The 1,153,433-nt window shown below is 38.3% G+C and overlaps 1 protein-coding gene and 4 long non-coding RNA genes across 8 annotated transcripts; 2 read left to right on the top strand and 3 right to left on the bottom strand.

Moving 5' to 3' along the window:
* Positions 1-76,836: 76,836 nt before the first annotated feature.
* LOC133269174 (uncharacterized) lies at positions 76,837-81,475 on the bottom strand. Its single transcript, XR_009743353.1, has 2 exons — positions 81,360-81,475; positions 76,837-77,131 (listed from the first exon to the last, which is right to left on the bottom strand). It is a non-coding gene; the product is annotated as an uncharacterized LOC133269174 (long non-coding RNA).
* A 9,888-nt stretch (positions 81,476-91,363) lies between these two features.
* On the top strand, positions 91,364-96,238 carry LOC133269173 (uncharacterized). The gene is made up of 3 exons (XR_009743352.1): positions 91,364-91,400; positions 93,426-93,681; positions 94,840-96,238. It is a non-coding gene; the product is annotated as an uncharacterized LOC133269173 (long non-coding RNA).
* A 27,760-nt stretch (positions 96,239-123,998) lies between these two features.
* Positions 123,999-177,077, bottom strand: LOC133269172 (uncharacterized). 2 transcript variants are annotated; one of them, XR_009743350.1, is made up of 3 exons: positions 176,897-177,077; positions 175,023-175,195; positions 123,999-124,146 (listed from the first exon to the last, which is right to left on the bottom strand). It is a non-coding gene; the product is annotated as an uncharacterized LOC133269172 (long non-coding RNA). The 2 variants fall into 2 exon arrangements; XR_009743351.1 differs by lacking the exon at positions 123,999-124,146 and adding an exon at positions 152,113-152,244.
* Positions 177,078-341,104: 164,027 nt separating this feature from the next.
* Positions 341,105-969,788, top strand: CADM2 (cell adhesion molecule 2). Of its 3 annotated transcripts, XM_061453968.1 has the most exons (11): positions 341,105-341,642; positions 743,790-743,816; positions 788,133-788,282; positions 846,913-847,065; positions 849,431-849,568; positions 855,066-855,236; positions 878,454-878,544; positions 904,938-905,116; positions 924,388-924,507; positions 964,605-964,730; positions 966,956-969,788. In XM_061453968.1, exons 1-11 carry the CDS (start codon positions 341,582-341,584, stop codon positions 967,072-967,074), a joined length of 1,335 nt encoding a protein of 444 aa, XP_061309952.1. In that variant the 5' UTR covers positions 341,105-341,581; the 3' UTR covers positions 967,075-969,788. The 3 variants fall into 3 exon arrangements, with proteins under 3 accessions (XP_061309952.1, XP_061309953.1, XP_061309954.1); XM_061453969.1 differs by lacking the exon at positions 743,790-743,816; XM_061453970.1 differs by lacking the exon at positions 924,388-924,507.
* On the bottom strand, positions 881,419-884,911 carry LOC133269555 (uncharacterized). Its single transcript, XR_009743492.1, has 2 exons — positions 884,445-884,911; positions 881,419-881,704 (listed from the first exon to the last, which is right to left on the bottom strand). It is a non-coding gene; the product is annotated as an uncharacterized LOC133269555 (long non-coding RNA).
* Positions 969,789-1,153,433: the final 183,645 nt, after the last annotated feature.

Below are 1,153,433 nucleotides of genomic sequence, written 5' to 3'. Positions count from 1 at the left end.
AAATTGGGTAAAGGGGGTTAATGTTAATTAGAATACGTTGAAACTGAACTGGTGAGGGTGAAATCCCTGTGTGTGCTTGGCTTAAGGAGGAGAAATATGGGGATTTAAGAGTGAAGACAGACTTCTAGGACAGAGAGTAAGGACCTGGAATAAGCCTCTTTCAAAAACGAACAGTGTTGTTGGAACCCCTAGGCCAAGGGGAGGAAACTTTGTATGACCGTGAGCAGAGCAGAGTCATGGGAGACACACTGCGATGCTGGCAGCCGAGCTAAGGTTGGTAAAACTGTGTTTGCAGGCTGGGTTGGCATCATGAGCTGATCCAAACTGAGCAGAAACAGTTAACAGCAGTCAGCTGAAGGATAAACGTGCAGCAAACCAGAGGTTTAATCTGCTTAACATAGAAGAAAAAATAAAGTGTAAATATTGCTTGAAATTTGACAAATGGGGAGAGGTATGTTCTCTGGGTTGCCGACAGGGTACATATGGGAGATGGAGTTCCATAAACTGCTATTTATTTTACTACATTCTTATTGACTTGTCTGTCCTAGCCCTCACCTTTTACCAGGGTCACTGTGAAGTAAACTGGGTGAATGGTGTGAGTCCTAGCACAATCTTCTAAACTGGAACTCTAAAAGCAAACTGATGAACACCAGCGAGCTCTGTAAAGGAATTTTCATCCCTAAAGCAGCCCAGAAGCAGAAGAGAATCACCTTAGTTTTTCTCCACTGCTTTTCCAGTGGTAGCAGTTTTTCTGATGGATTCTCATCTCTGTCAGAAATTGCTGCCTTTCACCTTTCCCCTTCCTGTTTTCCTAGCTAGCTCAGTTTATTAAATTTTATTTAACTCTGCCCTCCAAGCTGGCACTGTCCGCTTGGAATGGTTCATTGCTAGCCTTGCCATAATAAATAGACAAGAGGAAGAATCAAGACTGTGCCATTGTATTGCATTATCATCTAGAGAGTTGAATTCCAGCATTTTTATGCATGCTTTGCAGCTGCTGTTTTTTGTGTTTGGTGTCAACCTACTGAATGGTGGGAAGATTAGTTGAGCAAGTTGGCAGAGGCATAAGCAGCATTGGTGAGACCGATAACAGAGACACTCATCTACTTGCCTGTTCCTTCATCTTCACTTGTGTTAAACTTCAACCCACTGCACAAATTATGCCTGTTTTCCCCCTTTTGATCTGGCCCTCTTTTCTTCCCATTTGGCACTATCTTTTCCACAGGAAGCAGATTATTGTGTCATATAAAAAGAGAGAGGCAGTAGCAGATTCAGCAGATGTTGTCCAGCATGCTTGAATTGCAAAAGCATTCCCTGTAACAAGAAAATAGCAAAGTTGATACCTAGTACTTTGTCAGTACTGGGGGGTCAAGCATGCTCTGGGACTGCCTGACTACACCAACAAATGTGTAACTTGGCACTTCTCTCAAATGGGACTTGGAAAATGTTGGTTTTGACGATCTCAGAGAAATAGTGCTTCTGTCATACCTTGGTTAATATTCAATTAAGATTGAACAAAAATTTTACGATACAGGCCTTCCAGTTCTGGAAGGTTTAGTAAAGGGGATGCTGGGGGTGTTGTAGAGGAAATCAGTTTTTATTTACAGTCACTTTCTGTATCAGATGAAATGTAGAGTAGTTCTTAAACGTGTGGTTGGGAGCACCCAAACAAAATTGTTGGGAGATTAATGAGTCTTGTGCTGCAAGGCATTCTTCCAAGAGAAGAAGGTACTTTGCTATTTTATCTCTTAGCCACAGGTGTATATTTGGTGTTAATAGTGCTCTTGAGATCATTAAGAGGAAAATGCCAGAGGCATGGAAGGATTTGGAATGGCTAGTCATTTATTATCCTTGTGTACAGTCTCTGTGAAAGAAACATGTTAAATTGTCTAGTGTATAGCGAGGGTGGGTAATAGGATCTAGGGCTTGCTGAGAACTACCTGCTGTGACAGAAACAACTCGATTTCTTTACAAAGGAGCAGGCATACATCCAACTTCAGAAGTAGCACAGTTAAAAAAGAATTGGTGAAAAGACTGCTACTCTCGAAATGATTCAGTGCCTATCATATAAACTTCTTAAAGATACTATAGCTTTAGAGCGAGTCTCAGAAAGTGAAAAGGGCTGTTCCTGGAACCAGTACAAGAACAAGCTTCCAACAGAGGGGAAACAATTTGTCTCTGAAAGCACCAGACATTACCTCAAAACTTTCTGAAATGATACATGCTTACAGTTGTTGGTGCTAGAAGGTAAGGATTATGGGACACCCTATTGAAACATCATGGATGGCAGCCAAAGCCATCTGTAGACTAACTTGGGATCAGTTTACTTCATCAGGGGAGTGCCTTTTTGTAGTAGTGGCATACAGGGTAAAAATCAGATACGTGAATTGACATCAAAGTCTTCTATTCGCTACTAACCCTGGATTAACAGTAAAGGCTTTGAGACACACAGGCATTAAGGCAAGGGAGGAATTAATCAGTGTTTCTTTATGGCACAGTAATGAAACATGGGCTTTCCACACTTCTTGCTGTTCAGAGAGCGTCTAAACACCCCACGAGTGCAAACTGATGCAGATTTCAGTGACACAGATCAAATCCTGCTCTTAGCTCCCTGATTTTTATGTAGGGAACAAGATCAATGCAGGCAGTATTGCTCATAGTTGATGAACTGGAGTCTAGTAAAAGAGCTCTGCATGACTTGAAACTAATATCATGGCAGATCCAAAATGAGTGACAAACATGGTTTTGGCATACTCATGCAGAAGAAGGAGAATTGAGATATCATTCTTCTCTGAGTACTGCTGTTATTTTGATATATTTAAGAGATCATAGAAGAAGTTGGAACTTACTGCCATCTCAAGCGTCTTTCCCAGTAGCCTTTGTGACCAGCCATAACTTCTCTTTTGCTTAATGAGCTTCTATTTATTCCATTGAAAGAGGAATAGCTAAGCTTGGCTAGGAGTGTCTTTCCCTGCTCCCCCTCCCCAACCCCATAAAACAAGAAATGAACAAATGGAGGACATACTAATGAGAAGTGAAAGAGCTGAGTAGGCACACCACAGGGCAAGAATGGTTTCACCACTGGGTCTTTGAGGAAAGACGTGAACATCATTGTCACAGCCTTCTCCCTGTGTGTTTTGCAGGGAGCACAATGTGCCAGCTGCCCTCCCAGTAGGCCTTATGGATCATAGGCTCATCAGGGAGAATCAAAACCATGGGAGCCCTGGTCAGCACTGGTTTTCATCAGCACTGTCAAAACTTAGCTGCTTCTAGTTGTGCCAGCAAGGAGAAATCGTGGTACCCTAACAGGAAATCTTCCTGGTAAAATCTTCCCTGTGTTAATTGTGGCTAGTGAGTGAAGGTTATAGCATAGCTATTTCATCCTTAAGTGTGTAAATGATCCTGTGGAGCTCTGTAGTCCGTCAGTTTGAGTGTTTAATCAGTTACTGTTCAGAATGTGGTAAAGCCTGGGGACTCAACGTATGTGAAATAAAAGGGAGAAGTATCTAGCTACAGCTGATAATAGTTTCTGGTACTTAAAACATAATTTTGAAATGTTTCAGCAGTCTGTGTACCTCAAAAGAAATCACATAACGCCAGTTCTGTGCTTGATTTCCAACACAGAATCATGGAATATTTTGGGTTGGAAAGGACCTTAAGGTCATCTAGTTCCAAGCCCCTGCCATGGGCAGAGACACCTCACACTAAACCAAGTCACCCAGAGCTCTGTCCAACCTGGCCTTGAACACTGCCAGGGATAAAGCATTCACAATTTCCTCAGGCAACCCATTCCTGCACCTCACCACCCTCACAGTAAAGAACTTCTTCCTTATATCCAACCTGAACTTTCCCTTTTTAGGTATGAAGAGTCCCTCCTCAGCATCTTTTAAATGTAAAAAATGCTATGTTTGTATAAAATGACATCCATAAAATTCAGAGGGAAATTTCATATTTTGAAGAAATAATACAATATAAAGCTAATACAAAAGCCTGTTATTAATTATCTTGAGAAGAATGTTTTTAAATAAGCATTTGATTTAAAAAATAAATAAAATCCTTAAATAAGCACACTGCCAATAATTTTAAAACCATCTTGTTAAAGATTAACCTTCCCAACTAGCCACTGCATCTTTAAGAGAATGAATAATCTCGATTGTTAAATGATTTTCAGATAAAAAAATTAAACTGATAAAATGTGTAAGTCAAAACAGGTCAAGTAATTTCCAGTTCCACTATTAATCAGTGCACGTTTACTTGTGAAAATGACAGGATATTTTCTTACCGGATGTAATATGTAACTACAAATATTTCCTTTCTTTTTTTTCCCTTAAGGGTGAGCTTGGGGTGTTTTTTCAGCCAAAAGATAATAGTAAAAAACACTGGTATGTCCATAGGTAAAAGCAGAGAAGAGGAGGCACCTCCTATCAGCTGGAAGATGCCAGAAAGATGATTCAGTTTAGTAAATAAAAAACTTTAACCAAAGTTGTGCTCTGAATTGCTCTTTGCCTTCTTAGAAAGTGGAGAAAACTAAAGCATCAAAATAATAACACCAAAGTCATTAAAACCAAAGTAAGTTAAAACAGCCATATACGACAGAGCAGAAGGTCTCTGCAGAGGACAATATCCTGTGCAATACCTCTGAAAGTAATTTCAGTAACTGAGTGATTTAGCAAGAAGTTACATTTACCGTACCTCTACTGTGAAGAAAGACCACATTCTGCACAGAGGTAGTGAGCTAACCTTGCACAGGTTTCCTTCAGAACATTACCACACATGGTATCATTTTATTATATGGACCTGCCCAAGTTAGTTTGCCTCTTTCCCAGAAAACTGCTCTAAACTTTGGCATGAATTATGGACAGTTGAGGAGATGGTTGTACAGAGTACAGCTCTGAATATGCATTTCAGCTTGTACTTTACATGCCAGGAAAAAGGATGCTACAACAGCCAGCTGTTTCACAGAAAGGAAGTTTGCTTCCTATTGGTATTAATACTACTCTTTTCCATGAGAGGGTTGAGTCACAGCCATTACTCACCTAACCATTAAATTGGGTCCTCCCTCAGATTCTACTCCTGTTTCAGTGACAGGGATGTAAACTGCATTGAGGCAGAGGGATAGAGCTAATGTATGGAAAGTTTGCTTGTCTGCTTACTAAATTCCTACCAGTTAAAATTTACATGCATCACTAGTGTTTCTTTCTCCATAGGTAAATAATGGCAGAAATCGGCCTTTCAATTGTTATGCACAGCAAAAAAAAAGCACCTAAACAGCAGTGGTGTCCTGCAGGGATAACATTCAAGTGGCACTTTGCCATTTTGGTAGTCTCCATTATAAGAAAACCCAGTAATTAACTAATAAAAAGCTAGGAATCCCACACACTTGACAACATCTGCAAGTTAAACTTACCGCTTCACTTCCCCAAGAAATCCCTGTTCTCCCTTATTTTTACATGCTTATATTTTCACTGTTCTCTGACATACAACCACAAGGAGATTGCTACCCTAAAGAACCATTCACAGAAACTAACATTCCTCCCAACCTCACTGCTTCAATTAGCAGTGGACTAACAAAAATACCATTCATCAGTCTTTCTGAGCGGAAAGTATGTTTTGTTTATTTTTTATTTTCTTTTTAAGTATAATTCAATCACCTTCCTTTTTCCAAACAAAATCATTTTATGGTTTCCATTTACAGGATATGAACAATCCAATCAAATAGATAAATAAATAAATGTAGATTCTGCCATTCAGTAATTGCCAATGGACTTGGCTTGCTGGAATGTAGAAAGAACCTTACAGTTGTGAGAAAGAAGTATTTTATATCTCAGTTTTTTCAGATAAGGAAAAGTTACTTGATGTAGGTGATGTTTCTACAAGAACAGAAACCAAAACGCTCAGTTTCCAGACTCATACCCTGGCCACTTCACTATGCTTCCACGGCTTAAAAAAAAAAACAATAGCACATCAGCAGTCATTGCCCAGCCAATTTTGTTTAAATCACTGTTTCTCAGTCGGTGATCTAATCAGGCCGGCAGTCAGGCCTGCTCTGCTCATGACTCCTGCAGTGCTCAGCTCAACAGGAGTTGAGGCATAATGCACATTTATAATGGATGGCTGAATCAAAAATAAAGGTAAGCTATTTGTTTGAAATGTTCATCTTCTTTATTTTATGTTCATATGCTTGCATAGGAGGCCTCGTAAGTGGTTGTTTGAGATCCAAGTCAGAGAAGTGCATGATAGGCAAAGCCAACAAATACTCTTACTGATTATCACCACTGCATGCCTTAGTATTTCCTTACAATGAGAAATCCAGGAAGTAAAACTGAAAAAGTTCTGTTTACCAAGGCATCCTAAAAGAGAGACACTAAAGCTTAAACCAGAAGCATGCCTGCTGCTACATGAAAACAATTTGATAGCATAATAACAACAAAAAAGCACCTTAATTTTTCAAGTGTATAGAATTCAGAATCTGTTTGGTAGCACATCAGTTAACTATTTCAAACATAGGCACACAAAACTCAATGCTGTACAATACCAATCCTCAGATTCAGTGATTAAAAGCTACATCCTAAGAATTATTGCTGTCTCCCCCCAAAAAAAGACTTAGATATGCCCATCTGTTGTAGTGATGAGGAGAAGTGTAACTGGCCAGCCCAAAAGCTGTTTTCTGAATAACAATTCCTATTGACAGGTGCCCATATACATTTCCTTAAAGAATATGAGCCTCTAGCTGACTGACTTGAATACATTCCTAACTTTGCTGACCACAAATACTGCAGCAATAAATAGAAACTATTTAAAAATACTGTTTCTTTTAACGAGGGCAATATCCCTCAGTGCATGCACATACACACTCACATACCTATACACACCTCAAAAAAATTGTCCCCAAATGTTTGGGCAAACACAAGATTATTTGAATATCATCAAATGCTCACACTGATCTTTGATTAGATACAGGGAAAGGACTTTCAGTCATTGAGTAAATAATCTCACTGAAGATTCCTGGAGCTAAATACAGTCGGCAAAGTTGTGATTTCCTACAAATCTATATTCTTTAGTTAATGTCCATAATATAGCTTTAATGAGTTAGATTTGATAGCTTATATCTACTGAGATGTTTATTTTTTTAGCTCTCTTGGGGACTACAGAGCAACGACCTCTTACTTTCTGGTGACTTCTCTGTTTTTTGAAGGCTTATCTGCCTGGGAAAGATACTGAAGGACAGTGTATGCTTTGAATTCACACCAGAGCAGTAGACAACAGAAAGCTATAGTTAGTCAAAACTATATTAAGTAACAAATGTGTCCACATGGACAATTACTTGGACATGAGATTACAAATGCGTTGCAGATTCACAGATACATTGTACATCAAAACCCTTGCCCCTTTATAGACACGCAGTTCACCCTTTCTTTTCTAATTATCTAGGGAAAGGAACAAGGACACAGAATAAAGAGGCTTTAGGGATGGAGACTGAGAAAAGTACATATACAAAATGAGGAAGGTTTCAAGTCAGCCTTTTCAGATTGACTGGAGTTAGTTTATGCTTTAATGAGGGCTGGCTGGCACCTGGCTATTTCTTTTTCACAGTTAATTCTACTAAAAATACATAGAGTTTCACAATCCTGATCAAACTGTGAATTTCAGCATAATACTAAATCAATACTCTTAGAAACAAATATATGGTTTTGATCAATAAAATGTTACTGATTTAATAAGGGAAAAATGTTTCATTTCATTTTACATTTTTATGTTATCTTAATACACCAATCTTCGAAATGAAAAACAGAAAGTTCTTTTTTGATAAACTAAAAATGTTACTCAAAAAAAAGAAAAACTGATAGAACTTTTTTTCTCCAATCTTTTTATTTCAATAGTCAGAAATAATGTTTTGTCAGAAAATGCTTGATTAGCTCTTTAGCTCCAAAAGATCTTAGAAAACTACCTTCACCTGCCCTCAAGGATCACAAGTCATGAAAGCACTATCCATGGACATCCAAGTTGAGACTGACAGTGGGTGCGATGGATCAAAAGCCACAAACACCTGAGAGAACAGCATAACAGCAGAAATGTGGCTGCATGAACATCATTGCAAGACACATTGCAGTAAGGGCTGCATCACACAGGCTTCAAATCCCCCACTCCACCAGCCTAGCAGCAGTAAAAAGGAAAACTGAAATCACTGAATCAGGTGTCTGGACATCAGAGCAATACATGAAGGCACTTCTCTGCATTAAGGAAGGTAATTTCCTGGGGTAATGGTTGGACTTGATCTTAAAGGTCTTTTCCAACCTGGTTGATTCTATGATCCTGATGTCCACTGCCCCATTTGCTGCTATTCTACAGCTATCGAGTGTCTTTTGACCCATGAGTTTTTCTACAAATTGTGCACCCCCCAAATGTACTTGCAAACATGGTACTTGCATGGTAATTCTGAACAGTTTATGCTTTGCCTACAAGAAATAGTAAAGAAAGAAAGAAAGAAAGAAGAGATGTTTGATTCCCTAGTGGAAAGAGTACAGAGTATTTCTGGAGGGATAAAAAGCACCTACTAAAGTGAAAACAAAAAGAAAAAATAAAGAGAAACAAGAAAAAAAGGAAAATAAGTTTAAAAAAATTAAAAAAGCCTACAGACTTAGAAAAGGGAACACAGCTCTGGAAAAGGCTCAAGACACAGTTTTATCATTGAAGAAGAACTAATATTGGTAGCATTAAGAACTGGCAGAAGAGTTATATTTGAAGGACTGATTTGTACTTTCTGGGAAGAAAAAGAAAATCAGTAGCTCCATGGAATCATTATGTTATAGTTCGGATTTGATGCAATATAGCATTTTTTTCTGTGATTACTTAGATGTTAATAAATGTAGCTCATTTTATAGGTTATTTATAAGTCATGCATTTAAGTACACAGCATGTCCAGGAGAAAATGAGCAGTTATTACTCACTCAAAGTATCCTTCTTGGGAGATACATTTCAGTAACTGGATCAGAATTTACTGCAAGCTATCAAGATAAAAAGGCACTAAAATCAATGATAGTTTCAACCTGTATACAGTAGATCTAATCTAGGCTAGTGAAAATCTAACTTTTCACCATTAAGGGCAAGTGGCTTGAACAGAAAATGCAGATGCCTTCTTAACTTTTTTGACTCAATACTGTTTTGTAATAGGGTAAATGATCATTCTAATAACTTAGTGAATGATAATTACTGCAAACATATAACGGGGGGGGGGGGGAGGGAGGAAGGTGGTTTTGCCAGATAAAAGTTCCTCCATTGCCACCAGGTTCTGGAACATGATTCTGCCCCTCTACTCCACTCTCATGAGACCCCACCTGCAGTACTGAGTCCAGCTCTGGGGCACCCAACACAAGAGGGATATGGACCTGCTCAAGCAAGTACAGACATCACAAAGATTGTTAAGAGAGCTGGAGCACCTCTTCTATGTAGTCAGGCTGAGAGAGCTGGGTTTGTTCAGACTGGAGAAGTCTCTGGGGAGACCTTATTAACAGTCTTCCAGCACCTAAGGGGGCCTAGAAGAAACCTGGAGAGGGACTTTTTACAAGAGCATGTAGTGACAGAACAAGGGAGAATGGCTTTAAACTGAAAGGGACAGAGTTAGATGAGGTATTACGAAGAAAGTGTTCACTATGAGGGTGGTGAGACACTGGCACAGGGTGCCTAGAGAAGTTGTGGCTGCCCCATCCCTGGCAGTGTTCAAAGCCAGGTCAGATGGGACTTGGAGGAATCTGCTCTTGTGGAAGGTGTCCCTGCCCGTGGCAAGGGGTTGGAGATGGATGAGCTTTAAGGTTCCTTCTAACCCTATTCATTCTATGATTTTATGATAAGACTTTGTAAATGAGCATAACTTATGTAAAATCATGATAACTCCAGCCAACTCCACCTAAAGGAAGTGAAGGTCTGTTACTATGGCCTCTATATGAGGTGACAATGCTGAAGAAAACTGGAGGATCCTTATACTTCAATGAGCTGTTTCCAAACACTTAAGAAACCCCATCAACTCATAATTCAGTTGTGCCATCTTGAGCCCAAGACACATCAAACCCATAGAAGCATATAGGAGACTAAAACATAAATCAAACTTCATAAATATACCACTGATTTACCTTTCTTAAGGGAAAAATAATTTTCCAATCAGCTTGATGTCTGTCTTGCTATTACTAAATTCAGGTTTGCTCACATTTGATTAATTGTTAGCATATATTCCTGTTTGTTACATTTAGAAATCTCTTAAAATTAACAGCATGAGCTAAATACAGAAGATGGGTAGGAACATCTATAAAAATCCCTACCTGCTAATTTCAACATTGCAGGATTTCTGATCTCCTTTTTGAACCTTTAGGAGGTTCAAGCCTACTGGTTTCTTTTTAATCAAACTACCTGTTCAGTAACGTTTCTATGCCCATCTTCCCTGTACATTTTTACAGTGCCATCCAAACAACGATCATCAGCCGTATTCTGTTCCACACTCATATGCTAATGACTGTATTGCACATGCTGCCGCAGTTTTCGAAGTGCTACCGATGCTATTCTGATCTCCTCCTGTTGGCAGTGTTTGTTCAGTAAGCTGTCCTGGGTTCAGCAGTAGCAATCATTTTTTTTTCCTTTGTGTTAACTGGTGCAGTGCTGTGTTTTGACTTCTAGTTTTGAGAACAGCGTTGGTGAAGCCGATGTTGTCGGTTGTTGCTAAGTGATGTTTACCCTGACCAAGGACTCTGTGAGGCTCATGCTCTGCCAGGGAAGAGGGGAAGCTGTGAGGAAGCAGAGACGGGGCGCCTGACCCGGGCTAGCCGGGGAGGTATTCCATACCACAGCACGTCATGCCCGGGGTGGGGGGTAACTGGGAGTTACCCGGAAGGACAGGAGCTTCCGGGTGGAACTCGTTTTCTTGGCCGGTGGTATCGTATTCTCTTCCCTTGTTATTTTCCCTTATCATTGTTTTAGCTGATAGTAGCGGTGGTGATTTGTTGCTGGACTGTTCTTGTCTCAACCCGTAGGAGTTGCACTCTCTCGATCCTCCTCCCCGTTCCTCCGGGAGCGGGGAAGGGGAGAGCCCCGGTGCAGGGAGGGGGGGGAGACGAACACGGACCTTGATTGTTGTCAGCTCGGCACCACTCACTGGGAGTGAGTGAACAAGTTACCTGACTGGGTTTAAACCACGACAGTTCTTTTTGGCGCCCAACGTGGGGCACGAGGGGTTGAGATAAGAACAGATCTGACTGGATTGATAGTCACTCGTCACAATGCTGATTTATTGGCTCTCAAGGTTTTTCCTCTTGATCTCACAGTTTCAGTATACCATATCTTACGTCCATCCGGTATTGGCTGTATTAGTGTTTTTCAAGTGTGGGGCTTGGGCTAAGGTTTTTATCCCATTGTACTTTATGGTAATGACTTGTAATACAATAGAATCATTGATCATGAAACTGATCTGGCTTATGTTCCCAGTGTGGTCACCACCTTTATACTTTGGGAGGTATATGATGGAGGTGCTTAGCAATTACACATCTTTTTTCTCCTTCTCAGGTGCTCAACCTGTGAAGGAGACATCCTTTTACCCTCCTAGTCGTCCCCCCAGACCATTTACATTTGAGAGTTTTGAATTTTTTAAATGGCCTTTTAATGCTCTTGAGACTTGTTTGCTGATGGTGATGGGAATCACCATGCTAACACGCATACAGAGTGTGTTTTGCCCACTACTGATTTCAAGAGTTAAGCAGATTCAGGTTTGGGTCTTGTCTGGGGTCAAACGACGATGTAGGAGGACCGAGAGATTTTCCCAGAGGCTGGACAGCCATGAGTGGCAGGGTGTGTGGGATAGTATGGGCAAGTATCTAGGTCAGTGGGCCCCTCCAGTATTTTGGAATTTCACTACCGAACAACTGCAAAATCCAGAAGAATTAGTAAAACACTTAAATGAGGTGTGTGGTCATTCTGGCCATACCAGAGATGGACAAATCACGGCAACGTGCTGGGGCTTGGCCTATGCTTACAGGGCCTTGTTCAACACTATCCAGCACCTTCAAAAGGAAAAGAATGTCGGCGGATTTGAGGGCAAAGCGACAGTCGCTACTCAAACTTTGGCTGCAATGAACTGCGCAGCTACCCCAGTGGCAAGTACAGCAGCTGCTCAAACTTCAACTGCAACAGACAGCGCGGTTACCCCAGCTCCAAGCACGGTAGCTACACCACCCCCAGCAACAAGTACAGTCGCTACTCAAACCACAGTGATAATCACTGCAGCCAAACCAGAGGACCAATTCGTACCAATATCGGTTGCCCCTGTACGCAAGAGAACAAGCAAAAAGGAGGCAAAAAGGGTGAAGCGAGATGAAGAACCAATGAATTCACCACCCGGTCCAGAATCTGATCAGGAGTCATCCTCACATGACGAAGAAGAAGAAGAAGAGGTAACTTCTCGACCTCGGACCTCAACCGAGCTGCGGAATATGCGAAAAGATTTTACCCGTCAACCAGGGGAGCACATCATCACTTGGTTACTCCGATGCTGGGACAATGGGGCCGATGGTCACGAACTAGAAGGTACAGAAGCCAAGCAGCTAGGATCACTTGCTAGAGAAGGGGGAATTGACAAAGCAATTGCAAGAGAGAAAAAGTCCCTCAGCCTTTGGAGGAGGCTCTTGGCAGCTGTGAAAGAAAGGTTTCCGTACAAGGACGATGTTACGAGTCGTTCGGCCAAGTGGACTACTATAGACAAAGGCATCCAGTCTCTGAGGGAATCGGCCATCGTAGAGATGATCTATCACATCAAGCCGAATAACGGGGATACACCTATAGATCCAGATGAAGTTGAATGTACACGACCCATGTGGCGAAAACTTACACGGAATGCACCGTCATCATATGCCCATTCATTGGCAACAGTGACCTGGAATGACATAGTACCACTAACAGTGGATGAAATGGTTCATAAACTCCGAGAGTTCGAAGACAATCTCACTCCTTCCATCATCTCAGCTGTGAAAAAACTGTCCCAGGACCTCGACAAATTGAGGGACGATGTATCTGATTTATCCAGCTCCTCACGTGTACCAACACGCGTCTCAGCTATTAACAAAAGACGTCCTATTGTTCAAGAGAGGAGATACAGAAGGTATACGCCACGGGGTACCCTATGGTTTTACCTGCTGGATCACGGAGAAGACATGACAAAGTGGGATGGAAAACCTACTTCAGCTTTGGAGGAACGGGTGAGTGAACTGAAGAGGGGAGCAAGGGCCAAGACTGATCGTCCCATGAGAGCTACGGCTTCAGTCTCTGGTGAGCAGTTTCCCAGATGGAGTGGAAGAGCTGATTTTACTCCAGCTCCTGTGATAACGAAGAATAATCCCTTTCAACACGACTTAAGTGTCCAATGCTGTGACGACCATTAGAGGGGCCCTGCCTCCAGCCAGGTGGAGGTAGGGGACAATCGGATTTACTGGACTGTGTGGATCAGATGGCCTGGCACATCAGTCCCACAGAAGTATAAGGCTCTAGTAGATACCGGTGCACAGTGTACCCTGATGCCATCAAGCTGTCAAGGGGTGGAACCCATCTATATTTCTGGAGTAACAGGAGGATCCCAAGAGTTGACTGTGCTGGAGGCTGAAATCAGCCTGACTGGGAGGGAGTGGCAAAAGCACCCTATTGTGACTGGTCCAGAGGCTCCATGCATCCTCGGCATAGACTACCTCAAGAGAGGGTACTTCAAAGACCCAAAAGGGTACCGGTGGGCTTTTGGTATTGCTGCTTTGGAGACTGAGGAAATTGAGCAGCTGTCCACCTTGCCTGGTCTCTCAGAAGATCCCTCTGCTGTGGGGTTGCTGAAAGTTGAAGAACAACAAGTGCCAATTGCGACCACAACAGTGCACCGGCGGCAATATCGCATCAACCGAGACTCCCTGATTCCCATCCATCAGCTGATCCGTAGACTGGAGAGTCAGGGGGTGATCAGCAGGACCCGCTCACCCTTCAATAGCCCCATATGGCCAGTGCGAAAGTCTAATGGAGAATGGAGACTAACAGTAGACTATCGTGGCCTGAATGAAGTCACACCACCATTGAGTGCTGCCGTACCGGACATGCTAGAACTTCAGTATGAACTAGAGTCAAAAGCAGCCAAGTGGTATGCCACGATTGATATTGCCAATGCATTTTTCTCCATTCCTTTGGCAGCAGAGTGCAGGCCACAGTTTGCTTTTACTTGGAGGGGTGTCCAGTTCACTTGGAACCGACTGCCCCAGGGGTGGAAACACAGCCCTACCATTTGCCATGGACTGATCCAGACTGCACTGGAACAGGGGCAAGCTCCAGAACACCTGCAATACATTGATGACATTATTGTGTGGGGCGATACAGCGGAAGAAGTCTTTGAGAAAGGGAGGAAAATAATCCAAATCCTGCTGAAAGCCGGTTTTGCCATAAAACGGAGTAAGGTCAAGGGACCTGCACAGGAGATTCAATATTTGGGAATAAAATGGCAAGATGGACGTAGACAGATCCCCACAGATGTGATCAACAAGATAACAGCAATGTCTCCACCAACTAATAAGAAAGAAACGCAAGCTTTCTTGGGTGCAGTGGGGTTCTGGAGAATGCACATCCCAAATTACAGTTCGATTGTAAGCCCTCTCTATCATGTGACCCGGAAGAAGAATGATTTTAAATGGGGCCCTGAGCAGCAACAAGCCTTTGAGCAAATTAAACGCGAGATAGTTCATGCAGTAGCCCTTGGACCAGTCCGGACCGGGCCAGATGTAAAAAATGTGCTGTACACTGCAGCTGGGGAGAACGGTCCTACCTGGAGCCTCTGGCAGAAAGCTCCAGGGGAGACTCGAGGTCGACCCCTCGGCTTTTGGAGTCGGGGATACAAAGGATCTGAGGCCAGCTATACCCCAACTGAGAAAGAGATACTGGCAGCCTATGAAGGGGTTCGAGCTGCTTCGGAAGTGATTGGCACTGAAGCACAGCTCCTCCTGGCACCCCGGCTGCCCGTGCTGGGCTGGATGTTCAAAGGCAGGGTCTCCTCTACACATCATGCAACTGATGCTACATGGAGTAAATGGGCTGCACTAATTACACAACGAACTCGAATAGGAAATCCCAGTCGTCCAGGCATTCTAGAAGTCATCATGGACTGGCCAGAGGGCAAAGATTTCGGAATGTCACCAGAGGAGGAGCTGGTGCGTGCTGAAGAGGCCCCACCATATAATAAACTGTCAGAAAGTGAAAAGCAGTATGCCTTGTTTACTGATGGCTCTTGCCGTATTGTGGGAAAGCATCGGAGATGGAAGGCAGCTGTATGGAGTCCTGGACGACAAGTTGCAGAAACTGCTGAAGGAGAGGGTGAATCGAGTCAATTTGCCGAGGTGAAAGCCATCCAGCTGGCCCTGGACATTGCTGAATGAGAAAAGTGGCCAGTACTTTATCTCTATACTGACTCATGGATGGTGGCAAATGCCCTGTGGGGGTGGTTGAAGCAATGGAAGCAGAGCAACTGGCAACGCAGAGGTAAACCCATCTGGGCTGCTGCACTGTGGAAAGATATTGCTGCCCGGGTGCAGAACCTGGTGGTGAAGGTACGTCATGTAGATGCCCATGTAGATGCCCAAGAACTGTCGTGGTTTAAACCCAGTCAGGTAACTTGTTCACTCACTCCCAGTGAGTGGTGCCGAGCTGACAACAATCAAGGTCCGTGTTCGTCTCCCCCCCCCCTCCCTGCACCGGGGCTCTCCCCTTCCCCGCTCCCGGAGGAACGGGGAGGAGGATCGAGAGAGTGCAACTCCTACGGGTTGAGACAAGAACAATCCAGCAACAAATCACCACCGCTACTATCAGCTAAAACAATGATAAGGGAAAATAACAAGGGAAGAGAATACGATACCACCGGCCAAGAAAACGAGTTCCACCCGGAAGCTCCTGTCCTTCCGGGTAACTCCCAGTTACCCCCCACCCCGGGCATGACGTGCTGTGGTATGGAATACCTCCCCGGCTAGCCCGGGTCAGGCGCCCCGTCTCTGCTTCCTCACAGCTTCCCCTCTTCCCTGGCAGAGCATGAGCCTCACAGAGTCCTTGGTCAGGGTAAACATCACTTAGCAACAACCGACAACATCGGCTTCACCAACGCTGTTCTCAAAACTAGAAGTCAAAACACAGCACTGCACCAGTTAACACAAAGGAAAAAAAAATGACTGCTACTGCTGAACCCAGGACATAAGCCTACTCTGGTTTGCCAGAATTAGCATGCACACAGAGCATGGACAATCTAGCAACTCATTTTCAGTCACTTAGGGTTCTGATACCTAGCTAAATTTTGTCCAGCATGAACTGTGATTAACCAAACTGACTTCTACATGAAATTATCTGGCTGAGGTGAAGTTTCCTGAACATCACCCACTCAAGTAAAAAAAAATCATCTCCCAAAATATTCTGGTTTAATTCAAGAATTCTTTTCCAAGGTGCAGACATTTATAATTAAGTTCTAATTTATCAACTTCAAGATAAAGCAACTACATTTTAGAGTTCTCCATCTCCCTTTCTTTTGTCCATGGGACTTCAATGACATCTCTGCACATAACCACTGTTACAGAGGATTTCCAAGTATTTTCAAGTGGACATTATAAATACATTCAGCTATGATGGCACAGCTCATAGGGCATGTGCTCTGGGGCAGGAAGACAGGTGGAAACCATGACATAGCTCCACCAGACTGAGCAAAAGAAGTCTATACATTTAACAGAAATAGAACTGAAGAAATGACTCGGCAGCATCAGACTTACACTGACAAACACACATGTGGTATTCTACCAGAGAGCAGAAATGAAGAACAGCTTTTCGAATCTGTTAGCGTGATAGAAATGCAATCAACACCTAGAAAATAAACATTAGAGGTGAAAGTTTCTGCTTCTGCAAGGACCAACTGACATACCCTCCCTACAAAGAGAGATGCCTGAAAAGACTAGTGAAACTATGCAGCAGTGAGCTCAGGAGAGGATAATCTCACTGCCAGTTAGGCAGCTTCCCAGGCAGGCACACCACACTCTGCAGTGCCACGGTCACACTATTATCAGTACCCAGGCAAGTTAGATGAGTGAGTGCAAGGAGGTCCAAGTTGTCCTTGGAAGAATAACTGCAGTGCAGATGTAACTTTGTTACCTCTCAGAACTTAGGGACCAATCTAGTCCATTCTCAGCTGCAACAGAGCAGAGAAAGGGTGGTTGGAGGGTACACTGAAATGTTGCCATTACACGTTAGGTGCAAAGCAAACACTGGGGAAAATGCACACAGCACGCTGCAACAGAGGATACCCTCTAAAATCAGTTCCCTCTAAAATCAGTTTCCTAACACATAGTACTTACAGTATCACAGTATGCTAGAGATTGGAAGGGACCTCGAAAGATCATCTAGTCCAATCCCCCTGCCGGAGCAGGAACACCTAGATAATGTTACACAGGAATGCGTCCAGGCGGGTTTTGAATGTCTCCAGGGAAGGAGACTCCACAACCTCCCTGGGCAGCCTGTTCCAGTGTTCCGTCACCCTCACTGAGAAGAAGTTTCTTCTCAAGTTTAAGTGGAACCTCTTGTGTTCCAGTTTGTACCCATTACCCCTTGTCCTATCATTGTTTGCCACTGAGTAGAGCCTGGCTCCATCCTCGTGACACTCCCCCTTTATATATTTATATACACTACTTAGCAGAAGTTGATTTCACAGCCTGGCTTGGATTGCTCGTAACAAATGTTCTAACCACGTCCTAAAATATTAAACATGTACTTAGTTGAGGAGCAAGGTTATTCATGAGCTTAAATGCTTGTTCCTACATTAGCTCAACTTAATCTATAATAATCTATATAGAATGGTAATTGACTAAAGTTATTTACATTTAAAAAAAAACAGCCAAGACACTAAACTTGGTCCTGAAACAAGCATTTATGAAATACTAACAAAAGCCAAAGCCACTTTTGAAAACACGCACGTACCGACTAGGATAAATAAAATTCCAGTAAGAACAATAAATTTAAAATGTCCAAACACAGAAAATCAAACATGAGTGAAAGAAGGCTACACCAAGTCACTGTTAAGCCATTTTCCTTTACTATTTTAAAATAAAAGATGTCTCATCATTACTTTGAAGATTTTGGCTCCTAGTAGAATTCTAAGCACAGAACTGAACTCTTCCTCCTGGGAGGTTCTTTTGGTATGTCTGAGAAACAGCAGTTTGGCAGACACAGACTCTACCTTCCCAAAATTTGCAAAGCTGTACAATTGTTTGAATACAATTTTCAGGATCAACATAAAATATTTTTTCCCCTTTAGCATAAAATCTTTTTTAAGTAACAGCCAAAAAATAATTAAGAAACAAAAAGTTGTTTATCACATTTTGTCCCTGCCCATGGAAAATACTGATAAGATATATTATTGGTCGAACTTCCCATTATTTCTTTCAGGAAGTTCAGAATTAATTTTTGTTCAGTTGTCAAAGAAAGAAAAAAAAATAAATAAATTTATGCTCTAAAAAATATAACTTTTACCTAATCTATTGCTGATTTACCAAAACTGATGCCAAGACCAATCTGGTAAAAGTAAGTAATTGCACAATTTGCTTATGCCACAGGTGGTCTTGGCAGCCCTGGGGCAATGGCTGGACTCAACGATTTTAAAGATCTTTTTCCAGCTTAGATGATTCTATTTTTCTATGTTACATCAATAAAATTTGGACAAATAAAAAAGGATACAACAACCACTTTCAGTGTCTACTAATGGTTTTGCTAGTACACTAAAGTTTACAACTGTTTTATCCTCTTTTGGAAGAAGCAAATCAAAATCAGAAAACTCCTATACTCAACTTCAGATTAAAAGTCATCCAGCTATCAAGACACAATATGCAGCTGAAGTTTGTTTCTTAAAATTATATCTCCAATTAGTTTACTCAAATGTAAGTTACACAGTGAACAATGTGCTTAGTCTATGAGAACTTGAACAAAAAGTTTCCACTCCAAACCAGCATATCAAATAAGACAGTCAAAATGTCAGCCACTGAATGATCGTGAATTGAAACATTTGAGTTTGAATTCTCCCTTCGATGATAAAAAAAAAATTGTTTTGATCTTCCCAGAGAAAGAACATGCATACTATTATTTCTTGTTTATAAGACACAAAAAAGCAAGTAGTTGACTTACAGAAGAACCTTTTCAGAAACAGTACGCTACTTTATTATTATTATAGTACTGCTCAGCAGCTCCAACAGTATCATCAATTCCTACACTAGACAATATAATGACTGAAAACATTCTCAGACAAAATACTTATTCAAGTTTTCTTATACATGATAGAAGAAATATTTTCTGTTTTACAAGAAGGCTGCAGAGAAAAATACATAATAAAGCAGTCATTCAAGAGATTTCTCGGACATTTGGGATAAAGCAGGAACAAGAGCTCTGCAGGAGCTCTTTATTGATTAGATGGGAAGACTAACCTCCAAAACAGAGACACTTGAGACACGTCAAAAATTTAAGTAATTTGGTAGTTACTTGCCCATCATAGTTTTACAAGTTTGTAAAGTACCTCATAATCCTGATTACAATCTCTACGTATGCTTCTACTTAATATAAAGGTTAATTCAACCAGGAACCTTACTCTAGCAGAGATACAGATGGAATGACTTACGGCAACAAGCTGCTTGCTACCTTGTTTCTGTAACATACAATTTCAAAGCTACTATGGCTTTAGGTCTTCAAACTGAGCTACTGGGTGTAATTCTTGCTCTACCGACTACATTATCTAAATGTTGTTTTAATTAGAAAATGGGAAGGGGGCAGCAGAATAACAACAAAACTCATATTTTCCCTTTGATTTCAAAATATCATTTTATAGAATCAATTTGGCAGTTTAGTGTTAAAACTCTGGTGGGATAATTGTTTCTAATCATATACCTTGTTGTCCACACAACAATTCACATGTCTCACTGTTCAACTGAAGTGTTTTATGCTCACATCTAGCACAGAAAAGGAGGGAAATTATTCCTAAACTATGAAATAAGATTTTCAGAAGCTGATGAATATTTCATTTCCAATCTTTTACCAAATGAAGTTAAGAATGCACTCTTTTCACTTATAATTAAAATTACTGAATTTATAGCTGAGAAGCTGCTACCCTCAGTCCTGGCAAGCAGCAACTTGTTACCCATTTAGCCTATTCATTTTAGCATTATGATGAGGGTACACTCTGCAATTTGTGGAGATCAGTTACAGATGCATGTGACTTCTGCATTCTTCTTTGTTTATGCATACACTAAGTTATTATCCCTCCTGACTCTCATCTTGCTCAGTATCTTCATCCATTAAGCTTTGGTCTGATAGCGTTCTGAACACACAATGCTTTGTCAGCCTTAACTTCATCTTCCTGACTTTTGAACAGAACTGCTTTATTGGAGCTCTTTCTTTTGCTCATTTACAGTTGCTTTAAATGATGCTAAGGAAAAAAAAAAATGCTTTCACCGAGCAGGATCAAATCATGGAATCTGAATCTAATTTGCTCCTTGTGGTTTATGGTTTTGTTTAAAATAATTATGTTGCTTTTTAATAATGCAAGAGTACTACTGCTAAAGACAGAACAAACGTTTGCACCTATCTAAGAGAGAACTGAAAAATCTCTCTTCACAATTTCACTGTGCAAATAATCACATAAAAGCTTAGAATGAAATTCTTAGTAGAATGCCTGCTTAGCAATTATGATATACAAGTGAACTACACACAAGAAACTGCACTAGCTCATATGACATGTTTAGATCTTATGATGTGCTCATTTTATGCTGTTTTAATTGCCCTTAGTAGAACTAAGGAAGGGACCTCATTTGAGGTCTTTATTTTATGTGACAAGCATTTCAATCTAATCTTGCTATGTATTGGCAGCATGTGAATTTTCTTTAACTAGGTGAAGGTAATATCTACATGCAATGAAAATACATAAAAAGCACATTATGAAAATACCAATGGAAATTTTTTAACTAAAAGTAATTTATTGGCTAAGTAGCTCTACAGTGTTACTCTGAAAACCAATGATACTCAAATCAAGTCTGCACCTAACTTCAGTATCTATGGCCTGGCGTATTGATTTCAGTTCCCTCAGACAGCAAAAGGATCTAAAATGGTTTAAGTAATGATTTTGTGCTAAAAAGCTTATTCTCATTAAAATACTTCTTCTGACATACAAGATAAATCATTATCCAATATTCCAAGGACAATTCCTGCCATTACTATTAAACAAATATAATAAGGGGAGAGGAGTGAATGAACTATCTGACAAAATTGTTGCAGAAAGTCTGATGTCCTAAACAGTCAAAGCAACAACTGCCTAGTTCAGTCTATTACATGAACGTCCTTATAAAAGTCTGCAAAAAATGTTGAAATACAACAACTAAACCACTAAATATAAGAATATGTACCTCTCCTGACAGTGTTGCAAGCTAATCAAGAAGACAAGAGAAGTATTGGAATAGAAATCAATAGATCAGCTCTGGTGTGTAAGGAATTAGCTCTCACTAGTTAACAAAATAATCTGAGAATACAGTATCCGACATGTTTAAACATCCTTATTTGGAGATGGATGCACTAATGAATGCAACATCTGGGTGCCCACAGCTAAGTGCTCTGATAGCAGGGAAACACTTAATAACTGATACCTAGGCATTTAACTGCTAAATTATCTTCACTAATGGTTGACTACTATTCCTCAGGAATCCTATACAAAAGAACAAGCTTACTGCCCTTGTCTTGTATATATCTCTTAGAGAACAATATAGTTGATTCAGCATCACTGGTAACCCTATCTGGAAAGAGCAATTTTATGGGTTGAAGTTAAAAAGAACCGTTTCTTTGAAAAGATTCTGCTTTCAAAGGGAAAAGAAAAATTGCCACCATCAGTCCCCTGGCTCTTCTGTTTATTTCCTTCTTTTCAGCAGTTTTTTTACAATAGAAATGTCACAGTGATAATTATACACAGAAGGTCAGCCAGGCCAAGAAATCTCTTATAATGATTCTTAGAGGAGAGGGCACATACTTTGCCAGGAAGCAGCACAAATTGGGTTCTTCCACCCAAGTTGAGCTCCCTGTAGCCCAGATAAATACCTTTATATATTCCTATACACATCTGTAATGCTTAAGCTTAAGGAAGATCACATTGGGTGATCTGAATGCTGCCTTCTTCCACCACAACATACTGCAGAGCTGCCACTACACAGAATCACATACCCAGGTGGCAATCCAGGTATTTAGAGTCACTTAGAAGCCAGGAAATCTCCCTCCATAACTCTGAAGTTGCTGAAGCACCTGACAATCCCAGATGACATATCACGCAGCATAAGGAGGCCAACTGTTATGATTCTACAGATGGAGGAACAAGTTGATAAACCCCCCGTCAGTTCAAGGTTCTGATCTACTGAGACACTTCAACCTCCAGCAGTTATCCACTTCTAGTACTTCCAGAGTCCAGTCCTCCCCCACCAGCTTCTTTCAGATACTACACATGTGAAAGATGTAATGTTTAATATCCCCAGTCTTCAGGAAGGCATATGTGGACAAAGCCAGCTCAAACCTGGTGCTCTATGCCAAGTCATTTTACTAGTTGCCCCATTTTCACACTCTGTGTTGGATTGAGCTATATTATCCATGCTGGTCTGATTGACTGAGATTTACATCACCAGATGATCCATGCAACTGCTGATAGCTGTTTTTCCAAAACAAAGGCAACCCTCGCCCCTTTCCATTGTGCCTTTCCACTGAGCCTTTTTCCATTTCAGGGGCTTTATGCAGTGAGTCACATTCTCCACCTATGGGTTTAATCAGTCACAAGTACAGGACAGACCTTATAATACCAGGGGTCATCATACCTGTATATCGCATTCCTTCTCCAAGAGAAGGCAGGAAGCTTCACACAAAAAACACAAAATTCCATAGGGCTTCTATGGGTGGAACCAGCTGTTGCAGTGCAGGGAACTATTAATATGAAGAGTCGGCTGAATCTCACTACTAATCCATCAATCTGTGAATGGTGCACACAAGTCCTGAAAAGCTTTACTGATGGAACTGAAAGATTGGGACTGAAAAAAAAAAAAAAAAAAACCAAAAAGGAAAAAAAGAAGCCTTTGTGTTAGTTAATACTGCCACAAAATTATTCCTAACTGAAACAAAAATCCAACAAAACACCTCTCCCACCCTCCACCCTTCTAATCAAGTCTATAGGCTGGCAACCCTGGAGCTTTCAGTAACTAAAGGAAGCCAGCCTCTCAGTTACATGTGACAAAGCAGACCTGGACCTGGTGCCCTCCTCATGGCTTTTGACTTCCATGTCACCCCATCGGGGTAGCCCCAGCACACTCAGGAGCACAAGGAGGGCTGTGGAAACTCCTCCAGATGCTGTGGAGAAAGGGCTCCCCTGGGAATGAAGCACCATAATCTATTGGGCAATCAATCCACCTTCAGCCAGCAGAATCAGGATCATGGAGGAAAGAGAATCATTCCTTTTCCTTTCCTAATTACTCCTGACAACTGAGAGATGAATGTGATCTAGCTGTCAGGCTGGCAAAAGCATTAGGAAGACACCTGCAACTTACTCTGCTTGTTTCCTTATCATATTCAGCCAGGTGAGCCTGTTGGTTGTGCCAAGTAAGACCACTGTTCAAATGATCAAGTCATCATCTAATGAGGCACAACAGGTGTTCATAAACTGGTTTTGCAGGATTTCTTGTCGAGTTCATACACTAGAATAAATCTCTATGCCCAGATTATGTTGGTTTCTGAATCAGTATTTTGCTAAGACTTCAATCTCCATGAAGTCTCTTTAGAGGCCCTTTTTCACTAGTTCACAAGCACTTTGTAATTTTCATTACGCTGATAAGCTCTGCTTTCCTTACAGAGAAGCAATAGCAAATAATCGTTGTTCCAAATAACTGAGTAAAGAAATAGCAGGTCTTGATCCCAAAGTGGGGGAAAGCATGAAAGCCAAAACCTTGGCAATACCAGTCTTCGGCTATACTCGGCTGGTAACTGGTGTAGCCTTTTTACAGTCTTATGTATATAGTAAGGAACACTTTCTTTCATCAGGTATTAGCCACAACTGTCATTAAATAAGTCTCTCTCATCGAGGTAGCAATTCCTACCACATACATCCTTCTTAGTCATCCTCTTATGTATTCTGCACAATGAAAGTCTGCAAAAATCTGTATTTAACAGAACCTCTAGGTGCAGATGACTAGAGGTTTGCAACAGAACCGAATGTTGCAGTTTCTAATTCTTATGTTTTAGATTTGTTTATTTAGCCCTTATCTTAATGACTCCAGACTGCCCTCCAAAAACCATAGTGTCATTAAAATCCTAGAATTTGAATCAGTTTCCTAGTTTTAATAAGCCTGTGACAGCTTTACCATAGTTTTCTGTAATATTAACATTGTCAAATCTTCAAAGTGCAGCACACGGTTGTTTGCCACAGTTGATGAAACGAAGACCTGGAAAAAAAATTCAGGTCTTACAGTCTAAGATTTCTTTTTCAGAGCTCAGCAGCAAAAACAGCCACTGTAAATCCTTTCAGATTTTTATATGCTCTATCCCAGATCTGCAGCATCTCAGTAGAACTATCCCTCAAATTAAAGGAGACTGATACTGTCAGCTTCTGTAACACCAGCACTGAAATTTAAATCAAGGAAGTTACAACTATTATTCTTTACATGTGCTCTTCCCCTCCTTTTACTGTGTTGAGAAAGGAAGAATCATGACTATGACTTTTAGAAACAGTCGTTTCTATGGACGAAAAAGGTAGAGCTTAGGTCACTGAAGTACATTCCCAGAGCATGTTGGAATGAAACACAAATTCTTGAATTTTATCATCTTCTGTTGCAATTACTTTGTCAACAGGTTCTACAGGTTTATCTTTCACCCTTATTACAGCAGCTAGCATACACAAAGGACTGACTGCTGTTAGCATCAGTCAGTTGGAACATACTCTAGGTGACAGAAATAAATATCATGGGCTTCCACAGTTACAAAATTGCTGTTGACTTGTATCGGTAGCAATACGGTTCCACATAATAGAATTTCTAAGAGGGATCAGTTTCCTTTCCTGAGCAATGAAATAACACATATTTGAGCATCCAAAGAAACTCTTAGAGCTCAGTGCTATGCTTTCCCCATACATGTACTTGTCTGTCATGATGGATTTCTATGGCAGTTTTTTTAAGCCACCATTAGGAAATAGGGAAGAACTAGAGATCATTTAGAGAATGTGACACTACTACATCAGATTAGACACATTCTTTGCTAGATTCCTACCTATAAGGAATTTAGCTACAAAACTCTACAAAGGTTACTACTGGCCACTGTGTATTCAGAAATACTAAGTAATGATGATTTAAGTATAAGCCTTTTATGTCTAGATTGCAGTCTCATTTGCCATACTGTTCAGCTTACCATCAAGTTGATAAGAAAGGCTAAAATATCATCAGATTACTCAGCTGTTTTCTATGATGGAGAACAACAGAGACACTGCTGAAGCACCATAAAATAACTTTCAATGTTATTAACAGATATTCAGCTAATCTTCAGCGCTGTGATTTCCACATGCAAATGAAAATTGGGATTCACTAACCAAAGTCAGAGGAATGACAGTTCCTCTTCACTTCTATTACCTTCATGTCTGAAAACTACAACTGCAAAATGTAGTAGTTAAAAAAAATATAAAGATCCAGAAGATCTACCCAAGTCGAAAAAATTAACCTTCTTTGACTTACTTAAATCAGGGAACTTCATAGGCATAACAACCAGTGCAAGCATGGCAACACTTCCTTAGAAATATTCATATACTCTACCATCATAAGCCATTTTGGTCCTGTCTCTAACAGCAATATCTATTTCTGTTTTCCTTTCTGTCTATATAGAAGCCAGTTCAAAGAAACTCCACCTGTTTTTTGATTATTTGTATTTAAATGTACTTAAGATTAATTAGACACAAATAAATAGCTGCATTGCAACCCTCACTAATGAAGCAGTTAAGACAATATGATCAGATCTTGAAAACAAAAACAAAACCCCACCAAATTCCTGATGCTATGCACCACACTTGTTCCTCTGTCAGAAGAAATACTCTGCTTTCTTAGAAAATGAATTATTTCAATTGGACAACAACATTCAGTATTGCACTTCTGTACTGTATTTCCCCCCCAAATTTTAATAATCCAATTCTACCCTTTTCTCTTTCCCTTTCCATTACATTCAACCAAGTTTTCATTGTATGTCTGTTTTTCTTTTCAGTGAAACAAGTAAAGCCAGCCAGAGAGCCTGCCCTTTGAAATGGGCAGTGCTGTATATCTAAATTGGATTAGTCATGCATCCATTCCAAACTAAAAGCAATGTTTATGCTTTTTTTTTCATTATGCTTTGGCTCTTCGGCAAGTTCCATATTCATTAACACAAGTTGGCACACAAGAATTTAGGCTGGTGTGGGATTTATTCAGGAAACAGACGCAGTAGGGGGATGAGGGAACATTTCTTTCTTACAAGTGCTGTGCACACCTTCTCATGTGGATTTGTGAGACATTTTATTTGCATAAACAGCTGTCTTCTTACCACATTTCTGCAGCATCAAATAATACCATGCAAGAAAGCTGCCGTATGAGATCCTGCTCTTATTCTTCAAAGTACTCCCTCCACTTCCCTTTGCAGCTGGCTCTTCAAACTCAAAAAAAACCTAGCATTACATTATTTCCCAGTTCTGTTATAACCTGTATGAGATACCAGGATTTAATGTAGATAAAAAGATACTGATATTCAGCCTCAAATTAACCTTTAACACTGTCTAAAATTCTTGCATCCACTGTTATTCTGAAATTAGAACAACATTCTAATAAAGGGGAAAAAATAAAATCAGTTAGATAAAAAGCAGGATTTTGAAACACCAAAATACTACAGATCACTTCTAGAGTTCAAAGAACTAACCCCAAAGCAAGTATATATTAGTACTTCATCTCTGTAACGAATATTTCAGAGGAAAACAGGTATGTGGTAGTATATTTCACAGAGTGGAACGAAACAGACATGTTCCAGGCCAACCAAATGAAATAACAGCAGATTTCAGAGGCTACTTTGATTACTCTACTCAGAGATTTTACATAAAAATGCTATTACACAGTATGCCTCTAACTATGCCACTCTCAATATATCCCTGCTGTTGACCGGCACGTATTTTGTTCAACTACTGCTGCAAGGTTATTCCTTATATGATATTGTAATGAATACTTACAACTCTTCTACAGTTATCTAGGCCTGTCTCAAATGCAGATCTTTGGAAGGGGTGGGTTTTTGTGATGTCAGTGAACAGGAACTGACCCTGAATTTCTTTAAGAATGAAGAGTAGGAATTTGACCGTGGTAGCAGTGAGGTCAGTCCTTGGTCTCCTCCACATGTGCCAGGAGAAGCTGATCCTGGAGCCCTGTCCTTGTACTTACCTCTTCTGATGGCTTGCTACTTACAATAGAGCACACTGTTTTATTCAACCAGGACCATGATGAGAAGCAGAACATCACCTCTATAATAAATAAAAAGCATTGCCTCCAGGATACCAAATGCAATGAAGCCCGTGACTTTCAGATTATCCAACAGCAAAATAAAAGGGCTTTGAAAGAAATCACTGGAACATATTTCAAACTAAAGGGTATGAAGCTGCAAAAAGCAGCACAGAAAGAATGAACTGGAGAGAAAAATTAACACAAGAATTTTAAAGAACATCTGCAGCTTTTCCTTTTCTGTTTTCATATGCCTGTATTTTGACCTTTACCATCCTCAAGTACATCACTTCCCTCTTCACTCTCAAAATGATTTCACTGATCACTTCCTTACTCTCTCCTCCCCCTTTCCTGTGGTATCTTATTTAGTGTACCAAAGCCGAGAAGATAATGTACCTCACTGTATTTCCTTGCATCTCAGGATGTAAGGCAAACATTAATCTCACCAGAAGTATTGTTGTAAGTCTTCTCTTTTATAGAGTTCCCAAATATTCCTGTGAAATCCTTATTCTTGTAAGTTTCTCAGTCTTAGACCAGAAAGTCCAAACGGCATCTTAACACTGCAGCCAAGAGGAACTCTGCCTTTTTCTTTTCCATTCACAGTTGAGAAATCTGAAAATAAATAAATATCCTATTTTGGATAAATAGAATAAAAATTCTTGAAGGGAGAGAAAGAAAGTGGGAGAGAGAGCACAGTCATGCATTGATGAATCAGAAGCAGCAAAGCACCCATGGCATCACAAAATATTAAAGTTGTCTTAAATGGGGATCAAGCTGAAAGGAATTTTGAGAACATCAATTTCTTTTTCTATATATAAAGAAAACTGCAAATGTTTGCACATGAAAACAAAAGGTTTTTACCTTTTCTTGTAATTTTCTTAAGGCAGTTGAGAATATTTTCTATTTCATATGCTAAAAGATTCCAAGAGCACCTCAAAGCCGCTGAAAGTGCATAAGGTCCAATAAACTACTGGCCTGTCCAAACTCCATAGCCTGATTCGCTCCTTTTACAGACAAGAAACTACATTTAATAGTTTCATCAAAATCCTCTGCGGAGGCAGGACACAATCACATATGATTTGGAAGAGGGACAACCTCAGGAAAATACAAAAATAAGTCTGTGTGCTGACATTTTGATGGAAGCAGTACTTACAAAGCAGCTGCCAACATAAACATTTTATGGCAAACTTTTAAAACGGGAGGTGAAAGGGAAAGAGAAGGAAAACACACAAAATGGATCCACACATTAGAAAAATATTAGCAATGCCTTCCCTCTGTAGTAGAGGAGAAATTTGGAGAGGGGATAGGTGTTTTTTCCCCTCCCACAACTAGAGCTTTTAATCTGTTCACATAGTCTCATTATAATATTTGCTCCTTTTCTATGTTTTATTTTCTACAAATCAAGCCTGAAATAGCCGACCGATAAGAATACTGGATTTAAAAAAATAAAATTATATATATATATATATATATATATATATATATATATACAGGGAAGCATACAAGCTTTTTTGCATCTCTTCCTACATGACTCCTAAGGTACAATGCTAAGCAACTACATTTTAATAAGAACTTTATGATGCAGTTGATGTAAGTATTTTAAATTCAGTAATGATGCCCTAGAGAAAACACAGATTTCAAAATGGTGACAATTTATATAATAAATCTTGAGTTATTTTCTTTTGCCTTACAGAAATCTGAGGTCCAGGCCCCTAGATTTTCACCCTTTTCTACAAAACTAGAGGAACAGAAGTGACATACAAATGAGAAATTTTAATACAAGTATTTTGGTTAGAATAAACATGTGGAAAGTGCTCTGGGATTATATAAACAGGTATGCAGCCATTTTTATGTCATTTCTGGATCTTGAGTTGATGGGAGACCCCCCGCACTCAGAATTATAGATGGAAATGCAGAAAACTGTACAGGCTGAAGCAGAGCATCATAAATACACCAGCAAAGTGTTTATGCTACTTTTAAACTTTTTAAAGGCAAATACTGGCCATTCTGAACAGACATCCTAATCCAGGTAGAATGAACAGCACACACCTCCAGTTGAAGAGACCAGCCTTGCTAAATAAGCAAGAATGATAAAAGTAAGGTTATAATGATACAAAAGAGAATCTAATGTGACTAGCAAATGAGGAACCAGATTTCATAATGCGACTAAACAACTCCAGCTTCTACCCGCAGTTTATATTATGTTACTAAAGGTGCCTGGCAAATACCAAGACTGCTTCTATGATTACATATTTCCTTTGCCTAACAACTGATTGCCTATATAGCCGAGCATACACACACCTCTAATATTCTAAAATTACATTTACAGTGATTTACACTCCTGAACAATATAATACAGACTGTATTTTCATAGATAAAAAGAAGGCCTGGTTACTCTTCCAGACTTTCTCATTTCATTCAGCTTCCATATAGAAGCACCCTTGAATGAAAAATGGACTAACAAGGTTCTAATGAAGTACATCCTCAGTCTCAATTCTTTCCTTACCATAGTGGAAACACAGACAATGAGCCCTATGCTCCTAATAAAACAGAACCTTTTCTTCTCTTTTGATTCACTCAGACATTCCACTGAAAATCATTCACAACTCTTATTACATCAAGGATGCCACAGACACAATGATTTCTGCAGAATTCTGCACAGCTCCCTGGAGATTATGTATGTCTCTGAAAACCAAAGTCTTCAGTGAAAACCTTCAGAAGTAAACTGAAGATTCTGCCATAACAATGTCAGTAAAAAGCATCCTGAAACTCCCCTCCCTCAGTGCTCCGATGACTTACAGTAACCAGCAGAAATTGGAACAAGTTGATGTAGCAGCCAGTAGAAGTAATGTATTTGCCCTTTCAAAAAGGGAGGCTCAAGAATAGGTGTATTTCTACCTACTACCAGCAATTGCCAAGTAGCTTTGAGGATACCAGCAATTCATTTCCTTCCAGCCCTCCTTCCCACACACACTGCAGTTCTTTACTGGGAAAATCCCTTTCCCAAATTTGGGTCCCAAACAGATCACTGTCTTTGTGCCCTGCATTTAGCTACTCATATGCACACAGGTTTACAGAAACACCTCTTTTTATCCTAAGAAGAAGGAGCAATATTTTCAGTATCATGCCACTGACCCATATGAAGACAAATTCAGTCCCACTGGCACAGTGACTGTTCTGTTGTAAACCAACATATGTAACCCATATCTGCAGTCATCCTGAAGCTTTTCTGGTAAGTCTCATTAATGTCTCAACTCTGATTTGCTGAAATCAACTGGCAGGTGCTGAAGTGTTGCCAGGACCAGGTAAACAAAATTCAACATACCCCATAAAGAATTTGCTGACTGCTTAAAAGAAGCCTCTAGTTTGAACATGTGCTTGTTTAAAGAGGAAATCACACCAGACAAGGACAAAATCTTTTAATCCTAGCTTGAAAATCATCTGAAATCTCTGAAACCTGAACTTCAGTGAGGCTGTGTTTACATGGTAAAATTGAAAACTTTGTTCCAAGTTCTTCACAGTTAAACTATCACCACTGCACTGTGACTAAGGAGTCCCTCCATTTAAAACTGCGGTATCCATGAAACTTCTTGACATGGATTCAACATACTGCAGAGCTGCCCTGATTTTCAGCAGCTTACATAAAAACATACAAAAAGCTTTGTCAAAAAAAATTGCCAAATTACTTATTAAATGTCACACAAAGAAAAGACAGGAATTTGGGGGCTTATTATTAACTCCTGTTGTATTACTGGTCTGTGTTCACTATTAAGTTCTGGTGTTACTGGTTGTGACTAACACCATTTTAGATACATTCTGTATCCAGAACATCTACACAGGGCTGTGGCAGATGACAGAGGAGCTACAGCACACCTGCACCCATTTTGATGCCATCAGCTTGGGACCAACCCAGCTACCCAAGAGTGGCAAGACTGGTACTAAAGGTTACCTATTTGAACAGCTTTGCGTCTCAGAAAGTTTTAGACTACCAAATTTGATAAGGTTTACCCCACATCATTTATTAATGCTCCAAACCAGAAGGCATGCCTTTGGACTTGTTCAAGCTCAGCTGAGTGGCATTTGGTAATTATACATCCTAGAAGGTTTACCAGCTTCACTCTAAGTACGCGTTTCCTCTCTAGCTATCAGTCCAACTTGCTGTGAGCATCTCCAAACAGTGTGTAGTTACTCCATTCATTTTTATCTGTGTTAGAAAGCATCATATCACATGCAGGGCCAAGAAAGCCAGGCAAGCCTATCACAACCTGAAAGTCTCTTTTGGAAGTATTTTGGCACTAAAGACATGTTGAAGGGAAGCCAGTTGAAAGTACCATCCAAACAAGGTAATAAACACAGATAAAAGCACACGTTCTATAACAAAGGGGAGTTGCCAAAAAGCTTATTGTAACATTGAAGCTGCAGATCTAACAAAGTAACTCTCTCCTGACAAACCTCCTCGACTCCTACAAATAAGACTCACACAGATGTTGCAGAAAGATCCACATAAGTGAATATTTTCCCCCAGCAAGTATCAATAGTATAATGTTCACATAACATAGTTCGAAATAACCCAGTATCTTCCATTTTGTTGATCTTTTTTCTCCCCCTCTTCCAAAGATAAAGGAAAAAGCAAGAAGGAACAGAGCTTGCAGATGGCAACCTTCATGCTTCACCAGGGCAATCTTTCTCATGCTTTATTTCACTGACACTAAGATTTCTCCACTGCATGCCTTACACTCTAATGACATTTTCAATAGTGATGATTTAATAAACTTTCATACTCTGAACATGACATACTCTGAAATGACCACAAACACTCCAAGTTATCCCTTGTAGAACTTTATCCAGTCTTCATAACTTAGGTTTAGGAATTCCATTGCCTGCTGTTCCAAGATCTCTCGCTAGTACCACATCAGATTTTAGCTCCTCCACCTAAACTGCTGCTTAAGAACCTACTTATGATTAGCTTCTAGAAGTGAAGACCTAATGTCACCTAATGATAACCTTCCCATCTTCTCCTGCACTGTGAATCTCAACACTGACTCTGAATTACGAGATTTGGTTTCATCTCCCACAAGTTTTCCATTCTTCCCCATTACTAATTCTTCCCCTCTTATTTAATATTTGTCCACTTCACTTGGGAGGTACATTTGATCTGACTGCTCCTCTCAGATCAGTATTTTTACTCCTTACTGTAACTGTTTCGGAATTGTTTGATAAACACATCAGTGGAACAGAGGTAATTGTACAACACATCACTTCTTTGATCCTCACATTTGTTACAGCTTTTGTTAGTGCACTACCTAGTTCTAATTGAAACCGCTGATAAATGTGAGCCTCTTATGCCAACAGCTAACCTTTTAGCTCTTCTTTCAACATCCCATATTTGTAATGCTCAGCAAAGCTGAACTGCAGCAAAAAAGCCTCATCTGTTTCCCCTTGTTCCTATGATTTCCTATAAAATCCACTCCAGATTTCTTCTATATTCAGCTATATACATAATCGTACTGATACAGTTCTGCATATAAAGTATCTTGGCTGCCTATGACCAGGTATTAAGGCTTCTTTTCACTTTTTCTTTCTTTTTTTTTCCTCCATAGTGAAGGACAAGAAAACAGTTTAAGCTTCCATTTCCTAAAGTTCCTCATGTAACTTCAACCCTAAAGGACAATGAAGAACCACTCAGAAATTAGACAGCATATAAACAACTACAAAGAACCTAAAAAAACAGCCTGGTCCTTTGAATGAAGTGGTGAGCAAGAGCCATAATTAAATGCAATCTGAAGATTTGGAAGTAATTACTTTCACATCAAGGCTATAAGGAAAGAATGGTCTCATTTCCATATTAGAAAGGCAGGGTAGCCCAAACATACATTACTGCCCCTACTGTTTTGGGGATCTTTATGTATGTATATGTATGCATACATGCACTCACACACAGAAATGATACATCAGAGGACAACTCCATTCTATAAATCTAGTGGTTTATTTTTTTAATGCTCTTTGAGTAATTCAGTCTGGCAATGCATGAGTATCAGTTTATTCAAGGGGTTTCTGACAGCTTAGGACTTTTTTGTTCTTTAAGGACTACAGAACAGACAGCAGCACCACACAATAGAGTTAAGCACTGCTGTAGCAGAAAGGGCATTCAGAGCCAAATGGATGTTTTGTTAACATTTTGGACTCTAGCACCAACACACTGACCTTGCAATATAACAAGACTAAAGCAGACAAATATTTTAAAGCATTTTGTTTTATAAGGTTTAGCACAGAAATAATCACCCTTCATAAAGTCAAGATCTGAATGAGAGAGTCGGTATTCCCACAGTGCTTTCAAATATGCTGGAATGCTGCATTTCATACTGCTTGTTTTTAATGCTTCATTCTGCTCACAAGTCCAGTGATGGAAGTCACTTGGAACCATGTAATGATTTTATTACAGTTGCCTCTGTTGTTCCATTTCTCATCATTCCTCTTATTTGTTTGTTACAGTCAATTGTTACGCATTCCTTTAAATTAAATTGTAAGCAACTTGGGGAAGTACCACAGTGGATATTCAAAGAGTGTATTAGCATAAGGAAACTAAACCTATGCTTCCCTGGTTGTCAGTGAAAGGCCAGTAACAATTTCAATTGCCTTCCCACTCCAGAGCTAACACCAAGCTTCACTAGAGCCAACACCTCTCCTTCAACTGGCAACAGGAGAAGCCTGTGGAGACCTGTTATCTCAGACTTTTACAAAAATGCTGGGAGAGGAGGGCTAGAGGCCACAATTTCCATCTATGTAAATAAGAAAAAAGACATACACAAGAACAGCCATAGGGGTCATATCAAAATTCCATCTAGCCCAGGGTGCTGCCTCTCATGTTAAACTATAGTGATTAGCTGGGGAAGTAAACAAAACAATTACAAGGAAATAACTTCCTCAGGTATTCCCTGAGCTTGCAACAGAGAAACTTCCTCAATTGAAGGTGCATCTCTGTATTTAGGGCTTTTCATGGCTTTTTTTCTTCATAGAATTTTCCCATAATTTGCACATTTTAACCTTTAACATTCAGAGCATCCTGCAGCACAGCGTTCTCTGTACACTTTGCATCCAACCCTTTACATGACGAGCCTCCTCCTCTCATTTGGCTAAGCATGCCATGTACCAGTTCCACTTAGCACCCTATTCCCATTTCCACTCCCCTTACGTTTTTACATTTCCATGCATACATCTTAGCTCAAAGATGAATTTACAGATACTGCATGTTTACTTCCAAACCTGTGATTCAGTTTGCATTTAACAAAGAGAGTATTCTGCATAGGCAAAAACACTTATGTGAGAAATTAGACACTGAAACACAAGAAAAAGTGGACAGGGTTAGGATTTTAGCAAACTAACCAGATACAGTACCCCTGACCAAGCAGAAAACAGTGGTTAAAAAAACCCAGTAAGAAAAGCAGCAAACAGTACATTCCATCCAGCAAAATCAGAAGCAGAACACTTACTACCACACTGAAAGAAAAACACTAATATTAAAGCAGTCTTATGATATCCAGCTCCTTCCAAAATGTTACTTGTGACAACCAAAAATCACTTCAATCTGATGATAATGAACTCAGTATTTTCTAACACTGGATTGAAGATTCAGCAAGCAGGTGCCTCAGGAATAAAAGCAAACAATCAGTTTTCTGCTCCTCAGCATTCCCCCAAATGTTTGGTATTTGATGCTTAAAAATTGTTCCAAAATGCTTACTCACCAAGTGTTTTGGATAACAACATTTTGTTCACTTCATTTCCAGGCAGGGGAACCTAACCTGCATGACAAACAAGCGTAAATAAGACTTCATGCAAATATAAGCTACTAATTTCAGTATTACTACAGCGTTTTATCATGTTTAGTACAGAGAGTGTCCTGAGCCACCAAAATATTCCCCAAAAAGTGCCACTGTGAAACCAGACAAAAGTCTAACTGTTGGCAATATTTTCTGGTGGTAGTAGAAGATAAAGGAAGTGGAATAAAGACTCCACAGAGTGATAGGAAATGGTGATCTAGAGGAATGAAGAAAAGCAAGTGTCCTAAATGCAAAAAATAATCAAAAATTCATTATCGCCTTTACCTTGTCCAGTCATTTATACCAGTTACTGTCAGATCCAGAAGGCAGTTTTATACCCTTTTTTATAGAAACAAATGAACACACAGAACAGTGGACAAGGTGTCTTTATTTCAGGTTACTAATGTATAGGCAGAGAGATCTCTTCTGACCAGAAGAATGTCTCTAAAACCCAAAGGACATGTAAAATGATACGGAAACCAGCACAACTTGTCTGAACTTAATAATTTCCTAGGAAAAAGCCTTATGCAATTTGTTCTATATCTATTTTTTTCTTGTTATATTGCAATGATTAGAAAATACTTGACAAGCTTTTTCAGGAAAAAATTTTCCTCATCCTGCTAGCAGTGTATATACACCAAATATTAGCATGCCAGTGATACTACCCGAGCCAATGAGACTACTCTCACGCCTGAAATGACAGAGGGGAAAAAGTTATCTGCAATATCAGAGTCTCAGCCTCTAAAAAGTTTCTTCCTTTATACAAACTCAATTTCCCAATTGCTGGAAGAGAAGACAATTCTTAGGAACAGTGAAAAAAAGATAATTCTTTTTTTTTCAAACAGCAGCATCACGAAAGTGTCAAGGCTGTACCAAGGGAGCTGATGCAGAACTGAGCATAAAATAAAATGAAAAAGAGAACTTAAAGAGAGGCAAAGAAAGACAAAGTCAGCTTATAGGGAATTCACAGACCAGGAAAAATACCTCATGACAAACTGCCCGAGGAGGAAGTGGGGATACTTAAAGAGATGCTGATGTTTTCAGAGACAGAAGCAGGAAGAAGAAAAGATTGAAAGTTGAGAATCTGAATCCCTGAAGGGAACATTAAGCTAAAAAAGTCTATTCAAGCACATTAAGGAAGAGCCTATTTGTACATTCTGCAGCTGAAGCAAATATTCAGAACCAAGGAAGATTACTACTATTTAAAAAGTTGTAAAGACAATCTTATATAGACTTGTCAAGTTAGAAAAGACAAGATCAAGAAAATGAGGATTTTACTGTTCAAGTTTTTAAGCTGATGTGCTAATCACACCCACTCCCCCTCCAATTCCTTCCTCTTCAGTAGAGCAATTGGCTAAGTGATAGCGTGAGGCAAATTTCCCAAATGGTCACGCTTTTACCTGAAGGAACACTTTACTTCCTGTGTATTTTATGTTAAGTACAAATAGGCTTATGTTACAAGGATCCTCTAGCTAGGCTCCAAGATTAACTGCTACTTCTCTCCCCTGCCCCCAAGTATTACCTAAGAATACTTGAAGACATACATGTACATGAACTCCTGCCTTACAGTGCACAAGAGAATCAATCTTGATGCACAGAAAATGAAAGAAAATACCCTAAACCAACCCTTCACCATGTCACTGATTGTCAATATCAAGCTTGTTTCGTAGAAATACACTATGAAATTATAAATGCATTCCCATCTTCATCCCTCAATCATACCAAGAAGACAAGGCACACCTTGTCTTGTCAAAAGCAGGATACCCTGGTAGCTAGGGTGAAAGGGCCCAAGTAGTGCACTCCTCAACCCTGTTGGGGAAGAGGAAAGCTTAAACAAAGGAACACCCAGTTCCATCCAGTGGGTTAATACCGTGCTCCTGGTTTTGTAGGCAGGGATTTAGCTTCTATGAACACAGGACCTCTGGAGCAAGGACTACTAAGCAAGAATGGGATCATTTGATGAAGTGATACATGAAAATTTTTACCAAAACTCTAGTGAGAAAGGTTTTAAACTAGATATGCAGGGACAGACTTGCCATAACCTTAAGAGATGGGAACAAGGGAGCAATTAGTAGGGCAGACCATCTCTGTGGAATGAGAGAGCTGCAAAGGAGGTATCCAGGCTCTTTAGCCAAGAACAAGCAACTACAGAGGAGGAACCGTGCTCAAGGTAAAGGAGAAGACTGAACGCATGAAGCACCCTTTGCTTTAAGCTGAAGAGCTTGGCAGCTAAGAATTAGAGAAAAGGCCTACACAGGTGATGCTATAGTAGTGGCTTGCTACAGACCTAATCAAGAGGAGGATGCAGCTGAAGCCTCGTCTAGGCAGCCAAAGCAAGCCTCACAATCACAGGAGCTGTCTCTCATAGATAACTATAACTGCTCTGGTATCTGCTAGACAGTCAGTACAACTGGGCAGAAACAATCCAGGTTTCTGAACAAACAGAAGGCAATTTCTTGATGCTTGTGATCAATGAAATGACTAAGGGAGCTCCTGGGTCATACCTGCCACTCAAAGAGAAGCATCTTCACAATGGCAACAGCAGCCTTGACCAGTGACCGTGAGACTGTGAAGTTAAAGATAACAAGAGGAATGAGTAGGATCAACAACAGTATTACAATCCTGGAATTCAAAGAGCAAATTTTAGCCTCTACAGGGACCTGCTTGGCAGCATCCCATGGGAAACTGCCCAAGAGGGCAAACAGACCCAGGAAAGCTGGCTAATGTTTAAGGTCAGCATTGTCAGAGCACAAGAACAGTTCATCCTACTTTGCAGCATGTCGAACTAGCACAGCAGAAGGCCAGCACAGATAAACAGGGAGAGCCCCTGACAGACTTCAGGCACAAAAAGGAAGGACACAAGAGATGAAAGGAGGGGCAGCTATTCAGGAGAAATACAAAGACACTGCCTGCATAGCTAGGAATAGTGTCAGCAATGCTTAGCTGGAGTTCAAGCTAGCAAGAGAGATCAAGGGCAGGAAGAAGAGTTTCTGCATGTATACTGCTAGCAAAAGACTAAGGAGAGCATTGTCCCACTGCTCAGTGATGCAGCAGACCTAGTAACAAGCAGCAGGGCAAAGGCAGCACTCAGTGCCCTTTTTGCATCAGTTTTCATTAGTAAGTCCCAATTACAAGCCAAGAACAAGTGCTCATATAGGGATCAATTCTTTCTGAAGTCCTTCAAAGATGAAATATTTTCATCCAGTACCTGTCATTTACTACATGCCAATGCATAGCACACAGTCTTGGCACCTTAAAAAACAACCCTTCCTTATTGATGTTTTGGTACAAAATTTGTTTGTACAAGTGAGGTCATCGATTAAACACAGCTTCTATTCACATAAAAGCATGCCCAAGATAGTTTTCTATATTAAAAAAGAAATAAATCCATATTTGCTAAAAGCATTTCACAGTTCTAAAGAGGTGACCTGTACCTGCCAACCTGTTGCTCAAGAGACCCATGCAATGTAATGATATAATGTAATTTCCAATTATTTTACCTTATTTCCATTATTAAGCTGTCCTTATCCCAACTCACAGGTTTTACCTTTTTCCTGATTCCCCTCCCCACCCCACAGGGGCAGGCAGGGAATGAGTAAGCAGCTGCATGATACTACTTGCCAGATGGGGTTAATTCACGACAGTCTGTACCTCGGCGTGTTCAGTTTCAGGCCCTACTGCATTCAGAGTATAGAAATTTGGCAGAAAACCAAAAATGAAAAGAAATCCAAAGCTAGCCAACAATTAATTGAGCTCATATGGAAAAATTACCAATTGGTATTTCCAAATAGATCAATTAATCATTGGCTAGCTTTGGATTTTAGTGCTAATGCAGTAAGTGAATTTATCAACAGCAATTCTGGTTCCATACTTCTGCTGCTTCAATAAATCTCACTATTCTTGAATTTGTAATCGCGGAAGTTCTTATCTAATGTGACCGGACATACAATGTCAAACTGGTTATAATCAGAAAATCTTGCTAATCTTGCTGCACCCAGCCCCTCTAATCTCTGAGGACTGCCTGGAATGCAAGGGGGGTTATTTGCTGCCAAATTTCTGTACTCGTAATGAAACAGCAACCTCGCTACAGGGAAGATGCTGAGGTGCCGGATGCGTCCAAAAAACAGCAACAAGACTGGTGAAAGGCCTAGAGAGTAAGTCCTGTGAGAAGCAGCTGAGGGAACTGGGGTTGCTTAACTTGGAGAAAAAGAGGCTCAGGGGAGACCTTATCGCTCTTTACGACTACCTAAAAAGAAGGATGGAGCGAGGTGGGTGAGGGTCTCTCCCAAGTAAAAAGTCATAGCACTAGAGGAAATGGCCTCAAGTTGCACCAGGGAAGGTTTAGACTGGAGATTAGGAACAATACCTTCCCCAGAGGGTAGTCAAGCATTGGAACAGGCTGCCCAGGGAAGTGGTTGAGTCACCAACCCTGGAGGTATCTAAAACATGTATAGATGTGGCACTCAGAGATATGGTTTAGTGGTGGACTTCACAGGGATAGGTTAATGGTTAGACCCAGTGATCTTTGAGGTCTTCCCCAACTTAAACAAATCTCCGATTCTTTTGCCAGGTTAAAAACAGGTAATTATTATTCAGATATTATTGGAGAATCACCAATATTTATTCAAAACTTTCCATCCATCACAGAAGAAACAGGAAAACTTTCTGTACATACAAAACATAACACTATTGCAGGCCTTATTTCTTGCTGTTACTGCAACGACTAATATGCCACTGGGAAAAGAATCCTCTTGCTGTGATTGATTTGTGTTAGCTTAACTTGCTTGATAGTGCATTTATATAAGATTTGCCTCATTATTAATTTCCTGTGACTCTACCATTTCTATACTGATTACCTAGTATCATTGTAATAATTCGTTTACATATATATGCTTTTAGACAGCATGCTTAAAGCCAAAAGGCCAAAATCCATCTCATCTTAATACATACATGCCCATTTTGTGTTATAAAACTTAGTCCCAGCATCCAAAATAGCTGCTCCAGCACTGACTCAGACTGAGGCACTGATAAGGACTAACAAACTTCTCCAAATGGACAAGCCCATCCCATGCTAAATATTCCACTTCTTGACATTTGCTTTCGGTACTAATACAGCAGAGAAGCTATACACACAGCAGAGAAATCCTGCCAACAGAGAACCAGACGTCCAAATCAAAGTTCTGCAGCAACAAATCTCTGACAGGGGCCCAAAGATTTTGTGAACATGTAAGAAAGCCTGTTGTGGTTTAAACCCAGCCAGCCAGCTCGTACACTCACTGCCAGGCTGGAAGGAAGCAGTCGAGGCCCTTGTCCAAACCCCCCCCCCCCCCCCGCTCCTGGAGGGATGGGGAGGAGAATCGAAAGAGTGCAACTCCCATGGGTTGAGACAAGAACAGTCCAGCAACCAATGTAAAACACAAGTCACCACCGCTACCACCAACGACAACAATGGTAAGAGAAAATAACAAGGGAAGAGAATACAATACCACCGGCCAAGAAACGAGTCCCACCCGGAAGCCCGTGTCCTTCCGGGTAACTCCCAGTTACCCCCCCCAGGCATGACGTGCTGTGGTATGGAATACCTCTTTGGCTAGCTTGGGTCAGGTGTCCTGTCTCTGCTTCCTCCCGGCTTCCCCTCCTCCCTCGCAGAGCATGAGACTCACAAAGTCCTTGGTCAGGGTAAACACTACTTAGCAACAGTTGAAAACATCAGTGTTATCAGCACTGTTCCCAGGCTGAAAGTCAAAACACAACGCTGCACCAGCTACCAAGAAGGAGAAAAATTGACTGCTACTGCTAAACCCAGGACAAAGGCTCAGGTTTAACTTCCTGTCAAGCCAGAAATTCATTGGCCAAATACAATTCATTCCCACTCATCTTCAGATATAATTAGCTTGTTGGGTTTGGTTGGGTTTTTATTGACACATGCCACTGATTAAAATCTAGAAGAATGCTATGAAAATAATAGTAGTATGAAACTCTCTTACGTTTCCTTCCCTTCTCTCCAGAGAATAACGCATTTTATCACAGAACTTAAACACCACCAGTTGAGCTTGAAACAGAAGAGAAGTTAGACATTGGCCTTCTGAACATAGATCAATTTCAACTCTAATTTCCTTTAAGTGTTTTGGCTCACACAGCTCACTGAGCAGTTAAGCATCAGTTCTGTTCCATAACTGCATGGCTCTGACCCTGGGGAAGAATACAAATTTGTACTTTCTGAAGATTATTGACACTGATAACATTTCCACTGTAAATATAAACTCACACAGGTGCAAAAGGTGTAGAGCGTGTTACCAAACGTAAAAAAAACAAAGTACTAACAACAAAAAAAAAAACAACCCACAACTAAACAAACTAAAGAAAGAAACTACAGACAGGCAGGACAAGACCTGAGACCCATGTTTTTAGCTCACCATAAGTTCTGGCCTGCTAATACCAAACACCACCACCTAATTCACCAGACCATGAGGTTCACTGTATAATTTTATATTATCTTAAAATACAAGCTTTAAGTTCTTCATTATTATCATATTCATCTTTATGTTAGCAGAGACCAGCAGATCTAACTACAAAATTTTACTGTTATTGGAAGTTAATCACAAAGAAATATAAAAGCTGACTGAAAAAATATCAACTTGGAGTATCTTATGTTTCCTGGTGTTCTTGAGAAATGGCAACCCCAAGCAAATTAGCAGTGTAGTAGAGCATCAGCAAAAGAAATCTATAGACATAAGAACTAAGAAAATACTGCAGCATGTTTTTTTTTTTCCTGTCTCCTGTTAAGAGATCTCTGTCATAGACTGAGATCTCCAAAGACCACCTGCTAAATGAAACAAACATTTACTGTTCTCCTTTCAGAACCATTTACCATTATTAGGAATGAAACCAATGCTATGTCCACTGACAAGATCTTTTACCAAATACAACTAAGACTTAGCTAGGTCAAGAATTCTGTGTTATAAGGGAGTTTAATATTGGAACAGTTCCTAACACAATTAGTACTTGCAGAGTACTCTTAAAACTGTATTTTCAAACGGCAGTTTTGCATTGAACAAATTAAGCTGAAAAACTTAAAATGGCAACTATATTAAAATATTAAAGTTTCATTTCAACCGTACTGTCTTAAAAATTTACTTGTAGCCATGATTTACTTCAGGAGAGTGTATTTTGCATGGTCAGCACATGAGCATTCTCCTTTATAGATTCAATGTAGTATCTCAAAGCATCCACACACTCAACTGCCTGGGCCTCAAAGATACACTCTAATATAGAACTGGTGATTCCTTTCCCAGAAACAGCTAATTCCCCCTCCTCAACTTCCCAGTCTTTCCTAAAGGCCCTATACCCTATGTACCCTCCATGGCCCTGCAATGGCACGCAGATTTTAACTCATAATGTTTATTCCCCATGCTGCATGCAATAGTGTGGATGCACTTCAGAGAGGCACCCCAGCACACTGATTTCCCAGAAAGGCTCTGGGGGATTTCTCCATTATGATGCTTGGTAGACACTTCCCTGCCCATATGAAAATGCCGGAGAGGACCATGCCTAAGCCCCATTTTCCTTATAACTTTGTCGTATCACTCCATGTACTCTGCTTGTCAATCCTGTCCATCACACTCTCACAGAGCTGCTGGTAGCTATCTCCCTTTCCTTTCCTATCATCCCTAGTTTAAAGTGTTATTTAGAAACTCCTAATAAAAGTAATCCATTGAAACTCTGAATTAAAAAAAAAAAAAAAATTAAAAAAAATTAAGGCTGTATTGGAGTATTGGAGTCCAAATGGGAGTAGAAAGCTTTCTTGGAGCACTTTTATACCAATGTCAAACTACTGATTTTATGGAGACAACACAGTCTCACCTGTGCAAGAAGTCCACTATTACAGAATAACAGGCTGGTTTGGGTGGGAAGGGACCTTAAAGCTCATCCAGTTCCAGTGCCCTGCCACAGGCAGGGACACCCTCCACTAGAGCAGGTTGCTCCAAGTCCCACCCAGCCTGGCCTTGAACACTGCCAGGGATGGAGCATCCGCAACTTCTCTGGGCACCCTGTGCCAGTGTGGTCTGACACATCTACTTGACGTAAGTCACACGTTTTAGTCAAAGTAAAACCTAGGGTTTTTCCGCTGCCATAAGTACCTGACCACAGAATGCTGTTTGCTTCCCCATTTTTCATCTCACCAACCTACAGAATCTTATCTGCTTCACTGTTTCAGTTGTACCTCCTCTTAGGAAAGGAATGTTTTCTAATTCCTTCAGCTGACACCACGAGGCCTTGCTTCCTACTTGTACAGAAAATATTTCCCCAAAAAAACTATGTTACCAACAATGCAGCATCAATTACTAGGTATGAAGTTCTGAACCCAAGACAACCACCTACTTCCTACTCAGAGAGAGTCCTCTGGTTAGTATGTTTGTTTCATTTATGCATAATCTTGGTGAAGAGTAGGTTTCAGAATCAACTCTGCATTTGGTTTCTGTGTTTGGTATCAAATAGCTAAAATTGAAGATGTAGGCACTTAAAAGACAGTGTGAAATAGAGCTGGGCACTGCAGAAATCACATTTTTTAACTACGAACCCTACTCTTTCCCTCATCAAAGAAAAGAAAGAAGAGGAAGGAAAAAAATAAAAATCAATGCTATTATGTCTTTTATGATATTTGAAACCTGCAGGGGATAAAACAGGAGTAATAATACCCATTTAGCTGTACAAATAAAGTATGCTATAAAGCATTAAGTGACATTATTTTAATTGACTAGCAGAGTGATTAATCTTCCTCTAGATACCATTTCCTGTGAGACAGATATTCCCTCCTTAACAAATATGATGCTATTGATGTGGACATACAAGATACTAGATCTGGCAAGAAACAATAATGGAGTGCTTTATAATTAATTAATACATATCCTTAAATTTGATGTAAAAGTGCCAGAACCACTCAGTTGTTCTTCAAGGCTCTCTCACAGGACAATGCTTTTACCATCCAAGTATGTCTTATGGCAAGCATTAATTTATATTGGCAGGCAAGAAGCTTTGGAAGAGAGCCATTTGTCAGCTTTTCAAACACAGGCATACATCATGATACTATAGCAGCAGGTATGCAAAAAGAGCAGTTTAGGTGTCAGAATGAAGTGATCTTTGTTTTCCTGTTTCTAACATGCATCCAGTGGCAACAATCAAGGCTGCTTACAGATCTCACTAGCATTTAAACTAAATTCCCTTAAAGTTGTAACTTTTTAAGTTGTAATGTTCAGCATTAAGTTGTGTCATTTCTGATTCTGAACTATAATTCCATTTTAATTTCTTTCATATAAAGAAGTAAGAAATCCTCAAAAACCACTATTAAATCCGGTACCCAGCAGAATTCTTAATTAGTTTAGCAGATCTCCAAATTTTTATTCTACAGATTTGCCTAGAGGCAACAGTGCATTTTAATGTCTTGGTGGAAGAGTACTCTTTTGTCAACATATGCAAATTCAATACTTAGAATAAAATTACTTGAAAAAAAACCCTGTCATTCCACTGTTAGATATAGTAGCCAAATTCCTATTTAATCACCTTTATCTTGTCAGGTCATCTCTTGACTTGTGTATTTATGTTTGTCTAGGGCTTTGTCTACCTTAGAAACATTACATTTTTACTCAATTGCCAAGAAGAGCAGACAGACGCACATTAAGACCCTAACAGTAATACAAAATGAAATTTACTTTTGCTTCTGTGACTAACAATTAATCGTTCCTTCTTTTGGATCCATGGATACAGAATTCATGAGAAGCAAATAAAATTAAAACCATGAAACAGATCAACCGAGATGGAAGCATCACAGGGGCAGATTTAAGGCAGCAATATGTAAGACACTATATCGATAAGGGACCTTATTCAAGAGGTCCCTAAATACAGATCAGCTCCAATGCAGTTTGCCAGTAATTTCCCTAATTTAATTAGGGACCAATAAGAATTTCAAGTTCCTGAAGCTTTAATTGAGTAAAGCTTTTGAATAATGCTGAGCTTTTCAATTTATGCATAACAAATGTGAAATATAATTAACCCGTTTCAGCTGTTCACAGCTTCCCCTGTTCCTAACCCATTTGTGTTAAAAAAAGGTAAGAAAACTTGGTATGCTTTAATGTACAGACATGTGCTTTAATAAATTTGCTCATAACATTCTCTGCCTTTCTGACTGCTGTGCTGCCAGTTCTAACTGGGATAAACATGTGTTTTACAGTTGGGACTTATTATCCAGTCAGGTAATAGCACAGTTTCAGATTCACAAACAGCAATCTCGTAGCCTGGAGATTATTAGCTTATGCCATACAGTATGACCACTTCCACCATCACACAGAAGGAAGGTACTACATAGTAGAAGGCACGCAAGAAGAAAAGAAATTGCTGTGTAGTGAGAAAGCAAAGGCAATCAATAACTCTAAAAGCAGAATATCAAGATTAGCATTTTAAACTGACTTGCAATTCCTCTTTACATTAATGCAGTTCCTTCTCTTCCTCCCTTTCCTCCTCCACACACACAGAGGTAAAAGCAATAAACATCTTCAGTAATTTAGGCTAATATTAAATTCAGTATTAGTTTCAAGATTTGAAGTTTTAGCAGTAGAATTAATAGCTATCAATCCCACAGAGGCACAGTTCCTTTTCAAAAGACTACCAGCTTCATTTGGGGAATACTTTATTGTGTTCTAGCTAATAATTTAACATTTCAAAAACTGGACTTTGAAATGAAATATGATTTTAGAGCACACTAAGGCTGATTAAAAAGTTCTCTGAGAAACAAACATTCTACTTATGACTGTTTCACACAGTGCAATATCATGAAATTAGAAATGGAAGATTCAAATGTAAATTATAAAACATCTATTAAAAATACATCCATCTAGATCTTGTGTTTCAGGGAATGCGTTTCAACTTGATCTCAAAATTAGTTTAGAGTCCAAGAGAGTCACCAGACAGACACCTTATGAAATCATGTATGGAAGAGTGCAAAGAAAGTGCTTAAGAGTCCGACTCCCAAATTTCACTGCATGCAGTACCATGGCTGCTCTTCATACAGTACCCATAGCAGGGAAATATAAAACATTATCTTTTCTAGACTCATCATCATTCTGCCTTTAGTAATTACCTAATAGAGGCAAGATTTCACCAACTTTCAGATAGCTACTGTGGAGGGGGAAATCAGGCTAAAGGTAGGTATGTGCACCCAACGCTATAGAAGATGTTAACCAAGGAATTTGGAAGAGAACCATGGTAGCTAAAGATGCATTATCAGTGAAAAACAAGTAAAGTTTTACAGTAGCATAAGGGTGTGAGCAGGCAGTCCAGCTTGGGACAACACAGAAAAACCCATCTGTGTGCTCTGCTCTTTCCATAAGCCAGTACCATGCTGCAAAAAGGAAACCCAAGGTGCTTGGTGCATTCTCCAACAGAGATATCTTGTTTAAATAATAAAACACATTAAGTTCAAACCAGCAACAGATGACAAAATGCTTAAGCACTTGTGGAGGATTGCAGATGGAACCTTAGAAAAGTGCTGTTACTTTATCTTAGTGTTACATTATTGTAATACAACAAAAACAAATATTACATTTCACCTCATGATAAAATTGACAAGGTTTCTGCATCTCTCCAGGCACAGTCATCTTTAAAGCTGTGGTTGGGAAAGTTTCCCTCCTCATTTTGTAGTCATCCTTCTTTATGCTACACTACTGCATTGTCCTGTTAGACACAGGCAGAGATACAGGCCAAAATCTTGGTTTGGTCTGAATAATGAGACTAAAAGGCTCATTACTGCATGACCCAAGACTTGAATCAAACAAAAAAGTCCAAACAAAAAATACAGAAGTCCAGCTGTTCTGTTACAGTGTGCATTAATGTTCAAATATCTACAACAATATAACAGCTAAAGAATTTCCCAGGCAAAAGATTTCAGCTTCCTTAGCTAAGGCATGCATTGCCCGTCCATGCTATGATATGGGTCAGACCTTACTAACCAGACAGGTTGAAAGCTTTAGTAATTTGCAAATGAAATAGGTAAGAGCCCAGCACTCCAACCCAGCTCTTACTAACTTCAACTAACAGCTGGCCACTATCCAATGGTATATCAAAGGAAACTTGGTACGCAATGGGTAATGTTTTTTTTCATTTTACAGATGAGTACACTTGTTATTCCTTACAGCTGGGTTATTCAGATCTAAGTTTAGATTCTAGGGAGGACACAAAGTCTGTGTTGTGTTTCTGAAGAGCCCTTTGAATTTCTTCTGCATTCCCTTGTACTGAATGAGGTATGTTGAACACCCCCTTTGAAATCCACTTCTCTTATTGTTTCCTTCAGCAAACAGTTGGTAATAAGAGATACCACAGTTCCCTTTCATACTATGTTTGAAAGTGTTACTACCAGTACTGAACAAGCAGAAGGGAATAAATATTGATGGAAAGCTTTTTTTCCTCTGTTTAACCAGACTTAAAATCTTTTTGATCTTGTTTCATGAAAACAAATTCATACTGACCACAGAGCAAAATGAGAGATTACTCACTGGGAAAGGTGAAGAGCAATGCTTTTTCCAGTGTGGTGATAACAGGCAGCACAAACTAAACATGTTTGCTTCATCTTTAACTGTTCATTTACTTGATTAATCATGTTAACAGCTTCAGTGGATGAGTTTTTAGCAAAATGCCATCTTATTACATTCAGAACATATCTGATCACATTCCAATTCTATTTTACATGGTTCTGCAATATAAATCTGAATTTATTAAGCTTTCCTGCTTCTGGAACTTTCCTACAGGGACAGAAATGCACTCAGGCTTTGCTGAAAGATTTTCCTATACCCAGATGCTATCATCTAAGCAGTGCACAGACACTACAGATCTTGCATGTAGTCTTCTGAAGAACAGTGGGCCTGAACAAGTTCAATAGTACGTGATGTACTGAAGACTATCAAGGGAGCCCATTCACTGCGAGCAAAGCAGAGCAGAAGACAGCTGCTACTTTTTTGTATGCAAGATTCAGAGCAAATACTGCAAAGCATACAGTAAAACCAGGCAGAGTGCTAGTTCAGGACTAGTCACTTGTTATACCACAAGGTCATTTTCCCTTTGTACTTTCCTTTTAAATAGTGGGGGGGGAAAGATGAATTGAGAAAGACGACAGATATTTTCATGACTGCAGGTGCTCTAGAAATGCAAACATAGCAACTTTGAAAAGACATTGCTGCATTTAAACTGTGACAAAGTGATGAGGTTAGTCCTACAGGGGATAGTCACGTGAACCTTCAAGCTGAAAAAGCTTTAAAAGATTCCAAAAGAGATCGATTAAAAGATACAGCTGTTTACAGAATAGACTCTGTATAAGAAACTTCGGTAAAACAGGAGAATTCAAATGAGTATGAATGCAATCATGAAAACAGCAAACTTTAATCTGAGTATGTTTACCTGTTATCAAGTAGGATGCTAAATGCTTGGGGTTTGCAGTTTTTTTTAAACCACTATTTAATAGATTAAGGAGTCAAATCAGCAGTTTCACAGCTAGTGGTAAAAGCAGACAAAGTATTTATGTGGCATAATGGCATAACAAAGATGAATATCATCCTGAACTCTAGATCAAGCCATCATATCAAGAAATAAAGAAGTTGTTTAAAATGGAAACAGTAAATTCACACAATCAAGCATACTAGTGATGGCTAGGGAAGCAGCAAGAAAAGTAAACCAAAGCTTTTAAGTCTGGCAATACATAAGACAGAAATGGGAATGAACAAAATAGAAAGTAGGCTGCACTTCCTTCTTCCCAGCTTCTGGAGTGCTAAATCATACCTGAACAATTTTTATTTTTCAGACAGTAAAATTCTGCCCCTCTTACACTGGTCTCATATTTTAAATGCAAAATACATTGCCCATAGCCTGTTCTGTTTAGTCATCTCTTGAGAAACAGTCTGTAAAGGCACCATGTAGTAGACCTACATTTTAGGAAATTGCCACAGCATTACGGAGGCAGAAGCTTTGCTCCATTCCTTATTCTCTTGCTCTCCATCCCAAAATATTTCACTGCCCACAGACATTTCTTTCCAACAGACGTATCTCATGGGAATGCAATTGCAAAGGGAAAAAAAAAATAGTTTAAAATGTACTATGCCTCTCTGATTAAAATTAGATTTGCACATGTAAAGATCTAAATATGATGCATATGTCTCTGCATCTCTACTCCCACGTGTGTGCCCATGATAGCAGTCAACCTTCACAGAATGTGTGTGTGATGAGAATGTGTAGCATCTGTCAGATGCTACAGAGTTTAGCTACATGAAACTTCCTAAGAGTAGGCCCAAGAAGAAAGCAGCTCAACAATCCTTTAAGGATGCTTGTGTGATGTACCTAGACTTTTTCATCTAACGCTGTTTGGTTTTCAGTTCTCTGTTGACTGAACGGTGGCAAAACTGTTCAGGGCGGATTAGCCATTCATCAGTTCAAAACCAAGCAGCTAAGAGCTTAAAGTACTAGCAATAACAGATCATAAATGAAAATTCCAAGTTTATTACATCAATCCCTTCAGTTTCTCTGCTAGAGATGCTGAGAAAAAAAAAAGAAAATAGGTCAGTCAGGCCTTTCCAGCTTCTACCATCCATCTGTTTTGTTGCTTTTTTAGTTTTCCCTCCCATTTAACTTATAAATTAGGCTACAAACATACTTTTTTATTCCAAAGACCCACCAAAAATGCCACAAAGATGGATTAAATATATACATATACATACATTCTCAGCTATGTACTGCTGTACTGTATTATGACTTTAATGCAAAGTAGATTATTCTCTAAGTCAACAATGATTTTTCACATAAACATCCCCAATTAAAAGACACCTGAATTATGTTCTTATGCCCGGATTCAGTTCTGCATGCATAGATGTGTTTCCTATGTATTTATACCCAAACTGAAGCCAGGATCAAATACTTGAGGAAGTTATTTACTCCTCCCTCATTACTCTTTTTTCCAAAGGCTTAGCCATAGTACTATAGCGAGGAACTTGTACTGAAGACTTGTGTATGCTTGTGTCAGTTCAGCAGCAGTACAACTGGATCCCAACACAAAAGCCAGACCTTCTAAGTCCAGCTAATTGTTGAAAAGGTACTATGCTGGCATCCCACTGTGCTCATCACAGGAATTCCAGCATGTAACTGAAGCCAGTGCATGACTGTTCCTTGCAATTGACCCAAATAGTAATGCTGTGGTATTCAGCAGGTAGTAAATAAAAAAATAAATTCATAATGCTTTAGAAGTTTAAAGTGCAATGTATGCTACAAAAACAGTGACAGTCATGCAGTCAATAACAAAAAAAGATATCCACAAGTTAACTGTTCTGTTGTTAAATTTTCTCCTAGGTGTTTCTTTGGGTTTTGCTGTAAAAGACAGAGGCACCTGTGCAGTTAAGTACTGGCATTCATACTGTACTTTCATGGGAGTACTACAACTAAACAGTAGTCTGCATAAAAGAATCCCATCACATTTATTTGAATCCCATCACATTTATTTGAATCCCATCACATTTAGTAGATTTTAAAAGAAAAAAAAAAAAGGATTTTTCTGAAGGCTACGCATTAGGATAAAGGCCTGGGAATTCTGCTAATATTCTTCACTTGAATTGGATAATATAGGTCCTTGAGGGAATGCAAAATTCAATTACATGCACACTGGAATACAACGCTGATGGGAAGAGCTGCACAACCACATAAATGTAGCCTCTCCATCCCCCAGTTGTTACTTTGTCAGTAACCACAATCAAAATGCATCCTTTTTCAGTGCATTTGTGGACTAATCCAATATGAAATTACACAAGAAAACCTTCCCTCTTCCTCATATTTACATCTAGAAAAGTCTTAATGAAGTTCATTAACCACTTAATAAAAACAGCAACAAAAACTGTGTCTGAAAGTGACTAATAAAAACTTCGTACAGACATCTGTGAGGTCCAAATGTCACAATGAAATCAATACATCCAAAACTCCCTAGAGATGTCTTACTGATTGTGTATACAAACCAGTATAGAAAGTAATACTCTTTTGTCTCTTTCTGTCCAGCAGCTTTCTGAGTCTAAAACCAAGTATATTTCCCAACTAAAAATACTTTAAAACTGCAAGGACACTCAAGAAATAACAACAGGATAACATGAACTAAACTTTACTAGATGATAGGATAAGAAGAGATTTTTTTTTCTTTATTGCTTATTGGCAGCAATTCAAATACTATTAAATTCAGACACTATATTGCTACATTGCAGAGAAATTTTGTATGGATACAATACACAGACTGTAGTTTGTTGCTCCCCAATTTATTTTTGGCTGTTGCAAATAGCCTCATTTTTGTTCTTTGCTCTTGTTTCAGAGAACTGAGTATTGCATTGAATATGCAGGCTCTTTTTTTCTGATTAATGAACATTAGCTACTATCCTGAATAGAAAAGAGGGAGGGAGAAGGATGAGTCACAAGATAGTAAGAATGCTGTAACCCAAAGACGAACATAGACTAAGTGAGAATATTCATGTAGCAGTAGAAGAAAATTCAGTAGTTTCCACTAGCATCAGCTATGCTTTAAGATGCTAAATGGCAGATTACTGAAGTCCAAACAGAAAGCAGGGACAAATAAATACAAGTCCTTCTTCTGTGGCTTGAGAGCATATTTGAACACCTAACTGTATTTCAGGCAAAAAGGATATGTTGTTTAAAGAAAAAGGAGTGGGAGGGAAGGCACACAAATGAGTTCATTTAATCAGGCCAGAACACAGAACTCTGAGAAGACTTCTTGCCTAATGCATCAAGAAATATTTTAGTCAGAGGCTAGCCCTGCCTTTTACTGGGACTTAATTCAAACACATTTCACATTTTGAGGAATTTCCTTTTACTCAGAGTACTTTATCTCAGAGTTATTAAAGTAAATGAGGGAAAAGTAGTATCTCAAACAGTTAGTGGGAAGCAGGGAAAAAGCTGAACCCATCCTACCTAACAAGCCAGCCTTGTCCAACACAAGGTTATTTTCACATTATACATATTATTTATATTGCTATAACCATCGATAGCTTTATCTGTGGACCAAGACATGACTATGCAACACTCTGGACAACACACAACAGATAAGCTCCTGCCACAAAGTGTTTTCCATCTTTTTATAACAGACGTAAAAGGTAAGCACTAAAATACGAACCTTTTTCTCCTGTAAGGTATTAAAAACTATTCATAAAAGCTAACCAGATTATCCTCAAGTCACAAAATCCTTCGCCTTCTCTGCCATTGCCACCTGCCCACAGAGAAGCGCAATGTACCGTAACAGACCCATCACTATATTAACAAAGCACCATGACTCCATTTCATCAAACCCCCCAAAAAACATACATCACCTGTACCCACTGTCTTCGAAGGAAACAAAATTCTACTTCACCTGCTAGCAATAAAAAGGATAAAAATGCAGAAATTGTTCTGCGGATGGTTTTTATCAGTACAAAGAACTCCTAAATAGAGAGGGAGGTAACAGGTCTACCTTCTGCCATATCAGAACTGCAAAATGCCAACAAATCAACAGATGCTGGGATGTGGGGTGTAAAAACAGTTAATCCAATGGCTTAGTAGCCATCCATTTCCTTATTTACTTCAAACATAGAAGACTCTCTCCATCAGAAGAGCTGTGAAAGACTTGCAGTTTGGTTGGCTCTCAAACCCACCTTGCTCAAGTGCCTCCTCAAATTCAAAAACATGCTGCAATTGCAGGCAAAATATTTTCACCTTATCTGTGTGTAGCAGTGGCATGTGTGCATTACAGCTTTCTCAAAATTTCAGATAAAAATCCACGTTCTTATTCTTACACCATGTCAGTTCTATTACCAGCAGCCCTCAGTCCCATGAATAGAAAAAGCATTAAAATCATATACCAGAATAAAGTGGTCCTCTCCTAAAATTACATTACTGTTGAGAAAATCTAAATATTCCTATTTCATGATTATGAATTCAAGGATCATTTAGACAATGAACATCTTTGGGGAGTCAGATTATTAGCCTCAGTAACACCACTGAGCTACTGGATGAAGTCAGAGCAGCAACGACATTCTTCTGTTTTCTCCTCTTACAGGGATAGGACACCGGGACCAACTACATCAAATGCGTTGACACTTGCAACAGACCTGTTTGTCAGTTGTCGTGGTTTAAAAACAGGCAGAGGGCTCATCCACTTACTCCCCCCCTGCCACTTTTTGCCCTCCCCCTACTCCCAGAGGGACAGAGAGGAGAATCGAAACGAATGCAACTCCCACAGGTTGAGATAAGAACAGTTTAGTAACTAAGGTATAACACAAATCACTGCTGCTACCACCAATAATAACAATGATAAAGGAAATAACAACGGAAGAGAATACATCTCACCACCAGCTGACCAATAACTCGCGCCCCCCAGCCCAACCAAGCTCTGACCGATACCTCCTCCAACCCTGCAGTCCCAGCCCTTCCGGGTAACTCTCCGTTACATCCTGGGCATGACGTGCTGTGGTATGGAATACCTCTTTGGTCAGTTTAGGTCAGGTGTCCTGTCTCTGCTTCCTCCCAGCTTCCCCTCCTCCTTGGCATAGCATGAGGCTCACAAAGTCCTTGGCCAAACCAAAACATCCTTGTTATCAGCTCTATTCCCAGGGCAAAAGTCAAAACACTGCACTGCACCAGCTACCAAGAAGGAGAAAAACGACTGCTACTGCTGAACCCAGGACATCAGTACAGTGCCATTCACACTGTAGCTCAAACTTCCATCATGCAGTCATGATCATTCATCTCAGTGGCGAAAATTAACACTTGAGTTATGTGACAAGGACTATGTTGAGTTATGTGATAAGGACTATGAGCAAAGACAAACTAAGATCTTTGAGTTCCTTTAACAGCAGTCAGGGGAAGTCTGTAGGATCTGCAATTCCCACTCACATACAGAAACAGAGGAATGGTTGGATGTGTTAATTGTAGCACTGGTTGTTTAATATCTGCTTTGACACAGTGTTATACTACCATTTTTGCCAGACCTTAAGGATTTGCATCTAGACTACTAAGTGGAGGTAACTGTGAGCAGACAGGTCTTCTGGGGGTGCTCTCTGAGCAGTTTAAGTGCTACAAATTCAAAAGAAAAGAAAAGAAAACAAAATGTCTATTTTGGAATCACAGTCTCTCATAAGAGCAATAAAATCAAACCACAATACAGGATCGTAAGCCTTATCCTAAACAGGAATATTAAACTGGGGATACAGGAATTGTCACCAACTATCATAAGCCTCTTCCTTTATACTGCTACCACATGCCTCAGTTTCTTAGGCCTTTAATTACTTGGTTTAGTCTTAAATCAAAAGAAACACAAAAATTACTAATCCCTACTTTTAATTTCATTTCTTTCCTTATTCCCTCCTCATTCCCTACTAACTCCTGTACCATCACAGGCCTTAAACACAGATACTAAGTCATATGAAGCTTTTCCCACTTCAGAAATTTCACCCAATTCCTGCAAAGTGGTGGCAAAACCTTTCCTTCTGCTCTTGCTCCACTGAGTTTTATTAATTCCCAGAATTAGTTACTACTATGAAGAATACTTAATTTTTCAGCAGTCTGTCTCCCAAGAGAAGCATTTTATTTAACTGCTATATTACCTGGAACATCCTTGCTCCTCAGGAAAACATGAAGCCAGGATCTCATTGATTCTAAAGATTTGCTTAAAGCAGCAGTGTGTGCATCTTTTTATAGGACAACCTCGTTGTCCAGGGTTAGAGCTCCAGTTGTGGTCAGTGAAAGAAAGATCCAGACAGTCTAGTCCACGTACTCAAAAACACACCCTCATGCTTCCCAAACTTACCACCTTAACCTCTTTTCAAGACTTGGTTGATACTATGAACAAAATCAGGATAGGGATGTTTGAGAGCACAACTTGTACCAAAGCATAACTACATGACTTTACTTTTAGGGAGATGTATCTGCTGGAAATCTTGTCTTAATAGCATAGATAACCAGAGACTAATGAGCTTTTTCTGTAAGATCCTGTGATACTGCAAAGTGAATTCATGCCAGGACCAGTCTTCCACACTGTAACTTAGCTGGAATATCTAAATAATCCATAAAATACTTGCCATCAAAGAAATATAAAAGATGCAGATACCTGATGACAGCACATCATGATGACAGCACATTATGTATACCTACTTCGCTGGCGCTGTGGGTTGTGTGGAGGCTATGATAAAGATTGTCTTACATCTTTCTTCACCCAAGTGAACATTTAAATTCTCTCTAATGGTTTACTTGGCTCCCGAGCTCATATAAACGTTTTCATTAGAATACGGTATCTGAAATGCATTTTGGCAATACTCTTTCAAATATGCTAATTATAAGAGCACTGTCAGGTGAGGAAGGGAATTAAAAAAAAATCCTTGCAGTAATCTCAGGTGCTTTACCGTTCTGCTCAGAAACATGGAATAGATTTTCTAGAGGACAGAATGCTGCTGTGCTTTTCAATCTTTAGGATCAACCACTATATTACAGAATCACTCCTCAGAAACTGTCACTAGTGTTTTAATGTTATGATAGCCTTTGAGCTTTCCACTACCAGGCAAAGGATTCTGAATTGTTGTCTTGCCTTTCTAAAGCCAGATACCTTAACTTCTAAGACATGTTTTAAAAGGTGTTTTTTTTCTGGTAGGAACTTTCCAGCAAAAGCTTTGTACTGGGCTTCGGAGCTTTGAAGATGACATCAAAAAAACATTTTGGGGTAAAAGAATTTAAGTAGAGAGCTTTATACCGGGTCATAATAGTTTCTTAGGGCTACTTAGTTGTTCCCTTGAATTACCTCCCTAAGTATTACCTAAGTCAAATAATGTGGACTGCTTAGTCACTACTGCCATATAGCAAAAGACATCCCTGATTATCCCAGCATGTAGCTTGATTGATTTATTTCTCCAAGAGTTCTAAACAAAGATCTAGAAAGTCAACCCAGAATAGCCGTAAGCTTGCATAAGGAAAACAGGTCTTTTTTTATATATGTGCTTTTAAGAAAGAAGTGTACTCACCTAAGGGCAAGAGAAAAAAGCTAAGGGGTATCCCAGTTGAACTCAGTATTTCAGAAAGCAAAGTTATTTACCTTTGACTGTAAATGCATCTCCAAACATTTCCCAGTTTTATTATAGTCCCTGCTCAAAACCAGGAGGGCAGGCAGACAAGAGACAGGAAAGTAATTTTGTAATTTGCTTCATGATTAAACTAAAATTCACTTCAGTAGCAAGGCTAAGCTTTCAAAGACACACATTCACTGTTAAAATTGTCAATCTCGGTAAGAGCACTTTCTTTGTACAGCTGGAATCAATTCAGATATGCAGGTAAACTAAGTCCCTGTCACATAAACTGGGACAGAAATTGTACCAGATTCACCTCATAAGTAATGCAACCCAACATTACTCATTCACTCCATTTTTATTTTGCAGTATACCTGAGGAAACATTATTTCTGCAGTCTATTACTATCTGTGATCGTAGTGAAGCACAACACAGATACAATAAAACAGGGATGGACAGATAAACTTCACAGGAGGTTTTGGTTTGTGAGGTTTGTTTGTGTAGGGTCTAACAACTGAAACATGACCTCCATGACCAATAAATATTACTTCAGGAAAAATGGCATTTCAGAGTAAGTAACACTGGTACATAGCAAACATTTGGGATTCCCATCCCTACAAGTAACTTCCTTAAAGTCACTTTTGAGGCCATATTCAAGGCCTTCATATTCAAGGCCCAAGTGTGGATTCTCCAGTCCATCAAATCAAATCAAGTTCACATCACTGAAACTGTGAACTGAAAGCAGCTCAGCATTTCCCAGTGACATCCTACTGCCCTATTGCACTCCTCTCACTATTTATTCCCAAGTTTAAAGACCTGTTGGATATGAGGAGGGAAAGGGGTAGGAGGGAAGAGAAGCTGAGCACATCCAAAGAGAGGTAAGAGGTAAACAGAACCTGATGGTGGCATTAGACTAAGCTATGCCTAATTGTGTGCTGTGAAAGGTCAGGCTCATGTCACAAGTTTAAACCTATGAGAAATCTGCTTTTAAGCTCAAAGAGCTAACCTAAACACAGTCTGTGATTAACAGTAATAAAACCCTTCTCCCCACTCCCACCTTTTTTTTATTCTTCATTAATTAAAAGCTTTTGAAGAATTAGTTTTAATAGCTTGGAGATGACCACAAAGAATTTTACACCAATATTTGAGAATCATAGAATTAACTTAGTTGGAAAAAACCTTTAAGATCATCAAGTCCAACCATGACCCCAGGATTGCCAAACCATACCACTAAACCATAGCGCTGAGGTCCTCATCTACACAGTTTTTGAACACTTCTAGGGATGGTGATTCCTCCACTGCCCTGGGACGAAGCAGGCCTGTTTTAAACTCTTTGAAAAGGAAACATTTTCACTACACCACACTTTTTCTCTGTAATTTAGTAAAAAATCATAAAAGCAGACAAAAATCTGACAGAACAGCACAGCTCATGAAGGACAAGATTTTATATGTTCATGGAAAAGTTCCTCCATCAGTACTCAGTCACATGCCTTTTCAAATACAACAAATAATAGCTACAAGTAGCTCACGAGTTTTCAAAATAAAATACAAATCTATCAATTGCAGTAGAGCAATTTAACATTCACTCTTCCGCCTGCTGCTGTAACCATCAGACATCATTGTTTCTTAAATGGTATGAGTTAAGAAAGAGACAATTTCACTGCTGACCAAGTTTCTAATTCCATTAAGTACATACATACACAAAGGAATCAAAGACAAAGCATAAAAAAAAAGTATCAAAAGGTTTAACTACTAACATGGTCTCAACTTGGGCAATTTTTACTTTAATTTGCTCCCAATTAACATATTCTTCTGATCACAGACCCCAATAATGAGAAAGAAAGCATAAGCAATCAAACACTGAAGTGAACACCTTTACTCCTCCAACCCAGGGACAACTTGTGCCATCCAACCCCTGTGCCCACTCATTTCCCTGCAGCCCCTCCACCATGTACAGCTGAGGGTGCCTGGTACAACACCCAGGCAGCACAGGCACAGCAAACCCCAGGTAAACTTGGTTGTCTCCCTTCCTTTTTTTTCAGGCCTCTAAGTCTGTCATTTTCTGACAAAGAAAAGTAGCTTTAACTGCTGTCCTTCAAATATAACAGAACCTCTCTTCTTTCAGCCACACTTAAAAATCTATTTATCATCTTCTTGCGCTAGTAAAGGGAGCTGAATGAAGGGTTGGGGGAGGCACGTGTGCAGAGCAGCTTTTATAAGCACAGCCACAGTATAAGTATTTCACAATTGAAAGGAAAAGACTGCTTGGTATTTTGCTAGTTTAGCCTATAGCTGTTAACAGCTGCAATACCTCAAGTCTTGATAGTCTGGACCCAAATCTAACTTATTTCTTATTCTTGTTATACCATATACAGATAATATATGATGTACAGCAATTTTTTTCTCCGTAAACTATCAGAAAGCCTACCCAACACCTCTGCACATCATACAATTTTTAGAAGCCATTATCCATAGGTATTTCACCACAGCAAACGAGCAGAGTAATCTTTTTCTTCTTTGCATAGTTGAAACAGTTCTAGTGATGCCAGCATTCAAAGCAAAAGCTATTATTTTTAGTGAGATAACAGAATATATAAAAACAGGCATGCATTCCTAAGGATTTCTAGCAGTTTGGTGAAAATCTAGCTACGCAGGTAGATAAAAGTAAGAACTTGAAAAATCAGCGTTGCACTTGATTAGGAGCAACAACATGCAAGCAATGAGCTGACACTATTAGAAGCACACAAAGTTTTAAACCCATCAATTTCAAGAAACCAGTTAATCTGTTTAGATAACATGTGAAGAGGAGATAAAATCCTGTTTCTCAGTAACAAATAAAGAATGAGCAGAGTAATATACTCAGTATGGAGTCTGAAAAACAGGGTTTTTGATCTACATTTATTAAGACCTACAGTACTACTTAGCACACTATGATTTAAATTAAAATACAATCTGTAAAGAGGATTTTTATTCCACTATTCCTGCCATATTCTTCATGGCCATTTCCCATTTCTGTCCAGACTCTCAGATTCAGTCAAGGTAAGAGAAATACAGTTATTTCAGCTGCATTCTCATCTCTTACATCTCCATGTTTTTTTAATATGACTGTAGAAAAATAATTTTGATCTCACCATGTGATACTAATGGTACCCAAAACTATGCTTCCCACAGTGGTCTCTTACTGTACGCAAAAGGCCAACTGTGAAGAACAGCAGAAAGACCAGCAAGGGCAATCACAACTCCATGTGAAAACATGATACCTTTAGAACAAGGAAAAGGTCAGACATAACCCTAGGACCTGAACAGTGACATTACAGTATAATAGTACATGTTTCTTTCTATTCCAGACTCTCTCCAAAGCTTTTGTAAGAGAAGACCCGTCAAACTCCTGGACCTGTGGAACCGTCTGTGAATGCGACAGAGGAAGCACTGTCACAGCACTACCTTCTAAGCCTAGCACAGGAGGGGAGCAGCAAAAGATTAAATACAGGGTGCTGCCAGGAGAACAGCAGAGAGGCTGAGTGGCAGGGCTCCAAGACAAAAGGGGAGCCATACCAGAGTACGGCAGAACCCTCTGCCCAGCAGCGCATCCAGGGATACTACTACAGATGCTGTGGTCACTGGGAAACAAGATGAGGATCTGAGTCCTTTACCTGCTTATATGTGAGAAAACACTGGCAATAAGATCAGCACCCAGGCTGTCCTTTCAGACCTCTTGCCATCTGAAAAGAATGAGGTCAGACCAAATCAGCACAAAATGCCTCAGAGATACCGATGCCAGCAGCAAGCAGCATGGGCTATTATCCTATGGGGAAAGGAGTGAGGCGGGTAACCCGTACTGGGGTATACCAATGTATCTATTAACAAAATAACAACAAATGCCATTCAAAGGGTAATTTTTCACCTCCAAGGCTATTATCGCCCATGCATCCATACAATTAGAACAATCATTAAAAAAAAGTCATTAAGGCATGAAGTGCACAGTTTAATCAAATTGTTAAACCGAATTCAAGATTACGTTTTATATTTGAATACCATGTCTACTATAGTTTCTGAAATTAAGAATCATACTTCTCATTTGAAAATACATCCTTACTTCTAATAGTTACTGATGATTTTTCCCTTTCTGACTTTTAGTTCTACTCTAGAGAAATACCACATTAGAGCAAATGTTAAATTTTGACAATGAAGCATTCCCATTTTGTTTCCCAGCAAACTTCTGAGAATGAGAGGAACAAACCCACTAGTCAGCAACAGATCTCACTTTGACACTATTGCTAGTGACAAATAAGAGATTTTGTGCAAAGTTTAATCAGGCAGGAAAGAAGCACCTTTTCCCCTTATGAGATATTCATTCTTATATGGTGGTCAAAGCAAAAAAGGAAGGCTTTCAGCAAAGTCAGACCAACCTTAAAGTTTTTGGGCTTGGTAGATCATACACAGAAAGTAGGAAAGCTTAAATTCAGAGGGTTATTAAAAGATCTAAGAAATCCTGCTGGCTAAACTTCTATAGGGCTATTAATAAAGATGCTTCTGTAGGTGAGAAAAAAAAAAAAGATTAAGAAGAGCAACGGACAAGGGATGATTTTGTACTGTAGCTAATGTAAAAGGGGAAACTTACTCTTTGAATACTAACATATTAAAGGACATTTCGCTAATATTAGTATCAATGACACTAAATGTGATTTTTTCAACGTCAGAAAGTGACTGCTGGTTTATATTTAATTTTGTCCTCAAAGGATGTTTTCTCTTTACTGTCAGATGCACAGTTAATAAAGTAAAAAAATGCTTTCCCCAGTTTTGTGATTTCTTTACCAGGTCTGGATAAATTTGGTTTGCTAATGTTTTAAACATACACAAGATAAATCCTGAGCTGTAATTTTCAAATTAATCTAAATGTCAAGGCTCTCTGCTTGTTAGTCAATGAGTGGAGTATTTTTAGTGTTTTCGGTCCAATCTAAACTCTTCAGATAAGTACCTACAATTTTTTAATATTAAAAGGGTGAGTGATCAGAGCGCTGATTTAGTTCTGTTGGTTCTGCCCACACCTTTGCCATCTCCCTCTGCTTGAAAGGAATCAGAATTGTCCCATCATCTTTGATCAGGTAATTCTTGCTTCTCTGCTCATTTTCTTGACCTTTTACTAAGGAGCTCTGGTTGGTTGTTGGTCTGTTGATGGGTTTTTGTCTAAAACATGAAGGCTAATCACCTTCAGCTTCCAATAATACATTTCAGTGGTTTTATTTTGCACCACTGCAAAGAAACTAGAGAGAACGGACACTGGTACGTTGCACCTTTGCAGATTTTTTTTTACTTCCCTGCCCCATTTGTTTAAAACCAGAAAGAAGTCTTCTGCAACAAAAAGCTTAAGGGGCATAGATATGCCAGCACTGAGTAAAAGGTATAAAACACAAGTTGTATAAAAAACAAGTCTCCCCAAACCCATAAACACAGCATAACTATAGAGTCAAAACATCAAGGCCAAAAGTTATGTGCATGCAACCACAAGCCTCAGTTTACTGTAGACACCCGACACTCTCCGGCAAGCACACACTGAGGCATCCAATTCACCTAAAATTGACCTTTTAGTGGAGAAACTTACTGTTTGATTAACTCTGGCTGGGTCGGTGCGTGCCTCACCTACCGGCCCGCAGCCCTCTGCAGCTCCCAGCTCTCAGCGGCTTCACTCCGCGACGGGGAACGTGGAGAGCCGGAGGCCCCGCCGCTCGAGGGCTCTACCTGCTGCAGCACACTGAGCCACCATCGCACCCGCCAAGTGGGGAGGACTCCGCACACACAGGACTCGGACACCCGCCCAGCCCTGACTAGGGGCAGGGACCCCGCACTTTGGCGGAGAGCGTTGTTCCCGCCGGGGGCAGCGACTAGTCGGGAAGCAGGTCGCACAACAACAGTCCGGGGCACACCACCAGCCCTGTGCGCCCAAAACTTTCATAGTTCTTTTGACTCGGGGGTGTAGCTCCGCGCTCCGTTGCGGTGATTTAAAGACAAACAGCGTGTCAGAACTAACGCTGCTGCCCGGGTCTGGCCGTTCAGCTTCGTTCCAAAAGGGAATCTGAACTCCACTTCCCAGCGCAGGGAGCGGGCTGTATCGCTCCAGGGAGGCGCAGGAAGCGCGGTGCCCCCTTTCTCTACCTTCCTGCCATCCCGATCCTGCAGCCCCAGCGCAGCCGAGCCCGGGGTTGGTGACCACAGCGCTGCCACCCCGGGGCCGCTGCAGGCTGCGGGCCTCAGCTGCCGGCTCTCCCTCCTCACCATTGCTCTTCTAAGGATAGGAGCTGACTTTGCCTGCACATAGGAGGGGGCAGCGTGCGTCTGGGCCCCGATGACAGCAAAATAACTCGTAAACCGCTTATTGATCCCGTCAGAAGGAGAATTATCGGTAGCACTGCCATGAAGTGCCTGCTGTCTATACCAATTTTACAGTCAAGGCAGGAGAATTAAGTTGCTTTTAGTGAAACACCCGTACTCCCATTACAAGCAATTAAGCTTTTTTTTTTCTCTCCATTAAAGAAAACAAACATTCTTATGTAACTGCAGATGAGGGAGGAGAAGGAAGAGATATTTGGGATACAGAAATCTTTTTCTCTCAGAGCGGAAAAATCATTCGTAGTTCAGAGGTTTTTGTTGCAGTATACTGAGGAAGAAGCCACTAGGAAGTCATCCCCAAATGTGCTTTTAGTTATTGTTGCCTCTGTTTTCACCAGACTGTACTTGGGCCATGAACATGCTTGATACAATATGGAGTCTGCTCACTATAAAGGCCAATACCTTTAAGCCAAATGTGAGATACTTTACACCAAAACATGGCACTGACTTGTCAGAATACAAGGGAAAAAGATTCTCTTTTTGTGGGAGGCAAGCAATATAATTAATATTTATGTGCAGGAGGCATTACGAGGTCTAAAAAGACAACAGTGGACATCGTGGAAGAACTGAATTCATGCATGTTAAAAAAAATAAAAAAATAAGCATTTCTGGCCCAGCCCCAGGGTAAGGAAGGAGGAAAGGAAGAGTTTGAGAGGTAAATTTATCCTCCCCAGGCCAGACAGACTTGATTATATAAGGTCCACCAAGTCAGGTGTCTGTATTTGATGGAGCATGACACACGAGGATTAGTATTAAGACATAACAGTTACACAGGCTAGATGTTTAGGTGGCATCAACAGAGAGGGAGAGGCAGAAGCAGCACCCAGTGACCAGAAGTGAGCAGGTTGACAAAGCTGAGCACAGATTTGACCTTTCTTGTGGGTGGCACCCTGGGGTCCACAGATCCTTAGTTAAGTGTCTCATGATTTTACATAGATTAAGTTACACAGATTCACTGCTTCAGGAGTGCATACAAAAACCAAAGAAGAAAAAGAGAAAACCACACAACAAAAAAAGCTTGCAAATGGAAAAATAAAATTCATTCGAAGTAGCAAATTTGTTTGTAGAATTACTCAAAGGCTATCACTGTAGAAATTGGCAATGCGCTGTGACATCAGCTCTATGCATTTGCCCTAATTTCGGAACCTGTTTTCAGCATCCAACATAATAAAATTCTCGTTTTCTAAGTATAAGTTAGAGTTCACGCTTGTCTAGGCTCTTGGTGAATGACTTAAATAACCCTTAATTTCCCCTTTACTACCTGCAGTAAGTCTGAATGAGATGTAAAAGAATGCAGGGCAAAATACTGTCATTTTGTAGAAGAGTATCTGCTTTATGGCAACAGAGGTAAAAAAACCCTCATTCCTAAAATGCTCCAATTTTTCTTTCGAAACAGAGGTAAAGTACCAAGATTCACCAGAGCAGACAAAAATAGGGAAGAATAAATAAGAATTATTTTTAATCGGATAGGTTGTTAATACTTATTTTAGAGTACTAAAATTAAGCTAGGAACTCTGCAAAGTAACTATGAAGATACTGCAAGAAATTATTCCCTCCTTCAGTTTTAGAGAATTTTAGGTTAATAAAATTTTCATGTGATCTGTTCTTCTTGGACTCTTTCTACTGACTAAGCACTCACATAAATAAGATTCTATGCAATTAGGTTTTACAGGTAGAATCTTTATTCCAGTAAAATTCCTAGACACCAGAGCATCCTGTGCCACATAGCAAAGGATCATTTTTATAAATTTAAATACATGCATAAGCCTAAGAAGAGCTATGCAAACTTTATCCAAATGATCTTTCTTCCTTGCAAAATCCCATTACATATATCATGTGCCTTCATAGTGTCATATCTAATGTTAGTAGGAAGTTAATATCAAACTAGATATGAGTTTTATAAAATTTATATACAGGAAAAGCTCTTGTGAGACGTAAAGTAGCATAGCAGTTCTGGCAATGGAAGGCCTTTTGAAGTAGAAGAATCATAATCTTCATGGGTTAACAAAGAAATAGAAGCCTTCAGGAAGGATGATTTCCACATCATACTATATTTGTGTTCTGTAAGTAAGGGAAGAAAGTGGGAGTAAGCTGTAAATGGACTTAGACATACTGGTTTCCCAGAGAAAGAGGAAAAAAAACGAAACAAACCAACCGAAATATAGTAAAACAGAAACAAGACTCCATTTTTTTGAGAAGCTAAACTGAAAACGCTGGTTAGAGAAAGATTTCTCTTACACTAACCTGTGAAGAGTAAAGATGAGCATGACCCCTTCCTTCTCTGGCATCTCTCATGACTCTTCTGTTGTTTCCCTTCCAAACTTCATGATATAACTCACAGGCTTTGGGCAAGTCCTTAGTCTTAGGAGGAGAGAGTTGTAGGGAGGAAGGAGATGTAGGAAAGAGAAGTTCAGCCAGGACTTTTTGGCCATTGAGGCGTCACAGATTCTCACAGGCCCACTCTCAAAAACCTCACCATACTAACAGCTCCAATTTGCATTACCTATTAAATGCAGAGAAGTAACACATCCACATTTACATATTCAGTTCAGGAAGTTCTTATGCAACCATCAGCAAGGAAATCCAACCCTGGCAACAGTTAGAGCCCCATGCTTCAGCCTCATCCATGTGGTTATCATATCAGACTGTCAAGCAGTTAACCTCCACAAGCTGCTACTGCCACACTAAACACAATGGAAGACAAATCTGGAATCCATTAATTCCCACAGTATCCTAGTAGAATTCATTACATTCTTTTTTTCCCCCAATTAACTAAATATCAGGCAGTATTTCTGAATGCCTTTTTGATTTCTTTTTAAGAAATAGTGCAGCCATGGAACTTCAAATTAAACAGAAATAGTAGGTTACTCCTCTCTGTGTTTCAAGATAGATGGAAAACCCACTTCTAATTAAGTCATTCGCAAATTCAGTAATCTTAAACAGCTTATACACTTGTCTTCTGCTTTATATTTATCCATTTACTTCTCTGTTATTCTGCAGAGTGATCATGGAGAACCTAAAAGAGATTCTTTAATTAAACAGTTTATGTTTTTTGAAGATTAATCTTCAATATATACTACCTCATTATTCTACAATGAGCTTAACAGGTTTATTCTTGGCTTTTTCCATGAACAAGTCTCCTTAGTTTAGCTCTAAACAGAAGTTTCATGTATTTGAACTAGAGAAGTTATAGCTTCCTTTGGTGTTCTTAACCTGTCCTCTGCTTTGAACCAGTTAACAGTCTGTGTCACTCCCTTCCCTGTCAACCACAACTAGATTAAATGCTAAGTAAGTGTTTGAGGTGTTTGGTTTGGTGTTTCCCTCCACTGCCTCTGCCCGTGTACTAAAGACATTTGTCATTTTCTTTGGCAAGTAAGGCCACATAGCGAAAGCAATTTGAATAAGCTGCAATTAGAAAACACAGAGAAAGAACAAAGAATAAAATCTCTAGCACAGAAAAAAGAACCACCCCCCAAAAGGGAAGAAATATTTTTCTTCCAAGATGTGTGGATGCTTTAGATTAAATAAAATCATTAATATTTTGAAAGATTTGTTTGTAAAAATCATTGGCAAACATACATCTCCTTTTTGATGAATCTAATGTTTTGCAAGATGTCGTGCAAAAATAGGTGGGTTTGTCACTGTCATTTTGTCAGCTAGATTTTTCAGTCAAGTTCGTATTCTGTTGCATGCTCTAAAGACTGGTATTAAAGGACACATCTGAGTGGGTGTCTGCTAGATTTTAAAGACCAGAAGTAATAGAAAAATGTAAATAAGTGTGTGCAGTACAAAGGGAAGATTGGAACATCTATTAAAAAAACTGTTTCCATTCTTCTAAACTGCAAAAATATGAATTGTGATCTGGTTAGTCTTGAATAGAAAATGCAGCTTAGGAATAACTACAAATACCAAAGTACCATAGATGAAGACATTTTGGTAGACCGATTTTGTGTCCCAAACACATTTTGCCAATTTTGCCTCAGAAGTACTTCATTTACAACTATTTAATTGGTCAAGGATGAAGTGCACTTCGGAAGATTCCATGTAGAGCATTTTAATAATAAACTAAACATTTATCCTAATCATACTCTAAATAAACACAAATAAATATAATAAAGACAACATAATGCCTTAGAATTAACCTTTGGTTAAATACAAGTACTCATAGTAGAAAAGGAGTAGCTCTTCCTCAGCTCGTTTTCCTTACCTAAAGATATCACTTAGCACTTCCTAATTTAACTTAGTTATTTAGACTCCAGGATGCTGTCAGGTTCCAACTTAATTTTTGCTAGCACAAGGCTTCAATGGTTGCCAGGCCCTGGCCCTTGACAGCAACCCACAGTGAACGCAATGCAGTCAGCCCCAAGTGGAGCCTGCCTATTGGTGTGCTCTACCCACCTACGGACAAAGTACACTCCTCCCTAAGAATTCTGACTGATAAAGAAATAGATTCAAGATCCCCGAGTTTGGACAAAGCACAATTGAGGCACGGTAACACTAATCTAAGATTGTATCGTTTTATTAGTTGCAAACCTGAGGGTAATTATTTAACGTACAGAGAAAGAGAAAAAGAGGTTAAAACTAGAGATAGTCACCACCCTGGATCACCTTGATTCAGTATAAAACTAGGAGAGCAAGCAGAGAATTATACCCTGAAAGCCTTAGGTGTCAAAAGTGATTCTTAATATACTTCTTCTTGGGCTACCACAGATGTCTCTACAGGTGTCTCTACACCTAGCTGTAATATTCGTCATGGTGAATATTTCTGAATGAAATTCAGCACATTTGAAGGGAACATGCACTGTGCAACAGCCACAGAGGCCATTGAAACTGGGGTAGGGCAGGAAAAAAAAAAAAACAAAACAACAAAAATCAACAAAAAAAAACCCTGATTAAGCAGCACAGATTAGGTGCTATTTTTAAGAGTAGGCCAGAAACAAGGTCCCTTAACTAAGCAAAGAATAACAGCCATTCCCCAAATAGCAGCACTACTAAATTCTCCTATTTGTGATTACAAATAATCACATTTTTTTCCCTAATCATGCATAGAATAAATATAGATAAACCTGTAAAGTTCTCTTTTCTCTGCTCCTCATTTTATTTTCTAATAACGCTTACATTAATACAGCTGTGAACATGCACCTTTCCAAGAAGTAAACGATATGGGCTCAACAATAATCTCATCTTTCCTTCCACTGCTGCTGAAGCCAGGGTATGTACACACCTAACCTTATTATATGAGCAGATGTGAAGGCTTATTCCAGGTCTTAGAAGTCTGATTACATACATGGCATGCAGTGAAAGCTAATCAGAGGTCCTTTCCAGTAGGTGAATCCTGTAGTACATTGACAATAGACTGAAATCAGCAATACAGAGAGATAGACTTCCAGAAGCTTATTCAACTAGTAATGAAAATCTATGGCTTATAAAGCAGAAGTATACTAAAAATACTGAAGAAAGTAACTTAAAGAGAAGAAACATTAACTGTGAACTCCCTGGCTTTTCTCAGTAAGTGTCAAAACCTCAAAGTTATTGAAACATTGTTTTTTGCGTTTAATATTTACAATGCTGTGATGGTAGCAATGAGGTAATTATGGCACTTCCGCTCCCAAGACCGTGACTCAGAAAAGCCAAACATCAAGTCATTATTTCTGTCATTCCACTAGAAAGGGTGAGGATGGGAAAAGCAGGGAAGAGGAAATAAATGTAAGCTTTTTACTTTGAGATCCTTTCTACAGAAGCAGATTACATGTCCAACACAAAGCAGTTTGTATCTTACGCAATTGAATTATTGTGGAGAGATTTTGCTCCCCCCCTCCCCAACCTTTCTTTTTTTTTTTTTTTTTTGATTCTTTTGAACGAAGAACTCGAAAGACTGACACAGCATGCAAAAAGAGCACAAGAGGGGCACAGTCAAGATGTCAGTCTGTGATGCCCCTCACTTTTTGAGCCTGTGATGCTGCAGACTCCACGGAATGTAATTAACTACTACGTGGTGATAATGCACAGTATAACTTTTCATATGGTGAAACTAGACATGCCACTCTGAATTACTATGAATGGTCATAGGGCATCTCTACTAACTATGTTTGTATATGGGAACCCCATTTTCCTAGCAGCATGTAATGTCTTTCATAGATATGGTAGTTAGGCCTAACCTTAGAACCCCTTAAAAAAAAGCATTTCTCGGACTGTTCTGTAAGATCTCTTAAAACACTGTATTTTTGCTCAATCAAGATGGATTAAACAATATAGAGACCATTGTAAATGAAACAGGTGGTTCCTGTTGATCACAGCTTTCCAAAAATAATTTAGTCTATGTGCAGATTTAAGTCCATCTGAAACACATTTTTCAAAAAGTGTTGTGACAAGTTTCTTGGAAACAAAATCTTCCCTTTTATATTGTCTGGATGATGTCTCAGGAAAAAAAAACAACCAAGGTGATTAAGGCGCTCTTCTCTTTTCCATTGCTATACTAGAAAATGTACGATAGTAGACTACAAGACACATGAAGGAATTCCTCAGCGGCATTAGGTACTGGTGAATTTTCAAAGCAAGCACTGTTCCATTTTTAGGCAGTGTGATGCAAGAAAAGCATGGACCAATTGGGATCATAGAGGGGAAGGAATTTTAGGAAGAGTAACAAGCATGATTGAGGCTGAAAAGAAATTATATTATTTGGTTTAACAAAAACTGAAGGAAGATGTGATAACACCTTTTCTATATTATACATGTTGAAGTATTAAGTAGGAAAGAAACACTTTCATACCTGGTGGAGATACAGGAAGCAGTTTAATAGCAAGAAGGGACTTTCAGGTGAAGCACATAGCATTACAGATGGCATACAGGAAGAGATTTCCTAGGGAGGCAGTAGAATTTCCATTATTATATTTAGAACAAGCTAGATAAATATGCATCAGGAATAACGTAGGAAGACCTGATTCTGCCTTGGAGCTGAAAGTGAAATGTAACCTCTTTAAGATTTCTTCCAAGTTCGTTTTGTGAGATTTCTGTAAGGATTGTTTACTCTGCCCTTCTCAGACCCCAGAAAAACTCCTGCCTGGATGCATGACAGGTTTTCCCTGGTATCCAGATGAGAAATTTGCAATTGACTCAGGCCACGCCATGCTGAGGTGCAAGAAGTTTGCTGGCAAGTCAGCACTGTTAGTGAAAAATCCTTTGATAGTTCTGCAGTATGGAGAGATTTAAAAGCTTGAATTTATGGACAGAATTGTCCAGTTGTGAATGTGGACTTGCTGTGTGGTTATCATTCAAAGTGGTTTTCCTCAAATCACCTATTTCAGACCATTAATTTTCATTTATAAGGCAATTTGACTAAAGTCATGTTTATATTAGTAATGCATGTTTCATGTGCTCAACTGGATAGGATTGTGTTATTATTGTTGAATTTGTTTATAATCATATAGGTACAAGTCGTTTTGTCATGTGCAAAGATAACATTGTGTCACTCTGGATCACAAATAGAATGCCACCAAGATTGCATAACGTATCTTTAAAGACATATTTTCTTTTGTATTATCTAAAGGATGTCTAAAAGGCACATTTTCTCCTTGTATAATCTCTCATAGGTATTCTGCACAGAATATCTATAATTATTTCAAAATCTGTCTTCACAGAACATTAAAAATCCCGCTGTCCTTTAAGTGCAAACTTTCTCTCCTCACTTAGTAGTTAAGTACATAAATAGGGATAAGTGTATTAAAAAAAGAAATAATCTAAAATATTTTTGCAGTTATACTTGGTATGCTTTTTTGCTGTGAAGAAAAATGGCAGAATTACACGGATGCCAGATGTTTACTTGTGCTGCTTAACGCATTGCTGGAAAAAGCTTAGCTAGTAGCTATTGAGGTTGGGGAATGTAAGCAAATTTTTAAAATCCGTGCCATAATTTTGAATTCTGTTTGGTGCATTGTTGAAAAGACTCAGAAGCGCTTAGTCAGTCCCCATATATTCCAAACTTCTGAAGAACACTTTGAGGAAATTTTACTGATATCTTCATAAAAAGAGCTAACTCTGAAAAGGAACCTCACAGTAACTTATCTACACGTGTCAAAGACGACAAATACATAAAGGCTTAGGTTCTTTAACCTGTGGTTGAAAGACCATCTGGAGCTTTACCCTCTAGCAAGAGATGGGGTTAAAAGCAGCTGCCAGTTTTACTGAATGCTGTTAATTGAAAGTTAAGAGTTCAAGACAAAAAGCATCAAACTGGAGCAAGTTACAAGAAGGTCTACTCAAAAGATGTGCAGAGTATCTACAGATGCCAGTCACCATCATACATGAACAACTGTGATAATTTATAGATGTAGTTACATTAGCTGGAAAAAAAATAATTTCTCTGAGGGATAATTTAGCTTGGGTAGAACATAACACTGTTGTGGCAATAGTGCTTCCAATACCCCAAACTACCTCACAGTAATTAGCTTGGGCATTTCTACATGGTACTATTTTATGCCATATAAATGTATCTTAAATGAGCATGAGTTGTGTAGCCTAGCAACAGGAAAGAAGAGAGGATACTGCTCTTTAGAGCAGAAGTTGTAGGAGGATTAATAAAAAAAATAAAAATCAACACCCGACACAACCAACCCACAGAAGACAAAAAGACAGGACAGACAAGCAAAAAAAATCCTGGGAGCATATTGCTTGTGAAAAGGTCCCACAGGTTTAACTGGTATTTAGAAGATAGGTCTTAACCATCAGAAATGGAACAGCCTTCCAGTAACAATGGAGGGGAGCAGACAAAAATGTTAGTAATTTTAGAAGATGCCTCCAAATGAATTGGTTTGAAAATTGGTCTGAATAGAAATGGAAGTTTTAGCACACTGCACAGCAGCTGAAGCCTTGCTTATAGAGGCCAAGCAGTGCTGGGCTGGCCATGTGATAAGAATGAAGTATAAATGCAAAAGCAGTTCCTATTGAATAAGATAAAACACAAAGACAGGAAGGAACTGAAATACATTACCCACAAATTGCTTCAAAGATGACCCAAAATCACACTTCACTGAATAAATTTAGCAACCAATGTGACAGGATGTATATATCTTTTGAAGAGAAATTGTCTTTCACGTTACCAGTCTTTTTTCTTTATTTTAATAGAACTTAGTTTGCCTGGCACAATATATCCCTTCCCCAGCTTTCAGGCATAATATGGTAAACCCCAAACTGGTTTTGGTAGTTTTATAAGAGATTGCTGTGATAGGTAACATTAGGGATAGGCAGAGAACTTAAAATACATTTGAACTGGAAATTTTCTAAGTCCTACTGTGAAGTTGCGCTGGATGTTCGGGATTAGATCAATATCTACTATATTCATAAAAGTCACCACTTTAATGCATCTTATTTTAGGTTACATCATGGATTTGGTATCTTTGCTGAACTGAGTCATCAAACTAAGCCATTTTCTTAAAGAGGGGAAAAAGGCCTCATAAAAAAACCTATGTAAATGAAGTGGGTGTTTTAATATTCAGCTTTAAAAATAGCTGGACTTTCTATCTGCTTTTATTACCCGGGGGATTGGACAGATTACAATCTTTTGCTAACCATTTTATTAGAATAAAGTGAGGAGGCATGTTGGTAGCAAAGTCAGGGCATTGCAAACAGTAACCAGAGCTTAAAAACACCCACTGCCAAGGTAAGTTCTGTTGTTCACTCTGCATTTCCCTTTCTCAGCCCTCTGTGCAGCTCGCTGTCTGTCCCACCTGTCATTTTGTGATGGCATTATCTTTACTGAGAGACTGAATGTCAAATTCAGGACATTGATTTGCTTATGTTGGTATCAATGGCAAGGCTCTTTTTAAGTTTCTGAAGGAGGCCTCCAACTTTGTTCCACTGATGACCGCACTCTGGGTATGGTTGTTCAGAGAAGGCTCTGGCAAATACCACCATTCCAGATGGAGAAAACACATGAAACTGAGAGAAAAAATAAAAATCTGCCTTCAGTAAACATCCTCAGATTGAGGAACACTGGTTTAGAGCAAGGAATGAGAAAGGATTCAGACTGAAGCATGATGTTACCAATGGCTGATATCTATACTATTTTCCCTAACCTGCTGAAAGATTTTTGCTGGAGTTCATGAGGAAGACTGCATATCAGAAAAACGCTTCTTTTGTCACTACCATCATGTGTGTTAACCTATTTGTTGTTTTTCTGTAAATCTTATAACTTGCTATTTTCCAGATTCGCGATACTTACATTATCATAAGCAAAGTATAATTTCATAATGTTGTATAACCAGCACAGAAAAAAAAAAAACAGATAATCTCAAACCAACAAAACCCGCACCCAAAACGCCGTAAGATATTTAATAATAAATCACTACACACCAACCTTCGTACTGGCAAGGAACTCATTTATGGGAGTTCAGGTTACTTGCTACACCGCAAACAGAGCCAAACTCAGTGTCACCACAGAGTTTTCTCATCTTTATTTTCATTACATTAACTGATAAATGTTTATGGCAATTTTTGCTTGAACAAAGTGCATCAATAATTTAAGAAATAAAGGGTTACTGGTAGAGTGAAGGAATTGCTTGTTCCCCAAAGAAGCTTCTCCTCCTTACTAAAGCTGACAAATTTTAAACTGACAGATGAATTTTATGAGGATTGATTCATGCCAGTCTCTGATGAGTAATTAAGTTCAATAAAGGCCTGTCAATACCGTTTGGTATCAGTTGTCACTTTATATCATGTCTAAAAGATACAGGAGCACACAGAGGTGGACACAAAACACAAGGACAGAAGGTGCTATTTAGCTAGGAAAAGTATTAAACACCTTACATGACTGAAAGTCACTGCCTCACCTTAGAAAAGGTTGTAAATACCCAAATCACCCCTAAAAGTCAGTTCAAAGCCAGTGTCCAAAAGCACAAGTTATAACTCTAGTGTTAATACTATTCTCTTCTTTCCAGAGGACATGCATCCCACACTCACCTGCCTGCAGACGCAAACCTTATAACTCTTCTTAAGTCATTGGAAGAGAATAAGAGAAAGGTACAAGACAAATAAAAGGACTAATAGCCCTCTTCTCCCTCAAGTGAGTTTAAGACCTCAGGCTTAACACAAGCACCTACATGATAGGAGCTGTAGGCTTGAATTCACATACCAAAATTTAGGCCAGTTATCCCATCACCTGCATGAAGTACTTCAAATAAGCAGCTTGCAGATAAAAAGAACTCACAGCAACAGTCCTTTCAAAACTGTGTTTTGAAAGCAACAAGAGAATTTCCTTTGGATTAGATTCTGTTAGAAAGTTTACAGATATTTACATTAAGAAGAATTCGTGCCACAAGCCTGTAGTAGCAGAAGTCAGTTTCTTTTAACCCCAGGAAGAACACCAAGCAGGGAAAGGTAAAACTCAACTCACAGCCTTTACTTTGTAGTGTTTCCCCATTAACCAAAACCAAGTAGATGGAATCAAAAGCCTTTTATAGAGAAGGCTGCCTGTGGAAGTGCTTCATTCTTCCCTTTGAGTTGCAGTTCATACCCTGCCTGATTAACACAGCCATACCAGAAGTTGATGAGTTGCTTCTCCATTAAGACTGCATGGCCTAGTGGAGAGCATCTGCCCTTTAAAGAGCTGAAAATCATTCAGTTAAATGAGCAGAAGAAAGTACATCTGCAAGCAAGAAGGTTTATGCAGGGATGTTATGAGACGAGAGGACATAGAAAAAAGTCCTTATGTATGAAAACTTAATTGGGCCTGTAGGATACATAGGCCTGACTATTAATAAAAGAGTAGGTGCCTAAGAACAGCTTTGTGCTTTTTTTGTTACATTTAAAATTTCAGACCAGCAAAGGTGGGTGTTGATAGAGAATAGGTGGTAACTAGGAATGCAGAAGACAATCCAAGAGAATAAAGGCTTCAGCTTTCAGAGGCAGGAATGGTGTATCTGAAATTCCATGAAAGTTGAGAGCTGAGGTTTTTATCATGGGCTGCTAGATGGCTCACTCTTACTAATTGTCATGGCAGGCAGAAGCTAAATACTGTTAAAATCCTGCTGTTAAGTGCCTAAATATTATGTCCTTTTTTTCTTTGCCACTTCAGAACAGATCTTCTGACCAAATTGTGATTGGGCCCAGATGCACAATCTGAATTGGAATTACTTTATTATGTATGATATTCATCTCATAATGAACCATTACCCACCATTTTATATTCTCATATTCCTATCAATGATCTAGAAAATAAAGGTTTATCTACATCATGTCCATTTCATTTAAGATGTGATTCTCAAGCTTTCATTTGCAGATCACTGGAGGCACAGAGAGCATTTCTTTGTTTTTTTAAGGAAATCATTGGTCTGTATGTAGTGAGGGTTTTGTTTTTTTTTTCTTAAGTCATACCTCAGTAATGACTTTTAGAAGTTTTAGGTGATTTCATGACCAATTAAACTGAAATCCCCATACAGTTTCTCTTTTCCTCTGCTTGGAATACTAGCTCCACATCTGTTGCTGGTAACTTCAGAGTGATTATTCAGCTGTGACCACAATTTACAGACAGTAGCAAATAAAATAAAGGAGCCTAAAATTAAATGAAAAGGAGAGGTTCAGGCTGTTAGATTTTTTTCAACCAATGGGGGAAGATATATCATTAGTAAATGCAAAGCCTAGTGGCCAGGAAAATGAAAGTACATACGCAGACAGAGGCAAGGAACAAAGCAGCATCATAATTAATGTAAATTAACAATTTGCAAGGGAATATTTTCCTTTTTTTCTGTCAGGTTTTAAAATCCAATCCAATTCTTCAAAAATAAGTTAAAGAATCTTCAGCCTGTTACAAAACCTACAGGGGGGAATATCTACATAAAGTCTTGATGCCTTCATTATATTATCTATTCTAAGAACATTCTCAATTATCATTATGATCATCATTAGCATGATTTATAGCATGTTCATTTGTTTTTCCTCCTTCTGGAATGTTAATCAAAGATTAAATTTACTGTAAATGAATCAAAAAACATTTTCTTCATTTTAAGTTTAATCACACAGTGTTGTGGTGTGTAATAAGTGAAATATAAAAATACTGAGTCACTGTTGACAGTTCTTTCAATAATAATAGGGAAAACCTTGAAGTTTATAGAACTATTGCTTTGAGCATAACCTACAGTGACTTTTCAAATTTATTAACTAGTTTCTTTTATAAAATCTGTAATTTCTGTGTAAATGATTTCTACCTCCCCAACATAATATTTTCAAATTTAAGAACTCATACATTAGAAAGTTTGTTCCAATAACCACACAAATATACTGAATTAAAATGTGAAAGTTAGTTCTTGAACAGTTCCCCTTTACTCATAGGGTAAAGGAAGAAAAGCATTAAAATCACATTATTATTTCAGTTACTCTTCCAGCTGCAGTGTTAGAAATATTTGATAAAAGGATCATGCTCTTATTCTTACCCTTGAAAAAACTTGTACATAAACCAGATTCAAATTTCCTGATAGCTGAATATTGTGAACACTTGTCAAAATCCAATGGAAATACTGCACTCTAATGTGTTAGCTGGAGTTTGCATACGGAAGTCTTGTATCCACCTTAAATAATATTGCCACATTTTAGGAAAGGGGATTGTTTATTGTCTGAAAAGGATACTGAGTTTATGGCCTCAGAAGGAGAGAGAAGTTTCTGAGTGACAGTAATTTTTAACTGCTTTTGAAAGCATGTTGGGTTGACCTTGGCTGGCTGTTAAATGCCCGCCCAGCACTCTAACTTACACTCCTTGACAAGAGGAAGAAACATGGAAAACTTAATGTGTGAAGAGGAAAACAAGGAGATTGTTTAGCAATTATCACCATGGGTAAAACACTTAGTTTTGGGAAGATTTATTCAATTTATTGCTCATTAAAAACAGATTAGGATGGTGAGAAACAAACACAAAACTACACCACCTTACCCCTACCGCCTCCTTCTTCCCAGGCTCAACTTCATTCTTTCGTTCCCAGCTCTTCTGCCTCCCCCTTCCCTACCTGAGTGGTGCAGGGGGATGGGGAATGGAGGCTGTAGCAAGTTCATAACACTTTGATTCTGCTGCTCCTTTCTCTTCATGCTGTTCCTGGGTTCCAGCATGGAGTCCTACCCACAAAATAAAAGTCGTTCATGAACTGATCCAACATGGATCCTTCCAACAGGCTTCAGTTCTTCCATAACTGCTCCAGCATGGTCCTCTCCATGGGGTGTAATCCATCAGGAACAGACTGCTCCAGCATGGGTCCTCCAGCGGCCATAGCCCCTACCAGAAAACATGCTTCTGTGTGAGCTTCTATCCCACCAGGAGCCTGCTTCTTCATAGGGTTCTCAGACTGCAACTTCTTCCAGGGCATATCCTAGATATTTGCTCTGCTGTGGTCCTGTCCAGTGACTGCAGAAAATAACTGTTCCAGGATGGGGTCTGCTGGGGCAGCAGGGGAATTCCTGCTCAGAAGTTATAGAATCACAGAAAGGTTTGGGTTGGAAGGGACCTTCAGAGATCTTCCAGTCCAACCACCCTGCAATGAGCAGGAACATCTTCAACTGGATCGGGTTGCTCAGGGCCACATCCAGTGGTAACATAGTTGAATGTGATTAGATATTTTCCCGGTAGTATGAAAAATTATAGAATAATTTTGCAATTGTATTTTTACCACATTGTCTTTTCTCCAGGTTCATTTAGATATACAAGTACTTCCTTTGTGCTGCAGCTTTAGCTGCACATTGGAAATCAATTCCTAAAACATTATATTGATGACAAATAACTGACAGACAAGTCACAACAGAACAACATGAAAAACTGGATAGAAGAAAAAAAAAAATGGATAGAAACCATGATAGAAAATCAGCATAAGTGTTCACTTATATACCAATGGAAAACAAACTATTCTAGGCTTCCTGAATGAAATGTAAATTCTTATTTCAGAGGTCAGAATAATTTGTGCGGGGAATATTTATGGTATTCTTAGTATGTGCATCAAATTGTATAAATGTGTGTGATAACCTTGAATCAGATACATAGCTCTTTTCTATAGCAGAAAGATAACACAAAATATAAACCTGAGAAAATCATGCATGAATATGTATTAAGCATGTCTCATAATTTGAATCTGATAATTTGTTGAAAGACAGCCCTGCAGACTGTGTTGGAAGACAATAAAAGACCAAAAGTGTTGATCATTGAACATACTGATGGTATATTGAACAGATAGCATGTTCAGCAGATACTAATACTAAAATGCATTATGAATAGGATTTGCACAAAGTTTCCAAAAGACAGAGGTGGAAGGCATATAGTTTTTCTGTGTCTACATTACCATTTTCTATGAATATTTTCAGTTGTTTTATAGTATCAGAGAGATGATGGAAAAGTTTCCATTAATGACCTGAAACTACCAAAGTAAATGCTACCCCCAATTTTTGCTCATTCCTTGATACTCCAGCCACAGATGAGAAGCTGTCCTGTTTTCAGACATGTAGAGAGCATAAGTGGATGAACCTTGAGAACTGAGAGCTTTATGTGAAGACAGAAATGTAGCTATCCTCAAAGTTTATATGTGTTATAATCCATTTTTCTTTCTTACCTTAGAAAAAGGTCTGGAAATAACAGAAGGAGATAAGAGGAAAAGTCAGTGTTTCCTTTTGTAAAAAGGTGACAGAGATAAAAATCTTAGCCATTTTGTATAAATACTAAGTTTGACCATATCTGCACAAACCTTTTTGTTCCTCAGTAATGGATAACGCAGAAGGAAAGATTTCCACAGCTAACTAGCTAATTTGAGTTATCTGAAGACTTCCTCTAATGCAGTTTGCGTTTCTTCATACTTCAGCCTTTCATTATTTGTCAGTGAATGTGCAGAGTGAGAAAGACAGCCAAGAAGCAGACATGACAATGTACTCTGGCAAAAGAACGAAGGAGTACAATTAGGTAGGATTCAGAGGCTGTTAGTGGAGGCAGCAGGGCAAATTAGCAGTGTGAAAAGATCATCTATTATTCCTCAGTGAATAGGACTGCAGTTACTCCCCCCTCCCCCCCCCTTTTATTAATTTTGCCATGGTATTAAGTGAGTGAAAACTCTGTCAAGGTTACGCCTAACAGGGTTTGTACACTCTGTCTTATATTTCACAGGCAAAAATATGCTTCAATTCACTGTGCATTATGTAAGTGGTGACTGAGATGTTCAGAATTAGTAGGTCTTATTACTAGTCATAGTAAGTGCTGCCCCACCTGGACACTGCGGTCAGATTGATGCTGTAGCTCACATAAAGATGTGCTGGGTGACAGAAATATTGCATGTATTTCTCTTTTACTATTTAAACAAAACTTGCAGGCAGAAAGATACAGAAAACCTTGTTGTTCCATTAGCCTTACATTTAAAAAGTAGGTGGACATGTAAGGAATACACATTGGTAGGTGATATTTTTATTGCTCTATAAATTTCAGTATCTTGTGACTTTTCCTGTGACAATGCAAATCACTAAGGAAATGCTTGTTTATACTACTAGCTGCATTTTTCATTATCAGCAGCAGTAAGAATTAGGGTGTAGCAGAAGAAAAAGAAAAGGTGAGAAGTAAATTTTTTAGTATCTTTGGTTGAGAAGTGCAAGTCACTTTAAAATGGCAAAATGGATGGGTATTGCTTAACTTGAGATAGCTGAGTGATCGTACTGCCTGATAGCCATTTGTGAATCTAGGCTGGTTAATTTTTAGCTTGAGAAAAACATCTGGTAAGCACCACAGAAATAAAACCAAATGCCTTGAAGCACTTGGAGCATATAGGCAGTAGCAAGTAAGAGGCAAACCAGTAGTTTGGGAAATAGATAGTATTTCAAACCGAACAATTTAGACTGAGTGATTCATTTCCATACATGCTTCAGCCTTGTAGAAACACCAGCACAGCCTTCCTCAAGAAATTCTGTTTAAAGAAAGAGCAAAGAAGGCTAGATCCTGCATCCTGTAATCATATTGAGAAAATACTGTACTCAGTAAATAACTCAGAGAATATGACACCCAGTGGGAATCAGAACTGCAAACCTGACCTAAGGCAATCTTGAAACTGAATACCTCTTTTAACCCTATCAGAAAGAAATTCAAAGTATCAGGTATGTTTATCTATCAGATGTGTATCAATCATTTTTAATCAAAGTATCTTACTTTGTGAGAAGCCCTATAATCTTCAATGGGTTAGTCATTATGAGTAAGATCATGTAATATGGTTTCTATGAATTATATTTTACTGGTATATTAGCAGGATGGTGTAAGATCCCACTATCAAACTGCACATACGTACCTGTATTATCTATGTTCAGTATCTTTGTATTTCTTAAGAGATTTTCACACATACTGCTTCGCAGTTCCAAGGATTCAAAACATAAACCCCTGAAAATTGAAAAAAAAAGAACAAGTTCTTATTGTTAGATTGTTTTGTGTTTTTGGTTTGGTTTTTCTGTGATGAAAGCCTACCGAGGAATGGAGGTAATGCACCAAGGCTAAAGCTGAAAACGAAAACTATTTCTGTAATGGTTTCAGAATTAATGTTCTATTTCTATTTTGGTTTTGGGTTTCTCAATATATAAATTTACTGCCTAATATTCAGTTATAAAATGCTTGAAACATTCTTTCATCAGTGATATTGTACACGTCTGATGTTAAACATATTACATGCTTTTTTCTTTTTTATGCATGGATGAACTCCCTTTCATAACTGCCATATACTGCAACAAGAGTTCCATCAAAATCTTTTTCTGGACAAAAAGGAAGATACCACATACATGGAAATAAAAATATATCATTATTCCAATTAACATTTTAACAGCCTAATTATCAGTTAATTAATATGGGAAAAAACTCATTGGTGAGACAAGTAAAACTGCCATGTAAAACTTCCTCATATTTCTGCTGCTAGACTCGCTTTTCCCTCTGGGTCCTAAGCTTTAGACTCTTCAGTGAGACTGTGAAAGGGAGGGACTTCAAACAGTTTATGGACAGCATCCTCTGGTCTTTACTGGGAGAAATATGATGTCCGTAGTAGCAGTTTCATTCCTCCCCACTGGGATTAAGTTGTCCCTGGAGTCACCCTGTTTGAGGAGAGCACATCCTCATCTGTGGTCCACAGCCATAGCCATTTTCCAGCTTTTTCTGCTGTTGAGGAAAGAGGTGAAGAAACAAATCTCTTTCTTTCCCTCTCTCTCATCACTATAGCTACAACTTCTGCATTTCTTACTCAAAGTGAGAAAATAGAACCATAGACCACCTCCTCCCTCAGTAATCAAAACAGGTAAAGCAGATTTTATCCTTATGGAAGTCACAGTCTTGTCTTTGTCCTCCTATAAAAGCCAGGGAATCTAATTCCCCTATCAAAATACTCAGCCCAGCTCAGACAAAACTTACCAGTCTCATGCTCTTTTTTTTTTACAGTGTACAGGGTTACCTCTGTTAATAAATCATTAGGGACGCATAAAAAGAGGAGGAAAATACATACTAGACTTACTTATTTCAAGCCAGAAAACATGGAATCATTTAGGTATTCATTAGAGAATCACTGAGTAAGCAAATTTTATAATAGTTGTTCAGTTTAGTTTCTCTTTTTTTCTTTCAGAGATCACAGTTCAGCCACACTATATTTATTGGATTCTGGTTTGGATGCCACAGTAACATAATGACCCATGCATAAAACTGGGGCAAAAGGCAGACTTCCCTTTTGATCCAGATTGACTAAAATTTGCATCCAGCTAACTGTGATTTGCAAATTCATCTGTGCTATTTACTCCAGCTTCCAGATCAGGGCAGAATGCATTGAATAAAATGAATTTTAATGCATATTTTGAGTATCCATGTACACTTCACCCCATATTAAAGTTCACTTTATTCATTGTCTTTCATCTGTTTCTTACTCCATGTAATAGCAATCATATTCTAGTGAATGTGGATGCTTTTTATAAGTTTTTCAAAGGCATGATCATCCTTTACTAAAATGCAAATGTATCTTCTGAATATCCTTCATCCACTGATTTTTTAAGTCTATCAAAAAAGCAATCAAGTTTGAGTGGCATGACATGTTTTTTTTTCTTCCTTTTTGTTTATACTCATGCTGATGTAAAAAAATTAATGGTTTTCATTACAGCACCAAGGTAATTCAGTGTAATGAAACGAGTACCCTGTAATAATGAAATACAGAATAAATACAAAATGTAAGAATTGGAACTTCATCTAAAAGTTAAGGGTATCATTTGAATATTTCATTGTACCAAATATACATTTGTTTTAAAAAGTAAACTAAATAATGCCATGTATAAAGAAATTGCTAATAACAAAGATATACTGAGTTGATAGATACATTTTACTCTCTTGGTATTTTTCATCTCTCCTTCCGTATTCTAAGCCTGTGGGTTATAATGCTCATGAATAGACATTGTTCTGATATTGCCATGTGACAAATAAAGGGTAGTGCAGGCAAAGGATGCAATCTGTACATTTTCTAAAATGTTTTAATATTTATTCTGATATTTTTAGCTGTCACTGCAAAGATTTTCAAACCAGGCATGAGCATTCTGTATTAAACAAGCCACAGATTTTTGTCAACGTTTTCTGCAGAGATTGTTCTCTCCATGTACCTGGGAGATATAAAGTTCAATAACTTGCAGGTGAGCTAGAGTATATCTTTTCAACACATATACAATCTTAATTGTAAAACAACAGACTGATAACTCCCTTGGTAATCTGCTTCAGGAAAATACAACCTTGATTTTGTACAGCTGAATATTAGCCCCAATTTGATTGTTTTTAAACTTCAGTTTTTAGCTACAGGTCTTGTTTTTCTACTGTCTGTCAGTTTACTTAGCCTCCAGTGGTCAATATTTTATTCCATGATGAATATTTATAATCCACGATCAACTCTTCCCTTAACCTTCTCTGCACTAAGCAAGAACTTCTGAAGCCTTTCAGTATAAGGTAAATTTTCCAAACCTTATGTAAATGTCTTTGAGTATTTTCCTATTATTGACACTGCTTTTTAACTTGGTGAATCCACCTTTTGTCATATATATGCCTTCTGATAAACAGCTATTGCAATAGCTGATGTTATTACATGAAGCATTGACTGTGCGAATTGCCCCATTCAGAGGGCTACTACTTATTGTCCAATATGCTGCAGCATCCAAAACATGAATGTGAATTTCTCCTTGTGAGGACTTATATGAGACCCTGAGCTGCAAAGAAATCTGTGGGTTTATCTTTTGCTTGATTGAGGAAGAACAGACTCATTGGAAGGTAGAATAGCGTAGGAGATAAAATGGGAAAAGTATTAGTAATTTGCGGTTGTCACACATAGCAACGAGATGAGCTGACAGTGCCAGGGCTGCAACTGATCTCTCCTTTCACTGATGAGGAGTAACAGGGCTGCTTAAATGTCAGGCATATTGATCACAGAACAATGCATTAAAACTCCCTTAGTATCTACTGCCTCAACTTTGCAATTTCAGGTGGGCATCTGCATACTGGTTACACTTCATGATTGTCTACAGAGAGGAAGTGAGTGAAATAACAGTTGCATACTGGGAGTTTCTGTAGTGATTTAATGCGTGAAAATTTTTCTAATGGAGTTTGAGTGCACTTTTATCCTTTGGAGTAAATTTGGTGGCCTGTTCTTGTGAATAAGGCTGTGAGGTGAGTGTAGACAGAACCGTGGTTGTTCCCAGCCTACAAAGGATCCTATGAAAGGTTGAATGCTGCAGTTTAATTTTTATTTATTTATTTTGTATACAAGGAAAGCCACTTACCTGAATTCTGATGCAGTACATGTAATATTTATTAAGAGTGTACCAGAAAAAGGAAATCAAACGGGTAAGAGCAGAAAAGCTTAACTGCAAAACCCAATGTAAGTACATTAACCACCACAGCGATCTTCAGTAAATCCCTTTTATTTGAAAATACCTAAAGGAGGATTTCACACATATATCTTCATTTAGCCTTTTTTTTTTTTTTTTTAACAGATTGTAAGTTAGGACAGGTTTCAAACTGAGATAAAACACTCTGGATTTTGGGTAGAAAATCTGTTCCGTCATGGATAGAAGACAGCTGTTGGATAGCTTCACCTAACAACAATAAACTCAATCCTTAATCTAGGAGTTCTTCGGGAAAAAAAAAGAGAAGCTTGACTTCTGTGATGCAGGAGATTGGACTACATGACCTTGAGATCTCTTCCAACCTAAATGATTGTATAGTTCTATAAAAAAGGACATACTGTAGCACTGAGCACTAGCAAGACTAGGCAACTGCATTCATAGACGCTGAATTTTATAGTTTCTTGCTTTACATTTTGAAATACTGACAATTCAAATTACAGTACAGAGTGCGATTTTTATTTTCACATAAATTCTGCCTTTAGGACCCAAAATTTGCACAGAAAACTTATATATAAGGGGTTTATTTTTTTTTTCCTATGTATAAATAAACAGAAGGCTCTGCAAGGTCATAATACACCACTGTGGCAAAGACCTTCAAAGCAACAATGATGGTGTTTATGTTTACTTAGCCCATACATTTCTCATAGGAAATTCAGGGCCTTATTTCTTCCATTAAACCAAATCAAAGTAGAATGGGATTCAAAATTCTCAAAATCTCACTGATTTTTAAGACCGTAGTAGAGGAGATGGTGGGGAACCACTTTGTAATTGTTACAAGTTACTCACCTGAAGAATAGTGCTCCCTTATTTAAAGGCGTTCATTAGCCAAGCACCTTGGAGTATCAAAATGTGTGTGTAAAAGCTCTGGTAGGAACGGCAGCCTGGCCCCACTCCGTTAGGAAGGATGTCAATGCTTATCCAATACCATGAGTCACAAACAAATAAAACACTATAAACTTACCTTAAAGGTTGGATTTCATTCATTTACAGCAGGTGACTGCAAAAGTGTGGACCAGCAGATCTTCCTTATATGACAAAACAATAAAGATATAATGCAGCTCACTAGACAGCAAAGGTTTTTTCTATATAGTGATATAACAACTGCAAGAACAACCACTAATATAACTGGGCTGCCAGGGTGTAGCAGAGGCCATATGCAGCTCTGGACACCTGCAGCACCCATCGTCCCTGCTGGACCCCAATACCCTGGCTGGCTGCTGTTTGTTCCTAGCAACTGCATTTGCAGTGCCTGGTAGACCAAAAGCCAGCAAGCGCTAAAGCTCCTTGTGTAGCTAGCTTGAACTTGGTTGCGTTTGGGGCATGTTTCAGGAGTTACTGAGAACCTGTCATTCCATGAAACACTACTGCGCTATGTAAAAGAAAACTGGACTTCAAGCTGCACATCCCTAAGAGCCTGCAGTACATAACTTCAGAGCTTGGCCACAAGTCTGCAGTGAATTCTTGCTCAGTTTTGACAGTGCAGCAGTATGACATAGCAGTGGGTAGATTGCATAGGGGTGACAGCAGGCATGCTTTAGGCAGAATCCATGCTTTAATAGAAATTTGTCTACCAAATTTCTTATTTTCTTTGCTGCTGAGCTCACCTATCCTCTCTAACTCCAGACTTCAGTGTGGACAGGATGAGAGTCTGCTGTCAAACACAGGCTCAGGATTACAGACCTATCCACAGCATTCAGTGTCTGCACCAAAAGAAAGCAACTTTCTTCCAAAGGCCGTATGAAATCCCTGCTCTGCAGAATAGAGAGAGAAGAAAAAAAAGGCAGAAAGAAAACACACACCATTTTTCCCAAGTTCATCTAAGATATTTTACAGTAAGGTAGCATCTTGGTCTGCATCTCTTTATTATAATGTTTTCAAATATTGCTCATCATCAAGGAATCAGAGCTGTAATATGTTTTGTTTTTGGTGAAGAAAAACAAATCATGTTTCACTTATATTTTTGAAGAACATGAAGTAACAGAGTATTGCAGATAAACACCAAGTAGAAAATATAGAAAGGAATACAGAAATACTAACTCACCTTATTAGTTTTTTTTGCATTCCTCCTTTTAACTGAAATCTGGGGTTTAGCTTGAATTTGTACTATAGCTTTGTCTTTAGGACTAAAACATAAGTAGTCATTACAATCTATAAATAGAGTTTTTTCCTGAACACACAATAGTGACAGAAACCAAAGATAGAATTTGAATTTGTGTGGAAATCTGTGGCAAGTGGAACTTGGTTCCCTAAAACTACAGTGCCATGGTTTAAGCCCAGCCTGTAACCCAGAACCATGCAGCTGCTCGCTCGATCTCCCCCTTCCCCCCCCCCCCTCCCCCCCCGCTCCCGAAGGAGGATGTAACAAGGGGAGAGAATATAAAACTAAAAGGGGAAAAAGGAAAAGAAAACAATAAACACAAGTAGTGCACAATGCAATTGCTCACCACCCGCTGATCGATACCCAGCCTGACCTGAGCAGTAATCTAAGCCTCCTGGGTAACTTCCCCCAGTTTCTATACTGGGCATGACATGCTGTGTTATGGAATACCCCTTTGGCTAGTTTGGGTCAGGTGTCCTCCTGTCTCTGCTTCCCCACGGCTTCCCTTGCGCCTCCTCACTGGCAGAGCATGAGACTGAAAAGTCCTTGATCAGGGTAAACATTACATAGGAACAACTAAAAACATTGGTGTTATCAGTATTGTTCCCAGGCTGAAATTCAAAAACACAGCACTGCACCAGCTACTAAGGAGTAAAATGGCTGCTACTGCTGAACCCAGGACACACACACAGGTAAGTAAAAGGAAAAATTAAGTTATTCTAGACTACAAAGCAACATGAAAAGCGTGAAACTCAAGATAGTTTTCTTGGTGACCTGAAGAGGTGTAAGTGTGTTCAAAATTTAACTCTCAGCTGGATCTTAATTAACAATTCTGCTTTTTCCTTTGTATGGAAAACAGTATTTCCACATACCCTGTCTTCAAACAAGTGAACACCCAGTACTGTACTTTTCTCATTTAATTATCAATTAAATGGTTTATTTTCAAAGTACTGAGACACTACATTATGAGACCTTTGAAAATCCTTTTTATACTGAAGCCTGCTTAGCATAGAGCGCATCAAATCCAGTTGTCAGTTTGAGTGCTGAAACTTTGAAAAATCAATCACTGCAGTTCTGAAAATGTACATCTGGGGAAGCAATAAACCTTAAAAAATAAACAAACAACCCCAACCTGTATATTAAGTATACATTTATTATGAGTTAAAATGTGAAAAGCAACAGTTTCTTTCTTATCTTAAAACAGGAAAATCTTCTATTGGAATTAAAAAGAACTGGTGTATTTTACCACTACATTCTATTTTACAAATGTAGTGAAATAAATGCTAAAGCTATTCTAGTTGCTAATTAACCTTGTCTCACTTGATAACAAGCTCAAGAACATTTCCTGCTTTCCTGTACACATACACCTCAAAATTACACAGTTGAGAGGTTGAACGAGTTTGGGCTAATTTTGCAAGTTCATTATATTCCAGATTGAAAGGTCTTTTCTTGGGGAAAAATAAATAAATAAATAATGTCAAATTAGGGGTTATATTTCCTTCACGGTATGGCTTTTTAACACAGTTTTTTTAGAATTACTGGTTAATGTTTCTTAAGGATGTATCCTGAAGTAACAGGAGTGTCATGTGCTTCAACTAGTCCAAGTGGTACCTCACAAAATATATGTATGCCATTGGCTTGAGCCTTTCATTGCAGTATACGTTTCTGCTTAGATATATGAAAGGCAAATATGTAAAGTAAAAAGCCCCTTTTCCAAGGCTGCTATTAAACTGAAATTTTGCTCTGCTCCAGATGTGTCAGAAAGAGATGATGATAAGACGTCTTAGTACTTCCTCCCATCTCCCCCTAACTTTGCATATATATGAAAGTACAGAACAAAAATGTGTTGAACTAAAAATTATCTTGCTACAATCAAAATTTAACTGCCACATATACTCTGAAGAAAACGAAGGGCTTGAGGCATTGAGCAGAGTTGTATAAAACCTAGTTTCAAATTCTATTTTTAAACTTTTCAGGAGCAAGTTATAATTTGCCAAAATTATTTTTAATTAAAGAAATTCACAGATTAATTCCTGTAATTATTACTAGCTCTGTAAATTGTTTAGAAGCTTTAATTATGAATATTTAATATTCAAAATTCAAGCTGAATTGTGATTAAATATAGTCCTATTTCTGCTTCTCTGCCAGATGAGAATAACACTTGGAATGAAGGATTTCAGAGTATTAAAAATATGCATAAGAGTTAAAAGCTGTCAAATTGCCTAATATTTACCTAAAATTCATAGTTTCTTCTTGTTTAATACTGTTACAGCTAGTGAATACTGATGACAGAGGACAAAAAATACAGAGATTTGGAAAGAACTGAAAGTTTGATAGGAAGTGGAGGTGAAGGCAAGAGATTTTAAGACTGAAAACTAAGTACATGGTGTTTTGCATGGGCTTGTGTGTGTGCAAATTTGACTTTTTTATATATTTGTGTTTCTGTATGTCTGTACATTTAAAGATATAGCTTTTGAAGTAAATCTCAGCAGGCATCAGCACTGGCAACTTTAACCTAACTTTTGTTGCTGTTAAGTGCTTTTTGGCTATAAGTGCTTCCATAATTTTACCATTTTTGTTACATTTAGTAGAGATTTGTCCCAGGTTAGTGGCATAGGACAATGACGTGAGGTGATGAAGTTTATTTTATATAGAACACGTAAAAAAGAGGGCTACATACTATATTTTCTAGGACTGTGACGGTGTAGATAGAGCATCAAGATCAATGTGCTAACATGGATTACCTGCTTCCCTCTGATCAGTTCCTGCAATGGAGTTTGTGGAGTGAGAAGGTACGCTCTCAGTAAAACCTACTGAGGAGCAACCAGAAAAGTCTATGATTTCCATGCACACATTCCTACCAAACAACTTTAGGAAAGTTTAACTAAAGAGCAATTGCACTCATAAAACAAACCCCAAACAACAAACCAACAGAAAAGCCCAAAACTAAAGACCAAATGAAGCTTGTGATATTCTATAGGGAAATTCAATCCATTTACTTCCCACTGTGTGTATGAATTAAGACAGTGCAGTTTACTAAGGAATGCCCAATTACTCAGGCACCTTTACCCTTTCTGAGTCTATTCTAGAAAAAGACAAGGAGGCAGGCAGAAAAAGGAAGGCTTTAATACCATCTCATTCATGATAGTTTTATGTATTTCATTTCCCAACTAATTAACCTTTTCTGCAGAAAAAGTTCCACATTAGGAAGCACAGCATAACAAACAACTCACCATTACTGAAAAATTGTTTCTAATTTAAAGTATTTCCCTTCTGTAGAAAAAAACACTCCTAAGTTCCATAGAAAATATTTCTATATACCCTCCTCCCTTATCACCTAAAAAAATCAGACACGTATGCAGAATTTAAACTTAGAATTACTTAATTTCAAGGTCTAGTTTTTAATGTGAAAAATGGTTGTCTCTGAGCAAAATGTTATCCAGAAAGTTTGTATTTTTTCATATTAAAAAATGTGAACAGTGTGTGAAGGGAGTTTATTATGTTCAGACTTGTTATATCATTTAACTGTACATGCATAATCTAGTGGTTTCATTTTAAAGAAGTAGTACTTTAAATGTGTAGAAAGCATATGAAGAGACAAAGTCTCTATATATTCACCCACTCACATCCACACCTTGTTTATATATAAGTGCACATATTTATTACAAGTATATATACACCTTCTGTGCAACATTATATATGAGAACTTATATATGTGTAAACAGATGTGTATATATGCATTGTTTTTCATTCACTGAACAAAGCGAATGAGATGAAGTACTGTATCTCTGTCAGACTGCCTAGAAGTCTCATACATGGTCATCATTTCTGCGTTACCAGAACACTTGGACAGAGGACTCCAAAAATAATCTGACTTCAAGAACATATAAGAAAAGTCATTTTCAGAGCTAGCGTCTACTCAACGTACTTCTAAAGTGGCCTCTCACTGAAAGAGAAACTTTTCATCGGTGAGATGCTTTACCGCTGCTTTCATTTACCTGGAAATCTATTTTGAATATTTCCTTAGTGACAGTTATGCAAAAACTCCTTAACATAAATATACTTCATTTAAAATCAGTCAGCTAAAACCCTATAAAATGCATCACTTTAATAATTTGAAAAATCATAGTTGCTATTATACAAGAAGTTGGTATAACCAGATATGATTATGAAATGGATAACATGTTATGGTTGAAAGATTCCAATAGACTTGTTATGCTGAAAACATTCCTCAAAATAGATACATTTTTCCCCTACATTCCTGCATTTTTAGAAATTATATTTCTTTTCCACATTTCAAATGTTACATGAGTTACAGACTAGTATATTTACGTGTAAATTTCAAAATGATTGAAATTGCCACTTCACAGCAAAAGAACCCTATTAATGGCAAGTACTCTAACAAATTGTTCCCAATATCTTTTTTGCTATGCTCCCAAAGCCAAGCTCCTGAGTGTGTCACATCACCCATTTCACTGCTGAAAAGGACACAGTCTATACATGCCCAGTTTGTATATGAAGGAAGACAGATTAGCTGAAACTGTTATACAATACATCATCTGGGGATATTTTTCTCAACTCCTGCTCAAGTCACAGGAAGTGACAAGAAGTCGCTTTGCTGACTTGGAGCTGAATCAGGTCTAGAGTGTCCTTCAGTCATATGGGCCTCGCAGTTTTATACAGAAGAACGGCTTTAAACATGGGCAGTTCTCTAGAAAGTCTCTTTCCTTATGTAGGTGCTCAGACCTATCATGAAACATCGAGACAGAAGCTTGGAGACTAGAACAGGCATACTAAACACGCAACAGCATCAACTCTGTCAGGCACAGTGTGAAACTGGATTGACCTCTGCATGTTGGTTATGTTACGCGAAAAAGAAAGAGGAATTCTTTAGTCCTTGTGCTGTGCCAATATATTAAAGTAACATTGCAACAACAGCAGCAATTGGTGGCAGAAGATACCATGCATCATGTTACTTGTCCTTCACCATCTATGAGATAACATTTCTAGTATAAATTCCATGATAATTCATTTTGTCCCATATTAATGCCTAGGAATCTTGTGCAAATTCACTTTGTAATCCAGTAGGATTTTTTACTTTATGGATTATATTCAGAATACTGGAAGATAGGAACCCCATAATTTGAAGATAGGGTACATATATTCCATCTTGTGAGCAGTGAAGCCCTCTGACTATCCAATGAAACCAGTAGGGACCTAAGCATCTTTCAGGATCTAGCTCTGTCATTTCTTACTGAGAAAAATGAGATATAAGGCTACTGTAAAAAATATAATTGATACTATTCCTCTAGAAATTGCTGTAATGATACTGTGGGAATATGCTAATCATGGAATCTGAATCTGCTACACTCAAACTTCATAAATGCAAGATTTTATACCAGTACAGTCAATTGCCAGGTATTATTAGCAAGCTAGTTTTTTTAATAACTGATGCTTAATGAATGTTAATGACGAGAACATGATTCTTCTTCTAGGCCTCTGAGGTCTGGTTTGGAAAGACATCAAAAGGGTAAGTTTTGTTTTAAACATATAAAAATTCTGAGATTAGCTTCTAAATTACTGTGTTCTAACTTGCTTTAATTGATTTTCTTATTCACACTTGTTTGAAGTTTGATATCATAGACGCAATGGAAACAGAGCCGTGGATTTAAATATCATTTTGGTCTATGTTCTACTTCACAATTTTATTTTATTTGGCAGCACAGTTTAGAACACATAATCAAAAAGGTGAAACAATTAAGTACAAAAGATTTCTTGAAACCTAAGCTTCAATATTTCTAACTTCCCTACTCAGCAGTGAGGGACTCTTCTGGTTTTGGGAAACCCCAGAATTCTGCGTGTCCCAGAGTGATTTGAAGAACTTGAGTATCCTATTTCAAGTCAGTACATAGGATAGGGGGACTGAGATTTTCTTAAGCTTTTCAGAATTTTCCTTCTGACTGAGATATCATGAATTCTCTTTTTTTTTATGAGGGACCAGAACAAACATTTTTTAAGATGTTGGTGCTTTCCATGGAATAGGGCTTGATTAGTTCTACTCAGAGGGAGCTTTGATGACTTAAAACAGGCTTTTTTAGGATTATGAAAGTCTGTGTTAACAAATGGACGTCCCAACATCTCTGCCTCCACACTAGAACAAAGTGAGGAAATATAGGTGCTGAAAATAGAATTGTACCACTGAAAAATGAACATCCTGGAAGGAAAAATATTTCTGAAAATATAATCTTAAATAGGAATGCTGTTTTGTTGACCTACAATAAAACAGATTTCATGTCTTACATAAGTTTAGGAGGATGCTCACACAGTGTCTAGGTATTGATTAGTAAATGACTTAGAAATTTCTGGATAATATTTATTTGGAAATTCATGTACCTCTTGGATTGAAAAACAAAACCAAAAGCACAAATGAACAAAAAAAAAAACAAACCCAGAATCAATCAGTGAACCAACCAACCAAAAACCCCCCACCCGAGCAATTCTAAGCAGAGTAGGTAAAATTAATAGTTCTATTATGGACTAAGTCTAAGTATGACCTGCAGTTTAAATTTCTAGATAACACATTTATCTTCTATCCTTCCCTAAAGGATAGATTGTATCTCTCCTAACAGGAGAAGTTTCATATTATAAACGGCAATGTAATTGTGTAGTGTAATCACTTGAAGGGAACAAAAGATGATTCAGCTTTCTGCTGCATTTAGGTAAGCACTGAAAGGAATGCAAAAAACATAAAAAGGAAAACCAAAAATCCTTCCTGTGTCCTTTTGTCGCTGAAGATTACATCATTTTGATGTCTGCTGGAAGTCCAGTGACTTGACTCAAGTGGACTCAAGCTTCACCCAGTAAACATTCATACCGATGAGAAAAATTATTTCCAAGAACTGGATTGAACATTTAGCCATACAAGAGAAAGACATTTGTGCTATTCATGGATGCTGCTCAGAAGAACAACACATTGTCATAAGCATTGCTAGTACAAGTAGAACCAGATAGTAAAATGTCTTTATAATTAAGCAGAAAAATGATGGAAACAGAAGACAGATGAGGAAGAGGAGGAGGTGAGAAGGTCAGGAGTTAGTGCTTGGAGATCAGTTTTCTGCAGAAGTGCTGGATAACATTAACACAGAAGAGGCAGGTACACAAAGAGGAGAAACCAAAAATAAAGTAACAGTCCTTAACAAGCTTAAGAAAAATTGTTTTGCATTCGCTCTCCTCCAGAACTGTTTGTCAACTCCAAATTCTGTTTTTCCTTAAACCTCAGCTATAAACATTAAGCTTATAGGAATTAGTAATATTATAGTTCTTTCTTGAAGACTTGGTTACATAATTATGTAAACTGCAAATATGCAGTGTTCCTTGTGCTGTGTATTTGTGGCATTAAAATTTCAGTCTATGTTCAGTTCAGGCTTTCAGCCCAAAGCTCTAGAGACAAAATTCAGCCTGTCTTGCATCTATATTTGAAGATGATAGCTAGTGGAAACACAGTCAGATTTGTCAGCATCTAACAAATGCCTCCATCCTTTCTCCCTGTTGCCAGCTTTGTGAATTTCCTTGGGAATCCCCTACCAGGGTGACAGCAAGGGCAGGCAGCCTGGGGATGCAGAGTACAAGGTGCAAAGAGCAGCCACTGGAGAAGCCTGCAAGCCCATAACTCAGCTGCCACAACTGCCTCCTTTATCATGCTCTTAGTATTTTGATACATGATTAATTTTACTGGAAAATCCTAACAAAAGCTGACAACAGAAGACCTCACTGAAGTTGCACACTTGGAAAGTATTCACAATCTGGGGAAGGTCAGACCATTCTAATTATAACCTGTCTTCAAATGTTCCTCAAATGTTCTGTCAAAATGCTTGGAAATATTTTTTCCTTGTTTGTCTGCTTATCTTTTTAAAGTAGATGATCATCTAGAAAGCATTTTTCATGTTGTATATTCCGAACAGCATCCTCCCAAGAAATTGCTCTGAGACCAGGAAAGGTCATCTATGGGAGCACAGAAATATAAAGTGGCAAGAAAATTACTGGATTTTTTTCTTCAGACTAATATTGACTTTTTACATCTATTCTAAGGTTGAATTTTGTGCATAGGTATGACTTAACATAATATGTTCTGAGAATTATTTTTAAACTGTAACATACATCTCACTGATCACCACTCCAAACTAATTAATTTTAGATACAGTAATAGCTGTCTATAGGTGTATGTGCAAATCCACTCAATATTTTAATACCTTAGGTTTTGGGGTCAATATAGGTCTTATTTCATTGGAGAGAGAAGTGAAATTGAGTTAAATAATTAGAAATATTTTTAACTGCCAAGTCTAGGTAGAATCCAATTTGCAGCATCTTCATCAAATAATTTAGAACCTGTTCAATAAAAGGGACTTGGTACAATTATAGTGTATTTAGATTTGGTTCAATGTGTGTGATTATCCTGTAGCTGCTCCCTTTTCCTAACTGATGAAATATCTTGACATTAAGTTGATAGGCAACTTGAATTATAAAGTCCTATGCCAAATAGTTATGATTTAAATTTGTTTTAAACACAGTTTAGCAAACTTCTTCTCCAACAGAGCTGTGGAGAGATTCAATTGTGTATATAGATACACAATAAATTAGTTGTGTTCATCCATTAGGAGTAGAAGAACACACGTGTCAGATAGCTTCAAATTTTCTAGTGAAGCCAGCAAATCCTATAGGACAAAGTCGTGTCAGCTTTTTAATGAGAGAAACAGCCATGTCAAGGCTCTTTCACCTCCAGGGAAACAGAATGCTAACATGGTACCTATTCTTCTTATGAATAGTTATCAAGTTTAAATATCTTTTACCTCAATGAAATCACATTGAGCTCATTATAATCTCATTTCCTGATCCAGAACCACTTAACTTACTCTTATATTAATGCTGATACCATGCATATAGTTAATCATGTCTACATTTTTCTTTTATAGGAAAACCAAAGGATGATCTGGCATTGAAAGCTGCATATCAGATAGTAATCCAGTACATGACAATGCTTTTTCTTTACCATATTTTTTCAAATCACAGAATTTCCATAACTACTTAAGTGGAATTTTGTTGTTGCTGGAACAAATGGCGACTCTTGCTTTTTCCCATACCCTTTCCCCCACATGCATTATGCTGTGTATGTCTGAAAACAATTTTTCACAGTTATGTAGCTTGCACAAAAAATCTCAGCACCTAAATCCTTGATGAATGCATCACTAAACATATTGGAAAAGATATTATATGCTGATGTGGATTGCAAATCAGATGAAATTCCTCCATAGAGGATTTTTTTCACATAGTGAACCCTAGTAAAACTATTGCAACATATTAAGATTTTAGGAATGATTTTTCATGTATAGGCATTATAAAAAAAGCCTTCTAGTTTGTAGCTTTCCCAGATACACTTTTTCTTCAGTAACAAACATCCCACCTTCAATCACTGCTGTGAATTTTTTTGTATCTGTTTTTCTGTTGAACATATCTCTGCCAAAAAGGGGTGCATTCTGATCTGGTTTAAACTAGAAGTTTTTAAAGCAATCCCACTAAAATATATGGAGTTTTTCATCAGATGTCTACAAGTCAATCTATTTCTTTTAGACCCTCCCCTAGGGGTTGATGGAAATGTCCATATTTCTGCTATGTCACTTGATTATGTCTGGTGAGACATCCGAACTAGCTTTGATATAATTATTTTAAATACTGCTCTTTTTCATGGAGTAGCAATATGTGCCTCTGCCTTAAAAACCATGGTAAAGTACTCCATGTTAAGCTTCATGCTGCTCTGGCCTAAACTGTTACCTCTACTCAGTTGCATGGTTTAAAGGTAGGTCAGGTAGCACTTCACTATATTGCTGTACTGCTCTGTAGGTACAACCTGTGACAGTTTTCCTGGTTTAGATCTTGTCATATACACAGCTGCAGGAGCTGCTAAAATCCTCTCAAGGTTTCCAGAACTCTGTGTAGGATATTTCTCATACATCCCATCATGTGGGTGTTTACTTAGCATGACATAGCTTCAAACCATCATTGCCTTTTATCCCCTACGCAGTCTGAAGGCGTTCGACAATGTCTTCTAGATTCAAATGTGAGAAAAGGGAGACTTATCTAACTGTACGCTCCAAGACTTGAGCTACAGAATAATTGCCCCAATGCAGTAGCAAATACAGTATTCTAATAATTGTACTTCCATTTTCCCTACAACGAAGCAAAGAAGTTTTCAGCTACTCATTTATAAGGAGTAGCTTCTACAAAGGCAGGTGGTCTGATCTCATACTCATACTCATTTTATCTGGTAGTAGTCCAAATGTTTGTTTTAAATGACTTCTCCAAAATGAAATCCAAGAGCACCTAACTATTTTCTCTGTCTTTCTGATGTTATAAAATAATTTATATGTAAAATATAAAATAAAAATCATATTGGGTTAAATGAGATTAAATCTCTGCAACTGTCTGTTGTCTCCCTCTCTTATTATTTGGGATCAGTGGCCAGTTGTGAACCACATCAGGAAGTAGTACACCGGTACTGCTATGGTGCTTGAGGGTCTGCCTGTGGCGTGAAAAACTCCTTAGGCACACACTGCACACTGTTGCTTCTGTTCTGGGAGCTTAAAGTCAAGACAGAGACTTCCTAAAATCCTTTGTAATAGTTTACACCTCTTACTAAGTTGCACATTTTTTATCTTTGAATACATGCACATATAAGCATATCTAAATGTATACATGTAAAATGCTGTATGACAAGCTAGCTGTTAGAATGTGTTTCTTGCATACAAGTTATATCCTGCTTGAAACCTTCCTAGGAAACACTTAGATTCCTTATATTATAAAGTTCATGGTTTTGTCAGGATGCAAGGATTTCTGGCTGTGCATTAATTTTGCTGTAAAATGCACGGAGATGATAAGCTTCCAGCAACTCAGTCCAACTCAATTATCTGCATCCTTCTAGGTGAAGATGTCAGGACTTCATGCCATTTTGTCATTTCACTATTTTACAGTTCAAACTTCTACATGGAGTTAGAGCAATCCACAATTTAAAATGCCTGTTGAAACTTCCCATCCCTCTGGCAACCAATATGGCACCTGCTTTACTGGATCGAGTGCAATTTGCCTTTTTGGAGATTAACTTTGGGAAAATGAACCAACCCTTGTGCACCAAAACTTGCTTTAAACATCAACCAGAATGGCCTAAGTTATGATTCATGTACGTTTGGCCCGAGTCATGCAACCCCACATCACTTTCACTTTTACTTAAAGGTTACACTTCTGAAGAAGGAACTTCATCTGAAAAGAATCTTTGTGCTTTAGTTGTATTTCCCTTAGGGCTGCTTCCAGGAGGCAAAAAAAATCTGAGGAGTAGACTTGCCAGCTCCAAATCAAATAACTGAGGCATGAGAGGGCATCTTTTGTGAAGAAAACTTTCTTCAAGTCGTTTTACTCTAACATTGATTCTACCAGAGCCCTCTGCCTTGCAATATACTGACAGAAGCTGACATGTGCAAGGGCGGGATCAGTACCAAAATAAACTTGAATGGCCCAAATTTTACCTTGCATCATTATTGATTTACAGAAATTCTTCAGGGTAGTAAGTTTTTAAACCACTGTGTTAAAACCATCAAAGAAAACCTACTGTACCATGCACATAATGACACATGCACAGGGTTTTACAGAGAGATCTGTCAGAAAAAGAAAAATGTTAAAGTGGTGCAGGCATCACTGTAATTTAAAGCATTCTCATGGTTTCTTATGAGACAGAGTGTAAACTTTGTAAGGGTAACGACTCAGGCGATCTACCTCACATTTTACATCACTTCTGTGCAAACTATGCCTTTAGACAGCTTCTGATGGGACAAATGTAACAGATGTATTTTCTTCCTTGTGGATGCTTTAAAAGAAAATTCAAGAGGGGGTTATTTTTAGAAGTTTATTTCCATGTAAGAGCAGATAGTAATTTCCTTCATCTCTCCTCCACTCTTCCGTTTCTTTGTATATACCATTCTCTAATAGTGAAATACATTCCAGATCTACACAGTATTTCAGTGTCAAACATAACCATTCTCACCGTACTTCACTGGATGCATAGCTTATCTGTATCCTTGAGATGTACATTCTATAACAGACATACTGAGAGAAAAATGAAACACTTGTTGCATAAGGAGAATTAAAACAATTCTAAGGGATAAAGCTACTTTTGCATTCAAGTCTTTAAATTATCTCTACTTTAAAGGATATAAAACATCAAGTTTTATTTCCAGACACACTGTCCAGTTTATCAACTAGATAATAATTCTATTGCTGGCAACTCCATTTGCAGAATGAGGATTGAGATTCAAGATCCACAATCAGTTGTCCAATAAATTTGAGGAGCTGACACAGGGAAATTTTTAATCTAATTTTCACTTTTTTTTTAATTCATATTTTCTTGACTTTATTGCTGTTTGCATGTACCATAGAATTCTCAAATGGGAGAAATGCATTAGTATTATTTCTGTAAATTGGATATCTGCAGTCACTAGACAGAAAAGCAGTTTTCATCTATGGTAATTACTGGGTTTCAATCAAATATGATTGTAATTTATGGAGTAATATCTTAGGTAGATTATTAATTGATCAAAGGTGTCATCTTAAAAGGGCAAAATTATCAATGCACTTCAGCACCAAGGGGCTACAGTCATTACAATACACCACAAATTAATGCTTCAGGGTCCCATTTCTCCCAAACATTAGTAATAAATAAACATTATGCCAAATTTCCAGTGTCCATATGATAAGATAACCTGATTTAGGAGGGTAAATTTGAACCTGAATTTCAGCTGTTCAGCGCGTCAGTACTCATGGTCCTGACTAATATTTGTTATGTCTTAATGCTAATTTTGATACACTTATCCCTTTGTAAAATACTGAGATTTCAGTGTTAAAACTAGTCCAGTAGGCCTGCTGGTGCAGCTGTTCTTGTCACATACAGTCACAGCATTTACACATTGGTAACTTTAGGCAAGTAACTGAGTGCACTTATCAGCATTTCCTGATGCACTTATGTTTGTAAGACAAAGTAGAAACTTCAAGAATCATCCTAAAGAGTGCTTCAAAGAGGCACAGGAAGCTTGATTGTCACTTTAGGAAATTACAAACCCGTTAGAATATACAGGTCGTGTGAGAAATTCTTTGAGGCTAGCAACAGTCTTTGAAAGCCTGGTTACATTATAAAATGCTAACCAATTAGATCTTCAGAAGCACAGAACAAAACCAGCATAACTCCAGCAGGTGACAAAGGTGACAGGAAAAGATGAGTTTCACTGAAGAGTCCTTTGGCATACAAGTTCAGGTAGAAAAACCTTAAAAAATTGCAGGTAAGGTGATATGGGCACCTTAGGCAAGATAGAAAGCAAACCAACGGATCAGAGAAGAATGTTAGAGAACTAGGATAGGCACAAGGGAACGCAAGCAGGGAGAAAGAGCTTATTGGTGGAAGGACTCAATAAATTAGCAAGGTAGTTGATTTGACAGCTAATTTCCAGAAGGTGTAAAGTAACAGTGACTCAAGGGAGGAGGGGAAGAATGATGTTTGTAATAATAAGGAAGGAAAATAATAATGATCCTGGAAAGATGTTCTTTGGGGTAGTCAGATACAGACAGGAAAATACAGAGATTGTCTCACATGTTATATCCAGAGTGAGACCAACAAGGATACCTGTTTAGTGCACAAGAGAAATGCTGTGCATGTTGTCTACCTAGACTTTAGTAAAGCTTTTGACACCATTTTCCACAGCATTCTCCTGGAGAAACAGGCTGTTTGTAGCTTGGACAGTGTACTCTTCACTGCTTTAAAAGCTGGCTGTATGTGTGAATCACAGAGTGGCGGTGAATGCAATTAAATCTGGTTGGCAGCCGGTCACAAGTGGTGTTCTCCAGGGCTCAGCATTAGGGCCAGTGTTGTTTAATATCTTTATCAATGAGCTGGATGAGGGGATTGACTGCAACCTCAGAAAGTTTGCAGATGACACCAAGTTGGGCAGGAGTGGTGACCCGCAGGAAGGCCCTGCAGAGGGGTCTCCACAGGCTGGATCAGTTGGCTGTGACCAACTGTATGAGGTTCAACAAGGCAAGGTGCCAGGTCCTGCACTTGTATCACAAACATGAGGCTTGGGGAAGTGGGGCTGGAAAGCTGCTGGTGGAAAAGGACCTTAGGGTATTGGTCAACAGTCAGCTTAACATGAGCCAGCTTGTGCCCAGGTGGTCAAGAAGTATATATTTGTAAGCTATGCTGAATTATGTGAAAAGAGTAAAATTTTGGTGTGTATCCCTGCCTAAAAGAAGAACAGACAGGGAGCAAAAGACTCTCTTCTTTCAGTGCTTGTCTTTATGGTGCAACTCCTCCAAACAAAGATATGTAAACAAATTAAACTGCAATACCTTATCTGCAGCAGTGACCCTTTAGGAACTCTGATTCTTGAAGGGGTGTAGCAGCTTTTAGCTAAACTTAATACAGTTATTAAATTGATAGTTACAGTAGGAAAAATATTACTCTCATCTTGAAATGGCAATGGCTGCAGAGAAGACATATTATTGAATAGCTATTCCATATAGACTGCTTTCATAATCCTAGATAGTTCAACAGTTACAGTCTGTGCATGTGATACCTGAGACAGGGGATTGTCTTTCTGTGCTTTCAGTCAAGGAGTCAAAGCAGAAAAGAACAGAAAATTAATCATAAGATTATATATGGATCTTATCAGAGTACAAAACCAAGCTAAAAATAAATGTATTTATTCAGATACCAGGCAATTTTAGAGCTCGAGTAATCATTCCTTATTATAGAATCTTCCTTAAACTGGAGTACAGCCCAACTTCATGACTTTATGGTGTCAATATCACAATTGACATCCTATCTAGTCTTTGTTAGAAATATAGGGGATTTGCAAGATACATTTGTTCTTGAAAGGAGATTTTAAATGAAGCACTTAACAGAAAAGATCATTAACACTAAATAACATTAACATTTTTTGACGTTATAGCAAATGTAAACATTTATATAACAAAACATTTTAAACTGTCATTTCAAAAGCCAGAATTTCAATATTTCGTAAAAAAACAATACAACTGCAGCAAAAACACATTCTCCACTTTCCAATCATGTACCACGATATAAATATTCTGAGACTATTGTAGTATTCCATTAAATGCACACTGGAGGAAAAAATGGCATACTTTGGTCAAATCTATATTCTAATGTAATGAAACTTGCCACTTTAAGCTACTGTCCAGTAGCACTGGGAAATAAAATCACCAATTTATAGTGATTATCTGTGTTCACATGTTTTTAAATACCTTTTCTATTCTTTGCAAAATCTAATGTTTTCTAGAGAATAGATGCCACTTGAGCAATGAAATATTTAAGACAACAAATCTTTTTCTGCTCAGAACAGAAATTGTGATTTATGGAAGCTGTATTTGAAATCAAAAGCTTTCACTAATAAGGGCAGGTTGGAATTGCGTGATTGTTCATTATTTGTGAAGTTCACAATGATGTGTTTGGAGTTGGAAAAGCACAGAAGCAGCTGATTTCTTTAGATTGTCTTATAGTCAGCAAGTAGCTCTCAAACTGACTAAAAAACTTACAGGCCTAAGACATTAGTGTCATGTTTAGAAGACTTTTTTTTAAATCATTATTTATTAAGATTAATTTATTATTAATTATTTAGGAAGAAAATCTTCACTATGGGGGTGCTGAGGTGCTGGCACAGATTGACAGAGAAGTTGTGGCTGCACCATCCTTGGCAGTGTTCAAGGCCAGGTTGAACAGGACTTTGAGCAACCTGCTCTAGTGGAAGGTGTCCCTTGCCCATGGCAGGGAAGTTGGAACAGGATGATCTTTAAGGTCCCTTCCAACCCAAACCTTCCTATAATTTTACGATTTAATATTAATTATTTGTTGTTATTATTTAATATTTTATTATTATTTTCTTGGTTACAGTTTTCTTTGCATCCACGGGAAAGTAATTCAGGGCAAAATCCTGATTCCACTAAAATCAATGGCAAAACTTCATTGACCTCTTGAAGACTAAACACAAATTACATTTGTTGCTTGTTTTCCATGAGTAAAATATAAACAGATTCTCACATCCTTTCCTATTTAATTGCAAGAACTTCAGTGCCTGGACTGTGTTTCAGTCATGATACATACCTAAGTATTTTAAACGTAATATTCTATTTTCCTCCTTTTTGCCTTCTCAATTTACACACTTTTCAGAATAAAGATGAAGTATTTAGATATATACAGTGCATAGTTGATACACACATATACAACATAAACAACTTTCCTTTTCCACACACATGTATTTGCAATATCCAGTCACATGGGTTCAGATCATCGTTTCAACTTTTAAGGCATACTGGAATATGAAGGTGCTTATCTTCTTACATTCTGGCCTGGCCGGAAATGAGGCATCTCCACTTACCAGAACAGAGCTGAACAGGGCAACAGGACACCCAAATAAATATATGCCATACATTTACTTTACAGCTGTATGTCCCCTGAATCAGCTTTGCCCTGTCTCAAATTCCATCCACCTGCCTCTGCAACCTTTCTTGTTGTCATGACCTTCAGCATTACTGTAAATGATTATAATTACTTTGTGAACATACTTTAATATTCCCATACTTCAGAGATCACTTTCCCCCCCATTTAACATTATTGAAAAATAACATGCATTTATGCATTTTCCTATGCAATAATAAGGAACCTTCTCCCAGCACATTAAATGGAAAATTAGATCAAATATTAGAATCATAGAATGGTTAGGGTTGGAAAGAACCTTAAGATAACCTAGTTCCAACCCCCTGCCATAGGCAGGGATGACTCACACTAGACCATGTCACCCAAAGCTCTGTCCAGCCTGGCCTTGAACACTGCCAGGGATGGAGGATTTACCACTTTTCTGGGCACCCTGTTCCAGTGCCTCACCACTCTCACAGTGAAGAACTTCTTCCTTATATCTAACCTCAACTTCCCCTGTTTAATTTTAAACCTATTACCCTCCAGGTTTAAATCCATTTTAAGTCCATTAAAAGAATCCATTGCTGTGGGTTTTTTCTGTATGCTCATTATTTCACTCTAAATGCCTTGCACAATTGTTACAATGAAATGTTTTATAATGTTTGGGGTTTTTTTTTAAATGATATGTTTTAATCACCAAAATTAGGGGTTAGTCTTTTGTTGTTTCTCCTCGTTTAAACAAAAAGTAGTTGTATAAGGACCATGGGATTGGCTTCTACAGGGCAGCAGAGAATGTTTTATTATTTCATTATGTTTACTGGTTTGAGAAAGTAAAACATAATGACCACAGAAACACTCTGTGGTCTTAATGTATGTCACCTATCGGATACCCTGAAGAAAAAGGTATCGTACCTTCTATATTTAAATGTGTTTCTCCAAGAAGGTGGTTGTTTTGTTGTTCTACATTTCGAAAAATCACAGGAGGCATGTTCATAAACCCCATTAACAAACAAGGTTTGTGCTCACACTTCCTGCACACTGTTTTGAAAATTGATCCCTAAGGGTCTAATTAGCTATTATGCACTTTTCCTACTGAAAAAAGGAAAAGTAACTTTTATGCTTAAAATAACTTTGCAACCAAAATCTTCCAGAAGCTTTAATCTCTCTTATTCAGTATCTCACCTCGGAATTAACCCAATCCCACGGGGCTCAATCTCAACATACAGTGAAAGGACCACACAGATTCACCCCAGTCCATATCAGTATTTGTTATCTGCATCAAAAGCTGCAAATTTAGCATGTCTTAGTCCTGCCAGGTGCTAAGTCTTAACTTATACTGAAATTAGAGATGAGAAAAAGGAAGCTGGATCCCTCGAATGAACTCAAAGTGTAGATGCTTGTATAGCATGTTGAAACAAAAGATGACAATGACTATGAGGAGTATGCAGAAAAGGTGTGGTCTGATTATTACAACTTGGAATTCTCACTTTAAGACCTCCACGATGTCAGAAATGGACATCTTAATTATTTTCAACTCTCAAACATGCTACTAAATTGTCCACAGCATTTAGCAAACAAGTGGCATTCAGGAAATAAGTGCTCAGCTCCACATAAAACATAGGGAAAGACAAGGGACATCGCTCACTGAAATGTTTCAATGCATGGGATTTCTTGTTAGAAAATTACTCAGTATACTTAGACCAGTATTTTTCTTGGTCTTAAATATCCACTTACTCCCACCAGCTCACAGTTTTACTTTGTCCTGTTCAACCATGAAGTGGATGCAGAAGTGCTTTCCACAGAGATCAAACTTCTTGCCCTTTGTAGATACTATCTACACCCTTGCAGGAGGAATTCTCCAATTAGTAGTTCTTATAAGTCAGTTATCTTCATAAAAGTGGATTTTACCAGGAGACACACACTACCTAGGAATCCAATTATCTGTTTGACAAATGTTGGGCTGTAGGATGTTTACTCCCTGCTCAGAACAAAAACAAAATGAAGAACATGTTATTAAAAAACAAGAATGAGATTAATACAGTGCTTAAATCTGACATTACACTTTTAGAAAACAAACAGTAAATTTTCATTGTGATTCAGACTTCTCAAAGGTTATTAAAGCATTTTGAAACTATCGTAGAATCAAAATAATTAATAACAAGTTGTTCTTGAAGAAAAAATAAAACAACCAACCAAGATACTTCATTCTGGAAAAGGTTAAATGAAATATTTTGGCCTTAGTGATGTTACAGAAACAAATCTGCCAAAAAATTTTATACATATCATAGAATCATGGAATAGTTAGGGTTGGAAAAGACCTTAAGATCATCTTCTTCCAACCCCACTGCCACGGGCAGGGGCACATCGCACTAGACCATGTCACCCAAGAACATATATATGTTTTATTTTCAACAAAACATCATTTTAGTAAAAAATGTTTTGGGAAAATTTAAATGAACAAAATTGTTTGAAGCACATCCTATGTGACACTAAGAAATGTAATGTTCTTGACTTTATCTGATAGTGAAAGTGTTCCCTTTTAGAGGATGGATTCAAGAAATGTTCTGTCACAAGCAATGTACAGTTCTGTATTTTGCAGGCCAAGCCTGTGTGTTAACCAATAAGTTTACCACCAGGATTACAGAGAAACTGAAATATGAAAGTAACTATTTTGAGGGGTTTAACTAGAAAGTCCAACAGTAGCTGAAGCAGTAGATGGATTATAAGTTTTATACCATGGTTGTAGTTAAACAAAAGACTTGTCAAATGCACATTCATAGTGACATCTAAAGACATCAAATGATTAATTACTGTTAATAGTAATGGAAACATTCAGAAAATAAATGGCAGTGGCTTTTTTTTGGGGGAGGGGGTGTCATACATAATAACACACAAAATAAAACCTAATATTTGCACTGAAGGAGCATAACCATGTCACTACAGAATGCAAATGAATTACATGTGATCACCCAAATATGACTATCTCACTCTAAGCATTTCACCACAATTTACTTTTTTGATTAAACCACATTAAAATGAAGAACAGCGTTTCTGATTGCAACTATTTTTCATTTAGGTTAAAAGACTATGGCAAAACAGCATTGAAGCATAATTCATTGCCAATTCATTTCCATTGTTGACTCATCCGTAATAGATATGAATCTGTTATTTTGGAATACTGATTTCAAAAGGGACTCTCTGTTCATTTGTAAAACACATAGGGGAAAAAAAAAAATTCAGTGATAAAGACGTGTTTTCTCTTGGTTTCCTGATAATTAATGCTTCCACATATCACCCAAGCTAAATTTATTCCTTGATATTTCCACTGATTTCAACACAGTTCAGACATGATGAACTTCAGTATTTTTCTTTTTTATAAGGAGTTTTATTTTAATGACAGTGCTGTGTGATACTATTACTGTGGGAAGTAACAAGCAAAGAACACTGAGAGATAACATAGCCGTAGTGCGGAATCGAATGTACTATAAGCACTAGAGGGGTAAAGGGCAATCTGGTTTTCCCCAGTGGAAATCCATCCCACATAAAACACACAAAACAGCATTTCACTAGATCTTACATATTTTTCAATTTAATTTCAGATTCTTACTTCACATTTTATATTCTCCTACCTAGCAAGGGTTTTAAATAACTTGCACTTATTGTGCATTTTACAATTATAATAAGGTTGGGCAATTATACAAAGAGATTTTTTGCCATTCATTTCCAATTTGATACTTCCCAAAAGCACGAAATCCAAATAAAATCTTTACAATTCTAAAAGATAGGGGAAAGGGTGCAAAAAGCTATTTATAAGTAAGTAAAAATGCTCAGAGTCTCTTATCAAACTGTCAGTTTAAGAAAGGGAGTGTGGGGGATGGAAATCTATACTGGTATACAACAGGGGAAAATTGAGCAAATGTCAGCAGTACTTAAAAAAAAATTAAAAGGAGATGAAAATTATTTTAAATATTAGTTAAGAATGGATCTCATGATATCTTGGAGCTGTTGCTATTTTGGGGGATGAGAAGCAAAGATTTTAATTATGGGCTGTTCCCGGGGTGCTCCAATCTCTGGAACAACAGGAGCTGGCACCAGATCCAGGGTCCCTTAGATGTGCAGAAAGCCACCCTACTGCTGCCACCTTCCACTCACCTCATACAACACAAGTGTGCCTTTTCCATTTTCCCTTCAGCATTTTCCTACGCACGTTATTGTCATCACAAATTTACCCAGTACATGAGCTACCACCCTACACAAAGGTAACACCTCCTCTGCATTTCTGCGAGAAGTAAATGCCAAATGCATTTAACTACACTTTTGCCTATGTCCAGCTGAGATGAGGATTGCCAGTGCCGTTTCTGACCAAAAACTGTGGCAGAGAAAGGTGTCAGTGGTTGCGACCGGCTACAGGGCCAGCAGCTGCTTAAACTTCTGTTCTCCACTCATTCCCTCATTCCTGAAATAAATATAATACCTATTTGACATACCGTGTTAACAGAATGGAGAAGGAATAATTTTGTATCTGCACTGGGACAGACAGTATATGGGCAGTTACTAAACGATAGTCACAGTTAGTCAGACTTTGGCACAGAGTTCTCACAGTTTGAAAACTGGCAAGGTATGGCCAGAAAAGTAGAAAAAGATCAATCTCATTCCATGCAATATATGTAAAAAACACCACAGTAAAGTGGTATTTACTTTAAATCAAGTATATGTGTATATATACTTGTCGGTGTCCAGGTTTTGTTCATAAGAGGGCTGCAGGGGTGGCTTCTGTGGGAAGAGACCAGGGACTGCCCCATGCTAAACACAGGCACCTCTGGGTACAGCTGAGCACATCAGCCAAGCTGGTGGCACTTCTGGCAAAACATGCTTGAGAAAGTGCAGAACACTGCCTGGTGTATGAGCAGTGAGGAAAAGAAATATGATGAAACAGCCCTTTGAGCATCAAGGTGAGAGAAGGAGGGGAAGGAGGTGCTCCAGACTGGAGCAGATACCACAGTGCAGCCTGCAGAGGACCCCACACTGGAGTAGGTGATTGTTCCCCAAAGGAATTGTGGCCCATGGAGAGCCCAGGCTGGAGCAGGTTTGTCCTGAAGGACTGCAGCCCATGGGAAGGACCCACACCAGAGCAGGGGAAAAGTATGAAGAAGAAGGAGCAGCAGAGAGGAGATGTTATGGACTGACCGCAGCCCACATTTATCCCTCTGGGGGAAAAAGATGGGGCAGAAAGTGTTTTCTGGTTTTTTGGGTTTGTTTCTTACTATCCAATCACCATTAATTCACAGTAAATTACATTGGTTTTCCCCAAGTCAAGTCTGTTTTACCCATGATAATAACTGGTAAGTGATCTCTCTGTCTTTAACTCAAGCCAGAAGATTTCCCACCCCATTTTCACCCCCTGTCATGTTGATGAAAGACAGTGAGAGAGCAGGTGGGTGGGCATCTGGCAGCCAGCCGAGGTCCGCCTATCACAATAAGGTTAAATTAAGAAGAGTTAAAGAAAGGAAGAGAGCAACATGAAATTATTGATTAAGAATACTTTATGTGGAATATAAAAGTTAAAAATTAGTAAATGTTTATGAACAGCCATTATATTGTTTAAGTTGAATTTAGTTGTAGAAATATGTAAGCTTTCGTGGAAGTTTAGCATGGAAGTGAAAGTCAGATAAAGTATGTTCTTTTAGTAAAGCCTCAGCTCTTACACTGAGATGCTTGGACAGCTAGAATGCATTAGTTGAAAAAACACTATAAAAATTATTATAGAACTGTTGGATTTTTATTTTGTTTTAATTTAGCCATTTATAGAGGAATTGTAGTTTAAAATATCTTTTGGACAGTATTTGAAATAGCACAAATAACTTGAGATTAAAGTGGAGTAGATGTCTTTAAGACCTTAACGGTTTTGTCTACCATGAGTAAACAGTATTTCCTTACATTTATAGTATTTCAAAAATACTGTGTTGCTACCTAAAGCTTTGCATAGTTGCCCCATCTTATTGCTGCATCAATCTGGATAAAATAATAATGAACCTGCCTTTAATGATGAAGCAAAATGTGTTTTGGAATGAAAGTGTACTAAGGTAGTTCTCTAAAAAACTGTCCATCTGTTTGCGATAGATTGGTCTAGCTGCGAAATATCCAACTGCATGCAACTTAGGTTAAGAAAATTGCAGTCCATTCTCTTCTCTAATTTTTCCCACCACTTGAATTGCCTTTGGAGAACTTTTAAGGACAGAACATAAAGCATAAAAGGTGTACTGCGTGTGTATGGGATCACAGGATGTAGAAAACAGACCTGCACCTTGCTTGCTAGTGAGGTAACTTAGTTTGCCTTCAGGAGAAGCCCACCCCTGAAAAAAATAGGGTCACTGTCTCTGGCTATGGCTAAACAGCAAATAAAATTTTACTTAGAAAGACATCTGTTACTGCAGGCTGTTGGTCTGGGATAAGGGAGGATTGCTTTTCTTTGGGGGTGGTGGGGGTTTTAATATGTTTATCTGGGAACATAACACATTTAGTGTGGATTGCACATTGTGAGAAGAGCTAGGATCCTGTGAAGAAAGGTAAACTCGGTATTATACTTCTCGAACACATGCTTGCTCACTCCATCTGCAGTTATATGGACTCATTATTACAAATTATATGGCATCTAGAACATAAATTATAGAGGAAAGTATAAATTCAAATGAATTAGGTTTACTTCTAGAAAAATGTAATCCGTATTTAATTACGCACCTACACAGGTATACATCATGTCCAAGGACTCGGAAACTGATTCAGGTACTTGTTAAACAATAAGCATAATTGGTAGCTTTCAGTGTTTCCCGTAGCATTTTGAAATAAACCACTTGACAAAAAAAGCAAGGCTGTTAACACATTGACCTGCTCAGCAATTGTTTGTCCTCCCTAAAGTCAGGATGCAATATGAGCTATTGAAAGATCACACTGTTCTCCTATTATCCTTTTTCTGATGCAAGAAATGTGCCAAACGCTGCATTCCAGAGTTGTCATCCAAAGTGAGACAAGGTCTTTAATACATGCCATTTGGCTTCCTGCCTCTTTTCCTATGCTCACCGAATAGCAGATAGACCTCTATACCAAAAGTATGTCTAAGTTACTAGATCAAGCAGCACCCCCTTAGAAATTATGCATTGGTTAGCACATGCCCTCCAAAACTGAAGCTGAAGAAGCCTCCTGCAGAGCAGAGGGGAATATTATTTGTAGTTCTAGACCTGAGCATTAATCACAACAAGGTCAGACACACAAGCAAACCCTATACATTTAAATGATTCAAAGCTATCAAGCAGAGCTTGTAACACTACATTTTTACTATGGCTATCCATACATTGCCTCATACAGTTTGTCACACTTGCAGGCTTGTTTTATCTTTGAATACAAGTCCTTGGTAGCAGTAGTGGGTTTTGTTCATGTGATTGTACAGCATCTCCTACCAGGAATTTCTAAAGGTGGGACACCACTTGTAAATTTGGCTTGTATGAAACACAGGATGTAGAAAATGAGAATAAGAGCAGCAACCACCCTCAGTAAAGGTCAACCAAAAGCTCTTAAAAGAATTCCAAGTAAAATTTCTGTTTCAAAATTCAGGATTTGATAGATTTTTTTTTTTTTCCCCTCACTAAATATTCCCTTAATTCAGGTGAAAATAGAATTCACACACACACACACACACACACACACACACACACACACAATGTCCATTGAAAACAAGGACAGGTGGAATTGTTTGACTACTGCAGCCAACCCTCCTTCATTTGTACATGCACAAAGTACGGACCTCATGCACTTGAGAATGACACAGAGAGGGAACATCAAATACTTAATGTGGTTTGGTAACTTGGAAATAGAGAACCTCACAAACATGACCATCTGTCAGTGCTGTACATTTTGCTTGAATATTGTGGATAATAAATACACTAATGTGTCACCAAAATTAGTTCTTAGTCCATAGGAAAAAGGTCATTTTGACTGCTGAAGGATTGAGCGATGGAGAGAATCAGTAACCACAAAAAGCAACCAAAACCAGTCCATTTGATTATTCTGAACATCAGATAATGTGAATAAATTGTTCTAGCAAAGTTCTCAAAGTACAAGAGCACATGTCACGAAAATTATACTTTTAGCCTCAGAAGAAGGGTCATTCAGTGGGAATACTACCAGATCAAGTACATTATAGGCCTAAAGCAGATTCTGCTTTTGCTGCACCCTGCCTGAGCTACAGATTTTATTCTCAAAGATTGTTAATTTGAAACTTCCTGTGAGCACTAAAATTTAAAAATATTTGCTAGTGTCTTCTACCTGTGATTCTAAAAATAGAAATTTACCACTGGCTTCTTCTCTTAAAGGAAAATATAACCAACAGAGTGGGAGGAGGATGAGTAATCCTGGCACCTCTTCTATATTTCAGCTCTCTACATCCTTTCTTGTTTGCCTAGCTGTCACGTAAATTTAGGAATTTACTGTTTTCAAAGTTATATATCAACAGCATATATACAGCACAGTATTCAGCTACTGAATTGTGTGAGCAACATGAACAAAAAGGACAGGGTCTTTAAAGGTGCTCCTGAATACAACTTGACATGCTCTCAGAAATCTGAATCCCACCCAGTGGCAGATTTCAAGTCACTGAAGCATCAGTGACAGTAATTAGGACAAGGTTATTGTTATTCTAAATTTTCCTCCCCAGAAGGGCAGCCTGGGATTGGTGCCTGCAGGAACTGGGTATAGATTTCAGTATTCCTCTTCTTGTCCCTGTGGGAACCTGCAGCATTCACACATGTGCATGTTCATGTACCCTCCGTGTGGGTAGCAGCTCCAACCCATGGAGCAGCCTCCCTTTATACAACAACTCACCTTTCCTCTTCACGTTCCCTCCCCAGCACTGCAATCCTGGTAGCCATGCCCACCAGATCCAGCACCAAAGACAGGCACGGTTTGGTTTGGCTGCTGTGCTGGGCATAGGCGGGGAAAGAAATGGCAACATAAAGGTTGCTCTTCCCTTTGAGATAGAAGATAAAAGACTGCGTGGAAGTAGGACCGGATGAGGACAAAAGCTACCACTGAGCTGAGCATGTACTGCTCAGCCTGGCCTGGGCTTCCCACTAGCAGTGGCAACAGCAGCAGCAAGAAGCTCTCCCTGTGCAGCCAGACACTTATTATACAAATATCACAAAGCTATATTAAGCCTTCCATTTGATACACTGTAAGTTTTCCTTTTGAGCTTGCTGAATGTAACATCAACCTATGCATTCACAGAAAGTCAAGTCCTCTAGAAGGGGATGCTATTGCATTTGGCCCTTTCTGCTGCTGAAAAAGACATGGCCAGCTGAAAAAGGCTGCTCTGCCCTCTTCCCTAGGCAAGGACAGTACCTGAAGATGGAACCTCCAGTTTATGAAAGAAACAGATTAGACATGAGGAGCATTCAAGAAAAAGCTTCTGAGAGCAGAATGCAAACTAGATAGTAATTCTCATAACCCATTGTTTAGGTTCTCCTATATAAAGTAGACATTGATCTCAAATGTGATGAACAGCATTGTGACTTGGATATTGAAAACTACTTTCTTGCTTTTTTGCAAAAAGGGAGCAGAAGGTAATTCATGTGGATTGTCCATGACCTCCTACTTCTGAGCCACGTGGGACTGGGCTGTGGGGTGAGGGCAGCTCTGATAGATACCAGATACCATCATTAAAAAATTCAGAGGACAATGCTTGAAATGCTTGAAAAAGTGAGCAATCTTAAAAAGTTAATTAATATGTTCTGTATATTATCTACTGATTATTATTTTCCAAACTTCAGAGGCAGTGAAATGTTAATTAATCTTAGAATAGCTTAATATGTAAATAAGCATTTTATTAGTCCATTTCTTCTGATCTCTTAAAAAAGTTGAAGTTGATGAATAGAAACCATCGCTTCCACTGAACAAACAGTTTGTTCTCTCTCTGTCCATCACCAATTTATTGGCAACTTTCATTTTACTTTTTCTATTTTATTTTATGCTGGATTAGTTCCAGTGCATGACACAGCCATCAAATGTTTCTACTACTGCACAGAAATGGAGAAGGGACATGTATCACTGTTTAAATGGCAGTGACATATCGACAGCACATGGCACTCCAGCCTTATAACCAAATACTAGCTTGAATAGAAAGATCAGTATCCAGGTACCAGATGCCCATTGAGCTTAATTGTCATTATTTCTCTAACACCACCCTCAAAAAAAAAAAAAAAAGAAAAAAGAAAAAGACTAAGAAACAGGAAGTTAGGATGGAGCAGAATAAAAACTCTTCAGTCCTGAAAGAAGCAATAAGCAACAGCATGACAGAAGTATTGCTTTAGCTTAAAATACCCCCAGCTTCTTTAATCCGTATCATGGAGAATTTTTCCTGTAGCCTTCAACAGCCAAAATCACGGAGCAACTTATCCTTAACTTTTATAGTCAGCCCTAAGCCTCTGCTGTCAAGCCTTATCCACGGAAAAAAAAGGATTTCTTTTTGACTTACAGATCTATTTATTTATTTATGTTCTTACTTTTTTTCAAATTGTGAAGCAGAAATAATAAAAAGTCTGCAGTTCAATGCACATCAGCATCAGTTTTCACAAGGGTTATGAGTATGTCTGCATGTGAAACTGTGTCCTAAAGTTCGATTACAGCATCAGACAGCTTTGTTTTGGGATAATAATCATAACTGTTATAACTAACTCAGTGGCAAACAATGATAGGACAAGGAGTAATGGGTACAAACTGGAACACAAGAGGTTCCACTTAAACTTGAGAAGAAACTTCTTCTCAGTGAGGGTGACGGAACACTGGAACAGGCTGCCCAGGGAGGTTGTGGAGTCTCCTTCCCTGGAGACATTCAAAACCCGCCTGGACGCATTCCTGTGTAACATTATCTAGGTGTTCCTGCTCCGGCAGGGGGATTGGACTAGATGATCTTTCGAGGTCCCTTCCAATCTCTAACATACTGTGATACTGTGAACTAGAAGGACAAGAATTGTTCTATTAAAATAAATGCACTCTACTATAAATGCCAGTGTCACACCAGCAAGGTCTGCATGAAATACAAAACTGCTGACAAGAAGGGTTAAGCTACCAAAATATATCAATGCTAAGTCTCAACATAGTTGTTTAAATGTCATCTGAACCTTAGAGTACTCTCTTTCCAGATCTTAAAACTAAATATGATATGTAGAAAAAAGCTAAATATCAATCTCTAGACACAGTGCAATGTTTTAAAAGACCAGTTTTAGAAATAATTAACTTAAGATCCATTTGAGAAAGGTTACAAGACTCAAGTAGCACAGTCAACATTCTGAATATTATTAAACCTAAGATTTTAAGCTATTTAAACATTTAGATCTCATTTAAATACCCTCTTTTTATGTGATTTGGCATATTAACAAGGTCATTTGACAACAATTTTGCAGAATTGATGTAAATTACATGTCAATGGCAGATGAAACTCAACTTCCAACTGTGTGATTAAAGCCAAAATCTACTAGAAAGAAAGCCTCCCAAAATCTTGATGTCAGGCTGAAGCTTGATAATCTCAAGGTATCCATGAACCGTGTAACAGTGTATCAGAGTCCCAAACAGGTATTTCCCAATAGCTGAATACAATTTGTAACTGAGCCTGTCAACGTGCATTCGCAGGTGTGAATGCTGATGTACATGCCCATAAAATAATGTTAAAGGCATTATCATTTTACAATATTAATTAATTGAAAATCACATTTGTGTAATCTGAATTTAGTTCTCATGCCTATGATACTCTCTTTAACAGCATGATCACAAGCATTAAAAGCTAACAAATCCCCTAACTCCACATTCAGTGCTCAGCTTAGATGGAAATAATTTATGAAAAGCTTTTCAATTTTTTTATTAATCTTTATTTTCTGTGTGTAGTTCCAGTTATTATTAGTGGCACACTCTTCAAACATAGGTTTAAAACCAGAAACGTAATTAACAGATTTCTACTGTGTGATGGATTCCCCAATACCAATTTATTTTCCAAACCTTTCACCCCAGTAAAATGATGAAGATGTATTTGGTATTATGTACATTTTAAAGAGGGGTTACTGGATCACAGAGAGCTTAAGGTCAAAAGTATCAATTGATTTTGCATTTCAAGCCTGAGAGGTGGCTAGAAACTGATTTTTCAGCATTTCTAGCATTAAATAGCACTTTTCATGTTTAAAATATTGCTTTATTGGCTACGATTTTATCTCTGATTCATAGAGAGCAAATGAGGAAAGTTGGGTTGAAGTGATTTAATAGCGTGAAATAGCATTCCATATCACACATAGGAATAAACTCCAGTTTTGAAGGCAAGATCCAGATGCATTCATAGTGAAACCATGCTTCCTGCAATCTCTTGCCTTACTCAAAATTCCCCAAAAGAAGCGCATAATAGGTCCCAGGATGAGTAATGGCCTTCTTGCCCTGATTAATCCAAAGTACAATTCCACCTTGAGCACTGGCTGGGATAGGATCCTGAGAAAAAAGCTGTATGTGATCATCGACTTTTGTCTGGATCATCATACCTAGTCAAAAACAAATCAGCTGGCTTGCAGCCTTACCCTTTCCACCTGAAAAATGCACACATTTCTTGTTCTTCTCACAAACCTTGCAGTCCCTTCCTGTCTCCAGTATTACCAGTAGAAAATGCAACCTAGACCTTAAAAAAATAGCAAGTATTAGGCAATTCAGATCACCAAACAAGTTGTGTAAAATGAAGTGGTTTTAAAGAGATTACACCTTGTATAAATTATGGCTGGCACTAAGAAACAAAAATGCATGTGGAACAGAAAAAAATTTAAGGAAGTTTTACTTGTTCTTTGGGGAATATCAAGAAAAATCATTCAAGTCATCACATAGTTATATTAACAGAACTTTAGAGAGCAAATAGCTGTCTACCAAAGTGGCCAGGATTGTCAGAAACCTGAAGGTAAAGAAAATAAAATGTGTATAGGGATGATACAGACTAGCAGTATATATCAGAGATTTTACTCACCATACAATCAATTTAAATCACAGAAAAATTACAAAGATACCAGGAGAGTTGCACTTCTTGAAAAGTCAGTACAGGTCTTGACAGACCTTACCAATATGTCATTGTAAAGACACAGGAAGTATGGTGTCATTATTAAAACTCCTGATGTGGTGCATGCTGCAGAGTAAATGGTGATTAAATAAAAATATAAAGTAGTAGATATGTTCTTTATATGAAAAAAAACCTTCTGTGATCTTCTGTTTTTGCAAATTACGGGAAAACAAGTACAGAGTACTTGAACCATGAAACTTTCTCTTAATTAATCAACAAGAGAAACAGCTTTCTTAAATACACCCTGCATTCCTACAGTTGCTTAGTCAGAGCTTCTAATTCAGACAATGAGCTTAATTCAAACAAACTGTAGAGTCCTCAAGTTTAGTCTGATAGTTTGGTGGGGTTTTGTTTTGTTTTTGTTTGTTTGCTGGGTTTTTTTAATTGGATTGCAGAGAGCTAGTGGAAAAAATGCTCTGAGCCAGAATCAGAAGGTTCTTGGTTTTAAGTTCAGTTACTTTTCAGAGATGTAGGTCAAATCTCTCTAATTCCTTTTCTTCCTTTGGTTGACTGCCATGCAAGTATAAAGAAGTATCAAGGTAAGACAGAAAGGTTGACATTCACCCAAATACAAAGCCCAGCTGTTTTTCAAGTAGATCATCAAAACAGATGTCTAATCTCTGTTCTGGTCACCTGCAAAAGGGTGAACCCAAGGCATTTCATAACACTAAATACACTAAAATGCACCAGTTCATCTGATATAATACCATCGGCAAAAATGCAGGCTTCTTCTTAATTCTCTCCATATATACTGCAGGAGACAAGAAAACTAAGATTTGAAACTGGGGAAAGTATCCAAGAGGAAAGTGGACAGGGAAGAAAGAAGGATGATGCATTCAAGCGCCAGTGTAATATTTTTAATCATTTTTAATCATGTTAGAAGCTAGATCTAAGCAAAGCATGAACCTTTGTGGAATATGATCCAGTATTGCACTCACTGTCACTGTTGCTTTCACTTGAGTCTACGATGCTAAAACTGTTACTTTATTTGCAGTGGTGGACCTTTCCTGCACAGTGTAGTCTCAGAACAAGAGGTGGAAAGAAATAAATCACTTCAGGAATCTTCATCACTACAGCTGAGCCTCTAATTAATTTAGGTATACTAGAAAGGACAATCTAGCTTTTGCCTACAAAACCATGCAAATTTTACTGGATTTGACCAGACAGCCTTGAATATACAGTGTGATACATCATCAAGGAATAACCATGATGAAACAAGCACTTTTGAGTAACTGGATTCTCTGTTCTTCCTATGTGGTAAGATGTTTCCAAAACATGATTTATCGCTAAATACAAAAATTCCCGAGTAGTTGGTCTCTGTCCAAGAGAATGTGCAAACTAGAAAACTATACTGAATGAGAGATTTTCAAGACTTTTAGTTAATCTTTATTCCTTGACTCAGCAAAGGAACTAAAAAGGAAAAATGGGCCCTTCCTATAGTCAGTTAGGGATCTCCATATATCTGCCAAATCTTACCTCTCTCTCTGCTGAGAGGCAGAATGATGTCTGAAATGCCAGAGGACCAGTTGGTATGTGATCTTTTTCCTTCTTCCCCAAATCTAAGTAACTTTTTATTTAGGGATACAGGCCCAGTTTTGCTCAACATGTAAGAGAATGATTTAAAAGTGAAGGAAATATCTGTGACTACTATTTAAAGCTAGAAAAGAGAAGGAGAAACTCACACTCCCACCATTCTACCACAGGTTTGCTATCTCTGGGCACTTTGCCAGTGTGCAGGATAACACTTATATGTGACATAGCCTTGTGTTTCAAGCAGATCAGTAGCCAGAATCAAAGCATCTGGTGTTGGCTGTGCAGAACCACTCTTCATAATTAGGTTAATATTTTATACCAGCATATATTTCATGTATCTTAGCCTACTAATCCACCATTATACATGTTACTGATCTCTGTTCCTCATTCATCCGTTCACTGTGACTGAAGGACATTAGTTTTATTGGTTAGAGTCCACAGCCTTGGCCTGATGGAGATGGAGGAATGTAGACCGACCATGTGACACAATAAATCCATTGGGATTAGCGATGATGTATATCATTTTCATGCTTGTGAGAGCACTGACACTATAGTATTAGTCACTGATAATGATCCATCTTCCCAGCATCTGCACCTCATTTCTGTGGAATATATCTACATCAGCTTTTCCCACTAACTAGTACAATTGATTTTCTTTTTTCCAGTTTTCTCCTTTTATTTTCAGTGTTGCAAACATTTTGGAAACTGCTGAACAGATCTATCTTTGGCTAGCAGCTTCAGCATATTGACCAATATTCCTTTGAGTTCACGTCTGCCTGTATCACTGCTTTCATTTTACACTTGGTGTGCTACGAGTCTCCCTCTGCATATGTGACCATGTGGGGTTTGATGATAGCACTTTACCAATTACTGCTCACAGCTGCAGATCTTTCCCAATGGCATTTTTTTGATGCACAGCATTTTATGCTCTTTTTCAGGCCATGCCTCACACTGGTTGTGTTGCAAACATGTTATTGGAAGAACTAACTGGCATGACATCCTAATTTTGACTAATATTTCTGCAGATCTTTGCCAGTTGCATGGCTTTGTTTATTTATAGCAATAAGGATATATATCCTAAAGAAGATGTATGATGACAAGAATGATCTGTAAGCAATAACTGTCTATCTGATGAACTGGAATTGCCAGTACTGCCTTTACAGTGAAGCATCATTGAAAGGTGCAGAAGAGCTTTTCAGAATTTACCAGCATGCTATTTTTACAGTTCTCTGCAAGGATTCTCCAAAGCCACTAGATGAAGAATGTGGGGGAATGTCAGGAGCTGGCCTTGACCGATTTCTGCCAATTCAAAGTATTTAAGGACCCTGAGGGCAGATCTTCATAGTCTGTGAAGAGGTAGCATTCCTCAGCCTGTTCCCAGCTTAACTCTTCTCTTAGTCCTCCTTTGCTCCTCTTTGCTGCCGAGGCAGTTCTTTGCCTCATGTCTGGATTGTACAGAGATCTTGACTCCCTGCTTCTGAGCAGATTTATGTTAGCTGTTTCCAGCCATTGCTTTAGAGTATAGCTGGCGCTATACAAGGGACATAACATGTTTTTTCCTGGCTTTCCAGGCTACCTGTGAACAAGAAAGGCAAAGCTGTAACCTGGAATCTGGTTTTTTTCTGCTTCAAGTAGTCAGATATGCTTATATATTTACATCTGCAAAGCTCCTGTTTTCTCCCACCAGAGGAACACTATGTCTCAGTGCAGGTTGTAAAGGCATATATAGAATGGGTCTCTGAATATGCATGTTGAAAGGGTACAGATGAAACATATGTGAATGGTCTGAATTTTCATAATGAAGCAGTAAGAGTGCAGGTTGTGATGTAATGCATAAATTCACAAAGAAGAAAAGCCATTGTTAAAGAAAACACGGATATGCAAAAATCAAATTGACAAGAAATTTTATTCTGTCAGTTACACAAGACCATTGACAGATGATGTTATGGGAGAAAATGTTTCACTAATGCAGTTCATGTGGCATTATCCCAGATGTATCTAAATTGCTTTCGTTATTCTACGCTGCACGGCTTGCATGCTTCTATTTTGCTGTGTTCTGCTTGTCTGTTGGGTTGTTTTTATCTAGCAGTCTGAGAGACCAAGAAATACAAACAAACTTCTCAAACACATGTAGATGTTACATAAGCAGGTGTTTCTTGCTAACAAATGAGATACTTTTAATATCAGCTGGATTTGGAGAATCATTTAGACAGTTATTTGCAGTCCATTCAAAGTAGTTGGTGGTTCTCATTGTTCAGTTTCTGAATGTTTCTAAGTCTAAGATGTGTGTTTTACAGTATCAAGGGAAGCGATGAGCTTCTATGAATCCCCCTTTAAGTACATTACACAAGTTCAAAAACATATAACCTATAGTGGAATAAAAATTTTCTGTCCCATTTTGTTTCAACTCTAGTGCTTCCTTTTTCATTTCCATAGTAATTTTGTTTCACATGAAGCTATTGTGTTCAAATCTACTGCAGTAGAAGATACAAAGAGACATAGGGTAGAAATAATAAGTTATAGCTCAGAAAACAAGTAGCAGCATCAGTGCTTCAGCCTGTTGATACTGAATGGCTGAGGAATCTGTTCAAATGGCATATTGCAAATCTTATCTCCTTGCAAGCCCTTTTAACCTCTAATAATAAATCTATTCTGGGTCTGGAGCAACAGAAGGATACCTTAAAAATCCAATAATTTCAGAAAGAATGTAAAATTGGGTCTTTACAAATGCTCATAGACAACATTTTGCAAAGCATGTGACTCCAGCCCACTCACTGTCACCTTTTCATAATCTCACTTTAGAGATGAACAAAACATTTCTATAAGTGAGCCACCAGCTAAGAGGGGATTTACTGTTGGTGGAAGTGCTTGTCCTTTTCCCTGTCTGCCCACCCAGCTGCTTTGCATGCAGCTCTGGAAGCTGGAAATCAAGACTGAAAATAGCTCAATGTCTGCATTGGTGAAACAAAGACACTCTGCTAGTACTTCATCATAGACACGAACTGGAAAAGAGGCAGCAAGAGACATAGTACTAGACTGCTGGTAGGCTGCTTTTTCTACTAGTTTTTAAATGCCTCACAGAATCTAAACCCCGATAAAACAATCTTCTGACGTGTTGTCTTTGAGGTTGTCTCTTGCTACAGCACACCTGAAAGTATATAGCACTGGATCAGTCATTTATTTATCTGTCAAAATTGGTCCAGTTTCCCACCTTTTAAGTAGAGTGTCTTCACCTGTGTTACAGAGAAAATCTTGACTAAGAAGGAATAAATGGAATCACTACTGTATGTTTATTTAGAGATAGATATTGACCAATTCCAGTACACTAACATATTTAAATGTTTCCACTCTCATTGTGAACATCAAATTTCAAGTGAACTCTCAACAAGAAATAAGGAATTTTAAGAAAAAAGTAGAATGCTGTAACAGAGGAGTAAGAAATAGATACAGGAGTACTGCAGATACGGCAGAAAAGAGTGAAAGATGTAAGAATAGGCAAAAACCAGTTTATGAAGGCCCATAATAATACTATTAACAGGTCAGATTAGTACTTTTGAATGTTGCACTTTGTCACCATAGTTAATACAGATCCAAGTCACCACAAGTAAGAACATAAATTCTTCCTTTGGATGTTTCTAATGCAAAGTTTTACATATCTTGTTCTTTACCTGAAAGACTGTAGCTTCTGTTCAGTTATCTTATTCATCTTTGTGAAATACAGGTAAATGGACGTAATGGCAGCCCCTAATGACAGACGAAGAGTGAGGAAAGGTACTATGCTCTTTTACCCTTCATGTTTCAAGCCCTCATATATGCATTTATGTATGCTCCCCAAATAAACAATCCATCATATATTTCCTTATAATCCCATCCAGAGGATTTTAATCATTTTGAAATGTTCTTTACATGCAGAATCATGGGCTCCCTCTTCCTTCTTCAGATTTCATATTTGCCAATAAACTCCCATTGTTTCCTTTATGTCTTTGGTCTTTATCTCACAGCACATCAGTTATTATTTGTGACAAAGCAAGTACTTCTCCAACACTTTTCTCAGTTCCCTATCCTTTAAAGAAACTCCAATCCCCTAATGATGCCAAAAGGTCTTCTCCCAGTTTGGAAAAAAAGGTGCCTCCTGATGCCAGAGCATGAGAGTCATCAGCACAAAAGACTAATAAAGAGCCTATAACAACCATACAACAGAATGGAAGGAAAAGAAAGGCTAAAATAAAAATCCAGTAAGCACAACTTACATTAGACAAAGGGCAGCAAGAGGCTTCCTGTTATAATTCTTTATCCCCATACCTCAATGCCTTATGTCATATTTCTGACATAGGGAATGGTCACATTCCCTACCCAATAGAAAAGGAAGACAAAAGATACTATTAAGATACTATTAGTGGTGGACGTCTTCCCATTCTAACTCAAGAAGTTAAACTGGAACAATTTAAAATATTAACTCTTATGTTAAAACTTGCAAAAGCTGTGAGGTATTTAGCACGTGGCAGTAGCAATACTGATGGAGAGGTCTTTTAAGGCATTTGCCAGAAATAGAGAAAATAAAATGTTAGCACTGAAACTGTCTCCTTGAATCTCTATTGCCTTGTCAGTAACATTTTGTGGCCCCAGAGCCGTTTTGCACTTTATGAGTTAGTTTTTTAACACAGTTATTTAGACATGGCTATTGGCCCGTAACTTGCCAGAATCTTAAACTAAATGGAAAGATTCTAAAAGACACCATTAAAATAATGTATTTAGCATTTAAGGCCTATAAAGAAAGATTTCTTTGTTCCTTTGTATTTTAGAAAATATTCTGCTCCATACAATTCATTTCTCTTGTAAACCTATGTGCAACCAATGTTTAATCTCTGTAGTAACAGGGATTTGTAAAACGAAGCACAACTCTGTCTGAAAGGGTTTATTCTTTCCAAGCTATGAGCAGGTCATAGTAAAGACCCGTTTATTTTATGTCACTGGATAATAATTTAAACTTGTAAATAGTGTCACTTTCGCTGTGGAGCTTGTGAGAAAAGTTCAAAACCACATGTTTTTTACTTTTAGATTCCTTTATCGATTTCACTATTACTGCAGAAAGTAAATACTTTTGGAAATCATTCACAGAGTTGGAAGACAAAAACCTTGTAACTGGAAAAAGGTATTCAAAACTTTTTTATACAAAACAAACCTACCAAAATGAAATTGTCATAATGTCCCAATCATAAAAGCTGGTGGGCATATGCTTAATGAGAGATGCGTGTTAGTTTGCTGTTTGAATTTGACCCACAAACAAACTAGATCCTCCTCCACTTTTTGTTACAGGAAATGTATTAGTGTAGGGTGGAGGGCTGTTAAATATTGACGTTTATTCCTCTGGAGATCTGGGATCCATTTTAAAAGACCCTGACTACTGACATTATCAGTGGATTAATTTCCACTTCTACAGAGCCTGGTCTTGGACAGTTACGGGAGATTGACCTCTCTGAAGTCTGTAATGAAAGTAGTGCTGAAACCCTACCACCGCAAAAAGCATTTCAACGCTTCTACCCCAAGCAATATTATAACTGAAGGGGGAGATTTTTAAGGCCAACTTTTAAATTTAGACATTTTTATATTACATTTATGAGGAAATCTGTTGAAACTAAACAATCAAGCCATCCGAAGCTTGCTATCAGCGTTACCTGATTTACTTCAGGTGTTGCATACACATACATGTATATATTATGGATTATATGAGATACTGTGTATATTTATGAATATTCTGTATATTTATTGTAAGCAATATGATTTTTTTCTACAGTTACAAAAAAATAAATCTGAATACTTATGAAGTGGACCATCCTATAATTACCTATCAAAACTCATGAAGATTGTTTCCAGTAGGAGGATACCTACATTGAACATAGCCCAATAATATATATACTCTCTTTAATGCGATAGTTCATTCTATTAACATGCCAGAACTAAATGAATCATAGGTCTATAATTATGCTAATAAAATAAAAACATTAACAAATACATCCAAGAAAAGAATTAGAAATGCTTTAAATTTAAAAAAGGGAGTATGAAAAACCACTGAGGAAAGTAAAAGCAACAAAATTTTATATCCATAGTCATAGTTAGATAGAAGATGGTAAAAATGGAATGACCATAGGCATCTTCTGAACCAGAAACTATATACTTCAGCCTTTATTATTAAACATCTAGTTTCTGCAATCATATTGTATAGCAGTTTTGTTTAAGTTTGGTACTCATGAAAACTCATGAAGCAGGGCCTTCCTAAAGATAATATATATGAATGGAAAGAAACTGTGATTAGTCAAATAGGTATTCCTGAAAGGATGCAAAACAGGTTCTGAAATAACAGTAAGAAGATTGTAGAAGAAATAATAGAGAATTTTTAAAATATGCTAAGGACAAATTCAGCAAAAAATCCTTATGCTATGCTTTGAATTATTCACCAGCAAAATGTTTGTCTGAATTGCTCCCTTGAAGCTGAAAAAAGACTTTGCATTTAAGATAAAAAAAAAATTTAAAATAAGAGAAAAATCAATAGCACATAGAACAGGAGCAATAATAAATTGAAAATAGGTCTGTCTCTTATGTTAAGAAACCTCTACAGAGCAGTGGAGAATAAAGAAGCTTTATTTCTAATAAGGATAAAGCTTTTGAAGAAAAACTGATGGCTGAGAAAATACAGAAAAGATGTTTCCCTCCCCCACTTGCCCTCAAACCTAAGCAAACAAAATTTATCCTGATAAAGTGCAATATTTAATAAGGGATGTTTACACACTAGAAAAAGAACATAGCTCATATCTCACATATGGCAGATTCTCCAGCACACATTTGTGCATTTCCTGTTCATCTAAATGCTGCAGATTGGTTGAAAACAATAGCATACAGAAACTTTGCTGGCTTTCGCAAAACTTGGCAAAATTATGAGTGGCTACAAAGACTGTAGATGACAAATAAATTCCTCAAGCTCACAAAAAATAGGCACTGGGATTATCCAGTTGCAGTTTTGTGACATCTTTATGGTTGTCATGGTTTACTCTCAGTAGGAAGCTCAGTCCCAGCCAGCAGCTTGCTCACCGTCCCCCCTGGCTAGTAGAGGAGAGAATCAGAAGAGTAAAAGTGAGAAAACTCATGGGTTGAGTTTAATGTGTAAAACAAAATGTGTGTGCACAAGCAAAGCTAAACAGGGAATTCACTCACTGCCTCCCATCAATAGGCAGGGGTTCAGCCACCTCCAGGAAAGCAGCACTCCATCACACATAGCAGTGACATAACCCTGAATGTCCCTCCTTTCTTCTTCTTCCCCCAGCTTCCTATGCTGAGCATGACACCGTGCTGGAATATCCCTTTGGACAATTGGGGTCAGCTGTCCCATCTGTGTCTCCTCCCAACCTCTAGTGCACCCCCAGCGTACTTACTAGTGGGGTGGTGTGAAGTGCAGAAAAGGTCTTAGTCCTGTGTAAGCACTGCTCAGCAATAACTAAAATCCCTTTGTTGTCAGCATTCTCTTCAGCACAAATACAGATCATAGCACCATACCAGTTACTGTGAAGAAAATTAACCTCAGCCAAAAGACAGTGGTGGTGGGTTTTAAGTGTTGCTTCAAATTCCATTACTTTAGATGTAATGTGTGTCATAAGACATCTTGACAAAAGATGTCTGAAATATTTGATAAATGGCAGGGTATGTGTGACAAATCAATAGTCAGTCAGGGGAATAAGTGCTATTTCCAGTATTACAGGAATATGTTTTTTACGAGAATTTGGTCCATTCCTGTTTAAAACGCTCTCTCCTGACTAAGAATCAGAACCAGTGATGCACGTAACTGCATACCCATGTTGGGCAGACAGGTTGAATATTCGACTAGAGAAATGACCATCTGAAAGTCCACTAATAGGAGTAACAAACGCGTGATGACTATGCAAAGAGCCACATGTATGGATAATGATTAATAATCACATAGCATAAAATATTAGGACTATATGAGAACAAGTTGACTAATCATTTTTTCACCACATCAATAAAACTAATTCATATTTTGCATGCTTTTCATATCTGAGGTATGGGTGTGTGGTTAAAGAAACCAACAAACATGAGAAGAGATAATGCAAATAGCTGCAGCAGAATAAATTAGTAATGTCTATGCCAAATAGCTGTCCCCAGAAAATTGGTCTTCTCTTATTCCCCTCCTCAGAAAGGCTTCTTCTGGCAAGACTTTTCAGATTTTAACAAGGAGCAAAATAGAAACTCTGAAAACTAGTACAATTTCAAAGTGAAGGAGAGTCTTTCTGAAGTTTTCCTTTTTAATCATCCTATTGTATGTTACAGAAGACATTTTTCTTCTGTTAAACTTTGTGGGACACTGATAGATGGAAGAAATTGCAGCAGAGAGCTTTGTGTGAAGATCACGGCATTTGCTTCCCTGCACCTAGCCTTTGAGTCTGCCCTGAGCTGAAGAATCACTTCTCAAAACTGATCATATCAGCATCTGCTCCAGTTTTCAACATAAGCTGTTTGGGCAGCTGCTGAGACCCCTATGCCCAGACTGGGTAGGGTGGCAAAAATAGCAATCTTAAAACCCTCTGGGTATGATGCTGACTAATGCCAAGTGCCCAGTTCAGCAGTGGCCATGGGATAGAACCCCAGCACTTTCCTTTCCAGCAGGTCAGGGACAACAGACGGAATAAAGCTGGGCTCAGTAACACCTGGCTCTATTTTGATCAGTATGGCAAAGTGCAGAGGCAAGGACAATGAGACCAGGTGCACAGCAGATATTTTTGGACACTACCTTGAAAAATGATGCGTGGGAAACTCATCTTGTCAGCAAAATGATTTCTCCATCCTTCTCCAAGTATTTCATTTGGTCATTAGGTCAATAAAGCCAGTTTAGCCTAAGCCACTGAGAAGTCTGAAGGTAATCTTCATAAAGAAACATTACCTATGTGGAGCCCCTTGAAATCCTTCCATACATGGCATCCAGTTTTTTAGATTAAAATAATCCAGCCTAACTATTTTCAAATCAGGATAGTTTATGTATGCAGATAGGAGCTGTATATATATATGTTTGAGAATTTGAACCTAAGCCATTTCATACTGCCAAAAAATCTGTTGCAAACTACAGCAAGTAAGAATTGTGCAATACATGAGCAAAGATTATTCTTAGAATAAGCTAAATTAATATTCTTAATTAATATATATTCTGATCATATATACTTGTTGTAAGAAATGAAAGTACAGCCAGGTATGAAACAATTGGATGATCATGTATATATGTATGTGAAATTGAAGAAGGAAAAATTTTTAGGAAAGGACAATGGGAAACAAAAGTAGTGAGCAGGTTCTATGCCACCAGCAGTCTCATGTCTGTGTGATTAGAAGGTCAATACATCTGAAGCAGCAAAAAGTATATGTTGTGAGAAATTATAAGAAGGTGTGTTGTCATGTCAGCCCTCCTCATGCAGTGAAAGGTCAGTGATCCCACTGTGGAGGAAAGCTGACAATTTCTGTATAAGACTGACTGACAGCACGTACACAGTTGGACATCATGTCTGGAGTCAAAAGATGAGTGGGAAACCAAACAGCTTTAGTATTACGATTTTAGCGCTAAAAGCAAAGTCATATCCAACTTCAATGAGAAATGGCATTTGAAACATTTCATTACATATTAATAACCCTTAATAACCCTTGTTATTTACCACATGAATAACCTTTTCAGAGACAATGGACAGGATTGGTTTCTGGTGCACAGTTTAATCCTGTAGCTTTCAGTTCAGCTATTGAGAGTCAAGAAGAAAATTGGAGGCTATGGAAGAGAAAACAATAAATGTGAGCAACACATAGTGTCATGAAAAACCATAACGTGTTCTTTTCCTCACCTTTCTCTGGAGTTTGAGTGGAGGGATTTTATTTCACCCATAAATCTCAGAGGAGCCTGGTCTCTGAAGCACAAAGGTCCTGATTCTGTTTTGATCTACAATAAGCTACATGACAAGCAACTCCACCAGTGTAAAATAGGTGTAAGAAGAATCCAGCTGTCCATGGCACTTGGATAAAATATGGTTCATAATTCTGTTTGTATCTGTGGAGCAGTCTCGCAAGCACAATACCTTATTACTGCCCTTGAGAAATTTTGCAGAGCTCCATCAGGCTAATTCAAACAATGCATAAGAGTCCTTAAGCAGAACTCAATTACTACTCAAGTGGAAGAATAGGTAATTGGACAACACTCATCAATTTTGGTATAAATGATATTAAGTGCCAGATCTGGAAAGCAAACATTTGGGTTACAAAACAGAATGGAGATTAATTTAATGAAACAGTCACAAAATTCCCAGTTCTCTTTGCTCTTCAGTAGGTTAGAAATAACAAAAACTTTCCACTGTATTTCAGGTAGAAGCAGAAAATGAGGTGCATTTACATCTTGCATTTTAAATTAAATACACTGCTAGAAAAGGAACCATAGTTAGACATTTCTCAAATTATTATCATCTCCAAAATGTTTCATCCCTACATAACTTTTTTCAAGCTGTGACTCAGAAACAGCATTAATATGAAATTTTATAAATGCAGATGGGAAACTGAAAACACCATTAATTTTATCCTACTTTAAATATAGGCATTGATACAAACATACATGAATGGAATCATGCATGTATATCATATGTTTTCCTTGTGGTAACTTTTTCGTAAGGATCATTAAAATGTTTCAAAAGCTATTTGGACATTTGATTGTTAAAAGAAGCAATAACAAATAAGGATTCCTAAACTGTTTGTAAAAGGAAGAGAAAAGGAAGAGACAAATTCATGAAAGAAATCTAGTCTATATCTCCATAATTTAATTCATAGTTACTGAAGCAGAAGAAATATATTGTATGGCTATTTTTTCTTGTAAATATACTAAAACTGAAATACTTGTCAAATCCCCCCAAATCTGGAATACAGAACATGAAGTAATCTGAAGTTCTCATTTTGATATATAGAATTTAAATATTTATATTTCAGAGGAATAACTCAGCCAAGCTTAATGCAAACTAGTGGTGATCTGCAGAAAGTCACAGCTGATTTTCATGAATATAAGATTCCGAATAAAGGCAAGAAGGATGTTGATTCAATCAATGTGCAATTACACTGGTCCCATAACCAGGTGCATTTGTACCTGTAGTGTTTGTTCAGAAAGAATGCAGCTGCTGAGGGAAGTAATTTATTTTTTAATGTATTCAGTCATAATGTAGCCATGCTGCCAAGACTATATACTGTACATACATATAATGTAGTCAAGCTTTATATGTATATAAAAAGAGTTGATCTATATTATTGGTACATCTTTATATTTAATTAATAATGACACTGGTAGCTAAACAAAATATAAAAGCTATGTGTAATTTAAACACATATATTTTACAGTAGTCAAATTATGAGCATAAACATGCATCCAAATGTTTTGGAAAAAAATCCTGAAAAATACAATAAATGTGTGAAATTAGGATTTTGTTTCAAAGCAGAGCAGACCCCTTTTTTTCCTGTTGCGGAAATTACTTCACTTTGCCATGGTATAGTGAAATATTCATAGCCTATACTGAGGACTGGATATGACCTTAGTGTCTAATGATCTGAACACTTACCTAGGATGAGGGAAAGTGGGGTTGCAGTTCCTGCACTAATGAATGCTTGTATTCTATATTCAACAATAAACCTATGAAACACATAAATATTCATTGGTGTTGAGACTCTGTCCCCTTGCAGATGAGTGTTCTTATCCTCAGGGAAAGCCATGCTTGATTTTGTTGTCAGTATGTGATTTGACCTCATACTTTGTGTAGTGACTAAGTTTAAGACGTCACTGCTTTGGTTACTCTTCAGTTTTTTTTTCTTTTAAATGAGGTTTTGTCAAAAGAGAAAATGCACATGGATTTACATGTACACATTTCCTTAATGTTTTTAGCTATTCCATCCTTGAAGGATATTGTACTTTCAATATTCTGTTGATCCTACCGTGCTTTGTGCTTTTAAAATTATCGATCAAATTGTAAGAGAGATCCAAATAAAGAAAAAGGAAGTACATGAGAGAAAATATATTCCTGTGAGTGAGGTGAAGACCAGATCAGAGTGTTCATGGTAACTAAATACATCTTGTATTTAATCTAGTTTCCACAAGAGGCAGTTCATTTTGTGAATTTCAAGATAATTTATCTCTTGGATTTACAACTAGAGGTAAAACCGACATTAAAATTCCTAACTTTTTTTACATTTGCAAATTATTTCTCCCTAAACATTTACAAAGAAGGCAAGTTTCAACTTTGCTTTTACCCTCTTCAAAATACAGGTTTCTGAATAGCATGTTAAGTTTGGCAGCGGGGTCAGTAACGTTGCTGTAATGATCAATAATGATGTCTCACTTCTTTTTATTCTGTTTTTTCTTTTTCATTCAGCAGCATCCCTCCCCATCCATTTCTCATAAAAATGGTTTGCTGACTCTGGCGAGACACACAAAGAATCTTCGTGCACAATTTATCAGCACAATTCCGAAGAGATGCTGCAAAGCCTGGGAAAAACAAGATATTCCCCCTTCATGTTCAGTTCATTTCAGCCTATTTTCTAACCTCGCTTCCTGAGGATCGTGTGTCAGAGTTGCTCTGTTAACTGCTATCAGCTACATCTGCCTCTTTTATTTTGTTTAATCTGTCCCCAATCTCTGCTACCAACTGTAAAGCATTCCATAGTTATATGAGAGGAGCAAGTTTAAAAGAGGGATGGAGAAGGTTAATTACGACAGCATACTTAATATTGTTCCCATTGAAGTAAATGGCATTTTTGTCATTTTGTGTAATAGAGGCAGCATTACACTAATTATAATTTTATAATCTCCCCATTAGAGAGGAACAACAGCAACTCCATTAAAACATATTGCTTAACATCAGATCCCCTGCTGATAGAATCCATAAAATAGAACTTTAAATGTTCAAAACATGAGACACGTAACATGATGTTATATCATCCAATATCTGGGCTTTTTCCTGAGCTCTTATAATCATTCTCATTAGGCAAAATTCACACTTTTTCATATTTTAATCTCACAAAGCACACCATATCCCAGACCTTTTATAAAATATACTAAGTAGAGTGCCCAGACTGATTTTCTTTTCCTTCCTAATGCAGATATTCCAGTTTAATAAGGGAAGAGAGAGCTCAGCATTAGTTTAGCTCATGAAAATTGCAACTGTGAGGTTAAACAGACCACTGGAAAGAGTAGTCTTCTAACCCATTACCATTTATTCTATTTTTTCTGTTTTTTAATAAGTTTCCCACTATTTTACCTCATGATCACAAATCAATAAATTAATAAGTACCTATGTTATCATAGAATTCTGAAAGCAATCCAGGTCTAGTCTTTGTATTACTCATCCACACGGATGGCCTTGATGCCTTTCCAAAGTACTGCAGAGATGTTTTGTCTGAATTATGTATTTTAGAGGCTACATTTTCACCAAAGTAGCTTCATGGAAGTTAACAAAGCTAACTCAGCAGTTAACCCCTGTGGGAAGTGGGTCAGTATTAGAACTTACATGAAAATAAAACAACAAACAAGTGAACCCACAACTCTGAAAACCTATTTTAATTACTTCAGCTGTCAAAATGATGCCATATGTAGAACATGCCCTTTTAGCATATTTAATGCCAAAAAGATGCTGTAGAGGGATTATCAGTAGCAGGACCAGTCTATCCACAGTAATTTCACTTCCCTGCAAATTTTCCGAGATCTGTAGATCTGAAAGGAATCTCATCTATTGTGAGGACCAGCTATATTATGATTTCTCCTGTTCAACATATTAATTAATATGGATTTTTTACACAGGTTTTCTTACCTTTTAATAAATGCTAGCAATAACAACTGTTAGATTTTCCCTGCTAAATTCCAGTCATCATTTTCATTATTTCTTGTCAGAATCACAAGTTTTTACATTTGAGGCAGGTAGGTTAAAAGTACAAATTGACAGGAATTTTCTAGGTAACCACTGCTTAACTATTTCTTCTTTCTTCCCTTCAAACTGCTTAACTTCTATGCCAGATTTTTGTCTTCACTTTTGCTGTGAGGTGTATATTCACAAGCTAGAACACCCATATAAAATAAATCTGCATGCACTATATGCTCATAATTATACTTTGACTCCCAAATCCAGAAGTTTCTATGAGCTGTTTGAATGTGCATACAGTTTATGTGTATCTTCAAGTATATAGTGATGCACCAATATTCAGACAATTTTTTGGGCCCCTTATTTCAATGATGCTTCTTACAAGGAAAAAAGCTAAGTAGAAAAGGGTATACTAAATAAAAAGATGAAAAATTTAATACCCTATCATATCAATATTCACATTAATTTATCACCTCAAAGGATCCTCAAAACTGTAGCAAAACTGTCACTCTTCAAATATTCTAAATTTCTACTCTCCAGTTTTCCTTAGTATTGTCACAACCTGTTGACTGGATACTTTCATGGACTACAGAGGTAGCTTAGCTTTGGTAACTGAAGAAAAAATTCTAACTAGTGAAGTAATTCTTTGTATTTGCTCACATACATACGTATTACATGTATAAAATCATGCCGTAGGGCCCACTGGAGCTATATGTATTGAAAATAGTCTAAACTAACAATTAGCACAAATTTTTAAGAATATCTGTATATACTGAGAGTGAAAATACTTGAACCAAAGTTTCAGAGAAGTCAGTCTCTTTCAGTACTTGCTTCATACAGGTTGACTGTTGCCTAGCTGCATACCTTCCTAGTCATGCTGGACATGAGGCAGATTTCTGAAGAGCTCCTCTTCAATACGGTCCCACTGCATAGCAGGGGAGGAAATGAGACTACCTGAGCAGCTTTTAAAATCTCACTATTGTGAACTATGTTTTTCATTGGTATAGGAGAAATTTCAACTCTTAAGTTTTAGTTCAATTTAGTGAAAAAAGCGAAAACTACTGACAGTGGTTGCAATGGAACCGTACGCTAAATTAGAAAAGAAAATGAATAATTCTATCACTATACCTGAGATTCACCAAATGTTTCAAATACACTTTTAAATATGCAAGATGTTAAACTCATACCCTGCACATCAGTATTCAATGTTTAAGTACCATATTTTCATATTTATACCTTATCACAAGGCAATGGGATAAATTTTGCCATGCATTACCTGCATAAGCAAGCAAACTACGGTGTTGAATCAGAGGTGGGTTATTTTCTGTGTGTTTACTTTACAAAATTAGTTTAGTTGAAGAATACTGGGTTGTAATGAAATTTTGATGATGAAAGGGCACTAGGAAGTTGAACAGCTGTAATTATTCCCTGTAAAAGTATGAATCCTATAGTAAGCACTCCTAGAAAAAGGCAGATTTTTAATAAATGTATAACACTCCAGGACTGTAAAACAAAGTGCCATCTTTCTCTGCATTGCCAAAACATGCAATTCTCAGTACTTAACAACTTACAAATCTTTTTGTTAATGGCACAAGAGGATGTAAAGAGCCTGCAAGAATATGGGCAGGAACAACATCCTCAGCACTGCTTTCAGGTCAGTGCCTGGAAGAAGCAGATTGTTGTTGATAGAGGTTGCCTTTCTTCCAGGATTGAAAAGTGAGTTAGGTTTTAGTGAAAGCTGAACGTTTAGATAGTGGATAAAGTTGGCAAGGCAGCCCTGTGAGATTGCTATTACTGGAATCCGACCATCCATCTTTTAAATCCCCTCCATAAAGAAGTTACATATAAATAATCTAATAAATTCTGACATACTACAATAAAAGTAAATTGGTGTCCTACTACAGCTCCCCAACAATCAAAGTAAATACCTCTCTGAGACTGGAACTTACAAAAAAACCCCAAAGCTTCCGTGCTTAGAGTCAGGCATATGCAGAAATCTTTAATGAAGACATCCTTAATGAAATGTTCCCAGAGTACCAGGAAGGAGTAAGGGAAAGAGTTTGGAAAGCAAATAGCATCATAGCTTGGTCACATATTTGAGACCAGAAGACAACGTTTCAGTTCTTGTGCTGACTATGGAAATAAGGTCTTGGATTAGGCCGTTAACATCTCTGTGTTTAGACAAGACTACTATAAACAGGGAAGTTCCTTTTAAATACTTCCCGTTATCCATCACAGTTCCCTGTGACCCTCAGTGTGGGTTCGTAGTGGGCTTTAAATCTAAAATGTGTAAATCTTCAAAGGCAAATTTATGTACATTCATAATATTAAGCGATGCATAATTAGATAAAAAAATTGCAACCAATAAAACATGTCAACGTTCCTGTCGCTGCTGATATAAATGGCATACGGAATTTAGTAGGTATCACTGCTTTCTCAGGATTTTACACATTAGCTACAGTTATGGCATTACCCCAGTACTTCCTGGTTGCTCAGATGTAAAATACTTTTGAGTTATATATACTAGAAAAAATCTGTTGATCACATCTGTCTTACCTTAATAGATAAGACTGTCTTTCAGTGTGATTCTAACACCAGCCCTGACACATCAGTTTTATTAAGCCAACCATCCCTTGTCTGTAAACATCTGCAAACTATTAATGGATTTTAAAAAGCAGGCCATTTGTGTGTATTGCTTTATAGTATTTCATGCCACACTTTATTGAAAAGCAAGCCCTCAGTATGAATAAAAAATTGTTGGTCCTTTGAAATTCAGGACCCCAAATGACAACTCTTTAAAATACTTACAAAATAAACTATATTTCAGTATATTGCATATATCTTTTCAAGTCAAAAGGCATGTAACAGGACTTCTACACTGTTACAAATACAATCCCTCCAAAATTTTGAGCAATGTAGCATCTTGAAATTTAAATATGTCATTCAATGTGATACTTCAGTACAAGGCAGCATTTTCTAACCCATTGTTGGAGAAGCAAATAAATGCCTTATATAACTTCTCTAACTAACCAAGGATTCTTCTTTCTCTAACACTCAGTAGAAAGGGAGACTCCCTCTTTGCTAGAAGCCCACAAAATTTTGTATGAATTATGCAATATGGTGACAAGCTTTATCTTTTCTTAGCTATAGCTAGATACTTTTTACAGTATGAAAAGTTATGGAAGTTGTAGGAGAACAGGGTACAGAAATCTTCCTTCCTCAAAATAGCATAGTTAATAAAACCCCAGCAAACAAACAAAAAAGCACACCCCCCCCCAAAAAAAAAAAAAAAAGAGAATAAAAGCTCTGAAATCCTTCAGGCTTAATTATGTGTGCATATATACACACTCTAAGGGTTTTCTTTAACATGTTTTCTTTTCACTATGTGGCATTGAATAATACTTATCAGTATTTAAAAACCTAGGCATTGTGAAAGTTGTTGAAAGAAGCTAATACACAAAGTCGGCTAAACTGGTTAGGCTGTGATGATTTAAACTGTCATTAGAGAAGAGAAATTCTGATCTTAGACATATGCTTTATAAATACTGTACATTTTTTCCAGCCAGCTTCATTACTTTAAACTAAGAAATGCTACAGAGCTTTATGTCAAGTCAGACCTGCTCATAATAAAAATATTCAACTTGCACTACCATACACTACTCCTGTTTTTGATATTATCAGCTAAATAGGATTTGGTATGGACAGTACTGGCTGAGAGATCAGTCCATCCTCCTGAGCCATCATGGGTCCTAGACCAGCTGGAGCCTCTCCAGTATTCTTAGCTCCCATATAGGAGCACTGCTCTTGTGGGCCATGGTCTGCAGGTAATAATGTGAGACCTCCAGAACAGTCACCCTGATACAGTATGTGGCTTGCTCTTCCTCAGAACCAGTGCTCTTACCCATGCTGTAAACTGGAAACCAAAAATTCCTTGTCTTGTTCTCTTGTACTTCAGGTGAAGGCTTGAACTATTCTGAGGAATCACAGACTGCCTGTCACCTTTCTTTCTTACTCACTATATGATTGCATGTGTCTTTACTGAAATATTGAAATGCTTATATCATGCCTCCCTAAAAGTCTCTCTGTATGTCCCCATCATCATCTGTCTTTTAAATTCTATTTTATGTTATTGGTGGTGAATGATCTTACATAAAAAAGGTTAAAAAATTGACTTAAAATTCTTACAAAGAGCTATATAAACATTGATGATGATTCAATTATATTGTTGTGAATAGTGTTCTTTAAAACAAAACAAAAACGTTTGAGGGCTGCTCATATTAGATATTAACAACTCTACCAATCTGTGCATGTATAGTAGTGACAGAAACTAAAAACAGATACCCTCCCACACGAAATTTCCCCCCAACTTACTTCAAGATTACATGGTTGATGAAAGTACAGCAAGTTCTAATTTCTAGTAGGAATAATGGCTTGTAGTTGCAATAATTTAAGGAATAATGTACCCCAACTCTACTTAATAAGGCTATAATTCCATCAAAGGCTTCCGGGGACATCATAAACCATGAGTGTGAAACTCAAGTGGTTTCTTCATGTCACCAGAAGGCTGAGATGGAATTACAGTCTTAATTTATATTCATTTTGAAGGAGCTTTGTTTAATATTGCACATAGATCGTGATTAATGCCTTTGGAACTGCCAAAAACTATTAACTGTGTTCATGGCCTTTTGAAGCCACCAGAAGTCAATTATGCCACTGACTAGTGATTCTCAGAAATTCTTTTTTCAAGAGCTATGGCTCAGCCAGCGCAAACTTGTATAACTATGCTAAAGTTAACATCAATTCAGTCATGTATTTTTATCGCTTTTCTCCTTCGTATTGAGCGAAAATGGGAAATCTTTCTTCCATCTAAGTGCATAGCTCTTTATTTATAGAAGTTCATGCAAATTAAGGGGAAAATTAATTGGAAGCATTTGGTTAACTTAATCACTGAACATCATTGAATAAATATGGTTTTATTTAAAGGATTTTTCGGTTAAATGCCAATGATTTGTCCACATCATATTAACTGTGCAGGGAGAAGCTTTATTAACAGAAGGGAAATCTTTTTGTTTAAAGACTGCAGGTAATCCATTTTAAAAAGTAGGATTACATGGAATAGCTTAGAGAGCCCACAGACAAAAAAAAAAACCTTTGGCATGGGAAAAAAAAAACAAACCCCCAAAAAAAACCTCAGAGAGGGAAATCCAGTTCTTAAATAAGTTGTGGATCAAAGTTACTAAAGGTAAAATAATGTCCAAATAATCTTCTGGTTAAAATAGCATTCAAATAATCTTCTGGTTACTCAGAAAGTTTTCTCTTCCTTTCCTACACTGCAGAGTAGGATTCAGTTTTGGATATGTCAGACCAACAGTCCACCTAACTCAATAGTCACTCCCTAACAAAGGAGAAAGCAAATAGGTGTTAGGGAGTATTAAGGAGCTACACCAATTTCAGAGGGAGTTAGAGGGTACATTCCTCCATATTTCCTACAGTATCCATTTATGGGCATATTATCCTTTAATTTTCTAATCACTCTTTGGGCTCGTGGATACTGCCTGCCTCCACAGCCTCCTAGGACAGAAAGTCCCAGTGTCATTGTTCAAGGGATAGCTATTGAAAAATGTGGTTTAGTATGATCTTTCTGAAGACCACTGCTTGGCTAAATATAGGGATTTAGCATCACTGGGATGCTTTATGGTATACCATCTCACTGGGATGCTTGATTGTATATCATCTAGGCTCAGGCTTCCTCTCCTGAAGGGTCTCAGCAGGTCCTGTGTGGATATTTACCAGCTTCTTGCTGATTTGTTAGATATCATAGAGGATCTGATACAGTAAGAGATGCCTGTATTTAGGTAATGGCATTGAGCCAAAATGTTTACATGTGTCAGAGAACCTGCCATAAAATGTATTTCCTTGGAGATGACATTGTGTCAATTTCTGAAATTCCTAGTGTTGAATGGCTGATATGATTTATACTTTTGAACAGAAAATACATTGTCAGTGTAATCTCAGATCCTCTTTACAACAATATATTCCAAGTAGGGAATTTATATTTGTAATTGATTAAGATCAGATAAAGATAGAAATTGGCCAAAAGACTTTCAATAAGAGGTTCATGTGATTTATTTCTAAGATGATAGTAGTGCAAATTAGTCTTTAAAGGCAAAAACATGACAACATATTATTCTGTTACATGGTACTTTTGAATAAGATAAATGTATATTCTACACCCCAAACTGAAAAAGCAGCATAAAAGTGTAATGAAAAAAGAAATGCATAGAGTCATAGTTTAACCCCAGCCAGCAATTAAGTACCACACAGCCTCTTTCTCACAGCCCCCATGCCTCTGGGATGGGGGAGAGAACTGGAAGAGTAAAAGTGAGAAAACTCATGGATTGAGATAAGGACAATTTGATGGGACAGAAAAGGAAGATGAGAATAAGCATATACAAAACAAAGGATACATGATGTAATTGCTCACCACTCACTGATCGATGCCCAGCCAGTTCCCAAGCAGCAGCCCCCAGGCAGCCTTCCCCCCAGTTTGTATACTAAGCAGGACATTATGTAGTCTGGAATATCCCTTTGGGTAGTTTGGGTCAGCTGACCTGGCTGTGTCCCCCTCCATCTTCTTGTGCTTCTCCAGCCTTCTCACTAGCAGGGCATGAGAAGCTGAACAGTCCTTGTCTTAGTATAAACACTAGTTAGTAACAACTGAAAACATCTGTGTGTTATCAACATCATTCTCCAAAGAAATGCAAACCACAGCACTATACCACCTACTAGGAAGAAAATTAACTCTATCCCAGATGGAACCAGGACACACAGCAATCCCATCTGGCTTTTGGAAGGAGATGTTCTCAAGCCCAGGACCTGATTCAAAAGGCTACCTTTGATGAACCACTGTAACATTACAATAACAACTATAACAATCCTAGCACAGACCAGAAAAATTCAAGCTAGGCGGAAGGTTTTCACATGATATGTGAAGATAATATCACTTGGCATGGGGTGTTTTGAATGCTGAGTGTTTACTAGCCTTCAAAGAATGTTGGAACACATGAAAGGAAATACAATCCAATCAGGGTATTTAAAACAAAACAACTCTGCCTGAGAAAGTCTCAGAATCAACAGTGTTTGGAGGCCAAGAAAGAATTCTCAGTTTCAGTACTATAGGGATGTCTTGTTCTCACAGTCTTCCTAGGCATTTTGTCTTGCGCAGAGTCAGATACATTGTTCGTCTGAAACAATACTGTAGAGTTGCTGTTTGCTTCCTTCTCCCCACAACAAATATTAAATCCTAGCTTTGCTTCCTGAGGCAGATTGCAAATTTTACAGTGTCCACATGTAACATTTGCAATTATTACCAAACTGCTTATATATTTTATCCTTCTGTGGAGCCTAGTGCAACCTTTAATATTCCTGGCACTCCTTTGTTACTATTTCATAAGTAATCACCTCTACCTGGCTTCTCTGAAAAATTCAACAATTCAATTCAGCCCATGTCAAAAATAAGTCTACCCTCTGAAAGTTTTCTTCTTACTAACAGCCAATGCTTTGAAAGAAACACTGGTGGAACTTGCCCAGGTTGCTCTCCTTGTTTAGGAGTTTCAGCACTGGAGGAGGTTTCAATTGCTCCAATCCACTGCTCAGGATTCTTTAAAAAAACAAAAAATCTCTTTATAATCTTGACACTTGTGGTCTCAAGCCATTCTCCAAGAAAAGGTGTCCTCAGGAGTTATCTACTTCATTTTGTACTTCAGTTCCTGTTGCTATTGAGTAACTAAAAGTATCTTTCCTTCAATTTTTAGATATTCCTTCTCTAAAAAGGAGCCATAAAGGACAGAATTCTGGATACACAGAATTAAAAGCAATCAATAAAAAAATTGGAACAATTAAAAGCAGTCAATAAAAAAATTTATCTACCGAAATGTTCTGGTGTAGATGCGGTTTGCATGTACAATGCTTTTCTGATCAATGGGTGAAAAATAGCGATGAGTTCTGGAACTCTGAAACATGCATAACATTTTAAAAGATTTATTTCCAACTGCATATAAGAAGAATTTAGGGTTGTTTTTTTTTTTGCCCTCATAAGATAGCAAAGCACTGTGGCACATTGCCCTGCGATTTCAAGATGTGACTGGATCAAGCCCTCAGCAACCTAGACTGATCTCAAAGCTGATTGTACATAAGCACAAGGTTGGATGAGAGGCTTCCTGAGGTCCCTTTATCCTGTGACAGCATATTTGTATGTCTTACGTTGCTGTAAATAAATAAATAAATGGGGGGGGGGGGAAGCAAGGAACAATTTCAAGTTTTTTATTTGTTGTGATCAAAACAGGGAGTGGCTTTGACAAATTCCTGCAGCAGTGGACTCCATTTACCTAGACACTGCCTTTGCCAGCAATTAGTTTTTATTAGCTTCTCTGTTCTGCATCAAAATTGGAAATGAAGTTTGCTAATAAGAACTTGCCATTTTTTTAATCCTGGAATGATCTGTAAAATATTTTCCATTTTTGAAACTTTATTCCTAGCAAAAATATGCAAAAAAGAGAAATTACAAATGGTAAATTGGAATTGTACATTTGTTGATATTATTTTAATGAGCTGTTAAATATGAATATTTATTACACTGGATTTAGAAGGTGTCAGCTTAAAAAACCCATAATAATAATGAGATGTTGTACATGTTCACTGATATTCCTCTTTACTATTTTCTAGGTTTGAGTGCTGCAATATTTATTTGCAAAGTTTATATACTTTGAATGATACTTTTCAAAGAATTTATTGCCAACGTGGACAAATTGTGGGAAAAGTATAAAATGGGCTCACGAGTTCATTTTGTACAGAAGGACTTCCTTATATTAAAAAAATATTTCCAATAAACCAAAGTCTTTTCTCCAAGTAGAACTAGCTGAGAGTCATAGGCCAAAACAAAGTTTTTTTAACTCGGTGATTCTTATTCCCTCCACAGAAATGCAGCCAAGAAATGTGTGCTATGGGAGATACACATGCACTGTGGAAAGAGATCATTTGTGTGTATTTGTATATACATATACATGTATAAATGTGAATACCCATATATAAATAATACAGCTGTATAAATACAGCTACACATACTAAGCAAGGGGGAGCATTCCTGAGTCTTCCTTAAGTTCATTCTGTCGCCTGAAGCCCTGCTAACAACAGTTAGTTACAACAAAGTGGAATGCAGCAGCATTAAGTATGATGAGAAAGATGGTTAAATTCATACAGGGTTTATGGAGACACATGTTAAAACTTTAGTGCAGAGGATTCACGAGGAAAGGAAACAGTGGTGTGTTAGGACATCTTTGTTACAACCTTTTTTAATAGAAGTTTTCAAGATTTCTACTTAATTGATCTCTGGAGAATACACAGTAAATTATTTTTTTCTTCCCATGCATTTCAACTTAATCTAATTGAGCATAAATGGAAAGAAAATACTTTCCCTTTCTCACAGTCTGTTATTTGTCTCCAAGGGCCACCACCACAGATAAAGGATCTTTAAATCTCTCCAACAGTTCACTGTTCTCAGGGTATCATCAGAACCTCCTCATACGAACATAGATTTGTCTCAATTAATTAATTGAATCCGCAACAGATACTGCCAGCACCTCCTGTACTTTGTGTAGCTCACTAAATCAGCAGAGCACTGTATATTTCCTGTTAAAGCATACACATCTGGAGTTCATGCTGGAGCTCCAGCCTGTCCAGTGCAGCAGCACAGAAACAGCAGCGATACCGTGGCCATCTGTCAGCCCAGGCACATCGCTGTTGCTGTTATCAGAATATTCCCAGGCACAGTAAAGCAAGATGATAAGCAGCACAGCAGTGCAACAAGCAGCAAAAGCAGTAAGCAGCCACTAATGAGCACTGGATTCTAATGTACTGTGAGGCAAGCAAGCCCCATGGCAAGCAGAGGAGCCTGCTGATTAATAGCTGAACACCAATAACAGCTATAAATTTGATCTAGCACATTCCTATCAAAGCTGTTATCTCAAGCTCCATGTTGGGTGCCAAAGGGACTGTCCTGGTTTAACGTAGCAACTAAGCACCATGGAGCCACTCGTTTATACCCACTCAGTGGGATGAGTGAGAGAATCAGGAGGATAAATGTGGGAAAACTCCTGGTTTGAGATAAAGACAGTTTCATAGGTAAAGCAAAAGCTGCACACACCATCAAAGCAAAACAAGGATTTCATTCACTACCTCCCATTGGCAGGCAGGGGTTCAGCCATCTCCAGGAAAACAGGGCTACATCATGAGTAACAGTTACTTGGGAAGACCATAAATCTGAACATCTCCCTTTTCCTTATTCTCCCCCAGCTTTACATGCTGAGCATGATGCCATACAGTTTGGGACATCCCTTTGGTCAGCTGGGATCAGCTGTCCTATCTGTGTCCCCTCCAAACCTCTTGTGCCTCCCCAGCCTACTCACTGGTGGGGTGAGGTGAGAAGCAGAAAACACCTTGGCTCAGTGTAAGCACTGCTCATCAGTAACAAAACATCCCTATGTCACCAACACTGTTTTCAGCACAAATCCAAAATACAGCCTGATACTAGCTACCATAAAGGAAATTAGCACCATCCCAGCCAAAACCAGTACATCTCAAACACGTGTTTAATCTGTCTTTAAAAATATTAGTAGAACAACTATGAACACAACTGAGTGAACAAAACTGTTAACCTTCAAAAAAAGTGGAGTTACCTGAAAAGCTTAAGGAGATGTACTGTTTCATTTAGAAATAGATGAAACTACAATTCAGGACACTCTTCCTAGAGCATATTATTAGATATATTTTTATTTGGATTAGGGTTCTGAGATTACAATTATTCTAAAAGAGTCTGAAGGCCTCAGATACATATGCACCAGCAAAGTCTATAAATTATTGAGAAGCTGATCTCAAATTTCTTACTCTTTTTTAAACTCAGCCTTTACATTTGGAGCAGCTCTGTCTTGTTCCTCAAGTGCTTTCTTGAATACCTGAGAATTTCCTTTCCCTGGAGTCCAAGTGTAATGAAGCCTGAGGTGTCCAAGGAAGCGTTGGTACTGAACATACTAAGTAAAATTAATGGTTCAGATGTAGCGCTCTCTGCTGTCAAGTTCCTTGTTCTTTATTTGTGGTCCTACACAAGCGGCTTTGTTTAATCTTAAGGTAAGGAGCCACGCAGGCTTTTATTTAGTTATGTGCAGAGTGCTTTCATTCTGAGTAATTTTTACACCTGAATCTCTGCTCATAACATATTGTTGGCTTTTATCATGGAACTTTTACAAGATTTAAAGACTCCTATTTGAAAGTTGCAGATTTCTAGATATTATTCATTTAAATTCTTTAGGTTGGTGACCTTTAAAAGTCTACATGCTTAAGAAGTATTTAAAAAGATGGGGTTGGATCTTGAATGAATTACAATTTATTTTACTTTCATTCTTTTTTTTATGCAACTGTTTTCTAAAAGTAAAAAAAAAAAAAGTCTTACCAGGAATTCATTTTCTGATAACATTCTGAGTGTTCAAAAGAATTCAGGTATCACAGATTCAGGAAAAAATTATTTCCACTAAAACTGTTTAGTATAAGCTACTTCCTTACTGCTTAATAGGTGTGCATTTGAACTCCTTCCATTGACTCCCCCCCCCCCCCTTGCTTAACCTTTCCCCTCTCATTATTCCCTAGTATTTACAATTTAGATTATAATCCTCACATAATTTCACTCTAGATTTGCATTCAGTGTCTGACAAATCTACCTGTAAAGAAAACAAATTTGCACCTTTCACATAGTCTTTGTAAAAGCTTCCTATTGGCAGTGTCATTAGGTATTAGGAAATAAACTTTATGTAATGTCTTCTTCAGTGACACTCCTTGAACAAAATCTTATCAAAAGTTTATTAAGCAACATTTATGACAACTGGAGTCTGATTCAGGATGTGCATTAAGCCCATTTCTTTGTTGTACTTTACAGCCTCAGCTCTTAGGATACTGAAACCACTGATATGTATGAGACAGATAGAAAAGGGAAGCAACAGAATGTCTTTTCTACTACTCCATCCAGCCCCTCATTGATTATATATCACTCCAGTTTATTTGTTGTTATTTTTTCAATTAAGTAATTTCTAACTTCTAGCTTTCCTCTAATGTGTGAGGAACATAATAGTAACAAATGTGGACCCGTGCTAGTCAGGAAGAAAGTAAAAGGGAAAAGCAGGCAATGGAAGATCCCTTTGCCAACATCCAGACTGAGGTGAAATGAAGCATCTCCCATTCACAGCAAAGGAATATATATAAAAAAGCCCTACAAACCAAAACCAAACCCAACCAAACAAAACAAGAACAAAAAGTTGCTGATTTTTCACAAACCCTCCCTGGGGTTTTCAGTAAAACTGATGTCCTTGTCAGATCCATTGTTAAGAGCACTGGGTATTTGCTCAGCTGCAGAAATATGGAGTAAAAGATTGTAGGTTCACTGAAATGGCATTTTCCAATTAAATTGTGTTTTCCTGGAAGTTCCCCAAGCTCTACCAAACACTACGGTTTTACATCCCATGCAAACTACAGATTTGCATCATTTTTGCATGACAGATTTTTGAATCCATTTTGCATACATAAGACTTGGGGAAACAAAGCTTTGCAAGGTGAACATTACAAAATATCCAGTGCTTTTTCTTTCTCCCACAGGCTTTCCTGCAGGCACAGATAATAGGGACATTAGTTATTAAATTGGCACTGCATCTTTCTCTATTTCTCTATCATTTTCAAACAGGTTAATTAAAGCACATTTATATGCCAGCTAAATAGAAGGTAACGTGAGTCACAACAAACTTCAGCACCCATTTTTTACATAAATCCTCCTAAACTTATAAATGTCCTTCATTCACTTCCAATAACTGTCTTTTGGAAGATGCAAATATCTGCATCTTCTTTTTTTTTTTTGGAAAACAAAGCAAATGAGTTATAAAAATCGCTTTTCATTTTTTTAGGTGGAACTTTCTATTTTCCAGAATTCTGTACTGTTAATAATCTGATTGCAAATAAGCTAAAAAGAAGTTATTTTACACAGTTATCATGGATTAAAAAAAAAAGTGAAAAGGTAGGAGAAAATGTCCTCTAAGATTAAGAGGAGAATAACTGCTAGTCATGTAGCTCATGGCATGTGCAAAGGCACCAGTACCAGGCACCTCAATCTACTTTTAGCCTAAATGAGCAGGTGAATGAAGGAAACCATTCATCCTCAGCCTCCTTGGGACAGATGTTTGCACAATTTCAAGTGCATCTTCTATATGCAGTTCTAACAATGAAAATCTCAGGTACTGCTGGAATGCAAAAATCTCGGTAGCCACAAGTGCGCAAACCTGGCGTATCTTTTGCGCTGGTCAAGACTCAAAAACAAAGTATTAGGTCTCAAGTTACATTGTTTCTCCTTTGTGTATGCGCTGTAACCGATAGCAAAATGAAACAGTATAGCACAGTCTTGTTTCACAGTTTCACACTTGCAGACAATGTGAAGGTGCACTAACTTTTGAAGCATCAGAAGTACACCCTTATATTCAGAAAATTTAACTCTACAGATCTGGTTTTATATATTTTCTTAGATTTTTCTTTTACCTTTAATATGGTAAATTCCATGAAACTGTCACTGATTAACAATGAATACGGTATTTCTGTGAAGCTAATACACAGGTTTGGTTTATTCTACTGTACCCTGAAACACCATCATACATTTTAGCACAAACCAACTTGGATCAGATGGTACCACTGATTTTCAGTCATACTTCTTCATTGATTCCAGTGGAAAGTTCTCATTATACATCCCTGGCGTGAAATGGCCACAGTTAGTAGGAAAGACCAAAATAAGCATCAGGAACTTTGCTCAATATTGTGAGCAATCACAATAACAGAGTTATTTATCCTATGCTACAGAATAATTGCAGCATAAACCCCCAACTTTTGGTTTTTTTTTTAATAAACATCATTCCTCAGGAACTAAAAGTAGGCAGATTAAACCATATGAATCAGGATTACTTTCTGCAGAACCAACAAATAAAATCTTCAGAGCCTGGTGTTTCTCACTGTAGGAGCCATGTTGTTGAGGGAAATTATTTTCCCTATGGTAGCTTAAAAATCAGTTTTGCACTTCTGGAATTGGAAAGAAAATTCACAGGATGTAAAAAGCACACAGCCCTAAGTATACCTCCCTTTCACAGCTTCAAGAGAAAAAAAAATATAGGCAGATGAGTCAGGATAACATTTTTGGCTTTTCTTATATGCATTATTGGATGCTCATTCCCTATAGAATTCTGTGCGTGATCCTAAATCTACTGGAGGGAGAGTTTTAAATATTGATGCCAAGAAACACACTTCTTTTTTAGGAAAAAACATGGGCACTTTTTAGAATTTGGGTATGAATGTCCCTTATACTGTTGTACCAAAAAACCTCATGCAACATGGTTTATCACTTTTATCTGTGTTGTGTTTTCTGAACAGTTTATAATACTTAAAGGGCTTATTTACTCCCATGCTGCAAGTTATTATTATTCACGTGTCCTAGATAACAAGGAGGTTTAAAGTAGGGTATACAAGAAATCTGTGAAATGGGATAGAGTCAAATGTAAGAAGCTTTCCCACTTCTCATGACATGAGTTTAAACCCTGAACTGTGATTTTCCCCATTAGCAATTACAATGTTTATGTAATTCCTCATTCTGCTATTCTCTACTCTAACTCAACAATTTAGTTAGTAATACACCTGATCTGGCTGGCAGTTCTGGCTGCGGGACTTTATGAGCTCCTCTTCTCTCTCAGCAGGGCTTGGAGATGCTTCCTTTCTTAGTCAAGCATCACTGATAGGGAAATCATGTCAGTTCTGGCTGCCTTTGCTCCAGCTTACATTTGATCTGAACATCTTTTCTCTTGATCCTTAACTTTTGCTACTAAGTGCTTTTCTTTTGCAGCGAGCTTGTTCTAGCCCCGGTTTCCATTAGTCATGTTGAGATCTGAGATTGTTATTCAGTCTTCGCATGCTGGAATCCACTTCCACAAAAAAGCCAGCCTCATTGTCTCACTTCTGTGCTGTGGAGTTCATTTCTTTAATGATCTGACTATTGTTCACTTCCATTTCTGCCTTTGCAAACTGAACTGGAGCCATGCTGCTGGCTGTCTGAGGAGAGAAACATGGGCCTGCTGTTTCTCAATGGAATTGGGTGAGGATGGCAACTCTGGTGGGAAAACAGGTTTCTCTTCCTGAAAGATTACTCTGTAGTCCTTGCTTTTATCATGAGCACATTTATCCCAGCTTTCCTGCCTTGCAGAGTCAATGCTTTTCATGGGAAAAGAATGGCAAGATATGATTCTTTTAGCTAGTAACCCGTCTTTGATGCCATCTTTCCAGAACACTCAAAAGCTTGATTTTAAAGTCCACTTATCCCCAGATTTTCCTTCATATTGTTTATAGGCTTAAGAACTTAAAATGTAAGGAAGAACATCAATAGTTTTAAAATTCACTTGACATCCTGTGGGATAATAGTGTGCAGCACAGAGGAATATATCCCAGACTACCTCATTCTTGAAGATTAGCAGCAAAACTAAAATTACTGTAAAGTTTTAGAAAGCTATAAAGAAATATGTAAGATGACTTAAGTAATGTTCCAAGGAAGTAGGTTTTGTATTTTTCAAAGCTTTTTGGCAAGTGTTTTATGCTTGGTTCAATTTCTATTTTCTTTTTTTTTTTATTACACCATCAAAGCAAGTCAGTTCTACAATATCTTCTTTACTCGTTTGGTCTGTCTCCAACTTTGATATTCTCATTTTAGGGTCAGCTCTAAGAACTCAGAGCTCTCCCCAGACAGAAAGTTTTATCACTTCTTCTAGGTTTGTTGACCCAGAAAAAATCTAGAAGAACAAGTAATATGAAGAAAGTAGGCATTTAGAACAAAGAAAAAAATACAGATCTCAAGACAGAAATGCAGTCAAGCACAGGGGCATTACTAAGGAATAAGGAGAAAGGATGTCCAAAACACTTAAGGCCCACAGATGAATCAGGGAATAGAGTTAAGGAAGGGATGTCTTTGGAAAGATGTGTTTCCTGCACTACCCACCCTGCACTTTTCTTTAAATGTGGCAAAATAAATATATTAATAAAATACACATAACTCTTTCATAAAAATATCTGTGACCAACCAGAAATCTTTCAATAAGGTTTATGTTCTTGAGATATAGAAATAGTATTAAAAATCCCTTCCTAAACCCCATAATTTCTGCTTCAGTGATAAGTGACACTGATATCTTCAGTTTTACTGTTAACATACTCAGACAGTTTCAGACAGCTTTCTGTCCATTTGACTTTTTCAAGATACCTTTGATTTTGTTTGAACAGGCAACAAAACCCAGGCATTTCCTCCAGATTTAGTTACAGAACATACACTACTTCATCATCTTAAGCAGGTTACTCAGTCTAGTTAAAGAATGTTGTTGATTTTTCAATGTTTGTGCAGCTACAGTATATCTGACCTAAAACTCTTTTAAATGAAAGACATCTATTGAATCCAAGAGCTTTGGGGCATAAACCAGTCAGCCTTTCACTAGCTCACTGAAATGCTGTGGTTAGATCTATGATTCATGTTTCCTTCCAATGCCTTGGACTTGAATGTACTAATTCAAGAAGTTAGTAATCATAAGGCCAGTATTTTATAAGCTGTGAATGTTATAAGAATGCAGATATATCAACTCAGTACTGTTTTTTTCTGAACAGAATGATTTGTTGGTTTTCAAGTACAATTCAGCTTCAAAACAGAAATGAAAGAAGAAATATCAAACTGCAATATAAAATTGCAGTTCAAAGCTGGAATTTACAAGAATAAGCAGTCACAATCAGTGGCATTAGGAAAACAAAGATGGGTAGATAAGATGTTACTTTGCAACCACAGATAACAAAACAAGTTACTGATTTAAATAGAGACTAAATCTATAGATCAGTTTTTTAATTACATTGATATCATTGACTTTATCATTAGGCTTTACCAGAATCACTAGCTAGATTTATATAATGTGGCAGCAGGTTTAGTAAATGTGGGTGTAGATTGTTTTGAATAAGGTATAAAAATGAGGATATTTAGGGAAAAACCAAAACAAAACAAAAAACCCCCACAAAACACTGGGATGAAAATCCCAACTGTAGGAAAAGCTCTTAATTAACTTCAAGAAAGATCAACGGGATCATTTATCCAGCTATCACTGTATGGAGATGTATCAGTAAAGAAACACAGATATCTACTTGCTGAGTACAAATCAAACCCTTCAGTTTGCTAGAAAGTAGAAGAGGAAAAGACACTAATTGTTTTATTGTTCATATGCCTTCATATGCCTCATTCCTCAACTAAATTGGGTAAATAATACAAATTTTAATATTAAAAGAAATATTTCCTGCATTTAATTAAGTGCAATATATTTTAGAATATGAATCCATTTTTTTCAGCTTAAATAACTGCTTATCAGGCACCACCGACGACCACCATTATAATTAAATACTTACTCTAATAGATATAATTCAAGAGTTTTCTGTTAAATCCTAATGCTGAAAACATTACTGGAGTTGCATAATGCATGTGATAACAATTGCCCTGAGAATTATTGCAGGACCTGCAAAGGTCCTTCCTCTTCTGCCTGGGTTTGTAGAATTTCAGTGGAGTCCCCTTAACTTTGTAGTGAGAGAAGAAAGTTGAGTTAGAGCAGGAGATAAGGAGGCCTTCAAGTTCCTAGACCAGATTTCATTCCTTCCCTGCTAGACAGCTAACATGAAGAATGATTGCCATCTATAAAGCCTTTAATCTGCCCCACCACGATAAATAAAATGGGGAGCAATCAAAATCTTCAGGATACCCTTCACACTGTATTATATATGGTCAAATTACCTATTTTCACCAGATTAAGCTCCACTTCAGTATATTTCTGAAAGGATGTGATAGAAACACACTGTAGAGCCAGGATGCTAGGGACTGGTATTTTAGGCTTATATAAAGTAAATCTTAACCTGACATTTTTTCTCAATCAGAGGAAGGAAACGATGAACCAAGAAATCTGGGTCTGCTGTGTGTCAGAAGATGATCCCAAGGGAGAGAAGTGTTAGAAGAAAAAGAGTATTTGCTTTAGTTTCTTAGACATACACAAGTAGAATCACTAGAGGACAATTTCATGCTCCTGTGAAGAAACCTGAGTGGAAAACTCATGTCACAATTAGCAGCAGAGATTCTGTGAATTGCCTTGTAACCACTGATAAAATTCAATTGCTTGAGTCAGTGCAAAGGAAACCATACTCGGGTGCACTATCCTTCCTTTGGGAAAAAAGAAAGAAGTCATGACAACTTTCCTTGGAAGCGTTGCAAACAATTTCTCAATCCCACCGAACTTTTCTGGATTGTGTGACAGATAATTTCACATATCCATCATTTAAAAGCTATTATGGGATATCTTGGCCTCTTGTGTCACTGACATGCAGTTAAACCACCATTCTTATTTCTTGTCTTTAAGCAAATAACATCACTGAAGACCATATCTAACCTTACTGATAGGTGTGTGTCACACCCAGATTGCTACTATTAGAATTATTCCCTTAAATCCCATACAAACTTTGCACCAAAACTTCCTTCTAGGGAAGGAACAGGAAGGAGAGGAAAGGGCTGGTGCATTCCCAGATCTCACTTCAAGAAGTCAGGGTGTAGATGGGGTAGAGTGCTGGACCTAGAAGCTCAGAAACATAGAAGTGGCTGGTTTAGATATAGTCACACAGTCTGGAGGGTAGTGACCTGAGCCTTGCAAATTGCTTGAATCTTAAAAACAGGATAAATGTGGTATTTTCATTGTTTACTATATTAAAGCACTGTAAGTCCATTTCTGTCAATTCTGTATGCTCAGTACAACTGTGAATTACAAAATAGTTTCCAGTTTTTTAATTTAATGGAGAATTTGTGAAATCTGTTATCACTACCAATATAGTAGAATCTAAAGTTTACAATTGCCTTATTTTGCTATACGTTTTCCTGCAAAAATTTATAGTTTGAATAAAAGAAGCTGAAAAATTATAAACATATAAATGCATTACACATGGCATAGGTGGTTATATCTTTTTGTTGTTGATGTGAAATTGAAGAACAGAGGTGATAATTAGCCAAAATGTGCATATAAATTTCAAAATATTATCCTTCCTAGTTCGAAGACCCTAATGCCACCCTGTTGATTCTCCCTAAATACAAAAGAGCATGTTTCTGTCCCAGATGAATTATGATCTGGTGTTCTTCGCAGGAGCTCACTGCCAGATGCTGTGCCCTTTCACCACCAGTCAGCGTGCAGGAATCATAGTACTATGAGAAGCCAGCTATGTCAATCCAGTTTTGGTAGTTCTCTGATGAGGTCTGTGTTGCCTACCTGTCCTGGGTTCAGCAGTAGCAGTCATTTTTCCCCTTCTTGGTAGCTGGTGCAGTGCAGTGTTTTGACTTTCAGCTCGGGAACAGAGCTGATAGCGATGTTTTGGTTTGGCCAAGGACTTTGTGAGCCTCATGCTCTGCCAGGGGGGAGGGGAAGCCGGGAGGAAGCAGAGACAGGACACTTGACCCAAACTGACCAAAGAGCTATTCCATACCACAGCACGTCATGCCCAGGATGTAACTGGGAGTTAGCCGGAAGGGCTGGGAGACTGCAGGGTTGGAGGAGGTATCGGTCGGTGCTTGGTCAGGCTTGGGGGGCGAGTTATCGGTCAGCTGGTGCTGAGGTGTTGTATTCTGTTCCCTTGTTATTTCCTTTATCATTATTATCACTGGTGGTAGCAGTAGTGATCTGTGTTATACCTTAGTTACTAAACTGTTCTTATCTCAACCCGTGGGAGTTGCATTCTTTTTGATTCTCCTCTCCGTCCCTCCGGGAGCAGGGGGAGGGCAAGAAAGGGGGGGAAGTGAGTGAACGAGTTGCCTGACTGGGTTTAAACCACGACACTACCTGAAACTCAAGTCAAAACAGAGCACTTCCACTAACTAGATCCTAGCTGCATACATAGGAAAAATCTGAATGGAGAACATCCTCAGAATGTTAGCTCCATTCCTTGAATTTGTTCCACTGGTGACCTGCCATAGCCCTTAAAAGCCAGCAGTCTGTGTCTCTGCCACATTCAGCATGTCTGAAATCACTGCTCATTCCAGGGAGACATTTGCCCTTGTCCTGAAGGAAAGGGACTTGAGGAGCTTTGTTACAAGGAGAGAAAGTGAGGATTTTTTCAATAGACAGGTTGAAGTCTTTCAGTGTTTTGTTATTTTGAAGTAAGAAGGAGAGTTTCTATGCAGTAAAACTAACCTTAGTTAGTTTTATGCTGAAATGGTTTTATATGGGTAGGTGTCTGGCAGCTTTGCAGTAGGCTATGCAAAGAGCATGAAGGTTAGAGAAGAGGACAGAAAGAATATTAACAGGGAAATTAATAATTTTATGAGTTTTATAGAATGGCTTGGGCTGTAATGATAGTATGCATTGTGATATGCAGTACCTACTGAAAGTCATAGTTAATGGTTAAGAGTAGATAATATTTAGCATTTATATAGTGCTCCACAGCTTCAAAGGACTATGCAAACATAAATGAATTAATCCTCAGGATTTTAAGATCTCTATTTAGATAGGTAGATTCCTCTTAGAGAGTTCTATGTAACACAGATGATTACATCTACTTACAAAATAGGGCAAACAACAGCAATAATACCAGTGGCTTTAGGAATTAGTTAAGCACCATTATTCCTCTTCTGCTGATGAAAAATCTGAGGTTTAACTATCAGGAAATTTCTGTGAAGCATGTAAATGACAGAGCTGAAACTGAATTTTAGGAATGGCCTATCTTTTGAATCTTATTTTCTGTCTGCTAAGGAAATCTAAGGAACAATATCATTTAATCTAAAGATATTTTGTTATTTCACATCACTAAAAAGTTCACAGTCATAATACTTGTGTCCTCATAACATTTCTATCACAATAGTATAATTTGCTAATATTTGTTTGAAGCCTACATCATAAGTAACTTTGGGGTACGGGAAAAGCATTCATCTAATATGGTCAGATTCTGACCACTGTCAAAGAAAAGACCAGTTTCGCAGCACCTGTTAATTTATCTATTTGGTGCTTTTTAAAAGCTCTTTCCTTATTATCCATCTTCTCAGCTTTTCAAATACAGCTAACACACGGCTTCAATAAGGTCTGATGTGGTGCAAAGATGTCCACCAGAGTCTGCAGAGATCCTGTAATAACATTGGTCCCACTTAGGAGTTAACTCAGAGGCCTGATGATAATTAAAAATGTCAACATCATTAAATATTTCATTTTTCAAATATGAACCAAGAGGTTGAGTCACATATTTGCATAATTCACATAACAGCCATCTAATTTTGGTGATTGAATTGATGACACCTGGGATGTCTAAGCTTTGGGTTTTTTCTCTCTAATCCACAAGTCAGACAGAGAACTTTTCTGATCCTATCAGTGTACTGAAGCACCACTCTGGGTATTCAAATCCAAAAATCTGAGAGAACACAGACAATCTTATTGTGGTTATTCACATCATTTGTTTTAAGTATGATGGCAGCTGATATGCATGGAGCATAGAGAGCTTTTCTCACTTTATTGTTCCTGCTAGGAAGATAAATGGCAATGTGTCAGTCAACAGTATTTTAATATGAAGCTTTCTTTATCAAGTGGGACTAAATGGTATTACAGCATTGCAGCAATTATCTTATTACAACCTAGCTTTTAAGATTACTAAATTGGATTTTAAGAAATTAACTCAGCTCTGCAGAAACAAACTTACTAACAGTGCAGCCTGGTAACCTCTTGTTTTACTTTATTTCCTCAATAATTTGCAGAAAAATATCCCCAGAAATAGGCAAGGAGTACAGCCAAGAAGACTCTTCACAGTGTAGGTAACTTGGCTAACTCTATTCTGAACCTTTCACCATGCAATTTAAAATGCTAAATCTTACAAGGTTTACATTATAAATGTGTTTCTGGTGTTGGCAGTTGTGGGGGTCTTTTGGGATGTGCATGGGTTTTTGCATGAATATTATAATATACAGACCTAGAATTTTATTATTGGGCAGTAAATTGCTTTGCTAAGGTAGTTGTAAAAAAATTAAAACCCAAAATGTCCTAGGATAAAATCTCATCTCATGGGAAATTCAGTTGTCATGGGACAGGAAGGGAGGCCTTCTCATGAATTAATAAATAGCTTAAACAGTAGGATTAAGCAGTCAGCTTCAACAAAAGTAGAAGCTTAACACTGGAGTCCCTCAGGGAGCTCTGCTGGAATATCTACTGCTCAACATAAATGATCTAGAAAAGGAAATGAATTATGAGGTGACTAAGTATTCTGATGATACAAAATTCTTCAAAATAGCCATGATGAAAACTGACTGCTATGCATTGCAGTGGATTTCAGGGTACCTATCAACTACAGGAAAATGAGCACATGAACATTATTGTTGATAAATGTAAGGTAATGTCTACCAGGGGAAAATCTCATCATTAGAAATACACAGTGATAGTCACTAAACAAGCTGTTATCGCTCAGTAGAGATATTGCCATTGTCCATAATCCTAGGAAAGCCTTAGTAGCCCAATACTCAGTGACAGTCAAGGGCTAAGTAGAATGATATGAAAAAACAGCTAAGAAAAGGAACAGAGAGGAAAAGAGACTATTACCATGGCATCAGGTATAGTCATGCCATAGTCATATCCTGAATTGCTAATTCGTTCCAGTCTCAATGAATTTTAGTCCTCAACTAAAAACCAAGACTGCCAAAAAGGCATGAGTAAAGAAAACCAAGGGGACGGATTGCTTTCAATACCAAAAAACCCTGACACATTGGGTTGGCAAAGTGAACTCCTAGGTATTTAAAAATCACAAACACAGAACAAAGAATGATTATTTATGTTGGTTTTTTTTTTCATAACAGAATTAAGAAACATGGAGTTAGTAGACAGAAGTGTTAAAAGTATATACTTTTTCAGCAGAACAAATATCTTGTGAAGTTCATTGCCATACAATGTTTTGGATCTGAAATGGGTTTGAAATCAGCCCAGCCTGTGTCATGGAAAAGAGGCCCTGACAGGCTACTGTTACAATGCTGAATATAGCCTCTAGCTCAGAGGGTGAGGAAAGGAAGAGAAAGACTGTGAGAGATGCCACTCTGTCCTTTCTCATGTGTCAGAAGCAGAAAGGTTGGCTAGGTGGGAGTTTCAGTCAAATAGGTTTTATGAATTTGGGCAATTTATTTCTTCTTATTGCACTTTTGCTTCTCGTCTGTGAAATGGGGCTAAAAATACATACCGCCTTTATTTTGGCAGCATGTTACAATTTGAGGTTTTCTGTAATGTCCTTAAATGTACACAGGTTGCAGGCTTTAGCTTTGATTGCAAAAGTACTCTGACATTTGCCTATGATTAAACAATTTAAAACATCTTCTAAATAATGTGAAGACAGCTTCAGCTAGTTATAGTGACTTCTAAGGAGGAATGACATTGGGTGGAAATTGTGTTGGCAAGTTCATTCTACACTTCATTTGTATTTATTGAGGGGAGGGCTGTTAATGTTGTCTTTGGGCCAGCGTCTCACTCCTTATTCAGAAATCTGTAAAATCACAATTCAGCCACATTTGAATATAAATAAATGGCTAGAATTCTGCTATTCCCAGGATAATTTAACTCACATGTTCTTCAGATTCCCATTTCCCTGTCCTTAGAAGAGATCCTGATCACACAGCCTCAAAGAAACTCTTTGCAGTTAGAACTGTAGCATTTTCCAGTGCCTCTTTTTGCAGTAATTGCCTAAATACTAAATCTGGCTTGAGTGCTCTTTTTTCTCTTGCCTGCTAATGAAGGAGGTGGAGAAAGATGCTATAGTGTCTATTACTTTGCATGCAAGAACCACTTTCAAGTGAGTGGTGCCTTGACCTATGGAAGTAAGATGTCTGTACTCCCTGTGAAAAGTGATTGCTGCAATCTTGCTCACATGTATTCCTCTCTTTTAAACATTCTGCTTGTTCTGAAATTTACTCTCTAGGCATCTTGAAGGCCATTGAACAAAGAGTTTTCCTAATATATCATAATTATACAAACACTTGTGCTGAGCAACCTTGTACTGAGCTGATCAAATTTTTTTCAGGGGTTCAAAGATGCTCAGCAGTATTCAGTTGTGATTTGATAGTGTAATGGCTGAGCATAAGGTACAATGAAGTACAGACGGGAATTCTAGACCAAAGACTTTTCTTTAAATGTGACCCAATACTTGCATATATATCTAAGTCACACAGATTCAGATATAGTTGTATTGTATAGCTTTGCAAATAAGACTGCTTCTCTTCACTGTAAGGGCAAAACAAGAACTATGCAGAAGGTCATTTGCAGGAGTTTGCTTCAGAACAGCTTATATAAAAAACTTAATGGACTATTCATGTGACTCTCTATATAGATGCCACCTTGCACAGTACTGTGTACAAAGTGTCTTTTCAGACATTTTATTTTCTCTTCCAGGCTGCTCAGCTGGTATTTGGAATCCATTAAGTCTTGCTTGGTGTCATGCAAACTTTTGAGTCTCCAGATCTCAAAGCTACTCTTTACTAAAGATGTTCCTAGTAGCACACTCTTTTTGAAAATATAAATATCCAATACTGGATTTCAAAGTTCATCACAGTGATTTTTCAGAAAGTCTTGAATGATTCATTCTGTCTTCAGCCACCAAATAGAGTTGATATTAGATGGATAGTAACTCTTCCCCCACCTCTGAACTTTTAAAACTTGCTAGGATTTTCAACACCTTAACAGATCATTGTATTTTCAGTTTTTCTCACATCAGTATTTGATTTCATCAGCACAGACAATTAAAATACATTTAAAGATATTAAAATGGGAAATCTCTCTTCATGCCAATTTACAGCATCTTTTTGTGGATTTGTTTTGGGGTGGTTTTTTTTAGTGTTTCAAACTACCTGAAAAACGCTTCTACTAATGAGTTTATGCACTGGGATTATTTGAATAACTAGAGCGTTCAATTTAGTTTCAAGGTAACTTTTTCCAGAACAACATTAACAATGGAAGCCAGAACCTTCAAAATTCTTACAACATTAAAGCAAGTAAAATCTAATGAACTGAATTACAGTTACTGACCTGAATGTGGGGTTGAATTGAAGAGATTCCACTTTCTTACAAATGTTATAAAAAACAACAAAAGTTATATTTCTACATTCAATAATGTTAAAATCTCTGTGAGAATACATATAATTATAAGAAAAATCAGGAATAGTCAAAAGAGTCAGACCATCCTGTCCTGAATTGTCCCTCCAGCTATGACCACAAGTCCAGCATAAAAGTCCAAAAAGTGAGCAATACTTTTCCAGGGGACTTTAGAACCTCCAACACCACAAAAGGTTCCTAATGCAGAGGTGGTCCCATTGTACTTAGAAGCTTTTATCTGATTTTCCTCACCCAGATTTGTCCAGTTTCTTTTTGACTCTGTATAAGCATTTAGAATTCATTTTTAGAAAAGGATGTAGAATTACAAAGACTAGAGGTTTGGCTCTGCCTTGGTTTTTAATCTATTTAGAATCATAGAATAGTTTGGGTTGGAGGGGACCTTAAGACCATCTAGTTCCAACCTCCCTGCCATGGACAGGGACACCTCACACTAAATCATGTCACCCAAGGCTTATTTAGTAAGCAATGTGCCTGCGATGAAGCATGGAACTAGAGAATACTGGTACCAAACCCCAACCTGTTAAACCATGAGGCTGACAAGGGATTAATTCCTAAAAAATGCCTAAGGGTTGCAGAGGATTTTAACAGTTGGGAATTAAGGAGTGATGAAGTCACTGCAGCTCAGCTATGATCTTTGCCCCAGGATGCGACTTGCAAAGAACAGCAGCAGTCAAGGGAGGGTAATACTAAACTAAACCGAAAGAGGTATCCTTCTACAAAAAGTTTCATCATGTTTCTTCTAGAGCTTCAGATCTCACAGAAGGTCAACCTTTCAATTGAAGTCAGAAATATATAAGCAAAATATTTCCTTCAAATACTCACTGTAGTTGACAAAGATTTTATTCATACATGTGAAGGAAATTGAGAAGACACTTTTATCCTCTTTGTCACAATTCTTTTTAGTTGTAGTATCCTCTCATGCACTCAGTTTTACTGTTCTCTGTGTACTTCACTCTTCATTGAAGTATTCAGTGACTCTTAGATGACTATAGAGACACATCCAAGCCCCCCATAATAGTTCTCATAACTCTCAAAAACATTCTGAGAACTTAATTTTAATCAGTAGAGCTGCTTAAAAGATATCTGTATACATTTTTTGAGTAAAAACATTGATAAGCTTACTAAAGTATAGCGTTTATCCACATACTTCCCACTTTTCCAGTTTTGTTTGACACACAGTGCATTTGGCTTGACTGGAAGGCAATTATCAAGACAGACTTTCCCCGTCACTGAGAGATTGCCCACAAAATAATTCACATGTAACCTATAATTAGACTATAAAAGGTGCAAGTTCTTCTTGTGCTCCCATTAGGATTTTTTGAGTAAGGATCCTTCACTTTGTCCCTGATAGCTGTCTACGCTTCCAGGGGACAGTCACTTTCTGTCACTTATCATTGGAAAAAAATATAATGACTTATTAAGGATATTGCCAGACTTAACTAATGTTTATGACACTCTGAATTTTTCAAATGGAAGCAGCTATAAAAAATGAAGAATATTATAAGAGTGCTGGCAGGCATTGTTTCCTTATTTTTAATAGTAGGCCTTTCTAACCTGACTGAAGGAAAGTGATGAAGCTGTTAGCAGCAGATGGGAAAAGACAGACAGTAGTACGTAGAGGTTGCACAGCTTGTGCTGCATGCTTGCCGCACAGCTTGTTTCACAGCACTGGAGGCAAATAGGTCTTTTTCTACATCTAAAAGCTCTTCAGCCCTTTTGTGGCAATGTGCCAGATCCCCAAGAAAAAGAGATTGCCTAGAAAGAAATACGCTGGGGTGTGGGAAAGCAGACATAGGTCTAATAGGCAAAGGTGAGAGAGGCATCTAGATGACTTAAATCTTTTTTTAGCAAGAATATCTCAAAGACACCAGGTAATTGTTCACTGGTAATCTGTATTTATAAATTTCAGAAAAAAAAAAAAACAAAAAAACAAACAAACAAACAAAAAAACACCAAAAAAAACCAAACCCCCCCAAACAAAACAAAAAACCACTAAACAAACAAAGAAAGAAACAAAAAAACAAAAAAAACATGAAAAACCCAAAAAACCCAAACCCCACCATTTCTGGTCTCCTTGAAAAGATCACAAAAGTAAAAAAATTACACAAATTCAAGCACAAGGGATAGAAAACTCAAGAAGTGAGTGAAAAGTGGTCACGAGTTTTATGGCCATCATTATCTCCTGAATCTTCTTTGACCATCATTATCTCCTGAATCCTGAACACTGTCTTATGTGTAGTATCAAATTCTGCAAACTTCAATCATGCTTTAACAGCTCAAGTTTCATACCAACAGAGCCTGACTAGTAAAAAATTAAAGCACTACAGGAAACAAATAATATGTACCTAACTTACAGTCTTGAAAAACTTGGCAGACATTTGTGTAAATCAGATATATTGAACACAAACTTAGATTCATATCTCATGAGGAAATATACACAAAATTAAATAAATTTATGTCATTAAAAATATTCTGTCACAATGATACATAGCCATTTCATATTTCAAAGGATAATAAAATCCTTCTTATACAGTCTGTTCTGAACCTAGGAGTTGTTTAGCAACTTAAATTTGGTATAATATTCTTGCTGAATCATTGTTAAAACATTAGTAATTTGCATTCAAACATGTACTCACTTCAACACACATTCTCCACTGTGCCATTTCAGGTCACAATATTCTGATTCATTCCATTTCTGTAAGCAATGTTTAGGCAAGTGGCATGAAGCCTTCCTCTCATGAGGAAGCGTGAAGTGTTTGAGAAGACTGAAGAACTGGAACAGATTGCATTCATGACTGTGAAAGACAGGAAGCTTGTTTCTTCTAAGCAAAATTTTAGCCAATGAACTAAATTTCCTACTTTGGCATGAGTGAGACATTCTGAACGAATCCTTGTATTTAAAACCAGTAAACGGTACAATTAACAACCTAATAGATAAAGGCTGCCTTTTCCGTGACCTTTCATTGGTCAACACCTTTGACGTAGGTAACCAGGAAGCAGAATAACTAGTTCTAGGGGTTTTATATTTATGAAACAGCTGCATCCATATTTTTTTAGCTGTTATACAACTGCATAAAGTAACAGAGAAAAGAACATGGTAAAAATTAAAACTATACAACAATTGCATAAAGAATTCCTGTATTTCTAAAGTGTAGACTATAATTAGTAAAATAATTATTACTTAGTTATCAATTGCAGTTAAATTCTTAACAAATAGAAACCTAATTTTAATAATCATCATTAGTGGTTAAAGTATTCAATATTTATAAAAATGTTTTGTTTCCCACACCTTTGCTAGACTGTATCACAGTGGAATAACAGAGAAGCAAAGAGGCAAATTACAAGTTCTAAACCAGACGAGATGAGTGTGAGGAAATACCAGACAGATGATAGTGTATGTTTGCTTTTCTTAAGTTCAGATTTTTAAAAAATTATTCTAAACACCTAATTAATCTGCACATTTTTTCACCCATTGATTTCAAAACACCACGGAAAATATATATTCCTTTTCTAGAAGTGAGGAAAACGTGGGATGGGGTAGGAAGATTTGTTGAACATCATTCATAGTTTGGGAAAAGAAACATCCAAATATCCCCATGAGTACCAGTTCAGAATTTTGTATTTTAGAGTATATTGCCTCTTTCAGCAAAGTACTATTTTCATTTCCATGGAAGGTTTGTTATTTGGGAACTGCATTATCTTACTGAAATGTGAACATGGCTCAAAGTAGGAATTATTTAAAAGAGATTATGTTGTACTGAAAGAAGATTAAAATGCAATTTTTAGGTTTGCTTTTTTCGTTGTTGTTGTTTTGGGGTTTTGTGCTTGTTTGCTGACAGGTCTCAAAATTTATTAGAAACAAATACATGCTGAAGTGACTAAGGCTTATCTGCTTGCAGATATGCCAAATAGAAAGCTATACAAACTAGACCTTATGATGAATAGGCATCTAAGCAATGACATTTAAGTCTCTGAAGGCTGAATGATATCTTTCACAGTTACTAGGGAGTAGGTCTTGGAGACAGCCTCCTAGTAATAAGTAAAACTTAATGAGAAAAGTTATTCATGTGGCTTGTATCCCTGTATTTAGACATGACAGTCAAAATAAATTATGTTCAAAATTCTTCTCTAGATAACCTATACACTGCACAGTTTGATGCACTTTGCTTCTATGATCAAGAAGATTTGAAAATTGTTAAAAACTATATTATATAAAGCAACTAGACTTATCTTTCCCTGTAACTGTAAGCACAATAAAGAGCCATTATCTCCCTTCATTAAAATATTAGTATTGTTTACCATTTCTATGTATCACTGCAATAATATTGGTTGGTCTATATTGTTTTGTTAGCACAATGTTTATTCCCTGTATCTTGAGTTACAGTATCTAAATGTATCATGGCAGCACATTGTATTTCATCTCTGCAGTAAAGGTACTTTATTGAAAGCATATATAAACTTTATTTCTTTTGTTGGTTGTGGCTTTAGAAATAGTTGAAAAAAAAACTTAGTTGCATATGCATACTCCTTCTATTCCTTTCTGTTTCAATATTTTCACTTGTTCACTTTAGTACAGGAGACAGACTGGATGAGACAATGCTAAAGTTAAAAAGAAGGGAGAAAACTTAATTAAAACAACAGTTCGCTGTCCATTGAGTAACCATATATGGGCATGTTTTATTTCAGAGACAACTGTTCATTTATTTGCAAAGAGTTACAATCATTCAATAGCAGGAAGTTAACACAGAAAGAATGCAGATGCAGTTTAACATATGACGACTTAACCTATTCGTACTGCCAAACAAATCTGTTGTGTTTGTAGTCAACACTTCAAAAATTCTTTTGCTGAAGCTCATAAGGAATTACAGGATGAATCTTTGATGCACCCTCAGGAGTGTCAAAAGATCCTCTAAGCAGTGCTGTAATGTCAGACTGCATTTTCAAACTCAGTCTGTTACTCTAGCCCTTACACTTTAAAACTGCTAGAGCTATGTAATTTCATGAAATAAAACACATGAATTTTCCAGTTGGGCAATTTGATTCACACAGTAGTAGTATTTGCATCCACTGGAATATAATGACCCTCTGCATTTTAGCTTCTTTGGTATTTTTGCTGATTCAAGAATCAGCTATTACACAGTTTGTCAGTTATGATTAAGATTTTCAGAACTGTTGAAGAGACTTAGTCATATTTAGTTCCCTTCCATTGTGAAGAAAGTCTGAAGTTCCTTAAATGGCATTAAGAAAATATCAAATGGCTTTGTTTATATATGCAATAGTCCAAACAAAAATCATGCAACTAGAGTCAGACTATCAGATTCTTATATGCACTTTAGAATCATAGAATGGTTTGGGCTGGAAAAGACTTTAAGATCATCCAGTTCCAACCCCCCTGCCACAGGCACCGACACCTCGCACTAAACCATGTCACTCAAGACTTCATCCAACCTGGCCTTGAACACTGCCAGGGATGGAGCCCTCACAACTTCCTTGGGCATCCCATTCCAGTGCCTTACCACCCTCACGTATTTGTACATACAGATTCTTCTATACAATTGTATTTATTTTATGATTAAAAGGATTTATTTACTTTCTACTATAATATAATTATATTTTCCTGAATAGTTCTGTTATTTTTCAACTGAAACTTTCAGTGATTGATAGGCACAGTGAACAAGCAGAAATGGTTATTGCATGATTGAAGTATTGCATTATTCAAGTGTGGTTCAGCTTCCGAGTGGAACAAAGCTGGACACTTTCTAAGATATGAACCGGAGCTTGCAAAATCTGCAGCAGTTTGACTGCTAAGTGTGTAGCTGTGAGGCTTCAGGTACTACTATATTACAATTGCACTTTCAAAGTACTAATGGATAAATTTATTTGAACAGATCATGATTATAACTAAGTGGAGTTATCCAGTATCATGTGGATAAGTGGCCTCTAACAAAATCAGTATAACACAGTGAGTTTCATTTTACATGATTTATGGTTGCAGTACTACCAGCAATTGTTCAAACACTCAGGTTTCCAGAAGAGCCACTTACAGTCAGGACAGCTAGCTACTGAATTAATAGTGAATGTATTTGACTCTTCAACTTAAAAAGCAATTAGTCTAATGAATTAGTCTAAATGGGGAACAATGAAATTAGACTAAATGAAGGTAACAAACAGCAAATTAACGTGATTTGCTATCTGCTACAGCAAAATAAAAAGATACTGATAAAATAGCAAAATAAAAATGACTGATGAATTTATATATAATTTTACGTATATACACACACATGATACATACACAAAAAATATATACTTATAATGTTAAAAGTTACTATAAATTGGGATAAAAATATTTTGCTTATTCTTCAAATATTTTTTTTAAAAACTGAAAATATCTTATTGTTTACTACGATACAAGATGTTTTTGCAAAGATTTGGGGAAAATACCACCGTAGATTATCTTGAAGTTTAGAAAATGAAAAAAAAAAAAAGTGAATAATGATATTCATGTCCCCCAATTTTAACCATCAAAACAAGACATATAACTTAAGCTACTTGGCCAGACTTCTGGTTTTCACCAAAGAGACAGTGTGTTTGCACAATTCTCCCCACCCTTCAGATCCTGAGAACTACCTCTCTTCTCCCTTGATTATAAAGCAAGTCAAATTTAGCCATTTTACTTCTTACATAGGCTTTACTTCTTCAAGTGTTTATTTATATTTTTCCTCATCTTGAACCTCAGGGACATTCCTCCCATTTTAATTATTGTAACCTTGATAATGTAAGTCATTAGGAAAGATTGCTTCTGAACATTTCAGATAAGCCAGAGATATCAACAATTCCTGCCAAGTATGAACTATGCTACTAGATCCTAAAGTTTTATGCATATCTTTGATTCTCTTTTTCCATGTTTTCATTAGTGAGCTAAGAGTTGGTGTGGCAGCCAGAACATTAGAGTTACTTTGCATGCACCGTTTTGAAATATCTGGAAGTACAATCATAGGCTGCTGTTCTATAAAAATTTGGAAAATTGTATCTGCCCATTTCTTGAGATCATCCCTGCTTCCTAGTTTAGGTTTACTTTCCAGGGGTACTTCTTAAATAGTATTTATAATATTTTCTGTACTCCAGAACCAGTATAGAAATAAACCAAAACTTTCATACTTTCTTCAACACCAAGAGTCTTGGGGCACTCAGCACCTCCTCAGGAAGCCCATTTCAGTGTTGGACCACCCTCTCAGTAAAGAAATGCTTCCTAATGTCCAGTCTGAACCTCCCTGCCACAACATTGAACCATTCCCACACACCCTGTCATGGGACACTATGGAGAAGCATCTCCCTCTTCACTTTGCCTCCTCAGGAGGTTTTAGAGAGCAAGGTCAACCCTAAACCTCCTCTTCTCCGAACTAGACAAACCCAGTGTGCGAAAAACCCAGTATCTCCAGATAAGAAATTTCTCTGAATCCTACCTAAACCTTCTGAAACAGAATATATTGTATAGCATGTGAAACATACGGCTGAGTGAGTATCAATTCACTCAAGCTGGGGAGGAGGGGTGGGTAAAAGGGGAGAAGGTGTTTGTTTGGTTTTTTGTTTGTTTTCAAGTCCAGCCATTAACAAAATTGTAAGGCAAATTTACTTACCTGGAGTAAATGTGAAGGGATAGCACTTCTGTGAAAAGATCTTTTATCTCACTCAAAAACAAGTCTTATTGTTTACCATTGTACATGCCTTCAGATGAATAGGAAGTAGAAGGTGGATGATAACGTGTCCTTGCTATCATTCAATAACACTTTTACCGGACTGTACTACGTTAAGATAAAAAATACAAACAGGAGACATGACAGCCTTTTTCATAATAGCAATCCTTTTTCCTCTGTGAGCCAATTGCCCTCTCTACCCCTCTCTGTCCTTCCCCAAAAGGCAAACTATGAAAAAGATCATGATACTGTAATTTAATTCCAAGTATGCTTATTTTTCTGGCACTTCTATGCCATTAGCCTAAGGAGTGTCTTTACTCACGCCATGAAAGGCAAAGCCTACAGGAACAGTAACAAAAATACTGTTAATTTTGAGGACTATTTCCTTCATCTTGAAGGACAAATCTCTTACCCAAACACCAGTCGCATATCCATGACTTGAATTCACGTGGATCCTTATGCCAGTCTGCAAAACCCCTCAACATTCATTTGAAAAAGCGAGTCATGATGTTTTGCTAAGTGGTAGCAGTGCAGTTCTTTGTCATATTTGCATCACCCAATCACAACTAGTGGAAAGAGAACAAAAGGGTGTCAGAAGTCTTAAATGGTCTACACATTAAACCTGCGTATTCTTTCATGTGAAATACCAGTGGATTAAATAGTTTATTACCCCATTCTACACCAAATGTGATTTCACATATGTAAGCCTTTCTGAGGTTTTCCTACTCTTCATTAGGGACTGTAGTGATAGGACAAGGGGTAATAGGTTAAAACTTAACAGGGGATTTAGGTTAGATATAAGGAGGAAGTTCTTTACTGTGAGAGTGGTGAGGCACTGGAATGGTTTGCCCAGGGAAGTTGTGAATGCTCCATCCCTGGCAGTGTTCAAGGCCAGGCAGGACAGAGTCCTGGGTGACATGGTTTGGTGTGAGGTGTCCCTGCCCATAGCAGAGGGGTTGGAACTGCATGATCTTAAGGTCCTTTCCAACTCGAATCATCCTATGATTCTATGAAAAATGAAACATAAATATTTATTCTCTCTACTGAGCTACTGCTTGAAAACCCCCCAACTATTTCTGTCAATCTGAGTCTTTGTCGACCTATCTAGTTATTTATTTGTGAAAGAAATCCTTCTCCAGCTGGATTTATAATTTGTTTGCAAATTTGTATTTTGTGGTAGAAATAAGAAAACACTTAGAAAACTAAATAGCAATAGAGAAGTCTTTTACAAATTTTTGATGACCTGATAGTTGCAGAACTACAAAAATCTCAAAGGTGTCCACTTCTTAGTGTCAGAATAATCAGAATACATTTTGCTTTTAAGCAGATTTTAGTTTGGGGTTTTAATTTTTTTTTTTGTTTTTTTTTTTTTTTTTTTTAACTTTACGCATAACTTTCACTCTTTGAAGATCTGAACTTATTTTAAAAAAAATTACATGGCTGGTATAGGAAACAAGCTGTAATTCTCTGAATTCAGGATTCCTTGAAATGAAGGAATAGGCACTAAATATAGAAGTATCCTTGTATTTCCTGTACTTCAGCCCCAAAATTTTATTGCAGCACAACTACATTTGTTTTTCATGACTGAAGCTATTTTCAATGAGGTGCATACTGAAATACTCTCACCAGTGAAAGGAGAATTTCCAGTTCAAAATGCACCTGGAATTAGGAATGCTTTCCTTCTTAGAAATAAGGAAATCAAAGCATTAATTAGAGAGGAAAGCTTGATATTATTACTAAGTATGTATATTGCATCTTTGATAAATTGATAGATATATAGATGTTGCTAAAACTAAGCTTCATGGTCATTATCCAGTACATTATGTCTTTACAGCTATGGGACAGCATGAAGGAGGAAGCCACTATTGCTGGCTCTGGGGGAACACACCTAATGATATTGTTCCCTGTAGAAAGCACAATGCCAGAACACAAAACCTCTTATATCTGGGAGAATAGTAGCAGATGTGTCCAGGTTAATTGCTAGCAAACTGACTTACTTTCATGTTTCCTTTCCTGCAACAGCTTAATTCCCTGCTTCAACCAGATATGTAAGCCCTCAGAGAGAATCACATAAATGTGTAGGTAAAGCAGGAAGTAAATGCCCAATATAGGTGGAGTTTATAAAGCAATGAAAACTTTTCAGGAGTAAATTGTGGTTCAAGTGATCTGTAACTCATTTTAGTATTTGTATAAGGTTGCAGGAGACTTTTTCAATGATTAGGAACAGAAAGTAGAGAGCATGAGTCAACTGGTAAAAATAATAAGGGTGAGAGTCCTTGTAACCACTTGATATATTCAGAATTCCTCATAGCTGAAAAAATAGAATTCATTATAGAATTCAAAAAATGATAAAACAATGAGGCTCCAAGAAGATGATCTTCCTCTCCAAAACTATAAGACCAATTTCACCAAAATAAGAGACCATGATCTTTAAAGATTATTAAAAGACTATTATTCTATCAGTATTAAAATTCAGAAAACTTTGGAATATTTCTTTTTTGAATACTTGTCATGGAGAAGAAAGTGCTGCCTGTACTCTAGAAGTACAAGCCTACAGGAAATGACACAAGTTCCTGGACCATATAATTGTATATATAAATTATATAGCAAGTTCTAGCAAAGTGAAACCTGAATAAATTCTTATAGAAGAAAAAAAAACAGAGACTTAATTAGCAGAGTGAGAAAAGAACTTTATAAAAATGTCGTGGTTTAAACCCAGTCAGGTAATTCGTTCGCTCACTTCCCCCCCCTTTCTTGCCCTCCCCCTGCTCTCGGAGGGACAGAGAGGAGAATCAAAAGAATGCAACTCCCACGGGTTGAGATAAGAACAGTTTAGTAACTAAGGTATAACACAAATCACTACTGCTACCACCAATGATAATAATGATAAAGGAAATAACAAGGGAAGAGAGTACAACACCTCACCACCCACTGACCGATAACTCGCCCCCCAAGCCTGACCAAGCTCCGACCGATACCTCCTCCAACCCTGCAGTCTCCCAGCCCTTCCGGCTAACTCCCAGTTACATCCTGGGCATGACGTGCTGTGGTATGGAATAGCTCTTTGGTCAGTTTGGGTCAGGTGTCCTGTCTCTGCTTCCTCCTGGCTTCCCCTCCTCCCTGGCAGAGCATGAGGCTCACAAAGTCCTTGGCCAAACCAAAACATCTCTATCAGCTCTGTTCCCGAGCCGAAAGTCAAAACACTGCACTGCACCAGCTACCAAGGAGGAGAAACATGACTGCTACTGCTGAACCCAGAACAAAAAATAAGAAAATGTATTTTTCAAGTTAACATGAATGCAGAAGTCTTGGACTTCGATGCAAGTGCTAGCCTTTTCTTACGTACTTAGTTTAGCTGCTGTAAACAACTGACTACATAGGAACAGATCACATATAAACTCTCCACTAATTCTGCACTTCAAAGTTGGAAGCAGTTTTATGCTATTCTTATCTCTCTTCTCTCCACTGGGTGGAAAAGCAAATTACAACAGCCACACTGCCAGAATATTTTTGTTGGGCTTTCTGCATGAAATCTCTTAATAGAATACTTAAGTCCTTTGCTATCTCTTGCCACGCACCCCAAATAACCAAAGTTCTCGTCACGAAAGCTGCCATCATAGCCATAATCTGACCTTGGAAATTATATGAATAAAACACTTATTAAAAAAATAAGTTTCCTATGTGTAGCTTTTGCTTTTACACTAATCTTGCTATAATACTGAACTGACAAAGTTGCCTGACTTCAGATTCCCAGTCCTGTTAATACTCTTGCAAGTAATTATAAAAGCTTAATATTATGAACGAAAGATTATTTGTAATGCAGACTTAATTTTCACATTGCATTTCCATTACGAACAGTCTTCAAAAAGATATAACTTTTTTAGAAAACTAGCATACAAAACACATAAAACACAAAGACCTTTTTTAAGTCAAACTGCCGTCAAATTGCTGAAAGATGGATTCCCATCTAAATCCATGCTGGCATCTTTTAAATCGAATGCCAGAATTTCACCTAAAAAAAATTAATTTATTATTCATTAACATAGGTATCAACAAGCAATAACATTAGTAAAAAATTCCAAATAGTAGCCTGAGTAGAACTTGTGTAAGTATCACTAATCGTTGTGACGGGGGAGGAAGACATTGTGGCTAACCATGAAGCAATTTGATCTAATATAGAAGTGCTTGGGTACAACTGAAGAACAATTCCATTCATCCTGCTAATAGAAACAGACTAGATTTTCATCCATATCTGTGGCAAGGGCAGGAAATAGATGAGAAAGTCTTAGAGAAGGTCATAGCCATGAACAGAGAATAAAGCAAAATCACTGTCTTCAGAGGTTTGAAGATTTCTGTAATAATGAAAAACTGGCAGATGGACTTGTGGTTTGAGACAATGAAGGTTTTGTGTGGGTAGGAAATAAAAGTATGGGATAAAGACAGGAAGATGAAAGTTTGCTGAATACAGATTTAACAGAAATCAATCACTTCTGCTGTTACCTCAAGGATGTCATCTACCTGCAAAACACAGTATTTACCTAAGAGATAATTTTTCCACAGAAAACATTAATTCAGAAACTTTCTTAGGAAAACAGGGGTCCAGTTTTCAGCTGCTCAGTTGTGTCTGGAAAGCATTTACACCTTTCTCATACGAAATTAGAGGAGCTTCCACTGCTCTCTAAGTAATTTTCCATGTTGTCAGAAAACTGACTATAATGCTGTGATGGCTGAGTCCTCTTGAGAAAGTGTGAGGTATAGCACTGGTCAGTGAGCAAAAAAAGTAACAGAACAAAATCTAAACTAGTACAGGAAAAACAAAGTGAGCCTTGGATTATAGAGGTCAGTAGAAGCTACACTAAGAGGAGAAAGTACAGGAAATGGGTAAGAACAAAGTGGAATAATATAAAGCTGGGCTATAGAAAGACTGAATTGAGTAGAAAATATTTTGTTGAAAGAAAGCTAAAGAGGTTTTATCCATAACGAGAAGACAGGATGCAGGAAGCAGGGAGAGAGAACACAAAAGTCCTAGATGAGGAAGAAAACAATAGTTGTGGAAAGAAACAAATAGCATGGTCTTTTCTCTTATCATTTCTTGAGAAGATTTTTATCCTATCAGTTTACATCTTCTGTTGCATATTTTTCCTTAAATAGAAAGCCCTAAATTAAAGAATATTTAAACACCAAAATTATTCATAACTGAGGTGAAGAAAGGGAAAGTATAGTAAATGTGGACTGTATTTTGGCTGAGTGATAATAAAAAGAACCTAAACCAAACAGCTTTGAATCAGCAAAGCTTGTAGGCAGGTATTTATTTAATTCCTTCAGGATACAAGAAAACTTCTCCATATTTGTTTATAATTGCTGTACAATTTGTGTAATGTAGCACATGATCCAGAATGTTAGAATAAAGTTTGAGTTCTTTAGTGACACAGACACTTAAAGAAACCTGCTGGTGTGTTTGACATTTCCAGGTTTATAATGATATTTATGAAAATTAGAGAAATAAGATAAATATTGGAAGCACAACTATGAGAAAATGAGAAGATTTTCATTTGGCTTGTACAACATGAACAGAAGGGCCAACTTTGCCTATGTTTATAATGGTTAACTAACCAATATTTAAATAATGACATTATAATATCATGTTTTCAATCCATGATTGCACTTGAGCCTTTGGAACCTTGAACATCTGCTGGAGCAATGTTACACAATTTGACCTTTATCTGCTATTTGAGGAAAAAAAGAAAGTATGTGGAGGGTAACAGAATAAGAGAAGGAAACGAAAGGATATGATAAGCATACTGCAAGCTAAGTCTTTTGACAAAAATGAACATACTAAGTGCTTGGAATAAATTATTTTAGAGGTTAATCCCCACCTACACATTCAATTCTAAAAATCTGAATTTGCAACCAGGTCTAGAGTATTAGATACCAAGCTCTCTTAAAAGTGCCAAAAATATCCAATAAATGGCATAGAAGACTGATTACAATTCTAAATTGCCAATAGAATTCTCTATTATAAATAATGCATAGAACATGCCGTCTTGCACAAGCTGTCTGATAACTGTTAGGGAATGATAACTTGATTGCTTTTTAATAGTGTCAGTATTGATTCTTACTGTTTTGTTGCACTTTGAATGAACAAACTGCAATAATAAAATATATTTCTCATAGAGGTTGAGCTGATGACAGTGCTCTTTTAAATAGTCAGATAGAACAGGTATAGCCTATAAACTGATATAGCCTATCTACCAGGGGGACTGGCTACTGAAATGCACATTAAAAGTAGAAAACAGAAGAATTAAGTCCCAGCTACTGTCACAAAACCACTAACCCTCAAGTAGTCTCTAATAAACATGTCAGGTCAAAGTTCAGACCTGGCAAAAAAGTACTAATCAGACAAAAAGGCATTCATTATTACCTTAGTTTTCAATAAGTGAAGGACTTACAGCTCAGTAACATAGGAAGACTTATGAAAATTAGGACTGGACATGGCAGACAAAATGTATTTCATGTACTGAACATAGCTCCAAATCTGGAAACCAGGGGCATGAGGACCATGCATAAGCAGTGGTTATTCCCATACCCCCTCCAATTCATAAATGTGTAAATACCACTACCAAAAAAGAAATTGAATAAAAAGGATTAGGGGGAATAATTGAATATATATTTTTAAAAAAGGAAAAAGACACCTATGGTATACTGAATCTAAACCATGCAGCTAAAACACACACAAGCCATAGTTTACCAAAGTTTAAAATTAATTTGACAAGTTCCACCCAAGACAACCTTGAATGAGTTGGACAGAGACTTGGAAAAATCTTTCATAACCATTTTAGGACCATACCTACATCTGGCAACCCAGAACATTGCCAAGAACTGGTTTAAGCAGACCTTTAGGACATTTTAATTAGCATTAATCTGCTATGCTGGAAGGCATTAGGCAGTTTTTAGTGATATAGACTCTGTGTTAAATGTATGTTATTCTGTAAAGTGAAATTCTTCCAGACTTACAGAAAATTACCCATTTTTCCAAACACTTTGGTAAACTTAGGAATATTAATAGATTCCTCTTTCATTCTTCAAAATGTATTTGTGAGTGATGCTAATATGTTAAATACTTGGATATTTAATCCCCTTTATTTATTTAAAATTAAAGGGAGAAGAAAAGAGAGGGGAGAAGAAAAGAGAGAGGAGAAGAAAAGAGAGAGGAGAAGAAAAGAGAGAGGAGAAGAAAAGAGAGAGGAGAAGAAAAGAGAGAGGAGAAGAAAAGAGAGAGGAGAAGAAAAGAGAGAGGAGAAGAAAGAAGGAAAATAAAACCCAATGAAGCCTTAATGTTTAAAGGCCATAAATCAGTTCCAGAAATCCGTTGATTCTATACAGAACCCATCGCATTCCTCTCTACATCTTCTGGACTGATTTAAGAGCTGGCTAGCAGCTCAATATTTCTTCCTACGAGTGCAGATTCTTAGGTTGCAAAAATTCTTAGTCTCCCTGAAGTCATTAGATTTGTCATGTTTAAAACCCACTGTAAACCAATCTATTAGCTTTCTGTACAACAGTTGCAATGGGAGACATAAAGAAGTCGCATCACTCCAATCGTAAGGGGAAAAAAGGCCATAGGTCCCTAATTCCTGTGAGTTTGTCTACAGTATTAATACTTTAAACAAACTGAAACCAACTAATTAAATAAAACTCTCAAATTATATGAGCATAGGCCACATCTATTTCAAACACTAAGAGCTCATCAGTGTGAGTCTTAAGTCAACGAAGATAAGAGCAAAGAAGCTAAGTCTGGTAAGTTTTAAGTCTTGAAATGGGGGGGGGGGGAGTTTTTCTAAACCATTGTTTAAATATCTAGTTACTTCCAAAACTCCCTCTTGCTCAAAACGTGTTACCTCTTCCATAGCACTACCTTACCATTGCTGTAGGTACATGTGAGTGATTAAGGTACTGGCACTACTGGACCTCATGGAAGACATATACCCTTTCAGCTATAGTTTCATTAAAAGTCAAACAAGAAATTATGAGGCATCTGTGCCAATCCCTATCATTTCAAACCTGACATTTTCCAAGTCCTTTACAGAGTCATGAGTGTGAAATATAGACTAATAATTACAAGTCCAAATTCTGCCACAGTACACTAAGCAGAACAGTCAGATTACCAAGGAAGGCCTACGCCTACTAAGGTATGAGTGTTATAGTGTGTCTCTGATTAGACTGAAGGAATAAAACTTTTTACATGACCAACATATAAAAGCATTTGAAATTTAAAAATGTGTACATGTAGCAAATTGTCTTCACTTTCTTATAATGTTGTGGACATACTCAGGACATCCAGTAACATTAAAGCAGATTATTGTTTTTCATATTGCAGAAAGGAACAAGGGTAATAGTTTCTAATAAATTTAGTTGTAAAACAAATATTGTCTATAGTAAATAATCATGTATTGTCCAAGAGATACAGTAAACTAGATTTACAGAGTACTTGGTAAAAAGGTGAATTTTGTACAAGCAAAAATATTTTTACAAAAAGAGCATAAAATTTAAGATAATTGTATTCAGAATGCACAGTCTGTTCCCTTGTTTTGTCTCAGAGTCACAGGAAAGAAACCATAACCTTGAACATAAAACTTGAGTGTGAGAGATTGGCCTTCATATGTTTGTTATCCTTTCCTGACAGTACAAATAAAAACATAACACATTTGCATTTCTTTGTTTACTTTTACTTTCTTTACTTTTACTTTTTACTTTTACTTTTTTCTTTACTTTGAAGAGTAAATGTACATTTAGGAAAAACTAAATGCAGAAAAAATCCATTGGAAATGCTGCTGAAAGAAACCAAGCTGAAGAGATTATGACACTTTGTTTAAAGAGGGCTCTGCTTTTGCATTTTAAAGCTGGATTCAGCACACCCTAACCTTAGTCTTTCTAGACTGATAGCGACAGGACTTACTGAAAATGATACCTTGAAAAAGGTTGTGCTATAATACCAATGGTGAGATTTCTTAAACTATTTTGAATAATGCTAAATACCTTAGACATGAGTGATCTTTGGTTTAGGTTCCTTACATCAAGGTCCATTTTATTTATTAGAAGAAACTGTTTGCCGTCAATCATGTTTTAAAAGAGAAAGAAAGCCTTCTTCTTCTGACTAAAGAATTCCCTTCCTTTCTTCCCTGAGAGTTTATATGTAAAGTACCTCAACTGCTGCTGCATATGTGCTGAAGTAGATCAAGTGTTTGGCATAACTTGGCAAAGATTGTTATGGCTGATAAAGAAATGAACTGGTTTGCTGCTTTTGAAAAAATGTGTATTGATTTATAGCAAGATATCACTAGGCATTGCTCAAATATGCATGTAAATAATATGCTACTGCTCACATTCATGTTGTATTATTAAACTACGGTGAAGCATTGAAATCCCCATGTAGAAGGTACTCCAGAAATGCAAATGAGTAAATGCACCTGCATTTATATGTTCATATAAATAATGAATAGATTAATATATTTCAAAGACAATACAATTCTCTATTTATTAAATAGATTTTCACTTCCCACCAATATGTATTCTACAAGGCTTTTGGTACTTTCATTTTTCTATTGTTAGACCTTTTGCCATCAAAACAACAAGTCCCCATAGCCTCCAAGCAGAGGCAGGTTAATTTGAAACACTGAAGAGTGTTTCAAAATGGACGTAGACTTAATTAGCAAATACCTTTACCTTTAAGTTCTTGTTCTCATACAGATACAACCTTTGGGTATTTCAGTGGAAGTGTTAAACCCTCACATGGTTGATAGTCCACTTTCTATTGTACTGCAATATAAAGAAATCCACACTGTCAGGAGGCACATCATTTTAAGTCACTACATTTTTTTCATTTTTTTTTCCAGATCCTTTTTCCTAAAGGTTTTATGCATGTAGTGTAGTATTTGTGAAGGATGTTTGTTTGCTGGATGAGATCCACTTTATTTACAAAACCATAAAGTCTCAATGGTGGCAGTACTATTTCCCCATACCTGTTATTGCACCTCAGACCAGGTGGAATTAGGTTTATCTCCAAAAACTCTGTTCAGTAGTTTGTGGTTTGTTTTTTTTTTCTGGTCCTGTACAATGTCTTTTGTGCTGTTGAAAAAATGTGCACACTGACATTGCCTAGACCTAAGGCTACTGTGCACTGAAATATGAACAATAAAGCTTATGATTTGAAACGTTTTGTTACTTACTAGTTTGCACTTTATCATACCTGAAGCAACCTCAGCATGGACCACATTGTGTGCATTCTCCATATGCAGACCAGTGAAAGACTAGCCATCATAAAAAAAAAAATTGTAATTTTTTACAAATTAAACAACTGACATGAAGACATACGTGCCATGAATATGAAACTGAAATCAAGTTCACTGAAGATATCACTAACAGAAGCCAAAGCAGTCATGCCATAGCATTTAACTTCTTATGAATATTGGCATTTTTAGCTGTGACTGCAGTACAAGCACCTCCCAAAGTCTGTCTACGTGCATCTGGTAAATACATCAAATGTCACAAAATGGAGTTACACAGCAAGTTCTGCGAGAGCTGATACTTAAACTCATGACTCCAAGTTTAGTTCATTAACACAATATTTTTTTCAAGCTCCTTTTCAGGAATAGAAGTTTTCATATCACCTTCCCCTGGTATTTTAGCCAGCAGAGATACTGACAAGTGTCTATAAAAGAGCTCAGCATTCCAGTATTACACCAGTTCATCTGTCATTAATTTCCAACTCAACCATACGGACTGAAATTTCTTATGCTACTGTCAGCTTCAGACTGCAGATTTTTAGAAAATGTAATTAAAAGCAGTTTGGCAGTTTCTCAGAAAATAAACCAAGTCCTTTTCCTTGTGTTAAATAATTCACTGTCTGCTCATTTTCCCCATAAATTCAGTGGGAAGTTGAAGCACTTAGATACTGAAGAAACATACCCTATAATTTGAAGCAATATAGAAAAACAGACTGTGATTTGCACTGAGCCCATGCATTTAAACTTTTTACCAGAAAAAAAAGAGAGTATTTCTGAAGCCTATCTCCCAATCACCTGTGTATTGTGCCTTGTGTCATTCCATGGAGAGGTCTAGGAGTGAACAAATTGTACTTCTTTCCGACAAAAACAAATCTAAAGAAGTTCTCCAGGAATACATCAAATATGCTCCAAATGCTAACAGGCTTTCAGTTCACAATCCTGACTAGAGCTGATTGGAAGTAAAGCTCCTGAAACGTATATAGTATAGCCATTACATGTAATTCACCAACAAATCTGCCATCAATGCTCTGTGCTACTTGCAATCAGGTGCTTGCTTTAAGTATTCACAGATTTGTTTCTATATTATCAATACGAACACTCTGAGAACAGAGTCCAAGTACAGCTGGAGCCAGTAAAAGGCTGTAGAGAAGAAAACAGACAAGTAGCAACAAACAGCATACTGGGCTTTTTTCCCCTAAGAGCCAAAACATATAGCTTCACAGTGAGAAAAGGAAGGTACCCTTTTTCTTGTTCTCTGTGATGTCCCAGTGTTCCTCAAAAGTTAGGAAAGAAACATCCTATCTTTAGTCAAGCCCACCAGTCCAACAAAGGAGAAACTATTCTTTGCTCCAAAATCCTGCAGGAAGTTTTATATCTCTACAGAGAAGCTGCTCCTTTCTGGAAAAATGCAACCAAACACAGTTACCATTGGCCGAATTGTAAATATTTGCTTTGTTTTTATTTAAACTTAGACTATTTTAACCAAAATGGTAGTTATATTGTGTCTGCTGCATCAGTACCACAAGCTAAACCATGGGAACAAATAAAAGGTAAAATTCAGTCAAGGCTGTCCAGCCAGCTCACTAACTGAACTGAGGATTGTGCAAAGATACTGGAAGGAAGAGGTTACAACTGGAAAACCATCTCCAAAGTTAAAATGAATCAGAAGAGCAAATTTTGACTGTGTAGAAAATCTCAAATTTGGCTTCTAGTGTTTCTCAAAAATTTCAAGTAAGCACTTCGTTAAATAGACCTAGTCTGGCCATAGGAAAAAAAAACCCTTGTTCACCTCTCAAAAGTCTTTCTGGACAATTGCTTTTTTCCTTAGCTGTAAAACAACCCCTTTCTCGGATACTTAAAGATTTTAGAGCCTCTGTTAGACCTTCTTTTAAAGCAGGTGTAAAAACATTGCCAGATATTTCAGTACTGCTTTTTAATTTGCCCAGTTAAAAAAATCTTTAAAATATTCAACATTTCTCATTGTAGAACCTTACTGAAAAGGCTTTTTCTGTACTTCTGCATCATTTCAAAAATCAATGAATTCATAAATGCTCAGCTTACACTGGCAATGTGAACAATTAGTCTATTTGCATATTTTGTTTTTACACTGAAGTAAAAGATAGTATATGTTTACACATTTCTTAATTTGTGGTAGGTTTTCTCCTCTTCTCTCTCATATCAGCTTGCTTCCTAAGGAAGGGAGAATAAATGAGTAAACTAAACCCCCACAGTCAGGAAAAATACAACCATGCCAGGAATCAATCAGATTTTCACATCTGTCAGAAAAGTTAACAGGATTTTTAACACATTTGTTCATTATGAATAAAAAATAAAAAAAAAAAAAAAAATACTTTCACCACACAAAAATAAGAAAAAGAAGGAGAAAAAAAATCCTATAAGATGTTTTTGACAGTCAAGTTCTGGAAACTATAAAGCAATAATAACTTTGAGAAGTGAAAAGACTATTTAGCAACAAAAATAAACAGAACAATTTGAATAAGCTTCATGTAAGATTTGAAATTTAGAATAAAGTGTCATTCCTTATTTGAATGGGAAAAGGGGAAAAAAAGCAGAATTAAATTCCTAATTCTCTCCATAAGCCTTGAAACAAGCACAGAAATAATCACTGAAACAAACCTGCTTAAGTATTACAGATGAACCAGACCTACCTGTGAATGAAGGAAAACATCTTCTTTTTCATCACATTCACATACTAGTAAAACATAGTTGTTCAAGTCAGTGATTAGATAACAGTTCTGAACACCTACAAGTCTAAAATCAAGGAACATTCAAGTTCCTTCAATTTCAAAAGCATCTACTTTTTATGTTACGGCATACCTAAAAGAACACCTGCAAATTACTGTCTCTGAGTTTGTTACAAATTGAAGCATCACATGCTCTGGATTAACCTGAATGAACTGCAGACAGGTGTGAAAAATTAACCTCAGGACAAAGGGAACCTCATCCTTTTAAGATAAAGAATGTCTTGTCTCAGCTTCCTCCCTATCGCACTGCTTTTTTTTCTGTTTTTTTTTAATCTCTTCTTATTTTTACCAAAGACTATCATGAACTATTTTTTTTTTTACACTTAATACATCTGAGACTAAAGTTATTGCTAGGAAGTTAAATTACGTATTACTACATATTTCTATATTTTGCATGCATCGTATATGAAGTATATAATATATGATATATACTTACATAGTCTCATAACATATACAAAAATGCTTATATTATAAATATGCATCAGTATATAATATATAAAATCTGTTGGTTTGTGGAAAAAAACAGGTGGATAGGCTTTTACCATCTCTTAAGACATTCAGGAGGTTTTCTTATGCCCCGGGGATGGAAGCACAGCCTTACCATCTGCCATGGACTGGATGAATTCAGAAACTTTATAGGTATTGGTCCATGGACTAAGGAATGATATCTCTCTCTTTGTGTGGGTGTGTATATATCTATATGTGTATATATATGTGTATATATATGTGTGTATATATATATATATGAGACAAAAGTGATGGTATATTGATTTTGTAGCTCTTTTAGTCTAATATGAGTCAAGGTTTATAGGATCATGTGATTAGGCTTAAAAGTCTAATTAATATATTCAGTAAAAAAAAAGACCCAGTTTATTGCTACAATTTTTTTTTTTTTACACTTTTTGCAGGTGCAACATATAAAGAGGAAACTTCAAAATATGAACAAATTTGAAGCTGTTACTCTAAATTTATCTTTGTTATGTTACTCAAACGAGATTTTTATCTCCTGTAGGAAAAACAGACAAAAAAAAATTGTCATCTTTGGGATCCCTGAAGTTAGTCAGAGCTGACATTGTTAAAATATATCATGAATTTAATAAAGTGATTATGGTTTTTAATATTCAATAGAATTTCAATCTAATCACAGAAGAGGTTTTCAGTGTGTTATTTACCAAAACAAGTTGGAGGAGGAGGAATTTAAAATAGAGTGGTTTCACATGAAATAAGATTTAGTTACTGTGGCAATATAATTCTTAAAGAGTAAAACACTATCAACCAAAGCCCTATGAGAATAAAAAAACTGTGGTTTAAAAGAGATTAGAAGTTTGTATGGTCTACTTTGGTTGATTAAAAAATTATGAACACAATGAAACTCCATCTCTCAGAGCCCAAAATTTACTTTCCAAAAATGGAAAGTAAGAATTTCTAGCAGAATTTAGATAGTTAAAAACTGCAGTCAAGAAAATCTCTGCATACTTTTTATCTATGCTCTGAGATAAGCAGATTCCTCTAGACACCTCAACTTGATTTTTTAATTCCTCAGAGACCTCAAGTTTTGTAAGGCCTACAATCCTGAACAATCAGGTCAATTCACAGCCTGTTAAAGATCCCTCATTAAACTTTCTTCCATTTGGGATGTATTTTAGAGATACTGAGTAAATGAATAATCAGGCCTTAATAAACACACTGGAGCTGACCTTTTCCACTCAAACAACCATCTTGCTGACCAACGTGAAGGGTCTTTCTTTTGTGCTCTCTGTTCAAGCCCTTGAATAATGTGGTGTTTGTTTTTAAATGAAAGATTTAAAAGGTTGGAAGGGTGATGACATGGGAAACTATGTCCTCAGCTGAGCTTCTGAATACTTCATCACTTGGCGAGTGCTTTTCTCTTCAGTAACGAATGAACCATCTTTTCCTCCTTTTAAAGGAATAAATCCAGCTTCATTTGTAAATGAAAAGATTTCAGTCTGGCCTTCCAGAAGGGTATTTGGGACATAAGTCTGTAGATGAAGAAGCCTTGAAGAGGGAGAAATTTAAGTGACTTCTTTAAGTGACTTGTTTTCAGAGTTTGCCACTGACTAGCTCATTGAATGGCTTTCTCTACTGTAAACATAATCTGAGAGTCACACTTTGGTGTCAAACTCTTCTTGCAGTCTCCACAAGAGCCAAGCTACTCAATGTCCCTTTGTATTTCACAGTGGGACCAGGTAAAAAATAAAATTGCCTAAATAGTTGGTTGTCGTGGTGGTGGTGATAGGGTATTTTTTTGTTTTTTTCATTTGTTTGTTTTGGTTTATTTTGTTTTTTTTCCAGGGCTGAAATAGATTTCTAGTTATGCACACCACAAGAAATTTGAGAACAATATAGTTCATGGAAAAATTACTACTTCCTTTCTTCCACCTCTATTTTTCTCTTCTCACAATGCTCCTAACCTCTGCTCTATAGAGTTCATTTTCTCTTACTTTTGATTTCTTGGTCTGCCTGTACTGTACTTGTAGAACTAGCACTATGACCTCAGCTAGTCTTGTACTTGAAAAACATTCGTGTAACATGACTGTTTTTAACCACACAAAAAGGTGATTTTTTTGGTTACCAATGTAATTCCAAACATAAAAGACTTTAACTAAAGTAATTTCTTTATTGCACGATGGTAAGCTGCTGCTTCTGACACCAATGGGATGCAGAGGAAAAGCAATGAGAAATATCTGTTGCTGTAGGCCTTGAAGTTGTAGGCACCATTACTTTCTCTCCCATACATAATTTGTAGCTTATATTCCAAATCATCATTTTCAGAATAGCTGCTGGTTTTATCCTGGGTTTTGATATATAAAAAACAATATACTGTCTAAGATTTTTACTATGTTCCTGTTGCACCTAATTCCAGTTGGCCTACTTCTCCTTCCATTTAGTAGTCAGGAAGCCTTATTCTCTCCTTTTTAATCTTTTCTTTGAGAAACTTAATGAATTGCAGTTCTTTCAAAGCTTTTCAAACGTCTTTGACGTTTCCCTTGCAACATTTGACCTTGAAGTAGTGAATACTTTTCATTTCTGCTGACAAAAACACTCTTGCATGTTGCAAAGATGGGTATAACAAGCTGATGTTTGATTGTTTGCTTTAATCCTTTTTTTTTTTTAATAAGCAACAAAAATGCAAAGGCAGTCTTCTCAAAAAACCTAAACAGTCAAAGAAAAGCAACAGTGTGTCAAAGCTTCAGTGAAAGACCAAAGAAATCTGGTGATGTCATATCAAAGGCAAAGCCAGCTGCAGCGCAGGTCTCTAGTAAATTTGTTCATCAGTAAAATGAGGTTGAATGAATCGCTTAATTTAAATGGCTACTCACAAACGTCTCAGCAAACCTATACTAAGCTTTTTAGACAGCATGGCAAAAGAGACTTTAGTGGAGTTTGCTGACGTTTATAAAGATAGTTTTCCTCATTTCAGGGATACCATGAGAAATGCAAGGAAAGTATTTGTTTGGAGGCTTAGAAGGGAAGCAAGGGCAACTAGTATAATTTACCAGCTAGGGGCCAAACCTGTTGCCTCAGATCTGGAAAACAAGTTTATAGTAAGAGAAGAAATAGTCTTAAAGAGTCTTGAAAGAATCAATGTATCTGATGTATTAAAAAGGAGAGCTAGTGGAGAGATGTGAAGGTTCTCACAACTAATCCAATCAAAATGACAAGGTAGGAAAGCGATCCCTGCTGCAGAAGCAAGGATGAAGGCGAGTGAAGCAAGAGCGCCCTTTACAAAGTCAAAAAGAATACAGCTACCAAATACTATGATAATTTACATTGGTTAACACACACTTCTGTTACTGTGTAAGCAGTAGCTGTTAGCTGAATTGAAAACTTGCTTTTATAAGGATGCATGTAAACTGAGAGTTTGAAGTCAATGGCAAAAAAAAATCCCTAGCTTCTGTGCTTGGCTTCATTCCACTTGCATAACAGACACCGCTCTCTGCCTGTCACTGCATACGCCTCCACACACGCATGCTTTAATACAAGTGCATTAAGCTCTCAGAGCTGATGTACTGTAAAGTTATCTTTTGTTACTCACATATCTACCCACTCCTCAGCTTTCTGCCTTCTTGGGTGGCATGGACAAATAAGTCATTCTCTCAGCAATTAGGATCATACAATCTTTGGTTTTCATTGGCTGCTATTTTTCACTTATGCTCTAAAAAAGGTATTAGCCTTTTTTCCACAAGGGTAGTTTGGTTTATGTTTATGCATGAGTTTGTACGTACCCACATATGCTGAGCTAAAAAAGTTAACTCACTAGTTGTCATTTCCTAATTGAAGCATTGCTATAATCGTAACATCAGAAAACAGAATTTATCTTGAATAAATCTGCATATAAAGGGAGAAAAAAAAATAGAGGCAAAGAGGCAGGAGGGTGGTAGTTCTCCCAGTCTATTAACTTACTCAGAACTTCTGATTTTTTTTCTGTAACACAGATTTTTGGAACTTCTAATATTTTTCTTAAATTTTGAGGGTAAGGAATGTCTGCTGCTCACTCTACAATTGCCAAGTAAAAAATGTTTATTAGTGAGGTGGACGATCTTTCTTCAGTCCATTTCCTGACTCATTAGGAGCAAAGTCCTAATGCATATCCTGCATAAAAGTACTAGCATTGAAGCTACAAAATAATAATTAAAAAATAATCTTTGTCTTAAAGATTCCAACCCAAAATGGTGAATAAGGAGAGTGGGAAAAAAATGTTCTCAGCAGCCTTGTGCATGCTATGGAATCCACCTGAAATGTATGAAATTGAGGTTCAGTTCCATTTTTTGATGAAGAATTTGCCTTTTTCCTCATTTTCCAAATCTCGTAACTGTGCATGCTGGTTACTCTTTGGAATGAATCCAGATCAATCATAGTTTACTTAAAAAGTTGTACAGACCTTAGAAAAAGAATTCAAGATCTGTTCTAGAACATCTCTTAGCCTCGGCAGTATGATGTCCACCTGGACTATTCCAAACACTTGCTCAGTTCTGCAACATGCCTCTCTCTGCTTCTCTTCTGTTTCTAAGGAGAAATTGTATGTGAGAAACCCTCACAACTCCCATTTTATCAATACTGATATTTTTCCACATAACAAACTTTGCACTCATTAAATTGCATTTTCCTATTAAAAAAAAACAAAACACGAAACTGAAAAAAATCAACAAGTTTCTGTCAAAAAGAATCGAACAAGTCCCTCTAGAGGGAATGCAAAACTAAGATTTGTGGTTGTAAGGCAGCTCTGACTTTTGAAACAATGGCTATTTGCCTGCTTTTTGCTTACATAAAATTCACAACACTTGCTCTTCAGTACTTTTGATGTACAGTAGTAAACTACTTGCTTCATATATAGGGGAATCTCCAGAAATATAAGGTAATGTGTGCACTGTGAAATTAAATACAACTATTGTGTCATGCTACATCTTTTATTGGCACCTTTCTATACCATATATAAAACCCCACTTTATACCAAAATCTGTGGTAAAAGTATTTTAGTGAATCAAGTCTTACATGTTTGTCCACATTGAAAAAAAATAAGGCTTAGATTTAGGGATTAGTTTTGTAAAGACTTAGGGGAATTAATACATGTAATTGCAATTTACATCTGCTATCTCCCTATCAGTTATCAAGATCCCTGACTAACTTCTGCCTGTATCCAAAGAGGCATTATGTCCAATCTTATGATCCTTATGATTTCAATTTTATAATTACCTAAAAACTAAATAAACCATAAAAAATGTGCTTTTGACTCTGTATTGCTCTGGAGGGTAGAGCAGACCTCCAGCAGGATGATGCTTTCCTGCTTTGGTCTCCCACAGTGATTAAGCCAGCAGTTGCCCTCAGAGCCTTCCCCAGAATGAGTCCTATCCTCAGGAACAACCCCTATTTCCCCACCTCAGTAGACCTTATGCATTCTTTCTGTCCTATTCTCTGCTGTTTTATCTCTGAATCTCTAAGTTATTTTCTGGAAAATGGAGCAGTTTCAAGGAAGGGCTGTGAAAGCATATTCCCACATGCAAGGCTTGTCAGTAACCTGCTGATTAGCACAGCCTATGGTAAGAGATTTAAGTGGGCATATATTCAGGAAAAGAATGAAAAAGAATCCAGGCATCCCACTGGTATAAAGGATGAAGGAAAAGGGTCAGAAACAAGTATCACGTACTCTTCTAGCCATGTTTTTTCGATAAACATGACAGCTGCCATGCTGTTTTGTGAGAGCTGTGCCCTTGTCGTGGTATGTTTTACATGCTCTGAGTACACCTACAAGATTCAATCCCTCGGGGGAATCTCATGCAGGAAATGCAATATTGTTGATTCTTGTGATGCTAGGGTGTGAGACAGCAGTCTGTCTCAGCTGGGCATTTGATTCCCCAGGCTCAGATATTTCTAAGATGCTGTCTTTATAGCTTGTGCAAAAAGGAAAGGGGTAGGAGCTTGCGCAGCCTTACAGGTTAAAGCCCAAAACACTTAACTTCCACTTCTGAGTATGTCAATCAGATACACAAAAGTTCCTTGATGAGTTAAACACAGAAACTAAGAATACGAATGTAATACAACTAATGACTGTGTGACAGAAGGTAAATGACAGCTTGCTTGGAAGACAGCTTGGAGCTGCGTAGGGGATGTTTGTTTAAAGCACTGCTCCATGCTACTCCTCCAGGGTAACATGGAAGAGGTTGAGGATGGCAGAAGCAATTCAGGGGACTATAGTGTTATCTGGGAGTGCACAGGAAGTTATGGCTGCACCCTCTGGGAGGTGAGGGAGGAATGAGGAAGGGTATAAAGGAGCCTTATGTTCCTGCCTCCATTTATTCCCCTTTGATTCCTGTTTCATGGTAACGTAGCTGTGCAGAACCACTTTTGTATCATGGCTGTCATCATCCGATAACATTACCTGAAGGAGAAATATATCTCCAGGTCCTTTTTGAAACTCTGGGGATTGCAGTAGTCTGTGTTTAAATGATACAACACACAGAAAATTATTTGCAGTCTCTTCTTCACCCAACATATACCCACCCTGTAAATAAAAAACACAAACTGCTTGTGTGTTGAGGGAAATTGTAACAAAAAGTTCTTCCTCCAGACAATTTATTTTCCCCTGCCTTCTCTTTAAAGTTATAAATCCTCCCCTAAAACTGGACTTTTGTATCAGACACTCAGCTATTTCTCAGAGTTTAGCAATCCAAATTAAAAGGTAGGAATTGAGGTTTGACTATTAGACTAAAAAACTGTGATGCTGGAGGAGAGAGCATTTCACAGGCAAACCTCTGGTTTTAGCGTGAGAATAACGTCAAGAATTTGTCATTAGGATGCAGTATATGAAACTTTAGAAATCTCATTCTAGAGTCAAGCATTAAATCAAAAAAGTAAAAATCTTTTCCCTTCACAACGGCAAATTCACTGAGGAATTTTCTAAACAGTAAAATCAAGACAACTTTTCCTGGCTTGGTCATAGATATCCATATATTGCACCTCTCTTTGAAAAAGATGAATAGAAATGATTCCCTGGTTGTATCATATTCTGCTTCCTTTTTGGTCAGCTGGAGATGCAGGCTGGTGATTTAGCATCTCCCAGACTATCAGCATCACTCTTCCTAACATTTTGCTCATATAAAGTATGGGGAGTTCACACTTCTCAATTGGCAAAACAAAGCAGAACTGCCATTAAACAGGGAAAATTCATCAATTTTACCACATCTCAGCACAAAATGCCAGAAGCATTTATATGATATGTTACTGCATAATCTAAAAGATGTGATGCAAGAGAAAAGGGAAAATTATTGGGGCAGGAGGAGGGATTGTGTATCGGCTAGATGAGTTCTTTGAGGAACAAGTATGGGAAACACGCTATGTAATCACAGTTTCAAGTGTTTCAGTGACTGTACTTTCTTGTTTACTATTTGAGTTGAAATTTAAAATGTAGGAAATAAAATCTTGAGGTTTCCTATTCACTATACACAAATAAGTAAGAAATAAGTAGTCATTATTTTTCTGAAAATCGTGCGTTTCTTACATACTGGTTCAACAACTTCCTTCATAATGCAAGAAGTGAAATATCTCTTAGTGCATTATCCTAGCACCTTATCCTATTTTATTGCTGGCAGGTTTGTACTGTATGACAATAAAATCAATAAATGCAACAATAAAATCAATAAATGCAACAATAAAATCATGCATCACCATCTGTGTGTTCAAAACAATTTTATAGCAGATTTACTGTCTAGATCCTTCTTTGAGGAATTTCTCTGAAATATTTGACCATTATATAGGTATATTATTGTACATTATTCTAATAGGCATATATATTATATATTAATTACATACCATATAGGTATGTACCGTATGTACCATAATTACATATCATATAGGATATAATTAATTGTACATTATATAGCATCTATCTTTTTAATATCTTGTTGTCATGTAGGTATATTCTCAAAATGGAAGAAATTACTCTATTGATGATCTAAATTTTGTCTCTCTGCTCAACAGGTAAGAAAAAAAATGACTGCTACAGCTGGATCCAGGACAGCAAAACCTGTATAGAGTAACTAATTCACAAAATGGAACTGGTTTTAGGTTGGGACGTTGTAAACCCAGCCACTTCTCCTTTTCAGATCCTGGAAGTGACCTTGCCATTCATAAACATGGTTTCAACTCAGAGGCATTAACGTTTACTCTTTCTGTGAGCCAGAATGGAAATTTTGTGCATTATTTTCAAAATTGCTTTATTAAATGTCTACTGTATTTTTATTTTAAGTGTCCTGGTACATAAGAAGTTGATTTTTAGTAAAAAAATAACTGTATGTTACACCTTAGCTGAGGCAGTGTAAGTTGCTGTCTTTTAAAAGGCTTTAGTTCTGGTGTCCAGTGAATTAGTATGTCTCAAAATGGAGAAACATGAGTCATGTACTGTCATATCCCCTTTTAGCTTGGCTTCAAAGATTTTATGCCTGGTATACTACTGAAGCAGCAGCCACCATCTGAATGCAAGCAGTGCTGGTATAATAACATTTCAGTCTTAACTGGCGAAACTACATAGCACATGTTTAACTTCTTATACCTAATTAAAGAGAAATTCAGTTCCTAGGGTGAGAAAATTATGTAAATTTCCTGGCTAGGACAGATAATATAAGGATTATAGCCTCTTCAGTAGCATGATCTAGTATAGCAGATGCATTACCAATTCACATTACATACACATGACCAAGCAGTTAAAACATTTAGAATAAAATGTAATCTTAATATCCTCAGATTTATGATCAGTATATCAATTATAGTTATCTAAAATTTTATTCCTCTTACTACACACTCCAAAGTTTATCCAGAAATTAATAGCTATCATTAAAATGCTGTAATTAGTATTTTAATATCAAATTATTACAAATATGTTTGTATTTTTACCAAGTGTTAAGAAGTGATTTTGTATCTAAGATGGCTACTGAGGAAAACATACAGTGTCTTCTTTTGGGGGGTTATTTCATTAACTGGAATCATCAAGTTTATTACAGTAACTTTTGGGACTTTCTGTCAACCTGCGAGTTTTCCATAAGTTTAAAGGGAAATAAACTCCCTTTAGGCATTAAACTGTATTTGCTTTGATGTAAATATGTTTACAAAAGAAATAAAAGACACTTTTTAGTCTCTATTGTGCTATAATATCATGCAACATTTTGCATGTTGTGTTTTGAAATAGGCCTGTAAATACTGATCACATTATTTTTCATGAATATTTGACAAGGAATTTTTAAATTAAAATGGTAAATGGTTTAAAAAATAGCATGTAAGCCTGAAAGCATTTTGTCAAAAAAAGGGGGGGACACCACCAAGATTATCTTTTGCAAAACTATAAAAAATTCCCCAAATTCTTCTGTTACATTTATTCAGTAGTTCAATTTCAAGTAAGTACTTGTGAAAATTCAAGCAGATTTTATGATGGATAATAAAGAGAAAAATCAAATCTGAAGAATATGTTATTAAAGGCTAAAAATACTATTGTAATAGGTGTATTGTTTCCCCCTATATTTCAAGTAAAAATAATTTTATTTTCAAACAATCAGATTATCATATTACAAAGAATATCTTATTTTAGAGTAGAGTATCCATTTACTTAACATGAAGGGATTCTTTTCTCTTTGAAATATACATTGGTTATTGCAAATTCATGGGGTTTCTTAATGGTGATAAAATGAGAAATATTTAAATATTCAAATATAGCATAAACCTCCTAAATGGTACACTTAGAAACATTTTGTCTTTAAATTTAGATAACTAATAATAACATCCTAATATCGGTGTTTTGAAAACAAACTATTTTGTGTTCCAATATGCAGGACAGTGGCCACGTTACAACTGGGTTATGAGTTTAAAGAAGCCATTTGAGTATAAAGTATTTATCTTAATTATTAAATTAATTCAGTACTAAAAATAAGTAAGTAGTTCAATGACAAGGCAAAAAGAACAGAAGGCAATGATCTAAACAATAAAAATAAAAACAATAAATAAAGGGCTCCCTGAATGACAGTGTACATTTTATTACTGGTGTAATAAGTTCAAAAAGACTATTTTCAGATCAGGTAAACTTCCTAAATTTCTAACGCTTTTCTTAAATTCAGACAAGTCTTAATGAGTTGCTTCTGTTAATGTGCATAACAAGGTTAGAAATCAAACTGCAAATATTAAAGGCATTTTTACAGTTGGAAAAGGAACAATGGTTTGCCTGTTCAGAGCTAAGTATGCTTGTAATACTCTATTACAGAAGTACTGAGCCAATGAAAGCATTACAGCCGCTCATACTTGAGCTTAAGACTATAGAATGAAAAAAACCCAACCCAGCCCACCAGCAAAACTCCTCAGCAAAACTGACAAGTCAGAAGAAGACTCTACAGTAGCAGCTCACAGCACATCCACGCCCTTCCTTTCAGCTCAGCCACTGCAGGCTCACATCTAAATAGCAGCAAGACACCAGCAGTTTCACTCCCTGTTGTTCTGCACTAGTCTTCTCAAAGGTGTGAATGAGCAAGAGGGCTGGGGTAATCTCAGTTATTTATTATTCCGGAGCACTGATTGTTTACAACATATTACAAATGAGCAAAGATGTTTCAGATATTAGAGCAATTTACAACATTAGTAGTGCTGCTGAGGAGGTGCAAAAAGGGTGATTAGGTACTCTTATCCCAGACAATAAATTCTCTAGATCATACTCCTCACTTTCTCTATTACATTTTCCATTTCCTATATTTGGGGTTTTTGGTAGTTTGCTCTTTTCAAAACCAATCTGCGATAATTTGGCAATTTCGTAGTGGCCCTTGGGAAGTGTTTATTAAAGAAGTTATTTTAACTTAGTTTTTGTTGATCTGCTTTGTTGAGTTTGATGAGGAGAGAGGAGTAGTGGTGGTTTTCTAGACTAAATCAGAGCAATGCAAACAGTTTAATGCCAAACCAATATCCTTCCTACCCTTATGCCATACACAATAACAGAATCTCAAGGCCTCCAAATCTGTTCCAAACCCTTCCAAGAATCTTATGAAGAATCATACCAAAGTTATACAACAGCAAATTGCAAATGATACAGAAAAGCACATAACTTGCATAATTCATTACATGAGGTCAATATTTTCAAAATTAAAATGCCTCTGACATTCAACATTAGTATGTTATAGATTCATCATTAGCTTTGTTCATACTGAAAAACTAAGTTTCAGATTTCACATTCAACCAAAATCACCTGGTCTGCAGCATCCACTGGTGAAACTAAAACGATTAAAGCATAGCTAAATAAATGGGATTTCATTTATTCTTATAATAAATTTAATGGAAAATGGAAATTTTGTTATGGTTTGAAATTTAAGATGATAATTGGCTTATAATACGGTGTCAAATTATAAGTCTTTAAATTATGTTATGCTGGCAAGGAGACATAAATTAATCTTGATAAACTAAGAGAAATAGCTGAACCTAATTACAGTTTAAGACTATTTTCTGTTCAATAATTTCTTGTTGCAAGTGTAGACCTTTAATGACTTCTTTTCATTAACTGATCTAAATACTTTATTTGGTTATAGCAGACTTGATAAGATTGCTCACTAGCCCACCTATGCATTTTGTATGTTATTCATTATAAATCAAAGAGAATTCTCCAACCATTAAACAAAGCCCTTTTGCTCATGAATAATTCGCACAAAATTGTCTAAGGCATAGGAAAAAAAGATACATTGATTTCAGGGAATAATATTCTTTAAATTAAATTTACTTACAAAGGAGACACTTGACGCACTGTATTGTTGCCTTTAAAGATGATTTATCCATGTTGATAAAGAAATATGCAGTTAGGCGAAGAAACCAGCATTTATTCCTTGTGTTCCCTATTGCTCTCTTTTAAAATTATTTCATTGAAAGCCATTACAGCTATTTTGCTTGTCTTCAATTAGATTGTTTCCTAAGACAGGGAACATTAATCTAATGTGAATAAAATACTGAGAGTAATTATTTGTGTGAATAAACGGCACTATTGTTAAGATCTCTGCAGCCTATTTCCTGATTCTTTAGGACCGTGCATGTTAATAATGTGAGAGCAAATCCTTTTAAATAACCCCTGCCTGTAATGGATTTGACAATATACCAGTAGCTCTCTGCAACTTATTGTTCTGTGTTCTTATTTTCTTCTGCAGCAGCACAAAACATGAATACTCCAATATTTTTTTCAGATTTCAAAGAGGAATCCTTCAAACAAGTCCAGTGAATTTAACATAACTTGCAGGAGGTAGCATCGCTATTGGAAAAGACCAGCGTGTTAGCTGCTGCGGACAGCGTATAAGGAAGAGGCTTATGAGCTCTTTCTAGATGACAGAAGAGTCAAATCTACATCCTGAAAAACTGAATTATGTGGTACTCTATTGCCACATTTTAGGATCCTATAGGAGGAAGTTTTTCACAGGGATGCTGATTTTTTGTAATAAAAGCTTATCACTGTACTTTTGTTAACTCTTTTGATGATGAGAATATCTTGTGCTGAACATATCGTGTAGCATGGTGATCAATTGAATTATAATTTCTGAATAGTTTATTTTGATACCTCAGTAAACTACATAGCTGGAATGTTATTTTTATTTCTATTATTACTTATGTCCCAGGTTTGAACAGGGATCTAGGAATTGATCTGCTGAAAAGAATGAGGTCCTCATCTCCTTAATTAGTGTAAAACTGCAAGACTTGCTTGTTCAGATTCAGTCAAATTAACTTTGTAAATGTGGATTGCACTGGGTATGGGCCACCCAATCATGTGGGTCTTGTCCAAAAACTTTGTGTCACAATATTTTTCTTCTGTCTGTTCCAATTTCCAGGTTTTCTTTACCTTAAATTTTTATAGAAGTCAGACTGTACTTCCTAAACAACAAGGTATATATGAAAAAAACAACCCTGAGATAGGAAATAGCAGAATTTTTTCAGCAAAATGTATTGATATTTCTTGCACCACATAACCACCTAAATAACTCTCCTAAATAATATGTAAGGGGTATCAGAAAATCGGTGTTCAACTCACATCAAGATTCTCCACTTGAGAATCCTATCTTCAAAAATTATATCTACATCTCATTTGGATGAAAAAAAACAGTAAGCATGACATTAACTTCAAAAATTAGAAGAAAATAAATTGAAGTCTTGAACTTACAGAGGTACCCTGACCAGCCAAGTGTGATCTTTGTAGTGTTACCAATAGAAACTGCAAAAAAAGGTTGGCCCAAAAATAGGTAAAAATAAGAAAAACTTACATAAAGTTTTAAAAAAAATAAGTAAGATAAATCCTCTCCAAGCCAAATATCAGGAGAGATACTCCCAAACAACCATGCTAAAGACCTAATCCAAACACCGTGCTCTGCTGACCGCTGATACCTATATTTACTTGTCACTGTGTTTACTTGTCGCTGTGTTGTTACCAGAATTGCTCCAGGGACCTATATGCCAGCTCAACCTGATTATTTCCAAACCTTGATTTTTCTTTCTTTGGAATTAATAAAACTTAATGACAAAATAACCATGGATTTAGAAAGACATGAAGTGAGCATTTTGCTTTTTAATTGATGCACGATCATAATTATGCCTTCCTTCAAAAGAACATGGAGCAGCTACTCGAAGTGGTCTATATTTTGTGGGGTGGAGCCTCCAAGAAGGCTCATTCCTACTGCTCAACTGGGGGTACTCCCTGATATCCGTTTCTGTTCTGTCTTCAGATACATACAAAACCTCATTTCCCAATATCTGTATCTCTGTTTTACTACTTTGTAGAAAAATACTAGAAATATTGATACTGATATTATAAATCTACTGAAAAACAAGCTCATTTTCCTGTGTTTAAAAGGTCATAAAATTTAGTGTTTATCAATGTACTCTCTCCTGTCAAAACCAAACAAACTCCAAAATTCAAATCCCCTGATATTAATTGACATTTGTGTTTACTGCAACTAATTGTGCATAATTGTAGTCATTAAAGATCACTGATAAGCAAAAGAAAAAAATCAAAATACCGAAAATTTTCAGATAAAGAATCTTCCTCATTTCTGTATTCCTGCTTACAGGTATCTAGTGTAGCATCTATCAGAACTAGTTTTTCACATTTTCTAATCTGTTTCGATGTTTGACATGCCATATTACAAATATTTTGCCTGAATTATGAACAAAACAATAAAGAATAGATCACATTTATTATAACGACAGAGTAACAAGTTAAAAAGGTGACAATTGGAAGTGACAATCAATAGATTAAGATTTGATTCTGCCATATTTTGACTAAGCGCAAACATGAGAAATCCATTATGAGTGAAAACAAATGAGTTTCAAAACTATATTTGATTCTTTCAACGTTAAAATGAAGTTTATCATTACTTGAAGTATTTGTGTTATCTTAAAGCTGCAACTGACAACAGTTATTAAAAAAAAGCAAATAAAAATTGCAAGTGAGCAGGAGAGAACAAAACATTTTCAAAAAAGACTGTTTAAAGACTTGAAGGTTCGAAAGAAAAAAATATTGTACTGGAAATGTCTGAGACTAAATCTACCCAAGGTAAGTGAAAAATAAAACCTAAGGTAAATACTTTAAATCAGCTTAGTTTTACGGTAAAGATTAGCAAATGAAAAAAGCAATGAATAGATATATTGAAAAAGTAGAGTGAAATTTATAACTTTTAGAAAATATTTTGGAATAAAAGTACTACAAAAATATAGCAAATAATGGACAAAATTAGAATACTTTTAAGTAGCAAATGCTGCACTGCTGGTTTTCATGTTGAAATGATAACACAACCTAGAAAAAAATAACATATTTTTGCAGTCACTCCTTTTTTATGCCAATTCTTGTCTTAATCATCTCTTTGAAGTAATCTTTTCGCCCTCTGCTTACAAAGAAGTATTACCAGGTTTCTAATATTCTAACCTAAACTATCTTTATTTTTAAAATAGAGAAACTGGAAATGTATACAACATTGTATCTAAATGTCATGACTACATGATAGAAATATAACGTTATTTTCTATGCTATTTTTTAAATAATTCTGATGTTCTCATATATTTTTTTGATTTATGTTATACCATCTCCGAACATAAAGGAGAGCTTTTTACTGAACTGAATGCAATGATTCCCTTATTTTCTTGTTGGTTTTTTTTTCCCCTCCATAGCCCTAAGCTATTTTTATAATACAGAAACTTGTACAAGTAGACCAAATTATTCCTGATGTGGGGTATTTTCATGCACTTATCAAAAACAAATTGACTATTTTCCTCAGTTAACATTTCCATTATGTTTGTCAGTGATTCTTCTAACACTACTCAAAACTTCTTGCAGTTTTACTTATCTAAAATTTTATCACATTTTCTATTTCTTACATTCCAGATCTTGTAAATATATTGAGTTAGATGATCTTTAAGTACTGGATCATCTTCCATCATCCTTGTGCCATAGTAAGAAAAAAAAAATATTCTTACTTCATTTTGTGTATTACAGTAGATTGTTAGCTCTTAAACATACATTGCTTCTTAATTACAAATACAGGCCCAGTCTCACATCTACATAATTTTAATGTCCATTGTTTTCAAAATGACATAATCACAATATGGAACATAAAAAAAAAAGCCTTGGGAGGACAAGAAGCTAAGTTTCCATAATAGCCTTTTGTGAAGAATTTTGCGAGAGAGTTTTTCATCCATATGAATTACTATTAATACCTTTAAATATAGCAATTAAATTCTGTTGATATAATCACAATATTGTAGTATGTTTAGGGTATGTACTGGGTTCAGCAGTAACAGTCATTTTTCTCCTTCTTAGTAGCTGGTGTAGTGCTGTGTTTTTGACTTTGGGCCTGGGAACAGTGCTGATAACACCGATGTTTTTAGTTACTGCTCAAATGTTTAGTCTGATCAAGGACTTTCTCAGTCGCATGCTCTGCCAGGGAGGAGGGGGAGCCGGGAGGAAGCAGAGACAGGACACCTGACCCAAATTAGCCAAAGGGGTATTCCATACCACAGCATATCATGCCCAGTATAGAAATTGGGGGCACTTACCCGGAAGGGCTAGATCACTGCTGGGGTCAAGCTGGGTATTATCAGCAGGTGGTAAGTGGTTCTATTCTCTTCCCTTGTTATTTACCTTATCATTGTTATTGGTGGTAGCAGTAGCTACCTTAGTTGCTGGACTGTTCTTACCTCAACCTGTGGGAGTTACATTCTTTCGATTCTCCTCCCCATCTCTCCAGGAGTTGGGGCGGGAGGAAAGGGAAGGATTGAGCAAGCAGCTACAGGGTACTTTTTCACTTTTGCATAGGAATATTGATTCATTCCTATAGAATTGTTCTACATCAATTTCAACCAATTTACTTTAATCAGTAAGTAATTCTATGCCTTGTTTAGGGATAAATAGCTAGAAGTTACCCAAGCACCAAGCATGACAATTAACTGGAGATATTCATTATATAATCATTCTTCTTCTGAGTGAATTCTTTTATTGTGATATAAAGTTTTGAATATCTAGTTGGAAGGGTGGCATTTTTACATGTACTAGACTTAGCTGTGTGAGCTCTGTGGTAACGCACATCGGGGTGCAAAGGAAGAGTGCTCATAGTATTGAATAATAGCTTTACAGTTTGCATTTGTATTTACATAAAAGCAAGCATTTTGCTTGCTTTTTGCTTGCTTTTATGGTTTGGTTTAGGTATTTAATCTGTTCCAAACACACCTTATTTACTTTGATACATTCAGATAGTCAATTACTGATCCAGACCAAGGACACAATTTACTAGCCAATTTAGAAGCCAGCTGCCACTGCAAGAAAATGTGTCACCCAGAAATCTACAGGATATGTTGGAAAAAAACCCAAACCAACAATTAAAAAAAAAACCACAAAAAACAACAACCCTATGAATTATATTGTCCTCTTTTACTGTCTTGACAACAGGCTCTGAAGCCTGACACTGTTGGAGCACAGAGAGGGGTGCAATTGCATGGACGGAGGTAAGGAGTGAGGAGCAGGATCACTCCTTCTGACAGCTGTTAGCCACGAGCTTATCTGTGACATCAAGCAGCACCATGAATTAATTCCAATATTGAATCATTTTCCCTTTCAGATTGATTTTGTATCTCTTCCATCTGGAAAGCCTTTTATTTTATGCAAAACAGGTGTTAAATGCTACCAAATTTAATCATACTTGTACTGTTACACTATGAAACAGAATAAGTACCTATACAGGATGCAAGGAAGTGCATTTAAATTCAGTCATAAATATATGTGAACAGAACATATCCTGCATTCATGTTTGCAGCTCATCTTTGCACAACATCAAACTCTTTCAAATGTGCCAAAGATAACCTATTTTTTTTTCACTCATCTGAAAAACTCTTTTAAAATAAAGTTCTTTTTAAAAAAATGTGACTAGTTCTTAAATATTTACTGCAACATACCATCATATTCTGCAGTCCAAACTTTTCTGGTTTTATCTGACTCTTGATATTGACTATTGCTTCATTATACATGTGAACTAGTATCTCTAATTAGACATACAGAAAGACAGAAAAGTGCTGTATACAAGCTATAGGGGATGTTTGATGCTTATCTGTAAGCACTATTAGCAAATTCTGTAACAGCCACCTTCTGCCACCACTTTACAAAATAGAAAATGCTGTTGCTACGATGTATAAATTTGTACAGGCATAGCCACCAATTCTATGCAGTCATTTAGACCTGCAAGACAGAGCTCTAGTGTCTAACAAATTTACTTTAAGGACACATTTAGCCTTTGTTTTCAGAGAGTCCCCAAGCAACATGATGTTATTTTCAGTATATTTTCAAACACTGGTACAAACTTTGTTGATTTTCATGTTCCATATAGCACACAATAACGAATGCTTCTCAAAAGAGACTCGCCTCTCTAGTAGTTGAGCTGTTATCTGTCATAACAAGGCTGAAATGTGGATATGACACACTTTTCTCCCCCAGCATTGCACAAAAAACCACTCAGGGTTCATACATACCCATCTGTGGTTGATTCCATACCAGATGCCCTCATCCTTCTTGGGTATATTGCTAAAGATTTTTCCACATGTGATCACTTAGAAATTCATTATGCGCAATGAATGGAAGCAGTAATAGTGATTAGATTAATTTTTAGTATAACCACTGAAATGCAAAATGCATTTCCACTTCCATAACATTGTCTAAAGACACAGACATGCATGGTAATAGAATGAAACAAAACACACACACACACACACACAAAAAAAGAACTGGGAGAAATGAGTTCATCCTCAGGTATCTTCTTATAATAACTGTAGGGAAAATGATCTTCCAGAATATCTATATGAACAATGAGGTTTTTACTCTAGTTAAGAGACACGCCAAGAAGCTACGGTTGAATACTAAGGTTACCCGCACTTAAATAAGGACGCAGGCACATACAGCCGATGATGAAGTAGTTATACATCGGAACAAGATACCATGCAAAATTATGGATTTTTCTTGTCATGCTGCTTTCCATGAAGTCTGAAAGTCCTTCTAGAAAACCTGATTTTACTTTGTAAAAGTTAGTGAACTTAATATTGGGCTAATCACAAAAAAAACAGAAAGAGAGCAGTTACAGGCAAGCCTCGTACACACAAGGGGTATAAAAGGTGATGAAAGCAAGAGGTCAGGATACTCTGAGCTCCCTGGTTTTCCACAGATGGACAGGAAAGGATTAGATACATGCCTGTTTACATGGTTACATTACATTCCTACATGCCACCATAATAAACTGTTTAGCGCCTATCTCCCTTACATTTATTTTTTGCTTAAGTAATACTGGACATATACTTTACATATCTCCTTCGATAATTCTGCTCTAGTTGTAAGTGCTGCAAAATAGTTAATGTCCCCACGTGTGATAGCCACAGATATCATCAGTGGCAATTAATATCAACACTAAAATATGCTGGAACAAAGAAAAAGACTTGAGGAAGAGTAGAAAAACATGATTGAGATGAAGAGGGTTTTTTACATTAGGCAAAGACAGAGAAAAGTAAGATTTCATATATATATCTCAGAACAAAAAAGACACACAATAAGAAGTAAATAAACGTTTAAAATATCACTTCAGTACACCTTATCCTTTATGTATATTATTTCTAACAGGAAATTAGGAAATAAAAGTATTAGAAAAGTTTCTTCTGAAATTAGTTCAAAAAGCAAGACAGAAAAAACCCTCAAAGATAGATGTTTTAATTAGTCTATAAAGACATTTACTTAATTGCTTTCAATATGCTTAAAGACAATTTCCCGCTTTATGAGTTCCAGCAAAATCATGTCACATTTTGGACATTTTTTTATATTATGTCCTGCATTGTTCAGCTTAAAATCAAAATTGCAACTGCTGAGTTATGTTTCCCAGACTAAATCTATCTTCCTTCCGTTTGCACAAGACAGGAGCACAAAATAATGCAAGAAAAAGATTAAAGCTACAATTACTATCTTTCTAGCTCTGTATTATGTCTGAAATCATATTCTACAGTAACTTGCTTAAATAGGTCTAATGCAGCTCTACGTGTTTTTTCCAGTCAAACTCTATACTTTTGTCATGGTTTAAGCCCAGGCCATAAATAAGAACCATGCAGTCTACTCCCCCCACCCCCGCCCCCACCCTCTTTTCTCCCCCTGCTCCCAGAGGGATGGGAATGAGAATTGAAAGAATGCAACTCCCACGGGTTGAGATAAGAACAGTTTAGTAACTAAGGTATAACACAAATCAATACTGCTACCACCAATAATAATAATGATTAGGGAAATAACAAGGGAAGAGAATACAACCGCTCACCACCTGCCTACTGATAAAACCCAGACCAACAGAACAGTGACCTAGCCCTTCAAGGTAACTCTCAGTTACACCCTGGGCATGACGTGCTGTGGTATGGAATACCTCTTTGGTTATCTTGGTCAGGTGTCCTGTCTCTGCTTCCTCCCAGCTTCCCCTCCTCCCTGGCAGAGCATGAGACTCACAAAGTCCTTGATCAGACTAAACTTTTGAGCAGTAACTAAGAACACGTGTGTTATCAGCACTGTTCCCAGGCCGAAAGTCAAAAACACAGAGCTGCACCAGCTACTAAGAAGGAGAAAAAATGACTGCTACTGCTGAACCCAGGACAACTTTTCACAAAATAAAATAACTGATGTTCTTGTGAGAACTGTATTCTAAATCAATATTTCTCTTTCTACATTCTAACACTTTCTAAGAATTGGAGATTGCACATACTTTTTTAATAAAGGGTATGTTAACAGCTAAGTAAAACAGTGTAATTACAGTGTGAATTGAAAGTGTGACTGTTGCAATCTCCTCTGACAGCATGTATCATAACTGCTGAAACCATGTATGATTTACACTTAGTTTCTAGAATTACACTTGCCGCTGCCTTCTTTTCTAATCCCCTGTATTTTGCCACTCACTACAATTTAAACTGATCAATTAGATCTTCTTTTTTATGGGTGAAGGATAGGAAAGTTAATGATACATGGAGTTTTAATCTTACAGGTACCAGGCTAGGTACCAAGCTGGAATTCTGAAAGCTCATAAGTGTGTGCTTGAATCCACTCCTATGCAGAACATTTAAGAGTTCTTCATATTGGGGATGCTTTCATGTATCAGTGCTTAAGCCATTTATTGTACAGGGAAGGGTGTTATATACAGGGGAAAATTTTATGCATTTCATATTGACTCAAGAATATGGCATGACTGGAAAAAAGCCTTCCAGGGCTCTGCAACCAAGAGCTTAAATAAGATGAAGAACTAAAAAGTAAAGAATCCTGCATCAGATATATTTTACTGTTGTTATCTGAAAGTTCCTATGCTACTCAATTGTTTCTTTGACTTTATATAAACAGATAAACAGGGGTTTTTAGTGAAATCATATACCTAGACTTATAATTGAACTCTTCTAGTTCAAGGACTAGCAAAATCCATCTTCATGTCCCTTCTCTCTTAACCTTTCTGCTCTTCCAAAAGTCAAAGTGAATTTCAGCAAGACTAATTAAGTTTAAATTAAGAAACTCTCCTTTGCCCAGGACACAAGTTAAAACTCTCCTCATACTACTTTTTTCCAAATGAAAATACTAGTTCTTTGTGCTCACGGTTCCTGGAAGTGGACTGTCAGAGTACCACACTAGGGCCATACTGAAGGAAGGGAGTCAGTTTTCAGAAGCTATTTATTTGGACATCTTACAAACCAATAGACAGTATTACAGTTATGAAACTGTAGATACCAGCAGTTGATTTTGCAATTGTCAGAAAAGCACTACTCAGTTTTTCTTCCAATAAATACTAGAAAACTACTAGTCTAGGCTGCATTTCAACTTTACCGTGTCATTCTACTCAGCTTTGTGGTTTAACAGTGTAGAGCACATAGCAAGAAGATATATACATTTTTAGAATTATATCTTATTTTAAATTTAATATGGCTTTAAGTGGCCTTATAATTCATAGTGTTTACAGTCCAGTAAAGTATTTCTTAAATCAAAATCTAGAATCATTGGTATGCTGAGCCTTTTCAGATTTTGGGGCAGGGAGGGAGGGTTTCATGTACATCACATTTATTAATCCCTAATCCTTACAATTTTGTTAATAATAGCAAGAGACACTTGTGTTTCACTTCTTAATTCATTGATATTCCCTGACATCTTTATGTTAGTTATCATACCATATTCTTTCTACATTTTAGATGTCAGCTATCTGTCTGATCTTCTCTAATTTCTGGAAATGTGGTGATTTAAGATTACTCAGATGTTCTCGTAGCACCTTCGTTCTTTGGGTGGGATGCATGGGAGGATTTGTGCTTTGCAGTTTCTACAACTTACAGGGCTTAGGATGAAGAAAAATCTCTTGTGTGACTGGATAAACAATCCAGAAGAAATCTTACATACATGCTCAAATTCACTCTGCTCAGGACAGTGTTCATTTATATACTGATTTCAGTCCTTTCTGCCTTGATAGATGCATAAGTACACTCCTGGGCAAAGATACTTGGTTGATCTGGTGTAACAGGGGCCTGATATGCTGTCCATATTCAAAGTTCATGGTGTATTATCTGTCATCATTAATTTCCTGAGGTCCAGAGTTAGAATCAAGCCTTTTATGTGGTGCTATTCTTAAAGTCATGCTGTGCTACTTAAGAAAATGAAGAATAACATTTATTTTGATAGTGTATAAGAACTGAAAGTCTGATTTGAGTTTTCAGTGTCTAAACTCATTGAATGCATAGGAGTAAATTTGTATAGAAGTATATTAGAAATGTCTGTGTAGGAATCCTGTTATTACTTAACACCCACATATCTTGTAAACTAATAATGGGATTTGTGCTAAATGTTCTGTACACTGCTCAGAAGGTTTACCCTACATCCTCCACTTTGCCCTTTCAAAATTTAATCAAGCATCTGTCATTTCACATCCTTCTCAAAACCCTTCATTTTCCTGAGTCCAGATTATGCCATGCTTGTTATGAGGAACAGGTTGTATTCCAGATTAGTTTGTCTCAGTACGAATAATCTCTCAGTTCACATCTGAAAAGAACATAAATACACCATGTGCACATGTATATGTTAAAAGGGGCAGGTAAAAAGGAGAGAAGGAAAAGGAAAACTTTTCTTCTGTGACTAATATGGGCTTTTTCCACGTGTATGCAATGAATATCATCAGAACCTGGATTAAAGCTTTCCTAGCAAGTCAGTCTGGAAATACTTGCTCATATAACTAAATTTTATCCAGGTCAGTCATCTAAGAGGTGACTTTCCTGGATAGTTTAGGGGATCTCCCTGCCCTCCTTCCAAAATACTCTGTACTTTTTCATGTGGCAAGCATGCCTGGCTAGACAGCCTCCCATTTCTGTCATGCTGGATGTAGCCATAGAATCGTAGAATATGACAACTTTAGCCATGGATCCCCTCCATAGAAGCATCCAGTGTTCTCAAAAACAGAAGTCGTAAGAGAGGGCATCCACTTTTCAACACACTATGCAGAAAAAGCAGGAAAACCATGATGATAATTTAGAAGTCAATGAGATTTAAGTAGAAGCAGCTGTATTACTGTGGTGGGTGACATGATCATGAGATGAACAAACACCTGCTACCCACCTCGCAGCATATTGTTAGACTTAATTAGTCAGTGTTGAAAAGCACTTTAAAATCATCTGAAAAAAGGGCAAGTGTTATTAATTTTTATTATAATCACCATAATTATCTCTATTATTGTTATGTGAGATGCGCTGTGTGAGAAGGCAACAAGATTGCAACAATGAGTGCTGTTGCTAGAAGATACAAATTATTCATTTATTTTTAAAATTCTCTGAATTATAGCCAGGTCTACACCTTCAATTTGGCTAATGCCTCATTTTAGCTTTTGGCCCCACTTCTCAGATATTCCACACTGCACACATGCTAGTTTGCTCCAGGGATGCTGTTTGTAAAATGCCTTTAACTCCTCCTGAAAGAAGCCCCATATTATCAAGACCGAGGTTACCTTATGTTTTGCTCCATGAAAGCAATGCCTATAGGACCATTACAGGAAATGAATCCTACACTCTGGGACAGTCTTCCAAAAGCAGCACTGCAATTCAGTAAGATCAGACACCCATACCATTCCCTGGGTGACATACCTTGCATATACTGTGTCATAAACCCACCACCTTACTATGTCCAGCAGTCAGTATTTCATATCATCTTGGTTCACTGAAGAAGGGAGTAAAACATGTAATACCATAACAGAAGGGATCACGGAAGCCAGAAGAGACCTAGACACTGGAGTCCATTTGTGTGGGGAAAGCAAAGGCCCCAAGAGTTGTACTTTTGGCAATATCAAATCTGCTTCACAAGAAGTGGTTGGACTGGTTGGTGCTGCAGGGCAGGAACACATTGTCAGCAATGTCAACTTAAACATCAAATCTCTCTGAAGGCGAGCTTGTTAATGATGATTTCCAGCTAGAGGTCTAGTGCAGGCTGGCACACATGACCAGAGCAGGACCTTTGGGACCATCACAAGAAAGCAGTTGTGGTAAATGCTCAGTTTTCCTTCTGTCTGAATGAAGACAGAAAGTGAAGGAGAAAGGGTCAGCAGGTACTGATTGCACTTTGGAGTAGGTGTTGAGCCAACTAGGATTAAGCAATGGAGGTGAGGCCAACGTATTACAGGATTTTTGTCTTGAATAATGTGAATACAAGCTGTTTCATATTTATCACTACACAGGGGAAATCTCTCTTGTATGAATCCCTATTGCCCTAATCCCTTTATATTTCGCCTTCATTCTCTAGCGTCTTTGTTGTCTAAGATTTTTGATAGCATTTGATAATGTCATCAAATAATCAAACTTTTCAAATTGGTTAGATCATAAACTTCATGACTCATACTTAAAATTTTCTAGAAATCACAAGTGACAAGATTTCAGAAAAGTTTCCATTCATTTTCTAAAAATGCCACAAAAATACTTCTCTGCGCAAGTCTGTTACTGGGCTAGTTACGAACATCAATATATATATGCACAACATATATATTTATTGTGAGAGTCTCTGCAAAGATATGTAATTGGAAATGTTATGCAGTCAGTATACCTAAATGGAGTGAATGTTAAAGCCTACCTGCCATTTCCTCCCCCAACTGAATAAATAAGCATAGCAGATGTATTTTGAAAGTTCTACAGATCTCTATTTTTTTTAATGCATTTTGCTGGCTTTCATCATATGTGAAGTATATGGTGAATCTCAGATCATATAAACCATTGCAGTTCAATTATTTTTTAAAATTAAAGTCAAAATTCTTTAGTTATTCCTTTAAACAACTAGTCACAAGTACTATCCTGACTAGCAAGCTTATTATCAACTAGCTAGCCAAGGCTAGTTTCTTACTAACAGGCTTCACACAGTCTCATTGCCCCCTAGGTCAATGCTCCAGGATCCTATGGTCAGATTTCCTCCTATTTGTTAAGGAATTGATTTTTTTCTTCTATCTAAAGACTGATATAAAATTATTAAAATTTACTTAAAAGTCAAACAATGGCATAATATTTTACAGTGTCCTGGATTCAGCTGGAAACAGGGGTGAAGAAGAGGGGGAGTGAGCAAGCAGCTGCCTGATTCCGAGTTACGGCTGGGCTTAAACCACAACACAGTGAAACACACGAATTCAAAATTCAGTGTTTAAATACTCTGGCAAAGCACATTGCCATCATTACACAAAATAATTCATGGTCTTTGCTTTGTTAATAACAACAAAAAGCATAGTGGGGATGTGTTTCAAATGTGAGCTTTCAGCTGGATATCCCAGGAGACAAAAAGCAGTAGAAACTCCTTTTATTGCTCAGATGCAATCTAACTGCTATTTTACAACTGAAAACAAAAAATGCCATTTAGCATCTGTAGAGCTGAAATAAGGAGATACACCTTATTTAATAAAATATCCAGGGAATATGAAGTATCTTGTCCTAATATGGTGATACTAGGACATATCACAATATTCTTTTCTATATTCCAAGTTCAGACATCTAGCCAGAGATACCAAGAAAGGACATCTGTGGCTGAACTTGGTCAGATTAAAGGTCTATTTAGTCTAGGATATTACCTCTGGAAATGACTAATAATGATGACTTGACTAATAGAGATAATCTGAATAGCAAAGCAAAACAGGATAGAGGGTTATTTCCTATATTGGCAGCCTCTCATCCCAACTACATGAGGTACAGTGATTTTTGTAAGCTAAAAGAGCACCTCCATGGTGTATTTGAATTTAAAAACAGTATTTTATTCCATTATTTAATTTCATCATTTTTACCACACACTTTGACATACCTGACATTCTGCAAAGACTTCTCTGATTTAATCTTACATTATAAAAAAATTTATTTCCATTCTGTTTTAATAAAAGGAGACAATTCGGAAGGAATTGTCTTTTCTCAAGACCTGGATTCAAGTAAGTACCTCTATGCAAAGAATGAAGTATATAATAGAATAATTCAGCTCCATCCCAGAACTTGTCCAGGTCATTCAGAGACAAATACATACAAATGTACTCCTTCTAGTTTCAATTACATTTTGATTTGGATTTCACCTTTCCAGCTAAAGTTGCCCTGCCTGTACATATGCATATTCATTACTGTGATAGATGTTTTAGTCTTGAAATAAAGTTTTGATGGGATAGCATTTCATAGGTCTTGATGAAAGAAGGTGGAGAAAAGCCAGTGTGTATCCTGATGCCCAGAACTCTTCATCAGCCTCCATATCAACTACTTGCTAGCCAGGGTGAGCAGAAACCCCCATCCCAAAGTCTTTTCTCACTGAGTTCTGCAGCTGCTTTTCCTCCCAGATGGAAATTCATGAAAACCAAAAACCTCTTACTGTTCCTGCTGCAGATGCTCCTGCTTTGTCAGTCCTCCTTTCACCCAGAAGAAAAGAGAAGATTGAAACAGCATCTCTGAGGAATTGCACCACCCAACATCTGGAGAGAACCATAAAGAGAAGCAAGTAATTTTCATCTTTACTTTAACCATTGATGTCAATGTTTGACGTTTATCTTTGAGCTTGAAATTGCACATGGAATGTTTTAACACATTTATTAATACCTTTCCTTTACACATTAACCAATCCTAGAGTATCACTACTCTATTCATTTTTTACCCACCTACCTTTCTAATTAAACATATTCCATTAAGCTTACCTTTTCACTTCTGCATGACTGTGTAGTCTAATTTCTTTTCTGCTTCTGACTCTTCCAAAAAGATTTATCTTCTCATTTCAAGTACTGATCTCATGAACTGAAAAATAAGTGATAATAAGTATGAATAAATAAAAAATGCATTAAACACTTATTCCTCTGGAATCTTCGGAGAAAAGGGATTTTTTTTAATATAAATTAAACTGCCAATGATTCAAATTAAGTATTTCAGTTGCCTACACTAGTCTAGAAAAGGCAGCCTAATTCAGAAAGACAATAAAACCAATCCACACTCTAAACACTGAACCAAATAATTCACTAAAGAGCCAAAACAATCAAAGCTAGCCACTTATCAGAGTTGATGCTCATAAGGTGGTAATAGCTGTTCCTGCTGTTTCAGGGTTCACTGATGCTTATGCCATCATGTCTATGAGCAACTTTCAGAAGCCAAAGCTTTGGTGATTTAATGTCACCATGCCTATTTAATAAATTAAGATTTTTCAAATGTTGACACTTCAATGGTTATGTGACCTAGTTATGTTTCAAACGTATAAAACTGCTGTTCATGAAGAATTTAGAAACTTCTCTTATAAGAATCGTTGAAACGCTTAGCTCTTCCCTCTGTGTTCATCTGCTGCAGTGGACCATAACTACGCTACCTTGGGAGGATGCTCAAAGTAGTGACCATAACAGAACATCTGGTGTCCTTGGAGGTTGCTTTTCATTTGGTGTTCTTTGGTGGGTTAATCAGGCCACCTGTAAAGACATTTTCTAGTGGTTGCATCAGTTTTTGACATATTTGACATGTGCTGTTGCATACCAATCCCAGAGAGTAAAAACCGCCTCTGCCATAAAACAAAAAATGAGTCTAAGTTCCTACTTGACTCAATCAGCTTTCTCATCCACTTCACAGTGAAAGTACACTACAAAGTATTTCCTATTCTATTTTTTTTTCTGCTTGAATAAGGTTATAATTTATAGTGCATTTCCTGTTTATTTGTTTCAATATCCTTAGCTGTTGTTCGTTTTTAGCTTTCCCCAAAACCTAATCCTATCATAAATGTGCTTGTGCCTTAAATTTATGACAAAAATCATACTTTGGTGCATGTCCCTTCAATGTATTGATTAGTCATTTTGCAGCGCTCCTCCAACTCTTGCTTTAAGGATAATTATGCCTTTAAGAAACTTTCACTGAGGTGTCACAAAGGCAGAATCAGAAGGAAAGTCTGAAATAACAGAGTTCAAGAAAACTTCTCAAAAAAAAATCAAGTATTGGTCACTTTTAACAACAGGACATAGAGATGCTGGTTTAGGAGAGAAACGTCTAACAGCCACTTTTGGACAGTTGGAAAATGAGCACCAGCGGAGGAAAAAACATAGGGGTTTTATATTTATTATTCTTGTTTTACTTTAAATGCACTCCAAAATATATTTATATTTATGATTCAGTTTCTTGGTCAACAGTTTCAAAGTTTAGATTCAATTGGGGGTTTGTGGTTGGGTTTTGTTTGGTTGTCGATTTGTGGGTTTTTAAGAACTCAAAGCTGTCCATTTTCATTTGTTGGCTAATCCATTTCTCTCCAGAAATAGAAGCTAATGACTTTGTTGTGATATGGACCTTGATGTTAGAAAAAGAAAAGCCAGCTAAATCATGTAAAGAAATCAACTTCACTCACTCTTAAACTCATTTTAAAGTTGAATAGCTTCAACTGTAATGTAAACAAAGCTTCATGACAAATTATTATCTGCTATAATGCATTATTCAGGTCAATACACTGTAACGCAAGCTGTGTGAGAAAAGTTCAAAAGTAGTTGTTTTTCTCAGTAGAAATTACAGGTATAGAGTTTTAAATGCACAAATTTCTGAGAGAGAAATTTCTTCATAGTGTGTTTTATTCATTGAAAAGTGTCGAAACACAATAATGCCTGATTTAAACAAAACATGAAGTTCTTATGCATAAGAAGAATCCAAACTTATAACCTGTCCTTCATGAAGCTGCACCATAATAAGAGATCTATGCTTTGTGACACTGTTGCAGTTAAAATTACATTTTTGGAAAAGCTTCCAAACTTCAAGCCAAGTCATTCTAATTTGAAAGACAAAGTAGAAACAAAAATTGAAAAATAACATGGTATGAAAAGGATAAAATGAACTTAAAAGGTATTGCCCTCTAAAATTTCAGTTAGACCCCCAGATCTTTCAAACCTTTTTTAATTTGCATATAATTCATTGTCCATCTGCTGTATTTCCAATTTCTTCTTTGCCATCTGGTTTTCTAATGCTGAATGCAATACACAATTTTTTCTACATGTATAAGGCCTCTAAATCGTAACCGATTGAATAGAATGTATAATAAAATAAATATGCTTAGACTTTTAGAAACTCTAGCTCGCTATTTAACATTCATTATACACCCTAAATCACCCAGTGTAGCTGATAAGGTGAATAATGACTGTAAAGTTGACTCCTATGAAGAACTGAAGGAAAGAAGGAGCTAAAGCAAAAGACATAACTGGAGAAATTGAAGGAGGGTCTCAAGTTATGAAAAGAAAACATAAATCCCAGAGCAGTTCAGCAGAATGGAGATACTGACAAGAATACATGACTGAGGAAATTTGATGGTCAGAGAATGTTTCATGCCATGCAATAGGGGAAGTAGCAGCAGCTGCATGTTAAACAGCACTTTACTCTGCAATTGGTCCTAATAATTTTAACAGGATAGATTTCTATTCACTTGTGTCTCTTAATCTGTCCTTTGTAGTGTATCCAGCAATTTTGCCTCTTCAAACACCCCAGGACTCTTAGACTGTTCTAGCTGTTTGTCTCAGCTGTTCTGGTTTTTGTCTGTCTAACTTGCATGCTTTTCCCAACAGGCACTCCAACTCATTCAATTCAACAGCTGCTACAAACACTTCTATTTTTAACACAGTATCCCAATGGTTTCAAGAGCAGATGGGTCAGAAGCTATATTTCTGTAAAATATGATACACATCTAACCTTACATGATCTTTATGGTGGGATCCAAGAGATTGTTCTGTATTCCTTGGGTTCTGCAAACATATCCTGATTTTTCCCTTTGTATTTTCAGGCTTATCAAACAGATCATTTCTATGAATCTACTCATTCAAACAGGGGGCGGTCATTGCAGAAGTGACATAAAATACACTGTGATGGTGATGGGATAGTGAATAAAATGCTTTCTAGGACTTAAAAATAAAAATAAAGCTCTGAATTTAGAGCAATACTCCACCAAATTAGTACATAGCTATCTATTGTAAAAAATACTTAAGAGAGAAGTGAAAGAGCATTATAAAGTTTCAAATGTCCACAGTTTTCACAGAAAAAAATTAAGGAAAACATTCAGAAAGAACACTTAATATAGACAAAAAGTTTTTGCAGAATTAGGCCAAAGAATTAAGACAAAGATGTCCTTTTAGACATATTCAGATCTCTGATTTCTACCTCTATCCTTTTAAAAGTACTAAATAAAAGACAACTTCCCCTGGTCCTCATTGCAGTATCTCACTAACAAATTTCACTTAGCTGTCTCAAAAATGAAGTTAAACCTGCTTATTTCAAACTATTTCCACTTCTGAAGAAAGTCTTTTGCACAAGTAATGCTAATTACAAAGAGACTGCATTCAACTGCATTTTCTCACCTTACTTAGCACTTTCTCAGGGATCCCTACTTGAAGCAGGATGTCATTCCATGTAAACAGTCTTTATACTCCAGTTTAAGAGCTTTTCTTTCCCTCCAGTTTCTTTTGTGAAAAAAAAAACACAAAACATATAGCTTAGAGCAATCAGAAGTCCACAGAACACAGCACAGACTTTTACTAAGACTTGAAGAGTTTTAGGTATTTTCTTATTTGCAGATTATGAACAAGAAAGGGAGATAACATTCTAAATAGCTCCAGGAAAGCAATGAATATCATATGATGCCTAATATGTACATCATAATGTAATTCTCCTGTGCTCGGACACTGACATCAGAGGAGATACTTGTTTACACTGGAATGACAGTCAAAGGCATATACACTTAATGTACAATAAATCGATTTTGGAATCACAGTATTAATCAAAAAGGAAGGAAATAAATATGTTCAATGAAGGTATGTATTTGAGTCATGACACCAAGTCTCCTCACTAACTGAAGTTATTTGACACCAGTATTTCTGGTGTCAAATCTTCTAGCTGAGACATGCACTGGAGATCTTCCCATCTTAAGGGATGAATAAGAAAGTGGGAATTGAAATACTACAATGATGCTAAGCTGCATCATTCAGGCAGAATCACATCAGCTGGCACTAGAAGGCTGAAAGAAGATATTTCCGAAAACTTCACTCATGTTGAAATATCTTTTCACCAGCGTATACACCCAGCTGAAAGGTTCTTCAGATGAACTGCCTAATAAAAGTTCAAAAACACTACTATATGTTTATTTTGCCTTTTAAACTCAAATATTTAATCCCAAAGTAGCTTTCCATGTAGACTACACTAAAATATTTTAATCAAAATAACATACAATTATCCCACTATTCCATAGTCCATGGATTAAAAAGTATCAACATGCTCTTCTTTTTACCTGCACTGAAAAATCTTGCTTGCAGATAGACTATTTACACCCTCATATTGTATGCTTCTTTCAAATTCAAATCATATTTGTAAGTCAGATTTTAGAACACAATTACAACATTAAGTACAGAGCACAGTTTCAGGGCTGGAGTGAGACTGATTTTTTTTTTTTTTGAAAAGGCTGATGTCAATAGACTTTATTTTAATGATTTGGCATTTACCAACATTCATAAAACATCTTCAAAAGTGGAAGAAAATAATAAACCTTAAAATTCAGAGAGAAACAGTTATAAAAAATGCATGATTCTGTAAGGACGTTGCGCCTTAGAAGCTTGATGCTGTGAAGGTACTTGTAGATTACATTGTGGATTGAATAGATAAAACATCCAATCCTTATATATGTGTATATGAAAAAAGTAAGTAGGTGTCCATACATAGACTTATATAAGTTATACAAAACAGTCTTTCCTTTCACACATTATTTTCTTATGTAGAATCATTTGCTTTATTACTCCAAAATATAGGACTTCTCAGTTCATGTTCACTATCACATAATCCACACACAAATTGTTTCACATGCAAAATAATTAGATTTATTTTCAATTTAACTTTCCATTAGAAGTTTGTTCCAGAACCTCTCTGTCCTGATTAATTGTTATAAACAATCAAAGTGCAGCAAGACACCAGAAGCAGAGTATTACACATTACTATGAACTTCTACTGCCACTTTCATAACTGCATTCTCTCAGAAATTTCATTTATCTTTACATTTTTTTGTAGCACAATAGGAAGGTCCAAATTGGAAAGCTGAACTTATCCATCCCACTGATTCACAGTTTTAAGTAAGAGGTTTCTAGGACACTCTCGTTCTCAGCTGAATCATGGTAGGCAGCTGCTGAACTGCAGGCTCCTCTCTAGTACAGGTTAAAAGTGAAAGCAGGAAATAGTGTATGGGGGGGAAGCAACCTTTGATTTCTACTTCATTGAAAGATATGGGTGTGTCACCCATAACATTCAATTTTGAAGTAACACACCTCAAACAAGATCTTCAAACAGATCTACTTTGACTTTTATGCCACAGATTTGTGAGTTCACTCACAATAATAAATTGCATTAAAATGTATTCTGGGAATAAATGCATATGTTTACACAGAAAAAGAATGCTTAAAAAAAAAGGTTTAAGTCTTTTTATTGAAACTGCATTTTCCTTTCTTTTAATAATATTTGGATCAAAGAAACTGTATACCATGATCAAACTTTTGGTTCTGAAGGTTAGAATGGTTTTGATAGTAAAGGCCAATGTTGCTTTCATAATGAAATTCAGACCTTGGGATGATTAAATCAAACTGACATGAGAAGTAATTTATAATCCCTCTCCAGCATCTTTTGAAATCTCTTTAACAAGTCGCAGTATCTGCTGGCTGTTTGGATTTGCCAAACACAACTGGCTTGCCCTTATCAAAAGCTGTTTGTTAATACACACAGGTGCTTGGTGTTAGCTCAGGAGCAAGAGCACTGTACTACAAAAGTACTTATTTTCCTGGAGGGTGGAGGGAAGTTATGTTTAAATGCTCTAACTTCTTCACCACTATAAAGGTCTTCACTGTTAGAGTGTTTCTAACTGCAATGTATTCCAAGTTTGCAGGCCCCTAAAAGCTACCAGCTATTTTCCTTTTCTTGCTAATGATGATATCCATGGCTTTTTTTCCCTCTGTAATATTTCCAGTGTTTGTCCCTTCATTATCCCATTCATGCCAAAAGCTATTAAAGAATCATAGAATCATAGAATAGGTAGGGTTGGAAGGGACCTTAAGATCATCAAATTCCAACCCCCCTGCCATGGTCAGGGACATCTCACACTAAACCATGTCACCCAGGGCTCTGCCCAGCCTGGCCTTGAACACTGCCTTGAAATTGAACTTGAACATTCACAACTTCCTTCGACAACTCATTCCAGTGCTTCAACACCCTTACAGAAAAGAACTTATTCCTTATATCCCATCTAAACTTCCCCTGTTTAAGTTTTAACCCGTTACCCCTTGTCCCATCACTACAGTCCCGAATGAAGAGTCCCTCCCCAGCATCCCTATATGCCCCCTTCAGATACTGGAAGGCCGCTATGAGGTCTCCACGCAGCCTTCTCCTCTCCAGGCTGAACAGCCTCAACTTCCTCAGCCTGTCTTCATACGGGAGGTGCTCCAGTCCCCTGATCATCCTCGTGGCCCTTCTCTGGACTTGTTCCAACAGTTCCATGTCCTTTTTATGTTGAGGACACCAGAACTGCACACAATACTCCAGGTGAGTTCTCACGAGAGCAGAGCAGAGGGGCAGGGTCACTCCTTTGATCTGCTGGTCACGCTCCTTTTGATGCAGCCCAGGATACGGTTGGCTTTCTGGGCTCAAGCGCACACTGAAGCCAGCTCATGTTCATTTTCTCATTGACCAGCACCCCCAAGTCCTTCTCCACAGGGCTGCTCTGAATCTCTTCTCTGCCAAGCATTTCTTCTATCCTAAAATCTGGGTGATGTGTTTTGGGGTTGTTTTTTTTTTTTGGGTTGGGAGTGTGTGGGTGTCAAAATTTCACTCCTGTCCAGCATTAAAACCCAAGAAACAGTTTTCTGTCTCCCTTGCACTGTCCATAATTTCACTGATATAGATTTGTAAGAATCCTTATGGCAATGTCATAATGGTACAGGACAATGTTGTAAGAATACAAAGAGAGCAGAGCTCTATCTTCATTGTCCAGACTAGAAGATAACTGAATTTCCTGGTTTTGTGTAATTGGATACCAGTGACAGAGGTTGCCTTATACTGGCTTTAGTATCAAAAGAGAAAAATAGGGAGAATGATATTATGAAGACAGAGGAGAAAAATCAAAATCTGGCTGAACTTAATATAAACAGACAATGCAGTTCAGAGCAATTCCCCTGAGAAAGGTGCTGAGGGACAGATGTCTGAATTTTGCTGATCAGAAAGAAGGAAATGGGCACATTAAAGTAGAGCAGATCTAAACCCAGAACTCTTTCCATTAAATTTATCCATCTGAGGGCACAAAGACACTTTCTTTCTACCACCCTGTTCACTTTATATGCCCAGTTAATATAAAGTAAGTGGTACTGTTAAAAATTTATTTGATTATTTTATTCTGGACATATCCCTTCTTTCATCTTTGTTTTTAATTTTCCTGTTGAAAGCTTTAACATACTTTTTCACTTGACATTAAGCTTCCATTTCTTCCCTACAGAGCTATGGCAGTTCCTTAGGTGAGGCACAGATATGTTCAAGTTGGTACACATTTTTAAACTAAATTACAGTATGCAATGCTCTTAGCACATGCTTTCCTTGACACTTTGTTCTTGCATGTTAATCAGAAAGTTCCCGGGGGCCATTTTTTTCATTGAATACTGAAAAGGTTACTGCTACAAGGACAAAAAAAATGCAAATTATTAAATTACAGACAACATACAACACAGTGTCACATGTCATGGAATAATGATCACAACCGCTGAGGGGAAACTGTCAAAACAAAATTTAATGAACATTTCAATACAGTTTAAACATCAAACTTCATAGAATCATAGAACAGTTAGGGTTGGAAAGGACCTTAAGATTCATGCAACTTATTTATCAAAAAGATACATTAAAATGGAAAATATTCTTCGGAAACAAAAAGAAAGTAAACAGTTCCCACTAGATACTGACCTTTCTTTGGTGGATTTCCCTATCTTTTAGATTCTTCTTTTATATCCATTGAAATAGTAGTTTAAAAAACCCTTAAATCTTTTTGAAATACAGTACCTAAAATTTTAATATACCTGTGCTTTCCCACACAAAAAGATGTTCAAATTCACTCAACAAAATTGAGTTACATCATGCTTCAGAAAGTGCTGTGATTGCTTCAGTAACTATTTTATTTTAGAAGCACCGAAACAGAATCTCTATTTTACAAAAATTTGGGTTTCACTTTCATGCAGAGTATCCAACAGAAAGATAGAAAATTAGCCTATTAACAAATTATCAGCTTTGCTGAATGATCACATAAAACGCTAGAGAGTCAAGTTCCATTCAACAATTCATTATCAATTTGGTGACAAATCATGATATACTATAATTCTTTTTATATCACATTTTGATTTCTGCCTAGCTACATATGAGAAGAATTGGTGCTAGAAATATATAGGATCAAGGTGTCGTGGTTTAAGCCCAGCTGGTAACTTGGAACAATGAAGCCATTTCCTCACACACATACTCCTTTCCCTGCCTCTCTGGGATGGGGAGGAGAATCAAAAGAATGTAAACCCCATGGGCTGAGATAAGAACAGTTCAATAACTAAAGTATAATACAAAACTACTACTAATAATAAGGGAAATAACAAAGGTGGAATATAAGACTGAAAAGGGAAAGGAAAAAACCACAAACAAAACAAATCAAACACCAGTAAACACAAGTGATGCACAATACAATTGCTCACCACCCGCTGACTGATACCCAGCCTGACCTGAGCAGAAAACTAGGCCTTCTGGGTGACTCCACCCAGTTTCTATACTGGGCATGATGTGCTGTGTTATGGAATACCCCTTTGGCTACTTTAGGTCAGATGTCTTGTCTCTGCTTCCTCATGGCTTCCCTTGCGCCTCCTCACCGGCAGAGCATGAGACTGAGAAGTCCTTGATCAAGGTGCTACTGAGCAACAACTAAAATCATCGGTGTGTTATCAGCATTGTTCTCTGGCTAAAGTCAAAACCACAGCACTGCACCAGCTACTAAGAAGGACAAAAATAACTGTTACAGCTGAAACCAGGACATAAGGTTTAGATCTGCAATTTGTATAGGAATAATTTGAGAGATAACTTCGTTAAAGAAAAAAAAGAATACATATGTTTGCAATACTGATTGCAAAAGATATGCTCTTGTGGAAAATTCTAGCCATCTGGAATGGTGCTAAATGAGCTCTTAGCTAGGTTAGTGTTTTGTTTTGTTGATAGCCAGAGCACTTGATTTCTATCTCTGGCATTTATTGTTCTTTGCAAATTGTTTTTCTCACCCACTATAACACTGTTATAGGAACACATGTTAACTCTACATAAAATATATTCTCACTTGTGACTGGAAAACTTTGACAACAAAACTGAATAAATTAATCATTACAAATTTCTCAAAGCCATTCGGATGGCATTTATTCCCATTTACCAGGCTTCAGTTGTCAGTTAGAAAGACAGCAAGCAAAATTTAGCATAAAGAAAACAACTTTAAATGTTTATCATTGGCTTAATAATTATCTTCAGGCTGGATGACAAACTGTTAAAATGGTAAGAGGGCTAAGCTAATTGTATTTACTTAATTATAAAAAAACACACAAGAGAAATAGATACTCTTGCATACATTTAACCTGCATTTAGAGTACTATTGAATATATTCTGTGCAAGAATAAACTGCTAGGGAAAAAAATTTCTACTAAAATTGATAAATTATACCAAAACCAAATGGTGATATACGGGACACATAACAAGTCATTTAACATAGATCTATAACTCAACACCTGAGATCACATTACAAACTGTAGCACACTAGTGGAAAACATATAGATGGTGAGAACAGAATCAAGGGAATGACTTCCACTAATATGTGCCCAGTGGTATGAACAGGAGGTTCAGTCTGAACAGAAGCTGACCATGAGGTTTGTTCCATAGGCTTGATTAGAGAGTAGATGTTGAGATGATAACCCATGTGGTCTCTGAACGTGAATTTTGATCTAACAAAGCTTGATAAACTACCAAGGAGTGTTCAGGATCTCAAGCCAAAGAACGAATGGATATATATTCATTCTTTATCTTCTGCACATAGTGCACAAACTATACTGCTTTGGTTTTTAAATTCAGGCACATGCATGAATGTTTATTTTTGGTTGCTTTGCTTTTGCAAAATGATACAACTTTAATGGCAGCACCCTACTCAAGCACTTACTTTTAAGCACACCATTAATTCTATTGGAACCAAATCAATATCAGCAAGTCTCAGGTTAAAAGTTTTCAGGCATCCTTTGTGACTAAGCAGACAGTTCCTCTAATACTGTGGGCTACTAGGAAAGGAAAAATGTAAATTAGCAGCCAGTTGTCTGCAGATTTGGCACAACATGAGTTACAAGGTAAGTAATTCTTTCCACCCCTCCCGTTGCCTTTATCACTCTATTATGCAATGAATTCTGACATCAATTTTTACTGCAAATTTTATTTTAGTGCAGTAAATCAAACTTGTAGTTTGATTACAATAAGTGTGTAGCTTCAACCACAATAAATCATTCCACAATTAAAAGAACTCATGAAACCTGGTGTGGATTTCTTCCAAATATATGTGTCTAGGACATGGGCATCCTCACTCTGGGATTCACACTAGCATCACATTCGTGACATAACCAGCTCGTATACAATTGATTGCTTCAACAGTTCAGATTAACACACATAGGCCATAAAAATTTGCTACAGACTACCATTATTAAAAGCTTTAATTTTCCTTTTTTTTTAATGTATAGAGTAATTTTAGCAAAACTGAGATTAGAAAATAGCTGACAGCTCACTTGATATGGAACAAATTTGAGTTAACACATTATTTCTGCAATATAAAACACAAGATCCATTCTGGTCCCTATTTACATTACTATTTCTGTTAGTATCAATAGAAAATGCATCTAACACTGTTTCTGCCAAATGAGGCAGTCAAGTGAGATACCAACTTTCTTTGTCACTAAAGGCAGAATCATTTGCTTTCACATGGGTGTCTGAATTTGAGTTTGCCTTTCTAGATTTCAAAAGATCTACCCTCAGCATACTTGTAACAAAGCTGAAGTCAACAAAACAAGCAAATAAATTTTAAAGTATTCTTTAGGGAGTTTAATAGTTTTTAAAAAGAAAAATCCCCTGATTTAAGCTACTTTCTAGCATGAGTTTGAGGAGCTAAAAAAATGAAAAAGTGGCTCTATAAACAGTCTGTAATTCTTCAACGCAGAACATCTTTGAGGCCACAGTATTTTCCCCTAAAATGTTAATGTGTCCAAATCTTATTCATATTAGCAAAATACTGTTCAGATAAATATTAACTCTGTTTATTATGAGATTAGTTGTCTGGCCTGATATAACAAACATTATACAGTACTATTTGACATACCTTATTTTTTTCCATAATGTCCAAAATGGCTTTTACAGTTTTCCATGTTTCCAGATTGAATATTGGCCATGTAGCCACACAACTGAAACCTTGGCCATTTGAAAACAGAGCATATTCTAGCCTTTGAGCAAAATTGATATGGCTGTATCTCTATGAAAGAAAAATAGCTCTAACAGTAAGGACTGAGGAAGAGAGTAACCTGCACATATCCACCAGATAGAGGACAGAGTTCTAAGTCTCTGGCGTGAATTATCCGTCCAGGAATTGAACACTGTTTGATTCATCCCAAGTAAATGCATATCACCACCAGACTGTTAGTTATCTGATTTTCTATCATCTTGGTCTATTCTGAACCACAAATTCCAACCTGAAGTGAAGCACTTACTTAAATAAGAAAATAAAACTTTCATTGCTTTACTGTTTTGATGTCATTAATTTGGACGTTTCCCATGCAAAGACACAAGAATGCACATTTTCTGTCAAAGCTGCAGGGTAAATCCATTGCAGAACAGTTTCACCAACTTTTAAAAATTGAAACCATAAATTTAAACTAAATTATTTTACCTTGAAAACCAGCTATGACCTCAATGATTAAGGAACCAAATTCTAGCTGGATTCCCCATAAATCAACACCAATGCAATTATTTCAATTCTTGTATGCTAATTCAAAATTGTTGAAGCTCTCTCCCAAGATTTTGTAAGTTAATGGAAGTTATCATTGCAAGAGGAACATACTAGAGATTTACATAACTGGCTTGTACAAAAGTCTCTCCTATTCAAATCTGAGACAGTCAACAGTCCATCTCCTGCTAAAAATGAACTTTTGGTCCTTAAAAATCAATAGGAAAAGTTTTATTTAAATTAGGCAACTCAGGATTTGGGATTTGTATATGAAGGTGATACTGAGTTCCCTTCTCTGGACAAAGTCCTCAACATTTAAGCATAGTGGCTACACAGCATTTTAAAATATTTTCGCCTTACTCAAATTGTTTCATTTTAGCTCCAAAGCTGCTTATAACCAAAAGTAGGCTGAAGGATGACGTTTCTATGGCAGAGAGGACTACCTTAATGAAGCTAAGACAACTAAAGGAAAGATTTCCCTCCTTTTTTAATCAAACTTCCATTGCCTATGGCTGGTCACTGTCCCTGGCTCTGCTCACTGGTGGCAGTGGGACAGAGCTAATCGGTGGCAAAGGACAGAGCTCCAGGCCTTGTTGCGCTGTCCCTGGACCTGCTGTACCCTGGCACATCCTTCTGCTTACTTCCATATCTCTCACTGTGGTCTATACCGCACATTTCAGACTATAGAGGCATGATAAGAAAATAATTTGTTCATGTAGTTTTGTTTTCATTCAGTAGTTTAAAGTTTAATGCCCGTAGGATTTATTTCCCAAGTGATTACAATTACTTTTTAATGCCACAGGTATGAACAACTCCAGTCACTCCTTCCAGTTAGCATTTCCTTACATCTGTTAGGAGCAAATTACATTACCTGTCCTACTCCCTATTCATCTAACCTTATTATTTACTTCAGAATGTTTTCAGGCTTCATTATACTTGACTAGCCTTAATAATTTAATGTCAACTATAAATTTTGCTTCTCTGAAGTCCTTTCTAGCCTTTTTATATGCCATATAATTATCTGTAGGAAATCTGACATGGAAAATATCATAACAAAAGTTAGCCTTTGGACAAACAAAAGATTTGATTTACACTCACATTGTCTGGCTTCTGCTCTTCTTTCCTAATTTTTAATCATTACCATTAATTTACTTCTCACTCTTTGACAATCTTCCCTGAATAGTTTCATGTAAAGAATTAGCTCTGAAACTGTTAGAAAAAAAAAAGAAATTTAAGACAAACACATAATTATACCAATAGATTTTTAAAGAGTCTGTCTATATCTAAAAGGGAAATGCAAGCCACATCTGTTATGCTTCAAGGAAAGGTACTGTTATCTCTTCTCCTGAATTAGCTGAAGACTCTTGCTATCATGAGGTACCAAATGAAAGGCTCTTATATGAGAAAGTCCTGAGCAGGTTCAAGATTTCTGTTTGAAAAATGGAATAGCAAAGTTTACTTGAAGTAAATGTCTTTCAGGGTGTGATAGATGCACTGGGGAGACAGGCTGTTTATGTTTCCTCCGGGGGTTCCATGGCAAATACTGGAAAAGCCACTCAAGTCCCCCTGGCTGCAGGACTTGGTCACACAGACATGTATATGGTCAAAACAGCAGGATCCCTGTCCTATTGTGCTGTAGTGAGTGGGCAGCTTGGCAGGCACCCCTCAACTCACTCTTTACTGCATGTTTTGCTGGCCTTATATTTCCTTTTTTTCCTTTCTAAGTCCTTTCTGTGTACTATACTCACCCCCCAAACTCTTTTCCTTTTGTCTGATTTTTATCACTAATTCAGTATTTCCAAGATGGCTGCCTCAAGAATTTATAACTTAGCCAGCAATTCTGTCAAGCTACTGCCCCCTTTTGTTATATGTCTAATTATCTTACCTTACCTTACTGTTAGATTAATCTTATCTTATCTTAGTTAAGTATCCCAATTTCAACTAATCGGTTAACTCTTCTCTAGTACTTTTATCCTTCTTAAGAGTTTCATTTAACTTCTTCTACTCAGTCTCAAAAGAGTTTTAATTCATCTACTGTGCCATAGCATGCCAAAGTACTTCATATGCCCGAATATCTTCTACTCAAGTTCTCATAACAGAACTACAGGTTTTGCACAACACTTGGATAGATATTATTTATACAATGAAGTTATCTTTTGAAATTTGCTGTTTAACCACATGATAGCTTTATTCTTTTTTCAGTTTTGATCAAATCTGTATACCTTCTCTGAGAAGGCTTAACCTTCCCAAATCTAAGGATTACTAGTTTTATACTTTTCTCTTTGAAGCCTATTTATTAAGGATCTGCTGGAGGTTAAAAGTATTAAGTTAGATATAACCTGTTAAGGTTAGATTTACTTACCCATTTTTCTTCTTGTTTTTGCACACACACACATATATACACAGAGTTTATCCCCCAGCATGCTAAACTTAATTATGTTGTGGAAGGCTCAACTGCTACAGGCTAGTGCTTCCGGAACTTCCATGGGTATTTCCTTACGTTGTTTTATAAATTAGGCAGTTGTTTTCTTCCTACATCACTTGCTAAGAAAACAGTGAACACTTCTGCTTTAATTTGAGCTTCCTATGAATGATAATGAAGTGATATTAGAAGCATCTATTTTCTTAACAGTTTTTACAAGTTACCTTTCCATATCAGCCTGTGTTCTCAATATACAAAGTTAGGAGCTCAAGTGATGTCCAGTGCAGGATTTCGATACAGGTTTGAAATTTATTATCCTGCTTCTCCTTTTACTTTTTCCACTTTAAATTGTACCAGGGGATAAATAGGAGACAGTTTGAAACTGAAACTGAAAGAGGGTAGGTTTAGATTGAAAATAGCGAATAATTTTTTTCCATTATGAGGGTGGTGAAATACTGATCAGGTTAACCAGAGAAGCTATGGATGCCCCTTCATTGGATGTGTTTAAGGTCATGTTGGATAGGACTTTGAGAAAATCAATCCAGTAAAAGATGTCCCTGCCAATAGCCGGGAGGTTAGACTGGATGATCTTCAAAGGTCCCTTCCAACCCAAACCATTCTATGATCAAGAAAGCAAGATCCTATATTGTCTGGGTCTCTGGAAATGACAGATAAGACTATCCTAGGAGGGAAAGCATTCTCATGCCATACATAAGAAGTCTTTTGGTCAGCTTCCTCCTCAGATGTCCTTCAACAAAATTCAGCATGTAGTGCAAGCAATCTGAAGTAAACAGACACCCAGACAAGATCCTCTGTGCTTAGCAGTTTCAAAACACTGGAAACTACATGATGCACAGTATGTCAGAGAAATATTTGAGAGAGAAAAACTGACACATAATGCTCCAGATCCAAGGATTTAAGTCATGCATGTTTCAGATTACAGTGGGAAAAAAGCAAACCTTGAATCACCCAGTTTTGTTTATACCAGTTGTGTATTGTCTGAAGTGATAACAGCCTACTTTTGTTTACAGACATCTGTAAACAGTGAATTTCAAATATTATTCCCCTCTGCTTTCCTGAGACCCCACCCGCAGTACTGTTGTGTAGCTCCATGGCTCCCAACAAAAAAGGGACATAGGCCTGCTTCAGGAAGCCCAGAAGAGGGCCACAAAGATGATCAGAGGGCTGAGAGCACCTCTATGAAGTGAGAATGAGTGAGTTGAGCTTGTTCAGCCTGGAGAAGAGAAAGCCCTGGGGAGGCCTTATTACAACCTTCCAGTACATAAAGGGAGCCTACAAGAAATCTGGAGAGGGACTTTTTACAAGAACAAGAAGTGATAGGACAAGGGAGAATGGCTTTAAACTGAAAGAGGGGAGATTTAGATTAGATATAAGGAAGCTCTTTGCCATGAGGGTGGTGAGACACTTGAACAGGTTTCCCCAAGAAGCTGTGGCTCCACCAACCCTGGAGGTGTTTAAAACCAGATTGGCTGGGCTTCGAACAACCTGGTCTATTGTGAGGCATCTCTGCCCATGGCAGGGGGCTTAGAACCCAATGATCTGTAAGATGCCTTCCAACCCAAACCATTCAATGATTCTATGTGTTGGTCAACAAAAAAATGAACATGAGCCAGCAGTGTGCACTCGCAGCCCAGAAAGCCAACCGTATCCTGGGCTGCATCAAAAGGAGAGTGACCAGCAGGTCAAAGGAGGTGATCCTGCCCCTCTACTCTGCTCTTGTGAGACCTCACTTGGAGTATTGTGTGCAGTTCTGGTGTCCTCAACATAAAAAGAACATGGAACTGTTGGAACAAGTCCAGAGGAGGGCCACGAGGATGATCAGGGGACTGGAGCACCTCCCGTATGAAGACAGGCTGAGAAAGTCGGGGCTGTTCAGCCTGAAGAAAAGAAGGCTGCGTGGAGAACTCATAGCAGCCTTCCAGAGTCTGAAGGAGGCCTATAAGGATGCTGGGGAGGGACTTTTTATTAGGGACTGTAGTGATAGGACAAGGAATAACGGGTTAAAACTTAAACAGGGGAAGTTTAGATTGGATATAAGTGCTGAGGCACTGGAATGGGTTGCCCAAGAAAGTTGTGAATGCTCCATCCCTGACAGTGTTCAAGGCCAGGTTGGACAGAGCCTTGGGTGACATGGTTTAATGGGAGGTGTCCCTCCCTATGGTGGGGGGATTGGAACTAGATGATCTTAAGGTCCTTTCTAACCCTAGCTATTCTATGATTCTATGATTCTATGATCCTATGATCCAACTATATATATATACACACACAAGTACTTACACACTTACTGTATAATACCCACAGATATCAAAGAATTTGATTTTCATTACAGAAAGAAGTTCTTTGGACTATTTTACTGTGGCTGCATTAAGGGAGTACTTCAGAGCCAATTTGAAAATAGCAGGGGTCACAGTGCATTAACAAAGATCAGCCCCGTGAGGTTATTATATTTTTTGCTCTGCAGCCTAACTACATACATGAAGCTTAGATTCTATTTCATAATGAAATAACAAGGTTGTGTTATTGCTGCTCAGAGGGATCACTTTCAATGTGACCAAACTGCTAATTCCACTATAACTGCCCAAAGTGTCTTAAGGGCCCTTTATTAAAAATAAAAAATAAATTGCTTCTGCCACTGTAAAAATCCCTAAATATACAAGGTCTTAAGGGCAGCATTTTGAAGGAGAAATACTCAAGTGTTAGGAGCAAAATTTGCTTAGTAGGAGACTTAGGATTTTCATTTAGTTACAACAGAGCTACATGTGCCTGTATCAAATTATGATAATATGCAGTTGAAGTCAAAACTGAATATTGTAAAAGATAATGCTTATACTACATCAAACCAGAGAATATAGATACACTCCATTTAGAAATCATCTTATTTATTAGAGCTTGTGATAATCCCAATTGCCAAAGGAGAAGAGAGGTCATTTTTTATGGAAAGAATCCATCTTCTCAGTTCCATACTGCACCTAAATCATCAGATAAGAAGAATCATTCCTTGGAAGTTTAAACTATAAATTAAAGTTGGGTTATATTTCTTGTTTTTTTTAATCGAAAGCTGAATAACTACAAGACCTGATAGTGGCCATTTTACTGCTGTCAGCTGACATAATTGCTTATCTAATTAACAGGCAACTTAGTGCAGAACTACAGTGGGCCAGACTGCTTTGATTCAAAGTGAATGCAATTTTAAAGTACTCGCATGTTATTAATTTAACATGTACAATCTTTGTGCTTAAAAAAATTGCAGAATTGGGCCTTTTAAATTAATGTTCCTCTCTGAGGCTAAGTTAATATATGTAAAATATGTAGTAATTATATATTAAAATGACAACCTGATGACAAACATCTTAAGTGTCTATAAAGAAAGTACTAAATAAAGGGCACATTTTAAACATGGAACTAGTCTCATGAACTATGCAGACCTGAGCATACAGAAATGTTCAGCCCTGCTTCTTATTAGCAGCACCTACTGTGCAGTAATATTATAGTAGCGCTTACTATTTCTAACAAAGACCTATTCTACTATGCAGTGTAAATACAGATGTGGAGAGACAGCACCCACTCCAAAATAATCTCACATTAGTAGGCAAGGTTGAAAAGTTACTACCCAGTGAACCAGAGTTCCAAAGTGCCAGCTCAGTCCTCCAGGAAAAACACTTTTATATTTTTTCCAGACTGACTACTGTAACTATGAAATTGTTGCTCTCAAATATGTTCTCTTCAAAAACAAAAGGAAATATGATTGATACAGAGATAAAAGTGAAGAGGAAAATACAGACCATAGGAGACTAAAACCTTGGCTGCTATAGCAGTCCTAGGGCCTGTTCACAGCATACTGAAGATGTTATAAATTCAGAGAAAATGAAGAAATATCTTCTTACTTGACAAAGATTTCTACAATCAATATATTTGGCCCTCTCTGCTGCTTTCCTTTTACTATTTATCCTACAGTAAAAAACATTATGCCGGATTTGTGACAATTTTCATGACTGCAATGCCACACATAGGATTACGACTTAACCAAAGGATCAAGCAGAAAATAAGGTATGAGGATAGGCTGTGAGCTTTTCTGCTAGATTAAAGCACAAATCTTCAACAGAAGCGAGCAGAACATAGACATTGGAACCAAGGACATTTCTTTTACTATAACTGTTCTCATTCAAACTTGCTCCCCTATAACAGCTTATTTGATCACCGTGACAGGCAAGCACACAGAGCTAGAAATACTACAGACAGCTTAACTACACCAATGGGCAAAGGATTTTTTTCTTGCTACAGTTTTTTTGGTGTTTGGCCTATGTGACAAAGGGCAGTAATTCTTGCTCTGCAGAGCAGAGAGACATGTTCACCTGCTAGTTCTTACTTTACCTTTATATCATGTACAGGTGGGGTCTTCAAGCACTTACCATCCTTGCACTTCACCACAAGTTAAAACTTGGGTTTTAGCATTTGATAACTAATAAAGAAGCCTTAATAAGTTGCCTGGCTTTCTGTATCATTTGTGAAACAGTAGAAGTCTCAGACACTTAATTATTTATATTTATTATTATGACTGGAAAAGGGGGAATATAACCCCTATTTTCAAGAAGGCGAAAATGGATGACCCAGGGAATCACAGACCAGTCAGTCTCAATGCTGTGCCTGGCAAAATCTTGGAGCAGATTCTCCTGGAAGGCATGCTAAGGCACATGAAAAACAACAAGGTGCTTGGTGACAGCCAGCATGGCTTCACTAAGGGGAAATCCTGTCTGACCAATTTGGTGGCCTTCTATGATAGGGCTACAGAACTGATGGACAGGGGTACGGCAGCTGACATTACCTGGACTTGTGCAAAGCGTTCGACACTGTCCCACACGACATCCTTGTCTCTGAATTGGAGAGACATCAATTTGATGGATGGACCACTCGGTGGATAAAGAACTGGCTGGATGGCCTCACGCAAAGAGTTGTGGTCAATGGCTCAATGTCCAGCTGGAGACCAGTAACGAGTGGTGTCCCTCAGGGATCAGTGTTGGGACCGGTCTTGTTCAATATCTTTGTCAGTGACATGGAGAGTGGGATTGAGTGCACCCTCAGCAAGTTTGCCGATGACACCAAGCTGTGTGGTTCGGTTGATATGCTGGAGGGAAGGAATGCCATACAGAGGGACCTCTACACGCTTGTGAGGTGGGCTGATGCCAACCTCATGAAGTTTAACCATGCCAAGTGAAAGGTCCTACACCTGGGTTGGAGCAATCCCAGGCACAGCTACAGGTTGGGCAGGGAAGAGATTCAGAGCAGCCCTGTGGAGAAGGACTTGGGGGTGTTGGTTGATGAGAAACTGAACATGAGCTGGCTTCAGTGTGCACTTGCAGCCCAGAAAGCCAACCGTATCCTGGGCTGCATCAAAAGGAGTGTGACCAGCAGGTTGAAGGAGGTGATCCTGCCACTCTGCTCTTCTGAGACCTCACTTGGAGTATTGTGTACAGTTCTGGTGTCCTCAACATAAAAAGGACATGGAACTGTTAGAACAAGTCCAAAGAAGGGCCACGAGGATGATCAGGGGGCTGGAGCACCTCCCGTATGAAGACAGGCTGAGGAAGTTGGGGCTGTTCAGCCTGGAGAAGAGAAGGCTGCGTGGAGACCTCATAGCAGCCTTCCAGTATCTGAAGGGGGCATATAGGGATGCTGGGGAGGGACTTTTTATTAGGGACTGTAGTGATAGGGCAAGGGGTAACGGGCGAAAACTTAAACAGGGGAAGTTTAGGTTGGATATAAGGAGGAAGTTCTTAACTGGTGGTGAGGCAGTGGAATGGGTTGCCCAAGGAAGTTGTGAATGCTCCTCCCCTGGCAGTGCTCAAGGCCAGGTTGGACGAAGCCTTGAGTGAGATGGTTTAGTGTGAGGTGTCCCTGCCCATGGTGGGGGGGTTGGAACTTGATGATCTAAGGTCCTTTGTAACCCTAATTATTCCATGATTCTATGATTTTCCCAGTGAAATTTCTATTTTGCTGTGGGGGGTTGACCCTGGCTGGACCACAGGTGCTCACCAAAGCCACTCTATCACTCCCTCTCCTCAGCTGGACAGTGGGGAGAAAATATAATAAAAGGCTCATGGGTTGAGATAAGGACAGGGAGAGATCATTCATTAGTTATTATCATGGACAAAACAGACTTGACTAGAGGAAATCAGTTTAATTTATTACTGATCAGATCAAAGTAGGATAATTAGAAAAGAAAAACAAATCTTCAGTCATCTTCCCACCACCCCTCCCTTCTTCCCAGGCTCAACTTCATTCACAGTTTTTATCTCTTCTCCCCAGTGGCACAGGGGAGCAGGGAATGGGGGTTGTGGTCAGTTGATCACACATTGTCTCTGCTGCTCCTTTCTACTCAGGGGAGGACTCCTCACACTCTTCCCTTGCTCCACTGTGGGATCCCTACCACAGGAGACAGTCCACCACGAACTTCTGCAACGTGTAGTCCTTCCCTATGGGCTGCAGGGGAATCTCTGCTCTGGTACTAAAGCAACTCCTTCCTCCTTCTGCACTGACCTTGATATCTACAGAGCTGTTTCTCTCATATAGTCTTACTCCTCTCTCTGGCTGCTGTTGCTGTTGTGCAGTTCCCCCCACTTCTCAAATCTGTTATCCCAGAGGTGCTACCACCACTGCTGATGGGCTCAGCCTTGCCAGCAGAGGATCAGTCTTGGATCCAGTTGGCATTGGCTCTGTCGGACATGGGGGAAGCTTCTAGAAGGTTCTCCCAGAAGCCACACCTGTAGCCCCTCACTACCAAAACCTTGCCACACAGACCCAATACATCCATCAAAAATGGCATAAAGAGTCATCCACAGTAAATTTCAAAGCTATTCAAAATACAATATGGTTAGTTTAGGGTAAAAGATAGTGTCGTGGTTTAAACCCAGTCAGGTAACTTGTTCACTCACTCCCAGTGAGTGGTGCCAAGCTGACAACAATCAAGGTCCGTGTTCGTCTCCCCCCCCCCCTCCCTGCACCGGGGCTCTCCCCTTCCCCGCTCCCGGAGGAACGGGGAGGAGGATCGAGAGAGTGCAACTCCTACGGGTTGAGACAAGAACAGTCCAGCAACAAATCACCACCGCTACTATCAGCTAAAACAATGATAAGGGAAAATAACAAGGGAAGAGAATACGATACCACCGGCCAAGAAAACGAGTTCCACCCGGAAGCTCCTGTCCTTCCGGGTAACTCCCAGTTACCCCCCACCCCGGGCATGACGTGCTGTGGTATGGAATACCTCCCCGGCTAGCCCGGGTCAGGCGCCCCGTCTCTGCTTCCTCACAGCTTCCCCTCCTCCCTGGCAGAGCATGAGCCTCACAGAGTCCTTGGTCAGGGTAAACATCACTTAGCAACAACCGAAAACATCGGCTTCACCAACGCTGTTCTCAAAACTAGAAGTCAAAACACAGCACTGCACCAGCTAACACAAAGAAAAAAAACATGACTGCTACTGCTGAACCCAGGACATTATCCACCCCTTATTCCATACCATTCACGTCGTGCTCAGATCCCACATTTTCAATACACCATCGCTCTCCCACATATATACATCCATATACATACAGACCAAGAGGAAAAAAAATCATTTTCTTAGTGCATGGACCAATCCCTATAATGCTGCCGAGTCCATTCGGTCCATGATGTTCCAAGTTCATTCTCTGTTGGGATGATGGCTGGAGGGAAGTCAGGGCCAGTCGCTGGTGACCTGGAGACATCTAGTTGATGGGCTATAAAAGCATTACACAGCAAGCAACAGCATACAATTGAGTTCACTGGCTGTTTTCCCCTAAAATCAAATCCCCTTGAGGTATACATCGGACTTCCCCATCTTCCCGCATTACCCACCAAGTATATCCAGGTCCCTGAGCAAAAGCAATCCCACGAGTGGGTTTGCCTTTACCTGAAGCAGGAATAACCCAGACTGTCTTCCCCAGCAAATTCTTCATATGCACCACGGGAACTTTGTCCCCCTCTACAATATGTAAAAGTTCTGACTGGGCTGGGCCGGCCCTGTTGGCAGATCCTCTGGTGTTGACCAACCAGGTGGCCTTTGGTAAATGTGTATCCCAATGCTTGAAAGTTCCCCCACCCATCGCTCTCAGTGTAGTTTTTAACAGCCCATTGTACCGTTCGATTTTCCCAGAGGCTGGTGCATGGTAGGGGATGTGATATACCCACTCAATGCCATGCTCTTTGGCCCAAATATCTATAAGGTTATTCCGGAAATGAGTCCCATTGTCTGACTCAATTCTCTCTGGGGTGCCGTGTCGCCACAAAATCTGTTTCTCAAGGCCCAGGATGGTGTTCCGGGCAGTGGCATGGGGCACAGCGTATGTTTCCAGCCACCCGGTGGTTGCTTCCACCATGGTAAGCACATGGCGCTTGCCTTGGCGGGTTGGTGGCAGTGTGATATAGTCAATCTGCCAGGCCTCCCCATATTTATACTTCAACCATCGTCCTCCATACCAAAGAGGCTTTAACCGCTTGGCTTGTTTAATTGCAGCACATGTTTCACACTCATGAATAACCTGGGCAATAGTGTCCATTGTTAAGTCCACCCCTCGGTCACGGGCCCATCTATATGTTGCATCTCTGCCTTGATGGCCTGAAGTGTCATGGGCCCACCGGGCCAAAAATAATTCACCTTTATGTTGCCAATCTAAGTCCATCTGAGCCACTTCAATCTTAGCCGCTTTATCCACTTGTTGGTTGTTCTGGTGTTCCTCAGTGGCCCGACTCTTGGGTACATGGGCATCTACATGACGTACCTTCACCACCAGGTTCTGCACCCGGGCAGCAATATCTTTCCACAGTGCAGCAGCCCAGATGGGTTTACCTCTGCGTTGCCAGTTGCTCTGCTTCCATTGCTTCAACCACCCCCACAGGGCATTTGCCACCATCCATGAGTCAGTATAGAGATAAAGTACTGGCCACTTTTCTCGTTCAGCAATGTCCAGGGCCAGCTGGATGGCTTTCACCTCGGCAAATTGACTCGATTCACCCTCTCCTTCAGCAGTTTCTGCAACTTGTCGTCCAGGACTCCATACAGCTGCCTTCCATCTCCGATGCTTTCCCACAATACGGCAAGAGCCATCAGTAAACAAGGCATACTGCTTTTCACTTTCTGACAGTTTATTATATGGTGGGGCCTCTTCAGCACGCACCACCTCCTCCTCTGGTGACATTCCGAAATCTTTGCCCTCTGGCCAGTCCATGATGACTTCTAGAATGCCTGGACGACTGGGATTTCCTATTCGAGTTCGTTGTGTAATTAGTGCAGCCCATTTACTCCATGTAGCATCAGTTGCATGATGTGTAGAGGAGACCCTGCCTTTGAACATCCAGCCCAGCACGGGCAGCCGGGGTGCCAGGAGGAGCTGTGCTTCAGTGCCAATCACTTCCGAAGCAGCTCGAACCCCTTCATAGGCTGCCAGTATCTCTTTCTCAGTTGGGGTATAGCTGGCCTCAGATCCTTTGTATCCCCGACTCCAAAAGCCGAGGGGTCGACCTCGAGTCTCCCCTGGAGCTTTCTGCCAGAGGCTCCAGGTAGGACCGTTCTCCCCAGCTGCAGTGTACAGCACATTTTTTACATCTGGTCCGGTTCGGACTGGTCCAAGGGCTACTGCATGAACTATCTCGCGTTTAATTTGCTCAAAGGCTTGTTGCTGCTCAGGGCCCCATTTAAAATCATTCTTCTTCCGGGTCACATGATAGAGAGGGCTTACAATCGAACTGTAATTTGGGATGTGCATTCTCCAGAACCCCACTGCACCCAAGAAAGCTTGCGTTTCTTTCTTATTAGTTGGTGGAGACATTGCTGTTATCTTGTTGATCACATCTGTGGGGATCTGTCTACGTCCATCTTGCCATTTTATTCCCAAAAATTGTATCTCCTGTGCAGGTCCCTTGACCTTACTCCGTTTTATGGCAAAACCGGCTTTCAGCAGGATTTGGATTATTTTCCTCCCTTTCTCAAAGACTTCTTCCGCTGTATCGCCCCACACAATAATGTCATCAATGTATTGCAGGTGTTCTGGAGCTTGCCCCTGTTCCAGTGCAGTCTGGATCAGTCCATGGCAAATGGTAGGGCTGTGTTTCCACCCCTGGGGCAGTCGGTTCCAAGTGAACTGGACACCCCTCCAAGTAAAAGCAAACTGTGGCCTGCACTCTGCTGCCAAAGGAATGGAGAAAAATGCATTGGCAATATCAATCGTGGCATACCACTTGGCTGCTTTTGACTCTAGTTCATACTGAAGTTCTAGCATGTCCGGTACGGCAGCACTCAATGGTGGTGTGACTTCATTCAGGCCACGATAGTCTACTGTTAGTCTCCATTCTCCATTAGACTTTCGCACTGGCCATATGGGGCTATTGAAGGGTGAGCGGGTCCTGCTGATCACCCCCTGACTCTCCAGTCTACGGATCAGCTGATGGATGGGAATCAGGGAGTCTCGGTTGGTGCGATATTGCCGCCGGTGCACTGTTGTGGTCGCAATTGGCACTTGTTGTTCTTCAACTTTCAGCAACCCCACAGCAGAGGGATCTTCTGAGAGACCAGGCAAGGTGGACAGCTGCTCAATTTCCTCAGTCTCCAAAGCAGCAATACCAAAAGCCCACCGGTACCCTTTTGGGTCTTTGAAGTACCCTCTCTTGAGGTAGTCTATGCCGAGGATGCATGGAGCCTCTGGACCAGTCACAATAGGGTGCTTTTGCCACTCCCTCCCAGTCAGGCTGATTTCAGCCTCCAGCACAGTCAACTCTTGGGATCCTCCTGTTACTCCAGAAATATAGATGGGTTCCACCCCTTGACAGCTTGATGGCATCAGGGTACACTGTGCACCGGTATCTACTAGAGCCTTATACTTCTGTGGGACTGATGTGCCAGGCCATCTGATCCACACAGTCCAGTAAATCCGATTGTCCCCTACCTCCACCTGGCTGGAGGCAGGGCCCCTCTAATGGTCGTCACAGCATTGGACACTTAAGTCGTGTTGAAAGGGATTATTCTTCGTTATCACAGGAGCTGGAGTAAAATCAGCTCTTCCACTCCATCTGGGAAACTGCTCACCAGAAACTGAAGCTGTAGCTCTCATGGGACGATCAGTCTTGGCCCTTGCTCCCCTCTTCAGTTCACTCACCCGTTCCTCCAAAGCTGAAGTAGGTTTTCCATCCCACTTTGTCATGTCTTCTCCGTGATCCAGCAGGTAAAACCATAGGGTACCCCGTGGCGTATACCTTCTGTATCTCCTCTCTTGAACAATAGGACGTCTTTTGTTAATAGCTGAGACGCGTGTTGGTACACGTGAGGAGCTGGATAAATCAGATACATCGTCCCTCAATTTGTCGAGGTCCTGGGACAGTTTTTTCACAGCTGAGATGATGGAAGGAGTGAGATTGTCTTCGAACTCTCGGAGTTTATGAACCATTTCATCCACTGTTAGTGGTACTATGTCATTCCAGGTCACTGTTGCCAATGAATGGGCATATGATGACGGTGCATTCCGTGTAAGTTTTCGCCACATGGGTCGTGTACATTCAACTTCATCTGGATCTATAGGTGTATCCCCGTTATTCGGCTTGATGTGATAGATCATCTCTACGATGGCCGATTCCCTCAGAGACTGGATGCCTTTGTCTATAGTAGTCCACTTGGCCGAACGACTCGTAACATCGTCCTTGTACGGAAACCTTTCTTTCACAGCTGCCAAGAGCCTCCTCCAAAGGCTGAGGGACTTTTTCTCTCTTGCAATTGCTTTGTCAATTCCCCCTTCTCTAGCAAGTGATCCCAGCTGCTTGGCTTCTGTACCTTCTAGTTCGTGACCATCGGCCCCATTGTCCCAGCATCGGAGTAACCAGGTGATGATGTGCTCCCCTGGTTGACGGGTAAAATCTTTTCGCATATTCCGCAGCTCGGTTGAGGTCCGGGGTCGAGAAGTTACCTCTTCTTCTTCTTCTTCGTCATGTGAGGATGACTCCTGATCAGATTCTGGACCGGGTGGTGAATTCATTGGTTCTTCATCTCGCTTCACCCTTTTTGCCTCCTTCTTGCTTGTTCTCTTGCGTACAGGGGCAACCGATATTGGTACGAATTGGTCCTCTGGTTTGGCTGCAGTGATTATCACTGTGGTTTGAGTAGCGACTGTACTTGTTGCTGGGGGTGGTGTAGCTACCGTGCTTGGAGCTGGGGTAACCGCGCTGTCTGTTGCAGTTGAAGTTTGAGCAGCTGCTGTACTTGCCACTGGGGTAGCTGCGCAGTTCATTGCAGCCAAAGTTTGAGTAGCGACTGTCGCTTTGCCCTCAAATCCGCCAACATTCTTTTCCTTTTGAAGGTGCTGGATAGTGTTGAACAAGGCCCTGTAAGCATAGGCCAAGCCCCAGCACGTTGCCGTGATTTGTCCATCTCTGGTATGGCCAGAATGACCACACACCTCATTTAAGTGTTTTACTAATTCTTCTGGATTTTGCAGTTGTTCGGTAGTGAAATTCCAAAATACTGGGGGGGCCCACTGACCTAGATACTTGCCCATACTATCCCACACACCCTGCCACTCATGGCTGTCCAGCCTCTGGGAAAATCTCTCGGTCCTCCTACATCGTCGTTTGACCCCAGACAAGACCCAAACCTGAATCTGCTTAACTCTTGAAATCAGTAGTGGGCAAAACACACTCTGTATGCGTGTTAGCATGGTGATTCCCATCACCATCAGCAAACAAGTCTCAAGAGCATTAAAAGGCCATTTAAAAAATTCGAAACTCTCAAATGTAAATGGTCTGGGGGGACGACTAGGAGGGTAAAAGGATGTCTCCTTCACAGGTTGAGCACCTGAGAAGGAGAAAAAAGATGTGTAATTGCTAAGCACCTCCATCATATACCTCCCAAAGTATAAAGGTGGTGACCACACTGGGAACATAAACCAGATCAGTTTCATGATCAATGATTCTATTGTATTACAAGTCATTACCATAAAGTACAATGGGATAAAAATCTTAGCCCAAGCCCCACACTTGAAAAACACTAATACAGCCAATACCGGATGGACGTAAGATATGGTATACTGAAACTGTGAGATCAAGAGGAAAAACCTGGAGAGCCAATAAATCAGCATTGTGACGAGTGACTCTCAATCCAGTCAGATCTGTTCTTATCTCAACCCCTCGTGCCCCACGTTGGGCGCCAAAAAGAACTGTCGTGGTTTAAACCCAGTCAGGTAACTTGTTCACTCACTCCCAGTGAGTGGTGCCAAGCTGACAACAATCAAGGTCCGTGTTCGTCTCCCCCCCCCCCTCCCTGCACCGGGGCTCTCCCCTTCCCCGCTCCCGGAGGAACGGGGAGGAGGATCGAGAGAGTGCAACTCCTACGGGTTGAGACAAGAACAGTCCAGCAACAAATCACCACCGCTACTATCAGCTAAAACAATGATAAGGGAAAATAACAAGGGAAGAGAATACGATACCACCGGCCAAGAAAACGAGTTCCACCCGGAAGCTCCTGTCCTTCCGGGTAACTCCCAGTTACCCCCCACCCCGGGCATGACGTGCTGTGGTATGGAATACCTCCCCGGCTAGCCCGGGTCAGGCGCCCCGTCTCTGCTTCCTCACAGATTCCCCTCCTCCCTGGCAGAGCATGAGCCTCACAGAGTCCTTGGTCAGGGTAAACATCACTTAGCAACAACCGAAAACATCGGCTTCACCAACGCTGTTCTCAAAACTAGAAGTCAAAACACAGCACTGCACCAGCTAACACAAAGAAAAAAAACATGACTGCTACTGCTGAACCCAGGACAGATAGAAAGAAGGAGGAAGAAAAGTAGGAAATTTCTATGTATGGGAGGGTTTTTCCTCTTTATCTTAAAGCTTTTTTTTTTTTCAAAATATAAATTTGTTGTGTTTTCATTTCATCAGGAATATAACAATAGACATAGAAATTAGGTTTTTGCATACAAATTTTAAGGTTTTTGCATACAAATTTTAAGTGCACATAATGATGACCATCAGTAGGAAATGACAATTGTACATACAGTTCAAACTATTTCAATGTGCATGTGATAGATATTGAGTTCATGAGTTTAATTCTATTCACAGCTACTCCTCATGTATCCCTATGTGTGCCTAAATTGATGGCAAGACAACCTGGAGAGAGGTGCTCAGGGAGAGATTTCAAAGACCAAATGATAGAGCAGGGACACATCAGGATGCTTGTACCAATGGGGCCTTGAATGGGACATGAAGAGGAATCAAAGGGTAACACTTTTCTGGAACTTGAAAATCATAGATTCCCTGAAAAGAAGGAAGTGTTGGGCAGGGGAAAGCAGTACATAATCCATTATTACTCACGTTTTGTCTTCCCTAGTAGATTGGTGTTCCCTGTTCAGAAGGGTTAAATGTCTACTTAATTTTCTATTAAATAATTTAAAAAAATATTCAGCAACCATTTGATCTTTGGTAATTCATTTCAAAGTTGTATGCAGTCAGAACTACATATATCTTTCTTAAAGCTTTGGCCAACTTGGGTTAAGTAACAACAGGAATTGTAAAATCAAATTAAAAAAAATCCAAACTAATCAACATTTTAGCAGATCTTTCCAACCAAATTCCAGGATAACTGAATGGTTTTAAACCCAAAGTATGTTTTCTGAATGGAGGACAACTACTAGCACTAACATGCAGTTAAAAAAAAAAACAAAACACTCCCCCCCCAAAAAAAAAAAAAAACCAAACAAAAAACCCCAACCAAAACCAGCAAAACTCAAACAAAACCAAACACACCAACCAGAACTAACATTACTTTTCATGCCCAAGCTGTAAAAGCTCTGTCTCTTCACTTTCAAAAACAGAATTACACAAGACAGCTTGAGCCAATCTAACACCTTGTCACTGCTCCCTGCTGCATGCTGTCTCTGTTTACCTTGCCTTAGCTGTAACATACATCAGGTCTCTCCATGAGACAATATCAAACGGTTTTCTGCTGGGTTAGCGCAATCAATCTTTTCAGGGATGGTCTTCAGTACAGCCTAAGAAGGGACAGAACCACACCATGTGAAAAAGCGAGGAGGTGGAACAACTGGCCCTCCCATTTGGCAGTGGTCAGTTGTGGGATTGAATCACAGTCTCACATAATTCCACTTGGAAAGATATCAGGTAATAATCAATTTGACAGTTTAGGATTTAAAAAGCTGGAGAGAGACTTGAATAGGTTAATGTTCATTTTGATGACTAAACACATGAAGGATATATGATTTTCTAGTTGATCATAGTGTAAAGAAAGACCATTCAGATGTCAGGTTTTGTCATCAAAATTTCAGGAACACCTGATGATTGCTGTTGGTTAGAAGTAATACTGCACTGCTGATAGAGCATGGCATGCCTGTGATCTCACACATATGAAAAGTTAATTATTAAGAGCATGAAGAAAGTGTACTGCGTGTTCCATTTGCAGCTCTCCTATGACAAGAGCCTCCTCCACTTTGTAGGCATTAGGCTTGGTCTTATGTGCACTAATAGTAGGTGGAACTGCATTCTTGCAATACCACAATGTACATCTGTTGTCTCAGTTCTTAGGTTTATATGCAGAGACCCAGTGGAGCCAGAATCACAGGAGAAATTAAAGGAAAAAGTGTTCTAGCAGAAGGAAAAATTAATGATGAAAAGAGTTATTATCTTTGTATGTAGCTATGTCTAGTTACTAGATATGCTTTTGATTGTTAAATAACCAACATTATTTTTTAAGATTACTTAGATCTTTCTTTACCTGAAAATGAGGATTATTTCACAAAATGTCATTGAAATATTGTATTTATTATTATTGAAGTCACAGGGTTATTAAAATTGGTACAAAGAAAGTGAGCACACTAAGTTCGTATGCCGTTATGTAAGATCTCTTAAAAGATACATGATGTATTTCACAGGAGTCCAGACTGAGAATTTTAAAATGTTTTTACAGTATAGAAAACCTGCAAGAAGCAAACATGGAAGATTATACCAAAATGGCTTTAATGGAAGAGATTAGATCATGGCTTCCCACATTAATTTATTTATTTTGTATCAGCACAGGTAAACATATAACTCTTTAAATTGTCAGCCCTAGCACAAAGCCTATCTCATAAACCAGAGGACTGATGAAAGCTAAACTTTTAAAAAATGCAAACTAAAGTAATGAAAATATGTATTGGCATAGAGTGGGATAGAGAACGCCAGTAGCTGATGATGGGGAAAGTAATTGGCTTTCCTCATGACTCCCTAAGAAGATATTTGCATACTGGAAGGAATGTAATAGGAATAAAGGTGGACACTTTGAGAGATAGTCAGCTTCCTTAATACATCCTGGGTTTCTGAATATAATTTTTATAGGACGCACACACCACATTCTAAAATGAAGAACAACAGCCCAAATACCTGAATTATTTAAAAAAATTTTCATTTTCTCTATGCATAACTGTCTCAAACTCATATGTATCCCAATAGCAACCCTAGGAATACAGTGCAGAAATATTTCACAGGAAAAGTTACCTTTCATGTGTTACTGTTGGGGATACACATACAAAAAAAAAGCTATGAAAAAAATCTCATGACTCACTGCTTAACCAACCTTTTCACTCCAAAAGAATAATCATATTCAAAACCCACCACATCTATTTCAGTCATCAGGTGGATGGAGCAGTTGCTGAAAGCAGTCAGTCTTTCCCCCCATTGAACTCCATAACACACAGTACAGTTTCCTGGCATCAAGCTGAAGAACATTCTGACATAGACATATTTGTAGAAATGAAGCAAACCCCACTCTCCAGCTGGGAGAAACAAATTCAACATTTTCAGAATTCTAAGAAGGCTTATTTTCTCATTTAAAGCTGTAAATAGCTAAGTACACATGCATATCGGCAAGTGGAGGCTCTTGCATTTTTTTAACAGCACCTGCAAAAAGAAAGAGAAGAATGGCAAACTAAAGTATGTGTGGGATGATCACATGTTAGAGGAATAGATTTACATCCACTATATGATTTGTAAGAAATGAATTCATTTTGATTTAAAGTGATAAACACTTCTTTCAAAGAAAACTGTGCCAGAAAAGATATCATTTCAGCTTTCCTGTCCTAAAGCTATTTTACACTCAACTACTTCTCTGCAAAGCTACTGCAAACAGCACTTTACAGAAACCTAAATTAAAATATGTACTATATGCCAAAGATTGATAGTTTGTGACCTATTTCTATATAGGTCTTCACTTTGTTAATCTATCACCTTAAGATACATCAAGAAGCTTTTCCTTCTATCTTTCACTGAACATGCTCTAAACCAAAAAGCACTTATATAAATCAGAATGATTGAGAAATGTGTTTGAAGTTCAACATTTTTAGCATCTCTGGCACAGTTTTTCCATATTAATATTAAAATGAAACAATCTCAGTGAACTACAGTACAATTGATGGAATCATTTAACTCCATAAATATTTTAGCTAACGCATTATTAGCTCCCGTAAATATGTAGCTTATCTGTGCGATCAAATTAACTCTCTAATGCACTGGAAAAATCTGTATCCTTCTTAATTGAATGATCAGTCCTGCTTAATGATATAGTGTATATTAGAGAATTTAAATCACCTTACTTTGTCCCTTAAAAACAAGGTAAGGATTTGTTACTCATATGCAGTTGCTTTTCTACGTCAGTAATCTAAGTTTGAAACATAAATTGCTCCAGATGTTTAACCCACAAGTTTCTCTAACTTTTGAGAGTTGAGTATTAAATATTCAGGTGGTAAATTTCTAATGTATTAGACTAGGAGTCGAGAGATTCAAATTCAGCCTGTTTCTATGACACTTTAGATGCATTCATGGTTTTGCATGTTGTTCATCTAATTTGTCCTCTATACTTATATGTTCAGAAATCCATTTTATTTGACATTGGCATGCTTATCTATCATTCCTTAACTGTCTTGCTTAATGTTCTTGGCAATACAGAGGACAGAAAACAAAACAGAAAACTTGTATATGTGTTTTGTTGGTTTTGGCATAATGCTTTTGGTTTTGCTTGTGTTCCCCACTCCTTCCCAAAAGCTATCCTCAACTATTTAACCCTTAGAAATGTTATGATCCAGTTCCAGCTTGCCTGATGAATGCCATAACACAAAATCTGCTCAGAAAAAAAACCTTCAGCAGGGACAGCTTTCAGAAATACATCATCTTCAGATGAAACCTCAGGGAGTAAGTAAAAAAGGCAGTCACATTGCTACCATTTCTTCTATCATCTTGGAAGATTCTGCTCACCTAATTTATACAGCCATTCCAAACCTCACTTGACTTATTTAGTTATTATCTTTATGGGGTTTTTCTCAGGGGGTACCTAACAAAGGGCAATTTCTGCATCTAATGACCAGCTGTTCAGCACCAAGAACAAATGAGATGGTCTTTGCTGCCTCCTGAATGTGTTATCCTGGAAGTAGCCTAGAAGGGAAGAATCCTGTCTCTATCTGGTGTGGATGAACCACTTCTCCACATCTAACCTGAGTGGTGGAAATGGAAGGAGGGAAAATTCCCTTGAATGAGCTCCTGCTCTCTCCACCTTGTAAGTCAGAACCAACAGTCCCCCCTCACCCCCTTTGCCCAGCTGAGGAACACCTCAGAGCTTCTAGTGCTGCATTGAAGGTGGCAAAGGGAATAATAAAGCTGCCCACCTCTCCTTCACATACCTGCTATTTAACTTAAACCTGGGCCATCTTCAAGTACCTTGAGTTGGTTGTGCATTACAACCCATTGCAGTGGCCTTCCTCAGAATACACCTTATCAAGAAACACTGGAGCCACTTCTGCACTCTTAGCTTGGAAGCAGGCATCCTGGATCTGCAGTAGTGAGAAGTTTTCCAAGATAATTATGACTGCCACTTTCACTGACTACTTACCATGCAGAGCAGCTGGGTAGCATAAGCTTCCAAACCTACTCTTTTGCTTCTGATCTGCCCTAATAGTTCTTTGTTGCTAGTAAAACTCACCTGATCACCCTGTAGTCAAATACAGTTCTGTGAATGGGATCTTCCCTCAAAAGTCATGAGGAAAAATGTCAAATCATAAGCCATTCTTCTTACTTGACTTTAGAGCTTCTCTCTCAGGGAAGATTTTTCTCTGCCTATTATGTGCAGCAGTTGTTACACAAACAGGAATTCACTGATTGATAAGACTTGACTTATTAATTGTGCAAAGGGACCAATTATAATATATTATTAGGATGTACCTTTGTCCCTGTAGATGTTGAGACTAGAATCACAGGAAGTCAAATATTATGAAAACTATTCTTTTGGGCTTCAATAAGGAGCTTGGAAGTTATTGAAATAAAATATGAAGGGGTAGATGCACATAAAATTAAATGCATTAAAAAATGTAGAAGTTTCAAAAATACTTCTGTGTTACTAATAAAGGAAAAGAACTGCTGCTGCTATAAGAAATAGATAGACAAAAGAATTGGTATACAAAAGGAACCAAATAAATAGATAATTTTGACAAACAAGAAAGCAAGCAACTGGATTTTTGTATAGGAATATGACTGATAAGTAACATAATAGGGATGTGAGGTATTGCATAGAATACTTTGTCTTCTATTTCAGAATCTAAGAAAGGGTTTCAAAGACTGAAGAGATGTTGCCAAGATGAAATACTACAGTGTTCTGGATTATCATCTTGCATCAGTTAAAAAGTCCTAGACAATTATTTGCCATAATTAAAACTAAAAGCAGTCCTATGGATCACCTGGCATCTAGCAACTGATTAAAATTTGGATAATATGAACTGGTTTCCTTGCATAAAAATCTTAAGTGTGTGGAACCACAATATAGTTTTAGAAGACACATTTGGTCTATGTCTAGGACAATGCTGTGTGACACCATGATGACCTAATGCTTGGTATATCACAACACGTAATGTACAAAGCACTACTTACAGGACAGCGTCCATGAGGCTATGATAGACAAAAAAATATTCTCTCTAGAGTGAAATAGAAAGTGAAAGTTAGAAAGATATGAAGATAGCCAGAATATGGCATAAGTTTATTGTACCTAGCCATGCAATTCCTTTATCGTCAATTTGGTCACACATTCTAATGACATAAATGGTCCAGTAGCAGCATGTGTTTTTAACTTAAAGTAACTCAATAGGCAGTTAAATGCCTTTCTGCATACAAATCTATGTATTTTTTTCCTATTATCATTTCGCCATATGCAAAGACTTCTGAGAAACAGGCTATATTCTGAAAATAACAGTACATTGTAAAAATTATTTATAAAATGGGAAGGAAGAGTCTGTACTGAGTAGTCTTTAAAAGGATTTATGAATACTTTCTTAGGTATTATTCTTTCATATTTTATGCTTGCTAACTGTAAGCTTTAGTAACCACAAATCATTCGTCTAGAGGAAAGGCCCTAAGGTTGCATATCTCAAGTTTTATTCTGACTTATAATTTGAACATAATTGAATGTGAGGATTTCTGAAGAAACTGCACTGAAAAATACAGCATAATCTTTTGCTATAAAATTCTAATAGATCTAGTATGAGATTATCTCATCTTGACATTCTAGTACCTCTTTTCCCATGTATGTAACAATTACCCTTTATTATTGATGCCACTGTGAATAAGACAACAGAGGTTACTGCTGATGGTGTAAGTTGAGACTTGGCCTGAGGTTCCCTTCTTCAGAAGACATTATCATCTGTCCTTTTCAGAAAAGAAGAAATGCTGACATTTGTAAACAATATCAACTGGCTAAGGTGACAGCACATACAGTGCTCTGTATTCAAAGACTCTTAAAAGCTATTATCTGATGAACACGTGTGAAAAAAAAAATATTAAAATACGTGGCATTATTTTACCATTTTAGTGAGGATATTTGCATATGTTAAAGACAGAGAGGTTTGTACACAATGTGAAGCTGACATGTTGGCATCACCGAAAAGATGTGGACCAGTCACTTTTGAAAGGTCATTCTCCAAAGGAAATTATTTTCCTTGTTATCTCACACACAATTGTTTAGTTTTCAAACTTTCTGAAGGCATTCAGGTGTCTGTATAATCACAGTGGTGCATTCCATTAACTATAAAAAAAGATTATGTATGACCTTTCATCAGGCAAAAGACAGCACAACTGGCAGTTTTACATATTTATTTTCAATTAGATACAAAATGCAGTAGCACTCCAATTTTCCGCTACATACTTGCACAAAGGCAGGCATTTTACACTATGCAGATACTAAGAAAGTCTGAGTATTAAAGATAAATCTGTATTAAAAAAAGTAGTGCATTTAAAGAATGAAATGAAAATTGATTGTGGCATCAGCAAGATGATATAGAGATTTAAACAAACAAAGCAATAAAGCAAACATCTGTTTATGGTCATTACTACAATGCTTGCCCTTTTTCATCAAGATTTTTGCTTCTTTATATCATTTTAGGTACATGAAATATTCAAGCAGAAAAAAAAACAAACCTGACCAACAGATACCATTTTTAGTGTTCCATCAAAACACAGGCTTGATTAAATTCATATTATCTTCCATTCGTTCTATCAACTGCTCCAAAACTGCAGATCTGGTGAGATGTGGGCTAAGTGTTATCGTATTACCTACCTTGGTCTGGATGATCTGAGCATGCACCCCACACTCTCTTCAAAAGATACCTGGGTGTGAGAGGTTAGGAAGAGAGTAGAGAAAGAGGATAGAGGAAATGGCGTGCACCTACCTCTTGTCACACAGGCAGCCAGTCACATTTGAGGGTATATCTGCAGAACAATATCTGTTCCTAGTCTGCTTCAAAACTTCTCAGATAACCCCAGATACTTAGCTGTGGTAGCATAAAACTCCAAGTTGGAAATGCTCAAAACTTCACTGATTTTTATTCTATAAGCAGCTATCACTGCAGTAAAGACATGCTTTGAGAGTTTGCTGATGAAATCCTTCTTGGTCTTCAGATTAAGCTCATCCAATATGCAGTTTTATCTCCAGTTCTCAGCTCTCTCTTCCTCATTAGAGTTCAGCCATAGGCAGGGTAGGGAGATTTCTTGATTAAAATACTTTGGTTAGGTTGCAGTTCCAAGTTTTTCTGGAAGAGACAGTATACTCATTCAAAGAAGAGAATATTATTACTAAATAAATCTCAGTGAAGAAGTTCTTAAATTGAACCTCGGAGCACACAAGTCTCACGTACTAAGACCTGCACAACAGGAATGACCCTATTCCTACTGAATTCATTTAACTCTATAACCACTGAAGAACACAAGTAGCCACTGCATGGAGCTCTGCTTATTGACACTGGCCCTGGGTACATGCAAAAAAATGATGAATACTGTCTTTGACGTGGAAGCCAACGTCAGTTTGCAAGTACTTGTCGTTGCTTCCTGGGTTAATCTTGCCACACACTTAGATGTTCCTTATGATTGATAGAATCATGCATCTAAAGCCATCATTCTCTATCAAATTCAAGAAATCAAATGCGATATATTTTGAGTATTCTACATTATTACTATCATAATGCCAGTTTGTTCAGAATTACAGGATTACAGCTGTATCAAAAAGCAGAAAGGATTCATCTCAGCTTAAGGGATTTGTTTTACAATAATTTCCTTTCTTTTCTGGCAGATACCCAATAGAGAGGAGTTCAAATACTTTTTAAAGGATCTCTGTCAAAATAAACTGATAAAAAAGTAATACTGAATTACCCCATTTCCTGGATGACCTAACTTTACTTCTCCCTTTGTCAGCCCTGCTTGTTTATAGAGAAGTGAAAACTACCTCTAACACTGCAGTGGAGTTAGTTTTGCTAGACACATGCAAAAATATCTGTTTTTTCTTTGTAAGAACAGTCTATCTCCAAGGACCAAAATTCAAGCCTTTTATACAAGACAAAATTCTGAAGTAATTTGGCCACTGGAGTATTATCCCTAATGTCAATGTCTTCATTATGTTATTATCCAGCACTTACAGAAATGATGATTGTATCAGAAGAGAGAACAGATATCTGACTTCTATATCAGATTTTTGAAAACTTGCTTTTTGCATGTAACTGCAGTGGGTAATTTCAGAATTCATATTCTAATAGTTTCTGCATAGGCATATTTAGTCAGTAGAAAAGAATGGCACAAAAAGAACACAAGTGTCAAACAAAAATTCCCAGTATGACTATCACAGCAGTAGCCAACCAACTTCTATGTAAAATGAACAGCTGGAAGATACTGGATATCAAAGTCTGAGTTTTCCCAACTTAAACATAAGAGCTCTACCTCAAGAAGGTTTTGGTTTGAGATTTTTTTTCTCCTTTGGTCAGTTTATTTGATGGAGAAAGGGGAGGAGGATGTCTTGAAAGTTGCAGGTTGAAGTGAGTGACAGTGCTTGCAGCAGCAAGGCTTTTTATAAGAAGGTTTTGTGCTTGCTCCCAAAAGGAGTCAGAGTGGATCCATGTAGGGTCCCTGGCAGACTGTGTTCCCTGGCAACTTCTCTTTGACTACAAAATAAAGAAAAGAAAGTGCAGTGAAAGTGTTTCCATTTTCAAATTTCAAATTCACTTTCAAATTAACTTTATTTTTTGGTGGTATTAGTCTGCTTTCCACCTTTCCATGTCACTAGTAGGTGTACTCCTTAGGCCAGAAAAACAAAAGTGTATTCAGACAGTTTTACAAGATCCGTAGAAAAAATGCTTTGTTAAAGTTACAGACAACAATGAATGGTCCCTGAAGTTCCCTAGAGAGAAATTCCCTACTTTGTGCCAGACCTTTTGTGCTACCAGTTTGATATTTCCTCTAGGGGCACAAAGCTAGCAGGACTGGCATGAACTGGATGGCTCACTGCCTTGGACATTTTGGGGGCAGCATAACCAGGACAGCTGGTTAGATCGAGTCAGCATTGTTAGGTTACGAATGTTATGCACTAAGGATATCAGTGGCTTAGGAGCATCAATAATAGAAGCTATAAACTATATGAAAATGTGATAGATATCAAAGTGTTGCAGCTAGCTCCCTGCATACTGCACTTCCCAGGCAAAAAGTTGTCTCATAACCAAGTTCCAAGTCTTCAGTGCCATGTATAGAAGATACAAAAAGGAGTCATTTTACTTTTCAGTTAGCCCTCCTCATTTCTTCTTCTCCCATCCAGCTTCCCTCCTCACAAACATGTCTAGTGTCACTTATGTTAGAATTCCTATTCTCTGGTGTAAGGGTAAATATATGTATTGAAAATAAAAAGACAGTTTAAACATTTTTAGATTTTTAGAGGTGTGGCATAAAACATTTTTACAGTGGTACCTCATTTTGTGTGTATGTATTAAAGCACACAGACTTCAGTCTAGAAATTCATCCATTCTCACTTTATTCAGCCTTCCTTTCTTTCTGTCTTCATTTCTTCCTTTCTCAAGCTGAACTGGATTTGGATAATTCTTTAGGAATCCAAGTCCTCAGTCAGAATTTCGAACATACGGCATATTCTTATCATGACATCAAAATTATTTTTATATGCTTGAAATACACATTTTCAACACTAACAACAGTAGGATTCTTAGTTAATTCATATTGTGCTGCATCAAAATAATATTGGTAATATTATTTCTACTTATCTAATATTATCATTTCTATTTGTGTAGTATCAAAGTATCACAGACTGGTTTGGATTTGAAGGAACCTTAAAGCTCATCCAGTTCCAAACCCCTGCCACAAACAGGGACACTTTCCACTAGACCAGGTTGCTCCAAGCCCCATCTAACCTGGCCTTGAACACTGCCAGGGATGGGGCAGCCACAACTTCTCTGGGAAACCTGTTCTACTGCCTCACCACCCTCACAGTAAAGAACCTCTTCCTAATATCTAATCTAAATCTTCCCTCTGTTAATTTAAAGCCATTTCCCCTTCTCCTGTCCCTAAATGCCCTTGTAAAAAGTCCTCCACAGATTTCTTGTAGGGCCCCTTTAGGTACTGCAAAGCTGTTCTAAGGTCTCCACACAGCCTTCTCTTCTTCTTCTGAACAGCCCCAACTCTCTCAGCCTGTCTTCATAAGAAAGGTGCTCCAGCCCCCTGATCTTCTTCATGGCCCTCCTCTGGGCTTGTTTCAACAGGTCCTTATTCCCCGGGCCCCAGAAATGAATACAGTGCTCAAAGTAGAAAGGGAGGATCACCTCCTTCGACCTGCTGGTCACTCTTCTTTTGGTGCAGCAGAGAGTCTGTGAGCGTACATTGCTTGGTCGTGTTGAGCTTTTCGTCAAACAACAGCCACATGTCATTCTCCTCAGGGCTGCTCTCAATCCATTCTCCACCCAGCCTGTATGTATACTTGGGATTGCCCTGATCCACATGCAGCACCTTGCAGTTGGTTAAATTATCTCTTATATGCTTATATAATCTTAGATACTTATATATCTCTTATTTCTATTTATATACTATTTTCAAACATTCTAAAAACTTTTCCTCCTCTAATCATGATTTCTTTTCTATTCACAGGGTTGATGTGCCCAATGTCCTGGGTTCAGCAGTAGCAGTCATTTTTCTCCTTCTTGGTAGCTGGTGCAGTGCAGTGTTTTGACTTTCGGCCTGGGAACAGAGCTGATAACAATGATGGTTTGGTTTGGCCAAGGACTTTGTGAGCCTCATGCTCTGCCAGGGAGGAGGGGAAGCCGGGAGGAAGCAGAGACAGGACACCTGACCCAAACTGACCAAAGAGGTATTCCATACCACAGCACGTCATGCCCAGGATGTAACTGGGAGTTAGCCGGAAGGGCTGGGAGACTGCGGGGTTGGAGGAGGTATCGGTCGGAGCTTGGTCGGGCTGAGGGGGGCAAGTTATCGGTTCGCTGGTGGTGAGGTGTTGTACTCTCTTCCCTTGGTATTTCCTTTATCATTATTATCATTGGTGGTAGCAGTAGTGATTTGTGTTATACCTTAGTTACTAAACTGTTTTTATCTCAACCCGTGGGAGTTGCATTCTTTTCGGTTCTCCTCTCTGTCCCTCCGGGAGTAGGGGGAGGGAAAAAAGGGGGGGAGTGAGTGAACGAGTTACCTGACTGGGTTTAAACCTCGACAGTTCTTTTTGGCGCCCAACGTGGGGCATCGAGGGGTTGAGATAACGACAGATCTGACCAGATTAATAGTCACTCATCACAGTGCTGATTTATTGGCTCTCAGAGTTGTTCTTGTTGATCTCACAGCTTCAGAATGTTGTACATTACTTAGAGCTGGTATTTGCTGTGTTGGTGTTTATCAAGTGTGGGGCCTGGGCTAAGGTTCTTGTCTCACTGTGCTTTATGGCAATGGCTTGTAATACGGGCGGGCTCCAGCAGCAGGGCGGGACGGACGTGGCCGTGGACTTGTACCTGGCCGTCCGGCTGCTCTTCACCGGCCTGGCCCTCGCCCTACTCTCCATCTTTGTGAGGCTGCGGGGAGCCGAGGGGGGGCGGTCCCGGGAGCCGGCGGCTGCTGAAGCGGCCCGGGAGAGCGGCCCCGGGGACCAAGCGGCGGCGGGAGCGGGGCCGGAGGCCGCCAGGGGACGGCTGCCGGTGGAGGAGGTCGGGGCCATCGAGGAGCAGAAGGAAGCGGCTGCCGAGCAGCGGGAGAAGGCGGCGGAGGAGCCGAGCCCCGCGGAATAGCCGAGCCCCGCGGAGGAGCCGAGCCCCGCGGCCGAGCCGAGCCCCGCGGCGGCCGAGACCATTTCCCGGAAGCCGCCCGCCGAGCCCCAGGAGGATGCAGGAGACCACGCAGCACTTCCCAGCAAGGCAGAGGAGGAAGAGCTGGACTCAGGAAAAGAGAAGCTGGCGGTGGGAGAGCCGGGAAGCACAGCAGCTACACCAGCCCCAGTGACAAGTACAGCAGCATCAACTGAGAGTTCTGAAGGTTTTGAATGGCCTTTGGGTATCCTTGGGACCTGCCTGCTGATTGTGATGGGGATCAGCATGTTGGCACACACACAGACTGTGTTCTACCCACCACCATTTTGTCTGATCTCAAAAGTTAAGCAGAGTCAGGTTTGGGTCTTGTCTGGGGTTAGACAACAATATAGGGGGACCAAGAGGTTTTCTCCAAGGCTGGACAGTCATGAGTGGCAGGGCGTGTGGGACAGTATGGGCAAGTATCTAGTCCACTGGGCCCCTCCAGTGCTTTGGAAGCATCGGAGATGGAAGGCAGCTGTATGGAGTCCCCAGCAGCAAGCTGCACAAACTGCTTAAGGGGACAGTGAATTATTTTAAGCCTGGTGGGCCCATGGCACTTCAGGCCATCAGAGCAGAGATGCAAAAGAGATGGACTCATGATCGAGGGGTGGACTTAGCAATGGACACTATTGCGCAGGTTATTCACGAGTGTGAACACTGCACACAGTCTCTCCTGCTCTGGAAGACTGTTACAAGAGATGGAGCCTGACATCACGGACCAGATGGATGCAGCAGCTTTATAGCTACTGGTCCATGCACTTAGATAAGAGTGATGGTATATTGAAAATGTGGGATCTGAGCATGATGTGAATGGTATGGAATAAGGGGTGGATAATGTCCTGGGTTCAGCAGTAGCAGTCATTTTTCTCCTTCTTGGTGGCTGGTGCAGTGCAGTGTTTTGACTTTCGGCCTGGGAACAGAGCTGATAGCGATGTTTTGGTTTGGCCAAGGACTTTGTGAGCCTCATGCTCTGCCGGGGAGGAGGGGAAGCTAGGAGGAAGCAGAGACAGGACACCTGACCCAAACTGACCAAAGAGGTATTCCATACCACAGCACGTCATGCCCAGGATGTAACTGGGAGTTAGCCAGAAGGGCTGGGAGACTGCAGGGTTGGAGGAGGTATCGGTCGGAGCTTGGTCGGGCTTGGGGGGCGAGTTATCGGTCAGCTGGTGCTGAGGTGTTGTATTCTCTTCACTTGTTATTTCCTTTATCATTATTATCATTGGTGGTAGCAGTAGTGATCTGTGTTATACCTTAGTTACTTAACTTCTTCTCTCAACCAATGGGTGTTGCATTCTTTTCGATTCTCCTCTCCGTCCCTCCGGGAGTAGGGGGAGGGAAAAAAAGGGGGGAGTGAGTGAATGAGTTACCTGACTGGGTTTAAACCTCGACAGCCCAATTTCTCTCAAAATAGTTATTCTACTTGTCTTGTTTCCAGAGATCAATTAGTTATGTTCTACATGTACTTACACACACAGAAGGGATTTAATTACCCATCCCCTTAAAGCTAGTTTACCTATTTGTGCAAAATAGACAATACATATGATTGAATAGAAATGGCACTGCTTTTCATACAAATAGTTGCACACAAATAAAAGGAGGATCAAACCCACAACTCCAACAAATAGTGCAGGAAAATATTACAAAACACACATCCTCCCTTATATAAACTGATGTGAAAGGACTCCTTCTAATTAGCAAAAAATCCCCATTTTTACCAGTAATCCTAGTCTAGACAAGGTTTTATAATTTAAAAGATGATATTCAAAATCATCTGATTGCTATTAGTCCTCTAGGTCTCAAGATGGGATCTGAGATGCATTATTTCTTTATAACAGTGAAATACTGTGAAACAGTTTAAAGGGGTCAGTTATAGAACAAAGTGGATAATCCATTATTAGCTTCAAAAATGCAGAAACAAATTGAAGCATTTAAAATATCATTAGAAAAATCAGATGTTCAGAAAATCCTTAATGCGTGTAAAAACTTGTGCCTTCATTGAAGACATCAACAAACCCCAGAAATTCTTAAAGGAGATTTAATTTCCTGAAACAGATTAAAGGAAAAGGTTGCCTGTAAAAGCAAGCTAAGACTAAAGAAATTTTTAAAGACATACTTTTTTTCCCCCTGTAAATAAGTTGCCAGCACCTGACAGCTTTTCCATTGACTTTTATTTTAAAACTTTAAAGATTGCTTAGTTCCCCTGTAGCAGTTCAAGGTAGGGAAGTCTTATTTTCAGGATGCTTCCAAGATGCTTTTTGCTTCTACCTTTAAAGAAGGCAAATATATTAAGGAAAGTAATTCCTACAGGCTGGTGTCCATGATTAAAAGAAAATCTACATTCTTGCTTAAGTAAATGACTCCATCAGAGACTACTGTTTCCAACAAGGCCAACAGAGATCAAAATTACTTTGGTTAAAATGAGAATATGCACAAAGCAACATTAGATGGACATAAAAGAAGATCCAATCTACCCTCTACAAATACATCCCCAGGCACTTATGATTTAATTCTTACACAGGATGAAAGAGTTGTTGAAAGCTGTTTTAACCATGGGGTTTTCTTCAACACCTGAGCTAAAATTCTTCTGTATAAAACACGGATGAGTTCTACAAAATTTGATCATTTTAATACAAACACAGACTGTAAGTACTGTTGGGTGATGGTGGGTATGATATGTAGAAAGAAGGAGCCAACATATGATGTGATCATTGCTAGCATCTCATCTTTTTGCTGTACTCATGAAAAATGAGCATAATAGACCACTTTTTTTCTGTCAGAAGATTCTTGCTGCCACCTTGCTTTATAAAAGTACATTTGTTTAGTCAGCGAGCTGACCTCAGGAGAAAGAGAAAATGCTTGTTTTAATCTTAGAAAGAAGCAAATATTCCTTGTCTTATATTCTGTAAAATACTTTTAACAAAACAATAAATGGATGGACTTACTCTGAAATTATATTTTGGATAATACACTAATGTCATTGTGGCACCTTTCACATTACATCAGCTTATCCTATGTTAAGAGAATTCTTCAAGAGTTGCTGGAATTCTTGGATGTAAAATTACCAATCTAGTGTGACCGTGGGACCATAATAAAATCCAGTTCTGTCCAATACTTTTTGAATGTCTGATAACAGTGTTAGGTTTTCACACACAAAAAAAAATATATCTATAAAACATAAAATCTCTTTTCCTGTAAATTTGTAGAATAACAATGCTGAATATTTTCACTTACAAGATTTGTCAGTTGCTTCAAATCTAACCATCAGCGCTTTGTTTTTAATACTTTTGCAATACCACAGATTTCCATGGTCAATGCTACATAGTCCTTGAACGTATTTCCAGGTGTGTCAGTTTAGAAGCAGAACTTATGGTAACCTAAAGATGACCAAATCATGACCCTCAGGCAACTTGATCTGCACCCAGGACCATTCTATTCCAGACTTCCCCAAAGGCATTGGAAAGGATACTACAGGGTTAAATGAACCATGGACAAAGGCATAAAAAAGAAGAACATGTAGCATGTTTTTTATCTTGAAGGTCAGCAAGTCATTTAAAGAAAGACTGATCACCCCATGTGTGATCACATCTAGAGAAAGAAGTCAGAATACCAGCAAACATGCTCTGTTGCCTACGACTGCTCTGCTGGTGGTAAAACCACTTGTAAGCATGAAGTATTGTGCATGAATTGTCTATTCTCCTTAGTTGCAGCTACATATCAAAACTAATCAGGGTCCCTTTGATATCTTAAATAGGAATATTTTTTTTCTCTTCTGACACTTCATTATGTGAAAGATACTCTGTCTTCTCATTTACTGATTATAAGTCATGTAAGCATGTTTCACTGCCTGAGTGAAAGTCAACATGGAAAGGCAAACAATCTGAGTGCTCTCATACAAATGTTTTAAAGCATTCTGCACTCACTTAACAGAATTAGTCAGACACAAACCACCATATTTCTTCAGTGTAACATCTTTGTAACAGAAGAGATAGCAGGAGGGAAAAGTAAAGAAAACAAATGAAACAGAAAACATTATCTAGACTTCAGGCAGTGACTCAATTTTACTATTCAAATATCCAAGTTCTTCCCATGGACTGGAGAAACCGGAGTGGAACACCAAACTCCTCTCAAGGTTGGTGCAAATAACTTACATATTCAGTCTCCAAATGAAAAATTAATACATGTATGACTTAAATCCCACTCCTGGGTCTTGAGAAAAATGCTGCCTTCTTGTGTTTTGTAAAGTTTATGCACCTTTTGTTTCTGTTGTCTAAAAGAGGTAATAAAGTAAATGAGGGTAGGGTAGGGTGGACATTGTAACAACAAAATACAGCTTTGATTCACAAAATTCTCTAGGGTGATGTTAAAGTAAACCCAGTTTCAACTAGATTCAGACTCTAAATCACCAATGAAAGTAGTATCTATCAGAGAAAGCATATGCTAATACTTTCCTAATCTGAAAATGAGGTTCATAGTAAAACTGCGGGGAAAAAAAAAAAGCAGGATGGGAAAAGCAAAACTGACTCAGACCTGCATAGATATATCCTCACTGGACTTCTGCAAGGGACTTGTAGAATTGCAAATACAAGCATTGCTAAATGTTGCATGTAGGCATATCGAACATTCCTAACAAAAGTGCTCAGCTACCCTAAAAAGTAAATTTCCTAAACCTTTCCTTCCCTCCTTCTTTCTTATCTTTGTGGATTGGTAATGCAAGAATAACAGAAACACGCAACAGACTTAAAACCACTTGAACACTTGTCACCAGCTTGTTCTGAAGATCAGCACCAGCATTTGACATAACATTGTATATAAAGTATTTGATCTAAATATCTGAGTAATATAATTAGTGAGAGAAATTGAAAGTCTTTCTGAGACTCATGCTCATCACTAGTTGGGTGAGGAGGGGCATAAGTCACACAGGCTGAAAAAATTAACTCACTCTCTAAAAGTTCATAACATTCTTTGTCTTAATGCGTCTTAATTCTGAACATACGAAGGTGCCAATTTAAAGCTGCTCTCACAAAATGTAACCCCAGTGCAAAACACAGCTAGAACACTCTTCTATATTCGTCTTCTCAGTGTGTTCTTATATATAAGTTGTGTCTTCTGAAGAAGTAACTGATGGTGTGAAACCCTTTAGAGGAAACTTGGTGAGAAATTGAGCCTGCTGAGAGGTTGTGGTGAGCAGGACTCAAGAGAGTCAGAGGAGAAAGATGGCACCTGATGTGGAGACTGTAGTAAGGAGCCCAACTCTAGCAGTCAGGACCCAAGAAGGACTGACCTTCCAGAAGACTCAGGTACACTGGGCAGAGTGCTACAATATAGAATGCAGAAGCACTGAAGGACTAAAATCAGGGCCAGGACACACAAGCAGACACGGCGGGCAGGAGGAGAGATGTGTATAAGCCCATTTCACTCTGATCTGGCCAGTTTCAGATTTAACGGACAGGCACCCTACTTTATTCCAAGAACACCTCGCTTACTGATTTTAAAAGCTTTTCAGTCTTCCTTAGGGATCTAGGGTGCTTAATTACGTTCATCTCAAAACAGGAGCAAATCTACCACCTTGTCAGGCAGTATTTTTGACAATTTTTGTAGTTTTCTTTATATAATGTTTCAGCCTTACTTTCCATCTTTGTCAAGGACACTACATCCTTAATAATACAAATCCAAGAAGCTCAATACCCTTAAAGCTGCTTGCCAAGACTTTCAGCAAACTGTTAAAATGGTGCAAGATGTCATTATTAACTGTAAAAGCTTTGGGAGGGGGTCAGAAGAGGGAAGGTACTCATATTAAACTGTATCCTTTATGAAATTCAAACACAAATGCTGAATTCGGACTAGACCTTTATTTGGTGTAATCAGCATAATTCTTCTGACTTCCCTCAAATCCAGCCATTATGTACATGTTGATTAGCTGGTTCAGTTCTCCTATTCATCATTACCTCTGCCAAGGACAGAATCTGACCATAACCTCCATGCATTCCATGCTGGGTTATTCCCTATGATAGACTGGAGTATCAGGCCATGTGAACTTCTATGCCTTTATATCCATCAATTTTGATGAGAAGTCACACAGGCATAAGGGTCCATCTGCTTAAATGTCTTTCTGGAGCTGGAAGATACTGTTTGTTTATTCTTTTCAAAGGAGATGCTTATCAAACTCTACATATTGAGACTATTTCACTTTTCAGAGCAGCCCTTGTCACATTTGTCAAAGTAACTGACTACTTCTTCACTCATTCATTCATCTTTTTTTTCTGTTTTCCAAACTTTTCTTTCCATTGCAGCAGTTGCAGTGGATCAGAGCCATATGGCTCTCACTTTTAACTGCTGCAACAAGCTGCTCTACCACCTGGCGAAGGACTGATACAGACTCTGAAACCCTGCTTTTTATTTCCAGAAATTCACTATCTACTTTCCCAGTGGCTAAGCTTTTCACAAATCAGTGAAAGAATGAATCTAAACCCACTTAACAGACAATACACAGATTGCTGTATTGATATTTATTGAATCTATGTGTCTTGGAAGACTACCATACAGGAATTAATTACTTTTTAGCATCTTAACAGTGTAGAAGAAAAGGAAATGCCTAATGATGGCCAGAATGCACTTTGTGGATTTTTCAATTAATCCTGCATCTAAAAGTAGATGAGTAGATATATTTGATCTTCAAATACCACATATTTCAAGAGTTCGATGAAAACCTCTTTAAAAAACAAATAAAACAAAGAATGCTTTTCACTTTTTGTTATATTTTTCAGACAGTATAATAGAATCAATGTTTATCCCCTTCACCTTAGTTACCTTTTCATATAGCATATGCAAAAATTGTTGCATGCTGTATCTCAAAATACTCATAAAGGATTACACTTTTTTCCCTTTAAGTCTTGTAAGTGAAATATACATGCCATTAGCATTCATACTGTAACTGAGAAGCAGCATTAAGGCCAACATGAAGGAAAAAAACCACAAAAAGTAGATTTACCAAAAAAAGCCTTTAAAAAAGATAGAAATAAAATATCCATTGAAAATCCTTGTAGGTGCATTTTCCTACATATGCAGTACTGGTGGGCTTCATGAACAAGATAAAAATGTGTAAAGTTTGTCTACATGTCTTTTATTCCCAAAGGTTCACATTCATGAACATCAGGATTTTGTGGAATTGCATTTTCACCCTTAGAAAATCTGGCTGATGATTGGAGATTTTATATTATGCAGACTACTCAGGGTTTTGGTTTGCAATTCATAGGTCATAAGCTAAAATAACTGTATAACTATCTTATTAATTGGAATGCAAGACACATGAAGAAGAAATATTTATTCCCAAAGATTCAAAAAATCTATCATTACTTGACTGTAAGAGAATAATGGGTGAGGACAGATCAAGGAGTAGGGGTTGAAGGCTAGGATAGAAGGGCTCAGTAAGATACTTCTTCACATTAGATCATAAACCACTAACTGCATATGCTTCATAACAAGATATTCAAGAAAAAAGGAAAAGTTGAAACATGGGAAAGACAGAAGACTATGGAACAGAAGGACTGTGAGGATAAATAAGGAAGGCAGGAAGGAAAGATTACAGTTTCAAGAAATCGCCTGTCAGAAAGGGAACTGTTTGAGCAGTTTCATATAATCAGACAAAAAACGCACTACAGTGACTTCTAGTATCTCTGAGGAACTGGAGATGACTAAAAGACAACCTTATAAAATTGGATGGGGGATGCAGGGGAAGCTAAATTTCTAAGAAAATTAGGAGCCCTGATGACTCTGATTTAACAACCCATCTTTATTGCCTCCTTATCATGTGTTACTAAAAGCCCTTTAAAGTTCCAGCTCACTGGATTTCTGCCAAGTTGTAGCATATTTTAAAGTGAACTTTGGCATTAGTGAAGCTCAACAAACTTAAAACATAAAAGCTCCTGTAAGCTGTGGAGGAGTCACATTACAAGTAACTGCACAGTGAACTTCATCAGCTCAGTTCCTCATAACATGTTGTCGAAGGACACAAAAACAGCTCAGGATCCTTTTTGCTCTGTGATCCAAGCTGAAATCTGGTATCTTCGTGACACTAAATAGAAATAATTCAGTAGCACTTAGCAAGTAAAGACTTTGATCTACTAGTCTGACACCACCTGGTCATAAATAGTCTTGACTTTCAGTCCTCGTTAACTTGATGAGGTTAGATCCTGTCCATTTCTACTCTGCCAGAGGACAAGTATTTTAGAACTCTGTTTTAGCCTTCATCTATGCAAAATGCCTATTTTAATGATCCCTCAGTGGGATGGAGTAGGCATTATAAAAATTTTGCAGAAAGTCCAACCATTAAATTATTAACAAAGTTCACATGGAACAGTGTTACCAATTACCCTGTCCAGCAATTGTCACTCATTTCACATTAGTACCAAGTTGTAGCATTGTATCATTCTTGACTCCAATGCTTTTCATTGCTAGGGAAGATAATTTGTACGACAAAGGTCTCCCTCTTTTGCTCCTCTTCCAACTTATCCCTTCCTACAGACCCACTCACCTCTTTCCAGAAGCCTCAGATTCATGCGGTGTGCAAATGCAACCCACTAAAAGATGAAGAGAGCCCAGAAACAAAGACTGAATAGCTGATGCATTTACACTAATTTATTAGCTATTTATTTGTTAATTTAAGAACTGCTTAGCTTATTGAATTATTTGTGATTTCTATTGTGGACAAATTAGTGTCATGGTTACTGTACAGCTGAGTTGATACACTATGCACATCTCAATTTTTGTCATTTTTTTACCACATATTAGAAACAACAGCAATAATAATGGATCAAAATTCCAGAATACAGAAATGCTACACTGCTGGATTATATTCTAGAATCTGGTAGCTGCCCCACCTGGCACATTTAGTAAATAAATTATATGTAACAGATGCTTTTTCAAAGCCATGGAATAAGTTCCTCCAAGTTTCTAGGCCACAGAGACTTCTGAAAATAATGGGAAAACAATGCAGTATGCCCAAGCAACAGAAGATGCTATTTGTAAAGAAGTAAATAAAGTACTTACAAGTGAGAAAATGAAAGTTCTGCCATAACTAGGCAGAAGTGAGCCATGAAAAATTAAGTTTGTTGCAAAAAGATGCAGTAACACAAGTTAAGGATACAAGGTCAACTGATTACTGAATTTATATTAGGTCATGTGGGTTTTTTTGCTTTTTTTCCCCTATTTTAGACAGACGTTTAAATGCACACTGCATAAAAAGGATACTTTTAGAGAATAAAAGTTACAAAATTCACGTGTAAATTTGCTACTGCAAGCAAAATATTAGATGTCTGTGCACCTCTGTTAAAGTATGAGTTTGGTTTTGATTTTGATAGTAGATGACTATAAGTATTTTACGGGAAATATACATGATTTACTGTATTAATCTAAAGCTTTAAATTGTAGAATGTGAAAGCCAAATGAGTTTTTAACATCTTGTTGTCACTACAGCATTGACTTATGGTAGCAAACTGACAGATGAAAAATCTGCACACTTGTCTGAGTCAGTGAAATGAAGATATGATAAGCATCAAAACCTTTTCTTTAGCAACCTAACATAGGCGTGTGTACATGGGTCCTTGATCACAAGGGAGGAGAGGAAGTGAAAAAGCCCATTTGATTATTAGTATGATGCTCCTATAATTATACAAGTTTTGAACCATAAAAGGAATGAAACCACAGCACTTCACAGATGGTTTCAAAGGGAGACTTCTTCCTGTGTGCCCAATAAGAGCAGATACCATGCAGTTTAAAAATACCAGCTTGTGCTCTTGCATTATTCTCATAATCAGGCACTTTAAGAGATTGTGAGAGGTCCTAAATGAAATAAATTGGTTATTTTCTTGCTGATCAGTGCTTTTCCTTCCACTGTCAGAACCTCCTATATTTTAATTCCATTTTCTTATTGCTCAGCTTAGCTCACCAACCAAAATAAGAAGCTATTCCTTTCCGAGACGTTTTCTGTTCCTTTATGAACTTCAGCTTCAAACTCTGCTGAAAGTAAAACCTTGACCCTCATTTTCTGGAGATATCCTACTGTTCTTTCCTGGCTGCTGAGCTGAAAGTCAGTTAAAGACACAAATTTTCTGCCCTTCCTCTCAGAAAGTGGGAATTTACTTAAGTACAGCCAGTGTCTTACTTTTCATTATGAATTATTCAGCTGTTTTGCTAGCTTTCCTTCATACTACGTTACGTCTAATCTATGGTTTGTTTTTCTAGCCTGTGTTCTCATAGCAGTGGAGCTATGATCCGAAGCTCTGGAAAGACTAATCAGTGGAGGATAGGCCTTCTCAGATAACTTCCATAGCCTTCACTCAAGTTCACAAAGATCCTATCACTATTTTATAGTATGGCCATATTCTCAATTTTCTCTTTTTTTTCCCTTAAATTTTCTTAGTGTTTTCAACTCTTTCAGCCTAGTGTTCTTTCTAGGCTCCTTCCAAATTACCTCTCATAAAGCCTAGGACAGATTTTTATAAAAGGAATTATTTGGTACCTATATCAACAACAATGTGCTTCCTCTTCCAGGCAGTTGCTTTGACTTTACTGATAATTCAGGAATTGCAAGTTCCAAAATACCATGATTTTGGAATCAACCAACTGGTTTGTCATACACAACACGAGACAGGCCTCTAGAGTAAGATCTAGCTTATCTGACATACATATCCTTTTGAAAACAATAGAAGAAAAGTCTAACCACCACATTGAGATTAATCTCATCCTTACTTCTAAGGGTGGGTGAAGGAAATCAATCCGCCTTATAATCTGGAATATAGTTTTATTGATACCATTAAGTTCTTCACTAAAAATTCTACAAGAAAATGCAAGAAATCCTATCACCAATGAATCAAAAATGTTTAAGCCAAGATTCTGTTTAAAATTCTCTTCAGAAAATTTGTACTTTGCATGTGTTTTCTATCCCAAAACCATTCTGCACCACCTTCTCAATTTAGGATGGACCAATGTTTCAAAGTGAAATCAAGGAAACTCTTATGAGGATGCTTGGTTTGGCAGAATGTTTTCAAAAAATTATGCCCACCAATTGCTCAAATAATGTCTCTACATTAATTTTTAGGAGTTATAGGACAGAGGAGAGGTTCGGGATGATAAGAACAGTATCAGGACGCAAATGATACCGAATTAATTAAGACAATTGTATTTCCTTCAAGTGTCAGAAATTCTACTTTCATTTTCCCTATTTTAAATTCATTATCTGTTTTTGTATGTGCATATTTGGTAGCTCAGCAGAACTCTATTCACTCTCACCACCAGCTTGTGGTGTAAAACTTTGAAGAATGTCAAGAGCATGCCAAGTGCAAGGTCCTACATCTGGGTTGGAGCAATCCCAGGCACAGCTACAGGTTAGGCAGAGAAGAGATTCAGAGCAGCCCTGCGGAGAAGGACTTGGGGGTGTTGGTCAATGAGAAAATGAACATGAGCCGGCTTCAGTGTGCGCTTGAGCCCAGAAAGCCAACCGTATCCTGGGCTGCATCAAAAGGAGCGTGACCAGCAGGTCAAAGGAGTGACCCTGCCCCTCTGCTCTGCTCTCGTGAGACCTCACCTGGAGTATTGTGTGCAGTTCTGGTGTCCTCAACATAAAAAGGACATGGAACTGTTGGAACAAGTCCAGAGAAGGGCCACGAGGATGATCAGGGGACTGGAGCACCTCCTGTATGAAGACAGGCTGAGGAAGTTGGGGCTGTTCAGTCTGGAGAAGAGAAGGCTGCGTGGAGACCTCATAGCAGCCTTCCAGTATCTGAAAGGGGCCTATAGGGATGCTGGGGAGGGACTCTTCATTAGGGACTGTAGTGACAGGACAAGGGGTAACGGGTTAAAACTTAAACAGGGGAAGTTTAGATTGGATATAAGGAGAAAATTCTTTCCTGTTAGGGTGGTGAGGCACTGGAATGGGTTGCCCAGGGAGGTTGTGAATGCTCCATCCCTGGCAGTGTTCAAGACCAGGTTGGACGAGGCCTTGGGTGGCATGTTATAGTGTGAGGTGTTCCTGCCCATATCAGGGGGGGTGGAATTTTATGATCTTAAGGTCCTTTCCAACCCTAACTATTCTATGATTCTATGATTCTAAGAGTGTTTAAGGAGGAACTTGCAAACTTTCTAACAGTGTGAGCCTGTTTTGGCAAAGGTCTACACAAGTGGGCATCAATTTACCAGCTTTGCTAAAAAAGAACATATCTAAGGAATCTGTTGTGAAGAAATTAATGGTTCTTCTTCTGTTCCTGATGAGCACTCTATGAAAAGACCAAGCTACAACCTTTGTCAGGGTAGCTCCTGCCTAAGCAATCTGCCACCTCGGGCTAGAAAGGTGACATAATTACAGCAGAGGGGAGGGTGAGATGGCAAGGAAGACCCTGCTTTGGAGTCATGTAATTATGATTTTCTCACAAGAAAAAGGACATTTTGAAAAGTAAAATACACAGTACAACAGCTCTAATGAGCATTGTAATAGAGCTGACGGACAGCATATGAAATTTTCTGCAGGAGCCTATTATAGCATTTTACACGAACGTAGTTAACAGTATTTCTCAGATTGCTCATCCTTCATTAAAGTAGCTCCTCAATAATTTAATATATATTGCAACTTATCTAACATACTACTTATAGATGTCTTATAAGTACTTAAGTACTTATAGATGTCCCTGTGATATCTAACTGCTTGTGTTGTGCACTGTGCAGAAGCTGAAATACTGTTTAAACAAGAAAAGGTCCTACATTAGCACTTTTCCATCTTTATTGAAATAGTATTTATACAATAAATCATTGAATCATGTGATCAACTCACAACCCACATCAAGGAGACATAATAAATGCAATCAGCTAAAATCTTACTCTGCCCTGTCAAGGCATTTATTTCCAGAATATAAACACCAGTGTTGGAACAGTTACTGCTCTTTCCTCATTTTCTTTAATTCAGTGGGACCTTTTCCCACAGAAAAGTGGTGTTTCTCCTCTTTCTTCTTCCCACCCTAAATATGAGCAGTATCACAGACAGATGGGACAGGATTTAGTCCACATCTAGGGATGTTTTCTAGCCACAAGACCTACAAATTAGCACTGCTAAAAGTGGGTAAATGATACCAAATTTGCTACATGCTGAAAGCAATAATGTGACACCTTCTCTTCCAGGCAAGAGGGATATCAACTTGATCTGTCTGGGAAACCTCATAGACCATGCTAAGCTTCTAAAACAGATACATAGACACTGATCACACATGCAAAAACCCTAATCTAAATTCGCTTCTTAAGAATAATTATGTTAAAGAGCACCATCTAGTTAGATGCCCAACTACTCTTCCAGTCAATACTATCTGATAGAACAGTCTTTTTAAGATACGTGGTAAAGTAATCATTTGTCCCAAACAAATTAATGGGAATTAGAGGTCTTAGAAATCAGTAGGAATTAGTGTTCCCACCATTACTGTTTTATTTTCTTTAAGTGTTGTACATTGAGAGGAAAAGGGGATTTATTTGTCACCCTATAGCATCAGGGATCCTCAGTCTGGTGAATGACTAATGGAAGATTGATTGTAGTTAGATGTTCAGACTCATTACAGAGGAGTGTTTGAAGAGCATTATGATGAAAAAAATCCAGCCAGAACAAGGAGTAAAGCCAGGGAAAGAAGGTAGATAACAAAACAACCTAAGGAATATAATTATATGGGCACAAAAATTGGGAGGATCACAAATAAAGAAATTACTTCTATGTAATTACATTCTTTTAAGCACTGGTCAAATTAATCCCTAATTTCCGAGTAAGCATGGAGATTAGTTGGCACCAGCTAATTCTGTACAAGAACTGGTGTTTCTGCTTTACCAAATTGAGGTGTAAAGTCCTAATGCTGAAAGCTTCTACACACAGAGGAAAGCCTATTTAAGCATATGAAAGAAATTCTGCAGAAAATGTGGGCTGTACCAAAAAGATTGAGTAGAAAGAAGGGCACAAATAAGAAGAAAACAGCATCTTATATGTGTGAAGTACACTAAACTTTAGAAGATGAGGACAAGAAAAGCTAGAGAAGGGAATTTTTAAAACTCAGTCAAAATTTGCACACCTTGCCTGTGTCTTTATCATTGTTTGAAGACAGAAATGTATGAAAAGCATCATACTGTTATTTTCCCTACTTAGAATAGTTAATTAGTTAGGTACATTTCATCTTATTGATTAGCACTTTATTCTGCAAGTAACACCTTGAAATCACAGGAACTATCAGGGCCAAGGTCTCCCTCAGTAAAATATGGGTATCAAAAAAACAGCTCTTAATTAGTCATCATTAAATTATTAAAGCTTTATTATGTATTGAAGCCTACCATTTCTACAGTCGGAAGAATAGACAATGAAGGAAGGGAAACTTGGTATCTCAGTACAAACTAGAATTTGTCATGACCAACTTTTCAAAATGGATAATATATGTAAGTTCTGGCAAAACTGGCTGTCATTGAGCTTGCATAAAACTAAGGATTTATGAACTGGAAACCCAGTGTAAACACTTTGTAGCTGTACAGATAAAGCACAGATCACTGCTAAACAAATCTTACAATGAAGGAGTATTTGTTTATTTCTGAAAAGTGGTCTTTTTAGCAAATACAGGAATTTAATTGTGTTTTTTTAAGTAAGATGTTTGAAGTAATCTGCATATTACATCTGCTTGTATTATCTAGGGACTTGGATTTGGTAATGTAAAAGATTCCTTTCTGTCATAAATTCATTGCTGAAATGTCATCGAATCTATGCCTTTATTGTGTCTGTTATGATTGTCTGTTTAGTGCAACCACATCAAGATAACTAATCACTTGGAGAACTGCAGAAAATCAAGTTTCACTGACTTTTCTTTATTTACACATTCTGAGAAGCTAATTACAGTCAAACTTCATATTAAAACTACCTCACATTTCCCAAGTAAATGTAGAAGCAATCATTAAGCCTGCCAAAAACTGTATGGCTGGTCTTGTGTTCACACAACTACCAAATAACAACTTTCCTTGTCCTTATCCTCCCTCACTCCTCCCAAAGCCCCTCAAAATCAGGAAATCCTCAAGTATCATGCACTGGAACAAAGATTTGGCAATGTGAGTCAGAGAGATGAATTTTGCCAACTTCTGCCCAAATATTGTTGAATTCTGAAACTTCAAAATTGTAGTTGTATAAGTGTCTGCACAAGAAAGAGTACATGTGAAAACTAAGTCCTGGCAATACCTTTGAACATTGTCGAAGCTTGTATCATATGGCCTTGGATTCATTATTTTTCTTCCTATATTTTTAAACACAGAGACAACATGTGATAATAAACCTAAAAGAGTGAATCAGATTGGAGTTTGAGTTTCTCCCTCCAGAACCCCAAAATCCAGGTTTATTAGAAGAAAAAAATAGACAAAAAAAAAGTCCATATTTTAACTCTCATTCTCTGTTACTTCCTCTTCTTGCACCATCCCAGATTTTCTCTCCTTGAACATAATAATTAGGATATAAGGTACTATCCATCCTACTTAAAATCTGAATTACTGTACACTTGGATAATGATGTGGTCCACATCTTATTTTGATCAGAATGAGTGCAACATGATTTTTTGGTTTTGTTGTAATGAAATTAATTTGGTGCTTTGATGAGTCTTGTCCAGTTAAACATACATGATGAAAGTTCAAACTTGTGACTGGGCTCCATACAGATCCTCATTCCAGGTAAATCATTTAAGACCACCACCATCCAAATATGGGAGAAAGGCTCAAAATCTATAAGTGTATTGGAAACAGTTTCTTCCAAAAGGTGAATCAGATAATAGCACTTAGAAACATTCACTGTCCTGGGTTCAGCAACATACACATTTTCATGCTCTATGCATCAAGCAATTGTGAGTCATTGTCTTCTACAGCCATGCTATTCAAGTGCTCAAATGTATGCTATTTAGACTTGTTGGTAGCTCATATTGAGGCAATTATCCAGAATTACCCATACATCCATTAGTGAATTATTGGAGTTCCCAAGACAGACCTTCCTAGTCTCTTAGAATAACTTTCTCAGATGCGCTACTTCGCATTTAGCTAAATTAAAGAGCTTTTTCTTGGATTTGATCCTCCATTTAAGTGATTCAGATTTCCCTGGCTTTGAACTATCTTATCGCACAAATCTTTATTATCTTTAAGCTTCCCCAGCAGGGTTGTATAGCATCATATGGATTACTGATACAAATACTACACTGCAAATTAGCGCTCAGCTCTATAAACACTACTAGATATGGTCCTATAAATCTTTTTCAGTAGCTACACCATAAGATCTGTCAAATCTTTCATCCATCTAATCAATTCCTTCTATATATATGCAAACTTCTGAACCTTAATGTCACGTCCTGTCAAGTCAAATGTCTGGAGAAAATCAAGTATACTAGATCAAAACATTTTATTTTATCAGTCAAACCTTTAATCTTAGTGCAAAACATATCAAATCATTCTGGATAATGTTACTTATAAGATACCCACTATTTATTTTGCTTACAGACCCCATAAATTACCTTCCCGTTATTTTATGTCTCAGGCTAATCTTTCTTGGTTGTCTACATTCTCTTTTTCAAGTACTCTAACAATACTTCAGAATTTCCTTAGTTTTTGAAAAGTAGCTTAAGTTATTGATTCCGATCATTCCACAGCTGGTTCTCTAAGTGAAACTTATGTGAATCTGTTTCTTTGGAATTTTTAGTTTTCCTTTCAGTGATTTTTGCTCTGTTTTCCTAAATTGAAATAGAAGAAGAAAGTTTCATTTCTGAGGACAGCTGAAAATGCCCTCAAGGTTTTGGAGATAGCACACTGTTAATTCTGAAAACTTCCTTCCATTGCAAGGAGTGGTGCCTTCATAAGTGACTTGCAGGGTTTCTAGGGCTACCAAACCTCTGGCAAATTAAATCTGGATTAGCAATATGGCCATTCATTTTTCAGGAGCCCTTCCAACATGTCTGAACAGCATTGCACCGCTCTCTGTTCACATGCCCAGAGGTTAGACTCTGAGCATGCAGTTATCAGAATACGTTTGCATGGGCCTGAAGGGAGAACGAATGCATTGTTCTCAATCAGGCACCAAAACCTTTTACACAATAGATGGAGAGGGTTAAATGATTCACAATGAGATTTCCAATAACTTGAATGCCAGTAGAGTATGTTCTAGAATAAACGAAAGGAAAAGTAAATATGAGGTTTTATGCTGTCACCTCTTCTCCTCACTAACCTCATCTGAGATTCAAGCATTTAACCCCAGTCTGCAAGGAGAAACTGCCCCCCCCTTTAGGTCTATATCTCAATTGCTGCAACATGGGTTTATAACATTTCTATAAAAAATAAGGATTTACTCCTCCTTATAGCACTGCATGGGAGGAGGAAGTGATAGCATTCCCTGCCCATTTTATATTGACAAATATTTAGAATACATTCAAGATATGGAAGACCCTGTAAAATGACAATAAATTTTAGTCCAGGTCTTCACCCTTCACCACCACAAAAAGTCATTATAATTTTTTTGTTCCATGTCTTCAGATCTAGATATTTCCTAGATATCTGCTAACCAAACAAGCTTAGCATGTAAGAACAGAGAGCATCCTCTTCCTCTCTCCCATGTGTACACAGACAATATATAAACTGGCAATTAGACCACTGCCTGGAAGGGATAAACATGAGTTTAAACACATTTTGGATACTACATATTCTAGCAAGATGAATCTTTTACACATGTGATGTTTATTCTGAATATACCCATTAGGTGAGACCTCTTGCAGGACACAGGGAGGCAAACATCTCTATTCAGAAGCAGATTTAACTACTATCTCCTTACTGAAAAGATTGAGTCAATTATAGGGCTGAAATTAAACTCTGCCTAAATCCCATTTATGTAAATAAATTGCTTATGCCTCTGGCTCTTTTACCTCCCCATTTTTAAACTATGTCTTCAAACTTGGCTGTGTCTATTTGCATTGAAGTCAGTACTGAAATATATAGGTTGTACTATTAACTTGTTTAAATTGGACTAGGCCAATAGGAGACATAGCAAATTACACCTGATTTCCTGATCCTATGTTATCATGAAGTTCCACATCATAAAAAATGTTATTTCACCTAAGTAAAAAGTCCATTTAGATACATATTTTATCTTGCATTGTAGAATCATAGAATAGTTAGGGTTGGAAAGGACCTTAAGATCATAAAATTCCACCCCCCCGATATAGGCAGGAACACCTCACACTATAACATGCCACCCAAGGCCTTGTCCAACCTGGTCTTGAACACTGCCAGGGATGGAGCATTCACAACCTCCCTGGGCAGCCCATTCCAGTGCCTCACCAGCCTAACAGGAAAGAATTTCCTTCTTATATCCAGTCTAAACTTCTCCTGTTTAAGTTTTAACCCATTACCCCTTGTCCTGTCACTACAGTCCCTAATGAAGAGTCCATCCCCAGCATCCTTGTAGGCCCCCTTCAGATACTGGAAGGCTGCTATGAGGTCTCCACACAGCCTTCTCTTCTCCAGGCTGAACAGCCCCAACTTCCTCAGCCTGTCTTCATACAGGAGGTGCTCCAGTCCCCTGATCATCCTCGTGGCCCTCCTCTGGACTTGTTCCAACAGTTCCATGTCCTTTTTCTGTTGAGGACACCAGAACTGCACACAATACTCCAGGTGAGGTCTCACAAGAGCAGAGCAGAGGGGCAGGATCACCTCCTTTGACCTGCTGGTCATGCTCCTTTTGATGCAGCCCAGGATACGGTTGGCTTTCTGGGCTCAAGCGCACACTGAAGCCAGCTCATGTTCAATTTCTCATCAACCAACACCCCCGAGTCCTTCTCTGCAGGCTGCTCTGAATCTCTTCTCTGCCCAAACTGTAGCTGTGCCTGGGATTGCTCTGACCCAGGTGTAGAACCTTGCACTTGGCAAGAAATCTACTGGCATCCTGACTCCTGTTTGGGGCAGTGGGCAGGGTATTGTAGGGGAAGTAAGAGTAAAACAAGCCTGTGTCCTAAGCTGAATGTAGTTTCTAACATTAAAGTTTTAAAATGCAGGGTTCCCAAAAACAGTTCAGGAGCATTTCCTTGTAAAATAAATTTTAAAACAATCAAACGTTGAAAAAAGCACATCTTTAAAATAATTCTGACGTGCCAGATACACCATCAAGTTACTAGAATAGAAAATGTAGCTTCCTATGCAAGGTACAGTACCCAACCCTGAAATCACTGGAATAAGTCTCCAAATAACCTGCAGTGACGAACAAGCGTTCACCTATTCTTGGCCTTCTTCCTAGAGGCTTTCTTTTTTAGTCACTATCAGAGAAAGATTATGGTTCTTGACATGCCTTTCATTAAAACACTTCTTTAACAGGATTATTTTATAATGAGTGTGAATCAATAGTAACTTTGCTTTTTGACATTCAGTTATTAGAGTACATTATAGTATTCATTTTAAGTATTGGCAGCAGAACCTCCAGTTTTCTTTCAAAGCACCCGTCTTTTCACCTTCTGAGAGAGCTTTTCCTCCTCACAAACATATTTAGTACCCCCTTATAATAATAGAAAGGTTAGGGTTACAGGGAACCTTAAAGATCATCTAGTTCATACCCCTTGCCATGGGCAGGGACACCTTCCACTAGATCACCTTGCTCAATGCCCCGTCCAGCCTGGCCTGAACACTGCCAAGGATGGGGTATCCACAGCTTCTCTGGGCAACCTGGTCCAATGTCTCACCAGCCCTCTTTCAGCTTAAAGCCATTCCCCCTTGTCCTAACACTATGTGCCCTTGTAAAAAGCAGCAATAAGGTCTCTCCTGAGCCTTCTCTTCTCCAGGCTGAACAAGCCCAACTGTCTTAGCCTGTTTCCATAGAAGAGGTGCCCCAGCTCTCTGAGCATCTTTGTGGCCTCCCTTGGGCTTGTTTCAACAGGTCCCCATCCTTCTTATGTTGGGGGCCCTAGAGCTGAATGCAGTACTCCAGATGGGGTCTCATGAGAGCAGAGGGAAAGAATCATCTTCCTCAACTTTTTGTTCATACTTTTTTTGATGCAACCCAGCATATGTTTGGCTTTTTTACAATCCCACGCAATGCCAAGATAACTTTCTTAGACCTGCAGTATCTATCTGCAACAAATATAATGCTCTAATACATTTGTAGGTACTAAATGAGGATCACACTGTAAACGAATTAGTCAAAATTTCAAGACATTGATTTGCCTTCAGATGAGCAGCCAGCATGCAAAACATGTTCTCAATTTCCCTACAAATGTGAGTTAAGCAAGAGAATGGAAAAAGAACATTTTCAACCAGATTCATTCTGGTGAAAACTGAAGTAACTCCCAAAAATCCATCGATCAAGGCTTCTCACCACATGAGGATCCATCCTCATTGACATTGAAGCTAATTTGAATGTTACAACAAGGAGAATAAATTTGCACAGGAAAGAAGGGCAAATGATAATCTGGAGAGAGAAGTGAGCCAGGCGTTTAAATTCCTGCAAAGGAAGCCTATTATCCAGAACAAGAAGCTTGTCTTAAATGCCAGTGCTCAGAAACTCGGGAAGTCTCTGACTGAGAAATTCTTCAGAAGAACTGAAACGTATCTAGAAAACCATATGTCATTTTAAATAGAACTATTCAATTTCAGGATAAAAAAATAAAAGAGATAGAAATTCTAGCCCTAATGTGGTTTTGGCTGGTTTTGTTTATTTTAAAATCATTGTTTTATTTTCAGGATATAGCAAAGTAAACATAGAGCCACTCAGATTACCTTTAACAGAGAATCATATAAAACCGATATTCTTCTCCGAATTGAACATATTCTAGATGATTAATACTGTCAGACTGAAATCTGCATAGTCATTAGAAGTGGATATATGTTGCCTCACCACCTTCACAAATATTGCAGATTAGAAAACCCCATATTTATAAACTATTTAAATAAGAAAACATGAGTCTATGACAGATGGTCTAACAAATATTAGAATTAAGTATAGTCACGCAGCCATCATTTGCCTTACTTTGTAAATACATAACACTATAGGTACATGAGTCACATTCAGGAGTTTTACTCAATACAGACAAGGACAGAGATTTAACATTCTGATGCTGAAAGGCAGTGGAATTCTTTGGAGAAGTCCTGCCAGAATCTTGCTTCTTTTTCTGGCTTTGTCAGGGATAACTTCATCAAATTTTCGCTTTAATTATTGGTAAAATAGGGCAGCAGGAGGTTGTATTTACCTCATTCCTGAATTCTAAGTATGAAATTAGCACTGTCCATTTTCTTAACCAAGAGGATGTTTGGATAACAGCTGGAGGGGCAGCATGCTCTTTCTGAATATTCATCTGTGCACAGACTATATAGGAAGCCTAGTGGAGATTGGCAGCATATTCTCTGAACCTGGCATGTACCACAGCCTTTAGTATTGAAGCAGCTTCATTGTCGATACAGGACTCAAAAAGATCATACCAGGCCCCTGACTATGCTCTACTAAGTGTATATAAATGATGATTTTCAGAGTTTTATGCCCTAGCCAAATCCAGAGCAATTTTCTCAGAGACAGCAAAAGTCCTTTGACCCAATGACTATTGTACTGCCAGATTTGGGGTTCCTACTGCAAAGCCAAAGAACCACACTTCAAATGAATGATTTTACATGAATCTGATACTGGCAAAAGGGTTTGGATGGCTTAAGCTCAGGTTTTTTTAATACATAACCAATGTGTTTTGTTCTGTAAATGAGGAAACAAACAGCTTTAAGACAAAGAAAACCACATATATGAAAAATATCGCAGAAATAGACACAGCTATTCAGTGCATGGTGCAACTGTAAACTATAATGACACAAGGTAAGCACATATTTTTACATTAATTAATGGATTAACTGAAAACTCAAAGAGTTAAGGAGCCACATTATCTACAGTTTTGAAAATTTTGAAAATTTTGAAAATTCTGAAAATATTTGAACTCAAATTTAAAAATGGAAACATAATCCCCATTTTTAAAAAGGGAAGAAAAGGAAGACCCATGGAACTACAGAACCGTCAGTCTCACACCTGTGTCTAGCAAGATCATGGAGAAGATAATCCTCATTCTTGGTGAAATTAAAACTCAGTTCAAACAAAAAAGCCAATTGCTAAATTAAAAGCAAAAAAAAAGCTTCTATTCAGCCTCTATTTTTTTTCATAAGAATTCAGATTATCAACCAAGCTCATAGTCTGTTTTTCTAACACCTGTACAAACGCCTAGAGTCAGAACATCAATACAAAATTTCATCAGATGCAGTAAAATCTCATATCTCAAAGCTGCTGAAAAGCTGAGATCCTTTCCCTGTTTCTAGATACGCACATTCTGATTGCTTACATTATGCTGGCTCTGGAGTTTGCCATCTTGCTCCATTGGTCCGTTCTAGGACCACTAGAATAGCATAAAACAAATACGAAGGTGGGATGAGTGGGAAGTGAAGGTGGGAAGGAATACTTTTTCTACTCATGTAGTATGTCAAATCAGCTGAGGGAAAAGGCCAAGCATGCTAGAGCCAGCACAAGGAAGGAAAAAGAATAATGTCATCTCCTTTGGGTAACAGTGAACTATTATACTGGTACAAATGCATGTGAATTGGTATTCTTATAATAAAAACAATAAGGCAAAATTCTGCTATGAAGAAAACATGCTGAGTCAATCCAGCTCCTAATTGCTTGATATAGACAGCCACTGTGGCAAGCACACTTCACTGTTTTTTCTTAGCTAACTCAATTATGTGGATTCTTTTGTAGATTGGTAAATTTATATGGCAAATTATGAAATCCCAAGTTAAAGCAGAATTATATTTTGCTACAAAAAAATATGGTTCCCTAAAAGTATTTAGTAAAACGTGAAGCAAGTAACTATTTCCATATTTTGCCAGAAAATACTTTCATATCTACATAAACCATACAAGTTTCACATTATTCTAAATTACACCTCCTAAAAAAAGATGGTATTTCTTTCATTGCTGTTGCTGAACCTTCACAGGCTGATGTTGGCAGGCCTTTTTAGTTCAGTAGGACTACATTGCAGAGGCTTTATTTGTAGTGGTGAATGTGAAGAACTTGAATTTAATACAAATATCAGGTCTGAAACGGGATCCAAACAATCATATGCTTATCAACCAGAACCAATAATAGCAGGCCTTGTGTTATGAATTTACCAGACTCTGCAGTCTCGAATGAAAGATTTTTGTGCTGAAGTTGAGAATACATACTGTAAGAATCACTATGGATGATGGATGCTTAAGTGATCATTTGCTGTTGGCCTTGGACTGTGAAGCTGCAAGAAACACTGATATGAACAAAGCTAATGCAATTTCTGCTACTTTAAGATCATTCAACTGTCCATTGATGTGAGCAGAGATTTGATGGACACAACAATCTCTGGCTACTTGCTCCCAAGAGGCACATAAACTTTACCTGCAGTTCTTTATTGTCCTAAATTTTTAATATGAGAATAGTGGAATAGCCCAAGAATCCCATGGAGAATAGTGATTGAAAACAAACAAACAAAAAAAAAAGTAGAGCAAGTTTATTAATTGTTCAGATAAGCTGGAATAGTTTTTGCTAGAACTGTTTTCTTACATCAAGAGTTTCCAATGAGTAGAAAAGTGACAAATCTTTACAGGAGCTGGACAACATCTTGCAAAACTTTAAAATGAGAGGATTCATCATGAAGTTGCTCCCCCTTGAAGTACAGCAGCGTGTTCTATGTGCCAACTTATTGCTCATAACCCTGGCAGCTAAAAGTTCAAGGGCTGGATTATCATGCTGTCCAAGTCTCAAGGGATTTTGTTCCTTTTAGCAGCACTAGAACTTAAGAAAGTCCAAATCCTAATTGCATTTGAGAACTGTTGTGGTTAAACCCAGCCAGTAACTCAGAACCACACAGCTGCTTGCTCACTCCCCCACTTTTTCCTAACCCCACTCCTGGAGGGATAGAGGGGAGAATCAAAAGAACCAGAAAAAGGTAAAACACGTGGATTAAGGTAAGAAGAGTTTACTAATTTAAATACAGTAAAATACTATAACAACAACAACAGTAACGAAAAGGGTTGTAAAAACAGAGAGAGGAATGAAACTGAAGACAGACAAGTGATGCCCGATACAATTGCACACCTCCTACTGACTGACACCCAGCCCAACCCGAGCAGCCATTGGACCCTTCTGGGTGAATCCCCAGTTTCTATACTGGGCATGACATGTGAAGAAATCTATATGATTGATTCATTACATTTTATTTATATTCTATATAACTTTATGATTAACACTGTTCACACATCTCTACCTCTATATGTGTCCTGGGTTCAGCTGTAACAAGGTACATACACCAGTAAAAGCTGATCATTTGCAGCAGCCTGTTGTTAAATACTGAAAAATCCAACATTAGCAGCAAGCACAGAGTTATAGTTCATATGGCCCATTTTAAACAAGAAGAAACTTCCTTAGGAAAAAAGCTGTGTAATCAAGACTGCAAACTTTGCAGTCTACTTTGTTTAATATGAACCAGTGTGTGAAAAGCTGTACAGGGTAGCGAGAGACAGAATCATAAACTTATTTGGGTTGGAAGGGACCTAAAAGCTCATCCAGTTCCAACACCCTGCCACTGGCAGAGACACCTTCCACTAGGACAGGTTGGTTCAAGCCCCGTCCAACCTGGGCTTAAACACTGCCAGGGATTGGGCAGCCACAGCTTCTCTGCTCACCCTGTGCCAGCACCTCACCACCCTCCCAGGGAAGAACTTCTGCCTAATCATGAATCTTAATCTACCCTTTTCTTGCCTTTTTACGGGATAGCCAGTGGCTGAACAATATACTGCGAGTTAACATACCTTTAGGGGTAGCTGGCATTAAAATGTAAAGTAAAAAGTAATTTCAAAACTGCTGGATAGAGATCTACTAGATCAGAATAGCAAATGTATGAAAAGACAGGAAAAATTATTCCAGATTTGATCAATAGTATTCCTATTCCTCATGTTCCATCTCTATGATTTACAAGAATTCTTTCTTCATGACCAAGGCAAAGATACATCAGACACAGAGGAAAAAAAATGATATACAAAATCTTTTCTCACCTTTACTCCCTCAAACCTTTATCATATTTTACAGTCCTATTGAGCCTTCTAAGCTTTTTTTTTTTTCTTATTTTCTTAAACATACAAAAAAACCTAAGGCCAGTTATTTTACTTCCTCTGTTGTTCAATACTCCACTACTTTCTTGTCCGTTTTAATCCTGGCTGACAATTAAGTACCATGCAGCTGCTTGTTCCCTCCCCACCATCCTCATTCCCCTTCGTGGGATGGGAAGAAGAACCAGAAAAAGGTAAAACACGTTATTGAGATAAGAAGAGTTTAGTAATTTAAATACAGTAAAATACTGTAACAACAACAACAGTAATGAAAAGGGTGGTAAAAATAGAGAGAGGAATAAAACTGAAGACAGACAGGTGATGCCAAATATAATTGCTCACCACCTCCTGATCGACACCCAGCCCAATCCAAGTAGCCGTAGGTCTCTCCTGAAGTGACTCCCCCCACTTTCTATACTGGGCATGACGTGCTGTGGTATGGAGTACCCCTTTGGCTACTTTGGGTGAGGTGTCCTGCCTCTGCTTCCTCCCGGCTTCTTGTGCTCTTCACTGCAGAGCATGAGACTGAAAAGTCCTTGATCAAGGTAAGTGCTACTGAGCAACAACGTGTTGCTCTCAGACTAGAGCCAAAACACAGCATTGAGCCAGGTACTAAGAAGGCGATAAAAGACTGTTACAGCTGAACCCAGGACAGTATCCACCCCTTGTTCCATACAGTTCACATCATGCTCAGATCACATATTTCAAAATGTACCATCACTTTTTATCTCAACGCAGCACTGCTGCTAGGAAGACAATTAACTCCATCCCAGCTGAAACCAGGACACCTTCTGGTTTCACCAACCATCAGGTTCTGAATCATCAGAGAAAACACAATATACTTGGGGTTTATGCAAATTAAAAGCACCCAACATAATTTGTTAGAATAAGCTACTCTTTCTTAAAAATCTATCCCTCTGTGCATGAATACACAAGTTAAACAAGTTATTCCTACTTCTGCCTTTGAACATATTTGTACATGCTAAGCATTTCTTACTGTCTGGCCATGTCCATGAAATTGCTTTAAAAAGAAGGATGTGTTTTTATTCTGTGAATTCAACAGCACTCGGGTGCGTGTCACAATATAGGGAGACAGCCACAGTCCTACTGCTGTTGCTTTTTCTGTTTTTCATGGGTATACATCAGTAGACAGTACAGATCAATAGCCTGCATTTCAGTTCGTTGAATCTTGGACAGATGAGGACCATCTTTCTTATTCCTGGAAGCTGCACTTTGTATTTGAATAGTTGAAAATCAAGGCATGCACTGCTGACAGCTGTGTATCACACCCAGCTAAGAAACAGTTCAGCTGAAAAAACTCCTGTGTTGTAAAAAGCCATTTTTCTTGCTCAGATATGTCCAAGGCTGGCTGGATGGCTTTCACCTCTACAAACTGACTCCATTCACCCTCTCCTTCAACAGTCTCTGCAAATTGTTGAGGAGGACTCCATACACCTGCCTTCCATCTCCAATGCTTTCCCACACCACAGCAGGACACATCAGTAAACAAGGCACATTGCTTTTCACTTTCTGACAGTTCATTACATGGTGAAGCCTCTTCAGCACACAGCACCTCCTCTTCTGGTGACATTCCAAAATCTTTGCCCTCTCACTAGGCCATGATGACTTCTGGAATTCCTGGAGGACTGGGATTTCCTATTTGAGCTCATTGTGTAATTAGTGCGGACCACTTCATCCACGTAGCATTGGCTGCATGATGTGTAAGGGAGACCCTGCCTTTGAACATCCAGCCCAGTTTAATGATCAATGACTCTACTGTATTACAAGTCATTACCATGAAGTAGAGTGAAACAAGAACCTTAGCCCAGGCCCCCCAGCCAATAAACACTGAAACAGCAAATACTGGATGCAAGTAATGTATGACATGCTGAAACTCTGAGATCAAGTGCAACAACTCCGAGAGCAAACACGTCAACATTGTGCCAAGTGACTGTTAATCCAAAACAATAAATGCTTATCACAAATACAGTTAGACACAGTCTGATCAGATCTGTCGATATCTCAACCCTTCGTGCCCCACACTGGGCGCCACAAAGAACTCTGGTGGTTTAAGCGCAGCCAGTAACTCAGAACCACGCAGCCCGCTGTGAAGCCCCAGCTTCAGTTTCTTCAATGTTGGACAGGTGAGGACCACCTTTCTGATTCCGGGAAGCTGCACTTAGTATTTGAATAGTTGCAGATCAAGGCATGCGCTGCTGACAGCTGTGTATCACACCCAGCCAAGAAACAGTTCAGCTGAAAAAAAAACTCATGCTGTAAAAAGCACTCTTACGTATCCTAACTGATACACAAAGCTAAATAGCTCTACTGTAAGGACTAGCAACTTGCCACATCAACAAGATAGGAAAGAAGAAATAAAAGCCTTCTGTTCATAAAAGATTGCGGACTTCATACTCTTCAGTTTGTGACAAAAGCCTCCTGGAATGAGTTTGTTGTGTTTGGATGATGAGAACTTGGCCATTCCATCTGCTTTACACCAGACTTTATAAACACAGACCTATACAGTTGCTGAGTAAAATCAAGCTGATCCATCCAGCAAAAGTGAGCTGAGGAGCAAAGAAAGACGTCTGTTGGAGTTCTGCTAAAGACCTGGATGTCTGCACCTACCACATGGCTTGAGATTTTCCCCCGCAGGGAAGGAATCACTCCTCTCAACCTGCTGGCAATGTGCTGCCTAATGCAGGCCAGGAAGCTCTTGGCCTTCTTTGCTGCAACAAAGCATCATCAGGCCATGGTCAGTTTGATGTCCACTGGAGACCCCAGGTCCTTCTCAGACCAGCTGCTTTTCAGCCAGTCAGCTCTCAGCCTCTACCAATGTACGAGGTTGTTCTTTCCCAGGTGCGGAACTTCACATTTCCTTTTGTTTGACGTTTTTCTGCAGTGCTTCACCTGCAGTAAAGCATAAACTTCATCTGTACCACAAAGACCTGTGCACAAATGACGAACTAAGAAACAGTATCACAAAACATACAGGTAGAGAGGAGAACAAAACTTTGGAATAACCTTGCAGAATGACAGCAGGAATAAGAAGTTGTTAATGGCATTCCAAAATAGTGATAGCATCCTCTTCATTCAGCTTGCAAACTTCCATCACAAAACTATGCATGTGCCAAATGAATTGCAGGACATGGGTCTCAGATATTCCTTTTCCCTTGCAAATTCCATCCTAGAAGTATACTCAGGTTTTAAAAAACATCAACTACCTAAACATCAATCGTTCACTGCACAAACTAAGTTTTCATTCAATATACAGACATATATATAAACACACACAAAAAGAGAGATCTCACTCGTTATTCCATGGACCAGTCCCTATGAAAATGCTGAATTCACTCAGACCATGTTGTCAGGCTCCATCTCAGGCAGCTGAGTGGTTCTGCCCTCGGCTTGGGCTCCGCACGAGGCTTGGGGTCTATAGGAATCTTGAAGACCATCCATGGCTTAGAGACAAGAAGTGGCTTGGGCACCACTCAACATAGGAAGCTTGGTGTCTGTAAGTGGCTTGTAGACCACAGGACGCCTGGGCACCCCTGGAGGCTTGGGCACCACTGGAGGCTTGGGTGTCACAGGAAGCTTGGTGTCTGTAAGTGCCTTGGAGAAAACAGGTGGCTTGGGCCCCACAGGTGGCTTGGACACCTCTGGAGACTTTGGCGGAACAGGAAGCTTGGTGTCCATAAGTGTCTTGGAGACCACAGGATGCCTGGGTACCATAGGTGACTTGGGCGCCCCAGGAGACTTGGGAATCACAGGAAGCTTGGTGTAGAGAAGTGTCCTGGAGAAAACAGGTGACTTGGGCACCACAGGTGGCTTGGGCAGCACTGGAGACTTTGGCAGAACAGATAGCTTGGTGTCTGTAAGTGGCTTGTAGACCGCAGGACACCTGGGTACCATAGGTGGCTTGGGCACCACAGGAGACTTGGGAATCACAGGAAGCTTGGTGTAGAGAAGTGTCTTGGAGAAAACAGGTGACTTGGGCACCACAGGAAGCTTGGGCACCACTGGAGACTTTGGCACAACAGGAAGCTTGGTGTCTGTAAATGGCTTGTTTACCACAGGACGCCTGGGTACCATAGGTGACTTGGGCACCATCAGAGGCTTGAGAATCACAGGAAGCTATGGTGCCCATAGGTGGCTTGGAGAGCACAGGTGGCTTGGGCACCGTAGGCGACTTGGGCATCTCAGAAGGCTTGGTGCCCGTAAGAGGCTTGTAGAGCAGGGGAGCACTCGGCACCACAGGTGGTTTGGGCACCACTGGAGGCTTGGGTGTCACCGGAAGGTTGGTGTCCTCAAGTGGGTTGGAGAAAACGGGTGAGTTGGGCACCACAGGTGACTTGGGCACAACTGGAGACTTTGGCACAACTGGAAGCTTAGTGCCCATAAGTGGCTTGTAGACCACAGGTGGCTTGGGTACCATAGGTGACTTGGGCACCGCTGGAGTCTTGGGTGTCACAGGAAGGTTGGTGTCCACAACTGCCTTGGAGAAAACAGGTGACGTGAGCACCACAGGAGGATTGGTGTTCTTAGGTTGCTTGGAGAACAGAGGTGACTTGGACACCGCAGGAGACATGGGTACTCTAAGGGACTTGCGCACCGCAGGACGCTTCGGTGCCACAGGTGACTTGGGCACCACCGGCCGGACAAGAGGCAGGAACGTGGGGAGCTTGGCCTGGGATTGTTGCTCTTCCATCTCGGGCTTCACTAGTGAGTAGCCTTCCACCAGCACCTCCTCCAGCCGCGCCGAGCAGGTGATGCCTGTGACGGGAGACACAAGATGACAGTGAGAGCCCTCCCCAAAGCCCCTTTTCCCCTTGGCTTCACCTCTAGCGCAGGACTGGGCTCCGGCCTTGATGATCCAAAGGTTGTGATCATCCTCCATGTGGAGCTGGGGCAGCCGCGCCTGCAGCTGCTGCAGCGGAGCCCTGCACTGCTTCCACTGCCGGATGCTGGGTGCCAGCCTGAGCAGCTCACTGCAGGGTGGTGACATGGGGGGCTCAGCACCAGCACTGCCGTGCTGCGTGCCCCCCCAGCCTGTCCCACCCTGCACCACGCGGTAGTGATCCCGCAGGATCCAGTCCCAGTCAGCGTCGGTCCCGTGGAGCAATGGGGAGTCCCGGTCGATGGACTGGCTGGTCCAGGTGAAGGTTGGCGTCTGGTCTCGCACTATGGAGGACTGTGGCAGGGAGAGAGGGGACCGGGGTAAGCTGTGAAGTCCCCATTCCACCCTCACCACCCAGCCTAGACTGTGTCCTAGGGACTCCAGCCCTGGCCTTCTCCACTAACCATGATGTCATGGATGCCATCATGGTACTCATCATCCCACAGGTCCTCTTCTTCTGCCTCTTCCTTCGGCATCTTCACTGTGGGCTGAAGGCAGCAGGATGCCGGCCCTGCCTCTGAACCCAGTGCTGCCTGCCACTGCTCATCACCACTGTCCTCCTCATCCTTATCAGCCAGCAGCTTCTGGACTTGCTGCTGCTGCCCCAAGCGGCGGTCCACCTTGACAGGGTTGGAGAACTTCTTCTCCACCCAGCCGCATGCCCGCAGCACACTGCGGTTGACAGGGGAGGGAGCCCGCTCCTTGAAGATCTTCTTCTCCTGAGGAGGTGTGTGAACGCTCAGCTGTAAATGCAATAAGCACATGTACATGGCATGCTGGGGGGAGGCGTGTGTGTGTGTGTGTGTGTGTGTGTGTGTGTGTGTGTGTGTGCGTGTAAGCACGCCCCACCTTGATGCTGTCTTCCACATGCTGCCCGGCCCTCTTCAGCAGTTCCATGGTGACCGGGGGCTGCTGCTTGGTGCTGGCAGGAGCTGCCAAGGAGAAGCCAGGCTGAGCTGTTGGCCCCGTGTCCCCAGCCCCACAGAAGGGGGGGACAGCAGGGCAGGGGGGGAAGGCACCCACCTTTGTGCTTGTGCCTGCCCGAGCCGGCTCTGCCCAGCACAGAGTGCGCTGGCTCACAGCGCTTCTTGCCGGAGTCCCGGCTGCTCTGCACCCCCCAGGGGTTCCTCACGGGGCCCGAAGACCGCACTCGGTCCCCCAACACCACCAGGAAATTCGCAAGTCTCGCAAGAGAGAGTGACTCCTTCCAGCAATAGCCTGAGGGCGAAGGGAGCTGCGTGTGATTTTGTACCCCCAGGCACCAAGCGCATCCCCTCTCCCCTTGGGGACCGAGGTGGCGTCCAGCGCATGGACCCCCCAAGCCCTGCATCAGCCCCGGCCACTGCGCTGGCCCCACTGCCCCGAAGGGGGACGAACACCAGCCCCGCGGTGCCATGTGTGTCACTCCCCAACCTCCCAGAGCCCTTTCCCGACCCCTTTCACATGGAGACGCTCCCAGCCCTCAAACCATTTCGTGCCCCACATCCCGAGGCTCCCCCCAACTCCTCTGGTGTCCCCCAGCCCCGTTCAAGCCCATTTATCCCCCCCTTTTTAGGCCACCCCCCGCGCTCCTTCCCCCACACGTCCTGCCCCCACCGTCGGGACCGCTCGCTCTGTTTGCGGTTGCCAGGGCGCTCCCCGAGGAGCCCGGGGCTCCAACGGCCCGGCGCGGTCTGTGCCCCCGCGCAGCCGTGCCCTGGCCCCCGCCCGTTCCATGGCCGCAGGGGCACTGAAAGGCAGGAGGAGAAGAGAGGCGGCTCTGAGCCCTGTGTGCCCCAGCGCCCTGCGGCTGCGTCCCCAATGGCTGCTGCCCCCCTCAGCGTGCTCTGGGCATCCCAAACCCGGCACTTCCCCAGCACAGGGGGCACAAGCACCCGGGCCGTCCTCCCAGCCTCTGCCCAAGAGGCTCTCGCACACCGCCACTGCTGTCCCCATAGGTTGCGTTGGGGGGCTCTGGGCGTTACAACCACGGTGGCTTGGAGCCCCACCTCCCGCTCCCAAAATCCTAACATGAGGGATCCTCCTCCTCCCGTTCCACAGCCTCACGTTCTTAAGGAATTCCTCTGCCATGATGCGGACCCTGGTGTTGACGCACAGCTTCATCTCGCTCATCTCCTTGTCCGTCTCCTCTGAGAAGTGGATAAGAAAGTCCACCAGCTTGTGCTTGGGACAGCTGGAAACAGGACAGTATCCACCCACCCCTTCTTCCAGACCATTCACATCATGCTCACATCCCATAGTTCAAAAGATACCATCACTTTTGGTCTCATATATATATATATATACGCACACGCACACACACACACACACACATATACACACACTCAGACACAAAAAGAGAGATGTAATTTGTTAGTCCATGGACCAATCCCTATAAAGCTGCTGCATCCATCCAGTCCATGATGTCAGGCTCCATATAAATGCCTCTGGATACCTAATGTAACTGGGGCAAATGGAATGAAGTTTTGCCTTACAAGACAGACGGAGCTTTTCTGGTAAGAATCTCTCAAATAATGGACAGCAACCGCTTATCTTCAGGCAGTTTAAGCAGCGGCGCAATCTTTGATCGGTGCTAAAGTCTGAGTTTTGACTTCCCTAACGTGAATATAGTGGGGACAAGCAAAGGCAAGGGTCTGTTCCTAGAAGAGACTGGTTGTCAGGGCCCTTGGAGTGCATCATGCTGTACAGCAGGGTAAGCAGAATAAGTCTAGGGACTAAGCCCTTGTTGGTACCTGGAAGTGGGAGCGAAGGGGAGCCAAAGGTCACAGACCTTTGTGATATGCATATCAAAACAAATAGGATTACATTTAGGCACTCACTCCAATGCCCAGAAGTTTTAGCAAAAACCTCTGCAGCTCCAAGAACCTCACGGAGTACAGAAGCAGAGGCAACAACCATTTCCTCATTCATCCCAGTGGTCTCACATTTCTAGGAGAAGCAGACATTTCCAGAACTGGCCTTTGAGAAACTATAAGTACACATAGGGCAGATGAGGGCAGAGGAAATATTTTAATGACTGAATTTCCCCAGAAAGATCAAAATCCAAAAGGTGTGTGTATGAACGAGTTAAAAGTTACGTCCACAAAAGGTACACTTAGAGTTTGTTGGTTTCAACAATAGAGTCATAATTTACAGGTAGAGATACTAACTCTGCTTAGTGGCATAGAAATGACACAGAATAAAGTCCTCAGACTCCACTGAAATAAAGGACGTCTTTACATTTGGTTTATTAGTGGCCAGAATTTCACTCACAGGGCTCCTAAGGAGGAATTCCCAGCACGCACCGTAGTGCATCCAAGTCAGGCAGCCACATCGTCCCAGTTCTTTGCCTTTCGGTTCTTACATTTTCACTGGTACTTTCACTAAAGGTTTTCTGGAATCAAGGTTTCCTCTAATAACATGACCCTCCTTCAGTACGAGACACATCTAAATAAGGTAACATATTTAGATGGTAGGTAAATCCTTAATGCCAACACAGCTTCAGAGAAGAGAAAATGATGTTCTGTTCTTCAAACGAGAAGAAAATACCAACTGATAAAATGGTCAAACAGGGCTTGATCACAATCTATTTCTGACCTTTTAATGTCTTCTGTTCTCCCTGATTTTCTGTCATTTCTGCCTAACTTGGACCCAAGCCCTGTCCTAAAGGTGTTTAGCTTCATGTTGCTGCTTAGCTTTCAACCTCCATTTTCAGGATTGAAAGATAAGTAACCAACTGTCACTGAGATAACTGAGCGTTTATCAGCTGCCTGCATCTACCAAGTTGGAAAAAGGCCTACATTTGAAACTCTTGTACTTGTTCTGCATGACAGATAGTTTTATACTATAACTTGGTTATGGGCCTGCTGCTCTCAGTGTCATCATCTAAGACCACAATGATTACCAGTCAGCAATTATTTTCATTTTATACTTATCATTTCTCTCTCCAAATGAAACAGAAGCCCACTAAACAGACACAGACCTCTAGAGTATTACATTGCTTTTTAAGTGTGACTGATTGTTAGCCAAGGAAACATTGCGTTCATATGCGCTTGCCTAGTACACACAAATCACTGGTAGCATACGGAAAATTTCTCCAGTGGTGTATGCGCTGCTGGGTGTTTTACCTTGCATCACCCTGCCTTTTATTTTTGCATACAGCATCCGAGTGGCTGACAAAGCACAGATGTTGCGTGAAGGTAAAAAGAAGAATTTGAACCACAATCCTACATTTTGCTGTGCTTTAAAACAGGCATTTATGGGGAAGTATTAAACACTGCTGAGAAAAATGACTCTTTGGAAGACAGACAGACATTAGCCCATACAGGTACACATGTCCAGTGATTAAATCAAGGTAACAACAAAACGCTTAAACTATACACTCACAGTTTTGAAAAAGGAAAAGAGCCACACATCCATCAAGTGTGTTGTTCATCCAAAGCAGTTATTGCCCCCACCTTCTTCGTCCTCCAGCTGCCAGAGGGATGGGGAGAAGAATGGAAAGAATGTAACCCCCATGGGTTGAGATAAGAAGAGTCCAGTAACTAAGGTATAACACAAACCACTACTGCTGCCACCAGTAATAATAATAATGATAAGGGGAATAACAAGGGGAGAGAATCCAATTGCTCACCACCCACCGACTGATACCCAGCCCAAGCTGAGCAGCAATCTGGGCCTTCTGGGTGACCCCCCCCAGTTTCTATACTGGGCATGATGAACTGCGGTATGGAACATCCCTTTGGTTAGTTTGGGTCAGGTGTCCTGTCTCTGCTTCCTCCTGGCTTCCCCTCCTCACTGGCAGAGCATGAGACTGAAAGTCCTTGACTGGGGTAAACATTACTTAGCAACAACTAAAGACATTGGTGTGTTATCAGTACTATTCTCAGGCTAAAGTCAAAACCACAGTGCTGGTACTAAGAAGGAGAAAAACGTCTGCTGCTGCTGAACACAGGACAGGACCAAAGCATCGTTTTTGTCTTTCTTAAGAAAGAACAGTTCTCTTAGGTTCCTACAGGTGAGCCACTAACACTGGTTCCACAGACAGTAGTCATAAGGCTGCAGAACATAATCTGTGTTGCAAAACACCTAAGCATACAGAAACCACTCAGGCTATCCCTTCTAGAAGGCAGCCATGAGGAGTCAAGGTTTTCACAATTCTAGCACTCGCAGCAGCTGGCTTTTCCCTTTCAAGTCCTCCCAGCAGTCTTCATTTATTACAGGAATGGCTAGTGAAAGTGATTTAAATACAGACATTTACTATCCTCCATATGACTGAAAACTGTACATATGTCATTAGAAACACTCAAAAAATATCAAAACTTGTTCAGTTGCTGTTTCATAGATGCGTAGGTGTGTTTCTGATAACTGCGAAATGCGAGTGAGCAACTGATAATTATTATGACTTTGTTTCAGCATTTTCCCTATTCTACCCTATAGAAAGTCTGCCTGTCTTGAACAGGTTTAATTGTTGCATACAGACTGGTGGGGTTTTTTTACATGATTGAATTTTTGTTCATGCATTATATGTATGATCCATGGACTAATATGGTCAGAAGATGAGGATGCCTTCTGATGAAAGAGATTTCTCAGCGCTCAGTGATTGTTCAGGTAGCTATATCAAATTCCAGTTACTTTTAGGATTTCAGAAGTGGGCTGGGGATTTTTATGTATTTATTCTGAACACAGCTCTTCTGTGCATCTTGCTTGTTTTACCTGTTGTTCCCGCCACCTCCCTCAGTTTCTTTCTTTCTTAATCACATGGTTGACATTGAAGCTGTAGGGAAAGAAGACACACACGAAGACAGAGTAAATTGCAAAGTGACCTAAAGAGATTGGAGAAAGAACATCTGCATGCAATGAAACATTTGGCCCTAATTATTGTGAAACATACTGAGAGAAAATAAATGGCAGAGGTACTGAATGAAGAAGACATAAACAAGCTGTGGGACCAAGTGTGTTTTCTTTGACTTTATTTTTTTAATTATGTTTTAGTAATGCTACTTCATGTCACAAACCACTACAAGTTAGAGGTAAAAGTGGTCAGTGTTCATAAGAATTTTTGTTGTTTTTCTGTAAGAAGTTGCCAACAATATGGAAATAATGGAAGAGTTGCAGATTTTAGTATTGGTAGAGATATGGAAATTAATTCCTAGTAGTGAGATATTACTTAGAACAAAAATGCATAGTGAGCCCACTTTTATCAATGTGTTATTCATTTAAATATATATAGCATTCATGAATATGATGGATTTATACAAACATTCAGAATATACACATAAAAGGAGGATAAGCATTTCCAGCATTTACTCCATCTGTACATCCCAGGTCAGCAGGAAGAGTGTTCGGTCCCCAGGTTCATTAACTTTGGGTTCTATTATAAATCCCTGGCAATATTTTTAAGGTATCTGTGGCGTTACAATAAAACAGCTATACTTCCAGTAGGAAATGTATTTATCCCCAATTTATTTACTTCCATTTAGGCTGATGAACAGTCTTCAGATGTTAGAAACATTCTTTTCAGTATTGGACTTGTGAAAGAGTTTAGCAGCTTCCAGATAATCCAGTGACACAGATCTTGAGTCCCAGGTCTTTATGAGTTTTGTAAATTTAAACCAGTAGTGTTTCCTGGCCTTTCTAGTAGGTGCGAAATGCCACAGATGCCTTTCTTCAATGTGCTCACTTACATTCCCTCTGTCATTTAGGCCCTGAATTGTAATCCCTGGGATTCTGCAAATAAAGACCCTAAAAAGCCTGATAGTGGTTTCTCTTAATGCCACTTTACACCATTCTAATAGCAACAGAGCCATAAAAATGGCGTAAACATAAATTACTCCCATTTTAATGCCTCTTTATATTATCAGAGTGATGTGAAGTGCCCTTCTTATAAATGAGAATGAGGCCTCAGGAGCCTGAATGATGCAATTCACATGCTAATGGACAAAATGATAGGCACAAAGCAAGCAAAATATAATCTATGAGTTTACTTCAGAGCTTGTTTGATGGGCACCTTCTTGTACTTCCCTTTGGCTCCTTCACAAGTCACTCACAGTACCTTAGACACCCCTGTGTTAATGCACATGCAAGTTTCCAAAGAGGATGAGCTTCACTGCTTAGAAAATTCTGTGATTAAAGTCCAGGCACCTCCTTCCCTGCCAGATTCCCAAAACCAAAGCTCAAAAATGAGGAAGTGCTTCTGGAGGGGGAATCCCAGCACAAGCCCACCTCCCCCAGAGTAAGCTCAGGTGGTGCTGGTGTGCCAGGGCACAGGTCTTCCCTCTGCAGTTTTATGTCAGAGACTGAAGTTAAATGCAAGGTACATAGAAGCCTGGGGGAGGTGTCTTCCTAAACCAATCACAGCAACAGACACCACAGCAGTAACTACCGCAGTCTCAGGCATCATTTATTTGCCAAAACAGTAAGAAGTTTTGTGTGAATGAAATAAAAACCCCTTTGCATCTGGTCTGTTAACAGTCTGGCGGTGCCTTGGGATGTCCTTCCAGGGACACCTCATGTGGACAGCTCCGGAGCATCAATGTTTAACTCTTCCAGGCATTTTACCTCCCTGCCAACAGGGTAGCTCCTCCTAATATACCCACTGCTTCACTGGGCAGGAGTACAGCCTTATAAAATGTGTTTTGTAAGGAGTACTTTGCAGACAAATAAGTAGGGTCTGCATATTACAGCTGAGATTTATCCCCTGAGGGAGAGTCACTGTTACCTGTTTTCTATCCTATCCTCTATTTCATTGAGAGAAAAATTCATTTCTTTGCACTATTAACAATAATACTGTGAACATGATATGCGTTTTGCCAATATTCACTCACTGTTTGCTCCTTGCTTAGACATTTTAAACAGATTGGATACCACATCGTTGGTCAAAAGTGCATGTTAACAATATCAAAGAATGCCTGAATGACTACCAATCTATAAATGGAAAAACTAATCCAAGTATTTTAAACAAGTAATTAGCCATTTTCTCATGTAAAGCTTTCTATTAGAAACAGAAGATGCTATTAATTGTTTATTAAAGCCAAACAGGAACTCCTGGGAAAGCAGCAAATTTTGACATTTCAACCAGCAGTGAAACATTTTGTTTGAAATCTCACAGATTTCAGAATCATGGTACTTATAAATGTTGGTGCAAAATCAACAGGTATTTTGATTATCAAATCCACTTGTGTGGTATAACTATACATAATTTATTATATACTAATATTAGGCATCATAATAATCCCATAAGAGATAAAAGACCAGATAAATCAGGTCTGGCAAAGTAATGAACGAATACCATGACTTTTTCTGTTCAAACAGAATAAATAATGATATCGAGTCAGTTTAATTCTGAAATAGCCTGTTACAATCATTCGTCTGGACTCTTATTTTTCCTGATCAGTCCAGCGTGGTGTCAGCTTGGTCTGCCTGGCATGCAGAGAGCAGCTCAGGAACAGTTAGCATCAGTGCTTTTACCAGATTCCACAGTTTTTACACAACAATTTCAACATTGCAATTTAAACACAGCCTGTTTAAGCATTGTTGCTGAAGAATTTGGTTTTATTAACTTAAGTAATTGTTACCTTGCCACTGTTGTATTAAGCAGTCACAAGTCAAGGGACATGTATTGCAGCATGCTGCATTATGTTTGGGAAAATAAGAGTTCCTATCTAAACACTGTTGCTCCAGTTCAATACCTTTAAACCTTTGTTTTTATAAATCCAAAGTTTTATTGCATAAAATGCATACAGTACTTTTTAGTAAACTGTACTGAGTGTTAACATATTTTTTCTTACAGCATTTCCCTGGTGGCTACAATTCTGCCATTGTATCACGAAAAATATGCTGGAGTTACATGGAACCAGTGATCCTAAGGGTATGTGCACATTTAATTAATCCAGACCTGAGATACAATGCTGTTGTTTGTGGTGTTGAGAAGCGTGCCTCATGGCCAAGATAGGAATGAAGTTTTTATTCTTAAAGATACGGTTTTACACTTGGTCATACTAAAAAGCATATTGTTTATTGATTATTATATTAACAACAAAACACTTGTTCTTTCTACTTCATACTAGTTGTCTAATCCTTTTGCCAACCACAGAAGTTATCAATAATATTTTCTTCCAATTAGTTGCTAAAATATTAAATAGCGAAAAGCAATGAACAAACTCTTACAGGTCTTCAGGAGAAATAGGCTAGGTAAAATAAAAGCTGTATGAAAACCTGGGCCATAACTAAGCTCTTCGGGATACCACATAGACCTTGGAAAGCAATGTTTATTTCCTTGTGACAGAAAATATTCATTGAAGATAGAAAAGTTTTAAAGTAGTATGTACAGTCTCTCTATCTTCAATTTCTACATTTTACAGCAACAGCACTGATACCAGCTAGAAGGCACTCTGTGAAGAAACTGTAGGTTATATTTTACATGGTTAGAAAAGATAAAGTTCAAGCTTGCATTCATCCTCATTTCCATATGCAGAGTAAAAAGAGGACATTTTTCAGATTACTTTTAGACAGGAAAAACATAAAATCTATAATGCAATCTGGTATTTATTTTAATAGCCTGTTGCTAAGAAGATTACCTGCTGGCATTGTTTTTATGAGATATTATGTAAAATAAATTCTAGTTAGATATTTTGTGTAAATTGCAATGTAGAACTAAGAAAACCACAGTCTTTGAACGTGTAAGTAAGGGCTATAATTTCCCTCTAAGTGCCATACCAGCTGCTCCATAGAGGAAGGTGAGCCAGGTGGCTTGCATGACAGCAAGACAGGCACAGGGCAGGGATGTGACCAGCAAAGGTGTGATTGGTAATTACCCAAGCAAAGGGCAGAGTGATGTCAGGGTGAGCCATCAGATCAGTGCTCGCTAGGCAAGGCTACAGTGATGAGGAGGGTCCCACATCCAGATAGGAAGCTGAGCCAGTGGAGCAGGGGCAGAAGCAGGGAGTGATTGTGCTTGGGTGCATGGCCAGGCACAGGCAGGGCTGCAGCACAGCTCAGGCAGAGCCAAGGTTGAGGGCCTGAACTTCTGTGCAGCCCCCAAGGGAAGGGGAGGAACAGTTCTTGAACACAGTACTCTGAACCAAGGTTGTATAGCATACTAGCTGCTGACCTTGAGCTAAGGCAGGGTGACATGATGCAGCTAAGCCCTAGGGATGTATTCAGGGCGGAGTGAAAAGAGCTATAGGCAGCAAGCTGCATCATGTCACTTACCCTCAGGGGCAGCAACTGGGCATGTTGCCTACTGGTACAGACATAGCCTCCAGTAGTGGCTTGGTCAAAGACATGTACAGCAGAGCTCATTCTTTGTCTGTATCATAACCAATGCAACATACCAATTAAACCAAGATTTTCTAAGTATTTCCTACAAATTTACTTTCGTCAGTATTCTAGCACATAAACAGGAGGAATCCTGAAAAAAAAAAAAAAAAAAGATGGACTAATCACTCAATGGAGTTCTTGCACTTCCTTTTTTGTTTTGGGTTTGTTTCTAGGGTGGGGTGGGTGGGTTTTGGGGGGGGGGGAAGGGGTTGTTGGGTGATTTTTTGGGTTCTTAGTAAGATGCCTTCTAAACTGGTTGCTTTGTCACTCAGATGGACATGACTGCACTGTTCATTTCACATGCACTTGGCAGCTTACCTAAGGTGAAAATAGACATCTCAAGATCTCACACACCTCAGAAAATGGATGTGTTGACAATGAGGAGATGCTGAAAGGTACAATGACTTTTTATACTTCCACAATCTGTGATTTGTGTGGTTTTGTCTCTGTTCTTGATCTTCATTGTCATGTACCTTATTTAGCAAGATTAGCAAAGAGCAACTGCACGGCTTTCATCAGCACATATCTGCAATTTGTCAGCGTTAGCATTTCATGACTAATCTTTCATCTGGGTTAATCTGATTAGACTGTATTGTCAAAGCTTGCTGTAAGTCAGTTTGCTGGTAATAGAGTCCAGCCAAGGAAGACTTCGTTCCTGCAAAGAACTTTGCTTCTCTTTCAGCTGAAGGTGCATTGTATCATCATTGACATCAAATCAGTTTTCTTGTCCCCTAGATAAAAGCCAATAATTTACATAAATAATCATATAAAACTTGCCATTTTCCTCATTACTGGTGTCATAAAAGACAATTTTGGCTTTAGACAGAACATAGACTGGTTTGAACACACAGTAATTTCCCTTGCTTTATATTTTTGTAATACAATTGCTTGTAATTTTCCTTGCTTTATATTTTCGTTATACAATTTTTGTGATGAGTTTTGAGCAAATCAAGTGACCTGTGTAGCAGTCAGCTGGAATCACAGCAGTGATTTGAAAGTCACTCAAGTAGGTGATGAGAACGCAGTTAATATGGGCCTTCCCAATCCATGTTTTTCTCGGTTGGTTGTTGGAACATGATGTTGGTGATTGACTGGTCACAGCTTGTATGTGAGATTATGAAGCAGATATCGCTACTATCAGCACAATCTGTTCTCTATCTGTTCAGCACATATGGAAGACAGGAGGCCCTATTTCCCATATGTCCACTGAAGTCTACCATAATAAGAAACCTCCCAGATTTGAAGACATCCAGCTCCTGTTATACAGACTTTTTCTTTTCGTTTCCAGGCCTAACGTAGTACATAAATTATGCTCAAATTTAGAAAGTACCTTGCAAAATAAAAGATCATATGCATTCAGTGATTTATATCTTACCATATTTTTTATGATTTAGTATTGTTTCCAGTAATTAATGTTATTCTCTATTGGAATGCTAGACACATGTTCTTTAAAATCAATTACTGCTGCAACAATAGCATGGTTCTTCAGCAAAGTTAATTTTCAGTCAATACAATAATGTTTATTGCATTTGAAGCTCACTGTTTACCAGGGAGATACAGAGATACAGCTGCCTTTGGACTATTCATTACTACTCAGGCATTCCATGTGATTATGCTAACTACCTCTGGTCATCTTTTCAACATCTCATGTATTTGGTTAAGACAATGTCCATTATCCCTTTACTCCAAGTACAGTATAAAAGCTTGTAATTCCTTCTTTTTTAACTCTTAATGTGATTCATTAAATCCTTAAAGTACATAAAGGAGAAATAACACTTTGTAGAATTATCTCATTCAGTGAAAAAAGAAGAATAATGTATAATACATATAGGCAAACTGAGAAATCTCTTTAAAATGTGAGATAGAAATGAATTCTAGGAAAAAGGTTACATCACTAATTGTTAGTGATTGATTGCTAAATTTATACCAAATTATCAAGCAAGGAACTAATTGCTTTCCTGCATTAACTATTATATAAATATGTGTCATTTTTCCCAGTATGAGGCTGATCTCATTCTCAGTCAGATCAATAGCAATTTTTCAATTTGCACAACAGGTGTTAGATAAGCTTTTCTGGGAAAGTACCTCTCCCCAAGCAGATTGAAAACAGACTTTCCCTATAAAAAGATCTCTACCTTATCATCCCTTTAAAGCAATGATGCAACTGATATTTGCGAGTTATGCTACAAGTCACACAGTTGTGAGGTCTTGCACCCAAAGTAACACCATCCTCCTGAGATGTATCCTGTGCTTTTTGCAAGGCCCATTTCTTACACTGTCTTGGTCTGAAAATATACAACATTTTTGCAAATCTAGAAAAATTAGCAGTAGTGAGTCATTGGCCTAGAAATGTCATGAATAGGTTGTAGGGGTTTTATGGCAAAGTACCATTTTGATTCTCACTGAAAAAGAGTCTTCAGTGTATTTCATTATTAGTTTTAAAATAAGTCTAGATCATGACATCTCTGAAAGACTCTTGGTTGAAGCTATAAATTGAGGGCTGTTTACATCTGTTAAAAAGATCACATCACTTTCATCACTGGCATCTTTCTTGAAGCACATATTTAGATACTATGAAAGAGAAAAAATCTGTCTCCATGTGTCAGTCATCTCTCAACAGAATATCTAGTATAGAGATCATACGGGCAGCATCTATCATAGAATCATTGAGCTGATCGGTTGGAAGGTACCTTAAAGCTCATCCAGTTCCAATCCGCTGACACAGGCAGGGATACCGTCCACTAGAGCAGCTTGCTCCAAGCTCCAGCCAACCTGGACTTCAACACTGCCAGGGATGGGGCAGCCACAGCTTCTCTGGGCACCCTGTGCCAGTGTCCCACCACTCTCATTGTAAAAAAATTCTCTTCTATGTCCTATCTAAAGCTACCCTTTTTCATTTTAAAACTGCTTCCACTTATCCTGTCACTGCAGACCCTGGTAAAAATCTCCCTTCATCTTTCTTATAAGCCCTCTTTTAGACCCACCCTGGAGCAGATCATGAAGCACTGCAGCCTGTGGGAAGTTCATAAAGGATTGACTCCCATGGAATGGACCCTATCCTGAAGCAGGGGAAGAGTGTGAGAAGTCCTATCCTGAAGCAGGGGAATTGTGTGAGAAGTCCTCCCCTGAGGAGGATGGAGTAGCAGAGACGTGATGAACTGCCCACAACCTCCATTCCTTATTCCCATGTGCCATTGGCAGGGGAGGAGATAGAGAAAACTGGGAGTGAAGATGAGCCTCGGAATAAAGGAGGGGTGGGGGAAAAGTTCTTAAAAATGTGGTTTTATTTCTCATTACTCTGATTTGATTGGTAATAAATTTCCTTGAGTTGAGTCAGTTTTGTCCACATCAGTAACCGGTGAGTGATTTCTCCCTGTCCTTATCTCGACCCATTAAACTTGTTTTCTTTTTTCTCTCCACTGCCCGAGGGGACTGATGGAGGGTGAGCACCTGGGGTCCAGCCAGGGTCAACCCACCACAGTCCTTTAAAGTTGGAAGGATTCTGAATGCAGTCTGTCCAAACTCATCTTGGTCCTAAACATATCCCCAAGCCCTTTCACCTCTGAGTCACAAGCCTGAGCAGAGTTATTCTTGGCACATTCTAACAGTTTATATCTGGAACAAGGGAGAAGTATAGTGTTCTTTGAGTGACTGGAGTAGCACTTTCAACACGCTTCAGTAGCACTGAAGCTTCTCTGATTTTCTCACTAGCACCCTGACTTACCCAGGTAGGTTCAATAGTTAGTTTAAGATATTGTGAAACCAAAGATTATTGTTCTGTTTATGGATCAAGTACTCCTATACTTCAGGTGACATGAAAAGGGCCTTTGTGAATTTAATGATTCATCCAGTGATTTCTGAATCACAGAATACCCTGGATAAGCACCTAAGGAATGACAGTTCCAAAGAATGAGAGAGTGCTTATTGTGTAATATACAGCATGGTAGAGTGCAGTTTGGGGATTTATGTAGTGAGATTTCTGCTTATACTGCATCTTTAGTGCAGAAGTTCAGCTTCATCATCTATAGATACTTGAAGAAACATTTTTGATTTGGCATTCCAGTTTTGCATTCAATTAACAGGCTGTGTCATCTGAAAGCCAGACAAAGCTAAGACATTCTCTCTAGAGCCTGCAGGTTTGATGTGATATATTTGATCTGACTCCATTACCCAAGCAGTGTTATCCCTCTAGGACAAAACAATCCCAAATCTCATGCATGACACAGAGTCATTTCCCTGTTATAATAAAGTGAGGAACTTAAAGCTTGCTGAGAAACTCTTTGGGCATTGTAAAAAAAAAAAAACAAAACCACACCACCACAACATAACAGACATCTCAAAGAGAGAAGGGACATTGGAGAGAAAACTGTCTATGAAATCAATGAGACAAAAAGATAAACACTCTACTGAAGGACTGAATGTTCAGTGTGTCTTATACAGTTCTTCTAATATAAAACAAGAAATGACATTTAACTGAGAAATTAGATAATTCTGACTTCAAAGGAGGAGACGAAGACTGAATAGACAGATGAAATCAGCTACAAAAGGGTGTTCTTTACCCATTATCAGTAGAAAAGGAACTGAAGATTGAGGTCCCTGCCAGAGATCACTGATGACAAGAACAATCCAGTTTGTTAGGAATGTTCTGATTTTGGAAGTGCCTTGGCATAACAGTTAATCTCATTTTAAATGTTATTCTTCTTTTTCTTTTTCATAAATGAGGACTTGTCGAGTGCCAGTGCAATCTTCCTGTTCATTTCCTTAATTTTCTAGAATGCATTCAGCACCTTGCAGGTACTCACCATGAGGCTAAATTATTGAACCTGGTTTTATTTACCTTCCTCTGAAAAATGAAAAGAATCTTCAAATGCATGAAGCTGTTACATTATTGGAATATTTACAGGAAAGTCAGTGAAAGAATCCACATTTCTTCTGGGCAAAGCAGATGTAAGGAAAACTTAAATTCCTGAGCCATTTTAGTTGCTGCGGCTGTAATGATTCTTTGGCAGGAAAAGAGACAGGATTTTTGTGTTTGGTAACTACTTAGAAAACAAAACCACACCTTCTACTTGTTTTTAATAATATTACTGGACTTGCAAAGAAGGTCAGAGAAGGAAGTATGGAAGAAAAACATAAGAACTTCTTTATTCTGACTTGTAGGTTTATTGATTTTACTTTTATCTAAACACGTACTTTCTTTGGATGCCTGAGAATCTTAATTTCCATGTAATCTTAGGAACCAATGCAGTCATTCAGAAAGTGTTATATTTTAACATAAAAAAACCCAACCAAACAATGACTTAATTCTTGGGAATGTTGGTTAGTAGACTTTATTTTCTAGCGTCATAGCAAGTACAGAAGTTTTTTTTCTGGTTTGACTGACACCTGCTTTGTATGCACCCCACCTACCCACCTCTATGATGTGTCATCTTTCTCCTCCTTGTCACAGGTGACCAAAAGGCCCAGACATAAAATTAACCTTAATATTAAATATTTGTGCCCAGGAAATTCTGTTCTGATTCCTGAGCGCTGGAGTTACTGGTGAAAATACAGGTCTCCTGAAAAGCCATGTTAACTCCAGGCTGCACAGTGTCAGTGCTGCTTGCCTGCCTGACAATAAACAGCAGTTAGGTTTTACTCTACTTTGGTTAAAAATTAATGAGAACAGAAGGAAATAAAAAGTTTTGCTGTTCTAGATCACTTCTAAAGTATTTTCAGGGTATTTGAGAATCTACAGCTCTTATGCCAAACCCGTGTTCCATAGGTAATAATGGCATTTTACAGAAGGAAAAGAGAAAAAGTTTGAGGAGATCTGTTCTAATTAGATGATAGAAACTATTCACAAATCACTGGGAAATAATTTGTTAAGGAAAAGGAATGAGATAGAGAATAATCCAAACCAGGTACAGAATAATCCAAGTAATGCATTTAACTCCAAAAGCCTTCAGAAATTAGAATTTAAGATCTTGTATCACTATGAGATGTAGGAGGCTGCCTGCAGCTTTTTCTCAACGGAAAACAGTTGGAGGGGATTTGATATCTCTTCTTATAAAGAAGGGATTACTACTTGGGGTGGATTTTGGCCACCAGAGAGGAAGAATGCAGTGCTTAAGTTGCCTGATCAGAAACAGATTTATCAGTTACAAAAAGAATTATTTTCTGCTGCTTTTACAAAAAGTATCCAACTAAGAAACTAGCTGCTAGATTTGAGATCCGTATGTTCTGTAATAAAAATGATACATATAATTCAGGCTTCTTTACCCCTTCATTTCTTAATACATAGATGAGAGCATTTCTATCTTTGACACTGAGCAGTTTTACTAACAGCAGCAATACAGTTTTTTTGTCAAGTCAAAACAGCTCTGGTGCATCATTAAGCCTAATGTGTCCAGTGAAATTAACATAGGATACTTACTCACAGCAGGTCTGAATTTGGTATATTCATTTTAATTAGAAAATAAAACATGAAGACAGATTCTTCCTGATGTAAAATAAACTGACCACAGTAATTAAGAAAACTGACATCTTGTGCCCCATACACAAGTCACAGAGGATCACAAAGAGAAATCCTCAGAAAAATAAAGCTAACAGAAGATGGTGTAGTACAGTATAAGAAAGATATAGGAAAGAGTGAAAGAGCATTATGCATCCTTTCAAACAGAAAGAAGATGACTCCTGCAGATCTTCAAATTATATCTCAATATACAATTCTTCAAGAGGAAACACACTTCGAAAATTCCACAGAGAACGTTTCTGGCAGAAAGGATATCTAAGATCAAATTTTTGTCATCACAACTGAGCCTAAGGACACAGGTACGAATCTGCAGGCAACACATATGATTAGAAACAAACCTGAAGGTACCAGAAGCCACTGTATTTTGTTACAGGTGTTGCTCTAGCCATTCATGGTGAAAGGAACGGGACGCTTAGCAAGTATTTGAAGACGAGAGACCTGGTTTACTACACTGTTTCTGGTCTTCCCGAAAGTCTGACTGTATTGAAAGCCTCTGAAATGTCTGGATCCATGTAGTAGTCAACAGACTCCTGGGAAGAAAAATAGAAAAGCTCTGCATAGATAGCTCTTAGAATTAGCAATAACTGCACATTTGCTTCCATGATAATGAAAGATCAGATTGTGTACAAATGGTATTACTCCCATAATTAGTTTCAACATTATACTAGCAGAACTGGCAGCATTAACTTAGTTATACAAACACAAGGTTTGGCTCCAACAACCCCAACCACTAGATAAGAGCATGGTTTTAATGCTTAAGATTAAAAATATGGCTTTTCTTTCTGGTTGATGACTTATGTTTTGCCTCTACAGAAATGTGAGCATTTTCATGATGTATACTTGTTTTTTCTCTGTATGGCATGTGTTTAGAATTCAGAGATAGAAATATCAATTTCAAAGTGAAGAAGATGATGAGTTTATTAATTTATGTTAGTAACTGGGCCATGGTGAAAGGTATTAGGGAAAATAGGGAAACTATTGTCATGTTTTCACAATTAAATTCTCACAGAAAAACATATTTTTTTATCAACTCAAATTTCCTCTGGGTGAAAGCAAATTTAGGCTTTTTCTTTTTTCCTCTTGTCCAAAGAGACAGCTCAAAGTTGTCTCCTCCTTGCTAAAATAAAAAAATAAAAGTGTAATAGCATTTTTTTCAAGGGTATAATTTAGTTTCTTATAGGAAAATTAAATAATTTTCTTGATATTTTAAATCTGGATCCTGAAGGGACCGAGTGAATGGCAGCTCCATGGAAAGTATTCAATAAGCCAAAGATTTCCAGATGAATTTAAAGGATATGCCAGTAGCACCAAATGAAGTTAGGAGTTGGCAGCTTCAGGGCTGACACCTTGCAAAGAGCATGGGTACAAAAGGGAATCAGGAAAGATGAAGCTCCTTTCTTAAACTGTGTTTATTCAAATACAGGATCATCTCCAGAGAAAAGGAAGTACTCGAAACTGATTCTACAGAGATCTATCAATGAAGGCTGCTTTCAGATAGATTGATTTCGGGACATAATATCACCAAAACCACTGTTGGTAAATCAGTGATAAGGGCAATTAGGGTCCCTTGACTGTCTTCACAGTTCACTACTTTTTGTGCACCTGCAGTATGTGAGTCTCCTCACCAGAACAGCTTTCACTGTTTTGTACATTACTGACCAGAACTGTACCAAATTTAGGATAAAAACAGTATCCAAGGGGGCGTAAACAAGAGACTGCAGAATCTGCAGAATATTTTGCTATAGCTCTATTACTAAACAAATAACATTACCATACAGCGTAAGAACATAATAATAGCTTTTGTTATTCAGGCTTAGACTACATGAAGGTTTGTTACTATGTTGATATTATGTATCTATTATGTATCTACAGGATTTATGCCAAATGCAGCCTTGCAGGATCTTCAGTAAAATTGCTTTAGTTTCATGCTCTCACTGTGGGATGCAAAACATTATCTACTCAGTTGAGTAAACATCTTATATATCCAACCAGATCCCAACATGGGTACAATATGGTCTTCCTGACTGTTTTGTTTCTAAATTTTCTTTGTTTCAGTTTCAGTACTGATTCCAATTTCAATTATACATACTGTTCTTAACACCAGTGGGAAGGAAGTGTTTCCAATGGCAGGCACAACTATAGCAATGTATTACAGTGAGGTGGCTGTTTCAGAGCAAAATTCACTGCTTCTTAACAGGGTCTGGTTGACTATGCTGATTGCTGGATCAAGCTTTTATTGATACCTCCCTGGATATATCTCTCCTTAGTGCCCTTGTAAACAGGATAATCTAAGAGAATAACAATAAAATACTCAAGAAAACAGTTTACCCATTAAAATCATAGATATTAACTGTTCAGAAAGGAATTTCCAGGCTGCTAATTTATTTCAAACTGAAGAGCTATTATTTCCAGAATAGCTGAAGACATGGCATATTCCATGCTGTTTCAGAGACCTGATGTGTGTAAAGAGAACAATACATATTGGATGTGCCATGGTTGCACAATGAGGGTTGCACAGTCTTCTGCATCACACTTGACTGCCTACATTCTCCTAAAATAAGGAACATACGGTCCCCATCTGAAAATGGCATATGTCTACACAACAGATTATAGTCGAGTGAACAGGTACTCACAGATATAAATGTGTCATTCCAATACTGTAAATAACCTAACTGCAGCATTCAGTAGATCATGCTAAGTTATCTTTTCTGTCTCTTGACCTTCCCTTTGGAAGCCTGTGGCAAACTAAAGTGTCTTGGAGACATTTTCTTCCAAACAAACATCATCTCTGCACACAAAGATCCATGTAACATAAGGGAAGGAAAATACCTCATTTCTAGGTACATAAGATTTAATACGTATTTCTTTCTTAGCTGTATTTAATGCATTCTTGCCAACTTCTGAAATCCAGTTGCCTTCATTATTAGTTTTGGATCAAAGCCTAATCATTACAGTTTTAGTGTTCTAGCTGAAAGAATCCTCTCCAGAAAGCATGGGTCTTGATATTTTACTTTGAAACAGCTTCCAGGAATATTTTTCTAATTCATACCTATCTCCCATAAATGCTATTTCAAAATATTTTATAAAAGAAGCTTGATAGTTGGACTACTTACTCTTTTATTTGTATTTCTTTTTCTTATAGCCCAAAAAACCTAACAACATTTGAGCTCTTCCATATTAACAAATTCAACACATTGGGCCTGGATAACAAGCAGCACAGAATAAGATAACGGTGATTATTGCCTGGCAGATGAAAATGCCACAAGCTACCTTCAGCTACAATAGTAAATGGTTGAATAGCCCAAGGCTCTGTTAAACAAATGACCAGCAAAATCTGTCAACACAAGTAGGTTAGCTTTTCAAATAAATAAGTGCAGCAAAATCAAGATCAGTGGCCAGGTATACAACATTGCTCTTCTGCTGTCTCTAAAAGAATTGATAACTAGCTACTGAAAAATAGGAATAGTATAGAAGAAGCAGCAGCAAGTAATTAATATATGCTCTTTAGAAACATTCAGTAGCAAAACTAAAGCTTTGGGAAATAAATGAAAGTGAGTGAAATGTGGGTTTTGTCCAAAAATCAGTCACATGCTAAGAGGAAACACAATAAGTGTCCAAACTACAGCTTATTTTTAACTTCAAGTCTGTGAAGGGGGCAGAAGATCCCACTGTGAGATAAAACTGTCTGCTAGGAAAAAGTTAACAATCAATCTGCAATAATAGTTTTCATGGACTACAACTGAGAAACTGCCATCTCATTTGCAGAACGTGTTAAAAAAAAAACCCACACTTCATTATGTCCTTCAGACAGAATTATCGAACTTAAAAATGAAGATTTAAACCTTTGAGCATATCAGGAAAAGGGCAGAAGGAGTAGCACATGGATGGATGGATGAGCAGATAGACATTTTTCCTTTTGGTCCTTCATGTATATCCTTCGATGTCAAGTACATCCTTTCAGAACAAATGGTATTTCAGTGTTCGGTCTTTCTATTCTGTATGTAACTCATCAGCAACTGGCTTTCACTTTAAGGGAGAGTAAGCAAATGAGCAGCCACAGAGGAGAATTATGAATTTTGATTCACTGAGGGTAGTGGTCATTTTAAGATGAGTAATTTTGCATGAGCAGGTATCTTGAATTGCTCTGTGCATTTTAATGTTCTGAAACTGCAAAACATGAGAAGGCATAAGTAGCATTGCTTCTTAAGTGGTGAATTACCCTATCTGGGTGATGACAAGCCAATTATTACAGATTTTGGTTCTTTACGTGGAAACCATAAAGTGTTTTTTAAGAGAATCATTCAATAATTAATAAAAGCAGCATATAATGTGTATCATAATATTAATAATGGAGAAGCAGCAAAATAAACTAGAAGTGAAATATAAAATAGAGCTTTTTAGAACTGGCCTTATTCAATTGAAAGTATACAGTATTTCTAGGCTATGTTTCTTCATGTATTAAATGAAGTATTCAAAAGATCTCATAGAAAAATATAACATCCTACTTCCTTGAATACCTCGCCAGCTCTTTTACTGACTTTTATTCTGGCCATCTACATTTCAGTTTATGCCTCTCAGGGGTGCTGCCTCAAGGTCAGAGTAGTGCAAATTCATACTCACTTCACTGCCAGTTTTGCTCTTCCAAGCAGTTTCACAGTAAGCTCCAATTCTATTTACAATTTGTCTCTTGTGGGAAGGATCTTGGTTGTCATTTTTTTTTCCAGTACTGTGATGTGGAATAGATATGTGCTGTCATGCTTCTGAGAGATTTGAGGAAAGGAAGCAACTGACTTCCAAACCAGACTTCAGCATTTATTATATATCACCATGAAAATCATAGGAAAAATAAGGAAAGAAAATTGGGAAACTACAAGATGACCCATATTCTGAATACTGTCCTTCAAAAATGCTGGAAATCCATCACTTTTCACAATGAACTAGGCGTTTTCCAGCAAATTAATTGGTGTTAGCATTAACTTTTATTTAATAGTTATCTGGGGCAGGGACTGTTTTGCTTAGGCTGAGGGGGGTGTGTGTGTGTGTGTGTGTGTGTGTTTGGTTTGAACTTTTTCTGAGAGCACGGTTCATTAATTAGATACTTCAAAATTTATACTCTATGCTTATGAACACCCATAAGCATAGGGTGATCAGACTTTCCCTTCTGCTTATAACTCCCTTTCTTTCTGCAAATAGAGACTTTTTTTTTGGCATTTTAGTGTTTGATGACTCCTCCCTGTCTTACCCCTGGACACATCACAAACAGGATTTCCTAATAACTGCAAAACTCACTGAAGTTATGTGAATGTGACCCAACTATTCCTTCAGTCTAACAGGTAGGAAAATCACCATTCTTTAGGATAATAAAAGCTGTCTTTTGTCTTGTTTGTCAGATAATTAAATGACTCCACAAAAATCAGTATCAGTAAGGAAGCTCGTGGGATGCACAGGAATACCGAGCTCTATGTTACTTTTCTACTGATTCCTTTTCACAGTGCAGTCTTACACTTCTTTAACTCTTCTGGGCAGAACTGATTCCAAATCATGGCACCTACAAAGATAATACAGGATTAAAATCCAAGGATTGTAGGGTCTTGCTAGGCAGTAAGCTCAACTTGAGCCAGCAGCATGCCCTGGCAGCAAAAACGCCTGCAGCATCCTATGCTGCATTAACAGGAGCATAGCTAGTGGATTGCTGTGGGGAAAAAAAACCCAAACATTTATTATATTTGGGGAAAGAGGAAAGTTGTCAATAGCTCAGAACGGTGAGTTTTACCAGCAATGTGTTTTCTCAAATACTTACTGAAAGTAAATTTCTCATCATGTAAAGAACGCATACCATACATCACATCCTGCCTGGTACTTTCTTTTGCTTCTTTGATTTGGTGCAACTTCTATAGTAGTTGATGACATTTTAGTTCAACAGCTATATGACAAGTCACATTTACATGGCTATTCTCATACATGTCCTTTATCAAATGAACAAGAGCCATTATGATAAAAAATGCAGCCTTTTCTGCTGTTAGCAGACTAGGTAGCAAAAAAAGTTCAGAATATTAAATATTTTGGTTTTTTTTTTATTTAACTAGATTGATTTGGATATAAGTAAAACAAATTTTGAATAGGTAGAAGGTACAATAATTGAAATTTGTATAGCTGGTTTTCAAAAAAAATATTTATTTTTCATTGATAGAGTATTACATAAAAAGAACATGTAGAAAAGCTTTATCATAAAAGATTCAAATAGCAATACCATATTTCTCTGGGTTTTAGACCTTTTTTTTTTTTCAGACAAGAAGCATGGCAGAGGTGAAGGAACCCAAAAATCCCTACACAGGCCAACAGTGAGCTCAAATCCACAGCCTAATTGCTTATGAAATGTTAAGATACCAACAATGAAGATTTCCTACCTAAAAGCTACTTCAGACCTTATGTTAAATTCAACCCAGGAACTACAAGTACTAAACTAGGACAACCCTCCAGTCTGTAGTGGTAGCCATTTCTGGTTCATCTGGCTAATCATGATGATAGCACAGCAAAACTCCTGCCTCTAACCAAATATAAAACTCATAGTACTTTACAGACATATTTTTCTGGAAAGAAAAGGAAGCACAGTCAGCAGTGTCTACCAACGAAATTAAGGGTGAAATATGGCAAAAAGTAATCTGATCATTATGAAACATCCTGATAGCAAAGATATCTGAAAGACTCTTATGAATCAAGGCATACCATTCAATACATATTTGTGATAAGCAGGGAAGAAAGAATATAATTCCCATTTTCGAAATGCCCATGCATGGTTTTTCTGTTGTCAGTTTACAAAGCTCATTTTCTCAATCCACTATTTCCTAGCCTTGTTTCATAGTTAAGTCAGAATCTAGTCACAGAGGCAGTCTGACCACCCAGTTCTGAAAGCTTGAAAAAATACTAGAAATTGTCATTCTTCCTGAAGAAGCTGTATATTGGGAAATGTTTTTGAGGAATACATTAAAGAACTTGGGAGACCAACTTGTGCCTCCCACAAAAGGTATGTATATATGGAATGATTTCTCATACAAATACTAGATTTGTATGCACAGATGCAGTTGTGTGCATGCCTGCAAGCTCAGATCAGTCTTGTGTTTTTGAAAAAAACAGTATTCTAAGTTGAGCACTTATTGAACCTTTCCTATTTCTACTATGCAGTACTGCGTTCCAGAAGTAGTTTTTATAGACCAGTATATACTGAACATGCCTAGTGGTGACATAGCTGGATCTTTGTTCAGTTACATTTCTTTTAGATATAGAGAACATTTAATGAATGCAATGTCTATTTTGCCTACTTGAATAGTGGTACCATGAACTAACCCCTTATTCTGAGGAAGTGTGGAATGGAGTATTATTTCTGGAATTCAGCGATCAGCAACTCTCAGCCCAGGGGACTCAGAAAAGACTACCCACAAGCTATCATTTTTTTTTACTGGTATAAAAAGATTGCTTCCAGTTCACACCATGGCATATCCCAGTGCTTCTTGACCTCTCTTATCCTTGTCAGCTCAGATGTGCTGATCAATATGATTCCAGGGGTAAAGAGAGTTGGCTTGTCCACCCTCTTTAAGATGGTAGAAAGAATAACTACATGACATGTACTTACTCCTGCATGATAGGGCCAGGTGCTGAGGTATTCCATGAAGAGCCAGGTAAAGAAGTTTCTTATTGTGCCATATCCTTTTATGCAGATGATCAAGCCAAATCAGGAGCTAATTCCCTTTCATTCTGCTACCTAGAAAAGGAAATTTATTAGAAATCTTGGCTTGAAATACCTGTATTTTTTTTCTGTTATATTCTGTTCCAGTTTTCTCTTTTTGCTTTACCCTTACACTTCATTTTTCAAATCTCCTAAATGCTAAACGCTACACCATAACACAAAATAAGCTATAAATGTTCATACACACATGATCAGCTATTATCTTTTTATAAGCTAAAAACAGATTATGCTACTAAATAAAAATAGGAAGCTCTAACGGTTTCAGGGAAGTAAAGACATGGGGCATTAACGAAACTGGATGGGCAGGGATTGAACCTTGTAGCAGAATGAGCAGGATAAATGATAACAAGCTTTAGTGATAGCAAGACTAAACAACAGGCTTCACTGAGGAAATAAAATGTGAACATTGTATGTAAACAATGCACAAAGCCACAGAACAGATTATCCAGGAGTATAACAAAGATGAAATTGGCATTATTATCTCTGGAGCTTACAAACAACACTATAAAAAACCCCCACAGATAAGGCATATGAACAGGCAATGTTAAACCACCCCTTTATTAATTCAGAAGTTAAGATTTATTTGTAAAAGCTGTGTGCATTATAAAGATAGAATCCATATCCATGGAAGTGGAAAGACTACTATGCATATTATTACATTTAAAATGAAAAATATTTTGGTTAATGAAATGGTGAGAAAAAACATTAAGGCTTTTATGCCTCTAAGAAATAAATGTACCTCAATAGCTACACATTATACCACATGCATCCAAACCATTTGAATTATATGGAATGACCATTGGGGGTCAACCCATCCTTCTTTATGGGCAGATAGGGGGAATTTTAAATGATAGACCCTGTTGATTCTCGCTAGATTGGCATTTCAAATAAGCTAACTCAAAATTAAATGACAACAGCTTTAACCAGGACATTCTTCTAATGCCTGTTCTGTGGCCCATGTTAAACATTTGTCTCACTAAAAAACTTTCTAAAAGGCAAAACTTGCCTTTTCATTGATGAAGCCAAAGAGTGGAGACAGTATATCTTTAAAGGTATTCAGTACTTCGTCTTCACTATAGAAGTTCAAGTTGATTAAAACTTGATGGTTATACATAGATAAACCACAATTCTTGAGATGCAGATGATTACCCCAGAGCAGAGCTGAGACTCTCTAAGTAGAACAGTGTGCAAAAAAAAAAAAACCCACAAAAATGTCATTACATGAGTTCTGTGTAGTAATTAAATAGAGAAATATGCTTTCCAGAGCTTAGTCCAGTGCCTTTCAACAGAACAGTCAGCTCAGGTCTTACAGAAACACCTGCCTTTGAAAAATACAGCATCTACTTTGTGGTGAAAAAAAACGGTTTAAATATAGAGAGAAACATAACTGTTGGTATGTATTATTACCACTGTAGCCCTTCAATGACAATAACCCAAGATTACCTGCAGGAGTTCTACTTTGACTCTGATTTCTCACAAAATTCACAAGAAACCAGATAAAATTTCCAATTTTTCTTTTAAATTAAAAATCTGATTTCTCAGCTAACAGGTGACATTTTTAGGTTTGGAGGTTTTTTCCCCCTTAGGTCATTAATGTTAATAGGGAAAAAATAGTTTCAAATAAAAGAATGACTGAGACTGGAAAATGCTTCTTGCTAAGTCATTCTCCTTATTTGCTAGACTATCTCATGGTGATACAATCAAATCATGTCTTCAGAGTTTTCAGCTGACATGAGATCATGTTTGTAAATGCTTTCCATTTCAGCCTTGTAAATCCAAATCAGAGAAGATACAGGGATAAAGAACATGTGGAAGCATAATAACCCTCTCAAGGCACTAAATGACAGCACGATAAGAACCCTTGGAACATAACTTTTTTCTCTAATCCAGCAGAATTTATTTTTTTAAACATACATCTTGAGAACTTTTCTGATGGAATTTCCATGGGGTCTTTTTGTTTGGTTTTTTTTCTCTCTCGCAAAGGCCTTAACAAAGAGGAGCATTTTCTGAGACACATAAAAGAACTGAGGACTAGACACTGAGCTATCTGTTTGGCTCTGCAGAAGCCTGACATTGCTGTTCCATAAAACCTGCCTTCTAAGAGATTTTAGCTTACCACTTAGGACTATCTAGGCTGGATAGATCTTTCTGCTAAATTTCACCCTTATTCGAAAACAAGGTTTGGAAGTTTCTAGTAATATACCCTCTACACAACCCTAAAATTCATATTTATCATTCCTTGTAGGTTATTTGTCAAAAATAAATATGTAAAATGATTTCAGGCAGGTCATAGCTGAAGATGTGTCCACAGCACCCAGAAACATTTTAACACACAGAAAGTGAAGCAGATCAAAGTTGAGCAAGTGAGGCACAGTCACAGCAAGTCTTACAGTTCCAGGCTGAAAAATAAGTGTTAATATGAGCACGCATATTGATGGAGACTTGCCAGCAATTTCATTCTTCTTCACAGCTAAATGGAGATTAGAACAATTCAAGGAAATGAAAGATATAGTCACAAAATAAGGTTTGCAGTTACTGCTCGTTTCCTCTTATAGGTCAAAGAAATCATCAGATGTGAAAATACCATGGTGAAAAGTGACAGAGTTTAACTGTAATGGAAAAGGAAATGTAATCTCCCAAGAGCCTTGCAACACAGGTTCTGAAAACTAACTCTGCTTAGATGCTTCACCGCTAGCTTTGATTCCCAGCACTATAAAATTATATCTAAAAAATTCCTTCATATCTTTAAGGTACATAATGTTACTAATAACCTCTTTGAACTTTCTTTTAGATACTTAAAGAAGTTTCAGTTCCTTGGTTTTACACCCTGGTATCTCGGGATATCTCAGGCTTCGAGGTCCCCCACTTCAGAGATATCAGCTGCGCTTTTCAAGGCTGTTTCTGGTTCACAGAGCTAGTTCTAGGCTCCGACTTCCAGGCTGGCAGCCTTCCTCTGGCAGTAACTTTCATCAGACATTTTCTTCTTCCCAATAATTTTCCCCTCCTAACCAGATCACCTTGATTGCTGCTCACATGAACAACACGTTCTTAAGGGCTTAAGGGTCATCTTCGAAGAACTTTCCCCTTATGCAGCCCTAGCAAGGTCTGATCATCTGACAATCCAGCAATACTGAGAAAGGGCATAGGAGGTAAAACAGAAAATATTTTAGATTCAAGATTCAAGCTAATCAAATTTAGGTTAAGAAAGCCAGGAACACTGACTAAGCCTTTATTAGAAAGTTACAAAGTTTTTCTTTTCCTTTCAGTAAAGAACTCAACCCTCAGCACTTGTCTCGATGCTGAATTTTCATAGATTTGGAAATCCCACTAAACCAGAGAATGGCCTATCAGATAAAATCTGTGTCAGCAGGTTTGAAGAATGAAACTTTTTTCTTTCTACAGTCATCTCAGAGTGAACAGATGCAACGTTTGGTGATTTGCAGACAGAATAAAAGACTAAGAAAATGGAGGAACAATTGGTTTAACCATGCAGTCATTTACCCAAGCAGGCTATTTCCATTTAAATAAAAAAGAATTGCTTACCTGAGCAAGTAGTTCCACCTACATACAACTTTCAAAACTGGAATTGAAGTCATATTTGTAAAGTATGGACAACAGATACATAATTTTTCAATGAGATAAGCAAAATTTTCACCAAATTTTATATCTGACAGTATACCGGAAGTATCACATAGAAATCCTTCTGAGGAATCAATATTTAAGATATTCTTCAGGTGACAGAGCGCTTTCTACCTGTTGTATATATTCTGATATCTGGGTTTTGAATTGCAGTTTGCTTGTTTCGCCAACTTAATTACAGAGCTAAGTTTGAAACAAACTTTTCTCTATTGTGTTTTCTATCTAGGCTAAGATTCTATCTGTTTTTCTTGCCTTGAAAAATCTATTTAGGAACATAGTTGGAATAAGCCTTTATATACATTTACAAGTTTATATAAGCATTTAGGTGTTTACCGACTACGGAGTCTTTTACACTGCATGAAAGCCATTTGTGTTCAAGCAGTTCACCATTTAGGTAAGGAGGAACATAACTGTGAATTTTGGCAAAGATGGTATTTCTTATTTAACCGAATTCCCATAATATTCACCTAATTAAGAGCTAGATTTAAACAAGAGATACTAATGATGAAAATAGAGAACCTTAGGAGGTTCTGGTAGTTACATTCCAATACACTAGCATCAAGGGATGACAGTATATTCTTCTCCCTATCTTATTTTCATGAGGCTCATGAAACCTGAGGGCTGCTTCTGGCAATTCACCTGGATGCCCTTTTCCCCTTTTATTAGTTCCACTGTGTTTTACAAAATGTACAATGGCCTGTGGTGGCTGAAGATCACCCACAGAGTCTAAATCTGATTCCAGTAGTGAACAAAACACACACAGGCAAGGCATAAATCTCAGGAGGGACAGAAACTAACTTCTTCAGATTTAAAAGTAGAAGGACCGATAGACATTGGCCTGCACTGGAGGGGGTATGGAATGGTATTTGCTTGTGGGAAAACATACCAAGCCTTCCCAATTTCTGCAGGAGTTCCCAGTGCTCTTTAGATGGTGTGCTTATACTATCACCCCCTGGAATTTTAGCAGGCTCTTCCCTGTATGTCAAACCAACCATAACATCAAAGGGGAACAAGAATGAAGAACAGCCTGAAGTGGTGTCATGTGCACAGGTGGCAACAGATCCCTTTTCGCCTTCTTCATTCCTGCAGGTATTCATCAGGGCCAGGAACAATCTGCTGTTTCTCTGGTTCCGCTACACAGTTTTAAAACCCCTACCTACTTAGAAATAAACTACAGCAAACTAAGTCACCATGAACTTCTTACATCTGTTCAATACATAATAATGAAGTGCAGGCTCATGAAACCCCCTTATTTTGCCAAGTCATTAGTTGCATTGGCAAAGTTGACTTCAGGAAAAGGCAATGAGGTTGGACTGAAAAATATGTTTATTATCTAGTTCTGTTACATTGTTTTATTATTACAAAAGTAAGTACTAAGCCTCAGATTTCTGATGCCAGAAAGCATACACAGACAAGTGCGATGAAAAGTTCCTTGAGAGAAGCAGGGTCTTGCTTCCACTGCAGAATGAAAGCACTGAGAGAGAAACAAAACTAAAATATAATACCATGGAACTGCATATTAATAAAGTCACAAGGCTTTAAAATAAGCTAATAAAATGTAGGCACCCTGGGCAACTGTGATTTACTGGTATAAGTACTTAACTATTGTTGCTTCCCACCCAGCAAGTCAGAGTAAGTTGTTGTCTTGTGGTAAAAAAGTCATGTATTACTCAGAATTAAAATACACAAACAATTATAAGCGACAAAAAAATGAGAAAACTCATACAAAGCAAAAGAGAACAAGGAAACCACAGTTAGTTGCAGCTGCTGCCACCTTATTCAGGAAGCCAGTAGGTGGGATACAGTGGATACAGCTCCGAAGGGCAGAGGAGCTCATAAAAACAGGCAGGTCTTTAGGGACGACATCCTCCATCCTCCAAGTACAAGAATGGTTCAAGAATGATCCATCCCAATACCTAAGAAAACAAGCAGATATCAAAGAATCCATCTTAGCTAAGCATGAAAGTCCACTGAAAAAAGGCATTACATATAAAGTAGAAACTGGGATAGAATAAAGTAGCATTAGGAAATCCAAAGCTCAGAGTACAGTTGCCAAGGGACACTCTTTCCCACACCCAGGTTTGCTCTCACTGCTGAGAGCAGTGAGAGCAAACCCCATGCACCACACCTAAGCTCCTCCATTCTTTGTGGAGGTTGCTGCTGTGACAGCATGTGTCCTCCCAGCTGCTTGTCCTGCACCAGTATCCCAGCTTATTTGCTATCATCCCACAGAGTTATGCCAGCATGCTTCACAGATGAGGTGTGCTTCCTAATTTGGCAATCAGTCTCACACCTACCCCGCTCCTCCAAAGAATTAGCACCAAAACTTTGCACCTTCACACTAACATTAATTGTGTATTCCTTCCAATCTAAGCACGTTGAATCTTGAAAATGTCTCAAAGCAAATCTCTGGTTCTCTAAATCTGCTAGACGCATAGCTTTTTTCCAATGCCTTCCCAAATGTTTGGGGTTGTGGGTTTAGTTTCATTAACTTTTTAGGTATCTGGCTTAATGCTGACAACAGGGACAAGTCTTCATTATCACTGGATCTGAGAAACCCCCAAAAGTGAAAAAGAAACTCTCAGTAATATATTCTTTAATGGACATTGTTATTTATATGATTTTGATGCAAGATCTTACTAACATGGAATTAAACAGCATAACTGAAAAAGTACTTATGTAAGAGGTATTATGCTATTAGTAAAAAAATGCCACATGCTTCACATGGGGTGCAATGACCCCTCTTGTAGTGAGGGGTCCAGAACTGAACCCAGGGTTCAAGATGTGACCTCACCAGTGCCCACCGCAGAGGGACAATCACTGTCCTGGCCCTGCTGGACACACAATTGCTGCTATAGTAATTAAGTAAGAAGCCACATTACAAGCCAGCCATAACTGATAGATTATTTAAGGCTATTTCCTTTAGATAACAGTAACTAACATGGATTGAGATTTAGAGGGGTTTTTAATAAAAAGAATCTTGGATACAAAGGTTTGAACTATTCAAGGAATAATTTCCTACCACAGAAGTCAATAGAAAAGCACAGAATTTTCATAAAATAGTTTATGCTGGGGGTGGGGGGAAAGGAACACTGACTAAGAAGTTAAAGACAGAAGAATCAAGTACTGTGACTCAGACCTCTTCTGAAACCCATGGTTGACTCATTCAGTTCCCTCTCTTCCACAGAGATGATAATGGTTCCATACTATGCAAGCATATGAGACTAATGTTGACAGCAGGAGTAGGAGGAGCTGTATATAAAACATAGAAGCCCAGCAAACAGAAAAAAGTATATGCATAAAGGCAGTCACTGTGAATCCTGTGCACTGATTTGTCCTAGAGTATCTGAAAGGAAAGGATCAAAGCCAGGATCTTGGAAAAAGCTCTGATTATCAACAGAAAGGGCAAAAGAGAAAGGTACAGGATGAGAAACAAGGTGCTGCAGAAGTTCCATCAATGGGGGAACAAGCTTCAGGGAGTATCAAGAAACAAAAAAGCCATGGGAAGAAATTAAATTGTTCTATCTATAGCATGATAGCTAGAGAGTTTGACAAAGTGTTGGAAGAACAAATGTTTTCCCTAAAGCAGAAATGTCAGTGTATTCTCACTAGACCTAGCTGTCTGCCAAGAGCTTCAACAGTTCCAAGAAGGTGTACAACAGTATCCAGCCTATCATTTTAAATATAAGAAGTGACTCTGAATCACCAAGACACACTATTCTAATATGAAGGTCAAAAGATTCAAAAGAAAAGAACAACATACGCTGCCACAGCTAAGAGGTCTGAAAAGGAAAAGGAAACAGAGTGAAGAGAGAAATAGCACTATATTGACTTTTTAATTATGAATATGAATCAGTAAAGAAACAGCAAATTAAAATTCACAAGTTCTCAATGGCAAAAGTACTCTATGGCAGCAAATAGAAGGAAGGTGTATTTGTTATCAAACAATTTTGCAGCCTAAAATCGTCCCAAGTCAAAGAGCTACTTCTCAGCATGACTTCCACAGGAGTTGAAAAGGGGAAAGGGAGAATGCCTGTGTGTAGCCAACCCAGACACAAGAAAAAAGAAATGAAGAAGGAAGGGAAAGCAGTTTCACATAGAAAGTATCAATGCTGCAGCTCAAAACCTGACACAGAATGAACTAAAAAGATACAGGTAGATGATTTCAAATTCTGAATATATTTTAGAGAAAAACAGTGTATAAGTTATGAGTTAACATTAAAGACAGATAATTTATCTACTCTAGATATTAATAAAAGACTAAATATTCATGTATGTAAATTATTAATATTTAAAGGCATGTTATGAACTGCTTATCATTGATTAATCAATGATAATTAAGAAGTGATTAATCAATGGATCTATATAGAATTAAAAAAAAAAAACCCAAGTTAGTACCTGAAAATAAGAAGGTACATAAGCAAATATTCCAGAAACAACTGAACATAGGGTGACACTATTTGTGAAGAAACGTAATTCAGTCCCAATACACAGACAGCTAGGAAGACTGACACTCCTTCAGAGACATGGACCATTGAGACGACATGGCAGAGGCACTGCCAGAAAGCCAGGCAGGGCTGAGACTCCACAGATTTATACCAAGGGGTGGGTAAGAGCAGAAGAAGGGCAACAATTACATCAACAAAAGCTAAGTGCAGGTAAAATCTGAAACTCAAAATACGTCACCCAAATAGCCATCAACCGTATACTTGATAATACAGTAGTGCAAATATGACTTGTTTCTCAAAAAAGGCACAAAGTTATCAATTTTCAGGATTATCTCTATGATAATGAAAAAAGGATTCTGTTTATGCCATAATATTTGCCAGAGCAGCAGAACAGTTTCAGATATTCAAAATAGATGCAGGTGCACAATTCGACAGCTTTCCTTCGAGGCGATACAGATGGAGCTTGGCAAGAACTCTGACATGGTAGGCCAGGGGTCAGGCGAGGCCAGCTGTGCACGCACAACAGCCACAGGATGTGGGGGAGAAATGCATAATGCAAACACCATCACTGCAAGGAAAACACTGAGTATCAAAAGGGTACAGGGATTGACCAAAATTGTAATTACCCTGGGGAAAGCACTGGATCATGAGGGTGCTACGCCAAACAAATCTGCAGATATGATGAAGGCACGGAGCACCTTAGGGATCGCTGTGGAATAAACAGCAGCCAGCTTACACTGCATCACCCCCTTCTGACCTAAAGAACCAAAGAAGAAATGTTTCCTATGTGAAGTACAAATCAGGGGAAAAGCATAAAGCTGAATGGGTGCAAACTGATTATCTCAGTGGTAGCTATAGCCAAGAAAAAGACAGGAAAAAGCCCTAATTTCTTATGTGTCAAAATGTCTTAATAATGTACTATTGTAGGAATAATACAGTCAAAACTAAAGGCTGGGTGACACAACATTCAAGTTACTATATTCAGTGCGTAAGGTGAACAAGTGATGCACTAGCAATTGAAGCTGGATTAGACAAGTAGCCTGCCAACCTGCAGTATGTCATTTGCCAGTTGCTGATTCTTGTAAATGCCTTTTGCATCTCATCTGCAGAAGCAGGTTTTTTTTTCCTTACTTTTCAAGAAGTAAGCACATGAGGTGCTAGAAGGCCTGCACGGAGTAGATGTCATAACTGACAAAATTCCAAAGTATGAATTCACACATCAGCAATACAGCAAAAAATTCATAGCACTGCCTAAAAACTGTTGTATTTGCAATATACAGCTGAGTCTGCACTCAGAAAAAGCGAGAATCACACACTTGAAAAACATTTCAGAAAGAGGTAGCAGACATGAAGCAAGACTAAAAGAAAAATCATCAACAGATTTTCCAGCATATCCACAATTTGCCAAATCAAGTAAAAATGCCCGGTGATATGAATTTGTGCTGTAAGGCTTGCCATTTGCCACCATATCAATGTTCAAGTAATGAAAATCCATGAAACTTCAGCAGTTTCTGTATCCTGTGGTTTGGTAAACCTTATTCTCTCCCCTTGCATGTCCTCTTTACTTCATTACAGTTACCCCACACACTGTGCAAAAAGCAAGCACTGAATACAGAATTAATGCTTTCACTTATGCACTGATTGACTTCCAAATACCTAGTATGCATTGGGGTAAATAGAGGAAAACCCAAAATACATTATTTCTGTTAGGATCCTCCTGCATACAAGACTATTACATTCCTGGTTTTCAAATTCCTACAAGTTTAAAATATTGCAAAAGTCAGGCAATTTGCAGAATGGGAATTCAGATGTTGTATAACTACTTTTCAGAGTTTTCATCTTTACTATATTTTAAATTTAACCCCATTCTTCCTGGATTTTCTAGCTTGTAAAATTCTATAGAATTAAACAACCATATCCAATGCATGTCACAGTATTAGTAACTACAAAAAGAAGTACTTGTTTTTACACAATAGAATTATTTCAGAGGCTATAAAGATTGGCACATGCTTCCACTACTGAGCAAATCCATCACTGAGGTAGGCTTAAAAATATATGGCTGTGAATAAAGACTGAAAAAGCAGCGTTTTTTTAGTTCAGAAAAGAGGATATTTCAAGGAGGACTTGCTTTCAAATAAAGGAATAGCACTGTACTCAGCTTCATAATCAATCATTTTCCAGGAAACTGGGGAAGATCAACAAGAAATAATACAGCAAAAATATATGTTTGACACTTAAAAGAGTGTTTTCTAACGTTGAAAGACTAAAACAAGTTCATAACTGGGGGGGGGGGGGGGAGACACACAAGAAAAGGTCAGAGACACTTAATTTTTTTGTCATGGACTAGAGTAAGATAATCTGTTGAAGTAATTCTGAGTCCTATATTACTATGGTAACTCAAGCAATTCAGGGGCTGTTATATTTTGTTTCCATTTAGTAATATTTTCATAAGGCATTTCTTTTCATATATTTAGGCACTTATTTCTTTTGCTGAAGAACTTCTCACTTTTTTAGCTATATATTGAAATGAAAATTACAGTTGAGTTGGAAAAACGTATTTTTGGCTGTTTCAGGATTTTTTTAATGATCAAATCACCAAAAAGCAAGTAACGCTCCTCTTAGGTTTGTGACACTTCTTGCTAAATAGCCCTTTTATTTCTGAACAAAATTTGCACATTTATCCACTTAAGACCTTTTGCCCCCAAACACAGTATTTATGACTTCTTTAATATATTCTTACAAAACCAGGAACTCACACCTCCAGTTTCAAGTTTTTGACAGTTTAATTTATCACTTGTCTGTTGGAACAGACAGTAAAGCCGATTTCATTGTCAGTCAAATCTTAATCTACTACTGCACTTGTGTTAAACTGTGTAATAGTCTGTGTACAGATTATATCTGCTCATCTTTGAATGCTTCTCAGTTTCAGTATCCCAGTCATTCACTCAAAGTTTGAATTTGTTTTAATGATACAAATCTATACTTGGTCATAAAGTCTTGCTATTGCTCATCTTTGTTGTTAGCACCCCATTGCAATTCGCAGTGAATTGCAATGGAAGAGAAATTTATCAAGGCAATTTTGTCTTCTCCTCTATTTTCACCTGTAGAACTAGCAGAGAGAGAGCAATTTCGCTTGTATGAACATTCTAGATAGAAGGAGGTATCCACAAAATAAAAATTTCTAGGAGTATCACAAGTAAGACCCTGCCTCCAGAGGAAAACACATAGCAAACAAATCCTTGCACAAAAAGGATGACACCAAAATAACCAATACAGCAAGAAGAGCTGTTACCCAGAGTGAACAGGAGAGTCAACACACAGGCTAGATTCAAAAGAAACAAAATGTGCAAAGAAACAAAAGTGCTTGCAGAGGCATGGCTATTTTTCAAGGCTGTGAAAGAAATTATTGTTCTACTACAAATCATACTTAATGTTTTATTCCTGCCTATATAGCAGGTTCTATGGAATATGATGATGCAGCTGAGTGAAGGACTATCTTAAGTATATATGATGTTGAAAGTCAAAGTTAATGTTCTATGAATGCATGCAACTCTTACCAATGGACTGTAAAGCATGCCTAGAGGAAGTACAACTGGTACACATGCAACATAAAAAGAACCATTTCATGTAACACCTAAAATTATGATAACTTGAAACACTGTTAGAGAATGGCAAATCCTTCAAGATTTAATGAAATCAAAGATACATAGGCTTAAAACTATTAGTCAAGTTCTGTCAGCCATACTATTAACTTAGTTGGGTATTTTTCGTTTTTTTCATGTTTTTCATATACTCATAAATGTCACCACAGGTATATTTGTTCACCAGAATGTGCGTTAGTAATTTTGAACCTTTGAGCAAAGATTCCTGTTTGTGATACTTCTGCTGTGATCAGGACGTCAGCGTGGGGGGATTTCATCTCCCATAGCAGCTAAAATCCCAGAAAGAACTTCAGATTCATTTACTAGCTTTAATAACTCTAAATGAAAGGCAAAAAAAAATAGGAGAGAGAAAGGGAGAAATAGCTTTCTGAGTCCAGCAGTAAGTTATTCCTTTAATAAGTAGCTGCTTCTCAGCAGTATAGACTGAAGTCCTTTACCTCGAGCATCTTTCATGTTGAATCCAAATTACATGGCTATCCCACCATAAATAGGACTTTACATGTATTATTAATTGAATGACAAGAAGTGTAACACTTTAAAAGTTACCACAATGCTTGATTTGTCTGATTTATTCTTGCTATTTTCTAGTCACTTTAGAATGATGAATGCTTTCTTTTCATTATTCTCCATTTGGAGCTATGCTTCTCATTTTCTCTCTCATATTGAGTTGGCAAAAGGTGAGAATTCACATTTGGGACAGCCGAGTTATAAAAAAGCATGACTTTTAACCATAGATGAATACATTATTCCTCTTTCTTCCTACCTTTTTTCCTCCTATGAATTCTTGCCAGCCCTTCTCACACAATGACAGCATGATCAAAATACAATACAAAGAGTTACAATCTCTTTTTATTTAGTGGCATTTCTAGTTACAGAAACACTGAAAATTAATAAAAACAGGTATTCCTAACTAGATTTTAGACTTAGGTTTTCACCTGTTGTGAGTTTTACTGTTTGAGAATTCAAACACAAACCAAAGGTGATGTTTGGTCTTTTTTCATGGTGAATTCACCAGACTTGCAAATCCTCTCAGAAGATGATATTTTTAATTCAAGAGGCCCACTAATCTGAAAATTGTCTAGTCTTAAAAATAACTTGACTCCCAAGCTATGTGCAATTTCAGAAGGCAGGCATCATACACATTGGGTCACTGCAGAACTAATTTCCCAGTTCTTCAAGTCACCCTAAGCTTTTAGTCCTGATCTTTTGCTGAGCTTCCAGCAATGAACTCTCTGCATAAAGCAAGCGCCAGTGGTACCAGCACTGTTTGGGGCTGTACTTGTTTTTCAACTCATTGGGTGCTACTTTGAATTAAACTCACTGGATTGAAATTAAAGCATCATTCAGGGAAGTGCTCATAGCCTTGTGTTTTGTGTGCAAGCAGGAAACTCTGAAAACAGGAAAGCAGATAAAGAGTAGCAGCAATGTAAGCAGCAACAGTACCCGTGATATCCTTCAGTTTTTCTCTCAGTGTTCCTAAAGCATGTTTGAACTCCCACATAATCCCTCTTTCACTTCAGTTTTTCTGCCACCTTTCCCTGACCATGACATTTTTTATCTCTTCAGTTCAGTCTCCAGTTTTTGAAACAGCACATAATACTGGGAATGCAGTTTCAGTTTTCAAGGAAACAATGGAAAATGATTACCGTCTTCCCCAGACAACCTCAGTCAGACCTTTAAAAGGAAGCAGAGTTGCAATTTCTCTGCATAACGCCAGGTGGTTTTGGTTCCCCTGAAAGCTGTTTACAGAAGAGGTAACATTCTGCAACTGTGCCTCTCAACACGGTTGCCAGCTTTGTAGGACAGGTTGCCAGGGCTGGCTTACTCCAAAACTGGAGGAAAGAAGCACCTCCATGTCAAAATTCTAGAGGATATTTCCACTGCCATTTCTTTAAAGGGAATCCTTCCATCTTATCCTTGATTCTTCTGCTATAGTTTTAGAAATTTGAACATACCCCCCCCCCTTAGATCAACTAGAGAGGAACTGGAATAATAAATTTATAATAAATATAAAATTTATATTTACTAACTAAAATGTTTCCAGAATGCAGAGTGCCTTTCTTAACTCCACATCTATCAGATTTGTTTTCCTATCGTCTGTGCCCCCCACGTGTCTTAGTCTCAACTGCACAATCCTAGGTATAGCATTACAGCATTAGATACTTTTCCTTTCTGCTTATGTGAAAGGTAGATTGCTATTGCCTTTTGATCTACTGTTACCTAGCCTCTAGTTCCCTTTCTTGAAACCATAACAGTAATTAAAGCTTCCACCTATGGGAAACTTTAAACATCTGTAACCACTGTAATCGTGATAATATGTACATAACTGCCCCTACTATTCGCTAACTGTTGTACAGGCCTATTAGCTCTCCTCCACTGCGTGACCACAAAACACATGCTGCTTACAACAGGCCTCTATTTAAAGTCATCTATTAAACTACACATCTTACAGATGCAAACAGCATTATGATAGTAGAAAGACTGATCTCCAAGATTTTTTCCCTATGTTTTTCTGGAAAAAGTCTGTCTTGGGTTATAATGGCCATGCACAAAGGCTGGCTGGTGCATGGCTAAAAAACCAAAAGCAGTTGTATGAATGGATGGCAGGGATCTTTCTAGCATCTTAACAAGATACAGTAGTATTTAATAACAAGAAGGTTATGATGTTGTCACAAGGATTGCCAATGCTGACTTATCATAGGAAGTATTTTCCAGGTAGGTACTATGTTTATATACACACTCCCACATAGTGAATGCATCATGTATTTAATGCAATACTGGAATTTAATTGCACTGAGGTTATGCACCAGCATTTTAGCAATGCACAGTAACAGTATGAAAGCCATCTGTTAAAACTGTTGTAAGATTATAGGCAGTTAAATTGCTAAATGTTATTTGCCTGTCTTTTTTAGTTCTCCCTTCTGTTCACTGAGACTCAGTGGAGCATGTGTAGTATTCTGTAACTCACTGAAACAGGAGGTACAGTACTCAGACTAGTCTGCTATCACAGAAGCAGTATCATTTTGTCATTTTCGTTAAATAAGTCTCAGAGCAATTGAGAATGATGTTACCTGGAGGTTGCAGTTATTGCTTGACTCTCCAGTGATGGCCAGCTCAGAATTTAGGAACTTATATGGCATTTCTCATTCCAAACATGCACTTGCTCTTGTGCTATGAAGAAAGTGGTTAGCCAGAAAAGAAGTACCAGTCAAGGTCAAGTCTGAACTGTTTGATATCAATTCCATTCAACTCATCGAGTTTTTTGTCATAAGGGAGTTCTTCTCCAGAAAGACTGATGTCTTCTTCAAGCAATTGTGTGCTGCTGGCCCAACTCAATCAAGCTAGCTTAACAAAACCAACCCAAGTGGGAGGGAAAGCACCAATATTGTAAGAGAAGGGAGTGCACTCAAAACCAGCATATTGTTTATAACTTTTTCTTCTTCCTATCCAGAAGTCTAAAAGCTAGCGAATAAATGATACACAGAGAATTGCTAGCTTTAAGACTAAACAGCTTGATATCCCTAAAAATGAAGTCATTTATGGAAATTGTTGCACCTTTATCACCTAAGAAAGCCTAAAGGTTGTCTTCTTTCCCTAAATAGATTACAGTTGCAAAAAAAACCCATTCTTGGGTAAATAATAAAAAATACCCATGTACCTGCTTGAATTCTTCCACCAGTTATGTGAAACATTAAAAAGCCAAAACATCTTTCTCTTTCAAGATATCAAATGTTCACACTATGAGGTCTAATATAGAACCCATAGCTTTTAATTAAGATATCAAATGTTATATCACCAGGGCAGATTGTAAAATATAAACCCCCATACTTCATATGTTGTAATTAAAGCAAGCTATATTAACATTAATGGCAAGCTTTTTAAAAGCCTCAGTTTTCATGATTGCCAGAACAGAGATTTCATACAAGTCCACGCAAAACACAACAAATTCCCACTTTTTAATACAGGCTCAAAGAAAAGGTTCATCTTCCTTTCACCTATGGCAAGAGAACAAGACTAATATGGAATAAGCTTCATAAGCTAACTTCAGATTGCTCTAACTACCTCTTCAAACACTGCAGATACTACCTTTGCTTCCACCATTCTGCAGACATTTTGAGAAATAATATGTACTAAATATCTAGAATTAGGTCCTCAAACAGGCTGAAAATACTGAGGTTGTTCAGCCTGGAAAAGAGAAGGATCAGGGGAGACCTTACAGCAGCCTTCTAATACCTAGAGGGGGCTTAGAAAAAAAGTTGGAGAGAGACTTTTTACAAGGGCAAGTAGTGACAGGATAGCGAGGCTTCAAGAACAGCTTCAAGATCACAGAGGATAGAGGAGATTTAGATTAGATAGCAAATTCCTCCCTGTGAGGGTGCTGAGGCGCTGGCACAGGGTGCCCAGAGAAGCTGCGGCTGCCCCATCCCTGGCAGTGTTGAAGATCAGGTTGGACGGGGATTGGAGCAACCTGCTCTAGCTAAAGGTGTCCCTGCCCATGGCAAGGGGTTGGAACTGGATGAGCTTTTAGGTCCTTTCCAACCCAAACCAGTTTATGATCCTGTGAAACCATTTTGAGACACTTGCACCTAAAAAATACTGGTTATATTTTCTCTTTCTTTGAGCCAAGTAACAAGACACCTACAGATGTGCATCACCAAAAGAAAACAGCATTTTCCAGTAAGGTCACAGGATTCTTACAGACATCAACAGTCTACTAAAAAAACAAAAGCCCTAATCCTTCAAATTTTAACATGTAGACTAAACTTTCTTGCCATGCATCCTCTTTAAGTTAGTAACGATTCTTACAGTAAGAAGTATATACATAAATATTTACAGCATTGTTGCCCAACTGCAGAGGGATAGCTTTTTAGATAAGGAGAAGGAAACAAGCACCCTTGTACTCACACCTAGGTATAGAAAGTGATGACATATGCTAGCAAATTGCTGAGAGAAGTAGTCTATGTATGAAGTGACAGATCCAAATATTAGAGGCTCCCTAATAAACCACCAGACACATTTTACGACAGCAAAAATAGTAAGTTTAATGGTTGCTTGAAAAGTAGTTGGGCTTCCTATTAACTCTATCCAAACCAAAACCAGCACAGGCACATGCACGAAATCTTACATTAAATACTAGTGTTGAATAAGTTGCAGATCTAAAAGGACTGGGCAGGGACTGTCTGCCCACTGAACTCCATGGCAGGAACAGCAGAGGACAGAGACTTCCTGACTTTGTACAACAACATTTCTTTGTGTAAGATAATCAGATGAATTCCAATTGTTTCAATATTAAATTTAATTCTTCTTTATCTTACAAATTTTTGATAAGGAAATAGTTTAGGAATGCTGGACAACTTTAATGATTAATGTTTGTGATGCCTATACATGTACCTCTCAAGGGTAAATTTTCTGCATGGTTCATTTTTAATGGAAATTGCATGCATACATACTAACTTGCTGTATACCATGCAGAAAATGTGCTACTTTACATCTATCATGACCAAAAAATAGGCAAATATATATTTTCCTATTTTAAAATTATATTTACTCTATCTCTGATAAGAAGCTAATAAACATGCAAAACAGCTGAAGAGAAAAATAAGCAGAAGTGGAAAGAGGTTCTAGCAGCTATTTATTCTCAACACAATAAGGCGATTTGCAATATCTTAATGTAAATAAAATAATTCTTTAAGGTTATACCTTCTTATACTTTCAAAACACAGTGTATATTCTTTGTTTCTCCAGTAGTAATTATATAAGGTTATAAAATGCATACCATGTACTTAAAACTATTATAGAAGAAAAAAAACCTCCACACTCCACACATCACAATGAGAGCATTCCTAGAGAAAGCAAGGTACGAAACCACATATAGAACCATAGTAGTTTTAATAAACCTTGATATATAGGAATTTGCCATTTTAATAACATTGACTCTGAATCAGCCAGGTTCACCTTCAAAACACTGGTATATAATTAAAATGTTTAGTTTCTGAATAGTGTTGCTGAAGCCCAAACTAAAACTTCAGTCAAATAAAACATAGAATCATTGAATATCTCAAGTTTGAAGAGATGAATGGGAATTCTATAAGGATTATTGAGTCCAACTCCTGGCTCCTTGCAGGCCTACCTACAACTAAATCGTATGACTAAGGACATCACGTAAATGCTCCTTGAACTATGACAGGCTTGGTGCCATGACCACCTCTCTGGGAAGCTTGTAGTAAGATAAATTAAGTGTGAGGTAGATGTCAAGAGATAAAAAGAATATGCCATTTAACTGATATTAACTGATATAAACTGCAGTATCCCAGAAGACCTCTTACAATATTAAGCATTGCATCAAAGATATGCCCTGGGAATTCCTTTTTTAATTAAAAAAAATGTTGTTTACAAAACAAAATACAAATATACCCTGAAAAAAATCAGATAAACAACAGTGGAGGGCAGAAAAAAAAATCTCACTGTAGTATAAACCAAGCAGCTTTGGAAAGAGACTCTAACTGGAAATACATGATTTGCTTACAGAGGACTGGATGGGTGAATAATGATATGACAAACCCCTCGGTGATGCTAAATTGTTTGGAAGAGTCAAAGCTAGGCCTTATTCCTTACAGTTACAGATGAATCTTATGCAAAATAACACAGTAAAATGGGAAATGGAATTCAGTATATGCAGAAGAAGGGAGTTGTGGCATAAACAAAACCATCCCCTACATATTATATACACACACAACCCCTTCCTCCCTTTCCCCCAACACATGTACACAAATACAGAGATAAGCAATTTCTATTCAGGCATTGTATAGTTGCTGCCCTGTTTTCTATTGAAAACACACTGATAGTCAGTGTTAAGTAGCAACAAAGCAACATTAGAGAATATCAACAAAGGAAATCAAGACAAAACATGCCACTGTATGAATCTGTGGTTGCCCAGATTTTGAATACTATATGTCTGGCCACTCAAAAAAACTGCTTCTCAAAAAGTATACAGAAGCAGTGGAAAATATACAGATCAAGTCACAGGAAGACTGTAGGCACAGTATACCTTTACCAAAGAGAGATTGAATAGAATGGGGCTTTTTAGTTTTAATGGGAAGAGGGAAGGTGTAAGGAAATGGGGTAGAGGTTGGACTTCATGATCTTAAAGGTCTTTCCCAACCTAGATTCTATGATATCATGAAGGGTTAATGCACTGAATAAAGTATTACCCATTAAAATATCAGGTAGTAGACTTAAAACAAAACCAAGATATATGCATGCTTAATACAATGAAAAGAGGATGAATTACACCAACATATTCAAAAGTGCCAATGATTTTGCTCCAGAAGAGACAGTTGCAGAAAAATCTCCATTGAGAAGATGCTAACAAGATGGCTTTGATAAAACGTCCCTCTCAGGAAATTCCTAAATTGCTAATTCCTAGAAAATGAAGGAACGTATCATGAGAAAGAAGCCACGGCTGACAATGAGATGACCTATAACTGGACATTCACTACTAGATGTTGTTAGAATCAGGAGACTGAGAGGGAACTCTGGAATAACTTAACAGGCAATCCTTGACTTGTAGATTTTTAGACGGAAAGTCAGTTAGTGATCTTACATTGGCTGCTTTCATTCAAGCCTGGATACTGAATTTGTTTAGTTTGTATTTATAACTGATGTCTTTCATCACTGTACAGTTATGCAGTTGCTGAAATCAAGAGAAGTTGTCTGTCTACAGTCAGAGCATCCTGGCACATAGGAAATCAAGGAAGAGGGCCAGGAGACCTGCGTGGCTAAATAGGGAATTGCTGGGTATGCTCAAGTGGAAGAGGAGAGTTTACAGGTGATGGAAGGAGGGGCTGGCCACTTGGGAGGAATATAAGGCGGCTGCTGCTAGAGGATGTAGGAAGGCAGCTAGGAGGACTAAGGCCTCCTTAGAATTAAACCTGGCGAGAAGGGTCAAGGACAGCAAAAAGAGATTTTTCAAATACATGGCAGACAAAACTAACACCAGAGGCAATGTAGGCCCACTGATGAACGGGATGGGTGCCCTGGTGACAGAAGATACAGAGATGGCAGAGTTACTGAACGCCTTCTTTGTCTCTGTCCACTCTGCTGCAGGCAGTCCTGAAGAGCCCTGTACCCCTGAGACCTTAGATGAAGTCAGGTCAACGGAGCGGTTTGCCTTAGTCGATGAGGAATGGGTTAGAGATCAGTTGAGCAATCTGGACATCCATAAATCCATGGGTCCAGATGGGATGCACCCGCGGGTGCTGAGGGAACTGGCGGAAGTCATTGCTAGACCACTCTCCATCATCTTTACCAAGTCTTGGGAAACGGGAGAGGTGCCTGAGGACTGGAGGAAAGCAAATGTCACTCCAGTCTTCAAAAAGGGCAAGAAGGAGGACTCGGGTAATTATAGACCGGTCAGCCTCACCTCCATCCCTGGGAAAGTGATGGAACACCTTATCCTTGGTGCTATCTTAAGGCATATCAAGGATAAGAGGGTTATCAGGGGCAGTCAGCATGGCTTCACCAAGGGGAAATCATGCTTGACCAATCTCTTAGCCGTTTATGAGGAAATAACACCGTGGATGGATGATGGCAGAGCGGTGGATGTGGTCTACCTTGACTTCAGCAAAGCATTTGACACAGTCTCCCACAGCATCCTCACAGCTAAATTGAGGAAGTGTGGTCTGGATGATCAGGTAGTGAGGTGGACTGTGAACTGGCTGAAGGAGAGAAGCCAGAGAGTTGTAGTCTATGGGGCTGAGTCTTGTTGGAGGCCTGTAACTAGTGGAGTGCCTCAAGGGTCAGTACTGGGACCGGTATTATTTAATATATTCATCAACGATTTAGATGAGGGAATTGAGTGTACTATCAGCAAGTTTGCTGATGACACTAAGCTGGGAGGAGTGGCTGACAAGCCAGAAGGCTGTGCTGCCACCCAGCGAGACCTGGACAGGCTGGAGAGTTGGGCAGGGAATAACTTGATGAAATATAACAAGGGAAAGTGTAGAGTCCTGCATCTGGGCTGGAACAACCCCAGGTTCCAGTATAGGTTGGGGAACGACCTGTTAGAGAGCAGTGTAGGGGAGAGGGACCTGGGGGTCCTAGTGGACGACAGGATGACCATGAGCCAACACTGTGCCCTTGTGGCCAAGAAGGCCAATGGCATCCTGGGGTGTATTAGAAGGGCGGTGGTTAGTAGGTCGAGAGAGGTCCTCCTTCCCCTCTACTCTGCCCTGGTGAGACCGCATCTGGAATATTGTGTGCAGTTCTGGGCCCCTCAGGTCAAGAAGGACAGGGACCTGCTGGAGAGAGTCCAGCGCAGGGCAACTAAGATGATTAAGGGAGTGGAGCATCTCCCTTATGAGGAAAGACTGAGGGAGCTGGGTCTCTGTAGTTTAGAGAAGAGGAGACTGAGGGGTGACCCTATTAGTGTATATAAATATATAAAGGGGGAGTGTCACGAGGATGGAGCCAGGCTCTACTCAGTGGCAAACAATGATAGGACAAGGGGTAATGGATACAAACTGGAACACAAGAGGTTCCACTTAAACTTGAGAAGAAACTTCTTCTCAGTGAGGGTGACCGAACACTGGAACAGGCTGCCCAGGGAGGTTGTGGAGTCTCCTTCCCTGGAGACATTCAAAACCCGCCTGGACACATTCCTGTGTAACATTATCTAGGTGTTCCTGCTCCGGCAGGGGGATTGGACTAGATGATCTTTTGAGGTCCCTTCCAATCTCTAGCATACTGTGTGATACTGTGATAAATCAGAACATGCATAATCCTCAGCAAACAAATAAAAATTCTAATAACTCCCATTGATAGTTGCTCTCTGTAATTAGTTGAGACATTTCTGAACAGATTTCAATACTATTTGCTAAATCTCAATAGCATATTATTCTGTGATTCCTACTGTATCTCCATATTAGAGAACATCTAAATCTACTACCTATTGCAAACCTATTGCCTACCTGACTCCCAAGCTATCTCACGACCTTTTTAGCGTCACTGTCCATAGGGTGATTCTTAAAACTACTAAAGATGACTGTTAGATGCTACTAGGGAACCTCAGTGCTCCCTTACAATGCTCTTATGCAGTTTCCAGCTCTCATACTAATAGTCTAAAACTAGATCTATTAGCAAAAACATGAAGAAAAGCAAACAGGAAATTAACTTATATCTCTCATGGGGAATTTGTGTAATAAAATAAGTAGAAAGCAGTAGAGGGTATAAAATGCATTGATCTATTCTAAAATGTAACAAGTCTGGGGGAGGCCACAGGGATGTTCAGGAGCTGTAGCACCTCCCATACGAAGACAGGCTGAGAAAGCTGGGGCTGTTCAGCCTGGAGAAGAGAAGCTGCGTGGAGACCTCAGAGCAGCTTCTGGTGTCTGAAGGGGGCTACAAGGATGCTGGAGAGGGACTCTTCATTAGGGGACTAGCAATAGGACAAAGGGTGGTGGGTTCAAACTGAAACGGGAAGTTCAGGTTACTGAATGATAACATCAGGTTAGATAGGAAGATGTCCATTACTGTGAGGGTGGTGAGGCACTGGAACAGGTTGCCCAAAGAAGTGGTAAATGCTCCATCCCCGGCAGTGTTCAAGGCCAGGTTGGACAGAGGGGTTGGAAATAGATGATCTTAAGGTCTTTTTCAACCCTAACCATCCTATGATTCTATGAAATTAGTAACCATATTCTGTAATACAAGCCAACTCCCTGGATGGTCTTCAGATATAAACTTGTATAGACTATGCAGTCTTGAAAAGCTCAAACAAATCCTAGACTGGCTTTGTTTTCTTGCTCTCTGGACGTCTGGACACTCTGGAATTATTTGGTTTCCTACTTTAAATGATCTCTACTCATGAAATGGAAATAAGAAATATTTGTCATAAATTGCTCTAATTTGGAACTCGGCATTACAAGTCAACTTTATTTCTGCGGAAAACAAAAATTCAAATTACTTATACTGAGTAAACCTACGTATCCACTTTTCATCAGCTTTTTCTGCCTTCTTTCCCCTAGAGAATGAAAAACACTGTTTCAAACAACTCATAGGAAAGTATAAGTAGTATGAGATTAAACAGCAGCTGTAACACTTGTGCAAAACTTAATCTGCAAACAGTTGAAGCATCTCATCTTCCCATTTCAATTTATATCCCCAAATCTAAACAAGGTGATTGAATGATGACATCTTATGTTTGTGGTTTAATATGGTTTTTAGTGTAAACTTTTTTCCACATTTCTCTTGGACATTCTGAATTCCTCGTTGGAGAAACAGGAAGAGAATTAATTAAATCAGAATTTAGAATTTATCTAATTTTGCTATCTACTACCACTTGACAGAATGTTGAAGGAGTTAAAAGTATGGTCTTACTTTTACAGTAGTTTATTGTTCTAAATGGAAAGTGTTGTTTGACTGAGAGGCACTGTAAATATGTGGTCTGTACAACCACTCCAATCTGATAGCATACAGCAGCAAGCTAAAGCCTCCATTCAAGATAAGACAGTCTACATACTGGATTCTGCATACTGGATTCCTGGCTGTAAAGAGCTTAACATATCAATATTTATCCTAGTCCACGGCCAGCACACACACGCAGCATTTTACTTTTCTGGGGAGAGATAGCAAGATGCAGTACAGATTTACGGAATAAAGCTATTGGACTTGTACACTGAACAACAAACATTATTGGCCCATAATTTGTTGTCTGCTATTCAGAGGCTGAACAACAAAGCAGATATTTCAGCAAATTCCAGCTAAAGAATAAACTTGTATAGCTCCTAATCCATCATATTATCTCATATGAACCAGAACATCCACTCACACAGAACAACAAAGCGGGGGTAACTGAACCTCAGTGGAACAATCCATGTAGAGGCCACAGGAGTTAATGGGACCATTAAACATTTACATTTGAATATATACTACATCTTTTACTCATTTAGTAACTTTGAAAACTGTACTACCCACTTCTTCAATCCTGCTGAGGAGATATGCAAAGGAGGCCTGGACAATAGACTTTCACAAAGATATCTGTAAAGCCTCCTAGGCATTTCTCCAAGGCCTTGAATCATTAGGAAGAGAACTATTATGATGCTAGTTTTACTGCCATTATGTTAAACTTAACTGTAACATTAATAAGCATTGAATACAAAAAAGCAGCCATACTGAAAAAAAAAAAAGCTTATCTGTGGGTAAGATGTACTGGCTGTAGCACACATGAAAAGAAAAAGATTTCAGCAAAGCAAAAACACCAAGTTATAAACTGCATAAAGGGATGCATCACACAGAAGAAACTCCTCTGCAATATTATTACAGCAAAACCGTATTTGGGTAGCCCTCATCCTTTTCACCAGAACTAAGAACTTGTGAAGAAAACCACCAGGATGCTGAGAATCAAGTATTTTCATTCAAATAGGTAAGAGAATTTAGGTCTTACCTGGGGGGGGGGTGTGGGGGTGTGGAAGGCAAGAAGAGAAACACCGAAATTGTTCGAGCTAGTTATGTTGAGACACCTAAATGACAAGGGAATATTGTATTTCCATGAATTTCCTGATCTTCTGAAAGATTTCCCTACAGGTATAGTCATTCATACAGCAACACAACAATACTCTTGACTAGATAACCTTCATGAAAAAGTCTAGTAAATTAATTAACTACCATTCTATTGTCTCTCTTTTTTCTTCATATGGGTAAATCTAAGCAATTATAACTTGAAATTTTATGAGTCATTCCTACTAGTGATTAGTTCAGTGACTGCTAATAACTGTTCTTCCTGCTGTGTCCATCATTGCTGCCAGACTAGAACAATTTCCACTAATTTCAAACCAGCAGAATCATTTCTTTTCCCCAAAGCATGAAGCATACACAGCTCTATGTTGTCATTTCACATCCTTTTTGGTCAGTCCAGATCATCAGGAAATATAAACTCTTTGTTGTCTGTTTGTTTACATTTTAGGTTGCTAAGCTGCATTCCTGAAAAGTTCCTTGTATTTCCAGTATCAGCTACTTTAGTAGCAACACAGATGGTTTTCCTTTTAATATTCCTCTTTCTGACATGTGCCACAGCATGACGCTACCTCCAATTTTTAAGCAACATGTACTATTTGAGGAGCCTACTTAATACTTGTAAGACTCCTGAAGCTGGAAACACTGCATACCTGTTTTAGAAATGCATAATTTGCCACAGTTTGGTATTCTATTTTTTTTCTTAAATAGTATGTATACCAAAATCAACAGCAACTTTTATCACTGAAAGCTATAGAGATTAGTTTCCCAACATGTAATTTTTACACTACCAAAGGTTTTCCTATGCAGCATTTGCACTACCAGAATTCGAACACATTCTCTTCACATGCCGAGCAACTCAAATGGAAAGCAGAAAAAATCTCAATATAACAGCACTGTCATAGGAAAAAGTAATTAAATGCTCAAAGCTATCATCATAGAATAGTTAGGGCTGGAAAGGACCTTAAGATCATCCAGTTCCAACCCCCCTGCCATGGGCAGGGACACCTCACACTAAACCATGCCACCCAAGGCTCTGTCCAACCTGGCCTTGAACACTGCCAGGGATGGAGCATTCACAACTTCCCTGGGCAACCCATTCCCATGCCTCACCTCCCTTACAGTAAAGAACTTCTTCCTTATGTCCAATCTAAACTTCCCCTGTTTAAGTTTTAACCCATTACCCTTTGTCCTATCACTACAGTCCCTAATGAAGAGTCCCTGTCCAGCACCCTTATATGCTCCCTTCAGGTACTGGAAGGCTGCTCCGAGGTCTCCATGCAAACTTCTCTTCTCCAGGCTGAACAGCCCCAACTTTCTCAACCTGGATGAGAGATGGGAGAGAAGTCAGTAAATCCAAATGACAGCTTGGTTATGGACAAATTCATGCCAAAAGAAGGGCTTAGCAATTTCAGAGAAAATTCTGGTTGTTTAAGCATGAACTTCAATGAAGTCATGTGGAAGGTGAGTGATGCATCTGCGCATCTCTGCCTATATGTTGCTAAGCCTTTTTCAGGTGGGACAGACAGCAAATGTCAGCTGTACTGTACAATGCTTTTCCATAACAAAGGTCACACAACATCACTTACAAAGGGAAGCTCTTCTTAAAGCAATGTAGAGAAATAACTAGTCTATCAATACTCAAAAGACTAAATTGCTCAGTCCAATGTTGAAATAATAAACAGTAACAGACACCTTATGCACCTAAAAAATTCAAATTTTAATTAAGAATATTTTTGCCATATAAATTATTCACAAAAAAATATTATGTACTTAGGCCGATTGTCCTTGTGCATAAACTTAGATAAACTGGCAGTAACAACAAGGAAGTACAGCACAAGTCAACTGCTCAGTTGTCACTTGAGTTAGAACTTAAGTCTATGAAAAACAGGACTCAATTTAGAAGCAGGAACAGAGTATGTACCCTACCAAGTTTTTGCTAGAGTCAGCGTCCTAGGTCAGTGGAGAAGCAACTTAAACTCTGATGTGAAGATTGCCAATGTTTCTGCTGCAATGAGAGAAAGAGGCATGAGAGAGACACTAAGCAAGGAGAGAGAATCACCACCTGACCAGACATATTTTCTGGAAATAAATGAGATTCTAAATCAAATGAACACAAAATTTCCACTGCACCCTGAAGGAGGGCTTTTCTCCATTCAAAGGTGAGCTAAAGAAGAAGCATTTTGTTTAAACTGCTCGGTGCCACAGTATCAAAACTTCCACCCTACAATGTACAACCAGGCTTGTACCATTCCCCTAAGGAAGATTCTAAAGGAGAGAGACAGCATCAAGGAATGTATGCTTATCTTACAAACACTTAATACGTACCTGTTAGACTTAAATTTGCCCCCTAATAAGCTATTATGTCCATGTGTCTATTATTTGTTTGCTCTAAATTATACTGCCCATGGCAGGGACGTTGGAACTAGATGACCTTAAGGTCCTTTCCAACCCTAACTATTCTATGATTCTATGATTTAAGCCTAATGAAATCAAAGATACATAGGCTTAAAACTATCAGCCAAGTTCTGTCAGCCATACTATTAACTTAGGTATTTTTCATTTTTTCATGTTTTTATGTTGTTCCTACTGTTCCTGTATACTAGTCTTAATACTCCTTGCAAGTTCACAGAATTTTTATGGATAGATATCCAAGATGCTGCTCTTCTGGTCAAGTAACAGTTTTCCCCAAACAGGGCCAAAAAGAGGTTACTCACAACTTGGTTGTGGCAACAGGAGAGGTCTTTCCAGATAGTGATGATCCAAGCAGCACAGTGAGAAAAGGGGAAAAGCTTAGGCTTTTAGCACCAAAACCCTTTCATGCTTTCAATCATTTCATTGATACAATTCATTTGAAAAAATCCTTGTAGGTTATGATACATATATGCTACTGAGTAACAAGACATAATTAAGAATGGCTCCACACAAAACTGTTCATTCTGAATGTATTATAAGCATATAGGTGAGAGGGGTTCCTTTAACTGTAGCCTGGTTTTGTGTATTAAACACTTATGACGTGGTGAATGATGTCAATGATAATAAGCTTGCTTTATGATTTAGTTTCATACAGAAAAGAAGACCATCTTGTACACTTCCAAGACCACTCCATGATGCACAGTAAGTGTGGATGATCTGGGGGTTCAACTTCACATCACACATGATCAAAAAAAAAACCACACCAATGTAAGTTGTTAAAGTTTCTGCACAGTCCACATTTAGAGAAGTAGCTAAGTGCCTGCATAGTTTTAAGCACAGAAATTATCTGAATGGTTTTGGTAGAAAAGCTCTTCAGTTTATGAATTTCGCTGAGTTCATATACCTTATTATCTGTATGTTTTGTTAAGATACAGTCCAGCATCACTCTATTCAAGGTTTTTTTACATTGCAAATCCATGTAGATTTTTTAACCTAAATGATATGTTCCAAAACTCAGAAACATCCTGCACTTTCTCAGTACTTGTGTAGACAGTTCATTTATCCAGCTATTTGTTTCCCATTTTCATGAGACTATGAAAACACTACAAAATGAAAATGAAGACTGAGGAAGAGCTATTTCATGGTCATATTTGGAAATGCAACTTACAGCCTATGATGATAAACAAAACACTTAGATTGGTACAAATCAAACTCTCAGACACTTGTTTTCTGTTTCGTATGATGTAATAAAAACTTTAAATCTTCAGCCTTACTTATGACTGTAATCTGTAGTGAATGACTAAGGATAACAACCAGAATTTCAACTAAATTTAAACTACACTTTCTGTGTAGTTTATGCAGTAGAAATAAATGCATTAACTAAATGTAAATCCATTGTTGCACAGTATTATTAGAAGCTCTAAGACTCACTGAAACTTGCAGTATGTTGATAAAGTCCCTTATCAAAATACATTCAAAGCAATCAGCGCGAACAACTTGCCTCACCCCTCCCGTCGGGTGGGGTGTGAAGGTTACCTTTAATCACACACTACGCGGCTCGCGGGAGAAAGCACAGTCCCTCCACCGGTTGAAAAACGAAACAACAGTCAATTTTATTGTAACCCTCCTCAGCAGGAACAAAAGTCGTGGCAGGTTTTTATTCTCATAAAATATCCGAAGAAGAAAAGTAAAGAAAGAAGGAAAGAAAACAGAGATACGGGATCACCACCCACCGCATGGATCCAGGGATGTTTTGTCGGTTAGCGAGTAGAGTCTTTCAGTTGTATCCCTTGTATTCTTTTCAGTGCTGGTAGCCAGCAAGCCCACAAGAATCCAAAGTGGAGGACTGCGCATCACACAGCTGCAGGACGTTGCCTCTTTCTAGGGTCGGGCTCTCCTGGAACCCTCCCGCAGGTGAGGCTCAGTGCAGGGGACGTGCTGAGCCTCAGATCCGGTTCACGCTTTGCCCCGGCAGGCGCCGCAAGTGTCTGTGCCGCTGTCTCCAGGCAGTTGATCCTCACGGCCTCAGGGCAGACAACATCGGGAAGCATCCCCCACCTTGGTGGAGCAGGATCCCAGCTCTGACCCCTGGCATTTGGCCACAGGCGCTCAGCCCCTCTCAGGTTGTTCTGTCTTCTGAGTTGTTTTGAGACACACAGAATGGGTCTCTTGACAATCACAGATCTCACATATTCTTATTAAATTAGACTGTCTCACTTCACAAAGAAGCGATGGAATCCAACAGCCACAGGTTAGAGAGGTTTAAGACACAGCAAACATTCTCCTAAAATCCCTGGAGAAAGACAAACCAACACATTCCAGAGAGCATATAGCTCTCATAAGGTCAAGTTCAAATCCCTGGAAATGCCTTTGCCTTTCTAATTTTGGTACTGTTCTCAGTGTAAAAGATTAATGAATGGTGTGCTACTATTTAAACTGCTGGATGTGATAACCCATAATCCATAAAAAATTGAGATCAAAAATTATACTTTGGTAAAAGTACTGCAGTGAAGACTGGAAAATTAATGAATGTGCTTAAGTTTGGACAGAAAACTGGACCTTGCAGCCACAGGAAAATATAGTTGCTTAGCGGTTATTCCAGATTGTTCTAGTGCCTTCACTTGCAGTGACTTTAGGGCCACCTTCAAACAACTGAGATTTTGGTGTCGATTTGCTGCTGTATTATGTTAGTCAACTATAAAGGAAATCTAAGTCAATAGCTATACTCACTTCTTGTTGGGTATAGAGGAAAGGCCCGTTGTTTAAATTGCCAACTACTATAAAAAGTCTGAAATGAACAGCAGTAGTCATCTGCATGATTACTTTGGCTTCCAAACAAGTTGTGTAAGAATTTTTGGTAATGAAATCCCTCTAAATTCTTTGCTTGTACCAATACCTTCCGCAAGTAATACCCCATCCATGTCTTTCCACAAACACAATTACAGGTTAGGCTCATTTCTAAGGGAAGATCACTCTTGAAGCTGATTCCACAATATTAGAAACCTGCTTCAAGGTGCAGGGTTTGAAATCATCAAGAAGCTGTAAAATTTCTTCAGCAGTACTGGAGCACATCAACTACACCTGGTCAAGACATGAGAAAAGAACATAACCTTTATATAAATGAAGAGACAATAATGCCACAAAACGAAGAGACAATAAAGGCATAAAAGGAAAGGATTGTATCTGTTGATTGAAAGGACTGATTCTGTCGAATCATTTAGTAAACTTGGTTCCCATTTACAATCCATCATCACTTTTGGAAATTTCATATGTGAAACAATTAGAAAAAAACAAGAGAACACCTATTCCATCAGTTTAATCTTCATTAAGTATGTGAGAATGTTATAATGAGAATTACTTTTGATACACTGAAGCATTTTCATGTATCAAGACATGGCTATGGAATATGAACATTGGAATAGTACCCATTCTTATCTTCCATTTTATTCATGTAGCATGTGCCTAAACAGAATGCATGAACTGAACATAAATAATGTTCCATATCTTTTGTCTTCAACTTACCTTTTATATAATACATAGTTATTGTATACTGTTCAAATGAAATACTGTAATTATTTAATTAACCTGTTTTGCCCTCTGTAAAATGCAAAAGCTATAAATACAGAAGCAAATCAAACTGAGTTCTGCTGTAGGCAAGAAACCAGCCTCCAGTGGATAGCCTGCTGCTCAGATATCATTTGTTAATTTCAGTCTTTCTACTTTCACAGGAAAAACTGGGGGTACAAATGCAGAATAGTTGCATTTAGGAATTTGCCATAGTCTGGCACTATAAATATTATTCTGATCTTACAAAACAAGACATAGCTTAATCCAATTAATACAGGAAGAGAAAAATCTCTGTTGTAAGAGAAACATTTCAGACAAGTGAAACCCAGAAATACAATTTTCAAAATGACATTTTCTATGTGTCCCTACTTAACACTGTTTCCATACACAGCCTCTAGCAAGGCTGATTTTCAGTCTAACTCATTTCACTCTTATCCCCTGTCACTTAAAAAATTACTGACAATAAGCTACAACACAGTCCTGATATTATTAAAAAAAAAACCTCAGGAAATAACTTACGCCCGTAAGAAGCCAAAATCATGCTTTTTATGTCACTATTTTAAAATGCTGTTAGTACCATCATCTAACAACTGAAGTATTAATGGCAACCAAATGCAGTTGCCTCACAACAGTTTTGTGATTACCAGAGAACTTAGATTTGCTTTAACAAGTACAAGCACCTTAAAAACTTCTTTATAGTTTCTTGTACTTCTCTGTCACAGATATTTTCCTTTGTAACTCTTGCATCTCACTGCAATAGAAATGTGAATTATGGTTGCTAACCCATTAAACCTCCTGTTATATTCTTTCTATGGGAAAACAACGCACCTCCTAATGGCTGCAGAAACTGCAACATACATTTTCTTTTATCCTTTTTTCCACCAAGCAGCGAGCTGACTTGACTGTCCTGTATCACAATGGCAAATGATATAATTAAACACTTCACTGCATCATTATGTAGAAGCACATTACAAAATACACCATGTTCACTTCTTTGCTTCTTCATCAAACAGCATATTAACAGCGCTTGTTATACTGCAGATCTAGAACTATAATTGCACCTCTGGTAGACTTTATACAAATAAATCCAGCAGGCTTATAAATGTTTGTATTTCAGAAATTTCTGTGATTCATATATAGTGCAATATGATCACAAAAAACAATGTTCTGCCTGAAAACAATTAGAAGTTTTACTTGCAAAATAATGTACCAATTACAGTAACTAACATCTCTCACCTACTCTGAAACAAGAAGTACAGTTCAACGGGGAGCAGCAAGTTGTATCTTGCATAATTCCTTGAGTTTTGCTTTTTTCCAAACATGCTTCCACTATTTTTCTTCCAAAGATGGGTGGGATCAGTTCCATATTTTGGGCCACTAGCAAATAGCAATGTGAGCTTTTACTAATCTTAGTAATCATAATGTCTGTGTTCATTTGTGATTTATTGTCTTAACACAAGGGATTCACACTCTTCAGGGGGAAAAAAAATCCCGAAGTTTCCACTGACTTCATTTGTGATGACTACACTTCTGAGATATAACAGATTTAAAATGATAGGCAAATATTTCAAAAGAGTAACTAAATCAAAGCTAATAAGCTAATACAAAAGGAAAGAAAAGCAAATAACTGAATTCTAATAAATTACCAAATAGATATACAGAACCATATTAACATCACTAAAATTGAAGAATCAAAGACTTAAGAAACGCCAGGATTCAGAATTGCCTGTGCAACCTTAATTTGTCCTCGTTCTGCAGATACATTATAATGAAGTATTTAATTAAGATTAATGTCAAAGGTAAGCACTAATTCCAAGTGGCCAATTTTCATTACACAGCTCTGCATGCTCCTTGTCCAGTTCACACAGGCTTCAGGATGTCTGCAGTACTTCACATTTCTGCAAATGTGACTGTTTGGTGTGAAGTTAGAAAGTGAGAAAATGAGCATTAATATCAATTCATTACCACTGTAAAAACATTTGGTTTAAGTGACTTACCTAACATCACAGAGGAACTCCGTGGCACAGTGAAACATAATCCAATTCTCAGAGGCATTATTCAATTACTCCAAGAATGTCTTTTCCTCTTCTTTCAGACCTCTGCCATATTGATTACACATTTTCCAATTTTTTTCAGCTAATGAATTAGAGATTCTATCTATCAATGTCTTCCTTCTCCTCAAAACCATGAATCATCCCTAGAGCTACTCCTTGGGCTGAATGAGACCAAGGCTCTGTGATATGTGGAGGAGGGGTGGAATGGAATGACAGATGGACAAGGTGCAGAAGAAGACAGGAGGAAGGTATTGTGTAGTTATAGTCCATCATGTAAAAATACAAAACTAACATAAAGGTTGTATAACCAGCAAGTTAATTTCTTTCATTATGAATATTTCCTAACTCTAAGATCCTTACATACTGTGCATGCATCTATTTCCCTAAAATTTATGAAAGTGAAGGAGGGGAAAAAAAATGTTACCACATTGATATCCATACATATCACCAGAAGGCTCAGAGTCTTCAAATCCACCTTACATCTTTTCTTTTGAGCTCATCAGCTGGGGAGTAGTATAGTAAATTACAGTTCCCTAGAGGTGAGAGTAACCTCAAATATACTTTCTTATGAATCTCAGATATTTACCAAATGCAGGCGCATAATGAAAATGGGATACATTCAGTTTCAGGCCCTATAAAGCAATTTGAGTAGATGTTTCTTCTTTTTGTCTGAAAACCTGAAGTTTTACTTTCCTCATCCTGTCTCATCCACCATTAGCTACTTTTATCATTCCCCTTTCCTCTGACTTCTCAGCTCATGCTGTGTCAGTTGTACTATTTAAGACCTGATTTTCTTTTTCCATGCTTTTTATGTCTTTTTATTTTCTGCTGTCATAATTTTTTATTGCCAGACTTTCTTTTCTGGTTCTTCATCACCACAGTTTCCCTTTTTTACCTCATTTCAAGCCATGTCTCATGCTCCCCATCCTGTGGTTCCTTGTTCTAGTTTCTGTGCTTAAGGATTCTGAGTTCTTCTTTGAAGCTCTACTCTGTTTTCAGATTTATCTTACACTTCTTATTTCCGAAATCACCTTCTGCAGGTCCTAAACTCCTTGCCTGGATGATCACATACTTTGTTCCTCCTGGGGTCTCAACAACACATTTCAATCACTTTGCTTTTCCTTAACACCAATTTTTTCCGCCCCCAGATTTCAACCTCAGTGTTATCCCAGCCTTCTTCATCCATTCAACATTTCGTTCTATTTTTACCCATACCTTCCATCACAGCTGTGCTTTTTCTAGAGCTGGTCTCCCCCCAGAAAATTTGTCTGAATATATTTTTCCTTCCTCCCTTATCTATTTTTCCTCCTTTATTTTGAGCCAGGTGACACCCTTCTCAGTCTGCCTGCTGTCAGCAGATTAAAGACAACACAAACCTCTGAAACCGATGACCTGGATCTATTTCCACTTGTTGGGTACTGTGTTCTCAGTACAGGAGTGGGGCTGCTGCCTAAGAACAGGTAAGCTAGGAAAAAAGGGATGCCCAACCCCTCAGGACAGAGGCTTCACCAGGCACAGCCCAGTCAGATGGTGCTGAAGCAAGGACAGACTCAGAGCTTATAGCAAAGTCCAATCAAGAGTCCAGACCATAAGGCAGTATCATGGCAATCATGTAGGTTCAGACTGTGAGGTCAATTTGCAAGTCAAAGTTAGGATCCCTGAATGCTAGGCAGGTCCATAAAATGAGGCAGGCTAAGATCAAGCCATTGACTGACTCTGGATGAAAGTATTCCATGACCAGATAGGAGTAGTACTAAGCTAGAGACCTGCACTCTTCTAACATGGCTCAGCTTAAATTAAACTTCTGGGCCCATGGGTGTGGGCAGAGACATCAGATAAGACTGGTTAAGACCATTAATGAGGCTTATTAATGCCATCAGCATTCTGACTGAATGTCTGGACAAAAACTGGAATACATAATTTTTCATACTCCCTGGTTTCTTGTTAAAGAGATTTTTGGTGTGAATGCCATGACACAATTAAGTAGGTCTTCAGTAAGGACAATTGTGGCATCAGAACTGTCTGGACATAAGCTAAGCAAAGTCTATGCTTTCTGCTCCTAATTGTGGTATCTAACATTATGCCATCTGACAAAACTGCAATCTCATTCTTGTTGCTAGAAAAAGCAATAGTAATTCAGTCTGCCTGGACGGCTGCTTTTCACTGCTCGATAATCTAACTCTTAGGAGAATGCTGAGCAGAGACCAGGTTGGACAAGACCTTGGGTGATATGGTTTAGTGTGAGGTGTCCCTGCCCGTGGCAGGGGGGTTGGAACTTGATCTTAAGGTCCTTTCCAACCCTAACTATTCTATGATTCGATGATTTTAAAGCCTACAACCTATTAAGTCAGTTGTGTTGGGCTGATGTTCATAGAGACAGCAAAAGAAATACTCTTGACAGAAAGGTCCTATCAAGTTTTGAAACCCTTTTCTTTTAAGCATGGATGTGCTAGGAGTCTTTAGTATGGGCAAAACAATGTATTTGTTCAATTCTTTGAGTCTCACTCTGGATCAGCTAAAATAATTTGACTTGTATTTGATAACATTTTCAACCCAGGATGAACTAATGTGAAAACCTGAATCTGAAGAAAAAGCCAAATGTTGAAACTAAATGTTTAGAGCCCCCTTTTAAAATACCAGAACCTGTGAAAAAATCATTATAAACGTACTGGAGTCAGTAATCAAAGATGCTCTTATGAAAGTAAAATGGATGACATTATGTACTACAAAATGAACAACTTCCTTCTTACTGAGTTTTTGGATAGTTCTTTGTCACCTCAGTTGGATGCAAGAGAGGTTTTTTCAACACATCACATAATCTGTGCATAAGTAAGAAAACACAAAGCAATTAAAAATTATAAAGAGTCAGAAATAACAAAACTACAGATAACTGTATAAATATCTAGTTCAAAGGCACTAGCTAGGATGTATTCTAAACTACATGTAAACATGTTCATCCAAGTATACTTAAAACATAATTAATTCCATGCAGTAATATCTTTTCATCGCAAACTGTAATGTACATTATATGTACTGAAATCATAAGTAAATAAAGGTATAAGAGATGTTAAAGTTATACAGCTCAGAAATTTTGTGGTTTGAGGTAACTTGAATTTCTTCAAGTAGTTGCTACTTCATTGATGGTTAGAATAGATTGATAATTATCAAAGACTTAGGAGCAGGAGGAGGACCTACCTAGCATGTATGGAGAATAATGTTACCAGCACTGTTTTTTTCTGTGTCTTCATTCCATAGATGATATGGATGAGAGTCTGGTAATGAGTAAGATAATTCTGCTTTCACTTGCCATTGCTAATTCTCTTCTGCAATTATTTTCACCATCTCAAAGTGCACATTAGGTACTTTTCAGTAAGGATGGTTTGACCTTGGTTCACTTTGCATTGGCATTACACTGACAGTGTTGTTTTATACACTTTTTTCTCCTCCAAAAGCCAGTGAAATATCTCAGAGTTATAATTGCTTTATAAATGGGACTTCATCCCACACATATTTTATATGTAGTAATTGCAGCATCCAATTCCTTTTACTTGGTTCATCTTACTAACTAGCACCGAACAGAATTTCACTGAATTCATAATATTGCTCTGGAACCGATACATACTGTATATTTACACACCAATATGCTTTATGGAAATGAACACATTTCTTCTTAGGAGCATATTTTCAAACTTCAATTGCTCTTTACTGAAGCCAATTTTTTTCAAACAAAAAAAAGTGCAATGCGTTTCATGTCTATATATTTTTATTCACGCCAATATATTTTCACAGTTGGATAGATTTAACTAAATTAGTAGTTACAGTATTTGTTCAAACCAGTGCATTTTTGCTGGCATCTGGTAAGTAAATGTTATCCAATTTTTCTTTTTTTCTTACGAATCAGCTTCAAGCAAACCTACATCATTTAAAACAACAGCAACTCACCTCCACCACGTGAAATTTCTCACCCAAACCAAACAAAACCCAACTCGTCTGTTCCAGCTGTTGAAGTGTGGCAAGGACTAATGGAAAATGCATAGACATGGAGTTCAGGTCCACGAAGGCCTGTAACAGTGCACTGGCAGGGAAATGCACTGCCTGTGATGGTATGTGCTGCCTTCTGGAGAGGGACCCTCCACCCATGGGAACTCATGCTGCCTCTATCAGGAAGGAGGGGGTGAATGTAAGAATTAAGGCCTTGTTACTGCAAGGATGGCTGTCATCCAACCAGGTATTTCTTCAGTATTAGGTGGCAGCTGCATGGGGGCTTTTGTCACGAGATTTTTGTATTGACCCATGTTAATAAGTCTCACTTTCCAAATTACTATTTTAGATATGATCGCGAGTGTTTAGTGGTATTGCAACTTGGGATAGAATCTGTCTCTAACATCTGTCACTACCAGCTTGCTTTCTCCATACCTTATTTCCCATGGGGCTTTTTTTTTTTTTTTTGTTGTAACTCTGTAATAATATTTTGACTACTTCTTCACCACCCTCTGGATTATACAACCTACTTAAAAATGTGCATTATAGAACACAAGTATTTCTAGAGCTATGTTTCACAGCTTGTAATACTGGGAGTTTGTATCTCCTTAAATTCCTTCTACATCTTCCCCTCTTTGGTGAATTCAACAGAACCACAATGTTTTGTCAGGTCAATAAGCCTTCCTCAGATATCATTCCAACACCCTGATCACTGATCACTGGTGCTATCAATGAGCATAATTAAAACATGATTATCCCTTCAGATTTTGTTTGTCTTTCACGACAAAGTCTAGAGGTAGACTGACCCAATACAATGCAGATGGCTCCTTCTAGAGGAGGTGGAGTAGAGTTTTTGAGAGAGAAGCCCAAAGTCTTGTTGATCAGGAAAAAAAACAAGTGCAAGCAAATTGACAGAGCATGTGGTAGATGAGGACATGAGGTGGTTGGCGACCTGAGGTGCCTTGTCAGGGCTACACATGTGAAATCTATGCCACTAGAAAAGCATGGAAAGGAAATAACTGAGGAAACAATTAAGAAAGCTAGCTGCTTTGCTACATTAAGGGTTTGTTAGCTCTCGAGTTAACAGAAGCATAGAAAACATTGTGAGGTAGGACAATGTAATATAAGGTCTATACTTAAAGCATAGGGGAAGCTGGACAATTTGCTGTTTACCAGTTCAGAGAGGAAAAACTTGCAGACTCTTTCAGAGTCATTCTTGGAGATTAGATTCTTTTGCTCTGTTTAGCATTAGGATTAATTGTAAGCATCACCTCGACGGGTATCTAGGTTATGCAGAGGAACTTTTTTCTGGTTCTGATAAAACGTTTACCTACTGCATCTGGTTTTCAGCATTACCTCCTGTTGATATTTTAGGGTTTTGCTTTTTCCTCTGTTCTGAAGTGTATTTCCTGAAGGGTCCCTGTTGCCCATTTGCTCTGGAAGTAATGAAGCTTCTGGCCATTCTGTGTGTGAGCTTCAGCTCCACAGATCAATTACTCAGTTATGTTCCATTTATATTGGTTTTAGATGTGAGCTGCCACTGAGTGTCACAAGGCATCATATTACATTTACATAAGATGTCAAATTAACATAGCTGCATTAATCAGGAGAAATATGACATCATGTCTGGCAGTTCTAATGATATTAATAATCAGTTTTTCAGAGATACAGTTGGCCAAATAAGTCAGGGGCTTCTGGCAGGGATGTTTTTTTCTTTTTGAAAAACAGACAGAAAAGTCACTTCAGCATATACAGCATAAAGACCTCTTGATACTCCACTGCAGTTGTTTATTGGCAGGGTTTGAATCTCAGGTTTAATTTTGTAGTATTTAGGAAAGATTTATAGCATCTGAAGAGGAGTAATGCTAACCCCACCTCCATGAACCAGTCTTCTACCAACCTGTTGCTATCTCATTTCAGAACCACCTGAGCCAGAAGAGAATGGTGGGAACTGGCATTTCTGGTTATGCTTCTAACATAGGGTGTGATATTACTGAGTTCTGGGAAGAAAACATTACCTGGTGTCTCTGAAACATCAGCTTTTCCCAACATACCAATGTGGCAAAGACTTGAACCCCTTTGATGTCCAGATAGGTGCTTCATTCCTACATCTGCTGGGGAACCTCTTTTCACAGTTTCTAATTGCTAAGATGGGAAGACGTTTGTATTTCTTCTATAATGCTTCCCGGAACAAGACTACAATCAAAAGTATGTTTTGTCAAAAGTACAGAGCTGTCAGTTATTATAATTAATGCAAAAGACTTCAGGGTGGATTACAGTCCTGCTTTAGTGAAGGGTTTAAATTAGTTATTCTGTCAGAATTACTTTTTTAATTTCCTCCCCCAACCCAAAAAAATGCAAGTTTTGAGCATCTGTTGACATTTTTAGTGCTGCTTTAGAAATGATCCATTGTTCCTTTTTGTAAGGCTTCTAAAACATTTTGAGACTCATTCCCTGTTCATTACTGATTTACATGCACTGAACCCTAACAACAGTGGTAGAACCTTTGCTACTCTGTATTTTTCCATAGCAATAAAAAACAAATCACGCCAGTATCTACTCATCCACCAGACAGACTTCCCAGACTTCCCTCTCCCAGGGGACATTCCAGTGCAACCTCTTTGGTAGTGGTCAAGTAACATACTAAAGACCTGAAGATGTGTGCCATGTTCATTGGCTACAAACTCATACAAACGACAGCACTTTAAAATGCAGCTCTGTGATTTGATTCTGTACCATGCGTAGACATCTCTTGGAGATAGGGGGAACTCAGTGTAAATTCCTGATGCAGTCTCAGCTGTTGCTAGGCATAATCATCATTTGCTAACGAACAAAGTGGAAGATATGACTGCAGAATAAGTAACTTCCCAGATCCCACTCCAGTGCAAGATCTTTAAGGTGAAGCTGGCAACTGTTAGCACATCTTTAATGATCTGAGACCATTCACCCTCCAGAGAAATGAGCTTTTAAAGAGCTAACCCCTGCTATAGGTAAGAATATTTCATCTTGTTTATCTCAGTAAAGCTCTTTGGTGTTAAAGAATGGGACATCAATATGGGAATTGAGAGAGATACTGTGCAAAACATACTGCATCCTGTTGGAGAGCAAATCTCAACAGAAAAAGCATGGAACCAGAAGTGGAGAAACACCTGATAATTACAAGCATTTGGGCACAGGGGAATCCTGCTTTCTCTGATATAAGGCAACACAATTTGCTCTATAGTTGTTTACAGGCAGACCCAGCAACTTAAAAATAAGGCATTCGGGTTTCACTAAGAGACTTTGGCAAAAGGTGGATGCTAAACACCACAAAGGCAAATATGCAGAAGTAGCCTGCCATCTTGGATTGCCTACCTTATCTTTTAGACCACAGGCAACTCAGGACTACTAGCTGAAAGCTACAAACTTTCACAAAGAAAGCCTTCACGTAAAACAACTTTCTCCAAGCCATTGCGAGGTCAGGCAACACCATCAAAAGTTCTTTACTGCCAGTCTGGGCACCTCACTGATGGTCTTGCTACTGTGAAGGCTAATTCAGCAGATACAGGCGACTCAGCCAAGCTTTTTGCTGCTTACAGGGAGATGCGAAGAGAAGCAGAGAGATGAGAAGGAGCTCTGCGCCTCCCGTGCCAGGCAGGGAGCAAACCGGCTGGGTCCTTCCCGCAGCCTGTGCCGCCGGCCCCGTTTTTCCCTGCCGGCGTTGCGGAGAAGCCGGTGGCGGCCCGCAGCCGGTGGCAGCCCGAGCAACCCCATAACCCGAGGCAGCCGCCGAGACGCCGCATTCGCGCTGACGCCCCAGATCCACGGTCTCGCCTGCATGCGGGCTCCGGGACCAGCTCCCTCCCGTGCCGCCAGGATGGGGATCGCTCGCCCGCTCTCCTCTCCCTCCCGCCACGCTGTCCGCGGCGGGCCCCGCCCGGCTTGGCCTCGCCGCGCAGGGAGGCGGCTCAGCGCTCCGCCGCGGCCGGGGCTCTCCAGCAGCGCTACGGGTGTTAACGCTGAGGGACACTGCCGCTCCCTCCTCCCCCGGGCGGGGGGAATCGCCCCGCAGCCCCGGTGCGGCAGCGGGGAGCGCCGCTCTCCCTGGGCCTTCTGCCTCCTCCCCGAAGGCACCGCTGCCGCTGCGGGCCAGACCCGTGCCGCCGGCCGCCACTTCAGTACCGAGCCTGGACAGCGCCCCGCCGCCCGGCCACACCCCCCGCTCGTCACTCACCGCCTATTGGCTGGAGAGCCGCTATGTCTCCTCGCGATTGGTCCGCACTGCTGTCACTCAGGGTCCGGCCGCCAGCTCGCGGATGAAGGCGCTGCGGAGCGCTCGTTTGTTTTGTAACCGGGCGCCTTGAGCCTCCTCCGTCACCGTCCCATTGGCTGTCCAGCCGCGCCCGGGCACCTCCTATTGGATCGCCTCAGGTGTCCGTCACGCACCCACCTGAGTGGCGGGCCGTGCCGTGGGGGGCGTGGCCAAGGCGGTGTCAGGGGCGTGGCCACGGCACAGGGAGGGCCTGGGTGTGGCGCCGGGGGCGGGGCGAGGGGCGGGCCTCAAGGCATAAAGGGGCGGGGCTAAGGCACGGGAGCCTCGCAAGCGGTGATTGCCCTTGTGTCTCCAGCCGGGAAGCGGCGCGGAGCGGAGCAGCTTCCCCGCGCCACCGCAGCTCCCCGCACCGCGACGGGACGGGCACACGGGCGCGCCGGCAGCGGCGAGGGGAGCCAGCGGGGGCACCCGGCACCGCTCGGCGGGGGGAACCTGAACCTGCCTCGCAGCTCGGGAGCCAGCGGGGAGAGCTGCTTTCCCCCCCCTCCTCGTCCTCCTCCCTCCCCAATCCACCCCCGCGACCCTGGTCCTCCTCCTCCTCCTCCTCCTCCTCACCCCACTGGATACAGCGAGGGAGACACTGCGGCGGAGGAGGCGGCGGCGGCGGCGGCTCCTGCGGGGGGAAGGAAGCGCCCGGAGAGCGGAGCGGCGAGAGGCTGCGGATCTGCGTGCCTGGCGCCCACCCAGCCCGAGGGGAGCCCCCAGGATGCGGCTGAAGCCCGGAGCGCTCCTGCGCTTCTACAGCCTCTGCGGGATCCTCGTACAAGGTACCGCCTCCTCCCCACCCCTGCCCCGCGCGAGGAGGGAGGGAGAGAAAGAGGGAGGGAGGGACCCCGGGGGGTATCGCCGCGGCCCGGGGCATCCCAGCCCCCCCGCCCATCCTCCTCCCCGCCGCCCCGCTCCTGACCCGCTTCCTCCCAGCCGCCCTCCTCTCCCCGGGCGCCCCCAGTCTCCCTCCCGGGTAGCGCTACCCAGCGCGAACGCGCCGCACGGCCGTTAACCCTTACTGCCCTTCCTTGGCCGGCTTCTTCCTGCCCCCTCCGTCCTCCCCGCCTGTCACCGGTCGCTCGCCATCCCCTGTAGCCACCCTTTCACCTCCCTGCTCGCCCGCCGCAAGCGTGCCTCCGAAAGTGCGAGTGCGGCCGCAGAAGCAGCAGCACCCGGTGCGCTGCAACAGCATCCCAGGAAAACGTGCGGGCTCCAGCCGTGCCTCCCCGGCGGCGGAGGGGGGGTTGGGGGGCCCGTGTTTCGCTTGCGCCGCCGCCGGGAATGCGCCTCTGTGTGCGGTATGGAATGTGTACGTAGGGTAATCGGATGAGCGGATCCCTTCAGCATCCTGCTCCGGGCGGCTCATCCTGCGGCTAGTTTCCAGACTGAATGTATTTCCCCCTCCCTCCTCCCCACCGCCGGGCTGCCGCTCTCCCTTAATTAACGTTATCCGTACAAGTCAAACGTGGCGGCGGCCGCAGCGGAGGGAAACCTGCCGCACGCTGCTGGGGTGCCGCTGGACCGCGGCGGCTGCCTGCGGGGTTTCCCTCGGAGCTCTCCCGCTTGGGGGGGAGCTGAACCGACGGCCGAGCCTGCTACGCCGCGCTGCCGCCCGGAGTTTGCCACCCCTGCGGCGGCGGGATAGCGGCGGCCGGGCTTCGGGGTGGCTATGGGGGTATCGGGGGATCGGCGGGTGGTGGGTCTCTGATTCCCTCGCTCGGCGTGCGACTTATGGAGGGAGAAGCGAAGAGACGATTAAACTAAGTGCCCATGTAAGATTAATGCTTTTCTCTTCTATTTCTCCCCCCTCTCGCCTCGGCCGTGTCATCCGCGTCAAGTTTAATATATCTCGCGTTTCCCTCGGCTCCGTCATGTGTCGGGCGGTCTCCGGAGGGAGCAGCGGCTGCCAGCCCGTAGCGGGAGCAAAGGCAGCCGCCGTGGGGCCCGAATCACACACGACGAGCCTCCGGCGTCCCGAGGAAGTTACCGGTCGAGGAGGGGTGAAGGGGGGCGAGCGCTTTCGGCAACGGCAGCAGCGGGCAGTTCCACCGCCCAAGACTATTTGTATTCTTTGCCGATGTTTGAGTTGTCCTGTACGTCACTGCACAAGGAGCTGCTGTGTTGGTGCTATACAAGATTATTTATTGGGGCATGTGCGGCGGGCTGCACCTGGGGGTTGGCTCCTCTCTGCCTTTTGCATTCCCTGTGAATTGTCGATTCATTGCCCTGCGAAGGAAGAAGGGGGGTGGTGGTGGGAAGCGTCTGGACTGACTTTCTGTCACCAATAAAATCGGGGCTGTTTCTGGAGGAGGAGGATTTGATCTTCCCTAAGATGCAATCAGCTGCATTCAGCACATCGCAGTTGGGAGAGTAAACCAGTGATTAAAAACAGTGATGCCTTTCACAGCAGTTCAGGGAGTGTGCCAGGCAAAACGTAACTCCGTGAACTGCATCAGGTAAAAAACATGTTGCGAGGAAAGGGGTGTAATACAAATCCGACTGTGGCTATGTGAAAATAACCAGATTGGGCCTGTCCTGGCAGATGGGGAAAGGCGATGCTTAACCTGTTACCCAGCTTGCCCTCTGTGTCTGTAAAGCACCTCTCCCTTTTCAGTTTCCCACAGAATTATTTTTCAGCTCCTGATTAAAATTTCAGTCGGAAACCCTTAGGCTCCTGTATACTGCACTTCAGCAGTGCTGCTTCACAAGGCCCCTTTTGCTGAGCACTACTGGGGGGGAAAAAAGGGGGGAGGAGATACAAAGAACCTGTAGCCTTCAGACAGGAGTGTGAGGAAGTAAGTTCTACCACCCTGTTCTCTTAAGGTAAGGGATATTGGAGAAGATGAGTAAATGTTTGCTAGGAGAAGAGTTCCCTGAATAGCGACCACAGATAACAGAATGTCACATGTTTTTGGTCCCCCTTATAGTCCTACAGCACAAATGTTGTTTCGGCAGTTTCTGCCATTTATTTTGGCACAACTAGTAGACACAGTTACCATATCAGGCACATTTTTTGTTGGCAGCTTTATACCTGCATTTAGAAGTGGGATTTTTTTTTTCCCTGTTGGTTTGCTTTGCTTCCCCAAATGGCGTGGTGAAGTGGCTCGATGGATTTGTTAAGGTTTCTCTGATTTTCTGTTTGTGGGCCATAGGACATGCAGGTTTTTTGTCAGCTCTGTGTGTGAATAAGATCTTTGTTCTGAGGATTCGAAGCATTTCTGGATTGTAACTATGGATGGTTCCTGTTAGTGAAACTGAAGCTAATTAAGTTTAAAGCCAAGGTGACAAAAAGTCAAGCTGACATGTGGCCTGGATGGAAGTGTTCCTTTCTGGCATGATCTGTGGAGAGGCTTGCTTAAGGAATCTGTCCTGAGTATTGATGAAGCATCAGCTGAGGCAAGAGGGCACAGAATAATGCTTCTCAGCTTGTGCATGGAATAGCATTAACAGCAAGCAGCCCTTTCGGAAACGAGGCAAGCAAGGAGTAAAAGAACCCAGTGTCAACTGCTTGCTGTGAAAAGGAAGCGATGGAGGTGGAAGAGGGAGTAATAACATGTTGAGCTGAGAAGCAGTTTGTCAGCTGAGTTCGGGTATGATATTAGTCTGCTCTGCCCTCTCCAGCGTTTGCTGTGAAAATAGTAGGATCTCTGGCTGCTGTTGCCTTAGCTTGTGCACTGTAATGATTTGGGAGTACTTAAATGGTGTCCCGAGGGGTTAAACTGTTAGATATGTTTACAGTCAGCCTTACTTTTTTTTGTTTCATTTTGATTCTTTCTGCTTCTTGAGTTTAACTTTCCTTAAACAAAATTTAGTAGTTGGGGGACAGCATATCTTTAGAATAACTGGAGTACAGCACCTGAGCTGTTTTCATGCAACCTGAAAAGTAAGCTCTTTACCATAAAGAGTTATCCTGTGGGAAACTCTAATATTAAAAACAGTTTTGTTGGATTGACAGGATAGAGATATGGGTTAAGATTATCCTGGAATTGTAGCTGCTGTAGCCCCCTGCTGTGTGATAATGCAAATGGCATCTAATGCCTTAATGTGCTCTGCTCCTGAGAAGACACTGGATAGTGCTGTATGTGGTAGCAAATGATCTGCTTTCAGTTCTCTGCCAACGCCAGGCAAATCTTCTCAACATGGTTTCTTCAGATGCTTTGAATGCTTGCAACCTGTGTACTAATGAAAATAATGTAGGGACGCTTTAATTTGTCTGAAATGGTGATCACTGATGCAGAAAATCAATGAAGACAGGTAATTGCTTATGGGTGAGACTTTTTTTTTTCCCCCCTCATAAGCCCAGATCTATTACAAGCAGAATTAACAAAAAAAAAACCAGCCCAAACCCACACCATAATGAAATATGAAATTAATGAGCAAATAATGCAAATGGCTACTTCTCAGATTGTCTGAGTTGACTTAAGATGAAGCTGTTGTATATTAACTTGTGTACCTAGATTCTGTTTTGAATATTCAGTAGGACTTCTGGTAGCAAGACCTTGGCAACCTGATGCTAAAAGCATAGGGATTGTCCTGACAGCTAAGGTTTGTTACACTAATATGGTATACAGAAAGTCAAAGGCATGTTGTTGTAATTCTCTAAATTCTTGGAGGGTATAGATGATTACAGACTAGAAGACAGTAGTTTTGACATGATCTTTATTTTGGATCTTTTATGTATAAATTGAAACATAAAATGTATTAGTCTGCTTGGTGGTGGCTGTCTTTATATGACTTCTGTCAATTTAACTATGGCTTGGTAGACTTATTTTGCTGCTCAGATTTCAGGTTAGTTCATACTTTATGAATTCTTTTGCTTGCTTTCTTAATGTCATTTTATTTATAGTCATCATACAGCAGTTAATGTTCAGTTTTAGAATATGAGGTAAATAAACAGTCCAGATTCCTATTGATGATGTCATACAGCTTTCCGAAGGAATACATGAATAGAGATTGCTCACTTTTACAATCTTTATCATTCTCGCACACAAAATATTAAGTTTCTGTCAGCAGTTCATCAATAAATGGTTTTGAATTTTCTCACTGAAGAAGTAACTCCATGGAAATGTTGATCAACAGAAGCACCTCCACTGAAACAAATGTTTCTTGTGTACTCGCTTGTTAGTTCTTGGTTTTGTTTTATTTTAAGCTTGTTTCAGGATTGTAAACCAGCGAATATCTCTCTGCTTTGAAATGTACTTAATTGTCAGTTGCAACTCCATTATAATGTAAAGTAAATGTCTGTAAGCCATAGCTTTTTATTATAGAAACCTTAATTCTCATAATTACCTTTCCCATTACTCTGGCCTGATCCTGCAACTGACCAAGTTTGTTGGATGTGATTCATCAAATCATAGTACAGTTAGGGTTGTGAAGGACCTTAAGATCATCTAGTGCCAATGATTAAGGGTATTATTTTAATATTGCTCTGTAAAAGTCAAGATTGGATCGAAGTGGAATTTTTTTCCTTATGCATCACAAATGGTGATTAAGTAACTGATAACTCTGTGGTTAAGACACGGACATCAGGTAGCTGCCAAGAGAACAGCAGTATAACCAGAGCATGGTTGACTGTGTTAGCACAATGATTCCCCCTCATCTAATATTTAAAAAGTAGAAATTGAAGGTGCTTTCTTTGTCTTAATGCCTTCTCCAAGAGAAAGGAGTACTTCAATTTTGTTTTAAAACACGAATCTAATGGCAAGCTAATTCTGTTAGGCACTCTCAGAACAATGGAAGGTCTTCTCTAGAGAGAATGCCACTGATGTAGGTTTTACAATACACATTCCAAAACAAATGTAGAATGATAAAATGATTAGACAGTTTAATATGATTTTCCTTTGGGATTGCATCAATATTAAGTATGATCTTAATGAGTATATCCCTTCTTCCCAATTAGTGTTTTTAGGTGTGTTTGAAAGGAAGAAAGGCAAATGTCAAATTCCAGTGCTAAGAAGTAAAATGTAAAATCATTATTTCTTTCAACAATCTGCCCTTGAGCAACTTATCTTTCTACACAGGTAAAGCATTTTGAAAATAATTGAGTATTTTCAGAAATAAATGGGGGTGTCTTTGCAAGGGTTCTTAATGTGTTGGTGTTTTTTTGTTTTGTTTTTTTATTAACCTATTTCAGCATCTTTTCCCTTCATTTTAAAAATGAAAAAGACAAAGTCTGAATGTTTACAATTCCTCTTATGTTAATGCTCAGTAAGCTCGGGATGGGTGCTTTAAATGTCAATACATAGCATGCTATCATAATAGGATTTTAAGGGGGGAGAGGAAGAAACAGAGAACATTTATTTCAATAACAAAGGAGAGTGCTCACACTGGATGCTGTGTATTGCATTTTCCCAGTGCTCTCTTTAATACTAATATCTTAGATGTATGACTTTTAATACGGAGAACTTGAAATGGGCAGAAAGGATTTAGTGAATAATGTAGGTAGTTGTTGTAGATGGCTGGAGGACTCGTTTCTTCTTTTAACAGTGTCTGCCTACTTGTAGTCCTTTACCTAACATCTGTAAATGTGAAGAATAACATCATACTTATGTCCTTTGCTGTCCTTTTATTTGCAAACCAGAGATCTTCGTGTCCGTGAGGCTTGCTCAGGAGTGTTTGGTGTCTGCTAAGTTTGGGATTTTTGAGGGAAAGACCCTTTCTTCCTGACCACGAGTTGAGTTGTATTTACTGCTCCTAGTTCAATCAAATGGTTTTTGGGAGAGTGTGACAGCTTTTATAGCTGTCACATTGTAAGTAGCAGCAAATCACTTTTAATATAACTTTACATTACTGTAAATGCTCACGTTTATTCTTCATACAATCTTTTAATACTCAGTTTAGGATTCTCCTTTTCTTACATAGCTATTAAAGAACATTAGCTGTTCATAAGAAGCTGCTCTTCTCTTTCAGAAAAATTAGTGTATAGTCAGTATTTTTCAGTTTGAATCCCTAAAGCTCTTAGAGCTGAAGGTTTCTCTGTGTAAGTTTTGGACACATAAAGAGCTATTATTCAACTCCTCTCCAGCTTATTCCTTGTTCTGTGAATGCAGTTGGGAAGCTTTAGGTTATTTGTGAAACAGTGCATATGTCATATGCAATATAATGATAGTCTGCACGGCTTTGATAGTCCCTCTATCATCATCTTTCTATCAACAGTTTGACTAACTTATCATCGCCTTTGTTGGATGGGAAGGTTAGGGTGAGAGACTATCCTTAGGTTAGACATGAAAATATTCTAGTTATATTTTCTTATATACCACGATATTTATTAATTATTCTAATCATGGTAATTCAGTTGCAAATCTTAGCTACAATAACTTGAGTATGCTGTCATATGCAAAAATAATTTGTGACCCCCCTCCCCCCATGATAACAGTTACACTTTTCTGGATATTATCAGTATCTAATGCATTGTATTATTGCCACTTTGGACAGATGCTGAATAGGCTGATGCAGCTGTACTGACCCGTCTAAGTGTTAAAACTCTGGCTTTTCAAGTTCAGCACAGGAAACTCCACAACTGTGACTGACTGACAGCTCTGAAGAGAAGAAGGCCAAATTAGTTCACAGCAGCAGTTGTAGTAGGCACTCTGGTATTTTCCATTTGCTCCAATATTTATCCTAAACTGACCTACATCTGCTGGATTAACGGTGTAACTTGACCTGCTTTTATTCCTGCTATGCTAAAAGGCAGGGAGGCTGTTCTGGTTAGTCCCCACCAAGGGGAAAAGCGGTACTAGTTGAAGCAGAAGCAATCAAATTTATATTAATGGAAAGATGGTACAAAGCGTGTTCCAGTGTCAAGCTCATTTTATATTTAGCATTTTCAAAGGCTTTTTCCCTTCTTTGTATTAGTATGTTTTTATATTTGAAGTTTAAGTCTTGACATGCTAGTTGATACTTCGTTGTGATACATTGATGGATGTAAATTGCAGAACAGTGAAGAAGTCTCCATAGGTTTGCACGGTTTATATAGAGAAAGTTAGATTTCAACATCTGAAAACACTAGCTCCCATTCCAAGTTATTAACTAAAAGAAGCTTTTTTTATTAATCTTTAAGTACATTAAAATGTTGAACTGAAGCTGTTTGCAAATGGGAAAATAAATGCAGTGACTAGACATATTACTCACTAACCTGATTACTAATCGAGGATTAACAGAGCATCTCAAATCCATGAGAGGTCATAAAATGATATAACTGCTGTAATATTTTCTTTAGGTGAATTCATTCATCTAATAGTGAAAAGGGGAGAGTTTCTTTTCTGTATGTTTGGAGAAAGCTTTAAGATAACATTGCAAGTTTTTAACAAGTTTAAGTGATATGTGAAATACTGTGTTCATCAGAGTAAGCACAGCATTGCAGTTTCTCCTTGCCTTTACCATTTTTAACTTTTCCATTCCTCTTGGAGGTTTCTAATAATGTTGTTGCTATCTCAAGACTTGTATAGAGTGGCCTTGTAATACTACAAAAATACAGATGAGATCTGGACTAATAGTTTCGTTTAATGATCATTTGGTTAATGTAAAGTATCTGTGCAGTTGAAAGGAAATCCCTTCAAATTTAAAATAAAATAAATTGTTGCAAAATTAGAAACACCTAAGATGGATGAGATTTTCAGGACTCAAATACCAAGTCTTAAAATTACCAGGACATTACATAATAAAAGTGTCTTATCTTTTGGTGTAAAACCAAATTAGCAGTGAACTGGCTTTGTATGCTGTGCTTTCTCTAAAGGCTGGAGTCCTAAATCTAACATGTTACAGTCTTAGGATAACTATTGCTTATATAAACATTATCAAGATGAATGGAATTGGTGTGTAACTAAGTTAAGTATGGGCTAGCATTGTGACCATTTGCTTGGCTGTTTCATACCACTGTCCTTACCTTACTTGGATTTTTTTGTCAAGTATTTGGTATATCTCTCCTCACTAAATGTGGTTTTTGGGTTACAAGCTGTTGGTTAATGCTTTGGTTTGGTATGTAAAATGCATGACATTCTTGAAGTGAATAACTCCCCTTAAAGAATGGTCCAGAGCTGACATAATCTCCCTGCAGACATAGTCTGCCTAGGATACCTGTCAAGAAAACCAAACTTGGTTGCTTCTGTTTGCAGCTGCAAGACCTGAAGTAGGGAAACAGCCCTACTTTGTATGCATGAAGGGGTTTCTCTTCTTAAGGTTGTGAGGATAAGGGCCTGAAATTTGGATCCTATATAATCCGTTTACATTAATGTGTCAACTCTGCAACAAGTGAGTTAATGCTATGCCAACATCTAAGCAGCCTTCATTTGTGATAGGTAGGTAGATAGATGGGGGGTGGGGGGGGGGTAGGGGGGTAGGAAATGGGGCAACTTATTTTCTCTAGGAATAAAATATCACCTCCAGAGTTACCATAAAAGCCTTTGCTGTGAAAGACCAAGGCATGTATGAAGATTAGGCTGGAACAAAGTACTGTTTGACTTTAGGTTGCAGGATACAGCAAAGCTTTTTGTCTTTCTCCTGCTATGACTGCCTACCTCCTCTTTTCCCCAGGAAATGAAATACAGGAAGTGAAACTTCTAGGGCAAGTGCGTTCTGTAGAAGCTATGAGAAGACATCCTTCTTTCTGCCTTGGAGAATAAAACCCCTGGATGGGATGCGATATGAGGCTTAGATGTATTTTTTCAATTAAAAGCCTTACAGCAAATATCTAGTGTGATGTATAGTAATATAAGAAATCAGAGTTTACTGATGAGTGTCAATGTCAAAACAGAAGATGTCTTCAGAAATAAAGTTCCACTGCTGTTATGTCCTGTTGATGTGAGATCTTAGGAAATACAGTGTGTGTAGAAAAAGTGGCTTACTGTTCTGCTTGTGTAGGTATATGCTTATCAAATTGAAACACGGGCAGCTGTGCTAGGAAAGCTCGGTTAAGATGCCCTCATGGTATGACTAGGCAGCTTCTGAGGTGCTGCTGCTGTGTCATCATGGTAAACTCCTGCATTGTTCAAATAGGCATCTCATTCACTAGCAGGGAAATTCTTGACATGAAAATTTTCAGCCCAGCTAATACCTAACATACTTCAAAGTGTCAGATTACTGAATGGGAGAATTAATGATAATTAATACAAATACAGTACTTTGTTTAAATTAGTGAAAAGGCCCCACAAGTAGCATTAGGTATGGATGGGCAATCAATTCAGTGTTTATGGTGCTTCAGAACAATGGTTATTTATATTTTTACAAGCTTCTAACATTTTTGTATGTGCAAGTTTGTTTTTATTTTCTTTTCCTTCAGAATACATTTGTAAATAGTCTATGTCAGATGCTTTAGTAACTCCTGACAGACTTGTTAGTATTGCTTCCTGTGGAAGTGAGACACATTTCCTTGTGTATATACACACACATCTGTGGATATAGATTACAAAAATATATCAATGGATGATAATATTGGAAAACTTTTAAATAGAGAACTAGGTGGTGCTGTTCTTTCATCTATGTAGCTTAGCTGAATTCTCAAGTATGGACAGAGAACATCAGGCTACTATTTTCCAGAATGAGGTTAGCTCTCTTAAATGTTAGAAGTTACTGTTTCTGATTTCATTGAGAATGCTACTTTGAGAGCTAGGAACTGCACAATACAAAACCTCCTATTCTATATAGAACAAGCTGTGGATTCAACAACTGCTTTAGTCTTATTTAAGCATGGTGATATATTCCTTTTACTCTATTCAGAGTGAATTCTAAGAATTGTTTTGACTCTGTACTTGGCTGTATATTCGGGATTATTTGGTTAGATCAGTTTGCCATGTTTATCTGTGTGAACCTTTGAAGCCTTTTGCCTTGTTGGCTTCTTAAACATGTTGAGGCTAATTTGCTAACAGTGCAATGAGATCATCAATAATAGCTGGAAGACACTTCTTGCAACTCTGTAGTAGCAGTATATAAACCACAATTAATTAAGCAAGAAAGCCAATTTATTAAATTTTCTTCCATTTACAGAAAATATAAAATTTTAATTACTGTCCTGTCTCAATGCCATTAATGCTGTAATAGGAAGTGCTAGAGTGAAGCTAGACTATAATGAACTGCCAGGGATCTAAACAGATTTGTTACAGCAGCATGAAATGTTGCAGTAGAATAATAAATGTCTAATTAGAATCCCACTTGAGTATGTAGCACCTTAGTAGAAATGCATCTTGTTGCCCACTGCTTACAAAAGAATGTTGAAAAAACAGGTGGAAGATAAAGAAATAAGGGGAAAATGTATTTTGTACTGAAAAAAAGTGATGAAACTGTGCTCTAGGTAGGCTAAACTTCTAAACATGATTGCTTTAAGTAGTTAATTACTTGTTCAAAACATAAGCTGTAGCTGTTCATAGTCCCAAGTAGGGGAGTGCAAAAGCACTTTTTTCTTGCAGTTTCTCTCCCCTGTTCCTTCTAAAGTGCTGCACTGTAGAGATGAATCTGAAGCAGCAGTTTGGTCTGTTCTTTTTAATTGCTTATAGGAAGCATTAAATGCTTTTACTTGACTCAGATTTTGTGAAATATGAATATATAAATCCAGTAAGATTGCAAACTAGTGTTCAGCAGGGTTAAAAGCAATAATTCCTTTTAGATTGATTTTGGTAATATTTCATTGTCACAACTGTAGTTACTGTTGTTCCAGTGTTTGAAGTATTCCAGAAGGTGTTTCTATTTTCTTTTGGAAAGAAACCCCAGTCAATAGTAATTCACAAAAAATAATCTCAAAATATCTTTTCATTCCTGACAAGTACTCTTGGCACTGAAGCAGAAGCCACATTTTACGTACTGTATGGTTTTAAACCACGACAACTTTGTACAAAGTTTTTGGTGTGTGCCATCAAAAACTTACTAGTTAAAACCTCACTGCCATAGTTAATTCATTGCTTATTTTCTTATTCTAGAGTTCTATATCGGAGATAGGAGCTCAATTTGCATGGGTTGGCAGAATATTTAGTTTAAAAAGGGTCTGTTAATAGCTTATGTGTTGCTGACTGTAATTGGGTACAAGTGTGCAGGAGATTTCTGAATGGATATTCTGAAAAGAAAATTAAAGTAGCTACCTTAAGTTTCTGCTTTCTTCCACAACCTGCAGTTTGGCTTGTGGAGTATCACGTACTCATACATGCTTCAAGTACTGCATTTTTGCAGCACTTTGCTCTTTTTCAGGAAAGTGTTGGAGCCCTGAATCGATTCCTCTGATATGCAAAGATTCTTCTAAAGAAACATTTGGCTGGAAAGAGAGAGAATTCAGTTCTGGTGGTTACTTTTTTTTTAGTTCTTCTGATACAAAACAAATGAAACAGTTTATGTACTGTATTCTAGATGGCTTTGGGCTGTCAGTAAATGAAGGACCACCTCATAATTTATTGCATAAGTTTTCCTGCACCAGCGCATTAGTTTCTAAACAGCGAAATATGAAAATGTGAAGGACTGATGTGTTAAGAGCTACTGGTGTTTTACTGGGAGACTTTTCCAAGTTATAGATCCTATTTAAGAATGTAATTGAAGCCAGTTGCACTGAAAATGTCTTGTGATTTCTAAAACATTCTGAAGTTGTTTTGGATAATGTGTGTTGATCTTCAGATCTGAGGAAGAGAGGGGGTTTGTTACTATTTCAGAACAGCGCAAATGATAAAAAAATCAGCTCTGTTTCTTACCTGTTCTGTGTAGATTCTGGGAAATACAATCCCGAAAGCATCAGTAAAGCTCAGATTTGCTTTCTGCATACATGAAAATAATGCTAGGTTGTGTTTTGTGTCAGGTTGTTGTCATACTGTTCTCCTTGCCTCCTCCACCACCCTTCTGCTCCATCTGAGGGAGACATCTGAACTAGGTGCTGTGTTTTAAGAGACTTTCCTAATAGAAATCGAGATTAGCACTGTAGGTTTTGGTTTTCCGCTTATCTTATGTTGCAGTGAATAATTTATACATGAAGTGCAAGGTAACACTGTATATAAAGTTACTTTTCTAATCCAAGAAGATACCACACTGTAAACCCATAAAATGTTTTGCTTTTTTATTTGTGCGAAAATGGTATTTTCAACATTCCTTGATTTCCAAGGTCTCTTATGCTTTGTTTTCCATTTTTGGCTTTTATTTTTTTTCAATCTGATCATTTGTATTGTCCTTCATTGTCTGGATGCTTTTTTTTTTTTTTGTTCTTATGTCAGTCTGCTGACATAAGACTTTATTTTCAATGCATTAAATCTATTGAAGCAGGCTATTTGAATAAACATTAAATTTATCGTCTGTCTTGGGCCAAAATATGAGGAACCCATTCTCATCTGAAACTTCAACCCAGGCTTTTCTTTTCTAGGATGTAAGACAAAGTCAAGTTTTGTTTTGTTGTAAGACTTTCGGCTTGCTTGGATTTGGGGAAGGATAATGGAGATAACATTAAATGTTAATGTTTAATTTAAATATTAAAAAAAAAGTACAAAAGAGAACCAAAACCTGATTTTACTTCCATTGCACCTATGGAAGGGTTACAGTTTGAGAAGGTTACAATGAAGAATTGCTTTGTTTTCATAACAGTCTCTGCTTTCTGCTGTGGCTGCACTGCTTTAAGTTCTTAGATACTTTCTTTTGGTATTTGTGGAGACTTTCACTTTGTTTTTATAGTTTATCAGTCCACAGTTACAGTAACTGTTTACTCTCAAATACAGTTAAAGCAAGACTCTAGTCTAGCTTCTGTATGACCTCAGTTTGATTCTTCAATACAGCTTCAGACAGCTCATACTTCAGAGTTTAGATTAAAAAAAAGACAGATTTATAGAGAATTTAAACTTGCTTTTAAACTCAAGGGGAAAAGGTTCTGAAATACTTCTTCCAAATATGTAATTTAAAGGAAAGATGTCATTATTTACCGTAAACTGAGTACTTCCCCTTTTCCCTGCCAATGGGATCTCGGAACCTTTGGGTTTAACTTTAACTATGGTTCATCACTTCTAATTAAATTGAGTTCTAAGGCTATAGGAAGTGAAGGCTAAGAAAGGGACTGACTGCTCTTTGGGTTGGGCCAGGTATTGGTCGGTGGGTGGTGAGCAATTCTATTGTGCACCACTTGGGTTTATTTGGGTTTTCTTCCTCCCTTTCTCCTTTTGGTTTTATCTTCTCTCCCCTTTTTATTTCCATTATTATTATTAATATTAGTATATTCTGCTTTAGTTATTGGATAGTTCTTATCTCAACCAGTGGATTTTAGAGTCTTTTCATTCTCCTCCCCATCCTGCCTGGGATGGGAGGGTGAGCAACTGGCTGTGTAGTACTGAATTACCAGCTGCTGTTAAACCATGACAGGTCAGTAGAAATTAATGTGCTGAAGTTGTAAAAGAGTAAGGCTGTGTTTCTATTACCTAAATAAATACGTGTTAACAAAAATGGTAGTTTTAATCATTAGATTAGCATTGCTTTCAGAGTTGTTAAAGTGCCTATGTGTGAGTTATCCTCTGATGAGAGAGAGTGGGCAAAACTGAAGAGAACTTAAGCGCAACAACTGATGCGGTCTGGAAGTGAAAACTTTTGAAAATGTTTGTTCTCTGTAAATAAAATTAACTTCAAAAATATGTTCTGTTTGGTTTTAACTGTACAGATGAATTATGGAAGACCTGTTACCAGCTAGATGAAGTCAGAATTAACATTGCTCCAGGTCATTGTGGGTCATCTAGTTAATGCTGTGATGTGAAAGGCTGGCCTACATTTCTTTGTCCTAGTTTCATGAAACGGATGATCTTCACCGAAGAGACATAATTAATTTCTATGAAATGGGTGGATGTCTGCTTGCCATTCTTTAAATGCAGCCATTTTAGTTAATTTCTGTTATTCTTTGTTTATAGCTGCAGGATATAATATGTTAAAGTTGTGAATTTCTTAGACCCAAGCTGAACAAATGGAAATAAGGGTTCAATATAAATACTTTCAGTACTTTAAGCTTTTTACTTGTCCTGCAAGCATTTGAGATTGCTACCATTTCAAACTACTTTTTTTAGGGTTAATAAACATAACTGATAATGCAACCTCCTATTTTCACACAACCTAAACTTTTCAACACCAGAAGGTCACTTGGAATGCTTCTGGTTTTGCCCTGAATTTGCTTTAGTAACTGTTTTCTTTCTTTCTTTGAGATCTCTCTGTTAAGCAGTAATTCTTCTGTAGAAGATTAACCTATTTACTAGCAAGGTCAAAAGGTAATGCATCTAATACAATATGCTAGTATGAATTTTATCATGTGTTTAAAAAATTATCCACTAAATTTACTGTGGCAGATGTATTGTTTTTATTATTGGCTTCTGAAGACTGGGATGAGGACGGCTGCCAAACCAGACCTTCTGCATATGCCTTGCTAATACTGAAATTTCAAGGCTAATCTTGCTACTCTGTAGACCTGAGTGTGCACAATGCATGGAGTGGGTATCTGTGGAGAGGGATAACATTTGGAAGTCTAGCAGACACCAGTGTGGTGATTCAGAAGAGGCTTCTGATTAAATCCAGTCTTGGGTCCTTTCTTCTAGACAGTACTGGTCTAGGCAGCTAGCAACAAACTATAGCTGACAAAGAAGTAGCCTTCAGAAACCTCAAATTTTGTGCAGTTAAATGTTGTTAGGAGTGTGCAAGAATTCATAGAATCATAGAATATTAGGTTGGAAGGCACCTAAAGGATTGTCTATCCTTTCTAGGCAAAGTAGCACCTATACTAGATGTTCCACCACACTGTCCAGCTGAATCTTAACAGTGTCTGATACTGGAGGAATCCATCACTTCCCTGGAGACTGACAAATGAATACATCATCTGTCATATTCTAAAGTTCTAAACTGTGCAAGCACAGCCAGCAGCTTAGTTTCATATATGGTAAATTTGGAATGATAGTCCTGTTTCTTGATTGAAAAAAACAACATAGTAAAGACCTCAGATGAAAAATCAATGCACAACCATTCCTTATACCTAACGCTATCCAGAAGGGTGGAGATATTTTTGCAGCTATGGTAAGGTAAATGCCTCAGTGCCATTGTAGGAGGTGGTTTGGCTTGGTGGTCTCTGAGAAACTTCAATGCACATCAACCCTTTCTTGCAAAAAAGCAAAAGTCATCAGGCATTTTGCAGTAAAGCAAAAGAAGTCTGAGACGACGCATGCCCAAGACAACTTTATCATTGACAGTTTTGGACCTCAGATGAAATCTACTCTTGTAAATAAGGCTGCATAGGTGTCATGGTTTAAACCCTAGCCAGACAGCTTGTTCACTGACTCCCAGTGAGTGGTGCCAGGCTGAGAGCAATCGAGGCCCCCCCTCTCCTGGGGGAATGGGGAGGAGGATCGAAAGGGTGCAACTCCTACGGGTTGAGACAAGAACAGTCCAGCAACCAATGTACAACACAAGTCACCACCGCTACCACCAACGACAACAATGATAAGAGAAAATAACTAGGGAAGAGAATACAATACCACCAGCCAAGAAGCCCGTGTCCTTCTGGGTAATTCCCAGTTACCCCCCACCCCGGGCATGATGTGCTGTGGTATGGAATACCCCTTTGGCTAGCCTGGATCAGGCACCCTGTCTCTGCTTCCTCCCCTCCTCCCTGGCAGAGCATGAGCCTCACAAAGTCCTTGGTCAGGGTAAACATCACTTAGCAACAACTGAAAACATTGGTATCGCCAGCACTGTTCCCAGGCTGAAAGTCAAAACACAGCACTGCACCAGCTACCACGAAGGAGAAAAACGACTGCTACTGCTGAACCCAGGACAATAGGAAATTCCATTGCCATATTTCCAGCTTACATGAAATCAGAAAATACGAAGTTTTTTTCTCTTCCAGATGCTTTTGGGAGGCCATGATTAATCTAAGCCAGCTCCCATTTCAGTTGCTCTTTCATGCACATTTGGATCTCTGGCAACTAACCTAGCGTATGTTGCTGCTTATTTTTCAAGTAAGGAAGCTGCATCCTCTTTACAAACTTTTATTGTTCACAGTGGGAGAAATAGTGAGGTAGCAGGCTGGTCGGTTTCATAGCTTCAGTTTGGCTGAGTAGTGTTTTTGTTTAGGGCATTAATTATTTTGGCATAAACTTCCACATCTTCAGGAGGTGATCTAGGTAGAGGTAGGCACAACTTCATGCTCGAACTTTACTGTAAGAGAGGAATATTGGAGCCATAGCATATGCATTTGGTTCTGCAAATGGAAGTATCTTTTTGGCACTTCCTGTGGATCCTTGGCCAGACCATAGAAAAAGGCTTAAAACAGATGAGCACTGCCTGATGCTCCGGCTTGCTTCCTTGGTAGCTGCATTTACATAATAATGTAAGATATTATGGTGAGTTAAGAAATAAGAAAATGTGGAGAGTTCTGAAATGGTGGGTGGAAAGAATCATAAAACTGGGTTGGAAGGGACCTTAAAGCTCATCCAGTCCCAACCATGCTGCCATGGGCAGGGAAACCTTCCACTAGACCAGTTTGCTGAAAGCCCCATCCAGCCTGGCCTGAACACTGCCAGAGAGAGATAAGTGTTCCACAGCTTCTCTGGGCACCTGTGCCAGTACCTCGCCACCTTCATAGGGAAAACCCTCTAATTTAAACACCTCCTTTGTCACTTTAAAGCCATTCCTCCTTGTCCTCTCACTACAGGCCCTTGTAAAAAGTCCCTCTCCAGCTGTTTTCTAGGCCATCTTCAGGTGCTGGAAGGCTGCTGTAAGATCTCCCTGGAAAGAGGAGGGAGAGAAGTAATGTACATGGCAGAAGGGAAATAAACAGAATATGTGACTTGAAGCATGAAGGAGGGACTGCCTGCTGGAAAATAACACAAGAAGTTTCAGATGGAAAAGAAGTGCAGAGATTCTTGCTATTTGTAGCTAGTTTGGTCATAACTAAATTGAAACTTAAAAATGTATTTTAATTGCTTTTTAGAACTATGAAATTACATGTTTTGCACAAGCCTCTTTGTATACTTTCTGTAATAAAAGAATAAAACATTCTTTAGGGTGAAACATTAAATGTCAATGTATGGTTTTAGAAAATTGTGCTAGCTAAGTATCTTATTTCCATATGGACCTCTTTAATCATCACTATCTACTTGTTCCTGTGGTTGGATCTCACTGCGTCTCACTTCAGAAGAACAACTTGAGTTACTTCCTCACTTCAGCTCTTAGCTAGTGACAAGTGTATCATACCTCCGTTCCAAATGCTGTGTGCTTGACTAGCCTCAGTCCAGAGGGTAAATATCTCTCTATGGATGGAGTCTATTCTAATAGTTTTCAGAATATATATCAGCACTAATCTGCTGTTCTAAACTGCCACATAATATGGTCCCATTTGTGAGCTAAGAATTAATTTATAAGAGAGGAATTTTTTGTTACTAATCCATCCTTATTGTTAATGTCCACTGCTGCTGGATTACTACATTTGCCATTTACAGGCACTGTCACATTTGGAGCTCACACTTGTGATTTTTAATTCTTTTTTTGCTTTGCTTCCAACTCTTAGGCTGTCATCTCCAAACAGGAAACTCTACAGCATGCAAAAGGAATGAATTGCTCCAATTTCTAATCTCAGACTGTTTTATTGCCTTAGTGCTTTAAGTCATGTAGCATTTTCTAGATGTTAAACTGTGCTTTTTCCCTGTACTGATAGTTCTAAGTTTATCATTAGTAAATTTAATTAGTACATTCTTACCTATGTGGTGAATGTTGCTTATGAGAATGTTAAATGAAGTTTGTCCAAAGATCATCCAGAAATAAGCAGAAGCCAGTAGAATTTATTTTCCATATCATGGAACCAATATTTGTTGTCTTTGGACAGTATGAGAATACTTGATTGCTGCCTCTTATTTGCAGTAGATAAAAGGTAGTGTCTTCAGCTGGACAGGGGAGAGAACATGTAACAAAGGGCTTGTGGGTCTAGACAAGGACAGGGAGCGATCACTTGCCATTTACAAACATGGGTGAAACACACTTGGAGAAATGAATACATTACCAATCAAATCTGGGTAAGGTAATGAGAATTAAAACCTAAACCTTAAAGCTCCTTCCCCTACACCTCCCTTTTTCCCAGACTCAACCTCACCACCGGTTTTCTTGACCTCCTCCCACCAATGGTACAATGGGAAGGGGTTGTGGTCAGTTCAGGCGGAGGATTCCTCCCACCCTTCCCCTGCTCCAGTGTGGGGTCCCTCTCTCCATGGGGCCACAGGTCCTGCCAGGAGCCTGCTCCAGCGTGGACTTCCCACAAGGTCACAGTGTCCTTCAGGCATCCCCTTGCTCTGGTGTGAGGTCTTCCATGGGCTGCAGGTGGAATATGCTCCACCATGGACCTCTGGGCTATAGGGGAACAGCCTGCCTAAGCATGGCTGCAGGAGAATCTCTGCTCCGGCACCCGAGGCACCTTTTTCACTGACCTTGGTGTCTGCAGAGCTGTTTCCCACTCCTCTCTGCAGCTGCCATTGCTCCCACGCAGCAACTTTTTCCCCATCATAAATCTGTTATCCCAGAGGTGCTCCCACCATTGCTGATGGGCTCAGCCTTGGCCAGCAGAGGATCTGCCTTGGAGCTGCTTGGCATTGGCTCTGTTGGATGTGGGGAAAGCTTCTGTAGATTTCTTAGAGAAGCCACCCCTGTAGAAACCCTGATGGCAAAACCACATCAATGCAACACAGTTGAAAACTCTAGAAATTAATTAACTTCTAGCAGTGTCTGCCGACAGACCAAACTCACAAAGCTGTCAATAGAGATTGAACTTAAAAAGGAAGCTCTCCTATTGGACTTACAAAGTTCTTCTGTGGGTTGCAATCCTTAAAGAGAGAAAATAAATGGCATTTTATTTTTACTATTCAGCTGCTTTATAAACATTTACTTCACCTTTGATTAAAATTTTTAAATATGGGTTTTGAAGACATGCAGGGGTTCTTTATGAATTTGAAATAGCATGTAAAATTTAAATAGTATAGGAGTTACTGTGTAATACTGCGTTAATATTTTCAAGCTAAAGCTGTTTTTTACCTTGAAACATATATTGACATTACATTATTTTAACAAGACTTCATTGATTATTAGTGTGTACAGTTTGGAAATAGATTCTTGGTCATTTATAGTTGATCTAAACAAGTGTCAGTTCAAAATTTATACATTTATAAAGCTTTGCATTGCAGAAATTGCATTATTTTGTATATATACATGTATAATTAAAACACGTTAGGAATGTCTGGTATACTGAATTACGCTTTTTTAATAAGAAACATGTCTCAGCATCTTTTTAATTGTGGCAGTTTCATGTGAATGAAGCTAAAGATTTTTTAATTACATTTTTGCCCTTAAAAAGTTTATAACTAGTGTTTAATGTTCATTAAGTTCATTTTAGAAAGTAAGTAGTGGACTTAAATAACTCTAATTACTCACTTGTGTTTTATAGCATATAGATAATAAAAGTAAGTTTGTGGGCCTTGTGTGCTAATGCTCTAAACATTTAATAGAATGTTCAATATGAATGAATACTCTGTGTTATTGAACATTTAATCTTATAGTTGTTCAGGAACAATCCTCAGTTTTGCTTTGCTTAGTCAAACTTCTGAAGTGCTCCCTCTGTAGAGCGTATTAGAGCAAATCTTTTGAAGAGTGTCATTGGAAACCAGAGTGCTTAAGGCAAGTTTGACACCAGAATGCCTGCCTTAGGAAATCTACTTTTTATATGGTATTCAGACAGATTTATATTTATCTGAAAGTCAGGTTCTTTTCTGCACAAAGATAATGGTTAGAGAAGACTTCTTTCCATCATAGTTACTGGAGGAAGAAAACCCAATTGGATCAGGTAACTGATCCATTTCCACCAGGCCGTTTTCAAAGATGCACTTCAATGTTGGATCAGACTAGGAAGAAATAAGTAAACAATAACGTTCAGAACTGTCGTTACTTGGTGTGTTTATCACACAGGACATCTGTGAAAATCTTCCTGATCCAGGCCCACATTAAAAAAGTTATTTAAATTATTAGACTGGGGATGACAAATTAAAAGACTGAATCATTGTTTATTTTAACAGTATCAGTTGCCAGGAAGATAACTCTCCTCCCGCGTTGTTTCTAAACATTTTTGTTTGGGAAAATAACCAAGTTTTTCATCAGTTCTGACTTTGCCAGGATGCATTTGTTCTGCAACTTAAAGCTGTTAGATATGCTCTAAATACTCTGAAAATTACAGATCAGTTGAGTGGCAGCGTTAGCATCTTCAGCTGCTGTGTCTTCCAGTAGGCTTTTTAAGGGTGATAGGTGGAGCTTTTGCATTTGGTCCAGTGCCTCAATAAGGCTTTTTATTGTGGCATCCTTTGCATGTCTGGCAGCTCTGAGAAACATGGAGCGGCTCCTGAGCCAGTGGGTAGATCCATCTCTGAGTGCCTTTGATTCTGGACTCGCCCTTATTGGTAGAGCCACAGCAGGGAGTAGGGAGAAGGTGGCAGAACCACTGCCGAGGAGCTGTGAAGGTTAGCAGAGGATTTAGAATCACAACTACAAATGCTAAACCAGTTTAATAGACTTCTATAGACTGTATAGACCTTCCCATTATTTCAAATTGTGTTGTTTTGGCTGTACGACCATACTACAAAACCAAAAAAAGGCAAGCAAGATATAGTTGGATTTACACTTTCCTAGTATATTAACACTCTGCTTTGATAGTATGATGTTTAAGTTTAGGAGACATTAAAATGCCATAAATGGTCAAGGCACTGTGCCAAATCTGTGTGAATAAAGAAAGAACCAATCATGTTTCAAATATAGAATCATAGAATCTTAGAATAGTTAGGGTTGGAATGTACCTTAAGATCAACAAGTTCCAACCCCCAACTTTGAAATACTTTAATATATTTAAAAATTGTATAAATATATATTTATACCGGATTCTGAGACCTTATGTTCTAAACTGTGCAGTAAACCCTAATGTTTTAATAGTCATCCAGCAAAGATCAGGAAGAACTTCTGTTGCTCCCTCATGAACCAGTGTGGTGTTTGGGAGGGGACAGGGCAGCTTACTGGATCCTTTTGTGAATGCAGATTCCTCCTGGCTTATCAGAACTGTCTTGTCAGTTTCATGTCTTTTAGCTGCCTCAAACGTTATGGCTCATCTGTTGCACATAAACTAGCAAGTTCTCTTGAGTTGGTAAGAGCTGCCTATCTGATTCAGTGGCAGTTTGAAGCAGAGCCTTGATGATCTTAAAGGTCTTTTCTAAACTAGTTGATTCTGTGATTGGATTAGGGGGATTTTGTGTGCAAAGAGTAGACATGTACAGTGTAAATGTTTTTGTAATACAGTGGATATTGGGGAGTAGTGAATTTGAGGTACTTATGACTGAGAAAAAGAAGGGGTAACAGATTCCACTGAGTTCGTTCTTTCAGAGTACTGGACCTTAAACAGTGAAAAGTAACTTCCCAAGTACTGTTGTCAGAATCTCTAGCTGAGCAATGTGTATCACAGTATCACAGCATGCTAGAGACTGGAAGGGACCTCAAAAGATCATCTAGTCCAATCCCCCTGCCGGAGCAGGAACACCTAGATAATGTTACACAGGAATGTGTCCAGGCGGGTTTTGAATGTCTCCAGGGAAGGAGACTCCACAACCTCCCTGGGCAGCCTGTTCCAGTGTTCCGTCACCCTCACTGAGAAGAAGTTTCTTCTCAAGTTTAAGTGGAACCTCTTGTGTTCCAGTTTGTACCCATTACCCCTTGTCCTATCATTGTTTGCCACTGAGTAGAGCCTGGCTCCGTCCTCGTGACATTCCCCCTTTATATATTTATATACACTAATAAGGTCACCCCTCAGTCTCCTCTTCTCCAAATTATAGAGACCCAGCTCCCTCAGTGTTTCCTCATAAGGGAGATGCTCCACTCCCTTAATCATCTTAGTTGCCCTGCGCTGGACTCTCTCCAGCAGCTCCCTGTCCTTCTTGAACTGAGGGGCCCAGAACTGGACACAATACTCCAGATGCGGTCTCACCAGGGCAGAGTAGAGGGGAAGGAGGACCTCTCTCGACCTACTAACCACCCCCCTTCTAATACACCCCAGGATGCCATTGGCCTTCTTGGCCACAAGGGCACAGTGTTGGCTCATGGTCATCCTGTCGTCCACTAGGACCCCCAGGTCCCTCTCCCCTACACTGCTCTCTAACAGGTCGTTCCCAACCTATACTGGAACCTGGGGTTGTTCCAGCCCAGATGCAGGACTCTACACTTTCCCTTGTTATATTTCATCAAGTTATTCCCTGCCCAACTCTACAGCCTGTCCAGGCCTCGCTGGGTGGCAGCACAGCCTTCTGGCGTGTCAGCCACTCCTCCCAGCTTAGTGTCATCAGCAAACTTGCTGATAGTACACTCAATTCCCTCATCTAAATCGTTGATGAATATATTAAATAATACTGGTCCCAGTACTGACCCTTGAGGCACTCCACTAGTTACAGGCCTCCAACTAGACTCTGCCCCATAGACTACAACTCTCTGGCTTCTCTCCTTCAGCCAGTTCACAGTCCACCTCACTACCTGATCATCCAGACCACACTTCCTCAATTTAGCCGTGAGGATGCTGTGGGAGACTGTGTCAAATGCTTTGCTGAAGTCAAGGTAGACCACATCCACCGCTCTGCCATCATCCATCCACCATGTTATTTCCTCATAAAAGGCTAAGAGATTGGTCAAGCATGATTTCCCCTTGGTGAAGCCATGCTGACTGCCCCTGATAACCCTCTTATCCTTGATATGCCTTAAGATGGCACCAAGGATAAGGTGTTCCATCACTTTCCCAGGGATGGAGGTGAGGCTGACCGGTCTATAGTTACCCGGGTCCTCCTTCTTGCCCTTTTTGAAGACTGGAGTGACATTTGCTTTCCTCCAGTCCTCAGGCACCTCTCCCATTTCCCAAGACTTGGTAAAGATGGTGGAGAGTGGTCTAGCAATGACTTCTGCCAGTTCCCTCAGCACCCGCGGGTGCATCCCATCTGGACCCATGGATTTATGGATGTCCAGATTGCTCAACTGGTCTCTAACCCATTCCTCATCGACTAAGTCAAACCGCTCCGTTGACCTGACTTCATCTAAGGTCTCAGGGGTACAGGGCTCTTCAGGACTGCCTGCAGCAGAGTAGACAGAGACAAAGAAGGCATTCAATAACTCTGCCATCTCTGTATCTTCTGTCACCAGGGCACCCATCCCGTTCATCAGTGGGCCTACATTGCCTCTGGTGTTAGTTTTGTCTGCCATGTATTTGAAAAAGCTCTTTTTGCTGTCCTTGACCCTTCTTGCCACATTTAATTCTAAGGAGGCCTTAGTCCTCCTAGCTGCCTTCCTACATCCTCTAGCAGCAGCCTTATATTCCTCCCAAGTGGCCAGCCCCTCCTTCCATGACCTGTAAACTCTCCTCTTCCACTTGAGCATACCCAGCAGTTCTATCTTAAAGAGAAATAGGTGAAAATATTCAGTTTCAAGGCATCAGGATTCAGCAGGTCCATAACAGTTAGTTGAAAAGTTTTGCTGTTGCTCATGGATGCAGTGAATTGTGCAGATTGTCTTGCTGAAATTTAGCTGCAGCTCTTTGGAACTCCAAACCCCAGCGTGCCTGTTCCTCCCCATGCTGGGTCTTGCAGACAAGTGTTTTGACATTGCAAGTGTCAGTGCCCCCTGTTCTGCGTCTCTTGTGAACTCCATGTGCTAGGATATTATTGGGCTCCAGTATGAGGCCTAGAGAGTTTCATTTGTGAAACAGACTGATTTTAATGTTGGTGATGAATTTGATGAAGAATGTTTATTTGGTTTGAAAACTCTCAAATTGTTAGTTTTTTGAGGAGAATATTTGTTTTGCACAGTAAAATTGCTACAGCAGAGTAATTTTATGTAAGAAGATACTGTATATTTGTAAAGGTAAATGTGATTATACAGGGAGAATATTGTGGTTACACATTAATAGGTACACCTAGAAGTGACAGAAACACAGAGCTGTTATTTGTCTCGACTGATAAAATCATCATGTATGGGGAATATGCTTCAAGTTAAGAGAATAGGAATTCCTTTTACAAGATGTGGTTATAACCGCTCTGTTCCAGTGCTTAAAATTGCACGATAAAACTGAGTTGGTTTTATCACTATTTTGCCCATGCTTATACCTGTATTTGGTATGTTGTCAGCTTTCTCTGTTTATAAGTATAAAAATGACTATGTTTTCCCCCCCTAACTGTATACAGCATATGTTTGCTATGCAATGTGATGGGGAACAGCAAGTTTGCCTGTGGCTTTTAGGAGCTGCGAAGCTAATTAATTTAAATGCTCAGTCTGCTCTGGTGCCTCTAAGTAGACCATGTCATTTTTTGTACTTGTAGGCTCTATTCATAGGTGTCAATTCACTGGTGTGGTAAACCACACCGGTGTTTGAAGCCAGGATATTCTTTTTAATGCAACTACTAATTTGGAGTATCTGTAGGACTTAAAAAATTGTTTGTTGTGAAGTTTTTCTTTATTCTTTTCTTGTGATTTTCCACCCATTGGAAATTAATAGTTTTCATGCAGAGGTGCAGTTCGCGTACATTTTCAAGGATGGTGTTAAATTGAAAGATATTCTGACGCGCTCTTATCCTTATGTTTCTCTTTGTTCTCTCCTTCTGGATGTCTGCATGTAGGATGTATTTTCTGAGTTGTCTTGGCATTTGCTAAGAGCAGTGGGATGTTTCCAGGGAACACTTAAAACATCTGGCTGTTGTCTCATTCTGCAAACATCCCCTTATAAAACTGGGTTCCTATTTTGACACTCATGTTTATCTGAAGGTATATTTCACAGAAGGTTCTCAAACATACAAAAATCCCTTTGCTTTTGAGGACTTCCCTGGGGCACTTCTTTTACCTAGATTAATATAGGTGGCACATAGCTTATCTTTTCTGTACCTTCAGCCTTACCCACTGGTTAGGGACAGCTCTCCTGGGAGCTTAGGTGCCCATGCCACACTTGCCCCTGACTACTCAGGACTCCTGAACTTCATCAGGCCCTCAAGGGAGGTTGCAACAGGGGAGCAAGTGAAGCATGCATGCTCTGGATCTGGCTTGCTTCCAGTACTCTCAGGGTATGCCTTTGAGGTTACTGTGCCAAAGTTAAAGCTTGGGCAGTTGTATACAATGAAATGGTTTAATTCCTAAAATTCAGTTGCATAAAAATTGGAACCTTAAGGCTATTGGAACTCAGTCTATATTTAGAACATGGGTAGATGAAAGGAAGATATTAAGCATGTGAATAGTTACACTAGAATCATAGAACGGTTTGGCTTGGAAGTGACCTTAAGATCATCTAGTTCCAACCCCCCTGCCATGGGCAGGAATACTTTCGATTCAATCAGGTTGCTCAGCTAAGTAAAAAGTACTTTATGTACTTATCTAAAAAAGCTTATGTATCTGAAAAAAAAATAAAACCACATGTATCATATGTATCTGAATAAGCTTACATCAGAATGTGTACTATACTAGTTTTGAATAAACTACTAACAGTTCACGTTGTACAAATACCTTTTTCCAACCTTTGTAGGCTAGTGCTTGGTAAAGTGTAACTCTAGATGTGTGTAGTCTTAACAGTAGTCAGTATTTGCCCACTCTGATACCCCTTACTGTCACAAATACCTTCATTACCTTCTTTTTCATCTGTGGTTCTCACTATGAATATGTCTGAGTTTTTGCAAGTTGAATATTTTAACTTTGCAGTCTGTAGGGCAAATGATTTAATGCATTCTGGATGCTGTATGTTTGCATACATTGAGGAATGCGTGTTGTTATAATGCATGGGCAAACCAACGGTAGAAAATGCAGACCAATAACTGAGTTTTACATGCAGTGGCTCAGCTCCTAGGCAGTTTTGGTTTACTTGGAAGGGATAACTGTTTTGTGTACTTTGTTCAGAGAGGTATGATAATATAGGTGCATTAAGTGCTTTGCCTTATCATGGCTTTTGTTAGAAAGGAAGTGATTTCTATTGTCACATTTTACTGAAAAGTAAGCCCATTATATTTTTTTTTTTTTGGCGAGGTTCACAAGCTTTTATTATGTGTGGATAGTTTATTGTTTCAGTGGACCATAAATTTAAGAAAAGATCACTTTCATGGAGGGGAAGATAATTTCTCATATTGAATTTATTCTGTGGAAGATTTTGAGTATCAGAATATACTTGGAATGTGTTTTTAAATGCAGCCATATTGAACTGCAGTGTTTATGAAGTAAAGGAAGAGAGATACCCAATTTGTTAGCTGGAATTTTATTTGTATGTTAAAGACAAAATCGAAGCTGGAGTGAGAGGTGTGTCTGTATGTCATTAAGGCTTCCAAAACCAGACTAACAAAACAAAAATCAAGACAGAAGGTTCTGTTCTTGAGTTAAAACTTGGATTAGTTCTTCAGTATATTACCTGTATGTTCAGTATATTGCCAGTAAACACTATCAGCTTTGTTACTGCGCCATTGTGGTTGTAAATGATCTTTTTGGACATTTAGCTTTTGTATTTAGTTGAAGCTTCAGTTGAAGCTTTCAAGATTTTCTCAGTTTTACCACACTTAAAAAAAGCTTTAGGCTAATGAAAATGTGGAACTTGTATATTTAGAATGCCTAGGATGCAGATGTCAACCTTTCCATAACCTAATAAAATCACAGGTTCTAAAGAAATATGTCAGGGATTTACTGTTGCATACTGGCAGATGCACTGATTTCTTGTATCTCTGGCTGAATTTGTAAGTCTTGATTCAAGGAAAATGTGGCAAGAATAATTTGCATATTCATACAAAGGCAAGCTTGATGCTACTAGAGCCTAGAAAGATCACTGCTAGAAGCCAATGTGCTTGTTTCATCTACAAGTTGAGGCAGTCTCACTATTTCCCTTTCATTGCTCTTTTGTTTGGTTTTTGTTAATTACTTTCACTCTTTCGAGTAATTTCTTTTCACACAGCTATAGTATTTAAGCAGGTAAAAGCTAATGGAAAGGGACAGTTTGCAGAAGCATACTTGAGGTTTTATATACAAACCAATTTCTTTGACCCACTTTCTAAATATTTAGATCTCCCACTTCCAGTGTAAAGGCCAAGATGCAAACGGAATAAAATGGAAGTGGAAAACTCAAGTGAAACAAAGAAACCTTTTGAGGACTTCCTCATTTTGAAGAGATATTTTTTTCCCCAGATAAAACAAAACAGAAATCATGTCTTAAGGTGTATTCTGAGAATGACTGATTGACTTTGTGAAATGTGATGGAAATAAAAAGCAGCCGGTAAAATAGTAATAAATATATTGATGCTTTGCTGAGAGTTCTCATAGTCATTCTATACCTCATATAGCTGTATCCAAATTCACCACTGAATGAACATTAGTTTGGTACTGTTAAAGAAGGAGAGTTTAGGTACTCTTACATACCCTAATAAGATGGACAGAGATCTGAGTACTGATACAGAGATCTAAGATGAGTTTAGTTTAGAAAATAAAAGGAGATTAAAACTCTGAAGAAGTGGGGACTAAATTTAATTCTCCCTGTTACAGAATTCTTCTGGTGGACTGTTTTGTTATCCATGCAGCTATCCTGTAGGAAGTGAGCATTTGGCTTTTATTATTTTTGATACCAACAGCTTTTGAGTAACAATGAGAATATTTTTAAACTGCAACTTTTTGAAATAGATCACGTTGATGGTATAAGTGAAAATGTAGGCTCTAATCTGTACTTCCTACTGTCAAATTGATATCTGTCTTTGTAATGGTGTATCAATTGACCTTTCAAGCTTTTTATACCAAATTGACTATGTAGTATTTTGAACTGCTTTATTTCAATTACTTTTGTTTTCAATATTCCATTTAATTACTTAGCCTAATAAATGTCTTTGTTCCTAACAACCTGAAAATATAGTTTTACTTTAATTGCCATATCTGATTTCACATTAGTGCTCAGTATCCTAGCAACTTAATTCCTTGGTAGTTTTTCTTATTTCAGCATTACTTCTGCAGTTTGACCAAGCTCATTTTTTCTTGTCTGTTGCAAGGCAAATCTGAACATGGTTCTATCTAATCTGCCATTTATTTTTTCAATAAAATGGAGAATATCCAGTTATAGAAATGGAGTCTAGATTAGTCAAGTCTATTGAAAACAGATGTAATGTGGATCTTCTTGCTTGTGTTAATGGATTTCTATTCTTTATCATTCATTTGGATGAGGTAAATGTAGCTCTTTGCTCTGAAATCTCTCTTGATCCTGAAAAAGGGTTTTATAATCTTTAGCATATACAGAGTTATGTTCTGCAAAATTGACATTCACACTGGGGAGAGCATCCTGACACGTGCGTGTTTTCATCTCCAAGGGTATTCATTTTTGGAAACTAAATGGAAAGAATCTATTATTTCTGCATATGTCTGTTGTTGCAGATAGATTTTTTTTTTTTTTAATGTTGGATATCTAAATAGGTTTCTCGCTGGACTAAATTTTGTTGGTATTTTTGTTGTGGCTTTATTAGTTATATATTTAGATTTTGAATGCTTGTAATGGTTGGATGTGACTCTAACAGAGTGAAATATAAATTGTAATTTATTTAGCATCACTTCTGGCTAGTTCCTTATCAAAAAATACATTTTTTGAAGAAATCTTGTTTACATTTTGAGACCCTGAAATAGAAAACAAACATCATCTTGGATTTAAGATTAACATTGGGCTTGGAGAAAATAGGATTGGAGTGCTGTGAATCTGGAATAATTTGAAAGCATGCTGGGGGTGGGGAATTAAAGGACAGATGTTTTTCCATGTAAACTAATATGGATATGGTAAATATGAGAGTAGTGCTGACATGTTTATAAAAATTAAGTGTACATTACATATATATTTTTATAAGGAATTTTCAGTCTTTCCTGACATTACAAACTTAAATATTGAAGTGAATAAAATTAGTAAAACCCATGTGTAACACTTGGTTACTGAAGGGCACACTAACATGAGGATCAGCTTCAAGACTATAGCTTGATTTACTGAATTTCACTCTCAGGCTGTAAGGAACCTGTTTGGAAATTAGTAGGTTTACAAAGCTGACAGAGCTACTTCTGGGAACAGAGAGAATGCCTATGATACTTGATAGTCTTGGATAAATAAAACCCAAAATGTCTTTGGGGAAAAAAGCATCTTGTTAGAAAAACAACGGCTGTAAATACCTATTCCCACAGTGTACCTGTGTTAGAGGCTGTAAAGTCGAAAGACCTGAGAAGACTGGAATTCTTGAGAATCCCTGTGGTCGCAAGGAGATGTGCAGAGAATTCCAACAGCACCTTCTGGCTGCTGCTGGATGTTGGGAGTCCTTGGGGAAAGCAGTAAAGCAGATTTAAATCCAATCTCACAAATCTGCTATAGAAAGGATAAGCCATTGCTTCAGTATCAACTCTGCAGTTCTGTGCTCTGAAAACTTAGAAATTTTCCCAAGATTCTGAATTTTTATCTTTGTAGTATTTATGCATTACTTTGTCTCTTCAGTTGATGGATTGAATGCTTATGACATTTAATGAGCAAAGTGAAATTTTTTGAGCGTTCCCAATGGAATACTCCTTACCAGTCCCTTATCCTTATAGTTTCAGTACTAAGAGTATTAAGAAAATATGTAGTAGTAATTAAATTCCTAAGGGAAAAAAAAAATGTTGATCTGCATCTCAGATTAAGAATTTGAGATATTAAGAGAAAAAAATAATGGTATTCGGATATTTAATACATCTTAAACTGTTCCTTTTATTAATGAAATTTAATATATCAACATACTTTCCAGGCACAAATGAAGAAGAACAGAAATTCAGTTTGTTTTAATCAATTTTCATTAATTCTGCCCTGAAGCTCTTCATGCTTTCAGCATGGAACACAAACATGCAGAGCAGCAGATAGAGAGGAAATCAGTCTCATTAATCTCTTTTGGATAGAGCATGATGGAGAGTGGTTTATGATGCAGACAGGTTTTACAGATAACATGCTGTCCATGTTTCCACCTAGGCCAAGAAAGTCTTCTGTGTCCTGATCAAACAGGTGCCAAGTTTTTAGTACAGAGTGCAGTCAGAGAAGGGGGGAACAAAGTTTCCTGTTTTCAGCTTGGGAGGTGGGGGAAAAAGGCAAAGATCATAGAACTTTTCTGCTATGAAAAGAATTATTGCTATTAAACTATCTAACTGTGTTGCATCAGTAGCCTTGGGTGCTAGTTTCAGGTTAGCATCTGATCTAATTCACAGGAAATATGTGAAAACTATAAATATCATATTTTAATTTTATTTTTTTTGTTTTATTTTTCCAGTTCAGGGTAAAGCAGTTTTCCCCATGTTTACTTTTAGGACAAAAAAAACCCAAAACAACCCAAACAACAACAATTGAAAAAATATTACGGGAAATACATTAAAAAAACCCCAACCAAACAAAACCCACACAAACCCCCAAACCTGTAGGATATCAGAAACTACTTATGAAACTTCATGCTGTTGCCTGTTGCAACATTAGCCACACATTGCTAATAGCAGTCATTATTTTAATGAGTAGCAGTTGTGCAGCAGATGAGACGAAGGTGATAGAGTTTTGTGGATGTTTAAGACAGTTCGCTCATAGTTATCTACACTCTGGAAAGCCCCCAGTTCTTAAGCCAGGAGCTGGAAGCCTTCATACGCCAGGCTGGAACTCAGAGCTTTCATGTGCTCTTGGGCAGAGACACTCCTAGATTTCTCATTGGAGTCTCTGCTCCTAAGTGCATTCAGGCTCCCTACACCAGAGAAAGGAGACCTGGAGCACAGAAAGTTTCTCTGCTTGTTCACCAAGGTCATTGTATAATTGCTGACACGATGGCAGTCTGTCCTTAAGTTGCAGACATGGGAAGGTAACCTCCCCAGGTAGTGTGCCCTGAAATATTTGACTTCATAGAAGGTTAATTGCCTCTGAGACATTTGGATAGTATTTAGCATTTTCTGGAATTCCATTAGAAAATAACGAACTCTATTTAAGAATCAATATTGAAAATGCAGTATATTACACTGTGTGAAAGGAGATACTAATCTGTCTCTCCAAAACAGAATTTGTATTGTATTTTTAACTTTATTATCTGAGAAAAGTACATATGCTGTAGCTATAAAAATGTTCTGTAATGGATCACAAAGATATTTCTTGTTCTTACAGAGAAGTAAGAACTGAAGTTTTGTGTGTTAGTGTCCATATGGTGTGTATCCCAAATATCCATTAAAAAGAAAAAGCTAAGTCCAAAGCTTTGTTTCATTGAGTGTTAAGATTTCTTATTTAGTGCCTTTAATGGCCATTCACTTTTCCTAATGTTCTGTATTTCAGAAGCAGAAAGAATTAAGAAGCTTTCCAAGAGAAAAGGGTGGTGGTGGGGGGAACCCCAGATAGACAGCCCTCTTGTCATGTGGCTTGGTGAGTTACATTATGAAGTGGCTCTTAAGTGTCTCTTTTTTCTCCCTCCAATATTTTGAGGTTATGCCTGAATTGACATGAGGGAGGAAAGAACTGGAGTGCAGTAACACGGAATCTAGTCTGATAGAGGGCAGCTGAGTTCTAAAAGTAAAATGTTTGGGATCTTCATAAGGCAAAGAAGGTAATTTGCATTTTTTTTTTTTTTTCTATGTTTTCTGCATTACCCTTGCATTTTGGCTTTGGAGGCTGATAGTTGGCTCTCATAATCAGTCTTTTCTCTTTATGAAGTTTATCATAGAATCACAGAATGGTTTGGGTTGGAAAGGACCGTAAGACCATCCAGTTCCAACCCCCTGCCATGGGCTGGGTTGCCTCACTCTAGACTGAGTCAGCCAAGGCTCTGTCCAGCCTGGCCTTGAACACTGCCAGGGATGGAGCACTTACCACTTCTTTTGGCAACTTGTTCCAGTACCTCACCACCTTCACAGTATAAAGAACTTCTTCCTTATATCTAAACTGAACTTCCCCTGTTTCAGTTTGAACCCATTACCCCTTGTCCTATCTCTACAATCCCTAAGTCACTAATACTAAGGCACTATTGTATCCCCTATTTACTGCATTTTTTGTCCAAGAAGAGGGGAGAATTATAGCCAACATCTTTCAATGTCTGACTACATGATAGTACAGGAAATTCTTAACTGTCTGATTTGGGTAAATATTTTTCTTGGTAGATGAGAGCCATTGGTAAATTATGAATATACTTCAGGCTTAGCCTGCTGTCTTCTCTTTCTGGACAAGAACCTAAAGCCCACATTCCCAGACTGACGCTGGTGTACAAAGCAAATTGTCTGAGGGATGATCTTTAGTTACTTGTCTAGGAGTCTAGACATGAGTGAAAGCCACTGTGCCCTCAATAAACTTGGAAGAGATTCCTCATCATATGTGAAAAAAGCCCACCACTTCAATATCTCAGCATCTCATATTCTGAATCTGAGAACAGACTCACACCTAAATCTTCACAGGCTGATTGATAGATAACTGTCACCTGTCTCAGATAAGCCTGAGGGCTTGGAAAATACTGCTTCATGAATTTCTTTCCTAGTCCATCTGGATTAAAACTCTTCTGTGTGGGTAGTGAGTCTGTACTTTACCGTTTTAGGATTCTTCAGACCACTGTGCTTTTGGGTTTCTGTGCATCCTAGTTAAATGGTGGTGGATCAGCAATAATCTGTTCCCTTCCGCTTTCCCTCATGGTCTTCTGGAAGATGAGAAGGTTCCTCATTTTACAATTCCATTTCTAGTGATGGCAAATTTCAGACCTGTTTATCTGACAGTGTTAGATTCTTAAGTTCGATGCTTAAACCTATGAGACCTGTGGAATGAAACAGTGTTCACTGTTGTCCAACCTGCATATATTTTCCTGCTCAGTATGTTTAAATTAGAACTTCTACTGTTAAATTGCTTTTCTGTGAATGCTCTATGAAAACTTCACCCTTACCCTGTTAAATAATTGCAGTGTAAGTGCTGAGTATCATTATTCTCAAGCAGTATAGTTTATCTGACTCTATTAAAGATGGATTTTGCAAGTTTTGTTTTCTGTTTGAAATGTAGAGTTCTTCATGATTTCTGAAGTTTTTTCGTCTGTCTTCATAGTTTTCTCAAACTTACATAGTCTCCAGTTTTGTGGGGTTTTTTACTCCTTTTCCGAAAAAGCTAATACCTGCCAAGTCAAGTGATATAAATACTCCTCACTGCTAGAATAGATAATTGGCTCAGTTCAGTGCAAACCTCATATAATACTAGTACAATAAGAGAAACAAAAGAGAAATTAGGAAAGATAATATTGGCAGTTCTGAATGGAATTTGAAAATTCAGCCCACAGCTGGGATATGTTGTGAAAAACAAATTTTCTCCATATAGCCTGCCCTCAGAGTACAGTCCTTTTCTTCTGATCACCAAGCTTATGTTCCAGGCTTATATTGCTGTGTGATTAATTCATTTGAATATAATAGTTCTGATAGATTTACTTGTAGAGACATTTTTTATTAGGTACTAACAGCCTAAAAATAAAAACAGTTTTAAGTGAGATCTCTCTTCTGTGCAATTCTTTGTGGTTTCATACGTGCATTCTGTTCAGGCTAGCTGTCCACCCTGGTTTGGGCACAGTGGAAAGATGTGGATCTGAAATTGCTTAAATGAGGGAGAAAAGAGTTCATATGAACTTTCTTTAAGAGGGAGAAATTCCCATCTTTCGAAGTTATTTTAGTTCTTACCATATTGATTCTTCTAGACTGCTGATTACAAAAACCTTTCTGTGGCTAAGGCATTTAGATAAGAGAAGCAGCCAATGGACTTTTGAACTTAACTCAGAGGGCTGAATCCAAGGGTATTTCCATATTGTTCTGTTTCTTATGTTTTCATCAAAGAGTCATCAGTAAGTATTTATGTTTTAATTAATATAACTGAATCTTCTCTTTAGTTTTGTTAGGTGTTTACCCTGGTGGCTTTCAGAAATGTATTGAAGTGGCTTTAGAATGATATTTGTTTTATCATTTATGTAATTCCATTTGATCTTGATATATTCAGAAACCTCATAAACAGTATCTTTGTATCCCAGTTGGCTGATTAAAAAGAAGTATGAATGAACATTTTGTTATACTTCTCACATCCTTAATTCATAGAACATTCTAAAACCATTTCCTTTTTAAATATTTTTTTAATTAGTTGGAACTTGCAAAATGTGTGTTAATGCAACAGTCTTTTATATTAGCAATGCTCTATAATTACGTTTTTCCAGTCATGAAAAATGAATTAGTGCTGCATTTTATGTGTTGACAAATTTTCCTGTTTGTTCTAATTTTACTGAATAGCATACTGTAGCTTCTTGGCACAGCCTAGAATAACTCTATTTAGCTATGACAGTAGGAACTATGCTTAGTACCAGAAAAGGCCAATATTGTGTGTAAAAAATAAACTTAATGGAAAAACAAAGTAAAACAACTCTGAGAAGGATGACATGGGGGAGAATGTCATCTGGTGTCTGGGCCATGAGACACCAGAACACCAGTTTGTCTAGACAATTGGGATCAATGAAAGCGCTTGAAATGGAGCTTCAGACGGACTGATGGGTAAATGGTACAGATAATTTCTCTTCTGGGAGTACTGGTATATTCTTGTCTAACTTGCTTTTGACAGTGGTGAAGTAGAGGATGGAAGACATCAGATACAGCTTTATTTTCTTCATTGCTGACTAATCTGATTAGAGACCTAGCCAAAGCTTACACATTTGGGTAAACTTTTTCTTTGTCCTGTGGGAAACTGTTGTTTTTATTTTTTCCATTCCAAATGAAAATGGAAAATGCCTGAGAGACAAATTGCCAAAACGTATTTCAGGTCTGTCAAAATGCTTTGTTTCGATAAATATGCCCTCCTGGTATACTTTTTTTATAACCTTTATTAAAGATTGGCAGTGAGGTTGCTTACTATTTGATGTAGTTGGCTTGCTAGCCACAGTCCTATTGACGCTTCCTTGGTCATGTATATTGTCAGATGGAACCAACCAACAATGTTGTTGCTTAACTCCAGGGAATTAGGAAACTTCAAACACAGCCACCAAACTAAGGTGCACTGAACTACCTTTGTTTCATGTAACTTTCCTTAGCAGATTCTGCTAATAAATGAGCAGGATTTTATACAGGAGAGGGACTGATAATAATGAGTGTTAATATCTAATTCCTGAATTAGATTGCTATTCTGGAGCTGTCTTTTAATGCTCCAGTTACTATCTAGTTATTTGCTTATCTTTCTGAAATGTGTATGCTTTTTGCTATTGAGCCACTCTGCTTCTTTACATTGCATATTTAAAGTTCAGAATGTTTCTGTGTTGTAACTGATCTAATAAATGCATTGTTCAAACAGTAAAGAATGCTTTCCATGCTTCTGTGCTTTATTCGTAATGCCAGAGAAATCTCCTGTGAGTGACTTAATTTAGTGTTTTACTCATTAACTAGAAGGCATCCTCAGCTTTCAAATCTGAATGCTGTGTGAGATGGTCAAAAGCTTTTCAAAGGTTAACATATATTGCATTCACTATGCTTTCCTTATCTGCATAGACAGTCATTTGATCACAGGGGGAAATAGGTTGGTTGAGCACAATTTGTTTTTGTAAATCTGTGTTGACTGCATCTGATTGACTGTTTATACTTGTTTTGAAATGAACTGCAAGGATTTCCAATCTATGTCTTACGCCTTTTTTGTTATCACAGGTGGTTGTGCCTGATTTCCTTTTAAAACAAGACAAACCCAAAACCCGTAGTGAATGATTTTGGCTTTGTTTGAAAGCCTTTTGAAAATCTTTGTAAATTCCTTAGCTTGGAATATCATTAACCATGTGCTGCTTGTCCCCACAGAACTGCAGAATATTTCCTGTCTTCTCTTCAAAAAAGCCATGTTGACTCTTCCAATATAAGTAATATTTATCCTCGCGTTCTGCTAAGTCCTGCTGTCTGTTACGGTCCCTGCTCTTTTGCCCAATGTAGGGATCAGGCATAATAGACCTGCCTTTCCTTTGACAAATAATGGAGCTATTTTAAAAAACAACACAACAATACTTTTTTTTTTTTAATTATTAATTTTAAACAACTGTGTTTCCACTTCTGTAATAGGAAGGTAATTTTAAGCACAAATTTGTAACATGCCAGCTGTGAAGTACTGCACAGCAAGGACTATATTGTGTTGGAGGGACAGATCCCAACCAACTCAGAAGTTTGTGTTTTGTTGGTTATTTTGTTTTAATTGAAAAGTGTGGTTAGGGCTGCTTTGAGGATCCCTTATCAATTGCTGGTGTTGATCAGACATTCACATATTCTTGGCTAAATATGGTTCTTAAAGAGTAGTCTGCTAATCTAAGTTAGTAGATTTAGGCTGCCCCAACAGGCTGTAAGGTATAACTGCAGTGCTGCAGTTTCTAACCTTAGTGACCAATGGAGCTAAAAATACCTGCTTTAAAAAGTAAAGTTCATAATGTGATGATTATGCAGAGGTCAGAAAAATGTTGTTACCACAGACAGTTCAACCAGCACAGAAGCGGTCATCTTCATGGTGTAGAACTTGTCACAAAATAATAGAGCAGAAACAGTTTTGTAACTATACTAGCTATAACAGCTGTCTTCGTTATTATAATGTGATCTCTCTGTTAGTGTATACAGTTTAAACTGAGTCTAAAAGAACTGGATAAATAGCCAAATGATGCAAGTAATTTGAAGTTCTGCCTGTGTTGCAGAAGCAAAGTCTCAGCACAATTAGGTGCCTGCCTCACGCAATACAAGCCTTTTTTTCTCTCTTTTCCCCATTTTAAAATACATCTTTTGTTCAAACAATGTGTAGGTTTCTAGCTGAGCTTAATGGTCAGTTTCCTGGGAATTCTTACCGCTCCAGCTGATGGGAATTCCTAGTCATGATTTGTAGGTGTTTTTCCCACAGAATGTAAGACTGGTTGTGCTCACAACAGGAGCATAAAGAAAAAAGCCAAAAGAAAGTAAAAGCAAAGTGAAATTCGTTGGTGGAACTTCCCCGGAATGTTGTCCTAGTCTCCAATAAATTCTGGTTAAGATATTTCCTGTATTACAGGTGATGTTTCCTCTTTCATTAGGTGTTTGGTCTTGTTCAGTCATCTAAGTATTATCAGCAAACTCCTGTTACTTTCCTGTTCATATCTTCTTTGATGTAATTTAATAATGGACTGTCTAGTTGACACCCAGACAACTTAATTGAACATTTCTAATTTCCATACCAATTCTTGCAGAGTTCCATCAGTGACTTCTCTCTGGTGTAAACGATAACCATGTGGCCCTATGCATTAGCCAGTTATTTCCTCATGCTGGATCCTACTGCTTGTGGCAGCTTGGTTTCCTTAAGCACCTTTGGAGGGGGCATCGTTGAAGGCCTTTTCCATTTCAGAGCAGACTTCTGTCCATGGCTTTCTGACACCTTGACAAGACTCCAGTAGCTTTGTGAAGTGTCAGTCTCCTTTATAAAAGCCATGTTGATTCTTATGCAGAATGTCAAAGTTTAATCCTCAAGCCTTCTGACATATTCTTAGTTACAGTTTCTACTTATTTGCTCAATAAGTAGAAATATTAAGTTTACAGAGCTGTAAGTTTTCATAGGATATTCACAAAAGCTTTTAGAATTGGATGTATCTGTATTTTGTCCTTTAATGTCATACTATAGTTAGTAGTTCAGCTATTTAATCCCTGAGTTCATTTTGAGCTCTTGGGTCGAAACCATCTGGTCCTGTTCATTTGTTAATGTTCACTTTTCACAGCCTTCTCTGTGAAGGTTTGAGCCCAGCCTTCGGAGTCCCTTGTGAAGTAGAAAGCACAGGAAGCTCCCTTCCCTAATGACAGCTGATGACTTACCGTCTGCTCTTATGTATCACTCTTCAGAAGTTACTACATACTTCCTCAAACGTTTCCTGCTCACACTGTGCTTGGAAAAGGTTTTAGTATCATTTTTTATAAGTTATTCCACAGATGTTCTTTGGGCTATATTACTGAGTTCTTACCTTTTCCTACCAAATTTTCCCTCAGTGATATGGTTTAGTGGTGGTCTTGGCAGTCCTGGCTGGACTTGATGGTCTTAAAGGTCTTTTCCAGCCCAGTTGATTCTGATTCTATGAAATTTTATGATGCTTCCTTCTCATTTATGCTATTTTGGAGAATGTCTTGTTTCTGCTGTCGTAGCTTACCCTGCTGCCAAAAATCTTCTAATGCATTCTCAAGTGACCTTTGGTAAATTATACTAAATTGGTTTGCACCTTTCATATTGTTTTTTTTTTTTTTTGTCTCTGCATGGACTGCAAAGATAGATTCTTGAGTTTCCTTTCAGCTTTCTTGTACTTGTGCAGTGCTCTTTGAAAGTAAGCACAAGAGCCATAAAACCAGGACTATGTTAATATAAGACAATGAAAGATGTATGTAAAACATTTCTTCAGTGCTAAACCTTGTAGTTCAGCTGCTTAAAGCTTGGTCAAGTATTTAAATGACACTATATTCCAATATGAGTTAAATCATATAGGACAGCAAAATATTCATTTTAACAAATTGTGTGAAAACTGACTTTGGTGAGTGAAATAAAGAGCTGAGTATCAAGCCCTGAAGGCACTAATAGGCCTTAACTGCCCTGGCCAGCATCCCCTGGGACCCCAGTCCACACCCTCTCCCTAAGAGCACTTGAGCTCCATTTAAGCTTGGGCTGGACACCTGATTTTGCACTGAGCTGTTTTGTCTTCAGTCTTGCTCCTGGATGGACCAGAATTATCAGTGGGATTTCCCAGATGGACCTTGGCTCATTCCTTTGCCTGCTGTTCACTGGGACTTGTTGGTGAGACCTGCTCCTGTCACCTTGTAGCTCTGCTCTAGCTGCTTAGATACTTTAGGGCTGTGCTCTGCTGAGGAGGTGCAGTGGGTGCTGGGGTTGTTCCTTCTTTGTGGAGTAGCCCTGCTCTTTTTGCTGTTCCCTGGCAGTGAGGTTGGTGAATTTTATAGATTTAAGAGCTGAGATTTGAAGTAATTGAACCTGTATTATGGATTTTCTTCCAGTTATCAAGGAAGATACACTGATACACTCCCCCCCCCCCCTTTTGTTTTAAAGTAATGCTGTAATACATATTTCAGGTAAGCAGCAGTGCTCTGTCCTGTGGTCTGATTAGTCTCTCTCAGTTTCTCACTGGAAGCTGTGGATACTGAAGCTTAGTATGCTTTTAGTTCTCAGTATGGAAGCTGTGTGTAAAGAACTTGTATTAGTGTTAGTATTGTTACAGATTAATTTACTATTTTCAGTAATTTAACTGAAATGATGTCATAAACACTGACTTTTACGGAACTCTGTTAATAAGTTTATTAATTTTGATTTCTCATTTTTCTTTCTTTTGCTGTCTATTTTTGCTCATGATTGTTACATAAATGAAAAGGCTGTGCTGCTAATTTGGTGAAGAAAGAGAATTATGTTCTCTATGTAAATTGATGTGTTTTCTCTTTGGTTCAGCTTTTTTTAATCTTTGCATGACACCTCTGAAGGGACCAGTAGTTACAGAAGAGGTTCTAGCCATTGGTGAGACATGCCCACCTGATGTGGGAAAAGCAGAAGCAGGAATATGTAATTCATGGAGTCATGTTTGTTGAACCTGTTATTCTCACTACTCAGCTATGCCTGTTACTGAGAACAGGTGAGCAGAGGCACTGATACAGCCTATGTGATATCTCCAGTCTTACCTAGGCCCATTCTGCAGTGCAAGTGCTGTTTTACTCCTTATAATGACACTGAAAAGGGTTTCAGTGGCTTAAAACTCAGCACTAGTATTTTTAAGGGATAGTGTGTTATGTATTTATTTTTTTCTTAACAGTCCATAAATTGAATTACTCTGTTCAGTACATACGATTGTATTGTACAACTGACTTATATGAAACAAATGTTCTCTGTTCTAAAGTGCAAGCAGTGCACATTTAAACTGACCCATCCTGTCTTCCAGCAGGAATTACAACTTTTGGTTCAACATTGTCCATAAGTTCAGTGGACAGAGCTCACACTGTCACAGCAAATAGTTTAGTCGTATCTGCCTACAAAAATCCATTATATGCATTATGTGAAAGCTGGCAATGCATAGTGAGTAAAAGAATAACTTTCTATATTTTGCAGCAATTAAAAAAAAACACCCTGGTTTCTGTGTCATCATTAGTGCATGCCCAGAAAGTGCAAGAGAGTGTATAGGTACACAGAAAAATTGCTGTTGCTTAAAACGTGCAAGTGTGCTGCTTTAAGCAGCTTAGATGCACAAACATATTGGTAATTGAATTAATGTAGAATTAAAGATAGTTAACACCACGGAAGATAAATTGAAAGATGATGTTTGTTTATTTACTTGTTTCGTACGTTTTTAGTGTTAAACTAAGTTAAAAGTTTTGCCTAATTCTCTAAGACCTAATTAGTTCTACTTAATTTGAGGAAGAATCTGTTACTTCATCTTGGTACCAGGATTCTTCCATGTCTGCTTCTGTGGTACTGCCCTCTCTGCTGAGTAAAAGCTGTGTCTATGTAAAAGTTTTATGTTTGTTACCAGTTGAATTGAGCATCACTAGTGTACCCATTGAGTCGCGTCCAAGGAAGCACGTTGTAGAGTGGGGATTCACAGGCAGCAGAAGGGAAGTAATTTCTCTGTAAGAATGTTTTACTGTGAATAGTGCAGAATAATACTATCTGACTATCCAGGTTTAAGTTTGTGGGATTGCAAGCTAAAAATAGCTTAATCTTTTCTTGTAAACTGAGCAAGCTCCTTACATTGTTCTTAAAGGTAATAAATCAGTCTGGGTTAGTATAACCCCACAGTAGTACCATTTTTCAAGGTAGATGCCTTTATAAATTAAGTTCTGTGTTTAGTTAGCTCTTTGTTGATTATTTTGAAAAGATCAAATTTTGGCAAAAGTCATAAAACTGCTGTAAGAATTAAAAATCACTGTTTCAAAAATGCTGTCATTTAAGACAGTATTTTGCTTGAAATAAAGGAAACAAACTGTAAATTGAGAATAAACATTAAATATTCTGGAAAAAATGTTTTAAAGCAATTATGCAATAGCATTAAAACTCACTGCAAAAAAAGTCAAGAAATGTCTGTTTCTACTTGTAAAAAACATTCTACCACAAAACCAGTTCTGCTTTTGAGTGCTTAGTTACCTATTGCAATTCACATCCCTTTTTTGCTATGTCTTTGTCCAACTTAAGCTGGATTACTTAAAATGGATTACTTAGAATAGCAGGTGTACTTTTCTTCATTTGTTTTTCTTCCACAAGTAGTCCTTAGTGCTTCCCTTTGCATTGCTGTCTCTGCTGCTCCAAGTTAATCTGTACCAATTAAGGACTCTGTTGCCAGCAGGAATTAAGTTAAACCAGTGTTCCTCCAGTCATTCACCAAACTAAATTTTGACATTCTGATAAAAGGCCAATGGAAGATTCAGAAAATTCCACTAGAAAATGAAAGAATGAGTTCTTGTATTATGCACTAAGATATAAAGAACTCAATTATTATGTATCAGTTTCTTTTTATATCACCTACCCTCTTTTTGTCCTCCTTACAGCTGTAGAGAAATCCCATCTCAAGGAAAATTTTTTTTCTTTAAATAATTGGAGATAGGGATTCTGGAAATACTGCATTACACTGCCAAATATTTTTGCTCTACAAACTCCTTAGCTTTACAGCAACGGCAGTCATTATTTGAGCAAATGAGTAAAATCTATGCTCAGTCAATGCTCAATGAAGCTATGTTTGTTTATGTAAATATATATGTATACATTATTTCATATGTGGTTTTCTTGTGTTTCTCTGTTTATTAAACTTGCCTCTTTAATGGTGGGTATTGCAGTACTTGTGTGGCAAAGACTCGTACGATTCAGAATACTCATGGAGGCATGCAGTAATATAGACTGCTTCATTTCATGTAGTGAGAGCCATAGATCATATTTATCTCAGACCTTCAAATGGACTAATACTATTAAGATTGTAATTACAATTTACACATGTCTCTTGTAGCTCCTGAGCCTCATTTAGGTGAATATTTGAATTTGGTACAGGGTTCAGGCGTGTGTGTTTTTTGTTCGTGGTCCGCTGAAACCCTTAAGTTTTAGAGTCTGGCATTCTTTGCCTTGACGAAAAATTATCTTGTATGAAATTATTTCATATTTATTAGCCTTTGTTTCTTGTCTGTAATTGTAGTGTTGCAGTATAAGTTAATCTCCTTGAAGATTCTGTGTCTCAGTGTTGAGCTTAATTGCTAAGTTACCTGTACAGCTCTTCCCTTTGGCTTGAATATTTTTCTGGAGGTCTTTAAACCTATCGCTGCTGTTTGTTTCATTAATTTTTTTGATTTCAAGGTACTTGTTATACATCTGTTAGACTGTATAAGCATGATGACTGAAATATTTGAGTATCAAATGTTGGATGAGAAAATTGGTTTGTATATATACTTGAAGTTTTAAATGTGTAAAAGTTTATCTGTTTCTTGTTCTCCCAATTCACTGGAAGACCAAATGCCATATTTGAATTCAAAAATAACACGAAGTCTTCCAAAATATTGTCTATAAAGCTACTTTTTTCTTTTTACAATGCTAAGCCCCCAACAAACCAAACAACCGATCTCATTTTTTCAGCAAGGAGAGGGCTGTTTTTCTGAACAATTATTTTAGTTACTGGTCTGGCAGTGAGGCTAGAAGAACTGTGTATGTGGTGACATGGGGTTTAGGGACTTGTAGATTAAAACTAACATTCTGCTAGTCTTCTTTGTGTTTGGATCCCTTCCACAGTCCAGAGAGCAACAGTAAGTGTAGGTGGCACAGAGCAGAAGTAAACCATGTGGGAATACAGGGAGAGATGGGGGTTACTTCCTTCAGTGCCTTCCAATGTTGATGTGAAATTACGAAGTAATGGGGACAAAGGAGTCCATCTGAAAGGGGATTATCTACCATCTCAGTACTTCTGAAGTATGTTAATGGCTTACATTTCATCTTAGAACTTCATTTCTGGTCTTGGAGATTTACTTAATTTTTCTCTGAAAAGGGTAGCTGACACTTTTGAACTTAAAACATCAGCTGAAGATATTATTTCAACAGCTAGTACCTTCTTGCAGTTAAGTAAAGGGTTGGTCATGTTCTCTGATTATTCATTTGGGTTAATTTTATTATTTCTACTTTTTCTGAACAATGTAGCCAAATTTGAATTGCAAATGCTTTGGAAAGCATCCAGTTGAAGCAGATGTTTCTACTGTAATCTGTTTAATTACAAAAAAAATAATTTAATTGATTTTAAGGTTTGGGAAATCTTGAAGTTGGCCTGGTTATATTTATTTGCAAATACTTTGATTCTTGGGGAAAAAAAATAAATCTGAAATCAGAAAATACAAAAAGGAGACAATTCTTGCTCATGATGAATTTTGAAGAAATGCTGTAATTTCTATCACTTCAATGAGGCTACCTCAAAATGTCACCTCCTCCAGTTAGTAATTTCAGTTTATTTAATACTCCTTCATAAGAAATACTTGCAATACCTGTGAAGCAGGGCATTTTAAGAGACTTTGCTGCAGGTTAATGGAGAGGTGATACTCAGCTGGGAGACTTTATACATGCCACTTCTAAAATTCCAGCACAAGAGAGGGATGGGATAATTCCAGTAGGAAGGGATTTTGGGAGGTTTCTAATCCATCCTACCATTCCCAAGGTGGGATCAGTTGCAAGGTCAGACCATGTTGCTCAGTTCTTCATCCAGAAGGGCCTTGAGAGCCTCCAAAGACTGAGATTGCACCAGCTTTCTGGGCAGTCTGCACGGTTGTCTGCCTGCCTTTATGAGGAAGATTCTCCTTACATTCAGTCTGAACCTCCCTTGTTTCAGCCTGTGCCTGTTCTGTTTCTTCCCACCACACAACACTGAGGACCCTGGCTCCATCTCCCTGATGACCTTCCCATAGGCACTGGGAGGCTGCAGGGTCCCTCCTGAACCTGTTCTTTTTGGCAGTGCCTGGTTTCCCACTCCCACATAAGCCAGATCACACTGATTTCATCATGCCATAGAATCACAGAATACTTAGGGTTGGAAAGGACCTTAAGATCATCTAGGTCCAACGCCCCTGCTATGGGCAGGGACACCTCACACTAAACCATGTCACCCAAGGCTCTGTCCAACCTGGCTTTGAACACTACCAGGGATGCAGTATTCACAACTTCCCTGGGCAACCCATTCCAGTGCCTCACAACAGAGAACTTCTTCCTTATATCCAATCTAAACTTCCCCTGTTTAAGGTTGAACCCATTACCCCTTGTCCTGTCACTACAGTCCCTAATGAAGAGTCCTTCTCCAGCATCCCTATAGGCCCCCTTCAGATACTGGAAGGCTGCTATGAGGTCTCCATGCAGCCTTCTCTTCTCCTGCCTGAACAGCCCCAACTTTCTCAGCCTGTCTTCATACAGGAGGTGCTCCAGTCCCCTGATCATCCTCGTGGCCTCCTCTGGACTTGTTCCAACAGTTCCATGTCCTTTTTATGTTGAGGACACCAGAACTGCACACAATACTCCAGGTGAGGTCTCACGAGAGCAGAGTAGAAGGGCAGGATCACCTCCTTTGACCTGCTGGTCACGCTCCTTTTGATGCAGCCCAGGATACGGTTGGCTTTCTGGGCTGCAAGCGCAAAATGAAGCTTCCTCCCAGCTTCCCTGACACCTTTTGGCTACTGACAGCATCCCGCAGCTCAGCCCCTGCTGCAGGAGGGCCTCCACCAGGGAGCACCGAGTGCAGCCCTGCCCCCTGTGCACCCTCCCCTCACCAGACCAGTGCAGGCACTCTCTACAATCCAAGCCCTGCGCTGCAGCCTCCCCTCTCATCGGCTCTGTCTGGTGCCGGCTCTGCCACAGCCGGGGCAGCCAGAGCAGAGCTCCCATGCCCGGCTCTGATTCTGAGGTGGGTGACCACCATCTTACCCGCCCTGCTGGCAGCAGCTGCCCCGCCAAGCCCTGTTTGCCCGCCCTGTTCCCTGCGCTCCCTGGGGTGGGTTTTTACCCAGTCAGGGCGGTGCCGTCCCAGGGCGGTGCCGTCCCAGGGCGGTGCCGTCCCAGGGCGGTGCCGCCCGCCGTGAGTCCCTGCTCGCCTCCGCGGAGCTGCCGGCTCTTGGGTAAGGCCTGACGAGGGCTCGGGGCTCCCTCAGTGGCTCTTGCCACCGAGTCGTGAAGACTTCTCGATGAAAGTGATCTGTGAGAAGCTGGTAAGGCAGAGGCTGTCAAGGGCTTTAGCTTAGAATTGGCAAGGTTAGTTGGGGAATAAGTGTATTCATTGAAGTTTTAGACCTTGCTTTATGGTTTCCTTTTTAGTAGGACAGTATGGGACAAAGCATATTTCAGTCCTCAGGTGGAGTTTACCTAAGTTGTTATTTGATATTGGACGGTTGCTTTTAGTCACAGTGAGGTAATTTGCTTTCTTTGATATAATTGTCCTTTTCCTCAGCTGTTTCCCAGTGAGGAATTCTTCACCCTTTTCGTACTGGATGCATAGGTTTGGGGTTTGATATTTTTGCTTCTGCCAGTTTTTAGAGTTTGGTATTTCTCAGTGTGTTAACATTGAAGAATAGCAGGAAATGAAGAGAGCACATGGCAACCATAGAATGAGAATCCTGCCTCATTTGAATGGTTGTCCAGACCTAAGGCTGCGCCTTGGCTGTGTGTCCATAAAAGCTCTGCCTCTCCTTTTGCTGCCAGCACTGATGGAGCATGGCACTTGGTTCTGTCAGCCTGCTTTATCAGGACTGCATATCACTGCCAGCAGAAGAAGGGAAAAGGCTGCCTGGAATTAAGACTTCAGTTACTAGAGTACTTAGTTCAAATGAGCCTGTGCATGTTAGGGCCACCCTGCAATCCTTTTGCCTGCTCAAGTCCTGGAGTCATTTTGAGAACTGAAGCTGACAGGTTGGGTGCTTGCTGCCATGCACAGGGCCCTGCCTTTCAGGGGGAGTGGTGGCAGGCTCCTGTGCTTTATAAATGGGACAAGGTTTTACATTGTATGCTTCTGTTGTGTTTCACATTTAGAGGTGGCATCACCCCAAAGTTATGTTCTTCATCATTTCCAACTGGTTTGAGTGACCCACCACAGGGCATGGCTGAGCCCTGCAGTGCTGATGGGGAAAGCCTTGGGAGGAAGGGCCTAGATGTAATGGGAAAAGTTCAATAGCCCTGCAGAAACCAAGGTAAGAGCAGGAGACAGAAGAGGTCATCCAAGTGCCAGAGCAGGGATTCCTCTGCAGCTCTTAGGGAGACTGAAGGTGGGACACATATTCCTTGGTGGACCATGCCACAGCAAATAACCACCCTGCGGCCTATGGAGAGCTGTCCATGCTGCTCAGGAGGAAGGGGATAGAGGAGCCAGGAGTGAAGGTGTGCGGGGAGGGGGGATATGAAGCTGTTGTAGGTTTTGTCTGTTTGTCACTATGGGACTCAACTGGCAATAAGTTATGTTAAGTTTTCCCTATTAAACTGTGTTTTGCCTGTGATGGTAATTGGTAAGTGATCTCCCTGCTTTTTATCTTAACCTGCAAGCTTTTCCATCATATCTTCTTCCCACTTTCTTCTGCCGATGAGAAGGGGGAGTGAGAGAGCAGCTGGGTGGGTGTCCGTCAGCTGGGGGAGGTCAGCTCACCATGACTGGGAAGCTGAAAACCACATGTGCTGTTGATAATATTCATCACAATTGTTTAATTTCAATTATTTTTCTGTTAGAGCGATTTCAGATTTGTGCATTCAGACGTAGCCTATGTGTGAGATTAAAAGAATTCTCTGATTTCAAATATTTAGCTCTTGAATTCCATTGCTGTGACAGGTGAAGCCAAAGTGCTCCTTCGTACACGTATGTAAGATACATTTTTTGATGTGCCTTTTTAATTCTGAAGCAACTCTTGAGCAATGCATACTTCTTAACAAAAGCATGCAAAAGGCCAATCAGTTTGAGGGATCAATGCCAGCTAAAGTTTTGCTAAGTAGAAATGACTCGTGTGGCTTCTTAACTAATTCAAATGAGGAAAATTAATGTTTGGCAAATGAGGAGACTGGATGGGGTAAATAGTAATCTTCTGGAAAGATTTGAAATAAATATTATCATAAAAAAATATGTTGGGAATTGTCCTACAGTGCCTCTGTTTACAGAGAACAGATGGCATAGAGATTATTAATGGCATACAAAGCTTTTTACCTCTTGGTCATGAGTTTGAACTGCCATGAGGCTGAACATGATTGAAAGTTGTGACCATCTGTCCAATGGCCTACATGAAATGAGTTAGCTGTCTAAATCCAGTTACTAAAGAGCATCACCTGCATCATCACGTAAATATCACAGTTTATACCCATTCTTGTTTTTTATCAGTTTGCCTTTTGGAAACGAAATAGCTTTTCAAGAATAGGCAGAGCTCCAGTAGATTACAGGTGCATTTTTGCTGTAACTTTTGCTTTGGTTTTGCCCAGGAATAATGTGGCTGAGAAAATTCATTCATTTCAAGTATTGTAGTTTTAAGGAACTACACTGATACCCTGGCTTATTATGTTGAAAAAAGGCATTTTATTTCAATTGCCAAGTCTTCATCTGACTGATCCCGCAGTTATGCTGTTGCAATACCTTTGCTGCGCTCACTAATTGTGTGCTCTCCATGCTAATTGAACCTTTCAAAGGCTTTAGGGCCAATTTTCTTAAGCTTAAGCTTATCTTTGTGGCTGTCCAAAATCCAGGATGATGCTATGAAGCTCTTTGCTCATTTTGCAAAGCAAATGTTAACTGTTTTCTTTGGAAAACTTGAATGACGTCAAATACATATTTTTGTTTTTAAGCAGATGTTTGTAAGAAGGCCTGACTTAAAAATCTGAGCCTTCTGATTCTTTAGCTTTTAGATCATAGCCTTAATTCACAGAGAAAGTGTTCATAAAAGGAATAAAAGTATTGCATTGAAAAGAAAACCTACAAAATACCTTTGAACCCCTTAGTGTTTTTTTTATTGTTACTTGCTGTATGCACTGTTGAGAAGAATTTTCATACAGAGCTGAAAGCTTTGTGAAGATACTTGATGACACATTTGGTTATAAAACTGAGCATTTGGAAATGCTGACTGCTTTCTTTTATGAGATTATAAAAACAGATCAGCTCATGCTGAGGATTCCTGTACTCTGGAATGCTAATAAGCATGTGGAAGGAATCAATGAACCTGTCTGCATCAGTTCTTCTATGTTTTTGCTATTCTTTAGCAACCACAGTTTGCTAATAGGTCACCATGTGATGAGGGAAGGAGAAGTTGCAAAGGACAGGAGGATAATCTGAATCCAGTTTATCTTAGCCAGATCCTTTAGTTTCACTGAAAAATATTCAAGTACTTAGAATCATAGAATCATAGAGTAGTGAGGGTTGGAAAGGACCTTAAGATAATCTAGTTCTAACCCCCTGCCATGGGCAGGGACACCTCACACTATAACATGCCACCCAAGGCTTCGTCCAACCTGGCCTTGAACGCTGCCAAGGATGGAGCATTCACAACCTACCTGGGCAACCCATTCCAGTGCCTCAGCACCCTAACAGGAAAGAATTTCCTCCTTATATCCAATCTAAACTTCTCCTGTTTAAGTTTTAACCTGTTACCCCTTGTCCTGTCACTACAGTCCCTAATGAAGAGTCCCTCCCCAGCATCCCTATAGGCCCCCTTCAGATACTGGAAGGCTGCTATGAGGTCTCCACGCAGCCTTCTCTTCTCCAGGCTGAACAGCCCCAACTTTCTCAGCCTGTCTCCATACAGGAGGTGCTCCAGTCCCCTGATCATCCTCGTGGCCCTTCTCTGGACTTGTTCCAACAGTTCCATGTCCTTTTTCTGTTGAGGACACCAGAACTGTACACAGTACTCCAGGTGAAGTCTCATAAGAGCAGAGTGGAGGGGCAGGACCACCTCCTTTGACCTGCTGGTCATGCTCCTTTTGATGCAACCCAGGATGCAGTTGGCTTTCTGGGCTGCGAGCGCACACTGAAGCTGGCTCATGTTCATTTTCTCATTGACCAACACCCCCAAGTCCTTCTCCACAGGGCTGCTCTGAATCTCTTCCCTGCCCAACCTGTAGCTGTGCCTGGCATTGCTCCAACCCAGGTGTAGGACCTTGCACTTGGCATGGTTAAACTTCATGAGGTTGGCATCAGCCCACCTCACAAGCGTGTCAAGGTCCCTCTGGATGGCATTCCTTCCCTCCAGGGTATCAACCGAACCACACAGCTCGGTGTCATCAGCAAACTTGCTGAGGGTGCACTCAATCCCACTGTCCATGTCAGCGACGAAGATGTTGAACAAGACCGATCCCAACACCAATCCCTGAGGGACACCACTCATTACTGGTCTCCAGCTGGACATTGAGCCATTAACCACAACTCTTTGCGTGCGGCCATCCAGCCAGTTCTTTATCCACTGAGTGCTCCATCCATCAAATTGATGTCTGTCCAATTTAGAGACAAGGATATCGTGTGGGACAGTGTCGCATGCTTTGCACAAGTCCAGGTAGATGACATCAGCTGCTCTACCCCTGTCCATCAGTTCTGTAGCCCCATCATAGAAGGCCACCAAATTGGTCAGGCAGGATTTCCCCTTAGTGAAGCTGTTACTTGCATTAATACGAAAACTACAACTTGCTGCAATAGATCTTATCCTAAGCAACTGTTCTTTTACAGTTTGATCCTACATCACTTGCAAGTTTTCACTCTCAATATTGTTTAGTAAACATTAAAAAAAAAAAAGGCAGTGTGGGAGAAATATGTGAAAGAATAATTTGCTAAAACACTGTTAGTTAGATCCATCCACTGGTTCCTCTGAAACCATTTATAATATCCAAAGTTATGGAAAGACAAAACTCCATTTATTTAGCTTTGAGTAATAGACTTTTTAACGTCAGTGCCATAGAGGGGAAATTAAGGTTAGTTGCTTTGGGTACCATGCTAAGGCCTGTAACTTCGTTGTCTTTTTATTTTCCTGTGGTGATTACTTGTGGTCAGAGAGATGATAGCAGTGGTCTGAGAGACAGCAGTTGGCTACTTGGCTTAGGTTTTGCTGTGGAATTATCAGGGAGATTCCTTGGTAGGTATCCCTTTCTCGACTTTGGAATCATCAGTGAAACTTGCCATAAACAGGACACTTGTCCCTCTAGTCCGTAACAAAGAAGGTCTGTGCTATCTGCCTAGGTTTGATATTGTTAGTACACCTAGTTTTAATGAAAGAGTACCTTCTTACAGATCAAGTTTAGATTCTTTTCAGATTAATTTTTTTTGTTTGTTTTAGTGCTGATTAAGTTACCAGCTCTATTGGGAGTAAACTATATTGTATACACCATTGAAATATTGGCACGTTACGCAAATCTGGGACACTGAAGAAATGATCTTAAAGGTCTAATTTGTGGAAGGTGCAGAAATGTGTGTGTTTCCTTTTATTTCTTTTCTTCTTCTGGCTTGAAGGGAGAAAGCAGAGGTTTCTTAAGTAGGGTTTCTTTAACTTGGCCCGGGCAAAGCTGTATTGGTAAGAACCAGCACTTTGAATCTGCAGAAAGAAAATGCATGTTGTTATCTAGGAATGTTTTATGAGCTTCCAAAGAAGCCTTCAGCAGTGACAGTCAGAATGCTGTTTTGGTGTATTCTGTGTCTGCAGTTAGTGCTGTTCTGCAGCTGCTAAAATTGCCAGGCTTTAAACATAGTATATCTTTATCTACAATTGGGATTGAAATAACATGGTTTCGTTTTTTGCAGATAGAATATTAATCATTAATATGCAAACAGATACCCAATTACTATTTGTCCTGCTGTTCTCAATTCTGGCAGATTTTCAGTGCTGGGATTTGAAACAAGCTCCTTAGTGTGAAAGGTCTCTCTTGTTTGTGAATAGTGCTGGAGAGCTGACATGCACACTGACTTTATAAGGCTTACTAAGTCATTAGGGACTGTTAGATGTATTACACTTCTTGTAATTTTCTTGGTGTTTATAAATGAATTTTGCTGCATCATTTGGAATAATGGAACTAATACCTTTCAAGATACTTGACATGTCACCATTTTTGTCAGGTAACTTACACAACTATGCTGATACAGTTAATTTAAGTTAGCAGTTGTAGAACTTTTCAGTTGAGAAATAAGCATTTATTTTGTCTCAGTCTAAAAGCTGCTTAACTAGAAGTAATGCAAGCTGATGTTTTATAATGTGAGCTGTGTTTTCAATATCACTGATACCTTGGGGAAAAGGAGTATATGGATAAATAATCATATACAGTTAACATCAGCTTTTCTAAAAATTACTATCTAGGTGATGCAGTAAATACAGGATAGGTTATTAGTAACTACTGATGGAAAAAAAAAACTAAAGCAAATAAAAAATGGTCAGGCTTCTTGGTAAACTGCACTTCTAAAAAGGTTTCCATGTATTCTGCCTTATTTCAATCCCTGACCAAAACGAGATGCATTCATCTTTTCTTACGTCTTTTACTTCATTCCTTGGTTTCCCTGATATTAAAACTTGTTTCCTTTGTGCCAGCACCAGGCTTCCTGGGTAATGGATCCAGCCTTATACTACTGTAGGTGTCGAAGTGACATTCTTAAAGGACTTGTTTAGACAAGTAGAATTTTTAATGTTTAATTCTTCAAATAGCTTGCTCAGTATTTTACTTCCAAAATATTGCTGAGTTGGCTTAAAATGTATGTTTTAACATCTTTCGTTCAAGTTTCAGAACTGCAGTTAATCAGGATGTATTTGTCACTCTTTTGGCAGCCCTCCTTTTTGGGGAGTAATGCACACTTGAAGATTTTTCAGGTTTTGGGGTGTTCTTTTCATAAAGGTACAGTAAGTTAGTTGCTGGAGAAAAGGTGGTTGAAATACATTTTGAGAAGAAGCTGGTATGGTACTTCCAGTCATTACAACTCTACCTACCTTCACAGACAGGAATCCTAGAAACACTTTTCTGCTTCTGATTAGTTTTGTTCTAATAGAGTAGTTTGTGGCAAAAGTTTGTTGTGGTTTATTAAATTTGCAAAAAAGCTTTGGAGGGCATTTTGTGTATTTCGGGTTGATCCTGGATAATGGCTGAGGAATCTGTCTTGACGGTTAAGTTTGGCAGTCTTCCATACTCAAGCGTGGAGTGAATGTCTTTGTTGCACTCGTGTTACTGAGGAGATGCACTTGTTTGAATTTTCCAAGTTTCTCTAAATTCAAGATTGAGTAGATTTATAAATAAATTTGGCACTGAGGCTCTGCTGGTTTGTCTGCAATCTTTACTGAATTAGTGGGAGCTTTGTTAATTTAGAACTCCATGAGAGCAGGTATGCTGTTATTTGAGAAGGAACCATGCTGTTTGGGAAGTACTCCCAAGTGTGTCTAATGTTTTATGTTAAATAGTGTGGAGGATCAGCTGCTGTAAGAATGTATTTTGGTTACAGGCTTTCACAATTCATGATGCTGTTTATGGTCCCTAGGTAGCTCCTTAAGGAACTTTATTTTAAAGGAAAATCAAATAACATAATTTTCTTTTCTCTTGATGACTTCGGTGGCTCTTGTTAGAGCTGTGAAATGTAACCTTCTGTTCAGAGATGCGTGTTTGATGATAATCTGCACAGTCTTGCTAGCAGTATTTGCATCATTCCTGACATATAAATAGTGAGTAGATGCATTAGCACATTCTAAATTGTTATCAGGGAGAGGTTCTTGTTGAGGGTTTTTGGAATGATCAGTAAGTCGAATGCTGAGATAGTGCAGAACGTTCTTTCCTCCCTAATACATATTAAGAAGTTATTACTTCATGTATACAAATGGCTGTTAAACATATTTGGCTTAATGTGGAGAGGTTAGCTGCATTTATCATCATGCAGTTTTTGAACCATCTTTTGAGTTCAGAAGCAGCAGAATGTTAATTTCAGCAATAAACGTCTTATGGTTCAATCTGAAATGCAATAAAATTCAAGCTCTAAGAGGCACTTATTGTGCGTGTTACTGGATACAGTCTTTTTAAGCAGAAAGGGCTTCTAGTTTTGGGGTATTTTTTAGAAGTCTGAAAGATCCCATTACAGGAGAGAAGGAAGAATGAGATGACTGTTCGTATCATTGACCTGAGGTGGTGACTTTTCTCTTTTTGTGGTATTCTTTGATACTGGTTTTGCCTGAATCAGTGAAAAATTTAGGTGTGTTGCTAGAATATTTGTGTCAAAGTGAAGTCTAAACTTCCCCAAATCTGTGGTATGATGGAGAAATGTTGTTCTGTAAATTGTACAGACATGTTGATATAAGAAAGGACAAAGTGTTTCTATCTTTAAACCCCCCAAAGAAGATAGGTTTGGAATGTGTAACAAAGGATGTGTACTTGTGTTTCTGTCTTGAACAAATTTTGGTAGGATGGGTTTAAAACGTTTGAGCTTTTATACCCTAAGCTTGTTACTGTTATGCAAAATTAGTCATAGTTCATGTAATGAATCCCTTGCTGGTTGTGGAAGCTATTGATGATACCGTGTTAATCATGGAATATGAGGGGAGATGGAGCTCTCTAAGAGGGAGTTGCTAACGGAGCTTGAGGAGAAAGGGAGGGTGCTGAAGCTCAAATGGGAACTGACATGCTGGAAGGGGAATCTGCCTTCAAGGACACAGGCAGTCCAAGGGAAGGGTTTTATACAGACCTTGCACTTTTATTCTGAGTGACGCCATTACTCTGACTACTTTGCTTAAGATGATGTAAAGTTTTTGGTTTCCTTATTAGTCTGACAAATGATTTATGCCTTCTCTGTGCATTCACTGACTTCCTGAGTCGTTCTAGCTTTGTACAGTTGTTGTACAGCGTTGTTCAGAAACAGCTGGCTACTCAGATGCTTGCAACTGTATCTGCTGTATAATTTCAAAGTAGTTGTGCTTTCAGATAATTTATGTTACAGTGGATTATGCAAAATATACTTGAATAGAAGGGAAGAAAGTAAAGTCAAACTAAGTCTTTAGCATAAAAATTAGAACTTCAAACAGGTTTCCCCAATTATCACATCTGTTCCAGAACTTTAAACAGTCCTCTGTCCTGACAAATAATAATATTAATATGAACACTGGAAAACTGAATGATGAATGGTTAAAATGTGTTTATATTGAAGTGTCATGAATACTGCACAAACACTTCTAAAAAGAATTAAATTAACATAAATGTGGATGTGAGTATTCCTGTACCTCCAAATTTAGGAGAACGATGTACCAGTACTGGGCAGACGTTTTAAAGGCATATATTTACATGCTTGCTGTCAGTCATGACCGAGGTGTATCTGAATTGTGCTCTCTAGCTCATCAAGACATAAAGGAGCTCTTTAAAAACAGCACACATTTTCTAATATGTTGTTGCAGTAATATACATAAAGGAAAAGGAACGTTTGTTTCATTCCCGGTTTTTCCTTTTTTTTTTTTTTTTGAGTGCATTTGGTTTTGTGTTTGTTTGGGTTGTTTGTTTTTCAAACAATATCTGAACAAATTGACTTTTTATACCTGTGTTTTCTAGTATGGCCATTCCTCCTGAGTACTGCTAATCATGTGTCTTAATGTAGAATGCAGTTACTTGTTTTTGATCTGTGGTTTAAAATAAAACCAAATATATTTTCAATACTAGTGCTGGACTGAGTTGTAGACATTAGGAAGGGTAATGCACAAGGGAAAACCAGGAAAGATGCAAATTAATTTCTGTAATTTATTGGAAATATTTTGAAACCAGAACAAAGTGGTGTGAAAGAGGAGGATCAAGCAAGATGGGAGCAAGTGGTATGAGTTGGGGAAGAAGATAAAGGGTTCAAAATATCGTGCAGTCTTTCTGTTGGCTGTTTCAGAAGAGCAGAATGTTCTTCAACAGCTGCTTTAGTTGTTGGAAATAAATGATGCAAAGTGAAATTACAGGGGTCAGTATAGGAAATGCCTGGAGTTTAGAGATACAGAGAGGTTCAAAAATAAAGCTTTGATACGAGCTTTCCTGCAAAGAGAATATTGTTAAAGGCAGTGTTTTGCTAAATGAGAGATTGTTTTTGTGCAGCAGTGGAACAGAAAATACTTGCAGAAAGCTAGATTTCTGAAAGAATGCATTATGAATAGTACCTACCAGGACAGAGCATTTGTTGTGTTTGTGGTGTAACTACTCTGAACCTTAAGACTTAACAGTCAAGTGTGCATACTGAAATTCTGAAGGATAACTAACAGTGTTTCAGCTGAAGTTTCTGGCTGTACTTCAGACTCAGGATGCATCGATTTTGTTGACTTGCACTGCACCAGTAGTTGGAAAGCAACTGGAAATGATCAGGGTAGTTGAGAAGCAACAGATAAACTTTTTTATTCAGCAGTGGTACAGGTAACATCCTCTGTGTAACCTGTGTATCTGTGCAGCAGTGAAAATCGGATCAGTTGTGCTGGCACTAACGTTAGCAAGTACAGCGAATTGATTCGTGGAGGCAGATGGGGACTTGCTGCTTCATCTGAAGCTTGAGTCACACAGAGGACAATTGTGAGCATGTAGTTCTGTAACAGAGCCTCTGATGATGGTAATACAGCATACTGGATAGCAGCTTCACAATAGCATGTGCAGCTTTGTTTTACTGAATGAAAAAGAACCATCCCAGTCTGATTGCACAAAGTTAGCTTTCCCAGCAAAGATTTAGTTCTTGAAATTCATGTATAAGATATTTGGAATATTTGTACTATTTAGATAACAGTTATAAACTTAATCGGTAGAGGATACAAGAAAGCAGAAGATCTTCAGTTTGACTGTTCTGTGTGATCAGGCTTTTTACTAATACTTGGAGGTGAATTCCAGGTAGTTTTGAATAACTTAGTGAATAATGCTTCAAATGCCTCCCTTATGAGATATTTCTTCTATCGACTAGAAATCTAAATGCTGTCTAAAACTACAGAAAGTAGTTTGTATCTTTAAAGAATGTATAGTTCTTGGGTATCCCCCCTTTTATCTGAATCACATGACCATAACACCAGTTAAAGTATGGTTTTTAAACTGGAAATATACTGAACATATTTATCTGAAAAACGGTGAGTGATCTCTCCCACTTGTTTTTTGAGGTGTCCATAGATAGTTTCTTCTATTATAATGAAGTAATAGTGAGAACCTTCAACAGAAGATATCTTCTGATTCTTTCTTCTTGTATTTTTGTGTAGCCTGGCAAAACAACTGGAATTGAAGGTCAGAGGTGCAGTTTATCCTGCAGTCCTCCTTCAGCAGCTTATTCCAGAACTTTGTCAAATGAGCACAGTCCTTCTGTATTTGCCTAAAGAAGACTCCATTGATAATGCTAATATCTGTGTTAGCAGCCAATTTCAATTAGAATGGAAAATAGGAAAAGTGAATAGTCAACACAGTTGGCTGTAGGAAGCTTTTCATTTTCTGCCCTTTTTTTTTTTTTTTTTTAAATTTAAATTGACCACATTTTCTGTCTGCCATGATCTATCTGTGGGATCTTTCTGGGATTTCAGTTCTTCAAGGTAACTTTAACAGGTTGAAAAAGAGTTTCCCACTTAAGAATCATTTGACACTACCACTAATATTTTTGTATACCTTAATTGTGTAAACTTTTGGAGCCATACATAGCATTTTCCATAATTAATTACTCTCATTGGGTTGTTATTCCATGAACTTGCCCAGTCTCCACTGTAATTTTTAGCTTTCACTTATCTTTTGGGAAGGAGTATGGCAGTTTATCACCTATTATAAACAAACTACTTTTGATAACTACTTAATTCCTTTTGATAACTACTAGTTTGCATATTAAGAGTATAAAGTAATATCTAACTGCTCTCTGTGCCACTAATGGCTATGTAGACTTTTAGTCTTGGCTTTTAAATGCCTGAGTAAACTGATGTGCAATTTTGTCATTGCTGTTGCTCTTTGAATTTTTCCCAGTTTCTGTTGTCTGTATCCTTTTTAGATCAGAACCTAACGCAGTATTCAGGATGCAGACAAGCTGAGTTTATACAGTAGTCTTATGATGAACTCAGTTTTGTTCTGTTGTTTTCCTAAAAATTACTACAATTGCATTAGATTTGAGCAAAAGAAATAAGAGTATTGGCTGATTTTCATAGCATTATCTATCATTGCATCACAACCTTGCTTCTGAATGTTTATGGTCAACTTAGCTATAAATGTAAAAGTGAAGTTAGGACTTTTGCCATCTCTGTCACTGAATTTCATAACCATTTTATTGCGAGTTATAAAGTCTCTTAAGATCATCTGCAGTTCTTCACAGTTGCTCATTGTACTTCCTAGTCAAAATAACTTAGTTATCAGTAAATGCATGTTAATTTTTGGTTTTCCCCCTTTTCTAGACTGTTTGTGTGTATTTGGGTTTACTGATCCCTCTAAATTTGTTCTGCTTTTGGTGAACTAAAAAATAAACTGAGTTTAGAGTTGTTTCAATAGTAATTTATAAACTTTTTACAGGGTGGCTCTCTGCCCATGGTATCAGTATGACCGTACCTGCTTTTGTTCGTAAAATCCCTGAGGGACCTCCTTCCTGTGCTGTTGTGTTCAATATCAAAAATGTTCAATGTTAGCACTTTTAAACTTCCTCACTGTTCTGCAGATGTGTGAGCAGCTCTCCATTAACATAAGCTGCTTCGCAGTATTACTGTCAATTGCAGATATGTTCTATCCTTTGCCAGTAACTCCTGGAAAAACAGTCTTGACTTGTTTCAAGTCATTACATCTTCATTCAGCTTCTGTGAAATTACACTGAAACCTGTGCCTGACGTACCTGTTCCTTTGTCTGTATTTGTTCCTCAGGCATGATCTCTCTTCTCTCCATCTTTTTTGGTAGAGGCTTGTTAATTTACTAGGCATTGTAGTAGGACTATTTAATCTGTATTTCATGAACCTTAGTAACACGAGTAAATGAAGTATCCTATATAGGAAGGAGCAGCTGCTGCTAAATGTAGCGGAAGTCCTCCTATAATCATGCACATCGATAAAGGAGGCTTACTGTAGTCTGGGGACTGAGATTCTAATTTTCTCTGTTGTGCCTTTAGGCTTTAAGGTAAACTTAAAAATTAACACTTTCAATTTTTTTTTTTTTATTGCATAAGATGTTGTGACATGAATTGTGAAAGGTAAGCATGGGAGGAGATAGTGTTTTGTTCTGCTGCACCCTCTTGGTTTTGCGGCTGGCTTTTTACCTTGTCTGAATGCTTAAAAGTGTTCTAGGATTCCTCAGAGATGCCACATTCATTTGCTGTAAAGAAATCCAGCTATATTTGAGCTGTGTGTTCAACAAAGGAAGGAATTGGACTCAAATATGACTTGTGTAACATATGCTTTAATATTTGAAATCAAGTTAGGGGATAGTAGGGTAGCACAATGAGTTGGGTGGATGTGGGTGAAGAATGGGCCAGTTACTCCCGGCTGGAGTGGAACAAACCACTAGGAATTGAACCAAGCAGATTGATTAGGAGTGATAAGCTTTATTAGGCAAGGCAAATGCAAAAGGGGTCTTGAACTGCTTGCTTGAAGAACGTGGAAGGGAATCCAGAATTCCTGAGTCTCAGACTTTGTTAGATGTTGGCAAGTGGCCATGAAATCCACTAACAGAAAATGTGTGCTGCATTTCTCTCTCTTGCTGGTTCACACAGCTGTTGTAGGTTATAATCATGTTTCAGTTAGGGATGCCATGCTACTTCTTCAATTTTAATTTGCCCTCCATTTTCCCTGTGAGTGTGTATTATAATTGTCTTTAATTATATGTTCACATGCTGGTTTTCACTGGATTCTTACTCAATTTGAGGCATAGGAGGGATGGTATTTGGAGAATGGATGAGAGTTGTACAGTTAATGAAGCTGTTGTCTCTAGGGTTTCTGCTGTAAGTTGATGCAGAAATTGGAAGTCATATAGTGAATGAAACAGATAAATGAAGAAAAACAATGGTCTTCCAATGTAAGCCATTCTAGAGTTCAGAAGATTACTGTAGATGTAGATGGCTTCTAACTTTAAAGTTGTTTAAGCCAGCTTTTCATATTTGTCCCCAAAGCATCATTCATAAAAAGGACTTTAATATCTAGTTGCTTCCATGGTAGGTATCTTGGAGCAGTTTTTCAGACACCAGCTGGAAATCTAAGGTAAGAAAATTCTTAGAACCCAGAGCTACAGGCAGTGTTGTGTTGTGCATGGGATCACAGCCTTAAACTTGTGAGACACTGAAGAATCAATATCCTATTTCAAAAAGGAAGAAGGCTGAAGAGATTTCAAAGCCAGAACTGTATTACTGTTTTTTGTTTTTTTTTTTTTTTATTCTTTTTTGTTCCTTCCATCAATTTGGAGGAAATCCCAGGAGAGTGCTGTACCCTATGTTGCTCTAGGCTGTTCTGCTCACTCTCCTTGAGCTCGTTTTCCTATAGATCCAGTGGAAGGAAATGGAAAAGAAATCTTAGACTTTTATCACCATCTTACAGACCAGTCAGTCTAACCTCTGTGCCTGGCAAAATCTTGGAGCAGATTCTCCTGGAAGGCATGCTAAGGCACATGAAAATCAACAAGGTGACAGCCAGCATGGCTTCACTAAGGGGAAATCCTGCCTGACCAATTTGGTGGCCTTCTATGATGGGGCTACAGAACTGATGGACGGGGGTAGAGCAGCTGATGTCATCTACCTGGACTTGTGCAAAGCATTCGACACTGTCCCACACGACATCCTTGTCTCTAAATTGGAGAGACATCAATTTGATGGATGGAGCACTCAGTGGATAAAGAACTGGCTGGATGGCCGCACGCAAAGAGTTGTGGTCAATGGCTCAATGTCCAGCTGGAGACCAGTAATGAGTGGTGTCCCTCAGGGATCGGTGTTGGGACCGGTCTTGTTTAACATCTTTGTCGCTGACATGGACAGTGGGATTGAGTGCGCCGTCAGCAAGTTTGCCGATGACACCAAGCTGTGTGGTTCGGTTGATACCCTGGAGGGAAGGAATGCCATCCAGAGGGACCTTGACACGCTTGTGAGGTGGGCTGATGCCAGCCTCATGAGGTTTAACCATGCCAAGTGCAAGGTCCTACACCTGGGCTGCGGCAATCCCAGGCACAGCTACAGGTTGGGCAGAGAAGAGATTCAGAGCAGCCCTGCAGAGAAGGACTTGGGGGTGCTGGTCGATGAGAAAATGAACATGAGCCGGCTTCAGTGTGCGCTTGCAGCCCAGAAAGCCAACCGTATCCTGGGCTGCATCAAAAGGAGCGTGACCAGCAGGTCGAAGGAGGTGATCCTGCCCCTCTACTCTACTCTTGTGAGACCTCACCTGGAGTATTGTGTGCAGTTCTGGTGTCTTCAACATAAAAAGGACATGGTACTGTTGGAACAAGTCCAGAGAAGGGCCATGAGGATGATCAGGGGACTGGAGCACCTCCTGTATGAAGACAGGCTGAGGAAGTTGGGGCTGTTCAGCCTGGAGAAGGCTGCGTGGAGACCTCATAGCAGCCTTCCAGTATCTGAAGGGGGCCTATAGGGATGCTGGGGAGGGACTCTTCATTAGAGACTGTACGGACAGGACAAGGGGTAACGGGTTAAAACTTAAACAGGGAAGTTTAGGTTGGATATAAGAAAGAAAATCTTTCCTGTTAGGGTGGTGAGGCACTGGAATAGGTTGCCCAGGGAGGTTGTGAATGCTTCACCCTGGCAGTGTTCAAGGCCAGGTTGGACGAGGCCTTGAGTGATATGATTTAGCGTAAAGGTGTCCCTGCCCACAGCAGGGGTGTTGGAACTGATGATCTTAAGGTCCTCTCCAACCCTAAGGATTCTATGGTTCTATGATTCTATGATCCTGTTAAGGGCCTTTTCACTGGGTAATTTAATTAATAATAGAGACTTTTTCATGGTTGTGTGGTATTTGATGTGAAATAAGCATGTCTACCAGAGAATGGCATGAAAGCAAGATGGGTGATAGAATAGCTAATCTTGTCAGCGTTAGCAAGTTTTGGTATGGACTGCTCAGCGCTTGCATGGTATGAGCAGTTGTATTTACGTACTGAAAGTAAATGCCTTAAAATCTCATAGATGTGCTTTTCTGGCAAAATGTTAGGTTTAGAAACCCAAAAGTTAGCTAGCACCATTCCTTGGCTCTATCTGAGAGACAAGGATGTCGTGTGGGACAGTGTCGAACGCTTTGCACAAGTCCAGGTAGATGACATCAGCTGCTGTACCCCTGTCCATCAGTTCCGTAGCCCCATCATAGAAGGCCACCAAATTGGTCAGGCAGGATTTCCCCTTAGTGAAGCCATGCTGGCTGTCACCAAGGACGTCGTTTTTCATGTGCCTTAGAGGTTATGAGGTTATAGGGATCTTAATGTGTCACTGAAAACATATCCTTTAATATTAACTGTGGTGTTTTATTTCCCCCATGTATGAAGAAAGATATAACAATGTATACCTTTACTTACTGAAATGGTTAACAAAAATAATGTTTCTAGGATGCTGAGATAACTGCGTTGATGACAAATGTGGAGAAACCTAAGTGCCCAATTCTGAGAAAGAGATAGATGCTTTTCAGTGAGCATAAGAACATGTATTTAAGGATGAGGAGAATTCAAACTACAAATGCATATCTTTTTAAGGTATGAACTGTGAAGATTTTCCAATGTGATAGTGCTCTGCTTAATGTCCTACATAACAATTGTAAATGTAAGCTTTTTTTAAGAGCTTTTTCTGTAAATTTGAGCTTAAAAAGCAAAATTTTTACTGTGGGTAATTAGGCCTGATCATAAGCCATTATTGTAAAAGGAACACTAGGAGAATGTTCTATGTGCTTTTTTTATGTGACTGTATTCTTTTTCCTTTTTGACATAATTAAAAGCAAAAGTAAATAAAGCCTCCCCCCTTTGTGGGAGAAAGAAACTGGGGATTTTTTTTCTTGCGTATTTTCATTTAAATTATTTACTTTATAAAAATTGACAACTGTTTTTAACAGATCTGGGATGTAATGTCTTTCTCAGGATCATCAGCCCTATGTTCTTGAACACTGTCTTCCATTCTTTCCTCCTTCTTATGGCACTCATGTTTTTCAAGAAATTAAGCTTCTGAAAAATCTCAGTTTTCCTGAAAGATCTTATTTCCAGGTAGACAATAGTAGATTCATAACAAAAGCAATAAAATGTCATGTGAAATTTTAAGTGTTTACACCTACTCTAATTGCTCAATTATTAAGGGTTTGAGAATTCTTGAGGATGACCTTTAGCAGAGTTGTTAACCAGTTCCTAATCAGTTTTCTTCCAATTAGCTATAGAGCACTTATAACCTGGTATTTTGTAGTGGAAAATCAAAGCTAACCTTTCACCATTTTTAAAGATTACTTTTTTTAGCATTAGTGATTTCTGTCTTTTTCGAGTTGCCTTCTGAATCACTTGGGTTATTTCAAAGTGCCAGTGCTGTGTACTGACAAATGAATTTCAGTGGAGTAACCGTGAACCATTAAAAGTTTGGGGAAAATGAAGGCAGTAAAGGGAGAGACTGTAGTGTTCTGCTAAAAGCGGGTGGATTCTAAAAAGGGAGCTGTAGTTTTGCTGAGGATTTTCCCGTTTCTTCCCTGTCTCTCCAACCCCTCCTGAACCACTCATGCATTTACACACTGTCGAATACATGTACCGCCACTACCGCTGACCTGAGATGTTTTGTGCCTTTACTGAGAAATTTGTCTGTGTTCAAATGGCTTCTCAAAGATTTCTTGTAATTTAGCTTTATTTTTAGCCCAGTTGGTCCAGTTAAGTTCAGGTAGTGAGAACTTCTGGACAAAATAATGACATGTACATGCCCCTGTGGTGCCTGTGAAGTTGGTGGCACAGGGCAGCAGCAGTCCTGTGCCTGCACAAGTGCTTCCACGTGTAGGTTTCAAACATCTGAATCCTCATTAACACTACAGTCTCTGATATAGTTCCTGGCAAGATAGAACGGGGATGTGTGCCATTTTCTTCAGTGACACATGTATTGTAGGCTCTGATTTTTATTATAATTCTTCTGCAGAGTTCTTCCAGAGAGGAAATGTTTGCCATTTCATAGCTGTCAAATGACTCCTGATTTAAAGCTGTGCTGATTTTACACAACCTAGCTTTTCATGGGGAGAGAGCAATTTTATTATTAATTCTTTATGTTAAACTCAAAATAGTAGTGTCCTCCCTCAGCCCATCATGTCTTTTCCAGGCTGAGGGTTTATTTTCTAGTTAGTTATTTGTTCTGCAGAAATAATTTGGTACCTTGTTCTTGTTATTTTGAAGGTGCTCAGGTGCTGGAAGAAAAACTCTCATTAAATATGCATCTTTGGCTGGTTCAGCTTTAGAGTATGAGTGGGAGAAAAGAAATTTAAAATTTACCAAGGCCTTTTAGCTGAAATCAACCATTATATTTGCCATTCCTTTTTGACCTGAAACATAGTTTTATCCTCTCGGCTGTACCACCTGTGAAAGAGTGAGCTTTCCACTGAGTACATTTGCCTGTTTTTACCAAAGGTTTGAGACCAGGATACATTGTTGAGAGTGCAACACAGGACAAAACATCTAATAACCAGTCAAGTCCAGGAGTATTGGTACGCCACTGAAGAAAAAGGCTGCTATACTTAAGTGCATGATAGCATTTTGATTTGTGTTATCTTAGGAGCAATTAGAGCACAAAAAGTGGAAGTGGAGTGCACTGTGATTCTGAAAGATAAACACTGAGACTATGCTGCTTTTCCTTTTTGAATAGCAAGCGAAGCATGGACAAGGCACTAAAGATGTTATCACATTTTGCACTTTAAAATAGCAGTGTAATGCGGTTGGTGTTTGGTTTGTTTGTTGTTGTTTTTTTTAAGTGGTAAGAATAAATTTAAGGAAAAGATTTACAAAAACACCCTCTGCACTACAGTTGTGGTCATATCTTTTGTAATTTCATAGTTTGCATTAGGACTAACAAACACAATAAAAACAAATCAATTCCAATTTCAAGGTTTGGAAGACTTCTGAACTAACAGAAACTTGGATAAATGTTGAAGCCTGACAAGACAGAAATAGCTTTTAAAAGTTTCCATGCCACCTTCAACTTTCTCAATTTCCTGTATTGTATTAATATTTTAGTGTCTGAAAGTATGTGAGAGAAAGGTTAAATGTTCAGCCGAGCCTTGTATCCATGCAGCCTGTGTAGAACTGAGGTATATCTTTTCTCAGACACCATTTCCTTTTAAAGATCAGTGTAAAGATTGATTCTGGAAAGATTTATGCACAAGACAAAATCCATACAACATTAGGACTAAACTTTGAGGCAGACTGTAATAAATCTGCTTTTAAAAATCAAACTAATATATTTCCCATTAATATTCTTTGTTTTTGTTAGATTTTTGTCATGACTGCTATGTTCTAAAATCATTTCAATGTTCAAAATTATTTTAGTGAATCTGCAATTGAGCAAGTCAAATTTATCTCTTGTCCTGCAAACCGATTATAGTAAATTACAGTCATTCAGAACCAAAAGACTGTAATAACTCTGACAGAATTATGAGCAAACTAATGGGTCATTTATTATCAGATAACTTTGCTTTCATTGAAAATTAATACATACTTAGCTAGTTTTCCTTTCTAACTCAAGAATGGCTGTTAAACCAAAAAATTAGAAAGAAACCTTATACCATGTTAACAAAGATCTGTTAGACTGGAATAATATTTTACTGGTAACAGAGTTAACCAAGTTAATTTGTGTCTCCATGGAGCACTTGTTAACACTTCGTAGTTTTCTGTCAGGTGAGCATAGTCTGGATTATATTACCTTTGAGGGGGGAAAATCATCCAGTATTGCTGTTGCTAAAGAGTGTCTGTTTTGAAGATGACTCTTGCCACGTCTTCCTTATTAGAAAGTAGAATATGTTTTTGTTTAGTAGTTTCTTTGTAGAGTATATGTATGGAGATAGTATAATGACAATAACAACACAGGAATAATAGGGATATTAGATGTGTGGTTGTTCTCCTAAAATCTAGAAATAAACCATCATTATGTATGCAGATAAATTTGAAAATACATATATTCAAAACAGATATGAATGATTCATTGCTTTTTATACAGCAGCAGTAGTAATCACATGCAAATCCGGATGTGAGTTATCTGGCATTGATACAGTTACTGTACAAAACTATAAAAGGCAAACTAATTTAGGTTCTGAATATGGAACCATTTTAAACCACATGGGTGGTTTTTTTTGGTTTATGGATATTTTTTCCCCACATGCATATTGGCCTGTTACTTGCTCTGAAATTCAAGTCTTTCTTATCCTTAAAACTGAAGTACCTTCAGGGGCATGTCAGAGAAACTTTATGCTTCCTCAATAAATATATCTGACCTATTTTGAAAATTAGTACTAGCTTTGTGTTTACTCACGAGTTTAAGATGGTAAGAACATCAGTTCATCTGTCATCTCTAGTTTGAGGCACCTTTGATAAATGTTTTCATAGGGTAATTGAACGGTGTAATCAACCAGCATAATCTATAAAATCACAGGGAGATGGAAGAGGCTTTTTAGTAAAGGATAGTTAACACAAGGGTTCAAAACCATCAACCATCATGATTAATATCAGTAAGGGTAAGCAGTATCTAAGCCTCAGGGTGCAGAGGAAATAGGTTGCTAATGGCTGCTAGTTCTGCTGAAGTTAATTCAAGGGACTTTAGGCAGGATGATAGAATTTGGTGGTATTAGTAATTTCTTTTCTTTCAGTTTGAGATACCAGAAAACTAAATAGGGGTGGAGGGAAACGTGAAGGTGAAAGCCATCAGAAAACATTTTATTCTTCAAAATTATTGGAAGAAATGAAAATACCTGTAACTGCCAAAAGATACTTGGTATGGAATAATATCTAAACAGTGCTTGTAAGTAAGGTATTTTGTAATCATCTCACTTCTATCTAAGAGAGTAAGTACAGAGCAAATGCAAAGCAGGGCTAGTTCTGATGAATTCTTGTCATCATAGATACTTACAGCTTATCACTTTTTAGCATATTTTTAGGGAATCTTTTATTTCATAGACATTATGTATGGGAACCAAACTTCATAACTGGGGACATAGTGTAGTGGTGGACTTGGCAATGCTAGATTAATGATTGGACTTAAGTGATCTTAAAGGTCTTTTCTAACCTAAACAATTCTATGAATTGCTGCCTAAAACTGCTTGAGACACTCTTGATTTGCCAAGATGAGGGGATGATAGGCACTTCTTTGGAGATGTAAACTTTAAGGGACTGAAGGTCTGTGGCAGAATGGTGACTGTATTTATCAACTGTATCCAAGAGAAACACGGAGATTACACTGAATCCTTGAAGAGGATATTCTTAGCTGCAGCTAGTATTCCATCTAGACTTCCCCTTTCCATCTGCATCATAACTTCTGGAACTGCCGCAGCTTTCAAGGAGGTACTCAGCTCCCTTTCCCAATAGGAAACCCAGTAGGACCTCATATTGGAGTAAACGTCATGTCCAGGTTTGTGTTGCATCTCATACTTAGCTTGCCTGCTTCATTGCTCCTAGCTACCTTTAGTCCACCTTACTTAATGTTGCCAAATCATTCCTCATTCTTTTATGATAAATGGGTATTTTGTTTTATGCTCTTGGTTTCTAGAGTTCATCAACTCATATTTTATCCCCCCCCCCCCCCCCCCCTTGCATTTGCCTCCCAGAACTCTTAAAGATTGCATTATTTTGTTTTGTTACAAACTTCAATAGCACATTCTAACGTAAATTCTTGGGAAACCAGTTAAAGTGAACTGGAAAGGCAGAACTTCAGTGGAAGAGAAATTCTGTGGTCTTGAGCAGTAGGGCTTTGTGCAACTGTTAACATGTAAATGTGAACATTCATTTTGAAATGCTCTGATTTGTGATAAGTAGTTCTTCTCCCTCATTTTTGTATGACAAGCAAAGCAACCTATAGCAGTGTTACATTGATACAAAGCCTATTTTGTCAGTCTGCATTTTCTTTATTACATTGGTGGTTTTATTAGCACCATTAGCTGTTAACGATGGCTTTGGAGAAAACAAATTGAGAAAATTAGAAATGAGAGGTTAGCTGCTCCTAATAAACTAATGATTATTAAGTATCTTTCATCAGAGCAACATAAAACCAGTGTGAGACATTCAGTTTTAAAAAAGAAAATCTTCCTTATGAATGACAAAATATCAGTGAGTTTCAAATTCAGAAAACTCAATCTCTAAATAAATATGAAACACCAGAATTATCTGTGATTAAATTCTTCCTTGCTGATGAATGGATGCTTGCAGTGGCTTGCTGATTAAATTTTACACTTGGAATTATTTTGACTGTGGCATTTAAATAACCCTTCCTTTAACTGCTTTTGTTACAACAATGAAACACTACCTTAGTCATCATTTAATCATTTTCATAATTATGGAGAAAATGAGAGCACAGAAATTTAAGGCCAAATGCTTCTCCCCACCTTTAAGGTCTTTCTTCAGTGGTCCTCTTCAATTACTGTGTTTTCCACTATTTTGGTGTTATTTATTTGTGGGAAGGATAGTTGTTTTTAAGTGAGTATCTACCTCTGGGTCTGTGCTTTGTTTTAAAATGTTGTGATATAAATGGAGTTAAAAATATCAGATATGCAAATGTATTTTTCCTTTTAGCTTTTCTCCTAGTTCTCTAACTTTCTTCTCTAACTGTATGCTCAAGAGTATTGCTGTTTCTAGCCATAACTAAACTCAGATTTAAAATATTTTTCATTAGTTAGTTGATCATAAAGGCAGTAGAATTTTTCTCACATTTTATTTTCATACACATTTTATCTTAGAATTACAGAATGGTTTGGGTTGGAAGGGACTTTTAGAAGTCATATAGTCCAGTTCTCGCCCCTGCAATGAGCTGGAATGTCTTCAACTAGGTTGGGTTTCTTCTCTATTGATGATGATGATGGTTCACTAATTCATTGTCCTTTATATAAAGAAGATTTGCAAAAAAAAGCTGTTTATATAGACTTTCAGTAGTTTGCTAATACTAGTTGGCTTCCAAGCATAAAGACCTTGTGAATATTATGCAGTATTCTTTTGCTACTACTGGTTCTCCAGGTTTTAGATTGGTGTAATCTAAAGCTGGTGTAGTTGATTTAGCCAGCTGCTGAATGAACAAATACTCATCTAGTTATCCGTAATCCTGGAAAAATTTGACTGTAGTAGGCAAACTGCCCTGAATGCAGAGGGTAAGATTGACTATAACTGCACTTACCATTTGGCTATGGAATGATATCTTTGTTTTAAGTAATGGGGGATGATTGAAAACATTCTTGAACTCACTGGCTATGTAGATTAAAGCTGCTTTTGAGCAAAGCAGTGTCCTCACCATATGGAATCTCTGTCTACATGTTGACTTGACCCAAGGTATTATTGCTTTGACACTTAAGAGCTTTTCCACATTTGTATTTGAATGATTGAAAAATTCTTGCAGTCTTATGATACTCTGATACAATGTTCCATGTCTTTCACTCTTAAAATTTTTTGAGTATATCCATAAATTTCTGAAAATGTCTGATGGGGTCTTCCTCTCTTTAGAGCGTAGTACATAGACCATTGAGAATCCTCTTGAAACTGATGTGTGCTTTTTTCAACCATAATATCAATAGTTGAAAAAATTGTTATTTAATGGTCCAATACCTAATGCTCAGGTGATTCTTAATCTAGTTTATAATGAAGAAACTAGTGGTGGAGGTTTTGTGTGTGTTTTTGTTAGTTTGTTTCTTTACTGTTTCTGTTTGCATTCTTGAAGAGTTAATTTAATTTATGGAATACAGTACCTTAATGCATAATTTATGGATACTGACATTTATTGTTTATGATATTTGGGAATTAATTTTAGTTTCCCTGTACAAAAGAAACAACATACTAAGCTGAATTACAAATCAATTCTGTGCAAACTCAGACACTAAAGCACCTGCAAAAGTTGTGAGGTGCTCAAATGTTACAGCAATGTAAGCCATAAGAGAGAGGCAGTTTTGTCCTTTGTCTGCAGGAAGGCAGAAGGAACCTAATGCTGAAGAGAGGTTCTTAAAATGATAAAATGAGACCAGTTCTGCTACTGTACGTACAATAAACTAGACTGAAAATTTAACATTTTAAAGAGGTAGTGTCGGGTGTGAAGAAAAACTTGGCTTGTGAAAGAAAGAAAGGGCCCTTGCTAGCTTGGAATGTTAGAGTTGGCTCTTCATCGCTGTGTAGGCTTGTGTTATCTGATGAAAAGGTTGATGAATATGCTGCATAGTTGAAAGGAAGTTGAATACGAAGAAATAGGAAATAATAGTATAAGAACTAATTGGGAAGAAGTAAAATTATTACTAAAATTATTACTAAATGTTTAGGTGGGCTCTGAGGAAGGGAGGAATTAGGTAAAAAAGGTCCAACTGTGTCATGAGTCTGAGGACATTTTGAGCAAAGCATTTCTGTGGATGTTAAATTTGCTGTTAATGAAGGGGACAAGAGAAATAGAATAGCAGCTTTAAATATTAAAGAATAATTTTTATGCTAACATAATGATTGGTTTTTAATTGATTGCACAACTATGAAGTGAAATGTTAGAAAATAATGAGGGTAAATCAAGCACCACCAAAGATGTATTGGTTTCTACCAAGAAAAATGTGTCTCTGTTGTAGAGGAGTTGAAATGTTAAGAGTTTTCTTTTCCAGTGAGTAAGGTGGGCCAATATAGGTTAAAAACAATACTAATTTTGAAGTAGATATCAATAATTCTCAACCACAAATAATTCTCAAACCAAAAATAATTCTTTTTGTTGTGTTGTTTTGTTTGTGTAATATAAAGCTTGCTGTTCTGTAGTTTCTTTTTTCGGTTTATCTACAGGTAAGTGACAGCAGCCATGTAGTAGTAACTGTTCCAGAGGAAATAACTGCAGGGTGGCATTGAAAAGTAGCAGTCTCTTATCCTGAGTGCCAGTATCCTTAAGCCGTCAAACTATGTTGGTAAAGCGAAGCTAAAAGAGTTTAGAAATGTAGTCAGTGTAAGGAGATGTTGAAAAACTTTAGTTCTGACTCTAAAAACAAATATTGTTACATACAGTGTTGTTTATACATGAATTCTTGGAAAGTGGATACTTCAAATATAAAATTGAATTTTTCTGTCTTAAGACTATCATACACCACCTACTTAACAGGTATCCTTTGATTTCATAAGGTTTGTTTTTGTATGGCTGCTTAGCCTTGTCCTTCGTAAACTGCTTCTTTTGCCTACCAGTAGGTGTAAAAAGGCTTACTTGTTCCTAACCCTCCCCATGAGTCATCTCTGTTTTCCTGTTTCTGAACGAGACAGAAACTTTTTAATAGCACTAAATTGGATGAGGGGATAGAAGTCTCAAAGATCTTAGTAGGGGGTGCTTAGTCAGTATCCATGTTGAAGGAATAGCTTCAGCATGAGTTCACACCTAGGTACAAATCAGACAGTCTGGATGGAGCAAATGCCCTAATTGTGGATCTCATTAGATGTCAGAGTATATTAAAAGGTAGGCAATTATAAGAGTCCCCTAGTTGTGTATGGGAATAAAAGCTTCAGTTGAAGTTCAGACTTGACTGCCAGAGAATTAACACAAACTAAACAGTAATGTAAGTTGATATATGAGCTGTGTGGGGTTTGGGGTTTGTTGTTTTTTTTTCTCCCCAGTTTCTTTCATTATTTGTACTTACATATGTTCTCTGATACATAGTAATAGAAGTGCTAGGGTGACCCCTTTGCAAATATTCAGACTCCAGTTTCAAATACAGACCCTTAAGTGGAAGTGCCAAATCATGTGGCATACACATCTTTATCTAACCCAAGCTAACTGTAAAAGGTAAAAGGACTGACGGAAGCTTGTACCTTTGCAGGGGGGGAGGAGTAATAGAAGTGTTGAAAATCTGTTGTAGGTGAAGTAGTCCTCATTCTAAATGAGAGTGAATTTTTAAAGAAGAAAAAAAGTCTTTGTAATTTTAAAGGCCTGTTTTTATGACCATATGGTTTCACATATGTAAAACAACTTTTCTGTTGCTTTATTTTATTCTTTTAAAGTCAGGCTCCTCAGAAGGATAAATCCATGAGTGTCTGTAATGGTTAAAGTCCCTTTCCAAGGTAGAATGAAGTTTGCCTAATTAAAATCTGGTTCGTATTATTTTGGGAGGTCTTGGAATCAGTGTCTAAACTTGAGGTTGGGGCACTTCAGGGTCCAGTCCACACCCTGGCAGATGTCTTGCAGGCCATGTCTTAACAGCATCTTCTGACAGAATGGAACCAGTGTCACACGATCTTTCTCTCTATAGAGAATGTTTTAAGTTTGTTTTGTGGTGTTACAAGCTTCAGACTAACTTTGTTTGGTCAAATCTGCTGTGAAGCGGAAACTGATGCACCTGAAACATATACTTCAGTGAGAGCCTGGAGCTCTAGATTATGCTAAAATGCTGGTCATAACATTTTAGTAAGATTATATTCTGATTGCCACACTAAAAGCAGCTACTGTTAATCAGCCAAAAAATACATATAGAGAACAGAAAGATACACATTAAAACATATCTGAAGTCTCAGCAGAGCTTATAGGTGAAAAGGCAAAGTAAGAGGGCACATTCAATAGGGTTGCCTTCACACTTCACTGTAGTGTATACTGAGGGGGTGATAGCTCACCTTTCTTCCTAACTTTTGTATCAGGATCTTTTTAATCCTTCAAGTGACAGTTTTATACATACTTCCGGGTTAGCTTTTAAATCACATAGCTGCCATAGCAAAAGGTAATGGGGTTTTCTTCTCCCTTCCCTTTAAATACTTTTCTGGTGCCCTTGCAGATTCTTGTCCTCATGAGATCTTTAATTTCCTTGATTGTTTTGTATTAGAACTAGTGCCCATATATACACCTTAGTGATTCCCTCTCTTCAGGTTCATTACTTGAGAGGAATTGATTCGACAGAGGGCTGATAGCCTTCTCCTTCCTCCTGTGTAATCCCTTTCATGGGGATTCATGCCTGTGAAACCAACTACATATTGTGTAAATTCTGTTTTGAAAGCTGTTGATGTGAGCAGTTCAAACTGAAGACTTAATAATTGTGCTGGGCTTGATGTATCTAAATGGGAAGTCCATTATTTTGTTAATCAAGTTTTAGTTGCCTCATAATGATGGCTTTGTATGAGACAATGTTGTGTAGTGCATATTGAAAAAAGCTCTTGTCTTTTCCCTCAAGAATAGTAGATATGGTGGATTAGAATGAAGGGGAGCACAAATCTTTTGATACTTTTCATAGTTTGAAATGCCACAGTCATTAATAAAGAATTTGTAGAAAATTATAGTGATGACTGCTTTTGTTGTATGATAAACTTGGTTAATTTTAAGAACTGCAGCATCATTCTGTGAACATGGGAGATCCTGCCTTTACTGGTTTTGTTTTTGTTTTCTCATCTAAATGGCTTCTTTTCTAAAAGAAGTCACCTACACAAACAGCTTTTTATTTCTGTAGAAGATGGCAAAAGATTCAAGGACTTAGAGGGAAGTACACAAGGGGTGAAAAAAAATCGCTGCTGTAGTTGGCTACATTAAACAATTTTACTGAAAGATGCTTCTATGCAAAAGCTGATGTCTCCCCCTGCGAACACTTGGTTACCTGGATGAATGCCCATTCTTTGCGCTAAAGGCTGCAAAAACTGCAAATATATTTAATTATCCATTGACAGCATCTAATGACTATGCTAATATGATTAGTTAGAATTTGGAGTTTCAGTGAGATATTAATGTTTTTTGGCAGGGTCTATGGAACATGGTGACTTGCATGCTGTAGCTGCGTGTCTTTTTTCTGGTTTCTTCTGTTTGATTTTCTCAAGGTCTCTGGCTATACAAATTCAGGGCTTCTTTGCATGTTCCATTTTCATACGTGTGTTTTACCTGGTTAACAGTGTGATGCGACCTTTGTTGGATTCCTGCATGTGCTGTTGCCAACAGTGTTTGTGTTTCTCAGGCTGATCTTGAATCTCAAGGATTTTGCATAGGTTGCAGTTCTCCCTGGAGTATTAAAAGTATGTATTATTAGCCAATAAAGCATGTCCATCTGCAAAGTTGTTGACATTTTTTGCAAAGTCAGCTGCTGTATTCTTTTTCTTCTGACCTGTCTCTTGATCATTCTTTAAAAGAGAAGGTTAGAACATGTAGCTGCTGGGTAGTGCTGCCTTTGTGAAACACTGGGCTGCTTTTATTGCTGTGGAAAGGCAGGCATTTACCTGGGGCATGGTCTTTCATGTCATTTCCACACCAGAATTGTTTTGTGTAAATCTGGATAGGATTTCATGATAAGCAGATGCAGAATGCACCTGTAAATATGCCCTGAAGAAAGAAAAATCCAGGTTCAGAAGTGACTTTGACATTTTGGTACTTCTGCATGTACTAGTCATGTATTTTCATATGGTACATGTGTTACAGGGTATTCGTAATGTAGGCTTTTAACCCAGGCAACTTACTTCCTTTACTTCAAATACTTGCTGTAGCTGCTGTAGCTTCTGTACCTTCACCTGAATTTCTGGCTGGTTTTGCCTGAAAGTGCTAAAATACTAGAGGGAAACTTGCTCAAAATAAGGGTGTTCGAGTCTGGTGCATAGCCTCCCTCCTAAATTACTGGTTTTAGCTCCAAAACAACTGTTACCTTATCTTGGATATACTCTTATTCAGCAACTTATGTCCGTAACACCATTGGAAACAACTGCATGGCCTGTCTATAAGGACAGTTTGAAGGCTTGTTGCACTTTGAGTAAAAGCGTGAAAGCAAGTACCAACCACATAAGCCATATTTTGGTAGAGTTGTCAGCTGCTGTTTGCTTCAGAACAGATGCTGTTTCAGCAGGCAGCTCTTCTGAAAGAAGTGTCTTTTAAAATGAAAGTAAAATGAAGTGCTTGGAGAGAACAAAAAATTGAAAGGCTAAGCTCAATACAGTTTATGATGAAGTTGCCCTAGAGCACTGGGAGCAAGCCAAGCATAAAAATTAAATGCCTATCTGTTTTTTGTCTTAGAGACGTATCTTGAAGGCTGGTGTGCTAGAAATGGCCAGCAAAATGATCCACAGCCTGACTACTTTGTTCCTAGGGTAAAGATGCTTTCCTGAAGCTCTGTTAAATCACTTGTATCACCATGTCTCATCCCAAGTTTTAAATGAGTCAAGTGTATGCAGCTTCCTCAGTTATCAACCTCCCACAAATATTCACTGGGTTCTGCAGAACACTGTCTTCTCTAGAGAAACAAAAGGTTTTCTACATGACGCAATACAGACCTTGTGCTGCTATTATTTAGTTACAGATAAATAATTCTAGGTAGATGAAGATAATTTCCAAGAACTTTAGGAACACCTATCAAGTTGTTTTTAATAAGTGCTGATTAGTTTTTGTGGACTAGAAAAATTATTACAAGTAAGAGCCATAAAATTAACCATAAAGTTTTGTTAAATAGTGTTACATTTGAATGTATTAATTTTATGCCCAGGTGAAAAGACTTTAAATTTCTTCATGGTCTAAGCAAATGTAAAGAAATTTCAGACTCTTGCAACTGTGACCATCTTTTTCATAAATAAAGAATTTGAATTCTTCTGTAGCCCTGTGCTCCCCTGTATGTGGTAACTTTTAATTACTCTTTTCTGCAGTTGCCATAGGCAAAAGATAAACATTACAGTTAAGGAATTTCTGCAACCAAACTGAGTATGTCAGCTGAGTTTTCCTACTTAGCATAAGTGCAGGGCTTCAGTACTACCAGAAGCATTTCAGGTTTCTAGTTCTTAGTCAGACTTTGATTGTTCATGATGTATAAAGCTAATGCATACAAGCAGAGTGTACCTGAGCAGTGCATACTTTTACATGGTTTGCTACATGTTCCACTGTTTTTAATATGCTATGCTCTCCTTTCAAGTTGTGCCAGTTGCTTGAAGAGATATAGGGAGAATGAAGTATAAATAAGAATGGGTTTACTGTTGAACATATTCTAAGAAATTTGTTAGAACACACTGCTGAAACATCTTTATCTGAGAAACATTACATTCTATTACACAGTCTTTGAAAATGAAAGTATGTTGTGATGCTGTATTGCTTATGGAAGCATGGTCAAAGAAAATTGTGAAGATATGTTTGTGTTGGTCTGCTGTGAGATGTAGGGAATGCCTACAGGTTGATGCTTTAAAAAACAGAGGAGGAGGGAACAAGAAAGCAGTCATGGTGGAGAGAGGCTTTTTATTGACTGACAATGTGTGCAGTACTAAACCAGCAGAATATGAGTTATGGCCATCTAATTGTGTCTGAGAAAGGATTCTCCTAGGTAGCTGAGGAGGAGGGTGCACAAAAGTAGCGAACAACTGCTTTAAATGGAGATTAAGGCTGGTAAATGGAAATCTTGTCTCCAGTTTAGAAACTTCTGTGAATATTGGATTTTATAATCCCATACTAATTTCTAATAAAAATCAATTGGAAGAATGTATCATCAGTTGCTTCTGTTGGAAGCAGTTGACCATAACCTCTACACGAATAAATGTATGAATATTGCTTTATTCAGAGAATACATAGTATTGTAAAATGCCCACAAATGTGAAAATATGGAAGAATAATCTGACCTCAGTTAGTGACTGGTAAAGAAAAATATTTTATTACTGTATGACACACAATAGTAGCTACTAAGATATACCCAGTGCTCAGCATGAATATTGAATTGGTCACTTGGACCATAAAATTGTCTACGCTACTGATATTTAAAGGTTTTTCCCATAAATTGGGGTACTAGAACACTGAGAACAATCAAACCGATTTTGTTTTAGTTTAAAATATACAAAAATCCCATAGCTGTATGCAGTATGCTAGCTCCAGATTGTCTCTTACAGCTGCTGTTACATAGCTACTAGAAATGACAGTGAACAAGGAGAAACAACGCCACTGTGCCTCTCTTTATCCTGAGGAAAAGTACGCCAGGCAGTTTAAGTCATGTCCTAGTAGAGCTACTGTCCTTCCTCCCACCTCCTCCCAGCCTTTTTTCTCTTATCTGAGTTTCTGTCTGCTTGAATAACGGAGTTTATGTAGTGAATTCTTCAACTTGAGCCAACATATTGGCTAAAGTTAGTAATCACTGAAAACTATCACTTTTAAAAAATTAACAGGGACTAGTATATTGCTTTTAATTTTTAAGTATTATTGATTCATGAAAATAAATTTATCACTTGAAGACGATTTAGTCTTTTAGTATTTTGAAAAGATATCAAAGGACCCAGAAACACAGTAGCAAATGTATGAATAAACATGAAGAAGTTTGAATATATGCAAACATGGTAATGCATTTTAAATTTGCATAATTAAATTATGCTATTTTACATTAATGGGAAGGATTTGTGAACATTAACTAGTTCATTTGCAAGACAGTCATGTTGTCAAATTATTCCTTTCTTTTTTAGGACTAGATACTAAAGTAAGAACAGGGAAGGGAAACCTAAGACTGTAGCAGTACTTTAGGAGAGCTGGTGCCAAGTTGTGATTCTGTGCATTTGCTGTTAGACTGTATCCCTGTATCTTTGTGCATTGTTCTGATAATGACCTCATGATTGGAAGATTTTCTGTTCTCGAAATAAGAAGAAGTTGAAAAGATAAGAGTAGTTCTCATGGACTGGAAAACATGAGCAGTGTAGCTTCCTCTTTCAGTGCACATTCTGTAGAACATGTATACCAAGTTCATGACATCAGATTAGTAGGTTAATAATAAAATAGGAGGAGGTTGTTTCTTAGCTCAGAGTTGTAAAACATTCACAGACTGATGGAAGGAAAGGAGCGTGCCTCTTGATTTTACTCTTTTTCCATCTCATCGCATCATGTCTTACAAGTGGCATAGAGTTCTAGCGGTTGACTCTTCCATTGTTGAAGGCTTATCAAATGGATTTAAAAGAAAAATTTACTCTCTGTAAATATGTGTCCGTAGAGATGGCAATGTCATTTACCTGTGCAGTGTTTCATTGAGCCAGCATGAAGTGTTCAGTTCATAAGTAGCAGACTTAAGCTTGCCTTGAGCTCCAGTCAGTATGTAGGTCCGGTTTGATAACCTGAGCAAACCTTTTAAAAACCAGCTTTTGTACATTCCTGCTTTGGAAGAATTAGCGGTGATAAGAGTTTGTGGATTTGGGGCAACATGAGGCTAGATAAATTCCTTTAATTTCTCATTGTCTTTGTTACTTTGTCTTTCTGTCTGTAAAGCAGTGTTCTCAAATAGATCTCCTCCCTACCCCATAAAGACAATATTAAGCAAATAGCACAAGTACATGCACAAGGAATGTTGTGCTGCAGCTGCTTCTCTTACTCATAGCTTTTTTTGCTGTGGTTATTTCAGTCTAGAAAAACCGAGATTAGTCAAGCAATACTATACTTTCATATTGGATCTGTTTTAACTTTAGAGTATGGTTTTCATTTTTCAACATTCTGTCTTTAATAATAATGCCATGTTTAATTTTAATTCAAGCCCACTGAGAGTCTCAAATTGTTTGTAAGCACTAGTGAAAACATTCCCCATTGTTACTTGTACTTTCCAGGTGGGGATTTTGAGGCAAGAGGTAGATTAAATGCTTTGCCCAAAATGTCAAGCTAAGTATCTACTAACAAGCTCCTCTTCTAGCTACTGTATGTCCTTTCTTTGTTAAATGCATACAGATGCCAGTTTATTACTAGAGGTGAGCTAAGAAAACCAGAAAAATCCTCCATACAAAAAATGGAAGACGTGTGGATTTAGGTGCTGTCAGTTTCCGGAGGACAGGAAGAATATCTCAATGTATGTTGAGATAGATCAGGTAGCTCTTTCTTCAGCTCGATTAAGAACAGCTCATAGTTACAGGTGAATCAAGTGTTCCTCCTGGTGAAGTGTCAGTGGTGGGCTTGCATTTCAGAGCTCAGACCTGCAATATGCAGTAATGTGTCAAGCCAGGGCTTTTGGATGCAGCCCTGGGAGAGGGTTGGGGTGCCCAGGCATAGGAGCATAGGGAGGCTGGATCCTGCGTGTTCACCAGCCTACTGTGGGCAGCTGTGGGCTGCTGTGACCAGCAAGGCCAGCTGTCCAGCAGGAAGCAGGCGGTACTGCCTAGAGATTGCACATGTATTTAGTATGAAAACCTCTTTAGCCCAAGTGATTCTTCATGTCTGAGTGTCAGATGCCAAATAACCCAACTTCTGCGCCCTCAAAAGGAAGATGGGACAGTGCAGTAGCATCTGTAAATAGCTGCACATGGGTACAAGACTATAATTGTAAGAACAAGACTGACTGCTGGACTTTTAATTCTGCTGCCCAAGCAGGAATGTTGTACAAGATGTCTGAGCCTGTGTGCTGGAGCCGTTTGTGTTCTTGTGCCTTTCTGGCCACCAACAGCTCTGATGGCAGCTGGCAGCAAGACTGCAACGCACCAGGCTTTTACGTGAGAAGAATCCCGAGGTAGGTGGGAGTGTAGCTCAGTAATAGCTTACAAACACACAGTGTGCTGTTGTTTCATAAGCAGCCTGCACCAGTCTGTAAACTGTTCAGGCTTGGGAAGGCGTTTTTTTTTGCCTGGAGTCTTGGGGTGAATCTAGGAGTGTTAACTACTTGAGTATTAAGCTGTCTGTCCACTGCACAGGCATAAGTGAAAACAGCTGATAGCAGGTTACACAGCATCAGCAAAAGCATTGCTGGTGGCCAGTTAAAAGCAAATCAACTTGGGAGTAAGGATGGAAAAGAGAAAGAATCAGAGTAAGGAAGGAGGAAGATGGAAGGCTGTCATGTGGTCACTGGGTTCTTGGACTGCTTTGGTCCATGACCTGGCTGTGATGAAGGTACAGTGTGACAAGTACTGAATTTTTTTCTTCATTCTGTCACTTTGGCCTTGATCAACATTCTTTATGTGAAATAATGCCCTGTGGCCTACTGGAGGTTAGAGTGACAGGTCTGAACTTTTAAGTATAGAAATATCCTGTGTTAAATGGAAGTGTGTATGAAGTGGATTAAGGGCTGTACATGTGATTGAAGAAAAAGTGCATGGCTAATTATATGTAAGATTAAGTGAATGCTTTGGCTAGGTTGCCTTCTGAAATTAGGTCTGTCATGGTACCATCTTCATGTACTGCAGTTCTGGACTTTTCAGAATCACACAAGCGTTCTCAAAGTAATTACTACAAAGGCACACAAACATTCCAAACTCAACTACTTTCCTAGCGTGCACTGTGCATACTGGAAAATTCAGTGAACTTTGCATCTAAAGGTTATGCATAGTAGTTCTGGACTTTTCCCTGGTCTGCTGTTGACAATCCTGGTTATAAATCAGGATTTCCCACCTTGGGATGTATCATTCGCCTGGGTTGACTGACAGCTTGCACAAGGTCATTTCAGGTGAAACTGCAAAAAAAGCCGAGTTTCAACTTCACAGAAACTGAAGTGTTTTTGTAAAGTGGGGCTGTATTGCACATTGACAGAGTGTGGCTCTGTGTTACCCTTCAGCAGCTACACTATGTATCAACAGGTAACACTTTGAAAAGGCTGCTGTTCCCATTTGCTGTTTGAGCCCACATTCGCTCTTTCACATACTTTGAATAAGAGCTGCTGCTGTATGTTCCTCTAACAACTGAACCACAATCCATTCCAGGAACTAAGAAAAATCCTCAGTATATATTGTCTAGGGTGGTTTGTTGTTTATTTCTTCTGTTATTGTTGTGTGTATATTTGTTTAGCAGCCATTAATATAGATCAATCTTTTCTGTGCTATCTGAAGGACCAGCAGGACAACTGCTTATTTCTCTCTGCTAATTATACCTGTAATTAAATTGGTATGTTTGGTAAGCATTAGTGCCATCTTCCATGCTATAACTTTAATATACTCTTTTTTTATCATGTGGTGATGTGGAGTTGTTTGTATGTTCGGGTTTGTTGTTTTTTTTTGTTGTTTTTTTTTTTTTTTGTAAATGAACAATTGATATTTCATTCTCTTGGGTCGTTTAGCATGAAGTCTTTCAGCTGTAGCCAAAATGGGCTTATGTAACTTTGTGAGATGGCAAAATCATTGTCTCATGTACCTAATTAAGGATGGGTAAACAGAAGATAATAATGGAGCATTTAGCTGCAGAGATCTAAGAAGAAAGTTGCTATGGATCTGAAACCAGATTGTAAAATGTGGGAGATTCAGACAATCTAGAGAGTATAGTCAGAGATGGCCTGCAGATGACAGAAATGAATGACTGGGAGGCAGATCTATGAGGGCAGAAAAGGATCTTGCTATTTATCCTGGTTGTTTCTGGCACATCAAGTTGGAAAACAGTTACTATTCCAAAGGAAATTCTGCTATTTAATTTTCACTCCAATTCAGGACTAAGGCTCCATTTGTCATAGAAATAACACCCTAATAATTTCATTTTGGGTGTATTGAAGGCTTTTTGCTGAACTGATGTTGAATCGGTCCTCTCTCACTTTGAAAAAATCAAAACGTTATGTATTGAAATACAGCAAATGTCAAAAGGAAAATAGAGAAGTAAAGTTTTAGCAAAATGGAAAAATCATGGAGAAGTGTTTTTGAAACTTAGCAAGATAGAAAATGTTTTCAAACTGTTCTGAACAAAACCAGTTTTTATGAAAATTCATTTTTCATGAAAAAGTAGATGCATTTTTTTTTTTCTTTTAAAGTCCTGCAGGCTATATCACACAGAGATGAAAATGAGGTAGTTGAAACTATTATCAGACAAGGTTATCTAGAAAGTAGCTGTATAGGTGGTAGGCTGAGGTGGCATCCTGTTCCTGCTACATTTTGCTGTTGCTGCTGAGCAGTATACTATCTATTTCAAAAGGTACAGTAGTTTTCATATGGCTCACAATAGAAATCAGCTCCATGCTTTTAAGGGCCTGACTTACAACACTTAACTGGAATAGTCTTATCACAGCAAGAGATTCAGCGGACAGCAGTAAGGCTGCTTGTGCAAAAATCCGCAAAGTTAGTTTGTATTTATATTTGTCTAAAACAACCTGAGATGAGGGGTGCTGCTTTTTTTTCTTGCTAAGCAGCTTTTAACGGATTAATGTGGGGAGATCTTCTGCAAAGCTGTCTGGAGAAATTACACAGAAACAATCAGTTCCGTGTTTGTGTACTTCTGCATTGAGTTGTAGTGTCAACAGAAGCAGTAATACAGATTTTCCAAATCTGCATAATCCCAGAGGAATGCACCAAAATGATACAGTGGTGGTTGTAGGCTTAATGAAATAGGTGTCTATGCAAATAGAAGAAGTAATTTTTGTGTACTTGTTTACAAAATCCAGGCCACACCAAAAAGCTCTGTCTCTTTTTTCAGAATAAAATTGTTTGTAGTAGAAGGTATTAGGTGGCAGTGAAGAAAAATGCTTTCAGCCCTTTTTCATTAAAGGTGAAACTAATTGTTAAGAGAATTTTAGAACAGGCTTTTGTTTTCTTGTATGCATATTTCTGTTGATAGTTGCCACGATTACTGATAGAGTACACTGAAGTGAAGTAAATCATCAGGTAACACTCTGAATGAATGTGTTCATCTGTCCTTTCCCAGGCGTTTTCATTCATGTTTCTGTACTTGAATTTTAGATTGCAGGTTGACTGTCATTATTGTAATTTAAGGATAAAGTGTCTGCTCCTAAATAATCAGTAATGTGTATGATGATTTCAGATAGCTTGTGTAAAAGGAATCAGATGCAAATGTGTGAAAAATATAAGTACCCCAAATACAGGTTTCCTTATAACTTTGCTCTAGTTATCCTTGTATAAACAAACAAATAATACCTTCACAGAATGTGAATAACTAAGTGCTGGTAGGGATATGCCTCTTAGTCTTGTCCAAAGAGGGAAAAAAATAGGTTGATACAGGCTTTTCCCCCTGATTTTAAGAGTATATTTCAGTTGCTCTGGGTAATTACCATATACTTATGAAATATTTAATCTCCTAAAAAAGCATTTAAATACAGGTAAGTCTAAATTTATATCCAATATTCAGACATACCATAAAATAAAATTAAGTCTTTGATATTTTTTGGTTCCATATCAGGGTTTTGATGTGTTTTTTTTTGTTTGATTTTGTTTGAATTTCAGAGGCTATAAAGATATAGGATTAATTACCTAATTACTTCTCTCCCAACCAAACTGTACAAGCCCTAGGAATGCAGGCTCAGTCTGAGAAACATAGTAGCCAACAATTAAAACCAAACAAACAGAACACCTGAACGCACAAAAATCCAGTCTCTTGAGTTCTTCCCTCATTTCCACCCATTTTAAATAATTATAAGAGGAACACATTGGCCTTTAAAAATGCTCCAAACCCTTACCATGAATACAGCAATGCAGTATTTCTGGTGATTTCAAAAGATACGTGTTCCAGATCAAAAATACTGTCTTGCATGGGAAGGTAGTTTTGTATGTTAAGAAAAAGTGTGGTAGGTATTACAATGCAGATGTTCTCATTCAAGAAACTATCTTTGATTTTTAGTAGAGATGATGCTTGTTTCAGGAAGAAAATATACATTTGAATATAAATTAGAAGTGGTGCTTTACTGTGCTTTCTCTATAATTATCCAGTTTTCTGACTGTGAACACAAATGTGTGTTGTTCAGTGAGTAGTTGTTAAATCCTTCCCAGAATACTACTTTAAAACACTTACACTCAGTGTAGCATTCACTTGTATGGCTCTTCTGCTTTCATGGACAGTCTCTTAAAACTGAATTGCTATCAAATAATAGGAAACATTTTTGATTGATTGATTTATGAGGAGACAATGTTTATTCCTGACCTTATTAAAAGACTTCCTAATTTGCCTGATACAATCTAAATAGTTAGCAATTATTTTCTCTTTTAAAGTTAGGGTCCATGGTCGTAACTTCACTGGTGAACAGGGTATATAAATCTCAGTCTTTTGAACTACTTTATTCTTCTGTGTTCAGAAATTAATTTTCTGAAAGCATGTATTTCTAAAACGTTCATCTAATTCTGCAGAGATATTTTAGCGATAATTCAAGTCCTCTTCCCAGCTGATTTTTTCCAATGTGAAGACCTTGGTTCTGAGCAGAGGTTTAACCTTCCAGCATGGGAAATGTTAAGTGGATCAGCCACAGTCTGACTTTTTTATTTTCTCAAGAGAAGTAAAACCCCAAGGTAAATAACAGGAATAGTAATAATATACTGGCAAGCCCACTAATACTTTTGGATTTTCTGAACCTTAATATTTTGAATAGACTGGCCTTCAAAGGATTTTTCTACTCTGCCTAGCCATTATGAAATCAAAGAGCATTTATTCTGTGTATATAATTTTGCATAGAAATACCTACAATTTTTCAGCGTGATCTTCACACTTCTTAAATAAATGTGACCTGTAATTGAAGTTCCCATTCACTGTCAATGCTGTTCTTCTTAAGAGATGAGTGGATATCGGAAGAAAAAGTATGTGCTATGAATCTTTTATGCTCTTGGGTAGGTTGCAGCTAAAAGATATTTTCTTTAATGTTTTTTGAAATTAATTTCAATTTATTAGGTTTTGTTTATATTATTTGATCTACAGCCACACTTTATTACCATGATCACGTTACTGTCTCCTACTCATCGAGTATTGCTCAATACTTTGTATGGCTTGGCTTTTGTCCTTTAAAATGTTTGTTTGAGTCCTAGAGAAAGATCAAGAAGGGAAATTAAATTGTGATTTGGGCATGACATGTTTATGGCCTTGTCGATGATGCTGACAAGTATGTCACAGTGTCTGAGAGTCAGACCAATGTGTTGTGATTCTGTTGAGGTAAGCCATCAAGGATGGAGGTGGTTGTAGTGTGAGAAGTCAGAAGTAACTGCATTGCTTCTGTGTTTTCTAAATTACACTACTACAGTCTGAAAGTGGCAAATAACCTTGTAGCTAGATCCTCATCAGGTGGGAAAGGACGCTGTCACTCACCTGGGAAAATGTGACCTTTGGAAGGAAGATGTGACTTCTAAAGTGGTTTTTTTTTTTTTGTTACATTAGCAACTGGGTTTTGTGTTAACTACAGAAACCTTTGGATATTTTTTCATACTTTACATGAATGTACTTGTCTGCTGGGAGGTTGAGGTTAACTTGATTTCTCACTTGAATTGAAAATCAGTTCAACTACCCCTTAGTCATAATGCTATAAATTACATTCGATCTAGTGTTGAATTTATATGTGAGTTTGTGCTGGGGATTGAGTCCTAGCTTTCTGAAATGGAAGTTTTCATAAGATGGCAGGTACAGCTGCCTTTTGTTTTTTAATAGCATCTACTTTGATGAGAAGTAGCTGTAAATCAGGTGTCCCCAATATGGAGGAGGTAGGATTTTTTTCTTTCACTTAATTGTTGTTATGGTGGTGTTTGCATTTTGTTTATGTTTTACTTGCATGTATCCAGCGTAACAGTAATAATTTTATATGAGAATCTTTTAATTAAGTATTTATGGTCAGTCTGTAGCTCATGAAGACCAATTCAATAAACAGGTAGAAATCTAAGTGCAGAGCCTCTAGTTTTCCAGATTAATTTTTTTGTAACTATTTATGGATCTTTTTAGATTTTACTTCTCTTCATATTTTATTCCCTGCCCCCCCCCCCCCCTTTAGTCTTACCTGCCAGTGGCTCTAGAAGTGAAGTTTATACAATTCAGCTTTTTATGAGTCACTTCTCTTCCCAGTCCTGCTCAGTTTTGGTTGGTTGGTTTGTTTCCTTTTTTTTTTTAAACCATCTTGAAAACTGCCCTAAATTCGATGGAAAGGAAATATTCTCCTTAGTACCACCACAAATAGAGGTTACAATTGTCTGCTCTTTGGCCTGCTGGCTAATCCCATTACATGCTGATGGTTGAATCATATACATATTTTTTAATTAGCTGTGGCAGGCAGCTGTTGCTGCAGGTGGTGGAACAGAGAGGAGGATGATATGGAAGTTAGAGGCAGTGAAAGTGTGTTAGGGTGGAAGAGTTCATATGAGAAAAAGCTGTTGGCTTTTTGAGTAGAAATACAGAATTAAAATCCAGAGGAGGCTGAATTCAGTCAGTTTGATTGCTCAGCTTGATCTTTACACTTGGGTGGTACTTGTGGAATAGTTCTACAAATAGCGTAGCTCTGTAGAAGCTGTAAAGCCTGTGTGATAGTGGGCATGTTATAAAGACTTTGTGACTAATCAGGTAGTCCTAGTTCTTCTAAATATGTGGCAGCAGCAGAGGCATAGAGAGCATGTAAATGGCATGGAGAACTTGAAAGTAGTATGTTCAGTTTTTTCCAAGTTTAAATGCAACATGTTTATTTTACTATAAATGAGTCACAAATTTATTGAAATAATGTGAACTTTATAGCAGTGTTAAAGGATATGATCTCCTCAGTTACAGCGAGTGCACTGTTTGCCAACAGTGATGTAGAGCAGTATTTTCTGGTTTTTATTTTTTATGTGTGAAGAGGGGAACAAAAATTTTAGGCATCAGTGAATTTTGCAGACGAACGTATAGGTCTGACCTGTTCTTAATTATTTCTTTAAAATCTTGTCTGGAAACTTCAAGTTTATCTCATAGATCACAGTGACCTCATGCTACTAAAAAAATAATTATGAAGAGACTTACAATTGCACTTTTATTTAGTTGAGTGAATCTATTTTGCTTTAATATTGTTGCTGAGACTGGAGTTTGGATTTAGTAAACATGGGTCATATTACCACAGGCACAAGTGGGTATACATTCTGTATTTAAAGTCACTAGAAGTTATGGATGTATAAACTACTGTTTTAGCATCTCTTTCTGAAAATGCTACCACATTTGTGGAGAAACTCCCGTATAGGTACATTAAATAACACTATAAAGGGCAGTTATTTCTTCTTATACTCTTTCATAGCTTATTTTTCATATTAATCAAAACTATAACTGTGTCTCATTAGGTTTTTCTTTTTCAAGGTAAGAGAAAGCCTTACTAAAGTAGTTTTAGATATTTTCTTGTTGGTGGCTAATAAGGACTTCCAGCTTGCACTTTCATTGTCTTAGCTGAGTAATCTTCAATGCAGCTGTAAAGTTCTATGAGCCTTAACAATTTCTGTGTATGAAGCTGTGATTGGGAAAAAGCATCTTAAAGTAAGAATAAAACCAAGCCAACCAGCCAGCTGATATGTTACTGTGTATACTTCTCTGATAAATGGAGATTGTATTGGCATGCAAGTATCATTATCTGCTTTATTACATGCTGTAGATTGCTAACATTGATTATATCCCAATACAATCTACTTAATTATCTTTTTAGGGCATATAATAAACATAGAAAGCCATTTGCTACAGAACTTTTACTGTAAGTTTTCATTTATAAAGTAGTTGTATATGATACCACTTCAAACGCTCTGTACTTCATAAAGCATGAGATTTATCCTTTCAAATCTCTTAGTAAATGGAAAACAGATGTCAGCGATCGCAAACCTGCATCTTCATCATATGCCAGAAAGTGACATATTCTAAAAATATTAAATTTTAAGTTTTTATTGTGCAGGAGATGTTCTGAAATTTTAACAAAATGTCGGTGTCACCACTTGGTTTGAGCATTATTGGTAGAACTGAAATAACTTGCAGTGATAGGATTTCCCCACTTTTACATGATCTAGAGAAGAGATGTTAAATTTTTATTTTAGACCAGTGGCAAAAGAAAAAAAAGTAAAGTTTTTTTTTTTATTTTTTTTAAATCAGAGAAGTATTCTTCCTTCTCCCAAACCATAGAGCCTACTAGAACTTGGAAGCTAGAAAGCCATCTAGCTAAAGTAACCTGCTCTTCTATCACATAGTTCATATGAACTGTAATTCTTTAGTCCCCAGTTATCAATGACAGTCAGTGACAACAGCAGTCGACCTTTTGAAAGGTTGGGTATTTTTTTACAGAAGAACATTGTTTTGTGGTTGTATTAAAAAAAATCCTGCACCGTCCTCTTGAGCACAGTGTGCAGTTCAGTCCTCTTGATTTCATGGAAGATTTGGTGAAATTACAGAAGATGGGGGAAAGTCAGTATCAAGGGAATGGAGCAGCTGCCAGCTCAGCATTTCAGTCTGAAGGAGGAGTGAGGGATATGACTGAAGTTCATAAATTCATATAAGTGGTCAGGCAAATGCAGAACTGATTGGCAAGTACTGGGGACATCTGATGAAATGAGCAGAATTGTGTAAACCAGATGAAAGGTGGATAGTGAGCTTCTGGAAGTTGCTGCCTCAGGATGTTTGTGGGAGATGGAAGCAGGATGTCCAAAAAAGGATTAGATGAATTTGTGAGCAGTGGGTACAAAAGGATGCCAAAATGACTAGGCAGGAATATATTTTCTAGTACATCTTCTAGCATCCTCAATTGAGCAGTTGAGTGTAAGAGATATGAACTCTGGAAAGAGATGAAGTTGGTGTGCTTTCATTTAAGTGTGCCACTCTGCTGACAGAACTGGGTTAGGTAACTCATTGGCTTGATCCAGAAGGCCATGTATGTGAATTTATAGTAAAATCTCAAGAACAGGTCCCAGTTCACGTGACTATAATGACATGCTGGAGGATTTTCAGAACAAGGCTACATGTTCCTTCATTTTGAATACTAAGCCTTCTCATGGTTTTAAGGAAAAATACTAACATTTGGGACAGAGGCATTTAAAAGCGAACCAGACCTGCTGGTTGTTCAGTAGGAGTTTTAGTTATAAGTGCAGAACCACTGCAGTAAACTAACCAGTGGGGAGGACTGCTCTTCATAATCCCAAACTGGAGTTGCCTTACAGTACGATAAGACTTTATATTTGATTACTATTTGGCTAGTTTGTTTTTACTGGAGTGACACCTCTTAACAGATAATATAAGGGCAGCAGCCTCTTCTTGCGTTCCCTTGCCTGTCAGATTGGAGACGACTACAAAACGTACTAATTTTGGATGGATTAATGTTGACCTGTTAGTCCTTCTATCCAAGTGGAACAGAGGAGTTGAAGAAAATGATAGAAAGAAATCTTGCTGGGATGGATTAGCAGTAGGCTATTTATTGATTGCTCTTACCATGTGGTACCTTTATTTCAGTTAAACTGCGTCCGTATTATTCTGTATGTGGTGTTCAAGACAATGACTGAATTGAACCGTTTGCAGATGTGTGGTTTGAATTCATTAACAGAATTTTACTTGAATATAAAAGGATTCCTGACACAAATAGGCTTTGTTTGAGGAACTGTGTAGCTGTTTTGTTCATAGAATGCAGTACATCTTATTTGACTTGATTTCCTTTCAGTATCTTTTAAAAACCTTTTCACATGTACTGTAGGAACACAGCCAAATCCCCACCAGACAGGAACAGTAGTTAAGTGCACTTATAGTTGTTGCTGCATGCAGTACATCAAATAAAATGGGAATGTAACTATGTACTCTTGTACATAGTGATTTTTTTCACATCAGCCTCTATAATAGTAATTTTTAGTGTTGTAGTTTTCATAACTTACAGTTTGCTGTACTATTCTTTTTATAAGTATATAAAGTATAATACTTGGTTTCCCTGAACTTCTAAGAAGTTGAAATTATGTGGTGTGTGGTGAGGGGTTTTTGGTGATTTTTGGCTTGTTTACTTAGTGTTGGGTTTTTATTTTTTTTTTAAATCAGGCGTGAGTTAATGGCATTTCCAGTGTTTCCAAGTGGAAGTGATAAAGAAAAAAGATTCCTTTTGGAAGATAAGGAAAAGAAATCCTTATTGCTGTGCCTTTATGAAAAGTCACCCATCTCAGGGGGAAATGTGTAATAATGAACCTGTTTATATTCCAGAATCAGCAAGGGCTTACATAGCAATAAAATAATTTCCTGATCCATATTTCCAGAACAGTAGTCGCAATACTGAAATTGTGCTGGTGGTTAATTCAAAAAACTTTTAGGCTCCACTTCAGAACGTGTCCAAGTTTGAACCTCAGACACACAGGAGGTAGGTTCATCTCTTGCTACTGCAAAGGAAATGTGTTGCTAGATACTGAAATATTTATGGCAATACCTACCTAAAACCTTATTAGACGAATCTTCTCTGCTTAGGTAACAGGAGCGGTAAGAATTGATAATGCCTAATTTGCTCTCCATTGTTCTATCAGACTCATATGAGCCATTGTGGCAGCAGAATTGGCATAGATAGAATCGTGGTAGGCATCTGTGTGTATGGATGTCATTGCAGAAATGGAGACAATACCAAATCTTCAGCTGTTCTTGTGTTACATGGGTTTATTATTTATTTTAAGCTACAAATGGTTCTTTGGCTATTCTGTGGCAGGCATTGTGAAAAGATCTTGTATGTTAGCATAAAACTTTGCTAACTTAAAAGCAACTCATTCTGGGGACTAGATTTTTTTTTAATCAAGTCATTCTGGAGCAGTATCATTACAACACTGATGTGAACATTGACTTCCCATGTTTTTCACTTAATCTTCCTTGAATTGTTTTTGAATAACTTTTCCTTGCTGTTTCATGATTAATGTTTCCTTTATGCGTTTCAGATTAAATTTTCCTTTTCTTGAGATTTTAATTTCCTAGGAATTTGTTTTCATAAAAGAGACATTCAGAAGTGCTTCCAATTTTCTTAATACAGATTTACCAAAGGGACTTGTTAAGGGAACCCATAAATAAACCAAGTTATTTAAGTCTGGGTTTCAGGCCTTGTTTTGTGCAAAATAGAGCTACACAGATTCCTTATGAGATTCCTTATGTCCATTTAAATATCCCCTGATAGTTAACTCAGAAGACCAATATGTGTGTTTGACTGTGTTACCCAGCAGGGTGGAATTTTGGCAATGTTGGTGGGAGATAACCTGCATGTGCCAGGGATCCCTCAATGGGACTTTGCCTGTGGACCTGGAAAAGGATTTTCTCTCACACTGTGTCAAATGCAGGGGGCATCTCTTTTCTAAGTGTGTTTGAATTATAATCTTCAGGGGAGTGGTCAATTACAGGCAGAACTGCTCTGATCTTTTTAACCAGAGAGTTTCTTTCTGAATGCCACAGTTTGAAAGCCTGAGGGGAAAACTGTTTAATTCTAAGATAAATGCTGCTAGTGGTGAGACCTTGGGTGTACAGTTCAGATATAAGGCTGGGTCATGAAAAAAATGGACATGACACTGAGAACTTATAAAAATTAAAACCCATTGTTTGGTACTTTAATTTTTAGTGTAACGTGAAGTTAAACTACTGTGGAAGCAACGTCATTATCACACTAGGGGGATCTTAGAATATTTTATTACTAGTGCAGAAACAGTGCACACATGTTTGATAATTATTTTCTGAGCCATTCAGCCCTTAAGCCTAATTTTAGAGCACCGAGTTGCTAATGCTCCATCTGAACATATAGAATACAAATGCACTTGAGCATAATTTTAATAAATTCAAAGATACCATATTCAAATAAAGGAAATTCAAATACAGGAAATGCCTACTAAAAAATAAAACAATTATTGTGAACTGTGTGGATTCAGGAGAATACAGTTGTCCATTCATGAACTCAGAAAGTTCTTAAACATCTGCTGAACCATTCATTAATGTTACTCAAAGTACCTGAACTGCAGGTTGCTGGAAGTGGGGATAATACAGAGCCCTAATCATTAAAAAAACCCCTATACTTTAATTTGTTCTTTGGCCATGAATAGAGGTGTGATTGAGTGTGTGGAAATTAGTTTTCAGATGGTCTTAGGTTCCTCATAGTGGAAAAGGAGCTGTTTCTCTAAATTCCCACTTCACCCATACTTTGACCACTTAGTTCAAATTGGAAGCTCTTCAAGAGCAAAATCTGTCCATTATTGTATATTGCAGCTTTTGTAGAACTGTGTGCTTGAATTTTCTGTGTAGGAAAATCAAGAAAGCCGAAGAAAACTTACTTCTTAAATTCCCAAATCAGAAGCTCAGTCTTCAGGCTTCTGGTTCTGGTTTAACAATATGAAGAGGGAAGAAGTAGCAAGAAGGAAGTTTAAATGTGAATTTTAAGCTTTTAAAAACACGCCAAAACCAAACCAAACCCAAAACTCCGAAACAAGCAACCAACTTCCCTGAACCAAACTTATCCAAACAAAAAAGCAAACCAACCCTCCCCCCCCCAAACTCCATACAAGTACCAGTCACTACTTACAAAAGTATGTCAGGAGGTCTCTTAAAAATACAAATTTTAAAATTTTAAGCAATTAATTTGTAACCCAGATACAAAAGACATTATTTTTTTTTTTTCTCCTCATAGTTTTTCAGAATAATTGCAGGATTCTTGAAACCTCTTCTCCTTGTTTCAAGGTAGCAGCAGTATTTGTGTCATTTAGCAGAAAACCAACAGATAGGTTATAAAACTCCAGCTGTTCTCCTCAGCTCTCCGAAGGAAGTAGTTTATAGCATGCCATGATTTGAAAAGAAATGTATTGTCAGATTTCAACTTTCAGATGTTAAATCGCTTATTATATCTTTTTACTTTTATGATTTCAGTAACACTGGCATGTACTTTCAGGTTAAAGGTCCCCTGTAAGTATTTAAAGCTTACAATATGCCAGTAGCATGTTTTTCCTTTTCTGTGTGAAACATATGTATGTAGTAGATGAAATGATTCATCACAGAACTTTTTATTCTTTTAATTTTTTCTTAAATCTCATGAGTCTAAGGGAAGATGAATTTAGTTTTAGACATAATAATCCTTTGAATTATCTTTATCAAATCAGTATGTTAATGTTGTTAAAGTTCTAATTTGAAAGCAAACAAATATGTTTATTGAAGCTTGTTCTCCTGTGTTGTAGTTACCAAACTGGAAATACATTAAATGATTGCACACAGTGTGGCATAAAGACTTTGTGATAATGATATTCATAGAGTTTAACTTCTAAGCATGATAAGTACTTTGTATGAAAAACACAGTCTCATAGAACCTGTGTGCAGCATTAGCTGAGGTCTGTCACAATTCCTGTATGCTGCCTTTAACACAGTAAATAAAAGCCATTTCACTAAATTCAGTAATTTCAGACTAGACGTGTGTGTGTAATATTTTGAAGAATATGCTCACCTCATTGAAAAAAACTACTTTCAAAGTTGAAACTGTAGAGAAAACATTTTAAGAGCAAGGTATTTCTACAGTTTCTGCCTTTCTGCAAAGAGTAAAGAAGAGCATCTCAGTTCAGACCTGTAGACATGTAACTCTAAACACACAAAACCCTCTGAAGCAGTGGAATAAATCTTTTCCTCACTGTAGGTCAAATGAAAATAATAGGAAGATGTATTTAGGAAGACAAAATCAGAAATGTAGAATTCACTAAATGTACAGGAAAGGGAAGTTCCTGAATATGTTTGATTCAAGTTCTTTCCAGTTTTCTCTAACACCACTGAATTAAAACCTCAGAATATTATATGGCTCAATTTCAGCACTTATTTTCTGTGTAAAATACGGACCTTCAGTGCAGATTTCATCAGTCAAAGAAAGAAAATTACATCTTTAGCTATTAACTTTAGGAATCATAGAGTATCTGAATAGCTTAGAGAAATATTAAACAGAAATTTTGAAAACTGATAATAAAAATGATTTTTAAATTCTGTGTTTTTGTACTTTACCTAAAATGGCTTGACCATTAAAAGGCAATGATTTCCTGTTGATCCACTTCAATTTGTTGGTATTCAGTGGTTCAGATCCATTCAATCTGAAGCTGACTCTTCCCCTATGGCATCTACTTACAAGAGTTCTGTTTTTAAGTAGTGGAAGGAAATGAGAATGGGAAAGGCACTGATTAAATTATTGTTGTACTTAGTGATTGAGTTTGGGGATTATTGGAAGTTGGCACCAGTGCTAGTTTTCCTGAAACCCTGGACACTGAAATAATTTGGTTGATTTTTTTAATACATTATTTTTGTGTGCATGTATCGTGTCAGGGAATTTTCAATTCAGATTTTCAAATCTGTGGGAGTTTTCAATGGCTTTGGCACAGAACAAATGTATAACTTTCACACTAACAGTACTTCATGTTCTTCCAGTAGAATGATTCTACCCTGATTTAGAGATCTCTCTCCTGTGTTGAGAAACTTGCTGTCTTTTCAGATATTTAAAAATACGATTTTTCTCTTTGGAATCTGTATGGGCTTTTCAGAATGGAATTTTGTCATTCTTGTTTGGATTTTTTTAAATTTATATTTTTATATTTATACACAGACACGTAACTTGTCAGTCTCAAGATAGATCAGAAAGGATCTGGAGTGTACAGTGTGCTTACAGACGCTTGCCTACTGCCAGTATGAACAGAGAGTAAAAAGATAGCTAGATCTTTGCAGCGTTGGAAGAAAAAGCTTCTCCGATAGGTCTTGTTATACCCCAAGAAGTCACTGAATCAGCTAAAACTGATACTCCAGGTGGTGGCATATTCTCTGTGAAAATTTGACCATATTATTGATCTTTTTGGGTGACTCATTAAAGGGGAATGTCTTTCAAGGTTTTGGTCAATTTTTAATACCATGATGTGTTCCATCCAAAAAAACCCACCCCAATCCCCAAACCCAGTAAATAGTATTTAGCTGCCCATCTAGAACTCTTGAAATGTCTTAGACAAGTTGTTGATTTCAGTGAAATTCCAGTGTGCCTGGAATCCTTAAGACTATTTACCCAATCATCATACCTTGTGCAATAACATTAAAAGAGAAGTGAAAGCTAATAAACATTTATTTCAGTCGGAAATCTAATGAAGCAGTAATTCAATAGGCAGCATGTCAATTAACGGACACATAATTTAAAGATCTGCACACCCAACAGCAAGTTTAGAATACGAGATCAGCTGTGCTATTCTTATTCTTGCAGGGTCGTGATGCTTGGCAGTTTTGAGTGCAGCTACTGACTGAATGTACTTCAAGCCTGAGTAGTGTGTCCAAAGGAATTGATTTAAATTCATCTTCTATGTTGTTGACTGTATTTTGCCATTAGTGGGGCAGCCATCCTGCCAAGTAGCCTTTCCACGTGGGTATCTTAGCGATCCCCTTAATCACTTTGATGTGAAAATGCCCCAGGATCTTAGGCTTAGAAAATCTGCTTACTGTTTTGTTCTTTTTTTGATACCTTTCACAATGAGTTTTTTCTCTTCAAAAACTAAGTCTACAAAACTGATTTCAGCCCTTTCTTTTCTTTGACATGGCAGCAACTGGAAGGTTATGTCAAGTCACATTTTATCTGTAATATATAAGCTCTTATAAGCCCTCTCTGGTCAGATTTAGTACAGAAGATTTTTCGAACTGGACACATGGATCCTGCTGTTACAGTTTTTGAGCAGCAGTTTCAGACTTGTCATGAGGATAAAGCTTTGACTTCTTCCCTTGCTCCTGTGCTGGGGTGTGCTATTTGGGTGGAGGTGGGGTGGAAGAAAAAAGAGAAACATGAATTGATCTAAATGTCTCTAGCCTAAAATCTATCATTCCCAAAGCCACAACAGTTCCTGTCAGTGTAAGTTATCAGCAGAATAAACAAGCTGTGAGTAAAGGCATCTGGGAAAGAAGCAGGAAACAGAGTAACAGGTTCAAACTTTCCACTGACTTCCATCTAAGGCTTCTAGGTCTTTGGGAATGCAGTCTCTGTGCAGAAGATCTCGCATGACTCTTGATGCTTTCGTGTTACTAATCAACTAATTTCTTCTGCAGTGGTAGCTTTAAAGAGTTTATTAAAAATCTGTAGACAATGCTGTGCAGTATGGATGCAAGTTGAGAAATTGGTTCAGTTTTTCAAAGGGAAGTGTTGTGGCAGAAATAGAATCAAGCAAACCCATGTATTAGATGTTTTTTTTGTGTGTTAAATTATCCTGGCCAGTGATTTGGACCAAAATTTTAACAACAGGAGTGTGGATTGGGGGTGGGTGGGTGAAGAGGAATTGTAGGAGGGGTATATCAGATATGTCAGTAAGTGGGACAATAGAAAGGTATAGCAGTGCTTTAAATGGGAGGGTAAGGAATGCAGGGTAAAGTGAAAAGCATGAAGATAAAACTGCCTCTTTTACTAGCTGTCTTGACAAAATGTTTGCATGTGAAACCATTTGAAAGTAGGAACCTTGAAATTTGAAATAGTTTCCCACTTACTGGGGAAAAAAATCAAAACGTAGTTCTGTCAAAGGTGCTTATCTATACAAAACATATTTATATATATATAAATAATTATTGTAGTCTTGCATTAAAATGTTTAATAATGTGAAACTTGTAACATGTCTGATAAAAAAGCACAGCTACAAAACTAGCTAGCATGTCTGGGCCTGCCATGCTATGGAAACAGCCAACAATGAGAACAGGTCTGACGCATGTAAAAAGGCATCAAATTAGCAGCAGTGAAAGCAGGGTTGGCAGCAGAATGACACAAGCAAACAGTAACGATGTGATGTCTGTGAAGATTTTACTAGATTAATAATAAATAGCTATATGTAAATAATTACTGGTTTTGACAGTTTTAATGACAAGTCATCAAAGGAAAAAAAATCTGCATATTTGCAATTGAAAAATGTCAAGTTTGAGATGACAGAGGGAAAGAGGTGTTGGGAACAGAGACAGACAGGTTGTCTAAATATGTGTAGTACTAAATACAGGTGATGGCATTACTTGAAATTAAAAATAACCCATGATTCAGTTATTTTTAAATTGTTAGGCCTTCTCAGCTGCACATTTCATCAGGTGCTAGGAGTAGCTGTAACAAGCATGTCATATTACTTACACATAGCATAGCATTCATACGTATTGGTGGATATCTTTCCACTAAAGGAAAGCTGGTTTTGTGGTGAGAAGTCGAATTCCACTTTTCTCTTTTCCCTATGTAATTTAAGACAGGTTCTGAAACTGTGTAATTCAGAAGCAGTAGCAAAGATTTTAAAAGGTTGCCTTTTTGAAATTAATATATGGATGAGTTAGGTAACTGCTGTATATGCCATGGATGTTTTTCTTGTAGGTTACATCTAAAGCTGAATGAAAAAATACCCCTCTTGGCTTGTAAACTGTATTTTATAAATGTTAACTTGTTTCCCTTTATTGCGTGTCATCAATCTCACTCATCTCACTGTAGCTTATAGCACTGTAGAAACCAGAAGGCAAAAACAGAAACACTTCTTTCTGTTTAAAGCGATGTGTCAACACCAGGAATGTATAAAACACTTTAAATATGTAAAACCCCCTTGTTTTTTCCCTTGTTGGCCTGTACCAGTGGGATGAATTGGTCACTGTTCAACAACTAAATCAGGAGAAGCCTCAGAAGTGTGAAAGTACATGAAGTCGTGCTGTTCAGCAGGTCCAGTGGCCATGCTATCCTGGAGCCAGAAAAGACTGGTGTTGCCATGGTGGTGATGGTTGTAACTGGATCTGCTCCTCATGATGTGCAGTATGATGCAGGTCCACTACAGAGTAGTCTGCAAGACAGACATTACTGGGGCCAACACTGAGACCAGTAGATGAGAATGAAGCCATTATTGGTATCAGGAAGATTATCGTACCACCAAACTTCCTCTTTCTCTTGGTTCATAAGGTGATAGTAGAAGAGATCTCTTCCAAATTTATTATTGAAGTGAATACATCTTTCTTTTAGCCTCTTTGCACTGAAAAGGTAGAGAGGGCTTGTTAGTTTTTTATTAAAATAAAGAACCTCTTATAAATACTTACTAATTGCAAAAAAGCTTTTAAGTAATGATGGATCAATTATTTATCACAGTATGAGGTGGTATCTCAGGATTTCATCTTAAGATGCTAGTCTCAGTTTTGGTTGGTAGTAAGTATAAAGGTCTGATATAACATTTGCAAGCTCTTTGCTGGTTGTGATTTTTAGTAATGGGTAGACAAAGCTCAGCTCAGCTAAGCTCATTTAGTTGTCATACATGTCAGGCCTCCAGTTAGCATAGGATTTGCTAAAAAGTTATGTTGTTTCAGTTATCAATATGTCAAAAAAAAAAAAAAGAGCCTGTTAAGATGATACCTAAGTAACCAACACCTGTAAATTTTAGCATACTTTATTTTCATGTCTTGATTTGAAATTTTATCTGGTAAATGCTAAATTTAGGAAGAAAAGTTGGGCTCCCTTTTAATCCTTGTGAATTTAAATGCTGTCAGCTTTCAAAGAGGAGAAACTGATTAATCTCTGTGTGCATTTTGGTGTGATGCTGATGCTACTGTGATTGTCACTAGACTGAGATAGATTGTTCAGTAATACAAAGATCTTAGAATACTAATGTAAACTTTCAAGTATTGGATACAGTACATTTTCAAGTGCGCCTCTGTTGTGTTGTATTTTGTATGCATGTTCATCTGGCTGTGCCTGAATAGACATGAGCTGTTTTATACTCTTAAATCGTGCATTATTTTTCCAAACGCATTTGACAAAAATACGAAAGCTTTGATCAAGTATTTTAATTTTATCATACATTTGTTTTTTTTGATGATTGCAATTACTTTCTAGTACACTCATATCCATATTGTGTATAGATGAAAGAAGCACACTATGTTTGGGAAAAGACAGCACAAAAACGGCCTTGTATCTCTGAAGAAGATTATGCAAAATATAAGGAGCTAATTATTCACAAAATTGTATTTATAAATAATTCTGATTGCTTCTAAGTAATTGCTGAAGGGAGTTGTTATGTTTAGAAATTGAGTAACATGTAGCTCATATACAAATCTTTCAACTTTCAGTTGATTTCAGCTAGAGTCAGAGTTTCTGTCTTATATCTGCATTGATTTGTCCTACCACCTTGTGAAAACTAGTTCAATTTTCCAGAGGATGTGTTAGCTAAGTAATGAGTTTATATTAGGTGCTCTGTCATTACACAGTCACTGGCTTCTCGTTTCCTAAGAAGGTCACCAAAATGAAGGTAGTCTGTCATGGCCCACAGCAGTCCCTGGCTTCTGGTACCCACTCATACCTGTGTTAGCCCTGCCTGACAGAGGTTTCCTGTTTACCATAAAAATTAGTATTACAAGCAAATGAAATTAGTAGTTACGTTTGACCAAAGATGAGATGCTAAGGGATGGCCTCCATTTTAGAAGAACTTCAGTGTGTGGAAAGTTGTGCATAGAATATCACTACTTCTTGTGATAGGATAGATGTTATCTAGGATAACCAAAACAATGTCCAGGTTAGTAAATGGCTAGAAGGGTGGTGCCACAGTCAGGGGTTCGGGTATCTTGAACACGGGACTCAATTTAGTAGGCCAGGTCTACTGGGGGCTGGTGGTGCTGGTCTACAAGGGGATGAGCAATTTTGGTAGGAGGCTTGCCAGACTGGTCAAGGATGCTTTAAACTAGATGTGTTGGGGAAGGGAGGCACCATTCCATGCCGACATGCCCAGTCAGTTGCCAGCACCTATAATAAATGCTTGGAGCAATGTAGAGATACTCCAGCTGCTCCCGCCAATGAGCCGGCTTCATTTGGAGCTTGACTCAGATGCCTCTATGCAGATGCCCATAGCATGGGGAACAAACAAGAGGAATTAGACGTGTGTGCATGTCTATGGGGGTATGATATAATAGGCATCACAGAAACATGGTGGGATGGCTCCTATGACTGGAGTGTCGGAATGGAAGGTTACAGGCTCTTTAGAAAAGACAGGCCTGGCAGGCGGGAAGGGGGAGTTGCTATTTATGTTAGGGATAGTCTGGAGAGTATGGAACTCTGTCTGGGGACAGGTGAGCAGTCAATAGAGAGTTTGTGGATCAGGGCTAAAGGGAGAACAGTAATGGGAGACATTATTGTGGGGATCTGTTACAGACCACCTGATCAAGAGGACTCTGTGGATGAAGCACTCTATAGACAGATAGGAACAGCCTCACGCTCGCAGGCCCTTGTTCTCATGGGGGACTTCAACCACCCTGAGATCTGCTGGAGGAGTGGTACAGCCCAGCACAAGCAATCCAGGAGGTTCCTCGATCGTGTGGAAGACAACTTCCTTCTGCAAGTAATAGAGGAGCTGGCAAGGAGAGGTGCCATGCTTGACCTTGTGCTCACCAACAGGGAAGGGCTCATTGGAAATGTGACTCTCCAGGGCAGCCTTGGATGCAGCGATCATGAGATGGTTGAACTTGAGATCCTCAGGACAGTGAGAAGAGCGTGCAGCAAGCTCACTGCCCTGGACTTAAGAGAGCAGACTTTGGGCTCTTCAGGAACCTGCTTAGTAAGGTTCCATGGGATATAGCCCTAGAGGGCAGGGGGTCCCAAGACTGTTGGTTGATATTCAAGGATCACCTGCTACAAGCTCAGGAGTGCTGCATCCCAACTAGAAGGAAGTGCAGCAGGAGGGCCAGGAGACCTCCTTGGAGCTGCTGAGGAAAATTCGCAGGAAAAAAGAGGCTTATAAAAGGTGAAAGCAAGGACAGGTGGCCTGAGAAGAGTACAGGGATGTTGCCTGGGAAGCTAGGGACCAGGTTAGGAAAGCTAGGGCCCAGTTAGAATTAAACTTGGCTAGGGATGTTAAGGATAACAGGAAGGGATTCTATGGGCACGTAGTGAATAAAAGACAGACTAGGGACAACGTAGGCCCCCTCCAGAAGCTATCGGGAGAACTGGCTACCCTGGATTTGAAGAAGGCTGAGGTTCTGAATAACTTCTTTGCCTCAGTCTTCACTGGCAAAGGCTCTGACCACACCACCCAAGTCTTGGAAGGCAGATGCAGGGACTGTGAGAATGAAGACCTTGGGCCCACTGTAGGAGAGGATCTGGTTTGAGACCATCTTAAAAACCTGAACGTGCACAAGTCCATGGGACCTGGTGAAATCCATCCACGGGTCCTGAAGAAGGTGGCGAATGAAGTTACTAAGCCACTGGCCCACACGACATCCTTGTCTCTAACTTGGAGAGACATCAATTTGATAGATGGAGCACTCGGTGGATAAAGAACTGTCTGGATGGCTGCACGCAAAGAGTTGTGGTCAATGACTCAATGCCCAGCTGGAGACCAGTAACGAGTGGTGTCCTTCAGGGATCGGTGTTGGGACCGATCTTGTTTAACATCTTTGTCGCTGACATGGACAGTGGGATTGAGTGCGCCCTCAGCAAATTTGCCGATGACACCAAGCTGTGTGGTTAGGTTGATACACTGGAGGGAAGGAATGCCATCCAGAGGGACCTTGACACGCTTGTGAGGTGGGCTGATGCCAGCCTCATGAGGTTTAACCATGACAAGTGCAGGTCCTACACCTGGGTCGGAGAAATCCCAGGCACAGCTACAGGTTTGGCAGAGAAGAGATTCAGAGCAGCCCTGTGGAGAAGGACTTTGGGGGTGTTGGTCGAGGAGAAAATGAAGTGTGCACTCGCAGCCCAGAAAGCCAACTGTATCCTGTATCCAACATGCATCAAAAGGAGCGTGACCAGCAGGTCGTAGGAGGTGATCCTGCCCCTCTACTCTGCTCTTGTGAGACCTCACCTGGAGTATTGTGTGCAGTTCTGGTGTCCTCAACATAAAAAGGACATGGTACTGTTGGAACAAGTCCAGAGAAGGGCCACGAGGATGATCAGGGAACTGGAGCACCTCCCATATGAAGACAGGCTGAGAAAGTTGGGGCTGTTCAGGCTGGAGAAGAGAAGGCTGCGTGGAGACCTCATAGCAGCCTTCCAGTATCTGAAGGGGGTCTATAAGGATGCTGGGGAGGGACTCTTCATTAGGGACTGTAGTGACAGGACAAGGGGTAATGGGTTCAACCTTAAACAGGGGAAGTTTAGACTGGATATAAGGAGGAAATTCTTTCCTGTTAGGGTGGTGAGGCACTGGAATGGGTTGCCCAGGGAAGTTGTGAATGCTCCGTCCCTAATGGTGTTCAAGGCCAGGTTGGACAGAGCCTTGGGTGACATGGTTTAGTGCATGGCAGGGGGGTTGGAACTAGATGATTTTAAGGTCCTTTCCAACCCTAACTATTCTATGATTCTGTCTTTAAAATCATTAAATTTTTCAGCAAGGTTAATTGCATTGGAAGTTTGAAGAGTCTATGCAAAGATAATTAGAAAAGAAATAAACCTCGTAACATTTTTTTTTTCAGTCTTTATAGAAAAGTCACTTCAATTACTTAAATTTATTTCTTAAATACTGAAGTGACCAGAAAGTCTTCCGGAAGTAACCTTTGCTATTGAGACAGAATTGTCATACTTTTTTTTCCTATAGGGATTGCCAAATTCTGGCTCTAGGTATACACCCCAGCCATAATTCTAGATTGCCTAAAGTTGAAGCCCACATAACATGTAATATTTTCTCTTTAAAGTTCCACATAAACTACCTCATCTGTTCAATGAGTAATTTTTCTGTCTTTTTGCACTGAACAGGTGTTTATAGAAAGTACCCCAGTGCCTTTATGACTACTTTAACTGCCACTTTGCTGTATGCAAAGTTTAAGTTTACGGATTGCTACCTTGAAAAGAAACCCAAACAACAAAACAAACCAACCAAACAAATCCCCATAAGTGTCTGATTTTGACCTAAGTTACAATAGAGGGGGAGAGCTATGTGCCTTGATGTGACCTGTTGATGTGTTGTTTTTGCTGCATAGCTTACACCTTTCTGCTATTGTTACAGTAGCATTCCTTTTTTTATCTAGCCTTGACATTGAGCATTATTGTAAGACTGCATAGCTAGAAGATGGTTAGAAGCAAGAAGACCTGAAAACCACAACTGTTAAGAGTATGGGAATGTGTCCTTAGAATTAAACATACATGTCTTCACTGCTCCTTTGAAATGCTTAGTAGTTCCTAGTACTGGCCTTTGTAAAATGATTTTCATTTTCCTTTAAGAAAATATACATATTTTGCTTAAGCTACTTCACATGTTCTTATACTGAAAGCTAGTTGTATATCCTTGGGAGTGGGATTTATCATGATGGCGATAATAAGATTAACTGTAGAAGTGCAGTTGAATGCCACTGTAATTGGGAGTGAAACCATTTACTTCCTAGGTTTGTATGCCCATGCAGAGCATGCTATTTAGTATGCATGTATCTTCATTCAGTGACATATTTAAGCTACTTGTAGTATTTACTTAATAATTGATGAGGCACACATAGAGTAGTGTTAGCCACAAAGACAAAAGGAATTAAACATTCATTGTCATCAGGACAATAATCAGGACTATTTGAATTACAAGGCTTTTATACAGTACTACAGTTAATAATTGTGTTGCCAATTCTGCATTTCTCAGGAATTTTAACAAATTGTTATCCCATACTCTACCAATGGAATTACTGTGCTGGTATGCTATTAGCATAGTAAACTTGATAAACTTTTTTGTGGGTATATTTCTAACTGGCTACACTTACTTATGTTCAGATTTCCTCTATAGTCCCATATATATTTGAAAGTAACAACCCACTGTAGAATTAATTCTTTTTACATGAGATTTAATTCAGTTTTTCGACTGAAGTATGACTTCATTTAGTCAGGAGCAGTCATGAAACAGCAATTGTTTTGGCTGTCAATGTTTTACAAGATAGTCTCAAAGTCACTTTAAGCATGTAAACCGTTTTAGTCACTATTTTTGACTAATGACTACAGTTTACTGTCACGTTAATAGTCTGACACTGGGAAATCAGAAAAGCATAACACTGGAAAATGTAGTTGCTTAGAAGATTTTTCACTGTGATGCTGATAAAATTTGAAGTACTTGCTGGAAGAAATCACAGTTTCATGGGTCTACACTTCTGTATAGTAGCTGTTTTTAAAATAGTGGTTCCTTATTAAAACAAGGAAAGAGTAGATACTGTAAGTAATATTGCAGCAGCAAAACCAATATAACATATATTAGAGCCTTATAACCCTTATCTTTGCTGGTGCATTTTTTTGTTGTTTGCCCTTCTGAAAACTCGATGTAGAGAGTTAAACTTTATAGTTTGGTTTTGAAGTAGACATTTGATGTATTTCATTGAACTAAATGATAGTGGTAAATATTTTAAAAGATATAGGTATTGATTTTCAATTGTTTACTTAGGAAAATTCTTTGTCTCATTAGAGAGTGTTTTATATTGCTGCCAGAAGTTTCACATTTTCTAAAGTTCAGTAAACCTTAGCCTAGTAAGCTTAGTTTAAAAGTATTACTAATTCGGAATATAAACTAGGGGAGATAGTTATACTGATGCTGACCACATCTGAAGGACTTCTGGCACATGGTATTAAGTTATAAATTTAAGTGGGTGTCTGCAGAGTTGGTCACCTGATACACTGGGGAAACTCCACAGCCAAGCAGCCATTCTTGGTATGAATAGGGCCAAGTTTTGTGCTCAAATAGATGTTTCTCCTGTTAAAGAGATGTTCAGGTCTTTCTTTCAAGAAGTATCTTGTTTGCTTAATGACTCGCTTGGATTTTTAGCCATAAATTTCTTCTACAGTCTGTTTTGGTGAGAAAGGAAGGTTCCGATCTTGGTCTGGACTTGTAGTCATGTGTTTAGGTCCTAGAACATGTGATGTTGAGCTTGAACCTTGTTAAAGACTGGCTGTTATCCTGCAGTGGTACTTAAAATTCTGTTAGGAAAAATGTGATATACTCTTTAGATTGTTATAACACTGTTGCGTACTCAAGAAAAGCATAAAGCCTGTTCAGCTAAGCAGTTGCACTCCTAGAGAAACAAAAACTGCTTCATCTAACCCTTGGGATGCGTGTAAGAGCTTACAATGACATCTAAGGGATGCTGCAATAAAGATTCTATTAGTTTATTCACAGTCAGGTTGCCTAACTTTGTAGGCATTATAATATATTTTCCTGAAGGATCTTGCTTGTTCAGAGAAGAATGGCAGGGATAATAACAGCAATGGTTTTTCTAGTCCTCTGAACACCACAAGTGACTGCAGTTCTTATGGATTGCGCAAAGCACCCAGGTATCTTACATAGTCATGGTGGCTTTGCACCTCACTGTCAGTTATGCATTTTACCTCTAGTTCTTAGGGTACCGTAGTGAGATTTGTGAGATGCATCCATCAGTAGCCCTCCACGCACAGAAATGTAGCAGTGCATCACTGGTGTCACCCTTGAGACAGTATCTGGGATGCTTTGAGGTTTTGTGGGATATATTTCTGAAGAACTGTTAGATTGCTTATTGTTATGACTGCATATTGGCTGAGTAATGAAAGATACACAAAAATCTTAACAGAAGTTGACCATTAGCAGCATGCATGAATGCATGAGCCTGAGTGATTTAAGTACTTTCTATACCAACATTAAAACCCACAGTAAAACAAATGTCAAAATTATTACTTACATGGACATTTTTACCATTTTAAACATACTGTGGAAATGCGTTGCTTGTAAACTTTATTAATGTGGCAGACTCGCAAGTAGTTAGGCTTTTCAGTTATGCTCAGTTTTTAGCAACTTCAGTTTTGTAGTTAAATTCATTGGCAAAATCTCTCAAATCTGCAGAAATATTGCCTTTCTATAAATTAATCTATTTTTATATATTATATTACAGGGCAAATGCTAGTTTCCTTGGTAAGGCTACATTCCATTGGCTTTTATTGGTTGTTTTTCCTATGTGTTTTAAATATTTGAGATCTGAGCCTTTTTTTTCTTTTTGCTGTATTTTATGCATATAGCATATGCATGTACTTTTATGAAGAAATCTTGTATTCTGATATATACAGCATTGTTTTGCATTCACACCACTCAAATGCTGACTTCATTAAACATCTAGAACAACATACCATTGTTAATACTTATTTGGCAGAACCTAAGGCATAGTGTGTTCACTAATCTGTTAGAGATTAAGATAGAAGTATAGAAATATGCCAGTTTGGAAAAGTTGTCTAATTGTATCAGGCAAAGCATTGGATCTCCCACCAGGCTTCACAGGAAACCTTGAAAACGATTATGGTAGTCACAAAAGTTAATTAGATTTGTAACTGTGTTCTGTTAAAATGTTGCTTTAGGCAGTGCATTTCAAACACAGAATCTTTATCCATTTTGGTTTAAAAAGATTTTGAGACTCCTCTTGTGGTAGCAGAACAGTATTGTATCCGTGCTACAGATGAACACGCTGGGTGGTTTTCACAGAAATGTGACTTCTGCCTAACTGTTGTTCTGTGATCCATCTCATGATGTGGAGTATTTCCAGCTCTTTCCTTTTAACTTGTATGTAAAGGTAAAATACTGTGTTTTAAAAGTTAATAACCATAGAAGCTTATTGCATGCATTACAACTTAATACTGTCTTCTTACTCCCCATACAAAGTGCGCTTATGCATTCTTTTCTTTCTCCTAGGTGAGTAACTGAAAGTTAACAGAATTCCTGGTTGTCAAGTATGCTTAATGCTTTTCTAGAGTATGCTATGGGTAAGTAAGTAACATTCTACTTCATAAAACTATATTTAAAAGAGCACATCAGCGAAAATGAATAGTTGGTAATAACGTCTGCAGTTGTCTTTTAATAAGTGTCATAATTGGCTATTAACACTGTAAAACTGCAACAGGTTTGAAAATGTATTTTATATGGAGAAGCTTGGATAATAGGTGTTACTTAGTTTCATAGAATTTTGTGGCTTTCTGTCCGTTTGTAATTTAAATCAGATATTTAGGGTAGAGTTGAAAACTGTGAGAGTTTGTAGGTGTGAAAATGTTTTGGTTTCTAAAGGAAGAAGTGTACATGAAAATGGACTAAAATTCACAGTTGTACAAATTAATTTAGGAAATTATTTCATAGATTGAGAAAACAGCACTGTTTGTGACTACTACATTTATGAATACATGCTGTATTTTGAATTTTGTTAATGGAGTTCCCTGGTTATGCAGAAGTTGTTAGGAAAATTTTTGTTTGTGGTATGATACTCCCAAGTTGTTATTTACTCCTTAGTTGTCAGTTCCATCTTTCATATGTTGTTTAAAACTGAGAAGAAATAACATGTGTTTTATTTCTGAAAGGTTTTTAAACAGAATAGTTGACTTATACAAGGTTTGCTTTTTATCAGCCACGGGCTGTATGATCAGAAACACTAGAAATAAAAGGTTTTGCTGTAATCCTGGCCCAACTGAGTGCATTGTGCCATATTACCAGCAACTCCAGTGGCCACAGTTGCTTGTCTTGAAAATGTTTTTCACATCAGTCAAAATAAAACGAAATAGAAACATGGCTGCACATAACTATATTAAAATGCTTTAAACCTGTAAAAATCTCAAGTTTTGATGTCACATAAATTGGCATTTAGGTTACATATGCTAGTTAAAATAATTTGTGAGATTAATGCTTAAAGCCTGTGGTGTTAACTTATTGATTCTTTTTTCTGAAAGTAACAGTGTGAACATGGAGATTGTCAAATGCCTGGTTGGTTTAAATACTTTCAGAAGGAAGGACTTTTCAAATTTTGCCGTAGTCATTTTTCTGTTGGATTCTCTTTGAAGTCTGGTATGTGCTCTACCAGTAATGCTTTTCTGCATTACATGGTGAAACTAAAAAGCATGAGTTTATTCAGTTGTACAGTAATATTCATACAATGTCAAAATAGCATGCTTTTAGGAAATGAGAACTTTGAGATTTTGTTTTTAACCTGAAAAACTTAAAAAGGGTTAATATAAACAATGCTGACTAGTACCATATGATACATAACATGTGCAGAGATTACATGCGTACAGAAGCACTTAATAATAATGTGTGCAGTCTCATGGCAGAAAACTTACGTTAAAAATGTAGTGAATGAGATGATTTAGGATGCCTGGCAATCATCTCGTTATGGCTTGCTTATTTTGGCTATATTCAATAGATACTTTGTGTATTCAGGTATATCTGGTTTTATATTCTTGGGTAGCAAGTTAACTTTTCAAGAACTAATAAAGCACACTTGGAATTCAGATGTTTTGTGAGAACTATAAGCAGTTTTTTTCTGATTTGAAAACTTTGTTTTTGCAAAACTTATCCTATCTAATCTATTTAATTGAAATACAGAGAATATGGTAATGAATGGAAATCTTGCTTTTAAGGGTAATTCACCTATACAAAATTATTCAGCATTGTATTTTCATTCAGTGATTCCTTAGGTAACATATACAACGTGCATACTACTGATTGAACCAAACTTCATTCAAGTGTGAATGTAGTTTGCAGACTTCAGAGATATTTCACATTCTTTTCCAACTACTTGGGTATATAAATCTATTGCATGAAATAACTAAACTTTAGTTTAAAGTCTGTTCTCTGTATCAATCCTGTGGTTGGGAACTATTCAGTTGCATGTATCCTTATATATAAATAAGTCTAAAGCTTTTTGCATGCTAAAATTATTCTTCGTGTCCTTGAGTAGCTTGTGTTACTAGCTACAACAGTAATTGAAACACTTGATTTTGTAAATATTGGAGATGTTTTATTGCACTGTTTTTTAAACACCCCCCCCCCCCCCCAAAGATTGTACCTGTAACTTCCATAAAACTTGATGAGAACGCTTTGTTAGTTTATAGTTAAAACTGAGTAGATATTCAGTTCCTCCATCCGTTCCTTCTCTCTCTCCTCTACCAGCCCTTTGAGATTGTTTTGTGGTGTTAATTGAACTATAAACTGCCTGAAGCTAAAAATAACCTCTGAAGACAGGAGCATTTTCCCACGTGTTTTCATGACGAGGTTTAAAATTCAGCTGACACATGAATGGGCATTGCACTCTCTATCAAAAACCAGAAGCACTGCATTCATGCTGTCTCTCCTGCAGCTATGAAATCAGGGTACAGGCAAACTGCACAATTTCTGAAGTACCTCAACAATTTGAGCAGTCAGGACCATGTCTAATGAAAAAAAGTGTGTTTAAAATATAGTTTGATAAAGGATTTTTCTCTCGTCTGCAGGTAACTTTAATACTTCATTATTTGCCCCAGTTTGAGATGAAATTTCAGTTTAGTATGCCTTTGAGCATTATGACTATATCTGGGTTTATTCTGGTTGAAGGTAGAATAGACTAAAGAAATGAATAGTCTAACACGCTGAAGCTATGTTACTTGGATTTTTCCCCTTGGATCTGTTGTTTGGTACGTTTAGACTTTGTACATATATGTTTCTTGTGTATGGAATTACTACTTGTCAAGCATTTTTGAGATCTCAGAAATTACAAATCAAATTATTTCTTCAGTAATACCTGCATATCTCATGAAAAAAAACATCATTTTGAAGCATGCATATTTACATACTTAGTAGGAGACAGTTCTTGATACCAGTTATGGAAATATCTTTATTACCTCTAAACAAGGGATTTTCTTTTGTTGTTTACTTTTATGGTAATACCTGCATACTCAGAAGCCGGTCTGCATAATGTGTTTAAAATCACAGATTTTGTTCCTATTGATTGCTGGTTTGTATATGAAGTGTGGGTTTCTTTGAATTTTTTTATCACCGTAAATTTTCCTGTGTATGCTACATAGAATCTCCTGTCAGTGGTAATTCACAGTGTGCATTAATACACCTCGACTTTTGATGGTTATGTAGCATTCCATTGAGAGGTGACAAGTTAGCCTTTACAGTGGCAAGTTAAGTGGCACAGAGACTGCATTTAGATAAAGTGTACTACCTGTTTGGGTATATTTGAAAATGGTTCTATTAGGGGTTTCCTGTGCATATTATTTGCTATTAAGTAGATAACTTGAGGGCAGCCCATGGAGGAACAGAAAATATAGAGTAGAACAGCTGAGTATGGCAGATTGGTGTGAACAAAAATTAGGAAGAATCATTTAGTCAGGCTAAAAATCTGAAGTGGATGCAATGGCAACTGAAAATGCACGTGGATTAGCTGACAGGTGAGGCTCAAACCTGGAAAGCTCAGAAGTCCATAATGGCAGCATTAAGAATAGGAGCAAGTGAGCCTGGTAGAGCATCAGCAGCCAGGTAAGGAGCAGGCATAGGCACTGGGGCAGGATGAGTGTGGAAGTGCAGAGGAGAGGGACAAAGGAAGAAGCTTCAGTTAAGTGGTGAGTTGCCCAGTGTAAAACAGGGCAGGGTGTGAGGCAGCTTCACATACCTTGTGCACTGGGAATGCAAGCCAGCATGCTCTGGAGTGGTCTTTGCTCTCCACTACCTTGGAAGGTCTGTTCTGGCCAGTTACATGGGATGAGCTGCATCTTGCTGGCTAAGTGGGCCAGGCAGGGGCAAAGAGCATGTAGAATTCAAATTTAAAGATGAAAATATGCAGTGCAGAGTTTATGATAACTCTTGTGAAAGAATTCAGCTTTACTTCTAGCAGCTTTGGACACAGGTATATGACACTAAATATTTTTTCCGTATCAAAGCTATCATGTAATGACCACCTGCATTAAGCAGAGTAATTACTGAGAGAAACTTCATGAAGATTTGTCAAGTCTTCAGCATTTTTCTATGCGGTGAATAGAAGCTGTTGCTAGGGGCAGAATGTGCTTTGCCTATGATCTGCAATTTAATTGAACATCTTGTTATGTTTTTGGTTTATTACTTATAGCACAGGAAATATGCTACGTGGCTTCCGATATAAATAAAATTTATTATTCTTCATACAGCTTGCAATATTCAGTGCTATGCAGGAATAAGGTGATAATAAGGAGAAGGCAGGGAGGGAACATGAGCTCACCGAGATCGTGTTCACCGGGGGGTAAAACAGTGTGTTGATATAAAGACTTTGATTTTATGTTAATGTAATAAGTAAAAATCTTTGGGGCTTTTTGACTTCAGAAGATAGGCATCTTCCAGAAGACAGAGGATGACCTCTTACCTCGGTTAGCTTAAGAAAGGCAGCTGAGCAGTTGTGCTGCCAGAGAGAACTGAAGTCGCTTGTCATTCTTGCAGATAAACTGGATGAGTATGTGCTATGCAGAATTGGGATGGAATTATGTCGTAGTTTAAACCCAGTCAGGTAACTCGTTCACTCACCCCCCCCCCCTTCTTTCCCTCCCCCTACTCCCGGAGGGACGGAGAGGAGAATCTAAAAGAATGCAACTCCCACGGGTTGAGATAAGAACAGTTTAGTAACTAAGGTATAACACAGATCACTACTGCTACCACCAATGATAATAATGATAAAGGAAATAACAAGGGAAGAGAATACAACACCTCAGCACCAGCTGACCGATAACTCGCCCCCCAAGCCCGACCAAGCTCCGACCGATACCTCCTCCAACCCTGCAGTCTCCCAGCCCTTCTGGCTAACTCCCAGTTACATCCTGGGCATGACGTGCTGTGGTATGGAATACCTCTTTGGTCAGTTTGGGTCAGGTGTCCTGTCTCTGCTTCCTCCCAGCTTCCTCTCCTCCCTGGCAGAGCATGAGGCTCACAAAGTCCTTGGCCAAACCAAAACATCCTTGTTATCAGCTCTGTTCCCGAGCTGAAAGTCAAAACACTGCACTGCACCAGCTACCAAGAAGGAGAAAAAATGACTGCTACTGCTGAACCCAGGACATTATCCACCCCTTATTCCATACCATTCACGTCATGCTCAGTTCCCACATTTTCAATATACCATCACTCTTATCTTAGTGCACGGACCAGTCCCTATAAAGCTGCTGTGTCCATCTGGTCCATGATGTCAGGCTCTATCTCTTGTAACAGTCTTCCAGAGCAGGAGAGACTGTGTGCAGTGTTCACACTCGTGAATAACCTGGGCAATAGTGTCCATTGCTAAGTCCACCCCTCGATCATGAGTCCATCTCTATGTTGCATCTCTGCTCTGATGGCCTGAAGTGCCATGGGCCCACCAGGCTTAAAATAATTCACTGTCCCCTTCAGCAGTTTCTGCAGCTTGTTGCTGGGGACTCCATACAGCTGCCTTCCATCTCCGACGCTTCCAAAGCACTGGAGGGGCCCAGTGGACTAGACACTTGCCCATACTGTCCCACACGCCCTGCCACTCATGACTCTCCAGCCTTGGGGAAAATCTCTTGGTCCCCCGATATTGTTGTCTAACCCCAGACAAGACCCAAACCTGACTCTGCTTAACTTTTGAGATCAGACAAAATGGTTGTGGGTAGAACACAGCTTGTGTGTGTGCCAACATGCTGATCCCCATCACAATCAGCAGGCAGGTCCCAAGGATACCCAAAGGCCATTCAAAACCTTCAGAACTCTCACACGATGCTGCTGTACTTGTCACTGGGGCTGGTGTAGCTGCTGTGCTTGCCGGCTCTCCCACCACCGGCTTCTCTTTTCCTGAGTCCAGCTCTTCCTCCTCTGCCTTGCTGGGAAATGCTGCGTGGTCTCCTGCATCCTCCTGGGGCTCGGCGGGCGGCTGCCGGGGAATGCTCTCGGCCGTCGCGGGGCTGGGCTCCTCCGCGGGGCTCGGCACCTCCGCGGGGCTCGGCTCCTCCGCCGCCTTCTCCCGCTGCTCGTCAGCCGCCTCCTTCCTCTCCTTGACCGCCCCGACCTCCTCCACCGGCAGCCGTCCCCCGGCGGGGGGGCGCCGGGGGGACGTTGGGCGTTGGACGTTGGACTGCTACTGCTGAACCCAGGACAAATTAAAACTACTCATTCTCGAAGTTGCCAGTCTGGAGGCCCACTGTGGCTCCTGGATGCTGTTTTGCGTGATGCTTAAACTTTCCTTTTTTTTTCATAGTGGACAAGTAGAAAGCAAAATTAGCTGATTTACAGAACTGTGGGTTTAGGTGGCCCACACAGTGATGGTGACTTCTGTGAGCAAGCTATTGTTTCTCCCCACATTCCTCACTCCAGGCTCTTTCTTTTCTGCTATGTTATAGTTTTCATCTATGAAAGCTCATTTTCTTCCTTTTTTAACTGCCTCCTATACCTTACTTTATATGGATTATTTTGGATTTTTGGGTGTTTTAATTTTATTTTTAAATGTGTGAGGCCACACAGAAAGATGGATTAGGTATATGTTTTAATAGTTTGCTTATTTGCACTGCATCTGGAAACTTTGAGACAAATACTGTTTTATCATAGAATTTGCCTTTCTTTCTGTCTTCCTTTCTTCCTTTCTCAATTTAAAACGGAGTTGGATAATTCTTTGGGAATCCAAGTCCTCAGTCAGAATTTTGAATATATGGCATATTCCTATATTCCCCTATATGAAATTGTGTATGTATCCTTGAAATACACATTTTTAGTATTATTAATATTAGGATTCTTAATTCCATATTGTGCTGCAGCAGAATTATTCTAGTACTATTGAAATTTCTACTTATGTAATATTATCATTTCTATTTATGTAATATCATAGAATGGTTAGGGTTGGAAGGGACCTTAAAGCTCATACAGTTCCAGCCCTGCTGCCATGGGCAGGGACACCTTCCTCTAGAGCAGGTTGCTCCAAGCTGTGTCCAACCTGGCCTTGAACACTGCCAGGGGTGGGGCAGCCTCAGCTTCTCTGGGCACCCTGTGCCAGCACCTCACCACCCTCACAGGGAAGAACTGCCAGAGATCTAATTTAGAAGTACCCTCTTCTTATGTAAAGCCTCTCTTTAATTTAAAGCCATTGCCCCTTGTTTTATGAAGTGCCAAGTGATTTAACAGGATACAAAGAAGCTCACTGGAGAATAGTCAGTAGTAGCAGGCAGCTTGTGTGTATGTTGAGGCCTGAGATTGAACTGCTGCTTCTGTGTGAAACAGAAGAGAATCTAAAACATGGTTCCTCTAAATTGTTTGTTTGGGATTTTCTTTGTTTCATCAACAGTAAAATTCTACATGGAGCTTTATCTTCCTGTGCTACTCTACTATGGATACAGTATGTCCATCATTCTGTATCTCTTAGCTTTTTAACATTTTAACAGTTTAAAGATATTTTTTACCATAGAAATGATTTAGACTTTTCCATAACTGCAAAAATTTGCAGTTTCTTAAACTGGATTTATATTTTGCAGGCTTTCAACTATGAGCTCAAAGTAGAAAGCTATAGGCAATTTTGTTGGATCAGTGTCATTGAGGTCCCTGTATCTCTTTTAACAGGCAGTTAGATAGTTTCTTATCCTAAGCACTATGTCTGTCTAGTGGGCATGTCTGTAAAACCATAGTCAATGAGATGAGCTTCAGTTTATTGTCAAATCATGGACATATTTGTATTGACATGCAAGTTGTTGTTTAGGTCTGTATAGCTTCCAGAAAAGGAGAAAAATAAAAGTCCCCATCTAATTTAAAGAAAAATGAGGCTTATATTTTTTATTTATGTGTAACAAACCTGGTTAGGGTTCAGCAATTTTCACTTATACAGGTTTGCTGCTTTTTTGTGTATGCCATGTGGTTTTACTGACTTTTTCCCAGCTAAGCAAAATGGATGAATGGGATAGTTTCACTTACAGCTGTTTTAGGGAAGTAATAACAGGTTTCATACATGAATGTGGTCTCTCTAATACAGTCCATTAAACAGAATAAAAAACAATGCCCTTTTTTGATAATACTATGTATGGTTTATTAATAAATTACACTCTGATAGTAAATGTATTCAGACAAATTGTTTTGGACTCAATCTGGTTGAATAAAAGCACTGACATACAGTAGGATGTGTTTACTGAACAGGATTCAGCATAAGGAACTTGTGATGTTTTTATGGAAGATACATGTAAAAAGCTAAATAACTGTCCCTGTGTGGATTTAAAATTGTCATAAACCTTGAGATGTTGGAACTAGATGATCTTAAGGTCCTGTCCAACCTGAACTATTCTGTGATGCTACTTTGTATACTTAAAACTCTTATTGGTTGGAGGGGATATATTTCCAAGTGAATTAGTATTATCCCTCATTGTAAAGGTAAATTATGCTGGTTACAGACTATTTCATTGCTTCATTAGACATTTACTATTTCTTTTTTGTCCTTAAGATGAAATGACTGCAGTTAATGCAGTATTATAAATTTATATAATGCAATTATACTTACTTAGTGCAGGGCCCATAATCTATCAATAGGAACCCTTAATGGGAAAATTGTATTTGATAGAATGAATTTTCTGCTTTTGCTTTTTTTTTTTTTCTTTACAAATTCTGATGTTATTTTCTATCTTTCTGCATTGTTTCTTTCCACTTCATCATCTTTTAGACTTTGTAACAATTTACTTCCTACTGTTTATTCCTCATTATTCTCACTGCAAATTCTAATTTTGCTTTCTCCTTTTCTATACGAGTTAGCTTTATTTTCTTGACTGCTTCACTGGACAGTAGGAAAATGTAATTGAGACTTTTATCCTACAGTAAGCAATAGTGTCATTCTTTGAGGGTAGAATTAACTCATAGTACAGGATAGAGCTCTATAATATTGTGCTTATTTTATGAATTAAGTAGTGCTAAAGGGTTAATCACGTTAACTCTAAACAATTAAGAAATTAAAAGTGACCTTATCTTATTTGGGCCAGTGGCAACAGTTCAGTTGAGCTGAAAACTTGTTGCTACTGCTTCTGATAAATAGGTTTGTTTCTTGAAGGTAAAATAGGGCAAATTCATAAAAAGTAACATAGTAAAACTAGAATATGTGGCTTTTATTTATGCACTGACCTATTTGCAGATGTTGTCCTAGAGCAGTAAAAGATTAGCACATGGATTTTGCTGCCCACTAAAAGCCAAGGCCCCCACTTGCTGAGATCAGTCCATTTTAGGGTACAAACTAAATATTTCTTTAGCAGAAGTAGTTGTTTAAAATGGTTGGTGTCTTACTAGTGGTTACCACCTTTGCAGGTGAATTATTAGTTGTCTGAATGTTGTTCTTCAAACCACAGTATGGCTCTAGCAAAACCAAATAACTTTATGCTGAAATGACTGTAGAGTCAGTTATGAGTGTCTCGTGCAGGAAGTTTTCAGCTGTTCCAGCTAGCTGTGCTAGAATTCATCTTTCTATGCCCTTAGTCATCGATTTTGCCGGCCTTTTTGCTCATTGACTCCACGACAGTGTTGCAGTAAAAAGTCTTGACTATCGAAAGCAAGCTAAAATTCTTTTCAGAAATGTAGTCAAGGAATGAAAAGATGGGGGTGGGGGGGGGGGTGGGGGGTGGGGAAGAAAATAAATGAATCCAGGAAAACCTGACAAAGGGCAAAATGCTTGTGTCAAACTCCAGATAATTTTCAGAAAGCAGCAGAAATCAGTAGAAGCTTCAAGTGCTTTGAAAACCTCTGTATCCCTCTGTATAGTTTGTTTGATCTGGACTAGGATGGAAGTGTCAAAGACAAACAATTATTCCTCAAATCCCAAAAGCTGACTGGATGGCAAGAATGTATAGCTACCAGCTCTCACTGGAAGATGTCAACTTTTCTGGTACCTTTTACTTAGCAATTTTACTAGATTTGGGAATGTGAGGGAAACTGATATTCTTAATTTTTTCCATTTGAGCGTATGTGCACATGGTATATACATATAGTTAATGAATTATATGAAGCATATTTTTGAAGGATGCTTTTTTAGTCTTTTTTTTTAATCTCCTAGTTTAATGTTCTAAACTTACAGTAGCAGCCATCAAAACAGCTCTTCTTTAGTATTCTTTCTATTGTAACTTAAACATTGCAAAATACAGCAGTTATATTTCCACTCCATTGCATTAAAGAATTATGGTCCACTGCATGAGTGGATTTCTCAGTCTCTTAAAAAGCTGAGAATACAATTACTGACTGGCTTCCTTCTGTAAATCACTTGCACACACTATGCCCAGGGAGGTTGCTTAGCAAACAGTGCTGCAGTTGCTTGCAGACACTTTGACACATCCATCTGTAATTGAAATTTTATACACAAATATATGGCAGAGACCTCTTAGTGACATTTTGTTTTGAATGAATCAGTGCCTTTATATTCTAAAAGATGTTGCGTTATTTGCAGTGCCCATGAAAGGAGTTGTATGCTGATGGCTGAACATACACCACTTCTTCTCTAATAATCTAAAAGAAAGTTACTTCCAAGGCAGGAGATCCCTCTGATCTATATATTTGTGATGCTTAGGGAGTCCTTTAGTATCAAGGTCGTTATGCCTCAGTGCCTATGGTTCAGTCTATCAAAAGAAAGGGGTTATTAGGACAACCTGAGGTCTGCTGGCTCTGTTTCCTGAATAGGCTTTGTTACAGTATTTGGGAGATAAAATTGGAAGAATGCCTCATAAAATGTCAGAGGCACAACAAAGGGGTTCACATGAAAATTGGTCTGGCCCCAAGACCAGTGCTCACCCTTCCAAAATGGGAAAACAAAACAAAGTATTACAATTCTTATGGAGTGATTTATTAAATAGCAAAGCGTGGATATATAGAGGGAATAATTTTCAAGTGAGAACCTTGAAAGAATATTTCTCTTCTGATGGCTACTGTATGGTAGTTTTAAGCTCCTAAAATGCACTGTATCATAAATAATAGTTCATAAAGAAGAAGTTTTAAGAGTGTAAGAATTTTCAATAAAACTCAATAAACTGAGACCATTCTTTCTAATGAATAATTAATATTTTTACTGAATTAGGACAATGATCTCTCTACACAGGTAGTATGCAGGACTTTATCTGCTCTTTCGTTGTTTCTTTGAGCCCCATGTGTTCGTGGTCTTTTATTTAGCAGTCCACATGTTCATCAGTACAAAAGCCAAAGCAAAACTTCCAATCACTGTGTGTCTGTAGGAGATGGCTGGTATTTGAGCCGTACAAAGCTCTTAAAAGCTTTAAAAATTTTGGCTGACAGGTAGTGGGTGCAGGAATTAAGGGCTGCTCCAGAATGGGTTGATAGCTTTCAACACAGAGAGCAGTAGTCTTGAGTTGTAGGGAAAGGTAACTTGGAGACTAGCACCACTGACTGGGATTCTCTTGCTTAGCTAACACACTTCTGCACCTGTACCAGGTGAAAAAGTTTTATTCAGAAAGCTCCCTGGAATACTTACAATTCCTGAATTGTGTAACATTGGTTTCATTCCGGTGGCCTCTTGGGAAATCTAATTGCTAGCAGCTTCTTGGTGGTCAATATTATAGATTGCTTTTTACAGAAAGATCAAGGGAAAGATCAAGCTACATTTCTTATTGGAAGATGGGAGGGAGGAAGGACAGGTGGGAAAGGGCAGGGAGTTCAGTAAGAAAATGTGATCTGCACACTGGGGCATAAAACAACTTTTTACCATAAGCTGGTATTTGGTGACAGTGCTCCAGAAATAAAGCCCAAGGTTAAAACCAAAATGGAATAATTAAAACACTAGTTACCTCTAGGAGCACTGGTCCTATTAAACAAATAATTTCCTATGGGAAAAAAAACAGCATTGTAAAACGTTGTCATGTTTTGTTATGCAATTTTGTTTATTTTCTGAGTCTAACCTATGTTTGAAGCTTCATTTTATATATATATACTTATATATATTTTTAATTAAAATCAATTTAGAACCTGTCAGCTTTTGAGGAAGTAAATTTAAGTCCTGTTTGATATGATACAGATGTACTGAACTCTTTTATTGAAAGCAGTGAAAGTAAAAATGAGCTTAAACTCAATCTATTTATTTTTAAAATGATTAGAAATACCTTATTCCATGAAGCAGACATTGAATATGTGTCTTATTTTCTTGTATTTCTTCTTTAATCTCTTCTGAGTCTTTCAGTCCAGTTACTATGTGAGTGATTTAAGTGACCAATATGAACAGAATACTTAAAGTATTAGACAATACTCATAAGTAGATAGAGTAAGTATGCAGCATAGATAAAATAAGGCCTCAGGATAGTGGGTTTTGGAGATACTTTGTTCATGGGTGCCTTCATTTCCCATTATCTGAGGCTGTTTAGCAAACCAAAGCTACAACAGAAAGTGGTTGCTTTGCAGAATCTGTTGGCTCATTAGCAGTTCAGGTATTTCAGTTTACGTAATCAAAGTTCCAAAAGAATCTTCTACTCAATAAATCAATATTTGATACCTAAGGCCTAAGTTCTTTGAGTTCTTCAACATGATCAGCTTTCAGTTGGGTTTCTGTATCAAATATCTGCAGAATACTAGAAAAATTGAGCTTTAAAACTCTGTGTGAAAACCAGTACTTGCAGAATGGCTTGATAGAGCATAGAGCAAGAGGTGGCTTGTGCTACATTTCTTCTAGCTTTTGTAATGAGATAAGTCGTTGATATAAATTTAGCTCACAATTAGGTTGATAATGTAGAGATCTGTTTTATTGACCATACAAGAAAGCACTGGCCATTAGTATCATAATTCTAAGAGTATGTTTTATTATCACCCAGTAGTTTTGATTGTCACTGCAGTTTTGAGGTAACTAATCCTGGGCCTAAATTGCCTCTGCCTGGCAGCATCTGGGCTTTTATGCCTTGTGAATTTTTTTCAAGAGTCCAACCTGGAATAATTGCTGCAGCAAAAATGAGAGGGAGAATGAGATGCTGGAGATGGGTACCATGCTTTCACCTCATTGCCTGCCTGTGACTCTTGTTGCAGTATCTTTTCCATGGTGTCATGGGGAAATGAGAGGAGGTGGTTTGAAACAGATGTGTTGGTGAAAGAGGAGCGAGGGGAAGGAAAGATTCCCAGCTCTACTTTCAGTACGGTGTTTGGTCAAGCCCTCACCTTCATCCTTCCTTTTCTGCTGCCCAGTGAGACTCAAAGGGAGGTTGGAGCCACATCCCATGCTCCCCTTGAACTTCTCCAGAGATTTCTTAGTATCAAGATGTACAATCCAAATTTGTGAGCTGTTATGGGGAAAAAAAAAAAAAAAGTGAGGAAGTAGAACTTCCCAGTTTGCACAGACTTTGATTTGGGAAACTTAAGTCCTCAAGGGGCTCATAATGAGCAAACATGTAAAAGGTGATGAGGTTTATAAGGGTTGACAGGGAATGTAACCAGGTAATAACCACAGCTCATCAGTACTCACGAGTAAGCTTTATCTCCCTCAAAGCCAGAAATGTAACAGTACAAATCAAGAGTAAAACAGACCACAATTGGTATTTTTGAGTCCATGTGAACAGGATCCTTGTTAGGTAAATCAGATATCACTTTAGGAAGTACCAAATACCACACTTGCAGGGGAGGATCAGTTGTGCTAGAACCACCTAGGTGAAGACAGGGAAGTCCCTTTTTTATGCTGTTGTTTCAGTTTCATTGAGTACTTTCCTGAATGTTATTTATACTTCGCTTTTACAGTTAGCAGTGTATTGTCTTACTGTCTGAGGCTTGAACAGTATTATTTAGTTGAACAAACATTTTTCTGTTTGCCATTTGTTCCCATTATCTCTAAGCAATGCATCCTAAATAATGCTTCTCTATAAGACAAATATTTTGCAGGTACAATGATCAGTCAAAAAACGATAGGTTGTTAGAGTATAATTTTTGATGTAGGTGCCTTACTCATATAACTAGATTAGCATTTATTGCACTGTAATGACTTCTTTTTATGCTTGTCCAAGTAAGCTTTTGTATTTTATTCTTGAATGTTTAGACTGACTCTAGATATTTACTCTGTGTTTTAATAATATATAGAATAATTAAAGGAAAGGAAGACAATACTTATGCAGGAAAAGAAGATGACTTTCTCATTTATCATTTTTCTTTAATATTAGAAAAAGAAAAGCTGTATACAGTTCTAGAGTGTAGGCAGTGAAGTGTAGAACCGCATGCCCCTGTCAAATTGATAGAGTGAAGATGTTGAGGGAGATAATGGAAACTTTCTATTCAGTGAGGAGTGGAATAAAGAAGCCATTTCTAGTCATTCTTCAGCATTGATTGCCTTTGTGCTTTAGGCTTGGATAAGAACTTTCACATAATAAAGAGAAAAGTTGAACAAATGTGGAGATCTACTTTGGAAAATGTAGTTAGATGAAGCTTGTCCTTTGGTACAGAGAAATCCTGAAAATATTTAATTAATGGAAATTAACTGTAGTGATAACTACAGGGGTGAGATGCAAAGAAATAAGCTGCAGGAAGTAGCTCTGATTAAAAAACGAAACATTTAGCATATAGTGAAATAAAGGTCCCCTACAAAACATACATTTCCACATTTCTTGTTTGATCTTATTGTAATAAAGGAAATAAAGGCAATAAAATAAACCTATATTTCACTTCTAGTAGTTCATACTATTCTTTCCTTGGGATGCATCAGGATTCAGTTAAATTTTCTTCACACCTGGCAGTACCAGTCAGAAGACACTTAAGTATTCTACACCTGTTAGTACCTTGTCTCTGCAATCATCATAGCAACGATTAGTATATTAAATTAATCATTTAGGAATTTTATTATGCAACCTTCTAAAGTTTTAACGTACTGTAATTTTGAAGTTGTGTCATTATGGGTGCCTGCTGGGAATTTTTGTATTTAATTTTCATGATGCTTTGGTATTCCTTATTTATAGTTTAGAGGTGTCCAGAAGACTGGATTTAGTGAGATTTTGTATAAGAATGCAGGAACCCAGAGACTTAAATTCAAAACAAATGACATAAAAAAAGCAACTGAACAGTTGCTGTTGTAACATACACAAGAATTTGCTGTTCCTGCATCAAAAACTGTAGTAAAAATAATATAAATGTTGAACATTTTTCCATCTGCTTCCATTATTTCCAAAATCCTAAGTTGCTGTTAATTGATAGAATTCTTATTAGCCTGGGGTAGGAATGTTCATTATAATAAAAGCAGTGGAGATTGCTGTAGCTGAGAATAAATTAGAATTTCTGTGAGTCACAGGTTTCAGATATTCTTCAGCTTTAGAGATTTTTGTATAGAAGAATGAATGCATGAGTTGGTATATAAATAGAGCAGAATTGTGAAAAACAGCCCCCCAAGGTCCCAAAGAGCAACAAGCCACCCTCCAAATCCCACCTCATTTACTTCATTTACCTTTTTTAGTAAGGAGTAGAGGGCAGAAACAAGATTAGAAGACAAGATGGCAGGTAGTGGGAAGAGAGACACATTTTTACACCAAAATGTGGATTTAAACTGAGAAGGTTGTAAACTGTAAAACAAAAAAAATTCACACACGGGAAATTTTCATCTGAGGCTAAAATAGCCATTGAAGTAATTTAGATTTTCTAATATATTCAGGACTAATTATTTTAATGGAAATTGGGTGGGTTTTATGGTTTTTCATTTTCTCTCATTGTTCTCTTATGACTGGAAAGATTTAAAGAAAAACACATATGTAGAAGATAGCAAAATTATCTGTAGTTCAGTTTGTCAGTGTGTTCAGTAGTAGATCTATTTGTATGCTGTGTGTTTCAGTCCAGCATTGGAAGAAGTAAGCTAGAGAAGGGGGGGTGGTCAGAGGAGTTTCATAGCTGTCTTCTCCACTTCAACAAACTACATAATGGGAGAACATCTGTTATTTCGGCTAGTCTGATTTTGACAGTATGCTTCTAACTATTCTTGTCCATCTAAAGATGAAATTGTGAGTATCCATTTGCCTAATTTTAGGTAAAGGTGGGTTTAATCCTGGCTTTTAAGTCAGAAAGATTTGGGCTCTGTCTCCTTTGTATACTGATATTTTCTGTATAACTGTCAATATTTGTTTTTTCAGCTTTGCAATGCTTGCTTTTATATTTTGACTTCTAGAGTTTCTTCTCTTTAATTTTAATTGAAAATTATAATATTTCTGATAAGATACAGTCTAAAGCAAACAAGCGGTATTTACAATATAGCCTGTAAAAAAGGAATTTTATCTTAATCTCTAATTTTATGGCACTAGCTATATTATATTATGGTATAAAACTGTTTCCCAACATTCTTTTCATCTTAAACTGAAGACAATATTTAAAAGTCTTTTTTATACCTAAATAGAGCCAGCATTAAAAAAACAGCAAAACCAAACCAAACCAGCAAATCCAAAGTTGTTTTAGTCTGTATATTTAGGGGCTCAAGGAAAATAGAATTATGAAAGTAACAGTTCAGATGATACTGAATGTGTAGATGATGTTTTCTCAGGAGCTACACTGGTATTTAGCATGAGGTAATACATGCTTTGTAAGACAGTGGCTAACATGACTGATAGTAATTCACACTGATAAGTATAAATAACTCATTATTAACATTTCTTATGTGTGAATAGAATTTGTGTATGTCGTTACATGTTCACTTCAACTTTTCATATCTCTTAAATCATTGCATAGATATAACTTATGATAAAATATTTATTTACTATGCAGTTCCATTACTCTGCTACAAATACCTTTGTATAGCTGTTTGTGGAATTAAAGAAATCAGTGGTTTAAATCTAATTAGTTACCGTATCTAGAATCTGCCTGAGAAGAAATTATTGAAAGTGTAAAACAAGTTTGGTAGTTTGCTGTATTTATTTATTTGTTTGTTACTGCCTTACATTTCCAATTTATTTTTTACTGTTTTAGTACGATGTCTTCCCCAGAAAAGGCTACTCTGCAGGAGATTCATAAGGTTTATTTTTCTGTAAGACTAATTTGTGGAAGAGGTATTCACTGTGCTTTAAAACAATGGAAATACAGTAAGGAATACTAGATAGATTATATTGTAGGTGTTTTGATTAAATAAGATCCCTGAAATATTTCATCAAGTTTTCTTCGGTATTATCAATTTTTGAAGTACTAAGACGTTTAAGAGTAAAGCATAATAGAAAAATGATTTTTGATGAGATACTGGACCTAATGTCGATCAATTTGAAGTACAAAGGATCAACTTAGAGGCATTTTTCAGTGTGCAAGTAACGGTTGATGTGAGTGGCCATTTTTAGTTATTCTTCAAGAATTGCTGTAGTTGCTAACAGTAAGAGAAACAGCTATTTACTTCTCCGTTCCTAATCCATATTTTCTTTTGTAATTGTTAAACACTACATGAATCTGTAGAATATTAGAATTAAAAGCTCTTATTAAACAGTACATTAATCAATTCTGTGATATTGTGGTACTACCTTTGTTATATAATGAGTTCATCTTATTTTCAAGGGCAATCACAACTGCAAACATGTGACATTGTTCAGATAAGGCATCCCCATATAATGTTTCTTATTGCAAAGAAGTAAAATGACAAAGGTTATGCAAAATCATAAAAATTCATGACTTCCAAATGTTTAAATGTGAATAGCCATTGATAACAAATATTGAGCTTCCTTTCCAAAAGATTTCTCCCTTCTTGATTTCTTGTAAATTACTTAATTATCTGATTGGGGGTGAGGAGGAAGAAGTAGCAGTAACTTTATTATTTTGGTATTACTAGTTTTTTAATAATTTTAATCACTTTTATTGGCAGAAATAATGTCTTGTGATTGAGTCTGAGTACAATGTGTCTGTTATTTGTAATGACCAGAACAAGTATGACAAACTTAAAGGAAAGCTGAATTGGGGAAAAAAAGTTTGAAATACAGGAAAAGGAAGACAGACTTACCAAATTCTCCATTTTGCTTGGTTTTGCCTGGAGGAGAGGAGTACTGAGTTAATTTCTAATTGATTTTCTTTAAGAGATTAGTAAAGGGCTGTTAGTAGCTATAGCATCTATTGTTAAAAATCTCTTGTTAAGAGGGTTAACAACTTGATACTAACAGTGTTTCTCGCTGCTGAAACATCTCATTTTCCTTGATTTGAGGGAAGGTCCTTCTGACAATCATGTAATCAACTGAGATTTGTGAATTTTTTGTAAGGCAGGAATTGGGTGAAAAAAATACATTTGATTTGGTTGGGGTTTTTGTTTGTGGTTTGTTTTTTTTTTCCTTTGTTATCACTTGGCTTATTTTGATCAGCTATGAGTTGCTTGTTTTTTATTAGACTGTCTTCTATTAGATTGTCATTAGACTGCTGTTGTCTTTATTAGACCATCTGATCCTTAGCCTGGATGTTTCACTCTTGCAAAGCAAGCTAGGGAGATGGCATGCAAAACACGATTTTTGGCAGGCTGAAGAGCTCTGTCTCTGTCCTTACCTGTTGGACTCTCCTGGGGCAGTAGATCATAAGCTGTTTATGTGAGCTTAAGGTTTAAGGAGAGCTGTCTGCTTGTTACCTAGTTATAAACAGAGGGTACAATAATTTCCTGACAAAAGATGAGAAGATGGTAAGAGGAAATTACTAAAGTTCAACTCCCTGATGTATATATTGTCAGGTGTTGTGCTACTTGTGACTGTGCAAGTCATCAGTGCTCCTTGCCCCACCATGTTTTGGTGTGCATCAAACTTCTCTTTCTGGGGGAATGACTTCTCAGCGTGGTCTGCATGCTTGTTATTTGGAGATTAGACTAGCAAAATACTCTCTTCATAGGATTTTACCTGTTCTTTTTTTATCAGTTTACATAAAAACTTGCTGCTCTACTTACCATATATTTCTGGAACTTGTATCGGCAGAGATGGCAGAGATACAGCCCTCTTAAAATAACCAGAAAGATGCCAACAGTAGGACGCAGTTGTGAGGGACATCTGACTTAAGGCTTTTTCCTGTTGCTACTCCACCAGCACCTGAACTGGTTAAGCTGCCAAAACACTGCAAAACCCACTGCCTTCTCTTTCCCCCCACTGTCTCCTGCCCGGCACACGTACATACTCTTTTCATTGCTATTGAGGAGCAAGTGGGTTGAAAACATTCATTGTTGTAGACAAATTGCTTTGTATTTCTGTTTGTTTGCTCTAGTACAGACATGTATTTTATGGCCTTTTTTAATGGATTTGGGTAACAATATAGGCTTCTTAAGAAGGAAAGGACTGACTCCTTTCAATGGAAGGAATAAATACTTCAGATTTATGAGGAGGGAAAACAGTGACTTTCCTATCTGTGCTGTCAATCTGATTACATTTTCAGTAGGTAATGAGTGACAGTTGTTACCAGCTGATGGCTGCATGGTGACCTGTGTAAAAGCAATTGCAATCTTGTTCCATTTCATGGTCTACAGGTGTCCATACTGCAGAATAAACCAACACAACTGACAGTAATTGCAGTCTCTGAAAAGAGGTCAAGGACAATCCAGCATGCCAGGACACTGCTGAGGCATTTTCTTGTCATTGTTTGAGGCAACTTCTGCGGTTTCCCAAGCTTTGGATTCCTTGAGGATCAAGACAGGGTTTTGATTTCCAGAAACATCAATTTTGTAGTCTTCGGCAGGACTGTCTTACTGTTTCAAAAAAATAAACAGTGAAAGGTTGGGGGCAAGATAACCATCTAGTTATCAAAGTATTTATTCCTTCACCAAAATACCTGATGCAAAGAATATATTCTATATTTTTTTCAATAAAATTGGAAATTACCTTACAGTAGTGGGTTTGATTTCAGTTTCAACTAAGAATAATAAGGGGAAAAATAGTTCTTTTTGTGAACTTCTGATGTATATACAGTATAAACACAAACACATATGGGGTTTATGTAAACCCATTAAGCACAGCATATTGTGTGTAGCTGGTGATTTATGATGGAATGTGGCATGATTAATAACAATTAAATGCCAATAAATGCTTAATTGCACCATATGCTCTTTATAGTCCTACAATTATTTCCTTTTGTATTTACCCAAGAGTCAACTATCAAAAGAACTCATAAGGGTCCACTATAAACCCATCTATTTTGAGAATTTAAAGTGATGGAGTGTGTGTTTGTGTTTGTTTCTTGTTTATTTTTTGCATTGTATTTTTTTATAATTTATAAAATGTAAGATTTTTTTTTATAATTTTAAAGTAATATTGTTTCATTTTTGATGAAAAAAGACTACCCCAAAACCAAACAACAAAAATCTTTGAGTTTTAATTGTGAAAGAAGATGCAGTGGTTCTGTTTTCATTAGAGAACAGTTTATTATTTTTCCCCCACCCCCATTATTTTTCTCAGCGATAGTTAAATGATAGCAGAAGTTTACCAGCTTCCCATTGATATTTAAATATAGCTACCTTGGAGTTCTGGCAAGGACAGCTGAAAGAGACTCAGGTGTCTATTGTTCTGTTATCAAATCCTTTTCCTACTCTTTGGAGAGAAAGACAGTAGAAAGAGGAGTAAGAGATTTCCTCCCCAAAGTGTATAAGGGAATGACTATATTGGGGGTGTACACTCGAGGTATATATTAGCCTCTTGGAAGATGAAGGATGGGGTCATTTCAGCTGAGAAATTCACTTTTACGCACTTTTAGATTAGGTTTGATCCTAATGATGACATCCCTCCCTGTTCATGCAAGATGGTTATGTTCTAACCATGCAATTGTGCGCCCATTCTTTTCTTGCAGACTGTTACATAACAAAATTAATGCAGATGTTTTAGTAACATCAACAAAATAGATACATTAATTCATTATATACTTACATTTTACTTTTTAGTTCTCAGAGTACCACAGATATTTAATAAGCTAGCTGTTAGTACTCTAAATCAAAACTTGTGCCAACTGTTAGAAATCAGAACACACCAAGAAAAGAAGAATCAGAAAAGAAGAAAAAGCTGCCTTTGTAAATGTATTTATGATAATTTTTTTTTTTTTATCTTTTCTCTACAATTTTTGATCCCACAGGTTACTGCTAACTCAGCAAAAGTTTTTAATCTTTCTACATTTGAGAACTAGGTTAGTGTCTTTTTCTGCTATCATTAGATATATCTGGTGTGTTTTTCTCATGACAGAAGTTTGAAGTGTTCTTTTTAATGTTCAGCAGTATATGTGTACCTGTAAATAAAAAAAGATCAGTATGTAGTGCTAAAACATTAAGTTTTTTTTAAACCAGCTTTAGACTCTGAAGTTGGTGTTTAACTCTGACAGGTCTCTTGAATAAATAAATCTTAGCGTTTGGAAGCAGTAACTTAAATTTTCTTTGTTTCTTCCTTCTCCCAGACCTTTTCCTCCTTTACCTTCTTCGTTTGAACTGGTACATGGATTTTGTCATCAAATAGCCTCATGTCATTTTATTAATTTTTAATCCCATGGCATAGGTACCTGATACTTCTGTGCTATGCAGCAGTTGAACCTAGAAAGCAGTTTTAACACAGTTTGTGTATTTACTTAAAATTCATGCTAAGTCAAGGAAGGTATATGTTGTTACGTTGTACTATTTAAGACACAACCAGAATGTATTTGAACACTTGTCTGCTTATGTTATTCACTGGAGAAGTAAAAAGAGTCATAGGTTGTCAATGGTATTAAATTATTGATGCATCTAGCCAAAGTGATTCATCAATATTATACTTTGTTCTGCACTTAAGTGCAGAGCAACATCTTATTTTTGTAAATGCACATTTACGTGGAACCAATACATGCCATTTAAAAGTATATCAATGCTGTGGTTTTGAAAGAATACTTGAAGTAATGACAGATCTTGTGCCATCTTATCACAAACAGCTTATAAGCAAAACAGAAGAGGTAATAATGAGAGGAGGAAGTATTTCTCTGAGATCTGTTTGAAGAGATCTCAATCCCTAAGGGTCAAGTGGGAAAGGAGAAATGAGTTGATGAATGGAGTCAGAGATACTTCTAGAAACATAGAATAATGCTCTTAAGGCATAATAGGTGGAGAGATGGAAATACTTGGAAAATGTGGAGGAAAAACACAGAAAGAAAGTTATTAAGGTGCATGCCTGGTACAGTCTATAGGTGCAGAACATCGGTAACAAAGAAAAACTCCATTTTGGGGGTAAAGAGGAGGTTTAGGAGAGATTCAAAATTGGATTACAAGATTTGGATGGTGGAATACAAGATTTATTCAATAATAGCATTTTGAGAAATGAGTAAGATTTGGTTAAATTGTTTTACTTAAAGTAATATATTCAGTAGTCTGTTCCAAGCCTGAATAGCTCCCCCAGCAAGAGAGCTTAAGGCATGCTAATCTTCTAAAGGGGCTATCAAAGAAGAAAGTGGTATGATCATCCTTTGATTTCTGCAGTTCAAATGACCAAGCTCTCATTCATATCTGGATTAAAAAGGAACAGCTTTTCACACAGTTTCAGAGCAAGGCTGATGCGTGATTGACTTTATGATGAGATGCATGAAATGTGTATTAATGATACTAAAAGTAAGTTTAAAGGTAAACCAAATTTATTGCAGCCCATTTCTAATTGAATTTTATTTGCAGAAATTTCAGTCACTAAAGCATCAGCACTCTTCTGATGATAAAGTGGCGTATTATAAATATATTATCGATCAATAAAAAGCAATGTGCAATAGAATCTGTCTAAATGCAGGATGAATGAATGAATCATTACCTTTAAGCATGTTAAAAAATGACATCTGTCTCTGTCTAAATGTTTGCCCTCTATTTTTATCATGAAAATGAAAAAGTATTCCTTTTGCTATTTTGTAAGCTCTTTATTCTGATACTTAGGATATAGTCATCAGGTTTTTTTTTTTTTTTTCAAGTTGCATTTCTGTATTAGGAGTTCATTTTTGAGTCTTTTCCAGGTTTTCCCAATCTTTTTTCTGTTTCTGACCAGATGGGATTTGCTATTTGTGTTTCGAAATTCAGTATTTCAAAATATTTCATGTTGGTTGGAGAAACCCCAAGTGAAATCAATTTTTCTGCTTATGTAACAGATGCATTTTGATTCTTGTTATATTCCTTGAATTAATTGTGTAATTTTCTGCATTTGAAGTTGATGCTACTTTTTACTGTATAATTTATAGATGGTTTAAAAAATCTTTTCTCAGTATCAATTTTGTTCTGTTGTGGATGAAACCAAAAAGTCCATAGTGTTTAAATGTATGCTGTTTTTTTCTTGATCTATTACGTAAATTTGCTTACCAGTGTTCAGTATTGCATACTGTGCGTTTTAAGTACGTGATTGCCACTAAGTGCTGAGTCATGCAGGTAAAATCCCATGTGGTGATTTAAGCCTGCCTAATTCGGATACTATGTGTGGTATTTGCATCTTCATTGTTTCTGTACTGCTTATTTGGGATAAGACAATGACTCCTTTATTAACTGTAAAGCTCTGAGATTCTTGTGAAATGTGGCAGGAGTGCCAGTTGCTACAGATGTTCATCTTCTCTAAGACAGTGGTGTACAATGAATCTGTGGGTATCGATGAGAAAAAATACGAGTTTCAGAAGCTGGAAATAATTGTTCTCTTACCAGTGTATTAGTAGATAATTTAGAGGAAACTGTCTGAAATTTTTCTCCTGACACAGAACTTGTTTGTGATCTTAAATTACCAAGGGCCAGATTTTACAAAAGCATCAAAGTATTTTGGTTTTTTATTTTTAATTTTTGTGTGTGAACTTTCTCCTTGTGCTAGGAGGATAAAATCATTTAAGCTTTAAAAGGGGTGAATGGAATTGCTGTATCAGTAGGGTATCTGCAGATGTGTGAAAGCTCCTAATGTAGATTAAGAATACCTGGATAATGTGCAGTGCAAGTTTTTGATGTACCTCATATTTGGAGTACATGAGTGGCTTCCTTTCTACACAGAGCATTAATTTTGTTAAAAATTATAGAGAAAGAAGTAGTTTGTCGGATTTTGGAAACTGGAAATCAAGTACTTTAAAGTTAATGTCGTAACACCAAGGAACAAATAGTGAGAATGCAGACATTGATCAGAGCCGAGGGATCAGAGCCGAGGGGAAGAAAGAAGAACAGGAGCCTACTGAATACACCACAAGACACATTTGCTTAATGACACATATTTGCTTAACTACACAAACAAATGTTTGTAGCAGACCAAGAAACAGACTTTTGCGATATTTATAGTTAAGAAACTAACTTTAAGTAATGTTGATATTTGGTGTATTTTAAAGGTTTAAATATCTTGCTTTTAGTTGTTATGTTGAAATTTGTTACTTCCCCAAATTACAAGTCTTTACACAGAGTGGATTCAACCTTCTCTGAATGTACAACAAAGCCAATTCTCTAGTTAAAATATTTTTTTGTTTTCATTTTATAATGACTTTGTCAAACTGACTTAGTCTAGTAAGGTTTGAATGTCATCATGTCTCTGTATCCACTCTGACAATGGAGGACCCTCTCCTCCATATGTTCATATGAAAAAAGTAATTACTGTGGAATAAGTAGGCTCTAAGATTAACACTAACAGGCTTTTATCTTGCTAGTTTTATTTCTTGATGTAACATTCAGTCAAGCAGCTAGAATAATTTCTTCTTAAATCTGCCTCTCATATTGTGGTAGAAATTAAGCAACCCAGATTTTGCTGGGTTGACGGAAGTGCTTCAGCCTCTGTTTCCAGTAACCCACTGTTTTCATGGTCTCTGGAGAAGGTGAAGAGGGAGATATCCCTTGTTCAGTTGCCACTAGGGCAGAAAAGAAGTAGAAATGCTGAATAGCACAGTAGTATTTTGAAGTATCTTTGAGCTTTTGTTGCTAGCTATTTTACCCATGCTGGTTTAGGACTTGGCTGCTACTTATTTTTATTGCACACAAATAGTTTGATTACAAGGGTTTAGATGATACAGGGTTAGAGAGATGAGAGAGAGAGTACATGACCTTTCTTACCAAGTTTCTGCAGTTATATTGGACTTTAGGTGATGTACCAAGTATGTGCTGCTAGGAAGCATCCTTAGGAGAAAAGCCAGACTTCTGGAATCTCTTGACTTACTGTCTTCTGGAATGTCTTGACTTACTGTCCAAGATTTTCCTTTTAATTTGATAAACCTGTATGTTTGGCTTTTACTTAGAATGAAATCTCCCATGAGGACTTTATGGCAATCCCTCATCTACTTTTTTTATTACAGTGTGAAAGATTTCAAATTGATTTACAGCAAGAAAACAGATCTAAGCTACAGGGTTTTATTAGGTTTCTCCATACAGTGTGTGAAGAAACTAATAAAGAGAAAGTCTCAGAGTTATTTTGAATTATTTGCTCTGTGCACTGTTTATAAAGTTATTTTCTGCATGTGCATAGACATGTGTCTGCGTGTGTATACATGCACACGTATGCTTTTTGTTTTCTACTTCTTAAATGGTTGGCAGGCTATTGAAGATAGTGTTTTGTTTTTTTTTAACTTCAAGTGTAACACATCTTCAGAACATATGAAAATGATCCTAGAACTATTCCTTATGTAATTTCTGCATTTACGCTGTTGACTATGGCATCTAATGTGTGTGGCCCTAGATCATCCTCAGTGATATAAGCTTAAAGGTTTACAAACTCTTCAAAAGCAGTTCTATTTAAACATGAAATATCCTGTGCATGCATTGTTCATTAGTCATTGTTATTTTCAGATGTCACCATCTTTTAGCTACAGCACCACTTGGCAGTCTGGAAAATGTTTTTTCTTTCTGGTTAAATTGAAGGTAATAAATCATATTACTCAAGTCAATATTTAATTATTAGGCTGTGTTTTCTGGATTTCTGGATGATAAGATTTCAAAACAGATATTGCAGTTTTGCATATGTCTTACCTTTTTTTTTTTTTAATTTGGGTTTTTTATTTTTCCTTTTGATTTTAAAAGCAAAATCTTCTATTACTTCTGTTCTTAGTATTGGCAAGGTACTAAACTTCGAACCATATATCCAAATCTAGAATCATAGAACAGTTAAGGTTGGAAAGGACCTTAAGATCATCTAGTTCCAACCCCCCTGCCATGGGCAGGGACTCCTCCCACTAAATATATCTGTGATTTAAAGATTTCACACATGAAATTAGGTGGTCAACTTTACTTGCCTGGGATCACCTTATTCTTAAAGACATTTACTATTTACTCCTTGAAATAGGATCAGAAAGAAGATGTTAGAATGTCTTAAGTCTTTATGCTGATACTGACGAGTTTTATGCCTAATTTTGATGCAGTTTAATGCACAGATAAAATGTGAGGCAATGCACCTAATATATAGTGATTATTTTTCAGGTATATAGTGGGGTTTTACAACTTTTGTGAAGAGAAACATAAATCTTCAATAGATTTTAAAAAAACCCCAACAAAACAACTAGTGTACCATTAAATCTTAAATATTATTGCAAAGAAGTCTGAGGCTGTATAGTTAAATGAAGCCAGTTTTGCCTCCAATTCTAGTTAACCCAGTGCAGTCATAATTTTTTATTTATCACCCTCTTTCTGTAAAGTTTATTGTGACATGTTTACTGGGATGTCTTAGTGTTGATTGGTTTCATGCCCTACTTGTGACATATTTTATTGCTCTGACGATTTTTAGATTGAACATCATTAAATGATAGCTTATGGTGAAATATTTCTTCCTTTAATTTTAATTTTTAATGTCAGCACTTGATGCTTTGTTGGCTAGAAATGGCTGTTTGTAGGAATTAACATTAGACATTGGTTTATTTCAGAACACAGTCCTCTAATGTTCCAGAATGACTGCAGTCACCCCTTGTGTGAGCATGGACTTGAAGGTCCCTTCCAACTTAATTAGTCTATGATTCTAAACTTCTCTGTGGTCATGTGGTTACCAAAACTCTTAGGGAATGTATGCTTGTAGGCACTCCTGTGAGTAAAAGCAAGGCAAGTATCTCTCATGTGCAGGAATGCTTCACCTAGTTTATGTAAGAGCTCGATTACTTTTGCTTCCAGATTTTTTCCAAATTCTATGGAATAGCATAGCTTAATGTGTGAAATATTTGTACACTAGCAGCTGCATCTGCCTTTAGATGTGTAGCATTTCAGCTTCCATTCTCTGATATATTTGTCAGGATACCCCAGTTTTTTGGGGGGGCTGTTTCACTACTGTGACCTTTGTTTCATTGCTTGTTTGCTGTTGTTTCATTGCTGTGACTGTGTTTGTGACTCTGAGGATGAGCTGGAAAACACGAGGTAATACATACTTTGTGCATGTGTATGCATGCAACTCCTTCCTCTCTGCCTATAGTGTGAAACTTGGAGCAAACGTTTCCTGGGAGAAATATTAAATTTATTTTACGATGCTTAATTTTGTATTTTTTTTTTCTTACTATCTTTCCATCTCTTTACAGAGTGTTAGTATAGCTGTTGTAATATGCTAGGCTACCTCTTAACTGTTACAGAAGATTTGAAATTTGCAATTTTTTTTCATATACCATTTTAAAATGTTGGAAGATATGATGGTCACTGGAATTTCTTTTTCTGACAAATATTACTTACTGCAGTAAGCCTAGCAGTCATCATGTGTGAGGCACGGTGCTGCATAAATGTTTACTACTGCTTTTTTATTACTGAGTAATTTACAATTCCTTTGTCAGTCAGTGACCCATGTATGAATATTTGTGTATACCAGTCAAAGGAGACCTTTTCTTTCATGGGGTGGGGGGGCTGGGGGGGGGGGGGGGAGGCGGAGGAATCAAATTCTTACTGCATTACAATATTCTGACAAAAGACATTATCATGAGATAATTGATTGTGCAGGAAAATTACAAATGTTGCAGCACCACCAAGGTCATCTAACCCTCACCAATGTCTGTTGCCCTATGATAAGAGTGCTTTGTTCAGAAATACTGCCATTGCAAAATGGTCTAATAGTAACACAAAAAGGATGTTCAGAATTTGAGCAAGATATATTTTAAGAGAAAATTGCTACCCAGAAGCAAGCCCCATCCTGACAGTGGTAGCAGCTCAATGGTACACCGTGAGTGATAAAAATGGTAATGGTTGGAAGTTAAGTATCCTACACCAAGTTCATGCAGTTCGCAGTACAGTCTTTACTTTTTGAAACAAGTTGGATTTATTAAGAGCTGAAGCTGTATATCAGGGTGTTTTAGATGCAGAACAGATGCTAAACTTTCTAATTATCAAATACTGAAATCCAAGGTGTCCAATGAGTTCAACAGTAACCTGGTAACACTTAAGAGGTCAAAATAATTTTGTAGAATTGGCAGAATTTCTGTTATCCCTGAGTAAATAATTTAAGCATATTGTAACAGCAATTCAAGGTATGGTATATTCATCTCTGTTTATGGCAACAGAGAGCCTGATAATTGATTTTAGTTGTGTCATTGGGATCTAGATAGATAAAAAGTTATAACTAGGGTAAAGCTTGTATGGAAAATCATGTGTCATGGAAGACTAGAACAGAGGTGCTCCAATTCATTTGTTTCTCCATTGAAGAGACAATTTGTCTGCATTCCATATACTTGCACTCCCAAATTAGATTAGATTGGAAAGAATATCCTTCTATGTAACCAGTACTGCTGCTGTAATGAATATGTCTTTACTAGGCTCCTCATCAGTGTAAAAAAGGTATTAGCATCCAGAAGCTTCTGGAGTAATGTTATACTGATAGATAGTAGTTTTATTCCATACTTTGTGCTGTAGCTGTTTCAGCAGTTTTTCAGTCGAGTATTCATACATAAGATTTGTTGAGGCCCTATTTATACACTTTTGCACCTACATTGATCTTACATGTCTAGCAATTACTTATTTTCATAGAGCAGTTTTCAAACTGAATTCTGAGTATGTTTTAGACCGTGTGTTTTCACCTTTAAAGTTCTGAAAATGGCTTCTCATGAGTACATAATTAGCAGAAAGATCAATGGTCTTCTTGACTAATAAAGAATATAACCTCATAGTTGTTAAAGAAGAACCAACTGTGTAAGCTTTATGTTCCTTCATACAATCAGCATTAGATATTGTGAATAGGGTGACCTCTTGGCCCACGCTGTGGCCTTTCTGATTTAGTTGGTATCCCAGTGGGTGGGGGGGGAAGACACACAAGAGGTGAATGGAACATTCATGACATGATGCACCAAATGCTACCTTGCTTGTTGTGCTTATCTAAAAACTGTAGCTAACAGGTCTCCTTTGGAATGGCTGGATAGTTGCAGGTTTTTGTTGTTTTTTTTTTTTTTTCATGTGTAACACTTTGAAAAGCTTTTTTGATTCTGCAAATTCGAATCAGATCAACTCAAGACACCAAGAAATTATCAGACCACGAGGCTAAGGCATAAGCCATACATCTCCTTGCTCTTTCTCCAGTATAAATTATGCAGTTTTGTTTATAAAGACTGTTTAAGGAGCTGTCTCTCTTTGTAAGCAGTTTTTGTATCAGCCTTCATTCCTACTGTTTTTCTGGCTTGTTTGCTGTAGTCTGAAATGATTCATTTCGTAAGTACAATATTTTGATTAGTGAAATATTGGCAAGTGGGATTAATAATGTAGGTTCTGAGTACTTGGTTCTGGAGCATGACTAGCTTGTTGGATTTCTGCTGCTCACTAAAATCCTGTGGCATGTCTGCTTACATGAAAGAATTTCCAGAGGTTGAAGAGATATTTATTTTAACAACACAAATTCTCTGCTGGAGGGGGATTACAGAACTTTACAAGTGCAGAAAACAGATGCACAGAAGGGTGAATAGACTCCAGTGTGATTAAGAACAAATGTAGGCTATGTTTGAATATCAGACTATCTGCATGCTGGAGAAAATATGACAAGTGTTACTTTTATTCCTCACAACGAGAAGATATTATTTCCAGATAAACATTATATACTGTGCTGCCAGCTTCTTTGTGATGTTTTTATAGCTTACTTTTAAGTCATCATTAGTTGGTCAGTGCCAGAAACAAGATTTCATTTTATCTGAACATTTGGCACTCAGGATAGCCACAGAGAAACCAAATTTGTATGATCATGGAAAGCTTTGGGTTTTCATTTTTGTTTTTTAAATAAGCATATAGGGAGTGAATACCAACTCAAAGACTAATTTAGATCAGCATGGGAAAGTGAAAGTTTCACTGTCATGCCAATAGTTACAAGGGTTAAAAAAAAAATACGTTTAATGACAATCAGATGCCAGATACTAACTTGAGTTTGCAATGAATATGACTGGAGTTTAGAAATCATTTCACTAACAGGAGCTGTTTAGTATTTGAAGGATAAATTGACCTTTTTTCTCATCTTTCATTTACTTTTTAAACTGTTTTCCCTCATATATCATTGTTGCATAGATATAGAACTGTGCTAATGAAATTGAATTGCCTCTTCTTTCTTGCATTTTAATCACAGTAGAAAACTGAGGATTTTCAGGTAGCTAATCATATTAAACTCTCTTGATATTGCTTCAAGTTTATTTATTTTCATTCTCTTTTCAGGTTCAGTTCTGTTCTTCTGTCTGTTCAATAGCTAGCATAGTTGCACCAAAACGGTTAATTTTGTTTAACTTCTTGCATATATGTGCATCTTTACTTTGACATAGTTTAACTGTGGTCTCCATTAGTTTCAGGTGAGGGCTTTGGTTTGAAGTCAAGGGTACCAATAGTCTGCTGTGTTGCAGGATATAGGGATGACTTCTTAATGGTGGAGGGTGTCACTCTACCACTTACCCTGATACAGTGAGGTATGCTGCTGTCAGGTCTGTATCTAGTGAACAGGATTGTGGGTTTTGGTTAACTGATCCTATAGCTGGTGATGTGTTCTCTCACCTTTAAAGGGAGGACATGGGAGATCGAGGAATTTGATTTCCCCACTTGAGCTGCTGCCTGCAAAGCTGATCACGATGCTAGATGCGTATTGATCTATGGGTCAGGTGGCACTTTTCATTTAATACTAGCGTTTCCAATGTCTTTTTCAACATTAGATCACTTAATGTTGTTGAGCTGCTTTTTCTCCTGTTTTACAGAGAAACTTCTGGCAGTGTCATGTCCACATTATTTACTTGCTTTTGATTTGCTATGAAACCTTTACTTTTAGAAAGTCTTACTCTTACATGTTATTTCTGTCATTCTTTACAGTCAGTATAGATTTCTCTGTTTAAAAACTTAACCATATTGATTGAATGTTCATTATTTTCTTTCCATTGTTTTAATTTGATTTGGTTATCCTGAATATCATGATTCTTTTGTAAGATGTTTCCTACTCTTTTACTTGTTCTCCTGACATACCAGCATCATTAGAACATAAATCTTTACAAGTTGGTGTATTTAGTTACCATACATGTTGACTGATTTTATATATATATATATTAATTATTATTCATGGAGGTACTTGACAGTAGTTGCTGTAAACTGAGAGAGCTAAATAAATCTTCTGAAAGATGACCCAGTAAAATATCTGTTTTCATATGTAGTGATCCACTCAAGTGGAATTTCATCCTGTAATATTTTATGATTACAAAGCACTTTTCATTTCAGAGCTTTTTTGCACTTTTTATCTGGAAAGTTCAATCAGAATGCATTCTCATTGCCCTCATATTAGAAGAGCTTTAAAGTGAAGAAGGCTTTTCACATCAGCTAACAGAAAGCAATATTGCTTTTACCCTCAGTATTGCTAAACCTTTGGCAAAGAATCAACATTTCTGTGAAGAGCTGGTGAATGTGCTTTATGTTCTGCCAGAAGAGGGAAGGAAAAGGGTAGAAAGTTGTCCAGCTTGATTGAAGCTGCTTATAAAGGATGTCCACATCAATAAGACTGGAAAATCTCAGATCAGTTGGCAGGTGGGCAAAATCCATGCCAGGCCATCCAGATGACTGCATGAACCTACCTCATCAATTCCAAGTTGGTGAGAGTTTTGTGGAATTAAATGTGTGTTTAGTCTGTGCTGCTGGTCAAGACTTGCTTCTGTTTCGGTTTGAAGAGTGGCTATACGATACCAGAGTCTCTTCTTATCATGCTGGGTTTTGATAAATCGTTGTGAGCCTTTTTTTCCCCCATGGATCCACACATTAAGATTTCAACAGTATTGCTGAGTTGGACTTAGAGTTTCTAACTGACAGAGGTCACAAAGGCTGTTAAGTTCATACCAACATCTGTGGAGTTCTGCATTCCTGTACTCTGACACCTTGATCCACCCTGTCTGACTGAAACTGTCCTTTATGGAGAAAAATACCTCTGAGTCCACTTTTTTAGATAGCGTTTTTTCTTTCAAACACATTTGGACTACAAATAAATGTCTTTTTTTTTCAGTAACTGAATTCTGTTGCTTTCGTACAACACGGCTTAAGCCTGTATCATGAATTTACTTTTTTCCCCTATGCTTTCTCTGCAAACTGGAGTAAACCAGATTAGTTTACTACCATGTACTGCATTAACAATAGGCCACTATCCTGCATTGTTTTGTGGAAAACCAGAAGCTCTCATTGCAAACCTGTCACTTGGCCATTCACTTGTCATGTTTAAGAAGTTACTGTTATCTTCCCCTTCACTGTTTCAGAAACCAGCTGAGACAGGGAAATGTTTAAAATTTTTGTAGAATGTCATGAGAAGCAGCATTAGAAATATTTCTTAAAACTTAAAGGAACTCCTTGCAACAGCATATTGGCATTGAAGAATAGACAGCAGAGGATTACATTTCTTGCAGGCAGCCTTTACAGCAGTAGTAGTGAATCTGTTGTTTACATTTTCTGTCATGTTAGTGTGAGAACTGTCAACTTTTCTTAAAGTCTTCTTTTCAATAAATACAAGTGAGAAAATAGTCACAAAAAGCATTGTTACATTCATATTCATGCTTACCCTAGTTAGAGAGCATTAATTTATCCCAGAAAGGGAAGTTTCTTTTTATAAAATGCTCAGTAGCTGATTGTCTTTAAAAGACCAAAACCCTAAAAATATTGAAAATCAAACTATGAAACAGATTATTTTAAATATATTTTCAATGTTTATTCCCAAATCATTGTCCTTTGGGCAGTGTATTTAATTTCATTGAATGTGGGAAAAGATGGGCAAGATCCATTCAAGCAATGTTTTGTATTGTATACGTTAAAAAATATTAATCTGTTTAAGCAAGGATTAGTTTCTCAAAAGAAGTTCATGTTATATGGAATTAATAACCTTCCTCCATAGCAAATTCAGTCAGTCTTTAACCTACATTTCTCTCAATTGTCTAGTGAGAAGAAGAAGAAAATAAGACAAAAGAAAATCAGAGATACAGTTAAAAATAACATTTAGATTATTTCAGTTGATTCAGAGACTGTTAGAACCTGTTTCCTGACCTTAAATCTGCCTTCAATGTAATAAACCCTCTGCATGTGAACTACAGGTACATTCTCAGAACTGTCAGGTCACATGTAACAGGTAGTCCTTCCAGACACTTTGTTCTCAGGAAGCAGGGAATTACTTTTCCACCTTTGCAGTTCAGCATAGATTATCCATCAGGACAGAGGTCAGCATAGATCTTCCGCCAACTTAAAGGATCATAGCTACTGAAAACTTGTTGATTCAGAAATGCTTAAGACTAGCAGGAAAATTAAGCATTTTCCTTTCTCCTATGCAAGTTGCAGTGCAGACAGGTTTAGTTCTTACGATCATGAAAAATGAATTGTTTCCTCTGTTTCCCTTCTATCTCTCTGCTTATTTAATGAAAAAAGAATCTGAACTTGCCAGTCTTTGTGCCTTGGTTTTGTTGCTTCGTGTTTCCTTCTAAATATTCCCACCCCCCCCCCAACCCCCCCCCCCCCCCCCCCGAATATTTGTGGTTTGTGCAAGAGAACAATTTTGTCCTTTCCCAGTGTATTGGCAAATTAAGCTTGTGAGTGGACATGACTCTGTAAGTATGGACCTTTAAGATCTGAAACAAATTAGCTTTCACATTGAATTGCTTTTGGATCCTGCTACATTCAAGAAGTAACATGGGAGTTTCTAGAGAATTTTACATATGTAAATGTGAAAATGAATAATTTAAGTTTTTCATGTGTAATGTAGTCCAGTTACTCAGCTCTTCAGCCAGTTTAGGTCCCTTTGTTCTATAAAAGGCCTTCTGAATCAGCCTGAAGTTACCCTCTGGATTAATGCTTGTTTGTGGAAAGGAAAATTTCCCCACATTATTCTTACTTCAACCATCCCTCACTGCTGCTACAAGAAAGTTATATGCAAATCATTTTGCAACTGTTGGAAGTCATGTTGTGGAGCAAGTCTACCTGGAATGAAGTTCATCCATAATTAAAATTTTCTGTTTTCAATCGTAACTTCAAAATCAAGCAGCAGCAGACTTTGGGTTAGGCTTAGTGAGCATAAAAAGGAATAGAAATGAATATCATCAAGTAATACCAAGGTAATGGTAAAGCTTCCCTTTCTTACAGAATTTGTAAGGAGAACTATTAACTTCTCATGTTAATTTGAAATGAGCTGAATTCTGTATAATTTAGATACAGACTTTTAATTCTCATAGTTTCTAAACAGCAACGTGTAGGAGTTTGATTATCTGTACTGTAATTTGTTGCCAAGACAGCTTTTAAGGAAAAAAATCCATAATGAATAGACATGTTTGGTTTGTTTTCTTGTTTGTTTTAGAAAATAGCTGAAGTTTCTCCCACTATATGAAACATTTTAAATGTAGAAAAAAATCCCCATCTTTGTGGGAAGAGCAAGATTTTTGGTTTTTCCCTCATATTTTAATTATTAAATGTTACGATCAAGATATTGTCAGATGATGAAATTCTCTGAATAAAGCTCCTAACTGCAAAGTGGTACAACCTGTGTTGTGCTGATGCTTATATGCCTGCATATCATTTACACTTAATTCCTACTCTTTCCATTTATGCATCTCAGTTTACAGTTACACATGTTTTAGATCAGGATAAATTGTCCAAACCAGTGTTTTACAGCCATTACTAGCTGTAATTAATTTCTCATAAATCTCATTTCACTAGAATAATGTTGCTGTAATGTGGCACTTCGCATTATCTAAAAGATCTGTTTTATTTGGGTTAGAGAACTAGCATTTTCTATATATGAACTTTTATTTTTTTTTTTTGGCAGTAGTTTAAGTGTTAAAGCCTGAAAGGGTTTAGAAAGCTGCAGTGAATGTGTTAAGACTGTTAATGAAGTCTCTGAATCTAAGGACAGAATTAGCTCTCACACCCACACTGCACAAAGTACAGCAACTGTCTGAGAGAATTGCGTCATGACTTTTACCTGGGGACACTAGTATTATATTCATTTGAAATTATGAAATTGGGAAGACAGATGTCCCCAAAGGACATTTAAGGAGCTTGTACTTAGAGAAATTGTTTGTCAAAAATCCCTGAAATTTGAATATGAGACCTATGTAAAAATGCCTATTGAGTGTGATACATTCTATTGTGTAATATTTGCTTTTAAGAATGTACAGGCATATACTTTTGATACAGAATAACCTCAGAAGGGAAGAGTGAAAATAGCTTTTGAAAGCAAAGACTTGGAGGTACTTAATTTTGTCAGAGGGAAGGATAGGTTTGCTTATGAATTTCTGATTCAGCAGAATCAAATGCTGGAGAACAAAAAAGGGGTGGCCACTTCTTTCTTTCATTTCAGTGAGTGGGAAAGATGCCTGTGGCAGTAGTCATGGAGAAGAAGAATCTCTAGGATCCAGAATATCTTATTCTTCTCACCTCTCAACCCACAAAAGTTCCTTCGTTCAGGTGCAGAAGAGTCACTGGGGCTCAGCAGATCTGTAAAGAACAAGACCAGGACTGCCATTCCCTTGGCATTGTGCCACTCGTCCCCTGATCCTGGGTACTTAATGGGAATGGATATAACTGATAGCATAAAAGCACTAAGTAAAATTGCTAATTACAAGAACAAAATTACGACTGCAAATGTCTTTGAACTGTACATTTATGCACTAAATGGTTTCTCTTCATCCACTTTCGCCAGAAGTATGGGAAGTATCTTCAGATCTGATGTTTCCGTGCAGTAAAGAAGCGCTCTTTGTCCAGCAGAAGCTCACAGATAACCATTTTTCTCCCTTTTTTTTTTTAAGAGGAAACTTACAAAAATGGGAGTCTTAAGCAGGTAGTAATTGAGAAGCACCTTAGTAGACATTTTAAAAAACAGGATATTTGTAATAAGTGGTGTCCCTGTTTAAGAATGCTTGTTCCTCTTTAACTAAAAATAGCCAGCAAAGGCACCTTACAAGACAAACTTTCCAAGACAAAGTGTAATTTCTTCATAGTGGGCTACTAAATGTAGCGATGACTGAAAGAAAGCACTTCATAAGGAAGAGTTTCCAGAATGTGTGCTGAATCCAATAGCAAAGAGCTAAACATTCCCATATTATGTCTACTCCACTCTCCAACTTTCACAGTACTGTGCATCAGTGAAAACCCCACCAGCTGCTTCCTCTTGGAGGAAAACATGTTGCTTTTAATAACAAGGAGGGGATGTATTTCATGTCTGTCGTTGCATTATATTTCTTACAGGGATATTTTTATAGGTATTGAGATAACACTTGTCCTTCACTTTATTAAGGTGAATGTTATTAAAACTATATAGCCCATCATTGCAAAATGGAATTTTTAGACCTGATTCTTATGGCTGTTCTTAGAACCTTGTATAAAAATAAAAGAGTTTGATCTACTGAATGCCATCTATTTGCATTCATCAAAATCTAGAGTGATTTTTTCGTCATGGGATAATAGAAGGACGTCCAAGTTTAGGAATTTATTTCAGAAGAATTTTGGAAAGGAGGAGTCTAGTGCACATGAGAATCAAAATTTTGATATTCTTATCAACTTATTCAAAGTTGAGAAATTATGATACTTACATTATCACTTTTTATAGATGAAGATGGATATCTTATAAGCATGGCAATAAGGTGAAAATCTTTAGAGATTCATTTTACAGGTGTGGGTTAAGACACACAGACACAGAATCCTAGGCCTGTTACCAAATATGAGAGAGTAGTTGCCTGTGATACTGAATTCAGTTTTGAGTAGGACTCTCTAACAAGGAAAATCAAGAAAAAGCATTTATAATTACACAATATGTTAAAAAATCCTGTAAAATAATTATTGGTAAAAAGCAGGAAATTAAATAACATTAAAATGGCTGTAAGTATGCATACAGATTACAGGAAGATGCATATATTTATTCCTTAATTGCTATTTACTCAACATTTGGTATAGATTAGAACTTTTGATAATTACTTCTGGATTTCTGTGGTGAAGGTTGGATTTCATCTATGTTGTTTGGTCTTAACCACATTTCCATAAAACTATAGTGTCCTACAGCTTATATCTGTAATCCTACTAATGGGTATACAGTTTCATTTATAGATAAACCTATTTTTACTTTGTATAGAGCATAAGCTATATTCCTTACCACTTGATAATTATCAGATCAATACTTGGAAAGGAAGCCTCTACTACAGCATTGCTGATTACTTTTGAAATACCACTAGCTATGGAGGAAATATAAAATACCAAGAAGGCAGCAGATGTAGCATAAAATATTTTACACAATGTCTAAAGGATATGATACAATAAATGTATAGGATGTAACTGCCAAGGCAAGCAAAGGTTCCTGTTTTAGTTGATTCAAAACCCTACAACGTTTTGGGGAAGGAGTAGGGTATGGGGAAAGAATCAGTGTAATAGTTTTGGATTTTTGCAAAAGGTTGGCTGTTGCCTTGCTAAGCCTTAACTTGCAAAATTAATTCAAATTGGCTTGGATACATGCACTGTCATGTGGATTAAAAGCTGGCTGAAAGACTACAAACAAAGGGTGTCTTGATGGTACCGCAGGGATCACTGCTAGAACCAGTCATTTTTAACATCTTTATTAGTGATCTGGGAAACAGTGTTAACCACATGCTAATAAAATTAGCATATGACACTAAATTGTGAGGGGATAGAAATACTTGAAAGTTTAGGGAAAAAAAAAAAGATACAAAGCCTATAGAGAGATTAGAAACACTGGTAGAAGTACCACAGTGAGCTCCAACATCAAGAAAATGCAGTCCAATTAGGTCTCATAAGGAGGATTTAGAAGATGGATAACATACTTAAAGAAACTTGCAAGCAATTATGTAGAAGAAAAGCTGGAAGTAGGAGTGATAATCAGCAGCAAACGGGATGTGCATAAGCCACACAACGGGGCAGGAAAGGAGGACTATAGCAACTGGAGCAGCTGGTGAGCCCCTTGGGCTGTGGGATTTCCTACTTGGCTTTCGGCAGACATGTAGGAAATGTTTAAGTTTGCTAGAGCAGACACCTGGTAAATGCTGCAGTGGAAAACAGCCATAAACTGGCAGTTCATTTGTTTATTAGTTGTTTGTTAGCAGCACAGTTCTCCTTCTTCCTACTTTCTTTGTATGTAACAACAGCCACACTGCTCAAATGTTGCAGATAGTAAATATGGCCATTTAAGCTAATACTGAATAGGGGCATGTTACTAAATTACTGCTCCTGAGGTACGAATGGCAAATATATGGCAGAATATTAAATAATGAATCAAATCACAAGTAAATAATGGAAAATACATTAGTATTGAGTATCTCTGGAGAGAAATCAATTTAGGGCACATACAGCAGTAAATAAACATCTTCAGGGCTCAAAAATTTGATATTCCTGAAATAGAAATACTTTTGATATCAGAATAATAAATGCAGACTGAGTCGTGGTTATGGGATATATGTATTACTAAATTCTTAAATTGGTTTTCTAAAAAATTTATTCTGGTTACTTCAAAAACTAATGAACTGCTTTTGGAGTTCTCGTTATGCAGTATACAAAAATGCAAGTTTTGAAATTGCTCTTAAAACAGTATCTCCCCACACTTGAACTGTGTTAGTGTAAAGAGGTAACCTCCTGTTTACTGCAGCTAAAATGTATAGGTAAACTTTAGAAATATAAGCTAATGTTTTGGAGGATCAAGTATTGTATTTTCTTTTTCCCAACTAGAATAGCTGTATGTTAGTGCTAGTCGTTTGTCTGAGAAGTGAAAACCAAAAAAGATTTACTAAGTGTTGTGGTTTAAACCCAGCCACACAGCTCGTTCACTCACTCCCCCACTTCTTGCCCTCCACCTGCTCCCAGAGGGATGGGGAGGAGAATCAGAAGAATGCAACTCCCATGGGTTGAGATAAGAACAGTTTAGTCACTAAGGTATAACACAAATCACTATTGCTACCACCAATGATAATAATAATGATAAAGGAAATAACAAGAGAAGAGAGTGCAACACCTCACCACCCGCCGACCGATAACTCACCCCCCCCAGCCTGACTGAGCACTGACCTCCTCCTCCAACCCTGCAGTCTCCCAGCCCTTCCGGGTAACTCCCAGTTACATCCTGGGCATGATGTGCTGTGGTATGGAATACCTCTTTGGTCAGTTTGGGTCAGGTGTCCTGTCTCTACTTCCTCCCGGCTTCCCCTCCTCCCTGGCAGAGCATGAGGCTCACAAAGTCCTTGGCCAGACCAAACATTTGGGCAGTAACTAAAAACATTGCTGCTATCAGCACCGTTCCCAAGCCGAAAGTCAAAAACACAGCACTGCACCAGCTACCAAGAAGGAGAAAAAATGGCTGCTACTGCTCAATCCAGGACACTAAGGCAGTACCATGCCAAGTGCAAGTTTCTATACCTGGGTCGGAGCAATCCCAGGCACAGCTACAGGTTGGGCAGAGAAGAGATTCAGAGCAGCCCTGCGGAGAACGACTTGGGGGTGCTGGTTGATGAGAAAATGAACATGAGCCGGCTTCAGTGTGCGCTTGCACCCCAGAAAGCCAACCGTATCCTGGGCTGCATCAAAAGGAGTGTGACCAGTAGGTCAAAGGAGGTGATCCTGCCCCTCTCCTCTGCTCTCGTGAGACCTCACCTGGAGTATTGTGTGCAGTTCTGGTGTCCTCAACATAAAAAGGACATGGAACTGTTGGAACAAGTCCAGAGAAGGGCCACGAGGATGATCAGGGGACTGGAGCACCTACCGTATGAAGACAGGCTGAGAAAGTTGGGGCTGTTCAGGCTGGAGAAGAGAAGGCTGCGTGGAGACCTCATAGCAGCCTTCCAGTATCTGAAGGGGGCCTATAGGGATGCTGGGGAGGGACTCTTCATTAGGGACTGTAGTGACAGGACAAGGGTTAACGGGTTAAAACGTAAGCAGGGGAAGTTTAGATTGGATATCAGGAAGAAATTCTTTCCTGTTAGGGTGGTGAGGCACTGGAATGGTTTGCCCAGGTAGGTTGTGAATGCTCCATCCCTGGCGGTGTTCAAGGCCAGGTTGGACAGAGCCTTGGGTGATATGGTTTAGTGTGAGGTGTCCCTGCCCATGGCAGGGGGGTTGGAACTAAATGATCTGAAGGTCCTTTCCAACCCTAACTGTTCTATGATTATAATTTGAGTGTAAAGCTACGTGTAGGCTATGAAGATTACATCTCATAGGGGTTTCTTCATTCTGACTGTCTAAAGATAGTTCTGGTATACAGCAAACCTGAGTTGTTAAAGTTGTGTTCTTTCATTCTTTTTCTAAGTATACAAAAATACAATCTTCTGTTTTGCTGCTGAGAGGCTGGCAAAACAAATCTTCTTTCCTCTGGATGTATTTTGTTATAATTGCTTGCACACAAGTTGTCAATATGATTTGCTTGGTGGAAGTTGTTCTTCTTGATGTTCTTTTAGTTTTGTTAAAGGGTGTTTTCCAGACTGGCTCTTTTCTCTCATGAAACTTCATGAAAGTATCACTTATTTTGAGGATTCCGGATCCTCCTTATTTTAAACTTTTTTTTTTTTTTTTTTAATCCACTAGAATAAAGCCATTTATGTTGGGAATTTATTATGTAAATATTTTAGAACCTAGTATTTTTTTCCTGTCCATAAGAATTTTCCTAACGCATTGCAGCAATAAGAATCTGTAAAGTGTCATTTCTCTAGTAGTGCTCAGTGTGGTTTTCCAGCTTTATCAGCTGAAGAGAGGAAAGATTTGTTATGGAAATGTGTGAAATATGGACAGCAAATCTTCTTTGCCAGGTGTTTATTCTTATATATCTGTTTCCAGTTGGCCCACCCTGCTTCCTCTGGACAGAGCCGAGCAGCTCACATTGTTGGAAAAGCTTTTGCATTGATTTTGAAGCTGGGCATGCAGTGAGCATGTTTGAAGTGGCAATGGTAGCCCGGGCAATGTTTACAGCATTAATTGTTTGCAAAGCTAAAGGTGAATTGTATTGGAAAATTGATGTAGCTGAACAGTAACCCTTATTTTATCTTAAAGCAGTTCATGTAGCAATGTTATGTAGGAAATGCAGCCCTGAAAGAGAGCAGCTCACTTTGTAGTGCTGTTGCTTAAATGAGAAGAAGCTGAAAGTCTCTCTATCACCTCTGATAGGATCTATACCCATACCATCCACTGAGACTTTTTGGGGTGTAAGGATTGTTTGTTACACATATATTTCTGTGAATAGTTACCAGAGCCTAGAGAAGAAAATGCTGGGGAAAAGGGCTTTGTGATAACTCATTTATGAGCTACACCTCTTTGAAAAGTAATAGAAGTTTCCATCTTCTATAAAATTCTGAAAGTTAAGTTGACACCAGTTGTGAGTTGTTTTAGCTGTGGCTCCAGTAATCTGCTTAGTATGCTGCTGAAACCTGGGTCTATCTGAGTGCTCTCTATCAATAACAAAGGTTCAGTTGTTTTATTTGCTTAGTGGTTTGCTCCAGCTTTAGTCAGCACATTGAAATCTACATTTTGAGTGCTTTTTTTGAAACATTTGTTAAATAGATTTTTGCCTTCTGTTGATGATTAAGGTAACACTGTGCAGTTCCAGACTGCAGGATAGTATGCTGGGTTTTATTTGTGATTAAATAAATGCAAATCTGCTTTTTTCCCCATTTAACTTCAAACCGTGGGGTGCTTGGTTTATTTATTCCAATGCAGTACCAGCATAAGCAAATAAAAAACTGGGCATGAAATTAGATTTGAATCAGAAAATGAAGTTCTGTATGAGTATTCTTCGTGTGTGTAGTAGTAGTATAGATTTACAATATTTGAGGGGACAAGTATAATATGCAGCTTGATTTCTGAAGATTGATGTGTATCTTTGTCACAAGTGGTGACTTTGCAAGGCTTCTGCAATTTTTTGATCTTTTAAATGTTTTAAAATGTTGACTATCTAATCCTTCAAAAAGCTTAGTGAGAAGAACAGTAAGTGCATTCACACCACTCAACTCCAGGCAGCTAGAGCAAGGCTCCAATTTGGCACCCAGAAATACCTGCCTGCTTGTGGATTTAAGCTGCAAGTTAGGCTTAGACTGAAGGCACACTTCAGTCCTCCTCTTTCTTCTGCTTTTGCATGCTGTGGTTTACATGGGAATCAGCCAGCCTCATGGATGGCAATGACCATGGAGCATGCTCCAGAGAGCACCACAGACTGTTTCTGTTCTGAGGTCTTTGCAAAGCTTAACATTACCCAGAGCAGATAAGAGAGAACCGATGGAATGAAGTGGTGTTATTCGTGTTTCAGTGGTGGGACATTTTATCAAACTGCTTAAGCAAGCAAGTGATCATTAGAGTGATCTGCTTGTTAGAAGCGGTGATTGCTTTTTTTTGAAGGGTCTGTATTGCATAGACTTATTGACATACTGTAGAAGTATGATCTGTTATTAATGAAAAGGCACTTGGCAAAATCAATTAACAGAGACATTTATTTGATTCATTATTGCTGCTGTTTGTTGTTATATCAGTGACTTACTGAACTTGCTTGATTAGCCCATTCTCCTCCATTTCCAATGCTAAAATCTTTTAAAGACTTTCTCTAAAGCTTTCACTTTGACGTATAAGGCTGAAACTAATAAGATACACTGCTCAGATGCTCTTCAAAAAACTCCCAGCAGTGATGTAGTACAGAGTTGCTCAAGACATGTTAAACCAGCTAATTTTGCATTTAATTCACAAAGAAGTAAGGCAAACATTAGTGGTTAATTGTCTGGGGGACTGGTGGTAAAAAGTGGATGATATCGCTGCTAACGTGCCAGATAAAAGAAAACATAGGAAGTACAAGGCTAGCATCTCTAGAAGGGAATATGGATTACCTAGTTTTTTTCTAGAAAAGACACTGTCTGTTTTCTCTTTGCCCTTCAATAATGCAGGGACTGTATAGTTGTGGGTTGTTTTTTTTGAATTTTATATACATTGAAATCTTATCTTTTTTTGGTAACATGAGGTACAATAACCCTCAAAAAGGGAACAGAAAAAGTGTTTTAGCTGAAATTGGCAGTAGAATGCTTTAATCATTGCTGTAATGTAATATAAAGACTTGTACTGCAGTTACGCAGGTGCAGGAATGGATTTGTTTTTAGGGAGTATCTATGACTTATTCAATGTGTGCAATGTATGTTGTTACTTTTAAAAAGTCTTTATGGATTTTGTTGTTTGATAGCATTTCCTAGTTATTTCTTGTGGTTGAAAGAACTGTGTAGCATAAAAACTCTTCATATTGTATGGTTTAATTGACTGTAATCAGCAATTTACCACACATCGTTTGAAAAGGTCTGGGTAATCTCAGCTAAGAATATTGGTTATAGGATGAAGCTCCTGAGAAACTGCGTTCTCAAAAAAAGTGTAATCAGTTTTAAACATTGAAACCAAGTATTTATGAAGTTATGTGATGTTGTGCTCACCGTGTTATAAGGGAGAAGAGAGCGCCTTATTTAAAAGGACTGGGATATTAGAAGGTTAATAACACTGGGTGGTGAGTTTCTTTATGATGTGCGAACTTGATGTATAATAGCAGCCTTTCAAAAAAAAGGTGGCTATATTTTAGAAAGAATCTATGTTCTACAAATTAAGTTCGTGTTATCCACAGGCTGCTCAGTCACTGATTCCCAAGGAAGGACTGGAAGTTTTCTTTGATAGTCTCTAGCCTGTAGTTTGTGTTTGCCATCTTCTGGCTGCTGCCCCATGGTGGCCAAGGGAAACCAGGCCTAGCCCACCTTTCCTCCAGGTTAGGGAAGAGAGAGTTGTGTTGCATCAGAGGTGAGCAAATGGCAGGAGAAAAGCAAAAGAGGAATGAGATGTGTTAAATACTCCTAGGCTAGAAATAGTGAAATGCAACAGGATTTAACTTGATGAGGAACCATAGCAAGCCCAGCATGTTGTTGCTTCATTTGCACCTTGTTGCAAATGATGATGGCCAGGCTGTAACCTTTGGGGGTCAGTACAGGCATAATTCTATAAGCAGTATATGCTAAGAATTAAGAGGAGATAAGTTTTTCCTCCAGGACTTTGTTTCATTGATTCCTTTGGTCCTATCATGCCACAGCCAAGAGGCAGTTCCACAAATTTATGTCTGTTCCTCTTGCATCACTCTAGGGATAAGACAGATATTACTCTAAATCCTAGATGAGAAATTATTCATAGCTCATTCTCATCTCTACCAGCCTTTGACAGAAGTAACATATCGCCCTCTCCATCCACTATGTCACTCCTTGCTGCTGCATTTAAAGACAGTAGATTTACTAGGGTTTTCTTTCTCCTGCATGTTCAGCAGTGAAACAATTAACACTGACTTTCAAATTGTTATAATTTTGCTTCTTTATTAGCACCTGTTTTGGAAAACAGGATCAGTTCACACCTCTGAAGAGCTGTGTCAGACTGTCTGCAGCCCTCCCCAGGTATCATTGTAAAAGCAAGCAGGCCTTTGAAGGTTATTGTCTCTGGCCTAAGAGCTAGAGAATTTGGGGTTAACGATGGTAAGATTCTAGAGTATAGTTATGAAGAAAACTAAACTAGAAAGGATAATTACTCAGGCATTTTTTGCAGTTGTGTAATTGCTTTATACAGCAGGTCATGATTGTGCTGTGGTAATAAATTGTAATGCTGTCCATACTTTTTAAAGGTTATCTTTGCTTTTGCATGCAAGAAAATAACAAATAAGTTGTATTCCAATTTGCAGGTAATCCAGTTCATTTAATTCTAGTTTGCATACACTGCATTTCAGTTGCATTTATTACCACTTCCAAAATCACCTCTTAGAAAACAATGTCTGAATGAATCGGTATAATCTTGGCAATGGTGCAGTTGCTTTTATTTGCATATGGTTTTGGTGCGACATGTAGCTTTTCAATAAATACTCTTTTTTTATTCAAAAAAATATATATTTTTTTTTACTTTGCAAATGTTTCCTATTTGTTCCAGCAGTTTATAGAATCAATCACCAATTCACAGTAAACCCTATTTTCTTTGAACAGTTGCATTTAGAATATTTTGAAGCAGTTCACTAACAGTATGTTAAAAATAAACCCCCTGTAAGGTTCTGTGCCACCCATGATTGCATACTTCTAGCTTTAAAAAGTTCACTATAATTTGAATAATTTTAATCCATATTTTAGGATATTCATATAGAATACTTGCCATATATTCCTTTTTTAAAAGTGTAATTGCTCCTTTCATTTTAGTAGAGATTTCACTATTTAACAAATGTTTTTTCAGATGTGCATTTGATTCAAAGCTTTTGCACTAGTCTCAATGAAGTTTAGAAAGAACTGAGTGTAAATGTGAAAGGAAATTTCCTACTGCAAGAATACTGAGTATTCACTGAAGAACTCCCTAATGGTAGAGTAAAAAATGCTGAATTATCACCTGTAACTGTAATTTATCTATTTATTTGTTTTTAATCTATCTGTAAATGTTGTCTTGTGGAGTTCAGTCTTAAAAGCAAATGTGATCTGTACATTCCCTTGGTGAACTGCATCGGAAGGACTAACGGTGACTTAAGTTCAAGCATACAAATCCCATTTCTGCGTTGAGGAGGAGAATTTATTTGTTTGTTTATTTATTTATTTATTTTGGTGTGTACAAGTCAGCACTCTTTTCTGGCCCATTAGGAATTTCAACTAGTTAGCGAAGATGTTTCTGTTGTTGGAGTGACCTTTTCCTTTCTTTTCCTCTGCAAGGTGGTTACAATCAAACCTTTATCAGAATTAGGCAAATGCTACATGTTGTTTGGTTAAATAAATATATATATATTAAAAAAAAAAAAAAGGCAAGAAATGCAAGTCTTTCCAAACAGATAAATGATTGCGTTGGGGTAAATGCAAGTTTACTTGCTTAAATTTACTCTGCGTTGTGTTACAGCAAATGATTACCATATCTGCAGTTTGATAGTACATAGACTTATCATTGCTTAATGTAAATATGTCACTGCCTTATCTTTCCCCCCCCTTACCTGTGCAAAGTCTTATCTCTGTCCTTAAAAAATAAACAATAATCCAAGTTACTTTTTGGACTTCAGAGAGGTTCTGACCTTTCTTCTCATCTCCTTAAAATCTAACATTTAAATGACATAAGCTTGCATGTTTTCACTCTGCAAATGAAAATCAAATTTCGGATAAAATCCTAAGTCTTTGAGCCCATTCATAAAGTACTTAATGGATTTAGCAACTCTGCTTCAAGCTGACTGCATGTTTTCCAGTCACTGGTGTAGGAGCTTGATTTCCCCCTTGAAGGCGAAACACAGACTTTCCTTCCTGCCATTGGGAAAGACTGAAATGTAGGTGGTTCAATTCAAGCTGTTTTATGAGTTGTTTTTTTTTTATCAGTTGTGTTTTTTTTTGTTTGTTTGGGGCTTTTTGTCTGTGTGTTTTTTGTTTTTTCCTCCCCCCTAGCAAAGTTTTAATGAAAGTAATACCTATTTGAGGTCTCCTGCCCTGCTGTGGTCTCCCTTCAGCTTCTTCCAGTGGTCAGTGGGCCTTTTGTAGACCTCCCTCATAGCAAAGATAGACTCATTTGAGAAATTAATTTGTTGCACTTATTTTGGGAAGTGTCTCATCTTTAAGAATTTTGTGATTTCTGTGGGTGGGGGCCAAAGCAAATTGCTACTCATCAGGTAAATCTGGCACATTAGTCTACTGCTTAAACTTTGTTCAGCTTTAATGCCAGGAAACCAGAACCATGAAAAAACCCAAGCACCTTTGCCTGTCCTCCTGAAAACCTATTCCTATTTCTACCTACTACACTGTTTTGGATGCTGAATACAGGCAATTATCTTCCCTTGTACTAAGAAATAAATGACTAATTTTTTTTTTCAGTTTGTACGGTGACTTTGTCACTGAGTAATTGAATCTGAATTATTCATGTACCAACTAGTGATATGAAGTGTGTTACAAGTTTTCCAATTGTATGTATATATATATATATATAATTTTTTTTTCTAGCTGTATTGTATTAATTTGTGGTGGAGGTGATGAATTCCATTTGCCTCACCGAGAAAGCAAACCAGAAAGTTAATTCTGTTTTCAATTAGCATGTGAAAACAACAGAATAATAAAATGTAGGAAGGAGAAGTAAATCTGTAAACTTGATTCAAGAGTGGGGAAAACACCTGAGTACAACCTCATAGTTCACACAATGAAAGCGAGCATATATCTGATAAGATGTATGACATATAATGGGGGAAGATAAAAAGTGACAGGATCTTGCAGAAATCGCTGGGCTAAAGTCACTTTGTGCTGGACACTCAGGCACTGACCACAGGGCAGCCTGGCTGGGCTCCTTGGTTCCACGTGACTGCTGAGCCACGTGTGCTGTGGGCAAAAGAAGCTGAAGCAGTGGTTGACAATCCAGGGTTGTGACTGTTACAAGCAGGGACTGAAGCCTGGAAAAAAAACAGACTGGCTTGCCCAGAAGCAATGTCTGAAATGCTGATTTGGAGGCTACTTCTGCAGAGTAAACGTTATTTGAAAAACTGGAGGTCAGCTCTGTTGCAGTTACTTAGAAGGCCTCTTATTTTTCTCCATAATAAAACCGTATATTGGGGTTTAAACAATCTTTCGTTTCATGGAGGGAGGAGGGGAAAAAAAAATCCAACTCTGTTGATTTTAGGATTTTTGTCATATTACAAATCTGTTAAGACAAAGTGGAAGAAAAGGATATTAAGTAATGTGCAAGGGTGAAATGGACTTTCTGAACTAACCAAATTGATACTGTAACGTACACTGAATATTGGAAAAAGGGAAGCTCAGAACCAGTGAACAGATGTCAAAGAATCAGTGTGCTTGCAAGCTACTTCAAGGATGAAACTGATCACAGTATAGGGATTCATTCTTTAGACTGAAGGAGAGGACACATTGTTCCGGCTCCTACTATCTGGGATCTGGAGACAAATCTGTTTTGAAAGGCCTGTAAGGCCAGCCCTAAGTACCAAATGATAATTCATCTTCAAGCTGTTTCTCCTTCAAATTTCTCACTTGAAAGATACTGGAGATTAAGCTGTTTAAGTTGTGCTAGGATCTCTTTGACGATGGTTAAGAGAAATTTCCAGAATTAAAGCCTCTAGTTGAAAATAATAGCTGTGTAAACTGTAAGCTTACACTTACACCTAAGGAAATAATATTTGTTCTTGAGTGGACAGCAGGCTGTCAGCAGAGATACTTAGTCATTAAGCAGAAAGCTGGAAATATTCTGAAGTGGTGGAAATTATTGTTTTAATACTCAATGAAATCTAAGATGTAGATGGTTGCAAGAATTGCTTTTAAAATTACAGTCATTTTACTTATATGTGAAACTGAAACTTTTCAGATTTTGCCATTTTCCTGTCTCTTAAGCCAAGTAGATATTTAACAGAAGTAAGAAATTAAGCCAACAAAATTCATTCAATACTGTATTGAATGCTATTTTGTCTGTCTCCTCTGGAGCAGCTGAAATAAAACAAATGAAGTGTTTCTGGTCACACTCAGTTTATCAAGCATAACAAACCTGAAATGCAAACAAAATAAAGCTGGCAGCAGAACAACATAAGCTGGGATGGTGCTTGTCTTGAGCTCCATGACATTAATTCTAGTCCAGAGACGTTGTCAGTTCACAGGTCCTTAAAATAATGTATGCACTTCCCTATGGTTGTGTCTTTGACTAGATCAAACTGCTTCTGCTTATTAGTTTCAGCAGAGCACAGCCAGAATTTGTTTTGGTGTTTAGCTGTAAAATACTTAAATTGCATTCTGCCTTACCTACACTATAAGCACTGCTGGCACGTAGGATGCCTAGATTGCAAACCTCTTGAGAGGATATCAAAGGCCAGGTCCTATTTCAAGAAAGTATTATAATTTAAAAACCAGTAATTTATGTAACTGTACAGGCAACTTGTTTTGTCAGTGGCTATATGAGGTGTATCAGATATTCAAAACAACCTAGAAATAAAATGTGATTGACTTGACCTTATTCTACTCTGGTGGCTATAGTAGAGCTTTGTGGCGTACTTTGACAGGTGGTGACTGATGGTACATGCAGACTTGTCTTAAATACAAGCAGTTCGCCCATAATACTCAAGGCAAAGTAATTGGCATTTCGCTCTTTGCATCCTCATGACTGCTGGACCCAAAGATCCGTCAGCACTGATGCAATTATGTGGATACCTGGAATTCTTTATGCCCAAAGTGCTTTTAATCAGCATGCAAATAATGCAAACTTGAACTACTCAAGAAAAGTAAGAGACCTCATCTTATGTTTTTTCTATCCAGTGATTGTTATGCCTGCATTTATGCCATTATGTGTCTGTATCATAACACACCTTTTCTATTTTGTATTTTGAACGCTATAAATTTGGCAAGGCAACTTTGTGCATGAACTGCAAAACCGGTATGACGTGAACAAATACATTTTCCATGAGTTGGGCTCAGTTTTTCATTTAGCTGTAAGAAATCTGCTCAAAAATACTGTTTTTTTAATGTGTGTTGTGCTAATGTCAGCCTTTGATCAGGCAGTACATGAATAAGGAATGTTTTTTTCTGAATTAAGTGAAAATAAGTCCTAAGGCAGCCTGCTGTCAGGATCATAAGTACTAAATAAAATATAAGCTATTTAAACTTTGCAACCTCCAAGGACAGGCATAATTTCATATATCAAGAGAAATCTCATATTGTTAATTTAAGACTGATTTGTCTTATAACATGCCATATATGCATTGTTACAGCTTTAAATAAAAGGTTGAACTTTAAAAGAACTGAGGTCTTGGAACACAGGTAAAAAAGAAAGTCTTTTTCTCTACTTTGTCTCCATTAACATTTATTCTTTAGTTATCACAATCATATATTTTACCCTTGTATTTTGCTGACCATCTTTAAAAAGAAAAATAACTTTAAAAAAAAGTCTGGAGTTCTACTTGGTGACCTGGAGGCATAACAAAAGAAAGTTCATTCTTTCTTCAGTATCATTTGTCTTTTACGTTCTTTTTTCTTTTATCTCCTGTGGTTCACTACTCCAGCAAACTGTCACAGTGGAACAGAGATGAGTCTTGAAGATGTGATGACCAAAAAGTAAATGAACAATTTAACAATATTTGTTCACATTTTTGGAATAATTCTGACACTATTGCAGTTTTCAGCCTTTGTTGGATGTTGGGGAACCATTCATAGTCTCTCCATTGAACATACTGATTTTGCATTCTTGACTTCTTTTATGGTCATCTGCTACCATTTTTCTTCCTTTTCTTTGATGGTCTGTGTATTTCAGTTTTCTCATTTTCCAATATACCCGCTACATTCTGTGCATCCTAATTTGGGTCATAAGTACAAAGATTTTTACACTTTGTGATGGAAGCTATTCCTCAAAAGTAACAAGAACAGAGCAAGACCCTTGCAACTCACCCTGCAGTACCCTTCTCCCCCATCACATATGACCACAGGCAATGGCAGCACTTGTCCCAGTCTGTGAGCCATTAAAAAAAGGCATATATATCAGTAGTGGTGCATATGCTGTGGTTTTAGAAACACGCTCTTTATCATCCTCAGACCCTGCAGAGCTCTATGGGATGTTGTTCGCAGGTTGCCAATTTCTACATTTTGTGCAATCCTCCCTTCTGAGCTTGGACCATGTAACAGCAAAATCTAAATGACTGCTTTCATTTTTTCTTAGGGTGCAGATAAATGCTCCTTTTTTTTTTTTCTCCACTCCTTGCGCCCCAAAGTTAACCAGATCCAGGCCTTCAGGGTCTGTGTAGGCATATTGCTTAGGCAAAATGGGATGTCACTGAAATCACTCAAGGGAAATGCTCCTGTTTATGTGGCACTTGGGTAGCTACTCTGTGTCCTGCAGTCTGGAAACATTCTTATCTGCTCTTCACTGCCTTGTTTGTGTGATGTAGCCTCACTGTATCTAGTTTCATCATTTTGCGCTTAATGCATTTTAGGCATTGTGCGCTGTTTTTTGCTAGCATAGTATGCTAATAATAGCAGTATGTTAATTCATAAAGTTCTTTGTTAGAAATACTTCATTCTTTGTGCAAATCTTTCAAGCTAATAAATAGAAACTGCTACAGGTGTTCTGCCTCAAAACTGGGGACAAGTGTCTACAACTATTTTAGATCCTAATTTTATTCTGTATACTGTTTAGATGAATTATTGCACACTGTACATATATTATTGAAAGCTTTTGGTAAAGACGTGTAATATTTTATTGTGTTGCATTATCAGTGGCATTTCATTGAAGCCATTTCTCATTTCAGATCGAAGCTTTTAATTGACTTTCTGCTTCCTATGAAAACATTACTCATAATATGTAACAAATAAAAGTTTTAGTATTTTTATGATGACAAAGATGTGAAAAGGTTTAACCTGAACATTAGCTTTGCTATTTTAATCTAATAATCCTGCCTTTATAAAATACTAAAACACTTGACATGGGGCTTCATCACTTAAAGGAAAAGAAGATAACCTAGGCATTGATTAATTTTCCTATGTGATTGTCAATAATGCTACCAAATGAATACAAATTAACTTACCTTTTTTAGGTGCCACCAGAATTTATTATGTTCTCTGAATCTGCTTTCACATAAATCTTATTTCAACGTACACCACATTCACTGAACTCTGGAAGCTTTCCCATGTAGCATTTAAATAATAAAAAAGGTGGTTGCCAAGGTGGTGGCAATAAGAGGGTTAACTGCCCACGTCTGCCCTTGTCTTGCCTCCACTGTGAGTGTTCTTCTTTGGAGTCCACCTAATACAGTGACAGAAGAGCATAATGGAGAAGGCTAGGGGACCGGAATCTCCACAGATTTCCATTAAAGACTGAATTTCTGTCTTGTCTTATGATTCTGAGGATTCTAGTAAGCCTGATCCCTTTCCTCAGCATTTAAATATAAAACATTTATATTCTTTAGTATCTGAGCAGCACTTGGAGGAGATAGCTGTAAGATAATGACTGCCAGAAGCAACTCAGCAAGGAAGAGCAGTAAGAAATATATGATAGATCAGGACTTGAAACAGGAAATCAGGAAAGGTAATTATGGATGACTGTTCAAATGAGTAAGTTATACAGATATTCAAATAATTTATTAGCCATGATTCATTGTTTTCAATTTAGGATATGATTTTGAACAGACAGTTCACTTGTTTTGATTATTTCCTAGCTTTAACTCTTAATCAAAAACTTCTTGTCCATTCTTTTCGTCATTTCAATGTATTTTATAGAAATGTTTTAACAAAGGTACATGTATTTAGTGTGCATTCATTGTTCATAGCTTGTATGCACAGTAGCTAAATTTTCACATTTTTCAATACAGAGCAAGTCTTGCTGGATGCTATGAGTAATCATATTCAGTGCTTTATGCATTCCACAGATTTTTTTCCCTGGTGTTTGGGGGGAAGCATTGAGAGAGTTGTTAAATAAACAGTTTCAAAATTTTAAGCACTTACATCTTGCAATCCGATCTCACAGTCACCTCAGTCGGTCAACACTGTTACTGTGTAATTTTCCAAGTTCTATTATGTGATGCATAACCAAGCTCTTAGTCTCGTGATTTGGTTAGCTTGGCTGTGGAAGTGGTGTTTTAGGATATGATAATGAACAGCAAGAATTCTTCCTGGGAGAAACGCATGAGGAAGAAGAGATTACTTGCAAAGTTTTCATGCCCAGCTTTGCTTTAGGACCATGGGACATGTAAAAATAGCCTGCTAGAAGTTTATATATGCAGTCTTTCCATTCTCTTTTCTTCGGTAAACTGATGTACAAACCTCACAGCATTAATGGTGTCTTAAGCAGGACTTCAGGTGAGGAGACAGGGAAACAATACAGCAGTGCTATTTGACATGCAGTATAAAATACCAATGAGAGCCCTATCACCATTGCTAACCATTTCTTCATGTTGTATTTGAGACCTGGTAAAACTGCAGAAATATTTCAGAGCTGAATCACAGCTGTTTAAACTTTCAGTTAATCTGTACCTATTTACACTTCAAAATGATAATATAGTGCAAGCCAAAGCAAAAGCTTTTAAATCTTTTAAACATAGTGTAAACCAATACATATGTCCTATGCTTCCTTTTTGTAAATGGTTGTTTAAAGATGATTTAGATTTGGTACTGTTCTTTTTTTTGATTACTGATCATGTCAGGAAAGGAGAGATGCAATTCCTTATCACTGTTACTAATGTCCATATCATAAACAAGGTGCTCTGGGCAACAGGCAGCAGCTTTTTTCTTCCTATTCAATAAGTTGTAGAGTCAGAAGGATAAAGGTGAGAATTAAGCATCAGGGCAAGTTTACCTAATCTCAAGCCACAGTTTGCATCTTATTTTTACCAGTCAGTCTGTAATAGCAGGGTACATATCAAGCACCCCATATATTTCCTGTGGCCTACAGAAACATACTGTGTATGTAAACCCAAAAAAATATTCTTAACCTTGTTAAACTCTTATGTCTACTCAAGGAACTATTAGTCTTATTACAATTCTGTTAATACAGATCAAATTATGCAGCTATTACAGCTCATTCCCAATAATGATACTGTTAGAATTAATATAAACAAACTTTCTGTATGTACCCCTTTCTCTGGTGTTAGCTTTACCTTTCTTCAAGCCTTTCAGGGGCCAAGACTGATGGTAGTAGCCGTATTTAGTGAAAGAGCAGGGTAGAGTTACAGTGAGTGCTCAGCATCTCAAGCTCTTCAGTGGAAATTGATGATGTCTTCTCTTTGGTGGAAAAGGTATAATTTTGACCTAGGGTGTTTTTCCTCCACAGCAGGGGTCTGCTTTGGTTCATTTTTACTGTGTTACTAGCACAGTCGGTTCACTTGATCTTTATTATATCGTGTTTTCAATAGGCTCTGCAAGCTTTTTATTTGTAAGCAAGGGATGTTTAAACACATTTGGGGTATTTTTATTTTTATTTTTTTCCAAAAGTGAAAGGATTTTTTTGTCATTTTTCAGTGTCTGTAGTCTGAAAGTTTTTCTAAAATCTGCTCCTACATCAAAACTTTAACTTTGTGTGTGAGATGACTTATTTTTAGCAGTCTGAATTGTGGCCTGAACTGTGGACAGAACCACTTCTCCCCACTCTCTGCTTTGAACCATACTTACAGTAGTCATTATGGGTCACAGTGTCAAGACCTAACATTATAACTTTCCGTGTGTGTCACATGACTGTAAGTCAGAAGTAAGAATGCCGTACCTAGAGTATTCTTTGAGGGGGAAATGCAGAAAAAATGTCCAAGGGATAAGTAAGAGAGATTTTATGGGAGAATTTACCACAGTTTAAAAAGATTTTTTCCTTTTTAATTTTGATTAGTTTATGAGAAATGGAACTCAGTTGTACTTTTTGTTCTCACTCACTGTCTTTCAGGCAAGGATTTTAAAGCGCATCGCATGTTTGTGGCAGAACCCATAACTGAAACCCAAACTTCCTGGCACATTCAGGATGTAATTAGTGGCCTTAGTTTCAGGTGGATGCATGTGGGTAGATTGATACACATGTATTTATCTCTGTTGAGCAAAATGGAACTGAGGTGAGTGTTTACACTTGCGCTTGCAGGAGCAGGTTCTAAAAACACTTAATTTTCTCAAATATCATACAACAGCCACTGAGAATAGGAGAAGCAATTGAATATGATTAACCTGTAATTGTGTTAATTATATATGGTTGGGATGCTAACAAAATTTCATCAGTTTTGTTTCAGATACGACTTTCAGGGAACTGAGGATCTCCTGCATTTTAATTCCATCACACATGCTGATGTTAAGAACGGTTGGAGGAACTTCATCCCTGAAATTTCTAGTAAAGTTTAATGACTTGGTTAACTAGAGGATTGACCTCAAATCCTCAGCCTCCAGAACAATGCATAAGATTCAGTAGAAAACACTTCTCTATCTCCAGAAAAGCCTTTCTTTACGCTATTTAATCAAACTGAAGGATGCAGTTAGTTTTCCATTAAAAATCAAGCTTCACTGAAATTTAAACTTCATGACTAGTACCATCGAATTTACAGTCCACTTTTTGTTTGACTTTACAGCATTTCTACTTTTTTTAGTGTAAAAATATAATTACTTATTTACCAGTTAATGCTACCTACCTCAATTCCATTAATGGGAGGTGGCATCCACACTGCCATTAGCCATTAGCTACTTGTTGAGACTGAAACTGTAAAGTTTCTTATGGACATGTTCATCCTGAATAAGCACTGGGACATCTTTGGTAAAACAAACAAAAAAAAAAAAGAGCAAAGCAATAAATCATCCACGAAAATGTGTCAGAATACATTTCTGCACATATTTTCTATTGTTGCTTCTCAGCTGAACTGATTCTCAGGGGTCAGTTGAGACTTCATTCAACAAGAGCTTTTTCAGACATGATAGCATGCCTCAGGATACTCATTCAGATTGAGATTTGCAGAGCAGACAGTTGGAGTTCATTTAACATTTTGGCAAATTGTTATTCAACATTTTTCCTTACAGAAAAGCGGAAGTGTAGCTTGACTGAGTTGCCAGTGTTTTGTAGTATTTGTTACCTAAGTTTCCACTATCCTTTAACTTTGCTTTGTATTTTTCTTTTAATACACTTGCTATTGCCTATTTTCTCCCAAATTAAAACATTCTTAAAAGTACTTATCTTACAATTGATTTTATAGGTATTTATTTTCTCTTAGTTTATCCCCTTTCCCCTGTCTAAAAAGCTCTTAATCTTTCAGATTTCATGATCTGTTATTGCTGAAAAGCAGAAAGGGAGAGCAAGATTTCTACCCTTTGTTTACTTACTGTTCTTTGGAGTCACACTGGCAGCATTTTCATGTCATCCTTTGCAGTATGGTGTAACACTTGGGATTATCAAAAGTCCCTAGCTTTTAGGTACTTGGATTCCACTTAATTACAGTGAGATTTGTATTCCTAAATCACTTAGTACAGATTGCCATATTCCCAGGCGTTACCCCAAGGCAGTCAGCATACCTGAAGAGCATCTACTGGGCAAGAAATTGGACTTTTTCCAGCCAATTACCAAATGCTAATTAGAAGATGAAGTAGGTCAAATGAGAATGAATAACTTCTCTTCCTTGTCTTTACTCAAATTCTTTGAGTGGGCTCCCAGGCAAGGCTTGAGAGAGATCACAACTTCCACAGACAGATGCTTTATGTGCCTTGGCTCATTTCACTATTGCTCTTTTACACCAGGTGTTTCTTATCGCTGGGGCTCATCTAATTTTTGTGTGATTGATAATTCTTCATGTCCCTTAACTCACACCTCCCTTTTATATAGTATTGCTAATTCTGTAGGTCAGAGCATCCTTAAATACCTTACAAAAATCTAGTAAGATATGAACCCCTGAATTCAGAGCCAGTATAAAAATTTATATAAATGTATGTGGTATTTAAGTTAAAAAAGGAATATGCTTCTATGGTTTGTGGCCCAGGTGCATTTTTAATGAAGGTTTCTCAGTACATCCTGTGAATGATATTTGGCAGTAAAATTTGGAACGTTTGATACCAACGTTGAATTTGCGATAGTCCTCAAAACATTTTGATATTTACTTGTGATCCACTGGTACAAAGAAGCTTGAATTTGAGTCATCACCTGTATTTCTGGAGTGAAAGACTGCAAGATGCTGAATTTCTGTAAATAACAGAGATTTTAAAGATGTTGTCCAAATGTCTGATGAATTAGAGTACAGTTTGAAGCTTTAGCCTAGGTTTCAGTTTATGTGATTTTTATTTTCAGTAGTACTAAGGTGGTTTTTATCTGCTTATTGCTGCATACCTACTGCCATTCCAATAAATTACACAGTTTCTACAGCATTTGCCACTTTTATTTATGATAATAAATATTTATGCTCTGTGGAGGCCAAGACCTCTCCCTTCCAGAAGGAACACATAAATGTAGATTCTTTCTTTCCTCTTCCACTGTCCTTAAATCTAGATCTTAAAGATTCTCTAGGGGTTTGGGATTTATTTATTTCTTGATTCATTCATTTAAAATTCATCAGTTCTAACTAAGGGAATTTAAAATTGATCAGATTTATAGAAATATTCAGAAAGGGTGGTTTTGAAGGGAAAATGAAGCAGCCAAGAAAACATCCGAAAAGGTTTCAAAAATTAGATAATTTAGCTTTGATTGGTTTTGAAGAGAACAAATGACATCTGCTAACTGCCTGGAGTTAGGAAGAAATTTCCCCTTGAGACTTCCTTATGTTTTCTGAAACACCTTATACTGTCAGTGTCACAGATGGAGCATCCTATTAGAATACTTATGCTGTAATTTTTATATGTTATCTATAAAGTACAACTCTAAAGGAATCATAGCATGAGGAACAAAGCACATCTTGAAATACGACGAGCTCACCAGTAAGCCTTTAATGAGCTTAGAAACATGTAGAAATACCTTGCTCAATAAGGTCCATGGTATGAAGAGATGTAAAAATACATGTTATTCAGATCCTTCCAGCATGGACAGTATGAGAATATGTTTTCACTTAGTGCTCAGCCTTGCATTTCTTTGTTTAACACTGTTGAAATGTCTCTTTATGCTTTTTAATTTGAACAGTTTTTAGATGGTAGTATTTTGGAATATATTCAAGTTGCTGTAAAGTGGGTGGGGAAATTGCTCTTCCTAGAAATTTTTCTTCTAGAAGGAGTTGTGTCAGAACAAAGTTACAACTTTTATATCTGGAAGTCTAAACCTAAGGACTGAAACTTTCTGCTTTTAAGATGAAAGGCAAATGAGTTGTTGCTCTAATTATATATTTAAAATATTGATAGAGTGACTTGTAACTAGCAATAAACATCTCTATATGAATTTCCCGTTGTATTGATTGTGTCTTGTATAATAGCACATTACCTGATTGCCGTTGATCAGCAAGATGATATGAGATTGTATTTACTACTTTACACTGTTGGGTCTCATAAATTATTATGGTAAATGCGAGAGGCGGAAAAGTAATTGCCGCTGTTAATTATTCATTTTTAATATCAAACTTTAAAAAAATATATGTGGAATAACTTAAATCACCAGTTTATTATTCTAAACTCAAATTGCAATAATCGTTTGATTGTTTTGGGCTTTAAAACCAACAGACATTTTTGTAATTATAACCTCCTACAGTTCTACAGCTCTCATGTTTCTGTACAGTTTAATTCTTCCTATGCTGGGAAACAGCCACTAAGAATGATAATGCAGCTGCTGTGCATACATGTAATCGCTGACCTTTATGACACTCTACTTTTGCATTGATGATCCCAGATAGAATGTCAGTGGGCTAATTTCATACATAGAGCATAAACCTACTCTGAGCTTTCTCAGCTACTTTATTAGCAGGTTGACTTGTGGAAGAGTCTCTGTTTTCTTGATGGGTCAATTTGTCTGTTTTGCTAAACCTATTTTATATGCTAGTCTGCAGATATTCATATATTACCTTCACCTATGTCACCTGAATATCAGCCCTCAAATTGAGAGAGTAGCCTGTTTTCCAGGCATTGAACTAATGCAAACTCAAAATACGGCTTTTGGAATTTGGGTCATACTCAAGTGTCCTTTGACTGGCAACACTAAAATACATGACCAGGTGATGGAGAATTTCACTTGCCTTTTCCTTGTGCACTCATCCTTGTTTGAGGTATCAAAAATCCTTTTGTGAACTATCGTATTAATAACTTTTCACAGAAGTCAGTGGCTACGTTTGCACTGTCCTCTGAGTTGTTTCTGAAGCTTCTCCCTCACAGTGTGCACTAAACCTGTTATTTATGTTCTTATTGCAAGATCTTAGGGTTTCTGCAGGCTGCTCCTGTCAAGAAGCCATGCACTGTTTGTTCTGCCACTGACTTGATCTTGACCTTAGCGCTTTAGACATTGTGGCCAGAATCCAAAGGAACACCATGCCCAGCTGGGACAGGGCTGTTGCTCAAATGCATTTTCATCTAATGTCCCCAGGTAGGGTGACGTTAATGGTTGTCTATCTAGTGCATCTGCAAACACTGAAGATCCCTTATGAGATGGGCTTGATGCACACAATGGAGAATGCTGTTAAACCTACAGTGTGCTGCTGTATGCTTTCTAACATGTTAGAGAAGGCTACGGAACATTTCCTGTTGTGAAAGGATGTGTATTGTGGAGAACCCTTGTCCAGTGAGAACCTTAGGCAATGCATTAATGTGTATGACTCCCTGCAGGAAAGGATAGCGTAGTTTCCTGCGTAATAGGATTAGTTTCTTTGTCTCACCTTGAGACTTTGAAATCCCCTTTGCAACCTTGAAAATTCCATTCCCATGCAGGATGTGTCATTATTTTTCTTCTCCATTCCATTTCCTCCCTGCAGATACCACAATTCTCCTTCTGTTGTTTAACAGTGAGCAGAAGGTTGATTGTATTGCAAAGGTCATCTCAAATTTCTTAGGGTTCCCCTTTAAGTGAAAAAAAAAACCTCTTTTGTGCTTTGACCAGGTAATTGCAATGGAAATACGTTTTTGCTCTGCTAGCTGTCATTTCCTCTGCTTCCTCATCACCCTGCTCTGCTGTTAAAAAAGGTAGCCTTCAACATGCCATCCTTGTGCATGTATGTGATGCTTGGCTGTAGCCTTGGTTGGACTCCCTTCATAAAGACTCACGCCAGGATGAAGATTCTGTCTTACATCTCCCGATTACAAGCCCTGCTTCCCTCTCCTGATACTTTTCCATTCACTGTTTTTCGGTCTTGGCTCTTGGTCTCTGAAAAGCATTGTGAAATGCTGACTGCTTTGTAGCCTTTCCCTGATGATGGTGACCCCCAGAGCATTCTTCAAGAGACAGACAATTGAGATAATCATGAACTTTGTACTTAGTCATGTTCCCAAAGGCACTGCAGAATGATGACTTAGAATTTTCTACCTGTAGTGTCCAAAGTCTCATTATCTGGATTACAGATTCGTGAAGTCAGTAAGTAATAATTAAATACACATATATGGAGAAGTAAAAATGGCATTGATGCTAGGTACTTTCACTTATTTTCTGAAGGACAGTAGGATTTTGTAACCCCAAGATACATTTAAAGGTACTCTACTGTTGCAAATCTATCATTATTGTGTCTGGGTGCCTTTCATGTTAAATAGGTAATGATAGCAGCATCTGTAGTGGATTCTTTTGTGTTAGGGGAAATGTTCAGATGCAGGATTTTTGACCAATTTTAATTAATTTACATTTTCTGCAGGAGGTTGCTTATTTTTTTAGGTTCAAGGCAGTGTCAGTTTTCTTCATGCCATTTCTATAACGGAAGAAGAGTTTGAGGAAGAAGACAATTTACAATGTTTTCACTGGAGTTTGTCAGGCTAGTTTGCCTGAAGTCCCTCAAATGCTTGAAGGAAGAGCTAAAGTATGTGATGCTATTATTTAATCTAAAACATCCAAAGTCCAAAAAGAATGAGAAAGCATCACATTCTAAGCCTCCTATTTGTTGTGCAGTATATTATATTCCTCAGGACTGAAGAAAAGCAGATTTGCTAGAGAAGTGGTCTTTTATTGTTAGTGTATCGCTTGCTTGATTGGATGGTGAAAATTAATTGGCCAGATGAAGAAGGATCCACAAGACTTAAAATGTTTCCAGGATACAGGAAGCCTATGCTCTGAAAACATTGGAAAGGCAAGCAAAAGAAGTCAATATGAAAAAGAATAATCCAAGTCTCAAAGCTTCAGCAGCCAATCCTGATTTTTTGTTTCAGTCTCAGACTCCCGTTCCTGCTGACATTAGCATTTTGCCCTTCAGTGCAAGGCTACGAATTATGTTAATGACTGAATGGAATTAAAATATCGGGGGAGAAAGGCTGGGGGGGGGGGAATTTTGGTTTCCTTGCATTGCAGTTGTAGTTTTGTTGCAATGCCACTCTATAAACAACAGTAAGACCTGAGTAAGGCTGAGTCTAGTTGGAGGCCTGTAACTAGTGGAGTGCCTCAAGGGTCAGTACTGGGACCGGTATTATTTAATATATTCATCAATGATTTAGATGAGGGAATTGAGTGTACTATCAGCAAGTTTGCTGATGACACTAAGCTGGGAGGAGTGGCTGATACGCCAGAAGGCTGTGCTGCCATCCAGCGAGACCTGGATAGGCTGGAGAGTTGGGCAGGGAGTAACTTGATGAAATATAACAAGGGAAAGTGTAGAGTCCTGCATCTGGGCAGGAACAACCCCAGGTTCCAGTATAGGTTGGGGAACGACCTGTTAGAGAGCAGTGTAGGGGAGAGGGACCTGGGGGTCCTAGTGGACGACAGGATGACCATGAGCCAACACTGTGCCCTTGTGGCTAAGAAGGCCAATGGCATCCTGGGGTGTATTAGAAGGGCGGTGGTTAGTAGGTCGAGAGAGGTCCTCCTTCCCCTCTACTCTGCCCTGGTGAGACCGCATCTGGAGTATTGTGTCCAGTTCTGGGCCCCTCAGTTCAAGAAGGACAGGGAGCTGCTGGAGAGAGTCCAGCGCAGGGCAACAAAGATGATTAAGGGAGTGGAACATCTCCCTTATGAGGAAAGACTGAGGGAGCTGGGTCTCTATAGTTTGGAGAAGAGGAGACTGAGGGGTGACCTTATCAGTGTCTATAAATATATAAAGGGGGAGTGTCACGAGGACGGAGCCAGGCTCTACTCAGTGGCAAACAATGATAGGACAAGGGGTAATGGGTACAAACTGGAACACAAGAGGTTCCACTTAAACTTGAGAAGAAACTTCTTCTCAGTGAGGGTGACGGAACACTGGAACAGGCTGCCCAGGGAGGTTGTGGAGTCTCCTTCCCTGGAGACATTCAAAACCCGCCTGGATGCATTCCTGTGTAACATTATCTAGGTGTTCCTGCTCCGGCAGGGGGATTGGACTAGATGATCTTTCGAGGTCCCTTCCAATCTCTAACATACTGTGATACTGTGATACTGTGACCTACAAGTAAGGTGCATACCTAAGTACTTTGTTAGTGTGGTTCATACATAGAAAACCTCCTCCTACAGACCCTGGCTTTTTAAATTCAGCAGGCAGTGGTTGAGCTACATTTATCCAGGCTTCCTGTATCTGACACAAGAGGAAAGTGTGGTTTCATGCAAGCGTGGTGTGGTGGTGGAAATGTTTGCCAAGTACTCTTCAACCCTGAGATGGTTTGAACAAATTGTAATTGATGATTATAAGCATTGCAAGTGAAAAAAGTGTTGTTAACAAAATTCATGTCAGTTGCACATTCTTTCTATTTGTTTTCTATTTGTTTTTACTTAAAATAGCTGTGACCTTCAGTTGTGTGTAATAGTGAACCATAATTGCTATATTTCACAGTGAAAGTAATATAGCTGTACCTTTCTGACAAACTAAACAAACAAATAAGCTATCACTTATGTTGAATTAGCACTTATCCCCGTGGCAGCCAAATGTAAATGTAGTTTTATGTCAACTCTAGGAAATCCCTCTCTGCATGAACAGCAGTATACAATGGACTGTAATGGGAATTTCTTACAAATCCCTCCCTGCAGGGATTTACTTTGTCAGTAGTCTCCCGCATATAATGTGTCATAATTGAAAGGCAGCATCAGTCAGTGTTTTTTTCCTCCTAATTACACAAGAATATTGGTTTTTATGTCATGTATTTTTATGTTTTGTGTGTGTATATATATACACATTTAGCAAATCAGAAAGTGAAGGTGACTTTTTTTTCCTGTCTTTTCTTGAAGGCTAAGTATATTTTGTTACTTCTTAATCATGGGCTTTCATACCAGTCAGTTATTTCCTGTAGTTTGGTGGGATTCTATCATAGCCAGAGACTTTGATCATATGATCTATGACATACGATCAAGACCAGGGGCTAACTGAAAGGAAAAGAATGGACCATCACAGAGGTAATTTTTAGTGAACAGAGTCAAGAAACAGATATTAAAAAGCAACTGACATAGTAATTTTATTTCTTATCCTGCTTTACATATATTCACAGATTATAAAGGTTTCTAGAAAACTGAGTAAACCCAAATGAAAATTACAACTATAAGAAATACTGTGGAAGTCAGAAACCGTGACACACTGAAGTTACTTGTGGTGGTCACAAAGATTAGGATCTTGGATTGGTCTGTTTAGGCAAAGTAATCTTTCAACTTTAACATGTACTGAAAATCAAATCACTGATAGGCCATGTGGCCTATGTGGTTTGTTATCAGTAATTTTGATACCAGATTTTTCCTGTTGCTTAAACCTCATGATAATGTGAAAGTCAGCCTCTAAGGAGGAAGTGAATCTGAATAAAGCAATCTATATACGTTCCTCAGAACAGAAAACCTGAGACCCAGGCAATGAGAAGCCATTCCTTACAAGCTGCACTGGTCTGCAAGTGCTCAAATTTGGGAGACACATATTAAAAGTTTCTTGCAGTTATAGGCAAGGCCTCAGGTGCCATATGTAACTTTCCAATTTGGCTTCAGTTCAGTAAATCCTTTCACAACAACTGAATTAGGAGAGGCAATGTAGGCACGATTGCCATTTCAGTGTGAGTCTACTGTAGGGCATCTGAAAGAGGTGGGGTAGAAGAGACACAGAAGACCTAGGCAGAGATCTTAGCATTTTAGTTTAACAGTGACTAAGAACAAAAGTCCAGATCTTGCATTTCCCTGTGACTGATCCATAAATGGTAGAGACGACAGTAAAGGAAACAAACTTCTCAGATGTCTGGGTAGTCTTTCCTTTCCTTTCTGGGCTACTCATCGCCTTAAGAGTTCAGTGAGGTGTTTTTATCTGATGAGGCAGATTGTTATCTTTCTGCTGGATAACCCAGTGTGATCCTCTGGCATGATTGTAAGTATGCGACATACATACAAGCTGAAGGATGGTAGATGGAAATTAGGAAAGTAATACTGATTTTGTAGATAACTTTACTAGAACAGTATCATAATTTACCCAATTGTAGTATCTGCTCATTAAGAGAAAACAAAAGAAACAAGCAGATCCCTTAAGAAATTGAAAAGGTAGCAGAGAAGAGTTACAGGGTATTTCAGGAGTGAAAAATAATTCAACTGCGCAGGCTAACACAACTCCATACACGGAGTTTGTGAAGCAAGGGAACATAACATCCCTTTTATATCAGTTATGGTGTGTATCTTGTGATGCTGTCCATGTATACTGCAGTTGTGTCCTCTTTTACTTTACTCAAAAATAACTTATGGCAGAAAGAAGAGTTTGTATTTAAAAATCTAGGAGTGTTTCTTGACTTCTAGGGTGAGCTTTGCCCTGTGGATGGAAATTGCCTGTTTAAGACTGAATGGAGGTGCTTATAACTGTATTGGTGAGATAATGTTGGAGTAAGAAACATACTTATGGTTTCTGCTTGTCAGACAATATATGTCAGACAGCATTCTCATTATGCAGTATAAATTGTATAAAAAATGAACTACTTACGTTGACTGATATTGATATGTATAATCCAAAAGTCAGATTTTTTCCTGATACTACACAGACCAGAAGAAAGCTAGGTACCCGGTATATTTGTGACAACTCTTCAAATCTCCAGAATAGTAATTACAGGAGAAATGGAAGACTAACAGAGGCCTGGAGGCTGCCTTGTCTTCTGTGGAACTGTGTTGTTTATCCTTCGTAGTGAAATTTCATCTTCTGCACATAAATAGTCCTATTTTTTTCAGCAGTATATAGTTTTATATTCCTAATTTGTTATCTTTGTAGATAAGTTTAATTTTAATGCAGTGCTCAAGAGAAAGGAAATAAACCGTGTTTTTAACCCTTAAAAATTCAGTTCTGTTGTATTCTTACATGATTGACATTCCTACCTTGAAAAGGTCTTCCATCATATGGATGTTGCATATGCTATAATACTCTTAAGTTCACCTGTTCCTCTTCCCAACAGGGGATTAGTTATTCCTTAGATTGCATTACTCCCTTGTCATATATAACTATGGTTTATTACCAATGCACCACCCCATGCTGAAAATCTGAGTGTGGAGCAGTGAGGCACATTAATTCCATTTTGGGGGACAAGTATAAATTTGGTCTCAGTTGCATATTACTTATAAATGTAATACATTGGTTCTAAAATGTATTCTAAAAATAATCGCATTTCCAGGCATTAATTAGACAAAATTCACCACAAAACAAAAAGTTTATTGCTCAGAGGCTTATAAAATATGAAAGATGAGTTGGCATATCTTATGTAATTACCTCAAGAGTTGTACTCCACTGAAGGAAACCCAGTTTTTTCCTCTTAAGGCAAAAACAAAACAGAAGTTATGGCAGGTTTTAAACAGTATTTTATAATAGACAAGTAAGAGGCTTGTGATAGATTTTGTAGAAAATCTGCCTTTCCTCACAGATTTGTACCTTCAGCACAAGTTTTACTTCACCAGAGCATATTCCATATAAATTTTTTTATCGTAGGGATTACTTTAAGCACAATGTATAATGAAAATGTCATTCATAGTTTTCAAACATTGGACTATTACATGTTTTAGTTTTAAAATGATACTAAACAAGTGCTACAGGCAGAAGCAGCTCTTAAAAATCTGAAGGATGCAATCAGAGAAGAAAAAGCAAAAAAAACAACAAAACAACAAACCTGTTTGGTTTTTTTTTTTATGTCCAAATCATTATTTCCGTATGCCAGGGGCAGCCAAATTGTATGTGCAGGAGACCTTTCCCTTTTCCCCTCTCACCCCCCCCCCAAAAAATGGCTGGTTTAGGGCCAGGCTAATGTGGTGGCATGCCAGGCAGTCAGCAAGAAAGCGGGATAATGGAAAAAACCTTGAAAATCCGCATACTGTTGGGATGCACAGCACAGCCCAGCATGAAGGCTGTCATATGGATCCAGCTTATTAGTGCTGGCCCTGTTCCATGTCATCAGGACCCAGGCTGGCTCCTGCTGGCTCATCCCCCTGTTCCTCAGTGTTTCCATCCAGAAGGGGCTTATTAGCTCAGGTGCATTGCCTTGCAGGGCCAGGTTTTGCTTGGGACTAACGGGAGGCTAATAGGAACCTGGAGCTCCCCAGAGTCAGATGAAGCATTGCCACAAGCAGCTGCACTGCTGACCTGGCTCGGAAATCTCTCTGTGGCTCTGCTAAAGCATGCTGCTGGACCAGGAATGCCTCAGCAACCTGCCAGGTCTAATATCTCAGCATCTGTGGTGCACTTAATCTACAACCCAGATAAACTATACATGGATATTTTGGAGCTGAACGTGTTTTTAAAGAATGGCTGTGCAACTTAAATGATCTCTGACTCTTTTGCGCCTTCCCCTGTCTTCCCACATGCAGCTTGCTGGTTGACTGAGTGGGTAGTGAAGGTTGATCTGAGATCCAGGATGCCCTGATTAGAAGGCTAGTTAACCAATTAGGGGAGAATTTCTTTAGGCCTGTGTCTAGTTGGGTGCTGCATGTTGTTTAGTCGTGTTTGAAGCATTTTGGAGGCTAGCTAAAATCCCTGTCTGAGTGAGATGTTGTTATGAGCAGTCAGCAGAGCTGTCTGCTCCAAAGTGTTTGAAAATTATTAAAATAAAAGCGTATTCATGTGGAATTTGCTAAATCTGTACCAGATAAGGATTAATTTATTCGTGTATCTCTCTGATACATTTTAGTAATTTAATTACTTCTGTATTATATGATTTAGGAATTTATTTTATTTTACTTAATAATCTAGCATGTCAGTTTGTTAAACTGGTCAATTATCAACTTGAGTTTTAAAATCAGACTAAAGGAGACTGTCAGTAGAGAGAAGAGCAAATAAGAATGTGGAATAATGAATAATAATAATGAATAATAATAATAATGAGATGTGGAACTGGATATCTTCTGTTTCTTTAATGATCTGAGCACTTCCTGTCATAAACCCTAATAATGTAATTTTATATATTATAATATGCATATAGTAATAATTACTAAAACCAGGATACATTGGATAAAAATAAAAATGCTTATAATTATCTTTAAAAATGTCTTTCTTTCTAAAGCACCATGAAAATCAGCTGGAACTTATTAGTTAATAAATGCAAACAACTGTTTGTACTGTCTCTCCCACTTCTCTTCCAGATATGGTTTTCCTCTTGTCGTAGGGAACATTAGCTTTAGGAGTAATTTGCTTATCTTTCTCTGTACTTTCTGTGCTTTTGAGGATTCCATGAGAGATTGAACATGGAGCTGATCACAGCAGTTAACATTTATATTAGGGGTTTCTATCGTCTTGCCAAGCGTTGCTGAATCCACTGGAAGCCTGTTCTTTCAGGTCTGAGCAATCTATAATTTTTTATATATTAAATATTTTATACTAAAGAATGCCTGAAAGTGGAATTAGAATTTTATAAATGAGGTAGACATTCTTCTAACTATTCCAGTACACTCTCTATTTCTGCTTCCTCAGAAGATACTTAAGTTTTCAAAAGCTCACCTAACAAGTATATTGAGGGGGAGCCAAACCATTATTTTACTTTGCTGATATGGAGAATTACTCTGTACAAAGCATTTTTCTGTTTCTGGATATAGCCATGGAATTCTTACTAGAAAAAAAAATCTTTTTCAGAAAAAAAGAAAAAAAGAAAGTAAGTCAAGATTTGGGTGTTTCTTCTTCTTCTTTTTTTTTTTTTTTTAACTAAATCTTGCTATTATAGACTCCAGTATAATTCTTATTAGCCGATCTATCAAGCCATGTGCCCTTCTTTTTCTTGTGGATCCTGTAACTTCTAGATGCCATTATCCATGTTTTTGAAAAGAACCTTTTGAAAAGCAATTTTATTTTAAAATATCACTCCTAATGATATTTTTGGTGGATTTTTTTTCCATTTTTTTTTTTAATATCTTCTCATGTTATACATTTAATATAATGGGTGACATTCTCTTTCTTCCACCTTTTATGATCTAGTCTACTTTTGTGAACATAAATTTCTTTTTCTGTAAAACTGGTTGTGTCAGAACGCTTTTTACCCGTCTCTTCCCTATAGTGGGATTCTGTTACAATCCAAGGGATTGCTCTTTTAAGAATCTCATTAAAGTCTGAACAAACAATATGAAATGAAAAATCCTTCCCCAAGGCCCAAAGGCTGTAGACAATACTTCACTGCAAAGCTATCTAGGTGGGATAAAATTAGACAGGCGATAATGAAAATATCAGAAAGATTTAGTGGCCAAAAATGTGTAACAATTAAGGCCATGAAAACGTCCCATTTTCTGAATTTAAAAATCAGATATAATTCACAGATGAGAGAACATAAACACATAAAATCTTTCATCACAATGCATTGGTCATAGGGGGATTTTCTCATGGACTTTTCAAAGATGTACTGAAAATCTTACAGTAAAGGCAGTACTTTACAGACCTCATCAAAAATATCATCAAAAATGGACCAAAAGTTGAGCATACTGTTAAAGAAAAGCAGTTCAAACAAAAAAACACCCATAGGTACATTAACATACATTAAAGCTCACATGATATAAATACTTTCAATACATTTAATTGTGCTAAATTTGTTGCCTAAGACTTGGACATACTGTAAGAAAGTCTTGCGAGTCATTAATCTGTGGGAACTTCTGTTAGTTTTAAAAGTATTTGTGTTTAAGAACATGGAGATCTTGAAATTGATTGGTCTGTAACTCAGTATTTTGTACAATTTTATTTGTAGCCAGGGCTTACATCTTTCTTTTCAGTTTGTGTTTCTGAACAGCTTTTGTTTGGTGGTTCGGTTACGAGAGTTCTCTACAGAGAAGGAAAGAAGTGATTGAAAATTCTTATTCCTGACAGGGCGATTGGTGTAGAGGGAAGCTCCAGAGATAATAATAAAAAAAAGGTTTCCCTAAATGAGACCCTTTGACAGTTCTTGTATTCTCTTGGTACTGAAACTTCTAGTAGGGGGGTTCTTGACAATTCCTGTTGTCTTCTGGGTGCCAAAGGCTGGTCCTGTTCAGAGCAGATAGACTTGTGAGTTGTGCATTTTGTTCTGTTTTTATTTTGGATGGAAGGATGAGCATTTTTCTCTTTTATACAGACCTCATTACAAATACTCTTTGTCTCTATCACCTCCATTTAGAATCTGATCTCGTTTCTGTAGCTGCATATTTGCCATAAAGACCCCAAGAGAAAGTAAAATAATTTAATAGAAACTGTCCCTGAATTAAAGCTTGAAGAAAGGGGTAATTAATGTTAACAAAATCCATAGCTTCTAAATAAATATATACAATAACTTGCTTTTGTGTGCTTTGGGCAGATTTTCATTTTGGGGTGCAGTGCTGTTTGTCCCACTAAATGTGTAATTTCTGGATTTACTATAAAAGGTGCTAACAAAGGGTTCATCAATGGAATTAATTTATCAAAGGAGGAAGGTTTAGCTATTTGAGGAGTACACACTGTCAATTAAGGCAAATAGTTACTGGCTGGTGGGAAGCTCATGAGCAAGTAATTAGAAGAGATGTTCCCTGTTGAACTACCACACATTATTCATCTGATTTCAAGTGATGCGGATTAGTCTGATAAATTGAGTTGCTTCATTTGTACCTTTCTCTGCTAAGGGCACTTCCACTTTTTAATTTTGTTTGGTTTAGGGGTGGGGGAGAGCAGCTTATTTTAAAACTCATTTAAGTCATTAGTAACTGAGTTGAGAAAGTAATGTGGAATCAAAGTTCCCACTTAACCCTGGCTACATGTGACCCCCTTTGCAATGATGATGTGCCCTGCTCGCTTTAGAAGAGGCAGATAACCTTCCATTTTCTTTTCCATGGGCTCTCAAGTGTAATCCAATTCTTGTGAAGTTGATAGAATTGACCAGTAAAAATCCTTGGAATGACTCAGAACACAGAAGCATGGGCTGTTTTCCAGCGTACACAATGTTAAAACTTGTGGGTAAATGGTGAGACTGGCTGCAGGTATCATTGGGAAAGGTTGGTTGGAGGTTTGGCTGCCACTGTGCAGCTGGGAAATGCCAGTTAGTCCTGGCTGCATTTCTCTGCATCTCCTGTAGTACAGACAAGGACTGAATAATAATCAAGAAGTGGTAGTTACTTCTTTTTCCTTTCAGTACTTAAAAGGGGCCTATAAAAAAGATGGGGAGAAACATTTTAGCAGGCCCTGTTGAAACAGAACAACAAGGGGTGATGGTTTTAAACTTACAGGGGGAGATTCAAGCTGGATGTGAGGAAGAAACTCTTTAGAATGAGAGTGGTAAAACATGGGCACAGGTCGCTCAGAGAAGTGGTAGATGCTCCATCCCTGGAGACATTCAAGGCCAGGCTGGATGTGGGTCTGGGCAACTTTGATCTAGTTGGAGATGTCCCTGCTCCGTTGCAGGGGGGTTGGACTAGATGACCTTTGAAGGTCCCTTCCAACCCAAACTATTCTATTATTCTATTCCCAGTTAATTACTTAACATGTAGTACAATGCAAGCACTTTGGTGAAGGCAATTCCACTGAAACAGGGGCCACAGGAAGGATACAAAGCAGATGGTGACTTGCTTGAAATCTCTGCAGAAAAGGTTTAGTTTTGTCCACCTACTGCTATTCACAGAGAAAAGGTGCAAATATAACTTTTAAAGTGCTCTGTGGAGATAAACAAGATAGAAAAAAGGTGTTATTTGCAAATATTAAAGACACACTGGTCAGAAAAATCACTAGCAGTACAAAATCGTGAAATTATTCTTCCTATCCTCTGACACAAATAATCTTTTGTATTTAGATCAAATTTGTTCTCCTTATAAGGGTTGGATCCCTCTGGAATAAGAATGTCAATGAACATTATAAATCCCTTAGAAGATAGGATCCCATTACATGATCTCTGGAGATCATGTCTATGTTTGCTTAGTGCTCATTATTGTTGGTATGAATGAAAGTAAAGAACTTCTGTGTGTTCACATGTTGTGGAATAAATAGACTGGATATGGGTTTTAAAAAACTGAGGGGAAAGAATCAAATGAAAGCAAATGGATACATCTAGGCACTAATGAGTTAAAGTAATTTATTTTAGTTTGCAATTGCTTGCCCTAAATCAAAGATAGACGTTACCAGGCGCTCTTTTCTGTGACTCTTCCCATATGCTATTTCATACCATGTCTGAACACAACGTACAGGAAAAAGAAATGTCTGATTATATGGTCATGATACAGAGAACTCTTGGGCCAGACTGGAGGCATTTTTTCTTTATCAGTTGTCAGAACTTTGGGGACAATATGGTGTGGAGAGCCACAGGCAGTGGTACATCTTTTGACTTCAAGGGCTGTATTGCATACATATGTTGGATTTTGCTTTAGCGAAGACATAGTCATCTATGTGATCTATACCTTGAAGCTAAGCTCAAGTTTCCCTCTCCTATTTTCTCTTCTTACACTGACAGGAGTTATTTGAATAGTAAAGGTGGGCATAACTGAGAGTATATTCAACCAAATTACTGGGGCTTGTTAATCTTTAACAACCTAATGGTAACGTTAGAATTGTTACTGACTGCTAACACTTTCTTATGGGTAAATCTGTTTGTTCCTGGGCTGTTAAGATGCTAGGTTAAACTTCAGTGTCTTGTTAGATGTAGATTTTGTTGTGTCTGTTTAGAAACACATGTATTAGAACAAGTCGAAAATTCCACTTACTTTGTTAAGCAGATAGTTTTTGTCAAAAATCTGTTTCAGGAACATTGCTCTGAACTCTGTGGACCATGTAATGCTGGATTACTTGCATGGTATACAAGATGTGTGGGTTTTTCTTAACAAGACAGTAATTCTGTAGGTTGTATCAACATGTCACCTCTGATTTAAATGGCTGATTGATTTAGAAAAACAATGCTTGTAGAATGGTCTATCCTTGTAGGCACATTTTTGTGTCCAGTAATCTGGTACAGTACCAGCATATCTGATTTCCACTGAGGATGAGATGTGCTTTGTGTTTAGACCAATCTGTAAACATACTTATCTCTGCCATCTAAACTGTACTGTTTACTGTGGAAAGTTGGGTTGCATAAATTAAATATACAGTGCATCAGCACGCCACAATGAAGCATTTTGTGGCATCTGGTTTCCTTATAATTCTTCTCAAATTCCTGTTCTGCTGTTGCCTAGATAAAGTAGTGTAATTTGGTTGAGCTATAGGAACACCTGAAACTAAAGGGAACCACATATTGGGTAACTGAGGAATTAAGTTGTGCATACCTGTAAGTGAGATATATGAGGCTGTTACTGTTAAGTTTTCTTCACAGTTTTTCAAGGGCTTTTCCTGTGGTTTGGGAGCCTGGACTGATCTTCTTATGGAGAAGCCAAAATTGGAGTCTTGTGACAGAATAATCTTTCACACTGGTAGTTGAGTGCAGTGAGCACTCTGACGCTACCCGATGGCACTGAACCACCCTAACTAGCCCTTTCCCTCTCCCTGTTTTGAGTGTATTAAAAGGTAATCAAAGAGGGTTCTCAAGATGTCATAGTAATAACTGGTCTCTATTAGCTGTAGGTATGTATTTACATCTTATGAGTGCTTTTATGTATGTCATCTTTTTTCCTTTTTTGTTTTATTTTTTTTTCCCTAAAATTGCACAATATTTTAAAGTGAGTTTGTGTATAACTTGAGTGCATCGTCAGTATTTTGCCTTACTTTAGTTAGAAGCTTATTTAGACAAATCTCATTAGGCATCTTCCATGTAATTAATTTATAAAGAAAATACTGTATGTATTAAAATGTAATTTTGGTTAATGTCTAACGTGACTAAAATTATTAATGACTTTTCTGATAGTCACTAGTCTTTGAACCTCTTCCTCAGAAATCTATAGCAGCTGAAATGGCAGAACACTGTCTAATGATACAATATCTATCGGGTATTACCAATGCTGCTACACGAAAATGACAAAAACATTTGTGAAAACAACATCATCACTCTTTCTGCTTCAGCAAAGCAGGCAAATATCTGTACAGTGTTTTCAGTGTACTTACTTAGATGTGTATGTGAGCAGAGTGCTCTGCACATGGCTAAATAGAAATACATTTAGTATCTAAGAAAAACAGATGAAACTTGGGCTGCAGTTTAGTAAAAAATACTCTGATTAAGAAGTATGCAGATAAAGGGGGAAATGATCCTTTTCTGTGATATTATCTGAATAACTCACTCTGGAAAACATCAGTTCAGATTGAAGATAAAAGTTACCTAGTAAACCCAGTTTCTAAACAGGCTGTAGTACGTGAGTAACATGTAAAATATTTACTATCCTGACCTTTTTATGTGAGCCCTTGATTTGTTCCAGATTTTTCAGTGTTATTTGACCAGACTCTGTTTTGTAAATCTTTGTCAAGATGTTGTTAATGTCGACACTGACTCCTGCATTCCAAGTGATGTCTTCTGTCTCCTGTTCGGAGATAAAATGTTCCAGTCACTTGCTGGAACCATGAGTCTGCTGGCTGCAAAAACAGGCTATCAGCATTTATTAGTATGGCATTTTTCACAGGTTTAAGACAAATAAATTGAAAAGGAATGAAGCTGGTTGGTTGCTGCTTTCCATTTCACCTAAGAGAAATGAGAATGCTTTTCTTTTTGTCTCAGACATACCTATGTACATGGGTGTGTATATGTATGTGCACACAAACCATGAAAGGCTCACTATTTACAAACTAAGTTCTGTCTTTAGGTTTTATTGTTGTTGGATTTTACTAACTCAGAAATATTAGGCGTAACACTTTGAAATTGGCCATGGTTTAGAAATTAACAGTACATAATTTTTGGAAAGGAAGCAAAGAGAGTTTATTGCTTTAATTACAGTCTAATGTTCATATTAAATATATTTCTATTTTAAAATTCCAGTTCTAAGGAGATTTTAATAGAAGCTGGAGCTGATGAGGCAAAGCAATGCAAAAAGGCTGTTCCAGATGGCATATATCCAGAGGGAGACATTTGTGTATTGACGATGGTGGAAATATATGAAAAGGGAGATAAGTAACGAGTATGAGACTAGTGAAGAGAATCCGAGTGAGAATAGTTCAGGGCTCAATCTGTTGTTGTAAGGAAAGGAGTAGCAGTATTCTCTACATGATGTAATCTGATCCCAGGGAAAGATACCGAATATAGGAAGTCCATCAGGCAAGTGATAGGGGAATGCAAGAGTGAGTCAGCAGGGTAGATAGATGAAATTGTAGGGTGGGAGAACAGAAATTTTGCAAATAGAAGAAGAAAAGCAGAAGATAAATTTATAATAAAGGTCAGTCTTGAGGTGATGGTAGAGATATAAAGGTCGCTTTTATGTATTAGAAACAGAAAAGACTACCTTGTGTGAAGCTTTAGTTTCTGTTATGGATGATTTGGTGGACTATTGATCTAATCTGGAATAATGGTGATTCTTTGTGTTGGAGGGTATTTTTCTTCTCCAAGCAAAGCACTCTGTGAAGCAAAATGTTTACATTTGACTAACTGCATTTAAAATTAATTGAAAGAAATATGAAACATACTATTTAGTGTTAAAAATCTCTCCCATTCCCTTTTGATGTTGTTTAAAGTGGCAACACCAGTTTTATGAATACCTTATAAGTAGCTTAGGCAAAGGTTAGAACTAAAAATTATGTTAAGGAAAGCAGGTTCTTTAGTTAAAAGCAAATAGCAGTTTCTACTTTGATTCTAGAAGGGGAGTTTTCTTGCCAAGTGCCTAATTATAGTGTTGTGTGCCTGCTCACCTGCAGTGCAGTGCAAGTTTTGTTCAAACTCCTTACTCTGAAGCTTCTTTCCAATCTGTTATTTAGTTTTTAGCCCAGTGCAATTTGTATATTTTAGTTTAAGTGTTCATTGCTTTTCTTTGGGTTTTCTTACTCCATCCTGCAGAGTTTGCAGTGTGCCATAGGCACAGTGTGCCAAGGGAGGCATTTTTTTACCTCCCCAGACACAAGCCAGCAAAGGCTCCCTGGGAGGACTCCTGGGAGCATGGAGAGTTTCATAAATTGCAGATTAATTAAAAATACCCTACTTGGAAATATAAACGTGATACCTTGTGATTCCACATCTCCCAGCTGCCATCTCTTACTCAACATTGAAGCATCCTTGCTCCGATTGCTGACCAGAATATTGGCCATTGTCTGGCTGACTGATTCTCCTTTGCAGTTCAAGATAGAGGGTAACACAAAGTTTAGGTAGCCACTTTCTAGAGGTAACAGAGATTGTTCTTCTGAAAGGAGGTCCACTTTGTGACATTGCACATTTAAAAGAATCAGTATACTGAATTAAAGTATGCTGATTGTAACGTAGAGCTTAAAAAATATGAGAGTTCCTTTTTGCTCTGCTAGAAAGAGTAGCAGTTATGTCCCTCATGAAGTTAAAGAAAGTCTGCTTTTATAATGAAAATTATTATTAGATGGTGGAGACGTGGTTCAGTGGCTGTATCATTGCCATCTTACCAGCTTTCTGAAAGTATCTATCTATCCACCAATTACTCATTCATTTTTCCTTCTTAAAATCACAGACTATGCAAAAAAGACACTGATATATGCCTAAATAATTGGATATTTTTAAACATTTCTACTGTGACTGCTCTATCTTTGCAGCCAGAAAATGTTTGTTTTATCGTAGTTCACTCTGTGGTATATATTATATGGTATGTCTGAATATTTTAGCATGTTTTCTTTGAGTCAATAAAATAGGAAGTGCAACAAAATTTAGTCACTTTAGTTTCTGCAGAGAACGAACCATGTGAAGAACCCTTCTGAGCAGTAAGGCAACGTGCTAATTTAATACAATAGACTTTGAAGGGCCTTCTGGGGCAAAGGGGAAGAAACGTGCCAGAGTATTGCTGCAAGCAAGGGGCTCTGTCTGCACTGGGACACGTATTTCAGGGAGACTGTTGCCTCCCTATCCCTCTTGCTGAGCTACACCTGAGCAGGGGCTGGGGCTCAACTCTGCTCATGAGCCCCAGGGCTGCTGCTGGAGCAGACACAGTGAGCAAACAGGGAAGGGAAAAAAGAGGATAAGAAGCAAAAGCAGTATTGAAAGTGTAAGCAAGGGGGTGGGGTGAAATCTATTTTGTGGAGATTTTCTGAAATAGAGCTGTTTTCTAGAAGATATCTTCATTATTAAGGCACGTTGCATAAAGCTTTCAGTTTACACCAACGTAAGCTGCAGGATCTAAGTTATACTTCATTGTACAACAAAGATGGAGCTACCCTCTTAAAAGAACCTGCTAATATAGTCTTGTAATTTCAATTTTTCACACATTTTTCAGTCTGTATTTTAGTAAAAAGATGTAATCCACCCCATTACTGCTTTAGGCTAATAGCCTCTAATATAGTATAGTGTCAAAAATGTCAAACTTAATGATAAAAAAAGGGGGAAAAGTCATAAGTGTTCAGTGAAACCACTTCTTTGAATACTTTCCCACAAGATGTTTGCATTCTCTTTGGGGGGTTTTGTAGAATACGTATTAATCACATCTGAAATATAAAGGGAAGGCTGTCCCTCCATGAAACCCTTCCATATCTAATGTATGTATTGCAGCTATAAAGCCATTAAATATACTTTTAAGGAATCATTGACATATAACCTAAAAGAAGAAAAGAGTTTTACACTGCATGTCAGATAGATCTTGTTGTAGCTTGTTAAGACCTTTACTTCAGCTTTTTAAAATGAAAAACTGTCAATTTTTGCAATCTGTTGGGCAAGGTGGTCAAATTTTTTAAAATAGTAAAAAAAAAAATAATCTGTTGTAAAGTTAAAAGGAGAGAAGGAATAGATTCAACAGTATCCTGCTATTTAATTGCAACAAATATTTTAATTACCTGACTCACTCATGTAAGACAAACCTCTGAAAATCTCATAGGTAATTTGATAGTACATATGAGATGAAACACCTGCATGTCAATACTTTGGTCCATTTGCATAACTTCCTTAAGTGGGGAGGCAGTGGTAAAAAACTTCAGCAATGATTTAACAAGTCTTTATGTGTACATTGCTGTCCTTCCATCTCTTCCATTAATATTTGTTCCGTTTTTCTCCTTCATGCTACAGCAGTAATGCTGATGATGCTACCCCAGACAGTCATTTGTGTGTAATAGCTTCGGGCATGAAATGCTTGATTTGCCCTCCTGAGCAGCTATCATGGGCTGTGCTCCCCAGGTCTGTATGAGAGGTCGTGAAAATGAGGAGTTGCCTTAAACTCTAGGGATGTGGGTAATACACAGAGTAAAAGGGGAATTGAATGAAATAGTAATGCAGCCATAGTGGAATTGAAGTCAGGAGTAAGACACTTTTTGCTCAAAACAACGGATTTATTTGATTTAGTTCTTGGGTATTTCCTTTCATACAAGATGAAAATAAGCAAGAGCATAAGACAAGAAAATAAACCGATTATTCTTAAGTCTGTCTTACCATATATAAAGCCTAACATAAACTGTTCACAATAACAAAGAACAACTTTTTTTCCTGTGGACAAAGTCTGTCTGGGCTCATGACAGCTTTCTCTTTAGTTATTTAGGTAGTAAATATAGACGGAAAGCTGATTGTATGCCAATATATTAAATATTCTACTTTTGAAGGTTCTTGGAAAGGTCAAGAATTGCATCACTGACCATTCTGGTTTTTTACTCCATTTAGAACTTCATAACTTCTCCCCATCTCCCCCTACATGCAAATGCAACAGGTTTTACAAGTTTCCTTTAAATCGTCTCAAATGGTCTTAGCTAATGAGATAAATGTCAAGTATCTTTGAAAATGTCTGAAAAAACTAGTGTCACAAAATGAATTTGTTGGAAAGCAATTTTGAATCTTTCTGTCCTTCTAATCAAAACTTCAGAGGAAAGATGCAGAAATAAAAGTTTAGTTAGCTATTGGAATATGCTTGAATACATTGGAATATGAAATATGAAAATTTGTTTGACCTAGGAGAATATTAATTCATCTGCAAAGAAAAGAGTACCTGCAAATGTAGTGATTTTTCTTCTGCATCAGAGTGTGAGAAATGAAGCTAGATAACTAACAGGATAATAATACAATATACTGTGTGCTTTTATGCTACTGTGCTCCTATATAGTCATATATTACAAAATAACCTATATCCCCAGAATGCCTAAACCAGCATTTGAAAAAAAGGTTAAATTGATTGGACCTGTTGTTTTCATATTATTTTTCCAAAAAGTTAAGGGCAGCATTCAAGAAAGTTGAAATAGCTGAAAATATTCAGAATGTAAATTCAAGCCATGTGAATAACTAGTGGTCTGCCAAGAATGCTGGTGTGTCCTCTGTTTGCTGATGGCATTTCCAAGTACACTTCGCTTTATTTGAAAATTATGTCAAGTAGTCTATTTTAACTTGGCTTAGAAGCAATATCCACACTTTGGTCTTGAGCTTTGGTTTATGAGTTTATCTCCACCCCCACCCCCATCATTTTTTCATCCCTAATTGGGAGAGTTGTGTAAAAGTCAATGATAAGGTTACTCTTAACCATCTGCCCAAGAAGTCTCTTTTCTGGAAGCTCGCACGTGCATGCACAGAAACACTCACCACAGGGTCACTGACCTTGTATAAGAAGCTCCTTAGGCATATCTGAATGAACAAGATTAATTGCATTTCTCTACAAAGATTTAGTCATGCTTCAAGTTAGATTCAAACTTAATTCATATGTTTATGAAATATAAATTCAGTACTACTGGATCTCCACAAAAGAGGTTGTTTGTGGGTTGGTTTTTTATTCCTTCTTTTTTTTCTTTTTGTTTTTTTAATGGTGCTGGCTGCCTTTTCTATAGTGTTAAAAATGTTTTTATTCAGTTAAAGGGCAAACTTTTGGGTAGGAGTGATTTGGCGAGGGGGGAAGGGGGAGATAGTTCCAACAGTGTTGCTGCATCACATGGCGGCATCCCACCATCTTAACAAACTTACTTAACTTTTAAATAAGTTTATGATCAGCAGCGTACCAAGTAGACTGCCTGGTTTTCTGTTTTAGTACCAGATTTCTCTTTGGCTCTTGCGCAAGGAAAGGAAGGAGATTGCTAGATTTATTTCTACATCTGTCAGTATAGTAAATTCTTGGAGATATTACTCAGATACCACTCTCTGCAGCGTAACTTATGGTAATAAAATGTTTGTTACATTCATTCAAATATGTAACAAATTCCTAAATTTTCCTTTGACATCAGGGAAAGTTAGGGTGACTCAGCATCTACGGAAGACTAGCTTTAAAATGTAAGTATGTCTGTGTATCTATACAGGTGAAGTCAAAAGCCTAATCAATGCAAATCTATGAATAATTTAATGACAGTATATTAACCTACTTTCCATTAATCAGTACATGAGCATTTCTATATGAGATGCATCTTTTAAGTGAAATCACGACACTGGGGTCTCCTTCAGAATGTTAAAGTAAAAATTAGAAAACTAGAAAGAAATTGTGTAAGTAGAAAATGTCATTTGATCCTAAATTAAATTTTTCTTTTTTTTTTTTTTTTACAGTTACAGTCTAAAAAATGAATTTAAGAATGCTTCAAAGGGAAAATTTATTTTAGAAAACATTACCATTTTCTGCCTATTTTAAAACAAATTGTTTAAAGAAGTTAAAAGCAAAACAAAGAATAATCTGTTCATTAAGGATCAGATTTGCTTGTAATACTCATCGGACCTATCTTAGTCTCAGGAATTAAACATAGTTATGACTGGATTCCTGCCTGTACAGGTCTTGAAGGGTATTGAAGGTCTTCGATTTATTCCTAATCCTCTGTAGTTCTTGACTGAATTTCTTTTCGATGTCAGCAATGTATATGTGATAGAAAACATGTGCAAAACTGTTTCACTGTAGGGAAAAAAAATAATTGTGACAAAGATACAGTTCATTCCTGAATCTTTCACAGTTGTTAACTGACATCAAGGGTGTATCCAATAAAAGGACTAAACTTTCAGGAAAGGATGATCAGCATGTGTGTGGTTGGAGATATGTTGTCAGTCATTCAGTTGTAAAATGAAACTTAAGAAATATATATCCTTACACAAGGATGGCATTTTTGGGTTGTAGCTGGGAAGAGCATCTGAAATTAACTTGAAAGGTATACAAGTATATTGAAAACCTGAGCTTAAGAAACTGATTTTCCACGTAACAGAAAAAAAACCCCATCCAAACAAAAAGAATCAATAAAATGGATATTATGGTTGTGTCAAGTACTAAATAAGTTTCCTTTAAAATATGGACTCAAATGCAGTTTGAGAATGTCTTCAGTCGTATTTCTGAAATCCTTCTTTGAAAGGCTTTTTTTTTTATTGCTAATACTGTGAAAAGTTTTTTTTATGAGTTCATTTCTTGCAGAGGGCTGGATTTTATTCTTAAATTTAAATTAAGGTTTTTAGATGAAGAGGAGGGAACTTACTTTTTAAAGTATAAAATAAACATTGAAGCAGAATATAGGATCGTTTTTTTATATTAACTTACATGAAATGGTTTGGCTTTATATATAGTCATGTCTACAAGATGCCATTTATAGCTAGAAGTCAGTTTATGAATAATAAGATATTGCAAAGAACTGCATAATTTCAAGAACAATGGATCATAAGTGCCATGGTTTGTTCTTTTTGCTATGCACGGCACATTAAATGTTGAATTATAAAATTATATAAATTGTACAATTATAATGAATACATTCAAAATATTAAATATACTCTTTTGGCATATTAGTATCATGCTGTGGATCTGGTCTGGAGGATAGCAGTTACATATTTGAATTTTTAATTTGGTTTAATAGTGATCACTGTGTGGGAGATTTTCGAGGCAAGTGTAAAAGGTTGTGGTGCCTTTGTGTATTCTGTGATGCTGGAGGCTTGATCAAGGTATTCTCACACACCAGGAGCTCCAATCAGCTGAGTTATCCTGCTGCAAATGCGTAGGCCTTTAGGACAATAATGGCTGAAGGTGCTTTTAAAGCTAGGCTGGCTGAGAGGTGTTTTATGAAATCGCAAGCAATTTCACTAATTAAATCAATAATTAAATCTGGTGGTTTAGAAGGTATTTTCTCCTGTTGATTTTAGGGACATTGCTCAGGTACTAAATTGAAAAAAACCCAAAACATTCAGGTGCTTTTCACTTTTAAGAAAAAAAAAAAAGAAAAAAGCTTTGCAACTTGCAGGATTAAGGGCAGAATTCCTTTTGTAGGTCTTCACTTGTCTCATCAAAAAGAGAAAGTGTTACTGATTTTGTAGAACTTAAAGAGACATAAAATTAACCAGTAACTTCTCTTTTCCATTACAACCATTTGTTTCCTTGAACTGTATTTAAAGCTGAAACTCATTGTTTTTGAACACATGAATAAAAGTTATGGGTTTTATGTGCTTTTGATTTTATGCAATGTGTTTCAAGCAATTTTTGAAGGTTTTTTTATTTTTCTGTTATAGAGTACTTTCAAAAAGTACATTATCACGCCGAATCATAGAATGGTTTGAGTGGGAAGGGGCCTTAATATCATCCAGTTCCAACACTCCCCTAGGCAGGGACACCACACACTAAACCATATCACCCAACACTGTCCAACCTGGCCTTGAACGCTTCTAGGGATGAAGCATACATGATTACCTTGAGCAGCATGTTCCACTGCCTCACCACCCTCACAGTAAAGAACTTCTTCCTTATATCCGACCTAAGTCTCCCCTTTTTAAGTCTGAACCCATTATTCCTTGCCCTATCACTACAGTCCCCAAAGCAGAGTCTATGTCCAAATGCATATAATAGAGTGAGAAATAGTTTTTCTTTTTTATGAGAATGGGCTGTGAAATATTTACAGTTAAGGTTTTTATGCCAGACTTGCACACTGTTTTTTCGCTGTTAGCAAATACATACTGTGTGTTTTAGCATCTCCTCCTGTAAAATTTTAGCACGGGGGATTATGATGTTCTTTACAAAGAACTGGAACTTGTTCTGGGCAGAATTATTCAACTGTTTCTCCTTAGAGCAATCGGTCTCCTGGCCTTTCACTGCTGTGATAAGTCAGGTGATCTTAAATGATTAGAGTAGGTATTTACAGCATTAAAATCAGGCAAAGAAATGATATTATTACAACATTAGAAAGCCAGTAGATTTGAGCGGATGAGAGAAAGATCTTAGGTGAAGTGAAGAAACAGGATTTTTGCCACCTTCTCAATTTTATTTAATCAGCTTCCAAAGTTTGGTATGTCATTGCTTCTTAGCTGTTACTATTTATTTATGGACTATAAGGACTATACCTTACTTTGTACACGTAAGGACTATATTAAAGTTGACTAGGAAAAAAAGATTGGACAAGCTGACTTGACTAGAAAAAAGCATAACTGGACTAGAGCATAAATGAAGATTCTAAGTACTTTTTTTCTGCCAGATTTTTTTATTTATATATTTATATAAATATAAAGGAAGTCTATGATTCTGTAACACATCTGTCAACACCAATAGGCAGAATTTCACTGAATCATTCAGAGGTGGAATTAATTTTTCTTCATGACATGACCATATATTGTATGAATTCTCATTCTCTCTGTGACCAGTGTGTGCTGTTAACAAGGATTTTGCTGAGACAGAAATAATAAAAGCTGATGGGAAAATATGTACAAGGTGTAAAGGTTATAGCAAAACCTTTCCAAACTCCGGGAAGATTAGATTTGAAGAAGAAATCTGTATCTTAACCACGTTCCATCCCAACATTTCCTGTCTGTGAGACCTTGGGAGAAGTATTGAGAAGAATTTCAAAATAATGGTTTGGTCTTATGGCTGCTCTCTAATCTCCTGAAGATGAATCATGAACCTGTCTCGCTCTTGCTAAAATGAAGGTATTGGTGTTACTTTGTTCAACAAACAGTTTTGGGATTTTCTTTAGGTTTTAGATAGTTGAGGAATAGCATGTCCTGACTCCACTCTTGCTGTCCCTTAATTGTGTTTATATATAAAACCAAAAAAAATGCAGAGCAATTTTGAATGATGAACTCTTAAAACACTTTGGTAGAATTTTTTTACTCTGTTTACTACATGTTTTTTTTATTTGTTTATTCTTTTCCTCTTTCACATCCTGCAGGTCAGGCTACATTAGAATGTCTGCTGTTGACTTGCTATGACACATCACTGAGAAAATCCTGAATGCTTGTTGAGTCAGATTAAAGGTTGTTTTGGTAGGGCTACGTTAGCCTCAGGTCAGCTCCTACTGATGAGATATATAGGATAGTTCTTCTGAGTTTGCTGCCTACTCTCATTAAGCCTGCTGTGCTGACATAGTGACATGGGCAGAATCTAAATGGGGATGTGTGAGAGCCATCACAGTAGGGTTGTTTTGTTTTTTTTTCTGATCATTCACAATTCAGCTAACCCTGTGATTTCATTCCTGTGCTCATGAAGTGCCTGGGTCGCATTTGCAGAGCATGCAAAAGGTGTTGGGCATTGGGCTTATTAGGCAGAGAGGTGCTTGCCTGGGCTCCCAGGTGGAACAGCTTCACACTGTACGTTCGCATTGTAGCTAACAACTTTCTCTGCCCTTACATAATCAGAGTAATTAACCAAGTACCTGGTTCAGACTTTCAAGTATCTGTCTTGTGGTTTATATATTTTAGAAGTGCAGAACTACCAAAGGAGCAAAATACTAAGGAAAAGTAGTGTGCTTTGTGCTGTGCCACATCAGTAGCCATTGTATCATCTGGTTTCTAGACTTTGTGAAAAAGTTTTTGTGTGGTATACTAAAGTCAATGCCATATGAACTGCAATAAGAGGGAACTCTAATAAAAACATATACAATAATCTATCTATCTAATCATGTCAATACTAGTATTTGTAAGAGAACTCATTCGAAATCATGTTTTCTACGTATATTTTTCTATGTAAAAGTTATTTCCAAAATGAAACCTCTTGGTTTTAAGCAGAAATACACATTTTGTAGAATTAACTGGGTATGTAGGGAGTACATTTCAAAGGACAGCAAGTCCCTTTTTTGTAGCTATCCTCATAAAATCAAACTCAGTACTTGAACCATTCTAGTTTCAAACTACATGCACCCATCGCCTTGCCTGCCTCCAGTTATTAATTTTTTGTAGATTTTTTTTTTGTTTGTTAATTTAGTTTATTTGTTTGCATGTTTTTTTGTGTGTTTGGACTTCTGTTTGTTCTGGCTTTGGTTTGTCTTTTGTTTGAGGGGGGTGTTTATTTTTTTATGGGCAGGCTGGATTTAATCTTAAATAATATGATTTAGAAGTTTTAAATCAGCTTTGCATAGGAAGGAAATTTTAACCATCAGAAAACTGGGATACACAGTAACCCTCAAGTCTAGGTATAATTAAGCTAACAGTCTGGTTGGCTTTTATCTGATGATTAACATTTCTATTTGCTACAAAATAATTGTGTTACTTGTAGCAAATTGGATTTTGCTGCTCCCATCTCAAAATGAAGTACAATAGATATCATAGTGGAAAGCTATATTTTGCATTCCCAAATTTAACATGAGAAGTATTTATAATAGTTAGGCATCAAAATGATTACTGAAGCTGCATATTCAAATCTTGTCTTTTCTCAGTAGACTTGTAGCAATGGAAAAATCCCATAGATATCCATCAAAATGAATTTTTCAAGGACATAACTCATTATTAGCCAGGAGTGTTTTATAGCCTTTGGATAGTTTGCAGTCATTTGGATCTGCAGTATTAATTCTGCATTGCTGAACATCACACATACATTATTTAATATATACCAAACAATGAGCTCTCTAAGTGAATTCTTTGTTCTCCGCAGCTTCGCATTTTCTTTGAAAACAGAGCATTGCAGAGAAAGTCTTTGAGATAAAGAAAAGTAATTATTTGAGAAAACTGGTGCCAGGTAAGGCCAAAAGTTACTTCAGGCTAACAATATTGATTAGCATTTTTGAAGTTTGATAGCTAATAGCTTCACTTTTTTTTTTGCCTTAAGGATTTGAGATCTTTTGCACAAATCCTTTGGTTTAACATGACAGCCATATTACTAATTAACAAATTGGAAAAAGTGACTTCAGCTGACTGCTGGATGCATAGTTTATTAATTTCTATACTGTATAAATACTTCGGGGTGTATGCCGAAAGAATTAATAGTCATAGGAATAATATCACTGAACTTTTCTATCAAGGAGACACAGTAATACTTTATTACAACATTTGAATTAATGTGCAAATTTAACATCCTTATTCTATGCTATGCTTATTACTAGTCAGAGAGAAACTGATATCATTGCAGACCTAGAAGCAGGAGAGTGTAACTCTGAAAAAACACACACACAAACAACCTCTAAAGGTTGCCTTTCATTTTGTAATTGTGGAATATGAGTAGTGGAAGGAAAGCTAACGTTATCATCTTTTCTCTTAATCATCAGACGTCCAACAAAAACATACCAAACGAACACCAAACCCAAACCTCCTTTGAATAGCCAATATTTATACCTTATTGAGCTCCTGCATCTCTCATATTTTTCTGCTTAGTAGGGAAGGAAATTAATATTTCACCAGACATGCTTAGCTGATAATAATGCTAATAATATTAATTTGTTATTTAATAGGGGAAATTAACATATTTTTTGTTATGTTTTGAATTTTGTTTTTGAATCTGTAGAATACTTGAGTATTCTAATGAATTCTGGCTGTTCACTCCTACTCTCCAAATTTGAATAACTCACTTTTGAAATATTTTATCATTCTATTCATTTTCAAAGTAGATTATATGTAGATACAGGACATACTGAAGGCAGATACTGCCTGGGCTTCTACTCTGTATTTTGTTATTTTTAGTTGTCATTTTGCTCTCAGTTGATGGCACGCAGCAATTTTTCACATTCTGATTTTCTATGCTGTGCCTGTAGGCTTTTAAATACAGGCACACTGGAGGCCACATGAAACACTTGTGACAATATATCGTGGAAGTGATGTTTCCTCAGCATGGAGATTAGTAGCAACTAATGACTACCGGAACGTTCCTATAAGTGTCATGAATTCTTACTGATCAGAAAGAATTCAGTGTGTGATGATACGTTGAAGATCTACTTTTAAAATTGATATGCATAATATCTTCCCAGCTGTTACCTGATGGATGGATGGAGTTTGTATCAGGACTTTAAAGTTTCCATACCAAATGTCTTAAATTCCCATTGTGAGACACCTGTATGCAATCTTTTTCTTTGCAAAAGACTGAAAAATGCTCCCTATATCCTCCTAAGTGGATTTTCCTTATTAAATGCCTTTTCTTTAGTAGAGTATGACTTTCACATTTTTTCCTATTGTACCATGATTCTACTGTGCTTTTTATATATTGCATTCTCTCTCTCTATAGACTCGGTGCTTTTATTTCAGCCATGTTTAGTATTGTATTTTAACTGCACTATTTGCTCAGTATTAATGAAGTCCTTGCATGGAGTGTAATTGCAGCAGTTTTATGTGAAGCATGTTGGTCTCCCAGAATAGCAAATACAATTGCTTTTGTTACTTGGCTATCTCTTAATTTCCCTCAGGCTGACAATATTATAATTCATGCAGAGCACCAAAGTTCTAAAATGTTAAAGAAAATGTAAAAACTTGTAATTGTTAGTAAAGGATAAGCTGTGCCTTTTAATATTTTTTTTTTACCTTTTTCTGCCTTTTATTTCCTTTTTAATTAATGGAAGGCACTTCTTTTAATTGTGTATGAGTCCTAAAGATATTGATGCCTTTACCAGTTCAAGGATAAAAAGTCTTTAAATCAACAATTGGCATAAATCATGCTGGTAACTTATAAGACTCAAAATTCAGGATTTCTGACTTCTGCTCATATCTGACAACCTCTTTGTTTAATCTCCCTCTCAAGTTCAAAGGTCTGTTACAAAAACTGATATACAGTAAAGAGAGTAGAAGCATTAAGAGGGCAGCAATCCATCTCAGTCAGCCAAGTCAGTGAGGCCAGGACAGTGGACAGAATGATGCTATTCTGCATGACTCACTCAAACCTAACTCCCTTAAATCATGAACAGCTATGGAATTATAAAAAGACATCTGACGTAATTCTTTGTAAGTTAGCACTCATCTAGTAAGGACCGTGCTTAACACTGTATGGTTCTTCAACACTTGTAACCTCCTCTTCTGGTGGATTTTTTTAAGTAATTGCTTCTACTACACACAGACTTATAGAATGCCAGGTTGGAAAGGCCCTCAAGGATCATCTGGTCCAACCTTTCTTGGCAAAAGCCTGGTCTAGATGAGATGGCTCAGCACCCTGGCCAGCCAAATCTTAAAAGCGTCCAGTATTGGGAAATCCACCATTTCCTTGGGGAGACTATTCCAGTGGCTGATTGTTCTTACTGTGAAAACTTTTCCGCTTGTGTCCAGTCAGAATCTCCCTTTGAGGAATTTATACCCATATTTTTCATGTGACTCCTTGTAAAAAGGGAGTCTCCATCTTTGTAGTCACTCTTTAAATACTGGAACATTGTGATAAGGTCTCCCCTGAGCCTTCTTTTCTCTAGGCTGAACGAGCCTACTTCTCTCAGCCTTTCCTCACATGGCAGGCTTCCAAGTCCTTTGATCATCTGTGTGATTATGTTATTATCTTTGTGGTAATGTTATTTTATTATGATTGAGAGGCTGATTGTATTTTTGGTTTAGATCAATAGTTTTGACTGAGCCTTCAGCAAAATGGTATAAACAGTTTCCACTAGTTTGTGTTGTATTAGAATAACTCATTTTGCTCAGGTGAGTTTTTTGAAGCTGTGACTATCAGGTTTATAAGTGAACATTGAAATAAGGTTTATAATTTCTAACTGAGGGGGAAATGAAAGGAAATTTCTTTTATTTGCTGTCTACAATGCTACTTGTCTTTTTTTTTTAAACTGAAAGATGTAATCACATAGTTAAGGGACTGTGCTTTTGAAGAACAAGCAAGAAGAAATTTCAAGCTAAATACCAAATGGCAAGAAAAATACCATTTGGGTAAGAAGCAAAATGTTCTTAAAGTGCTCATAAAAGCAAGTATCTTGAATATAAGGAGATGCATTTAAAACCAAAACCAAAACCAAACATAAACGTATCAAGTGATTTTCTTCTCCACTTCTTAGTAGAGTGATGTAATCGTAAAATATGTTTTTTAAATTTCTACAAGACAGAATTTTTTATATCAACATTTTCAGAAATATTAATTATTTTGGGGGTTGTCTTTAGCTCTTCTTTTCAGTTGTAAAGGATTTGAAATTATAGCCTGAACTTGAACTCTTTTTCAGTAAGTTCTGTGTTAGTTTTAGACAGGTAATCACAGAAGCAATTAGGGATGTTGTCTTGAGGCCCCTTTACTGCAGGTGCAACTGTCTGATTGCTGTTTTGTAATTACTGTATAATTCTAACCACCCATATGCATCAGATAAGCTGTACAGTATGCTTCACATAGGTGGAAACACCTTTGAAGTTCAAATAAGTACTTAATAATTTAGGTTGCTCTATTATTTAGTTTCAGTCTACTCCTTGTTGTGTTATTTGGTTTGTGAAACTCAAAGCTAATGGAGACTTTGTCATACAATTGGTTAAATTATTACAGAAAAATGTTGAATAACAGTGCTGATTAAAACACTGAAATTAGAATCTTTGAAATATGCAAAAAGCTTTATATCATTATGGAGGCAATGCCAATTTAGGATTTTTGTTTTTGAAGTCTTTGAAGTCTGACTTTGCCGAACAGATTGTGAATCCCTGGCCCATTACACACCTGCAGAGATTTTGGTGTTTTATTTCTCTTGGGTGAAACAGCAGAAGCTCAAACCATGTTAATCACTGTCAGAACCAGTTGTATAAAATGCCAAAATGCAATGAACCAGGAATTTTATAATAAATATGACAATACAGTTTAAAGTGTTGTTTTGTTAGGCTTGCAATTTGTTGTAATTTATCACTTCTGATAGTACTGGAGGGGAAAAATATCTGGGACCTCCAAGTGATCCTCTTACTTGGAAGAACTGGTCCTGTATTTGTATGTTCTTTTACAGATGAAGAAAAAATGAGAAGCTATGAGATGTGTAATGCATGTATTTTGAATATATAAAATTAAGATGCACTAAAATTCTCTGTTAATATCTACTTAATACATGGATTTTACTTGAATTAAAATAGAATTAGTCGCATCTTGTTTATAGAAAGGGGCCTATATACTATTATCCTTCTAAACAATAGTTTTAGCATATGAGAATATTGGACTTGTGTCACCTCTATGCTACACCGCTAAAAGCTAAAAAGAGAAACAGCTCTCAGCTACATTACAAAATTGATATCTTTTATTGTTTCAGTGTCCTTACTGTTCTGTATGAGTGAAGCATTGTTGAGTCGCTTCTGAATGTTTTAAAGCAACTCTGTAAAATATTTTCCAGAAGTCTTTTCTGGAAAAGAAATGGCCTGATTTCAGCTGCTTGTGTCAAGTGAGTGACAGTGCAGTTCTAGAACAGAAGAGTACTGTTCTCTATTATTTTGCCATACATGTAAGTACTGTTCTTATCCTCTAGAGGAGTGAATTCTGAAATTGCTGTGTCACTTAGCCAGGGGTGACCAGTTCCTCTGAAATGGATTTAATTGAAAATACAGGTAAATTACGGCCTTTTCTGGCAGAATTTACAGATTCAGGTTCTACCCTTTAAATGTGCACATGCTTGTGCAAGCAGTCAACTTAAAGAGCAAAAATAAGCTAGTTTTGTCCATTGGAGATATATCTGAAATTAAACACTTTAGTAAAACTTTACAAGATTCAATTTCTAATGTATTTATTCCCATGTCTTTGCTACTGTCTGTTGGCTACAGTTTTCAAAGGTACCTTGCAGGCAGGAGTTGAGGATTCTTGCTTTGTTCCCACAGGAAATTTTTATTGCTTCTGGCACAGTGGTAGTGGAACTGCTGACCACATTAAAAATGCCTCTGACTACACCTCTGTCTGTTGTTCCTCCTGCTGTGACAGCTTCTTCATCGCCTAGCTGTATTACGTGCTGGCTGAATCCCTCTGATGACTCTTGACGTCATTGTAGTCCCTGTGTGAGATAGTCACTGAATGAGGTCACTGTCAATTTAAACACTAGGTGTCCTGAGTTCAGCAGTAGCAGTCATTTTTCTCCTTCTTGGTAGCTGGTGCAGTGCAGTGTTTTGACTTTCAGCTCGGGAACAGAGCTGATAACAATGATGGTTTGGTTTGGTCAAGGACTTTGTGAGGCTCATGCTCTGCCAGGGAGGAGGGGAAGCCGTGAGGAAGCAGAGACGGGGGCGCCTGACCCAGGCTAGCCAAAGAGGTATTCCATACCACAGCACGTCATGCCCGGGGTGGGGGGTAACTGGGAGTTACCTGGAAGGACACGGGCTTTCGGGTGGGACTCGTTTCTTGGCCAGTGGTGTTGTATTCTCTTCCTTTGTTATTTTCTCTTATCATTGTTTTTGTTGGTGGTAATGGTGGTGATTTGTTTTGTACATTGGTTGCTGGACTCTTCTTGTCTCAACCTGTAGGAGTTGCACTCTTTCGATCCTCCTCCCCATTCCTCCGGGAGCGGGGAAGGGGAGAGCCCCCGGGGGGGGGGGGGGGGGGGGCCTCGATTGTTGTCAGCTCAGCACCACTCACTGGGAGTGAGTGAACAAGTTGCCTGACCGGGTTTAAACCACGACACTAGGATATGAAAATTCCGAAGGTAGTTCTAATTCCTGCTCTCAAATAGGTTTGTTTTGTAAAGCAATTTTCAGTTGGTAATATTGAAACGAATAGAATAATTATGTTTTGAGACAGAGTTCACATGATCTCCTTGGGAGGGGAGTAGAAGAAGGAAGATTACCCCAAACTCATCCCTGAAAGATATTATCAAGTTTGATAGTTGTCTTGGTATTTTTTTCTTAAGATGGTGTTCTGGTTTAACCCCAGCTGGCAACTAAGTACCACGCAGCTGCTTGCTCACTCTCCCCACCACCACCACTGGGATGCAGAGGAGAGCTGGGGAGAAGGTAAAAACTGTGGGTTGCAAGAAGAACAGTTTAATAATTAAAAGAAGGTATAATATAATGCTAATAGTAGTAATAATGAAAAGGGGAATAACAAAAAGAGAGAAAGATATAAAACAAAACAAAAAAACAACAGCAAACAATAGTGAGGTAACATACAATTGCTCACCACCCACTGGCCAATACCCAGCCCGACTGGGCAGTGACCAGTCCCTTCCAGGTGAGTCCCCCCAGTTTCTGTACTGGGCATTACGTGCTGTGATATGGAATACCTCTTGGGCTAATTTGGGCCAGGTGTCCAGTCTCTGCTTCCTCCCGGCTTCCTGTGCCCCTCTTCACTGCAGAGCATGAGACTGAAAAGTCCTTGATCAGGGTAAGTGCTACTGAGCAACAACTAAAACATTGGTGTGTTATTAGCTTTGTTCTCAGACTGAAGCCAGAACACAGCACTATACAAGCTATAAGGAAAAAAAAAACAATTCTATTCCAGCCCGCATCAGGACAATAGTCTTCCCAGTCAGTAGTACAACAGCTGATGTGTCTCTCTGCAAGACAAATAAAAAGAGATTTTGTAAATGTTAAAATTAAATGCTATTTGTCATGCTGGTAATTTCCACACACTATATCCCAAACACAGCTTTGATACGAATATAAATGATTTCTTGCATCCTGAGGTGACTAAGAAGGATATGGTCCCTTGGAAGGGTGGTGAAATAAGTACCCATATCTGTCATGATGCCCAGCAGATCTGTGGTAGTAACAGAGTAGGATCCATCACTCTTAAAGAAACTGAGACAGGTCTTTCATTTGGAGCTATAATATTGTTTATAGCACTTAACAGAATGTCTTGCAGGAGCTCACCTGAAGTCACAGGTTCTTAATGACCATATGGAAAAGAGTTTGCACTGTGAGCATTCTTGCCAAGTCTGAACTCAGAATTTTAGGTCAGAAGACAATGTAGGTTGAATTTGGAGGCACATTTTTGGCCTCACTTATTCGATATGTGCAAGTTTTTCAAACCTTTCTCTCAGGTGATTAATTTGGATTGCTAACAACCCTATTTTGCAAAGCAAAAAGATGACAAGTAATTTATGTTGCATTCTCTTAAATCTTCTCATGGAAGGTTAACATTCCTGGGCTTTGGTTTCCCAAACTCTTTGAGTTTTTAATTTTACTAACTTCTAAGCTTCCTCAAGGGACATAAATGAATTCTTCTATAGGAATAATTGGAGTAAGTGCTAGGGCTCATACCCTAGAGGAGCCTTAGTCTCTCTTCAGTAAGGTGTCATGGTTTAAACCCAGCCAGACAGCTCGTTCACTCACTCCCAGTGGGTGGTGCTGGGCTGGAAGCAGTTGAGGCCCATGTCCTCCCCCTGGGGGCTCTCCCCTTCCCTGCTCCCGGAGGGATGGGGAGGAGAATCGAAAGAATGCATCTCCCGCGGGTTGAGACAAGAACAGTCCAGCAACCAATGTATAACACAAATCACCACCGCTACCACCAGCGACAGCAATGATGAGAGAAAATAACAAGGGAAGAGAATACAATACCACCCACCGAAAAATGAGTCTGACCCAGAAGACCCCGTGTTCTTCCGGATAACTCCCAGTTTTCCCACCGGGCATGACGTGCTGTGTTATGGAATACCTCTTTGGCTAGCTTGGGTCAGGTGTCCTGTCTCTGCTTCCTCCTGGCTTCGCCTCCTCCCTGACAAAGCATGAGCCTCACAAAGTCCTTGGTCAGGGTAAACATTACTTAGCAACAACTGAAAACATCAGTGTTATCAGCACTGTTCCCAGGCTGAAAGTCAAAACACAGAGCTGCACCAGCTACCAAGAAGAAGAAAAATTGACTGCTACTGCTAAACCCAATGCATAAGGAAAGAGTCAAAGTCATGCATAAGCCATTGCTAATGATCTGCCTCTCACTCTAAGAAAGAGTCACATGGCTATCACCCAGTTACCCCTTTCAGTCTCACCCATTATGACTTTTAAAAGCTTCCTTCCCTGAGAGAGAAGAGCTTTCAAAGCATATAACTTATGACCAAAAGTATCTTAAATTTGCTCGAAACCAGCAAAGTTTTGATTTTAGGAAGCTTTCATATGCACAACCCTTTCCATCTTTTTCCTACAAGAGTGAGACCTACTTTCATTCATGATCAAACTAGTGAAAGTAAATTGCTTCATTGTTACTTTACTGAAAGTCTTATGTCCTAACAGAATAGGGTAGGGCAATCAGTTATTACATGACCATGTTTTGCTATGACAGCTTCTTCTGTGATTTCATCTTAAAGCTGGAGAAGATTTTGCTGTGAAGTAGATCTCTGCTGGATGGATCTGAATTGAAACAAATTCTCAAGATAGTGACTTTAATCTGGTTCCTTGTTTGCTTCCTTTTATCTGCTTTTATCTCTCATTTTGTCAAAGGTGTGATGTGGGGTTTTTTTGCCCTTTTCCTGTTATATCTGCTGTACCTGTGTGATAAGGTCTCTTATGTTTGTTTATCTTTTGATGAATGAGTTCTGAAAGTCTTTTGCTTGAAAGTCAAGCAACAGTCTTGTTTGAAAGTGTCTTCTCTGAAATTACCATTTTGGGATCCTGCTGTTTTATTTGAGCTTGGCTTTAAATGGTCTCAGGAAAGAATCTGATGTTTATGTGAATGACTGACTGGCTTTACTGTCATTTTCTGAACCTTTCACCGTTAACATCCATCACTTTAGTGGGGGGAGGAGGAGGAAAGCTCTGTGTGATATGTTTATGAAGTGTGTATGCAGTCCAGGAAGTACATGTTTGGAAAGTATATCTGTATTACAGAAAGTGTAAGTCTGTCAGGCTCTATAACCAGTAAAAATGGGAAATGGCTGTAAGATAATGAGGTACCTAACTTAGGCTTCTTCTCAAGAATCAACCTGTACTTTCCAGTAGGATCTCTCCTGAGTATGGGCTTTAGAAGGGTAACTGAAGGTTTCAGCTCTCCAGAAGAAATCTGTCTTTCAACCAACACACCACTGGGCTGTGGAACACCTTGCCACATGATGTTGTAGATGCCAAAAAGTTTACACAAGCTAAAAAAAAAGCAGTAGCTGAGTTAGAGATGAAAAAATCATTCAGAGCAATGACATGGAAAGATACCGACTCTGGTACAGGAATTCATTGAATGACAGCTTTATGCAGAGAACCAGAAAATTCTGGGAAAGCTTAATACCTCCTTGTCTTCAACATATGTTTGTCCTTAAGCATCTTCTGTTTGGCAATGATACCTAGCTACCACATGATCTAGTTGTTTCCACATTCCATAAAGAAATCTTACTGACTTTTGTGGATAGTCCTCATGTCTTTTGGTCACTGCAGGAAAATGAAATATCTACTATATTTTAATTAAAGTAAGGTCAGACTAATTTTTTTGGTGTTTTTTTAAACTGATATATTAAGACTCCCATACTTTTTACACTAGAAGTGTGAAAATCTTGAGGATAGAGCTGAATACGCCTAGCGAATGAATGTTATTAATTCCTGCATTCCATTACGTTATAGAGAATAGTTTATGAAAATATTTTTTCAGATAATTAAAAGTTTCCACAATAGCAAGTGCTTAATTTGCTCGTTTCTTAAAGCTGCTAGTAGAACTTGAAGTATAAAAGGTAAAATAAATGTGAAACTCAAATACTGAATATGTTTCCAGCTTATTTTTGTAGATAAGCATGGTCTCATAATAATAAATTCCAGCTATTTCTTAATATCTGTGAAGACTTCCTGTTGCAAGTTTACAGCTTTAATTTCTGATTCATACATAAAATATTGTTTACATTTTTCAGGTGTGTATCTGAAATCTTGCATATCACCAGCGATATGTAATGTTTGTGTGAATGGGCATGCTTAGTTTTCAATGGTTAGTTTTAGATGCGTGACCAATTTATACCACTATCAAGGTTGGCTTGTGTTCCCTACTTGCCAGTAATAAATCAATAACAAATAATTCAGAAGTGTAAGTATTCTTTTAAAATAAATTAAGCCTTTAAGTATAAAAAGATTGCTTGTTTACAATACAATGTAGAAAAATAGAATTGATTTCATTTATTCTGAATGAAGTAATACATATGAAAGAATCATCCAGCTGAAGATCAGTTTGAATATATCCCTAAATGTATTTGCATCTTAAGAATTCTACCTTTTTATGATATTAAAGTGATTATTAAAATACCATTTCTCATTTTAGCCATACCTTGTGAATACTGATAATGTTCAGGTTTCTCGCAAGCACTCAAGTCGGGTTGTATATCTAAGGGTATTCTGGAGCCATGACAGAAGGACTGTTGTGCCCTTCACAGGCCACTAGCTTCTGATAATCTCATTTTATCATCAGTGCTTGTTTACAAGAAAGATCACATAAATGTGGTGCTGTTGAGTGATGCTTTGGCTGTTGTGAAGGAGTGCTTGGGCCAAAGTTGGTACTACAGTACGGAGGGGAAGGCTTCTGCTCAAAGAAGTCTGGGATGCAAGGCTCTCCGGTTGCTTTTTCTGAGGTAGTAATTTCACTTGGGCTTTCTTCTTGCATTCCCAAAAGGCTTTACGTACATGGCCTTGCTAATATACTTCACAACCTCTTTTGGAACCAGCCCATGCAACTTTTTTGGTGGAGTGTCTGGTCACATTATAATATCTTATATTATTTTCCTCAAGAGAGTGCATGACATCTCAAGCAGTTGTAGCCCAGAGAGTGCTTTGTAATTGCTGTTATATGAAGGGAAAGTTGGAACAGCTTACCACAGTATAGGCAGGGGCTTAGGGGAACTAAAGGGAAAAAATGTAGGTACAAAAGCCTTTGGACTAATCAGATGAAAACAATGCATTTGTCTTAGGTATAGCATTATACAAGGGACAGTGGAGTTGGGAATGCTTAGCTCTTTCTGTTCTGCAAGTACTTCACCAAGCTTTTGTATAATGAAAGCAGTATTGATGTAGCTGAATTGCAAGACCTGAGCTTACATCCACATAGACACTGGGCACTGGTGGCAGCTAAAGTCTAACTAATACTACCTTTAAAGGAGTCTTAGGAAGTGTATAGCAGGGATAATTTCACCTAGTTCTTGGGGTGAGTTAGGGGAAAGAGGAAAATACAGACCCAAACCAAACTTTACTCAGCAATTTCTGGGTAATATAAAAGCTGAACAACACACATTGGTTAAGGAAATGGATTACATAAACATCTTACAACCTTGAGCTAAAAGTAGAACAAGCAAAAATCCCTATTCTGTAAATATTAACTGTAGAGTAGATGCTATATTAAAATTCTCAATCAGGGTTTTTTTTTCTTCATGTGTTTTCTCCCTTACACCCTCTTGACACTCTATAATAATGAACAAGTTATTTAGTTAATGAAGAAAGCATCTTGTATTTAAAGATCTACATATTAATGTGACCTTCCTTTGTTCATAGCTGTTAATATTTATTGCCTTTTCTTGTTGAGATTTTATTTGGTGTTCTGTGACAAACAAGAGTATGATTAGTGAAGCTGTAAAGTTCTCATGGTGGCTGCCTGTGTTCCCAAGATAGCAGCATTAGTGTCTGCAGAAGCAGTTAATGCTGTTTATCATTAGTGACAGAGGCTGGGAAGGACCTTCTGTGGCTTTTATCTTTCACCTTGCCAAGAGACGTTGATGAGCTTTGTGATTTAAATGCATAAGTGATATTGTAATACTTATATTCATTTCACATAGACAAGTGCACAGGTAAACTAATTTTGTTGATTGAGATTAATTAAAACCACGTTACTGTAGAAATGGACAGGCTGTGAATGGATAGCATTGGGAAAAAATAGCTCTCAGCACTTTGTTTACTTTATAATTAATCTAACATTTTCAGAACTTGTACAACAGAAGTATAGGTTAGTATTTTATAACTGTTTTTTCCACTTGAATTTTTCAGCAGTATTTAGAGTGAATTTTAAGGTTTCTTTGAGTTTTGAGTTTAGAATCTCAGACTCTACATCTCACATCTGCAATTTAGAACAAAAGAATTTTAGCAACTTGTTGCAATGGACCTTGCTTTTTGAAACACTCAAATGTCTTGTAAAATTATGTGCCTTATTGACCTTAATATTCCAAGCTCCTTTTGTATGTACATGCTTGCGTACCTTGCATCTCCTCTGTTTCTGTGCAGAATCTTTCAACATTCAGCTTGTCCAATATTTAGCAGTTTAAACTTGCATGTCTGGGAAACAGGTTATAAATACTTCTGTGCCAAAGGCTCATTGTATGATTCTACTTATGGAAAAGGTTGAAATTTGATGTGTGTTGTATTTTACTACTGAAACTCTGTTTCAGCATAATCTAACTTGGCTGTCTATGATTTGTAGAATCTCATTTTTAAATGAAAAACTTGTAATGAATAACAAAAATAGTTGCACATTTGTATATCCATTAACCTAGACTTCTTAAAAACCCTCCAGATGCTTATAAGTTGCTTATTTTGAGAGCAAAATTCAAAAGAGGTAATATTTCATGACTACTGTCTAAAGGAGGTCTGGGCTACTAAGTTTATGATCCTTATTTATATGCTGAGAAAAGTAAGAGATTTGGTTGGGTATTTTCACTATAGTAGTGTCAAAGGAGGAAAGGTGATATATATCTGAAGCTAACCATAGAAAATGTTCTGAGCTGAGCTCCTTATCAAAAGCTAAGAGCCAGTGCCACAAAACCTTTTTGAACTTAACGTTATGTGGAGGGAATAGGCTTATGGCATTAGAATTTAAATAGCAGTGAGGACATGAAGTATACAGGCCTTTCCTGTCAGCTCAGAGAATAAAGTGCCCAGGTATGACATCCCCTTTAGAGAAAGTACCTTTTTCTGATGATATGTATCCCTTTTTTGTAGTTAGAACTGTTTTAAAGCACTGACAACTTGCAGGTATTTATAGTTTGGTGATTAAAATACTCCAATATATGTTCTGTGTTCTTTTTCCTTATTATTTTAAACTGATTTAACGTGTGTCATTAACCACATAAATAATACAGTTGTCTGTAAAATTTTGATCTTTAGCTACTTGTATCACAGTATGCTAGAGATTGGAAGGGACCTCAAAAGATCATCTAGTCCAGTCCCCCTGCCGGAGCAGGAACACCTAGATAATGTTACACAGGAATGTGTCCAGGCGGGTTTTGAATGTCTCCAGGGAAGGAGACTCCACAACCTCCCTGGGCAGCCTGTTCCAGTGTTCCGTCACCCTCACTGAGAAGAAGTTTCTTCTCAAGTTTAAGTGGAACCTCTTGTGTTCCAGTTTGTACCCATTACCCCTTGTCCTATCATTGTTTGCCACTGAGCAGAGCCTGGCTCCGTCCTCGTGACACTCCCCCTTTATATATTTATAGACACTTATAAGGTCACCCCTCAGTCTCCTCTTCTCCAAACTATAGAGACCCAGCTCCCTCAGTCTTTCCTCATAAGGGAGATGCTCCACTCCCTTAATCATCTTTGTTGCCCTGCGTTGGACTCTCTCCAGCAGCTCCCTGTCCTTCTTGAACTGAGGGGCCCAGAACTGCACACAATATTCCAGATGCGGTCTCACCAGGGCAGAGTAGAGGGGAAGGAGGACCTCTCTCGACCTACTAACCACCGCCCTTCTAATACACCCCAGGATGCCATTGGCCTTCTTGGCCACAAGGGCACAGTGTTGGCTCATGGTCATCCTGTCGTCCACTAGGACCCCCAGGTCCCTCTCCCCTACACTGCTCTCTAACAGGCCGTTCCCAACCTATACTGGAACCTGGGGTTGTTCCTGCCCAGATGCAGGACTCTACACTTTCCCTTGTTATATTTCATCAAGTTATTCCCTGCCCAACTCTCCAGCCTGTCCAGGTCTCGCTGGATGGCAGCACAGCCTTAGTGTCATCAGCAAACTTGCTGATAGTACACTCAATTCCCTCATCTAAATCGTTGATGAATATATTAAATAATACCAGTCCCAGTACTGACCCTTGAGGCACTCCACTAGTTACAGGCCTCCAACTAGACTCCGCCCCATAGACTACAACTCTCTGGCTTCTCTCCTTCAGCCAGTTCGCAGTCCACCTCACTACCTGATCATCCAGACCACACTTCCTCAATTTAGCTGTGAGGATGCTGTGGGAGACTGTGTCAAATGCTTTGCTGAAGTCAAGGTAGACCACATCCACCGCTCTGCCATCATCCATCCACCGTGTTATTTCCTCATAAAAGGCTAAGAGATTGGTCAAGCATGATTTCCCCTTTTTGAAGCCATGTTGACTGCCCCTGATAACCCTCTTATCCTTGATATGCCTTAAGATGGCACCAAGGATAAGGTGTTCCATCACTTTCCCAGGGATGGAGGTGAGGCTGACCGGTCTATAGTTACCCGGGTCCTCCTTCTTGCCCTTTTTGAAGACTGGAGTGACATTTGCTTTCCTCCAGTCCTCAGGCACCTCTCCCGTTTCCCAAGATTTGGTAAAGATGATGAAGAGTGGTCTAGCAATGACTTCCGCCAGTTCCCTCAGCCCCCGGGGGTGCATCCCATCTGGACCCATGGATTTATGGATGTCCAGATTGCTCAACTGGTCTCTAACACATTCCTCATCAACTAAGGCAAACCGCTCCGTTGACCTGACTTCATCTAAGGTCTCAGGGGTACAGGGCTCTTCAGGACTGCCTGCAGCAGAGTAGACAGAGACAAAGAAGGCGTTCAGTAACTCTGCCATCTCTGTATCTTCTGTCACCAGGGCACCCATCCCGTTCATCAGTGGGCCTACATTGCCTCTGGTGTTAGTTTTATCTGCCATGTATAGCATGTAGCTGCTTTGGTCAGTGAAAGGAATAGAAGAGGTGTGTGAGGGTGGAAGATTTTGTGATACATGAAGTGCCACCTACATAACAATGCTGATAAATTGTAATGCTTCTTGTCTGTTTGCATAATTGCAATATTTCTAATAGGGATTGGAACATAAATATTTTGTTTCTTAGAAAAGTTTAGGATTTATTTTCTAACTTGCTTTAATGTTGTATGCCTTTCTGCTAGGATTTGTTCCATTGAGTGATCTCTGATAATTTTTCATCTGAATTTGGTTAAGGGCAAGCTTTAAAGGCTGAGTATTATATTTTCTTGTAGCAGCTCAGTTTAACTAAGCAGAGTATGGCAAAACAGTACTGCAAAAGAGAGGTACAAATTAAAATGCATGCACATATACACCTGCTTGCATGATATACGATTACACCTTTTTTTTATAATCACTTGTTCTTACAAATGCAGGAGTGCTGCTTCAGTTTTAAAGGGAACAGAGTATCAAAGGAAACCCTAATCTTATTATCTTGTCACTAATATAAAATTGACTTTATTTTGTATACTGGGCAGCCAAATGTTACTAATAGAGACTTTTACTATGAGCTATTTACAATCAATTTGACTCAGTCAGCTTTGCCTACAGGAAGTTCCAGTTTGATTTTCATTTTGATTATTTAATGATCTCTGATTCATTTTTGATTTATTTCTGAGATGTTTTCAGTATTATTTGCCAGACTATCTTTTGCATTCCTTTTAATCTCGTTCCAGTGTTATTTTGTGCTCTCTAATATACCAAGTATGAATAGATGAAGAAAGTTCTATGCTGCTCTACAGTTAAGATTTTTACACTGACTCTTCTTATAGACACAGGGTGAACAGAAAGTCTTGGGAAGCTGCGGTTAACCTTTATTGAGTTCTCCCATTGGTGGACATGTACTGACATGGATCTAATACCTACAGCAGAAGTAATTTCTTTCCAAGTGGTAGAAGACCTTTGATCATCCAGGCCAGTTTGTTCAGCCTTTGTAAAAAGCACAGTATTGATTTAGGATGTTTTGCTCTTTTGTTGGTCCAAAGAGGACTGAGGATTCCTAATGACTAAGAATTAAAAGGCTGTTGTGTTTATTTATTGAGCTTTGATGACTGAGAAGTGAATGACTGGAGTTTGCAAGTTTAGAAAATGGTTGAAGTGACTGAGGATAAAATTTGCTGCATAACTAATAAATCTGTTTACTAACTCCATGAAAAACATTTCCCTGATGACTAAATCACGTGTCTGTTTTCTAAGACTGGGATTATCATATTCACCCAGAATATAATGGCTATTACATGTTTTCCAAAATTAAACTCATTTGGATATAAACAGATCTTTCAGTCCATGTGGAATTTAATCACAGACCTCACAGAAGTCCATGGTCTTACTACAGCATCTCATAAATTTTTTCATTAGGTAGAAGATAGAGGGTTTGAACCCCTTTGTCACACCACATTTAGCCACCAAAGATTCCAGGTACTCTGCAAGTCCAAAGCACAGAGAGATTGAAATGAGCATTTCTGTCAAGCCTCAAAAACTTTTCCCATATTCTAACTTGGAAACAGTTGATTCTGTCGCTGCCAATGAACTGGATTAAGACGGGTTATTATTTAATAAGACATTTCCATCTGTATTGTATTTCATGTCCACAAGAATCTGTTTCTTTTACTGCTGCAGTGTAAGATACCATGTAAATTGCTACTGATGAAGCAGAGAAGAGGACTTCCAAACTTTGTTCACTTGTATGACTGAAGGGTTTATAGGGAAAGTTAGTAATTCATTTCTCATTTAGTATTCCTGAATATTTTATATTCCATTGTTGTAATATAGAGTCAAGCTTTTTAATTATATAAGCTTTTTTGAATAAGTTTCCTCTGCTCTAATCTTAACTTAATAGGCTTTATGTGCTAGCAGGGAGATTTTTAGATAAAAATTAGTTTAGGTAACCTCAAACTTAATGGTAGGGTGAGTTCATTAAGGTCAATGCTAATACTACATTAGTTTTGTCTGAAACTCAAGCGTACAAGGAAAGCACTGAGTTAGAGGAAATTTTAATATCTGTAACTACCATTAATAGATTGATTGCTACTGATCAATGCTCAATGCAAGTAGCAATGATCAGCAGGAAAGTGTGGGCTAAAATTAACGTAAATTAATATTTCAGCAGACTGTATTTGCTCAAGACTTATTTGTAAAGACCCCCAAAAGATAACCAAGTCTTAGTTCAGCAAGGGAAAGAGAGGGAGTTGATCCATAGGCTTCTTGATGATACATTTATTTAACCATTGTTAATACAATTAGGATTATAAATAATGGTTCAAAGAGAAACTTCTTCATGGTCTTAAAAAAAAGAAAGAAATGCTTTTAGATGATACTTAGATTTTTACTTACATAACAGCCTTCTGTCTTTTTCCATAAGGAAACTGAGGTGTAGAGAATGTGGTTCTGTTTGAAATGATCTAATTTCTTCATCTGGTAAAGACTTTAGCAGTAAATTGTACGATGAATGTCATCTTCCCTTGCTTATTCATTTCTGTTTTGTGTGCACACTGTCATTTCTTTTCCTTTTTCAGCTAGATCTAAGCCATGCCCGAGATCTTATTGTCTTTCGTTTGAATAAAGATATATGGTGCTTTTAGTCCATTTTCTGCTGTATGGGATGTGATGAATTACAGCCTGCTTTTGCTTAGCTTTATTAAGGAAGCCTCTGTAGAAGCCTGCGGCCATCTAACATGGAAGAGCTTGTACTCACTTTCCTCATTTGTTTGGCTAGATCACTGACCTGCTGTGGAATAGACAGGAAAGCTCTTCCATCCCAATAAGCTAATATTGATATAAATTATTTCCTACGTAAAAAGGAAGAAAGATGCTAACAGATAGAGAGGCAGGGAGAGGTTTATACAAACCATTTATGGGCCTGTAGTCTAAGAAACTTCTTTGCCAATTTTATCATGCTTTTACTCATGTTTTAATGGGAGCTGGCTCAAGTGCTTTTCTGTGGAATTGAGGAGTAAGAAGGAAAAGAATCATGAGCTTTCAGATATTAATAGTTTTTTCAAACTTTTTAAACACAAATGGGAGTGGAAAATGATGTCTCAATCAAATCTACATATGTGTGTGAACAAAATAATCATCAAATTACTGCTTTTTATGGTAGGATGGTATTCATTAAGAGGAAGTGTTCTTCAGTGTTGAAACAGCATCTTAGATTTTTATGGTTATTCTCCCAAGGATACTCTTGGAACAGTGCTGAACTTTTCTGTTAAATATGTGACGTTTCCCTTTGTGCACAGGATGAACAGAATGCCAATTAGGAAGAGTTCTTTTCCTCTGTCTCCTCTTGAACCCTTCACTGCCCAAAGTGAGCTCCTTTTTGCTGAAAATAACTTTTGTGAAAAATGATAGTATAAAACTGCTGACCAATGACATCCTGATTCTGGTTGAAGAATACAGCTGTTCTGTGGGCTTTATTCCTGACATCTGTTTTAATGGCATATACCAGTAACAATGATCAGTTGTGGATTTTTGTTTACGAAAAATCTGCTTCCAAATCAAGTACTTTTTAATTTGCTAAAAGTTACAATGTAAAGAAGGCTTTGTGGTAGCAATGGTGAAGTAACTAAGACTATGCTTGTATGCATTATGTATTTGCCTTTGTCACATAAAGAAGCAAAAAACTTTTCAGAACTAAATTAATCACTTGAGGATAAGAGGCTGCAGAATTGGATGTAAGATGAAGACTTCTAAATGACTGAAATACTACGGTCTGTATTTAGTGTAATTCTTTTTAGGCGTGACACTATTTGGGGAGTGGCTAGAATAGATACATAACTAAAGCTGACTCTTCAGTTTATATTTTGAAGGTGAATCAGATCTTTAGTAATACTCAGTTCTCCAGATACTGATACCAACACCTTGTTTTGATGTTTGTACAAGTAATTTACTATAGGATTACTGGAGAATATCAGTTGGAGGGGACCTTGAGAAGTCTCCAGTTCAACCTCCTGCGCAAAGAGGGTCAGCTACAGGGTCAGACTGGATTGCTCAGGATTTTCTCCAACTGGGACTCAAAAATCACCCAGGCTGAAGGCAGTACAACCTCTCTGGGCAGCCTGTTTCACTGCCTGACCGTCTACATAAGGAGAATTTCTTTCCTTTTAGGTTGACTTTCTCAAATTTCTGCTTGTAAAAACAAACCCAAGACCTTTAGGCAACTTTTAAATATCTCGTATTGGGCATGGCGGTGTTCAAGGCCAGGTAGGACAGAGCCTTGGGTGACATGGTTTATTGTGAGGTGTCCCTGGCCATGGCAGGGGGATTGTAACTAGGTGATCTTAAGGTCCTTGCCAACCTTAACTATTCTACGATTCTGTTTCTATTTAATGTAGAAGTGAAGACTGCAGGGATGAGTTCTGGAGCACATTTAGTGCTTCTTTTTTTGCCTTTTTTGTTTGTTTTTTGTTTGATTTTGTTAGAAGTTGTGTGTTTTATATGCAAAGTCATTATTGTACTGTGCTTTTATATCATTTAGTAAGATTTTATAGGAAACTTAGGAGATTCAATTTTATTGACACAGATTTCCATCTGCTTACTCTGACAACATTGCAGAATGGGTTCTACAAGTTTCTTGATGACACAAAAAGTTTTCAGTATATCTTATTTTAAATTGTTACATTTTAGAGCCTTAATGGCTCGTAAGAGTTCTCAGGCGTTGGCCACTGCCACAGCAGAAAACTTTGGTACATACTTGGCATAGTGCTGTGTGGCAGGAACAGTTATTTTAAAGATGGTAACAGTTCAGAGATCTCAGTACATCTTGGGAATCCTGGTGAAAATAAAATGGTAAACAGAATGAAATGCGATTAAGAGAGCTTAAAAGAACAAAGCTGTCTAAAAAAAAAACTTAAAAATATGTTAATGAAACTGTTTATTTGCTGCATGCTAGGGGGAGAGTTTGTCATGATCACGTTAGGCACAGAAAAAATTTTCTTTAAACTGTTTGTGCCCATTTTCATTGGTTTTACCCATATTTTATTGTTTGTCAACACTCCTTTGATTCTGAATTAATATTTGAAGCCGAAAACACCTCATCATTATAATTTGGATTTTTACTGCAGGGTACAAGGAGGTTGAAACAGGCTGTTGCATTTTCTTTTTCTCTCCTAATAAAGGGTCATAATTTAGATTGGTTGAAACCAACAGCTATAATTCTGTGAGATCAGTTAATTCATTTAAAGCCTAAATGCTGTCCTAGTTTAATGGTGATCAGTTAGTTGTCCATATTGTATTTTATTTCAGTGTGTATTGTTTTGTCAGCTAGATTATTTGATCTTGAATTGTATTTATGCATTTATAGTGCCTATTGTGTATTTATTTTCTGGAATGCATATTTGAAAACTAATCAAATTGGAAGCAAAAGAAAATTAAGTACTGTTAGTCCTTCTAATTTTAAATATATCTGTCAGAATGAGACTCACATTTAAGGGAGTTCTATTCAGGAGAAAAACCGACACATTCTTTTAAATGAAAAGAAGTGCATGCAGGTACTATATAATACCAACAAAAAAAGGCTGCTAAACATTCCTCCACTAATTCCCAAAGATGCATGATCCCAAATAGACTTGTTCTGGTAAAACCTCTAACCAAACATAAAAGATGCTTTGGAAAAGAGTGAAGAGCCAGGTGGAGGAAAACCAGTCAGATTAGCATCTGTGTATATTCTCAGATTGCTGGGATACTGCAATTGAGGAAATTCCTGAGGTAGAGGATGTAGTTTTTTACTCTGTAGCCTTGGAGAGATTTTTCTGCCATGAATTTAAGCTTCTTCTGTTATGGAATCTATGCATGTGTTTATTATTCAGAGCTGTCTGCAGTAATGACTTGCAGAGTTTGGCTATGCATTGTGTAGAAGAAGGACTGGCTCCCACCCTTCATTATTTAATGATTTTTAGTTTGCATTGTGAGCACTAGTGAATTGCTTGCTTATTTGTTCAGTAGTAGAGATGATATACTCTGCCATATTCGGCATTAAAAATGCTTTAAAAGATATAAATAAAAAAGTAATATTAATCATACCACACTGAAATGAAAAAGCCTTTATCACATGAAGATAAATGCAAAGAAAGTATGTTTTGATTATTCTTGAACAAACAGTTTATCTAGTTTAATATTATTATATGTTGCTTTTAGACAAAGGTGATCTTCGCCAAAAATGTGATTAACTTCAAGCTGACAGCTGTTACTTATACCAAAATCATATTTGTATTTTGAGTGGTATTCTCCCTTGTTCCTGGGAGAAGTGCTGCTTCAGCAAGACTAGGCAAATGAGAATTTCCACAGTTTTGCACGTTAGTGAGTGTCCATTGTAGTGATTGTGCTGTTGTTTCTGCTTGCTCTAACTGTTCAGTTAAATAAATTGTATATCTGGGACAGGATGAAATCTTGCACCCCATCAGTTACAGAACTCCAGGTGACTGGTGGTAATTTCTGAAGCAACAGTAACTTGTTTGATCCATAACCTTTGATCCATAACCTTTGTCTCCTCACCTGCTGTAATCCTCCTAACTTCAGATCTGTATTGACCCACCCATCTCTCACAACAAAACCACAAAACTTTTTCCAGCTGTGCCTGAAGTACAGGTCCTTACGTACTATGCAAAAACTGTTTGGCAAATCTAATTTTGGTTCAGGACTTACATGCTTCTCTCTGAAGGAATGCATTAGTGGAAGAAAACTCTTTGAAAGACAGTACACTGTATTAGGAAGGAAATACACAAATTTGAGAATACATAGCTTAAAAATGCAACCTCCAAAAACCAAGGAAACCCAAACCAGCTTGTATAGATACCATCTTACCTTCTTTACATAAAGACTAGAGAAACTGGAATCCAGGGCTACAGTGGAAGTGAGCTACCTACAATTAATACATCTCTTATGAAGTCTAACTTTTTACATGCTTTTATTTAATGTTCTTCTAGGTCAGCTTGTCTCCTTTCTCAGAACTCACAAGCATCTCTTTGGTAAGGTAACTCTCCTTCCTCCAGAAGGATTGGTGTACTTTAACCTTTTCTGATCCTTATTCTTTCAATCTCACGAAACAGTTACCAGTTTAACGTGTAGCTTGGGAACATAATCTTGTCTTTCAAATCTGTGCTTGTCAGTTGTTTTCTGGAGAGAGGTGGCAGTATCTTCCTGAGCAGATTGCACTCATTTTAAGAATTATAGGCATATGGTGAGCATCCCACAAGCTTTAGCAGCAGAACATATTTACACCAAAAACGTCACTGCCTCTTCATAGTCACATAGTTATCTTGCAGGCTACATTAATGAAATAGTTACATTTCAATATTCATAATGTTATTACATTCAATTTCTGTATCCATTATGTTCCTATATAATATGGCTTGCAAAAATCCTGTTCTCAGTATCAGTGGAAATGCTTTTAGCATTTCTGGTGGAAGTATATAGATAAAATAAATGGTTAGAGACTTAGCTTTATGAAATTATGTAAAATGGTCAAAAACCCCAAACGTAAGAGGAATACAGGTTTGTGTTTTTGTTTTTTTTTTTGGGGGGGGGTTTGTTTGTTTGCTTGGTTGGTTTGTGGGAATTTTTGTGTCTTTTGTTTTAGGTTGATTTTTTTTGTGTTTTGTTTTTTTTTGTAATGGTTGGGAAGTTTTTAGACATCATTTCCAAGTGCTGTTTGGAGGAGACAGTAATGGCATCAAGCTATACATAACGTGTGTATACAGTTATTTTAGTTTAGTTATATTTCTCAGGGTGGTATTTGCTTCTTAAGCATATGTCTACTGCAGTTTTAAATGCAGTAGCATCTGGACTGTAGTTCTTTCTCTGGAAGGGTGAGAGCTTCCTACAGCTGTATCATAGGCCTGTCACAGGCTGGTATGGGTATATCAAGGGGTAGGTGATGTCTGTAGTGTAAGCAATTTAATTCCAGCTCTAGTACCACCTCAGAGTGTTTATTGGTTTTTAATCTCAACAATGTTTGCCTCTAAAGAATATTTATTAATGTCGGTGGCTACAACACAGCAAAATTCCTCCAATCCTAATTCATTCAGTGTAGGAAAATAGAAAATATTTCAGTTGTAACAGCTGTTACAGGTTACTTGTGTTGTACAAATCTTGTTAGAGCAGAAAGAGGTTGTCATGTTCGTACCATCCCACTATCTTGTAAATTGCTTCTAAATGCAGGGGTTCCATTTTAGAAATGTGTATCAGTTTTAAATATCTCATTTGTTCTTTATAGAATAATGCAGTAATTTTGTTCTACATTAATTGCCTGTGTATTCATCCTCTGGTTTCTGTGTTAACAGTTTACAAAGTACCAATGATTAAAATTCAAAACAAGAAGAAAAGGTTAGTCTAGGTGTTACAAAGTGACATGTAGACTTTGGTCTAGTAGAAATTCTGAGCTAGCTATTTGGAATTCTTCTGTGATAGGGACCACCTTTGACTGATGAGGTGATTTAAGTGAATCTCTTAAGAGTAGGAATTCAGCAGGGAGAACAAATTGCAATAACCTAGTGCTGGGGCGAAGAAGACCACTTGTAGTGTCAAGATTTGCCGTTGAAACAAATGTCAGAAGTAATAGGAAGCTTTGTTTCAACTACTTTGTGACAGCTGTTTAGCACGGAACTTAAGATTTTCAAAGCATGTCTTATTATATGAAATGTGATTGTTGAGTACGCTTTTAGGCCTTAAAAAAATAGTAACAGCTGTTGTTATGTATGCATCCAGAAGTGCATCATAACAATGCTGAACCTGAAAAGCAGGTAGACTGTGTTTTGTGATTTCTTCTTCCTATGCTTTCAGTCTCAGTGTAGAGTTCTTGGATAAATTCAGTGTGCCATTGCTGTCCATCCTCTATTTTCTCCTGAAGTCTAGTTCATGTGAACTACTGAAGTTCAGAAACACCCTACAGTTTTATGAGTTCAGAAATTTTAAAACTACTGTAAAATGCTTTCTCTTTAACTCACCGAGAACTTTGCAACAGTAATGCAAAGATTTGTCAAATCTTGGGTCATCAGAATTGAATTACAGTTCTAAATCAGGCTGTGGTTGCTCTCCCTCCTGTTTCATCACCGTATTGCTTTGTCAGTGGCTGAGGACAGAAGAAGTTACCAGCATCCTTCTGTAATTAGAGTGGTGCTGTTAAGCAGGGCCCTCCAAAACCCAGAGGTCTCCATTAATCACTAAGGACTGTGTTTATGGGAAGGTTTCATTGTCTATAGTGGCTGCATGCATTAATAGTCTATTCCTTTAACTTTTTTAGATGTGACACCCAAAATACTGAAGTCCATTTGTTAGTGGTGTGTGTGTGAGGGAGGCATGGAGCTAAACAGTAGAAACGAGGCAAAAACTGTCCCAGAGTATTTCTAAATGTTGAAAGAATTTAGAAAGAGAAAAATAGTATTAAAGCATAAGCACGTACCCCATTATCTTCAGGTGTCTGCAGTGATACAAATCAACACACATTCAATTAACAGAATCATAAAAAGTTACATTTTATTTGGATTTTCTCTTCTTTAGATTCCCCATCACTGTGTCACTGTGTAACAGGAAAGTTTAAATAAAGTTTAAAACCAAAGTTTACTTACTTGTGTAAAGCTAGATCTTACAAGATTACATGAAGTCATGCAGTCTATCTGGAGTCCTGTTGCTCTCACCTTGTCATATCCCTTATTCAGGAGATGAGAGAAGATGTCTGCTTTTATAGCAAAAGAAAACATGATAATTAGCATGACAGCCACCACAATTTACTTCTACTCTAGTTGATAGGAGTGAAGGCTTCTTCTTTTATAAGAGGGAATTTTGAGAGCAAGAAAGGGTTATTAACCTCACTGCCACCCTTCCCTGACACAACAGTTTTGACTCCTTTTCCCATTTGGAATTAATCATTTTCACCTGTCTTCTGTGCTGTGCAAGGGTCTTTTCACCCTACATGGTGGTGTTGGATGTATCCTGGAAGCTTTGGCAGGGGAAACTAATCTCCTCCCAGTTGCCATAGTGCTGGAATGTAGCTGGGAGCCTGCAGGGCCACCAGGCTCTGTGCATGCTATGCTGGCAGCATTTGCGCCATGCTGCTAGCCTTGGCATATGCCATACCTGGGCCTTCTGGAAATAATTCATTTATGGACTTTTTTTTTCTTCAAGGGTAGAAGTATAAATCTGTGCAATTTGTACTCTTTATGGATTTTGCTTTCTTTGCTTTTGCAATAATTTAGCTCAGGACATTTTGAGCAGTTGTTCTTCATGCTATGCTGAACCAGGGAAAAGTCAAAGGAAGGTAATGCTTCATTTATGGAAATTTGATTGTTTCTGCAAAATATTTGTCACGCTTCTGTTCAGAACTTCCACTTAGCTGACCAGAATTCTTCACACACACTAGTTTTAGGGAAATAGCTTGAATATTCTGCTTATAATTGGTAATCACTTGTGGTCTTTCTTGGAAGTCTACTCCTAACAGCTCATTTGTAGAGACCCTTACATTACACAGGTGATGCTTTGAAACAGAAAGCAGGAAGACATTCAGATATGGTGGTTAGTGTGAAAGGAATTAATTTCATTATGTCAAAAAATAAAACTTTGAAAAATAGATACATTACAAGAAGCATACTTATGAGTTCACAAATTGGTGAATTATTGATTATGCCTATCAATAGAAAAAGGATAAGGGAAATGATTATTTGAAAAGTTGTATTCATTCAGAATTAATTATTATCATGATACAAATACTTATAGAAACTAAAATTTGAAAAAGGCAAGGCAATCACACTGATTATGATTCATCTTTCTGACAGTTGTTAAAACAGCTGCTATATATGAAAATGCATGTTTCTTTTGAAACGGTGCATGGATATTTGACAGGAGAAGGCGGCTTAATGTTAAGAACACAAAATACAAGAATATGGGAATATAAAATTAATTAAAAGTGAGAAGAAGGTGGTTCTTTCTAAACAGGCATGCATGAGAACAAAATGATTTTGAAGCATTCAGTCCCCAAAGACTTAGAATTTGGTTATGGAATGAGACATGATATGAACATTTGAAAAGCGCACTCTCACAGTGATTCAAGTCAGTGTGATGATGCCCACTCAGCAGTAAAATAATTGCAGGAGGGAAACTAAAATCATCCAAAAAAAGAAATCATAACCTATTCTCATCTATTACTGAAATAGTTTCCTAAATTTGCATAATCTCTCTTTTTTTAATAAAAATTTTAAAAGAGCTATTTTGGGTATATCTGACATGACTACATTTTAGTTCTATATGCTAACCAGAAATGTCATTTATAAGTAATGTATTTGGAACAAATTATTTTGTAACTCTTAAAATGTTTTAAAATATGTCCATTTGCCTTCAGTGGCTTTCTAAACGATCTCAAGTGAATTGATTTGAAAGCTTGTGAGAAAAGAAAAGGCTTTATTTATTTTAGTCTGTATGTATTTAATTCATTTTAAGCAGAAACTGCTAGAGCATATGAGAGTTTTAAGGGTTTGAATATTATAACTCTGTACACATCTGTCTGGCAGAGATACATCCAGTTATTATGCATAAAATCCATCTCTTAACTAATTAGCAGTCTCAACATGTCTCTGAAGTATAAATGAATTATTAAATGTTGGCCCAGGAATGATGAGGAATTATTGAAGAGAATGAATTAGTTCTTTAGCCATTATGGATGAGGATAAGGAAAAAAAGGAAAGATATTTCCACATTGGGGGGGTGGGGAAATAAAAAAGGGAAAAGTATGGATTGGTTTGATTTGCTTGATTTCCAGCTTTAGATTTTATTCTTGTGTTTGTGCTATGCAAGGATGTCTGCTGTATTTTATACTTACTTGGTCGTAGAAGCATATTTTTCTCAATATAATGCTGAACTCTGATGTCAAACAACTATGAGCTATTAAATATATGAATTGAAGAGCCACACTACAGCAACAAAACAATGTCAGAAAAAAATGGCAACTTTAAGGCTGGTATCTCACCAGAGGTCGTTGTTAGGAGCCAATTCATATGAAAGCGTGCACTGTCTTTGAAGTAATGCCACCCGACATCTGTGCCTGTGCTACTAGTTCTGATCAAAAAGTGTAATCTTTTTGTCACCACGTATTTTGTGAAACAATCAGTCTCTGGAGATGCAATCTTTGAGAAGAAACTGTGTTTCACCATCAGTAAAGGGAGGTGTAAATCTGTTTCAAATGGCTGCTTGTCTAGGTCAAAGAAAAAAGTTCACCCTATAAGATGTATCCATCGTGAAAAATACATTGCATAATACAAAGATGTGTTAGGGGGCATAATTTCAGTATTGTTGCAATTTCAGATAAAGACTACCAGTATAAGTGGCACTGTGTGTTTAGTACAGTGCCCTTTTTCTACTGGATTTACTTGATACTTCGTATTAATCTAGTCATTTTATTGTTTTATTCATGCCCTCTTTAGTCTGCATTCTTGAACTGTTTCTCAGTGCTGCTTTTATGTGTTAATAGCTTTAAGAGAAACCACTGGAAAAAAAAAGCACAGTTCCTTTTAAGTATGGTTAATTCATTGTACATCTAAAGAAATTCAGGGCAGTGATTCTTTTCTTTTTCATATATTTTCTTACATATATAGTTAATCTCTGAGGATACGGTAGAATGTTGCAGATATTTGAATGAAAGTAATTTAGGAATATTGCTAAGGAAGAAAATACAATTTTATTTTCATACCAGTATGAAAATTGTAGCTGATGGAATCAATAGATAAATTAATCTTAACTTTCAATAATAACCAATTTCAGTTTATTTTTATTTCTGGCTAGTACGAGCTCCTTTAGACACTGGTTTCTTTGAACTTTATAAGTTCTTTGACATTGTCTGGTCTTCACGCTGTTACAAAAAATAGAATTCTTTCAGATGCTTTTTCATTTTCTAATTCTGGCAATATCTTGTTTCCTCTCTTCGGAGTGTTTGTTCCCTCTTACTCTCTGCCTGTATACAAGTTTGGGGTTTATGCATTTTTTTCCATGTTGCAGAGTTAGGTTTCAGCTTCACAGTTTCATTGTGTGGTTAACATCTATAGCTTTTAGAAAGTATTTATTTTTAATGCTGTATTTTCACATACTTGGAATGAAATTAAAGTAGTCAAAAAAAATGACAAAGGAGCCCCATACTTCTTAATACAATAACAAAGAAACAGAAGTCAAGATATTATCCTGAAATTATTTTCTTCTCTCATTTTGTCTGAAGACAGTGTTTCCTTAGTAAATCAAAATAGATATGCAAAGATTTCTAATTATTAGCCATTTCTGTTTAAACTTTCATGTAAGCAGTCTGTGAACTATGTTGTTCTTGTTTCATTCAATGTGGATCAGCTGAGTATGATAGGAAATCATCTTGAACTGGAGATTTGCAGAGAATTTTTGTTTCTTTCATCTGGTGGTACTATAATTTTTTGGGGGGGGTGTGATATAAATCATAACTTTTTCAGCTTTTATGGTTAAATTTTCATCTTACTTTAAGGGAGGAAAAAAGGAAAAAATCCATTCTAAAATATGTTTTAAAAACTCTTTAAAGGTACATGAGGCCTCTAAGTAATAGTGTAGTAAATGTAAGTCACTTATTTACGATCAGTTCTGTCATAATCTAGTTGAATCAGTAGTATTCATCAAATACCATTTAATCAGCCAAACTGTTAAGAACATTTTCTTAAATAGAAATGCAGTATAGCTGTCAAAACCATCTTGCTGCTGAACTTAGCTTTGTAAAATAGAAAATTTTGATTGGCTTATATTTTTTGGCCCTTTTTTCCCATTTTCCTTTCTAATAAATCTAGAAAGTAGGTGAAAAGTAATACAGTTACACAGTTTTATCTCTTCTATTGGTTAAGTTAAAGACTATGTACAATCTTTTTTCAAGGTCATACCTTCTGACAAACATTCCTTTTATATAATTGTGAATGATAATAAGTATACTGTCACATTGTGGTAGATATTTATTTAAAGCATTAAACATTTATCTAAATGTTTTGTCTTTATGTATATATGTATGTATATATATATATATGGTTGTATTTGTTTTTTACTTTTTGCTTTCTTATCCTATTCACATAAGTTTGATTACCTGGATACTATTATTTCTAGCTGGCAGAAGATTATAATTTTCTCTTAATTTGACAGAAAGTGGTAAACATTATCAGCTAGAAACCTCTATGTATTTTCTACTACCATAAGTGAATTTCAATAAATTGCAGTGTCCTGGTTCTGAGCGAGGGACTGGGTAGTGTTTAGCTTCCTGCTGGTTTCAAGCATGACAGTTTCTTTCATGAGATTTGTCTACCCTTAAGTGAATAACTGAATACTCTGACGTTCAGAAGCTTTAACTGGTATTGATATTCCAGCAGCCTGATCTGTCATTCTCTGACCTAACTTCTGGAAAGGAGATAGGAGAGCATAGCAGTGGAATTTTTTCTCCAACAGAGCAGCAGCATAGTTGCTTATATAGCGGAGTAGAGTATTTTGTCTGTCCTGGGCAAATTTATAGACAATTATTGGGTCCAGCAGCACCGTATTGAGACTGATCCAATTTAGTGTATAGGGCTGTGTTGGCTACATTTTAACAAAATAGAATAGAGTATGTACTTTGGCTTCTGGAAATCCTTAATGTACAAGCTCTAGAATCTGTACAAATGATGCTGCAGATAAGAAAGTGATTCTGTCCGTTGTTATGTCATTCACATAAACTACTTATTAGAAGAAAGTCATCAAAATTAGCAAAAATATGGGATAAGTAGTCCCAGTGCCAGAGAGGTTATGTTTTCACATTTTTCTTCAAATGAATTGCACTGAATGCTTTATCTTAGTGAGCTGAGGTGTAATGTTTGTGGGAGAGTGGGGACAGTGACAAATCCACCCTGTTCAAGAAGCAGAGAGGAAATGCATACCAGTTTGTATTCCAAAAAGAATTGTGCTTGGGCCTATTTTAGTTGCATGGGTTTTATTTTGACAAAAGATAAATTCCCCACCTTAGGATTTTAATTTTCTTTTTGTAAGATAGAATGGAGTTTGTATCTTACTCACCCACAACCAGATAAACTTTGTTGTATGTGGGAGCTTTAGAACAAAATGTAATTTTATTGTAAATTTTAAGGTCTGAGTAATTTCTCTGTAGGCAATATAAACACCACAAGGCAGAAACCCTTCTTTTTAATACTCTTTGTTTCTAATGACTGAGGAATCATAAAATATAAATACAAGTGCTATTTAAATTGTAGAATTTATGAGTCGGGAACAGCAAGAATAATTATTAAGAGGATTAGATAATACCTACTGTTACATTAAGGGTTTTTTCTTGGTATTTTTCTAATTGCATGGTGAAATTCTGTAAAATCTAAGGTAGACTCTTTTTTTTATACATTTTCATTCCTGGAAGTTGAACACTTCTATTTATGTGGATGAATGATATTATTTTCTGGTTTGTGCATGATCAGCAGTTAGTAACTATTCCAGTTTAAAGTCTTTGTTAATAGAGGGAATGCATGAGAAAGACAAAACTTGATTTGCAAATCTTAAACGTATTTGCATTGGATTACATTGTATGGAATTTTGCACTGTTTCAGAAATTAGAAAAACATATTTTGTTTGTGAATTGCAAACAAAACCACAAAGCCTGCAAGAAACACCCCTGTGTTAGAAACAAAGGTGTGATGCACACTGAACACCAAGGATACCAGGCCCCCAAGTAGCTTTAAGGATTTGTTTGGGGTTTTTTGAATGTTTCTTCTCTTTTCTTCATGCATTTTGGGTTTTTATATCATAATGAAGTATATGCATTTTCCTAGTTGCACAGCCATTACTTGCCATGGCTGTGTAAAGAAAGGAGGACAAAGAAAGTAACCAGTAACCTGGTTTGAGGTTAACTAGGCTTTGAGAATTCGAGTTTGCTTAACCCAGTCTTTAATCCGGCTCTTGTTTCACTTGTGATTGTTTACTGTTTAGCAGTCTAGTGCACTTCAAAAATGAATTCTAATGTCTACAAACTTTCTAATATCTGTTTTCATTCAAGAAAAGTTCTTCATCAGACTCCAATGCATTTGATGATTTTGAGACAGGTAATTTTGAACTTTTATAGTAGTATAATAAAATGAGCAATATACATGTATGAAGACATGCATGTCTGCTAAGCTGAGAAAGCAAATCTAAAATTTAAGATTATGTTTTCTAAATATCTCTTAAAGGCATATATAGGCTGCTTGTATTCCCCCTCCGGTCGAGACACCTGTTGTTCTACATCCTCTATGGATCAGCAATCTGCTAACCTGGGTTTACTTTCAGTAGGGAAATCAACCGATCACTCCCCTGGAGCAATCTGATCACTTAACTTGTTGATCTCTGTGTTCAGGTCGGGAGGAAACTAGACCCTCAGCAACTCAGGATCATGTGGCAAAGGGAAAAAAGTGTTCTTAAGGAGGCCCTTCCGTTGCTGTGCTCATCAACTGATTATAGGGCAGTCATTGGAGAATTTGCATGTCCTCTCAAACAGCTGTAAAGTTCCTGGAAGCAGAGTAATGGCCAGAGAGATGTCACCCCCGAAGCGTAAGAAGTTCTCTGATTTATTGGTTTGTCTCAGTGTAACTGTTTCAGTACTGGGGGACAAATCAGCTTGCTGCAAGAAGTTCTTCTTTCAAACCAGTGCTTAATGTTGATAGCACATTCAGACCATTTGTTCTATGGGTTGGAACTCAGAGCAGATTTTAAAGGTACAAGGTTTTAATTTGGGGAGGGGATAAAAATCTGTTAAGTTTTGATCTCTTGAATGCTAATCCTCAGATGCTGTGAAATCTGTTTATTCTTTTGACTTTGCTAAAACTATAAGGATTTTTATCAGTTCAGGATCTTGTTCCCTTCACCTTCTGTATTTTGACCAAGTCAAGTGAGAAATAAATCCTCGCTGAAGAGACAAGCAATTCCCTTTTACTCCTCTCTTGATTTGGATAAGATCTGGCACTCTGAAGAGTTTATTAGATTTGCAGTGTCCTTTGCTTCTCTTTTTATGTATGGCAAATAAGGCTTCATTTCACCATTTCACCTCTGATCCTTTTTATTTCTTTTTTTTTGGTTGTTGTTGCTGTTATAAAGAATCTGTGTCCATATTACTAGATTAGATTTAATCTGAGATGAATATTTTCTAGCCAGTCTTTTCTGCTGTTACACAACTGTTTGAAAACAGGAAAATCCTCATCCAACCTCCAGTTCAGGAAATAGGAAATAGTGTATAAAGAATCAGATCAAGCAGAAAGCCTGCTTTGACAACAAATTATTCCTAATTACAAGAGTCTTAGAAAAAGATTATCCACACAGCAAAATATGTTCACAATTAAGAATATTGTTGTGGGTCTAAATCAAACAATAAATAAACCTTTACAGTTCAAGTTTACAGTTCAACTTTACAGTACAAAAAAAAGCATAGATGGTATTTTTAAAATACAAGCGAATCTGCTTTTTAAGGGGAGTAGATGGTAAATTTCAATATAGTGTCTTGCCCATCCCGTCACCCCCACCCCCCAAGAAGGTCACAGAACTTCTTTTTCTCAGTATTTCTTTATTCAGTTCCTCAAAGTTAGGTATCTCATGCCATATAGGATGCCCTAATGCAGCCAAGAGTTCTGCACAGGTTTGACAGACATGATACAAGACCTGTGGGGAGGCCTGAGACTGTTTGGATTAGCAGCTGGACAGCAAGCAAGATACCCACCAGCTCTCCCGTACACATGGGACACTGGTGTTTGGGCAACAGGACTACTCGCAGAATAACTCAACAAGTGTCCCCTGGATCTGTTATTATTATTACGATTATTATCATTATTATTACCAGTACTACTACATTTTAATTATAAACTTTTTTAAAGATGTAAGGCATCAAATGAGGAGAAAGCCTTTATTTAATTCTCTACAACTTAATTGCCAGAATATTAAGTAATGTTTTGTGTGTTTTTCATTAGTACTGCTTTAACAGGTCATTCTAACATTCACTTCTATGTAGTCCCAGAGTTAATTTAAAAAAGGTTTTGCTGTCTTTGCATTTCTCAGAAAACAGGGCCATAGACTGAGCTATTTTGATAAAGGAAGCAGTCAGTGGAAAACAATACTATCCAGACAGAAAGGCATACCAAACAGTATAGCAAAAGTGAAGGAGCAGATAATATTGCCTTCTGTGATGGGGATGACTTACTAATTCGCAAAAGTGGGGTCAGTCCTAAATGTGCTCTTCTACTGTCAGACAAGGTTTGAGAATGTCTTCATAAAGACACAAATTTCAAACAGTCATAAGCCACTATGCAAATTCAAGTTTTGCAGGCAGTCTTCATGTTGCCTAAATGTTGTTCATTCATTAACTGACAGTGTGAAAAGCAAACTATTGTTTTTGCAAGTGAGAGATAGACTGAATAATATTTTCCTGTTACTGAGTACTTTTGGTGTTCTAGGAAGCATTGTGAAAGTACCTGGTGGTTAAGACATGTAAAAAGTATCTATTTACATGGGAAGTGGTACATCATCTGAATTAGCTGTAGTGGAGCAAGATCAATGAACAAAAAGTAGATATCTGAATGTCAGAGCAGTTTCTCAAGACATGAAAATAGAGCTAGGCCAAAGGGAGGTAAATGAGTTATAGTCGCTTGATGACCTGTAATTGGGTTTGGACAAATATTTTGAAGGCAGTTGTATTTTAAATATCAAGTACTGTATCCTGTAAGAAAGGCTCTGCTACAACTCAGCTATTCTTTTCTCAAAGCCTTATAGTGTGTTATTTGTATATTGCAGGTAATACATTCCTTACTACTCTAAATCTATTTTTCTGTTCCACAAAGCATAATTCATATGAAAGTTTGGGCTTTTTTTTTCTCCTAAAACATTTTCTTTTGAGGCATTGTTCTCCTTCTTCCAACTGCCATTTTTTTCTCATGTAAAATTTAAGTATTCCTCAACTTTTCCCTTTATGTTATATTAAAATATTGATGAAATAGCATTCACAGGAAGGCTGATATTTCTTCTTGTAATAATGTTAAACTTTCATGTTAAACAAGAGCTTACTGTGTCCTTCCATAGTGTTTTATTATTTTCAGAAGAGAGAATAAGGTTTAAGTCTGGTTTGAAGCAGCTCTACTAAGTACATGCGTTATGAATTTTCTAATTTGTTTAAAAATAAACTAGGTAATAGTAAATGATTCCTTCTGCTCCCTTGGGGTGTAAAGAAATGTATGTGTGTCTATGTGCAAATGTGTGTCTGCTTGTGAGAGACGGTGTGATTGTGCATCGTTTTGGGTACTGTCTTTGTCTTGATACCCTCAGACCGTTTTGTTGATTCTTCATTCATCATGTGCAGTCAGATAACAAGGGAAGTTAATTAACCAGCTAACTGTAGAGAGTAATTATAGCAGTGAACAGGAAAAAAAAATAGGAAAAAGATGTATTTTTTATTCTTTAATTACTGCTTTACATCATTTGCCATTCATCTAATAAGCATTTTTATTTTCTATTTTAACTTAAAATGTAAATCCTTCAGAAAGGGTTTTCCAGTTGCCTTATGTGTAGACTTTAATGTCCCCCTGTATTCCTCTCCTTCCGGCCCAAGCAGGGGGATTCCAGAGAAATGTTTCATTCTTAACTTTTTACTACAAAAGCCTTCACTCTAATAATTGCCCAGGTGCAGGAGCCTCAGTTTCCAAGTGTCTCTTGCAGGCATTTTATTTTAGTTGCGTTTGTTTTTATTTTACTTCATATACTGGAATATTTTCCAGGTTACTTTAGACTACATTCTCTGGTAAATGATCAATTCTGCTTATTGAATTGGAAAATATTTGACTAGAAAACATAATAGATTCCTCATGCAGAATGGAAAAATGGGGAAATAAATTATTGTCTCTGACACCTCTGAATAAGCATTTAGAGAGTTCATATGCGAGTCTGGAGAAAGAGAGGAGCAGTGGGCTGTTTGAGCATCAATCCCAGGAAGCCACTGAGACAGACAACCAATAAAGAATACAGACCCAAGGGAATGCCAGAGACTATCCATCCTTTGATGATTTATGTTTTAGAAATTAATATTCTGTCCCTGCTTGGCATCTTTAGTCAACTTAGTGCAAGTAGCCCGTGAGCAAGGGTATGCAAGACTGTATATGTATGCAGGAAAATGTGCCCCCATCCTTTTTTTTTTAAATTTAAATTATATGGATTATGCATTCCACAGAGTGGTGTTTTCACCACTTTTTTAAGTTGCAAATGCCTTCCATGTTAATGTTGTGGCATTAACAAAAAATAGTTGTGCTTCCTTCTAGAGAGTTAATAGAGAAACTTACGTAAGCTTTTCAGCCTGGTGGATCTCTTCTGATCTTAACTGGCTGTGGGATTGATGAACAGGGCCATTTCTTATCCTTGGATCTTATTTTCATAAACTGTTAATTTACTCTTGATTCTTATGTTATTTTTAAAGAATATATCCTTATCATCAGCAACATGCATGCTGGTATCTATCTCTTTGGCTTTAGAAACACCAGTGCCAATGATGTGTAGTCCCAGTCTGAATTAATTCCTTCTGGCTTCAATTTCCATCAGCACCTCAGAGCCCCATAGTGTGCAGTTACAACTGTGGTCCAAAAAAAATAGCTGGTAAACCCCACAGAGATTATTTGATAGGCATTATGCTCAAAGGAGTTTCTCCAGAGCTGTATTGTTGTTTATAAAGTAGGTTGTGTTCATAGCAGAAGGAATCATCACAAGGAAAAATGTTACTTGGGCATGAGGGGCAGAGGCGTCTTTCCCATCTATTCTACCTGTCTGGTGAAGGTTGGAAAGATATATCTCAAAGCCCCTGTTGGTTACTTCTTTTTCTGCCCTCTGGACCAATGTAGTTGTTGGCCTGATAATAGTTCTGTGATCTGATTTTTGGAGTTGATGTCTGCCCTTCACACTACCCACCTTTCCATCTTTACCTTTACACATATGCACATCCCACAACCCCTGCAGCTGACACAGGAAAATCCTCTTGGCACTGAAGAAATTCGGTTCTCAGAAAAAGACCATCTCTGACTGTGAGGCCAGTAAAGTCCATCTCCTTCCTCAGCCTGTAGAAACGCTGTGACAATGATAGCACGGAATCCTTGTTCTGTGGCTCTGTCAGCTGTGACAAGGGAGGGCTTGTTGATGCTTTATGGGTCTTGGAGTAGCTGATACATTTGATGCAGGTCAGTTCCCAGCTCAGGCTTTGGAGTTCTACTGAAACCGCCACCGCTTGATGGAGAAGCCTGAAAGAATTCAGCTTGAGAACAAATCAACCAGAATGACTTTTCAACCTAAGGGGGGAAAAATGATAAATGCTAGTGAGAGCACTCCCAGAAGTGCTCTTGATTATTTCAGAAACATCAAGGAATAATAACATTAAGGGAGTTTCTGCTTTTTGAAGGCAGTTCAAAATTATGCTGCTACTTAAGGAATTTGGAGAATGAATTTATTGAGTAAATGGAAAAGTAAACACAATGCTGTATGTTAAACAGGGGGAAGGCTTTATCAGCTCCTTCTAGATGGAAGCAATATGTATAAGTTTTATTTGGGTAATTAAATACACATCAGTTTTTACCATTATGAAAAAGTGAATTTAAGCGAGTGAAAAATGTGAATTTAAAATTATGTCTCCAACAAAGCAAATTAATTGGTCTTTGTAGCCTAGCCCTAGGCTGCAGATTGTTACTGTGCTAAACAGAGAATCCAGCTGTGGGAAGCTCTCAGTGAATGCATTTTTCTTTAAGTTGTAACTCTAGATGAGCTCCCAGTAAACTGGAATGAGAATAGATTCGATTGTCAATTATTTGGACTAAATTATGACCTTTATTGGGTTTTGCACAGCATGTTTTTTTTGTTGAAGTGAGCAAACCTGAAGGAAATGGGATAATTTTGATGCCAGCATTCCAGTAGTGCTGCAGTCTGTCTTGCTGTGTGCAGTAGTGAGCTGAAGAGGTTAACATGAAAAACAAATTACTGAGCTCTTCTGTACTCTTCGTTAATGATGTACTTCACTAGAAAAAAGAAAAAGACCACAAATGGGAATGGAACCAGCTTTGCTGGCTGACTTGGTGTTCTGCTGTGTACAGTGTTTTTTTTTACTCACTGGCAGCAAGATGACTTGTTTTTTCCAATTTTTGATGGTAAAGGGTCAGGAAACAGTATTAAGTAAGGCAAGAGATTAGAAGAAATTAAATTGAAATTTTTCTCTTTGCCCAGCAGAAGTCAGCTTTGAAACCAACTTATATTGCTTAAGAGTGACTTATCATTTCCTCATCTTCTCCTCCCCCAAGGATAAATTCCAAGTGCTGTACAGAGAAAACATATTATTTGAACATCAAAGTTCTTGCTTTTTATTAAGGTAGGAATGCATTTTTTAAAGCATGTTTGGGAATATTTCAGGTGTTTGTTTCATATGTAATAAGCCTTGCTTTAGCCTTTGTAGTTTTTAAAGGAATGGATACGGATATGCAAGGAGTAATCAAATGTATTTTTCTGAGCTATATGCTATCCAACAACTCACTGCTCTAAAGAGTATTTTGGGAAGTCAGTTTTGGCAGTGGATACAGCAAAATAGAAACATTGGCGTTCTCATTACTATACTGTTTCTTTCCTGCCCTCAGAAAATATACTTGACAGTAATTGATATCAGAGATCTCTAAGTTTCCAGAGTCCTCCTTAATGGTGATCTTTTTAGAAGCACTCTAAGAGATTTCATAATTTAATTTTTCAGGAAATGCCACTTCTTTGTTTGTCTGGTTTTGGTGTAAAATCAAGTGGTTTACACAAGCTTTTCCAAACTTTTCCTTTCTTACATAGTGAACAGCAAGATTATTACTAAGTATTGAATTAATTTAATGGGACCTTTTGAATTCTTTACATTAGAGGCTATATTTCTGTGCTAATTTCACCTTTGCAAGTTACAGTATTCTGGTTTCTTTATTTTCTAGGAAGACATTGTAGAAATTACCAGTTTTCATTTATTTGCTATGTATCCATTTTGGGTTTATGAGGGAAAAAGTGTTTTTTACCTCTTCCTTGTGTTGGCTTTCATTTTAGTATATGCTGAGGTGGACAAATGATTTCTGTATCAACTCTTCTGAGTTTCAGTGTTGAAACACCTAATTATTTTAAAACAATTGAGTACTCTGTACCTATGTCAGTGATCTTTTTACATAAACTCCCCTCATGGACACACATTTTGCAACACTAAAGCATAAAATTGAGACAAAAGGTCCAGAAAAAGTGCATGTTTAAAGAGTACTGGCTCATCTATTTATCAGTATGTTACTATTAAAAATTCAAACCTATTTTCAGTATATAGCACAACTCTGGATTGTGCTTATGGCATGTAGGAAAATTACTTCATATTTTGTCCTGTATTGTTGTTGAAAAGTTTAATTCCCCTTTTCCTCCAGATTTCTTTGGCTTTTCTTACTGGACAACTAATATCATCACTGTGTTTATTTAACCCAAATGCATAATGATCATCACGTTACCATTCACTTTTGAAAGCCATTTATTCAGTATTTCCTGTTTTGATTATATTTTAATACATGGTAGTAACTTCAAATATTTAAATATCCCCCTCCTATTTAATCTAATGGTTTAAAGTTACACCAAGTTTTGAATACAGGAATATAAAGTATTGTTCTTCAGTAGTAGCACTTTATTTGACTTTAATTTGATGCACTCTTGTGTGATTATAGGAATAAAGCAAGTTTTCCTTCATAAGTATCTTTTGTGGCACAGGTATGCACGTGTATGTGATGTTGAACATCTAATAAATCTGCCTATGGTTTTCTTACTTTTTTTCTTTTCTGTTGTTTTGTCACATGAAAACGTAACTTTGATTCACTGTCTACTCTCCCTACTTACTACTCTCCCTTCCTCAGTGAAGTCATACTTCAAGAATATTGGTGGGTACTGTAGTCCCTAAACTCTAAATTAAAGCAAAAGTACTTGTTTATATACGTTGATACATAGAATTAGCTCACAGGATGGTTTTAAAGTCAGTTCATTATTGTTCATGAAATATTTTGAGATGCTTACATAGGAGGACTTGCAGAATTCAAACCCAATGTATTAAGATATTCATTAATAGTTTATTACTTTGCAATTTCTTTGTGGATTTTTTAAAGATAACATCTCTAAATACTAAGTTCTCATATAGTTATCATGGTAGGTCAAAAAAACCATTGTATCTTCATTAGGCTTTGTATGTCTTTTATACTTTCTTGAGTGGTTATTTAGAGGTCTGTTTTTATATATTACAATTGTACAATGAATGAATTAAAAAAACACCTTGGGAGTGAATGAAAGAACGTTCAACTGAAAATGAATCAATTTTTGTGGGAGATAAGAGGAAACAGATTTTTGGTTTAAAGACAGTAGATCTCTTTTGGAAAAAAAGAAAGCACAAGCTTGCACTGTAAGTTTATATATTCTGTTTTCAGTTTTGCATTCTTTCTAAAATGTTGTTAAGATAGAACTTTCTGGCTTTTGGGGTTTTTGCGTGGCTTTTTTTGGGTTTGTCTTAAAATGTACTATAGAATTCTCATTTTTTCATTGTTTGAGTATCTTACATTGGTTAGTAGCAATGTTTCTAGGTCTTAATGATGAAAAATTCCTTCTCCCACTATCCCTTGACACAAACAGACATTTGGCTGTTCTTTGAGAAATAGTCTTGAACTCGGAAACTAGTAAGGAAGTACATCTTCTGATTTGTGTTTTATCACAAAGTATTACCTATAATTGATTCCACAGAAATACAGTATTGCATACATACAGCCTCATGGGTAAGGTCCAGTGCCCTACCTTATGGCAGACCTTATTGATAACAGTGGAAGTGTAACTCGTATTATCCGCTATTTATACTTTGTATTCACATTCAGTGTTCCTGAAAGAGTTCCTGCGTACCTTACCGGCACAAATACATAAAGATAAATAGATAGGTGGATTACAATTAGTTAACACTAAATTCCATTTGACTGTTTTCCACCTATTAAAATAAGAACCAAGTTGTAAAATAAATCCAGAAATTCAGCAGAGTCCTTCTATAGTATTACATCTCACAGTTAAACTGTGAGATTTGTTACATCTTGCAAATGTAATTGGTTTTCTTTTAGCATCATGTATTAAGGAGTTTCTTATTATATTGCGTTTATTAGTAAGCTGTTTGCCACATTTCTAAGAAGAATCTGCATCCTTCAGCCAGCTGTTACCCTCAGTATGCATTGTTTATACAAATTACCTCTAAATAGGAAAAGCAGCATAAGGTTCAAAAGAGAATGCTGGACTCAAATTTGCTAGTTTTCCTTCTCTGTCTCTTAAGATCGTTAATGACTGTTCTCAGACGCTTGAGCCATTTTTCTTTTTCTGTGTTACCCTACTTAAAAAAAGAATCACCTTGCACAGTCTGTGCAGACATGCAATTTAAACCTGGGATTTATTTTCCTTATCCAGCGTTTTAGAATTAATAGAATTATCTGCTGAGTGCTTTCCTGAGAAAATTAAATTCTGGGAAGGCTTCCAGTTCTCGTCACCTTTTACTTGTGGTGGCTACCACTATAGGGTAAAAGATAATACTACTAATTTTGTGCCAGTCTTGGCAAGCATCCATTAGTTCTAATGTAGTCATGGGATTCTTGTGATTACATAAACTGTTTTTCACTTCTCTTTGTAGTCTTTTGCTCTGTCAGTTTTTCTTTTTCTTCCCTTCTTTTTTACTTCTTTCTTCCCTACTTTTCTCTTTCCTCCTTTCCCTTCTCTCCTTCCTCCCTTCCCTCCTTTTTCTTCCTTCCCCCCTCTCCCCCTTTTTGTTCTCATTCTTTCCTTCACATTTTTTCTGTCTATTTGTCTCCCATCCTGTCTGTATTTGTTTTATCCTAGGCTGGATATTTATAATCTGCTGTGAATTTCAGCTTGTAGAATCACTCCATTGGAAGGGAGTGGTGAGTTTTGATTGTCTACACAGTCCTTTGCATACTCAGGCAGTATACACATCTCTGGACCACTGGGGAAATAGGGTAATGCTTGAAAGGCGACGTTGTACTTTGCCTGTTACACTTGAAAACCCAGAAAAAGTTTATCTCTTTTTGTTTTAACTGTGTTTATTTTAATGTGGGATTGAATTGAGAAGAAAGTGGCAAATTTAGACTCTGTTTTTGTCACCTCTATTTTAGTGTACCTGTAAGTACTACAGATGTTATGGCTACTATGATATTCAAGTTATGCTTTTCTAGTGACTATGTATATTAACAGTTTCGTTCAAACCTGCCACATAAAAATACCCACACATTAAAATGTATGCAGTTTCAACAAACACATTTCTCATTTAGGAAAATAAATTATTTCCTGATTACATTATCTAAAGATATGAAGATAGTAGAGATTTTACGTGTTTTCCTTGGCAGTCTAATAGTACGATGCAAGTTTTCATTCATGAAGTACAAAGGCAAATAAAATTAGCAAAATTAAGTATTTTTTTCAGCTCTATATTCACTACAACCAGTACTTCCTTCTTTTGGTCAGGTGTGCTTGTTTTCCAGAAGTTTTAATACATGTGGGTTTAGTGTCATTCATACTGCTTGCATTCTCCACCAATATTTGTTATTATTAAAGAAAAAAGTTGCAGTACTGCCTTTCTAACATGTACTGTCATCAAAACTGTAAATTGTATCAGCCTGTCGAAGAGGCAGGGGTAGAGAAATTGGTTTTGTAATGAACTGATTGAGTTTCTGTGATAAATCTGACTTTTGAATTAATATTTTTCATTTGAAAGTATTTTGACCAGAATGCACAGAACTGCATATTGAAGCCGTCTCTTAATTTTCAGTTTGCATCTTCTGCAGCATAATGTGCATGACTTCTACTTCTTCTAACTTGGACTGCAGTCTAAAAACAGAGGTGAAAGGAATTTTTGGCCAATAATACATCTTTTTGTTGTTCTCATCATGAAAAAGAAGTTTTGTCAATAGATATAGAAAGGAAATGATTCTGTTTAATATACTCCGACTTGAGAACTGAGAGAAACAGAGCAATGCATCATGTTGAGCGTATACAGACTTAGTCAGAGAAGCCTAATTATAAAAATAAGTATTTATTTCAAAAGGAAACCTGGTAGGTTTTGGAGAAAGCTTCTCCATGGTATTTGTTGCAGACAAGATAATGTAGGATGCTGTTTTAGATAATTTGGGAAATGTTATTTAACTTTTATGATTCAGGAATAATCACAGTTTGACACAGTTTTTGCTCATCCATTTTCTTCTCTTTTTAAAATTAGTTCAATGAATTGGAAATAAACATGCTATATTACCTTGGTGCAGAAATTGTAGCTTCAGAAAACTTCACAGAGAAGGAGTCTGTGGCTGTAGGTGGAGGTTTTCTTCCAAAACCAGACCTGGGGCATTAGGGTAATTAAGAAGCTGAAATACAGGAGATTAAAATTGCCCTAACATTAAAATAAACAACCACTGTAGGAAAGCTGTTTTATCTAGTGTACTGAGAAAGAAAGCAATGTATTTAATGCTTCTGGATGGATGTGATTGTACTTTATCACCTACTGGCCATATAGAGTTGAACAGATAATTAACAAGTAGCAGGAATGTAAAATGAGCTTTTGGAACCATATTTGAGGGGGTAGGAGACTAGTTAATAGGGGTAAATGCAAACAACTTGATTGCAGTTTGTTTAAAAGACTGAATTTGTCTCTTCAAATATTCTCAAGTATGCTTAGGCATGGGAATCACTCAATGATAGTAAGAATATTTACATCACTGGTATCATAGAGTCACAGACTGGCTTGGGTTGGAAGGGACCTTGGAAGATCATCTAGTTCCAAGACCCCTACCATGGGCAGGGACATCTTCCACCAGAGCAGGTTGCTCAATGCTCAGCCTGGACTTGAACACTGCCAGGGATGGGCATACCAAAAGAAGATTAAGGTAAACTGAACTTTTTTTTTCGGGATGTATCCCTCTCACTTCCACATGACTATATTTTGATGCTACAGCAGCTGTATACTTGCACTGAGTAAAAGTAACCTCTGTCTCCCAGCTACTCACCTTATCTTATCAAGGGGCTTCTGTTTCAGTCATCAAACTTTTATGTTTAGAGATGCCTTCATTTCATACATCACCAAAATTTTTGTCTTAAATGGAGCATGGGTGTATAATGCTATATGGAGGTGACAGTCCCTCCCAACTAGTGTAGGCAGACAATGCGTTTTTATGTTACTCTTCTTGCCAGGTGGAATACAGACCTGCCAAACTGAAATATGAATTATTTTCTGAACTTACAGTGTACAAAGAACTTCCCACAGATAATCTCACAAATAAAGGTGATTCATGTATATTTTTGTTACACCCTTAGGAAAAAGCATTACACAGTCATTCTTCTCAAAGGAGAAGTGCAGCACTGTTTAATGAGTCTTTTGAACACAGGCACAACTTTAAAATAAAATAAAGAGTGTTAGTGTTCCCTATTTTACTTCAGAGACAGAATAATGTTACAATTTAAGCCATCATCAAATGCACATTTTCTGCTTGCCAGCTGGAGACATCAGATTGTGTAAACTTTGTGGGATGCATTTGGGAATGATATGTCTGAAGGTAGCACTCAAATTCATCCCAACCAAGGGGAGGTTATGGAGGAAGAAGGAAGGGAACCAGGACAGGACCAGCAGCCTGGTGAGCAGGCACATGCAGGGAGGTGGTTTCTCGAGAGCATGCCTGCCGCAAGAGTAACTGCAAGACAGGAGGAGAACTAGGGATGCTGTGGGGCCTGCAAAGAATCATAGCTCAAAGAAGCAAATACCAGCGATGCTAAAATGGTCTCTTAAAAGCTGGTACAAAAATAACAGGTGAAAAGTTTGTTGTTGTCACTGAAAGTTCTAAAATACTCAAATGACCCAATTTCTTGTGGTATTTATAGTAACAAATACTTTAACATTTTAGAATTAAATTACAGTGCTTGTTTGTGGAACTGAATTATGTCATATTACTGTGTTTTGGTTCAGTGTTTGCACACGTTTTCAGAGAAGAGTTAAGTGCATGGAAAAGACCTGTAGTCTTGGCCAGCAAAGCAAATAAACCCCTTTTTACCTGTTATATGGCCATTTCTCTTGAAACCTAACTTGTTTTCTCCTTCAGAGTCCCCTGGGGTTTTTAGTAACTCATATTTGTAAAGTATCTCCCTTTTAGGCAATGTATAAAAACTTTGTTTTGCAGAGAGTTATGGGAGGATGTTCCCAGTTTGGTGTCTTGAGGCACAGCCAGGTACAAGTATCTGAAATAATGTTCAGCTTCCAGCCTATTCCAGTGATTTTGTCTGCAATGGCAAATGACCTCTCATTATAGATGCTTCTCTTTTAAATTGTCAAGGCCAGGTTGTATGGGGCTTTGAGCACCCTGCTCTAGTGGAAGGTGTCCCTGCCTGTGGCAGGGGGGATTGGAACTGGATGAGCTTTAAGGTCTCTTCCAACCCAAACCACTCTGAGATTTTATGAATAATTTCATTTGTGGCATTACAAATGATAGGTTATAATGTGTCATTTAAAATACAGTTTTGTCACAGATTAAAGTTTCTTAATGCAGTATGTCAGAGCTGCTTTTGTTACTGTAGCCACGCTATTATGCAGTTACTCACTTTGCGAATGGCATAAGAGAAAGGTAAAGCATACCTGCTTCTGCTTCTATAAAACTTGAATATTTACACCAAGTGCAAATGTTGATAGATTCAGCAAAATAATTTAATGCATAATTAATTCACTCTAATTAACTGGCTACTAGCCAATGATGAAAGCAAGATATTAGGTAGCTTACAATGTTTCAATTTTGTTTTATTTGAGTTAATAACTTTAATGAACAGGCATTTTAGAAATCAATTCAGGACTTGAAATCCTTCCCTTGCTTTTGGTGCTTGGAAGCCTAACAAGGAATTCATAAAGTTGCTTCCTTTCTGCAAGAAAGTAGCAGCTATGCCCGCTCTTCTTTCCATACACTTCCAAACTGTGAACTTCTGAAGTCTCATATGTAACAGTTTTGATGTACTTATATTCGTTTACTCCCTGAGCCCATACTCCCTTGAGAGCTAACTTTATGCAGGACTCTAATTGGCAATGAAGGAGCCAGATTAGTGAGTCATCACATAGTCTTGGTAATTCTTTGTTGATTGCCACCAAAACCTGACACTAGCAAACAAGGTCCTAATGATAAAAGCATGAAATAAGAAAGCATGGAAATGTAATTACCCATTTGTGACCCTGAACTGGCTGTTCTGGTCTCTGAAGCAGGAGATCGTTGCGTATGTGTTATCATCTGTATCGGGGTGTTTTCCGGAAGCTACAAAATTACACAAGTGCTTCAACACTCAAAGCTTTCATAGCAGCAAAAGTTAGGTTTACTGTGAGAATAGAGACCTGTCCTCACCAGCTGAAAAAATGGAGTATTTATGAACTTCATGGAATAGGGGGTGGCGTGGGATGAGAATATGCCTTGTGACTGTCATCTTCTGTGCCAGCTACCAGTGTCCTTTGCTTAACCAGATGCTTCAGCAGCAGTGGTTTCTAGTCTGCCCGCTACTCCTTGTAGCACTTTCTACAGCAAGAATGAGTGATACTGAATTGTTCCTTTGTTCTTCCTCCTGTCATACCTGCTATATCAAATGTCTGGGGTAATGCCTGCCTGCTTTGCTGCTGAAGAATCTCTCTTTGGGAGATCTTGTTTGGATTATACAGGTACCGTCTTAAAGCAAGCAGCATGCAAACTAAACCCCCTCCTACTTCTGTTTAAAACCTGAAAGTTGTTAACAAGGTATTTCTCAGCAAGTCATCTCATCTATACATGTTACTGGAGGAAAAACTATTCTCTGGAGTCTCCTTTCCATCTCTTTGTATTTCTACAAAGTTTTCTAAAAGGAAAATGAGACTTCATTAGCAGGAAAAACCCCAAAACCTTCAATACAGCAATGTCTTGAAGTGTTTGTTTTATTTAAGTGTTGTCATGGAAGAATGAATAGTTCCAATGAAATTCAGGCATCCAAAATATGATATCAGCCCCACATTGAATTTCAGTTAAATTACTGTCAGGGTCTGACTGGAGAAAAACCCCAGTGCCAGACCCTGTTTCATTTTGTGATCCCAAGAGTGAAATTCTGACACAAGCGAGATCAAGTATCATAGAGTTTGTTTATTACAAGTTACAAGAAGACAGTTGTTATAAAAAAGGGAAATTGTTGTAACAAAGGGGATAGTGATAGGACAGGTTGGAAAAAAAGTAGAAAATGAAGCAAGGATTTGGGGTGCAGAAAGAGAGAGAGAGTGTCACCACTGTGAATCCAGCAGTGTCTAGGGAATCTGTTGTCATTGTCGTTGGTGGTGGGAGTTCTTCAGGGTTCGTAGTCAGTATCAGAGCAGTGTCCCCCAAGAGTCCATCGGAGGTGGGTGTCCTTGTGGAGGCATCCTTCTGGAGTCCCCTTGAAGATACCCCATGGAGTCTGTCTCGTGGAGTTGCCCTCATGGCAATGTCTCCTGGAGGGTGTCCCTCAGGATCCATAGCAGTCATCGGTTAAGTGTCCTCATGAAGGTGTCCTTCTGGAGTCATCCTCATGGCAGTGGCTTCCTGATGATGTGCCTCTTGGTAATGTGTCTCTTGGTTATTACCTTTTCCCCTTTTGTAAAGAGCTGTGGGGAGTACCTCTGCTCTTCATGTCACCTCTTACACGTTCCTGGTGGACCAGTTTCCCTGGTCTTGCAGCCAGCTCTTTGACACACGTGTCTGCGTGTCTGCAGCAATTCTTGGGATGATACCTCACACCAGTCCTCAAGGTAATGGACAGAAGAGTCTTAGCTCTTCCGCACTCATCCCTCAAGGAATGAATGGATGGTGGAGTCCCAGTTCAGCTCCTCACACCCTTCTCCCAGGCAGTGTATATTGGAGTCTTATCTCAACTCCTCCCACCCATCTCTGAGACAAAAGATAGGTGGATTTCCATCTCAGCTTCTCAGACCAATCTTTCAGACAATTGACAGTGAAATCTGATTTCAAATCAGTCTCTCACAGTTTTTCACTTTTTCACTACCCCTGTTTTTCACTGTTTTCACTACCCCTGTCAGAATTGTGTAATAGAGTTTTAGGAAATCCCAGCTCAAGAGGGCTGCAGAGAGCATAGGCATGATTACAACAAAATTTTTGTGACGCTCTCTGGCAAATCCTTCGAAAGGTGTGAAGTCCCATCCTTGCCTAACTGATCGGGGGATCTGATATTGAGAGCACAAACCACAGGATACACATATCAGTTCCAGGATCAAGAGATTAGTTTTCCAACAAGATTCTTCATCTTCCAAAATTCTTCCTATTTTGTCTAAATTAGAATAAATTAAATTCCTTAAATATCAAAAAATCAGTAGAGGAGAATACTCTGGAAGTCTGAGTTTTTTGCTTTAGCTTGAGATTAATAAAGGAGTGACCTTGAAAAGAAATAAATCTGCCTAATCTGTCCTCAGTATTCCAGAAATATGTGAAGGAATAAAATGGCTGTCAGAGTTACAAGATTCTACCAGCAATATTAAATGCACATAGAAGGCTGGAAATAAGGTTTTGCTTATTCGCTTTACTCTGCCTCCTTCTCTATTTAAGGGAGTGAGGGGACTGGTTTTAACCTTGTTCCACTCTGCGGGATGGTTCAGAGTTGAGTCTTGCTGATCTTTTAAATTCCTTTACTCTGATAGTCTTGCTCAATGCCTATACAAAAGGATATACTATTTAAATTGGTAATAGAAGAAGTGTTTACAAGATTTAAATATCAAGTTTTTACTCTGATGTAATTTTGAAATGATTAATGTTACTTTCCCATTTATCTCTGCATAATGGGATGAATACAGAATAAGTTAGGATGTGAATTCAAAGTGCAACACCTCTGCTACCTTTACAAAGTAGATTAACCCAAACTAGACAAGATGCTTCAGAGTCAGCGTAAGAGCTCTTGAGTCATAAACTCTGCTGACTCCTGCTGGGTACCTGGAGAGGATCCGGCTGGTTTCTGGCCTCCCTGTCCCTGTGCTTCTGCCCCAGAAGTGGGGATGGTGAAACTGTGGCGTTTCTACTGCACAGTAGTATTAACATAAACCAAGGGACATTTCAGTGTATTCCGGTGTGTGAGATGATGAGCTGCGGTACCACAGAGATCTGATTCACAATCCCTGCAGGATTTAGCTGCAGCAATTGAAGAAACAAAGTCCTGCAAACTGTTGGTTTATTTTAACTGCCAAGTGGTGTGGGAGGAGGGGAGGTCAGGCACTAACCTCTTCAGCCACTGCAACTTAATCAGGCAGGGATCATGAATCAGAGCCATAGAGCTGCTCACATGGGAGTTGACAAAGTGGGATTAATTTACATACTGGTTTATTCTGTCCTGAATGCCCGTTTTGCACAGGTCAACAGTCTTTATGCTGTTGGGTTGACTTGTTCCAGCTCCATAGCATAGAGTTGTGGGATTAGGAGACAGCAGCTTGCTCATGAAACAGAACTTGTTAGCCTTTCATCTGTGCCCCATTCCAGTCCCACAGGAGATGGGGACACAGGTTTAACTAACTGCAGGAGATGTGGACACAGCCTGGACCAGCATCAGTGGGGGAGGTGCAAGTACATAGTGGGGAGGAGACAGTGTCTCTATTCCATAACTTTGAATGCTCTGGGTTCTCATGGAGGGACTGTGGATTTGTAGATATTTGTAAAAGATGACTATGTTATTAATTGACTAAAGACTAGTTTATGCTCACAGGGGTGAGCCATGCTTCAGAGAAGCACTTCAACAGAGAATCCCAAAACAGTGATCCATCACAGAACCGTACAAACCTACAAAGTGGCTTTCTCTTTTATTCTGTATATGCATGCTAAAGTAGCTGTCTCAAAGATACTTATATGGGGTGAAACTTTTTTTTCTCACCAGAGGTTTAAAAACTAAGAGGTTTCCTTTTTTTTTTTTTTTTTTGGGGGGGGGGTACTATTATTTTGCTTGCATTGTAGAAAGGCACAATGAAGACTTAGGCAGATTAAATTTCACATCATACAGTTCTGAGGTTGAGTTTTTTCTCCATATCATATGAACTTTTTTTTTTTCCTGTACGTGGATAGCTGGATTCTTGACATGGCATTAAGGAAATGTCAAAGTAGACGTCTATTCTTAGTCTATAAGTCATTATTTAACAACTTCAAAGATTTGACAACCACAAAGAAAGGAAGCACAAACACCTAGGTATTGATTTTGTCTTTTGCTTTGTATCTACTCCATTAAATTCTATTGGCATTGACAACTGCTGAACTCTTCTTCAAAATTCTGTGAGCTTTCAGTCTTTAAGGACAGCTTTATTTCCTTTTCCACTCCCTTTTTCCTTCTAAAATCTCTCTGTCATTAAACTATTACTGCAATCTTAAGAAGAACTGTTGAAAATTATATGTGTTGAAGTTTATCCTTGTGTTAAGTCTGTGATGAAGATACGCTGCGGTAACAGGTCATTGATGAATTTATGGGCACTTCCTATCCATGGATTTCCAATATTTGATTTGGTTACCCAATGTGAGGACTAATAATAAGTCACAAATGGCTGGTATGATATAAAATTGACAATATAAAGAATAGATCCTCAAAAACTTTTTTTTTTTTTTTCCACATATATTCCAAAATGCATATAATCATACCAGCTGGAAAAAAAAAATCATAAAGATGTTACACTTTTACTTAACTACTAATCATTAGAGCAGTTTGTAGATGGCTAGCTGGGAATATATTTAATTTTAAAATGAAGAATAAGTGAATACCAGTAAGCACTTCCTGAATTATCACTTACCTCTCAATGGAAGGTTACCATCTGGAACTAGAAACAAGAGAACTCCTCTGTATTGCTGTAGCCCCTGCTGGAAGAGTGACTACTCAATGCAAATGTCGGTGCCTTTTTCATGCAGTTTATCTGTAAAAATAGCCAGGCCCAGATTGATACTAATGCAGTGTTTTAAACAACAAACAGGGCTATGTTTATGATGGTTTCAATTCAGTTCTCTCTAGGGCACGCTGACCATGCCCATGTTACTTCGCTCTGGGTTTCCTCTGCTCTTTATGGTGTCTGCACCCATTGAAATAACTGTTCTTTCTTGGGTAAGGTCAAACTGCCTATAATATTGGGGCTTTTTTGCACCGACCAACTTGTTATTTTGTAAGTTGAACGTGAAAGTATCTATTGTTCTGTGCTTTAGCAGGGTTATGTCTGAGGAAGCAAAATATGCCAAGATGCTGTTGAGAGCCTCTCTTGGGTGATGGGAGGCAGTTTTGAGTAATGTCATCTGTACTGTGTCTTGAGATCAGACCTGGGAGTAACTGAGCTCCAAAAATGGACAGAGGTTTTACTTTGGAAAGAGTTTATTTGTTCTCTCCAAAAGAGCCTGGGAGCTCTTTTAGCAAGGAGTGTGGATGATCAGAAATGATTCAGTGCTCAGTGTCACTTCTAGATATCTTTTATATTTAGTATTAATGGACCTTCAGGGATGTTTATTTTACGAGGATACAACTTTAATATGAGAAACCAAAGATTGCTGAAAACTATTGATAAAACCATGTAAACATAGGTTTAAAGCGTGGAAGCTTTTATTTCGTCTTATTTTTTTGTGAACTAGAGATGGTTTGCCACTAAACACATATCTCATAATATACATGCTATTTCACAAATGGTAACCTTTATTTAAAGGCAACCATGCAACATTCTCACTGAATCGTTCTCAAGGTGTCTGCTTTTGGAATGAGGAGTGAGCAAGTAGTAAACCCAGAGATTTCTCATTCTGAGAAGGAAAGAGAGGTGTGTGATGCATGATAAGGTAAGTAAAAGTAATATTTCTTCTGGGGTGGTGGGAGAATCAAAAAACCGCAGGAAGTGGTATTTGCAGATGATATTTTAACTGCAAGTTCAAGAACTGTCTCTGATTTTAATTTCTCCAGTTTAATTTCTCCAAGCCTCGAAATACCATAAATCATCTTTTTCTACTTCTGTGAATCTACACCCTTACTGCCTTTGCTTTCATTTTTCACATTTAATTTCATATCAACTGGAACATATTAGGAAGAACTAAGCGTTTCCTTTGGAAAGGCAAGTTAGGGTGAGAAGAAAAAAAAATGGAACTTTTAAAACTCGGTTTGATCTGGTAAAAAAATTGTAATTGAAGATTTTGGTTCAGTTGCAGATGAAACACCATTGAGCAGAGACCTTCTTAAACCTGTAGTTTCAAACTGACTTCAGAGTTTCTTTTGGTTCCAGACTTAACTCTTTCTTAAGAGTTTTATCCATCTGGCTTTCTGTGAGGCAGGATTCAAGCCACTGAGGAAACACTGTAGAATGGTGCAGTGAGATATATTATTAATGACTGAATAATTTGTATGTTTTTTCTTTCATAGTAATTTATAAGTAAAATAAGAAACAGTTTAATTTCAGCCAAGCACTAATTGTATTTCAACAGCAAAATACAGCCGTAACCAATGTAAGGTTCGTAATTGCTGGTTTAGGTAAAGTTTCAGTGACAGTGGGTCAAAAACATAATGTGTTTTTTTATTTTTACTACACTTTACCTGTGATCTAGCCAAAGTGAAATGAAAGGAATCTTGATCTTTTTCAGAGTAATCCATAAGGGCTTATTAGATTTCATGATAAACTTTTTTGACAGTAAACTTGCATTGGATATTGAAGTGTTGAAAGATCTTTGAAATGCTTCTAGTAATTTAAGACATAGACATTTCTGTGTGCGTTTATTAGATCAATTTGGGGAAGACAAATAATTTTAAATGTAACTGAAGTGAAGCTTCTTTTCATAGAATCATAGAATCAGCTAGGTTGGAAAAGACCTAAAAGATCATTAAGTCCAGTTTCTTAAAGCACATATGAAATTGTAACAGTTACTAGCTAACAGGATGAAGTAACTGATATTTGCAGCTATATGAAGAGTTGTGTGAAATATTTTAACAGTGTCTTAAAATTTAGTGGAAAATCTGAAAGTATCACTCAAGCAAGAAATAGATTTAAAGGATGCAAAAGTTTCTTAGCGATACAGTTTCGTTGTTTTGCTTATTTTAATTATTTTTCAATTTAATCTTTCATAAAGTGACAAAATATGATTTGCATACTGTTGTGAAACTGGATGCAATTACATCATTTATATCCACTTCTTATGGTCTTTGAGAAAGTACCATTGTTTTGCTTCCCAGAAAGCAATTTTAAGATGATACATAGGCAAATTCTCAGCTGTTAAATTGAAGCCTGCACTTCAGATCTCTTAGAATAGAATCATAGTATCATTTAGGTTGAAAAACACCTTTAAGATCATCAAGATCAATTGTAAATTTAACACTGCCAAGTCCACTACTAAAATGTCCCTAAAAACATCACTTGAGAAATGTAAGGGTGGATATTAAAAGACAGACAATTGCGGAAGAAGTATTAAAACTTAAAATGACAAATATTTCAGGAGCCTTCTTAACCCAAATCATATTTTGTGTTTTCCGGTAGTTTCTTTGAAACTAACCTGTAGGAATCATATGCTGCCTTGTCCCCAGGTGAGAGATATTGTCAAATTGGTTGATAGATTAAGGACTGGTTGCTTTAGGAAGCAGAGAGAAATAACATAACACTAACTTTTTAAGGAAACGAGTTTAGCTTAGCTCCCAGTAGCCTGGCATTTTTGTGTTCATCTGTCTTGAGTTACTGCTTTCTGCTTACACCTTTAGCTCCTGCCTGCATCTCAATACTGAGGAGATGCAGAATTTACTCGCAAGTAATGGGTGACATGCAGTTGGCTCTTTAAGCAATTTTGTTCTGGCATTTGCTTTTTAGGGACCTGGGGGACAGATACTAATGCGTATATCAGCATCTAGAAAGTAGTTTGCTAGATCACGCATCACTTGATAGACTACGTCATAAATAGGAATTTTTGCTGCCATTTCCCTTATGACTCAATCTCATTTTAGACCCAAAATCTAGACTGGCAACAGGATTTATTTCAGTACCTTTACAACATGTAGCTTTGGACTTGTTGCAAGAATGTTACTTGAACTGTACATAAATAATTTCTGCTTATGGAGTCTGAAAGAATAACATTAAATGTTACTGTGCTTTATTTTGGTATTTATTACGGAGATTCATTAAAATGGATTCAACTGCCTCTAAGAGTCACAAAGCAATGGTCTTCATTAAGCTGCTCGGGCTATCAACCCCTATTTTAATGTTCAAAGGCCTCCTTCAGTTTTCTAGTAAAGAAAGCAATCCAGTATAGTTACAGGAGAGTCAATAAATCCAGGCTGGGAAGCCAAAGTGGCATCCAATTTCAGAGTCAAGGGGCTTTGACAGCAAATACCCTTCTAGGAGGTCCCACTTTACTAAATCGACTGCGCTCTAGCACGGATTTCTCTGCAGCACGATTGCAGAACAGAAAAATGTCTCTCAAGTACCCTTTTTCCAGTCATTTCAAGGTCAAAACTAACTCCTTTGGTTCCATTTGAAAGCTTGCAGGTGTGGTTAGTAGCTTAGGTTACAAAGTAAATGACTTAATAAAGTTGATTCTGCTTGACAGGAGAAATACAGAGATTTCTCAGACAAGATTTAGTTTGTTATCTCTATTGCTAGCCCTGCTATTTTAACCTCTAGTAATTATGTGACAGCTGTCCAGATTTGCTAAAAGATGTGTAGAAGTACAGCAACTTCATGCATTAAGACTTGGCTATTGAAACGAGATGGGGGTGGAGGATTAGGGGAAGAGATACCACTTTAGTTCTAGCTCTAAATGGGCGTCATACGAAGTTAAATAATGCAGAAAGTTGTCCTTTCCTCCTTCTGGGTTTCTCTGTTCTTTGGCATGGATGGCATGTAACCATGGGCCACTCAGCATGGTTTTGTTCTTAAGTGTTATCTTAAAGCAAAGAAAACCCAATCCACTACTCCCTGTGGTTTAGAATCTAGGAGGAAAGGAGAAAGCATGACAGAGAGGAGGATGTCCTTTAGTAAAAATGAAATGATTCTCTCCTCCTGAATTCCCAAGCGAGGCTGTTAGGAGACTTGGGAAGCTCACCTCTGCCAGATGGGGTATAAGGCTTGGAGCTTGGGAACTGCTGACTTCCACTATTGCTGTCAGCTAAGCTGCAGGATTTTAGTACACTGGGAAATGAAATTCCTCAGATGCTGCATAGACATAACATCAAAGGACCAGAGAGGAAAACTGTTAGGAATGGTCCAGCACTGCATTTCATTTTGACCGCTGAAGTACCTCAACCTCAGTTATGACAGCCCTACATGGTCTTATGGGGACACCATCTGGTGGCACATTCATGACCAGTTTGGCAGGGTGATAAATAGGTGGGGAGAGTTCCCCACTTGCAAGTAGAAGAGGTATATCTGGCAAAGCCTTTCATCTCTCTCTGGTGACAGAAATGCCACAGAGCCAGTCAAGAAAGTTAGACAGCATTAAAATGTCCTTAGCTAGCGGCAGGCATGAAGGTGCAACAAAACTTCATCAAATAAGCAAGAATACCAGTTCACTTTTTAATTTGGGTTTATTACAGAAGGGGTATGTTAAAAGCAGCCTTAGATAGAGGCAAAAAGAGGCAGAAGTTGCCTAGTGAATGGATGAAAACATGGGGGAAAAGGGCTGATGTGGCAAAAAAAAAAACAATCAAAAACCAGGAATAGAAGACGAAGTATTCAGTGAGCATAAAGGAGAGCTGAGCTGCAGTCAAGCAGGTAATCCAAGTCGTTCACTCTAGGTCTGTGTTCTGAGAAATACTTTTTTGCTCTTTAAAAGGGGTTAGCTTTGTATTTCCTAGAGTACTACCACCACTAAACTGGGATCCTACACACAGAATACAGAAATTGATCCTTCTGGTAAATTTCTATTCCTTTAATACTTTTCTTTTTTTTACTGATTCAGAGACTTTTTGTTTTCCCAAGATGTTTTTTTAAACAGAAAATATTTGTATTTGAACATGGCTGATTACTTTTCTTGTTTCCTTACTCTCCTTTGCGATTGTTGCTTGCACATTTGTGAATAGGAAATGGCAATAATGGTCTCATTTTTTTTTCCTGGTTAGTGTCTTTTTTCTTGCAATGAAATTTCATTGAGGGCGCTTGCTTTCAATTGTGACCATCTTGATGGTCAATAACCAGAAATGATAACTGACCAAATTAGCATGTAGAAAACCAAAAAGTTATAAATACATTGAAGTATTCTTATCATGGGAAATTGTTAAACATCATAAAATAACTCACAAAGCAGTAGCCAAACCCATCATAGTAAATTAAAATGTACCATTAACAAGAAAGTGTACCCCATAGCAGTTTGTATGGAAAATCAAGACTCTCACCAGAGTAATACTAACCACTTACATTACACTTCAGCTTCTTGTAATTTTCTCTCCTCCCTCCCTTATCTGTGAGTGTTTACCTTATATGTTACAGCATCTCTATTTAGGAAAACACTCTTTAGTCTGTACGGTCATGACACTTCTGTTTACGGATGATTCATTGTTGCCTTTTCTTGAAGAATATCTTCACATCTCTTATTGAGCTGTGCTGGCCATTCCACATTTTGTTTTCTGAAAAGTTCTGGCTTCTGAGGTAAGAACTGAGATTTGTGGATGCTGACCTCCCATTTTCAGTTTCAAGGACTGGGATGCTATCTAAAGCCACAGTGATTAATTGCAGCATGCAAGGTTAGATAAGAATATGTATTTTCAAGGGAACGTAGGTTTGCTGGGTGGTAAAGCATGGGAATTAAAATGAACTTTTGAACCCCTGAACAAGTACGTGCAGCGGGAGCAAACCTCATCAACATGCTGCACATTGGAGAGAGCATAGATGGCCGTTCAGTTCTTGGCTTATGCCGGGACCACCAACAAAGGCGATAATTGTGATGGGCTCCTTGACGTGATGAACTGTCCACCAAAACCCATCAACAAGCAGCTGCCACAGAGGAAGGCAGTTCGGTAACTAACACCTGTGGCCTTATTTAAAATTGCAATTAGGTGCTTTGTTGGGGAGTGTTTACCAGTTCCAAGAAATACATACTTTTTCTTTTTTTCTTTGATTGCCAACAGATAATTATATCATGTATTTTTTCCTTTATTTGTTTTGTTTTGTTTCATCAATGTGTGCTGTTCATGTCTGCTTTTGAAGCATTAAGAAACTTTTTTCTCTGAGTGCTGCACGTGGGTTTGATTTTTCACCAGCATCTGTGCATAACATGAATTGAGATGTACTTGTGTTGTTAGCTTGTTTGAATCCCTCATTTTCTCTGACCATGAAACATTACCCCTTGTGACAGAATTGTTTCATTTCACAGGGTTGCTACACTTACAATAAATAAATCTGATGAGCTATAAGTAGGCAATATGCTTTCCGTTTTTCTCACTGCAACATCTATAAAAGGGAGAAAAGGATGAAAGTAGCATATTCTACCCTGCAAAGTGTGCCTTTTCAATAAGGGATGAAAATGGAGATACAGAAGCTGAAATGTCCACAGTTAGGACACTGAATGGGGAAACAGGTGAGCTTGGGGTACTGCAATGATGGAGTTTCACAATTAGCAGTGTGTTTGCTTTTGAGTTGTTGCTGGTGTTCTTCCATTTAACATTTAGTAGCTCCTCAAGGTCCAGAGGTTTTTCTACCAAGGAAGCATCTCTCCAGGTGGTAAAACTTTCTCTTACGAGTGGGAAAACTTAGAGGGACTGTAGAACAGCTGCATCACCTGCATGAGTTGTTACCTGAAAGCAGCAGCTAGTTGGAGAGGGAGTCTGATTTCATGTTTTTGCATCAGCTTCTTGCACAAACTCAAGAAACAGCTCAGACTTCCCACGCAGTTTCATGTGCATTCCTGTTTGAGGAATGTGGCAGTCTCTGTGCATGGGCTGAACTCAGTGAGACTTTTGGGCTCCTAATGCTTTTAGTGGGCGAGGAGCTGCAATGCATGCAGCTCCACCAGTGTACAGTGCTGATTCTTTTACCTTTGCCCTACCGTGTGGAGCTGAGAGGCAGCACTGCCAGGACTTTCTTCTAATAGGGGATGGGTTTTATGAGCTATAAAAGAGAAGCTGGTTTTAAAAATATATAAACTATTTGAAATCTTTGAGGATCAGTGGTGTGGGAGGGACTGCATCTTCCCAGGCTGCCTGGTCCAATGTAAGCCCATGAAGTTTCTGACATCCACACACTAGGTTGCCATGAGAAACCATAAAGATAGCCCAGACACCTTTTCATGCAGGGAAGGTACAAAATCAGGCTCATAATTTTAAACCATTAAGTAAAAACTTGTTGAGATTGCAGACACCTATGTTTCCTCAGGGTTTTGAAGGCCACTTCTTTTGTCATTTCTTTTCTCTTGAAACTTATTCATTTTAGTTTTGTAAACAACCTGAAAATTAGTAGGGCTTCCTTGGTTTGGGAAACACATAGAATTATTAGTCCTCTGGATATATGCAATATCTGTAGGAAATAAGCAGGTATATTCTTTTGTTACTATAAAGATGGTGTGTTAGATACTTTTTTAAAGACAACTCATTTAATAAAATGAAGGGAAACTCTTCATTGTAGAACTTCTTGAGCTCCCAAAATGTTATTTTTCTCCTTACTGGATCAAATTAAGATTCTTAAAAATCATATCTGTGCGTGTATGGGTAGAAGATGTTGTTTCTAGTTTCGTTTTGGTTTGGTATGAAAAAAGAGAGCAATCAAAGGGAACCACCTTTGTTGAACTGGGCGTTCTTACAGCAGAAATAAGGCGGCAACAAATACTCAACAAGGCTCCTGCCTTAACAACTGCTTGCTGACTAGCATGTGGGTCAGTGCTTATAAATTTGAACTTTCTAATAATTTGGAGAAAGTAAGTAATATAGAGAAATTCTTTAGAGAATTGGAGATACCACATAAAAGAGTAGAATTATTTCTATAGTAAAAGTCCTACTTAAAAATTTGGTATTAAAACAGATTTTGTTAATCCAAACCTAGTAATGATGGTGGTGCATGAAAAGTTTTTGGAAAGGAAACTTTTATATCGTGAAGCAAATACAAAAGACTTTTGATGTTGTTTTTATCTCTGTGCTCTCTCTTTAGGGAAAGAAAACAAACATGACAGTACATTAATTCATTGTTTCAGCAAAAGATCAGATGCATTCAAAATGCACATTTGTTTCCGTTCTTTGACTTTAGTCAGTGCAGTAGGGGGAAAGACCTGCTTTCTGTGGTAGATGAACGTTGCAAGTACATAATAAACCCAGATCTCCAAACACATCAGTCATGTGTCATCTACAATATGCAGTGTGTCTCACATTGCAATTGCTTCCCCAATATTCATGAAACTTTCATTCTGGATATATGTGGTACGTGCCATATAGATGGATGTGACATGAAGCAACAACAATAAGCAAGTGTTCAGTATAAGGAGGCCAAAACAGAAACAGAATAGTCTCTGTTTTACCTTTACATATAGCATAAGGAAGCAAATTGATTACAAATTAACTACATGTAGCTACTCTGTTTACACTGGGGCGTGTTCACACACATGCATACAAATGCAGGCACACAGAGCTACACATGCACACCAGTGCTTGCTCTCCAGTCGGGTCAATTAAGAGTTGGGTGCTTAATAACTATTTTTTTCCCCCTACTTTGAGGGGATGACATGGCCCTCTAATCATGGGGGTATCTTGGCTGCTAATGGTGAGTTTAGCTTCTTAAGCTCTTGGAGCAGTTGGATATAAGAGAATATCCATGCCATATTCCCCCTGCTTGAGTTACAGCTCTTTTTTTTTTTCCTCTTCAGGTAGTCAGTCCTGTTTATTTTGCTTGGAAGCTGAAAAGAGAAATGGGTCTGTGCTGTGTTTTGTCATCACCCATAAATCCTCAGGAGGATGGAGTAATAAATTTCATTTCATAGTTTGACTGTGGAGTTTGTTTTTATTTAAAGTATTTTTATATAGCTTCATGCCTAGATGTCTGATGCATCTGCATGACCTGAAAGTATTTCCAGCCTTCAAGGTCTGGTAGGTTCCATAGACATAGCCCAGAGGGGCTTGATTCAAGCCATTGGGGCTGAAATCTTTGCAGGTTTTTTCAGTTCTAAATTTATTCTTTTGTTTCAGAAAACCAGAGAATAAATCTTAACCCTGAAAAAGGGCTATGAGTCATCTTATTATCTGTAGTACTATTGCCTTCCTTGCATGTTCAAATATTTTATCTAGTCTTATCAAGTGATCCAGCAACTAGAGCTCTGAGCTACTTCTGAAGTACTTGAAATGAGTACATCCCATTTTAATCCTTTTTACAGCTAAAATAGTGAAATATGTCTGTAACAGTGACAGCTGATAGGCTTAAAACATGACAGACTTTGAAATCATCACCTTGTGACCTTCCAGAAGAGAAATGCAACACTTTCTAAATCAAACTTTTATTGGTGGCATATCTCCTCTGCCACTATTTAAAACTTGGTTTCGTTTCACCATCACTGAGTTCACATACAGGAAGTCTTTTTCAATGCTGCTTTGAATGAAAGCTCATAGCTGTGGCCTAAGGCAAGTGCAGGAGGCCTTCAGGTCAACAGAGGTTCAGCCTCATTAGAAGCTGTCTGCCATTGATTTCTTATCCTAGTGTCATGGTTTAAGCCCAGCCGGCAACCCAGAACCACACAGCCACTCGCACACTCCCTCGCCTTCCTCCCCCTGCTCCTGGAGGGATGTGGAGGAGAACAGAAAGAATGTAACTCCCACGGGTTGAGATAAGAACAGTCCAGTAACTAAGGTATTACACAAATCACTACTGCTACCACCAGTAATGATAAGGGAAATAACAAGGGGAGAGAACACAACTGCTCACCACCTGCTGACCAATACCCAGCCTGACCTGACCTTCCGTGTAATTGCCTCCCCTTTCTATACTGGGCATGACATGCTGTGGTATGGAATACCTCTTTGGCTAGTTTGGGTCAGGTGTCCTGTTTCTGCTTCCTCCTGGCTTCCCCTCCTCCCTGGCAGAGCATGAGACTGAGAAAGTCCTTGGTCAGAGTAAACATTACTGAGCAGCAACTAAAACCATCGGTGTTATCAGCGCTGAAAGTCAAAACCACAGCACTGCACCAGCTACTACAAAGGAGAAAAATGACTGCTACTGCTGAACCCAAGACACCTAGGCAATGCCAGTATCATTAGACATAGGTGTCAGAGGAGGGGAAAGAATGGAAGAACAAAGGGATGTGGAGTTAGCTTACTCCCAGAGATGGTGGAATCTCCATGGAGGAAGATCCCTTGTGCCCTAGCAGGTGTTGGTGTGCAGGATTCGGATATGACACTGTGCTGTGGGTGGCAATGCTCCGCCTGTCCAATGCAGAGGATTCTAAAGAGGCTGGGTTAATATGATGATGGAGAGCAGAGTTCATCAGTCAAGAAGCTGCAGTAGTTTTTTTCTCCTTGGTTTGCACGTGGGTATGGGGAGGAGAGAAGCATACCTGAAGCCAGAAGGTGTGCTGGGACATCAGTGTCTAGACATTAGGAGGATTTTATGTTTTCCTTATAAAATGCATATAGTCTTTTGGATTCCAGCTGTTACAGAGTGTGATCTTATGTTGTAGCTGTTTATTTGTATGCATTATGCAGTCATCATCCTCATTGTACATGGAATATTAAATGTAGACGTTAAGCACCGCAAGTACTTAAGTAACTTATTTATGGCCATAAGTAACAAAATAACAAATGATAAAATACTTGCAAATTATTAATGTAACAAACAATATTTTTTTTCCAAGAGAAAGGTCTTGGTATGACTTTTTTCAGATTTATTTACTTATTTAGATTAGCCCCCCAAGTTTTACTCCCACAGTGGACCAGCAAAAGAGATGCTTGCTCATTGGTACCAGTGAATTCGTAATTAAAGTGCTTCCTTCTAGGTGAAGAGAAGTTTTTTACATGGTGGGTGCTTGTCAGTCTTGAACTGACTTGGAGAAGGCGTTATTTTTAAAATTGCCATGTCAATTTAATTGTGACAGTAACTGAGGCAGGTACCAGCAGTTTTCTTCTGATTATGTTACAGTCTCATCTATTATTTAGTTTAAAACTGACAGCATATATTAAGGCTTAATGAAGGCTTTCAGTAATTTCAAAGATGAGAATTATCTTTGCAGATTTTGGGACGTTTCTGTCATTTATGAGTGCTATGATTTGAACAAAGTTAATCTTTGGAGGAGTTTCATCCAAATTATTTTAACTTTTAAGTACGGAACTTTAGATTTCCAAAAGATGCTGTTTGAAAATTAGTTGCAAAACAATCAGGATGGTGGGTTTTGGGGTTGGTGGATTTTGTTCTTGAAGAGCATATAGTGTTATATATGTAAAAAGTAATAGAACATCATGAGGTAAAGTTGGAAGTTCAGACTGGTTTATGAAAATAAATCTGGCTCATAGTCTTTTCATAATGCTCATTAAAATTCACCTAATTTAAGTGAATCTGTCTGCTGGAGTAAGAAGGATTTTTGAAATTCATACTTCTGAAACTAGCTCAGAGATAAGAGAGTTTCCAGTTTATTTGTTAAAGAAAGACTGGGTTTGTGTGCCTGGTTGCTTTGTTGTTTTTAGTTTGTTGGGGGGTTTTGTTGGTTCCTCTTTTTGTCATTTCTTTTTTTAAAGAACGAGTTGTTGTACAATTATTCCGTGTTTATGACTTTGTGTGACTCTTTCTTCCTCTGAAAACATCTGAAGCTATTGGCTGATTTCAATCAAATTTGACAGAAGGCTGGAGGTCTCCATGGTAATTACGTTGCTTCCAATTTCATTAAGACAGACAGGGAAAGAGAGCGAGCTTTGAACTGTCATAAATTTGCCTCAGGAACTTTTGTTCTTGTTTTGGGATGGCAGTTTTAAGGAAATGGGGAGTAATTATTCTGGGGAAAGGAAGGAGATGTACAGGCATATACAGAAATGATGGAAAATCATTATACAGTTCTGAAAACAAAAGTATTAACCAATAGCCATAAAGCTTTAGGAAAGCAAGGTGCTTTTTTGATACTGCTGCATTTCATTGTTTTAGAAGACGGAAAGGAAAAGTTAGTGGAGTTGCCATAAATATCATTAGCTCTTGTAAGAACTGAGATATAGAGAGGATGACTTTTTTTTGTCAACTGCATTTCTAAACTAAGGCAGTACTTGACAGAAAGAATAATTTCCATTTTTGAATAGTGCTGTATTTTTTCAAACACTCAGAATTTCATATTTTTCTAATTGCATACTTCATACAATGACTGGCGTACGAGTTTATCTTTAAAATTGAGCAAGAATTATGTTTTGTATTTAATTTTTGCTGTCAGCTGGGGGAAAAAGGAGTGACAAGTGGTTAGGAATCTTTAAATAATTTTTATAAATAAGCAACTCAGCTTAAAATCTCTGAAGAAGTGGAGACTGCATTTATGTTAGCACTTCTGCATATATTTATAGAATTATAGAATCATAGAATAGTTAGGGTTGGAAACAACCTTAAGATCATCCAGTTCCACCCCCCCTTCCATAGGCAGGGACACCTCACACTAAACCATGCCACCCAAGACTCTGTAGAATTTCCTCCTTATATCTAACCTAAACTTCCTCTGTTTAAGTTTTAACCCATCACCCCTTGTCCTATCACTACAGTCCCTAATGAAGAGTTCCTCCCCAGCATCCTTACAGGCCCCCTTCAGATACTGGAAGGCTGCTATGAGGTCTCCACGCAGCCTTCTCTTCTCCAGGCTGAACAGCCCCAACTTCCTCAGCCTGTCTTCATATAGGAGGTGCTCCAGTCCCCTGATCATCCTCGTGGCCTCCTCTGGACTTGTTCCAACAGTTCCATGTCCTTTTTATGTTGAGGACACCAGAACTGCACACAATACTCCAGGTGAGGTCTCACAAGAGCAGAGTAGAGGGGCAGGATCACCTCCTTCGACCTGCTGGTCATGCTCCTTTTGATGCAGCCCAGGATATGGTTGGATTTCCGGGCTGCAAGCGCACACTGAAGCCAGCTCATGTTCATTTTCTCATCAACCAGCACCCCCAAGTCCTTCTCCGCAGGGCTGCTCTGAATCTCTTCTCTGCCCAACCTGTAGCTGTGCCTGGGATTGCTCCAACCCAGGTGCAGGACCTTGTACTTGTCATGGTTGAACTTCATGAGGTTGGCATCAGCCCACCTCACAAGCGTGTCAAGGTCCCTCTGGATGGCATTCCTTCCCTCCAGGGTATCAACGGAACCACGCAGCTTGGTGTCATCAGCATTGGCAACTTCTTTTGCAGAGCAACATGCAGCTGAATTTCAACCTTACTGACGCTGATAAATCATCAGAATTGACATTATATGCACAGGTTAAGATTAATGTGTGATCAGTGTGCTCCCCCCCCCCTTTTTTTTTTCTAAGCAAAGCTGAAATTCCTGTGTGAAAGTGCTGTATCATTAATAAATTGGAGGGGTTTTATATGTCCTGGCTTTTTAAGATCATTGTTATTGAGTCTGCTTTTAAATTTCTTTGAGACTATAGGAAGTATACGTATTTTTTTCTTCTCTTGTGCAATTTAATTCATTTTTGCTATTAGTTGATGAAAGAATCAACCATCAAATACTTGGAATATTTGAGGTTTGAAAGGGAAATAGTAGCAGGCCAGAGGAGCTGAGGCTTGTGATGTGAATCAGAATATCATCCCTGGTGAAGTAAGGTCATTTGCTGTCCTGCTGGTAGCAGGTATGTGGGGTGTTAGATTATCTGGGTTAAATGAGCTGAAATGTCTATAAAATGCATTCAGAAACAATGAATTTTATTCACATGGTAGGAAAGTATCTAGGGCAGATATTGCATTAATCTATTTTATGCTATTCACAGGACACAGTACGAAGTTACCTATTTCACTTATTTTGTGAAATGAAAGAAATCTTTGATAACTGAGCTCTGCAATAGAACTTCATAAAATGGTAGGCATCTTTCAGAGCAGTCTGGATCCAAGAAGTGGGAACATCAGCCATTCCTTCTCAGAGAGAGGATGCGCACCATGCTAAGCATCAGTGAAATGGCAGCTGTAGTCCCCCAAAGGCATACTATGCCTTCTGAGCTAGTAGGAGAAACAAAGAGGACGGCATCTTCTGGTAAGGACCAGCTAGTCCCTGACAAAATTGCTTGTAGACAAACAGTTGCCTTCCACAGCTAGGGACAGGAGTGGAATAGCTATTGTTTCTAAGACAGACAAAATTCTCACTATAATGGGGGGATGTTTTTACTTACCGTGTAATTTTCCCACGTGCATTCATTATTTCAAAGTTAAGTCCAAATCACACAGAGAGCGTGAACAATGGAAAACTAGCAATTTGTTAGTGAAACAAATCAGACAGAAATGAGCAGGCGCAGAAGTACAATTCTTATGAGACCCCATCTTTAATTATTTTTAATTCATAAGCTAAGTGACAGGTTTAGTTAAAATCCTGAGAAAATTCAGTCTTTAATTAGAGAATGTCCTTTGCGCGGGGAAGGTGAGGTAATGTATCCTTCAAATAGAACAAAGTGGAGAATTTTTTTTTTTTTACACAAATATCTGAAGTCAATACAGGGATTGTTTATATAATATGACATTAAAATGAATGAAAATTAACATATGCCAAGGCTACTTGAAGGTTGCAAGGCAAGCACTTGCAGCCTAGGAAACGCTGTGATGAAGATTGCCTGGGCCACACTGATTTGTCCCCTTCAGGCAGGTACATTAATACAGTCTTTAATTACCTGTTCACAGACTAGTATTACCTCACAGCCGTTAACTGCTGCTGAGTACCAAATGAGCTGCTATTCGGTATTGCCTTCCAAGTTCACCGTTCCTTTCAGCTTGTGGCTGCATGTACTATTTACAGTGTACAGTCCTTGCACTGAACACAGAGTTATTAATTTCCTCATGTGCTTTTTCCAGGTATTTCAGCTGTTCCATCTTACAACTAGATCCACAAAGGGACATGGGTATTTTGCTATTTAGCATTTTAATGACTAATTTGTAGGTGTCTGGCCCTCAGCTTAGTGTGCACAACCTCAAGTTAAATTCCCTTTTCAGTGCATGGACGCCTCAGGGTATTGCTGCTACAGGCTTTTGTACAGAATGGGGAATCCTCAGCTCTGTTTAGAATACATGAATACTTAAAGTAGTCAAGGCATGTCAGCACGAGTCTAATTTACTCTGCCATCATTAGACATAGCTTCTGGTGCCCAATGTGAGGAGGCAGTCCACCCCTGCACAGGCTGACCATGGATGCTTGCATATACAAGGGATGCTTGTACGTGTTGGGTCTGAACTTCTGCCACTCCTGGCTTATACACAGAAAATGCATCCAGGGATGATTGCCTAAAGCCTTTGTTTTTCTGGGAAAAGGGCAATTCTGGCTTCTCTCCTGTTGGGATGGTAAAAAAACACCATCCTTTTGCTTACCTGTGACCTTCTGGCTCCAGGTTAGATACTAAAACTATGGGAAAACTAGGTTTACCTCTCACCGTTATTTTTGGGTGAGCTTTCATATCCTCAAGTACAATCTTATGAGGGTTATCTTGTAACTACCAAACAGGTGACACTGAGGTGTGGAACTTTCCAACACCTCCTGTTGGGTGCCACCAGAGAACAGTGCCAAACCTGGACTGGGCTGGGGATCACTTGCAGCATGGGATAGGGAAGGTATGGTGGTGGGCGGCAGCAACCAAGCTGTGGGTGGGCATGGCATTCTGGGGTGGGGACTAGGGTCTGGGGGAGGCTAGGTTGGTGCTAGGGTTGTGGGAAACACAGCCAAGGGTCCTGATCATCTGCTGCGGCTGTAATGACCATGGGGCCAAGGCTGGGCTGGCTTGGAGTCCAGCTCATCAAGACTCATGGCCAGGCACTGGCAAGGCTGAGGCACAGCAGCAGCACGGCTTGGACAGATATCCATGATGAGAGGGTAGACGTAAAAGCAGCTCTCAAGGGAAGGGGTGCCAGCCCTGGCTGAGGTTTCTTTTCTCATTTTCTTCACAGTGGCCGTCTTCAGGGCCACCAGCTGTTCTCTGAGCTGGCCCAGAGCCCATCTAGCTAAAGGCCCAGTAGGCTGGATGTCCTGACAGCCAGCTCTGTTCCCAGCGCAAGACTTCAAAGTGTCAGAAAGAGGGAGAGGAGAGAGGAAGAGAAAGCATGAGCACCTTGTAGCTTGTGTGGAAGCAAACCCAAATGTTCCTGTTGCAAGAGAATTTTATTGTAAAATACATGTCCATTTATCTATCTAAGCCCTGGTGATTTATAAACCACTGAGAAATTCAGCTTTAAAACACCTTTGTGATTTTAATTCATATTACTATTATCTTTAAGTTGTATAGAGTAAACTGAGGCATGGTAATTGTCCAACCATTAAAAAGCACCACTTGGGTCTTCAGTTTGACATGCCTAGGGCTTGATTGTGTACAGGTTTATGTGCTGATAAACAGCATTTCCCTTGTTTGTGTTGCTGTTCTGAATGCTCCATGTCTGCAGATTGTGTCCCAGATGTCTCAAATTAATTGCCATCAAATAAGGAGCAGGCAATTAGTAGCCATGAAGAGGAATTTTACTTTCCATGTTTTGATTACAGTATGTAGGTAGGATAGTCTTTGCCAGTTTCAGGCCTAAGATTATTTTTCTATGGTTATTGCCTCTTTCCTCCTCTCTAGAGCTGTGAGGTCCCATATCAGATGTGAGGTGTACCTTTCTCCAGTAGCTGTTCTGCTGTAAATGGGTGGGATCCCACAAGGGGGAATGGATGACCTGTGTGGAGGTTGGTTTGCATAACACTAAATAGTTTCTTTGATGTATACTATTATTGATCTGCAATTGTTTCAATATTTATAACATTTTTGGGAACAACAGTAGAAAGAGACGTGTACTTTGATATACACACATATATGAGGAGAGTTATGTAAAGGAAAAGAAAGTTTCAGAGGTGGTAGTAGTGGATTTGGCCTGCAAATTCACTCATCACCAAGACTTATACACCCAGCTGGGCCAATATCTTAAGTGCTGAGACCTACAGCTCTGTCAAGTACTGTCTGTAAAAGTCTGTAATGATAAAACTCTGTTTTTTTCAGAGGGGTTAATATGTTACAATAAGAAGGAAGAGTGAGAGAATTGGAAATACCCTGGGTGTGTATAATGAGTAAGTAATGGGAAAGACTGAAATGCATTAATATTAAACCTTCACTACATAACTCATCCTGATTGGGCACAGCTGTCGATAAAATATGCCCTTACTCTTGACAAGTAGCTCCTGTGTTTTGCTTATAGATTAGCTTGCAGCCCTGCTCTGTATTCTTTATCTTCATCACTGCACCAGTCCTTTAATTAGGCAGTGAAATCTTCTGCATAGCGATTAGGAAATCACATTTAAGAAGGTGTTACAAAGAGAGGCTCTGGAAGCTGCTCAAAATAGCTTTCAGCTTTGGAAATTCCTCCATCTACTGTGGGAAGGAAACGTGTGTAGGATTCAGAAGGCCCTGAAAACTAACCTTTGCTTGGTTGATGTAGAAAGTTGTTAGCCTTTAGTATAAGAATACTGTGCTTAATAAAAATCAGTGTGCAAGTGAGTAACTAGCAGTTGGTCCTTCTCATTACCTGGCAAGCAGAAATCAAGATTGCCTAAAGAAATTAAAGACATGTTCAGCAGCTTCATGTTGATGAAGATTTTTGATTTCAAAAGAAATTATCTGATATTCGACCCAAATGTATTCAGAACTTCAGCTACTTACACTTAAATAAGATCTAGATTTATTACTCATAGCACTGCTTTTTGTAGTGCACTGTATCCCAGTGTTCTTGGTTTGGTTTGGTTTTTGCTTTTGGAAATGTGTACTTCAGTTCCTGGCAATCAGCTAGTATTAACTTCCAGTCATTGACTTGCATATAGAAGTATACTCATGTACAGAGAAGCAGACTAGAATATAACATTAGTGTCAAAAAGAATTAAAATATTTTTTTTGGCTTTTCCTTGGGCTTCATGCTCATAATTTTTAGAGAGAAGTTATATTTAGTGGTTGTACTGAAATACTGCTAATTCAATCTGGAAACTGTTGTTCCTGCTGCCTGCAAGAAAGGGGCAAAATCAAGGCTTTTTTTGCATTCAACTTAATTACATCTGGTACCTATATATACAGACCAAATTACAAACAGAGAGAACAAAGAGGTTTGGGGTTAGAGAAACTGGTTCAGGATGGCCGTGTGGGCAAGAAAAGACTCAGTAGCTTCATCCTTTCTACTGGCTGGAATGTGCTTGGCAGCCATCTGAGAAGGGAAGGCTCCCTAATCTTACTGTGTGGTGGCAGACAATGATGGAGATCATCTGCTGATGGGGAGACTGATGTTCTTGCTATAAATATAAAGGAGAAAAGGAGGAAGCCACTGTTTCTCAAAGCATCTCCTATCTTGTTTTGCTTCATGTTTATGTATCTCTGTGTTCCTTGTGCTTGTTGTCAGAAGTGTCTGCTTTTCCAAGCAGGGAGTTTTTTGGTTTTGTTCTTGTTTTAATGAAAAAGAAACCCAACCCATAAAACATAATCTTGAAGTAAAGTTTTGAGTTGAACATGTAAATGTAACAAAATGTACTGAACAAAAAGAGTCTTATGTGCCTCTGTGTCTTTTGTGTAAGCAACATTTATCCCCTGTAATTCTAGCATACTTTTTTTTGTCTAATCAATAAAATGTCCAGAATCACTTCATAGAACCATAGAATACTAGAATAGTTTGTGCTGGAAAGGACCTTAAAGCTCATCCAGTTCCAGCACCCTGCCATGCGTATGGGCACCTTCCACTAGACCAGGTTGCTCCAAGCCCCGTCCAACCTGGCCTTGAGCACTGCCAGGGACAGGGCAGCCAAAACTTCCACGGGCAACCTGTTCTAGTTCCTCACCACGTTCATAGTAAAGATCTTCTTCCTTATATCTTGGGCCAAACTTTCTTTCCTCTTCAGAAGCATCTATAAGAATTATTAGAAACTGTGAGCATCTAACTGTAGGTTTATTTCAGTGAATCTGAGGGGTATGCAGAGAATCTTTATTCACAGCATACACAGTTATCAGTGCTCATTATTAGAGATTGTCTTTTTCTGTCAGTATGAAAAATCATACTAAGAAATAGTTTTCCTTTTTATGTAGCCACAGACCTCACTTTTACTTTACTATTTCTGCTGCATAATGCATTTTTTTCCATGAGACTGTGAAAAAAGTAGGTAAATCACTAGAATGGGTGATGAGAAGGATCTCAGACTCGCATGAGATTATTTTGAACATTGGTCTCTCCTTTTTTATAACGTTTTGCATTGATATATTTTAATGATAAAATGGCAGGCCTCAAGGCTAAAGTGCATATCTAGAATTAAAGAATTCTGGGATTAAATGTATTTGTACTTTGCAATGTAAAGATGTTCTACTTTTCCTACACACTAAACACGAAGCTGGGCACGCTGACCAATAAAATACACCTCAAAGTCAGTGAATAACACTGAATTTTCTCTCTGTTGAAAAGAAAAACATGAGAAAGAGATCGGGGAGTAGGAAAAAAGGACAAAGAAGAAGGTCCAGAAGCATTTCTTTTTTCCTGGTGTGTCAACTTGAAGACATCTTTCCGATCGTTGTCAAAGGATGCTGTTTAGCTCAGATATCTTGGTAAAGCACTCAAGCAGAAAGAGCTGACTTTTCTGCAAGTCGGGAGAAGTGTTAGTAACCTTTTCTGAGTGGGGTTAGGGCACAGTTTAACTTGTTTGGGGATATCCACACATTGCTCCCAGACTCAGGTGTTACAGTGCAGCTTGCTTGGTTTCACACCATTGCTGCTGGAGTTAGCCCCTGATACAAGCTCAGGATGGCAGTAACAATGTAGAGGGTAAGAGGGAGCTACCCAGAGGTGGAGAGTACAAGGAGATGAAAGAGGATAATAAGTCACATCGAGGTGCTGCTACAAAATAACTAGTATTTTGCTATGTGTACTGCTCAATAGCAGGCTGCAGTTCCTTTTCCCAGGCTGGATAGCTAAGTGAGGCTGGGGTTGGGCTTCTCTACTTTCTGATGCTGAACCCAGAGCAGTTTGCGGCCAGTTTTGTAGGGTGAAGGGGAGAATGGATAGCATTTCCTTTTCTGACCTGCTGTGAATTAGGCTCCTTTGGGAGTGACAATGATCCTGAGTCGCAGTCCTTCTTCAGTGAATGTTTATGTTTACATCAAGGTGGTTTTGAGTATCAGCATTGACAAGCAGGGTCCTGGCCATAGGACCCCTTTCCCTTCTCACTGAGCAACAGAGGCATGTATCTACATGAGAAGTGGATTTTTTTTTGTGTAAGTTGCAAGTCCTCAAATTCTAGATAAAATTAAAAAGGGGATCGCTTAAATAGGCCTTTATAGGCTCTGTCATAGAGAGATCTTGATTTTCATTTTGTCATCAGTGTGTTACTGCCATTTTAAAGTTTTCTCCTTCCCCCATTCTCCTTTCCCCTTCCCTTCCATTCCCTTCCTTTCCTTTCCCATCTTCCCATTTTATTTTCATTTTCCTAAATGTGTGTGTGACTGCCAGTGGAGGAAATTGAGAAGGTTCCCATTCTTTTATTTCTTGGCTGGTTTATATAATTTGGATTATTAATTCCCTGCATTATTAGAGTTACAATAGGTAAATTGTATTTCATAGGAAGTACTCATTACTATCATTTCCCAGAGACCATGTTTTTTTTTTTTTTTGTTCAGAAATACCATTTGTAAGATATCTAACAGCACACAGATCCCAAGAGTTATGAACTAAACATTTATATTTAGAATTCTGAATAATAGTGATTGTAAGGTGACAAGCTGCATCCTCCAGAAAGTGTTGATTTCTGGTATTAACGGAACTTGCTTAAAGCGTGTGCATTGCAAAACTTCCAAAACTCCTAACAGAGGAGTGTTCAGGCCAGCATTCATAGCAGTTCCTTTGACTTTTTCTCTGAAGTTGCTTAATAACTTTTTTAACCTCTTCACCAGTAATGTTAAACACCTGAAAAATCTGAGTATGTGCATAGGGGCATAAATAATGTTCTATCCATGTTTTTCTAACTTAAAGCTATAACATGTTTAAATATAATGGCTTGGCCAAGAACTGTTTCCTTATGCTTCCAGTTTGAGATGGTAGTTTCTTGAAAGGAAGCACCCTATTTGTTTTCCTTAAAGACAGTCAGTGCTGTAATTTCTCAAAACTTGGTTGCATGTATGTAATATGCTGCAGGCAGTTTTAGGAAAATAGGGCAGGCTAATTCTGCATACAGTTTATGACAATGCTCAGGATTATTTCCATTGGAATTATGCATTACTTGGACAACCTGGGAGTATCTTTTTCCGTGCCTGCTTTACTTTAGAGGAACATTAGAAAACAAATGAGGGAATAATTCATGTAATTGCCTCTTTCTTTGTTGCATTAATTTCACTTTGTGTCCTAGATTGAAAAGAGAAGGATAGCGCTACTGTACCCTTGTGCCAGTTAGATATACATACTAACATAAAGGAAACCGTGAAAAGTTCAGTATTCCTGAAAAATCTTCCCTTACTGTCAGTCATTGAATTAATGTGTGAGCAGATTTTCTTAGACACAACATTCACACTCACATAATCACAAGAATGTTCTAGGGCTGGGTTTTTAGCACGTTTTCCCTTCAGCATTGTTCCATTTGAAGCATCTCCCACATGCCATTTGCTTTAGTGTGTACTTGTGGTGCGGGTGAGGCTGGAAGAGCCTAACTTCTCATGTTCCTTTTAAGACACACACTACACCTCGATGACACTAGTCCAAAGTTGATCATAGTTCTAAGCCAGCTTAAATAAAACCATTTTTTGCAACTCATTCAACTTGTTAAAATTCAGTCCTTCATGTGTAATGTAATCACACTGTGTACAGTAAATCTTTCATGCAAAAGATCCAGCTATGTTGCTGTTCTCATCTGCAGCAGTATTCTGTTTTAAAAATTAAGCATCCTTTTGAACATACTATATGAAACTCTCAAATAATTAATGTCTCTTAAATAATTAGGCTTTGGCAGAGTTGAAATTCTCCCAGTGACAGAAAAATAACTTCATTTACACTATTAAAATGTATTTAATTACAGCAGTCAGCTGCACTGCCAAGTTATAAAAAGGTGTGTGAAAATGCTCTTTTGGCTGTGTGGCCTATAGCATGTAACACTGGAAAATGGATTTGTATGTCAATGAATTAGCACTTCTTGCCTAAAGACACAACGACTAGGCATGCGTTTTGCATGTCTCTGAGGGAGCGTACACCATACCTGTCACTTTATCCTCTTCTCCTTTCTTTACTAATGACTGTAGTACGTAGCTTTGAGTTTGTTTTTTTGTTTCCAGTAGTTGTTAATTGTGCAGCTTTTTTACTTGTTTTTAATCTTGTGGCTGTTTAAGTAGTAGTATTGTAAGTCTTTCATCCCTATATATGCTGACAGAGTCCACCCATGGGAAAAACTAACATTTTTCGTCAGGAAAAAAACAAAGAAAAAGAAAAAGAAAAAGAAAGCTAACTGTATTTTTTATTTAGAAAAATGTGATGTGCCACTCACTGCTGTTGTTTTGTAGCTGTACAGCTCTTCTAGATAAAAGGTACACATGGAGTAGTCACTCACTGGGCTGCAGTATGTCAAGTTTCTAACACTGCAGGATGCATTGAATGGCTTAACAGCTTCTGGAGAACGCTTAGAGACACTTTCAATAGTGCCATTAAAGGGATTTTATGTTTAAAGCAAATTACACTCCACATTTAATTTTTTAACTCTGAGTTATTCCTGCACTTTGAATGTAAGTGTATTTTGAAAGCCTGAAGTCAGACAGCAGAGATTTTCCTGAATCAAGTAAAAAGCATTGGTGAGAAAGCTAAATGATTGTGGAGGGATTATTTTCAATAGGTCGTGAGAAAGCTGTGAAAATAGGGTAGAAAGAAGGGGTGGGAACAGAGAATGGCGGGTGATGCCACAACTGTGCTTAGTCCTAGTTCCTACGGGATGGTAAAATAAACTGGTAGAACAAGTCACTGAAAGAGCTTCCTTGTGGATTTCCTTCACCTAAATCTGGAGGTGAAGATGTTACAGAAATGAGGAGAATAGATAATTTATTTGCATATTGTTTGCAAAGTGGTTTTGGCAATTAAGACTGGAACTAAGTACAGCCGAAATTAAATGTTCATGTACATTTAATGGCTTGGTCATTATTGTTATAGAAGTGATTTAACCCTTGGGACTTAAGGCACCTTTGGCATTTCCATTCCCAGCAGACAGCAGAACAGTTGACTTCCACAACAAAATATTTGTGTGCCAGAGATTGGATTTATTTGGTGCACATCTGGTATGTGACTTACTGGGCTTTTTAGGCAGATGAAAACTTCTCTGTCCACTGTGATATAAAAATACAAGCCTAAATTCTTTCAGTTCTCCACAAGCTCCTGCGACAAGTACTGTTTTCCCATTAAGTGCTGCATAATAATTTAGGATATTTTTCTATAAACTACAGTGAGCAGTTAAACTACAGAAAAAACTACCAAGCAATGTTTGGCGCTGGAAAAGGCATAGCTCCAGTGGTCAAAGTGGAATATCATTCTGATGAGCTATATGAAAAGCCCGTCTTTTTACTCTGGGAGTGGTTAATGTGACCATGTTTCCAAGTCAAAGGCGGCTTAAAAGTAGATTATCTTGGAAGCTTATTAGGGAAAGTTTCATGTGTTGTACTTGTTAGTTTCTACTGCAGGCTACTGAATCACACCAGAGAGCATTTCTGGGTGGTTGGGGGAAATAACACTGAGGTATTAGGAAGTGGTTCTGTGGTATGCTGGAAGTTTTGTGCTGCTAGTTATTATCTGAAAACAGGCAGATAATTACAGCCTCAACTATTGCCTCCACCAGCAGTTTCCCATTTATGTGAGGGCTAGAATGGAGAGAGAAACAAGAACTGAAACAAATGTTTGCTCCCAATAGCCACCAAATTTGTTATTAGTTTTACTCTACAAGCACATAAATCCAAATCAAAGTACTTAGTTGTGCAGAAGTACTTATGAAAGTGGTTTTTAAAGAAACTAGCATGTGTCTTGAGAAGAGCAAATTTTTAATACTAGAGAGAGGTGAACAGAGAAGAATAAATGCACTGTTGGTTTCCTGTGTCCCAGAAATAGTTATACTTCTTTAAAGGACTCCTATGGTATACCGTGGTGGCATTACCTGTAAATCCAAAGGGGTGGGGATGCAGTCTTTAAACAGAAAATAAATAGCTATAACTTTCAACTATAAACTCCACATTCTGGGTTCACAGAGATGCAACTCCACAATCTGGAGGGGGAAAAGGGGGCCAGAGAGACATTTTTAAAAGTGTGGGCCAGTGAAAATGGCAAATCAGTTCTGAACCAGAAAGAAAAAGGAAGTTTCATGTAAAGGTTATATATCCAAAACTAAGAATGGTAGAAGATTGATAGAGGAAAAAAATAATATAATATTTAACCAGCAGCCAGCAAGGACAGTTCAGAAAGAGTTTAAACCTATTAGGAGCAAAAAGAATCCTAATGATCTTTATTATAAATAGTAATCTGTTAAGTTTGTGGAAAAGATAGAAGGACTAGATAATGTATTTGTATTTGGGGGACGAAGAAAGACAACTAATGAAGTCGCATTGTGTAATTCTAAAATATTTTGCATTCCAGAAAGAAAAAGATGCTAATGACTGTGCAAGTAAAACTGTACTGGGTTATTTACTTAAAACTGTCTTGACATGAGACTGAGATTGGTCATGCAGTTGTGGAGGCAGTGTTTCTCTCACCTTGGTTATTGTGCCAGTGGTGCTTCACTCTATGAATTAATTCTAGGATCTTTTGGTCTCTGTCTGGAGACAGAAATCTCACTGTCTGGAGAAAGACAGAAATCTCAGTCTTCTGCCCGCTCGCTTCATCCACCTCTTGCGAGTTCATCCGGCTTGTTGACTCACAGCCTGTATCTGAAAGAGCTCCCTCTAATTGGCGATTAGCTTGCATCTATCAATCTTATTGCTAGGAGGATTGACAGTTGAGACAGATGTCCGAGTTTATTCAATTAAAGCTCCAGTTGCATCCATTGCCAACCTCATGTCAGGTCAGTCCCTTCAAATACAATTTGCAAAGCTTCAAGCAGGAGCTGTTTCCGTACATTTTCAAACCCATTTTCTACAAATATTTTCTACAATTTTCTGTTATTTTTTTCTGAGTATGGTTGGAATCTAATTTTAACTTTGTCTTCATTTTGTTATGTGCCAGTTTAGAGCACAGACTCATTATATTTTTATAGCATGAGCTCTTTTAATTGTGTCAGATTAATGCTTCATGATTCAGTAGTCAGTATCCATAGATGGCATTTCCAAACGTGTTATTAGCTATGTGCAGGTAAACAATTCCTTTTATTTATTTTTAAAATAAAATCCTTTATGTGAATCCCACAAAAGAGATTAGTTTCTCATTCAAATAAATGAATCTCTAGCCAGATAAAATCTACTTGCAGTGTGACTATTAAGGTGGTGAATAAAGGCCTTTTGTACATCAGAAGGATTTCATTAACAAGTCAGAAAGGGCATTTGACTTGTTTCCAACTTGGTACAAGCCTTTTTCATTTTCACTGATCAACACAAAGGCAAGCAAGAGATTTTGCTTTATAATGTTTCAGAAAGCCACAACAAAAAAGGTGTTGATGTGTGTATTTTTTTCTCAGTTGCTTTGAGGGAGGAGGGATGAAGCCAGCTTGGTTTTGTCTCCTTCAAAATACAGAATTATTTCAAAACCAGTGGAATTCTTGTGAAAAGATTTTATTACAAGTGCCCTCATGAGCAATCAGTTGATGTCATTAGCTGCCTTTGTGAGCTGGAAGGAAGTTGTACCTCAAAAGAGGCTGGAAAGGATTAAAAATGCTAAAAAGAAGTAGAGATTAGAACATCAGTGCTTCTTCTGTCTTTGTAGCATGTTGGAGTGCTATCACTGACAAAAGTAAAAGGCACAGCATAACATTTCATAACTCTGAGGGAAGTGATCTAACTGGTAACTGAACTGAGAACAGATACTTGGGCAAAAATCAGTCTGAACAGTCTTGGATCGCCATTTTTATGTTTGTTTCTTGTGGTCACTGTAGCCCCATCACAGTGTTATATTTTCAGAAACAGCAAAACCATATTTGGCAACAGTCTTGTTGCCTTTTTACTGCCTTTTTCATTCAAAGGAGTTGTATGTAGGTGAAGAGTCTGTGTAGGTAAATAACTTGAACTGTTTCAGTCCGTAAGGGGTGGGGGGAGTACTGACAAAGAGATTTAGTTTCATTTTATACTGGTACTAGATAGTTCAGTTGCATTTTGTGCAGTGTATGATTTGTAAACTAGTTACCGACTTTCCTTTGTTGGATAATTGAAGTGCTCACCGTAAAATCCTCTGCACAATATGTTTGCAGGTATTTCATTTGGCTTCCTTGAAAATCCAGTTTCATTTTTGTGGTGATGTTCTAGTTTGGGTTTATGGGTAAGCCTGCTTTTTCTTTTATGTGATACAAGCACCCTATATATAGATGCTCATTTTTCCTCAGACTGAACTGGTGCTCTAATTGGTTCCATAGCTCATATCTAGCAACATCTTTCAAAACTGCAGGGGAAGTTATGGCTGTATCCCAAAGTATGGCTCACTGGACTTTAATCAAACTGAATTTTAAGCGTATTTAAAAATAAGGTACGTATAATGCTTTAGCCTATTAAAATTTTTAAGTTGTATGGGCAGTAATGTCTGGAGGAGTTCCAAAAGGAAGAATTTCTTCCTTGTTGCTACACAGGAGTTTTTTCTCATGAGAAGCACTCCTTTTGTTCTTTGCTTTCCAAATAACCTTGAAAATTTATAGGCTGAACAAGCGGGGCATACTTACTGAGAGCGTTCAGGGTCAGAAATTGAAAACTTGCTTTTTTTATAGTATCCCAAGAGTTTATGTAGAAGTTTTATGCCTTCCTTTATTCCAAGGCACACAAAGCCTTCTGTGTTTTTTTTAACAAAATAACACTACCAGATTTTTGTCATTTTTATTTGTGTGCATATCCAAAGCCTCAAAACCAAAAGCGATTTTTTGCATTACTTTTATGAATCACCATGACATTGTTTACCTTGCTATTTCATGTCTGCATATATGTGTGTTGCTTCTTACTTGATCTCCAAGGATTAACCTTTTACTAATGGTATTCTCCATTTCCATGGGCATTGTTTATGATGATAGGCAATAACTGGTTAGGGCCAGTGAAAAGATTAAAAAAGCTCATTGGCATTTGAATAGGTCCACTTGGTCAGTATAGTGGATATACTAAAACATCTGGCCAAGCAAGACAACAGCTTTGCCAAGTGTTTGTGACCAGCTGAAAGATTGTGTAGCGTTTTGACAAAAGGCATTTTGACAAAACTGATTGCCAGGTTATTTGGCTGGACACTGACAGTTTGGGGAGGAAAGAATGGATGCAGGTACAAGTGATAAGTGTCTCAGAACAGGACTGGGAACTGTACAAAGAGAAGGAGAGGGAACATGCTTAGCATTTTTGACCATATTTTGCACTGCGATCAAGAGCTGTGAGCGACACCAAGGAAGCACTTACAGAAGGGATCTGATTTGACCACATCTGCATAGTAGGGCTACTTTAAGTACAATTGAGATAAGAAATTGTGAAAATGATTCTCTTTTGTTTCACCGAGGCTGAGAAAAGGTAGACTACAAACCAAGAGCTCTGATTTGTGGTGCTCAGGTAGCTGGGGCTTGCAAGTAAATATGAAGAGTTTAGAAAAGCTATTGTTTTGTGGTTTTTTCCTTCTATACAGTGAGAATCATGGAATGCTAGGATTGTTTGGGTTGGAAAGGACCTTAAGATCATCTAGTTTGAAACTGCCTGCCATGGGCAGGGGCACCTCACACCAGACCATATTGCCCAAGGCTCTGTCCAACCTGACCTTGAACACTGCCAGGGATTTACCATTTACCACTTCCCTGGGCAACCTGTTACACTGCCTCAACACCCTCACAGTAAAGAACTTCTTCCTTATATCTAACCTGAACTTCCCCTCTTTAAGTTTGAGCCCATCACCCCTTATCCTGTCGCTACAGTCCCTGATGCACCTGTCTGTGTCGTCTTCTGTATTTCTTGCATGAGGAAGTTGTCTTCCACACAATTGAGGAACCTTCTGGATTGCTTGTGCCAAGCTGTACTGTCCCTCCAAACAGATACTGGGGTTGTTGAAGTCCTCCATGAGGGCAAGGGCCTGTGAGCGTGAGGCTGCTCCTATTTGTCTGTAAAGGGCTTCATCCACAGAGTTCTCCTGATTGGGTGCTCTGTAGCAGATCCCACAGTAATGTCCCCCATCGCTGTTCTCCCTGTGAGCATAGAAACTAAATCTTTGTGGAATCCTTTTCCAAGAGAATTCCTTCCTACAAGATTTTCTAGAAAACTGAGTCAGAGACTGCAGCTGATCACTTTTCATGCTGAAGCTTAGCAATAAATGGATCCTGTCTGGGATAGAGGCATATCACCACAACCAGATTTGATCACAGAAAAGCTTTAGTAGAACTAATGTAAGGCAGAAGCAGAATTAAGCTGCTTGTTTCAGCTCTGGAACAGAGTGTTCAGAAATGCAAGATTTAAGGCTTGTCAATTCCCAACCCAAGCTGAGTCACTTATTATCCAGTCACACTCAGGGCAGTCTAGCCTCAAAAGGTTTATTGGCATAGCACAGCAGCATGTTAATGCGGCTAGACCGCTTCCAGAACAGGACGAATAATTTCCCACAGCACTGTATAGACTTGCTATTCTGGGACCTCTCTCTTGATCTTCCTTCCGTGCTCTAATTACATAGCCTCTAATTCTTCTACATCCTTCATTCTAAGGAGGACTATGTCATGCTACTAGTTTAATAATCCATACTGCCTCTTTATAAGGTTAAAAGTGCTTTGGTCAGCACTTGAAAATGTGAGTAGCTGAAGTTAGTCACTCTAACTAGAGACCTGGTAATTTTAAATGGTTTGAGGTCTGTTTGGGTTGGGACTGGGGAGAAGAATATGAGGCACCAATCAGGTTGTGTTTTAACAAGCTAGAACTGCAGGTAGTCAGTCTGTTACAGGCAGTTGAAAACATGAAGATTTAGGATTTCAGCTTTAGGCTCACTATTTTGTATTTCTCCACCTCGCTTTTTTGGCAGTCATAAATGTGAACACGATGACGTAATTCACTGGAGTAATTCACTGGAGTAAATGCAATGCTTTTCAGTGACAGTGACAAGCGGTAAGGACAGTGAAGTGTCTAAATATACATATACATCTTTTGAGCATTATCTGCTTTGTAGAACAAGAGGGCACTTTCGTTATGTGAACTTGTGTTACAGTTGACAGTAGGCGCAGCTAAAGTTCAGAAGGGTTCTGGTCACTGTTGACTGAGTAGTTAATGGCCACATGGTAAAGAAAACACTCATTTCTCTTAAAGAAGTCATCAGCTTAGACCTCAAGTATATTTTTAGTTCAAGTGAAGAGAAGAAATATATATTAGCCAAGGCCTAATTTGTTCTGTAAGCAAACTGAGGCTTTCTCCCTTTTTCTTAATGCTGCTTGATAGTGCTTATAATATGGTTGCCACCAATGAAATCTTAAATTGAAAAAACACATGAAGAGTAGTATTCTAAATTACGGCACCATTGTTATTTTGTCTCCTATTATTGATAGGGTTTGTGCACTGCACATAGGATATTGTTCACAACTGAAAAGTGAAGCAAGAGGAAAGAACATACATACTTCAAGGGGTAACAGGTTAAAACTTAAACAGGGGAAGTTTAGATTGGACATAAGAAGGAAATTCTTTCCTGTTAGGGTGGTGAGGTTGCCCAGGGAGGTTGTGAATGCTCCATCCCTGGCACTGTTCAAGACCAGGCTGGACCAGGCCTTGGGTGACATGATTTAGCGTAAGGTGTCCCTGCCCACGGCAGGGCGGTTGGAACTTGATGATCTTAAGGTCCTTTCCAACCCTAATTATTCTGTGATTCTATGATCTGTAGTGAAAATCTGCTAAGCTTGGATTATAAGCTTCTGGGTTTCTGTGACTTAGCTGGCAAGAGACGAAGAAAGAGTTTGCATTTGTTTTTCCTGTTGTTCACAATGCCAGCTTCAAATGTCACATAAGTAGAACTGTGTAAATGGTAAAAAGTTAATGGTAGGGTGGTAAAACAGGCTTGTGTATCTGAAAACTGCTCACACCTTTTGTAGTAGAGATTGTCTGATTTACAAGATCACACAAGTTTGAACCAAAGATTTATGGCTTCAATATATTTAAAAGGTCAGCATTTTAAGGGGGAAATGCAATTTTCCCTACTAAACCTGGTACCTCTTGCTGCACGGAATTTCTCATTTACTTCTGGCCTATGAACTACAGTCAGGTGTGGAACAAAAAATTGCAGATCTTCTTCCAGAGTTGACTGTAAATAGGTCCTTGAACCAAAACCAGGATGAGGAATCTCATTGTGGTAATCTTCTACTTAATAGGCAATTTTTAGCAAGCTTGTGTTGTGAATAAGATTGAGTAGAGATGGTGGTCATTTAATCTCTGTGGTCATTTATGTTTAAGTCTTGAAGAAGATATAGTCTATGCTAGCTTTATTGGATAGCAGAGGAGGCTTGACTTCTTCAGATTTTTCTGGCTCTTCTTTAAGCTTTTGCACACCTACTTGTTCCTTATATGCATGCCTCATGAAAAGTAGTTGCTGCCTTATGCACCTATAGCCTTGCGTAATAACTTGCCTTGAGTTACAGTATTTACATGGCAAGATTGTGAGCTGAATGCAAATATTACTTTTCAGATAAATTAGTTCCCTGGTATTCAGTGTGCAGCCACACAAGTGCTTATACTGATACAAAGTTAAGTGGCATTATGGGGGCAAGAAGAAATAGAAGCAGCAACTCCTTTTGAAGAGTTGATTGGGGAAATTTCAGTAATCACACTAAAAATAGCTGTTGTTATAGTAATTAGTCTATTCTTAGCATTTCATTTTTTTCTCCTCCTAAAAGGGCTCTGAAAATGTTCTTGTTACAAGGTCTGGTAATCTGCTACTGGTGGTTATCCATGAGCCCTTATTGTCTGCTGTCCAGACCAGCTCCAGATCTTTCTAAGGTGTCTGGCTACTGCCTAATTACTCAGTACCTGTAGTTATCCTTTCTCAGTGCCTCCATAAAACTAGGTTCTTACTGTAAGCTCCTGATTTACCTCAATATGTCCAGACCCTCTAAAAACAACAAATTATATTTGCTTCTACTCTTCTTCCTTACCAGCATCCTGAATCTCTCAGCCTTCCCTGAAACCAAGCTCCTCATTATGCAAGCTTACAGTGTTCATTGCCTCAACCTTTTACCTCAGCTAACAAGCTGGCCTCCATATACTCCTTAGACACCTTCAGCTTCCACTTGCCACATATCCAGCACAGCTTGAAGCAGTTTGTTGTGCTATAAATTGGAGTTTATGGTAACATGCAGTGTATTTGGAAATGTCACAATATTTAAATAACAAACTTCCATACCCATAAATAACAAAAGAACCCATAAGCAGTGATAACAAGATGACTCTTTTTGCAATCTTAATGACTTATGTAGGTCCTTGTCTGTAACTGAAGTCTCTTTAGAAAACCAGAAACCTCTCCTGCCTTCAGTGGGTCTTAGATAAAGCCGTATGTTTTCAGACAGGCTGCCAGACTATCCACCATCATCCATCTTCATCTTCTATTTATTTTTATTTTAACAACTTTAAATTACATTTTTCCTATTTTATTGTCAGAACTTTTTTGCTTTTACAATCTCTTAGGATAAAGTATTTCCAAAGAAACAGATGGCAATCTTGTTTTCTATGCTGTGAAAGGACACCGCTTCTCAGTTTAGTAAGCAAAGTGAGACCCTTGTGGTATTCAGTGCATTTACAAGGATGAATCTTGTATCAGAACACACAGTTCCTTTTCCATTAATCAGTACAGCAGCAGCTACATGTTATTTCTAAAAAATGGCTGAATTACGTCTTTACACTTGATTCACAGGACAAGTCAGTAATGACAGACTTTTTCCCACTGACCACTAGTTCATTTTCAATAAAGCTAAGTCTTTAATGAGAATATTTGTTTCCAAAACCCGCTATTACTCTCACACTTATTACTCTTCCGTTTTCTATGTTGGAAGTACAGATCATAAAATAGTTTCTTTACCCATGAATAAAACAACTTCTGGAGTACAGTATCCTTACAGATGAGGGGTGATTTCTGGTAATTTCTTTATCTCAGATTGCAATTAGGAGAAATAAAGGTCCTTCTGATCTTGAAATATAGTTCAATAAGAATACTGCTTCTGAAAATCTGTAAGAAGAAAGTCTAGAGAATGGAGATACTCAATCTTTTTTTCTGATTGAAACACTTAATATGTTCATTTGTACCAAATAAGCTGTGTTGCAGGCTTTCTTTCTGTTCCTGTAAAACTACCATTACACATCTTTAAGTGATCTACTTTGTAATAATTAGGGTATGCTCTTCTTTTTATTCTTCCTTGCTTCTGAAGATTTCACCTTTTAATGGTGACTGTCAAAATGGAAAGACCTAGTGCTCTTCTTGCCTTCATACGTATATTTTGATATATGAAAGCTTAAGATGTCTATTTAATTTCTTTTATTTTTTGGATTATATATTTTAGAAGTCACATCAAGGGCAGCTTAACAAGTAAAATAGAGTTCTCAAGTGACTGAAACTTTCAAAGAGGAAACATTAAGAGAAGGGCTTTTTTTTAAGGAAGTATTTAAAGCCAGTTAAAATTAAGCATTAGCTTCTGTGGTGGTGAATATTAAGCTCAATAACTGTAGATGATAAAAATACTCATTGTTTTGCACACATATGTGTGATGAGACAAATTGTAATAAATAGCCCATGCCACCAACAGCTTTTATTCAACAACAGTAACACTTGTTGGTCTTGAAATAACTGCTCCTGCTTCCTTCAAAGTGAAAAATTAAGAGCTATGTAAATCTCAAGTTAGTTCAACAAAGAATAAAACCTGCAGCACAATGTCCTCAGTGCAGCTCTCTTGGGCCTGGCACTGGCAGTGGGGCACTACTCCTCCTCTTGTGGGCTCATGCAGCAGAAGCTGAAAGTCTTGCTCAGAGACTTCAGTGCCCTCCTGAAGCGGGATGATCGTCGCTTTTGGAGCGCTCTTGCGTCCGGGTGGGTGGCAGTGCCTGCGGGGGAAGGAGAACTGTGGGCACGGGGCTGGGTGGGCACGGGGCTGGGTGGGCACTGGACAAGCTTCTGCTGCCCAGTGAATATGTTCGCTTACTTTATACTACTTTGAATATATAGAAGGGTAGCTACAGCCACAGCGTTGCTCATTAAATGCATTATGTGTAGAAATAGGGAGAAAAGGGATCATTTTAATGTGTCTGTGGTTTTTATGAAATGTATTGATATGTTAGTATTTCGTAAAACAATACTTCTCGGAGGAAACACATTTAAAATTATTTTTGCAGTCTTGTACCTCTACCCACTGAGTTACAGTTTTGCATATAGTAATAAATTACTTTGTACTTATTTTGCTGAATATGGAAATATAATTTATAAATTCTGCCATTTAGCTTTTCTCCTTAGTAGTATTTCTGAAGCATTCATTGCTGTTGTAAAATTCTATTAAGATAAGAAAATACAGTCTGTTAGACTTTGTTTCATTTTTCTTGGGACTATCACACAGTGTTTGTCCCAGTAAGGTGGGAAGAGAGAGAATGTAATTTGTACTTTCCAGAGCTTTTGATTTTAACGGATTGATTGGTGTATTCTTTCGAAAAAGCTGAGTAAGTTTTATTGTGGTACAAACATGACCTTCAAGTAAAGGTTAAAGATAACTCTAACAAACTACTTTCCCAACCACTCAAAACCAAACAGGAAATGATTGGGCTCAGTTCCTCAGGTAAGTCACCCTCATTAATTGTCTGTTACTGATATACTCATTGTTATCAGACAATTGACAATTGCTGATATTAAATCTGGAACAAGCATACACAATCAGCTGATGGAGTTGAAATACCAGAATTAAGATGCTGATAATTGGCATTCATAGCTAAAACGAAGATTTCTGTGGACCCTGGTAGTTGCAAGTGGTTTTATGGGCTCATTTATGGGGTTTAAGGTTTATAAAAACGTGGTTTAATTATTTCTGGCATCTTAATATGATCTTCATTCTTTTCACCTTTCACATGAGGAGACTCATTACTTTCCTCCAAGGATCCAGCATGATAGACAAACTGTCAGAAATAATTATAACTAATGTTGGTCACACACAGAGAAATGTTCAGTAGGAATGCAGTCTATCTGGTGTCAAGAATTCCCTCAGGAAATCTGAAATGAAATGCTTCCCACTTGTATTGGAGTTCTTTTCATCAGCCTCATAATTTCATCAGTTTCATAGTGGTGTAATTCTTTGGCACCCTGATTTATTGGATTGTGGGAAAGAGGTCAAACATTTTATGGCCTCACATTGTTTAGGCTGTCTTTATAACTCCCTGGATAGAATGATTGTTTTGAGATAGGAGTGCCTCCAGTTTAAAATCCAGTGTCCTGATATTGGTTGTCATGGTCTCCAGATCCCTTTGGCAATAAGAACTATGCTTGGTTGTGCTGTAATGTTGGAATGACTTTCACTCCAAAAATTAATGTTACTTGAAAAAGTAAATGGGGATTCTGACTCATTCTATGTACTCCAGCCATTTGCCTTCATTAGAGACCTGGAAAATTTTCGTGACAGCCATATGAGTAAGAAGGTTCTTCCTAATACAAAATAGTTACAACCCAGCAGACATAAGATTTTCTAGTCAGAATATGAAGAAATCAGAATATTATCATCAAGTGGAACATGACCACTCAGCTCTTCTTTGAGTATTTTGGAATGATTGCCTGAAATTATTGATTCTGTTTCTTAGCACTGACTGTAGCTCAGGCTAGTTGCAACTGGTAAGGGCAGCTAGATTATTAAAACGAACCAAACAAAAACCTCTGAATTTAGAATGACAGGCTCTACCATTTTGGGTGGACATGCTGGGATAAAGCCATTTACACTCAGTCAGGAGCTGCTTTCCTTTGCGCCTCTGAGCTTTTTCCTTGGCTAGTGAGTGGCTCCAGGGAGGAAGTATGCCACTGCACTTTGTCATAGGATGGAGAAGAGCTGAAACCAGAGAGGGTCTGCTATTTACAGTCAAGGTTTTTAGAACATTTACTTTGTATGGTAGGTTTAGATTAGATATTAGGAAGAAGCTCTTTACTGTGAAGGTGGTGTGACACTGGCACAGGGTGCCCAGAGAAGCTGTGGATGCCCCATCCCTGGAAGTGTTCCAGGCCATGTTGGAGGAGACTGTGCAACCTGGTCTAGTGGAAAGTGTCCCTGACCATGGCAGCGAGGTTGAACTACATGATCTTTAAGGTCCATTCCAACCCAAACCATTCTATGATTCTGTTTGCTTCAAGCCTGGAACCACAGAGTGGCCAAGCAGTGATCCAGCTGTGGAGCTTGTGGTGAGAGAACATAGGCAGTGAAAGGGGGGAAACTTAACATGAGAGTTGGACAGTCAAGACAGTCATAGTACTATTCTTAAGTAATCTGTACAATTGTATAGAAACACATCGGACACAAACAGCTCTCATTTTCACACTTGCTGCGTAGGCAAAGGAGAGGGATAGTGAAGGTAATTGTGGAGAGTACCTATCACACAGGCTGCTGGTGCAGATCTGTCTCATCTGGGTTCTCGTCAACCAGGTGAATTCTAACCAAGAGGCCTGTTAGGTTTTGCCTTTTAGCATTGCTTCAGGGGAAGGAAACTGAGTAAGGTAGAATATATGGCTAAACATACTAAGTTGTGCTGCTACTCTGGTAAAAAGTTTGTCTCTCAAACTGTAAGTGCTGGATGATATAGTTATATTGATTTAGATGTAATATTAGCAATATGAGCTGCATTCTTCAATAGTAATTGCTTAAGGATCTCCATTACAAATCTCATTTCTGTAAATTCTTAGCCACAGTTAGAAGTTACCCTGTGTGTGATATATGTAAAAAGACTAGGAACAAAGGCTGAGCATGATAGTATTTAAATACTAGTTCTGAAAATAATGTTTCCTTTAACCCCTGAATCTCCTTTTCCTCAAATCTCAGTGACCAAACTTTAGAAACTCTAAATCCAGCTGAAATGGTTACAGATTTTCTTAATTCAAAGCATGTGAGAATCTTTGACTGCATGAGCCTATATCTCTACTTTTTTAATTAATTGTATCTCTTCCATATGTGATGAGTACAAACAGTGGTTGGAAGGTGGGGTATTTTGTAGACTGAAATAATACTGTCTTGGCTTCTTGCATATCAAGACTTCTTAGTTGTAATAAATGTCATTTTGATCTAAGACCTATTAATAGAAGTCAAGTAAGCATTAAGAATGGTCCTTTCTTCACTTAGATCTATCAGGGCTCCTTCCTTTTTCCACAGCATTAGGAACAGTGCTCATTCATCTTCTGATGCTGAATCCCCATCTTTCACACTTGATGAAGCCTTGCTTCAGGATAAATCTTGTGGCATTCTGCTTCATCTTTCATAAGTGAAATGCTGTTAATAAACCAATTACACACAGACTGCATGGCATTGCTAGCAATCTACTGTATGTATCTACTCGTAGGTTTAGCTGATGTTACTTTTAGTTTTGTTTATCAGATTTAACTTCTCTCCCTGCCTTTTTGTCTGCTGTGACTGAAGTAGAAATTGATTCTAGCTTCTTAAGATCACTTTGTCATTAGGTTTACACTGCTATATTGAAAAGCCACAGATAAAAGGTGCTGATGGACAAGGTGCAAGGATTAAAACTATGCCCCGTTTCTATTTGTCTGTGAGGCAATAGATCTGCAAGACTGAGTTAATTTTCTTCTTGCTATTGTTAATGCTGTTCTAGAAGATGAAAATAGAACTTCTTTCCCAGTGTTTTGTGGTTTGTTTTTTTTTTCCACTTGTCAGATTGTTCACTAGTGCTAGAACTACATGTCCTGTCCCACATGAACAAAAAGCAGAATTTTGCACCACACGTGCACGTGAAGTGCCAAGCTTGCACAAAAGAATTGTTCAACTTTGGGGAATATACAAAAAGATTAAGCATTACTGACAGCCTAAATAACAACTCCCGTCTTTGTCCACACACAACTCTGTGCCAGTATTAGTTTATTCTTCTTCCTTTTGGAAACCTAAAACCTAGCTTGCTTTGCCTTCAGGTAGCTCTTCTGGCACTGCGATGCTGAAGAATGGATTGCTGGAAGTGGTTGAGTTCAGACCTTGTAAAGGAAATGAAATTGCTCAGTTAGACTCTCCAGAAGAGCTTCATTTGTTGTAGTGAATTACACTGGTCACTGGCTACCATTAAAGAAAGAAAAAGAGAAGGAACAAGGGAACACACATTCTGAACAGGTCAGATTAAACCATCCAGAAAGGTTCATGGTGTCATAAACATTGAAGAGACTGAAAAAAGACTTTGACAGCTGATAACTTAATTATCTGCCACTATTGGTTTGGAAGGGCTTTTAAACATGTCCAAAGTGTCTACCAAAATTTTCAGCAGGAGTGACAGCAGATTTTTAAGTAAGGATAAAAATGCAGCAGTCTTCCTGGAATAAGACTCTGACAGACCATGATGAATTACCTTATTATAGTTGTTCGCATGACAAATGTACTTGATCAGTGTTTCTTCTTGGGAATAGTTGAGCTTATCCAGAGGCAAAAGTTGAAAGGAAATGAAAGCTAAGTAGTAATCCTAAGGGGAATACATTAGAATTTCTAGCAACAGAAGCTGAGAAACCTAATCAATTATTGTGTATATCAATAGCAAAACCCTTCTCATGTCCCCCGTACTATGACTTCTTACTTTATCTGTTTAATATTATTGATAGAAATTTCATGTACACATACTTTTATAATCGACTCAGTTAAAATGAAGAGGTCTATTGAAAGCAAAATGTTTTATAAATAGCAAGATACAGCCTTTTTGCATGCTTCAGGATCAGTCACAGCACTGACTTAGAGTACCTACCTTGAGCATAGAGACCAACAGAGAAATAGAGATGGGCCACATGTGACCCATTGACATTGCAACATCTGACATTGGCAAATTACAAGTGACTTTGTTGCCCAGCTTTCCAAGTGAATTTTGCAGCCTTGAGAGTCCTGGTCATGAAGCCAGTTTGTAGCTGTGTGATTCAGGTGCCATGGCAGAGGTTCCCCTGCACCCCCTGGAGAGACCACAGCAAAGCAGATTTCTGTTTGCACCCATGGAGGACCCCACACTGGAGCATGGGAGAAGTGAAAGGGAGGAGTGACAGAGAGGAGCTCTCATGGACTTCCAACAGCCCCATTCCCACCCTTACCCTTGCTCCACCGCTGTGGTATGGGGGAGGCAGCAGAGTTGGGAATGAAGAAGCAAATGGGTTTCAGTTTTTTACTTTGTTTCTCGCCATTCAACTCCATCTTAAATGGCAATAAATTAAATGAATTTTCCCCAAGTCAAGCCTGTTTTGCTCATGGCAACAAAACCCGAGCATCCTTATTTTCTACCTGTTGTCTTGTTAAGGAAGAAGATTGAGTGGGTGGGCATCTAGCAACCAGCTAAGGTCAACCCACCACAGCTCTTCTATTATTATTTTTGTCTTGATATAGCATCTCAATACAGGCTTTTGCCTATGATACATGTATTTCCTCTTGCTTCTTTTTCAGGTCTTTTTCAATTTCTTTTGCAATTACTGTAAATAAAAGGTGCTTGTTTCACAAAATCTGTGCTACAAAACAAGAATGAAATTCAGACAGAGAAAAATCTCAGTAATTTTGGATAAATTAGATGGTTTGGTTTGACCCAGCATATTTTTTGTTTAATTTGACCTACATTATTTAAATACTCTCAACAATTGTATTTTTTTGTTTGTTTTTTTTTTAGGCCTTAAGAAAAATATATATGGTTCAGATTTCTACTAACACTTCTTACAAGACTGTAGCGTAGTAAGTTGATTAGTATACTAATGGTGTATTGTTCTAAGTAATGGAAATTTAAACTGAAGATAAACTGTAGGTACAAATCATTTTTTATGATGCCTATATCAAAGCTGTTTGGTTTTTTTTAATGTATTTTTATTGTTCTTCTGACTTAGTCATTGGCAGCGATTTTTCAGGCAGTAATGTGAATTAGGGAAATTTTTCTGTGTTTCTAGTTATGTATAAATTATTAGTTTATTTGAAGGCATGATTTGAAAATCAGCCATGCATGCAAAAAACCTTGTGCTGTTTTTTATCTTGGCTTTAGAGGACAGATAGCTACATCTGCATCTGAGCTTTCAAAACTTGTCAGAAAATCCTTTCCTAAAGAATTGCTTCTGTCAGTGTGGAAATCTATAATTGTGGAAAATAAGATTTTGATATTGTGCGTGCTTTGTAATACGAGGTTCATGAAGTGCTCAGCATACTTTAATCACCTTGATCACATTAAAATAAATACAGTTAACAGAATGTATAGTCAGCTATTTTGGGAATAAAATTGCTTATATTACACATTTCCACATTTTTCTTTGAATTGTTCTAGTGTTTCTGTGATTTAGAGAACAGGAGTGGGACTGTATTTGGGTCAAAAGATGTATTTTATTGTCCACATAAGTATCTCTCCAGATTTGGTACAGATATAATGCCTCTGGAAAAATTAGCACCTGTATGGGTTTGTTGGAACTTCTTTAGCTCAAGCTCTTTAGTTTTTGTGTTCAAAGTGCAGTGTATATAGTCACATCACTTAGCAGGCAGCAAAGCCTGCTAAGTTGTGCTAGAGACAGCAACACACCTAACATAGTTCAGCTGTATTTTTGCAAAGTTTCAAGCTATATTTTGTACTAAGTTATCTTGAATACTCTCTCCAAAACAATAATGAACTTGGGGAACTTAAGTCTGTGGGGACTTAAGCAGAGCACGTTTACTAAAGCAGATGCACGGAAGATACACATCATATTTGAGAAATCATGGCAGTCAGGTGAAGTTCCCAATGACTGGAAAAAAGGGAAATATAACCCCCATTTTCAAGAAGGGGAAAATGGATGTCCCAGAGAATTACAGACCAGTCAGTCTCACCTCTGTGCCTGGCAAAATCTTGGAGCAGATTCTCCTGGAAGGCATGCTAAGGCACATGAAAATCAACAAGGTGCTTGGTGACAGCCAGCACGGCTTCACTAAGGGGAAATCCTGCCTGACCAATTTGGTGGCCTTCTATGGTGGGGCTATGGAACGGATGGACAGGGGTAGAGCAGTTGATGTCATCTACCTGGACTTGTGCAAAGCATTCGACACTGTCCCACATGACATCCTTGTCTCTAAGTTGGAGCGACATCAATTTGATGGATGAACCACTCGGTGGATAAAGAACTGGCTGGATGGCCGCACACAAAGAGTTGTGGTCAATGGCTCAATGTCCAGCTCGAGACCAGTAACGAGTGGTGTCCCTCAGGGATCGGTGTTGGGACCGGTCTTGTTTAACATCTTTGTCGCTGACATGGACAGTGGGATTGAGTGCGCCCTCAGCAAGTTTGCTGATGACACCAAGCTGTGTGGTTCGGTTGATACCCTGGAGGGAAGGAATGCCATCCAGAGGGACCTCGACACGCTTGTGAGGTGGGCTGATGCCAGCCTTAGGAAGTTTAACCATGCCAAGTGCAGGTCCTACACCTGGGTCGGAGCAATCCCAGGCACAGCTACAGGTTGGGCAGAGAAGAGATTCAGAGCAGCCCTGCGGAGAAGGACTTGGGGGTGCTGGTCGATGAGAAAATGAACATGAGCCAGCAGTGTGCGCTTGCAGCCCAGAAAGCCAACCGTATCCTGGGCTGCATCAAAAGGAGTGTGACCAGCAGGTTGAAGGAGGTGATCCTGCCCCTCTACTCTGCTCTTGTGAGACCTCACCTGGAGTATTGTGTGCAGTTCTGGTGTCCTCAACATAAAAAGGACATGGAACTGTTGGAACAAGTCCAGAGAAGGGCCATGAGGATGATCAGGGGACTGGAGCACCTCCTGCATGAAGACAGGCTGAGGAAGTTGGGGCTGTTCAGGCTGGAGAAGAGAAGGCTGCGTGGAGACCTCATAGCAGCCTTCCAGTATCTGAAGGAGACCTATAGGGATGCTGGGGAGGGACTCTTCATTAGGGACTGTAGTGATAGGACAAGGGGTAATGGGTTAAAACTTAAACAGGGGAAGTTTAGATTGGATATAAGAAGGAAATTCTTTCTGTTAGGGTGGTGAGGCACTGGAATAGGTTGCCCAGGGAGGTTGTGAATGCTCTGTCCCTGGCGGTGTTCAAGACCAGGTTGGACGAGGCCTTGGGTGATATGATTTGGCGTGGGGTGTCCCTGCCAATGGCAGGGGGGTTGGAACTGGATGATCTTGGGGTCCTTTCCATCCCTAACTATTCTATGATTCTATGATTCTAAGACACAATCCACCTTTTTGGATTTTTTTTTTTTGTCTTCACCATAGGGAGATGCAAGCCAGATATCTGGAGTAGATTCACCATGCCAGTGGTAATACAGCTGCCAGAAGTAAGGCTGTATGCTCCTCTTGCCCTGTGTAAATGTACAGTGCACCCTATATAAGCATTGTGCTTTGTCTTTCTGAGGAGAAAAAAAAAGGGAAAATACATTCGTCTCTCTGGGATCCAAGTCTGGCACTCTTCTATACAAACATACTCCTAGGCTTATTGGTCATTTTCTTTAGACTTACCCAACACATTTCATCTTACTGCTTTTGCTCTTACTGTACTGCAAGTGAGAAGACTGTTCTCACATTTTTCTCTACTTTCTCTGCTGATAACTTACATATTGGTAATAATTAAAAAACTTAAATAAAAAGGTTCTGTAGTCTTTACACCAGTCTTTCACTGGTGTTCTTATTCAATCAATATGCATCTCAAACAACACTGAAAGTGGAAAACTGGACTGAAAGGTTGAGAGGGCAAGTGGGGGTTCTTTGAAGTAATTGAGAACGAAGCTTCTGGACCTGACAGAAATAGCACTTTATACTGTTTGAGACTGATTTAATATCTTAATTGGGTTCATCTGATATTTGGGTTGATGAATTCTATCAGTATAATGAGAGAAAAGAATTGTCAGTATCCTGCAAGTCTCATATGCCTTTTCCCCTTGAAGGTTTCTCTGATTTATGTGTTTGCTCCTTATTTCAGTTCTTGAATATTTTACTGCCTCTTTATGAGTCTTAATTTCGTTTATTCCTTTATAAAATAATAAAATTTAAAATTGCCAGTAGAGAGCAAATACATGCATTGAAAATAAACTAAACTGGTGAGAGTTTGAGTGGGGTTTTATTTTTTTGCTGTGTCTTGCTGTGCAGAATTATCAATTTTGCCTGTATTTCAGGTATTTAGCTTATTGTGCATAGCACAGATTCAGTCATATGGTACTTCTGTTGAAATTTTGACAAAGCAGTTAAACAGAAGAGTGGGTAAAACTGCAAATTAATTGAATGGATAGACTTGGGTTTAATGCTTCTTTAGCTGTCATTTGCTTGTTTTGTTCTGCTTAATTTAGCTGCTTTTCAGCTCATAAACTTCAAAGTCAACCGAAAGTCGAGCTCAGGGAGGATTCATATGATGCAAGCAGGCCTGATTAGCCTGAGAACTGTGAGCAAATCTGGTATCTATGCAGTCTGCGCAACTGCAGTGAAGATGTAAATAATTAGTTTTTGACTTCTGGATTTAAGCTCAAGGAATTAATCTATAGTAAGAAATTAAAAAGGAGGTTGCTAACATTCAATATATAAAATCACCAATTTCATGATCTTAAATAAGATGTCTGTTTGAAGGGAAGGTAATTTAGTCACTTGTGATTTGTAGTAGTTTGAGTCATAAGTAGTGACCACAACTAAAAATGTTTTGTTTCATTACTGTATTTTATAATGGATTTTTCCAACTGGATTTTATGAACAAAGCATGTGTTTATTCAAGACTGCTAATGTATAATGTGCCATGCCATAAGCACTGATTTATGTGTTAGCTAACTGGTCAGATATGTATTGAATGCAACTTCTTCCTCAAGTGTAGATCATAAAACGCTTACCTTCCAATTTACATCTCAGGTGTAAAGCTCTGATCTTATTATATGGTATGGAAATGATCTCTAAACCTGTATAGAAATCTGCAGTGATGCCCTTTCCTCATGCTATTTCCTGTTTCTTCAGTCTACATTATGCAGAATTCTTCCCCAGTCTAATTTTCTTTGCCCCCTTTGACTGTGTACAGAGTCAGTGCCATTTTTCTATCCCTAAAGCATTAAAGCACTTCCCTTACTAATTATTGCATCTAAATTGCTTGTTGCTCGCCAACATCTGCTGCACAACTTCTCAGCTGAAAATATAGGGTATAATACTCTAACCTATGTTTTTGTTTTTTATTCTTTCTATAAAAGGTGTCCTGGCTACTAAAACTGCGGGTGTTTTGGTGTTTCACATCCAAGCAATGTATCTCCATATACACTGTTAGAATCTGTTTCTCTTTTGCAAACATCGTTTTAAAATTTCTCTCACACAACATGAGACAGTGCTGATAGATGCAGTTGTGATAGTCATTAGTAAAAGCAGAATAATACACATAAACCCTAAGACAAAGGCATTTGTGATTCTGCAGTTTGATAGGAAGAGTAGAAAAGCAAGGGTAGAGCGATGCAACAGCACAGAATGAGTGTTTCTCTGGAGCTCCTGTACTTTATGTCTTAGATGAATGCTATGACCACTGTTTGAATAGGGCAGATGTGTAGGGCTGTGGCGACACTTGCAGTTGCAGGACTTCTGTGTGTTAAAGTCTTCCTTTCTTTTTGAATCTGTCGGAAAGGTGCTGGTGTGCTAAAAAGCTTGGTGGTGCACAGCTGTTTCTGGTAATTATATTCTAGAAGGGCTGTATAGGATACGAACAGCAATTTTCTTTGTATCTTGTAGATTAATCAATAAAGTCAAGTGGTTTGGAAACAGCTACAGTGCTAGGATTTTTACAAATTTGGGATGTTTGGAAAGGTCATTTGTTCATTTGGAAAGAACAAAGAAACCTTTGCCTCTTGATCGTGATGAGTATTAGGACCATAATGAATGTAAAGTCTTTGTAGTATTGCAGGGTGTCCAGGAATGAAGATTACATTTGTGTATTCCAACAGTGACCATTTTGCACAATCATTGTCATTTTGCTGAACTTCTGTCATGAAAAAGAGGGAACATTTTAGATTTTTAATCTTGAAATATTTTGAGATTATAGCACTTTTACATCCATCTTCAGAGGCATTTAGCAACCTCTAGATAAAGCACATTTACATTTTAAAATCTAAATACTTTGTTGTTTAAAAAGCCCTAATAGTTGATATTCTTTCTAGAATGTTCTATAATTCTTTGAGTGTAATAAGACCATTATTTGAAGTTATGTGGGTGAAGCCAAATAGCTTTCCTCTAGAGTAAAATCACAGAAACAGACGCTAGAAACCATTTACCATGGGAAAGTCGTGTCATGTCCCATCTCCCTTCACTCATCCCTGACCTCCTAGTCACAATTATCAAGGAACATCTCCAAAGACAGCTTTAGAAAAGACATGCTCCTGAGCTGGTTCCTACATATCCTGGGGGCTAATACTTAGTCCATTAGTGGTTACTAAGAAATTACAAACTCGACACTGGGATCTGGAAAAGAAGTGATTTTAAAGAAAGCTCTGTTCCACAGGTTTCAATAGCAGGAGAGAAGAAAAGTTAGCTTTCCTGTCCCACAGCTCTTCACTGAGAAAATCAGTTAGATCACCTAATGGATAAACAGAATTAGGTTAACGGAAAGGTTGAGTTTCTCTGCCAGCAAAGCTAGTTTCCTTTCCCCACTGAGAGTTATCACACTCTGTTGTGCTGTTTCAAGCAACCCTGCTACGAGGAACTAACCCAGATCTGTCTAAATGACAGTTTAAAAAGAAAACAGAAAATGGATTTTTAAGTGATTGAGGTTTAGAGTAGGAAGTGTCACTGAACAGTTTTGGGCCAGTGCATGGCCACATAAATAGAACGTGAAGAAACTACAGCATTTGTGGGGAGAAAGAAGTAAGCAGATGCGCAGTTGCTGGCACTGGAAGAAATCGTCCCTGGCCTGTGCTTGCTGGGTGCATTGGCAATTCTGGGCCAGGACCACAGAAGTGCAGGGCTGGCTGACACCGTGGGTGCTCTCACCCAGCCTCCCCAGTGGTCTGAAACCATCATTACTGCCTGAATCCTTCATTTTGAAATCCAGGAGCGATGTTCAGGTCCAACGATGAGGAGAGCAGTGGACCCTGCCCTCCTTTTGTTGGATTAGAGTTTTTTTAAATGAAATCTCTAATTGCTTTTTATCAGCTTGGAAAAATGGCTTATTGATACAGCAGCCCATGGTGGGTGTCAGGGCTGCAGTGGGGATGCACATGCATCAGCCATTACCCCAGGTTTTTGGTGGTTCACAGTTGGTGAGGCCAGGGCCCATGAAGCCCCACACATTGGTGTGGGCTCCAGAGCCATGAAAGGCGAGTGTGTGGATGAGACTTGGCTAAAGGTTGTGATGGAGAAAGTGCAGAAACTAGAGTAAGTGTAGTATGACCTGGGAAAGAAGGGAATGACTCCCAAATGGGCATTGAGACTCTGTGGGCCTCTCATCTTCCTCCTCCCAGGATGGTGGGGACTTGTTCCCTCTGTAGGGGTGAGTAGCCCCGCTTCCACCAGGTACTAAAGAAGAGCCAAGAGGAGGAGGGCAGATGGATCCCCCTCGGGGGCTGCAAGTGAGGGAGTGGGGCAGGGTGGTAGGGCCTGCTGAGGTGTCCTCCCCAGAGACACACACACACCATGCCAGGAGGGGGTGATTTAAGAAGGGTGTGCAAATGACAAATGGGAAAAGGAGCAGTTGTGAGGTTCGTGTGGTGGTAGAATCAGAGGGATGGTACTGGATTTGCTCCTGCTGCACTGCAAACTGGAAACTAAATGGTACTGGACTGTTGGTGTTGCTGCACACGGAAAGCTATGATGATACAGAAGAACACAGAGGGAAATGGGGTAAACCCATCTGGACAGCTTATCCAATGCAATGTTGGTTTGTCAGATGAGCTGATTGCCAACATGTGCCTATCTTAGAATGGTTTGGGTTGGAAAGGACCTAAAGATCATCCAGTTCCAACCCCCTGCCATGGGCAGGGACACATCGCTCAAGGCTCTGTCCAGCCTTGAACACTGCCACGTGTGGAGGGAGCATTCACAACTTCCCTGGGCAACCCATTCCAGTGCCTCACCACCCTCACAGTAAAGAACTTCCTCTTTATATCCAATCTAAACTTCCCCTGTTTCAGTTTAAACCCATTGCCCCTTGTTCTATTGCTACAGAAGACTTAGGTCAGCAAATATACCTCATCTGGCCTGCAGGAGCAAGGGCTGGAGTTTGTAATAGCTGAAAGATCAGCCTGTGATGATGTTAACTCCTGTAATCTGAGCATAGGTACACACTGCACATTGTTAATTACTGTTTTCTGGCCCCAGGGTCAAAGGCAGATGTTAGTAGATGTATATTAAGATCATGATGATGTTGAAAGTAAAGTTTAAAAGGATATATGTTCAAACAGTTCTTAAAATACATGTTTCACAGAGGTGAGGGGTGCTTGTCTTTCCTCATAGAAATGTGCTGTCTCTGCTCTGGGACGTGGGATCATGTAATTTATAAAACGACACAGATATCTGTGATTAAAGTGTGTTTGTATCCAAGTCCATTTAGTGTCCACTCTGTCAACATGGTCTTAAACTGTGACAATGCATGTTTGAATAAGAGGTAGTAATAATTTTGCAGAGTAGTTAACAATACTTCTGTCATATGTTGTCAGACAGAAAGGTATTAAAAGCCTTCAAAGTAATCAGTTGGTCAACGTTGGGTAGCTCCTGTGATAAATGGTAGCTTGTTAAAACATACTGCATACCTTTAAGTAGGCAGAGATGCTACATAATGGGGAAGGAGAGAGGTGGGCAGAACTGCAGGTTACCAGCAGCAACGCAATCATAGGTGGACAGGATTTAATAGCATCAGTGAAGTTAGTTTAAATGGCAGGGTAATGACAATGTGAATGAAAAGAAAACTGTTGGAGTAGCTTTCCTAACAGACCACAATAGACCTGAAGGAAGAGAGGTTGTAGTGGTGGATTTCAAATTATCTGTAAGCATTTGCATCCTGAAGACCTATCTGGCTGTTTATGTACTAACTCTTGCTGCATGGCTCATGAGAAGTTAAACTAAATTCAAAGCTTTGCTAGGATTTCATGCAGGTTGTTGCAAAATCGTAAATATGATGGTACTTTATAATTTGTTGGTGTTTTCCAATCCTTCCGTTTCACCTAAAATGTAGAATCTATCACAATGAGTCCCAGTGATATGTGTGTACAGCCTTAAATCAAGGGATACTTTGTTTTATTTTTCTAATAAGGTAACTTCAGTGAAAAATGAATATTTTTATAGTCTTGGTTGAGGCCCCAGTAATCCACACAAGTTTTGAACAGCTTGTAGGAACAAAGTTTTTTTGTCCCAGGAATCCATGTATTCTGTAGTTCATGCAGTTGGAAGAACTTGTAACTGCTCTGTTGCTGGCATCATTATTTTGCTGAAAAGAACGTGTGTGCCATATAAAGGATAGATTGCTTACAAGCATACATATTTCTTAGTTTATAAACAGGACCACTACTTCAGACATTCTTTGAGCTTCAAGGCACTTTATAAAGCTGACAAAATCTCATGATACATTTGTCATTGTTGGCTGGCTATTGGAAAAGAAAGGAGAAGACACCAAAGCATTTGTGTAGTATCATTAGACACACAAAAAAAAAAGTGTAAAAGCTGTCTTTAAGTTTATACTTTCCAAGAAAAAATGTATAAGCATGTCCATTTTTACAAGTGGTGTTACATGACACACTGGGCAAAGTTTGAAAGAACAGAACTTGAATCATACCAAGATAGATACAAACATGGATCTTGGATTTTTGTTGCAAGATTTGGCTTTTGAAAAGATTCAGTTTATAGTCATCCAAGGAGAGTAAATAACAGGCTGTCAAATCTCTTGAACAGTATTAAAACTAAAGACCATTTTATAACTCAATAGTCTACCTAACTTGTTGGTTGTATGTAGTTCTTGAATTTGCGAAATATATGATTTGAACAATGCTATGAATTAATTTCATGCAATTTCTTTTTTTGTGTTCTAGGTAAGAGAATATCGGTTTCTCATGATAATCAGACTACATCAAGGTAACAGATTTCCGATATCTGAAGCCTATGATGGGACTGCAATTGTGTATGTGTGTGGACATCAGATTCTCTTTCATATGAAAAATGTCTGAATCAATAACAGTTTTGATTTCCAAAGGAAAAGTAGCCATCTTTAGCAAATCTTTAGCAAACCTTGAAAATCTAATAGAGTTATGTTCTGTGCTACAGTTTCATTAAGTTATGTTCTACTTTTCTTTTGTGAAAACTTTAATACCCATTGTTACCATACTGGATGTATTTTGCATGTCTGGATGTTTGCAAAGTAAGACTAAGACAATAATTTCTTGAGTTTCTTAGTGCTTTCTGTGCTAGAACTGGTCTCACCTAGCTTGATTTTTTCCTTTGATGGTAAACTAATACTAAACATGGACACCTTTAACAAATCTTTGGTGTTAGCAAAAATTTATGGATATGACTCCTGTAGGAGACACTAATTTTGAATACAAAACAACCTCATTCATCCACCTGGTTATTGAAGTAAAATACAATGGGTTCCTTGTGGCTAAGCAGTAATCAGTAGTTTCAGCCACGATTCAGTACTAGAATGTATTTCACCTATAGCTTTCTAAGATTTCCCTGGAAAATTTAAGATTGATACTTTTCTTTTTTTTTTTCTTTTACAAATAATCTGTAGTTTTGCAGTCCTTGATGTGGTAGTATTCCATCAAGAGTAGTGTGTAGCAACTTGAAAAAAATCAGGACATTTATAGAAGTCTTTCTGTTACTGATTGCATCCTATCTTTGAAATACAACTTTAAAAAGAATAGTAGTACTGGTGTATCCTTGATAATGTTGTACTCACTTCTCAGCAACTGAGATTTTTGTTGCCAGTATCTGGACTGTTGGATACTGTGATACATAAAATCCTACAGCTACACAAAGGCAAGTAAACAGAATAAATCCTTTACTACTAGATAGAATGCTGTGATGCATCTAAATGGCTTTTTAAAGGTATGGTTTGGTGAGATGTCCAGAGGCTTCAAGATTACTGAGCTAAAGCAGAAAACACACAGAGTTCCTTCGTGAATACCATTGGGATGGGTGTGTTTTTCCTTGTCCAGCTGCAGTTTGAATGCCTTGTCAGTGCCATTAGATTGAGAGTTAGTTAATATGGCAACATCTGTTCTTCAATGTACTTCCAGCAGATGCTCTTACTTTAAATGTAATGTGTGATTTGTTTTAATCTTGGACCATGTTGCCTGTAGCAGATGAATGGTAGTAAAGTTGCAGTACAGGCTCTGAAACCATGAGTTGTGTATCTCTGGTCAAATTGATACCTGCAAATCGTGCAGAACATCTTTAATAAGGATGACAGTTGGAACAGTTTCTGATTTATTCCACAAATTGGCATGCAGAATTCCTTCCTTCCACTTCTCCCTGTCCCCGGTAGCCATTCTTTTTGGTTCCTGGTGGATTAATGAAACTATGTGGACATACATATTGCCAGAACTAGAAGACTTCCTAGAGTTCGTCACTGTGTTTTCTACCTGTCACACCACATGAAGAGTTGTAATGAGAAAATGTCCAGCAATGAATTGTGTAACTTAATTGACTCTATATGTATACCATGCTGCCAAATGGTCTAGACAAAGATAATTTTAAGACAGTCAGTGTTTTCTGCTTTATATAAGTGCATGACAGTATCTAAGATAAATAAAATGGCGATAACATCAACTATTTCTGCAGTGAAGGAAAGATTTTGGCAAGAAAATGTTCCTTTTCCAGCAGGAATATTAAAACCGGAGTACTGTACAATACAGAGCAGTGCTCTTAAATATGTTTACACAGCAGGCATTCCACATTTCCTGGTATTAATAAGTTCACTTGCAAGTACCACATCCTTCCTTCAAGGAGTGATATATTATTGCTTGTATGCAAATCCCTGTTTCTGTTAAAAAGCATCTGCTGAAGGCTGTGAAAGTTCTTCATATGAACACATGCGAAAACTTGGGTAGCTGTAGATGTTTGCTTGCGTATTGCTGGCTGTTTAACTCCTGTGCAAGCTGACTTTTCTGTTTAATTCTTTTACTAACTGAAAGAATCTTTAGCATTGATAACTCTGCATGTTTATGTTTTACCCAAAGAGACCACAGGAAGTTATATAAGGCAATGTCACAGTTCCTTTTCTTATCTCTATCTTTACTCTGAAGTCTTAAGTCAGTATGTTTGCAATACCTGTTCTGAAAATCACATCTTTCTTAGTGTTCTGTGGAGAATCAAAAATTCTAGTATTTCTTTGATTGTGTGAGAGCTCAGTCCAGGTTTCATGTGGGGACTTCAGAACTCTGGTGTTCTGTCAAGTGACTGGTTAAGCATTATGCATTTTAAGTAATAAGGTCTACCTTCTTGGCCTGAATAATGGTCTACCATACCTATTGTTGTGGCTTAATCCCACACAGCTGGTCGCTCCCTCTATAGTGGGATGGGGGGAATGAATCAGAAGGGTGAAAATGAGAAAACTCCTGGATTGAGATAAAACCAGTTTGATAAATGGAATATAATAAAAGTAATAATAAATTGTAATGAAAAGAAGGAAAATTACAATGAGAGATAAATAAAACTGAAGACAAGTGATGCAAATAAAAACACTTGCTTACGACAAACAGCCCCATGCCTAGCCAGTCATGATCAGCCGCTCTCTCCCCCTTCCCCACTAGAGCTTTCCCAGAGCTTTCTATGCTGAGTATGCCATATGGTCTGGAATATCCCTTGGGTCAGTTGGGGTCAGCTGTCCCAGCTGTGTCCTCTCCCAACCTCTTGTGCACCCCAATCACCATCTGGTAGGGTGGTGTGAGAAGCAGAAAAGACCTTGGTGGTGTGTGCTCAGCAATAATGAAACAGAGCTCTGCATTGTCAACACTGTTTCCAGAACACATCTACTGTGAAGAAAATAACTCTATCCTAGCCAAAACCAGAACAGGTGTATCGAAAGAGATGTTATCAAAGTTCTTGACAGATGTATATCTTGGGGTCTATTAGGATCAATAGAGGTTTCTGAGCAGTTTGAAGAAGTAGCTAATCATAAATGTGTTGATGTAGCATGGTGTTATATAAAACTACATAATGCTTAACCAAACCCACTCTGGATAATTTGTGACAAAGGCTGTTATAATCCATTTGCCATAATTTCCAAGGCAATTTTCAGTCAGTTTAAGTTGTGACAACAGTGTGTGCTGTAAATTATTACGTAAGCTGCAGAGATTCTTGTTTTTCATATCATTTTCACATACAGCTACAATGTTATAAGCAGCCTATTTATACATGAGGTTACATTAGGGCAAATTGGATTTTTGTCTCTGTACCTATTGTGAAAAGAGGTATGGTCTCTTTGTGATAAAAATGGGTAGGGGTAATGGATAATCCCTCCTTTTACCTCTGCATCCCTGGTCTAGGAAAAAGTAATTGAACAGAAGACTTGACTTCACCAGTAAAATAAAAAGCCTTTAGTCTGCAAGCTTTCTTGCCAGTGCAGGGATTAAATGAAATTTAGGACTATAAGTAGATTTATCAGGTTAAAAGCATACTGATTTATATTTTTTTTCCTCCTATAAACTGCTTAATGCTGTGATTGAGGAGGGAGTTGTGCAAAAACGCTGATATAAAATGAAGTTGTTAAAGCATGCAGTTTTATTAAATATATATGTGGAATCAAATAAAAAATTATGTAGAAAATGTATTTTTTTGCAAAATTTTTCAAAATTTAACATTCTTACATGAATAATTTGCATATTTCTTAAATGTATCTCTGAAATCAAAACTTTCTTACAATAGATGAACTGTTAAAAAGGGAAGAACAAAGTTCTAAATTGCCGATGATATCATCTGCAATAAGAATATGTCATGGTTTAAAACCAGTCAGGCAGCTCGTTCACTCACTCCCCCCTTCTTGCCCTCCCCCTACTCCCGGAGGGACGGACTGGTTTAAAACCATGACAGAATGCAACAGTTATATCCTTTAAAAGTATATTTAATAATTATTCTGTGGCTTTAATGATTACTTCTTCCCTTAAGCGATATAGGGTCTTCTGCCGTTTGGATGTAAATAATATTACTAGGATGTGAAAGTGAAAAAGCTTTTCTCATAGAATTCATATATTGTAGAGTTACTTATGCTGTAGCCTTATATGTTTGTATGCAGCAATATGAAATCATTTACCTGCTCTTCAGATTGCTGGCAAAGTAACTTAAAATCCTCCTTCAGAATTCCTCTAAAGGCAATGCCATGTTGCATTGTCCTTGACAGAGCACACATTAGCGTCTCATATTTTAGCTTATAATGACAGACCATAAAACCTTAATGCATGTACATACAAATCAATAGCAAGCTGAAGCAAAGCTCGTTTCTTTAGTAATCAAATTATTCAAAAGAAACTGCAGCAAAATTACTCTGTTTTGATAATAATTAAAGAAAAATATTCCTTTGCAAATGATACAGATTTAGCAGAAGTGAGAAACCCAAATCAAAACTGTTTTCATATCAAACACCAATTAATTTTTAACTAGATTATTTAACAAGAAACCTTCAAAATTAAGCTGCTATTAATGCATTAGAAAGTAAATGCAAATATGTTGCTTTCTAGATCATGGGGTTTCAAACCAAAAAGCAAGTTCTGGTGAACAGTCAGCTAACTTTTCCTCATATGTGTCATTCAACTTTTCATCAGTGCTCTTTTTGTTCCCCTTGAGTTGACTATTCAAAAATTCCACTGCTGTCACCCAGTCGTGAAGGATACATTTCTCTTCTTTTTTTTCCGATTTTTTTTTCCTACTTGGTTTGACAGAGTTCAGTGTACAAAAGAGCAGTACTATAGTGTGTGCTAGCACTCTTGCTGCTTTGAACAGCATGTCGTTTCTAGTACGGTCCTTCGTAGGTGACAGTAGTAATGAAGCCAAACATGTAGTGTGAGCACATGTGGTGGTGGTTGCTAGCCCATGTTAAAGTCTGTACCTGCACACTTTGTTGCTGGTTAGAGATCATATGAGAAGGTGTAATCACATTAACACCACACATTCAACTGTGTGTGTGTGTTCCCTTACGTCAGTCGTATTGACTCCTTCCATGTAAGTCACTGAGTCTGAAGGTTAAAATAAGACTAATTAAACAAATATTTTGTTGGCTTTGGTTTCATAGTTGTTCAGTATTGAATTATTGCTAACCCATGATTGTCTTAGCTTCTTCTTTTTACCAGCAAATATTTTACTTGCCTTCTTACGATACTTGCAGTGCAGGAGGACTTAATGAATAAATATGATTTTTAACAATGAACTTATGTCTCTTTCTAATGACGGAGGCTTAAATTCACACCTGAATATAAGTACACAGTTAAGAACAGTTCCCTGTTTTGTTGGGCTTTTTTAACTCCTTAGTAGCTTGCTCTTGGTAGCAGTAGGTGTAGATACAGTCATTTAGATAATGGCAGGTTCAGTGAAGTTCCCATCATTATTTGGGATTTTTTTTTCTAGATCAATAAAAATAATTTGTGGAATATAGAAAATATTATAGTAGTATTGTCTAAGGACATTTTTCTTGACAATTATTGCTGTTCATGTGGAAGGTTAGTTGGAGAATAAAATGAGTTGCAAGGAAATAAGTAAATGAAACTCTCTTAAGAGACCCTTGAAAACAAGTAACTGAGTTGAATGCTGTAAGAGACCCAACCCATAAATTTTTAATTTTCTATTTCAGTCTGTAAGTCTGCATACCCAGTTTTTTTATTCCAGAGTATTTTTCCTATTTCCTTGAATAAGTGGCCAAATATTTCAGTTATTGACCAGAAATATATCAAGCTCCATGGAAACCTGCCAGTAATCTTTGTACTGTGAGAAGAAAATCCAATGAGTTGATTGAGGTACTACCACTTGTAGTAGAAAAATGATCCCCTCCCCCAGCTTTCTTTTTCCCTTTTCATATGTCATGTTCTAAAAGTGACAGGTTACTCACTGCTGAAAACTCTTCTACAAAATGCTGTTAATTTCTCTTTGGAAAGAATTTGTCTAAGAAGACTCCAGTCCCGGCGTAACATGAAGTACCAGGGAGTTGGAAAGTGACAGCTATTTCTTGAAAGGAAAAGCATGCATTGCAAATAATGTTCACAACATAATGGTACAAAAAAGGCAAAATAATTCAACCCTCTATTAACCTTTGTTTATTAAGTATTCTTTGTTTGAATTTGCAAAGCAGGATAGTCCTGGCGTTGTGCAGCAGGCAGCACTGACAAAGTAGTGAATTAAAGTTCCTCAATGATTTTCAGTTAATCAGTCTAATTACCTTTCACTCCATCACAGTGGCAACATCAAGACTGTGAAGGAAAACTCTCCAAAAAATATCCTCATTTCTCTTATTGTAGTATGCATTCTTCACGTGGGCTCTAATGCAGCGGTAGTAGGATTTTCAGAGAGGCTGTACTATCTCTTCCAGGCTTATCCACATTTAGTTTTTATGACCACATAGTAAAACCCCACATAACAGTCATGGCTAATATGTCTGTAGATATATTATCTATGATTTATCCTTTTATATAACTCTACAACCTTAATTAATATCTCCTGGTTTAGAGGCAGCTCATAAAATTTTATTTCTTCCTTTTTTACTTCTGTGGTCCTCACTGTTCTTGCATGAGTCAGGCAGATGTTTGCCTGTTGCATCCTTAAATCCATCTTCTTCTGTTATTTTAATTTTGCTGTGATTCAATTTAGTAATAACAGGTAGAAGGGAAGTAAAGGTTTTGATATGATGCAAACTGTCAGGGGCTGAAAGCTCTTCACAGTAAACACAATTGCACATTCATAAGAAATTGGAAGAGGGTTAGTAGATAACTGTAATCAGCAGTCCTTCTCTTTATCATTATCTGGACTTATCTGGATATTTAGTTATTTTTAACCCTTTTTTTTTTTTTTAAATTGGTCTTATAGATGAATAAAAAAGTCTATGCCAGGAACCACATTATTTGTTTTCTCCCCTGTGATATTAGATCCGCATTTTTCTCCATGTGTAATGTCTTTGTTTTGCCCCACATCTTTTCATTCTCTTGCTTCCAAGCATGTTTGCACAGTCACATACAGAATCCAAGTAGCAGTAATCTGTGTAAAGAAAGTACAACAAAATACCTCAGGTGCTCTGTTTAGGTAGAATATGCATCTAAATGGATTTATATGTAATACGCACTTTGGCAGAGTGCCGTGACTTTCAGACTTAACTGTAGGAAGAATCAGCAATGAAAAGTAACCAAAGTTGGAGAAGGTAAAGAAATACAGATTGTCTTTTTGTGCGTGCTGAATTTACAAGGACATTTCACTGTAATATGTGATTTTATTTGAAATGCAGAGTGCTGTAAAACAGCATGTTCTGTTAGCCATTAGCATTGCTAATACAGACTCTTTTTTTTATCTGGCATCATCTGTCCTCTGTATTTGATTCAGTGGTGGTCTGTTTATACATAAAGATGCAGGGAAGTCTACTTGGGAATCTTCCTCCCAGCCTACTGGTCTCTCATTACATGTTCCTTGCCCTTCTGTTCTGAACAGTCACATAGTTTCCCACTTGAAAATAAGGATGGTGCCAGATCCACAATCACCTTAGTCATAGGGGCAAGTGCTGCTGCACAGCTGCTCTCCTGATTTATAAACTAGTGTCTCTAAGACCTCAGTCTCTCAAGAGTGTTCAGTTCTCCATGGCATATACCTGCTTTCCCTCAAAGACCCCAAAATTCCCATTTCTTCTCTTTTCTTCACTCTTGGCTTCCTTGGTTTAGAAAATGAACCCTGCCAAACCTAAGGATTTGCCAAATCTACAGCTGTCTTTAAAGAGGGAGTGATCCTTTGTGAACAGTAGGAGGCATCAGCGTGCAAGTCCATTGAAAGAATAATGTTCTTTTTGAAGAGCTATATATACATGACAATATAATTGCTGTCGTACACACATTTGTGCATGTGTTGTGTGTGTCATACATACTTAACTTACACAACTTGCTTTTGTCCCTTAGGGTGCTGCTTAAAATGTTAATAACCCTTTTCATTTAAAAGCTTTCGAGAGGAAAAAAAAAACATAGCTTAAGTAGTACATTTAATTAAATGGCTTCTTTTTTTTTCTTTTTTTTTTTTTTACCTTTGCAAGGCCTTTTAAGTCAAAATAAAATTGTAAAATCTGGAAAATATCTGGTAAATGCTTTGAATGCTGTTTGTTCTGCCTGAAGTGTGTATCGTAAGCAGTGCAGGAGGCCTAAATCCCAGTTAGTGTTAATTGGCACAGCTTAAGTGAAGCTAGAGAATGAGTGGCAGCATCAGGTGTGGCCAAACCATCCTAATGAAGCAACTTGTTTTCCGGTGTTCTGCATAAAGAATGGATGCATCACTTGTCTTGCTACACACTCAGTATTGTTGATGTTTTCAACTTTTCACTTAAAGCTTAGTTGGGTATTAGGAACTTGAGTAAACAAAAATACAGCTCCTTAATTTATTGCTCTGAAAAAGAAGTATACACAGGATTCTTCTGATGCTCCTTTATTGTGTTTTATTCAATAAACAGTGAGAGAGAGATGGTTACATGCCATGAATCTGTAAAACTGCAGTGTGCACTGGAAAGCTGTCTGCATCTTGTAGTGTTTCTCAGTTGAAAATATAATTTGTGATTTATGAAAATAGTGAACAACTACAAGATAAGCATATATTGAAATGAAAAAAAAAACTTAGAAACTGTAAAGGTTCTAGGTTATTCTTGTTTGCAGATACGTGATTCTGAAGGAATGAACTTAAAGAGGCTAACCTACTGGGACTTGACATTGAGTACCAGGTGGGCAAGTGACCAGAGATAAAGCCTGATTAAAAACGGAGTGAAATTCAGTTTCTCTTCAAAATAATAGAAAATATGATGTATCCCAAATACAATTATAGAAGCATCTATTTATAGAGACAAGCTTTGCTTCAATCAGAGGTTTCACTGGACTCATTTCTGTCATTATTCAAACTAGTGAAGATTTCAAGAGTTGTCTGATAATGTGTTTTTTTTTGTAAATACCTTTGTTTGGCTTTAACAGAGGTCAGCTGTTTTGTCATTCTGGTTTCCTGACATACTTGTCGTTGATGTTGCTTTGTGACCTCAGAAACACCCTTCCCTTTCTGGAAATACTGAAGAAATTAATTACACGCAGAGCACTTAGTCCTAGTTTTGGCAGTAGAACTTTTGCAGTTTACAAACAAAAGAAGTTTTATACTTCACTGCTTTTACTGCCAGTTTCTTTCTTTGAGTATGAAGTGCCCATGTGCACATACAGAATTGCACAGGCATTGGCTTATCCATGGTTTATTGGTTGGTGCCTGCTCCTTTGACAAACACTGAAAAAAATGGCACTGTGTAAGAATACGGATACTCTATCCTGCTCTGAAGTGTGCATGTAAATCCAAGAACTCCTTTTTCACACAACTGAATACTTTGTTTTTTCATAACATTCTGCTATTGTCCATTGAGTCATTTATTTCAATGTTAAGGCTGGCACCAGGTGTTAATGCTAAAAGCAAGTGAGCAGCAGTATGTAGCTTAAGCAGGAACTTTGTTCTCTGGAAAAATGATGTGACTTTGTAATAGCATGTCTGTTCAGTAAAACACAGGGACTCCTGTAGCGGAAAGTCCTCTAATGGAAACAAATGTTCAGTCTGGAGGGCTCTTTGTTTTTTATTGTTGGTCTAAACAACTTCTTGAAGTGTCTGTGATAGGTGGAACTTATGACCACCCTCTGTGTGTCTGCCTGTTACTGCGGGGAAGAATAGGAAGATGCAAACATGGGTTTGCTTAGTAAGGATGTTTACTTCATTTTCTCAGTGAGGCTTTTCTGTTAAAGAAATTGTAGGAGGTTGAGCTGTTCAGACCTTGACAGGTTATATATCCCCTCAGCTCCCATTTAATGAATGGAAAAGAACTCTTAACATTATTTTGGTTAGAGAATCTTCACAAGAAGGGTGACAGAACCTGAGCTTATTATCCACCTTACCCTGTGTGTAATCTTTTATCTCGTCTGCCTATCAAGTGCAGATGCCAGATTCAGTGCCTCAGCGTTCCCCTCGCTGCATGCTACCGACCCTCAGGGTCTGCTTGAGTCCTGATATGGGTCAATCAGTCATGGGATGGATTGCTGACTACACTGCAGGAAATTAAAATGTTTCCCAGGGTTCACTGGTAGGATGAGAGAAAGGAGGCAGGGGAAGTCTAAGGTAACATACATTAGTGCAGAATTTCACTCAAAGGGGTATTTTAATTTAAATACCTCTATTAAGAGTTTAATTGAGTTGTAGCTTCTGTCCCCACTGTGCTGACATGTAACTATTTTTCTCCCCCTGTCCTTATTGTTTACTCTCACTTCTTTGAACTTAATGTCTTTCTCCTTAGGATTAATAGAGATACACTTGAGTTGCTGCATATCTGTTGTATGAATTAAAATCATAATAGGAAATATTTTTGTTTTCAGAAGCAAGTATATGAAATAGTAATGCTTAAAAATGAAAGAGGAATTTGAAGTCTTGAAGGAAAACTCCATGAGACCAAGCAGTATGCAAAGGTGTTAGTACCTGTAGGAAAAGGATGGAATTACTAAAGACAGGCAGAGAATAAACTGAGCTACATCAAAAGGAGCATGACCGAAGGAGGTGATCCTGCCCCTCTACTCTGTTCCCATGAGACCTCACTTGAAGTATTGTGTACAGTTCTGGTGTCCTCAACATAACAAAGATATGGAACTGCTGGAACAAGTTGAGAGGAGGCCACAAGGATGAGCAGGGGACTGGAGCACCTCCCATATGAAGACAGGCTGAGAAAGTTGGGTCTGTTCAGCCTGGAGAAGAGAAGGCTGCATGGAGACCTCATAGCAGCCTTCCAGTAGCTGAAGGGGGCTTGTAACATTGCTGGAGAGGGACTCTTCATCAGGGGCTGTAGTGACAGGACAAGGGGTGATGGGTTAAAACTTTGAGAGGGGAAGTTCAGGTTATATATAAGGAAGAAGTTCTTTATTGTGAGGGTGGTGAGGCACTGGCACGGGTTGCCCAAAGAAGCAGTAAATGCTTCATCTCTGGCAATGTTCAAGTCCAGGTTGGACAGAGCCTTGGGTGACGTGGTGAGGTCTCCCTGCCCATGGCAGGGGGATTGGAACTGGATGATCTTAAGGCCATTTCTAACCTTAACGGTTCTGTGATTCTGTGATTCCTCATACCTCCTTGAAGAGTCCAGTTGCCCCTCACTGAAAAGAAACCTGAGTTGAAGTTGAGGTTCACTGTAGAAGAGACAGCTGAAATAATAGGCACGGCAGAAAATGCATCTTGGAGGTGGTTGTAAGAGTGAAAATGTAGAGGCAGATGTTGACAGAAGTATATAAATTCTACAGAAGAAGTAGAAAAGACCTAGGAAATATGCCGTGCAAAGAGTCACAGAAACACTTGTCACATTACTGTAAGGGGGTTAAAAGAATTCCTGATAGCTTCATGCTTTCTCAGGACAAAATCTGAGATTCCTGTTGTATTCTGAAGTTTGTCATAAACTTCCTGTAAACAGCAATGATTTCTGTATCAGAGAAATACCGATTCTATTCTTAGCTCCCCCCCCCCGCCCCAGCAGAAACCATCCGTAAAACCTCAGTCTGGCTCGAATGGATAAGCAAACTCCTCAACAGTAGTACACTTAGTACTATTTTAAAAGTATATTTTAACTGTTGAATAATCTCACATATATGTATGTGTACATACATGTGTTTATGCTTATGCATACACCCATATAGTACCCTTGAAAAGCACGTTTATGTGGGAAGCTGATTTTGGTCCCATTCCTGTAACTGTTCTTGAGAGAGCATCTGTTACTGTTTGCACTAATGGTTATATTGAGAAGCAAGGGTGGAACCGAATGCCTTCCCTAGTGAATCTAGCCAAATTCTGAACAATTATAAAAAATAAATAAAAAAAAAAAAGGCAGGCTGGCATAGGGGATTGAAAGTCATTTGCTCCTGTACTGGCCTACATGTCTATGCCATAATGGTGCAGTATGATCAGGTAGATTACACAGTGGAGTAAGGGGTTACTCGATGTTTGCCAATCCTCTGCCTTATTTGACACAGGTTGTCAAATATATATCCTTAAGAACAACATGTTATTGCTGTAAGTTTGGTGAGTCTTCATATTACTAAATCCGTGGTGTCCCTGGCACTGAGAAATAGGAGCTGCATGCTGAAGTCCTCTTCTGCCACAAGGAGGGAAGTAAGAGTTGCTCCTTTTTTAAGCGGAGGATTAGTGGGGTGAATTGTAATATAGATTCAGGTCTTACTTTTAAGCAGCCTGTTAGCATAGCCTGTATGCACTAGGACTGGTGCATGCGGTTGCTACCAGAGGAAGTGAAGAAAATACGGGCTTTCTTTTTCAGATCTACAAGTGATGTAGAAAGTGATGGTTTTCTGCAGGTATCCTGCAATTTTAGGCATTGCCTGCTATTCCTCTGACCAAAGCTTGCCTTTTATTTACTTTTATACCTTTCCATAATATTTGATAGCTCTTAGCTCAACTTTTCTTTTTCTTCCCGAGGATAGAATGTTGAATTTTTGTAAGTTATGCACCTGTGTGAACTAAAATACCAATAATTCTTGAATCTCCTTTACAAAGCTAAATCTGTGCAGTTAGCACTATAGCTGAACTCCAGCTGGCCAAAATTACTGTATTTATTTGGATTCATACCATATGTTAGAATTCCTGTTTTTCAGTTTTATGTTGTATCTTTAGGTTCATAAATAAAGGACTGTCCTTTCCTCTGTAGACAGGCGCACCAGTTGCAAATTACAGTAGCTGACTCATGTTACACTGTAAATCAATTGTAGGCAAATAGATTTTCAATTATTGACTAACCAAATCAGCTTATTTCGTTTCTCTGTGTTGTTGCATACACTGGCAACATCATTAAATAGGAATTAGCCTGCAGCCTTGAAACCCTGCAGTTCAGTTTGTAAGTGCTACTTGCCTGTGGTATTTTTTTCATGCAACTTGGGCAGCGTTTTATAATTCTCACCAGTCCTGGTAGACCTGTTAATTTGCTGTCTCTTCTGTATGCAGCTCCATGTCACAGTTGCCTTACGTTTCAGTGAGGCTATAGTTATGCAGAAGGGCCATGGTGAAGAGATCCTGTTTCCCCCACCAGGTTTTCATTGACCTCAATGTTATCCCCTGTGTGAACAAGGAGCTGCCTAACTCTTTGTAAAGAATCAGACTTGAGCGTACCCTTAGAATACAATTTGGGCATTGGAAGTGCATTTGCCTTTTATAGAAGGACAGATCAGAGGCTGCCTTTGCAGCTGATACATTAGTTCTGTAGGTCCCCTACAGAATGTTGCAGTGTGGTATCTTACATGCTGCGATCCATAGAGGGGGTAAGTATTATCGCTTCCTCAACCAAAACTGCTGTATAAATTAGCCAGTGTTTCAAGGATTTAAAAGCTGTCTCTGTATGGGGTATATACGCATACACGCACACATCTTAAAATGTAAGAAATGCAGTTCATGAGATGTCCTCTGTTACTTGAAGTTCATTTTGTATTGACAGACTCTTGCATTTTATATGCTAATGGCTCATTATACTTTCGAAAAGGAATATATTAATTTGATTAATTTCTCACCTTATTTAAATCTTATGAAATGTCACCTGCCATTCAATCTACACATCAGTTATAACAAAACAACAAACATTACAAAGAGGTGAAGCATAAAATTTATCCTAATCACAAAGTAGATACGACGGGTCTCAGTTTATGCCCTCAGACATTGCTGAGTGTCCTGAAAATATGAAGATTATTTTTTTCTTCCTTCACAAAATTCATTAGAATAAAACATTTGGTTTTAAATCTGTAGCTGATAATGTTTGTTCCCATGTCACAGAAAACAAACACAGGATTTTGTAAATTTTTGAGTGAGACCCTGAACTAGATTTGATTTTTTAATAGACAGAAACAAAATGTAAATGAAGTACAAAATATCTTGAAAGCTTAAGGGCTTGGGTTTTGTTTTTTTTAAGGGTATGCTTTGCTGCTGGCTTTTAGAAATTTTGTTTCTAGAGCCTGATGTTTACTGAGAAGAAATAAATTCCTTCATGCCTTCATTACATAGAAAAGTATTTTATCCTCGTGTGTTCCCTGGGGCATCCTCTGTGTAGTGTGTCAGTTCCCTTACTACAAGAAGGTGTCTCCTATCTGTCATCAGCCATCCCCCATGCTTTGCTGGAGAATCTCAACTTGAAACCTGTTGAATTTAGCTTCTTTTCTGTGAAAAAAGGGTATTTTTAAGTTTTAGTCCTGTATTAGGGCTTAAAGATCTAGTCTTGGCTTTCCATAGTCATTTTAGACTGGATAGATAAACTAGTTTATGCCAAAGCTTTGCATACTATGACATAATGATCTTTAATGTTTTCAAATAAATTTGCTTTCTCCTAATGTGGGCAATGTACAGTTCTATTATAATAGTAGTATTATTGTGATTGGTTCTTTCCTCCATTGGAGGCTTGTAAATAGATTTCTCATGCTGTTGGCCCTCACTACTATTCCTCAGAGATTTCTGACCACATAAAAAACATAGGTGCTGATTGAAACATTCTCTACTTTTTGAGAAAGTGATTCTAGGTTTATGAGTACTTTGTGCATTAATTTCTTCTAGAACTTTTTACTTACATCACAGAAACAATGAGACAGGTTAGAATGGCCTCGAGTAGAAAAAAAGTAACATTTGCTTAGCTAAGTATGCATTTGAAAAAACACATTTCAGAAAATGCTCCGTATGAGAGTAATGCCTACCCAAATTAATAGTTTTATTATTAATGGCTTTAGACTATATTATATCATTTAATTGATGTTTATAAATAGCTTCCTTCCCTGTGGTTATGAAATATAACATTTACCAAACTTCTTCTTTGATGGAATTTACATATGGCACATCATGATGATTAAAAGCCAGCCGTCTTTTCACAGCATGGCAAGAAATAGGATTTGATTTATCTTCCTTGCTTGCCTACCACTTGCTGTGACTGTACTTTTGAAATTTTAATATTCTCATTTCTCAAAAGGAGCTTGTTACGTAAAGTATTATGTAAATATCTTTTATGCTTTGTTTGGGGCTTTCTATATAAAAAATAATAATTTTAAAGTGATCAGCAAATAAAGAAGGAAGGTGGAATTAAAAGTCTTCTCAGCCAAACATATATTTGTCAAAAGAAGCAGATTTCTGCTTTAAAATCTGAAGGAAGTTAAGTGCTCTAATGTGAAGTGTGCACTGAAGTCCCTTCCATGAGAACTGTTTAGCAAATGAATGTCTGGAAATGTGTCATTCCTAGATTTCTGTTTCTAACCTTTTATAGATTAGTGCAAGCACAGTATGTTTTTTTCTAAGATGAACAGCAAATCACAAGCCTGTTGCACGGGGGCAGACAGATCTCTTCTGCCCTCCTTCCTCACACTCCCTTCTTGCAACTGCCTGCCTCCCCAGCAGCAAGGTCGACACCTCTGGCTAGTCAGGCTGTGATGCGATAATCTCAATGGAATAGAGATGCAACAGCATGAGTCTGCTAAACAGACAACATTTTGAAAGAGTAGGGATTGTTTATTCCTGTTGTGTCTGCTCAGACTTCAACACTCTCGCTTTTAAAATGATGGCCTTCCTGGTACAAGAAATCTGATCAAGGTGGTCTTCAGAACTCTGTGCCATGCTGGGAAAGTCTAGTGTAAACCTGTTGTCTGTCACCTTCTAATTCTTTTTAAGCAATTAAAACACCTGCTGATTCACTGAGGTTGCACCAGGATTTTTACTTTGATTTTTTCCATATTTTCGCTTAGTTCTTTTTTTCTTTTGTTCAGTTCAACAAGGGAGCTAAAACTAATTTGACTGTCTTCCTTTTCCCCTCGAGTGACAGACTGTGCCTACTAAACACCTGAAAATAAAGCAAAATTAAACGTACCCAGTGCTATGGTTTAGAAAACTGAGTACAAAACTAAGTACTAAAATGAAATAGAATATTTTCTAAAGCTACGCACAACAGAGAGAATTAACTAAGGCCTGTACCAAGGGTTTGAAACAAGAGGTGCACAGTAGGTGGCTCATATCAAATACAGCAAACCCAGAGATAGATTGGGATTTATTTCTTTTAATTGGGTGGTGTTTTTTTTTTTAAAGGACCATTTCACTTGCCAGTGTGTCTTACCTCTTAGAAAGCTTGCACATTTAACGTGTAGAGAAAGAAGGAATAATTATGCCAAAGCCAAATGACGTATGTCTACCTCTGACAGTTTGAACTGGTGAATGTGAATATGTCTCTGTGCCAAACAATCCTACACTGTTGCTATTAGAAAATAAGAGGAAGCAAACATATCCCTCTCCTATTTTTTAATAGACTATTTCATACACTTGTCAGTTTTCTTTCTGGTCTTTAGAGATGAGTATGTAAAAATATGTAATTATCAGTTCTAACAATAACAGATAAAAGAATTTCAGAATTGGAGCCCTGCTTGGGCTTTAAAGCTAGTTACGATAAGGTTTTTCTTGAAATGCTCTCAGGTCCTGCCCCATGAGATGATGTACGGCCTTAAGTCCTGTTGGATCAGAATAGTAAAAAGGATTAAATGTTCTGCAAGGCAGAGTAAATGACTTCCTGTCTCAGGAAGAATAAACATATAAGACCAGTGCAAAACATATTTTTCTTGCTCTGTGCATTGTTGTAAATGCTATTTGTTGTGATAAACAATATGTCCAAATAGACTTTAACCACATTACCACGACTGAATCTTGTTTTGCTAGCTATAGGAGGAAAAAAAAAAAAAAACAAAAAAAGAGGATTAGATAGGACTTCTTGGGATTTAGTTTATAAACTGTAAACTGTGGCAAATCTCCATTTAAATAACTCTGGAAGGAAGCTTGACACTCCTGAGTTTCAAACTCAGAAGTTTCTCACTTGCTAGCTCAGTCTGCAGTAGCAGAATTCTTGCTGTTTCCAGAAAACTATTGAGCAACAGGCTGCTCTGTCTTGGATAGAAAAGGCTTCTGATTTTTAACATGGTGATTTCAAGCACTCTGGGTACTTGTTTTCTTTATCATTTCTATTGCACAGCAGTATAGAAGTAATTAACCAAGAAAATCTGAGGTGAACTATTCAAGTAATGAAGCTAGTAAATAGACATCTACTCTTTGTCTTTAAGGCACACTTTAAATCACAGTGAAGACTTCTTCAAGCTTTTGGTTGTATATAATGGGAAATTATATCAGACAGGTGTCATTTAAGTAATTTTCTGTATGGTATGCTATAAGGAAAACAGAAGAGTATAAATGATTTATGGCTGATCTTTTATAGCCCTGAAAGAACACTGTAACAAAGGGAAAAATCATTATTTGTCTTCATTGCACTTTTATAAGATAATTGTTAGGATGCTGAGCTGAAGAACATTCTTGTTTCTGTGCAGCTATTTTAAACGTGATTATATAATGCTTATATTTAAGCTGGGATAAATATCTTTTTATTCCAATCAGACATTCATTTTTGTTGAAACATAAGAAACAGCTTATCTTTGTCTTGCAGAACAGAGTATAATTTGTATTTACCATTACTGAGGAATGCTGTAATTATACTTGTGAAGATTAAGGCACAGATGAAAAATGAGGGGCCTTTTCTTTGCATATGCCAGGTAGGGCATAGACCACACAACTGTGCTCATGTTGTTCCACTGCTGATTTCAGACATGTCCTGTTTTAACAGAGAATTTCTGTGCCTGCTTGCTTGCCTGATCTTCTTCTGAGCAGAAACTATTGCTGCAGTGTGTCTGATAATGTTGTGCTTTTGTACATAGGAAACAATAAAGTATGTATGTGGTCTCACAATGGCAGGGATAGTAACAAACAGATGGCTTCAGTTTATCCCTACAGTGGGTACCCAGTGAGCAGAAGTGAGTTATATTTTGCATTGTTCTCATAAATCTGTTTCACTGCACTTCTGAAAGATGTGACTGGGCTCAGAATAACAGTAGCAAAATGTGTATAAACAAAGCTAAAAATAAGAAATACTTTTGTGTCCAATTTCAGATTTGTTAAATGTTTGTGAGGTATGGCCAGTGTTTCTCAGAACATCTCTATAATAGTATTAATGTAAGAATATAAAGTCATAATATATGTTCATGGTAGCTGACAGCTGACACTTGAATGTTTCCCTTGTGTGTAACAAAATGGTTTTTATTTCATTGCTTTCTGTTGGGATTGAGGCATTGGGTGTTTTGACCTCACAGATACTTGGTTCAATATGAGATGCTTAGCTAGAATGAAACTGGTTTAGCCTATGGCTCAGCTTCAAGGCAAATGCATGCAAAAGAGACCAGTGCTCCAAGAAAATTAATAGCAGAGAGCTTTGTACACACTAATTTAGTGGTGGGGGAGATGTGGTGAAAACTCCTACAGTTCTTATTTGTTTAATGTACTTAAGGCACCTAGAATTGTTAATAAGGTAGAGAGAAAACGGGAAATCGACTAATCCTGGTTTTGAAAGCATGTGAGATACTGTTATAGTTGCTAGCAGTTGTTGCATCTAAATCAAGGTTGTCTCTACCCATTTGTTGTGAGAGTTTTGCACTGCAGTCTTTGCAGTTTATATGGACCAAAAAACCCACACCGTCTGTGTAAAGCAAGGAGTTTATTGTTAGTCTAACTGGAATCTTAACAGCCTAATCAAAGTTACTATTATTTGAGCTCTGTTACATACAATAAAGAACAACAGCAGCATTACAGGGAAAGTCTCAATTATAATACATTTAAAATAGTTGCATACACTTCCCACTGTCTTCCATTTTGCTCTGATGTTATACTTGCAGTTTCTCTCTGGAGCCTTGACAGCTTCAATCATGCTAAAACAGTAATGGAAGTAAGAGTGGGTTGCAGTGAGTCATCAGCATCCTAAGTCTTTTACTAGGACAAGTATGTTATAAATGCTTTACTTACCCATCACTCTAGGGCTCCTTTGAGGCTGATTTAATATCTTGTTATAACATGCTGTGCACCTTCCTCTTTTTTCACTGGTTTAAGGTTCCACATTACATCCTATGTATGGTATGTTTTAAAAATGTTGGATGCTTGTTCTCTTATGATCCATCTCCCAAGGTTGCATCCTTTACTGACCAATAATTGACTACCGAAGTTTTTTCTACAGCCCTGGGTCTTTCATCTGTATTTTGAAGGCCTCTGCTATCATTTCATGCCTACAGTCCTCTATGCTGAATTTTATACAAGATTTATAGATAGCTTGCCGTACGTGGAATAACAACTCACTACTATTTTTCACTGGTTATAAAAATATATCAAAATTGTAACAACAGTGAGGTTTACACCCCACCATTGTACAAATCTAAGCTAAATCAGGTCAGCAGGAGTTACCTGATAATTCAACACCTGCTGTTAGATCTTACCATGCTAAAATAATGCTCTAGGCAAGCCTAAAATGAGTCTAGACAAAAGCTGACAAGTCCCTGTCTTGGGGCTGTACAGTGTTAGTGCAAAGCTTGTGAGCTGTTCTTAGCAGTGGTGACAACCTTAGTGGGTTGTGAGTTACAGAGCTGCTTGGCAGCTTAGTGACTTAGTGTTGCCATTCAGTATTGCTTTTATGTGATTTTATGTGATTTTTATGTGATTTTGTTATGAAATCACATAATTAGACTTTTCCTTCTTTGCTATTTTTTGTTTTAAATATTTTAAATTTAATGTTTAATTTTTTGAGTTTTAAATATTTGGGGTATAGGTTTACTTTTGTTTTACCTTAAATTAATAGATTACAAAATCATGGACTCTATTAATTGTATCAAATCTATTAGTAATAGATTGCTAAATCATGGTAGTGCTACCTTGAAAAGTCAGTCCCTTCTGTGGAGTCTCAAAGAAATAATTGGATATTTGAGGAGGCCTTCATGTGATTTCAGGTACCTCAAGGTGACTCTCATTTGGGCTACAGCCTTCCCTTTTTACTCCTCCAAACAGTCCAAAATCTGACTCTGTGGAAATTCTGTAACATGCTTGGCAAAAATAACCAGACAGAATCCTAAAGCCAACTTTCACTAACACAGAGTTTAACTTGCCCAGTGATATCCTATGCATGTTCAGCATGTGTAGTTCAGTAAAACTCAACATGAGGAGGAAACAAAAAGGCAAAGGCAATAGATCCTTAGAATTTTAATTCAACCCCTTCCGTGTGAGGCATTCCACTACAGGTGGGGGAATTCCAACAGCTTGGCAAAGGACAATGTGACATAAAGCACATGGAGGACTATGCCCTTATGCTTAGCAACCTGTACATGATCAGTATAAGGGTGTATGTCCATTTTAGAGGGGTTCATTTGCTTCTTTTCACAGTGGCTTTGTGTATGTTGGGCCAAGGGCTGAGCCAGTTGTTGTCTTAAGAGATTTCTTGCAATTAATCTTTATGTTCTGGAGTCTTAATGTTTGGTAAGTGAAATTATAGATTTAGATGGATTATGTGCTTATGGGTAAGGAAGCTCTAGAATGGAAAAAAAAAACTTGGCAAATATCTTTTCTGTGGAGTAGGCTGGAAATGAAAGATGACTGTGGGAGGAATTTAACATAGAGGACTACAAAAATAGAAGCATGTTAAAATAATGAGTCCTAGAGCAAAAGTAGTCATGTTAGAATTAAATTTTACAGTGCAGACAGCTAGGTGCTGGATCATGATTTGGTGGTAATTTTGGGGGGGGGGGGGGGGGGGAAGTACTTTTTCAGATTATTCCAAGTGAAACAGTTACAACTTGTTGCCATAGACTGTTGCAGATGGACAAAATATGGATGCACTATGAAAACCCAAATCAGATAATCGAAATGAGAACTATCAAGGGTTCTCAACACAAAAGTATATGCCCTTTGTTCTTAGACCTCAGGCTACATGGAAGGTACTGGAAGCTGTGCTATTCTTGTAGTCCTCCCTTCTGTCTTTATTTGTTGGTGGTGTTAAGCTGGACAGCTCCTTGTTCACAGGGAGGAAAAACAGATGTAGCCAGCTGTTCTGAAAGGGATCTCAGTATCTGTCCACAGAGGAGGGAAATGTAGACCTTAAGATTCTCCATTCTTTACTTTTTAACCCCTATGTACACCTTCTTCCATGCTTATTCTTTGTTTCTTAGCCCTTATTACTTCTCCATAGAAGCCATGTTCACCAAATAGTGTTGTTTCATTAATTTTGTGGTTTGACAAGTTTCATCTTGATGAAATGCGGGTACAGAGCTCCCTTCCTTTTTTTGACTGCCTTGTGTCCCAATGTTAGTCTTGCTTGTAACTGCATAAATGGGAGTTATATTACTGTAAATAACCTAGTTAAAAGTATCTGTTTGAAAAGAAACAGTGTGTGCCCTTGGTTTAGGGGGAAGGAAAATAAAAAGTCCCCACAAAACACCTGTGAGGTAGGCCAGCATTCCCTGAAGAGCAAGAAGGAATCTTTCTTCTAGGCTTTAACAGCATTTTCACAGAGCCTGAAATCTGTAGTAGCTGGGTTTCAGTCTTTGGCACCTGTTGCAAGATCAGTCCAAATGAGTTTCCATTTCATTTTAGAAATGAGTGCCAAAGGTAAGTTTTGGGTAGAATAATTATTTCCTAAGCAAGCTGGGGTGTATCAATGCATGTAGGTTGAAGCATTTTGTGCTATTCAACTTTTGTGCAGAGCATTGAAAGCAGAGAAATTTTGAGGCACATATTTTCTGTTCTGACATGGGCCTCCTTTTGGTAATTAGCTGAATCTATCTACTGCAATCAATGAACTTGTAAAGAATAATTATCCACATCTGTGTTTTTAATGTACTTTGAATTTACTTGTGTGTTTGTTATCAGTGCACAGTATTGCTGTTTGTACTATATCAAACACAGGAAGATTAAAAGCATGAGCTAGTCTTTATTAAGAGGTAGTGTTTCAGCTGTACTGGACAGGGACTTCACTGTCACCAGGAGAACAAAAAAAGAAATCCTCCAGTACAGCAGTTAGTTAACAGGGCATTGTTACTGTATGTTTTGGTGCTGGCGATTACGGTTAAGACAATTATTATTAGAAGACTAAATCATATAGTGTAGGAGTTAACTTGTCAGTTGCATGTGTAGGGTATTACTTATGCTTATTACTTATACCAAAAATAAAGCAAGAAGGAGCAATAGATGTCAAGTCAAGAATTTGGTTGGAAATATAGATTGGTTTATATTTAGAGATGTATGCAGGGATTTTGTGTGTTCAGCTTGGGCACAAAGCTAGTCTAATTAACCCTGTTCTACAGCTGATGTGTGTGAACTTGTCAAATGATTGGCTGTAAATGAAAATACTAATCCATCAAATAAAAGGCCTAATTTTCTAGACAATAAACTTCTTTTCCTCTCTTGCTAGCTGTCATTCACAGCATGCACAGATAGGCATGGCTGCCAGTGCTGACAAAGCTTGTGTCTGTGTGGGAGAAGTGAGAGGAAGAGAAGGCTTGGCTGTATGGTTTTGTAAAGGGATTCTTAAGCATTTGGACTTCATGCAAAGCTTGTAACAAGACAAGGTTTATAAATGTTGCAGTGTTATAACTGTTAGAAAAGTTATATAAACCTTGACTGTAAGTTTACAGTCTTCTGGTGGAATTATGCTGTGTTGATGTTTTAAGGTATCTGTAAATAAAGGAAAAGACCTAAAATTCAGGAGTACTAATCCTGTAGTACATACTTGAATGTACTTGATTGCCAATCTCAAGCTTGAGCATGGAGTTAGAGCAGAGTGTAAATCACTTGTTAACCTGTGATATTTCTGTTCCCCATTAGAGATCTAGGAGCTTGAAGAGTCTGTTTGCTCATGCTAAGTGGGGCAGGTCATGAAAAACAATTGCACTGGGTAACTGCAGTATCTCTTGTGTGTGCTCTCCCTTTTTTCAAACTCTAAAAGCTCCTCAACGTGTACTGCTGCTTGGCAAAGTCACTGCTGGAGGTGCTAAGTATGTCTTTGCTGATATGCATTGTTAAGCATAATCTCTAATGACGGGGTTAGTATGTTAAGCCATTTTTCTTGTAGCTCACCCATATTTTAAAATTCCAAAATATATAAAAAGGGCTTTTTTTTTTTTAATAACTCATATCTAATTGAAGATAGCACTGAGTAATTTCCATGATACATGTCCCTTTACATGGGGGGCACATGCATTACTCAGAATCAAATTATCTGCCACCCCTTAGTTTATGCTATCCCCAAAACTTTTCAGGGAGTTCTAATACTACACCTAAGAACGTCTTGTCTTGGTGAGCAGCATAGTGCCAGCGCAACTGAAATTTTGCCAAAACAGGGGTTTCTCCACAGCCCAACTAATAGTAAAATTTTGGGTTTTATTCCACCTCGTCTCCTCCCTTGTCTCTCTTTTCTCTTCCACAAACTTAGGCAAAACTTAACATGGTAACTGCTACTTCCATGAGGGGGTTTGATGTGTAGTAGTTGCCAGTATAGCCTGATCATAATGGACTATAAAAAAAGACTTAAGATCATTTTTGCAAGCATGGGTAGTCACTGCATGTCCTTCATTGTACTTGCTCACTTACCTGTCCTTACCTCTGCATTCCCTGTGCTTGTTTATGACCACTTGCTGTATATTGCTGTTGCAACAGATTATTGTCTATTCAGGGTATAAGCCTGTGCTTGTACATTTGTTAGCACAATAAGGGTATAGACCTGATCAGAACTGTGTGCACTTGCAGAATGTAATCTAGAAGGTAATTCTTTGGGGCCATTTTTCTCAGCAAGATACTGAGTAAATAAGTGAGTCAATTATTTTTGTTTCCCTCAATTTTTCAGCTTCTGTAATCTTCGTCTGTATAAAGAAAAAAGGGTTGGGGAAACCATGCAGAAACTGAATGTGTTTTAGAATTTCATTGCAAGATTTTGATAGTCACAGTGGACAGAAGAGTGTTTGAATAAATCAGAACTTGGTTTGCATGGCAGGGGGAACTGAGGAGTTTGGGTTATTTTTTAAAGCTGAGGCTGTTGGTTGTGGTGCTGAATTTTGGATTTCATTAACCACTATGTCCTTCACTAAGTTTGCACCCAAGCCTGTATATGAAGGGTAACTTGTTGCCTGTGAAACTGTCCAATGTTATTTGTAACCAATCAGTTTGTAAAAGCAGACTTTTAAGTTGTGGCATTTGTTTGGTTTTGGGGTGTTTGGTTTTATTTTGGGGTGTTTTGTTTGTTTTTTGTTTCATTTATTATTGTTTTTCCAACCCGGACTGTCAGGGACAGAAGGAGACTGGCCCTTTTTTTAAAGGGTTTTGTCCTGTTATAAGGCTTTGTCTGTAGCAAGTGAGTAGATCTATGCAGCTTTACAGAATATACTTGCTTGAATGTAAATATGAATCTTACATGGCCAGAATGCAATTGACAATGCAATGAACTTTAAATCATGCTGATATGGTCCCTCATACATTATTAAAATCTTAGATAAATGTCCTTAATGAGTGCTTGTTTTAAAATTATCAAAGTGTGTACTATTAAACCCAGGAAGTTCTTTTAGGGAGAATTCAATACTAAATCAGCTTTCATCAAAATGATGGGGGGAAAAAAAATCAATTATAGCAATCATATTATCTTTCAAGTATGTTCAATAAAGTCAGCTAATGGATATAATTTATTCTTTATGGGATTACTGTTTAAATGTACTGGAATACCCTTAAACACAGGAAATATGAAAGCTATTAACATTTCACTTTGTATGAAAATTCTCAGTTTATGAATGCATAAGCAACCTAAACCGGAATTGGAATTCTAGAGAGGACTGTGTGGATTTTCTTTCTCCTGAAAGAAAAAAATCCATATCTTCCATTTTATTTCCTTCATTAAAATGTCCTTAATTATTATATACTTCCTGACGTAATAGATTCTGATAATTTTAACTTGCATACTTCTTAGTCTTTCTAGCCTTTCCCTGAAATAATTCAATGGACATATGTAGCCATTGATGTCAGCCAGTAAATGATTTAAACACTTTGCAGTTGTCTCTTCTTGCTCTGCCCTATATGTCTTTTTCCAAGTGAATAGTGAATAAAAGTTAAATTAGGCACCCTCTGCTTGTACCAATTATGTTTGTACTTGAAGCTTATATCAACAAATTATGTCTTACTTCTCTGTTGTTTGGAAGAGTGTCCAGACTCATTCTTTTCTTACCCCTATTTGATGTATTTTCCAGAAAGAAAAACAATGTTATTAGTAAGTGGGTAAAATTAAGATGTAATATGAAGTGACTGCTACCCACTCTTTAAACCTGATGTCCTTTATATTCATCCAATAGAATAAGGTGAAGCGACAACAGAGAAACAAAATACTGAAAGCAGCTTGTGGGGTGGAGAGTATCGAAAAAATAGGGAAGAATCTGGGAGATGGGATAGGCTGTAAGCAGGAGTACAATGATGTAATTTCCCTTTTCACTTTTATGTTTGCATGTTCATACATGCAAACACATATGTTTATAACTGGCTTATAGTAGATGTTCTTCCCCTCGAGCAGCAAGGTCCAAAATTAATGAAAATATTATTTTTAATTCTTATCTTACACTCTTGGTGACAATATGCATATCATATACAAGTCAAAATGGCAAATACATGTATTAGCTTAACTTTTTCATTCTGCTGGAATATATCAGCGCTGCCGCTTGATTCTTGAGAGTACTGCAGTTCACAGACTGCCCTTGATACCTGTTTATGCATAGCAGGTTGCTACAAATCAAGATAGGCATTGGCATTTCCAGTCTTAGAAAATTGCTGCTGTGTGTCAATGTGAATAGATTTTGACCTAGTTTCGAAGAATATACTTAGTTCAATGAAGCAAGGTTTTTATTCATGAATACACTTCATCACTGTTAATAAATATGCAGTGGCTATTTGGTTGATACTGCTAGCATTCTTATCCTCGTGTAGTTCGATAATATGCTGCTGACTGGATGAATCATGTGAATCTTGGGGGGTAAGGGGAAAACAAAATTGCAATAGACCAAGTAACGTCTCCCTGTGAGCTAGATACTGAATTATTGAAAGCCTTAGGTTGTGTGCATTGCTCCTGGGCTTCAGGTCACCAGCCTTCTGTGGAGTATGAGGAAGGGAGGAAGACGAATTGCTTCAAACTAGTTTCCTTGCCAGCAATGTAGTCTCTTGTAATTCATGGCTTACTGTTCTGTACTTGTGTTTGTGTCTGCTGTCCAAACACTGTGGAAAGGTAAAAGTGGAAGTCTTATCTCATCAGATAAGATTGTCCAAGATCAATGAAATTAGTCAGAATTTTAAACAGCTAGGTTGCACAGTCTCTGACGAAGCCTTTATGTATATGTATATATATTTAGCTTTTTGGGGAGTATGGTTTGTATGAACATTTCTGGAGAAAGCAGAACAAAATATGTAAAAGATGTGATTGGATAAAATAGAATTGTTCTTCTGTTTCAGTAGGCTTAATATTCCACATAATATTTTTATCTGCAGTAAGGTGTATAATTAACCTGAAAGACGTTTACAGTGTCTCGTGTAGTGTACAGATGGTATCTTTACCCCTATCTGTATGTCTTGTCTTTTCAAGGACATCCCTCTAGGTCTGTTGCCTCCATAGGAACCAATTCATTTTGGAAAGATGTGGTCTTAAAATTTAATTTATCAAAATAAACCAGATCTCATGAGTATAAAATATATGCCAAAACCTACTTTTCTCCATTTTTCATTCATATAATTTTTCTTCATTTTCTAGCGAGACCTGTCTGTAAAGGCCAATTGCTAACTGTGCGTGATATGTAAGAGTTGGATAGAATTAGCATTCCTGTCTTGGCTGTGGAATGTTTTGGCCCTGATCTTTTGCTGAATTACAAATAGATGGACAACTATTTCCCCACAGTAGAAAATGAGCCTCAGGGAAAGTGAGGTCGAGTTACAGCTCATAACTGCATCATGGGTTTAGTGCATGTGTGGTTTAGCAAAGACTTTGATTTCTATTATCCTGTGATGATGTGGTAATAAATTCTAATGGCTTGAGTCTCCAATATCCTAAGGCTACTCTCAACTGTTTTTAGGAGAACACGGGTCTGTAAATTTGATGACAGTTAGGTGAGGAAACAAAGGATGCAGCAGGAGGAGTAGGCAGCCTGTCTATTTAATAGGCAAATACTTTCTAGCTAAAGCTCAGTAACCTGTAGAAGAAAGACGTTCTGAGCTGTATTCTGGTGTGCCACTGTTCAAAGTGACAGAGAAGAGCAAAAGTTCATGGCTTTCTAAAAGGGATTAAATGTTATCCATAACATTTCAAGTTCATGTCTGCATGAGGTGTAAAGGCACAGTAGCAAAAAAGGCCAAAGTAATCACAGAAAACTTGCTGCGCTTCTGAGAAGTTTTTATTATGCCAAACAAGATAAATATTTGCCGCAGAAGGACCAGCATGTGATGTTGGGAGGGAGGAGAAGAAGGATCCAAAATTTTCCATCCTCTAAATCTGTTATATATGACAAATACATCATAGGTCTGCTAGCTCCAGCAGAAAGCCAAACACTGTGTAGGGAAGAAACCTCTAAGGGCAAAATTATCCAAGCTGGCAACATAAGAAGGGCCAAATAAGTGCTGAAATTAAATTTTTCTTTAAAAGGTTGTTTTTGTTTTTGTTTTTTTTTTAATTTGTGCTCCAAACTCTCCTCAACAATTCTGTTTTGTTTATTAAACTGTCCTTCCATTTCTGACAATGTCACTGGTGAAGAAAAAGGGCTTTGAGACACTCTATCAATACTGAATACATCTCTAATAATGAATGTATTCTCAGTAAATGGTTTAGCACACATCTCTTTTCTGCAATAGTGTTCTGTCACCTTATTGGAGGTGAAGCTGCTGCTGATGTAGGAGTAGGCCCTGTACACTATGTAATTCTTTTGCCTTTCTGAATAATTCATAGAACATTTTGGGTTGGAAAGAACCTTAGCAATAGTTTAGTTCCAGCCTCCCTGCTACAGGCAGACACCTTCCACTAGACCAGGTTACTCAAAGCGCTGACCTGGCCTTTTGGTTAAGCACTTTGTTAAATCAACTTAACTTCTTATGTGAGTGACAAAGAAGTCTTCTTAGAATAAAACTAGCCTCTTTATGCTGAAAGAAATACGGTACCAGGAGAAGAAATAATAAATCCACCAACTCTATCTGAATGCCTGTGTTTGTGCATAACCATAGCACCGCAGAACTATTGAAAAACTGTTTTGCTGGAGAATAGATTTCTCTTGCTATGATTTTATTCATGCTATAGGAATATAGTTTTTGAGATATAATAGCAAAAAAAAGACACCCCCCCCACCCAAACCAGCCAGGCAGCACTAACAAATCTATTAAGCTTTCCTTCTTATGGAACTGTTCTGCTATGAGTTCTTAAGGAGAGCCACCTTCAGATTTAAAGGAAGCCGTGCCACAACCTGTGGTCTGCTCAGGAGCTCCTAAGGTTAATGTACTTCATGGCTGGAGTAAGTGAAAGATTCACTGTTGCCTTGGTCTTTTCCTCTTTAGAGAATTACCAGTAAATTAAATTGTCCATGCTACAAAATACAGAAAACCCAGGAACGAGCTTTAGTTAAACTCTCATGTCTGTGTTTATTTATTTGCCTAATGGTCCTCTGAACTAACCCACAACCTTGGTGTAGATGTTTGCCCTTGTTACTGTTCAGTGTTTCACATACTAAGATTATATTATGGGGTTCTGTTTGTTTGGTTGTTTTTTTTTTTCCAACTGCAATATCAAATTAGAGGCTATAGCTTAGGTTTTTTCCTTATATAGTCACAATTTGCATAAGAAAGCTTTCTGTAATATACATCTTTGCACATTTGCTGTCGAGGGCTGAAGTTTCATGCACTGTGACTGCAGAACACGTCAGTACAATAAGCACTTGTGTATTTTTAATGCATGTCTGTGTTTTCAGGAGGTGTTATTGTAGTTGATTATTTTACGCAGTGATGTCAAAATGTTATTGCAGCACTAGTGATGTTAGACAGTGTAAGTAAGCTTTCTGTGCATTACAGCAAAGGCTAATGGTGTCTCTCTCCTCTTGCTATCCCCAGGCAGTCTTAGTGCACAGCAGCTCTAGGATCAGTACCTGACACACTCTAGCACACAGAGGGGTTGGGACCTGCTGCTTCCCTTTCTTTGATGTACTTGGAATAACAATTATTTATCCCAACAAAATTCCCTCCTGAGAACCATAAACCAACACCAATTTTGCATTCAAACAAGCTTAAGCGAGGAAATAATAGCACTCCTGGAACGGAGGGTGGACGGAAAGATGAAATGTGGTTCATCTCTAGCTTTCCTGTTTCAGCTGAAAAAATGGAGAGGTGATGCAGATGCAACTAGAGATTAAGTGCCTGTTCCTTGGTGAGGTCCTGCTTTCTGGTCTAAAGAATTATTTTTGCTCTCTGGCAAAACGCAGACTTGCATCAGGGTGGCAATCTGGGGAGTACGCTGTGGTGTTCCAGGTGTGTTTTAAGCTGTGACACTTAATGTAGCTGTCATCATTGCTAAACACAAATGGTTATTTCTGTCCTTGATGGCAGGAAGTCAAATAAAAAGAACCACTTCTAACAAAAGCCTTCCGTCCTCCACACTTTATCTGTTTTTCAGAAACTGAAATGAAAAGAACCATAATAGTTAGATTTTTAAGGTACTAAGGACCATGCAGCTGCTTGCTCACTCACCTCTGATGGAATGGGGGAGGGAACTGGAAGTGTAAATGTGGGAAAACTCCTGGGCGGAGATAATGACAGTTTAATAGGTAAAGCAGAAACTATGAATGCAAGCAGAGCTAAAAAAGGAATTCATTCACCACTTCCTATCATCAGGCAGGGGTTCAGCCACCTCCAGGAAAGGAGGGCTACAACATGTATAACTGTTACTTGAGAAGGCAAACACCATTAACATCAAACTTTTCCCCCTTCCTTTCTCTTCCCCCAGCTGTATATGCTGAACATGATGTTATATGGTAAGGAATTAGAAAATAAGAAGAAATTCTTTATTGTGGCAAGACCCTCAAACAGGTTACCCAACGAAGATGTGGATGCCCTATCCCTTGAAGTGTTTAAGGCCAGGTCAGATGGGACTTTGAGCAACCTGGCCTTGTGGAAAGTGTCCCTGTACATGGCAGGGGGTTGGACCTAGATGATCGTAAGGTCCCTTCCGCGCCAAACCATTCTATGATTCCATCCCTCTGAACGCTTGGGGTCAGCTGCCCTAGCTTTGTACCCTCCCAACCTTCTGTGCATCCCTGGCTTACTCACTGGTGGGGTGGCTTGAGGACCAGAAAAGGTCTTATAATGCTTCAGGTGGGTGGTTTTCTCCTGTTTGTGTGGTGCCAGGTATGTTTCAGGAACTTGAAACAGTGCCCTTCAAGAACCTCAGAGATGTCCTTCAGAAGCACACAGTACCTTCCAGGTAACTTGTTAAAGTCCTATGATTCTTACAACCTCTTCCTGTGGGAAAGGATAAATGTATTCAAAGGAGTTAAGATGCTTCTTTCAACAATCATACAGCTCTTCAAGTTAAATAAGTACTGCAATAGTCAGCTGAAAACAAGTATTAACTCTTCACCTTCTGAAACACAGACATGCTCAAATACCACAGAGAGAAGTTGCTAGATAAAGAACAAGCAACTGTGTACCTACCACTTTCTGTCTCTGAAACCAGTTTGTCACACAGGAAATACCTGGAAATGCAGTTAATTGAAACAAGCATCTTTGTCTTCACAAGCTGCTAACTTGTCAGTTGTTAGTTACACGCCCGCACACCTAGTAAATGGTTTTTAGTGAAGTAGCACATGGAGCTGGGAGGGGGGAGTCTGAGACAAATAGCACAGTTCTGTGTGCATCCATGGCTGTTCATCTACCAGGATATCCAATGCAGTGTAATGGGAATATGAAGAACAAGGGAAATAAAACTTGCTTGGCAAGTTGGTCTTTAATGCAGATTGTATGTGGACTATTTTTATTGTCATCTTGTGGTTTCCGTTTTGATTCGTCTGTGTCTTCATTATTCAAGGGTTTCTTTGGAGTTGAGACCTGATCTAAAGGTTATTTTTTTCTCAGTCATGCTTTATCAAGCAATCTCAATGCAGAGTGCTGTTTTTCCCAGGACAGTTGTGATTTAGTGAATTTATAATGTGACCATGCAGGGAGAAAAAATACTATTACTGCTAGAACTTCCTGTGAAGTTTTTCAGATGTTTGCTGCCTTTACTCTCAAATACAGTGGCCAGTGATAATAGTCATTATGTGGCTATTAGCTTGCTACATCCTTCTGGCTGGTTGTTACAGTTGTTTTTAAAGGGTAGTATTTAAGTTTTTTGTGAGCTGGAGCAGGTAGTGTATAATGATTCTAGAGTTGAGATATTGGTATCAGTAAGGCAAATCTAAGAAAAGTAAACAATGTAGAATAGCATTACTATTTATTTTTATATGTATGTGGGAAATTCATAGACTTTACCTAAACCTGCTCAGCATCTTGATTTTCTTTTTTTCTGTGGTATGAAAATGCAGATAACAAATACTTCTTTATTCAGCTATGCTTTCCAAAGAGACCAGATGAGCACCATGATTGGAAGCTTGTAATTTCTGGCTGCATTTTCAAGGTGTTGTCTGAAACCTTTGGAATTTTAAATGATTTCTTGCTGCTGAGATGCTTCTTTTCTGTGCTTGACACCATAGCAACACAGGTCAGATGGTGAGCTGAAAGTATCCATCTCTTTATGCATTACATGAAAGAGGAAAATGCAGGTGTGTTTTTAATGAAAGCAGGATTATCAGCTCTGCCACTTCTTTTCTGTATTTGTCCATCTAATTGCAAATTTGTTTTGACTTTAGACTGTTATAAACCACATCTTTGGTCTGAGGTTTCTACATGGTAAGATAAAAGATAATAGTGGGTAATGGATCTTCCTGGGGGAAAAAGGGAGATATTTCTTAGGTTGTAACTGACAAATAGTTAAAACCCATCACTTAGCTGAAATCAGAGGGGCTGCCAAAATTTAAGATAGTCCACAATTCCTAAACCTTCATCCAGATGGATTTGAAGAATTTGCTTTGCATTCATATGTTTTGATGCAAATGAGTTGATACAGCCTGTTCATAGCTTGTCTTACGTCCTGTTTAGCAATTAAATTGTGTTGAATGTATTATAAGAAAAGTGCCTGAATAGAAATTAAAAAATTAGCTTTATAATATAATCTGAGGTAAATGCATGCTCCTTTTGGGTAATATCCTGATTTAGTTTGGGGAAATGGGTGATCACAATGCCCATGTCTCTGTTTTTCCTGTGCCGTGAACTTTAACTCTCATGTACAGGGCATGAGTTTTAAGTGAGGAGGTGAAAATCAGAAAGTTTTTCTGTTACACCATGTAGGTAAAAACAAACTAAAATTATATGCACATTATTGCTGTGAAATCAAAGGCCATTTCTGCATTAGCAAGTAGTGTGATATTAGAGGAAGGGATTTGTAGGTTGGAACAGCTGGTGCTGTGGACCCAACCCTCGTGCTGTGTACCTTTTTGAAACTTGGGTTTGCATTAGCTTTAGTCTTGTGCATTGGAACACCTCTCAGAGGTTGGAGAGAGGGGTTCTTGGAGTACATCTAGTTTAGTTAATTCACCTTAAAGGGATCTATTTGGGCCTTTCAAGAGTGCTGTAAGAAGTGCTGCTCATCTAAACTAACATAACTGCATAGGAAGCCCCCAGAAGACAAGTATGTGAAATTTGGTTCTAATAAAATTCTGTATTCTAATAATGAGGAACTTCTTGTAAACAGGTAAATATCTGAGCGTGAATTTATGCACCAGGTGTGTCTGGGAAAATATGCCTGAAGGAAATAACTCGCTAGCTAGGGCATTTTCACAGCTGGTCTAGGTAAAGGTCTTCTGTAAGAGTCACACTGATATTTTTTCATGCATTTAGACAGCAGATAGCAAAGAAAGCTCAAAACAAAAGTGTGGCTTTAACCAAGTCAGCTATGAACTCTTGTTGACTTGGGAGTCTCATCCTGAGTTATGAAAGATGCTGCCCTTTCCCCATCTGCTGCTGTTTGAACTGCCAAAAAACTGTCCTGGTGGTTGGCTGGACCTATTTCAGATGTTCTGGGGGCTTTACTTTCACAATCCTGATGGCATTAGGGAACCATTCCTCCTGTCAGCTAAACCCCAAGGTTTAGCTTCCCCTTGCATTTCTAAACTTCAAATAATTTGAATTTACATACTCATTCTTTCCACCATTGTCCATTTTGAGTCTTGGCTTTCCCTTCTCCCTTTCCTCTTTCTCTCTCACTTAAGTTGAAGTAATAAAATATTTTGCCATGGGGAATCTCTGATTTTTGGCTTGTTTATTTTGGGTTACGTACGTTTGGGTTTTTTGTTTGTGGGCCATAGGAAGCAGAGAATGTGTGATAACAGAGAAGAGTCTGTTCATGATTTCCCTGTCTCAGGGGCAGAGCCTGGGCTCAGGCAGGTTTGTTCCAAGTGATGTATGACATAGGGATCAGCTTATGTAAGGGATATTCCTCAGGGCTTCTCTAATACTTCCTTATTTCCTCAGGTCTCAGTGTGATGGGAAACTATTTCCTCTAAGTCTCAGTTACTGATGTGAGCCATGACAGCAGCATTGGACCAGGCTTGTCTTTGAGAGGAGATATCCTGGGAAAAGTTTAAAATCAGTCTGGTTTAGTGTATCGCCTACTTAGGAAGAAAGGGGTTTCTTCCAATTAGGTCTTCAAATGCAAGAACTTTCTGTGAGAAAAGTGTAAAGCTTGTTTCTCTGAATACAGTACGCAGGTGGTCTTCAGCCTGAGCATGGTTCATGTAGGGGTTATATTCATGTTTTGCTTCTACAGACTGGAAGAATCTGCAAGAAGTCAGTCTCGCCAGGTAATAATATTAAACAGTGAAGCATACAAGCACACTGGTCTCCAGAGACGACTTGAAATCTAGAGGGAATACACCCATGTTAGCTGCATGACAGTGCCAGCAGGATCTGTATCATGAGAAAACCCAAAACTTGCCAGATGTTTGCATCTGAAATGCACCTCAAGCCTGTAAGACATCAGAATGATCATTGTGTTAGAACAAAGGCCTTTTCAGTACGTAAACCCTGCATTTACCATACAGGTAGAGGTGTATTTCAGGAAATTATAACTAATTAAAATGGGGGGAAATAAAATACTTCCCATTTTGTAATAAGGATGGCATAATCTGACCAATACTAAAAGATGAACTTCCATGTATTTCAGAGTGTACACTGCCTTGAGGCCACGGATTTCAGAGCATATGTTGTGGTTTAAGGCCACATTGATAATATGGAGAGTAAGTGAAGGCTGGTGCCAAAACACTTTAATCACATATGCTTTATTTTGCAAGTTAAAGGATTTCTGTGCCTTGCAGGAGAGATGGGGTTCTGGCAGAGAAGTAGGGTCTGTCAGCATAAGAATTTCTGCCATAATGTGTTCAGCATGAACGCAGGGGAGCAGGGCTCCTTGGGCATCTCCCTTTGCTTTCTCTTCTGGAATCTTTTTATTTCTCTCTTGTGTTCCCCAGGAATCTCTTTGATTTCTCCAGTGTCTCCTTTTCCTAAAGTCTTTCCCTCTGCGTATCTCCTGGAGCATCTTTCAGTGTGTCTGCTTCATTTTTTATCCCCAAAAATCTCTTCTCGTGTGTCTCCTTCTTGGGTGCTGTGGGCCACAGCTTTGCCACGTTGGTGTGTTTTTCTTAGTGTTGGAGCTGGCTACAACTGGCACTCCCTCATGGGTCACCCTGCAACTCCCCAACACACAAGAACTGCTGGGTTTGGCCAGTATAACTGTGGTCCTTTTCACTTAACCAAAACATTTCCATAAAATGTTTTCTAGAACAATAACTGAACCTGTCTAAACTAGAAAGACTGAGGGGCAAAGAAGTAAGCAAACATGAAGTAAGGCTACCTGCCTGTGCTTGTGTTAAAGGTTATCATCTGACCCAAGCATAGATCCCAGACTCTCCCAAGTCTATCACAGCATCCCTAGGTCCTGATGGTGCCACCTTAGATCACAGGGAGTTTACATGGCTCAGCATGGCTGTTGATCCTAAAGATCCTAACTTGTGAATTCTGCTGGCTTTAGCAGTGATGATGTGGAATGCCACCACCTAATGCTAGCAGCTGGCTGTTTCCTGGGGGTCACTGTTTTGAGAAGAACCAAAGAATGGTCCTTTGACAAGCAGATTTACATCCACTTCTGCTGCCTACTCAGATGCAACAGTCATGTCCCTCCAAGTTTTCTGCAGTAACACCTTCAGTCACAACAGTGAAATACCTCAGAAATACCACTGTATAAAAACTGGGGGCATTATGGGCAAGAGGCAGGCTGATGGAAGATGAGAATATCTCTCAGTAAGTTCACTGTGCATTGCAATATCACATTATGTTTTATTTATTTTAATTGGTTTTAAACATTTGTGAATCCGTAACACCACTAGCTGATACTAAAGTGCTATCAATACCCCAAAATCCAGTTATCTAATCCCTTTTATGGAATTTACCTTCATTCAGTTTAGAATTGTTGGCTGGTTTCCAACTGTAACTGCTTTGTTGCAGTGTACCCATATAGGTGTAGTTTTCTTTGTGAGATAAAAGCCAAAGTGAAAATAAAAGCTGTTAATTTAACATATTGTAACATCAGTTTCACGTTTAGACCATTTTTTAGAAATTATTAAAAAAAATGGTAGAAAAATCAACAAACAAACCAAAGTACAGGCAGCAGGTAGTACTGCCTGTTTGGTATTTGTGTATTGTCAGTGTATAACAGCTACATTGCAAATGGAAGTCAGGTAATATCAGTTACAATGATATGGTATAGTAGAAACTGATGGCATGTGTTTATTCTTTCATCTTTGGTTAAAAGGTGTCATACTGTTTCTGTAGGAATGTTGTGAAGAATGATTGCATAAAGCTTAAAAATATTTCAAAGTCCTTGGAAAGGAGTGCTTTGAATATATATGACTGTGTTGTTATCTATTGTGAACATTACTGCAGAGCTCTCTTGAAGCTAAACGTATTTTTGAATGCTCTGTGTTTGAAATTGTTTTGTTTTCTGGTATTTGATTTAAAACAAGACCCAATCATCCACGACATTGCAATTAAATAATGAGATAGAGGATGAATGAAGGCAAAATGAGATAATCAACATGTATAAGCAGTTAATCATGCAGGTGTCTTACAAGCACCAGCATGGAGGATTTCTAATCTTGATGGCCATGGCTCGTGAAGGTGATTTTCACTACTGAATGGGTCTAGACTTGAGAATGTTGGATTAAGGTGAATTTCTCTGCAGCTACTCCACCTGGCTGCCGGACACTGAGACTTCAAACACAACTTTAACACAGATTCAAGAATAATATTTAATTCCATAAAGGGACTTTGGAAATACAGTCCTTAAATACATCAGTGGAACACGGTAGAAATGTTCACAAAAAAAAGTTTTGTATACTAGGTACTAGTTAGATACTGGTTTGTATTTTAAAGTAGGGCTATACAGCGAGCATGCAGATGAAAATAACTGGTTCACTGCAGTATGCAGGAGTCCTGATGGTGAAGGGTAATATTTTACTGTTTAATTAGGAGTTGTTTTGTAATACTCAAGAACTGGATTTTACAGGCTGCCTGGAGTCCTCCTGAATATTTTGCTTAGCAACCATCTCTGCATAGGATTTTATGGATGCAATTTAATATTTATATAATGGTAGTGTTCACAAACTTGATCAGGATCAAAGACATGTTGTACTAACATGCATGCAGACAGTTTCTTTGCGGTTAACTGTTTCTTAACTGGAACTTCTAATTCAGTGTCATGAAGTGGAAGCTCCAGGGGAAATGTGTCATGTTAAAGCCACTTCTAGATTAGCAAAACCACATTATGACTTTTTAATGTGTAATACTTGCATTCTTCGGGAGAGATGGGATACAGAAGCTTCCTTGAGGGTGAAATAAAGCAGTAAAGAGTGATGAAAATTAAGGTCCCTAAGAACAAAATCACTTTTGTTTTGGTTATCTTGGGGATTTGGGGTGTTTTTTTTTTGCTGGGTTGGTGCAAGGACAATGATGCCAAATATTCTGTTTAATTTTTTTTTGTATGAGATAGTTAACTGAGAGGTAATGGGCTGCAGCACTTCTGAAGAAAATGGCAATGTGTTTTCTCCCTGCCCATCTGGTGCAATGCAAAATCAATATAAAGAACATAACACTGTGCCGGGGGGGGGGGAATAAAAGTGCTCCTGAGCATTATCCATATTCAAAAGATAGAAATCTTAATTTATTAGAAACAAAGTTTAGAGCAAATCCCAGGCTGAAGTTTTCAGTACTGATTCTTAGATAATTTATCTTCAGTGGTCGAAGAGGAGAAACAAAAATAATACCAGGCTTCAAAGATTTAATTTCTGAGGAAAGATTAAGAAGCTTATTTTGGCTAAAAAAGAATAATATATTTTGTGGTGATTTTAGCAAACTTACATATCTAGGGAGAGGATGGCTAATGTTAAATGAAGCCTTTATTCTTGCAGGAAGGAAAGAGGTGCAGAATCAAAACAGATTAGGAAAGGCTGAGAAAAGGCAGCTCAAGTGAGACATTTTTACATCTAGAGTAATAAATGTATGGAAAAATTACTGGAACGGTTATTGAAGCATGAAGCATTGATGGATTCTAAAGGCATCTAGTTTAGTTTGTTAGGGATAATATATTGAAATGAAATAGTCAAATAGAAGTGAGGAAAGCGTAGATAAAGTGCCAAGTTTCTGTTTTTTTCCTTTTTTTTTTTTTTTTTTTCTCCTGGAAATTTAAGTACTCAGTAAGTGTAAGGAAAATGTATTTTAAAGCAAATTATTCTATTTTTCTTTTTCAGGAACATTCTATTCTTAAGAGATTAAAGCAAGATTTGAACTTCTTCTGTATGATACTCCTACTGAAATGCATTCCAAGCTCACATGTTCTCCATGCTTTCATGACTAACTTTTGTTGGCTATGCATGTAGAAAAATACCAGATTGCAGTGCTTAACACTTACAGTTTCTTGCAATTTCAGGGAGAGCTTGTGTTGTCTTTTCCTTTGCTAGAATTATCAGTGAAATTAATGTAGCCAATTAAACAAGTGTATTGTTACTGGAAAATGCATGCTGGGTGCCCCATGAAATGTGCCCAGAAGCTCTTGATTTCAACAGTAAGCATATGCTAGTGTAGTTGCTGTTTTCTGTGTAATACAAGACAAACATCACGTGAGGTGAGCCTTTCCAATTCTCAGGTCTCTGGGAGAATGGGTTTGATAATCTGAAGTTTGATACGTGTTGCCCGTTAGCTAAAATGGATGCAGATTTGTCAGGGGTAGCTTTCCTATCTTGTAATAGTATTTCAACTAAGGAATGCATACAGACTAAGTTGTGTTAGGTGCTTCGTGATACTTGCACAAGCATATATGCTCCTTAGCCACCTGGCTTTACTGTAACTTAAACCATCTGAATCCTGACTGGGGCAGGGGAGATGGCATGGTGGCATGAGCCTACTCTGTGCAATCTGCCAGATACAGTGTGTCTTGCCAGCTGGCAGACTAAGCAAAGGAAGGGAAATGTGAGGAAGGGAAAGAAGAACCTAGAGAAACAATTTTGTTTGGACCTTGGTGCTGTCCCAAGTCATCTAATACTGTTCCGTCTGTCTTACCTCTTGTTGGAGTAAGCAGGCCTCCACAGTACAATCCTGAACATCGTGCCCAGTTGCAGGCTGGCCTTCCAGATTTGAACCTGGTACCCAAGCTGAGTTAGTTTTGGTAGACTTTTAATGCTTTAGTGAAAGAGAGAGTACAGATCAGCTGACTTGTTGTAATTTGCTGTTTGTGGAACTGTTACCTGTAGTATTATAGATGAAGAGGAGCAGTAGAAATTGCCTGACCTGAGATAAGGTAAAAACATTTACTGTCTGGTGAGTTGGAGTTATAGAATATAATGCATACAAAAGCAGGCTTCGGTAAGTTTGCTATTTACAAGACTAGTTTTTACAAATACTTCCTTGTGTTTGGATTTAAAAATCCTAATAGGTGGGGAGATATTTTCTTGGACTCAGTTATGTCACTTCTCAATAGTACTGCCCTCAGTACCCTTTTTCCTTTATCAGAAAGACTTGTTAATGTATCAGAACAGTTCAAATGTCTATTTAGTTTTTGACTTCTTACCTTTTTTTGCCTCCTGCTTAATGGGACATGGGTTACTTAGTTATGTTAAAGCTTTTCCAGAGGAGATTTCCATACCTGGATGCATTTCATGAGACTTCAGCAGCCCAGGACTATCATAACCTACCACAGGAGTACACAAGGTAGTAGAGCTTGTATTAACCCTTCTATTCAGACTTCTGAAAATACATTTGGCAATATATTGGATATAGCTAACTATCCTGTTCACCGGGCAGCGCTTCTGAGTTTGAGATGAAATACAAGAGAAGAATTTAAGTAAACACCTACCAATTAGGAAGTACATTTTTCATCTTGAGAGCTGAGTGTCCATATTTCATGCAGGTTGTAGCATCCCTTTTCTGTAGAGGCATTGCAATCAGAATAGGTTTTATAATGTGCTTAAGTCAATAAATTTTAACATCTGAACATGGCTATTTATAAATGTTTTCCAGTGAAACTCCTGTTTTAAGAAAACAAGTTTTTCTAGACTATATGTGCCCAATTCAGCCATATTCTGGGTTTTGTCCCTCCAGTGTAGTTTGGTGTTAAACTAAAAAAAAGTCATGAAGGTGGTCAAGTACTGCCTAGTTAGATATTGTCATAATTAAACTCACACAACAGTAGAGAAATCAAGTTACTCTTCAGTATTACTCCTTGTTTCCTCCTGTAGGTCATGGATATGCCAATTAATATAGTTGTCTAGATTATCCATCCCTTAAGATTTAATGGAAAGAAACAGGCATTTCTAGAGTCTGCATCATCCCAATATTGAGTAGATGCCTAAAATAAGTCAGGTGGATGAAGCAAAGATGCTGTGTTTTTCTTCAAGGATTCTATAAAAGGGGAGGGCTCTGTCTGCGAAAGACACCTAAAATAACATGAGCTAGAGTGCACGTTTCTTTCCTTTGTTATACCACATCCACAAAATGTGTTTATTAAACCAAATAGCGGGAGGATTGTAATGCTTTCATGATTTCTGCTTCATAGATTAGTGCTACCTGGCCTGCAGCTCATCAATCTTGCATTGCCTTTTAGATGTAGAGGTGGCTCCAGGCTGCAGGAGACTGCTGCTGCTGTCCTGCCCTGTCTTTGAGGAAGATGTTTCCAGTACAGTTTTAGCACCTTAGTATCATTGTTCAGGATTCAGTGAAGTCTGGGACACAGTGGCTGTTAAAGTCATCTTACCTCTGCAGTTTGAAGAACTGTTTAGGTGCCTATTGCATATGAAAATGTTCTTCAGTCAAAGGACACACAAAATTACTATTGAAATTCCTTTAGTTACATATTCACACACCTATATAAAGGGAACTCTATTAATGAAACCAGAAGTTCATGCTAGTAAAGCATCACCTGAAGCCAGAACCAAACTAAACCAAAACAATCCTCTCCACCTCAGCCCCTGCCAAGTTAAACTGTCAGAAGGACATAATTTCAGACCCTATCTTTTTGGCTGTTTTGTGTAAACTCAGAAATTAAAAGCAATTACAATTAAAGGTTTTCAATTTAGGCTTTTATTAAAGCATGGGTATACATCTACTCTAGACAGAAAGGTAAATTTATTTAACTGAGTACAGTTGGGGATTTAAATAAAATCTGGTTATTTAAAACTCTTTTAATATATATTGCTGTGTTCCCTGCTCTTTGAACCTTACCTCAAAATGTAATTATCTTGATAACTACTATAAAATATTATGACAAATTGCAACACAAAAGAGGATGCAGTACATCTTGGTGAATGTTTTAAATTAACCAGTTGTGTTTAATGACTTGCAAGGGCTCTATGAATAGAGTCCACTCACAGTTTTCTGTATTGATACAACATATACGCAGGTCTATTGCACTGAGAACCCCAAAATGTGAAAAAAAAAAACACCAAAACCTAAATGCTTCAGAAAGTGCCATAGGCAAAATTGTGTTTTAGTTTAAGGAACATACTGAAGTAGTGGTGTCTAGTTGTTAAGTACTCATATTTGCAAAGGTGAAACAGGATGTTTGTGTAAGACTTAAATAACTGGGGTTTTTCGTGTTTGTTATTTTAGCCTGCAGTGATTTAACCACTTTGGTTTAATACTTTTTTTTTTCCTTAGTAGGCCAACAGGATAATGTAGATTTAAGGTCATAGTATAGCGCTTTGTTAGCTGGAACATACTGTTTATATATAGTGATTTAAATGGTTTGTTTCTGGACAGTAGAGCATTTTTGAGTTCAGACACTGAACAAACTCCCTGAACTTCTGAACCTGCTGCCTGATCCATGTCTTCCAGGTGCTTATGTAATAAAGTTCTTTGTGGAAAATTCCCAGATTATCATCTCATCATTTAGGCTTTTGAAGGTCTTTAAAATGTTTTGCTAGCTATTCAGATCTGCTGGAAATCACAACATAGACCAGCATCTTTGAGTCATTATGTTAATTTTGGACCAGACTTTACCTTTCTTACCCATACTGCTGAGGTAATCCATCATCATGCTAAAGCAAGGGAAATTCAATCCATCACTGTTGGATTCTGATACAGGGCTGTAAGGGGATGCAAGTCATCTTCCCGGTAGTAATCAAACAGCTGTGATACATGCCACTTTAAGCTTGTATCGTCTTATAATAAATGGTTTTCTTCTTCGTGGGAGCCTGCTAAAATATCTTCTGACAGATGGACTGTCTGGCAGAGGTTTCTTTTTGTGGAGTTCAAGGCTGTGAACTAGTTATTGACAAATACTACATCATCAGTTCCAGCTGAAGACACAAACTAATAAGTGGAACATTGGCACTAATCCCTATTTAATCAGCCTTAAAATGGTAATTTCAAATTGATGAGGGCATAGGGAATAGATTTTATACTTTTTAAGTGCTACTAAAAATACCAGGATATATGCATGCAACCCAAAGATGAAATAAAAGTGCATTCTGCATGTATGTTGAGTGAAGCATGCCACAGAACACTGAGGTTGGAGTCATACTGGCACCAAAGAATTCCTTGTTTTAAAAGTAATGTGATCCCTCTCTTGAGTTTCATAGCATGTTTGCAGGAGCACTATTACTTTATTTTTGTTCTTTGCTTTTTGTTATGAGTCATTTCAAAAGCTGTTAAAACATGAAAAAGCATTAAGAAACTGTAATATAAAAAATATAGCAAGCTAAAGCTTCGGAAGTCTTGAAACTGAATTCAGTCACATACCTAATATAGCCTCAGTATTGACAATACTTTCCCAGTCTACCTTACTGCATATTTAGAGATCCTAAAGCTGGTAGTTTGAACAGCGCAACTTACTGATTTCTATAAGACATGTATTTGACAGGCTGTTTAAAACTGGTACCAAGTATTATTCTTAAATGTGACCAGTGAGTATTGATATAGAACCAGAAATACTTTCTAACCACCTTCAGTGTTCGGCCACAAAGAAACACAGTGCAGCAGGGAAAGATTTCTTGTCTGTTCAGGTGGAGTAATACAAATATTGTATAACCCCTCTGAGTACATTAGCCTGCAAACATCATTCTTGGTCTCTTTTGAAATTTAAGGTGAGCCATGAAACATGGAATGAGCATAAAAGTTCTTTAGTTGTGTTTTGAAGTTTCCTAGCTTGAATGCTGTGAGATTTGAGGTTATTCTAAATACCATAATAAGTCATATAATGCTGGAAAGTATCTTTGTTGAAAGCTGAACTCAAAAATGTGGGTGGGCACCAGATAAAAAGGTGCCTGTAGGGTATTTAGAGTATGATAGCCACATCTGTGTACAGTCCTGAGCTATTTGAGTAGAAGTATTCATCTACCTATAGCAGAATGCATTCAGTCTGGGCTGTCTTGCACTGCAAGAACTGGGGTGAATTCACCCAGTGCTGAAGTCTGTGCTGCTTAAAGGAGACTTCTGTTGGCACTTGAGTTACTTAAATTAATCTTGGCTAGGATAGCTTGTTACACTGCAGCATAGACTCATTCTGAGGCAAGAATGAAGAATGCAGTGTCTAGAAATTATCTCAGTAATTTTATGTACAGATATTTATATGCATAACAGGAAGATCATACTAATGTGGGCAATATTTCGCCTATTCTGCAAGTAAATAAGAAGTATCAGACTGAGTCAGAAGTAACTTGGCGCCTTTACATTCAGTGGCAGTTCAAAACAAATAAGCCAAACAGTTTGAAACAGCAGCAAGAATGTGAACGTGTTGCTGAACGTAACCTTCTATTTTCCTCTCTTAGTTCTTGCCCTAAACCACCAAGCAGAGTTTATAAAGCTTCTAATAGTTGGTATAGTAAATCTGCTAGAGATCATTTTGCTGAATTTTCTTACTTCAGTGAAATAGTAGATTCACATGCATGTACATTTTTAGCTATTTGAGAAGATTCTCATCAACTAGTGCAGTAGTTCAGGAGTGAGCTTGCAGACGCATTTATATAAGAAGGGGCATCAAAACCTGATTTTCAAAAAGCTATACCAGGAGTACTGGGAGATAGAGAAATCCTAAAGCAATCAGTATGACACCTGGGCTACTGAAGATAAGTCAAGTCGATACAGAAAAATGGGTTATGCCCTTTGGTAAGTAGTAGAATTTTGAAGGCATGTGATAAGTTTATGATGTGCCTGTATTTCTTTCTCTTTTGAAAACATCTCAAATGTAACAAGCGTCTATGTATGTGTGCAAACACACAAACAAGGCACTTTTTAAAATTCCTGGGATATATTAGATGGGACTTCTGCCTTTCACAGTATCCTGATGTGAGTAAAAATAGCTGAATACTGGCAACAAACAATTATAGGACCCTTTTGTTGCCTTAGCTTTTGAAAGTCTTTCAGAAGTGCAGACCTGATATAGTAATTTAGACCATCTACAGTTATTTCACTCTTTCTGGGATCTCTGTCCACCTTCTGCCTCTGATGTCCTCTCATTAGAGGTAACACTCTGCACTGTGTAATGGACCCTGCTTGGAGTGTTACCCTTCTTGTACAGAAAACAGTTAACTAAAGTTTGTAATTGCTCTCTAATATTTTATTTGAAAGTGAATTGAAATTTGAAGTGATCCAAATACTGAGTTTAGATCAAATGTCTTACAGAAGCAGAGGGAGAAGGAAAAGAAGTGTCAGTATGATATACTGACCTTATGTCATATAGGCTGTTACTCCTTTTCAACAATGGCTTTGATGAAGCATCAGAAAAAAACTGGATGACATAAACAGAATTTCAGTGCTGTTGATGGCCAAATGCTGCAGGTCTGTCCAGGCCAGAGAAGACATATGATGCTTACAGAATGCGGCTTACTTTTTCTTCAACCAGTTTCATTACTCAACCAGGAAACAATACAGGGGAACTTTCTTGATCAAAGTTGGGTATATGGCAGTAGTAAGCTCTTTCCTCTATTTCTTCTCCATTGCTCCTGGACAAACCACAAAAGCCTGTCTTATTTCTATGACTAGTTTACCACAGAGTCTTTGGTTTGGTTTGTTTTCATTTCTTAATTCCTCTGTAGACTATAACTAACTTGTCAACCCCTAAACTGACTTAGGTCATCTTACTTACCATCTGTCAAGATGTGCTTAAGTAAAGAAACGTCTCACAAATAACCAAAGAGTGACAGATAATTTCCTAATTGATTTTGAGAATATGCTTTCATACCTAATAAACAAAAAGATGGAAAAAAGTTGGAAATTATTTCCAAGAGCAGATTCAGCTTTAGAAATCCAATTTGTGCAAAATTTGCGGCCCAGAAAGCCAACCGTATCCTGGGCTGCATGAAAAGGAGCGTGACCAGCAGGTCGAAGGAGGTGATCCTGCCCCTCTACTCTGCTCTTGTGAGACCTCACCTGGAGTATTGTGTGCAGTTCTGGTGTCCTCAACATAAAAAGGACATGGAACTGTTGGAACAAGTCCAGAGAAGGGCCACGAGGATGATCAGGGGACTGGAGCACCTCCTGTATGAAGACAGGCTGAGAAAGTTGGGGCTGTTCAGCCTGGAGAAGAGAAGGCTGCGTGGAGACCTCATAGCAGCCTTCCAGGATCTGAAGGAGGCCTGTAAGGTTGCTGGAGAGGGACTCCTCATTAGAGACTGTAGTGACAGGACAAGGGGTAATGGGTTAAAACTTAAACAGGGGACGTTTAGGTTGGATGTAAGGAAGAAATTCTTTCCTGTCAGGGTGGTGAGGCACTGGAATGGTTTGCCCAAGGAACTTGTGAATGCTCCATCCCTGGTGGTGTTCAAGTCCAGGCTGGACAGAGCCTTGGGTGATATGGTTTAGTGTGAGGTGTCCCTGCCCATGGCAGGGGGGTTGGAACTAGATGATCTTAAGGTCCTTTCCAACCCTAAATGGTCTATAATTCTAAAATGTGCATGATGTGGTACAGAATAAGCCACTAACAGTAACAAATAGAAACTATGAAATGTCATTAATAATAGTACAGTTAGGTAGAACATATTTAATGTTTCATGTACATTGGTTGGAGCACAGAAGTCCTGGAAATCGTACTGTCTTATAGTGAAAACCAGAGCAAATACTTCAGCAGTGGGTGAACTATATTATCTAGATCTCTTTCAAAATGTGTTTTCTCAATACCTAGTCAAGACTACCAGTGAAATACTAAGGTACTGTGGTGGCTGTAAAGCGGCTGATGAATACATTATGCAATACTAATGTTTTTAAGTCACTGAGCTCAATTTTCGTAGTTTTCACGACTTGTCATTGCATTTTTCCCAACACAGGTATTATAAAATAATAACTAAAAATATGGTATAATAACCAAAATAGAATAGTTTTAGATCTTACTATTTTTATTTTTAAAAGCTAGAGGAGCAGGATGCTAGTGAATTGGTTAGTTATTGGGAAGTATGGTAAACCGTGGCTCATGAGTTTATGCAAGCACTGTAGATGTAGGTATTTATCCATCTCCTATCCTAAAAGCCCTAAGTCTCATAATGTTGAACAGGAGGGAAATTGACTTTATTACCTCAGCAGCACATTTTAAGGGTGTTATGATAATGTTTGATTCATACCACTCTACAGTTCCAGCTACTTGTATACTAAAAGGTTGATTTGAACATAGAAAAGAGCAGTTTAGCTTTTTATCAAAGGAAATATGGCAGTAGCTGTAATAATTTGCTCACAGAAATGCAGACCTAGGCTCGGCTTTGGCTCTGTTTTACCATTTTTTTTCTTACTGATGTGCAAGGAAGAAAACATTTTCCAGAGGCAGATAGCTTAAGGTCTGTGGTCCTCAGAGTACACCACTGAATTCATAGACTGTTTTAGGATGAAGTGTTGTGTTCTACTTCATTGAGGGTATCTTTGAAGTGATAACTCAACTACAAAATGGCAAAAAAATATTTGGGGTTTCATGTTAAAAGAAAATAATATATTTGAGGCTTTTGTCCGGTGCTACAAATCCCTTTCATAACCATTCCAGAGTGTGAAGTCAATTGATCACCTTTTTGTAGGCAGACACTGAAAAAGCCACTGTACCTCTAACAAAAATGCAGGAAAACTTCTTCCAGAGGCTTTGAGTTATTCAGACAGGTCGTTTATAAACATTAAGCCTTAATTAGTGTGTCTACAGGTTCAAGCTTTTGAGAAAACTTCTAAATTGCTACCCTGCCTAACTCATGAAAAGGCTTCTTATAATCTGGAATAGATAAAACAGCTGCAAGAAGTGTCGCACAGTGCCTGCTGGCAAGGGAAAAGGGTTTTACTCCCGATAATGTACTGTGTGGAAACTGCCAGAGATCTGGCTCAACCTCAATCAGGAAGTATCTCAATCAAGATAGGTTCATGATAGTCAGTCTCTCAGCCTTCAAGGGGAAGCCTGCTAGCTATCTAGTGTTGCCGTTGCACATGTTTACAAGGAGTAACTTCTGAGAGCGCAAATATTTCAGATTAGCTATTGGGGAGCAATAGTGTGACTGTTATTTGCTGCTATTTTCCTGTCATCGCTGTGAAAGTCAGAAGCCAAACTAATTTAAAATTTCCATGTTTTTGTAATGTGTTAAGAGGATACACAGATAGAAAAGAGAGAGGCTGGAGAGGTTGTTTACAAGGAGAAAACAGCTTTTGGTTGTGGTGTGTTTACGACCTTAAATGTAAATTCAGGGAAGTTAAAATTATCTTTTTCTTCACTGGGAACCCTTTAATATTAACTGAGTTTATTCTCGTTTTCTCTAATCTTTAAATGTTTGGTTCAACTGTAAGGTTTTTGAGTGTTTTGAGGACTGTCCTATGGCGAAGATAGACATGGAAGTTTAAAAAATACTAATAAGATTTGCTTATCTGAGCTGAAGATAGTTTAAATTCAGATGAAAGTAGAATGCTTGAATGGTAAATAAATTTGCATCTCTTAAGTACATTCACTCTTAGCTTCTGTCTGATGAAGTAAAGTATGGATAAGAGATGGAATGCAAGTGCAGAGATAGCTTCTTAGAAACCATTGTTTTGGGTGTCAATGTAACTAATATTCATGTAAGAGATGAATGCCTTCAGCTGATATGATGGCTTTAAAGGTATAAAAAGAATTCTTAGTAAGTAGAGGTAAAACTTGATTGTTCTGGAAAATTGTTTTATATAGACAATCTTGTCTCGTACTGAAACAGAGCTGGTTTGTATGCTGATTCATGTAAGCTTGTGTTTCTGTTGCAAAAGCTGAAGATAACAGGTTATTGATGAGAATAAGACTGGCTGATTTGTTTTACTGATGCTTAAGAGTGTATGTCATCTTTTTCAGGAACACCAACATAGTATCAATATAATCAGATGAGCCACACAAGCCTAACTGTCAGTGTTATACTAGTAAGCAGATAATTTCAACATTACTTCTGCTTTTTTGTAGTCTAAGTTGCTCACTATATTAGAAACTGTTTAGGTGTGATCTCAAATAGGCAATATGGTTTTGCACAATTTCCATTGCAGCTTCTAATGCTCTTTGGCAGGTGTTGACTAGAATTGCCTCAAGTCCTTCTACATGTGGGCTGTTTATACCACTGTGCACCAACAATATCATGATAATGGAGGACGTGCCAATAGTTGCACTGTAATTAAAGCAGAATATAAAGTAAGAAAAGGTTAGAGAGGAGGAGAGAAATTTTAGATGAGAATTGAAATGGCGAAAAAGTTATTTTAATATTTTTGCTTCACTTAACACTTTATGTTTTCTGTGAAATAAGGGAAGGAGTGAGAACCTACCCCCCCCCTACCCCCCCCCCCCCCCCCCCCAGCACATTATTTGCTGAGCTGGTATTTCAGTGTTGGATTGTTTTTCCGGCTCTTTCCATTGGTCACAGAGCAAAGCTAACTACTTAATGTTCTTCCAGACTTGTATGCTCCATTGGTGATGACGCTTTATCCAAGTCAGGGAAGAAAGTCAAACAAAAGCCTGATGCACAGACACTGACCTTCTTTCCCCCAGAGCCACTGTGCTGGGCTCTCTACACTTACGAATTAGAGCAGCTTTCTGAGCTGCAGCACAGGGGAAAGGAATGAGCTGTATATACTGGACAACTCATGAGGGAGAAAATAAAACCTCCAACAGAGGAGAAGGAAGATACAATTTTGCATTATCTATAATGCTTCTGGAAACATAAGTTTAGAATATGGTACTTTGACTCCAGACTGAATAATACTCAGTTTAGATTTCAGGAAATTAATATTGTTATTGTAAGATAACGTAGCAATGTATGGGAGAAACTTCATGCATTAAGCATCTTGTTAGCAACTACCTGTGAGTAGATTGATGCTGAGTTGCTTCTAACTGGCTGTTACTGTTCCTAGTACAGGATGTGAAAAATGTGCCTGATGAAAATTATATTCAAAAGAGGGATAGCCACTTATAACATGTCTGTTTCAAGTAGCTGCATACCTTCTTCTTTCTTCTTTTAAATGTAAAGATGTATGCTCATATTAATCCTTAATTTTGAAGATCTGAAGAGCCATCACCTGCATTTTCTTCATCGGGAGTTTTTGATCTTTGTCGGTATTAGCAATGTTAGCTATGTGTGTGTGTGTGTGTGTGTGTGTGTGTGTGTGTGTGTGTAGTATGTGTATATTGTGTATGTATACAAGTTTTAGAAACTTCACATTTTCATACTTAGATGGAAGACCCCAAGAAAAGCCTAGAGAACAAAGAAAACAATACCCAGCAAACAAACTAGACCCTTTGTCTTCAGAGAGTTCTTCCCAACATGATCTTTACTCAGAGGTATTAATGCTGACAAGTCAGATAGAACTATCAATAGAACTATTAGGGCCTGTAGGCTTTTTTCTGACTTCCCTTGAGTGTTAAGGTCTGTGGGGGGACACTGAGTTAGTCCATATGAGAGCAGTCTGTCATGAAATTAGAAGTGCCAAGGATGATCTTCATAGCAGAACAGCAAAAAGAGAAAATACGTAGGTAACCAGAGGTAAAAGGCTTATTCTGAATGCTATAGCCAAGGATATAATAAAACCATAGAATGGTTTGGGTTGGAAGGGACCTTAAAGATCATCCAGTTCCCAACCCTCCCCTGCCATGGGCACAGACAACTTCTACTAGACCAGGTTGCTCAAAGCCCAGTCAAACCTGGCCTTGAATGCTTCCCTTTCCAGTTCCCTCCCCTGGAACCCCTCTTTCAGCTCATCTCGTCTCTGCCTCATACTTCTTATCTCTACTACTTAAACTTCAGCATGAAAAACATAAAAAGTCAGGAATCTGGGGCTGTGGAAGCTTGAATGAAGTATAGAATGAAACTCATTTGATCATAAGGACAGAAAGAAATTACATCATGGGGGGGATGAGGCCTGCCACCGCTCTTGTTCGTGGATTTGATAACAGTTTTATTATCTAAAACTTAAAACTGGCTATTTATTACTTTCAGTAATGCTGTATTCAAGATTGTTGTTGATTTAATAAGACATACATTTCCTTTTCCCCAAATTAGAAACTAAGCAATATTTTTTATTTTTTTTTTTTTCAGTGACAAGATAAACACAAAACAAAACCCTCATGCAAATGGGTTCTGCAGGGAGAATATATTCGTAAAAAAAGTGCATAGGTGTAATGTCTTTGTATGTGAAGATGATTACTGCAAACCTTTGAGATCCTCCCACAATACAGCAGAAGCAAATGAGACACTGTGTGCTGTTTTCAGATGATGTAAATGTGTATTCTAACATCATGGATTAAAAAGATTACCAAATAATTCTTTAGGAAGAGCTGAATTACAAAGTAAGTTATAATGTGATCATTTCTTTTAGAGTCCATGTTCTAAATGAGTAAAATTATAACAACTGGGAACAGATTTTACTGTTAGATCCTTTTCATAAGCAATAGTTAAAAAGAAATAATCTGATTGTTTTGTCATTTTTTAAGTTGCTACTTAATATAACTAGCTTGTGATGATTTGTTGCAGTGTGATGTGACTTCTGTATAATGATCACCGGGAAATCCTTACCTTATTTTTCTGTCTACCTAGTTACACTTGGGGGCAGGAGAGGTTGGCTGCCTACTTCTGTAGTCTGAATAGAAAAGCATGTGAATATTCTTTGTGTGTTATATGCATTTATAATATGCAGAGTTCTGCATGCAAATAATGATAACATAAAGAAGGATGTAGAGAGCATTTCAAACAGCTCTGCTTAAATAAATAAATAAATAAATAAATAAAAATAAATGCAAGCAATTAGACCTGGAAAAAACATTTAGTAAAGTCTCACTGCATTTGAAAGTGCTTAATACTGAGTGGTAAAGTGTACTATTCCATTAACTGCAAAATAAGCATAATTTAGACAATTATTCCAGTAGATGAATTTGGATTTTGTGATGCATGATGTACACTCAACATCATGGGCATTCAACAGGGTAGTATCACTTTGAATCTTCTTTACCTTGAATCACCTTCACCAGGCAACTGTACTTTGACATGACTTACTCATTTTGCTGACAGTATTTGAGAGGGCATTGGAATGAGAAGGGAACTAAAGAGCTGATACTGTCATGGTTTAAGCCCAGCTGGTAACTCAGAACCATGCAGCTGCTCACTCACTTCCCCTGCCTTCCTTCCCCCGCTCCCTGAGGGGATGGGGAGGAGAATCGAAAGAATGTAACTCCCACAGGTTGAGGTAAGAACAGTCCAGTAACTAAGGTATAACACAAATCACTGCTGCTGCCACCAATAATAATAATGATAAGGGGAACAACAAGGGGAGAGAATACAATTGCTCACCACCCACTGACCGATACCTAGCCTAACCTGAGCAGTGATTTAGCCCTTTCCGGTAACTGCCCCCAGTTTACATCCTGGGCATGACGTGCTGTGGTATGGAATTCCCCTTTGGTTAGTTTCGGTCAGGTGTCCTGTCTCTGCTTCTTCCCTGCTTTCCCTCTTCCCTGGCAGAGCATGAGACTCGGAAGGTCCTTGGTCAAAGTAAACATTACTGAGCAGAAACTGAAAACATCAGTGTTATCAGTGCTGTTGCCAGGCTGAGAGTCAAAAGCGCAGCACTGCACCAGCTACTAAGGAGAAAAATGACTGCTAGTGCTGACCCCAGGACAGATACCTACACAGAGGTTGTCTTCTGTGCAGTCTGTGGTACGTAATAGCCACTACCCAAGGTTTACTCAAATTAAAATAAAGCATAAGGAGATTTTCTTGTAGTGGAAAGATCTCTATTAATGGATGAATGGCAGAACGTATTTCAACAGCAAAACAATTTCAAGGAGCTTTTAATAAGAACATGTTAGAAGATTCTGATGATTCTCCAGGCTTTTAGAAAATTTGAAAAGCATAAAAAACAGCATTAAAAGTACATTTGATGCTAAAAAGCAATCTGGCAAGAGAAATAAGGCCTTGTGTACAAATTCTGAGCTTGCTTTGGAAGTACCAGCTCAGCAAATAACCCCACATTTAATTGCTTTTCAGCAAGATCAAGGAAATTAAGCTGTCAAGTTGTTCGAATAGAGCATACTGGGGGTATGAAACAGTTACAGTAACTGGTATTAATGTGCTGGCTTACAGTAAAACCAAAATATGGCAAATTTAAAAGTTTTTAATTTTGATACATTGCAGCCTTTTCATCCGTATGTGAGTTGTCTCATCATATGTAACAATTGCATTTTAAGCCCAGAAATCAGGTTTGAAGTTTAAGATTTCATTCCCTTTTGTCTTGTTTCTTTTATTAGTAATGTTTTTAGTAAACAAATGCTATGTGCAAAGTTCAGAATTAGTTTGGTTCAAAACTTGTTTAAAATCCCACAAACACAACAAAACTGTTGTAGGTAGGAGCAGTTACTGGATAAGTAATAAGTTTTGACAAATTACTACTATATCATAAATGTACAAATACTAATTGCCAGCCTGGATTATGCCTTGATTTCAGAACCAAAAAATGGAAGGGAAGCTTGCAAAGGGGGGAGAGGGGAGAAGTTTCATCTTTCTTTTTTGGAAGGTCTTGGTCACTCAAATTTAAGGGATTCTCCTGATGGCTATTGAGAAAGCTTGTTGGTGTTTCATCAAGATTCATCTGCTCCCTTGCCACCTCAGACTGTGTGTGTATGTGAAAAGAAATCACAGCTACAGATTGCAGGGAATGGCGTTGGACTAGGAAACAAGCATAGACAAACTTAGGGGAGAAGCAAATACAGATTAGGGAAAAAAAATGGGTAGCTAAAAAGGTTAATTTTAGACTCATCACATATACTTAAAATGTGTCAGGAAATTTGTTAGAAGTTCATGCCTGTGTGCTTCTGCATTTTTTTCTTTTTTATGCTTAGTTTTCATTACATTAATGTTTTTACTAAACAGTTTAGTAAAACCACTATTAGACACTATTAGACCACTATTAGTTTGGTAAAACCACTATTAGACAGTGGTTATTCCTGAGGCGGCAATTTTATTTATAATGTGAAAGTTAAATGTGTTTATTTAGCTTGATGATAAAATGTCCAACCAACATACTGGCAACCGGGAGACCAGCTGCCACATGAATTATCTGCTTTTCTCCTGGGAAAAGCAAAGCTTTTCTATGACCAGTGGAGAAGTCTGAAAGGATTTCATCTCCATTTCAATGAATGGTTGGTTCTCAGTCTTGAAATGGCAGTCTCAAATTTAAGTGAGGATCTTGCAAAGGGTGGGAATTTTATATAACTTTCACTAATGGATTCTTTTCTTCAAATTGGGAATCCAGAGAAATATATCAACAGTACAGGAAGCAGTAGGAATGCAAGACAAGTATTAAAAGCGAGAAGGATTATTTTGTGTTTCTCAAAGTGTCTATCTTTCCTAATGGAGATTACTTTCTAAGAAAAATGGGTTTATGAGCTTTCAAAATGCTTAAGAAATAGAATGCTGTCCAACCGGTGATTGTCATGTACAGTACCATGTATTCAGGGAAAATATACAAATATAACTAGAAGTAAGGGAACAGCATAAATGTGTTAGAGGAAGAATACAAATTTGCCCCGTACCTGTACACTTTGATGTGCAGTAGGCTGGAAGTGTTCAAGGCAAGGTTGGACGGAGTCTTGGGTGACATGTTTTAATGTGACGTGTCCCTGCCCATGGCAGGGGGTTGGAACTGGATGATCTTAAAGTCCTTTCCAATCGTAACTATTCTATGATTCACTTACACTTGCCCAATCCTATGGTAAACCTAGAGACTTTCGGCGCCTGCACTATGGAGAAAATATTTCCTTAAAGTTAGTGATATGTTCTGATTTGAATGGATGTTTAGTTTTAAAGCAGTCTTGTCTTCAGTACTATCTTCATGATTCCTGTTCTCACTTGATTTTGAAAGACTAATCCTGGTGTCTAAGGGCTTGTTTCTGGCCTTTGACAGGAGTAAAAGAGACAGTAAGGAAATCTCCTACTTCTGGACATCTTACGCTTGCTTGGAAACACAAAAGCAGTACAGAGATGCTAAATCAAAGCCAATACTAGATGTCAGAACGTACAAGGAGTCAGTGGAGCCACAGTTCAAGCTGCTTGTCCTGTGCATTAGCCAGCAGTGATTCTGGATATGGTTTCCAAAGAGGCAATGTGCACTGCCTGTCTTTTTACTGCCGCTGGGAATTTCTGAACCAATAGCTTCAAAAGCATTTGTCAAAAGGTTAGAGGTCCTCAAGATATACAGTGTCCAGAATTCCATGAAAGCAGGAGGGGCAAGAGTATTGTAATAACTGTCAATAGTGGGGGAAAAAGAAAGATCATTTATATTCTGTTTGAAAGCAGGTAACCCACTGGTCAATACATACATACCAGCTAGAAAGTCAGTTCCTGTCTAACTGTGGTATGTGTTCTATATCTGGTCCAGTGGGTGTTTCATGGGAGGGATATGGTATTTTTTTGTGCTGGAGGGGAGAGATCTAGTGAGTAAGAAAGTCAAATCTATAGGAAGACAATTAGTTTTGCTAATTGCCAAAGCAAACTTGTTTAAATCTTTAGTGAATTGGAGCACTCTGGAAAACTGTATTTGGATGTTTCCCTAATTGAATAGTAGAGACATAATTTAAGTTGGAAGGAACCTCCAGAAGTCATCTAATCCAAGTACCTCCTTCAAATATGTGTAATTGGGTCAGGTTGCTCAGGGTCATGTTCAAGCAAGTCCTGAACACCTCTAAGGACAGAGATACCACAACCTCTCTGACTAAACTGGTCCAGTATTTAACCACCCTCACTGTTTAAAAAACAAAAAAAAAACTACTCTCTTTTTTTCCTAATATAATCAGATTTCGCCACATTCCAACTTGTCTATTGCCTCTGTCCTGTCACTGCATACTCCTGAGGAGAGTCTGGTTCCATCTTCTCTTCATCCTCCGGTCATTGGTTTTCGAGGCCAAACAGGTCCAGCCCTCTTGGCATCTCCTTGTACATTACGTACTCCAGCCCCCGACCAGTTTAGTGGCCTGCCACTGATTCTACTCCAGCATGTCAATATTTTTCTGGTACTGAGGAGCCTCAGATAGGATCCAGATGTGGCCTCATAGAAGCTGAAGGGAAGAAAGCAGGCTCACTTTACTAAACCAGCAGGCTGCAGCGCTACTGGCAGAGCCTGGGCTCTGCTGCATGGACACACTGCTGGCCCATGTTTGACTTGTCCACTAGGGAGTCAGGGTTTTGTTTTAATTCAATAAGGTGCTGTCTGTTAGGGCAGAACTTAACTGTAAATTCTCACAATGAAAAAGTAACACATGCTATTTCTTACACAGGAAATAATAACAAGTGCTAGTCAGTTTTGTTTTGTTTGTTTTTTCCTCTTTAATTTGGTGAAGAAGAGCTTGAGCAGATTTTATTTCTCCTTTTTAATTTTACACATTTGACTTGTTTTAATTAGATTTCTGATAAATTTCATCCTATCAATTTATTTGTAGAACATACTTTGTAGTCTAGAAGCATCATCTGCAGGAATGTGAGAGAAATTTGCTTTTTTCTTATGTTCTCCCACCCTAACCCCCTGTGGATTTAAGAGCATTATGAGAGGTTCTGGTTTAGATCACAGAAGCAGTAAATTACTTTTAAGCTCATGCTGGACCCTAGTTTGTTATTTAACCTTAAAAAAACATACTTTATTTGCTTAAGGAAATTGGGAAATATTTCAAGTGAAATCATGTTCTGTGTCTGATTATTCTTTCTCATTATCACCAGCTGGGTAGCTTCTTTAATTTACTTCTGAATCTCTTTGGAAATCTCTTCTAACAGTAATACTTTACCTTGTGTGTATTTAAAAACAAATGCTGACCAGAGAGCAGCTTATGGCTGACAGAGTGTCAACCTTACCTGCAACACCTCCCTCACTTTTTCCATATGCTTTAGACAACAAGATGAGAAATAAGCGCACTATGGAGCAATTGAAACATGAAAGGAATCCCAATGTAGTTACAATGTGTATAAGTCAGTTTGGAAAAAAATGAGGTAAAGAGGTAGTAAAACATGTAAATAAAACCAACAAAAGGAATGTTCTGTGTACTTTCCAGCTGCATTTTCCAGTAATAACACAGTTTATGCAATCTTTTAATCATGATATATACAGTTAGAAGACTAATTAGCATTCACTTTTCTTATAACAGAGGTTATTGTCATTTAGGTCTAAGTCTGTTGGTACTACTTGAGGTTTACTCCAAACATTGAAACTCTTCCTGAATCACAAAAATGAAGGGTTGGATGGGGCTTAAATGTTTACTCATCTAAGCCCCTGTATAGATGCAGAACCGGAGTATTGGTATTCATCAGTACTCAGTAAGAGTGATTGCTCAGTGGGTTGACATCATCTCTTTTGTTGCTTTAGTTCTTGTATAGATGGATTTTCCTTTATTTTTGTGCCTTCCAGATAGTTAGCAGGAATCTTTCCCTGCAAATTGAGTCTATGTCATCATGCCCTCCAAGAGAGCATAGGAAGAATTGACCAACGGTTCTCACAACTTTGTGTATTGGAAACCTATGATCTGTCTAGAAAGCAATCATTTGCTGAGACACAAAAATCCAGGTTTCCTTAAACCTTTTCCTGTAAATCATACATTTTAACCTATATGGACTTCTGAAAGCTTCTTCCTTTGTGGGTTTACATTTATGTTTAGATAGTGTTACATGTTCTTCAGGAAATACAACATGCATAGAATAAATGTCTGCTCTGTGTTGGTCAAAAGCTGTTAGAATTAAGGGATTTTTACATATTTTGCTGCATATTGTAGTAGACAGTCAGCAAGCCATCATAAATAAAAAATATTAAGAACGGATTCAATCTTTGTTCCTTTACTTTGAGAATCCAGGTCACTTCAGTAATTGTGTCTTTACTGGTGCAAATGTCAGCCTAGTGAATTTGAAATTTCTTGTTTAAATAGAAGCTAGCATTTGTTCCAGCATGCTCAATTCCAGACTTTAATTGCCTGATTATGAAGTGTACTGCTTGTGTAGCATGGACATGTACCCACAAGTATTTTGCCTATTTTTTTTTTTTTTTACTCTGCAAGTTGTAGAGTAACTTTGACCAATTTTTATTTCAGTTGTCTTCTTCTATTGGTCTTGGTATTAGTGGCTTCAGATTGCTCTTTCCTTCTCTTAGAATTATAGAATCATAGAATAGTTAGGGTTGGAAAGGACCTTAAGATCGTCAAGTTCCAACCCCCCTGCCACGGCAGGGACACCTCACACTAAACCATATCACCCAAGGCCTCGTCCAACCTGGTCTTGAACACTGCCAGGGATGGAGCATTCACAACCTCCCTGGGCCTCACCAGCCTAACAGGAAAGAATTTCCTCCTTATATCCAATATAAACTTTGCCTGTTTAAGTTTTAACCTGCTACCCCTTGTCCTACCACTACAGTCTCTAATGAAGAGTCCCTCTCCAGCATCCCTATAGGCCCCCTTCAGATACTGGAAGGTTGCTATGAGGTCTCCACGCAGCCTTCTCTTCCCCAGGCTGAACAGCCCCAACTTTCTCAGCCTGTCTTCATACGGGAGGTGCTCCTCTTGGAAGATAATGTTTTATCAAACAATGCAAGTCCTATGTTTGCACTCTGTTTGTGACAAGAATACATGCTCTGTTATAGCCAGTTGTGGGAAACTTTACAAATGTTGACATGAAGCAAATCATTTCTGCAAAAATATCTCAGCATCTAGTGTTTCAGAGTATCTCAGGAAGTTCAACTCATTTGCCTCCATGCACCACTGCCTTCAGACAACATACCCCGAACCATCTAGTTCACAGTGTTCTGCACCATAGGGTACCTGTGTCTGAGCCTGTGTTTTCCAGGCTATGTTTTTAATATATTAATTTTGATTTTTTTTTAATCCTTTACCTTGCCACATATGCATAAGGGTCTTCATAGAAAACTTTGGGTTTTGTTTTTTTTTTTTCAAGGGATCCCTGTAAAATGAATACATATTTATTCCAACATAAATGTATCAGATTGTAGGTTTTTTCTAAAATATGTATTACAGACAAACAGCTTCATACAATTATAGCAGCATGTCATTCCACCAAGGTTCATGTTTCTTTAGCTTTCCTCTGTCTATAAAGTAGTATGTCTAAATACGCTTTTGGCTGTGGTGGTGAGGGTTGTTCTTTTTCTGTATACAGGTGACAATTTTGTGTAATATTAGTTAGAGTAAAATCCCTGGTTTTAAGTTCTTCCATAAACTTACTTTCTTTCTTACTATGAGCTTGTACCTTATACGTATGTACACCTCATGCATAATTCTAGATTTCTGGTTTGGACTGAGTTCCACATTAGAACCATCACTCAGGTTACAAGTATAATAGGGTGAACTTTAGAATCAGTGGTGTATTGGTGGTCAAAAGATAGTACATCAAATTGGCCTGTCCAGAAACCAAACTCTGAATCTGATTGCCCACAATCTACCTTTGGTTGTTGTAGATGACATTATAAATATACCGTATCCAACAGCACATTGCTTATAATGGATGATTGGCACTTATATTGCATCACAAAAAATAACTGAATTACCATTGTGTGTGATATCTCACAATTGTCTGTACTCTTTACAAGTACCGTGCCCTCTAAGTGTTCTTTCAGCTAAATTGATTAAACTGCAAGCATCAAATTTGTTAGGTCCTATTTTAAATTATGGAAGCCTGTTGGAATAGCAGGATTTATTGTTAATGTCTGAGTTCTGTTTAGGGACTTTTTAATCAAAATGAGCTGTTCTCTTTTATACTTAGAGGTTCTAAGCCATAGATAAGCATATGCACAGTTACAGTTAACACAGTCTTGAGTTCACATACAGTTTATGACCTCAAAGGAGAAAAGGAGGTATTTTCTGAAATGTTCTTATCTTTGTACCTCTTCATAAAAACTTTTCTGCTAATGAATTTCACACATCTCTTTTTTACCGGGGCTGAAATTTTACTAGCAATGTGCTGTCTCATCACACGTTAGAGAGATGTTCATAGTAACTTTAATGTGAATACACAATGTGCATTATTATAAAACTTCTTTTCAACTGTCTAGAAGAATTTTTAGCACAAATAAACTAGGCCCTTATCATAATATTTATAAAGATTTCTCAGTACATTGTTTCCCTGTCATGATTTTAACGATTTATCCAACCTCAAGAACAATGTAGAAGTAGTGTGAGTAGCAATCCCTTCATTTGGATGTTGGGATTGGGCAACTGACTTGTGCTTGTTGCTCAAGTGCTGCCTGAAGTGCAAGAGAAGTTTTGGGGGAAAAACAATAAAGAAAACAAAACAAAACCAACTTAAGCAATCTGCGGTTGCTTCATTCCTACCAGAAATTCTTTTTTTTGTCCTTCAAAAAATCTTAGATTTTTATGACTCCCTCTGGAACTTGCAGATACATGGCTGAGAAACTTAACTGTGATTAACACTGTTTGCAGCTTTTCCTGCTTCTTGTCTTTTAGTAAGTGCTGTGCATTAAGCTTTAATTGTCTTCCTGATGCTTTTCTCATAGCCATTTCATAGTGCTTTCATTATGGCCTGGCTATTTGGAGAAGAGCTTAATTTTAAAATGGTATAATCTTCTCATAAAGCATCAAAGCTATAACAGTTCTTACTGTTAATTTATCTACAATGTATGAACACCAGTGCCATGCATGAATCTATGCCGATGTATAGGAACATTTCTCCTCAGATGTGTGTTTTCTGAGACACTTCAGAAAAGAAAAGCAACCTTGACTTAAGGCTGTTGTACTATTGTTCATAAAGGTCTGTCGAGACACCAGGGAAGTTCGGATGCTCCATACACTGTTCTAAAAGATGTTTGCCTCTTCATCAAGAAAAAAAATCCCCAAAGTGGGAAGAAATTAATGCTAGTGCCTCATTTTTAGAGAAGGGGAAATAAAATAAAGGATGACTGTGTGGTTTATCAATGTTTTCATTGAAAGTCCATGAGAGAATTTCTGTGTCACTGTAGTTAGCTTTTTAAATGTTGCATTTGCATCATTATTCAGTGAAAATTATTCACTTTTTAAACCATTAATTGAACATGCCAGTTTGTTTTCAATTGCTGATCCCAGATGTAAAAGGAAAAAATGTCAGGTTTTTTTTTTTGACAACACTGCACTACTGAGTTGTGGAATTTATAGTAGATATTATGAAGGCGCTTAAATTCCTTCCCAATTCAACCTATTTTTGTATGCTTACTGAATCAGAAAAACACATTATTAGGTGCTTCTAGCTTCTGTACTGGGAGATACGGGAGAGCTAGTTCTTATTTGTCCTTTGCTCTGTTGGAGAACACTATTAGCTATGGAGGGGCTGATGACCTGTGTAGAGAGCTGGTTAATGGAGTTCTCATGGTTTAAGCCCAGCTGCCGCACAGGCCGCTCGCTCACTCCCCCTCTTTCTGCACCCTGAGGGATGGGGAGAAGAATCGAAAGTATGTAACTCCCAGGAACTGAGATAAGAACAGTCCAGTAACTAAGGTATAACACAAACCACTGCTGCTACCACCAATAATAATAATGATAAGGGAAATAACAAGGAAAGAGAGCACAACCGCTCACCACCTGCCGACCGATACCCAGCCCAAGGGAGCAGTGATCTCACCCTTCTGGGTAACTGCCCCCAGTTCTACATCTTGTGCATGATGTGCTGTGGTATGGAATACCTCTTTGGCTAGTTTGAGTCAGGTGTCCTGCCTCTGCTTCCTTCCGGCTTCCCCTTCTCCCTGGCAGAGCATGAGACTGAGAAAGTCCTTGGTCAAAGTAAACATTACTGAGCAACAACTAAAAACATTGGTGTTATCAGCGTTGTTCCCAGACTGAAAGTCAAAAACACAGCACTGCACTGGCCACTAAGAAGGAAAAAAATGACTGCTACTGCTGAACCCAGGACAGGAGTGGCTGAAAAAGATTTTACCTTGGAGCACCATATTTGGTTTTGAAAACAGAGCAAAAAGATGTAGAAGCAAAAGGTTTTACCAGATAATCCTTGAGGTCCCTTCCAACCTGGTATTCTATGATTCTATGATGTAAGTTTTAATATTTCTTAACTGTCTGAATTTTCCTAATTCTTTTCAAGATATAGTCCAGATCTGGAGTTCAGTGTTTCATTTCTGTGATTTGATAGACTAGGAGGAGAGAAAATAGGAGACAGGAGGTTGGACACATTCAAATTAACAGTGATTATCTATTTAGTAAGCAGGTTAGTATAAGCTGCAACGCATTTGAATTTTCCGTTGGTTTTTTGTTCTCTTATTGAGAGATTGTCCTACACAGACAATTATAGACTATTTAAAGGAAGTAAAAGATATTTGAATTAAAAGTTGAATGATCTGTTGGATATCTTCTTCCAACTCATTTGACATGCCTAGAAACAGAACACAGGGTTCTGTTAGAAGAAAGGAAACCAAATCTCAGCATTGTTTTAAAGCAGTGGTGGAGTGAATGATTGAGAAATGAAGTGTATCAGTGCTTAGGCAAAAAATGGTCACAGATACAAGATAGCCAAGATTAGATCCTAGACAATTGTGTCCCATATTTAATGGGACATGTACACAAGTCTGTATTTGGAAAACAATGTTCCGTATAGTTATTTCTGCAGTTCAAGAACAATTTCCTGCTCAAATAAGTCTTATTATTTTTCTTTCTTTGAGCAACTGGTCACTGTCCCTGGAAGTTTTCTGTAATTCAAGCCATGTATATGGAAACTGAGGAGGGCAGAGTAGGACCAAGGCATAGGTATTGTACTTCTTTTAAATTCTGCAAGAATTAAATGAATTACAATTGCTAGGTATTTGGTGTAATCTTAAAGATATTGAACATGGGAAATTTTTCATGACAATTAATAGACATCGTGTTGGGTGATCTGTCTTTTCTTAAAACTTTAACATTCTTGTGGATATAAATCTATGAAGCAGAAATTGTTATAAATTCTAGTTTAGTGTCCCCAACTACAGAATAAGGAAACCTTTCCATTCTCTTAATGTTCTGAAACCCTATATAAGAGGTAAACAAGAACAGGATGAAGTGTTACTGGAAAATAGCTGCTTCAGTTGAAGTAAAAGTGTTTAAACTTTTCCTCATTTCCTACTACAGTGAACCTGTGATTTCTAGTTAGAATTGTCATGTGGGAAATACTCCCAACCAAACAGCAAACAACAGCCTAGCAAAAGCAAGAGTGTTAATTTACCTATATCCAAATATTTTATATCAGCTTCTTGTATGTTCTGTACTTTCCTTGGCTATACATTGCCAATATATAGCTTGGACTAGCAGTCTTCCGTTATTTTGTTTAAGGCTGTGGACACTAAATTGGTTGTCAACCAGCTGTTGATTTGAGAAAGCTTTATTGGAAAGAAGGATTTCAATTTGTAAAATAGATCAAGTCATTTTGCCTCAAGGAATGTGCAAGTCCTCAATGGGAGAATAATGTGAAAGAGTACAGGATGCACTGAAGAATTTGAATTTATTGTTTTTAAATACAATGAATTCTCAGAACCACCAGAAATAGTCATCCAGAAAATGTATCAAAAAATGTGCAGGAAGTTTGTAACAGCCATTCAACTATGATTTTTATATCCATAGATGCATAAAGATTTAATCTCTAGCAAACTTTTCTTCACTACAGTTTGATTGCTAATGAATAGAGTATTCACTTGATGGTAAGGGAATGATAGTAGGCTTCATTACTTCTAATTTTCCTATGAAATCTGATATGTGAGTCATGATAAAGGTTCTGAAGTTCATATCTTGCCTTAGCCTAATTTTTTTGTTCTTCACAAAATAAGGTTGCCAACATCCTGGTTCCTTAATTCATTTAAGTTATAATTTTTTTTTACTGAATTATAGATACAGATCGGTCCAGTGATATGATATGTGAACTGGCAGAGGCAATTATTAGAGCAGTGGCTACAACAAAGATTGTGAACCTGTTTCCTCTAAAGCTATGTGTAATTCCCTAGGAAAATCAGCTTTCCAAGAAATACAGCTTTTGTGTTTCTATTGTGTTCTGGCTTTTTATGGAAAAAAGCTTCAACCTTGTCTATTCTGTTACTGGTTTTCTGGTTTGTCACCAGGTTTTCTTTGTGTGTGTGTTTGTAAGTTGGGTTTTCATAGCACCTTCATTTTTGTAAAGAATGAGTAAGCTTGCAGAGATCAAACAGATGGGCTGATCTGAGCCATTGGTCTCTAAAAGGCTTGTGGTGAGTGTTTGGCACTCGATCACTTGCTACCCAAACCAAATTGCAAAGTTGTTTTCCTCTTTGATGGAAAAAGGCAGTGTTATCATTTCCTACGGAAACAATCTTTAGTTTTATTTTATTGATGTTTGAAAAATAGCTGATTAAATAGATATCAGCACAACTGTATGTTTCAAAGACTGAAAACTCTGTAAGCGTGCCTTTCTGTCAATAATGCGTTTCATACTGAAGTTCTACTTCAGTAAGTACTAAGTTTTTAAATTATATTCCAAGCATGACTTAAGTGTGAAATGGCATATTTTATTGGTAGTTGGTTGAGACCTGGGAGTTAGGTTGAATGCAGGATATTTCATCAATGGAATCATAGCAAATGGGTTTATAGGCACATTTTTTTTTGAAGAGCATTGCTGGCAAAAATAAGCAGTGCTCTCTCATGTGGTTTTCATTAAAGTAGCTAAGTAATTTTCTAGTGGCGCTTTACAGCTTTTGAAATAACTGCCAGAAACACAAATAGCCAAGTTTAGACTGTGTCTGTGATAACAGCAAAATCAAAGATGTCTGTGGAGTTATGGTATTGGTTCCAAAGTCCCTTTATCTTGTGGTTTTTGAGGATGTTTTGGAAAACTTGTGGTATTCGTGTCCTGAATTTGAGATAGAAAACACATACTAGATTATGGAGTATAAGAATTATGGCATTTATTTTTCATGGGTGACACCTAAAACATTATGTCTGAGGGAAAATATTGTCTAATTAATTTCACTTGCATCTGAAACAAGGTTGAAGGGCGATTATTCTGTTTGTCAAGAAGTAGTTGATGTTTTGTTGTAAAGTAAAATACGGGATGTGTCAAATATCACAAAGACTGCATTTTAGAAGGCTTCATAGTAACCTTTATTAGTTTTTTGTCCCAAATTAGATGTCAGTATAATTAAGAATATATCTTATGCACAATGATTTTACAGGGGGAAAGTGAAGAACTGGAAAGTAGAGATGTGCTTGCAATTGCTATGAATTCATAGCAATTGGTAATGAAAATAGTTACCTTTTAAATTTGATTATTATTAAAATATAGTAAATACTGGTGAAGCTACAGCTGTAAATCTGTATTTTAATGGTTTTCTAAAATTAATATACTAGTGATTAATTCTTAAAACTTTTGACAGTCTATTATGAGTAATCAGTCATTTTTCCTAATGAGAGACTCTAAAACAATGATAATACTCAAAATCAGAAACTTGCCACACTAAAGAATTGGTGGCACTGTTCAACAGTGTCTAGTATTTATTCTCCTCAGTGGAAAGACTTCCTCCTCTAATGTTCCAGGGTTCGACTAGAAAGCAGAATAGATAAATGGTAACCTGTTCTGGGGAAAAAAGAGTTAATAGGAGCTCAATGAAACCAGCAACTTTGAGAAATTATAAACATGGAGATTATAGACAGTATAGACAATTTTTACGTCCTTTTTTAATACTGGCTAATTTTGATTACTAGATGCAGCTGGCTGGATAATTTATTTCATGGAGGATCTACAAATAATCAAGTTTGTAACAAAGCCTCATCAATTGAATTTCCTCATTAAATGAATTATAGTTTAAATAGTTGAAAAATATTTGAAATGTCTTTTGAATCATAGTAAATATTTTGTTTTAATCTTATCTTTCAAAGGTCTAGAGCACAAAATGAAAATGTTTTAAAATGTTAAATAAGAAGACATGGCAATAGGAAAAGGTAAATTATTTTATAGGAAAAAAATCCAAGTAGAATGTTTTTGACAGGCTCTGAGTGCATTTTTTTCCTCTTTGAAATGTTTTTCTTTGAAACTGACTCATTTTGTGTTTTGGGTGGGGTGTTGGTTTTTTTTTTTGTATTGGTTGGGTGTGGCTGCATTGTTGTTTAATACAGCTTTTCAGTTGCTTCTGACTCCTTTTTTTCTGTCCTAGTAGGTAGGCAAGACTGGCCTTTAGTAAATAAGGTATAAATGACTATTAGCATGTGACCTTCCCTGTTTGTTTGAGTTGAAGGAGCGTCATCTCGCACCACTTGGTCCTTTCCAGGTTATGCTTCACTGGGTCTCTGTCATGGTGCAGATTTGCAGGTCTTGAAGTGTGAAACTGGAAAGGAAGGAGCCAAGCTGTACTCAAAATTTCAGTTCACTAAATGTATCCGTACCCTTCTCTGCAATGCCTCCCAAATGTTTTTAAGCAATCCTCAGAGTCACTGCCTGCTTTTTATTCTTCTCTGCTGCTGCTTCCCTGTGTGTGCTCTTCCTGGGTGTCAGTAATTTTGGAATTGAAGGGAGTCTGGTAACACAAGGAACTGGATATAATGTGTGGCTGGGGGAGATGGGGATCTGCAGTGATAACCCTTGGTGGTGGATGACTTGAATAATGTCAGTTTGGGGATGCAGTACTCAGTGTAAGCATCGATTGTAAGCCTATTTAAATGTAACTAAGGAAGCAAGGGACTATAATACACGTAGGAGCTTGAGGCTAAGGAAAATACGGAGATAGAGCAGTCCTGTGGATATGTGACACGAGAGTGTGTAGCGTCCAGGAGGAGGCTGAATGCTGGATGGGGAAGATGTCAAGCTCCCGCATTGGCTGGAGGGAGCCTCGTACTTGCCCATCAGTTTCTTCTTTTCTTACCTTTAATACTGGGGAAGATAGACAGAAGCAGCAGTGGCCCAGTTCAGGTGGGCTTGGTTAGACAAAGTAAAGCACTCCATACTTAGTGATACTGGAGATGCAAACAGTGTAAAGGATAGCCAGGAACCAGGATGGTCCCATCCTGATCTTGACCTTGCTTTCTTCTGTAGGTAAACGTTAGCCAGGAGAGTGTGCAGAGGGATGCCTAATTTGAGTTTTGTCTACCAAAGTATACTCAAGCTTTACTCTGGTCAGAAGCTGCTGTTGTGATATCTGTGACAATACATGTTTCAGGGCATTAACTTTCCATCTGTCCCTTAGCACAACTAATATAGGAAGACACTGCAGCAACCTGGCAGTGAGGAGGAGCAGAGGATTAGTGGCTTTAGAAGGCTGTTTGTCCTCAGTTCCGATGACGAAAAATACAGGTGGATACTCCATACCAAGAACTCTTCACAGAAACAGAACAGACAGAACTCCATTCTTTTTCCCATTCCACAACAAAATGAAACCATATAGTCTAATTTCTTGATTCCTGCTGACCTTGTTTATTCGAAATAAGGTAATTTTTTTTTTTTTTTTCCTGCACGTGGTGTTGTGCTACTTCTACAAGTTTATTGTAAAAACATTGGTTCTGGAACTCCTGTGTTAGTCTGGTCATTCTTTCTGGGTACCTTTTTTTCCCCTGTGTGAACTATACTTTTAAATGGCATTGTATTTGTTTAATATAGCATACAATACCCCCTGAGCTTTAATGTTAGTAGATGCCAGCTCCTATCAATGTCTCACAATGAGTGCTGCCACAGTAATAAAAATCAGGATTATTACTAAAAGCATTGAAATGTACATATTAATAAATAAATACAATTATGAGGATGTAACGCACAGTATCCCAGTTTCTTTACGCTAAAGTCCTGATTTGCAGATGAGTGAAAGATTGACTTTACATTTTCAGAGATGATTAGCTGCCAGCTCTAATCAAATTGAGAAGTAATTAGCAAATCAAAACTTGATTAGCTCTTTGCTTGATTTACTAAAATTACAGTTTATGCAGCTTAAATGATGGGGGAGGGGAAATGTTTCTTTTCTGCATATAGCCTACTGTTCTGTATTAGGGGAGCAAGGGAAGAGCATCATTGCTTATGATACTTAGTTACTTTAATACCCTAGCACCGTTACTCCAGTGAAAATGATGCAACTTCATCTCTTCTTATCTTTTAAATAAATATGTTGTGATTAGCTGTTGAGACTTGTCTGGGGATACGTGTGACCCAGACAACCTGACTTTTCATTACTAGTGCTCTTCTTCCTTCATGAAGTGCTTCAGTGTTGTTAAAGAATTATTAAAATGTGAAGGTTGTGCAAATGATTCTGTAATAAAGTAAGTTATCTAATTGATGCATGTGCTGCAACAGTACTGGCAAGGTTGAAAGGGGTGAGTGACCCTGACAGGGCCAGAGTTCAGTTTCCATCTCTGCCACCTGCTGGGGAGCATTTCCCTTGGCTTAATTTCTGCAGTCCTGTTTTTCCTTTTCTGCAGAGCAGCTATCATTTATTTTGTTCTTTCATCTTATTGAACTCTGAGTTCCTCAAGAAAAAACAAAATGTAGCTGGAGTCTAAAATACTCTAATAGATGCCCCTCTAGGTACATAAATCCAATGCAAAATGCTACGTTTTTATTTGTGTGGGGACAAGAATAAATACATATGTTTTTTTCCAGTGCACAATTTGCTACAGTCTTCCTTGCCTGTTGTCGTCTTAAAATTAGATAGCAGTAATGCTCTCTGCATTTACATTGTGACCAAGACACGTTTTAATATATCTTTTATACTTCAGTCTTACTTGTTACAGAAGTAACTGCAGTGGAGAGCTTCTCTGGATTAATTTAATGGCAGAATTAGCAGGCCAGCTGTAATCCCATTGAAGTACCTTAAAAGCTTTACGTTTTGGAGGTAGCTTGGAAAAGCAAGAGGTTTGAAACAAATTCAGAACAGAGAGTGAGATGCTTAATTTTTTGTGGAACTAAAAATGTACGGTTTAATTAAAGAGAAGACTAGAGAGATAAGCACAGTAATACTACAGTATAAAGCATTGCAGAAATGCTGACATTTAGGGAGCCCAGTTCTGCTCTTAAATGCTAAGTAGGAAACACTAATTAATGAAAATTGAATTATCATTTTATTTGTATATCTGAAAGCCACATGGATCCCTCAAATAGTCTACGTTTCAGAGTATATTCCAGCAAACTTCAGAAAAAAAAAAGGTTGCTTTTTTCAATGCCTTTTTTTTATTTTTACCTTTAGTTTTTAAGGCACTTTATTCTCAGACATGGGTTGCTTATATAGCAATTTAATATATTGAGTATTTCTGCCTCAGGCTGCAAGGTTGTGGTATGGCAGCTGATCTATTTCTCTTTTGGATAAAGTATTTAATCCATAAAATTTTCCTTTCTCTTGGGGACGTCAGTAGCCTTAAACATTACTCTTGGGCTTTCGAACTTGTAAAGACTATTAAATGAACTGTTGTATATTTTTTATCAAAAACTTTATTTGCTTTTTCCTGAGCTCTCATGAGCTGCACCACGCTTACCTTCCCCGATTCCTTTCCTCCTCTAGATTCACTCTGCTGTTAGGTAACTATCTCCTTTGCCTACATCTACTGATTAGTTACTAAAGACCGGTGCCATCATCAGTTTGCAGGAGCTGTCATGTCATCGCAGGATGTCTCCTAGTGTGGCCGTGCCACACGATGAGGTGCAATTTATTTGAAAGGGGCTCCGTTTGCCTTCAGCTGAAATGTGCTGTTGAAGCAGGTAGATCTCAAGAGGAGCAGCAATGGCAGAAATTTTAACAAGCAAAGATGATGGGTGATAGCCCTGTGAATGGGATTATATGATGTGATCTGAGATATGTGGAGGCTTAAGCTTATCTCTCTGATGTCCTGTCCAATACTTAATTCAGGTGACTGATAGCTCAAGCTTCAAGCTGATAAAATTCATACAGTTAGAAGGATAAAAATTTTCAGCTGAGGTTCTTAGAGGAATAATCAGAACTAAATTGTTTCTTGTCCTTTTCTATGTAAAGACAATAAAGCTGTTTTAACTGTGTTGGTGTCAAGGCTGATTTTAGCTACAGGGAACTGAGGTTTCACATAAGGGGTGCGGAGCTTAGTTTTTAGCTCGGAAGTGTTTTAGTACGGGAGGCAGCATTTGATGAAAACGCATAGAGCAAAAACTAAAAGTATCCTTTTGACAGTGAGGATGAGGAACACAAGAGTGCAACTTCTTAATTTCTAAAATTGTTTGATACCTGCAGTGTTTTAGTTATGATTTTTACATTTTAATTGCTTGTATTTCCAACTGCTTACAGTTTTTACCCTGAATTACGTTGTTTATATGCTTGTTTTCGGTCTTCTTGATGGAATTAGAATTATCAAAACTTTGTTTTGCTCATACCAGCTGTGATAGTGGTCTAAAAGTTAAGAGATCTAAAGAATATTTTTTTCTCACAGCTATCTTAATAGCTTGGTTCAGCCTGTTTGCATCACAAAAAGTTGCAGTCTTAGAGCTGATTCTTGGGATTGCTTATATATATATATGTGTGTGTGTGTGTGTGTGTGTGTGTGTGTGTGTGTGTGTGTGTGTTGCCTTTTTGAGAGTCATGACTGCATTTTCCCTTAAATTTGCACTGGGTTTGCCTGGGACAGAACTAACTTTCTTCATAGCAGCCTGTCTGGCACTGTGCTTTGCATTTGAGGCTAAACCCGTGTTGATAATAATGTTTTGGATGTTACTTAGCAGTGCTTGCAGAACCTCAAACCTTCTTTTGTCTCACCCCACAGAGGCTGTTAGGCTGGGGGTGGGCAAGAGGTTGGAAGGGACAGAGCCAGAACACCTGACCCCAGCTGACCAAGGGAGTGTCCCAAACCATATGGTGATGTGTTTATCCATATAAGCACTGGGAATGGAGGAAGAAAAGGGGACATTTGAAGTTAATGCTGTTTGTTTTCCCAAACAGCCATTAACATTCACTGAGGCCCTGTTTGCCTGGAAAGTAGCTCAATATCTACCTGCCAATGGAAAGCAGTGAATTTTACTTTTCTTGTACACACATCTTTTACTTTCCCTATTAAAGTGTTGTTATTTCAATCCATGAGTTTTCTCTCCTGCTTTCTGTTTTCTGCCCATCCCACAAAAGAGGGGAGTGAGCAAGAGGCAGGGGAGGTGTTTGACTGCTGGCTAGGGTTGACCCCCTGCAAAATGATGGAGGTGGAACACGTTGCATTCATTTGCTGGCTTAAAGGAAGTAGTCTTTCACAGTCCTTGAGGATAAGGATGTCGATGGGAAGCTGCCTCTCTTTTATTGATTATTAGGAAGGATTATTAGTAACACAAAATTATTAGGAAACAAAACTGTAGGTATCATCAGGAGTTGAATTTGGAAGGAAAATAACTGGTTTGCGCACTGGGATCTTTCCCCAGTATCAGGCTGCAGTTCTTAAATCCCATCCCTAAGTTATATTTGCCAAGCCTCTGAAATAGGGGCAGAGGTTGTGTATGGGCAGTTCCAGATTCCTTTCCTGAGTCTCCCTCTTTTTTTTATTTAAGTAGGTCATCAGTATTTACTTCACAGAGTAAACTGAGTCCCTCTCAGCCAATTCACCAATGTCAGTGCCAGCTGTAGCTGCGGCCCTAAAGTTGTCCTTGCAAAAAGGTCTAATCTCTTCTTGCTGGCCCACAGTCAGGCAGCTACTGCTACAGTAGCGCCATGGCAAATTCCTTGTACCTTTTCCCTGGCTGTTTTTTGTTTCAGTGGGAATAATAAGATTACTCTTAGGTAAGGAACCGAAGCTTTGGTGAATACCAAACTCCTGTATTAAAATCCTAATTATTAATGACATCCTGATTTTCCAATATTTACACCAGTTGAGTAGGCAGGTGAATTTAAAAGGTTTTACCCTTAGAAGCATTGTGTCACAGCAGATGTGGTGCTGCTTCCTGCTATGTGTTACCATAATTAAGAAGCATTCAGAAGTTGTTTTTCTTTCAGTGGTTCCAGACATGTTCTCGTGAGTCAAATTTTAGTGAAGATCATAACCTGTACTCCACTAATGCAATTAAGGTAATTGACAAAGGCAAGACTAGTTTGCAATGTTAATTAGATTTTTCCATCTCCTCACTTTCAGTTAAGCTTGTTGGTGTGACGCCTTTCTTCCTGTTTAATTGCCATTATTTTTACACAGTATAGAGGTTGTTATAGTCTGTCAGATAAATAATGGTTATTGAAATAATCATGGAGCTGGACTATTTTTGCAAGTTTCGATTGTCCTCTTCTATTTGAGCAGCTGAGTTTTGTAATTAGCATTTACTTCATTTATGTAGCAGCTTTGATTCGCACTTTAAAAGTACATTAGGTTTTCTGTTGTGGGTTTTTTGTTGGTTTTTTTCTTCTTTTTCTAGAGAACAAGAACCCTACTGTATTGCAGAAACAGACACAGCACATTAAAACAATTGTAATTACAGCAGATGAAATATTAAAGGGCTACAAATCCTTTAAACTGTTCATGGATTAGGGCAGAAATTACAGCAATGCTGAACGTCAAACCCGACACTGTCAGAAAAATATTTATGGCTTTGGTAAGACAGCAGTGTTAGAAGTTGGATTGCTGCCATGGGGATCATACAGTTCCGTCAAACGCTGTTCATGGGCAACTATGTTATGACTCAAGGTAAATAATTCACCCCTTTCAAAATATGCATTGATTTGTAATACTGTTGATAAATTTATTCTTTTGATTGTCATCTAGGTGAAAGGAGGACAAATAACTGCTGAAGGAAGATTAGATACAAAATTCACAGCTAGTATTTATAAAGTATGTATAAATACATATTTCTAAAACAAAATACTTGTTCAGCATGTGGATACAAGTGTCTGTCCAGTCCCTGCAGTCATGAGATAGCAAAATCATTTGGTTCCGTTAAGTACCTTGCAGGATGACAAGTAAAAATTTCTGGTTCACTTGAATAGCATTACATTTGTACATTTTGGTGGAATACTATGGTCTGCCGAGTTTGAGGTCTGAAAAGGCAACTCATATGGCTGTTTTCTTCACTATGCTCACACCTCCTGTATCTTAGAACCTCCTGAGCCTGGATTTAGCTTTCCTACATGCCATGCTCCCTTATTGCCCCACCTCCCCTCTGTACTATGATGCTTACCCTTCCACATCCACCCTTAATATATATGTCTTCATCAAAGAGAATCATTAGGAAGTTATGCTGTGTCTGTGGCTGTTCTGGCTGCACCATAGGCCATGCGAACTGGCTGTTAGGCAACTGCTGCAAAATATTCTCCTGTCAGGTCTTCTTTATTTCACGAGAGACTGTTTATTGTGATCCTTGTCATCCCACAGACATGAGGTGGGTCTGTGCTGATAGTCTTGAGTGCTTACAAGTGGTGTGAAATGGGCCTGGATGAAGTAATTCCTGCTGTATCAGGGTATGGCTTAAGATCCTAATGGAAAGCACAGCTGTAGCTCTCCCAGATTATCACCATTTTATGAACCTTGCTGCAAGTTAGCAACCTACAGGGAGGGTGAATGATTTGGTCATTGAAATGGGAGTGTTTTAAATAGAAAAGGAGTTTACAGAGCAGCCAAGTTGCTGGTACTTCCCTGACCAAGATATCCCACCAGTGGAAATATCTGTGTAGTATTTTGTCAGAAATACCAGTATGATGCAAAGATCTTCCCAAAATTTGAGCAAAATCATATGGGGTTAAAATGCCCCCTGGCCATGCACAGTGTGAGGTACCAGATGGTGCCTGAGCAGTCCGGAATTCCTGTGCATCTGGACATTGTATCAGCATTGGTGTGAGACCTGCTCTCTAGAGAGTGTTTTAACACACTAGAAGGAAAGCCTCCCTTATTCAAAGTTGGACATCTTATGCTGCTGCCAATCATGTCTGGTAACGTTGGTAAACATGAATTGCTGACTGTAACTGTCTCACGGGTAATTCAAAAATTCCACGTGAAGCACCAGCTATCCAGTACTCCTTTGAGAGGTGATACCAGAATATGTAAGGGCAGAAGATTTCAGTCTTCATTGGTATTTGCAGTGAAACATACTTGTTTAAAATGTGTGAGCGTTGGCTGGGCAACTAGATCTGTATTTCGGCTGTTCAGTAAAATCTAGGTGTCTTTGCTTCTTCACTCAGCAGAGGACAAAAGAGACTTCAGAAGACTGTAGGAGGGCTGATTGTTTTTACATCCGTATTTCCCAAAAAAGAAAGATGAAAAGAGAAACTTGGTATTTCCCATGCTGATGTATCCAGAGATTTTTCTGAGTGACAGCGTTAAAATTTATGGTGATCTATTAGGCAATTGTCTTGCTTAATGAAATGTTTCAAATATATTTTGACATGTCAAAAATATTACCTATCATCTTATATTTATTCAGCTTTCTAGAGGACTGTCATGATCTTCCCATCATGAGAATGAGCTGTTTCAATTAAAAGGACTAAGGACAGGGGGTTTGGAAAGCAGTGTGCAAGGGTATAATCTGGGAGGCTTTTGGTTTGTGGTGTTTTTATGTTTGTTTCCAACAAATATATTTGACCTTCAATAACAGAAGGGTAGCAGTGCCAGCTCTCGCAGTATTTAAGACACAAATAGGAGTTTGGGAACAGTTGAAATCTTTGCAGGCTTTCAAACCTCTCTTAGATAGCAAGGATATTTCGGAAGTGAGTTGATCTGTGGCATGTAGAATGGGACACATTTTTTAGATTGAAGGCTTTATAGAATAGGATCATAATCTGTTTTATTATGAGGTATGTGAAGGTGAGAGGGTATGTCTTTCATTGTACTTTTGCAGATAAGTGTGTATTCCCTTTTGCAAATGTTATCATTTACATCCATTCCAGAGAACTCTGTCATTTAAAACCTGAAGTCATCATGTCATACATATCTGTGCTATTCAGAGGGGTAGTTTTGTTTTCTTTTTAGTATTAATTTGGTGATTAAGTTGGAACTTCATAAAGATCAACAAATTAAGAACCGTTATTTCTAAAGTGATACCCATAAACATGGAAATGCAAGGACTCAGAGTTCTAAGTCTGGATGCTCAAACTGTAATGCAGGTAATGCAGTGGTAGAATAGGCTTTTTTCTTGTGAGAGCACAGTAAAAGCACAATGTTTCTGGATGCTGGAAAAGACAACTCAAAAGAATTCAAATGCACTATTTTCTGTTATGAAGTTAAGTATGTAAACACATTTGCCTCTCTTAGAAATGCCTATCATTGTGTGATCCATTCAGTGCTTTACCCAGAGCTCACCTGGTAGAAACTGCTGCTTTTTTATGAGTTGAGGGAAGGAACACCAACTTCTACACATTCCTCTAGTGGCTTAGTTTATTAGGGAAATGATGCATTTAACACCCCTACAAACAAATCTGTTGTGTCATGGGATATTAACTTTCTTTTGCCTGAATTAATGAAATCTGTTTGAGGATAATTTTTTTCCCAAGCTCAAGTGCCTTAAATAGAAGGTTATTTTCTGGCAGAAGCACATGCAGTTCACAGACGCAATAAACTGCAAGGTCTAGTGACTGAACCACAAAATGTTAAAGCTAAAATGATGTTGCATGTTAATTCAGAATTCTCCTCTGTGGAGTAATTCCACGGCAATCAGGCAGCCATATCAATATTTTGTTTCTCTGTGTAGTACTTTTGGAAGAGTCTAACTTCACAAAAGAAGGCCTGGGTTAGAGGAGAAGGAAGGCAGAAGGGGATAAATCTGACAATTTTTAGGAAGAACAAATGCAGATATCCAGAAAACAAAGGCTAAATTTGGAGGTTAACATTAACTTCTGTACCAGCCACTGTCCAGGGAACTTGTGTAGTAGACAGTTGGCTACTTGTACATCTCATTGATATTCTCTAGCAATACTCATGCTTGTAGGTCAAGTAAAAGGTCATTCAGACAAAGCAGAAGAGAAGATGCTTGCCAGCCTCAGGTTAGTACTGCCTCTGGAGGTTTATATGTCAGCCACTCGGATTTCATTGCATACCTTTATTAAATGCTACAGCTACCATGTAGTCATTCAGCAAGTAATGAAAACTGTGTAAACTCTTTTTAATTAAAATACTCTAGTCATATGATAGTCCTCATGTATGATTGAGAAGATATCTGAATTTTGAACTGTATGAATTCTGTGCATCTTTTTCTCTTGTTCAAGAGCTGAAACAGAGATTCTTGCTTAAATATCAGTCTGAAACTTGTTAACCAAATTACCTTGGCGAAACATTCTTATTTCCAAACTGAATATAAAATATGAGATGTCAGCAAAGCCATGTTTTAGGTTGTTTGTTTTGTTGCTGCCATATTGTACTCTTAACACTAGTGGGAAATAGGTGAAGCAGCTGCCAGCAGAAATCTCCAAAGGATAGCTCATGTTTTCTTCCTCAGCTGTTGCCAGTGTAGTATTTCTGAGTTTGCCTCTATAGGAAAAGGTTCAGAAAGGATGTTGGAAGAAGAGCTGGTGTTAACAATAACTGGTTTGGATTCTAGTCTCTGTAAAATCTTTTAAAAACAACTGCTTTAAAAACACAGAAGACATACCAGCAGAAAGGGCCAGCTTTTAAGTACTTGAGGGATTCAAGAATAGCCTCATCTGTTTAAAATATTTGACAATGCTGCGATTTTTTTACCATTTTACAATGCTGAGAATTTTTAACATTTTCATAAGCATCATTATTTATAAGTACTTTTTAAAAAACTGGGGACAAAAATTAAAATCCGTGGTAGTGCAGTGATTATGAGTGAATACAAACTGATTTTATTTCTTTAGTAACTAAGGGCTCAAAGTATCAGGGAACAGCAGAATAATAAAAATAAAGAAAAAAAGGCTGTATGTGTTTTCAAATACCATTGTAAAGTTCAGGTTTTGGTGCTTTCACTACAGAATTAAAAACATCAGTGTCAGTGGAGAAATTTCCCCCAAGTATTCCTGTAATGATATTTGCAGTCTGTAGGAGGTGGAGACTTTTATGGGAAATAGGAAAAAGAATTATAGCTGTGTTGATAGGACTACTTACGGTGTTGAAAAAGAGTATCTGAATATCTTTGTCTCTGTTTCTTTTCTAGTCCTTTAAGTCCTATAGGGAATTTCTATTTCTATGTGTTAGCTTTGTGATAAGCATTTTTTCTTCCTCATTTTGGGTTCAATGCAGAGGAAAAAAAAAAAGTCTACCTTATCTGATAATTATTGGTAACATGTCGAGAAGCAGGAAGCAAAATAAAGAAGTATACAATTTGGGGGCATGTAGATTCTCCCCACCTTTACCCTTCAGCCTTCCAAAAACCCACCTTCAGTTTCATTTGTGAAAGGTTTTAAGCATCTGCTGCTTCTGTTCTCTTGGTTACATCTAAGTGGGAAATGATCCAATATGTCTGTAGAAAAATCTTTGAGCCTGCCATTTCAGATACACAGAACTTTGATAATCAATTTGTCTCTGTCAGTGGTTAATACCATTATATGGATGCACATTATGTGTTGTAACCTCTTTCATGCTGTAACATCTCAGATTATACTCAATATATATTTCTTGTTCAGTAGTGTATCTAGATTCTACTGAAGATGGACTTCCCTCAGTTTTTCAAATGCTTAGGTTAATTTATGTTTTCTTTTATTCTTTGAGTAATCGTGCTTGTTTCCTGTAGCTTGTGAATTCGATCATGCTCTTGCTATTATGTTCATTAAATAATGTTTATTTTGAATTGTTGTTCATCATGACTTACTATCATTAATATCAATAGCCTAGTGTTATATTTTTACCTCTTATTAGTATTCTTTCCACAATAAATAAAAAAGTCTTTCTTCAATAATTGATAAGATAAGGAAATGTAATGTTCTGCAAGTATCTCATTTTTCCTCATTTGGCTCCTTTATAAAGATGCTGCGCGGCCATCTCCCTAAGCAGAGAGCACATTCCTTGCCTAAGGCCAAAACAATTATCTGCCATCATAAAGAAGTTAAACCAGTGTGGACAAGGGGGAGAAAAGGCTTGAAGGCCTACTTAAAAATTCTAGCAGCAAATGCACTAAAAAGTGACAAGAATCAGTAAGGGTACCTTTTGAAAGCAGAGCCATGTCCTATTTGGTATCGAAAACACTGGGCAGCACAGCACAAGCTGAAAGGGTAAGCGTGCTGCAAGGTCTTTGCATGTTTGCTGTTTTAAATGACTGACTTGCGAAGTAGTCTGGCAAAAGATAGACATGGTTTTATATCTCTGTATATAGTTAAACATATAAAAGGGTATCATTACTAACTGAAAACTGATGCTATATACTCCTATAAAGGAGTATTTTGATAATGGCTTATGAACGAATTTGTGCTTTATAGGCTTAAGCTTCTGTGTTATTTTTGTTCCCTTTTAGTTACAGTGTTCAAAATAATGCCTTTTTCACTGATACTAGACATAGGCTTGTATCTTAATGAGAAGTATTTATGAAACACAAAAGTTACCAAAAGGGCACAGTGTTGTTTTTATCCGTACACTTGCAGAAACTGAGGCCTTAAGAGACATTTGTGTTCTTTCATAATTTGATTTTTAGATTTTTTTTAGTATTGTTATTATGAAGGATAGTTCTCAGGGGTTCATTAAATTTGGTATCACATAGCTGATCTCACGGATAAACTATTATTAGTTTATGGGTTCTGAATGTCTAAATAATCAAGAGACCGGGACATAAAATATATTATGAAGAAATTCTTGGGGTAGAAAGTTCTCATATGAGCATAAATATTAACTGTTGAGTATATTATCAGGTAGGAATCTTTTAAATTAAAATATTTAAGTACTATCTTGCTACAGAACAATATTGATTTTAAAAAATTCTTCCCATTATGCCCCATTTGTGCCATCCCCCAGCTCGTTCTGGTGCAGATGTATCTAAGATTTTAATAAAGGTTTTCTTTTAGAACAAGTGTGGTTCTAAAATACAAGACATGCTCTAGCTGTTTCCCAGACTAGCTCTATATTTTACTGAGATTAAAAAGGGTATAGTTGCAGTAAGGTTTTTAATTAGAATTCATTTACATGAGTATTTTTTGTTCATTCATTACATAAGAGGTAAGGCCGTGCTGTACTACTGATCTATAAACACAGAGGTAAAGGAAGGTCCATCTCTTGAAGGAATTAAAAGATAGCTGTAAAGCAAAAAAAAACAGAATTGGAGAGAGAAGTATGATGCAGTTAGATGGTGTCACAATCCTGGCTGGCACAGTGGGCTGCTACTTCAGTGTTGCGATTCTGACAGCAAAAGGAAGATCAGTGTTAAGGGTCTGTTTCAAGAAGAGTAAGACTTTAGGCCGGCCGTCTTGTAGAATTGTCTTCTCCATTAAATGAGCTTTGGAGGCTTCCAGCCTGCGTTGGGAAGTAGAAATTGGTATCTTAGAGACAGAGAGTGGGATAGGACAAGAGGGCTGTGGAAATGAAGAAAGCTTGTTTATGTAACGCAGACTGCTTTAGAAAAGCACTGATGGGGTACAGATGAGCTTCGTTGGGGCTTTACTTAGTTGTACTGGTGCTCAGAGTGAAAGGGTCAGAAATGTTTTGAAGTTGCACAACAATGTGCTGCTTCCCTGAGGTGGTCCAGAGGATTTATACTGTATCAGCCATTGCTAATGGGGTACTGCAGTATGCTTACCTGTGCTGGTAAGCCTTTTCTTTAGTGGTAGCCACATTTGGAATGGGTTTAAGCAGTGCAAAACTGCACCTGTTTAGGCCAAAACAAGGAATGCTGTCATGCAGATTGCAGGATGAGCTTTTTTCCTGTACATAAATACAATAAAAGCTGTATTTTATAAATGCTATGCAAAAGGCGTCTGTGGGCCAACAAGGTGAAGGACTTAGCAGAGGGTGTAATGAGTACAGTGATTTAAGTTGAGATGGCTGAGCTGCAGTTGGTTATTACTGTAGGCACTAGTCATGAAAAAGGTTCAAAAAAAAGCAGAGGAGTGGGGAGGAAAGGGAGAGTGCCAAAGGAAGAGCTTCAGTGGAGCCCTGGTATGTCTGAGTTGAATACACAATGTTCATAACAGGACAGAGGAAGAGGCTAATGAGATTTTAATTTGGAAATGGTAGAAGAGAACTGGAATAAAGAGGTAGAATGGTGAGGTAGAAGCTTAGCGATGTTATGCGTTATTTGAATTTGTGAATGGGATTATGCAGATACGAGACTCTACATCAAGTACAATGGTCTCAGGGAATCTTGCGGAGAGCTGGGGTGAAATGAGAAGGCTGTGCTGAAGGTAACTGAAAGCAAAATTAGAACAAGAGAAATAAGTCATTGAAAAAAGGGGGACACACAAGATTTCAAACTAAAAATTCTGGAATTTAATTATCTAGACTTCAAAAAACTTGGAGCAAAGGGGCACATCTGGAATTCAAATGGGAAAAGGTAGTCGTTTGTTAAGTAAGTGCAATTAGGAATGTTTTGAATTTAGTTTAAAAGTTTGAAAAGATAAACAGAAGTTTGAGAGAAAGGGGAGAGGAGAGAGCTAAAGGAGATAGAAAGAGATAGAGTAGTTGCCTACAAGTTTTTTCTGAGAATATTGCAGATACAAAATGTCCTTTTCCACAGAGAGGAATTAGAGCTCATTGGTGGCCTTCTGCATTCTTCCAAATCAGAACAAGATAAATGTAAGGAATGAGGGCCCTGTCAAGAAAGTAAGTAAATGCTCTTAATAAGAAATAAGGAGGGGTTTCATGTTTTTAAAGTAAACATATTTATATAAAGTTGCAGAATGTAGCCACAGAGCTTGTGGTTTGTTGTATTGTTTTTTTTAATACTTCAGAAGGGTTATTCTGAATGTAATATTTATATTCTTCTAATAAATTTCTATGATTATTTTTATTAGCAGCACATGTTATACCCAGCCCTGCTAACTGCTGTAAAGAATCTTGCATATGTAATAAAAATATGTCTCTAAACAACTTGGCTATGGTTAATAAGAAATCTGCTTGTTTTCCTGTTAGAGGAAACCTTTTAGAGTTCCATTTCAAAAAGCTTTGTGAAAGCCAGTTTATGTGGAAGCTTATATGATATCTAATATGATTTAAATAAAATTTGAGCAAACTTAAAAATCTTTTTTTCCTGTTCAGTTTTTATAGACTTTTTTTCAGATAAAACCCATCAATAATGATGAACTCTAGAATTTGGTTGAAAAAATATTCCATAAGGGTCCAGCTGTGAATTTACCACCTACCACTTTTAAAATCTAGTCACTGCTGGCCTTTACATTAGGGCAACATGTGTATGTGTTGCATACTGGATGTGTAAAAGTTCTGTCATTCAAAAGACAGTGACTTGTACAGGACAATAACAACTTTCCTTATAAATGTGAATTTTTCAGCATTGTCACCACAATACTTCAGGTATTAAAAAGTGAGAATTTTAGAAGACAAAGCTGAAGTAATGAATAAATGTAAAATGTCCTTAGTTCTTATCTGTCAGGAAGAAGTACTTTGAAGTATGACAGTGATAGAATTTTTAATACGCACTTAATTGAATAAGTTGTGTTAATGTGTCCAAAGCACTTATCAGGAAACACAATAGGTATGATTTTATCAAATCTGATTATGATAAATATATCTTGCCACCCCAGTACAACGGGCATGATGTAAGCGCAGTTCTTCCAGAGCTCCTGCTTTTAGAACTGAGAATAAGTTTTCACCTAAGATAACCGGATCTGGAGCTGTTTACCTGAGATTTTGACAGCACAGATTTGGCATCAGGCGTGGTGTGGTAGATTTACTTGCGTTAAAGCAACTCTTTGGCTTAATACATTAATAGTAAATGTCAATTTTAGTTATTTTTATAAAACACTCAAAACCTATTTCTGATACGCTGTCCCTACTAAGAACCTTGTCCTTTCTCAAACATGTTGTTTTGCTTTCTGACTCTTTCAGCAGTTCAGGGTGAGCATTATCATATTGTCAGGTCACCAAGATTTCTGGGTTTACAGTTGTTTTTAATTTGTTCTTCCATTTGCAAATTAAGTTTGGTTCATGAGCATGAAAATTACTACATAATCTAATGCTGTCTTGGGGCAAGTCATAATTTTCTGATGATGTTTGGTTGTTTCATACTGGAGCTGGAAATGTCAGAGTTTGTCCTTCCATCAGTGAAAACCCTATTTTTTATTAATAAGCACAGTGTGATTAAGATATCTCATAACATTAATTTAAATGCCTTTTCAATTTCATTCACTTAACACAGGGAGAGCAATATCACATACCGGCCCTTGCTAAATGCCAGTGGTTCCAAGCCTGAGCACAGCAGTGCTGTTTCGTTGGTAGGGGATGGATGGACCCCTACTGTAACTGCAGTGATTTTGCTGTTTCACTGCACTGAAGAGGGAGGCAGACTATTCACCTGATTCCTTTGCTCATAGTTACATTTTCCTCTGTCATGGGGCAAAGCAGATGTGCTGCAGGAAAATTTCCTCCAACTCCTAGGAGAAAAACAAATAAAAGAGCTATGATTCACGCTTCTAGGGGTTCATTAAAATGTATTTTACTCTCCAAGTGTTACAGCCAAATATTCTTATTTCAGTTACAGTTCATACTGGCCATGGAAACTTTCAGAAAATAAAAATGTTTCCTCTGAAGGTCCTTAAGTATGAATTTCAAAGAATTTTAATATAAACATAATTCTTCTGAGATGCATTTGTTGGATTTCAGAAAAAGTCCACTGAAGAATGCAAAACAGGCCCTCTGCTTAGTGGGGCAAGTAGCAGGTGGTGTACCCCTCAGGCCAGGCCTCGCCAGGACCCCATATGCTGGCTACCATTAAGCAAGCAGAAAAGAAGATGGGTTAAAACTTAAGCAGGGGAAGTTTAGACTGGATATAAGAAGGAAATTCTTTCCTGTTAGGCTGGTGAGGCACTGGAATGGGTTGCCCAGGGAGGTTGTGAATGCTCCATCCCTGGCAGTGTTCAAGACCAGGTTGGACAAGGCCTTGAGTGGCATGTTATAGTGTGAGGTGTCCCTGCGCATGGCAGGGGGGTTGGAACTAGATGATCTTTCCAACCCTAACAATTCTATGATTCTATGGTTCTATAAGATATGCTGCTTGCTATTTTGTACTTGCTACAAAGAGTCAGTTTTCAGAACAAAACAGAAAATTAATACCCAAGCTATGTTTTACAGCTTCTGTCTAGCTTCTGAAGTGTTTGTATATAGATGAGAGAGAGAGCATTGTATATGTTTTCAGCAGTCATCTTCCTGTCACTCATAAATATTTTTCCTGAGGGTATTCTCAATCAGTGTATTTTCTATTGAGAAGTTTTCTTTGGATGCCTGAGCAGGAATGTCAGGCTTCCTCAGAAAAATCTGATGCCTGTTGATTTTGATGTCAGAGACTAAAAGCAGAATTTTCTATAGATGCTCTAACAAGTCCGCTTGATGATTTTGGATCCAGAGTTCTTACAGCTATTAGCAAAAGCCTGTTATAGCATGAACTAATGCAGTTTCAAATGAAAGAGCCATCAAATTAGGTTTTGGTGGAAAGGAATTTCATTTCCTGAAATGTAATTGGTTTTCCTGGTATCTACCATAGATGGCAGTGCCAGTGCAAATTAGAGTTTAAATTTCTTGGATTCTGAGAATATCAGTGGTTAACTGTATAATTTTTTTAAGCTATTAATTGCAAATTTATTTAGGTCATGATGATAATGGTATGCTCCAGAATGTATTACAGAAGGAACTATCGAGTGGCTTGAGCTCTTACATCAGTAGTCACTTTACTGAGGAAAAATTCAGATAATTCATAGCATACTGTAATATTACAGTCCTTGTTAAAACTTCTGGTTATCTTCTGCAAATATTTGTCAAAGGTTTTACAGTATTATTAAATTCTGCTTTCAATCTAGGGTGTCCTTTGGGTGGGGGGATACAATTATGTACTATACATAAGGATCCCATTCATTGCCACCTTTTGATTAACTATAAACCTGTAATATATTTTATATACAGTGAAATTCTAAGCACGCTGTTGCAACTGCTGGCTTGTTGCTGCTGTTGGTATAGAAGAATTACAAGTGGAGATGTCTCCTTTTTTGCCTGACCAGGTACTAGAAAAAGAATCAATAGCAACAAAAATTTCTGTGACCAGGAAGATGAATGGTATTCAGTATTTCTTCTGAAAGAGAAATTTTGTAATTCTTTGGTGGGTCTCATAAAGGTTTGATTTAACAAAAAAATTAAAGGCCTATTTAGGTAGGTGGTATCAAGGGGTAAGTGTTCTGACACAGGCACATAGCGTTGAAGAAAAGGTAGAACAGTGGAATCTCTTTGGCAGGAGATACTTGGAAGAGCTGAGTGAGGAGCTGCAATTGGAAGCAAAATTATGTGACATCTTGAATAAAGAAATAGGTAGCCTAATGATGGACTAAGATTAGAACTTATTAAGATGAGGCCTGATTTCACACACCTGGAAGGAGTAATTGCCCTTAAGGGAAAGATGATTCTATATTAAGGTGTGTGGAAGGAGAGTGTATATCTTGCCATTGGAAAAGGGTCATTCTTTCTTGCTTCGTTGAGTAACTGAGTGGCAAAGCAAACAGTAGAATTGGTATTCTGAGCCCAATGTTTTTTTTTATGGAGAAGACTGTTAAAATCTTTTTCCTTTGATCAAGTGGCTTTTCACTTGGCACAATGCGCCAGTGTTGAAAGATGATGAAGTGAACTTGGATTCTTGTGTCTTCATCTTTGGCTTTACAGAAATTATATTCAAACTTCAAATGTAAAGAGAAATATTATGCAATTATGCCATCACCAGCTCATATCTCTTAATAGTATGGGACTCGCACAGGAGTGGCTAACTTGTGAAGCAGTAAACTACTGCTGCCTTAAATTTGTTAGATTCTCATGATCTTTTTCTTTGTATTATCTTAGAGCAAAGTCAACAAGCAATTTCATTGTTACTTTCAATTTGTGTACTGTTATCTTTCACTTAATTTCCAGTAATTAATAAATTTGGGTTTTCTTCTAATTTTACTCTAGTAAACATTCCAGAAAATACACACTGTAGTTTTCCCCTTTCAGATTTTTTTTTTTGGGTGGAACTATGGCAGATTACTCATTGTCTGCTCTTCGAAGATCCTCCTTGGCATAGCCTGTTCCTTTGGTGAATTTTATCCAACTAAATCTCTTTCCAAGCTGTTAATTTACTTGCTGTTATTTTATTATTACAGAAGCTTCACTGATGCCTAGCTGTTAAGGCTCTGATATTTTATCAGTTTTAAGTATTCATAGTTCATTTCACTCTTTTTTCCTGCAAAGGATTTATAGTTTGGATAAAGATAGGGTGTTTAACCTCTTGTACTGGGTCTGGTTTGGGTTTCATTATTTTCTTTTCATAGCAGTCTGTAGGGTCTGTGTATTAGATTTGTGACCAAAACAATGTTGATTAACACAACCGGTGTGTTGATTACTGCTGAGCTGTGTTTGCACAGCACCAAGGCCTTCTCTGTTTCTCACACTACCCCTCTACATACAGCTGACCTGAATGGAGCAAAGAAATATTTCATACCATATAGTGTCGTGCTCAGCAATAAAACTGTGTGGGGAGTTTTTCCAAAGTAGCATCAGTCTGCTGGTGGGAGATGGTCCCTTGTCACCCCTTGCACCACTTGGGGTTTGTTGGTTTGATTTCCATTGTTTTTTATTCACTTGGGGTGTTCTGCGTTTATTTTTTTGTTATTTGTTTTCCGTCTACTTATTGAACATTCTTTATTTCAGCTCACTTTTTTTTCTTGCCTTTCCCCTTCCTTTTGTCTCCCTCATACCACTGGGAAAGATTGAGCAAGCAACTAGATGGGGGCTTATGTGCTGGCTGGGGTCTGCCCGTTCTTAAGACACTGGGTAAAAAAGCTGTTCATAGTGTCAGAATCTGGAATGTCTGCCCATTTGTCTTTTCTGTTGAGAGCAGTTGATCTTGCAATCATATTTACGAACAAAGCATATCTTTGGTTATTCAGTGGTGTCCTTCATCTTACTCATTAGGGTGGCTAATACATTTGCCTTGTATTATGGTCATTTGTTTGAATAAATGTCATCATTATATTGATTAATATCCTGCCTTTCACAAGACCCATAAAATTTCCTGTCTAAATTCTTGATGTCCTATTTTCAGTGATGCAGAGCAACTATTTTTCATATTTAATGCACTGAAAATCAGTTTTGAACAAAGGACTAAAGCAATGGAACAAACTTTTTTTTAAAAACATATTTCATTGTTTCTTGGGAGAGCTGAAATAAGGCCAAAAATTTCATGTAAGAATCCAGACAGCTGCTTAAATCTGGACAACAGAGGTTTCCTGTTTATTGCATGGTAGAAGCATCATTGGACATCCGTATACTCCCTAGTACTGGAAACATCCAGTATAGTTGAGCACAGATTTCAGCAGACCTGAGCTTGACTGAAGATTTAGGCAGTGACTGATTGATGTGAACTTGGTACACAGTCACTCATGCTGAATTTTGCTGTCTGTGATACTCTTCTGAGGACATCTGACAAGACTTAATGTGAGAGTCATCAAGTCTAATATGTCTTTGCCAACTTTCCAGCCATTCTGCACAACAGACAGCTCTAGAATTTAGTATCAGTAGAGCTGAGGCTACCATAATCTAGCAAGAAAGTGTTAAAGAACGACTCCAAACTTGTCTTTGAAGTGCTTATAACAAAGGGGCTAAACTGTTTGCATCTTTTTATAGAAATGTGAATTGTCAGATCATCTGCATGACATGGTAAGTTATTACAGTTCCAGCAAATAAAATTTTCCTGAATCATTTTGTTGCTTTCTGCAGAGGATAGGCCTTTCATATTTTCTGTCTCAAGGACTTCAGTGTTAAGGACTCAGCCCTGAGTTTTTTGTATCTCATGCCCTACTGTCTTGTATCCAAACACGTAAATGAAGAGAGAAATTTAGATAGTATCTGAAGTGTTTTAACTTTGGTGGATCCTTACTGATCTCAAGTTGTCTGTGATTCCTTGTCTCAGACAGTCTTTTGGTCTTAGCTTTACTTCTGTGGCACAGCTGGATCCTGTGCCTTGCAAATGATAGCAGCAAATGGTTTCCCCACTTCAGGGAATTGCTGCTGACAGTTTCTCCTGAATCAGCTGTTAAGTCTGATACCTTCTGCACAGGCTGCTTTCAGCATCTCCTTTCTGGGCTCAGCTCCAGTGGTGTTTAGCTCTTTCTGCCAACACTTTCTCAGCAGACTAGAAATTGTTTTGCTAAGGTGTCAGTCAAATTTCGCATGGCAGTTCTTGCTCCACCTCTTCTCTCTTGGTTCAGTGCATGGACTGAAGTGCTGTGTACTGTTTCTTCAGGTCCATATCTGCTTCCCCTCTGGAATGCTTCTGTGCTGTTACCTTTGAAAGCTTCTTCTTTCGGTCTCCCTCTGGCTGTGGGCTACAACCCCTGTGACTATACTGTGCTTCCCTGATGAGCCTGCTGCTGTTTTAAAGTTGATGGTACTTGCACTGCAGTGGTTTTTACTTCTTTCCTCTCATTGCTTCTCTCAGTGTACCTCTTTTATAATGTTTCAACATTTTTCTGCTGAAATTGGAAGTCTGTGCTCTTTCAGGAAAGGATATATAATGAAACTATGGAATCTGGTACTTATTAATTCCATTTGATTTTCCCCTCTCATGAAAAGCCCTTGATATTGTCTCCAGCCAAAAGATAGTTTCATAAATATTGCTGACTGCAGTTATTCTGAGGATAATAAATTTCCCTCTATTTATTGAAATAGAAGTGTGTCCTTGTTTGCTCCCTTAAAAGTGGTGAATATGTGTTCTAGATCATTTGGTTTTAAAGAAGTAAGAATTACTTGAAATTCCAAACCTTCAGAGTCTGAAAAATACAAGTCCTGTGATGGGTTTCTTTTTCTGGGTAGGTAAACTGTTACTGTATTTGTGAGTGACCTTTAATTTGTGCTGCTTACTTACACCTGGTAGTTGTTTTCAGGTTAAAAACAGCTTTGAAAATTCTTTTTTTGTTAACTAGTATCTTTGTTATTGTACTTAACAAATCAGGTGGCATGCTGATCCCTTATCTACACTGTTGTCTTTTGCAACTTGTATTGAGTATTGTAAAAATTAGTTGTCTAACTGCAAATATTAAATAGTTCTTCAGCATATCACAAATAATTACCACTGCACATAGCAATCATTTATTGCTGTTCATACATGAAGTAGTGTTTTTTATAAAAGTGTATCATAAATAACTGCACTAATAGCAAACACACATGAAGAAATCTTAATCATGGTCAGTGTTCCAGTATGTTGTGCTCATGCAGGTGTCAGAAGTGGATTATAAATGCTGATTAAGTTGGGAAATAAACTAATAGAGGAGCATATAAGTGAATGTCACTGCAAACATATTTATGTAAGCTTCTGATTTAATCTTGCCAGCTAACTGCTGCAGGAGAAGCAAGAGAAGGTTCCACCTGTAAAGTTTTAGTGATATTTAATAAATACCGCGTAGTTTTAGTCACTGGAGGTTCAGTGGATTTCTCTAAGTGTGGTAATTGGCTGCTCTTTATAAAAAAAGAGATTTCAGATGTCTCTACCTTGTATTCATTGCAAAGCAGTCATTGAAGAGAATGCTGTTTAACCAAATGTAAAATATTCAAGCCAGGGGTGGGAATTGACATTTTTACTGTCAAAGACCTTCAGTATACTTTTTCCTCCTTGTGGATGATTAAAATACCATCTCCAAATTATGTTTTTCAAAGTGCAACAGCTTATTTTAAAGACTATACAGTTAGAGAGATCTGTTATGCAGTGTCTGTTCCTTTATGCTGCACATAGTATTCATAAACAGAATTCTTCAACTTGCTGCCACTGTAAGAGGTTTAGCTGGCTTCAGCTTCTAGTGAGTCTGATTTTTCTAAGGCAGGACTAAAGGAATAGCCCTTTGTCTCCTGTTCTAACCATTTTGTTTCCTGTGCATATCTGATGGACATATACAGACAGGCTGACAACAGATTTGTTATCTACAAGCCAGCAGAAAAAATAGTACAAGTAGGAGTCTAAAAAGGAATGAGTACACAATACCAAACTGACAAACCCTTACAAAGCAGCTGAAGGAAAAGGACATTTGTTTATAATCCTGGTCTTTGTCAGCTTACTTATTTTTGATAGAACAAAATTTTAAATTAAAAATCCATAGAAAGTGGTGTGTATTCCTAGAGCCAGCGTGTGGGGTTTTTTGTTTTTTTTTTTTTTTTTTTTGTTGTTGTTTTGTTTGTTTGTTTGATTTTTTCTTTTTTGTCACTTATACGTTATGTGCTACTTGGAAAAGTCTTCAGGTTTATTCATGCATGTATTGGTTTTTAACCTCTGTGTTAGGTGTGCAGTATGGTGAACAAAAAGGAGGTGTGATTATATTTAACAGTTATTAATCCTGAGACTAGAGATTTCTGTCTAGTCCAAGGGTGCACGTCTATAGACCTTTGTTAGGAGGTGGTACTTGCCTCCTAACCTGACAGGAGGCTGCACAAGTGCCACTGAGTACAAATCACAGTGCTGTCGGTAAATGAACAATGCTCTTGACAACACTATTAGTTTTGACTCCATAATATTCTGTAATAGTCTGTCCACATGGGGTTTGGTCATTACTGCAGATATTCCTTAAAGCTTCCAAGTGATGTAGACAATTTTAGTACAGCAAAACAACTTTGAAGTCTTATCTCAGTTTTATTTGTAACACGGGATTTTGGGCCTGTCTACCTTCCCCCCTTCCCACCTCCCCAATGTGGAGATATGGAAATAAATTGCACATTAAGTAAAATAATGAAATTAAATGCAACTCATTAAAACAAAGCACTTCTGCTTTTCTTAAACAGAATACTTTTTAAATGAGCAGAAAAACAGAGTAATTATTCCTGAGGTGTTTTTTGTTGCAGTTGTGATGCCAGTGGAAGATTGTATGAGCCTCTCTCCTTTCTTCTTCCAACATGGTGACAGTGGTCACTCTTTTGCTTGGTCTCCAGTAAATCCAGACATTGCTCTTGTTGGTCTCTCCTCTTACTCTGCTACTGATTTATGATGTTTATTGCACAGTTTTATTACCGTATTTCCTGGTTAATATAATACTATTTTTAAAACAATAGCCGATCAAATCACTCCTACAGGAAGCAGTTTGTTGTACAAGGCTGAACTTCTAGAGGTAGAAGACACACTTTTTTCCTGAGTTTTCCTCTGTTTCTACTCAACATTCCTCTTTCAAGCAGGAGGATTAAAAAAAATGGTGAGGAAGCACCTGCATAAGAAGCAGGAGAAGCTTGAAGCAGAGCCATGAAGGCTCATCAAGGTGTGCTCAGTGCTGGTCAGCCAGTGGTTTTGTAATGCACACAGCAACATGCACTCCCCATGGTAGGGTGAGAGCCTTTCTTTACATCTAGCAGCACAGTTCCACAGTCTACAAAGAAAAGTCTAAGCAGATGTATCTAGCATTGATTTTTAGGGTCAGGAGACTTTTCTGTCAAGTTCCAATATACTTGAGGTGCTTAATCAATACCAGTGTTAAACTGCCACCAGTAACCAGTTCCAGGGATATTTTTCTTTGATTTTCTGACTTACTCGTATAACGCTCTGCATGTCTTAAGAGATAAAAAATTGGAGCAATACATGTGTAGATGTTTTTGATGAATAGGATCTTTAGTAGAAATTTAATAACCTCAAATGTTAAATATCGATCTTGTACTTGCTCTTAAAAATTCCTTTATAATTGTAGCTTTTTTTTTTATTTTTAGTTGCAATTACACAGGCAGACAAACGCAGTACTAGCACCTTTAATCTAACATGTGTGACATGATGCAATAAAGTTGGGAACTTGTACGCTGCTTATTAGAGAGAAAACATGAGTTGGCACTGTGGCGGAAATGTGTATTTTTAGACAGTAAGTGGAGTAAAAGGGAGAGAATTCATGTCATGTTTGGTACCATACACTTTGTAAGTGGCTATGGAAATCAAGTATGTTGATGAATTTCAAAAAATACATTGACAGCAACATGACCCAAAAAATGAGTAGTCTGTGTTTTATATATATTTATGGTGATGATAATAACATCCTACAAAATTGCTAATAAAAGGCACTCTTAAGCAATGTTGTGTTCTGGACTTTTGCTGCTAGTCTTGGTCTGGAATAATAATGCTGACCTGTTTATCTGAGTTAGTCTGGCTGGATTAAGCCAGCATTTGAACAGCGCAGAGCTATTTCTGTGGTGAAAGTATGACAGATTTTTTACTGTTGAAGCAAGAAAAGTACGTGAACTATTTTTGGTGGGGTTTTTTGCTATTTACTACATAATGGATTGCAACTGCTTCAGGTGTCTGTATGCTTTAGAGCTTTCCTGGCTAAGTTTGACCATCTTTCTAGCAGACTCTTCCATTACTAAAATCCAGACTGGCTTGTTAGCGCCCTTTCATGGTTTGGTACTCTGAGGAAAAGTTTGCTAGTGAGGGCCCTGCAAGACTGTTCTAGTTTGTGGGGTTTTGACTGCCAAACTCCTGGGTTTGGAATGTCTTAGTGTTTGCTTTGTACCTGTAAATCATGCTTAACATAAACTAGTTTACAATATCTTGTAATATGAATAAGTGATTTTAAAATCCTAACTGTAGACAACATATTTACAACTTTATGGAGCTAATACCTCTGCTATCTCTTCCTGTCTACCCAAAGTGTCGCCTAGTATATGTCATCTGCTAGTAACCTGTTTGTAATGCAAGAGTAAAGGCTGCTTCTTACAAAAAAATCTTACTTTACAACCAAAGGAAACAAAAGATCGATTCCTTTTGTACTTGGCTCCACTTGAGATTCCATGCCAGTTTTAATCTTTATTCCATCAACAATAATATTTTTAATTCTGAAATTAGATGGAGTTACTGTGGGCCTTAATTGAAAAAGTTTTGAGCATCTCAAGAAACTTAGGTTCCTCAGTTTCTCCAGCACCTTGTCACAGTGTTTGACTACCCTTGTGGAGAAAGTTTTCCATCTGCTAAAAGCAGAAGACCATGATAATGCAGTGATGATTGCCTGGGATGACAAGGTCCTCACTCTTCAAAGGATTCCATGATAGCATATAAATATATATATATGCACTTTATTAGATGAAACCAAGCTATAGCTGCCAGCCGTTGCAGCTCTAATGCTCTTAGCCAGTGAGCAACTTCGTAGCCCTGTGTGTTACAGTGCCAGGCTTGAAGCTGGCCTGTCTGCCATCACACTTAGTGCAAAAGAAAATAATGCTCCGATTTTAACAAGGGTTATAAAGCTGAGGTGAAGATGGGCAGATGCCACTGTTTCCTGCTGAGCCACAGAGCAGCTTGGATATTCTACCACACTGTGCTGATTGCACACTGGTAATTTTTTTTACAGCCCTCTCAGCCTCTGCAACAGCAAGAGAGAAAACTCTGAGCTATCCGCACTTTACTAATCCACTTATATTTCCTAGTCTTTGCTTTGTGGTAAATTCAAGTTATTTTTCCAGATCTTTTGACTGATTTAATAGAAGAATTTATCTCTATCTACAGTTGTCTTGCATTATAGCAGGAGCTTAATCAGAGTCATAGAACAGTTTATGTTGGGATAAACCTTTGGCCAAAACATGTTCAGTTGTGGAGCTGTTGTTAGAGGTACGCTGGATTTACACCCTAAACCTAAGTGTCAATATGTTTTCCTTCTGTATTAAAAAAAAGAAAAGAAAAATTAGAACTCCTAGAATAAAATGAAATAATCAGCTGGTGTAACAGAAAATGCTTTCACCAAGCTCATGAATTGCAATCAGGTGTGAACAAATCTCTGAAACTGGGTAGCCATTGAAAACTGTCTTCTATAATCTTCTATAATGGCTTTATTAGTAATTCTCAATATCTCTCTTAAACCCTAATGGCTAGGATGACTATTAATCTGGTTTAACTATCAGTAATAACACAAAAATGTTAACAATAAGAGAGGGATGGGGGTTTTGATTTGGGTTCTTTCTGTTGCAGATAACTAGCTTTAATTCATGAGTAAAAAATGTAGAGGGAACTCTTGAAGAAAAGCTCTCGGTTTAGTTTTCTACTTTTGTTTTGTTTGTGTGATTGAGGTGAAAATTGTTGCAGTTAATTGAAGCTGTTAATTTTATTTTTACTACATGAATATAGGTAGAACTTCTATTCATAGCGTACAGAAACCGCAGACAGTATAACTCAGAAGGGCACGTTATACTGATACGGCTGCAGATGGCAACTGCTGAAAGCCTGCAGGCATGGGAGAATATTGAATCTAACTTGAAACGCATTTACTCAGATGCTTGTTACAGGGGTTCTGCAACCTCTTTCCAGTGAGTGTTGCGCTTTCACTTGTTGCTAGAACAGAGGAGCGTGAGAGGTTGAGGAAGTGTGTTCCCTTGCTCTGAAAATGAGCAGGGGCTGCAGGCAGTGCGGCTTGGTTTCTCCTGACCCCTCTTTGCAATAATTGGAAAGAGAGAAGCAACAGAAGCAGTGTTCCCATTCTCAGCAGCCTCACTGACAAACTCCAGTGACACCTCAGAAATCGGGGGTTTTCAGCTTTTGATTCCTTAATGATGAATGCCTTAGCAGTGGTGCTATGGGAAGAAGAGACAGTGCAGCCCCCTGGAATTCAGGTGTAGCTCAGCTGCCTTTTGGTTGCAGTTCTTTGCAGACTGTCCCCTGAGTTACTGTATTGCAAAGTATGAAAAATTTTCATTTGGAAATATGACATTACTCTCCACTTTACCTGACATTGGCTTAATGTTGTTTTATTCCCCATTTCCTTCAGTAGTGCGGTAGGCATTTATGGGAAGGTATGGTTAGAGGCTTTAGTGATTTCAAGCAACATTGGTAAATGACTTCTACCAAAAAGGTGTTAATAGTTTTTTGATTTTTTTTGATGTATGCATGTGAAAGTAGGTGCCAAAAAGTGATCAGGATGTAAATCCATTTGGCATTGTATTTCTTTGATAAATCTTCAACATTCTCCTTCAATTGTTTATAAAAAAATACACACTAATAAACTTCTGTGGGCTTTTCTGGTCTTCATAATAAACTTACTGTGAAGTATTTTGAATTGTGTTACCTAGAGCTCTTTTTTTTGCTAAATATGAAAGGACAATCAAATTTTGTGCAGCTTTTTTTATGTCTGTCCGCATATGTGTATGTCCTTCTACTTTCCCTCTCTGCTTTTGCTGGATCAATGGCTTTTATTCATGTTTTCTAAAGCCTTAGTTTATCAAAGTATAAGTATTTGGTAATTATGCAATGTGTATTTTCCATGTTTCCAATGCTTTCTTTGCACAATGTTCTTCCTCTGTCCTCCCCAGTTACACAATCAAAAATTAAGTTAGAGTATAGAAGTTTTAAGGTGATAGTTGGAAAATATAAAATTCATTGTCTGCATTTCCTTGTGCTGGCCAATCTGCCATCCTCACTTTTATCACCAATGACTGAGCATTATGTGGGTAATACTGGTGATGGTGTAGTCTCCTGGAGTTAGAGTAGACAAAAGGTGTTTGGTAGTAGGTAGTTGGAGCAAGATTTAGCTCTGCATTTACTTCTCTTACAGCATTATAGTACTTCACATGCAAATACAGACTCTGCCAGTCAACTCTCAACCCATGGATTTTCTCTGCCCTTGGCAGTGGCAAACATGTGAAGAGGTGGGCCAGATAACATAACTCACCTAGGAATTTACGTTTATGGGATGAAGAATATGCTATTAATAACTGTTCGTTATTTACTTCGGGCAGAGGGATTCTACTTAAACCCTGAAGCATGAGATTTAATTACACTTACATCATTGTCTTTGCTTACAAAGCTGCCGGTGTTGTTTATCATCAGAAAATTATTCAACCTTTTTAAAAAGCAACTTTAATATTTGTCTCAATGAACTTTCACAGCGGTAACTCCATAAATTAATTAAACACTGCCTTGGAAATATGGCTCCTTTTTGCAGTTGAAAGTTTAGTATCATTTCATAGAAACAGATTTTTCACACTCAGGGAATAAAGTTCAAAAGAAATTGGATAGTTTTCCCTTTGTTCTTTTATTAATACTTTTTCCTAGTTTGTAAATTAAATTGGGGGCTTGCATATAGTAAGTGGGTTATCTCCTATCATACCCCCCAACTCTTTACCTTCTTTTGGACCACTTCAGTCCAAAATCAAATATGTAATGTTGGTAATCTTACGATTCATCTTAATTAGTTCTATTACTGATAGTATATTTATGATATGCATTCTTCTAAAGAGAAAGCTTTAAAGTTCAGTCAAATTTAGCAAATCCAGAGTGAATTAACTTTTATCTTAAATATATCCTGTTTGCAGATGCTGAAACTTTCAAATTGTGTGATATTTTTCTTTCTCTTGTTAGTATTAATTTCTGTATTTGAGACAAGGTATAGATTATATCTGATAGCTATCCAGTGTTCCTGATACTAACTGTAGTGCATGTTATATAATAATTTCAGATTAAAGGCGTGAGGTGTGCAAGTGTAGTATAAAACAGCTATAGCTGCATACGGTGAAGGAATGTAGGTTGTAACTTGAGCTACAAAGAAAACTGAGTCCAAAACGCAACTGAATCTAGAGTAAAGCAATGCATAGAAATTAGTGTAAAATGCATCAGTTCCTTCATCTGACTCTTCCCATAGTTGGAAAATATAGTGATCCTGACATAAAAGCAAGTAGGGGGCAGGGGAATGGACAGGGGACAGGAACATTTACTCTAGATTTATGGCCACTTAATTCAAAATGTGGTTATGGTCTAAATAAATCTATATGCCTTTCTGAAATTTTATAGTTCCAGTATAAAAGGCTTAATGTTAAAAACTGTATCATGTCAAGATGATTATTCTCTGGTATTTAATTCTCCTCATTGCCATTATACTTTTATGTCCTTAATGTCTTCTCCAGTGCTCTGCACTTCATGTTTTTAAATTACTTGGGATTATTGTTAATACAGTTTTTTCATGGACTAATATAGTTTTTGTGCACTCAACCTGGCATTAAGCTTGAAGAGGACCTTCATCTGTCTTGCATGTAATTATATGTATAAAAGACCCCGTATTCCTCAGTGACAGATGGCTGGCTTCTTTCAAAAATCTAGAATAAAAAAATAGTTTTCTGTATTTGAATGAACTATGCAACTTTTAGAAATGTGATTCCCTGGGAAAGCTGCATGCTGCTTCTCAATACATCACTGAATTTTAGGGTGAAAGTGTGAAATGGCATGTGACAGTTCTGGGAATGAGCTCATGGCATTGACAGCCAGTGATCACCTTCCTGGAAGTTCCCTTTTAGGTGAACTGATGCTTAACATACTGATGTGAACAAGAGATCAAATGCATATAGTACCTGTCAAGAGCCAGACCATCATATGGATGCTTGGTCTGCTCCTTAAGATATTGTATGGTTTTGGTTTTCTTACTGGATTAAATTCAAGAGGTAGCTGTTTGTTGTGACAGTATTGGTTGCATATTGATTCCTGGGTGTTGTCGTATGAGTTACCACTTTGTCTAGGTAGCGAGTCTTGGAAGAAATTGTTTTTACATATTGTGAATACTCTCTCAGATAAAATTTCTTGGTTAATTTATTTTATGATTTGCTTTGCACAATAATCATTCATGTTAGCTGATAAGTATATAATAATATGTACATGTGACTACTGATAATTAGCTGCTTTGGAGGATGTTGAAAAATACAATTTCATCTAGCCAAGGTTCGTATCAGATTATACCGATCATTCTAGGGCTGTTTCAATTTTTTTTTCCATTTATTTTTCCTAAATCACTATTATTTTCTTTCACTAATCTAAATCGTATAATTATTGCTTGATTCATTGCCTACTAAAGTCAATAGAAATTTCCCTGTCATATTCAGTGGATGTTAGATATCTTTTTTTTTTTTTCCCCAATCAGCCAGCCTGAATCATTTTTTGTACACCTTTTGCTTAAAATACTTTTCTTTTAAATACTCGTCCTCTTGCACAGGCCAGAACCTTTTCCTTCCTCTTCCTCTCTCTTTGAATGTCAGATTACAGTTCTGAATGAAAGCCCTATAAAGTCAATGGGAAAGACTTCATTTTTACCTAGAAGACAAAACAAAAAGGGCTAAAAAACTTTCGTCATTAAGCAAAATTTCTGAATCATAGAAGGAGCAACTACGTTGAATGTTAAATGTTAACTTCCAGTGGATGAATGTATATTTCGTATGTGTTGCTGTACAGGGATTTCTTCATTGCCCCCAACAATTTTCTGCTGGTCTGTTATTAAAACATACTTCATTTGTGTATTGCATAGTTCAATTTATTTAGAGGTATGGTATAGAAATGAGTTTTGACTTGGTAGGGAAAATATATTTGGAACTATTTGACATATGATGAAAGGTTATGCAGTGTTGCCTCTGAGCAAGTGATACTTCTATTCCCAGTTCTTATATTAGAAATGCACAATACAAAAGTATTGAGACAAATACAATTTTAGCACTTGTATGTTTGCCATAAGTTACTTCAGAGACCAGATATCTATATTTCCATTACTTTCTGGTTGGTGGCTTAACACAGATCTGACTGTCAGCATTCCTTTTCTATGTGGTCAGTTTGTTGTTTTGTTTCCTGAAGAGAATTTGATTCGAAATCACAGTTTTATACAATGTTCAGCATACAGTACTTGATGCTCAGTGTTGCTTGGTAAACAAAATATTGACTGTAGCAGCTGTTCAGTTTTCCTTCTTGAAAGTATTTTTAAGAGTTACAACTTGCCAAATTAATGGTTAACCAAAGACAATACGGTGGCAGTCTCTTTCCACATCTGTACTTCCATTAGGGGGAAAGCAAGACAGAGAAGGATGGTGGAACAAAATCAATTCTTAAACTAATGCGTAAGTCTCAGAAACTGTACCACAGACCACCATCTTTTCAATACTATTCTTTTCATCCTAGAGCTGCTTTCATTCTTACTGAATGTCAGTACTAAAATAACTGCATATAGGAAAATATATTTTGCTCTTAATCTGCTGGTTGACAGTTTAACTAAGTATTTATGTGGTTCTCCAGGAAGGCTTTGCAATCACCTTGCTCTGGCATGAGTGTGCTGACAGCAGACCCAAAGGTTCACTGTGGCTGGTCAAGCATAGACCAGACCTCCTAGTGAAATGAGAGAAGAACGAAGCCCTTGCTTTGAACTTATCAGCCACGTGCTGTTAACACCTCAATGTCTGCAGAAGTGGTAATACTTATTGGGAGACTTTGTTCTGCAGTCATTTGGAAAAGGAATCTTATTTTCTGATTATTCCTTTGGATGAGTAAAGGACAGCTTTTAATGATGTCAAAAATGGTAATCTATTCACCTCATCTGATTTGAATGTAGTACAAGGCCACTATAGAAAAGTGGGATTCTGATGTATTATAGAGGGGCCTAAAAACAGAAAGTCTCTTAGCATTGTTTAGTTCATATTCACTGAGAAATAATTATCTTTCATCTATCTAGTGTGTCGCAGTGCTAAACTTCTCTTGATAAATCCTTTGGCTTCTGGACAACAAACATCATCAAACCCAGTTTAGGGATTTTTATAGCTTTTGTTAACCTATTCTGTTAGGCAGACCTGAGGCATGTATTTAGAATGCTTATGTTTGCTGTTCACCTTATTATTATTTGCCAGTTTACAGAATCTCTCTTATCAGTTCAGCCAAGATGACAATTGAAGGCTAAGCTGTATGTATAGGAAAACATTTTTTAAAAGTATCATTACAGCTAGAGAAATTACTGGTTGGCTGGTTAACTGGAAGGATATAAGGTTGCTGAGATTTGCCCAAGCAATACAGCCTTGTTCTCCTCCCTTAAAGGAAAGTAAAGAAAAAAAAAACCAACTTTAAAATGTTCATTTCTGTTGTCTGCAGAACAAGACATTGCAGTATTTGTTTTCCATATTTACTTTTTATATGTAAAATTTGACCAAGTGTTGTATGAAGTTTAATTTTATAGTTCTGTTAATAAAATAGCCAATCATTCTAACTAAACTTAGCCACTATTTTTGCTTTGCCAGTGGAACTGGCTTTAGTCATCTGATAATCTGATTGTGCTCTTCCCAGGCTAGCCCAAATATAATGGAATTTAAGCATAATATGCCATGGGAATTACAAAAACAGTGAGAGAGTTTGCAGAAGGAGATCTTATTGAACATGAATAGAAATACCAGAATGCAGCACTGTGCAATTAAAATCTTTTTTAACATTAAAGCATTTTTTCCATGCAGATCATATTTTGGACTTGTGTCAAGACAGCATTTATTTCATTTAAGAAATAAAAGGAGGAAGGAATGGTAAAGTTACCTTTTGCTATTGTAAAAAAAAACAAAGATCTCTGGAACACAGTTAGACATAACTCTGTAAAAGTTTTTGACACTCTTGCAGCACATCAATCCAAATTATTGTTTTCCTTTATTTAAATAATTCTAACATACAGGTTCTTTGCCATTGTTTAGTTATAAATCTAATAATGTGATTGGAACTGCTCAATAATCTTCTGTCTCGAGCTTTTCTTCATTTCTGATTCATTGTATCTATTATTAAACCCAGCTGTTGATGTTTTTGAACAAACTGATTTCTGAATTATGCATTGTGGTTCTATAATAATGCCACTTCTGAATTATCATGGGCTGCTCGCAATTTACTTTTAGATAATTAAAGGCTGTCTTTATTTCTATCCAAGTTGCCTGTTTTATTTCCCAGAACACAAGGATGTGATTTTACTCACACTGCTCTAGGGGTCTGAAGTTGATAATCATTTTTCTACATCTGCCCTCATCAGTGTCATCTTCTGATCTAGGATGCTCCAGCATTATTCCTTGGCTTTGCTCATTAGCATTCACAATGTTGGTGCCATGTTGTGCTAGTCTGCCACAAGCCATTCCCTGTTGTTTTCCTGAGAAGTGTGTACCTTCATACTGTGGAGTACCCTTGCTTTCTGGAGTTCATTCCTCTTTCTTATCATGTGTTCATGGAAACTCTTTCCATGTCAAAATTTGCAGTACCTTAAAATCATGCATTATTTAAATAGGTTATATATGAATGAATGTAAAGATCATTTGGATCATTGTACTGTACCTCATGTATAGTGAACCTCCATGAAACCTCCAAATCCCCATGACAATTAAAAAGAATTATCTTGTTTATCCCCACTAAGGTTCATAAGAAAAAGGGTATTTTAGGCTCTTAATAGTCTTTCAAAAATTAATGTTAACCTCACTTTTACACTACAATGAAAGTTGTATTTATTTCCTCTTAGCAAGAACAAGAATTTTAATCTGATCCTACTGCTTTTTCTCTTGCCATGATGAAATTCCTGTGACTTTTTCCACATTTAATAATTGAGATCTGCATGGACTGGTTTCTTTCCTTCGTGATTTTTTGAGGGACTGCTTGTGGTACTTTTAAATACAGTAGTAAAGCTGAGCAGTGGATGGGGAAAGAGTGATCCTCACCTTGCTAATAAGCAGGATTAATGAAACAGGGTGAGAATTCAATGCATGAAATGTATTTGCTCAAAAATGTAGTAGCAAGTTCTTCAGGTCAATGCTTCCTTCACAGAGCAACTGCTCTTACCTACTTGGTTTCACATGATGTCTTAGCACTGGTGGCAGCATGTTAACTTTCTATTTACTTTATTGCTTTGTATGCAGGACATTATTATTTCTCAAGAGGCAGCACTGTTAAGATCCTGTGTAGAATTTTCAGACAAGTGCTGAGGTACTCTAACAAAAAAAATGTGTCTTATTTATGATGTGTCAAATTACTGTTCTGAGAGTAGACCTTTTAGTTTGCATTCAGCCTTTAATTTGGCTGAATTTAAATAGCATAAAACGCCTTTTAGTTGGAACTTGGCTTGCATATTATATCTCTCATTTCAATGAAAAGCATTCAGATGCAAATACGGTTTGTTTGGACTGAGTACAAATGCCACTATCATGACTGATGAAGGCTTTTGATCACACATCTACAAACTGAAACCTTAAAAAGGAAGAGGCTATTTGGACTGGCATCTGCAATGCTGTGAATTATTTAGTTCCCATTATTCATAAATCTCTTTGAAGCGAGGGCTTATGAGGTTTTTAAGGAGGAGTAGTCATAGTTGTATTGCCAGTTTCTATTTATGCTGTGAACGACTGCATGTGCAAACTTACTCTAATTGCAAGAGTTGTGCAGAATATGAAAGAGGTGCATGTATGAACTTCTCAGGAATAGGCCAGAAAGATTTCTTTGGTTTCCTAGGGTAAGAATGGGGATGCCTTTGTGGTTAATGTCTGCTTTGATGTGCTCCAATAGGAACACACCTCCAATAGGTGGGCAAGGCAAGAGTGTGTCCTTATAATTTGGTGAGCTACCCAGTTAGCTGCTAGGGACCTTGCTGGATCTCACAGAGCACATGTACACAGCTGGAGTTTGGAGTTGGTTGTGCCGCTCATTCACTGAACTACAAATCTCTTCTGGCTGTGCTCCCAACAGCAAAACAGCAATAGCAAAGCCACCCCCATTTTCGGGTTCTTTTACTCAGAATCCTTTATTGTATGATGGTTTTGCTACAAATGGGTGACATTTCAAAACATTTCCTCTATTTTCATTAATGGTTGAAGCTAAACACTATATATAAGCACTGTTCTGCCATAAAAGGGCTTGTATACTTGTTTAGCTCATTGTAATTGTATAATAAATGTGTCTGAAAGGTGCCAGAGATGTGAAGGAATGAGTTAGTAATACCCAACAGTAACTTGTCTGTCTGCCTTGCATGCTGGTTTAGTGTTTGCCTGTGGGTTGTTTTTTTTTCCTTTTTTTTTCTTTCAGGAGGGTTTCAATTTGCATTATTGAAGAATAGCTTGGGTAATTAGTTCCCTGGTATAAGTTCTTCCAGGATGCCATAAAACTCACGTTATGAATCAAAATACTATAAAGATTCAACATGCAGTTGTTGTACAGCTCAGAAATGTACAACATTCACAAATAGTTTCTTTACTATAAAACTTCTTTTCATTGCAGGAGGAGGAGGACTGTTTTACTTCAGAAGTCATAATTAAGAGGTTTACCCAAAGAATTGCATCATTTTCTGTAAACGGTCACTTTAACTGTGCTTTGTTTCTTTAATTTCCTAAAGAAATAATATTCAAAATTTTCCCAAAAGTATTCCATGAAAGTGTTCTTATCTTTCAGTTTCAATTGACTGTACACAGAGTTCACTACTCATTCAAATGTACCAAAACACCTTATGTAAAAGACAGTGACATACAGACACACACATTTTTATATATATTATAGCGTATCATTCATGTATATTTCTCACACATATATTGCTTTAAATATTCTTTTATAGAATATAATAGTGGATGTTATACATTGTAACATTGCAATGGTAGAAAGGAAGTAATTCCTGTAATGTTACTGTTACATGTTCATTTACAGTTATTGTAAAGTCTTAGCCTATCGCTTTATATATGGTACGTCTTATCACTTTAGAAATACTTTCTCAATATTGCAGTGCTGAAAATACAGATGACTGGAGTTTGAAATTTTGGCACTTCTGTAACAGTTAGTGTGTCTCATATGCATTTGGTTCTGATCTGAATCTTTATTCAGTCTCCCTTTCTTCTCAGTTACTGTTGGCTTTTTCCTTTTCTCTCTGTCTTCATCTTTTTTTACCTCTCTGGCTTTTAGTTTTTCATGTTGACTTTGAAGATTTTTTTTCTTTTGTCATCTATTATTTTTAAGTCATCTTAATATATTACCTTGTATATCTCTGAGACTCAGTTTTTAAAGATCTTATGTGACCTACAAGTAACAACAGTTCCGTCTTTTCATTTTCATTCCACCAAAATGGAATAACTTGCAAAATGTTGGTTTTCTCTCTTTGGTTATTTCTACTGCTCACTCAGCAGCTCTCATCCAATGTTATTTTCTACACTGGACCGTCTTACTGTCCTTAGTGCGTCTGCTTGCTGGGTGCATACGCTGATTATAATCTGGGTGTGTACACACACCCTGGTAAAGGTGTTTTCTGATGAGTAATAAACAGAACTGAGCAGTTCGTGAAACTCATCTGGTCTGTTTTGGAGGTATGGCCAATGTCTATACATCTAAAGACAAGAGTGAAAGGCACATGATGAGAGGCACCAGTACATAGCAAAGCTCTGACAACCACATAAACAACATATGTCAGCAGTCTGCGAATGTTCTTGTTAGACTGGCAGGCTGTGAGCCGCTACTTTTGAAATAACTCAGATTAAGTGCAACAGAAAGAGGGGTTTAAATATCAATTGAATTTTCTAATGTTAATTGCTGGCCACCTAAGCAGAGCTTTTTAGTCCATCAGCTTAGTTCCCAGTGTTAAAACTCACTTTTTTTTCAATTTTTTTTTTATTTGCTGTAAAAAGCTTCCAGATTTCCCTTACAGACAGTGCTTCTAGCTTTTTAAATACCAGTACATCAGGCATATTATTGCATATAGTAACCTGAGAGTGATACGGAGAGCCAGTACTGCTGATAGCCACTGTAAACGTAGACCAACAGTTAAACAAATCTTGCCTAAGATTTCTGTAGAGTGACAATATAATTAAAGAAAGAATAGAAATGTTTTTAATGCTCAGACCAAAGAAAATTGGTGGTTAGATCAGTATTAAGGGTATCATATTTGGAACAACTATAGCTTCTTCTCAGTTTTTTATAGGGTTTTCTAAACTTCTCTGACAGTGTTTTAAATTCTGAATTTAATACTACTTTCCTTTCTGCCTGAAAAACCTAATGGCTGTTATGTGAGTTTTCAAATTCTGAATATTCAGGCATATGCTTGTAGATTATGCATATTCATTTCTCCAGTCTCATCTAATAAAAAATTATTAAACCACAATAAAACTATTAAAAACTAATAAAAAACCAGATTGTATTTCTTTATACAAGAAGAGGGTGAGGGTTGAGTACAAAATCTTAAGTCAGGAATTGTGAATTGTTTAAATTTGTGAATTTTCAGCTGTAGTTCTCATAACTGTAAGAAAATTCTAGAATAGCTGACAACTTTTACTGCATTAGTTTGTATATTCAACACAAATTTAAAACCATAGCAGGATATTAGAACTATACATAGGAAACAATTTTTTTTTTAATGACTAATCATTAATTTAATGCATATAGTCAGGTATAAATTCAAACATGCAATGAAAGATGGTGTGAGGTCAGAAAGCTCTATAGTAAAGATGAAATCTATCTCTATACAGTGCATCCCTATAAAAATGATTTCTCATTTACATGTCTCACTGAAGCTATGAAAATAAAGTCTTGCTGAGTAAGTCTTGCCTCTTAAGACAATTTTTCACCTCAGCAGCATTAGTTAGGGATACTGGCTGACAAAATGGACTGGTAATGAGTCTTACCGATTTTCAGCACTGAAGTAGAGTCCTGTCTTATAAAGCCAGATATAAAGAAGACAGTTGTTGGCCTTATTATCTGTATGGTTATGAATAGCAGATTGTAAATTACCCAGAGTTCAAATATTTGTCTCTATGGTATGCACTGTTAGTTAGGTTTTGTTTCTTATAGTTTACCCATGTTTCCTGACCTGGTAGAAAAAAAACAAAAGGCAGGAATTCTTTTCTCATCTTACTTCACTAACAGCAAGATGATCAAGTTGGAAGATTTACGTTAACGACACCCATCCTCAAGGCTGGGTGCAGATGCAATAAGTAATTCATATGGAAAACCATGTGTCTTCCTACCTTCTTTCTGAGAACAATTGACCAAGTACGTATTTGAAACTGTCATTTGAGCGTGGTTAGGACTACTTTGACATAAGTTTTGGTTTGTTCTTTAGGGGTCATAACAAAATATCATAGTTCATTTGGTATTACATCTTCACCACTTTTATCATAAAGAGGTGAATTATCTTGTTATACTCTGATTATAGATAAGTTTAAAGGTTTTTAATTTGCTTTGATGAAAAATAGCTGAGAAATGTGTCATTACTCTTCAGAAATGAATGTGTAACACCTTTTATACAGAGATCCTATGGGCTGTGATACTTAAAAAAAAATAATTAATTATTGGGAAAGTAACCATGCAATAAAAGCCAGTTGCCTTCTCAAAACCTTCTTAGGATTTATACTAGATGAATTACTTGTATGGAGAGGTAAGAGGAGGAGAACTGTAGCTGTTTGTCTGCCTACATAACTCCTTTCTCTTGATTACAATGTTTCTGATTTCATGCTTTTGTATAAGGCCTTATTTCCAAATACAAGAGCTCTTAATGCTTTCTGGGTTATCAGAGCTGTGGACTATGAGTGGGAAATAATGTATATAAGCATAGTAGATTCAGAAAATATCTATTTGTAATAACATAGAATATCATATACATTTAAACCAAAACCAAACAAACCCAAACAACTGACAGCAGACGTGTGTGTCACAGGTGGTTCTGGGGCTGAGCAAAATGAGCAAGGCAAGGTTTCAGGTGTTCTGTATGCATTGATCTGTAGACGTGAGAAGAAACAAAACTCATTGCTTACAGCTGCTTGTGCTTAAGTTACATGATGACACCCAGTTTGTGCCTAAGCCGTTTACTAGGTGTATGCAACTAGAATCTTTTCCTTTCTATTCTTTTGGGAGACCTGACATAAAACACAGAAACTGGATGAGTATGAGTGTACATGTTTTGCATGATGAACAATTCTGAAAATTTGTCTGGCATGCTAAATGAATATCAAAGCTTTTCAAATATTTGGTTTACATTTTGAAATAACTGTAAAAGATCTGAGAGCAAACTGAGTATTGTATCTCTGCGTGAAGTAACCACACTACAGCCTCATGGAGGTGTTCATACTACTACTTTGGAGTTGTCCTTATAGATCTTAAAACATTCTCTTACCTTGATAAAATGAAATGTGAAAGATTTAGTCACAGTTGTTCATAAAGTATATTATTTATTTGCAAGTGGAATTTATATGATGTTATATGGAAACGCAGCTTATGGTGAAATTCCTTACCTGCAACTTGCATCACTTGTAAAAGTTACATGTCCAACTACGTTATAGTATGCATAAAGTTGGCACTTTGGGACAGGCAAATCATCTTATCTGGATGCCTTTAAGAAGAGCCTTTAAGGCATGATTATACTCGTCTTCTAGTTTCACTATACAGTAATACACTGTTATGTATTTCCAGCTGCTAATGTGAATCTGCTGCAGCTGGAATCCTGAACTCTAGTGATGTTTAGATTATAATAGGCTTCTGCTGATCTCCGTCATGCCAGTTGTCATGGTTTAAACCCAGTCAGGTAACTCGTTCACTCACTCCCCCCCTTCTTTCCCTCCCCCTACTCCCAGAGGGATGGAGAGGAGAATCGAAAAGAATGCAACTCCCACAGGTTGAGATAAGAACAGTTTAGTAACTAAGGTATAACACAGATCACTACTGCTACCACCAATAATAACAATGATAAAGGAAATAACAAGGGAAGAGAATACAACACCTCACCACCAGCCAGCCGGGTGACTCACCCCCCTCAGCCCGACCAAGCTCTGACCGATACCTCCTCCAACCCCGCAGTCCCAGCCCTTCCGGGTAACTCTCAGTTACCTCCTGGGCATGACGTGCTGTGGTATGGAATACCTCTTTGGTCAGTTTGGGTCAGGTGTCCTGTCTCTGCTTCCTCCTGGCTTCCCCTCCTCCCTGGCAGAGCATGAGGCTCACAAAGTCCTTGGCCAAACCAAAACATCATTGTTATCAGCTCTGTTCCCAGGCCGAAAGTCAAAACACAGAACTGCACCAGCTACCAAGAAGGAGAAAAATGACTGCTACTGCTGAACCCAGGACACAGTTATAATGAGTATCGAGAACAAAATTACTATATTTATAGTCTACTTTTCAGAAAGAATATGGAGTTGTATGTTCTTCAATATTTTGTGATTAGTATCTCATAATAAAGTAATTTCATGTAATAATCTAGTTGCAGTTTTAAAATATTTAATGTGTTTAGCAATATATTAGGAAGTTTGAAAGATGCTTACAGTCATTTTAACTTTTCCATTTCAGTATATGAATTGCTTTTCATTATCTAGGTTCAGTAATTACTATTTTACAAATCCATATTCTATTGGGTTGGAAAGAAAAGATTCCAAACACCATAAAATATTCTGTCATTACCTGACATTGAAGTCTAGCGCAATGTGTGTGTGTGTGGAGGTTGTTGTACAAAGTTGTAACCTGTGCTACTTCATCTCATTGCCTTTCAAAGTTTCACCAGGTGAAATTTAATAGAGTTTCTTGAGTTGATGCATCCTATACAGAAAAGTCTGTTTTAAAAGCGGCTTCTCTAAGCATTGTTTTTTTTCTCACAGAGCACAGCAGCTGTTGATACTAAATGAAGTGTCAGCAGAGTTGAATATCAGTATCAGAAGAGTTGAATATTACTGCTCAGGATGTATGGTCAGTTTGTAGGTTTCTTAGGTGGTGCAGTATATAGTAGTGTGTTGCCAGTTGGGTCTGCACATTAGTTTATGTCATTTATATCTGGCTTCTCTACAGATTTTCTAGTGTGTAGAAAGGACATCAGACATATGGATTAGTTTTGGTATTGCTTAACAACGGGTTGCTTATTTATGGTTTGGGGATTTTTGTGGTAACTGTGGGCTGAATATAGAAAATCAAGGCGTTATGACCTTTTTAACCTTGGATTTGAATGTCTGCTACTGCTGTCAAGAATAATTATATTCTTCTAGTAGAATAGCAGATATAAAGAATGCAGTACAATGGGTAGCTTCAAGACAGATTTGTACTTTATGGATTGAGAGTCAAAATAGTATATATTAATGGAATTGGAGGGGTGTGTTATTATTCAAGATAACCTCAATAAATGGGGGAAGTAACTTTAAAGCAAAAGAGTCTTTTAAAGAGAAGGGGGAAGCCCTATATTGAAAAAGGATAAAATAAATATGTGTAAGTAAAATGGCCAATAGGTGGGTGTACTCCAATACGAAGAGGAGAAGAAAGGGATCATTGTGGGCTTGAACACAATGTGGTGATGTTCTATTAGAGCCAAGTGCTATTTTGGAGTGCACAGACAAAAAGACAGGTGAAAGGCTGCAGTAATAATTATTCCACTTTGCACTAGTGCCACTTCAGCTGGGTATCTTGCCTGATTGCCTATAAATTGTTGAAAATCCAGGGGAAGAAAGGAAGGACAATAAAGAGGAATTTGGAAAACATACCTTAAGAAAGTGGAAGGAGGTGATTGTTTAGGCAAAGAAGAGAATTAATAAGTCTTCAAGACTGCAAAATGTTAATTGAAGGCACATGTATTCTGTTGCCATTTATATTCATGGAAGGTATGATAAGGGTTAAGTAATTGGATTAGTCTCCTACATATGATGCTTAGGTTATATGTTAAGAAAACAATTTGCCATTTAGAGGACAGGTGTGCACTAAACCAGGCTACCTTTTAGAGTAAAGAGAGTGCTTTTGGAGTCCCTGTCACCCAAGGTTACAACAATATGTTAGGCGAAAGGTCAAAACATAATTCCTGCTGCATCAAACCCAGGGAATAAAGTAGTTGACCACTTCATAACCCTTCCAAATTTGTATTTGTGTCCCGTTTTGCCTTGCACGTTCAAGAATGCATCTGATGTTCTAAGAGGAAAAATGATTGTAAAACACTATATGCATCCATACTCCCTAGTATATAGCATATATCCAGTAAGTATTATATTTTATACACATTTAATGGTATAGTTGCAATAAAATGGTTTATTTTTTCTTTTGTCACTGCAAACTCCCGTACATTTTTGCATACCAGTTCACTTGTACTTTTTCTCTTAAACCCTGAGGGGAAAAAAACTTATTAAATTGTCAGAACCAAAAAGGTTCTTGTATTTTCAAAGGTTTATCAATGAGTTTAGTAAGCAAAATGTATCTCTTTCTGAAGGAAATTACCTGATGTCATCTTACAAACTTGTGTTGTGGATAGAATGATGCAAAGATAGAATAAATAATAGATGGTTACATGTTTGAATTCCATATAATTACATAGGCATAAGTGCACAGATCTTTAATGGCTATATAAATAGAGGAAGACTTATCTAGCAGTATGTGCATTCTGATTGCATCTGCAAATATCACTAACTGGTATTTTAGAAATCTGCATGAAAGAGTGTGCAGAACTTTTGTATAAGGAAGAATATGTACTATAAAATGTAAAGGCATGTCAATATAGGCAATCAAGTGAGAGGACAAAATCAGAAGTAACTGGATTTAACCATGAGGTGTTGTTATTTATAGTTTTTTTTAAATGTATCCTGATCTAAAAGAACTCCTAACGTCCCATGTTTCTCTGTCATTGTTGACCACTCTTCAGGACTAGGCAGCAATGTATTCCTGAACGCAGAAAGTCAAAATCCCACCAAGAATTTCAGGTGATGGTGGTTTCTCTCTCCTTCAGTGCCTTTGGAAATGCTGTTGTTGAAAAGGAGGCGGTGAAGCATGCTACATTACAGCACACACTGGTGAATGGGTCTCTTAGTCTCTGAGAGCCTAATAGTTTGCATTATTCTCTGGAGAAAATGATCCTGCTAAGCCTTCTGTCACAGAGAGGAGCTTTTCCAGTCAGAGAATCAGAGCTGGTATTTAGGTGACCTAAATGACTAGTGATAATCCATCTGTTTATCCAAATGAATTAAAAAATAAAATGCATTTATCATCAACCTAAAAAGAAAATTCTAAATTGAAATAGTGTAAAAACAAATCCTTTTCTTCTGAAATTTGAAATCTGTATTTTTTTTGTTGGGGTCTTGGGAAGATGCAGTCAGTTTTTTGTTTAGTTTGGTGGTTTTTAATGTAGGCCTATTCTCTGATAATTTTTAGTGTTCCATGATCGCAAAAGGTTTTAAGATTGGAATAAAACTACAGACAAATAAGTATGTCCATCCTATAGACTTCTGATAGCTTATATTTTTTATTGAAGATGAGAGGACCTCCAGTTTTGCCAGAACTGTAAGCTACTGTATTCAGGAGAAAATCAATTCAGTGTGTTTTATGAGTGTGCCTTTCATCTTGTTTTATTTCTTAAAAAGAGCTGTTTAGTCATTATAACAGTTAGATATTGTACTGTTTTTAACTCAACCGGCATTCGTAGTATATGTAATAGATGAAATGAGAACAAGACTCTGACCTCAAACCTTTCACTTTTTTCTTTCTTCTCGTTTTCTGAAATAAAAGGTTGGGTAATCTGAGTATCTGGGAGAAATACTTTCTCCCTTTTTTATTTTCATTGAGCTATTGAAGTAATAGGAAGGATGTGTTTTTTTTCCAAAGACAAAAAAGCACAAATCGAATAATAAATCACATATAAGAGAAAAATAAAATAAATGCTAAATCAAATCTGTCTAAAAATGTTCACAAAATTGAACAGCATTGAGACAGCTGAGTGTGGAGAAAATATTGAACAACTTATAGCCACCATTTATCAAAGAACGTAATTTAACAATTGTTGGCATACAGAAAGCAAGAAGTCAGAAAGATGTATTACAGAAAAATAAAGTACAATGCATTATTGATATTTGAGAGGAAGGGTATGTTAGAAGTTTTAAAATTTGAATCCACCTTTTTACATTCTGGCAGTGATTTTTAAAAACATTGTTTCAGCAGCACAGCTACAGCAGAAATACATTTCTGATTTCAAAATGCCCTAAAAATGTTAGTTCTGTGAAAAATAACTGCCATGATTCAGAACTTGGCACCATTTTCCTTTCCTTTCCTGGTCCTTCAGAGTGGACTTCTTGACATCTCTGACCTCAACATCTTGCTGCCCTGCGATCCCCTCACTCCTGGATCTTTCCCTAGTAGCCAGTCATTTTTGTTTTGCATATGCTGTGACTAGAAGAGCCTTCAGAAAATAAAATATTGTTTAATCTTGATAGAGCTAACTATTAATAGAAGAGTTTTGTTTGTTGGTTGGTTTGTTTGTTTGTTTTTCCCCTTGGTCTTACCTAGAAAGGTAGTAGCTTTGTCATGCCTTTAAGCCTGACTTCTGAGGATATGGTCTTTCTTCCCATTTTGTTTGTCTTTCTTTTCTGGTCCTTAAAATCTTCCTTAAATTCCAGCAAAGGTAGAATTCACTGTTCACACTTTTCTGTAGTATTACCTCCCTATAAAAAATCAACTTCCTAAAAAAGACAAAGCAGAGTACCTAAAGAAATACAGCATTGAAAATATGTTCTGGTTTTTAAAGAAATCCCTGAACGTGGGGATATACCAGAGGTTACTGCCTTCTCTTTTTTTCCATTTCCTGATTGGCTTATTAATTTTGCCACATAAAGTAAATGCCAGCCAAATACAGTGAATTCCAGGTTTTAGGTTACATTGAAGCTATAAATTATTACTGGCCAGTCCTGTTCTATTATAGTTGTACTACAGAAATTTCAAAACAGTGTCCTGCTGATATGCTACTTTGAGAAGTGGGAGACTCGCTGCCTTGAAGAGGTGGTCTCTTTACTCAGCAAGCAATGAAGTCTAATGGGGAAAAAGTGAATGTGTTATGTGAAATGCAAAGCATTCAACTGACTTGCTGAAGACGTAAAGCAGATGGAGATCCTTTGACAGTTATGTTGCTTGTTGAAACCCACAGGTCTTTTGTCACTGACTTTGGTGGCATAAAAAGATGAGTTATCCCATACCTGGTTCTAACCAAGAGATCAGCCTCCCTCTGCTGAATTTCAGGCTTGATGATTCTCATTTGAAACATTTATCTATCCTTGTCTCCTGCTACGACTTTTCATGTAGTAATAAGAGGAGGTGGATACAAATTTTCAAACCTACTGGATGTAGGTTGAAAATTGTCTTCTCTGTACACAATGATGAGGAAAGTAAGAGAGAAGAGAGAAAAATTCTCTCACATTTGGGAAAAGAACTCGATGGTAATAAGAGGGAATTTTCCCTCCATCAGAACAACGAGCTGTTGATGGAAACAGTTCCCTTCAGTAGGCAGAATTATGTTTTGAAAGACCATTTTCGGCTAATTTGGCTGTTGTGCAGTTTGAACTTTAAAAATTGACTTGTAATTGGACCATGCTGCCAATGGAAGAACTTACAAGTATCAAACATGACATTTTTAAGAAGGTTACTGTCATCTAGTCCTTTATTAGTGGATTTGCAGAGCGGTATAATTGGTGTAACAAGCTTAGTAACCTGTCCTACTTTCAGTTATAATGTACAACCTTATTTATATGTCTTCTTTATTTACTGATACATGATAGGTAATAATTCTCTATCTCATGCTTCAAGATAAAGCTGTCTAATCATAGAATGGTTGGATTCTTTTAATATACATGTATATATGTAACCGTGCATGTAGATTAATATGCATGTATATGTGTACCCAGACACATAGATTACATATGCATGTACATGTATTCTGAGCTATTGAAGTACATATATAATTTTCATATCCATATTTCATGTATATAGATCTTTTTGTTCTGAATTATTAATGTGAGTATAAAGTCTCCTACTGCTTTTAAATTAATGTATGTCAGGTCCTCCAGACCTCTGTTAAGTTTAAGTGGTTATTCTGGCTTGTGGTTCATGTAGATGTAATTCTCAGGACTGAAAAAGAGGGGAAGCAAAAAAAATTGAACAGGTTGATGAATCAGTGCATTCATTATCAGCGTGTATTTGCATGAAGGAGAAACTGTTCACTTATTATAAAATTAGAATGGCACCATTAATTTTGTTTACTACGAGAGTAATTCTTAGTGCATGTAAGATTCACTGGCTATTTTGCAGGTGAATATGTCTTGTTAAATGGCCTTATGGAAGGAGTTCTGCTGAAGCATCTGCATTTGTTGTGCCTCCGCAAAGCAGAGCTGTTTCGTGGAATGCTGATTTCAGACATCGTGGGACTGATTTGTTTTAGTTTATTTTCACTGCCAGGAGAATGGTGGCAATGCAGGATGGTGCATCTGGAAGTAGGGGAGGGATCAGTGAAGAAATGAATTTTTATTAAAAAAAAAAAATAAAAAGGAAAAACCCTTGAGAACTGACATTGTAAAATGTACTTGTAAAGTTAAAAGTTGATTTTTTTTCTCTGGCACTGTCTTCATATATGGCAACTTGGCCTTCACTGCCATGATTTCTTTACTTGTCTTGGTAAAGACTGGTGAGACACCTGATCAGACATTGGGAGGTAGGGGGCAGGGAGAGGAAGAGAGAAAAAGAGAAGGAAAAAAGCCAACTTAGAACTTTTAGATGTGAACAAGAAAAGCAAAAAGACAAAGGGGATTTGGTCTTCTTTTAGTTTTTATCTGTCTTTTGGTCACAGTAAGGCTGCCTTTGAATTGTTAATGTAGTTCTGCCTTACAGGGGCCAGCAGAAGAGAAATCATGTTTTTCTGAGTTTTTTTGTTTGGTTGTTTGGGTTTTTGGGTTTTTTGTTTGTTTGTTTGTTTTTGTTGGTGGTGGTTTTGTTTTCGTGGTTTTTTTTCATGAAGTTGCTCTTGAATGAAAGCCTTTTCAGAGTGCATTTGAGAGCTTAAAGAGTTGTGGCTAGCATATTTTGTGTAATTTATAGTTAACAGTGATTCCATTTTGATTTTGGTTTCTGATTTTTCTTGTATATCAGCAGCATTATCCATGAACCTCAGAAAACAGAAAATAATGGTTCTGTTGATTTTGGCAGTAGAGCAGTTGTCAGCAGAAATTTTTGAGCTCCTATTGTCATTTTTGTGACCCCACTGTGCCTTTAGAACTAACACTATGAAACTGTGTTGTGCCAGGAGACTGAAGGAAGACTGTAGTGTCTGCCCCTCTTTCTCTTGAGTTTGAACGCTGATCACTGTTAAAAGTATTTTCTGCTCCTTTTGCTTGCATGGTGCAAGAACAATCTGATGATAGAAGTTTCAATGAATAAAACCAATGATTGTGTAACATAGATTATAAATAATTCAAGTACCTGCAGTTTAGCCAATGTTTGTTTACATCAGCTTCGCAGGCAAATGATGTTTCAAGAAATAGGAGCAAGGGATGACATAAGATTTAGGAACTTTAGAATGTACTTTTGGCAAATTGTGCTGTAAGCTTTAGAATTCATAAATGTGTTCTCCCCTCCTTGTGATTAATGGTCCATGATTTTTCTGTACTCCTTCCCATGCTTTTTGAGTGAATTTTGTGATACATTTTTCTAAGTTCTCAACACAGGTCATCTGACAGTATCATAGATCTGAACTATCTCATAGTACTGCAGTGTCTCAAATAGGCCAAATAATCCTAGAAACTGTGTTTCTTAGGCTTTGAATCAATAGTGATAAAAGTTTCTCTGTATTCTTACTTGCTCAAACTTCTGTCTAATCTATCTTTGTTCTCTTCTTGTGCAATCTTTTCCTTGCTTCCAGTGGCTGCTACAAAGAGCAAAGCTAGAGGTGAGTTTCTGCCTGCACTCTTCAATTTGCATTGCATGGTTCTGCAGCCCACATATTTCATCACAAGTTTTTTTTCTGCCTCTCTAAACAGAGAAAGATATTTTTAGATCTTATGGTATAATAGATAAGATCTATTATACCATAATCTATTATAAGATTTTTGTAATTGTCCCTAAGTGCAGACTATTTTCATTGTTTATCAATCATCACTACTCATACTGTATTTTGTTCATTGTTTCAATTCAGGAAGGTTTTAGGGAAAAAGATAAAACCGAGTGCATTGTAGTTAGATTTCTGAGATGTGTTATATTAACGTAGGGGTATTGATGGCCTTTTGATAGAAATGAAGGTATTACATAAAAATACTCATAAATATGTAAATGTAATTTATATTTTTTTATCGCCAGACATAGTCATAAATATCTGAACAGAGAACAATGAACATAAGTGTTTCCTAAGTATTTCCCATCTTTTCATGGTAGTATAAAAATAATCATTACTGTTTCTGACAGCATACCTATATATATATATATATATATATATATATAAAGGCATGCTATAATCTCTGCAGAGGTTTACGACTTCAGAGCAGCAAGGTGATTGTCACAAATCAGTGTGACAAAGAAGTAAACCATTCAGAACTAATCATGTAAGGTCAGTTGTGCTTTAAACCATTTCCTGAATTTCAACAAAGCAGTGATGCAGGAAATGTAACCTGAAGGGTGTATTTTTACTTATAGATATATATATATATATGCATATGTATGTGTATATATATATATGAACTTATATTTTAATAGAAAATCCTGAAAAGATGTATTTTATTCAAACTTATCTAACATTTCTGGTAGAAAAAGTTCAGTTGTTTGATATTTAAACATCAGATTTTAAGGCAAATATTTATGCTTCTTTACATGTAATTCGGGAGTTAAAGCTCAGTTTGTGAAGCTCAACTATATACATTGACTAGCTTGAAGATGTAGAACAATAATAATCATCAAAAAACAACAGCTGGCTGATGATGTTTGTGTATGCAAATAATAATTAAAAAACGGCTTAGGGGCTTTTTAGCCCTTGCATGGCTTTTTTTAAGATCTTTTTCTCAGAAACTTTGCATGCATTGGATGAACAAGGGGAGTGGATAAAGTCGAATTCACATATTTGTCTATGCATGCTATGAAGTTTGCTTTACTCTTTTCTGTACTGTTATTTATTCAGCTGTGATGCAGTGAGACAATGGTCAAGAGTTTAGGACCTTTATAATCAACAAAAAACCCAAGCTAATACATCCAGGGAAGCACAAATAAGCACAATTTCATCAGTATTCAGTGATTACTTCATGTACCCATATATTGCCATTCAAACAGAAACTGCCCTGGAGGCGCAGCAATTATAGAATGAGTCGGAATTACTCATAGGCCCCACTCATCTGTGAACGTTAGCACACCCTTAATTCAGAAGTACACATGCATATTGAATAAACAAGTGAAACTATATATAGTAAACAGGGGTTGACACTGTAATGAGAGAAAATCTCATAATCTGTAGCTGTGGAAACTCATACCTGTACCTATGTTTGGAATTTTCTTGCTCAGTAAATTGCACAGTGCTATCAAGAGTTGATCAGTTTTTCTTCTGGTGCTGAACAGTCCTGTGACAGAGGTACCCAATATCCACACTGAATTCACTCCTGCAATAGTTCTGACTTTTGCCAAAAGAATAAGGCCCATCTTGTTATCTCCTGTGGTGGAAGACATAAAGAAGTTGATGCTTTTCAAATTCCACTGTCTAAGCAGTAAAGAAGGATCTGTTCCTCCTTTTGAAGTATAACACTTAGCTGGCAAGCAGCTGCCTAATACAGCATTGGAATACGGCAGCTAACAACTAAGGGAATGCTTTGTTGCAGGAGGAGTTTCTCTTTCAGCAATTACCTCCCTGAAATCCAGAACTCTTATGTCTGTGCTCCTCTTTATGGATTTTTATCTCTGCTTTCTGAAATTTGGGAATTTGTGCTTGCATTTTCAGCAAGGTGAAGTTGACGCCCATGCCTGCCCCGAGTTCTGGGGCTTCCAGAACACATCAGTAGGTGGCATTCTATCAGACCACCTGTCTTGAAATGTTGTTCATTCTTTGTTAGCATGAGAAAATTCCTGCTGGTCTCTAACTTCCCTCTCTATCCTTGTGGGATTGTCTGTAAGCAAAACATTAGAGCCCTTCTTCTCAAAAACTGCATTCAATGCTCTTTCCTTAAGCATTTTCTCAGACTTTGTTGAAGGCTGTTTCTGTCAAGTGGTGTAAAGCAACTGCTGGACTCTAGTTACCTTAAATTTGTGGCACTTGAGATCAGTTTAGGTTACAAGGTCATCTTGTCTGCTGGTCGGCAGGACCTAACCACTGTGCAAGGCCCACTTAGATCTGGTTGCTCAGAGCCTTCCAATCAAATCAAAGTACCTCAAGGGTCAGAGATTCCAGAGCGCCAGGTTAGATTATTGCTATAAGTTCTTTGTTTCACCATGGGTTTATTTCTTTTTTATGCTTTAAATTACCTAGAAGAAATTGCATCAGAAATTTTGGTGGCTTTCAGAAAGGGTAAATACTTTGTTTCTGCACAGAAGGAAGGATCTTGCTTTGGACTGTCTTAGGCAGATGATGCTACAGGGCACTCATGTTCTGAACAGAACACTTGGGTCATTTCCAAGGAGTCTAATTCAAAAGAACTTGAAAGAGCAAGGGGTAATATTAAACATCAGAATTGTTATTTGTAGAACTGAATTTGATGAAGCAGAAACCAGAGATTGCCATCTAAAAATCTGGCTATCTGACCAGAGGTGTTTCAGTAAAAGAATATTTTAAGACCTGTTCCTTAACACACAGGATGAGATTTGTTTGACTTGAGCTCTTCCTCCAATGCTCCAATGAGCATTTCCTCAATCAAAAGCACTAGTTTGAAGACCTCTTGATCTCTTAAGAAGGGCTGTCCTGAGGTTTTGGTGACAATATTGTTGCAGATATCTTCTGGCAACAGTTAGCAATGGTTTCCAGGCTCAATGCTCTTGCCAGAGCTGCTAATGATGTGTCAATTTTCAGTCAGCAGGTGAAAGAGAGAGGCTGAGTGTCTTCATTCAAATGTGATTAATTGAGGGCTGGAGTTCTTCTATACTCTATGGTGCGTTTCATGTCAGCTGCTATTAATAAGTTATTTCCAGAGCTGCCCCACTAACCTCATGCAGTTAGACACTTGGCTTTCTAACCCATCAAAACTTAAATTGGAATTTCTGGTAGTTTTTCTGGCATTGGGAATGGTGTGGATGAATATGGCAACCTCCTATTCAAAGAAAAGATTGTAAATGCCAACTGCTGTTGCAGGAGGAGAAAGCAAGTCCTCCAGAGAGATCTCTCACGTTGAGACGTGCAAAATTCCTTTCTTTTCCTAAGACTTCTGAGGCCCACAGATCAGAAATCATGAAATTCCCAAGAGGAGTCACAAGTCCCACGAGAGACTTTTTGCAGAGGGGAAGATATAACTGCCTTAACATTGCAGGATTCATACTGTCCAATCTACATAAAACATGGTGGATTGGTAGGTATTTCTGCCAGGCTCCTTTCCCCCATTCTAGCTATGTGTGAAGCTCTTTTTTAATTTTCTCAAGGAGAAATAACATTCCTATCATAGTCCCACTGCTTCTCATAACGAAATACTACTGTATTACCCACTCAGTCTATATATACAAAACCTATATTGTCTCTCCAAAACTGTTATAAAAGCTGTACTTTCCTGGGCTCTAGGGGATTTCCTATTAATGAGGGATACCTTCAAACTTTTTTCTGAATTAATACTGCACTTTAAATACTATAAATGCCTTTAATTCTATTTAACTTGCCTCACAAGTTTGATATTAACAGGACTGTTTTCTGTAGCCCATTGGCTATCCAGGAGATTTTTGAGGCACATCTTTTTCTTGACTTGTATTACATCTGTGTCCCAAAGAAATTGTCCTTAATTTTGAGTTCCATGGAAATGTGGTTGGTTTTTTTCTTCAGTCATCTCTTCTACAAATACAGAGGTATTTTGTCTCTGCTTTGCTTTTAAAACAGAAGACTAATGTTACTTCAGAAACATAAGATTAAATTTAACTTTAACAACAGTACTTAAAGCATACATTTCAGTCTCTAATAAAAATCATCATAGCAGTTGATACACTGTCAAAATGCATCTTATCCAAGAGGCAAAGATCACTCTGGACTTTATTCACTTGATTTATTTTGTTTATTCTCATTATATCAGTGAAATTGGTATCAGCTTGTTTGAAATTCAAGTCATGAGGGATCCTGTGAAGAATATTATACAAATATACTCTGTTATTTTCTGCGTAGTTGTGCACTGTCTCATGTTGTCCTTTAGTTAGGAATCAATTTGTTTCTAGAGATCTTCATCAATGGATATGTTCTTATTCAATCAGCTCTTTGATTATATTTTTTTTTTTTCTTGCAGCATATGGTAGAGTTTATTGCATTGCTCTATATAAGTATTTGTTATCTTGGTAAATAATAGGTTTAATTCATCCATTTGTTTTGATGGAAAGCCAAGCCAGGATAAATTGTGTTGACCAGAACTCCCTGTATGAAGGGCGTATAGTTGGGATCCTTTCTTCAGTATTTGTAATTAGCCAAGCATATTTCTCATTCAAGGCTAAATTCAAAACTTCCAGGTGCAGGGTGTCGCACCTGGGTTGGGACAATCCCAAACACAAATACAGGCTGACTGGAGACTGGATTGAGAGTAGCCCTGATGAGAAAGACTTGGGGATTGTTGGGTGATGAAAAGCGCAACATGAGCCAGCAGTCTGTGCTCCCAGCGCAGAAAGCCATAAGCTGGGCTGCATCAAGAGAAGCATGACCAGCAGATTGAGGGAGGTGATTCTCCCCCTCTAGTCTGCTCATGAGACACCCCCCCCCCCCCGCACTACTGCATACAGCTCTGGGGTCCCCAACACAAAAGGGATGTGGTCCTGCTCAAGTGAGCCCAGAAGAGGGCCATGAAGATGCTCAGAGGGCTGGAGCACCTCTTCTATGGAGACAGGCTGACAGAGTCAGGGCTGTTCAGACTGAAGAAGAGAAGGCTCAGGGGAGACCTTATAACAGTCTTCCAGTACACAGAGGGGGCCTTAAATCTGGAGAGGGACTTTTCACAAGTGCAGGCAGAGGCAGGACAAGGGGAAATGGCTTTCAGATGAAAGAGGGAAGATTTAGATCAGATGTCAGGAAGAAATTCTTCCCTGTGAGGGTGGTGAGACTCTGGCACAGGTTGCCCAGAGAAGCTGTGGCTGCCCCATCCCTGGCAGTGTCCAAGGCCAGGCTGGATGGGGCTTGGTGCAGCCTGCTGTAGTGGAAGGTGTCCTTACCCATGGCAGGGGGCTGGAACTGGATGAGCTTTAAGGTCCCTTCCAACCCAAATCATTCTATGATTTTATCCTGAAATCACGCAAGTAACACAGCAGCTGTCCATGTTAAGAGCAGGATGAAATAAATGTACACAAAGGAGACCCAAATGCTGCTATTTGTCTTATTTGCATTATCTTCACAAAGTTCTGAGCTGTTCAGTTATTAACATCAGTCAGGCATTAGCTCTGCTGTCACAGACTTTTCTTTATTGAGGGATAGATAACTCAACGTATCATCTGCATAAAAATGACACACTGCAACATTATGGCAAAAAATACAAACTAGTGGAAGTGAATAGATGTTGAAAGTGTGAATCCAATATAGAGCCTAGGGAAACTCCATAACTCACATGAGTTTGAAAGAGCATGTATTTATGGTTACAAGCTTTCACCATTGAGACATGTAGAAATGAAAAACCTGTCATATTCCACCTTTAATACAAGGTCATTACAAAAAACTTTCCAAGGCTGTTGTAGTAGCATAGTGTCGTGGTTTAAAACCAGGCAGAGCTCCTTCACTCACTCCCCCCTCCGCCCCCTCTTCTTGCCCTCCCCCTACTCACAGAGGGACAGAGAAGAGAATTGAAAAGAATGCAACTCCCACAGGTTGAGATAAGAACAATTTAGTAACTAAGGTATAACACAAATCACTGCTGCTACCACCAATGATAATAATGATAAAGGAAATAACAAGGGAAGAGAATACATCATCTCACCACCAGCTGACCAATAACTCGCCCCCCCCCCAGCCCAACGAAGCTCTGACCGATACCTCCTCCAACCCTGCAGTCCCAGCCCTTCCAGGTAGCTCCCAGTTCCATCCTGGGCATGACGTGCTGTGGTATGGAATACCTCTTTGGTCAGTTTGGGTCAGGTGTCCTGTCTCTGCTTCCTCCCGGCTTCCCCTCCTCCCTGGCAGAGCATGAGGCTCACAAAGTCCTTGGCCAAACCAAAACATCATTGTTATCAGCTCTGTTCCCAGGCCGAAAGTCAAAACACTGCACTGCACCAGCTACCAGGGAGGAGAAAAATGACTGCTACTGCTGAACCCAGGACACATAGCATGATCTGAAGCCTGATTGAATTTTTTTCAGATATTCTAGTGCTATTGAAGTAAAAGAGCTCTTCTTTATAAAATCTTCTCTTGATATAGTTTCACCTTCTAAAGGTAGAATTTTCATATGTCACCTTAAGGTAATAAAGACATTTTTGGTGTTTATAAATAATTGTACTTTGGGGGTGGGGTCAAGGAGGAACAGCAAAGCTAATGAAGTCTTAATAAGCATTCCTTTACTGTCTTGTTGGTATTCCCTGCCCTGTAGTTCATAACCTCTGAAGTCCAGTGACTTTTTCTGCTGATTAAACCATGTCCAGTGGCTAAACCTCTGAGTTTGAAAGGTCTGGATTTCATTCTTAGGTCTGCCACAGTTTTCCTCTGTGATTTCTCATGTCACTTAAGGCCAGAGTTTTCGCATATTCAGTGGTTCTGATGGAAAAGAAAGTGGTGATGAAGAACCAAATGTGATGCTTTTTGTGAAGACAGTGCACAGAAAAGCTAAAAAAAGAAAGTTTGAAAATTACTATAATGACAGCGTAAAAGGACTGTGAAGGCACGCGTGAAACATTGTTCCTCATTACACGCTTTTGCTGTCAACACATATACAGGGGTAGTTATTTGGTAAATTTAGATAGGTAGGCAATTATTTCTGTGTTTGTCCAGTTCTTGTTCTATTTTGGTGAAAAGAATATGGAATTTTCAACTTTTAATGGTTGGCCTCCAAATATGAAAATGTGGTGCTTGGGTTTTTTGTTTGGTTGGTTTGGTTTTAAACTCCAGGGGATCTTTAGAGGGAGAAAGTGGCAATCATAGTCGTAGTGATAGATGTTTCACATTCCTCACTGCTCTTTACCTTTTGCAGTTATATTTTGGAAATACTTGGCCCTGTACCATCCGTAAGCTCTTGCCATTATTGAGACAACTAAGATTTTCACATGATGCTTTTTTACGCAGACCAAATGTTCACTGATGTAGTTCTGTTCAGAATCCTTCTGCCATTCAAGGTTTGAAGTTTTGCTGCATACTAAGGAGACTGCAAAAACACAAATCAGCTTTTTCTTTCATAGATTGAGGGACTAGATAGCAGTGCTGGAAGCACAAGTTGTACAAGCCTGTATGTCTATTTTCCTGGTTTTAGTGTGTTTTATTTTGGTATGTTTTCCAGACTAGATGTAAACGAATCAGCCAATAAGAGTTTTGGTAATGTAACATGCTCATTAAAATTCCAGGTTATAAAAAGCAGCATAGAAATAGCAAAGAAAAGTACAGAGCCTCACTGGAAAGAGATAGGTAGGGGCAGGCTATTGCTGTTGATGTGCCCTTTTCATTTGAGAGACATCTATGCTGAGCCAACATGTCAGTCATTTATTGACTAAATAGTTTAATAAGCAATGTAGAAGAGTTTGGGATGGAGTAAGGTAATGTTTGTTTTCATTCTTGTGAAGTGCAACACAGTTATGGAAGAGAGACTCGGGGGAGGATGTTCCCTTTTGAGGTAGACCTGGTTATCATCAACTAAAGCATTTTGTCAGTTTTTATTCCCCAGCATGCAGGTAGGCAACTCTTCTCTCCACAGTGCTTAATATGAATTCTGATAGCCTTTTTTCAATTTGTCTGCCCTTGTTTGGTTGTTAAGTATTTGAGACCAGACTGTAAAAAGGAGCCTATTAGGATAGCTTGCCATACTTGAATAGATTTCTGCTGGAAATTTAGTTGTTTTATTAGCTATCTGAATGGATATACTGTTGTAAATCTGGTCGTAGTACTGAGCATTGAGCCTTTATGGCTATTTGCAAAGAATTTTCATACGCAGTACATTGCATTTGGGACATGAAAGTATTGTGAACATAGGAGACACAGACACAATGCTGTGTGCTGACCCAGTGAAGTCAGTTTTCAGATTCCAGACAGACAGAACACTTAGCTTGAGAGTCTGGACTTTTAATTTCAACATAATGAAAAGGGTATAGTGAGTACCCAAGATGTGTTCACCATATTTTATAAATGCTGTGGAATTGCTGGGCATGATTTCCTATTATCTGGAAGTTGAATGGAGCTGCTGCTTTGAAGCAGGTTATCAGCTTCTCTTTGTCCCAAGCATCTACATTGTTGAGGCAAAGTTTCTGATAGAGAAAAGGAATTTGATAATAATATCTAAAGCCTGAAGAAAAGATTCAGTTGGTGTATAGGTTACAGCAAACTCTTCATCACTGGTTTTTACTTCTCTGTTTATAGTTATAGATGCTTTTTAAAGCATGGGCTTTTCTTTCAGGCTTGGCTTTGTTCCAGTATGCTTTTTTAACCAAAGGAAGTGGAGAGAGTGCTTTTAAATAAAAGGAAAGATTTCTTTTTCTCTCCAAATATTCTTTTTAAAACACGTAGGACTTGCACCGATTCTCCACATTAGCTTAGTTCTCAAGATCTGCTTCTTAAATCTCTGTGTGAGACCAGATCTTCAGAGAATTCGTTTTATTTTAGTGGCAGTGTCATTGCAACACATGGTGTTTAAATGGCTGAGGATTCACTATCATTGCTAACATTTTGTGCTTTATATTAGTACTAGCTTGGTTTCTTGTTCAGGCATGGGAACAGAAGAAAGGAAGTTAAGCCTTTGGTGCGTGCTAAGACTTCGGTGTGTGCTACCACTGTTGTGTACAGGATCTCTAAAAGTTCATTATAAGTAAGGATTATTTTCTACATTACTCTGGGATTCTTTCAAGGGCTAATAACTTCAAGGTCTTTCTCACATTTTCATTAAATTATGGACTGACTGCATATAAGAGAAAGGTAGTGAGAAATACTTGAGCAGAGTATTATGTAGGGATTTTTGTTCCTGTGCTGTTCATACACTACTAGCTCAAAAATCTGGGATGATTAGAAACAATCATGGGATTATTTATGTGAATCTATCAACCACAAGATTTGATGGATCATTAGAGATGAAGGGGGGAAATAGGCAATGTTCGCTTTCCATGCGCCTCAGATTGTTGATTCTGGATTAACATCACTCACTACTCACCTGATTGCAGAACACACAACTCCTTTTCCACTAAGCTGATAAAGTGAATTTCATATCTTACAAAAAATAGCTAGCAACATAATGTTGTCTTTATGCAGCTTCTCATCTCAAGTAAAAGAACCAGAACTCTCTGGCCTATTGCAAGCAATGGCCAATTTCAGTAAGAACCTATGTAACTTATGTTTTGGAAACAGTCGCTGGCTCTCGAAAAGCTAAACAGATGCACAGGTGTGTTCCTGGTCTTCACAGACTGCTGTAGCTGAAAGTATGTCAGCAGCTGTACCCCAGGACAGAAGGTTTTAGGATTTCTTTTTTTAGAAGCCTGATTCTATGAGATCGGACACAGATTCTAAGTACTGTAATGATAATAAATGATTATTTTTTTTTCCATGATGAACATTTATAATGACAGTATCTCTGAAACTGATAAAAGATTTAGTGATGAAGAAAAAACACTTTAAATATTGGATCTTTCATTTGTTGTATATCAGCACTTTATTTATGGGCTCCCTGAAGAGCTAATAACAAACTAAAAACCATGATTCCAACCTAGCAACCGTCTACATTTTTATGTGGTTTATAAAATATGATAGGAATCTTTAAAATGCTGTATCTTGACAAAAATCCCTCAAAGGGAAATGAGCAAGAGAATTAAGTAGTCCAAAATAAAATGAAGCTGTCAGAAGGGAGGGAAGCACTGGAAAGAGAGCAATGGAAAGGAATCGTTTGTGATGACTACAAATGCAGTGGGCTTTTGCAGCAGCCAGCAGTAGCGGTTCCACCAGGGCTTTACAGATCCCCATGTCTGTTACAGCTGCCATTAGAAGTCACTGCAGTTTGCCAAATTCTAGCTTTCCTAACTGTGATGGATTAGATTGTGTAAGCAAAGATAAGATTATAGGCTCCTGATTTGTGTCAGTACCTGTGCACAATACAGTACATTCGAGTAGTCTCCCACAGGTTTGCTTTTCATTTGTTAGCTGTTGCTGAGAGCAGTGCAACCCTTTTTCATTTGTGAGGGGTGTATTCATGTGATTTTAATTTTTTTTAATAATTATTATTACTCCTATATACATGTTGCATGTGGTGCATTAGAGGAAATACTTAAAAGAATTTATTGTAGTTGGATCTAGAAACAATTTTATATGAGTTTCTTAAGGAAGAAATTTTTACCTTTTCATGCCAGCCTTAGTAGATTCAAGATGTCCATTGTCTGCAATCCCTTTGTTTCTTTTTTTTGTTTCCTTCAGAAGTATTCATTTTCATTTGTTCTGCAGAATAGTATTTGGTGTACTTGTTTGCCACTGATTTCTGGAAATGTAAAGTGTGTCAGCTAATGCTTCCCAAGTAGCAGCTCTGAAATGAAAGGGAAAATATCAATCCCTACATTGATCTCCATTTACATTTAGGAATCTACAAGTGTATAAAACTAATGAACTAATAATTTAACATTCTTCTCGGATAATGTTACGTACAGAAATGAATAGGATGAATGAGCTTTCTTTCCTCCCATGGTTGGGTTTCTCTTACAGAATTTAATTTTTGTAATGATGATTGTAATGGACTGCCCATCCCACTCCAACAATAAATATTCCCCAGGAGGCAAACTAGTGAAATAAATGCTTCTCCAGAGCAGACATAATAAAATTCCTCTGATCTTTGGCTTTTTCTCTCTCTTGAAGCTCAGGAGAAAAAGTGGGCCTTGTAGCACTGTTGAGAGGTTACAGATTGCTGGTTTCTGGGGCATCAGCTAGGAAACAAGTTCTAGCATCAGAGAAACACATTCAGAATTTGCTCTGACAACATTTTCCTTCCATTTACTTTCAGACAGCTTCCACCCCTGCTGATCTCAGTGTTTGCAACATAGTGTGTTGTACAGTTGTCTCTACTTTGCCTGCCAACCAATCTAGCATGTCTTTCTGGTCCTGCTTTCCCACACACATCTTTTGCTATGTTCCAGTAACACGGGAGGCAGTTCCATAGTCTATTATTTCTTCTCTTATGTTCAGCTACCATCTTGATTTGATGTAAATATATTTCAAAGTACATTCAGTCATTTGTGTAAGTTAGTGACAACTACTTTAATAATTTTACCTTTCTAAAAATTAGATCTTAGTTTCTTTAGTGCTTCTGCTAAAAGCAAAGCATTATTTCCCATGACAATTCCTTAAAATAAGATGTCATATCAAAGATTCGACAGTAAACTTGTCTTACCTGAAGTGTTGCATGTTTTCCAAAGGACATGCATTTGATTGACTTCTTGAGATACAGTCAGTATTCTAGTCTTTTGGCTGCTTATTAAAAGCAAATTGTGCATGGTATTAAGAAACGTGGACAGCTCTAAGAGATACTCTTGATGGTCAAGTCCAGTCTCTCTTTATAGGCATCACGTATTACCTCCTCTATATATGCATTGTTCTGAAAAAATAGGAATTTTGGTTGTTCAGTTGTTTTGTGTTTTTTATTGGTTGGTTGATTGGGTTCTTTTGTTTGGTTTGTTTTCCTCCTCAGCTAGTTGTCCAATTAGGGAAACTGGACGCTTCCATTGCAATTGAGTTTCTAAACTCTTCTGAAGCAGCTTATGCACATAATTATCTCTAATGTCAAGATTATCTTTAATTGTAAGCTGATCATCTTCTTCCTCTCATTTTTTATCTCCATGAGTAATGCACAGGCACCTGTCATGGCTTCTCTCAGTCTTTGTTTTGGTAGACAGCCAGATATTCTTAAGCCTGTTCTCTTTCCAGGATGGCCTAAGCTACATCATACCTTTCCAGCATGTCACGGTGTTAACTGGCTTGTGTTGAATGAAGCGAGCAGAATGGTCTGCAGTGTTTTACCTGGGGTTCACTGGATCTTTTCTGTCAAGCCCTCCTACAACTGGCTTGTTTTATGACTGCTTTCTTCATACTGTTTTTTCAGAGTCTGATAAATTAGAAAATGTGTCTTCTGCTCAGTTCTTCCCAGCTGATGAGATTCTAGTCTAAAGCTAAAATTTTGGTTATTAATCCCTAAGTGCAAGGTTGGTTTTTTTTCTGATTTCTATTGTTGCAGTCCTAAAGTTTGTTCATCTACCATATCACTTTCTGTGAGATACACTGGTCCTCTTCTGTATGAATGATACCCCTAAAGGTTTTGTCATTAGCTTGTTCATGCCATCTGTTTGTAAAATTATTTTATAATATAAAAGAGTGGCATCCTTTAAGAAAGCCCAAGCATTAAAGACTCCCCTCAAGTCTCTTCTTCCTCAAACAGGTTCATGTTTCTGTGCTGGTGTATTCTGTGTAAGTTACATGGCGGGTTTATGGGTTCTCATTCTAACACATTTAGGTAAAGATTAAACTAGTGGATTTCTGTTGTCTGCCAGAGATCAGATTAGACTTGACTGATCTATGTTTGTTAATTTTGTATTAATTTGCTGGTCTCAGTTGACTATGCCAGGGTTTCTGATCCCTTCTTTCACCTCTTATTGGTAATTTCCACGATGACTTGACGGTGAATTTATTAGCTAGAGCTTTTTCATCAAGACAATTGATATTTAGCAAGTGCAATGCTGTTTAGTGGTGCTAAAACAGCAAGCAGTGGGATTAAAAAAATACAGAATGCCTAATCTAAATTGCAGCTATACTTCAAATATAATAATCACGACAGGTGGCTTTTTGCATCTTTCTTATTATAATAATTTTCTGCTGGCCATTTTTAATTCACTTTGTAGTTGGCTTGTTACTTTGTCTATACTAATTACATATAGTCATTCTCATGCTACGTATCCAGCAGTGTGGCATTTGGCCAAGATATGTATCTTTCAAGGACTTTATTGGGTATTTCCTGGGGTGTACACCTTTCTTGCGTATAATTCCACAAGTGCCTTATGTGTGTCTTCCGACCTGCTGCATACATTATAAATCCTATTCCATAATTTGTTACCAGTATGCTTGTTGTCACACTCTTTAGTTCATCACTGCATCTGTAATGGCCTTTAAAATGTTCATGTGTATCTCTTTCTATTTAAAGGCATTCTTAGCTTTATTTTATATTACTCAGACTTCCCTTGGGAATTCCTGGGATTCAGGCATGCTCCTTGCTGGAGAATTTTCACAGTGATCCGTGACAGCCAAGGAATGTTTCTTCTTCTTTGAATATGTGCCGTATCACTCAAACCAGACTTGCTGCTCCTTTAGAGACACAGCTTGTTACCCTGTCAATAACTTCATGTGATGTCATGGGGAGCTCAACATCCATTCCAGTGCTTCAGTGACCAGAAGAGATTAATTTCTTGTTTGGCAGACCATTTAGCCTATCAGAATGTAAGATTATGGGTAAAAGGGTATATTCACTTAATGTAGGTTTTTTGCATTTATGGAACAAAGTTGTGAAAGGACAAAACATAATATAGCATTGAGGTAAATTATATATAAGAAGGGGGAATACCAGCTGCTTCAGCTAGCTTTTGTGTCTGCCTCTCTCATAGGTGATACAGGAACCTGTTGTGATCTTGACATAAGGTTTCTCCTGCTTAGAATATCTTTAAGATGCTTTTTCAATCCTTGGGACAGAAAAGAGGCCAGGAGCAAAATCTATTGGGAAGTCTTCTGGGTGATTCCAAGCTAGAATGCCAAAGTCTCATATATTTCCTTCTAATAAAAATTATTTCTTTAGATTTGCTGCTGACAGAGTATTTAGCACTGCTGAGGGTACTGGGAGTATGTTTCTTCCCACCTCTCAAAGTCTGTTGGTTTATCATTGACCTTCACTAAAATAAATATGATACTTTATATATCACATCACGAGAGATGGTAAATGCAATTTCTGGTTAGATTAGTGCTGCTTTTGTTCTCTTTTTTTGTGTTGGATATGGTATCTACAAAGTGAAACCAGCAGTAAAAAGCCTTGCTTTAGGAACGTCCTAATCAGCATCAGTATTGGTTTTAGAGGGTCTCCTGAGCATCCTGCTGCTAAGAGGTCTTGACACTCCTAGCAACATTTCTTAAGCATTGTCAAGGTCTGTCTGTTACACAACCAAATCTAGATCAAAGGAACTACAATAATTCCCAATAAAATCCCATCTACCAGCATCTTCAAAATTAATTTGCCCCCCCCCCCCAAATCGTTCCCGCCCTCTCTTTTTATCATGCAGTTGCTGCTAGGACCTGGTAACTTCACCTTTACTTTTATCCTTAATGAAAAATTCATGCTCTTGTGTTCTACACATGGTTACTATTCCATTTTACTTCTCATCCTGTAACAGAAGGCACTTGTCTATAGTTCCTGCTTCTTGCTGTCCATATGCCTTCCATTAACATGCAAATATTTTGCTTGTTTCTTCTCTGTTCACTAATTGAATTAGCCAAATCTTTTCACGAGCATGTCTCATGCATGCAAATGCTCTTCATATCCAGCTTTTGGTCTGTTTTTCTCATCTCTACAACAGTGATAAATCTGAATTTACAGTGGTGTCCTTGCTGCCCTCCTTCTATGTGCTAAATTAGCATTTGATGATTACACAAAATCTCCCAGTTTTCTCTCTTTATTTCTTTAGTCTGAGGTGCTTCCTGTTGGGTGGTTCAGCCTAAATAATAGGAAACTGTTTAGAGGCAGTCTGTCCTTTGAGGAAGAGTTGTGTTTTAGTGAAAGCACTCAAAACTTTGCTTTCATTTGTCTGGTCCTAGAGGCATTTGGTGCTGTCATTTATCTTTGTTATTATCACTTGCTTCTCCCCTGTATTTCCTTTACAAAGAACAGGAAGAGTTGTGACATGGATGTCTTAATCTTTGCATGTCTTTTTGGTTGGGTTTGGTTTTTTTTAGAATCATAGAATCGTTAGGGTTGGAAAGGACCTTAAGATCATATAGTTCCAACCCCCGTGCTGTGGGCAGGGACACCTAACGCTAAATCATATCACCCAAGGCCTCGTCCAACCTTGCCTTGAACACTGCCAGGGATAAAGCATTCACAACCTCCCTGGGCAACCCATTCCAGTGCCTCACCACCCTTACAGGAAAGAATTTCCTTCTTATATCCAACCTAAACTGCTCCTGTTTAAGTTTTAACGCGTTACCCCTTGTCCTGTCACTACAGTCTCTAATGAAGAGTCCCTCCCCAGCATCCCTATAGGCCCCCTTCAGATACTGGAAGGCTGCTATGAGGACTCCATGCAGCCTTCTCTTCTCCTGCCTGAACAGCCCCAACTTTCTCAGCCTGTCTCCATACAGGAGGTGCTCCAGGCCCCTGATCATCCTCGTGGCCTCCTCTGCACTTGTTCCAACAGTTCCATGTCCTTTTTACGTTGAGGACACCAGAACTGCACACAATACTCCAGGTGAGGTCTCACAAGAGCAGAGTAGAGGGGCAGGATCATCTCTTTCGACCTGCTGGTCATGCTCCTTTTGATGCAGCCCAGGATACGGTTGGCTTTCTGGGCTGCAAGCGCACACTGCCTGCTCATGTTCATTTTCTCATCAACCAGCACCCCCAAGTCCTTCTCCGCAGGGCTGCTCTGAATCTCTTCTCTGCCCAACCTGTAGCTGTGCCTGGGATCGCTCCAACCCAGGTGTAGGACCTTGCGCTTGGCATGGTTAAACTTCATGAGGTTGGCATCAGCCCACCTCACAAGCGTGTCAGGGTCCCTCTGGATGGCATTCCTTCCCTCCAGGGTATCAACCGAACCACACAGCTTGGTGTCATCCGCAAACTTGCTGAGGGCGCACTCAATCCCACTGTCCATGTCAGCGACAAAGGTGTTAAACAAGATCGGTCCCAACACTGATCCCTGAGGGACACCACTCGTTACTGGTCTCCAGCTGGACATTGAGCCATTGACCACAACTCTTTGCATGCGGCCATCCAGCCAGTTCTTTATCCACTGAGTGGTCCATCCATCAAATTGATGTCGCTCCAATTTAGAGACAAGGATGTCGTGTGGGACAGTGTCGAATGCTTTGCACAAGTCCAGGTAGATGACATCAACTGCTCTACCCCTGTCCATCAGTTCTGTAGCCCCATCATAGAAGGCCACCAAATTGGTCAGGCAGGATTTCCCCTTAGTGAAGCCATGCTGGCTGTCACCAAGCGCTTTGTTGTTTTTCATGTGCCTTAGCATGCCTTCCAGGAGAATCTGCTCCAAGATTTTGCCAGGCACAGAGGTGAGACTGACTGGTCTGTAATTCCCCGGGTCATCTATTTTCCCTTTCTTGAAAATGGGGGTTATATTTCCCTTTTTCCAGTCATTTTTCCCTTTTCTCTTTCATTGTGATGGTTTGTTATATTTACCAGTGCGTTAATTTCCCCCAACAGTATGTAAATATAAAAATGCTCAAAGACTAAACAGAGAAAATACAAGAAAACATTCTGTTGATTCTATAGGGCCATCCCACTTGTTCATTCCAAAGTAATGCAAGAATACTGTCCTGTTAGAAACAAGAGCAGAGAGTTCATGTGCTGTTTGATATAATTCTCCAGATTTTACAATCTATTTTATTGACCAAAAATGTGTATGCCAGCATTTTGGATTGCTTCTCTGTAAATGCATGGATTTATGAATTGCCAGCACTTTCCTTTCCCCATGAATTGGATTTAATCTCTCAGGTGAAATGGGAATTAAACAGAAGATGAATCTTCCGTAAAAGGGTTGTACTATTGCCAGTCTTCTCTTTAAAGTTTCCAAACCTTTCTGTTAGTAATTTTGAGTTGAACTGTGCATGTTCCTTGGTTTATGTAGATTCCTAAATGGAAAATAGTTTTGTGAATGAGTGGGTGTCCAAACAGCACTTTGAGTAGGTGACTTCCTAGCACCCTGGATGACATTCAGTGGTCTCTTGCACTCCTGTGCCTTGTCTCATTTTGTTCGTTACTAACAAGAGGCAGAGCTCCATAACTGAAGCAGGGAGCAGAGTGTTAAGTGACAGTGGGAAATAAGTGGTTTATAGTGGCAGTGGGCAAAACCTTCTAGGGAGAGCTTCTTGAGTCCTGTCTCCAGCACAGCATAATATCCTTTTGTCTGTCTCAAGGTCCTGCTGCTGGTCATCTCTAGCCAGCAGATATGCTTAATATTCTACATGGACAGGGATGTCCCCAAAAAGGTCCTTGCTCTAAGCCTTAACAGGAGGCTACACAAGCCAGGAGGCAAGGCATGTAGATGCACCACAGGTTCTGGGTGTGAATGCTGTGGATTCCAAGGAAGATCTGGATGGTGTTTGCATGACAGTGCTGCAGGAATAGGGCACATGTAGAAAGTTTAGGTATTAGTCAGTATAAAACATAACAGGTTGAATTAACTGCAGCTTCAGCGTTGATCTGGTTGGTTCAGGCAGGATGGAGGAAATGAAGTCAGCAGTAATGTAAGAGATTTGTCAGGGAACTGGCAGATGACAGAGAATGATGGTAGGATTTGGGCTTTTGGGAGACTTGAGTTTTCATGAGGAAGGATGCGGAGCGCTGTGGTTGTTAGCTGCAATAAAATTTTGAGAAGTAATTTTTGCAGTGTGGAATATTGACTGTTACACGTTAAAATATATATTTGGTAAACTTAGGAGAGCTATATCTTTTTCCTCATTGTTTAATACTGTCAGGAGGGAAATTGAATAACTTTTCAAATACTTTGTTATTACTCAGTAGAAAGTGTTATAAATTGGAAAAGTTGTTTATCTCTGGTATAAGTATTATTACATTACAGCAACATAAACCAAGTTCCATATGAGAGGAGTTTGATTTATAACTATGACAGGTTGCATTTAATGTGAGTTTGTCAGTGTTTATGTCAAAGCTATGTATATTTTCCCATTCTCAGCTTCAAACTTCTTTGGCTAGAGCAAACCTTCTGTATTGTGCTGTAGTTGTCTAATTCCTTCTGTAATGTGCTGTAGTTGTCTACGCTGTGCAGAGAATTTCATTTGAGGGTTTTACAGCTTTCTCATGTAAAGAAGTGAAGCATCAGGCTTGTATGGATTATGTATTTGAATCTCGATCCTGTAAACGTTCACTTTTATGTGCTGGGAAGCCTGAAGGGGATCGATTGTTTTTTAAATAAAGCCAGGCCAGTTTGGGGAAAATACAGAATGATTCTGAAACATCTCATAAAAATTAGCTTAGTGACTTAGTGTTGGATTACAAACGAAGGCTCAAAGAGTACTTTGAGGGCCTTCAAGTTGGCATCAGAATTCACACAAGATTGTCTGAACTTGCTTAGTATTTGGTGTAAAGAAGCCTTGTGGTCAGAAGGCATGTTTTCCAAATAGCCATGCAATGAAAGAGTTTATTGCAAACAGCTTAAGGCAGGGTGTGGGTGTGGGTGTGTGCTTATTTGTTTTGGGTTTTTTAACTTAGCTCACTAAATAAAATCAGCTCATACATTTGGGTCATCTCAGTACTTGATGAGACAGCAATAGCAGAATTCATCAGTCTTTTCCTTCCTCCAGTGACCCTCAAACATTTTCCCTTGTTAGCCCAGGGTTGTGGCATCTATTTATGCAATAAACACTTGTGCCTCGTAAAATTACATCTTGGTGCACTTTCTTGTCAAAATTGATATTGTTAGTGACAATTGCGATCCTTGTCACCTAGTAGGCAGCTTTATAGCCTGTTTTAAGATAAGCACAGTATGATCTTCCTGAGAAATCTGCACTTGAATTAAGCAGTTAAAACATGCCTCTAAACTGGAGTCTTTTTTTGTTACATTCATTTCTTCCTTGATATCTCTTATGCTAAATGAATTTGTGGAAAAACTCAAGTCTCTTACCAGTTTTATCCTACGACTTTTTGTCACAGTTGGAGGCTTCTTGTCCAAATTACCCATTTAACAGATTTTCTTCTAATGTCTTAGAATTTCTCTGGTTTGATGTTTCTTATTTCATTTTTCACATTTCTGCCTAGGAAAACAGATTCTGTTTCTTTGTTTTCAATAGGACATGTAAAATCGTGTTATAATTTCTTTTTTTTTTTCCCCTAATGTCCTTGCTATTTTGAAAAGAATCAGATTTGTACCATATTTAAAAAATTGTGTGTCTTTAAACATTGTAAAATGTTTATTCTCTGTTGAGATTTTTTGTGTGTTTGAATCTCATTTTTTCTGTTTCTGTATTTGAAAGGAATAGATTACAAGGGGGAAAGTAGGAAGATACAAGTGATTAAAAAAAATCACTGTAAGTGTAAAGATGCAGAGAGATTATCTTGAAGAATGTTTCCACTAACAGTCTACACTTCTAGAAGGAAAAAGACAAGAAGTAAAATTTCTACAATGTGTGGGTAGCTGAGAAGAAAACAAAAAAGGGGGGGAACCAAAAGCATCAGATTTCAGCCTGTCACTTCATCTGAGAGGATTTTTATCACTAATTGTTTAATGTATATAACTAGTTTCTTTCTTGCAAGACGTGGGCATTAATGTAACGTGAAAGGTATTAAGGAGGAAGGTGAATGCTAATCAGATGATATGCCTTGAAAAATAATTATATGGATGCCTTACGTGTTGTTTTATCTTTTGTTTTTAACTTAGCATGGGAAGGTAAATGTCCAGTCAGACACTAGATCTGAAGAATGATTATTTTACAGGTATTTACATTTTTATTTAAATATATTTTAAGATCCTGGAGAAAAATAATGTGGAATGCACTGTGGAACTGGTCACATGGGTGGCTAGGTCTTATGGGTGCCAGAGTCAAGACTGCAAATACCTTTCTCCTTTCCAGCTCATTGTCACTATATTACAATTAGAGTTGAAGGTAAAATGCAGAAAGAAATCAGGGGGTTGTGTTGCAGGTGTTTGCAACAAAACAAAGTTGGACAAACAAAATGAGGCCCTAGATTCATCTCGATACCACTTTTTACCCCATATTAACAAATTCCAACCAGATGCAAAATATTAAAAGATACACAGTGATAGAATAAAGCTATTGTTTTGGGGAGGCAGTTCAGTGTGTAAAGTCCAGAGTGAAAAATAAAAGCTCTGAATACACAGATTTCCCAAAACATTTCCACTCCATTAAAGTTCCCTTGTTTGAAACCCTGCAGATGTGATAATGGGAGGCTGCTCACAAGCTGAGCCAGCTGAAAGCCTTGAACTGCCAAGGAGTACCAAAGGCCCACATCTCCTTGACCAAAGAGCTTCATGCTGCTTTGGAGCACTCTTCTTTCGAATCTTCTTTCACAGTCCCCTTGAAAGGTGAGATAAGAGCAGGGCATGCTGCAGTCAAAGCTGGGAAGAGGTTTTGTTTTTAGCAAAGCAGAGCACTTGAACACTTCCATAGTAACACGCTTGCCATCGGAAATTGAAATTCCAGTGTGATCTTTGCATCTGCCGGGCTAATGTCAAAGCATATTTCTTTGAGTGGCTACTGGCTTCATTTCTCTAGCTTTTTGGGCTGAAGTGAAGGTATTTGTTTTCTGGAAGGTTAGTAGCTCAGAACTGAAATGTAGAATAGATGTGCATTAAGAGAGAACTTACTTAAAAGAGGAAACATTTTAAAGGACTTAACTGTGTGGATCTTTTCTTAAAAGAGGAAACATTTTAAAGGACTTAACTGTGTGGATCTTTTTTGCTTGTCTGTAAGTACTCTGTTCTGTGCTGCTGGAAATAGAGGAGGCTGTCCAGGCCTCTTCCCTGCATTCCTGTCAAAGCCTGTGTGCCACTTCTCTACCCTGGGGCTGGGAGTTGAGAAAGGCAAAGCAACAAGAGTTTGAAATGCTTGGGGCCTCCGTGAAGGGTGATGGGAGGAAGGAGCTTGAGATACCTCTGAAACAAGTGGAAGACCATTTTGAATTAAATGCTAACACAGATTTTGCATATCAGTTAAACTGAACCGTGTTTCTAGTGCTTGTATCTTCCAGCTTCTGTGCTGATTTGAATTTCAGACTCTTTCCTGGTGGGCCATGCTCCGGCCTCTCACCAGGCCCTAGGGTGCTTTTTCTTTTTTTACCATTTTCAGTGTTGTTCTGTCACTTCTGTCATTCAGGTATTAAAGCCTTGTGGCTGTAGAGGTCTTTGTAATGGTACTTGCTGGGCCGTTCATAGCAAATTATCTTGCACCACATTGTTTCCCTGTTTCTCTCTTCTTTGTTCCCTTGAGTGTCTGATGTGAGCTTCTATTAGGCATAAATTGTGTATCCTGAGGGAGCATAATAGAAGAACACAAAACGCCAGTCAATCTGTAAAATTTTTAAGCCATGCTTAAAATGTGTCGGGGAAAGGTGGGAGTTCTTAGAAGAGGAACACGGTGCTTGGAGGAGTGAGAGATCTGGGCTGGTGTCAGGAGGATGCCAGTGAAAGGATAGAGAAGGCTTTCTGAACTATTGTCACTTATGATTGGAATAAGCCATTTAATCTTAAAACCCGTCGAGCTTTGTGTTTCACCCGTTGCTATTCACTTATCTACACTATGGTAATGCATTCATTATGCTTTGTGTTGCTGTTGAATGCATTACAATGTGAAGTCAGATTGTAGCATGAAAGTTCACTAAAATGCTAGGTTTGCTCTTTCTCTAAACCACTGTGAAATGAAGCAGAATTTTTCTGATCCTGAACTCCATGAGCTGGCCTTCAAAGTGCACAGATGCTGCCTTGTATACCTCTAGATTCAGTCTTGATTGGAAAAAGAGACTGCCCAGATGAGAGAGGCTTGGACAGCTCAGAAAGCCTAGAAAATTGATCTGAAACAGAAGCTGTAGACAGGTAGCGCCTTAAACTTATCTTATTTCCCATTGGTTTAAAATTCCTATCAAAACGTAATGATGGCAGTGTTTTCTAGTGGGGATTGACATCTATTTTTCTAAGAATAAAGGGCAAAAATGACATTTGGATTACAGAAGAGATGTCATTTACCTATGTCAAAGAAAGTATCGGGGACTCTAATGACCTAGTTTCTTGTTAAATCTCTAGGCCATTGCTGAAGTTAGGAGCATAGGGAAAATACATTTCATCTTCAAAGACTTCAAGATGAGGTTTATAACTTTCTTAAAGAGGAAAAATGAATCCTCTCTGCTGAAATGAAACAGATAAAGTTTCAGCTCAAGATGGATATTTTTCCCTGAAGATCTGAAAATTAAGCCACCTGCTTTAAATGAGAAGTTTGAAAAAATGCAGCGTGTTAAACCACCATCTTCAATGTGAAGAAAATGATATAGTTTTACTTCTGTGTAGGTCTAAAAAAATTAAAAATACTTTGGATTCTGCAAATAGCACAAGGACTAAAATATACTTTCATATTTTAGTTGAAATCAGAACCACTAATATTTAGGAGGGAAATTGCATTGCTTAGTAGCACTTTGTATTTTTCTGCTGTACTATATTAAGACAAGTTGCATATGAAGTATATTTCACTATATTTTTAATTGAATCTGGTAGCTTGCCTGTAGGTTTTATCATTCAGTTTCAGGAAATGGTAAACTGCTGACAGCCATGAGTGGCCTATCCACACGTATATAACTAAGCAGACTCATAATGACACTGTATGGGTGGGGAGGGTTAGGCTGATCTTTTGTTCCCAGTCTTCTGGAACAAGCCAGATGACTATGTCTTTGTCCTTCATGTATTTCTCCATAGCAGACTGCTGTCTCATTATGTACTCCAGATTTGCATGCAAAGCCTGCTATTGTTCTTCTGCTTTGGTTTCAATTCTGTCTACTAAAAAACCCTGCACACACCCACCAGCTTGTGGAGTTCAGTGAGGCTACCAGAAAGAAACAGTGACTTAGGTCTCCAGGCTGGGCATAGCTATGCATCAAAGCAATCTAGGCATATTGATGGAAGCGTAACAGATGGCTTCTAGATGTCATTGCCTTGGAGGGGAAAAGAGGTGATGTGTTGTGCCTCATTGGGCCATATAGCCATTCCCCACACTTCACTAGGATTTTAAATTCTTCTGAGTCTTGAATATAAATGAACCTGTTCTGAAATAGGCCTTGCTTTGGAAGAAACAAAAGCTTTTTTTAAAAAATAACTGTTCCTCGTGGTGGAAACACTCAAATTGACATACGTGCTGGTTGTTGTATTCTTAAACTGCTTCTGTTCATGGAATTAGCGTCACTCCAATCAGTACTTCAAAGTTTTATGCAGCTGCATTGCTCAAAGAAAAGAGACGTGGCAGGGGGTGGGGAGAGAAGAGAAGAAAAAAAGAAGAAAGGGAAGGGAGGTGGATAAGACAGTAATTTTAGCTGACATTCTTCAATATATCCATTTTTGTGTTAGTGGCAATTACTTTTCACGAAATGTGGGGCCTGAACGAAAGGAAAAAGGTAATATTTTTGTCTCCTGCTTATTGAATTACTCACAAACACCGGTGTGCATGAACTTTAGCACCTTAGTATAGCTGTGGTGCTGGAGCTTTCTGCATAATTCATCATAAAAGAACATAAGCCATTCAGCAGTCAGTGCTTATTCAGAGATGTTCTGCATTACTAGCAGCACTAGTAAATATGCCTGCTTCATACATAATTTATGGTTTTCAGCAGAAATAGTTTTATGCTTCATAATAGGTTAGCTTTGATCCCTTAAAATCTGTTTGTTAAACTTAGAGGTTGGGTACAACACAAAGACTTTAAAATCTCTTTCTTGCATTTCTTGTTTCAACAGTCTTCATTTTCACATCCCGTTAACAAGTTTGAAATTGATTCTGACCCACTTTTGGGGAAATGAGCCTTCCTGTAGTGGATTTTGTGTGTAAGACTTTTTATTAGCCAATTCCCTCCACACCAAACTTGAAGTAGAATGAAAATTACTTTAGAAACCTCAGTATAGTCTATTCTATACTTCTACATTAAAAAATTTATTGTTATTTCTTGTGACCTGTAGGAAGAAAATGTAGATAGAGTTTGTGTTCTATGAATCCCTCTTTAATGCTGTGATGCAGTTAGAGATCATGTAAATGAGGATGTTGGAACTCATTGAAATATGCTGGTTTTGTTTTGTGGGAAAGTTCCACATTAGAATAATATGAATTAGACAAAAATACGTTCCATCTTTCATATCCAGTAAGGCATCAGGGTAAAAAAGTCACTTTAAAATGTTTCAGTTTGCTAAAGCTATATTTATGGATATTAAATATATTAAATATATAAATATATTTATATTAAAACAAAATAAAATGCATTTCACAATGAAAATTCAGAATGTTCCTCTTTGCTGTTTCAAAGGCTGTAATACTGTAATATTTTTCCTTTTCTAAACAGAATGTTGTCAGAATTGAGGCATTTCTGTGAAATGTTTCAGTGCTGACACACTTTCCATCAGCAGTTTCTGATGGAATTTGCTCTTTCACCTTTCTCCCTCCTGATCCAATTTTCTCTATACTGTTACCTTTTCTTTATTTCCAGTTATCGCTATACTTCAACCAATTTTCATTCTTTGGTTTTAAAAGCCTTGTTCACATCCAAGCGATTTTGGTAAGAAACTTTAGAATTGACTATTGGTTTTGTTTTCATGTAAATACTTAGGTCTGCCCTTTGAAAACTAGGTCTTTGTATACAAGTCAACTTAGGCTTATTAAAGACTAATTAAAAATTGCTTGTTGCTGTTCAGACATCTTGTCATAATCTAATTATCTTCATCTTCCCAGTGTTTCAGTCATGTGCAGGTAGTCTGCTGAAAGCAGTGATTTAGGTATTCTGTCTGTCTGCAGTCCCATTCATTTGCTCCTTTTTCTTACCCACTAGAGTGGCTTTCTGACTCACTGCATCAGACTCAATTTCTGTAGTGTCATCTGCAAGAAATCATATTATTTTAGTCCCTTCCTGTTTCTGCTGTTATACTTTAATGTTCTAAAAGTTGGGGTAATGTTTTTATGTGATGTGGTCTGCTAGGCATTTTTTAATGATAGTACCTTAAGCCTACATATACATCATAAATACAAGGTGGAGAATGGGGTAGAACTAGCTCTTTTGTCATCTCTTTTACTTACCTTCTGTAACCATTAATCTGTGGACAATCACACACCCGCACAGCTTTCTCTGGCTTATTACAAGTATGCTTACTTAGAGGATAGATACCGCTTTTTTGTCTCATCTCTAATAGCACAACCATACTGGGCAGCTAGAAAAATTGCCTTCTACTTTTTACTTCCATTTGGTACTTTTTAGTCATCTATGAGCATATGAGAGGGAACAAATAAAAAGTTTATTTTCCTGGCTAACTTTCTTTGCTGCGAGAGCTAGGAAACGCTGCTTCCAGTAGTGAGAGTAAGGGAAGTCTTAGCTTCTGATTGTAACTATTTCACCATAGCTTTTAAGATGTTGAGGTGTTTCTTATTAGATGCCTATGGTTTCTGTAATTTGGAAGCAAAACTTTGATTTAACCTATCTTTTACAATAATAAACCTGTTGGCATTTATTCATATCAGACAATTTTCCCTACTCAGTTCTAGGCAGCCGTAAAGAAACACCCTACCCCAACACACACTTAAGCTTCACTTAAGACAGCACAGCCTAACATTTCTTGAAGCCAGGCCACACATCTCACTTCAGAGCTAGGAGGAAACCTAAACAGGCCTGCTGTTTGCACACAGCAAGCATGTGTAGGACGTGTTCACAGGCAGCATATTAAGCATTTTCCAAAACCCTTGCAATGTCAGTATGTGAACAGAGTGGCTATGCTGCGCAGGCTCAGAGGGCTTTCTGCAGGGACTGGATTTGCTGAACATTCTGTTCAGGAACAGGACTTCCCATATACAAATAAATATGATATTGCTTTGGGGAGCAAGAGGGGGGATTGCTGGTTTGTTTGATTCTTCTCTTTTATTCTTTTCCCTTTTTTCCTTCCTTTCTTCCATGGGATGTTGTCCTTCCATGTGTGAAGCAATGGTATCTGTAGCAGCAGTAGTTGTTACAGTAGCCATAGCAAGTGAGTTTTCTGTATCACTGTACCAGTTCCTGGATATAGACCAGTGTGGAGCTTTTGTGCTTTTTCTTGCTGTCATAGCAGCAGCTTAATGGCTTCAGTGTAGCTTTTGGAAAAAAATCAGAGTGCAGTAGCAGTGCAACACACAATTGTTTCCTTTACACTTTCATTTGTTTATGAAGAAGAGAGTTGTTATCTCCTGCTGTCCTGTGACCAGTCTCATGTTGTTTGCTGTTGTGTTTGTTTCCTTTCCTTATTGAAGCTCCAGCTCTTGGAATCACTAGATTATATAATTCTTTCCATATGGCATTGCATAAAAAAAAAAAAAAAAAGGAAACATTTATACAAATCACAAATCATAATTTCTATTGCTTGTTTTCTTATTTTCATCCTCTTTCCTAGCACGCTCATTTATTTTAAACAATTTTTTTTTCTTGATGGTATATTTTGGATGGAGCTCTTCTGCCTGTTGTAAAAATTAGATGAAGGAAAAACACCTCTTTAACGGCCAGTGAAGGTCTGTAACAGCCGTATATAAGCAGCTTGTGCTGAAAACATAAAGGTGGGGGGTTGTTTGCTTTGGGGGCTTTTGTTGTTTGTTTTTTTTCTCCCTGCTGCTCCAAAGCAGAGCCATTAAAAGCTGTTTTTACAGAGGGCACCTTCTGAGAACCTGTACAGACTCCTACTAAGGCAGGTTTCCATGCATGGGGAATGAGATGTGCTAGCTACGACAAATTTATTACTTCAAAATAATTGCCCAGAAGCAGTGTAAATAAGTAGGAGTCTTTCAGTGGAACAGATACTGTTTACAGCAGCTTGTTTGTAGACTGTAACAGTCACTTATGTTGTGTTCTGCTCAAAATGTGGAGCAGAATTATGTTTAAGTAAAAGCCAGCCAATTATTCTTGGTCTTTTAGAGATGCAAACTTCCTTTGTGAAACATTGTTGTAAATTGATTGTGTGAGTTTAGTGCAATGTTAAGCAAGGAAACTCTCTGGCTGGCTTTTCAGTAATTTTTTATAATCATATTAGCACATATTTGCTGTATGTGTCTGTATGCACATAGGTCTCTCTTACACAGGAAGTCACAGGAACTGATACCGGCTTTCCCTCTTCTAAACTGATAACAGAGAAGTTCTTTCTAGTCCTTGTGACCTCAGTTGTACTGATTCAGCTGTTTGTCAGCCAGTCTGGGACTGCTGAAATCAAATCATTTCATAGATTCAGTTCAAGGTCTGGCCAGCCTGACAGTCAAAGGGGTTCAGCACCTCACAGGGCAAAATAAGCAGAACTTGGAGAGGGAAATGAGCACCAGAGAAGAGTAGCAGAGATCTTCTAGAACCTGCTGCCAATGAAAGAGTAAGATGGACTTAAATACTCCAACTCTGGCACATATGAGAAGCGTGCTTAACAGAGGGCTTCAAGGCAACCGTTTTTGATGGCAAGAAGGATAAATTGTAAATGGAAGAATATCTAAATTAGGATTAAATTATAGATCAAATTAATTGAGAAGATCAAATCCTCTTTTATGCCCCCGATTTTTTAGAAGTGAGTTGTTTTACAACAGGCTACATTTCACCTGACTTTTGACTCATTGGTATTACTGTGTTGATAAATCTGTTTTCATCAGTGGATATTATTCTGGGAGAACTGAAGAATGGAAAGTCCAATGAATGCTATAAGATTTATAAGTGCATGTAGTAGACTGTAATTCCATGGTACTCAGGAGAACTTAGGATTTTAAACAAAGATGTCTTCATTACTATCATCTTACTGTTCCTTTTGAGTTGAGCAGAAGGAGCCACATCTAAAAGTGAGTAAAACAGCCCTTGTAATATCAAGAGGTATAAGCCTGTAAAAGAACTAGTTTTTCATGAAGGGTTTAGAAAGTTGTTGTGGATGTTGCTGTATCTTCTTGAAATGTGGATACATCACCACTGAACTTGAGATATGTTTTAAAAAAGCAGTATAACAGTGTTGAAAAGAACAATGATCTTTACCCCACAACTGCCTGGCCCAAAGGGCAGACATGGAAGACAGACACTGGTGATAGAATTTAGTTTACCTGAATCTTTCAGTTGATACATTTTGTATTTGTGGTTCTGTGAAGGAAGCTCAGGAAGATGACTAAAACTGGTGGTTACACTGAAAACTGGGGTATAGTGTGAAGATAGTTGTGCTTGTTTTAGGTCAGAAGTGGAGAAATAGCATACATGAGCCCTTGTAGGACTTGTGGTACCAGTTACCTACTTCCCATGGCCTTTTCTGAAGGAAAGCACTGAACTACAGACTGACAAAAACCAAAAAAAAGATCTAAGTGTGACAGATGCCTTGAGGCTGAGTATTGACTGAGAAAATGTTTGAATCATGGGCAAAGTCACCTTTTCTGTTGTTCCTTGTGCTCTGTGCTCAGAGACATAGAACTTTGTGCAGTCTTTTTAAACTGATATGACATCACAGAAAATCCCCACTGCACCATCAGCTTCCCTTCCCAAATTAAATGATTTTTAAATCTTCATCTTAGCTAACTACTTGAGAACAAAACAAGCTACTCTATAATGGCTGCCATTAAGGAGTCTGTGTTGTAAATGTGTGGGTATAAAATTCGTAGTAATGATGTTAATGAAACACATTGTGTTCTAAGCATTTGCTTGTTTGCTCTGTCAGTGTACATAAATACAGGGGCTTAAGAATACAGAAGTCTTGATATTCTAAATAAAGGCATTTGGTGTTGGAGATCAGTTCTCCTTATACCTTCCTCTCCTATACAGCCTTTCAGGCAGGGATTCAGATTGCTGGGTGGGTGAATGCCAAGAAAGAGATGATTTGTACAAACAGAAAGAAAAAAAAATAGTTGAAGGTAAGCAGGCAACAAGATTTATAGTCATGTTGCGTTTCCTACTGATTAGGTTTTAAAAATAATAGCAAAGACCAGCTAGAAAAAATTACTTATTTTACTCAGACATAGAACACACTGTGATTGAAAGCCGCTGCAATGATTACATTCATTCAGAAGATCTAAACCCAAGAGCTGATGATATGAAATATATGTTAGAATCTTACTTTAAAAATCAAAAGTTCAAAACCTCACGTTTAACTTAGATTACTCCACCTTGAAATACATTAATTCAATGCATTGCTCTTTGATTTCTTCACCTCAGAAATGCACTCTGCTGTCCAGAAAAGGTCTAGCTGCCTCAATATGTGCTCAGATGTTAGTCATTGTGTCTCCTCCTCTCCTCTCCTGCCCTTCCCTGTCATGCAAATGTGGTCTTTGGTGTTTATATTTCCCTAATGGAGAGGGGGGCTGAGGGGTAAGGAAATCTCTATAATGAAGCTGAAAAATCAGGTTTGTGAATTTTATCAGATGTCCTCCTCTGCCATGTAAAGAATTCCTTACTAAGTGGGAGATTTTTCTTTTTCCATATCCCTTCATTTAATTCATGCTTGCTCTTTTTGCCTTTTCTTCTTATGACTAAAACCCATCAGCGCTCAATACAAATGTAATTAACAAACACTCATTAGAACTGACTGCAAGAAGAATCACAGAAATGTTGCATGTGATTATGCAGCTCACAGTTTTACAGGCTGCTAACCTGACAGCTGTACAGTAAAAGAATATTCAGAATTTCTTTACATTCAGAAATTCTTTTCTTTACATTTCTTAATTGCATAGCAGCATTTTTGTTAGTTTTTCAAGTATTTCATTCCTTAGGGTGATTAAGGAAGCAGCACACCTGTGGTTGCCTCATATGTTCCTTTCATTAATAGTGTTGCTTCTTACTCCATGAGCCACAAAGAGGGGGCTGCTTATCCTCACTTGCTGAATTGTTTTTTGTCTTACTGCCTCCCATTGCAACACCCCTTAGTGAATTCAGAGTTTCATTTAGTATGGGCACGTGAGTATGGCACTGATTCAGGTAATACCGTGTGTGGATATGTTGTCTGAGGTACTGATGCCCACGCTATCAAGATTAAAGCTTGTTCCAAAGATGCTTGCCATTCAGAAAGCAAACCTTCAACTCCACTGCGCTTTTTTCCTGTCCTACAGTTGATCCACAGCCACTTTCTTTCCTTGGCTTTAGAGATGTGTATGTTAGCACCTTGCCCTCTTGGCCATAAGAAAATGTGATTTAATCCTGAAAAAAAAACAACATATTTGCACTGGCAGTGTTCAAGGCCAGGTTGGACAAAGCCTTGGGTGACATGGTTTAGTGGGATGTGTCTCTGCCCATAGCAGGGGGTTGGAACTAGATGATCTTAAGGCGCTTTCCAACCCTAACTATTCTATGATTCTGTGGTTCTGTGAAGTAATGTTAATGGGACCAATAACTGAATTTTTGGCCATTCTATGAATTTGACACAAGCAAACATTTTCTCAGCCATATGCAGAATCATAGGATAGTTAGGGTTGGAAGAACGAGTGTTGTTCTCTCTTTTTTAGAAGAAACTGATTCCTAACATTTTGTTAGGTACCAAATAACCTTTAGAATAATTCAGTAAATCATAAAAGCAAAAGGCTTCAACTAAAATATTCTTACAGCCAAGTAGGAAATCAAGTCAACCATTACTGACATTAATTCACTGATCTAGAAAAGTACTGCAGTGCACTTATCAAAATGCTTGCTGATTTCTTACATTTTAGTGAAATTTAAAGGAATTGATGTTACAGAGAGCCCTAGTGTTTCATGTCTTATGAAATTCACTGAAACTTTTCTATACTAAAGCAATTATACAGCTGTTGTAGCTCATTAGTTTGACCTTTTTTAATAATAACAATATTTTAAGTAAAGCTTAGCTGTAAAAATATGAGAGTGTTTATCTGGAGCTGATAAATTAACTGCATTCAAAAGGGAAAAAAACAAATTAAACTGTGAATTCTATTGCAGATTTGTAAGGGATTCTTTGTGCAAGAGGACATGCCAAAGGATGATTTTAAGAAAGAAAGAGAATTTGTGTTCTTGCATTTGCACCACGGCTATTGTGAGGATTTGGAATTACTTCCTAAGAAATACACAATTGTTCTAATTGAAAATAATTGATGAATAAAGTTATTCTGTTGGCCTATTGGACATACAATAGGCTATTTTAGTTAAACAGAGAGAAAAGTTTCAGTCCAGGTGACACTGAAGCTAATGGTAACTTTTCTTGCCTCTTGTGGAAATTCAGAAGTCAGTTCTGGGTTCCTGATTCTGCCAGTGGTTTCACATATCCTGTCTTTTTTTGTGCTTTCTCAGGAGTTGGAGTTTATCTGATTCATGATTAACGAGTATCAAGCCTGTATCTAAAAACACTCCTTATGAATGCATAAAGTGAAGAAACTTGGAAAATGTTTTTCTGCCGATTCCTTTTGTCAAACTGACTCAGTACCTTTAAGAACAGTAATGACAAGGATTTCAGACAACTATGATATTTAGGTCGAAGCCTTTTATTCATAGACCCCTGGAAATGACAGACCCTATGTTAAGTTCTCACATTAAAAGGGATCCAAAGGTCACAATCAAAAAAAAAAAAAAAAAAAGAAACAGACTCTAGAATAAAAGCTTTGAGATTTTGAATAAAAGAGTGTTCCTTCCATCTACTGAAAGCGAGGTCAAGTGTTTAAAAAACAGTATTTTTCATATAGCCATTTTCGAGGGCAGCTAGAGAATTCAGGCATATCCTTTCCTTTTAATTAATCTATTTTAAATTAAATTTAAAACATTTAAATTGCTCTTATACCTAAACCCCCTTAACAGTTTCCTTGACACAGTCTGTACAATCTGTTAAGGACACGATGCTAAATGCAACCTGCATTTAGGCACTTCTAAATTTGTATTGGCAGGGAAAAAGAAGTCTAACCCATGAATGTATCTTTCTAATATACATCTGTGTAGTAACCTAGAGTTCCATAGCACAACTGGGGAAGTCTAGGGATATGTTAAAAAAAACCTTGATTTAGCATTTGGCTCTCTCTGAGGAGTGTGGCATTTGTAAAGAACCCTCTTAAAGAGGACTGGAAAAAAAAAATAAAATCAGTATACAGCACCATGCTTAATGAAGCCACAGCAGCTTTTTCCTGTCTCTTATTGCTGCATGGCACACATCCAGATATCTGCTGTACTAACATTTGCTCCTGGGAGGAGATGAAGAAAAAAGGGTCCATAAGGTTCCCATTGGCCCAGACAACTGAAACATCTGCTAGATTCATGAGCAGCTTGCTGGTCTAAATCAGCAGGGAGAACTGCTGCAGATCGGCACTGCCATATCAATAGATACTTCATAGACCGGAGGGAGGAAAAAAGAAAGTCAGTAGAGTAAGTGATTTTATTTCAAAGTACACTAAAGTCTTGTGTAGTTTTATATAAAATGATATCTTAATTGCACAAAATTAGAGCCACATCTACAACTGATCAGTTTGGAAGACTCATTAGAGGACAGGTACATGAAAGAATAGCGGGATACAATCCTGATCTCCTAATATCTGCTAATAGGAGCAAGTCACATAGGTTTGCAGATGAAATTTGACAAAAAGCAGTCACCTGAGGAAATAGTCCCTTTACTTAGAAGCTTGCACCAGCAGAAGCCTCATCTTTCTGAAATAGAAATAGTGTTAAGATAGTTGTTGGAATTGAATCAGCAGTTCTGTGTCAGGACACACAACAGGAGAAAAGAGGACTTGCTGAAGCAGTAAGTATAAAGGACAGAGGAGAATATACATCCTCGATGGGTGCGAACTGCCCTTCATCTCTTTGGTTCAAGCCTGGGTTCTGGCACCTTAAAGTGTAGCCTGGCCTAAGTAATTTTGTTGTTTATAGTTTGGTGCCACTTAGTTTCAAAAGGGCTGCTAGAACTGTATATAGCAATTGTTCTCCAGACCAAATTCCTGCTATTATTTTACTGTTCCAACCAATTTGGGGGGGAGGACAAAAGTACTAAGTCAGTTTTAAAACTGTTGTTTCATATTGGAACTTTCATCAGCTTGCAGAGCTGTGCTTCAGAGATCTCTATACTAGAGAACGAGTCAAATATCAAAGAAGGTAAATATTGACATGATAGATGAACTCACCACTAATGAAAACTTTGTGAATATAGAGATCATCACAAGTGGAAAACCTTTTGCTAATTATTCTTTTTTTTTCTGCTTTTGCTTTGCCAGAATCAAAACTACATTCTTCAGGGCATGTTCCCAGTTGGCTGGGATGCGCCTGCTAATTGATCCACATAAAGTCATTAAGGGAGTGCCTGTTCACATAAAAACATCTGCAAGCACAGTGTTTCCCACCTTTAAGACAGTACTATCTTTTAACACACACATATACTCCTTCACAAAATTTGTTACAATAAATGTAATTCTTAGTTTTGTGTTATTTTAAGTAAAAAGAGCTTACATTAATCATGCGCGCTTTAAAGAGTAGGTACAGTTTGCATTATGTTACGATAAACATCTAAGCCTTTGTATGCTTTTCAGCATTTTCTAGATATTTTGAGTGTACAGAACTAGAAGGAAAATCTCTCACACAAAATATTAATTCAGACCTTGTGACCATTTCTCCAACGTGGAACCGTGCTGTGACAGGTTGGAGTGTACCAGAACACTTGTGTTCTTTTTTGATTTCTTTTGTTGTTGTTGCTGTTGTTTGGTAAGGCATTTTTGCACTTGTTGAACTGCAGTGCACTTTTAAGAGGGTAAATGGCTGAGTCATGCCATCACAGTGCCAAACACCTGTGGCTTGCAATGAGCAATCGCATGGAGACAGGACAGAAAATGTGTGAAAATTGCGTGCTTTAGATTGCATTTCAGTGCAGTCAGTTTTAGACCCATTGTAACTACTTTCTAATAGATCGTTTTTATTAATACATTGTATTCAAATTGCAGCGACAGGGTATTTTAAATCCTATTTTATCATTGCTAAACATCTGCATGATAGTTCTTTGATAGGATATATAAAGAACTCACAGTGTAAATCAGCATGCCTGGCTGCATGCTCTACTTTTAAATTGACAATGTGGGTGTAAGTTTTCCCATGGTGTTTAGGCTCGGATAGTTGTTGTATTGTCCTGTTGCTCATCAGAATGATATTAGTGTCAAAACATTTTTGGCACGTATACTACAGAATTGCTGGCTCACTGACGAGAAGCAGCATTTGGACAAGCCTCCTTCTGTTGCAGTCATCTTAGAAAAATCAGCAATGTTAAGTTCTTCTTGTCCTTCTGCAGCCATTTGGGTAAATTGCTCAGATTTGTGTTCACATAACTGGAATCTGATCTTTTGCTTGAAATTTCTGGTTATTCTTTTTTGCCTGGCTCTTATTCTATGGAGATTTTCCCCAGTGAAAGAGAGGAGTATCCAAAGCAGAGTATTTTATACTTTTTAAGTGATTATTTATGGTGGGTAGGCGATTAATCAGAAGACAGGAAGCAGTGTTCAGGCAGTGCTGTCTCCATATTGTATGTTGCAGTGTGGTGGTCAATTTTAGAGGTCCCCAAATAAAAGTATGAAGATAGCAGTCTGAAGGACTGATTGTATTAACTAGTCTTTACAGCTCTTGAATTTTCTTTTAAAATGACACGTCCAGAACTTCATTTTTTTGTTGCTCAGAGGAGAAGTTTGAACAGGGGAATAAATTGTAACAGGAACAACTTCCAGTTGCGCAAGTGGCCAAACACAGAGCTGATGTGAGGTTGATAGTGCCTGATACTGACTTAAGCTAACTGAAGTTCTAGACTGACTTTTATAAGAGGCCTTACTTTTTGGGGGTTGTGTTGATCGCAAGAAGTACCAGTCAGTTTGATGAAATGCTTGGCTTTGGGAGAGAGGAAAGCACATAGTATGTTGTAACTTCATAGCAAGCGGTAGATCTGATAGGGTTGTATATGTATGTATATTTGGCTCCACCATAGATTTATATATATTTTTCCATTACCCTATTATCTGGCTTCTGTGGGTGTTTTTTTGTTTGTTGTTTTGTTTGTTTTTTTTTTTTCGGGGGGGATGGATGTTTCCCTTTTTTTTTCTTCTTGGAGCACTGATGTGAAGTAAGAAAATGTCATTATCGTCTATTTGCCGATTAGGAATGGAAATGTGACAATGAAGCTCAGATCCTCAGAGAAATGAAAGTGCCCAGTTCTTTACTTTTCATGTTAGAATTGGGTCCCTTCCTCCTTTTAGACAAATGGGCTTTACAGTTTGCTGAGGCACAATGAATTGAGCCCAACACTTTAAAGCAAAAAGTGACACAAAGCTCTAAACCATATTTGCACTTATGAGAACCAGAAAATTCAGCAGTCTGTTACTGAGGCTGTGGGAAGATGAAGTTCACTTTAATTATCTTTGGGTTTGTAACTTCCATCATGAATTTAGAGTTGTGGAGGAGAATGCCTTTTTCCTCTTCCAAAATAAATTGAAATATAAAATCACTGGATATGCTTCTCCATTCACAAGCAAATAATACCATGGTGATAATCTGAAAAGAGTAAAAAAAAGCCATTTATGTGAGGTTCCTAAGAAACAGTACTGTTTGTCTGTGCTTTTTATTCCATTGTGTCTCACAGACTTTTTCTTGTTTGTCTTTATGGAATAATTGTACTTAAATACGTAATTTTCTCAAATTTGTATCTGCAATTTCTTTCACTGAAATATAGTCCAAATCAATTATATCTTGAGTTAGCTGCTGTTGTAAAAGCATACAACTGAAACACAAGGAGTGAAGGAAGGAACAAAGGCTTTCTCCTTCTCTATTACTGCTGTCTAACATAAATTCCATAGGCAGAAATCAGCAGCTGTAGCGGTGTGCTCCTGTCCTTTGCATTATTTGAGTAATTGCTTAAACATTTAAGAAATCCCAGCAACCTTGAAGGCACAGTTTGAGGGGTAACAGTTCTTTCTGAGTTATTTCTTGTCTCTCTCCTAAAACTCCGTCATTCTGTGGTAAGTTTCTGCAGTGTTCTCATTAACTCAGATTTTCTCTGCTAGTGGTTTTGCTACTGGAGCATGTAATAGTTACCACAGCACACCATTTTAATTTGTTGTTTGTTTTATTTCTTTTTTTAAGCAATGTTTCTTCAGTGAGCAAACAACTGAAAGGACAGTTTCTCTGGAGATAGCATATACTTTAGAGTTTATCTAGATACAGGACTAAATTGTGGCCATTTAAGACAGCAAGTTAGGAAAGGCCAATTGACCCAGTCAAAGACTCTTTGTGTATCAAATTCTTCTCAGGCAAATTTTTCTTTCTTTAAAACTGCTTATGAATCCAGTTTAGCATGCAGGCAACATTGGCACTTTATCTTTTAGAATAAAGCACAGCAGGTACTTACCTGTCTGTCTTTAATATGTAGCAAATATTTTATTGTACTCTTAAGACTGATCACAGAAATAAAATAAAATAATAGGGCCAACAACTTATTCTGTAGTTTCTTCCTTCAGTATTTGCAGGACGTTAACATTCTATCTGTGCAAAAAAAACATAGAGGAGATTAATTCCTATTGAAAACTTAGAAGAAACACTAGTTGCGCAGTAATGCAGACCTCAGTTTATGCCTGCTGCAATGCAGTTCATAGTATCATTTTTCTTTAAATTAGATAAAGACAAGCTAATAATACTTCATCTCTTCAGAGAGATGTTGGCAGTATTTCATATATAAATTAAGAGAAAAGTCAGGAACCTGATTCAGTATGTTTAGATGTTTTATCATACTGGCTTTTGCTTCTAATGTTTTCACTCTTTTTTGCTAAGAAAGCAGGCCAAAATTAATGTATTCTCCGTACAGATGCAAGTTGCTATTTGAAGTAGTAAGTTGCTTGCCTCTTCACCTAAATATTTATTCTGTAGGAGGTTTTTTTTTCCTTAAAGACTTGGTCCTATTGAACTCAATATAAAAAAAAAAATCTGACTGATTTGAAAAATAATTTGCTCAAGTGTTATTTTCTTTTTTTCCTTTCATACAGTTTTGAATTTTTTTATCAGCTTTGGTTTTGGCTGACATCATGCTATAAAGGTGTGAAACAAAGGTATGGCTTCATGGTTCTACGCAGGACTGGAAAGGTTAAATCTCTGCTGTAGGCATTCTGGTGAGAATGAGCAGGACTTTAGGCTTTACTATCTCCCTTGTTTCTATGCTGATAATTTACTTCACAGGGATGCTGAGCAACCAGGCACACTGGAACCGATGTGTCAAGATTGCTAACTCACTGTCACCTCTTGTCCAGTTCTTCCTCTCTTTCCACACCCATTTCTCTTTATGGTTCTCTGTTATACAGTGGCATGACTAGGAAAAGCTTGCTGTACCGATATGGTGAAACTCTCTTAATTTATAATATAAATGTTTCCTACAAAAGCAGACCTCTGCAGAAACAGAAACAAAGAGAGGATTATGCTTTCTTGGTGCTTACAGTCACTAAGTCACTTTTATAATTGGCCTAGTAAATAGATTATAATATATAACCTAAGCATCAAAAGAAAGTGTTGAACTCATTAAAGAGCTTTCATTTTAATTGCAAAAAGTAAAAAAAAAAAAACAAAAAAAAAACAAAACAAAGATAAACAAATAAACATGAGATGAACTCGCAAGATGAATGTTTCCAAACTGGACCAAATAGTGATAATTACTGTGCATAGTCTTGTCACACACTGAGATAAAAATCCATTTTAGAATCTGTAAATGCAGTTGAGCCATCATTTCTGGGTGAAAAAAGCCCTCCTTTCTTGACTGAAAACAGCTTGTGGCTAATGAGATATGAGCTTGTCAGTTCTACTGGAAAGCAGTATTGGTCCTCCACAAAGCGTTGTGAAAACAACCTGTGATAGAATATACTTAACTATAGCTCCATCTAGTCAAAATAGTTGAAATAATTTTGTTAACAAAGCTTCCTGAAATGAGCAGGGGGACTGTGATACCACATAGTGACAGTGATATCGAGATAGCAAGATGCTGCCTTCTTTTTGCAATAGCTTTATTGGTTATTTATGTTTGTATAACCTTCTAGTGTTTTCCAATGAAGGTTCCTGCTCCCTCTTCATATACAAGAGAATTGTGATTCAGGCCATCAGTACTTCTGTGTTATTGATGGGTTTGGTTGGGGTTATTTTCATTCTTTCTCTATTAGTTTACTGCAGGCAGATAGTACAATTGTTTGACTTGCCTCAAGGTTTGATCATGGAACAGAACGTAATCATATATACTGTAATGGATATATATATGTGTCTGACTGACCTGACCTGCTGTGTCAAGTGTTCTTGCCAGCCATTTGTTGTGAAGAAAGCAAACAAGCTGGATGGGTAGCCCTGTCTTTAGAACAGTGATCGTCTGAGTCACATTCATTATCCAATCATACCTGTCAATCAACTCAGTTAATAGTAAAGTAGGAAGTAAATTGCACTGAACCAACCTAAAAATACGTCTTCAGAAGAGTATGTATTATTTACATATTCTGCATTTTCTAGGTGTTTATAAAACTAAAGTGTCCCTTTAGTTTTTGCTAAGCAGCATTTGATGGAGGGATTTCACTTTGATCCAAATTAAAACTCATGTGAAAGATACAACTTTTACCTTTCTTCCCCACCCCATCTTACCTTCTTACCCACTCCCCACCACCCCCCAGCTCACATTCTCACCTGTTTCTTCAGCTAAACAGGGATAGTTCTAATATTGCTTGAACTGATCAGCCTCATGCTTTTCCTGTATTCTCTAAAAGCTGACAGGTAGTAAAAGCCTTTTTTGCAGTGCGTGTGGGAGCCCTGGCTTTTGCGAGCCATGTGTCCCATCATCATCATAAAATCTTATGATATTTTTTCTACTGGTTTATCTTCTACATTAAGTATCAGTATCTGCCCTTAGTACAAATACGAAATTTGGGTGTCTTTTTCCATACCTGCAACCTGAAAGAAGGAATTACTAGTCCTGTTCTGTAAAGCACTACTAAGGTTTCTGGAATGGTGTGTTAGTGTCCTGGCTGCTCATATTCAAGGAAGAGGTGGATTGTCAAGTTTTACAGGGATGGAGGGGCCATCCTGTGAGAGGCAAATAAAACATCTTGGTTTGTACAGCTAGCGCAATGAACACTAAAATGTGATGTATCTGGGAAGAGCGTAATGCACTTATGAGCAATGCGGGAAGTGCTTACAGGTTTTCACTGCATGTTGAAATTTAATGTATAATTAATTATTATTAAGTCATATGCTATGTTCTTTATTGCTTTCTGCTCATTCATATTGACCATGTAGGAGTTTTATTGAAGTAAAGACCAGTTTATTTTTTTTTGTATTGTTTTAAGAGAAAGTTTTGTTAGGAATTGAATTATTTTCAATGTGTTTATATATATATTAATAAAAATATGTGATGTATTTAATGTTTTCATGACTTCTTGAGTTACAGTTATATCTGGAAAAAGGAGCCATAATACTTAAAATCTTTTTGACTTCTGTAAGGCTTTTGACTTGAAATAGAGTGACATTTTGAGTAATAAGCAAAACTCACTCAAAACCAACCTTACAAGCATCAAGCAACTTAGAACTGTTTCAAAAAGTAGGGTGAAAGTATAATGACAAAGAAGAACCCATGACTGAACAGTTGTGTTTCTGTGCATTTGTTTGCATATGGAAAAGTGGTTGGTACTGTACTATTCAGATGGTTTTCAGAAACAACCTGGGAAGCACAGTCGTTGCCAGCAATATTTGTGAATGCCATGAAGACTGTGGCTATATGAAATAAGGAAGAGCACAGGTCAGTAGGCTTGAAGTGAGATAAGTGCAGTGAAACATAGGGACATACGTCAAATAGATACAGGACAAGAAATAAAATGGGTTTGTTTTTGGAGTGGTGTCTGAGAAAAAACACAGGCATCGTGGTAAACAGTCAGACAAGAGTCCCCATCTGACCCTGTGGCCAAGGATATTCATTTAGGTGTGCAAAAAAGAACCTGAAGTGCTGATGGAGAAGTGGCATCATCTTTGTATCTTCTCCTGTGACTGCTACAGTGGCGTCTCCATGTCTGGAAACACACTTCAGAAAGAAAATGGCAAATGAAAGAGGGCACAGAGAAGAGCCACAGACTAATTAAAGGATTAGAAAAATATGGTTTCTACAGAAAGGCTTAAGAGCTCAATTTATTTAGGTTGTCAAAGAGAAGGTTAATGGGTGATATGATCATGGTCTCTAAGTGCCTACAAAAGAAAGAAAAATTTGATCATAGAGGGCTCTTCAGAACAAGTGGAAAGATGCAACATTAGCCAGTTGATGCTAGGTGCTGCAATGAGACATTCAGACTAGGTGTAAAATCCTGTTTTCATGTTTAAACAGTGATGACCATTGCTCTCTCAAATAAGTTACTGAAAGTGCCACTAAGTTTTCCATTACTAGGCTTCTTAAGTAAAGGCGGAATGCTTCTGTTAGATATGATATTGTCTTGTTTGATTTCTGCTCACAGAGTTAAGGAAAAAATTAAGAAATAGGAGCTTATATATTATGAACTCTTCATGCTAGAGAACCACAGTGATAACACCTAGTTGTTGAAATGATGAAACTATTTCTTTAAACATACCTTTGTCTGGCATGGCCTTTAGGCTTGCCTTCGTATTGAAAGCAGTTCAACAAGCATTCTTGATTTAATGGGACTATTCAAATGGATTAGAACCAGCGCAGTCAGTGCTGGGAGTATGAATGGTTATAAGTTATCCTATGCATAAGGGGTTTATCCAAAGCAGATCCCTTGGGGAGTGATGTGATTCCAGCCACAGGTAGCTGTGCTGCAGTGGGGGCCTGCTGCCCCTGCAGCTCAACGGTGGTACCCAGAGGTGTCTGAGAACACCTTGTCTGCATCTCTGATGGCCTGAGCTCTTCATCCCAGCATGCTCATAGCCTGGCAGCTTTGCCGGCATGCTTTCTAGGCACATGCTACCTACCTGTTTAACAGACATGGGCATCTCTCAGAACAGTGAGTCCCCCAGGAACCAGATCTAATCTTCAGTGGCATAAAACTTGATACTTGTAATGCTGTGTTAAACGGCACAATATGGATGCTTTCTGTAGTGTTCATCTATCTCATACAGGCTTTTAAAACCTTTTCCAGTCCTTCCAGTCCCAAAGTTCCTATTTCAATAATTCAAGTTAGATGCTGATACCAACAGAAAAGCAAATCTCATAAATGTTTCTTTGTCTTAGCTATCCCATCATTTATAAATAATTTTGGTCTTCATGATGAGGCGTGCAATATCTGGTCTTGCTTTGCCGATTTTCTCTGTTCCGCACAGGCTGCCTTCTTTGCAATTTGGCTAATTTCCAGATAAAATGGTTCATTTTTTTTCTCTACCTTTCTCTATTCTGAGTTTCCTATGAAGCTGTGTGCATCTTCTCCAGATCCACACAGCTTCTGTATGGGTAATGGATAGAATGAATGCTTTGATTTCACTATTATATGCTAGATTAATTCTTACATCCACAACATCAACATGCAGTAAAATGGCCAGAGAAAAGAAAGTTCTTCAGACCTCTTTCAGATCGTATCATCTACAGTTTCCATTTAAATGGTTCATCAGAAAAATTCACCTATTAACCACTCTTCTGGTTAAACATGTCTGTGACATCACAATCATTAGCAAATGATAGACTACATATATGCTGACACCTACATGATAAGAACTAAAATATCAGAAAGGGAATATAGGGTAATTCTGGGGAGTTCTTCCAAATGGGTTAATAGGGTGCTAAATCATTACAGCAGTTTTTTATTAAACTATCTTCCATTCCTAGTCTGTAATGTAAATGACAGATGTCACTGTGCTAATCTCTGGCATTAGGCTGTTTAATGCTTCTTGTATGCAAAAAGTGGTTTAGCCTGCATTGCCTTGTATCCACAACTCATTCTTTAGAAGGTCATCTCTTTGGCAAGATGCCTGTAATTTAGTGGAAGTAATAACAGGCTATGTGCATTTTTCTGGATTTTTAAAATTCTAATTTAAGTGATAAGCAATTTCTGCAGTATCTGGAGGTTCTTTGACGCATGGGAATGGAAAGAGGAGAAATGGAAGGAAATGACATATCTTTGCTGTTCTTTTTCTTTCCATCCTTGTTTATGATTTTTCACTCATCAAGTATTTCTCAATGTGTGGTTTTCAAGAAGTGGGGTTTGATTAATGAAGTGTCAGATATAGAGGATGTCATAAGATTTTAGTGTTCATTTTTTGCAGCATTTGAATTAGCCATGGTGTTTTCGGTATTCCTTTATTTTTGTTTACTATTTCTGTTACCCTGTTGATAGTAAATACCCTTTTATAGTAAATCTTAGTACATAGTAAATTTTGACATTTAGACATCTGTAGGAAGTTGATATTTATACAAAAATCAGACCAGTTTTACATTTTTATGGGAATTTTTTATTTATTTTAAAGCAAGAGAGCGGAGAGTGTTAGACTATCTAGCCACTAATGCTTTCATTGACGTAAGAGCTTATGTACCAGGCCTAATGCCATAAAATATGTTACATAGGGAAATGGGCAGCTATCAAAACCTGACAAGAATTCTATTTTTGTCAATATCAGCAGGTCAAATACAAGTTCAGTTTTTACTCTTTATTTAGTAATTTCTTACTCTGGTCATCTGAAAACCTGTATTTGAGATACTAGACTTCTATATAAAAGGCATGCCTCAGTTTAACTTAGCTTGGGGAGCAACTCTGATGAGAGCCACTAAAATAGGATGTTTGTGTGAAGGTTTTATGTGATTCTGTATTGGTACAATTACTGGATATTTTATATATAATTTCCTTGATGTACTTATGTCTGTGAGCTTGTTCACATCTATAGGATTGTAGAGACTTTTCACTTCAGACATATCCCACATGAGTGTCCATCTAGGCATTATACTGATGCTAGCAGCAATACCTGCCCATAAGTGCTTCTTGTATTAACAGAACCTCTATAAAAGGGGGGGAAGAAGGAAGCATATATTTGATTTAGACTATTGTATTGCCTTTCTTTTGCATTGTATCCTTGAAGAAATTACTACATCTCCAGATAATGATGTGTCTTTCTTATTACTGAAAAACTTTTCTTTCCTCATCCATGTTAAAAATTACTTCCATGTTTTTACTGTGCTCCCTTGTTACAGTACTGTTTGTCAGAATGTCTTGTGCTATTTGTCAAAGGCTGTTCTCACAATACATAAGCACTTCAGTCTAACTACAGCATTGAAAATACTTGTGATTCAAAAAAGTGGGTGATGCTGCTGCTTTATTGTGTAGAGGTATTTGGAAAACTTCCCAGTGACTTTTCAGCAAGCACTTAGTGTGATTCATAATGCTCTGGGATAGAATCACAGATGTGAAAGAGACCTACTACATCATCACTTCCATTTTCATATGAGATCAGGTTATATTCCCTCAACAGAGGATGCATTGAGTTTCACATACATTTGCAAAACAGTGGATGCATAGGTTCACAATACATTTGCTCTCTTAACAGCTTACCAAACCTGGCAGGAAAAGCATTGTCCTGAGAATTTATTAAAAAACATAAGAAGAAACAGGGAGTCAAGACTGACTTGTACCTCTATTTTAAAAAGCTGATGCAGATTTTTATGTTACGCTTTCAGGGATGTTTTCAACAGCCATTTAACTGTATCATCTGTACTAAGGTATCTGGATAGGGATGTAGCACGTGAGCCCCATGCAGAGGCATAGCCTGGATGTGTTGGTGTGTCTGAGGAGATAAAATTGCAATGTATTTCTTTGGATTTAATTAGTATGACTTACGGGGGGAGGGGGGGGAGGGAGAGGAAGAGGGGGGTGGAAATCCCTATTTCTTCATTAATCTGTTTCTTAGATGCAGAGAATATATTGCAAATATAACTTTTTTCAATTTATCATAGTATCTTTTATTGGTCACACACTGAATTCAGGCTCTGTCACCTGTGGGAAGTTGCATCAATAAATTCAGTTTTACAGCTTAAAATCTTTCTTTTTTTCTCTCACCCTCTTCCCTTCTCCATCCCTCCCTTCCCTCCTCAGGCAGCCAAGGGCAGTTTCCACTTACACAGAACGTCACCGTTGTTGAAGGAGGTACAGCAAATTTGACCTGCAGGGTCGATCAAAATGATAACACCTCCCTCCAGTGGTCAAATCCAGCTCAACAGACACTGTACTTCGATGACAAGAAAGGTAAATCATTTCCTGAGCTCATCCTTCTGCATCGTTTTTTCTAAGAAAGAAATATTTAAAGCTATTTCCCTTTAATACTTTAATGTGAAAACATTTGCGAGGAATAGATGTTTTCAGCTATAATTATGACATAATCATTTTGTTTGAGGTGGTTTGCTGAAGGGCTCTCTTCCATACAAAATTGTATTTTATTATTAAAGGAAAAGAATTATATTTGAAATTCTTATTGCAAGTTAATTCGGAAAATATTGTTGCAAAATATCTTGGATGAGCATATATGGGTGGTAAGAGACCGGCAAGGGAAGTTGTCCATAAACCTTGTGACTTGCTTTTATTAGTGTGTGTTTGTGTTTATACATATATATATGTTACATTTGTATGTATATAATCCCACTATGTGCTTCAGGTGTACTGCAGTTTTGCTGTTAGTGCAATACAGAGTTGCTGTGGTAGGTAGCTAACAAAAATGCTCAGTTTTAGTGCCCTGATTTTTCCAATTATGCATAGATTTTTTAATTTTAGTTAAATTAGAGGGGGGAAAAAAGACATTCCTTACAAAAAGAACAGCATTATCACTGTAGTAGGATATATTTCTAAGATCTTTATCTTAATCTGATATGAAAAAGCATTCCATTTTACATAATAGAATGTTGAGATAAAAATTACATTATATTCCATAAAGAAATTAAAACTCAAGTTATGAGGAATAAATTCATCACTTGGCTTCAAAATGCAGAAGCTTTGGTGTTGATTTCAGCGTTACAGAAGTTCAACAATATTTCATTCTTAATTCTAGTGCTTGAATTTATTCTAAAAGGTGCTACATACTCTAGAACATATTTTAACAAGTGCAGTTATTCCTCTGCTTGAAATTAAAGAACCACTGTCCAAATGCTTTGCTGGATGGTGACAAGACTTTAAAACACGTTGTAGGACTGAAAATGCTTTGTGGATCTATGCACTTCAATAAAAGTAGAGTCTAAAACCTGTCATTTTATACCTGCCGAAGCTGCAATCAAAATATGGGGCTTTTTTGCTATTAATATAATAGCTGAATTGAATCTCTTGATGGTGTTGAAGTGGTTCCTTTCTCTTTTATCTAATTTCCTGTAGCGTGTAATCATTTGATTTGCAATTTCTTTGAAATCATAAGTACCATTTGAACACAGGATTGAAGATGAGAGGTTTATAAGGTGAAAACTTTTGAGCTGTAAATCTAGTCCTGTAACCTTTATTCATATGGACCCCCATATTAATTTAGCTGTAATCATTGGTGGTTTGGGATGGGTAAATAATGTCTGCAAAACTAAAAGCAGAGAGAACTTGTCTGTTAGAGCGTATCAATATGCAGCAAATCTGTATCTTTTAATAAAATAAGTGACATTTTAAAAGATGCTGAGAAGGACATGGGAGGACTGCAAATAGATTAATTTGAGCTTTGTGGCCATTTTGGTATGAATTGAATTTTCTGTGTAGTTTAGCTAAATCTGTACTTTTACAGCGAATAATTGAAGTTTGTATTACTTTTTAATATAATGAATTGAAACAACAGAATTTGAATGGCATGCAGCATAGTAAGGACTTAGAAGCAATTTATATTCCCCACAGGGAATGTGAGGAGCTGAACTGTGTAAATTTAAAGGACCACACTCTTTATTGAACTGTTAGCTTGTCCCAAAACTTTGAGGAATACTTGACTCATTTTATCTAGGGATTACTGTATATCTGTTAGACAGAAAAACGTCTTGATGTGGTCAAGAATAAATTAGGTCCTTCAGACAGAAATATTTAGTCTTTCTTATGCTGGCAGGGCTTTGCATTCTATGTGATGTGTCCAGACTCAAATATACCAAGGGGAGTAAGCAGCATCCCAGTGCTACACAGGAAACATTCTGCCACTTCTGAAAACAAAGTTGCAGCTTTCTTTGGCAATTTTTCTGTGTATGTATGTGTTCTTATAAGGAAGACAGAGATTTCCTTTACAGGCTTTGATGCTTGTGTAACTGAGTCAAAATGGAGAGAGATACTCATGTCTGTGATATCTTGGTGGTTTCCTCAGTAAATGATGGAAAGTGCAACTGTAAAGGCTTTTTTTTTTCCTTCGTCTTTTTTTTTTCCCCACCTCTCCCAGCCAAGTATACAATTTGGCTATAAAAAGCAGCTTTCTACTAGATCCAGTCATTATATTTAATTTATTGAGAGCAATGCCTCAGCCAGAGTCTTTTAAAACCTGTCTTTTAATGTTAGCCAAAACCAACCTTCAGATCTTACTTTTCCTTTTAACACCATGAAAATTGCTATTTAATAGCTGTGTTTCTCAAACCCTGAAAATTCATGAAAGCTGTTGAGTGGGTTGTAGAGTATTACAATGGTGTAGGGTTAAGGTCTGTGTAGGAAACAGACCCTTAGAAGAGGAGCACCACCAATAGCCTTTATATCCATCAAAGCTGAGTAACTGTTGATGCTACCATGTTCAGAACTAAATCAAATTTGTATGCCTTTAACTTTACTTCCCTTCAGTAAGTTATTTTCCAGCTATGTACTCATAAGAATGACAGATGCAGGAATGACAGTATTTGTTTTTTATGACTGGAACTATAACAAAAAAAAAAAAATCAGGAAATCTTTCCATTGATTGTTCTGTATTTTAGTAAATATGAGAAAGGTAGTAAAATGAAGGAAGGCAGTTAAGTATCAAAAAAGGGTCCAAGCTGCAGCAGGAGATAAGGGAGATGACAGCTGACAACATATGGCAGAACAGGTGACAAAAATACAGCAGAATGTCCATAAATTGAAAAGCCCTCAGCTTCTAGATTATACTTGGTGGGACCCCTTTCATGTTTACACTTCTTTCCCAAGCCATTTGGTTCCTCTGCCTTCAAAAAGTATTTTCTGACCAAAATAGAAAATTTGCTGGGGCAGGATAAAAAGAGTCACGTGTTCACATGGAGGGAATGTCTGCTTCCCAGTCCCATGCCTTTCAACAAGGGGTTAATTATTAGTCTCCGTTTCATTCAGAATGGATGACATATTATGAAAAGCATGTTTGCGCCATTTTGCTTTCTACTGAACTGTGATGCAATCATTAAAATTGAATTTAGGAGTCATAGTCTTCCTTTTTCTGTTCTAGATATTCCAAGGAAGCATGGAAATGCAGTGAGCCAAATACACTAATACCAAAGCTACACTGTTAAAATTATTCTTCTGGTTCTCCGTGTATGGAGAACCACAAACATGCTATGGCCACATGTTTTTCAGTACAGATTTTGCTCAGTGAGGAGGATTTTGTGGCTGGTAAAGAACACCTCCACTGCCACCCTCCTAGCAATTTAATATTGAATATTTATGAAGGGGGCAAAGACTATTTTTAACTTCAGACATTTTTGGCACCTGGCCTAGACAGTCTTACAATGATACAGATAAGAAATGAGTACAGTTTTGTTCCAGAAGAGGCAATGCTGTAAATTTAGTGAATATGAAACCATGTTTCAGAGGTTGCTTCCAGGTCCTCATAACTTGAAGTAGTCGATTTGGGTTTTGTTGTAAATTTAGGCCTAAAACATGTTTAAATTACTGTGGTAATGGGAACTGGGGGAAGAAAAGAACGTTATAGCTTTATTTTATTAGCTAAGCCACAGAAAACATTTGCTTCCCTCTGACTTTTATTTTGACACTCTAAATTAAAGCTGGAACTAACTTTGTCTTCATTATTATTTTAACAAACAGTAGTTAAAATATGTGACAATACAAATGTTTGATCTTGTGCATTGGTCTTACTGATGACCCGTCTCCTTCACTGTGAATGTCTCTCTCTTGTCCTTTCTGGTGCTGCTTTTTTTCTGGTTCCTCTACCTTGTAGCTTCAAGGACATTGTTTGTCAGTTTGGTTTTTAACTCATGCTCTTTCGTTTGAAGCATGAAGTCTTTACTTAACAGTAAAGTACAGTGTAGTTTGGATAAATTGTATTAAATTTTAATAGCCTTTACAACCTTAGCAAGACCCCCCCTCTTCGGTTTCCCCCTCCTGTACAGACTTAAAGATCGTGTCTTCCTGGAAAATAAAAATTCACAGCTCACCCTGGGCAAGTTCGCATTCTTTGGAAACAAATGTAAATCATATGCTGCAAATAGAATGAGTTTTTCCTTACACAATTTTCAATAATTGCCATAGAAACCTCCATGTTCCTATATGTACCCAAGTACCTATAATTATGTAGCTGCCTTTGGAAGAAGCACGGTGTGCAGTGATGTAGGACTGGCAGATATGATTTTAAATTAATACTGGTTATTTTATTTTATCTTCACTGGTAGCACTTCTTAAGGGTTTTGAGTGGACAATAATCAGAGTGACATAAATATGAATGCAGATGTATAACAAAAAGCATGTAACACAGAAACACAGCAATGGTTGATAAAGAGGAGACTGAAAAAAACCTTCATTTAGCTTGTTATAGCAGCTGTCATCTTATACTCCCTTCAGATAGGGAATATAGATACATGTAGAGCAAGATATGGAGTTATAAAGGAGGCATGAACAATGGTTGTTGATGTCAAAGGTGTTATATCGATCAAAGGTGTTATAGCTCATCAATATAAAAATGTGCAATCAGGCTATCAAAATGAAGAGAAACAGTACCTGGCGTATACATACCTAACAGTTTTTCTCGGTCAGGCAAGGGCAAATGTAAGATATCCACTCATCACCTTAACAGAGAAGTTTTCAGGTCTGTCGGTAGTAAAAGAAGTCATGTGTTGACATTGATTGTGACAAGTTTGCCACAAACTAGCATGTCAGATTTTGACAAGACATATGCCTGATGCTAATCATAGATGGCTACATCCCTTGTGTTTTCATGCAGTAGTAGCACTTTCATGTCTTACTGAAAAATTAGAAAGTGTATTCCAAGTGTATTCCAAGCTCAGGATTATTCATCCCTGAGCAGCAGAATATGTTTCTTTAGATGACCTTTGATTTTTTTACATGTAAGAGTACTTGGCATTTATGTAACTCCCTATCATCTTGAAAACTTTCAGAGATACTGGTGCACTAGGCAAGGGTTATGAGAGGGCACTCTACTCGCAAAGCTCCTGAGAGCTTCTCTGATAGGCATGATGCCCCAGGTGAGCTTGTGGAAACATGTTTTGAGTATAGCAGCTGCCCATAACGTTCTCCAGTTGCTCCCCCTTGGGATAGCACTATCATGTTTGAACTTGCGGGTAAGTTTGGAGACAGGACATGTCTCTAATCAAAACATAGTGCCTTTTGGCATACCTAACTATACTATCAACTCCATGAAAACAACTCCAAACCTTTTTCTTTCTCAATATAAACATATTAAGAGGGAGACTCTGAAATTCAGTGCACAAGGTATGGGATTTTAATAACAGTTTCACATATGTCAGTTTGGGAGGATTCATTATTGCAGAGAACTTTTGATTCTAACTGCAACACTGCCACAATTAAATGGTGACTGAATTGCCATACAAAAGGCTGGTACTTTCAGGCATAAAAATCTGGTCTTTCTGATGTTATAAACATCTGTTAGTTAGCTGTATTTACCCCTTGACTTGTTTTGTGGAAGCCTAACTCTGGATATTGAATTTAAGTATAAATCCAGCTTACACTATTCTGTGGTGGTTCACCTGCCAATTCTAAGCTACATAAGGAAGCAGAGGCACTTGCAAGTACAAACTACAATTTGAGAGTATTTCTGATTGGGGGGAAACAGTGAACTTCCTTCCTGAGGGATCATTTAATGATTCTAGTAAGCAGTTGAATTTAAGATGTAGGTGTACATGTAGACAAACAAACCTCAGGTAGAAGAAGTAGGCTTCTACAAAATGAAAGTCGGAGACGCAAAGAAAATACGTCCTTTTCCAACGGAAAGTAGGAAATACATGCTTTAGATAAGCTATGCAGACAGGGAGGCAGACAACCTGTGTTGTTGGGAGGACTGAGAGCATTAGTATTTAAGTAATGCAAAATTGAGTAGCAATGATGAATGGGCTTATGTCTCCACCTTCACATGCTCTGTTTCCTATTACATAATGGAGTAGAGGTGGTATCAGACAGTAGATGATGACCAAGCTTAACTCCCTCCTAGGGTACACATACAAATTAGAGATTCACTGTTGCTTAGAGTATAATGGACCCTTTCAATGAGATAATACACTGTAGTTAAGCCTGTGACATGGCATGAAAAGCAATGGGGAAAATGGAAGAAAACTGCAGACAAATACTGAAGTATGATTTTACAGCTGGAAAAGTTGTGGGGAAGGTAGACAGAGGAACAGGGTTGTTATTTTTTTACCCCTGAGCTGAATAGCAATAGCTTGTTAATGCCTTGTAAAATTTCAGAGGTTTCTAGCATTTAAAGAAGAAATTATCAGAGATAGCAATCTGGTTTTCACAGAGACCTTTCCATGCAGATCTTTTAGAATAGTTCTTCCAAGGTATGTATTTAAATTTAATGGGTTTATGTTGGTCAGATCTGTTGATTTCACAGTTATGCTACACAACTATCAGTTTGGCCAGCTTTTTGTCTTCCCTTGAGGCCCATGGTATGACTTACAGACATAGATAACCTAGGTTAAGTCTTTCAGCTGCAATTTTGTTTCTTACTACTGGGTCCTTATGCTCATTCACTCCTCCACAGTGGGGCAGAGGAGAGAACTGTAAGGGCAAACCCCCAGAAAAACTCATCAAGTTTAATAAGTCAAAGATATAGACAAAAAAGCAAGTGATGGAAAGGCAGTCACTCACCCCTCCCACCAGCAGACTGGTGCCCAAGTAGTCTCTGAGCAATCCCTACTTGTTGAAAACAGCTCATAAGGTTTACTGTTGAGCACAGCTTCTTATGGTGTGGAATATCCCTTTAGTTAGTTAGGGTCATTTCCCCAGCGTGTCCCCTCCAGTCTACTTGAGGGGGATGCAGAGTGAGAAACAGAGAAGTCCTTGACACTGTGTGTGCAAGCACTGCTCAGCTATAGCCAGTGCACTGGTATCTTACTCACACTATTTTGGTCATAGATCAAAAATACAGGACCATACAGACTCCTGTCTAGAAAAAATCAATGCAATCCCAACCAGACCCAGTACACCTTGCCCCTGAGCAATGGGTAGGAAATTAGCATAAATGATTTTAGACAGTAGTTCCTTAGTGGTCTTAGAGCTTCTGAGCTCAAGTGTCTCACCTGATCCTTAAAAACCAGGATTTAAAAACAGACTGCCACTTTTGAAAGCCAGAATGCTTGTGTTCATGCATCCTAAAAAAGATAAATGTGGTAAAAGAGAACAGGAGTCTGTTAAAGCATCTTGACAGTTATTGTCTGTATGACTGTGAAAATTACATTTAAAAAATGTATTACAATGCATTCAAATATTATTTCATTGCAATAAATTAGTAGAACTACTCCCACTTACAGCATTTATTTTTTTTTGTTTCTTAGCAGTATTAAGTGAGCAAATGAGCATAGTGTAGAGATGGCTGGAAAGTGTAGGAGTTTGCATTATATTGTGCTGAAGTGTGGATACGTGGAGAAATTAATTTTGCCAGCACTCAAGCTAAATGGAGAATGAAGCTGATACATTGGAATATGATGAAGTGAAGCTGTAGTTGTGATGACACTGCTAAGATTACTCTGTTAAGAGTTTCTTGATATTCAGACTGGTGGCTATTTTTGTTTCAAATGGCAAAGAATCTTCTGAGAAGTTAGAAATTGGATGGGGGAGGGAGGCAAGGTTCCAAAAAAAGGGTGGAAAGAGAAATTGCATGCACGTGGCCTCTCTGGACTGGTGGTTTGTGTGGATGAGCAAAACTTCCTGTTTTCCTGAAGAAAATGGACCTATTGCATTAAATTCTGAACCCATTGTTTTCTTTCAGACAACTTTTAGAGCAAATGATAGCTAGCAACAATCTGAGTGCAAAGAAGGGCAAGTGGGAGAATATGCTCACAATGATAAGCAGTAGATCCAGGATCAGAAGAGCTCAACATTGTGCATCATAAGGAGCATGAAGGTAGGCAGAAAAAGACATTTTGTTTTTAGTCAGAAGCACAGTGAACAGTATTCCTTAGGGAAAGTGAAAGTTATCTTTATGAAGAAACTAGGTGACAGGCAAGAGTGCTGATTGTTATAGCACGACTTAATACAGTAGAGTCATAGGGATAAGAGAATTACCAGGCAAACCAGAACCTGGATGTTTTGTTGTATAAGGGACTGTTGGATCCAGGAAAACTTTGGAGAATGTAAAGAACTGATTTTGCAAAGAATAGCTGATATTTGCAAGCAGGGTGAAAATTATGCTTCTAAAAAGAAAACAGCAGTGGAAAAAGTTGAGGTGCAAATGTTTAGAAATGGTATATTAGATTATAAATAAGTAGACAATGCTTTAGGATAAAAGCACAAAAATATTTGTAATTAAAAGTGAAAGACAGACACAGAACATTCAGATATTCCCAGAAGAGAAAGATGTGATATATTACAAATAGAAATAAGAAAAAATCCACACCTTAAGTACAGTCATGACTTTGCATCTGGGTGACACAACTCTACCAAGGACAAACCAGAAACCCTCGAAAACATGACAATATCTGCATGGCACAGTGCCATGAAGAGGCACCTGTGCTAGTGCTTAACATGTTTCTAGCAGATCTGTCCAGATTCCATAAGGTTTCTCCACACTGGCTAGTGATAATGGAAACAATGAATCAGAAGCTGACTTTGAAACAGAAACTGAAATTGAATGCAATATAATCACAGCAGCCCTAGCCCTAACAGCAGGGGGTACAATCACTGCCATTCCAGCTGGTTTTGGAAGTTAACATGGAGATTAACTATCAGTCAGTAAATGCTGGAGGAGTAAAAACACAGCAGGTCAAGCAGAAATGTAGTCCAGAATGGTGATTAAACAACATATTTTTAGAGAATTACCCAACTGTATGGAAAACAACTCCAAAGATATGACTTGAAGGACAATGACTACTATGTAGGAAAATAGTAAAGGAATAGGAAAAGTTTCTTCTATCAGCATGATATAGAATTGGGAATCTGGGAGTCTGGATTAGTTAGACCTGAGATAACTTGATTCCAGGCCTGCCCCAGAAGCTGGTTTGATAACACAGTTATACCTGTGGACTTCAGCCATCTGCCTTTTGAAATTACAGCCTCTCTGAGAAGATAGAGGCTTGCCAGACTGTATATTTCTAACATTGCTCAGTCAAATATGGTAGAGAAGTCCCAGAGCTGCCTGTGATCCCAGATGGCAAGTCCCCACAATGTTGTGTTAGCAGGGCTTAAGAGTTTATTGGCTAGGAGATAAATTCCCTCTGAGTTAGAGCTAACTGGCATACAGTGAGTGTGAATGTCTCTGCAGCATGCTTTCCTTCACTTCTATTTTCACGCTTAGCAAGGGTGAAGACAGCTTGGGTCTTTTTTCACTGGTAGCATGGATTCACTTTAACCTAAAATGGAGAAGATACTACTAAAGGCTCACCTTTAGCCATTCTGTATAAAGCAGGAAGACTTAATGGTAAAAGACTGGGCTTCTTAATGTTTAAAGGCTATAGTAAAGCAGTGTGATATTTTTCTTTCAAATAGTCACCCTAAAAAAATAAGCCCTTGTTGACTGGCACAATATATATGTGATATAAAGGAATGAAATGAGAAATCCTGATTTTGTTTAGAACCAAGATCTGCTGTTAAAAAGCCCAGAAAGCAAAACAAGCAAATTATTAAAAATACGTATAATGTATCTACTGAAACAAATTTGCAAAAGATGTGTACTACATCTAGCTGAATTTTTTTAATACCTCCCATATATTACAGTCACACCTTATCATGTGAATATAAATCCCACTATATCACCAAAACTAGAATACCTTATTTAAATTTCCATTGGCAGTGGGAAACAAATCAAAGACAAATTTTACCATCAGATGTTATGAAGCCAGTCTAAAAGCCAGATGATTAATATATAGGAGGATCACAGTATTAAGGTCAGGCAAGATGAGGATTTTAATATATCCAGAGATTTAAATCAAAGCAGTAAATGTACACTTTCATAGTGCCTGGTCCTCAAAATATTACCGTTTTCAATTTCTGCAGTGGAAGTGAAGGCTCTACCATTATTAGAAGTGCTCATCTCTCCACTCTCTTTCTGGTAGAAACTTGTTTAAGGAACTTCCCTTTATGATTGTTTCAGCACAGAAAGTGTAACAGATCATCATGTCCTGGATCTTTAAGGATCTGTGTGCAGAAAAGTAATTGCTGATGAGCTGCTGATACGGGGTGAAAATCCTCAATAACTCAGTGAGAGACTGTGTGATGTTCTACTGTGAGCCGAAGAAAATAACTTTAAATTGAACAGAAACAAGAACTGAATCAACCTGAATGAGATTATTTTCAGAGGTATGAACTCTGGGTAAAAAGAGCTTGAGGAAACACAAAAACCAAAAGGTTTTTGGTGTAAATGTGTAAATGGAGGTGTAAATGGAGGAGAAAAAAAAAACAACAAACCAGTAGCACACAGAGTTCAAGGCATGCCAGTAGATGTTAAAAAATAGTTAAAATCCATGCCTGTAACAGCTAATGTACAGTAACTGACTGATAATTTTTGTTATCTATATATTAATTGTCAAATATGAATAAGTTTCCAGATTGCTGTTTAAAGAATATAAAATAATTAGAAGACTGGGAAGAGAAATAAAGCTTCATAAATATAAAATAAACCCAATGTGTAAGTTAAGTGTAGAGACTCTAAAAGAACCTTTTTTTGAAATGAAAATACAGATGTGAATTTCCATCATGGAGTCTGAGAAGAAAAAAGCAATTTTCTTTGTATGTGGCAGCTTATATTAAGGCTGGTGCTGCATCCCAAATGCCTTCCAGTTTGGTGTGACATGGATAAACTGTTGGAACAACCATTATTTTTCCTTCCTTGAATTTCAGCTTAGCTTTGAAGCAAAGCCCCATTGATCAGTCTGATCAAACCTTTTAAATGTATCCTGTCACAAGCTATTATTATTTTATTTCTATCTGTAGCTGTGCTGTCCAGTAGCAGCCTAAGAGAATAACACCATGCAACTACACTGACAGCTCAAGTGTGTGTAAAATGGAAGCATAACCAACTTAAATAGAATTGCTTATTATCTAAAATAACATTTAAAGGAAAAAATACAGTGCCATCTTACTAGATCATTCTTCCTATACAGATAACCTTGTCGTGGTTCAGTTTATGCCAGTGAACAAAAGCTTGGTTTATAAAATGTACATCGCAAGATTCAGTCTTAGCATATGTGTATGTATTTTTCTTCAAACAGGACATATTTTCCCATCTGATATTCTTCAGATTTTTTTAGTCGATTTTTCAGCCTAAAAATAAAGTGAGTGTCATCTGTATTTCTCCCATCCTGAACAAAATTATCATGTGTCTCAGTGCAAATCCTATAATTTCTACTTTAATACCATGGTTGTGCTGCTTGCTAACAAAGAGAAAAAAACCTGTCTGAATAGAACTATGTTGAACGAATATGCCAAACTTGAGTGAACTTGTATGAAACTATGTGCAATATGGCTAAGTAATATACAGAACTAGTACTTATAATACTTGTAAATAATACAAAGAAGCAGACAACTTAAATTCTTAATTCTACATTATTTAAAAGAAGAAAAAATTCCAATGACTTGCAAAGCAATTCGTAGCATATAATTATGTGTATAAAATAGTACTCTTAAATCCTTTTTACCTCTGTTGCAGATAGAATAACTTGTATCAGGCACTAAAGGAGTAGAAAATGAGCAGTTGCACTATTTATACTAGAATCAAACAGTTTTGGTTTAGCCTGCTGTTTGAGCAATTGTGTGGTGAGCAAACTTAAAAATTGTTATTATATTAAAAATACATATGAATAATTCAATCTCTTAATTATCAAAGGTTGCTAAGGAGAATCACAGAGCAGTCACATTCCATTTCTTTTAACAGCATGATAGAAAGTTTTTGTTCACAATTAATGCAATGATTATCTAAAAATGAGAGATAGGGTCTGAGAAGTATCGAATTGCCTCTGTTGAGTTGAACCATGGGGAATTTCTGGAAGATTTACAATTGTATTGGCTCATTGCTTAATCAGATGGCAGAAAGATGTACTCAGTATGTATTCCTTTCTTTAGTGAAAGAAGTGATTAACCCATGCCAAATGCTATCTTGAAAGACTTTTTTCCTCCACCTACCTAGCAAAATTGTTTAATCCCTGTTTTGGTACTCTACAGACGCACAGTGTGCTCTGATGTGCTCAATAGAAGACATTTTGGATCATTTTTAATTTTTGAAGAGTAGATGTTTATCCTAGTCACATCTTGTGAGAAAACCAGAAGAGGCATGAAGACTGTGTAAGGACCCAAGACAGCTGAGCTCTTGGCAAGTCTGGTAGCAACACTTTACATGCTCCTGTCTCCAACTGTCTGTCCTGCCCCACTACCAGATGTTAGAGGCATAGTGAAAACAGTAGCAGAAGGGAATTTGCTCTTTGCCCATACAGGAAAATTTGCAGCTGGTTTCCTTCTGATTCTATTCCTTTGTTCTGAGTCTGTTATGGAAGTGGTAATTGCTAGTGTTGGGAATAGAGTCTGCGGCTGTTTCTTAAACCACCATTGCTAATTCCATCAAAGCATTTGTGCCACAACTCTTAGGCTGTTATAGAATAACTCTTCCCTGCAATCCTCTGGTCTGCCTGGGGAGATCTCCTGACAGTTCTGATCCACCGGAAAAGCAGAAATGTCAACTTAAAAAGTCAGACGTATATCTGCATTAGTCAGAACTTTCTTAGCAACTGACTCACACATACAGAATTTTCACCCTGTGAAGATAAGCCAGGACTGTGAACGGCTGTTTTTTTCAGACCTGTTGAAGATTTTGGTTTCCTCTTATTAACATTTAAAGAAAAAATGCTTATACTTTTCTTTCTTGTAATGCATAATGCTTTGATGTTGCCTGTCAATTTTTTGCATTTCATGTGTCTATCTTCCTGCAGATGAGCATCTGTTAGCACGGGACTAGGGGGGAGCCATGTATGGGAGGGCTTATTCTGTCTTTCTTTGTTGCAGTGTCCAATTTCATACTGGAATTGTTCTTGCACTCAGCTGGAAGGATCACCTTAGAGCTGAGGCAAGTGGAAGCCTTGAAGTCATGCAGACTGCTGTTCTCAGGAGGCCGAGCACAGTCTGTGGTGTTCTCATTAGAATACCTGTCTCAGGCTCTGTTCATGTGAAGGACACCTGCCTGATCTTTCACCCTGAATTAAAGCCTGTAAAAGGCTGTGAGAAGGGAACATCGTTCACAGGGAAGAACAGAAAATACTTGGGAAAAAAAGTACCAGGCTACTGTGTGCCCTCATCCTCTGTAACAGGCATGCTTAGTCATCTGCTTAGTCATCAAGACATCTTGCCTTTGTTTGTGCTTCAAGCATAGCAAACATGATCTGCAGGATTCTTTACTGTCCAGCAATGTAAGGAAAACTTTCTTTTTGAATCTATTCTACTTCAGAACTTTACCGGAGTAAGATCTAGATTTGCTGTCTGGAAGGAAAATAACACCGTTTTAATATTCCCTTCAAAATGCAACATCAACTATTGAATGTCATCGAGGGAGGAGAAATTGCCCAGCGTAAAGAAGCTTTTTTAAAAAATCCTAAATAAAACATTTATTTCAGGCTTATATCTATAAAAAAGAAACTTATCTAAAATGAAAATACTCTATTTCCATCCTATCAACACAATTAATTTTTCTTCTAAAATAGAAAGTATATAATGAAGCATTATAATGTCAATAAGTACATTTTTCAGTGAATAATATGCTTTTGTCAACATGGTTTCTTCATAGTTTTGTTTCAAATATATCAGCCCATCTGCAGAGATTACTGATAAAGCATTGTTCATTTTTTGTGTCTCTGTTCACTTCAAATTGAAAACTAAATCTAATATAGGGTTTGGTTTTATTGCGTTACTTCACCCACTCATGACAGGTGTGTTATGTTGGAGCAGAGGAAGGAATCAGGTTCATGTGTGCAAGAATTGACCTAAAACTCTGAATTTCAGTCCCATGGAAAAGAGAAGCAAGGCATGAACCTTGGTAACAGAGAGCCGAATACCACCAGAACAACCAGTTTCTTAGAATGGCTCTTCCCTAGAATGACAAGCTTTACTGTACAATCAGACTGATGTCCAGTTTTCAAAGAAGGGACATAAAGTTGCTGGGTTTGAGAGCTGCCAGCTCAGTTCCCAGCTCCATCACAGATCCACTGAGGGCATACCTTTAAATGCTTGCCTGTAGATAGTGAAGGGACAGCATTACAAGGTAATGTGTTTCTAATTATCATTACTTGGAGTTGTGAAAGGTTTTGGCAATAGCATATATGGGTCATTTTAAGATTCTTTTGTGCCATTTTCATGTGGGACCAATTCCTAGTAGAAACAGAATCAGCGAAGAGAGCTGCTCCTTCTTCACCGGTACATCTTTAGTTTATCTCTGCTTATTATCAGAAAGCAAGCAGCACCAATATGAACAAAGAAAGGTACAGTTTACAAGTCCTTCAACAATTTATTTCTTTTCTCGTTAAAAATTAGGACATTGGTCACATCTGTGCTCTAAAATAGGAGGGTAAAAAACCCAGATGCACCTTTATTTTGATGCCTTGCTCTTTTGCTGAACTCTTGTAACTCCTGAGGAAACTGAAACTGTGATATAAAACATGTTGTGGCTATGTGTAAAATAGCTCACTTCTGTAACACTAGACTTTTAAAACCCAGCTTGGTTTGAGTATTTGAAGTTAACAAGGAGGTGCATACTTCTACCCATTTATAGATGAAAGTGTGTTAAGCAGAAAGACATGTTTTACTCAGTCTTATAATCTAAGTCCTTGCTTCATTACTCACATTATTCTCTGCTGACTGTATTCCATTTAAGGTGACGTAAGAAAAGTTCATTCCAAGCATATTTCTTTCTGTTCTGTCTCTGCTACTTGAGCTGGAGTTCATCACCACAAGATGATGCAGTGACACATCAACAGACAATGCTGAGGCTCCCAGTGACAGTCATAAACTCTTTCCTATCATGTTATGTTTGAAGCACTTCTTTTGAGAGCTTATAGAGGGATTCAGAAAAGCATGTGCTAGTTCCCAGATATTTTAAGCCTGAATGAGCTTGGACTCATCCTCCAGATCAATGTATCCTAAAGTGTACAGCATTTCTTTTTAGAAAATGAGAGGATTTACTGTTCAAAGAATGCCAGCCTTGCCGCTGAGGAATTTAAGAGTTGCAGTTCATCAGTGTTTAACAAAATGTGCTGGCCATGATGTTGTCAGTTTGTAATGAGGTAAGGTACGGGATCTGTATGCAGTCTATCAGTGTATTGCAACTTCCCGAGAGGCTGGTTTTCACACTGGTCAGTAATAAACCCATTTTGCAGGAAAAAAATCACATCCCTATTCATATAGATTATCTCAGAGTGTGTCAGAATCTTCTCCTCTCTCCTAAGACAGTTAGATAGCCGACATCTATTTTGTTCTCAAGCATGGGTGAGAGTAGGAAAAGAGCAAACGGCAGTGATTCGAAAACACCTTCATTCATTATATGTGCTTTGTAACAGTTTTGAAGAAAGATATTCAGGGAGTCGTATTTTGCAGTGAGTTCCTGTTTCTTTTCTTAACTACCAACAATAAACAGATTTTTTTATGTCAAACTGATCAAGGCACAATAGATCAGAGTTGTCCTTCAAGATGTAATAGAGGCGATAAGGATTAATTTTTTATTTTAAAATGTGGAAATTACTCTCCTTGTCAGAGAGTAGTATGTCACCCAGCCATCCCCCCATTACCACCGTTTAACTTATGATAAAAAGGGCCTTGCATCTCACTTTACAGGCATGACAGGAAGGAGACCTATTAGTAAAGATTTAATAGGCCTGGAATAGAGGGTAATAGAAATTGAATCAGTGTAATTTATGTGGTACTAGCACCACTATCATCTGAAAACCTTCAGAGGTTTTCCCCTTCTGCAGTGGCTTGAAATGAGAAGGTGTTTTCAAGTCATGTTCCCGCAAGGTGTGTACTGTCAGTGTGGGTTTTTTTCACACTTGTTCTGGAATTTTGTGAGTGTGTGTGCTTAATCTGCAATGTTGGAGGAAAATCCATTTTTTAGCCAGTAGTCCTAGTGAATGGTAGTGTATATAATTGCACCATCAGTTAACTCACGCTCTTCCCTCATTAATATTTGAACCTGTTGTCCAGTTCGAACCTGTTTGAAAGAAAGTTTGGATATCAAATATGTATAAATTTATGAGTGGTAGGAGTAGGGAAGAAAGTTATCTAGATTTATTGTGCTACTGCAAGAAAGGCAAGTAGAATTTTGTTGTTTTCCAATTGAAGAGGCAGAGACTGGCAGCTGAGATGGGAGGCATCCAGTCACCTCATGCAGAGCTCCAGACTGGAAGGTTAAATCCCACTTGTTTCTTACCCAGCAGGGAAGGATGCAGAAGGAAGCTGAGAATTCTTGTAAAAGGGGAAGATCAAATACTGTGGTATAAACATGATGGGCATAACTTCTTGGGAGTTCAATTTTCAGTAACTCTTTGCTGAACAATTAACTAAAAACTCCTTAATATCTAGCACTGTAAAAACTGTGTGTTCAAGATATAAAATTATTACAGGTTGCACTCCAGGCTCAGTCCTAAAGGTATATACATACTGACAGTTGCCTAATAGACATGTTGTGTATGTAACAGGCCAAATTATGACCTTGAATAGCAAACAAAATTCTGCCCACTTCAGTAACATTAGCTTGCTTATGTAAGGAACTACTATTGCTCCACAATTCTAGATGCAGAAGTCTGACACATGCAAATGTGAAAATGTTCTCTTTACTGGAGCTTGACTGGAACTTGATCTGCTGCAGAAGTGAACACAAGCAAGTGCTCATTGGAATCCAGTGTTTATTTCCAAGGTTAAAAGCAATTTAAAATTTTGACTCCTTGCAAAGAAGACAAAATGAAGAAGCAAATTTTCTTTCTGAAATTTTAAGCCATTTCTGAACAGAGTAGGAAAAAATGATCCATTAAATACCCATGTAAATGATGTTTACTGTCTCAGCAAGTAAAATGGCTTTTTTGACCATGTAAAGATCAACATTTCTATAAAAAACAGAGCTGAAAGGTATGTGAGTGATGTGTGTGTGAGTAATGACGATCTCTCTCACTGTTAAAAAATTCCTTGAGGGAAAAAAATACAGTAAAAAAGAAAATCAGCACCATTAAACAGACTAACTTACTATTTTATGCTTAAAAACAATGCCAGGTTTATGAAAATGTAGGGTAATGTGATGGGGAAGTCTTCCTTAGGCATGTCAGTAATACCAGATTGCAGCTCTTTGGAACTGAATAATAGGCTTCAGCAGTCATTCTTTGACATACTCTACGCCAGAGACAGGTAGGTTTTATATTGGAATAGGAAGTGGAACTTAAAAGCATTAAAATGAATTATAGAAAACTTCTCAGTTGAGGAGATTGTCTCTGTGTGATTAGAATAACAAAACAAATCTGATAGTTTGCTTGGGATCTTTGCTACGTTTTGCTATAATATTATGTTTTATAAGATAGATTTTTATTTGTACAGTACATGAATAAGGAAGCCTTATGGTGGTAATTTAGTAGAATGATGATAATGTTGGAGATTTACTGAGAACAATTCCCCAAATCAGTTTTAAACCAAGATTCCAGAATAAACGGGTTGAAAGTTGAGTATTTTGGGTGAGATTCAATTAACTGGGATCCTGACTGGAACCCTCCCTACAGGAGTTGCAAGGTGGATTTTTAGTTAAACAGTAAGCTTTTAACATACTTTAGAGTCTTCTGGAGGAAAGTACTTGTATGTTCCTTGTTGTTTACCCCTTGTGAACATCTGGTTTTATCTAAATTATTTACAAATCTGAGACCATGGTGTAAAAGATGTACAACAGGGGCAATGCAAGTGCCTCACGCACACTGCAGCCAGACCCTCTTCACTGTTTACCACCACGACTTTCTATATGAAGGGGATTTCTGGCAGTTGGCCGTATTTTAAATGGTGCTTCACGTTAGGATTTGAGTTTTGCATCCTAATCTTAAAACAAATGGACTCCTAGATGTGAATTACTTGCCCAAGGCACTAAGGCAATGAGTTTCAAGCTTGGATAAAACCAGGAGTGTCTGTCTTGTATGTACCCTGTTAGACAAGGTATTCTCCTAAATGTCAAATATTAGCTTATGGAAGTAACTGATGTAACAATAATAATACATTGTTTTTGATTGATGAGTCATATTTGTTTATGTGCAAGACCTAGGAATTACTTAAAAAGTTTCTGTATTAAGACCCTTTTCTTCACAGGCAGTTTAACACAGCATGTCAGTCCTTGTGTCTTCTGAGGTAATGACTTGAATCTTATTCTGTAAATGTCACCCAGAGAATAATTATCTTTGCGTTACTATTCAGAAACAGAGTTTGGTTGATTTCTTTTAACTTGACAGCCATGTTTCTTTGGTTCAATAAATGTTATCAGGCATTCTTAGGCTGCTCCTATTGCATCAACTTTAATTAGTTTTTGATTGCTGTTAATTTCACAGCTTTTTCTCCTTAATAAATTGCATCAAATATGCTTCTTTTTTTTGTTGTTGTTGTTGCATCAAGTTTAATTAGTTTTGTGCTTTGCTTACTCTATTTTGCTTGCTCTTTTTAAAAAAAAAAACAAACAACTCCTCCACAGCTTCTTCCTCTGAATATACCTCTGAGTCACCAGTTCTGGCAGTGGTGGTTAAAGGAGGTTATAGAACCTCTGATCAGTAAACCTGTCTCTCTCCAGAACTGTAAGATACCTGTCTCACCAGGAAACACTAGTGGTGAATGTGGCCCATGATAGAAAGGTCACCACTGGGCTTTGCGCATTGGTACAATTTACAGTCTGTTTTTACACTACAAAGACATGCTGCAGACTTTAAATGCAATATTTCTTCTAGGCAACCTAGAACAAAACCAATGTGATTCAAATGGAAGTCTGTTTCCTTGGTAGGGTAATGTGCAAGTGAACTGCTTAGCTAGCTTGTGAAAGTGATAGGCCCGCACCATTATTCTTTTCATATAATCGGGTGCTTTTGGAAGGCCATGTTTTGTGGGAAGAGTGGTAGGATATTTCATGAGACCAACCAATTCTCACCCTAACCATCTAGTTGTAAGTATTGTAAATTGAAACGCACAGACTTGGAATTAGACCTTTGTCATTCTCTGATTTCCTGACTCACTAATTTATTGTAAAGTTTGGTTCTTTCCAAACCTGATTTAACCCATGGTGTGTAGGAAAGATGTCTTTTTTTTAATCTCATTCTTTGGAATCATCTGGAAATCTCTGTGCTCCTTGTTATTTTCTTCGCTTTTGTATGGTTTCACTGAAGATTTCTTTAGTGAAAATCTTCAAGATTTTGAGCAATGAGTGTCAGAAAGGTCCTCCAATAACAGAGAGGTGAGATTTCAATACGCTGCTTCTCTCCATAGAAGAAGGTAGAGATAAGAGACAAAGGAAGTTTGTATCTCAGAAAAGAACTCAGGAATAAAGAAGGAACATAGATGGCTTCAAAGGAACTCAGAATAACATCTAAAAGAACACTACAGGACAGAAAAAGAGATTGTCTTAATTCACTTCCAAGTACTTTATGTTTCAGTAGCAGAATGACTTTTCAGTGAGATACCATGGGGGTAGAAACTGACTCAGGGGAAACTGGTACAGAAAAAGAATTTTATACTTAAGGCACTGGGTTATGATTCATGAATCATAGAATCATAGAATAGTTAGGGTTGGAAAGGACCTTAAGATCATCCAGTTCAAACCCCCCTGCCACTGAACTATGTCACCCAAGGCTCTGTCCAACCTGGTCTTGAACACTGCCAGGGATGGAGCATTCGCCACTTCCTTGGGCAACCCATTCCAGTGCCTCACCACCCTCACAAGTAAAGAACTTCCTCCTTAGATCAAATCTAAACTTCCCCTGTTTAAGTTTTAACCTGTTACCCCTTGTCCTGTCACTACAGTCCCTAATGAAGAGTCCCTCCCCACATCCCTATAGGCCCTCTTCAGATACTGGAAGGCTGCTATGAAGTCTCCAAGCAGCCTTCTCTTCTCCAGGCTGAACAGCCGCAGCTTTCTCAGCCTGTCTCCATATGGGAGGTTCTCCAGTCCCCTGATCATCCTCGTGGCCCTTCTCTGGACTTGTTCCAACAGTTCCATGTCCTTTTTATGTTGAGGACACCAGAACTGCACACAATACTCCAGGTGAGGTCTCACGAGAGCAGAGTAGAGGGGCAGGATCACCTCCTTCGACCTGCTGGTCACGCTCCTTTTGATGCAGCCCAGGATACGGTTGGCTTTCTGGGCTGCAAGCACACTGAAGCGAGCTCGTGTTTCTCATCGACCAACACCCACGAGTCCTTCTCTGCAGGGCTGCTCTGAATCTCTTCTCTGCCCAACCTGTAGCTGTGCCTGGGATTGCTCCGACCCAGGTATAGGGCCTTGCACTTGACATGGTTAAACCTCATGAGGTTGGCATCAGCCCACCTCACAAGCGTGTCAGGGTCCCTCTGGATGGCATTCCTTCCCTCCAGGGTATCAACCAAACCACATGGTTTGTGTTTAGCCATATTTCTGAAATTTTTCCCCTGTTCAAACATTAAACCAACATTAAAAAAACCTTCTACCTTAATGATTTAATATTCAGTGCCACCTTCAGACTAAAAGACTCCAAATATATATTTTTAATTTCTCAGAGAATATCCTTGACCATCAGGCAAAACCTTGTGAGGGCTTTGATCACTTCTTTAAGGAAAGGCATGTTCTCTGCTTTCAGTAACAAGTGCTTTTGCATCTGTCCCTCATAAAGTTGTGGTCCAGAGGGAATGAATGTTCAGGGTTTTTCATAAGCTTTTATGTGTTTTCAGCATGGGGGGTGGGGATTAAAGAGAGTTTTAGGAACCCTTAGTTCTTTGGACGTCCAAGGAGACAGGTGTGGTTTTCATTTTGGCAAATAAGCACTTTTGGAAATAGGGCCATCAATCTTTCTCAGCTTCTGTATGCTGCCTATAACTTGGACTATCTAAGTTTTCCCTTCTTTTGTCTCTTCTTTGCCTTATATAATTATTATACCTTTGAGGGGTGGGAGTGCCTTCCTATTTGTTAGTGTGCAGTGATTCTAAATTAAAGATGTGGGTTTAGATATTTGTATAACAACCAGAGCAAGTAGCAGTTGCTATTTTCCTAGCAGCAGTCTTTGAGGCTGCTTTGCCTTATTCAGGTGGAAAGTATGTAGTATATTGGATAACCTCTAGCAAATTTAATAATATTGGTTTGCTTCCCTGTCAAGGTTCCTTCACAGTTTCTGTAGCCAGAATCAGAAAACATACATTCTTTATTCTACTTTTAAGACTTTACAAGTAACCTTTTTTTCTTCTGAATTTATGAGTTTCCATCATAGTCTTTCCCTTAGCAACACCACATATAAAATTATTGCCAATGTTTCAGATTGCTGACTTACTCTGAACAATACCTACCTTTTCCTAAGACCCAATATTTAGAAGTGTAGAACTGCTATTCTGGAAGTCATATTATTACCATAAGATGTAGTTAGCTTCTTGTAGCTACCGGAGTTCAAGAGCATTTTGTAACAGACATCTGTCTTAGAAATGAACGAATTGTTCATGGTAGCTTTCAGTATATGTCTAGCAACACTCCTGTGAATCAAGTGAGGAGGTAATCAGATGTGTGGGAGTGACCTCCATGGTGCTTGATAGCAGTGTAGGTGCTTCCAGAGTTAGCTGACAAGTAGCAGTAGGAAAAAAATGACAATAAATCTGTAAATAACAGAGTAAGAAATAAAAAAATAAAGTACGATGTACTCTGTGTTTAAAGTTCTTTCTCAGAATTCTAATTCCAGGTTGCTTGCTCCTGATGTGTCCTGATGCCACATAGGCATTGCTCAGTGATGGTTTCTGTATCACAGCCTTTTTGAAATGTGATCACCTGCCACCTGTAAGATTTCCAGGCTCAATCACAACACTTTCTGTTTACTTTCTATTTTTTTCCCTTCCTTTTTAAATGGGTTCATTGGCCCTGTGACCAGACACAGCACGCTCTGTTTTTCTCAGAGGTATTTCAGCTTTGTGTTGCACAAGCTCTCTTTTGTTAATGAAATTGAGTAAATAATTTATAGCAATTTTAATGCAGCAGCTTGATTAAGTTATTAATTGCAATACTTCATATGAGTTTGCAGTGTGTGTTAGAGATCACAGCTGCTCGCATATAGGAGATTTTTCCCCTTTCCAAAGGCACTGTAGGTTTGATTAAAAGAAAGTGTTTTTCCCCAGACAAAAAGAAATTTGTAGGTCACATGCAATGAAAGTAGTTATGGGCTAAACTGCTGTTTGATGGAAACAAAACAAGCAGTAGTTGAATGCTTAAGGTGTATATTTTCTAATTGGGGATTGTTATTTGTGGTGTTACACACCCCCCCCCCCCCCCCCCCGAAAAAAAGGGGAGGGTAAAATGTGGAAAGGCAGTGGGCTAGGGAGTTTTCTTGTTTGTATTACTTGAAGGTTGTACATGCAGATACAAACCAGTTTGATCTAATGTTCTGCTTCAGGAAAACATACTTGGGGGGGTTAGGAATAGTTAGTTCAAGAATACAAGTAGTTGTCATGACCTTCAATTTATCTCAAAGCTGCTTCAGTCCAGTACAGATAAGGTAGCAAATGAAATAGCGTGTTTCACATATTTGGTAGCCAGCACTAGGGTATGTTTGGATTGTGGTGCACCCACCCTGTCCTCAGTCAGTGTCCTTATATGCACCCACACTAGCTAAGCTGTGGAAATCTCCCTATAATCTAAAGCAAGCCCAAAGCCTACCCTCTTACAGCCATATGTTTGTATGGAACAAGTAGTCCCCGTGCTAAGTGACAGAGCAACAGCAAACTGCCGCTTCTTTCCTTCTGTAGGATTCATCCAAAACTTTGTGCTTGGGGCAAGTTATGTTGAAAGTGAAATACATCTGGATTGCAGTGCAAGCTCATGCCTGCCTTCACATTGAAGCACAGATATATGTTGTAATTGTTAATAATTGTAATGAGTACATATATAACAAGAGAAGGTAGGTAGCACCTAAAGCGTAGCATGACAGTTGACATGGGAGGATCAGTCTCTTCAGCATCCATGGAATTGTGGATCCTTTTCCAGTGACAACAGCAGTACGTGGATAAGGTTGGACATAGTTATTCCTGTTTAACATCTTTCATCCCACACTTGTTAACTGATATTGTAGAATCCAGCAACATATTATATCCTACTGGGAATCTCAGTGCTATCTTACAAGCAACAGAGAATTGTAGTGGGTGATACACTGAAACATACAGCAATCTCTGCAATCCTTTAAAACATAGTGTGGAGACATCCTTTTGTTTACTTGGTATCCAGTACAATTAAAACCCTGCCCAGATAAAGCTAAATAAAATGGCATTCTTCACAAACTCTTAAAATTGTGATCCCTGAAATACAAAACCATAACTTTAAAACCTAACTTTATGGTACTCTTAAGTCTAAAAATTTTATATTTCCTGGCCAACAATAAGTTTAAAGGCTTTCATATGATGCCTTGCACTGAGCACTCAATTCCAGCAACTCATCATTAACTAATGATAAAAGGCAGGAGGAGAGTGAGTAATGCTTATCGTATAATTTCGAATGTGCTTTTGAGGGAGCTCTTTAGTAGCTGGTTTTCTAGGGTTTTTTTCAGCATGCTTTTGAGATGGGTAACGACTTCAGATAAGAAATACTCAAAGAAACTCTAAATGCAGAGCCAGAAGTATTTATACAAAGATGTGCTTATTTTCCTCAAGGCTATTTCTGGGGGTTATAGTGGCATCCTACAGTCATACTGTGTGGAGTTTATTTTTTCCCCTTCGCTTCTAAGCCTTGGCACTACACGCATTTCTTGTGCAAACAGAATCAGAAAGGTTTTCTTGGTTTCTATTTGTAATAGAAAGTTTAGCCTTTTTTATTACTTTCACTATTGACTCTTGATGTGTTCTTGTCTCTGCAAATACTGCTGAAATAGCTGCTGTCATCTATTCTTTGATATGTTTTGGCTGGACAGGTGCTTTAGGGTCAAATGATAGCTCATTCAGCCAAAACTGTGGTAGCAGCAATTGCCAGCCTCAGGCCAGTTCTTGCAGTTTAGATTTTCAGGGCTTCAGGCTGTGATTATTTGTAGTTCTTAAACTTTCACCAAACATCAGTGCTGCAGTGCTGCTCCTTGCTAAAAGAAACAAACATTTTTTAAAGCTGTGGTGGTATCCTTCCTCTAAACCAGTACGTGTTAGCTGTTAGCTATGTGCTCAGGGATGCAGAGTGTAAAGGAAAAGGGCTCGTACTACATAATGTTTCATGGAGGAATTTGAGATAATATAATGTAGCTATGTCCATGGTCAGGAAATGGTTAAACCTCAGTGACTGAAGATTTCAGGCTTCTGTGCTGACATATACATACACCTGATATTTTCAGCTGCTGTTTACGGGATTCATTCATGGGATGTCTAGAAAGTTAGTCCATAGGAGATGACAGTTAAGTAAGCTCAGACATCTGTTGTGGGTTTCCTTCTTATGCTGACAACTTCCCTTTTTCATTGGTAAGAAATTTTGCAGAAATGAATTTTAAGAAGACTTTGAACAAGAAAGTTCAAAGAAATAAAGAAACAAAGAAGAAGATTTGAATACATAGGGCAGCCAGAAGTGGGAAGGGGCGGCATCCGCTGCATCAGCATGGATGACAGTAGCCGTGTCTGTCATTGAAAAGTATGCCAATTCTCACTGAAAAAGCAATTAAGTAGAGCAGGTTATTTTAAAAAAGTTCTCTTCATCAGTTGCAATATTTGGTCCTCCTCCTAAGTGTCAGCAAGACCTAGAGGAATTACTTCTAGTCCCGTTATTTCAAATTAAGTGAGTCTTTAAAGTGTATTGGTGCCTTGGTTTTGGCTTGAAGAGCAAAATGCGCTGGTTAGAGGTGCTAGAATACAGTATGCATAAAATAATCTGCAACATTTCCTACTAAGAAAAAAAGAAGTGTATTAAATATCAGATAGACCTACTCACTTCATTCTTCTCTGTGGGTCTTTTTCATTACTTGGTTCTCTTTTTTTTGCACTGTATGTTATTTAATGTGACAACAAAAATTGCCATGTCTGATAACAACGATAATTAAACCAGAAACTGTTAAAAGGAGAAAGGTCCTACCAGCTGCTGCACTAAGTAGATTGTGACCTTGTTAAACTCCACAAGTAAAAACTGCAAGTACCAAGGGTTTCTGTCTGTAGAAGTGTTAATCATGGGAAGAATTTCTTTCCTAAGTGGTTTAGAAAGGCTTACCCATTTTTTAACTGACTTTACAATGTTCTTAAACTGATTGACAGTAACATTTGATTAAATATGTGAAAATCAAAACTTCATGTAGGTTTATGCCTTGGGCTGCATTTTAAATATCCAAATTATTTTCTTATTTGCAGTCTACTCCGATGCCCAGTAGCAGTGTTCAGAATTTGTTTTCTTTACTGATGCTTTTATTGCCATTTTTCATGCTATCAACCCTTCATAAAAATGAAAGGGTATCGCACAACAGTTTGTTCTTTCGCCTGCCCAAGACTGGTAGCTGGAAGACTGTCCCAAATTTGCAAGTTGATTAGAATTGACAATTCAGAGTATTGCCTAAGTTTGACACCACTCTGCAAGACTTGGATACATTTTATTCTTTTTTTTCCTGAGCCCACAAACTATTTCATACAATCTTTTCCTCTTTTGCCATGGAAAACAGTTATAGGAACGTGAATATCCTTATCACTTTGCGTTTCACCACCATTTTAAAATCCCTAAAATCAATAGCATGAGTTATTAAGTGAACAATACAGATAGTCTTTAAAATATTTTATTTATAAATTTATTATTTGTTTGTTTACTATGTGTTCATTTACTGTATGGTGTATTCATTTAATAAGTAATGGCAATATTTTAATGTAATTTACAAAATCAAGACTTGATGTTTATAAGAAAGAAAGATCTCAAAATGATCTGAAGTACCTGCAGGTACTTCAGAAATTTGTGGTTACATTCTAATTTAAAAAGAATTCTTTGGACAAGCTTATCAGGTAGTTGCAAGGGAAGCTGTATCCACCAAACTCAATAGGTTTACATGTTTATACCCTAGTCCTCCGAACTCAGCTTATAAAATTCTGGCCCATTTTCAGTTACAGTTCTTGAATTCCAAACTCCCCCCTATTGTCAGCTCAAACAAGGATAGAATATACTTAGGTTTATGCATTTTTCCCTCTGAACTTATTTGTTTCAAAAAAGTATCAGAAGAAACTTCATCTTTGCCTCTTAACCTGTTTCTATTCAATGAATATTAATTCTTACTTTGTGCCAACAGTCCAAAATAATAAGGCTTTTTACTGTCCAGTGAATGATTCACTAGCGTAATTTCCAGTAAGTCGTATTGGAAATACGAAAGGAGTATTTTTACATTCATTCATATTTTAAGTGAATAAAAGCTTCATAATTAAATTGAACATTTTCTTTTCTTACAATATGCCTTTCATTTGTTACTAAGCTTCCTAAAATAGATACAAGAAAGTAATATAATTCACAAAGAATATTTGAGAAGTTTAATACTCAAGTTTGAAGTTGTTGTAACATTGCTTAGCTTTACTAAATGTTGTTCATAGTTCATTCCACTTTTAGGAAGTTATTTTGTCATAAATGTGGTGACTGTTGTCACTTTCAAGATTAATATGCACTAAAAGTAGGGAAATCTATTTTACAGTGACATAAGACTGTAGCCTTGGGGCTAGAGGGAGTTTGTGCCTCATCTTTGGGGATGGTTTTTTTCCTAGAACTTTAATATTTCAAGATTACGGGCTTATTTTCATTTTCTTATAGTGATAACAAGATACCATCCATAAAAATAAATGTTTGTACAGTGTGCCTAGAAAGAGTGACACAGCTGGCTTGAACCTTATTCTCTGCCATTAAATAGCTGTCAAAACATCTGCTTCCCAGCTGACTGATTGAAGACCGTTCCATAGGCTTGTCCAAAGCTTCAGTTGTTCTATTGTCTGAATAGTACTAATGTTCCTCAGTTACAAATACTGTCTCCTGAAGCACTCAGGAGCAATCAGTTTAATTGTTGTAAGGACTTAAAATTTTTTTATGTTATGCATCAATAAAACCTGTGTGTCTAATAACGACTTTAAAAGTACCAGCCATTGCATTAATAGAGATTTTTGCTTCTAAATACAGATAAAATAGGAATATTTTATATTTGTCCCTCCTCTTATTTTAGTGCTCTGCACCCTTAATTATCCTTTGTACAGCAATTAAGTGTGCTTCTAACATCTGGGTATCGAAATCTTAGATACAGTTTCGGTGTTACAGAAAATAGTTCCAGTTGTACTACACATAGATTCAGATATTCTACCTTCTTCATAAATACTCAAACAGTCCAGTATTAAATTTCAAGTGCAAAAAGAGCTTCCATTCCTCCATTTCAAAGATAGGTCTACAAATATCTTTATGCCTTTGTGTCTTTCTTAAGAAGTCCCCACAATGCTTACGTGCGCATGAAAAACAACTGAATGACCATTGCCAAAATGAAGACACCAACCCTCCTGGCACCATGTCCTGTGCAAGCAAGGGCTGCTGTTCTTCTGAAAGACAGTAGTTTTGGTCAAAGGCAAGGACAACTGCAGATTTAAAAGCCGGGCATGGGAAGCATTTTCCCTTCATTTTTGTCTGTTCTACACTGAGCAGTTTCCAGCTCAACCATTTCTCTTACCCCACACCTTCATGAAAAGCTACACTGTATCAGCTGTCTGCATGTCAGGCAACTTAGAGCTGTGTGGCTTAAAACTGCATCTTATTTCCTGTCTGAATATAAGCATGCAACTAAGGAGATCCATGAACAGTTACGTGCAGTTTTGTCAATATATTATTCCCTTGGGGTTTGAGGTAGCATTGTATGTGTTGTAGTACTCTGGATTAGGATTTTCCAAGTAAACCAACTGCAAATTTATTCCGAATCAGCATGATACTGGTAACTCTTTAAACTACTTCTAAGATGTATGTCTCAAGTCTTTGAATTTTAGAATAGCTGGTGTCAGTACGAAGATTCCGCAAACTCTATACTGCAGAAGAGTAAGTAAGAATCATCCCTTTATGTTGTTTCTCCACAATCACTGTAATCTTCAGGAATATAAGGCTGCTAGCCCCCTCCATTTAACAAGCAGGCAATCTCTGTGACATTATCCATGTGCTCCTTGGAGGGTACCTCAGTTCTGCCTGCCTGGAGCTACAGAGGCAGGAGCTATAAGTTCAGGCTCTGTTCCAAAGGCACTTCACAGCAGTAGTTAAACTAAGCACGATATTAAAGGTTTACTGAACGTGTGCATTTGAAATTCCACTGCCCTTACTACTCCCTTACCTTCCATAAGGAAATATAGGTATGTTAAATGAGAACTGGCCTCTGTATGAGAAAGCACCTGATGTAGAAAGCACTTGTGTAAAATTGCCTTCTCATTGCCTCAGAGAAATAAGACGTTAAGTGGTAGCCAGCTGAAATTGTAATTGATAAACACCTTAGTTGGTGAGTTCTCCTAATCTGTGCGAAACAAAGCAATGTAAAAGACCACGTGCCTTTTATTTATTTTAGAAGCCTAGCTGCAGTAGTTATTCTAATTTTTATAAAGGTTGAGAAAATCATGAGTTCATATACTCACATTTTTCCCTTGTCACAGTTGTTAATAACAAAAATAGGAGCCAGTGTCCATACTTTGTAATTCTCAGTACAGTAAAACAGTGTAGGTATACAACCTGTGGGAGACAACAGTAGCAAGTCTTCCAAACATTTTGCATCAGTGGTATGTTCTGCATCCCTGGGCTTTGGTCCATACCTAGGAAAAGGTTTGGAGGTAAGGACCAAACATCCAAACTACTTGCTAAAGGAAAGCTGTGAAAGTGACTGTAAGCTGCTTCATCCCAACCGTTATGGTGTTCCACAGCAAATAAACTGTTCATTTAGAGTACTTGTACAAAAGGGGATTTCTCACATATAGACATTACGTTTAGGGAAATCGGAAAAAAGTCATTCTTTCTCTTCCCATCTTGTGGAGCACTTCATACAAGAGAATGAGGAGGCGCTAACACATGCATCACGTCACCTGTATTTCATTTCTCCCATCTGCTTGATGCGTTATGCTTATCATTATATAAACCATTAGGGAAAGAGTTGCATGTACTGAGATGGACTTTTCGTCTTCTTCTTTCATTTGCCAATGTGAAGCATGAATGCTCAATGCCCCAGTGTGTCATTCATTTGACAGTTTTTGCTGACATAGAATCAATCAAGGCTGTTCCTTCATAAAAAGATTTTAGAGGACAACAGTTCAGTGTTCTGCAATTCCAGTGTTTTCTTTAATCACATCTGGGGATGCCCCTCATTCCTGTGTTTGCTTAATAGATGCCCATTCTGGAGTCTGGTAGAGGTTGCTGTAACCATATTCTGTATGACCTCAGGCAGCTACATGTTTCATCTGAGAGAATAACTAAAAGTACTTATTCTCAACTCCACCTTATTCTTATAGATTATACCGTTAGTCTGGTGATGTCTTACTTTAAGAGCCTTAGGCATGATGAAAAGGTGTAGTATGGAACAATTTTCTTTGATGATCTTAGGCAAACCGGGGAGTAAGCTGAGGCTAGACAAAATCAAAACCATATGCCATTGTCAGACAGGTTTGGTGGGATTGAAGACTTTACCCTCACAAATTTAACATTTTGATATTCAGATAAAAGATAATTTCTTTCTTCACTGAAAGTTACCCCCTTTCTGGTTCAAGATGGGGTTTTTTTAAACTGTCATTTCCTAGTATTTTGTTCAGTTTAATTTTGAAAATTACCCACGAAGTATCATCTGCCATTTTTGTACAGGAACTATTCTGTTGTCAAACTTGCTTGGATTTTTTTTAGGAGAACTTTTATTTTTACTTAGATTAATGTAGTTTATCCAAGAAAATGGTCCTCATTTTAACTGGTTAGCTAAAACAAAGAATTGGCATATAGGTGCAGATATAGTTACATTGAGAGAAATGTTATCAGCTGGTCATTTCATACAATCTCAGTGTCATCACCCAAAAGACATCCATTATCATGCATAATTTCTTCTGTGTTGTGGACTTAAGAAAACAGACCAAAGGATCAGCTGAAAATGCATCACTTTGGCAGAGGGCCTGCTGAGCCCCTTAATCCTTATACGATTATGAATACAAGCAAGTATTTTAAGGGAATGACTATGAATTGAGTGTTTATTTTTACTCTAATAGAGAAAGTCTAATTTAATTCTGATTAAATTATGCCTGATTTAGTCAGTGAGAACAGTCTGATATGGTTGGTGCAGAACATTTCAAAGATAGTGAGTTATAAGATTTTAGTTTCATATACAGTATGTTCCAGTAAATTGAAGGTCTCATTTGTTACTAAGAGTTCTATAAATATAAAAAAGATGCTGGGGGTTATTTATGGCTTTGTTACAGAGAATGCTTTTTGTCTTGTTTTTAATGCCCTAAACCTTCATGAAGAAACAAAAAGAAGAATTTGACAGAACATGCTGTTTTCATGACATAATATAATTGCATAACAATCACAGAAGAGGAAGAATTAATTAGATTACTAGAATAAGTATCATCAGAAATAGGAAACTTGTCAATTCTTGTAACATTTTGAGAGTAATTTAAAAAAGACAGAAAAAAAGTTAAGTGTAAGAGAGAACTGGGACTTTACCTCCCGCAGTTATTTTGCACTCTATTGGAAATGTACATTCATAGCATGAACAAAATAATTATCATTAGAAAGACATGTAATAATTGAGAACCTGTCGTCAAAAAATAAAAGCAAATGGTTTTGTAAGCTGAATAATAACTTTTTTTTTCATTATTTGCTAGATTAAATATGTATTGCAGAATTGTACCTCCGAGATGGTGCTATTAAAAAAAACTGATCAACATAACTCCTCCCTGATACTTTATATATAAATATGAAATCACAACCAGACATAGCTGTTTACCACTCAGTTGTCTTTTTGTGTCTACATGAGGTCAGTTCCATGTACATAAATTTTGTACATGTGAAAAATGGGCAGCTTAGAACTGAAATATGTTTGGAGGTGGAAGGAAAGTCAGGCGAAAAACAGGAGTGACAGAAGGTTCATTAAAATACCTGCCACAAAATGATTTACTGCTGTTCTAGTTGCCAAACAGACAATTGTTGGCTTTTGCAAATTCTGAAAATGAAGTAGTTTTAGGAAAGAAGATTTTTAAGTAATAGCATCTACAGCTCCTCAAAGAGGAAATTCATCATTAGTTTAGGCCTGTCAGTTACATGCTCTTACATGGAGCAGGACACTGGCTATCTTCCCTTACTATGGCATCAGTATGTCCGCATCTCACGCAGGCAGCGTGGCTCTGAATACATTACTCCATAACCTTACTAAGCCATGCTGGAAGAAACCTGATTACCATCTGAAAACATGGTTCCAGCTGGTGAGTTCTTAAAGAGTATTTCTATTAATTTTTATTTTCAGTATAAGTATTGAAATAAAGGGAAAAAGGGCATGTGAAAGTATGAGAAAGAAGAGACAGAGAAGCTGAAATATGACAGGTTATGTGTTCTTCAAATGCGTTTAATATTTGATGCAAGTGTCTCAGCATATGGAGTAATTTGCTGTTAGTTCCCTTCATGTTATTTTTATCTTTTAATGTGCCTGTCACTCTAGCGTGTTCAAATAGCAGTTTACAATTTATTTATGAGAGTGTGTAAGCCATGACCATCATTATGTTGGGTACAGCCATGAGAAAGAGTTTACAAACCTTGTAAGGATTAGTAAAAAGAAGAAGGCTAATGAAATAATATAATTAGATACTGGAAGCACAACTGAGTAATTACCTTGTTACTACAGCAAAACCAAAAGGGAACTGAACCCAGATTAGGGCTGGTTCCTAGCCCTCTAAATCCAGACACCCTGCTTAGAATGCATGGTAGCTTCGATCCTACTGTGTACTTCAGTGCACTGTAACAATACAGAGACATGAAAGAAGATAAAGGGAAAACAAAAAAACCCAGAAGAGATAAAAGAAGTAGAATATAATGAAGAGACAGCATAAAAGACTAGCAAAACTGTGTAAAACAAAGTGCATTTGTGAAGCACACGGACGTAAGAAAGAAAAATAGAATGAAAGCACAAGACAGGAAAATAGTATGTGGAAAGGAATCTTGAAAAAATAGGAATAATCATAAATTTTTTAGGGCTTGATTTATGGAATCTGAAATGGTGTGCAAGCCACAGAGCACAGTAAAAGCAGCAGCATCAGTCAAGGAGAAAGTATCTCAAAAGCTTTTCAGTAACATAAATTGGATTGCAATAAAACAGGACTACACTAATTATTGGTGAAGGATGTTATGTCACTACTTATTCAATGAAAGTAATATAGTCTATTATACCTCTGAGATGTATTTTGAAGAATATTTTTTGCAAAATCAGTGTTACCAATACTTAATGGCAACTATGAAAGTCATGATATTACTTCAAGAAAATAAGTTGGTTTGAGTATACCTACAAATACCTGAGTGATTTTTATGTGTTTATATACCCATCTCAGAGATTGCCATGCTTGCCATGCCTTACAGTTTGGAAGATAATGTCATGCTTACCATCAGTTTTCTCTCCCTAAGCTTGCACTGTTTTTCTCAGTGGCCCTTCAAATTCATACCACACAGGTCTCCATCATAGATAGAAACTAGGTAGATTTTGCAAATTCTCTTTGTCCATCTGTTAATCTAATTGCAACTCATTAGTATGGTGCCCTTATCTTAACCTCAGTGAAAATGATGCAGTCTTACATTTTCACTTCCTTTTGGCTCAAGAAAGAAGAACAAAATCTTGGCAGTTAAATGAAGAGCTATGTAGGCTCCCATAAATGTCATCTCTGTTAAATGGCTACATGGCCCAGCTGCATCTTTGTAAGCTAAGATACCTTAGGGTAAGAAAGGGAAAATCATGCACGAAGTTACTTGCCCTGGTGCTGATGTGACCAAGGATCTGCTAAGAGTACTTGAGAATCTGTTTGCTGAAATATCACATTCTCCTGTTGAAGCAGAAGGTGAGTGAAGGCGTGTCTGAGTCAAACTGTGACGCACTTGAGCCAAAGGCTACCACAGTCAGGAATTGCCCTGTAATTGATTGCAGCAAGGGCTTCATGCTGATTAAGATGCTTTTCAGTGTCAGTAACAGTGACAGATGCTTTCTTCACTGAAAAAGTGCTTCTCTGTAAATCTCTAGTGTCAGTTTTAGAGGGCTCTCACTGATCCTACTATTCCACCAGATCTAAGAGCATGGAGTAAAGACATCTGTGAAAACAACACTAATTCTACAGTTGTTACAGTAGGCAACTTGGCTATGCCTGGCAAAAGTTTTGTAAACCACAACCATGTTTGAGCTACAGTATTGCAGCAATCAGCTCTGTCTGCAACTGTCAGGTCAATACAAGATCTGTCTGCTGTTTCGCAAAGCAGTTTTCTTTCCCCTTTGAAAAGTAATTAAGTTTATCTGTGATGTATATTCTGTGTGCCAAACAATCCTTTATGTTGCATTGATTCTGGCAGTCTGATTAGCAAAAACATCACCTTGCAATGAAAAATAGAAAATATTTTCTGGTTTATGTTTCCACTTACAGACTGAAGAGCTACTTTTTATTCTATGCTATAAAAGCTTACTCAAAGAACCAGAACTCCTAATATGAGTTGCAGAGATAATGAGCATAGGGTAACTACTTAAATCTAGAATAAATATTGGAATAGATGAATGATACAGACTGATCAAATATTTAGGCAATCAATGGCCCTGTAAATCGTTACTGTGAATTCTGATGCGCTCTTGCTACTTCTGTTGGGCAAATTATCATTATCTGCTTTGTAATGGCATAGTACAGTATCTGAACGATAAAAGGCTTCCTATAGCATGAAGGCTACAAGAATAAAACAGTTCTCTGTTTTGGGAGGATGGGGATGTTCAGCAATCGATGTGCCAGTAAAATCAGGTTCAACTCAGTAGACAGGAAAAAACTGGACGTTTCCCACAGTCAATTTTAGCATTGCTGTCTTAGGAAAGTCTTGAAAAATACCCATGTACCAGTCAGTAGGCAGAGGTACTGACTGAGACATGCAGCCAAGCAAACTAGTGTGCAGAAATACTGGCATAGGTCCCCTGAGTAATATGCAAGCACAGCATCACTATGCTTACATTACTGCTGCTAAGCCCAGCTAATGCAGCTAGACTGGTTTCAGATATCTCAGTACTGTACCTTAGTTGCTAGGTCTGATGTTCCTGTTGTGGTACTACATTGTCCAATGTGGAATCACCTTTTTTGGTGACTATACTTCTGTTCCTTGTTACAATGCATACTTCATGGTGCTCTACTTAAGACTATTTGAAAAGTCATTAATTCGAGCAGTGGCCACCAAGAAGCAGATTTACATATAGAAACATGTGTTCATTTCCTGTTTCCACTTAACTTCTGGATGCAACTTAGCCTAACTTTTTTTTCAGGCCAGCCTCACCATGGTCTGCACCACGGGCTGCAGCAGAATTTCTGCTCTGGCACTGGAGCACCTCCTCCTCTCCTTCTGCACTGACCTTGGTGTCTGCAGAGCTGTTTCTCTCACATATTCTCACTCTTCTCTTTGGCTGCTGTTGCTGTTGTGCAGCTTTTCCCCCCTTCTTAAATCTGTTATCACCAAGATGTTATCACCATTGCTGATGGGCTCAGCCTTGGCCAGTGCTGACGGGTCAGTCTTGGAGCTGGCTGGCATTGGCTCTGTTGGATATGGGGGAAGCTTCTTGCAGCTTCTTGCAGAAGCCACCCCTCTAGCCCCCCTGCTATTAAAACCTTGCCACAAACCCAAGACAGGATGCTATTAATGATATTATAGTTTTAAAAACTGAATTGAGAACATCACCTTTTTTTCCTTAATATAAGGGCATGTTCTTTATCTTTTTCCTCTGAATGCTTTCTATGTTAATGTGCTCAGTATCTCTTGTGCTGCTAGTAACTGTCATCCTCATTTCTAAAGCAAGTGTAGAAGGTAAAAAGTTTGCCTGCTGTATTACCAGCCTAAGAGACTGGTAGAAATGCTGAGATAAGCATCTGCAATTCCTGCCTCCTAGGCACTTTGCTCATCTCACATTTTTCTCAAAGTGTTTTAGTCCAGTTAAGAGCTATTCTCTTCTCAGTACTAGTGTTTGTTTCAGACTGTTGCATGTGGATGTGTGAGTATAATTTCCATTTACTGTAGTAAAGTTGTTAAGGATGATACTTTTGTAGAGCATTTTGAGGTAGAAACTTAGCTGATCCAGTGTTATCTGAGAATCTGTTTACAACAAGGAATATGTTAGAGCAGGAATGACATCTGAGCAGTTCTGACTGAATGCTTTCCTTCGTTGCTATTTCGGTCAAGATCACATTCTTTCGCAGCCAGAATAAAGCTGCCTTGACAGGAGGCTGAAATCAGGGTGTAAAGTGCTTTCAGGCTGTCTTGTAATATTTTTAGGCTGCCCTTGAAAGCACAAATTTGTTTAAATGCTTTCATTTAATTGTTGCTGAGTTTCATTATGGAGTTTGGCAGAGAGAGGGGAGTAATGATGTCATACTGTGGCTGTATGTTTAAAGGACAGTCGAGGTATCATGTTACTGCTTTATCAGACTCAAGTGAAATAGTGTTATCAGGTGATTTTTATTGTACTGTTAATAATAGTGAGAAGTCTTTATTTTCTGAACAGAAAATGCAGTTAAAATATGGGCAGATCTTCATATTGAAATGCAATGGTTTTATACAAAATTTCTATGGGTGTGCTTGCAGGAGGTACTGATCTCTTTAGGAAGGCTAACAGCTATACTGCAATAGGAGGAAGCAGTTCAGCTAATGCACGCTTCAGCAAATTAAATAAGTATTCAACTTCTGTATTTCATTCACATATTTTTACCTTGCCACAAGGAAGACAAAATGGTTGAAAATTCCTGAACCTGTAATGACAATAAAATATGCTGTTATCACTGGAAACATGTTACTGGAGTGCAGGGCAAGGGATGCAGGAAGAGTTACCCACTGCTAAGTTCACTGGCTAGGCAGGTTTTCTACATTACTGAAGTAATAACACATGATAAGGTGTGCGTTTCTGAGCTTTGTGGGGATTCAGGTACTGAGCCATGATGCCAAAGAGAACTTCAGCAGCTGGAATAATGTGCCTTTAGCACAGTGGTGCACAGTGGCACATGTCTCATCATAAGATACGTAACTGCATGGTGATGCAGTTGTAATACAGGAAAGAGGGGAGTTTTCTGATTGCCCTTTATATTATGAATTGTTGTGCCTATACTGGCCAGCCTTAATAAGCATACCGCCAAAGGACAACCTTAAAGCAAAATGATGTATGTGAAACTTGGTGGTGGGGCTTAAAAGCATAGTTAAATGCCTGTTCTGTTCAGCAGTTCTAGCCAAAGACTTTCTTCTAGTACTTGCTGCTGCCCCAGTGCTCAGCAACTGTGAGATGAATAACGCTGTTAGAACTCAGCTAGTTTGTATTTTGTGTCAGTAAATGAATGTTTTCCCATCCATTCTGGAATGAGAGCTAACCTCCACCTTTCTCAGGTACCTTGCATTTCCCCTAAAAACACTTTAAAGCAAGTCTTAGACAGAAGAAAAAGTCACTGTCACCCTGTGGGGTTAGATTTCTAACCTGTGGGGTTAGAAATCATAGGCTTAGTGAGCCAAAGTGAATCTAGAGAAGGTCAAACAACAAACCGAGATCCAAATCAGAAACGGTTCGTGTGTTTTTCGTACATTCAGTGCTTTGCAGGGAGGCAGACCAGCCTCAGTGGACAACGTACTTCTCTTCGCTGTTGTGACTCTCAGTGTTAGTTTATGTATAAGAAGAGTGAATCAGGAACAGTATGCCCTTTTTATTTCTTATTAGAGTGTGTATTTGCTTTTAGAAGATCTCTCTTGGAAGTCTTAAGCATGTACATTGCTACCACAGACCTGTGCAGCCCCTCCAGTGAAAGTAATCAATTGCAAGGCACTGTGGCTTCATAGGGTCTTTTCTTCAATTTTATGAGGGTTTTGCATAATAAAGCAGAATAATTTGAGTTTTACTGGTCTTGCATCCTCACATCCACATATATTTAGGGAAAGATTTTGAAAGTGCTATCTCCTATGTTTTTAATAACACAGACTTCCCCATTGCATTATTCTGCAGAACTCCAAAAGATACTTATTTCATTTCAGAGTACTTTCTACTAGGTGTTTCCTACAAAGTAACTGGGGCAATAACCAAGTCACTTGTTTTCAGCAACAATTCAGTATGTAAAATGTTTCTTGTTCTCTCTCTTTGTAGTTTTACCTGCCTTACAAGATTTATGTGCTAAAATTAAATGGTGCTGCTTCAGTGTTGTGCTCTATAGAGACCCATCTTGTTTTCCATTTTAGTAGTTAGGAGCTGATGTAGCAGGATACATTTAGGCTTTGTTTTCTGAGACAGCTAAAAATAGCACCATGAGAATAACTAAGGGGTTATGCAAAACTTAGTCTTGTTTTTAACTAACTTGGACACTTGTCCAGAAGCTGATTGATACTGTTTATAAATTACTAGGGCACTGCAATATCAGCAGTTGTAATTACTAACAATGAACTAAAAAACTAGTGATAGCTTAAAAGTTATATTAAAAGTTTGTGAAAGATCACAAAGGTAATGCAGAATAGGGGAATAGCAAGCCATCCCTAAAACCATCAATACATTTTTCAAACAGTGCAAACTGTATGCCTAGGACTGTACTCATGTCTATTCTGTCAATCACCAACCTCCTTTTATTAGTTTTAGATAGAAGATAAACAACAAGACTGACAGCTTTGTGTCCTTTGGCATTTTTGTGTCACCACTGCAGAGTAAGAGGGTATTATGTCATCACTCAAGCCTGTCCGGTTTAGTTTAGTCTGCTGTTTGTCTTAATGATTGTTTTCCTCATTTTTTCCTCTTAACTTGATACACATACCCAGTATAGATTATATGTTGTTGATGTTACCAGAATCCATTTTTCAAATGAGAGATGTCTTTAACGTCAGCCATGGAATTGTCACCCTTTTTCCCTGTACATCAAAACAGAAATTAGAAAAATAAGCATCTTCCTCACTTGGTCTATTCTGGTCTATATAGAACTTTTCATACTTCATACACTCAAACATCAATTGCATGAGTATTACAAGAACTTTGAGATGTTTAAACCAAAAAGCTGTTTAGGTAAGTTCATCATGTCTACCTCTCATGTGACAGCTATAGACTTTGGCACTGTGCATTGATAAATAGTGCCCAATACCTAACTTTAGTTACATCATTTATTATATGATAAAATAAAAAAGAATCTTACGTGATGTTTGGCTTTTGAACCTAGTCAAGTACGTGTGGTAAGAGGTTGAAGAGTTGACACTTGGCTTTTGTTAGTGACTTTCTAACACGTTCATTTAATGAAAACTACAGGTTTTTCTCACTAGGGAAGCAATAGACTGGTTCCACAAAAAGACACATGTTCCTTTAGGAAATGTCTGCCTCAGATTACACGTTTAAGGTATCTGGGAAATGTCTGGAAGAGCAAAGCAAAATAAGAGTGGTGTTCTCCAAAGATGGGAAGCTGAATTAGAAGATATGTGAGCTAAACAGTAGGAAATCCTAATAAGATGAAATAGAGCCTGTACAGGCAACTTCAGCCTAAAGGGAAGTATTTAGTGCTTCTTGGGATTCTCCACTTCTCTCTGAAGAGTGGCAGTTAAACCAGGTCAGATCTTCCTTACACTGAAAGAAAGACACAAATGGAAGAACAGAGAAGAGGCTGCTTGGTCTAGCTGGCAGCCAAACAGAACAGTCACTGTTAGTGGGATGGGTAAGGAAGGGGGAAGTTTTTAACTGCCAGAGTCTCTAATACAAACCAGTAATAAGACCTTTCGCCTACCAGCCTTCTCAGAGAATGTCTTAACCATCTGGCCACTGTAATTTCTTAAAGGGCTTTGCTCACACATTCACCTACAGGCACTGTTCCACTACCAATATTCATAGTAGGAAGGAGAAAAATAGCAGAGCTAGCAGGTGGGAAACACAGGAAAATAATATTCAAGTATTTGCATCAATTAGCATGTGTTTATATTTCTATGTGTATTCATACAAAGTAGGACAGTTTCACAGGACACTTTTAATGGGAAATGTGCAAAAGTCCAGTGGCAATGATATGCAGGTGGTCAGGTGAGTTGGAAATTCTGGGCTCTGCCCCTTCTGAGCAGGGCTTTCTTAAGAGAATTTTGTGGGTGACAGCGAATAGGCAAATTTAGAGCATTGGTTTGCCTGCATCTCTTGTGCAAGTAATTCTGAGGATGTCTGCTGTGTGACTCATGGGTAAAATAAGTGGAGGAGGAGCACCTTGTTTGTGGATTGCCCTGATACAGACACAGTATCTGCTCACCACTACTCATGTAGTTAAGTGACCCAGGAGAATTCAGGCAGTTGCCCTTAGGTATCTGTACATCTAGAGAGGCTTAAGCTCAGCAATTCAGCTAGGTACCTGTCGCTGCACAATTGAAGGATTTCAGTGGTGCCCAGAGGTTTTCCTTAGGCACAGGGATTCATATTCCTGATGTTTGCTACGGTTTTATGTGGTCAATTCACCTACAACTGCAGCTAGGTACTGTTACCTAATAAATTGTCAGAAATATCAGAGACCAAATAATGGTGCAGAGTGCCAGTGAGTGCCTAGATATTGTAGTGGCTTTTTGACATGTCTGTCTCAGCTGCCAAATTTATTCCAGTAGAGATCACTTTACAAGATGATACTTGATTTACATTTTCTGATTTGTTTCATAATAGGGGAGATCAGAGTCAAGTCTTTGATTTCATTTTCACAGGGAACAATATATCTTTAGTTCTAAAATGGATGATCAGCGACTACATTCATAGAATAATTCAGTATGTCACTTTGGCTACTGCAATTCACACTGCAAAGCAGTGTAATCATCATTCCTATCCTATGTTGTTGCAGTCAGTAATGTTTCATCTAGGTTCATCTGTAGCTGTCTTGGCTCTGTAGACACACTGGGGCCAGATCCTCAAGTAGTTCCACAGTTTTTCTCCTCCCTTTCCCTTTCTCTGAATTTAGGCGGTCTCTAAGGAACTTTATCCTCTAAAGTGCTATTGAGGGAGATGGAGTATTTTTTTGCCCCTTTTTGACTTTAATCCTCTTAATGGTTTATGTCTTTTGGTAGAATTAGGAAGACAGATTTGCATATGGGGATTTTGTTTTGTCTTCATCCGTTGGAGATCAACCTGGTTGCAGACATTGCTAATTATTGGCATAAAGCTCATGATCTAGATTTTACAGTGAGAGTCTCCCTATTGTCTCTTGCAGAACTTTACAGTGCCTTTGAGTTAGCGTTAATGCATACAGCTCTGATTACCCTCCTCCGCCTGGCTGTAAAGTGAAATCTGCCAGTAATCTTAAATTGGTAGATTTGTAGTTTTTTGTGGTAGAACTGTTTAATCATTCTTTTTTGCTTTTGGTGGTGGGGGTGTGTGTTTTATTTTGTTTTAGTCTGTCACTGTTCAGTCATACTTTACGCGACCCAACTAGAGAAAATTAAATATGCAAATAAAGTTTCAAATGTAGGAAACACTGGAGAAAGTATCAGCTGTGCGCATTTTTATCCAAAATTATTGGTGTTGTTTTGTGTTGGGTTTATTTTTCTAATTCAGATTTTTAATAGAGGGTTAGTAAGTGCTGTGTGATTTCATTCCCCCCCTCCCCCCCCCCCCCCCCCCGCTCTCAGAATGGGCCTCTTACGAATAAAGTAATCCAATATGATTCTTGTCTGTCAAGCTTAGAGGGTTCAAAAGCATATTCAGCAAGTAAGCATTTGCAGGTAGTTCACGACTGCGCCTTTAATAACTGGATTATAGAACTCATTTTTTTTGTCTACTAGGGATTTTTTAAATAGATTTCTTTGGTTCCAGCTGAATCCTGATAAAGCCGTGGGACTGCTGGTCTGAGGAGGAAACGTATTCAATTTCTAGCTAGCAGTAACGCTTTTCCTCAGTGAGGAAATTAACCCTCGGTACAGAGGTAATTTATTGAGCTTTTCAATAAACCTGAATATCTACATTGCCAGAGCTTCCGAAGTTCTGTTCTTCTTGTTATTTCTGACCATGATGCTGTAATTCAGTGTTGATGCAAAAGTTTCCTGGGGGCTCAGGCTTCTGATATCCTACAAGTAGCAAAAGCAGATGAGAGCGGGTCAGCTAGAACATGATCCTGAAGCATGCGAGAGCTCATTTGTACGTACACACTGAGAATGTTTGGCAGGCTTCCTTCTCTTCAGCTCCTCCCTTTCTGTTGTTCTCACTGAAAACGTTTTCACTGATGCAGTCTAAGATCTTTAAAGCCTTTGTTGTTCCATGAGAAGACATGTTCGTGGGAGAGCCTACTTGGAACAGCACTCATTTAAAGAGGAGATCACATTAATCTGCATTTTAACAATACCGGGTAAGACATCTATGTGGATGGATAGTCCTCAAATTTTGTGTTCAGTACTGTTCAGCAGAGTGCTATTCAGGGTATCAGTTGTTAATTATAAGGAAACAATTTAAAAGCCAAAAAGGTGGAGAGGAATGCTTGAAAACTTTGTTGTTTTATTTTTCTGTAGAACTGTGATAGAGGTAAAAGCTATATGAATCAGAGAATCATAGAATAGCTGGGCTGGGAAGGGGCCTCTGGAGATCATATAGTCCAACCACCCTGCCCGAGCTGGGTCAGCCAGAGCAGGTGGCCCCAGACCTTGTCCACTCAGGTTTTGAGTATCTCCAAAGATGGAGACTTTACAACCTCTCTGATCTACCTGTGCAGGTGTCTGGCCACCCTTAGGGTAAAATATTTATTTCTGTGCTTAAGCTGAATTTCCTGTATTTCAATTTGTACCTATTGCCTTTGGGCCTGTCAGTACACACTGCTAAGAATTGCCTTGCTCCCTTCATCAGCCTTCTCTGGTCCCTTCATCAGGTATTTATAAACATTGATGAGATTCCCCTAAGCCTTCTCTTCTCCAGAGTGAACATTCCCAGCCTCTTCTTACATGATAGATTTTCCATTCACTTAATCACCTTTGTCGCCCTTGGTTGTACTTTGGTATGTCTCTGTCTGTCTTGCATTGAGTGAGCCCAGAAATGGACACAATAATTCACCTGTGGCTTCACCAGTGCTGAGCAGAAGAGAAAGATCATCTCCTTGGACCTGCTGGCAATGTTCATCCTAATACAGCTCAAGATGCTGATAAGTGTAAAATAATTTAAACTTGCAATTGTTACATTTTTGCACTTCTGTTACAGAAAAGATAAAGTGTACTTTAGAGTTTATATTTGGAAATATAGAGGAATATATTTTATGTGCCATTCTCTTTTCAAGAGTTACTAATCAGTATTTCCAATGTATATTTCATATGTAATTGGCTTAGCCCAGTCTTATAATTTCTTTTAGCAGCCTCATTGTCATGGAGAAATTACCTATCACACAAAAGAAACAAAATTATTTAGTACAAAAAATGGGGAAAGTGTTACTAAGAGAGATGCCAACAGGTTAACAATTTAAAAATTGATGAGGAGAAGGGGAAAAGACTACATGGAGGAATAAGTGGAGTTAAAGACAGTTTATTCCAAGGAGTGGTGACACCCACATATGTGTACAGTCAGGAAAGATTTCAAAGAAAAAGAAGGAAGGAAGATGAATCATAGAATCATAGAATGGCTTGGGTTGGAAAGGACCTTAAGATCATCAAGTTCCAACCCCCCTGCCATGGACAGGGACACCTCGCAGAATGAAGAATAAGAATAATAAAAATCAGGAAAGGACGAAATCAGCGAGGCAGGACAAATATTGTCTCTTCGAAGATAAGCATATAGTGTGTATACTAAAGGTGGTTATAGGGGAAAAAAATTAAACATGAAATTTGATTTAAGAAGTTTTGATTGAAGAATTTGGAAACACCCTGATTAAAGAAGGACAAGAGAAGGATCTGAGGAAAGCATCAAACTTGGCAAACAGAGTTTGCAAGCAAATGAAAAACAGAATCAAAACCACTGCTGTGTACTGGAGAATGTGGATTAGATCCCTGATTTTTTTCCAGAACTGTTGAGTCTACCAGGAGTAAGATGGGAAAAGAAAGTCAGGTGTGTAGACAACAGGTTTATTTTTCTAAGTAATTTTAAAATGAGATCTTAAATTTTGTGCCTGGAGAGAAGGAAAAAGTTGAGTAGCTAGGTAAAAAGGAATTAACCTAATCAGCTCTAAAGTGAAGAGATGAGTTGGAAGGAGGAATCAAGGACACAGTATAATTAAAAATGGTATATTATAAATTAGAAACCAAAAACATTAATGTATCCAGTGTTGCAGATTGTTACGTCAGCACTCTCTGTTACATGGGATGCTGTGAACATACTATCATCCAAATGTGCAATTAATGTCCGTTGACAGGCACTTTGTTGATAAGCTCAAGAAAGAGTAGAGTTACATTCACTGCCCTGAAGGCCAAATACCTCCTTTGCTGATGCCATGTCTCAGCCAGCTTGTGAAGCAGAACTGGAAGTCACTCTTGATCTACTACATACAATTCAGTAGTACACAGTAAATTAAAAAACACTTCTTAGACTGTCTCCAATTCTTAAGTGATTTACAGTGTATTAAAAATAGCCACAAAAAGGAGTTAACACTGGAACAACTCCATGCAATTTTAAAATATTCATTTGACAATTGTGATATTAAGATATGTCCTTCAGAGCTAATAAACTGAAGACAGGTTTGTTATGGTGGTTTCTTAATCAGTCTTCAGACTATACCAGTTGTGAAAAGTGTAGTATGAGAACCAACATTATTAATCATCTGTTTTAAGTGTGAGTGGTAAGTAGCATTCTCTAGCTGTGTAGCTGTAAATGGTAGTTACTCAATATATATAATTTCTGTGTCAAATTAATGCCTTCAGTCCTTTACCTACTTCTACAATTTGAGCTGCAGAAAGAAACAACCAGAAGAATATTTTCCCCCAATTTTTAAAACAAAGAAAATTCCGGCAATTTTTTTTTAAATGCAAAAGCCATGATGTATTCAGCTGTTTTTTGTCCACGGACAAGTTTCTTCTAGTATAATCAGATATATCCAGTGTATGTGAATGGCCCCCAAAATGTCAAATAGCAGAAATAAATGCTACCAATGGTAGCACGTTTCCATGCATCTATTACTGCCAGTGGCAATTGTTAAGTAATGCCTTTATTCATAGTAGAGTTTTTATTCAGTGCAGTTGTCAATACTGACACACTGTGCCATTGTGTGTCAAATATTTGTGGTTTTCTTCCAAATAATATTCTGTAGTACTTGGTGAATACGTCTGACCGCCTCTCTGTGCTCCAGGTATTGTGTTGCTGCACAAGAAGCATATTTGCAGAAACTAAGTGAAAATCCAAAACCTCCATGAGGAGAAAATCACTTGGGAAAAGCTAAAGAAGATTAATCTTAGTGAATATCCACCAAAGGGGTTTTTTGTTAGTGTTTCAGGATTGGTCACATTGCTGAATTTTGTGATAAAGAGGTTCTTTACCCCAAAACTATCTAGAATCACAAGATCACAGAATGTTTCACATCAGAAAGTACCTCTGGAGGTCACCTACTCCAACTTTTTTTCTCCAGCTATGTTCAATTAGAGCAGCTTACTCAGAAAATTAGAGGTCTAGAATGTTCTGCTACCCATTTTTTTTCTTTTGAATTTGGTTTAAGTTCATGACTTGGTGCTTCTTCATACTAAGCAATCCAAGTCTCTCAGTCACCACTTGTATGAGAGATGCTCTCATCCCTTAATTATCTATTTCCATCACTATTTCTCATTAATAGCTTCCTTCAGAGTACACCTTCCTCTTCCACAGAAGAGGAAGCATCTGTGTTCTTGTGGTTCAGAGGTAGATTATCTGCTGCTAGGCTATATGAGAGACCTCATAAAACTTTAAGGGGCTGTATCATTAAAGATGTTAAAACCACCAAAGAGGTTTCTGAGAGTCCTCTCTGGAATTGCACTAGCCTTATCTCAGATCTCTCCTGATACTTTGTTCCATATTTCAATTCCCTCAATAGTGAGATCTGCAAGCCATCACTAACACACTAATATCTTTGGTATTGACATATACATTAGTATTTGACTCTACATTGGTATTAGAATCAGTTGCTGGATTTATTGCAGATGCACACATCAATCATTGATGATTTTTTTGCTGGTTTGTTCAGGTTCTGTAATATTTTCAAGGCAGTGACCTGTTCTTAATTGGCCTCTGGAGGAAGCTGTCTTGCTCCACTGACTGCAGCAGGAGTTTAGGGAGTCTGACTTCTTAATGTGGTTAGCATGAATGAGTATTCCTACTACATGTCTAGCCAATGTAGCCATCTGCTACGGGAAGAATTATGTTAATTTATGCATCTACATAAATGATCCAGAAGTGCAGAAGGAACAGGAGCATCTTATAGCTGTTCTCACTTGGAGAGAGATTTCTCTTAGATCAGTAATAAGTGAGGAAGTCTCCCCAAATTCTGCTGAGATAATATGACTAGGGCTGCACGCTATAGAAATTAGAAGGCTGTGACTTTCCAAGAAATCTGAAGCAATACCATCAGCGTGGCTCCACCATGAGTATTTCTTATTCATGCCACTAAAAAAATTTGCAGGATGATGGAATCATTAAGTTTAGCTAGGGAATGAGCAGAGCTGTAATATCGTCATCCACAAGGTTAGAGAAAGACAGGTATAATTCTGTTATGCATTTATGCAGCTTTCAACTTTCAGTTATACAGTTATGCAGCTACCTTAAGACATGGTAAGCTGCAGACCCATATGAAAAACATAATGCACATAGGCTGTTTGAGGAGAAACTGGATTTCCAGTTATTCTGTGTTCCCCACCCTTTAGGATTCCTTGCTTCCAAAGATAAAGGCAGCACATGGGAGTCACCAGCAGTGACTGTAAAGTGCAGTCTCTTGAGGAAAAAGTGAGTATACTGTAACTGATGTTCTTTAAAATATGTAGACTGTCTTAGCAGAGCTCTCTGCTGTTTAGCTAGACAGTCTTTAATACCTAAACAAGCTTTACTCTGCTTTGGTCAGCAATCATTTAAGTACTGCTAACACAGTAATTAGTATCAACATCAGTAGCATGAGGAGAAATTGCCTGCTCTGGTCTTCACGGAAGAGCAAACTTGGAAATCCATGTACCTTTGTTTTAGTTTGCAAGAGGATCAGTATTTATTTATCCCTTCTCTTTCAATAATATCATTATCTAGTATTTCTCATTTACAATGAACTCTCATTAGCCTAAGAGAGACTGGTTTGTGTTTTCAGTATTACCCTCAAAAGTGTGTGTGAAATCTAACTTCTATTAGTATTTTCTTTGGTAGGTATGGACTGTTATTACAGCTTTCCATTGTATTATTTTCATTTCTGTAGTATTATGCACTAGTAGTCCATCATTAGGCTTTCAGAAATTACCTTCCCAACTGAGAGCCTGTTTCTGTCTGTAATTTACAATATATAACACAGTATGATGTATGCAGTTTTGGAATATTGTAGCATTAGTTTTGCCTTTTACCATAATTGCCAGGATCAGTACAACCCAGAATAGGATTCATCGTTTTTAGAGTGGTGCTGCATTTGAACACATAGTTAAGTAATTTCCTCTGTAATCCTGAGGGCTTCTTTCCTGTATTATTGCTTTCAAAATATCAGTCTCCAACTTGCTATGTAATATTACCAATTACTTTTATCTGTTTAATTTATTTTAATTCTGACCATCTCTAACCTTGCCAGATCATTCTGCAATTTTAATTTTGGTAGCTGCACATTTGAGAAGTATGATTTTAGAGATTTGATAGGCTACCGTGCTGTGGCACATGTCCAGATACATTAATATAATAGGAAATCTTGTAATTCCCCTTTGCAAAGGGAACCAAATGAGCAGACCTTGTAAGACAAAGACTAATGTGACTTTTGTTTTATTCTGGGGGGGGCGCAGTTAAACATTATACCAAAACAATAAAGCATCTTCAAAGTTCAAAACCTGTATGTTTTGGAAGGACTTGAAACTTATATTTCTTATGCGAAAGTGAGGCAGATCTTTTAAGACATGCTTAGACAATAAATGTCATCCTTATGATTTTCAAGTGACAAGCCGAACATACGTGTAGTGCCTCTTTAGGACCAAACCCAGGCATTATAAGCACCATAAAAGGCAAGTTCTTCTTTTGTACTTTGCCAAGTTTCGTTAATATTCAGAAGAGAGAAACTGAAGAGAATACAGAAGATGATTGTGAGAGAAAATGTAGCTTGATGCAGAAAATATGGCATGCAGGAAAGTTTTACCATATTTATTCCATTCATGAAGGGCATATAATCATCCTGGCCTTCTTTTGTCAGTTGGCAACAGTTGGAGAAACCTCACTTAGCAGATGTGCTCAAGATCATAAATCGTTCTAAGTCACCTTAGACTGTTTTCATTTTATCCATATTGTAGGAATTGTTGTTGTCTCACTGAAGAAATTACCTTGCTTTTTGGATTTTCTTTATAAGCATCTAAGGCTTTTCTTTAAATACAGCTCACCCTGATAAATAATGGATAACACTGTATGAACAGGTTCTGGTTCCCCAGTGCTTTGGCCTTTTCAAGGTAGTAAGCACAGAGAAGATCCTTCAGTGAGACTGTCAGCATCTCTTTTAATAAAGGCAGTTTGCTGTACTCCTTGACATATGCATTATCCAACATGCAAAAAAATCTGAAAGATATAACAGGGAGAAGCAGGTTGCTGATGGAGATTTCTCTCTAAATAAGCTAATGAAAGATTTCAAAAGTATTTCTGAGCTGAAAACAGTATAGTCTTTGCTTATGCAAGCCAGAGCATAAAGTAGAAGATGACCAGATGATTAGAGGTAGAAGAAATGTATTCTTATTGACCCCGTTGTTTCTTCCTTTTGATTACCGAGTATTTAAGAAGGGTTCAGAGAGAAAGAGAAATGCATTGAAATGAATGAAACTAATCTTCAAGGATTGTTATGCTGTTCTTCCGTTTTAAAAACCTTACCTAACACCTTCTACGAAACTCAGAGATGCCCTGAATTTAATAAGTAAATACATTAATGGGCTGGAGAATTCAGTGAAGTTGACATATCCACAGCATCTGAGGGATGCAGAACAAAAAGATGCAGTTTGGAATCTCTGTTTGAGCTCAGTTTGTGCTGGTGATCACTTTCCTAATGGGGGAAAAATCATCATGTGTCTACAGATATACTGAATATCTAACAGAATGCACTTATACATAAATTATATATATGCAAATACAGATATTCTAAATGTAACAAGGTATACTAAATATCAAGCAGAATACTGTTTACAGCCAATTAGCCAAAGATCTCTTCATACAGATTAGAAAGATCTGTGACCTTCAGGTTTTGTTATTTCTGCTAGCTTTACTTATGAATTGTATCATCTTTAAAGGACTCCAATGGTACATACGTCGACCAATCTAATAGGTTGAATAGAAACTTCTAATGTATTTACCAAGTGCCTTTCCTTCTGACTGTGAAAGCAGACTCAACTGCAGTGTTTCTGTGCCAGTACTGAGACCTGTCATGGCTCTAGACTGATTAAGAGATCAGCTGCCTTTCTGACCTTTGGACACTGTTGGAATCATGACCAGCTGGTAATAAAAGCAAAAGTGATATTTTCACAGAAGCAATGTTCATTTCCAGTGAGAGGTAAAAATGGCCTCACCACATGAAGAAATGGAAAACGTGATTACTGAATATCCACGCTGCCACCCTAGCCTTGTATCTGTCCCTGTATGAAAATAATCAGATTGTGTGACTGGAAATGAAAGAGGAAGGAAAAGTATTTTCTTTCCACATACAAATAGTTGGCAAGTTTTAAAATATGAGGAGTTCAGATGCTATGCAAGTACCTACTAGATAGGTTTGACATCAATAGGGTAACTGTGTATCAGTTGGAAATGGGTAAACTGTTCATACAGCAACAGAATAATCAGTATATGATTTTTTTAAAGGACGTTGAAATGTTTTGAATAGAAGTATGAAGGCTTAGAAGACTCAACACAGTAATAGTTTGTTTTCCTGTATATTTCCCTTCTGTCTCTTTAAGTTTCCTTCCCTGGTGGTGGTCTGTGGCCTGACAGATTTTGATATACAACTAGAAGCGAGTGCTGTTAGATCATCCCTATAGGCATTTTCATGTACTGAATTAATTAGGAGCAAATCAAAAGGTCTTCTCAAGTATATCCTGGTATATCTGGAAACACAATATAAATCCTTTGAAATCGACTTCAGATTTGATGATGGTACTGCATTCAGAAAGTCGGACCCTGAAAATCGGGGATTGTTTCTGTGTCACAAGTACTAAATTTCTGGGAGTTTAGCACGACCTGTAGAGTATCAGACATCTTTCTGGTTCCAGCTAATGGTCACATTATTCCCATGACAGAGGTAACAGCTCTAACATAAAGAAGAAAACTTCATCGAGTGAATCCCCGGATAGCAGCATATGTCAAGTTAGTATTGTCAAAACAACTGCAAGTTACTCTGGAGGATTTGGGGGGGCTGTTGTTTCGTTTGTTTTTTTGGGTTTTTTTTCCCCTTATTCTTCAAGTATGTAACTCCAAATACTACTAAAATGTAGCCATTTCAGAGAAATAGCATTAGAGATGCTACTCTCTGGCTACTACAAATAACAGGTCCAACTGCTTTTTCTGCCCCGTATGAAATATGGCTTCTTCTTTCTTTTTTTTCATGACAGTGTGAATTTGCAAGTTACTTTTCCCTCTTTGATATAATTCCTATTGCAAGTTTTCACTACATGACTTCATATGATTATTCTGCTTTTCTCTGAAAATAATAAAGGACAGGTATTTGGGACTGGGAACAAGGAACCATTTTATTGCAGTGGTCTTTGGTCTCAACAATTGCTAATTAATGCAGCTGACAAACACGCCTATATCTGTTACTCATAATAAACTAAACTATGCAGATTTCAAGGTTGCTTGTTTCTGTGCCAGAAAACATTCTGAAAGGAAATCTTTTCCACAGAAAAGGAGAATGACAGGTAAAGTAAATGAAGTGTGTCTGCTTAGGAACAAGTATTTTATGCATAATTATTTCATACCTTGCAAATTAACTACATCGTATGTGCCTGGAAATTACAGAAAACTGAAATAAAGTACTTAGGGCATATTGGAATTTACAATGCAATTACATTTCTTGTAGGAGCGAGGCAAGGAAAGCATGCAAGTTAAGTGAGGACGGAGCTTGTAGAGTCTTTAAGAACGAAACTTCCATTTCTGTGCTTACCTGAGCTGCCTACTCACTACCACAATAAGTAATACTCAGAAACTACCCATGGAATACAAACGGAGTTGTTCGTATAAGCTTCTTAAAAAGTGAAGGAATACTGTCTCCTGGGTGCAACATAGGAGCTATATTTTAGTATGAGACACTTTAAAAAGAAGCTTGCTGTTTCCTGCTGCCTTTTGTGGGGAGCCAGAGACTTTTGCTGCTGTTTGTATTGCATGGACATTTCAATATATAGAAAATCCATTTATTAGTGTGTATCACACTGCAAATTCATGCAGAATGTTCCCATACGTATTCTATTTCTTTGTTTCCAGATGTTAATTAAATAAGAGAGAACGTTTGTGGTACTTTGTTTAAACTACTATGGTAGAGCCTCAAGTTGGCTTTAACCTTGTAAAATTGCCCTGGCTGGGGCAATTATCACTTCAAAGAAAGAGCAGCCAAAAAGCTGACAGAAAGCTTTTGAAGCTCATATCCTTTAAATAGAGAATAATAAACTAGATGGGATCAGACTTTAAGAACTCAGATCTGCTGAAAGAGATCAAATGCAGGGTATTGTAAATAAATCTCCTTGCCATCCACCAGCCCCTTGAGAAGAATGTCTTCTCCTCCAAGCTTTTACTTGTCATTTGATATTTTTCAGTAGCTGGCTTGTGTTCAGGCTCCACAGGCTTCTTTGCTCTGTCAGCCAGGCTTGGCAAGGGTTTAATATCCCATGTGCAAGACCCCTGTGCCTCTCAAGTCTTCATGCCTGGAGATATTGCAAGCTGGCTAGAAGTACTCCTGACTTCTCCTGTGCCACCAACTGTTCCATTTGCTGTCCCAAGGGAGCAGCCACCCCGTACCCCCTGTCCCAGGGTGAGAAGGCAAGGACTAGGCAGTTAGGCGGGCACTTTTTCTCTCATCCAGCTTCACCCTTTTAGCAAAATGCACTTAACACTGAAATTAAATAAATAAATAAAAAGAGAACATCTGGCATCTATCACTGCTGTCAGTTTCATAAGAGGATCTGGTGTCTTTCTGGACAGATATACCTAAGGATATAGATATGGATGTAGGAATAAAGTTTGAAAATGAGACTCTACAAAGACTCCACCTAGGTGCTTGCCTTGTCTAAGCAATAGCAGTAGAGTTTTCTCATTGGTTTGTTGTCAAATCTGTGCAGGCAGGAAGGCTTACAGATGTTTAGGTTTGAAATTGATGGCACAGATAATTAATTGCATTTAAACTTAGCACTTACAAAAATGCTTCTGACAAACTGCTTTCCTGCAGAGGAGTATTATGTCAGTGCTATTTGCAGCATTTTTTTGCAACGGCTCTGTGTTGGTATTTCCATTACAAAACTCTATGTTCTTTCAATAAAAATTCACTCTGGCTGAAACCTGGACCATCTGATCTCAGCTCTTGATTAGTGGTTGTTTTTACCAGTTTTTCAGCAAACTGAGGTGAAGTTTCTGTGTTGTACAAAGGTTAAAAAAGTTGTAGAGGGGAGGAAATGAGGAAGGGGAGCAGCAGGAATGTAAATGATGCAAGTGGTTTATATTTCAGTTGCTTTTTTCTCTACCAGTAGGATCAAAATGGTGTGCTGTTGGCATCATCTGTAGACCATTTGTGCTCAAGTGGCGTTCATTACAGTTCTTTTTAGTGCATGAAATTCTGCACATTGCCCAGCTATAGAAAAATGTTTCAACAGCTACATAAATCTTTATCACAAGGCAGTAGCAATTGAAAATTATAACAAAATAAAATATGATGTAAGATGATACACTGCATTATTTTTTAAATTGTTTCTGACTAAGGGGAGGCAAAAGTCACCATTTCTAAATTATGAGGTGCTGAGGGGAGGTTGGGTGGTTTTCTTTGGGTGTTTTTCCATTTCCTGTGCTGATCTCCAGTTGATGTATATCTGGGTGTGGTGATAATCAAACCATGTGGAAGCACTGGGTCATTTTGAAAATTATTTTTTATGAGAGATCAGTGATGTGAAACTGCCTTTTCTATGTCTGCTCAGTTGGCATCTGACTAGAATTGAAAAGCTGAGAAAGGAATTCTGAGTCCCCATCTACTTCCATGGAGACAGCAACAGCTTCACTGCTGTGAGGACTTTTGGCTAGTAAAGCAGTCATCAGCTTTGCCTGCTATTTGGGCTGGTAGAAGCCTGCTTCTGTGCGCTTTTTGTTTTCTTGAGCGTGTTTTTTTGGCTGTTATGTCAGTATATTGGTATACACATAGTTTCTCATTTTGTGGCTTTTGTTTTGCTTGCTTGCTTGCTTTAATGTTGAGTCTATATTTTCAATCATTATATGCTTTTTAAATTACATACTACATAATTATTTATTTCTTGTTGTGGCTGGCCAGAAGATACCCGAGTTATTTTCTGAATGTTACACACAATCTCAGTCACTTTGATGGGCCTTCTAGCAGTTAACGGCATGCTTGTATGTTAGATCTGCTTAAGCTGTCACCTTCCGGTCATCAAACCCTGTAGAGAATAAGTCAAGCTTTATCAGGCCTACCCTGAAGTAGCCAAGGAATTCAGCTTGAGATCACTGTAAAGAAACCTGAATGGGAGCCTTAGAAGGCAACAAATTCAAGTGACATTTTTGCTGAATCTTCATGCGCCAGACAGAGCCGATGAGAGGGCAGGCTGCAGTGCAGAGCTCGGGGTGTAGAAAGTGCCTGCACTGGTCTCCTGAGGGAATGGTGCGCAATGGGCAGGGCTGCACTCGGTGCTCCCTGGTGGAGGTCCTCCTGCAGCAGGGGCTGAGCTGCGGGATGCTGTTAATAGACTGCGGGATGTCAGGGAAGCTGAGAGGAAGCAGGAATGCTTGCTCCTGGCCCAAACTGTGCAGGGGCCTCGAGCTTCACCTCTGCCTCATGAAGGAAAGAAGGAGGCCGTTAACCCAGGAAGCTGGGAATTAGTGACAAAAAAAAAAACAAAAAAAAGAAGGAAAAGGACAACCAAAAGCAAGGGGCTTCCCCCTAAATCCCCTGTCCCCACGCAGAACCGCTTTGCTGTCCTGCAGGGGGCTAATGAGGAAGCGCACTCGAGCCAGAAACAGCCGGCTGATGCACTGCTAAAGAAGATCTCTACTGGTGCTGCTAGGAAAAAGCGGCGGGTCGTAGTAGTAGGGGACTCGACACTGAAAGGGACAGAAGCACTCGTCTGCCGGCCAGACCCCGTCTCACGGGAGGTGTGTTGCCTACCGGGGGCACGGATCGGGGATGTGGCAGAGAGGCTGCCTGCTCTAGTAAGTCCCATGGATTATTACCCACTCCCAGTGATACATGAGGGTGCTAGGGATATAGATAGTAGTAGCCTGGGGAACATAAAGAAGGACTACAGAGCCCTGGGGGAGGTGGTTAGGGGCTCTGGAGCTCAGGTGGACTTTTCATCAATTCTCCAGGGTACAGGGGAGGACCTAAAAAAAGCTAGGAGGATTGGCCAGGTTAATAAATGGTTATTTTAGTGGTGTCATAGTCAGGGGTTTGGGTGTCTTGAACACAGGACCCAAGCTTGTAGGCCAGGTCTAGTGGGGGCTGGTGGAGCTGGTCTAAAGAAGGGAAAGAGCAGTTTTGGTAGGAGGGTTGCAAGGCTGGTCAAGGAGGCTTTAAACTAGATGTGTTGGGGGAGGGGGGCATCATTCCATTCCAACACTCCCAGTCAGTTGCCAGAACCTATAATAAATGCTCGGAGCAATGTAGAGATATCCCAGCTACTCCAGCCAATGAGCCGGCTCCAGCTGGAGCTCGGCTCAGATGCCTCTATACAAATGTCCGTAGCATGGGGAACAAACAAGAGGAATTAGAGATGTGGGCACATCTACAGGGGTATGATATAATAGGCATCACAGAAACATGGTGGGATGGCTCCTATGACTGGAGTGTCGGAATGGAAGGTTACAGGCTCTTTAGAAAAGACAGGCCTGGCAGGCGGGGAGGGGAGTTGCTACTTATGTTAAGGATAGGGTGGAGGGTATGGAACTCTGTCTGGGGACAGGTGAGCAGTCCACAGAGAGTTTGTGGGTCAGGGTTAAAGGGAATATAGCTATGGGAGACATTACTGTGGGGATCTGTTACAGACCGCCTGATCAAGGAGAGCCTGCGGATGAAGCACTCTATAGACAGATAGGAAAAGCCTCACGCTCGCAGGCCCTTGTTCTCATGGGTGACTTCAACCACCCTAACATCTGTTGGAATGACGGTATGGCCCGGCAGAAGCAATCCAGGAGGTTCCTCGATCATGTGGAAGACAACTTCCTTCTGCAAGTAATAGAGGAACCGACAAGGAGAGGTGCCGTGCTTGACCTCGTGCTCACCAACAGGGAAGGGCTTGTTGGAAATGTGACTCTCCAGGGCAGCCTTGGATGCAGTGATCACAAGATGGTTGAATTTGAGATCCTCAGGACAGTGAGAAGAGCGTGCAGCAAGCTCACTGCCCTGGACTTAAGAGAGCAGACTTTGGGCTCTTCAGGAACCTGCTTAGTAAGGTTCCATGGGATACAGCCCAAGAGGGCAGTGGGTCCCAAGACTGTTGGTTGATATTCAAGGATCACCTGCTACAAGGTCAGGACTGTTACATCCCAACTAGAAAGAAGAGCAGCAGGAGGGCCAGGAGACCTCCTTGGCTGGATAAGGAGCTCCTGAGGAAAATTCAAATGAAAAAAGAGGCTTATAGTAAGTAGAAGCAAGGACAGGTGGCATGGGAAGAGTACAGGGATGTTGTCCGGGAAGCTAGGGACCAGGTTAGGAAAGTTAAGGACCACTTAGAATTAAACTTAGCTAGAGGTATTAAGGATAACAGGAAGGGATTCTACAGGTACATAGTAAATAAAAAACAGACTAGGGAAAATGTAGGCCCCCTGAGGAAGCTCTCGGGAGAACTGGCTACACAGGATTTGGAGAAGGCTGAGGTTCTGAATGACTTCTTTGCCTCTGTCTTCACTGGCAAAGGCTCTGACCAAACCACCCAAATCTTGGAAGGCAGATGCAGGGACTGTGAGAATGAAGACCTTGGGCCCACTGTAGGAGAGGATCTGGTTCGAGACCATCTTAAAAATCTGAACGTGCACAAGTCCATGGGTCCTGATGAGATCCATCCACGGGTCCTGAAGGAGCTGGCAAATGAAGTTGCGAAGCCGCTGGCCATCATATTTGAGAAATCATGGCAGTCAGGTGAAGTTCCTGATGACTGGAAAAAGGGAAATATAACGCCCATTTTCAAGAAGGGGAAAATGGATCACCCAGGGAATTACAGACCAGTTAGTCTCACCTCTGTGCCTGGCAAAATCTTGGAGCAGATTCTCCTGGAAGGCATGCTAAGGCACATGAAAATCAACAAGGTGCTTGGTGACAGCCAGCATGGCTTCACTAAGGGGAAATCCTGCCTGACCAATTTGGTGGCCTTCTATGATGGGGCTACAGAACTGATGGACAGGGGTAGAGCAGTTGATGTCATCTGCCTGGACTTGTGTAAAGCGTTCGACACTGTCCCACACGACATCCTTGTCTCTGAATTGGAGAGACATCAATTTGATGGATGGACCACTCGGTGGATAAAGAACTGGCTGGATGGCCGCACACAAAGAGTTGTGGTCAATGGCTCAATGTCCATCTGGAGACCAGTAACGAGTGGCGTCCCTCAGGGATCGGTGTTGGGACCGATCTTGTTCAACATCTTCGTCGCTGACATGGACAGTGGGATTGAGTGCGCCCTCTGCAAGTTTGCCGATGATACCAAGCTGTGTGCTTCAGTTGATACCCTGGAGGGAAGGAATGCCATCCAGAGGGACCTTGACACGCTTGTGAGGTGGGCTGATGCCAACCTCATGAAGCTTAACCATGCCAAGTGCAAGGCCCTGCACCTGGGTCAGAGCAATCCCAGGCACAGCTACAGGTTGGGCAGAGAAGAGATTCAGAGCAGCCCTGTGGAGAAGGACTTGGGGGTGTTGGTCAATGAGAAAATGAACATGGGCCAGCAGTGTGCGCTTGCAGCCCAGAAAGCCAACCGTATCCTGGGCTGCATCAAAAGGAGCATGACCAGCAGGTCGAAGGAGGTGATCCTGCCCCTCTACTCTGCTCTTGTGAGACCTCACCTGGAGTATTGTGTGCAGTTCTGGTGTCCTCAACATCAAAAGGACATGGAACTGTTGGAACAAGTCCAGAGGAGGGCCACGAGGATGATCAGGGGACTGGAGCACCTCCTGTATGGAGACAGGCTGAGGAAGTTGGGGCTGTTCAGCCTGGAGAAGAGAAGGCTGTGTGGAGACCTCATAGCAGCCTTCCAGTATCTGAAGGGGGCCTGTAGGGATGCTGGGGAGGGACTCTTCATTAGGGACTGTAGTGATAGGACAAGGGGTAACGGGTTAAAACTTAAACAGGGGAAGTTTAGGTTGGATATAAGGAGGAAATTCTTTCCTGTTAGGCTGGTGAGGCACTGGAATGGGTTGCCCAGGGAGGTTGTGTATGCTCCATCCCTGGCAGTGTTCAAGACCAGGTTGGACAGAGCCTTGGGTGACATGGTTTAGTGTGAGGTGTCCCTGCCCATAGCAGGGGCGTTGGACCTAGATGATCTTGGGGTCCTTTCCAACCCTAATTATTCTATGATTCTATGTTAGCTGCTTATATTAGTGTAGATCTTTCTGTATTGACAGATCTTGGAGCCTTGCAATGGCACAGAAACATCCAGATCTAGTAGCAAAAGCAGCACAGTAAAGCTGTGTTTTTATCATTGGAAGATATAAATGTTAGGAGAAGCAAATCTGAGAGCCTTTGGGGTCTTTAGAAAGAGCTGGATAAGAACAACATTAGAGACTTGAATGTCTTGGTTCTTCTCACAAATAATTATGATAGTCCCATTTAACTTTTGACTTTCAGAGTCTTACTATAAAATCAGACTCACTGAAGACTGAAGTGCTGTCAGGTCAAAGATTTGAATCTAGAGGTATCCAACAAAACTTTCTGAGTTCTAGAGGCTTTTTTGCTGTTTGCTTGGGAGAATTACAGTGTTTACTTATTTATGGTGCAATCATTTCTATGCTGTGAATGACTTGATTAACATGTGTAGATTTCTGAAACAGCTTCACTGCAGAGAAATGGGATGTTTGGGAATGTTTTGACTGTTTTTCAATATATAATGTGGGTTAATCTAAGTGTAGGCTTTAAAGTATTTAAAATTTTAAAGCATTACTCAAAGTTACATTTTGAATTTAAGTCACTCTACCTGCTCCTCTTCCCTTAGTGATTTTCACGCAAACAAAATTCTGTTAGGAAGGATTTTCTGACAGCAGATCAGATTTTTAGTCATAATCAAAAAAGTAAAACCACTATATGCAACTACATCTTTCTATTATATTTAATATCTTTATATTTATTTTATATTTTATATTTATATTATATATATTATATATGCATGGAACTTTTGATATAGTCATAATAAGATATACCCTTACAGCATTCAAGAAATCTGATATTCCAGCTCAATATGAGTAGTAATGGATGTGGGAAAAATCTGTAGGCAAGGTATGGATTGTTAGACTTTGTAGTTGAAAGCATAGTTTCTTTGTAAATGAAAATGGATTCTCAATATTCGCCCACATTTGTAAATATATGAAAAAGAAAATTATTTTAGGGAAGAGTTGGTTTAGGCACTGAACAAAGCTATTTGGGGAGCAGAAATCAAAGTTAATGATTGTTTTTTTTAGAGAAAAGACAAAGGTAACTAAAGTCCCTTAGTTTCTACATTTATATACAAGTCACTCAGTACACTGTTCTAAAGTGTGCTGAACTCTTGTACTTTATTCCACAGAGAAAACAAACTACTATGCATGAAGTCAACTGTGTCCATATCCCTGTATTCTAGGAAGTGATATAACTGGGCTACTTCGTAGACCCTCTTGTGTAACGTACCACACTTTGTTAATATGCTGTTTCTTACCTTACAACATGAATTCTTGTTTTTCAGCTCTGAGGGACAACAGAATTGAGCTGGTCCGAGCTTCATGGCATGAGCTGAGTATCAGTGTCAGCGATGTGTCTCTGTCGGATGAAGGGCAGTACACCTGCTCTTTATTTACTATGCCTGTCAAAACTTCCAAGGCTTTTCTCACTGTTCTCGGTAAGTTTAAATAGCTGAGCATAAAGAAGCAAGTGTTAAACTTCTTAGGCTTTTGGCAAATTATGATAAGAATGAACTTTTCTAAAGCTTGGCAGAAGATAAATGTAGATGTCTGATCTTGTTTCCCTGATGTTTATTGTTTCATATTGCTGTGCTGAAAAATAACATGACTCTTACTGTTTGCACTGCGGCAGGGTAATGAATTAGGAAACACACAAATACCAAGGTATGAGTGCTCGGTAAAATGGACATAACTTCTACATCCTAAGCATCAGAAGTGCAAAGAAGGTGCATGCGTTCATCTCCTAATAATGTATTGTATAGGGCAAAGAGGGGGAAATCAGAAAGCATGACATCAAAAGGGGCTGTAGAGCTTTATCATTTTTCCTTAGCTGTGCATTTTCTTGGCTCATTCTGTTTCCTTTTTTATCTATAAAGTGCATATTTTCACTGGGTTTGCTGTTTCTTTTATACTTTATCCTCTAAGTGCTCTGCTGTTTTCTCCAAAGGTTATAGATACACATAGAGACGCCAGGAAATAAAGTTTCTTCTCGAAGCTTTGTATGATTCTATGAATGTCAGTAGCCCAATCAGCCAAAATTGCTATAGTTCATTGAAACACATCTGTGTACCTAAGAGGTTATAAGATTTTAGAGATTGATTTTTATTCTTTTCTCTTTTTTCTGTCCCTGAACTCGACTCTTTTTGTTTTATTTTTATATGTAGACAGTCAGACAGTTGAATTTAATAGGACTAATGTGAGATGTTCTCTGCACCAGTAATATTCATATTAATCCAGCCATGGAATTGGTTTTTTGCATAGGATATAAAATACATCTCCCTTTCTGTCCCCATGAGACTATTGTACAAAACTCTTCACAATTTTGCCATTAAGAACAAAAAATACCCACTCAAAGCAGAATATTCTGGAATACAACTGCCTGTGGTTAATCCTCTCTGTAGAGAGGCATCTCATGATCTAAACAATAGAAGAGCAGACAAGATCAACGTTTTAAATGGCAGAAAGGCATAGAAAAGTGTTACAAAGACAAAAAAAAAAAAACAGCTACCCACTATTTATCAGCCAAAGTAACTTTATTTTTCACAGGCCTTTTACATTTACCTTCCTTTTGGGGGAGAGTTTAGTGAAAGTTTCCGAACATCAGCTACTTACTTTCCAAGAAAGAAAGCTGCAAGTTTTAAGATGCTGACCTTTTTTTGGTTTGTAATTTTCTATTTCAAAGTAACATTTTAAACTCTTGGAGCTCCTTCTATCTGAGAAGGGTATGTTTTCTGTTTGAAATATATTACATCTTTTAATCAGATAAACTATCCTTTTATGTACTAATAATCTCTTTATTGACTACTCTGTTATGGATTAGAAGATTTAAGTGTCAAGGTATTATAGTAGACACCATTTTCTGTCCTGAAAGAGAGGTATAGATTTATTACAGAAATGTACTCTGCGATATGTACTGCTGCTTGGATTTTATGTATGTAATCTGTCATTTTGGAAAAGAGATGTAAACAAAGCAAATTGTGAAACACAGGGCACAGGATCAATTACTGTGAGTGATCCCTTTATCTAGGCACAAATACAAATGCATCAAAACGCTGCAGATGCAAGTTATTACAATGACATCTTCAGAGGTTTTAAAATTACGGTCATCAGTATCACGTTAAAATAAGTTAGTCTTGTGTTTTCAGAAGCCACATGGATTTATACATGCAGTGATTAAATTTTTCCCAATTATTTTTTCATAGAAAAGTAACTAGTTCCAAATTTAATATTATGCATATAGTATGTCATGATCATCCAGCCTCCTCTAAAGAACTGGGATTCAGCTGAGGAATTCTCCATTAGCCAATGGAATTGTGGTTATAACTATTGTCTGAAGAGAATGTATGAACAAACTCCTGTATTTATTTTCATCCTCACTTTTCCTTGGATTTAGTCTGAAAATCTTCACAATTCATGCTTAAATATCTGTCCTGAACTTAGATCAGTTCAGCTTTCTGTTGCCACTCACATTTTATTTTCACAGTTGTACTTCTGTGCAGACCGGTTTAAACCTTATAATAACAATTCAGACAAGAGCTTCGTGCACAATATACATAGATAAGATGGTTTTTAAAATATAGCCTGTTTCCCTTAGAAAACTAGGTAATTTCTGTTTTCTTTAAATCTTTAGAATCCACTACAGTTGAGATTGACATTTTATTTGCAATAGGAAACAGGATTCACTGACAGGGCAAAGAATTATTTCCTGAATTTAGAACATATAAGGAAGTGAACTTTATGCTGGTCATATATTCTTGTCTCTGATAGTGTCAGTTGCTGCCATTTTGCTTGTTTGCTTGTTAGGTGTTCCTGAGAAGCCACAAATCACTGGATTTACCTCACCAGTTATGGAGGGAGAGAGGATGCAGCTTACTTGCAAGACATCTGGGAGTAAACCAGCAGCTGACATCAGATGGTTCAAGAATGACAAAGAAGTTAAAGGTATTTAAAAGAACTTTGATATCATTTGGTCCAATAGTCAAAACTATACATTGTGTAGAATCGTATTTTTTAATTCATGTTTGTAAAGTTTCTTATATTTAATCATTAAATGAATCGGTGATAGTACATAGGTAAGGAAATGATTGTGAATTGCTGGATTGGTCATATAACCATATTTTTATTCTATTTCTTCAAACGGTAGAAACTGATGTTTTTAATTGCTTTGAACTCTCTTCAGCTTAATAAACTCAGCTTCATAGAGAACTATTTGGGGGATTATTGTTATCACAGCCATACCATTCACTGCAGATATTTTACCTTTTCATTTCTTTTTGCCTTTTTAATATGACACGTCTCAGTTGGTCAGTTGCCAGTTTTATGTTACTCTCTAAGTGACTGGGTGAGGCAGAAGCATCTGGAGGAGACAGGAGATTGCTTTTCCAGTAGGGGAGTTATGGAGCCTGCTTTGGTGCAGAAGAGTCAGGTTGTAACATTTGAAGGAATCTTGTTTGAGTGACTGGGAACCTGCAGCTGAGGCAAGGATGCTGAGTCTGTGGTGAGGAGCAGGGAGAAGATGGTCTTTAAAAGGGCTGAGGAGAACTTCGCAAGGACTGGGAAGAATTGGACAAAGTGTGCTGTAACTGAAAAGTCATGGGGTGACTAAAATCAAAGCTGAAAGCATGGGTTTGCCTTTGAAGATGCAGGAAAATAGGAAAGAGTTGCATATAAAGGTGTCTATTTCTTTTCTGTCTTCTCTTTCACTTTTTAAGTTCTTTACTTAAAACTTAGTTTTGTAGTCCATGTCTCAGAAATGCTGTGATAGTTTAAAATCCTTTTTGGCAAATGGGTGGGCAAAGCTTCCTATAAAAGAAGGTTTGGTCACATCTCCACAGCCAACTGAGGTCCCATTATAGATTAGACGAATAAAAAGGATAAGGTACTGGTATTTATTCATGTCACTTCATTGTGCAGTAAGACCAGATCAATAAATGATTCAAAATCCACCTTATAAGTGTAGCTTTTTTTAATATATATGAAAAAACTACAACAAAACCTCAACCAAACAACAGCTTTATCTGTTTTGTCTCATATTTGTCTGGTGTTGTGGATTTTGTTAGCTCAATAAACTGCCTCAAGCAATTTTTCAGCATTAATTGCAAAGTCCATTAATCTTCCTTTACTATTCTGCACCACAGTTCAATGTACACAACCAGAGCTGTGATATAAAATTGGTAAATAAAGGAGATTGCAGTTGATTGCCCAAGGAACCCAGTCTGCTCCAGAGCATATTGAAAGACACAGGAATTTTAGGCTTGAGTCATTTGAAATGTGTTTGAGCACTTGTAACATGGATAGAAAATGAGGAAACAGAGACATATCCTTTCCAGCCACAGCGAAATTACTGAAAGAAAGGCATCAAACATAATTAAAAAGAAGAATTTGCCAGCACAGCTTGCACACATGGCACAGCATAGATCCTGTCAGCCCAGAAAGATGACAGGATGAATATGTAAATCCAAGACATGTAAATACTGAAAATTACTCTAAGCAATATCAGTACTTTAAGGGAACCACTGGTACAGTTGACCTAGCAGCATGACAATACTGAAATAAGTTGTATTAAAGATTTTATTTTATAATCTGATGTAAAAACTTTGCTGTTCTTTCAGCATGCCATTGAAGTCAGGAAGTGATTTGGTGATGTGACTCTTTAACTAATTTGCTCTTCTCAACAGTTCCTTAAGGGATGATTTTCTTTAAAAAAGGGGGGTGGGGAAGGAGCAAAGAAGATGTGTCAAAAGGAGTAGTAAAGAAAAAAAAAAATCCAGAGATGAAAATACTGAGCACATTCATTTCAGTTTAGTTTTCTAGGTCTTCTGAAGAGCACATTGCCATTTCACAAAGGTTAAAAATAAAATAACCTAACCAGTTTGCAGTGGCATCAGCAAAAGTTACATTAGCTTTGTGCACTGTAAAAGGTGAAATGATAAATCTGAGAAAATAGATATGAAATTATATGCTAATGCAGCTGACATTAAAGGTTAGGAGTTCTTCTGTCTAGCACCAGTAAATCCAATTGTGTTACAGTGTATTATACATGATGAAAACGAATATAAATGATGCATTGAGTTCAGAGTTTCACCAAAGGGGAAAAAGCCATTCGAAAATTGTAGCTCCATTACTATTACTCAAAAAAGGAATCATCATCTGGTAAAGGAATACCATTTGAATAGAGTAAGTGTTAGTAATGAGACAGACTGCTAGTAATGAGGGAGACTGAAGTACTTAGCACCATGCCTTTTACTTTAGTGTTCTGTTTAGTGTTCGGTTTCATATATGCACCAAATTAACAAAGAGATGTGCAGTTTAGCATTCTGGTGATGTTTCTTGAGTATTATTAAAACAAAAATATTGGAGAAACTACATACATAATTTTGTAAAGAAAAAAAGAAAAATCTATTTTTCCAACCAAATTTCTTCTATGCTCTTTTAACAGCATTATGTAAGAAATTTTTTTTAGGTTTCAAGAATATTTTTAATGGATTATTTTTTTCCCCCTAGCAAAATTTGGCTTCAAAAATAAATAAGATAGTATCAATTTGTTTTGTTGCAACAGATTAAGACATTTGGAATTGGTTTATGTTTTTTAGTACACACAAAGAGCTCAGAGAGGTACTGAATATTTTGACTTTATAAACTTCTAAAATGAAGATGTAATTTTTATAGGCAAAGCCATTTCATGTCAGAATTTGATTTTAAATGTAAACAAAAATTATACTTGTCACGTAAAACCAGCAAAACTGTCTTTTTAAAAGATGAGGTATTCTATATGGATGTTCCAAGTATGTGCCTTTATAAATAGTTGCCAATGAACAATGAATGATAGACATTCTGTAATTTCTATTTTCCCTGTCAAACATCTATACTTATGATATATAAACTAGTATTAATACAAGCATATATGTATGTGCACCTATTTGGTGGAGTCATAGAAATGAGCACATAGTTGACCATAAGATTTCTTATGGCCCAGTCTCTGTTCAATGGTTAGGTCAGGTTGCTAAAGGTCTTCCCAAATTCAATTTTGAAAAATCACTATGTCAGAGGTTCCATAGTCTATCTGATCTAGATGTTTCAGTATTTGAAAGCCTTTATTGTGGAGAATTTTCATTATATGTAGATATTTCATGATACAAAATCAGTATTTGCCTTGATGTAACTTCTGTGCACTGCCCCTCAGCTTTTGCTGTATGCCTCTGAGAGGAATGTGTTTTTTTGATTCTCTATGACCACGTGTTAGGTACTTGAAGGCAGCAGTTTGATCTGGTTTTAGTCTTCTTTTCCTCAGGTTGAACAAACCCAGCTATTGTAATCCGTCCTTGCACGTTTGCCAAAATCTTTCTAGTACCAGAAGGCTCAAAGTGGGCCTAGTGCTCTAGATGCAGCCACACACTGAAGAGAGAAGAATCACTTCCCTTCACTTGCTGGCTGTGCTGTTATTAATGCAGGACAGTGATAGTGATAGCCAGAGAAAGTGCTTCTGTAATGGATCTTTTTGTTAAACCTTTTCCTCAAGGGGGTATTTAGGAGAGAGAGGAGTAGAAAGGAAATACATGAAATCATTTACTGCAGTAGGCATATTAAAAATTTCTGTAAAAACCCTGGGTAAATATCCTGAATGCTGGCATGCGATAACATACTCAGTACCTGATTTCCACTGCTCTTATATCCAGTTGGGCTTACATTCAGTTAGCATATATTACAATCACACCATTACAACATTTTGACATGAAGAAACATCTAGGAAGATGCAGCTGATAAAGTAGACAAGATAAATATTTCTGTTGATAAGGATGTCAACAGTTTATAGAGTGGTATCACCATCCTTTTTAGGGAGGTAATTAACTCTAGGAATTGAACTCTTCCCAACAATAGTTGTCTAGAGGAAGGCTTCTAAACATCTGTTAAGGAAATTAATTGGTTTTGTTTTTCTAAAGGATTAAGCATCCACAACCTCTCAGTGAAATTAACGTTGTTGGTGTTTTCAGGAGCTGTCTGTCCTCCACCTGCAGTCAGTAAGCAAAGGCATGTGTGCATTACTTGTAAGCAAACAGCGATCTATATAGGTGTTTATTATTCAATTTGGAAACCTAACTCTGAGAACAAAGTCTCATGTGTTTGCCTCAAATATTAGTGAAGACGTTTGTTGTTTTCATTATAATAAATTTGCTTTAGCCCTGGTCAATATTTCTCTCACCTATGGATCTCTAAATATTAATAGTCACCATGGCAGAAATTGAAAGCTCTTAAAGCTTAGCAAAAAAACAGACAGAAAAACGCTTGTATGCAAGAAATAATTATTTCTTAGGGGAAAATGGATATCATGTAACTGTGGTGTCTTCATCTATCTGGAGGCAATGAAAAAGACCACCTCTCTGATTTCAGAGGTATTTTTAATCTAAAAAGGTGTAGCTTAAGCCATTTAAGATTTGCTTTCTAAAACTGATATTTCATTGAAATTTTATTTAGGTCATATTCTTCTCTAATGGGATTTAGTATAATTTGTAAGACGGAAACCTCTCAGTTTTTCTTTTCTGGGGACACAGAGGACATATGCAATCTCAGTGTAATTCAATATGTATGTTTATTTATTTATATATGTCTTTTAAAGCTTTCCTTGTGACAAATCACTATAATGAGCTATTTTGCTGAAATACATTCAAATCAGTATTATAAGTAGTCATGAACTAAATGAAACACGTTTAAAGCATGTGTTAAGAAGATCGCATGTTGCAGTTAATACATTAATCTTCAGTTCTGATCTAACATGTATGTCCTACAACAAAACTTTCTGAATTTGAACCTTAACCTTGAGCTGAGCTGAATACTTAAACATAGCTGAAGGCTCCCCACACTTTAGTATCTGGGCTGAAAACTGTCAGAAACTTAAGTAAATCTGCACAAAGGAAGTAGGCCAGTTTAACGTGATACAAACCAGTGAGTGCAAGGTCTCTGAAGTAATTTTATTTCCAGTCTTCTTGGAACTCGTCTCTAGATTCCAGTAAATACTGTGATATGCTCTATTTACAGTTGTTCATGAACATCAATAGCTACACTTCAGTTTAGTTCAGTTTATAAACTATCATAATTCTAGCCAAAGAACAGAATAACCCATGAATATAGTAAGTGCAGGATTAATGTGATTACATGCATGCAACCCTTAGTTTACATGGCTTTAGTGATATCCATGTATTAGTAACAAATTTTGTAATATCCATGTATTAGTATGTGAGTGTGGTATCCTGTAACCAGTTTTAAAATGTCCCTTTTCAATATTCAGCTCTTATAATCAGAGCAAGCTGAGGAATAACTGCAGTCTGATTTTGTCTTAAAGAGATGTGAAAGACTTCTTTTTTCAATTGTGATAGATAACTGAGCTTTCTAATGCTGGACTCCTTTTCCCCAAAACATTGGAGATGTTTGTTCTTTCTTTCAGATGTTAAATATTTAAAAGAAGAAGATGCAAATCGGAAAACATTCACAGTCAGCAGCACGCTGGACTTCCTCGCAGATCGCAGTGATGACGGTGCAGTTTTAAGTTGCAGAGTAGATCACGAGTCCCTAAACTCTACACCTCAGATAGCAATGCAGGTTCTAGAAATACACTGTAAGTAACACACGTTCTATATGCTTGCTTTTATAGTTCAGTTTTGTTTCAGAGTTTCTGTTCTGGGAAAATTATAAAAATCTCTGATACCGTGCAGATGGGTAATGTCATTCTTTTAGCCAGCTTCTCTGTTCTGTATTTTATGGTTGGTTAGTTTGGGGGTGGGGGATATTGTTGTTTTTTACAGGAGTAACTCTTTATAAAAAGTCTGTTACGAGCTTTACCAGTGAAAACACGATGGGACTGAGCTCCCGGTTTGCTTTGAGAAGTGGTAGAGTGGAAATTCATTTATCATTGTAGCAATGTGAAGGAGTTCGTACAAATCAAGATCATAGTACTTCACAGCCCTCCTTGAAAGTATCTAGAAACAAGGGTATGAAGAAGCAAAGTTCTCAACAGACTGCCCCAATAACTTTGAATCCTGTTAATGAAACTCTGTTTAATGCTGTTAATAATACAAGACCAGGAGGAAAAGCCCTTTATAATTTATTTTTAGGCTTTGTCCATACAGGATGTTGCTCTAGATAATCCAAACTTCAGGTGTTTTGTGTATTTATTTATTGGTTTATTTTTTCAAACAGTATTTCTGGAAACTTGTTGTCTTCTACAGTGCATTGTTTCAGAGTTGAATGAACCTGCCTATGTTTCTGTGTGCCCTACTCTGAAGTCATGTTGTCCTTTGAGTCATTTTTCTTCTTCACTTACAAACTGTAAGACATTCAGGAGAACACTTATTCACCATCAGACTATGTTTTCATATTTGCTTGCATTATACCCACCATTCTTCAGGGTACAGCTATGTGGATTTTTGCAGAACAACTGTGCTTTGATGAGTCTGTGATTGACAGCTAGCAAAAACAGTCAGCTGATCGGAGCTAGCCTAGCTAGAGCCACAGCCGGCACGCTTCAGCGACCGCGAGGGTCAACGGAGATGAGGAAAATCAGAGGGGATAGCGCAGAGACACCGATTCCCGACATCTCCCGAAGCCCCAGCAGCCCTTGCGAGAGAGAGGCTGACGTGGCGGGGGGCGTTCCCACGGTGACGGTGACCACTCCCCTGCTGCTTGCCTTGAAAAAGCCCTTGAGAGGGCAGCGACCGGTCGCTGCCCGCCGGGCGCAGGGAGGAGCGCGCAGGTCGTGTTGCTGGTGTCCCAGACTGCGGACCAGTATGGTCGCCTCCAGAAAGAGAGCTTGCAGTAAGGTGACTGCAGCAACTCAGACAGAGACCCCGTCCCAAACCGTGGCTGTTCAGGCCTCTGGGTGCAGGGAGTGCCAGAGCCTGCTGCTGCCGGAGGAGGGAGGACAGCATTCCACCTGCGTGAGGTGTGAGCAGGTAGAAGATCTGCTTAGCCTGGTGGCAAGACTTAAGGAGGAGGTTGAGACGCTGAGGACCATCAGGGAGTGTGAAAGGGAGATCGACTGGTGGAGTAACTCCCTGGCGGGCCAGTCGAAACGGTTCCAGGGAGATACCCCCCAAAAGGGGAAGGATCCCCTGCCTTCTCACACAGAGGGGGATGGCCCGAGGCAGCCCCTGCCCTGTAGCTGTTGCGCAGAGGTAGGGGACCAAATATGTAGATATGCAGAGTTGACCCTCATCATAGGGAAGTGTGTAGTCTGCCTGGAGCCCGGATCAGGGATATCACCAGGGCGCTCCCCAACCTGGTGCACCCGACAGACTACTACCCGCTGCTGGTCTTCCAGACAGGTGGGGAGGAAGCTGCTTCCCGCAGTCTGAGGGGGATGAAGAAAGACTACAGGGCCTTGGGGCAGATGGTGAAAGAGTCTGGGGCTCAAGCGATCTTCTCCTCACTCCTTCCATCTTCCACTGATGTGGGAAGGAATGGGAAGATTCAGTTCATGAACAATTGGCTTCGAGACTGGTGCTACAGGCAGGGCTTTGGATTCTTTGATAACGGCTGGTTTTATAGGGCACCAGTCTGGACAATGACAAGTGAGAAAGGTTTGTCTCACAGAGGCAAAAGGATGCTGGGGCACGAGTTAGCAGGGCTCATTTGGAGAGCTTTAAACTAGATTCGAAGGGGGATGGGGTTGTAGCTGGGCTTGCCCCAGTGGGGCAGTGCTCCAGAATTAATGAAGACTGGGAGGCCTCCTACAATCCTAGGGTGAAATCGGTGTGCTCAGCTCGCTCCCTGGAATGTCTGTACACCAATGCGCGCAGCATGGGAAATAAGCGGGAGGAGTTGGAAACCTGTGTTAAGTCAGGAGACTATGATCTGGTGGCAATTACAGAGACGTGGTGGGACAGCTCACATGACTGGAATATAGTCATGGAGGGCTATGTCCTTTTCAGGAAAGACAGGCCAGCCAGGCGGGGTGGTGGGGTTGCTCTTTATATGCGGGAGGAACTACAATGCACCGAGTTCTGTCCAGGGACAGATGATGAGCGAGTTGAGAGTCTGTGGGTGAGAATTAAGGGGCAGGCTGGCAGGGGGGATACTGTTGTAGGTGTCTGTTACAGACCACCAGATAAGGGTGAGGAAGTTGACGAGGCCTTCTACAGGCAGCTGAGAGCGGCCTCACAGTCACAGGCCGTGGTTGTCGTGGGGGATTTTAACTTCCCTGATGTTTGCTGGAAGGACCACTCAGCAACCCAGCCGCAGTCCAGGAGGTTCCTCCAGTGTATGGATGATAACTTCCTCCTGCAAATGGTGGATGAGCCGACCAGGAGAGGAGCGCTGCTGGATCTCATCCTCACTAACAAGGAGGATCTGGTCGAAGCAGTAAGGGTTGAGGGCTGCCTTGGTTGCAGCGACCACGAGATGGTGGAATTCAGGATCTTGTGTGGCAGGACTAGTAGAATAGCAAGTAGAATTGCAACCCTGGACTTTAGCAGGGCAAACTTTGGCCTTTTCAAGCAATTGCTAGGGGAAATCCCATGGGCAGGGCTGCTTGAAGGTAAAGGGGCCAAAGATAGTTGGTTGACATTCAAGGACTGCTTTTTCCGTGCTCAAGATCGGAGCATCCCGACACGTAGGAAGTCAAGGAAGAGGGCCAGGAGACCTGCGTGGCTAAATAGGGAATTGCTGGGTATGCTCAAGTGGAAGAGGAGAGTTTACAGGTCATGGAAGGAGGGGCTGGCCACTTGGGAGGAATATAAGGCTGCTGCTAGAGGATGTAGGAAGGCAGCTAGGAGGACTAAGGCATCCTTAGAATTAAACCTGGCAAGAAGGGTCAAGGACAGCAAAAAGAGATTTTTCAAATACATGGCAGACAAAACTAACACCAGAGGCAATGTAGGCCCACTGATGAACGGGATGGGTGCCCTGGTGACAGAAGATACAGAGATGGCAGAGTTACTGAATGCCTTCTTTGTCTCTGTCTACTCTGCTGCGGGCAGTCCTGAAACGCCCTGTACCCCTGAGACCTTAGATGAAGTCAGGTCAACGGAGCGGTTTGCCTTAGTCGATGAGGAATGGGTTAGAGAACAGTTGAGCAATCTGGACATCCATAAATCCATGGGTCCAGATGGGATGCACCCGCGGGTGCTGAGGGAACTGGCGGAAGTCATTGCTAGACCACTCTCCATCATCTTTACCAAGTCTTGGGAAACGGGAGAGGTGCCTGAGGACTGGAGGAAAGCAAATGTCACTCCAGTCTTCAAAAAGGGCAAGAAGGAGGACCCGGGTAACTATAGACCGGTCAGCCTCACCTCCATCCCTGGGAAAGTGATGGAACACCTTATCCTTGGTACCATCTTAAGGCATATCAAGGATAAGAAGGTTATGAGGGGCAGTCAACATGGCTTCACCAGGGGGAAATCATGTTTGACCAATCTCTTAGCCTTTTATGAGGAAATAACACGGTGGATGGATGATGGCAGAGCGGTGGATGTAGTCTACCTTGACTTCAGCAAAGCATTTGACACAGTCTCCCACAGCATCCTCACGGCTAAAATGAGGAAGTGTGGACTGGATGATCAGGTAGTGAGGTGGACTGTGAACTGGCTGAAGGAGAGAAGCCAGAGAGTTGTAGTCTATGGGGCTGAGTCTAGTTGGAGGCCTGTAACTAGTGGAGTGCCTCAAGGGTCAGTACTGGGACCGGTATTATTTAATATATTCATCAATGATTTAGATGAGGGAATTGAGTGTACTATCAGCAAGTTTGCTGATGACACTAAGCTGGGAGGAGTGGCTGACACGCCAGAAGGCTGTGCTGCTATCCAGCGAGACCTGGACAGGCTGGAGAGTTGGGCAGGGAATAACTTGATGAAATATAACAAGGGAAAGTGTAGAGTCCTGCATCTGGGCAGGAACAACCCCAGGTTCCAGTATAGGTTGGGGAACGGCCTGTTAGAGAGCAGTGTAGGGGAGAGGGACCTGGGGGTCCTAGTGGATGACAGGATGACCATGAGCCAGCACTGTGCCCTTGTGGCTAAGAAGGCCAGTGGCATCCTGGGGTGTATTAGAAGGGCGGTGGTTAGTAGGTCGAGAGAGGTCCTCCTTCCCCTCTACTCTGCCCTGGTGAGACCCCATCTGGAATATTGTGTCCAGTTCTGGGCCCCTCAGTTCAAGAAGGACAGGGAGCTGCTGGAGAGAGTCCAGCGCAGGGCAACGAAGATGATTAAGGGAGTGGAGCATCTCCCTTATGAGGAAAGACTGAGGGAGCTGGGTCTCTATAGTTTGGAGAAGAGGAGACTGAGGGGTGACCTTATAAGTGTCTATAAATATATAAAGGGGGAGTGTCACGAGGATGGAGCCAGGCTCTACTCAGTGGCAAACAATGATAGGACAAGGGGTAATGGGTACAAACTGGAACACAAGAGGTTCCACTTAAACTTGAGAAGAAACTTCTCAGTGAGGGTGACGGAACACTGGAACAGGCTGCCCAGGGAGGTTGTGGAGTCTCCTTCCCTGGAGACATTCAAAACCCGCCTGGACACATTCCTGTGTTCTAGGTGTTCCTAGAACACAGGAATGTGTTCTAGGTGTTCCTGCTCCGGCAGGGGGATTGGACTAGATGATCTTTCGAGGTCCCTTCCAATCTCTAGCATACTGTGATACTGTGATACTGTAACAGGCATCTGCAAAATACCATCAGACCAGGTAAAGGGAAGAAGCCTTTCATGAATCTGTACCTAGGGTAGGTGTTATCAACCTGTTATCAAGCAGTAACTGCAACTAGTTCCCAACATAACATGTCAAGGACTGCTGGCACACATAACTTGTTTCTAAACAGCGATATTTCCATAAGCATCAAAGGCTCATAGCACATGTAAAATGCAGTAAAAGCAAGAGCACTCCATGCACAGAAGCTGACAGTATTGCTAAAAAAGCCATCTGCATAAAAGTCTGAAAATGAGGAGGATGTGGATTAGCGTCCATAAGTACTATGTACTGAAAAAAGCTGTTTTCTGAAATGTTCTACCCAGCATTTTGTTGAAGGAGATCAAACCCTTTCTTCAACAAATGGCTATTAAACACCTGCTTCCCCTAACATGTTCAAATGACATCTGCACTAGAGACATGGATCCTTAACAGCTTTATTTCCTTGAATTTAAATCCCACAACCATCAGCCACTGAGCTGGCCCATGCCTTCACTTCTAAATTGCTTGCTCTTCCTTCAGTACCCTGCTCGAGATGTTGGCACTAGAGGAGAGGAACCAAATTGAATGGAATAATAGAGAAATAAGCCAGCTGTATGAGGTTTAAAATGACTCACAGAGACTGAAATGTAGTGTGATTCAGGATAAGGGCACAGTTCTGGTTTGTGTGAGCATCTTAAGGTCACAAGGTGGTAAAGCCTTTCTGTGGTCTTGTATATATAAAGCTTCTTGAATGTTTGCTGTTTCCTTCTGATTTGCACCCTAGGTAGCAAGACATTGCCTTGCTAAATAGCTGTGGGGTTCATGATTCCATTGCATCATGTTTTGGGCAAGACTCCTCTCTCTTCTGTGGGTTCACTGGAGTTTTCTAACAAGGACAAATTGCACCAGGCATTTGCAGTTGCTAATATGTTTTTTGTTACTGCCCCTTCAGACTGCCAGCTTGTTAAAAGCCACAATGTGCAAGTAATTATTCTCTGTCATTCCTGCATGCTCCATTAATTTTCCACCAATCAATTTAATACTCTTCAGCACTAGTATAGAGGCATGATGCATGGAAAGATAAGTGAACAATGTGCCAAAAGAACTTAAAAGTTTAGAAGAGAGGGTGCAAATACATTTAAAAACATAGAGAAAGCAGTATTTTGGTATTGGTGACAAGGAGACTAAGAACAGGCTGTTATTGTCCTTTTCTTAGCACTTACATCTCCATGGTCAACATACTCAGAAGTCTTACACTGGGCGGGTTTTTAATGGAATCGTTATAAAATGAAAAGGGGACTCAGGGAACTAATGATGTGGTTCAGCAGAGAGACTTGAAGGAAAAAGAGGAGAAGGATGATTTACTATAGCAATCCCAAAGACTCTGAATGGAGTACATTGCACTGGAACTGGGCCCTGCTTTTTATTCTCCTGCTATTGCTCACCATCATTTGTGAGTATTACTGCAGTCACTGGATTTTTCCATCAATCCGTAGGACTTCAAACATCTGAGATATCCTATTTGTATTAATGAGAGGCATGCTCACGGGAACCAGTGTGAGTTGACCCAATATATCCTTAGTGCCACCTGACAGCAGTTCAAAAATAGTGCTGACAGAGCAGATGGATTATGGGACCCCACAAGAAAAGTCAGGAGAATTTGTTAATCTGATGTCCTGTAGGCTCCAAAATCACAAGCAAGTAGTGAGGCATTGCTCCACAGGGCACTTGTTCTAATGTCCAGGAGGCATTTCTGCTGAGCAGAGTGCTATGGGAGAATGATAAGCAAGTACCTTAAAATGGACAAACAGAACAGCATAGCTGAGCATCAGTTCAGGCAGAGAACGGATGCACAATGATTAGGCATCACCCACTGGAACTGCTCGTGGTTTTTAAACACTTTCCTAAAATCTGAAGGATTTTGTCTGTGGTACATGGATGCTCCTTACCAATTATCAGTGTATCATCACAGGACAGAAACAAAGAACAATAATAAATTGTCGGGCCATTTCTGTCCCATATAATTATGCTTGAAAGTAAAAAGCCTTCTTTGTTTCAAGCAGCTAGCCCCTGACAATGGAGGAAACATATGGCTTCATCAAAACAAAAAGCACAAAGAAAAGAAAAGCGACTGAACAGTAGGAATTACAGGACTGTTCGTGATAGGTAGAGAAAAAGGAAAGCAATGTAAGAGTTGGAATGACAGGTTTATTATTTATTCTAGTGAAAGATAGAATAAAATTAAATCTGTCCTAGACGATGAGACTGTATGAAACAGATATGTGTAATAAGTCCATGGAGAGATGTAGATAGAGGTGCTTATAAGTCCACACAGCTGTTTTTATCATCAGCTTTAATAGGAAGTAAACTTAACAAAACGAAAGCCAGTAATGCCATCAGCAGCAATATCAATACAGAATATACTTTATTTCCTCTTCTTCCCCTTACACAAATCTTAGCTTTTGTTAGTGCGATAAAGCAATCAAATCAGCTTTCCCCTGTACATGAAATGAAGCTGAGGACAAAACTTGTAAGATAAGAAAGGTTTTATTTTCTTTTAATATGTATTTGTGTATGTACTAGAAATAATGTCTGAGTCCTCCTGCCACTCCATTTTTTAATGGTTAGACCTAGAAGTAGAGATTACCTATGTTATTTATAGCTTGACCAAAAGAAGGGTATCTTGAAGGAGACCATGATCAATCCTCTTTTTCACAAAACTTTCCATATTGCCTTTGCAGATATCAAATATTAAAATAATAGGGGTGCAGGAGGGTAACCATACTGTACCCCACTCCAGACTTTGGGGTAATTAGCTCCTCCAGTCTTGTGAGCTTTATTTATCACCAATTTATGTTATGTCTCACTTGTGTTTAATCTTGTTATTCTGTATATCGTGCTCTGTGCACTGAAGGGCAGCCCAATTGCCCAAGTCTTTCTCGTGCTGAAAGGTTTGGCCATTATTTAGTTTCTGCTCGGCCAGCAGAGGTTTGTGGTAGCATGACACTGCTTGCTGAGTTTATTTTTCCTCTGACCCTTACTGTCAACAGTAAACCTAAAATAGACTTGTATCCCCTGTGGCTTTGTTCTGAAGTTTGCTTGTCAGCCTAGCTGACACTGGTTATTAGGAAGTGCTTCTTGTAAGTGATAAATACGAATCTCAAAGGGGTATTTAATTTCATTGCTTACTTTTACATTCAAACTAAACTAGGAATGCATTCTTTGTTCCTGTATTAAAGTATCACAGGTGCAGTACTTCAATTTTAAGAAATTCTCAGTACAATGCTTGCTAGACTGTGTACTCTTAAGTACATGCACACTCCTGAAAAGACATTTTGAGGGCAAGTACAAATTCTGGTCCACATCTGGGAAGTTAGTGAATTCACTTATCCCTCTTCAATGTCTCGGATACATCTTGTTTCCCAGAAACAGCATCTCTGCATTCCTCCAGGTCTTCCCAGAGCAGAAGCCAGCCAACACGCTGCTTCCTACTTGAACAAAGTGCCATAAAATTACCCAGTGGTTATTACCTTACCTTAGTGAAGATTCTCTGACTACAGTAAATTACCCAGCAGACCTCAGTAAAAATTAATTGTGTAAGTCTGCCCCAGAGACTTCTTTTGAAGCTTTAAAGTGAAATCAAATCATTTGAACTTCAAACCTAATCATCATGATTCTAAAATGGCAGCTGTGATGTGATCCGTGCTAATGGACTCTGTGAGATTTTGCTCAAAAGCTGACCACGTTCCCAAATGACAGCACTAATAAGCTAAATATGTGTTATGTAAAGAAGTGTCTAGAGAGGCAATTTTGAGTAAATTCTATATTGGCAGACACAGATGTGCAGTGAATTGTTGGTCTGACAAGTCTATAGCCATCAGCTAACTTGCTTCTACAGGGTATTCCAACAGTGTTTGTGTAATAGGCCATTTCTTCATTTGTGGGTTGTTATTAGATTCTTTTGCAATGAACATCTGAACTTGACTTTAAAATTAGGCAGCTATTCCAAGAGAATGTTGGAATTGTTGTCCGGGAAATAAATGTATTGATTCTGAATTAAGCAAACAAACCACCTTGAATGCAGCCAAGTACAGAGAGTCAAATCAGCAATGCACTTGTGCAGCCATGTAGAACATAGTGTGCATGTGTGAGTTTGGAACAACAGTGTACTACTGGGATTTCTGATGTATTCACAGATGGAGGTTTCTCTGACAACAGGATGGGTTTGGATTTTCTGCTGGTGTAAAGCAGAGTAATTTTATCAAAGACCTGCATTACTCACTAAGAGAGCTTAGCCCATTATTTTTTCTTAAACAGTTTCAAGTTTTTGTTGGAACTCAGTCTCTAAAGTTACACATTCTGAACAAATATAAGTGAAGATATATTAAATATTTGTGTGTGAATATGTAAATATGTGAAAATATACAATATTAAATATAGTATATATTATAATATACATTCATATAGTGCTGCATGAAATAAGGTATTATAAAAAGAAAGCAAGAAAAGGGTCATTCTCAATTGCTTACGATCATCTCTTTATTATGCTGCCTGACACCCTGAAAGACACACTAGCTGAAAGTAAAATGTGGAAATATTTGCATGATTACAAATAGCCTCAATCTCTGTGTGAATACTCTGGCAAGGGATACATAGTTAGAGTCAGGAAATGGCTTACTAGCTAGGATGATAAGGTGTCACAGCTATCCAATTTTTCATTTTTTTTTTTTTTTTCAACAGGGACCCAAAACACTGGACTAGCTCAAATAAATACAAATAGAGTATGTTTAGTCAGGAGTAAGAATAGCTGGAGTACTTGTAAGAACTGAAACTTGCTTTGGCTTTGCCATGAGAGGAAAATGTTAACCTAATGATATCTTTAGTCAGTAAGGTCCAGCACACAATTCTCCTGTAATTTCTTATACAGTGAAATGACATGGATTTTCCAAGGGCATAATTTTTTAGGGGCCTAAGAGAAAGAACTCACTTAAGATTTGCACATCCAGGGCTTTGCTCTCTTCCAGATTGGCATGATTTGTTCTCTTGCTATAACCATTTTATCATAGAATAATTTGAATATTTGGAAATTGTGATATCTCAGAAGCCTCTGGAACATGTGGAAGTTGACTAGTATGTCAAGCTTAAACTTTCTTTCAAGAGTAACATGATGGCACAGATGCAGTGGCACATTCTCTTCCATGGCACATCTTATCTTGGTGCATACTGATCATAACAAATATCAAAGAAAATTTCCCTTTGAGAAAACAGAATTGTTTTGTTTCAAACCAGTATACTCCTAATATTTTTCTTGGCTTAATGGTGTGTTCTTTAGAGTTCTTAGACCCAGCTCTAGGAGCAAGACCCATTTAGGTTGTGCTGGTTTTTTGAGGAAACCGTCTGCTTGTCATTGTACAGCTAGTTAGACACAACCTTTTGGAAGTCACTAAGCCATTATCAGACTGTCATCTCTTACCCTTCTGCTAAGTGTACCTGACAAATCCGTATGTACCAGGACACAAGAGGGAAACCCAGAACAATTATTATATTTTTTAGTGATTTGTGAGGACTGTGGGTGCTGTAAGAACAGCACCCACAGTCTCTGCTTCAGACAGCAGAGTGCTGAGTTTTGCTCCAGTACAGGCATGTTTCAGGGATCTTTCTTATATGTGTCATTTATGTTTAACAATGAAGTATACTTCCCCTCCTGAGTTAATAGAGAGTAATAGCTGGTTAGTGTAAGATACCATCAAACATCTTGATGACCTGGACTTGGCTGTAGCAATACTGTTTTCAGGATGTACTCCACTATACAGAACAGGAGGCCTGGGCCTCGGCTTCTTAGATCTCATCTTTTCAAGTGGATTTCTCTGTCTGAAATATCACAACTTAGGTGGTCATATTGGTTAAAGCCACTTTTTGTTCCTGCCTAAAAAGCAAGAAGGTTATGTTTTCTGTGTGATGTGCAGACAGGACCTTGTTCTCTCAGAAAACCTCCCTCTCTTATCATAGGCGATCTCTGTAAGCCTAAGAAAGCAGGTGTTTCCTTCACTTTACTGAAAATCTGTCAGCTGCTTAAATCCTTCAGAAGCTCCTGAAGAAAAGCTAGATGTTTTCTTCAATGTCTGCCTGAGTCTGAAAGAGAGGTACCATCTCTTGCAACCGATGCTTCCATCCATTAGAGGTCAACTGTCTGAGTGGTGTTCCTGCTTTTCTCTTTCAGTGTAGATGTTCTGATGTACTTCTGTGACCTTGAGAATGAGAGAATTTTAAGATCTTCAAGTTAATTCCTTGTTATAAGTTTACTCTTTATATGCATTCAGGTTTCCATCCAAGACGGCCTCATATTGAGATACTCTTCTGGTATTTTACCCAAACATTTTTGTTTGGCTTATTTGGGGTTTTGTTGTTGTTGATTCTGGGGGGTTTATTCCTGAATCATTGTATGAATGCTAATACAGACCATAAATGTATCTTAATGTTATTTCAATACTTTGGTGACCATTTCCATTCAGTCTTCCTCAAAGGATGGATATTTTCATATTTACCGGTGTAAAATACAGTTAAATATAGTAATAATAAGAATGCAAATTGGAAGATACAGCTTCAGTACGTGTATACCTCTTCATTTTGAATGAAAAGTGAATAAGAAGTTATTCTATATAATTATTTAGCTCAATAATTAATGTAAACACTATGTTAATAAATAAAATTATCTTGTTTAAGCTTTCATATTAGTGAGTGCTTGAAAGAAATGAAACATAAAGGATAGTTACTGTAAACAGTAAAGAATTATATCTGTGAACATGAAAGTTCAGTGCCACAATTTGCATGTTTAAATGAGATCAATTAGGTTAATGATGGATGAAAATAAGAAATCCATTATTTAAATGCAAAATAATTCAAAAACTTGGAGGTCCATTTACTGCTAAACTTTCATCTTTCAAAGGGGATATCTAGTTCAAAGGGTTAATGTACAATCCTGACCTTTCCCATCTGGAGGCTTATGTTCAAATATGTTTTACAAGTGAAATATAATCTAATATAATTTATTTCTTTCTAAAATATTTTGTAGGAAAATCTGCAGAGTGCCTTGTCTATTTTGCATATAAGCTTTAAAATGTGGTGTGAGCAGGTTATTCCATTTATTTGTTGTGTGTTTAGGAGAAGTATCAATAAGGTTTCAGCGGCAGTTTGGGAGGGAGTGTTTAATAATATTAAAAGTAGGATGCTCAGAAAAGAAACATAAAATAAATATAATTCCATATCAGAGGAGGAAGCCTTTAGGCATAGGAAAGAGACAACCTGTGGTAAAAGACTGAAAAGAGAGAGGGCACGCCTACACTGGGGAATGGAACACTGTGAGGTCATCTCTGAACTTGTTCCAAATACCTGTATGAACCGCATAGTGCTTTCCCATGTGGAGATGCTAGCTTCGGTCAGTATGGTGATGTTTCTGAGTTACTGAGCACTTGTGGACTAACAACTCTTTTCTCTCTGGAGATGAGTCTAGGAACAGAACCTTACAGAGCTCACTGTAGGCTTTTGAGGTCGCATTGTTAACTTGGTCACGACTGGTCGTGTGCTACTGTCACCAGTACAAATTCCCACAGTGTGTCTGTCAGACCATTGGAGCATGTTCGTAGCTGGACGTTAGAAAGAGAAATTAGTTCATCTGCCTGCAAAGATGAGAAAACTATAGTAATGGTGTAAAACAGGCCATGCAGCTGATTTCCTGTAATGATAAAGCTTTCTCTATGTAGGGAGGTAGGTTCCAGAAATAATGATCCTATTACAAATGACCCATTAGCAGTATCCCCAAGACTGACTGACTGATTTTTAAAGTTCCTAATCTAAGTAACAACCAGTTACTATAAAAGGGATTAAAAAAAACCTTCTGTATTGTATTTGATGAGATGAATGCCTACATTAATATAGTGTGAATGCATTAGATGATCTGTCGTAGAGATATGAAGTGGAAGGTTGAATTTATTTAAAAACTAGAAAACAATTTTCTATATCGCATGACACTGAGAGGAAAATAAAGATTGAGTGTCTGAATGGCAGTCAAGTGTTTGAGAAGTCCCGCATCAGGTCCCAGCTGGAGCAAGATTTTTTAAGGGACATGACTAAGATCCATTACGCTCCATGCTGCCTTCAGAAATAAGTTTGAAATGTCTTTTTCATTTTTTTCTAGCTTAGTCTTGGTGTTATTTCAAATGGCATCACCTTGGAAGAATACTGAAAATTACAAAATCTGTAAAGCACACACCCCAGGTTACAACTCTGGTAACCTTCAGCCAGTCAGTCTACTGATAGAGGACAAAGCTGTTCCATGCCTTCCCTATAGAACTGTCTGGGGGGCTGTTTATTTCCAAAACTAAAGACTAGCAAGCAGGTGAGACAGTTTGGAGGAAAACATATATAGAGATTGTTAGCAGGACCTTCCAAGGAGTAGAAGTTTGCCCTTCGTGAGGTGTGGTATATATTTATAAGAAAGAAGTAAAGTTTTCATGCCCCAATACAGCTACTTAGTTATTTTTTTTTATATAGATTCAACTTTTATAATGTCCAATATCTGATATGAATGCCAGAGAAAGGCTTCAAGGGGTATTTTGGTATACTGAGCATCCAGAGCTCTTGTTTACTCCTTCAACAGTTTTGAATGCGCTCCAATTCTCAAGACATATTCAAGATAATTTAAGTCAGACATAACAGCAAACTGAAGGCCTTCAGCAAAAGAAACTAAGGATACAGAAGATAAAGTTACATTGGAAGTCATGCACTGACTTAGGTATTTCTTGATGACGTATGTGACTTAGGCAGAAAGCTTTTTTTTTCTTCTTGTCTTTTTTTCTTTACTCCTCTCAGGTGAATAGGCAAAAATGAGATAAAATATAAATGATTTGGAGAGAGCACAGTGTAAGGTGGTGGCGATGTTAAATGGAACAGATTGTTTAGTCTGAAGAAGTGGCATGACAGGAACAATTAAACAACATGAAATCTTTAAAACTAAGCTTTATCACTTGCATTCACTGAAGAAAATGAAAGTATTATTTCTACCATGTCATCCTGTGTGTAGGGGACTTAGTGGATAACAAAGAAACCAGTGACCCATTCTGCATAAGCATGTAAAAGGGAATAGCTATATCTGGTGCTATCTTCATGAAGTGGCGCACATTTAGAACTGTAGTGACAGTGCCAGTCTGTCTACCACTTAATTCAGCAGGGTCTACTGATTTATACTGAAGTTTATCTCTGCCATTTTTAAGACCAAGCACAAAGTAGGTAAGAATGATCAATGAATAGATTACATGACAAAAGAAGGGTAATTTTTTTTAACACATTTTAAATGGAGCAGAGAGGAGCTGAGGAGCTTTGGTTGTGTACCTCCATATTCTTTTTCGCCTTCCCAAAACCCCAAGCCACTCATTATGTACTACAACATTTTAATTCCTTTTTTTTTTTTTTGGCAGTTTTGGTGTTGGGAGTCTAATATGACCAACAGGTGAGAAGTTGAAAGAGATACTATGAATATTTATAGAACCAGGTAATCAGTATTCACAGAATTAGTAACCTAAAGGGTTTCCTGTGAACTTCGCTTGAATTCAGGCACTCATGAATTATGAGTGTCAGGAGAGAGTCACTGATCAAGCTTTCTTTTCCCCCACATTGGTGTTTGGCTCGTTGTTTTACATCTACGAGATTGTTTTTACACTCTCCTTATATAAACTCTCTTTACTTCTTTCTTCAACAAGCATTGTATCAAACTAAACTAAATGAAGCAAGATAAAGGATGATGTAATAGTCATCAAAGAATCTCTAATAACAAAGGGACCATATGCTTTTTCTGGTCCTGCTTGACTGTAAAGCAGTTTTTAAAGGAGTATGAAAGGAAGATACAGGAATCTCCATGTGGATATGGTACCAAATATTCATTTTTATCAAAGCTGTATTTTTAAAATATCACAAAGCTCATTTTTACTGTATTACTGAATACATTTATTGAAGTGAAATACCACAATCATTTGATTGTCTCACCCACAAATGCTACTAATAAAATTATTTGTCAGATACATAATACTCAATTTTTCTCTCCACTGTTTAATCATTGGCTTATTTGTTATATTCTGAAACAGAACATCAAACTTCCTATATCTCCTGGGGTAACTTGATGAAGTTTACCAAGGCAGACTTGCTTTGTGAGTGCTTATTCAAAGCAATAGAGCACAGGCAGAAGCCATGCTACTTGTCATTTACAAAAGCCACCCAGTTTTTGGGAATGCTGATTCACAGCTGTAGGATGCACACAGCTGGTAAACATAAAAGCTATTAAAAATGGTGAGCACTTTCACAGGGCTGATTAGAGTACGCCTCTCTCTTCTTTCAGATCTCATTTGGGATATCCAATTTGATGCTTATTTTTGCACATGCTGGAGTGGTTTGTCCTTGGAATTTACTTTAAAAGTCTTTTTTTCCTACGCTTAATTACTTAGGTTTTTTTAGACGTAGGAATAAAATTGTGTAGGATTATAGACTTCTCGAGAAGTTTGTGAGTGCTATCTATATGTGAAAATTGCTATCTTCTCATGGTTTCTAGAAAGAAAAAAATATACCTTAAACTGTCCTATGCTTACTCCAGTGCTAATTAATCTGGAAAGTAGATACATCATCATTTTCAGAGGTATCTGCTTATTTTATCTTTGCATCTGGAAATGATGGAAAGGTTCCAAGGAAATAAGAGAGGAAAAAGTATGATGAAAAATGTTGAAGGCTGTGGCATAAATAGATTTCACAAACATGGTCATGGAGAAATCAGACAAAGCCAGGTAGAAAATAAATGAATTAGTCTGTCATGAAATACTTTTAAAACCTTATCATCTGGCAGCCATTTATTGCCAGGTGGCAATAATCTTTTATTATCAGACTGTTAGATTTTTATAACATTTTTTAAAATGATAGCACCAGGACTGTTGTTGTTCACTGCCACAATAAAATATCAGAGAAATTTATGAAAGCTTTTCAATATTCAGAAGGTTTGCAGTCATAAAATAAATGTATGAAGTAAAGACATGCTGATGGTAGCTCATAATTTAGCTAAACTTGTAACAAGAAAAATGTGTTGTAATGAATCAATCATACCAATTTGGACTCTGGTGCAGAGGACATGGTGGTTAGTGTGCAAAAAAATAAAGGTAAATAAATTAATTAAAAGTGGTAGAGTAAACCTGAGTGTTATAGATCAAGGCAGGAGATGCCGCTGCACACAGTGAAATGAATATGGTAGAACTTAGAGTGGTTTGGGAGCAGTCAATAGGCAACAGCAGTGAAGGAAGGTGAGGAGCTAATGCATCTCTATAACTCTTGGTGACAAATGTGAGTTTTCCTGGGCAGTGGCAATTGCTGGCTACACAGACAGCTTGAAACAATAACCCTCAATGACAGAAACCTGCCTTTCATCTGAGTATAAAAATCAAAGCAGAAGTTCATATATTGCAACAAACAATGTGCTTGCTGAGAAGATGAGAATCCTCCTGTTGTTCCTTGAAACCCCAAATTTCCTCTAGAGAAGGAGAGAAACATTCCAGTACCTCTGCCAAATGATCTGTCAGCCATGACAGGGACGTTATACCATAGGCAGGACCTATGTATTTTGTTCTGTGGGCTGCCTGGATCTCAGGGGAGTGTTTTCCAAACTGGCAAGTAGTTAATAAGACACATTCCTTGTGTTACTTAGAGTCTGTGAAGGTAAAACATGCCATTCATGGAAGCTCACTGATCCCAGTGGGAAGAATTGCTATGTCGTGCAAGCACAGCTCTCTTCCTGAATGGATCCAATGGTATATTTCATATTATTGGAGCCCATACAGAATTACATCGTTAAATAAAGCCTTTTCTTACTAGCAGTACTTTTAAGGCTTTTTAAAACATTGTGTATAGAAGAAAACTTTGAGACACAAAAGGTAATTAAATACATCTAGTCATCATCCTAAAAGATTAAATAAGAAGGCAGTATCAATGATTTTAGGAGGGATTTGAATAGCACTTGCAGCACATCCTGATGTATTACACACACTCACACTGCAAGTGATGTATTCATCTCTCCCTGTATTGGTGTCTTTCCTGTTACTGTTAACATAGTTTGCACTTAAACAATAAACCCTGCAATGACCACAGACTTCCTTAAAACAAACTAAGCTTCTTAGTGCAAGTGGAGAGAGGTTCATAACATGAACTACAGAGAGAGAATCACCTTCAAAGAAAACACGCATCAGAACCAAAGTATTCCAGTGGATGCCTAGGGTCAAATGATGTTGATGAGCTGTTTTCAATTACTTAGAATGTGATTAGGGATAGGATTATGTTTGACCTGATTTTGCAGTAAGCACCTGACAATTTGGTTGCATAGAAACTAATCAGATGGGAGGACATTGTTCTGGAGGTTTAATAATGTTTGTTGTAATATTATGTTCTATAAAGATGCACATTTTAGCTCACAACAGGCAAACATTTGAGGAGTTGTGCTTCCCTTTCTTCACCATTTTCACTAGGTCTAGCTCCTTGGTATTAGTTTGAACTTGGAAGACTAAGTGGGACATTGTGAAAAATGGAAGAAAGCACAGAATCCCTTGTGTTTTAAGAGAGATTTAGAGAGCATATGTCACAGTAATGTCGGCCATGCATAGAGGAAAGAACCTCACCAATGGATTTTTTTCTGTTTAAACCCCAAAGACTCATAAACTAAAATAATTCGGTCTTTCTCTACACACTTTATATGTATTAAACCTTATATGTTATGTCACAATAGGGGACTTTTTTTTTGTGCCAGGTCTTTTAATATCCTACAGACCAGGAAAAGTACATTCTCTGACAAAGGAACAACCCAAGGCAAATGTAATTTTTTCTTGACACTGTCACCCTTTTCCTTAAAATGATGTGAACCAACCTTCCCAAAGCTGTAAGTTGAGAACAAGGTAACTTTATGTACTGATTGTTACTTAAACAGCAGATAACTTCTTTTATATTTAGTACTGAATAAACCCATGATAGCCAGGTGCAAAGAGAAGATCCAGGAATTTTGCAAAATCACTGTATAGCATGCAAAACCATGAATGGATAATACTGCAGGAGATTGTCATTGAAATTTTCTAGAACCCATTTTTTCTGTTATGCCATTTTACTTTGAGAAATAAGAGTTACAGACTTCATGCAATAGGCATGTTTAAAACCAAAGACTTGAAGAGGCAGTGCACTTCATGTGAACTGATAATGTGCAAACTTAAAATCCCTAGCTGAGTATGTATCTTTTACCAGTTTGGAAAAGGCCTTCTTAAATTTGGGTTGGTGTTAGTTAAATAGCTAATCTTGTATTCCAGTTACATTTAGCAATATTTTTTTACTATTTTTTTAATGTTTAAAACCGTTTAAACATAAATTATAATGAATATTCTAATATTATATAATTATTATAATAATAATAAAAATGTTTCCATCTTTGGCAAGTAAGAAAGATACTCTGAGAGCACCTGCTCAAATGCTTTTGAAAACATTTCAGTAACATTTTTACATGTAAAACCCAAGAATGTATGTACCAAAAATCCTTGGTGCTAAGCCCTGACAGAACTTTCAATTAAGCAGAAATATGTAGGGAATATTGAAGTTTTCTGGGTTTTTCTTTTTATGAATATCCTGATCTGGCTTTAGAAACCTTTTTTAAATTTAAGAAATATGCATGGCATATTCCATGTTGTGTTGGCACTGAATGTAAATAGGGACAATTTGCATATTACTGAGTTACTGATGGAATTCTAATTCATAATATGGAATGGGTTAAGAATTTTCTGTTATCTGTTCTTTTTCAAAAATCCTGATTTATCCAAATTAGGACATACATCATAGGGAAAAACTTTTTCAGATTCAAAGTGAAATCTTAGTTCAAAACCTGAGTGGGAGACTTTAGAATACCTGGTAGACCTGTACTATAGCATGGGAGGTTAGCACACAAATCCTTCCACTGTTTGAATCAGACTAAATACTTAAGCCACAGACACTAAAGGATTGAATGCTCTAATCACTGGATTACTGTCAAATAAGTATTTTGCTGGATCTGGTCTACTTTGTATGAATACTTCAGTACTTGGTTAAGTAAGGAACCTTTTTTTCTCATAACCACTGCATGGGCTTTAATAAATTGTCTAAAGAAGTAGTTATGGTAGGCTGATTGCCTCTTCTCATAAAAATTAAATTATCCATGAGGGAGTACACAATGTAGAATGCTGAAATTCAGGATCCTTCTTCAGGGATCAATAACACTATCTCTGTAAGTGAAAAGAAGGAGGTGTTCTTCCATTCTGCGTTGTGAAACTTTTGCCACATTGGAAGATATTTGGGCTGCTGAGTTTAAATTTCATTTAATTTTTATGCATTTTTATTTTTTTTTTTTAAATAACAGTAATTCAGCAGAGAACTTGAAAACTGGGAGCCCTGACTAGGATATTCCTTTGTAAGTTTCTGGAGGAGAACCACTAAGACTTTTTCTGTTAATCCACTGGATGCCCAACAAAGGCTAAGATGTGAGCAACACAGAGATTTATCTTTTAACAAAATGTAGAGACATGTCTAGTAGCAAGTACTAAATTTATTGCAGCTACACATATATATATATACACATATATATATATCTATATATCTAAATTCCCTGGAGAAAAGACTGATGCATGCACCTTTGAATAGGTACATTTCCATCACTACTTGAATTCTAGCAGCTCTGAGATCACTAATATTTCTACTCCTGAAATAGTCTACTACTTCCGATAGTCATTTCTTGAAAGTGTTAAGAGAACGTATGTACTGCACTCACCCTAACGTCTGCCCAAGAAAAGAGGTGGTCTTATTTGCTGTTTCTAGAATTGTAATTACATTGGAGAGAAATTATTTGTTAAGGTAACATGATGCTATCATGACATCATCATAATATTACCCTTTTGTTTCACAAAGGGATTTTTCTTTGCATAAACCATTGTGTTCTGTTGTTTGTTTGCTGTTGTGTTTTGTTGTTGTTGTTCTTGTTTGGTTATTTTGGGTTTCTTTTTTAATTGGATTTTCCCAATGCTTATTCTTTTTGGAATATTTATCTTCATAATGTCACTGGAGCTCAGGATAAGGGCATATTTGTAGGTGTCGTAAAGACATCTCAGTCACCACTCCTTTGTTCATAAGAATTCTGCTTGAATTACTTATCTACAATGTTTTATCACCATGGGCCAAACCTACAAAAGGATGCACATTATTAAAGTTTGGTAAGTTTAACTGATGTGAATTGGTAGACTTCTACCAACTTCAGAGGAAGAGCAACAGAAGCTCTGACCCTGAATAAAACCCTTGATCCTACTCCTTTTGTTTGTTTTGGTTGTAAAAATAGGGATCTTTTTGACATATCTGCATTACTTGTAATAAGCTGATGAACATATCTGAAAATAAATCAACCTCTCTTACTGCATTGTTGGTCTTGATGTGTTTTTCTTTCTTTAGACTTTGTTTTCTAGTGGTGGTGGTGTTTGCTGAATATTAGGTGATGTTCAAGTTGTTATGATTAATACTTCTGAGTGTGACAGGTTAAAGCTCACAGTATGCATTGAGTACATTTGTACTTGTCAAATTCTTCTAAAATGAACAGTCCTAGCAGGAGGTAGTATTTTGTAAGGGCATTTTATGTTCTGGAAAAAATATCAGTCAGCAGGGGGTTATTATATTTGTTAAAATAGCATATTTAGGTTAGTTTTGATGCAATTATTCTGAAGATTTCTTCTCATTTTAAATTCTGATGTGAATGTGAAATGGAGGACAAGTTTGTCTTAAAAGTTTCCCCCTTCTAAGTGTACACTTTAATTCTGAAGAGAAATCAAGCATAGCTTGAAAATAAAGCGGAAACAGTAACACTGGGAATGGAAGCACCCCAACTAGTCTTTGAAAAAGGACTGTTAATAAAATATAAAAATTGTCCATTGTAAGCTTCCCTAAAAACTGTGCGTTGAATTAAACCCTGTATTTCCTGTTATAAAGAAACAAGTAGTTACTGTACAAGTCAATTAATAGCGAAAACATACTTCCTACACTATTGTGCTTTAGAAAGCTAGACATAAATACAAGACCTCTCTTATTCTGTCTTTGTAAGCTCTATTTAGGAGTGCATGGAGAATAGAGACCTGGCTGGGGCATTAAACAAAGTAGGAATGGGGACTTCAAGCTGGGGAAAACAGCACTGCACTGATCCGTGCAAATGAAAGCTTCATTGTCTGAAGTCCCCTCTTCTACTTTATGGGTCATTTACAGTAATGTATAAAATACTGATCATTTCTTCAATATTTAAAGCCAGTAACGCTAGCAAGATGGGCCTTTAATTTCTTTCCTCACTTGTGGCTATCCTGATTACGTCCATCAAAGTTTTGCTCTTTTTTTAATATTTCTCTAGAAACCTCTTGATCTCATTGCATTAGTTGTCTCCCTCCTTTGGTTAAATTCTTCATATTCCTATCTGACACTGATTTGTTCCTCTGGTTCAATGTATAGTCAAGAGAGTAATTTGTTCATCTTCAGTAGCACCACTGAAATCACAGAGGTACTTGATGCCCTGATTTATTGAGGCACTTGAGGTCAGTGCCTTAAGCATTTACTAAAAATGAAGCAAATGCCAGCACGACCTCCAGAGGATTAGTCACCTGCATAATGGTTTGCAGGGTCCTTAAAAATACGAACTTGTGGAACAGATTTGCTACTGGTGTAAGGTTAGTGCACCAGTACTGAAAGCAAAATGATGTTGACCATGCTTTCAGTAGAATTATGGCACATCTGTGCTAAGCCTTCCCCTTTTCTTGTCTTGTGCCATGCTGATACATTATGATATGCCAAAAGTAAAAGTCAAAGTGAGAAAAAGGCTTCCAACATTTTTAATTGCTTATATGTCACTTAGTGTTCAACAGGACTATTTGCATCACAATAAGAACTTCTATTGTTACAGCAAGGTTGGGTTTTTTTTCATTTGATTTTGTAGGGTCATATTGTCATGCTTTTTTATTTGCTTGATAGTAGGGTGTCTGTGGTGTCACTGCTGCCTCTCTGCTAATGAGCCTAGGACTTGTAAATTGGATGAGACAAAACTTTGGTACTCTAGATTTGCAGGTTAAAGTATTTTTCCTGCCATAGATGAAGATTGTGTTTTGTATTAGGAAACTGGAGGAAATGAGAATTCATGTTTCCTTACTGAGTCTGAAAATCTTCCTCATTATTACTCTTTCTTCCTTTTCGTAAAGAAAAAATGAGTTCTGTATAGGGATGTTTCTTTCTTTATGGTTGTCTTTTTCCTTATAAGAGGTGCCTCTCTAAGTCATGTAAAATATTTTGATATGGAGAATTTTTTACAAGTTAAAGATCTACTGCAAATGTTTAAATCTGCATGAATTCACAGTACTTACTGTGAATCTTTTTACATTTAAAACTATAAGGTTAATTCCAATGTATAGGAATAATTTTTAGGACAGATTACAGACTTTTCTGTAATGCTTTTTGCAGATATTTAAAACATTCTCTTTGTAATTTTTTTCTGTTTTAGGGGCAGCATTATTGCATCTTAGAAATAATACACTGTAAAATGCCTGTAACAAGGTATTTTACCTGAAAGCCCATTGTAGCTTTCTTATTATTAGTTTCAAGTTTCAGCAACAATAAAACTGTTCTTACTCAAATGTATAATATTGCATTCATTCCTCTAATAACATCATTCCACCATACCTACTTAAAAATAGACAAACAGTTGTTCAGAGTACTTGTTATTCATCCTCGACGTTTTTATTTTGTTGTTAGATATCAGGCTTAGGAATAGTTGTATCAAGAATTTGCATCAAATACAGAAAGAAAAAAGTTATTTCCTCTGAGTATACATGTGCTTTCTATCCGTGTTTCCTTGGGATATAAAATGTTACTAGTTTAGTTCCATTGGTCATTTTTATTGCCTTCCTGAAGACAATGGAAATTGCACAAGGCTCTAAATAATAGCATCTCCAAGTGTAAATTAAATCAATGGTATAGTCTTTTGCAAGTAGAGAAGAATGTACTCTTAGATAATAAATCTTTTTTTGTGTGTGTATATCAACAAGATGTCTATTTTTTTTCTTCCTAGATACACCTTTAGTTAAAATCATTTCTTCCAATTCATGGCCTGAAGAAGGACAATCTATAATTTTGACTTGTGAATCCAAAGGAAAACCAGTGTAAGTGATTTAACAAGTAATATGGTTTTGTTATTTTCTTTACTCTGCTGTGATTGCAATCTTCCGCTGCAGAAATCTGCTGGTTTTGTTTCATCCTGGGGTGTAAAGTAATCTCTGGTATAGAAAACCCCTTGAAGCCTGTCTTCATTAAGTGTCTGTAGAGGACTGGTCTTTTACTTTGTCATCTATTTTAGTTTTCAGGAAGAATTCCAGCTGTGAGATTATTTTTTTTTTTCAGTCAGTTATATCAACCTGAAAGGAGTGCAGGCTTAATCAGTCACTGTTTGCATCTTTGAACTGATGATAGAAGAGAAAACGTCTCATGAAAATCTTTCTACATCAACTAGCCTTAGAGAAAATATATTGAGCTTTCTGGATGCTTTGGCTGTCATTTAGAGGGGAATTTGAAGTTTAATGATATGTGCAAGCTGGCTGCTTGCTTCAACCTGAATTGCAGAAAAATGTTACCTGCTTTAAGAATCGAAATTGTTTTACTTGGAAATTAACATCTCTGACATAAGTATTTTTTAAAGGCAGAACTGCAGAGATTACCTCATGCACAGAGTCTACTATGTAAATAGGCTTCACACTCTAAAACATACCTTCTCAGATGAGCTGTTACATATTTATCCATAAAAATACATGAATAATCCAATTACTTAAGTTAATATGAATCAAGTTTCTTAAATATTGAACTTTCTGCTCAAAAGTGTTATATGGAGTGGTGTTACACAGCTTTAGAATGGTCTTGAAAGTGATGGTGCAGTAGTATTTTGGTTCCAGAAAAAAGCTAGAAATTATGTCATTTAGGGCAGAATTTCTCCTTGGTGTAACTTTATGGTGGACTTTATGGAATTGCTTAATGTAGTAATCTGAAGCAGGATTTAGGTCAAGTCATTGAAGTCCAAAATTACTATTTTGAAAACCTCTTCTGAGTTTAGTCTGGCATCATTTAAACTCCATAAGTACTTCTGGTGTGCTTTTTTTTTTTTTTATATTACATGCCTGTATCATTTGAAAGCAGCTTCTCCATCCAAATCTTGACTGCACTGAGCAACTCAGCATCTAGACTGTGCTTCTACCCTGCTTGAGACTGGAACCCTGGGGGTCCGTTCAATTAGTCTTACATGGTGCTCTGTGCAATTCATTTCTGTGTACCTGTGTACTTTTGAAGCAATATATGTTTCTAAGACAGATGCTTCTGTAGCTAACACACAAAAATCAGTTGCAAGCCATGTCTTGCTTTTATAATATACTTAAAAGAGAAGAAATTACCCTTTACTTAACAGCCTTGGAGCATTCTTCTAGGTATCACGAGGTACATTTCCCCATTACTTTCAAACTCAGCAGAAGATGTGCAAGTGCTTAATTTTAGGATTGCTCTGAGTGCACTGTTTGCTAGGTGATATATAGGATTTTCCCTATCTCAGTGTTTTCCTCATGGTTTAATAAGCTACATGCCAAGTGCTCATTTTCGCAGACAGAGTACAGACATCCCAGCTCCAGGTGCTAGATTTGCACTATTCATCTAACATATGATAAAGATTAGAAATAAGGCAGTCATTATGTATTTTTATATTTTTAATTAGCTGTTATTTGTTGGGGGGGGGCAGTTCGGCCCTTCACATTTGGGGCCTTTAAATAACAAGAAAGTTTGGAGGTTATGGATTGATTTGTTTTTCCTATCCTTTTTAGTTTTATGATTTGGATGATTTGATAGATGGATGTAATCAGTACGTGGGGAGGAAGGACAAAGGTGTGTATAATACCAACCAGGGGTTCTAGTCCTTCCGTGATTTCACCTGCCTCTGAGTATTTACAAGAAGGCATGATGCTTTTCAGTTTCTGGGTGTATGGGAATCTTTTCAACTGTCTTTAAACATATGCAGAGTAGATCCTTACGTCCGAGCTGCTCACTTGGGCTGCCCTTTGCCTTCAGTGGGGTGATTTAGGCACTATTATGATGTCTCTGGTTAACTACAATAGGCAATTGAAGAAGGAAGAGGCAGACTGGATCATAACTACATGATGTTTAGACAGTTAATTCAGTCAGCTATCTGCCTCTACATTTTGTGATACCAAATAGAGATGACTAAACACATACATTTATATAAAATTTTATATCTATGTTTAAATTTGGTCAGATGCATTTTGCTCTTTGACTACAGCTTATATCCACATTTTCATAATCTTCATTAAAAACAGGCTGACATTTTTTCACATACCAGAAATGTTAGACAGTTAAGACAATTCTCTCAGATGTTAGATTTTCATTTAGACCCCTGTACTTGAGTAATTTCTGAAGGCAGTAAAAAACTATTAAAGCTAGACAGCCACAATATTTTCTGTTTGGGACATGCAATATTGTAGATATACTTTATATGTTGCCATTAGGAGACACTAGATAAAACCTAATAATTAAAATGGAGCTTCAGTTGAGGTGCTTATTGATTTTAGTTGCATCCTCAATGGATTCAAAAGCAAACTTTACATGTAGTTTTGGAAGGGCAGCCAAACAAAAACTCCACACCACAGAATTATCAAGGCAGGGCTCCTCTATGTGTTAGCTTTTGGGGCTCAAATGTTTTGCCAATAAATGCACCTCTATGGTGTCCACACCATAAAAGCTGCCAACATCAGCTGCTCCATATTGCTTCATTAGGTCAGTCTTCCACAGCACAGAGCCAGTAATAAATAGGCATCGTCCTGGGAGCAGTTTGCAGTTGCTTAGCATGAGGAACAGTAATGTCATGCTCCCAACCTACATTATGATTACCTTCTGGCTTGGAGAGGGAGAGAAATTGGAGAGGTCCACAGAGACCAAATTTGTCAATGTCACAAGGTAAGTGATGAATTGTGGGCTTCATGGAGAGCTCAGAGCTAACCATGGTTCCTTCATAGTCATTTACACACCCTGAGTTAATTTCTGTACACTGTCAACTTTATGCCACAGTTACAACAGTCTCTCCTGTTTCCTGTACGCAGCAGTGAATCATACTAGTAAATGAACACTTACTTCTAGGTACATTTTTCTTGTATCCCAGAGCAATTTTCACAAGCTTCAAAATGACAATCAAGATGAAAATAGAGAAAGAATGAAGCTAGGCTGTAGCTGTGGTGACATTCATGATACTGGTAGCTGCTGCAGTGTAATTCTTTCCTAAAAGGGAAAAGTAGAATGAGGCTAAAGCTAGAGTGTACTTGCCCCATCTTATATCTCAGCACAAAGCCCCTCCTTGCAGGATTTCTGTCCCTCAAACCATATGCATCACAGATACCCGGATATTGTGTTTCATTTCTACAATACTGTCCTAAGGAAAACCACTCTCTAACTTATTGTCTTGTAACAGGGAATGGGAAGGAAGCCTTGCTCAAACCAACACCTCTAGGAAATTAGCTGCCCTCTGCATCTCAGATTCTGCACTGTGCTGTTTTATCTACTTATCACTATAAGGATGAGGATGACTCTAGATCTGGTCATCACCCTGTGCTTATTGCTATTAGGGTAATTACTTTGGAGGCAGGAGCTGTTCTTCTGGGTAAGCACTGTATTGCTGCTATAGAAGTGTGATGATGCCAATAGAAAAAGCAGGTCAGGTTCTTGCCTGTTCTGCAGTGGTTTTATAGAGGCAGGCTATATGAAGGATTAATAAGGCATCACAGATTGTTACAGACTGCCACAGTTCCTCTAGGGTATGTGTTGTGGCTGCTGCAGCTTCAAGAAGAGGCAGACTGCCTGGGAGGTGCTGTGGGTGTTACTGCAAGAGCCATTAGTCTCTGGGTTTGCCCATAGAGCCTGTGATGGGACATGTGTCAGAACACCAATCCCACATGGTAGGATGACATACTGATTACAGTGTTGAGTCAGAACGGAAGTGGAAAAATTGTGAGGTGAGGAGGTGTCCTTATACATTGCCTTCCAAAAGACCTGTCTCTTGCTTCCATTTTACAGCACTGGCTAAATTTATTGTCTCTAGGATCTAGTGTCAAAGCTTGAATTTTCTCTGGAAAAATAAAGTTACGCTTATGGAAATCAGAACATCATTAAATCCATCTAATTTGTTTAATGATGTTCTGATTTAATGATTCTCTGATCCAGTTTGTGTAGCACTTGGGGCACTAGTTATAAGCAACAAAAACCAGGTATTTGAAGCATTGTATGCATGGAAATTTCTGTAAGTGGAAAGGAAAACAGAGGAAATATATCCATCAGTTTACCATGGAGATTGTTTTTAAACAGACCTTATAAGCATAACTCACTATAGAAAACTGCCCTATTATCTGTAATATTTTAAGGGAACTTGAGAACATTTGTGAGGGTTGCTGTCTGATTGATCAATGCCCAGTGGGTAGATCAAATTTAAGGCAGCCTTTGATTTTCAATTTCTAGTAGATGTGTTAGTGTCAGCTTAGTCTTTTCTTGTGTAAGACCTGGTTACTGGTTTGTTCACCCCATTAATAATTTTAGTCAATACTGACAGCCAGTTTGGGGGTTGTTTTAAATTGTAGGCAAAAAAGTATTTAGCTGTTGCTCTGCGTAAGTTAGGTCAAGACACCCTGCAGCTGACATTGCTATTCAATAGTATTCCTTTTGGAGATACTGTTGTATAATTTCAAACCAAACTGTAGCTAATCTCTTGCCTTTTCAATCTTTAGAGCTATTTTATCTTTCCGCTATTTTTGGCTGGATCACTGGACAGTGGTCAGGCTATAAAATTTTACCAAATGAACTTGCATCATATGTCTGTAAGGTGTCAGTGTCTCTTTTTAATGTATTTCCTTTTTAGCATAATATAGTTTTACCTAGGCTTTGTTTATATTCCAAAGAAGATGTAAGTCAGCTTCAGAAATCATAGGCATCCTTTTTATGAACTCATATGCAATGTCTAGACTTTTATGAAGTCATATTGCCTGACAGTATTTTGAATATTTTAAAATAAAAAATAGCTGTAGAAAATAAAACCCAAGGAACAAAATGGTCATTTACACTCCTCTGTGCTTACAAAATATTTTAAAAGCTAATGTTTGCTTATTGCAGTTTGCAGCTTCTACACACTGTTGTGTCTAAACAATATAGTCTCGTGACTCAAAACTGACACAGAAGGGAATGCGAGAACTGCCCCATAATGAAAGAAAAATTCAATATTTATATTCTTAGCCAGCACACTCACAAAAGCATGTGTGATATATATTATAATGTTTCTAAAGCAAAAATGCAATATACACACCCCCCCATTAAAGTCAGTGTCCTTTCAGCAGAAAGGACATCAAAATATAATGAAATAATTAAGGCACAGGAAGCAAGGAGAGAGTTGGCTGTCTCATGTGTGCTTTCGAGAAATGTCTTTCCATTCCATGAGCTCAGGGGAATTACAGTACAGTTGGATGGTTAATGTAAAATGGATATTTGGCCTTGTTTGAAATAAATAGGAAATATTTCAGAACACTCATATGTTATTTGTAAGGTCATGAAAAAGTTGAAGAGAAAAGCACAGGTAGTAATAAACACTAATATTATATGTACCCAGTAATATATAGTCAGATGCATATTTTGATACCGGAAAAAGTGATCACTTTTAATACTGAGGGCACAACAAATAATCAAGCTTGCACTTTCAAGCTATTGTAAACTATGTGTGTGGTATCACCACAGAAAGTTCTGTCTTTTCTAGTATCTGTTTAACGAAGGTTCCCTTGAGAGAGACAAACATTTTGCAAAGGCTAATGGATACAAATACTGCTGATAACAGAGAAATATACAGCACCATTCTCTCAGTGACCCCAGTGCTTGTCTGTTTCAGTTGAAAAGGACCTTACAGGGATGTGGGTGAAAAGAGAAAACTCAGTAAAAGGTGTTAGCTAGGATTCAGTCAGCTGAATGCAGCAAAGCCTGGACTCACACTGGCTCACGTTTAGCCTACTGTCAGCCAGAACCTCCAGGTCCTCCTCAGCTTAGGTACTGGATTTTGCACGTCATTGCCAAATTTCCCAGCCTTTCTCCAGCCTACAGAGGTGCCTCTGAGTAGTTGCCTTCACCTCAAGTATACTCAGTACAGCTGAACTTAATGAGAGCACATTCCATCACTTCAGCCAGGTCTTTGATATTAAACAGCTGAACAGGAAGATGACTCAGGAGAGACTTCTGCAGAAGTCTGCTTGTAGCCAGCCACTGAGTACTTTCCCTCAACCCAGTCAGTGGTCCAGCCAGGTTTTCACTCATTGAGTATTACACACATCCAGCCTAGATACAAAGAATACTGTTGGAGACAGTGACTGAAAACTTGCTAAAGTCAATATCAACAACATACACTGTCTATTAGATCTACAGATCCTGTAATTTCTTCAGAGTTTTCACATTTGGTAGCTAGAAAATTATAGAAGTATTTATTCATGAATCATTTTGTCGCAAGCTAAAGGATAAAATGTATTATAGAGGAAAGAGTATAAAATCTCTTCCTTCTTCCAAGTAGTTACCTTAGTTCACACAAATCCAAAGTAGAAAGATGTGTTTAACCTCCCTATTTTGGGAAATGCTAGAAGGGACACATTTGGATTTTCTGATTTTCATTACATGATGAGAAATGTCATATAATACTTCTCTTCCTGAAGTGTGTAACCTTACGGGCAGGATATAGCCATTGAAGGGGATTCCTGACTCCTTCAATAGAATCATAATTATGAATTATAGCTATGAATGATCTTTATGACTCAGGTCTTATTTGATGCATTAGAATTAAAATAATTTTAAGGTGTTCATGTGTTTCTCCACCCTAGTATCTGAGAACTTGGCAAATATTTAAATGTTTGTTTTTATGACACCTGTGGATAATTAGAGTATTCAATTGCCTCAAATTTACAGCTGGGAACTGAAGCAGAAAAAAATCCCAAGATCAAAACTGACAAGTAGGTCACGTATATTTTATGTCTAACATTGAACACAGTCCCCATTTTCCTAAGAGTATTTGACATGACACAGCATCACGCTCAGAAGATAGCTGATCATTAGTTTGAATTGTAACAGCAAGTTCTTAGCATATCTACAAATCTATATTCAAGAGTCTGAAATTAGAAACTAGTGGAGAAAATTACAGAAACCAGCTTGACATTCAGCTGTTAATGTTTTGGTGTACGTCATTTGCCAGTATTGCTTTGAAACTATGTAATAATGGCAGGTTTAGGTTCTGAATCATTAGTCTAGTGTCCAGCTTTTTGTCCATGTACAGTTCTTTCTTACAATGATACAGTTCCCAGCTTCTCTATCAGGTGAGATGGAGGTTCTGTAAGAAATTATTTTCTGCATAAGTTTTATTTGCTGCAGAATACTATCTGGATTGTGCCATGAATACTTAGCCACTGGTATCAACTCGGAATGCTAGTATCAACTCCACCTGTATAAGTTATCATAATGAATCTGGAAAAGCATCTATGTTTCTGTGCTTATAAATCACCTTCCAGAATGAATCCACATCCTGAGCTGGATACTCAGGCAGTATCAATAAATATTAATGATTTGAAAAATTGGATGAATTTGTCTATATCCAGGATAAAATATTACTCTAGGTAAATATGAATGTGGTATCAAAGTATTTCTCCCTTAAGCTTCAGACATATTTCTTAGTAAGAAATCCTGAATTGTAAGAGTCTATTTCCAGGTTTCTCTGGAAAAGGACCAACTGAAATCAACTAGGTAAAAAGAAAGAAGGAAAGTTAGGTTAGGTACTTTAGTTAGCAGAAAGGTGGATAGTTTTGAATTTTGTCAGAACTGCCATGCATTTAACAAACTGGGATTCTCCCTGACATCCTTTGCCTTGATGCCAGAACTAACACTAACCTCTAATACCTCTCAGTAACTGAAGTGTCTTTTTGTTTATCTGATTTATGCTTTCTGGGCACTCTGAGTTTACAGTTAAGTTTCCAGGGGCGTATGCCACACACAGCTTTGGGCAGGATTCAGTAAATATATTCTTGAATAAATCCTTACGTGGATGGGACAAAGTATTGTATCTGTGGGTGTAGACTTGGACAAAGATATGTACCCCTCCTCACAGTTCTCAGCCCTGTGTTTGTTGTCATCGGGGAACAGCTCTTAAGATAGCTCAGGCTCTTCTATTCCTGTCTTTTGCCTATTGCCCTGCCCATTTCAGCTTGTCTTTCTTTGAACTTGGCTTGTTCAGCAATTAGATAGAACCTGTCTCCTACAAATACAGTAGGTATCTCTCTCCTGTCTGCCACTTCTGCCTTGTTCTGGTTTCTTGAAAAGTTTGGGCTTTGTTTGTATTTTTTTAACCAGTGCTTTTTCATCTTTGTATCTGTGTCCTATTTAGGCTCACTCTATATTCCTCTCTGTTTGGAGAAGTGTGAACTCATATTTCTGCAAGAGGAGCTGATTATATTTGAGTAGGTGATTGTTAGCTCAAAACCAGCCTACTGTTAACTTGATCTGATGGGGTATAACCCATGTCAGCTGACATTAATCACTCTGTATCCCATGGTTATTGTCAATGACATAGAAATGTATTATCGTCAACCAGACTTGTAAGTTAAGCATCTAGATTCTCTGCCCATGTAGGCGGCAGTGTATATATAAAGAAAGCTTTTTTTAAACACTACATTTCACACTCAGGAAGGTAAAGAGCAAATATATCGTGTGCAACATAGACTGATCACATAGCATGTGACAGAAGTTTTCTAGATAGGAATATACATTACTCTTAATAGTGGTGAACCTTATCAGTATCCAAATTCTACTTTTTACTTTTAATGCAATTTTAGCCAATGATCATTGATGCCAGCCCAAATATCTGGTGTATCCAGACTTAGCATCATTTGACAGTATTTTGACATCCTTTGCTGTAATTACCTTCTCTGGATAGTTGACCAATATTTAAATTATTGTAATTTTGAAGGAGTTCATCCTAATGATATCTCCTGCCTTGATTTAGCAGGCATCTGTTACATGCTATGTTGAGTGAGTGCTCATTTTCAGTAAAATATTCTAAAATCTTATGAAGAGTATCATATGAATTGCAGAAAAAAATCTTCCTAGTGAAAATTTCCAGATAGGTAGTTTGTCTTTGCAAGAAAAAGCCAATTATTTGAAAGGATTTTGTAAATGTTCCGCTTGTAACCTTCTACACCAATATTTCATTGATATTAAACCTCCACTGTAGAATTATGCCATGATGTAGCAGATAACATATTAAGAAGCAGGTAACATTTTTGCTGAGATACAGCATGTATATTTAATAGATTAAATTTCAGTTTGTGTTAATGTCCTGGCCATCTGGGAGGTTGTATCTTCTTTTCACAGCTGGGACCGTGTATGCTTTCTTTTTTTCCTCAGTATTTTGCAGGAAGTAGGGAAATTGGTGTTATAAAAAGTGTGACACAGAAACAGGTGGGAGCAATAGTGCCTGTCTGAAAATTACACGTTACAGTAAAGCCTCCTGCAGTGCTTAAGAACTTCCCCTTCAGTGTTCTGTAAAATGATCGCATCGCCTAATAGGCTCAATTCAATAATTGCTTTTCCTCTTTTTTAAGTGTCCCTTTTCTGCAGTGTTTACACATAAAATGGTGCAAAAAGTACAGTATGAAAAGCAACTAAATGCAGCAGTTTTAGTGCTCATTAAATCCATTTTGCATGTGTATGCCTTTCAAAATCCTTTTTTTCCTTGCTCTCAGGTGAGAACACATTCTAAAATAAGAAAGGCCCATGGAATAAAATAATAGATAAAATTGAAATGCAGCATGGGTGATTCTAATTTGTGTGCTGGACTGGAAGTTAAAACGTGAAAAGAAAGGTTTTGGAAGAGGATATCGTGCTCAGTCTTTTAGATACTTGAGTTTCTACAGATAAGGGATTAGCTACACTTATAGGTAAAAGTACAGTTCTTGAATCAACCATTAGCAGTAGAACACAAGAAGATACCGTAGTATAACTCCTTCAGTGCAGATCATTCTCATGGTATTTACTCTGTCACACAATTACAGACAGAAAATTTGTTCTCTCTATATCGGGTATGATCTGGAGCACCCAGTGTCATGGAGAACATCAGCTCACTGCATATCTGCATATATATGCCAAATGTAGCAGCATAGTACCCTGAGAACATGTACATGCTTTGAGCTAACAAGGTAAAACAACAGGGGAAGAAGTATGCATTTAAAGAACAGCATAATAAAGGCACCTTAAAATCAAATTAGGATTTCATAATTATTCTTTTTTTGTTTCTTCTTTGTATTTGGTGTCCTTTCACTCAAAAACTCACATCTCCTGTTCTGAAGACATAACCTCTTGTTATGAAGTTGGACACTGATTTTGGAATTGCTAGTTTTTCCCCCGTTGAGAATAGATTGTACTGTTCCTTTCTCCACTGTTACTTTACCTTTTTTAGTTCATTATTTTCAGTACAAAAATAACACTTATTTTTCACCCTTCCCTTCATTTTGGGACTATGTTAGATATGTTTTTTCTAATTTTATTTTTCCTCCTATTTTTAAAGCACCTAAAACGGGGAGAAGCAGGTTTCTATGACTTGGTCTATTATACATCAATTCTGTACATTTACGATGATCTCAGGCTCCTCGTGTGCAGAAGTCAAGCTCAGAGAGCAGCCGTGTTTTAAAATCACTGAATAACTATGCAGGTGAAGGTATTGGCCTGTTCACCAGCCATTGCAAAGTTGAGGCTCATGTACAATTAATGTGCAGAAAATGATCACTGTAAGAAAGGGTTTAATCGACAAACTCAAGTGTAACCTTCTGCCTGATCATCTTTGTCCAGAATCAAAAATTTTCAGTCAGTGTGCAGATTTTAAAAGTGGTACAAATGGAGTGAATATGGGAAGATAATTATACAGCAGGGTCTGTTGGCACACTTCTGGAATGGCTGTCTTACATGTGAAAGACAAAGACACAAGTCAGTCATGGGGTTTTTTTTAAGTGAGCACTGAAGACTCTCCCTGCACTATTCTACCTAATACTGCACTAGTACTCAGACTGCACTTGCAGCAGAGATACCCATTCAGTAAATCCAGTGCTTACTTCCATCATTTTCTATAACCGTACTGGTGATTTTCCTTTCCTCACAAAACTGAGATCATAGTCAAAATGAAATCTTCAATGCTAAATATTTAAACTACCACTGAAAACTGTTTCCAAAACTTTTAAGACCTGAGGAAAGACTGAGTCTCTGATTTGTAGTTTGCACAGGAGAGAAAAAGCGGCAGGCTGAAAGGATGCAGAACCAGAAGGAGAAGAAGGTTGCCAAGAAACTGCTATAGGTAGTTGCCTGGTTTGTCCCTCAGTCAAGAACCTACTGTATGAGGGGCTGAGCAGCCATGCCGGGGCTGTTAATGATGGGTAACCCAGGCAGGGAATGCTTTAACTGGGAGGCAGTGGTGAGTCTACTGGGTTTTGGTTGGTGGGGGTCTGGATCGGAAATTTCATCACAGACGTGTGTGGTGACATGCAAGCATACCTGTTCTTGTGTATCATGCAGGCTTAAGGGAACAGTCTTCATAGAATCATAGAATGGTTTGTGTCAAGGGACCTTAAAGCTCATCCAGTTCCAACCCCCTGTCAGAGGCAGGGACATCTTCCACCAGACCAGCTTGCTCAAAGCCCCGTCCACTCCTCACAGGGGTCCCTGCAGCCCCTGACAGACCCGGGGCACCCTCAACCAGCACAGGTTCCCAGGGAGGTGGGCAGGTAGATCCTTACTGAGGGGTGCTGCCCACGCACACAGGTGCCCAGGATTTCTGTAATGAACATCATGTTATGGATCCACCTCTTAAAACACGTGGCAGCTTTCTGTAGATACATACTTGTTTTGCTGGGTTGTTTTTTTTTTTGAGGGGTGGGTGGTCATTACAACTTAGAAACACTGCATTGGCCACTTAAAGATTAAATTAGAAATATTTCATCAAGGATTAAGAAGTGCTAGTGGGGTGGGCTGTGATGTCCCTGTGTTAGGAGCAGGGGTCCATCCACACCTGTGCAGCACCCAGCAGTGCCCACCCCAAAGTGTGGGGATCAGAGGGAATTGTAGGCAAGGGGTAACTTGGAGACAGATCAGTGTTTCTACTCATTATTGCTATTTAATTGTGATTTTGGGATAGTTTTTTTACTTGCTGTTGAACTCAAATATCTTTAGCCTGTCTTCTTACCTCATACAAATCGTTTCTAGAATGCTCCACATGGAATTGGGTTGTTCCAGGCAATGACATTCTGAGGCAGCTCTCAGCACCATCTACATTCAGCTCGATCTTTAAAATGTATTTACGTGCAGCGTGCACCTAGAGGCAAAAACGAAGTCTAGACAATTATATGGTAATCAACATCAAAAAGGGGAACTACATAAAAATGAAGAATCTTGTTAAAAAGAAGCTGAAAGGGGCAGCTAAGAGAATTAAATCTTTCCAGGCAGCCTGAGGACTCTTTCAGAAAAATAAGAGTTTAGGAACACAGGGTCAATGCATATCACTTAGCAGACACCTGAAGGAGAAATTGGTGAGGCTAAACAGAAGAGAAAGTGAAGTAAAAGTGGCAAAACTGTAATTTGAAAGATGAAGGTGTTTTCTGAAGGAAAGAAAAGATCCTTAGTTTGGGGCAGATTAAATATGAAAATGCAGTTAAGCCAACCCTCCAAAAAAAAGAAAGGATAAAAGAAAAAGGGAGAGGGTGGAAATGTTAAAGAGGCAAATAGCAAAGGAAATTGAAAATAATTCTTAATCTGTCTTGAAATAAATGAGAAAGTGTGTCAGTACATTTCTAGGATCAACCGAGGATCAAAGTATAAGGGGCAGCCAGATGAATTTGCTACATCTGTATTTACTGTGGAAGAAACTGGGTGTATTACACATTCCCTTTTTTCTGAGGTGCTCACCAGCAGGATTTTCTTAAATGGGCTATGGAGGAGGTTGTGGAACGAACAGGCAAAACAAGCAGTAGCAAGTCAGCAGGACCAGATGGTTTCACCCCGGCATTCAAAGGGAATTCAAGAATGAGACTGATGAATTATGAACAGTGACAGGAAACTTCACGCTTAAAACCACCTTGCTAACTCAGGACAACAGGCTTCAGGAGGTATTCCAGAATGTGCAAGTCTGTAGAACTGATATCTGGGCTTCACAGATAGTAAGAACTATAGAAAGGGCTAGAGTTACCATCTGAATGAGAAGACAAACACTTTCAGGGGAGAATTCCTTTTGCAGAGAGAAAATCCTATCTTACATTGGAGTGCCTAAACAGGCAGAGAAAGTATGCCTTAAGGTGGCATATTTAATGCAGAGGGGAAATATTAACAGATGTTTCCAAAACTGTAAATGACATAGAGTTTTTTGGGATTGTTGGTTCTTTCTCTTCAAGTAGCAATGTTTAAGGGTAAACTAAGCTGGTAAGAAACAGTTTTATTACAAAGCAAGGACGCTGGTTTTCGTACAATGACCAGTAAGCTTTGGCAATTCGTTGTCTGTAGATATGGCAGATGGTAAATATTCATGGTAGTTAAGGGAAAACTGTGTAAGTTCTTGGAAAGGAACGTCCTTAAGATTCAGAGAATAATTTTAAGCTGTGCTTGGTGTCAGAAATGCCTAAAAGTAGGTCAGATGAGTGCTTGGGAAGGCAACATCTGTGCTTGGCCTGTTCCCTAGACATCTGCTTTTTTTCCCTGGCTTTGGAGATAAGGCACTGGGCTAGCTGAACTTTTAGTCTGATCCAGTATAGGTGTTCTTGTGTTCTTAAGCATTGAGCATAGACTGCTGCAGCTTGCTAGGACCAGATGTTAATGGAGCTGGATCCCATTCGGAGCTTGAGGATATCTCCTTTACGATGCTAAAACTATTAACATGAATAATAGTCTGTGTGAGAGAAGTTTGTGTGAACTAAAGCACTCCCCTCTGTCTGGAGATAATGATACATTTGGGAGAAGAAAACCAAACTCCTGTAAGTAAATAATGTTTGTCTCTTCCCCACCCCTACCCCCCCCACCCCTTTGTTGTATTAGTGTTTCATAAGTTATTTTTAGATGTAAAGAAGCTAACAGTCCACAATGTAGGACTTAGCTCTGAAATATAAATAATCATAAGTTTCCAGTGTATTGTTGTTAAGATTTCATTGTATTATCTTGAAAGCATGAAGCATTTCATTATTGGTTATAATTTAATACAGAGTGCTTCTACATCAGCTTTTTTGACATTTGGAAAAAATATAACTGAGGTGCAAAAACTTTATGGTTATTCACATTCCTCTGGTGCTCCTGTAGCTGTTATAAATATCAACAAACATTTGGTTACTTGTTGAGAAGAACCCATGATTCAACTCAAGATCTTAAGAGTTGTTGCTGTTATAGTTCTTATTATTAAGGGTTTCTTATCTGGTGAAAAGAGGATATTTGCTACATCTCACATACTTCATGGTGTTTTTACATGCATTGAAAGTCAGCAAGCACATACCTTGGTTAATGAGCTTTATTACTGAAGACTTTTTTGCAGTGCTTGCTTGTCATGCAAGTTGCAGCACTGGTACTTTTATCAGCTCCAGGTGTTGTCGCTGCACCTCAAGTGCATGAGAGAATTTTAGTTACATGAGGCTTCTCCTTGGCTGTGCCATCATCAGCAGCAAATGATTCTAAACAAGTAGTATTTGGACAAGCAAGTAACTGTGAATGAGATTTTCAACTGTTTACTTATTGGAAAAAGCAGAAGTGAATCAGCCACTCTCTGTTTTCCTCATGACTGTAGTGCCAGCAAGCATTTGACCTTAGTTCAAAAAATGCAGCTGTTTTTTTCTTAGATGGGATTTCTCAGCTTGCTGTAATAACAGAGACAGAGTTTCTTATGAGTGCTGGGACGCAGCTCTCACTGAAACCAGTGTAAGTTATGCATGTGAATATCGAGCAGTATCTCAGTTGAAATACCTAAGCAGTGTAAAATCCAGATTCGTCAAATGAAAAAAAAACCTCATTAATATCTTGATATACCCTTCAGGCCTCAGCTATCAGTGGGGGTATCAACAACAGACAAAATGTTGATTAAGGAAAAAGAGAAAAGGGAACTGATAATGCAGTGTAGTACTTAACTCCTGTTGCTTCTTCCTTGCAGTCTCCACCATTATCTCTATGTGGCACTTCAGTTTAGCCAATGTAAGCCAAACTAATTTCAAAAAACACACATTTTTTTAATCCTATAATGTGGAAATGTAAAATATTTAAAATAAGTAGTGGTAAAGCACTTTCTGCTATTATTCTGTTATTGCTGATAAATCGGTATTTTCCCCAGCTCCTGTTGCCCTGGCTGGGGATGCAATATGCTTTTAAACTTGTATGAAGAAACGCAGTGTTATAAATGGATCTGAAGACATGCCGGTTGAGAAGATGTTATTTTCCTCTGTTCTGTGAAATGCATAGTAACTAAGGTGTGCACATCCTATCATTATGCTTTGCTGCTGCTTTCCTATTCTCAGCAGTATTTCATTAACATTAGGATCATAGTTCCTGGCTAATCCCAGTAATTCCAGCAACCATTCTGATGCATCTACTTGAGCACCATATTATCTTAATACTGCTGACATTTGCATGACTTTGAAATACATTTTTCTCAGATATTGTCCATTTAATCCACTGCAGTTTCTATCATCCTTTGTTCTTATAGTCATGCTTTACTTACAGTTTATGAAAAAGAGTAACCTACTAATTTCTCAATAGCTCTTAAAGGTTAAGAAGGAATCAACAAGGTGTAAACAGCAGCATAAGAAGCCCAAAGATTTAGCTGTTTGCACAGACTACATAATTAGAAACCCATAGAACTAAAATTATAACGAAACCTGGCCATTATGATTGCTGTGTTTAATCAATAATTTTTCATGTGAATGAAATTTTTCACATGCCATTTATCATCTCAGCTATACTCTGACAGAAAATAAAAAGGCCCTAGGAGCAGAAATAAAATATTTAAGCAATGTGTGACAATTATTCTTTACACTCACTTTATCTGTATACAGTTTCTCATCTCCTTCTCCCCCCTACTACCACCATCTGAAAGTGTAGGTCGTAGTTTATGAGGCTGAAGGGAAAGGGATTTGTCTTTCTAATTTGCCCATCAATATATGGCACTAATACCAGGCAGAACAGGGGAAGGGCATGTATTACCAGCATGCTCCAGTACTGATCCAGAGTACCTCCAGCTCCAGAATTTAAAAGGACCTTTCTGGGCATCACTATTCCTTTGCCTCCTCTTTTGCCCGTTCCCCTGACTGCAATAATGTCTTTGTAGCCCTGAACTGGAACTCACTTCTCTCCCTATGTGAGATTACCTGGCTGTCAGTCTGAAGCTTGGGCTCTGTGGACTTTCAATTCTCCAGATAAGGTCGTGGCTTCACTGAGTCTTCCTTCCCACTCTCTGCCTGCAGCAGTGAGATGTAGCTTATGGAGAAGGTATCTCCCCATTCTATTTTTTGCACAATCTCCTCAAAGCAAGGCTGTCATTTGCTTTTTTATTTATCAATATGTTGTTAGGGATATCTTACCCATTACCTGTGGGAACTGTTAAACAACTGCATGGTGAATACATTGTGCATCTACCTGAACAATTCCTTGTTGTGCGATCTGTCCATATCAGGCCTTCAATACAAGACTTTTGATACAACATATCTGTTAGAAAGTAGCATCTTTGCTACTTTAAAGAAATTGGAAAACACCTTATCTAATCTGTGGTCAATTCCAGGCAGATATTTCCTATACAGTACTACCTAGTATTTTTTCCTTGAGCTGGTGTCAATTAGGTGACGGTGGTGGTCACTTCCAAAGCCTCCGTTCCCCAAAACGTAAGGCAGGAAGGGGTTGTGGGTTTTTTTCTGGTTGGTTGGTTTGGGATTGTTTGGTTTTTTTTTTCTTCTTTCCTGCTGCTGTTCTGACTTCCACCTCTCCTGCCTTTTTAGCCTCAGGAATCTCTTTGAAAGATGTTGCACTTCTGTGGAGGACTTTTTTTTTTTTTCCTGGTTAAAATTTAAAAGACATATACATTATTTATAAACTGGCAACACAAAATGAACAGCATAGCCATGCCTACCATTGTTTTTTAAAGACAGAAGATTTTAAAGTGCACTTTTTTATGAAAGCTGTTTGTAAGCTGTACAGGTTACAGTGTTTTCTCTGAACCTAAGATGTTTTGAGCCTCAGACATTAAAGTACTGTCCTGGGTTCAGCAGTAGCAGTCATTTTTCTCCTTCTTAGTAGCTGCTGCAGTGCTGTGTTTTTGACTTTCAGCCTGGGAACAGCGCTGATAACACCAATGTTTTTAGTTGCTGCTCAGTAATGTTTACTCTGACCAAGGACTTTCTGAGTCTCATGCTCTGCCAGGGAGGAGGGGAAGCCAGGAGGAAGTAGAGACAGGACACCTGATCCAAACTAACCAAAGAGGTATTCCATACCACAGCATGTCATGCCCAGTGTATAAACTGGGGGCAGTTACCCAGAAGGGAGAGATCACTGCTCGGTCGGGCTGTGTATCGGTTGGCGGGTGGTGAGGTGTTGTATTCTCTTCCCATGTCATTTCCCTTACCATTATTATTATTGGTGGTAACAGTAGTGGTTTGTGTTATACCTTAGTTACTGGACTGTTCTTATCTCAACCCGTGGGAGTTACATTCTTTTGATTCTCCTCCCCATCCCTCTGGGAGCAGGGAGAGGGAGAGGGAGGAGTGAGCGAACAGTTGCATGATTTTTGAGTGACAGGCTGGGCTTAAACCATGACAAATACATATAAAAAGGTGTGGTTAATAGCTGGATGCTAAAAAAGTTCTAAAATACTAGGCATTTTGATTTGAAGTACAAAAAATGCATTAAAAGATCCAGAAATATAAGTAGCATAAAACTGAAAAAAATGAAGTGCCTATTCCCTGACATTCTAATATGTGTTTGAAAGAGGTTTACCTTTTTGTTTATGGTATGCATCAGTGTGCTTGTGTTCTTCAGTTTCATTTGCTGTGAAGTGATGGTCTGGCCTTGAGAGTTTGGAAATATGGCAGCCTCTTTCTCCCTCCTCCGTTTTGTGTTTCTACATTCATACCTGATGGAAGGCAGAAATAAAGTAGTTCAGCAAATTTTGCCTTTCATGGGAGTAATTGCCTGCCTGGTGCAGAAACCTCTGAAGACTTGAGAAAGGATGAAGGCATAGAAATGGCCAAACTGTTGTTTGGGAAGTTGGTTAGATTCAGAGAAAACAAAAAAAATTGGAGGGGGGGTGAGATGAGACACCAAAAGTTTGAAAGTAGATGGAGTATGTGACAAATCTGGGAGAGATGTGGGCAGAAGGTGAGGTTGTAGAATGTGATCAAGAAGTTGAAGGCATTTGCTGCTCTCTGCTATAAAAGCACATTAAAATTAGCACATCTGCAGTGTTCCCACTTGCTGATTGAGGAAGTAGCAGAGGCATATGCCCAAGAAAATCAACAGTCCCTTAGAAAGCACACAGTGGTTTTAATCTTAATTTGTTTCAAGAAGGTGGAGGGTACAATCACAAGATTCTTCTCTTCTTTTTTCACTGGGAACATTTGTGTATGTGCAAGGTGGACTTCTCTGATTTTGCATTTCCTTCAAAGCTGAAGGGCTGGCAGTGCTGGCACAACCAAACTAACTCTGACAAAACACTACTTCTCCAACACACACAGAATGACTACTGATAATGAATTATAATTCTCTGAACTACATTTACATTTCCAATATGGATCATGAGAAGATTAGTGCATCACCCACAGCAGTGAGCACACCAATTTGGTCTCTTTTCTTCCTCCCGCCTTAAACTTACCTTAGGGAGAGTGGTACTTTGTGAACAAGCTTGGGGTACTGTCCCCCACATCTGCTTTCATGTAGCAATGGTTTTTGAGTTTAATTAAATTAAATTCTGATCCCTGCTGCATCTCCCTCACAAAGTTGGGGTTGTTTTTTGAGACAATCTTTTGTCTGTCTCTACAAGGGATATTTCTGATGCAATTCACTGATAAGATATCTTCTGATTTCACGTAAGTGCTCTTGTTGATCTGTCTCATGACTATGAGAAAGCCAATATCCAATATCACAGCAGGGTTTTTTATACTTCTTTGGGAAGATTGTGAATAATACTGGATTTAGGTAAGAAACTTCATATATACATACATATCTATATGGATTATGTACTTTTGGGGATATTTGTTTGATATCGCTTTGTCTTCTAGAAAATTACTAACAAAAAATACGGGGGGGAGGGCGGGGAAGACACAAGAAATGCACAAAAGGCAAAGGGAAAGACTACAGGTAAAGACTTTCAAAGAAGTTAACATTTAAATGGGTTGGTAATCAACTGGGAAAAAGCTGTTCAGACAGAGACCAGCAGCATTGCATGGCTGTGTTATGGGCTGAAAGCCTTAGGTCAAAGGGCATCCTAGATTCTAAAGGTACCGAAGGATAAAGAGAATTGGGTTATGAGGCCAATGAGATGGAGATACTGAAGAAAAGAGAATTATGGTAGAAAGAGAACAGTCAAGTTCTTACAGGCAAAGGTGTTTATGAACTGACGTGAAAGAAACCTTAAAATTGATTGCAAGGAGAGATTAGAGTGTAGGGGGAAATAGGACTCTGAAAAAAATACTCTCGCACCCCTTAGCAATCTATACTTTATATCTTTAGGTAAAAGACTAAAAGCCTTTGGTTTGAAAAGACTCCTCTTGAGTCACTTTAATCAGTTGCTGCCACAGGCTGCTGAGGGATAAGGACTTTCAGCTGCAAATTCAGTAATCATATCAACATAGTTAGCAACTGTAATCCAGTAAGTCAGCCTGAAGGTGAGAGGACTGTCTGATTTATCCCAAGCAAGCTACAGGCAGGGAGACCGGGCACCCAAGTACATGCGGTGGACGAAAGAAAGGCTTTAGCTGTACCCAGGACAAAAAGGTAAAGGATGAAGGAGTTTGGTTTTTTCTTGTTTGTATTCTTGTTTTTTCTGTAAATGGTGAATACTAACACCATTTGAGATTCCTGACACCTCTTTACAATTTAAGCAACTTTTTCAAAGGCATAATACACTGCTACTGTCTCCCACATTTCTTTTGTTCCTGTTCTCTTTATAGCTGTGAATTCCTGTCAAATTTTTATGATATAAAAAGTGGAATTCTGTATTTTGTTGCCAACTTGTTTTTATCATATGTTGGTAAGTTAATCCTTAACCATTTTAAAAATGTTGGCACGGGGCCATAAACACTCAGGCTATGTTACTTCTGCTGAGACAAATATAATAGCAAATTCTGATGTTCAAAGCTGCCCTCTTAAAAAAAAAAGAGAACTTCATAAAACGTACTTAGGATATTCTTGACTAATTCTTCTGGGGAGAAGAAGCACTCTGTGAAGGTTACTCAGGCTTTGCAGAACTGCAGAATCACTGCGAGTTCTTATCTCTTAAAATAAAAACCATCTATCCAAGGCTTTTATGAAAGGCTAGCAACTGTGGATATTGATATTTTTGATAGATGAAATGGTCCCAAACTAGCTCATCCCAATATGACTCATCCAACTGAGACTTTATATAAACAAAAGGTTCCCTCAGGATTTAAACTTTCAACTGGATGATTAACTGACAAAGCTAAAAACCCAGATTCTCAATACAGAGAAACTGTAGGTTTCAAATTAATGAAGCAACATTCCCTTAGATGACTTTTAACATTGCACCAGGATGTCAACAAAAAATCCTCTGATAAATGTAGTGCTACCTTTTCCATTACTCATTTGAGTGTATCTGATAGATTACGTTTTTATGGACTTCAGAGAATACAAGTGTGCCTCTTTGGAGAAATAAAAGGCATTGAACAAGAGGACCGAACTCAAAATAATGGATTTACATGTCTTGTTAGTGTTCCACAAATCCGTCTTCCATCTTTCTAATTTTTACCCACATTGGCTACAGAATTTTTGATGGGATGTTTAGATGCCCAGAGGGACTGAGTATGGAAAAATCAGTGCTGCATCTTTTTATTATTGTTTTGGGGTTTTTTTTGAGTGTGATCTTACAGAAATTCCTGTGCTAGTATTATGGGCCAGTAAGTTCTCTAAGTTGTTTACTAAGGTCTTGGTGAAGAACGCCATGTACATGACCTTTATGTACACAGAAATCAGAAAAGGGCAGCAAAAATGAATACACCCAAGAACTTCCAAATGAGAATGAATTGCATTGCTTAAATTCACTTTGTTCCGAAAGAAAAGGTGATACAATAGACCTATGTATTATTTTTAAATGAAGTCTAAGTTAAGATAAATATAATGGTTAGATATAAAGGTATTGCTAGAAACAAGGTTTATAGGAAAGGACTGAAACATCACAGTCCTTTGGTTAAGGATAGAGAAAGGGGTGGAAAATGGACAAACTTGTTTTAAAATGTGTAACTTTAAAGGCCTAGGTTATCAAAATTATTAATGTGGATTTAAGTATCAACTGTTGACTTTTGTGTTATTTAAGCACTTGTTGAAAAGGTAAGTCTATGCCTAAGTGTTTTCTAATCAAATCTGACTGTGGTTTTTAAAACAGCCCTTTTTTTTTTCTTTCCCCAACACATTCCAGCTGGCCTTTACCTTTGTCTCTGAGTTTTTGTAGAAGAAAAGGTTTCTTAGCCTCAGGATTAGAAAAGAATTTTGCTTTACTTACAGATTCTGTGTTAAGTTCCTTGCAAGAAAATTCCTGTTCCACAACGCAAAACATGAAGCGTCCTGGAACATGATACCCATTTTTGATATCCTCATTGCAGTCCCATTTCAGTTTGGCTGGGCAAGAATACCAAATTCTGTTGCTTTTCATGTCGGGTTTTGAGGCTAACATCAAGACAGCTAAGAAAACCATTTATCTGTACTCAAAACCAGTTCCTTTTTGCTTCTGGGCCTTTCTACTAATATTAAATGTAAATTATCCCAAAATCTAAGCCCATTTAGCAGTTCTTCAGGGAGAGTATAGAGTTCAAATTTCTTTTGGGGCACTTACAGAGAAGACATTGGTTGTACTTCAGGATGTTTAGTATGCTTGGGATTAGTATCTCTGGCTTCTTTCCATTTAACACAGTCCTGATAGTGCCACTGTGGCAGCTGTGTGCAAAGCCAAATCAGTAAAAGCAGTATGTACTAGCCAAAGAAATAGCATGGGCTGTCACAGTTGAGCTGTGTCTTTGAAATCATTTCTTCAGTACAGCATGCTTCATTTGTTTGGTTTTGCTTTAAAAGGTGTCACACTGGGAGCAAATTAAACTAGGTAAGCCAGAAGCAGAGCTGTGTTTTAGGGAAGAAAACAGCATCTTGGTGCTTTGGTTCTGCTACCTCCCCCAGCTCAATGAAACGTCTCAGTGGTAGCGCAGCTCATTTCCACTTAACTGCATCCACATGGGAAGGATTTAACCAGGGATATAGAAAAGCACCTCTCATCCAAGATGGGGGGGAAAAGGGAGGACAAATTTGTTCTTTGGGTAACTGTATTGGCACTAGCAGGCTGCATGCTTCTGTTAGTACAGAGCAGGTCTGTGAGCTTGTTTGTGCCATGAAATGTGTGAAGGTAGTAACATGCAATTGCATTAGTGGCCACAGTGCTCATTCCGACTTTATAGCTATAGCACTCCGAGAAAGATGTTTTCAAGATTGTCTGAGAAGAATGGAGATTAAAGTGGTGTGATTCAGCGTAGAAGTAAGCACAAATTCAAGGCACAGGGGTACCCTCTTTGTTCCAGCCCACACAGTAATAAACAGCATTCTGGCAACTCTTCAGTATGTGAAGAAAAGCTGAAATTCTGCAGTATTGGAAATGTATGTAGTGGAGAAAAATGTGCAATATTAGCAGTGAACATACTCATCATGTGTTTTAGAATGTCAAACCTATAAACCCCAGTTGAGCCAGAACCATTTCAGAATGTTGGGTAAGATAAAAAAACCTCTGCCTGGATCTGCACTCATGAACGTTATGGTAACAATATGGCACCCATGATTCAATAGGGTAAACTGTGGGGAATCCACACTTCTCTGTGCCTTGTGTCACAGAATGAAAGCTTTCCCATCAATGCTATAGCTACATTTGTGGTTCAAACAAGATATTAAAGCAATTATTAAGGAATAGCCATTATGCTCTAAATTTATGGTTCCTTTACCCTTTTTTCTTGGGATTTTTTTTTTTTTTTTTCCCCTGCCAGTAGTCTCAGAAGTTATCAAATTCAGGAAAGAGGGAGAGAGAGAAGCCTACTAAGTACAAGGCTATCAGAACGTATAACAAGGTTACAATATGCAGAAGCGTTACTTACCATATCCTGCAATAGTCATTGTCGCTGCTAGGAGATGTAAGATAGATAAAAGTAAATAAGTTTTTGCACAGTGGGTAGGGAGCTTCCAGAATTCATTGCTACAGGAGGCTGGGTTGACAGACAGTATAAGCAGATTCAAAAAGATACTAAAGACATTCATGGGCAAAAGGTCTAAATACTAAGTAGATACAAAGGAGAACAATAGATGTGCCCTCCGACATCTCCTATAGAATGATTGCGGATGCTGGCAGAGTACAGGGGGAATGGACCACAGGAAAGAGCCATGCTCACATGCTGTCCTTGTCACTGACCGCAGCAGCATGCTGGCCTGGGCTCACAAGCATGTCTCATGTTCTTAGCTCACTTCTGCCTAATTAATGAATTGTTCAGACTGGAATGTCTCAGCCTCCCAGCAGTGCAGACAAAATTTAATTCTGTGGTTGTGACAGAACTGCTGCTTCAGGCTTCATTCTCATTCAGAGTGGTGTGATGGAGTGAGAGCTGTGCCCGACCACCATGGTGTGTTGACCGAGGGCTGGCTGCCCAGAAGTTGCTCTGCTGCTGCCACTAAGCCAGCACAGGACAGCTTAATATTAACTGTTAATTAGCAGCTTCCCCAATACGCAGAGTATGGAGATCTGCCTCTCTTTAAGCCCTGATTTTTCTGCCACCATCATCTCACAATGGTAGCTAAGCACTCTCTGTAAGACTGGAGTTGGTATATTGCTATGTGACAAAGCTCCCTGAATAATTTATATCTAAGGCTCCATTTCATACGTATTTGTTATCCTATGGGTTTTCCCCTAGGATATGCCATCTAATTTCAATTTAAAATGTAAGTTCCATAAATTACCACTGCACAGAAGTTGCTTTAACATGCCATTTATGAAGGTAATGGTGCACATTGCAGCAGAAGTGTTTCAGAGTTTCCACTTCTGGGATTACAGATTCACAGTAAGCTGGTAAATGGGAAACAATGAGGAGTTTGGTAGAAAATTGAACAAATCCACTTTAACGTATCAAAGCAAATTGCATCTTAATATTGTGAACTCCGTAGGGCAATGTTCCTGCAACAGCATGGACATCTAGGTTCCCTGCTCGCATTAAGCAGAAACGAAGTGTGTATATTGTGTGTCAAGTGTATTTACACATCAGTTTGTGAAAGTGCACTTAGGAAGATAATTAAGACATATTTACAGTAAAGTATAAATAAAGCCCATTAAACAGACAGTTCATAATCTTTGGTTTAAAATTGTGTGAATCTTGTTTTGTTCCCTGAGTATCTGATTTTCTAAATAAAATCATAGCTTCAGAGAATAGCCAGTCTAGGTAACCAATTCAGCAACAATTTAATAAGGTGGCATCCAGATGTTGCTAAAATATGCATAATTTGCCCTTATCTTTCAAGAGAAACATAAGTTACAGTATTTTTACCTCAAAAAGTAATATCAATTATATAGCAGTAAATGCATTTCAGAAATAATGATTTTGTTTACATGTCTTGCCTAACTTAAAAGAAAATCATGTCATGGAAGTCATTAAAACTGGTTTTCTGTGCATGAGGCCATGTCTTGGCAAAATGTCTCTCCTTAGGTGCTTAGGTTTAATTCTTATTCTTAACACCTATTATATTTAATAGGCTTTAAAAACCTGCTTAAATTCATGAAACTAAGTATTTCTTGAGTAAGACTAGCAACTGGTTTGGCATCTGCTGATTTTATAACAGTGTTTTCTATTTTGTTTTATTATTTAGTCATGTAATTGCATCCTTCAATAGGAAAATATAATAATATACTCTCCTACCAAATATATGTGCAAATTCAGAGCTGCTTCTGACTGAAATTACTTAAGTAGTGCACACGAAAGAAAGGGATTGATATTTGGGTTGTAGCGTTCAAAGCTTCCAAGGTACAAGTAATGTAATAGTGAATCTCCAGGCTGTATATATCTTGCCTAAGTGACTAGTATCTAAGGGCCTGAGATGCTCTATCCGTGAGACAGACAGGATTCAGTAAGCCAGTTTTTCACTCCAGTCACGAACCTGTCTTTTTGGTGATTTCCCTCATGTAGATTTGAAAGTAGATCTTATTGCATGTAAGTAAAGACTGCATACCAGTAATAAATACATCCTGCTGTCTGTTAGGTGAATCTTAGGAACTGTGGAGCTTCTTGGCAGTCCTTAGAAAAGAGTAGATATCACTTGCCAGTGGGAAGGCATGTGTGAATCTGCAAGACAGTCAGTTCCCTTCTCTGTCACCCTTAACTTGCCTACGGCATTATTGCTGTCAGTGCTTTGCCTTTGGCTTGCCTGATACAAGTCCATAAGGCACAAGAGGAAAGGCTTCACAGAAGAAGCAAATCCAGGATTTTAAGTTAAATCTTATGTTGCTTGTGATAACATGCAGAACAAGCGATTATTTGAGGGAAGGGTGCAGAAAGGGTGGAAAAAGGGACAGGCTGTGACACAGCGCAGCAACGCAAATAAATTTAGATTGTGTGCAAGATGTGCTACTTTGAGACTGATATGCCTGGTTCAGGAAAAACACTCAGCACATGCAAGTGCACTTGCAAATGGTCTAAATAATTTTAGAATCCTTCTACAAACCACTTATATCTGCCTCTGCCTGCTTGCATGATTTCTGATGCCTGTCAGACATACAGGGCCATGTCGCTCATCCCACAAATGGAAAGCTGTTTTCACTTAGCCTGCCAAGCATCTTGCCAAACTGTAGGCCCTGAAACCTTGCAAGAATTATTGTTTAATTTAGGAAAGATCTTGGTCTGATCCACTACCATTCTGTTACCTTTTCTGTTTCTCTTCCTTTCCTTGCTTGTTATTTCACTTTAGTAGTTCCCATCCAAAATGGTAAGGTTGTCGTAGAATCATAGAATGGTTAGGGTTGGAAAGGATCTTACAATCATCTAGGTCCAACCCCCCTGCCATACTGACAGCTTATTATAGCCAGTAACTCAAATGATCATTGTTTTTTCTTTAATGTCAAGTTACTATTCATAAGTTTATGTTGCTGCTGTTTGTGATGCATATGTTGCATATACATGTTTCGTGTATCTGATTAAATGCATTGCTTTGGATCCAACAGGCCAGAACCAGTACTGTGGACAAAGGATGGTGGAGAGCTACCAGATCCAGAGAGAATGGTTGTCAATGGCAGGGTCCTAAGCATCAGTTTCCTAAACAAAACAGACAATGGCACCTATCGATGTGAAGCAAAAAATCCTATTGGCCGAAACAGCACAGAATATGTCCTGATAGTACATGGTGAGTGTGTTCTCATTAGTTCTTTGGTGCATGTTATGCATACCTACCATTTCAAGACGATACGATTAGTTGCTTATGAGCATTACCAAAAGAATAGCAAGAAAAGCTGGAAGTATAATTGCCCTTTTATTGATGCTATCATGTAGCTGTGGGGAGTATGTTTAGTTCCTTTTATTGGCAAGCATCTCTTCCTACCATTTAAATAAAATATATTCACTGATGTTGTGAACTTTTTGCAAAGTAAGCACCTGTAAAAATGTTTTGCAGTATATTGGTATTGTTTTATAAATACTTGCCTCAGGCACACGATGTTCAGATAAAGCTGGTTACAAAAGGATATGTGAAGGGAAATATGGAAATACCAGACAGGTGGGAGCTTGAGGTTTATTTTTTTTCATAGACCATGAAAGACAGGACATCAGATACTTTTCTTCGCACATGTTATAGCCTGCAACTGAGAAAATTCATGTTATAAAAGTTAGCTGATCATTATCTGGCCTATCATTACAGTCAGTCCTCAAAAATATGTCATGTCCTAAATTCAGTGTACTTCTAATAAAATCAAAAAATATGAAGGTTTACATTAAATTACAGTTAATTTTATTTCCTTAATTAGGCAACAATATGTGTCACATGAAGAGAATAGCTGGCTTTGACACTGATCATGAAATAAATCGATAGATCTCAGGTATAGAAGCAGCTATGATGTAAAGTTGCATTTGCCTTTAATACAGGTTTGCAGTATGGATCTACCAGTCTGAAAACATAATGTTCTCTTACAACAGATATGTTTGTGATAATTCCTGGAAGATTACGAGTTCTGTAATTTGAATTGCAACCTAAGTGAATACAGAGGTGAAAGCTCCACTGTAGCTCATGATGGTACTTTTTTCTCTAGTTTTTTAAAAAATACATCTTTGTTTCATTTTATTGATAGTTATAAAATCTAATGCAAATTTTAGTCTATAAATAGACACGTGGACTATACAGATTTTATTTACTCATGAGTGCACCCTCAGCAAGTGACTATGAAGACAGACTGAGAGACTTGGGCTTGTTCAGCCTGAAGAGAAGGCTCAGGAGAGACCTTATAAGAGTCTTTCAATACCTAAGGGGGAGTCTACAAGAAATCTGGAGGGGCCTTTTTAAAAGGGCGTGTAGTGATAGGACAAGGGGGAATGGCTTTATACTGACAGAGGGGAGATTTAGATTAGACATTAGGAATAAATTCTTTACTGTGAGGGTGGTGAGACACAGGTTGTCTCCAAGTTGTGGATGCCCAACCCTGGAAGTATTCAAGGCCAGGTTGGATGGGGCTTTGAAAACCCTGGTATACTGGAAACTGTCCCTGCCCATGGCAGGGGGGAGTGTAATTGAGATGATCTTTAAGGCCCCTTCTAACCTTTCTATGATGATTTCTGGTAAAACAAATATGTGTTTCTTTGGTGTTTGTAAGATCTCAAAACATTTTTACTAAAGGTTTAAACTGCCTTTAGTTGTCTGGGAGAAAGCTTCTATTAAGGCCTACTTTCTGTTTTCAGTAATGAGCTATTTACTGGCACTGTTGATGAAATGTCATTTATCAAAAGAACCCCTTATTACTTTTCATTTTTCTTGAAGTTCGCTATCAGTTTATGTAGGATTTAGTGGCACAAGTAGGGAGCAGATCTGTTCATGAGGAGCACAGAGCCTGTACTGCTGTGTGCATATTTCTGTATTAAAGACAATCAGAAAAACTGATCCTTCTAACCTGGACTTATGTTGATTATGGCAAGAAAAGAAAAGGAAAAAAACATGTCTTTTACATCCTGGAGGTGGTGGGTTATTGGTTGCTGGCTGCAGGCACAAAGTGTGCTGTCTTTGATGAAGCAATGGCTTCTGTGTGTACCAAATACTGAAACTTCTGTTGCTTGTGTTTCCTACCTAATTTATTTAGGTGGTTATTTCTAAAAACATGGCCTTTTATAATGGAAGATTTTTCTGTCAGTGGTGACTTTGCAATAAACCTCTATCAAAGAGTATTTCATGATCTCCTATGTGCCTTTTGCATAGTGGCATGCCCCCTGTTGATCTGATTATCTTGCAACAACTTCACAGCAGTCTGTAAAATCATTCATTATCAGGAAGGCATTCTGTTATGTTTGGCAGCATATTAGGCATCTTATCAGGTTTAGCTGGCACACTGGTGACCTTTTCTGTTATTAGTACCACTGTTTTCCTAATTGCATTTCTGCAATTCTAGTGTTAGGAGTAGAGAAGGTAAATGTCAGGTGCTTCTGAGTTTTGTGAAACAGTGAGAGCAGTGTGACAGACTATGTGATGATGTTTAGAGCATTACAACTTACTGCATTTCAGAGTTAAGTTTATTTAAGTACAGAAGAGACTGACACAACTATTTTATCAAATGTAGCACAGTCAGTTGTATAGTTCAATTTAAGCAGTGTCTTACCCCTTCTTTAGCTCATTACATTCATGAATGTCTCTAGTGAAACATAATCCTCCTAAAATTATACATTATTCTCTCTTTCTTTCCCTCTCTTTCTCTGGGGGCTAGCAAACCTACTTCTTACCGTTTTCTGAGATGCATTCTTCCATTTAATAGAGGATGTATTTTTTCCTATATCTTCCTAAATATATCTGGGGCCATCCTTTGATTTCTCATCCCTTCCCCTGTGCCTAATGCGTTGAGGTTATTTTTTGTCCTACTCCTCTGTTACGGCTGATTTATCATATAAGTTTGCCTTCTTAGCTGAGTTATTAGGTTTCCAATACAAGTACATACCAGATTTAATATAAGGGGAGGTATGTTCACAAAGATTTGGGAGGGGAAAGGAGAGGAGAGGGGAGAAATCTTCATGAGAAGAGAACCTCTTCACAAGAGAGTCTTTTAAATCACAGGTCAAGGAAGTAAGGTCTAGAAAATGTGACTTACCAGGTCACCTGAAAGGAGTCAGGCATAAGTGCCCTGAGCGCTAGTAGCCACTGCCTTAACGGAGGTTCTGGAAGTCCAGTTCCACAGCTGTTAAACAACTGTTTTTCTAGGCAGCTGTTGAGCCCAGAGGAACTGCAGTGATGGAGAGAAACAATGATAATCACATGCCCAAAGTTAGAGAGATACCATGGCTAATTCAGTTTTTCCAGACAAGCTTGTGTAAAAATGCAGAGGATGTCAGTGAAATCCTCTGTAGAAGAAGGGGAGTGGAACCTGATCCACACCTTTTCTTTTCTTAGCCATACTGTGATTTTTTTTTCTACATATTTTCCTTTTTTTTTCACTTCTGCTTCACGGATTTTCAGTCTTTCTGTTTATTAAGGTTGCAAAATTTTCATCTGGCTTCTGTTCCTTTTTTCCTCTATGAAGCCCCCTCTCAGTGGGACTCAGTCTACTAGTTCTCTCCATTTCTGAAGTTATCTTCCTAACTCAGAGAAGATTTAGACGGCTTTAGCATAGAGAGAAGCTTGCCCAAAAATGGAAAGTATAATGTATCATAATTAGAGATTAAGAGTAAGCAAAGTATTTATACACATTAATTATATAAACCAAGCAAAGAGTGTCTCATGCCTTTAACTGGACCAACCTAGACACAAAATTTACAGAAAAGTAGTATTTTTTCCACTCTAAATGATGATGAAGTAATACTGTTTTGATGTTAAGTGATGACAGTGAAAATAAATATTGCTGTAAGTAGATGCATAGCAATCTGTCTAATATAATTAGTATCTGATAACACAAAAAGTCTTTTTAGACTTGAAATATAATTAAAGAAATCAGACTTCAGAGAAATTCAATATATTTGAATCGGGTAAAGGTATGGGCTATTAAATATGCACATGCTGCTTTGCTGAGTGAATACGGCTGCTACTTTCATTTTTCTTAACTTTTATTATTAATGTCAAGAAAACACTTCATAAAGCAGGAAGTTGGGTATAGAGAGTTTATATGCAGCAGCACAAAGGCAAAACGTAGTTTGCTCAAACATTTGTCTCATGCAGTAGCAAAGGCACAAGCTTTAATGCCCGTAGCTGTTGTCATTTCTGTATTGTAATTGGTGAGCTTAGTGCTTTAGAAGTGCACATTCTGGCTGGATATATTATACCCTTTCTTTGGTAATGGGCCCCAGATAATTTTCACTCTCTTCCAATTTATTAAGAATTTTTGTTTACCTTTGTCCAAATACTAGTCATTAATCAGTAGTAAACAGAGCCAGCTGTCAAACGCGTGATGCCCAACCCAAAAATACAGATTCCACTTGCAAAGCTTAGGTAATAACTGCATTGATTTAGCTGAGGTTGAGAAAGGATGTGGTCCATCATAATCAAACTGATGACACAGCTGTTATCTATGTAGCAGGAGTTCAAAACATCTGGATGTCACTGCAGAAGACTTAGTTCAGAGTTACATTGAGTGGGTGACAGAAGTCAACATCATTGGGAAATCTTCTTAATGGAAACAGCAGCATCTGGTAATTCGCAGCCCTATTTGACATAAAGTACCTGGGCAAAATATCCTGATTTGCAAATCTAAAGGCACTCATTCAATTAGTTGAAATATTCAGAGCTATAATGTGTCATGTATCAATTATCTGGCAAAGCAATATGGAAATCAGCATGAATCAGCAGCTGTGGATGGTCAAAGCACTTCTTATTGCCACAATTATACATACAGTAGAAAGCAATTGAGCTAGTAATTCAGTATGTCTGGGGAAGAAAAAGTGGGACAACATATTCCTTTGACTTCAGCTTCTCAATTATTCTGTTGTTTTTTTTTCTTGGGCAAGCTATTTTTTGCTTATAAAAGCACTGAAAGACTTGAATTTCATCCTCACTAATATTTCGTTCAAACAGAAGATCTATAATGTGTAAGAGCAAAGGTCTCACTGCACCTTTCTTTTGGACTGCAATGTATATATCTTCCACCTGCTTGTCCAGTCCCATTTCAAAACATTTATCATCTTAGCTTTCACAGTAACTTCTGGCAACAAGTTTCTGAATTTAATTATGTGCTTTGAGAGAAAAGTATTCTGTTTTATTTAAGTCTGCTGCTTGTTCTTTTCACTTTCCAACTTTCCAGTCTATTTGGCCTCTTTTGCTGCTGTGCTGTAAGTATGCAGTTAAAATCACTTTTACTTTCATGCCACTTCAATAGATTCTCAAGTATTTCCACTTCAGTCTGTTTCTAATTATGATCTTAGACTCTGCATTTCCTGGATTCATATCTCTTGTATCCACTCTCCTTCTTTAATGGTCTCTTTTTCACCTTTTTCTTCATTTTTAGTCCAGTAGCAAAACTTTGTGATTGACTGTTTTCCATATCTGGACCAGCACTATGCCAAATTTGCACCCTATAGCTTATTAATTCCTGCCTCCAAATGCATTTATAGAGGTTCACCTTCTGAGTACTTTTACTTCTATGAAAGTTTGTTTTGTTATTTTTTTAATTTGTAGAAACTCTGTGAAACCCATCTGAAATGAAGCAACTTCCATTATTTCTGTCAGTTCTAGATTCTTTTATCTTTGTTCATTTGCCCATCCTCAGTTTTTTATTATGTTTCATTTCTGTGGTGATATTCTCATAGAAGCCCCTCTCCTTCCTTAATTTCTGTAACTCACTTGTGCACCTCTCACTCTATGAAAGTAAAAACTGAGTAGAACAGTAATTTGAAATAGAGCTGAGAAGGTGAGATTTTTTTGGTGTTCTTTGAAAACTCATCTTTTCAGACAGGCAATAGACCCCCTGGTTTGCAGATACTACCACTACAGGCCTCTGATAAATCTTGTGCACTGCTGTTGGACACCTTATCCTCATAAACATATATCAGAGAACACATAAAAATATTCACTGAAGGGGTAAAGGGGAGGTGGGAAGGGGTGTGCAGCAGCACACTCATCAGTAATCTAGTTACCCTCTATTTTGGTGTTAAGACCTTAGACACTGAGACAGCTGAACAATTTCTAGTTTCCTCCTTTATAGCTCCTGAGTTGAAATGTCTCATTTACAGCCACATCTCAAATAAAAGGCATTCTTTGCCTGTGGGAAAATCCTACCCTTTGAATGAACAAAGCTTGGGCTTTGTGAAGAGAGAATTGAGCAGACCCGTGGTGTAATGGAACAATGAGAACATGTACGGCTACAATAGAGGGTGTTTTGAGTAAAAAAAAAAAAAAGACACCACATTGCCCTTACAACAATCAAAGCATATCAAAATCACGAGGCTCAGAAGACTACTTAGGACTTGGTTTGAAATTCTGAGCGTATGAATACCTTTGCTTTTTAGTTTTGAGAATCTTTTTTTCTTTTTTTTTTTTTTCATTGTGTCTGTGTTTGAATTGAAAGAAAGAGGGGTTTTCAGTTTTCAGTCCTTAAAACAAGAGGGGAAAAGTCTCTCCTACTGCCATCTTTTAAAAAGTAGAAAGTACAGAAAACAACGCACAGGCAGAGGAGCCCGAGCTTTCAGCTGAAAAATAAATAAAACGAATGCTCTTGAAGACTTTCTCCATATCAAAAGCCTTCCTTCCCCCAAACCATCTCCATTTTTTCTTACAAAAGCTGAGGTGTGGAGGAATAAGTTTTCACTGTGGCAGGCCCAAGAAAGTAACTCATTATAACCCCATGTTAATGGTTGCATTATAAGTACGCTATTTCATTCATGTGTTATTCTGCAGAGCATAGCCCTTCAAATTGTGTTAAAATAATTTGGTTTTTCATATACATCGATGATTTAAAGTGACATTAAGCTATTAAATCATTAGCATAACATTGAAATGAAGTTCTCCAGAGGACACTCAGTAATCACTAAAAGAGGTGGCACACACCCTAAAACACAATGTAGATAAATACTGTGCAGTCAGATGAATTAAGAAATCATGGTGTAGGATGGCTTTTATTATGGGACTAAAGAAGAATAATATTCAGTTTACATTTTCAGGTAGGAGATGTCTGTCAAGAAACTTAGGGTGGAATTGTTGGCTTAATTTTATGGCTGAATTGTCCAGCTATTATCCCTGAACACTCACAAGGCAGCTACTTTGAAATTGCTTTTTGTTGATAAATACTTGAATAGTGAATGGGGCATATAGCTGAGCTGTATGAACTGTTATTTCTTCATTTATGGTGACTTTAGAAAAATGAGATACAACTATTTTTAGGTTTTTTTTCAGATAAGCTCAGAATTATTTTGGAAAGGTCAAGAAAATAATATTCCAAAGCAGAGAAACGCTTTTTGGGAGCCTGTTTGACACTCCTACATTTTTATGTTAAAATATTTAATGAATTTAGTGAAAGAAAAGTTTTTAAATTTTGTTAGATAACATATGGATTCATATGGATTTTTTTTTTTTCCCCATACTGGAATGCTCATTTAAGTTATTGAATTCAGAGTATTTTATGTAAGTTAAATCTGAATTTGTCCTGGTTTTACTTTTCTTTTTCCTCCCCTCATGGTGGATGCAGCAAATCTCTCCAGGTCCGACCTTTAATAACTTACTCTAAAAGCCTGTAGTTTTGGATAATGTCTTCAATAACGCACAACACTTGAAAATATTTCATTTTTATGTACATAATAATTGGCTAATTTGATATTTCTTGGTTTGGATTCCCTGTGTGATATCTGAAAAGGCAAAGATTGTGTATTAGTTTTGAGGCTTTTTTCTCCATACACAGTAATTGCATAAAGTTAATATTTTGGATGCTTGTACATGGGCAGCGCATCTGCAGTAAAGTACTTCTTGAACTAGATATACTAGATATATTGCTGCTGCTCTTTGGAAAATAACTCTGTAGTATGATCTTAAGTGATATGTGTTTTTAAAATGGTGCTGTTTATTATCACTGATCTGCTATAGTGGCATGTCTTGCTCTCTGTTTTTTCTGGACTTCAAACTTTGCTATTGTTTATACCTCTAGCATTCTTAAACTTCAGTTAATTTTTTTTGTCTGAGGGGTCAGAATTTAAAATTACCATGTCTATGAACATCATATGTGATCTTCATGAAGACAATATAACTGTTAATGGAATAATTTCACTTGAAACTGGTGACAGAGTTGTAATCTCACAGTTGCTAATGATCTAGATCATTTATTATTCACAAAACTCAAATCATAAAGAAATTATTAAAGTGACTTGATAATTTTCTTCATTGAAATCTTTCCTGCACCATTAGATGCTATGTGGAGTGTTGAATTTCCTATCTCTGTCTTATATGGTGCTTCTATAACTTCCCTTTCTTTTGAGACTAGGTTGCTCAGTTTTTCACTCAATTCAAGAAAGGAAAATGATATTCTATTAAAATGTTCACTGGTGGTGGTAATTTGGTGATCTATCAGTACCATGTTTTATTCCAACTGAGACTGCAGACCTTGGGAAGGTATTAGTTCTGGTATTAGAATCATTAGTTCTGAGCAAATAGAGATAGATACAGATGCTTTGGGAAGATTGCATGAGTCCAAAAGGGGTACGGAAAGCTTTTGTAAAAATTACATGTCTTAAAAAGCTTTGAGAAGTTCTGTTTATAAAGTCTCTGATCACAGTGAAAACAAGTATAGAGGCTCAGAGAGAAGCAGGCTCTTTGGAATTTGCTCATCTCAAACCTTTAGTATTTCTAACATCCATAAGTTGATGATAATAATTATTAGTTCTGATTATTCTATTTTTATGTTTGTAATTTAGATGACTTGTGAACTTTTTCTGGAGTTTATCCTAGCCTGCATTTCTATATTGTATAAAGGAAAAAAAAATATACAATGATATTTCTTACAGTATTCTATTAGTATTTTACAGTAAATAAGGTTCCCTCCCCCCTTGTTTTCAGTATTCTTCCAACTACAAAACAAATCAAACTGACCAAAATTTGAAGTTTTCTTGAACAGAAATTTAAAATCTTCATAAAATCTTTCTTCACAGCTTAGGTTCAGTCTAAATTTGTGGTGGGACCTAAAGCATCTTTAGCCCATCCTCCGAAAGGGAAGCCTCTAAGCTATAATCACAAACTATTTTCTCTAGCTGTTACTGCTTGAATTCTTGACACAATAACATTAGCTTTGCTTTGTAATTCAAGTCACATTTTTTATTGCTAAATAACATCCCAGCCTTTCTGCATTTGATCTTCCTCTCTCTTGCTATATTTTCCTGTGAATCGCTTTGACTTTGTCTCAGGGATTCAGAACTGTTTTGACAGCTTTCAAAAATGCTCATTGCATCAATCTTGCTGTATGACTAGTCAGAACAATAAGAGTATATCTCAAAACCATTCTCAAGTTGCAGAGAAAGAAAAACAAAATACAACACAAAAAGCATTGCTAGCAAGTATGAGTACCAAAGTTGATAAAGTTGGTTGGAATACCAGTACCATATGGGGATCTCCCACAACACTTGAACTTCTTTCACAAGCCTGTGGTTCCCTCACTAGCACTAAGACAGCTGTAAGCCCCTTTGAAGAAACTTGCCTGGCAGTTTTCTGTGAACAGGTCCCCAGGTATCTGCTGGAGCTCATGTTATGATGTAAGGTGGTGTGCCACGTGTGAGAAGAGCAGTCCAAGCAATTTTCAGTCAGGATTACTTTTCCTTTGTTAGAAGGTCTGAAGACAGCAGAATTAAAGTTTTTATTTCTATTTATCTACATTATACTCTGACATGCATTTCCTTTACCTTTCTTTCACTGGTATCTACACAGCTTGTTTACTCCCCAGATATGCCCTTGGAGAAAAAAATTGCTTTTGCCTGAAGAGGGTATATCTTTCAGCTGAAACTACCCATATTAATCCTCATGGCAAGTGAAGAAATAAACAAACCAAGGAGAGGAGGAAGGACAGAAAAAAAGTTTGCCAGGGTAAAACTGTAGGAGCGGGTAAAGTGTTTTATTCTTTAGATATTGCTGTGGGTCATTTCACTTGTGTATTTGTTTTTCCCTCTGTGGTTTCTGTGGTTTGTATTTTCTGCAGGTTTCCTAATCCTTGATTGGTAGGAGGCAGGGAGGAGTTGAAGAGGCTGACATGTTGAAGTGCTAGTTTGCTGTTTGATTGAGGAGAGCTCTGGATGCTTTTCATCATTCACAAGCAGGAAGTGAAATGTCTGCATTGCTTTTTATACCATTTTGGTTAAAATAAATCAGCAGATATGACCACACATTCTTTATTACTATACTGCAATATTCCATTGGTAAAATGTCCCATGGGATCACTTAGTACAGTAGTTAAAGCGCCAAATGCATGCTTGCCTGAGGGGAAGCTCGATAACTTTAATAACACCAAGTTTTGCCTATACTGCATGTGTTCCAACCATGCATAATACTGTGTCACATAAAGCCAAAGAGCCATGGGTGGAATTCAGCTACACATATACAACTATTTTGAGTGAAAAACGGAGCATAAAAGATTGACAGCTAGAAAGATAGGGCTTGTTTTCTCAGGTAATGTACTATGATGATAAGAATGTGAGAATTAAATGTATTAGTCAAAGACAGTGCAAAGAAGTGCAATAAACTTTGGTTTAGGTTGCAGAGATGCCATTAACTTACCCAAGGTGATTTTCAGTGGGATATAGCTACCCCACTGTGATAAAGCTTTTCAGATTGATGTTGGACCCCTTTGATTTTATTTTGAAATGAAGTAATTTAAAATAAATAATGCTCCGTTATCTCTTTTTACTAACCTTAAATTTACTGCAGTGACTCATGAGTTGCTTAAGCGATTTCAGTGATCTGAGCTGAATTTCTCAGCGAAATAAACATAAAATCTATAATAAAATAGGGATCAGCAATTTGTTTACCTCCCTTTAGTTGCAGCACTTATCTTCTTAATAGGGAAGTTTTAGCAAATTCTCCTTGGCCTCTTTCTTCCTCCTAGTGCAGTTCTGTCTGAGTTTTTTGAGTCTTTGTTCACAGAAGGAGTCAAGTGTCATTCTGAGAAAGCTGTCACCATTGTTCAAGGCTGTTGGTGTCTGAATTTGTATTGTACATTAGCTTTTCCTTATAGGTTTTCAAGGGCCAGCTGCCGGTACTTTATTTCATTTAATTTTGAATATTCCTATTTTATGGCTTGGAGAAACACGGAGATATGGCTTGTCTGTTTACTTAAAAAGAATAAAAATGTACATCAGAGCCTTGATGTGACTTTTAAGCAGTAACAATGGGCCTAGAACATGTCAATGGTAGAATGCTGCGTTTCTGGGACAAATGGTGCTGGCTTTATTCGTGATGTTTGGTGGCTTTTGTGGCAACATTTTGTCTTGAATGCAGTGACATTGGCACTTCAAGTATAAGGGCAACTGCTTTTTGAAATACAGTTTTTAAGAGGTTTTGTGGTTTTGATGGGTTTAGGTTTTTTAGTAGAGGATTAAAGTGGAACTCAGGAGATCTGTTCTGAGCTTCTCTTTTAGGTTCAGAAGTCTATAAAATATAAGACATTCTGCTTAATTCTTGTGTGCTCATTTCACCAGCTGTGAAATGGGAATAATACTACCTTCTTTTCCTTACCATTTGGTCTTTATTGTCTAAATGTATTTTTTGTCTTACAGAACCTCAAAGCAGAGATATGTTCTTTACCGCATACATATTTGTTAATGTAGTTGTGAACAAAATCAAGACATGTATAGGTGCCTTTTTGTAAGTAGATCTTGGTTTGAGGCTGCAGTCTCAAAAAATGCTCTAAAAACTACCTTTTCTTATTCAAAATGTTTGATTACAAAATTCTTTTTCTTACTCTATTGCATGGTCTGCAAATGTTACTTTATTTCTTTCAGGCAAGTTGCATAAGCTTCAGTGATTTGCTCAGTGCAGTATTTGTAACTACTTTAATTAGACAGATGGGCTTTTATACAAGATAAAATGACTCCCTTAAAGTAATAGGCTTTACTAATATTACTACTATTAAATGGAAAGGCCTTTTTTTAACTACTAGCAAACCTTAATGGTAACTTTGAGGAAAAAATAGGTCTTACAGTCTGTGTTTGAAGTAATCCAAAGTGCATATTGTATTCATATAACTCCAAAACATGAAATTTTAGTATTTCTGTTTAACACTTGTTTTGATTTGTTCTTAAAGGTGCATCTTGTGCTAATAACCATTAGTAAAGTGAAACAGCACCTGAAAACAGATTCTTCAGTATTATTTACCTACTTAAGAATTTAGATTTGCTTTGTACTAATCTTCAGTATTTTATCATCAGGCTATGTTATTATCTTACCAAATTTATCCTTTTATGCTCTGTGTATCACCAGTTTTAGCACAATTAGAAAGTAAAAAATTAATGCATTATAATGAATATGTTTTCTACAGTACAAATGTTGTAATTCATATAATCTGCCTCACTAAAACTGAACAGCAGTAGGTAAATGTATTGCGAGATACTGCATTATGTCACCTGTTAGTCTACTTCACTGAGAGCAAGAATGGTGAGCTGTTTAAATGGCTAGACTGGTGATAAACAATGACTCTGATGCACAATGAAATGGGAGCGTGTTCCAGCATCTCAGGGCCTTCATTGCAACTTCTCTTTGTGTTTCAAGGGAGATACATCTAGAGTGCTTTTACTGATCACGAATTCAGTGGAGTGCTGTGGGGAGCAAAATGATCCCTAAAGTAAGCACTGAGGGCTTCAAAGGTCAAACTTTATGTTTGAAAGTTGTCAGCCAGTAGTACAATAATTAAATGTTCATGTTAGATGCTTTCCTGTGAAATGCTTGATTCAGATTTCCTGTGGTCCCTATGTGCAACTCCACCAACTGTGTGCATTAATACTCTAGTCTCCAGGTGACAAAGCTGTATTTGTGGCAACATCTATGCTGTGGAGAAAGGTCATGTTTTGCTAGCTGGAAAATTCTGTTGTGTGAAGGGGGGAGGCTCAAGAGGAAGGCTGGGGGCTGCCACCAGTCACCATGCTTTGCTTGTTAGAGTCACCAGGGAAAGTGGCAGAAATGGGTTTTATCTAAATATCCCTCACTGGCTGCCTGCCTGAGCCAGGGCCCCACAGCACTGCGTGAGAGCTGGCCTGAGCCTGGGCAGCCACACCGTGGGAGGCAAGGGCAGCCAGTCCTTGCTCTCAGCTCTCCTTTAACATTCCCTTCCTACTGCATTAAGGCACTTCCTTCCCATTGCTGCTTTCTTGTCACATTACTGAGAGCCACAGCTCCTTGTTTTCTACTGGCTTACACACCTGAGTAAAGTCTGACCTGACTTTACTGATGGAAAATCAGCCTTTCACGCACCCATAGTCTTTGTTGGTCCTGCTGTTGTGTGGTGCACAAAATAGATGAGATATTCAATAGAGGAGTTGTTTCAAGACAATTGAAGGCAGTCAACTTTTTCTTCATATTTCAATGTCAAATGAGATGCATAATCAGAAATAAGTTGCTACTGCACCCTGTTTTTTTCATATTCATCACATTTTTTATTTTGTCATATCCAATTCTGCAGTTAGAGCATGTGTTGTAAAATGTGCCATGATGTGATACCAGGTCCTTACTGTAAAGGATGAACTTTTAAGTGAATTGGGATGACACCATGCTGCCAATGCTAATATTGAAATGGGCTTTGTTCTTTTGAGTTTCAGTCTCAACTTTCTAAGGGTAGAATTTGGGCGAGGGATGTGTAGATACAAATTTTTTGCTTGGCTCTTTGAAAATAGAAGGAAACATTGTCTTTTTTGTTGTAATTTTTAATACTTCATCCTCCTTCATTTGCTACTGAAACCTATTGCTTTTGAAATAGGAAAAAAAGCACCACGAAACTGTGAAACTTTCTATAGGAAGAGAGAATTCTTATTCTTCATGGTTCCTAAATTAGGAAAAAAGTGCAATGAGATCAAAATCCTAGTATCATTTAACACTTGATTTTTTTCCCTCTGCCCTGACTGTGCAATCAAACTATGTATATTCAAACCTTAATGAACTTTCCAACATAGAATCATAGAATAATTAGGGTTGGAAAGAACCTTAAGATCATCTAGTTCCAATCCCCTTGCCATGGGCAGGGACACCTCACACCATGTCCCCCAAGGTTCTGTCCAACCTGGCCATTTTCTAACATGTCATATCATCTACAGGCCCATTAAATGTCTTAGAATCATGAGACTCTGTGAATTTATTTTCTTTTCTTTCTAAGCTGCCTGGCCATTTTGGCCCAGCTGTGTTTCTTGCATTATGAACTCATCCACCACAAGTCTCTAATGGTTTTAACTGAGGGTCTAGAGCTACATGGAGCTTTCATTAAAAGGGTTTGGATATTTTTTAATGACATCTGATTTGTTAGCAAAAATGTCAAGCACATAGTTGCCATTTCAGAGTTTCATAAATCTGACTCAATTAGTAAAAAGAACCCCTTGACCTCATGTCCGTGAGCCTTAGTCTAAGTGCTAAGGAGCTATTGGCACATGATATTCAAGTCGAATGATCCTTTTGTTCAGTTCCATTTTCTTGGAGCAAGGCTAAATGTGCAGCTCCCTTTGAATTTAAAACCTTGCTAAATTATTTAGTACTACATGCCACAAACTGATTAAATTTTGCACAGAGTAGTGAGATTGTTTCCCAGGTAGGTCATCACTCAGTTCAGTTTACCACTTAAAATTTCTTTCATTCTCAGTCAAAATACAGCAAGGGCCATCCATCATTATCACATTGTCCTTTAATTTTTCTGTCAGCCTTTGTCAAGCTTGAAACAAAAGCCTTTACATTTTTATCAACTGCAGCTATTGTTACCCGACTTGTGCTCAGTCATTTCGGAATATCTATTGTGTTTTTACCAAACAAGTCAAATATTTGCAATAGGTCAGATCTATCACATAAGCCAGCTAAACCAAACAGAACCATTTCTCATTTCTTTGGAAATGGAGAGTAAAAATGCAAATGCTTAGGGCCAAATCGGCAGTGAGAGTAAATTTTCCAGGCTCCCTGCACTTAAATGGATGAATGTCTTCTGCCTTAGTAAGAAGAATGTGGTGTCAATTAAAGAAAGAAGGAGAGGCGAACAGGAAATTTTGATCAGGCAGGGCTTGTCAGTGTTTTGAAATGATCTTGTACCTACTATTCCGCCACCCATAAACAGGTTACATCTGTGCCTCTGCTAAAGAGCAGCCTCCAGACCTAGCCAAGCATTACATGCTCCTCCTTTATCCACTGTCCACTCGCGATCAGCCATCAGATTACCTGCTGTCTGCCTTCACCTTGCCAGTGCTTGGTGGCATGCTAACAGACAGTAGTGGCCATGAGGAATGCCTTTCTGGAACCTTCTGCCATACTTGTTTCTGCACCCTGAACTGTGACATCACGTCTGGTCCTCACTGAAAAGAGAGTTCTTGGCTGAGCGTTTGTATATCAGCTCAGACCGACCTCCCCGCCCCGTGCCACTAGAGAGAGCCTAGGAACCCATCTCTTTCATTGAAAATCCAATTCAGGTCTTACCTGTATAACTTGTGGGAACATAGCATGGAAAAGATTTGGGATGAAGTGTGACCCCTTTGCTATTTCCAACAACTCTTTTGGAAACAGTTCTCCGTGCATTGTTTGTATTTCAGAGGTTATGAAAGTGATGAAATGAATACCAACCTTAAGAACATTATTGAATTTTTGACTGAATCTTTGTCTGTCAGCAAAAGTTCATTTTTAGGAGTGAGGTTTCAAAATTAAAACTTTGACTTACAGGTATCTGAGCATGGCTTTTCTACCTTCTTTGGTTCCCCATCTGCAAAATAGAGCTATTTTCTGCTTCACAGGAGGCTAAGGATTAATACCTTAGTATTACTGAAATAGCAGCCTGGTGCATTGATCTGGGTATGGCTACTTGAATTAAAAAGTTCCACTCCACAAGGTCTCTTGCTCATAATGATCTTTGGTATTTAGCGGTGTGAGTGTCATAAACAAAAATTTGTTTTCATATGAATGTGTGCAACTAGGTTCAGAAATTGCAAGGCCAGAAAAGGAATTAAGTTTCACTCCAACACAGGTTTCTCGGGCAGAAGTCTGTAAATCCATTCTTTTAAGATCCTTCTTGAAAGAGAGCTCAAGAGGACAAGTCTATGTAGTCCCTTTTATAGCATGTCTGAGTGGCTGCCAACAGGGAGCTCTGTATAGTGTAACATATGCCTCACCAGTAGTTTATAGGTGTGCCCTGTAGGAAAAATAGTGACCAAGAAGTCCTACAGGACAGCTGTAATTCCCTTTTCTGGCATGCAGATGAAACAACACACCCTCTTTTTAAAACACATTAATTCATATGTCTTAAGCAGAGCCTATGCTGTTGAGATCAGTTTATAATTGTAGTCTGTCTGATTTTGGGAACTGCCAAACCTGCTTACCTCCTAAACCTACATGAGAGAATGAAGGGCACTGCACATTACTGCTCTTTTTTGGAACATGCATATTCTGCATTCTGCATTCTGTTATGCAAAAGCATTTTCAAGGCAAAGACAAGTAAAGTTTTCATTAGAATCCGTAAATATTGGAAGAACTGATGAAGAGTCTGTCAAACTCTGTAGGACTGGAGTGCCCTATACATGTAAGTCTGTTGAATGTGTGGCTTGGTGCTTTTCAGAATGCTGATCTGTGCCTGAATTTGGGCTGTCTGAAACAGGATTTATGGATGGGATATGGTCCAAGACTTGTGAGCTGTTCTTCTTTACCTGTTGCACACTCTAATGTCACAAAAGAAATGCCTGGGCAGATGTGAACCAGGCATTTCCAGAGTCCGGGACAGACATAGATTTCATTGCTTGAGCAGTGCAGTGCTCTTCAGGCTGTTGATTCCTGGTTGCTATCTTGTACTGTAGTCTTTGAGGGCAAGTAATTGTAATGCTGTGAGCAAAGCAGACCAACTGCAGTCATTTGCATGGTGAATTTTACCTTACTCTGCTAAGAAAGAAGCAAAGCCAAAGCTATTGATTGTATTTACATTTCTTTTGAGAACATACATGTTTCTTTGAGGCTTCTGACTAGCTGCCATTTTGATGTTTGGCATTAGGAGTTTGTGACTTTGACTGGGAAACTAATTTCTGTACAAGTTTAAATTTTTTTCTGGTCATATCAAGAATGATGAAATCTGTCTCATCTGTTTTAAAACACTGATGTATCCTAGGTCTTGTTAAGTAGTCTGTTTCCTAGGTAGCCTTTCTTTTAAAATAAGAAATCCTGTTGGAAATACTTCAATCAGAAGAGAAACCAGAAAGCAGTGAACTTGTAAATTCACCAGTGACTCATTGAAGCTATTATGTGGTAAAGTAAGTAGACGGTGTGTTCACAGAATGGAAAGCACTGTCATAAACCATAACTGTACTTGCCAGTTGCAGTTAACTTGCCATTGCATGAAGTAAATGATATATTTAAGAAAGATAATTAGTGGAACCATAGGTCACACTCATTAGGTTCTACGTACAAGACTGATTTGTCAAGCTTTCCTAATAAACAAGGCTTTGCTCTCCTCATGAAGTAGGTGAATTTTTTCTGTTTGATTTCATTTGCAGCAGATACCAGGGAAGCAGTTTCCCTTTATGAGAAGCAATTGCATAGATCAGTACATGTGACATGTATCTTTTTGACATGTTAATTTATTTCTAATGCTTGTTATACTCAGTTCTTTTTAATTATTGTGGTACTCACTCTCCAGGTAATGTTACCATTTTTCCTGGTGATTAATGTGGCTGCATGGTGGGGTTTTTTTTAAGCCTGTTCCAATTTTTCTATTTTGGGATTATTTTGTACTGAGAAACAGATTAAATATCAGTATACAGCAATTGAAAGAGGGATCTCATGCCGTTTTCTGATGGCTTCGAAAATCCCCCAGGTATAGATTGCACAGAAAATAGTGCGGGCGTTTTTCAAAACCAGAGGAATACAGAAAATTGTAGGTGACTCAGATGTTAACCGACAAGGAGACTTTTAAAGTGGCAAAATAATCTGTCATCCAATATGCAAATAAGGTAAGCATGCTAATTTGAAGCCTTGAGAGTAATGCTCAACTCAAGGACCCTGTGTCTGAAATGTGTTCTGTAGGACCCAACACTGTAAAGCTCATGAGCTACTTCAGCTTCCATTGATTTCAGTCAGAATTGATGGTACTCAGAGACCAATTGCATTTCTTTCCACAGCAAGGGAAGACAGATCGTGGGTCCGATTTTTGCTATTTTATTGCATTGAATAGCACCCTTCAGAAATATTTTCACTGAAATCAGTGTGGAATGAGTTAGTCACCATCCACTGCTGAGAAACTAGTCCTTTCCTTTTAAACCTACAGTATAAATAATCTGAAAAATGTCAGATACTTTTTATGTCCTTATGGAGGTGCTTTTCCCTAGTTCTCTTCGGGGCTTTTGTTTATTCTTTAAAACCTGCAATCACCTTATAAGCAAAGTGATACTGGTCTTTATGGCTTTTGGCAGTGTAATCAAAACATTTTCAATCTGTACATCTGGTTATGTTCTGCTATGTACTGGAGCATTTTGCAACAGACATTGTTTTTTCTGCAAAGAAAACGCCGCACACCGGAGCTTGTCATACCTGCACTTACCTGATCAAAAGCTGAAAGGGCTTTTAGGGTGCTGGTATCAGGGCTGTGCATTCCTTCTGACTCATTTGCAGGGAGGGGTTAAGAGTAGTATTATTGGCATTTCTGGTTTTTAGTTCTAAACTGGTTTAGAGAAATACTGATGTGTGTATTACGAATAAATTTTAAGCGTGAAGGATGACTGAAAGATGATTGTGCCTGCTACTTAGGGTAAAGATTTTGAAATATACTCTGCTCTGGATCTTAGCAGAAAACTGTGTCTTAAACAAATGTGTGGGAAGAAGAAAAGCAATCCGGAAAAAGCAGCTCTTATAGTTAGTAGCATTTTCTCCCCTTTTTCCTTCCATTGAGTCTGTCTGAAAGTGGGTGTTTTAACATACAGCCATTTCTCGTTAACATGTGTGTGTTTATTTTAGCATGATGGTGTTGTGTTTTATTCATCTCCCACTCTGACACAGCATGTTTCATCCGTATATGGTTTCTAGTGTATGAGACATTTAAAATGGCTCAGTGAAGAAATGGATTCTTGTCACTTAAAACAGTCACTCTCCAGATCTGTGGAAACTCGGTCATTTTAACAGTGTTTTAAATTCTTTATGCTCAAAAAATTGAGAGTGATATAATGTCAAGAATTTAAGGTACTCTGTTGTACCTGTATTAATTTGTGTTAATCATGTTTTAATTTAGTCATTTTCGACATACTTGTATTTACAAATTAAACCACTGTTATGGTTCTCTTTTGTTTGCATGATATGATTTTATTTTATATTTTTTTTCCACTCACCAGATGTTTTCAACACTTTGCTTCCCACTACTGTCATCCCCTCCCTTACCACTGCAACAGTCACAACCACTGTAGCCTTAACAACCAGCACAACCACATCGGCAACAGCCATCAGCACCAGAGGTACAGTATGTTTCTTTGTTATGGCCTGAAAAACACATTATAAATAGGAAATCAGAGGTTTGATTTTTAAAAAGGATAGAAATTGCTAAAGAGAAGGTTCAAGCACTTTAGTTCAGTATGTCTATTTAGTAGAATAATCCACAGGATGGTACATGGTTAAAAAAGATTTCATATGACCTTGAATAATTTCATTGCTCTAGCAGCATGTATGTGAACTTTGACAGGATCCTTAAATTATTTGTATACATTTGCATTTAATTTTTTTAAGGTTAGTAAATTAACTTTAATGTGAAATGCAAGCAAGCTATTTTTAAATAAACATGACCTTTTAAGACTGGTTATTTTGGGTGCTAATGTTTAAAACAAGTTAGGTGTCTTGGCACTGGAATTACTGTTGATGCAATTTTGCTTGATGACAAAGAGGCATCACATTACATCATCCTTATTGGTCTTTTGTAATTTAAGGTATTCCTAACTTAGGTGTGTCTTTATTTCACCAGAACTAGAGTAAATGAGCTGAAATTTCTCACTCCCTCTCCCTGCCCCCTATCCTGTCAGGATTTTATCAGCTTTTCAGATGTTTCTAGTGATACTTCGCCTTGTTACGAGCAAAATGTAAAGCTTAATTTTACTGTTGTATTCAGTGACTGATCAGATAACTGTTAAATGGCAAATATGTGTGTGTACTGTGTAGCTAGTAATCTCGCATGGTGAATGAAATGGGAGAAGGTTCCTATGGGGTCTGTTGAAGTCTTTCATTTTGTAAGGTTGAAGGAAATAATATTCCCTTACCATACTGCAAGTGTTCACATGATGGAGTATAATTATCCCAGGAAAGTTAAGGCAGAACTATGAAATGTTTTCTTTCTGGAAGCATTGTTACAAGTCAGATGTAGCTATGTGCCGCACTTGTAAAAATAAGCTGAGCTAAATGAAATTTCATTCTATAAAGTTTGTGATAGCATCACATTACCCAAATTCTTCCTCCACTGGGCATTGGTATTTTAATACTGTGGCTTTCATATAATAATGTGTCATCAAACCTGAAGTTACATTTTTAAGCTTTAATATTACTTACAGTGTGAAAAAAAATATCATTTTTTTAGTGAGAAAGAGAGAGTGTTACAGTAGTCCTTTCCCTCCAGAAAAAAAAAAGGTAGACCGTGGAAAACAACACGGTGCTTACAGGTCTGAGTAGCTGCAAGAGGACCATTTCCTTAAAACAAACAGAATGACAGGAATGATCATGTCTTTATAAGAGTGTTATGAGTCAAGCCAGCAGAAGCTTCCCAGCTTTCTGAGGGCTCCGATATTGGAAGGACAAAGTGCTTGGAGTGCCATATTGGTATTTGCTCTCCTTAATGAATTGTTTTCCTCTTCTTGGTATGTGGTTGTAACTAAACTGTGTGGTTGTTATGATTGTATACTTAGTATATTAATGTTATTAAGGCATTGTTTTACCTCTGAAGTGTGGTTTAGGACCTTATCTTCCTTTACTCTGAGTGTTCATTTTCATCATTTGTGTGCCTGGCAGCAAGACAAGGATCTGGAAAATCCTCTTCTAATCTTCAGCTTTTACATGTATGAGAATGAAATCTAATGCTATACCAACAAAGAGTTGCGGCTTTAAGAGAAAACAAAAGGAAATCTCGGTGAAGATCTTCAGTCACTAGAACGTGAGCACTCACTTTTCCCTGAAAAAGAAGTGAATGCAGCAAAATGGCTGAGAAGATGAAGCCACTTCAACCTCAAGGGCTGGTAGATGTGGTCTTTTGAGCAGATAATTTAAGAGATGCAGCTGTGTGGGAAGACTGTTTCTTGAAAAGTTTGTATTGAAAGGAAATTGCAGTCTATCCCAATACAGAGGAAAAGTAGGACACATGTTATAGACTAATGAAGCTGTCTAACAATCTAAGAAGTCAAAACCCACAAAAACTTGAAAACAAGAGAAGATTACTATAAGCATAAGTCATAGGGTATACCAGTGTGGAAGAAACAGGAAACCAGGCATAAAAGCAGAAACAACTAGATGCAACTAGCAAGGTGTGAGAAATTTAACAAAACAAAAGGGTTTAGAAATACATTAGATGTAACAAAATAAAGAAATGTAGTGATCCTATTTGTGAATGATAAGGAAAAGGGTGAAAGTAATTGGTGTTTTATCCAGCAATGGATGACACCTGGAGTGCAGTTTTCTAATAGGAGTGCCACACCGAAAGATGAGCTCAAATAGAGACAGATCAAAGAACAAGGACAGGGAATTTAAAAATCTGCTCTGTGAGGAAGCTGAAGGCACCAGTTCATTTTGTTTTGCTTTCAAAAGAGGAAAGTCAGTACGACTCTGATGAAGATTTATTTTCCAAGTTCAGTGGGGAGAATGAAACCAACTGAATTAGTGGCAAAGTTATTCAGTGAGGAAACTTTCTAAATTCAGGGAAGGCAGTGTTGCAGTGTAACTATTAAAGTTCAAAGTTTTCCTTCATCCTTGCTTTCTTTAAATATGCTTGATTCCCATAACAGAGGAAAATGGACAAGATGCTTTCCTTAGGTCTCTTCCTCTTCTTTCTTGGACTCATAAATAAATAATGTTCAAAAACTTCCAGTGAATGTTGTGAAAGCAGTCCTGAAATACTAGACCGAACCTTATCTAGATTGTCAGAGCACCTACATACTAGAGGTATAAATGGCATGAAACCTATTTTGGATAGGATTAGATTTTCAGTAGTACCTGTTTCAACTCAGCAGAAAGTACCACATCAACATGTTTTCCTTTGACACTTCTGCTTCTTATTCCATATGAACTAGTATATAAGGACATAAAGTTGAGAAGATATTCATAGTCTAGAGGAGGACCATGAAGACTGTCAGAAGACTGGAGCACCTCTCCTATGAAGACAGACTGAGAGGGTTGGGGTTGTTCAGCCTGGAGAAGAGAAGACTCTAGGAAGAGCTTATTGCAGCTTTCCAGTACCTAAAGGGGGGTACAAGAAAGCTGGACAGGGACTTTTCGCAAAAGCATGTAGTGACAGGACAAGGGGAATGGTTTTAAATTGAGAGAGGGAAGGTTTAGTTTAGGTATTAGGAAGAAGGTGTCCCTGCCTATGACAGGGGGATTGGAACTAGATGATCTCTGAGATCTATATTATATTTTCAACCTTCAAAACATTTTTGTTATTGTTATTGGAAGCAGCATTTCTCTTTATCTTACTTAATTGGATTTTGTTTGACCGTAAAGAAACAGAAGTTTGCCCCAGATCATAGGGTATTTCATACTATTTAATACTGTCTTTGAACTGGATTTCCAATAATTGATATAACACTCTTGCTGGATGATGTCACTAATTCTATTATAAAATTATGACTTGATACTTACAAAAAACTACAAGTAAATTTTACAAGACATACACAATTTTTACATAGTCACCTTGATATGTTACTCCATATCCAGTCACAAGAGGTATCTTTGCAGGAATATGATACAGGATATAAAGAGCCCAGAGAGTCTGTAAATCTAAAGCATTTTACATTATGATGATTGTACCTTATTACCAAAAACCTGAATTAATGGGACAAAATTCTCCAAGCCATTATCAGTTAGTTTTGGAACTGTGCATCCCATCCCTGTCTTAATTTGCATGACATTTAGTAAGCAACATGAAAAAAAAGCTACTGATTGAGTTGGATGACAGCATGATTCGTAAACATGTTGTTTAGTAAACATGTTGTTTAGTCAAACTTTTCACTTTCTCAGACAAATGTGTGCTTGCTTTTGTGCTCACTCCTTCAGGAATTCATTATTCTTTTACTGGTACATTACCTACTAACTCAAAAAAATCTAAACACAATTTGATGCCAGTAAGGAGTATTGCCCTTTATATTTTTGTCAGGAGTATCTTAAAGCCTAATAACCATGATGAGGAATGTATGACAAAATGAGAGTTAAATGTATGAGGAGAAACAATTCTAGAGACTACTGAAAAAATAATTATACACTGTATGAGTAGTTTCCATTCTAGCAGATTTCTGTAGTGTTATTTGTAAAAGCTGTGCATGGATCCATACTGGTATTCTTTTTTGTGACTGGGAAGAGGCACAAGAGGATTGTGGATTTGCTCCTGGTAGTGAAACAAGGGATGACTCCCTTGGAGAAATTCTTTGATCGCATAAGGTTAATTTAGATGATTCTATACCAATCCTTCCAAGTCCTGTAGGTGGAAAGGAAGTGTGATTAGCAGTCTAGGAGAAGCCACCTGAAGTTAGAACAGCTCTGTGTTTCTGCATTCACAAAGGAGAAAAGCTGGTGCACAGCAATGTACATGAAGCCCTCCCACAGGCTGGCACTGTGTTCGTCACTCAGACCCGCACCCTGAGATTTAAGTGTAAATCTTTTTCCTGTCAAGAAAAAAAGAAAAAGTCAAAGAATAAAACTTTGTAATTTTGATGTATTCTTATTAAAGATTGAAATCTCACCACCACCACCCCAAATAAGTACATAAGTAACATTGCAACAATATCCCAAACACAAAAGGTAGATTCATTCAGTTCAGTTGCACATATCAGGGTGATTCAGTCTCAGCTGACTCACTTATGTAATGACTGTGCCAGAATGTTCAAAGCTTTATATAGCAATGCCTAAAAACATCTCCAAAAGTCATTGTGTATAGCAGAGATATGATGCTGCTCCCAGGCAGCTGCACTGTGAAGTTCAAGAGTTTGTCAGGGTGACCACAAAGCCAATGAATGTACACATTCATATATGAAAGAAATCCCTGCTTTATTATAATCCACTTTGCTTTTATTGTTTTCGGTGCTGGTATAAAGGAAAGATTGCTTAAATAAGAGCTGTAGAGCTACATTAAGAAGAGTTCACAGTGGACTAAGAAAGGGTTTGAGGATGCAGTCATTCTGAAAACAATTGTTATTTTAATTTAAGTGTGACTATTTCTGTTTAATAGCATAAATTTCAACCATCTTATCTAAAACGTATTACTTTTTCTCCTATTTTTACTTTGGAGTTTGGGGGGGGGGGGGGAAGAAAAAGACTAGAATATCTGTCTCATTATAGGCAGTTTAAATGCAGAAACTCTTTGACAGTACTGCTAGTCCTCAGGGTTTTTTTCCTATGAAAAAAATGTTAAGCATTACCAGTTCTGTCCTTGTGATTTAATTTTTCTTTCGCATAATCTGATTAACATAACTTGGCACTTTCAGATATTGACAGAGAAAGAAACAACAAAGCAAGGAAAAGCTGTGGAGTATGTGAGGGACAGGGGAGATAAGGGGAGACATCTTAAATGTAGTTGTGAATGTTTATTTTCATCCAACTCTGATAAAGAAAAAATGATCGTTCTCTAACGTTAAAAGCATTTTGGTATGATAGCATGCTAACAGCTAGTTGGTTTATATACCATTTTATAGCTGTAGCACTGACATAAAATCAAATTTGCGTCTGGTTTAGTGAAACCAGGTGAGAAAAAGTACAACTTTCTGGGGTTTATTTCTTCTTTTTCATCTTGCCCTCTTTTACAGTAATCTTCTCCTGGTTTATCCACCTTCTAGATTTCTCAGGAGGCCAAAAATTTGAGGTTCAAACCAACACTTCTTTAGATTATGTTTTTCCCACCAGACATAAAAGTAAGCCTTTAGCACCCATCTTGCAAGAACTGACATCTCTTGATTTTATATTGACTTCTTTCTTTACCTTTATTTTTCATTCTGCTTGTTTCCCAGCTGTTTTGAAGGTGTGCTAATAAATCATGGTAAACCTAAGTTAGACCACGATGAAATCCCAAACCTATTTTACAAGTCTCTTTCCCTAAGTCTTGAAGCCTCCAGCACTGTCTCTGGTCAGAGCTATCTGTTAGCCAGCTTGGTAGTAGTTGGGAAACCTTCCCTAGCCAGTGTCTGCAACAAGCTGATAGGCCAGGAATATAAAGCTCCCTTCCACTCCTTGGCATTTGTATTGGCTAAATAAAGGAGACCAGGAAGAGAAATGTTGCCCAGTTTCCCCAGGTTCACTGTTAGCTGACAGGTGTGCAGGGGAGACGCAGAAGGGCAGTACTGTGGGCTCTCTGCTACCAAGGGCTCCAATATTAGATAAAAAACACCACAGCTGTGTTTGTGTATGGCCTCATCCTATCAGCAGGCATGTGGCTCCTTGAACCAAATCCTAGGCTTTTAGGCAAGCAGGGGGACAAACCTGGAGCAGAGAGCAAACATACCCAGAGAGCAGAAAGCAGATTGTCAAGATTTGAGAGTTGTTGCTTTAGGATCAAGGAGAATTTTTTATACCAAAATAGACCTGTCATGGTGAGATTCAAACATGATGTTTATGGAAACATGGGGAAATTAGAACCTAGATTTTAAGGAAAAAAGGAAAAGAAATATTAGGCAGTTCTGTGCCTCCTCTCTTCTCCTGTGGTACTTGCACAATGCACAAGCGCTATGTCATGCACATGGGAATCTGGAATACTTTTGCCCAACATGAGCAAGAAAGGTGAATTGTTACTAGTTCTGTCTGTCTGTAGATCCCTGAGTTTCTTCTGACTCCTCCAGTCTGAACAGCTCATTTGGTTTCACTTGTTTATGTCTCTTGCTAATTTCCACAGTTTCTGGAAAGAGAAAAACAATAGGTTTAAATCAGTTACCATTTTGCCAGTTTTTTTGTCAAGAAACTATTCTTCTAATGTCTACCTACCCAGTTCTCATCTGTCTGTGCCTTCTCTGGCTCCTCATGTGTTGAACAGGACTTGAATTTTCTGAAGTTCTACAAGTATGTTTTCAAGATGCTTAGTAGTCCACAGTGCCCATTTTAGGGGAAACAGAGTATTTGTTGCTTTCCCTAAGCAACATTTAATTAGGGTTTCATCCCACTAGTCAGGCTTGGTGGCACAATTAATGCTGCAAATTCTCAAAGCTCACAAAATTAAGATCAACAGAGGAGATTGTAGCCTCTGTTCTAAATCGAAGAACTCTTTGGATTTTAGGTCTGATACGTACACAGCCAGGAAAAACCTTCTTATAATATCATGAAAGTGCCTTTTGTCATGAAAGTGGCTTTTGAGAATGTTTGTGCAGTGGATCATGTACCCAGATTTCATAGATGCCAAAGAAATAAAATCAGAAGTCCTCAGGTGTTTCTTTTATCCTTTAACCTCGTGGTATAAGGTATCTCCCTATAGCAAATAAAAACCAACCCCAAACTCAACCAGTTTCTTACTTCACTGGCTAGATTCTACAGATTTCTAAGTGTGTCCACAGAGAATCAGAATCAGGACAAACAGTATGTGCTCACATGCATGGTGATCATAGACTAAAAGCATGCTAGCTCCAAGCAAGAGGCTGTACAAACTTAGTATGAAAATAAATCTTTATATTTTTAAATTATGGCTAGGAGTTTTATATATTGTTGCACTCACTAAAGATGTCTTCCTGTGGCTCAGAGGAAATAGGACAACAGGACAGTAAGTAGCATCAGATTATAGTCATGAAAGGAAGTACTTTTTCATTTAGTTTGACACAACATGATAAAAATATGGAAATACCTTGATGTTTACGTTGTGAGCAGACCAAAATCAAAAGCAAGTGGTTCTGTATAGAATTCATGTTATAATTAATGTTATTTTTAAGGAGGGAAGGGAAATGGGATGAAGTATCATACGCAAATACGTTTTTACCCTTCGGAATCATCCCAAGTGGCAAAGGGATTGTGGAATAATACCACCCCAAGATCCCTTAGTATTAGCATTAGAAAGAGACAATAAATAATAATATCTCAAATACTTCTAAAAGATGTTTATACTTATAATGTACGTGGGCTTTTCAATTTCTATTTTTTACAAGCTAAAGGAAAGAAATACACAATTTAGAAAACTGTAGTTTGCTTAACAGCTATTATGATGTAAGATGAAGACTGTAGTCATTATTAGATGTTATTTGGCCATATTATTCATGAAACGAGGCTATTGCATTCTGGAACAAATAAAGATAGATTTCATACTCTGAATAGTTTGCCACGTAAATGAACATCATAAATGAGACATAGATTACAACACAGCCATTCTGAATACATGAAAGGAAAGGAAATAGCATACTATCATATATTAAGAACCTGCTGTTTGTGTCTGGAACAAATAATTCTAGTGCTAACAAATCCATCCAGCTGTCAGCTTGCAGTAATGAAGTATGCAACTTAAAAAGTACACAATGATTTCCAGCCTTGATGGATTATCACTTAACCCAAAATGCAATGCTGTACAGATAAGTATCACAATTGGTTGATGGTCTGATAAAGATTCCATTATATAGCTCAGCTCCAGAGAGGCTTCAGCAATGCATCAGGAATTCAAACATTCCTAACCTGAGCTCTGATCACACTGAGGATTTTTTGACTGCGTATGAATTATGCAGGCTAGCAGTCTCTATTGTAAGCTAGCAGTACGAGAGGTTTTCCAAATTAAGAGTCCCTTCTGCTGGAAGCATGCTCAGTGCCTGCAAAGCAACTCCTTTGCTCTGAATTCATCCTGAGACTTTCCTTCAGGTGCCACAGGCTGCAGGGTCTTAACAGTCCCTCTGTCCAGTCTCCACATGTAACCAGGAAGGAAACACAGGTCTTTCAGAAAAGGACATGGGAAGGATGGATTGAAGTCGTCAGTATGTACACCTGTATGTAAAGTGTAGCACCAAAGTCAGTGTGTGCTGAAGACTGTAATCACACTGACCGTTTTTGTCGCACTATAGTTGGGTGGTGACCTCAGTCCTAATGTTTCTTCCATTTTATTAATGTCTAGTTGTTTTCAACATTCAGGTATAAACAAGACATGAAACCTGTATTATTCATACTGACTTCATACTCCAGTCATGTTTAATAATCTTGTTGCTTTCAAAATAATTTTCAATATTCATGCCTGCTGCTTTAACAGCCAGGATTCCACTGATTTCAAGTGACGTTTGGGATCAAGTGTTTACAACTCTACAAGTGGTTTGGCTTGCAAATCAGTTAAATGGGTTTATCCCATCTGGCTGATAGGTAGTTTTGAGGTTTGAATGAATCTGGATTTTCCAGTCCAAAGAGACAGACTGTTTTTAGTGTGTTGTCAGTGTTGCATGCATTGTCCCAGAAGCTTCAGAATGACCTGCAGATATGTGAAGGAGATATGTACAGGAGAACAGGCTGTAATATCCTTTCTTCTCTATAATACATTACAAATGCATAGGCTCATTAAGTTTCAGTGGGACTGTTTTAGTTCAGCATGTTATTCATAGATAAAATATGTGATCTGCTAAGTTCAGAGGGACCCACTGTGTCAGTTAGCTCATAGGTTTATAATGAGGAACACAAACCTTTGTTTTATTAAAGAGCATCCACCGGAATGAATATAAACCTAACTTAAGACCTAAGGAAATGGAGAATCAACTATTTCCCTTGGTGTTTCTCATCACCATTTAACTACCCTCATTGTTACAAACTTGAGCCTTGCTTCTCTGTTGAATTTCTCTGAGATTAACAGCCATACAAAGGTTCCTGTTAAATCTTTCTCCAGTAAAAATTCTTCTTATTCTATATGAATTTTCTTCTCAAAAGTGAATATTTATTGGAAAGAAGACTCTGTAAATATGCTTCAAAATGTATTGCTAGACTTCTGTTGAAAGAATTGAAACTATGATATGTAGGATCTTATGAAGACATTTGGTTCATATGGTATATTTTAAAGAAGCTGTCAAGCCTATCTTCAATGATGAGGTTTAAGGGAAATATAGTGCACTTTTTATAACAAGGAGAAAGATTAGATGAATAATTTTCATTGAATATGTTTCAGTGTTGCTATGTTTATATCCAATCACAAGGCTAACATAGTTTTACTTAATCTAGAGAGAGGTTTATGGTCTTTTAAGATAGTAGCAACAAAAAAACAAGTGTTTTTTTCTGATGTTACTGCATAAGGCAGATTTTGGCAAGGTGTGTGCTGTCAGGATACTGATGAACTGCTTCGCTGTTAAAAGCAGAAGTATACAACTAAGTATCATTACAGTTAACAACAGGGACAACTAAAGTAACTGTTCCAGTGCCATGTGGGATGTTAAAAAAAGACTGAAATGGTGCCAACGAGGTCTAAAAATGAGGAAAGGGCTGAAAAAGAGAGAAAAATTCTTATAGTTTCAAACTTATTGCTAACACCTTTAATAAAAAATGCACGTCTTTCTTACTAACCAGTGAAGTAAAGTCATCAACTGTGCCTTTGAAGGTGAAAAGATTATTCTCTCTGCGCTTGGTTTCTCTGGCAGTCTACTTGAAGCACAGTTAATAACTTCCCGTGTGAGCCTCACAAAATACAGAATTGATACTAATTATATTAAGTTTTTTGGATGAAAGATGACCTTGATAAAACTCAAAGCTTCAGCATTCCCTAGAACAATAAAATAAAAACAAAAATCTACAAAGAGTGACTCTGGAGGTGATTTAACCAGACCTATTAATTTTTCCATGTGAGGTTATTCAGATAGTGAATACAAAAAAAGGTATTCTTAAGGTAGTATTTCAGCATTTTGGGGAGCATTGAAATCAGTTGCCTAGCCATCCCTCTTGTTTGCTGCATTAGTGATTTGGAGTGTCTGTTCTCTGTTGACTCTGGAGGAGTGCACCATGGAGAAAACAGGGTAATGTGGTGTTTGGAAAGGATGAGGTGTATGTTTGCTTCACAGGCATAGCTCCCTTAGAAGCCAACAGAGCATCAGTATGGCTTCTATTTGGCCTCAGTCTCCTCTCAGACCCATCTGGGGCCCCCATTGGGGATATCAATCTTTACGTGCGTTATTTTCAATGTGTGGTATACACAATGATTTATGGGCTGATACAGATATGTTTCTAGAGCAGGATGCCGAGTATGTGCCTTGCAAATCTCAACACACCATGCTAAAATGCTGAAGTAAGGCCTGCTGTGACGGTGGTTTGTGTCTCAGCCGCGTTGTGCTTCTGACAGTTGGGTTAAAACGTGTTTCCTTTTTTCAACTAAGGGAGGGAGAGAGCATAGAAATACAGAAAGCATTGCTGTAGTGCTGTTACTTTAAGACTTTAACCCAAAAGTCTTTAGAGATTAATATTTTGCTGCAGTGTGGCCATCACACTGGGGGCAGAAAAGCAGAGTCAGCAAAACTGAAGTGAAAAGAATTTAATACCAATGTTTAAAAAGATTAACTTAAAACACACCTTAGAGGAAGGAAGTGGAAGAGAAGTCTGGTTTGAAGTGTACAGAATCCTAAATGGCTGTACCTAATCACAGCTGAGTTCATTTTTTTTTTGTTGTGAAAATTGAGAGAGAATTGCAAACACATCTAGTTTGAGAAATACAGGGTGGAAAACCTTATTCAATAACACTTGACTCACTGTTGGCTGAGTAGAAAAGACTGAAAGGGAAAGCACAAATGGAAGTGACTGAAAAAATGAAATTCAGAGCCAACACAAGGAAGTACTTTTCACTCAAAGGGAAATACAATTTTTCAATAGCCTACTGAGCCCAGTTTGGAATTGGAGGCACTGGGGTCATTAAAGAAGAAGGGAGATACAATTCTGGAGGAACTGTGTTAACCAAGATTACTTGCAATGGGCTGAATGGCCTTTTCCTTTTCCCCAAATTTATGTTCTTTTTGAAAAACTCTGATTACAAGTCATCCTGCTGTGATTTAGCATGAATTTGAAAAGAATGTATCGAATCCTTTCAATCAAGATGCTTGGGTTTCTTTCCAGCCTGAATTCTTGCAAGCCTGTAATAGAAAACCATCAGTCAAGGAAAAGAAGTATCAGGAGTAGCAATTTACAATAATGTACAATTTCCTTTTCCAGCATAAAGGGTAAGAGACAAGGATTGTAAGCAACAAAGGCCAGAATATGAACCTTGGGAATATGTTATGGGTAGTCAAAAAAAAGGGGCGGGGGGGGGGGAATCCTCAAGACTGGCAATTTAGAGGAAGCCATTCAATTTATTTTGCATACTTCTTTTCTCATGGCTAACAAGTCTCTGCTGTATACACATGAGGTCATGAATTTCATTCAGCACCCTACAGAGGAGAGACAACTTTCATTTTAATGGGTTCAAAGTGCCCTATTAGTCTTTAGCATTGAGTTTGGCCAGGTCCCTGGACATACTTGACAGAAGCTAGCTTTTATGACTATATCAATTTGTTAGAGAGTAGGAACACTGTAGAAGAGTAATATGTAAAAACTTCCCAGTTTTTTTTCTCATTTGGTGTAGAATTCAGTACACATCTATGTGGTACATTTTGGATGTTTAGTTTTGACTCAATTACTGTCTCCAGTGCAGGAATCCTGCACTGAATTGCATTCAAGGGCAGACTTTGAGATTCTTTGGCACAATTACTGCCATCAGTCTGAAACTTGTTTGTCCCCTGTGTTGCAGCTTTGCTAGCAAGTGTGCTGAGTTGCTATTGTATGTGAACATCCGTATGTCAGATTGCTGTCTTTGGGTTTTGGTTTGGTTTGTATTTTATCTTTTTTCCTTAGATAAGATGTGTGGTTTACAAAACAATAACTGCGCTGGATTATTTACGTTTTTAAAGGTTGCTTAATTCCAGAGCTGTATCCCTCCAGTCCATCTCTGAAGCATCTGTTCCCAATATTTCTGGAGTTAGCAATGCTAAGGAGAAATTAGTCTGTTATTACAATCAGGTTGGCTCTTCTCCACCACAAGGCCTTGTGCCAAGCAATTTGTAAATGGTTTTATAGGTTCCCAGTTTCATAGAGACTTTTTATTGTTATTGCTATCATAAGTCCCTCTATTATAGCATGACTGTGGGGAAGTGTGCTAATTTTTTTTGTGTGTGATTGAAATGTCCGCTGTTTTAATTCCTTGTGCTTTTGAGTAGTATCCACTAATTCTTACCAAATAATCCCTGTGGAGAAAATTGCTGCAAATTGCTACTGTGACACTCAGAGATTTTAGTTTCTTTTTCCCGTGCAGAATGTGCTTCTCTATATTTATTATAAAATATGAGTGAACTGTAGGGTTTTTTTACATAATTCTAAATCCTTCTCAACAAAATAAACAATCAGGAATAATTCATACACAAGATAAATTCACAGTAGTGTGTGGTTGCCTTCAGCACCATAACAAAAATAGATGGGTTGTATGCAGTGTGAAACATCTTGTTCTTGGTATATTTGCAGTGTTATGGAGAAATTAGGAAAGTTCAAGGGCAGGAAACTTTTTCATCAGCGTTTTTTTGGCAATGCTTGCATGCACTTATGTATTATAACAGAATAAATAATGTTCATAATAAGAACAACATATGGGTCAGTTTAAAACACATTTTCTAATGTGTCTGTTTTATTAAAATGTGGTGATTTGTTAAGCTGCTTTCTGAAGACAGAACACAAGGAGTAGATTCTAGGGCTTTGGTTGTTAATGCTGCTCAAATGCTTTTGGGATTATTATTTATTTTTTAAATTTTTCTTAGTGCTGAAAGTGTATCTGAGTTTTCTTATGTTACAGTCTACTAACTCTTTTTGTCCTGTCCCAGTTCCTAGTCTATCTGAACAACTTTCTAAATGCTAGCGTATAAAACCATGTTGTGAAGAATCCTCTGAGTCTGTGGTGGATGCATGGCACATTAGGTCTAAGTTCTCTATTCAAGCAACAAACTTAAATCAGACTTTTTGTCTAAATGTAGATGAAAAACAACCATGCTTAACAGCTAGCATGTGCTCTAAACAGAGATCGTATACGGGACAGTCTTCATTCTGTTAGGGATCATCTGGTGAGGGTTTTGTAGGATTGGACATCTCTTAAACCCTTCTATCCCTTTTGATTTCACGTCTACAGAATAGTGCTGCTAACTTCATGTTTTCACGAACTTTAGTGGAGAACCCAGGGTAAAATTCTAATGAGTGTTTAAAATCCCAGGTGTCTTAAGTTGAATGGGTCTGTCATTCACCAAAGAGATGGTTGAGGAAGGCAATAGGAGAAACAAAACTGGAGAAATGAAAGAAAATGAGTGGCTTCATGTTAATAAAAATCTTCTGTGCATAGTGTTCCATTCAGAGTCTTAGAATTGGCATTAACTCATCAAATTTGAGGACTTTTGGTTTCTCTCGTTTGGGCAAAAGCAGGCTGAGGGACAACCTCATTGCTTTCTACAGCTTCCTGATGTGGAGAGGTAAGTGCTGGTCTCTTCTCCCTGGGATCCAGTAACAGGGCATGTGGATTGATTCAAAGCTGCACAAGGGGAGGTTCAGACTGGACATTAAGAAACATTTAGTTACCAAGAGTGTGCGCAAACACTGGATCAGGCTTTCTGGAGAGAGAGGTGGTCCATGCCCCATTATGTCAGTGATCAAGATCATTTGGACATGCTTTAACTATTTGTCAGCCTTGAGCTGTCAGGCAATTGGATTAGGTCCCTTCTACCTTGACCTGTTCTGTTCTATTGTATTCCATTCCATTCCGTTTCATTCCATTCATCCTTAAGATTTATATCATGGTAGCCACAGCAAATACCAGATGCTGCCCTAAAATTCTGAACCTCCAGTTGAGATTCCTGAAAAGAACTAAGGTTTACATTTAATATCACACATGAAGATCTAGGTCATCTTTCCTTCCAACTAAATTATACTCGGATTCAGGTTATGAAAGAACATAATTTTAAAAAAGACACATAAACACTTAGAAGTTCCAGTGATAGGTTTCCCCATCTGTTGCTGCCTTCCTTCAATATATGGCTATTTAATGTTTCAAAAAGCTGTTTTAAATCTCCTTGTAAGGGTTGGAAGATGGTAATTTATACTATATTGAAATGAATAATGTAGGAAAAGTGCAGTTATTTTAGCCATATTGCAATGTTAGCAGTGTGCTATAAGGAAGTCTTCTGGAAAGGGAGAAATTAAAATGGCAGTCACATCTTTTCAGAGGTTGTCTTGATGAGGTGAGAGTTCCAAAAATCAGTGTCGTTAGTCCTGAGAATCAACTAAAACCTAACTTCCAACTTCAGATCTTGTTCAAAAATAGCTGTGGATGATTTATTTATTACTGAACATAGAGAGCATGTTGGAATTGTCCGAGATTATTGTAATGAAAATAGACAGTTTTCTATCATAAAAGCCAGTTCTTTGATTTATAATTAATTGACCTTTGTCAATAAATGTATTCTATCAACAACACATATTTTAAGGTTTTATCCTCTGATATTTCATTAACATTTATTACTGTCTTTGCATTGCCTATCTCTTAGTGAAAGAAAAATACTGATAAAAGCATAAACCAAGTATAGCATTGAAAAAAGTGGGGTATTTTAAGATTGTGGCATTAAGTGCCATAAAATACATGATGACCACTAACTGTTGCAGGAATATGAACTAATTCTGACTGCATTCCACAGCTATTCTTTCAGCAATCAAAACCAAAATGATGTATCATCAGCAGAGCTGTGCTGCATTGGAAGCACTACTTACATACATAGTAGGGAAAAAGTGTTGGAAAGAATAGGGCTTGCAGTTTAGCTGTGTGTAATTCAGGCTAAACTTTTTGTCAGGCTTGTATTGAAATCTTTAAGAACTTTTCATCCATTTTACATGACATTAAACATACATTATAATTATGTGTTAATTGAATTAGTTTCTGACTACATAATCATGCAGTTTGTTGTTAATGTTGACACTTTTATAGGTGGCTTCCTATGGTCTGTGATATCTTGTCTTCTGGACGATTGTCAGAAAACAGGCTGTAGATCCTGCCAAAGCTTACCTGCACACTTTGTGCATTAGGAGCAATCCCATGGAAGTCAGGGAAGCTACATTTTTTTTTCTTAAGGAAAATGCATGTGTGTCTTTAGGACGGTATTTAACATTAGTGCTAAACCCCATTCTTTTGAGCTTCATTTAAGAAAGTTTATTTGCAAAGTTTGTAACAGGCACTGCAACATACTCATGCCCAAATATTCCATTAAGTTGATGTTTTTTTCACTTTTCATACTGAGACAAGTAGAACAAAAATGAGGGTTTTTTTGGTTTGTTCTTTTTTCTTGGCGCTCAGTCTGTGTTATTAAAGATAAATAATTTTCATGATAAGGTTAAAGCATTTATATTGTTATGCACTTATCAAGCATTTACTCATTTTATGTAACACTTCACAACTTTGATAAGGTGTGAATAGTTAAGATAAGACCCAGTTTCTCTCTGAAGTGTCCACAGAACCTGCTTCAAAGAAAGAAAAAGCAATGGGACTTCAGACTTTTACTTGTTTTCAAAATATATATCTGAATATCTGCAGTACCATAGTAGATTATGCTAAACATTACTGCTGCTAGACAGCAATGGAACAACTGTATTTTTATGGCAGAAGTTTAAAATAAATTAAAACTATTCACTCATATGCTGAACAGTCCCCATTCCCATTTCACAGATCTTTTATGCAGTGAGAGTATTTAACAAAAATGCACGATTACCTTGCAATTCACATAACCTTTGAAATCACTTTTATGACAAAATTATGAAAGATTCATAATTTTCAGTGTTGGAATATTTATAGAAGTCTGCATATCTTGCATTCACATACCAGAGGGATAATCCCTCTCCCTACCCCTCCTACACAGTCGTGCTATTTTCACGAGCCACTTGTAAAATAACTTGAGATATTTGAAGACTGTGAATAGTAAAAAAGTCTTTGACTTGTTGTATGAAGTGGTATTAATTATTTCACTAGCTAGAAACAAGTCATAGGGCCCTGTTTTGTTATTGACACAATCATTTGACCCCACAGGTTTTTGTTGGAAGAGAAAGGATGACTGACAAGCAGAGAGAGAAAGCTGAATTGCACAATGCAGGGAGAGGCTGCTAAACTAAAGATGTGACCATTATATTCATGTGAAATTTAACTAACTTAGAAATTGTGTAGAATCTCAGTGCACAGTTGCAGAAGCAATCTAATGAAAATATTAAAAGTGATAAATGCAAGTGATGCATTGGTTCTAGAAAACCAATTCAGCAGTACACACTTGAACAGTGAATGTGAGGTCTGAATGAGCTCCTAATAATGCTTTGTAAAGGTATGTTTTATCATTGCAGCTAGCTCTTTGAAAACAAGTCACAATTCAGTGATGATACAGAAAGGAAGGTAAAATAGTGGCATCAGCAGGAGAGGAGTAAAAGCCCAAACAGAGGTCATTGCCATGTCATTGCATAAATCTAAGGTGCACCTTAAATAGTGCACCTTTTGGTGTTCCTTACATGCTTAATACTGCACCTCTGCATCAGAAATACCACATGAAGTTCTGGTTATCTGGTATCAAAAAGATGTGATAGAAATGAAGGAAAAAAAACATGTGAGAAGGATGCCTGGTGTTTGAAAATAGGTGTCTCTGCTAAGAGAGATTAAACAGACTAGCAGTCTTCAGCTTGGAAAAGAGATAGCTGGAGAGAGAGGTGGTAGCAGTTAAATTAAATTAGAAATGACATGAAAGAAGTGAATGATGTGAATACAGTCGTCAATGCAGAAAGTTTCTTGACTCTGGAGTCAGAAAACGAGTGCGTGAACAAAGGGAACTTCATGTGTTTCATTTCTCATCTGATTGTAAACAAAGCTGGACCAGGTGGTGGTGTTCCATGATCTGGTGCAGCCATTCCTATGTTCTAAGATTTTTCTGCACAGGAAAAGAATTGCAAATCTCATATTGATCATCATTGAAATGAGTAAAAACATACCAACCTCAAAGGATGGTTCTAATAATTATTATTAAAAATAATAAAATTGTAAATTTAAAATGGGTGGGTTTAACTGTTAGGTTATTAAATAAAGTAACTGTAGACCATGAGGCTACTTCTGTTGCAGTGTTAAGAAAAGTAAAATTTAATATGTTTATTTAATAACCACAAATGAAAATAATAAAAAGTACAAGATGACTAAATCACAACCATAATATCTCTCTACCTTAATCCAATTTATTTAAATTAACTTTTCTAACAATATAAATTACTATTAAAACCTTATTGATGTACGAAGAATGTATATACACTGCTATCCATGTTAGAGTTCACTTACCACAGCAAACATGGGTAAAAATTATTAGGTACAAATCTTACAAAATCAGATGAAGTCGGTGATTAATGCATGAATCATCAACATTTTCAAGAACTACTGTGTCCCTGGAATCGCTGTCCCTGGAAGTGTTCAAGAAACATATAGATGAAGCACTCAGTGATACGGTTTAGTGGTGGTCTCAGCAGTCCTGGTGTAATGGTTGGACTTGATGATCTTAAAGGTTTTTTCCAACCTAGCTGATTCTATGATTATAGTCTTCTCCTGTTTCAGAATTTTTGAATTTTTTTCCCTAAATTTAAGATTTTATTTGTAAGTAAGCCCAGTAAAAGTCTAATGGTCATGAAGGAGACGGTGATACTCAAGAGTGCTGCTTAATTCCCCTGTTATTGCCATAAATAATGCTGATGTAACACAACTTAACAAAATGAATTACAGATTTAGACTCTTTATTGCTGAGTCCCTCAGTTTCAATGAAATTATAAAGTCATAAAAATCAAGTTACGAGCTTTCTTCCTTCCCCAAAATGCAAATACAAATTACAGATAAAAAAAAGGCATTTAGTCATTCTACTGTATAATGTACCTTATCAGAAAAAAAAAAAAAATCCCATAACATGGAGGATGCTCATCAGATGTGACTTTTACTGATATAAATGAAGAAAGAAGATTTATCCATGGTCAGATACTGTGTGAGTTCAGTGATAAAATGACTATCAAACTAATTTGAAATTACACTTCTATAAACTTGCAAGTCTCAAATACCATGTATGTGTAAAGAAATATTGTACGGTGGCTCAAGGTTGTAATAGTAGTGGTGATTCCGCAATTAACTGAAATAGTATCAGAAACCTAAAGACCATATGTTAAAATAATGGTAGGAATAGGGAACATAATGCATATAGAGGGGTAATGCAAATTCAGGTTTTATAACCACGATAAAAATACTAAAAATTGTAAGAAGATTAAATTGCAACTGAAATAACCCTTTACCTTAATCCAATGTAGTTAAACTAAATTCTAGCAGTATAATTTACTGTTAAAAACTTACTGATGTACAAACCATGTAAATATGCTGCTATCCACATCAGAGTTAATTTACCAGAGCAAACATAGATAAAACGTTTAGTACCGTTCTTACAAATCAGAGTAAGTTGGTGATCATTGCAACTATCTAAATTTGAGTGTAGTGCCAGTGAGGGCAGAATTATATGAGCACAAAGTAAATTGTGAATAATTTCTACATATGCATTGTCTTTCCCACCAAAAATCCTCACATATTTCTATATTCAGAAGTTGCAAAATCCATTAATTGAAGCCGTAAAAATAGGGATCTTATATAGTGAATTAACACTAGGAATATGGTGGTTTGGGGTTTGGATATTTTTATTCCTTTGGGGAAAAGTGCTATGTAATTAGAGGCTTTTTATTTGTCTTTTTTCTTCTGGTGGTATGCATCAAATTCAGGCAGATCTTCATGTTTAGGAGCACTCCTAGGAAGATCACACAGCGAAGATGATGCTGTGCAGAAATGAGGTACATCAACAGAGGTCTTAGAGCTTATTGTCTTGAAAGAGTAGGTACTAGAAATTGACACCCCACTGAAGTTCTTCCCACAGACAGCAAGGAAAGGCATGCTGCTTTCTAGGTTCCGGGCTGTACATGCACTGTAGACCAGCTGCTGTAGTTCTTTTGTCCTTTATTACCATGCCATTTTCAATTTCCACTTTTACTGAAATGCTGGGTGTGAAACTAGCTGCTGAGAGGATACATATCCTGATCAGTCCTCCTACTCCATCTGACACATAGGCAGGAGAAAGAACAGTTAATTCACATCCAATCACAAATAAGAAACAGTTTTAGCCCTGAAATTTTGAAAGCTTCTGGATTTTACTCTCTGCCAGTACATACCAGTTCATGAGGGAGAGAATGATTGCTGGAAACAGCTAGAGAGGCATCAATGGCTAGAAGTTAATGATCTGGTTAGAGATTTTCATCCAAATGATCTGGCTTTACATACCCTGAGCATGCTCCTTGCTACTACGCATCAGTGAAAGCTATCAGATAGCAATAGCTTACAGTGCTCAAGCCCTATAAGTCTAACCTAATAATTCCATGTATGAAACTGTGTGCGTGTTACATGAATACATAAAGGAATATTCAGGTTTGGACTGTTTGGGGGAGTTAGAGTGGGTGAGTGAAGAAGGTACAGAGTTTACTCCTGGTCCATCCATTAAGCATGTCTTAATTATGTCTTCTTTTGCTAAAAAAAAGAAGTATTTAACACAGTGCTGCAACTGAACTAATACATAAGATGCTTGAAGTATGTTAAAGAATATATAGCAAACATGTAACAGCACTTGTGTTCCACTAGATGACGCAAAGACGACTGCCCCGGTGTGTATATTCAGACAGTTGAACAGAGCGCACACTCAAGGCATACTTCTATTTGCAATAGGGATGTTAAAGTTTCATTTCAGCAGAGTCTCTTTTGCCTGCTTCAGGCAAAAACTGGAATCCTGGATTAATCCCAGGAACTTGAAAAGAATCTGGTGCCTATGCAAATATACATAATGGCAGTCTTAATCATTAGGAATTATGTTATTTTTCAGTTTCTCCAGTAATGTTTCATAATGAATCAAAATGAGCTTAGATGGTTTGCTAGTAGTTTGAATACTAATTAAATTGAGACCTTCAGCAGTTTGTGACCACTTCTAATTTCTGTTTGTTTATATTTCTGTTTATCAGTGAGGCTTGTGTTGTAGAAAACCCCAGCATAACAGGGGAATCTTAATTTCTCACTCTTTCTTTCCTTTTTTTTTATTTTTAACAAGTCAAGCTTCCAAATCTACAGTAAACTCTTCCTGCTCAGACATCAGTGCAACTCAGGCTATGCCAGCAGGGTTTTCATCTCCCTGAAGTAGGGATTCAGAATATTAAACACTTAGGAGTGGGATTTACAAGGATTTTACCTGCCTAGTTGCCCCATCATTTTCTCACTTCTTCAGTTTTGCTTCAGTGGACAGAAAATGAGATTCTTTGCAATAAAAAACGGAATTTAGCAACAGCAAAACAACCATCTAATTGGGGAAGGAAAAATGTGGGAAACATCGGAAAGTATCTATTGTTTGCCCATCTGTTTTTTGCTAATCATACAGCAATGAATAAAGCATTGGCTAGTATTCTATCCTGAAGTCTGGTTTTGCTAGTTGAAATTTTCTGCTCACTGAATAGGGGCTGAGTTTCATCCTTATTGTTCTCAAAGAGGATGTCATTTCATATCTATGCATCCCTTTTTTGATAGAATTAGATGCTTAGGAACACATGTAAAATGAAGCAGAACTCATGAGCTCAATCATGCCATTTCTGTTTTAAACTTTATGACTGATGAACAGGGCAAAGTCCAGAGTTGGTTCCCTACTTGGAGCTTGGAGGAGGCAGCTCTTAAGGTAAGGGGAGGGACCCAGCAGTTCTGTGCACTAGTGGGCTGGTGTGTAAAGAGACAGCATTTGGAGGAAGCAAGCACAAGATAATTTTATAACACTAATTTCCCTGAATGATAGAACTATATATGTAAAATAAAATTGGTACTCCTGCTCCCACTACTAACAACTATAACTAAGAGAAGAGCACTCTAATTTTAAGTCATTATTCTTTTAAGGAATCTCTGAAAAATCTGCTTTTCCTTTGCCTGCCCCTACCACATAGAGAGAACAAATGTGTCCAGTACTTATTCTTGGTTCTGGTTGGTTTCATCCACAGGTACAGTAACTCTTTCTGCTGAATTTTAGAGCATTATTAGGAAGTACCAAAAATCAGAAAGCATGGCTGCATCTCTGTGAATCAACATAGTTTATGAACAAAAGTGAATGAAACAGGAAAAGTTGAAGGAGAAAGGTTTGTGTTCATAAGGCAGATTCTTTTCTCAGTTTTTTTCAGTCTCTTTCTTTAAAATCTCTTAAAAAATGATTTTGTGTTCTTGTATCAAAAGATGTTAATAAGCACAAAATGCTGTAAAGAAAAGCATGGCTTTGCTTTCTCCAAAATCTCCACAACCAGTCTAAAATCTCTTTCGTTATAACTGATTTTCAGGTTTGTTTAAAATGTTTCACAAGACATAGCCTATTGAAATGAATCGTGTAGTTTTCAGAGTGCTCTGGGAATAAAAGGTTCCTGTACAATTTAGGTGTAAAAACACTATTAAAATGTTAGCACTAGAGTAACTCTCCCTAAACATGTTGAAAATGAAGTTTGATTTTTTGATTTGAAAGAGCAGTTCAACTCACCATCAGTTACATTCAGAGCTCATTATGGTTTTGCTGCTATAATTATCAGTCCTTTTATGTCTTAGGCCTTTCTTGTAGTTCTTTGGAAGAATATTTTGGTTTTGATGCACAGCTGCTTGTTTCACACAGGTTCTACCTCAAAAAAATAATATCTTATATCAAAATGCTGTTGTCAGCTATGAAAAGCAATCACAGCCACCATTTTTTATGTTTCCTCAAAACACACATATGAGACATTTCAAAGTGCTGTATCAGAGTGTTTCACAACATTTACTTTGTTCTCTTTAAGCAACCCCCTCACCTGGTGCTTTCGATGTGTCATAGATCCCATTCACATTGTTGCTTCTTTAAAGAATAATACTCTGAAGTTCTTACATGTGTGGTATCCTACTCCTCGAGTAATCCTATCTGTATTGCTGTTGGCATATGAAGAGGTGATATAATTTGAAGTCAGATTCTGAGAACTGGGAATTAAAAGCAGAGACTTTCTCTAGTACATCCCTCATTTCTGTGTGTTGAGTGTATGGACTAAACAAATGGGGCTTGTTTAATATTTTCCTTCACATGTCAGCATTTCAAACATATTTGCTGTAATAGCTGATTGTGAAGCTTGTCTCATCTCAAAAAAAAAATCACCAGTCCATAAAAAAGCATTATGCCAGAATAGCCAGTTTGAAATGATAAATATTATCCTTCCTGACATTCTAATGCATGGGCTTGGCCACTGGAGAGGTACCAGTGCAAGGGCTGATCTTTCCCGCCAGGCTGCACATACTTCCTTGCATACACAATGTTAAACTGTTCAGTGTTAAGCCTCTGATGAGGCTTAACCTCTGAGGGGCTCAGTCACGAGAGTATTTATTTAAAGGGTCAGCTACTGTAGTTCTTCATGTAAGCAATGGGAAACCAAAGCATTTGTTTTGCTTGGGCAAGTTTTGTTTCCACCGTATTTCAGGAAAAGTCAAGTCAACTTCATTCTCTCCATCTGTTCTGTAAAATGACAGGCATCTCTTCTGGCAAAAAAGTCTTGCCAGTAATTTGTCTGACTTTCACCAGACAGGTAGATAAAGCTTCAAAAGAGCAGATGCTTCAAAGAACAAATTTAAGCAACACTAAACATCATGATATTTAACTGTGCTTCTTAGCTGCCACAGATTTTCTTTAAATAACTAGAAAATAAAATCTGTAAAAAAGCAGTGCTTCTGTGTTACCATAAATATGTTAACAGTATAGCTAATTAGTCAATTAACTATAAATTCCTGTCATAAGATGCTAAAATGGAATTGTTTAAACTCAGTAGTCGTGAACTTAAATGACTAATATGCCTTATTTACTAACTGTAAATGAGCTTAAAAACATTATGTTCAAATTAAATGCTGTGTCAGAAGTGCACACCTCTGAAGAGGTGCAAGGTGGATAGAGAGATTTTGACTGTCTCTACTCTGTTGAGCATACAGTTGAGAATCAAAGTAATCATTACAGGAAGTAAGACAACATCTGTTAGTGACGCCGTGTCTGTCATATATGATGTATTCAAGTACAGCATTCCAGTTCATTCATAGATGAAGTGTTGTTGAGGAACTACCCAACTGAAAGTAGTTTATATATCACTAGGAGTTCTGAAGCATTCTGCTTATGCCCAAGGCCAGATCATACTATTGCTGGTGGCATACACTTGCTCATGAATGAAAGGGAGACGAGACAAGAAATGTGCCACTGCAGCCAGTGTTATTTGCCCAGGAGGAATTTGTCTTTCTAGGGACACCTAGTCAACAAAGAACAAGACCAGAGAAGAAGCAATCTGATACTCAGTGCATGATGTTAGGTAGTCAGTTATAGAACAGGAGGTCAGTGGTGAATTTGACATTTCAGTCAGTTCTTTGGGTACAATAACTCATGTGTTCACTCTACCTATGCTCCAAGCCAGTTTCATACGCAAGTGACGTTTTCTTAAACTAAGGTCAAAAAACCCTCCCTCTCAGTTAACATGACTGTCAGCTAATGTGGACTGGACTTCATTTCTTTCTTCTCACAGTGTGAAGAGACAGACTTCTATGTCTGAAGATGGTCATGCTCATGGCATGTAATTTTGCTGTGGTGATGTCCTTATGATTTTATGGGGGGTTCACCCACTCTCATGCATGCCAGAATTGTATTTATTTTAATATTTCTTGTTAATCTCCACAACCCTCTTGAGGCATAATGATTCTGCTTCTCTTTATGTTGCATCTTGAATAAAATGGTCTGTGGCTAGTACAATTTGATTTTAATTCAACATTTTCAAGTGTGTATTTAACATTCTTGTGATAAAACAAATCAGTTGGGCCCTCAGGCAACTTAGGCTAGTGATACCTACTTTGTGAATTTAAAACAACTTTATGGGGCAGGCAGGTACATAAATGATCAGCTCAGGCAAAACAGTGCTGCCTCTAGGCATGCACAATGTGCAGTACAGCATATTAGTTGTCCAAGGATGTGTTCATCAGAAACACATTTCACTCACTGTCCTTTAAATGGCTTAAGCTACACCTTTGTGAACACACTTCATGACTTTGTTGCTCCAATTTGACCTAAGAGGTATTAAAGATATTTAAATGTGTATTTGGTTTTCATCCTGACTATACAGTAACATTGAACAGAAAAAAATTGCAAGAGGTCTCATGGAACCTACTTTTGAGACAAGGAAAACTTCTTCATTTCCAAAGCAATAGCAGGAAGTAACAGCAACACATTAGCAAGACAACAACGGGATTTATGCAGATATTTGTAGCACTGGGGAAGTTGTTTTAAGTTACAGTTTTGATGAAGCTGTAGGAGAACCTTTCATGAGAAACCAACAGGGAAGGATGGTGCTAATTCTGTGAAAGGTGGGAGACCCAGAAAATTGGGTGGACATACACTCCTCAATACAGATGGGATACTATAGCATTAGTAGGTTTGCTGAGAAATTTTCCTCCTCTTGGAAGTCACATTACCAAAGAGGAAGGGATTGGAGGGAGCAGGAGGAAAAGAGAGATGGCTGATGCACACCAAACTGTTTTCCCACAGAACTCGGTGGTGGCAGGATTTTATCTCCCCAGCTTTGTGGAGACTGTTTGGACCATATATTTACTTGTCAGTGCTAGATTAATGTTTCCATGTGGTAGTCCTGTCAGAGCCCCTGCCGTGTTTGGGGCCTACAGCGTACTTTGAAAGATGCATTCTCACTGTTATTACATGGAGATAAGCTGCAGAGTTATTTTTATCTATGAAGTGTTTTATGCATTGAATATCAAGTCCAACAGGCAGAGAAGCAATTTCTGTGGTTGCTGGTTCTTACTCCCTGCTATTACAGAGAAACACTCCCATCCAGATTTTTACTTGCATGGCAACTTCTCTAGTGAGTAAAGAGATACAAGCGATTTCAAATGAGTTGACCTTGCTATAAATAAACATAGCTATACCTGAGAAAAAGAGAATTACACTGGTTTTGTCAAGATGGCCAGAAAACTGAAATCCTCATACTGAAAATACTGTAATTGCCAAAGAATGCTGAAATGTCAGCTCATTTCTTTGCAAATCTAACCTCTCAGTAATTGTAAACATAATTTGATAGAAACTCCATTGGAACAATTTGCTGATCTTTGACATTCCTATTATGTATAATGCTTTGTAAAACATTATCTGAAGTAATCTAGTACGGAATTTTTTTTTTCAGAATGGCTGCTGTGACCTTGTTTTTGAGATACAGGAAAAAAAGTGTTTCAAGGAAAAAAAAATACTAAAGGAAGACAAGGCCCTTTGTATCAGAGTTTTCCTCTGCCAACATACAGCTGCCTTCTGCGATATAATTTCTAAGGTTTTATGTGAACTCCTGCTCCCTGATTCAAGTGTGTCCATTACTAGAAGGCAGGAGAAAAGTAATTGGAGAGCTTGCTGAATTTTTGACAGTATGGATATAACAGTGCTGGCAGCAATGTAGGACAACACAGAAATAACAGTACATCTTAATAGTAGGATCTTAGCATCCATCTGCTGGATGCTTGTTTGTTATCAACTGTTAATTTTAAGATACAGAAGTATGGAAAACCTCTTTTTTTCCTACGTGTTCTTTGTTTCAGTGGCTTACAACCCGTTGCTTAGAATTGTAGAATAATATAAGTTGTAAGGGACCTCTGGAGATCGTCTGGTCCAAGGTCAGTTTAGAGCAGTACCACCATGTGTCAGGGCTTCCTTCAGGTGAGTTTTATATATGTCCAAGGATGAAGAACCCATAGCATATCTCTGGATAACCTGATCCAGTGTTTGACCCTCCTTGTGGTGAAAAAGAATTTCTTAATATCTAGTTTGAATTGCCAGTCTTCCAGCTCGTGTACAATGACTTTCATCTCTACTCACCTTTAATGTGAATCTGGCTCAATCATCTCTTCTCCTTGCCATGAAGTAGCTAAAGATGGCAATAATGATTCCTCCCTTAGCTTTCTGTTAAGACTGAAAAAAAAAGTCATTCTCTCAGCATCTTCACATACATTCTGTGCTCCAGCCCCCAGTCACCTTGTTGACTCTTACAGTCTGTGTGTGCAGGCAGCCACTAACTAGCTGAGCTCTGTAGGGTATGAATTTGCTACTCTCTTTTAAAACGTGCATGAAATATATCATATTATGGCTTATATTTGCAGAGCTGTGGAAACCTTTGGAACTATACTAGCTTATAGTACTGTGAAGGTTTAACCATTTATACACTATGGCAGCAAAGGTACAAATGTCTCTTGAAGTATCAAGCATGTTCATGTGCTTGAACAGTTACAAAAGTTTTTAAGAGAAACCACTGTATCTGTACACACATTATTTTAAACCAGTAACATTTTATGGGTCTTTTCTCATGATTGTTGTGATTGCTTTTGTTGCTCAGCTGTCATGAAAATGGTAGGATTACCTTGTAATACTGTTCACTGAAACCTTGACATCTACATGCAGGTTTACTTGCTTCATGTATTTTTGAAGTTCCAAACTGTATTGTTGATTTTGACTAGCATGCAGATTGAGGACCTAACCTTTAAATGCTCCTCTGAGATTTTAGAAAGTTAGTATCACTAAATATAAAGAAGTTTTAATCATAATTCTCTAAGTTTAGTTGTGATGCATAAGTTATTAGCACTTATGGGAAAGTAGACATTACTCGGATGAAAATGAAGACTGAAGCCAGGAGATTATAACTGTTCATTTTTTAAATAATAATTCTTTGCTACCTTTTTGTATCAGCTGACATATATTTTCAGTGAACAACTTTTCATGTTAAATTGAAGGGTTTTTATGAACTCAAGGATCCATGTTCACCTGTTTAACAATGTTTAACAACATCCCTAATACTTTTCTGTTTGTTTCCGTAATCTGGAAGTAGATTCTCCTATTTCTGTTTATTTTTATCTTCATCAATTACCTGGTGTGAATTACTTCTAGTAATGTAGCTTTGTAAGGCTAGCATGTTCAGTCTCATCTCTTGGGAAGAAAAGCATCCAGCTATTAATTTCTTCATTATGCAAACCCATAATAGTAGATGGTGAATTTCCTTTTATCCAAAGAACAAAAAATATATCAAACAAGATCTTAGTAAAAATTAAACCTACAAGAGTCAATTTCAAATGTTTTTAAATACTATTATGTGGAACATTGTTTGTGAGGACAAGTGAAATACCTGCCTTAACCCAACAGCCATGGTATCTCAAAATCAGTCATTGTTCTGTGAGTCATTCTATGAGTCAAGATCATTCGTTGTTCATAAGGCTTAATTTATTTTAGAGGAATTGAGGCACAGATGAAGAAAACATTTTACCAAAGCACACACCCTGTTGCATGGCAAGAATTTAAACCTGATTTTCCATGCTTATCCATGGAAAAACTAACCGTCCTGTCAGGGGGTGTCACCAGCATGGAATTCTGGAGGGACACCTTACCAACCTTACATATTGCTGTGATCAGTATAATTCATTGCTAGGCAGAGCAAGCATACATTTTTGTGATTTAGCTGGACTGCAAGGTGTGAAAAAAAAACCTTTCTACCTGAAGTACTGAAATAGATTTTGCAGGAACAGGCCACATGCTGCCTACTTGGCCCAGGTGACAAGAGCAGCACTTTGATGAGAGGCTGGTACCAGCAAGGGGGACTTTCTGATTATGCACTGCCCAGCGCTGCAGGCTCACTGCTGCTTCTGGCGCCAGATCCAGACATGCTGGTGTCAGAGAGAAGCTGTCACAATGGACTCTTGAATTCATGAATCTCACCTTCACAGGAGGAGGAGCAGTTTGTTCAAGTTTTCCAGAGGTCAAGGAAAGCTAAAACCAGTGCTTTTCACAACTAAAGGAATCCTAGCTCCTTCTTTAGTTTATCTGAGTCTCTTTTAGTCGGCAGTGGATGTCTTGTATACTGAAGTGGGGATCTAACACTCTGGTTCCAACTCAACAAAAGCACTTAATCTTGTTTTAAATCCCATTTGTTGCTTACTTACTTCCTTTACTGAATTAAACCAGAAAGCTTGAAATACCCACATTTGGCTTCATATGCTTTCAGAAAGAATCTCTGTTTTTCAGGTGAATGTAATGTCTGCTAGCTTCATTTTGGGAATGATATTGTTATAGGTGATAGTGAGATAGTCGTAAATAAAATTTTGCTGACTAACACAAGCCTCTGGATTGAACAGAATGTCAGAGTGACCAGAATCAACTTCTTGGAGTGCACCTTTATTTTTAATCTGTTTAAGTGTGCAGGATACTTCAGAGAGTAGCACTGTGTCTCCTGGGTGGCTATAATGTAAAGGGAACAGGCTTATTAGGAAGAAAGGAAGGGAAGAAGAAAAGACATAAAGAAAACTTGCCTAGCAGTGGCATTTGGAAGGTGTATTAATTCCAGCTTTGTTTGGAATGCTGTTTTCTGCTTTCACGTTTTGTGTTCATGCTTTTCTAAAGAGAGGACTAAGGTTTTAGAGGCCTTTTAAGAGGAAATGTCTTTTAATGAGCCACTTCAGTTAAGTAAGAGTGGATGCCAAGTGATGTAGGCTAATGAGACAATTTAGGGTGAAGGGATTACATGGAAAATCTCATGCGGTTAAAACAGAATAAGAACTGAATAAGGAAAGAAGGGGAAAGTTACTTGTTGGAGTGATGAAATAGGAGATGAGCAGAATATTTCTAGAGGAAAAAAATGCCATGAGATGTTTTTTAAGCTCATGAGCACTTCCAAAAACATTTTCCAGACCAATGACTAGAAGAAAACCAATTTTAACTGCTGTAGTACAAAGATACTGTCCTTTTAAGAGCTGTAGAGCAACAAGGGCTTTCTGCTGGGCTTTACAATAAGAATTTAAGGGCCAAAGCTCTCCTTTCAGGGCAGCACCTTCATTTACACGAGTGTCCTGGTATATGTTCTAGCCAGAATGAATGTTCAATAAGAAGTAAAATTTGATATTGTAGTCCAGAAATACCCATAGTTTATATTTCTTTAAAAATAAGCACTGGTATTTTCAATTGTGGATTAATTCTGGTTTTGTTCTGTGAGTTGTAAACCTCAAGGAGCTGTATATCATAAGAAAGAACAGCCTTTCTAACCATAATTAGTTGCCCTGTGAATATCCCACACATTTTTTTTCCACAGCCTTTCTTTCTTACCAGAAGTTTTTTAAAAGACCTTTAGTAATGTAGTAACTTTTGACTCTCCACATATTGCAGACACCACTGGAAGGAGAGGTATAAAGCGAATGGAGAAATGACAGCATCTTTTTATGGTTTTCCCCTGAAATTTCTATTGTTTCTTTTTGGGGTAGCTGGTTGGGAATATTCTTTAATGAAAGGCCCTGAAACTGAATTTCTCCTCAGAGAGAGGTCTACATTTTTTAAGCAGATAGATTATAATTTGGAGCTATTGACATATGTTGTAGGACTTTTCTAATTTTTTGAGTTATTCTTAAGAACTGCTCCAGCACACCACTTACACTTATTTCCCCAGTGTTAGACTTTTTACAGCTTTCCAGCATCAGGAACAGGTTCAGGATGCTATTAAATTGGGTTTACCATCTTCAAATAGCGTGAGCACAATCGGCATTTAGTAAAATAAACATGGACCCATTATTTCTTAATGCCTTGCTTAACAACTTCAAGATTAGACCACATCTTCCATATTCCCAGTAGGCAGCACTTAAACAGTGAGTAATATTTCTGTCTGCCGTAGTCGAGTAATCCCAAATGTAAGTAATTTACAGGATGGCATTAGGGACTGTTACAAGAGACATATTGTAATATGTCACTGAAAATCAGCCTGCTTCTGCACGTTTGATCAACAGCCAGATGGAGGCTTTTATCACATTTACTTAATCTGAAATATACATAGTAATTACAGTGGACCTCTGATTTTTTCAGTCCTCATTGCTGTCTCAAGAGAAGGTGGGAAATGGATCTGTCAGTTGCAAACTAGTGTGGATGTGACCCCCTTGGTAGAATCTGGATGTGTTGCAGCTAGCAACAGAGATCATGAGTGCTGCTGGAAATGAATTGCATGCTGCTGAGTTAAAAAAAAAAAAAAAAGTCCATAAACCAAAAGCTGTGTAGCTTTATTTTTCTATGAATACAAAAAGCCTTTAGGAAAGCAAAGATCAACCTTACTCTTAGCAAATCCATTACCAATCAATGGCATTAAGAATAAACCGTCTCCTGCTAATAGCAGGATGGTATTTAACTTTAAGGCATCTGGAAACAACGATCTTAATATTCCCAGAGGAGAATTTGGTTAAGATATTGAATTCCATCAAGCATGTCATTATTAAATGGGGAAAATATTGTCATTTCCATTAGTACAGGGTTGGCATAAAGAATTGATAGCATTCAATTAAACCATGGACAAAAATTCAGACAAATTGAAAGTAGTTTTATTGCTTAGACAGAAACTTCGCTAATTGCCACTGTCCCAAAGAATTTATATGAGATTTTATGCCCTAATTAAAACAGCTATAAAAAAGCCTCACATATTAACAGGGGTCCTCACCTTCCTATCAATAATTTACTCTTCTCTTACTCTGTGCATTACTATCTCTACTAATGTCTGTCCCATCTCTGTTTCTGAGATGAGCTGGGTCAGTCAACAGCTGCTTTTGGATGGATTACCCTAACCACAAGTATGCCTGGCTAATCTTCTAGAAATATATTGACAGACAAAATATGCTATTAGCTGCCAAAGAGGAAATTCTGTTCCAATTACTCATACTGAGAAGTCCCATGACAGATTAAATTGCTATTCAGCATGAATGAGGTGTCAGATTCTGGCTGTAAGTGGCTGGTTTACTGGGGTGTTTTGATGTCATTATAGGTTTATAATTATTCTAATCTGATTTGGTGAGAAAAAATTAGTATGACAAGCATAAAGAATATATTTGAACAATAGGTTTTCTTCCACCGCAGAGTAAGTTTTAATTAGAGCTGATCTTCAATTAAATTAAAGCTGCCCTTCTTGGTTTTAAAACTCTCATGAACATATTCAGTACAGTGTATCTTGTGCAACTGCTACTGCAGTAACAGTGAATCTGTTGCTGCTCCTTCTCATCCTTGTAGAACCACACATGTTCTTGGCTAACTTTATGTCTATGGCTCTGCTTTACTGGTGAGAAAACCTTCTCCTACCTAGCTTATGCCATCAGGAACATCTTTATCTCTACACTTCATAGAACCTCTCCATTTGTTTCATGCTATTTCTCAGCTGAAAGCATGTCTTTCCTGCACTGCTTATTTGAGGTACTATTTATTATTTGAGCAGTGATACTGATTAGCTCTGAGAGGCAATATCTGTGAGGGAGATTGTATAAAAGACAGCATAAAAACAAACTGGCAAAAAAGTCACAGTGGAAAAGAGAAACATTTATACTAATTTCTAGTAGGCTTAAGCTATTGGGACTTCCTTAAGGTTAGCAAAATAACTTCTTAAATGCTTTGGCCAATTACTCTCTTAATGATCTCACCATAGTTCATGGTGTGAAGTTGTGGTGATAATACATTGCTTTCTCATGCTATGTGAAAGATAAGGTTTCTGGAGACCATCTGGGTGCCTGGCCCCAACCCCTGTGACAGCAGGCAGCAGTAGATGCTTATGCTCAGAAAACTGCTCAGCACATGCTCCACACTCCCTTCCTACACAGTTGTGTTCATGTTCTTTCTAGCAAACCGAAGCCTGTAGGAAGTGACCAAAAGCCACAACTATAAGGTACTACAAGGAAGGGAGCGTGAGAGTATATTGACATCTCCAGTCTCTGTGTTAATTAAAGAACGGTTCATTATTTTTATAGATAATTAACTTCTGATGACAGGAAGAGGAGTTGTGAGCACACACACACCTACTCCAGCTGGTGCCTGTCCTTGTTTTGATTAACAAAACCAAGAAGAGCAGGGATTCTCCTATATTTGTTGATGGAAAGTCACCAGAAGAAAGATGGCACTTATTAAGTGTGTTTTCTCACAAAATAGAAAGCAATGCATCTTTATTTTCTGCATAAGGATGGGCTCTTCCTTTTTCTCTTTTTTAACTATCTAACAGTCTGAAGTTTCTTGACTTCAGTCTGATTTCTTTTGTTTTCTGCAATGGAGGCACTGAGCATTCTGGAACTTCACAAGAAGATGGAAATTAAAAGGCTGGAAGCAGAGTTAAAGCATCACCTGCCTGTTGCTGCAGCCCACAGCTGACTCATTCAGGGAAAGAAACTTAACAGGGAGATTCTCCAGTCATCTGTGCCAGTTGTCTCTTTCCCTACAGCCTGTTGTAGCCAGAAGTTAGTTGGACAGGCTGCAAGTATTTCTTCAAACACTGAATTGACTTGATTATCCTCTACAGAGCAGATGAAGGCAAAAACTTAGAGGTTTTAGTTCTTTTTTCCTAAGACAAAGTCTAAAGTACTTGCAGTAACTTGCAGTAACAAGTTTATTGATGGACAAAAATATAATGTTGTCAATAAGAAGTCTTTTGTGTGCTCTAATGAGGGGAACTGTTCCCTTCAGGAAAGCAGAGCTTTTAAAGCAGCATTAAGAAAAAAACAAAACCCAACCCAGCCCAAACCAAAACCCAACCCAGAAACATAACTAACAACCCGTGTCAATGGCACAGAGCACAAAATCTGGAATGAGTCTCTAAAGAGCCTGACAAATGTTGTTAAATCTTTTGTCTAAACATTGTAGGCATAGAGGTCTCTTATTAGCATGGCAAAAATACATCTGCAAAATAAACAGGAATGTGTAATGCTTTTATTTACCTTTGACAACAGCCACCTACTTACAAACACACATCAGAAGACATTTGGGTTTTTTCTCTCTGCTGAAAGAAGTCTCGGATTCATGAGAACAACACAAAGTGTTCAAAAGGAGCTGTAGGTTCAGCTGTGAAACATTAGTGTGGGACTTCAATCCTTCTGGGATGTGGGTTCTTCTTAATAGGAATGTATATATAATTCAGCACTGAGAAAAAAAATACTTAGAGGCAAAATGGGCAAAATGTGCTACTGCAGTAACACTGGAAGAAAATGTATTAATTCCTTTGAAGATATACAAGTAAACTTTTTTCCTGTCTGTCTTTTCTGTGGCTGGTGATGTTCTACTATTAAAATAGCACTTTGTGTATGCTGTATAACAGTACACTGTTTGTTCTTCTTTGCTTCAGGCACTGAAGGAAAAAGAAGCTTGTCACATTTTAAGTTCAGAATTGGTTAATAACGAAACACATTTTCAACAAATTTCACAACCAGCCCCTTTGGGCAGCTACTTTTTGCAATTTAAATTAAGGTTACAAAACTTTCTTTTGCCCCTTAACAATACTTCCACAAGTTTCATGTACATGTATTTTAGTGGTTAGCAGCATATTACAAAAGGAGGTTAAAAGTACCTGTTTCAGCACTCTAGGTCAGGCAAGGGAAATTGAACTCTGGGGTGCCCAAATTAAGATGCTGAAATGGGTAAATTCTACTTACTGGCATTTATCACAGACAGCACTACTGCCACTTTTCCTAAAGCAAATACCCTGTTAGCTATCAGGGCTTCAGCCCTACCTCCTATCCATATTGTGAGTAAATTCCTCTTTTAGTCTTTGTTCCTACTGATGTTTGTCAAGTCATTGAGGTGGGGGAGGGGAGGGAGGATCTTGTTTGGTTTGGGCTGGCTTGGGGATTTTTTTTATTTTTTTTTTCCTTTTTTTCCAAAAACATATAATTGTGGAACAGGTAAAAACTCCATGGACCCTATGGCTAAATCTGGCAAATTATGTTACTCTAAATACATTTTTAAAACCAAATTTGTTCCATAAGCTGCAGGAAGAAATCTGATTTCCAATGAGGTTGTGCCTCATGGTTGACTGCCTTTTTAAGTGAATCATACAAATACTGCAGTGTAAGCTGACCCATTATTAGACAAGAAAAAAGACACAAGAAGAGTGGGTATGGAGGGAAGGAAAAAAAGATCAGGTGGGAAGGGCTTATATGTTATAAATACCACCTAACCATGTGAAAAACTTCAAACAGGATTTGTGCCATATTGGACACCAAAGTACTTGCACTGGAAAGAAACCTCCAATAAGAAATTAATTCTTGGGCATAGATTTTGAGTGAGGCTTTTCTCTCTATTCAGGCTTTTCTAAAGGCTTCCTTCCTTTAGGTTGGCTTCCTTCCTTTAGGTTATCTGATACTTAATAAGGGCTGAGCTCCTGCAGCAACCTGTTCTCTCAGGTTAGTTTTAGGAAAACAGTAATATTAAGATCTTTACTGTCTTTTAATATTTGTTGTAATGGGTTTATGGTTCCAAAGTAATTTGGACTGGGTGATATGATCACACAAGCTATATCTCCTTAGGAAATTAAGCTGAAATGCAGAGAAATTTCAATGGGTAATGTTTCTAGTTTAACTTACATTCACTGGTAAACTTCTCAAAACCCAAGACTACTTGTTTCCCATAGTGCTTGCAGTTTGCTCTCCTCTGGCTAAGGCACTTTAAAGTAGTGCAGGTTTAGATGTGTCATGACTTGTGGTTCCTTTCTTGACTTTCTCCACAGTGTTCACCAGCTCCCATCACTCATTTTCGCCCTGCCCTTATCTGCAACAATTCAACAGCCCTTCAAATATGACAGAGCAATTCATTTAAATATTGTTCTTTTGGGGTTCTCCCGCCCTAAAATGTACATTGCTTTACTGATTTTGATCCAGGCCCTTCACACAGTTGCTTTTGCAGAAGTGTGGAGTATAGGCAAGTAGTACTAAGGATGATAAGAAATCACTGAATATGGAGAAAAGGTAGGAGTCACTTGAAGAGATTTTTCTGCCGCAGAAATTGTAATATGGAGCCATGCCCCAGGATCCCTTGCTGGAGTGGTTCTGTTTTGCCTCAGCAATAGATTATTCATGAAATCAGTTAAAGTGACACTAGCCTGGTGGTTTCAGTAACTTGTCTGAGAAATAGGACATCCCTGTTCTTTTTGCAGCCTTAAGGAATGGTAATTTATGAATAATACATCTGCTTAATATGTCTTCACTTTGTGAATTTTGTTTAAGCTCCACAGCAAATTAGGACCTTTATTTCTAATTTCTCTTTTAGTAGAAACAGTCAAAACAAATTATTATTTTGGATGCCTAAAACCTAGATACATCTCTTGCTTAATGATTTTATAAAAATTTCAGAATCTAAGCCAAAAATACATGTTAGTAAAAGTCTTCAGTAAAGGGGGCTACTTAAGCATATATTCCTCAAAATATGCCATGTCAGTGTACACAAACATGCTTGTTCTCCCTTTACTCAGGAAAGGGTTATCTGACCCTTTCCTTCAGCCTGCTCAGTCAAGTCAACTATGCATAAATAAGAAGGAAACTTATGCAGGAAGAAACTGAAATTAGATTAATAATTAAGATATACTTTATGCAAAAACATGAAACACTCTTGCCAAAAATTCTCAGCCTAGCTAGCATGTGAATGCATATAAAAATATTCTACACTGAAACTTTATGTCAGCAGGTCACAAAAAGCACTTATCTACGTATTTAATAGGTCTAGAATTTATCAGGTGTGTTTCACTTCTCCATGAATGATACAGTTTTTTGTTAGTCATTTTAAGAGTGGTATTTCTGTAAGTTTGTGAACAAAGAGTAACAGCCAAATCCCAGAAGTTGAAAATGGGTACAACCTCAGGATCAGCAATCAGTGTTTTGAAGAGGCTTCCTAAATTTAGGACAAAAACAAATAAAAGAGAATGAGCTTTTGTGTCATTACCTTGCCATAAGATTTCCATAGTCTCATCAAAGGATTAAATAAACAGAAAAAGAACTGATCTTTGAAGAAGATCTAATGCAACAAAATTGAATGTCACTGTTTCAGGCTGTGGCTACTGTGCCTACCTGTGCCACTGCAGTAACAAGCAGGCTATACTTAAACAGGAACAGAGCAATTTGGTTTGTTTTTTTTTTTCTAATGCAAACAGATTATAAGTATTTATTGCACCGTTGCATACTTAAGATTTGCTGGAGTTCTGTGTGAGGCAGGGTAGGATTTGCCTGGTAAAGCCCATGAAGCTTGTAATGGGTATCTAAAAATATTTGAATACTGTTCTATTTTTTGGAAAGCAAGCTGTGGAGTGGTCAGTGCCCATGTACACAGTTAGCATTTTCAGGAACTTTAATGGGAGTTGTTAATAGAAATGCCTGGAACACTTGGACAATTATACATGCTCACTGTATAAATACCTAAGATACAAAATGGCATGGTTTCCTAACCCCTTTGTTTCTATTTTTCAGATACTATTCAGGCACATTTTGATATAGTAATTATTTGTATGATAATAGATAGCCCCAGATTTATAATTCACTCATGGGGCTTAGGTCATTTCATGCAAGGCAGAAGTAAAGTGCATTTATCTATATGCATAATGTGGAGCATATTTATATTTAATGCTACCATCATTTTTCTATGAGGAGCTATTTCTATGAGGTGCACTTCCAGTTCAGAATATTGTTTATGTTGTACACATTCTCATTTTGAGATGAAAGAATGCTTGCTCCCCAAGGAAATACTGACCACTTTTGAGGTTCTTTCTTTATTTCCTTTCTTTCCATCTTCTCCTTACTCTCCTTCCTTTCCTTTCTAACAAATAAATTTTTCACTGGTAATATAATGAGAATGTTGTAATGTACGAGTATTTTTATGGACAAACTTTTCTAGTGATACTTATCAATCTAATCTGGCTTTGATGCCAGTGTTAGAAGATTATGGCAGAAACAGGATGCTTCCTTTGCTTTCCAGTGAATACATAAATTAACTTGGAAGTTAAAAGTTTCAACCTATAGCAGCAGTAGAGTCTCATCAATCCACACCGATAGGTGGGAACCTTATATTTATGCTGGTTTTAGGTCATTTCATATAGTCACATCAGATATGTCAGAGGAGGAGTACCTATATATAGGAAATCACCTGAGGATGAAAGCACAGAGGCATAGTCATCTCAGTGTATTGTGAGGATTTTTATCTATACTGTTTATTAAAGCTCAACGAGGAAATAGGTTGTAAATATGGGTGTTGAGCTAAGGCTGTACACTGCAATCAGCTTTTTAAAAAACATCTCTAGATAAAATGTTGTTCTAACCCTTCTATGGATTATACTCTTCATCAGGAAGTATATTATCGCTTTAAATATCTCTTTTCAGTCTTTAATTTTACCACTAGTATACTATCAGAAGTTAGCTTTTAGTGGGAAAACGTGTTCATGCTGCTTCTGGCCCAGTGTTGGGAAAGAGCATCTCCTGCAGGTCACATGCAGCACCTGGGGACATGGATGTTCCTCAGTGCCCAAATGGGTGCTACCTTTTGCTGCAGGGGGGTAGGAGGTTTACAGCAACATTGCTACGCAGGCACCACAAAAGGAGGAATTTGCTATACAATTCATGCAGGCTGACAATCCTGCACCAAACTGTCACCTTCCATTTTCTCAAGCAAGCAATCACCTCCTCCTTACTCCTTCCAGAAAGCAGAGCTTCTGAAAGGCTCTTCCTTTGGGGAGGCAAGACTTCAACTGTCTTACTTTTCTCAGTGAGGCTGCTGGCACTCAGAACTCAGGGTCATTTTTAATAACCAAAATAGAGCTGATTTCCCCCTGGACTGATTCTGTGTAGTCAGGGTAGTGCCACCAACAATAGCACTATACCAGGAGGTTCATGGAGGCAGAGGAGAGTGCGTGCACAGCTGATTTTATAAGACCTTATAAGGTGTTTCTAGCTTTTTTGAGGCTGATAACTACTATTTGCCATCATGTCCACAGAAGTGTTGTGGCAGCTTCCCCAAAGTCCTCTTAGCAGCCATAAGAGAAAGATTTGGGAGATCAGGAAGCCAGCAGAGACAAAGTGATGTGTGGATGCCTGATGGATTCACTGACTGTTAAGAGCAGAACTGTATCGGTTAACAGTGGCCATACCATTTGTGCTCCAGCAAACCTGAAAGTGTAATTTCAGCATGAACATGATTCTTTTATTTCATCTATGTAACATTATATTTATGTATACTTTATGTGCATGTAGATACATCTATGCATCTTACTGTTTTAGAGTAATGATGCTCAGCAGAATGCAATTATGGTATCATGGGATCACACCTCCTTGGCTTTAACAGAGACCCTTCTATGGTCTTTACAGACTCGCCCTCTTTTCTGTGTAAATATTTTTCCTGCCTTTCCCTTTTGCAAAGCAAAGAAGTTGTTTGTAACCTATCTGTAGACTCTAAACAGCTCCTACAAGGGAAATGCCCTTGAAGCAGAGAGACTGATTGCAACATACAGTACATGCTAATAACGTCTTCAGAGAATTACTGTTACTTTGTAGCAGAGGCATTTTCATTAAAATAGAAATCTTGGCATAATCCTTTGATTGAATTTTTACCTTCTTTTGCATATTGCAGGTGAGTCAACAGTCACAGGTTGATGGGTCATTGTTCAGAAGCTCCAAAGAGTTACTCGCTCCTAAGTAGTGCCATTTCCCATGATTGTCTCTTTGCAACTTTTATAAAGCACCAGGCAACAGAACAGGCAAATGACCAGCACAGGATCTGGCATTATTCCTTACACTGTGCCTAGAGCTATTACAATGAGCCTGCTAATACACTGTTATATCTATTACAGTTTGCTCACATTGGTGTTAATCGAGTATTCTTAGTAAATTCAGAAACTGACGCTTGAGACTGAATGATGATCTTTAGGTTGCCTGATACCTTTATCTGACCAAATTCATGCAGACTTAGCCATGTGCAGACGAACTTGGCACGGCTATACTTTATCTGCCTTTTCATTTCTGCTGCAATAGGATAGGAATGAGAGGAAGAGAATATATAAAGGTTCCCCACTGAGAATCAATTCTATAAATTATGTATTATGCAGACACTATTCTGCTGATGCTATCTGATCCCCAATTCTCAGTTCCTTGTTTTTCCTTCTATAAATAGCTGTGGCCAGGTTTTCAGTTGTAGAATGTTAAGGACAAAACCAGAAACCTTTCCCATTTAATAACCTCTGCCAAAGAAGAATAAGGTAATATTTTTCATAACTGTGTTGTCCTCAGGGTTTTAACAATCTGGGAATACAAGCAGCGTTATGTTGTTGATAAGATACTGGTAGTAAAAGTGGGAATAACCTTGCTGAATATTAAAGAGGGAAATGTCCTATTTTCAGGATGATCAGTATAAAATTTGCTATTGTGAATTTTCTTGACAATTTTTGACTGTGTAGGACAACTTTTGCTTTTTGTTTCTCCTAGATCCAAATGCTTTGGCTGGACAGACCGGACCTGACCATGCTCTTATAGGAGGAATAGTGGCTGTAGTTGTCTTTGTAACACTATGTTCTATAATTCTCCTTGGTCGATACCTGGCAAGACATAAAGGTAGGACAGATTTAGTGGAAGTTCGGTCACTTTTGGAAGCAAGACATGATTTCACCTGGGAATGCTGTTCCCTTTCTCCTTCACCCATCTACTAAATGATTTAGGTGAGAAAGTTCAGTTCACAGTCCAGTCACAAGTGAAATCCTTGTGAATTCTACACAGTTTTCCTATGGAATGGTTAAGGCAAAGGACATCTAGTTACATACCCAAGGTCATCTCATATATCAGTGATTTAGAGAAATTAAAAGGTCAGATTGCCTCTTGGCTTTGGCCCTTAGTTCTAGACACTTAGTTATATGATCTCATAGTTTTAAGTAGCATGTTGATTCAGCAGAGTATATTTATTGTATGAATAAAATTTTTCATTTTAATAAATTGTGCTAATTATATATATAAAAGATAATATCAGCCGCAGGTGGTGAGATTTCAGATCAGTGACTCTTTTACCAGTGATCCCACAGAAATAAGGGGTTCTTTCCTGGGCTAAGTTTTGCTGTATTCAGAGATTTCACCTTAAGGGTTCTATTCTCTTCATTTTCAATCCCTCCCACCATTAGCCCTTGACACCAAGCTGTGCGGTTCGGTTGATACACTGGAGGGAAGGGATGCCATCCAGAGGGACCCTGACACGCTTGTGAGGTGGGCTGATGCCAACCTCATGAGGTTTAACCATGCCAAGTGCAAGGTCCTGCACCTGGGTCAGAGCAATCCCAGGCACAGCTACAGGTTGGGCAGAGAAAAGATTCAGAGCCAACCCTGCGGAGAAGGACTTGGGGGTGTTGGTTCATGAGAAACTTAACATGGGCCGGCTTGAGTGTGTGCTTGCAGCCCAGAAAGCCAACCGTATCCTGGGCTGCATCAAAAGGAGCATGACCAGCAGGTCAAAGGAGGTGATCCTGCCCCTCTACTCTGCTCTCGTGAGACCTCACCTGGAGTACTGTGTGCAGTTCTGGTGTCCTCATCATAAAAAGGACATGGAACTGTTGGAACAAGTCCAGAGAAGGGCCACGAGGACGATCAGGGGACTGGAGCACCTCCTGTATGAAGACAGGCTGAGAAAGTTGGGGCTGTTTAGCCTGGAGAAGAGAAGGCTGCATGGAGACCTCATAGCAGCCTTCCAGTATCTGAAGGGGGCCTATAGGGATGCTGGAGAGGGACTCTTCATTAGAGACTGTAGTGACGGGACAAGGGGTAACGGGTTAAAACTTAAACAGGGGAAGTTTAGGTTGGATATAAGGAAGAAGTTCTTTACTGTGAGGGTGCTGAGGCACTGGAATGAGTTGCCCAGGGAGGTTGTGAATGCTCCATCCGTCGCAGTGTTCAAGGCCAGGTTGGACAGAGACTTGGGTGATATGGTTTAGTGTGAGGTGTCCCTGTCAATGGCAGGGGGGTTGGAACTAGATGATCTTAAGGTCCTTTCCAACCCTAACTATTCTATGATTAGAGATAACCGGGATGAAGTGACACTGACTTCTGACAAAGCTTCTCTACATTCCTGTTTAGTTCTAGTTATAATTTATTGATATTTACCCTCCAAATGGCTTTTAGACCTATTGTTAAAACTTGGTTAATTCCCTAAAGTGCAAATTTATGTCACCTTGAATAATAGAGAATTCCTGCCGTGCTTTTTGCTCCACAATGTTGGTATTAACTCTTTAAATCTCATTTTAGGTAGGATAATCATGTGGATAGCTGATATAAGCATGTTTTTAATTTCATTGGACTGAGTGAGGGAAACATGAGATTTTTTAATGAGCCAGTAGAAGTGTGTCTTTTTTGTTTTACTTTCCTGAATGAAATTATACATCTTATGCCAACTTAAATAATGCTTTTCACAAAGGGAAAGTTGACTATTGTACACAATTCTTTTTATTCATATATCTTTTTGTTCCTATCCTAAGCATAAAAAATATCTGTAACAGTATGTGCGAGCATGTTCGATTAATAAAACTACCTGGATCTTTATTAAAAAAATGACATTAATTTATTGTGGATATACTTGAATTTGTGGATATGTACTATCAGTATCAATGCTATAAATATTTCTTGGACAAATGAGAAAGTTGAGCATACCTGTATGATGTATGCTGAAATCATGTAAATGTATTTGCCTGATCATGAAGCAACTGGAGCACTGTTAGAAATGTACTTCCTATAATGCAGTCTAAACCTAAAAAAATCCTAATTTTTTTTTTCCCTTTTTTCTGTTGTACTGATTCCTATAGGAACATATTTAACAAATGAAGCAAAAGGAGCTGAAGATGCACCTGACGCCGACACAGCCATTATCAATGCAGAAGGCAGCCAAGTCAATGCAGAGGAGAAAAAAGAGTATTTCATTTAGATGCAGAGCTAGAATCTTGAAGTTTTACTTATCAGGCTGACTGCTGGAGGAAACTGGCTATCATTTCTCAGAATTCATTTCTGCCATCTTCTGCTATCTTTATTAACTCACATACCTGCTATAAGCAGCCAGTTTATGCCAACAATCAGCTGTTGACATCATCGTTCTATAATTACAGTATCATGCGTAAAGCAGGACATTTCTTATTGCCTAAAATTCATATCCACTGCTCTCTTAACATACAGTGCTTGAATATACAGCCTTAACAATGTTAATCATCATCTTAATCCAAGTTTTCTACATGTTTAAATGTCATGCAGCTTTCTTTTTCAGTTTTCTTTTATCATGTCCCTACTAGTGTGTCATAGAACAATACTCACAACAAATATTATTAGGTAAGGACCTAATTTACTTACATAAAATGTTAAGTGTAAGATTAGAGGTTTACAAAGAATGTTTTATACATGTCTATCTATAATTCAAAAAGCAACTTGGTTTTGAAGCATATGCCCTAGGAAACACAAACTGAAATCTTTTTAGTATAGTTTCTTGTATACTTGGATTTGGTGGAAAAAAAGCAGTTCACTGTTCTTTTTCTGTTTTGTTTTGCTTTGCTTTGTTTTGTTATGTTTGAAATGGTACCTTGACAACAGTGCCGTGTTTCAGTGGTAAAAACATGCTGAATAGCTATACAGATTCTGCAGAGTTAGATAATAGTGCTTAATTTGAAACAAATTTGTCCTGCCCTTTTACTGCTTTTCAGGATTGCAAAGATTAGAGAACTTTCTGAGTAATTTCTGGTTTTATAATTTATTTGCTTCACATGAACTCACCTGCCTACTCAAATTTGAAGTGTTCATGGGGCACAACCGCAAGGCATTTTAGTATCTGTATATAGTGCATATAATAAATTCAATTAAACATTATTTGATACATATTCAACCTTTTGGGCAGTAACTAAGTCAGTCACAAGTAAGCATTTTCTAATGTCCATTATATCCCTTTAGATATGACTCCAATCAGTATTCCAAGTAGATAACATGTATTAGTATTTTTTGTCTGTATGTCCTAGCACTGTTCAGCAGCAAACTTTTCTAGTTCTTGTTAATTTTTTTCTTTGTTATACAATGGAAGCACAATGTTATATGGAAGGTAGTTTTAAGCTAACAACCAGTGCACAGCCTCAGGTTTTAAATTACAACCACATTTGATTACTATCCTTAAAAAAATACTATTGAGTTGCTAAAATTCTCGATTTTTAATTTGGCAGTTCCAGAGCTGCTTCTCTATGTTGGTTTGCCAAAAAATAGAAAAAAAAAAGAAAAAAAGAAAAAAAAATAGAAGTGTTAAAACAAAAGATATATGTTTTGTGTATACAGTAAATGGACTAATTCTTTATATTAAATTCCTGTCTATGCATTTTGTGAGGTACAAACTTATGTCACCGTGAATGATAGAGAATTCCTGCCATGCTTTTAGCTCCACAGTGAAAGTCTCTGTTTGGATTATCTCTGATTTTTTTTTTTTTGTGTGTAATTGACAGCTGAAAAATCACATGCTCTTAAATATGACAACAAAACACTGTAAGCCCATCGGCTTATATCCTCTTCCAATGAAACTAAAGGGTGGCCATAACAGCTCTTGGAAATGATTCTACACTGGAGTATGCAAGTTAATCTAGCAGGAGCTGGTCTTGCTCCTAGGTTTTGCACCTTTGACAAAAGAGTGTTTCTGTCTGATTGCTGTACTTGTGAAGCCTAAAAGCATGATGGTCTGCTGTAAAGGACTTTCTCCTGGGATTTTATTTTTGTGTGGGTAAGGGAGAGTTTGGAATACGACATCATGGAGTATGGTGAAACGGAAGACAAAGGTGCTGTGTCAGATTATTTATCAGAAGAGTATGAACCTTTTAAGGACAATATTAGAGTATTTTAATTGTTTTGTTGAAACATTTATCTTGTTGATTTCTAAGAAAAAAAGGTGACGTCAATCAAAGCAGCACTTTTTTTCAAAATATACAGACATAAATAATATGATGTGGTTGAGTGTTAACATAATAAATCATATACAGTATGACATTTTAAAGAAATAAGTCTGCATTGATGTGGTTGCATGCTTGTTTTTACAGATCGCTCCATACCCATCTGTGGAAAAATGCAATAATATGTTAATATAATATGGTAGTTTGAGAGAACCAGGTAGGTGCTACTAGACACATTGAAAACTAGTATAGGTTTACAAGATATTCATGTCTTTCAAAGCATACACATGAAAAAGGCTGGCAAAGGAAGTCATTCAGTTTAATACCAAAAATATGGGTTCTTGTCACAGCAGTAAGTTACATTAGCTAAGGTACAGTATCACATACAAGAAGGTTTTATTTCAGGACCTGGGGCCCAATTCAGCTAAGCATTTCAGCACATCTTCAGCTTCAGGCATCAGAGACATTCCATTGGACTGTAAATCACTATTCATATGCTTAAAAATAAGTGCTTCTCTGGATGAGGGCCTTATTTGCTAAAGTGGAATTCCCCACCAGTGTAGTGTTTACACATTTTTTCATTCTTCCCAACTTCAGCTTGCTTGAATAGTAGGATTGTTACTTGAACCATTACCCATGCAGGGGCAGGTATGACCTTCAAAAGCAGGATTGCCCTTGGGGTAACCATTTCAAACCATTTTCTCCAGTGACATAGAAAGAGCATTTAAACTTTGCAGAAAAAAAAAAAAAAAAAAAAAAACCCGAAGAAAAAACCACCCAAGAGATATAAGTTGTACTGTCAGTATAGGTTATTTCATTAGTTTTCAGTTAAAACTTCTAACATGTGCTCATTTTTAACACAGTTGATCTTCCATTGTCTTGCACCTGGTGATGCCCCTTGCAGCTGTACAAAGCAGGTGTGGAAAGCCCCACACCAGCATTCTACCTGGAGAGCACTTTGCAGGCCTGTCTGGTCTTCACAGGTTTAAATCACTACACGAGGTGTAAAGAGGCATCCCTCCTTTTTGTAAGCAAACCATGGTTCAACACTAATGACATTCAGTAGGCTAAAAGTCTGTTCCCTTTGCCCAAGATCCCATTCTGAAATACCGCTTTTATTATGGTGTGAAGTATCCATGGAATACGCAAAATGGAGGCTCTGAAAGGGAACCACCCTCGCTAAAATGTATGTGACATCCTCTCCCACACACACTTGCCGACTAGCTCTCTGAAGAGCTGGTTTCTGCCAGTGTACTGTTTACAGTGTCAGTTGCTGATTGTTTTTAAACTTTTTGATGTAGATTCTTGGTTTTTCTTTAATGTTTCAAGACCATTCTCATGATTTGAACAATAAAGCGGTGCATCAGAAGACAAGGGGTGTATCATCCCACTCTTTTAGTGTCATCTGACAAACCAAGAAAAAGTTTAAGTAGCCTGATGTGTAAATTGAGGCTCGGCATTTAAGTTAGAGCACATTATAGTTTCCATATTACTTAAGGATGGTTTGTCTTGCACTAAGACTCCCTCTATAAAGGAATACGTGAAGAAAAGCAACTTTTCTAAATAAGACATGAAAGTTAACATCTTGTGTGTTTTCATTACAGTATAATATATATATATATGACTATTTCAATGAAAAGGACAGAGTCATTTGTAATTATGTAATTCATGATTGTAACAGCACTGAAGTTACCATGTACGCACATGTACAGTAGCTATTTCAACAGTTACAGTGTAGTTACATGTAATTCCCTGTAACATAGCAGTTATAGTGTAATTTAGTGCCACTTATTGTAAAGTGTTACCAAAAGGAAAATGGATTTCTTACCTTTACAATTCCATTCAAATTAAAGGTAAGTTTTATTAAATTAGCACTGTAAATCTGATACTGCATTTCTTAATTAAGGAGTTGATTTAAAACTTCATATTCAAAACGTCACCCTACAGCTTCCCCCCGTCTCCCACCTGCCACTTACCCAGACTCCTTCAAGTGTCCAATCTCTACACTCTTAGGAACTGGTAATCTGTGATGAACATACCAAAAATCCAGCTACTTCAACTTGAATTGAATAAGCTGTCTAATAGAGAAAAACGAACAACCACAAAAAAATAACGAGTAATGCTTTTTATTAAGTGGCACAAAGTACACACTAAAAACTATGCAAAAATATAGGTAAATACAGTGTACTTACATGTAAGTATCTTGTACTTGCTGTGTATGGATATTGGAAAACCGTGTAATTATAATATGCATTTTGATTATTTGAAGCAGGGGGGTGACCCCTAACAGTCACAAGGGAAAACTGGAAGGCACATACACAAATAGTGGGTATCCTGATGCAATATGTGTAATTCCTCTGCTTGCAATGATAACTAATTTATAAGAATGCTTGTACCGCTCCTCATTCTCACTAGCTTTGCTTTCCATTTCTTTGAGGCCCATCAAATGTCACTGAAACACGTGTAGGCAAAGTAAAACACTGACTCGGCTAATGGCTTTGCTGCCAGCACTCTGTATGTCTGGCAACACTGTTCTGTAATCTATTTCTGGCTCAACAGCACAAGTTTCCTCTTTTTTTTTCTCTCCTCAAGGGAGCCTAGTATGTTAAGATGCTGAAATATGCTGCCATATGCCCTGGTATTTTTAGCATGAACAACAGAGAAAGAGAGAGAGCTGCATTCTTCTGACCCCTATTTTGCTGAATCACCTCACCTGGAATTTCTACTACTTCCTCAGTAATACGAGGTAATCTTAAATTGTAAGTACAAAATGCTTCCATCAAGGTACAGAGGATGCTTTTAATGATAAAGCTAACATTTTGTGAACATGAAATTTTGTATTACTGATCTTTTTGCTTCTTGGCACTTTTCATCATACCCTTCCAGAAGGAATGCACCAAAAGGCAGACAACATAGACTAGCAAAAGAAGAAAATAACATTGTAAGCCTTCTTGTGGTTGCCATTGCTATAACCCTCCTTTGTGTCCTGCATATCAGGCAAATAGATGTATTCAGCAACAGCCATTAGCATCATTCCACACGCTGTACTATTCCTAGAATATGACATCTACCTCTTAGTCTAAATACTAGCTATGAGATATTTGTATACATTTTAAATACTACTGAATCTTCGTTGTAGTCTTGAAATGGGATCACTATATTTTTATTTTTTTCTGTTAAAAATACAAAAAAATAATCTTGCCTGGGTTCATAATTCTTGCCCTGTTCTTTACTAATTTTGGGATAGTTTGAGGTTTTAACAGGGCATAGGGACACAGCCTCAGCTGGTATAAATCAGCTTCACTCTGTTGCCTTAAATGTGGGCCAATTTACACAAGCTGGGGATTCATCCCAAACAGCCTAAGAATAAACTGCTAGAACACATCAGTATTTAGTCAGCACTAGATAATGATGTGCAATGCAACTGCAACACAGTTCTTTCCAGTAAGGCATGCAGGTTTAAAGAGAAACTTTTAAAAGCACATGCAAGCTTTTGAATTAAATATGCAATACCAATACTGTTGACATATTCTGACATGTCTCTTACTTATTTAAACATAATATTGCCAGGGCATGTTTACATTAAAAACACGCAATGCATGGGGGACAGGGAAGGACTGTTGCAAACAGTAAGAGAAAAGTAAATGGATAGAGCTTCCTTCGATGTCAACAGAGCAGAGTGGAAACTCATACTGAGAGCAGGACTTCCTATGTGTTTTTTTCAGAGTGGAGCTAGTACCTCTAAAGCAAATGGGAGTTGTCTACTTGGTATTAACAGAAGCTAGCACAGTTTCTTTTTGCTGTTGATCAACCTAACCCAGCACTCTGCACTTGTTTTAACTCAGGAGTAAATAAGGGTACAAACATGGTTTAACAGCACACTTCCATATCACTCCACATCCTCAGGATGCTCCAAGCTTTGTGCGCTTCCAGCAGCCCTTAAGGGATTTCTTCCAGCATGTAGGAATCATCTTGTTGCCAAGCGATGTTCATTCTTTTGAGCAATGTTTAATGTACTCACAACCAGATGGAAGGTGGTGTGGAGCCAATATGATGACTCTACTAGAGGGTGCAGGGGGCTTCCAGAGCCTCTCGGGAGGTGGCAAAATGTAAAAAAATAAAAGTAAAAAAAAAAACACAAAAAAAAAAAAAAAAAAAAAAACAAACCCCATGCTTCCTCATGACTTCTATGTTTATTATAGATCTGCCCTCCACAGTCTGTGTCTTAAATCATCTATTCTCTGTTGGGCTAAAAGCAGCAGTCTAATTGGAAAGGAGGTAAGAAATAGAAGTCTGTCCTCTGAAAGGAGCACGTCTGTGTTACTATTAAAGAAAAGTTCAAGGATTTTTATTTCTTCTCTTTTATTTTAAGATTCCAGGTGTAAAGCCAAGCCTGTTAGGGTCAGCACTTTCGCACTTTCCCTGTGTTCAGGGTCGAGCCAGCAGGGTTTCATGTGTGAGCTCTGATCTCACAATGCAGCACAAACTACAGACAGCCTTACTCTGCCCTTATGCATAGTGTTGAAAATCACTGATGCTATTTTCTTCTAAACATACTCATTTTCTTAAGCTTATTCTACATTGAAATCGTTGTAGGGTTTTCATAATAGGTTCTAAAGGAGGGGTTTTAAAGTAATAACTTGTAAAGAAAATAGTAATGATCATGATCAACTGTTTATGTTGATTATGAAAAGGAGGAAAATCTTTAATTGCTGGGCCAAATTTTTTATCACTTCCTCTTCCTCTCCTTTCTATGCATATTGATTAATGTTAGTAAATACACAGTTCCACATGTGGTCCTTTTTCAGTGAAAGCAGGTTTTCTTATACCCCTGTATAGCTTCCATGGAAATATGCAAATATGACCTACTGTCATCAGCTTCTGCCTAAACAGTGAGCCGAGAGTGAACTCATGGATTACTGAACTCATATATGTCCTGCTTCCACAAAAGTTGGGTATAATACACCTATTGATTTCAAAAGAGCAAGGCTCAAGTCCTTAATACACATTGCTATTTAGCTCTTTTCCAGCAGAATTGTAAAGCAGTCCTCATGCATGCTTTACTTTTAGCATAGATATTTTATAACTACAAAAATACTTCAGCTGAAGTTTCCTAGTTTCCTAGGACAAATAGTAAGGCATAATTGGTGAAAGGACTTTAACAACTTCATCTGTTCGTAGTCAGTGTGTGTTCTTCTAGGAGCTCCAGTGTACTCTGCTCTTACACTGCCCAATTATCGCCTTGGGGAGGTTATATTTGAATATGATCACTAACATGAAAACAAAATCCATGGGAATTAAACATATTGCACTGATGGTGAGATACGTTTCCTTCATTTAATTTTGTCATTAATAACGTTAAGCATACAAAATGCATATTGTAATGTAAGGTACATGACACTTGCATGTTGCTATGCCTATATACTTACAAAGTATTCAATGTGTACTTAGTGGCGCTTAAAAAATGTCATGTACGATTCTTCTAAACATTCTTACAGGGTTCCCATTTGCACTTCATCTTTCAGAAAAGTCTTGTCAGAAAATTGTCTGATGAATATTATTGAAAAAAATAAAATTGCAATTTTAGTTATCTGTTGGACATTTCTGAATTGTCTATTCATTTAATGTATTTCCTGGTGCTTGCCAGTTTGGCAGTGGAGTTGATTTAGACCAGTGGCTGTACACACAGACTATTCACTGAGCATGTTTTGCTGTTTCTGGTAGAATTGTTATATGCTTCTCTAAATACTAATTCTGATGTTTTAAACAGTTATCTAAGAAAATAATCTGTGAGACACTGGTGTTTTACAGATAATTACAAATTCTGTTATTTTCTTTGATATTTGTATGCTATTCACTGTGTATTCTTCGTAGTTTCTTCTGACAGACAAAGTAGCATCTTTTGAAGGCTGGCCTCACTGTGGGAGAAATTCATCCTTATGAAGAGGTCAAGTGCTAAAAAAGCATTTAAGCCTGTGGGACTTAGATGGTGGATTAGTCCCCCTGAAGAAGCTAGAGAATTCATGCAAGGATTTCTACACCACTTATAATGCTTGAGTTGATGTTACAAAGGGCAAGAAGGCCACTGGTCTCAAAGGGAGAGAGACAGATGTCACAGGGAAATTCTTAGAGGGTCTGTGTTTATGAAAAAGAATCAAGTCCCATATACAGAGACAGACACTAACCGAGTTTGGTACCTCCATGCAGAGGAAATCCAGGCTGCTCAGGGAGGTTGCGGGGTCCCTCTCTGAAGACATTGAAAACCCACCTGCATTCCTGTGTAACCTGCTGTAGGTGGCCCTGCCTTGGCAGGGAGGGTTGGATGGGGTGATCTCCAGAGGTCTCTTCTAGCCCTAATGATTCTGTGATCTTTGATGGCAGAGCTTTCCTATGGCCTAAGTTATTCATGCATTTGACAAATGTACAGCCCCTTTGGATTCAGCAGAGTTGTTCTTATCTTTATTACTTCTTTTCACTAAACCAAAATACGTCCCCTTAAGTAATTTTTAATGTGCCATGACATTTTCAATACAGTAACAAGTGCAGATTTCCACATGATCCTCAAAGTAATATGCCCATGATATAGGGCAAAGCATGCTGAAAATCTGTAGTGTACCCAAGGAAAATGACACAGTCCAGCAAATGACACAATCCACCACTGGATTTTTAGTTTTCTGCGTTCAAGATGTAGTTCTTTTCATACTTTCCTGTTTTCCTTCATCAGACAAAAGCTTCCCCAAAGGTAACTGTACTTTGCTCTTTGCCTTTCCCTGGCTGAGAGTAGATTCTTACAGTGATCCTCTTACATGATCCCTTTTAAGGTCCTGTTTCATCAACAGCCAACAAAATAACCTCCCTTGTGCCCACCTTCTGTAGTAATAAAAGACAAAAGTCCCTTTTTGTCTGTGTTTCGGGTTTTATTTTGGGGGGTTTCTTTGGTTGGGTTTTGTGCGTTTTTTTTGGTTTGGGGTTTTGGGGTTTTTTTTGGTGTTGATTTTTTTTTTTTTTTTGCAATACGTGTATTGTAAGGGGAAACAAATATGATTTCTTCTAAACTGTAGCGGCTGCCTGAGATTTCTTTGAATACTGAGTATAATTTCCTTGAATACAGAGTCTCTGTACCAAACTGTCACGGCATTATACACTGATGTGAAAGAGTCTACTTATCCCTTTTAATAGTCGTAAGGCACCGTTATGAAAATATACACACTTTTTCAAAAGTAGTGTTACAGAACAGCACTTGGCTAAGCTCTGCTGATAAGTAAGGTAAAGGTAAGTGCAATTAATGAAATTCAGGGATAATCAAGTGGGGATAATGAAGATGATTCCTTGCTTGACAAAAGAGTCATAGTACATTGCCTTCTGCTTCTGCTTCAAGCACTTGGCAACATCCTGAGCCATGGGAGGGCACTTTTGATTAGCTCTGGGCTACTTACTTGCCCTAGCTCTTGCTCCTGCTGAGTTCATAGCAATAGCTTCTCTGCTGCTCCGGGCTAAGAGGCTAGGGCCTTATTGATTCTGCAAGCTGCGTGCAGGAAGAAAAGAAGACAGAGAATGTTTTTAAGCAAGCCGGAAAGATTTTTTAGAAAGAGGCCTCTTATTTATTCTGTGGCAGCTTGCAGGAAATTAGCACTAATGTCAGCTGGTAAGGATAGTAACCATTCCTGCTTGGTGTATTGAGAGGGAGGATGGGGGGGGGGGGGGGGGGGTACATCCTCTGGGTTGTGCCAGCTGGCTGGATGAAAGAGGGAAGGAGGGAGCAAGAAGGCAAATCTGTGCCCTCCCAGGAGCATAGGAGACAGGTCTGTCCCTCTAGGTGTAGGACTGAAGGCAGGGGGCTGTTATTATTCTTCTTTTCAGTCTGTATTCATTTCTAGAGCTTCAGCTAAAAGGGATGCAGCCAGCAGAATCACAGAGCTACTGAACAGGAGAAACATTCTCCAAGGCACTGATGCTGACACCCGGCAAACAGGCAGAGCTTTCCATTTCAAGGGCTTTGAGTGGATAGAATTTATAGAGAGGTGGAAATTTATAAGATACAAAAAAGGAAGAAGCAGCAAGCAAATCAGAATTTGGACCTTGATAGATGAAGTTAGATAGTACGAGTAATTCAAATGGAAAAAATACCTTTTTCAAGGGCTTTTAGTTCTGTATCACAGCATTAGCCAGCTCTGTCTCAGGACAAAGAAGATACTTCATATAATTCTGTAACTTTTTCAGTGCATTTTCACTCTTTCTGGAACATCTAATGCTTACCTCAGAGACAAAAGTGCATATACCATAATGTGATCCAGTTAAAGTACATCATTATATTGCACTCACTAACATAGTATGAGATTACCCTCCAGAACAGCAGTAAGCAACATGACTAGGATCTGTCATATTTATTTTCCCATCCACTCCCCATGGAGGAGTATGTGTGCAATGAAGCATTGTGGCCTATTTATTTATCTATTTTCATATTTCCCCTATGTTTATGCAAGAAGCTTAGGTTAAAAAAAGCACTTTGTACTTGAAGAAGAAACCAGTTTGTGATGGTCGCTTCTTCCTGAGAATCAGTGCCCCAGTTTTAGAATATTCTCCCTGTACAACCTTCAGCATGATAGATGAATAAAGTTATTGATGGTGGTCTACATTTATGAGCTCTAGGGAGCCTTTCAGCTGCATTCAAAATCTGGCCTTTAAAATAAAGTCCAAACCTTGGGCTAAATTCCAAAACCTGTAAGAAGCTAGTGTAGGCTGCAGGGAACAGGCTGATCTTGCTTGTTACTAAGAAGATGCATCCAAGTTTTCCATGCCTTTGAGGGTATGTGAGGGCATTCTTTGTGGCCAGCTATATTGCATGGCCATAGGTGACAGAGATGAATTGCTGCCACCACCTTCAAATTCATTTGTTGCCTAAAGGTAATAAAAAGCAATGGATATGGCTACTGTTATAGAGAAGCGTAGCAGTACTCCTGTTGGGGGTTTGGATCCTGGGTTTGGCATTCCCCAGAGGCAGAGTGACCCCATGTGTTATTTACCTGTATAGAACTGAGATTACTAGTTCCCTCTTCATGCAGCTAGCACATGATTGCAGCTCACCTGACCAACCAGCCTCCCTTCTGCACTGGGAAGCTGAAGGTGATGAAGGATAGAATTAATTCCATGGGATTGGACAGCTGCAAGACGGAGGTATGGTTTCCTATAACTACTCCTTGGGAGCCTCATGCCAGCAAAGCTGATGTTAGTATCCTCCCCTTTTACAGCAACCCTTGTGCAGCACACAAACACTTTTGGAGAGCTTTTCACAGGAAGAGGGTGACTAGGTCATTGTGGAGAGTCGTTTGCACATGATAAGATTCTCCTCTGATGGGTGGTTTAGAGACTGTAAGAAGTCTGTTCACATTTGATATCTCCGGTTGATGAAATGTGAATGCGATGTCTTCTGGTTCTGTCTGAAATCAGCAGTGGGCTATAATTTAATGTTTTCATTTTTCAGGTTGTATGAGCTCAAACACACAAGCACAGATGCACAGAAACACACACACATAAGCACAACAAGTACTTCATGTATTTTTCTATACCTCCTTCTTACCCCAGTAGAGATCTTCTAATTGCTCTACTACTCTAAGCTCATGATTTAAAATCTGCCATAGCATCTAAGGAAAAATCTTTCTCTTTTTCATGTTTTTTTTTATACCTTTACAGCTGTGAGTGTTGCTTTGTGTGGCATAAGTAAACTAACTCTAGGTTTACTTATTGATCAGCAACTTTGGTTGAAATTTTTTCACCAGGAGGCCTATTCAGGCTTTCTAAAGGAGGCCATAATATATAAAAAGGGAGGGGGAGGATTTTCCTACTGTGCTTAGTACAGCTAGGCTGTATTCACTGAAGTCGGAGAGAAATTCAACATCAGTTCCTGAAGCTGCCAATCACTGCACCCAGGATGGGAAGGAAGCTGTTGATTGTGTCGCTGCTTTTTGGCCCTGCTGCAACTTGGCAGAGAGTGTGTGTTGGCAGAAGCACCAGGTCAGGGCATTATTTGACCACCAAATCACATACTTTTCTCTGCCAACATCATTCTTTATTTGTTTCAGAGTAGGAGGGAAATAGCATGGCTTGTTTCAACGTTCCTAGAGCCTTAAATCTACCTTTCATTCAGGAAATGAATCATGATCATCCTGCCTTGCTGGGGCAAAACCAGCCTATCTGGTATATTTCCCTTTAACGCACAAAGCTAACAAATAACTGCTCCTGTAAGGAACTGGGAATAGGGGGATGAGAACTATATAAGCTTGGTGGGATGGAGAAGAACAAGAAATACAACAGAAGTGAGGAAAAGTGTTGGCAGGAGTAAATGCCTTGCCCAGCACTGTGTGTTTCACCATTAGAATGTGAATGTGAGGTTCACAACTAAAGAAAGGGGATGTAGCTAAAGATTCAGGTAAGGCCACAAAAACTGTTAAGGGCTCAGGGATGGAATGAAAGAAATTTCAAAGCAAAGGCAGAAAGAGGAAAGAAGATGATGGCAGACTGACAGTGTCACTGTTGATATGCCTGAAAGTCCCCAGAGCTGGGAGTGTGGAGGCATCACATCAGGTTCCCGACAGAAAGGACTTCCACTGTCACTCACAGATGGCCTTTGAACTGATCAAAGAGTACTGCTAAAATCACATACACTGAACTCAGGAGTCCAAGAGAAAACAGGTCACCCACAGGCAACACCTTCAGCATAAAATATGTAGTAGAAAATAAAGCAGAAGGCAATTGCTTGAGGTTCCTTGTAGCTGCAAGAGATCCCCTTCCCATAACTAATGGGAAATTATGACACTGTCTAGAGCATTCCCTATTCTTTTGGGGTAAAAGAATACTAGCAGCTTCAATTGGAACAAGCATATTTGCTATAAATATTTACACCTTCATAACTCCCCTCCCTAACTGTACTGGAGACATAAGGAACTCAGCAGCAATTGCTCCTGGCCAGTGCTCTGCTTCAGCTATCACAAGAAAATGGCAAGTGCAGTCAAAGCCTTTGTCACCAGCTGCCACCCACTTGGGCACTTGCCAAAAAGACAGACAGACAGTTACTCTCTGACAATGGCAGACGCATTCTCACTCCTTTATAGCTAAAAGGAACTCTAAACACCCTCTGTTAAATTCATACTGAAAGAGGGTAAAACTCAGTGCACTATTAATAAAGAGACAAAACTTGGAAATCTCTCACCTTCTTACATACTTCAGGCAGGAATTTCCTTCCCAGAAATAATCTACTTTATAATAAAGCAATGAAATTTGTTACAATTAACCAAAATAAAGCAGTGAAGAGCATTGTCAGACTTTCATGAGCCACAGAGTTCATTGTACAAATCATGAAATCCTCTTGCAAATGCAAATGAAGTACTCAGTAGAAACCGGGATCATTATATACAAAGACAAAGGAAAGCCCTTGCTGCCCTATAGCCCTAAAGAATGAGCTAATTTATGGTTTGATTTAGTTTTTCTAATAACCAGCAATGCAGTTGATGTCATCTACCTGGACTTGTGCAAAGTGTTCGACACTGTCCCACACAACATCCTTGTCTCTAAATTGGAGAGACATCAATTTGATGGATGGGCCACTCAGTGGATAAAGAACTGGCTGGATGGCCGCACACAAAGAGTTGTGGTCAATGGCTCAGTGTCCGTCTGGAGACCAGTAACGAGTGGTGTCCCTCAGGGATCCGTGGTGTTAGAACCAGTCTTGTTCAACATCTTTGTTGGTGACGTGGACAGTGGGATTGAGTGCGCCCTCAGCAAGTTTGCCAATGACACCAAGCTGTGTGGTTCCTTGACACGCTTGTGAGGTGGGCTGATGCCAACCTCATGAGGTTTAACCATGCCAAGTGCAAGGTCCTACACCTGGGTCGGAGCAATCCCAGGCACAGCTACAGGTTGGGCAGAGAAGAGATTCAGAGCAGCCCTGCAGAGAAGGACTTCGGGGTGCTGGTTGATGAGAAAATGAACATGAGCAGGCAGTGTGCGCTTGCAGCCCAGAAAGCCAACCGTATCCTGGGCTGCATCAAAAGGAGCATGACCAGCAGGTCGAAGGAGGTGATCCTGACCCTCTACTCTGCTCTTGTGAGACCTCACCTGGAGTATTGTGTGCAGTTCTGGTGTCCTCAACATAAAAAGGACATGGAACTGTTGGAACAAGTGCAGAGAAGGGCCACGAGGATGATCAGGGGACTGGAGCACCTCCCGTATGAAGACAGGCTGAGGAAGTTGGGGCTGTTCAGCCTGGAGAAGAGAAGGCTGCGTGGAGACCTCATAGCAGCCTTCCAGTATCTGAAGGGGGCCTATAGGGATGCTGGAGAGGGACTCTTCATTAGGGACTGTAGTGATGGGACAAGGGGTAACAGGTTAAAACTTAAACAGGGGAAGTTATATTAGATATAAGGAAGAAGTTCTTTACTGTAAGGGTGGTGAGGCACTGGAATGGGTTGCCCAAGGAAGCTGTGAATGCTCCATCCCTGGCGGTGTTCAAGACCAGGTTGGACAGAGCCTTGGGTGATATGATTTAGCGTAAGGTGTCCCTGCCCATGGCAGGGGGGTTGGAACTAGATGATCTTAAGGTCCTTTCCAACCCTAACGATTCTATGATTCTATGATTCTATAATGATTTGGCAGATGCCACAGATGTATGAAAGGAGGTGAAACAGAACCACAGAAATACGACTGAATTGTACTAACGCTAGGTCAGTTTAAAATCAGCCTAACTCTCTAGACTTTTTTGAAATTACTCCTGATTCATCTGGATGTAAAGATAGAACCCAGTTATTTCTCCTGTGAAGGGCTGGATGTAGTGTCATCCTGGGGCAAGGGATGAAAAAAGGTTTAGATTTCATTTTTTCTTTTTCCTTTTCTTTTTTTCCCCTTGAATGACCTCTTATGGCAAAGTTCTCCTTAAGCAGCATCAGAGATGTCCCAAAAAAATGCATGAAGTATTACAGTCCCACTGTAATAATCTGTTCCACACCTTGTGTAGCCTTGGAAAAAATCAGTAACGTGTAAACGCACTGACTTGTTCCAAGAAGTAGAGACAGGCATCCAGCTTGTTTCTAAGCTAATGCATAGAAATTGGGAGTGGGAGGGTATTGGGAAGGATGAGTGTCTGGCACAGCCATATACTGGTAGCAAATTGTCCATGTGTCAACTTAGAAAATGTGCAATTACAGCTGGACAGAGAATAAAAATAAATAACCCAACAACCTGAAAATAATGGAGGGACTGGGTATTTGCTTGTTTGTTTTCTCTGAAAGCTTACATATTTACTGAAAGTGATGGGAAAGCAGGCGTTTTTTCCTGATGGACTACAGGAGGATTTGGCAAAAGAGAGGAAAACCAGGAGCAGATATTCCTAAGAAGTTGTTATGAGAGTAAATTGTGGGCCTGCAGGGGAAGGGATGGGAATTAAGTGCCCTCATAAAATTCACTGGGCACAGCTGCTTTCAGTAGCTGTGCTAAGCTCCAAGAAATGCAAATGACTGGTTTCTAAAGAGCGCAGGGCCCAGTGCACTGTGACTAACCCACATCCCCTTGCTCCTTGCTGGCCAAACAGCCACTCTAATGCTCAGTGTGCTATGGAAAATCTAACTCCTTTGCTGGTACAGAGCTGGCACCAAGAACCAGCTGAATCTTGTACAATGGGAACTGATCTAACAGCTTCATCTAGCTGGGAGAGGATTACAGCAGCATTTCCTTAGTGGAGAACCAGTCTATACTGAAAGCAAAAATGTAACACTCCTGTGTGAAAGGTCCCTTTGCAAATCATCTCTCACCAGGATACTTTCCCTTTCCCATGACCTGATAAATATAGTAATAAAAGCATTAAAAAAATCTTGAGGTCATCCCTTATCTTCTTGATATTCCCTGATACTCCCTGTTCTTTCCTAAATGTATTTGTACCAGGTAACATTCTTTAGGAAAGACCTGGTACTCAAAAAGCCAAGAACTGGTAAGAAAGAAGGATTTAAATGGTATGCAAAGTTTTGCTTTGTTTTGTTTGTTTGATTTTTAAACACAAATACAATCTTGAAGTAGCTGGGTTTCTTACTGCTTCCTAGTGTAATGAATTAGGAATTTTATTCACACAGACAAAACACATATTGCAAAACAGCATCTTGGATGGAGCTTGAGCTGTGATGAATGAAGCCAAGGATTGTCTCACTTACTAATGTGTCTGTGCCTCTTGTTAAACAAAAGTCCCATTGCAACGTGGTTAGAGAATACAGATCTATATCTGATCTGGTCTTGAAATGTTTTTGAGATATATATATATAGATACATATCTCTATTTATTCAAATCCGTAGGCAACTTTGAAAAAATCCTTTTGTCTCTGAATGTCTATGTGTGCAAATACATTTTGTTGTCAACATGTTTGTGTTAGGGAGTTACTTAACGGGTGTTTTTTTTCTGCAAAGCTCTTTAACTGACAGGAGCAAAATCAGTATCAGAATACATCGGTTTCACTGGCTTGTGGGTTTTTTTTTGTGCAACTCTGGTATCCGTTCTATGTTTTGCATTTATGAAATGGAGGTAATACTTAAGGCACTGTTCATAGTACTTTAAAGATTATCATGTTAAAAATTAACCTTTCCCTTTTACTAACATGTTAGTTTAACACCCATTATAAATCCCATTGGATTTGCATTTGTATTAGGTGGTATCAGGAAAGCAAATGTCTGTGACAACCACTGATGTAGAAAGAAACTGAATTCAGCAGAATGTACCGAATTTGCTAATAATCACAGCTTGGATACCTGACAGAGCTGGAACTGCAATACTTAGTCAGAAATAAGCAGGCATTTCTGAATCCTGACACTGGAACAAGCATGTGCTCCCCAGGAACACTCCTGCTGCATCTTCAGCAATGTAAAGCAGAACAACTTTGGAAACAGATGGGCTGTGTGACAGTCAGGTGTGTCAATATCTTGACTCAAGAGAATAGGAGGTTGTAATTAAGGTTTGCTTTAGCACAGGAGTTTTAGTAGTGTAGATATTGTTCCTGGTGTTTGTTTCAAACAGGAATTGATAACTTTCAGGGAACTGACAGTAGTGGTAGGTATTGAAGCGGCAAAAACTACTGGATACTTCAATCTGACTTTTGCTGCTTTTATAAAAGGTTGGATAGTCTAGATCTAGAGTAATGCAACCCTCTTTTTCCATCCAAGAAAGATACATTAATGCAAGTTAATTGATAATAATACTATTAAAGATTTTAAGACATTGCCTGATACTGAAGTAAAACCTGGTTGCACACAGTATGAGTTCCTGTACAGACCAAGTTCTCTTTATTTTTTTAACCTTAGCTGTTCCTTGCTTTATTTAGAAATAGTCAAATTATCTTTTCCTACTCTGTGTCTCTGGTATGGACCAAACAGTAAGTATTACTAGAAGATACAGGAGTATAACAATATACCTTTACAGGAGCTACTGCTGAGTTAGAAACCTTGCACCTACACTTCTATCAGACTCTTAGACTTTAAAACTAGTGCTTCAGCTTGTAAGGTTAGTTCAAAAGATTGCAAATGGAAGGTTTACAGAAGTGTATTACAATGATATATTTGCCAGTAGCAAATTAGTCCAAGTGAGTTTTAAAGCTTTAACTGACATATATAATTCTTAGCAGGTTTCAAACTGTCTCCTCCAGGCTATGATGAATTTCATTAGAAATTATTAATGCTAGGAAAAAAAAGGAAGAGTAATAAGGTAGTCTGTCAATCATAAATTCTAGAACAATAGAGAAAGTCTCGGATTAAGTAATCTTTCCATACCGTGAACTTGATTCTCATCTCACTGACATGAGAATAGTTCTGCTGCACTCATAACCCACACATTTAACCAGATGAAGATTTAATTTTAGCACCAAGGACCGAAATTACAGTCTGATGTATTTATCTCAAAAGATCTTCTCCAAAATGGAGATTATCCAGCAATGTGTTTCAAATTTACCTGTTCCCAAATAACATGAAATACCACATAAATGGTGGAATTATGTGCCCATAGTATAATCCACTACCTAGTTAATATGCAAAATTATGCATAGTGAGCAGTAAAGAACATTTATGCCATAAGTGAAAGATTAAACCAGTAATTTACAGCTGCATTGTTATGGTCAAGCTATGAAGCAAATTTATACATTCATCACAAACACAGATCTTATATGGGAAGGGGACTCTTAACCTAAGTACCTAATAATGGAAAACATCCAGAAGACCCCACTGGCTAATGACAATGTGTCTTTTGTTAATCCCCTATGATTAACGATTACTTTCTTTCCCCCAGTGATTCCATCACAGATTTTAATTGCCAAAAGAAGCTTCACCTATTGGTAACAGAGATATTTTCTAAAGAGGGGGAATTCACAGTTTGGGCACAATTTCTCTCCTCTTATTACTCCCTTCCCTTCACACAGGCCTTGCCATCAATTGCTCCTTTGGCTGGTTGGCTTCTCTGATGAGGGGGCAAGGTTTTGCTTTTGCCATGGTGTTGTCTGGCACCCAGGTATCATTGCCTTCAGCTATTGCTCTTTTCACTGACCCTTAAGCACATATGGGAGGGAAAGGGAAGATCTTTTTACCTCTGCCCACAGCTTGCTACAGTGCAAAGTCTAACTTCTCTCGTTTGTCTTTTTCTCTTCTACATCAGTACTAGATGTTTGGGGTTGACTTGGTGCTTTTTGTGGGTTTTTTCCCTGTTTCTTTGTACTTTTGCTTTCTTAACTAATGTGGGCTTTTGCCCCACTTCCAGCCCTCTGGTAGCACATGCAGCTGAGCAGCATGATGGTATAAACAACCTCCATTGAGTGTGGTGCCCTAATTTCCAGAGATTACTGGTTTTGAGTTTCATAAGAGGCCTGTGATAAAGGGTTTAGTAGGGGTGAACACAAAGGGATGACCTGTTAACTGGGTTTGAGAATTGAAGTTATGTGTTTTGATATGTAGCCTTTAGTGCTTACCTGACAGAGAAGTCCAGAGGCCTGTATTAAATCTAGATGGGTGGATCAGGGTCTGTAGGACATGGATTCTCATGGTCCACTGAAAACACATGCATTTAAAATTGATGTGGGGTGCTAAACAGCATGAGATGCTTACAGAATGGAGTTGTGTGAATGTCCACCCTTCTCTGGAGCTCTGCTAAATTAACTGAGTGTATAATAAATCAGTTATTCACTTGGGCTCAGTACTGGAACCTTTTACCTGAACCTCTTCCAGAAATCAGGTCAAACAGCAGATTTACCAGGAAGGGTAATGGGGTTGTGTGATCCCCAGTGTTGGTATGCTCAGTTTGGGCATGAGTGCTCTCCTGTGAAGTGATATGGTTGTGGGGACATCCACATTTGCTTCAGGATTTGTTTGTCACAAGCAGAACAAAACTCTTGGAAGAGTAAGATGATAACTTTTCTGGGTCAGGGAAAATAACTCTTGAGGTTAACAGCTAGGGACCTAACCCATTCTTCTGCAAAATCAAATCATCTGACAAAGGAGAGGAAAAACATACTCCTTTCCCTCCCCAGCTATGGCTTAGCTATGTGGTAGCTGCACAGTTGATGAAAATGTAGGCTTGAATTATCCCTAGTGGAGTGGCCTTCTCCCAGATCTGAAACAGAATGAGATCTCCTCCACAGCAGGTGACTTCTTTACCCATTTAGACATATGTAAGATGTGAAGGCACCATTGCTGCTCTTTTCTCTCTGATTTTTGAGGCAAAACAAGATCTGTCACTGGTTCACCACCTCAGCAAAATGTACAAAGCACAAAGCCATCCATTCTTTTGGCATCAGACGACTGTCTCAATGGTGAATAGGTGAAGGATACCAGAGTACTTCTCGCTTGGGAAACACACCATCCTGCCGAGAGGGGAGTTTTTATACACCCAGCTCAGGCAGCTGCAATTTTCCACTTGGCACTGCTTGCTTAGGAGTTACCATTAGTGCCAACATCAACTTAGGGACTGCCTCAGGAAAGGGGTTATAGTTTATACAACCATTTGCAGCTCCATTTAAGCCTTTCTCATCACAGTTGATCCTTTTCAGTCATCCATGGATGTTGCCACATGGGGAACAACACAAAGTAGTACACGTAGTTCTTCTAATTTCTAATTATAGTGCAGTGGAAAAATAAGAGCTAATAGAAATGCTTGAGCAAACAAAGTTGGGCTTTTTGCCACTTTCTTATTATGGCTCCTCTGATGCCTCTCACTTCTGCTTTGCAATAACCCCTGCTACTCCCATCATGTGGATCTAGATCGGAATCTGTCAGTCATGATTTCAGTGTGCCAGATGTGATGTTATGTTATGCCAAATGTGGCCTGAACTGAGTGCTAGTGTGACTCAAACCATTTTCTCTCGTGATCCAAACAAGATTTAATGAAAGTGCAGGGTGGGATTTTGGTCATGACTGTTTTGTGTGTTGATCGGGTCTGTTGGTTTAGCTCCCCAGACATGCTAAAAAGCAGTACATTTACTAGCCTTTGTTTTTGCACAAGTGAATGGTGAGTAGCCTCAAATAATATGGGTGGAAAATAGCTTGAAAAGAAGATTTTTTTTGTTGTTGTTAAAGCGCATGGATTTTTGGTGTTGTCTGGAGCAATTTCACAGAAATAAGAGCAGGTTAAAGGAGGTAATGACATGTTTGTAATTTCATTCCTAAGGCTCACAGTGTCCTTGCCTCTGCCTAGTTTTCAGCCTGGAGATAAATCAAGGGCTTCAATTTCCAAATCTGTCATAGAAGCTTCACAAATAAAAATGCTGACAAAAAATATCTGCTTTTAAATGGCTACTTGCAAGCGCTGACAACTAACAGTCTATACATCTTTCACCTTACAGGGAAGAGAAGTAGTGTGTATTGCCAGGAAAAATGAAGAGGAGAAAGGCAATGCTCCTGAAGTTAAAGTAATCTAAAAGTATGACAACAATAAACCATTTACAGCCATGTTTTGAATGCTAGATGAAAACAGATTTCAGGATGTGTATTAACAAAGCCTCACAGCTGCTTGCTGTAGAGGGAAAAAATGGATGTGGAGTTAGAATATAAAGTAGAGAGACCATGTGGACAAGCAAAATTCTTTCCCACCCCAGCTGCCCTCACAGCTGCTGTGACTGCTTCACCGTGCCCTCAGATAGAGCTTGTACATGACTGGGGAGGTGTGGGAAACAGGCACCATGAAACCCGGCACAGATTATGCTGGTTAATGCTGAATAATTTGCTGTATCTGTCAGCTGAAGGCTCTTAGTTTCTTGCAGGAGATGAACTCCAATTAATGGGCAGAGCAGGAGCGGTTGATAGTAATAGGCAAATGAGGACAGTTACTTTGCCAAAAACTAGGGGTGACAGAGCTGAAATGAAAGGCGGGAGTGCTTTGTCTGGCAGCACCGCAGAGTGCCTGAATCCCTGGTTATGGCCCTATGCAGCATCCCACCACAGGGATTGGTGACTGATGGTCATAACTATAGTCCCCTTGGTTTGTAAGATTGAATTCTATATGAAGATTGTAGGGCCATATCATGTTCTTGAAACGCTGACATGGCCTTGCTGCCATTAGAGGCAGGATAGAATGAGTTAGGCTCCATGCCTAGGCCCAGGTTACCTGGCTTCATGAAAGATTCAACCTGCTTCAGCCTAAAAGCAGAAGGTAACTCAGCATGCAAACTCTGTGGGGCTCTGGCCTGACTGCAAGATCTGAATTAATGTGGCAGGATAAGTACACCCACTGACCCAGGTGCTCTTCCCAGGAGACCTCTTGCTTTTATTACCTTCTAACATACGTACTTGTGTGTAGTTAGGACCTTCCAGTCAGCTTGTCTCCTTAAGGCTTCTGCCTGGAAAATCCTGAAGTGCAGCAGTTCTTTCCCAGATCCAGGGAAGGAACAGTACATGCTCTAGGCAGCTGAAGTGCCCTATGTAAATTTATTTCATGATTGTCATCCTTATGGTGTGTGCCCCCCAGGATTTGCCTATGTACATGCTGTGGGCAGGTTCTGTGATGGCCACAATTCCTGTTCAAGCAGGATCTGTGCTTATATTCTACACAGCAGACAAAAAGTCTGCCTGGATCTGATTTTTAAGGCAGAAAAAGAGAGCATGTCAAAGGGAACTTGTATCTAGTGAAGCCCTTACTGATGAGAAAGGACAGCATATAAAAGATAGAGGACTGTGTTGTCTAACTATAATAAGTTTTGTCTGAAATGCATGAAAACTGCCTGTGGGTAATAATAGGTTTTTAGAGTGAGGAACCTGTACACATACCCTTGCCTTCTATTGATAGGGATAGAAAACCTGCTCAAGACTCTGATTATCTTCATAATTGCAGTCTTTGTCAGATGGTTGCATTCAAAACCAGTTGAGAAGGTGGGTGCTCTCCTTTTGCTCTTCACAACTTCAGGGTCAACCAAGCCCTGTGAACTTCACTATTCTAATTTTACTTCTAGTTTGTAAAAGCAATAGAAAAAGTTTTTACTTCAAGTAGATGACTTGCCACCTCAGAGCCATTGAGAGACAGCTCAGTAAATAGCTGCCACTGAGTTTTTATTTCAGGGAAAGTTTTAGAAAAAGAATAATCTGCAGATCCGGAGAGTAATCTGTGCATAAGGGCAAAAAGGGTTAGTATTTTTAGGACATGTTATGTTCAAAGGACTGTTCACAGTGCTAATGCACAGCCATTAACAAATTGATCTTCAGCCCCTGTGTGTAGTTTAGTAGGAAAGTTTTATAGATGGGAAGACTGAGACAAATCCTCTTGCTGCAGGCTGCCTGGTGACAGAGCTGGCTTCAGAAGTCAGCATCTCCTGTCTCCCTGTGTCATTCCTCCAGACAGCACTGCCAAGCAGCAAAAACTGGAATCAGAGACACCTTTCTGTGAGATTTAAAAGGAATGACTATGAAATAAATATAACAGTAAAAGCAAAAGGCAGACCAAGCAGTGCTGCTGCATTGTGAGTGCTGAGATCTGCAGAGCAAACCCATATTTTGGTAAAACTCACACCAAAGGCATTAAGTTTTATTATCAATATCAGATCATTGCCCATCTCAGTAATCACTGGACTGTCTGTTTGATAAAAGAACTTTTGAGAACTGCTAGGCTGTTATTATATATAATTGCTCTTTACAATGACTGAATATCTTTAGTGAAAATGAAACAGTGATCTCCACTGTAGCAGAATCTATTAAATAATTGGAAGCATGGCTAGTATCTTTGATGTTGAAAGTAAAAAATTCAATAACCAGTCTCATCAGGCTTTCTAACACAGCAGAAAAAAAGGGCTGCAGGCAGGAACATACCGACACTACAGGTCAGTGAAGGTTTATGGATTTGTGTGCCTTAGAAAGGAGGCAGAACCTAGCTGCACAGGACTGTTGAGCCATTAGATACCTCAGGGGGTGTCATGGTATTGTTGTGTAGCCTTCTAAAAATATAAATGGTAGGGCCAGACATCAAATGTTTCTCCCCTGCCCAGATTTTATGAGAATATCGTGTGTCCTGAGGAGATGTCAGAACTGTGCTTCAGCTGTTTTGCTGCTTGACACTGGCATATTATCCTTAGAAGATTAATTTTCACATTTATTAACCCATTTCTACCTCTCACTCACATCTTTCCATCAAAGAAGTGCCTGTTTGTCTTTGAATTAATAGCTCAGATGTATATCGTAGCCCTCATTACAAAAAAAGCATTCAGCTGCCTCTGCTAGATGGAAGACAGCGGGCAGGTAGTTAGTGCATTGCCCTAGTGGGAGGAGAGCACTTGGCTAAAGAAAGAACACATACACACACAAAAATCCTTATTCTCTTCTAACCAGAGGTATCCTGGGACCTTTAATGTGAACATGGGACTGGCTTTTACTGGCTCCTCTGAAAAAACTGCACACAATACACCTCACGATGCACCTTTATCTGGGAGGCTGAAGAAGGAAAAGGGATCAAGGAGCTTTAGGGATCAAATTGTACCTCCCTAATGTTCATAGTAACATTTGTGCTGGCATTAGGTTGCAGAAAGGATATTTGAAGAAAGAGTTGAAAAGATCAGGTTAGTGATTTCCTCTGTAAAGATGTGTAGTCAAAGAGTTAGTTATTGCTTCTGCAGCATACTGAGGATAGTTGGTATATGATGCTGGGACACTACCCTAGTGGACTGTTCCATCAACCATGTAGTGGCCAGTTCTTATATTGCACCTCATTTATCCCACCTGCCTTGAAGAATGAGTCAGCCAAATTGGAGGAAACTGGCCAGGAGAAAGCATGAGCACTCTGCCCGTGGTGACCTCTCAATCTCTAAGACAGAAAACCAGTCTCTTATGCGGTGCTGACCAGTGCTCAGGGTGAGTGGTGAAGCAGTGAGAAAGATAGTTCTGTCTGGGTCTGTGTGGAAGACAGTGGTGTGCTGGAGAATCTGGAGTGACCTTGGTCTCATACTCAAATCCTTCTATCAGTCCCAAAGCTGTGTGGCATTGGCTTGGATGCAAGCAATAAAATGGGGTCACCCCAGTGCCTTCATAAACAGACATCCAAATCCTTCTGACCTGCAGCCTATTTGTGAGGCTGCTGTCCTTTTTCTTGCTATGGCAAATCCTGTGTACAGCATTGCGTACTATGCAGATCTATTACACGATATTTGCAGTATGTCTCAAGGCGTCCATGTTCCCATTGCTCCATATCAGTCCATCTCACATCCATTGTTTCAAAAGTCACAAACACAGAGCTAATTTTAAGTTGTGCTGTTTTAATTAGTAATCTTACTCTAGAAGTACTCACCTTTAGTGAGATACATCTCCTGTATAACATGATGATCTAAGCACTTCAGGGGCCATATGGGTATGAAATGTTTTTTTTCCACTTTATGTTAAACTGGGGGGAGGGGAAAGTCTGAAAGAGACACAGATTTATACTATGGAAGTTAATACTTTTTCAGAAGTCTCAAAGTTGGATTGCTGTGAAACCATAAAATCTTTCTCTTCCTTGTCCACCTTTTTCAAGCTTAAGCGAATTAAATGGTGAACTCGTACACAGGTCAAAGAGAATGTTAAACCGTTACTTTCTTGACTTGCTTTCTCTTTTAGGATTAGTAACTTTTCATCTCAGATGTAGTATCTTGATCAACTTTTTTCCTTACCTCTATGCTACACAACAGTTTTTCTATTAAAATAGCTTTGCATATTGGGTTCAAATATTGATCCATGTTTTAGGCACTTCTTACAGCATCCCTTATGGGTGTTGGGTTCTACAGTAAAATAACAGTTTGTATATTTGGACCAGCTTCCAAGATATTCCAATATTTTTCACTTGAGGTTTACTGGTGCCTGCTCAGCTGCAACAGGACTGTTAAAATTTGTTAGAGCACAGCTGTAGATAGATTTGGGGTTCAGAGCTTGCAGGTTTTGAGGGTTGAGGCTTTAAATCTCTTCTCCTGTGAAGCAGAGTATGGGATGAACAAAGACCTGAAAATGGGGGTTTATCTGTTCTGCTTGTCTGGCAGTAGGCTGCTGGTGCTTTGGGCTGTCTTCTTGCTTTGAGGCAGCAGTCCTTGCTGCTATGCACAGTCTTTCAGCTACTCTTCAAGCATCATGTCCCACTTATATCTCCTATTTCTTTTCCTTCTTTTTTAGTTGCCTTTACAGTGTCTTTCAATTGAAAAACAAAAGAAAATTATGTCTTTTAGTCTTTAATTTGTGATTTGGTGTGTATTTTTCTTTTGCTAGACAATTGAATCTTTCTTCTGAATTCCAGTTTATGAAAACTCTAAACCAGATTTTGGTTCCCACTTTTATCTGTGCCACCTTAGGGCTTCAGCACCCCTTCCTTTCAAGTCCCTGTGGGGAGCACCAGATTAAGAGCAGGGCAAAGGAAAAGGACCCTCACTTGTGCAGCAGAGAGCTCTGTAGTTCCTCCATTAGGATATGTTAAAGGCCATGTGGCTATTGCCACTTATATCAAGCCTGAATGTCTCCATGTTGTAATAACAAGAGCATTGCAGTGTGATTAAAAGCGGCTTTTGCTTGCTCCCATGCCTCAGAATATGGCTATTTTGCTACAAAAGCAGACCAAGGCCCTTTCAATACTCTGGGTTATGGAAAAAAAGAAAGTAGTGTAAAATGGCTTTTCTGTCCTTGAAATAAAAAGCCACTAAGCAAAAATAATTTCAATAGTTTCTTAGAGGTACCTTCTCTAAACCCCTGTGCTTTCTGTATTTCAGATATGGTTTTTATCTCATCAGCACTTCAGTGTGAATACTATCAAGGTTTTAAATTGGTTCATTTTATGTTTATGAAGGCTTTCTATATCTAAAAAAATTCTCAGTTAGAAAGCTTACTGGTCTATACTGATACTTCAAAAGCAGTGGAGAAAGATGTATGTTTCAGATAGTTAGGACCCCTGGGGTGAGTTAGGTTTAATATTTTGACAGGGAGAAGTTCATAATTAGCACCAAAGACAGGTTTTTATTTATTAAAAAGCTTAACATTTTATTGCATTAAACACCAAGATTGAAGTTTGTCTTTTTTTTGGGTCTCAAGACATCCATTTTGTATGTAGTCTTGAATGTGCAGTCTTTGCCATATTCTGCTGTTGTAAAGTTAATATGCGCCCCCTCTATTTGTTACAGAGCTTCTTGTTTTCCACAGTCTCAGTTCACTTGCCACGCTGAGATCCTTTGCTTTTGGGACTTTATGATTATTATTTTTGCTTTTCAGTTTATTGTATAATATTAAGGACATGATAATATGTGAGATTCATAATTAAAAGTCACTGGATTTTTTTCATTGTAGCTTACAAAAAATGGAAGTAAATTAAAGTAGATTCACAACCCTGTGAAGATTGCTTTCTGAAAATGAACAACACAAGCCAACCTTGATCTACTTTCCAAATGCCATGTAACCGGTCCTATGCCAGTGATTTAGTCCATTAAAGTGAAAAACATGGAGCTGGAGTATTATGTGCTCCGCTGATTCCTAGTTCATGTCAAGAGTCATGTCAGCTGTTCTTCTAGCTGCCAGAAAGTGGTTCTATAACTCCTACAAAATAACCAGTTGGGGTGGGAAAGCACCTGGCCCTTTGAACAATTCAAGATAAAGGAAAGTAGAAAGGCAACTTGAAGCCCCAAGCAATTTAGAATCTGATTTTAGAGGAATATGATACACAGGATAAGAGTAAAATTGTGAGATAGGGTCTGATACTGACAGCATTTAAAGCACTACTGTCAATCTTCATGAAATGTAGGTTATATGGAGGGATTTGAGGGAAAAGACCGAGTACTTTGCTGACAAGAGAGAAGGATTTTATTTTTTTTAAGTATGAGAACTTGCTTTGAAGAGAAGGAATGGACAGAAAAAAGAAAGAGGTATGAATGGTTGTATTATACTGATGCTAATATCTATACTGTTTAGGAAATAATGAACCTAATGACATATGGGAAATTTCTTTCAGAAAATATTGCAGGGAAACCTAACAATGGATTTCTCTTCATTAGCAGTTTCTAAACCCTTCTCTGTGCCCCAGAGTTTCCTTTAATCGGTTACAGAATTAGCTATTGTCCTGAATGTATTTAGAGTTAAAACAAAATTTGTTCATTATTTCCTGTTTTAAAAACAAAAGGAATAAGGGGGGGAAAAAAGGTAAAAGTGTTTTGGAAATAATTTTGGATTAGACAAATGCAGGACTGCGTAAAAGTGGCACACTTGTACTCATCCACTTCATCAAATTACCATATCATCTGCTTGTTTTACTGAGTAAAATTCTCTCAGGGTGGGTCTGTAAACTAGGTAACGAGAGAGAGAAAATTATGGTTTTATTATCATATTCTTGTATCAGAGCACTGAGTAGCTCTTCATTTAAAAAGTCTCTTCCTCGGTTGCACTTACTTGTGCTTACAACGATGCTCAGCCGTGTTACCTGCAATGATGCAGAAAATAGAAGTAGCATAAGTGAGCTAGAAGTATTTCTAACCTGGTTAAGTGGGGTGGAGAATCCTTATGAAAGAAGGGTGGAGTTCTGGAAAGTCAGCTTTACAGGGCATGGTCAGTCCTGGGCAACTGCTTGTCTTGTTATATGTTGTAGTACATAATGCCTAGCTGTCTCTCCATTTGCGCAGGGAGAAACTTATTCTTGCTGCTGCCTTGTCTCCTCCAGCCCCAGTTTTGTATGTCTGGGGACTGATTCATGCTATAAAACCATAATGAAATGTTTTTAGTTGGTAGGCATCTCTGAAAGCTGATGACAAATTAAAAGAGAGCAACAGACACATGTAAACTGTGAGAGTTTAGGACTCAGTGTCCTGTTGAGGATTTCCATCTGTGCATCAGAGCTCTCTTTGTAAACCCACTTGGCTATTTCTGGTAGACTGATGTAATGAAAAGTGAGGCCAAGGCTTTGCTGCTCAAGTTAAATGTGTGCTGCTGTTCTGTGATCGTTAAGACAATCATTCTATCTTAATGGCATATAACAGCCGGAACTATTTTCAGTCGTTCAGCTGCTCCTGATAGGGGTTAGAGGATTGCAGAGTGAGCCCAGGCAGTAGTAAACCTCTAAGGAATACAGATAACTTAATCAAGGCTGTTTCCTGCCTGCTGAGCATACTGGCTAGTACAAAGCAAAAGGCTGGCATGAAAGCCCTGGATTCATCCCAGACCATTGCCCCTTTAGGGCATGTAAATGTGGGACAATGAGAGCATCCTGTTAATTTTACAGGGATACAAAAGCTCATCTCTAGAAAGAACTATCAAGCTAAAAAGTGGGATCCTAGCTTGTTTTGGAGGCCCAAATTCCATAAGTTGATAGCAATGAACATTTTGCCACCATAGGAATGCTTTCTTAGGGTGATTTCAGTTACCATGTCTTACTGATTACTCTGATCCAATAGCTACCTGATACTCAGTGTTTCAATCCACCTGTGCACAGGCATGTGAATACTAAGTTTTTATGTATTCTTCAGCTGTGTTCCTTATTAATTTCTCCTTGTGATCTGATACTGAAAAGACCTGTCTACTTTCATTCATTTCTATGGTTCAGAATATTCCCTATTTTCAAGCCTAGACATTTTACATCTGGGTTAAACTTCTCCATGCAGGAGTAAGTTTGAAGAGCAGTCAAATTTTTAAGCAGGCAAGATCTCTTGCCTTCTAGATCAAGAGAGATGTAACAGCATAGCAAAGAAAAAGTTTCTATATAAAATTTCACAGTTCTTCTTACCTCAGAAAAGAGAATGGTCAATTTATTTTTGTAACGGTCAGCATTTTTGTAATGCATCCGTAGCAATCCGACTACTTGAGCAAACGGGTTGGAAACTTTTTATAGAAACCGCCATAAATTTTCTTTAATAGCTAGTATTATTCTTAAACAAGTGACATGTTTTGAAGAACATGTTTTGATGCTCTTTCCTAGTCCTAAACGTCTGTTTAGATACCTTGTCTCAGTTTTGCAGGACAGTCCACTCAGATCTTGAAACTAGAAACATTGGCTTAAGAATTTATTTTTGTTCAAATTTATCAGTTACTACTTTGTATCAAGAATATATAATGCCTTTCTAATCTGTATTTTTTCCCCCTTCCTTTATCCTCTATTGCCTCAAATTAACTTCATTCTTCTGAGACTAAGTTCTCCTCTTGGCAATGCTGGCTGAGCTTGCAGTTTCCTCCTAATAAATTGGCCTAGCTACCTAAGTAATCTTCACTTTCTCTGCAAGGGGTACTATTTCCTAGCAATGACTTGAATTTTCAATATATTTGTGGGTTGGTTTTTTTTCCCAGTGAAACTGAGGGTTAAATCAAATAAGTACGTGATATACTAAAACATAAGCACATTCTCCTCTCCTCAGCTCTGAATTTGTCATAGTCTAGAGCCCTGTGGTGGGTGCCTGGATAGGTGAATGGGCACGGCTGCCTTCTTCCAAGTGGGGTACACAGAGCCAGCTGTGTGTCTTAGGGCCACTTAAAATTGCCCAGCTAGACACGTGGCTGCTTCTTACTAGCAAATGGAAACCTCAGAAGGTGTGATCAGCCCTTCTGTGCCACAAACACACCTGACGGAACAAGTGTGATGATTTGTATGTAAGCCACCAAGTTCTGTTTCCTAAAAGCTTTCGTTTACAGCTCTTGACTAAGACTGCTCTCACCTTAACAGGCATCTACTGGAAGTGGCGTTGAGGAGATGGATGCTACTATTTGGTAACAGTATGTGTTGTCATCCTCTGTCTGAGGGAATGAAAGTGGATACGTACCCGTTACCAGAATGCTGCTTTAGTAGCAACTCTTCCATATTTTAATTCATGTGCGAAATTAGAGCCTGGACAGTTTAAAAGGTATGATCTTTATGTGATATAGAGGTCTGAAAGTTCATGTGATTTTCCTAGGGCTGAATTTCAGTGCTGCAATTGAGATCTTTAGGGTTGACTTCTTATTTACATTGATTCAAGGTTTTTCTTTCTGCCAGTAATTATTTTATGTATGTATTTATATTCCATGTTTTGAATAACGTGTCTGACCTCACAAACTGTTTTTCTGCCTATAAAGATTGTTTCTCCACATAACCCCTACAGTTTTTTAGTTCTTGAGGCTTCATTCACTCACAGCGTTTAGAGGATAGCATTTTAAGAGCTGATTGTAAACCAGGTGCCCAATGTGAAGTGTTAATAAAAGGCATTCCCTTTTTAATTTCAAAAAGTTTAGCTAGTTTTGCAGGAGTGAAAAGAAGAGCAGGGATTTATTGAACAAATGTGCTGTTAAGCTCCTACAGCTTAAGAATATATCTGATGTTTACTGTGTTGACCAATTTGTTCTGGCAGCTCTAATTCCCAGGTTGTAAGGTATTTTGGCTTTAAGCTTTGGAGAAAAAGCTAGGGCATAAAGGCTTACTACTTGTGTATGGTCAGTAAATATCAATTAAAATTATCCTTGAAGATTTTTGACATTTGTTGTACATCTCTGACAACCAGATTGACATGAAAGACTATAATAGATCCTGTGCAGATGTTAAATTCCATTGTATCAATGACGTGAACTAAATAGAAGTTGATTGATAGACTGTAACTTGCTTTGAAAAAGCCATCATGGGCCATTGGGTCAAAAGTGGCCTTTTAAAAAGGGGCCTAAGCATAAATTTGCAACACCTTGAAAGGAAAATTAAATACCCTCAGGGCTATTTGTATTCTATTTCAAAATTTCAAATGCTTTTCAGAGTGTAAACCCTTAGAGATGCAGCTCAGGCTTACTATATGTCTGAAAAGCACCAAGCATATCTACAGGTGGGCAATCATCATCTACCCTCTTGGTATGTGATTGTATAGGCTATATCTACAGCTCTGAATAAGAGGGACTAGTCCCTCACCTCAAGGCTGTATGTTATCCACCAGACTGCATGAGCAGATTGGCCAACCTGCACTAAAGTCATGCTTGACCCTGGTATTCCTCTGGATCTCCAAGACTGCTTTATTATTAAATAGTTTGTGTGGCTTTCTCAGTTTGAAACATCTGGTATTGCACCAAAGATTCTGTAGCAGCCTAGAGGAGTGGTTTTCCTTTGTCATAAACCTTCTGGGTTAGTAATAAATAATTGTGTAGAGAAAAGTATCCAGATCCTGTGAAGTCTCATCTGAAGTCTCATATCACCTCTGAAGTGACCTATGTCTCTAGATGGACTTGGGCACTGTGATGGAGAGGTATAATTGAAATAGTCAAAGCATCTAGGAGACAGCCAGTCTGGATGATCAGGGTCCAGTGCCTAAATTTGTTTCCTGGTCCTTTTTTAGTAAATTGTGATACCACAGCTACGTCTCTTCATTCCACCCCTCCTGCCTGTACAGTAGCAGCAATAAACTCTTCAGAAGTCTGCTTGTCTGTTTGTTTCTCGAAATTAGTGAGCGTCTGCTGTCATATCCTCTCCACACCTGGCCTACTGCATTTTAAGCCAGCTAATAAAATCCCCAGTCAGGGTCCTCTTGGGAAAGTGTAGGAAGGAAACAGCTGGCTGTGACAGAAAATGCTTTGTGTGCTTCTGGAAGGTGCTAAGTGTTAAAGAGGTGCAAGGCTTATATGGGGAGGGGAAGGGGGGTGGAATCACAAAATCAGAAGCAAAATCTTCAATTGATGAATATGGCAAAAAGAATTTTGCTTTTGGGTGTTGCAGTAGTCCTTTAGATATATAAAACAAACCAGTAGGCGACCTCCTGGAAAACTGGCAGGAGGGCTCTATAGCAATCACTGTTATAGTACCAGGAACCTCATGCCAATGCAGCAGTTGCAGAGCTCAAGGCATAATGTAGTGTATTTATGCATCAGATTCTTCTCCACCCTGACAAAACTAGGGAATTCTTCTTTGTGCCTTGTTACCTGTCATTTTTGTCTGTCCTGGCGTCACCTGAGTGCATGACTGTGTATGTGAGGGCAGTGAAGAGGTTCCTACTAACCTGCTGTGGATGCAATTAAAATTACTTCAGTTATCTTTGATTCAGATGCTTAAACTGGGCTTTGTTCCCCTCTGCTACTTGTTGTTTTGTACTGGCTATAGAGGATACACTTTCCATGTTTAACTGTTCTTCTGAAAACAAACTTCTTCTTCAAGGGTGACAAAAGAATTGTCCAAAAGATCATTGTTATTTATTCCCAAATAAATTGCTGTGAATTAGTAGAAAAAAGTTACTAAGATTACTAGTCTTAATAACCATGGGGAAGTTTTCCCTTCCTTACTTGCAGAAATTGTGTTTTCAAAGTACAGAAGATCACCCTGTAATGCTAATTAGTTATGAGTTTATGCATCTAGAGTTGCTCATCCTTGGACCTATAATGAGGTTGCATCTGTGTGTTGATGAAAAGTGGAGCAAGCACTTCCTTTTTATAGTTGATCCACATAAAGCTGATGAATGGTGAGTGATTTGCTTATGAAAAATATCCTGAAGTTATGACAACTGCAAAGCAGAACTTTCTCTTCTCAAGTCCTATGGAGAAATCTGAAGAGCCATGAATATGTGCTTTTGTTTATGACAATGTATTAAAAAAGGAAGCTGCTAAATGCCAAGAACAATTTTCTTCTGAAGATATACAGAGAAAGCTGACAAATGCCAAATGGATTTTTCTGTAATAATGAGATGAGGAGAAAGCTAAGAGCTCCAGCGTAGATGGCTTGCCCTATGCTTATTAAAATTTAAGAGGAGAAACTAATTGTTCACTTTCAGAAACTCAGTCAATGGCCAAAGATATTTGCATGATTATGGATACTCTTGAGCGTGTGGAGTTAGTATATGTTGCTTGGTTAATCTAAGCATCTTACCTAGCTGCTCATTTGCCAAAAGAAGGGTTGCAACTGTTTTTGCTTTTGGTTATGCAGAGGTATTCTATGAGCATCTCACACACACACACACACACACAAAAAAGCCATCTTATTAGCAGATGCCACTTGCTGCTTGGCTGAGTTAAAGCAGTATGAAAGTACAGCAATGTTGAAGAGTTCTAAGACTGAATTATAGCAAAACAGCTGATTTATATTGAATTTATCCAGCTTTGTTTAAATGATATTATTAAAAGGGTTTGGGGGGAGGGGAATAGAAAAAAATTCCAGAAATGGTTAGAACTCTTTGTTGCTGTGGTGTGTGACTTCTTAATTGTGGGTTTTCTGGTTGAAGTGTTTTAACTTTTTGGTTGCTCACATTTGGGACTGTGATGGAAGGTACAATTTTTATTTGCTCTCTCTTTACGTTGTATTTTGGGAAGAGAGGCTGGGGGGTGGGTACCTGGTGCTAGCTCTTGCCTGGTTCCAGTGCCTTGTGTAACCAGGATGGCTTTTGGATGGAGGTTGGAAGGCTGTTTCACCCCAATTAGCAGCAGTGCTGCCCATGTAGGGAGCAGAGCAAGAGGTGGCCAGAGCAAGAAAGCGGAGTAAGACAGGGAGATCGCTTAGAGGACCAGAAGCACAGTTGTGCTAACAGCCCAGCCTAAGAGGACACTGTGCAGGAGAGGTCAAGAATAAAGTTAGTTGCCAACCAGTTTCTCAGTGGCAGATCTGAGCTGTTAAGAGATACCGTTGGCTCTGATAGAACACTGTGTTAGCCCTTGCTTTTAAGAGGCATTTGTACCTCAAAACTCTGCTTAACTGAAGATAGCAGCACAAAAACATTTAAACTTTCAGACATAGAAGATATGTCTTTATCTTTTTAATTTACCTCTTGGCACATTTGTGATACTCAATTTTTGTTTCACTTTAAACAAATGGAGAGCATGGATTCCTTCATAGCTCAGCAGCGCCTTCCAGGCCCTTCTTCAAATTATTCAAGCTGTGCACAGCACTTTAGGAGAGGAAAAAAAGTGTGGGAAATGCTGTAAAATTATCTCCTAAGAGCAAAGGTGAATCTTGCCTCTTGGTTTCCATGGGAGCTCTGCTTAATAACTCAGGCTGATCCCATTTCAGAGCAATGGATCTTCACCACCTACTTTCATCCAGGTCTTGTACCCTGTTTATTTCAGATAGCTAATCCCACTGTGCAGCCAGGAAAGGGATGTGTTGTGTTATGGTTCAGCTGTCTGATAGCACAGCAGTGTAAAGTATTCGGATGTGAAATCTGCAAGAACAATGTTTATAACACTGATCACAATTCGGTCATAAAATATGGGTTGTATAACTAAAACAGATCACAGCTTTGCCTTTCAGACCAAGTTTCAGCTGCTTTTAAATGTTTATTGGCTTGACACATGTATCTGTGTTTCTTTTTTGTCTTGCTAAAAACTAAATCATTTATATAAGGCACAGCCTATCCCTCCCTCTGGCATCATAATGCAGATTCTCAAAGTTCCCCTAATGTGTATTCCAGTAAGGTCAGATGCTGTGGCTGTAGTCTTCTTCAGTCATGAGTCTGCCCTCCTGATTATATGCTTTGGCTACACCATAGGGTAATTCATGAAGAAGGCGGGTAGTTTGAGCCAGCTCTCTCTGAAGCCCTGAGTTCAGGAGGAGAGGGGTCTGTGTCCTTCACTGGGAGATACCTGTGTAGACTGTTTGGGGGTCATGATGGCCTGGTGTCACCACACTGCCCTGGTGTGTTTAGAGCAGCTATAGTGTATGGAGACTCCAAAGTTTCCAGTGCAAAAGCTATAGTTCAAACAGATATTTCTCCAGAAATTACAGAATTTGCATTTATTCTGGAAGAAACTGCATCCACTGGATTGGGTCACCCCTGCCTCGTTATACTCTCATCCATGCTTGTGCAAAAGAGAACTGCATTAGAAGTCTGTAATACAAGTCCCATCACAGAAATCTTCAGCAAGTCAATCTCATTCTAGGCAGCTCCTGGTATTTGAACATTTATTTCCTTTATTCTTTCTCCTGAAATAACACATAATGGATGCACCTGTCCAGTCATGCAGAGAAAATGAGGGCACTGCATGTAAGTTAAGTAATGATTCTCCAGCCCTAAATGTTTTCCTAGCACTTTGGTCCCCAGCATGTAGTGGTACACATTTTTTGTCTCTCTTTTAAAGCAAGACTCAATTTAATTCTCTCTGAAGTGTCAGCTGCTGTGATTGCTTTATTACACAGTCTTATGCCACTCAGAGCTTATCGGATTTTAAATTACCATATAAATCTACATAGTTAGACAATATAAGAAACATAATTTTAAATGTAGCTAATATAGTTTTCAAAGTTAGATAAGAAACAATCAATACTTTAGAATGAAAGTGATACGCCTAAACTGCAAAACAGGAACTTAAAAAATTTTTTACACTTCATTATTAACTATAATAATACTGGCAAAACAAAAAACACTGGTGTAATTAATTGTAACACCTAGGGGGAGAAAAGAGCCAGACACAAAAAACAATTCTCAGATTGCACATTGCTTGCTAATTCTACAACATGGTAATATGAGGGTTTGCTAATTACATATGTTAATATTGCTTAAGTTTTAGCAGAATAATTGTAGTCCGCTGTGTGTATTACAACGTGGTAGGCACAGCATAACCTCTGTGAATTTGAACTCCTTAAGAGGAGAAAACAAAAATTAAGCTAACAGCAGTGCTTGGCTGGAAATCTTTTCACTGACCGCAAGGTAATTGTATACAGAAAGCCTGCTGCAAGGGCAAACTTGGGACTAATGCTTTATTAATGTACAGGAGGAAGATAGTTTGGAAGAAACTTTTGGCTGTCTTGGGAAGGGAGCTTTGGCAGGAGTTGAGGTGGGAATACTGTACCAGAGAAACAAATGAGGAAGACTGGTTTTGAATTTTATTAGTTGTTTCAAAGAAAGCTCTCAAAAGTCCCCTTACTGAGAGAGCATTCAATGTGATTCCTTAGGCAAGAAAGTGGAGATATAAACAGGCCTGAAGCAAGAGTGGCCAAAATATCATACAGTAAACATGACTTGGGTTTGTAGGCCTGGGTCTTAGCAGTTGAGTCTCTGAGGACTAGGAGATACACGGACCAAAGATGTGGTCACCTACTGAAAGCTTGACCTCCTATGATCTGGGCTATGTGCTTCACAGTTGGAGCTTCTGTGGCAGCAGCCACCCTATGGCATTGGCATTCTGCTGCCTTACATGTTTGCTTATAACTGCAGTATTTGGGGGAGCATTTCTAGCTGCTTTTCTATTAACTTCTGAGCACACAGTGAGGAGATTGCAGTGCTTCCTCAATGATTTTCATGCTTTTGCTTGAGTTGATTCTGATTGTCAAATATTCAGTGTGTGTCCCAGGCTGCAAGTCTTCCTTTTGTTAAAAGGACTCTTTGACTACATGAACAAGAATTGACATGAGTAATTGAAGCTTAAAATAATGTGACTTTGCTCAATACATATAAAATGAAATATAAGTAGACTGAAAGGAATGGGACTTCTGAAGAGAGCCGGTAGTGCTTCCCGTCAGCTGGATGGATGGCTTTGTGCTAGAAAAGCCTGTCTTCACCTGCATATAACTTCTGACTTTAGGAGTTGTACTGAAGGTTTTCAAGACCTGCATCTGCTCTGAACTGATTAATGTGTGAATGTGTGTTTGCATTTAAAAGTTTCAGATTATATACATTGTTCCTAAAAGGAAAACCACAGGATTTTCCTCAGGGTAGGTTAACTATGAGCACCTGGCTGAGAAATTACAGATCCCCTATGATAAGGGAAAGAAACCAGTGGGGATTACTCAGGAGAAGTGTCTAAATGCTGTGGCTCCAGGAAAGGTCAGCAGATAGCAGAGAGGCAGATGGCTACCTCAAGCCCTGGGAGCTGAAGCTTCAGGAGGCAGCCCCGGGGCTGACTGCTCCCAGTTGACCATTGCCTTTACAGAGCTGAGTTGGGTACCTGCTGTGCAGATACTCGGGCCTTGGAGAGGATCTCAGTGCATTCTTTCGGTGGTCCCTGGCTGTTGGCAGGGAGGCACCAGTCTTCTGTATAAGAAGGGAGCTGGAAATGCGAACGCCAGGATCTTGGGGATTGCCTCAGGCTTGGGTGACCAGAGAGGCTGCGCTGGCTAAAAGCAGCTTGGTTTTCCCCTCTTCTCGCACCTCTGTCTCCTGTAGCTGCAATACCATGCCAACAGCATGCCCCTGCCATGCTACATGGGTAATGAAATGGCCCAAGGTCACTGCCCACAGAGGAGGGAAGGATGGAAGTGCATAGCTGGCTATGTTCGACAGAAGCTGGTAGCCCTTTGCCTCTCTGCTTGCACCTGTGAAACCCATGGGCAAACCATGCTCCCTGCAGCCCTGGCCCGTCAGGGAGGGCAGGAGAGTTCTTAGCTGCCATGCTGGCTGTGCAAGCTTTTGCACAGCCCGGGATGTCAGCAGGCTTCCATGCAATCTCTGCCTGAGCAGATAACATTACTAAACAATTCTAAGTACTTGTAAAGGTGGCATAGTCAAGCCTCCAAAGATAATTAAGAAAAAACCCCGTCTTTTCCTGAAAGCTCCCAGTGGCTCTAAACTCATTTGACTGTACCGCTTTATTGGAGCTGTGCTGGTTTATCTGGGCAGATGAACTCATTCAAATGTAGATAGTGTCCAAGATTCAAATCGCTAGGCTTGTAAACAATTGGAAAGCACAGTTACTCACAGTGGGGAGCACTTAAGAATCGTCTTCAAATGGAAGAACTGAGAACCTGTGTTTTGCATTTTGGCCATTTTTTTTTGTTCCTGCTTTCCCATCACTTCCAAATCAAGTCTCTTTATCTGTTCTCTTTTCATGTTAAGATACATTGCCTAAAGAAAAGCACAGATATCTTAAAATCTTAGAGAGCTGAATTCTAAGAAGACTTATGATGTATTCTTTTGTAAAATAATGAAAAATTATTTTTCCCCTTATTTGTCTTATTTTTTTCCCCTGCCCTCCTTATAGTGGAAATTTTGTATGTAATTTCCTGCCTTACAAAAATAATTCTGTCTGACTCCATTTTTTCACTTATGATTATGCACTATGTTTGAAAACACAAACCTGCTACAAAGTGAACATGTAGCTGGGAACTTTTTACTTTCCTAGTCTTTCTTTTTTGGAAAACTTAACATAAAATCTACCTGTCTAGCATGCAAAATTCAGACCAATATAAGTACAAATTTGTACAAAATCTCTACTGAAACCTAGTAGAGCAAATTGGTCAGCCCAGTCTCTTTTCTCTAAATATCAAAATCAATTAAACATTCTCAGGTAAAGAATGGAAGACAGACATACACTGTCTAATAGAAATGGTAAATTATGAAAGTGGTGGAGCCAACAGAATAAAGTAGGATAAGATCCTATTTTCAAATAAGTGTCTGACATGTCTGTTTGGTACCTGGTGTTTCATTCACATCTTGTTCACCATCTCTGCAGCTGTCACGGGTGATCAGATACCCTTTGATGTCGTTTTTTGGATTGGATATTTTTGTCCACTTTTCTGACTAGTTCAGATGACCAGCCTCACAACTTGAGAGGAAGAAAGCCTAGGAAATATTGCTCTAGCTGCTTCTATTATGTATTATGACAGATTTTCTTTCCGAGAGTCATTTTCCTCCTGACGCCATATCAGAATACTGCAACTTATTTTTAGGCTGGGAAATTGAATGAAAAGTTGAAGCCAGTACATGAAGTAGGCCTGCTTTATTGATAGTGGACAGAAGAGGCGCTTGCTATGCTGTAAATAATGTAAGTTGCCTCCACTGCAAAGCCACTTTCTAGCCTGTCACTCTCCGGCCTGTACTGTTGCCTGGGGTTATTCTGTCCCAGGGGCAGAAGTTTCCATTTGTTCTTGTTGATCTTCCTGAGTTTTCCTGTTGGCCCTTACTCCCACTGCATCGCATTGACACCCCTGCAATTTGCTGCTACCTGGTGCCATCTGAAAACTGCTTGAAGGGTCAGTCCCCTGTTATGCAGCTCACAGCTCATTTAATGCTATCAGCTCCACTATCAAAGATATGCTAGTCATTAAAAAATAAAGTTATGACTTTCAAATAGGCTTCATACTGTTGATCCTAAAAAGTCCAGTCTGACCACCTCGTAGACCACCCATTCAGTCCCAGTCACAGCAAGTTACCTGCTAGGTGACACTGGTGAAGATCTTTAGAAACAGAAAGTAAATGACATTCTCTGCTGTCCCTCCTGTTGTTTCATCATAGTAGGTAATCACACTGCCCAAGTGCAATTTTCTCAATCTGTGCTGACTGTTCCGAGTCACCTCCCTGTCTTTCACATGCATAGAAATGTCTTCCATGAAGATTTGTCAAATAAATAATGTCCCCAGTGACTTAAGGGTGCCTTAGTGGCTCGTGGTTTCATGGATCCTGGTCCTGCTGTTCTGAGCCCTCCTGGTTGGTTTTTTTTTTTTAACCTTTTGTAGTCACTGGGGACCATGCAAGTTAAGTACAGCCTTTTGAAGATGACAGAGACTGGCCTCTGGACTCCCTTAGGATTTGCCAAGTCAGTCAGGGTGTGACTGCTCCACTTTTCCAGGGGCATCCTGCCAGTGCCCAGCAGTTCCTCACTCTTCAAAGAGGCTCCTGTTGTTACAGAAGGCCAAATACTGTTGTAAATACCAGCAGCAAAGCAGCCCTTGGGTGCAGCGAAGTTCATGCACCAGCCTGGATATTGTCAAGAGTCAGAAAAAAATCTCAGGATGGCAGAAGGTTCCTTGCAAACTGACTCTGAAAGCAAACCTATGGAGATCTTGTCTGGCAAAACCTGCTCAAAGACTGGTAATCTCTGAGTACAGAAATTCTGCCCCCTTACTTGTGTCTATTTTATTGATTAGGTGGGAAACCTTTTGTGCCTTGTATGAAACACACACAACTTAAAACCCCACAGCAATCAACCACCAAATCCAGCAAGCTTTTTCTTAAGCCTCATCCTGACCTTCATGGGTCTGAATGAGTAATACTTTAATTTTCCTTCTCACTGTTCCTGATGCACTTCCTCCCCCCCCCCCCCCCCCGCTTTTTTAGCTGGTGTTATATCTCTGCTCTCTCAAAAACACAGAAATATCTAGCAACGTCTTTAGGAGCTCAGGAAGCAGAAGAGTGAGATCATTCCATAGAGTATTGTTGTTCTGTGCTGCTCAGGTGAAGTGAGACTAAAGCAGTTTTATGTCAGCATTCATCAGCATCCCCAGCAGGGAAGATGACTGGGCTGCTTTGTTAATGTGCTCTTGCTGTTCTCAGTTACTAAAACATCTGTTAGGGGTCATTGACATTTGGGCACAAACTAGGGCTTTTCCGAACAACTCTCAAAAAGGAAAGAAGAGCAAATGAAAGTAATATTATCTCAGGTCATGCTGATAAATAGATGGCCATAAACCTATTGTTCAATGTTGGTTTTTTTTTCCCTCCTTATTTCTTCAACCTGTTCTAGAAAAATCTCATGTAGCTAATGCAGCATGATTTTTAAGAGGCAAAAATGAATATAGCTGTGATATAATTCTTACCCAACTTGGGTTTTGGGTTTATTCATTTATTATTTTTCTAGGCTTTATGATGACCTAACCTTGTATCTTTTTAATGTGAAAAATGTTACTTTCAGAATCATAATGATTCATTTAATTACTCAGGTATCTGGTCACAAACTGGGACTACCAACCTCATTTGTAATTACTAGAATAATGAACCTCCAAAATATCTGTTTAATCAAGAATGAATTTCAAACTACAGGGGACTTTTGTTCTTGTCTTAGTTGAGTTTTTTTCATTATAGTGTGTAGCATATAATATGGAAAAACATATTTTGACAAGTTTATTTTTGTGGAAATATGGCTTAAGAGACTCCTATTTCTAGGATTTTCATTCAGATTCAATTATTACCAGGTACAGTGTTGCCATTTCTCCTGCTGTATAAATTGTTTCAGCTATAAATTGATTTCCAGATTGACTTTTACTGATCAGTTTTTCTAATTGTGCTGAATCTTTTCAGATTAGTGTGTGTATGCTCACACTCCCCAAATTTCAGAACATCCCAGTTATGGCTGAAGTGTGCAGGGTTTTGCTTGTGGAAGTCTGTGCCGGATTGCATTAGAAGTTTTGCATGAAACAATGCAAATAATACTGCTGCTGCTGCATGTTTTCCCCTCTTTTTTTCCCTACTTCAGAAAGGACATTCTGATTATTATTTACACTGTTAAAAGCCAAATAATTTAATTTTGATGTTGGACATTAAAAAAATGATTCTTTTTTTCTTTATTTCAGTTAATTTATTTATTTATTGTAAACTGATAGCAACAGGGTTGGTCTTTCAGCACATTCATTGTCTCACTGACTTCAAGCAAAGTATCAGTGACAGGGCTCTCACATTGAATCCATTGAACTGTGACATATGGATTGTTTTTAAGGATTATATGCCATGGTTGTGTGGAAAGCAAAAATGTTTTTATGCTTTTACCCTAATATCTGTTCCTAGAGGTTAATTGATAAATCCTTGCTGTTACTAGCTTGGCTACATGGTTGAGTTTTGCCTGTTATCCCGAGACAGAATGGAATTGATGAAGTCGTGTCCTTCCTCGCAGAGTACTGTACACCTATAGGTCTTAAATTGTTCTGAGGTCTAGGCCTCAATGCTGATGAACTAGCAAACCATTGCCCCCTGTCACATCTCTTTAATTTATGTGGAGCATCACTGAGAAGACTCTGCATGGACAAAGATGACATCTTTTGAATCACTTTAATTTTATTGCTCCTATAAATGCATGGGAAGACCGCATGGTGAATTACATGTTTTGTTAAATTTACAGTTATGGGACAAAACAAAAATGTTTTGCTAATTCCTTTAGATTTTTGCACTCTGTGTGTGTAAGTACTAAGTAGACCTTGTGTAGTTGAAGCTCTTGCTTTGTATTCTTATCTTCCTGGAAAGCTACAAAACCAGCTGTAAGAAAGGTTGCCTCTTCCATCTTGTCTGCCACAAATCCCCTCACAAGGTGTTGCAGCAGAATATATCTGTGTTGCTGGAGATGTATATCCAGGAGCCTATATGGAATGAGAGCATGCAAATTGTTGTAGTTGGGGTACTAGAATGAATTAAGCGCTGTCCAGATAAGGGTTTGGATAAAAGACTGTTAATTAGCCAAAAGTTCATCTGTGATAGTGCTTCAGACAGTTTCTGGAATTGAGCTGAAGCACACTATCCTTCATTTCCACATGTTTACCCTAAGCCTCATGGGTGTTTACAGAAGCTAAGAGTGAGCAGCCAAAAGTGCAAAAGACACACTTTTGCCTTGCAAGATGACAACTGCGATGTTTACTCTCCAAGCTGATTTTGAATAATAGGCTTTCATGCCTTTATTACTTGAAGGTTAAATGTTAATGTGCTCTATATGGTACTATACCTTGAAGTAATTTATTAGCTGTACACAAGATCAAAATCTGTTGCATATTATGCATTGCTCTGCCTACACCTAAAGACTTATCAAGAATTATGTCAACTATTTTGATTTTTAAGGTTTAAGCTAAGCCTCTAAGATATGATTTAATGAAATTTTATGTTTCCCTTTGTATTAAAAGTCACAGAAAAGAGGAAAATCTCAATGGACTTGACATGACAAACAATAGCATTTTTTTCACGAGCCATTATCATTTCTCATGTCACTGCAGACAAATAAGGGACCTTTAATCCAAGGACAAGCATCATGTAACACTTTAAAATATAGAATGTGTATTGAGATGACAGATAAAAGTATTGTGCAGCATTAGCAAGTTATTGCACTCAATAATAAAAATATTGTGAAAAAGTCATTAGGGCCATTAACTGGCTGTGAAGACTCCTTACTTTGGTTCTAGGTAATATTTCTAATTGCATTTGGTTGTTGATTTTCAGGCTTTTGTTTATTTATTGGGAAATCTGTGGTTTGGTTTTCTATTATTTCAGTTTTGGCTTTTTTTAATCTATTAGTTTATGCACCAAAGCTCCATAAATATATACTTAAAACCTAATATAACCAGGTAATATGTAACAGTGAATGTTCTTTTAATACAGCTGTTAGTAATTTTCATCCAAGGAAAAAATAATACAAATTTGAGACAAAATTCTTACAGATTGAAAAAATAAGGCAAAAAAAGTGGATATTCCTTTTAGCAGAAACATGAGATTTATCTCTGCATTTCTCATTTGCTTTCACTTATTGTACAAATAAGCTTAACAGAATTGCTTACAGTTTTCAAAATAAGGCAAAGATACATGCCCACTCAATAATCTCTTTAGTTACTTTCGGCATCTCAATAATGACCTCAGACTCATTGTTTATTGGAATATTTAGAGTTTCTTGATAGCCTGATGCTAGAAATCAAAGAACATGTCTAAGTTCAAGAGAGTATCAATGGATTTGATCTAAATGTTCAGCAAACAACAGCTACTTTTTAGGGGTAGCCTGAAATACTGTATGACCAAGAAGGTCCAGGAATCACTGTGATTTAGATGGTCCTCTGAGTCATTGCTCATCCTTCGTGCTTGGAGGGGTCAAGAATTTACTGCATACCCTGTTGTAGTAAATCTTGAACTTTTTTCTAACTCCTTTTTGCTCGGTGAGTTGGAGAGGGGAAGCAAAGGAGACAGTCAATAAGGAGTCCTTTCTGTTCTTAAACAGGTTGACAAGCCAGGTTGCCTCGTTAAGTTTGCCTCACTAAGTTTGCCTTGTTGACAAACCGTACAATATGTATATAGTAGCATGGGCTTTTCTACTCCCTGCTGTCCACATACCTGAAAACGTAGAGTTACTTCCTACTAAGAGTAAAGTAAAAGTTAAACTAAATGCCAATTCTAATTAGCCACTGAGAATTTTGCGGTTGACTTTCATAGTACCAGAATGTTACGCTGCTATGAGCTTCAGCATAAGGCAGCATCACACCTTGCCCCCAAGGGGCTGGAGTCTTCTGCCTCTGCAGACGTGGTGGCTCTGGATTCCCTGTGTTTGCAGGGGCTTGGTGGGCACCAAGGCTCCTGCTGAATTGAGTAGAATAGCTTTACACTGAAAAGCTGTGAAACAAAAAGTATAATTTGCCATAGCCTGTGGCTCTACTTCAAGCACTCTGCACAGTGAAAAAGACAACAGCAGAGCCAAGTACCATATCAGCTAAAAGCCAGGCGGCTGTAGAAATCTGTGGTTGTCTCAGACTGCACTCCAATAAATCAAATCTGGCACTTTTTTTTTGGTAACAGTTGAATTTTGCTTTGGGATGGGTGAGCCTTTTACCTCTTTCAAAGCATCTTGCAGCATGTGATCTTTTGGGGGAAGGAGGAGGAAGAGTCAGGGCACCATACAAACCTCAGTCCTCAGGCTGAGAATAATGACATTGAATAAATGCTAGATTTGTTAAAACAATAAATGGATGTAAGAATGTTTGATCCAAAATTACATGTCTAAATGTATGATCCTATCTCTGTGAAAACGGAGGTAGCCAGCTGATAGCAATGTCCTGTCTCATACCATTTACTTTTTCGTGGACAAATAATATACTAAAACAGAAGAACCGCACAAGTATGTGTGTACTCTTTATTTCCGTGAGAAAAGATCTGATGAACTACAGAGAGAAACGAGACAAAGGTGAGCACAGGCTATTTTCCACAAAATGTATCTCTCTTGGACCTTTTCTGTTCATTATCTAGACCTAAAAGCCAACTGCTTTCTATATTTGAGCAGTTTTTAGAATCCCACTCAATAACACAAATCAGAAACAAAAAAACCCCACTGAAGGCTCAATAAGCTGAACTCCCTCTCTTCTTCCCAGCACCTTGAAAAACAGAAGGGCTTACTAAGGTTTATCTTGTATAATGTAGAGCAAACGCCATCTGCACCCTTGTGAGCTTTCTATTTGTGTTTCCAGAGTTCTCATGTTGGGGTTTTACAAAATTGACCTAGGAAAGGTTTACCTCATATAAACTTAATAAAGAATACAACTGAGCCCTGTGTTGTGGTTTCATAAGCACCCCATTACCTTTCATTTTAAGGTTTTCCTTTGTGATTTATGGACATAGGTCACAACAGTAGTTGAAAGTAAACAACTGAATAGTTCCCACTAGCACCTGTGAAGGCCTCTGGCTTCTGAAGAAAGAGCATGAAGCTCTGAATTACGTCTTTACCCTGTTAGCTCCAGACTTGTCAACAACTGGAGAAGAGAGACTGTGAGAGAGAAAATAACATTTACACTTTCTCACTAATTTAATGAAAAATGAAAAGATGAGAGGGGGGTTGGTTAATTTTCCATTCAGCATCAACTTCAATGTTTTTGCAAGGGAAGACCAGGAAAGGCAGGGATCTGTACAGTATAATAAATCAAAAGCTGCTCACGTAGTTGGGAGAAGATGCTGCTGTGCTGAGTTCTGGGGGCATAATCCCGTAATTTGGTGGTTCCAGCCCAGCAAGTGCCACACTGCTTTCCACTGAGCTCATTTACGATCCTAAGCAGTTCCTCGCTGTCAGTTCCTATTTGCATCTTCTCCTTACTGAAGTTTTTTTCTTTCTCTGAAATATTCCCTGTCACATTTCATTTTAATTCTGATTTCTCGTTGTCTTTCCTTGAGCTGTTTCAACTTATACCCTTTTTTTTCGCTATCACCCACCATTGCCATCATTGAGGGGTTAATGAAGCAAACCACCTCTAGCACTAGCATGGTCCCCAGCTCAAAGCTCTTCTTGTACTTGCTTTTGAGACAGAGGAAACAGGTTCTTTATATACTTGCTGTCTCTGGTATGCCTAATTCTTGCAGCTAAACCAGAGCCTCTTCTTTTTTCTTGCATCAAGCCTCCAATGGAAGAGCCTGAATGATGGACTCTTTATAGGGCAGGAAGAGTCAGTGGAGCACCAGAGCTAGTGTATGCTCATACTAGCAGAACTAACAGTGATTAATACCAAAGATGGATGCAGGCTATTTCACTTGCAGTATGATATTTCTTCTCCCTTTTCTATTTAATACTTTTACATTCTCAAAGCAGCCAGATTAATCTTCATCTCTTTCTTCTTGTCTACAGTTTCTTAAGACTAGAAAGTCATCACAAACTGATTTTAATCTGGGTACCTCTGGGTTATTGTTTGGCTTCATCTTCTGTATAAACAAGTAATAAATTGTTGGTTGATATTTTTCTGAGCCTGCAACTTGAACAGGTGTGTGCATTGCTGTCTTCACTGATTTCCTGCTAGTTTAACACTGTTCCTCTTGAGCAAATTCCATTCCCGTCTCAGCCTTAGTCATGCGTAATCTTATAGCCATGAAACGTTCCTGTTGTTTGGTTAGTGACCCAGCCATCTAATTCTCCTTGGCAATCCTGTCTCTCACTGTTTCAGAAAGCATATCCTTTCAGCAAATATATTCTTCTGTCAACATTTCCAGTGTTGTCCCACCTCATCTCTCTCACTGGTTTCACAAATTTTCACACTATCTCACCCCAGTCCAATTGTCAGCACCTTTGCTGTCATGCTGATTTTTCATATCTCTGCATTCCAGCAGCCTTTGTGTGCTGCGAGATGCAATGAGGTACAATAACATCCAAAAAGCCAAGTTGGCTTTCTGATGGTAACATCCTCAGTGCAGTATCACTGTGGGAGTTGAAGACGAGGAGGTGTGATCTCTGGATCCTAATGGTCCTTTTTCCCTGACTCAAATTACCAGATGAAAAGCTGCTCAGTTAATGTCTAGGAGTGGAAACTCTTAGTGTAGAAGTGCACCATTTTAAGGGCCTCTTCCCCCACTACTGTATTTCAGTGATAGAGTAAGATTCCCAATAGCACAATCCTGGAGTCATCTCATATGACTCATGACAACTACTATACTTGTTTGACAGCTGCTTGACACTGGTAGGTCTGCTGAATTTGCAAACTACTACATTTGTAGTTGCAAATACGAAGAGTGCGTATAGTTTTCAGTACTTTTGCATATGCTCCAGCTTTAAACCTAAGCATTTAAGTAACAGTTTGACCAAAGTATATTTCTTTTGGGGTGACTAAAATGTTTAGTTAGAATTAATAGAAGGTTTTTGTGGTTGTTCAAGAGTTTTTGAAGATTTTTAGCATTATATGATTTACTTTAAACTTTGCACATATGTTAATACAAAATGTTTTTAAGAACAGCATGTATTCATAGGTGAACTGGGGAAAAGAGGTCATCTTGTTGCAACAGAACTTTTGGAGGAGGAGGGAACTGGAAGAAGTTTCACATTTATGTTACTGATTATGTATTCTCTTCACCTTCTTAGGAAGCATTGCAATGTGAGAAATTTGTCCAGAATATTTAATGTCAGGAATTCTCAAACCACATGTGTATACACTATCTGTTCTTGTGTGAAAGATGCTCATTCTTGTGCAGAAAGCTAACTCTGTTCTTCTTAGAACTCTTCAGTTCTTCTGCTTTGAGATGAGAAGTGGATACTCTCTCCTGAAATCTTTACCGAAGTGCACTGAAGCAAACTCTGGGGGAGGGGAAGAAAATTATACAGAACAATATGCTAGTAATAAAAAAATAATATTTAGAAGCTATGAATGCAAAACCTCATGTGATGAACTGTTTGACACGGTGTATGTTCTTTTTCTCCATTCCTTATAAACTTGACTTTGTTTTGTTTACTGGATCTCTATATAAGCCAGCAGTGGTGGGCTCAGCGTGGGCCTGTCTTAGGTTTCTGCATGTGAATAACTTAGATGGAAGGGTGGGTAAGGGGGGGGGGCAGGTGAACAGTTAAGTATTGCTTCAACCTAAATGATAGGAAAGATAAAATGTGCTCCTATTTAGACAATGCTTCTGTGACTACATGAAATATTCAGGACTGTGTGGTGATTACCATAGGATGGAACACACGAGAATTTATTTAAAAATATGAAAAGTCATAAATTCCATTGATTAAAACTCTTCAACAGAGAACAGGCATTTGGTTACAGGAGGCTGAAAAGGCCAATGCTTTTGCTTCTGTAAGGAACAAAAAGCATTCTGAGGCCTTTTTATGAAGTTATTTTTTTCTCAACTAGCGAATGTCACAGTAGAAATGGAAAGTCTCATCACAAACAGACAATAGACCCAAGTTGCTTTTACAGCAAGTACTGTCTTATTCATATCTGGCAATCAATCACACTCATTAGAATCATTATCAAAAAGTATAACCTTTTCAAAAAGATTTCCACCACATTATTTTCAGGTTAGCAAAAGGAAATGTAATGACTTAGTAAATATTGTGCATGTGCAGGGAACGGACTTCAAATCACAGATTATCAAATCACAGGTTTAAGGAGATTTCAGGATGCCCTGAGGAAAGACACTGCAGAAAATGGCAAGACAAACTTTGCATTTCCTGAAAAATGGTTGTCTTATTTGTTCTTAAAAAATCCTTTTGATGGAAAGTGGATTTCCCTCTCTGCAGTTTCAGTCTGTTATTTCTTGTTACTTCCTTCATGGACATGGAGGATAAATTATTCTCTCTTTCTCTTTTTCTCTCTGCAAAAGCCTTTAATGTGCTTGAAGACTTTTTCAGTTAGTAACCCCAATTTCGTCAGCCTTTCCTTGTAGGTTGGGTATCTTGGGCCTCTGATCCTCAGGAGTCTCTGCAAGCAACCCACTTGGTTTTGGTGGGCAACACCCAAAGCTGAACTCAGTACTACAGCAAAATGGATGAAAGCTAGGCAACACAAGAAGCAGCACAGCTTACGCTGTTGGCTATAATCCTGCTTCAATGTTCATATTTTTTTTTTACGCCAGAAAATGACACTGCTGATTCATGTTACTTTGATTATCTATTCTATTATAGAATAGAATAGAATCATAGAATAGTTAGGGTTGGAAAGGACCTTAAGATCATCAAGTTCCAGCCCCCCTGCCATGGGTAGGGACACCTCACACTAAACCATGACACCCAAGGCTCTGTCCAACCTGGCCTTGAACACTGCCAGGGATGGAGCATTCACAACTTCCTTGGGCAACCCATTCCAGTACCTTGCCACCCTTACAGGAAAGAACTTCTTCCTTATGTCCAATCTAAACTTCCCCTGTTCAAGTTTTAACCCATTACCTCTTGTCCTATCACTACAGTCCCTAATGAAGAGTCCCTGCCCAGCACCCTTACAGGCCCCCTTCAGATATTGGAAGGCTGCTGCCATGTATTTGTCTGGTTTTAACAGGTTGCTCTCTAGCCTGTTTTTGTGGAACATTTTTTTTTTCCTTGTCTGACTGTAGCTGGCTGTGTGGAATAATGTTGAATACCATTTTCGAAAGAAAAAGAAAAAAGAGGCCCTCCAATATGAAAGTTAATTTAAAATCATGGTCTCTTGTATTGTGCCAGCTGCCTCTCTGATGTTGGTGTCACCTTCATATACAACAAATAGACAAGTTCTGTTCTATCACTCAAACCACTAATGAAAGTATGGAATCAAAACTGCTTCCCATTGGAGTAGTCCTAATGCATCTTTTGATTTCTGAGAGTGAGCACCTAATAAGTACTCTGAAGACAGCCCAAGACATAGTATATGTCTTGTTGATCCAGACTTTCCTTCATTGCTGTCTGTGACTTCCTCATAAGCAGAACAATGTCAAGTCAGCGTATGATATTTACCAGTCTTCCTATCACAGAAGAGTTAAGATCAGAAGAACTTTATCCCACTGGCTTGCTCAGATAAACCTCATTCTTCACAATTACTCATATGTTTCTTTCCTTGCTAGTTCCTTCTTGTTTGATTGTGCTGACAGCTATTTAAGTACTAGGTTAAAGTGACTGATGTATAATTTCTATCAATTCTCATTTCTGTCTCATAAATACATGTTATATTTGATCTCTTCAATTTTTTAGGAATTTTACCAATTTCCCAGAGATTCATAAAACCAGACATTAATGTGAAAGAAATTTAAGATTATTAAAGTTCCCAAACCCAAGTTTATCAGGCTTATGGAATCTGAAAACAAACAGTCTCACAGACCTGCTTATTCTCTACACTGGCCCCCTGCTGCTTACCTCAGTTGTGCATCATATTTCTAGTGAAGACTGACAGCAAAGGAAGCATGTGTGATCATCCCCTCTTTCTGAGGAGGAGTACTTTTTCCTTCCTAGCCACATGGAATCATCCATCACTTCTGGGACGATTTCTTATCTACATTCTTTGCTATTAAACTGTTTCCAATTGCCACTGTATGCTAACAGAATTTCTTTAGGCTTATGTTTTCCCCATAAGCCTGTGGTCTACCAGTTCTCTGAATACATGAGCCTTCTTAATGAAATTAACTGGTTTTATTTTGTCATTTGTCTCAATCTTTCATTTTCTAAGAGCCCTTAATCCTGCCATTTAATCCTATCCCAAATTATTCTCTATTTAGCTCTTTTTTCCTTGCTGGATGAAGTGATATTGAAAACACCCACCATTTCAGTTGTTTTCTCTATATTCTGTAAAGAAAATAAATATTCACAGAAGTAATTTAAGAAATATACTCATCTCCCTTAATACTCAGCAACTCACAGGTCTCATTGTCAAGCTGCATATGCAGTTTCTGCAGGCTTTGATAAATTCCCTTTGTCTAGAAGAATACCAAAGACCTCAAGCAAAGCATGGTTCATGGCCTTAAGAGTCTGACATCATATTACCAAGCAGAGATCCTATGAGATAATTCAAACAATGCTTTCCTTTTTTTCATTCTAATGCAGCCATCTTATATAGTTTTCTTATTTCTCTTCTATATATCCTTTCATTTGGAAGAGCTTACTTAATTTCACTGATTAATTAAAGCAAGAGTAAGTTATGTAGTCACATTTGTGAATCTATGCAGTCCCAACTGACAATTTCCAAATGCATTTTCTACGTATACTTTTCTAAGATATGATCTTTTTTCTTGCTTGCTTTTCTCATGTACACACATGTATCATCATATCCCATCTTCAGCAGAATCATGTCAGCAGTAAGGACAGAAGCAATATATCTCTTTATCTCTGGCTTTTTATGGAAACGCCACCTTTAAAAGTACTTTCTTGTTTTGACTTTTTTTGCGCTGGGTTGCTGACTGATCTGAACAATGGTCAATTCAATCTCCCAAAATCTAATATTAGAAGATGAAAGGGAAGGACCCTTGTGTCAAGAGAATAAGCTGAGCAGTGTTCAGAAAGCACCAGTAATTCTCTCAGGAAAGCAGGAAAATGCATTTATGTTTTATTATTTTCTGTCTTCACTCATTACTGACTTCCTTTCACTAATGTTATAGCTTTCTTTTTTTTGGTTACAAAGGTGGTGCCTTTGGATGGTAGAAAACTGTTGAAGAACCACATTTTATTTCTTTTTTGATGAAGGTCTCTTATTTAAGAATATTATTTTGACTTATACAAAGAGAAAGTGAATGTAACATCCAAGTGAAAATAAATCTATCAGAAACACGAATGAAAATCATAAATATTCTGTAGCAACTATATAACTATATTAGATAATTCATACTGTTACAAATATAGTTTCAACTTATTTACTGAATTTTTCCTACTTTCCCCACGGTGCTTCACCTCTAGATGCACTGATGGTATAATGCAGTTAAAGGTCTGTTCACGTGCCTGCATGCTCCTCAGATTTTGAGGGCAGAATTTTTGTAGCGGGATTTTTCAGATGATTGTGATACAGACACACACACATGTGCCAGCCTTGTTTGATATTGAATTTTGGCATTGTGAAAGCTTCTTATTTTTATATTGACATTTCTGAAGGTGTTTTTATGCAGACAAAACAAATCCAAGCAACTCAGCGCAGAAGAGTCCAATTTCTCTGATTAGCCTTGAATCAAAAGCAGTGTTTCATCTCCATTTATCCATTTCAGACTGAAGAGTCATTCTTACACATACCCTCAAGTACCATTCTGCATGAATAAGTGAAGTGTCTACATTTCCAGTTTTACTGTAAAGATATTGGCAATTCAGCTCAGTGCACTTCTGCACTTCCATAAGACCTGCTTGCAGAACTGCTGCAAAGCAATTCTATAGTGTTTTTCCTTTTTTTCATGTTGGCCTGGTTGTCTTCAGGCTTAGTCGCATTACCGTGTAAAATGTTATTGTGGAATTAATGGCTTCATTTGTCCCTTACTTTCTTGCAAAACAAGATCTGGATTTGGTCCCTATTATAGGTCTGCTTTAATGTTGATGCATAAAATGTGAGAGTATTTTAAAATTATAGGAATTATTACTACAAGTGTTTCCTCTTGGATGAAAAGAGAGATGTAATAGGCTAGGACAAGTATTTCCTGCAGGTGCTGAAGCACATACTTTCTGACACATCAAGGCTGCAGTGTAAAGAATCTTCACACTCACAAGAAGTTTCCAGCAGGTAATTTCTCCCTGTGACCCTGGTGCAAGAGTGCAGCACCTTCTGCATGACTTTTTCAAGTCCATGCACATTATCTAGGAATGAAGGAGCATTTGATGACTCCTTGAAACTCTATCCTGATGGAGTTTATCACCCAGATTATAAATCTGATATATTGAATGAGTTTTCAGGTAGGCCATCCCAAGTTCTTTAAGGCATAGTGCCATGTTGGAAGGCTAGTGTCTACATCTCTTCAGTCTTAAAAACTGTAAAGCATAATAATTGGTGCATGAGTACTCTTGGTCCCTGCAGTCAATAATTGCTGACTCAAAGCATAAATGGGAAGTAGCCCTTTCCAAATCGGTATGAACAGAAGCTTTATTTTAATTCTTAATGCTTTCTTGGTACAAAGACATCCTATTTATACACAACTCTGCAGTAGCAGCAAGGAAGTACTGGGAAGCTCTGCTTGGCAATAGGAAGTGTTGGAGAGATTGTGTCTTCCAGATGACTAATTCTCAGACATAATCTCTCTGAGGCCTCCCATGGTGGGGCGAGGATTCACAGTGTCTTGCAAACAATTAATTCTGGATCACCCTGGACCATCAAAGGAAGGTGTCTCTCTGTATGCTCTTGAGTACAGCCCTCTTTCCCTTTTAGGTAGTTGACCTTGCTCTTGGTGGCAGCTTCAATGGCTTTGCTGTGGCATTTCTCTGAGTACAGAGACTGCAGGTGTGACTCCTTGGCATGAAGAAATTGTGTGAGGGATTGGGCCTTTCCCTGCTCTTCTGCCTCCCTTCATCTGGGGTGTAGGTGCTGGATTTGTGTATGCCAAGGAATCATAGTTATGCATTACAGCAGATGTTTTATGGTAGTTCTGTAATTAGCACTCTGCACTATTATGCCAGAGGCACAGATTTGATCTCTTGCTCTCTGGGCTGGCAGAGGATGGGAGTTCTGCTTAGGCAGTATGCAAAACCCTGCATCGGCAGGGAAAAGGAATATTTTTCCATTGCTCTGCAGTGGCCCTTATAGCTAATGATGATGATATTTTGTGCTCTTATGCCTTTCATTTAAGGATTTCCAAGTGCTTTACAAGCATTAAATCAGATATTCTGTACCCCAGTGAAAACAGCTAGTGTGGGGTACAGAGGGATCACTTCATCACTGACCTCTGGGCCACAACACACCAGCTGTCTAGCAAGGCAGGGCAGAACTGGTCAACATTTTATGATGGGAAGTAGGCAATATAGCTTTCAATTAAAGCCACAGGGAAAATTGATGGAGGCAGAATGCAATGATACTTGCATTTAACCAGAGCACTTGGGCCAATGTATCAATTTTGAGGGGAAATTGCTGGGTTTCTTAATCCAAACACACATGCCTTCCATCCGCACCAGCCGCTCTCTGCCCATGACACAATGACAAGTCACTGGCTTAGTGGTTCAGTGAGAAAGGTTCCATTCCCTGACTGATCAAAGGCCTACAGCCTGGCAGTCTGAATTTCAAAAGAGACAGACAAATGGTGTGAGCCTCCACAACACAGAATTGAAGACTTGCATCAATACATGTGGATTAAGGCCTTTGTGCTGCAGCCATCAGATCAAGCTTCCAGCTCCATTTAGTAGCTCCTACCAGGACTCCTTGTGCATTTTTGTGATTTTTTTTTTTGACTTCCTTTACTGTTTCCTTCAGACTATTTAGTCCTATATACTTCACATGCTCAAATTAGAAGTCTTTTCATCTCATGTTCAGAAGCATTTCCTTAGTAAATACAGAATACCCAAAGACGTTACATTTGCTAAGCTAAAAGTTCCGTGTACAGGTTTTTGAAATCCTTTCTTTCATTTATCACCTTCTTCTCTCATCTCTTATGTGTCTATCTTAATTTCTTTCCTTAATTCTATTTCTTTTTCTTGTATAGTTTATTTTGTTGTCATTTGTTATACTCCCCTTTAGCCAGAATAACTGGCTTATTCTCTTTGCTTTAATTTGGGATCAATGAAGACACCTACATTTTAGATCTGCCTTTCTTTTTCTTATGTAACAGATTTTGTGGCTGGTTTTATGTAACTCTGCATGTTGACCTCTTTCATGATTTATACTTTTTACGCTAGTTTATATTTCTGCAACAAATTTCATAAGCTTGGTTTTTTTTTAATATGACACTTTCCTGTTGTTGCTGTATGGTTACAAGTGACAGTGTTAATTCTTTGTTGATCTCTGTGGTTCAAATGCAACAGCTGTAAGCAGGTTGGTATTTCCATCCCAGGTGACTGAAATCCAACACAAGCTGTAAAACTGCTGGATTATCATCTCTCTATTTAGCTAAATTTTTGACTACTACAGAAACAATCAGCAATCACAGAACATTGCAGAATTTGAGCCCAGGAACTCTAAATACTGAATGACAAATGCAACCATTCAGCACAGCATATCAGAATCATATTACCATTGCCTACCACCAAATTTTCCTCTTGTGTGTATAAAGCTTGGTTAGGTGACCCAAATTGTCCCATGCTTGATTTGTTTTGATTATGATATGAACTAATACCAGGTTTGCTGTCTTCTGAAATAGCTTTGTTCTCTTCAAAGCAACATGATGATGCTACAGCTTTTCCTTTCTTTGGCGTCTAGCTTACTAGCATTATGGTCTGGTGGAAACAGAACACAGATGCTTTCTTTGCACATGGATGATTTGGTAATAACTCCATTGGAACCTCATGTCAGTTTTTCCAGATCACATCAGCAATTGTACCATCAGCAAAAGATCTTCTGCCAGGTTCCTCTGCAGAAAAAAATGCCACTGTGACATTTTAACCTTTCCTTTCTGTAGGTTTACAGTCATCTGAAATCAGAGATATTACAGTCTCTCTTTTTTTGACCTCTCCTGCATGTTGTCATGAATGCATTTCTTGGTCAGGCATCATGACTTGCAAAACCACAATACCAATATATTTGTACTCTGTATCTCTGTCCTTTCTTAGCAATACTGGTACAATTATCTGGCAAAGATTTCCTGACATACTTTCACAAAAACATCTATACACCCTTCTGAATACAGCCAACTTTCATTTTCTTGTCTTGTTTATGTTTCAATGTTATCATTTTTACAGAGCAGCTAAAACACAGCAAAATCTGAAAGTGCTGCTTAAGATACTGTGATACAAAATATGAAGATGACCATGGCTATCCCATTAATTCTCTTTGCTATCTCCAATTGAAGAAAATAGTAATACAATAAATACAACATTTTTACGTATGTAACCACTGATCGCACCATGTAGGACCAGATCTGCTCTGGATGGACAGTATTTATTCTTCTGTTCTGTCTTACATATCAGTTCATAATGTTCCCTATTGAATGTAAATGAAGTTAGTGTATTTGTAGCATCTTTCTCCCTCCTTCTTAAAACACATCATGCTTGGTTGGTTGCATAGATCCTTTCCTAAGTATTGTATCTAATTGCCACATGTTGTTATGTATCATGCAAATGCCTCTGTAAAGAAGCTAGCTAGGCAAGCTAATTAACTTATTTCCATGGATGGTGGATCGTTCCAGGAGAATGTTATTGCCACTGTTGGGATCTTCCAGTTCAGGAAAACTGCTAACATTTTCTTTGGTGGTGGTTGTTGCTGTGTGTGAAAGGATGAGAACAGCAGCTTATGGGAGAAAGGTGTGTCACGGCCGTTCTGTGCCACAAGGGTCTAATCTGTCTTAGGAGGGTCCAGTCAGTGAGGCAGAGAATTTGTAGAGGCCAGCGGGTTGGGGTTGTTGAGCAGCAGCTCACTGGCCACCAGCAGAGACCTCTCCTGCAAGTGGCCTGGCACCTTGCTCTCATTCTTGTCCTAGGGGTCAAGTAGACATTTTCACTTTCCACAGGCTATAAATTGATATCAAAGACTGCCATGCTCCCTGGTGAGAACAAATGACAAGGGTCCTTGTCAATACTCACAGAAGTTCAATACGCTGACCTATATAACTCAGGGTCCTCACAGGTTCCGCTGTGTTAAAGTGGGCCACACTCCATGGGGAAAAATCTGAGCCATTATGTTACAAAGTGTAATTGCTCTATAAATATATGTGTTTAATGTTCCATCAGTGCTATCCTTGAAGTGCTGTAAAGAAAGCTATTGCAAATACTGCTGACTTGTAATAAAATGTCTTTTCTTCAGATAAAGCATAAAGAACTAGACAAGTAAGGGTTAAACAGCATAAATACAATTTTATTTCTTCTTTCAAGTTACCCATCTATTTGATTTTTCTCATGTTATTCTTTTACTTCCTTCCATGTTTATTTATATCTAGCTTAGAAGCCAGAACTTCAGTGTTCTGGGCATTGCACAAATACAGAACAAAGGAAGAGCCCCTGTGACAGAGGCTTTGCTTTTTTTCTCATCTCTTTATTGTAACTTATTATGGAAAGGCTGCCTTTTGACAACTAAAGACAAAATGTGTGTGCACCTGGAAATTAAATGGGAACTTGGGTTCCCCCAACCCCCTCTTTCAGCCCTCACCAAAATGATTGCTTTAACTTTGGCTGTAAAGAGAACAAACTTTCTTGGCATTTTTCAAATTCAATTATGCAAGACATTTCATTCTCATGTTTGCTTTTAGAAGGAAATAATTAGCAGGCATTTCTGTTTTCCACACGGATCTTAGTATTCTGCAAAGAAGATGACATTATACCTGGATAAACAGCAAAGTGATTATCAAAACAAAGTCAAATAAAACAAAGAAGACTTTCCTTTTCTTTCAGAAACTCCTAGTACTCTGCAGCATTTCATGTGTAACTGAATCTTTTCTTCTCAGATTAATTTCTGTTATTCTCCACGTGGCTAAATATAGACTAATCGAAGTAGTTTCAAGACTAGTAATTTATTTATGATAATTTTATTGGCCTTAATTCCCTTGTGATTGCATTGGGTTTAATTTGTACTACAGCAGCCTGCATGTAGAAAAATAGGTTTAATGATTTTTCATTATGGAGCTTGATTTTACAGCACACTTTGTTCTTTAGTATTTGGCAACAACCGTTCCTCCTTTTCCTAAGGTCAAAATGATTTGAGCTTCAACTAGGTATTTAGAGAGTTCTGATAAAGAAATTTCATCTCCGTGGGTACTGGCCGGTGATGAACAGAGCCTTAGGTTTCAATAGAGACTAATCTTAACTCAGGAGAGAAAATTCAGGAGGGGAAAAGCAATCTGCTCTTCAGTGGCAGATCGCTGACAATTTACTTCCACTAGCCACCTCTCTCTTCCTGCCTAAACTGTCAGAGTGCCATGGAAGAAAAAGCCCTTTGTGCCTGTGTGCAGAAAGAGACTGTCATCACCATTATGAATGGTATTTTACATAGGGCTAGTAAAGATCAGCAATTACTTCATCCTTCCTGCCTCTTCTTTGTGATAGTTCTCTTCGTGCTGCAACCAGCTGAGGTTCAGCTCATAGGACATCTGCTTCCCCACCGTGCAAGTACCTCTGATGGGTTGCCTTGTACACAGACTCCTTCATTCTAGTCATCTTCCCAAATCTGTGCTGGGGAAGAGCTTTCCCTTCTCTCCCAGCACCCTGGGACCAAGATTTGAAACTCAGTTTTTAACTTAGAGCCCTTATTCAGGTTAAGGGGCAGCCACGGTTGCTGACCGTGTCTGCTTCAAACCCAAGGAGGCCTGGCTGGGAAGAGCAAGAACGTGGGTGAGAGAAGAGGATGGATGGATTTTGGGAGGACAGAAAGGACAGAAAAGGATAGGTGCAGTAAGGAGCATTGTGAATGGCAAGACAGGGTGTGAAAGCTGGATTGTAACTGAAGCGTGAAAGAATTTGAAAACCTGTTATTTCATTTTTTCCTAGATTGAGAGGAAAACAGAATATTTCTTAGAATGGGAAATTCCAAAATAAACTTGAACTTTTGAAAGTTTGTAGACTGGGTGTTACACTGCCTTCCTGAGTGGGACCAGCACTGGTGGGTTCAGCAATGAAAACTCTTTATCTCATTTGGCTCAGATTTGGGCTCAAACCACATCCTCTGTCAGTCACTGTAGTCTTGCGACTCAAACGATAGGTTTAACAGTTTAATTAGAGGGGATGATACGGTGTGTGTGGTGTGTAAATGTAGCTCTAGCTTAGCAAAGGTGCCTACAGGGAAAGGTGAGCTCTGGAAGGAGCAAACTACTGCTACCATAGGTATTGTGGCAGCTCCAGAAAATAGAATAGTGGTGGATCCAGCCTGAAATGAGGGGTTATGGTTTGGTTTAAAAAGACAACGCTGTTTTGTTTCAGATCAAGTGGTCTCCAAAGTAAATCTTCCTTTCATCCTGAAAAAGGAAACATGAAACATTGACATAATAGAGATTTTCCTGTATAAAGCATCTGGGTTAAACAAGATGCTTTGATTTCCATTGAATATGCTTGTCACAGTAAAATTCCCAGTCCCTGCTAGTCAGTGAGTCAGACAAGCGAGATGAATAGGGGTGAGTCAGGGATTTTATGACAAAGCAGTGAGTAAAGATTGATATGATGAAGGAATCTCTGGTGTGGGCGAAATGAGTGTGAAATGACTTTGCTTAGACCAAGTTTGTTGTGAGAAGTAAGTGTGTCTGAATGACATCAGAAATAGCTTTTTGTATAGGAAAAGACAGTCCTTCTGCATAGCCAGTGAGTATTACAACTGCTCACATTTTAAATAGCTCCATCCCGATTTCTTTTAAACAGGATGAGTTTTGAGTTAAGGAGCTTCACTGGATAGAACAGCCAGATCTCTGGTTTAGATAGAACAGAAGCCTGTGTCTAGTTTCTGCTTTCATTGGCTTTGAATAATTCCATATGTAGTTTTGTTTGCATTTTTTAAATAACAAATAACCAGTATTTTTAGGGTGCTAGCTGATAGAGACCCTTTTAGACATTTAAAAAATTACTTACCATGTTCTGTGTACTAGAAACAGGGGGTATTAAACAACTTGATTTATGAATTTAATAAGAATCATACAAATTAGAAAGCAGCACATTATAAAAACAAAGTATAGGAATTTCTTTAATTGCACCTTTGGGTGCAATTCCTGCAGATTAGAATTGTGGCATCTTAGCATCACAGTCAGGTTGTTTACCTACAGGAATCAGGGTGGAAATGGAGATTTCGCTGCTGCTTCTCCATGTTTTTCTGCTATTACAGTGAATGTTTTCTGTGCTATTGTTCTATCCCCTTTGCCTTTCATCTCTTCGTGCTCTGTCTATATTTTATCCAGTCTATGATATTTATCTCATTTCCTTTTTAATCATTTTAGCAATTGTCCCTCTAAATATTCTTCTTGTTGTTTTAATTCCTTTGGAATTGTTTAATGTTGGTGACCGTGTTCTTCACTGGTTGTTTCCAAGGAGATATTTTGTTTGTCTCTTATTTTTTTTTCTGAATCTTTATAAATATTCTTCCTTTTAAAGTGTTTCAGCAGCTTAGTAACTTTGGGTGGTTTTTTTGTTGGTTGGTTGGTGGTTTTTTTTCTGTGGTTTACAATTCACATTTATAAATTACAATGACTACTTCTCTGGAGCAATGGTAAATGTAACGCACAATATAGTAGAGGTGTGAGGTCATCTTAAATATGCTAATAACCACCAATTTTTTTTCACTAGAGGACAATGTTGAAACAAACTTCAGTGTGTAGTATTTTAAACATAGAGGGTGTCTGAGACCAGCAAAAGATGCAACAACTTATGTCTGTTTTGTACATGCTAAAACACATGAGAAGATTGTGGTGACATTTTTTGGTCTAAACTAAGTTTTTACTGTCTGTTCAAAAATGTACAAACCCTAGTTGCAGTTTATGTGCTTTTGTGTTATTGTGCTCTGAGATACAAGACTGAGGAAATGCCTCTACTGCTATAAATGGCTTTGCACACTCTAAAGCCAGAAGAGCTGGGGATAACTGTGTCTCCCATCCAGAAGCAGAGTGACTTTTTCACTTAGGCACAGGGCCTAGGGCAATAATCAATTGCAGTTGAACCTGAACCGGTATGTCCAGCCTTGGCTTGTGCCATTAGGGGTTACTGGCATCAGCAGTGCTAATTGAAAAGTCTTCATACCGTACCCTGCTGCATGGTGTAGATGTAAGAAAGGTGTGTGAAGGTGCCTCAAAACTGAGCCTGGGGTTCAGCAACTCAGTCTCTGCTACAAAGCTTTGTATTTCCTCACTTGCCATTTCTCAGTGCTTGGTATCTCCCACACATGCAGTTGCCACCTAAACCAAGTTACATGTTATTTCCTACGGAGATATTGACTCCATGACTAAAGGAAGAGGCTGAGACCTAGAAGTGAAATTTTCACTCCCAGTCAGCAGGTTATAAACTGAAGGACCATTAGTTCTTACTATATATATATTTTTTTAATTGACTTCATTGTTTTGAGCAAAGCACTGAGCTCTCTATTATAAAGTTTTGGTCTGTAAAACTTAGAAGACTAATAACCTGCTTCCTGAGGCTTTGGGTATTCTTTTTGAGGAAAGTATGACTATTTTATGTTGAATCATACTGTCTTATAAGTTCTTACTGTTTATTGCAACAACATCAGGTCTCATGATACTTCATATTCCTTTTTCTCTTAACATTCCAGCTCTTGCAGACACATGACTGTATAAAAATCTCAGCTTTAACTGAAATATATTTCTAGCTGTTGTGGTTGTAAAGAAAGAAAACCTTGATGAAGTCATTCCCTGAAGACTAGAACTAAATCTGGGACAGAAATGAAGAGGACCAAAGCTATGTTCCTACTTAAACTTAATAGTATCTGTCAGTGTGAGGCTTGGCAGTATTATGTAAGTGAACAGCAAGGTGGGTACTTGCGTAAATGTTGAGTATATGCAGCCAGGTTGATAATTAGAAAATTGTCAACCGTTTGGCTCAGAGGAAACATTTCTTGACCAGAGAGTGTAACTGAACAAAGTTCCAGGCAGAGGAAGCAAACATTAAAGATGCTTTGTTTCTTCTACTCTGAGTCTCCCCTTAGCTTATTGCATCAGAGAGATTAGGTGCAAATTTTTCTCCCCATTTTTATTGCAATCTCTCACTCTTACTAGTAATTAGAAATTAATAGCCTTAGATTATCTTCAGTGTTTAAAATTTTTTATATACAGGAGCTGTTAGTTTAAAACTGCATTTCTGTAAACTAGTTGACCTTGGTAACCTCACAAATAAGAAAAGACCATGTACCTTTATTGTGGGTGTCAAAGAACTAGCTATAGTAATGTTGGTTTCATGGCATTGCTACTTTCTGCTTTTCTTTTTTTCCCAACCTTTTGTCTAGACTAGATCTCACGTTTCAGGTGATAACTCATAAAAATGCTTCTACCTGTTCCACACTTTTATGTTCACTAATGTTTTCATCATGAGCTCTGCATACTGTCAACACTACTATGATGAAAAAAGCAAATAATACTCTTATATTTATGGTTTTAAAAAGTCTCCTACATATATCCTTAAAAAAAGAGGAATATAAGTGCTTTTGCAACATTGCCTTTTAAGCATTTTAAATTAAAGCACAAATCCCTGTGTGGAATAAATTGAACATGTACCCATTGAAATCAATGGAGCTACACAGATTTAAAGCAACTTGATATCTAGCCCTCTACTGGAAATGCTAGATTAAGTTGGAAAGATATGTACTTGAGATCAGTTCATTTCAAACCATGCCTTTCACTATAACGAGCCTAAAAATTCTGAAATATTCCCAAAAACGTGATTTGCACAAAGGGAGAAAAAAAAAATTAAATCTGCTTTATAACTTTCTACTGCTTTTACCTGGAAAGATAGACTTGGAGGAGTTTTCAAAATGACTGAAGCAAATCTGACAATTTATCATAATTGAAAGTGTCTTAGGAAAATGTCTTGGAGGCTCAATTTCCCTCTGAGAAAGGGAGTATCACTGTTGTCACTGACCTATGGCTGTAAAAGACACATGATCAAGACTTATTAATTACAACATTAAATGCCAAATATATGAGATACCACAGACATTTTATTGGATGTGGGAACTAATCAACTTGCTACTGAAGTAATCCAATTCTGTGCAGGTTTATTATTCAGGCACTTTAAAGCTCAAGGAATGACAGCTGATATATATAAGAGGAAACTAAGAGAGACAGCAATAGTTCCTTTTAGTTGTATTTATTGTATTGGATAAAAGTGATATACAGCTTTCTTTTTTGGTCTTGAAGTGATTTGTCTCATGCTTAATTACCATTTAAGTATCAATGACCAGAATATAAAAATAACAGTCATCCTGAAAATCACAGTTGTCTTCAGACAACTTCAGCTCTGCAGGCACCAAGTGAGTGGGCTGCAAGGCAAAGATGCCCCCACTAGCTTTAAGTTAGCCAGTTTTGGCACCTACAACCTTTCGGAACTCAGGTTAATCAGTCTTGCTGAGCAAGGATGCTCCTGAGGTGAGGCGTGTCCCCTCAGGGCCATCATAGGCAGAAACTGCGCAGGTTGTCCCCTGGCTGGGGATGCCCCCGCCAGGCCGGGCTCTCAAGGCAGGAGCTGAGCAGCACATGGTTAGCTCACTGTGCTTTGGAAAATGTGGGTGCATGTTTTTGCCTCCTTGAACATGAAGAAACTTCTTTAGCCAAATTAACTCTTGACTGCCCAGAAATTGGTGCCATGTGCTGACTGAGCCAATCAGCCTGGCAAGGTGGAGTCCTCTTGTCAGCTGAAACTGTGTTTTTCAGTTTTTGTGGTGAAGCAAGTGGGATTGCATTAATTACAGGGCAAAAATACCCACTGAATTATATTCCTTAGCAAGTACAAAGATAACCTCCCTCATCAGTGGTGGACAGATGACCGTTTCAGTAGGACAGCATTCTCGATGGTAGATTTTTCTTTCACAGAAATGCATTGCATGGCATGTGTGAGAAGCTGTTCAACCCAGTGAAAAACGAAAGCTGCTCATGCTCTTGAATGATGAATTACATGGGGACCATATTGTGTTTTTACAGATGGCGCATGTCCTTCAAATGGGAATATTATGGCTTTAGAATACACTAAACAAGACAAATTGATGCTTCCTCAGTTCTCGTGGACTGGATGGTTACAATTTGAATTCATTAAAACATATTTTATTTGTACTTTAAGTTTGAAAGCAAGATATGCCCTTGGCTGAGGAACAAAACTTAGCAGGAGAATATGCATCTACTTAGCCTCTAAGCTGGAATCTTATGCAAAATTTGTTTTGTGAGCTTCCCTTTTGAATTTGAAATGCAGACTCCATCTCTGTTTACCCTAAGTTCAGTCATTTGTGAACATATTGGTACAAGTATTAAAGCTATTGTAACAGAGTCATTTTGAGGTCTTTTTTACTTGAAAATACCCTACTGTTGTTTGTCTAGCATGGTAGTAGTGTGACTGAGGTAGTGTTGTTTTGTATGCAGCAGAGTCCAGAGATACGAAGAAAATCAAAGTTTTGTTGGTGTGGTTTTTTTTCCTTAGTATGGTTGCTCAGCTCTATTTAGATAAAATGTACATTTGTTTGCTGCCCAAAGGCTTTGTAAAACAAAAGTTTATAATATTTGTAGATCTATTTTCACTGTGTTCAAACCGGCTTGAACATTAACACCTCTTTGGAAGAGCATTTACACTCCTTCCTGTGTTCACAGTGGGTTACCAATTCATTCCTTGTCTTAGTACCTAGAGCCTTACCTGTAAATCAGGTAGGAGTTGGGAAAGAAGATAATGCACACCAGCATTTAAGGTGGCATAAAAGCCTTGTGACAGTTAAGTCATATGCTCATGCAGATTAGCAGTGTTAGAGAAAAACTAGAGAATTAGCAAATTGTTTTCAAACTTCTTTTTACAGGTTGTTTAATGAGAAGAACTAAGGAGGAAATGTTAGCATAATTAGATAAGCATTTTACTTGTAGTTAACAGTGAGGAACACAATGATACCAACTAAATTTTGAGTTGGAATTTTAGGCAGCATGCTAGCAAGGGGAAGTGTGCCCACAGGGATATTTCTGTTACTCATTCCTAATGGAGCTTTGCTTAGATAAAGCAATGGATGTCATCTTCATATAGTGCCTTCCGGCCAGAACTAGCAATAAAAATACACAGTAGATTTAATGCAGCTTGGCTGTCCTCTGACCAGCAAGTTATTCTGCCAGTTGGCTATAGGCAGGGGCAAAGAGTACACTAAGCTTCGGCAGCCTTGCTCTTAAGTCTTTTATTACTGTAGCGTTATGTAGTGAGCCTAAGTTGGGGGGCAGATGACCAACTGAACCTGTGAAAATGCATAACAGAATAATAATGATGAAAGCACAAACACTACCAGAAACGTGAACAGCCTTGCAAAGAATTTAAAAGTGTATTTGTAAACACATTTTCTGTATTGATAATTTAATACGTTAATCGTAAGGATATGATTATCTACTCCCCAGGATTTTTCTATTTGACGGTGTCACAGTTAAATAGGCAAGGACATTGTTGGTGACAATCATACAAAAATCCTATTCGAATCAAAGAGAAGTTTTGTGGTTCACTATAGCAGTTTAGTGTGAAAGATAGATTCTTTTTAAATGTGAAACTTCATTACATGACATCCAGCTGTGGCTTTCAGTACCCAGTGCATATCACTGGTACATATGAAATATTTCCCTTTTGCTGGAATGAAGCTGAAGGGAGCATGAAGTGTTTCGGTCCTAATAGGAAGAGAAGGTACCACACTATGGTGTGAGCTGCACCATGACCAAGATCTCCACTCAGGAGGTGTGCTTTCCAAACAGGTATGCAAGTACACTATTCTGGAAATACATACAACTTTTTTGTTTTCGTCAAGAGATCTGATAAAGATCAGGAAGGTGACAAACTCTGGCACCACTCAGATTCTTAACCAATGCAGAGATATTGATGTTAGTAGCATGGATCAGTATTGCTGTAGCTGTGTGTGGGTGAAGCAGATTACTGGAGAATTTAATCTTCAGAGAAATACAGCAATAAATTATTTAGATTCCAACCATCAACATCTAATAGGTAAATTACAATTTAATTTGACTGAAGAAGACATACCTGGGATACCTGTTCAAGGAGTGCAATCAAAAACCCCTCTCTCAGACCAGAATCAGAACAAGCATGCAAATTTCTGCTTAATACAGTGTTAGTTTCCTTTTAAATGGAAATTATTTCTGATTTATGCTGGTATGTCTTGAACGGGTTTGTGCCCATTTGCTTACATGGTTTACAACACGTGTATTTCTCCTCTGGGCCAAATGTTGTGCTCCCTGTAAAACAAAGGTTATGGCACTAACGCAAGTTTACTTCCTTTAGGCCAAATTCTACCCACAGTTTTTTGAATGCAAATCACTGGCATTACACATGGGTAACTGAAAGCTGAATTTACCCTTGAGTGTTCAGTTCAGTTAAAATTATTTCGCAGCTTCCCTGCTGATGGCTAAGAAAGCATCCAACCCCAATGGTATAGCTGCCTTTTATTCAGTATTCTCTTCACAAATCTAATGTAAGGGTTGCTTATAAATATACGTGCTTTATTTTAAAATTGCTATTGAAATTCACTGCTTTACATAGTACAGGTATAGTGAAAGCAATATCTGAAAGCTCTTAATTAACCATTCCTGATGTTCAGAGAATGCAAAACATGCTAAGTATTCAGATATTGTATCCAAGATATTACATCCAAATATTTTTTAGTGATTCTTCAGAAAATTATGACTGGTTTATGGTAGAGCTGTATTAGTTAACATTCCTGATGGTCATCACTGCCAATACATTGTGACTTGTGTTTCAGATCCAATCCTGCTTTGCTCTGAGCACAAAATTCAACTCCCCACTGTAAATCCTTTTTAATTAGTTTTTTTTTGTTTTTTAATCTCTTACTCTGACAGCAAATTAATGATTTTGAACTGAGACATGTATGATCTGTACTGATTTAGTTTATCTGGCTTTTAAAGACCATTTGTTTTGTTTTTAATCTGTAACTACCCTGTTTAGACTTGTGGACAGTAAATGCTTAAGGTAGACCTGGTGCTGAGGCCTCAATGATGCCACCCATGAATGAATTAAAAACAAAGAACAATCCCAAACCAAAACAAAACCCCTCGAGGTCTTAGATGATAATGGTAGTAGTATATGCATATGTTCATTACCTGCTGTGCTGCAGTACCAAATACCAGACTTCATGTAATTTTCTCACCTATTTGTACTGGTAGCCTCAGCCTAATTTTCCATGATGAAATATCACAGATTATGGGAAATTTCCTGCATGTAAACTTGCAGAGATCATTGTAGACGCCAGGCTAAATCAAACTGCTTTGAGCATACCCAGTTTGATTAACAGTGCAGGAATTTGGTTTAGTGGAAACCAATGGTGAATTCCTTCAGCCACATATCAGAATATGATCACTTCATTAGACAGTAATTGGAAGTCATAATTTTCAAGATCCTATCATGTTACGTTGCTATATGGTCCTCTACAATATGAAATATACATACAACAGTCAAGTGGGGGTTAAAATCCCTGTACAATTATCATATGTTATTAAAAGGCTTGTAGAATGTTTTATATATTTATTTATTTATTGTCAACCCATAGGTTTAAATGGAAAACTATACATGCTTTGAAAATTTCTGGAAGCCACTTGACAACCAAGAAAATGTACTCTTTATTGGAGTACATTGTTTTACTCAGTAAGCTTTTAGAAACCCTGGGGATGTTCCTGTATTTCATGTCACTTAATCTTACATGTCTAAAATCTTTTCACTGCCAACACTTGTAATTTCCTGAGCCTTGGAAACAGCCATTAACTCTCCTACAGGGTCTTGCAATGCATTATGTGTGCCCTTACCCTTAGTGCGTGTCTCGGATGTATCATGTTACAAACAGCTTTGGTAAATCAACCATTTATTGTAAAATTGGGTGTTAAGCAAAGTTGGATAAATGCCTCAAATATGGATGGTCATTTACTAAAATAAGCTGTAGAAGGATTTTCCTAGCAGTGTCAGAATCAGGCAACCAGTAATGGTTTATGAAACTCTTGGTTACATATAAGTGGATTTTAATTTTTTTTTTTTTTTTTGGTGGCAGCAAATGCAACAAAATAAAAGAAGTTTCAGATGACTTTGGTTTATTTAGTCTTCCCATCGCTTCTGCTCTACGCAGCCAGATAAGTACATGCTGTGAAACTGTGAGAGCTTCTAGGGATGCCAGTTCACATAAAACGGCACTTAAGCATATGTTCAATCCCACTAGATTTGTAGTCAAGCATGTGCTGAGAGAGCATTGTTTTGGGAAGGATGAGCAGTTTTCAGTTGCAGTTGCCCATGACTTCATGGAAAGGTTAATTTTACACACCAGTCAAGTAGGCTCGATGAATCTAGAGCAACTTGATAAAAATAGCATCAAAACTAATTAGAAGATAGGATATAAAGAGTTATGTCCATCTGTGGAGAATGTTGTTGAGTTCTGACCTTCAAAAACCTCAAATAACTAGCAATATAATAATGCCTTGTAAATGCCTTGTAAATAGGCATATGCAGATTTAGATATTTATACTATGTGCGAAGCCAGATTTAACTGTAAAGGGAAACAGCTTTTGCTAAAAAAGGTAAAGTTTTTCTTTTGTTATTGCAAGTCTGTCAGGTCTTGACATGGACTGCATTACCAATGTTGGTAATTTCACAAATGGCTTTGAACTAATGTAGGTTTGAGTATCACAGAGCTGTGACCATGCTGGATGCACTGGTGGGGTTCTGGGGGTGAGGGGGTGTGGTGCCCTCCTTCCTTGATCAACCCTGTCTCACAGGTCACAGCCAGGCTAGCTGCGCTGGGCAGGGGATGGTGACAGGGTCAGTTGCAGCCCAGGCACCCCCAGGTGCTGGCCCAGGCCTATTTGCTGTCCATCCAGGGAGGCAGAGTCTCTTCAGCAGGGGGCTGGCTGGACCCAAGTGAAAATGCAGCTCCAAACCCAGGGGCTTAAGCGTGGTCTTTCTCTTGCCTTAGCTGTTTTTCACAAATCCACATACAAGGTTGCACTGGTATGCCATGTCAGAGCACACCTAATTGTTTCCTGTTGGACAAAATAATCCTGGGTACTGGCTGACCTCCTGCTGGTGGTGTAAACCTGAGCAATGTGATGATCCATCTCTGCCCACAAACCCTCTCCAGTGCAGGAAGTACTACTGACCAGAAAGTGGGAAATGGTGTTAAAATGACTTCCTGTGCTGGCAAAGGCTTGGAGGAAATGTGTTTGTGGGAGAATAAATGGATCTGTTCATTACTCTCCTGCTTTGTTCTCAATAATTATAAAACAGAAATTGTCCCTCACCCCAAATCCATGCTATTGCATGCTTCCACTGGATCAATTCCTTCAAATTCCAAGTTTTGTTGAAGTTGGACAGTGACAGAAGTTGAAACAAGGTTGGAAAGTCTTTTCTTATCAATGGGGAAGCCTGATGATAATGCTGGTTCATTAGGGTGGGGATGGAGCACATAGGGGCATAACCCCAGCTGAATGCATACCCCGCACTGGAGAACCCCCCTGAACTATGAGAAAGGCAGGATACATTTTTCATGCTTGACAGTCCAGATAAATTGAGCTGTGCTCATGACATCAACTTATTTTCAGCCCTTCCAACACTTCTACATGCTCCACCAGGACATGATGCTTCCACCATCACTGCATAGACTATACTTTCCCCACCCCAGTCTTATTTACCAACGTGGCAAAAGACTTTTCTGAGAACAGATGTTCCCTTATAAATGACAGTTTTCACCCTTCTTGCAATCTGAAAAGAAGCTTAACTGTTGCCTTCTGTGCTCAGTCTCTTAACAAAAAAATAGGTCTTGTTCTGAAAATCTTTTTTGCTGGAAGCTTCATGCATGTTAAAATCTTGCCGTTTAATGATTATCTTTGCTCAGAGCTTAGTGTCTAAATTTTCTGGATATAAGCAGGAAGGGCCTTCTTTAAAATGGGAAGAAAGGTAGCTTAAAAAGAAGACCTTAATATTCTAAAGTCCTTTTTTATTAACTTCACATTTGAGAGAAAAAAATCTTACGACTTATGCCAGGATCTTTTGTTCACTTAATGAATTTTTCAAGGTATTAAAAATAATTTGTGCAATGTGATGACTATTAAGCTAGTAGGTGAGGATGGGAGTAGAATATAATTTCAATTAATATCCCATCTGAAATAAAAAGAACATTCTCAAAGATTAAGAAAAAAAATCTTCACTGATTCAGGAAAGAACCTCATTGTCTTTGGAAACTAAGCCATTTGACATGGCAATAACAGCTCCATAGAAGACAGAGTGGGAGGTATGTTGAAGACCAGTCTTTACATTTAATGCTTCAAAAAAATGAACCTCAGGGAAGCTACCCATCAGCCAAGGTCCTCATTCACACTTACAATATATGTGTGAGGATATATACAAATATATATATATACCTCTCCTCCTCATCTTGCTAGTTTCTGTGGGTGTTGTGATTACAGACTGGGAGAAGATTAAACCTCATCGCACAACCACATGGTGGCTCTAAGCAAGTTTACTTTGGAAGTGTTAAATGTGTGAAGTGATCTTCAATATATGCAAATTAAAAGCTTCTGGGAGTACTGTGCATGCAATGAAAAGAAAATATAGCCTTCTGCAGATGGAAAAAGCAAGCTTATTAGGAATTAATAACTGTCTTAGTCCTAGGGAAATAAGAGAAAATGGTGCATGTAATTCTTACTATAGCGAAATGTAATTAACAGGAAGGTCAGAGGGCAAGGACATAGTGTGCAATTAAGTCTTCCTCAATCTTGCACTACACAGGTAAACACAATACAAGTTTAATAATGAACAAATCCTCTGGTATCTAGCACACATTTTTAGAGCTCTCATTTACATGAACTCTGTGGGGATCTTATTTCTTGGTATTGCATATTTTACAGTTCTATATAGGAATTTTAGGAAAACTCTAAAGACATTTTCCTCACATCTTTCTTTAGGTTTCCTCTGATCCCCCTACCACTGAAGCATTACTGTAGTTCATTTTTCTACATGTTGCTTGAAATTTAGTGCTAATGCAGATAAGGCAAAGCTGTAATAGGGCTGCTGCTAACACGTGAAAGCTGTGCTTTGAAGTGATAGTGTAATGAATAACTATGTTAGTTACTGCTGGATACATCCTTTACCTTTCAGATGTCAAGTTATTTTAGGAGGTTTTATGCATTTATTTTTTATTTAGTCCAGGAGTCTTGGTTGAGGATATAGTATTCATCCCATGCCTGGTCACAAATGCATAGTTGTCATGGTTGAAGCCCAGCCGGTAACTCAGAACCATGACAACAGTGGGAACAGATTCAGTTCTGATTGTGTTTTGAACAGGAAGCCAGAGTAGCTAACATCCCAAGGTCACTTCCTACACGAATTAATCTGGGTCTAAGATTTGCATGCAGATCTCCGTGTTAGCTCTTAGCAGTTCTTTTAGGGAAGCAAAACATTTCAGCTAAATATTGGATTTCACCTGTGGTAAACTCAAGTTCTCAGAAGTGGTCTGTTTTTATTCGTGCCCCTCAGCCACCACTTTACTTTCTCTTGTCTGATTTTCTGTCAAGAGCTTCTAGGCTTGCCCTTGATTTCTGCCTCAGAGTAAATCTGACTAAGACCCACTTCCCTTTCTGCTTTTACTTTCCAAACTCTCTCTTCTCTTCTCTGTGTCTTTAAGCCCAGAGAGTAGTGTGTAAAATGCTGCAAACCATAACACATATAACACCTAGTGTGTCTAAAAAAAATTAACACTAGCAGATAGGACTATGTTGTAAACTTGCCTTCTAGGCAGCATCAGCTGAGTTGTATGCAAAGGGGCTCTCTAGACTTCGAAACATCAAGAAACATATCAGAAGGGTGAATTCATACACTAAATTATCCCCTTATCTCTCATGTTAGACCTCCCAACTTCACACTGTGGATAACAAGCTAGTATTTAATCTGAAAGCTGTAATCAAATTAAGGATAAGTAGTGCAAAACTGACCTGTCTCATCATTTTTTGTCATCAGAGGAGAAGGCCTTTGTCATAAATGCTACAAAATCTTTCTTGGTTTTTGTTTGTTTGGGGTTTTTTTACATGGGCAGGGTTCCCTGTGAGCCGAAAGAAGTCTGCAATAAAGTGTCAATGCAGATATTATGATCTTGACAATGTGTTTTCTTTGTTTCTTGGGATGTTGACCTGTAACGTTTGAGGTAAGCAATCCTTCTGAAAACTGGGGGAATTCCTGTTAAGTCCAAATCCTCTTGAAATAGAAATAAAAGCCTCTGTAGAAAATGATTTTGGTCTCAATTAAGATAGAAACAAGGACTGAAGAAGAAGAAAGCCATTTTTGTCTCCTTTGGAAAGACAAGTCTGAAATTCAGGTAGTAGGTCCTTGCCTGCCAGATGTATGAGATGCAAGGCAGCAGAAGAATGAGTGCTAGCGTGTGAGATATGAGTTTGCTCCCTTGCACACCCCCATTTTCCAAAGGCTCAGATGGGAAGTGAATTACTGAATTTCATGCATTCAGCTGCTAAAAAAAAAAAAAAAAAGAAAAATGAAAAAGTGTATGATATTTTTTTGCTGTTTCTGGGCTTTGTATTTTTTTTTTCCCAGACAGTCATACTTTTTACTACATCAAAGCAAGAAGAAATGAACAGCAGATATACTCGCCAGCAAGGGGGAGTGCAGAGGGTGAACTGGGGTTACCCTTTGAGAAAAGGGCATGCAGACCATGTATGACACATCCAGTTCTACTGTGGCCCCATTCTTGAAGCCCTGCACCTGCCTGGGCTGCCTCAGATTCTGTGAGCACCCTCATCTTCTGCTTTGTCCATTACCAAACAGGGCTGGTGTTGGAGGCTGCCTCGACTCTTCTGTGGGTGCACCTCAGGCATGGCTTGTGTCACTGCCGGAGGTGCACAGCAGCTAGAGGAATATGGCTCTAATTAGGCAACAAGTCTATAAAATATTCCTTTCTTCTTCAGCTTTAAAACTCATTTACCCTTTCCATATATGTCAAAACATGTCAGATATTTAAAGCATAATCTCTTGAGATCATGCTAATTCACGACTCCTTTAACTTACAGCTCTTTTTATTGAATGATTGTGATAGGTTTTATACTCTTTTTTTTCCTTGTTTGCTTTCTCTGTTGTAAGTTGAGGTTATGTTTGTTTTTGGGGCCATGACTATATTTTGCCTGACAGAAAATAGGTGGTTAGTTTGAAATATCTGTTATTCTGAGCATCCCCCATTTCTCTTAGCAAAAAATAGGGAGGTAGAAGTTGATGGTACTACAATGCTTGTATTGGCAAGGGAAAGAGTACAGATATTTTTGGTTTACTGAATACTGCATACAAAAAGGATAAAAAAACCCCAAATGAATCAGAGGTAATAATTTATAAACAAAATCATAGTTAAATTATTGAGTTTGAACAGTCCTAAAGAAGGTAGCACAGACAGATTCAGTATTTTAAAATTAATATGAGAAAATATTGTCTTGAACTTGTGCATTTGGTGAGGAGAATGACTTTCTTTAATATTAATAATCCCCATATAGCTGCATTGAACAAATGGTGATAGGGGAAATAACCTTACTTATACTCAGTAGTGCATATGATGAGACTGATATTTACGGTTCTTTAAACCTACATTAATTTTACAGTGGAAATCTTGTCCACCTTTTCTTTTTTTTTTTTAATTTGTGTTGATATTTGCTATTTAATATGATCATGAGGACCAAACTAAAGCTCCTGCACTTATGTTTTCCCTTGCAAATCTCGTAGCTGAAGAACTATGGTAATAATATGACGAAGTGTTTAATTTTTGCACACAATCGGAGCTCAGTTTCAGCCATCTTATAAAATTAACACTGCTATTAGGGAACGTGTTGTCTTATAGTTCTGTCTATCCAGAGCTGTATTGTATTTCTCCTTACCTTAATAGAACGGCTCAATAAATATGTTAATACTAACTGATCATTTTTCTTCTTATAGTGACTGAGGATCTTGTGGTTGGTTGTTTTATAAGAAAGAAAAAAAAACAACCTGCAGCTGCCTTTGGTAGGAATTTTGCCTGAACAAAGATTACAGGCTGCAGTCCAAATGAGATTTCTTTCAGTGCATATCTGTTTCATTTTCTAAAGTTTCTATATTTTGATGGCACATATGGGAGTGAATTAAATTTGAGCTTAAAATTGCTGCTTTAGGAGAAAAAGCCGCTGCAGTGATGTTGGGCTGTTATGCATTTGTTAAAGCTCTGCTTTTTGCTGCCTACCTGAATGTCTGGAAGTTGCTGGTGTTTATGTGAAGTCCAGATGAATAGCTAGGATAACTCTGTGCAATGGAGAGGAGGAAAAAAGCAGCTGCATTCATACAAACTTTTCCTTTACGTATGAGCATTCATCCACGGCAGCCATTCTCCACCCTGACACCAGACAAAGGTCTTGCTAATGCTGCTCCTATGCAGCGTACTGAAGGCTGTGGGCATGCTACACAACTGCAGGTTGGCAAGGGCATGACACTATTAACCAAAGCTGTCTCTCAAATCTCAACTGACCTCAATACCAAAGCAGAACTTGCAGGGAGTCCTTACTCCCTTCAGGCTCTGATCAGTTCTTTTTAAGTGGATGGGAATATAGGGTTTTGGTCTCCCAGTGCAATTTGCAAAATATGTATTGCCCAGTATATATGAACTGATGAAAATTGCATAGAACATTAGATTTAAGATTAAAAAGTGCTTCATCACTTATGTATTAACTGTGTTCTTTTAGTCTATATGTGCTTAAGAATGCAAGTAATATATATTTATATTACAAGTGTGCATGCAAGTAATATATATTTATATGTATAGGTGTTTCTGATACATCCAACTAGTTTATGCAAATCTTGGCAAAAGATATTTAAAATGGCTCTTTAAAAATATAAATAGCTGAAGCAGATATTTGCTTTAGCATTCCTCCACCTACTGGTATTGCACTAAACTGACTGAGATATGCAGCTTACTCAGTAAAATAAAGGAAACAAAAGCACACCCAGAGCACAGGGAGTGAGTGATAAATTAAACACAATTGTGGGGAATGGTGGCTTTAAGGAATGAATATATAATGGTTTATTTCAGATGAGTGGAGGCTGTGCTATGCCTTTCTGTCCATAAGTAGATGTCAGAGGTATTTTTACCATTAAAATATCTAAGACTTAATTAGAAAGAAGTCAGTATTATAACAGATGTAACTGACTCTATATTTACAACAAAACCATGTATACATATATTATTTGAATAATGGTGTAGAATTACCTTAGAACAGTAGCATATCAATCGAAATTAAGTTTTCTAAAAGCAACAGCAATATGAGTAAATCAAGTATGACACTGTCTGAAAAATTACGGTAGGGAAAACAAACACTGTCACAAATCAAGTATGCTCAGCTACACGGGGCTGAAGTTTACAAGGGATGATTTCTTATCACAGTGTAATTGCTGAAGGAGCCTAAGCTCCAAGGCATGCTTCAGACACCCCATGGAATCTGTCAGTTCTGTGAGTGACATGGCCCTGGCTCAAGGGCAGTGGATGCTTGTGACATCTAAATGAAATTCACGTAAATCAAACAGAGCTGTAGGGCAGCCCTACAGGAAAAAAAGCCCCAAACAACAGTCTTTTACTTTCAGACGGTCTGTAGCCCCAAGACAGCTTTGTGGTTGCCTGGTTTTTCATTCTTTCCACCTACATTAATACACCCTTTTGCTGAGGCTATCATAGGGTTTCAGAGCCCACTACAATGTGAGATCTGTGAGAAGCCCCTTCATCAGTGAATTACCTGGATGAGTTTGTCTGCTGGCTTTTTAAAATTTAAAAAAATGAGACAATAATGTACTGAGTCTACTGCTGTTTGGCAATCTTGCCTGTATTCTATGCATATATCATGATGTATATTTCACATGTATGCTCATGGGCAGGTCCATCATTTCCATCTTGTTAGTCATATTTTCTTAGTAAGTGTTAAGAAGAGTACACTTATTTTTATGAATTTTACAAGAGTGTAACTATGCAAAGCAGACATTTTTAATTCTGTGGACAGTTCCCTGCAAAAGCCTTGTAGTGAACCTTTTCCTCTGTTTTTGGAATTGAAAGGGTGATGAGGGTGCAGTCACCTTCTATGCTATTGTACCTGGTGACACCAAACAGAAAAAAATCCTTTTAGCAGTGACTTAAAGACTATTTATTTTTCTTTTGTGTAGAGGACTGCATGCATGCAAGAGCAGAGCAAAACCCGGTACCTCAACCAAAGGGACCTTGAATCCATGCTGGATTCTATTGCTAGGAGGAACCAGGTAGCCCATTAAATCCAGACTCCTCAGTTAAGCCTGAATCAAGGGTGAAGGGGAAGGCTGTTTTCATTGTCACGGGTCTGTGTGAATTATCCTATTGAATCCCGATTTAACAGTAGAGAAATATGGGTGTCTGTACCCATATGACAAATCACCAGCGCCCTGCAGCATGCCATGGTGCGTACCTGTCACCTAGTCCTGGTGAGCTCTATGTTTCTGATATAGGCACCAAGCCCCATTCAGCTGAACCTGTTCATACAATCATGTAGCTGGCTGTGCAGTTGTACTGATGCCATATTCTCCCCTTCTTTCCAGCTGCTAATACCTTTCCGTTAGATAACTTGATTGAAGCCTTGAGACAGAAGCTAATATTTTATTATGCTGGCCAGCCACCCAAGGGTCTAGGAGGATGTGCCATGATTCCTTGGGACTGGCAAAAGGCATCTCCTTCACCCTTGGGCGATAGGAGAGAGATGACCAGAGACTGAGTGCCAAAGAGGGAACAGTGCATTGGAAGATGTCACTATAGGAGGAAGCATGGAGAGTAATCCGGTGAGTTTGCTTCTGTTCTGTGCTGTAGTGCTGAGCACTGTGCTTATTCTCAGTGGTGCAGAGGTTAAGAGGCGCAGGTCTAAATGGTCATCCAAGGGGTAAGCAATTAGTTTTCATGTGGAGTAAAGCCAAAGCCAGAGAGCTTGCACCTGTGATTTCTGATGGAAAAACACTCTTGACTGAACATAAACTAAAGTGAGATCTTTTTTCTGCAGAGCACAGAAAGGCTGTGTGTTGAATACAGAGGATCAACACAGCTGGTTGCTAGCGTCTTGATTAGGGATGGATGAACTAGTTTGGATAAAACAACAACTGGTCTGACTGTGCACAGACCTCAAGCTGAGCCTGAATTTGGAAGGTGTGAAACAATACCAAACTTATATTATTATTTTCACTCTTACACATTAACATTTGTCTGTAGTTCCTGGTTGCAGCAAAATAGCTGAAACAGTGCAAGGAAGCACATTTCCTGGCTATCTGGTAAGAAAAGAGGTCATTTGGTCTATCATCCTATAACCAGACAAATTTCTAGATGGGAGAATTTTTCTTCAGCCACATAACTGAACGTTTGACTATATTTCAGAGTATTCAACCTATTGCAATTAAGAAAAAACTGCCAGTAACATAGAATCATAGGATAGTTTGGGTTGGAAAGGACATTAAAGATCATCTAGTTCCAATCCCCCTTCCACTAGACTGGGTTGCTCAAAGCCCCCTGTCCAACCTGACCTTGAACAGCGCCAGGGATAGGGCATCTGCAACTTCTCTGGGCACCCTGTGCCAGTGTTTTGCCACTCTCATAGCAGAGAATTTCTTCCTGATGTCTAATCAAAATCTACCCACATGACTATCCCTCAAAGGTCTTTTGAAGTGTCTGTGCAGCTTCTATAGAGCAGGTTAGGGAGCACTGAAAATTGCCATGTGTGCCATTGCCAGTGTTTTCTCATCATGCTTGAATGTCTGCATAAGTTAGGTGGCTGTACTCCTTGCTCAGTCATGTAAATGACATTCTGGTGATGCTCAGCATTGCAGCTTTGTGTGAACACTGTGGAAATATTTGGATTCTGATTTAAAGTGAGCATCCACTGGGCAGTTGTGCTGGAACATGTGTCTTTTGAAAATGCATCTCAGTATTTTACACAATAAAATACTAGCTTTGTCCAAAAAATCCTTAATATACAGTAATAAATAAATCACAGTTCAGTATTCTTGTTGAATATACTCACATAGATCTTTTTTTCAGAGTTGTCTTTAATTTCATGAAGATAGAACATAAGAAATCATATTCTGTGGCCATTCATTTAAACCATGGCTGGTCTTTGGGAAGATATATTTTGCAGTGAAAGCTGCTATTTAACATTCACAATAGTTTTTTGGGTTTTGTTTTTTTTTTTCCTTTTAAATTACACAGAAGGAATTGTTTCCTGTAAATTAAAATTTCTTTGACACCAATAATTTGGCAATATGAAGGTGTAATATTTTACCTTCATTTAATTTCCTCTAAATTATTCTGATTATGATTAGATTTAAATCATCAAAATAATGAGGTATGTTTCCTTCTCTAAATTACTTCTTTGTCATGTGGGTTTCCCTTTGTATTGAACTTGGTGACTTGCTTTTAATAGTTCTGAAATATTCTGACACTAATTATATTTTGAAATACAACATTCCAACTATGTTGCTTCTGTTTTCTACTCATTTCAGATTGGTTTAGAAGCATTGGCTTGCTATTTTATTGCCAAATTTTGAAGCAGAGAGCCATATTAGATACATCAGTGTGCTTTCTTTTCCATCTTTATCTTTGTTAATTAAATACTCTATCCTCTATATTGCTCATGATTTGTAATTTGTGGTGCCAAATTCCAGGCTCTGCAAAGTAAAATCTATTCACTATATTTTATTTGTCCAACTGTTTTTGAAAACTAGTTCAACCATAATCTCTAGTATTTTCTTTCTTTGCAGTGTATTAAATGGCCATTGCATTATGTAACAAAAATAAAGCAAAATGCTCTGACACACTCTATGCAAAAATAAGAGATTAAGCATATATTTCTCCTGCTGCTAGTAAAAACTAAAAAGATCTGTCCTTAAGGTTGCTAGGCTATATGCGACAGAAAGATAGCAGATTAGCAACCCCAGCAGATGAGTTCAGTGTTCCTTCTGGTTGAGCACTGGATATGGGACAGATCCCAGTACCAGGAATGTAAGAGGAAGTTACAGATAACGGCATTCTTCAGTTGTAATATACTCAATCTACAGGGAAAAGCTTAATACATTGTAGGTGACCTTGTTTTATTTCCTAAAGCTCTAAACATGTAAAGACAATCACAATGGGTGGGACAAAAGGTCCATCTGATCCTCTATCCTGACTATGTAGGAGTCTGTAAGTGAATGTAAAGAAAGAATAAGCAGGGTAAGGATGTAGGATGCTTCCCTTTAGTATTTTTACTGGTCTCAACTGTTTTCACTCAGAGTTGTTTCAGTCTGTTTCAACTGGTTTTGTTCAGGAAGCTCTATATGCCAAGTCTGATCTCCTGTTTAGTAGATGTCAGTGGATTTCTCTTTTGTGTTCAAACTCAGAGTTTGAATCCCATAGAACCATGGGGCTCCCAAAATACTGCATAGCCAATTGGTTTCCTTTTTGTGTGTGTGGATCCTGGCTCCTGCTATCTTAATCTAATGCCCCTTAGTTCTGACACTGTAGAGGAGAAATTAAACAGTTGATCCCTATCCACCCTTTTCATACTAGTCATGATTTGTAATTTTTTCTCATATTCCCCCTCAGTCACTTCATTTCCATGACAGAAACTGTTAGCTTAGTTGTGCCCTCTACAAAAGCTGTTCTACCCCTTTGATTTTCTGCTGATTTTTGCTGCACATATTTCATGTTACTGTGTCTGCTCTGAGATTGCAAAATATGCAGCATTCAGGATACAGGTATACCATGGGTTTCTACCATGGCATAATTAAGTTCTGCAATTTATTCTCTCTTAATTTTGAAGTAGTTTCTACTATGATTTGTCTTTTTCAACTGCTATTGAGCACTTAGCAGGCATTTTCATGGACTTGTCAATCACAATCAAAAGATCACATTCTGAAGCTGTAACACTCAGCTCAGCAGCCATCACTTGAAATGTGGAGTTGAGATTATTTTTCTTCTATCTGACTAACTGTACTTTTACCTATATTGAACAACATCTGGCACTTTATTGCTCAGCCTCTTAGTCTCATAAGAACCTTCTGCAATTTTTCATGAGTCTTGTCCTTCCTTTAATAACTCGGTATCATCAGCAAACTTTGTCAGCTTACCACTCACCCCCTTTGGGAGGTTATATTTATGACCATATAGAACAGCAGGGATCCCAGTGAAACTCCACTGATAATTTTCTTTCACTGCTTGAGACCAGGTCATATTACATCTTCTTTATCCCATTTGTAAGGCGATTATCTAGCCAGGATTTTTTCCCTTGCATACGGCCATTTAGTTCTCAAAAAGCTTTTAGCAAAATAATTTGTTGAAAACTTTTTTGAATGCTAAATAGGTCTGTATCTTGATTTCTGTTCAAATGCAACACTGAGAACCTCAAAGTTCTCTCTTTTTTTAGGCATTTTTTTAAGGCATTGTTGCTTCTCTGAAAACACATGTTGGCTTTTCCAAGTGGATCATGTTTGTCCAAGTTTCTATTCATCCTGTCTTTTATTGAGGCTTTTACAAAAATGGGCCTGAGCAGGTATGAGACTTCCATCTTGTTCCTTTAGCATCTTTTTCCTGCCTTTATTTTGTTTTGTTTTATTTTTTAATGACACCATATTTTTTTATCTTCAGGTACCAGTGCAATTTTAGGCAGGGATTTATAGCTCAGTGTTTGTCTGCTTCATCCTGAAGCTCCCTTGAAACTCCTGGGTGGATGCCATCTGGTCCTGGTAAGCTCCTACTGTTCATTTTGTCCATTTGTGACATGACTTTTTCTACAATGATTTCAGTTTCATATGGATCTTCTGAGTTTTCCAGGCAAAAGGATTACAGAATGGGAGCCTATGGTACTTTCCATGGTGAGTGGAAAAATGGTGTAAAAAGAATTAATTCAATTTCTCTGCTGTGTTTGCACCTGCTCTGAGTGTACATTTTGTAGCCTTATCATTTATTGGTCATACAGGTTTTTGTTGGTTTCTTGCCCCTGTTGGAGAAAGGATTTATTATTAGATTTTGTTGCATGTTTATATTGAATCTGTCAGTTTGGTTTTGTGTGTGTGTGTGTTTCCATTAGTAGGGCTCAGCCTATTTGAAGGATGTCTTACAATATCCCAAACCCTACTGTTTAAATATTATGTCTTTTTCCTGGTCTTATAGAGGAGCTTCTTGAGAGGGTTTATATGTTTTTCAGAAAAAAAAAAATATTTACTTTGCCATTAGCTCTGGAAATTTGGGATGTTCAGTTTTTTTGAAATCTATTTTGCCATGACTGTTCTGGTAATCTGTTGTAAAATACCAAACAGCTAAATACTTTCATCATAGAGTAGTCTATAACTGGTGTTTATGTATTTTTTCATATTAATTCATTTGTAGTAAAGTTAGTGAAAAGTATCTAGAATTCTAATCAGCTGATTCCTTGTTAATTTGAATCTGTATGTAAACAGGCATTAAATGAAAAGGGATATGGAAATTATAGACCCACAGAGACTTCTGTGATTGCTACAAACATGAGGGATTCCAGACGGTAACCCCCACAGGAGCTAATGTATGGAAACCTGAACATTGTGCAGGTTCTGTAAAGTCAGTGGAGCGAAGATGGCAGTTTTTCCTCTGTTGGTTACCCGTCTTATTGTACATTTAAAAAAAAAGATAAAAGAGGGATAAAATTTGTCAAGATTAAATTCCTGCCTTGTCATGACTGAAAACAGTATCAAGCAACACCAACAGCTCCACACAATGTCCCTTTTCTTCCAAGATATACAGTGAGTATTGAGGTCATACTATGGGCAGTCTTTCCCACTGTTTGGGGGGATTATCATAAATCAGAATATTGCGTTTTGTTGTCAGTTACAGAAATTATTCAAGACTTGCCAGGAGGGCAAACAAAATTCTGTTTTGTGGTTTTGATTCCAGGAAAGGAAGATGGGAAGAAATCCTATAGTCCAGAGATGAGATGAGACTGTGAGAGCAAAGGGTCTGGAAAGGCTTTTAGAGTGGGGCATAGGTTAAGAGAAAGTTAACTGGGGAGTAAGATTGTCCTACACCTTCTGGGAAGAGAGAGACATAGAATTGGGCTAAGGGTCTTGAATTTAGCATTACTAATGAGGAAAGGGATGAGAGTGGACGTAGCAACAGTACCCTCCCTGTGTTTTCTACAGCCATCTCTCAGAAATGTGTGTCAAAGAGGAGTTGCCTGTTCAGGCTCCTTTGGCTCCAAAGCAAATTAATGACTTTTACCTAATCTGAATTACTAAATCTGAAATCCAGACATTTTCTTCAATCCAGGTATCAATTCTTCCACAATCACAGTCTGAGATTTGCTTTGTTTATCCATTTCCTTGGCTTGTCCTTTTAACTGAATAGAGGAAATATACTTTGCAAGCCTGTGAATAGGCAACTTACTCAATGAGAAGTGAATTCCTAAACTTTTTCTGAGTCAACAATGGCATCAATTAGTCATTTTGGATGTGTTGATTGTTGACCACCCATGCAAAAATCTTGGCTGTGAGATGCAGACAAGCACTCACAGGTCTCCTCTGTTAATCACAGAAGTAAATTTCACCTTGAAAACCAGATATATTTATCTTATTTTTTGACATGCAGTAAGTTAGATTCCCATGTTGGAGATTGTCAGTGCCTAGCATGCTCACTGGGCAACATGGAAAAAGGTTAAAGATTATCTATGCAGCTCTCAACTATGGAATAGATAAATAAGTGGCATGGTGTTCCATTTTTGTCCCTGGTTTTGTTTGTTGGTTTTTTTTTGTGTGCCTGTGTAATGGCTACCACAAACACTGAGTTTTGTAAAGGAAGTATAAATTCTTTAATTAGCTCTAACTGTCTTATAATCAGCTCCTACCAGGGCATCTTTTTCCTGCTCTTGCAAGAAAAGCTAAGCAACATTAATATCAAGCTTGGAAATTAGCATTGAAAAAGTACTAAAAAGCATAGGCATTTGTTGGCTAAGGCTGCAAGTAATGAATTTTCTGCTCTCTTAAGTATCTATGGCAAAGATTATTCCTGGGTTTCTCCATTTGAAATTTAGAAGACTAAGAAGTAGCCCAGAGTTGTCAGTAAAAAAGCCAGGAGGCAGAAAACTGGGAATACCAGAGCAAACCATTTTATGGGTCTCTCTCTGTGCACACTGTGGCACAAACAATAGAAGATTAAATTTAATCTGCTTAGAAAGACAGGCAAAAATTTAAATGAGGTAAAATACAGAGGGAAAAGAGAAGCAGAGACAAGCAAAATAACTCTTGGGGCAGTTAGTGAAGCGCCCATTAGTTAACTGATATCATGGCACATTGTTGATTTGATTTTATTGGTAAAGGGAAGCCTTGTGTATTTGCATAAACTACATTTCTGCTGGTTAATCTTAGTGACATGCATTTTTTAGACATGCAATTAATTGGAGCATCTGTGAATGATATAAAATCAGAAGAAATATAGATATTTCATAGAGAGCAATTCTACCCCATTCCTATTCAAGACATAAGACCTAAATGCAGCTTGAAGAGAGACCCAGGGGAGTAACGTGCATTGGAACTTTATGTACAGGAGCAAGAATGAGTCCCATTTCAATGGAAAGTCCTCTTGCAAAGTTATGTTAAAGAATGAGGTCATTTCGCATTTATTTCAGTTAGCACTCCAAAAGCTCCTGAAGAATATGAAGTATATGAATCAATTAAAATACTAGGGAAAGGTGCTTCTGTCTGGAAGATGAATAGTGCAGCTGGTGATGCTTGTGCAGGGGCAGGAGCTAGCAGGCTGCCAGGTTCTACTAGGAAAAATAGTTTTCTCTGTATTATTAACTTTCTTCATAAGTAACAGAGGTAACAGTGAAAGTATCACAGCACACTAGCATAATTAGATGCTTGCCTCTAATGCCCTGTTTGTATACATTTGAGACACCCACTTACGCTGTTGCTAGTAATGCGTTGATTTGTAGTTTAAGCTGGCATTAGGCACCCATTGGATTTCATGTGTAGATAATGAGAAATTCAGAGAACTGGCAGCTCACAGAGATAACACTACAGTTCGTCTAAAAAGGACTCTCTGTTGTCACCATAACTTGGCAAAGAGCACTGCTTTGGTGAAGAAGGGGTGCTCAGCTGAACCACGGCCTCAGGTCTCTTGCTCCCATGCCTGGCAGAATGCACATGCTTTTGGGATGACCCACAGCTATGAAAACCAAGTTCTGAAGCTTCACAGGCAGTGCTGGTTCAGTGCTGAAAAGTGATCTCCTGCTCAGTCTCTTGATAGGCTTCAGAGGAAGATGCTTACTGACTTCTCCAGCAAGACAGGGAAGATCTCATGTTCATACTAATCTAAATTCTTAGAGACATGGCAAAGGAAGAGGGTGGGAGAGAGGGAAAGTTCTCATGTCACCTTCTCGCAGACTGCTGCTGAGGGTTAGGCTGATAGGCTGATCATGGCCAAGAAGCCCCAAATTAGAGTTAGAAAGTGCTCCTTTCCATATGGGATGAAGCTATGATGCTTGTCTTGTTTCAACCTTTTCTGCATAAAATTTTACAAGTTTAGTGTACCTGGTATATTGATTCTGTGCCAACAGCTGCACATAAAATACTAGAATCTTATTTTAAGAAACTTAAAGCCAGCCAAGAATTCACTTGCTTCCAAATATTGGTTGTCCATTGGATAAAGGACTAAAAGATGCTTTGTAGGTTCTTTGACTTTTTCCTTTCCTTTTTTAAATTCTTTCTCCTTTCTTTTTCTCCTTTTCTTTTTTTCTTTTCTTTTCTTTTCTTTTCTTTTCTTTTCTTTTCTTTTCTTTTCTTTTCTTTTCTTTTCTTTTCTTTTCTTTTCTTTTCTTTTCTTTTTTCTTTTCTTTTCTTTTCTTTTCTTTTCTCTTTTCTTTTCTTTTCTTTTCTTTTCTTTTCTTTTCTTTTCTTTTCTTTTCTTTTCTTTTCTTTCCTTTTCTTTCCTTTTCTTTTCTTTCCTTTCCTTTCCTTTCCTTTCCTTTCCTTTCCTTTCCTTTCCTTTCCTTTCCTTTCCTTTTCTTTTCTTTTCTTTTCTTTTCTTTTCTTCTTTTCCTTTTCTATTTTTAAGCTGGTTTTGCTGTGCTTCTTTAAGAGGACTGTAACTTAATTTGCTCTCTTTGCTTCTGTATATCAGATTATTTATCTGCTGTCCTCCTTTCCCTTTAAAATAGCAAAGAAATATTGGACAAGGTTGCATTATCCCCAGACTTCTGTCATTCTTTTTCATGTGTAGATCATACATATGATCATTGAGTAATAAACTTCTAAGCCTCCTCTAACTGAGGCGTGGATGGGAATCACTGCAGTGATTAGAATACAATCAGAGAACACTGTTCCTTATCAGTTGTAAAGAGAAGGATAAAAGGCTGGAGTGCCTAGATTTCAGTTGAAGAAAAGGTGTCACATTTCTGCATGTCTGGAAAAGGAACTTCAACCTAGGGGATCTAAAAAATATAATTTGGGGTTTAGCAGTGCTTATGCTCAGCCCTGATTTCAACTTGCTTCTCAAATATTTGGCTGGAAAATGAATAAGCTGAGAAACAAGTCTTGCTAATCTTAAAAACAGTACTTCAAACACACTGCTGTCATCCCAAAAAACAGGACATAAATATTTATACAAGAATAAGCATTGACAGATTAATGACATGCCTAATACTGAAGGAGACTTCTCTGTGACTTTGTGTGGGCACCTTCTTCTTAAAAAGACCCTTCTCTCCATTAACAAATAAGTGAGCCCCAATCTGAATAAGCTTTATTATAAGGCAATTAATGGTGTTCTACCACTGAGGTCATTCATCAGCCTATGAGCCTCTCAAAGATTTAACATATTGATCCTTCTTTGTTCCATTTCCCTTTACATCCAATATCTTTAGCACAGTTGCTAACTATTTATTTTAGTAAAAACACAAATGCTCCAGTGATCATTGCCAACAGTTCAGCACTAATGAGGAGCTCTCTTGCAACTAACCATTGTGCTCATTCAATGTGAGAAAGCAAATGGGAAAGGAAAAAGCTTTAAGCAATGTTATGTTGTTATAGCTAATAGTGAGGAGTAGAAAAACTTACCTTTGCAATTATTAAGAAGTTTGAATATCATCCTGAGAACTGAATCTTATTGGACTATAATTTTCATCACTTCTGCTACCATTGTTATTGTTATTGGGGCAGCAATGTTTTTTTCATGATGAAATAACTAAGGCAGTGGAGAATCACTAATACTCTGCAGCAGTCACTTTCTGGCTGAACAGAGAACAAGGAAAACTTTGCTTATGTCCCAAAATGCAGTTTAAGCTAGCCTACAAATCCAACACATTTTTATATCCAGCGGATATTTCAGTCATGTCTGAAGTCTATAGAAAATCTTTGAGTTATGAGTAGAAATTTACAATTTTTCAAAAAGATAATTAATTTAGCAGAGGACAAGTTCTGGTAGCAAGTGGTTTATTCAGCTTCACTAGAACTCTCTTCTTCAGGGTATGCACTAGAAGTCAAGGCCCATTATACCATCTGCTCTGACCACCTGCGTATCCTTTGACTTTAGCATTTCACCAGTTATGAAACAAAGAAGTCCTGGTACATGAATACTTGGAAGCCTCCTGTGGCTTGATCCCATGCTACAGTATGGGTTCATACTGTGCTTTCAGCAAGAACTTCAGTAGGATCACTTTCCTTGCTTTCTTGTTTTCACACAAGTTGTAAGGACCTAATATTTTTGAAAAGAAGTTAGGCCGTTAATGGGAAAGATTGCCATGTATCCCACTCAGCTTTCTTTTGGTATCTCTAGCATTCCATGCCACATCTGCCATGAAGCATGCACTGGAACTAGGTACATAAGTTCCAATAGCTCTCACCTATGTTGGGACCACTCACCTGTCTCCAAGGACTTCATTAGACCTTTTAATAGTATTATTGTGTTCACAGATCATGAGCAAGCGGTCTCTGACATCATCTTCACCAAACTCATTGTTTTCAAAGCTGTGCCCCCAATGTCTAACATATGTCCTGTAATACAGATATCTAGATATTGCCCTGAAATTCTGCCTGACTTAAAATATATGCTGATGGACCGCTATTTTTTAATCAAGAGTTTCATTTCACTCTTTAATCTATGCATCTCATTGCTACCTATTCACCATTCTGTGCACTGCAGATGTTTATGACCCTGGTCAGGTCACGGATAGATGGTATTAACATTGTTGTAAAAGTGTAGACATTTAATTTCTTACTGTAATGTAGGAAGCTTGTATCCCTGTACAGCATGCTATTTCTTCAAAATATGAAACAGAAGAGAACTTCAAAACATACATCTGGGACAGAGATGAGTTCTCTCCCCAGAAGACTCTGCACTTACTATTAGTTCAAACATTTCCTGTGTTTGTACTTTACAAGTATGTGGCTACTAAGATGGTCCTTCAGCCCAGTGCGTTGACAGAGATCACGAGTTGTTCTTTAAACCTTAGTGAAAACAGAGTTTCAAATACGTCTCTTTTTTTGAGAACTTCATAGTTCATCCAAGAGATTCTTTCCATATGATTTTTTAATCTATTTCACATTTTAAAAATGTGTCTTAATGTATTCTCAATTATTTGTTTTGCATTAGTTTCTCCATAAAATAATTTTTAATTTTAGTTAAATTACTATTTCCTTTTCTCAGCATTAGATATTTTGTCAACACAAAGTTCTAATAGCATCATAGCCTTATTCAAAAGAATATTTTATTTTACGTGAACGCTGTGAATACTAATTCTGAAAGTAGTTCCACTTTTATATGAATGTCATGGTGGGAACATCTTTTCCCGTTATGGTCTTTTCTTCAGCCTAAATACTTGTGGATGTATCTTGCACTGATTTCCTATGCTATAGTTGCTCTGCAGATGGCTTCCTTCTTGCCTGCTGGTGTAGAAGTGCCACTTGTAGTCAGTAGAAAGGCTGCCTTGGATTCAGACAAGCAATGTGTCATCCCCTTTGTACCCTGTAGCTGTTGTATTCAGAATTCCATTGCTTCCATTAACTAGTGATGATGTAATGTGTATATTCCATAGGGTCGACTCACCATTAACTGCTTACAGATTTACACTAGTAGCAACTGCCTGTTCAAAGCAGAGGGTGAATGCATTGCTGAAGTAACAGTGGAGAAAAAGCAATGGAAATCTGAAGTTTTGAAGTTACAAAAGATATACTGACTGTTTGCCTGAAACAGCTTTGCAGATCTGTGCTGCCAAAGCAGAGTTTGTTTCTTTGTTGCAAATGACATTTCCAGAAATGACACCGACAGGCCTTTTAAATGAACCAATTTATCCTTTTTTTTTTTTTCCAAAGACACCATCCAATGCCACCAAAGGAAAATAAAAAACACTAAACAACAAAGGCTTCTACCCCCGTCTCTGTGAAAGCACTGGACATAGAAAGTTTAAGATAAAGGATATTTGTTTACTCTACTGAATTACTTTGTGGCAGAAGTGACTCTCAGCATGATCCAGCCCCTTCCTGTATATCATCACAGCTGCAGTACATGCTTTACCCACAAAATCTCTGTGGGTCTTGGGCATCGTTGTGGTTCAGCTGGCACTCAGCCATGCTCATACAGTGAGTGAAGGCAGAGAAATCAGACTGTTCAATCAAAGCAATGAATTATAATGGTTTGGGGTGAGCGCTGACATTGTGATTTCTGTCTGCTGTCATGAATGTCAAGATGAGGAAATATATTTACACAATACTGAGTAGATGTAATTCGGGTAAAGTGAAGCTTGAGAACTGTTTGGAAAAAGAGAGTTGATGCTTATCCCATTCACACTTTAAGGATGTCATTGAGGCAGGACTAACATAAAGAAGATGACAGATAAGATTTGGATTCATTTTGCAAGACCTACAGTCTCAGATAACGTAAACAAATTGTTTTAGGCATACCAAATAATTTTTTATAATACAAGCAGCCTTTCTTGCACACTGTCTTTGCATCACTTATGGAATTTTCTAAGAATGCTTAATAGGCTCTATTAGGTTTTGTTGAATCAATATTTTATTAATTTAAATTAATTATAGCTTGATATCAGCTTGTTGAAGTTGTGCTGTGGAGTGATAGGTATTGAAGAGGAATTCTTGTTTACATTAGGCAAGAAGAAGGAATATAGGTTTTGGTCCTAGGCCAAACCCATCAGCTATTAGTATCTCAGACATAGACATTGTTTGTAAAATGGATGTTATAGGAGTAAAGCAGACTTGGAAGTTTTTTGATGAATTGAGAAGATAAAAATCTTTCTCAGGTCCTTTGCCATGCTTTGGTTCCACTGAATCTTTTTAACCAAAACAGCTCCCATATTCTGCTAAACTTCAGATTAAAATAACCCTGAAGTGAAAGTATTGTAAGGAAATGTTGTCCCTTTATTAGAGGCAGCTCCTGCTGAGGAACAGTCTGGCCTACTTCCTTCCGTGATTCCTATAGAGTGCACTGATGGAAGCATTCTCTCAAATGGAGTAGAAGAAAGTACAGTGAGGAAGACAGCAGAGCTCACCTTTCCACCCTCCTCAGCCCCTCACTCTACATGTGCTCACCCACCCCCACAGACAGAATTGCTTTCAGGGCCAATATTACTTGGTGGAAAAGAGAGTTGTTTCCCAGCAGTGGTGCCAAAACCCAGTTTTTGTAGGCTTCTCATTCTCCTCCCACCTGTACTTTTTATGTCTTTCCTAAGTTGTAGACATTCTTGAGAAGCTTATTTTAGTCTTTGCTGGGTTAGCAACTGTAGAAGTGCCTATCTGAGTGTAGAAACATCTTTTATGGCTCGGAGGCCCATTACAGAGGAGCATCACTGTCTATGCTATGGAGTGGAGGCTTCCACGGGGAGCAGCTGTACCTAAGTGGCAGTTTGCTCTGGTGTGCTGCTGCTCATCAGCTGCTCTGGGCTGCAGTGGCACTTCATGCTGTGCCTTCTCCCATGATGGGTTCAGGGATCCCTCCAGGAGGATGTCATCAGGTTGAGCTATAGGAGGTAGCATGAACTTGAGCCCCCATTTTGAGTTGTAATGGGAGAGAGAGAGGTTATCCTGGCAGGAAGTGTAAAGAAGTGAGGTAGGAAGGAATGGATAGAGGGGGGAAAAAAAGGCCTTCTCTTACGTGTTCACAGGATATTACTGCATTTCCCAATACTGTAGAAAAGATTAAAAATCAAATCTCGGAGATTAATTGGTTGTTTCCAGTGAAGATAAATGACCTTGAAAGTTTGAACCTACTAATGGACAGAAAGAACTGCTGAGATTTCATGTTAATATCTTTGTCTTCTCTTTAAGTCAGCAACACTTAGAGAGATAGGGGACTATGGCAAAGGAATGAGACTGCTTTGAAAAATGTTCCCTGAGGAGCTTCCTGAGGCTTTGGCACAGTGCTCTGTTAGCTTTACAGTATTTCTTTCTGCAGTATTTCTTTCTGTTTTCCTTCCAAAAAATCCTTTTCAGGTTTTTTTTCCTCTGACCTAGATTATTTCTTCCCATTGAAATGTTTACCTGTGCTTGGCAGTGTAAACCTAATGTAGAGACTCTTTCAAGATGCATGACTTTCTCCACTAACTATGTAGGAAGCTGGGGAAGATTAGGGCTTCGCATCATCTAATTTCAGATTTCTACACTATCTAGATTTGTGCTGGCTTTCTATATTTCACTTATCATCAAGGGAGAGATGTCAGTATAAGAAATTGTTTGATTCATTCTAAGTGACAGAAAATGGATGAGGGAACTGCTGCATAGAAGTAAATGCTTCTCTACATTGGCTGAGAATATTCTATCTCCTTGTAGACCTGTAGCAAGGTATAATCTGTTGACGAATAGCTGTGTTTGTACACATGTATATCAGGCTTAGTTGCATGTCTAGCATTGTACTGATTACTTCTACAATGTAAGACACAGTGGAACAACTTAAAAGGTTTGGAAACTAGTTAATGAGGTATCACCATATGCTTAATACAGTGCAGGATGTTACAAATCACCCATTCAGTTACTGATTATTGACTCTAAAGTCTAATACAATGTCCACTGGAAAGACTGTTGCACAAAAATATGCTGAATCTTCACTGCCATCTTTGACTTGCTAAAACAATCACTGCTTGTGCCATACATCTGTTCATTTGGTTTGCTAAAAATATATAGGAAATCTCCTTTTAACCCCTGGTGGTCCACATGTATCTTTCTTTGTAATTCCCTGGGAGGAGTTTGGTGTTTCCAATATCATATGAAAGGATTATGAGTTGAGCATGAAACTGGAAGCTTTATGACTGATGTCTTCCTGGGACCTTTTGTTCTGTTTTACCATTTGTTTGGTAAGAGTATGGCCAGTCAGCAAGGCTTCCAGTCAGGGGAAAGGAGAAAGGGTATAGCTACCAGCTTAATGAGAACCACAGCCTTGTAGGAACCACATGCCAGCTTTCATTAGAAAAAGCAACAGCTCTCACGGCACAAGAACTCATCAGAAACAAGGCATCAGGAGGGGCTGCCTCTCATAGAGGAAAGTGCTGTTAATCAGCAGTTCTCTGGGCAGCCTGTGCCCAGAGGAGCTTGGTAAGCCTCTAACCCTTATCTGTCTCTGTGTAAGACAACAATTCTCTACAAGTCCTTGTCAATGTTTCTCTCTTCCTTAAAATGCAGTATTCCTGGAATGGTTCTTTTTATGTGTTGAACAAAGTGGAGGTCTGCAGAAGTTGAAGCTACAGGCATTTTCTGTCCTGATCTTGTACAGTCCTGTTGTGCTCTCCAGTGCAGACTGATGTTTGGTTGCAAACAGTTGATTCCCTTCCATGTCCAGTCTGTAGGCTGAGGACATAGAGAGTGTGTACATTCATTATGTTTTGAGGTACTTTGGGCACCTCAGTAGCCTTGCACTGAATATTCTGAGATATCTTTAAGAAGCATGTGGCATGGTACTATGCAAAGATATTAATTCGGTTCCAAAAACCAAGTAGCTCTGATAGGCATTGTGATTAATAAACCTTTCCTTTTCAAAGGATTTTTTGTTCTGTCAACTGTGCCCTGCTGCTGGAGTTGAACTGCTTCCAAGGCCAGACTTCCAAGTCCAGACCTTGCAGCGGTCAGTGCAAGCACAGTTGTGTGTGCACTGTGCTCCACTGCGTGCTACATGTGACCTTTTCATAGTTAATGACAATAGGAAAAAAGGCAGAATAACTGATCTGAGCATTAAAATATCACCTTCAAAGCTTCAGAAAACACGGAAGATAGTGTAACCAGTCATGAAGCATTCAGTAAGTATTTCTAGGTTGAAGTATTGTCACCAAGGTGCTGACTGCGACAATGATTTTAGGAATTTCCAAACAGGAATTTTAGGAATTTCCAAACAGGAAAGGTATACCACAGCCTAAACCCGTCTTACATTGAGACTGAGTGAATGATAGAGTAACCCAAATACGTTCATTCACACAAGGAAAGAGAAATGGAATGTCACTGTGTGGCAAATTTAAATATACATAAAGAGGAGAAAACAAAAAAATATGGACTAAAGCCTCCCTACAGAGACATTCTATAAATCAGAAGAGTCTGTTTGATAGCATCAGTTCAATAACTACAACAACAGAAAAGATTATTTTTTAATAACTTGGTCTCTGACTAGGCCCGTACCTTGTAAAATCAAGTGAATGACTGACAGACGCAAATATCTTTCAAAAGAGAGAGTCCCTTTTTAATAAGGCAAGTTTAACTAAATTATAAATCATGTCATGGTCTTTGCCTAGGGAAATCCCAAGTCACAGACCTCGCTGATAGTAGCCTGTAGCTCAACACCTATGATGCCAAAACAGCTACTTAGATACAAGCTTTTCCTTGTGCAATTTCCCCATCATTTTTCCCTCTGTCAGTTTAATTGCTTGGAGACCAGATTCCAGATCAGATATCCCCAGTGGACAAATATGGGGCAGTGATGCTCTTGCTGCATGAGTGGAAGTCATGGGAGGTTCTCACTAGAATTATTCCTCTTCCTTGGAATAATTTTAAAAGTCTGCCAGATTCCCTTTGGGCCTCATGTATGTTTTTTAGGGAAAATATATACAGGTGAAAGGAATGTTAACCTGATATCTTGTTCAAGACAGGGCAGCAACCTCTGTGCTTGATAAAGAGGGGGAATTCTTCCATCCGCACAACATTCCATTGCCAAAGGACATGAGGAGTCTTTATGCTCTTCATGCATTCTTCCATGGTCATAGGGACTGTTTAATTGGGGTTTCTCCTCAACCCACTGTTTTTCTCTGTGGCTCTTTTACACTTGTTTGCTGGCTATGCTAAGACTATACAGCAACCTGCAACTTCCTTTCTTGTTTCAGAAAACTGCCTTCAAAGGATCTAGCATTCACTCTTCTTCCTTTTGGTTCAACCTCAAAATGCTGTCTGAGATGTTTAGTATGGAGAAGGAAGACATGTAAAGGCAGCTCTTCCTGCAAAGTCTGCTACCCCATTTGAGGAAAACAAGGGTGTACAAGAGCATTTCCTCCTGTGCCGTTGCTGGGAAGATAGAAATATCTATCAGCTGTGATATGCTATGGAGTATTAAACAAGGCATACAACTACCAGATGAAAAGCTAAACAGCAAAACTAGCTGACAATAAAGCAGATAATAAATGAGTAATTTTTACACATCCAAAATATTAGAAAATCTTGATAATAGTGTAAAACACATGAGTGATTTCTTAAAAAATGATTATTTTGAGTTTTGGTTTTTGTTACCTTTGCATTTTATTTCTGTGTTGCTAGTTTGCGTGATGGTCATTTTTTATTCTTGTTCTCCAAAATGTGTATGTTTTAAAGAAAAAACAAGATAGCTGATATATTCATACATTCTGATCATTCTGGCACCAACCACTACTTGGAGAAATAAAAAGCAAACCAGCCAACCAAAAAGAACAGGACTAACAGGACTCCAAGAGACAACGAAGGTACTAAGTTTGGCACTCTTGGCTGAGCTCCCCCAGCTTATATTTCTGGAACCTTTGCTGATTTAATGAAAGTGTTGCCCAGCAGTAGAAGAATGGCAGTATTTTTGCTCACAAGCATTTGTAATAGCATGTCACTATAAAATCTTTCTTACCACTCTCAGTCAGTCTCTTTTTTACCCTCTATGAATCAGCTTGTGGCTTACATACACACATACATAGTCTAAGTTTTGCTGTACTCCCCAGATTAAATTATCTGAGGTCTGCAGTCATATGAGATATCCTCAGCTGGGTTGGTTTATTCAGCAGTATTTAATCCATCTTTCTGTGTGTTTGTGTGAGAATGAGATTATTATGTGTTATACAGCTTTTTACTAGTGTTTAAAGAAATCTAAAAACAAGAAACATTAAAGATGTCGAAAGGATGGTTTGTTCTCCTGAGGGTTTCTGCAGTGTTTCTATCTCTGTAAAATATGGTCTCAGAAAAAAAAAGGAAAGAAAAAAACACCCTGAAAATTTAGTGCCATTGCTGACTTTTGTAGGGAAAAAAAGATACAGTGAGGCACTATATTCCCCCAGCTCACACATGTTTCTGAGATGTTTCTAGTGGGTAATAGTTTGTTAGTGGGATGATGTATGTTACCTTGTGGAGGCAACAGTGTACTGTCATTTCTGCAGTTTGTCCAAAGAATTTTTGCCAACCATACTATTTTTCTGAACAGAGCACAGCTACCCATTTCTTTCTGACAGGGCAGGATATGCTGATATATATCACACTGTGGTTCCTGAGCTCCGATGAATCTCATAAAATGAGAGGATAGTCTGCTGTAATTAAATTGTGGAGCAATCCCTGTAGAAAAACATACTCCCCTTAAGGTATAATATGTTTTTAATAAAAAGGATAGATCTCGATGCAGTGTATTCCATCCCAGCTGCCTGACAGTGCTTAGGTATGCAGGATGTTAAATCAAACCCTTGCAATAATAAAATTTGAATTCTGAGATGCTGTATTTCTTTTTGACGAGAAACTAATTGTACCATATCCCTGACATGCTGAAGAAAGGTTGCTTAAAGATCAAGCTCCATCATCACTTTCTGAAGTTGAAGTCGCACACTTCAGCTATGAGAAGAAGACTTGTTTGTGATCTGTCAATTATGTTAGGTACTGATTTTCAAGACTACAGCCAGAAGAAGCTCATTGAGGTAGCAATTGGAAATATAGTGGTCTTTTCAGTTCTGATAGTTTTACTTAATTTTTAATTTTAATATACAGTGTCCAGAATTACTGAGGATGACTGATAAAAAATAGTTGTCATAAAACAACCCAACTAATTAAAAGATATAAAAATTCAAGCAACATAGTCAGTATCTTTCACTGTCAGAGGCCTTCATTTCATGAAAAAGAAGCCCTCAAGTGAAATTTCACTAGTGGCTGTCTATGTTCATCTTCATTCATCTTCTTTGATGAATGTTCTTTGATTATAGTAATGTTCTACCACCTGAAAATGTACATGTGAACATGTGCCTGCATCCACAAACTTGTGAAAGCTACACACAAGGAAGGACTTGCTTTTGTCACCTGGAAATCATGTAAGGAATTAAACACTTAAAAATGGCCTTCCTTTCTTGCATAAAGGCCAAAATAATGGTATGTTTGTAGTTGGGAAGGAATTTTCCATTGTGGCAGTTTGGTAGATAGTTTTGTGTGGTTTTGTTTTGTTTTGTGCTTTTTTCTTTCCCAGCAGGGATGAATGATGAGTAAAGGCTGATTCATTCTTACCTAACTTTTCTGAAACATAAACTGTATCAGGATACTTTGCTCTGGCTTTCTATGAGGGCATGTTTAAGAGACAGTACTGACTCATCAGTTGTTCGCTTGGCTGACCAGATTGCCAATTTATTATAAAACTGTAAACCTGAGGGCAGAATAGGACTGCCCTTCTTCCAGCTTGTCTAGCTGCTTTCTCTGCCTTTCTAACAGATTGTACTTCCTGAGCATTTCCAGTTAGAATATGAAGATGGACAGTCAGGAAGAAAGAACAACCCTGTATTTCTCCCTTTACTATACCTATATGATCCCTCATTGCATCTGAACAATTGCTATTCTCTACTAGAGTTAAGTTCACAAACTTGAGTAGTGTGGAACATCTCTGTTACCTGAGTTTACTGGTTGGAGCTGAGAAGCTGTCTGTGTGCATACTGACACATTTCTTCTACAGTTGTCCTCTTTATACAGAAGTGTTGTGAATAGAGCACTTGAATGGGACATTCAGCCTGAAGAAGCTGAATTTTCACCACCTGGTTCCTTTGGGAGTGCTACAAAAGCAACACGGTTGGATAGCTGGGCTGAGACAGGAGCATGGACATTGTCTTCCTTGGGGAGGTGGCACAGAGTGCACCGGAGAGTAAACGGTTCAGGATGCAGGGAAAAAAATAGTAAGAGACTGGTAAGCTGCCATTATGACCCGGTGAAAACTGGTCTCCCTCAGAACCGTGTTCAGGGGTGTGCTCCATGGTTGAGGGACTGCACCAGAATTTTTCAGCTTGAACATCATTAAGCGACATGTATGAGCTGATCAGATCGCAGTGCTGAGAAGCAGGGACAGCTCTGCATGATCTCTTCTGAATGAGGTAAAAATAGGCTGGCTAGAATAAAAACTGAATTGGGGGTGCATTGAGGACTGCTATCCACTTAGCTTCCTGTCAGAAGCTTGAAGTTAGCTTGAAGCAAGGATCAAAGAAGTGGGTGCTTTTACTTCATCATTGCTGTTTATTTGTGTGTGTGGTTTTAAACAAGAATTCACCTAATCTTAAAGACAGAGCTGCACTGCCATTCAGTGAAGATCAAAAATACCTCAGACAACTAAATGTCAAATCAAACTAGATACTGAACAAAATTCAGTGGAATTCAGCAAAACTGCTTCTGGGCAATTGTTTGTGAATGTTCATCCCTGCTTTTGCCCTTCTTGTCCCTAGTTTTCCAGCGGACTGTAAGCACTGTACTCAAGCAATTCAGGGCCATGGGTGCCCCTGAGCAGTGGAAGTGTTTATGCACTAATATTCTAGGGACATTGTTCCATCAGGACTCATAATCAAAAGAAGTCTTTTGAGGGGTCAGGGGGTGAGAGGGTATGAGTAAATGGGTTCAAGCCCAATAAGGAAAGTCAAAGTGCTGTTTTGGGGATTGTTATTGTCTTAACATTGTGACCAGAACTGCAGAATGTATCTGCTACCAAGAAGCTATCTCTCAGCTGAGAGAAAAAGCTGTGTTTCAATAAAGAAATATTGAGCTCAGTCTCATCCTGCATTTCACAACATAGACATAGGCTAAACAGTATTCTGTGTATTTGATTAGTTACTTTAGATCTGCTCAATTTATTATGGGTTGTATTTTCTTTAATTACATGGGGACCTGAAGCTGCAGACATGGCAGTATGAATTCATAAACCTTGAGGATTAAATCCTACTGATACCAAGTCTCTGAAGCTGCCATATTCTTTATTGTTTCCCTATATTGTTGTGCAGTGATCCTCTGTACTGCCAAAGCACTTCCAAAACTCGCTGCAGCCATGTCTGCATATTAATGATAGGTGACATGATCCTTGTTTGCAGTTTGTTAAACACTTTGACACGCTTTTGAATTAAAGGTGTTCTAGAAATAGAAGATCATTATGTGGTTTTAGATTCCCAAACATCTCCTACGTGCATTTGAATATTGATAAACTTGGGGCTTAAAAATGCTGCAATTGCAACTTCAGAAATTTCCTCTGTTCCAGTTTGTTTAACCAAAGCTTGTTTAGCATTAAATATTTAGCAAATCTCTTTCTTCAGATCAGCATACTCATTAATAACTTAAAATATAAGCTGTCATACATTAAACATGCAAATCAGGCTTCTTATTCAAACTGGGTCCTCAGTCTCCTACACAGAGTTCTGGTAAATAGCACTTTCTGCCATGAGTCACAGCAGTTTCTGTCAAAACTGCTTCCTGAGCAATGAGTGAGGCAGCAGAGTCAGGCTGTATCTTTGGCCAGGGCTGGCTGTCTGTTACAACACACCTTTAAACTTTTGGCCTCTGTTTTCCTGTTACTGTGCTCTGGCAATGTGTTATGTTTAGCTCACTTCACAGTGTCTTTACACAGGGACAGTGATACAACGTTTTTTAGTGTGGGGTTTTTGGCAGCTGCATCTGTGGCATGCTTATTGTCACGAAACAGCTTGTCTATTTTAGGACTGGGAGTTGAGGACCAGCCAGCCCAGTTCAAGCTATAGTTTTGTGAGAGAAAGTGAGGCTGGAATATGTAGATGTCTGGGGGAAAAGGATCTGTTTCATAATGCTGCCAGACAGAATGTAGGTACATGAGACAAGCCTATATCTTATCTTAGCCATTGGCACAATAAGAGACCTTAGAGCATTCATTCATAGAAGATACCAAATATAAGCAAAAAACCCAAACCCAAAGCCCACAGATTTTTATTTTTTTTCCTGAGTGAAGTATTTATAAGTTTTTTGAGAAGGGTTCCCAAGGGAATTGTGAAGGATTGATAAAGATTACAAGAACTATTGAACTCTTGGGGGTACTTGGACACTGACAAAAGTAGGAATATATGGTGAATGGTGTTGACTTTGAAATGAGCTACCATCTTGTGTAAGCAAAACAGATCCTGGAAACAGTAAGTAACCCCTTCCAAGGTTAAATACATAAAAGTAACTAGTCTTTATAGGGAAAAAGGGGGTTCGAAGGGACAGCTTATAAAGCATGCCAACTCAACTTCTTTTGGCAAAGAGGGAAACTGAGGCAATACATTACTCAGACCTAAAATGGGCAAGCTCCCAGTAGTAGTCAGATTGAGAGCACTTAGTTATCTTACTAAGCCCTATCATAATGCTGTTTTCAGATCACATCACATCAAGATTTAATAGATGTACTGCTCCTCTGCCTTCAGCACAGCATCTTTGTTTTCCCTGCCAAGCATGCCAGTGGTGAACTTACAGCCATTTCTTATATGACTTTAAAAAAAGTAATGAAGTAATTTCACACATACACTATTTTATTTAAGATAAACCAATTGTTTTTAAGGTTTTTTAAACAAGAATTACCTTAAAAGACCTGGATGGTTTGAATTTGTGAGTATTTCATTCTGCAGCTACCATGCTTTTAATATTTATTTTGATTGAGGTTCTGCTATTTGTTAAAGTACCTATTTGCAGAAAAGAATTTCAGCAGCTTTAGCCAAAGCTGCATCATACTTCGTATTTGAAATTACATTTAAGTTTGCAGGTTCCAGACTAAGACTGTGAGACAGAGGAAGACTCATACAGGGAACGAAAACATTAGCAGGACTTGGGTTGTACTAGATTCTACCCAGGATTTTAATTAAAATATATTTTCTGGGAATGGATATTCTTATTTTGACTCTAGCACAATACTAGTAAATAGCAGCTGCTAAATTCTGAAAACTGCAGTCTGTGATATGAAGGCTTAGTTTATACCTGAGCACTTTGTTTTAAGCATATATAGGTCACACCTGGTTATCCTCTTTCCCAGGCTTCATACCAGTGATATTTATTAAAATAGAATCTGAACACTGCCCTTCAGCTTTCAGAGCATTTGGCTAAATGGCTATCACACTGCAGGCTGCCTTTTATTTTAAACTATTATTTGTATTGCATCTGAGCAGAGAAGCTATTTAATGCACTACAGCCGTGTAAAAACTGCTGTTTCTTTAAATTCTTTATTTTCCTTTCATCCTGAGTTGTTACCACCACAGTCAGAATTTATTAGCACTGCTCTGTGCACTGGACTGTGTGACCTAAATTTTATGACCTTGCATCCAAAATCTAATTCTCTGGTACAAACGCATATTTCTCTATTGATATTTTAAAGACATTTGCCTCATTAGCATGGCAGGAAAGCATGCGGATGCCAAGTGAAACAATATGCAATTTTGCCTTGCCCTCAAATTCCTTGCTGCAGCGCACTCAACTAATCTTCAATTAAAATTGTATTTTCTCTTCATCTCCTTTTTTCTCTTTGCAAACAAATGATCTGTCAATGTGAAGGAGGTTTTATTTTGGCCATCTTTGATTATTCCTGTTAGGTACCAGCCTTCAATTTGGCCATTTTTCTCTGGCTGCTCTGGTAACCACAGTGCTATCAAAGCCTCTCCAGCACTTTAAAAGTTTCCAGCAACTGTCTTTCCACTGCAAGGGTATCTTAATTAAAAATTGTAATATTAACAAGGAATTATATGCAATAAGAAGATACATCTAACTCTCAGATTGTGCAGAAATCAGGTAAGTGATAGCGAGTAGCAGCTTCCCCCACAAGCGTTCTACAAGAATTTAGATTATTTCAGTAAATGTGAAACTAAGAACCTTTTCCAGGCATTTATCTATCCATTCTTAGGCAAAGAAAGGTATTTGTATGTAGCTGTCAACACAATTTTATTTGAGCATGTCACTTCCTCATAGACACCCAAATTCTTATGGGTCACTTGCAAAGCTGCGTAACACATTTTCCTCTAGACTGAGGCAGGATCATCAGCTGAACAACTGTAGATACAAATTTAAGGTGCTCTTTACAGTCACAAAACACACCCAATGATGAAAAATAGGTTTTATAGTCAATGCACAATCCCTTTTTCTTTCCCTTTGTTTGCCCCTATTAAAATGTGTGTAGCTTTACTAGCTTCAGAGAAACTTTTCACTGTTAACAGTTTATTCAGCACATGATAATGCACTTGATTAGGTATTTAACCTCCTGTTAAATTCATTGACTCTTGCAGAGTTAAGGAGGGTTGAGTTGTGTGCATGCTGAATGAATACCTTTGTTGTATGTTTTTTTTTCTACAAACTGAGAAACTCAGCATCCCAAGGTTTCCTGCTGTCCTTCATAGGTGACAAAATCTCCTACAGTGTTTTTTGTCAAAAGTGCCCTGGGAGGCTTCAGTTTCCACCATCTCTCTCCTCCAGAAATGACCCTCCAGTGTCTTGCCAACAGGAGCAGCCAGCCCTACAGTGGCCAAATACAAAAGCTGTTTTAGCTGAAACATGCTGAGATCATAATTCAAAGATTCGCAGCATTTCTGTCTCAAGAATGCAAATACCTTAGTTTTCAAATAATTGCATACAGAAGCATTCAAAGCACAAATGATAACGAGACAACACACAATGTTTGCTATGGCAACATGAGTTCAAAAGCCAACAATACAGTAATGATGCCTCTGAAGAGAAAAATGTGGAATTACTTTGGAAGGCAGATTGGAGACAGCTGGTGAATCCCAAAGTAAAAAGTGCAAATCCATATAGGCAGCTCTTCTAGTGTCGGTGTAAGGTAAACTTGAAATCATCATGTGGCCACAGTACAGAATCTACTGCTGGGTTTGGTTATATTTGCACTGCTACAGTCCTCCATCCCAGAAAACAATTCTGGCTCTAGACAAAAAGATGTAGAATGGCTTGCATCTGTGCTATCTAAGGGTGTCTCAGCACTGCTTAGCTTTTAATCCAGAGCTCCTCTGGGCCCCACTGTTGCACCTTAAATAAAGTTATTTGTATGCGTGTAGTTTCTTGTCTAATTCAAAATGTCAGAAATAATGGTAAAGAAGCCTGTAAAAGAAGTATTTCTTTTTCTTAGCATGAAAGCTAGGCATCTGCATTGCATGCTTAATAGCATTGGAAGACTACACATGGTGAGGTGAACCAAAGCAGCTCAGTGTCACCTACAATGCAACATAGGCAACTGCACCTGGCGTAAAGTACTTGGAGCAATTCAGTTTTGATTTGGTGAAAACTGGTTGGTTGGCTTGAAAAAAGCACCTAGAATTGCACTGACTTATACACAAGGGTACCAGAATTTAAGGCTGAACTGTGGATTGAAGTTGATAACAAAGACAACAAAGCCTTTATTGTGTTTGCTTCTCTGTTCAGTGGTTGAAAGAAAGTGTTTGGATACTTATATATAAAATTCAGTCTGACTGTTACATTTCCATGATGAACCATTTGCAAATGCTTTTATGAGCCTGAGTAGAAATTAAATGCCAAAGTACATCACAAGCTTCTGATAGATCTTTTATAGCATCTAAGGCCACAGAATCTTGAGTGACAATAACAAAAGTATTTCAAATCCAGCTAACATGAGATTGAGACTGTGTTGCGAAAGAGATAGTTGAACAAGTCAGATCATTCTGATAGCTGAATAATCACAACCTCACTCCTGTGTTGACTAGTATTGTGTTTCAGCAAGACTTGAAAAAGTATTGTCAGAACCCATCTGCTACTACAGATAATGCGGTTAACATGTTGTCTGCAATTAAAGAAGGAGAGCTGTTACCTCAGATGCTTTACAAACTCTCAGTTCAGTCACTGAAAAGGGTCTAAATATGCTCCATGTGAACAGTGTTTGCATTGTTTTCCCAAAGCATCTATACAGCAAGTACTGTGTTGGAAAAGAAAGCAGCTCCTGCTGGCTGTTTCCTAGTTTAAATTAATAACAGATATTCTAACAGTTACAACATTTTATCTAAAGCAGCAATCAGCTATTAGTGCCACATTATTATCAAAACAGGTCCAGAGAAATGACTTCCCTGAAGGTGGTATGACAGGAGCTGAAAGTGTCATCAGGTTCTGGTAGCCCATGCAAAATGTTATTAGAGTTCTTTGTGACAAAGACATGCTTACAGTTTCAGTGATCCATTCGTGTTGTGAAATGATGCATATGTTTCCACACCTGGATTGGCAGTTCATTGATAGCAGTGCTGAAAACTTTAGTGGTTAAACATCTAGGTTTAGCAACTGAAGTTTAGCCAGATATTGTAAGATTAATTGTTCTGTTTCTTCAGACACGGACACACACTCTATCCACGCACACAGAGGGTAGTGATGGGGAGGAAAACATGTCTATTTTTTGCAGAGCTGTGTAATGGATCCTGGATGCAAGATCTGTTCCCATGAGGAAGCCTAAAAAAGTAAGATTTATGGTAGATCCTGTAATTCTGGGTTTATAATATTGCATGGGCAGAGGAACACATGTAGGGGGTAACAGCACTTCTGATAAGCCTTTAAAAGGCAAATCCTTGCAATTTGCCCCCTACCTCTGAAGTCCTCAACTGCAAGGATTCCAAAATATGTGCTTGAGAATATATTAGTGGGTGTTCTGGTACAAATCAAGAGGGTATTAAATACGTTCATGTATGAGATTACCAGCTGAAAATTGAAGATGGTAAAATGCAATTCCCCCATGTGGTTGAAGCTGTGCAAAACCAGGTATTCATTACTGTCAGCACTAGCAAAGGAATACCCTACATGTTCTAGCAATTTCAAGTAGTTAGTAAAAGAATCTGCTCAGCTGCTGGTGATATTATCAGTGTTCAGAAGTCTGCCCCTCTGGGGAGTATGTCAATCAACTCATTATCATTAAAAAAAAGAAGCAGATTAGAAAAGTTTGAAATGTGGATTCTGCAGCTCTGACTTTATGGTGGTTTTTACATTATTCTTGTTAATTAAAAAATACTAATCTGATTTTTTTTAGAGCTGATTTAATTTTGAAACAATTGCAAATATCCTGTTTTCTATAGTGGCACGTATCTTCAGCAAAGTACTGCAATATTTATAATATTGTTGCGGATGCTTTTTTTCTATTCATATTTGCTGATTACCTTAAATAAGTTGCAAAATTCGCAACAGCTTAGGACAATTATTGTTTTTAAAATGAGCTATCTGAAGCACACTTAAGAGATGTGACAGTTGATAGAAATTGTCATGAAGGAGAGGAATACCAAAAAGGAAGAAATAAGAATATGTGGTATATCCAAGTGTATGTGTAAGTTTTGTGAAAGCTTTCCTTGATAAACTTTAAAGACAAGGTGTAGAACCCCAAGATTAGGATACTTCTAAATGCAATAGCTGAGATCAAAGAGAAAATCACAATGTTAAATATACAAAAGCACTCATATCTCATACATTACTCAGTCATGGTAAGCGACCCACTTTAGATTTCAAAACACTTTGTGGCTTACACTCTGCATACATACCACTTCAGAGTGCTGTTCAGATATGCTGTCATTCATGTATTGTAGGAAACAAGCTGGGAATTGCATAAAAATCTTACATCTGTTGCATAGGAAATCTGCTAGGAAGCTTAGCAGTAAAGATTGCATTAAGATGAGAAAGGCAGCTATGTTCAAGGATCCTTTGCGGGTTTTTTCAACTTCTCAGAATACATGTATGATGGTCATCGGCCTTAATCTTTCAATAACTCACTTCTTAGGGGACAGAAATTGTGTTAAACAAATGAGAAAGAGTAAAAGTTGTATGAGTGCAGCTTTTCCATTTCTGAGACACAGAAGATAATGTGTCTTCTGCTAGGTTAATACCCTTGGTCAGGGACAGGAGGCATTACAAAGCTTTTAATTAACATCCCCAGAGCACTTGTTACAACAGCAGATAATCAAAAGTGCATAGAAAGTTCCTACTTGTATTTTTCTTCATATGCAGGAACATTTAGAGAATAAGAATGAAAATAACAAAAAATAGGTTTTTTCCCCACTGGCAATAATTGTGAGTGTTTTGTGATTTAAGCACGCTAAGTGGATGTTTCATAAGAGATGATGACAATTTCCTTGAGAGGAGAGAGCAGGAGAAAAGAAAAAAAACCTACCTTATTTTGTATAGTCAATGTTTAGGCATAGCTATGCACTGACGGAGAAAGAAGAAATGTCACAGGGAGAACAACCAGTCATCTATTCTTAGCATTTATCTAGCACTTTACAGGCTTAAAGACTGAAAAATCTGCATTTATATGTGGTTTTAACTCCCCATGGGCCTTCTGGATAGTGTTACTACATGCTATTTTTGTTGTTCTTTTGTTTTGTTTGCAGCTTTGGGTCAGCTTCCCCTTCCTTCACCCCAAAATCACTACCTCTTCAACAGTCAACCATATATAATCATCTTGATCCATTTTACCAGAAGAAGTATTTTCTGACAATCTCATCTGAGTAGCCGTCTATAGAGACATGTCAACTGGTTCTTGCTGATGGAAAGTGCAGTCTGTCATTCTTTCCTTTCTGTCTTCTGGGCTGTACAAACAAACTTCTCTCACCATTTCACGTTTCAGTAGTAACTTGTGATGGATTTGGAGCTGCTTGGTAAGAGCGATGTGACAGATTTGGAGCTATTCAGAAATAATTTATTAGTTCAGCTAGGAGACCGGTACCTTTTCTGCTTGATAAGAAAGTGTAACTTCAGCTTCTCCTCATAGGAGGCACTGTAATGGTCCATGACTCTGAAAATATTTTCTGTATAGAACTGGCACATCCATTTTCAGTCTGGTGCTTTCTTTTCTTGTACTTAGCACTCAAAGGCTTTCTCAGTGTAGCATGTAAATCAGTCTGCTTTTTTAAATGCATATCCCAACTCTTTTTACTTTGTTACTTATAAAATTATGGCATTCACTAGTATTTATAAGACCACAATCTGTTTGAATAATTCTTTATGTTTACGTTATGTGTTGATTTTAACCTCAGGGTGGCAAAATACATGCTGCTGTTCCCTTCATTTCCACTGATGACAGGCTTACTAACAGGTGCCCATAGTGACTCTAAGTGAAGTATGGCAATTCTTTGTTTATTTTAGTACTTTTCTTTCCTCAATCTTAGCTACTGTTGTCTCTTTTGTCTTTTGCTGGCTTAATAAGAGAATCATGCCTAGTATATCTTCCAATATTTCTTTAGTGTATTTAAGTATCAGTTGCATCTCCAGACTTGGGAAATTGTTTTCCATGGAGTCTATTAATGAAAAGGTCACAGAAAAGCAGGATATTCCTGGTTTAGCATGCTATCATGCTCCAGCTGATTGTGTTTCTTTGCTGAATTGTGGCCTTAAGAGCAGTGAACTCTTTCTAGACCTTGCCATAGCATCAAGACATCTAAGGCAAATGTCTGTGTAAAATTTCCTCTTCACACAGGTTTCAACTGAATTATTGGATCTGCACAGGAGGTAGCATCAGTCCTCAGCTTTTACAAGTATATCTTTAAGAAGTGTTTCTGTGAATAGCTATGCCTTAATTTTTACAGATGGAAGTTTTCCGTATAGTCTCAGGCCCTTGTGTATTTCTGAAAGGTGGCTATCCTTTTGGTTTAGAGCCCTTGAAAACTACGAAGTAAACTATGTTACACAAACAGCCCATTCCTGTGAAACTTTCTTTTTAGATTAAAAGCAACCTTGTGTTTTTACAGCTGGAAAACAAACACACAAACAAAAACACCATGGAGAAGGTATTTTCCCCAACAGAGTGTGGGTGTCAGGGCTGTAAAGCTATTTTCACTTATTGTAATATGCAGCCAACTATCATGCTTCACACCATGCCTACATACCTTCATTTTGGCTTGCAGAATGGTAGGCTCCTTCAGCTTTGAACTATTGTGCCTCTTTCCAGTGCTGAGGTTGCACAGGCTGCATAGGTTTCAAATAGCTTTCTATTTATGTGGTTAATTTGACACAAAAAGGATTCTTTGGCAGGTATCACTCATTATGAGTGCTGCTGCAAACTACACCAGTACTGAAACCCAGGACTTTGGATAGTGGAAGTGCATAGAATCATAGAATCAGAATCGTTAGGGTTGGAAAGGACCTTAAGATCATCTAGTTCCAATCCCCCTGCCGTGGGCAGGGACACCTTATGCTAAATCATATCACCCAAGGCCTCGTCCAACCTGGCCTTGAACACTGCCAGGGACAGAGCATTCACAACCTCCCTGGGCAACCCATTCCAGAGCCTCACCACCCTAACAGGAAAGAATTTCCTTCTTACATCCAACTGTCCTGGGTTCAGCAGTAGCAGTCATGTTTGGTTTTTTTTTCCTTTGTGCTAGCTGGTGCAGTGCTGTGTTTTGACTTCCAACCTGAGAACAGTGTTGGTGAAGTCAATGTTTTCAGTTGTTGCTAAGTGATGTTTACCCTGACCAAGGACTTTGTGAGGCTCATGCTCTGCCAGGGAGGAGGGGAAGCCGGGAGGAAGCAGAGATGGGGCGCCTGACTCGGGCTAGTCAGGGAGGTATTCCATACCACAGCACGTCATGGCCGGGGTGGGGGGTGACTGGGAGTTACCCGGAAGGACACGGGCTTCCGGGTGGAACTCGTCTTCTTGGCCGGTGGTATCGTATTCTCTTCCCTTGTTATTTTCCCTTATCATTGTTGTAGTTGATAGTTGCGGTGGTGATTTGTGTACATTGGTTGCTGGACTCTTCTTGTCTCAACCCGTGGGAGTTGCACTCTTTCGATCCTCCTCCCCGTTCCTCCGGGAGTGGGGGAGAACCCCGGTGGGGGGGGGGACACAGACCTCGATTGTTGTCAGCTCGGCACCACTCACTGGGAGTGAGTGAACAAGTTACCTGACTGGGTTTAAACCACGACACCAACCTAAACTTCCCCTGTTTAAATTTTAACCTGTTACCCCTTGTCCTGTCACTACAGTCTCTAATGAAGAGTCCCTCTCTAGCATCCCTATAGGCCCCCTTCAGATACTGGAAGGCTGCTATGAGGTCTCCACACAGCCTTCTCTTCTCCAGGCTGAACAGCTCCAACTTCCTCAGCCTGTCTTCATACAGGAGGTGCTCCAGTCCCCTGATCGTCCTCGTGGCCCTTCTCTGGACTTGTTCCAACAGTTCCATGTCCTTTTTATGTTGAGGACACCAGAACTGCACACCAGATACTCCAGGTGAGGTCTCACAAGAGCAGAGCAGAGGGGCAGGATCACCTCCTTTGACCTGCTGGTCACGCTCCTTTTGATGCAGCCCAGGATACGGTTGGCTTGCTGGGCTGCAAGCGCACACTGCCAGCTCATGTTCATTTTCTCATCAACCAGCACCCCCAAGTCCTTTTCCGCAGGGCTGCTCTGAATCTCTTCTCTGCCAAACCTGTAGCTGTGCCTGGGATTTCTCCGACCCAGGTGTAGGACCTGCACTTGTCATGGTTAAACCTCATGAGGCTGGCATCAGCCCACCTCACAAGCGTGTCAAGGTCCCTCTGGATGGCATTCCTTCCCTCCAGGGTATCAACTGAACCACACAGCTTGGTGTCATCGGCAAACTTGCAGAGGGCGCACTCAATCCCACTGTCCATGTCAGCGACGAAGATGTTGAACAAGACCGGTCCCAACACCAATCCCTGAGGGACGCCACTCGTTACTGGTCTCCAGCTGGACATTGAGCCATTGACCATAACTCTTTGTGTGCGGCCATCCAGCCAGTTCTTTATCCACCGAGTGGTCCATCCATCAAATTGATGTCGCTCCAATTTAGAGACAAGGATGTCGTGTGGGACAGTGTCGAATGCTTTGCACAAGTCCAGGTAGATGACATCAGCTGCTCTATCCCTGTCCATCAGTTCTGTAGCCCCTCTCATAGAAGGCCACCAAATTGGTCAGGCAGGATTTCCCCTTAGTGAAGCCATGCTGGCTGTCACCAAGCACCTTGTTGTTTTTCATGTGCCTTAGCATGCCTTCCAGGAGAATCTGCTCCAAGATTTTGCCAGGCACAGAGGTGAGACTGACTGGTCTGTAATTCCCTGGCTCATCCATTTTCCCCTTCTTGAAAATGGGGCTTATATTTCCCTTTTTCCAGTCATCAGGAACTTCACCTGACTGCCACGATTTCTCAAATATGATGGCCAGCGGCTTCGCAACTTCATTTGCCAGCTCCTTCAGGACCCGTGGATGGATCTCATCAGGACCCATGGACTTGTACACGTTCAGATTTTTAAGATGGTCTCGAACCAGATCCTCTCCTACAGTGGGACCAAGGTCTTCATTCTCACAGTCTGTGCAACTGCCTTCCAAGACTTGGGTGGTGCAGTCAGAGCCTTTGGCAGTGAAGACCGAGGTAAAGAAGTCATTCAGAACCTCAGCCTTCTCCAAATCCTGTGTAGCCAGTTCTCCTGAGAGCTTCCTGAGGGGGCCTACATTCTCCCTAGTCTGTTTTTTATTTGCTATGTACCTGTAGAATCCCTTCCTGTTATCTTTAATACCTCTAGCTAAGTTTAATTCTAACTGAGCCTTAGCTTTCCTAACCTGGTCCCTAGCTTCCCGGACAATATCCCTGTATTCTTCCCATGCCACCTGGACTTGCTTCCACTTATTATAAGCCTCTTTTTTCAATTGAATTTTCCTCAGGAGCTCCTTATCCAGCCAAGGAGGTCTCCTGGCCCTCCTGCTGCACTTCCTTCTAGTTGGGATGCAACAGTCCTGAGCTTGCACCAGATGATCCTTGAATATCAACCAACAGTCTTGGGCCCCTCTGCCCTCTAGGGCTGTATCCCACGGAACCTTCCGAAGCAGGTTCCTGAAGAGCCCAAAGTCTGCTCTTTTGAAGTCCAGAGCAGTGAGCTTGCTGCACGCTCTTCTCACTGTCCTGAGGATCTCAAATTCGAGCATTTCATGATCGCTGCATCCAAGGCTGCCCTGGAGAGTCACATTTCCAACAAGCCCTTCCCTGTTGGTGAGCGCGAGGTCAAGCACGGCACCTCTCCTTGTCGGCTCCTCTATTACTTGCAGAAGGAAGTTGTCTTCTACACAATCGAGGAACCTCCTGGATTGCTTGTGCCGGGCCGTACCGTCCTTCCAACAGATGTTAGGGTGGTTGAAGTCACCCATGAGAACAAGGGCCTGCGAGCGTGAGGCTGTTCCTAGCTGTCTATAGAGTGCTTCATCCACAGGTTCTCCTTGATCAGGCGGTCTGTAACAGATGCCCACAGTAATGTCTCCCATAGCTATATTCCCTTTAACTCTGACCCACAAACTCTCTGTGGACTGCTCACCTGTCCCCAGACAGAGTTGCATACTCTCCAGCCTATCCCTAACATAAAGGGCAACTCCTCCTCCCCGCCTGCCAGGCCTGTCTTTTCTAAAGAGCCTGCAACCTTCCATTCCGACACTCCAGTCATAGGAGCCATCCCACCATGTTTCTGTGATGCCTATTATATCATACCCCTGTAGATGTGCCCACATCTCTAATTCCTCTTGTTTGTTCCCCATGCTACGGACATTTGTATAGAGGCATCTGAGCCGAGCTCCAGCTGAAGCCGGCTCATTGGCTGGAGTAGCTGGGATATCTCTACATTGCTCCGAGCATTTATTATAGGTTCTGGCAACTGACTGGGAGTGTTGGGATGGAATGTTTTCCCCCTCCCCCAGCACATCTAGTTTAAAGCCTCCTTGACCAGCCTTGCAACCCTCCTACCAAAACTGCTCTTTCCCTTCAGCAGCAGCTCCCCCAGCCCCCAGTAGACCTGGCCTACAGGCTTGGGTCCTGTGTTCAAGACACCCAAACCCCTGACTACGACACCACTAAAATAACCATTTATTAACCTGGCTAATCCTCCTAGCTTTTTTTAGGTCCTCTCCTGTACCCTGGAGAATTGATGAAAAGACAATCTGAGCTCCAGAGCCCCTAACCACCTCCCCCAGGGCTCTGTAGTCCTTCTTTATGTTCCCCAGGCTACTACTATCTACATCCCTAGCACCCTCATGTATCACTGGGAGTGGGTAATAATCCATGGGACTTACTAGAGCAGGCAGCCTCTCTGCCACATCCCTGATCCGTGCCCCTGGTAGGCAACACACCTCCCGTGAGACGGGGTCTGGCCGGCAGACGAGTGCTTCTGTCCCTTTCAGTGTCGAGTCCCCTACTACTATGACCCGCCGCTTTTTCCTAGCAGCACCAGTAGAGATCTTCTTTACCAGGGCATCAGCCGGCTGTTTCCGGCTCGACTGTGCTTCCTCATTAGCCCCCTGCAGGACAGCAAAGCGGTTCTGCGTGGGGACAGGGGATTTAGGGGGAAGCCCTTTGCTTTTGGTTGTCCTTTTCCTTCTTTTTTTTCGTTGTTTTTTTTTTTTTTTGTCACTAATTCCCAGCTTCCTGGGTTAACGGCCTCCTTCTTTCCTTCATGAGGCAGAAGTGAAGCTTGAGGCCCCTGCACAGTTTGGGCCTGGAGCAACCATTCCTGCTTCCTCTCAGCTTCCCTGACATCTCGCAGTCTATTAACAGCATCCCGCAGCTCAGCCCCTGCTGCAGGAGGACCTCCACCAGGGAGCACCGAGTGCAGCCCTGCCCATTGTGCACCCTCCCCTCACCAGACCGGTGCAGGCACTCTCTACACCCCGAGCTCTGCACTGCAGCCTCCCCTCTCATCGGCTCTGTCTGGGTGCCTACGCTGCCACCGCCGGGGCAGCCAGAGCAGAGCTCCCGGACCGGGCCCTGATCATACGCCGAGTGCTCACCACCCCGCTCGCCTGCCCGCACAAACTGCCGCGCCGCGCTCCCTGGGGCAGGTTTTTACCCACCCAGGGCTGGTGCCGCTGCTTCAGGCTCCGCCCCGTGTGAGTCAGCTGCTGCCGTCAGCTGAGCTGCCGGCTCCTGGGCAGGTCCTGTCGAGGACTTGAGGCTCCCTCGGTGGGAGGCTCTCGTCGCTTTGAGTTGCGGCTCCTGAACGCTGATCTCCCCCCTGCTCCGGTGTTGAAGGCGTCCTCTCTCGAGCTACTCACCTCAGCTATTGAATCATTCAGTGTTTGATAACTGCTGCAGTTTGCATGCTAATGAGGGAGCCTTTCAAAGGTGTTGAGCACTGAGAACCTGCTCAGGTACCTAGAACTCTTTTCTGTTCATTCAGAGCAGTACTCAGTCAATACAGAGTGCTTTGGAAAGTATCCTCCATTCCATATTCACCACCAGTTTCCTAGCTCCAGAATTTCCTTCTTCCCATTTGTGTTTTCTAGTACATTGTGGAACGTACTTCTTCTATAGTGCCTTACTTAATAAAGATGTTGTTTGGTGTCAATACCTTATCTGTTAATGACTGGAGTCAGTTTCTGCACTTCTGTGGACTTTCCAGATTAATTCGATTTAGCTCACTACCTGTTTTGCGTTTGAGGGATTTTTTTGAGGTTTTCTTGGTTTTGTGTGAAGGATGTTCAACATTAATATCTTGTTGCTAATCTGTTTTATGCTTTTTTATTTAAGAGATATCTATAAAGGCTCTTGTAAGATGGTGTGTGAAAAGTCAGATATTTCAGAATTTAAAATTAGGCAAATTACTTCCATATACCATTATATACTTTTTGCATGTACAAGGGTACAAAACTTTTTGTGGCAGGTAGAAGATAACAAGCCTTCACATAAGCATCTCCAAGTAATATAGCAGCAAATTACTTTGATTTATTGCACTGTAATTGTATAGAAAGCCCATGAATTGATATGTCATATGCTCAAAGTAATATAATTTAACTAGAACGATTATGTAGCTAAGTAGAATTAGAACTTGATTGCTAGTCTATAATAACCTCACATAGCAGAAAAATATCTTATTTATTGATTTTAGCCAATGGAAGTTAAGATAGTGCTTTCACACTTCAGGAAGTGAAGGCAGAAAAAGGGAAGATGAAAGCAAGATGGAGACTGGAACTGAACAAATCTGGTTTTATCCAATGCTGTCTCTTTTCTCTGTATATATGGACAGATAACAGAAAAAAAACTCACCCAAGCAAAAACAAAACAAAAAGAACCATAAACCCAAAATTCACCTTTCACCTTCATACAGCCACCAGAAAAAAAAAAAAAAAAAAAAAGAGAAAAAAAAGTATTTTTTCACAATATTCTAGTTCTAACCCAATGTGGAACCAAATCTTAACCTTGTCCCTCCAGAAACCTCTGCTGTAACCTCGATGGATAATTCACCTCATGCCATTTTGATGTAAGGCTATACTTAACAGTTACTGACAGCTGCACTAACTAATGCTGAAGAATCAAGTGTGTGGTGGTATGAAATACTTACTGTGCAAAACTTACCATTTTGCTTAAAAGTGCAGGTCATTGCTGTAGTTTGCATTGTTGAGAGAAGGCAAGACAACACCTTATACCAATGATAAACTTTTACAAGGTGTTTTGTCAAGTTTCGATAGCAATCAAGCTTGGTCTTGATCAGTAAGTTTGTGTTTTACATACCAACGTTTAAAGGAAGTGAACCTCAGGAAAAGCCATAAGGCTAAAATAAGAGACTGATGGACAGGATTCCATAAGGTCCTTTTCCCTTACTGTGACATTGACTTCTGTGACTTCTGTGCCTATACTCCTGAGGCTACATTCTGATTTGTGATATGCTGCTGTGCTGAGGGAAAACAGGTTGCAATTATTCACAGCTACTTCACAGAATACTCATTTAACAGTTTCTGAAAGGTGTTGGGTCCCCAGTGGTATGCCAGATATATACACCCTACAGCATCAATTGTTAGGCTGGTATTGTGACTTTATCGTCCCTCAGCAGGCTTTGATACTGCTGCCAGAGGAGAAGGGGCTGGGGTTGATGCAGTCTGAAATGCAGTGTCCTTGATTACATGTCTGGTGTTTCACCCTCTGCTTATGGTAGGATATCAGAGAGCAAGGCTATTTTTTTTAGGCCGTGAAACAGGAAGGCATACTGGTTATTGCATCCCACCACCTGCAAATGCAAGAGTCCAGCATCTTCCTCAATGTCAGCAAAATAAATATGAGATGACTTCTGCCAGTATGTTCCCACTGAGCCAGTAGGTAGGAAGGAAACAATTAACTGACATGTACTGACAATAATAGCTGCTCCAGGCAGCACATTAAGCAGTGCATTAATTGAAGTATTAATTGATTTATAAACACCAACTTCCTGATTAGCTTGATTATTGCCATCATACTGGGATGAGTAGGATGGTGGGGGTCTGAATAAGCCTTAGTGGCAGTGTAATTAAACATTTCTTTTGTTATACACTCTGTGACATTCACTAAGACAGTGCAGATACGATGCATTTTTCTCTGCTTGATTAATGAGTTGAATTCATTTCAGCAAACTTTGCAATGTTCAGAGTTGCGTAAGGGTTTTCTGAACTACAGGTTATCTGAAAATAAGGTTGTTTAGTGAAATGAACAATGAAAACATACAGGGGTCTGGAAGGCAGAGAAGGGTTAAGAACCAGATGTTTAATAAAGTGTGTAACGAAAGATGCTCTGCTCACTGCCACATATGGAACCTACCTGATGAGGGGCTTGCCAGCTTGCTTTTCCAATATGAGCTTAAAGTTTCAGAGGAACTAAACTGGAACTTTGATTGCTGCCCCTCCATGCTCTGAGGATTTTCACTGACAATGAACAAAGGGAAAGCCAAGATAATCAGGGAAGCTGCTCATCCCTGATCAGTCCTTCCCTGATGCTGAGCACAGGGGCGACTGCAAGAGTATAAATTGCACTCTTCAAGGGCCTTAGGAGAGGGTATGAGAGAAACAACTCAACTATATGTTTCTTCTCAACAGGGCATATACCTAAAGGTTTGGAGCGACCCAGGCTTCCTCCCTTTGCAGCATCATTTCCTCGCCTTCCCTCTGCAGCCTCTTCCTCCCTATCCATCTCTCCAGCCTACTCCTCTCTTCCCAGTGGATCAGCTGGAGCTGTGACTCATTCCACATCTCATACTGAAACTCAGAACAATATTTAATCCCTTGACATCCCCCTCAAGTTGCTAATGGACTCTGTTTCTTCTCCTTTTGCCCTCTCATCACAGCAGGGGCAGAGAAGCATCTCTGGGGTCCTTCAACACTTTGCTCAGTCAGTTGATTGGACATTGCCTCTGTGTCAGCAGCAGGCATTAGTGGAGAGCTGGGAGTGTAGGGAGCAAATCTATTTTAGCTTTGAAGTGGTGCAGTGGTGAAGTTTAAAATACAGATGCTGCCTAGTATGTAGATAAGGTGTCATGGAATCATTGTCACAGGAAACTGAAATCAGAAAAAAATGTATACATGCATTCCTCCTCCCCTACACACAATTTCAAAGAGCCCACTGGTTGTTTTTAAGGTGAAAGGGTTTGTCACTGCCTAAAGAACAATAATAGAAAGAATGAGAAGCTGCAGTGGAAACACAGAATAATAATACTCATGTAAAAATCTCTTATTCCAGGGATTTTCTTTGCTTATCTTTTCAGTTAGATGTCTTACAGTAACTATTAGCAGTTCAAGATATGTGTGAACTCCACAGATATTATGTTCTAGTGATCATGCTCTGTATTTGTTATAAGCCAAATATATTGCCTGTAGCAGTGAGGTTTCATTCACATAGATGTTAACATATTCTTCCCCCATGCTTGAGGGCAGCTTAGTGGTCAGCGCACAAAGCTGGTACATCTGGACTTAGTCTTTCCAGGTTACTAGATTGTACTGATATTTGGGCAGTAAAGGAAGCTATTAAATCTAATTGTATCTTGGGAAATGCTGCAGACTTTTTTAACCTAGGTACAAATCTGGTGAAAAGAATGGCTTAGACTCCCTGAGGAGAGTAAAAAGCAACTTGAAGGAAAGGTCCGATTAGTTTCAGTGGAATTTGTGTTGCTGAAATCTCAGATAGTCTTAAAAATCCCTTTTTAGCTTGGCTAGAAATGTTGGAATATGAATCATGAGATATGTTTCTATGTTAAATAACTCTCCAGAGTCTCTCTTTCCCTGCTGATTGCAACTGACAGTGAGTAGTCTTTTGTTGCTTGGGTCATTGGCACTGTCTGAATAATTTTGGGAAAGAAACAGAATAACTTCAGTCATGTTTGTCTTTTATTTGTATAGAATCCGTTCCAAAAAGACTGCAGCTGATATAAGAGTGTTTCTTCTTTGACAACAATGCTATTAGCAGCCTGCTGGTGGAAGGAGGGATCTAGATACAGGGGCAATGAAGTTGAGAACTGAGGTTCACAGGCTAATGCCATGGCTCAGCTTGAAATGGAAGCATGGGCATGATTCTGTGTTCTGACATTTTCCTTGTCTTCAAATCTGGGCTATTTTTCCTACATGCTCAATATTTCTGGTTTTACATTAGCAAAAAAGCAATAACGCAAGAGCAGTACAACCATCTGGGCTCTTAGTAAATGCACCATGACCCCCTTATATTTTAAATGAATAAAATACAGAACAAACTTCATGTAGCTCAGTACCTTACATGAGGGCAATTTGTCTCTAGACAGTTTATTTCTATCTCTGTTATTATTGAGACAGCTCTTCTGGCTGGTCGTTTTCTACAGGAGTCCTTTCCTGTAATAAATGGTAACTGTTCTCCAACTGTACACAAAGTTTGTGGATGAAAATAAGTTTATTCTTTGTAAATACCTGTCCTGGGTTTAGCAGTAGCAGTCAATTTTTCTCCTTCTTTCTGGCTGGTGCAGCGTTGTGTTTTGACTTTCAGCCTGGGAACAGTGCTGATAACCCCGATGTTTTTAGCTATTGCTTAGTAATGTTTACTCTGACCAAGGACTTTGTGAGTCTCATGCTCTGCTAGGGAGGAGGGGAGGACGGGAGGAAGCAGAGGCAGGACACCTGACCCAAGCTAGCCAAAGAGGTATTCCATACCACAGCACGTCATGCCCAGGGAGGTAACTGGGAGTTACCCGAAAGTGCACTCATGTTATACCTTAGTTACTGGACTGTTCTTATCTCAACCTGCGGGAGTTACATTCTTTCGATTCTCCTCCCCATCCCTCCAGGAGCGGGGAGGGGGGGGAGGGGGAAGGAAAAAAAGAGAGGGGGGAGTAGAAACTGTGTGGCTGACTGGGTTTAAACCATGACAGTTCCTTGGCGCCCAACGTGGGGCACGAGGGGTTGACATAATGTAATGACAGATCTGACCGGAGTGTGTCAAATCATATTTGTGATAAGCATTCATTGTTTTAGATTAACAGTCACTCCTCACAATGCTGATTTATTGGCTCTCAAAGTTGTTTCTTTTGATCTCACAGTTTCAGTATACTGTACCTTACTTACAGCTGGTATTTGCTGTATCAGTGTTTTTCAAGTGTGGCGCTTGGGCTAAGGCTTTTGTCCCATTGTACTTTATGGTAATGACTTGTAATACAATAGAATCATTGATCATGAAACTGATCTGGCTTATGTTCCCAGTGTGGTCACCACCTTTATACTTTGGGAGGTATATAATAAAAGTGCTTAGCAATAACACATCTTTTTTCTCCTTCTTGGGTGGTCAACCTGTGAAGGAGACATTCTTTTACCCTCCCAGTCCACCCCCCTAGACCATTTACAGCATCATTTGAGAGTTTTGAAGTTTTTGAATGGCCTTTTAATACCGTTGAGACTTGTTTGCTGATTGTGATGGGGATCACCATGTTGGCAAGCATACAGAGTGTATTTTGCCAACAACCATTTTGTCTGATTTCAAGAGTTAAGCAGAGTCAGGTTTGGGTCTTGTCTGGGGTCAAACAACGATGTAGGAGGACCAAGAGATTTTCCCCGAGGCTGGACAGTCATGAATGGCAGGGTGTGTGGGATAGTATGGGCGAGTATCTAGGTCAGTGGGCCCCTCCAGTACTTTGGAACTTCACCACCGAACAAGTGCAAAATCTATAAAAATTAGTAAAACACTTAAATGAGGTGTGTGGTCATTCTGGCCATACCAGAGAGGGACAAATCATGGCAACGTGCTGGGGCTTGGCCTATGCTTACAGGGCCTTGTTCAACACTATCCAGCACCCTCAAAAGGAAAAAAATGTCCCTGGATCTGAGGGTAGAGCAACAGACAGTGCAGCTACTCCAGCTTCAAGCACAGCAGCTAGACCACCCCTAAGACAATACCCTAAAGATAATATTAAGTTTAATCCTCTCATATTTAACCACATACTATTTTTGTCCTAAGTGCTCCAGAGGTACTGAATTCAGGCCTTCCAATTCAACTAGAATGGCCTACATTGCATTACTATTAATCATCTGTTAATACATTATTAATACATTGTTTGACACTATCAAGTGTCACTTTAGAGTGGCAGCCTTCCTGACTGTGGAGACACATGCAAAATCTGATCAGAAGCTAGGGACATGTACTGTCTCTTAGCTGTCATTACATAGATATTACTTGGGTATATTAGTGTTGCTGAATATTTTTCATCTATGTCTTTTAAATGGAATGATTAATATATATTACTGCTACTGTCTACAAGCAGCAAGGCAACAGCAACAGGCAATGCTTTCTAGGGAATAAAATGCTTAAACTGGTGCCTTTCAGTATGTTGGTTGCTTATGTATTGCTGTTACTCTGCACCTACCATACAAGGAGCCAGGTCTATCCACTCTAGACAACTGTTTGAATAATTCAGGATCTCTTAAATTTGATGATATAGTAATCACAAAACCTGTCTTAACTTGCTTGGCAAATGATTCCATATGATGCAAAATGTTTTCACTGAAGAAGTGGGTTGTGACTGTTCCTTACCTTCACTGGAGTGAGAATGACCAGGTTAAAGATTGTCAGCTACTAAGAGATGATAGAAATGAGGCAAGTATATGAGTTATAGCTGAAAAAGTACAATATACTTCTCCTGTGCTGATGGGGGCTAGCATTAGTGGCATGCATTGGCATCCAGTCTGCAAGTTCCTTTCAGACACAGAACAGTTATTGTGATCTGTGGGGGGTTGGGGGCGGAGGGGGGGGGGGGGTGCGTGAGGGTTTCTGTTTGGGGTTGGGGGTCCAGCTTCCACCAACAGCTCCATTGCAGGTAATGCTCCTCTTGGGTTTGCTGGCATTCTGTGGAATTCAGATTGCTCACCTGAGCTGTCCTGGTACTCTTAATAAACAGCAACAGTGGAATTAAAGATAATGGTGACTCTTCAACCCACCAGACATATTAAGATGTTTTCTGATTAATTTGAGTTGCTGTAATACCTGGAGTCTCCACTTGCAAATCAGGCATTGTTCTGAGCTGCCACAAGTGGAATGCAGCCCTTCTGACAAATAGTATTATGCTGAAAATGTTGGCCCTGCAGCCATCAGAGCAGGATTGTCACTGAGGTTGGTTCCCACTGCCATTAGTGACAAGGAGCATAACAGTGGGTTTCTTGTGACAGCAGTTAGAGGCGATGAATCTAGCTGTAATTACAATTGAAACTGTAAATGAGATTCTCTAGACTAACTGGACATTAGATCAGGTACTCTGAGAAGTAAACAGAAAGTCTGAAGAACCTGGCTAATGTCTTACTTAGTTTTGTCCCATTTCGCTTCCTCTAAATTGTCACTGTTGTTATGCTCACATTTTCCCAGTCATGGCAAGATTTGAAAGCAGGAAGATTCTTGAGGGTTCATTGGTATGATGAAAAGTGCACAAGCTTATGCTGATGGGTTAAGTGTTCATTCTCTTGGCTAGTGATGCAGTATTGGAGAATGAAAAAATGTCAGTTTAGGACATATAATTCCAAATAGTCACTCTTCCATAAGGCTACATAAAGCAATATAATGAAATTACTCCTAATACCAAGAATTATGATTTAGGTTAGCATTCACAGACAATGTCTGTTGATTTTTTTTTCTTTCCACCCTATAAGCAAGGTATTTTGAATTCAGATTTAATAATCTCTAATAACCTCTTTCTTAAGGTCTGCTCAACTAACAGTATGAGGTAACTACCATTGATGTTAACTTGTTTTATGGTCTATAGATGACCATGACCAAACAGAGACTTGCAAAACTACTTTGCACTAAAGAATAGTTACAAACCCCTCTTTCCCATCAGTATGAATTTTGTTAGTCTGAAGAGTCTGGTAGAAAAAAAACCTCAGTATCATGCTCAGCAGATAATAAATTATCCTCACCCTTTCCCAGTCTGCAATCAATATGTTATTCACTATTTATTTCCCAATTTTAATCAGATCTAAAGACAGAAATCTCAGAAAAGCCAATCCAGGACAAAACTGATGTTAAGAATGACATTTATTGACATTTCAGAGGCACAAGGAGATTTAAATGAAGTTAAAATACCTTTCAGCAAATGACACAAGACGTAATGAAAAACCAGTGAACACAATAAAATATGTGCTGGCAGCTGCATGCAAGTCAAAGATGGAATTTACATAAAAGTAAGATAACTTTGCTTCTGAGTCAGTTTATCCTGCTGCTAGACAGCTGCCTGGGTGTTGCACACAGAAATGACATCATGCTGCCCAGGCCACGCATCTTTACTTCTGATTATATAAAAGAAGAAAACTCTAAGGAAAGGATAAGAGGCAGAGAAAATCCAGCAGCTAAAACTCAAAGATATTTAGGTATTCTTTTAACTGTTTATGACAGATACTTATGGTTAACTGATTTTCTGTTTGCTAACAGACAGATTTCTTTCTTTATCTCTCTGGTTCTGATGGATACATGCATTTTAACATATCACAGGTTTGTCTCTTGCATTCCCAATACATTTTGTCCTGTTCTGCCAGATCTTCTGCATGTACAGCTGTTATCAAGCCCAGTTTCAACTAGGGAGTCCTGTTTTTTTCCCAGACTTAGCAGGGACAATGCTATTTAACATCACTCTGCTCAGCATAAGACCCTCAAAATATCTGAAAGGGTTCCTCCTAGTTGTTACCTAGTTGTTACCTAGTTTTTGTGATCACTTTGGCTCTAAAATAGTGACAGATGGAGCTGTATTAACAAAAAGTATCATAACAAACTGAGATCAACTCCTTCAGCAGATGACTAGGTATCACAGTACCTTTAAACTGAGTCTTTTTAAGGCTGAGTGAACAAAAGCATTGCTATAATCTATTTGAACTGCCATATTCAGACCCAAAAATTCAACTCCAAAATCCAGAAGCATACTTGTATGAGGGCCTTCCATACAACCATGGGAGATGGCTTTTGGAAGCAGCAGGACAATCCAGAACTCAAAGAAGCATTTAGATGGAACCAAGTAGGGCTGATTTTGGAAGGATATGTGTATACCTGTGGATTATACATCAGAAGACTCTCCGTCAAAAACTGCAATGCTTTTGCACTGCACTGCACAATAATAACTATTGTTGCAAACTCTCCTAACTGCTTTTTAATGGCTCTGAAATAGAACTGTAAGTCCAATGAGAAGTTAAAAAAAATTGTGAGTAACTTTGATTTTCATGGTCTTATCATGGTTGATTGGAGAGATTCAGGTTTTATTTAGAAGTGCAGTGGTGTTAAGAACTGAGGCACTGCAATTGCAAACCTGGATTTCACACTGTTACATACTATATAGCCACCTAAATAAAAGCAGAACCTTGTCTGTTTTTTAAATTCAAAAACCACTAAAAAAAATAATAGAGGCAGTACTGAGATTATATTGGTAGCTGATGCAAAAAGGCATCTGGTAGACTTTGGCAGGCTCTCAATAAATACATACAGCCACTGCATGTTGTTTATAAGTCTTTGTACTATAAATAACTGGGATACTGATTCTTATTCTGTTAGTATTCATTCTGTATTAATATATAAAAGGACATGTATAATTACTACTTTGCAAGATCACAAAGCAGAAAAAAATAAGGAAAAATTCTCATCGTACCTTTTCTCCCAAGCTGGCATAAAATGTGCAATATAGTCACTTAAAAGGTATGCTTTTAATATTCTTCCACACAGAGAAATGAAACAAACTGATGTGATATGACAGCTTCTGAAGGGGTACTTCCATTTACCTAATTTTGCGTTTTTTACTCTTTCCTATTCTATAGCTAATGACTTGCTTTTAAAACTGCTACTTTGCTTGTATTGTATAAATACCTTTAGTGTTCTAAGCATCTACTGAAATACTTTTACAGTTCGGCAGCTGAAAGTGTTAGCTCATCTTTTATTACTGGTTGGGTTTGCACACTTGTGTTAGCTACTTCATGATCTCTTATGATCTCTTGCTGTCCTGATAAGGTAGAAATCACAATCAAATAAAATTTAGATTGATTTTATATTTATACTTATCATCTTCCGTCACACAATTTGTCAAGACAGGAGCTGTAGTAAAGCTGCTGCTGCACCTACTGAAGTTATTATACCATAGCTCCATTGTGCTGTTTTATGCAACCATAATCTGCTTCTTTATGAGGCAACTAGATTAGTGCCTCATAAAACTGGAGAAAGCACCACTATTACTGTTCTACAAGTTTTTACGTGTTGCTGAATTTTATCATGATTATTGTTGTCTCACCATTACTGGCCTAGTAAAGCTGTGGTTAGAAGTGAAATTTCTTTGTCTAAAAAAAACCCAAACAAAATACTAGCTTGACAGAAGCGAAGCTCCTTTTGACTGAAGCAGGAGTTTTGTCTGTGGGTTTTGGACAGGATACATGCCCAGGCTACGTGTGTGTCCATGTTGCTGCTAATGGGGATATGTGATCTGTGGGCCTAAACAAATTTGCAAGTCTGACTTTCTAAATGAGATGAAATAGTTGACATGAAAACTGTTGAATTAAGTGATAAAAGGGAGATATGTATGTCTATATTGAGGTATTTCAACACCAGGGGCGATATTTGGATACTAAACTTCTATAGCTCTTACAGAGCTCTTGTCATTTTTGACACGCAAATTTGTCGGCACATACCAGAACTTTCAAAACTAGAACCATTTATTTCTATCTCCATTTCTGAGTAGAAGTTGTGACAACAACAGTTATCAGTATGATGAACTTGTGACAAAAGGGGCGTATTTTGCTTCTAACTGGGGGCAAGCAAGCGGCATTATACCCATTTAGTCCATGTGGAAATTCCCTAAGGAAACTGAGGGAGTCTTGTCTGTTTATTTACTTATGTATGTATTACTCTGGGAAAGCTATGAACAGTCTTTATTTTCCTCTAAGTATGCCCTTGATTTTAGAAAAGCAGGACAATCATAGGGAAAGTGGTCCACAAGTTTTAATGAGCACTTCTGCAGACACAGAATGATATGAATTATGTCCCTTGTGCCAGGGGGAGGAAGGGAAATCCTTGAATGAGAGGGCAGGCAATTTGTCTGCAGTGCAGCTTTTGAGAAAGAAAAGGACCTCTTTTAGGGTGGGAGCTGTAGCTTCTGGTGGCATCTAGCCAGGGAAAGAGCTGAAACCAAATCATCTTGGGGGCAGGTGGTGGTGACCCTGCCCCTTGCTTTGGGCACTTTGACTCTGCCAGGACACAGAGCTTGTGGCTGACCTCTGCAAAGGCTTTTAGGTGCAAGGACCTTTGGTAGCCCATAATAAGTCATTGTGCCTGAGTTAAATCATTGTGCCTGGCTGAGTCAAACCCCACAGCATTATTTTTTCTTTGCAGCTATTTGCTAACTGACATGAACCTTTTAATTACCTTTTGGTGCTGCAGTTTCTGAATAACCCACCTTTTAAAGTTCACTTTTCTTCCATTGTGCCTGGTGCTTTATACTGAGTATAAATCATAATTTCAGACATAAATAAGAATATTAGTTTTGACATCATTTCAAATATATTTTAGGAGAGTGACTGCTGAGTGCCCTTTCAGCAAAATGCATCCTTTCAGGTAGGGTCATTTTCTTTTCCTTAACTTGTCAGACAGAAATCTATTTCGGTTTTAGTGTTGATAACTTAAGGAGGCCTCTTGGTTTAAATTTATTAGAAGCCAGGGAAGTTGCCCTGCTGCAGCATAACCTTGGATGTCTTACAGGTTTTTCAGCTCCTGTATAAGGGCAATACCCTGAGTAATTTAAGTAAATTTAAGTAAACACAAGAAACTGCAAAATCCTTTTTTTTTTTTTATCACCGGTTTTCAAGTCCCTTGATTCGACCATCAGAATAAATTTTCTATGATCTCATAACTTCAAAAGCTCTCTTCACTCCCTTCTTCCCCCATCTGTTTAACCAATAATCTATTCTCACAAACACTGAAAATCACATTATGAACAAGGTTGCCTTGATAACCCTGAAATATACTGTGGATCTACGCTTAATTAAGCTATATGTGTATTGAGACTATGCAGTCTAGAGTAAAAGTGACTACTTCACAGTATCACAGTATGTTAGAGATTGGAAGGGACCTCGAAAGATCATCTAGTCCAATCCCCCTGCCGGAGCAGGAACACCTAGATAATGTTACACAGGAATATGTCCAGGCGGGTTTTGAATGTCTCCAGGGAAGGAGACTCCACAACCTCCCTGGGCAGCCTGTTCCAGTGTTCTGTCACCCTCACTGAGAAGAAGTTTCTTCTCAAGTTTAAGTGGAACCTCTTGTGTTCCAGTTTGTATCCATTGCCCCTTGTCCTATCATTGTTTGCCACTGAGTAGAGCCTGGCTCCATCCTCGTGACACTCCCCCTTTATATATTTATATACACTAATAAGGTCACCCCTCAGTCTCCTCTTCTCTAAACTACAGAGACCCAGCTCCCTCAGTCTTTCCTCATAAGGGAGATGCTCCACTCCCTTAATCATCTTTGTTGCCCTGCGCTGGACTCTCTCCAGCAGGTCCCTGTCCTTCTTGAGCTGAGGGGCCCAGAACTGGACACAATATTCCAGATGCGGTCTCACCAGGGCAGAGTAGAGGGGAAGGAGGACCTCTCTCGACCTATTAACAACCCCCCTTCTAATACACCCCAGGATGCCATTGGCCTTCTTAGCCACAAGGGCACAGTGTTGGCTCATGGTCATCCTGTCGTCCACTAGGACCCCCAGGTCCCTCTCCCCTACACTGCTCTCTAACAGGCCGTTCCCCAACCTATACTGGAACCTGGGGCTGTTCCTGCCCAGATGCAGGACTCTACACTTTCCCTTGTTATATTTCATCAAGTTATTCCCTGCCCAACTCTCCAGCCTGTCCAGGTCTCGCTGGATGGCAGCACAGCCTTCTGGCTTGTCAGCCACTCCTCCCAGCTTAGTGTCATCAGCAAACTTGCTGATAGTACACTCAATTCCCTCATCTAAATCGTTGATGAATATATTAAATAATACCGGTCCCAGTACTGACCCTTGAGGCACTCCACTAGATACAGGCCTCCAACTAGACTCAGCCCCATAGACTACAACTCTCTGGCTTCTCTCCTTCAGCCAGTTCGCAGTCCACCTCACTACCTGATCATCCAGACCACACTTCCTCAATTTAGCTGTGAGGATGCTGTGGGAGACTGTGTCAAATGCTTTGCTGAAGTCAAGGTAGACCACATCCACCGCTCTGCCATCATCCATCCACCGTGTTATATCCTCATAAAAGGCTAAGAGATTGGTCAAGCATGATTTCCCCTTGGTGAAGCCATGTTGACTGCCCCTCATAACCCTCTTATCCTTGATATGCCTTAAGATGGCACCAAGGATAAGGTGTTCCATCACTTTCCCAGGGATGGAGGTGAGGCTGACTGGTCTATAGTTACCCGGGTCCTCCTTCTTGCCCTTTTTGAAGGCTGGAGTGACATTTGCTTTCCTCCAGTCCTCAGGCACCTCTCCCGTTTCCCAAGACTTGGTAAAGATGATGGAGAGTGGTCTAGCAATGACTTCCGCCAGTTCCCTCAGCACCCGCGGGTGCATCCCATCTGGACCCGTGGATTTATGGATGTCCAGATTGCTCAACTGGTCTCTAACCCATTCCTCATCGACTAAGGCAAACCGCTCCGTTGACCTGACTTCATCTGAGGTCTCAGGGGTACAGGGCTCTTCAGGACAGAGACAAAGAAGGCGTTCAGTAACTCTGCCATCTCTGTATCTTCTGTCACCAGGGCACCCATCCCGTTCATCAGTGGGCCTACATTGCCTCTGGTGTTAGTTTTGTCTGCCATGTATTTGAAAAAGCTCTTTTTGCTGTCCTTGACCCTTCTTGCCAGGTTTAACTCTAAGGAGGCCTTAGTCCTCCTAGCTGCCTTCCTACATCCTCTAGCAGCAGCCTTATATTCCTCCCAAGTGGCCAGCCCCTCCTTCCATGACCTGTAAACTCTCCTCTTCCACTTGAGCATACCCAGCAATTCCCTATTTAGCCACGCAGGTCTCCTGGCCCTCTTCCTTGACTTCCTACGTGTCGGGATGCTCTGATCTTGGGCTCGGAAAAAGCAATCCTTGAATGCCAACCAACTATCTTGGGCCGCTTTACCTTCAAACAGCCTTGCCCATGGGATTTCCCCTAGCAATTGCTTGAAAAGGACAAAGTTTGCCCTGCTAAAGTCCAGGGTTGCAATTCTACTTGCTATTCTACTGGTCCTACCACACAAGATCCTGAATTCCACCATCTTGTGGTCGCTGCAACCAAGGCAGCCCTCAACCCTTACTGCTTCGACCAGATCCTCCTTGTTAGTGAGGATGAGATCCAGCAGCGCTCCTCTCCTGGTCGGCTCATCCACCATTTGCAGGAGGAAGTTATCATCCATACACTGGAGGAACCTCCTGGACTGTGGCTGTGTTGCCGAGTGGTCCTTCCAGCAAACATCAGGGAAGTTAAAATCCCCCACGACAACCACGGCCTGTGACTGTGAGGCCGCTCTCAGCTGCCTGTAGAAGGCCTCGTCAACTTCCTCACCCTGATCTGGTGGTCTGCAACAGACACCCACAACAGTATCGCCCCTGCCAGCCTGCCCCTTAATTCTCACCCACAGACTCTCAACTCACTCGTCATCTGTCCCTGGACAGAACTCGGTGCATTGTAGTTCCTCCTGCACTTAAAGAGCAACCCCACCACCCCTCCTGGCTGGCCTGTCTTTCCTGAAAAGGACATAGCCCTCCATGACTATATTCCAGTCACGTGAGCTGTCCCACCACGTCTCTGTAATTGCCACCAGATCATAGTCTCCTGACTTAACACAGGTTTCCAACTCCTCCTGCTTATTTCCCATGCTGCGCGCATTGGTGTACAGACATTCCAGGGAGCGAGCTGAGCACACCGATTTCACCCTAGGATTATAGGAGGCCTCCCAGCCTTCATCAGTTCTGGAGTGCTGCCCCACTGGGGCAAGCCCAGCTACAACCCCATCCCCCTTCGAATCTAGTTTAAAGCTCTCCAAATGAGCCCTGCTAATTTCTTTGTCTTTTCTTAAGGTAGGTTTTCTGAAAAATAGCTGCTTTGAGGAACAATGACAATAATGAATTTGGGGCAATTTTAGAAAAGTGGGGGTGATTTCTACATCTGCGATAGATTGAGCTTTTTTTATTCAAAAATATAATAAATCATAAGGGAGTATGGATAGAAAGATTTCTTTTCCCCCCACTAGTTTCTAATATCACTGACAAGTCAGTATCGTAATGTAGTGACTTGTTCCTCTAAATAATTCATGTCAATGTTGACAATAATCTCTTAGTAAATTCACAGTGAGTATCCAAGATATGAATCCAATTGTAGGAAGTGAGGTCAGTGTGGGGTTGTCAGGGATGGTGGTTATCATGAGGGATACCAAGATGCCTGTTTTTAAAAACTGAAGGACCCAGTGAAGTATGGCTATGTTGGGTAATTCAGATTTTCAGAAAGATGTTAGACCAAAGCTCTCCCAACCATTCTAAGCTCTTGGAGATTAATGTGGAGACAAATAGTTCCAGAATGCATTCCTGGGGAAACAATTGCACCAAACCAACTTACTTCTGTTCTACAGCATGCCAGAGAAGAAACACTGAATCCCTTGCACCTAGACTTTGGGAAGTCTTCTGACCCTGTCACTCGTGAAGTAAAGAAAGCATTGCCTGCAAAGATCTGTGACAATGTGTGTGCAAAAACTTGTACACAGAAGGTAATTAGGAGTTTTCCTATCAAAATAGAGTGATATATAGTGCTGCCCTCTACTGCTCATTGTTCATTAATAATCACCAGCCTCAAGGCGTTAGCAAGCTGACAGGGAGTAAGCTAGATGGACTGGATGAAAAGAGCTGAATTCAAAATTGTCTTGACAACCTGGGGAAGCTGAGCTGAAGAGGGGAAGTGCATGGTACTTCATGTAGGCAAGCTGACTCAACTGCATAAATAAAGAATGAGGAGCAGCTGGCTGGGAAACTTATACAGAAAAGGGTCAGGGGTTGTACTGAACCACAAGCTAACATATGAGTCATGAGTTAAAAATGCCATACTGCTGTGGTGAATCCAAATACCATACTGGGATGCAGCAAGGCAGTTGAGGTAGTAGTATAGTGCTCAACTTACTTTGATAAAAGTTTAAGGGCCTCAAGGCTAAAAGACTATATTGAATTTGGAACCATCACTTAAAGAAAGATCTGGATCACACGCAGATGCTTCAGAAGGAAGTGACAAGAATGATTAGATATCTAGAAACCATCATCTGAGATTAGAGGCTAAATTGGATATTTTTCAAAACCAGAAAAATTTCTGGAAGGAAGGCAAAATTCTTCCTGCCTGTGGTGTAAAACAAAGAGTCTGTAGTGGGCTACAACTGTAGCAGTAAATACAATTTATTGGAAGATGCAGAAATATAAGGAGGGCTTCGGGAAGGGAAAGACTTCAGGGGTTTCTTGACGGACTGTATATATGAGGATGAGGAATTGTTTGGATTATCAGCAAAAGGAGGCATAATGTCACTGGTAAACAAGTAAGAAGGTGGGATGGTTAATCTTGTCTTTACCAGGTGAGTAAGTTCCAGATATAGCACTGCTGACATGTAGAAAACGGCTACTGGCAATTTGGACTCTAACAGGAAGGAAAATGTGACAAGGAACAACCTGATAGGCCAAACTGACCTGGAAAACAAGAGTAAAGGACAGATTATTTATGGAGGAGGAAGAAGAAGAGACTCTGCTAAAGAAGGAATATTTCTATATTGCATAGAACAAAGGTTTACATGCAGACTTTCTTTGTATTTCTCCCTGCTTTAAAAGACAGAGAAATAAACTGCTTCTTTTGAAATTTTAGGAGATTGAAGACAGACAGGAGGAGCTAGACCAGTCTCTGTTAGCCCTTTGCTCTACTGAAAAAAGTAGCGTATGTACAGTATGTACTCCAGAAACCTTCTATACCTACTTTGGCTGCCACTGCATAATGAAATGCATATCATCATTGCTGCGTAATTATCACTGTACTAGCTAGATCCAACTAGCAAGGAGTATATTGACACTTACTGCAATTACACCTTCCTTCTGCTTTGTAGATGTCCACTGTAGTGCAGAAGTCTTATGGAGTAGTGCCCATGGGCTTTGCAGGATGAAGCCAATTCCAATCAGCAGAAATGGAGGACGAGTCCAATGTTCTCTTAAATTTAGAACCCATCCAAAACCCATCATCTGTATTTTTTGCACTAAAGCAAATATGTAAACAGGAGACGAAGTCAATCTCTCAGGTTAAGCTGTCAAAACAAAATAGAAAATTTCTATCCTTCAGGGAAAAAACAAAAACAAACCCAAACCAACCCCAAAAGCAAAACTGGATCTGACTGATGCAAGAAAATATTTCTGATTCTTTGGTTGACTTGACAGAAGAGAGGTGAAAAAGAAGGGCAAGGAGGGGAGATGGAAGAGGGAGTAGGATATGTATTTTCTCTATCCATCTTGGCCTTTGGCTAGGATGTTAAGTAGGAGAACTTGGACTGTGGTTACAGAAGAGGCTGTTTCACTGCAACAGGTGCGCTCACTTGTGAGGTCTCTACACTATGGCCTTTACTTTGAGGGGGAAGGGACCTTTTTCATTATTCAGTTATCAATCTAACTGCCAACATGGCAATCTGCTCCTGTCCTGTAGGCTACTAACTCCATGGCTCAGAGAAACGAAAAACCAAAATCATAGTCAGGCCAGGTGAGGATGGGTAGAAATATCAAAATAAAACATATGGAGTCATCACCATGTGCTTTTTATGGAGATCTGAGTAAAACAGGTCTGACACAACCAGAATCCTCAGTCCTGAGAAAATTTTAGTTCATCCTTCTAGCCATGTAGGTTTGGGGATGAGTTGTTTGTTTTTCCTTCACTTAGATCTTTTAAAAGTGTGTTATTTTAAAGTGCCTGGACACTGCACTTATTCATAAAAATGACATTCTTGGTGAGATCAGAGAAGCTCTACAGTCTCCTAAAACACTGTCTGAATTCTAAGTAAGAAAAACAGAAAGGAGAAGAAGAAAAGGATCACTCACTTCCTTTAGATGAAGAGGCCATTTATCATTCTACCATTAATCTTCTCATACTGGGGAAAGATTATGGGAAAAGTGGTAGCTCTTCAGTTACTTCATTATCTCTTTAGCTATGTGTCTTCTGAGAAACTTCAGTTTTTTCTGACCCAAACATAGAGGTGAGATAACCTCACTTCTTATTAAAGTTGACAGAGGTACCTTGTCTCAACAGACTCCACAGATCTCTCTTCCTTTGGCATTGTACATCACAGAGTCCTTGTATGAGCATCTCAAGGATATGCAGTAGCTGGCTTTGCAGCTGTGTCCTTTAAGGCTTTTTAATCTTTCATATCACTCCCTCCCAACCTTTGGAAAAGATATGTTATCCAGTTCTTCACATTAAGAATTTACCATTCCTTGGGATGCAATGCTGGTATCCATCCCCTGTGGTGCTTAAAAAGACAGGAGTATTTGATAGATTTAGTCATTGTAAGAGTAGCCTGGTTTTATGCACACTTTTAAATAGGACTGCTTTTTGGAGTGAGATGTAAAAATTATTTGAACTCACCCGATGACCTGAATATTTGCATTCTTGTCATACCCATTCATTTGGATCTAATGACTTCATAACAGATTTGGGGAAGTCTCAGGCAGGTGTCTTTTCAGGTGAAGTATTTCTGGAGAATTCTGCGTAAAAGCTAAAGAACATTAAATCCTATAGTCCAGGAGCTGGGCAATGTAGCTCTATGTGCTTAAACCAAATGTTTAACACTGAAATACACTGAAAAGAGTGGAGGACAGGAGCTCTGGAAACTGGTTATACCATTAAAGACAGGAAAGAGTTATTCAGGACTCTGTTATTTAGTGATAAAATACAGATTAGTTATCCAATCTTTTTACCGCAAATCCTAAGAAATAAAACATGTATCAGGGAGGTGCAGTAAAATAATGGAACACAAATAAGTGATAAATACAATAACCTCATCATGGCTTCTTTTTTTTAACCTGTATCTTGCCATTTGATTATGCAGTGTCAGTTTTCTTCATTGCCATACTGGTAATTTTATTTTCTTTTTGGGTATTGTATTTTTCATGGCTTATTGCAGACTGCATTTTGCCATCCACGTCACTACAGTATAGCTCACATTCTGCCTTCCCATATACGGTAGGAATATAAAGGGAGTAAGAGACTAATCAGAGTGAGCACAAAAGGAGACAGAATGTGTCCCTGAATGCTTAAACTCATCAACAGAAGGCCTGCTGCCTTTTCTATTTTGAATGCACAGTTGGTGCCCAATATCAGATACTTTTCTTTTGATAGTGGGGTCTATGGCTGACTGCACTGAAAGCATTATAATCCAAGCACTAATTCCTATTCCCTCTACTCTACAAAAAGTTGTCAGTGCTTGCATGCACCCAATAAAGTAGTTTAATCCTACTGCCTTTTTGACACCTGAATAAAACCCTGCTTCCTGCATGGTTTAATGGGCTGAGCAGATGTTTTCATGAGGTAGAAATGAAAACAGGTATATACAGGTCAATGGCATTGCAGAGACAGTAGTCAAGGACCAACAAAGATGTGAGATGTAGCAGCAAGTCAGAGTGAAAGATCCTTGTCAGGCCTACCACATGGTAGAAGAGACCAGAACAACATTTGCTTACTCCCCACTGGTCCCCTCCTACCTAAATGAAGGAAGAGGTGAACAAGGGTATTTGGTAGAGTACAGGAAATTACCTGTAACTGTACATATATCTATACATGCAAAAAGGAGGAACATTCTTTCAATTGGATGTAACTGTAAATGCACTGACGTACAACAACTTCACCAGAAGCCAGGAAGAAGAGATACATGGGATGCAGTCCAGGCTCTGTTAGGCATCTATAGTGCTCTGAAAATTAGCAGGATCATACATAGGCAAGCCAGAAAAATCATAAAATCATAGGACCATAGAATCAACTAGGTTGTAAAACCCAATAAATGAGGAAGTTAAGGTAGAGATAATACATATTATCATTATTCCAATAAAAAAAGATTGGAAACCCTCTTCAAAAAATAGTGTTAATTTCATAGCCAAAAGACACAGATTTTGAAAATAGCTATTTTATTTGAAGACCTAACAATAAAACAAGGAAATATTAAGCTATTTGTTATCTACCACATCTTAATATCAGTGGTAGAATTTCAGCTGTCATAAAGGAACAGTGTCAGAAAATGAAGATCATGGCAACAAAGAAAAACCTACAGATGTAGGTAAGCAACTGAAATAAAACAAGCTGCGTAATGACACACTTCACAGAGTGGCGATTCAGTCTGAGATGCCAGCTTTTAAGAATAATTTCTCATAAACCTAAACATAAAAGTTGCAGGAGGCCGTAGTCTCATTTAGTAAACCAGTTTTACCAGCTTCAAACGTCTCACTCCCATGATGTGCTTTCACAAGGGTAAAAGAACAGTTACAATAGCAATGTACTTGATTTGGGACTTCTGCTTTCTTTTGTCTTGCAGTGTTGCATGCTAAGGAAGACTCATCTTTCCTTGTGAGATATGTGTGTTGATCTGTACAGAGATGTCTTATTCATGCTTCTTGTTGTACAACTGTATTTTCCAGAAATAGCTCAAAAACCTTTTTCTGAGGTTTCTAGGAATAAATGTTTTATTTCTTCCTTCCTGGTCAGACATCTTCCTCTATTCTTCCCTTAGATCTTCTGGACCTTCGTGCAAATAACTGAGCAGCAGTGAGGCCCTCAGCTGCTGGCACCTTCTGCCTTGCCCTTTTCACACCCCCCCCCCCCCCCCCCCCCCCCCCACCCCCCCCGAGGAATATGATAGCCATAATCAGCATGTCTGCATTAATTTTTTGGCTTCTGCTTTTCTGTTCCCATCCTTATAACCTGAAAGACCTTGAGAAGGTTTCATTTTCTCTGCAGATTTAGCCTTCCTGTGGGCTGAGAGTACCTTCCCTGGAACATGTTCTCTATTCTTCAAATCGTTTCTTGGAAAAGACTTTGGGAAGTTTAAGATTTACTTTTTTTTCCTTCTAACAATTTATTTTCCCTGGCAGATTTGGCAGAAGGGCAACCTCCCTATTTACTGGAAGATTCACCAAGAGTCAGAGGACCTGTTCTTTCCCACATGTTGCTTATGAAATAGTGTTTTGCAGGTCTGAGAGTGAAGGTACCAAACACTGCCTAACTCTTAAGCACTGGATAGTAGTACTGTAGATTATTATGGACTAGAATCAGCAAAAGCCATTATCTCACCTCCTTCTGGAGGCCATGTACTACCCCTGGTATGACAGGCATGCATGGCCAGCATGCTTGTCTCTTTCAAATAGATGCCAGTGATAAATCCGGAAGATGTGTGACATTCCCTATATCCCTAAATCATGCCATACAAGCACTGTGTTCTACCCACTGATGCTGTGAAAAGGAATCTGAAGAATGTATTGCTCTTTTCCTGTTTGTCATGAAGAGTTTACACCGCTTCTTTTTCTTACATTCAACGAAAAGAGTAGATTAGTTGTGACATTTATTAGATCATAGATACCCAAACAACGCTTCTCTTCGAAACTGTTCATATCATTTGTGCCATATCATGGCACTTAACTGCAATATTCTATCCAACACAGAGTAAAAAAGCAGGCAACTCAGTACTCAAAGATACTGTTAAGATCTTGTAGGATCTTTCTGACCTGAACAATCCTGGTAGGGTTTCTTACCTGCTTTTGTATCTGGATGTAGAAAATCAGGAAGAAAAATTTCTAATTTTAATGTGCTTTTAGCCTCTGCTGCTAATAGTCACTTTAGCTGATGGTAGCTTATTGTACATAACAACAATACTAGAAACATTAACTTTGCTAAATGAATCTAACTCGTGATACATTTTCAAATTATTTCAGGAAACTAGAAGTATATTAAATTTAACCTGTGCATGTTCTCAAATGTAAGCTGAATCTTTGTAGTACTGGTCAGATGTCTCTTTTATGTGCCCAAAAATAAGGGAAGCAAAGGTTAAAATTCCCCTTGATGTTGCAATTCCAGAAATGTGGAGGCCCTGCTCAGGAAGAAATATTCCTTCTTGCATCTTCTGAAAATTAAATATATGTTCCCAATGATATAAATGTTATGTTACACACCGCCTCTGACCAGCCAGCACAGGTGAAATGTTAGTGAAATGTTTCCACTTGAGACTGGTGCTTACAGAACTGGAGAAAATTAACAGCTTTCCTCTTTATGTAGTCATAGGGAAAAAAAATCTCATTAGGATATAGATCCTATCTCTGACTGCACTGCTCTTCAGAAAGCTATTTTATTCTGTCTTTGTACAGAAAAAGGCAAGTAGTAGCCCTGAATACTTGAGTGACAACCCTTTTTCTGTATGTTTTTTGACCTGAAACTGATTCCCCAGTGACTGGCATCTGCTTGGCACAATCTAGACTTGCAGTCTTCTAGTGATATTCAACACTCTCTTTTCCACTGCCAAAGTTAACTTGCTTTCTGCTTCTGAGCTTTTGAGTTATAGTCTAGGTTGAACCCTTGCTGGCCAAAAGTTTGCAAACCATTCCCAATAGACCCAGATCTTCATGAGAGTGGTCCTATCAGTTAGTGTTTGTTTCTTAGACTCTGAAGTATTACTCCTTGTGTAGCTGATACATGACTGCAAAAGCCAGCATTATTTGGTTGTTCGCTTCAGTAAATTCCATATCCTTTTCCTGAAGTCTTCAAATGCTGTTTTAGTTATACTTGTTGATTTTCTCTGTATGCAGAAGAATTGCCTAGGATGTCTATAGATCAGACACAAGAATGCTGCGTATCTGTTAAGTGTCCATGCCGGTGGCAGAAAGACTGAAAGTAGGAAGGAATGCTAGGGTGTTTTCAAAAGGGTGAATATTTTAGGAATATTCAGGAAACCTTGTGGGATAGAAAAAGCTTAATTATTTTACATTTAGCAGGCATCTCATTATGCACTGCAGCTGTATCTGTGTGCATCCTGGGGTATAGAGCCACTAAAGAGGTGGGGAACACAGAGATACTGGTCATGGGGCACTGAGTCTTTGTTGTGCCTATTAGCTGGCAGTATCAATACAGGACTGCTAGTGTGAACACCCAAAGTTCACAAGCACAATTAAAAATGCAGTGCTGTTGACTAATAAATCTTCTGGAAGTCTTTTCTAGAATTAAATTGGGCTGTTCTTGGCAGAGTCTTAGGTCTATATGCCCACCCAAATGATGGCAAAGTTTTTTTCAGTGAAGATAAGTTACTAAATGTGCCCAAAAGCAGAAGAATAGCAGTCAACCCTTTAGTCATGACACTAAAGTGACACACTGAGGCACTTTGCTGGCTCATGATCAAAGAACTCAAAGGAGCAGTTCACAGGAGAATGCTGTAATAAAGGTGCAGTAAGACATTAGGGCTTTGGTGCTGATGAAAAAGATAACAAATATAGTACTTCTTCACTGTTTGGTAAATATGAACTTGGTTGAAATTTTTAAAAGTAGGACATAAATGATGTAGCAGGCATTTATTTTCTTTCCTTTTTTTAAAAAATCCTTTTTGAAAGGAAAGCATGCACCAAATATAACCCTTTAAGACAGCAAAATTCTTTAAAATAAATTGTCAGGAGAGATCAAAGAATGAATCAGGGATGTAGGAAATGTAATGTCATATCCAATATATAATGAGTGTTTCTTTAGCATGTTGCTAAGTTAGTCAGGATCTGCTTTTTAGCATATAGCATAAGAAGCCTTGGGGTAGGTACTGGGTTAACATGTTTGAAGAAAAGAGGAGGAGAAAGGAATACAGAAGAAGTTTTTAAAATCTTCTCTTGGGTGTAGATTATTTTTCACAAATTATATATGTTATTTGGTCAGTTGCTGGGACTGGTCAGGCCTTGCAGCAGATACTGGCAAGGATGAAAGAAATGCCACAAACAGAGAGGGAAGGAGCTGAAGGCAGAGGCAGCACAAAGATGACATCTATAAACAAAGATACCAGGAACACAATAATCTGGCTGGCTTTACAGTTCAATTAAAAATAAATAAAAACCAGGAACAATTTCACTCGTGTTGCAGTTGCTTTTCTTCAACCTGTTACTTTCAGGTATCACATCTTTAGCAGGTCAGCTGCTTTTCTGTAGATTACATCTGGGCATGTAGTGCTTTTATAGCTGTCTGAAGTAACACTGTTACTTCAGAGAGCTTAGAACAAGACAGAACAGCTTGACTTGTTCTCTGCCTCTTCTAAAACTGAGACATAGCTTGAGACACATGTTTTTAACCCCCCCCCCCCCCCCCCCCCCCCCACCTTCAACCCAAAAGGACTCATCAAGTGGCAGCTCTGGAAGAACTTATTGTGGACTGAAAGCAGACCTTGCATCCTAGCAAGTTTTCCTCTTTCCCCATCCACACCTCAGCTTGTGTTTCCTGTCGTTGCCAGGCACACTGACAAATCTGGAGGCTGGAGGTGGGCTACATCATCACCGCTGTGCAATGCACAGCCAAGAGTTGGTAGATACTGCTCTTAGTCTTGTCCCTGAAAAGCAAAGCTTAATGTCACCGATAATACCCTTCTGACTTCTAAGTTATGACTGCTGTTATTAAGCCCAGCTTAAGCAGAGCAATGTGAGGGGTCTGTACAACAGCACATTTAATATTAAGAGAAGCATGAGTAAATGACGAAATGTTCTGCTAAATGCAGCTGTGTGCCAGAACCAAGGCATATAAAGCTTGCCCTTTAGTGTTTCTGTATACTTACATGTACAGTTGTCCTGGGATGGGTACCAGGGGAGTTTCTGTGGTTATGTTCCAGAAGTATAGCAGGACATTACAGCACAGAATGCATAAGAACTTGTGATACACATTTTTGCTGCAGGCTGCACAGCTAGCACTCTGATGAGTGGGTGAATAGCTTTGCAAAGAAGAATTGTACAGTGGGAGTGAATGTTCCCATCTGACAACAGACACTTATCTAAATGGGGACCTCACTGAACTTTAATTAGCTAAAAATAATAGTTCTTTAGCACAATAAAACAGTACTTGAGCTGGTGAAAGATAAAAGAGGACAGTTAATGGCACACATTCCTAAGAATCAGTGGCAATATCCAGCTAGTTATAGAGGGTAGGTTTTGGGGTGTTTTTTTTTCCTTGATGAGCTGCCTGGAAGCTCTTCATCTGCATTTTCTTGGCAGAAGCAGACCTTCCCAGGGTGAGAAAACATATGTACATTATATATTTTGTTAAAGTTAGAAAAATATTAAAAATTAAGAAATTAATACATTTCTATTTGACTAAATAACTCTACTTCAGAATGTTTATTTTGCTTGAAGTCTCATGATTATTGCCTTATTTTCCAGGCAAGCAAGAGTATATAGTACTGTTGTGCCTCAGTCCCACTCTGTTCTGAAGTTGTTCCCCAGTTCAGCCAAGCCTTAGATGGATTAGGAGATCTCTAAAGATGAAAGTCCTATTTTGTGAAAACTGGCCCAGAACTAAAACTGGAGTCTTTGCTTCTGCAAATGAAAATTCACAGCATCGGGCCAACTGTTGATTGCCCCACTGCTGCCTTCTCTAAGTAAATCCACAGCTTAGAGAAGTGCTAAGGCTGGCTTTCTAAAGAAAGAAAACGGTAAGGCCCTGTAGGCACAGGAAATAGAGGTTTAAGCCATATGCAGGAGTATTCTGGTAACAGAAAGATAATGAAACCTGTCTCTGGAAAGATCTGCTTATCATAGATTTAGTTGTCTCCACTTGGATATAAAATTACATTCACATCTCTTCTCTCTCTCTCTTTTTTTTTTAAATGGTGTTATCCCTACCTTACCATGGATTCTGTGAAGATGAACTGATCTCTGTGTTCCAGAACAATTCCTTAAATCCTCTGTGGAATAATTTCCATCTATAGTGTTTGTGCACCACACTGTGGTAGTGCTGTACAAACAATGCAGCAATAAGCCTGTGAAGGAATCTCTGTAGAAGATGATTAATTTATAAGCGCTATATTTCTTTTTTTATTTAACTGTCTTATTTCCTAGCTACAAATTACAAGTTCCCCTTCCAATATCCTGATATACCCTCTTAATTCTCTATGCCAGTTTTCAAGTTGCAGTTCTCTGATAGTAACTCCAAGGTCTTTGCTTAGCTGCTTAAGTGGATGGAGGAATGCTTTGGTGCATTTCATTCTTCTCTTGAGAGCCTAGAAGCAGTGTGAGAAGATTGGAGGTAGGCAAGTGCAAGGCGGTGATAAGTTCTGTGTTCTCTTACCTGCATTGCTCCATGAGCTGCTCTTGTAGCTTTGTACTTGCTACTTAGCTGCTGAGCCCTGGCCCAAGGTAGGACCTAGTCTGCCAGAGGCTTGCAGTGACAGCTTGATGAGATGCTTCTTTAGTCATTATGTGCAGAGAGGAACAGGGGACGAGATTTAACAAACAAACAAACAAACCAAACCCAGGGTTGACTGCACCTGTCTACAAAACAAGACCACAGGAATTGCCATGCCCTATTATGCCACTGGTCCACCGAGTCTTGTGGCCTAACTCAAATTCTAGCCAACGCCAGATGCTCAAAGCGTGAAACAAGGCACTGTGCAGCAGGCAGCTGTAGTAGCAGGAGGTGTGCCTATTAATAATCACTTGCTTATGTTTTTTTCTTTCCTGCTTGTTTTTTCCTTGGGAGATGAACTCGTTAAATGAATTTCAGCACATTCCTTTCTCCTGACCTTTCCTCTGCTTCAAAAAGAGTTTGTTTCTCCTACGGCAATAGCAGTTTCCCAGTCTTCTTTACAAAGTAGTTGAAGGATTCACTCACTGGGAAATATGCATTCTCTTAATAGTCGCTTATTTCTGTAGGGATTGAAACCTGAGGGAATTTGTCTGCAGTTATATCTGCTCTTTGGCTGTGTGTAGTAACTTCTCAGGCAGGTCATGTACTCCGTTCCACAGCTATCTGCTGTTTCTCTATATATTTTCCTGCATTTTGCATTATCATTTGTTAAATACATTCCAACCTGCAATTTATCTTAGTCAGCAGATTTAGGACCTTTGTGTCTCTCTGCACACCCAGGGAATTCAGAAATAAATCACTGCTTGTAGGGGTAGTTTTTAATGCAACAAATGTTTTAGAGAAAGTCAAGAGGGGCTTAGTCAATATTGTCCGGTCTCCCCTGTGCAATAGAACATTTTCCACATGCTTCCCCAGGTGGTAGGCGAATCCTGATTCAATTCAGTTTTCTTCATTTGCTATTTTTAATTTTTAATATGTATTTTTTTCATTGAATTCAATCTCTGCTGGTTAAATTTCAAGTGTTGGAGATAATGCAGGCAGTAGTCAAAATTACTTTTCTACCACTTATGCGTTGATTTTTTTTTATGTTTTGTGCAAAAATACTTTTCCTGAAATGTTTTCTAGGTTAGATAATGCAGAATAAAATAAGAAAGCAAGAAACTGCTCAAGTTTGTGAGGCAGGGTTTCTTAGATAATCGGGAAGAGAACCTGTTCTTAATAAGACGCCTCCAAAGATATATTGATTTACTGAGGTAGAAGCTGAATTGACACGACAAACGTGTTTTCCTTGAAACCTGTCAAAAACAGGGTCCTTTGAAGTGAGAAGTATCTGCATAAATAAACATAGAGACTATTAGTCTCCCTTCTGCAACTATTTAAACAAGTCAAAACCTTTATGTATCTGAGTCTGATCTTATGCATATGTGGAGGTGGAGATCCTGCTCCCAGTGAGGTGAGTTATACTTGCTAGGCTTGCCTGCTTTGCCTGACCACTTTCCTCTTAGTTGCAGGTGTAAATGGGCTGCTTTGGCATTCAGCGTAAACACTCCTGTTCTTTTGGATCAAAACCAGAGCACTTGGCACTGGAAAGGTTGTACCATCACCCTTGGCCTTGATGCCCCCCTTGGGTGTCGTGTGGGTGCATGGTGGAGCTCCTCTTGTCACCACACATGGCATGTTTTGGACCCTTGACTGCAACCACTTTGAGCAAAGGCTGTTTACCCATCAATTTGTATATCGCTCAGTAGGACGAGTCCTCCACAGTGATGGCAGTCACTGAGCACTCAGGTAATAATGCATAATAAATAATCACAGAGTAAAAAAATTGCTGCAAAGCTTGTGTAAAACTGATTCAAATGGGAGGCAATTGTCGCAGCTTAGTTCAAAAACAAAAGCAGTGGTTTTTAACAGAGCTGCAGCAATAATGCTTCATTATTGCAATCAAGTTCCTGTCAGGAGCTAAGAAAGGCTAGAAGCTCACAGGGACCCCTCTTGATAAAGAAGTAACATTCACTTTTTGTTTGTGAAATTAGTCTACAGGTTTAACAAATTATAAATAATTGCTGAAATGAAAAATGATTGAGTAATGAATCCAAGGGACAGTTTTCATATTAGCAAACTTATCTGGTGAACATGCAGAGGAATTCTCTGCCATGTTATTTATCAGCAGGCATCAGAAATACTCATTTTCTCACAGTAAGATGCATCTAACACTTTTCTTAATTTGGAGACAATTAAGACTGGAATGTGGAGGGACTATTGCAGTGGAATGACTCATACCATACTTATTGGGGAACAATAAGATTACTTTGATTTCTGAAGCAAAGCTAAATCCCCAGACTACTTATTTTTAAATAACTGCAGACTATATGCGAATTGGGATAATCGGATTCTAGAGATTTTTCTCTGTTACTGAACCAACAAAAAGCTGACACATCTATTTGTTGTGCATGAACAAAACCCAGAAAAAAAAACAACAGCCTAGAGAAAATTACTGAAGTTTACAAGTAAGAATGATGTTTGTGTGTGTGTGTTCATATTCTCAGTGTGGCTTTTTGAGGTGCTCCCAACAGTAGTAAATAAAGTTTTTTTCAGCAGAGGCAGTGGGCAGATCTTTGCATCTTATGCTTTCTTATTCTGATATGTACAGACAAACTGAAAGAAGGAAGATATTGCCTTGCCAATGTGCCTACCCTTATCTATATTTTATTTTACAAGACTGCTATGTGTTGTAAATGTGGATGTAAACATGTGGCATACCTCTGCCTCCAGCTCCGTACTCCTCTTCAAAGTTGCTTCCTCTTTAGATAGGCACAGGAGTAAGACAGTCATCTTTTTGCCTTATTGGCCAAGTAACCATCTTATATTTTACCAGAAAGGCCATTTGCTTAGACATCTATGGCAAAAGAATATACCTGAAAAAAATATATATATCTGTGCTTTTTATAGCATTATTGACATAAAAAAAAAATCACATGAAATTGTTCATAAATACAATTTCTGATGTCACAAACAGATTTTCAGCAGAATTAAGGAGTCACTGAAGTAGAAGACACTAGTGAAAATCCTAGTTAGTACTGAAAAATGGAATGGGACTATTTTATGCAGCCTTTGTGGCTTTCTTAACTCTTCTTTTGGGGAGATATTTGTCCTTCCCTGAACTTAAAATGTAGTACTTCGCTGAACTTAAAGTGTAATGAAAGACTATACGGAGAGAACAGGTCAGTTTGGTCAGAGGAGGAGTTCTATAGGGATGTGAGTGCAGAGTAAATGAACTGAATGAGGTGAGAAGGAGAGCATGGACAAAGGAGGATGACCTTGCTGTAGCTACAACAGGAAAGGAAGATGAACTTGTCCTGGAGGCAAGGGGAGGAACAGGGAAAATGGGCTGAGGAATTTTAGTCATTTCAAAGGAAAGAACAGGCTTAGCAGTAGGAATAATGAGGACTGATTAGCTATGCAACCCAGGGACAGAGGTAGCTGTAAGGGAAAGGAAGCTGTACAGAGGTAGCTACAGGGAAGGGAAGATGCAGAGAGAATTACATAAAAGTAAATCAGAAAGCTATGTATCTGTATAAAGATTATAAGAAATTCAATAAAGAATAAGGGGGTTTCAATACATTTTCAGCTAGATTTCAGCTCAGATTTAATTTAGATATTCACTTTTTCAAGGATTGGTGAGGAAGTCCTTTGCAATGTCCTTCTGAGGAAGGAATTTTGTGACAAGGATTTTCAGAACATGGCATTACCTCTTTACAGTCAAGCTTTCAAGACAATATGGAGCATTTGAAGGCATCAGTAAAGTAGTGGCATGCTGCGTGAATTCTCCAAAAATCCAGATACTTTTGCAGAAGTAATAACTGGACATGGAACACCTTTTGAAACCGTGTCCTACTGTAGTCACAAGTACTTAAAAATAAGCTTCTTCAACAAATAATCTCCTTTTATCCTAGGATCAGTGTCTTTTTTTAGGGAGTGTGGGTGATAAGGAGAGTAGTTCTTTAGATTTATTAAAATAAAAGAATCTAAGAAAATAATATCAGTTTCTTCTAGTCACTTTTGAAGAAGGCATTATCATTAGGGACTAATACTACATACCCAAAACCACATATTACCGACAATGGGATATCTGGTAAAAAATGAATTCAATGTGATCTCACAAAAGATGTCTGAACTGACAAACTGAAACCCTCAGCTGAATTTAGTAGAATTGAAGATGCTTTGAGATCACAGGAGAGTCATTCAGAGCTCTTAAAAACCATTTCAGCCAAAGAACTTGATAGAACAACAAAATCTGTGATTTGCAGCAATATTGGGATAACTTTGCTTAATAGGATTCCTTTTTATTTGTCTCACTGTGCTGATCATTGTGATCCTAAACATAGAGGAGCTTAGGAAAAGCAATTGACTTATCCAGTTTCTCAGAAGGAAGGTAAAAAGCACAAGAAAACTGCTAGAATTCAAAAACTAAAAATGTAGGGAGCTCATGACTGTCTGCATCTAGCTGTGAGCCATTACTCACATGAGTAGTCATACTGATAGCGGTAAATCTATTTGTGGAAGCTGGAGCTCACACCTGGGAGCAGAGCCAGAAAATGGCATAGGAAGCATAGGCACCAGTTTAGAGAGGTAGGTTAAAGAAGGGAAAGGCTGTTCTGCCTGTGTTGGAGGATGTGTAGGTCAGCACAGATGTACTCCTACATTCTCACTCTGGTGTCGCTAATGTGCATGAGGTATGAAGGCAGCTACTGCTTTATAACCCTGGTGCCTCTGCTGTGCACTGCCTCCCTTGCCCAGGGGCAGTAAGCAATAAGCAAGGGATTGTGACAGGGTTATTTGTATCATGAGCAAAGAAAAGCAACAGAGCAGAAGGAAGAGCAACAGAAGACCAAGGTGAAATTCCCAAGTTGGGTTTTCTTTTCCCATCACTTCTCTGGATATTCCACCTATCACCCTTTAGCTATTCTCCGCTCTACCCCTTTTTCTCCATGCAGAGCCCCAGTTCTGCCTTTCCTCCCCACCTGCTCTGGACCCCAAATCCCCCTCATTTACCCAACAACACTACAAACCTATCTCATTCACCTGTAGTCCTTTCTGCCACACACAGATCCTCAAAATTTTGCTACATTACTATTACCACACAGATAGCCATTTGCAGCTCCTTGTGCCCTTCCTGCCCCTTCAGCAGCCTCTGTCACTATGCCGTGAGCACCCTCCAGCAAGTGAAACCATCAAATCTGTCTTGTTGCTTACACTGCTAAATTGCATTTGCTTGAAGCATCTTTGGAAGGACAAAACTGAATTTGTAACTGAGAAGCCTTGAGCCTTCTCATCGATAAAAGTTGGTGAGAGAAGAGTCAAATTCAAAATCCAATATTTAGTGATTCATGTGTGAAATGAGTTTTACAGAAATGTCTGGAACTTACTCCTCAAACTGTTTTTATGGTGGCAGAAATTTATGGTCAGTTCACAGAGAAGAATGTGACAGATAAAAGGGGCTAAAAATGCCCTTTATCCTTGTTATAATTTCCTCCTTGGATTTACGATTTGGGGGTCTCTGGTTTTGCTAGATCCACAGAGTGACTGAGTGTGGTGGGCAGCTATGTGCATCTCAACTTTCACAAGACTCAAACAGTGCAAGGATAACTGGCCTAACCTGTTTTCTCCTCGACTTCCCTTTATTTTATTTTTTTTGTTGGTATCCTTAATATTCCTTAAACAGTATTTTTTTTCCTATATAGGATTCAACTGAAAAGATCTAAAAGGTGCCATGCAAACAAATGCACTTGGAAGTTTTGAGGAGCTTCAAAGTGTCCCTGGGAAGCCAATGCTTCATTCTAGGAAAATATATCATCATTATCATCATATATCATCAATATATAGTATTTAGGCAAATACTTATGTTTATGGTAAAATAAATATGGATTGGCAGAGGTGGTTCATGGATTGGAGACTAAGATCGTAAGCACATAATTCATTTTTTTGTTTTTGTCTTTAAATGTTCAAAGTATATCTGCAGGGAATTCCAGACAGTCACCCAATTCAGTTAATATGTAATTTAAGAAGATAGCAGCCACTTGACATAACTTCTATGGTCTTATTATCTTTTTCTTATATCATCTGAATTGTTCCTGTTTATTGCTGGGGTTTTATTTCTCTCTCTACAGAGCTAAAGATGATCCAGAATTCAGTACTGTTAAGTTCCAATTTGGCATTCAAGACACTTGAGCTCAGTGCTTTGTCCCAGCTGCAGAAATCTTCCATGCTTTCAGGTGAGTCACCAGCATACATGCATCCTGTATTCACATTTATTTTTGTAAAAGCAACGTGCCTAGACAGCTCCTCAAAAAACATTGCTTAGCTTATTGGACATCTATACTCCTATAAGTAAAACTGCACAAACAAGACATATCTGTGAGTGTACCTCACAATATCTAATCTTAGTAAGAATTTAGTTCTGATCAGCTATATTGCAGCCCACAAAGAAAGGTTTCCTCCCCTGTCTTGCCTGTGTGTCCAAATCCACTGTGTGTCAAAGCAAATCTTAGAATCCTAGAATGGTCTGGGCGGAAAGGGACTTTAAATATCATCTAGTTCCAACCTACTGCCACAGGCGAGGACTCCTTCCACTACCAGGCGCTTTCTTACACAGAAGATGGCAGGTCATGGCAAACCTACTGTCCCCTTTTTATTTCCATTGCTACCAGGCTAAAGAGTAACATCCTCTCTGGCTTCTTCTCTCACTTTTCCTGTTCCAATTACTAATTATTCAATGCAAACTGAACTATATCAAGCATTGAAAATGAGAGCTTCTGATCACTCCTGAATACCTGTCACTTATTGCTAGAACACCTTCCTCAGAAGACAGCGAATATGGATTCAAATAATCTTACATGGCATTTTCCCTATATCTGTCTATAAACTTTAAAATGTCTGCAGACTGACTAGGCTGTGCATCTGCTGAGCCCAGCAATCCCAGAATGTGTCAGATTTAATCTGTGTGGTATCCGGTGAATTCAAGACACACTGAACTCAGAGCGCATTTGCTCTGAGTTGATCCTGAATCTACAGTGGCATTTGTCTGGCACTTTGGGCCATCCAGACTTCCTCTTCAGATGCTCAAAATCCTCTGGTTCTGCTGGCTGGAAAAATAATTTGTCTGAAGAAAATCTGGGTAGTTTGGCTCAAAGGGAAGGTATTCTGGGCATGCCAGAAGTCTGACTTTGCATATGCAAGCAGTTAGGTAAGCAGAAGACTGAAAGCCTATGTGGTTGACTTTGTCGGCTAACTATGCAGTCATTAAAGAGAGGGCAGCCTTTACCACAGCCTCTTCCTTGTGACAGACTACAGATCTGGACACCTAAACCCTAAAATGATGGAGAGAGCCTTAATCCTGAATGGAAATCAAGGAGGAGTACCTCTGCAGCTCATTATGAAGCACTTGCACATCCTGAAGAAGCATTAACTGTGCGTCTCTTGGATTACGTAGGCTAAGTGACTCCTACAGCAAGCTGAGGCAGCAACCTCTTCCAGCATCCTGTATGCACCCCTCACTCTGAGCAAGGGGTTGCAGTAGGAAGCAATGAATAGAAAGGTCAGGAACTGCCGCATGTGATTGGAAGCTGCGGTTTTATGTGTGGTTGAGCTGATCTTGTGTCTGTCATCCACAAGGAAGTGAGCTCACTTTTTCCTCTTTCATACATAGCTTTGTCATGCTTTTGGAAATTGTGCTCCATGTTTCCTCTTATGGTAGGAGAAGACTTTCACAGCAGTTCACCAAATGTCTTGTGCAGTTCTGCTCTGAGGTTCGTAGTCTATATAAACTGCAAAAATCTCTTTTCTTAGTGAAAGCCCACAGTAAAAGACAATAAGGAGTTCAGATGTTTCAGTAATAAAGATTGTGTAAGCATTGCAGACAAATTTGGCTAGATTATTTTGTCAAAACTGGATAAAATACTTCAGACAAGATAGTGTATTAGGATTCTGGGGTGCAGCACAATTCAGTTTTGTACTACGTGTTGATTGTAGTTGGAGAGCTCAGTGATGGCAAAGGCACATACTGGCTGAACTGGATACCCTTGGAAAAGTTGAACATTTTTAGCCAGTTGTTGCATACAAATGTATGTTCTCCTATTTGTGCCATTTCATTTCCACAGACTTCTCCATTTAAACAGAGTTGTGCTGAAGTCAGATGTAAACAAGACCAGATATTTTCATTAGTCATTTTAAGCTGATGCGGATTTTTTAAATTAATTTACATTTGTCTAAAGGCATATCTATTATTACACCTTCTAAGGTGTTCCTTTTTTATTTTTCAAGAACAAATAAGAAAATATCTCTGCAATTTTATGCACCATGATAAAGTATCTTTATGCATAAATACTTCTTTTACTGGTAGTTTTCTGGTTTTCATTACTCTAACTGTTACTATGTTCTGGAAATCATTTTCCCATTCTATTCTGCAACACAGGGCTGTTGAGCCCCAGCATGGCCATTTTACCACCTCTGACTGCTCACTGAACTTGCTAGGGTTAAAGAGGGTAAATATTCTAATTTTCATTCTGTTTTCCCTGATTGCTTTTTCACATTTCTGAGATGTCATATTTGTGAATTCGTGAAATGTTTTAAATAGTATTACAAATACTTCTTAAGTGTTGTCAAGGTTAGGGCAGAAATGACACAAGTCATAAAGTTTTCAGTAGAAGTAAAAAGTATTTCTCTCCTACTGCTTTGGTCCACATGAATTAAAGATGACATGACTTTCTCAAAACAGCAAGAGAAAGTACAGTCTAAAATAATGTGTTTCAAAACAAATATTTAAATAACAGTTTGTCATTTTGGCCCCTCTTTGCATGTTCATGCATTTATGTAACATTCAGTATATGCATATTAAGTAGCTTTATGTACGCATGCATGCATGTACATACATAAATATGCATGTACACCTATATATAAACACATATATAAATATTTTTTTAAAATAATGATATCTTTTTCCTCTGCAACAGTTAATAATCTATTTCAGATAGTTGGGTATTGATATATTTAGGAGCAATGCTCTTCCACTGAAATTTTAAGAACTACCAGCATTTCCCAAAATTCTAACACAGCATTTATTTTTAAATATTTATGCAGTTAAAAAACATACTTTTTATGGACTAGAGATACATGACTTTTTTTTTCCTATAGGTTTAGATTCCCTATTATTTAAAATGATGAGTGTGGTATTGGATATCATGTACTAAAATTTGTTACTTAAAATACGATACATGATACACCTGTGAAACATACTTTCCTGATGAGAGAAAAAATTATTCAGAGAAAACAAAAATTTTAAGTCACACATGAATTATCTGGAAAAATAAAATTTTCTTCTATATAATAATTTTATAAAGATAGTGGTCCAACTGAAGAGTTCATATTGCGAGCTTTAAAGTACAGCTGCTAACATGAACTTATGACAGAAAAAAATGTTGGTAGGTGAATGAATTCAATCTTTTATAATGGTAAAGTTATTGAGCTGTGGCAACCATTTCTGTGGAGTTTATATTGACTGAAGATAAAAATGTGCTCTGGACTGTAAACCATTGGCTGAGACAAGATCTGGGTTTATTCATTCTGGCTGTTCTCCCAGAAATAGATGATTGACCCAGAAGACACTCAAATCCAAGGTGTTCAGATACAAGCCCATTTTAAGCTGCAGACCTTGTTGGCATCCTAGAGCTTGGTGAAGGGGGAAGTCTTGACAAGCTGCCCAAATCATGCCTCCTCTTACATTGAGGATGGGCTGTATCTGGTTGAATCTACCTCTGACTGAGCAGCCAAGACTCTTCCGAGAATGGTGCAGCGCTTAGTGTGTATGCTAGTGCTGTAGTCTGGGTCAGGAGTGTGCTTTTGAATCAAATCCCCCAGCTAGCCTCACTCACTTATGTGATGAGCTTTGGTATGTATCATGAAGCAGCCTCAGAGTACACTAACTGGGTTCCCCTGACATCAAATCAAGCAGGAAGATGCCTTGCAGCATGCTATCAATAACTCAGCCTACAGGGATATACTAGGTATCTTGAAGTAATACCCACTGAAATGCTTATAGTGTAAACTCCACGTCTTTGCCACCAACTGAAACACAAGAAGTTTCACCTCAATATAAGGAAGAACTTCTTTATGTTGAGGGCAGCAGAGCACTGGAACAGGCTGCCCACAAGGGTCATGGAGTCTCCCTCTCTGGAGACACTGAAAACACATCTGTATGCATTTCTGTGTTATCTGCTCTAGGTGGTCCTGCCTCAGCAGGGGAGTTGGATGAGATGATTTCCGGAGATCCCTTCCAACCCTAATGATTCTGTGACTGTGTGTGATTCTGTGAACTGGGGGACTTGATAAATCTCTTGCTGAGTTGCTCTACACAGCCATGATGTGCAGTCATGCTGTAGGAGGTGGATAAGGAGTGCGTTAGCAGTATGGTCTTCCTGACAGTGTGGTATGTGCAGTATGGGGTGTACAGCATGCTAGAGTCCACTCTTAGACCAATGCAAGGCAGGATAGATGTGCCAGGTTTGACTCAGAGCAACTAATTTTCCAATTCTTTGTCATTTCCCTTCAATCATTCATTGTATTTCATTGGTATTTGTGTAAGAATGAGCACAAGAGCACTCGTAAAATGCTTACAGTGATAGAGATTTGATCTCATGAGTCTTCTAGGCACCACTTCCATACAGATAATATAACAATGTTAATAGCCTCAGAGAAGTTGTGACAAAGCACTGCAAATTTCTAATAAAGATATTTAATCCCAGGAATCTTCTCGATTGCAGTTCAGTTTACCACAGTAATGTGAAACCACCATGTTTCTCAAAACATTCTTCAGTTTGAGGGCTCTTTTCATGTAAAAGATAATTAGAGCCAAAGTTATCACCATTCTACACAGCTTAAAAGCTCCTTTCCTCTCAGTTTTCTAGTTAAAATTACTTTTGATTCAACACTTCTCCCCTCATCCCCAATAAACAATGGTATAGCAAGAGCTGTTTCTTAAGTGGGATGAAGTCTGTGGTGTTTTAACTTTGGGATGCTAACATTTATTTTTCTTTTGTAAATACTTGGAGTCCCTCATTCTGGCTCTTTGTTAGATATGCTTACACATGAGGACTCTGGAAAGTTGAAAGCTATGGAAATAATTGTGATCTGAAACAGCCTTTTGGTAAACACCAAAATGAGTGTATACCGTTTTCAGAACCTCTCTATCAAGAATTACTAAAGCAAATAGCTTTGAAATTGGAAATGTATTTACCCTGGCCCTTCAGCCTGGCAGAGCAATCTGGACCCATGGAATCGAAACTGTGCATTTGAAACATCACTGCCGCTATAAAGGTTTGGAGACCAAATATGGAAAAGGCAGAGAGCATTCTGGCTTGAAATACATAAGGAAGGGAGGAAAGAGCTAGCTGGGTTCATAAGATAATGTGAGATCCTTTAGTTGTACAGGGTTAGTCACAAAGCTCTCCTTTTTCAGTGCAAGCAACTAATGTAAGTTCAGGAGTCTGGAATTCTGTGAATGCTAGAGTAATACTAATTAATTTTCAGTGGCATTGCAAGCATTGTAATGGGAAATGAATCATGCTTTTGTCTGTATTCTCTATTGACAATAAAATGAGGCAGGAAATTATTCTTTTTTAACTCTGCTGTTTTCTGTCTTCAAACCTTTGGGCAAAAAATGTGGTATCTTGTGCTGTTTCCAAAGTTTATAAATTAAAATATGCACAGGAAAAAAAAATAATGTTTTGATGATCCCAGACTTCAATGATTAAATACTTTTATTGGGTCTTCTGAAAAATGTTTTGTAAAATAGTAATAGTCTTAAATAGGTCACAGTAAGAAATCCTGTGCATTGTTAAAATATGTGCCACGTGGTGAGAATTTCTGATGTACTGATGTTGTCAAGGTTGGCCACTATTTTACACACGTAATGGGCCAAAGCTGATTTAGGCCAGTTTATCTTAAAAAAAAAAAGTTTCTTAATAGTCTAAAGACTCACTAAGTGTTTAAGCATATTATTGTTATATTCAGTGTATTTATAGGGATCTCAACAAGCAGGTAATTAGCACATTGCAATTTTATTTCCACCATTGACTAGCAATGCGAGCCTGTGAGCCAAATTCACAGATGGCACAGTCAACTTTAACTCCACTGATTTCTATTATGCTGTCCTTACTTAATCCACCAATTATTTTAGAATTAAACTTTATTTCAGAACTAAATCTATAATTTCATCTTTTATTTGAACCATTCTGTCTAGTGCTGTCTAACTTATTTGTAGTTATAGTCTGGATTGTATTCAAGGTACAATTTCTCCAGATATATTTAGGAACAGCATAAAATTACAGGTCTTCCTAAAGAGTGTATGTGTTACCAGTATATGCTACACAATGGAGAGGCTCAGTGTAGAAAAACTGATGGTGCTGAGGATCCAGAAGATGAACTGTAGGCATTCCTGTGTTTCCCTTTTTCCCATAGACTGAAAACCCAGTCATGGCTGAGACATGTAAGGAGAGCTCACAAAGTGCATTCTTTGTTTTAGCTTGATCCAAAATGAACCAGTTTGTGCACTCTGAGACTGCTTTGTGATGCAGACCAAGGCACGGTGAACAGGAGCAACCAAAATTTAATTGCTAGTCTGAACCAAAATACTAATGTAGAAGTATTCTGTAAAAAATATTGAAAGTAGTTTAGAGCGTGGATAGATGTTTAGATAATCTTGTCTTTCAGCAATCTTGTTTCGAGTCAGAGTCACACAGCCTAACTTCTGTGTATCACTGAGAAGTAAACCATAATACAGGTCTGTAATTCTTTTCAAAATACTCTCATTATCTTCTCTCTTTTTTGTTTTACAATGTCCAGATTTCCCTCAACGTAAGAAGAAAAGATGCATTGATTTGAGGATTTTTCTATTCTTTCATGCTATCACAAAAGACCAAAGCATGAAAATAATTTGCTCAAAAAATCCAGGGCAGTGCAGTGAAAACCAATGATTTTTTGGAAGACATAGTAACACCATGCAAAATAAGTTAGTAAATTGGATAGAAGTGAAAGTAAAAACTATTTAGGGCTTTTTCATCTATGGACTTTACAGTACAGTCAAAGCAATGGAGTATAGGATTTCCATAAGTGTTTGTGGTGACACCCAAGCTGCAGTAACTCTGTAATGCTGTTGAGATGATGTATGAGTTTGGAAGAAAAGCTAGATCACTGAACCAGTCCTTATCTTGTCTTTGAATGGTTGCAGTGTTAATGACCAAGTCTTCATACAATTCTTACAAATGCTTTAGCCTGATAGTTTTGAAACCTCTGAAAGTCTTTACATTTTGGCAGCCTATGTGCACTTTAACAGAATATTGTCTCATGCTTCTTCATTGAAGAAGTTATGAGTGCTTTGGTGATTTAATGAGCATATACCTAGTGGATGCAGTGAAGAGTGGAATTTTAAACATGAACAAGTGATGTGAAGTCTTTAACTCAGATGGGGCTTTTAGATGAATAGCATCATAATATCTGAAAAACTTACACTGACAGCACAAATCTTCCTTCTTGTATGTTCTAGCAAGAAGGCACAACATTCTCCTTGCCAGTCAAGGTATGTGTCCTATCTGAGCATATACTCTCTATTCCCAACAGCTCCCAGACTTTTGGGACAGTTTTTCAGCTCTTTGAACAAATTTTGGGCAGTATTGTTAGAAGAAAGTGAACAACAGCAGATCTTCAATTATAGCAAAGTTTCCATGCCGTGTACTGAGCAAAACCTCTCAGCTGTATAGTGACAGTAGAATCACATCTCTCATGACTTGCAAGTGAAAATTATTTATATGCAGCTGTTTAAGAAGTAATTTGGGTTGATATATTATTGGGCACCTTCTTGCATTCTTTCCATCACTATACTGTGTGAAAGTACAGTCCCGTTATACACTTTTTCTGGGTCACTTCTGTGCACATCAGTGCTGGCTGATCTTTTTACTTCTTTACTATTTCCTGTAAATTTGAATTAGAGTTATTTCTTGTTGTCATCATCATAGATTATATTTTATTTTATTATATATTATATGTATAGATATGTCTTTGTATATATCCTATGCCGTTATAAATTTACATCTATATATACGTGTGTGTAAACATACATATATATATATGTGTTTCTCTGTGTGTGTACCGAATGAGTGAGCTTCAAATGAATGTTTTACTGAGTGGTGGTTGTTCTTTCTGATGTGAGAGATGATCATATAGCACATTTGCCAAGATGCTGTGGAATAATTTCTTTGTGGTTTCATGAAATGCTACCCTGTATTAAACTCTTTTGTGGGTGTAGTCTTACAAGACAAAAAGGCTGAAAATCAGTCTGTAATGAAGACATGGCTTTCCTACATGACTATAGCATACTAATTATATCATATTGATGAAATAAAATAGAATGAAATTATATTATATTATATTATATTATATTATATTGATTATATTCTAATGTAATGTTATGTTACGTTATGTTTTATTCTATTATGTTAGATTAGATTTTTTTTCTCCTTGCTATGTCATCATCTTTTTTTTATCCTTCCTTTTTTTTTGGTGGGAATTCTTTGGTCTTCCTGTTCATGATCACAATATACTCACTTTTAAAAAGTGGTAGGAACCACTTTTTGAAGAATTTTTTTGAAGTTATTTCATAAAATGAGACAAGTGAGATCCTGGCTGCATTCTCTGATGGATTTTTGCCCTTTATAATTTTCTTTTGCTGAAGCATCATCAGTCACAGATGAGGCAAAAGTTGGACTGTGTAATGCCAGGCCCACAGGCAGCTGTTAAGGATTTGTGCTGCTGTGACTACATGCAGAACTTTTCATCACTGGGTGTCTTCTTGACAGCAAATTGCTCATTTTGGTTATTTGCTACTTGAATTTTTTTGCTTTACAGTTTTGTTTTCTGAGAGTTCTGGTTTGTAATTTTTAATTTCTTTGAGAGATGAGTTCTGTCACATCTGAGAGTGTATAGCATCCCTTGTGGCATGTGAGCCATAGAGTGGTCACTCCTGCTTTAAATTTAGAGAACTAAAATAAATTTTGTGGCTGTTTGTGCCTCCTTTTGAGTTGTTTGCTGAGAAACAGCATTTAGAAGGAATCTGCAGACCACAGCTGCAAATTACCATAAACCCTGTAATACAGCAAAATGAACTTAGATACTTTAAGCTTCATATGACCAAGCAGTAGGAGTCCTAGTCCATTGTCTTTATAATTCTACCTGCTAATGAGTTTGGTGACTTGCTTCTGGATCAAAATGCAGCTTATCAATCCTAGTGAATCTTTATCACTTTTCCCTTAAAATGTTAGTATTTGAGCCTTTGGGCTTGAAGAGTGTGGCTAAGAGAATGGCTTTATAAAAGAACTGTGAGTCTTGTGCAGCCTAAGATTTGACAACCTGGGAGGTTACTGAGATCATTTGCCAGTATCATTTCACATTCCTTAGGCATCTCTTTCAGCAGCCTAGTGGAGATATGATACCCAGTCTAGTCTTCTTATAAACCTGTGAGACACTATGCAAAAATATTTATTTTATTACAGGTTGAAGCAGGACATTTCATCTAAATATTTCTTAAAAGTTATTTTTACAATATTATATTTCAAGGTTGGCAAATATATCCTTATACAAACATAAACATGAACAGTAGTTGACATAAAAATACCTGTATTTATGTTTCTTGGAAAAGGGACTTAATCAATTTAAGGAGTTATTTATTCAAACACTTATTCAGAAGCTGGAAAAAAATCAAAGTTGAACATGCATTATTCTATAAATTGAATTTAAAACTGGAGCTGACTTCTCAGTGAAATATAGGTCTCTGGTTTAAAGAGTGAGAGGCAGACTATACTTTTTCCTGACAGTTTTGATTGGATTAGCTTTGGGTACAAATAAAACTATTCTGTACCTCTGAACACAGACATTTTTCAAAAGGATAAAAATACGTGCTTTTTAAACATTAGATGTCCATGTCAAATGCTCCTTTTGTATGTATTCTCTCCGTATATTGGTATTACCTAGGTTTAAGTTACTGCATACCTACTTGAAGAATTTAAAAATTACTATTTTCTGGATTTGGTTTTTCTTTAACATTACTAGTTTTATCACTTTATTCATTTCTACATTCAAATTTCTTTGGGAAGCATTACTTTACTGGAAAGTAGTATTAGGATTTCATGACATGAGCACCTTAACCAAGGCAGTCGATTACAATTGTAATTTCTCACAGATGCTTTAACCAGGTGGGTTTAAATTGATATTCACATAAGTTTTAAGAGACTTCCCATAATGGATGTATAGCACCACTCTACATACAATTATCTTCCTGGCAGTGCAACTTATTATCTGTAAGAGAACAGCATATGGCTTTAAGTCAGATGAGACAGCACCACTGTGTAGTAGATGGGTTTCTCCAAAGCTGAACAGCAAAACTTTAATGCACCATGCTAAAATGCATGTGTGAAGAAACCAAGAGTGTTATAAACATAGGTGATGGCCAGCAGGCTTTTCTGGAAGCATCACCTGTCCTATCAAGATGATGCATGATGACTAGATATTGGCTGTAAACCTTCTTCCTTCCTCCCTTCTTTTCTTCCCTAGTGCTTGGTGATGTTTATAGTGCTTATACAGTTGGGTTCTTTGGTACTACAATTAATAATGTTGTCAGTTTTGACCTCTAAAGACCTATGCAGTAAATTGCATTCTCCAGTGCTTTCTATTAGTCAGTTGACTCTATATCCATGGGAAATGCATGTCTTATATAGACGGTTTCTTAAGAGTTGTGTTTCCCAACAGGCTGCTGTCGACATAAGGCCTCATGTTATGTGTAAAAGCACTGTTCAAAACACACTGCAACTATCACAAAATATATGAAGAACTGGCTTAAATGAAAAGACTCACAAAGAAATTGACTGGGGTCATGAAGAGAGTTGAGTTTTACCAGTGTTATTCAATAAGTTGCTTGTGCCTTGGCTTTTGCAAACCGATGCCCTGCCACTTTTCAGGGAGATATTTTGGTGTCTGATCTTTTTCCTGAAATATCTATAATTTGTGGAAATTTTGGTCAAAATATGTCTTGTCTAAATGCTTCCACTGGGGAAATGAAGTTTTAAGAAAAGGAAGAAAATATGGTTTTTATTTGACACAAGTTTTCGTCTTAAAATGAAAATACCAAGGTTACCAGAGGTAAGTAACACTTTTTAGATGGGTTGGGTGTTCAGGTGAGACATCCTTGCCAAAAATAAGACTTTCTCAATGTAATATAGAGAATACACTATTTCTCTAACCCACCCTGGATATTGGTTGACTCCCAGTGCCTTTTTCACCCTTATTTTTCTATGCAGGAATTACCTCTCCTTTTTTTTATGCCTTTCTCGACTGTGATTTCTCTACCACTAGGGCAAGTTTGTGAATTCCAACTCCAGATGAAAACTGATCCAGGCCCCAGGCTCTCAGTTACCCAGTCCTAACACAACACACTGTCAAACTCTAATTGATGCAACCATTTTAAGTTTTACTAGAAAACAGTGTAGGAAGAATCTCGTTCTGTCACATTCTATTACCATCCTTCTTCATTGCTGATATCACCTGGGAAAACATGGTGCAGAACTTCCTTGTTCCCACTTTCTGCAGAGAACTAATGGAAATTCTTTTTGCAGAGCAGGGATAGATGGAGAAAAGCCTCAAAGTATGAGACTGTGTGCTTTCCCATTCCTTGATGGAGTATTTTTTGAGAGAACATTGTAATTATCTAGCACAATGTGACTGCGAAAGCAGTGTAGCTTGAATATGTCAAGAGTTAAGACAACACTGAAAACTAGGAAATTGAAGATTTGACCTTGACAAGTGTGAAACTATTGAGAAAAAACTCCTACAGCTCTTTCCAAGTTGCTCTCTTCCTTGCTGAGCATCTTAATATTGTAAGGAACTTTTTAAACCCTTCTTTTGCCCCTGTAGCCACTGAGAAAAAAGACTTCAGTGCTGTTCTGAACATCTCAATCAGTAACAAGACTGATGCGGTATGGAAAGCAAAACAGAATCAGTAACACAGAAAAAATTATTTGATGCTCTGAATGAATGCTAACTGTTCACCTCAAACACTGTAGTCTTCATTTAAAAAATGGGTGTAGAAAAGAACAAATTCACCAAGGAGTCACACACAAAACCAAATTTATGCAAGTTTTGTTTGTTTTTATTGTAGTGCTAAACTGACCTTGGCTTTCATTGCCACAGGATAAATAAAGAGGGAGATATTCATGTAAAAACAAGCATAAAAAGAAACAGGCAGTTCTCCATTTAGATAGCATATGGTTGTTTTCTACTTATAGTAACATAAATCTATATGAAGTCTTTTTGGCTTCATACTTGAAGAGAGGAAAAATTTTTATGTCTTTATTCAAAATACTTGGCATATAGAAAAAAAAATCAGAGAGATCACTGATTTGGTCCATGCTATGATTATGTTGTACTTAGGCATTATTGTACTAATAATTCTATTATTTTTTAAATGCCTTATTCAGGCTAGATGGGTTTTTTCTAATTGCACAGAATAATCTTAAAGATTTCTTAATATTTTAATTTTAAAATTAAGTAAAATAATAATGATTGCATGTATAGCAATGAAGTTCTGTGATCTTGATCTTTAGGGTGCATATTCTCCTATTCTAACTCAGTGTTAGTTGGAGGTCAAAGTTTAAACTCAATTTTCTTCCTCATAGTTTTGAAACTGTGTCCTCAGTTCTGAAGAAATGTTGATACAATGTTTTTCTTTTCATAAAAGTAAAAGCACTAATTTAGCAGCAGTGACTGACACACTAGTTACACACAAAGAGCAGAACTGTCTACCACAATAATTCCCACACAAACAACAGTGAGAAGCTAGAATTCTTTCTATAACAGATTTCTGAGCACGTTTTTGTGGCCTTCAGTTCTGAAATGTTTCATACTCCAAGATGATAGATCAAGTAATCATGGTGAGTAACAGCTGCGTTACTTGCACATTTTTGAGTTATTTTGGCTCATTTCAAAGGTTGTTATACAGGGCTCAATTTTAATGTTTTTTAAAAACGCAAATATTTCATTACAGGTGTGGGTTTTGCTTATACGTTTTTTAAGATTTTTTTCTTTATGCAGTTTTCTTGTAACTGGCTTATGGAAAAATAAATGTTTATACTGGATATCTAAAACAATCTGCTGTGTTCAGCGTTGATGGATCGATTGCCACAATAATTGCAGAACATGATCAGGAGGTCTATAAGGTATCCAGTCCTTACAGAAGAAGGAGAATGAGACACTGTACTCATGGTACCCATTTCCTTTGGCCTTTAGACTTGTGAAGCTGAATAGATTTCTTCCAAGTGGCAGTATCTTCCTGTGCTCTTGAGAATTAACAGTCTTAGCAACAAACAGTGGCCATGTAGAAGGAGTTCACCTGGGCTTCCAAGTTGTCAGTTTTCTTCCTGATATTTGTTCATCCATTCACTGGTGGGTGAAACCAATATCTTTTAAACTACACAATTTTCTTGAGTAGTAAAGATGCATAGAGGTCTCTGATACATTTACAAGCAACATCTCTGGTAGATTTACAAACAGCTCTGTAATGATCTTTATTATGCCAAATGTCGCCTAACTAAACTGGTGAATTTTCAGCTCTCACTGTGAGCAAAGTGGAATAATTTAAAGAGAACTTAGATGGGCTGACCATCTGTAGAAAAGAATAAATGGCATATATTTCCTTCATCTCTTTTCCCTTCCTGCTGATGCTCTCCTTCCAGTTCCTTGAGGTTCTTTCCATATCATTCCTGATGTTTTTTGTCTTTACATTTATTTGGGCCTTTCTCCACTGGAGGCTCTTCTTCTTTGCATCTCCCAGGTTTCCTCCAAAGACAGCCTCCTTCTGTTTAGCCATCTTCCTTTCAAGGCACTCTGAAGGCATGCATTACAAAACAGAAAAGCATAGTTTACTCTCATTATCTCTCCAGGCAATAAGAATTCTTTTTTCACTTTGTCATTTATTTAAAAAAAAACCCCTCACATTCCTTTCCATTCAGCTGTCTTCCTTTTAGGCCCTCTGGTACAGCAGAAGAATGTGATTATTCAAGAAACTGCAATAGAGGTTAAAAGTAGAGATGAACACAAGAGATTTCTGTTGAGAGCCAAGAAAGTACAGAGTAGAAAAATTCAAAGCAGGGAGTAAACCTGAGAAAGAAAATACTAAGAATCAACCACATATCCATAAATGTTCCGTTTGAAAGCAACTTGCCAACTTGCCTTATGCCCCTAGCTGCATTTCCAGATAGTTCAAAAAAACCCCCATGCTTCTCATCTGTTCTGGAAGCTTGTTCTCACCAGCCTCCTTAACCTTTTCCACGAGAGATATATATTTTATACTCCCTCACCCATGATGTAGTAAAAAGCAGCCACTGAATAAGATCTGCAAAATATTAATAAAAAATTTTCAATTGAGATTTTTTTTTTTTAAAGTAAGTGCAGTATCTTAAATGATATCATCTCTACACCCTTGTCCCTGTATTCCTTCTTTATATATTCCTTCTTTGTATTCCTCTCCCTTATATAGATTGCCAGTCTTACCCAAAGTGGAAAACACTCCCAACGGCGAAGCTGATGTGAACAGGCATATAGGCAACATGATTGTAAAAGAGAAAAAAATAGCATACTGTAATATCATCATGGTGAAAACATACTTTTTTTTAGGATTCCCACACAGTTTGAATTACAGTGAAATCAGATTAATATTGCAACTTTATAGACAAATCAGTTATAATTACCATTATACTTTATAGTGCATTTCAGAATTTTTATTTTCTTTTGGGGGGAGGGAAGGGAAGGACATGGGGGATTGCAAACCTCTGCTGACTGTAGAAATATATTTATTACTCTTGTTCACTGTAGACACATTTCACTGTGCAAACCTTTCAATAGCTCAGTAAAACATTTCAGGTCTGAACTCTATCACTCCATTGACTGAACCTTGCAATTTAAAACTAATGTGCTGTTCCACTGTCTAAAGGCACTCCTAATGTGCAACTTTAACATTGTTTAGGTGCCAGGTAATTTGTTACAACCTGAATTTCATCTTCTACTTAATGGCTGAAAGTTAAATGTTTGCCATCAAAAAACGGCGGTCTGTTGAGCAGTGATCCATGTGAGAACAGTGAACTTGTGTCTCTGCAAATTTGTTAGTCATCTATGAGGCAAAGCAAAGCTGATCTCATAATGTCAAATCCCATTTAGAGCTGGTGAATAGGTTGAAAAAAGGTATTTGAGATCTTTTGAGCAGTATTAAAAAATACACTGCTGTGCAGAAGGATGAAAGCCCCAGTAAATTAATGTGAAGATTCTGGCCTTTCCAAATAATTTATAGTTGAATTCCGTCTCTCAGAAGGAAACTAATGCAGTTAATAAAGGTTGCAACCTCAGTAAACAGTTGCAGAGCAGGGATACTTCCATCTAAGTTTTTGAAGCTGTACCTTTGCCCTTCTGTGTGTACCATTTTCTTTGAGTGTTCTTTCGTTGAACCTCATTAGTATTTGCACTTTCTAACTTCAGTCAAAAGCAGTAACTCCCACCACTTTGCCAAACAGCAGGTTGAAATTGAAATGTATACTTGACTGCATTTTGCTATAAGATGCAAATTTATTCTAGTCTGCATTTTACTTAAATTCTTCTTATTCATTAGCTATAGGCCACAAGGGCACCTAGGTACAGAGTCATGAAGTTGGGGCTGGTGCCAGTAGTGACACAGCTCATATTAACACTCATGACCGGTTTTCCCATTTCCCTGCCAGGTGACTGTGTTGTCCTCATTCAGTCAATTCACTCCCCTGAATGTCAGCTATGAAACTTAAAGGGTTTCCAGGCTTTTATGTTTAAGATCTGCTTGTAATTTGCTGCATAATTTACTGGGTAGGTATCCACTTTATTTGGTCAAACTAGTAGGCATTGTTGCTGTTTTAACATTTGGTTTTGCATACTAGGAATAAAATTTTAAGGATTTCCTTTTTTTTTCAAACCTAAATAGCTGGTTAAATTGCAAATATTTAGGTAATCAAGCTTTCACTTCTAGGTCTTGCGCAGACTGAGCAATTGCAAGAAAGATCTTCATCCCCTCTCCTGCCAGACTGCACCTTTTTAGACACAAATCCACTGGCAACACCCAAGGTAGGATTTGAAATAAAATTAAAAACTTTGTTTGAAGGACAGTAACAATTGATCAGAATTATCAGAGAGCAGTGAAGAGCACAGTTGCTGGATATAAAAATAGGACGTGACTCTGCCGGTTGTGTGTGCTAATATATTTATGAGTTTGGGCAGAAAGATGACCGGACACTTCATCTGTGCCTAATGCAATTTCATGCAGATTCTCACCAGTTGTGACCTCCTTGTGTTGCTCCAGAATGTTATGCCCGAAATAGCTTGTCCTCTTCATCCAGTATTTTTATTAGACTTCTTCTGTGGCCAAAACCTAAAAAATCAAACTATGCAGACTGTGAAGTGCAATGTTTCCTCGGGAATTTCAGAGGAGCCAAAACCAGGCTCCAATTAGACAGCTTGCTACATTCTCACCATGGAGAGGAGACAGCATGTAAACTACCTGTACGCATTAATTATCGTCTCCTCCCCTACCTTCCATTTTTCAGCTTGCCAAGTTTCTTCCCTAACTGAGTCTTCGTGCTCTTCCTGTGTGGAGAAGGAGCAGTCATCTGGTGTTTGTTTGTGGCTCACACTGAGGGGTTTTCCCCATGAAATGAAAAAGAGATTGGCACAACCCAGAAAGGCTGATCCACAGGGACCTGATCAAGCTGGTGTATGCTTTTTTGATTATTTTTCTTTACTGAGTCATTGGTGGTTAAGAATGGCAGTGGGGAGCAATTAGTGTTTTCATAAAACTTAGACCTAGGGCTGAGGAGAAAGCAGGAAGTAATTTATCTGTGGTAAGCCTCAAGAGTCATAATTTCCCTGTTTGTGTTTCAGTTGAGATGAGTGCCATCCTGTTGTTTGTTTTATAAACTGTTTAATAAACCCTAATGTTTATTAACAGTAATCCGTTAAGATTGTCTCCTTTGAGGACTTTTCTGTACAGTGCTCTGTGCTTCAACTAGGAACCCAGTTTTATTTTCCTCTTGTTGTTTCTTGCTTTCATACCCATTCAGGAACTTTAATGATTTTATCTGAGCTTCTATACTGCTCTGCACAGAGGAAGAGCTCTTAAAGTTGTTTAGATACAACCTCTGCCAGCTCCAGCCTTGTCATACAGAAAAATAATTACGTCTAAAATATGTGCATGCAAGACCCACAATCTAAAATTGTAGCAGCTCAATTTCCTTGCTTGGAAGTGGGAAAATTAGCTGTCCATGTCACATGGATGAGGGTAGGAGGTAGCACAGGTGGTCGTAACAACTGCAAAGGGTTTATTACATAAGGCTCTGCTCATTTTTAATAAAATTGTCCTTGAAACCCAGCTAGACCAGAAATTAATAGGAAGCATGCAATGATCTTTTGCTCAGCAATGCACTCTGAAATTTCACATGGTGAAAATCACTTATCAGTGCATCTAAACTGAGTTTTATTTTAAAATACAGTTTTTAATTAAAGTTTGCAATTCTGAGCCTGCTGCTAGCACCTGATATCTCGCTAAAAGGTCACAGCACTGGTGGCATTAATGTATGAGAACCAGATAGAGGAGATTATGAACCTTCAAATTGTGTTTCAGTGCTGGTTTATCATTAGGAGGGGCTGCAGCCGTTCCTCTCTACAGGCAGGCTTCGTGATGAAAGTGAGTGGCTTGTTCTTTGGTTGAGTTGTCACAGGCAAACCAGTCAGGTTCCTAGGGTGGGTGTGTGCAAAGAGGGGGCAAATGGTTGACTGGGGTCTCAGCTCTCTCCTTTGCAGAAGATGGGACTCCAGCGGCCCCCAGCATAACTGCTGCAGTAATGTGGTGGGCAGGGTGGGAATGGAGACTGGGGGTACAGGCATGCTCTCACCTCTGGAAACGATAGGGACAAAAATTCCTCTGTCCAAGATCCATGCCTTCTTCTGAGTTGTCCTTATCAAGAACAGGAACTGCTTGACGTGGCTTGTGCTGTTTACGCTTCACGTGACATAAGTGACTTTCCCTGTCCTACTGGAAAGCCCTGAATTAGCTTGATTCCTGTTGTGTCTTGAAATAAAATCAGAAGATCCTATAGCTGCTTCACTGCAGTTGATTGTGATACAGGGAGACAATGGACCAGTGGACATTTGCCAGAGGAGAGATGAGCTGCAGCAGTTCTCAGAGTGGCATTTCAGGGATCTGAAGAGGAGCAAATTTAATTTGGAAACTTTAAAAGGACCTCGCAAGAGAGAGGTAGAAATAACTTGTATTGCACAGGGCTGCATTGTTCTTGTCTGTGCTCCTGAAGCAGACCAGAATTGCACCTCCTGCCTCTATAAGATATCCAAAGAATTAAACTAGAATGATGTACTTCTTACAACAACTTGTGGAACTGTGGTGTCACCTGAGCCAGGAACCTCAAGTTGCTGCTGTGCGGGGGCAGGCAAAGGACAAGGACTGCAAATCCTCCAGTGTGGCACAGAGGAAGCTGTTAAGGAGGTCTCAGAGCCAGGGTTCTCCAGCACTAAGAGCAAGACTAAGCTGTCTGTAAACAGCTCAAAGGATTAATTTGGTACAGCCATATTGCCACTCTGGTCATAACTCTAAATTACTATTACTTTATAAATATATTGGACTAGTGAAGGCTGAAACTAAGTGGAACATATTGCCACTGCCTGGAGGGATCTGGTATGCAACCATCACTGAAATCAGAAATGATTATTTGCAAGAACAAAGCCCAGATCTCTGATAGTCATAGGCACATGCTTCAGAATATCTGCCAGATGAGCCGTGGTATAAATTCCAGTGTTAGATTATGTGAGTTGGGCTGTTGAGTTTTGTTGTTATTTTCTTTTAAAATTGCTGTTTGGTCTTGGATAAAACAATGCCTCTTTGCCAAAGTTACTGCTAAGGGTGATATGCCAAAGAAAGTAATTAGGACTAGCACAGGGCATTTGAGAAAGCATATTTCTAAACTTGTGTTATCAATATGAAAGTGAGTTATCAATAGCAGATAAGTGCTTCTTAAATGTACTAAGATGTCCAGGATGCTTCAGAAAATAAACAAATAAATAACAATAACAGGGCACCTTTAAAAGGTTTTCATTTAGGAATGGAAAATCTAAGCCATAGTGTCGGCCATACTGAGGAAACAACTATGCCAAAAATACTACCTGCAACAGCTAAATGTGCCTATACACTGAGATAAGAAAATAGGCTTCTTTCTGTTTCATTTTCTTATACAGAAAAGAAATTCTGCTTCTCAACTATTATCGTTGTTTTTTTTTATTGAAGCATCCTTTCTGTAAAAAAAGAAAAAAAGAAGTTTATCATTTGGAGCCTTGGGAACAGCAACACTTTCAAAAGAGTAAGTCTATGGAAATCAGTGGTGAGAAACAGGTCTTAGGTTACAGTGATATCAAAAGAAGACTTTTGTCATTGCAGGGAAATACAAGCTCTGGCAGCATAGGTACTGCCAAAATGAGAGGGAAGCAAAGGTCTTTCTGCCCAAGACAGGTTTAGATGGGCAGTGACTGCCCTGGGATGAGATGGCTGAACCTGGAGACATTATTCATCTGGTACTAATGAGCTTTTTGCTGCCTCAGAATAGATGAGACAACACAGGGTGTCTCAGTTTAACTGACAACAGCATTAGGTTTTATTATGCTCACTGCTATTAAGATTGTGTTTGGTTAAGGAAGAAGGATGAAGTGGAAAACTGTTACTCTCAGAAGACCTTTGTGCAGAGGTTCATGTTGGAGGTTCAAGGCCAAGCAATAGATCTTAGAAACTGAATGAGTTTCTCAACAGATTTTCTGTTGCTCAGTACCCAGGAAACTGACCGGAAGATAATGACTCTTATGAAAGACTAAACATCTTTCAGTTTCCTCATTAAAATCTTCTTGTTACTTAAAAAAATGTGCACCTAAACCAGCAAGTTGCTATTTTGTATTTCAGCTGTCCTCTGAGCCTGGGCCTCTCAAAAGTTTAGACTGTCAAGCAGGCAGAAAGAGCAAAAACCAGTAGGACTCAATTGCCCAAGGTAACAAAGCAAATCCAAGAATTAAATCCAGGCTGCCTTATTCCCTTGCCATACATACAGCCTGAGGATGATGTTTTGGCCAGTAGCAAGCTACTTTGTACTAGCTATTGACATATAGTCTAAAACATAGTTCTTAGATTTATGAAAAAAAATATAATCCCTGATAAGAGTCTCTATATGCCTTGTTCTTTCAAAACCAAAATTAACCACTGGAAGAGTCTTTGCATGTAAATGAGGTTCTCTTCAGGTTTCAAATCTAATCAAAATGGATGCAACTCTCTTCTAAAGAACATCCTTCATCCTCTAAGTTTATCACCAGCCTGACGTCACTCTGGAAATCCCAACTTTTTTAAGAGACAATAAATGTTATCTGCCAATCTCTTCTACTGAATAAGCTCTGTTTGATCTGAATTAATCACACTTGGCAGAAGTTGTTTAAGCCTGCTAGCAGCAATCCTGGTGAACAGCTTGGCATCATTGCTTAATAATGAAGTGGAACAGTATGAAAAACAACATGAAGGAGTCTTCTTTTCATTCCAACCCCAAAGTTAATGAAACACACATTAAAAGTGAATGGCTTAAAATATTCAATGGATTGAAACTGTCTTATTGTAATCATGTTATTACTCTCAAGGGCAAAACATATCTCTTTTTACTTTTCTGCTATTACACTATGTGTCAGAAGTGCACAGAACTGAGAAATACCAGGTACTTCTATAATTTTATGTGCTTTTCATAATTTTAATAAAGAATTGTTCAATTTTCTGAATTAGCCTTCACAAAATTTGCCCAAGGCTGTTTGAATCATTATCACTTTCACTCCAACATGGTCAAGCATAGTTCAGAGCTAATCATTTTCTATATATTTTTTTAGTCAAGAGAGAGGGCTGTGCATCACTTCAGTCCAATAGACTGGTTTGAGGGACTCTCCTGGTATTTAAGCAGTGAATATTTTCATTAGGAATTACAGTAACCAAATGGCAATATTATCTACATATATATAATGCATAATAGATTAATTCAAATTGCTCTCTCTTGTCTAAGAAGAATTTTATTTAATGAAACATCAAAAACAGTGTGATATCTGAAAAAAAGTGTGAGCTATAATTGCTCAAAGCATGCATTATATCTCTAAGCTACATTTTCACTGCATGCGTAACATTTTTAAAATGATGTTGACTGTAATGCCTCTTGCTCTGAACACTCTTCACTTACTGGTTTGAAATTCCTTCTTAATATAAGGGGGGAAAGTAGAAATTGCTTCTAGACATCCAGGGAAACCACTAGAATACAAATGAAATTCTTAACAAGTTTTTGATATGTCAGGAGTCCACTCTCTGAGAAGCAGTTAAGCTAATCAATAATGAAACAATGTTAATTACTTTATGTGCCTGTACAGGAGCATCATCTTACATTTACATTTTACATTATATAAGAACTGGAAAAAAAAACAACCCACATTATTTCTCCAGTATTCAGAGGAGCTCTTCCCAAGTCCTCTTCTGAAAACTGAATCTAAGCACAAACCCCAGGAAGAATATAAAAAAGGAAAGAATATAGATAAAGAGGAAGAAATGTGTGAAAGAGGAATCTAACAAAAAAGTCTGGACATGAAAGTATGTAAACAAACATGTACGGATACAATTTTCAAAAGCATCTTATTCCCAAGTTCAGAAATGTTGGGCTAAGCTGAATTAAAATTTTCATACATCTCCTGGAATATCCGCTGGAAAGGTGGCTGAGAAGCCACCTTTTAAACCCAGGACTTTGAAAACAGCTGATGCTCAAAGATCTTTCTTTTAGGAGCTTTTGCATTTAAATGTAGATGTTCAGACATAGAGTCATTTATAATAGGATGATATATACATATTTGTAACTACAGTGTCTCAATTTCATTTTCATTTTTGATGTGTTTTTTTCTGTAGATGGCCAGGTTCTTGTAATCTCAGTTCTCTCAACTCAGATATTTTGGTGGAAAAGGCTAAATTATGAAGAGTGATACCATTTTGGAAATATGAACATTTTAGTATCAATCTGAATTTTCCAGATAAAGGATAAGAGTAAAAATTGTCTTAAATAAAACTTTAAAAAGTTAATGTAAATAGCAAGCAACCATCTAGATTTTTTAATTATTATTATTTTGTTTCTGAAGATAAAAGGAGTTATTGCTGTTCTGAACAGAAATTCAAGTGCCCTGGGGATAAAAGAAGTCTGATTAGAAATTTGGGTACTGCTTACAGATAAACACTCTACGGGGTGAAATATCTGAGAACACTGCTACCTAGCATGCTTGAAAACTGGGAAGATTTTTAGTAAGACTGAAATCTTCCCTTACCTATCAATATGAGATATTTTAATAGTAATATAGAATCATAGAATAGTTAGGATTGGAAAGGACTTTCAGAGCATCTAGTTCCAATACCCCTGCCATGCACAGGGGCACCTTGCACTAAACCATGTCACCCAAGACTCTGTCCAGCCTGGCTTTAAACACTGCCAGGGATGCCCAGTGTCCTTGGGCAATCAATGCCAGCGCCTCACCACCCTCACAGTAAAGAACTTCTTCCTTATAACTAATCTAAACTTTCAGTTAAAGTTTGAACCCATCACTGCTTTTCCTGTCACTACAGTCCCAGATGAAGAGTCCCTCCCCAGCATCCCTATAGGCCCCCTTCAGATACTGGAAGGCTGCTATGAGGTCTCCACGCAGCCTTCTCTTCTCCAGGCTGAACAGCCGCAACTTTCTCAGCCTGTTTTCATAAGGGAGGTACTCCAGTCCCCTGATCATCCTCTGGACTTGTTCCAAAAGTATATATTTATACCATAGAGAAAAGCATTATTATTTATCATTGAATTCACTTAGCAAGTATGCTTGCTTTCTTTCAAAGCATATTATCATTGCAGACTAATCAAGACTATGAAGTTCTTGGAGATTCAGAGTTGATCTCAGGATAATGAACAATAAATCTATGTGCATGCTGAATAGATTGATTATAATAATAAATAAATAAAGACAGAGTATACTTGAAGTCATTTGTCAAATCTGATCACACATAATAGAGATAAAACTATCCAAGTATCACCTGACTTGAGGAACAGAAAAAAGCTGTTCGAACATGAAGGAGTGAATCCAACAGACTTATTTTTGGCCTGTTGTTAGAGAAGCAGAAATGCAGAAAGCTGACTACAACAAATGTATTCAGAAGCAATGGTTACCAACATTAACCTTGATAATTAGAAACAACTGCCATTTTTTTTTTGCAATATTGAGTTAAAATGAGATACTGGAATTTCAGGCTTAAATCTACTTTTGACAGCCTGCAAGGCATCTTCCAAGGCATCTGATCACTAGCCATCACCTTTATCTCTGTACCTTTCATCCCTTGCTATGAAAATGGGTCTATGGATTAAGCTTTTGCCATAATCAGTTTAATAATTCTGGTTTTAGCTTACTATTTGCAGTTGCTGTTGTCTCTCAGGGCACTGGCAGAGTTAATAGCAGCCTTCCTAAAACACTGCTTTGTGTTTCCTATAGACAAAATAACTACCAGGAAAAAAACTGAAGCTATGAATTAAATGATTAAACAAACATCTTTAAACAAGGCATGTTACATGCCAAGTAATAGCTGTGAAAGAATTAAGACCTTGTTTGACAAAAGCATTTGCCTGCTTTGTCTTCAGATACTTCAGATACGTGTCCTGCCAAGATGTTAGGGCTAATTGTTTAAAAACTTCTCTCTAGCTCCTTCCTTTTTTTTTTTAAATCCTTCTATGTTCATGACCTCACATGATCAATAATGCCTACTGCTTCACACTGGTACAAGCACTCAAATCTGAACAAACAACAGACTGATACATCCCTTGTAGAATTAGAGTCCTTGCCCTAGTAGCAATGGACACAGAGAAGTTTAATCTCTAACTGAATATTTGAAAAATTGCACCTGGGCTTTTTAATAGGGACAATAAAAGGAATATACATTTGTTATTGACTGAGGAAGGAAAGCTAAATGCTCTGCCATCTGGGGATTTTATTGAGCAGCAGTTTGAAATATTCTCAAAATGAAAGTGAGCAAGGCTGATCCATGCGTTGGCAAAGGAGAGAATGATTTGAATTATATTGCTACTTTTGGTTCTAAGAGAGTACTGGTCATCATAACCCTGGAGGTAAGAAAGGTGTAATTGCCTCCCTGCAATGACAGGTGGAGTTCATATAGGAATACTTACTAAAAAGACAAGAGAAGTAACTGCCAATGGCCTACTAATGCAAGACAAATTATCTGCCCATAGAAATAGATAGGACCTCATTGACATTAGAGGAGTTTTATCCATTTACAATAGCAGGATCTGCTTTCTTACTGAGGTTTATTGTTGTACACATTTTGCCCTGGAGTCATTCTGTAATTACTATAGAAAATAGTGTATTCACTTGATAACTTCTTCTAGCAGAAAAGCAATTTGCCTGCCAAGTGACTTGATGTTCCTAAGAAGGTACTGAAGTTTTGGAGGCTGGAAGTTTTAGCACAAAGAAATAGAAATGAAAGAGGGAAAATGTCTGGCTGGCAGGCAGCATACAATGGAGAGGTCTGGGGAGGGAGATAGAGATGGTTGGTTTTCAGGGAGTACAATTCACAACAAAAAGCTCAAGTTTTAACGTGATGACAAACCCAGAAAAATACTTTGCTAGCCCACTAACTCCTTTCAATGCTGACTCTTTGCAATACAGAGAAAGACACCTGGACTTCCTATCTGAACAAATTGCTTAGGCTGTTCATGGATGGGTGAGCAGTAGCCACATCCTTCAAGATCAGTTGTCACATCTTTCTAAGCTAAAATTTTATTGATGCAAGAAGGAAAGAGGTCCTTTTATAGAGAAGAGTTATAAGCATATGAATAGCATTGTTAATATGTAAAATACTCTTCAACCAGTGCTTTATCACTAGTTTACTGGATTAGAAAGGTGCTGATGAAATCTCTGTTTACTGGGCACAAAGCAGAGATGGAAAAGTTAGTGGATATCTCAGAGTGTTACAGTATTGTTATCACAATAGCACAAAGTGTTATTATTTTGTTATGGAAATCAAGACAATTACTTTCATGCAGAAAATAGATGCAAAATATGATGCAAAGTTTGAAAAAACTGCTTAGGCCATTAGGGAATGGAAGAATAAATTAGATAAAGTGCAGCAACCTTAAAGCATAATAACTGGTTTTGACTCTATTAGAGGGGAAAATGATTTTGCAAACTGTGATTTACCTGGTTCTGTAGAGCAGACTGTATTGCATGCCTCTGTTGCATTTTCTTTTCTCTTTACAACTGCTCAAACAGCAGTTTAGAATCAATAGGTTGTGGAATATTGGAATGTCAGTATCTATTGCAAATTAACTGTTTTATTGTGATATAATTAAAATCAATGAAGATATCTTTAGAAAAATGTTTTCTTTTGTTCATGAAGCCATATAGCAATGTTGGGTAAATAAAATGCTCCAAATTGTCTGCCTTTTTTTAGAAGAAGTCTTTATGTGAAATGAATCTCTATTTATTGTTAGTTTATGTTCTTTTTTATTTCATGCAAACCAGATTAAAAAATAAACCAACTTATCATTCACATAAGAATCTACTCTAAGAGACTGGACTACATGTGTGTAAATAAACATGATACACAGATTGAACATTACTGTCTGTAAGTAAGGTACGACATGCTGAAACTCTGAGATCAAGAGCAACAACTTTGAGAGCAAATAAATCAGCATTGTGATGAGTGACTATTAATCTGAAACAATGAATCCTTATCACAAATATGATTAGACACGCTCCAGTCAGACCTGGTGTTATCTCAACCCTTCATGCCCCATGTTGGGTGCCAAAAAGGACCATTGTGGTTTAAGCCCAGCCGGCAACCCAGAACCAGCATCCGTTCGCTCCTTCCCCTCCCATCCTCCCCCTGCTCCTGGAGGGATGGGGAGGAGAATCGAAAGAATGTAACTCCCACGGGTTGAGATAAGAACAGTCCAGTAACTAAGGTGTAACACAAACCACTACTGCTACCACCAGTAATGATAAGGGAAATAACAAGGGGAGAGAACACAATCGCTCACCACCCACTGACCGATACCCAGCCCAACCTGAGAAGTGTTCTCGCCCTTCCAGGTAACTGCCCCCAGTTTATATAGTGGGCATGACGTGTTGTGGTATGGAATACCTCTTTGGTCAGTTTGGGTCAGGTGTCCTGTCTCTGCTTCCTCCTGGCTTCCCCACCTCCCTGGCAGAGCATGAGACTCAAAGTCCTTGGTCAGAGTAAACATTACTGAGCAACAACTAAAAACATCGGGGTTATCAGCACTGTTCCCAGGCTGAAAGTCAAAAACACAGCACTGCACCAGCTACTAAGGAGAAAAATGACTGCTACTGCTGAACCAAGGACACTGACGTATATTTAGAACAAATAGAAAGTGAGGTCCCCGTACACTTGAAGGCTTCGTGATTTTAGATGCAAGAGAGATCCTTAGATTTTATTTCCTCATCACTTTTTTTTTTTAAGTAAATAAAACACCAGCCATTAAAAACCAACCAAACACAAAACGTCAGCTGAAAATACCAATCAAGTTCCTAGAAACCTTCTACCAGCCTTATTGCAGTTTTGTAAATCATTATAAAGTCATAAGGAACTGGGTCCAGGCTTTCGCTACACAGCACTCCTCAGAACACAAGGAACACAGAGTAGATCTATGAAAATATTTTTTGGTGTTTGTTTGGGTTTTTTTCTGACAAACATACGCATTCATCTAAGTTCATCAGTTCTTCTTGAAACCTTCACTTTTTTAAGGTTTTAAAGAAAAAAGTAGGTGGAAATGTGTTGGGAGTCAGTATTTGTTAAAGGCAACATTTAAAGACTAATTTCACTTTAAGATTAACAGGAGAAATAAGCTTTCTGTGTCTAAGAAAAGAAATTTTTGTCAAATTTAAGTAGGTGTCCAGCTCTGAGGTGACAATAACACCAGTAAGGACAGAGAGGATCCATTATGTCTCAGAAGATGTGCAACAGCAGGAGTTCCCAGTGCTGGTCAGAGACTACAGCTGGTAAAAAACTTCCTGAGGGAGCAGGAGGGACAAGAAGACAGCCATGCGGAAGGTCTCATAAGCACCAGTGGGCTTTCTCTTCTCTATTTTTGAGGTTTTGCAGGGGCAGAATCCTGAAGATGCATGTACAGGGATTTCACAGATCCCTGGTCTCATTTGAGGGAGTGAAATTTCCAGGTTAAGGAGAACACTTACAGGTAAAGTTTTATTAGCAGAAATATTGTTTTGAGAATATATTATTTTTCAGGGATATTAGATGTAGTGAACAAACCTGAAAGGGCAACAAGCCATACCAGTGCAGTCAGTTATAATCTTGCTTCATTCAGGAGAGCTGAATCCCGTACTCAATTTTCATTCATCAGTTATAAAAAGGCACTTATTTCACTAAGCAGTACCAGCTACTGTTATACTAAATGCAAATCTTGGATTTCATTAGACCAACTGCAATAACCTAAAAATAGATGCCTTTCTCCCATACATGTACAAATACTAGCACTTTGTGTATTCTGTCACTGGACACATAGAGAACACCACTTTCAACTTCAATGCATATGTTCTCCTTCAGAGGACATACACATTTAAACACTGAAATAACCTGTACCAAATTAAAATTTACATGCACTTTGGTAAAGATGTCATAGTGTTATTTCTGCATGCAGGGTCTATACATATGAAGGTATGGTTTAGCTATATGTATAGTTAGGAAAGTATTCAAGTGTAAGCCCATGGTAACTGCAAGCTGGAAGTCAGTTACACACAATCAAGCTCAGTCTGCAAGTATTTGACACCCATATGCAATGTCAAATAATTTCCTAAGGACAGACAGTCACGAATAAAAAAGTTCATAGGTTAATTCAACATTTTTCTCTGCTAAACTTTTTAATGAGTTCTCTCACTTCGATACAGATTTCCATAATAGAGCCTGTTAAAAATGAAGTCGAGATGCTTCCACCACCAATCTGAGCATGCTGTAATATCAAAACTCTACTAAGGCAAGGTGGAGTTTGAGATATCTTTTTTTAATATCAACTTTAGTTTTGCATTTGTTTTGGAGAGCAATTTAATGACATTTTTATCTTGTAAAGGTTATTTAGGTATCTTGAAGACAACATTGTTTTTGGTCTACACTTTATTGTAGTGACTTGTATGTGTATTTGTCCCACATATTGCCCTCAGCCCCTTCACTCTAAGGTATGATGTATCTATTTAAGTTTTATGAAATTAAGTCAGCTAATTCCAAGAGCACAGCTTGAAGTAATATTTGTTCTGTCAGTATGGGAAATTTACACAACAGAAAAATGTCATGTAATTATCAGGGGTCACTCCTGAAGCAAGGTGTCTTACCTACTTTTGTCACCCAGCTATGGAAGTTTCAGAAACCCTGCCATAAACACACCCTCTTGTAAATCTATGTGCTTGCTTTGATGTACATCCTTCTTCTAACTGCATTTACAGAAGATTTCCCCCTTTCATTCCACATGCACTCCCAAAGTGCCCATGCTGGCAGGTGTTTGCAGTGAACTAGCATTACACTTTTAATAAGCTGGTTTGAGGAAAATTTTTTTCCTCTGAAGACATATCAAGCATTGCAGACCTCTAATTAGTGGCACTTGTGGTCAAAGTTCAATTGTCAGGTCTTTTGAGGCATTAAGAGATTATATCCTTTAATAGCTCTGAAATGAATGGAAAACATCCTTATTTGCTTCTCATTTCTCGGCCTTACCAATTTCAGGTCATAACTTGGTGTCATAGAATGTGTGCATTACATGTAATAAAGAGGCTATGCTGATGCACTGGCATATCACCAGAACAGGGAGGAAGCTATAAAAGAGCAATAAAACCCAAACAATTGAGTGAATCAAAATTACCGTGTGTGTGTTTGTTTCTGCCAGGAAGAACTTCTATTTCTTCATCCTTGGCTATGAGCTTGCAATAGATCAAATTGTTTCATTTGACAGCAGAGACAACACTTGCTGAAAGAATTTTTGGTTCCTCATGTTTTTCTTCTCCTTTTTAAGTTTCATTTTTCTCTCTTCCTCTCCAGAGATTCATCACAGCAACATTCAGCTCCCAAGTGTTACCTTTGTTTTGTTCAGCAGTGCATGTCTAAATCAAAGAGAATGAGGAGGAAGTATCCCAGTTGATATGCAACCTTATAATGGTTTTTCTTCCATAATCCTTCACAGAGTGCCATTCAGGGAAGAAAGGGCCTCAGAGCTTCATCATCATGTTCTGCACATAAAAAGCTGATTCTGTACCTCAAGTGTATGAAATAGTTTATCTTGTCAATCTGATAGTCAATTAAAAAAAAAACAACACAAACCAACGGAACAACACCCAAACCCAAAAAGGAGCCAAACCCTTGAAATATGCCCTAACAAATCAGTGATCCCAGATGGCTGGACTAGTTATCAAGCTTGAACCCAGGTGCCCATCTATGACTACTGAGACTAATGTGCTGCAGGAAAAGTCAGTGAGAACCGCCTTGAGTTACTTTCCCACCAAATTAAGGGTATGGAGATGCCAGTACACCTCAGGCTTTATAGATCATATCAGATGCTCTTATGTCGCAGCTTTCAGCTGCATTTTTTCTTTTCTACTGTGATGTGAAGAGAGATTTCAATATTTTGTTGTCAACATCAAAAGCATTCAGAAAATTACACTCACATCTCTTCTCAAAGATAGCTTAGCAGGTATTAAACTCTTTCTTATGTATTTGCTTACATTTTGTAATCATTGAGGACATTTATTTATATGTGAGGTTTGCAATTCTATTGCCGTCTGCTTTCTAGATATACCAATTTGCTTGCCATATTTCAGTTTTGTCAGTACACATACACACATGCACATAAGTACACTAAACCACATATATATAAAGCAAATGCTTATTAAAATATACCTTGGTTCATTGTTGTTCATATTTTGACACATTTATAGAAGAATGACCTTTTGCTTCTTAAGTGCAACTTTCCCACAGTTGAAGCCAGCGTAAAGGAAACATCCCAGTGTATTTTCATTAGCTACACTCCTATGATAAAGTTATGGCAGAAAATAAAATTGTCAACATGTATTTCTTCAAAGTTAAATTAATTTATTTTTTCTTCTCTCAAATTCTTTGTAATTTTCTTTTTGAATACATTTGTCTTTGTGGCATGTACTCTGCTGGAGACCTTCAAGTGCAATTAAGAACACCAGCAAGCTACAATCTGAACTGTAAATCCTCAAATGTCCCTTTTAGTCTGGGGGGTCCTCTTGATACCTGAACTTCTACCTTCTAAGCTGTTCAAATTCTGCTAAGTTATATACCCAGTAGCATAGCTGTGACACCTGAGCTAATGGCAACAATTTCACACCTTAATACCATGTTCTATGCTATAAGAAGTCTGTTCTGCTGAGCAAATTCAGTGTATTACCTTTGCAATCACAGCAGTGATGGGCACTTCTGTCAAAATTGCAACCAGAGGAGATGATGTCATTCTCTAATTCTTGAACAGGTTAATAACATGGGCTCCCATATGGGAAATGGAAGACCTCCCTTCTTGAATATCAGAAAGCTCAAATCTATTTTACTTTCTTGCCATATGAGCATCCTCATTAATGATTAAAATCATGATTTTCTTAATTTCCCTCTGTTGTCTGTTTGGCCCTATGAATCCTGATTTGTTTTTGTTTCCTGCCTCAGTCTAGTGAGTAGCCAGATGCTTAGGATGTCAAACAGGAAGGTCAAAGTGATGAATTTAAACTGCTCCTGACTAAGGAAGGTCAAGAGTTGTACTTTTAATCTCAGGCAAATTTATTTTGACATAACTCTAGGGTAGTGAGTGCACCCTCAGCAAGTTTGGTGATGACACCAAACTGTGTGGTTTGTTTGATATGCTGGAGAGAAGGGATGCCATCCAGAGGGACCTTGGCATGCTTGAGAGGTGGGCCAGTGCTAAATTCATGTAGTTCAACTAAGCCAAGTGCAACGTCCTACACCTGGGTCAGAGCAAACCCAGGCACAGCTACAGGTTGGGCAGAGAAAAGATTCAGAGCAGCCCTGTGGAGAAGGACTTGGGGGTGTTGGTCAATGAGAAACTTAACATGAGATGGCAGTTTGTGCTCGCAGCCCAGAAACCAACTGTATCCTGGGCAGCATCAAAAGGAGCATGACCAGCAGGTCGAAGGAGGTGATCCTGCCCCTCTAGTCTGCTCTCGAGAGACCTCACTTGGAGTATTGAGTATGGGACATGCTCCAGTTCCCTGATCATCCTCGTGGCCCTCCTCTGAACTTGTTCCAATAGTTCCATGTCCTTTTTATGTTGAGGACGCCAGAACTGTACACAGTACTGTGTCACCGACAAAGATGTTGAACAAGACCAGTCCCTACACCGATCCGAGGGACACCACTCGTTACTGGTCTCCACCTGGACATTGAGCCATTGACCACAACTCTTTGCATGCGGCCATCCAGCCAGTTCTTTATCCACCGAGTGGTCCATCCATCAAATCGATGTCGCTCCAATTTAGAGACAAGGATGTTGTGTGGGACAGTGTCGAACGCTTTGCACAAGTCCAGGTAGATGACATCAACTGCTCTACCCCACCAAATTGGTCAGGCAGGATTTCCCCTTAGTGAAGCCATGCTGGCTGTCACCAAGCACCTTGGTTTTTTTCATGTGCTTTAGCATGCCTTCCAGGAGAATCTGCTCAAGATTTTACCAGGCACAGAGGTGAGACTGACTGGTCTGTAATTCCCTGGGTCATCCATTTTCCCCTTTTTGAAAATGGGGGTTATATTTTCCTTTTTGCAGTTGTTGCGAACTTCACCTGACTGCCATGATTTTTCAAATATGATGGACAGTGGTTTAGCAATTTCATTCACCAGCTTCTTCAGGATCCAGTGATGGTCTTAAGGTCCTTTCCAACCCTAACTATTCTATGATTCTATGAATCTCACTTTTAATAGGAAATCTTGTTGTCTTTGTTCACTTAGGAGAGTATTTTGGACCTAAACTGGATTTATGAATGCCAGACTTATCACTAGCTTTCTCTGGCCTTTTATTTGTACACAGTCACTGGAAATGCAATGAGAAGCCCAGATGGCTGAACTATGAACGTGACCATTTCTACCAGACTTTCTTCTGTTCTGTTAAGTAATGGTGCAAGCATGGAAAATTTGCTGTAGAGACGAAGGTGACAGACTTTGAAGTACCAAAATATTTATCATAGAAACACAGATTGGTTTGGATTGGAAGGGACCTTAAAGATTACCTAGTTCCAACCCCCCTGCCTGAGCAGGGACACCTTCCACTAGGTCAAATTGCTCAAAGCCCCATCCAACCTGGGCTTGAACACTTACAGGGATGGGTCATCCACAAATTCTCTGGGCACCCTGTGCCAGTGCTTTACCACCCTCACAGTGACTAACTGATTTCATTCTCTTTTCTATTAAAGTATTCAGAAATATGCTATGAGTGGAAGCTCACAGTGCTGGAGTATTTACTTCATGGAATTAGTAACGTACATTCTTATTTTGTGTCCATACAGAATAATACATAATTGCGTAAATAACAAAATAATCACTAATTATTCAAACTTTTTTTCATGTTCTGCATTCAGCTGGTGTGGGATGATATAAGACAGCATAAAAATAGAATCCAGTTTGTTGTAATGCTTTTTATATTCCAGCATAATCCCAACAACTCTATAGAATATGTTGTTGTTAGGTGCCATTAAAGACCTCCCATTAACTGGAAAAAAGCTGTTTCCTCACTTCAAAAATAATTTAGCAGATGCTTCTTAATGTGAAACTAAAAAGAAAAAGCATTCTCAAACAAATTTATGCTGCAGAGCACAAGCTGGGTAGAGGACTGACATTTGTCCTGCCTTGGTCAACAGATTGTTATTAAATCTCTAAAATAATATTAAACAATATTTTAAGAAACTGACTTAAATCCACAAGGGGAATAAAAGAGAATGAAAGTAGATATTTATCCTGAAATTTCATACTATTGTGACTGTATTTCAGAGTCTGATGACATACTATGCACATGTTCTTATTAACCTTCGGTCAGACAGCGTGGGTTAAGATAGGAATATCATCCCAGGCATTACCCATTAATCTGGCTATCACATTGCTTTACTGAGGTTTAGGATATATGGAAAATAACTCTGGGCCATATTCTGACACCTTTATCCATGCTGAATGGCATCTTATGCAGCATCAAGTCCCCCTAAAATCAGAAGGTTATATCCAGAGAAATGCATTAGTCAATGTAGCGGAATATTATCCTTTGGCAACATCTGCAGATGAAATTGTACTGTCAAACATTACTGCATCAGTCAGAGCAGGGTATCAGAATGGCTTTGTGTACAAATTTGAAAGAGATTCTGAGATAGTGGCTCCCGATAACGCCATTTCACTCTCAATGTGCGATTGCTTGCCACAAAGCAGTATTGCCAATACAGCACTAACATTTTATCAAAAAATGACAAGCAAACAATGGATATGAGTTATCAAAGTTATGATACTGAGAAATGTTTGGGATGCCAAGTCAGGTAGAAATTTAGTGTGATGATCTCAAAAACTGCCTTAGTTCATTGTAGACGATCTTAGTCTATGGGGACTCAGACCTCCTGTGTATTCATTTAATTCAAATTATCTTAAACCACACTTTAAACTGCTTTTTCTAGCCAATTAGACTATTTCAGAGCCATTCAGTCTATTTGAGTCTGTGTGACAGCAATAATACTGGAAAATATTATTGTAAGGCCTGTACCTGTAATATTGCTAACGGTGAGTCCCTCTCCAAAAACCTCAAAGAACTACACGCTCAAAGAATTTATAAGGAACTGGCCTTTGGGGGAAATTACCAGAGAAAAGAAATGGCAAAAATTTGCAATGGAAAACCTCTGGTTCAAGAGAGAATAGAGAGAAAGTGTTATTTGATTAAGCCAGTTTTAGCATTAATTTACTAGTCTGTGTAATCAAAAGTACCTCACATCAACAACTGATGAAAGATAGAAAAATGTTATTCTTTTATTCAAGACATTACAATAATGAAAGCACATGAAGTACTCTTCCCACAGATTACCGGTTTTGTTTTCAAGAATAGGAGTTACAGGAGAACCTTTTCAAGTTACAGGGTCTGACTTTAAGCATCTTTGCCTTTTGATCTCATGTGGCTACATCCATGTCTTCAACCACCTTTCTTAGGGAGGCCCAGGTGTCTGCGCATGCGAGAACATCCTAGGATGTCTTCTTCGGTACTGAGGGAAACAAAGTAGAAAAATCATTGCATTGCTGCCTATGTCTTTCAGACACTTGCTTTCCACCAGCTTAGAGAGAAGCCGATGAGATGTTGGTAGGAACTGCTCCATTTGCCCTGGAGAACTAACATTCTCCACTGCTGTACAGCAAGTTATCAAGCTGCTAAGGTTGGTCCCTGCACTACACTTTTTGTTAACATAGAACCAAGAGGTTGTATGCCTTGCAGAAAATTGGTAAAACCTTTTCAGAGTCTTTCCAATGTTTTTCACACAAGGGGTCAGACTTTCTTCCTGAGAGTGTTCAAGCCAGGGAAGATGTGTGATCTTCTGAGGAGAGCTCACTGGACAGAAGTTCACAGCCCACTATGGGAGGCATTTGAGCTGGCCCCCACCTCCTTTTCAGGAGCTTCCAGTCCCTCTGTGTCTGAAGTAAAGATGGGCTCATGCTTTTGGGAGATGTGTTGTAGAGATTCATCAAGAGTGTTGAGGACAGTCATCAATTCACTCAAGCACGCCAGAGAGCTCCCTCCCACTCAGGCAAGAGTCTTTGCTTTTTTCTAAGATGTTGTGCAGTGTTTTAGGGCCGTTACTTTTTCCATGCTGAGAGGTTTTGCATCACTTAGTTTAGCAGTCAAGGACAAAATGGTTTTGGCCATAAAATATGATCTCACCCATGCCTCCTTCCATCAGACAGTTCACACAGCACATCCTTTCATGACTCTTCTCTCTGTTTTCCTAATTCTCATTACCTGTGAAGGTGATTTTAAGGGAAATTGTTAGATGACCCTCAATATGCTTTTGTGGCTCTTTGTGATGTTAGAGTACAACCCTGTTAACCTCCTCCACTGTCTTCCACTGTTACCAAAGAACAGCTGTCTCCTCTGTAGGTCTTTTGCTCTTTCTAGGTATATTGCTGCCTTCTTTTTGTAGCGTACCTCTATTCCTTGTCTCCCCTTAAAAATTACTAATTCAGCATATAAAACAGATTTTTCAGATATTAAAAATCATCTGGTTATAGTCTTTTTTATAGAAATAACATGGAAATGTCCATGGCATGAAAGTGACTGTTGTCCACTCTATACCATCTCCTACTACTGCCACTTTGCCAAATGTTTTCTGTAAAGTTAGACTCTCAACCCAACAGTAAGAAAACCTCATCCTTGCCCCTAGTAACAACCAATATCATTTGTCTGAAAATCCTGTCCCACTCATACCAAAGACTCCAAGCACACTTCAGAAATTATCCCAAAGGAGACACAAACAGCTTAGAAAATTCCACATGAAATGACAAAAGCCTGGGAACTTTAAAATAAATGAGCATGAAAGCACCTTCCTAAAATGAGAAGTCTTGTGCAGATTTAAGATTGTCTGAAACTAAAGGCAGGACTTATAGTTAGAACCTAGGACAACACACCTACAGATACCAGAGCTATAAATTCTGTCCTTGAATATACATATTGCAAGAAATTCCTGTCAACTTCCAGCAGAAACATTTGCACAGATCCAGCTATAGACTTCAGCCTAAGTTTGCAGGGAGTCATGCTTGATTTCTTATGGGCATCATTATCAGTTACAACTTGCTTAGTTGCTGTCATTAGATATGCCATGGCATGAAGAGAAGGTATCAGCAGCATCTTAGGATGGTAAAAAAAAAAGAACTTTTCTGATTATAATTACTGTACAGTATAGATCAAATTACACTATTGGGCATTATAATGTTTCAATTAAATGCACAGTGTCACAAATGAAAATTTTCATTTTGACTAAGGATAAGATTATGACTTTATTTCTCCCTTCAAATTTTCATTTTTCTTATGGGGAAACTTCCAGGGGAAACAAACATGAGGTAAACAGAGCTGAAATGTGCAGTATGGGTGATGAATTTGCCAAGCTAAATTGCTTTGTTCTGGGTTTAGTGGTTGTAGACAATTCTCTTTGATTTATTTAAAGTTAACAACGTACATTAAAATAATTGAGACCCCAGTGAAGTACAAGGAACAAAAGATAGGACATCCTTTGGTGGGTACAGCTGTACAAATAAAACAGTAATACTCATCATAGGTAACGTAATAAATTTTCCACTAAACAAATTTGGATGCAATTGGGAATCTGAGCCTTTCCCGGAACTGGTACTGATAACGAATTCATGTTCTACATGCAATATAACTAATAGTAGAGAAAAGAAAGTGGGCACTTAGCTTGTATTGTGGCTTAGTAATGAAATTTTGGCTCTTAAAACATTGCCCCCCACAAAAGTCTTCACAAGTAAATGAGTTGCCTATAAGCACAATAAAATATTTTAATAAAACTGACTTAGATACCTTCCAGCCTACTTCTACATCCTCATGCTTTTAACTTTAACACAATGTTTCCATTTAATCCTTTTTTACAACATCAAAATTTCTAAAACATTTGCTCTGAGGTTCTGCACTGAAGTTTAATCACTGAACTTTTGTCTAGCAATCAAAGAAACACAGTATCATATTGATTGCTACTGCCAAGTGCCTCTCAGTCCTTAGGACTGTGGGCAATCTGCTAGGGGCATTGGATCTAACTAGGGCCAGTAGCAACTCACCTCTGTCTCAATCTCTGACTGTTTGTTAAAGAAAGTTCTTTCTCAACAACTTGAAGTCTTTGATCTGCAGACTGCTCCTCCCAGCAGAAATAATTTAATGGTTAGTCTCCCTTACCTATTGCTGCTTTTTAAATTGTCACCAAATTTCAGCTCACAGGTTTAAGTCTAAGACTTCTCTGACTCCAAAGCTGTTACACAAACTTAAGTTTATTTATTTTGCACCCTTTATTCTTGCAATAGGTCTACAGTGATTTGATTTTGTTACTTATTAAAAGGATCATCTCCTTCCTGAGTGTTGTCCTACATGCTACGATTTTGCCCATGCCTGTGATGTTTGTCTAAGAATATAAATGTGTGCTCTCATCAGAGCACAAGAAGAGTTTGTATGCTTGAAAACCTGATCACTTTCCTCCTATGGCAGCTTATCCAATAAAGCACATTCCTTCTCCTGTAAGATAGTGCAGTGTTGAATGCATTTGTATTCTGGTCAAAATAACTTGCTATAGCAGGACTTACTTCTCTGATCATTGATATCAGAGACAGCTGACTACAGCTAGCAATGAGAAGTTATACTCTGCACAGTGCAGAGACCCAGTTAATCTTACAGAGTGCAAGCGTCAACCTTAAGGTGCTATGTTGAAAGCAATAATAACACTTAAGTCAACAGAAAAATCCCCCCACATATTTATGAAATCTTGGCCCCATTAAAATAAATGGCAAAGCTTCTGTTAGCTTCAGAGAAGCCAGTATTTATATTCTATTTTCAAAGAGTGTAGAGTGCAGAAAAACAGGGCTTGAGAAATTGTTTCAACAGACAGGTAGGAAAAACTAGAAGCTAGAATATCCTCCATTCCCCTTTAAGGGCAGTTGCTTGGACCCATTAGCTCCTGACATGATCCTTCCTGTTTGAAAGCAATGCCTAAGATCACATATAACATTACAAGCAATCTTATGTTTTCCTTCTGTTAAAACCATCTGCCTTTGTAATCTCTGCCTGCACATCTAGAGGTAACCTTGAACAGAGTAAAGCAAATGCTCCTAAAGAAGTCACCCTTCAGTCTCCAGCGATGGAACGAAATAAGGATTAATTCCTTTCATATGTCTCCATCACCATACTTTGTGAGGGAAGAATATTTCTCCTTTCAGCTTATCAGTCACATTTTGAAGCTTCCTCCCCCCCCCCCCCCCCCCATTTCCCTTAATGAATATGAGAGAGGCTTACCCACAGGATTTTAGTTGGATGCACTGCATTTCATTGAGCTTACAGCTGTCTAGGAGATGTAATACACAATTGATGTGGTGAATATTGGCCCTTTTCCATTTCACTATTTTGGTCTAAGCAGAGAGTTTAAAACACCTTCAAACTCCCAAAAACTGCCCTCTGAGCCCTATACTCCTGAGAACAAGGATCAGGCACTTGGTCTCAGCAAGGAGGCATGTCATGCTGCCCTTTACAGCTGCCAGAGCTGCTGCTGTGCCTCCTGACTTTGGTATCTCCTTTCTAAGGGAAAGACCTTTTCAGAGGGCTCCCGGTGTTGGTGGGTTCACTGCAGCCAAACCAGGGATGCATCCACAGCAGCCAGGGTGGTAGAAGCACGCTGGGTGCAAGTGGTTCTCCTGCTGGGTCCAAGCTGGGAGGTGGGGAAGGGAGAAAAAGACAATATCTGTTGCTCTCCAACATTCAATTTTCCATTTCTCAAAGGCAGAGAGTGTTCACGGAAGCATGATTCCTTGTTCTCTGATTCTCCTTTGAGGCCAGGTCTCATAGCTCATGAGGTAAAAGTGTTTGCAAATAGCAGAGGGTCACATAATCACTGTTCTTCAGTAGTTCTGTAAATACTACTTTTTGCTTGATTGTTTTGGAGTCTGGGGCATGTTTTTTTTTTATGCTTTGTTTGTTTGTTCTGTTGTTTTTTTCTCTTAAGGGCTTGTTATTTTTAAAGATCCTTTATGTGCTTAATCTCTTCCACTTTTACGTAAATACTGTGACACATGGGAAGTCAAAAAGGGGAACAAAGTTTGTTAGCACTGAAGTCTTCCTTTTTTGCCATCCTGTCAGCTTTACTATATGATAAAGGATAAAGTTTAGATGAAACAGCAGGACTGATCCTACATCAAAATAAGGAATGAACTCTCTTGCTTAAAACTGCTCGGATGAGTGCAACCATTGAATGGTAAGTGGATCTTTGAAGCTCAATGCTTTCAAGTAAGATTTCAGCCTTTTAAATATATATGCACATACATGAGTCTTTCTGAGAATTTGACACTGCTTATTCACACTGTGTTGTTGGTGACCAATCAAGTGTTCCAAGCACAACCACCCAAATCAGCAAATCCATAAATAGCTGTGCCAGACAGTGCAGAGAGGACTTGAGAGTTCTCTTATCAGCAGAATTCCCAATTGGTTAAAAAACAAACAAAAAAGACGTCACCTAACTGTTACTGAGAATTAAAAATAAAAGTACACATAAAGCATTGAAAACTCACAGCAAAAATATCTGAGTGAAACTTTGCAAGAACTTTTTTGCCATGGATGCTGATTACTCATTGTTTTGATTTCCATTAGAAGCTTCTGGTTGTGTTTGACCTGTATATGTAATTACCGCAACATATTTTCATGCAAAACTTCTTTTTTTGGTTGGATGTCCCAGACTTGTTCTCAAACTGTATAGCATGATAGTGAACCAATGCATATGGTGGGCTGTAATAAGCTTTTACAATGTGGCAAATAGAAGTTTTTAGATCAAAGGAGTCGCAGATCTGTAAAGAAGCTGTTGTTCCCATAATTTCCAGTATAGGGTTTAATGCCTTGCATCAGTTCTTTATTTCTGACAGTGGAGCCAAAGAGGAGCTAGGTGATCAACTGTGTGTGGTTTTAATATCACAGAAAACAGCCTATTATGGCTGCAATGACTCTGCAAGGCTTATTACTGTTATCCCAAATGACAACATTAGAGTCACTATTGCTATATCTGCTCTTGATTCTTGGGTCATATGTTGCCGTTGCCATTGCCACAGTATTTCATGGAAGCTGATCAGAATTGGTCTGGGACTGTACAGCCAGGAAACTCGTAGTGGATGATGGAGGCCACAAGAGTTGAAAAGCCATCTTCTATTTCAGGCAAAAATGCTTAGGACAAGAAAAAGCCATGCATACACACAGAAAATCACCACAGAAGTAGAGAGACTATAAAGAACAGAATCAGGTGGAAGTTGGATGAATTGAAACAGTACATAAAACTACAAGACATTGTTCCATTGTTAAAATTTCCATTCTCATCTCAGGTTTTCCCCTGCTGCACTAAACTGGTTAATACCTGAGAACATGATTAGGCTTTTGGTCTTTTGATTTTACAGAAGGAAATGCAAAGTTATTTCAGTACTTCTTATTTCCCATTTCTCTCATGTCATGCCTTTTAAAGTTTAGGACTTTTTTTCTTCCTTCACAATACTCTTTATCATACTTTTCCTCATAAACAATCATTTGCATGCTGCAATTCTGTACCCCACTTATGTGCAACCTGTAATAATATACAATTAGGTAATTTTTTATTCATTTCTGTAGTAAGACATCTGTCTTGTGATGATCTTTGTCTGCTGCCAGAGCAAGTGTCAGTATTTGCCAAGATATTTCTTTTGTAATAATAATAATAATAAACTCTCATCAGATTACAAACAAGGACATGTTAGGTACATCTTTTTGCTTTTCTAGTCCTTGCAAATTTATCCCCCAAATCCAACCATATCCTAAATGGTTTAAGAGATTTTCTCTCACAAATATAAGAATCTTTAAAAATATTTAAACTTCCAGTTAGAAAAATAAGAAGGAAGAAATTAGCTGTAATGAGAATTCATCCCTTTTTCAAAAATGTTACTTCTATATCCAACCACCATCTATTTGTCAAAGAGCCATATTCCATTTCATGTTTTTATAGGGTCATTACTTAACAGGTTTTATTGAAATTTTTGATACAACATAAAGAAAGACAAGTGAAGCCCAAGGGACAAAGTATTTGATTTCTGTAGCTTTTCTTGTGTGCAATGATAGGAAACAAACAAAAATGCAAATAAAGTTCTCCATCAGCTGTATAAAAGTAAACTCACAGGAAGAAGTTTCAAAGAAGAGCAGCATTAATGGCAATTTTAACATAACCAAACAATCAAAGTAATCTCTGGTGCAGTATTATTTTAACAAGGATATAGTGAAGAGTTTTCTAAAAGGAAAAGAAAAAAGACACCAACAACTTCTTTTCACAGTGAAATGATGACAAGGCCTGCAGAGCATGCTAAAAAGAGCAAACTAAACATGGCAATTAGGCTTTTTGCTTGCAGTGCAGCCTCTGAAGACTTAAGCAGGTTGAACTAAAATGTTGAACTAAAAGAGAAATTGCCTGTGAAAGCTGCGGTAGCTGAGTATTAGTGAAACGTTCTGTCTTCAAGGTTTTTTGGCTTTTTTCTTCTTGTTATTTCGATCTGAACTGTTTATCCCTGAACCCTGCTGCTCTTGACAGTATTTTGGGACAACGTGGCTCCATAAAGAGGTAGCAGTGTGGCTAGCTCTCAAACAGTGGCAGGCATAGACACGGTTCCCTCTGCTCAGGATTGCTGTGTGGAAATGATGTAGTAGCAATATCAAACAGCTCATCGTATGGTAACATTATGTAAAGTGTGACACCCATACCTTTGAATAAGAGGCATGTATTTTACTACCATAAAGCTAGTCGTCTGAAATACCACTCATCTTCGTATTCCACTGCAATTATTTCCCATGACAGAGAAGTCTTTGATACAGGATTATATTACCAAGAAGTTTTTGGCTGCTGCTTTATGTTCTTGGCAATCCAGAGGAACTAGTCAGAAAGATGACGCTGTGTTTCTCACTTGTTATCAGTATAATGATCAAATCAAGGAGCAATTATAATTTGCAATGACATACCTAAACTGGGCCTTGAAAGCTCATTTATTCTGAGAGCCATTTCCAACTTTCTCAACCATGGCGGTTATTAGGCGCCATGGAGACATCTGACCTCTAGTTGGAAAGTGAATCTTAAGGTGTTTTATGCCAGTACTGATATAGGCGCTGGGTGACACAGGGGCACTCTGTGTACACAGAGCCCCTCAGCTGCTTGGAATAAATTCTGGTAGAAGCCATTTGTCCCACAAATCACAGGAACACTGGAAATGGCTCTTCATTTTGCAAGGCTCCTTGCTACCAAGCAGGTTTCTTATGCCAAAAGCTGATTCTCAGCGTGGCATGTCACTGTGAGGCTGGTGTTTCTACAGCAATCTCAGAGCTGTCACAGAATGACTCCTACAGTGCTGAAACCTTAGGCCCAAGGGCTGCAGCTATAGAGGTAGCAGTAGCGCTCCTATTGTAAATTTTCAGAGAATTTAGGTGATCAAGTAAATTTAAAGTAGATTTCTTCCTCTACCATCCCTAAAATTCTTATTCTCTTGAATCTGTCTATTAATAATTAAACTTTTGTCCAGTTGAGGCAGTCTCTCTCTCACTACTCCTCTGGGACATACAGCTGCTTATCAGC

Source organism: Pezoporus flaviventris, unplaced genomic scaffold (genome assembly GCF_033815535.1).
Source record: "Pezoporus flaviventris isolate CSIRO_AGI_PZ_B2104156 unplaced genomic scaffold, CSIRO_AGI_Pfla_v1 ptg000015l, whole genome shotgun sequence".
In the NCBI taxonomy this organism is placed as follows: Eukaryota; Metazoa; Chordata; class Aves; order Psittaciformes; family Psittacidae; genus Pezoporus; species Pezoporus flaviventris.
The sequence above is the reverse complement of the archived record's forward strand: the minus strand, read 5'-3'. Positions and strand labels throughout refer to the sequence as shown.

What these genes read in the sequence shown, in the direction of transcription:
- CADM2 (XM_061453968.1), top strand. Translation starts at nt 341,582, where the DNA reads ATGCGGCTGAAGCCCGGAGCGCTCCTGCGCTTCTACAGCCTCTGCGGG. An exon ending in CTGCGGGATCCTCGTACAAG is followed by an intron (nt 341,643 to 743,789) that starts GTACCGCCTCCT and finishes CCTTGCTTCCAG; the next exon opens with TGGCTGCTACAAAGAGCAAA. An exon ending in GCAGGTTCTAGAAATACACT is followed by an intron (nt 855,237 to 878,453) that starts GTAAGTAACACA and finishes TTTTCTTCCTAG; the next exon opens with ATACACCTTTAGTTAAAATC.